Source organism: Bos javanicus, chromosome 19, assembly GCF_032452875.1.
Source record: "Bos javanicus breed banteng chromosome 19, ARS-OSU_banteng_1.0, whole genome shotgun sequence".
NCBI classification, from domain to species: domain Eukaryota; kingdom Metazoa; phylum Chordata; class Mammalia; order Artiodactyla; family Bovidae; genus Bos; species Bos javanicus.
Genome location: NC_083886.1, coordinates 7980673 through 9084588, shown reverse-complemented (window position 1 = coordinate 9084588; position 1103916 = coordinate 7980673). Strand labels below are relative to the sequence as shown.

General features: G+C 43.7%; 6 protein-coding genes, 2 long non-coding RNA genes, 1 other non-coding gene and 1 pseudogene across 13 annotated transcripts; 4 read left to right on the top strand and 6 right to left on the bottom strand.

Annotated features, from left to right (window-relative positions):
- Positions 1-11339: 11339 nt before the first annotated feature.
- Positions 11340-32685, top strand: COIL (coilin). Of its 2 annotated transcripts, XM_061390036.1 has the most exons (7): positions 11341-11629; positions 22660-23770; positions 23889-23975; positions 24467-24514; positions 27424-27493; positions 30405-30493; positions 31724-32685. In XM_061390036.1, exons 1-7 carry the CDS (start codon positions 11385-11387, stop codon positions 31787-31789), a joined length of 1716 nt encoding a protein of 571 aa, XP_061246020.1. In that variant the 5' UTR covers positions 11341-11384; the 3' UTR covers positions 31790-32685. The 2 variants fall into 2 exon arrangements, with proteins under 2 accessions (XP_061246021.1, XP_061246020.1); XM_061390037.1 differs by lacking the exon at positions 24467-24514 and having other exon boundaries at positions 11340-11629.
- A 28074-nt stretch (positions 32686-60759) lies between these two features.
- TRIM25 (tripartite motif containing 25) lies at positions 60760-83642 on the top strand. The gene is made up of 9 exons (XM_061390030.1): positions 60760-61439; positions 66386-66481; positions 69712-69945; positions 72613-72784; positions 74828-74887; positions 77714-77740; positions 78096-78173; positions 78252-78350; positions 79963-83642. Exons 1-9 carry the CDS (start codon positions 60840-60842, stop codon positions 80490-80492), a joined length of 1896 nt encoding a protein of 631 aa, XP_061246014.1. The 5' UTR covers positions 60760-60839; the 3' UTR covers positions 80493-83642.
- Positions 83643-117233: 33591 nt separating this feature from the next.
- On the bottom strand, positions 117234-146502 carry DGKE (diacylglycerol kinase epsilon). 2 transcript variants are annotated; one of them, XM_061390031.1, is made up of 12 exons: positions 146417-146502; positions 145528-146004; positions 137677-137836; positions 136002-136121; positions 133242-133385; positions 132845-133002; positions 132414-132465; positions 128178-128291; positions 127087-127158; positions 123222-123349; positions 122886-122997; positions 117234-122511 (listed from the first exon to the last, which is right to left on the bottom strand). In XM_061390031.1, exons 2-12 carry the CDS (start codon positions 145980-145982, stop codon positions 122332-122334), a joined length of 1695 nt encoding a protein of 564 aa, XP_061246015.1. In that variant the 5' UTR covers positions 145983-146004; positions 146417-146502; the 3' UTR covers positions 117234-122331. The 2 variants fall into 2 exon arrangements, with proteins under 2 accessions (XP_061246015.1, XP_061246016.1); XM_061390032.1 differs by lacking the exon at positions 136002-136121.
- Positions 146503-160031: 13529 nt separating this feature from the next.
- On the bottom strand, positions 160032-164811 carry LOC133231655 (uncharacterized). Its single transcript, XR_009731185.1, has 3 exons — positions 163084-164811; positions 161095-161159; positions 160032-160505 (listed from the first exon to the last, which is right to left on the bottom strand). It is a non-coding gene; the product is annotated as an uncharacterized LOC133231655 (long non-coding RNA).
- Positions 160501-190128, top strand: C19H17orf67 (chromosome 19 C17orf67 homolog). 2 transcript variants are annotated; one of them, XM_061390034.1, is made up of 4 exons: positions 160501-161114; positions 162032-162132; positions 185211-185348; positions 189701-190128. In XM_061390034.1, the coding sequence occupies exons 1-3, from the start codon at positions 161060-161062 to the stop codon at positions 185325-185327; spliced, it is 273 nt and encodes a 90-aa protein (XP_061246018.1). In that variant the 5' UTR covers positions 160501-161059; the 3' UTR covers positions 185328-185348; positions 189701-190128. The 2 variants fall into 2 exon arrangements, with proteins under 2 accessions (XP_061246018.1, XP_061246017.1); XM_061390033.1 differs by having other exon boundaries at positions 189698-190128.
- LOC133233000 (sorting nexin-7-like) lies at positions 171931-185170 on the bottom strand (annotated as a pseudogene).
- Positions 190129-259637: 69509 nt separating the features above from the next.
- TRNAG-UCC (transfer RNA glycine (anticodon UCC)) lies at positions 259638-259710 on the bottom strand. Its single transcript has one exon. It is a non-coding gene; the product is annotated as a tRNA-Gly (tRNA).
- A 147188-nt stretch (positions 259711-406898) lies between these two features.
- Positions 406899-408889, bottom strand: NOG (noggin). Its single transcript, XM_061390029.1, has one exon. It carries the CDS (start codon positions 408285-408287, stop codon positions 407589-407591), a length of 699 nt encoding a protein of 232 aa, XP_061246013.1. The 5' UTR covers positions 408288-408889; the 3' UTR covers positions 406899-407588.
- A 51219-nt stretch (positions 408890-460108) lies between these two features.
- On the top strand, positions 460109-475361 carry LOC133231650 (uncharacterized). Of its 2 annotated transcripts, none has more exons than XR_009731183.1 (4): positions 460109-460392; positions 461707-461819; positions 462915-463442; positions 466383-469356. It is a non-coding gene; the product is annotated as an uncharacterized LOC133231650 (long non-coding RNA). The 2 variants fall into 2 exon arrangements; XR_009731184.1 differs by lacking the exons at positions 462915-463442; positions 466383-469356 and adding exons at positions 473654-473783; positions 474173-475361 and having other exon boundaries at positions 460114-460392.
- A 9765-nt stretch (positions 475362-485126) lies between these two features.
- On the bottom strand, positions 485127-975411 carry ANKFN1 (ankyrin repeat and fibronectin type III domain containing 1). Its single transcript, XM_061390028.1, has 20 exons — positions 975148-975411; positions 799122-799162; positions 679933-680067; positions 657006-657207; positions 653049-653259; positions 639434-639628; positions 637563-637676; positions 567544-567641; positions 564341-564431; positions 556860-556967; positions 547744-547843; positions 547303-547435; positions 546709-546825; positions 534841-535056; positions 522158-522324; positions 519265-519415; positions 517563-517731; positions 508030-508196; positions 500579-500792; positions 485127-486803 (listed from the first exon to the last, which is right to left on the bottom strand). The coding sequence occupies exons 4-20, from the start codon at positions 657189-657191 to the stop codon at positions 486034-486036; spliced, it is 3207 nt and encodes a 1068-aa protein (XP_061246012.1). The 5' UTR covers positions 657192-657207; positions 679933-680067; positions 799122-799162; positions 975148-975411; the 3' UTR covers positions 485127-486033.
- Positions 975412-1103916: the final 128505 nt, after the last annotated feature.

The window sequence follows — 1103916 nt, the reverse complement described above, 5'->3', positions numbered from 1 at the left end:
GTCTCCTGGGTTATCTTTTTTATCGCTGATTTTAAGAATTGGTTGGCTCTTTCTACTTTTCCTGAAGACTGAGGCCTCCAGGCACAATGGAGATAATAAGTAATGCCCAGTGCTTTAGACACCCCTTGGCTGACCTTAGAAGTAAATGATGTCCCATTGTCACTTTGTAATGACCCAGGCAGACCAAGTCTTGGGATGATTTCATGGAGCAGTTTTTTTACCACCTCCTTAGCCTTCTCAGTTCAGGTGGGAAAGCCTTCAATGCATCCTGTGAATGTATCTATCATGACTAATAGGTATTTATACCCTTGAGAAACTGACATCTGGGTGAAGTCCATCTGCCAGTCCTCTCCTGGGTAGGTCTCACGTCGTTGGATGGGCTGGGCCAGCTGGAGTCTTCGAGCTCCTTGGGGGTTGTTTATTTGGCAAATGGGACAAGAGGAGACCACCTGTCTTATAGTTGTTTGGAGGCCTGTTCCTCTGAAGGACCTTTCTAGTAATCTTTGGAGGGCCTTTTCCCCTAAATGAGTGGTGGCATGTAAGGAGTTAACCAACTTCCATTGGAGGTTCCCAGGCAGAAAAAGGAGTCCCTCCTTTTGCAACCACCCCATATGATCTTCTTGAGAGCCCTCACTCTTAGCTTTAAGAGTCTCACCTTCAGTATATGAAGGAGTTTCTGGCAAATTAGTCTGTGGAACTAAGGTGGCAATCCCTATTAGGTCATGGTTCTGTAATGCTGCTCTCCTAGCTGCCTGATCAGCTGCTTGTTTCCCTCGTGCCACTTCCATGTTCCCTTTTTGGTGTCCTTTACAGTGGGAGACTGAAACCTCAGTGGGCAGATGGACTGCCTCCAAGAGTCTAAGAATTTGATCACCATATTTTATTGGGAACCCTCGGATGGTCAAGTGGCCCCTTTCTTTTCAGATAGCTGCATGTGCATGTAGCACCAGAAAGGCATACTTGGAGTCAGTGTAAATGGCTATTCTTTTTCCTTTTCCCAGCTCTAAAGCTCGAGTCAGGTCTATGAGCTCAGCTAATTGGGCTGAAGTACCTGTGGCAGAGGCTTAGCCTCTATGGTCTAAAAATTGGAGACTACTGCATACCCGGCTCTTCTTTTTCCATCCAAGACAAAGCTGCTCCCATCAGTGTACCAGATTTCCTCAGGATTGGTCAGAGGATCTTCTGACAATCCCTCTCAGGGTTTTGTCCAGTGGTCCAAGGTTTCTAGGCAAGAGTGAAAGGGGACAGAGCCCTTGGGGGTAGGTAGGAGGGTGGCTGGGTTAAGAACCTCACAAGGGAATGTAGTGAGGCCTGGATTTTCCATCAGTACTACTTGATATCTGAGGATTCTTTGATCAGACATCCATAAATGGCTTCTCCCATTTAGGCATTGTTTCACTTGGTGGCTGGTAAAAATAGTTAGTTTGCCCCCAAAGGAGAGTTTTAAAGCATCTTTTACCATGATTGCAGTAGCCGCAAGATTTCGAAGGCAGTGGGGCCAGCCTCGGTTCATTGGATCGAGCCTCTTAGGTAAGTAAACTACAGGCTGGGCCCAGACCCCAACCTTTGAGTTAACATTCCCAAGGCTATTTTCCCTCTCTTTCATGGATGTAAAGTTGGGATGCTTTTTCTGGGTCTGGCAACCTCAAGGCAGGTGCCTGAGTTCAGGCCTGTTTTAGTGTAGTCTCTGCCTTCTTTTGAGGAGTTCCCCACATCAGTGGGATCAAATCATCCCGTCCCTTTAAGCTTTCATATCAGGGCTGGGCAATTGGGTATCCAGATTCTACAATACCCAGTTAGCCCCAGGAAAGCTTGCAATTGTTTTTGAGTCGTGGGGGAGGGCACCTGGAGGATTCCTTGTACCCGATCAGAGGACAGCCTCCTAGACCCGTGTGTAATCTGAACTCCCAGGTGAGAGTGACCTTTGTCTCAACCATCTGTGCCTTAGCACGGGAGACTTTATATCCCCTTTTTGCCAAAAGGTTTAGAACCTGAATTGCATGTTGTTGGGCATTTTTCTCATCTGGAGAGCAAATTAGTAGGTTATCTACGTCCAGATATAGGAGATCCCGGCTAAGGGCCTGTCCAAACAGGTGGGGGCTATCTCTGAACCCCTGAGGTAATACTGTCATCTGTTTGCGTTTTTCTCCTGGGGCCTCCCACTCAAAGGCAAAAAGATATTGGGATTCTTTAGCCAGTAACATGCAAAAAAAAAAAAAAAAAAAGCATCTTTGAGGTTCAAGACTGTAAACCACTTGGTACTGGGTGGAGTTTCTCCCAAGATTACATAGGGATTGGGTACTGTGGGATGGAGGGGAACTACAGCTTTGTTTATGATCTGGAAATCTTGAACCATTAACCATTAATAATTTTTCTTTACTTTTTCTTTACTGAGAGGATTGGGGTGTTACATGGTGAATTGGTGGGGACCAATAGCCTATAAGCAAGAAATTTATTTATTAAAGGCTGTAGTCCCTCCCGAGCCTCTCTTCTGAGATACTGTTTCCCGTTAGGAAACCGAGTGGGATCTTGGAGGACAGTGGTGACGGTTCAGCTTGGTGGGCTCATCCAGGAATTCCCTGGGCCCACACCTGGGGGTTAATTTTGTCCTCCTACAGTTTTTGGTCCCTCTCTATTGGAGAAGGTGTAATGGGTTCTTCAGTAGTAACCAGAAGCTATAGGGCTCTGGGGGCTGAAAAGCTTCCCATCACAAGGGTGGTCCCCAGTTTAGTAAGTATGTCTCTTCCCAGTAAGGGAGTAGGGACACTCAGGGACCACCAGAAGCTGGTGGGAAAATATTTGTCCATCCCAGCAACAAAGAAGTGCTTGGGTCAATCTTTTAGTTGTTATTTTTCCTGTAGCACCCAAAATGGTACAGGTGTGGGAGGAGAAGGCTCCGGAGTAGGAGATCAAGACAGAGTCGGTAGCCCCTGTGTCAACCAAGAAATTCGGACCTACCTGCCACATCCAGTTGCACCCTCGGCTCCAGCCCCGTGATGGTTATCTGTGACAGGCGGGCTGGCTGGAGCAGGCTGCTGCAGTCCTGTTGAACCATCGTGAGGGAAGGCTTGGCGCTTGACCTTGAGGCTCTTGGGTCCCAAGGGCAGAGTGCCACCCAATGTCCCAGTTGATGGCATTTGTAGCAAGCTGTTTTAGGAGACTTGTCATGGTTTGGACACTCTTTGGCTCAATGCCCTCCCTGTCTACAGATTAGGCATTTGCCTTGTGCCTTGTCCTTTAAGGACTCGGGGTTTGCCATAGGGCTCCCCTGGAGGGTGGCCAGCATCTGGGCATGCCTTGTCTCTTTCCTTTTCTCCCTTTCCTGGGCCTTGGCCTCCTTCTCCTGTTCTCTGTTATAAAAGGTATTGGTGGCTGTCTGGACCATCTCATCTAAAGAGGAAGCAGGGTCCGGCTGCTGTAGCTGTTGTAACTTAATTCTGATATCTGATGCACATTGGGACAGGAATTTGTCCTTTAAAATCACCTGTCCCTCGTAAGAGTCTAAGTCCAGATTGGTAAACTTTAGGAGGGCCTCTTTTAGCCTTTCCAGAAAGGCAATGGGGTTCTCGTTGGGCTCCTGAGTTATTGCTGAGACTAGGCACAGTCCCATAAGTAATAGGCTTCCTTCTATTTCCATGGGTGGACTTCCTTAGGGGTGAGTCTTTCTGAAGCTTATCCTACCCGGTACTGTTGCAACCTGAGAGCCAGGTGTCCCCGGGTCAGGGTGCAGATCCCCAGGCAGGCTGAGGCGTGACAGCCTCCTAGAGATCGAATCCCCAGGCAGGTCGATGCGTGACAGCCTCCTGGGACCCCTGGACTGGCGGATCCCCGAGCAGGTTGAGGCGTGACAACCTTTTGAGGACCAGATCCCTAGGCAGGTCAAGGCAGGTTGACCTCCTGGGACCCCCGGACTGGAGTTGGGCATCCCCAAGGTCTCCAGCATGACCAGTGCTGGGTAGGATTAAGAGGTTGTAATCTTAACTCATTGCTGGTTTGTCCACTGTGGATGGGAATAGATATCATGATGTAAAGCAATCCAAGCTTGTGCCCTGAGGCTGGGAAACAGTGAAACAGTCATAGGCCTTGTCCTCTTACTGCTCTAAGGGATTGCAAGTCATTGATTTCTTCCCCTAGTCCTTCATAAGAGCAGGTTAGGGTGTCTCCACTGGTAAACGTTTCGTTGTCATAGACCCACTTTAGGTAATAACAGAAGTAATGACCAAGGAGTGGGTTATCTGGCATTAAGGTATGTTAATAATAGTCTCCGTGGAGCCTAAAAGGGCCCAGGGTCCTGATTGTAGGAATTAGTAATTGGCTTAAGAACAAATTGTTAAGAGGCAACAGACCAAATGTTCCATAAAAGTGGTGTGGAGATTTGATCCAGGGGTATGTAACTTTAGGAGAAGGGTGGTAAGGGTTTGGGCCCAAACAGCCTGCAGGGCTAACTCCCAAAGTGGCAAACATTATCCCTGGAAGCCCAACTGATGGACTTCTAGCCGGCATTGTATGCCTGTCGCCCGCCCTAGTGGGTTCACTGGGAGATGGGAGATACTGTACATGTTGTAGGAAACATAGAAGATGAAGGCCTGACTATCTAGAGGGATTGGATATTATACAGTATTTCCCTCCCAAGGGCCATCTATTTTCTGGTTGTCCCTCAAGAAAATTGTAGAGGCAACATTGTGGGCCCGGATGGGGCATGAAACAGGAGGGAAGGGGGCAGAGCACAACCTTTGACAGAATGACATAGCACAAGGGCATAACATAAACCGATTAAAATCAATTGGGTCCAGGATGACAAGTCAAATTCAAGTAAACCTTAACCCCCAACCTATAAGCCAAAAGACACACCCAGAAGTGGCAGGACAGCTCTAGTTCAGTTGAGTTCAGTTCAGTCGCTCAGTCGTGTTTGACTCTTTGCCACCCCATGAATCGCAGCACGCCAGGCCTCCCTGTCCATCACCAAGTCCCGGAGTTCACTCAAACTCACGTCCATCGAGTTGGTGATGCCATCCAGCCATCTCATCCTCTGTCGTCCCCTTCTCCTTATGCCCCCAATCCCTCCCAGCATCAGAGTCTTTTCCAATGAGTCATCTCTTCGCATGAGGTGGCCAAAGTACTGGAGCTTCAGCTTCAGCATCATTCCCTCCAAAGAAATCCCAGGGCTGATCTCCTTCAGAATGGACTGGTTGGATCTCCTTGCAGTCCAAGGGACTCTCAAGAGTCTTCTCCAACACCACAGTTCAAAAGCATCAATTCTTCGGCGCTCAGCCTTCTTCACAGTCCAACTCTCACATCCATACATGACCACAGGAAAAACCATAGTCTTGACTAGACGGACCTTTGTTGGCAAAGTAATGTCTCTGCTTTTCAATATGCTATCTAGGTTGGTCATAACTTTCCTTCCAAGGAGTAAGCATCTTTTAATTTCATGGCTGCAGTCACGATCTGCAGTGATTTTGGAGCCCCCCAAAATAAAGTCTGACACTGTTTCACTGTTTCCCCATCTATTTCCCATGAAGTGATGGGACCGGATGCCATTCGTTTTCTGAATGTTGAGCTTTAAGGCAAAATTTTCACTCTCCACTTTCACTTTCATCAAGAGGCTTTTTAGTTCCTCTTCACTTTCTGCCATAAGGGTGGTGTCATCTGCATATCTGAGGTTGTTGATATTTCTCCCGGCAATCTTGATTCCAGCTTGTGTTTCTTCCAGTCCAGTGTTTCTCATGATGTACTCTGCGTATAAGTTAAATAAGCAGGGTGACAATATACAGCCTTGACATACTCCTTTTCCTATTTGGAACCAGTCTGTTGTTTGGAACTCTGCATTCAGATGTTTATATCTTTCTTTTTCTCCTTTGCTTTTTGCTTCTCTTCTTTTCACAGCTATTTGTAAGGCCTCCCCAGACAGCCATTTTGCTTTTTTGCATTTCTTTTCCATGGGGATGGTCTTGATCCCTGTCTCCTGTACAATGTCACGAACCTCATTCTATAGTTCATCAGGCACTGTCAAAAGATGGAGGAGTGGGTGGTTCCCCAGTGGTTGGGATGAGCCTCCCCCTCATCAGCATAGGAATTCACCCCGAAGGCAAAACCTAGCCAGGCTGCATTCCTTGGCCGGAGCCCTTGCCCTCAGCAATGGCCCACACCCTGAAGAGTGCCAGGGCTCCTCTTTTTGTGTTTCTTTTCTCCCCTCCTGGGCCTGCCCTATGTAAATTGGGCTAGCCAGGAGTCCTGTTTGTTCTACCGAGACCTTCCTTTGACCTTCCTTTGCTCTATTTTCTCAGGCTTTTCTCTTCCTTGTCTTTTAGCCACCGCCATTTTGGACTCCCGTTTCCTATTCTAACTACCTAACATAGTCAAAGGGATTTGACTTAAGTTATACCTGAATATAATGGTCATCTGAATTAAATTTGCCCATTCCAGTCTATTTTAGTCCACTGATTCCTAAAATGTCAATGTTTGCTCTTGCCATCTCCTGTTTGACCACTTCTAATTTGCCTTGGGCGCGGGCAGCTGCGACGGCGCACAAGTGCGGCCGAGAGTAGCTACCCCACGTCCAAGGTCAGGGGCAGAAGCCAGGAGGACCCCAGCCCCAAGGGGCGGTGGCCAAGGGGAGCTACCTCCCGCCTGAAGTCAGGGCAGCGGCCGAGAGGAGCTACCCCACGTCCAAAGAGCGGTGGCTGTGTGGGTGCAGGAGGGCCGAGAGGAGCTACTCCACGTTCAAGGTCAGGAGGGGCAGCGGTGAGGAGATACCCCTCGTCCAAGGTAAGGAGCAGCGGCTGCGCTTTGCTGGAGCAGCTGTGAAGAGATAACCCACGTCCAGGGTAAGAGAAACCCAAGTAAGACGGTAAGTGTTTCAAGACGGCATCAGAGGGCAGACACACTGAAACCATACTCACAGAAAACTAGTCAATCTAATCACACTAGGACCACAGCCTTGTCTGACTCAGTGAAACTAAGCCATGCCCGTGGGGCAACCCAAGATGGGCAGGTCTTGGTGGAGAGATCCGACAGAATGTGGTCCACTGGAGAAGGGAATGGCAAACCACTTCAGTATTCTTGCGTTGAGAATCCCATGAACAGTATGAAAAGGCAAAATGATAGGATACTGAAAGAGAAACTCCCCAGGTCAGTAGGTGCCCAATATGCTACTGGAGATCAGTGGAGAAATAACTCCAGAAAGAATGAAGGGATGGAGCCAAAGCAAAAACAATACCCAGTTGTGGATGTGACTGGTGATAGAAGCAAGGTCCAATGCTGTAAAGAGCAATATTACATAGGAACCTGGAATGTCAGGTCCATGAATCAAGGCAAATTGGAAGTGGCCACACAAGAGATGGCAAGAGTGAATGTCGACATTCTAGGAATCAGCGAACTGAAATGGACTGGAATGGGTGAATTTAACTCAGATGACCATTATATCTACTACTGCGGGCAGGGATCCCTCAGAAGAAATGGAGTAGCCATCATGGTCAACAAAAGAGTCTGAAATGCAGTACTTGGATGCAATATAAAAAACGACAGAATGATCTCTGTTCGTTTCCAAGGCAAACCATTCAATATCATAGTAATCCAAGTCTATGCCCCAACCAGTAACGCTGAAGAAGCTGAAGTTGAACGGTTCTATGAAGACCTACAAGACTTTTAGAACTAACACCCAAAAAAGATGTCCTTTTCATTATAGGGGACTGGAATGCAAAAGTAGGAAGTCAAGAAACACCTGGAGTAACAGGCAAATTTGGCCTTGGAATATGGAATGAAGCAGGGCAAAGGCTAATAGAGTTTTGCCAAGAGAACATACTGGTCATAGCAAACACCCTCTTCCAACAACACAAGAGAAGACTCTACACATGGACATCACCAGACGGTCAACACCAAAATCAGATTGATTATATTCTTTGCAGCCAAAGATGGAGAAGCTCTATACAGTCAGCAAAAACAAGACCGGGAGCTGACTGTGGCTCAGATCATGAGCTCCTTATTGCCAAATTCAGACTTAAACTGAAGAAAGTAGGGAAAACCACTAGACCACTCAGGTATGACCTAAATCAAATCACTTATGATTATACAGTGGAAGTGAGAAACAGATTTAAGGGACTAGGTCTGATAGATAGAGTGCCTGATGAATTATGGACTGAGGTTCGTGACATTGTACAGGAGACAGGGATCAAGACCATCCCCATGGAAAGAAATGCAAAAAAGCAAAATGGCTGTATGGCTGTATGGGGAGGCTTTACAAATAGCTATGAAAAGAAGAGAAGCGAAAAGGAAAGGAGAAAAGGAAAGATATAAGCATCTGAATGCAGAGTTCCAAAGAATAGCAAGAAGAGATAAGAAAGCCTTCCTCAATGATCAATGCAAAGAAATAGAGGAAAACAACAGAATGGGAAAGACTAGAGATCTCTTCAAGAAAATTAGAGATACCAAGGGAACATTTCATGCAAAGATGGCACAGTGAAGGACAAAAATGGTATGGACCTAACAGGAGCAGAAGATGTTAAGAAGAGGTGGCAAGAATACACAGAAGTTCTTCATGAGTAAGATAATCACGATGGTATGATCACTCACCTAGAGCCAGACATCCTGGAATGTGAAGTCAAGTAGGCCTTAGAAAGTATCACTAGGAACAAAGCTAATGGAGGTGATGGAATTCCAGTTGAGCTATTTCAAATCCTGAAAGATGATGCTGTGAAAGTGCTGCACTTAATATGCCAGCAAATTTGGAAAACTCAGCAATGGCCACAGAACTGGAAAAGGTCAGTTTTCATTCCAATCCCAAAGAAAGGCAATGCCAAAGAATGCTCAAACTACTGCACAATTGCACTCATCTCACATAGTAGTAAAGTAATGCTCAAAATTCTCCAAGCCAGGCTTCAGCAATATGTGAACCGTGAACTTCCAGATGTTCAAGCTGGTTTTAGAAAAGGCAGAGGAACCAGAGACCAAATTGCCAACATCCGCTGGATCATGGAAAAAGCAAGAGAGTTCCAGAAAAACATCTATTTCTGCTTTATTGACTATGCCAAAGCCTTTGACTGTGTGGATCACAATAAACTGTGGACAATTCTTCAAGAGATGGGAATACCAGACCACCTGACCTGCCTCTTGAGAAACCTGTATGCAGGTCAGGAAGCAACAGTTAGAACTGGACATGGAACAACAGACTGGTTCCAAATAGGAAAAGGAGTACGTCAAGGTTGTGTATTGTCACCCTGCTTATTTAACTTCTATGCAGAGTACATCATGAGAAATGCTGGGCTGGAAGAAGCACAAGCTGGAATCAAGATTGCCAGGAGAAATATCAATAACCTCAGATATACAGATGACACCACCCTTATGGCAGAAAGTGAAGAGGAACTTAAAAGCCTCTTGATCAAAGTGAAAGAGGAGAGTGAAAAATTTGCCTTAAAGCTCAACATTCAGAAAATGAAGATCATGGCATCCGGTCCCATCACTTCATGGGAAATAGATGGGGAAACAGTGGAAACAATGTCAGACTTTATCTTTTTGGGCTCCAAAATCACTGCAGATGGGGGTTGCAGCCATGAAATTAAAAGACGCTTACTCCTTGGAAGAAAAGTTATGTCCAACCTAGATAGGATATTCAAAAGCAGAGACATTACTTTGCCAACAAAGGTCCATTTAGTCAAGGCTATGGTTTTTCCAGTGGTCATGTATGGATGTGAGAGTTGGACGGTGAAGAAACCTGAGTGCCCAAGAATTGATGCTTTTGAACTGTGGTGTTGGAGAACTCTTGAGAGTCCCTTGGACTGCAAGGAGATCCAGTCAGTCCATCCTAAGGGAGATCAGTCCTGGCTGTTCATTGGAAGGACTGGTGCTGAAGCTGAAACTCCAGTACTTTGACCACCTCATGCAAAGAGTTGACTCATTGGAAAAGACTCTGATGCTGGGAGGGATTGGGGGCAGGAGGAAGAGGGGACGACAGAGGATGAGAGGGCTGGATGGCATCACCGACTCGATGGACGTGAATCTGAGTGAACTCCGGGAGATGGTGATGGACAGGAAGGCCTGGTGTGCTGCGATTCATGGGGTGGCAAAGAGTCGGACATGACTGAGTGACTGAACTGATTGAATTTGTCTTGATTCATGGATCTAAAATTCCAGGTTCCTGTGCAATACTGCTCTTTACAGCATTGGACTTTACTTCCATCACCAGTCACATCCACCACTGGGTGTTGTTTTTGCTTTGGCTCTGTCTCTTCACTCTTTCTGGAGTTATTTCTCCAGTGATCTCCAGTAGCATATTGGGCACCTACCGACCTGGGTTGTTCATCTTTAAGTGTCCTATCTTTTTGCCTTTTCATACTGTTCATGGAGTTCTCCAAGCAAGAATACTGAAGTGTTTTTCTATTCCCTTCTCCAGTGGGCCACATTTTGTCAGAATTCTCCACCATGACCCATCTGTCTTGGGTGGCCCTGCACACCATGGCTCATACTCTCATTGAGTTAGACAAGGCTGTGATCCATGTGATCAGTTTGATTAGTTTTCTGTGATTGTGGTTGTCATTCTGTCTTACCTCTGATGGAGAGCTTATTGGAAGCTTCCTGATGGGAAAGGCTGACTGAGGGGAAACCTGGGTATTGTTCTGATGGGCAGGGCCATGCTCAGTAAATCTTTAATCCAACTTTCTGTTGATGGGCTAATGGAATACTGGAAATAGTTTTTAAAGAATGATTTGTAGTTGAGTTTAGCATGTACCTTGGAAGGAGTTTAAGGAATTGACTGATACTGCCAGTAACATAAGTCCCTCCATACTTATCTACTTACATAAGTCAGCAAGTTTTCTCAGGGATTGACATCTATAAAAACAAACCAAAAACATAGGTCCAAAATTGATGGCGAGCCCTGTCTTATTTAGTAATATTCATTCACAAAGATTCAGATTAAAAAAAAAACACACATGGCTGCATTTATTAATAGCTATATTGCCATGTCCATTTTATTTTTCCTGTTTAATAATTATGTGACAAAATGTGTGGTGTTTCATGCTATTTTGATCAACGATGTCTCACTAGAAATAATAACAACTCAATCCAGAACAGATTGTGTTATTTTACGTATATGAGCAAATATCTTAGAAAAACAGCACTGCTCAGCAGTGTTTGTCTAGACAGTTGACTAAATTCGGACCCTACCTAGTGCTCAGGAGAAAAGGAATAAACGCCTATCTGTTATCCTCTTCCGCCGTCCTGCCCTGAACTGAATGGAATCTACTCCGCTCCGCGTTGCCCTTCAGAGTTCTGTCGCAGCCACTCCCACCAATAGGGGGCACTCGTTCACAGGCTCCCGGGGGCGGGCCCCGAGCACGCCTCTCGCTCGCCCGGTCGAGTCTCTCGGCTTCCGTTGCGCATCGAGCAAGATGGCAGCCTCCGAGACGGTTAGGCTACGGCTTCAATTCGATTACCCGCCGCCCGGCGCCCCGCACTGCACGTCTTTCTGGCTTCTCATCGACCTGAACGGATGCCGAGTCGTCACAGACCTCATCAGTCTGATCCGCCAGCGCTTCGGCTTCAGTTCCGGGGCCCTCCTGGGCCTCTACTTGGAGGGGGCGCTCTTGCCCCCCGCCGAGAGCGCGCGCCTGGTACGAGACAACGACTGCCTCAGGTGCGCGGGCGGGGCGGCGCGGCGGGGCCGGGCGCGCGCCTGCGCACGCCGGGGCGCCGCCGGCTCCGGAGGCCGCGGGGCTGAGGGGCCGGCTGGCGGGGGGCTGACGAGCGGCTCTTCTGTGAACCCGGGGGCCTCTGGCCGGTCTAGTCAGGGTGGGGGACCGAACGTGGAAAAGCCCCGGCCTGCTGTCTGGGCAGGGCCCGCGTCTCTTCCAGCCTCGGTTTGCCGAGCGCTTGCTCCGCCGGGCACCGTTGTTAGGTGCGCGGCGCGGGCCTGCCTCGGACTCGGCCTTGCCCTGGCGGCTCGCGGCCCCGAGCAGACACCAACAGGCGTGTCTTCTTCCCCAGGTGCGGTTTCTCCGGTCTCGGAGCGCCTGCCATACCGCCTGCGGGCCTAGTTCTCTGTCTCATTTGGGTTCAGTTAAATAGGTGTTTGGGATCTTTTGGCTTTGAATTGGGAAACCAAAGTTTTAAATATTCTTTTGGAAATTAAAAAAAAAAATGGCACTGAGATGAGTGTGAAGGTGCAGTCGTGTAAATTGCTCACTTGTGGCTCATATGTCTCAGTAAAATGGTAAGACAGTCGTTTTGTTACAGGAAGAAGGACCCCCTTCCAGGGCCCGAAACTGGGCTGTTGTCTAACAGTAGGAAATGAATTGTCCGAGGAGACACGTGTGCTGACAAAGCAAGAGATTTTATTGGGAAAGGGCACCCGGTGGAGAGCAGTAGGCTAAGGGAACCCAGGAGAACATTTCTGTCTCAGGGCTTGCAGTTCTATGGTGATGGGATTAGTTTCTGGGTTGTCCTTAGCCAATCATTCAGAGTCCTTCCTGGTGGTGCAGGCTTGTTCAGCCAAGAAGGGTGCCAGAGAGGATTCTGGGAGGTGGGCGGACAGGTAGTGTCTCCTTTTGACCTTTCCCAAACTCTTCTGGTTCAGTTTAGTTGCTCAGTCGTGTCTAACTCTTTGCGACCCCATGAATCACAGCACCACCAGGCCTTCCTGTCCATCATCAACTCCCGGAGTTCACTTAAACTCATGTCCATCGAGTTGGTGATGCCATCCAGCCATCTCATCCTCTGTTGTCCCCTTCTCCTCCTGCCTACAATCCCTCCCAGCATCAGGGTCTTTTCCATTGAGTCAACTCTTCGCATGAGGTGGCCAAAGTATTGGAGTTTCAGCTTCAGCATCAGTCCTTCCAATGAACACCCAGGACTGATCTCCTTTAGGAGGGACTGGTTGGATCTCCTTGCAGTCTAAGGGACTCTCAAGAGTCTTCTCCAACACCACAGTTCAAGAGCATCAATTCTTCGGCGCTCAGCTTCCTTCACAGTCCAACACTCACATCCATACATGACCACTGGAAAAACCATAGCCTTGACTAGATGGACCTTTGCTGGCAAAGTAATATCTCTGCTTTTGAATATGCTGTCTAGGTTGGTCATAACTTTCCTTCCAAGGAGTAAGCGTCTTTTAATTTCATGGCTACAATCACCATCTGCAGTGATTTTGGAGCCCCCAAAATAAAGTCTGACACTATTTCCACTGTTTCCCCATCTATTTCCCATGAAGTGATGGGACCAGAAGCCATGATCTTAGTTTTCTGAATGTTTAGCTTTAAGCTAACTTTTCCACTCTCCTCTTTCACTTTCATCAGGAGGCTTATTAGTTCCATGTTCCTTACCAGGACCTCCTGTCCTAAAACAACTCATGCAAATAGTTACTATGGTGCCTGGCCAGGGTGGACGGTTTCAATCAGTGTTCTTCCCCTAACAGTTTCAGTTTGGATTCGTATATTGGAATGATTTATTTAGGGCTTCTTTTTTTTAAATGTTAGATTTATTTATTTTGAATTGAAGGATGATTGCTTTACAATATTATGTTGCTTTCTGCCAAACATCAACATGAATCGGCAATAGGTATACCTATGTCCCCTCCCTCTTGAATCCCCCTCCACCTCACTCTCCCATCTCACCCCTCTAGGTTGTTACAGAGCCCCAGTTTGAGTTCCCTGTCATACAGCAAATTCCCCCTGGCTGGGTGTGTTACATATGGTAGAGTGTATGTTTCCATGCTCCTCTCTTCGTGCCTCCCACCCTCTCCTTCTTCCCCAACCCGACGTGTCCGTAAGTCTGCTCTTTATATCTGCATCTTCACTGCTGCCCTGCAGATAGGTTCATCAGTAGCATCTTTCTAGATTCCATATATTTGCGTTCATATATATTTGTTTTTCTCTTTCTGACTTACTTCACTCTGTATAATAGGCTCTAGTTCATCCACCTCTTTAGAACTGACTCAAATGCGTTCCTTTCTATGGCTGAGTAATAGTCCATTGTGTGTATGCAGATGAACATCTAGGGAGCTTCCATGTCCTAGCTGTGGTAAATAATGCTGCAGTGAATATCGGGATACATGGGTCTTTTTCAGTTTTGGTTTCCTCAGGGTATATGCCTAGTGATGGGATTGCTGGGTCATATGGTGGTTTTATTCCTAGTTTTTAAAGGACTCTCCATACCATCTTCCATAGTGGCCGTATCAGTTTATATTCCCACCAACAGTTCAAGAGGTTTCTCTCTTCTCCACACCCTCTCCAGCATTTATTGTTTGTAGATTTTTTGATGATGGCCATTCTGACCAGTGTGAGATGATACCTCATTGTAGTTTTGATTTGCATTTCTCTAATAATGAGCGATGCTGAGCATCTTTTCACATGTTTATTAGCCATCTGTGTGGCTTCTTTGGAGAGGTGTCTGTTTAGGTCTTTTGCCCACTTTTTGATTGGGTTGTTTGTTTTTCTGGTATTGATTTATGAGTTGCTTGTATATTTTAGAAATTAATCCTTTGTTGTTTCATTTGCTATTATTTTCTCCCATTCTGAGCATTGAGTTTTCACCCTGTTTATAGTTTCCTTTGCTATGAAAAAACTTTTAAGTTTAATTAGGTCCCATTTGTTTATTTTTGTTTTTCTTTCCATTACTCCAAGAGGTTGGTCATATAGGATCTTGCTATGATATATGTCATAGAGTATTCTGCCTGTGTTTTCCTCTAAGGGTTTTATAGTTTCTGGTCTTACGTTTAGGTTTTTAATCCATTTTGAGTTTATCTTTGTGTATGGTGTTGTAATTTCATTCTTTTACATGTAGCTGTCCAGTTTTCCCAGCAGCACTTATTGAAAAGACTGTCTTTGCCCCATTGTATATTCTTGCCTCTTTTGTCAAAAACAAGGTACCCATAGGTGCCTGGGTTTGTTTCTGGGCTTTCTATGTTGTTCCATTGGTCTATATTCCTGTTTTTGTGCCAGTTCCAAACTGTCTTGATGACTGTAGATTTGTAGGATAGTCTGAAGTCGGGAAGGTTGATTCCTCCAGCTCCATTCTTCTTCTCAAGATTGTTTGGTTACCTGGGATCGTCTGTGTTTCCATGTGAATTGTGAGACTTCTATTCTAGTTCTGTGGAGATTGCCATTTGTAGTTTACTAGGGCCCACTCTGCGTCTCTAGGTTGCATTTGTAGTGCAGGCGCTTTCGCGATGCTCACCCTCCAGTCTAGGGGCATGGAGCGTCTCGCCATCTGTCTGTGTCATCTTCGATTTCTTCATCGGTGTCTTGCAGTTTTCTTTTATCTCCTTAGGCAGGTATGTTCCTAGGTATTTCATTATTTTTGTTGCAGTAGTAAATGGAATTGATTCCTTAATTTCTCTTTCTGATTTTTCATTGTTAGTATATAGGAATGCAAGTGATTTCTGTGTATTAATTTTGTATGTACAAAATCAAGGCTTCTTACTAAAAGCTTCATTTACAGTGAAAAAAAATTAGAGTTGTGAACCAGGCTACTTCCTTGTGCTTGCTCTTTGTTGAATGTTGAATATTCGTTTTCCCAGAGTATGTCAGATTCATAGGATTTTTTCATAGCATCAGGGAATGTAATTTGGAACAGTTGCTGTATCTTTGAGTGCATGTTTGTATCTTTCTGTCTTTCTTATAAAAGCAGGAATACTATGATTTACTAATAATGTTTATTTCCAATGACAATTTGAAATAGTTCAGGTTTCAAAAAAAGTGTTTTTCTTTTTTATTAATTCTATTCTCTTTGCAATTCAGGGACTGTTTATTATAAATAATGGATCCTCTCCTGTTACGTTTACTTTCTGATCTCCTGCTTCATGAATTAATAACTTGCTGATAGCTAATTGCGGTTGTACTTCATTTAATGAAGCATCTGAAAATTAAACTCTTTATAATGAAGTTAGCGATGTCAAAAGCAAACTATGAAAGCTCCTGTAGGAAATAAGTACAGCACCAATGGCAGGCAGAATTCTTCCTAAACACCAAATGCACAGTTGCATGTGTCAAGAAATATCTCTGCAGCTGGCTTCAGTGGTAAATGGGGCAGACCTTAGGAAAAAGTTGAATTTGGAAAAGTCCTGTATGTTTTTGTGGTTTCATGTCCCCAGTCATTTGCTTGTCTTCCTCAGACAGACTCACTTTTCTTCAGAGCTACAGAAGAAAACAATCTCTTTTCTCAACGGTACCTAATATTTTTGGAGTAGAGCGAACTAGTTTTGTGTTTCTGTATATTATCTTGTGTCATGTGGACTGGATAATTATTCCACGTTTTGCTGCTAAGTGCAGATGGTTGAGAAAGGAGAGATCATTATGGAACACGAATGATCAGGGAATTCAGCAGTAACTGAAGGGTAGGTGGGGAAATGTTGGATGGCCCTGTATAGCTGTGGAGACGGAAGCAATATTAACTTGGTGAATTTGACCAGCAGAAGGGCTTTGTTGGGATTGCCAGGAGTGCTTAGAGAATTCTCATGAGGGAACATGGGGCCTGGTTGTGGGAATCATGAGAAATAAGCCTGGAGGCTCAAGAGCATCTCCACACTTGTCTGCTGCGGTCACTTCCTCACAGCCCTTTCTTTTGAACCCTCAGAAGCTGACTCCTCTGCCCCCAGGCTGCTGACAGTGGCCTCCTGAAGGCGGTCTCCATCTCCCCTGGGAAGAGGATGCACTCCCGTTGGCCTGGAGCCCCGTTAGTCTGCGAGGGCCGCTCTGATGAAATACCACAGGCTTAAGCAACCGAAAGTTCTCTCTCACTATTCTGGAGCCTGAAAAGATTAAGATGTTGGCAAGTTTTGGTTTTTACTGAGGCCCCTGTCCTTGGCTCGTGGGTATTTCTCTTGCTGTGTCTTCACATGACCTTTTCTCTGTTGTCACAAAAAGGCACATGACCTGATGTCTCCTTATGTGTCCAAATTTTCTCTCTCATCAGGACACCAGTCACAGTGGACTAGGGCCCACTCTAACGGCCTTACCTTAATTTTATTACCTCTTCAAAGGCTCTGTCTCTAAATACAGTCACTTTAGAGTACTCTGGGTCAGGGCTTCACAGAAGAATTTTAAGGGGACACGATTTAGCCTATTACACTCCCTGAAGAGAGCTTCACAGGCTCTCTCTGTTGAAGAGTCATTCTGTGAGGAAACAAAGTGCCTTCTCTCCTCTGTCACTCTTTGACCCTGTGACATTTGATGCTTATTATTAAATACAGAACGTTAGAGACGAGTTCTCATTTCATATTGCTGTGATCAGTAGCTCCTTGGATGGCCAGCCAAGCCCCTCTGACATGTCTGTGAGGCTGGCAGTGAGCGTGAAGAAGACAGTGTTTGAGCCAGACTGAGAGCAGTCTGGTTTCCGGAAATCTTGGATGCCAGAGAAGGCCCTTGCCATTAAGGCTGCTGCTCCTTGTGCTGCTCTGGGTCTCTTGATGCCAAATCTCATTTTGTGGCATGCTGATGGTTCGAGGAGTATAGAACACCGGGTGCTCTTGTCTGTCATATCGAGGCGCGTGCTTGTCTAATGCCCTCGGGTTTTCCCTGGACATACTGCTGTGGTGGATGTTCTTCTGTATCTTTGTGTACGTGAGCAATGACTCAGTAAGATCATTCCTAGAAGGGGTGCTGTTTGGTCAAATGTTAAAATTTGATGAGTACTGTCAGGTTGGCCTCCGAAAAAGTTGTACAGGTCTGTATTTATGCCAAGAATATGTGGATTACCTCTGTTCAATATTGTGTGAAAGATAAGACAGCAGAGTGATTAAGAGATCAGGGTCTGGATTCAGAGCTCTGGATTCGAATTTTGGCTCTACGACTCATTAACTGTGTGCCCTTGCTCAGATGACAGACTTCACTGTAGGTGGTGATGCCGGGGACAGATGGGACCCCAAGAGATTGCAGATTCCTGCGTACACCCACTTTTTTGAATTCACCTCCATTTGATGGGACAAGTTCACTAAAAACCCACCAACTCCTGTCCCCAGAAGACATTCATTTTATTAATACATTCATTGTATTAACAAAAATTAGAGCTGACATTTAGATAGCTCTTGCTCTTAGCCCAGCACTGCTGTAAACATATATGGTAGCTCATTGAGTACTATAATTATTACCCTCATTTTCACAGATGAGAAAAGTTGAAATAATGATATTTTAAACTTAACCGAAGGCAGAAGAAGATTTGAATTCAGTCCCTTTGGCCTTGGCAGGCAATGACTGGGGGGAGTGGGGAGGTGTCAGGCAGTACACATGGTCATGTCTTTATTTATATATGATAGAATCCTCAGAGTGAACTTGCAGATTTAAAGGGAATCCCTTACATTTTAATACGTTTTACCCAGTTTGCCTGGCAAAGAGTTTAGTGAACAGGGAGTCTGTCTTAAAAATTTCTTGGAATCAAAGACAGGTAACTATACAGGTAGTCTGTTTTCACTGGTAATTATACAGGTCGTTCACTTTTCTTTGTAAAAGGACAGCTTCATTCACTTCTGTTTGTAAGCGGACAGTTACATTTGTTGTCTGTGATCCAAGTGGAGAAATGAAGAGCATTGCCAGAAAAGTGCCCACCCTAATAAGAAGGGTAGCAGGCAAGTGAGCCGTTTCTCATTCCCTGGCTGGCATTTAGTTTCTCAATCTTTGTTCCAAACTGAAATTATCTTCAATAGCAGCAGATAGCAAGTCTGCAGCAGTCACAGGTTGAGTACCCACAGATCCTTGGTCTTGGGAATGGGTGAGGGCACCCTCAAGCTGCTCTGGAAGGCTCCTCTGAAAGCCAGGGGTCCTGCCTGCAGTGGATACAGCACGTGTGGAGTTTCAGTGAATTAATGAGCCGCAGTGACTGAACAGAAAGTCTTACATCTGTTTTCTTTTTATTTACTTACTTATTTTAATTGGAGGATAGTTACAGTATTATGACGGTTTTTGCCATACATCAGTTTGAATTGGCCACAGGTATACATGTGTCCCATACACGTGTCCCCCTCCACCTCGAACCCCCCTCCCACCTCTCTCCCCACCCTACCCTCTGGGTTGTCCCAGAGCACCGGCTTTGCGTGCCCTGCTTCACGCATCGAACTTGCACTGGGCATCTATTTTACATACGGTAATGTATGTGTTTCAGTGCTGTTCTCTCAAATATCCCACCCTCTCTTTCTCCCACTGAGTCCAAAAGTCTGTTCTTTACATCTGTGTCTCCTTTGCTGCCCTGCATGTAGGATCGTTGGTAGCGTCTTTCTAAATTCCATATATATACGTTAATATACGGTATTTGTCTTTCTCTTTCTGACTTACTTCACTTTGTATAATAGGCTCCGAGTTCATCCACCTCATTTGAACTGACTCAGATGTGTTCCTTTTTATAGCTGAGTGATATTCCACTGCGGTATGTATGACAGCTTCCTTATCCACTCATCTGCCAGTGGACATCTAGGTTTTTCCATGTCCTGGCTATTGTAAATGGTGCTGCGATGAACACTGGGATACACGTGTCTCTTTCACTTCTGGTTTCCTCGGGTTGTATCCTCAGCAGTGGGATTACTGGGTCGTATGGCAGTTGTATTCCCAGTTTTTTTTTTTTAAGGAATCTCCACACTGTTCTCCATAGTGGCTGTACCAGTTTGCATTCCCACCAATGATGTAAGAGCATTCCCTTTTCTCTATAGCCTCTCCAGCATTTATTGTTTGTAGACTTTTTGATGATGGCCATTCTGACCGGTCTGAGATGATACCTCACTGTGGTTTTGATTCGCATTTCTCTGATAATGAGCGATGTTGAGCATCTTTTCACGTGTTCGTTAGCCATCTGTGTGGCTTCTTTGGAGAGATGTCTGTTTAGGTCTTCTGCCCACTTTTTGATTGGGTTGTTTGTTTTTCTGGTATTGAGCTGCATGAGCTGCGTGTATATTTTGGAGATTAATTCTTTGTCAGTTGTTTCATTTGCTGTTATTTTCTCCCACTCTGAGGTCTGTCTTTTCACCTTGCTTATAGTTTCCTTCGTTGTGCAAAAGCTTTTAAGTTCAACTGGGTCCCATGTGTTCATTTTTGTTTTTCTTTCCATTACTCCAGGAGATGGATCATGTAGCATCTTGCTGTGATTTATGTCATAGAGCGTTCTGCCTATGTTTTCCTGTAAGAGTTTTATAGTTTCTGGTCTTACATTTAGGTCCTTAATCCATTTTGAGCTTATTTTTGTGTGTGGTGTCAGAAAGTGTTCTCGTTTCACTCTTTTACATGTAGTTGACCACTTTCCCAGCACCACTTGTTGACGAGATTGTGTTTTCTCCATGATATGTTTTTTTGCCTCCTTTGTCAAAGATAAGGTGTCCATAGGTGCGTGGACTTCCTGCATCTATTTTCAAAGTGTGATGAAAAGTTTGGTACTAATTATCATCTTAGAATTCAAACCTGAATCATTGCATTGCTACAAGTGAAAACAAATCGATCAAAGATGTGATGGAAAGTTCCGTATCCGTCAAGTTCCTCAGTTGTTCTTAGATTCACAGTATGCCAGACTAGCTTTTGCCAGTTTAAGGGTTACTTCCTTGCTGCTAGGTGCTGACGTCCACAGCTGAGAACAGCAGGCAATGAGTTTTTATTATGTAAGTCCCTGCTATTTCAGAGTTTTATTTCTCTCTGTGTCCTCCTTCTGGTGTCAGTAGCTTTTATTTTATCTTTATGTGTATGTGTCTGTATATTTGTGTATTCTGAAGAATAACGGAGGATTTTTTTCAACTACCACATTGAGATAAATCCATAGGATTAATGTACCTTCAAAAATATAAAGAATGCTTATAATCTATTTTATTACTCACTGGTTGTACTTTATTTTCAAATATGATTGTCTGCATTGTTCCCTGGTCACTAAAAGTACTTGATGAAAGGTATAGCTGTATGTAAATATATTGAAAGAATAATGTTTGTTTTTAGCAGGCATTTTTAAACACCCACTGTGTGCTTGACATTGGTGACGCTCACTGAGGTTTCTGTCACTCTGGCTGTGCATATTAGAATTAACTGTCGCCAGTCCATGGAGGAACAGAATTCCTTTACTACAGTAAAGTGCTGTTGGGTGAACTGTGTATTAGAGTTCTCCAGAGAAACAGAAACAATACGAGCTGACACAGACATGAGCTGTAGATGTAGAAATGAGGTTTTCAGTAAGGACTTGGCTCATGAGATTATGGAAACTGAGAAGTCCCAAGATCTGCAGTTGGCAATCTGGAAACCGGGGAAAGCTGATGATAAAGTTCCAGCCCAAGTGCAAAGGCCTGAGAACCAGGAAAGCTGATGGTATATTTCAGTCTGATTCCTAGTCTAAACGAAGAGACATTCTTCTGATGTCCCAGCTGAAAGATAGGCAGGGGGTGGCAATTCCTCTTGCTCAGCCTTTTATTCTGAGTCCCATTCATATTGGGAGCGTCTGCTCACAAAGGCGGGCTTCCCAGTGGCACTGGTGGTGAAGAATCCGCCTCCCAGTGCAGGAGACTTAGAGATGGGAGTTCGATCCCTAGGCTGGGAAGATCCCCTGGAGGAGGGCACAGCAACCCATTCCAGTATTCTTGCCTGGAGAATCCCATGGACATAGCAGCCTGGTGGGCTACAGTCTGTAGGGTCACAAAGGGTTGGGCACGACTGAAGCGACTTAGCACACACACATGCTCACAAAGGCAGTCAGTCTATTTAGTGTACAAATTCAGATGTTAATCTCATTCTGAAACACCCCTCCACACACACCCAGAACAGTGTTTAACCAAATATCTGGGTACCCCAGGGCCTATTGACCAATCTGGGGTCAATAGGGTCAGATTGAAAGTGAAAGTCACTCAGTCATGTCTGACTCTTTGCAACCCCATGGACTATATATAGTTCATGTAATTCTCTAGGCCAGAATACTGAAGTGGATACCTGTTCCCTTCTCCAGCAGATCTTTCCAACCCAGGGATTGAACCCAGTTCTCCCACATTGCAGGTGGATACTTTACCAGCTGAGCCAAGAGGGAACCCCAGGAATACTGGAGTGGGTAGCCTATCCCTTCTCTAGGGGATCTTCCTGACCCAGGAATTGAATCGGGGTCTCCTGCATTGCAGGCAGATTCTTTACTGACTGAGCTATCCAGGGAAGCCAGGTTGATACATGAAATTAATAATCACCAAATGTTATAGAATTTTATAATGGCTGTCAGTACAGTTTAAAACATGTTCAGTGTTTTCCTAAATTCAAACAAAATAAGAATGAAATCTGATTTAAAAAAATAGCTTACAACTAAAAACACAACGGGTAATCAGCATTGTCACCATTTAGGGTAGGCACATAACATAGTGGAAAGGTTGTGAACTTTGGGATTAGACAAACAAGCTTGAGTTACATTTCTGTGACTTACTGGCTGTGGATCCTGGGCAGTTACTTGTATGAACTGTAATTTTGTGATCAGTTTTAAAATGAAAAGAAACCTACTTCATGATGGTGTTTAGATGAAAGAAAATCTAATGTTAGGATGCAGTAGATGATCAATAAATAAAACTAGTTATTTGAAAGTTGACCATAAGTGACGCCATAGATCATTTTGTTAAAAAGAGCCTTTTATCTTGAAGTGATTTGACCTTTTTTTCATTGCCTGATGTAGTCATGCTAGAGTATAACTATGTCCTGGAGACATGCTTATGAATTACTAAAGCTTTCTCTCTTGTTCTTTTAACAGAGTTAAATTAGAAGAGAGAGGAATTGCTGAGAGTCCTGTAACAGTTAGTAATGGGGATAGTATTCGTTTATCACCTAGAAAAGCAAAGAAGCGGGCATTTAAGTTGGACGAAGATGAAGAAACTGAACTAGATTACAGAAATTCAAAGAAGCATTGGAAGAGGCATGAGAACAATAACAGTGAGAAGACCTTGGATTTAGAACCGAAAGCCACCACAGACCAGAGTGTGAGTAAAAAAAACAAGAGGAAAAACAAAGCCATGTGTGATGCAGTGGAGGTTGATGATGGAGAGACTGAAAAAAAATTGCCAAAGAAAAAGGAGAAACGTGAATATAAAAAACATGCCAAGACTCCCAAGTCTTCTAAAGCACAGTCTGTGAAAGAGTGGACCATCCAGAAGTGCAGCCCTAAAGCTCTTCCTGCTAGAAACAGCCTTGTGAAAGCCAAAAGGAAAGGTGGCATGGTCGTCCGTACAAAAGACAGTCCTGATTCCTCCTCAGAGTCTGAGTCTTACCACGAATCAACCAGTGATGGTCTCAGCAACGTCATCTTGGAGGTCAGACATTCCTCAGAGAAAATCTCGACTGACGTGTCAAAGGAGGGATCCTCTGTGAAAACCATAGCTGCAAACAAAGTGGCTCCAAAAACTGGTTTTACTTCTGTCCCTGTCAAGGGCAAGACCTCCAGAACATCATCATCTAGTTCAGACTCTAGTTCAGAGTCAGACGATCAATGCGTGATGCCAAAAAGCACCCCAGAGTGTACTGCAGAGTTCTTAAAAACTGTAGGCCTCTTTGTGGGAAGAAATTGTCCAGGGCCATCATCACAGGCTCCAAACACCGCTGGATGGAAGCAGTCGGACCCAAACAGTGGCAGTCGGACCCAAACAGTCCTCTGTCCTCCTCCCAACGTGACTCTCCCCGCCAGTTTGGGAAGAGGTTGGGGTAGAGGAGAGGACCTTCTTTCCTGGAAGGGAGCGAGGGGCCGGGGTATGCGGGGGAGAGGTCGAGGACGAGGGCATGCTGTTCCCTATGTTTTAAATAGAAACGCCGACTATCAGAAGCAACAGCAGTTGAATGAAATGGTGACAAACTCATCTACCATCATCCAGGTAAGTATTACTGTGAGCTCATGTCTTCCCCTTTCCTCGTGTTGTGTGTCTGGAGTTGATGTCGGGGTTCACGTTTTCTCACCAGTAACAAAATCTCATGACTAATACTGTTTTTCAGAATCCCATAGAGACACAAAAGAAGGACTACAGTCTCTTACCACTGTTAGCAGCTGCCCCTCAAGTCGGAGAAAAGATTGCATTTAAGGTATATATTTAAAAAACAACAACAGTTAACAACAAAAGAGTTTGTTCCTCTTCCCAATAAACTTATTCATTAGCACATTAGGTTACATTTGTATTCATAAATTAATATAATTTATGTTAATAAAATTTAATGAATTATTAAACTAATTTATATTTATAAAAACTCTTCCTGAATCATTATCTTTCATGTTCTCTTGCCAAGCATGTAGTAGGTGCCCAGTAATTATTTTCCGAGTGAATAAAAATGGCTCAGCCTGATGTCTGGAACACAGCAAGTGCTCAATAAAAAAAAGGCTCTACATGTCACCTCCAAACCTCCCAAAACCCCCCAAAGAACCTTTCCTACTTGAACCCCTGCTTTGCTACAGGCCCTTGGTAGGGCTTCCTGAGTGGTGGAGTAAGCACCCAAACATGGCATGCTTTGTTTTCTCAGGAGTAAGGAAAAGGAAACACGGGGTATCTGTATTTGTGAGTTTTTTTCTTCTTTTTTAGCTTTTGGAACTAACATCCAATTATTCTCCTGATGTCTCTGACTACAAGGTAAGGGTCTTTATTTACAAATAATCAAATGTCAGTACATTAAAGAAGCTAAAAACATGTTTGATACTGCTAATTACAGATAACAGATTTTTACGGAGTAAACAGTGCCATAAAGTAGAAAATAAAAATATTATCAAAATGTAAACTTTTTAATAATATCACTTTGAAGTCTCCCAGTGTTACTTTTCTTAATACCTAGGAGGAATATAGAATGAGAATAACAAATTTTTTTTTACTCAGTTTTTTCTAATCAGCTTAGATACACAAAGTTATTTGAGTATCCCTCCCCATGATCCTCATCTTTGAAAGGAAATAAAATAGCTCTTAGTCAGAAAGGGCTTCCCAGATGGCTCAGTGGTAAAGAATCTATCTGCCAGTGTAGGAGATGCGGGTGATATGGGTTCAGTCCCTGGGTCGGGAAGATCCCCTGGAGTAGGAAATGGAAATCCACTCCGGTGTTCTTGCCTGGAGAATCCCGTGGACAGCGGAGCCTGCCGGGTGAGCACGCACGCACAGACTCAGCCAGAAAATTTGATTATTTTCGGCATGGGGATCTATTTCGTATATTTATGAATTCCTATTGGTCAGTCAGTTCAATGCCTCAGTCGTGTCCGACTCTGCAATCCCATGCATGGACTGCAGCATGCCAGGCTTCCCTGTCCATCATCAGCTCCTGGATCTTGCTCAAACTCATGTCCCTTGAGTCGGTGATGCCATCCAACCATTTCATCCTCTCTCGTCCCCTTCTTCTGCCTTCAGTCTTTCCCAGCATCAGGGTCTTTTCCAATGAGTCAGTTCTTCACATCAAGTGGCCAAAGTATTGGAGTTGCAATAAATATTTAGGACTGATTTCCTTTAGGATGGAGTGGTTGGATCTTGCAGTCCAAGGGACTCTCAAGAAAGAGTCTTCTCCAACACCACAGTTCAAAAGCATCAATTCTTTGGTGCTCAGCTTTCTTTATAGTCTAACTCTCACATCCATACGTGACTACTGGAAAAACCACAGCTTTGACTAGACGGACCTTTGACGGCAAAGTAATGTCTCTGCTTTTTAATATGCTGTCTAGGTTGGTCATAGCTTTTCTTCCAAGGAGCAAGTGTCTTTTAATTTCATGGCTGCAGTCACCATCTGCAGTGATTTTGGAGCCCAGGAAAACATTGTTTCCCTATCTATTGGCCATTGTTTCCCCATCTATTTGCCATGAAGTGATGAGACCGGATGCCATGATCTTCGTTTTCTGAATGTTGAGTTTAAGCCAACTTTTTCACTCTCCTCTTTCACTTTCATCAGGAGGCTCTTTAGTTCCTCTTTTCTTTCTGCCATAAGGGTGGTGTCATCTGCGTATATGAGGTTATTGATATTTCTCCTGGCAGTCTTGATTCCAGCTTGTGCTTCATCCAGCCCAGCATTCCTATTGGTTCCTATGATCTAATATGGTTTCTTTTGCCTTACCAGTTAACCACAGGTAATTCACAAATATTATCCTTGGAATTTCCTCATTTAATATTTGTGTGGGACTTCATACTAGCATATGAACTTCATCACAGTTCAGCAAAAGTGTGACTCAGTGGGATTATAGAATTACATGTTTTCTTCCCTTTCTTACCCATTCAAAATTTTGTTAAAATCTTGTTAAAATGCATACTTTCTTATTTTGATGTGCGATTCAGAATGTAAGTCCATTTTTAAAGGAAATAATCGATAATGTTAACATAGTAATATAGATAAGGTACAACGGTGAATCAATCTGAATTGATACCTTGGAAGTCTTTTAAAATCGTGTTAAGAATCTTTGTTCAAAAGCAGGCTAGAAGAAGAATCAGTTCACGGAGAGATTTGGTTGGTTAGTTCTGGGTAATTGGTGTATTTCCATCTTTTCATCTTAGTTCCTTAATATAGGTGACCACATAACTTATCATCTACATCAGAACACTTGCAAATGAAAAGGATTACTATTGTATTGATAATTTATATTGAAGGGAAACATAAATGGACCTGTCTTGGGCAGACCAGGATGTTTTTTCACCCAACTACAGATGATTAATTTAATTCTGCAGTATGTGAGGAAATGGAAATAAACCTGGAATTTATATGTCCCACAACCTGTATCAGTCATTGATTCTAGATGATACAGATTTTTAAAATGCGTATTAAATAGATGTTGGTCATTACAGTTATTTTGGAAAGCTGTTTGCCACTTTGTTTCCAGTATTTTTAGGACTTTTTTGAAGTTGCTTTCCAAACCATTTCAAGAGTGAAAATCAGTGTTACTTTTTTGCTTTGATGTCAAATGCTGTTATCCAGCTAGATCATTAGCTTTATTCGTTAAGCTTGTCTTTAAAAGTCAAAGCTAAAAAATAAAAATAAAAATAAAATAAAATAAAAGTCAAAGCTATCTTCAAAGAATGTAGTCTCCCCAACCCCCCCGACCCTGTCTAATATGTATCCATGGGATTTTAATTTATGGAGGTGACTGAGTGATAACACAGCAGAGTCAGTGCTACTGAAGAGAGGAATTTATTATTTACATTTCCCAAGAGAAAGGAGAAGGCCACGCCAGGCAGGACTCCAGGTGCCAACAGCTGGCTGTGGCCGGGAGGCGGGGGCAGGAGTGAGGTGCTTCCATCCGGGCCTCCTCGGGGTTGGAGGGCAGGCTGGTTTGGATAACTAGAGGCTGTGGGCTCTAGGGCTGTTCCTAGCTGTGTAGCGCCTGCACCAGGGATGATTTAGACCAGAGAAATGTGGCCTGCTGTGGGAGTTAAGTTTCAAATACATGTTGACTTATTTAAAAATTTTTTGTTGAAATAAAATTCGCATAAAACTCACCATCTTAACTATTTTTAAGAGGTTTAGCACATTCATCATATTTCACATGTTGGTGTTTGACTTGGACTTTTATTTTTGAAAGGAAGGAAGAATATTAAGCCATAACCCGGAGACCCAGCAAGTAGACATAGAAATTCTTTCATCCTTACCTGGTGAGTCTTCTAGAAAGATATTTGAAAGCGTAGGCTCTTCACCTCCGCACTGGTTTCTGAATAGCTTCTATGCTCAGGAGCCGCTGTCTTCCTTGGCCGCCCTGGTTATGGTGCCCTCTGCTGCCTCCGTCAGCGCAGAGGGCCTGGGGGTGGGCCGCGCGGCGCTTTCGCTAGTTTCGTGTCTGCTGAGAGTTGTTGGGTTTGTTCCCCAAACTGTTAGGCACGTTGTTCTTATTATTGTAACCATGTAATTTCATAAAATTACATAAATTAATGAAAATTGATGGCAAAAAAAATTGTCTATGAAACTTAAATTGAATGGTGACTCAGGATTGTTGCTGAAAATTTTGCTTTTGAATTACATGTGATGGGTTAGCTATAAGAGTTTGGGAGGAATTTGATAAAAATCTGAGAAGATTCTGCACTTAAATTGTGTTGCTAATTTTATATTCTTGCGTCCACTTAAAAAACAAAAACAAAAAACCTCGGGACTTTTCCTGGCAGTTGGGTGGTTAAGCCTCCATGCTCCCAGTGCAGAGCGTGTGGGTTTGATCCCTGGTGGGAGAACTAAGATCCTCCATGCTGTGCGGCATGACCAGAAAACCAAACAAAACCCCTCAAAACTCAAAAACTGGAAATTGCATATATGCATGAGGGATAAAGTTTATAAAAGAAAGACAGCTCCAGTCAGTGACTCATAAGACCTACTAGCTCTGTTTGAAAAGGTTGGCAAATGAATGTACTTCTCTGTGTTAAATCAAAATAAAATGTCAGAAATATAAGTGTAGCCACACTCTCATGCATTATTTTAAATGGTTCCCTGCATTATGCCTGAATCACCCCACCCATTTTTAGTTCTGAAACCCTGGAATAACAGGGCTTTTATTGTGTATGGCTTAACTTGGGTTGTGTTTGCAGGGGTCCCTGGCCAGAGATTAGAGGCGATCCCTTTTTCTTTAGCAGACTGCAAGGAATTAATTATTTTCTGTTCATGTTTAAATAAGATAGTAAAAGAGTCAAGACAGTAGTATGTAAGAATCATTCAAAAAGATTTTTCAGGGGATTCCCTGGTGGTCCAGTGGTTAGGGTCTGACGCTTTCTCTGCTGGGGCTCAATCCCTGGTTGGGGAACTAAGATCCTGCAAGGTGTGAGGGCACCCAGAAAAAACACAAAAAACCTTACACTGGTTTTCCAGCTCTCTTCTGGTTAGATTTCATTTGAAGAAATCCTCCTTAGGAATGTTGGACAGAGGTTTGTCCGTGGTCAAATTCTGTGGACACAGCCTGATCACTTCTTGTCAGGTGATTGACAGTGATGATATCCAATTAGAAATTTTGTTTTGGGGAGCATCAAGGAACACTTGATCTGTTTTGTAGCAGAAATACAGGTAGTCCTCACTTTGCATAGTTCTAATGAATTTCATTTTCCATGGTTTTGTTACATAGAACAGTCTCCAGTGACACTGGTATATTAACTCTTCTTTTTAAAAATATCTATTTATTTCTTTGACTGCGCTAGGTCTTAGTTGTAGATCTGAGTTGCAGGATCTTCAGTCGTAGCGTGTGGGGTCTAGTTAGCTGACCAGGGGTCACACCTGGGTTCCCTGCATTGCGAGTGTGGCGTCTTACCCACTGGACCCCCAGGGAAGCCCCTGTTAGCTGTGAGTGAATGTGTGAAGTACCACCAGCTCCCCAGCCCACGGATCACTGCCCAGTCACGGTGCCCATTGCGATCAGTGACCCGTCGCCTTGCCTCTTTCACTGTTTGGCGGTGGGTCGCAGCACGTGTTACCCAGTCCCCACACCATAGCCCAGTGTGTGTCGTGGTGCCTCCTGGTCTCAGTGATAAACCCACGTGTCACTTTACAAAAGTGGGGAATTGAAATAGGGACTTGGCCAACAAAAATGAAAGCATGACAAAGAAACAAAAAGTGATGATGCTAAAAGTAACATCCAAATTGAATTTAAGTGAAATCATAGAAGAAATAGCTCACTGTGGAAATGCTGACTTTGAGCTTTCTGTGAACTTCTTGACATCAGTGAGGAAAGTGGTCATGATGAAAGGAATAAGGATGTCCTAGAAATTACATCAGCAAAAAAATAAAACTGTGAAAAAGAAACTCTCAGATCTATCTCATAACATTCAAAACTCAAAGGATAACTTGCTGGAAGTGGACGCAAACAGAAGGGAGTGTGACAGCTGTGCCAGGCATGGAAAAGATCCTCGCTCTGCATTGTGGTCAGACGGCAAGGGGGCGAGCGCTGATCAAACCACCCGGGATATGTGTGGACACAGAGCATTCTCTAATTCTCATTTTTTCTGTTTTAAATTAGGTCAGTATCCTACATAAATAGCAGTTTTACTGTGTTTTCATTTCCCTATACAGTAAAGGTTTGAATGTTCTGACAAATTTTGAAGATCATGAGACAGTCATAAGTTTCCCCATTGGTTAAGATTGTTTTGCATGATTTCAGCTTGTGTGGTCATTTTTATAGCCCCACCCTACCATATAAAATGAAGACTGCTGTGTTACCAAGGAAGCATGTATAATTTCTGCGGACACAGCAAGATACAAGAATTTTGCAGAATTCACATTACCTTCTCTTGTTGAAACAAACCAGTTCTGGGGGGGTAGGGATTATCTTGTGGTCACACATGCTTTTCTGGGATTGCTAGTGCTAGTGTATCAGCTCCCTTCTTTTCTGTGAAGGGAGGATGGTCACTGTGCTGACACAGGCTTCACAGCATCTCCTGTCACTGAGCACTCCATGCTTTCCTGTGTGCACCAGCCTCCACGTCAAAGGACACTTCGTTTGTGGTGGTTTTTCTAATGATATGAATTCCTTGTAGAGGAACTTTTTCACTACTGGGAAATGACTTATTGTCTCTCCTTCCTACCGTCTGGTTTCAGCCATGAAAGAACCTGGGAAATTTGATTTGGTTTATCACAACGAAAATGGAGCTGAGGTAGTGGAGTACGCGGTGACGCAGGAGAAGAGGGTAGGCGTGCTTCTCTTTTCGGGATTGCTGGGCCATCCTTTCACTTGACTGGCTGCTGGTGGGCTGGAAGGTGACACTGCAGCTTCCTGCATTGCCTGCATAAAATCAGAGAGGGTCCCAGCCTTGGGGGGGGTGGTCTCCAGACGTCTCCACCACGTCTCCTTACAGTCACTACTACCTCCCAAGAGTTACCATGATTCTGACTTAGAACAGTGCAGATAATTTTGAAGAATGACATGCAATGATGAATCTGTCTTCTGATTTTGTTTAAGTCCTTAAATTGCCATTTTAGGAAGTATATGGTTTAGAGCTTTGTTGGCAGCCAGACTTCCAGAGATGCTGGAATGGCTGCCTCATTAGAGTATGGTAGCATTGAAGTGAATAGAATTTATATTTAAGAAACCGCTTCTTAAGGTGTTTATATTTGAAATGTTATGATATTATTCTGAAGTTTTAGTATTGCAAAGTCACGTTTTATCTGAAATATAAACTTGTGGAAACCCTAACCAGACTGTATGTTTTGCTTTGTCTTTAGGATAGATGACACTCAGGGATTTACTCCAAAAGCACATTTTTAGGGTCTGTGGTAGGCCCTGCAGATTTGGCCCCGTATCCCGTACTTCTTTATTTGCAATATATGCAGCCCCACTTTTTTGTTGAAATGTATTCTTGGAAACTACACTGGAAAATTAAATGTTGGAGGCTTTCCTCTTGGAGGCCTGAAGTAGGGCCTGTAATTAACGTTTTTGGACACTAGATGGCTCTCATTCATCCAGATGGCCTTCATTAGCTTTGCTTTCTCTTGGTAAAATGTGAAATAACTCCTCTGTTTTTAGGCAGCACAGGAAAAGAACCATAGAGCTGAATGAAAGGGCATCAGCAGCCTAGTGATAACCCTCTGGGCCGTATCTGCCTCCCAAGAAGTCTGCAGACTGCCTGTCCATAGAGACTGGTTGGGCAAATCCTTCTGACCCCTTGGTAACCAGCTGCTACCACCCGGCCCCAGCCCATGCTCTAAATCAAAGAAAGATGAAATATGTTTAATATAAAATTTAGCTGTGTTCTAGGTAAACAAGGCCTTCTACCTTAGTTGAACTGAATTTACTGGGACTCAAATTACTTCCAGTCCTCAAGCATTCTTTGCAAATGGAAATTGAAGTTTTTAACTGACTAAAATTCATATGACCTCAAAATGACGTCTCTAAACTGATATTTTCTGTTTTTCCTCAGATAACCGTTCTTTGGAGAGAGTTAATTGATCCAAGACTGATTATTGAATCTCCGAGTAACACATAAAGTGTGGAGCTTCCCTGAGTATGACCTCTCCACCTCGTGGTTTATAAATGTCTTATTTGTGAAAGTGACTATAACCTGAACTGTTTTTTTTTTAAAAGAAGATTTGTGAGTTGTATGCATTTTCGGTTATCTTCCATTTGCTGCATAGGAAAAAATCTACCTCATCATTTAAAAGAACATGGGTGTTGCTTTTGTAGATCTTTTTTTTTTCCAGGCTTAATCTTAGTAACAAAATTTACAACAAGACATTCCTTCAGGCATCATTTATAAAAACAATACGTACAGTTTCTTCTCCTTTTTATTTTTTTCAACCATCAAGTAGCTTATCGTCAGTAGGAGTTTGTAATACCAAATACAGAAAGTGCTGTATATCTTGTCTCAGTAAGTTTTATTAAGTAACGTTTTAAAACATGAAAGCATGTTACTTGACTTAATTTTTTAAAATTTAAGTTGTTCCATTCAACGTGGAACATCTTATACATTTCAAGTGTTTTATACTTGTGATTGTCAGGAGTTAACCAGTAGCTGGGTTTGTTACAGGCAATGAGTTAAGGAATCCTTTCACACTTTTCTCACCTTTAAGATGAAGGATTCTCAGGGCCTGTGGAGAGCAGTGAAAATAAGTCTGTGTGCCTGGGGAAGAACTGGGGCCCTACTCGAGGGGGTGGATTCACTGTGAGCTCAGGCCAGGGTGACCCGCCCAGCCACTCGATCCCGGGCGCCTGGCTAAGTGTGCTGTGCTGGAGTGAGGGTCTTGAACAGAAACTTCCTTTTCTGTTATTATTCAACACAAAGCTAAAAAAGGCTGAAATATATACTGTGAAAATTGTTTTAACAAAACATCAGATCCCTCCTTTGGCTTTGCAGATTTTTAAATAAAATCATATTGAACTAAACTTTCCTGCTGAGTCATCTTGTTTGGGTTTTGCAGATTGTTACCTTGTTTTATAATAATGCAGAAGATTAAAATTTTCTGTAACAAGGTTTGCCTTGACTAAAGACTCTGATGTCGCAAGGTCTAGTTCGGTGGAGTTCACTAGATCTGGGAGCAACTGGATCAAAGGAAATGTTGTCTACTTTTAAGTTGCATGACATTGATATGCATCAAAGTTGGTATTTACTGATTTTTAAACGAGAAGTATGACTCCAGAAAGAGTGAGATTAACGTGAATGATGGAATCCTGGTTCTGGGGTCCTGGTGTAAACATGCTTTCTTTCCAGGGTTTAGAAAACAAGACAAATGGTAAAGGCCAACGGGTGTGTGAAAACAGTGCTCAGCACCACTGGTCATCAGGGAAGTCAAAACCACAGCGAGACGCCACCTCGCACCTGTTGGGGTGGCTCCCGCCAAAAACACAAGAGATAATCACTGTTGGAGAGGGCGTGGGGAAAAGGAAACCCCTGTGCGCCACTGGTGGGAATGTAGATTCACTATGCAGAACAGTATGGAGGCGCCCCCTGATTTTTTTTTTAATTAACAATAAAACTATCATATGATCCAGGAGTTTCACTTCTGGGTATTTATCCGAAGAAAACAAAAACACTGACTTAAGAAGATTGCTGTATCCCCATATTCATTGCAGCATTATCTACAATAGTCAAGACACAGAGTCAGTGATACCCACGGATGGATGAAGAATGGATGAAGTGGTGTGTGTGTATACATACATTATTCAGCCATAAGAAAGAATGAAGTCTTGCCATTTGTGATAATGTGGATGGATCTTGAGGGCATAATGCTAAATGAATTAAATCAGACAAAGACAAATACTACATGATCTCACCTATCGAATTTCAAAACAAAGATATAAAGAACAGATGGGTGGTTGTCAGTGGCATGGGCTGAAGGTAGGCAAAATGGTAAAGAAGGTCAGAAGTATAAACTTGGAGTTATAAGTGCTGGGGTACAATATACAGTATGGTATCGATAATAATACTGTATTGCATACTGCATTTGAAAGTTGTTCAGAGAGTAGATCTTACAGGTTCTCATCACAAGAAAAAAATGTTACTATGGTGACTAGACTTTTTGTGGTGTTCATTTTGCAATGTATGTAAGTATTGAATATGTTATACTCATGAAACTAATGTTATGTGTCAACTAGACCTCAGTTTAAAAATAAAAAAGACCTCAGGATATCTTTTCTTTGGATTATAATCAGTTCATGAGTCACCTTTTCCTCTGTGGTGGTGGTGGTCAAAGTGAATAGCAGGCCACCAGAGTCTTGGTATCAAGGTTGGGGGTCATTACCTGCATTTTGAAAAATGAAATAGGATAGAAAAATAAATTTCAGTTTGCTTTATGAAAGAAACAATTTACATGTACCCATGTGTGCCCTGGATCATCATGTACAGAATTATCCCGGGAGTGAGAGGGAAGAGGAGAGGTGAGAATGTAGGCAAAAAGTCCATGCTTAGGACCGAATCCGCCTCACTGCTCCTTGACTCGTGGTCCAGAAACACAGTTTTGTTTTTAATATTTATTTATTTGGCTTAGTTGCATCATGAGGGGTCTTCCTCGCAGTATTTGGACTCTAGTTGCAGCACGTGGGCTCCGGAGTACACAGGCTCAGTACTTGTGGCGTTGGGGCTCAGTTGCTCCACAGCACGCGGGATCTTAGTTCCCTTAGTGGGACTGAACCCACATCCTCTGCATTGCAAAGTAGACTCTCTACCACTGCTCTACCAGGGGAGTCCCAGAAGCACAGTTCTTGATGCCAGTCAGTATTATTCTAGGATTATTGTCTGGGCTCAAAATAGGGACTCTGCTAACTCTTCTCAACTCAGTATCGAATAAGTTGCCGAAGACCACCCAACAGAAGAGGGAGAGCCTAGGTCGTTTCAGAGCAGGACGACGGCCGTCCCTGAAGCGGCTCCGTCTCAGCCTGAGTGCTCGCCCCCCGGCTGCCTTTGTCCTTGGGAGCTCATATGAATCTGGCTAATTGCCTTTCTGGCCCCACGACCCAGTTTCGTCCATCTTCAGGCTGTCCACTCACTATTAAGTTCATTAAGTTCTCTTTTTAAAAAATCAAATTTTTATATATATTTTTGGTTTGGATTAAAAAATTTTAAAAGAAAACAGCCTTATTGAGATATAACTTATATACCAAAACTGCACATCTTTAATGTGTTCAATTTGATGAGTTTAGACATGCACACAGTTCTGAAACCATCACTATAATCAAGGTAATAAGTGTTTCTGTCACCACTGATTCATGTCGTCCTATGGCAGAAACCAACACAACATTGTAAAGCAATTATCCTCCAATTAAAAATAAATGTTAAAAAATATCACTGCCAAAAGTTTCCTATACCCCTTTTTTTGGTTTTGTTCTTGTAGTGAGAACAGCATAAGGCCTATCCTCTTAACATGATTTTTAAGTGCACAATATAATATTGTTAACTTTGTTGTACAACAGATCTCTAGAATGCATTCATCTCACATAACAAACTTCACACCCGTTGAGCAACACCTCCCCGTTTCCCATACCACCCGTCTCTGGGAACCACCATTTGCTTCTGTGTGATTATTCTAGATGCCGTGTGTAAGTGGAGTCATGCAGTATTTGTCCCTTTGTGACTGGTTTACTTCACTTAGTATAACGAATGTCCTTTGGTACATCTGTGTTGTCACATAAGGCAGAATTCCCTTCTTTTTTCAAGGCTGAAGAATACTCCTATGTACTACCACATTTCTTCATTCATTCATGGATGGACACTTAGGTTGTTCCACTTCTTGGCTGCTGTAAATAATAAAAACATGGAAACTTTTTTTTCTGGCTGTGCTGCTCTGCTGGGTCTTGTGTGCGGGCTTTCTCTGGCTGTGTGTGGGAGCCTCTCTAGGTGTGTGTGCGGGCTTTCTCTGGTTGTGTGTGGGAGCTTCTCTACGTGTGGCGCGTGCGGGCTTTCTCTGGTTGTGCTGTGTGTGGGAGCTTCTCTAGCTGTGGTGCATGGGCCTCTTTAGTTGCAGCGTGTGGGATCTTAGTTCCCCGACCAGGGATTGAACCCATGTTCCCTGCCTTGGGAGGCAGATTCTCACCCACTGGACCACAAAGGAAGTCCCCGCTGTTAAGTTCTAAACTGCCTGAGCCCTCAGGTGTCCAACTCTGTATAAAAAGACCCCGACTTGGCCCCATTTCACGCTGAATCTTTCCCCTCTACTTGTGAAAGCTTCAAGCTCTCCAGTTCCACCCCCGTCACTGATAAGATTGATCTCCTCTCTGCTGTCCTCATCATGGACACTGCGATGGTCAATTCATCACCTGATGACTTCTTATTTAGTTACTTTCAAACCTCAATTGGTTGGGTCATTCACTTCCTACTGGTTAACTGTTTTGAAGGGATGACATCACACTCTTCACAGGTGAAAAAAATAGCCTGCTGGAGATGTGGGTACTATTTGGTTTAATTTTCAATTCTTATTTATATCTAAAAGCAGCGATTCCAAACTTTCTTCTTCAAACTGCACCCCCTCCCTTTGGGGGCTCTTGCTGTTGACAAAGATGAGGAGGACGGTGGATCGTGCCCCTCTCCTTGCTCCCTTCGCTTCTCAGCAGTGACTGTTACGGTTTGGTTTTCTTCCCTGGTGACTGTTCTCAGCTTTTGCTTGCAAGGCCAACTGTACTAGTCTCAATCCAATCAGGAGAGAGAGAACACACGGTAATTCAACCAGAGAATTACTAACTATAGCAAGAGCTGGAGTCATGAGGGACTGGCTATTAGGAAATAGAACTCTTAAAAATATGGTAATAGCAGTTATGAAGGGCGGCCACAACCCCTGGGGCTGAGATAGAGCCCCCAACACCCCTACCCCTGGGGTTTGTGATCAGACCTTGCTGGGAGGGTTGCTGGAAATCCACCATCTTTCAAATCTTGACACATTTAATTATGCAGAATTTTAAAATTACATTTATTAATACTGCCAAATATCTGATCTCACCAGAAAGGTCTTTTAGTATTGGGAAGTTTTCCAAAATTGTAATTTTTGCTTGAAAGCTCAAATTTTTTCATTGGCAATTAACACACACACACACACAATTATTCTTCTTGAAGGAGAAGGTCACTTCATTCATTGTCAAGACAATGTCTGGCAATACCCATGTCTGCATGACCACTGGTTTTCTGTCAGTAATTATTTCAAGTAATAATGGTGTTCCATGAAAAATGGGGTAGTCCAGCTCACAGTGCAACCAGTTGCACACGTGGTTTTCCTTGGGACAACCCCCCTATACTATGGTATGAAGCCTTTAAGGGTCACGATTTAATAACAATTGTCTCTGCTGCATCAAGGCCGTTCTTAAGTGCAACTGTCTCCCTCCCCTCCCCCCGCCCCCCACTGTGAGCAGGAAACCGAGGACACCACTAGCTAGGTTGGTGCTCAAGGGCAGCAGTTGGTTGCTTTTGCACCATCATAGCAAACATCAACATGTGAAAGGACAAGTGATGTCTTAGGAGTTTTGACCTCACAGAACCCCTGAAAGTGTCTAAAGGACCTACCTGCAGGGAGTTCACAGGCTGCACTTGAAGAACTGCTGAGCAAAGTTATAGTGGAAAGAAAATGGGCTTTGAAGTCTGAGCTAGGTGACAAAGGGTGAGTGCCTCCGTTTGTAGAATGAGACCAACCCACCTTTAGATTGATAGTGAAAGGTCAAAGTAATGCTTGTAAAATGTGACATTCAGAAAGTATTGGTCTATCCTTAAGACTTTAGTATGAGTCTACAGAAACGGATTGATCAAATAAACTCTGGGGAAATCCCTGGTGGTCCAGTGTTTAGGGCTCGGTTCCCTGAGTGTCCAGGACCCGTGGCTTAGGTTGATCCGTGGTCAGAGAACTTAAATCCCACAAGGCACATAGAGTGGCCAATAAAAATAATAAATTCCAACTTCTTTGAGGGTCCAGTGGTTAAGACTCCATGCTTCCACAGCAGAGGTCATGGATTCAAACTCTGGTTGAGGAAACTAAGATCCTCCTTGCAGGTCCCCTAAAAATAAATACATAAACTCCAACTCAACCTTCAGAAAGAAAAGTCACTAATGAGTATTAGCATTGGATATTTTTCAACTGTGGTGTTGGAGAAGACTCTTGAGAGTCCCTTGGACTGCAAGGAGATCCAACCAGTCAATCCTAAAGGAAATCAGCCCTGAAATTCCATTAGAAGGACTGATGCTGAAGGTGAGGCTCCAATACTTTGGCTGCCTGATGGGAAGAACTGACTCATTAGAAAAGACCCTGATGCTGGGAAAGATTGAAGGTGGGAGAAGAAGGGGATGACAGAGGATGAGATGGTTGGATGGGGCCACTGACTCAGTCAGTTCAGTCGCTCAGTCGTGTCCGACTCTTTGCGACCCCATGGACTGAAGCACGCCAGGCTTCCCTGGCCTTCACCATTTCCCGGAGCTTGCTCTAACTCGTGTCCATTGAGTGGGTGATGCCATCCAACCATCTCATCTCTGTCATCCCCTTCTCCTCCCACCTTCAATCTTTCCCAGCATCAGGGACTTTTCCAATGAGTCAGTTCTTTGCATCAGGTGGCCAAAGTATTGGAGTTTCAGCTTCAGCATCAGTCCTTCCAATGAATATTCAGGACTCATTTCCTTTAGGATGGACTGGTTGGATCTCCTTGTAGTCCAAGGGACTCTCAAGAGTCTTATCCAACACCACAGTTCAAAAGGATCAATTCTTCGGCACTCAGCTTTCTTCACAGTACAACTCTCACATCCATACATGACTACTGGAAAAACCATAGCCTTGACTAGATGGACCTTTGTTGGCAAAATAACATCTCTGCTTTTTAATATGCTGCCTAGGTTGGTCATAGCTTTTTGTCCAAGGAGTAAGCGTCTTTTAATTTTATAGCTGCAGTCACCATCTGCAGTGATTTTGGAGCCCCCTGAAATAAAGTCTGTCACTGTTTCCATTGTTTCCCCATCTATTTGCCATGAAGTGATGGGACGAGATGCCATGATCTTTGTTTTTTGGATGTTGATTTTTAAACCAGCTTTTTCACTCTCCTCTTTCACTTTCATCAAGAGGCTCTTTAGTTCCTCTTCGCTTTCTGCCATAAGGGTGGTGTCATCTGCATATCTGAGGTTATTGATATTTCTCCCGGCAATCTTGATTCCAGCTTGTGCTTCATCCAGCCTGGCATTTCACATGATGTACTCTGTATATAAGTTAAATAAGCAGAGTGACAACATACAGACTTGACATACTCCTTTCCCAATTTGGAATCGGTCCTTTGTTCTGTGTCCAGTTCTAAATGTTGTTTCTTGAGCTGCATACAGATTTCTCAGGAGGCAGGTAAGGCAGTCTGGTATTCCCATCTCTGGAAGAATTTTCCAGTTTCTTGTGATCCACATAGTCAAAGGCTTTGGCATAATCAATAAAGCAGAAGTAGATGTTTCTCTGATATTTTCTTGCTTTTTCTATGATCCAATGGATGTTGGCAATTTGACCTCTGATTCCTCCACCTTTTCTGAATCCAGCTTGAACATCTGGAAATTCATGATTCATGTATTGTTGAAGCCTAGTTTGGAGAATTTTGAGCATTACTTTGCTAGCAAGTGAGATGAGTGCAATTGTGCAGTAGTTTGAGCATTCTTTGGCATTGCCTTTCTTTGGGATTGGAATGAAAATGGACCTTTTCCAGTCCTGTGGCCACTGCTGAGTTTTCCAAATTTACTGGCATATTGAGTGCAGCACTTTAACAGCATCATCTTTTAGGATTTGAAATAGCTCAACAGTTCTGTGCATTTGGAATTCCATCACCTCCACTAGCTTTGTTCATAGTGATGCTTCTGAGGGCCCACTTGACTTCACCTTCCAGGATGTCTGGCTCTAGGTGAGTGACCACACCATCATGGTTATCTGGGTCATGAAGATATTTTTTTGTATAGTTCTTCTGTGTATTTTTGCCATCTCTTCTTAATATGTTATGCTTCTGTTAGGTCCGTACCATTTCTGTCCTTTATTGTACCCATCTTTGCATGGAATGTCCCTTTGGTATCTCTAATTTTCTTGAAGAGATCTCTAGTCTTTCCCACTCTATTGTTTGTTAGGTCCATCAATCAAGGTAAATTAGAATTGGTCAAACAGGAGATGGCAAGAGTGAACATTGACACATTAGGAATCAGTGAACTAAAATGGACTGGAATAGGTGAATTTAATTCAGATGACCATTATATCTACTATTGTGGGCAAGAATCCCTTAGAAGAAATGGAGTAGCCCTCATAGTCAACAAAAGAGTCCAAAATGTAATACTTGGGTGCAATCTCTCTCTGTTTCCAAGACAAGCCATTCAATATCATTTAATCCAAGTCTATGCCCCAACTAGTAATGCTGAAGCAGCTGAAGTTGAACGGTTCTATGCAGACTTACAAGACCTTCTAGAACTAACACCCAAAAGCGATGTCTTTTTCATTGGAGGGGACTGGAATGCAAAGGTAGGAAGTCAAGAGATAGCTGGAGTAACAGCCAAATTTGACCTTGGAGTACAAAATGAAGCAGGGCAAAGGCTAACAGAGTTTTGCCAAGAGAACGCACTGGTCATAACAAACACCCTCTTCCAACAATACAAGAGAACACTCTACATATGGACACCACCAGATGGTCAATGCTGAAATCAGATTGATTATATTCTTTGCAGCCAAAGATGGAGAAGCCCTATACACTCAGCAAAAACAAGACCGGGAGCTGACTGTGGCTCGGATAATGAACTCATTATTGCAAAATTTAGACTTAAATTGAAGAAAGTAGGGAAAACCACTATTCAGATATGACCTAAATCAAATCCCTTACAATTATACAGTGGATTGACAAATATATTCAAGGGATTAGATCTGACAGAGTGCCTGAAGAACTATGGACGGAGGTTCATGACATTGTACAGGAGGCAGTGATCAAGACCATCCCCAGGAAAAAAAAAATGCAAAAAGGCAAAATGGTTGTCTGAGGAGGCCTTACAAATAGCTGAGAAAAGAAAAGAAGCTAAAGGCAAAGGAGAAAAGGAAAGATACACCCATTTGAATGCAGAGTTCCATAGAATAGCAAGGAGAGCTAAGAAAGGTTTCCTCAGTGATCAATGCAAAGAAATAGAGGAAAAGCAACTCAATGGACATGAGTTTGAGGAAGCTTTGGGAGATGTTGATGGACAGGGAAGCCTGGCATGCTGCAGTTCATGGGGTCGCAGAGAGTTGGACATGACTGACTGACTGAACAACATTCTTCATGGTTGATAGATTCATTTCACTTTTCAAGTTATATTTATGTATCCTTCTTTAAAATGTTCATTCTAAAGATTCACTGCCTAAATCAGAGTGGGGTTGTAGCTAACACCCAGCTCTTTAAACAGTCTAGGCACCAAGCTGGGAATGGATCAGCCAGGAGAACATCATCTCCTTCATGTCCCAGTGGACTCAAGGGAGAAATAAAGCTCTGGTCTGAACTGTGAGTCTTTACTGGAATCTAAGCACCCAATCTTTGATCATTGTAGGGTCATAAAATGTTAAAGCTAGAAGCCACCTTTGGAATGATGAAGCCCAAACTCCATTTTACCCTAAAACAGCAGGTTCAGAGGTGGTGAAATAACAGAGATGCTTGTGGTTAGAACACGGGCACTAGAGTCTGATGAACCAGGTACAGCTCTGTCTTCTTCTCTTTGTTGTCATTTCCCCATAAGACAAGTTATCTAACTTTGCTGAACCTCAATTTCCTCATCACAGTAACCACCAATAGGAGTATGGTGAGGCCTCAGTATCTTATCACTCTCAGTTGAGCCAGAACCCACCCTCACCCTTATGGTCCTCTGAGTACGTTTCCACCCACTGACACCCACCCTGTTGCTGTTCATTGCTTTTCAGTCTCCCACTCTCTCTTTGCAACCCCGTGGACCCACCCTGTTCTTAGCTGTAAATCCCACTGTGTCCCTGCTGGGGTCAGACTTAAGCTCAATCTCTCTCCCCGATTATAAGACCCCACTGTAGTACTCTTACCTTGAATAAAGTTTTTCTTACCACCTTGAAAAAAAAAAAAAAAAGGAGTATGGTGAGGATTGAATGGGATAATAATGCATGTAAAGTATTTAGCACAGGCCCTGGCACATAGTAAATGCTTGATAAGACACTACTTTGCCAACAAAGGTCCGTCTAGTCAAAGCTATGGTTTTTCCAGTAGTCATGTATGGAGGTGAGAGTTGGACTATAAAGAAAGCTGAGCGCTGAAGAATTGATGCTTTTGAACTGTGGTGTTGGAGAAGACTCTTGAGAGTCCCTTGGGCTGCAAGGAGATCCAACCAGTCCATCCTAAAGGAGATCAGTCCTAGGTGTTCATTGGAAGGACTGGTATTGAAGCTGAAACTCTATTACTTTGGCCACCTGATGCAAAGAGCTGACTCTTTTGAAAAGATCCCGATGCTGAGAAAGATTGAGGGTGAGAGGAGAAGGGGATGACAGAGGATGAGATGGTTGGATGGCATCACCGACTCAATGGACATGGATTTGGATAGATTCTGGCAGTTGGTGATGGACAGGGAGGCCTGGCGTGCTGAGGTTCATGGGGTCGCAAAGAGTCAGGCACAACTGAGCGACTGAACTGAACTGAACTGAAAAGGTTTGGAGTGGAATCCCTTTCGGTTAAGAATATGCTCTTATAAAATCAATAAGTAAAAAAAGCCAAGCATAATTGAATACAACAATGTGTTTTGGGCCTATTAACAGATAATTAGAATGAGCTGCTCTGTGTGCAACATGAATAAGGGTTTTGGTGCTTTTTTTTTTTTTTAACTTCTTTATGATAATGATCAGTGCAATATTTTTTTTTCCCCTTCAGTATAAATTCAAATGTCTTATTGTGTCATACCTGGTCATATTAAATTTTTTAACAATAATACAGAAATAGAAGAAATATAGGTAACATCATCCCCCCGTCCCATTTTTTTTTAAACAAATGTTGTCTTACAAAAGCCCTGGATTTCCAAACATTTACTGCATTAAAGCTGCCTGTAGCCAACTCTCTTAGAATCTCCTTTGGGCAGCAGTCTTGAGAATGCCACTGAAGTAATTACAGTAATGACAGTAATAAAAATATAGCTAATCTACTATTTTTAATTCCAGATTTAATTTCTGGCGACAGACAAGTTTGGTGGATAAAGTGGAGATACCATCTCTGTTTTCAAATGAGGTACAACTATAAGGTAATGTCCCTGATGTTACTGTGTTACTTGTTAACAGTGGGGATCCAAGGACCTCAGAAGAAAAACTCCAACTTTCGAGAATTTCCTTTGACTCATTTAACTAAGGGATCTATTAACGCTCCAGCCATCAGGTGGCTAGATACAGGAGACTCTGTTTCGATCTCTGGGTTGGGAAGATCCCCTGGGGAAGAAAATGGCAACCCACTCCAGTATTCTTGCCTGGAAAATTCCATGGACAGAGGAGCCTGGCAGACTATAGTCCATGGGGTCACAAAGAGTCAGACATGACCAAGCAACTGAACACACACACACACACACACACAAACATGCACACACACACACATGCATGCACACCCTCAGAGGCCATGGCGATTTAAACTATTGAGGGCTCCCTGCAGACAGGAGCTCCTTCTTTCCAGTCACAGTACTGCAGCCGAGCAGTGATCTGGCTCCTAGCATGGAAGAGGATGGACATGACATTGCACTCCAGCTGATATGTGTCAGTTATTGCATTCTTATTGTTTTAAGTGCTTTATTCATTTAATCCTCACAGAAACCCTAAATCGTGTTGCCTCCCTTTTATAGCAGACATGCGAGGGCACCAGAAAGCCAAGTAATTTGCCCAGAAGTCACAGAATAAGCGGCCGAGCTGGGACTTGAAATCAGCTATGCTGAGCTCCAGAGCCAGTGTTGGTGTCTTTAACCACCATGCTATACTGACAAGGATCTTAAGCCACTTAAGTGTGTATTTCAGAATCTTATAATGTAGGAGTTTTGTTTGTTTTAGCAGATGTCTCATGTAAAAGTCATAGGAACTTGGGACTTCCCCGTTGGTCCAGTGGCTAAGACTCTGCACTCCCAAGGCACGGGGCCCAGCTTCGAGCCCAGGCCCAGAAACCAGATCCCACCCGCTGCAACCAAGGGTTCGTGTGCCACAACTAAAAAGATCTGGCTCACTGCGAGGAAGATCGAAGATCCTGCATGCCGCAACTAAGTCCCGGCACAGCCAAATAAATAAAAGTAATTAGAAAAGTCAGAGGAACGTGGACACGTCACTTAACTGCTCCAAGCCTCCCTTTGTCATCTGAAGAAATAGGGAGAACACAGACTCAAAGCTATAAGGATTCCCTAAAAAAATGGATACAAAGCTTCTGGTATTTAAGAGGCATGCTGGCCACTTCCTATAGAAGAAGGGTCAACTATAGAAAATGTCCACTTACTACTTACTTTTTACAGGGTGGCGGGCACATTACGAGAAGATTATTATGATTCCACTTTAATATAATAAAATTTTGCTTAATATCATGAACAATCTATCCTATTTTTAACATTAACTCCTTTTTGTTCATATGACTCAACTCATTTTTAAAACTATACCTTTTTCTACTTAAAAACAATATATGTGTTGTTTGTAATAATATAGAAACACATAAATGATAAGGAAAAAAATGCCCATAATACACTTACCCACAAATAACTCAACATTTTGATGTGTAACCTCTTTCTACACACAAATACACTTAAATAAAACTAGCATCAAATTGCGGAGAAGGCAATGGCACCCCACTCCAGTACTCTTGCCTGGAAAATCCCATGGACAGAGGAGCCTGGTAGGCTGCAGTCCATGGGGTCGCTAAGAGCCGGACATGACTGAACGACTTCACTTTCACTTTTTACTTTCATGCATTGGAGAAGGAAATGGCAACCCACTCCAGTGTTCTTGCCTGGAGAATCCCAGGGACGGGGAGCCTGGTGGGCTGCCGTCTATGGGGTCACACAGAGTCGGACACGACTGAAGTGTCTTAGCAGCAGCAGCAGCATCAAACTGTATATACTTTTTGCAAGCTGCTTTGTCTTAAAAATGTTATCATGGTGTAAGCTATTACGTATAGGAAGGATGAACAACAAGGTCCTACTGTTGTTATATATAGCACAGGGAACTATATTCAATAACTGATAAACCACAATTGAAAAGAATATTAAAAAGGAATGTATATGTATGTGTGTGTGTGTGTATATTCAGTTCAGTTTAGTCACTCAGTCATGTCCGACTCTTTGTGACCCCATGAACCGCAGCATGCCTGGCCTCCTTGTCCATCACCAACTCCCAGAGTTTACCCAAACTCATGTCCATTGAGTCAGTGATGCCATCCAGCCATCTCATTCTCTCTCATCCCCTTCTCCTCCTGCCTTCAATCTTTCCCAGCATCAGGGTCTTTTCAAATGAGTCAGCTCTTTTCATCAGGTGGCCAAAGTACTGGAGTTTCAGCTTCAACATCAGTCCCTCCAATGAACACTCAGGACTGATCTCCTTTAGGATGGACTGGTTGGATCTTCTTGCAGTCCAAGGGACTCTCTATATATCAGATCAGATCAGATCGGTCGCTCAGTCGTTTCCGACTCTTTTCGACCCCATGAATCGCAGCACGCCAGGCCTCCCTGTCCATCACCAACTCCCGGAGTTCACTCAGACTCACGTCCATCGAGTCAGTGATGCCATCCAGCCATCTCATCCTCTGTCTGCACATATATATATATATATATATATGTATATATGTATAACTGAGTCACTGCTTACAGTAGAAATTAACACATTGTAAATCAACTGTATTGCAAAAAAGAAAGGAAAACATTAGTATCTAGAAATATAAAATCACTATGTACAAATAGCTGTTTAACCAATATTCCCAAATGATGTAGCTATATAATGGCTAAAAACTTCTAGAACAATGGATAGAACACAAAAAAGAATATAAGAAAATATAACAGAAACAAAGTAATGGTGTGTCTTTGATGTTCCTCAACAGAAAAAAAAAAAAAAAAAAGATGGGGAAACAAGGTTAAAAATATGTTTTCACCAAATGTTTTATAATTTTAATAAAACATTTTAGTAAACTGTTTTCCTAAAGGAATTAAAGCTATAATAAAACACAATCATCTCAAAAACAAACAAAAAATGTTATTTTGAAAGTATTAATCTTATTCTCCCATGTCCTTAAATATTTTACATCTTTATGAAGATCTGTAAACTATCACATCACTTGGATGTATTAATTTACTTAATTAAGCAGTCCTCTATAGACGTTTTGTTTCTAAGTCCACAATGAATGGCTAACTAGATGTTAAGATGGTTTCCAAGGACACAATGAATACCCTTGGAAGTAAAATGCATAGAAATACAACTGATTTCTTTTCAGGCAAGGCTTCACGGGGGCTCCTGCTGCAGCAGGAGAGAGTGAGAACAAGTCACAGGTTCCCTTGCTCACTCCCCAAGCAGGGGTGAGCTGGTTCCGTGCATGGGGTGAGGGCAGGGATGTGTCCAGGCTGAAGGGGTGACTGGTCATGTTGTGTGCAGAGGGCAAGAGCAGTACCCTGCTTTTACTCCGGGCACTGTGCTTTTGCTCCCAGCTCTTCAGAAGTGGAGTTGCGTCTTTGGCCTTTTTGTATTTTGTAGTCCATAATTTCCTCCAACTGCACATGCACACCGTTATTTTTAGTCCCTTATGAAAGTGAAAGCGTTAGTCATTCAGTCATGTCCGAATCTTTGTGACTCTGTGGACTGTAGCCAGTGGAATTCTCCTGGAAAGAACACCGGAGTGGGTTGCCGTTCCCTTCTCCAGGGGATCTTTCCAACCCAGGGATCGAACCCTGGTCTCCTGCATTGCAGGCAGATTATTCACCATCTGAGTTACCAGGGAAACCCTTACAGAGTTTCTTTGTTTTCTGTTATTCTTAAAGTCTCTTTGCATTCTGTTGCTCAAGAAGGGGATTTTTCCCAGGTACAAGCACTGCAGCAAAGGGTTGCCAGGTCCCAGCCTGTCTCATTTCTCCCCCAGAGGCGATCCACCTGACGTTCAAGAACAAAGGCTCCAGGCAAAAGGCAGTGAGTCCCAAAGCCCCATGTCCTGACTCTGGAGGAAAGTCATGGTCCTACAGAGGTCAACAGAGCAGATCTTTAGAGTTTGGGGGAAATTCCATCTTCTTCTAGACCCCAGAGGCTCCCAGGCTCTGACGGCCCGGGCTGGAATCCAGAACATATACAGGAATGTCTCAGGGAGACTGGAACAGAGGTAGGAGGAGAGGACGCTGCCTCTTACAGCCCAGCTAGAGAGGAAGCCACCAGTAAATGTCCCCCTCTCGGCCTCAGGCCTGACTCCATTGGCCAAGTCAACCCCTTCCCTCTTGGATCCTACAGAGAAGAGGCCACACCACTGGGGTGACCAACTCAACCATTTGCCTGGGACCTCTCCAGTGTTAGCAACAAGAGCCCTGTGACCTGGCTAGCCTGGGTGAGCTAGGATGGCTAATCAGCCTCCATAAATCCAAGTCACGGCAAATGCCCACGGCACCCTGGATGCAAGGGCTCAGGTATTCCTGTGGGCAGGGGTCCTCCAAGACTCATTGGCTAAGTTCCCACAATCTGGTGCAGCAGGTTTCACTGCCTGTGAGTGCATTTTTCCTCCATGTTCACCAGGATTTTCCATCATTCACAGTCAGGTCCAGTATGTGCGGCTAACTAATAGCTGTGGCTGTGGCCAGTGATCAGTAGAAACTGCTTTGGGTTTTTCTACCTGAAACGTCCTCATGCTCTGGGCAGTGGTCCCCATCTTTGGGGATACATTAGAATCCCCTGGGAGACTGGACTTCTGTGTTGTTCAAAGCTCCAAGGTCATTCTGGTGCACAGCAAGGGTTAAAGACTCACAGCACTAGGACACAGAACACCAGGCACTCGATTTCCCCTTTATCTGAAACTGTTTTTCAGGAAAACTCCGCTCTGCTCAGGATCTCCAGCTCACCTTTCTGTAGCTGTGAACCGGCCTCCACTCAGGCATAAGTCCTGGTTAAAGCAATTTTCTTAAAACCAAAAAGATCAGCCCTAGATTACATTTTCTTTCTTTTTTAAGATTAATTTATTTCTGGCTGAGTTGCTGTACGCAGGATTGCCCTAGCTGCGGAAGGTGGGGGCTACTCTAGATGCGGTGCACAGGCTTCGCATTAAGGTGGGTTCTCCTGTTGGAGCTCGTGAAATACAACTAATTTATAAAAGTAGTCTCAGGCAGACTACTGAGGATGATAAACCCCTGGCCTCCAAAATGGCCATCGTGTTTGTTTGTTGTTAAGCAATTACTTGAGGTTTTGAATTCTTAGAACCATTACTTCCTCTGAGAGTCCAATGAAGAGAATGCGCTTATGTGCTAGGAATATACAAGCTGTCTAGTTTTAGATAATCAATGCAAACCGCACACTCTACTGAAAGTTCCCCTAAGCCTGTTACAATTCCTTTAGTTGGCTTTCCCTCTCAGTTCAGTTCAGTTCAGTCACTCAGTCGTGTCCGACTCTTTGCGACCCCATGGCCTGCAACATGCCAGGCTCCCCTGTCTATCACCAATTCCCAGCATTGCTCAAACTCATGTCCATCGACTCTGTGATGCCATCCAACCATCTCATCCTCTGTTGTCCCCTTCTCTCCTGCCTTCAATCTTTCCCAGCATCAGGGTCTTTTCCAAGGAGTCAGTTCTTTGCATCAGGTGGTCAAAGTATTGGAGTCTCAGTTTCAACATCAGTCCTTCCAATGAATATTCAGGTATGATTTCCTTTAGGATTGACTGATTTGATCTCCTTGCAGTCCAAGGGACTCTCAAGAGTCTTTTCCAACACCATAGTTCAAAAGCATCAATTCTTTGGCACTCAGCTTTCTTTATGGTCCAACTCTCACATCCATACATGACTACTGGAAAAACCGTAGCTTTGACTACATGGACCTTTGTTGGCAAAGTAATGTCTCTGCTTTTTAATAAGCTGTCTAGGCTGGTCATCACTTTTCTTCCAAGAAGCAAGTGTCTTTTAATTTTATGTCTGTAGTCATCATCTGCAGTGATTTTAGAGCCCAGGAAAATAAAATCTGTCACTGTTTCCATTGTTTCCCCATCTATTTGCCATGAAGTGATGGGACCAGATGCCATGATCTTAGTATTTTGAATGTTGAGTTTTAAGCCAGCATTTTCAGTCTCCTCTTTCACTTTCATCAAGAGGCTCTTTAGTTCTTCTTCACTTTCTGCAATAAGGGTGGTGTCATCTGCATATCTGAGATTATTGATATTTCTCCCGGCAATCTTGATTCCAGCTTGTTCTTCATCTAACCCAGCATTTCGTGTGATGTACTCTGCATATGAGTTAAATAAGCAGGGTGACAATACACAGCCTTGACGAACTCCTCTAGCATTTGCTTAATCCAGCACCATTTTGACTCCTAATCAGTTTATCAAAATAGACCATTAATGGTATCACAGACTAGTTTTGAAATAGGAGAGAAGAGGGTAGGACATAACATTTGAAAGAATGAGATAGCCTTAGGACACAACATAAACTGATTAGAATCAAATGGGTCCAAGATGGCAGACAAGCCCACTTGACTAGCCCTGGATCTTCAGTATATGCTCACTGTAACACAGCAGCGAGCTACGGGACACACCCACAGGTACTGTGACAGCTCCAAGGCCGACTGTCAAAGATCAAAAAAGCGCGTGGGGCCCCAATTCCTGGTAATCTCTGTTGCTGCTAAGGCTAAGTCACTTCAGTCGTGTCTGACTCTGTGCGACCCCATAGATGGCAGCCCACCAGGCTCCCCCGTCCCTGGGATTCTCCAGGCAAGAACGCTGGAGTGGGTTGCCATTTCCTTCTCCAAGGCATGAAAGTGAAAGTGAAGTCGCTTAGTCGTGTCCGACTCTTAGTGACCCCATGGACCGCAGCCTACTAGGCTCCTCCATCCATGGGATTTTCCAGGCAAGAGTACTGGAGTGGGGTGCCATTGCCCTCTCCGGGTAATCTCTGCCCTTTCCCCAAAATAGTTGGAATAATTTTTCCACTCATTAGCCTATGAAATTACCCAGCCCATAAGAACTAACCACACCACATTTCGAGGCCACTCTGATCTTCTGACATGGCCCACATTGTTTGGAGCGTGTTCCTTGCTAAATACATCCACTTCTTGCCGATCACTTTGTCTCTCACTGGATTCTTTCTGTGATGAGACATCAAGAACCTGAGCTTTGGACTACCCATGTGGTACGGTGGACGGGAATCTGCCTGCCAATGCAGAGGACATGAGTCCAATCCCCGGTCTGGGATGATTCTACATGCCACAGAGCAACTCATGCTCAGGAGCCACAGCTACTGAAGCCCAGCTCACAGACCACCACTACTGTGAGCGGCCACTGCTGAAGCCCAGAGCCTGTGCTCCACCACCAAGAAAGTCCACTGCCACAGAAGCCTCACACGGCAACAAAGAGTAGCCTGCTCAGCGCAACTAGAGAATGCTCCACGCGGCAGTGGGTACCCTGCACAAGCAAAACGGAAGAAGAACCTGAGTTTCATTAGGTCTTCAAACCAGGTGTATGATCTCAACTGGAAAACTATGGCTTTTGGCCAGGTTCAAGTCCCAGCCACATGCGTAAGAGTCCCAAGCTGGGTTTTGGCTGGGTTTGAGTCCTGGCACATGGGTTTAAGTCCCAATATGAGGTGAACGGTTTCCATTTCACTGCCTTAAAAATCTTCTGGAAACCACTGATCTTGTTACTGTCTCCATATAGTTTGCCTGATCCAGAATGTCATACCAGGGACATATCCAGAATGTCCTTGGTAGCTCAGCTGGTAAAGAATCTGCCTGCAATGCAGGAGACCCTGGTTCGATTCCTGGGGCAGGAAGATCTGTTGAAGAATGGATAGGCTACCCATTCCAGTATTCTTGGACTTCTCTGGTGGCTCAGCTGGTAAAGAATCCGCCTGCAATGTGGGAGACCTGAGTTCGGTCCCTGGCTTGGGAAGATCCCATGGAGAAGGGAATGGCTAACAACTCCAGTATTCTGGCCTAGAGAATTCCATGGACTGTGTAGTCCATAGGGTCTCAAAGAGTCAGATATGACTGAGTGACTTTCACTTTCAGAATGTCATACAGTTGGAATCATACAGTATTTAGCCTTTTCAGATTAACTTCTTGCATTTAATAATGTACGTTTACATTTCCTCCATGCCTTGACTGACAGCTCATTTCTTTTTTGTACTGAATACTATTCCATAGTCTGGATGCACCAACATTTATTTACCCGTTTACCTACTGAAGGACGTCTTGACCGTTTCCAAGTTGTGGCAATTATGAATAAAGTTGCCATAAATATCTGCGTCCAGGTTTTTGTGTGGACACCGATTTTCAACCCCTTTGGGTAAATACCAATGAGCATGATTGCTGAATTGTGTATTGAGTACATCACTTCTGTAAGAAACTGTCAAACTGATTTCTAAAATAGCTGTTCCATTTTTGTATTCCCATCAACAATGACTGAGAGTTCCTGGAGGGTGTTGTCAAAGTTTTAGATTTTGGCCTTTCTGATCGATGTAAACCAGTATCTCGTTGCTTTAATTTGCATTTCCTTGATGACAGATCACGTGGAGCATCTTTTCATATACTTATTTGCCATCTATATGTCTTCTTTGATAAAGTTCTTGTTCAGGTCTTTGGTCCATTTTTTAATTTGGGTTGTTTGTTTTCTTATTGTTGAGTTTTATGAGTTCTTTGTATACTTTGAAAAATAGTCTTTCATCAGGTACATGTATTTTCTCACATCCTGTGGCTTGTCTCCTTATTCTCTTGATCCTAATCCATTTTTAGGATTAGAAGATAGAGTGGGAAAAAAACAGGAGACAGGGTGGTGCTGGATTACCGAAATGGTGGACTAGGACTAAGCTTACGGCCCCAGTAGAAAACAGCATCAAAAACATCAGAAACGAAATGTTCTGAAAGAATCTGTTATTGAAAAAGACATAAGAAATGTCCACCTCTGGCTCCCACCCACCTCCTCTTAGTCACGCAGTGGTGTCTGACTCTTTGCAGCCCCATTGACTGTAGCCCACCAGGCTCCTCTGTCCATGGAGTTTTCCAGGCAAGAGTACTGGAGTGGGGTGCCATTTCCTACTGCAGGGGATTGAACCCACATCCCATGTGTCTCCTGCACTGGCAAGCAAATTTGTTACCACCCACACCACCTGGGACAGCAAGTCAAAGACTTCAGAGGAAAGGATCGGTAAACCCTGAAATCAGGTCAATAGAAACAATACTAGGTAAAGAAGAGGAAAAAATGAGACTTACAAAGAGTAACAAAGCCTCAGTAACCTATGGGACAATATCAAGCAAGCTAACATGTATTTAACTGGAGAGAGGAAATGAGGCCAAAAACTGGAAGAAACAGAAACTGAAAAAATTGCCCAAATTTGGAAAAAAAAAAAAAAAAGTTACAAATCCAAGAAGCCTAACGAGAGAGTCAATGCTTACATAGGTTGATAAGGAGTCCAGGGCCCTGGAGGAGGAGAAAGTGATCTTGGGCCCTCAAGGAGAAAAGGGATAAACTTTTTTTCTACATTCCTTGTCTTAGTTACATGACTTTTTTTTTTAAAGCTCTGAGTTATTAGTTGCAACAATCTATTTCTTCTAAGACTAACTTTCTTTAAGCCCAGAGCTAATGATTATACAACAAAACAATTCATCTTGTGCAAGGGCATGTTTTTCCTTAAATTCTGTACTAATGATTATAAAACAACAATTTTATCTTGCTCAAGGACATATTTCTCCTTCTTAACAAGAACCTTCTAACTAATCCTATTATCTTAAAATGTATGTTGTGGGGAGTAGGTCTGGCAAGACCTTTCTTTTGTTAGTAACCAACTGAAAAAAGTATATAAGGTCTTGATAAGACTAGTGAGTGGGGCACTCTCTGCCCCTTTCTGAATTCTATGGCAGAAGCTTTCTCTCTTTTTCACTGTAATAAAACTTTTTCCGAAGTTCTGAGTGCCTGAAGCTGTGTCTCTGGTCCCAAAGCTAAATTCTCTACTTCAGAGATGACGAATCTGACATCATTCACCAGAAGCTATAAATAGCAAACCCCAAGCAAGATATTTTTAAAAAAAGACACTTAGGCACATCATAGTTAAAACGCTGAAAATCACAAAGAGATAATCTCAAAACTCACCAGAGGAAGTAAAAAACATTCAACAAACTGTGGAAAATTCTTAAAGAGGTTGGAATACCAGACCACCTTATCTGCCTCCTGAGCAACCTGTATGCAGGTCAAAAAGCAACAGTTAGAACTGGACATGGAACAACAGACTGGTTCCAAATTGGGAAAGGAGTACATCAAGGCTGTATATTGTCATCCTCCTTATTTAACTTATATGCAGAGTACATCATGAGAAACGCTGGGCTGGAAGAAGCACAAGCTGGAATCAAGATTGCTGGGAGAAATATCAATAACCTCAGATATGCAGATGACTCCACCCTTATGGCAGAAAGTGAAGAGGAACTAAAAAGCCTCTTGATGAAAGTGAAAGAGGAGAGTGAAAAAGTTGGCTTAAAATTCAACACTCAAAAAAATAAGATCATGGCATCCAGTCTCATCACTTCATGGCAAACAGATGAGGGGAAAATGAAAACAGTGACAAGTTTAATTTTCTTGGGCTCCAAAACCACTGGGGACAGTGACTGCAGCCATGAAATTGAAAGACGCTTGCTCCTTGGAAGAAAAGCTATGTCAAACCTAGACAGCATATTAAAAAGCAGAGACTTCATTTTGATGACAAAAGCCTGTCTAGTCAAAGCCATGGTTTTTCCAGTAGTCATGTATGGATGTGAGAGTTGGACTATAAAGAAAGCTGAGTGCCAAAGAATTGATGCTTGTGAACTGTGGTGTTGGAGAAGACTCTTGAGAGTCCCTTGGACTGCAAGGAGATCCAACCAGTCCATCCTAAAGGAGATCGGTCATGGATGTTCATTGGAAGGACTGATGCTGAAGCTGAAACTCCAATACTTTGGCCACCTGATGCAAAGAGCAGACTCATTGGAAAAGACCTTAAGGTGGGAGGAGAAGGGGGTGACAGAGAATGAGTTGGTTGGATGGCATCACTGACTCAATGGACATGAGCCTAAGCAAACTCCGGGAGATAGTGAAGGACAGGGAAGCCTGGTGTGCTGCAGTCCATTGGGTCACAAAGAGTCAGACATAAGTCAGCAACTGAACAAGAACAGGATGGGAGCCCCAGTACAAATGAACGTTGATGTCTCATCAGAAACAACAGAGGCCGAAGAGAACAGGATGACATCTTTAAAGCGTTGAAAGGAAAGTCAACCAACAATTACATATTCTGTGAAACGACCCATTAAAAATGAAGATGAAAAAAAGACACTTTCAGATCAATAAAAGATGAAAGAATTGCCAGCAGTTCTGCACTACAGGATATGCAGAAGTAAACTTGCCATCGGAAGGAGGAAGAGTATGGCAATAGTGAATTTGTGGAGAATAGATCTATCTTTTACGTATAACTGTATTTTCCTTTGAGAGGTGATTGCTTAAAGTAAATGTAATAATATAATACTGTTAAAAGATTAACTGAGGAACATTAAACTTGTGAAGAGTTCGTTGGAGAAAACGATTTAAATCAGGCAGTGCCAAACTGAAAGTGGTCAGAGGGCACTCACTCTACCAGCAGGGACGAAGGGAAAGGCTCCCACAGGGCAGACACAGGAGCAAAGCAAGGGGGTCGCTTAACTGGTTTTAGTTTGGGCAGTTGCATTATTCAGGAAAGTCTAGTTAGTGGAGTTTGTGATTGGTTGCTTTCAAGTGTTGATTTCTTAACCTTGAGGTATTTACAGAAATTGACTCTGGCTTAGGTTGCGGCTTCCTTACGTTGGCTGCCAAAGCACGGGAGTCACCCTAGTCTAATGACTTCCTTGTTTAATGACTTTCACAGTACTGTGCAGGTATTAGGTATGTATATGTAAAGTGCATGTGTACTCGGTCGATAAGTCACGTCAGGCTCTTACATGACAACAAGAGCATAAGAAGTGGTAAATAAAAGTTTAATGTACTAAGACTGTCACATTTTATATATTTATTCATTTTAATATATTCACTATAAACAGACTGTGATAAATTAAGGCTGCATATTAAAATCCTTAGAATAACCATGAGAAATATAATAAAAAGAAGGGATAGGTAGGGAGTCTGGGATTGACATGTACACACTGTTATATTTAAAATGGATAACCAAGAAGGACCTACAGTATATAGCACAGGGAATGTGCTATGTTATGTCTGGTCAATGGTATGCAACAACCTAAATGGGAAAATAACTTGAAAAATGATAGATACATGTATAAGTGAATCACTTTGGTGTACACTGAAAGTAACACAACACTGTCAACCAGTTATACTTGAATATAAAATAAAAAGTACAAAAAAAAAGTATACGCAAAAGGCCAAAAGAGAAATGAAAAAGAAATGTACAGCATCTTTGATTAGTCCAAAAGAAGACTAGAAAAGAGGAAAAACAGAGAAAACCCAAAGACACAACCAAATACAAGTAACATTTTGGTACATTTCAAGTCAATAAACACGTCAAATTCAAATGGACTAAACACTCTAATTAAAAGGCTGAGATTGTCAGACTCGATGTAAAAGGAAGACCCAACTGTGTTCAATCTACAGGACATACTTTGAATATAAAGACAGAGAGAAACAGAAATTAACAGGTTAGAAATCTGTACCACACAGGTAGGAAGATAAGAAAACTATTCGCCTATGCTGACATTGGACAAAGTGGATTTTTTTTTTTTTAATGATGTATCATCTATTTATTTATTTGGTTGCACTGGGTCTTAGTTGTGGCATGCGAGATCTTGGTTGCATCACGCAGATCTTCTGTTGTGGTGCACACACGCTCCAGCGGTGGCGTGTGGACTGGAGTTGTGGTGCCTGGGCTTCGTTGCTCTACCGTACGTGGGATCTAAATTTCCCGACCAGGAATTGAACCCACATCCCCAGCAGAGAAGTCCCAATAAAGTAGATTTTAAGAGAAAGATTATTATGAGACATAAATGTGGACTTTCAAGGGGTTAAATACCACGAAACATATAAAAACCTTAATGTGTATGTACTCGTATTAATTTCCTAGGGTTGCCATTACAAAGTACCACAAACTAGGAGACTTAGAAAAAAAATGTAGTCACTCACAGTTCTGGACGCTGAACGTCTGAAATCAAGGAATCAGAGGACCATGCTTCCTCCGGCATCTGTAAGAGGGGCTCCCTTCTTGCCTCCTCCCAGTTTATGATGATTTTCCAGCGATCTTTGGTGTCCCTTGGCTTTCGGCTACAGCAGTTGTCTCTATCCTCAGTGTCATCTGAGTTTGTCTTCACATGGCATTTTCCTACATCATGCCAAATTAGGGCCACCCTAATGACCCCATCTTAATTGATTACAGCTGCAAAACCCTATTTCCAAATAAGGTCATATGTATAGACACCAAGGGTTAGGACTTCAACATATATTTTGTAAGGACACAACTCAATGCATAACAGTACCTAATAACAAAGTTTCAGAATACACGGGGGGAGGGGCAAATACAAAGAAAGAAATAGACAAGTTCATCAGCACATAGACGAAATTAACATCGTGTCAGTCTCAACACATTTCAAAAGACAAACATCTTAATAGAGCGGACTAAAATGGGATTAAATTAGAAATTAATGACAAGATATCCAGGAAAGCACTAGATATTCGGAAATGAAGCCATATCCTTATAAGTAATTACAAAGAAATTACAATAACAAAGGAGATTTTACAAAGGAAATTAGAAAATATTTTGAATGAAGTAACAATGAAAATACACATATCAAAACTTGTGGAATAGAACTAAAACAATGCATAGAGGGAGATTTATAAACATTTATATTAGAAAAGAAAGTTAAACAATAATGATCTGATGTTCCAACTTCGTAAACTTGAAAAAGAAGAGCAAACTAAACCAAAAGTAAATAGAAGGAAATAATAGCTATGAGAAGAAATCAATGAAAAAAACAGCAAGTAGAGAAAATTAAAGCCAAAAGCTGGTTCTTTGAAAAAATTAATAAATTAATAATCTAGTAGATGGAGTAACCAAGAAAAAAGAAAGAAAACACAGATTACTTATATCAGGAATGAAAGAGGGGTTACTGCCACAGATTCTGCTGCTGCTGCTGCTAAGTCGCTTCAGTCGTGTCCAACTCTATGCGACCCCACAGACCAGCCCACCAGGCTCCCCCATCCCCGGGATTCTCCTGGCAAGAACACTGGAGTGGGTTGCCATTTCCTTCTCCAATGCATGAAAGTGAAAAGTGAAAGTGAAGGCACTCAGTCGTGTCCGATCCTCAGTGACCCCATGGATTGCAGCCTTCCAGGCTCGTCAGTCCATGGGATTTTCCAGGCAGGAGTACTGGAGTGGGGTGCCATTGCCTTCTCCGCCACAGATTCTACTGACATTAAAAGAGTTATATGGTAGAAATAAAGACCTCTGAAAATTCTGCCTCTATAAAAGAAAACTAGCAAAAATTCTCAGGATAAACGTTTTTAGCACTCTATAAATCAGCAAAAAGCTTGCAACAACTCAGAAAAATGCTTACTCAAAGAAAGTGGCTGAATCTTGGTAAGAACAGCAAGTTTTGTGGGGTTTTAACTTGACCTTTTCCCAATATCCCCACCCTAGTTCCATGGTAGTCTAAAAAGGTAATGGTCTGCAAATAACTCCTTAGAAAACACTGGGACTGGTTTTAGGCACTTAAGGAAATGGGTATCTAATTGTTAGCTGATTATGAAGCTAAACAAGCAGAGTTTAGAGCCACACATGACAAAGAATACAGACTTTACAGACTTAATTCAGAAGTCACTAAACAAATAACAACAACAGATGGTCACAGCAACAAACCCCGGGAATGGGGGAATGTGGTGCCACAGTGGCACACTGTATTATTTTAAATGTCCATGTCCAGTTTTGAACAAAAAATCGATGACACACACAAAGAAGAAGGCATGGCCCATATAAGGAAAAAGAAACAGAAACTGTCCCTGAGTAAGCACAGATGTTGCACTTTCTAGATAAATTCTTTAAATCAGTTATGCACTATATGTTCCAAGAACATTAGGAAATCATGTCTAAAGAAATAAAGCATGAGAGTGATGTCTCTTTACTATATCAGGATGGAAACAGAAATTATTATTATTTCTTAAAAAGAACCAGATCAAAATTCCAGTTTTGGAAAGTACAATAACTGCAACGAAAAATTCACTAGAGGGACTCAACATCAGACTTGAGCAGGCAGAAGAAAGAGTTCATGAATCTGGACATAGATTTATTGAGACAATCCAGTCGGTGAAGTAGAAAAGAAAAAGAATAATGAATACAGGCTCGAAGACCTGTGAGATATCAACAAGCTCTTCAACATACACATGATGGAAATTCCTAAAGGAGAGGAGAGAGAAGGAGGGAGGAAAGAATACTGGAAGAAATAACAAAAGAATAAAAGTTTACTTGAAAATATTTAACACAGTAATTGGGAAGTTGTTTAGTTGCTGAGTCACGTCCAACTCTTTTGTGACTCATGGATTGTAGGTCACCAGGCTTATCTGTCCATGGAATTTCCTAGGCAGGAATACTGGAGTGGGTTGCCATTTCCTTTTCTAGGGGATCTTCCCAACCCAGGGATCCAACCCGTATCTCCTGCACTGGCAGGCGGGTTCTTTGTGGCTGAGCCACCAGGGAAACCCAGTAATGGAGACACTGAAGTGCAAAAGATATATGACATAAAAATAGGTAGTGAATGGCAGATATGAATGGCAGATATAAATCCTATCTTCTTAGGAATTTAGAGACTTCCCTGGTGGCTCAGAGGGTAAAGTGTCTGTCTACAATGTGGGAGACCTGGGTTCGATCCCTGAGTGGGGAAGATCTCCTGGAGAAAGAAATGGCAACCCATTCCAGTATTCTTGCCTGGAAAATCCCGTGGACGGAGGAGCCTGGTGGGCTACAGTCCACGGGGTCCCAAAGAGTCGGACACGACTGACTTCACTTTCTTAGGAATTTAATGTAAATGGGCCAGATGCTCCAATTAAAAGGCAGAGATTGGCAGGATCACAAAAAAATGGGATCTGACCATATACAGTCCACAAGAACCACACTTTAGATTCAAAGACACAAATAGGTTGAAAATAAAAGGACACAAAAAGAGAAACTAGGCAAATAGCAACCAATAACAAGATAGACCACATTTGGGTCTCAATAAACTTAAAGGATTGAAATAATACAAAGTATATTCTCTCTCCATAATGGAATGTATTTAGGTAGGTCTTAGTAAATAGCCACTGCATGGAATTTGTTAATAACGCCATGTCCCTCCTAATGTTATTCACTGACTAATCAGCCTTTCTAAACTTCTCTTCCTGGAAGGAGAGTTCTACAAGCATTCTGGCATGAGTCAGGTCACCTCACCCACAAGAGCTAGGTCAGAGGGAATTTCATAATGTTTATTTCCTGGAAAATGCTCCCCATGGGGGACAACATTTTATAGTAGGACATGCTTGGTTTTTGGAATCATAGTCTGGATACCAATAATCATTACCTTAGACAAGTTATTTAGTTTTCCTAAGCCTCAGCTTTCTCATCTGTACCATAAGGTATTTATACCTCAAGGATTTAGATGCTAAATATATCTTAATTTCCTACCCTCTTCAGTCTTCTTTTTCTCATGCAAATAACATCGTCATATGCAAGAGAAGAAATGGGGTAAATAGTCCTGGAGCAATAGAAAGCTGGAATTAGGATGTTGAATAAAGCAATCTTGAGCTAGTACCCCAGTCCTCTTTTGTATGAAACACGTGACCCTCATCTATAAAATGGACATAATGACGTCCCTCCTGCAGTGCTAACAAGGATTATGGGAGATTATAAGGATATCTATGACTCGCCTGGCACCCAGAGGTACTGATAAATGGTAGTGATCAGAATTAGAAGCTGCCTTTCCTCCCTTTTTGGCGCCCACCCTGTCCCCAAAGTAAACTCCAGTTCACTCCTCCCAAAGCACTACCTTGCCTTTCGCTCCGCATCTCCTCTCTTGAACACGTCTCCCCTAATGTACACACACTTGTCCTGCACCGAGGCTAGAGCAGCCAGGGAAACAAAGCTACAATTAGAAGAAAATAACTAAATAAACAATTTTGAGAACAATGTCTCAAAATTATATTTGTGTGCGTGCACAGGCGCGCGTGAAAGTGGGTATGTATGAGACAGGAGATTTTTGTTGAGACTGGGGTATCTCCAAACTCCAGGAAACTAAAAGGCGAGGCGGGGCGTAGAGGGGAAAGCGTGTTACATCGTCCGGCGGGGAAAGAAATCTCCCAAGTTGAAGCCTCAGAGTGTGATCACGAGTTCCAGCCTGCGGAGATCGTGTTGCCCAAACGCCAGGGCTCAGAACCAGGGAAAAGAAAGGAAGGATGAAATAAATAAAAATTTAAAAAAGGAAGAGAGTCGCGGGCCACCCGGAAAGCCCTTGCCGTAGCTTTTTTCACAGGTCCGTCCGATAAGCCCGCCTGGCTCGCGGGGGCGGCTGGCGTCCGGCCTGGCTCCCCGAGGGCAGGGACCCGCGCAGGCGCGTCCCCCCGGGGGCCCCGGCGTGCCCGGGACCCGGGGTTCACTCTTCGCGACGCGCCCGCTTCCTCCTCCGCCGCGCGGCCGCGGGAACGGCCCGGGGGCCGAGAGGCCGGCCTGAACGCCCGGGGTCCGGCACCGCGCGCCCCGCGCCCACCCAGCGCCCGTCGCCGGGGCCCGAGCGCGGCGGCCGGGACCTCGGGGACCCCGGGACGCCCCCGCCCGGGGCGCCCCGCCTGCCCCACGTGACTTCCTGGAAGCCGGGGCCCCGCCCCGCCTCTTGGTTTCGTTTCCTCGGCGGCCTCGGGGCCACTGCGCCGCCGCGTCCCCGCACGTCCCGTCGGGCGCCCACGACACACCATGGCGGAGCTGTGCCCGCTGGCCGAGGAGCTGTCGTGCTCCATCTGCCTGGAGCCCTTCAAGGGCCCGGTCACCACGCCGTGCGGCCACAACTTCTGCGGCGCGTGCCTGGACGAGACGTGGGCCGTCCAGGGCGCGCCGTACCTCTGCCCTCAATGCCGCACCGGCTTTGCCGCGCGGCCGCAGCTGCGCAAGAACACGGTGCTGTGCGCGGTGGTGGAGCAGTTCCTGCAGGCCGAGCAGGCCCGGCCCGCGCTGGCCGCCGACGACTGGACGCCGCCCACCCGTGCCGCCGCCCCCAGCGCGGCCGGCCAGGTGGCCTGCGACCACTGCCTGCAGGCCACCGCCGTCAAGACGTGCCTGGTGTGCATGGCCTCCTTCTGCCAGGAGCACCTGCGGCCGCACCTGGACAGCCCCGCCTTCCAGGACCACCCGCTGCAGCCGCCTGTCCGCGACCTGATGCGCCGCAAGTGCGCCCGGCACAACCGCCTGCGGGACTTCTTCTGCCCCCAGCACAGCGAGTGTATCTGCCACGTCTGCGTGGTGGACCACAAGACCTGCTCGCCTGCGCCCCTCAACGAGGCCAGCACCGACCTGGAGGTAGGGGGCGGCGGGCGGCGGCGCCGAGGGGCAGCCTGGGCCGGCTGGGTGGCGCGCAGGGCCCTGCTGTGGGCAGTGTGGCCGACCAGGCGGATTCCCGTGGGGGCGGTGGAGGGGCACCCTCAGGCCTTGCTGTGCCTGAGATGGGGGCAGGGGCACAGCTAGTGTCCTGGTAGAAAAGGCCGTGAGAACATACGGCCCTCGTATTCGCGGCTCACCCCACTCACCCATTTTACAGAGGGAACTAACTACTTAAGACACAGGTGACATGTTGTTTGCATTAAGCCTAGCAGTTATCTGGGGGTCCCCTTGTGGCTCAGATGGTAGAGAATCTGCCTGCCATGCTGGAGACTCAGCTTCTATCCCTGGGTCGGGAAGATCCCCTGGAGAAGGGAATGGCAACCCACTCCAGTGTTCTTGCCTGGAGAATTCCATGGACAAAGTAGCCTGGCGGGCCACAGTCCCTGACGTCTCAAAGAGTGGCACACGACTGAGTGACTACACTTTCACTTTAGCAGTGGTCTGACATGTTTAGTAGAGGGTTTTGAACATCAAATATGAGGGCTAGAGGTTACCTCTGTTCTCTTAAGTTCCCCTAGCTCCCAGGTGGTGGGTATAATGAGTTGTTTACAGCTGAGGAAATAGGAAATGGACATTCAGAGAAGTTCATTTCACTTGAGTTAACCCAAGTGGCCAAGTGGTCATTGGCCAGCTGGTCTGACACCATTGTTGCTGTTTCTTCTGGTGGATCAGCCTCAAAGCCAAGTCCTGGAATTCAGAGCACAGGACATTTCTGAGGTCATGTGAGATAAAGTCTTTGTGAGCCAGAGACTTCTGGTGACCAGGGAGGACCAACCATTATGAGGGGGAGGGTGGGCAGGGTCCCCGGAAGCCCTGGACAGGAGGCCCAGCCGCACGCTTGCTGTGCCCTTTCTCCTGCCTGAGCCACTTTAAATCACGGGGCTGGTCCTCATCAGCAATGTGAGGAGGGGGATCAGGGCCCTTCTTGGTCTGAGATGGTTTCAGTGGTTGCCTGGGGTTGGTCCTCATCAGCAATGTGAGAAGGGGGATCAGGTGGATTCCTCAGGGCCCTTCTTGGTCTGAGATGGTTTCAGTGGTTCGCGGACCCTGATGTCCCATCTGGAATGGAGGCAGAGGTTGAACAGGCGTAGTCCCACTCCCTTTCCTTGCTTCAGTCAAACTTCAGGGTCAGGCCTGGGTTCTTTTCTCTCTCCCAGGCTCTCAGGGAAAACCGGGGCTGTCCTTGTGCTGTCTAAGGAGATGTGAAGCCTGGGGACCTTTGCAGTGGCTCCACGGCTCGGGGGCAGGTGCTGCTCTGGCCTGGGCAGGACCCTCCCTGCCTCGTCTGCCTGTCCAGGCTGAGCTGGGTTCCTGCGGCCTGCTTCCCTGAGTCCCTCAGGCCTTGCCTGACGTTGACCTGGGAGGTACAACTGTCTCAGGCCCAGCCCTCTTGGGTCTCCACCTGTTATAGGAAAGAACCTGCCTGGCCTTCAGAGCCTGGAGGCCTGCTCTGCGTACATCAGCTGTGGTTCAGGGCAAGTCATTGCATTTCTCTTGAGGGTCAGCTTCTTCATCCCTAAAATGGAATTAATAGCATTCCCTCTGCACATCCAAGAGTGGCCAGGAGGCTCCACGGGGCTGAGCTGTTTGGGAAGTTCTTCTTAGGCAGGCCCCAGGGCCCAGCTGGTTGACTCGGACTCTGACCGGAGCTGAATGTTGAGACCTGGGTTTGAATTCTGGCTCTACTTCCTGGCTGGGAACCCATCAAAGGGCCCAATAATGATGCCTATCTGAGGAGGTGGTTGGGAGGATTAATGAGGTGATCCATAAATGGCGGGTTTTGTTTATTTGTTTTAAACACAGCTGTCAATCCGCCTTCAGTGTAGGAGACTCAGGTTCAATCCCGGGGTCGGGAAGATCCCCTGGAGAAGGGAATGGCTAGCCACTCCAGTATTCTGGCCTGGAGAATTCCAAGGACAGAGGAGCCTGGCAGACTACAGTCCATGGGGTTGCAAAGAATCGGACACGACTGAGCAACTAACACTTCACTTCTTAGCTTTTAGGCTGTGTATTTTTTTTTTTTTTTTCTTTTCAGTTGACAGAGATCAGAGTTGCTTTTTTAAAAAAAATAGTTATTTTAAGTTTTGGCTCTGACAGTCCTAGTTGCAGCACACAGCCTCTCTAGTTGTGGTTCACGGGATTAGTTGCTCCTTGGCATATGGGATCTTAGTTCCCTGAGCAGGGATTGAACCTGTGTCTCTTGCATTGGAAGGTGGATTCTTAGCCACTGGACCACCAGGGAATTCCCCATGCATGGCATTTTTATAGCTCGCTAGCAGCTCCTGCTAACATTTCTGTTACTCAGAAATTCCCCGAGGAGAGTTTGCCGCATGGAGGGTGTTAGACTGCCCAGATTTTCTTCTTCTCAAGACGTGTGGGCCTGAGGACTTGGGCGGCCTAGATCTGCTCAGAAGGCCTGCTAGCAGTTCTTATCCAGGAGGCAGAAGGCAGGGAGGGGCAGAAGGACCCGTTGTAGTCTGGTCTGGAGCCACAGCTTCCACTCGACCTCCAGGGCCTGGAGCTGAAATCTGTGCCCAGATTATCTGTATGCCATACACACTCGGCTTTTTAATCCTTTTAACAAGCCTTGCCTGCCCTCCATCTCTTGGCCTGCTGCGTCCTTTAACCCGGCGGCCCCCCACCTTTTTGGCAGGCAGCAGGAAATGGTTTCGTGAAAGACAGAGAGAGGTGGTTCAGGCAGTGTGGGGAGTGGCAGATGAAGCCTCGCTTGTTCGCCTACTGCTCACCTCCTGCTCTGCGGCCTGGTTCGTGGCAGGCCTTGGACCAGTACCGGCCTACAGCCCAGGGTTGGGAACTCCTGCTTTAACCCGTCTCCTTTCCCAGCCCTGCTGCTGGTCAGTACTGGCTGCAGAGCCAGCCCAGCTGGGTTTGATCACTGGGGTAAGGTGGACTCAGGACTCTGGTGCCTACTTGGAGGACCGAAGTCCCCAGCCTGTAAAGGGATGCTCAGAACTTTGAAATGTTCCCTGTCCTTGATTGGCTGCTCTCAAAGGCCTTGGGTGGCTTTCCTTTGGTCTATAGCCATGTGGGCCCCTGTGTACCAACAGGGACTGTTGCATGCCTTTGATCAATATGTGTAAAATCTTTCAAGATATGGTGAGGGACAGGGAGGCCTGATGTGTTGCAGTCCATGGGGTTGTAAAGAGTCAGACACGACTGGGAGACTGAACAGCTACAAGAATGACCACTGAGAGTGGGTCTTGGAAACAGTTGGCAGCCCCCAGGAGTCCTGAGGTCTCTTCCAGATCTGAGACCCGTGAGGCTGGATGTGCCCAGGGCTGGCCTTCTGCCTTTGGCCGCAGTTTATCTTGGCCGCTGCTAGAGGCTGGGTCAGAGGTTATTGTCACAGAAGTCACATCTGAAACACCATGAGTGACTCGGGCTTTCGAGGTTGAGTTGGTGTGGCCTTGGTTTGTGCTTCCAGCCTTTCCATGTGACTGTCACTGGTTATTCAAATCCAGGGTGAAGGTCAGTGACCTGGGAGAGCCAGAGGACAGGAAGGGAAGGCCAGAGTATTGTTGAGCCAGCTACTTAAGGGACGTGCATTTTTTTCCCCTAGAAATTTCCTGTGTGCTTAGTTTGGACATAAGTCTGTTATTGTAATACCAGCATCTTGTAACACTAGTTAATAGTGATGTGGCCTAGGTAAGCCCCTTAATTATTCTGCTTCAGCGACGTCATCTGTAAAGGGCGGATAATCCCCTACCTCCTAGTGTTGTTTTTAGCTTTACGAAGTTAATATGTGGAAAGTACTAGAACAGTGTCTGACTTGGAGTAAGTTCATGACCAACACCAGCTGCCGTTATTACGGTGGAGGTGGTGGTGATTTTCCTACCCATTTCTACACTGCAGCATTTTGCCTGAGTTGGGTGCAAGTCGGCTGGTGATTATGAAAATTTACGAAAATACTCCGGGGCTTCAGGTGGCATTAGCTGCCTTGGTGCATTGGAACGTGACCTGGGGCCTAGCGATTCTGAATCACCCTAGTTCAGTTTCAGGGACTGAGCTGGTTTGCCGCCGGTTCATCCTTATTCCAGGGTGTAGTCCTTGGAGGGCTCGGTCTGTGGGGCTTATCAGGTGAGCCGTGGACTTTGGTTTTTGTCTTCCTGCCTCTCTAAGGCGCACAGAGGCTCTCCCAGCTCTGTTCCCGAACTGGCAGATGGCCCTGGGAGAACCCCAGATGCCAGGCTTATCTCTTTGGGTTTCTTTCTCCTGGATCTTAACTGTGTGGTCCTCCCTTTCTTTGTTAGCCCCCCATTGGTTTTCAGTAGGTCCCTCCTCCCCCAGTATTTTGTCTGCTTGCTGGTTGTTTGTAGTGGGAGGCTTGGTGTGAACAACTCCATTTGCCACTTACTGAAGCGGCTGTCTCAGCTCATTCTGTCTGGGTGAGCTTGGCCCCCGTGCTTTCCTCTCTGCCTCAGTTTCATCATCTGTAAAATGGGTTCTAGTGAAGAAGCTCGTAATAATCCAAGCTGACGTTTACTAAGGACGTTTGTCCTTGCTAAGATCCAGGCACTAGGCTGAGGGCTGACACTGCTTCAGTTAATTGTCCTTCTAGCCCTGCAGGGTAGGAACAGCTATATCTGTTTCCTGACCAGAGAAACAGGTGAGAGACAGTTGGACAGCTGAGAACTGAGTCTGCTATGTCTCGCTCCAAGTCCTGTCCTTATAACTTCTCACTGTGCTGTCCCCCTGAAAGGATGGAGGCAGTAAATACGAGCATGTGTCAGAAAACTGCAAGCCGGCGAGACCTGGGTGGTGGAAACAGCTGTGGGTCCCTGGTGTTGGGCACTTCTGGGGGGCTGGGACAAGGTGTGTTCTTACCCAGTTCGTTTTCTCTGCAGAACAAGTTGAGGCAAAAACTGACTGTCATGTACGGCCAGATCAATGGGGCGTCAAGAGCGCTGGAGGACGTGAGAGCCAGGCAGCAGGAGGTGCAGGTGAGAGATGGGGCGCCCCGTCCCTCCGGGGAGGCGAGCACAGCTCTGGCATCCGAACAGCTCCTGTTGGGTCCACTCACAGAGTCAGAATTCAACAAAACATGCAAAAATCTACATGCCCAGAGAGATTCTTAATAGACTACGAGTCCAACCTGGGTGGGAGGAATCACTGAAAATTAAGGTTAAAACATAGCAACATAAAAAGTAATTACCGTTTAAATGGGAGAGAAACAGGAAGCAAAAGCTGCATCTATCTATTTAGTTAGTTTTTGGCTGCGCTGCATGCAGCATGGAGCAACTTTTGTTCCCCAGCCAGGGATTGAACCCATGTCCCCTGCATTTGAAGCAGAGTCTTAACCACGTGACCACCAGGAAAGTTCCTGCATCTATTTGTTTGTAAAAAGTGTATTTGTCTTCTAGGACTACTGTAACAGATTACCATACACTTGGGTTCCGAGAAATGTAGTCTCTCACAGTTCAGTTTTCTGGCTGTTTGCAGGCAGAGGCTTGGTTTGAACGACCGCATTTGCCACTTACTGAAGCCACTGTCTCAGCTCGTTCTATCTTTGTGAACTTGACCCCCGTGCTGTCCCCTCTGCCTCAGTTTTATCATCTGTAAAATGACCTCCAGGAGGCCAGTAGTCCAAATCCAAAGTGTCGACAGGGCCACACTCCTTCCGAAGGTTCCGAGGAAGAGTCTGTCCCCGCCTCTCCAGCTTCTGGTGGCTTCCGGCATTCCTTGACTTGTGCCTGCATCATTCCAGTCTCTGCCCCCATCTTCACATCGCCTCCTCCCTCTGTGTCTGCTCTTTGTCGCTAATAAGGACACTTGCTAGTGGATTTAGAATCACCTGGGTAAGCCAGGATCATCTTGGCTCCAGATTTCTACCTTAGTTACATCTGCATAGACTCCTTTTCTCAGTAAGATCACATTTCCAGGTTCTGGAACATGGATGTAACTTTTAGGGAGCCACCATTAAACCCGTTACAGAAAGTGTAGGAAAAAAGACTGGAAGGAAATATAGTCAGGGAGCAGTACAGCAAGTGTTGGAGTGGTAGAATTATAGAGGTTTTTTTCCCCTCCAGGTTTGTAATTTTTATAAGGTTACAGTGCTTTTATATTGAGAGAAGGTTTGATTTTTAAGCATCCTTTCTGGGTGGCAGCATCTGGTTTCATTGCCACCGCTGTGGTTAGATTAGATGAGATCTAGATTAGAATACTAGCCTGTGATGCTGTGGTCATGTTGGCAAATCTCTGAGCCTTAGTTTTTCCATCTACTTCCAGAACCTCTTTCTGAAGGTGAATTTGAGGCTTAAGTGAAAGAATGCAGATGAGAATACCTGTATTGATTGGCGGGCAGGCTAAGTTCTTGTAGCAGAGATACCCCTCTGAATCAGAGGCTTAAATAAGATAGCTGTGTGAGTTCCTCACTGTGACGGCTCAGGGCTGGACCTGAGTAACCCAGGCAGGCTATGGGATGGTCTGCGGCCTGTGACCCTTCAGGGTTCAGGACCTTGCCTTCTTCCTGCCCTTCCTCGTGTCTAGCTGCCACTGGGACACCATTAGATCTTTGCTGTAGCCTGTGAGAAGGAGCGACAAGGGGGGAGAGTGTTGTACTTGTCACTTTTGTTTGCGTTGCCTAGGCAGCGGTGTAGTCACGTGACCAGCTGCAGGGGATGCTGGGAGATGTAGTCTGTGGCTGGGCAGCCGTGTGCCCATCTGAACCCAGGGGTGTTTTCTTACTGACAGGGGAGAAGGAGGATGACTACTCGGGGACATTGATAGTCACATTGGAAGTGGCAGGGTCAGGTACTGGTTTAAGAAGTAAATTGAATTCTCAGGAATTCCTGGTGGTCCAATGATTAAGACTCTGAGCTTCCACTGTAGGAGGCTTGGGTTTAAATCCCTGGTAGGAAAACTAAGATCCTGAATGTCACATGGTGTGGCTCCCCCCACCAAAAAAAACTGAATTCCAGTCTCCCTGGCACTCTTGTGTGTGTTTCTCTTTGTCACGTTCGATTCTGAGCTGATGAGGTTACCAAACCTGTAAAAGGAAACGGCAGCTTCTAGAGCAGTGCCGTCCAGTAGAAATATAAAGCGAACCTTATATATAACTTTAATCTGAATAATGCAAGAGACTAGTTCTGTTAGTATATTTTGTTTAACTCAGTATATCCAAAGTGTTATTTTAATCAATATAAGGTATTAATGAGATGTTTCATACTCTTCTTATTTTACACTATCTCACATCTTAACTTGGACTGGCCATAGTTCAAGGGCACTTCAGCTGCATGTAGTCTAGCTCTAGGGGAAATTGTCTAGGGCAGCTTCATGCCCTTTAAAAAAATTACTCACGAACCGCTTTCTAGCTTAAGAAGTAAAATATTGCCAAGGAGAATATAGGCCTGGCTTCGTCTTTCCCTTTTTGTATCCCTCGTCCTCTCGTCCACAAGTCGCAGAGAGTCCATGGGGTCGCAGAGAGTTGGGCGTGACGGAAGTGACTGAGCGCGCACACGTGCGCCATTCTATTCGTTTCTAAGTCTTGTGTCCGGTGCCTCTTACTGTGTGTCTTCTATAAGTTGTTTTTCCCTTATCATAGGTTAATATTCCATCCCAGGGAATAATTTTCAGTCTTCTGCTGACTGACGTTCAGCTTGTTTCCTTGATTTTGCTATTCAGCAGTGCTGCTTAGAGCATTCTCGGGTGTCTCAGAAGCAGAGTCTTTTTCTTGAGTACCTTCTTTGGACTCGATTGCTGGGTCCTAAGGTGCTGGTGGTGATGGTGGGGTTCAGTTGCTCAGTCATGTCCAGCTCTTTACGACTCCATGGACTGCAGCACGCCAGGTCTCCCTGTCCTTCACTATCTCCCGGAGTCTGCTCAGACTCATGTCTGCTGAGTTGATGATGCCATCCAAGCATCTGTCGTCCCCTTCTCCTCCTGCCCTCAACTTCCCCAGCATCAGGGTCTTTTCAAATGAGTCAGCTCTTTGCATCAGGAGGCCAAAGTATTTGAGCTTCAGCAACAGTCCCTCCAATGAATATTTAGGGTTGATTTCCTCTAGGATTTAGGTCATAAGGTATGAAATTCACTGATCTTGTCAGATTGCTCTCCAAAGTGGTTGCACCCGTCTGAATTCCCGTGAAGTCCAGGTGAGAGCTTGTGGTGCTCCGTGTGTCAGGCCCAGCCCTTTTGCCCGTCTGATGGATGCCCTCTTGTCCTGGCCTCTCAGGACGCTGCACATAGGAAGCTGGACCAGCTGAGACAGGAATACCTGGAGATGAAGGCTCTCATTGATGCCTCCGAGGCCAGCACCACAAGGAAGATAAAGGAAGAGGAGAAGAGGGTCACCAGCAAGTTCGACAACATTTACCAGATCATCCTCAAGAAGAGGAGTGAGATCCAGACCCTGAAGGAGGAGGTTGAACTGGCCCTGACTAAGGGGGACGAGTTTGAGTTTCTGGAGGTGGGTCATGATGAGCACGTTGTTGAATCCTCTTTCTGCCTTGCCTTACAGTGTGGAGTGGGACTCTCAAGGGGTTGGGGCGGTAAGGGGTTTTGGGACGCATCCCCGAGACACACAGGCTGTATTAGTTTTCTACATTTTGTGACCACTTACCGCAAACTGCGTGGCTTAGAAGAAAAGCTGTCCGTTACCTCACACTCTGTGTGGCTGAGGCTGTGGTCTCACTAGGCTGTATGTTCCTTTTGGAGCTCAGGGTTGTCTTCTAAGCTGACATGCTTTTTTTTTTTTCTTCCACTGTGTAATTTTTCTTTATTAAAAGAGATTTGTTTCTCTGAAATGATAGATCTACTGTTTGAATTCATAGCTGGGATGAGATTCAATCAACACAGTCAGCAGTTTGTATCCGTTCAGCCTCTTTTCCACTTTTATTCTTCTGGATTGCCCCAGAGTTCTTCTTCCTGTTATTCACATCTGTCAGAATCTTCGTGACAACGTTACTAATTCCTTTTAGGCTTAAGCTCTCTTCAGCCAGTGTCTGGTCAAATCACTTGGAATAAGCAAGGTCATTGTGGATATCCAGTCCTAATTGAGCTCCATCTTTGTGTACGGCTTAAACTCTTCATTCAGAGGGCTTCATACTCCCAGAAATCTACCAACTTCAGGGAAGTTTTAGCTCAAGACCCATTTTTCAGTATTTTCTGCTCTTTGATGTCTCTCCTTTGCCTGTCTGACAAACACAGACAGAATACCTGTGTCCCTTGGACATCTCCCCCAAGACATGCATTTCTCTCCCCCTTAGAAAAGAGCCTAATTCTCCTTTGTTGGGTTCCAGTGTGTTTGGTACCTGTGAGTTCTAATAACTCATAAATAGGAAGTCTGTCCTGTTGAAGAAAGGAGCATATTCTGCCGTTGCTGTTTCTAGTCGCTAAGTTGTGTCTGACTCTGGCAATCCCGCGGACAGTAGCCCGCCAGGCCCTTCCCTCCATGGGATTTCCCAGAGAAGCATGCTGGACGGGGTTGCCGCTTCCTTCTGGGGAAGCTCACATGCTTGTTGGCAGAGTTTAGTCCCTCACGGTGCAGGCTTGAGGGCCCTGTGTCCTTGAGGTTCCTAGAGGCTGCCACGATTCCTCAGCATGTGGTCCTCTTTCGACTGGGCAGCTGGTTTCCTCAGAACCAGCAGAGAATTTCTCCTTCCGGGAAGGCCCACTTTCTGTTTTAAGGGCTTTTACTTGATTCGGTGAGGCCCACCCAGAAGAATCATCTTTCTGAAGAACTCAAAATCAACAGATTTGGGATCTTACTTACATCCGCAGTACTCATTCAGTGTTTCCATGTAATGTAGCCTACTCACAGGAGTGATACCCTTTCATACTCACTGTCCTGCCCTTAATCTGGGGGCGAGGATGTGTAACGTGTGCGCCCAGGGCAGTCAGGAGGCTCGGGGTCCATCTTGGGATGCTGCCTGCATTAGGCCTCCACCTTCTTCCTCCCATCCCGCCTCTGCATGGTCCCCGGAAGTTTCTTTCTACAGCATGGACACCCTTTCTGACTTTGTGTTCCTCAGCGTGGCCCATAGGGCCCTCGGTGACCTGCCTGCCTTTGCCAGCAGTCTTATCTCTTGCGAGCCACCCCCAGCCCATGCCTGGGGCTCTGACCACAGGTCAGAGCACAGGGTGCTCCTCAGAGGCCCTGAGTGTGGGCAGGGAACTCTGAGACTGGCCTCTGCCTCGTAAACCCTGTCATTTGTCCAGGGCAGCCCCAGTTCCCCCATCTTCCTGGGATCCCATTGTTTTCCCACTGCTGGTGATCCAGAGCGTGTGCCCTGCCTCTGCTCTCTCCCTTGATGACCTCAGTCTAGACTTGCTTGTTTCCTTGTCTGTTTTGAAGGCTGTCTGCGCCTTTCAAGAGGGGCCCTTCACCCCCCCAGTGTGTCTGCTGTACAGCAGAGTGCCAGGTACTCAACGGGTGTCTCTGGGAGCCCAGGTGACTGGGTGGCATGCTGCTTTGACACCTCAAAGGCCCAGATTCCACGTTCACGCCCTGGGGAGGCACAGGAGTGCCCAGGAACCTTCTCTCCTGTGTGCAGGGTCTTCTAGCCACGCCTGGGCAGGATGGCATTTTCTTCTCACATGCTCACTCCTGTTTGTTGATCCAGTTGCCTCGAGCTCTCCCAGAAGGATTCTGAGTCCACGTCTGGGCCTCTTGATACCATATGATCTGATTTGGTCTCCAAGCTTGGGAGACCTTCCGTAAGATTCTTCTCCTTCACTGGATGTGTGGCTGAATCCTGCAGCCGTCGGGGCCTTCCTGTTCTGTTTTCAGAACGTGCATTCAGAGCTGGTCTTTGAGGGGCAATGGTGGTGGAAAGAGCATTATCCATGGGTTAGGAGGCCTGGGTCCCAGTTGTGTCCTTGGTACTAATCGGCAGAGGTCCTGGCAGGACACCTGTCATTTCTTGACTGCAGTTTTTCCCTTTGTAAGGTGAGGGCTCTTCCACCTCCAGATGGCTCTGTCTTAAAGGGGCACTTCAACCCCCAGCCACTTTTGAGAGGCTGATTAGACTGAGTGCCCACGGGCACGGGGAAGCTCATTCCGGGGTTCGTGAGGCCTGAGTCCGGGCCCTAGCTTCATCAGACCTGCCTGAACTAACCCCCTGGCTCATTGCAGAAAGCGACAAAGCTGCAGGGAATCACCACGAAGCCAGTCTTTGTCCCCAAGGTGGAGCTGAACCACGAGCTGATTAAGGAAATCTATCAGGGCACCTCCGACCTGAAGAATGAGCTGAAGCGGTGCCTCAGACAGCCCCAGGACAAGAAGCCTGAGGAGCTCACCATCCCAGGTAACTGTCGGCAGCGTCTCAGGCTTTCCACTGGGGTTCTAGAAACGGGATGGGTCCCCTCTGCGGTTCGGGAAGGGAAGTCCTGCTCTGGAGCACTGGGGCTTGAGCTTCAGATGTTAAAAGACCACTGCCCTCATCTAGGAGGCGGTGGGCAGTCTTCACCTCATCCTGAGACTGTAGCCATCCTTCCTAAAGTGTCTTTTGTGGCCAGGTGTTATGAAGGGCCTTTCTGGATAGGCTTTTATTTGGTCTGAATCTGAGGCTGGCTCAGATGGGCTGAGTGGATTCTGGGTTGTCAGTGTTGTTTGGTAAGGAAGCAGCTAGTTTGGAGGTCAGAGAAACATGAAATTCTTTCTTGATATCCCCTTCCTTGGGGCCTCCCAGGTGGCTCAGTGGTAGAGAATCCACCTGCCAAGCAGGAGACGTGGGTTTGATCCCCGGGTTGGGAAGATCCCCTGAGAAGGAAATGGCAACGCTTCAGTACTCTTGCCTGGAGAATCCGATGGACAGAGGAGCCCGGCAGGCTACAGTCCATGGGGTTGCAAAAGAGTTGGACACGACTTAGCAACTAAACAACCGCCACCCCATGCCCTTCTGCTTATATCCAGCCCCTTGTCAGATTTCTTCTTAAATATCTCCGGACTCAGCTCGTTCCACTGCAGCCACCACATGCCTGCTCTCGGTTGAATCACCTGCGGCAACTTCCTAACGAGCTCCTCTGCAGCTGCTCCTGTCGCAGCTGGAGAGAGCACCTCAGGATGACAGTCTGCTCTCCTGGCACCCTCTCCCCTGCCTCCTCTTTGGAGAATTTCGTTTGTTTAGATTGCAGACCACACTCTTGAGTCTGGCTGTTAAGCCCCTGCCTGATCAGGCCCTGTCCACCTCTCCAGCCCTGAAGCGGCCCCCTCCCCCCAGTACATCCCTGTACGCTCAGTTCTTCAAATATGTTAACGTCCCTGCCCCGGGGTCTTTGTATATCCCCCCTCCTTGCTGCCTAGAGGGCTCAGACTCCACCAGGTGACTCCTGTCTCCCTTGGAGATCAGTTAAAACGTTAACATTTCTCAGCAGACCTTCCCTGTTGCCACTCCGGCTCCTCAGACAAGGTCCCAGGTCCTTATCCTTCCTTGGGGTCCTTTTTGTACCTGTCGTTTAAAAAAAAATTATATATTTACGTAGCTGCTTGGGTCTTAGTTGCATCGTGCGGACTCCTGCATTGAGGCGCACGGACCCTCTAGTTGTGGCTTGCAGGCCCTGGAGTGCCCAGGCTCACAGGCTTAGTTCCCCAACCAGGGCTTGAACCCTCGTCCCCTGCCTTGCAGGGTGGATGCTTAACCACTGGGCCACCTGGGAAGTTCCTTCACACCTGTCGTTTTACTCCTCCTTGCCATCGCCCTCTGTCTCCCCTGCCAGCTTGTGATCCATGAGAGCAGGGGCTGGGTCTGTTTTTCTTCCAGAACTGTCCCCAGTGCCTGGCACAGAGCCCAGCACACGCTGGGTGTTTGGTCTGTAATCCAGGGAGCAGGCCTGAGTCCCAGCCTGGCTGGCCGAATGGCCCTGCTGAAGAGCCTCTGCAACCGGTGTGCCGCGGCCGTGGCCAAGGGGAAGCTAATTTGGTGCATTAGCCCCGTGTGTTTGTTTTCCTGCTACACCTGTGCTCGCTGGCCTGGGGACAGAGTGGTGAGAGACTCCCGGGGGAAAGGAACCTCCTGGGCACAGCAGGCGCCTTGGTCTCGCCCCCTGGGTGAGGAATCTTCCCCACGGTTCAGGAGAGCAAGCACAGCTTGCAGACAGGTCAGCGGTTGTGGAGCGGAGTGCGGGCAAAGACTCCACCCCAGTTACATTTTAAGGCAGAGAAGAGAGGGAACACACCAAATTTGTGTTTCTGTTGCCTCGTTTCTAGTGCTTGTAAGTGATCAGAGGGGAAGGCTGGTGGGAGTCACCTTTGTAAGCTCCCTGCAGCTCACTGCCCTTCCACCGTGAGGCTGGCTCCTTGGCTGGGTGTGGAAGAGCCGCCTAAACTAACCTCTCCTTCTTTGGCCCAGGGGACGCTGGAGGATCCTGCGCACCACACACACCGAAGAAGCCTGTGAAGAAGGTCGTGAGTAAGTAGTCGCACCTCCATCCCCGTGGGCGGCGGCAGCCGTGGGCATCAGCGCTCAGGCTGAGGCACCAGAGGGTGTCACGACTCCTCCCGGGGGGCCCAGCCCACCCCGGGTTCTGGGTGGCCTGGAAGCGTCTGGGGGCAAGTACCAACCGACCCTGATGCGGGGAGGTTGCAGGGTTCCTGGGAGGACCTGCTGGATATTCCCACTGCTTGGGATGGCAACGTGACCAAAGCTGGTTCGTCTTGAGAAATACTTAATGTGATGCCAAGTTCTGGCCTGGGGGGCAGCACCCCGAGCAGAGGCTGTCTCTTTTCAGTCCTGGGTGTGACGTGAGTCAGCCCTCACAGAGCCTCTCAGCCTTTTCTCCATTATTACCCTCCGCTTTTACCCCTCAAGCCCTTTTAGACAGAATTTTCCTAGTCACCCCATACATGAAGTTTAATACCCCACATATGGTGTGTCTTTTACATATGGTGCTTTGATCCATAAAAAGAAGATTTTTCCTTCCTTACCTCTCCCTGAGTCCCTAAAGATCAACTTTTGTCCTCCACTTTGGGGGTAATTGGCTGATGACTCAGATGGCACCTAATCTGCCTGCCATGCAGGAGACCTAGGTTCGACTCCTGGGTTGGGGAGATCCCCTGGAAAAGGGCATGGTAACCCACTCCAGTATTCTTGCTTGGAGAATTCCACGGACAGAGGAGCCTGGGGGGCTACAGTCCGTGGGGTCTCAAAGAGTCGGACATGACTGAGTGACCGTCATTTTCACTTTCACTTGGGGATGTTGGAACCCTTGTTGAGATGGGGGCTGGGTGCAGAATGGTCCTCAGGTTCCTCATCTATCAAATGCAGACCATAACGGCGTTGACCTCACGGGACTGTTGTGTGAGGTTTATGTGGGACACTGATGGCGAAAGCTCTTTAAAGGCCAGGCGTATGTCCCTGATGCTGAAGCGGAGACTCCAGCACTCTGGCCGCATGGAGTGAAAAGACCCTGATGCTGGGGAAGATTGAGGGCAGGAGGAGAAGGGGGCAGCAGAGGATGAGATGGTTAGAAAGCATCACCGACTCAATGGACATGAATCTGAGCAAACCCCGAGAGACAGTGAAGGACAGAGGAGCCTGGTGTGCTGCAGCCCGTGGGGTCGCAGAGTGGGACAGAACTGAGCGACGGGACGACAGCAATAAATGTCATCAAACTGTTGACTGAAAGAGTCGGTGAGGACGGAGGAGGGCTGCTCGCCGCCATGGGGTGGTGAGGGGCTGAGAGAACCCTGGGCTAGTTTTTGTTGTTGTTTGCTTGTCATTAGTATTTAGTGCTTGTCTTTGGCAGACAAGTGTGTGCTTTTGGAGTGGAGTGTAGTCCGGGGCTGGCATGCCTGGGGCAGGGGAGGAGGGGGCCGTCAGGGGAGCCTGACACGTGCAGAGCACCCGATGTGAAGACGAGGTGACGCGCACTGCCAACCTGTGTCCTTCTCAAGGCTCGGGCCCAGAGAGCCTCCCTCCCACTGCTCCCCCTCCACAAGCCCGCTCTGCATGCGTGAGCCGAGGATGCTGGCATCAGGCTGGCTCGTGGGTGGACTCGTCACAGTGTGGGTGAGGCTCCCGTGGTCACTGGGAGGGAGCCCTGTGCCCACAGCCGAGGTCACAGCCTGGAGTCCTCCCAAGATGCTGGTCCAGTGGGAGTTGGGGGGAGACGCAGGTGGGGAGATGGGGAGAGTGAAAATGACCCCTGAGACAGGGCTCTGAGTGAGAGGAAGGGGCGGCCAGGGGCCAGGTGGGGCCATGGGCGGGTCCGGTGGGGCTGGTCTGGAATGTGCAAGGTCCTCAGGCCGGCGGGGATGAGATCCAGGACTCCCCTTTTCATTTCAGTCGTGGTGGTGAAGAGTGGACCCGAAATCTTCCGGCCCTCCAGACTTGAGCACACATCAGAGTCCAGTGGCTAGTAACCCAGATTGTTAGTTTCAGCTGGTCTGAGGGGTCTGGGAATTTGCAGGCCTTACAGCTGCCCAGGTGATGCTGACACTGCTGGCTTGGTGTGTGTGCTTTGAGGATAGTTGTTTTAGCTAAACTCAGTCCCCATAGATATACACTGCAGATACTTTATAAAGACTATAGTAATATCTGGCAAGCACTTTTTTTTTTTTTTGGCTGGTTTTCTATGTGGGTTTTTTTTGTGTGTTTGTTTTTGCATTTTTTCTTTTGTGGAGATATGATTTACCTACAGTAAAATGTCCAGATCTTAAAAGTAAAGTTAGATTAACAAACACATACATCTGTGTTGCTGCTGCTGCTAAGTCGCTTCAGTCGTGTCCAACTCTGTGTGACCCCACAGACGGTAGCCCACCAGGCTCCCCTGTCCCTGGGATTCGCCAGGCAAGAACACTGGAGTGGGTTGCCATTTCCTTCTCTAGTTCATGAAAGCAAAAAGTGAAAGTGAAGTTGCTCAGTCGTGTCTGACTCTTAGCGACCCCATGGACTGTAGCCCACCAAGCTCCTCCATCCATGGGACTTTCCAGGCAAGAGTACTGGAGTGGGGTGCCATTGCCTTCTCCGATACATCTGTGTTCCCATTACGCAAATCGGGATAAAGATTTCCATTTCACCAGGAAATCCATTCATGCTCCTTATTAGCCCCTCCCCACCAAAACCATGATTGGACTGTAGATTAATTTGCCTGTTGACCCCCTTACATTTTTCAACTTAAAACATACTAGCTCTGTTTGTATGGGTCACCTTCACATAGCGATTATTATTATGGTGTTTGAAAGTATGGTTGTTTCTGCTTTGAAACATCTTAATTCTGAAAATTTTGTTTTTCAGAAGAAGAGAAGAAGCCCAGGAAACCTGGTAAGTTATGCATTTCTGCATCTTTTAGTTCCTTGAGTGCCCGAGTGCAGAACTAAATGCCAGCAAGGAAAGCTGAGCTGTGGGCTGGTGTGTGTTGGGGGAGGGTCTGAGATGGGCGTGGGCTCCATGACTTTGACTTGTGCTGGCTGCTGGGTCTGGGCTTGGGGGTGAGGATAAGTGGACGTGCACGAGACCAGTATGATGCATGTTGCCCTGTCTGGACTCTCTTGTGTCACCCTGGCGGTCCAGGTGTGTGTGTGTGGAGGCAGCTCTTGAGAAATAGTGTGGGAGGGATTCCAGGCCATCAGGTCACTCTGTTGTTTCCCCAACTCATACCTCTCTTCCCTTATCCCAGGCTCTGCCTTACTCAACAAGCCTGTCACCTTTGGATCCTCGGAACACTTAGTGAATCCCAAACTAACTGTCCAGGAGGGTGAGTTCTGGTGGGCCGTGGACAGTGGAATGCCTGCTCTGAATTTGTTTAGCAAATGGTTTTCTGTTCCTCCTCCAGGTGCAGCCAAAGCCCCTACCGTGCCGCCGACCTCAGCGTCTCTCAACGCCAAGGTGCTGGAGAACTTCCTAACCAAGTCCAGGCCGGAGCTCCTGGAGTGTGAGTAGCTGCTGCCTTGGTTGTCCTTGCCTCTGTCTGGCGTGGTCAGCCTGTCCCCTGGAGGGTGTCCTTACTGCTCCTCTGTGGTTCCAGCCTGGAAGTGGTGGCAGTTCCTTCCTCCAGGCCAGGCCTCGGGCCACCCATAGCTTTAACCCACGGAGCACTCTCCGCTAATGCTTTCTTGCAGAAATCTCTCTCTGCAAAGTACGCTCTGGCCCTCCTGGTGCTGTGGGCGTGGTTCTGGCTCCGTGGGCGTGGCTCACCCTTGCTGGTGCTGTGGGCGTGGTTCTGGCTCAGTGGGCGTGGCTCACCCTTGCTGGTGCTGTGGGCGTGGTTCTGGCTCAGTGGGCGTGGCTCACCCTTGCTGGTGCTGTGGGCGTGGTCCTGGCTCAGTGGGCGTGGTTCACCCGTTGCTGGAACATTGGTACTTGGTTATCAGGGCCGGCCTCCCTGGAGCTTCCTGGCTGGGAAAGGCCTCCCCTGCCCCCAGCCCTCATGACTGATGCCAGCTGCTGGGGGGGTGCTGAGTCACATGTCTGTGGAGCCCCCTGCACTCTGCGGTACAGCTGTTTAAGCAGGGGAAAGAAGTTCTAGGGACTTAGGGTATTCAGAGGACATTTTCCCAGGCCATTCATTTTGCCCTGGGGGAGGCCCAGGGCCAGGTGCAAAGTATCTTTCCCTGAGCCAGGGGGTGGCAGAGAGCCCTGGTCTCTAGCTTCCCAAATTCTCAAGCTCAGGATTTTCCGTGTCTGCCCTGCTGTCTATCCTTGGTCCAGGGTCCTCCGTGAGTGGAAGGGCAGGGAGGGCTGTGTCCTAGGGAGGAGGTGGAGGCCAGGCTTGTGTCCTGATCAAGGATTTTATTCAGGTCATTGCTGTGCTTGGCAGACCTCAGTTGACTGCCCGCTGCCCCCAGTTAAAGTCGAGACCCTTTGGCTCGCCACTCGTGGCTTCAGAGGTCCCTCTTCTCTTGCTGCAGCCTCTGTGTTCTCAGCTGCCCAGCCTTCCGTGTTCCCAGCACATGTCTGTCATCCTCGTGACTCCATGCTTGCCTTCACTGTCTCCTCTGTCCAGCGTAGCCTTTCTCCCTCCTCTGCTCTCCTGTTTAATTCTTCTCATCTCCCTTTTGCTTGGCTCAGATTCCAGTCCACCCATGAAGTAAGTGTTCCTCTGTGCTCTCCCCTCCCTTGTCTCGTTACCCCCATGGCTGTGTCTCTCCAGCAGAGTGCCTGCCCTTTAGTGGCGCATGGAGTCTTCACTGTTGTCATTACTGATGCGCTTGCCTTACTTCTGGGAGTGGGAACTCCACGAGGCCAGGCACCACATCTGGTTCATGGTTGTGCGTCCTGTATAGAGCCTGGCATAAGCCAGGGGCTCAGTAAATGGTTCTGGGTGGAGGAATAGACAGACAGATGGGTGACTAATAGACACACAGATGGCTTGATTGGTGGTTAGAGACATGGACAAATGTCTGACGAGCTGGACAGAACGAATGGATGGGAAGGGTGGTTGAATGGATGGGTGGAACAAATGAATAAATACTACCAGCTAGGGAAAGGATGAAACGTGAGAGTGCTTGGAGCTCCTCGTGATTGACTCCTTGATGCTTCCTTAGATGTGGTTAAAGTTGTCCTGGACTACAACACCGCCCACAGCAAGGTGGCCCTGTCCGAGAACTACACCGTCGCGTCCGTGGCTGACGCGTCCCTGAACTACCGGCCGCATCCCCAGAGGTTCACATACTGCTCGCAGGTGCTGGGGCTGCACTGCTACAAGAAAGGGATTCACTACTGGGAGGTGGAGCTGCAGAAGAACAACTTCTGCGGGGTGGGTATCTGCTACGGCAGCATGGAGCGGCAGGGCCCCGAAAGCCGGCTTGGCCGCAACAACGCGTCCTGGTGTGTGGAGTGGTTCAACACCAAGATCTCCGCCTGGCACAACAATGTGGAGAAAACCCTGCCCTCCACCAAGGCCACGCGGGTCGGGGTGCTTCTCAACTGCGATCACGGCTTCGTCCTCTTCTTCGCTGCGGCTGACAAGGTCCACTTGTTGTACAAGTACAAGGTGGACTTCACTGAGGCCGTGTACCCCGCCTTCTGGCTCTTCTCCACGGGTGCCACACTCTCCATCTGCTCCTCCAAGTAGGCCGGCCACGGATGCTCGGCCGGACCACCCGCGCACTTCTCCAGGTCCCCCCCCAGGAGGGTGCTGCAGGTGGGACCCCCAGGAAGTTGCCCTAGGTCCCCCAGGGCCAAAGGGATGGGAGGGGACCTGCGGAGGGCGGGAGGCTGGGCAGATGGGGTGAGAGGTCAGGGTTGGCCGGGGATGGGTGGGGTGTTTACCTTGTGGGTGAGGAAGGCTCCCACTTCCTGGTGCCTCTCTGGCCGGATGCACCCCTCTCGGTTCTGGTAGATCTCCAGGCGGCTGAGCGGGTCTCCGGGGAGTCAAAGTCACAAGCGTCTCTTTCCTGCTGGACATAATCTGTAGCCACTGTGGGTTATTCCTCAGGCCTCTGGTGCCTGCTTCTTTCTTCTCCGAAGTAGCCTTCAAATCTTGGAGTTCTGATGACTCTTTGTAGAGCTATTTGGGTCTGTAGATTAAAAAAAAAAAAAAAAGCCAAAGTTAGTGAATTTCATTCTCCTCCACTGCCTCCACGTGGGAGTTGGGATGAATGCTCAGACTTCAGATTATTTTCTGTGCTCGAGGGAAGCGACCCACAGCAGGTCTCCACCCAGACCGGAGTTTCCCAAAGAAGTATGTCCTTTTCCCCCTCTGTCGTCCCTTCCTGTCCTGCACCTCATCACCCCATCCACGGTTTTAAAATGTTGAGTCCACACTTTCGGTCTAAGGTTTCAAACCATAATCTGAATCAGCCTGTGTTGAATTTGTGATTCCGGGTCAGCATGACCCAGTCCCCATGTGGCCAGAAGCCCCACCCACTCCCGTGTATTATGAAAGGCGTTTCCGCAGATGCCTTTGGCTTTGACTGCGGCCCCAGAACCTTCTGGTTGCACAGGCTGTGGAGCAGCGGTCCCCCTACGCAAGAGGGCATTAGCAGGCGGCAGTTTTGCTCTCATCAGAGCGTCTTGCCTACTGACTGGCTCTCCTCAGTGCTAGCCTCCTTCCTCCAGGACTGTGAGACTCTGCCCTAGCTGGTGGAGACCCCACCGTGGCCAGCAGAGCTGATCGGTTAGCTGAGCCTGCTGCCACGCGGACAGGCCCGGTGCGGCTGCCTCCAGGACCACCCTAGTCACCTGCTGGGGTGCTTACCTGTGGCCAGAAGGGCCTGCTAGCAGATCCACGGGAAGCAGCAACATTCCTGTTCAACCCAGCGCTGGTCCTCTTGTGAGTCAGAGAGGCCCGAACCCTTTCTACTCTCTTCCTCATTTGAGCCAAATGCAGATGTAGGAATTGACCAGGAGAAGGGTCAGAAAGACAAACCAGGGAGGAAACCAGCTGCCAGGCTCAAGTACAAGGGGCTATTTTTCCCGCAGTGTTTCTGTGCAGTGGAAATAGCCTCAGTCCACTGAGGGCTGGAGGGAGTGGATGGCTGGAATTTTCCGAGCTCCTTACATCCTGACATTGTCAGTATGTAAGTTTTCATCCCCAAAGTGGGAGAAATGTAACAGCTTGTGAAGAAATGAGTCCTGCTCTGGACTTTCCCAGCAGGGGAGCTGAAGTCAGGCTCCTTACTCCTTATGGTCTGAAAAGGACCATACCACTGGAGACACGCACCTCAGGCCTTCCATATAGATGTTTGATATTATGTCAGCTCATCTCTGGTCTTGGCAGGATCCCCAGGGCATTCTAGTTAGGCCCAGAGCACTTGATGTTCCCGACGGAAGTGTTGATGTGTGTCACCTTCCAACACGAACTATTACTTCCTTGGGAGAGAATTCATCTTTGTAGGGAAGATTCCCTGCAACAGCTGAACTGTGGGTGTTTGAAGATTTTCTTCCTTTGCTACTAGGAAGAAAAGTTCTTTGGTGATTCTTCTCTGCTTTTGGAGATGGTTCAAAGCACCTTCATTGATCTCCTGAAACAAAAGCCTTGTTCAGAGCCAGTTCATGCTTGGGGAACAGCTGGGTTGAGGAGGGTGCCCAAGATTAAACCACAGGTCCTGCTTGGGCTCTCCTCTAGAAATGAGGGCAGCTGGGGGGGCGCTTCCCTGATAGTGCATCGTCCAGCTCAGGACAGAGGAGCCTGAGCCCCTCTTGTGATGAAAGGCAAGCAGGTAACCCAAGCTGAGGCTTATGCGGGTGCCTTGGAGACGTGAATTGAGGAGCACGCCCTCGCTGTCTCAAACCATACTGTGTCCAGTGGTGAGACTTCATGTCCCCTCTTGCCTTGCAAGGCTGGTACCCAGTGCTCAAGTCCTAGACTTGGGGGAACTTTGCATTCATTTGACTTCCTGTTTTGCAGAGTAAGTCAGATGGGCAGGTGTTGGATGGATCCACTCACTGCTCCTACCATCCTGTCTTGGAGGAGGTACCTTGTAGATGCCCCTTGGTACCCTGGGGGAGGGTCAGAACTTCCCAGATAAACATACAAATGTTCTCCCAACCTAGGTAGCAGGGACTGTCTCCACCACTCTGACATGATAAATCAAAGATCGGGGTCAAGTTTTTGTTGTTCAAAGACTGGTTGATTGGTTTGCCTGTTTTAATTATTTTGATATGGGTCTGTGATCTATAAAATAATACCGATACATTATTTCTTACCTTATTCTGTCCGACCCTGCATTGATTTTAATTAGGAGTATTTAAGCCTGTGTTCTTCAGCTTGTATTTTTATGCGTTGATTCTTGAGGACATTATCAGTGTTGTAGACACCATTCTTTGGAAAGGCATGAGAAATACCAGGACCAAGGCTGGCTTACGTGCCTTAGAAGCTTTGAATGCAATAAAGCGGTGTTGGGTGTTCTTGCACACATTACAGTGTGTGTAGAAAGTGTTCCTTAACTGTCATGCAGGAGTCAGCAAATGGGGTGCCCAAGGGCCTCTGGGTACCCCCCACTCAGCTGCCTGCTAGGTTTCAGCAGAGCTGGAGCCTAGTTGAGGCTGCGTGGGTGGGGCAGCCCCTCAGGAAGCTCGCCACGAATTCTCAGCCAAATGTCCTTCTGGGCTTTGCTTCAGGATGATCAGAGGATGAGGGTAGGGAGGCAGGGGAGGGCTATGAGTGAGTAATCAAGGAAACAGTGGTGGAAAGATGAGTGTTTACTGTATTATTTCTTCTGCTGTTGTCTCTGTTTGAAAATCCCTATAATAAAAACTTAAAAACAATGAAACAAAACTAGCCAGCAGGGGGCCCGGATTTTATCTTTGTTTGAAGAGGGGACGGAGTTGTGGGAGGTGTGGATTTGAGGTTGTTGTATAATAACTTGACTGGCTGTTGTCTCTTGTTCCTGGTGGGGAGATTCTAAATCCTTGGAATTGCCCTCGGCAATAGGAATGTCCTTGTTATTCACCAGCCCCTTGGATCACATCTGAGGTTATGCTAAGAGGTGAGATGATCCAGGATCGGGGCTGGTCATCAGAGAGACCAGCCATGAGATTATAAATAAAATAACGTGTACATAGCAAAGGAAACCATAAAGAAAACAAAACAAAGACACCTATGGAATGGGAGAAAATATTTGCAAATGATGTAACAGATAAGGGCTTAATTTCCAAAACAGACCAACACCTCATACAAGAGCAACAACAATAAAAAACAATCCAATCTAAAAAGAGCAGAAGACCTAAATAAGTAGTTCTCCCAAGAAGACATACAGATGGTCAATATGCACATGAAAAGATGCTCAACATCACTAATTATTAGAGAAATGCAAACCAAAACTACAATGAGGTAGCATCTCACACCAGTCAGAATGAACATCTTTAAAAAGTCTATAAATAACAAATGCTGGAGAGGGTGTGGAGAAAAGGAAACCCTCCTGCACTGCTGGTGGGAATGTAAGTTGGTGCAGTCACAATGGAAAACAGTGGGGTGGTTCCTGCTGCTGCTGCTGCTAAGTCGCTTCAGTCGTGTCCGACTCTGTGCAACCCCAGAGACGGCAGCCCAGCAGGCTCCCCCTTCCCTGGGATTCTCCAGGCAAGAACACTGGAGTGGGTTGCCATTTCCTTCTTCAATGCAGGAAAGTGAAAAGTGAAAGTGAAGTCCCTCAGTCTTGTCTGACTCTTAGTGACACCATGGACTGCAGCCTACCAGGATCCTATGTCCATGGGATTTTCCAGGCAAGAGTACTGGAGTGGGTTGCCATTTCCTGCTGCAATGCATGAAAGTGAAAAGTGAAAGTGAAGTGGCTCAGTCATCCCTGACTCTTAGCGACCCCATGGACTGCAGCCTACCAGGCTCCTCCGTCCATGGGATTTTCCAGTACTGGAGTGGGTTGCCATTGCCTTCTCCGGGGGCGGTTCCTAGGAAAACTAAAAATACTGTAGAATTACCGTATGACCCAGCAGTCCCACTCCTAGGCATGTGTCTGGATAAAACTATAAAAAGATACACGTACCCCTGTGTTCATAGCAGCTCTGCTCACGATAGCCAAGACATGGAAACAACCTAAAAGTTCATCGGCAGAGAGATGGATGAGAACAGGTGGCGCAATGGGATACTGCTCAGTCGTTAAAAATGAAAAATGTGATTTGCAGCAGCATGCGTCAACTAGAGGTGGTCCCACTAAGTGAAGTGAAAAAGAGACAAATACCGTATGACGTAAGTTATATGTGTTATCTAAAATATGGCACAATTGAACGTGTCTGCAGAATGGAAACAGACTCATGGACACAGGACAGGCTTGTGGGGACGGGATGGGCTGGGAGTTCGGGGTTAGTAGATGCAAATTATGATAGAATGGATGGACAACAAGGTCCTACTGTATAGCACAGAGAACTATATTCAACATCCTGAGATAAACCTCAATAGAAAAGAATGTAAAAAAGAATGTTCATATGCTGTATAACTGAGTCGCTTTGCTTGCAGCAGAGATTGGCATAACATTGTAGATCAACTATACTTCAATAAATGAAAAAAAAAGAAAATAATGTGTATGCTGCTGTTGTTGGGTGGAGGGTTCTGTGTCAGCTGCTCAAGTTGGTTGATAAACGTTCAGGTCTCTTACACTCTTAAAAAATGGTATTTGGCTGTGCTGGGTCTTAGTTGTGGTGTGTGGGGTCTTTCAGTTGCAGCAGGTGAGCTCTCACCTTAGTTGCGGCATGTGGGATCTAGTACCCTGACCAGGGATCGAACTCAGGCCCCCTGCACTGGGAGCATGAAATCTTAGGCATTGGATCACCAGGGAAATCCCAGGTCTTTTATGCTGCTGCTAAGTCACTTCAGTCGTGTCTGACTCTGTGTGACCCCATAGACGGCAGCCCACCAGGCTCCCCCATCCCTGGGATTCTCCAGGCAAGAACACTGGAGTGGGTTGCCATTTCCTTCTCCAATGCATGAAAGTGAAAAGTGAAAGTGATGTCGCTCAGTCGTGTCCGACTCTTCATGACCCCATGGAGTGCAGCCCACCAGGCTCCTCCGCCCATGGGATTTTCCAGGCAAGAGTACTGGAGTGGGGTGCCATCGCCTTCTCCAAGGTCTTTTATATTCTTACTGATTTGTGTCTACTTGTATTAATCACTGGGAGAAGGGTGTTAAAATCTCTGAAACTTTGAATGTGTCTATCTTTCCTTGAAGTCCTATCAGTCTTCATTCTGTGTAGTTTGAAGTTGCCTTGTGCTTAATCGCTCAGTCATGTCTGACTCTTGGAACCCCAGGAGGAGCCTGCGAGGCTCCTCTGCTGGTGGGATTCTCCAGGCAAGAATACTGGGGTGGGTTGCCATTTCCGTCTCCAGGGGATCTTTCCAACCCAGGAATTGAACCTGGGTCTGCCTGAAGCTGCCTTACTAACTGTATAAATACTTAGGATTTTGATGTCCTTTTGGTGATTTGACCTCTTTATGAACTGACCCTTTTTACACTGCTACTATTTTTTGCTCTGAAAAACCACTTTTTGTGATATTAATATAGACAGTCTGATTTTCTTTTGATTAATGTTAGTGTGACATATCTCTTTCTCATTCCTTTGCTTTTAACCTGTGTCATTTTATTTAAAGTGTGTTTTTATAGACAGCGTGTATTTTGGTCTTGCAGATCTGACAGTCTGCTTTCAATTGGTATGCTTAGACTATTTACTTTTAATGTAATTGAGCATGTAGAATGAGAAATAACGCTGTGGTCATCTCTGGGGAAAAAATCTGTCATAATCCTCTGAGTCACTTCTTTCTCCTTGAAAACAGATGAAACCGTGTGACTCATATGGGGACTTTAACCCGGCCAAAACCCAGGCTGGGACTTGAACCCACAGTCTTTTAACCGAGATCACACCTGGTCTCGGGGCTTAATGAATCTGAGGTTCTTGATGTCTCATCACAGAAAGAATTCAGTGAGAGACAAAGTGATTGGCAAGAAGTGGATTTATTTAGAGAGAAAAACACACCACAGTGTGTGGGCCATCTTAGAAGGTGAGAGAGAGCCTCGAAGTATGGCATGGTTAGTTTTTATGGGGTGGGTAATTTCATAGGCTAATAAGTGGGAGGGTTATTCCAACTGTTTTGAGGAACGGGTGGATATTTGCAGGAATTAGGCCACCACCCACTTTTTGGTCTTTGATGGTTGGCCTCGAAACTGACAAGGTGCTGATGAGTGTATCACTTAACACAAGCTAATATATTATGATGAACACATGATGAGGCCCAGGGCCACTGAAAGTGATATATTCTGCCAACCAGAACCTAGTTGGTTCTAACCAGTTTTCAGCACATACTCAATGGCTATGTCATTCTTTTAAAGGTTAGGCCATGCCCCCTTCCTTCCTGTTTCACTTACACACTGGTTTCAGCTTGCCAACACCTGTAATAATTTAGTATTGTTCTATGAAAATATTGTTGTTGTTTTGAGTATAAGGGAATGTTTATATATATTTATAATTACTCAGTTTGCAACTTTACATTCATCTTTGTGTAAAAGATCCAGATACACATACAAATGGCATTTGACTTTTAATACCAATATCCATGAATAATGTTAGATTATCAATCACCCTCTGATGCCACTGGGACTATCAGACACAATAACCCTTGAAGTTATAAAAAGAATCGTGTCACCTATTTAGAGCACAAAAACTAATTTCTTAAAATGCCATGCCAAAATCAATGTTTTTTTTTTTTTTAACAGAAACTACTTTAAAAAAAAAAAAAGCTCAAAAATTTATTCCCACTTTATAAAACAGTCATTGCTTATCTGTAAGAAATGGCATCTCTTTATACAACACTTAGAAAAGGCTGAATGCAATCTGTGCTGTGTTCCCTTTTTGGAAAACTGTAAGTTTTAAAACCTGTAAGTCTAAATTTTCTAATGGTGTAGGAAGTGCCAACTATCTTTAGTCGGAAATAGATTCCAGTGACGTCATTGCAACACAATTCTATGAAGTGTAAACAAAAAAGCTGCATTTATTTTCCTGTTGTGGGTTGCTGCACAATTTTTTGCTATTCTGTGAGCAGCCCTTTGGTCTATTAAATAGGAGCCCCACCTGTTAGGTGGAGTGGTTTCTGTTTTGTATTTCTAACCCTAAATGATTCATAATGACTCATGATTCTTTACGTCTAGCTGTTTAATATGCCTCGTCAGATTTGCTTAGCAGATTGCAACAGTGGCACGCAGTGACCTTTGTCATCTTTCTGAAAGGTAGCCAGCTATCAGAAACTACATTGGTATTGGGCACTCTTGAACACTTTTAGGAAATAGTAGTTTCTACCACGAGGAAAAGAAAGGGTAATAGAAGTGATGATTCCTAATTTTATGGCAAGATGGAGACTCAGAGAAATGGAAAAGTAGAGGTTGGAATTCTATTCCACAGTCATCTTTTCTCTTGTGTGTTTTTAATCTTTCCCTTTTCCCTCTGCTGCATGGCAACCCACTCCATCTTCTTGCCTGGAGAATCCCATGGACAGAGGAACCTGGCAGGCTACAGTCCATGGGGTTGCAGAGTTGGACACTACTGAAGCGACTCAGCATGCATGTATGCTGCCAATTATGCCATTACATTTCTTTCTTAAAAAAATTTTTTTTTATTTTTGACTGTGCTGTGTCTTCATTGCCTTGCATAGGCTTTCTCTAGTTGCTGTGAGTGCTGGCTGCTCTTCGTTGCAGTGCATGAGCTTCGCGTTGCGGTGGCTTCTCTTGTTACGGAGCTTAATAGTTGCGGCTTGTGGAGCACAGGCTCAGGAGCTGCGGCACACGGGCTTAGTTGCTCCTTGGCATGCAGAATCTCCTTGGTTTAGAGATCTCACTTGTGCCCCTACATTGGCAGGCAGGTTCTTACCCACCGCACCACCAGGGAATTCCCCTGCCACTACACTTTGTGAAAAGCACCAATATTTAATGAAAAATTGCACTAACTTGCTAATTCTGTTGTAGCCCAAGTGTTGCAGGAAAGGGGACTCCTTCCGGGCCTGAAAGTGGGCTCTTATCTAACACTTGGAAATGAATTGTCTGAGGAGACACATGTGCTGACAAGGCAAGAGATTGTATTGGGAAAGGCACCCGGGTGGAGAGCAGTAGGGTAAGGGAACCCAGGAGAACAGCTCTCCCATGTGGCTCGCAGTCTTGGCTTTTACGGTGATGGGATTAGTTTTTGGGTTGTCTCTGACCAATCATTCTGACTCAAGGCCCTCCCTGGTGGTGCACGCATTGCTCAGCCAACATGGATGCCAGCGAGGAGGATTCTGGGAGGTGGTCGGACACGTGGTGTCTCCTTTTGATCTTTCCCACACTCTTCCCATAGGTGGTGGCCTGTTAGTTCCGTGTTCCTTACCAGGACCTCCTGTCATTAAACAGCTCTCGCAGTGGTTACTCTGGTGCCTGGCCAGGGTGGGCGGTTGCAGTCCGTGTGCTTCCCCTGACACAAGGGTCTGCCTGCCAGGTCATGGTTCATCTTCAGCTGCTCCATGTAGGACAGCTGCTCCTCTGTTACTGAACACAAGTACACGTGCCTGATGCACAGTGATGTTACCGAGCCCAAGCTTGCTCTGCTCCCTGCACAACAGGCCAGTAAATCATGAGGTGAAGTGTTGAGGCAAGAAATACAACTGTATTTGGGAAGCTGGCAGACCAAGAAGGGGGAGGGCTAGTGGTCCCCCAGGAACCATTTTATTGGGGTCTGGATGCCAGTTTCTTTTATAGAACAAAAAGGAAGACGAGAATGTAAAGTAAAATGGCAGTTAATATTACAAAACATCTCCTGGCTTGACCAGCGTCAGGGAGGGGATATGTCATTTATTCTTTTCTGTAGCTATTTCACGGGTGGGCAGGGTCAGATGGTCTGTCTCTGAGATAAACAAAGTCACTTTAGTTTAACATTCAGACAGAGGGGCACATTTCCTGGGGCAGGCCATCATGTGTGATTGTAATAACAAAAGCAATGAGAAAAAAACTCAGAGAGACAGATCCAACACAGAGTCAGATTTTGCTCTTCCCTGCTACAGTGAAGCCAAATAAATGGGAACATCAGAGTCTGGAGCAGAGGAGGGTTTATGGCAGTGTCAAGAAAGGAGAATGGGTGGCTTGTGCTTGAAAACCTTGACGTCCCTGATGGTTTGGGAGAAGGTTTTCTTATAGGCAAATTTTGGGGTAAGCTCTGCAGGCCGTGTGACTTTCTTCTGATTGGTTGATGGTGAGGTATCAAGAAGTTACTGTCCTCCACCTTGGTAGAGACCTTTGTTTGAGCAGAAGAACTCAAAGATACTGTTATGTGTATTCATCAGGAGGAATCAGGACCCTGCCCCGAGGCTGTACTATTATTTATTGACTGCTCCTCCTCTGTTTCTGTATTCCTTCCCTTCCCTGATTAGCAACTGTTTGAATCTGCCCTTTGGAACTCTGGGAAGGTTAAGGAGGCTGAATGAAACCTATTGCCTACCAATAACAACAGTGGACACAGAGAGGACTTGCACCCAGGAGGGTGTCACAGGGTTGTGCTGTGTCACCTCCGTATGACCTGTCCTGTCCCCACTCTCCCCCAGGTACGGCTCTGGTTCACTAGTGCGTCCTCACCTGGAACCCTGGCCCACCACCCCCCTTGAAACAATGCTCCTGTTGCTACAGTGGCCTCATGGACAGGTGACTTATTCTGTGAGCATTTTTTGAGTTCCTGTTATGTGCCAGGCATTGTTCTCATGCTGGGGACACAATGGAAACAAACAAACAAACCCCAAACCCCTGCTTTCATGGATCCTACACTCTAGCAGAGGATACAGATAATACACAAAGTATTAGCTAAGGATAAAACTACTATAAAGAAAGTAAGGGGAGAGCAAAGCTCTATACGGTCAGCAAAAACAATATCTGGAGGTGACTGTGGCTCAGATAATGAACTCCTTATTGCCAAATTCAGACTTAAGTTGAAGAAAGTAGGAAAAACCGCTAGACCATTCAGTCAGTCAGTTCAGTCACTCAGTCGTGTGTGACTCTTTGTGACCCCATGGACTGCAGCATGTCAGGCTTCCCTGTCCATATCAGCTCCTGGAGTTTACTCATATTCATGTCCATTGAGTTGGTGATGCCATCCAACCATCTCATCCTCTGTCATCCCCTTCTCCTCCTGTCTTCAATCTTTCCCAGCATCAGAGTCTTTTGCAATGAGTCAGTTCTTTGCATCAGGTGGCCAAAGTATTGGAGGTCCAGCTTCAGCATCAGTCCCTCCAATGAATACCCAGGACTGATCTCCTTTAGGATGGACTGGTTGGATCTCCTTGCAGTCCAAGGGACTCTCAAGAGTCTTCTCCAACACCACAGTTCAAAAGCATCAATTCTTTGGCACTCAGCATTCTCTATGGTCCAACTCTCACATCCATACATGACCACTGGAAAAACCATAGCTTTGACTAGATGGACCTTTGTTGACAAAGTAATGTCTCTGCTTTTTAATATGCTGTCTAAGTTGGTCCTAACTTTTCTTCCAAGGAGTAGGCATCTTTTAATTTCATGGCTGCAGTCACCATCTGCAGTGATTTTGGAGCCCCCAAAAATAAAGTCTGTCACTGTTTCCACTGTTTCCCCATCTATTTGCCATGCAGTGATGGGACCAGATGCCATGATCTTAGTTTTCTGAATGTTGAGCTTTAAGCCAACTTTTTCACTCTCCTCTTTAACTTTCATCAAGAGGCTCTTTAGTTCTTCTTCACTTTCTGCCTAAGGGTGGTGTCATCTGCATAGCTGAGGTTATTGATATTTCTCCTGGCAGTCTTGATTCCAGCTTGTGCTTCCTCCAACCCAGCGTTTCTCATGATGTATTCTGCATATAAGTTAAATAAACAGGGTGACAATATACAGCCTTGATGTACTCCTTTTCCTACTTGGAACCGCTCTGTTGTTTCATGTCCAGTTCTAACTGTTGCTTCCTGACCTGCATACAGGTTTCTCAAGAGGCAGGTCAGGTGGTCTGATATTCCTCTTTAAGAATTTTCCAGTTTGTTGTGATCCACATAGTCAAAGGCTTTGGCATAGTCAATAAAGCAAAAGTAGATATTTTTCTGGAGCTCTCTTTTTCAATGATCCAACAGATATTGGCAATTTGATCTCTGGTTCCTCTGCCTTTTCTAAATGCAGCTTGAACATCTGGAAGTTCATGGTTCATGTACTGTTGAAAGGCTATTCAGGTATCACCTAATTCAATCCCTTACGATTATACAGTGGGATAGATTGAAGAGATTAGATCTGATAGACTAAGTGCCTGAAGAACCATGGACAGAGGTCTGTAATGAGGTAGAAATTGCTAGGCCATCCGTGTAGGACTCTGAGACCTCAGTCTTGTTTTCAATAAACATCTCACACCATTAACCTAAAGCTGTACCCCTTGTCCTGAATTTCTAGAATGTGTCCTTGGTCTGATAAATTATCAGCACTCAGATCCAGGGAAAGCCTGTGATTAACTTCTGTTCCATATGCCTGAGGGAAAAACAACTGGTGATCACTAATCTTTAGCCCATACCTCTGTTCCATTGTAAAATGGCCAGGGGGCATTTCTTCAATCCGAGGATTAAGAGAAGCCATAGAGATATTAAGTTGACCTTTAAACTGATTGGTTAAAAATGACCTGTTTTAAGGAAAGGAGCCAATCAAAGATGTACAGATTAATAATGGTAAAGATATAAACTGTTGTAAGTCCCACCTTTGGGGGACTCTTTACCCCATCTCAGTGTCTGTGCTGAGAGTTTTGCACTTTCCTTCTCTTTAATAAATCCTATTTGCTTGTTACGTTGAGTGTTTGTGTGTTCTTAAAGTTCATCCTTCAGCTTCATGAACAAGAACTTGGATTCCTATTTCATCAACATTGTACAAGAGGTGGTGATCAAAACCATCCCCCAAGAAAGACAATTGCAAAAAGGCAAAATGATTGACTGAGGAGGCCTTCCAAATAGCTGAGAAAAGAAGAGAAGCTAAAGGCAAAGGAGAAAAGGAAAGATATACCCATCTGAATGCAAATTACCAAAGAGTAGCAAGGAGAGATAAGAAAGCCTGCTTAAGTGAATAATGCAAAGAAACAGAGGAAAATAATAGAATGGGAAAGACTAGAGATCTCTTCAAGAAAATTAGAGATACCAAGGGAACATTTCATGCAAAGATGGGCACAATAAAAGACAGAAACAGTATGGACCTAACGGAAGCAGAAGCTATTAAGAAGTAAGATTACACAGAACTATACAAAAAAGGTCTGAATCAACTGGACCCCCATGATGATATGGTTACTCACCTAGAGCTAGACATTCTAGAGTGAAGTCAAATGGGCCTTAGGAAGCATTACTACAAAGGTAGTACAAATGATGGAATTCCAGATGAGCTATTGCAAATCCTAAAAGATGATTCTGTTGAAATGCTGCAGTCAATATGCCAGCAAATTTGGAACACTCAGCAATGGCCACGGGACTGGAAAAGGTCAGTTTCATTCCAATTCCAAAGAAGGACAGTGTCAAAGAATATTCAAACCACTGCACAATTGCACTCATTTCACATGCTAGCAAGGTAATGCTCAAAATCCTTCAAGCTAGGCTTCAGCAGTATGTGAGCTGGGGAACATCCAGATCTATAAGCTGGGTTTAGAAAAGGCAGAGGAACCAGAGATCAAATTGCCAACATCCATCCATAGAAAAAGCAAGGGAATGCCAGAAAAACATCTGCTTCATTGACTATGCTAAAGCCTTTGTGTGGATCACAACAAATTGTGGAAAATTCTTGAAGAGATGGGACTGCAGAACTACCTTACCTGCCTCTTGAGAAACCTGTATGCAGGTCAAGAAATAACAGAACTGACATGGGACAAAAAACTGGTTCAAAATTGGGAAAGGAGTACATCAAGACTATATTGTCACCCTGCTTATTTAACTTACATGCAGAGTACATCCTGAGAAATGTTGGGTTGGATGAAGCACAAGCTGGAATCAAGATTGCAGAGAGAAATACCAGTAACCTCAGATATGCAGATGAGATAATCCTAATAGCAGAAAGCAAAGAGGAACTAAAGAGCCTCTTGATGAAGGTGAAAGAGGAGAGTGAAAAAGCTGGTTTAAAACTCATCATTTAAAAAATAAAGATCATGACATCTGGTCCCATCACTTCTTGGCAAGTGGATGGGGAAAAAAATGGAAACAGTGTCAGATTTTATTTTCTTGGGCTCCAAAATCACCTTGGATAGTGACTGCAGCGATGAAATTAGAAGATGCTTACTCTTTGGAAGAAAAACTATGACAAATAGACAGCATATTAAAAAGCAGAGACATCCCTTTGCTAACAAAGATCTGTACAGCCAAAACTATGGTTTTTCCAGTAATCATGTATCGATGTGACAGTTGGACCATATAGAAGGCTGAGTGCTGAAGAATTGATGCTTTTGAACTGTGGTGTTGGAGAAGCCTTTTGAGAGTCCCTTGGACTGCAAGGAGATCAAATCAGTAAATACTGAAGGAAATCAACCCTGAATATTCACTGGAAGGACTGATGCTGATGCTGAATCTCCATGTTTGACCACCTGATGCGAAGAGCTGACTCACTGGAAAAGACCCTGATGCTGGGAAAGACTGAGGGCCAGAGGAGAAGGAGGTGACAGAAGATGAGATAGTTGGATGGCATCATGGACTCAATGGACATGAATTTGAGCAAGCTCTGGGAGATAGTGAAGGGCAGGGAAGTCTGGCGTGCTGCAGTCCATGGGGTCACAAAGAGCCAGACACGACTGAAAGACTGAACAGCAACAGATTCCTGGGCTCCATCTGTGAGTCTCTGACTTGAGAATTTATACTTCTAGCAAGTTCATTGGTGTTGCTGATGCTGCTGATCTGGGAAATGTACTTAGAGAATCATTGATCTAAAAGAACACCTCAGGGAGCATCAGCACAGACATCCACCTGGGCTTTTGCATGTTGTATTTGTCCCCTTTGAGGTCTGCACTGATAAGACTGCAAGAGGATCTGCAGGATTTGTGTGGTGGAATCACCCGTTGGTATTGATAGAAGTTTCCCCTGTATCTGAAAGTAGTTGTTGTTTGTTGTTCAGTCACTGGGTTGTGTCTGACTCTTTGTGACCCCATGGACTGCAGCACACCAGGCCTCCCTGTCCTTCACTGTCTCCCGGAGTTGCTCAAATCCATGTCCATTGAATCAGTGATGCCGTCCAACCATCTCATCCTCTGTCATCACCTTCTCCTCCTGCCCTCAATCTTTCCCAGCATCAGGGTCTTTTCCAATGAGTCAGTTCTTCGCATCAGGTGGCCGAAGTATTGGAGCTTCAGCTTCAGCATCAGTCCTTCCAATGAATATTCAGGATTGATTTCCTTTAGGATGGACTGGTTGGATCTCCTTGTAGTCCAAGGGACTCTTTAAGAGTCTTCTCCAGTTCAAGAACACAGTTCAAGAACATCCATTCTTCAGTGCTCAGCCGCCTTTATGGTCCAACGCTTACATCTGTGAAAAGTAGAGCACACCTATTATGGGATAAAGTAAAGAGTATCCCCGGCTTTCAATTAGTTCCAGTTAAGATACAGACTCACAGGCTTAGATTTGGCAATGCTTATGGTTGCCATTGGAGAAGGATGGGCGGAAGGGTTAGTTACAGAGTTTGGGATGGACGTGTATACACTGCTATACTTAAAATGGATAACCAACAAGGACTTACTGTATAGCACAAGGAACTCTGCTCAACATTATGTGACAGCCTGGTTGAGTGGGTGGGGTGGGGAAGTTTAGGGGAGAATGGATACATGTATATGTATTGCTGAGTCCCTTTGCTGTCCAGCTGAGACTATTAAATATTGGTAATTGGTTATACGCTAATATAAAATAAAAAGTTAAAATAATAGTTCCAGTTAGATCACTTTGATTTTACGAAAGTCCTGCATTAGTACATTAATATGGCAATGACTTTTTTTGATAAGAACGAAGATTCTCTTCAGATGTCTCCAAGTTGTTGAAAACAGGGACTAAGGTGGGTGTTTTGTAAAAGCAAAATAGTGTAACGTGAACTTCCAGAAATTGAGAGATACCTGTAATATCGTCTCTTTGGCTTTCATTATGCTTCACTTCTTTCCATTCCTGGTATTTGTCACTTTGTCCATTGTTGACTCTCCCTAGCCACTCTCCCCTAAAGTCGAGTGTTCTCCTCAAAGTCCACAGTTTTTGCTATTCTCACCTGAGTATTCTGATTTCCAAGAATTCACCCTCTTTCTTCATCATCGTCATCATCATTGCTGATATTTATTTCTGCTTACTGTGTTCTTATGTTCCTTGTAATGCACCACACTTGATAAACATAACAGGATGTTGCTTTTGGAGGCAATGAGCAGAAAATCCAAATTTAAAAAAATAAGGAAGATGCAGAGGTGTAGGTGGATGTGGAGTACATCTCTCTCCACAGATACATCAGGAATACACCTTCAGATACAGAAGTGCGTGGAGAACACCAGCTGAGAGTGGGCAGGAGTGCCTGACCAGTGGAAAATAATATATAGAATCAGGCAAAACTCGGTAGGATGAAGGAACTAGGGGGAAAAACAGGAGTGTTAGTAGGACTGGACTTGTCCCCTGAGGGTAGGGGAACGGAAGCAGGGGTCCCATCCCCACATCTGGGCAACTGTCTTGAGTCAGAGGAGAAACAGTTAAGATTGAGAGTGAAACAGCTGATCTGTGGCGGCCTAAATGGAATGAGATACCGAGAGTCCTTGCCACAGCCATACAGACCCCGGACAGGGACACAGGTCCCCTGGAAGGCGCAGTGGCTGGGAGCTGGAGTTTGGGGATTGTGGAGCAATCCCGGGATGAGCGCTGCTGTTGACTGGAGAGACGGATCAAGGGGATGTGAGGGAGGAGATTGTGGTGGGAAATGCCTGTGGAGGAAAGCCAGGGAGCCATGGAATCAAGGCGATACTGCTGAGTCATGCGTAGAGGGTAGAGCCATCACCATAGCCTCTCTCTCCCCAAAGGCCAGCATGGGCAGCTGAACAACAGAGAGGCTGGCGCGTCAATCGCCTGATGCACTGAACTACAGAGTAGGACCCCACACAGGGTGCCTCTTTAGTGCATGATGCACTGATCTATGAGTAGGACCCCAGCCAGGGGGGCCCCCTCTGTGTGCCTGATGCACCGAACAACAGAGAAGGACCCCAGGCAAGGGAGCCCTCTAAGAGCCTCAATGGGTGGAGCTACAGAGAAAGAGTGGCCAAAGAGACCTTCTGATCCCCAGCTACAAGAGGCTCGAAAAAGACTCTGATAGGGCCGTAACTCCTGGGGTGGAGGCAGTGCGTGTCCCTGCACACCTGGCACTCCAGGGTCCTCGAAAGCCAAGCAGATGTGCCACCTTCACACTCAACCCTCACTGGGGCAGAGCTGCCACAGGCAAAATATGTCTTACGTCTACACGGACAGGGTCGCTTTAGTCGTGTCCGACTCTTTGCGACCCTGTAGACTGGCCTGCCAGGCTTCTCTGTTGAGGGGGTTCTCCAGGCAAGAATACAGGAGCGTGTGGGCCAATACTGGTTGCCATACCCTTCTAGAGCACTGCATTTCCTGCTGCCCTAGCTGCCAACCCCCCTGAGTACCTGGTGCTGCCGGAACCCCTGTGACCCAAGCAGCTGCATCACCTCCACACCTGGCCCTCACAGGGGCAGACCCAAGCACTCCAGGGCAGCCTCAGGAGCAAACCCCAGTGGACGACCCCCATGCAGAGGTGGAAATAAAACCACAACTGAAACCCAGAGGCAGTGTGACAAAGGATGAAGACCCAAAACCTTCCCACCAGCTGTACAGGCTGTAGATTAAATCCACATGATCAACTAGGCAGACTGTGTCTATGGAATATATAAAAGGCCATTGAGAGCAGCCACCAAAGAAAACGCACTAGTTCTGATAGCTGCGAACATTGGAGGCAAGAACACACAGGAGTAGGACCAGATTAGGACCTGAGCTGCCGTCACAGCGGGTCCAGAGATCAGCACAGTGTTGGAGGGCATCCTAGGGAGGTGAGGTGGGCTGTGACACCTAGCGAGGGAAAGGTCTCTTAAAACATTTATTATTCTTACGTTTTGACTTGTTCTGTAGATTCGTCTGGATTTTTCTCTCTCCACCACCCCCCACCCCTTTTTCTCCCTCTGTTGTAGTTGTTGATTTTATTGGCACTATGAAACCTAATGAAGCTTCTGAGGTTTTTTTTCCCCTCAGTCACACTTTTTATTGTTGTTATTAACTCTGCCTCTATGTTGGGCTTTTGCAGTTCTGGGGAGTTTTCCTTTTTTTTTTTTCTTCTTTCTTTATTTTCTCTTTTTTAAAATTTAAATTTTCAATTTTTTAAACCTATTATTACCTTTTCTACATTTATTCCTTGCTTTTCCTACTGATCTTTTCCCCTTGCAGTTAATCTTTAATGTATATAAATCTTCTTTCTCTACCTCTATTTAACTTTGCATGTCTAGTCTTTCTTTCTTTTCTTTCTCTTCTTTCCTCTCAACATATTTGTTAGTTTTATTTTCATTGCTCCCCACTTGGCACCTTGCTTTAGTTTTGTTTTCCAATTTGTGGTTTAGTTAGTTTTGTTCTGGTAGACATACTTTTTGGTTTCCTTTTTTTTTTTGCTGGGTGAATCTATTGTACTTTATTTTTGTTGGGATGTTTTGATTTTTCTTGTGGGTGTATATGTGTATGTTCAGTCAAACTTTTTATTGTTGTTATAAATCTCTGCCTCTATGTTGGGCTTTTTTTTTTTTCTCTTTTTTATACTTTTAATTTTTTAAACCTATATTTTCCCAACATTTGTTCCTTTGTTTGCTTTTCCTACTGATCTTTCCCCCTTGCAGTTAATCTTTAATGTATATAAATCTTCTTCATCTACCTCTGTTTAACTTTGCATGTCTTTTCTTTCTTTCTTTTCTTTCTCTCCTTTCCTCTCAACATATTTGTTAGTTTTATTTTCGTTGCTTTATTCCCCACCTGGCACCTTGCTTTAGTTTTGTTTTCCAGTTTGTGCTCAAGTTAGTTTTGTTCTGGTAGACATAATTTTTGGTTTCCTTTTTTTGCTGGGTCAGTCTATTGTACTTTATTTTTGTGGGGCTGTTTTTTCTTATGGGTGTATATGTATATATGTACATTCAGTCACACTTTTTATTGTTATAAACCTCTGCATCTCATTGGGCTTTTGCAGTTCTATGGAGTTTTCCTTATTTTCCCCTTTTTTCTTCTTTCTAGTTTTTTTTCTCTTTTTTATAATTTTAACTTTTAATTTTTTAAACCTGTCATATTTTTTCTACATTTATTCCTTTGTTTGCCTTTCCTACTGATCTTTTCCCCTTGCAGTTAATCTTTAATGTTTATAAATCTTCATCTACCTCTATTTAACTTTGCATATGTATTCTTCCTTTCCTCTCAACATATTTGTTAGTTTTGTTTTCGTTGCTTTATTCCCCACTTGGCACCTTGCTTTAGTTTTGTTTTTCACTTTGTTCTTTAGTTAGTTTTGATCTTAACTGGTAAATATGATTTTTCATTTCCTTTGTTCACCAGGTCAATCGATCGTACTTTATTTTTGTTGGGCTGTTTTAACTTTGCTCATGGGTGTATATGTATATGTGTATATTCCATTATTTTAATTATTATTTGCCTGATTTTGTAACTGCCATTTTTCTGGGGTTCATCTTTGGTTTCTCATTTTTGGATATTTGTTTTAACCTCACTTAATGCCATAACAAACCACTTGTGGAATCTTCGTTTCTGACCAGACATCAAGCCCTGAGCCTTTGGAGTGGGAGCACTGACTCCAAGACCCTAGACTACCAGAGAACCAACCCTAGGGAGTATCAGATAGTGAGGACTCACACAAGGGAAACCGCTTGAATACAAGACCCGGCATTGCCCAAGCACCCTCTGCAGGACGCCTCATCTAAACAGCAAACGAAACAAAAATACAAACCAAATCATTAGTGGGCAGGACTACTACCTCACTCAGCCTTGCCCATCAGAGGAAAAACAAACAAAAACTCAGCACAAATCTCATCCTATAGGAAGCTTACACAAACCACTGAACCAACCTTAGGAGGGCAGAAACCCAAAGGAAGAAAAAATTCAACCGTAAAACCTGGAAAAAGGAGACCTCAGACACAGTAAGTTAAAAAAAAAATAATGGAAAAGTGCTGGGAGCCGGCGTGAGAAGCCCCGCCCATGGCAAAGGTCATGAGGAAGGAGGCTCGGCATATGCAAAGGCGGGAGTCCCCCTGGAAATTCTCGAGCATCTACCCCCAAAACCAGAGTCTGCCTACTTTACTGCTTTGTGCTATCACCTACATCTCTGACTTTACTGGGGGCTGTCCCCCACTACCTCTCTCTGAAAAAAGAGTTAAATTACAGCTCCAGTTAATAAAGTTCCTGGGCGTGACAAGAGGGTTTTAGTTCACAACTGTGAGAGGCATGAGATGTTCTAAACTGTCTAAATACAGATTCCTTTGAGCAGTTAAAAGATTGATTAGAAACTGTATTGGTGAAGGGTTTTTCACTTGTTGGGCCAATGTTTGCTGCTAAGTCTCCATATCCCTTACCTGCTGTGTCCCTGGCAGTGTATTGATTAATATAATTGGTGTAAGTAGTAGCTTTAATGTTTGTAACCTGGGACCCTTGAGTTAATTCTTTTTCTTGTTATAGCCCACCACACCTTTGCCCTGTAGGAATGCAACTTTATTTAATGCTTTTGGAGGATGGCGCCTGACTAATCACCTTTAGAGAAAAATAAGTTTTCTGAAGAAAGAGTCTTAAAATGTTAACAGGCCTTCGGGCCAGGCGATGATGCAAATCACCTAAACTTTTGCATATGATAAGTTTGCAGGAAGAAAGCCTGGCTTACAGCATGACTCTACCCCTTCCCCCATTATCCTCTATGCATAACTTAAGGTATAAAAACTACTTTGGAAAATAAAGAGCGGGCCTTGTTCACCGAAGCTTGGTCTCCCCATGTCGTTCTTTATCTCGCCTTCTGGCTGAATTATTCAGCCTCTTTTCTCCACTGAATTTCCTCACTGAGCTATCCTTATTTCACCACTCTTTATATCCTTAATTAACGTTTAATTAAGCAATTGTTTCCTGATCCTCACCGACGCTGTCCCAGCTTCGAATTCCCTGGATCCACCGGGGCTGGACCCCGGCAGAAAAGCAGAGAAATACTATGCAAATGAAGGATCAAACTAGAAACACAGAAGTCCAAATAAATGAAGAGGAAATAAGCAAACTACCTGAAAAAGAATTCAGAATAATGATAGTAAAGGTGATCAAAAACCTTGAAAACAGAATGGAGAAAAGGCAAGAATCAATTAACATAGATCTGGAGAATTAAAGAATAAACAGAGACAACCAACACCATAACTGAAATTAAAAATACTCTGGAAGGAATCAATAGCAGAATATCTGAAGCAGAAGAACCCATCAGTGAGCTGGAGGATAAAATGCTGGGATTAACTTCTGAAGAGCAGAATAAAGTGAAAAAGAATGAAAAGAACTGAGCTGAGGATAGTCTCAGAGACCTCTGGTACGATATCAAACACACCAACATTCGAATTATAGGGGTCCCAGAAGAACAGAAAAAAAGGGTATGAGAAAAGTTTTGAAGAGATTGTAGTTGAAAGTTTCCCCAACATGGAAAAGGAAATAGTCAGGTCCAAGAGGCACAAACAGTCCCACACAGGATAAACCCAAGGAGAAACATACCAAGACACATACTAATCAAAGTAACAAAGACTAAGCACAAAGAAAGAATATTAAAGGCAGCAAGGGAGAAGCAACAAGTAACGTACAAGGGAAACCACAAACGCTTATCTTTAAGCAGAAATTCTGCAGGCCAGAAGGCAATGGCAGGATATGTTTAAAGTACTGAAAGGGAAAAATCTACAACCAAGATTACTGTACCTGGCAAGGATCTCATTCAAAATTGATGGAGAAATAAAAAGCTTTTCAGACAAGCAAAAGTTAAGAGATTCAGCACCACCAAACCAGCTTTACAACAAATGTTAAGTGGACTTATATAGTCAAGAAATACAAGAGAAGAAAAAGAACTACAAAATCAACCCCAAACAGTTAAGAAAATGGCAGTAGGAACATATATATCAATAATTACTTTAAATGTAAGTGGATTAAATGCTCCAACCAAAAGACACAGACTGGCTGAATGGAGACAGAAACAAGATACATATATATTCTGTCTACAAGAAACCCACTTCAGACCTAAAGACACATATAGACTGAGAGGATGGAAAAATATATTCCATGCAAATGGGAAGCAAAAGAAAGCTTGAGTAGCAGTCCTCATATCAGACAAAATAGACCTTAAGATAAAGAAGATTACAAGAGATAAGGAAGGACACTACATAATGATCAAGGGGTCAATCCAAGAGGAAGACATAACATCATAAATTATCTATGCACCCAACATAGGAGCACCTCAATACATAAGACAAACACTAACAGACATAAAAGGAGAGATTGACAGTAACACAATAATAGTGGGAGACCCCACTCACACCAATGGACAGATCATCAAAACAAAATTAATAAGGAAACACAAGTCTTAAATGATATATTAAATGAGGTGGATTTCATTGATATCTTCAGGACATTCCATCCAAATGCAGAAGAGTACACCTTCTTCTCAAGTGCACATGGAACATTCTCTAGGATAGACCACATCTTGGGTCACAAATCAAACCTCAGTAAATTTAAGAAAATTGAAATCGTATCAAGCATCTTCTACAACCACAATGCTATGAGACTAGATATTAATTACAAATAAAAAGCTGTAAGAAACACAAACACATCTGGATTCAACAACATGTTTCTAAATAACCAACAGGTTACTGAGGAAATAAAAAGGGAAATAAAAAAATTTCTAGAAAGAAATGACCATGAAAACATGACAACTCAAAACCTTGGGATGCAGCAAAAGCAGTTCTAAGAGGGAAGTTTACAGCAATACAATCCTACCTCAAGAAACAAGAAAAACATCAAATAGATGACCTAACTTTACACCTGAAACAGCTGGAAAAAAAAGAACAACAACAACAACAAAAAACAAAATTAGTAGAAGGAAAGAAATCATAAAGATCTGAGCAGAAATATTATGAAAAAGAAGTGAAAGAAACAGTGGTAAAGATTAATAAAGCTAAAAGCTGGTTCTTTGAGAAGATGAACAAATTGACAAACTTTTAGCCAGACTCACCAGGGAAAAAAGAAGAATCAAATCAACAAAATTAGAAATGAAAAAGGAGAGGTTACGACAGACAATGCAGAAATATGAAGAATTATAAGAGACTATTATGAACAAATATATGGCAATAAAATGAATAACCTGGAAGAAATGGACAGATTCTTAGAAAAGTTCAATCTTCCAAGACTGAACCAGGAAGAAATAGAAATTATGAACAACCCAATTACAAGCACGGAAATTGAAGCTGTGATCAAAAATCTCCCTAAAAACAAAAGCCCAGGAACAGATGGCTTCACAGGAGAATTCTATCAAACATTTAGAGAAGAGCTAATGCCTATCCTTCCAAAACTCTTTCAGAAAATTGCAGAGGAAGGAACACTTCCAAACTCATTCTACAAGGCCACCATCATCCTGATACCAAAACCAAAGACACCACAAAGAATGAAAACTGCAGGCTAATATCACTGATGAACATAGATACAAAAATCCTCAACAAAATGTTAGCAAACTGAATTCAGCTACACATCAAAAAGCTCATACACCATGATCAAGTTGGGTTTATCCCAGGAATGCAAGGATTCTTCAAGATATGCAAATTAATCAATGTGATACATCATATTAACAAATTGAGAGATAAAAACCATGCGATCATCTCAATAGATGCAGAAGAAACCTTTGACAAAATGCAGCACCCATTTATGATGAAAATTCTTCAAAAAATGGGCATAGAAGGAACCTACCTCAACATAGTAAAGGCCATATATGATAAGCCTACAGCAAAGATTATTCTCGATGAAAAACTGAAAGCGTTCCCCCTAAGATTAGGAACAAGGCAAGAGTGTCCACTTTCACCAGTATTATTCAACATAGCTCTGGAAGTCCTAGCTCCAGCAATCAGAGAAGAAAAAGAAATAAAAGGAATCCAGATCAGTAAAGAAGAAGTAAAGCTCTCACTGTTTGAAGATGACATGATACTGTACATAGAAAACCAAAATGATAATATCAAAAAATTACTAGAGCTAATCAGTGAATTTAGCAAAATTGCAGGATACAAAATCAATACACAGAAGTCACTTGCATTGCTATATACTCACAATGAAAAATCAAAACGAGAAATTAAGGAATCAATCCCATTCACCATTGCAACAAAAAGAATTAAATATCTAGGAATAAACTTACCTAAGGAGACAAAAAATTATAAGACACTGATGAAAGAAATCAAAGATGATTTGGAGAGATATACCATGTTCCTGGGTAGGAAGAATCAATACTGTGAAAATGACTATACTACCAAATGCAATCTACAGATTCAGTGCGATCCCTATCAAATTACCAATGGCATTTTTCACGGAACTAGAACAAAAAATTTCACAATTCATATGGAAACGCAAGAGACCCCACATAGCCAAAGCAGTCTTGAGAAAGAAGAATGGAGCTGGAGGAATCAACCTTCCTGATTTCAGATTATACTACAGAGCGGCAGTCATCAAGACAGTATGGTAGTGGCACAGAAACAGAAATATAGACCAATGGAACAAGATAGAAAGCCCAGAAATAAACCCACGTGCCTATGCATACCTTATTTTTGACAACGGAGGAGAGAATATACAACGGGGCAAAGATAGCCTCTTCAGTAAATGGTGCTGGGAAAACTGGACAGTTACATGTAAAAGAATGAAATTAGAGCACTTCCTAACACCATACACAAAGATAAACTCAAAATGGATTAAAGACCTAAATGTAAGACCAGAAACTGTAAAACTCTTAGAGGAAAACATTGGCAGAACACTTGATGATGTAAATCAAAGCAAGATCCTCTATGACCCACCTCCTAGAGTAATGGAAATAAAAACAAAAGTAAATAAGTGGGACCTGATTAAACTTAAAAGCTTTTGCATAACAAAGGAAACTGTAAGCAAGGTGAAAAGACAGCCCTCAGGATGGGAGAAAATAATAGCAAATGAAGCAACTGACAAAGGATTAATTTCCAAAATATATAAGCAGCTCATACAACTCAATGCCAGAAAAACAACCCAATCAAAAAGTGGGAAAAAGACCTAAGCAGACATTTCTCCAAAGAAGACATACAGATGGCTAGCAAACATGTGAAAAGATGCTCAACATCACTCATTAGAGAAATGCAAATCAAAACCTTAATGAGATATCACCTCACACCAGTCAGAATTGCCATGCTCAAAAAGTCTACAAACAATAAATGCTGGAGAGGGTGTGGAGAAAAGGGAACGCTCTTGCACTGTTGATGGGAATGTAAATTGATACAGTCATATGAAAGACGATATGGAGATTCCTTAAAAAACTAGGAATAAAACCACCATATGACCCAGCAATCCCACTCCTAGGCATACACCCTGAGGAAACCAGAATTGAAGAAGACACATGTATCCCATTGTCCATTGCAGCACTATTTACAATAGCTAGAACATGGAAGCAACCTAGATGTCCACTGACAGATGAACGGATAAAGAAGTGGTATTATGTATATACAATGGAGTATTACTCAGCCATAAAAAGGAACACATTTGAGTCAGTTCTGATGAGGTGGATGAACCTAGAATCTATTATACAGAGTGAAGTGAGTCAGAAAGAGAAAGATAAATATCGTATTCTAACGCACATATATGGAATCTAGAAAAATGGCACTGAAGAATTTACAGGGCAGCGATGGAGAAACAGACATAGAGAATAGACTTATGGACATGGACAGAGAGGAGGAGAGGGTGAGGTGTATGGAGAGAGTAACATGGAAACTTACATTACTGTATGTAAATAGATAGCCAAAGAGAAGTTGCTGTATGGCTCAGGAAACAAACAGGGCTCTGTATCAACCTAGAGGGGTGGGATGGGGAGGGAGATGGGAGGGAGGTTCTAAAGAGAGGGGATATATATATATATACCTATGGCTGATTCATGTTGAGGGTTGACAAGAAACAACAAAATTCTGTAAAGCAATTGTCCTTCAAAAAAAAATAAAGGAAAAAAAAAAGAAACATTTTCATCTCACATACCAAGTTATCCCAAGGAAGGGAAATTCCAGGATTGGCTGACTCGGTGGGTTAACACTGTAGTCATTGGGTCTTTCCACCTTCTCAGTGGTCTTGCCATTCTTGCCCTGTTAGCTTTGTCCTCAGTTTTGCTAACTTCCTGGTTAGAAAATGACTGCAGTGATTGCAGGCATCCCACCATCTCTTTCTCTCTGTGTCTCTTTTTAAGAGCCAGGGAGTCTTTTCTAGAAGCAGAATCTCCCTCTTAAGATTGATTGGCCAGAACTGGGTCATATGTCCACCTACAGCTGCCAAGAGAATGGGATTCCATGTTGGTTATCCCTGAGTTGGGGTGGGATCACCTTCTCTGAGTACTTGGTTATTCTTTGGGGCACAAAGATGAACAAGGAAATGGGATCAACAGCTGTCAGCTGTTCATGTGTCCTGGTTATCTACTGCTATGTAAAAGCACAAAATCTTAGAGATGAAAACAACACCAGTTTTGCTCTTGACTCTGTGACTTGCGTGAGGTTTGGTTGAAACAGCTCATTTCTGCTTCATTTGGCATCTGCGGTGGTGGCTTGAAGGCTGGGCTATATAATTGCCTTCACGCTGACTTACTCACAACATCCGGCAGTTAATGCTAGGGGGCCTTTCCTGGCAGCAGGTGGATTTTCTCTGTTTAGGACTGAAAAAAGGGCTGAGTTCCAAGGACAAATGTCTCAGCAACCAGGCAAAAGTCATATCACCTTTTATGCCCCATTTCGGCTGCTTTCTCTTCAGTGGAAGCACGTCGCTAAGGTCAGACCATGTAAGTGGAATTTGATTTCATTTTTTGATGGGAGGAGAAGCAAGGAGTATTGTACATCATACTGTGTATTATCTGATTAAACCCTTCAAGCAGCCCTGTGAAGTAGGTTCCATTCTCTATCTTTTTTATGGGTGAGAATACAAGTTCATCTTAGACCCTTGAAAACATTATGCCAAGTAAAAACAAGCCAGCACCAAAGGACAAATAGTATATGGATTCCGCTTCAATGAAGTACTTAGAATAGGCACGTTCGTAGAGACAAAAAGCAGAAGAGTTGACCAGATACCGGAAGAAGTGAGAACTAGGGAGCTGTTGTTTCGTGGGCTTGGAGTTTTTGTTTGGAATGATGAAAAGCTTCTGGAGATGAGTGGCGGCGATAGTTGCATAATGTTTGTGAGTATACTTTGTTGTTGCTCAGTCACTAAATAGTGTCTGACTCTTTTCGACTCCATTGATTGCAGCACATCAGGCTTCCCTGTCCTTTGCTATCTCCTGGAGTTTGCTCAGATTCATGTCCATTGAGTCAGTGATGTTATTTAACTATCTCATCCTCTGCCACCCTTGTCTTTTTCCTTCAATCTTTCCCAGCTTCAGGGTCTTTTCCAATGAGTCAGCTCTTTGCATTAGGTGCCAAAGTATTGGAGCTTCAGTTTCAGCATGAGTCCTTTCAATGAGTATTCAGAGTTGATTTCCTTTAATCAGCTCTCAAGTTGATTTCCTTGAGAGTCCAGCGGACTCTCAAGAGTCTTCTCCAGCATCACATTTTGAAGGCATCAATTCTTTGGCATTCAGCCTTCGAAAAACCATAGCTTTGACTAGACGGACCTTGGTCAGCAAAGTGATACCTCTGGTTTTTAATACACTAAGTTTGTCATAGCTTTTCTCCCAAGGAGCTAGCGTCTTAATTTCATGGCTGCTGTCTCTGTTCACAGTGATTTTGGAGCCCAAGAAAATAAAATCAGTCACTGCTTTTACTTTTTCCCCATCTGTTTGCCATGACGTGATGGGACCAGATGCCGTGATCTTAGTTTTTTAAATGTTGAGTTTTAGGCCAGCTTTTTCACTCTTCTCCTTCGCCCTCATCCAGAGTCTCTTTAGATCCTCTTTACTTTCTGCTGTTAGAGTGATATCATCTCCATATCTGAGGTTGTTGATATTTCTCCCTGCAATCTGATTCCAGCTTGTGCTTCATCCAGCCTGGCATTTTGCATGATGTGCTCTGCATATATGTTAAATAAATAGGGTGACAATACACAGCCTTGACATACTCCTTTCTCAGTTTTGAACCAGTCCATTGTTCTATCTTTGGTTCTAACTGTTGCTTCCTGACCTGCATACAGGCTTCTCAGGAGGCAGGTAAGGTGGTCTGGTATTCCCATCTCTTTAGAATTTTCCAGTTTGTTGTGATCCACACAGTCAAAGGTTTTAGCGTAGTCAGTGAAGCAGAAGTAGATGTTTTTCTGGAATTCTCTAGCTTTTACTATGATCCAACAGGTGTTGGCAATTTGATCTCTGGTTCCTCTTCCTCTTCTAAATCCAGCTTGTACACCTGGAATTCCCCGGTTCACATACTGCTAAAGCCTAACTTGAAGGATTTTGAGCAGCTTACTCACTTAGAAAATTGAAATTATTATCTGCTCTGCCTTGTCAATTGGGTTTTGTGAGGAATAAAGAAAGTACTTCGTATAAAATTGCATTATAAATGATCAAATGCTCTACAAATGTAAGTTATTATGCTACTTAATTCCAGACCATATGGTTCCAGTTTACTTACTTTCTTACCACTCTTCAAATAACAGGTTCTTACTAGTCTTCTCTCTTCCCCCTGTTGTCTGGGTGTTTCATTGGCCCAGAGTCTATTGCCATTACCTGAATCATGTTCACAAGCTTTGGTGTCAGATCCTAAAGGTCACTGCTGCTCTTAACCAAATTAAAGCAAGCCTCTTGCATTATGTTAGAGCTTATTGTTTTTCTAAGAAACAGGAACTGACTGCAGCTCGGCTCCTCCTTTCCCAAAAGAAGAAAGCGAGTTATTTAAAACAGTGCTTCTTAAACCACTTGTAGTGAAATAGCAGATGTTTTGTTTCTTTTTAAAAATTTCCAGTACACTGTAAAATATTAATAAAGAGAAACACCAATTAAGTAGAGTCAAGAGACAAGAAGGGAGAGCTCTGAGACCCTGTGATGATAGCAGAGCCCAAGAGGAAGAAGAAACATCCCTCTTCTTTCGTGGCCAGGACTCAGCCTTTGAAAAGCCACGGAGTCTGTGTTGACTACAGCCCTCGCAACTTCCTCCCCACCCCCGCCAATAAAAGTGTGTTCCTTGCCTTCCTCATGGTTGTAGACCTTGAGTTGCAATTCTCTACTGATTGTGTATAAGTGTATCTTTGCTGGAGAACTAGCTGGTAGTCCAGTTTTAGATCAACAGCATCAGGTATCAATATTTTTATAAAATATAATAAGGAGAAAAATGACATAAAGAGACATAACACAATAAAAAACACGTTTTTATTAGGATTAGATCCAACAGCCAGCTATCAAGATAGCTATACAAATTCAAACTCTTAACTCTCAGTTTCTGCACTTAAATAGTCTAAAATAGTCTGTGGGTCAAATTTTGAGGAGGACAGATTTTAAAGGTTACAAAAGGGACTTCCCTGGTGGTGCAGTGGGTATGAATCCTCCTGTCAATGCAGGGGACATGGGTTTGATCCCTGGTCCAGGAAGGTTTCACATTAAGCTCAAGCACCACGACTACAGAGCCCACGTAGTATATCCACACACCCAGAGCCTGTGCTCTGCATCGGGAGAAGCCAGCACAATGAGAGGCCTGAGCACCACCACCCAGAGTAGCTCCTGCTTGCTGCAACTAGAGAAAGCCCGGGCGAAGCAATGAAGACCCAGTGCAGCCAAAGATAAGTAAATAAAATAAATTTATTTTAAAAATAAAGGTTACAAGAGCATTTTGTGAAAATGAAGCCCAGTAGAAAATCTGATTGCTTGCTGGTCGGTGGATGGGCTTTCTGGGTCCAATCAACTGCAGGGCAGGAATTGTCACATGTCTAAATATGGCTGTAGCATCTTGACTCTTCAGCTGGTCTAATAATTAAATTCATAAAAGACAGATTAACAGAAAAACACACAAATTTATGTACATATGGGGCCTAGTAAAGATATGAAGTCCCAAAGGACAGTCAGGTAATTGAAGCTTCTGTAACATCCTGAGCTAAGGGAAGAGGCAGGGGTACAAAGGGGAGGAAGGCCATTGGTAGGAAGGCAGAGGAGATGCTTGAAAAACAAGTGTCCTGTTCTGCTGATGAGTTTCTTAGGTAATAAGGTATATCTGGTAATAGCTCTCTTTTTGGTACAGGCTCCTTTCCAATGTAAATTTAGGCAACTGAGGGGGTTGTAAGGGCTTCCCAGGTGGCGCTAGTGGTAAAGAACCTGGGTTGGGAAGATCCCCTGGAGGAGGAAATGGCAACCCACTCCAGTATTGCTGCCTGAAAAAATATTGTGGACAGAGGAGCCTGGTGGGCTGCAGTCCATAGCGTCGTGAAGAGTTGGACATGACTGAAGTGACTTGGCACGTATGCACAGGAAAGGTAAAGAAATTTTCTTGCATCTACTGGCTCTTTGACTACTGTTAGCCCAAACTAAAACTCATGCCAAAGTGGCATATATGGGAGACCCACTCTGTTCCTGTTCATGGTCCTTGGCAGAGCTTTGGTTGGAGCATTTCACAGAGAATGGAGCCTGAGATACATGTAGCCATGCTCCACGAGCACTCACAGGCTCCAGGAGAGCACACAGGCTCCAGAAGTACACACGGGCTCAGCAAGCACACATGGGCTCTGCGAGCGCACATGGGCTCCAGGGGCACTCACAGGCTCCAGGGGCAGACACGGGCTCCAGGAGTGCACACAGGCTCGGCGAGTACACACGGGCTCCGCGAGCACACAGCACTGCAGTTTGCCTGGGTTGCTGAGTGCAGCCCGTCAGCAACTTCATATGTTCAAATACTGTTGGGTACTCACCTGTGCTGGAAACTGGAGGCTAAGTATTCCATAATCCATAGAATTTTCACAAAGACATGCAAATACTCATCAGTTTGAATGCAAAGATGACCAGGGTGAGCAACCTGTCGTCAAGAAGCTCAGATTTCTCAAGATGAATTTACCTCTGTCTCCTCACAAGTAATACAAAATTTTTATTTTCTAGTTCCCACAAATTAAATTTCTACGTATAGGCAACATGTAGCCCTTTCACCTACTTAAAAATCTAATTATTTCCATGTGTAGCATCCTTGTTTCTTTGTCTGGGGGAGTCCTTTTGAAGACTGTGCCTAGCACAATGGTGAAAGTGAAAGTTGCTCAGTTGTGTCTGACTCTTTGTGATCCTATGGACTATACAGCCCGTGGAATTCTCCAGGCCAGAATACTGGAGTGGGTAGCCATTCTCTTCTCCAGGGGATCTTCCCAACCCAGGGATTGAACCCAGGTCTCCCACCTTGCAGGTGGATTCTTTGCAAGCTGAGCCACAAGAGAAGCCCAAGAATACTGGAGTGGGTAGCCTATCCCTTCTCTAGTGGATCTTCCCAACCCAGGAATCGAACCAGGGTCTCCCACACTGCAGGAAGATTCTTTACCAGTTGAGCCACAAGGGAAGCCCCAGCACAATGGTATATCTGCCTATACTCAACTTTATAAAAATAATTACACTGATTAATTGTTGGCTGTGCTGGGTCTCTGACGTTGTGTGAGGGCTTTCTCCACTTTCAGAGAGCAGGGGTCACTCTCTAGTTGTCTGCAGGTTCCTCACTGCTGTGGCTTGTTGCAGAGCACAGGCTCTGGGCCCACGGGCTTCAGTAGTTGGCGCACGTGGGCTCGGTAGTTCCGGCTACTGGGCTCTAGAGCACAGGCTCGATAGTGGTGATGGGTGGGCTAACCTGTTCTGCAGCATGTGGGATCTGCCTAGGTTGGAGACTGAACCTGTGTCTCCTGAATTGGCAGGCAGAGTTCCTTATAACCAAGCCAAAAGGGAAGCCCCTATATTCAACTTTTTTAATACTGTCGGCTGTGAGGTTGATGATGAAAAAGCAGCAGGGATGAGGGCCTGGGATTAACATCCAGCCCTGAGTTATCTGTCTGTAAAATGAAGTTCATAATGTCCACCTCACAAAATTGTGGGTTATGAGATAAGGGTAAATAAAAGCCTGTGGCATGATACTCAAGTGCCCAAGCTGTAATTTCAGAAGTCAAAATGTGAGGAGTTCCCTGGCAGTCCAAGGGTTATGATAGGGTAGATTAATAGGATAGTTATAAATACAGTTGTCGAAGTCCCAGTAGGGAACTACAGATAGAGAAACCCAGGAAACTCTGGGATACCATTCTATGTTAATGATCTCTCAAGAAAGCTATCAGAATGTCATGGAACAAAGCAGGCTTACTGAACTACAAAGCCATAAATAAAAGCACAAGATATGCCCCAGGACATTAGGTGAAAGAAAAATGTCACCACCCTTCTGATTTAATAAGCATTCAAGCTGGTTTTAGAAAAGGCAGAGGAACCAGAGATCAAATTGCCAACATCCGCTGGATCATGGAAAAAGCAAGAGAGTTCCAGAAAAACATCTATTTCTGCTTTATTGACTATGCCAAAGCCTTTGACTGTGTGGATCACAAAAAACTGTGGAAAATTCTTCAAGAGATGGGAATACCAGACCACCTGACCTTTCTCTTGAGAAACCTGTATGCAGGTCAGGAAGCAACAGTTAGAACTGGACATGGAACAACAGACTGCTTCCAAATAGGAAAAGGAATACATCAAGGCTGTATATTGTCACCCTGCTTATTTAACTTCTAGGCAGAGTACATCATGAGAAACGCTGGGCTGGAAGAAGCACAAGCTGGAATCAAGATTGCCAGGAGAAATATCAAATAACCTCAGATATGCAGATGACACCACCCTTACGGCAGAAAGTGAAGAGGAACTAAAAAGCCTCTTGATGAAAGTGAAAGAGGAGAGTGAAAAAGTTGGCTTAAAGCTCAACATTCAGAAAATGAAGATCATGGCATCTGGTCCCATCACTTCATGGCAAGTAGATGGGGAAACAGTGTCAGACTTTATTTTTGGGGCTCCAAAATCACTGCAGATGGTGGTTGCAGCCATGAAATTAAAAGACGCTTACTCCTTGGAAGGAAAGCTATGACCAACCTAGATAGCATATTAAAAAGCAGAGACATTGCTTTGCCAACAAAGGTCTGTCTAGTCAAGGCTATGGTTTTTCCAGTGGTCATGTATGGATGTGAGAGTTGGACTGTGAAGAAAGCTGAGTGCCGAGGAATTGATGCTCTTGAACTGTGGTGTTGGAGAAGACTCTTGAGAGTCCCTTGGACTGCAAGGAGATCCAACCAGTCCATCCTAAAGGAGATCGGTCCTGGCTGTTCATTGGAAGGACTGATGCTGAAGCTGAAACTCCAATACTTTGGCCACCTCATGCGAAGAGTTGACTCATTGGAAAAGATTCTGATGCTGGGAGGGATTGGGGGCAGGAGGAGAAGGGGACGACAGAGGATGAGATGGCTGGATGGCATCACCAACTTGATGGACATGAGTTTGAGTAAATTCCGGGAGTTGGTGATGGATAGAGAGGCCTGGCATGCTCCAATTCATGGGGTCACAAAGAGTTGGACACAACTGAGCGACTGAACTGACTGACTGACTGATGGCTGGGGCTTCCCAGGCGGTACAGGGGTAACGAATCCACTGGCTGAGGCAGGAGACGCAACAGACATGGGTTCAATCTCTGCGTTGGGAAGATCCCTTATAGAAGGAAATGGCAACCCACTCCAATATTCTTGTCTGGGAAATTCCATGGACAGAGGAGCCTGGTGGGCTATAGTCCAGGGGGTCTCAAAGAGTCAGACATGACTGAGTACACACTCACCAACATGGTAATCCCAGTCTGACCTCATAGGGTCAGACACTTTTCTGCCCAATTCGAAGGAAGTGTTAGTGATGTAAGCCCGATGTCTCCTCAAAGAAAGTGGTCTTTCCCCCTCCCCTAATTTCCTTTGATTATAAAACTCCTCCCCTAATTTCCTTTGATTATAAAATTGTAGCCCACTTAATCCTTGGGGTAGAGCTCTGTCACCTGCCCACTTGATCTCTTTGAAAGTGTTAGTCTTTGAAAGCCTGAAAGGGTTAGTCTTTGTGACCCCATGGACTGTAGCTTGCCAGGCTCCTCTGTCCATGGAATTCTCCAGGCAAAAATACTGGAGTGGGTAGCCATTCCCTTCTCCAGGGGATTTTCCTGACCTGGAGACTGAATGCAGGTTTCCTGCATTGCAGGCAGATCCTTCACTGTCTGAGCCACCATGGAAGCCCTACTTCTTGCCTGTCACTTTGCCTCTTGCTGAATTCCTACTGCTCTGAGACAAAAAACCTGGGCCTCAGTAAGTCCAGACACCAGGTCAGTCAGTTCAGTTGCTCAGTCATGTCCAACTCTTTTCGACCCCATGGACCGCAGCACACCAGGCTTCCCTGTCCATCACCAACTCCCAGAGCTTGCTCAAACTCACATCCATTGAATGGGTGATGCCATCCAACCGTCTCATGCTCTGTTGTCCCCTTCTCCTCCTGCCCTCAATCTTTCCCAGCATCAGAGTCTTTTCCAATGAGTCAGTTCTTTGCATCCGATGGCCAAAGTATTGGCGCTTCAGCATCCGCCCTTCCAGTGAATATTCAGGACTGATTTCCTTTAGGTTTGATCTCTTTGCTGTCCAAGGGACTCTCAAGAGTCTTCTCCAACACCACAGTTCAAAAGCATCAATTCTTCAGCACTCAGTTTTCTTTATAGTCCAACTCTCACATCCATACATGACTACTGGAAAAACTATAGCTTTGACTAGATGGACCTTTGTTGGTAAAGTAATGTCTCTGCTTTTTAATATGCTATCTAGATTGGTCATAGCTTTTCTTTCAAGGAGCAAGCATCTTTTAATTTTATGGCTACAATCACCATCTGCAGTGATTTTGGAGCCCCTCAAAATAAAGTCTCTCACTATTCCCATTGTTCTCCATCTATTTGTGTGATGGGACCGGATGCCAAGATCTTTGTTTTTTGAATGTTGAGTTTTAAGTCATCTTTTTCTGCTCTCCTCTTCCACTTCAAGAAGCTTTGTAGTTCCTTTTTGCTTTCTGCCACAAAGGTGGTGTCATGTGCCTATCAGAGGTTATTGATATTTCTCCTGGCAGTCTTGATTCCAGCTTGTGCTTCATCCAGTTTGGAATTTCACAAGATGTACTCTGCATATAAGTTAAATAAGCAGGATGACAATATACAGCCCTGATGTACTCTTCCCAATTTGGAACCAGTCCGTTGTTCTATCACACCAGCTATGTGATTCTAATTAAAAGACTGTAGGGGACTTCCTGGTGGTCCAGTGGTTAAGAATTTGCCATTCAATGCAGGGGCCTGTGGGTTTGAACCCTGGTTGCGGAACTGAGATCCTTGGGGCAACTAAGCCTGTGAGTACTAGGCCATGACTACTGAGCCTGAGAGGCACACCCAGAGAGTCCAGATATCACAACCAAGAGCCCTCATGCTGCAACTAAGACTGGACACAGCTGGAAAAAGAAGACCGTGGGTTCCAGGCCTGAGCAGGGTTTTGGCTGGGTCCCAATCCTGGCCACATGGGCTCAAGTCCAAATCCGAGGTGCACGGTTTCAGTCTGGACTTGGTGCTTTCTCTGCCATGGCCTGGATTCAATCCCTGGTTGTGAAACTGAGATCCTACAATTGTGATACAGCTGGAAGTTAATAAAAGAAGGTGAAAACGTAGAACTGTCAGGGGCTAGTTTCTTTAATAGAGAGGCTTCCTTATGAACTTCTGTAAGTATAAAGGAATTCATGTTTCAAATCTTTGATCCAGAAAATGTGCATTATAATTGGCATAGTTAAGAAGGGCAATGAGCAATGAGTTTTATTTTCAAAAAATTGTAAAAATGGAATTTTTGTAAAGATGACCGCTTCAGCTGGACTGTAGGCTCTCCTTCCTCTAATGAAATGAATACAAACTATTTGCCACAAAATGTCATGTGAAATCCAGATCACAGTTGTTAAACCATAAAGCTTTATAAAAATTCAAATGGGGACTTCCCTGGTGGTCCAGTGGTTAAGACTTTATTTCCGGTGCAGGGGGCTCAGACTACATCCCTGGTTGGGGTGCAGGCAAAAAAAATAAAAATTCAAGTGGAAAGAAGTGCAAATTTCTGCCAGGTGTGATACCTTCACTTTCCCCCTAATATAATCTTCATATAAGTCAGTGGGAAAGAAAGAAAGTCGCTCAGTCGTGTCCGACCCTTTGCGACCCCATGGATTGTAGCCTACCTACCAGGCTCTTCCGTCCATGGGATTTTCCAGGCAAGAATACTGGAGTGGGTTGCCATTTCCTTCTCCAGGGGATCTTCCCGACTGAGGGATTGAACCAGGGTCTCCCACATTATAGGCAGACGCTTTACCATCTGAGCCACCAGGGAAGTCAAAGTCAGTGGGAGGCTACAGGTAATTAGTTGCCAACCCATATTTTGTAATTTTTTTTAACTTTTTATATTGTACTGGGATGTAGCCGATGAACAGTGTTGTGATAGTTTCGGGTGAACAGCTGAGGAGGACTCAGTCATGCATATACTTTTATCTGTTCTCCCCGGAGCCTCCCTCCCACCCAGGCTGCCACATAACATTGAGCAGAGTTGTGTGTGCTACCCAATAGGTCCCTGGCCAACCCACTTTAAAATTACGGTTAATATAAAAAACCCACGTTTCTACCTTTTCTAGAAAGATGCGTTCTGCTCCCCTGTGGTCAGTGCTCTAGTTTGAACAGTCCCACCACCCTCTCCTTCATTACCTGCCTCTTTCCTCTAAGCAGCTGAATCTGCAACCTCTATGTTGGCCTATCACCCACTTTCACAGCGGGGCTCAGGCAGAACAAGTAACTTGCCTAGTGTTAAACAGTGGCAGAGGCTGAGTTTTCAACCCAGATACTGCAAATAAATTCTATACTTATTCCACTGTATCAGCTGAAAATGAGATGAATTCACCTTATTTGACTTCCTTTACTGCTCTACTCTGCCCTGAGTCAGTCCTTAAGTATGTATTTTTTTATCCATTCAGGCGGATCTGACCCTGAACTTGTCACACACTGTAACCTCTGCCCTGCTGTACAAGTGCCATCTTGTGTGAAACTAACTCAAACTTGTTTTTTTCTCATTGTTGTATCAAAAAAACAACACAGAATCATACTTTTCAAATGCTGTGCTTTACATTTTATTAAAAAACAAGCAAACATCTTCAACATCAAATGCTTTAATTCATGTTTTTCTGTCAAGCATTGACCACATTATAGACCCAACACAACGAAAGCAATTAACACAGGGTAATTCGTGATAGGGACAGAGTACGGAGGCCAAGGGGGCAGAAAGTGCACAGGACCAGCTGGCTGCTTGAGCTGCTCGTCCTTGACACTGTGGTTCACAAGAGCCAGTTCAGTCAGTTCACCTGCAAGTAATCACGGCCAAGGATCTGGCTGCTCTAAACTTGCTTAAAACAGAATTAAAATCCGAGTTTGCTTACTGTTGGGCTCATTCAAGTTGATCAAATTGGAGAGAATGAGTGCTGGCAGAGCCCAGAACGGGAGTCCTGTGTTCTCATGAGCCATCGTCACCCAAGTACACAAAGTGCCGGTCCTTCCTGTAGGAGTTTGCTCAGTAGCCCAGGCTCCTCATCTGATCAGGAAGTCCCTTTGCCTGGACAACGTTAGAGCAGCAAGGAAAGCAACCTAACTTGCCAGCTCTCTTCCCCGTTTTGGGTCAGTCATCAAAAAGCACCACAAGACGGCGACTTCCTGTAGTTTACCTTGTAAAGCGCGTTCTGCTTTGACATTTCCCTTTAGCGGTGAAGTGGCTTGGGGGGCGTTTGCAGAGACTGAGGAAGCGTCCTAGGTCCACCGTCAGCAGAACACTTAAATTCATAGCCTTTAGGTGACGATTTCTGCCGACACTTCTGTAGATGACTAACCTCAATCATTAAATTTTGTGAACGTCCCTATTAGAGGGTGACAGTTTTTGATGCTTTCTCCAGAACCTTAGAATATACCTTTTTGAAACCTGTGAACTTCATGCACTGACGACACTGTCAGGGCCGTGAGGGTAAATGTGTGTGTATTTACAAAACTAAAATGAATTAAATACACGACCATTTCTATACTTCACTAAAATTAGAAGTACGAGGAACAGAGGCTAATCAGTGCTTTGCTATTCAACAAAATGCCTTCAAAATGTGAGAAGTAGCCAAGTGGCCATATTCCAAGCAGCAACCGAGACATCCAAAATACTCTTTTTAATGTAAAAATCAGTAGAAAATGAACCAGGTGACAGAGTCATTATACTGGCTTCCAAACTCTTTGAAAGAAAATAGTGGAATTTTTTTTTTTTTTTGAAAAAAGGAAGTGCTTTGTCTACTGAAATCTGATCTGAAGCAGCACCCCAGCATGGGGAGAAAGCAGGGGCCCTCCAGGGGTCCACTCCACCAGCCCCAAAGCACCGCCTGTCCTCCAAGACTCCACAGATCACAGCCCCAAACCCACACAGCTCCACAGGAAAACCTGGGGCTACCAACTTTTATGTAATACAGCTTATCAATCTGGATAGGATATGACAAGTTTTTCAGAGTTCCTTTAAAGGAAAAACAATTTAAGAGTATCTAATTAATTCAAATTTTCGGCATGGTATCTACCGGGCAAAAGCCCCGGGTGAACGCAGGAGGTACAGATGAGTAACTAACATTTCAGTTGCATCAGAAGCACCAGAGGTGCAGACGTCCCTCATCTCAAGACACCCTGCTTCCTGAAGTCAAGGGCTGGTTCCCGGGCTGAGGCTCCCACACTGTGAACCAGCTTGCATGGTGACTCTGATACTACAGGCAGCCTGCAGGGCATATTCTGAGAAACGGGAGACAAGCCTCCAGGAGAAATCTGAGAAAGGCAGGGGTATACTTTTAAAAGGCAAACCCAAACAACCTCTTCTGTCTTATTGCTGAGAACAGACCTTCATTCAGATTGAGATAGAGTAACAACACTATTTTTTCTTTTTAAATTTCTAGAAATTTTTAATAAATCTACCTCTACCTACATTGCTATCCCAAATTAGGTAGAATTTTTTTTTAAAAAGTCTGAATATAAAGTGCTGGTTCTTGTTTCAGTATTATCAGCTTGAGGGAAAACCACATAAAATTATCACCCGTTCTATTGACCTTTTCAGCTGAACAAGTACAAATTACGTATTCGGATCCACATGTATATGTAAATTAATATCATCTTTAAATTTTTTGGTCAGTGCAAATTTAAAATTCCATAATATACATTAAGTACAATTTTGCTTTATATTACAAATGCACACTATTTTCTTTTGACATGCTGGTAGTATTCATTTTTACAGCAAAAAGGACTGTTCACAATTTCTGAGTCACAGTATATTTTCCAGCTCTAGGTAGGCAAACATTTCAAAAAGCAAATGCTACACGTTTTTGACACATCCTAAAAAAATAAAAATAAATAATTTTGACTATAAAATTTCATAAACGTTAGCTACAATAGGGTTCACAGCTAATAGTTGCAGGAAACCTAAAACACCTTTAAGATCATGTAATCTTATCATTTGGCAACTTGTTTGTTACAACACAAGTCAGTTTGATTTCCATTAAACAAAAAAAAGCACTGAAAATTCTCATCATCTACTTATGGGATCCCTAAGAAGCTGCCAGGGATTCAGTATTTAACCTACTAAGATTGCAAGGAGCTAGGAATTGTATTAGAATAAAAGGAGAAATCTGAAAACAGACATGAATACAAGCTTTACTTCACATATTTCTTCCTGAGAATTTAGAAGTTACTATTTTTAAATCAGAATAGTTTGAAATGGAACAGAAAAATTCTATGGCAAATCATTTTTTATAAAGTGTGGACTCTCTGGTAATGTCAACAATTGCTACCCTAATATATAACTTGCAAACATGAGTCTTATAAATTGTATTTATTTAAAACAAGGTACTTGCCTATCCATTTATTTGAAATGCTGGGTAAATGTGCCTAAAAAGAGAATTTTTCTAAAATATGTTATATGATATGATATTCTGAAGTAACTTTCCTAAAAAAATTAAGTCTGAATGAGTGAATAAGGTTAACAGATAAACTTCGTGAAGGTCAAACTTCAGTGGATTATGAAAATGAAAGACCAGTTTGTTTTTAAGTAAATGAGGGTGTTTTATATGACTCTGTTCTAAATCCAATGTAACATTATAGCTAGAATACAGTTTTAAAAGTAAAAAAAAAACTATATAGTTATTTTGATTATTTTAATTCTGATACCCCCTATTAACTATTTACTTTGATTATTCTATAATTAGTACTATGAATTATAGATAAAATATAGCCTAAAGCAAAGTGAATCTAACAGTATATTTGTAAAATGTGGTATCGGTAACAATTTTGATCACAAATTAAACAATGAAGCTCATTATACTCAAAACATGATCAGCCCATGAAAGAAAATCTGCAGACTCTCCCAACCACCACCACAGGTAGCTACTGTGAATGGTGTGTGAGTAAGGTGAAAACAGATCTTCTCACAAAATCTTACAATACTAGAATTTAGCTGCTCACATTGAGATCTGGGAAGAGATTAATTTAAGCAAAATAAAAGCATTCTAATGTAACTGACTACTACTGTATACATTTCTTAGTTGTTCCTTCAAAACATGGCCTGGGCCTGAAGGTGACTGAAATTTAAGCTTCTGGCAACTCATAATAGACAACAGATTCATCCACAGATCTTTAAGGGGAGCTAATGGTGTTTGGTGGAAGATACATTCTAGTTCTTCAGAGATTAATGGCATAAAAGACCACCAAATCCACAAATGGGCCATCTGTCCTAAAAATACCAGGCTGGGGACCCCCTGGGGCAGCCTCGCTGTGGAACCTGAGGGAGCAGACTGGGGAGCAGCAGAGGAGCACCCTCGGAATATTTCTGAAGAATAAGAATATCCAGATAATATATCTATCAGAAGAATTATGGGTTTTAATTATTACTTAGGCTACATTTCTATCTGTGAGTAGCAGAATTTATGATCAATTTAACTTATTAAATAAAGCAACATATTGTAAACACTAAACACAGGTATACCACAGTGAAGAAAATAAATAAGTAAAAAAAATATATCTCTCATTTTAAAATAAATATGATACAAACATTTTAGCAGAGGATTCTATCCATTTCCCCAAGGGAAAATTCTGTTAAGTATTTTGGATATACTCCTGTATTTCAAAATACTGTAAGACCACCAATTTTTAAAAATGTATCAATCAATACTGAACTTGTTTTGAGCAATTAACCTGACTGGTAAATTTTCCTTAGTATATATTTTTTGAATTGTTGACACTGTCTTTTAATCAGAAGAGAATTTGGTGAACAGTCCGATTTGAAACTTGTAACTTTTTTTTTGACTGCCACTCCGCACGATTTTAGTTCCCTGACAGGGGATTGAACCCCATACCCTCTGCAGTGGAAGCATAGAGTCTTAACCACTAGAATGCCAGGGAAGTCCTGAAACTTGTAACTTTCAATGCAAAGTGCTCTGAATGTGGATTTTTACAACTTGCCTAGGTGGTCCCCTTTTGGCTATACTGGAGTATAACACGATGGCAGACTGCAGCTCAACTCGGTCATTAAGAGTTAACCAAACAACAGCAGGAGACTGAAAGTGTCCTTAAAATAAAATTTAAAACAAAAAATCTGAGTGTTGCCTTCCTTTTACATTTCTCCTTTTAGGGTTTCCTGGAAATAGATATTTATGTGTCCACTTGGTGCTGGGCTGCAAGAAGTCTTGAGACATGCTGCAGGAGGATGCCCAGCATGACACCAACCATCTCCTTTCAAAAAAGCAAGTCATTTTTAAATGTTACAGTGTCATCACACTCAACATTAAAATGGCAATGATTTTCCACCCACACCTGGCTGGATATACGTGTCCAATCCACTGTGTGGTTCAAGAATAAGGACCGGGAGGGAGCGCACAGGTCAGCGAGCCTACCCGCAGACACAGAGCCTTTGTGGAATGTTCTGTGACTTTCTGCTAGTGCTGTACGGTCAAAGTGTTTGCTGCAAAAAGAGCAGGCATTTGTAAACAACCGGAGGTCTGGCTGTTTTTGGAATGCTATTTACATAAATGCATACCCACTCTACTACTGATGAAGTGAAGACTAAGCTAGTTGACAGCTCTTTTTTGGATGAATGGGTATCTAGTTGTTTGCGAGGATTCTACACTAAGTCCTCACGTCCTCCTCCATCTACTCCGTTTCCTTTGTATCCTCTTGATCTGAAGTACTAGAGACGTCGTCATCCGTTTGTTCTCCAGAGAAATACAACATCAGTGCGTGTGTCTTGTGGGTTATGGTGACAGTGCAGGGCCCCTGGGCCCACGGCTCCCCATCTACCTGCATTGGCATCATCGAGCACTTCAAGATCAGCTAGAATTATGGGGAAAAATGGGAAAACAGTTAGTCCCCAGAAAGCTCAGACAAATCTTCCTTAATAACATCTTGAGTCCTTTAACCCATCTTAGGGACATTTCTTAGCACTGTACTCTTAGAAAATTAATCTGAATATATTTTATTCTTCAATTGTTTAAAGGATTCTTTTTCATTGGACACTTCACTTCTTCAACTGGACTGAGGGCCATATTTCCTGTCTTTCCCCATCCTACTCAGCCCGGGTACAGGATGACCGATAGCATGGGCTGTAAACCACATGTTTGTTTAGGGAAAGCTATAGTATATTATCTTCTAAACCTCAATGGCTTAGAAATGAGACAAATTATCCACTATAGCAATATTTCACCTACTCGCACTGTATGTGCTTGTCCTATTCGAAAAGGATTCGCCAGTTTCACTTGAATCTGGGCACAGTGGAAAGACCCATATACTCCGACGACTTCCAATAAACCATCATCATGCCTAAAATTGGACAAAGGAAACATGGATTATGTGATGCGGTAAAATAGAACTAGCCACAATAGGACAATTACTTTTCAGCATAGGTGGACCGTCAGCTTATTAACTACTGACATTAATGAGGTATACAAAAAAGAAAATCTGTGGTAAAAATGTTAAAAGTCTACAAAGAACAGACTGCTTTAAAGAAACCAGTGACATAAAAAACCAGTTGCAAATGTACATACCTGGCTAGAGGGTAAGTCTCGTCTCCCATCCCTTCCCACAGTCTGCAGCCACCACCCCAGTAGCCGATATTCAGAACGATAATGCCTTCCAAATTCGGCAGTTCTACTCGCTCACCATCCAGCTCTAGCTTTAAAGAAATACAAGGAGTAAGTTACTTTAGGGCACACTACTTTCAGACACAGCCACTCAGAATCCTATCCACTTTCACATACATGTGAAAGCTGGTTGGAAGACTGCTTCCTACCCAGGTAATCTAGCCTTTCTCATTTGTTCAATGTTTATTGTAATAAATGAATAACAGTGAATTTTTTTTAAATCAACGACATCCTTTTTCTTACATCCCATTATTTTTTCAGGCTTTATCTAACTTGCTGTTTTAACAGCATCGCACACTGCCAACCCCTTCCTCTTTCCCTGAAATATTCTCTTCCTTTGCTTTCTGGGAACCAGACTACTTCTCTGGGCGTCCCTCTGCCACTGCTGAGAGCTCCACTCTCAGCCTCACACTGAAGGCATTTCACACAGCCATGTACTGGGCTCCCTTCTCTTCTCTAGACACTCTGGATGGAAAGCTGAGCCACTTCTCTCTTGCTAATTGTCATCTCTGTGCTGAAGGCTCTATTTTTTGTTGGTGCAGGAAAGTGAACTGGGCTAGATCTGTATATCCAACTGCCCACAAAACATTTCCCACTGACTGGGGCTCCTAAAACTCTCATGCACAAAGCTGAGTTAAGCATCTTCTCTGCCATCTACTTTCCCAGGAAAGGTTAGCACCAGCTGTCCTCACCCCCTAACTAGAAACCCGGAAATTACCTTTGACCTCTGTCTCTTCACCTTCCATACCAATTAAGCACTAAAACCACTGATGCTACTTCTAAGTCTCCATCCCTTGCCGTCATTCCTGACCACACCCTAGTCCAGCAGCCACCGTTTCTCTAGCTCTGCTCTCCTCTTATTCACCTCTCAAAGGCTGGTTAGACTGACACTTATCCCGATTACGTCCCTTCAATGGCTGGACTCAGTGTTCACGATGAACTTCAAGTGCCTTTATAACAAGTCACCAGTTTCTCTGTGACCTCAGCCTCTGCCTGGTTCTCCAGCATCAGCTCTTGCCACTGTCTTTCCTGCAGGTTACACTCCAGCCCGAACACACTCAAATATGCTATGTTCTCTCCTGCCTCTGGGCCTTTGCCCATGTTGTTCTTAGCCCAGAATAACGTTTATCTCCTTCATTTAGCTAAGTTTTAATTTGCAGATTACAGTTTGTAACTTCTTCCAGAAAGACTTCCTCATCAGTCACTTTCCCTAGACAGTTTCCAGTCTGTGGGTTATGTTCAGCTCAGTTCAGTTCAGTCACTCAGTCATGTCCAACTCTGTGAGCCCATGGACTGCACCACACCAGGCTTCCCTGTCCATTACCAACTCCCGGAGCTTGATCAAACGCAAGTCCAATGTGTTGGTGATGCCATCCAATCATCTCATCCTCTGTTGTCCCCTTCTCCTCCTGCCCTCAATCTTTCCCAGCATCAGGGTCTTTTCCAATGAGTCGGTTCTTCCCATCAAGTGGCCAAAGCATTGGAGTTTCAGCTTCAGCATCAGTCCTTCCAATAAATATTCAGGATTGATTTCCTTTAGGATGCACTGGTTGGATCTCCTTGCTGTCCAAGGGACTTTCAAGAGTCTTCTCCAACACCACAGTTCAGAAGCATCAATTCTTCAGTGCTCAGCTTTCTTTATAGTCCAACATCCATACATGACTACTGGAAAAACCACAGCTTTGACTAGACGGACCTTTGTTGGCAAAGTTAATGTCTCTGCTTTTTAGTATGTGGTCTAGGTTGGTCATCGCTTTTCTTCCAAGGAGCAAGCATCTTTTAATTTCATTGCTGTGGTCACCATCTGCAGTGATTTTGAAGCCCCCCCCCCAAATAAAGCCTCTGTTTCCACTGTTTCTCCATCTATTTGCCATGAAGTGATGGAACAGGATGCCATAATCTTAGTTTTCTGAATGTTGAGTTTTAAGCCAACTTTTTCACTCTCCTCCTTCACTTTTATCAAGAGGCTCTTTAGTAGTTCTTCGCTTTCTGCCATTAAGTGGGGTGTTGTCTGCATATCTGACGTTATTGATATTTCTCCCAGGAATCTTGATTCCAGCTTGTGCTTCATCCAGTTTGGCATTTTGCATGATGTGTTCTGCATATAAGGTAAATAAACAGGGTGACAATATACAGCCTTATGTATTCCCTTCCCGATTTGGAATCAGTCTGTTGTTCCATGTCCAGTTCTTTTTTTTTTTTTTCCATGTCCAGTTCTAATTGTTGCTTCTTGACCTGCATACATACTTCTCAGGAGGCAGGTAAGGTGGTCTGGTGTTCCCATCTCTTGAAGAATTTTCCACAGTTTGTTGTGATCCACACAGTTAAAGGCTTTGGCATAGTCGATAAAGCAGAAGTAGATGTTTTCCTGGGACTCTCTTTTTTATGATCCAATGGATGTTGGCAATTTGATCTCTGCTGCTTCTGCCTTTTCTAAATTCAGCCTGAACACCTGGAAGTTCACGGTTCACATACTGTTGAAGCCTGGCATGGAGAATGTTGAGCATTACTTTGCTAGCATGTGAGATGAATGCAATTGTGTGGTAGTCTGAACATTCTTTGGCATTGCCTTTCTTTGGGATTGGTATGAGAACTGACCTTTTCCAGTCCTGTGGTCGCTGCTGAGTTTTCCAAATTTGCTGGCATATTGAGTGCAGCACTTTCACAGGATCATCTTTTAGGATTTGAAAAAGTTCAATTAGAATTCCATCACCTCCACTAATTTTGTTCGCATTGTAAGGCCCACTTGACTTCATATTCCATGATGTCTGGCTCTAGATGAGTGATCACACCATTGTGGTTATCTGAGTCTTTAAGATCTTTTTTGTACAGTTCTTCTGTGTATATAATTCCTGTAAGACTCCATATTTTCCTTATATTATTTCTTATGCCATATTACAATGTGGTTTAAATGTCTTTCTTCTCTCCAGACTGCAAACTTAGTGACAGTGAGAGATTTGTCACTGTATGTCTAGTACCTAACACTGTGCCTGGCATTTAATGGGTGGTTTCACAGGTGATTTTTGTATAAACAGACAATTAGACAAAAAAATGTGCTACCTCATACGCTTTACTCTACCCAAGTAATCAAAATCCAGGAAAAAGGAAATAGGATAAAGCAGAAGGGAACATTCTTCACAGCCAACCTCACCATTCCCCCTGTGCCGTGAGCTCAGAGTCTGTCTAACCAGAGCAGCAGCTTTCCGAGCTGAGTGTGCTTTGAGGCTCCTCCTTCTCTGCTCATTTTCCACTCTTTCCCTAAGCTGTTTATTGTCTGGCTCTTTCCTTACTTTTTTTTGGCCATGCTGTACGGCACAGAACAAAGATACATTACAACCATAACAGGAATTAAACTCTGGGCTTCATCTTCTCTGAGAGTCCGTGACTCAGGCACTGTTGTCACAGAGCTTCACACTGGTCATCACACATGATGAACAGCATACAGATGCTGTTCAGTATAAGAGTTAAACAGACTCTGGAGTTACATAAACCTGGGTTTAAATGCTGGTTACCTGTATCCTTGGGCACTCTGTGAACCTGGGCAAGTTATTTAATTTCAAATAGCTTCATGAGTGATGGGAATATAGTAGTATCTGCCTTACAGGCTGTGGTGAAAATTTAGTGGGAAAATGTGTATAAAGCACTTAGAGGTGTCTGGTACACAATAAATACTCCATTTGTGTTATCGAAATATGTTAATAGAAAATTCAGCATTTTTGTTTAAAAAAAGTTCATAGTCCAGAGACCACCTAAAAGTTTAAAAGCTTACCTCAACTTTTTTGTTCAAATCTTTACATTCTTGCACTAAACAATCTTTGGTTCCATAAAATAAGTAAACAGCCTATGAGAAATGGACAGAAAATATGATATTAAAGCAATCTAACAAGCCCTGTAAGCTAGAAAAAGACACTGAACCAAAGCTCCCTGATGTGACGACTGAGTCATGTATCCACAGAGTGGACTAGAGACTGATGGGAGAAGGAACCATTATTACTACAGAGTTCAGCCCATTTTTTTAGGGGAATGTAGGATTAGGTGGTTTGTGCTTAAATGGTGTTTTCTCCCAGTTTATCCAAAAAGCTACACCTTATAAAGAAAATTTTGCCTTTTCCTAGTACTTAACATTACTTAATGAAAGTAATGCAGGCAAATCTAGCAAACATTTTATAATCACTTTTGAATATAGAAAGGTTGATGGAAGCATTGAGATGCTAATTACCATACTGTATAAACAGCAATACTATTGTGTTGGTAACTATATTAATAAAAGGGAGCTATTCATAAATTTCAAATATTTGTAAAACAGAACCAGGAACAGATAACTGTAAAACAGAACCAGCATCTATTTGTCACATCCTGTTGCTCAATCACCAAAAGTCATTAAAAAAAATTCCAAGACAAATGTTCCACCAAAGGAATCAATTGTACTAGAAACCAGTTAAAACTGTGGTAAACAAACTGCTCCTTTTCTTACCTCATTTGCCTTTTAGAGTCTTTTCAGGCCTATGCAATCTACTTTTCCACTAATGGCTTCATCAAAAATTTATCTTGCCTAAATTTACTTCCAATTCTAGTTGCCATTTAAGTAAGATAAGCTACCATATATTCCATTTAGTAGGCATCTAAGCAAAATATGCTCTAAAACATTGCAACTGGGAGTTAAAAAAATTTTGTCATGGATACTTTAATAAAATACATTTAAGGATCTAATTTGACAGTCTTATACAAAATGGAGCAGGCAAATGTTTCCGTAAGTTAGTTCTATCTCAATCTAGTTGAAAGAGTGCTAGGTATAATTGAACTATTGATTTTTACTGTACCTTAGGTGATAAGCAGGAAATGTTATTTTATCCAACACACCTTATTAAGAATTCTGCTAGAAAACAGAGATGGGGCCTTCTCACGATGAGCGTGAAAATTGAGGGCCATGAGAGCATCAGGTCCAATAGAAAAATAGTTGTTCATGGTGAACTCCTGTGGAAAAGGGTAAACAACAGATTATGCTTCCATCCATGCCTGTGTCATTTATTAAACATATAAATCTTAGTCTTTATGTTCTTTATGAAAACTGAGTCATTTACTTTTTACATAAGCTATTTTATGCTATCCAATGACATTTCCAGAGATAAAGCTTCAGTTTAAAGGCTGATTCTTTAAGACAAAATTTCACTTTCCATTTCTGGTTAATATGCTACATCTAAACAGCTCTACTCTACACCCAGGCTTTCAAATCCTGTGTTCTCAATATTTGCTTGTACTTCCAGCACTTCTCAGGTTCTCAGCTTTTTCAGTCTCCATTAGGCTATTGGTGCTTGCTCAGTTTATCTTACTTCCCAGTCCAGCCTGGGTTCCTCAACTGAGCTGCACTTGGTCTTCTCCCTGAGCAATAGCTTGCATATCTGACTTCTTGTTCAGTGGGTCAGACTAAAGGTTGACATGCCCCAAATATTAATGCATTTTCTTCCTATTCAAACCTGAAACCCTATTTTTTTATTTTGGTTCATGTCATTTTCACGTATCCTGTCATAAAAACTAGAAATCTTGTAGTAAAGTTTTTTTTCCCCCCGCTTCCCCTAATAGCAATCAGTTGCCAAGTCTTGATCAATACTACTTCTAAAATGTCTCTGAACAGGGAAAGTGCTGAGTCATGGTCTGGAAATGCTGAGTCATAGTGAGGAAGGTGCTGTGTTATGGTGAGGAAGTAAGTAGTTCTCCTCCTAAGATTCCCTTTGTTTTGTCACAGTGCAGGTTTCTTCCCTATTTTCACATTATCCCCAGTATTTTTCTTTTTCTTATTTTCTTTCTTGTTTTTATATATTATTAATTTTAAATTGGGGTTTAGCTGCTTTACAATGTTACATTAGTTTCCACTGTACAACCAAGTGAATCAGCTCTATGTATACACACGTCCCCTCGCTCTTGGACATCTCTCCCCATAGCCACTCCCCACCCCACCCATCTAGGTCACCGCAGAGCACCAAACTGAGCTCCCTGTATTATACAGAAGCTTCCCACTAGCTAGCGATTTTACACACGGTAGTGTGTAGATATGTCAATGCTCTCGATTCATCCCACCATCTCCTCCCTTGTTGCGTCCCCAGGTCCATTCTCTATGTCTGTAGCTCTACTCCTGACTTGCAAATCAGGAGTTGCAAGGTTCATCAGTACCATTTTTCTAGATTCTACATATATGCATTAATATACAGTATTTGCTTTTCTCTCTGACTTACCTCACTATGTATGACAGACTCTAGGGCCATTCACATCTCTATAAATGACACAACATAATTCCTTTTTATGGCTGAGTATAGAAAGAGCGCCTGAAGAACCATGGATGGAGGTTCGTAACATTGTACAGGAGGCGGTAATCAAAACCATCCCAAGAAGAAGAAATGCAAAAAGGTAAAATGGCATTTTTATCTCCTCTGAGGAGACCTTGCAAATAGCTGAAAAAATAAGAGAAGCGGAAGGCAAAGGAGAAAAGGAAAAATATACCCATCTGAATGCAGATTTCCAAAGAATAGTAAGGAGAGATAAGAAAGCCTTCCTCAGTGATTAATGCGAAGAAATAGAGGAAAACAATAGAATGAAAAAGACTAAAGATCTCTTCAAGAAAATTAAGAGATACCGAAGGAACATTTCATGCAAAGATGGGCACAATAAAGGACAGAAAAGGTATGGACCTAATAGAAGCAGAAGATATTAAGAAGAGGTGGCAAGAATACACAGAAGAACTATACAAAAAAGATCTTCATGACCCAGATAATCACGATGGTGTGATCACTCACCTAGAGCCAGACATCCTGAAATGTGAAGTCAAGTGGGCCTTAGAAAGCATCACTACGAACAAATCTAGTGGAGGTGATGGAATTCCAGCTAAACTATTTCAAATCCTGAAAGATGATGCTGTGAAAGTGCTGCACTCAATATGCCAGCAGATTTGGAAAACTCAGCAATGGCCACAGGACTGGAAAAGGTTTGTTTTCATTCCAATCCCAAAGAAAGGTAATGCCAAAGAATGCTCAAACTACCGCACAATTGTACTCATCTCACACACTAGCAAAGTAATGCTTGAAGTTCTCTAAGTGAGGCTTCAACAGTACGTGAACCGTGAACTTCCAGATGTTCAGGCTGGATTTAGAAAAGGCAGAAGCAGCAGAGATCAAATTGCCAACATCCATTGGATTATAGAAAAAGCAAGAGAATTCCAGAAAAACATCTGCTTCACTGACTATACTAAAGCCTTTAACTGTGTGGATCACAATACACTGTGGAAAATTCTTCAAGAGATGGGAATACCAGACCATCTTATCTGCCTCCTGAGAAATTGCTATGCAGGTCAAGAAGCAACAGTTAGAACTGAACATGGAACAACAGACTGGTTCAAAATTTGGAAAGGTGTATGTCAAGGCTGTATATTGTCACCCTGTTTATTTAACTTATATGCAGAGTACATCATGCAAAATGCTGAACTGGATGAAGCAGAAGCTGGAATCAAGACTGAAGGGAGAAACATCAATAATCTCAGATATGCAGATGATGACATTCTAATGGCAGAAAGCAAAGAGGAACTACAGAGCCTCTTGATGAAGGTGAAAGAAGAGAGTGAAAAAGTTGGCTTAAAACTCAACATTCAGAAAAGTAAGATCATGGCATTCGGTCCCATCACTTCATGGCAAATAGATGGGGGAACATGGAAACAGTGACACACTTTATTTTTGTGGTCTCCCAAATCACTGCAGATGGTGACTGCAGCCATGAAGTTCAAAGATGCTTGCTCCTTGGAAGAAAAGTGATGACCAACTTAGACAGCATATTAAAAAGCAGAGATATTACTTTGTTGACAAAGGTCAGTATAGTCAAAGCTATGTTTTTTTCAGTAGTCATGTATGGATATGAGAGTTGGACTATAAAGAAAGCTGAGCACCAAAGAATTGATGCTTTTGAACTATGGTGTTGGAGAAGACTCTTGAGAGTCCCTTGGACTGCAAGGAGATCAAACCAGTCAATCCTAAAGGAAATCAGTCCTGAATATTCATTGGAAGGACTGATGCTGAAGCTGAAGCTCCAATACTTTGGCCACCTGATGTGAAGAGTTGACTCATTGGAAAAGACCCTGATTCTGGGAAAGATTGAAAGTAGGAGGAGAAGGGGATGACAGAGGATGAGGTGGTTGGATGGCATCATTGACTCTATGGACATGAGTTTGAGTAAGCTCTGGGAGTTGGTGATGGACAGGGAAACATGGTGTACTGCAGTCCATGGGGTCACAGAGTCAGACACGACTGAGGGACTGAACTGAAATAATGTTCCACTGTACACATTTACCACATCTTCTTTATCAATGCATCTGTCGCTGGACATTTAGGTTGCTTTCATGTAAATAGTGCTGTAATGAACACTGGCATGTGTTTATGATTTTCTACAAGGAAGACAATACAGATGGCGAAGAGGCACATGAAAAGATGCTTAACATCAGTAAGTATTAGAGAAATGCAGACCAAAACTATAATGAGGTATCATCTCCCACTAGTAAGAATGACCATCATCATAAAATCTACAAACAATAAATGCTGGAGAGGGTGTAGAGAAAAGGGAACCCTCTTGCACTGTTGGTAGGAATGTAAACTGATAGAGCCACTATGGAGAACAGTATGGAGGTTCCTTAAAAAACTAAAAACAGAACTACCATATGGTCCAGCAATCCCACTACTGGGCATGTACTCTGAGAAAACCATAATCCAATGTATCTTTTTAAAACTATAGACTTGCTATCTCTGTGCTACCTCTGTATTATTTGCTATTTACTAACCATGATGTGCACCCTCCAGTCTATTTCCTCTACCTGGGGAGTCTTTTGTTTCTTTCTCTGTTGATCTAAATTGTATTTACATTTTAAGGACCGACTCCCATGTCACTTGCCCTGAACTCTTTCCCGCCTGATCCACCAGGGGAGAAGCAGGCACACCTGCAGCCTGTTCCATAACCAGCTCCCCAGAGACAAGCACCTGTTGCCGTGTCCCACCGCAGTGCCACAATGGAAGCACTCCACCATGTCTGTTGAAACCACTAGCAACTGCAGCCCCAAAAACATACCTTGGGTTTTCTTAAGTTGTAGTATCCTTTATTTGTTACTTGAACTTTCCATCTAAAAAATAAAAGTTTAAAAAAATCAGTAATTACTAACAAATTAATTGTCAGTTAATTATAATTATTACCAATCAACTCTGGATGTCTGGTAGATAAGGTTCTTCTATTAAAATAGCTTTTGGGAAATGAATACATTTAAATGACTATGTAAATCTTGAGAGGAGTACTCAGCCTAACTTGTTACCTAACTTATGATTTACATAACAACACAATATACAGCAACAAAATAAAACACCAGTGTCCACACATAAGTACAATTGACATAGTCTTTTACATTTAAACTACATTTAACTTTAGAACTACACAAGTCTTCATTTATAATTCAAGGAATATTCCCAAAGCTCAAGAAATCACTTTTGAGGGTAAGTATAACTTACCTATCTAGTTTAACTCCATCTGCTTCCATCACGTTTCTTAAGACTTGTGCAACTGGGATTTCTCCCGCATAACCTGTACCCCACCCCAAGGTATTGGAGAGATCATTGCCTGTTCCCAGAGGCAAGACTGCAACTTGTGGAATGTATTTCTCTTGTCCCTACAATATAGAAGATTATTTTAGATTTTTCTCTTCAGACTATTTGGAGGGTAATAATATTTGGTAAAATTCAAAGCCCAAAGCAATAAAGATACAAATAATAACTACTCAATCACAATATTCAAGGTTGGCAAGGTCTTCTAATATTCACCTGCATAATAAAAAATATAACCACAAATACTTTGTAACTTTCTTGGAAGTGCTTCTGTGAGAGGCAAGGAGATCTTAAGGATGGATACCTTAATTTTCATTTCGTCAAGGGCATCCAGGACCCAGCCGACAGTCCCATCCCCTCCACAGACAAGCACTCGAGCTGAGTCATAGGGAAGAAGAGTACAAAGTTGTAGGGCTTTGATGGGGGGAGTTTTAGTAACATCAAAAACCTATAACGTGAAAGAAAAGGAAAAAATTATTTTACCCAACACTGTCACCCACCTGTGAGGATAATTTCCCTCTAGATGAGGACCTAGATGTGCTTAAATAACAATGCTGGCATTTATCTTTATGCTGGGCAGTATACCAGACTATAATCACTGTGGCTCATCCTGAGTGAAGTGAGTGAAAGTCGCTCAGTCATGTCCGACTCTTTGCGATCCCATGGACTACACAGTCCATGGAATTCTCCAGACCAGAATACTGGAGTGGGTAGCTTTTACCTTCTCCAGGGGAGCTTCCCAACCCAGTGATCGAAACCAGGTCTCCCAAATGGCAGGTGGATTCTTTACCAGGTGAGCCACCAGGGAAGCCCTAATGCTGCCCCTAAAAAGCACGAGCAAACAGCATTCTACTGGAAATGGAGACATAGGAAGGTTAAATAACTTGCCCATGCTTCCTCTGATAATTAAGTGCTGACATAGAAATCCAATCCTGTATTCTATCCACTGTACAATACTGCCACCTTTATGTTCACATAAAACCAGGCTATGCTCAGTTCACCTTTAACCAGTGCTTCCTATTCTATATGGGATTTAAAAAATCCATTACTAGTGCAAGTCAGTACACATTTCTGGAAAACAATTTTGCAATATGAGTAAAATGACATAAAGATGAAAGGATCCATAATACCTATAATTCTATAAACAATCTAGGAAAATATTTCAAAAGATGAAAAAACTGTGTATAGATAATCAGTGCAGCATTATTTATAATCATACAAGTGTAGAGACAAACTCGACTGCCATCAGCAGGAGACTATAAATATGGACACATCCATTTGATGGTTTCTTAGTCATCACATATATAATTATGAGGACTAGGCTGCAACACTGGAGAAAGCAATGGCAACCCACTCCAGTACTCTTGCCTGGCAAATCCCATGGATGGGATTTAGTTGAAAAACTAAACAACCCATTATGCAGCAATCATTCTTTCCAATTTGTAATTTTCTCTTTCAACATTACACAACTTAAGAAAATATAAAAATAATTTTAAAAGGAAAGAGAAAGGGAAGTTCCCTGGGAGTTCAGTGGTTAGGACTTGGTATTTTCCCTGCCATGGCCTGGGGTTCAATCCCTGGTTGTTTAGTTTTTCAAATCCCATGGAGGAGCCTGGTGGGCTGCAGTCCATGGGGTCGCTAAGAGTCAGACATGACTGAGCGACTTCACTTTCACTTTTCACTTTCCTGCATTGGAGAAGGAAATGGCAACCCACTCCAGTGTTCTTGCCTGGAGAATCCCAGGGATGGCGGAGCCTGGTGGGCTGTCGTCTATGGAGTCGCACAGAGTCGGACACGACTGAAGTGACTTAGCAGCAGCAGTAGCAGCAGCAGGTTGCAACACGGGAGAACATACTTTCAGGTAAATGCAAAGTTAGATTACGTTGAAAGAAATCCCAATATATGAATACATGCACAATTCATGGAAAGAACATGGACAAATGAAAACAACTGATGTATCTGTGTAGAGGTACTGCAGGTGATTTTCTCTTTTTATTTTTAAATTTTACTTATTTTGGCTTTGCTGCAAGGCTTGTGTGATCTTAGGTCCCCAAACAGGGACTGAACCCCAGGCCATGGCAGGGAAAATGCCAAGTCCTAACCACTGAACTCCCAGGGAACTTCCCTTTCTCTTTCCTTTTAAAATTATTTTTATATTTTCTTAAGTTGTATAATGTTGAAAGGGAAAATTACAAATTGGAAAGAATGATTGCTGCACAATGGGTTGTTTAGTTTTACAAAGTAGAAGCTGCTAGCATGTCATCTCAGTCTCAATGGCATGAACCTTTTATTCTTACTTTTAAAACTGAGGTATAAATTACATATAGTGAAATTACTGATTTAAAGTCAACAATTAAATGAGTTTTAGGAAGCTTAGTGAGCTGTGCATTATTCAGTTTAGAACATTTTCGCTGCTCCAGTAAGATTTCCCGTTAGTAAGTGTCCATTAGTCACTCCTAATTTCCAGCCCTAGTCTTAGGCAATCACTGTACTCTCTGGCTCTACAGATTTACCCTTTCTGAACAGATCAATAAGGAATCATACAGTATTGATCCCCTGCATTGTGCTTCTTTCACTCAGCATGTTTTTGAGGTTCATTTAATTTGTAGTATGTATGTACTAGCATTCCTTTTTATCACTGAATATTCCATTCGTATGGGTACGTCACATTTTGTTTTATCCAGCCACTGACTGATGGGCTTTTCTTTTGGGCTATCATGAAAAATGCTGCTATGAAAATCTGCATAAAAGTATTTGTGGGATATGTTTTCGTTTCTGTTGGGTAGATTCCTAGAAGTGCTATGTGGTTTGGGAAATTTAAGTTTGAATTTTTAAGAGACTGTCCAAGTAGTTGCTAAAGTTGCTGCACCATTTACATCCCTACCATGAGAATCCCTCTTTCTCCACAAATTCAGATGGCTCAATACTATTTTCATAATTATTCTTCTTCCCTATAACCAGGTGATTACTGGCTTAAAGCATTAACAACCATTACAATTTAGGGAAAATGTACAACTAAAAATGAAAAGATTACTACAGAAAGCAAGGTCTCCTCTTTGGTTACCTGGACGGGATTTAGGAGGATCCTGAACTCTCCCAGCAGTCCTTCTCCCATGTTAGTCCCACTACGAGAGTTGGCCAGGATTATTAATGGAGTCCACTGCTTTCCAAGTTTAGAGGCTAGCTAAAAAATTAATGTGCGTTAAAAGACCTTAACATCTCAAAGACAGTTTTTCATTTCTTATTAACAACAGTGCTGTAAATCTGCTGAGAGAAAAATCAACTATCCCAGTCAGTACAATATAAAAATGAAAGAATTCTAAGAATGGAAAGAGATGAATTAATTTCTGCTTAATATATTAATATAAATTTCTTCTCCATTATTCTAGATAAGTTATCCAGTATACACTTGGGTACTCAATGTAAGAAGGAACTCACTTAACAAGGAATTCCACTGCTAAATCAAATTACTAGAAAGTTTTGACTTAAACTGAGTTAAACATCTGTGTTTCAGTAACTTTCCACTTTTGATTCCTGAAGTAAGGAATAATCTCATTTGTTCTTCCATATAACTGTTGTGTTCAATCACTTGAAACATTATATCATTTATTGGTCTTGCCTCCCAGGCAACACATTTCAGTCCTTCATAGAAGGGACATTGATCTTCTCTGCTCTCTAAACCCTGACTGTGCTTTTCTGGCTGTACTCTAATTTTCAAGCTTTTTAATTTTTTTGAATGGTGTATTCAGAAATATATTCAAGAATCCAGATTTGCACAAAACCCTAAATCAAATTAAATTCATGTTTCTCTACTCTAACCACTTCTTTCCTCTCCCCTTCTCCTCGTGGGTATAAACATTAATGAAGACGTTCCCTGGTTTTACTTAGTGATCCTCAGTCTCCTATGTCAGACTGAAATCAGAGACATAAGGGGTTGTGTATTTTTTTAAAAAAGTATCACAATAACATTAAACATAATGTTTTTAAATTTTAAAATGTCTATTTTGGACTTCCCTTGTGGGAATGTTCACTATTATTTGTGGCAGGATCTAATGTGCAACAAATTCTCGTCTCCAGGTACCCTATATGAGGTTCCACAGGAAAACATTCTTCAGAACAACGTGTGACTAAAAATCTACCTTCTTTTTACTGACAATAATGAGTTCCAAACCTGGCTGTTCATCAATCATCTGAAAACTTAAAACAAATACAGATTCTGGGGACTTATGGCTACCTGCTCCAGTATTCTTCCCTGGAAAATCCCAGGGACAGAGGAGCCTGAAGGGCTCCTGGAGGGCTGGAGGGTACAGTCCATGGAATCACAAAGAGCTGGACACCACTGAGCGACTAACACTTTCACAATATGGTGGTGGTGGTTTAGTCGCTAAGTTGTCCAGGCTCCTCTGTCCGTGGGATTTTCCAGGCAAGAATACTGGAGTGGGTTGCCATTTCCTTCTCCAGGGGATCTTCCCAACCTGGGAATCGAACCCGGGTCTCCTGCACTATAGGCAGATTCTTTACCAACTGAACGAGGGAAGCCCAAAATATAACACATCCCAATTTCTCCTTAGACCTGAAAGAACTCAAGTGCCAAAGTTCCTGGCACATCTTTAGGAAGTGGGTAGGGTATCATGGCTTACCATAATGATTTTTCGCACACACATAGTTCTCAGTGTTTCACACTGACTTAAATAACTTTGTGGAAATAAATTATGTAAAGAAAAATAAACTCTGATTACCATTTCATAATCTGTTTTTTTGTCTTTACGCATATGATTAATGGAGGTTAAATAACTTGGTGGAATGATGAGGTTTTTGAATTCTCCAAAATCACACTTTTCATTCCTTAAGCTATTTTTCATACACTCATCATGTACTGTTTTTTGACACCAAACACACCTGAGGGAAGGAAAAAAACAGATAATAATTAACTGGAAACAATAATCATACTAATCTGCAAACCAATCATTTTTGTCAAAAAAACAAATTGTAATCTTATCACCAATGAAAAAATCTGGCAAGTAAAAATTTATAATTGCTTTCTACACGTCAAAATAGAGCAATAAACTTTGAATAAACTTGTTTAACAGTAGTTCTTAAAGTGTGGTCTGGGGAAGATCATTTCTGGGTGTCTCTGAGGTTGAAACCATTTTAATAATAATATAAGATGTTATTTCACCTTCATTTCTATCAAAAGCATATAGTAGAATTTTCTGGAAGCTTTATGGTATGTGCCAAATCCACGGACTGAATGCAGAAAGAGATACAAGCCTCTAGCTGACTTCCACGCCAAAGAAATGTACCAAAAATATAAAACGATGTCACTTTCCTCTATTTTCACAAAATATTTTGTTACCAGTATTATTTTTAAAGTGAATATTTTAACCGTTTCTCAGTTTTAATTTATAATGTGGTAAATACCAATAGATGTAATCCACATAAGCAAAGCTGGTCTAGAATATGGTTCTGTGTACTATATATTTGGGCTTTGGCTGGAACAGGATCATTAGGCCTAAAGGCCTACAGCTTAAACACCCAACTGGCCCCAGTACTTGAAGAGTTCTTCAAGGTTCAGTCTGAAAACCTCCTGATTTATAACCATCTATGACCACTTCAGCAAAGATAGCAAAACAGTCAATTTCTTATTGGCAGTTAATATGAAACAAATCTATACGTTTACATCTAAATTACAGGCAGAGACATTTATGTTCAAATTTGTTTCTGTGTTTAAATCATATGAAACGAGAATAGTGCTGGCCAAGGTCTTAGGTTTCTATTATTAATCTACTAAGTATTTAATCCACTCACGGATAAGGCAGATCTGACTGTACAGATAGAGCAGGCCAACAGAAAACAATGGCTGTAACTAAATAAAAAAAAAAAAAAAAAGAGGATACAAACTCTTTCACCCCAAGGTCAACTCTCTTGGACTTCTATTTTAAGGCTGTTTTTTTCCGGTTGGATGTTCAGTTTTGTCAAATAATTACTGCTATTGACTCAAGAATCCTAATTACTGCTCAAATTATAATTATCTGCCTGATCTGTTAGAGGGAAAATGTAAAACAACTTGCACCAGACTTTGTTAACACTTGCTTTCAACCTAAGCTTGAGAAATTACAATTGATTGCTTATGTAGCCAAAGTATTTTACCTCCACCTACTGTGCTACTGTACACTTTAAACTAGTGCATTGTTACTGAAAATAATCTGAAAGGAAACCCCACTGAATTATTTCACAACGGTTTCCTCTGGGAAGAAAAGTGGGACTGAGGAATGAGAAGAACACTCACTTTTTACTCTACATTCTTTTGTATTGTTTGAGTTTTAAACATCAGTATATATACATAAACTACTTGAATAAATTTTTAGAAGTGTATTTTAGGTGATCTTAGCTTTAAAGCAAAAGTGTTAGTCACTCAGTTGTGTCTGACACTTTGAGACCCCATGGTCTGTAGTCTGCCAGATTCCTCTGTCCATGGAATTCTCCAGGTAAGAATACTCTAGTTGGTAGCCATTCCCCTTCTCCAGAGGATCTTCCTGACCCAGGGACTGAACCCACATCTCCTGCATTGCAGGTGGATTCTATACCGCTGAGCCACTGGAAGCCCAAATTAAACTAGTAATCTGCAACAAAGCACAAATCAAATTAAGCAGTAATTCACCATATCAGTGGAGGATTTTTGATTTTAAGTGAAAGTGAAAATGAAGTTGCTTAGTCGTGTCTGACTCTGCGACCCCGTGGACTGTAGCCCACCAAGCTATCAATTTTCAAGACAGAATAAAATTTGCTGGTATGGGAGGCACTTCATGCAAGTGGGTATTCTAGAATCTAGATCTTCCCGACCCAGCAATTAAACCCAGGTCTCCTGCATTGCAGGCAGATTCTTTCCTGTCTGAGCCACCAGGGAAGCCTGTAATGCTTGAGAATTTAGAAAATATAGAAAGACATAAAAGTCATCTAGAGATAGTTACTCTTAACTTTTTGATATATTTAATCTCAGTTTTATAGTCCTCATATATTTATTTTTCATGTTAGGGGTAACAATGTATATATGTCTGGAGGTACTTCTCCTTGAAATTGTATCATGAATTCTGTCCTATGCCATTAAGTATTTTTTTTTCAAAACATAGCTTGTAAAGATGTATAATATCACATCACATGGACATAATTCATTTAATCCTCCCCCCTCTAAAAAATTTAGATAGTTTGTCTAAGTATAAACAACCTGATGCACAACCTTAAACATAAATGAAATTATTTCCCTGGAATCTTTAGAAGTCAAATTACTGAATCAAAGGGCATGCGTTTTTCTAAGTTTCTTGAGATGTCTGTCCAGAATGCTTGATACCAGCACACAAAGGTGTCCATCATATTTAATACTCGCTCAACACTTTTCCTTGATAATTTGATGAGTGGAAAAGTACTTTGTTGTTTTAATTTGGAGATCTTTGATCACTAGATGAAGCGGAATAATTTTTCTGCCTTGTTTTGTGAATTGATTCATAGCCTATCTTTTACTAGGTTTTAATAACTGCACGCACTGTTATGTAGGATATCAACTTCTTTTCTGTCATAGTTCCTGCAAATATTTCAGTTTTCTCTTAAATTTACTATTTAATGTACTTAAGTTTATTTTTTGCTAGACAGATCTATATTCCCTTTGTGGTTTATTTAAATGCTTTCAAGCTTTGAAGACCTTTACCTTTCCAAATTAGATAAATATTCACCTATAGCTATTTTCCCCCTCACAATTCAGCTTTAATCCAGTGCTTCTTAACCTTCTGGGGCTACAGATTCCACTGAGAATCTCATGAAAGTGTTAGGCTTCCTGGAACCTTATCTATGAATTAACAATTTCTGCTTCAATCCATCTGGAGTTTATTTTGGTATAGAGTGTGATATGAAGCGTTAACTGTTTTCCTCTCAAAAAGCACTTGTCCAAGCACGACTGATAAAGTCATCTTTTCTATCCCATTGATTTGTGACACCTTTATCATTCACTAAATTCTCATAAATTTCAGAAAAGACTGTTTTAACCAAGATGATGGCTATTATCAGCCTTTGTTCTGTTAAAGTAAAGCCAACATACTCACTCCTTAGGCAGCACTCTATTTTTCCTGAGAAATACCATAATCAAAATCGAGACCTGTTTTCTTTATATATTTTGTAACTGGTGTTTTACTTGATCTAGATTTCAAATCTGATAGGAAAATAAGACATTAATAGCAATATTTTAGTTTTAGCAGTCATGTTTTTGAGTGACTGTTTATGATCTTTATTCTTTTCCTATTTTGAAAAATTTTAAACCCTTACACAGATGTCAAAAGAATAGCAAAATGAATACCTTTAAACCAACCCTTAGCTCTGATTCATAATTAACATTTTTCTCTCATATTTTCTTTCTTTCTTTCAAAATAAACTCATATTTTGATGTATCATTTGGAAAGAAAATTGTGGACATTATGAAATTTCACCTTTCAATACTTCAGCAACTATTTCCAAAAATACAAGGGTAGTCTCCTTGCTTTTTTAAATGTTTTGCATTAGAAAAAAAAATTTTTAACAGCAACACAGGTAAGCCCATCACCCGTATTCCAGCATTAGTAACTTATTGTAATTACTTTGCTTCATTTCTGTATATCCATTTCATGTGTGCTTAGCCACTCAGTCATGCCCGACTCTCTGCAAACCCATGGACTGTAGCCTGTGAGGCTCCTCTGCCCATGGGATTCTCCAGGCAAGAATACTGGAGTGGGTCGCCATTCCCTTCTTTGATCTTTCTAACCCAGGGATCAAACCCGGGGTCTCCTGCACTACAGGTGGATTCTTTACCATCTGAGCTGCCTGGGAAGGCTCTATTTTTTGGTGCACAAAAGTAAATTACAGACATTAGAATATCTCCTAAATACCTCAGCAAGCAGGGATATCACTGTTTAGATTTTTTTCTTTTGATTTTACATATGATGAAATCTACAAATACGTACATTTTCTGAGTTTTGACAAGTAAATATAATCATGAATCATAATCATGTTCATCATCTTATGAACACATAGAACATTACCCTATGAGTATTTTTGTGCAGGAGTATGACTGCTTTATTAAAAAAAAGTTCACAAGGGAAGAAAAAACGCTTCCTGGCAACACTGCTTATTAGTTTCTCTAAAGTTGCCTGTTAGTAACTTTACCAAAAGGTACCAATTCTCAGTATGCTGAAAGAGGCAACAGAATTATATGTGAAACTGAGATGGTCACCTAAGAAATTCATGTTAGAATGGGGTTCAAACTACAAACATATGTGCTTCCTAATTTGGGGAATATGTTTTATTGGAATATAGATCCTCATTCATTTATGTACTGTCTCTTGCTACTTTTGTACTGTGACAGATGGTAGAGTGAATTAATTATGACAGACCATATGCTCTGCAAAGCCTGAAATACTTAGCTTGGCTCTTTATAGGAAAAGTTTGCCCATCTCTGCTCCAGAAGATAACTTGTTATCTTTCATTGTTTCACATAATTAATGAAGTGAATAAACACATACCAATAGAACATAAAATCAAAAAGTTAAGATCAAAGCCTAAAGTTGCCAACATTGCCTTCTAAGAGTCAGAAGTTTTGTATTATTAATCACAGTGGGTATGTATGTGGGGTGGGGTGTAGTGAAGAAAAGGATATAAATAAAAATATAATGTAAACCAAAAAGTTTTCTTAACAGGAGACAGAACACAGTTTTATTCAATAACATAATGAATACTTAGAAAAGAGAACCCAACTTCCTACTTTAGTCAGACGAGAGGTGAGAAGAAAGAAAAGCAGCAAGGGGCGAGAAATGAGAGGATACGAGGTGCAAACACACTCTGCCATGGGTGAGGTGGAAGCAGGAAAACACAAGAAAGAAAGAAGGCTACAGGGAAAATAGGATCCAACACAGTACCTGGCACAAAATAGATGTTTAATAAGTGAAACCTAAATAATGACAATGGGACTAAATTAAAAGTCCTTTGCCACTTATTCTGTAGTTTTTAACTGGGTTGCAGGTTTTAAAATCAGCTATCACATGGCCCTTTGAAATTCTATCTCGTTGAATAGTCTTCATGGTTTACTTGAAATCTTGGACTTCCTAAGAATGTGAGGCAGTCACAGAAGGAGCCCTCCCCAGGGCTGGATAAAATCCAAAGAAGGACAGTCTGGTCTGTGTTTAAAGATTATAAATATTTAGTTTCTTTATCTGAAATATCTCATTCCTGCAGAAGGTCACAGCAGACTGTAATCCTACATAAAATGATCAGCTAAAATAAATCAGAGCATTGCAGAATACATACTATTAATACTTCAGGTCACTGCTCTTTTCTTCTGGGAATAATAAACATTTCCTAAATTGTAAAGAAACCATTTTTACCACGGGTTAAGGGTTCTAGCATGCTAGGAAGAGACTGCTCAGTAACCCGGAGAACAAGCTAAGGAGGAAAAGGAGGTCTTTAAGGACAGAGGCTCATGTTTAAGAAGTACATAAATATAGCAGTAATTCTTAAACTTTAGAATCACCTGCAGGGACTGTTAAAGCAAAGATTATTGGTTCCCAGCCCAAGTTTCTGATCCAGTGGGTCTGGGGTGAGGCTAACGCCAGGAAAAATAGAAGATGCTCAGTTAAATCTGGATTGTAGATAAACAACAAATAATTTTTTGGTTTAAGTATGTCTCAAATAATGCAAATATTTTTATTTCATTTTGTGTTAGATGCAAATCTCTGATTTTTATTCTGTGTGCTAATCTAAATCTGTGTTAGAATTTGCATTTCTAACAAGTTTCTGAGTGATACTGATGCTGCTAGTCTGGGGACCTTACTTCAAGAACCACTGATACACAGGATATTATGTCATCATCAAAAAGGAAAAATTAGGAGCAGGAATGAGTAGATTAGGGACGGATTCCTGGAGGAAAGGGCACAAGATAGTCATTAAGGATGCCAAGAAGCTAGCCAGGAGAATACTTCAGCCTTGAGGAAAAGAAGGGTGATATGAAAAGTTGGTATTTAAAGGAAACCACAACCAGCCTGATGTTGCTGGTGCATAAAGCTTAATGCAGACAGTGGTAGAGAAGACTAAAAGGGCAGGCATGGTCCAGAGAGCACAAGGACCTTATATACCACGTTAAGCACCTGGAGTTTATTCTGAAAGACCATCATTGTAAGTGATGGGGGTTATGGGAGGGTTTTAAACAGAGACCCCATCAGATATGTATTTCTAGAAAGATCACTTAATTGGAGAATCAGAGCACTGTGATTATTTGCTAAGAGTAACTGAAATGCAGTTAAGATATTTACAGACATCATTTTAATCTAATTCTGCACAGACAAAAAGAAGGGAAGGAAATAATACTTCATGTCTTCTTTTAAACCAATCCCAATTCTCTAAGACTAAAGTTTAACTAGGAAGAGAATTATGAAAAATTTTAAAAAAGATACTGGTAACTGAGCTCTCACTGAGGCCAAAAGGACACCTAAATTTGAAAGATATCAAGTAAAAATGGTTATAAAACTGTAGTTGTTGAAAGCATATTTTTAAAGTCTTAATCTGATGTGTAAGATGTTAGAAATAATTGTTGATATAACAGTGCTCATGCTAATTTAAAAAAAGGACTTTTAAAAACAAAATACAAACAAAAAAAGTAACCTGCTATCTCATGCCAGTTTTCTATTTCTGTTCTTAAACATGGCTAGGGACTTTTCAACTTGTCAGAAACAAAATCCAACACAATGAAGATGTCCAGACTTAAGGCAGAGACAAGACTGAACTGGAGGTTAGAAATTCTGGAGGCCAATTCTATTTTACCACTGAGTAAAATTCTCTATCAAATTCTCTCAAATGTAAAATGAATTAGCAAAGATAATCTGCAGAGAAGCATCCCCTTTTATTACCAATGTCTAACACGAGCAAAGAACAGCTTCACCTATTTTCGGACGATATTTAAGTACACACATGTGTATTTAAAAGCTATTAAAATATTCTTGGCTTAATCAAAGTCGCTTGGCTAAGATGCCAAAGGTCCTGAAAGACCATCTGGCAAAAGGAGTATTCCTTTAAGTGTTCTTTCGGAGTGTGCACTATAGCACCAAACCTATATTAAAAAAAAGATAACTAAAGTGCTGCCCTGGAATGACACCTGTTTTCATTGTACATTCATAATACAGAACCCAAGATGAATCAGTTTTGCAATTTTAGGGAAAAATTAACTGGTCCATACTTCGTTTTTCTTTATGCAAAATGGAACTAATCAATAATTAACAAAAGTTAAAATATAACATACATTGGCCATAAAGTCTGCAGCACTTAGAGACCTCTGGATGAAAGTTAAGAGCCAAGTTTTACCCCAAAAGGGCAGGTTGGCTAAGGAGTGTGGGCCAGAAGCACTCGATAAATTACTGCAAATCTGCCTCGTTCTACCATTCTAGGGCTATATATTAACTTGTTTCCTTCAAGTGGGCAGGTGAAGTCTTTTGTGGCGATCAAAGCAGGCCGCTGACACCCACTCTGAAAAGCTTGACTCCCTCCAAACACTGTGGGGCAATCAGGCCCCACCGAAGCCGTACCTGTAATCGCAGAGCTTGGGCTGGTTGCCGCACTGTTGCTTGCAAACCACACAGTAACTGCACAGGGGGACGTTTCCCCGGATCCAGTGGTGAGGCATGGCGTCCACGGCCTTGCTGTCACTCTTGAGCATGATCTCCTTGCAGGGGAAGCGCTTGTCGGCCTTCTTGAGGCAGCCCTCGTCCACGCGCAGCCCACAGCAGTCGCAGAAGGCGCCCTGCAGGATGTGCTGCGCGCACACACAGCAGTAGGTGGGCTGGCTGAACAGGTCCGTGTCGCGCCAGCCGTGCTTGCTCTTGCGGAAGATGTCCCTGCGGTGCAGCTGCCGGCGCGACCGCTGGACGCTGCACCAGAAGGTGAAGAACACGGGCAGCAGCACCGAGCACAGCGTCCACAGGACCAGGTGCCCGTCCGCAAACAGGCTGGCGGGGGGCGCCGGCCGCTCCTGGCCTTCCATCTTCTCCAAGGACGGCGTCTGACTGGGAGAGACGCGGGCGGGTCCCCCACGGGCTCGCTGTCCCCCTGCAGCCCCCCTCCCTGTCTGTCAGGTGGCCCCGCTCGCCCCAAGGAGGCGCGCGCGCCCCGCCTTCCCCGCGGCCGGACCCCGGAGCCTCGGGGTCGCCGACGCGCCTAGTCGAAGGGGAGGCGCCCGGGGCCGTCACGCTCCCCTCCCCGCCCAGTCCTCGCCAGGCCGCGGGGAGGGGAGCGACCCCACTGTGGAGGAAGGCGGCGCGGCGCCCGGCCTTGGGGCGCCATGGTGCACGGGCCTCGCCCGCAGCCGTTAACCCAGGCCCGGCACACGCGCGCCTCGGGGGCTCAGGGCCCCACGGGCCCGCCCACCGCGCGGCCTCAGCGACCAGGGTGCCCTCCCCGCCCGCGCGCCCGGCCTACCTCGTGTAGGGCTGGGGGTTCGGCTCCGGGGCCCAGGCCTCCGGCCTTGCTGTCGCCCTCGCGTCGCCGCGAGTCCCGCGGGTGTGCGGACTCCGCGGGAGAGGCCGGCACCGCCGCGGCCGCGGGTTATGGGGCGGGGCCTCAGCCGGAGTGCTTGGACTGCGAGGTGTGAGGTGCGCCCGCGAGGCCGCGGGGCCTGACGGGGCGGTGCCTGACGGGGCAGGGCTAGATCGGGGGGGCGGGGCCTCGGCGGGAGCACCCGGGCTGCGAGAAGGTGTGAGTGAGACTGCGAGGCCGCGGGGCCTGACGGGGCGGCGCCCGACGGGGCGGGGCTAGATTGGGGGCGGGGCCTCGGCGGGAGAGCCCGGGCTGAGGGGAGGCGTGAGGTGTGACCGCGAGGCTGCGGGGCCTGACGGGGCGGGGCCTCGACACGGAGAGGGGTTAGATCGGGGGACGGGGCCTCGGCAGGAGCGCAGGGGCTGTGAGGAGGTGTGAGATGCGACCGCTAGGCCGCGGGGCCTGACGGGGCGGGGCCTCGAGGACAGGGAGGGGCCTCGCGGGAGGGGCGGGGCTAGATCGAGGGCCGGCCCAAGGGCGGGCCGGTGAGCGGGAGGACAGTGGGCGGAGGAACAGTAGAGGGGGCTTTGCTGCAGCGGCGGTTAAGTCGCTTCAGTCGTGTCCGACTCTGTGCGACCCCATAGGCGGCAGCCCACGAGGCTCCCCCGTCCCTGGGATTCTCCAGGCAAGAATACTGGAGTGGGTTGCCATTTCCTTCTCCAGTGCATGAAACTGAAAAGTGAAAAGTCGCTGAGTTTTGTCCGACTCTTAGCGACCACATGGACTGCGGTCCACCAGGCTCCTCTGTCCATGGGATTTTCCCAAGAGTGCTGGAGTGGGGTGCCATTGCCTTCTCCAAGAGGGGGCTTTAGAAGCTTCCAATCCCATGGACGGAGGAGCCTGGTGGGCTGCACTCCATGGGGTCGCTACGAGTCGGACACGAAATGGGCGACTTCACTTTCACTTTTCACTTTTATGCATTGGAGAAGGACATGGCAACCCACTCCAGTGTTCTTGCCTGGAGAATGCCAGGGACGGGGGAGCCTGGTGGGCTGCCGTCTCTGGGGTCGCACAGTCGGACACGACTGAAGCGACTTAGCAGCAGCAGCAGCAGCAGCAACAGCCTGTAATCACAGGGAGCTCTGGCATGAATGATTTATTTACAAAGTATACGTTTTTCTATGACCTGTAGCCTCACCCCTCCTCACTATCAGAAGAAGGTGGAACCTGGCACAGTTTTGAACACGGAAAGGGAGAAAACTGGCAGTTTTGAGTGTGCTATGTAGTGATTGAAGGGGACAATCCAAGTCAAAAATTGGTGGCTGTTGCCTGTGCTCTTACTAGTGACTTATTAGACACACACTGGCTGCGGGCTCACTGTGTGCCAAGCACTGTGCGAGGAGCTCCAGCTCTCCTGTAGTGCCGGGACTGTTGAAATCTGCCTAACAAGGAGAATTTGGTAGCCTTTTTTAATGACTTACAGCACCTTAGCTTCCATCTTTGCACTTAGCAGGGGCCATGCTAAACTTATCATGCCCATTTTACAGATGAGGAAAGCCAAAGTAAAGAGAGGTTGAGAAATACGCTTGATGTCATAACTCAGTGTTGGGACTGATATCACCTTAACTTCATCATTGAAGTTCATTTCAGTTCAGTCGCTCAGTCGTGTCTGTCTTTTTGCGACCCCATGAACTTCAGCATGCCAGGCCTCCCTGTCCATCACCAACTCCCGGAGCCCACCCAAACTCATGTCCATTGAATCGGTGACGCCATCCAACCGTCTCATCCTCTGTTGTCCCCTTCTCCTCCTGCCCTCAATCTTTCCCAGCATCAAGGTCTTTTCAAATGAGTCAGCTTTATGCATCAGGTGGCCAAAGTACTGGAGTTTCAGCTTCAACATCAGTCCTTCCAATGAACACCCAGGACTGATCTCCTTTAGGATGGACTGGTTAGATCTTGCAGTCCAAGGGACTCTCAAGAGTCTTCTCCAACACCACAGTTCAAAAGCATCAATTCTTTGGTGCTCAGTTTTCTTCACAGTCCAACTCTCACATCCATACATGACCACTGGAAAAACCATAACCTTGACTAGATGGACCTTTGTTGGCAAAGTAACGTCTCTGCTTTTTAACAGGCTGTCTAGGTTGGTCATAACTTTCCTTCCAAGGAGTAAGCGTCTTTTAATTTCATGGCTGCAATCACCATCTGCAGTGATTTTGGAGCCCCCCAAAATAAAGTCAGACACTGTTTCCACTGTGTTTCCCCATCTACTTGCCATGAAGTGATGGGATTGGATGCCATGATCTTCATTTTCTGAATGTTGAGCTTTAAGCCAACTTTTTCACTCTCTTCTTTCACTTTCATCAAGAGACTCTTTAGTTCTTCACTTTCTGCCATAAGGGTGGTGTCATCTGCATATCTGAGGTTGTTGATATTTCTCCTGGCAATCTTGGTTCCAGCTTGTGCTTCATCCAGCCCAGCCTTTCTCATGATGTACTCTTCATGTAAGTTAAATAAGCAGGGTGACAATATACAGCCTTGACGTACTCCTTTTCCTATTTGGAACCAGTCTGTTGTTCCATGTCCTGTATGCTTCCTGACCTGCATACAGGTTTCTCAAGAGGCAGGTCAGGTGGTCTGGTATTGAAGTTAGCATCAGTCTAAATGATTAAAGGGGCTTCCCTGGTGACTCAGTGGCTTCTTGTTGTGGAGCACAAGCTCTGGGGCACGCAGGTTTCAGTACTTATGGCACACGGACTCAGTTGCCCTGTGGCATGTGGGATCTTCCTGGATCAAAGATCGAGTTGGTGTTCCTTGAATTGTGAGGTGGATTCTTAACCAGTGGACCACCAGGGAAACCCAAGGTGTGATCTTTGACCACCTCCATTGGCATCATCTTAAAATATGGGTTCCCAGGTCTTCATCAGATCCCTGGATCAGAATTGTACTGGAGTTAGGAGTCTACCCTCTTAACAAGCTCCCCAGATAATTTATTTATTTATTTACAAACATTTGTTCGGTTTAAATTGTGAAATGTATATATCACACATACAAAAGATTTTTATAAAACATATGCACAGTTAAAAAAATAATAAGCACATGTATGCCCGCCATGTAGATTACTGTATTGAACATTAAGAGCCTTTCCTGTGCCCACCTGATGGCTATGCCTCCTCCCCATCAGGAAACTGTCATCTCATTTTTTGTGTTCTCCATTCCTCGTTTTTCTTTATAGTTTTACCCTTCCTGAAAGTGTCTCTATACAATATACTTTTGTTTAAGCCCAAGCCTGGCCCTGTCAGGAAGTAGCAGTGAAGCCAGTAACACGTGAGGGCTCCCAGGATGACAAGATACACTGAGCTGGGTCTGGGACAGAATCTGGGCTCAGTTTCCTCCCTGAGAAGATCCCACCTGGAGAAATCAGTGGGGGTGGGCTTGGGAAGATTGTTCATCACCATGGGCATCAGCTGGGCCGGGCTGTAGTTTGAATATCTGGAAAAATATGGCTGGGGAAGGGGATGCTTTCTAGTTTTGCTTCTCAGCTTGGTAAGACTTCCTTCAAGGTCTTAGAAAAAGATCCACGTAGAATGCTGCTCAGGGAGGAATGAGTATCTTTAGCTGATCCAGGCAATACGCATGGTCATTAAGATAAACAAGATACAGATAGTCTGTCCCAGGCTTACCCAGCCGCCTGTCCTCAGTGTGTCTCCGTATCGTGATGCTGACCTGGACCGCCTGTCCCCCATGTCAGAACACAGAGGTCGTCTTGGGATCCTCTTCACTGCCCTCCTGTTTGCATCTTCGGTTTCCTGGGTCATGTGACTTCCCCTTTCTTGGTGAATTCTCTACGGTTTGTGGAGCACATCCTTCAGTAGCTTTGAGAGCAAAGATACATGGGAAGCATATTTTTGAGTCCTTGCATGTTTACAAATGTCTTTATTCCGCCTTCTATACCTGATTGTTTCTCTGCATGTACAATTCGAAGTTGAAGAAATTTTCCTTCACACCACTGAAGACTGCTCCATTTCTGCTTTCTTTCATTGTTGCTGTAGAGATGTCTGAGTGTTGCTGATGGGCTTCCCTGACGTCTCAGGAGGTAAAGAATCCTCCTGCCAGAGCAGAAGACACCGGTTCAATACCTGGGTCGGGAAGATCCCCTGGAGAAGGGAATGGCTACCCACTCTAGTATTCTTGCCTGGAGAATTCCATGGACAGAGGAGCCTGGTGGGCTACAGTCCATGGGGTTGCAAAGAACTGGACGTGACTTGACATCTAAACCACACCATTAGGAGATGTCTGATGTTATTCCTGATCCCTACAATGTGACTTGTTTTTGCTTTCCTGAAGCTTGTAGAATCCTCTCTTCTTCTTCAGTGTTCTGAAATTTCACAAAGATGTGCCTTGGCACGCGTCTGTTTTCATCTGTTTTGCCAGATTTGCCTGGCCCTTTCAGTCTGGAAGCTCATGTCCTTCAGTGCTGGAATTACTTTGTTGATTTCCTCCTCTTTACTGTCTGTGTTCTTTTTGAAACTTCTGTTATCTGGATGTTGGACCTCCTAGACTGTTCTCTCTCTCTCTTTTTAAAATAGACTTTATTTTTTAGATTGGTTTTAGATTCACAGCAAAATGGAGCAGAAAGTGCAGAAAATTCCCTTATATCCCCTGTTGCCCCACATGCACACCCTCCCTCATCATCAACGTTCCCCACCAGAGTGGTGCGTTTGTTACAACAATCGATAAACGTACTTGGACACCGTATCATCACTCAAAGTCCACAGTTTGCAGTAGAGTTCACCATTGGTGCTGTGCATCCGCTGGGTTTGGACAAATGTAGGATGACACTTATCCACTATTATTGTGCCAACGCAGGACAGTTTCACACACACAGACACACACACAGAAGTCGTTCAGTCGTGTCTGACTCTTTGCAACCCCATGGATTGTAGTCCACCAGGCTCCTCGGTCCATGGGATTTTTCCAGGCATGAATACTGGAGTGGGTTGCCGTTTCCTTCTCCAGGGGATCTTTCTGACCCAGGGATTGAACCCCAGTCTCCCGCATTGTAGGCAGACGCTTTACCGTCTGAGCCACCAGGGAAGTCCATCAAAAATACAGAAGAGTAGTAGTAAGTTTCAAAAGGATGTCAGTTGAGATCTTTTTTTATAGATGAAATCTACTTCCTAGAAGTCAACTTGCCAATTATATGCACAGCTGGAGACAAGAGGCTGCAAAAAAAGGTCCAACTGGAAAATATCTTGGGTACCCAATTAGATCCAGTTATTCTGCGTCTGTGGATTTAAAATTACCATCATCCACGGTGGAATAGATGTGTCCCTTGTTGCTTAGAAAATCCACAACTAGCTTGATTGAGGCTACGGACATGTGTTGGAGTTGGTTCTTGAGATCCTGAAAGTTCAATCCTTCAAGTCTTGGCAAGCCTTGATCAAATTCAGCACCTGCTTCTGGGCCACAGTGAGGCCATTTGCTGCCCTACAAATCCTCTGGGTTCTGCCTGTTCCTCACCCCTGGTAACCACTGATCCTTTTCCTGTTTCCATAGTTTTGCCTTTTCCAGAATGTAATATAGTTGGAATCCTAGGACATGTAGCCTTTTCAGATTGGCTTCTTTCATGTAGTAATGTGCATTTAAGTTTCCTCCATGTCTTTTCATGGCTTGATAGCTTATTCCTTTTTCGTGCCAAGTTGGAGAAGCCAATGGCACCCCACTCCAGTACTCTTGCCTGGAAAATCCTATGGACGGAGGAGCCTGGTAGGCTGCAGTCCATGGGGTCACGGAGAGTCGGACACGACTGAGCGACTTCACTTTCACTGTTCACTTTCATGCGCTGGAGAAGGAAATGGCAACCCACTCCAGTGTTCTTGCCTGGAGAATCTCAGGGACGGGGAGCCTGGTGGGCTGCCGTCTATGGGATTGCACAGAGTCGGACACGACTGAAGCAACTTAGCAGTAGCACTTTAAATTTAGGGCTAAGGAATTGTCTGGATGTGACACTATAGTTTATTTACCCTGTGACCTACTGAAGGACATCTTGGTAGCTTCTAGGTTTTGACAGTTATGAGTAAAGCTCCTAGAAATATCTGAAAGCAGTTTTGTTTGGACATACATTTACAACTCCTTTGGATAAAAGTCCTCTCTGTAAATATTCTAAAAGACTTCCATCGCTTTATTCTTGAATCTTTTTATTGAGTTTTTAATTTCTAAGAACTTTTTTGTTGATTTTTTAAAATGAATGTTCCTTTCCTTACAGCATCCTATTCACACCTCCTGGGAGCAAAATCTCTCATCTCTCCAAGGATACTCTGTGTGTGTGTTTCCTTCTGTTTTTGCATTGCCTGTGATTACCCCAAGTTGCTTTTTCCTGTAGCTTCTTTTGTCTTCATCTTCCACATCAGAGTCTTTCTCAGATGTCTGATGACCCTCCTGGTGAGTCTTTGGCATCTTAAGATTTGAGAACCACAGCTAGAGTGTCTCTTTATCCCTCAAGCTTGTCATCCCAACTGAAATCCCACAGAGAAAAACAGCACATATTTCAGTAATTTTTTTTCTCCAGGAAAATTGGAGCTTTTCTGTTCTAGTTACAGGCCTTGCCCTTTTCCTGAATGAAATACGACAGAGGCCTTAGAGGTGGTTTCCCGAGTTAGTGCACGCACCACCCCTCGTGTGTTTATTTGCATTGTCTTACATTCCTCTGCCTTTGCCAGTGCCGCGGGCATTCCTGTTTAATTAGGCTGGAGAGGCGCTGGCACCGGCAGCCAGGGACCTGGTGAGACCTTGGCCGTCCTTACCTGCTGGGCAGATGTAAGCTGAAGCCGGTGTCCGGGCCCAGAGCAGACTTTGCAGCCCGCTTGGAAAGGGTCCTGTCCAAGGCCATTTTATTGCTGCTTCAGAGAGGAAGGTGTGTGTGTGTGCAGCAGTCCTGAGGCTGTGGGAAGAGAAACCCAGGACGGGTGTGCAGAGACAGTGGGGGAGAGGTAGGAGATGGGGAAAGCAGCTCACACTTAAAAGGCGCCAGATCTTCTTACCTAAGTAACGATGGACTTTATTTCAATGAATTTTAAATTATAAAATTTTATCATTATAAATGTATAAATTATAAATGTATAAAATTAATTTAATATGTATTTGGCTAATCTCAACATCATTTGGGCATTATGTTTTTTTACAGCCTTTCTGTCATGTGTCTGAGAATGAGGAAGTTATAGAAATATTGATAAGAGTGACTTCGCAGAGGAGGAAGAATAGTAACAACAGTAGTAACGGTAGTTTCCAGGTATTAGTTACATCTGTCAAGTACTTGACACGTTCTTTCTCTTTAAAGTCTTAAAACACGTTAAGAGGTAAGTTTTATTATAATGATCATTCCTGTTTTTTTAAATTAATCTATTTATTTTAATTGGAGGCTAATTACTTTACAATATTGTAGTGGTTCTTGCCATACATTGACATGGATCAGCCATGGGTGTACATGTGTTCCCCATCCTGAACCCCCGTCCCACTTCCATCCCCCATTCCTGTTTTAAGATAATGAGCAGACAGTGACTTGAACAGTAAGGAATGTGCGCAGCATCATACAGCTTCAATGTAGCACAGGCAGTGTTTCGGAGCCAGGGTTCAAGCTCAGGTCTATGGATGACTCCACAGCTCACAGTCTGGACCATTGTACCACTCGGTCCACACAGTAGGTATTCATTCATTTTTGAATGAAGCTCTGGCAACATCCAATTATTAACTTGGACCCCAAAGCACCCAGATTTGCACATGCTGACCATCCCATTACACCCCTGACCAATTTTATTTCCTTGGGCTCCAAAATCTCTACAGACAGTGACTGCAGCCACAAAATTAAAAGATATTGCTTCTTGGAAGGAAAGCTATGACAGACAGTGCATTAAAAATCAGAGACATTACTTTTCTGACAAAGGTGCATACAGTCAAACCTATGATTTTTCCAGTAGTCATGTACGGATGTGAGAGTTGGACCGTGAAGAAGGCTGAGTGCCAACGAATTGATGCTTTCAAGTTGTGGTGCTGCAGAAGACTCATGAGAGTCCCTTAGACAGCAAGATCAAACCAGTCAATCCAAAAGGAAATCAACCCTGAATATTCATTGGAAGGACTGATGCTGAAGCTGAAGCTCCAGTACTTTGGCCATCTGATGTGAAGAGCTGACTTATTGGAAAGGCCCCTGATGCTGGGAAAGATTGAAGGCAGGAGGAGAAGAGGGCAGCAGAGGATAAGATAGGTTAGATAGCATCACTCAGGCAATGCACATGAATTTGAACAAACTTCAGAAGATAGTGAGGGACAGAGGAGCCTGGTGTGCTACAGTCCATGGCGTTGAAAAGGGTCGGACACGACTTAGCGACCGAATAACAACAGCATCAGTTATCTGTTGTCAGGGTAATGCTGCCTAACAAACTGTTCCTAGCTCGTTTGTGCGAACTTCCTAACTCAGGGATCAAACGCTCATCTCTTAAGTCTCCTGCTTTGGCAGGTGAGTTCTTCACCAGTAGCACCACCTGGGAAGCCCGCTCCCTAATTCCGTGACTTGAAGTAACAATCATTCCCTGGTGGCTCAGACGGTAAAGAATCCGCCTGCAATGCGGGAGACCTGGGTTCAATCCCTGGGTTGGAGAGATCCCCTGGAGGAGGGCATGCAACCCACTCCAGTATTCTTGCCTAGAGAATCCCATGGACGGAGGAGCCTGGTGGGCTACAGTCCATGGGGCCACAAAGAGTCGGACACGGCTGAGCAATTAAGCACAGCACACACAGTCTCAAGAGCCTGCAGATTATTGGGAGGCTCTGCTACAGGCTGTGGTAGCTGGAGGGCAGCTGAGCAAGGCTGGGCTGGGCTGGGTGGGTCTGCTGCCGGCTGCACATCGGTGTAGACACTGTCCATGTGAATTAATTCTGAGACCAAGCTTGAAGGATGGCAGCTGTCCAGGGAAAGCTCTTTTTGCAGCGATGACTGCAAAATGCAAGAGGGCACACCAAACTACACAAATACATTTCCTGCCTCTGTTTGGGTCATGTCTGCTACCCTCCCACTGTCCAGAGCCCGTCACTTGGCCGGGCCCAAAGTTAAGGCACAGGACTGCAGAACCATATGGTAAAGAAGGACATGGTAAAGATGTCAGTGGTAAAGATGTGCAGTGGCGATGGTGAAGAACTGATGCTAAGAATTCAGTCTACCTAGCCCACGCCTAAGATCTCACAGTGTGCCTGTAAATTAACATGTGGGTGGGTACACATGCAGGTTATGGAGGTACCTTATGAAGAGTGTACAAGAATCATATGTACATGGTGAATATATAGCATTTGTAGTCTAGTGGAAAAGAGAGCACAAAAAGAAAAACAGAAAAGAGAAATTAAAAAGAAAAAACTACGTAAGGAAATGTTAGTATTTATTTAATTGGTTCTGGGCCTAAAGAATGTGGACACATTATAATTCTCTTGGGACCGGTTCAGCAGCTTTCTATAGTTAAAAAGAAAAGATGTTCCCTTGTTTCTGAAGTTTAACTCACAGAATTTGAAATCACTGTCTTATCCTATTGAAACACTATGCTGTGTGATTATGTTGAGAGCTTGATGATGCTGGCTTTATCACCGATCCTTAAACTTTGAAGAATTTCTTTTTAAAAGAGATGGGAGGGCTTCCCTGATGACTCCGTGGGGGAATCGGCCTGCCAAAGCAGGAGACATCGGTTCGATCGATCCCTGACCCGGGAAGATCCCACATGCCACAGGGCAACTCAGCCCATGCAGCACAACTATTTAGCCTGTGCTCTAAAGCCCAGAAGCTGTACTACTGAAGTCCATGCCCCCTAGAGCCTGTGCTCTGCAACAAGAGAAGCCGCCGCAATGAGAAGCCCTCACGTCACAACTAGAGAAAGCCCACAGAGCAACAAAGACCCAGCACAGCCAAAAATAGGTAAATAAAAAATTATTTAAAAAAGAGAGAGAGATAGGAAACCGATACAAATGAAAATGTCCATTATGTCAGGGTGCTGTGAATATGGGTGGTAGTATCCTTCCTTTGGGGCTTCCCTGGTGGTTCAGATGGTAAGGAATCTGCCTGCAATGTGGGAGACCCAGGTTCAATCCCTTGGTTGGGAAGATCTGGAGGAGGAGATGGCAACCCACTCCAGTGTTCTTGCCTGGAGAATCCCATGGACAGAGGAGCCTGGCGGGCTACAGTTCACGGGGTCGCAAAGAGTCAGACACGACTGAGTGACTAAACCTTGCTTTTTCCTATTCTTTCTTGATATATTCTTCAGTCAGTTCAGTCGCTCAGTCATGTCCAACTCTTTTCGACCCCATGGACTGCAGCACACCAGGCTTCCCTGTTCATCACCAACTCCCAGAGCTTGCTCAAACTCATGTCCATTGAGTTGGTGATGCCATCCAACCATCTCATCCTCTGTCGTCCCCTTCTCCTGCCCTCAATCTTTCCCGCCATCAGGGTCTTTTCCAACGAGTCAGTTCTTCGCATCAGGTGACTGAAGTATTGGAGCTTCAGCTTCAGCATCAGTCCTTCCAATGAATATTCAGGACTGATTTCCTTTAGGATTTAGGATTGACTGGCTGGATCTCCTTGCAGTCCAAGGGATTCTCAAGAGTCTTCTCCAGCACCACAGTTCAAAAGCATCCATTCTTCAACGCTCAGCTTTCTTTATAGTCTACCTCTCACATCCATAGATGACTACTGGAGAAACCATTCTTAAATGTTGTCATGCCTCAGTATCTGATGAGGGCCTTCAGATCAGTTAAAAAGATAGGAAAACAGTTTGAGGCACTGCAGCGCCGTCTCTCTCCACCTCCCGTGGATTCTCTGGTGTTGTTGGCAACTTACAGAATAGTGAACCTTGGTGGCCTTGAGTGCCTTCCCCTGACCTTGGTTGTCCCAGGTTCTTCTCTCTACTCTGCCACCTTGTGGATTTTTGGGGAACTGTGCCTTCTGCTGTGAGCCCGGGTGACTCATCTAACTGATGCTCCCAGTTTCCCTGGAAGTGATCATAGGCAAATAGAAGGAAATTCTCCCCACCAGAATGACACTCTCAAGATTATCTTGCACTTTCAGTTTTGCCATTGTTCCCTTTTGTGAGATGATATCCCCAGAGCCCCACCTGAAAGGCATTTGCATGACCTGCCAGTATCACACCTGGGTGGCTTTTCACCTGAGACCTTGAAGAAGTATCCCAGGGTGGGATACAGCCTTTCTCCAGTAGCACTTCTGTCCACTCAAGGTTCCCTCTTCTTTCTGTTTTTTTGTTTTTGTTTTTAATTATAAAAGTAATACAAGCTTACTTAGAGTCTTGGAGAAGGAAATGGCAATCCACTCCAGGATTCTTGCCTGGAGAATTCCATGGATGGAAGAGCCTGGTGGGCTACAGTCCACGGGGTCACAAAGAGTCGGACATGACTGAGCGACTTCACTTTCACTTAGAGTTTACAATCCAATGGAGGAGACGGATTTTAAAAAGTAAACAAAGACAACATTTACCTGTTTACAGGGAGTGCTATGAGGTGGACAGTTGCGGTGGTCGTGGCAGGGAACCTTCATTATGTGGGGTGGTGCTTGCTTATGCAAGGGAAATTACAAACGGATACCTGAAGATTGAGAAAAACCCAAGAGCAGGGAAGAAGAGCATGTGCAAAGGTCCTGGGTGGGAGAGAGCTTGTTAAGTTGAAAGTAATGAAGTGTGGCTAGAATGGCATGAGCTGGAGGGGTGTGCTTGGACTGGGTTTGGAAAGGACCACAGTCCCTGATAACACAGCATCCTGTAGTATATCGTAGGGATTCTCATTCTGTTCTGAGCACAGTGGGAAGATAAAGAAGGATTATGAAGCAGGCAAGTGATGAGGCCCGATTTATATTTTGTGTTTCTGTTTTAAGAAGACTATCATTATTGCTGCATGGAGAATGGATTGAAGCAAACAGGGAGGGAAGCTGGGAGACCTCTTGGGAGATGGGCACAGGCAGCTGGGTGAAAGATAATAGTAGCTTAGAATCTGGTGGCGGCAAGAGAGATGGAAGAAAGCAGGCCCATGTGGCTACTGAGCACTTGAAATGTGCAGGTGTTAAAGAAGTGGTACAGAAAAAAAAAGAATCTGAAATATCTCACTATTACTTTATCTCGATTACTTGTTGAAATAATATTTTGGATATTTCATGTTAATAAGAATAATGAAAAATTATTATCTTTTTTACTATAAAAATGTGGCTACTAGAAAAATGTAAATTATGTATTAGTAGCTTGCATCTATGACTCACATTATGATTTTATTGGACAGTGCTGATAAAGACAGTAGTTGCCAAATTAAAAAATACTTTTATAGTAAATTTACATTGGATACATAGAAATTTCTAGCTAGGTATAAACTTTTTTTTTTGGCCCACAGACGATGTTTATTTGGTATAACAATGCAGCTAATGTTTGTTCTAACCACAAAGAATAAAAAGAATAAAAGGCTTGACAATGCACATAAAAAGCCAAGGTGTTTAGTGTGACAAAAATAGTGCTCCTAAAATTTCTCAATAATTACAGTTATTGAAAACTGTATGAAAACAGAAGGATGTTAATAGCAACAGAGTACATAAAACCAAACATAAAATATTGAGCAAATTAACATATGAGGCGACTTTGCTAACAATGCATGATTTTTTCCCCCTTGTTTATACTCTGTTCAGACTATTTTTATACCAACAGAATGGGCAGAACACTTTGGTTTAATATCAGTTATACAACATTAGCATAAACTTGGAACACTACTGATAGGAGGCTGTTTTCTTTTGAGTGGGCAAAGTAACCACACAAACATCAGATCCCTTCTCTGAGCTGAGAATTTTATCCCAATCAATGCCAAGTACCATCCACACACATATTTTATAATATATTTAAAATTTTTTGTGATATATATTTGGTGATTTGGATTTTGAGATTTTATTATCTTTAAAAAAATACACTTCAGTGTGGAGTGAGGCTGCTTATAGTGGGACTGACAGCATATTGCCAGAGCCCTTCTGGGGGCATAATGGGAAGAGTGCTGGGCTTTAAAGACAGAAGAATTTGGCTGGACTTCTGCATAACATGTGAACTTGGACATTATTTCACCTCTCTGAACCTCATTTCCTTGTTTATAAAAAGATGAGCTATGCAGCTCATTCCATTGCCTACGTGGCTACGTGGTAGGTACTGTTATTTCTTTTGTTCAGGAGAAGAAACTGAAGTTCAGAAAGGGTAAGTGGGGACTTCCCTGGTGGTCCATTGGTTAAGAATCTGCCTGCCAATGCAGGGGACACAGTTCGAATCCGAGTCCTGGAAGATCCCACATGCTGCAGGGCAACGAGACCCCCTCCTTCCCCCCCAACACAAACAACTACTGAGCCCAGCCCACGAATGGCAGCTACTGAAGCTCTCTCACCTACAGCGCATGCTCTGCAGCAAGAGAAGCCGCTGCAGTCCCTGCAATGAGAAGCCCGCGCACTGCAACTCAAGCAAGCCCGCACGGAGAAAGGAAAACCCAGCACAGCTACAAAGAACAAAACTTTCTTTTAAAAAAGGAGAGAGGATAAGTGACTGATGGAAGGTTACGTTCAGTTCAGTTCAGTTCAGTCGCTCAGTCGTGTCCGACTCTTTTCGACTCCATGAATCGCAGCACGCCAGGCCTCCCTGTCCATCACCAACTCCTGGAGTTCACTGAGACTCACATCCATCGAGTCAGTGATGCCATCCATCTATCTCATCCTCTGTCGTCCCCTTCTCCTCCTGCCCCCAATCCCTCCCAGCATCAGAGTCTTTTCCAGTGAGTCAAGTCTTCGAATGAGGTGGCCAAAGTACTGGAGTTTCAGCTTCAGCATCATTCCCTCCAAAGAAATCCCAGGGCTGATCTCCTTCAGGATGGACTGGTTGGATCTCCTTGCAGTCCAAGGGACTCTCAAGAGTCTTCTCCAACACCACAGTTCAAAGGCATCAATTCTTCGGTGCTCAGATGGAAGGTTACATTGCTAGAAAGACATAAACCCCAGGCATGAACCCTGGTCTATCTGGCTACAAGGTCAGCTGAAAAAAATTTCCCCCTCATCAGGCTCCTGGCTATTTTCCATGCCCACCTCTGAAATTATTGAGGAAGTCAAATTAGATTGGTGAATGGGCTTTGGAAAAATGTCATAAAATATGCAAATGTAAGAGATGACTCAACCTCATTGAAACAATAGGAACATAAACAGAAGCTACAGATAAACACAAGCTACTCCAAGATGTCTATGTATCTGTTTAAATGAAATGGTTGTCACGTGTTGCTCTGTCAAATTCAAGCTCTGAAAGCCATATGACAGAAGGATAATTTCCTTCCTCAGGATGAAAATTTATAGGAATTCAGAGGAAAATATTTTGGTGATCATAATAAAAACCTCCGAGTCAGATGAGTTTTTGCATCATGCCGTGAGCGCTGTGAGTCAAAGCACAAACAGCGTTTGGGCCGGATGTGGCTTCCTTCAAGTAGGCTGGCTCTCTGTGGGGGGGATTCATTCTGCAACAGGCAGAGAGAGGGCCCGGCAGGATGAAGGGGTTCTTTGTGCTTGTGCTGTATCTCACCTTGCTGATTTTCTTCTCAGGTGAGCGTTAACTCCCTAAACCGATTTCTTTGCTGACAAGATAAACTGGAATAAATGTATTTTATATTTTTAAAGTATTTTTTCAGAATTTCAAATAATACCTAATACATAATAATTCAATGCTTTTTTTCCCCTTCAGAGTAGGCTCCCAGAATTGCTATCATAAGAGATAAATTTTTTTTAATCTTTAAATGCATTTGAATACTAATTCTCAAAAATGCTGATCAATCTTAAAATTTGACATACCTTTTTTTCCACATTTTTTTTTTGCGGGGGGGAGGCTGTGCTGCCTGGCTTGTGGGATCTTAGTTTCCCGACCAGGGATTGAACGTGGAGTTCCCTGCAGTAAAAGTGGGAGTCCTAACCACTGAACCACCAGGGAATTCCCTTGATATACTTTTATTATGATAATGGCTTTTAGAGTTTGTGTATGATTATCAAAACTTGATTTACTTTAATTATAATATCTGTTTTGAGGGATCGTGGGTGCTTACCAAGTTTAACATAATCTTCTTGTCATGGGGGAATCTTCTAGTAACAATTTAAACTTGATTTTAGTGTGTTGAAGCTTTGAAAGAATCTCACCAAAGCAACCCTGAGGGATAAGAAACACACTGACCAGGGACCTGAAGAAAATGTGTTTAAAGAAACATATCCATTAAAGTAACGGCCACTCTTAGAGGAATGGGTCATCACAGTAGGTAAATAAGTTTTAGTTATGCAGCCCTAGCCATCTTAGGAACAATTAAAAATTCCTTTCTGAGCCTTTGGGAAAGCCAAGCCCTCTGAGACAGGTCTCTGAAAGAACTTTTGTGTGCTGACCCAAACTGGACTTGCAAATGCCTGGCCTTGGACAGCGAGATGGCACGTGGATGGGGGTGCCTGAGAGTCCCCGAGGTCCTTCCTGACTTTTTCAGGGGCCTCTCCCATTCTGACGGAAAAGCAGGCCAAGCAGCTCCTGAGATCCCGGCGCCACGACAGGCCGAGCAAACCCGGATTCCCCGATGAGCCCATGCGGGTGAGTTCCAGGCAGGCTCTGGGCTGTTTGAAGGGACAGGGAGGTGGCTGGAGTGCTTGTTCATTATGAAACCATCTGAGGTGGTCCTCCCAGCCCAGGGAGGGCATTAGATGGAGGCTCTATAGAGTCTCAGGTGCAGGGTGATCACCTTCTCACGCCGTTCTCTCCCAGAGGTGACAGCCCCACTCCCCTGCTGTTCACACAGGCTTTAAACGGAAACAGTGCAGCCCCCACTGGGGGTCCAGGATCCCGAATGGGCTGTCGGGCGGCTCCTCTGAATGGGACGCTCAGGAGCTGTGCCCCGAGTCTGGTGTCAATCCTGTCTTCTCCCTCTTGCCTTGGGCCCCGGGCAGGCTGGCCCAGCATACCCGACCAGTGGTGATGCTCTGTCTGGGCAAGGCAGGATCTCTGCCCTGCTGCCACCAGCTTCTGTGCTTGCCCCACACCTCTAATTTCAGGCTGGGTCTCGGCTCAGCCCTCTGGGATCCTGGTGTCCGCCTAGTTTTTCTGGACCAGGAGCCCCTCTCCTGCCCTCATTTTGTGACTTGTGCTGGGTGCAACAAGACCCTGCCACCCTGGTTTGTCTCGCCTTCCCATGACGGAAGTGCTGACATTCCCGCTCAGGTGAAGGTAAGGGCTTTCCAGGTGGCTCAGCGGTAAAGAATCTGCCTGTCAAGGCAGGAGACGTTGGTTCCATCCCTGGGTTGGGAAGATCCCCTAGAGAAGGAAATGGCAACCCACTCCAGTATTCTTGCCTGGAGAATCCCATGAACGGAGGAGCCTGGTGGGCTACAGTCCATAGGTCACAAAGAATTGGACCCGACTTAGCAACTAAACAACAGGTGAAGGTAAGCCGCAGCGACCCCGGCAGAGTCAGCACGTCTGTGAAGCTGTGTCTGCGGTCCAGGCTGGTCCCACCCTGTGTCCACGCCAGCCAAGCCCCACACTCACCTCTGTTCACTGTGTCCCTGCGACAAAGCCCCGAGGATCTGCAGCAGCAGTGGCCTAGCTGGATTAGTCCCTTTAAAAGGCTCTCATTACCATGCATAGTGGTGGCTGTGAAACCGTTGGAGTTTGAATCTCCCCATTTTCCAACTATGGAACTTTGAAGACGTTCCCTCACGTTCCTCAGTACTCTTCAATATTCTTGACTGTAGAAAGAGGGTAACAAATAGTACTACTTATATTACTATGATATCATTGTTATAAACAATAGCGTAAAGCAGCTCCTTTGTGAGAACAGAAGAAGGTAATTCATACTAAGGCACTTAAAAGAGTACTCAGCAAGCAGTAAGACTCCTCTGAGTACTAAGTGCCAGGAACGGGGTGCGGCAAGGCTGCAGATGGTCCTGCGGGTTTCTGCTCCCCGCCGGTGGGAGACACAGAGAAGCCAGCAAAGCGCTGTTTCCCAGAGTCGCTTAGAAACCAAACGAGGGCTTCAGACTGTGAAGGGTGGATGTGGCTTTGTTCTTTTTGGTGGGAGAAGCCAGAGGCGGCTGGAGTCGGTGAGTGCAGGGGGACGGTGCGGGAGCAGGGAGGGTGCGGGGATGCTGGACTTCTCGGTTCAGCGGAGGACAGTCAGAGGATGAGTGAGTGGGGGAGTGCAGACTCGGGCTTTAGACACAGCGTTTAGAAGAGGTCCGGGATTGAAGTCCGAGTCTGCCAGCGCTCAGAGGTGGGCATAAGCAGAAGACCCCTAGGGGCTCAGGAGGAATGTGAGGGGATAGGGCGGAACCAGGCAGGGGGCCACGTGAGCGCAGGGGACAGGGGTTGGGAAGGGGAAGGGTGGAGGGTGACGGAGCCGATGGGGAGCAGGGTGCCTGGCTCCAGGTCCCTGGCGGGCCCCAACTGGTTCTTTGTGCTTTGGGGGTGTTGTCTGGAGGGGCTGTTCCAGAGGCTCTTCCTCGTGGGCCCCGGAGGCTGGGGGAGGCTGGTCACGGGGCTGGTTCAAGGCCCCCACAGGTGCCCGAGAGATAGGCTGGGCTCGGCTCCAGAGTGGGCCGAGTGGTTTCTCCGCCGGCGTCTGCTCCGAGCTCTGATTGTGGAAAGACGACCTTGCGGGGATTGGAGGCGGTTTAGGCAGCAGGTGGGCGGGCCGTTAGGTTCCGCTTCCTGCCTCCGGCTTCCTTCCTCCGCCTGTGCCAGCTACGCAAGATGCTCGACTCTGTCCTCGGACACGGCTGCTTGTGGTCCTTCCATGCTCAGAATGCCCCAGAGCTCCTTCTCTGACTGTTTCCCTCTTCCCAGCTCCTGATCATCACCAGCCTTCATCTGTGACAACCCTCCGCTTGCCTCCGGCTTTGCTATTTTCTGGAATATCTGGCTTTGGGGTTTTGTTAATTTGGTCGTCTTTCTTAGGTTTGACCACCGACTCGGGCTTCCCAGGGGGCGCTAGTGATAAAAAAAACTTGCCTTTCAGTGCAGGAAATATAAAAGACTTGTGTCGATCCCTGGGTCGGGAAGATGGCCTGGAGCGGGGCATGGCGACCCACTTCAGTATCCTTGCCTGGAGAATTCCTTGGACAGAGGAGCCTGGAGGGCTATAGTCCATAGGATTGCAAAGAGCTGGACACGACAGCAGTGACTTAGCATGCACGCACGCACCACTGACTCATCTTAACTCCTTGAACCTGCCTGATCTAGTTCCTCTGATTCTGTCTCGACTCACCCACCATTTCCTACACATCCTGTGTGTGGTACAGTCCTGTGTGTCCCTCAGCAAAACACTGACCTGTGTCTAGAATCCTTAGCCACTCAGTCAAAGTTAGAGAAGTGCTTGTTGTGACCTATAAATATGCAACAAAGCATTTAGTACTTAGTTTATACCTGTAGTTCTCACACAGGGGTGATTTTGTTCCCCTACCTCGGGGACATCTGCTGATATCTGGAGACTTCTTGGGTTGTCACAGCTGCTGGGGGGAGGGTTTACTATTGGCATCTAACGGGTTAAGTCCAAGACCGCTGCTAAATATCCTACAGTGCGCAGAGAAGCTCCCACAACAAAACTCATCTGGCCCCAACTGTAATAGAGCCGGGGGTGAAGAAGCCTGTCTGCAGTGCTGAACAACCTCTTCCTCTTTCACTGTGTGTGTCTCTCACACTGTCGCTCACAATCACCTCCACCCACGTATGGTCCTGGCTGAACCAACACAGTTTCCGGAATCACATTTTTTTTTCCTTAGGAGCGTGTTTCTTCACCTTGGCTATGTGCTGGAATCAAATGGGGAGGTTAAAAATATGCCACCTGGGACCCCTTAGGGATGGGTGGCCCGAGGTGTGACATCGGGGAGCGGGTAGAGGCCCCCAGATGGCATCAGTGTGCAGCTGAAGCCCAGAACCACCAGCCCGGGACTTCTCCGGGGAGGCCTGCCACGGGTAACAGTGGGGAGCACGTTTAGAAAGCAGTTGAGGGTTGAACTGAGTGGTCTGGAGAGTAGGTGGCTTAGCTGTTTATATGCAGGTGAGAGAGAGAGCGTGTGAGAGGGGTGAGTGGTCGAGCAGAGAGCCCTCCATGCTGACCAAGACAGGCTCTGAATTACACTCTACATCCGCTGTGCCCTGCCGAACACCGGGCCTGAGGCCGTAGACTAGACGTTCTTTCTTTTGAGAAGCATGTGTCTGTGGTACGGATAAGGATGAACCAGAGCCTTCCATCCTGACTCCAGTTATCTAACGAGGTTACCTGGCACACGGGGTCTGAGGAGAGGGCCTCGAGCTCTAACCTGAAAGAGGAGGGAGGCTGGGTAGGCTTCCTGGAAGAGGCACCACTGAGCTGAGGCTCGAAGGATGTGGAGTTTGCAGACAGCGTGTGGGTGGGTGAGCTGGGACGAGAGCGCCCCGAAGTGTGATTCCAGGCTGTATTCTGTACAGACTCATTCTGGATTATGGCCTTTCGACTCGGGGTGAGTCCTTTCCCTTTCCTGGAATAGCCGTTGTCTCTGTAAAATGCAGAGTTTGGCCCAGAGTCTGGCTAAAATGTTCATCCCAGGCTTTCTAATCTAGAATCTGGAGACAGTGCCAGGGCGACCGTGTTCTTGGTGCCAGTCAGCAACTGACAGGAAGAGCCCACAGCCAGACCCGGACTTGGCAAAGGACCAGAGGGGCTTGTCTGGAGCTCCTGGAGGGGCTTGTGTGGGGGTCTCCCCCACACGCCAGCCCCCCTCGAGCTGGCCCTGCTGCCAGGGGCCCGCCTCCTGCACTTGCTGCCTGACTTGGTCCCCCCTGTGTCTCGTTGCTGACTTTTCCTTTCAAGGGATTTACTGAGGGCAAGATGAGCAATACCAACCACCTGTTGTGTAAAAAGGGGCAACTCAGCCCTTTATAAAAATTATAGTATTTTTTAGTTGAAGTGTAGTTGATTTACGATGTTAATTTGTGCTGTACAGCAGAGTCAGTTATATATACACATACATATATACATACATATATATATATTCTTTCTGTATTGCTTTCCATTACTGTTTATCACAGGATATTGACTACAGTTCCTGTGCTATACAGTTAGTTGCCTTATTGTTTCCATTCACCGCTTTCAGCTGAGCGACTGGTGGACGTCACCACCGTCTTAACCCGCGTCGCTGTCGAGTGTGAGCCCTGGGTGCAGTGACCTCTGTTTGTCAGCAGGTCACCAGGAGGCCATGAGATGCCCCTCTGGCCGCATTAACCGCACCTCGTGGCTCTTTACCTTTTGCCGAGACCACTTTCTACCCTCCTCCTTTCTTTGTGCAAACCATTTACCTACATGTTCCTGTGTTAGGGATGGACACACTGTTCTGTGTGTTCAGGGTGGCAGATATTGTGTGTGTGTGAGAGAGTTTGTGTATGACTGTGTGTGTATAGGATATATATGCACTTGAGGTTGTGTATATATGAAGATATGTGTGTGTACGACTATACGTGTGTGTGTGTGTGTGTGTGAGCGTTTGTGTATGACTGTGTGTATAGGATATAAATGTATGTGAGGTTGTGTATATATGAAAGTATGTGCATGTGCATGACTATACATGTGTGTGAGGGTATGTGTATGACTGTGTGTATAGGATATATCTGAGGGTGTGTATGTATGAAGGTATGTCTGTGTACAACTATACGTGTGTGTGAGGGTTTGTGTATGACTGTGTGTATAGGATATATATATATAAATGTATGTGAGGGTGTGTGTGTATGAAGGTGTGTGCGTGTGTATGACTATACGTGTGTGTAAGGGTTTGTGTATGACTGTGTGTGTAAAGGATATAAATGTATGTGAGGGTATGTATGTGTGAAGGTATGTGTGTGTGTATAACTATACGTGTGTGTGTGTGAGGGTTTGTGTATGACTGTATGTGTATGAGGAAGTGTAGATATGTGAGTGTGTGTGTGCATGAGGGTGTGTGTGTGTGTGTGTTTTGGAAAAGGCATCACAGGATAATGTTTTTCAGACAGCCTGGATTCCAGTTTCCTCTGTTTTGACCTTGAGTGTCTGGGATACACGGGATGATAGGTGATGGGCACGGAAGGTCCTCTCAGGGCCAGGTTGGGAGGCGCTGGCTGTCCCAGCGGAGTGGACTTTCATTCAGTACTGGGTGGGAGCCACAAGGGGTTTGAAGCGGGGCGGGGGTTAAGCTGGCATGGAGGAGCCACTTAGAGGCTCAGGACACAGCCTCCTGAACTCTGGCCTTCAGGTCCCATTATCCATGGGACGTGGGATATTACGTTTCTGGACATGTTATGTAACCTGGAGATGGACAGGTGGGCTGGGACAGATGAGCAGCATGGGTCTGTCCTTGGGAGCTGAGCCTGGAGACTCATGTGCTCAAAATTACCGAGAGATGGCCGGAGGGTTATTTCATTTTGCTTCTCCCATCTGACGGACGGTGCACAAGAAAACCCTTTCAGAGAGAAGAGAGGCCACTGATGAGAGGAAACGGATGGTGCTTTGGGGAGGGATCAAGAATTCAAAATGAAAGCAAATAGGCAGATTTGTAGTCGTCTCTCCTCAGGAGCGTCTATGAAGCAATGTTTATATTCTTGACACTTGGCTTAAATATTGGCAGGTGTTGGCTTCTGTGGGATGATAGGTGTTTTGGAAGCAGGTTCAGACAAGCTTTGCCCACACATCCCGGGGGCTGGACTGCTTTGACAGCCTGTATCCTGCAGACTCACGGCAACAGCCGCTCTGTCCTGACTGTGTGGTGGGAAGGACAGAATAACGCCTTTGAAAAGATCACTGGTGCGCCCTCCTTTGTGGGGAGGCCTGGCTTCCGCCTCAGAGGAGTGGGAACACCTTGCTGGCACCCTTGACGGAAGAAGGTGAGGACCGAGGGAAAGAGCAAGAGACCGGCTCTGGGGAAGGAAGCCGGAAGTGTTCTGAGTGTCTGGAGGCAGCCAGGGAGGAAGGGGTGGAAGCCCCAGAGGCGGGGATGGGGAGAGGGGTCGGGGTGGGATGGCTGGGGAGGTCAGAGAGGCCCACCTCTAACAGAGCTCCTGTGGCGGGAAATAGCCAACACATTCATTTTATGGCAGGGCCTTGGCGTTGAGTTTGAACTTGTTTTCTGCTCTGTGACCACCCTGTGTGGCCCTCACCCGGTAAGAAAAGTCTGCTCTACGTAGCAACCTCGAGTTAGTGTTTCTCTGGGGGAGTGACGGAGGGCAGTTGTGTGCTGCGTGGGCTGAAGGTGGCTGACGAAAGGGGAAGGGACGCACTCGGATCTGGAAGCTGGAGTGATGGGGGAAACGCGATCCCCAGATCTTCAGAGAAGTGGGGAAATTGGGTTCTAGATGTCGCAGGAAGGCAACAGGCCCTCTTGGAGGGCTAGGATTCACGTGAGGACAACCCTTCTGGGGACATCTGGGTGTTCGCTGAGTTCACTTACTCTGCTCTAGGGTTTAGGACTGAAGGTTATGAAGACATCATGCTAGAAGTCTCCAGATGCTCAGGTAGGAGGAACAGCCTGAGAAGCAGAGGGAGACAGGGCTGTGTGAAAAGAAGGGCTGGGCTTGGGGTGCAAGGGGAGAAGCTGGAGAAAGATAGTCCTGAGCTTTTCCTGGAGTGTGTCAGCAGTTGCGACTGCACTTCTGCTGATGGTCAGGGTTTGGGGGCTGAACTCTCAGAACTCCAAAAGTGGGCCCCGGCCCAGCTGGTGGGCTTCACTTGGGAGCCCACCAGGCACGCAGAGCCTCAGGCTCCTCCCCACATGTGAGCGGGGACCTGAGCCGCAGGCTAAGTGTGAGAAGTGCTGTCCTGGAGGGGCGGTCCTTAGCTTCTACTCCCAGCGTCCTGGGGACTGGGAGCAAGCCTGCGCTTGTTTTGTTTCAACACAGGGATCCCTCTTGCTTCCCTCTGGGCTCTCTGCTTGAGTGGATTCCTCTTTTCCAGGATGCCTGGTCCCTGGCTTCTCTCTCTGCTCTGTGGTCTCTGCTGCTCAGCCACAGTTTCCTTTGCTGGGTTCTTAGCGCTCGACAATCCTTTAAACATTGGAGCATTCCAGGGCTCTGCTCTCTGCCTCTTATAGTCCCCTAGTTGAAACATCACCTCTGTGCCGATGGCTGCACACTCCTAAGTCCAGCCTGGGCTCTCTCCACGAGCTCCCTCATACAACTGTCTGCTGGGCTGTTTGCACGGGAACATCTGGCCAGCAGCTCAGACCTAACCCTCCCTGCCCTTGCCTTCCCCTTGGGGTAAGGGAGGTGGCCACCCCCTCCTAGTTGCGTGAGCCTGAAATCCAGCATCTGACCACTTCTCACCCTCTCCTGCCACCACCCGAGTCCTTAGAGTGGCCCGAGGCACATCCTTTCTGGACCCCTCGGCTTCTGTTCTCACCAGAGCAGCTAGAGTCAGTTCTTAAAAACGTAAGCCAGACCCCATTTTCCCCCTGCTTAAATCCTTCCAGTGACTTCCTGCCTTGCTCCCAAAACTTTGCCGTGGTCCGACAGTGGCCTGCGAGGCCCTAGAAGTCTGCCCACTCCCTCTGTTCCCTCCTTGACCTCCGCCTGTGACGCATCCCTCTCCCTGCCCCACCCCTGTGGGCACGCTGGCCTCCTCCCTGTGCCTTCAACATGTCAGGCTTGTCTGCCCCTTCACTGCTGTGGGTCAGGCTATGGGGCAAGCAGGGTTGCCTTTATTTCGTGACTTCTTTACTATCTTTTACTTCTACAAGAAGTAAAACTTCTTGTTCTAGTTCATTTTAAATTGAAGCGTAGGATATGTATTATGCTATGGTCTGAGGGTTTGTGTCCTCCCTTCCCCTCCATTCATATACTGAAATCTGAACTCCCAAGTGACGGTATCCGGGGATGGGGCCTTTCGGCAGTACTCAGGTCATAAGGGCTGTGCTCTCATGGATTGTAAATGGGATTAGTGTCCTTATGAAAGAGGCCCCAGGAAATCTCCCCAGACACGTCTGCCATGTGAGGATGCGAGGAGATGTCTGTGGCCGGCCAGGCAGCCCACATCCGCCCCTGCTTCCACCCTGATCTGTGATCTTCCACCTCCCGGGCTGGAAGAAGTCAGTTTCTGTGGTTGGTGAGCTGCCCAGTCTGTGGTATTTCAGGTTATGGAGCCTGAATGGACTAAGACATGTTACAACTTATTTATTTTATTTAACTCTTCCTGGAACAATGAGCATTGTAGCTATTTCTGATCATGATATCCTTGTACACATGTATGTTTTGCCAAGTTCAATGATAAGAAATGAAACCTCTGAGTCAGAGGGTTTATGTACTTGCAATTGAAATGGGTACTGCCAAATCGCCTTACCAACTCCCATCAGTAATGTAGATAAAAATACCTGGTTCCTTGTATTCTTGGCAACACTTGTTCTTATCAGACTTTGCATGCACAACATTCAAAATGGGAATAAATAAGATTTTAAAAGGAAGCTCAACTGCATGCTTTTTTATCTGTTTCTCTTAATATTATACACAGTTCTTCATATTATTAAAACTCTTTATAACCATAATGATAGTAAATTACCCTCTTTTGTTCAATCATTTCCACTATCTTTTTAAATCTAATTTTTCATTTTAAACTTTTTATTAAAACTGAGTCTTTGCAATATATTTAAAATGACATATTCCACAGACAAATATTTAAGAGAAAACTTCTTTATGTATAATTATTGGCATACAAATTTAAGAACATATTTAAAACTAAGCTAAATATTTATATGTATATATAAATATAGCCAAGTTGGAAGTGGAAGTGAAAGTTACTCAGTCATGTCTGACTCTTTGTGATCCCATGGAATTTTCCAGGCCAGAATACTGGAGTGGGTTGCCTTTCCCTTCTCCAGGGGATCTTCCCAACCCAGGGATTGAACCCGGGTCTCCCACATTGCAGGCAGATTCTTTACCAGCTGAACCACAAGGGAAGCCCAACAATACTGGAGTGGGTAGCCTATCCCTTCTCCAGGGGATCTTCCCGAACCAGCAATCAAACCAGGGTCTCCTGCATTGCGGGCTGATTCTTTATCAACTGAGCTATCAGGGAACCCCATCCAAATTGGATATATATCCAAATTCATATCAATGATCTGGAACACCTGAGTTTTAAGTTGTTGGTTTTCCAGATAGTGTGAAACACCTTTTATCCACTTTAGAAAGGACTCAGGCCATCTAGAAAGAATAACTTTGTTTAACAGACACTGTTTCCCAAAGATCACATAGAAGTCTTCAATGCAATTGCAATTTATCTTCAGAAGCTTCTTCCAAGTGGAGATCTGTCCGTTGATGTAAGGAAGGAGTCCCATGTAGCAAGGCGCTAAATAACGGAAACACGCCATCAGGAGATCAGATCAGAGAACCCTTTCACTGTTCATCCTAGAGAATGTTCTCCTCAGCCATGTTTGTAAATGCTGACTTGATATCATTTTGCATTGTTTTGTTTCCATCTTTCCCCATCTGCTTTCAGGGTTTTATTAGTGTACTCCACTTTATCTTCCAGTTTTCCAGTCTCTTCTGTAAACAGTATCTGCCTTTCTGGAGGTCAAAGCTGCAACTGTGGAATCCAGTTCTGCCTGTCTTTGGTCTCTTCTTTTCCTGACACCCATTAACATTTCAGTGTAAAGCACACACTCACATACGACAGGAAGCAGGGCCTCTGAGAGGTCGGACATCTGTTTTCAGAGGCCTTACAGCGTTTGTCAGTGCAGCCGGCAGCACCTTGCAGAGTATCAGCCAGATCTCCTCTGATGCTGACCGCAGAATATGGATTGGGTCATATTCTTTCATCAAAATATTCCCTTTCTTTCTTGCAAATTCTCTGAGATGTCTTAATCTATCAAATTTATTTTCTGGCTGAATAGTTCAACAAAGTTATTTATTTCCTTGGATTCCTCGGGGCGACTTTTAACTCCTCTCATTGATAATGCGGCTGCTCTGTCTGCCCCATCCTGCTGAGTAATCTAGGCCCTTGCTTCTAGCGAGAAGAGAGTTGCCAAGCTTGTGCAATAGGAAAAACTTAAACGTCCTCATTAAATGTTAGAATCGGATGATCAGCAACTTGGTTCAAAAATTTGTGCAATGCCTTCCTGCGTGTCTCAGCGATGTCACCATTAAAGCATTCCACCATTCCTTTCACTATAAACATTTCTGACAATGGTGGAATAATCAAAGTGGGTTGTTCTTCAAGTTTTTCTTTTAATCAAAGAAAACCTTGATAATGTCTCCTAACTTCGAATTCACTGGAGTCAAATTCCCCATGAGATGTCTTAGTAGTAATCCTGTAAGTAATAAAAGTTTCAATTGTACTAACATGGCTTTCAGGTTCATCAACTATAACGAAAAGAAGGAGTGTGCCTTAAATTTAATTTTTATTTTATATTGGAATATAGTCTATTTACAATATTGTATTAGTTTCAGGTATACAGCAAAGCGGTTCAGTTATACATATATCCATTCATTTTCAGTTTATTTTCTCACATAGGTTATTATAGAATATTGACTAGCATTCTTTGTGCTATACAGTAGGTCCTTGTTGATTATCTATTTTATATATAGTAGCTGCTGCTGCTGCTGCTAAGTCACGTCAGTCGTGTCCGACTCTGTACGACCCCATAGACAGCAGCCCACCAGGCTCCTCCGTCCATGGGGTTTCCCAGGCAAGAGTACTGGAGTGGGGTGCCATTGCCTTCTCCGGCAAGGATATGCTGATCCCAAACTCCTAATCTATCCCTCCTTGACCTTTCCCCTTTGGTAACCATAAGTGTGCTTTCAAAGTCTGTGAATCGGTTTCTGTTTTGTAAATAAGTCCACTTGTATTATCTTTTTAGATTCGACATGTAAGTCCTATCATATGATGTATGCCTCTGTCTGACTTACTTCACTTAGAATGACAGTCTCTAGGCCCATCCGTGTTGCTGCAAATGGCATTGTTTCACTCGATTTTATGGCTGAGTGATACTGCATCGTACACATGAACTACCTCTTCTTTATCCCTTCGTCTGTCCAACATTTAGGTTGCTTCCATGTCTTGGTTATGATAAATGAACGTCAGGGTGCATGTATCTTTTCTAATTATGGTTTTCTCCAGACATATGCTCAGGAGTGGGATTGCTGGATCATATGGTGGTAGCTCTATTTTAGTTTTTCAAGGAACCTCTATATTGTTCTCCACACTGGGTACACCAGTTTACATGGCCACCTACAGTGTAGGAGGGCTCCTTCTTCCACTATTTTTTCTATTATAAACAACAGTCTAAAAGTTTGCTCTTATGGTATTTTTAACATTTTGAATAAGTTGCTAAGGACATATTGCCAGAAAATAAATTACTGGGTCCAAGTATACAAATAATTTTAAAGCTTTTAGTATATATTTCCACACTGCTTTCTAGAAGTTTTATTTATTTATTTCCTGCCACAACTCGAGAAAAACCGCTAGATTCCCCCGTCATCACGAGATGAGGCCCTTCTTTTCCTGCAGGGCCTAGAGAGCAATCCCTCTCAAAACTCCATAGGAGGCTTGACTCCCTTTAGGCCACTCAAAGGGCTCCAAGAGATACCCATCACAACTTGAGGAGAGCAGAGCTCTTTGCTTCAACTCGAGACGAGGCCTGACTCCCCAGGTGAACCTTGAATGCAACCCCGAGATCCCTGTTGCCACTGGAGAGGAACACAGAGTTTCTGGACACAAGTCTAGATGAGGCCTATTTTCCCTGCAGTGACTTTCGAGGAATCCCGAGGTGCCCGTCACAACTCGAAATGAGACCTGACTTCCCCGAGGCAATACGAGCGGGACCCTGAGGTCCATGTCGCAACTCGAGAGGAACTCCAAACTTCCCGCCAAGCCTCTAAAAGTTTTAAAGGATAATTCATGCTCTTGTCCTCCAAGAGTGTTCCAGTGGAGGTTTTAAGGTAAAGATATGAGGGGAGCATGATTATGGTATCTTAAATTGTAGCTCAGTTGGCCGTTTCTGGGGCAGGAGGAGTGGATGCGGTCAGGTAGGATGAGGGATCAAAACTGGCTTGCCGGCGTCTGTGTGGACACGTGGGTGCTATTCAATGGCATTGGTAACAGGAGAAGGAGAGGTTATCTGGAATGCGGATGTGTTTGAAGTTCTTCTCTGACAGCACCTGCCTTTGTACTTGTTTCTTCTGCTCTTGCCTACCTGGTTAACTCTACTTATTTGCAGAGATTGACCTGAAATGACGCCTTTTTAAAGAGGATTTCCTGGTGTCCCCATTCTCCCACCATGAATTACAGCATCCCTCTGGCCTAGCACTCACAGCATAAACTTGCTATTTCTGACTTAGAAAAACAAAAAACAACCAACCTCTCTCTCTCACTAGACTGCTCTAAACTGCTTGAGCAGATGGACTGTTTGTTTCACTTCTGGGCCCCCAGCACCAAGCAGAGTTTGACATTTACTAAATGCTCATGATACTTATTTCCTTTCCTCTCTCTGCTTCTCTCCAGGGGAGAAGTGTTGTGGGACATAACTCTACCATAGAACCTGGAGGTTATTTCAAAGACGTCTTCCCCATGGCCTTGCTTAAATTCATTAAATTTCTCTTAGTCATTCCAAATTTTAGGGAAGAAATTACTGCCAACTGCTGGGGTGAACCATGGAAATTCTCTAAAAAGATGACATCTGAGCTAAAATTATGTCCTTTTTGATTGTATTCGTAAGCACTTGTGTGCCTTGGGAATATGCTTTCCATTTTGGCCTGTGTTCCTTTAAGGAATGTTCTTGTTGGGCAAGTATAAATCATATTAGCTTTATTGTAAATAGTCTTTATAAAATATGCTTTCATATTTGGCGCCTTGACAAATGTATGTAGTGACTCCATTACCCTTTCGTGCCCTGTGATCTCAAAAACCAGTTCAGAGGCAAATTGTGCGCATAAATGATTTGCCTTCTTTTAGGACTGAGCCTTCTGGTGGCCCTGAGCAGTTAAGTTCTGAGCCACCCTACTGCCTGTCTGATTACCTTGCTTTTACTAATGAGCAAAATACTTCATCCAAATGTCAGTGGATCTTTAATTCCATGCAAATGTCACAGGAAGAAGTTTGCCTTCTTGGAAAAAGATCCCACCTTGATAGATTAACTGTCTAGTTTATGATTCTCAGCTAAGCTCAGGTTCCAGTGGGTTTTTAATTTCATTATCACACCTCTCCTGTGCCATTATAAAGGACCTCTTCCAATTTCTGCTCTAATTACTGAGAAATTATTTACTTAAACCATTACAGTTGGCATTGGACATGGAAAACAGATATTGGTTTTTGTTTGCTTTTCTTCCCCATGAAGAAAGAAATTTAAAAAAAAAATGAAAACTTATTTTCCATCTACCCTTCTTTCTTGATCCAGGAACATTTGAGATTATCATTAATGCTGGGCCATTTCTAACCTAGCCAACACAATTGTTGAATTTGTGGTTTTCAGCAGATTTGCAGTTTGGCTTTTCATCTTTGACTAATGATTGCTTTTAGGCCTTTGTGGCGTATTCATTTCCCTAACATTTTAAATAAATAGTGAAATGTCATGGAAACCAGAGCTTGTTTCTTTCTCCCTCTATGTGTGCGTCTGTATTGTTTTTCTTCAACAATGATTTCAGCTTCTATTTAGGAGTGTGAAATATATATATATATATTTCATTCTTGGATGTTCTTTATGTACATTTGGCCTGGGCCATTATAATGGGCAGATTGACACAGATACCCAGGAACCTCCCAAGGAAGAGTTAGTGAGATTATGGAGAAAGAACAGTCATTTCAGTTACTCATTCACTTGTTTGTACATTTCTTCTGTGTGTTTTACTGAGGCCCTACTATGTGTCAGGAAGTAAGTCATATACTAGGTATGTCTTGGTCACTCATCAAAGAGCCAGATAGGTGTTTGGCTGAAAGGAACAAGGATTAAATGAGTAAGGATGCCAATGAGCATGTAATTATAAGAGGTGCGTAAACGCTGGTTTTCAGTGGTAACATTCTTTCCTATCACCACCGATCTCATTGGAAAAGTCTTTTTGGAAGCTATCAGGTTCATGGTTGCAAATGTAAGTTTCCCAAAGTTCTAATTTCCTCTCGAAAGCTCAAATTTCATCATGTAGTAACAAGCACCGGCAGTTGTTTTCCTGGAAGTGACAAGCTCAGTGCGTTCGTTTTTGGACAGATGCCTGCCAAACAGGCGCACGAAACGCCTAGTGCAACCCTTGACCCTGACATCCCCCAGGTGCTTCTTCTTGAGAAAATCGTTGCACTCTGTTGGGCAGCGGAAGTGCTGCTTGTGTACTTCCTGTTGGTCACTCTCTATGGCTTTACCAGGGCGTGTTTCAGTGAAACTGGCCTGTTAAGCCTGCTTTGTTTTTATTATTTATTTTAGCTGTGAGTGTGTGATGAAGGACAGTGTGACCCCTAGGCTAGCTGGGTGCCTTCACTCCTGCAGAGGTGTCAATTTTACCCACAGTGATGGGGCTTCCCAAGTGGCTCGGGGGTAAAGAATCCGCCTGCCAATGCAGGAGATGAGGGAGACGTGGGTTTGATCCCTGGGTCGAAAGATCCCCTGGAGTAGGAAATGGCAACCCACTTCAGTATTCTTACTTGGAAAATTTCATAGACAGAGGGGCCTGGCAGGCTACAGTCCATGGGGTCACGAAGAGTTGGACATGACGGAGTGACTGAGCACACACGTACGTGCATAGTGAGAAGGCAAATGTCTTAATATTGTTTAAAAAGTAGTTTTGACATCATGGACCGGCGAGGGGAGCACAGATCATGCTTTGAGGACCATGGCTTTAGTCTTTTATTCAACAAATATTTATTGAAAGTTTCCTGTGGACCAGTTCCTGGGAGAGATGCTCCATCCACAACTTCAGGGCATGCTCAGGTCTTCCATATCAAATAGCAACCAAAATTAACTGAGGAGGGCTTAGTCAAGGACTGTTTACAAAGGTGTGGCAGGATGAAGGGGAACTGGCAAGAAATGATAAAGGCTGCAGGGCTGAGGCTCCCGAGGCAGGAGGGTGGAAGGGAAGAGTGTGGTTCCCAGACCTGGAGGGGCAGACCTCTAGAAGCTGGGTCATCAGGGGAGCGATGCAGACCACCTGCCGGGAGTCCTCGGGGAGGAACCAGGGGAGTCCATTGGACTCCACCTCTCGCCTCCTGCCTCCAGTCCTCTGCTGGCACCTCCTCCTCCAAACCCAACTGGGAGCTGCAGGACAAAAGCGTCCGTGTTGCAGTTCATCTAGGTCAGCCTCTTAGCGCCAAGGGCCAGGCGAAGGAAGGGAGAGAATGGGTTTATTTATTGATTTATGGTTGCACCACGCCACATGAGAGATCTTAGTTCTCTGATCACGGATGGAAACTGCACCCCCTGCATTGGAATCCAGAGCCTTAACCCCTGGATGGCTAGGGAGGTCTTGAGAATGGGTTTAGAAAGGAAAATGCAGATTACGAATTTGGCACAAAGCTTCATTTGTATCATTTTGTTTAATCCTGGAAACGCAGTGAAGTATGTGCTAGGGCAACCTCATATTGCAGACAGACAAATTGAGGCTGGACACACGGTGGCTGAATGGTAAGGAGTCTGCCTGCTAATACAGGAGATGCGGGTTTGCTTCCTGGGTTGGGAAGATCCCCTGGAGAGGGAGATAGCAACTCACTCTAGTGTTCTTGCCTGGGAAATCCCATGGACAGAAGAACCTGGTGGGCTACAGTCCATGGGTTTGCAGAAGAGTCGGACATGACTTAGTGACTGATATGGAAAGCAGCAGCCGTGGTAAGCTCTTGATTGGAACTAGCCCCCGATCCAGACCCAGACCTAACCCTCTTAGCCCCTCCACCACATGCCTGGTAAACAGGCAGGCGAGAAGACAGCAATATGGGTTTCCTTCAGGGAGCTGTTACACGGAACAGCTGAGCAAGTAAAGCTATGTGCTGAAAAGTCCTTGTTCCTTATTTACAAGACTCCACGCTGCCTTCCTGTTCCTCCCGGTGACTATTCTTCTGGCCAAAGACTCCACAGACAGGGCAAGACAGGGCAGGGCTGAGCCCCAAACTCACAAATGTGTCCAGCAAGCTGCTGGGGAGTCCTCGTTGGGTCCTACAAGAAGCCTTCCCAGAAACCAACCCCTCCCCGGCTGTCCCAGAGACTCCTCACCCAGGACACAGGGAACATCTTGATGAGTTAAATGAAAGCAATAACATAATCAAAACAGTTTCAAACTGCCCGAGTCCTGGGGGAAAGGAAACAATATTTCAGGAAAATTGGACACCTCATAATTCATTCCTTTGCACAGTCATTAAATTAAAAAAAAAATCTAAAATAGGATGTAGACTTCCTAGAGGATTTTCTTGAAACTTAAAAACTCAGAGTTCTAAACTGGACTGTCTGTTAAAGCTTTATCAATGCCATTGGAGGGTTTTCATGATTTAGGATTTTTAGATCTGTACCTGCCAAAATTATCTTCTACAGATATTACCACCTATGTGTATAAGGTGAAATGCCACTTCTCTGATTAATGGCTTGAAGCTTTGGGTTATCTACATGTGCTCATATGGACTGTTCCATGCATACTTTGTAGTGATTCCCATCCCATAATTTCAGCACCAAGCCTTATTTCAGGGCAATGTCAACAACATATATCCATCAAATTGAAAGTCAATTCTCTCTCTTTCAAAAGGAAACATCAAGTTCATGTGCCAACACATGAGCCAGCATACACAGCACTTCCACTAAAAAGTCTGATGAGGCCCAATTAAATCCCTACTCTCAGGGAGAGGTCACTGCTAAGCTGAGTGACCAGAGCTGTGCTGGGGAAAGTCCAGAGAGCTGCGGTGCCACAGAGAATCTGAGAAGCTGCCTGGAGGAAGTAACATCTAAGCTGAGGGCTGAAAAATCAGATCGGGATGAGACAGAGAGCTGGACTCTGAAGAAAGCTGAGTGCCGAAGAATTGATGCTTTTGAACTGTGGTGTTGGAGAAGACTCTTGAGAGTCCCTTGGACTGCAAGGAGATCCAACCAGTCCATCCTAAAGGAAATGAGTCCTGAATATTCATTGGAAGGACTGATGCTGAAGCTGAAACTCCAATACTTTGGCCACCTGATGCGAAGAACTGACTCATTGGAGAAGACCCTGATGCTGGGAAAGATTGAAGGCAGGAGGAGAAGGGGACAGCAGAGGATGAGATGGTTGGATGGCATCACTGACGTGATGGACATGAGTTTGAATAAACTCTGGGAGTTGGTGATGGACAGGGAGGCCTGGCATGCTGTAGTCCATGGGGTCACAGAGAGTCAGACACGACTGAACAACTGAACTGAACTAAGGAAAAAGAGAAGGCACAGGGTGTTTTGGGCAGAGAGAATAGCCTAAAATCAGAGAGCAGAGCAAGCATAGCCCGTCCAGGGAAAGATGGAGCGCAAAGCTCATGTGGGATGATGGTGATGGAAGAGGCTCAGGAAGTGGGTGAGGCAGGATCGCCAGCAACCCTGCAAACCACCTTAAGGACTTTTCCTTAGCCCAGTGGAAGCCATTCAAGTATTTTAAGAGAGGAAGCAATTGCAGATAAATTTTTAAAAAAGTCAACTTTGCAACAGAATGAAGAGAGAGACAAAACCAAACCAAACCAACAGCAGGGATTTTTCACTCTCTTCTTTATAACTTTTAATTTTTACATAATTTCAAAACAGTAATATGTGTCACTTGTGATAAAAAAACAATAACGCCATTTTCATTATTCATATTTTAAAAACATACCTTGGCAAAAGTACCCGAACAGATACTTCACCAAAGAACATGGATTGAAAGACGAGCATCTGAAAAGATGCTCGTATCATATGTCGTCAGGGAAATGCAAATTAAACAATGAGATACCACTGTATGCCTGCTTGAGTGGCCAAAACCCAGAACACTGACATGGTCAAATGCTGGCAAGGCTGCAGGACGACAGGGACTCGCATTCACTGCTGGTGGGAATACAGAGCGGCACAGCCACTTTCCAAGGCAGTCCAGTGGTTTCCTTCACAACTAAGCATCCTCTTAACATATGACCCAGGGATCATGCTTCTTGGTATTTATTCAAATGAATTGAAAACTTATGTTCAATACAAAAAACATGCACATAGATGTTTGTCACAGCTTTATTCATAATTGTCATCACTCGGAAGCCACCAAGATGCCCTTCAGTAGGTAAATGGATAAATTGTGGTATATCTAGAAAATGAAATATCATTGAGCTCTAAAAAGAAATGGGCTATTAAACCATGAAAAAATATGGAGGAAACTTATATGCATATTTCTAAGTAAAAAATGCTAATCTGAAAGGGCTACACACAGTATGACTCCAATGATAAGATATTCTGGAAAAGATAAACGTTGGTATTTAGTTGCTAACTTGTGTCCGACTCTTTGGGACCCCGTGAACGGTAGCACACCAGGCTTCCCTGTCCTTCACTGTCTTCCAGAATTTGCTCAAACTCAAGTCCATTGAGTTGGTGATGACATCCTCTGTCATCCCCTTCTCCTTCTGCCTTCAGTCTTTCCCAGCAACAGGGTCTTCTCTAATGAGTCAGCTCTTCCCATCAGATGGCCAAAATATTGGAGCTTCAGCTTCAGTATCAGTCCTTCCAATGAATATTCAGGGTTGATTGCATCTCAGATTGACTGATTTGATCTCCTTGCAGTCCAAGGGACTCTCAAGCATCTTCTCCAACACCACAGTTCAAAAGCATCAATTCTTTGGTGTTCAGCCTTCCTTATGGTCCAACTCTCACATCCATACATGACCACTGGAAAAACCATAGCTTTGACTAGATGGACCTTTGTCGGCAAAGTAGTGTCTCTGCTTTTGAATATGCTGTCTAGGTTTGTCATAGCTTTTCTTCCAAGGAGCAAGTGTCTTTTAATTTCATGGCTGCAGTCACCATCTGCAGTGATTTTGGAGCCCAAGAAAATAAAGTCTGTCACTGTTTCCATTTTTGCCCCATCTATTTGCCATGAAATGATGGGACTGGATACCATGATCTTACTTTTTTGAATGTTGAGTTTTAAGCCAATATTTTCACTTCCTCTTTCACCTTCATCAAAAGGCTCTTGAGTTCCTTTGTTTTCTGCCATTAAAGTGGTTGTTGTTGTTGTTCAGTCACTCAGTCATGTCCGACTCTTTGCAAACCCATGGACTGCAGCACACCAGGCTTCCTTGTCCTTCACTATCTTCTGGAGCTTGCCCAAACTCATGTTCATTGAGTAAGTGATGCCATCCAACCATCTCATCCTCTGTTGTCCCCTTCTCCTTCTGACTTCAATCTTTCCCAGCATCAGGGTCTTTTCCAATGACTCAGCTCTTCACATCAGGTGGCCAAAGTATTGGAGCTTCAGCTTCAGCATCAGTCCTTTTAATGAATATTCAGGACTGATTTCCTTTAGGATTGATTGGTTTGATCTCCTTGCTGTCCAAGGGACTTTAAGAGTCTTCTCCAACACCACAGTTCCAAAGCATCAGTTCTTTGGCACTCAGCTTTCTTTATGGTCCACCTCTTACATCCCTACATGACCACTGGAAAAATCATAGCTTTGACTATATAGCCCTTTGTTTGCAAAGTAATTCTCTGCTTTTGAATATTCTGTCTAGGTTGGTCATAGCATTTCTTTCAGGGAGCAAGCGTCTTTTAATTTCATGGCTGAAGTCACCATCTGCAGTGATTTTGAAGCCCAAGAGAATAAAGTTTGTCACTGTTTCTATTGTTTCCCCATTTATTTGCCATGAAGTGATTGGACCCAACCCCATGATCTTAAGTTTTTTGAATGTTGAATTTTAAGCCAACATTTTCACTCTCCTCTTTCACTTTCATCAAGAGGCTTTTTAGCTCCTCTTCACTTTCTGCCATAAGGGTGGTGTCACCTGCATATCTGAGGTTATTGATATTTATCCCAACAATCTTGATTCCAGCTTGTGCTTCTTCCAGCCCAGCATTTCTCATGATGTACTCTGCATAGAAGTTAAATAAGCAGGGTGACAATACACAGCCTTGGTGTACTCCTTTTCCTATTTGGAACCAGTCTGTTGTTCCATGTCCAGTTCTAACTGTTGCTTCCTGACCTGCATACAGGTTTCTCAAGAGGCAGGTCAGGTGGTCTGGTATTCCCATCTCTTTCAGAATTTTCCACAGTTTGTTATTTATGATCCACACAGTCAAAGGCTTTAGTGTAGTTAAAGAAGCAGAAGTAGATGTTTTTCCACTTCTAAGGTAAACCTGCTGCTGCTGCTGCTGCTAAGTCGCTTCAGTCGTGTCTGACTCTGTGCGACCCCATAGACGGCAGCCCACCAGGCTCCCCTGTCCCTGGGATTCTCCAGGCAAGAACACTGGACTAGGTTGCCATTTCCTTCTGCAATGCATGAAAGTGAAAAGTGAAACTGAAGTTGCTCAGTCATGTCCGACTCTTTGTGACCCCACGGACTGCAGCCCACCAGGCTCCTCCATCCATGGAATTTTCCAGGCAACAGTACTGGAGTGGGCTGCCATCGCCTTCCTTTGAGACAGTAAAAAGATCAATTGTTATCAGGGGTTAGAGGGGAGGGAGGGATGAACAGGTAGAACATGAAAGAATTATAGGGCAATGCAAGTATTCTGTTTGATAGTCTAATGACGGATATGTGTCATTATGCATGTGTCTAAATTCATAGAATGTACAGCACCAAGAGTGACCCCAGCATAAACTCTGGGTGATGATGCGGTGTTGATGTGGGTAGGTTCATCTCTTGTAACAGATGCACCACTCCAGGGCAAGATTTGATAATGGGAGAGGTTGTGCATCTGTGGGGTATATGGGAAATCACTGTATTTTTTGCTTCATTTTGCTGTGAAACTAAAACTTCTGAAACATGTCTATTGAAGAGAAAAAAGAAAGAAAAAACAAACAGGTGAAAAGCACAGTCCCCGCCCGCACCCCCCACCCCGCCAGACCCTCACTCTGGAGTTGAGTGGAGAGGAAGGAGGTAAGGCTTGAGGCAGGGAGAGCTCCCCAGATGCCTGGGCGGGGACCGCGCAGGAGGGCTGGGGACTGTGGCTGCGCAGAGGCGATGGCGGGGATCCGGGAGCACCCACTGGGCTGGGGCTTGACTGGCTGGTGGGGCTGGAGGGTCGGGCAGAGGAGGAGATCCCGGAGCACGATGAAGCTCTGCCTCCCTGGCCACGTGGGGCCATCGATGGAGACGCTGCTCATAGAGACAGGCAGCACCGAACAACCAGCTGCCCTCTGTTGTGGACACACCAACACGCAGAGCCAGTGACATTTCATAGAGATGAAACCGAGCAACCTGTGGTCCTCTGTGACTGGCTTTTTAAACTTAGCATAGTATTTTTGAGGTTCAGCCAGATTGCAGCATGCGTCATTCCTTTTAATGGCCATATAGTATTTCCATTGTCTGTGGATACGCTATATTTTATTTATCCATTCATCGGTTGATGGACATTTGGGTTGTTTCTACTTTTTGACTGTGATGAATAATGCTGCTGTGAAAATCTGTATACACACTTTTGTGTGAACATATCCCTTCATTTTTCTCATTGCCTGCTTGTATACTAACTCTATGTTCAGCATTTTAAGAAATTGCCAGGCTGTTTTCACAAAATGCCCCTAGATCCCCAGGAACAGTTTTTTGGCTTTAAAACTTATTTTATTTGACAATAGCATATCAACTCCAACTTTCTTATAGTTATCCTTTACCTTTTGAAAAAGATGATTTTATCACAAATGTGGTGCCATAACTAGTATATTATTAAGTTATGCATGTTTTCAGCTTCATTAAAATGATGCCACACTATAAACATTGTCTTCTTGGAGTTGCTCTTTCCACTCATGCTATTTCTACGACTCATCTATGTTTCTGTATGTTATTATAATCACATTTTCACTGCTGCGTAATATTCTACTTTGTGATCCTACCATAATTTATTCATCCATCCTCCTATCAATGGATATTTGAAATGTTTCCACCTGTTTCCAGTATTTTGCTACTACAAATTTATTGCTACTGTAAACATTCTTATCTTCTCTTGTTCTCAAAGTGACCGGTGACATTCACAACTGGATACTTGTTAGAAATGCAAAATCTGGAGCTGTATCCCAGACTCATTGAATCAGAAACTCTGCGGGTGGGGCCCAGCAATCTATAGGTTTTTCAAATTTTATTTGTATTTATCTATTTTGGTTTTAGTTGCAGCGTGTGGGATATTTTTCAGTGGTAGCGTGTGCGATCTAGTTCCCTGACCAGGGGTGGAGACCCCTGCATTGGGAGCTTGCAGTCTTAGCCACTGGATCACTAGGGAAGTCCCAATCTGTAGGTTTTTAACAAGCCCTCTAGGGGGCTTCTTGATGCTTGATGAAGTTTGAGAATCACTGCTCTAGTCTATAAAAAAGAGTGGCATTTCAGGATTCTAGGCAACAGATTGTTTTCCAAAGTGGTTGTTCCATGTAACTCTCCGTCATCAGTGCCTCTGAGCCCCCGGGATACACACCCTCTCAGCACTTACGGTTGCTGGTACTTTTTCCTCCCTGGCTGTGCTGCTGTATCTCAGAAGCACAGCCGTACCCTGCACAGGGGCAGCTCGGCCGACACCATGGATAAAAGCTTCTCTCTGAAATGTGTGTTTGTTTTACAGGAGTACATGCACCATCTGCTCCTCCTGGAACACCGTGCCGAGGAGCAGTTCCTGGAGCACTGGCTGAACCCTCACTGCAAACCCCACTGCGACAGGAACCTGGTCCACCCCATCTAAGTGGCTCGGGACCAGCCTCTGGTATGTTCCTTCTCCCAGGCCTTCTGTTTCAGGGAGACAGCAGTGAGCAATGCAGGCAGGACTCTGGGGGCCTTTCAGAACCTGACACTACAGGAACCAGCAGGTCAGCTCGTTACGGGTTGGAGATTGGGAGGAGCGAGGCGTGAGAGGTGGGTGGGACCAGGTGGAGAGGATCTCTGGGGACACGCAGGGGGGCCTGACTCCTGCTGAGTCACCTGGAGATCCCAAGCAGGGGAGGTACCAGACCTCGTTTGCCACCCAGCAAGATTCCCTCTGGAATACAAATCTGGAGAAGTGTGGCTTGTTGAGACTTGGGTCTTTCCAGGGGGGGTCGACATCCATGGGCTTGACAGGTGACATCACAAGGGTCACCACTGTCACCAGGATCAGAAACTTATTTTCTTGCTCGATCTTAGTTCCCTGACCAAGGATCACACCCAGGTCCCAGGAGTGAGAACACCGAGTCCTAACAATTAGACTCCTAGGACCAGCGCCTTCTTTACTGACTCCCCATCTTCCAGCCTGGGACCCTGCCCAGCCAGCCCAGTCTTCTCTCCTCCTTTGACTCTGCCCTTTCAGTGCCCCTGAGCTCGACGGGTCAGCCTTCTCAGCACGCCCGAGCCCTGTACCTCTGTTCCTGCGAGGGGCTGCTTGCTGGTTCCCTCACTGTCCATCGTGCTCATGTCCTCGCTCCCTTTCCAATTCTTGCCAGATAACACAGCAAAACCCCATCAGAGGTGAAGCCTGGTGAGTTTCATTTCTCCTCTGTCATGTGAGTGGAGTAAGCAGGACAGAGTATACAACTTGACACTTGATCAGCTGTGGTTAACAGACGTCTTGTTTCCCTGTTGTTCATTTTGTGCCACTGTGAGTGTACACGTGAACATCCCCTTCAGAGGATTGCTCTTTGTAATTTTCAGGGTGCTATTACACAAAACCTCTCAATTGGTCCTCTTAACATCCCTGGGTCATTGCAGGGCACGAATTTTAATCATGTTTTTTTTTTTTTCCTTTTTTAGTTTTGGTTGTGCTGGGTCCTTGCTGCGACGCTCAGGCTTTCTCTAGCTGCAGCGAACAGGGTCTGCTCTTCGTTCCGGAGGGCGGGCTTCTCATTGCAGTGGCTTCTCTTGTCACGGAGCACAGGCTGTAGACACACGGGCTTCAGGAGTTGCGGTGCTCAGGCTTAGTAGTTGTGGCTTCTGGGCTCTGGAGCACAGGTTCAGTGGTTGTGGCACACGGGCTCAGTGGCTCTGCAGCGTGTGAAATCTTCCCAGGCCGTCTGCTGAACCCGTGTCCCCTGCATTGGCAGGCAGGTTCTTATCCACTGGACCACCAGGGAAGTCCTTAATCCTGTTTTATAGTGGATTTAACTGAGTGTGATTAAGCTACTAATGCATGCCAGCCCGTGGCTGATATGGCTGTCTTCTGACAGCCCCAGATCCTGCACGCTTTCTGCAGGCTGTACTGCTGGGACCTGTGTGTGTGTTTCAGGGGTAGATGGGGCATGGTCCTCGTGAACAGTGAGAGGAGCATCTCCGAGGAACGGAACAGGAGTTCTGTTTTTGAGGTCTAGGGGCTCTGCTAACATCCTGCTTTGGTCCCTCCAAGCTCTGAGCTGGTTCCTTCCTCTGCCAGAACTCGTTCCTCCCCTGGCACCTAAGATCTTTGTCCGCCAGCGTCAGAAGCGCTTACTTGCAGTCCGCCAGCGTCAGAAGCGCTTGCTTGCAGAGTACATGAGCGCTCAGACTCTGGAACCTGGTGGACTTGGGTTTGGCACTCTTGTGTTCCTGCTCCGTGACCTTGGGCAAGGCCCCTAACCTCTCTGAGTCTCTGGGTTGGGGTGGTGATGATGTGCACAGAGCCGGGCACGTAGTGACTGACTCCACGAGCAGGGCGCTTGTCACCTTCGGTGCAGGCCGGGTGAGAGCAGAGACTTCCAGGTTGGAGAGCCTCAAGGCAGCAGCATTGCCTCTGGTGGTGGTGGTGGCTCCTGCAAAAGAGAGGATTCCGCGGGGGCCTCGCTTCAGAAGACCAGGAAGCTCCCGGGGGGATATAGCATTCTGACTGTGACTCTGCTTCGGAAAAAAATATTCCTCACTTCTCTCTCAGCTTCCTCATTTGTAACATGTAAGGGTTGCCCCTCATATGGCTATTCAGAGCATTAAAAAAGTCAGGGCGTGGAAGTTAGTACTGCCCTGGCACATGCTAGGAAGTGTTCCGGAAATGACAGTTTGGTAGCTGTTTCCTCTGCCCTCCTCCTCCCCGCTTCTTATCAACAGCATCATCACATTGACATTATTTTCTTTTAAAATTTTTTTTAAAAAAACTTTTTATTTTGTATTGGAGTACAGCCAGTTAACAATGTTGTGATAGTTTCAGGTGGACAGCAAAGGGTCTCAGCCATACATATATGTGTATCCATTCTCCCCCAAGCTCCCCTCCCATCCAGGCCACTCAGTAACGTTCCCTGTGCCATACAATACGTCCTTGTTGGTTATCCTTTTTAAATATAGCAGTGTGTACCTATGGATCCAAACCCCCCTAACTATTCTTTCCCTACAGCTTTCCCCCCGGTAACCATAATTTCCTTCTCTAAATCTGTGAGTCTATTTCCATTTTGTAAATAAGTTCATTTGTATAATTTCCTTTTAGATTCTTCATGTAAGGGATCAGTTCAGTTCAGTTCAGTTCAGTCACTCAGTCATGTCTGACTCTTTGCGACCCCATGAATCGCAGCATGCCAGGCCTCCCTGTCCATCACCAACTCCCGGAGTTTACCCAGACTCATGTCCATCGAGTCAGTGATGTCATCCAGCCATCTCATCCTCTGTCATCACCTTCTCCTCCTGCCCCCAATCCCTCCTAGCATCAGGGTCTTTTCCAATGAGTCAACTCTTCACATAAGGTGACCAAAGTATTGGAGTTTCAGCTTCACCATCAGTCCTTCTAATGAACACCCAGAACTGATCTCCTTTAGAATGGACTGGTTGGATCTCCTTGCAGTCCAAGGGACTCTCAAGAGTCTTCTCCAACACCACAGTTCAAAACATCAATTCTTTGGTGCTCAGTTTTCTTCACAGTCCCACTCTCACATCCATACATGACCACTGGAAAAACCATAACCTTGACTAGATGGACCTTTGTTGGCAAAGTAACGTCTCTGCTTTTTAACAGGCTGTCTAGGTTGGTTATAACTTTCCTTCCAAAGAGTAAGCGTCTTTTAATTTCATGGCTGCAATCACCATCTGCAGTGATTTTGGAGCCCAGAAAAATAGAATCTGACACTGTTTCCCCATCTATTTCCCATTAATTGATGGGACCAGATGCCATGATCTTCGTTTTCTGAATGTTGTTGAGCTTTAAGCCAACTTTTTCACTCTCCTCTTTCACTTTCATAAAGAGGCTTTTTAGTTCATCTTCACTTTCTGCCATAAGGGTGGTGTCATCTGCATATCTGAGGTTATTGATATTTCTCCCAGCAATCTTGATTCCAGCTTGTGCTTCTTGCAGCCCAGCGTTTCTCATGATGTACTCTGCATAGAAGTTAAATAAGCAGGGTGATAATATACAGCCTTGATGTACTCCTTTTCCTATTTGGAACCAGTCTGTTGTTCCATGTCCAGTTCAAACTGTTGCTTCCTGACCTGCATATAGGTTTCTCAAGAGGCAGGTCAGGTGGTCCGGTATTCCCATCTCTTTCAGAATTTTCCACAGTATATTGTGATCCACACAGTCAAAAGCTTTGGCATAGTCAATAAAGCAGAAATAGATGTTTTCCTGGAACTCTCTTGCTTTTTTGATGATCCAGCAGATGTTGGCAATTTGATCTCTGGTTCCTCTGCCTTTTCTAAAACCAGCTTGAACATCTGGCAGTTCACAGTTCATGTATTGCTGAAGCCTGGCTTGGAGAATTTTGAGCATTCCTTTACTAGCGTGTGAGATGAGTGCACTTGTGCGGTAGTTTGAGCATTCTTTGGCATCGCCTTTCTTTGGGATTGGAATGAAAACGGACCTTTTCCAATCCTGTGGCCACTGCTGAGTTTTGCAAATTTGCTGGCATATTGAGTGCAGCACTTTCACAGCATCAGCTTTCAGGATTTGAAAGAGCTCCACTGGAATCCCATCACCTCCACTAGCTTTGTCTGTAGTGGTATAAGGGATTACATATGATGTTTCTCTTTCTCTGTCTGACTTGCTTCACTTAGTATGACAATCTCTAGGTCCATCCATGTTGCTGAAAATGGCATGATTTCATCCTTTTTAGTGACTGAGTAATATTCCATTGTATATACATACCACGTTCTTTATCAACATCATCACCATAACATCATCTTCTTGTTCTTTTCCAGCAGGCACTCTGATGAGCAAAGGCCCGGATACGATTGAAACAAGATGAGGCTCCTTTCATTTCTTTTCCAGTTGTGGAGTGGAGATCTCCAGGGCTTGTGAATTGTGGGCACAGCAAGATTGTGTTGGGGACTAATAGCAAATATTTATGCTGCTTCACTTTACTAACCTGAACAACTCATTAAAACCAATCACTTAAACTATAGCTCCTCCCTCCTCCCCTTTAATGGTCCCTTCCTACCAGTTTGAAGGGTAAGTAGAAGGAGAATCTTTCCTGGGGCTGGTGGACCTGGGATCTCCAGAACAGGAGAGAGGTTAGTGGGAAGGCCTTGTTCAGCCCAGTGAAACACACCACTCAGTCTGCGGGGGTTTTGGTCATTGCTTTTTTGTCCTCTCTCGTTTTCTGCTCTAATAAATACTGGTGTTAAACCTACTTTCCATTGGTGTCTCTTTTCATTTCCTAGAAGAAGAGAAGCAGAAAATTTGTCTCTTGTTTATCTTTGTGACTCCAGCATCAGAAAATTCACTCTTCTTAGAAGAGTTGGATGGATAAAAACACAAACACCCAGACGTTTTCCACAAAGGTCATCTTTTTTGGTAAAGAGATTATTTGTCCAAGACCAGCTGTGGGAATATGGCCATAAGTTAGTACCAGGTCCACACCCTGGTCTTCTAGCCAAGGGGACATTTCTTGTAGAAAGTGGGTCACAGCTTCTGTATGTCAGTGCCCCTCACCTGCTCACAATCCCCAGAATCAGAGATTGGACTATCAAAGACCAACAAAAGCAGAAATTGGGAGGGCGACAGAAAGTGGGCTGGGTGGTCCTATGGAGAATGTGGCATCCTCAAAAAGGATAAGGAGAGATGCTTGTCCACCCTGGGCTACAGAGGTGGGTCTGTGCCAAGGGAGCCCAGAAGCGCTTTTCCAGGAGACAGTTACTGAGCTTCTCAACAATGAGACTATATTTATTTTATACCTACTAAAGTTCTGTCTAGTCAAAGCTATGGTTTCTCCAGTAGTCATGTACAGATGTGAGAGCTGGGCCATAAAGAAGGCTGAGTGCCGAAGAATTGATGCTTTCAAGCTGTGGTGCTGGAGAAGACTCTTGAGAGTCCCTTGGACAGCAAGGAGATCAAACCAGTCCATCCTAAAGGAAATCAACCCTGAATATTCATTGGAAGGACTGATGCTGAAGCTGAAGTTCCCAAACTTTGGCCTCCTGATGCGAAGAGTCAACTCATTGGAAAAAACCCTGATGCTGGGAAAAATAGAGGGAAGGAGAAGGGGATGACAGAGGATGAGATGGTTGAATGACATCATTGACTCAATGGACATGAATTTGAGCAAACTGCGGGAGATAGTGAAGGACAGGGAAGTCTGGCATGCTGCAGTCCATGGGGTGGCAAAGAGTTGGACATGACTGAGCGACTGAACAACGACAATGTGTGCTCGGTCGTGTTCAACTCTTTGTGACCCCACGGACTGCAGCCCGCCAGGCTTCTTGGTCCATGGGATTTCCCATGCAAGATTACTGGAGTGGGTTTCCATTTCCTACTCGAGAGGGTCTTCCCGACCTAGGGATCAAACCCATATCTCTTGTGTCTCCTGCACTGGCAGGTGGATTCTTTACCAACTTTGCCACCTGGGAAGCCCACGATGGGCTGAACCCTGCACAAAGATTTTTATGTACATTACTTCATCTGATCATCACACTGTAGACAAAATATATTGCCTGTGTTTCAGTAAACAATGAATGTTGCCCACCATCAAGCCACCAACCACTGCAGCTACCCCTGACCATGTGTCCTGAAGGGAATTCAGGACAGAGAAAAACAGGATACTGGCCCTAGATATGGAGATGCTTATCTAAGGAATAATTTCAATGTGTTCAGAGTTGCAACTTCCATAGACGGAAAGGTGGCACCAGTGGTAAAGAATCTGCCTACCAATTCAGGAGATGTAAGAGAGTCTTGCCTGGAAAATCCCATGAACAAATAAGCCTGGCAGGCTACGGTCCATGGGGGTCTCAAGAGTCAGAGATGACTGAAGTGACTTAGCACACGTAGATAGAAAAGCAGTAAATTCATTAATTCATTGACTAATTCATTAATTCATTGAGTAAATTCATTGAGATGTCTGCTTTTTTGTGATTAGCAGTAATTTTTTGATGTTTGCCTACAAGTCTTCTATTTTTTTCTGGCGGCGCCATGTGGCTTGCAGGGTCTTAGCTCTCGGATTGAACCCAGGCCATGGCAGTGAAAGTGCTGAGTCCTAACCACTGGGAACTCCTTGTTTCCACCCTGCCCCCCAGAAAAAAGTCCTGTATATCATGGCTTCTCCCCAAATCTGGGAGGCTGTGTCTCGGGCTATAGTCCTCAGTAAGGTCCCTGAATAAAACTTCACTTGAAACCTTTATGTGGTACCTTTTTCTTCAGTTGACAACACCTACTCTGGGCAGTGACTGTAGGGATTATTCCCACTTTATAGATGAGAAGACTGAGGTTTACAGAATTTAGGTGCTGTATTAATTTTCTACCTCTCTCTCTAAAAAAAGACCAGAACCTTTAACGCAAATTTATTTTACATTCTGTGGGTCAGAAGCCTAACATGAGTGTCATGAAGTTAAAGTCAGAGTGTCAGTCTGACTTTAACCTCTAGGGGTGAATCTGTCTCTTTGCCTTTTCCAGCTCTGGAATCTGCCTGCATCTCTCATCTTGTGTCTTTTTTTCCTCCATCTTCAAGGCCAGGAATAAGCAGCTCTTCTCTCATCATATCATTCTGAGTGGTCCTCCGGCCTTCAGTTCAGTTCAGTCGCTCAGTCGTGTCTGACTCTTTGCGACCCCATGAACCGCAGCACGCCAGGCCTCCCTGTCCATCACCAACTCCCAGAGTTCACTGAGACTCACGTCCATCGAGTCAGTGATGCCATCCAGCCATCTCATCCTCTGTCGTCCCCTTCTCCTCCTGCCCCCAATCCCTCCCAGCATCAGAGTCTTTTCCAATGAGTCAACTCTTCGCACGAGGTGGCCAAAGTACTGGAGTTTCAGCTTTAGCATCATTCCTTCCAAAGAAATCCTGCCTTACTCTTCCACTTTTAAGTACCTTTGTGATTATACTGGGCTCACTCACATAAGCCTGGACAACCTCCCGATCTTAAAGTCAATTGATTAGCAACCTTGATTCCCCATCACCACCCAAGCTAACATACTTACAGGCTCCAGGGATTGAGATGTGGACATCTTGGAGGGAAGGCATTATTCTGCCTACCATAGGCTCTTTGTTCAAGTCCCTGCAGAGCTGGAATCTGATCCTAGGAAGCCCTCACTACTCTGAGCCCCCCAAACACTGCTCCTCTGCCCTTAACCTGAAATTCGTCTGCCTTAAGCAGTCGGGTCATTGCTTCATCTGAGCTTCCTGAGTGCTCAGGATGTGTCTTTACTGGGACCCCACTGCACCCCACCTAGCAGGGGTTTCACTGAGCACCAGACCCATTCCGCAGGTCTGATATTTAACACAGAGACTTGGATGGGGCGCAGCGGCAGACAGAGCAGTCCTGCTCAGGCCACCACAGTGCCTGTGTCTCGGGGTGTTTGCTAAGAAGTAGGAGCTGCACATGTGTGTGGGGCACAGAAAGCAAGATAATTTCCCTGATAAGTCCCAAAGATGAGAAGGAACGAAGCAGAATTCAAAGCAAAGCAGACCCTGGGGGAGCCAAGGTCTCCTGTCCCATCAGAGAAAGAGGGGCCTCTTTGAGTTGCCAGGAACCCTCGACGCAGCTCAGATCTCAGGGGCAGACGCTCCTCTTAGGATCAGAGGGAATTCTTCCTCGGTCAGACAGACCCTGATTTTCAGCCTCCTCCCTGGAGGCACGTTGGGGCACACGGTCCCTGAGGCCACAGATGAAGGGGCTCGAGCTCTGGGTTCACAGTGAGCTCACTCCAAAGTCAGCTTCCCCGCCTCACAGACGGTGGGTGAGTGAGAGCGTGGGTGCTACAGGAAAAGCCTGACTGCAGCAGAGAGCAGCAGTTCAGCAAACGGGCTTGGGGCCTCCCTGGTGGTCCAGGGGCTAAGGATCCGCCTTGCAGTGCAGGGGACACAGGTTCGATCCCTGGTCCAGGAGGATCCCACGTGCCTTGGGGCAACTAAGCTCACGAGCCACAGCTACTGATGCCCAAGCGCCTGGACCCCACGCTCCACAACCAGAGAAGCCACCTCAACATGAGGCCTGCACAGCAGGACTGGAGGGTAGTCCCGCTCTGCACAACTAGCGAAGGCCCAGCGCAGCTACAAAACTGCACACAGCCAGAGAGGAACAAACACACAGACACAAAATACAGAAAGAAAATAAGCTTGGAGCCAGGCTGTGTGGCCTTGGGCAAGTTGAATAACTTCTCTGGGTCTCAGCTCATCCACAAAATGGGAATATTGATAATAACACCTAGTTCAAATGTTCTTGTGATTATTCCCTCATTGAGTGAGTGCTCAGTTGCTCAGTCATGTCTGACTCTTTGCAACCCTGTGGACCATAGCCCATCAGGCTCCTCTGTCTATGGAATTGTCCAGGCAAGAATACTGGAGTGGGTTGCCATTTCCTCCTGTAGGAGATCTTCCTGACTCAGGGATTGAACCTGCAGCTCCTGCTTGGCAGATGGAGTCTTTACCACCATGCCATCTGGGAAGCCCTTTCCTTTATCAAGTGGCACTCCATAAAATTAATCATTACTATTTAAAAAAATTATTGGACATTGCTTTATTAATCAAGATAAATTCTATTTATGTACTGGGGCTTCCCTGGTGGCTCAGACAGTAAAGAATTTGCCTGCAATGCAGGAGACCTGGGTTCGACCCCTGGGATGGGAAGATCCCCTAAAGAAGAGATTGGCAACCCACTCCAGTGTTCTTGCCTGGAGAATCCCAGGGATGGGGGAGCCTGGTGGGCTGCTGTCTATGGGGTCGCACAGAGTCGGACATGACTAAAGTGACTTAACATTAGCATTAGCATCACCTTTTGGTAGAAGGCTATTTGGGGACTATTTCTCTTCTGTTCTTAGTTTGAAAAAAAATTCTAAAAGGGTGTTTGCTTTTTTGAATGCACTTTTGCTTTAATTGAAATGACTATAATATTTTTAATAATATCAATATGATAATAATTTATAGATTTTTAATTCCTTAAAGATCCTGAACTAATGCAGCTTGTCAGGGAAGCCTTCTTACAAGGAAGGAAGGATTGTAAAGTAATTAGTCAGACAAAGGAGATGGAGGTGGGGATGAAAGGGAGGGAAGTGGGAGGGCCAGAGTTGTTGCACGCAGAAGCAGCAGAAAGTGCAAAGGCCCCAAGGAAGGAACCACTTTGTTCTAGAAGCTTCCATAAGGCCAGTGTGGTCTCACTTCTGAGGAGCAAGAGATGTATCTGAGTTGAGGAGGTAGATAGTAAGTCTCCTCCAGTCCAGTTAGACTCCCCACCAAACCTGTCAACTCAGCTGATAGAAAAACACGTCTGCCTCAGAGACTTTTCAACTGATTAAAACTGATGTTTTTTTGTGTAGCTGCATTTGTGGTTTAAATCTGTTTCTCTTTTAATTAAGCATCAGCCCTGGCTTTCCTCTCTCCTGATCACATCAAAGTTCATCTTCTCTTGGTGGTTTAGTGGGCAGCAGAGACCAGTGGCTTCAAAGCGCGGCCCTTGGGCCAGTACAGAACTTGTCAGACAAGCAAACTCTCGCGTCCTGGGCTTAAGCCCTGTAGTCTGTGTTTCAGCGAGCCTTCCAGGTAACTGGATGACCCAGAGGTTAAGAACCACTGAGTCAGAGCGTTCTGATGTTGTGGAAAGAACTCACGACTGGGAGCTGGGAGGCCTGGGCTCTGCTCCTTTCTATTCGTTTCTCCAACAAACATGTTTGGAGCACCTGCTGAGTGCTTCCTAACATTCTAAGCCCCAGAGATCCATAAATGAACAAGACAGACAAGTCTGAACTTTTTAAAAAAGTTTACAATTCAGACATATAAACACCACCACTTTAACCATTATAAAGTATACAGTTTAGTGGCATGGAGTACATTGACGACGTAGTGCGACCATTATCACTATCCAGTTCAGGAACATTTTCTTACCCAAAAATGAGACTCTCCAACCATTAGGCAGCCATTACCTCTTTGTTCCTCTCCTCACCCCTTAGCAACCACCAGTCTGGTCTCTGACTCCATGGGTTTACCTACTCTTGACATTTCATGTAAATGGAATGATGTGATATGTGGCTTTTTGTGGCTGGTGTTTTTCACCCAGTGTGTGTTTTTACAAGTCATCCACGCTGTGGCTTATGTCAGCCCTTGACTCCTTTTTGCGGCTGAATAATATTCCACTGGATGGACAGACCACATCTTGTTCACCCATTTATCAGCTGCTGAGTCATCTGGGCGTTTCCACCTTTTAGTTATTGAGAATGGTGCTGCTATGGACATTCACGTGTATCTTTTCGTTTGAGCCCCTGTTTTCCATTTCTCTTGGTATATACTTAGATGTAGAATTGCAGGCTTGTATGGCAATTCTATGATTCAATTTTTGAGGAATCACCAAACTGTTTTCTATAGTGGTTGCACCATTTTACATTCCCATTAACAATGTATGAGGGTTTCAATTTCTCCACATCCTTGCCAACACTTACCTTCTGTTTTAAAGTTTTTTTTAACTTAATTTTACTTTTCAGTGGGTAGAGTTACTTTACGCTGTTGTGTTAGTTTCTGCTGTACAACGAAGTGAATCAGCTATGTCTATACATATCTCCCTTCCCTCTTTAATCTTTCACCCACCCCACCCCCAATCCCACCCATCCAGGTCACAACAGAGCACTGACTTGGTTATAGCCTTCCCAGCACACATGCAGCACTATCTTATGGTTTGATTTGCGACTGGACATGGAGCAACAGACTGGTTCCAAATAGGAAAAGGAGTACGTCAAGGCTGTATATTATCACCCTGCTTATTTAACTTATATGCAGAGTACATCATGAGAAACGCTGGACTGGAAGAAACACAAGCTGGAATCAAGATTGCTGGGAGAAATATCAATAACCTCAGATATGCAGATGACACCACCCTTACGGCAGAAAGTGAAGAGGAACTAAAAACCCTCTTGATGAAAGTGAAAGTGGAGAGTGAAAAAGGTGGCTTAAAGCTCAACATTCAGAAAACAAAGACCATGGCATCCAGTCCCATCACTTCATGGGAAATAGATGGGGAAACAGTGGAAACAGTGTCAGACTTTATTTTTGGGGCTCCAAAATCACTGCAGATGGTGACTGTAGCCATGAAATTAAAAGATGCTTACTCCTTGGAAGGAAAGTTATGACCAACCTAGATAGCATATTGAAAAGCTGAGACATTACTTTGTCAACAAATGTCCATCTAGTCAAGGCTATGGTTTTTCCTGTGGTCATGTATGGATGTGAGAGTTGGACTGTGAAAAAGGCTGAGCGCTGAAGAATTGATGCTTTTGAACTGTGGTGTTGGAGAAGACTCTTGAGAGTCCCTTGGACTGCAGGGAGATCCAAGCAGTCCATTCTGAAGGAGATCAGCCCTGGGATTTCTTTGGAAGGAATGATGCTAAAGCTGAAACTTTAGTACTTTGGCCACCTCATGCGAAGAGTTGACTCACTGGAAAAGACTCTGATGCTGGGAGGGATTGGGGGCAGGAGGAGAAGGGGACGACAGAGGATGAGATGGCTGGATGGCATCACTGACTCGATGGACGTGAGTCTGAGTGAACTCCGGGAGTTGGTGATGGACAGGGAGGCCTGGCGTGCTGCGATTCATGGGGTCGCAAAGAGTCAGACACAACCGAGCGACTGAACTGAACTGAACTGAGCAACTAATGAAGCACCTGTTCATATGCTTATGGGCCATTTGTATGTTTTCTTTGGAGAAATTTCTATTTAAGTCCTTTGCTGCTGCTGCTGCTGCTGCTAAGTCGCTTCAGTCGTGTCCGACTCTGTGCGACCCCATAGACGGCGGCCCACCAGGCTCCCCCGTCCCTGGGATTCTCCAGGCAAGAACACTGGAGTGGGTTGCCATTTCCTTCTCCAATGCATGAAATCGAAAAGTGAAAGTGAAGTCGCTCAGTCATGTCCGACTCTTAGTGACCCCATGGACTGCAGCCTACCAGGCTCCTCCATCCATGGGATTTTCCAGGCAAGAGTACTGGAGTGGGGTGCCATTGCCTTTCTCCGATTTAAGTCCTTTATGCACTTAAAAATTCAATTGCTTTTCTTTTTGCTGTTGTTGCTTCTGGCTATGCCGGGGGCTTGCAGGATCTCAGTTCCCCAGTCAGGGATCAAACCCCAGGATATAGCAGTGAAAGCATGAAGGTCCTAACCATTGAACCACCAGGGAATTCCCTTGTGTTTTTGCTGTTGAAGGCTGATGTCTTTGTAGTAGCTAAGAGCAGTGCTCACTAAAGGTGGAATCTTGGACAAGTTACCAAACCTCCCCTGTCTCAGGTTCCTCTTTTGTAAAATGGGGATAATAATGGAACCTACACGAAAGGCGCGTGTGACAATTAAATGACCTACTGTGTGCAGAGCTGTTGAAGCTCTGCTGGCACATGGTAGCTTTGTGCCGTGTAACTGATAGCCTGCATTATACACGAGATGAGACTAACAATAGTAACTGGACATGAAATTACCAGAGATGAATCACTGCTGGGAAGAAGACAAAACAGTGATGCAATAGCGAGTGACTGGAAGGCTATTTTAGGTTGGGTGGACAAGGAAGGCTTTTCGGAGGAGGTGACACTTGAGCTGACACCGGAATGACAGGAAGGAGCCAACCAAGTGAAGATCCATGTACAGGAAGAGCATTTCAGGCTGAGGGAACGGCTGGAGCAAGACGGGAACCAGTCGGCCAGTTCAAAAGACTCCATGGGAGACCGACAGGGCTGCCAGGTGGGGGCTGGGCTTTCCCCGGTGAGGGTCTGATACTGACAGCACGTGGGAGCGTGGGCTTTGGAAGGCCGGAAACCGGGTGGCCAGGTCTTTATGTATTAGCTGGGAAATCAGGACAAGTCAGCCCATTTGGAAGAGCCTCTGTTTATCTTGCTTAATGTCGGGCTGATTATATTTATCTTAAGGGCTCTTGCTGTGAAGCTCAGATGAGATAAATTCGGAGGTGGGAGGGGGACACACTTTAGAAAATATTAATTACAGGCATGTGCAGTAGGGGGCGCTCAATTACAGCCTAGCTTAGGGCTTCCTAGGTGGCACAGCGATAAAGAATCCACCTGCAAATGCAGGAGACACGGGTTTGATGCCTGATGGGGAAGATCCCCTGGGGAAGGGAATGGCAACCCACTCCAGTATTCTTGCCCAAAGAATTCCATGGACAGAGGAGCCTGGTGGGCTAAAATCTATGGGATCGCAGAGTTGGATACAACTGAGTGACTAACACACACACACACACACACACACACACACGTTGTGGCCCAGAAGAGCACAGGTGGGTTTGAAAATACCGTTTCATGGGGACAGTATTGGGAAACATGATCTGTGCTTTTCTGCCTCAGCATCGTGGTTCTCGCAGTCCTTGTAACCTCCGTCCCACCTTCACTGAAACATCCTTCAAGGTTCATGAACTTCCTTCAAGGTCCAGTCCGGCTGAGCACCCCTCCCGCCACGTGCCCGGTCTGAGGCTCTGAAGGTGAATGGCATGGTCCATGACTTCCAGGAGATTCAGTGCGGCCTTCTCCACTATGTTTCTGTAGAAGGTCTGTGAGCTCTCTCCTGTGCAGCTGCAGCGTTTTCTCCTCAGGGGATAAAAAAACCTCAGGGAAAGAGCTGGGATGTGGAGCGCTGGTCTCCTCTTTACAAGTATCCGGGATACAGGCTGCCTCGCAGCGGCCAGAGTGCGGGGCTGCACACCAGATCCACCACTCACTAGTGATTTAACCTCTCTAGGCCTCAGTTTTCTCATCTGTGAAATGGAGGTAAGAGTACTTCACAGGTTTGCAATAAAGATGCAGTCTAGTTAACTGGGCGATAGATATAGCACTAGATGACTGCTTGACAGGTTTTATGTCAATATTTGCTTATTAAATAAAATCAGTAAAGAGAACTGTGATGTGGACAAGCCACACAGCCAGAGCTTTAGTTTCCTAATCCGTTTTTTGGGGCTACTGTGGCTCCGGTGGGGAAAATGTGTGCCCAGGGCCTGGTTCACGGGAGCCCTCCAGAGGGCCGGTCCTCCCCTCCCTTTCAGCCCTGGCTCCTGTTGGGCCCCCCGGAGGCCTTTCTCACAGCCATGCACGCCGGGAGCAGCAGAAATAGGCCTCATCTGCAAGCCCCGAAGCGCCCACGGTGAAGGTTCTAGGAGATGGATGCTCTGCGAAATCGGAGAAGAGAATTGGGGCAGCGTGTGCGCGGGTCTGCGTGTGTCTCCCTGTGGGCGGCTGTCTGTGTCTGCGCCGGGGCAGCCGTGAGGGGACACAGTGAGACCACCCTGCTGCTCACACGCTGCGGGGAAGGAGCGGTCTCGCCCAGCCCGGGGCGAGGCTGGGGGGCGGGGGCGCCCGGCTGCGAGGGCCCGGCCGGCCACTGGGGGTCAGTGTGTCTCCGCCGCTGGCCGCTTTACCTGATGGGGCCGGCGCCCACTGACAGTTCCTGACAGTTTCCAACATCTCCTGCCCCAACGTCAAAAAAGGAAAAAAAAAATTTTTTTTAATTAATTAATGTATCTTTCTCCGTAGCAAAGAAGGGAGCCCAGAAAACCGAAATAACGAGCCGACTCTCTTTGGAAAATGTAGGAGGTGGTTAAACCGACCGACCTTCGCATTCCTGGGCTGAAGGAATTAAGAATCCAATTGTGGTTTCTGCTCTGGTTATCTTGGTGCCGCCGAGGGTGCCACGGGGCAAAATCTGCTGAATTCTCCCTTTTCTGTTTTCTTCCTCGGCGAGGAGGAGGGCGTTAATGCCGGCTGGCAGTTACATGAAACTGAGATGGATGGTAATGGGGTGTGTTAACAAACAAGGGCAGGAAATAAAGTGTCATATTTTCTGGAGGGCGAACCGCTCCCCGGAGACAGTGCGGCAGCATTCTAGTGAGGAGACACTTTGAAGCAAAACAAAAAAAAAATGCTCTGCATAATCATCTCTCTCTCTCTGTGTGTGTCTCTGTCTCCTTCACTTCTTGGTGCCTCTTTGGTGAGACATAAATTCTGTCTTATCCCAGGGCTGGCGAACAGGCAAATAACTGGGCACCGAACAGAAAAAAAAAAAAAAAAATCCCACACTCAGACTCCAGCTTCAGTGTTTAGCTATTCCTTTGTCTCAGGGTTGAGTCTGGAGATAAAGAAGACTTTGGATGGAGACTTCGCCACTTCAGAGCTGCCTGCCTGGAAGCCCAATCCCTGTCTGATGGTGACGCCCCTCCTCAAGCCCTCTGACCCCCGATGTCTGATGCCCTGAAGCTGGACCCTTACTGGTGCTTCTGCACCCGCAGGGGACACTCTCAGCCCCCTTGCTGCAGGCTCCTCACCCTCCTTTTCTGCACCGTCTTGATTTCTCTGCAAGGACCCGAGGCTTCCACGGGCCTTGCATGCACCTAACATCACAGCCTCTCTGACCAGTGTGCTCTTTGAAGACCTCACTGCTCTCTCCTCCCTAGTAGGAGCCCAGGGAGGGAGCCCATTTTCCCCACCGGAGCCATAGTCACCCCAACGGACAGTTTGGGAAACTAAAGCTCTGGCTGTGTGGCTTGCTCACATCACAGTTCTCTTTACTGATTTTATTTAATAAGCAAATATTAAGGCAGTCCTAGCACCTGGCGCGGAGGTCTGGTACACTCTCCTAGGTGCTTGATCCATGTTTGTGAGTGAAGAACTGGCGATGTCCTGAACCGCATGCTAGAAATCATAGAACCGATGTTTACCGAAGATATTCTCTGTCCTAAACGTTTTGCACACTTTCTCTCATACAGTCCTAGAGCCATCCCTGGGAGACAGGAACTAGCACATCTGTTATCAGCATTTTCATTTTATGGATTTGGAAGTTGAGCCTCGCAAGAGGAAACAGACTTGTCCACAACCGAGGAACATGGCAACCTCAGAGCAGAGAGGTAACCAGGGATCAGAGCTTCAGGACTTCTGCCTACTTGGATGGCCCAGTCCCGGGCACCTGGTTCCATAGCATGGTACATCACACTAGCTAATTTGTTCTACTGTAGACACGTGTGCTCCTTGGGGCCAGCACCCTGCCTGTAGCTTCTCCATAGCCCTCAAGAGAGAAGAGACCCAATCAGGGCAGGGGGCAGAGTCCTCCAAAAGCAGGATCCTGGGTTCGGCTTTGGTTTGGACTGAATGGATCCCCATGGGGCCCAAGTCCTCTGGACTGTGGGGCCAGGTTGCCTGGATTCAGACTCCAGCCCTGCCACTTACTAACAGGGCCCATCACATAATCTCTCTGGGCCTTGGTTTGCTCATTTGCCAAAAAGGGCATAATAGCAGCACTTACCTTGTACAGATGCTGTGGGGGTTGAATGGGGGGTACGTTTGTGTTGAGGATGTGTGTTCAGTTGCTCAGTCGTGGTCTGACTCTTTGCAACCCTTTGGACTGTGGTCTACTAGGCTCCTCTGTCCATAAGATTTTTCAGACAAGAATACTGGAGTCAGTTGCCAGATTCTTCTCCAGGGGACCTTTCACACCCAGGGATCAAACTTGTCTCTCCTGGCAGGCGGGCTCTGTAGAGGGTGCTGGACACTCACACCTGCTGCATGTTAGTGGTTCTCATTTGAGACCTGGACACGGAATCTGCCGCCCCTTCTTAACTGCACGCCTGTCCCTATACTGGTCATTAAACGTCTGTGGGCCTTACTATGATCTTTTTTCATTGAAAGGAGAGTCATTCCATTAAAAACAAACAATATGCCAACAAACTTGCGCCTTTGAGATCACAGGGGAGGGTGAACATTTGGCTTTCTGCCCGAGCCCCCTTCATGTCGTGTATTCATATATAAATCAACAAGGGATGCCCATATAAGGTCTGGTATTCAACATATTCAGCGTATGGCTGCCTTGGGTGGACATACGCTCACAATTAATGAAACCAGCCGGCTTCTCCGGATGGATATAAATACTCTAGGAAGAGAAACCCAAGACCGAAGGCTCAGGACACCCGTGCTGGCGGCACCAGCTCAGGCTCTTCCTGTGTGTGGTACAGCCTGACCCCATCCTTGGTCCTTCCTGAGGGCTGGGTGAACCCCCCACGGCTGCATTTTTGTCAGGCTTCCCAGGGGTGTCACCAGAGTCTGTGCTGTTGAGTGTGTGCTGTTGAGTTTTCTTTAGAAAGGGCATTGAGAGGCATGAGGGTGGGGCACCCAGGTAGCTCTCATGGTTATCACTCCAAGTATCCACAGAGTACTGGCTGTATCCCTGGGCACTGTGCTAGGTGTGAGGTACTGCTGGGTCCCTGTGTCCAAGGAGCGGGCAGCCTAGTGGGCATCAGCTAGTGGACAGGGAGCACCTCTATGCTGCGTGCTGGGAGGGAGGAGGCCAGGGCACCCAGGGCTTTACGTGGGAGCCAGGGGGCCCTGCTTTGGCCTGGGGACCCCAGAGGACTGCCAAGTTGAGGGGTGAGGAGTGAGCTAGGCAGGGAGAGGGCCTGTTCCTAGCTTGTTCAAGACCCTGACGCTGAGGAAAAGGTGGGGGAAGCACGTGGGGCTGGAGTGAAGGGCTCCCAGGGCAGGGGGCACGCACGGAGGTGAGCCTGCATGGGTCGGAAGGCAGGGCACACGCTGCCCTGATACCTGTGTCAAGGACGTGAGGCTTCATTGCTACCCAACCAGGTTCCTTTTGCCTGGTGCACGCTGAGCCGAGATGCCGAGACTTGCAGCAAAGAGGGGTTATTTGCAAGGCAGTCAAGGGTGGAGATGAGAGAACAAACCTTAAACCCACCACCTTGAAGGCAAGGGGCTCAGGGTCTTTATAGGCTAATGAGTAAAGAAGCAGGGCAGTCTCAGACATGGGGAGTGGTGATTGGAAGAAGGTGGAATAATGTGGTTCTGGCGTATCTACGCCACAGGCCCCTGTGTGTTCTGATGGTGGAGTTTTTGAGCCCCTGATGTCAAAAGATCACTGAGTGGACACACATGTGCTCAACTGAAGGGTTGGTGGTCCTATCTAGTCTTAACCAGCTCAGCCCAAATTAGACACAGCTGGCTCCAAGTTCCTGGAAAAAAAGTTCGGCAATCATCTCATTGTTTAGGCTATGTTCTTCTTGGAGGACATACAGGTCTTAAAACAACTTTGATGAGTGAAGACAGGTGAGATGGATTTAAGCCACGGTTTCAGCCCTCCTTGATTATTCCTCAACCCTGAGGAAGAGAGGCAATGATTGCTCCAGCTATTTCCTGCCGATAAGGGGCTTAGACCCAACAAGGGCTTGAGGGTGAAGAAGGCTTAAACACAGGAGGACAGTCATTCTAGTAGTGTGACAAGTGATTCAGATTTCCTTTAGAAGAGTTTTACCTTACCAACATCACCCCTGCCAAGCTGCAGACGAAGATGATCACCCAAATTTCTTTCTCATAGCTTGCTTCCGTTAGAACTTGAGATCTGTTAGGGGTTCCCTTGCTGACTCAGGAAAGTCAAGGTTCGAATGATCTCGCATTTTTTCTTGCAGTTTTTCGAATGATCTTGCAGTTTTTCTCCCGCAGCATGGTCTCCGTATTCCGTTGTGTTCCTTACACGCTCCAGTCCAGCAAGGATGGATCTAGTCTTCTGGATTTTTAATATTCCAAGATTTTAGCCCAGAGGTTCATTGTTTCCTCCTTTAAGAAATTCCTCCCACAGCATATTCTTCTGGAATGGTTGCAAGCTTTTTTGTTTTTTTTTCAAGATTGAAACAGAGGAGACTGCAATATACAAGCCTGCTCTGGTCTGTACTTTATGTCCATTTGTCCAGGTGCAAAGTTTGCGGAGTTCCCTGTGAAAGCTTCAGCTTGGCGCTTCTTTTCCCTGTGTTAGGGCAGCTGCCAGCAGAGTGGCCTGTCTTATTCTCTGTTGTCCCCTTTTCTCCTGAACCTGGTCTCTACTATTAAAAACTTTAAAGGCAGTTTCAGCAAGCTAAGACATAGGCATCCTTTAAGCCCCTCAGTCACCAGAGTAACCATCAGACCCTTGCTCAAAACCCATCAGCTCCCTTCCTTGAACAGGAACTAACATATACTTTTAGATCATATAGTTTGGACACAAAGAAAGGCAGCTATAGGAAGGGAAAAGCAAAAACTGTATGGAACCAGCTGAAACCAAGGTGGCAATGAATCTGACCTCCAACAGACCCCGAGTCTTACTCTCTGCTGATTTTACTACATCAGCATAAAAAAATGACACCCCTACTGGTGGCCATGACTGGACAGACCAAAAAGGGGTGGCAGCCCACTCTCTCCCAAGGAACTGATGTGCCTGCCTACCATAATTAGCCTCCCTCCTCTCCCCACTGTTCTTACACCCTCTAAGCAAATCCCTCTTGCTTAAGGTGAGAAGCTGATTTGAGAACCAAACTCCTGCTTTTCCATTCTCTGGGCGTCGTGTAAAGCTTGTGCTGCTCTCATCTTAGCTTCGGTTTTATTTTTGGCTGCATGAGCCTGAATGGAAACAGAACCTTCAGAACCTCAGAAAAAGAACAGAGTAGGGTGCATGTGGTAGACAACACTTCTATCTCTTGCAGTTTCTTCTGTATATTGGGGGTCACTCTGACCGATAAGTCATATTAACTGTCTTTAAATTCTCTGGGACTGCAGCTCTCTGTCTATGTACTGCCTATGGGCTTTAAAGACCCTTTTCTGAAATTCTGAAGGATCTTCGTTTGGTTTCTCTTTTATGTCCTGAACTTTATTAAGGCTTCTTTGTTTTGGTGCCCCTTGACATAATCCTGCAAGAATGCAATGTCTACAGTGTTCAGCTTGAAGCCCAGCATTCCCATCCCAGTTAGGATCTGCTACTGGTACCGCTGTGCTTGCTGCAGCCTATAGCAGGCTGCCAGGGGTTTCCACATGAAGCCATCAGCCTCCTCCCTAGCTTTATCCAGCACCATTCTATACTCTTCTGAAGTGAAGAGGGTATTTAATGAGTTTTGATTATCTGTTCAGATTCGGTTGTGGGTTGCCCGCCCCCCCCAAAAAAATCGAAAAGCTTTCCCGTTTCCTTTGGATCATCTCTATAAGTTGTCATGTTGCTCTTCCAATCAAATTAATTGGAAGTTAATCTGGGTCCACTCCCCTTTTTCAACCCCATCAGCTGGCTAGTCTCAACATTTACACCCCTTCACCCAGTGGGGACTTGCCCTGATGGATCTTGCCCCACCTGAGTCTGGTAGCTCCCTGGTCACATTCAGTGCCCTAGTGGGTATGAGAGGGGAAGACCATTCTTATTTCTCCACAGCCAGGCCTGAGGCTGTGGCTCAGATACTGGCAATGAAAGAGAAGTAACACCTTCGTGTGGGGGAGGAGGAGCCTTTGGAATGCTCAGCTGGATCAACAGTAGTTCAAACAAGTTTCCTTAGAGTCAAGTGAAGCCAATTTATTTGCCTTCTTTCCTGTTGGACAATAAGATTACATCTTCTTTGCACAGGTTTATTTTGATACAATAACACGACTGTATGTACGACGTTTCATCCCATTTTTCTTCCCATTTACATAATAAATCTAGTTGCAGAGTTCTACTGTAATTTAAGGAGCCATTTTTAGGCCACCTTGCTCCTGAAGATGTTGTGACCATGCAGTGTTACAGAAGATTAATGCCATCTTTTTCTTTACCATGGATGCGTAATCAAAAGTCATTCAACTTGGAGAATACAGCCTAGAGGGCTGCAAGAGGAAACTGGATTAGCACTTCTCCTTGAAACCAAAGGAGCTTTGCTTCTACATGGTAGCAGCAACAAAATCTTTTCAAGAGTTCTTGCTTATAGTCACCAAGAAGCTCAGTCTCCAATAGCCAATTCTTAACAGTTAAGACAATCAGACCTAGACAGACAAGAACCAAACAACACAACCAAGAGCTGGAGTCCTGGTTCTATAGAACCCTAGGCCTTTAACTCAGATATCGATTGCATCACCCTGGGCCTTTAACTCAGATATCGATTGCTTCAGTAGTAGTAACCTTTTATGTTGCCTGCCAACAACCTGGCAGCTGGACCCCAACCCACCTTTTGGTGAGGACTGCGAAAACAATCTAGACATAGGTGCATTTCTTTAACAAAATTACTCTCCAAGAGAATGTCTTCCAAACCTTGAGACCTTCAAAGCCCCAAACCATCTCTTTGCTACAAAGCAAAGCTAAGCAGTGGAGGTCAGTGGCACCTTGCCAGGAAATCTAGGGGCTGGTCCCCAGAACAGATGGACCAGGCAGCTGCTTTTGATACAGGCAAGGGGCCAGCGAACCACGGGCAGAATGTCTGTCTGGTCTTACCTTCTGGCTGCTTTGCCAAATGCTGGGCTGCAGAGGTTTGTAGCAAAGGGAGAGTTTATTTGCAAGGCAGCCAAGCGAGGGGATGAGAGAACAAATCTCCAATCCACCTTCCTGAAGACAAGAGACCCAGGGTATTTGTGGGATAACAAACGGAGAAGCGGGGTGGCGTGAGGTGTGGGGGAGCAGGGGAAGGGTACTGCGGTGACCATGGTTGGGAGCAGGTGTGACTAGCTCACAGGCTTCTGCGTATGCTAAGGGGGGACCTTCCAGGCCCCTGGTGTCAAAAGGTCACTGAGCTGACACTCACACACGCCTAGTTGAAGGGTGGGAGGTCCTGCCCAGTCTTAACCAGCTCTGCTTGAATTAGACGCAGCTGACTCCAAGTTCCTGGAAAGTAACTTGAGCAAACATGATGTTGCTTAGGCTACATATTATTGCTGAAGCTCCAATACTTTGGCCACCTGATGCAAAGAGCTGACTTATTGGAAAAGACCCTGATGCTGGGAAAGATTGAGGGTGGGGGCAGGGCGACTGAGGATGAGATGGTTGGATGGCATCACTGACTCAATGGACAGGAGTCTGAGCAAGCTCCAGGAGATGGTAAAGGGCAGGGAGGCCTGGTGTGCTGCAGTCCATGGGGCCACACAGAGTCAGACATGACTAAGTGACTGAACAACTAAAACAAGGCTACATGTGCTTGGAGGGCATTGCAAGTCTTAAAACAATCTCAGTGAAGGCAGGTGAAATGAGTTTAACCCATGGTTTCAGTGGCAAGGGCTATACGGTACAGCTGAAGGATTTAAGCAAGGCAAATAAGGTAATAAGATTACCGTTAAAAATGATGCTTGTAGCTGTGCTGTGGATTGAAGGACTGCTGCTGCTGCTGCTAGGTTGCTTCAGTCGTGTCCGACTTTGTGCGACCCCATAAACGGCAGCCCGCCAGGCTCCCCCGTCCCTGGGATTCTCCAGGCGAGTAACACTGGGGTGGGTTGCCATTTCCTTCTCCAATGCATGAAAGTGAAAAGTGAAAGTGAATTCGCTCGTGTCCAGCTCTTCAAGACCCCATGGACTGCAGCCTACCAGGCTACTCTGTCCATGGGATTTTCCAGGCAAGAGTACTGGAGTGGGGTGCCATTGCCTTCTCCGATGGAAGGACTGGAGAGAAGCAAAGGTGAGCCTGGGAGACCAATTAGAAGACTCCCTAGTTGGATGGGGGAGAGATGTGGGTGCCTGCGGGAGGGTGGGAGGGGCGGGGATGGAGAAGATCACTTCTACAAACATTTAGGTGGTAAAATCGATAGGGCTGGGTTTGGGGAGAAAGAGGAATCACAGCGGACCTCTGGGTTTTGAGTTTGAGCAAAGGAGTGGATGGTGGAAGAGAAATGGGTTTGGGGCAGAACAGATTGCCTGTTCAACTTGGACACATTGAATGTGAGGTTCTGTTGAGACATCCAAGTGGGGAGGAACTGGTAGGGTCTGGAGTCCGGAGTGCAAGCAGATAGTGTTACAGACTGGGAGTCATCAGCCACATAGGTGGGATTTAAAGCCATGGAATGGATGAGGTCGCCCAGACAAGTAAGTGGGTCCGGGCTGGAATGGAGAAAGAGAACGGGGCTCAGGGAAGTGGAGGAGACTACAGATAGTGAGGCGGGGCTCCCCTGCAGCTCCATCTCTCATTTGTCTGGGTAACCAGTCTTCGGTGGCAAACCATTTTTGGTACCATTGCTTTGGAGGGCTTCCCCATTGGCTCAGGGGTAAAGACTTGGCTTGCAATGTAGGAGACATGGGTTTGATGTCCTGGGTCAGGGCAATCCCCTGGAGGAGGACCCACTTCACTTACCATCCTTGCCGGGAATCCCATGACAGAGGTGCCTGGTGGGTGATGGTCCATATGGTCACGAAGTCAGACAACAGCTGAAGTGACAGCACGCGTGCATTCCTTTGGAAGAAATAGCTGTGACATAGGCCCTTTCAACCACATGGTAAGAATTTACACTCATTTCTTAATCTTCTCGGGGACCCGCCTAAACCTTGCTGGGATCTTCAAGTCACAAGTCCTTTGCCATTGCTTTGCTTTGCTGAAATTCTTCCCGCCTGATCTTGTTGGAACAAAGACCTCTCTCGGGTGCTCGTTCTGTCTCTTGTGGTACTTGCCCTAGGCAAGGTGGAATTCCTGATCGAGGAAAGGCTGGAGAGGGGTCCCCCTCTCAGCTGGTGGCCTGTCTGACACTTGGGATCAGCTCGTGGTAAAAGCTGCTTTGGGGAGTGGGTACCTCTGGAAGAGCTGACATTTCAATGCACGAGCCAGCCCTTGCGTTCATGCTGTCTCTTATTCTGTCTTTCCCAGTGTATTTGATGTCCTCCACTGGTGGTGTGGGAGAGGACTTTGAGATAGATGGACACGTCATTGTGTATGCTAAGTTGCTCAGCTGTGTCCACGTCTTCACGACCCTGTGGACTGTAGCCCACCAGGCTCCTCTATCTGTGGGACTTTCCAGGCAAGAATGGGGTTGCCATTTCCTTCTCCAGGGGATCTTATTAAATAAGATGAAATCACAAAGTGATCCATTTATTTTCAATCCTGCTTATGGAAAGAAGAAAATCACAGGATGTTTTAATTTCTTATACTAATCCTTACTTTCACCAAAAAGTGAGCAGACACGTGGGGCCAGACAGAACCTTGAGTCAGCCCCGCTAGTTAGTGTCATTTGCTTTATTTGCATTGATTTTTATCCCCCCTTCCCTTTTATGGCCCACAATGCTGATTTATTTTCACAGTGGTAGTGCTCTTCCTGTGTATTTCCAGCTCTCTACTTGGTGGGGTTATTTGTTGCCTCAGGGATTCCCTGGTGGTTCAGATGGTAAAGAATCCGCTGACAATGCAGGAGGTTTGATCCCTGGGTGGGGAAGATCCCCCGGAGAAGGCAATGGCAACCCACTCCAGTATTCTTGCCTGGAGAATCCCATGGACAGAAGAGCCTGGTGGGCTACAGTCCATGGGGTTGCAAAGAGTCGGACACAACTGAGCGACTCATTTTCAGCTAAGCTGGGTTATCCTGATTGCTGCAGTAACAATGTAAAACGAACTGTGTGTGTGTGTGTGTGTGTGTGTGTGTGTGTGTGGCTGCCTGGGCTCTTCATTGCAGTGTGTGGATTTCCCTGGCTTTGGCGTGCAGCATGCAACCTTATACCCCACTAAGATGTGAGATCTTAATTCCCCAACCAGGGATTGAACCCACATCCCCTGCATTGGAAGGCAGATTTTCAACCACCAGACCACCAGAGAATACGTATTTGAGTAATTTCACAGTTGGAAAGACCGAAATAGCTCAGTTGGGAGAACCTTAGACTGAAGATGTAGAGGTCCCTGGTTCAATCCTGGGTTTCAGCAGTGTCTTTTTCGGGCTTCCCTCATAGGTCAGTCAGTAAAGAATCCACCTGCAATGCAGGAGACCTGGGTTCGATTGCTGGGTCGGGAAGATCCCCTGGAGAAGGAAATGACTACCCACTCCAGTATTCTTGCCTGGAGAATCCCATGGATAGAGGAGCCCGATGGGCTACTGTCCATGGGATCATAGAGAGTCCGACAGGACTGAGCAATTAAACCATCACAGTTGGAACACAGTTACGACAAGTATCTGAAGGTGATAACTTACCTGTGTGGCAAGATTTGGAGAACGAGGGATGAGATTATAGGATTTTTTTTTTTTTTTAAAGAGGCTGACCTAATTAGTGTGATGAGCTGTCCTAATTTTCCTGGGACTGTGTTTCTTGGATGTGGTACTTTCAGTTGTAGAACTGAGGAAGTCCCGGGGAAACTGAGATGAGTTGGTCAGCCTGGTTCTGAGTGAAACAAACTGATTATCTTCTCTCACTGATCTTAATCAAAGTGGGGGCGCTGGCTGGTGCACTCATCGGAGTCTCCAGAGGTTTGGGGTCTGATGAGGGAGTTCGGGGGTTTTTGTCAAACCTCCCCAACCCAAAGAAGTTTAACTCCCTCCCACCAGACAGATGAGGACACTGGAGAGGAGGAGACTGACAGATTTGTTCCCAGCTGCACAGGTTGTAAGCGGCAGATTGGAGAGTAGAACCACGTCTCCTGACTGTCAGTTCTGGTCAGTTTCCCCCCTCCTGTATCCCCTAATCCTAAGGGAAATCAACCCTGAATATTCATTGGAAGGAATGATGCTGAAGCTGAAGCTCCAACACTTTGGCCACCTGATACGAAGAACTGACTCATTAGAAAAGACCCTGATGCTGGGGAAGACTGAAGGCTGGAGGAGAAGGGGACGGCAAAGGATGAGATGATTGGATGGTTCAATAGACATGAATTTGAGTAAGCTCCGGGAATTGGTGACGGACAGGGAAGCCTGGCGTGCTGCAGTCCAGGGGGTCACAAAGAGCTGGACACAACTGAGCAACTGGACTGAACTGGATTCGCAGCTAGAGCTCTTTGCTCTATTCTTCTGTTCCCTTCCCAGCCTGTTTGCTTTCAGATGCCTCTATAGTAACATTAAAACAATGAACAATTAGATGGCATTTGTTAAGTGAGACACTGTCCTAAGAGCTTCCTATTAACATACTATATTAACCAGTACTTTAGATTAAATTAATGTGCAGTATAGTAAACATTATTGTTATATAGCATATCAATTATAATTGGAAAAGGAAATGGCAGGAAGGAACCTCCAGTATTCTTGTTTGGGAAATCCCATGGACAGAAGAGCCTGGGGGGCTACAGTCCATGGGCTTGCAAGAGTTGGACACGACTTAGTGACTCAGCCACCACCAATGCCATCAATCACAATATATATATATATATATAAATTGTATAGAATATGGCACCCCACTCCAGTACTCTTGCCTGGAAAATCCCATGGATGGAGGAGCCTGGTGGGCTGCCGTCTATGGGGTCACACAGAGTCAGACACGACTGAAGCGACTTAGCAGCAGCAGTAGCAGCATATTAATATTATAATATTACTATAATATATTAAATAACATATATATTATAATATATTAATTATATAAAAATAATATTAATCATTGATCTTCAGAACAATCCTATGAGGCAGCTGCTGCTGCTGCTAAGTTGCCTCAGTCGTGTCCGACTCTGTGCGACCCCATAGATGGCAGCCCAAAAGGCTCCTCAGTCCCTGGGATTTTCCAGGCAAGAGTACTGGAGTGGGTTGCCATTGCCTTCTCTGATCCTATGAGGCAGGTATTCTTATTATATCCCTTTTACCCATGAGGAGATAGAGGTATTGCCCAAGGTCATCAATTAGTATGTGGCAGGGGCAGGATTTAGAACCCAGGCTGTCTGGCTCAAGAGGCCATGTGAACAACTGCCAAGCTCCGTGGTGCTCTGTGCTAATGTCCTTTATGAAAGCAGCCCACGATGGGGAGATGGGGCCCAGAGGGTGGAACACATTTATGGGAAAAGGGTTTAGGTGTAGGCTTCATGAGAGCTGAGCTTGAATCTTTGTTCCAGCATTCACTTGGAATGCCCAGGCTGTGCTTTAATAGGATAATAATAATAAGAATATCGTATCTGTTTGTCATTTCTCTGCTAGGTCATCATAAAGATCACATACAAGTAAGTCTTTGGGACAGGATTCTGTGAAGAGTAAAGCACAAGACAGATATAGTTAGTTTTGATAAAACAGTGGCATAAAGAGATGCTTGTTAAAGGCATGGTAATGATGGAAAAGCTCAGTGTGAAAAGGCAGTGCGGAGGGCTTGGCAACCCACTTCAGTATTCTTGCTGGGAGCATCTCATGGAGAGGAGCCTGGCGGGCTACAGTCCATGGGGTCACAAAGAGTCAGACACGACTGAAGTGACTTAGCACGCGTGCACCGGCTGACTACAAAAGTTTGGATCGAAAGTCTGGATGGTGGTAACATAACTGGTAACCACTCAGTCAGTATGTGGAATGGACAAATGAGTGATAAGACCTGGAAATGAGAATGAGCACACGCTGGGCAGGGCCTTGACCTCTTGACTTCTCTGCACCTCCTCTTCCTTCTCTTGTCTGCAGTGTGGAGAGGACTGGATGCGTGAGCCCGGGCCGAGTGATCAGCCCAGCGCCCGGCTCCTGGGAATCCCTCGGTCAATATTAGCTATTATGATTAGTGGTGGAAACTGCTTTTTAAAGTGAGCCCACACTCGCCGCCTGGAAGGTGATTGCATTTCTCCGTCTCCACTGAGTGGCGGGAAACTGGTTGGTCAGGAGCTGGGAAGTCTTGCTCTGATTTCAGGATCCCTGTGACTCTCTCTCAAGGCAGAGGAATGTGTTTCAAGACCCCTTGCAGCCGCTCCTGGATCCCAGTCCCTCCTCCGCAGTTGAGGATCTTTCCGCCCATCCTTTACCAGCTCGCTGATTCAGGGAAGGGCTGCCAGATACAGGGATGAACTTTCCCCCGGATTCCTTGCTGCCTCCCTTCAGAAGCGAAATGCCGCGGTGCTAACAAAGTGTCTTTCAAGCGACCAGAGGCCCAGACCGTGGGCTGCTGCCTGCCAGCCAGAGAGCTGTTTCCCACCCCCACCCCGTTCTGGGGGCAACGGCAGGCGGTCCCAGCCGCCCCTCCCTCTCCCCTCCGCTCCGTGTTATCTATGGGGATTGGGAAACGTTATCAAAACAGGCCCCATCTGTTCCTAAAGTCGTGGAAGAATACTCGTGTGATAAATTTACAGGGCGCTGGAAGACCCTCTAATTTTCTGGGAAACGACAAGGCCTCTGTGGCCACCTTGTGTAAAATTTCCTCTTTTATCCCCAAGTTACATGCCCTGGACTATTTACTTGGAGTCTGAGGGTATATTTACCATTCAGGCAACATCACAAGGTGTCAAAGAAATCTACTCAGAGTAGGATGTGTTGGGTGTCTTGCCTTTCTAAAAATGACAGTCAGCTATTTTTTTTTTTTAATACATCTTTTTAGGTGTTATGTTCATAGTGTAAACAGTTCAGGAAGGACGCGGGTAGGGAGTCAAAGTTCAAGTCAGGGCAGACGTCCTGAACAGAAACAAGACTCAATCCAGCAGCTCTGCCAAGACAGAAGCTGGTTAGATATTGGATTCCCTCTGTGCGTTCTTCCTAAGCCGGTTATTGCTCTATCGATCTGCTGCAGGAGCACCTCAAGTATTTGAAGCCTGAGTGCGTCATTCAGAACCAACCCTGGACAGCCACACTGAGGAGAGGATTTGCCAGTAGCTGAAGGAATGCTTTGGGGGAGAGGTGGAAGGACATGGTTTTCCAAATTTAGAACTCACTCACATTTCGTGGGTTCTGACATTAATATTGAACTTGAACATAAAGTCCCTGGCAAGATTCAATTTCCTAATTCAAAACAAGCTGCTCAGGGAGCCCACCAAGGTGCCTGGGAAGTGCTCTGTCTCTTACAAGACAGCCCGCTGGAGGATTCAAGTGTGAAGGCGCCGGGACCCCGTTGATTCCGTTTCCCTTACAATCCATGTGGCTTTTAGACTGAAGCAGCTGTGGGGTGTGCAAAGGAGCAGAAAGCACTGGAAAACAGCGCTTCTGAAGTTTCGCGGACCTAAGGACATTTGAAAATTAGTCTGAATCCTTCCGCCAGGTCTGCACAGTCCACGAATCTTGCGGACTTTGTTTTTGGTCTGATGACAGATCCTCAAGAGGAGCCGTTGGAGAACAGAGTAGGTGTGGCCTTCTCCCACCCCTGGGGACACAAGAACAGCCTCTCTGGGGCCCTGCTGCCTGTTTTTATCACAAGGCCCGTCCCCAGGAATGGCTCTGTCTGGTCTCATACCCACTCTCCGCTGGGCTGGAAGGCACACTGCTGCCTTGCAGTGACTTTGGCCCTGACCTTGGGGTTCCCACAGCCTCGGGGTTGGGACTGAGTGATCCCATATGTCTCAGCCCCTATAATTTTTCAGAATTCTCTCACCAGCTTATCACCTCTTGGCTTCAGATCTCTCAGCAGCAGCTCTGCAAGCAGAGATTCAAGCTCATGGTCCTCAGCGGGCCCCCCGGCCCCTCCTGGCCTCACCCTGCCCGCCTCTCTCCCCAGAGTCGTCTTCATCTCCGCACACCTGACGCTCCCGCCCTGCTGAGCCACTTCTGTCGCCTCTAGCTCCCCGTGCCCTCTCTGGCTTCTCTGTCCTCTCCACTTGTCCTGCTTGAAATGTCCTGATCTGATCTGTCTCTTCCAGGAGTCTTTCCCGCAACCCAGCCCTCTCTGGACACCTTGAGCTCACCCTGCTGCCGCATGCCGCTTCCTGCACTGTCACCCTCCCTTCCTGTGAGTCGGAGCACTTCACCTTCACCAGGTTCTGGGGGGCCGGCTGCCCCCGGGACGTGTCAGGGTAGGGAGTGAGGACTGGACCATCCCTGCAGGGGGCCGTGCCGATCGCTGGGCTTTGGGGAAGTGGAGCGTTCCCGGGGGCAAACCAGGAAGACAGTGGAAGGCTGTAGCGTGTCAGGCCTACAGCGTCACCACATCCATAACATTGCCGCTGGGATTATGTTTCCTACGGATAACTAGTAAAGGGGCTTAGGGCTTTGTGCTCAGTGGCTCAAGGCCATATTGGGATGACACTTAATGAACAAGCATGGGGACAGGATCAAGAGGAAGAAAGAAGAATCTGCATAAATTGTGAGAAGGAGCCTGGATTCATGGAGGTTGTGCAACTGGGGATTTGTACTATGGGTAATGCTTGTCTATCTTTCCACTGAACTGTAAGTTCCTTGGGGGTGTGAGGTGTGGATTATTCATCTCCAGATGCCCAGGGCCCAACTTAATACCTCGTGTATAGCACACAGGGCTCAGTGAATACTTATTGGGCGTATGGGTGGATGGATGGAGGAATGAATGGAGGGATGAAAGGAAGGAAGGATGGATAAGTGGATGGATGGATAAGTGGATGGATGGATGGAAGGGTGGATAAATGGATGGATGCATGGAAGGATGGATAAATGGATGGATGCATGGAAGGATGGATAAATGGAAGGATGGATAAATGGGTGGATGGATAAATGGATGGATGGTTAGTTTTTCTAAGGAGGCAGCCTGCAGTCATCTGCCTTAGGTGCCCTTTCTTATCCTGCCCTGCTCCCTTCCTCAGCCGGCTGCCCTGGACTCATCCTTCATAACACAGCATCTGGGGCTGAGGGAGCAGTATAAGCAAAGGCCTGGAAGTAAGAGGGGGCAAGGCCAGTTGGGAAACCGTAGGAAGGTGTGTGTGCTTGGAAAGCACATTTCAAAGGAGAGAGCAGGGGTGGGTGACACAACTGGAGACTTAATCAGGGGTAAGATTCTCGAGAGTCCCTTGGATTGCAAGGAGATCAAACCAGTTAACCCTAAAGGAAATCAACCTTGAATAGTCATTGGAAGGACTGAAGCTGAAGTTCCAATACTTTGGCCACCTGATGCCAAGAGCCAACTCATTGGAAAATATCCTGATGCTAGGAAAGATTGAGGGCAGGAGGAGAGATGGTTGGATAGCATCACTGACTCAATGTACATGAGTTTGAACAAACTCTGGGAGGCTGTGAAGGACAGGGAAGCCTGGTGTGCTGCAGTCCTTGGGGTTACAGAGAGTCACTGAGGGTGGTCTTTCTGAATCATCAATTCTGCTTGCAGCACAGCAGGTAAAAGTCACTTTGTACTTCGTGTATTTCTGAGCAACCGAACGACAACAGACTATAAAAGGACTCCATCTCTGGCCCTTTGCTTGAGAGCAGTGGGACCTGTTGAAGTGTTCTGTGCAACATCATGGACAATCGCATTCCACTTTTTTTGTCTACCCCACTTTTCAAACAATGCTTAGAACTTCTGTGCCAGGAACACCCTGGAGCAGAGCTGTGACCCAGGCTGTCAGCTGTTTCACCGGGAAGCACACCAGGCCTGGACTCAGATGGCCTGAATTTCTTTTGAGGCTCACTCTTGCGGTTGCCAGCTGAGTGACACAGTCCCTTTCCCTTGTGCCTCAGTCTCCTCACCTGTGAAATGAATAAAATAGAATGTGCCCAGAGCTGGCTTCATGGACGTGTAGCTTGTGCAGTAACACAGGATTCCATCCTTGCAAGGATCCTGGCCTTGGCTTAATGCTGTGCTGCCATCGTATTGACATTCTTATTAATTTTTAAACAAAGAGGCCCATATTTTCATTTTGCACTGGGGCTCACAAATTATGCAGTTGGTCCTGAATCTACCTCACAGGGATGGTGTGAGAATAAAATAAGATCCAGTATGTGAAAAGTCTTTCTTGGGTTTTCTGGCTCTGTGGCTCAGCTTGCGGGATTTTAGTTCCCCAACCAGGGAAGTCCTATGAAAGGTCTTAAAAGGCAATAAAGCCCTCAGCAAATCTTAGGCCTTACTGATATCATCCAGAGTGATGTGATGATTCTGTTTATCCATCCTCCTGTGTGCCAGGTGCTGGGGACCAAGAGATGATGGGACCTAGTCATTCTCTCCAAGGAGCTCTAGGCTATTTAGTAAAGGGCAAAGCTGGAACTTGAACCATGTCTTCAGTCCTCAGTCCAGGCCTCCTCTACAGTAAGCCATTTGCTTCACTGTTCTTTTAGAGCCCTAGTACCCAAGCTATCTTCCCGGTCTTCATGGTGCCTGGAATAGCATTTTGTACATACAAAGTGCGTTAGCCATTCAGTCATATCAGACTCTTTGCCACCGCTTGGACTGTAGCCTGCCAGGCTCCTCCATCTATGGAATTCCCTGGGCAAGAATACTAGAGGGAGTAGTCATTCCCCTTTCCAGGGTATTTTCCTGACCCAGGCATCAAATCTGTGTCTCCTGCATTAGCAGGTGGATTCTTTACCACTGAGCTGTCAAAGTGAAAGTGAAAGTCACTTAGTCATGTCTGACTCTTTGTGACCCCATGGACCATACAATCCATGGAATTCTCCAGGCCAGAATACTAGAGTGGAAACCTTTCCCTTCTCCAGGGGATTTTCCCAAAACAGAGATTGAACTCAGGTCTCCCACATTGCAGGCAGATTCTTTACCAGCTGAGTCACAAAGGAAGCCCAAGAATACTGAAGTGGGTAGTTTATCCCTTCTCTAGGGGATCTTCCCGACCCAGGAATTAAACCAGAGTCTCCTGCATTGGCAGGCCGATTCTTTACCACTGAGCCATCAAGGTGCCCAGTAAATGTTTATTCAATTAATTAGTACATTTGAGACAGTGACATGATTTTGTTCCAAGCATCCTTGCTTAAATGTCCTTTAAGACTTCCTGTTACTTTCAGGATAAACCCCAAACTCCTTGTCTTGGCACAAGGCCCCTGTGGTCTGGCTCCTTCCTCCATCTCCAGCCTCCTCTGCTGATGGGCCTCCACCCTCTGACGGACACTCCGGCTTCTTTCAGTCACTCACATCTGCCACGCTCTGCCTCCCCAGGACCTTGGCACTTGCTGTGCTTTGCTCTTCTCTGTTGCCTGGTTATCCCCAGCTCACGGGTCACGTTGCTTCCCAAGCTTGACTTTCTCGGAGAGGCTTTTGCTTACCTCTCCAGCCAGACCCGCCTCCTCCGGACGGTCTCTCACAGCCCAGCAAGCTGCCCCACGCTTCCTGCAGGCACAACCATGGATTCCGCAGGGTTTTGTCAATGGCGGCCTATCTTGGGTGCTAGCCAGCCACGTGTAGCTTTGTCCCCTGCAGTATTCCCGGGGATTGGTGCAGTGCCTGTCACAGAGTGGGCGCTCAGTAAAGTTTGGTGAGCGTGTGAAGAAGCATGTAGTGTTCGTGAAGGTTATACCTGGGTGTTGGGGGGGTGGGTCTCTCCAGCACCACAGGCCAGGGACGTATGACAGAAAAACGATGTCACGGGCCCCTCACACTGTCTGCATTATGTGTCCACTGTACAGATGGTGAGGTCGAGGCTCAGGAAGGTTAAGTGATGTCCCCAAGTTCACCAGTCTTGTCAGGGGCAGTCTGGGCCTGAGGCCAGAGCTGGTTAACATGGACATCTAGGCTTTCTTTCACCACCTCCTGCAGCTCTTAGGTTTTCCCCAATATGCCTTTCCCCAACCAAGTGTCCCGTAGGCCTGTGCTACATACATGTGAGCTGTGACATGTGACACACGGAACAAACGTGGGCCAGACTGTCACAGGTCCGGGGACCAGTCCCAGCTGTAGTCTTAATCTCAGAGTTACCCTGAGCCAGTCAGGCTTGCTCTGTGAGCTTCTATTTCCCAGCTACAAGGCTGAGGATTGGACCCCCGCGGTGAGTGTCTCTTCCTGGCACTGACTCTGGACCTACGCGGTTCTGTGGCACTCTGCCTCCCCCGTGCCCCCCTCTGCTGCCTTTCTTCCTGCTCCCTGAACAAGGCAACCTCCTTTCTGCCCTGAGGCTTTGGTGCCTGCTGGGCCCTCTGCCTGGAGCATCCTCCTTGCATCTTCACTGGCCGGCTGGCTCCTGGATGCAAAAGTTTCAGCTTAAGTGTCACAGAGAGGCTTTGCCCACCCACCTGAGCTAGCATTAGGGCCCCATAGCACTCACTCCACTGCCTGGTTTGCTGCATTTCACTTGTCACCATTTGAAAAAAAAAATGTATATATGGGTGTACGTGTGCTAAATTGCTTCAGTTGCGTCCGACTCTTTGCAACCCCATGGACGGTAGCCCACCAGGCTCCTCTGTCCATGGGATTCTCCAGGCAAGAAAACTGGAGTGGGTTGCTATTGCCTTCATCTTCCCGACCCATATATATATGTGTGTGTGTATATGGGTGTGTATATATATATATGTGTGTGTATGTATGTATGTATGCTGCTAAGTCACTTCAGTCATGTCCGACTCTGTGCGACCCCATAGATGACAACCCACCAGGCTCCCCCGTCCCTGGGACTCTCCAGGCAAGAACACTGGAGTGGGTTGCCATTTCCTTTTCCAACGCATGAAAGTGAAAAGTGAAAGTGAAGTCGCTCAGTCGTGTCCGACCCTCAGCGACCCCATGGACTGCAGCCTACCAGGCTCCGTCCACGGGGTTTTCCCGGCAAGAGTACTGGAGTGGGGTGCTACTGCCTTCTCCATATGTATGTATGTATATATATAAGTATATATATATTCACACACATATATACATTTTAATCTATTTATGATAAATATTAAAGTTCTCTCTCCATATCTACCTATCTATGTATCTATCTATCTGTGGTCATTCCTTTGCTTGCGAGTCTCCTGTCACTCGGACGTGATGGGGAGCAGGGCAGTGGGCTGTCTCATTCATGGCTGCACTTCTAGCTCTTGAGAGAAACACAGTGAATATTGACTGAAAGCATGGAAGGGTCAGCTGAATGAGTGAGTGACTAGTTCTCAAGAGCACCAAGGGGAGGGGTGTAGCAGGGAAACAAGGTCGGGCACAATGAGGACCACAGTCCTCAGAAGCCCAGCGCCCACCCTGCAGCTCACGGAGCAGTGGGCACGGTACATAGTCATCACAGTCATGGACTCATTTAACCAAATCGGTCATGGCAGCTGCCCTGGTGTGGCAATTAGAGTGCTTGCAAAGCCAGGAAGAATTATCTTGGAGAAGGTGTCACAGATCCAACACGGCCCAGATGAAAGGACCACCTCCTAACATGCCTCCCAAGCCCCTTTCTCTTCCTTTTACCAGAGGATGTCAGTGTCCAGCTGCTGGGAGACACAGCTTGTTTGAGTCTGACCATGTCACCTGGGGAGTTTGTATTCCAATTTTAGGGGCATATCCAAAGCTTTCAGATGCTTGTGTAAAATCTATAGCTCCCCAGGAGCTTGGCGGGTTCACATCTACTGTTTTAGGAAATGTTCCACAATGTGAGGAACATACACTCTCTGCTCCATGTCTGGCCTACCCCACCCCTGGGCGCCACCCCACCCTCCTCACCCCCCCACTCTCCACCCTCTCCTCCCCCGACCCCCAATCCGGGTTTACCTTTTGCTACTTTAGAGCTTCACAGGGACTGGAAAGGAATGAATTTTGTTTTACATCCTACAGCTGTTACAAACCTGGAGAAACCCCACATGCTTAAAATAGTAAAATGGCTTTCAGGCTAAGAGTATTTCTCATTTAGTATTTGAAAATCTGGAGCCTGCTACTCGGCTGAGTTGACCTATCTCTGAAAAATAAGATAAAAAAGTAAACTGTGAAGCTTCATCCTGTACCTGTCACGCCCACCTCCTTCAGAGTCTGAAACAGTTGCTGTCCTGATCCGCTTTCTGGACTCAACTGTAAACCCAGAAAGGCCGGGGAACCCTAAGTTCTTAGATTGGAAAGTGCTTCCTGGGATGGGAGGAAGAGGCTTGAGAATTTATCACCTCTCTCTGCCTGCCCCTGGGCAGGCTCACTATCCACCGCCCTAAGGAAGGAAGCAAGAAGCTACAAACTTTGCAAGAAGGCGATTTCACAGTCTCTCCAGGAGGACCCCTTTCATGGCCCAATAGGCCTGTGCAGGCAGGAGGTCGTTGCTTGGGTTGACCTACGGTTCTTACGCTACATTAGACCGTGTTGATCTGCACGAGTCGGGTTTTCCTGGATGGTACCTATTGTGGGCTTTCCTGGGGCCCAGGAAGGTAAATGAGCTGCCTTTAAAGGCACATTTCAGAGGAAATCTGTCTTCCACTGTCTAATGGCCAGAATATTCCTGCTGCTGGAGCCTTTGATGATTTCCTTGGTCGCCAAGGATGCCTGCCCCACAGCAGGGAGGCTGTCCGAGTCCCCCAGGATCCTGGGGATGGTATCTGAGGCGAGGTTTAGATGAGGCTCTCTGTGCTCTATCCTAATCCTTAACCCTCCTGGGGGGCCAGGCTGAGAGTGTTCTTAATTTCGTTCTTTAATTGCTTTACTAACCTCCGGGCTCCATCTCATTCTTCATGCCTCTCTTTAGGATACCCCCGGCTGCTCCAGGCTGTACTCAGCCCGGCAGAGGCTGAAGGCACTTTCCCTTCTTCTTTTCATTCTGACCAGGGTTGGTTGGTTCTCCTTCCTAGTTTTGAATGAAGCTGCCAGACCTGCAGCCCTGAGTTGCTGAGGCAGGTAGAAGACTGGTGACAGGTATTTGTGAATGGGGATATTAATGAATGAATGGGATAGTGCGTGGCTGTGTACCCGACCAGACGTGGTGGCATTTGGGGTTTTCAGTTGCTTCCCTGTTTAGCAGTGGGTTTTCTGCCTCCCACGACCTGAGATCACAAAGCACATTTAGTAAGTAGAGAAGATGCCAGCAATCCAGGACAGGGAAGCCCCGTCTGGGAATCCGGGAAAGAGTTTGACCAAATTTTGGCTTCGGCACTCAGCCATGAACCGGGCAGGATCCAGGTGGGGGAGACAGAATGACCTCTTGTATTGGTGGCCTCAGCTCCAAGGTGCTTTTACGACTCCATCTTTGGGACCCAGTAAACTCTTCTGTCCTTGATTCTCTGAGCCCCCACCTCTGCCTCAAGGCTAAGGGAGCCAAACTGAGGAGAGTAGTGTTGAGTTCAAGGTCCTCTGAATTTGAAGTCAGCTCACTTTCCTAAGGAGGGCTATGCTATAAATATGACGCCTGCCTCTTTCTGTCCTCTCCCGACAAAGCAGGCCATGGAGCTTGGAAGCCAGGCTTTTAGAAGGAAGTGTAAGAACATAAACTATGGGACTGGAGAGGTCAACACGGTTTTACAAAGGTCATGAGAAAGCAATGAGTTTGGTCATTGGTCATCCCAGGAACCAAATCCCACTCCATATGGTAAAAAGGAATTTCAACAACTACAAAAAAGCTTGTTGCTCCAATATTTTCTATTACTAACACAATAACTCTCCCTCTCTGGCACACACCTTGCCCCTCCAGAGGGGACGCTACAGCCTCTTGGGCATTACCATCCCCCAAGCCTCACATGGGAGCACCGGAATCTAGGCTTTCCAACACCCTCAAGAAATAAACGTCCATCTCAGCCCTCAGCTCTCAGACCGAATATCACCCCCAAGGTCCCACAGTACAGACGGTGAACCAGCGAATTAGTAAGTCAAGGAGCTAGCGAAATGCTGTATCTACCTGCCCTCCAGTTAAGGGAGCTGATTACTCTGTGGTTCTCATCTTTTTGCAGCTTGAAAGACAAAATAAAATACAGTTGGATAAATCTTGAGTTTCTCTCTCTTCGAAGGTGCTTTAAACTCCCGCTCTTCCCCCATGCTGACTTCCTCTCTCCTCCAGGAAACAGGATGCTGCCCTCAGGCTATGATGCCCTTTCTTGAAGCTCACAGGAGCTCCTCGTTTTTAATTTCAAGGTCATTGTTGAGTTCACGGGTCCGTGGGAAGTTGCCTTCGCTGTAGGAAGTCTTCTCTATCTGAATTTTACTCTGCTTACTATACCTGATGGTGCCCAGGAGAAAAGGTGGCCTTGCCTAACAAACTAGCACACATCTTTTAATGGTGCCCCTCATCGTCTTTCCCTTTATGCCTTGGTCACCAGGAAGCTCAGTGACACTTTTTGCTCAATTGCACTCGCTTTCCTGGCTTAAGCTTTTTCATTCTGACTTGATTTGGGTTCATCCGCCAGAGTTTTAATCATCCTCTACTATTTGTTGAAGTTTGGCCTTCAAGTCCATGAGAATCCATGAGATGTTCAAAAAACTTGGGTATCTGGGGGGATTCTTGCTAAGCTGTTGACAGAGGGAATTTGAAGGAGTCCTGTCGTGTTGGGCAGAATCCTAAAGGAGAGAAGGCAAGTCAGAACCAGAAAGAGAAGGCACGGTTTTGTCTTGCAGCAGGGCTGGAGCCTGCAGGGGTGCGGTGGGGGAAGCCCAGAGTATGAAGTCCCTTTCAAGCGAAAGATTCAGAACTTGCTTATACATTCATTCATTTATTCCTTCTTCCATCCGTCCATCCACCCATCATTCCTTTTTTTTTTTTAACTTTAAAAATTTTGTTTATCTATTTTTGGCCGTGCTGGGTCTTTGTTGCTGCACAGGCTCTTCTCTAGTTATGGAGCCGAGGAGAGGGGGGCTCCTCTCTGGTTGCAATGTGCGGCTTCTCCTGCTGCAGAGCACAGGCTTAGGGTGTGCAGGCACACAGGCTCTGGAGCACAGTCTTGATACTTGCAGTGCACAGCTTAGTTGCTCCGAGGCACGTGGGATCTTCCTGGAACAGGGATCAAACCCGTGTCACCTGCATCGGTGGGCAAATTCTTTACCACTGAGCCACGAGGGAAGCTCGTCATTCCATTTATTGAGAATGCATTCCATTCTACAGACTTTTGCTGGCACTGGAAACAGTGAACAACTGAAAAAGTTCTCTGTTCTTATGGAACCTACATTTTGTTGAAGACCAACAATAACAAAAAGTATGTGAAATATATCATGGGGAAATAGGAGTAGGAGGGTTATAACTTTACGTAGGGTGGCCCAGGACAGAGGACAGCATTGAAATCAATGGAAAACATATGCCAGAAAAGCCCATTAACAGGGTGTCAGGTATGAGCCACAAGAGTTGAGATGGTCCAGTCAATCTCTTCTAGGAGTGGAATGGGTGCTACAGAAATAATCGATATTATAAAGATATTTAGACTTCCCTGGTGATCCACTGGTTAAGAATCCACCTATCAAGGCAGGGGACATGGGTTTGACCCCTGGTCTAGTTGCTCTGATAGACAGAGTGTCTGAAGAACTATGGACAGAGGTTCGTGGCATTGTACAGGAGGCAGGGATCAAGACCATTCCCAAGAAAAAGAAATGCAAAAAGGCAAAATGGTTGTTTGAGGAGGCCTTACAAATAGTTGAGAAAAGAAGAGACGTGAAAGGCAAAGGAGAAAGGGAAAGATATACCTATCTGAATGCAGAGTTCCAAAGAATAACAAGGAGAAATAAGAAAGCCTTTCTCAATGATCAATGCAAAGAAATAGAGGAAAACAATAGAATGGGAAAGACTAGAGATCTCTTCAAGAAAGTTAGAGATACCAAGGGAGCATTTCATGCAAAGATGTGTTTGCATGAAGGGAAGAATAAAGGGCAGAATTTAGGACAGAAATGGTATGGACCTAACAGAAGTAGAAGATATTAAGAAGAGTTGGCAAGAATACACAGAAGAACTATACAAAAAAGATCTTCATGATCCTGATAACCACAATGGTGTGATCACTCATCTAGAGCCAGACATCCTGGAATGTCAAGTCAAGTGGGCCTTAGGAAGCATCACTACGAACAAAGCTAGTGGAGGTGATGGAATTCCAGCTGAGCTACTTCAGGTCCTAAAAGATGATGCTGTTAAATGCTTCACTCAACATGCCTGCAAATTTGGAAAATTCAGCAGTGGCCACAAGACTGGAAAAGGTCAGTTTTCATTACAATCCCAAAGAAAGGCAATGCCAAAGGATGTTCAAACTACCGCACAATTGCACTCATCTCACACTCTAGCAAAGTAATGCTCAAAATTCTCCAAGCCAGGCTTCAACAGTATGTGAACTGTGAACTTCCAGATGTTCAAGATGGTTTTAGAAAAGGTAAAGGAACCAGAGATCAAATTGCCAACATCTGTTATATCATAGGGAAAGCAAGAGAGTTCCAGAAAAACATCTACTTCTGCTTTATTGACTATGGCAAAGCCTTTGACTGTGTGAATCACAACAAACTGTGGAAAATTCTGAAAGAGATGGGAATACCAGACCACCTGACCTGCCTCTTGAGAAACCTGTATGCAGGTCAGGAAGCAACAGTTAGAACTGGACATGAAACAACGGACTGGTTCCAAATTGGGAAAGGAGTATGTCAAGCCTGGGTATCATCACCCTGCCTATTTAACTTATACACAGAGTATATCATGAAAAATGCTGGGCTGGATGAAGCCCAAGCTGGAATCAAGATTGCCAGGAGAAATATCAAAAGCCTTACATATGCAGATGACACCACCCTTATGGCAGAAAACAAAGAGGAACTAAAAGAGCATCTTGCTGAAAGTGAAAGATGAGAGTGAAAAAGCTGGCTTAAAATTCAGCATTGGAAAAATGAAGATCATGGCATCCGGTCCCATCACTTCATGGCAAATAGACAGGGAAACAATGGAAACAGTGACAGACTTTATTTTCTTTGGCTTGAAAATCAGATGGTGACTGCAGCCATGAAATTAAAAGACACTTTCTCCTTGGAAGAAAAGCTACGATAAATTTAGACAGCATATTAAAAAGCAGAGTCATTACTTTGCTGACAAAGGTCTGTATAGTCAAAGCTATGTTTTTTTCCAATACTCATGTATGGATGTGAGAGTTGGACCATAAAGAAAGCTGAGCACTGAAGAATTGATGCTTTTGAACTGTGGTGTTGGAGAAGACTCTTGAGAGTCCCTTGGACTGCAAGGAGATCCAACAGCTCATCATAAAGGAAATCAGTCCTGGATGTTCATTGGAAGGACTGTTGCTGAAGCTGAAACTCCAGTATTTGGCCACCTGATGTGAAGAACTGACTCCTTGGAAAAGACCCTGATGCCAGGAAAGATTGAAGGTGGGAGGAGAAGGGGACAATGGGCACTTCAGCAGTGGCCCAGACTGATGGACAGGGAGGACCTCCCAGGGCAGAGCTGGGGCGAAAGGACCAGGGAGCTAGTCTGAAGGCATGCGACAAGGGGCCAGGTCAAGTGACACCCCTTACTCCCAGATTAATCCCTGTTCAAGTGAGAATGTTTTTGCAGTGTTTCTGACCCTGTCGCACCATTGTATGTTAGGGTTACATGGGAAAGATAACTTGTCTTTTTGCTTGTCTGTGGATCAAGAGGAGCCTCAGCGAGGTGTGATGTAGGTCTTAGGTTTCTTGATTTCCAGGTCAGTGTCAGGATTGGATAAAACTATTAGAGTGTCTTCTGGATGGAGTGAGTGTATTTTGCATGTGGGAAAGAAATGAGAATTTGTGACCAGAATGACAAGGAGGGCATTATCCGTAAAAATTCCCTCTCTCCCCTTTCTGTCCATCCCCATGGGGCAAATCTACTTGCCTGCCATTGACTTTAGGCTTTGTCATTTTGTTTTGGCAAATGAGATGCTTCTGGATATGACATGAGCAGAGACTAGAGAGGTGCTTGTGCTGCTGAGTTTGCTGTCCTGCTTCTGCTGTGGCCACGAGAAAAACATGACATGGGCCCCAGAAGACGGGAGTTATGCAGAGCTGCCCCAGGTGACCCGAAGACCTGCAGTCTGAAGCAAAGCCACCCCCACTGACCCTCAGGCATAGGGTGAGAAATACTTCCTGTTGTATGCCACTGTGGTATTTGTATTTGTTATGCAGCAGTAGCTGATGGAGACAACCCACAAGAGCAACTTGGAGCCCCATGGCTTCCTGAAATTTGGGAATTGAAAAAATAAAATGCCTAAAATTGGGAGTAAGTTTGAGTCCACAGAAGAGAGAAATGATAGCATCTTTGGGATGAGCTGAGAAAGTTCTCCCTGCTGCCTTGAGAACATAGCGTGAGTGATGGGCCCTGGAAAGGTGGGAGGCTCTCTAGAAGCATGGGTCTCCCGTGCTGGTCAAAGACGAGAAATAAAGAGTCTGTTGAGGTTGTAGGCGAGGTGAACGGGTTTATAGACTGAGGTTGCCCAGGAATTCTCAGTGTATATATACAGTGTACATACTTAATGTTTGATATATTTGTTGTACAGTAATTTTATGATAATTAAACTTCTTAATATAGCTTTGTGGTGAAAGTGCTCCTCCTGCATTCCAAAGATTACCAGGAGTCTGACCTTTTTTTTTTTTTTTAAACATCTCATATTGTATGTATTTTTGGGAAGACATAGAGTAAAAATAAATAACCAGGAGTGCTGGGAATGGGGGTTGGGGGGTGGGAGAGAAAAAATGCCATTCAGAAATAGACTGTGAACTCATTACCTAGATAAACCAATGTAAACCATTTATTGTTTAGGACAGGGGTCATAACCTCAAGTCCCCTGGGGGCCAGGCAGGGGACACACATGAGTGTCACCACTCGCTTGTGCCAGGCCAGCTGGGCACCGTGGGGTGGGGACTGTGTGTGTCCATTCAAAGACGGCAGCTTATATGACGGTCGCCTCCGGTTGCTGCCACACGGGAATGGAGCCTGGTGCGGCCAAGTCCTCGGCATTTCCCTGAGAAGCAGAGCTGCCATGTACGCTAGTGCGGGTTGTAGACTGCGCAAGGTGCTCGTAGGGTTACTGGAGGCCGAAATACAGTCCAAGCTCGGCTTAATGAGCCTTGGCTAGGACACACGGCTTGGAGAGTAGAGACGGGCTGGACTCCAGGCCCCTCTGTCTGCTCCAGCCTCTCTTTGTGCAGTGTTTGATCGTATGGGCTGGCATGGGATGGAAGATCCATTTCCCACTGTTAAACGCCTCCTTATTCCTACCCCTGGCAGCCCGTGCAAAGATGCCCTTCCTAGGCTCAGCTGATTAGATGCTCCTTCCCAGAACCAGGAGTTTTGCCTGAGTGACGACAGCACAGAAGTGGAGAGATGACATAGGCTGTGTCTAGGTGTGCTTAAAGTGTAATTGACATAGCGCCTTTAACAACACTGAGCTGGGGACTTCTCCGGTGGTCCCAGTGACTAAGACTCCACGCTCTCAATGCAGGGGGCCTGATGTTCCATCTCTGGTCAGGGAACCAGATCCCACATGCTGCAACTAAGACCTGGCACAAATAAATAGACATTAAAAAAAAAAATCCACAAAAAAACACTGAGCTGCTAAACAAAACTCACCAGAGGGTCTCCACCTACCTACTCAGGATCAAGAGATTCCAATGGCAGGAAAGGAACTCTGAAAATACTCACCTCTTCTTAATAAACCTTGCACAGTGCACAGGAGGAAGATGCCCTGGAGAAGGGAAAGGCTACCCACTCCAGTATTCTGGCCTTAGAGAATTCCATGGGCCGCATAGTCCATGGCGTTGCAAAGAGTCGGACGTGATTGAGCGACTTTCACTGTTACTTTTCACTTTCACTCCTTCATGAAAGTTTGCTAGATTTTGTGTTTCATTGCAGTAAGGTGTCTTTCCTTGGTATCACAGTACAGGGCAGTGAAATCTCTTTTTCTCAAAGGGCTGGCATTTGGTCCCAGTTCTACTATGGCTTGGTCCTGTGATCTTGGTCAAATTTTCATCATGCTGACCCTCAACTTCCTTGTCTATAAAATGGACACTTAGATGCTGGTCCTCTTTCCCTCCCAGGGATGTCGTAAGAATCAAATCCAATGAGATGATGGATCAGAGAGCACTTTGCAAGCTCCCACACATCACATAAACATAAGGTATCACTGTATAGCTGCTGAGACAGGAGAATGGATGTGGCTGATGTTTTAACCAGAGATGGGGGGATCTGGCACAGGGCAGGCCATTTGATAATTATCAAAATGCCGAGAAAAGGACTTTGCAATTCATTATCCACCCTGTCCACTGCTGCAAATTTGTGCCTTTCCTATAATAATCAATATTTATAATGCATCTTGCCATTATTTTATCTGACCCTCACAACAGTCCAGTGGGATAAGGATTATTATCCCATTTGCTTGTGAGGAAGCTGAGGCTCACGGGCCTAAGGTTAAGCAGCTGGGAGGGAGCAGAACTAGGGAGTGAGTTGGGGCTTTCCATTGCAGAAGTTCGAGTTCACGGTGTTTCCTGACAGTTTCCTGGGATCATCAGAGGCCAACCTGGAGCTCAACAGCACCATCAGTGATAGTAAAGACTCCAGCAAAGCACTCAGGGGATCAAGGGATCCAGAGGGAATCATTGGAATTGATGACTTAGAACCGTGGTGCTGGAGAAGACTCTTGAGAGTCCCTTGGACTGCAAGGAGATCAAACCAGTCCATCCTAAAGGAAATCAAACCTGGAATATCCATTGGAAGGACTGATGTTGAAACTGAAGCTGGAAATCAAACCAGGAATATCCATTGGAAGGACTGATGTTGAAGCTGAAGCTCCAATACTTTGGCCACCTGATGCAAACATCTGACTCACTGGAAAGGACCCTGATGCTGGGAAAGATTGAGGACAGGAGGAGAAGGGGGCGACGGAGGATGAGATGGTTGGATGGCATCATCAACTCAAGGACATGAGTCTGAGCAAACTCTGGGAGCTAATGAAGAACAGGGAAGCCTGGCATGCTGTAGTCCACGGGGTTGCAACAGTTGGACATAACATAGTGACTGAACAACAACAACTTAATGTCTGATGAGTCGAGGAGCTGCAGCCCAGAATCCCTCTTCTCCATCTCTGGAAACAACAGCATCCACCCCTGACTTTTGGGGAAACTGCCTTCTTCCCTATTCCACGTAGGTCTGTATGAAGCTGCCTCTTCTTGCCAGAGAGGGGCATGTGATTTAATCTAGACCAGTGAGATACATGGTCTTCCCTGGTGGCTCAGCAGTAAAAAATTCACCTGCCCATATAGGAGACCCGGGTTCAGTCCCTGGGTTGGGAAGATCCCATGGAGAAGGAACTGGTAACCCACTCCAGTATTCTTACCTGAAAAATCCCAGAAACAGAGGAGCCTGGCCAGCTGCAGTCCATGGGGTTGCAAAGACTTGGACGTGACTGAGCGACTGAACACGACAACAAGGAGATACATGCTCCCAATATCTGAGTCTTGGGAGGTTACACACAGGGACGGGGGGAGGTTGTACTTGGGAGGCATCCCAAAACCAAGCCAGGCAAAGCAATTCTCAGAATCACCCAGAAGGCTTGTTAAAATGCAAATTACGGGACCTGCCCTCAGGGCATCTGATTCAGAAGGTCTAGGTAGGGCCTGAAGTTTTGTATTCCTAATAAGCTCCCTGGTGATGCTGCTGCGGCTCAGAGGACCACAGTCAGAGTTTCAGGACCAGGGGTGACTCTGCCCCCCAGGGGACAGATGGCAGTATCTGGAGGCATTTTTGATTTTCATGAGTGGAGGGCTGCTATTAGCATCTAGTGGGTAGAGAGGTCAGGGAGGCTGCTAAACATCCTCCGTTACACAGGACAGCGGCTAGAACAAGGGATTCTGCCGCTGCCAATGTCAGCAGTGCTGAGATGGGGAAAGCTTGCGTTGAGGAACAGTCCACGTGCTCCTACACTGAGGTTCCGGAAACCTGGTTCCAGCTTCTTTCCACGCTCATCTTTGAGTCTGGGGGCAAGCCCAGTAACTTTACAAAACATTTCTTTTTCTTAGTCAGTCAATATTTGTTACCAGCAACCAAAGATCTGATGGAGATGAAGTTTTAACCACTTTGGAGGAGTCAGGTGGGTGCATTGGAAGATCATGAGCTGGTTTCTGGATTGTTGTTGTTCAGTCACTAAGTCCTGTCAGACTCTTTCCGACCCCATGGACTGCAGCACGTGAGGCTTCCCAGTCCTTCACTATCTTCCCAGAGTATGCTCAGGCTCATGTCCATTGAGCTGGTGATGCCATCCAACCATCTCATCCTCTGTCATCCCCTTCTCCTCCCACTTTTAATCTTTCCCAGCATCAGGGTCTCTTCCAATGAGTCAGTTCTTCACATCAAGTGGCCAAAGTATTGGAGCTTCAGCTCAAGCATCAGTGCTTCCGATGAATAATATTCAGGACTGACTTCCTTTAGGATGGACTGGTTTGATAAGGACATATAAGCCACAGTCCTTTTTTCCTTCCCTCCCATGACTCTACCCTCCTCCTAGTGCATCAGTCCACTTTAAATAAATGCCATAATTTGTTTATCCATTCTCCTATTCTCGAAAAGATCATTTCCATTCATTTTTTGTTAGTAAACAATACCACAATGAATGCTTTTACATATAAATGCTCATGCTTACATATAAGCGTTTCTCTAAGATTCCTACCCAGGAGTGAAATCGTTCGATTATGCCATTGAGACACCTTCAGTTTTGCTATTGAAAGTGGAAGTGAAAGTTGCTCAGTCATGTTTGACTCTTTGGGACTCCATGGACTATACAGTCCATGGAATTCTCCAGGCCAGAATACTGGAGTGGGTAGCCTTTCCCTTCTCCAGGGGATCTTCCCAACCCAGAGATCGAACCCAGGTCTCCCACATTGCAGGTGGATTCTTTACTAGCTGAGCCACTCTTGGCTTGTTTTTATAAAGTACAGCTTTTATCTTCCCTCTCAAATTTACTGAATATTAGTAAATTCCTTTTCAAAATTGTTGTATCAAGTCATCCCAACACAGTGGTGGGTGTATCAATGTCGTCTCACCTCTCCATCAACACTCTTTGTAGACAGACGTATTAATTTGTGCCGTCTGTTGAATGGCTCGCTTTGATTTGCATTTCCTTAATCACTAAGGTGTCTGACCATATTTTCATATACTCAGAGCTCACTTGGGATTATCTTTTTGGAAATCACAATTTGAGTTCTCTGCTACTCCCCCTTCCTTTTTTCTTTCTTTCATTCTCTCTCTCTCTGTCCCTTTCTCCCTTCCTCCCGCCCTCTCTCCTTCCTTCCTTTCTTCTTTGTTCGATTTCTTAGTGATATGTAGGCTGATGTGCTATATTCTGGGTGCTAGTCATGTGAATCGAATATCTATTCTGTGACTTGTCTTCTAACTTTGTTTATGGTGTTATTTGTTGAATAGAGCTTTTGAATTTTACTTCAGTCATATGCATTAATCTTTTGCTTCTTGGATTATTATTTTTCCATCCTGCTTCAAGGATCTTTCCGTATGCCAATTATTATAAAGATATTCTCCTCTATGTTCTCTTAAAAAATATAAAGCTTTAAAAAAATTTAGTCCTTAATCCATCTGGAATTTATTTCTGTTTGCAGAGTGGGTCAACAATCTCACTTTAATTTTTCCATGTGAGTAGCTAGTTGGCCTAACACCAGTTATTAAGCAACTCAGCCTCCCCTCATTGAAGGATACGGTCACCACTGCATGTAGGCATTTCCATTTATGTGAGGGTCTGTTTTGGGTTCTTTGTTTTGTTCCAATTGGTCTATTTGTCAGTCTCTGCACAAATATCACGTGGATTTAATTACTGTAAATCTGTAATATGTCTCGATATGTGAAAGTGTGAATCTTTCTTCCTTGTCTTCCTCATAATTATCTTGTCTAATTCTAGTCCTTTACACTTTGCATATATAAAATGGTGTACTGTGTGTGTGTCTGTGTGTGTGTGTGTATATATATATATATATATGTATATATAAAATGCTTGCAGGCTGTATAGGTGCCTGGCCCAGAAGTGGAGCCCAGGAAATATCAATTTCCTGTCCTCTTTGGAAGGGTTCCTTGTTGTTCCCACCAGGAATGTACATTTCTTGGCTTAGCTTCATTCAGCCCCTGACCTTGTGCCCTACAGGAGACAACAGAATCACTGTTCTGAATCCAGGGATCCACTTTGTTACAAGTAGTCTCCTGACACATATGACCCCAGCTACGGATACATAATAGCACCTAGTAAATATTTGCTGAAACTGAATGAAAATGCCTTCAAGAGACCAGATGCCCAAGAGGAGGGTCCGTCTGTGAACCTCCTAGCAGCACCAGAAATAGCACCGTGTTTGTTCATTCAGCCTGTTTGTGTAGCTCCTACCGTGTTCCTGGTAAGCCGACGAGACGAGACATGGCCTCAGCCTTCACAGAGAGACATTCAATAAGCAGTCACCCTGCAGAAAATGCTGTAAAAAAGAAGAAGCTGGACTCTTAAGGGGGAATAATGTTATTGGAGGGTCAAGGGAGCCTTTCCCGAGGAAGTGATCTTTGAGTTCAGGATCGGTAGGGCCAAGTTGGAGAAGGCAATGGCACTCCACTCCAGTACTCTTGCCTGGAGAATCCCATGGATGGAGGAGCCTGGTAGGCTGCAGTCCATGGGGTCACTAAGAGTCAGACACAACTGAACGACTTCACTTTCACTTTTCACTTTCATGCATTGGAGAAGGAAATGGCAACCCATTCCAGTATTCTTGCCTGGAGAATCCCAGGGACAGGGGAGCCTGGTGGGCTGCCATCTATGGGGTCGCACAGAGTTGGACACGACTGAAGCGACTTAGCAGCAGTAGCAGCAGCAGCAGGGCCAAGTTAGGCCAAGAGGAAAGGGGATTGCTTTACACGGAGGAAGCAGCATGTGCAAACGTCCTGATGCGGAAAACACTGGATGTGCGCGAGTGGAGCTCCTCACTCTGCAGTGTGCACCCGGGGCTCTTCTGGAAAGGCAGGCTCTGGGATGGGGCTGAACTCCCGAGTCTCCAGCCAGCCCCCAGGTGCTGGTCTGAGGCCGTGGCTCTCATTTAGGGCAGAGTGGTGGCAGGGGAACTGAGAGGGCTGTGAGCGTGTGACAGAGTGTGGGATGCAAGGCTGAGGGCGAGGAGCTGGGGCTGGAGGAGCAGGCAGGGACTGGGTCCCGCAGGGTCCTGGGAGCCCCTTCCAGATGTAAGCGGGGGAGTCCGCGGTCTGATGTGGCAACTGATAAAACCTTTCTTAAGAGTTTTTTTTTTTTTTTAATGCTCTGTTACGTTGCTAAGGATGGTAGTGGTTGAATCAGACATACTCAGAGAGTTTACAAGCCTGGACTTGTTCTTGATGCCAGAGAACCCTAGGAACCAAGGGGTTGCTGGAGTGTTTGAACTTGAGGCTGGTAAACCGCACAGCCAGAAGTCCCCCCCGTCTCTGTCTCCCCTCCGGGTGCCCCTCTCAGATCTGTGGCTGTGTTTACAAAGGAGGCCATGCGGAGCTCTGAAAAGAGGAGCCTGGAGACTGAAGGGAGCACTTGGCACCCCTGCTCGCCCCTGGGGCATCTGTCCGACTTTAGGCATGCCCTTCATCTGCGTGAGCCTCAGTTTCCACATCTGTAAAATGGCGATGCACAAGCCTACCCGGCAGAGGTCTTGGGAAGACTGGAGGTAATATATGATAGTCACGGCCACTCAGCAAATGAGATATGCTTTTCCTGACCCCTATTCCCACGTCCTGAATTTTGGAAAAGTTCTCAACGTGCTACCTTCGGCACAAAGTTCAAGGACTTGAGACCAGCAGGACCTCCTTTATCTTGACAAGTCCACTTGGGGAAGGTTCCCTTGTCTTACGAGAGCCAGTAATCTGGCATTAGACAGGAAAATATAGGCCAAAAAAAAAAGTGAATATTTTCTTTTTGAAAAGGAAAATTCTCCATGGGGGGGGGGGGAAATGAGCTGACTTCGCCTGCTAGGGTCTGTGCTGACCTTTCCTCCCTGTCTGTCTGTCTGTCTCTGTCGTCTCTGCTCAACAACAGGATGTCCTGCGTCTCCCCCTCCTCTGGCTGCAAACAACCCCGGAGCCACTCTGTCTGCCACGCTGCTCTCTGTTTAAAGGAACAGACACCCATTTCTCACAGAAGAACCGTTAGGTAAACAATAATATATTTTTTTAAGCCCAGAAAGTGGCTCAACATACTCTGTGTGGAGGGACTGTCTCAGGCATTCTTCAGCTAGTTTCAGGGCAAAGGGCTCCAGAGGATCAGTGCTTCTTTCCCTTTCTTCTCCTTCCCTTCCCTTCTCTTTTCTTTTGAGTCAAAGAGGACCACAGGCCGAGAGGGGCAGGGAGACGGGCAGGCGGGAGCCTTGTCTGATGATCCCGGGAAGCTGCTCTCTGGGGCACCCCCACCCCCAGCCCTGGCATGCATGGCAGGAGCGGGTGACTTTGGCTCTGATGCATCTTGTCCCCTCAGCGCCCCTCTGCTCTCTGAGCACTTCCGGGCCTGTGCGGCGACCCCCCTGGGGTGACCTCAGTCCACACTCCTCAGGACACCTCGAGGTATGCATTATTGCCCTCACTTCCCAGATGAGGAAATTAAGGCCCAGGCGATGAAGTAATTTGCCCAAGGTCACACAGAGCAAAGTTCAGGTCAGGACTCAAAGCCAGGACTCCAAAGCTCCCTTCTGAACCACCTCCAACATTGACCCCAGCTTTCTGAGTGGCTTGACTTCACCCCATAGCCCCGCAAGAGTGGAAGGAACCCGTGTTCTAGATTCGGAGGGCAGGATCTGGAGGAATGAGCTGCTCCAGGTTACGTGAGTGGGGTGGTCAGGGGTAAGGCTGAGGTTTCTGGGGTCCTGACTCCAATACCAGAGCTTATAGTTTCAGTGAAAGAAAAGTCCAAGAACAAGATGTAGTCAGCCTCTTCATTACCTTATGCGCACGCTCCGTTCAGAGGCTCCCCTCCACCCTCTGCCTCAGCCCTGTCTGCACAGCTGCGACCGTGGAAGCCGATGGCTGTATACCCAGGTTCCCATCTGTCCATAACATCAGAGAAATAATTACCAGAAAGCTAAAGCCACAGAACAGGTTCTCAGAGCAAGTGGAAAGAAAGGGTTTTTAGCTTTTTCAAAATACAGTGACTGTTGGCTGGTGGGGACAAGTCCACGGGGAGGGCTGTTGGGATGGGCTGGGGTGTGGAAGGCCCCTGGCTTTGAGATGAGCTTGCTGATGTGGCTCCATGAGAAGTTCCTTCCTGGTTATTATGGTCCTCGTTTCTTCGTCTGCCACACCTGCACTGCAGGGTTCTTCCGGGGAAGAAGGGATTATGGAAGGCTTCTCTGTGCCTGCTTTTCTTCTTCTATTCCCACGGCAATGCAGAGATGGGCTGCGTGATTATTTTTGCAATGAGGAAAGTGAGGCTCAGAGAAGTCTACCAGCTTGCCTGGGGTTGGCTGGCTTCAAAGTGAATGCTCTTCACCAAACCACTGAGCTACCCTGGGTATGTGAGTAGAATCGATTTGGGCCTGATTCATTTCCTTGATTCCTTGACTGTGAGGGGCAAAAGAGCATGTTGAAGATGGAAGCCCGGCCTACCACTCTTGGGGAGGCCAGGCCAAGGTGAAGTCAAGGAGGTTTCGGTGCTTTGCACCCCAGCCCCAACCCCCGTGAACGGAGACCTGAGGTGAAATTTGGTCATCGGAATGGAGCTGAATGTTGTCATCTTTGTCAATTATTTCGTCTCTAAGAAGACAGGGGATGACAGGGTCTTCCCTTCATCTGAGCGAAAAAGGGACAGAAGAACAGAGCGGGAGGCAGTGTTCACACCAGAATGACAGTGAAGTTGACAGTGATGACAGCAAATGGGCTGACAGCGGGCGGGAGACATGCCCCGGGGCCCAGCCCTTTGCCACTTCTGGTGGAGCTGTGACGCTGCTGAGGTTGTGACGACGTCTTCCCCTCCAGATCCCCTCTTTGCTCTTCTTTCTGTGCCCAGGAGGCTGGGCTTTTACAGGCAACCTTACCTGGGCTTGTCTGATATGTGAGCGGGACATCAGAGGCCTGAAGAGAGAGGTCAGCGTGTCTCTCCCCTCTCCTTCCTGCTCTGACTCTGTGTCCTGCAGTAGCTCCTAGCAGGGGTCCCTTCTGTGTCTCCGGCTCTTGCACTGCCTCCGCCGCGGGGAAACAGCAGCTTCCTTCACGAGGTTCTCTTTGCATCTCCCTGCTGAGTGTGCCTTCAGCCCCCTGCCGCACCCCGAGTGGCTGTTGCCAAGTGCCTCTGTCTCCATTCCGCAGGGATGAAGCCTGAGACCCAGAAAGGCAGGTCTTGCTGAGGTCACAGGGTCTGACCGCGGCAAGACGGAGGATCTGAAAGCGAGCAGGACGGACTCGGTGGGCCCGCATGGGGACCCCCTAGACTGCTCCTGAAGCAAGCTCCTGGGTTGGGGCTGCGTGTGGAGTGGGAGGCCAGTCTGCCTGGCCCTGCACCCTCCCTGTACTGAGAACAGGCCTAGTGGCTCTGCCTGACCCAGGGATTCCTGCATGCGTGGGCCCAGGAGCTCTTGATGACCTTCTAGCCGGAAGCAGCGGGGCTCCTGGGAGCAGGGAAAGTGAGCAAGCACCAGATTCTGCTGCCCGAAGCCATTGCTGTTTTAGCTCATGTTATTAAATGTTTTTCACATTTGCAGAGCTTTCCTCTTGCTCCTCTGCCCTCCGCCCTCTCCGCCTCTTCCCTGTGGACAAACGGGGTGACCCCCCAACCCACTTTCCAGATGGGGACCCTGAGGCTCTGGGAGATGCAGGACTGGCCTGAGGGGGTGGTGAGTGACTTGAGGGTGTTGCTATTCTGGGGGCTTAGCTCCCACAGGGCTGTGACGTCTGCTCTATGAGCCACCAGACAAGATGAACAGTGGCCTGGCGGGGAACACCTAAAGCTTTGGCAGGAGCAAGAAGGTGGGAGAGACGGAGGAGAGGGGCAATCAGCATCGGTGGGGGGAAAGGTAATACTGGGCTTCCCAGTGGCATTAGTGGTAAAGAACTCGCCGCCAATGCAGATGTAAAAGACGTGGGTTTGATTCCTGGGTCAGGAAGATCCCCTGGGGAGGCCATGGAAGCCCACTCTAGTATTCTTGCTTGGAGGATCCCCTGGACAGAGGAGCCTGGCAGGCTGCAGTCCATGGGGTCGCAAAGAGTCAGAAATGACTGAAGCGGCTCAGCACGTGTGCACATTGTAATAACTAGATAGCAGACAGTTGCCTCACTGCATCTGTATGACCAGCGTGTACCCTTATTCCCATCATCCGGATGAGAAAACAGAGACTCGAAGGGGTTAGGTCCCCTGGGACTGGCATGTCGTCAGTGCTGAATAAACATGTGTTGACTGAATAGATTAAGTAACTTTACCCGACTAATCAGTAGTGGAGCTGGAATGGAATTCATCTGTCTGACCCCAAAGCCCTGTGTGTGTGCCAGCACTGTCTGTGCCAGGCAGAAATAAAAAGAGGGAAAGGACGGAAGCCAGAGAAGCCAGAGGAAGCCACTGGCTGCGAGATCAGCGGCTCTGGGGAAGGTGCTAGAGCGCTGCAGGTCAGATTGGGGGTTCCGGAGCCAGGCGGTCTGGATGCAGACCCCCACCTCTCTACGGACTCACTGTGTGATACGGGGCACGTGGCTCAGCTTTTCTGTGCCTCATTTCTTTATGTGTAAATGGAGATAATGGTACCTATGTTCACCTGGGCCTGTATACCTTGTCTGCTCTGCACCCTTCCCCTGCTCTGTAGCCACGGTGCCCACCCTTGCAGGCTGTGTGTGCAGGGATCCTGTGACGTCTGGCTTCCAACAAGGTTCAGCCAATGAAAGGCACTGGCAGGAGGTCAATGGGTGGGGTGGGGTTGAAGCCAGAGTACTTCTTCCCCTCTTTCTGCCTGGAGTCTGTTCTCTGCAAGCAGCTCCTTGCTCCTGCTGCAAAGGGCCACTGTGTTTCCAGCTTCCGAATGAGCCCAGAAGCCACGACTCCCACGCTCTTTGTCTGCCCAGCTCTGGCTGGGGTTGGGGTAGTGACTCTCTGAGGACTACACTGGGCTCTCTCATTGTTCTTGTTTGGCTTCTCTGCTGTTTTATCACCAAGAAAGCTGGTTCTCTGCATTAAACCCCCTCTTTTTTAAGGACTTTGAGTGATTTCTCTTTTCCTATTTGGTACCCTGTGGGGTTTATGTGAGAATTAAATAAGTTAATCAATGCCTAAGCACCGAATACATTCTAGCCTCTAGCTTTTGTTTTTTGATTGAAGTATAGTTGATTGACAATGATTCAAGCATACAGCAAAATGATTTAGTTATATCAGTTCAGTTCAGTGGCTCAGTCATGTCCGACTCTTTGCGACCCCATGAACCGCAGCATGCCAGCCTCCCTGTCCATCACCAACTCCCGGAGTCCACGCAAACCCACATCCATGGAGTCGGTGATGCCATCCAACCATCTCATCCTCTGTCGTCCCCTTCTACTCTTGCCCTCCATCTTTCCCAGCATCAGGGTCTTTTCAAATGAGTCAGCTCTTTGCATCAAGTGGCCAAAGTATTGGAGTTTCAGCTTAAACATCAGTCCTTCCAGTGAACACCCAGGACTGATTTCCTTTAGGATGGACTGGTTGGATCTCCTTGCAGTCCAAGGGACTCTCAAGAGTCTTCTCCAACACCACAGTTCAAAAGCATCAATCCTTCGGTGCTCAGCTTTCTTTATAGTCCAACTCTCACATCCATACATGACCACTGGAAAAACCATAGCCTTGACTAGATGGACCTTTGTTGTCAAAGTAATGTCTCTGCTTTTCAATATGCTATCTAGGTTGGTCATAACTTTCCTTCAAAGGAGTAAGCGTCTTTTGATTTCATGGCTGCAACCACCATCTGCAGTGATTTTGGAGCCCAGAAAAATAAAGCCTGACACTGTTTCCCCATCTACTTGCCATGAAGTGATGGGACCGGATGCCATGATCTTCGTTTTCTGAATGTTGAGTTTTAAGCCAACTTTTTCACTCTCCTCTTTCACTTTCATCAGGAGGCTCTTTAGTTTTTTTTCACTTTCTGCCATAAGGGTGGTGTCATCTGCATATCTGAGGTTATTGATCTTTCTCCCAGCTATCTTGATTCCAGCTTGTGCTTCTTCCAGCCCAGAATTTCTCATGATGTACTCTGCATATAAGTTAAATAAGCAGGGTGATAATATACAGCCTTGACGTACTCCTTTTCCTATTTGGAACCAGTCTGTTGTTCCATGTCCAGTTCTAACTGTAGCTTCCTGACCTGCATACAGGTGTCTCAAGAGGCAGGTCAGGTGGTCTGGTATTCCCATCTCTTTCAGAATTTTCCACAGTTTGTTATTTATGATCCACACAGTCAAAGGCTTTGGCATATTCAATAAAGCAGAAATAGATGTTTTTCTGGAACTCTCTTGCTTTTTTGATGATCCAGCGGATGTTGGCAATTTGATCTCTGGTTCCTCTGCCTTTTCTAAATCCAGCTTGAACATCTGGAAGTTCACGGTTCACATATTGCTGAAGCCTGGCTTGGAGAATTTTGAGCATTACTTTACTAGCATGTGAGATGAGTGCAATTGTGCGGTAGTTTGAACATTCTTTGGCATTGCCTTTCTTTGGGATTGGAATGAAAACTGACCTTTTCCAGTCCTGTGGCCACTGCTGAGTTTTCCAAATTTGCTGGCATATTGAGTGCAGCACTTTCACAGCATCATCTTTCAGGATTTGTAATAGCTCAACTGGAATTCCATCACCTCCACTAGCTTTGTCAGTATGTTAAGGCTGTATATTGTCACCCTGCTTATTTAACTTATATGCAGAGTACATCATGAGAAATGCTGGGCTGGAAGAAGCACAAGCTGGAATCAAGATTGCCGGGAGAAAGATCAATAACCTCAGATATGCAGATGACACCACCCTTATGGCAGAAAGTGAAGAGGAACTAAAAAGCCTCTTGATGAAGGTGAAAGAGGAGAGTGAAAAAGTTGGCTTAAAGCTGAACATTCAGAAAAGGAAGATCATGGCATCTGGTCCCAGCACTTCATGGCAAATAGATGGGGAAACAGTGGAAACAGTGTCAGACTTTATTTTTGGGGGCTCCAAAACCACTGCAGATGGTGACTGCAGCCATGAAATTAAAAGATGCTTACTCCTTGGAAGACAAGTTATGACCAACCTAGATAGCATATTGCAAAGCAGAGACATTACTTTGACAACAAAGGTCCGTCTAGTCAAGGCTATGGTTTTTCCTGTGGTCATGTATGGATGTGAGAGTTGGACTGTGAAGAAAGCTGAGTGCCGAAGAATTGATGCTTTAGAACTGTGGTGTTGGAGAAGACTCTTGAGAGTCCCTTGGACTGCAAGGAGATCCAACCAGTCCATTCTGAAGGAGATCAGCCCTGGGATTTCTTTGGAAGGAATGATGCTAAAGCTGAAACTCCAGTACTTTGGCCACCTCATGCGAAGAGTTAACTCACTGGAAAAGACTCTGATGCTGGGAGGGATTGGGGGCAGGAGGAGAAGGGGACGACAGAGGATGAGATGTCTGGATGGCATCACTGACTCGATGGACGTGGGTCTGAGTGAACTCCGTGAGTTGGTGATGGACAGGGAGGCCTGGCGTGCTGCGATTCATGGGGTGGCAAAGAGTCGGACACGACTGAGCAACTGAACTGATGTATAGATATATATGCATTATTTATATATAGTTAAATATATATGCATATGTTTACTCTTTTCAGATTCTTTTCCCTTGTAGGCTATTACAAAATATTGAATATAGTTCCTTGTGTGATGTAGGTCTTTGTTGTCTATTTTATATATAGTGGTGTATTTATGTTAATCCCAATTTCCCAGTTTTCTCCTTGTCCTCTTTTACCATAAATTTGCTTTCTGTGTCCGTGAGTCTATTTGCTTTGTAAATAATTTCTAAAAAATGATTTCTTTTAGATTCCATACATAAATGATCATAAGATATTTGTCTTTTTCTGTCTGACTTACTTCACTTAGTATGATAATACCTAGGTCTATCTGTGTTGCTGCAAATGGCATTATTTCATTCTTTTTATGGATGAGTAATATTCCATTATATATATATATGTACTGCTGGAGTGCTAAAGGGCTTCCCTGGTGGCTCAGATGGTAAAGCGTCTGCCTATAAAGTGGGAGACCTGGGTTTCCCTGGGTCAGGAAGATCCTCTGGAGAAGGAAATGGCAACCCTCTTCAGTACTCTTGGTTGGAAAATCTCATGAACGGAGGAGCGTGGTAGGCTACAGTCCATGGGTCACAAAGAGTGAGACATGACTGAGTGATTTTTCTAGTTGAGTGCTAAGTTGAATCAGTCATGTCCAACTCTTTGGGGCTCTATGGTCTATAGCACACCAGGCTTCTCTGTCCATGGGATCTTCCAGGTAAGAATACTGGAGTGGGTTGCCATGCCTTCTTCCAGAGGATCTTCCAGACCCAGCCCATATTCCTTGGGCTTCCCAGGTGGCTCATTAGTGCAGCAGAGTGCAGCAGGGGGCTGCAGTTGGAAGGAGAAACCAGGAAGGAGTTTCTCTTTGGCTTGGCAGGATTGGGAAGGGACAGTAAATTGCAAATGAAATGCCCAAAGTAGGGATCCTGGCTGAGTAATTGTGGCAAGTCCATGCAACAGAATCCTGGCAGCATCAATAACAGTATGCTCTCATATTTGTTGACTTGGAAAGACACTCACAGCCTGTTGTGTAGTGAGAAAAGCTGGTCAACTATAAACCTATCGGTGCCGAGCTTGGTACATACACGTGTCTGACTAGATGGATGGCGGGAGTGGTGGGTACAGCTACAGATGGTGCCTAGTTCTCCCTGACAGAAGAGATCCCCCCATGTTGGTTTTTAAATGTTCTTGCTTGATTAGACTCTTTTGAAAATAAACAGCAAGCATATACCCTTTTATTAACAGAAATAAAAACCCTAAGAGATTTTCACTTTTAAAATGCATGCATGAAAAATAAGAAATTTTAAAGTAGCTTGCTTTTCAGGTTTCTCAGCCAGGAATTTAGCAAGGAAATAAGCTGTTACTAAAGGCAAGAACAGAGTTGAGAACTTTTTTTTTCCCTGTGAAGGAGAGTCCTGATCAAGTATTTGTGCTGAGACTGAGATGCCCACAGTGGGAGGAAGGGCACGGGGAAGACGGAGTGCTGCTCGGTGGGACAGGGACTTAGGGAGGTGGGGGTGGGTGGAGTCTTGGCACAGGTGGTGGGATTAGCCCTGGACAGGTGGTGCACACCCCTGGCATGCCACAGGAAAGGCAGCGCAAATATACAGGGCACGGAGGTGGGGGTGGCAGGAAAGTGAGGGCGTGCTTTCCTGACAGCCTCTATTTTCTCTGCAAAGTAGGAGGCAAGGTCAGCTTCCCAGGCTGGGGGCTGGAGGGGCCTGGGGGAGGCTTGGAAGGTGCCATGGGAGATGGGAGAAGGGTCGGTGGGGACACCTGGAGGGATGGTTGGTCTTCTCTGCGGCCTTTCCTTTGGCACATGCCCATGCAGCTGGTGGGGGGAGATGGAACACTGTGGGCTTGGCTACAGAGCTGCAAGGCCTTCTGGATTCAGTGTGACTGAGGAGCGAGGTGGTGAGGGATTGGCGGTGACCGCCAGAGTGAGTTAAATGAGGAACCATGGCCTCAGGTCAGCTTAAGAAGGGACGGAAGTCAGCAGCCGGAGAGAGAGGTCTTAATGAGAATCCACAGTGAGCATCATGGAAGTGAATGGACAAGAGGAGGGCGGCTGCTTTGGCTGGGGCTGAGATGTTGGTTGTGGGACTGCAGGGGTGAGAGTCATTGCTTTTCTTTGCCAGGAGGGGAGACGGAGAGAGGAGTCACCTGGTCTGTGTCTCCTGATTCCACTGGATGACACTGAGGAGGCAGCAGCCTGGGCTCCCAGCATGCTCTGTGTTCTCGCTGAGCACTGGAGTTGCCTGGGCTGGGGCCATCCTGCTCTAACCGGTAGGCTTGCAGGCCCGGGCTCCCCACTGCTTGTATTAGTACCAAGATACCTACAGTGGGCACACTCGATTAGTCAGGCTCTGTATGAGGTTGCTCAAGTGGCCACAATAAAACACCACAGACTGCATGGCTTAAAAGATAGAAATTGTTTTCTCCTAGTTCTGGAGGTTAGAAGTTCAGGAACGACACCTTGGAAGGGTCAGTTTCTTCAGAAGCATCTCTCCCTGGCTTGCAGATAGCCGCTTTTCCTGGTGTCTTCCTGGGATCTTTCCTCTGGGTGTTTCCGTGTCCTGATCTCTTCATAAAGAGACAAGTCATGTTGCATTAGGATCCATTTTAAAGCTCTCATTTTAATTTAATATTCTCTTTAAAGACTGTATCTCCAAATACAGTCATATTCTGAGGTACTGGAGGTTAGGACTTCAACATCAAACTGTGAGGGACAAAATTTAGCCCAAAGTAGAATTACCTTGGTTGCAAGGCTAGACTCCCACTCGAATTAACTAAGTAGAAAGAGGACTGTCGCTAAGGATGAGGCTTTCTCATGAGAACTGCAAACTGGAAAACGGCTCGTCCTGTCTCTCTCCTCTCTGGGGTGATGGCTCTAACCCACGGTCGTACATCCTTTGACCACCTCCCTCACATGAAGTGGTGGGGTCTATATTGACTGTGGGTGGGCTTATGACCGCTTCAACCAATGCAGTGTGGCAGAAATGTTGCTCTGAGACCTCTAAGGCTAGGCCATGAAAGGCCAGGGAGCTTCTGGCACGTTCACTGAAATACTCACTCATGGAGTGCTGACTCTCCTATAAGAAGTCCAATAACCCTGAAAGGCCATTCTGGGAGCCTACAGTTGGGCACTCCGGTTTATAGTGCCAGCTGAGCCTGGCTTCCACCTCCTTGCCAAGATGCCAGACACAGGAGTGAAATCATCTCAGACACTCCTGCTCCAGCCCATCTGCCAGCTGATGACCACACAGTGACTTCTGTCCATACCAAACAGAAGAATCACCCAGCTGAGCCCTGCCCGAATTCCTAATCCAGACATTCAAGCTATATAATAAAATGGTTGTCATTTTGAGCCACTAAATTTTGGAGTAATTTGATATGCAGAAATAAGTATGTGGAAACACTAGAAATCTGCTTCTTTCTGCTTCCCCCCCTCCCTGTTGGTTTTTGTTGTTTACTCGTATTTCCTGCTCCCCCATACATTTAACCTGCATGTGGCCATGACTTGCTATGGTTCCAAGTTATTCTGTGCTAGCCCCTGCATCTCTCTGATTAGAATCTCCATATTAGTCAAAATACGTGAGAATCTGGTCAGCCAAAGCCAGGAGCAGGGCCATGTCTCCTGGAGATTGGGGCCCAGCAGACACAAAGCCTTATTTACACAGTGTCAACTTTAATGGAAATGTGTTCTATGATCATTCGGTTTATTCTCCTATCCCACCAGGACTTCCTTTGATGATATCAGAAAGATAAAATCCCCATAGTTTCTCTTTAATACCTCCAGGGCCAGTTCATCCTGTGAGGCAGTCCACTTGCCACGGATCACTTGCGATTTAAAATTTCTGCATGTGGAGCTGAAATTTGTTTTCCTATACTTTTTGATCTTTGGTCTTCATCTTGTCCTCAGCAGTCACATAGAGTAAGTGATTTTTTCTTTCGGTGGTTTAGTCGCTCAGTTGTGTCTGACTTTTGTGACCCCATGGACTGTAGCCCTCTAGGCTCCTCTGTCCATGGGATTTTCCAGGCAAGGATACTGGAGTGTGTTGCCATTTCCTTCTCCAGGTGGTTTCCCTGACCCAGGGATTGAACCTGGGTCTCCTACACTGCAGGCAGATTCTTTACTGACTGAGCTACCAGGGAAGCCCAGATTTTCTTTTTTTTGGCAGACAGTATTTGAAATTCTGAACTCCTCATTTTAAGGCTTAATCTCTTCAAGGCAAATCTGAGACTCAGGTATGATGACCAGAGTGGGTGATCAGAGAGGGAGGAGGGAGAGGAGAGCTGATTTTCTCAACTGCAAGTTCTTTCTGATCCTGTATTTGTTCTTTAGTGATTTCCACAAGTGAGCATGTCTGGCTTGGCCTTCCTTTTCTGTATTAGTTTTGCAGGGCTGCCGTAGCAAATTACCACAAACTGGATGAGTCAAAACAACAGAAATGTATTCTCTAATAGTTTTGGAGGTCAGAAGTACAAAATCAAGGTGTTGGCAGACTCAGTTCCTCCCGGATGCCCTGAGGGAGAACCTGGTCCGTGGCTCTCTCCTGGTTTACGCTGGCTGCCAGCAATCCTTGGTGTTCTTTGGCTTGTAGTTGCATCACTCAATTTCTATCCCTGTCTTCACGTGATGTTTTTCCTTGTGTCTTCTGTGTCTATGTCCAAATTTCCCTTTTCTTCTAAGAATACCAGTCAATGAACTAGGGCCCACCCTAATCCAGTATGACCTCATTTTAACTAATTACACATGCAAAGAACTTTTTTTTCCCCCCCCCAAATAAAGTCACATTTTGAGATTCCAGGTGAATATGAATTTTGGGGGTCACTATTCAACCCAGTACTCTCCTCCCTCTCTCCTTCCATTTCTTGCTTCCTCCTCCTTAATTTTCTCCTCCAACCATATCTCCCTGCTGGAAGCACAGAGGTAAGTGGCCAGTGTTCTTTGAGGGGTCATTGCTTTTGTTCTGTGCCTGGTGTAGCACCGAGTGTAATTCAGTTGGAGGTCAGAAAATCTTCAGATGGCAGAGACCACGTGATTGCTTGTAGATGAGTTGCAAATAACTCAGTGTTAATATCTGGATTAGATGTTTTAGCAGCTGTTGCTCAAGAAGGAGAGAAAGAAGAGGGGGAGGATAAGAAAAAGAAAAATACCATTCGTGAACTGAAATAACGTTTGCACCCTCCCTGCCTGACTATGGGGAGCTCAGCTCAGGATGAGAGTTTTTCCTCTTCAGGAATAAAGATGAGTCAAGTAGCAATCATGCTTCCTTTTGTCTGAGATTCTCTCAATACCACACCCAGTTATCAAAGCCGTTCTGGATCATTCTAGACTTTTGGTGGCCAATAACGTAGCCACTTGCCACAATGAAATGAGAATGTGCTCCAAGTTCAAAATACAAGTATGAAAACAAAGAATGTAAAATATCCCATTATTAATTTTTACATTGATTTTATGTTGAAATGATGATGTCTGGGATATATTGGGTTACATAAAGTGCAGGCATACCTCAGAGATATTGTGGGTTCAGTTCCAGACCACTGCAATAAAGCAAGCATCACAGTAAAGCAAGTCACACAAAGTTTCTGGTTTCCCTGTGCATGTAAAATTTATGTTTACGCTATACATTATCTTTTTTAAAGAATTATTTACTTGTAATTGAAGGATAATGCTTTACACCATCGTGTTGGTTTCCTCCATGCATCAACATGGATCAGCCGTGAGTGTATATGTACCCCCTCCCACCTCTCAGCCCATCCCACTCCTTTAGGTTCAGAGCCCCAGTTCCAGTTCCCTGAGTCACACAGCAAATTCCCACTGGCAACACTATGCCATAATCTATTAGGTGCACAAAAGCATTATGTCTAAAAAGACAATGTACATAACAATTAAAATATTTTGTGCTTAAAAATTGCTAGCCATCATTGGAGCCTTCAGTGAATAGCAATCTTTTTGCTGGTGGAGGGTCTTGCCTCAGTGTTGATGGCTGCTGACGGGTCAGGTTGGTGATTGCTGAAGGCTGGAGGAGCTGCGTCAATATCTTAAAATAAGACAACAGTGAAGTTTGCCATATTGATTTATTCTTCCTTTCATGAGTGATTTCTCTGTAGCATACAATACTGCTTGATAATATTTTACCCACAGTAGAACACCTTTCAAAATTAGAATCAGTCCTCTTAAACTTTGCCACTGTTTTATCAACTAAGTATATGGCAGACACACGTAAGACGTGTCTGACTCTTGCGACCCCATGGACTGCAGCCTGCCAGGCTCCTCTCTCCGTGGGATTCACCAGGTAAGAATACTGGAGTGGGTTTCCATTTCCTTCTCCAGGGGATCTTTCCAATCCAGGAATCAAGCCTGGGGGCCTCCTGCAATGCAGGCAGATTCTTTACTGACTGAGCTACAAGGGAAGCCCCACGAAGTATGTATAATATTCTAAATCCTTTGTTGTCGTTTCCGCAGTCTTCACGGTATCCTCACCAGACCACTTTCTTTGCTCATCCATAAAAAGCAATTCCTTAGTCATTAAAGTTTTATCATAAGCTGACAGTCATTCTATCACATCTTCAGGCTCTATTCCTAATTCTTGTTCTCTTGCTATTTCTACCACATCTGAAGTTACTTCCTCCACTTAAGTGTTGAACCTCTCCAAGTCATCCATTAGAGTGGGAATCAACTTCTTCCAAACTCCTGTTAAGACTGATATTTTGACCTTTCCCCATGAATCATGAATTTTCTTAATGGCATACCTAGCATGGTTAATCCTTTCCAGAAGACTTTCAATTTATTTTGCCCAGGTCCACCTGCAGCTATGTAGATAAAGCTACAGACTTAAAAAATAAATTTCTTAAATAATGAGACTTGAAAGGGGAAAATTTGCCCTTGATCCATGTTCTGCAGAATGGATGCTCTGTTAGCAGGCATGAAAACAACGTGTTTTATTGTGCATTTTTATCAGAATTTTGGGGTGATCATGTGCCTTGTCAATGAGTAGTAATATTTTGAAAGGAATTTTTTTTCTGAGCAGTAGGTCTCAATATTGGGCTTAAAATATTGAGTGGTGGTGGTTTAGTCATTAAGTCGTGTCCAACTCTTGTGACCTCATGGACTATAGCCCACCAGCCCTCTGTCCATGGGATTTTCCAGGCAAGAATACTGGAATGGGTTGCCATTTTCTCCCCCAGGGGATCTTCCCAACTCAGGGATCGAACCTGGATCTCCTGCATTGCAGGCAGATGGGGCGCTACTGAGGGGCGCTACTGGTAAAGAACCCACCTATTAATGCAGGAAGCTTAAGAGATGCAGGTTCAATCTCTGGGTTGAGAGGATCCCCTGGAGGAAGGCATGGCAACCCACTCCAGTATTCTTTGAAATATTCAGTAATCTGTGTTATATACAGATGTACCATCATCCAGGCTTTGTTGTTCCATTTATAGAGCACAAGCAGATTTACTATAATTTTTAAGGGTCCTAGGACTCTAGAATTATAAATGAGTATTGGCTTCAACTTAAAGTCACCTGCTGTATTAACCCCTATTAAGAATCAGCCTGTGCTTTGAGGCTATGAAGCCGAACATCAACTTCTCTAGCTATGAAAGTCCTAGATGGCATAGTGTTCCAGTTGAATCCTGTTTAATTTGCTTAGTGTGGCCACCTTTATCAATCATCTTAGCTAGATCTTCTGGATAACCTGCTGTAGGTCCTACATCAGCACTTTCTGCTTCATCTTGCCCTTCTATATTATGGAGATGGCTCCTTTCCGTGAGTGTTATGAACAAACTTCAGGTAGCTTCAGACGTTTCTTCTGTAGCTTCCTCACCTCTTTCAGACTTCATAGAATTGAAGAGAGCTAGAGCCTTGCTCTGGATTAGACTTTGGCTTAAGGGAATATTGCGGTTGGTTTGATCTTCTATCCAAACCATTAACTTTCTCCATATCAACAACAGAGCTGTTTTCCTTTCTTATCATTCATGTGTTCACTGGAATAGCACTTTTTTTTTAAATTTTTATTTTATTTTTTAAACTTTACACAATTGTATTAGTTTTGCCAAACATCAAAATGAATCCGCCACAGGTATACATGCGTTCCCCATCCTGAACCCTCCTCCCTCCTCCCTCCCCATACCATCCCTCTGGGTCATCCCAGTGCACTAGCCCCAAGCATCCAGTATCGTGCATTGAACCTGGACTGGCAACTTGTTTCACTTTTAATTTTCTTCAAGAACTTCCCTTTGTAATCACAGTTTGGCTAACTGGTACAAGAGTCCCAGGTTGTGGCCTGTTCTGGTTTTGACATTCCATCTTCACTGAATGTAATCATTTCTAACTTTTGATGTAAAGTGAGATGTATGACTCTTCCTTTCACTTGAGCACTTAGAGACCATTGTGAGGAGGAAATGGCAACCCACTCCAATATTCTTGCCTGGAGAATTCCATGGACAGAGGAGACTGGTGGGCTATAGTCCATGGGGTTGCAAAGAGTCACACATGACTGAAACAGCTTAGCTCACATGCACGTGATGCCATTAATTGGCCTAATTTCAATATTGTTGGTCTCAGGGAATAGGGAGGCCTGAGGAGAGGGAGAGAGATGGGGGTCCAGCTGGTTGGTGAAGTAGTCAGAATGCACGTAACATTTATCAACTGCGTTTACCATCTTATCTGGGTGCTGTTCATGGCGCTCTGAAACAATGCCAATAGTAGAATCAAAGATCACAGATCACCATAATGAATATAATAGTGAAAAACTTTGAAGTATTGTGAGAATTACCAAAATGTGACCCAGGGACATGAAGTGAGCAAAACGCTCTTGGAAGAATGGCACTGATGGGCTTGTTCAATGCAGGGTTGCCACAAACCTTCAATGGATTAAATATGCAGCATGTATGAAGAGCAATACAGTGAAATGCAATAAAACAGAGTCTGCTTGTATTAAAATCAGTTTCATCTGTTTCTTCTTACTTTAAAAAAGTGTGGCCAGTGGAAAGTTTTGAGCTATGTGGCTCGATGATCTTTTTACGAGGCAGCACTGTTTAGAGTCTGAAGCACCATGATAAAAAAGCAGGGTTTGAACCTGAGTTTTGCCACTGACAATTTGTTTGTTCTTGGGCAAGACACTGGGCAAGGCTTCGTTTTCTTCCTTCTCTATGAAATGGGTGCAATGTGATAATGATTCCTACTTCACCTCCCTCTGGACATCCCTACCAGCATCAAAGGAGACAGAATTTGTGGTGAGGCCTCATGACTGTGAAATGTAGCACAAATGGCTTTTGATTAGCATCAGCTGCAGCAGCAACAGCATCACTGCCACCATCACTAGCACCACCACCATCACCATTATCACCACCACCACCATCCCCACCACCATCCCCACCACCATCAACACCATCCCCACCACCATCACCACCACCGTCACCACCACCACCATCACCACCACCATCACCACCACCATCACCACCACCACCACGACCACCACGACCACCACCACCACCACCACGACCACCATCACCACCATCACCATCATCACCACCACCACCATCACCACCATCACCATCACCACTATCACCACCACCACAACCACCACCACGACCACCATCACCATTATCACCACCACCATCACAATTATCACCACCACCACCACCATTATCACCACCACCACCATCCCCACCACCATCAACACCATCACCACCACCATCCCCACCACCACCATCACAACCACCATCACCACAATCAACACCATCACCACCACCACCACCATCACCACCACCATCACCACCATCACCACAACCATCACCACCACCATCGCCACAACCACCATCACCACCATCACCATCATCACCACCATCACAATCATCACCACCATCACCACCACCACCACGACCACCACCACAACCACCACGACCACCATCACCACCATCACCACGACCACCATCACCACCATCACCATCACAACCACCATCATCACAATCAACACCATCACCATCACCACCATCACTACCACCACCACCACCACCACCATCACCACCATCACCACCACCACCACCACGACCACCATCACCACCACCACCACCATCACCACCATCACCACAACCATCACCACCACCACCACGACCACCATCACCATCATCATCATCACCATCACCACCACCACCATCACCACCACCACGACCACCACCATCACCACCATTACCACCACCACCACTACCACCACGACCACCATCACCACATCACCACCATCACCACCACCATCACCACCACCATCATCACCACTATCATCACTACCATCATTATCACCATTGCCATATCTGCCTTCATCACCACCACCACCATCACCACCAGCATCATCACACCACTGTCATTCATCACCAGTCACTGCCATCATCACCATCCCTGACATCATCACCACCATCACCACTACCATCACCACCACTCCTGACATCATCGCCACCACCATCACTACCACCGCCATCATCACCATTATCATCACTATCATCATTATCACCATCGCCACCTCTGCCATCATCACCACCACCACCATCATCACCATCATCAGCATTGCTTCCGCTTTCAGCCAAGAGAATTAGGCCACCAGGGCAGGAGCATAATACCAGACTCAGGGTAGAGTACAGCCCACAAGAATTTTTGCTTTCAGCTCTTCCCAAACCTTGTGGCTGGATTATAAGTGACTTACCCTCTGCCAGCTGCCAATAGTGCGTTTGTCTGCTTTGAGGGAGTGGAGTGGGGGCAGGTCTCTGAGAAAAATTTGCCTTCCACCTAGTACTTTTCAATCAATACAGCGTTTATGCATGCTTTTGGATTAGAATAAGACAGCCAGCTTTTTTTTTTTCCCCTCAAAAAAGCATTTCTGTTGCATCAGACCACCAAAGCATTTCCCCTCTCTTTTCTTGGCCACCAAATATTTTTATGATTTTCCACATAAACAGCTAGGGAAAATGCTAGCAGCCACTCAGGCGGCAGTGGCAGGCACACCATGTCTCCCATGAGAGTAAGGGATTAAAAAAAAGACCAATGACTAGGGGGTGGGGGTGGTGAGTGGTAATTAGCCTAAGATACAAGGATTTCTATGAATTCTTCTTGGGAATTCTGGGATAATAAACTAGAATTCACCCTGTGGCTTCAGGCTGTGAGTACTTACTTTTGAAAGATTCAAACATTTGCAGATGGAATTAGGCATTGGTGAGGTTAAGAGGTGGGTGGGGAGCAACCCCACCCATCCGAGGGTTAAGCCTGGGTCCAGCGGACCTGGACCTGCCTCTTTCTGCCCCTCCTCTTTCCCTTATGAAGTGAGAATCAGGATAAAGTTGGGGACCTGCCTCCCGAAGGATACTGTGTGGAGAAGGCCAAGAGCTCATGATAGCTATTGATTATTTGATCCTTTTTTCCTTTCTCATTCCATCCCTGGCAAAGTTTTCCCAGAGACATAGTGGGGCCTCTCGTAGCCAGCCAGCTGCTCTGTGCTGAGAGATTTAAAATCCTGCAATTGATTCTGACTGTGTCCAGAACAATAGGCGTCTGAATCTGATTTATTAACCTTTTGGGGAGTGAGGGAGGTGTGCTTCGTGTCCAGGCTGTTTACTGCCGTGACAATGGGCAGGGTTTGGGCTTGCATCTGAGCTGGGTTTATTGTGGGTGGAGGCAGGGGAGTGGCGGACAGAGGGCATGTCTAACCTGAAGGAGGCAGTGAGGACCCGCTGCACAGAAGGGGAGATGTGTTGAAGGAGCAGTAGGAGGGGGGTGGAAGTTGATTTAGGGCGGGTCCCCAAATGGGTGGCTGCAAGTGACATCATAGAGATGGCAGACATGGTACCTAATAGACACTCTGCAGAGTTGATTCCGTTATCTCTGTTTTGTGGTTGAATCTCTCAGGTCTCTGAAAGATGGAAGCCCAACAGGCAGGGTTAATGCATTCTTTTTCAAAAGGAAGGAGCTGGATTCGATGATCTTCAAGGAGGTTGACAAGCATGTGGGGAAAGGCTTCTACTCAACTCTGGGAAGGCTTCCTGGGTAGCTCAGTTGGTAAAGAATCTGCCTGCAATGCAGGAGGCCCCTATTCAATTCCTGTGTCAGGAAGTTCCCCTGAAAAAGGGATAGGCTACCCACTCCTGTATTCTTGGGCTTCCCTGGTGGATCAGACAATAAAAAATCCACCTGCAATGCAGGATACCTGGGTTCAGTCCCTGGGTGGGGAAGATCCCCTGGAGGAGGGCATGACAACCCACTCCAGTATTCTTGCCTGGAGAATCCCCATGGATGGAGGAGCCTGGTGGGCTGCAGTCCCTGGGGTTGCAAAGAGTCAGACGTGACTGAATAGACAGCACGCACGCACAAATTGAAGACAGAGAAAAAAAAATCAATGCATCCCCGTGGTTAAGAGAACTGGCTTTTGGATCGCGCTCTGAATCAAATCCTAATTCTGCCACCCGTTTGCTGTGAAATGTGGGACAAGTTACTGAGTGCCTCCAAGTCTCAGTTTCGCAGTCTCTGAAATGGAGATGGTTAAAGAACCTATTCTGTGAGGTTGCGATCCTCGTATGTGACGGAACGGCTGCAAATTTCCCAGTGCAAGGTAAGAGCTGAGTAATATTTGCCTCATCAGCGGCAGCCCCAGCATCATCCCCATGGTCGTTTTCTCATCTACTTATCCTGCCCGGCCCTGGAGGGCAGACATGGGAGCGAATGCGGAACCTACAGGGAGGTTGAGGATGATTCAACTCGAGAAAGAACAATCCAACTGCTGGTATTGTAGAGAATGGGCACACGGAGGGGGCGGCGAGGGAAGAAAGTGGGAGGGAGAGAGAGAGAGAGGAGCTTCAGTGGACGGATCTCTGGAACAGCCACGTGCCCTGTGCACCGTCTCATCGAGGGGTTAACCCCGGCCGTGTCAGCGTCTCAGAGAAAACAGAGGCCACCGGTCACGGAGACCAAGAGAAGTTTCACTGTCTCCTTCACCTATCGCTTTCCCACAGCTGCGAGACCCCAGCCCAAGGGCGGCCTGGAAATTTGGTTAAGAAATGAAGGCTTTAGCATTCTTGAAAGATGGTCTTAGGGTGGTCCTGTTTGGACTATGTCTTCAAGGAGGCCTTCCAGGGCTCTTAGGAAACCGGGCCTGGCGCCCCTGCAGCCTCTGAGGGCTCCTGGAGGGCCTCTGCCTGACTCAGTCTTCAGGGACCCCTCCTCCCTTTGCCTCTAGGCTGGAGGCCTCCTCTCCTCCCATGACGGCTCCTTCACCCTGTAACTGCACCTGTGGATTTCCGCTCTAGTCCCACGACCCTCTTCTCTCAGTCTTGCCATCACTGCCCCTGGCTTTATCTTCTCTTTCTCGTGCACAGGGGCCCTTCCCGCCCGATGCTGTGAGTCTTTGGTGAGTCCAGAGCCCCGGATGCCTCCTCTGACCTTGCCCTCTGTGGCCTTCCTTTCTCCGCTGCTTCCGTGTAAATGCAGCCTGGTCCTGGGAACAAGCGCCCCGTCCGGGCAGCGGAAGTCATGATTACTGTCAGATGACACGGGGGGCGATGGAGCCGGGCCCTCTTCGCGCGCTCGAGGGTGAGGCTCGGCCCTGGGGTGTGAGCGGGCAGGGCTGGGGCCTGCGGAGGCGGCGGGGGGCCCGCGGTTCCGAGGCTCCTGCTAAAGATACTTGGCGGCAGCGAGGCCGCAGGCCTGTGGCCGGGCGCCAGGCCCGACCGCGAGTCATTTCCATACGCGGGTCAGCCCGCGGCGTGTTTACAGCCGCCTCTCCCCAGAGCTCTACCAGGAAGGCCCGGCCCCCGGGCCCCGGGAGGGAGGCCGGCGCTGGCTGTGGGCGGCGGGCTGCGTGCCTCTGGCCGGGAGAGCGCGGTTCCCATCAACGCCGATTACCGGCGGCCGCCCCCGACGGGAGGTCGGGAAGCAGGCCGCCGGCACCGCGGGGCCGTGCGAAATGATGTCGGTGAGACCTGTCTGTGGGGCTGTGTGCTTATAAATACACGCCGGGCCGCTGGCCGGGCGCCGCGGGCGCCCAAACAGCCCTGCGCGCAGCTGTATTGGAGATGGAAACGCGGGCGCAGGGGCCGGGCCGACCCCTCGGGGACCCTGGGCGAGCGCTCGCTTCCTCCCGCCGCACCGCGCTCGCCCTGCGGCTGCGGGCCCAGGCCGTGAGGGAGAGTGTGGAGCCGGGGCTTGTGTTCCCATCGCGGCCTCTTTATAAAGAGACCCTTCTCTGATGTGGAGGCCTTTGGAAGCGTCTCCTCCTTGTCCTTCTCCCTTGTCGCTCCAGAGCTACCTGGTTGAGGTGATTTCATCCCAGCCATCCCCCCGCCCCCGCCCTGCCCCTCCTTCCTAACGCCGGTACCCATCGCCGCCCTAGGCCAGGCAGGGCACTGGTTAAGGTTTAACAGCTGGGGGCGGGAGAGGGGTCCTGATTTGTAGCTTTGGTCCATTTCTGGGGTGTAAGTATTCCCACAGAGAGAGCCACATTCAAGCTACCCGCGTCAGGTCCCCGAGGGTACAGCTGGGCCGAGATGCTCAGTAGCTCGTTATTATGTATGTACGCCCTATAAATGCATAGGCGTAAATAACCGCAAGAGCGAAGATAATAGTAAAACGTCATAAAATAATGATAAAGTGATAAGGTTTTGAGTACTGACTACCTTGGTTTTAAAAGTAATTTATTTCATTGTAACTGTATGAAGTCTAACTTAAAATAACGGATGTGTCCAACTGCTGACTTACAAAAATGCCTGAATATTTAACAGTGGCTTTTGCAGGCTTGTGAACAGGATCCAGAACGATCCCGCCTGCACTAAAGCCTCTTTCAGCCCATGGCCCATCCCCCATCTCTCTTCCTTCCTGAGACATGTTCCTAAACTGCAAGCCTGATTGATCATTGTCCCTGTTCAGTCACTGAGTCCAGTCCGACTCTTTTCAACCCCATGGGCCGCAGCACTCTGGGCCTCGCTGTCCTTCACCATCTCCTGGAGTTTGTTCAAACTCATTGTCCATTGAGTCGGTGATGCCATCCAACCATCTCGTCCTCTGTCGTCCCCTTCTCCTGCTGCCCTCAATCCTTCCCAGCATCAGGGTCTGATCATGTCTTTACACAATTCAAAGAGTATATGAAGTTTGTAGCTTGAAAGGTCCTTCCTCATTTGACCCCTCTGTTCTTCTCCTCTTTCAGTCCAGATATAATTTACGTGTTTTAAAGACTTTTCAAAGGCTGTTAACTCTGCAGGGTCACTTTGATGCTTATCCCCAACCCATTCTTCCATCTTCACCTGGAGGATGCCGGTTCAGCCTTGAAGTTGGGGGTAAGCACATTACAACCCATGGGCAGATCTGGCTTGCCACCTGATATGTAGCACACGAGCTTAGCATGGTTTTTACATTTATAGATTGTTGGAAAAAAAAAATCAGGACCTTGCAAAGAGGTGGCTGGGCCTATCCCACAGAAACTTCCAGGCTGTGATAGAGACTTTAGACTTCTGAGGAAGACTTTGAGCCAAAGCGTAGTATATAGCCTGAGACATATTCAGAGTGTCACTCTGTAAACCACACATCTTATTGGGAGGCCCGAATGGAAGCAGGAAGAACAGCCAGGGGCAAGAATCCCAGGAAGAGATGTGACGCTTTGCACGAGGTGCACCCCTGGAGGGGGAAGGAGATGCCCAGATTCTGGAAACATTCCGAAGGGAGAGCCGGTTGGTTTTTCTGATGTTGGTCCCAACGCGATGAGCCAGAATGGCAGTCAAGTCTGGGCAGCATGTAGTAGCTGCCGAGTGAAGAGGTGCTGAAATCTGAGCAGGGGGTTAGGGCAGACTTCTCAGAGGGGTTCACTTCTGAGCGGAGCCCTGGAGGCCGAGGGAGACATCAAAGGATCGGGAAGTGGGGAGAGTATGTGGGATTGAGAAGGTCACGTGAGTGGAGTCATGGGAGTCGAAACGTGCGGGGTGAGCGTGGGGAGTGGAGAGTGGCCCACTGCTGCCGCTGGGCTGAAAGCAGTGAGCAGGGAGGCGGTCCTGGGTCATGGAGGGCCTGGCTGGCGAAGCTGGGGCTTGTTGTGGCCTTGTCTCAGAGGCAGTAGGGCGCCGTCAAAAGCCTTTGGTGATGAACGCATGCACTGTCTCTGATGGGTGCAGGGAGGTTGATCGGGAAGGCATAGGGGCTGCAGGCCATGATACAAGGAGGAGGCGGTTGTCAGGGTTCGGGGGCCGGAAGAGGCAGGTGTAGCTCAGGGGAAGGAAGGGATGGAGTCTGGCGACTTTTCCAGGGCAGAAATTACAGTGTAACGCATTAGTTGTTGTAAACCTCAAACAGCTGAGGGGAACTAGAGCCCTTAGCTCAGCTTCTCGAGTCTGTCTCTGGGGAAATGGTGACTCAGAGGAGGTCAGACAGGTTTCGGGGTAGGTGTGAGACGTCCAGTTTAGGGGATACTGAGTGGAAATGTGTGGTGAACATAAGCTTGTGAGGTGAATGAAAGAGCAAATGAAGGTCAGATTCTGAGTTTTGTGGTGAAAGAGTGAAATATCCCTTGGGGGCCATTCCCGGCCTGACCCAATCTTTCACTGACTTGGATTAAACTGGGCAATTTATAGCAATAGCTGCCTGGGTGCTCCCGTCTGCCCAGTAAAAAGGGGCTGTGAAGAACCCAGAGACTGTGGGGGAGGACATTTGATTTTGTTTTTGGTGACTTTAAAAAACAAACTCTTAATCAAAGGGCAGAAAACTGCATAAAAGCTAAACATGGAACCTGAAAACTTTTTTACCAGCACGCAGATCAAGAAGAGGATGTTGTCAGCATCCCGGAATGTGGCTCTTTGGTGGAGGTGGTGGAGGCCCGGTGACCCCTCTCTTGTCCTGGCCTAAGGCTGAAGGCCTCTCCTTGGGCTTCCTTCCTCTCGGGGGCCCAGATGCTCTGCTAATAGTCTTGTTCTCAGTAAGACCCTGGCCTGGGGCAAAGCTCACCCTCCTGTCTCAGGGCAGGGTCTGCAGTCATGAATGGGAGTGGGCACCCTCCTCTGCACAGAGCCTGGCATCCTCCGATCCCACCCCTCCATCATCCCATCTCCCGTCACTTTTGGAGACTGGGCTTGCAGGCCCACAAACAAGAGCCCTCCTGAGCTCTGTGTCAGGGACTCTTCACTCAGCTGTGGATGTCAGGCCAGGTCTCTGCAGCACCAGGTCCTGCTTTTGAGGGATAAATCAGAGCCCTGAGAAAGTCTCTTTTAATGTGTATGATGTTTGAAGCACGGGAATTATAAACTTCATTTGAATGAAAATGGTTATTGCAGTTATTTCCCGAGCACTTTCTCCAAGACTCCAACCCTCCCATCCACCCTCAGGGGTGGCTGTTTGTATGTTTTCACTGGGGTATAAATTTCCTCACACTGTAATCGCAGATGCAGTGAGATTAGAGTTTCAGAGGCAATTCTCTGTAGTGGATTTTGTTTTCCTTAGCAGCTTTCTCTTCTTCAGAAAGGTGGAAAGGGAAAACACCCCTTAAGTTTTAATTGTCTGGTGACCTGAGTAGCTAACAGTCTCTTTGGGAACTAACCTTTAGCCTGGCTTGTTCAGGTACCTGATGCATCTTTCAGGATGCCTCCCTCTTCCTTTTTTTTTTTTTTTTTTTAAGGCTGCTCCATGACACTTGCAGGATCTTAGTTCCCTGACTGGGGATCGAACCTGTACCCCCTGCAGTGGAAGTGCAGAATCCTAACCACTGGACCATCAGGGAAGTCCCTCCTTGTTCTTCTCTAAGATGGGTGAGGAGGGTCTTGCCAGGAAGGAGGAGGGCGTGATATTGATGTCTTTGCAGGAGAAGGGGCCTGCTGTGCTTATCCCAGAGATGGGCTCCAGGCCACACTTGATGGACATGATTCCAGGACAGGGCAGCTACAATCTGCCCCATAAAGTGCATTTTTTTTTTCTGGAACCAGTAGCCAGAGGTGGTTTGCATGAGGAGGCCGTATTGTGAGGGCTCATGGGTTCCCTGGGTGAAGCTCTGGGCAAGAGAGGCCAGTGTCTGAAGGGTGAAGTGAGCCACACATGACAGACCCCACCAGCCTCTGGACGTGCTCCCCACCCGCTCTGTGGGGAGACCCGGCTGCTCCCAAACTGCCCTCCCCAGCCAGCTCAGCATTGGTCCGAATGACTTGACTCTCAGGCTGGTGGAGAGCTGGTCCCCTCCTACTGAACCTGGAGTTGCTAATTAGCACCCTACCACCAGGAACCCTGCTGAAATGTGGGCCATTCCTTCCTGAAATTGAGGCTTTGGGTGTAAAAAGAACACAGAAGTTGGTTGACACCCCGCAGCCTCAAGACGGCCTCGTCTCCTCCCGCAGCTTGGGAGAGGAGTCATGCCAAGCTTTCCACCTTCTCCACGAGGTATGAAACTAGGAAGGGGACACGCATGGTCCCCTAGAACCTGGACCGGAGGTTTTCTCGGTACCACTGCACCTGCAAGGGGAAGGGCAAGATGCTCCAAGTACTGGGTAATTTTCTGGGCCTGGTGATGGTGAGGGCAGGAGCTGTGATGGTGAGGGCAGGAGCTGTGATGGTGTTGGTGGTGCATCTGTGTGCTGGGCTGGCAACCCTGGCCGTGGGGAAGCCAGCTGCTCCTGGATTGATTACAGCTGGAGGGCTGTTACGGGCCCCTAGGAGGACGAGTGGGCTGTGGCTCCAGGTACTCTGCTGGAGGTTGAGCTCTCTCTTCACCTTTCGCCACTGCCAAGGGAGGGCGACAGAGCCTCAGGCTGGGCCTGCTCCCAGTCCCTCAGTGGGCAGAGCACAGAGCTTAAGGCTGTGCATGAAACAACCTCAGTGCATGGCTGGAGCCAGGCCATGGAATGCCCAGATACACAGGAGCCACTGTTCCAGCCCAGGTCTCCAGGGACTGGGGCTCCAGGGAATGAATGCCTGCATATTACCTCCTCCCCAAGAACCTGAAAGCTCTGTGCACAGACCGGGGTTGTGGAGGGGATAACTGAGAGCTGGGATGGGGTTGGCCCCCGGGCTGCCGAGGGTGGCTCCGAAAGATGCTGTTCCGAGGCAAGGCCAGGGTTGAAAACTACCAGATAGAACAACAATGCGTTACTGTGGAGGGGGCTGAGCAGAGAAGCCACAGGGAGATACCTGGCAAGGTGAGCCACAGGCTTTGGAAGTGTAGAGAGGTGGCAAGGGCTGGCGTGTTCCCTCAGGTGTTGAAATAAGACATGTACTCGGGCGTGGTGGAGCTTTTTATAGAGAACCGACCATTCTGGAACATCTATCCATCCGTGCATCCCTCTTTCACCCATCCATTCACTAAGTCATTCTCATTCATCCAGTAGCCCTTGCAGTATGTGTGGGAATGTGCTGAGAGTGGTGGGAGAATGGAAAATCCACTAAGGTCAGCCCTCAGATGGTCTCCATCCCTGAAACATAGCCAGGCTGGGGCTCAAGGATTAGCCCACCACGGTACCCGTCTTGCATTCCCCTTGCTGCCCCTTGCGCCCATCTGGATAAGAACAAGAGTTGCTCTTTTTTTTTTTTTTTTTACTATCTACTACAGATGCTGTTGTGGGTGCTTTGAATCCATGTTTTCATTTAGTGTTCATGCAACCCTTGTGAGGGAAGCAAGGTCTGGAAAGTTAAAGGAATTTGCTCAAGTAACTTGCTGAGTCAGCGAGCGACAGAGCTGGGCCGTGAGCTGAGCTCTTGACTCTGAAATGAAGGCTTCCTCTACCCTGCCCTGATGCCTCTCCACTCATAGGACCCTGCTGGCGGCTTTTAAGGTCCTAGAGCGGGATGGGTCAGCATCTGCAAAGGAGAGTCTTTAAAAAAAAAAAACCGAAAACTTATTTGGGGCTGCATAAGGTCTCAGTTGTGGCCCTTGGGATCCTCTGTAGCAGGAGCGGTCTTTTAACTGTGGCTGGTGGGCTTCTGGCTCGTCCTGGCGTGAGCTCAGTTGCAGTGCACGCACTGAGTTGCCCTGTGTCATGTGGGATCTTAGTTCCTCGACTGACCAAGGCTTGAACCCGCATCCCATGCATTACAAGGCGGATTCTTAAATACTGGAGAGCCAGGGAAGTCCCAGCAAAGGAGTCTTTTTATTTCTGACCCTGACCCTACAGTAGGGTCTGCAGGGACCAGGGACACCTACCCTACCATCCACAAAATGCGCCGAACCTTCGTGTACACACGTGGTTCATATGTTGGATCTTCAAGCAAATCCCTTCATATTTTGTAGATTTGCTTTCTCTGCTGCTGCTGTGAAGTCGCTTCAGTCGTGCCCGACTCTGTGCGACCCCCCAGACGGCAGCCTAGCAGGCTCCACCATCCCTGGGATTCTCCAGGCAAGAACACTGGAGTGGGCTGCTGTTCTAGTACCCAGCTTATAGGGGTACTGTGAGAACTGAGTGAACTCTTTCATGTCGAACACTTAGAACTGTACCTGGTATGTCGTGAGTGCTCAGTAAGTATGAGCTATTAGTACTGCTTGAGGTTTTGTTTCCAGAGTTTTCCGTGGCTAGCACAGCTGCAGAACTCCTCAGTGCAGCCCCTTCCTCTTAGAGATGAGGAAGCCCATGGGAGGCAGACCTGCCCAAGGTGGTTTTGTGAGCTTTGTGACCATGAGCTTCACCAGTCTTCAAGGTCAGAAGTCTGTCTGGTTGCTGGGCAGATGGTGGTTTAGGGTGCCTTCACCCACAAGTGGTGCTGAGTTACTACCAGAACTGCCCTCTTCCTTCCAACCCTCCTTGGAGGATACCAGGAACTGCAGCCAGCTTCCCTTACCCGAAGGCACATGTCCACTTGGTGGCTTCTCTGGGGTCCCCATTCCCTTCCCCTCTCCACGAGGGCCCAGGCTGAGCTTCTGCAGAGCAAAGACGGTATCTCAGCATCTCCGAATCCCTGAGGCCTTGCATCTAGTAGGGACCCGGTAAGTCGTTCTTCAGGGAACAAGGAAGGGTTACTCTGGCACTGAGGAGGCAGCTATGTGGCCTGTCTACGTTGTAAGCCAACGTAAGGTCAAACCAATGGAAACAGAGTGGGTGCGTCGGGTACTTGGAATTCTTCTTCAACAGAGTAGCAGGCATGACTTCACAGAGGGATCGACGTGCTCAGTGACTGACTGAGGGCCGGGTGGGACGAGGACCCAAGACCCCAACTCCATTGCCCTGTGTCTTCCTGGCGCTCCTTCTTCTTTCAGATCCTGGGCTTCCTGAAGTCACGAAGCGTCATGCGTTTGTCTGTGTGTTCTAGCGTCTTAGCACAGGGCGCTGAGGTGGGCGAGTCCGTGTGTGTCTGCTCTCTGAAAACCTGTCTTTGTGCGTCTGCAGGCCCCAAGCCAGTGGGGACCCCCCTGTTGCTTCGGATCCTGCCAGACAGACCTCTCTTTCCTAAGCCCATCCCTGCAGACCACTTCGTTATCTTTTATGTCCCCTCCCCAGCCTCCTCTTCCCCGTCCCCCAGCCCTCCCACCCACGAATAGAAGCTCAGGGAGTCAGGGCTCCGAAGAGAGTGGCCTGCCCAGATCTGATCAAGAGACAAGTGAGAGGCAATGATTTGTGAAGAAATCCTGGTCCCGTCTAATGGAATTTTCCCAAAATAAATTCATGTAAACAAGTTCCCACAAAGAGGCAGTCAGGGGAGCCGGGTGTGTAAACAGCGTGAACAGTCCCAAGTGCCATGGACTCCAGGGGCGCTGTGTCGTCTGGAGGGGGGGCTGTGGGGAGACTCCCTTTAGCAAAACACCTTTGGCTCCAGTGCTTCTGACATCATAATGTCAGCCAATTCATTAACTGAAAGAAAAAAAAAATGTCCTTCTTTTACTATCATCTCCAAAACGTAGCAACGCCACTTTGCAGCTGAAAAGACCGCAGAGAGGACTTTGTTTACATTTCTCATCCCATTTGAAAAACCAATCGAATTGGGAGATTATCTTCCAGCCTGGAGGAGGTGGGGGGAGGGATGCTGGGGGGAGGGGTTGGGGGGAGGGGTTGGGGGGTGTCAGTGGCTGGCTGAAAACTCCCTGGAGACAGAGAAAACCATGTCTGCTCGGTGCTCGGGGGCGGGCATGAATACACTCATAGAGTTCCTAGAATTAAGATGGAAATCGGCTCTCCTGAAGGCACGCAGAAGGACACCGAATTCTTGTGGCCTGGACGTCTGTGGCCACGTCCACACGCACGGCTGCTGTAGGCTGGGCTGTGTGCATGGCCGTGCAGACCAGGCTTCCGGAGGGAAGTGTGTGCAGGCGATTTGGGTGGGACACACCTTTCCCCCAGACGTTTTTTCCAACCGAGTCTGACTTTCCCAAGGCTGGGTTGTTTTCAAGACTTTGCACTTGATGACTTTCCCTCCCTCCCGTTACCAGGGCCCAGGGAGAGGAGACCTGGGTTCAAGTTCTGGCCAGGCCGCTACCAGGAGACCTTTCAGCAAACAGCGTAACTTCTCTGGCCTTGGGTTCCTCCTCTGTGCAGTGGGAACCTGGATAACATTCCCAGCCCTGTGTGCTTGGGGGAGTTGTCAGGTTTGAGTCAGGAAGTGGCTCAAAGTTGAGGGGTTTTATTTATTAGAGTGAATTCTGATTTCTGCTTCAGCTGTATCTTGGCTCAGTTGGATTTTGCCAAGGACCTGACTGGCTTTGCAAAAGTCAGGGCCAGGGAAACAGGGGGAGTTGAAAGGCGGGTGCCTGGAGGCGTGCAAGGAGAAGCAAAGATGCCCCTGGGAGGTAGGAAGGGGTGGCAGGGAAGAGGTCACCAGCAATCTGCTGGGCTGACGCGCCCCATGCAGGGCTCCAGATCAGGGCTGCTCTCTGTCAGCCTGATCCTTTAACCAAGCACATGCCTGCTGGTCAGGGTGATGTGGATGCTGACTGTGGCCACCGGGCTCTGGGTCTTAAATTTCAGCCCGAAGGTGGTTGTCTATCCCCTTTGCCATGTGCCTTTGTAGCGCCCTCCTATTGTGGGTGAAGGTCACTTCCTCCCCATGCCGATGTCACCTTGGCCATCGGACGTGAGATACTAAAGTCAGAGGTTTCTCATGTGCTTATGCAGCTTGATCTCTTGTGCTCCTAGGATCTGCCATGAGAAAAAGCATGCCCCAGTAGCTGCTGACCCAAGAAAAGCTGTGGACATGTAGACAGGCTTGCACTCATCCCTGAGCCTGGAGCCAAGCATAGCTGAGCTACAGCCTGACACAGAGCTGCCCTGACCAACTCATAGAGCTGAGAGCGATGGAAACAAATGCCCTGAGCTTGGGGAGGTTTGTTACACGGCATTGTTGCAGTCTGATACACTGATAATGGCAATGAGGATAATGCACAGTTTCCTGACCCCCGAGATTTGCAAAGGTGAGGACACAGTTTTGATATTGGAGTTCAGTTAAGACGGTACTAAGCCAAATGGGGCTTCCCTGGGGGCTCAGGGGTAAAGAATCGCCTGCCAGTGCAGGAGACGTCAGACATGACTTAGCAACTAAACCACAACAGCAAGCAACGAAGTGAAGATGGCCTGTGATCACTTATAATGACAGATTTTCTGTTTCAACGTATTAGCTTCCCCACACATGTAGAACACAGATGCCTATGATGTCACAGGGCTTCCCAAGTGGGGCTAGTGGTAAGGAACCCACCTCCCAATGCAGGAGACGTAAGAGACTCGGATTTGATCCCTGGGTTGTGAAGATCCCCTGGAGGAGGGCATGGCAACCCACTCCAATGTTCTTGTCTGGAGAATCCCGTGAACAGAGGAGCCTGGCGAGCCACAGTCCATGGGGTCACAAAGAGTTGGATACAGCTGAACTGACTTAGCACATGCACAAAAAATGTCATAAACAGAAGGCAGGATGCTGAGTAGCTTGCTGGGTGAGTGCTTGGCCTCTGAAGTCACATGGTCTCAGATTTGAATTCTGACTTTTTGTCACATTCAAACTGTGTGACCTAGGGTAGTTTACTGAGTCTCTCTGAGTCTTAAGCGCTTCATCTTTGAAATGAAAATAATTTTTTTGTGAAAGGGACACAAAATAGGGTAGCAACATTTTTAGTGCAGGGTCTGCTACCTGGTGAGTGCCATCTAAATACGCTAATTATTATTAGCTGTTATTCTGGATGGGAAATAATGTTTGTGTCCATCAGGCAATGTCTCCGTGAAAGGCTGAACATGGTAGAGGATGTAAGTGACTGTGGGGAGATGCAGGGAGGGCCTGGGCTCCAGGTAGTGTGGGCTGAGCTCTCACCTGGGTGAGGTGGTGACATCCTTCAGCATTCCTGAGCTCCGTCCCTTCGTCAAAAACCCCCCCTCTCACTTGTCATCTGCTGCGCAGTCAGCTGGTCCACCCCCGATGGGCCTCTAGGAAACAGGACTCCTTGTGCTTGAAGGAAGAGAGGAGGGTGGTGGACAGAGGAGGAGTCATTGCTTCAGGATTAGGGCCTGTGTGTTGGGGACCCAGAGGGCTGGCAATTTGGACCTTGTTGATGGAGGGGACACTCCCTGGGGCTGCCGGAAGAGTATGACCTTCATTCTGTAAAGCTCCCAGATGCTTGGGGATCTCTCCCCATCAATTTTGGCTGAAACTAAACATGAAGACAAAGATGAGTACAGTGATAAGTTACACTTCAGGGTGGTGGACAGTTCTCTATGAGGAATGCTATTAGATTTTGCTTCTCTTTGCTCTATGAGGAAGGCAGAAGAGGGTTTTCAGCCCCGTTAATGGAGAAGCAGCAAGTAAGAATCTCAGTCCACAAACTCAGATGTGCAAATATTCAACTTAAATTTCTATTTCAAGCTCCCTTATGTTGGAAGGGCACAATTTGGTGGATTCATTGGTAGAGTCCATTCCCTGTGGGCCTTGCCCTGCCCTGCGGCACTTCTCTTGAGTTTCTGTCTGAGTTCCAGGGGCAGACTAGTCTTTGCAGGTCTCCACTGAGATGTCCCTTGATCTGGTCATTGAGGTCACCGCTGTGTCTGCCACTTCTTATTCTTAACTGCAAGAGCTCTAGCTGCCTCTCGGCTAACTTCTGGGCCTCTCTTGGCTACACAAGGAATAGTCCTTTGCTCCCATGCACTCTGTTTAGTTCCAACCCAGCGAGGCTCTTTGGATCCCCCTTTTCTGGACATGCCACACAGCCGCTCCCCTGTGGGTTTGCCACCACCTCTCCGTGGCTCCATCTAAAAATCGAGGCCCAGGTCCCCTCTTGCCCCCGATCCCACAAGCCTGGATAGAAGGAGCTGGTTGTTTCCCCATCTCTGCAGCACAACCAAGCTCGTTCGTCATTAGCTTCTTCCACACTTGTAGTAACGGGGCAGCGTTAGATGCCAATCGCATGACTGTATAATAGTTTAAACTCTGGAGTTTATTCATCATGAAACCTGAAATGGATGTCTTTCATCAGTAGGTGGCTCTCCGGTCCCCTTCCATCTGTAGCCTATGCATCCTCAGCACGTGGCTTCCAGAGTTGCTGGTGTGTTGGCCTTAGGCCGGGGACAGAGCAGGAGCATCCGAGAACTGAGCTTGGAAGGTGTTTCTGGGTCAGGCCTGGAAGTGCCCCGCGCCACAGCTGATAGCACTCTGTGTGCTAGGACTCGGTTACCTGGCTGTGCTTTACCTGCACAGGTGTCTGGCAGGTGCAGCCTACCTGCAAGGGGGATGGGCTTGGTAAACAGCCAACCTGTCTTGCCATGCCATTACTTACTTTTTTCTTTTCTTTTTTATTGTAGTTGATTTACACCTTCGTATTAATTTCTGCTCTCCAGAAAAGTGACTCAGTTATATATATATATATATTCTTTTTTGTATTCTTTTCCATTATGATTTATCCCAGGAGATTGAATATGGTTCCCTGTGCTGTATAGTAGGGGCTTGTTGTCAGTCCGCTCTCTGTGTAATACTTTGCATCTACTAACACCAGATTCCCAGTCCATCCCTCCGCTCCTCGGGAACAACAGGTCTGTCCTCTACGTCTGTGAGTCTGTTTGTGTTTCATAGACAGTTTCACGTGTGCCGCATTTTAGGTTCCACATGTAAGTGATATCCTATGGCATTTGTCTTTCTCCTTTTGACTTGCTTCACTCAGTGTGATAATCTGTAGGTGCATGCATGTTGCTTCCAATGGCATTATTTCATTCTGTTATGGCTGAGTAGTATATACATACACACACTCACACACACACACATATATATCACACATTATTTAGCCATTCATCTGTTGATGGACATTTAGGTTGCTTCCACATCTTGGCTATTGTGAAGATGCATGGATCTTTCAGAATTATAGTTCTGCCCAGATATATACCCAGGAGTGGGGTTGCTGCCTCATATGGCAACTCTATTCTTAGTTTTCAGAGGAACCTCAATACTGTTTCCCCTGGTGACTGTACCAACTTACATTTCTACCAACACTGTAGGAGGGTTCCCTTTTCTCCACAGCCTCTCCAGCATTTGTTATTTGTAGACTTTTTAATGATGGCTATTCTGACCAGTGTGAGGTGCATACCATTACTTCTTTATATGAGGGGTCTTTTAATCAATCTTAGATCAAGCAACCTAGTTCTGATTTATCATGTAATTGCTGTGTCCTGAGACCCCTAGGGTCCATTTTTGAAACTCAGAAAGCTTTTTCTTGGCTTCCAGGGTAGCTTTCCTTCCCTGAAGAAATAGATGCTGCAGAGTTCAGTTGCCTCAGGGGACAAGGGACCTAGAAACAGGAAATACCAGAGGAAAATGCATCAATAAATATTTCACAGTCTTAGAGGTAAAGTGACTTGTTGACAACTATACAGCTAGGAAGTGATGGAGCAGGGCTTGGTCCAGAATTTAGAGCCTCAATCTCTTGGATGGGGATCCCCAAGTCATGACATCCAGTAAATCAAGAATCCAGAAGAGCTCCAGTTCATCCACATTCCGGTATGTGGTGTCTGGACCAAAGATGTGGGGACACAGTCAGTGACATAGTAGGAATGAACTGGCGAACCCCAAGAACCATGTGTGGGACTCTGCATCCCCCTGAGTCTAAAGAAAGGAAGAGAAGGAAAGATCAGTATAGACTGATCTTTCCTTCTCTTCCTTTCTTACCTGCCCTTCCACCCCAATTTCATCTTATCTTTACCTACTCTCTCTCTCTCTTTTTGGTGGAGATTGGGGGACCACTCCGTGAAGCATGCGGATCTTGGTTCCCCAACCAGGGGTTGAACCTGTGACCTCTGCAGGGGAAGTATAGAGTCCTAACCTCCGTACCACCAGGGAACTCTTCTACCTACTCCCTTCTAAGTCTCCCCCTCTTTATCAACCCCTTCGACTCCCTAGGACTCCATGCTCTGCTGCTACTAAGAGATTCAAATCAGCAAAGCTGGATTGGTGGTTAACTTATGCTTAGAACCGACACCTCAGCTATTAATGAGCACTCTCTCTCTGATGAGGGTTGTTTTGTGAGCTTTTCAGGGCGATGGCTGAAGAGAACAGCCTTTCAGTTGGACAAATTAGGATTTGAATCTGGCTTGGCAGCTCGAGAACAGAATGCTGGGTCAAGTGACTCAACTTTCCTAGGCTTCATCCCCCTCACTACCATGCCTGTGCTAAGTCACTCAGTCGTGTCCGACTCTTTATGACCCTATGGATCATAGCCCATCAGGCTCCTCTGTCCATGGGATTCTCCAGACAAGAACACTAGAGCAGGTTACCATTTCCTTCCCCAGGGGATCTTTCCAACCCAGGGATCAAACCCGTGTCTGGTACATCTACCTGCATTAGCAGGCGGGCCCTTCACTAGTAGCGCCAGCTGGGAAGCCCCTTGATGACTGTAGTGGGGGAAATAAAACTGACATCCCAGGACTTGGTTGAGGATTGAATGCGGACGGATTGAAGAGCTCTGCGTGCTAACTCCCTTCCGATTCCCTTTACAGCCCCGCCCCCGCTCTGCACCGCGGCCCTCTTTCGCCTCTCAACGCCTCTCTCCATCTTTGTTGCCTCTCTCGACCTGTTGCCCTTTGGCCCTCCCTGTTGGATCATCCCAGTCAGCCCTGTCACAGCTGCTCAATTTTTCCAACCTTTTAAAGGGATCCAAAACTATCCCTTGACTCCACCACCCTTTCTGCTCCTACTTTCGCTCCACGCCCCACCCGCCAGAGTGAAGCCGATAAACAGCACTGACCGCACACGCTCCTCCTGCGTGCGCCTGGCCCAGTAAGGCAGCCGCCTCCCCGCTGTTCCGTGAGGCTGTCCTTGCCCAGGTCACCTACGGCCGACGCAAGGCTGTCCACGGTGGCTTCTTTCTGTCTTCATCTTCCTTAGCCCTGAAGTCGGAGAAGGCAATGGCACCTCACTCCAGTACTCTTGCTTGGAAAATCCCATGGACGGAGGAGCCTGGTGGGCTGCAGTCCATGGGGTCGCGAAGAGCCGGACACGACTGAGCGACTTCACTTTCACTTTTCACTTTCCTGCATTGGAGAAGGAAATGGCAACCCACTCCAGTGTTCTTACCTGGAGAATCCCAGGGACGGGGGAGCCTGGTGGGCTGCCGTCTATGGGGTTGCACAGAGTCGGACACAACTGAAGCGACTTAGCAGCAGACCTGAAGTAGCTATGGACTCTGTGGGTCACATCTTCCTTTCTGAAACAGTGGTTTCTGCTGGTTTTCCTCCTCCCTCTGGGGCGGTTCCTTCCCAATCTCCTTGGCGAGCTCTTGTTCCTCTACTTGCCTTCTGATTGCTGGGGTCCCTGCCCCGAGCCCCCATCTCTGCTTCCTCTCACTCTCTCTCCGAGTGGTGTATCCATCCTCACCACTTGACACAGCCGCTCTATCGTCTCACTCCCTAACGTGTAGCTCCTGAATCTCCATTTCTTTGGCATTCCAGATCCCCATGAGAAACTGACGTCTCCAAAGAGGACTCTTCTGCCTAAGGTCTGTTCCTGCCTAAGTGTCTCCCAATCGCGGTTAAATGGCATCTTGCCCCATCCTCTCCCCCACCTCCCACATCCATTCCATCACCAGCTTCTGTTGATCACAAGTCCTGAGGCCCCCACACCGGCCCCCGCCCCTTCCCTGTTTATAATCACTTCCTTTCTGGTGTCCTCAATTCTCCTCTTAATGTTATCAGCAGAGTGATCTTTTGAAAATGTCAACTGGATAGCATCTGAACCGTACACCCACATCCAAAGCACCTCAGTGGCTTGGCTCTGACGGAGCACAAGGGCCAGGCTCTCGTCTGGCCCGTGGGGCCGGGAGGTGCTGACATCTGCTTGTTCTGAGCCTCAGCTAGGGGACTTGCCCTTGTGTTCACTGCTCTGCAGCTACCCCGTGCAAGTCCTTCCAGTTCCCGAGGGCACAGCGTTCTTGGCTCCTTGGGAGCCTTGGCTCACTGTTCTCAGCTCATCACCTCATTCCTGCACATCCTTTTGGTCTTGGCTGAAATGCCACCCCGCCCCCCTCCCCCAACTCATTCCAGTGCCTCCTCTGATTTCTTCTCTTCTCTCTATTCATACTATCCATTTTCTGCAGAGCGCTTGTCACAGTTGGTGACTATATAATCATTTGTGCGCACCCTGAGTGTTAACAGTCCATCTCCTGCAGCCGACCATACACACGGTGAGGCCAGGACCTGGTCCGCTTGGTCCATGGCTGCGGCTCCATCCCTGGCACCCAGCCTGAGCTTGGCACACAGTTGTTGAATACGTGCTGACAGCTCTTACTATGTGTCAGGCCATCTCTAAGAACTTTGTATAGCCCCACCGAGGTAGGTACTGTTCTCCACTTTATCAGTGAAGAAATCATGGCCCAGAGAATCTAAGTAACCTGTCCAAAACCTCCCAGCTAGAAGGTGGCAGAACTTCAGTGAGCACTCAGGTCCCAAGCTTGTCCCTGCCCTGCTGTGCCCCTGCTGTAGGGGAGCAGACACGGCAGGCACTCGGGAAATGGGGGTGCCTGGGCGGTGGGTTCTGCTCACTGCTCGGGATGGGAGTGCAGGCGAGCTTGGAACCTGAGGGCAGTCCCCCTGTACCCTATAGTATCTCTGTGGTACCTCCCATCCAGCCTCCAGCAGTTAGTAGGTCAGAGGGACCCTGGAACCTCAGGTGACTTGGTGGCTGGGAGAGACCCAAGGCTTCAAGATGCCAGGGAAGGTAGGCCAGGCTGCTGCTGGGCAGCTGGCCTTGGAGAGGACCCTCAGTACCAATGCAGGGTGAGTGGGGAGGGGGCTTTCCTGGGATGTTCTGGGTGATGTGGTTCAGTCCTCACCTACTTGGGACCTTTGGAGAAGGGACCAGAGTGGAGGATAAGCAAACTTTAAAAATGGCATCGAATCAAACATGATATGTGCATGTGCAGGGGAAGCAGCTCAGGGGACGCAGTGGATGGGTGTGGAGATGCCACCAGCTGATCCTGCTCTGTCCCACCTTTAAGGCTCAGGTTGTCCCTTCATTTCAAGTTCCCTGGACCCACAGCCTGTAGTCCCAAACCGCATGCATGGCCTCTCTGTGTCCTTCACCCACGCCTGTCCATCACAACCTCTTTGGGGCCTGGGTTGAGATTTATCCATCCTTGTATCCATAAGTCCTCACTGAGTGCTTCTTACCCAACAGTTGGTGGGTAACTGATAAATCTATCCAAATCTTCTCGGGCGAGATACCTCCTCTGTTACCTTCCTAAACAGCACATACCTCTATTACAGTATCCATTGCACCTAAGTATTTCCTTGTTCTTCCGTCTCCCCAGTTAGTAAGCGAGCTCCTTGGAGTCAGAAGTCATGTCAAAATCATCTTTGGCTCTCTAGTGCTCAGTGTGTGTGCATGCATGTGGGCTTAATCATTCAGTTGTGTCTGACTCTTTGCAGCACGGTGGGCTGTAGCCTGCCAGGCTCCTCTGTCCATGGAATTTCCCAGGAAAGAATAGTGGAGTGGGTTGCCATTTCCTTCTCCAGGACCCAGGGACTGAACCCGTGTCTCCTGCGTCTCCTGTATTAGCAGGCAGATTCTTTACCACTGAGCCACCAGGGAAGTCCCCACTGCTCTGCCCTTCTGTTATATGAGTGAATGAATGAATGGTCTTCCTTCTCCAGTCTCTAAGAACCCCAGCTTCTGGCGGGTGCTTCTCAAGCAGATCAGTCTTTGAGGTAGTGTCCCCTGGAGGAGGAGAGGTTAACAAAGCAAGTAGAGGCAACTCAACCTGGCCCAGGAGAGGGCTTGGCTGTTTCTTCTTGGAAAAACATATCCCAGTAGTCGGAAGACTACACAGCTTTAGGGGAATTGCCTTGAGTGTGTACTAGATGCCAGTCACCTGGACCTTTATTAATTTCATTTTTGGTACCTATTGTTTTTGTTATATAGATGAAGGTACAGAGGCTCAGTAAAGTGCAATGTCTTGCTTGTCTTATAAGGTGGGCGGAACCCAATGTCCACCTTCTTGACTATGCCCATTTTTTATTCCATCAGGGAAGAATTATAAATAGATATGGTCCTTTCCTGACTATAGGTCTCTTTCAATTAGCTCCCTTTTTGGAAGGCAAATAATTTTTTTTTTTTTTTTTGGCGATGTGAGCACATCTCTGCCCACGTTGAGAAAGTCCTAAAAGGAAGGCCAGGTTTGCCGGATCTTAGGTCTGACCACCAGGTGGTGCTGTTGGCCCAACGTATTTGGGGAAGTGCTAAAGGGAAGGCTAAACCCAACTGAATGCAGAGTTCAGAGAACAGCAAGGAGAGATAAGAAGGCCTTCTTAAATGAACAGTGCAGTGAAGTAGAGGACGACAATAGAATGGGAAAGACTAGAGATCTCTTCAAGAAAATTGGAGATACTAAGGGAAGATTTCATGCAAGGATGGGCGCAATAAAGGACAGAAACGGTAAGGACCTAATAGAAGCAGAAAGATTTAAGAATGGGTGGCAAGAATACACAGATGTGCTTTAGTTGCTCAGTCGTGTCCAACTCCTTGTGATCTTATGAACTGTAGCCCGTCAGGGTCCTCTGTCCATGGGGATTCTCTAGGCAAGAATGCTGGAGTGAGTTGCCATGTCCCCCTCCAGGGGATAGAAGAACTATACAAAAAGGTCTTAATGACCCAGATAACCATGATGGTGTGGTCACTCACCTACAGCCAGACATCCTGGAGTGTGAAGTCAAGTGGGCCTTAGGAAGCATCACTACAAACAAAGCTAGTGGAGGTGATGGAATTCCAGTTGAGCTATTTCAAATCCTGAAAGATGATGCTGTGAAAGTGATGCACTCAATATGCCAACAAATTTGGAAAACTCAGCAGTGGCCACAGGACTGGAACAGGTCAGTTTTCATTCCAATCCCAAAGAAAGGCAATGCCAAAGAATGTTCAAACTATCATACAGTTGCACTTATTTTGCATATTAGTAAGGTTAGGCTCAAAATCCTTCAAGCTAGGCTTCAGCAGTACATGAACTGAGGCCTTCCTGATGTACAAGCTGGGTTTAGAAAAGGCAGAGGAACCAGAGATCAAATTGCCAACATCTGTTGGATCATAGAGAAAGCAAGGGAATTCCAGAAAAACACCTACTTCTGCTTCATTGACTTCACAAAAACCTTTGACTGTGTGGATCACAACAAACTGTGGAGAATTCTTAAAGAGATAGGAATACCAGACCACCTTATCTATCTCCTGAGAAATCTATATGTGGGTCAAGAAGGGACAATTAGGACCTTACAAGGAACAACTGACTGGTTGAAAATTGGCAAAGGTGTTATTGTCACTCTGTTTATTTACTATGCAGAGAATATCATGCAAAATGCTGGACTGGATGAATCACAAGCTGGAATCAAGATTTCCAGGAGAAACATCAACAACCTCAGATATGCAGATGATACCATTCTAATGGCAGAAAGTTAAGAGGATCTAAAGAGCCTGTTGATGAAGAGAGTGAAAAAGTTGGCTTAAAACTCAGCATACAAAAAAACGAAGATTGGGGCATAGGGTCCCATCACATCATCACAAATAGAAGGGGAAAAAAATGGAAGAAATGACAGATTTTATTTTCTTGGGCCCTGAAATCACTGCAGATGATGACTGCTCCCTTGAAATTAAAAGATGGTTGCTCCTTGGGAGAAAAGCTATGAAAAACCTGCTGCTAAGTCACTTCAGTCATGTCCGACTCTGTGTGACCCCATAGACGGCAGCCCACCAGGCTCTGCCGCCCCTGGGATTCTCCAGGCAAGAACACTGGAGTGGGTTGCCATTGCCTTCTCCATTGTGTGAAAGTGAAAAGTGAAAGTGAAGTTGCTCAGTTGCGTCTGACTCATAGCGACCCCATGGACTGCAGCCTACCAGGTTCCTCCATCCATGGGATTTTCTAGGCAAGAGTACTGGAGTGGCTTGCCATTGCCTTCTCCAATGACAAACCTAGATAGCATATTAAAAAGCAAAGACGTTGTTGACAAAGATCCTTCCAGTCGAAGCTATGGTTTTTCCAGAAGTCATGTATGAATCTGAAAGTAAGACCATAAAGAAAGCTGAGCACCAAAGAATTGATGCTTTTGAACTGTGGTGTTGGAGAAGACTCTTGAGAGTCCCTTGGACTGCAAGGAGATCCAACCAGTCCATCCTAAAGGAGATCAGTGCTGGGTGTTCATTGGAAGGACTGATGCTGAAGCTGAAGCTCCAATACTTTGGCCACCTGATGCAAAGAGCTGACTCTTTGGAAAAGACCCTGATGCTGGGAAAGATTGAGGGCAGGAGGAGAAGGGGAAGACAGGATGAGATGTTTAGATAGCATCCTTGACTCAGTGGACATGAGTGTGAGCAAACTCCAGGAGACAGCGAAGGACAGGGAAGCCTGGTGTGCTCTAGTCCATGGGGCGTAAAGAGTTGGACACAACTTACTGACTGGACAACAACAACAGGAGTTCTTAAGGGAGAAGCTTCTGTTGCTGTAATGAGACCTGTCAGTCTTTGAGTTCTGCCATTTGCCTAAACTTTGTATCCATTCAGTTCAGTTCAGTACAGTTGCTCAGTCGTGTCCGACTCTTTGTGACCCCATGAATCGCAGCACGCCAGGCCTCCCTGTCCATCACCAACTCCCGGAGTTCACTGAGACTCACGTCCATCAAGTCAGTGATGCCATCCAGCCATCTCATCCTCTGTCATCCCCTTTTCCTCCTGCCCCCACTCCCTCCCAGCATCAGAGTCTTTTCCAATGAGTCAACTCTTCTCATGAGGTGGCCAAAGTACTGGAGTTTCAGCTTCAGCATCATTCCTTCCAATGAACACCCAGGACTGGTCTCCTTCAGAATGGACTGGTTGGATCTCCTTACAGTCCATGGACCCTCAAGAGTCTTCTCCAACACCACAGTTCAAAAGCATCAATTCTTCGGCGCTCAGCTTTCTTCACAGTCCAACTCTCACATCCATACATGACCACTGGAAAAACCATAGCCTTGACTAGACGGACCTTTGTTGGCAAAGTAATGTCTCTGCTTTTGAATATGCTATCTAGGTTGGTCATAACTTTCCTTCCAAGGAGTAAGCGTCTTTTAATTTCATGGCTTCAGTCACCATCTGCAGTGATTTTGGAGCCCAAAAAAAGGTCTGACACTGTTTCCACTGTTTCCCCATCTATTTCCCATGAGGTGATGGGACCGGATGCCATGATCTTCGTTTTCTGAATGTTGAGCTTTAAGCCAACTTTTTCACTCTCCTCTTTCACTTTCATCAAGAGGCTTTTTAGTTCCTCTTCACTTTCTGCCATAAGGGTGGTGTCATCTGCATATCTGAGGTTATTGATATTTCTCCTGGCAATCTTGATTCCATCTTGTGCTTCTTCCAGCCCAGCATTTCTCATGATGTACTCTGCATAGAAGTTAAATAAACAAGGTGACAATATACAGCCTTGACATACTCCTTTTCCTATTTGGAACCAGTCTGTTGTTCCATGTCCAGTTCTAACTGTAGCTTTCTGACGTGCATATAGGTTTCTCAAGAGGCAGGTCAGGTGGTCTGGTATTCCCATCTCTTTCAGAATTTTCCACACTTTATTGTGATCCACACAGTCAAAGGCTTTGGCATAGTCAATAAAGCAGAAATAGATATTTTTCTGGAACTCTCTTGCTTTTTCGATGATCCAGCAGATGTTGGCAATTTGATCTCTGGTTCCTCTGCCTTTTCTAAAACCAGCTTGAACATCTGGAAGTTCATGGTTCATGTATTGCTGAAGCCTGGCTTGGAGAATTTTGAGCATTACTTTACTAGTGTGTGAGATGAGTGCACTTGTGCGGTAGTTTGAGCATTCTTTGGCATTGCCTTTCTTTGGGATTGGAATGAAAACTGACCGTTTCCAGTCCTGTGGCCACTGCTGAGTTTTGCAAATTTGCTGGCATATTGAGTGCATCACTTTCACAGCATCATCTTTCAGGATTTAAAATAGCTCCACTGGAATTCCATCACCTCCACTAGCTTTGTTTGTAGTGATGCTTCCTAAGGCCCACTTGACTTCACACTCCAGGATGTCTGGCTCTAGGTCAGTGATCACATCATCGTGATTATATTGGTTGTGAAGATCTTTTTTGTACAGTTCTTCTGTATATTCCTGCCACCTCTTCTTAATATCTTCTGCTTCTGTTAGGTCCATACCATTTCTGTCCTTTATCGAGCCCATCTTTGCATGAAATATTCCCTTGGTATCTCTAATTTTCTTAAAGAGATCTCTAGTCTTTCCAATTCTGTTGTTTTCCTCTATTTCTTTGCATTGATCTCCAAAGAAGGCTTTCTTATCTCTTCTTGCTATTCTTTGGAACTCTGCATTCAGATGCTTATATCTTTCCTTTTCTCCTTTGCTTTTCACTTCTCTTCTTTTCACAGATATTTGTAAGGCCTCCCCAGACAGCCATTTGGTTTTTTGCATTTCTTTTCCATGGGGATGGTCTTAATCTCTGTCTCCTGTATAATGTCACGAACCTCAGTCCATAGTTCATCAGGCACTCTATCTATCAAATCTAGTCCCTTAAATCTATTTCTCACTTCCACTGTATAATCATAAGGGATTTGATTTAGGTCATACCTGAATGGTCTAGTGGTTTTTCCTACTTTCTTCAATTTAAGTCTGAATTTGGCAATAAGGAGTTCATAATTTGAGCCACAGTCAGCTCCCAGTCTTGTTTTTGTTGACTGAATAGACCTTCTCCATCTTTGGCTGCAAAGAATATAATCAATCTGATTTCGGTGTTGACCATCTGGTGATGTCCATGTGTAGAGTCTTCTCTTGTGTTGTTGGAAGAGAGTGTTTGGTATGACCAGTGCATTCTCTTAGCAAAACTCTATTAGCCTTTGCCCTGCTTCATTCCATAAGTCACCTCATTTGGGTCCCTAAACTTCTCAACAAAGTTGCCATCTCCATGGAAGATGGAATCCTCAGAGGATTTGAATAAATTTCCCAAAGTTATAAATCAAAGGCCAGAATTTGAAACCAGGTCTGTTTGATTGCAGCTCTTTGGGTTCTTGGGGTACAGGAAGATCTTGGCCTGATCTATGAGTTGCCCAGGAACTGTGCAGCCTTCATCTTCTACCTGGCGTAGCTAGAGGTAGATCGTCTGGGAAGGTTCTGTGCAGCGTCAGGTCTCTGGGCAAAGTTGCAGGAACCAGGGTCTGCCAGGAGACCTTTGGAGGATGTGAGCATCTCTGCACCAGCGCAGAGCACCGTGTCATTTCTTTGAGAAGTGATGCTGCCCGCCACCCGCTAAAGTGGTTTCCTCTTGCTGGAAAAAGCCAGCTCACCTTGGAGTTATGGGATAATTCACGTAACCTCTGGAAAATACCATTTGCATCCTCTTGTTTCTGAATGTAAAAGTCAGCTTTTCTTTTTATTTTCCTCATTTTTCAAAGAGAATGTTGATCTTTATTGACAGTTGTGATTGCATATACACAGAAATAAATTCAGTGAAGAACAAGGGCTCATAAGATGCGAGGAGGTACAGGGTTGGCACATTCTTATCAGAATAGGAATATTAATACCTCATTAACCAAATGACTGCTCAGCCATTAGTGTCCTAGGAGACTGGCAAGAAACTGGCCCGAGAAACAGTCACATTGGCCATTATGGAAGCTTCTGTGAATGGTCTAGAATGTAGAACAGCCCATGAGGAAGGTATTATTGTCTTTGTTTTGTAGAGGAAGAGGGAACACCCACCTTCGTGGTTCAGAGTGAGGGCTGTGGAGTCGGGTGTGTGTGCGCGCCTGCTAAGTCCCTTCAGCCGTGTCTGACTCTTTGTGACCCTATGGAATGTAGTGCTCCAGGCTCCTTTGTCCATGTGATTCTCCAGGCGAGAATACTCGAGTGGGTTGTTAGTCCCTCCTTCCAGGGGATCTTCCCAACCCAGGGATCGAACCCTCACAGTAAGGGGCTCCTCAGTCCTTACCCTTCCCACATCTTTTGGCCAAGCAGATAATCTGCACTCCTTTCTCTAGCTTCCTGGACTCCCCCTGGCTCCTTGATGTGTTTTTTAGAAATAGTTTATTAATGTTTCTGGTTGCACTGGATCTTTGTTGCCACACGCAGGAGGCTTCTCTTGTTGGGGAGCCCAGGCTCTAGGCACATGGGCTTCAGTAGCTGCAGCGCATGGGCTCAGCCCTGGGACTTGCAAGCTCTAGAGCTCGGGCTCAGTGGCTGTGGTGCTTGGGCTGAGTTTCTCTGCGGCCTGTGGGATCTTCCCGGACCAGGGGTCGAACCTGTGTCCCCTGCATTAGCAGGTGGGTTCTTATCCTCTGCACCACCAGGGAAGTCCGACTCCTTGATGTTTATACCTTTCTCTGGTGCCTCGATGGAGAAGGCAATGGCACCCCACTCCGGTACTCTTGCCTGGAAAATCCCATAGATGGAGGAGCCTAGAAGGCTGCAGTCCATGGGGTTGCTAAGAATCGGACATTTCTGAGTGACTTCCTTTCACTTTTCACTTTCATGCATTGGAGAAGGAAATGGCAACCCACTCCAGTGTTCTTGCCTGGAGAATACTGGGGACGGGGGAGCCTGGTGGGCTGCTGTCTATGGGGTCGCACAAAGTCGGACACGACTGAAGCAACTTAGCAGCAGCAGCAGCAGCTGGTGCCTCACAAAAGGTCACTTCACATCAGTCTTGCTCATCCCATGGCCTGCTAGTGGACAAAAATTCTCTATAGGAGTTACTCTCATTCAGAAAGGTGTCCTTCATCCTCCTCCATCCATTTCCCCATATTCTCTTTCAGATAATCAAATAGGAAGTATCTTGAAAGAATTCCATATTTTCTTGGTTTTCTAGAAGAAAGTGGATCCAAAATTTCTTCCAAGTATGAGAACTGAGCTGGATGCTCCAGGCCCTTAGCCCAAGATGAACACCACCTCCTACTTAGGGATATTCCTGGGGTTCTCCCCTGGTAGGGCTGTCTTCTCCTTCTCAGGGCTCCAGGCGTCCTGTCTCCTCTACAATTGTGGGGCCAGTCTGCTTTGGAGTCTCAGCAAGGGAGAGGCCTGTTCTGGGCTCTGCAGCCCTCATTGGAGCCCTGTGGGAAATGATTATTCCCTCTGTTGTTAAGCATGACCTAAACATTTTCTAGTTATTATTTTTGATCCTCACAACAGCCCAATAAGGTAGAAATTTTTTGTCCCCATTTTACAGATGAGTTAGCTGGGAGGCTAGGAAACCTACCTACTTTACTCAGGTGCCAACTGGCAGAGTCAGAATCAGGATCCAGACTTGAAATCCCTTGTTCTAAGCTAACATCTAAAGAAAGCTTGAGAGGAGTCGCAGAGCCTGCAGGCAGCAGGGGATGGTGATGCCTCTGACCTCCTATCTCAGTGCTTCTCTGAGCCTGCTTCCCTGTTTTCCCTTTGAAAGCTTTCATGGCCAAGCAGAATCTTTAGAGGTGGTTTTTTTTGGGGGAGGGGTACTCTGAGACCACCATCTCCCTAGACTGCTGTTGTTCTGATGAAAGGCAACTTTCCTTTCTATGACAACAAAAATATAAAGAAAGCCCTTGTTTTTCCTGCAGCTCCAAGAATAAGAGCCCAGGGTGGCTGGGGGCACAGAAGCGTCATGAACAGAAGTGTATTAGTTTCCAGGAGCTGCTGTAACGAATGACCACACACGAAGTGGTTTACAACAGCAGTTTATTCTCTCACCGTCCAGGAGGCCAGAAGTCTAAAATTGAGGTGTCAGCAGGGCTGCGCTCCTTCCAGGGGCTCTAGTGGGGGCTCCGCCCTCATTTCTTCCAGGCATTAGTGGCTCCCCCAGCCTTGGCGTGAGGAAGCCAAGCTCCTTCCTGTTTTTTACTGCTTTCTCTTTTCTTGTCTCCTCACTGTGTGTTTCATATAGGATTTATCACTGGTTTCGGGGCTCACCTGGATAATCCGAGGTGATGTCTTCTGGAGATCTTTAACTCATCTTCAGAGACCCTTTTCTCAAACATGGTAGAATTCAGATGTTCTGGGAGGTGGACATGTTTTTTGGGGGCCACCATTCAACCCACTAGAGACAGCTATTCTCCTCCAGGGAAAGTGAAAGTTGCTCAGTCGTGTGTGACTCTTTGCCACCCCATAGACTGTACAGTTCGCGGAATTCTCCAGGCCAGAATACTGGAGTGGGTTGCTGTTCCCTTCTCCAGGGGATCTTCCCAGCCCAGGTCTCCCGAATTGCAGGTGAATTCTTTACTGTCTGAGCCCCCAGGGAAGCCACAGGGAAAGTGCTGGTTAACTTGTTCTCTGTAGTTCCAGCAGCTAAAGTTGGGGCCAAGGAGAATGGAAGCTCAAGGGACACACCTTTTCCCTCTTTATAAACAGGTGCTTTCTAGTAATCCAGAGCTCACCTCCATGGCCTGTGTCCCTGTGGAAGCAGTGAATTTCCATCATTAAGGATGGGTGGTGAGAAGCTGGACTTAGGACTGACTTATGCTTTGCCATGGTGGGCACAGGGCATCTAATATTTTTAGGGGTCCTTGAATATATTTGCATTTCTTCTAAAAATCAGAAGAAAACCTTTTAGGTTAAATAAAGTGTTTTATGTAATATTCATATATTCATTGTGTAACACTGTAGTGGTAAAATAAGACTTTAAATGTTTGGTTGATGGAGGAAGGGGGGCTTACAAAAGCAAAAATGGCCAGAGCTATGAACGTCATCATGTGGTCCTGGCTAGGTTATACTTCAGCGGGAGTGGGATGTGCGCAAAGGACACGGGCGCCGGAGGGGCCTGTCACCACTCCCGGGACCTCCATGCACGCCCTGACGCTGCTCAAGCATCCCCTGCCCTCCATCTCAGGGCCCAGCCTTCTTGCTGGGGCTCAGGACTGGATTGCTTGGAGCTGACATTTGAGGGCCCCCCGGCAGCTTGTCACAGATGGCTTCTGAACGGTCCTCACCTTCGGGGCATCTGTTAGAGGCTGAGCCACAAGAACAAGGCATAAATCCGTGACGAGGGAAGAGAAGGGAACCGACATTTCCTGAGAATCTGCTTTCTTCTGGGCTCTTTATAGAGTTGTTATTTTATTTCCACATTTTACAGATAAGGAAAGGGAGGCTCCAAGAGGCTAAAACACCAGCTCGTTTTCGGGTGAATAAGCAGGAGACACAGGTCTATCGGAGCCATTTTTGCCTGACCCCCGAGCTGGGTATCTTTCTCTGTAAAGTGCTGCCTCCATGCTTCCGGACAGAAAAGCGCAGGGTGAGAGGGGTGGTGGGGAAAGGCGGACTAGAGTTGGGGTGAAGCCTTTCAGACTTTTGGGATTGAAAGGAAACCAACATGCCCACAGTTTTCATGCAGGCTCGCCTGCTCGCCTTCTGCATTCCTGGCTACGGCATTCTGAGGGTGAGGGAAAGGAGGTGGGTGTGACCCCCAGCGTTCTGGAGTGGGATCCATCTGTCCCTTGGCTCTTCTGCAGCATGTTGCCCCAGCTAGCTTCGCGGCCCATCAGGAGCAGGGAATAAGTTCATTATTTTGCTTCCCCAAATTTAGCATTTCAGTGTCATCCTCATAAATTTTGCCTCACTGGATTCTACCTGTATTCCTAGTGCCTTTATACGATCCTTTAAATTAACTTACTTTTGAAAAACATTACTCCTGTTCTCAACAATAATATGCATGAAATCGTAGGCTCAATTCATCATTCATTCCTTCAACAAATCTTTGTTGAATGCCTATGGGGTAACTGGCTTTTCTAGATGCCAGGGACACAGCAAAGAAAATTCCAATGAAGTCTTTACCTTATGGTAAAGACTGATGGAGATTACATACCTGTGGAGGAGATGGAGTGTAGATAACATATACAAGAGAATCACAGATGGTGATATCAGCTCTGGAGAAAATTCAGCAGGGTGGTGAATTAGATTGAAATTTTTCATGCATAGTGAGTTACTTTACACTGTAGCCCACACTAACACACAGAGAACAGAACAAAAAGTTGTGAAACAGTGCTTACATTTACTACACATGATGTGTTATCATATTTCCTCTGCTTTCCTACTGTATTTAAAAAATATACTGGTTATGCACCACTAAGACTGATCTTATGATCTACCGATGGATTGCAGCCTGCAGTCTAGAAACACTGGAACATCCAGGGCCTAGTGGTGGGACACATGACGATATTTAAAACATTTTTTTAATTTAAATATAGTTGATTTACATTATCATGTAAGTTTCAGGTGTACAGCACAGCAATTCACTTTCTATATGTGTGTGTGTGTGTGTATATATATTGGAGAAGGCAATGGCACCCCACTCCAGTACTCTTGCCTGGAAAATCCCATGGATGGAGGAGCCAGGTAGGCTGCAGTCCATGGGGTCACTAAGAGTCAGACACGACTGAGCGACTTCACTTTCACTTTTCACTTTCATGCATTGGAGAAGGAAATGGCAACCCACTCCAGTGTTCTTGCCTGGAGAATCCCAGGGACGGGGGAGCCTGGGGGACTGCCGTCTATGGGGTCGCACAGAGTTGGACACGACTGAAGGGACTCAGCAGCATATACACACACACATATACATACACACACATATATACATATATGCATACACATATACATATATACACACACATATATGTGTATATATACATAATACACACACACACACACACACACACACACATATATATATATATAATATGGGGGGGGGCTTCCCTGTTGGCTCAGAGGTGAAAAATCTGCCTGTAATGCAGGAGACACAGGAGACGTGGGTTTGATCCTTGAGTGGGAAGAACCCCTGGAGGAGGAAATGCCCACCCACTCCAGTATCCTTGCCAGGAAAATCCCATGGACAGAGGAGCCTAGCGGACTGTGGTCTAAGGAATTACAAAGAGTTTGACATGACTGAAGCAACTGGGTACATATAAAATACATCTTTGAAATGTGAAAGTGTTCAGCACTCAGTCATGTCCGACTCTTTTCGACCCCATGGACTATAGCCCTCCAGGCTCCTCTGTCCAAGGAATCTCTAGGCAAGAACACCGGAGTGGAAAAGGACGGTGGGAGGAGGGATAAATTAAGAGGCTGGGATTAGCATATACGTACTACTATATATAAAATAGATGAGCAATGAGGGCTTACTGTATAGCACAGGGACCTATACTCAATATTATGTGGTAATCTATACAGGATTATTCCATTTATAATTCCCTTCTCCAGGGGATCTTCTTGACCCAGGAGTTGAACCCGGGTCTCCTGCATTGCAGGTGGATTCTTTACCATCTGAGACACCAGGGAAGCCTCGATATATGCATACATATAGTATATATATTCTTTTTAAGATTCTTTTCCCTTATAGGTTTTTACGTAATACTGAGTATAGTTCCCTATGCTATACAGTAGGTCCTTGTTGATTATTTTACACATAGTAGTATGTATATGTATGGCTTCCCTGGTGGCTCAGAGGATAAAGCATCTGCCTGCAATGCATGAGACCTGGGTTCGATCCCTGGTTTGGGAAGATCCCCTGGAGAAGGAAATGGCAACCCACCCCAGTATTCTTGCCTGGAGAATCCCATGGACAGAGGAGCCTGGTGGGCTACAGTCCACGGGGTTGCAAAGAGTTGGATACAACTGAGCGACTTCACACACATGTATATGTTAATCCCAGCCTATTAATTTATCCCTCCTCCCACCTTTCTTTCCCCCTTTTTTAACCATAAGTTTGTTTTCTATATCTGTGTGTCTCATTTTACTTGGAAAATAAGTTTATTTCTATCTTTTTTTTCTTTTCCATTCCACATGTAAGTGATATCATATAATATTTGTCTTTAGCATGACACTATTTTAGAATGAGCAGTCAGAGAAGGCGAAGGAGGGAGCTATGTCAAGGTCTGGGGGGAGAGCATTCTCCGCAGAGGGACTAGCAAGCACAATTCCTGGAGGTGGGATTGAGTCTGGGTTAGAGGTGCTTGTACTGTGTGTGTGTGTGTGTGTGTGTGTGTATATATCGTTGTTCAGTCGCTAAGTCACGGCCAACTGCTTGTGATCCCATGGACTGCAGCACGCCAAGCCTCCCTGTCCCTTACCATCTCTCGTATATATATGGTGGGTTAGGTGTACTTGTATTGTGTGTGTGTGTGTGTGTGTGTTAGTTGCTCAGTTGTGTCCGGCTCTTTGTGACCTCGTGAGCTCTCAGAGGAGCTCGACAGGTTCCTCTGTCCATGGGATTTCCCAGGCAAAGAGTACTCAAGTGGGTTGCCATACCCTCCTCCAGGGGATCTTCCTGACTTAAGAATTGAACCCATGTCTCCTGCATGGCAGGAGAAGGAAATGGCAACCCACTCCAGTGTTCTTGCCTGGAGAATCCCAGGGGCGGGGGAGCCTAGTGGGCTGCCATCTATGGGCTCGCACAGAGTCCAACACCACTGAAGTGACTTAGCAGCTCCTGCATGGCAAGCGAATTTTGTACTTCTGAGCTACCAGGGAATATATATATACATATATTATATATACTCACACACACACATTAATGTGATCCATGTATTCTAATACAGATAAAGTCAATTGTATAGAAATCGACATAGAAAGTTTTCCCTGGGAACCATTATATTAGTTTTCTTTTGCTTCTCTAATGAATCACCAGGAACTTAGTAACTTAAAACGATACAGGTTATACTCTTACAGTTCTGGAGGTCAGAGTTCCAGAGCTTCTGGGTTGGCTGGACTGTCGGCCTTCTGGAGGGCCTAGGGGAAGATCCATTTTCTTGCCTTTTCCAGCTTCTAGAGGCTGTCCCCATTCTTTGCCTTATCGTCCCACATCACTCCAACTTCTGCTTTCATCATTACATCTTCTTCTCAGACTCTGAGCTCCTGCCTCTCTCTTGTAAGGCTCCTTGTGATCCCATTGGGTCCCCCGGGATAATACAGGAGAACTGGTTATGAACTCCAGTCACACCCACAAAGTCCCTCTTGCTGTGTAAAGTAACAAAGCGGTAGCTTTAGGGGATCAGTGTGTGGACATCTTGGGGTGGGCAGCACTGGGCAGCCTCCCACACTGTAGGATCATCCTGTAGGTCACTGGTGAATTCTCTGCTGTCAGGAATATTCTCTTGCGTCTCTGTTCAATGTGGTCCATGCACTGGGATCTTGATACATACTTGCTAGATGGTTAAATAAATGAGTCTGCTTTCCCCATTTTCCCCTGTTGTCCTATCCCTCTCTCTCTGCTCTTCTGAAATATGTATCTGCTCACAGGAGACACTCGGGCCAGAGAAAAATGGGTCAGCGTTTGAACAGAACTAGCAAACTCCCACCCTGTGCTCCTCCTCGTGAAACTTCTTGCACATCTAAGCTGGAAGGGACTCGAGATCATCACCTCTCTTGACTTGCTGAGGGAAGAGGAAATCTTCCCAACCCTTTCACTTCCATGGCTTTGTTTGGTGTTTTTAATTATGACTCACTTTAATAGGTTTGTTTTACCTTCAAAATACATGAATCTCCCTTTCTCATCTTACCCTCACCTCACTGGTAAAGGGTAGGCATCAGGGTTCCCATTTTACAGATGAGGAAACTGAGTCCCTGTGAGCCCAGGACACAAGTATCCTGACTTCTCCTCCCTGCAAACTCCTTCCATTTGACTCTCCACATTCTCTTTTTTTTTCACAGTTCAGAATCCCAGAGGGGTTCTAGAAGGGCTTGGAAAGGGAAGCAAGACTTTACTTTTGAGAGACAAAATTTAGTTCAACACATGGGGAAACATTTTGGGAGTCAGTGTTGTCCAAACTAATAGGATCGGTTGCCTAAGGAGAAGCAGGGGACCCGTTGCTTGTCACTGGATGGTTCTTAGCAGAGGCTGGACTTGGAAATTGTTAACCTTACTTAGATAATCTTGAAGTTAAAGGTTTAGCTATAGGCGACCCTGGGGGAGCTTCCCCCCCCACCAACACTGCATGGAACTCAGAGCCTGTCCTCATCTGTCTTAGGCATCTAACGTAGGGCTTAGGAGGAGGAGAAGGGGGAGGGGGTACAGAAGAATGGGTCTTGCGATGAGGGTGGGGGGCTAATGTAAAGCAAAGCCTCAAATAGGGAGCCCTCCCTACTAGGAGATAGCAATCAAATTATACACATTTTAAATGGCATTCTCGGGGTCTGAATGATTTTCACATGAAAACTCCGCTTGGAGTCTTGGGCATCTGTTTCTCCTAAAAGGGTAGAAACCCAGAGACTATTTACATATTCTTGGGGCCCAAGCACCAATTAAATCTTTTCAGAACCTCAGTCCCCCCCAGTCCTCTGGCCCCCACCCTCTACCAACTCTCTTCATGTTTAGGATTGAATTTCTCGGCAGTCCGGGGCTGCTGCTCTTTTTGGTGATTTATTTATTCAGTTGGATGATTTTTCATCTCTAGCCTCAGCGTTCACCTTGGGATCATTGCGAAGTGACCCTGCTTGGGGACCCTCCCCGAACCCGGCCGTAGGCCCAAGCCGGGATGCATTCCTTCAGGCGCCGAGAGGGGCCTGTCTGCATGTCACCCCTCCGCACCCCGCCTGGCCCCCCACGGACTGCAACAGAGCCTGCTCCTGGAGACAAGGGCGCACAGCTGGCTGACGTCACCAGGAATGCTCGGGGGCCTGCACGGAGCCGAGATGAGATGTCACTGGGAGCAACTGGACGGTCCGTCCCGTCATCTGCTTCGGAAACGAGCCGGTGCTACAGGGACGGAGAAGTCTGCGGAAACATCTGAGAACGTTGCATCTGGTTGATTTGCCTCCCAGCTCTGCCCTCCTCCTTTCCCGCCCTGCTCACTCTTGACCTCTGGGGCTTCTGTCCCCAGGAGGCAGTCTACAAGAGCGTTTGGGAGCAGAGCACTTGGAATCCGCCTTGGCTCCCTCCTGGCTCTGCTCCTTGCCAGCTGTGTGACGTTGGGCATGGCATGCAAATGGGGCGAACAGTGGGCCCTGCCTCCTGGGGCTTGGACAATGAATGAATTGGTATTGATGGAGCCCCAGCACTGTTCCCAGCACATAGTAGGCACATGATAGCTGAGGATCATTTGAATTAAGCTGCAACCTCAGAATCAAAGGTCGAGGCCTAGGAATGAGACATTCCATTTAACTGATTAGACGCCTAAGCCTTGACTGTATCTTAACTATGCTCTGGGGAGGTGGAAGCAGGGAGAGCAGAGGGTAGAGGCAGGGGGTGACCTTGAACTTTAACCTCACTAAGCCTCATGGATAAATCAGATGATTTATCTATAAGGTGAAGATGATTCACATTTCAACGTGGCTGTTGAGTTGTGGAGAAGATAGTGTATGAACACTCAGTCCATAGAGAGGACACTCCGTACAGTAGAGCAATTGTTACTATTTCTATCAGTATAGTAATCTACTAAATACTCATCATCATCATCATAATATTACATTACTTCAATGTTTACAATAATAACACCAAGTTCCTGCACTCAAGGAGCTCCGTGTTAAGTGGGTAAGACTGGCCTGTAAGTATAGCAACAGAAGGAGGGGCGAGCTGGTCTCCTGTGGATCCGGGCCCAACAGCCAGGGTTCCTGCCCCCCGGGCACTAGTGTGATCATGGGCAAGTGAGCTCCTGTCTCCTTGCCTCTGTTTTCTCATCTCTAAAAATGTGAGTGGTGATAGGACCCGCTTTGAAAGGCTGGGTGGGGACAGAATGAACCAGGTTGGGTGGACCCTTGATAATGTATGGTACCCACCCTGTGGTTAGCACGATTGAAGCATCAGTTTCAGTCATCACCAGGAACCAGTTCATGCTGCATGGACCTGAGGAGAGTCTTCTGATGCAGGGTGATACTGATGTTGGGCTTTGAAGGTTATGAAAAGAATGTCCATGCATGCGTGGGAGGCATGCAGGGTGGGCTGGGCATTCCAAGCAAAGGGAATGGTCCAAGCTGGAAAGCTGAAAGAGGCGGTTTATTTAGAACGTGAAAATCTGTGCCAATGACCAGAGTACAGGGGAGAGTGAAAGAAGATGAGGCAGGAGGGGGAGGCCCGGGGGCCGGTGGAGGAGCTTTCGTCCCAGGGGAGGGGGTTGGCGTCCGCCCTTGGGGATGGTGGCAGACCTGGAGAGAACGGCCAGGCCTCAGTGCAAAGGACGGACTGAACTCTCCATCCTTCCTGCTCCTTTGTGTCTCCTGGGATCTTTCAAAGCAACAGTGTCAAGGTTCTGCTCCTGACCAAGGAAATAGGATGGGCTGGGACCTGGGAAACCTCTAGTTGTTCAGCTCACGCTGGGGAGGCTGGAGGGCTGGAGGCCAGAACATTGTCTTCATACAATTGGGAGGTGGTACGGCTGGAACCAGAGTAGCAGGGTAATCACAGAGACAGGCAGAGATGGAGGGGGTGATGCTGGGGCTAGGGTCCATCCATCTTCCCCCTGGGAACCACTGGCCTCATCTCTGGGGCTTGGATCCCACCCTGAATCAGAAGTCAAGAGGCTGGCTCTCAAGACCCAGCAGTTCCAGGCATGTGGGTTTTGATAAGCAGTTGGGAATCTGAGTGAAGCCAGGAAGGATTCTCCAGTTCTCCCCCACTCGTGAGCTTGTAACTCCATCCTCCTTCTCTTTAGATAGTGCTAATTCACCAGACTCTCTGCCCGGGGCCGCTCTGATGTCATGGGTTAGCTGTCGTGGTGAGGTCAGCCGGGCCTGGGTGGGTGCTGGCTCAGAGGCAAGCTTGCCAGCCTTTGAAATCAGAGCTGATAGTTTTTAATAACATCAAATTTTAAAATTCATTTCTCACACTGGCGCTTTGGCAGGCGTTTCTCAGGCAGGGCAGGCGGTCTGATTTGGGGCCCCCAGGGCCGTGCAGCACACTGGCCTAATCCCCTTTCACTTTCAAGGTTCGCAGACACCGCCATTCTCATGACAGCATGGCTCCCCGCCTCGGTGCCTCAGAGTCACTGCGGTTCTGGCCCGTGGCCAGCCTGCGGCCTGTTGGCTACTGCGGCTCTCCTGCTGTCTCTGGGTGTGGGTCCCTTCCCCTCCAGTTTGTCCCAAGGCCTTTAGCATTCTTTTTTTTTAAATTTATTTATTTTTAATTGAAGGATAATTACTTTGCAATATTGGTTTGATTTCTGCCACACATCAACATGAATTAGCCATAGGTGTGCATATATCCCCTCCCTCTTGTAGACAGATGATTCTGGGAGCACAGGCATGTCTGTGCTTGTTGACTAGGACAGAGGGAACCCCTAAACTGAGGGCAAATAAAGCGTGGCCTGAACACTCGTCAGGGTGTGGGGAAAGGCAGGGTCTCATTCCTGGGCTAGCACTTTCAGTGGGGTCTTTGGCTTCTGGTCTCTGAGCCTCAGTCTCCCCCTATGAGGTCAGCTGGGCCTCCAAGATTCCTGTCTGCCTCACCACTGTGTGACTTCCTGGGGATGAATCTTCAGCCAGTGATGGGGTCTAGACCCCAAGGGTCGAATCCTCTATATGATCTTCTGGAAGAAAGGCAGAGGGAGGAGACTGGCCTCCTAGGGAACTGTGAAGGGAACACCCATCGGGGTGAGGCAGAGAAGGAGAAGCAGCAAGTCCGGCTGAGATCACACACCCTGGCCCCCTGACTCCTACACCAGCCCTGGGAGCAAGGGGCTGGGTGCCCTTGGTGGAATTGTGGTTTGCAGAGTTTAATGTTCTTAAGTGAAAGAAATGGGATCTGAGACAACTCTTTCAAACTCAACAGTAATAACAGCAGCAGCAATAATAACAGCTCTGAGTCTGAGCGGTTATTGTGTCTTTGGCTCTGTCCTAATTATCTAACTTACTCTGCATCGGGACCTCCCTGGTGGCCCAGTGGTTGAGACTTTGCCTTCCAGTGTAGGGGGTGCAGGTTCAATCCCACATTGGAGAGTTAAGATCCCCAATGCCCAGAAAACCAAAACACAAGCGGTATTGTAACAAATTCAATAAAGATGATCCATGTCAAAAAAAAAACCTTTAAAAAAAATTTACTTTGCATCATAACCCAAAGAAGTTGAGGTATTTCAAATCCTAAAAGATGATGCTGTGAAAGTGCTGCACTCAATATGCCAGCAAATTTGGAAAACTCAGCAGTGGCCACAGGACTGGAAATGGTCAGTTTTCATTCCAATCCCAAAGAAAGGCAATGCCAAAGAATGCTCAAACTACCACACAATTGCACTCATCTCACACATTAGTAAAGTAATGCTCAAAATTCTCCACGCCAGGCTTCAACAGTACATGAACCATGAACTTCCAGATGTTCAAGCTGGATTTAGAAAAGGCAGAGGAACCAGAGATCAAATTGCCAACATTTGTTGGATCATACAGAAAGCAAGGGAATTCCAGAAAAACATCTACTTCTGCTTTATTGACTATGCCAAAGCCTTTGATTGTGTAGATCACTACAATCTGTGGAAAATTCTGAAAGAGATGGGAATACCAGACCACCTGACCTGCCTCCTGAGAAATCTGTATGCAGGTCAAGAAGCAACAGAACTGGACATGGAACAGTGGACTGTTTCCAAATTGGGAAAGAAGTATGTCAAGGCTGTATATTGTCACCCTGCTTATTTAACTTATAAGCAGAGTACATCATGAGAAATGCAGGACTGGATGAAGCACAAACTGGAATCAAGATTGCCAGGAGAAATATCAATAACCTCAGATATGCAGATGACACCACCCTTATGGCAGAAAGCGAAGAAGAACTAAAGAGCCTCTTGATGCAAGTGAGAGGAGAGTGAAAAAGTTGGCTTAAAGCACAACATTCAGAAAACGAAGATCATGGCATCTGGTCCCATCACTTCATGGCAAATAGATGAGAAAACAGCAGAAACCCTGACAGACTTTATTTTGGGGGGCTCCAAAATCACTGCAGATGGTGACTGCAGCCATGAAATTAAAAGACACTTGCTTCTTGGAAGAAAAGCTATGACCGACCTAGACGGCACATTAAAAAGCAGAGACATTACCTTGCCAACAAGGTCCGTCTAGTCAAAGCTATGGTTTTTCCAGTAGTCAGTCACGTATGGATGTGAGAGTTGGACTGTAAAGAAAGCTGAGCACTGAAGAATTGATGCTTTTGAACTGTGGTGTTCAAAACTGTGGAGAAGACTCTTGAGAGTCCCTTGGACAGCAAGGAGATCCAACCAGTCCATCCTAAAGGAGATCAGTCCTGAATATTCATAGGAAGGACTGATGTTGAAGCTGAAGCTCCAATACTTTGGCCACCTGATATGAAGAACAGACTCATTTGAAAAGACCCTGATGCTGGGAAAGATGGAAGGTGGGAAGAGAAGGGGACGACAGAGGATGAGATGGCTGGATGGCATCACCGACTTGATGCACATGAGTTTGAGTAAACTCCGGGAGTTGGTGATGGACAGGGAGGCCTGGTGTGCTGCAGTCCATGGGGTCGCAAAGAGTCGGACACGACTGAGTGACTCAACTGAACTGAACTGATAACCCAAAGAAGTTGATAGTATTAGGATCACCATTTACAGAAAAAGAATCCGAGGGTCTGAGAGGCTCCTTGTTCAAAACAGAGCAGTGGTTCAGTGGTAGGACTGAGTTTCAGGTCTCAGTCTTTCAAACTCTAGAACCTGTGGGCAAAGAATAATTGTGGTCTGAGACCACAGGAGGAAACTGGAAGGAGTCTAGATGTCCCCACATGTCAAGCACTTGTCCTTGTGGAAGCAGAAGCTACTAGATGGCGAAGAGGCATGGGAGGAGCGGCTGGGACAGCTGAGAGCTGGGGAACGGCACGTGCAGGAGGAGGGGGGGCCCTGGCAGATGAGATACCCAAGAGAGAAACCCGGCGTGGCCGACAAAGGCAGACAGAGACCTCTGTCCCTGGCAGTGCGGGGTTTTTATGGTGGTTTCTCACCACCAGCTGGAGAAGGCAATGGCACCCCACTCCAGTACTCTTGCCTGGAAAATCCCATGGACAGAGGAGCCTGGTGGGCTGCAGTCCATGAGGTCGCTAAGGGTCGGACATGACTGAGCGACTTCACTTTCACTTTTCACTTTCCTGCATTGGAGAAGGAAATGGCAACCCACTCCAGTGTTTTTGCCTGGAGAATCCCGGGGACGGCGGAGCCTGGTGGGCTGCCATCTGTGGGGTTGCACAGAGTTGGACACGACTGAAGCAACTTAGCAGCTTAGCAGCTCACCACCAGCACCCATGAGGTCCAAGTCTTGAATCGCTAATAAGAACCCTCTCCGCCCCCATCTCCGCTGTTGTCCTGCAGCCTCCACTCCTACCGCACCCACCATTGCATTCCTAACATGAAATTTTCTGACCCCGAAGTCAAAGAAGCTTGACTGAAACACAGATGAGCCTGCTGCAGAGTCTGGGAAGGACAAGTCAGGGTCCCCATTTCAGGAGTGTCCTTGTTAAGCTTTCTTGACCTCCTCAGCTCCATGATGTTGAAGTCGACTACACCTCTTTCCTGGAGAAAACTCAAATGCATACATATAGAGCAGTGCCTGGCACGTAACAGGTGCTCAATAAATACTATATACATTACATAAACCTCTACGTCTCTCTTGGCAGATTCCCACAACTCCCATATGAGACAAAGGTGGCATTTTAATCCCATTTTACAGATGAGGAAATTGAGGCTCATGGAGTTTAGATGACTTGTCCAAGGTCCCATGGCTTGAAGGAAAGATGCAAAATTATCCCTGAGCATGTTTAGTGGTGCAAACATGAAGGCACGGCCTGTTTCGATGGACCCCCGCAGTGGTGCTGTGGCAAGTCTCCAGGACCTCAGCGGGGGGGTGGTGGTAGGGGCCCTGCTCTTCTCGTGAGCTCATCGGGAGTGAAGTTTGTGGTATGAGTGGTACCCCCTTCCTCTCTTCCCTCCCTTCCTTTCTTCCTGAGGACAAACTAGAGAAGAAAATAACCAAGCCTATGGGATACCCTTTTTGTTTTCTGTTTGAAACAAAATAGCTGAATCAAGTTCCATGAAGAATAAAAAGTGAATTCTCTGGACTTAGATCACTTAAGAGGAGGATGCTAATGAGTGGAAAAAAAAAAAAAAACTCCACTAATTTCAGCAATGAAGTTAGTACTATCAGCATTTCTTGAGCAGAAGCACTCACTGGCGATCTTTTACTCTTTATTCTGGGCCAATGAAAATCGAATAGGTGGGCCAAGGGGGTGGGTTTGAGGTGAGCTACTTAGCACAGTTTTACATGTTAGACTAGAGCTCACTTAGTGACTTGGCACCAAGTCTCTGGGAGAACCCATCCTAACGTAACCCAGCTGTCAGGAAAGGGAGAAATAAGCCAATCTATTTGATGCTGCCTCATTCTCTCTTCCAACCAAATGAGCCGATTTTGACTTTTAAAAAGAATATTTATTTTTAATTGATTGATGATTGGTTTACAACATTGGCTTGATTTCTGTCATACATTAGCATGAATTAACCATAGGTGTACATATGTCCCCTCCCTCTTGAATCTCCCTCCCGTCTCCTGCTCATTCCCACCCATCTAGGTTATTACAGAACCCCCGTTTGAGTTCCCTGACTCATTCAGCAAAATCCCGTTGGCTGTCTATTTACATGTATTAGTGTGTATGCATCCATGCTACTCTCTCCATTCATCTCACCCTGTCCCTTTTCTCCCCACCCTTGTCCATAAGTCTGTTCTCTACATCTGCGTCCGTAGACTTTGACTTTTAAGTGTGCCTCCTCTTCCAGAACCCACTGCGTTGCCAGGAGCGCCAGCCACCGGCTCTGGCCGGGGCCCTTCCCTTGCCCCTCTGACCTGCAGTCCGTCTGAGCCCTGCTCTGGGCTCGGGTCTCTGTCTGCTCTGGCCCTCCTCTGGCTGGCAGTCTGTTCTCCCCTTCTGGCTCTCTGATTGGCGCCTGGCCCTGAGCACTGTCTTGATCTTCCTGTCACTTGTGGCTTCTGATAAGAGATGAGCTCCGGGCAGATCCAGGCCTAGCCAGGGAGTCACCGGTGCAAGGATTCAGGACACGGGCTTTGGAGTCAGGGGTGATGCCAACCTAGCACTTGTTAGCTCTGTGACCCCGGGCAAGCCACGCCCCCTTCTGAGCCTCAGTTTCCTCGTCTATAAAGTCGGGGTGATGAAGTCTACCTCACGGAGGTGCTGAGAGGGTTAAACCCTGGTTTTGTTACTCTGCCGTGAGATTTCCAGCATACCTGTGTGTGGGGTGTTAAGGACTCAGCAGAATCACACGTCCACAGCACTGCGCATGCTCAATGCTTTTTTCAGCGATGCAGCCTCATGATGATCATTTTGAGGCGTCCCGATACTTTCGGTCTACACACGCGGAAACTGAAGCATCCAGGGAGAATGAGGACACGCAGAGTCACCGCCAGCTAGCCAGGAGGGCTGAGCTCGAACCCACGCCTGCTGACTCCGGGCCCGGCCCAGCCCAGGCGGCGCTTTGATCCCCGGAGCTGCTGTCCAACAATGCGCCACTGGGCAGGGAAAACAGGACGGGGAGGAGCGGCTCCCGGGCCCCTCCCGAACGGCCCCGGCCCGCACGCCGGCCGGCGGGGCGGGAGGAATCCATCCGCGCGGCTGGCCTGCGCTCATGCTTGAGGAATGTCTTGAGAAGTCGTGCCTAAGCCCTCTGTATCTGACTCATCATCTCCCCGTCTCCAGGAGTGTCAGAGAAGAGCTCCCTTAATCCCTCCTGTCCTCGGTCCCAGGCTTTCATTTGTCAAACTAAAAATATTCCCTCCAGGAACCTCCTTTTGCCAGAGGCTGAAGGAGGTATAAGGGGAACAGGGTTTCACTGTCACTTCCTGACAACACCGCGAATTGTTCCCGCCAGGGAAGCAGGGCCAGGCAGCGGGAGCCAGGGGCCCCTGGCATTCTTGGGCCGGGGCCAGCCGCTCACCTTTCTCCTGCAAGCTGGCTTCCTCCCCCGGCTGCCCCAGCACCCCCTTCCCTTCAAGACTCCAGACAATAGCCCATCAGCTTGACACCCAGCCTTGGCCCAGTCCCTTGGGGCTGCGTGGTGATGCCTGCCAGGTGAGGACTATAGAATGCCAATTTCATTTCCTTTGCAGCCTGAAGGGAGGGCAGCCTGGCACGGTTCATGTTTGTCTGCAAGGCTGATTTACCTATAAAGGGATGTCAAGCTTGAAGGTAAAGGAATAAACTTGTCCTGACTCCCTAGGGAAAAAAAAGGAGGCCCTGGAGCTCCCTGAGCGATTTGGTGGCAGCGTTGGGAAGCCATCAAGGCTTGTCTCCTGTTTCCCTCCTTCCTTTCACTTTGTCACTTCCGGCAGCCCTTGCATCCTCTGCGCTGATCCTGAATGTCCATGACTTTCCCTTGGCTCCAAATCTTGGCTAATAGCCTGGGCCCAATGAGGGTGCCCCCTTGCCTGATGGAAATTGAACCCAGTGAAACCGGAAGACTCTGGACTTTGGACCCAACCTTGGGTTTAAACCCTGCGGCCACCCACCAAACTAGCTGTGGGTGCTTGAGTGAGGTACCTCACCTCTGAGCCTCAGTTCCTTCATCTGTATTAGTGGACAATCATACCCTTTATTTAGTGCTATTGTGAAGGTTAATAAGATGGTGTATGTAAAGTGAACTATACAATGCCTGTCACAGTGCGTGTGTGTGTGCTTAGTTGCTTCATTCGTGCTCAACTCTGAGCCACCCCATGGACTGTAGCCCACCAGGCTCCTCTGTCCATGAGATTTTCCAGCAAGAATACTGGGGTGGGTTTCCATGCCCTCCAACAGGGGATCTTCCCGACCCAGGGATCAAACCAGCGTCTCCTGCATCTCCTGCCTTGGCAGGGGGATTCTTTACCGCTGAGCCACCTGGGAAGCCCCTGTCACACAGTAGGGGCTCCAACCATCGTCCTCACCATCATCATTCCTTTAAAGCCCAGCAACACATGCTGCTGCGCCCCTGGAATCAGAAGACCAGGTTCAGTGCTGCCATTGACTAGATGTATGACTCTGGGCAAGTCTCCTAATATCTCAGAGTCACATGTGCTCATTTGTGAAATGAGGAGTTTGGACTTGATTTACCCAAAGATTCTTCTCAGATCAAAAATTCTGGTGTCTTGGAAGAGAAAGACAAATACTGTATGATATCACTTATACATGGAATCTAAAAAAATAAATGGTTCAGTTGCTAAGTCGTGTTCAACTCTTCGTGACTTCACGGACTGCAGCATGCCTGGCTTTCCTGTCCTTTACTATCTCCCGGAGTTTGCTCAAATTCATGTCCACTGAGTTGGTGATGCTATCTAACCATCTCATCCTCTGCCACCTCCTTTTCCTCCTGCCCTCAATCTTTCCCAGTGTCAGGGTCTTTTCCAATGAGTTGGCTCTTTGTATCAGGTGCCCAAAACATTGGAGCTTCAGCTTCAGCAACAGTCTTTCCAATGAATATTCAGAGTTGATTTCCTTTAGGACTGACTGGTTTGATCTCCTTGCTGTTCAAAACTCTCAAGAGTCTTCTCCAAAGATAAGATAAACTAGTGAATATAAAAGAAGTAGGTTCACAGACATACAGGACAAACTAATTGTTACCATTGGGGAGCATATAAGGGTGAAAGATTGGGAGGTACAAAATATTGGGTGTAAGATAGGCTCAAGGATGTATTGTATACAACACAGGGAATATAGTCAATATTTTTTAATAACTGTCAATGGAAAGTAACCTTTAAAATTGTATAAAAATAAAATAAAATTTGAAAACAAAACAAAAATTTTTCAAAGATTAAAAGTACAGTAAAATAAACTTCTGGGGTCTTAAAAATACCTGGGAGTAGATGTTCATGGAAAACTTCCTTCTTTTAAAGAATATGAGAACACCTGGAACTAATACAACATTGTAAATCAACTACACTTCAATTTTATAAAAAGGAATATGAGAATAAGGTAACTGCTTGGCATGGACTGACTTGCCTCCCCCCGCCCCCCGCCAATTCATGCTGTTGAGGCCCTAACCCCTAGTATGACCACGTATTCAGGAGGTTGTTGCTGTTGTTTAATCACTAAGTCGTGTCTGACTCTTTTATGACCTCCAGGACTGTAGCCTGCCAGGCTCCTCTGTCCATGGGATTCTCCAGGCAAGAAGATTGGAGTGGGTTGCCATTTCCTTCTGCAGTGGATCTTCCCGACCCAGGGATCAAACCTGTGTCTTCTGCATTTGCAGGTGGATTCTTTACTGCTGAGTCACCTGGGAAGACCATTTAGAGATAATTAAAGTCAAATGAGGTCATAAGTGTAGGAACTTAATCTGACAGAACCATGGCCTTATAAGAAGAAGAGAGAGGTCTCTTCTCTCGGTCTCCCCCCGCCCCTCCCCCTCTCCCTGTTGTGAGGACCAAGGAGATTGTAGTCTGGAAGCCCGGAAGAGGTAGTCTCACCAGAAACCCAGCCCTGCTGGCACTCGGTCTTGGACTTCTCAGCTTTCAGCACTGTGAGAAAATACGTTTCTGTCGATGCCAGAGGTCTGTGGTATTTTGTTACGGTCTGGCTGCCGAGCAGGAGCACTGGGAACGGAGCTCCGGAGCAGAGCCCACCTCCGCAGCCAGCCCTTGACAGTGCTTAGCGAGCGGAAGGGGTGATGGTACCTCCTGCTGGAAGGGAGGAAGCCACGCCTGCCCCCAGCACACTTTGCAGTCAGGAGTCAACTGGTACGTTGCCCTTAGGAGAAACTCCACCTTCTGTCACCAATCATGGTTGACTCAGGCTCTGGATTCAGACAAACTGAGTTTGAAACTGAGCTCTGCTGCACACCAGCTGTGTGATTGTAGAAAAGTGAGTTGAACTCTCGGGTCTCATTAATGAGTCACATGATCACATTTACTCTTCACCAGCTGTGAGTATATATATTGTGCAGAGTCCAGTGGTTCTTATTTAGCGGGCATTTGATATGTTGGTTCCTGCTAGTAGTAATGTCATATTATCAACAATTTTAAAAAAAACTAGATTTGTTCATTTTAAATGGAAGGATAATTGCTTTACAGTATCGTGTTGGTTTCTGCCAAATGCCAATTTGAATCAGAATAGGTATACCTATGTCCCCTCCCTCTTGAACCTCCCTCCCATCTCCTCCTCATCCCACCCCTCTGCTGCTGCTGCTAAGTCGCTTCAGTTGTGTCCGACTCTGTGTGACCCCATAGACAGCAGCCCACCAGGCTCCTCTGTCTCTGGGATTTTCCAGGCAAGAGTACTGGAGTGGGTTGCCATTGCCTTCTCCTTCCCACCCATCTAGGTTGTTACAAAGCCTCAGTTTGAATTCCTTGGGTCATACAGCAAATTCCCATTGGCTATGTATTTTACATATGGTGGTGTATATTTCCACGTTAGTTTCTCCGTACATCCCACCCTCTCCTCCCCACCCCCCCGCCTTGTCCATAAGTCTGTCTCTATATCTGTGTCTCCCCTGCTGCCCTGCAGATAGGTACTGTATTTCTAGATTCCATATATATGTGTTAGTATATGATATATATATATCTCACGTATATATGTAATACCTAGAAAGATATATATAGAATAATAATAAATATACCTCTGTCCATGGGATTTTCCAGGCAAGAGTACTGGAGTAGGTTGCCATTGCCTTCTCAAAATATAATATATATATACATATATATATAATATAATATATATAGAAATATAGATATATATGTCTCTTTCTGACTTACTTCACTCTGTATAATAGGCTCTAGGTTGGTTTGTCTCATTAGAACGGGATCCATGTGTTCCTTTGTATGGCTGAGTAGTATTTCACTGTATATAGTACCACACTGTACCACAGCTTCTTTATCCATTCATCTGCTGATGGACATCTACGTTGCTTCCATGTCCTAGCTATTGTAAATAGTGCTGCGCTGAATATTGGGGTACATGTGTTTTTCAGTTTTGGTTTCCTCAGGGTGTATGCCTAGTAGTGGTATTGCTGGGTCATATGGTGGTTTTATTCCTAGTTTTTAAGGACTCCCTACTGCCTTCCATTGGAAGGACTGAGGCTGAAGCTGAAACTCCAATACTTTGGCCACCTGATGTGAAGAACTGACTCATCAGAAAAGACCCTGATGCTAGGAAAGATTGAAGGCGGGAGGAGAGGGGACAACAGAGGATGAGATGGTTGCATCACTGACTCAATGGACATGAGTTTGGGTAAACTTCGGGAGTTGGTGATGGACAGGGACGCCTGTCATGCTGCAGTCCATGGGGTTGCAAAGAGGGGGGACACAACTGAGTGACTGAACTGAACTGAACTGAACTGTCTTCCATCGTGGTTGTATCAGTTTACATTCCCACCAACAGTGCGAGAAGATCCCCTTTTCTCTACACCCTCTCCAGCATTTATCAACAATTATTATTAGTTAATAATAGTTTTGCTCACGTGGCTTGCTTTACCTGCTTACGCTAACAATAAGGCTATCCTACTCTTGTTTTTCAAGTTGAAATTGACTATAGCACCTGTTTCCCCACCGGAGGAACACCCTTCTCTCCTCCCTCGTGCCTGCTCTCCCAAGATAAGCTACAGTTCTCCAAAAGCTTCTTTGCTTCAGACCCAGACCCGCTGGGGCTTCTGTTCGAAGCGGTTGTGCCACCCAGAGGGGAGCGGAGCGTGCGCTGCCCGCGTCCACCTCAACTTCCTCCAGTGACAGTCTCAGCTCTGGCTCTGGGGTAACAGCCCTCCGGTCCCCTCCCATCGGAGAGCGCCTTCTTGGGAGACCCTTCTTTCTGCTCAGATGACTTCACTCTGTTGTTGTTCAGTCATTAAGTCTTTGTGACCCCATGGACTGTAGCCCGCCAGGCTCTTCAGTCCACAGGATTTCCCAGGCAAACCACTAGAGTAGGTTGCCATTTCCTCCTCCAAGGAATCTTCCCGACCAGGGATTGAATCTTCGTCTCCTGCGCCTCCTGCATCGGCAAGGAGATTCTTTACCGCTGAGCCACCTGGAAAGCCCGATGACTTCACTGCTAAGTCACTTCAGTCGTGTCTGACTCTGTGCAACCCCATAGATGGCAGCCCACCAGGCTCCCCTGTCCCTGGGATTCTCCAGGCAAGAATACTGCAGTCTCAATTCTTCAGATATTTGGATAACCTTGAATCCAAAAAAGCATCGTTTTCTGTCTGGATCTGCTTGTCCCTCCCATACTGAAATCTGCCCCTCCCTTCACTAGAAGCCTTTGAGTTCCACAAACAAGAGATAATTGGGCAGAGTGGACTTTGACAAATTTCCAAAATTCCTTTCTTGGTGAGTGTGGTGCCTTCTTGTTTTATATATCTTTTGCCTATGGGACTACTCAAGTGGTCCTTTCCACCACAAGAAGATCTGCTTCAATAATAGTTTCCCGCGTCATTGAAATAAGATGCTATCGATTGTAAAATAAATTGTTAGTGAATTATGAAGAAAGAATAAAAATGCTTCCACTTATCTATGACATGCTGTCCTCTAAAAGATACATCAGGATTTTAGAGGTGCTAAAAATGTGAAACCATTTCAGAATCAATGAAATTATTAACAATATTAGCTAATCTCTCTCAAAGATTTACTCTGCTAGGTACTTGTTTTAAGAGTTTAAGATGAATGAATTAATTTAATCCTCAACACAGGCCCACTCAGTCACGTCCGACTCTTTGCAACCCCATGGACTACTACAGTCTGGCAGGCTCTTCTGTCCATGGAGTTTTCCAGACAAGAATACTGGAGTGGGTTGCCATTTCCTCCTCCAGGGGATCTTTCTAAAGCAGGGACCAAACCCATGCCTCCTGCATCTCCTGAATTACAGGCTGATTCTTTGCCTCTGAGTCATCAGGTTTTGTCTCTATGAAGAAGAGGTTATCGTATTAACCTCACGTTACAGATGAGAAGAGTGAGCCACATGTGGGTTATGTAACTGAATGTCACACACTTACTGAGGAGCTAGATTCTAGCCTAGGCAGTTGAATACCCCTCTTACTAGACATGAAACAATGGCAGCTTTTAAAAGGAACTTTCTTCTCATGCAGTTCTCTCTCTCTCTCTCACACACACACAGGATTTTAAATCTTATCTTCATAGCTCTTCCAAATGCTATTAGAGTACCAACTTAGATTGAAGAGCCAGAAATTGGAGTTGGAAAGATCTGGTAAGTCTTCAGAAAGGAGTTTTGGTGCTGTAGCCCCTCCAGGGAGGAGACGTGGGTCCCGTGTACATAACTCCCAGTATGTGATAGAGTTCAGGCTGCCCAGGAGCCACTTTGTTTAAGCCAGAACCCAGTTGGCTCCTCACTTCCTGGCTCTGGCTCTTTATAATGATCTCCCCAGGTCTGGGATCCACACCAGGGCTGTCCCATGATGATACTGATAACATCTTCTTTTGGACTCTTCTGGAATGCTTTCAGTTGCTAGCGACACAAAACCGAATTATAAGCAGCTTTAGCAAATAAAGTGTTGGTGTTATTATTTGTTTCTTGTTTGTTCTCATCTGATGAGTGTCCCAAGGAAGCAGTTCAGCTCTGGGGTGATGTCAGCTGCTCCCATTCTTTTAGCCCCATCATCTTAGCCTGTTGACATGTTGCCTTAGGCTTTTACTATGGTGTCTACATCTCCAGGCATTTGGTCCTGTCTCAGGAAGAAAGGGGAAGGGCAGAGAGGCTTTGTCTTTTTGTTTGGAAAAGGAAGCCATCCCCTAGAGAGTTCTTGTGCTCCTTTAGCCGGGATTTGGTCACATGTCTATATGCTGAAGTGAAGTCGCTCAGTCATGTCCGACTCTTTGCGACCCCATGGACTGTAGCCTGCCAGGCTCCTCTGTCCATGGGATTCTCCAGGAAAGAATACTGGAGCGGGTTGCCATTTCCTTCTCTTCTCTATATGCTGAGGCCAAGGGTAATGAGGTGGTCATGACTGGTTAGACCTGTAATGATGGCTCCCCTGAGGAAGGGGAAGGCGTTTCCCACCCCCAGGGGAGCCCTGCCCACTCCCTGAGTGATAACAGAGTTGGGAAGCGTGGATGCCATCTGCTGCATAGCTCCTTGCTGCCCTCCAGCAATGTCTTCCTGGGTCACACCCGCACCCTCTGCCCTGCACCGCCCACCCCCCGCCCCGCCCCGCACTTGCCTCTCTATGCGGGCCTGGGACAAGAGGGTGGGGAATCTGCATTCCCATCAGTGGTGTAGCTGCTGGATTGTAAGCCCGCCTCTGCTGGGCTCCCCATGTTATCCCCAGAGCTTATGACACACCTGATGCCTTGTAAGTGCTCAGCAAACACTGGGGTGAGTGGATGAATGAACGAATACTGGCCAGGAGCCCACGTGCTGACCGCGGTCTCAGGAACCAACACCAGGGTCGGACGTCCTGCTGCCACTGGCCTGTGCTGAAGTTACGTGTGTGTGAACGGGTGTGTGACTGTGTCTGTGACTGAATGCCTGCAGCTCCTCCTCGCCTCAGATTGAATTACTTATAAACAGGCCCATGCTGACCTGGCAGAGTCTGCATTTCAGCACAGCAGTTTCCATCATTTCCCAAATTCTTTTGATTTGGCAAAATCCAAAAATAAAGCAAAGCTCCCCCTACCCTCCCTCCAGTCTTCCGCTCAGCCTGTCTTTGGAGCCCAGTACCCTGCTCGAGCTATGGGTTCCGGATATTCAGACTGGTATCTCCAGAGCCTACCAGTCTGCTTTTTCTTTTTCCAAAAGCTCCTGCCCTGGTCACAGCTTCCTCCCAGCCTCTCCCTAGAGTTTGGTGTGCAGGGTCAGTGCTCCCGGGACCCCCATTCCGAATGGGCTTTCTCTCATTCTGCCTATCAGGTCTCTCCATCCAGGACATCTGTCGATGTAATTGTCTTGACAAAGGAATTGGAAGCATTTTCCCTCTGTCTTTAAGAATCCCTGATAGCTCAGTTGGTCAAGAATCCACCTGTGAAGCAGGAGACCCCGGTTCAATTCCTGGGTCAGGAAGATCCACCGGAGAAGGGATAGGCTACCCATAATCTTTTAATTTTAGCCATGAAATTAAAAGACGCTTACTCCTTGGAAGGAAAGTTATGACCAACCTAGATAGCATATTCAAAAGCAGAGACATTACTTTGCTAACAAAGGTCCGTCTAGTCAAGGCTATGGTTTTTCCTGTGGTCATGTATGGATGTGAGAGTTGGACTGTGAAGAAGGCTGAGCACCGAAGAATTGATGCTTTTGAACTGTGGTGTTGGAGAAGACTCTTGAGAGTCCCTTGGACTGCAAGGAGATCCAACCAGTCCATTCTGAAGGAGATCAGCCCTGGGATTTCTTTGTAAGGAATGATGCTAAAGCTGAAACTCCAGTACTTTGGCCACCTCATGCGAAGAGTTGACTCATTGGAAAAGACTCTGATGCTGGGAGGGATTGTGGGAAGGAGGAGAAGGGGATGACAGAGGATGAGATGGCTGGATGGCATCACTGACTCGATGGACGTGAGTTTGAGTGAACTCCGGGAGTTGGTGATGGACAGGGAGGCCTGGCGTGCTGTGATTCATGGGGTCGCAAAGAGTCGGACACAACTGAGCGATTTTCACTTTTCAAGAATCCCAAGGTGGATGCTGCGACGGAATCTCCAATCTCTGGACTCTAGGAAACACGGTGTGGCTGGCTGGCTGTTTTCATTTAACTTGATCCTTAGACTCCAGTAGATATAAACCACCTTTCACTATTGTCTCACGTGTGTCCAAGATTTCATACGAATGAATTGGTGAGCTTTTTGTAAATCAAATTAGGAGGTTAGGCTAGACTCTCTTCTGGGTTTCTTGGAACATGGACTAGGTAGACTGGCAGGTGTTAGCACTTTTAATATCATTGAGGAAGCTGAGGTACAGGGAGGCTAGGGTGAGAGGCTCAAGATCACACAGCAAATCAGCAGCAGAGTCGAGAATTGAACTACATTCTCAGTCTGATGAGCTTTCGTTACGCCATCCTCTTTTTCCCATTAGTTTCCCCATGAAGCCCCCGTGGAGGGACCCCTCCTGTCCCTCAGCAGGCTGTCTACTATGTACCTGCCCAGAATTTCCCAAATTGCATCAGAGCCTCCTGAAGCTCTTGTTACAATTTGCTTCAGACAAATTTCTAAACCTCTCTCCAGGCACAGAACCCAGTCTCTCTCCATGAGGTCCCCACCTCTCTCCCGGCCCCTAAAATGTTAGCAGGGCAGGTTCTCCAGCCAATGCTGCAGTGGTGGATGTCATGTGGATGGGCCCCAGGACAAAGAGCATCTGGACCTTGGAGCCTAGCATAAGCAGTGGCCTGGAACTCACTTACTCCTACGTCCCACCATGGCCCATGCTTCCTCTGTGCTAATTAAAGTGATCCCTTTCTCAGTGGTTTTTTCTGTTTGTTTGCTTTTTGAATGCATAGAGAAATACCAGGCCCTACTCTACTGCTGGTAGAGTAGAGTAGGAAAGAAAGAGCAAAAGACTGGGACTTGAGGAAACAGGGCTGGAGGCCTGGCATGGCCACTCACAGCGTGGGGAGTTTTCTCACAGGTTAATCTTTGAGGATCTCAGTGTTCTCTTCTGTAAAATGGGTATAGGGAGGTGTTAGACTGGATGGCCTCTAGGATCCCTTCAATTCCTAATGTGCTGTAGTATGTCCTTGTGATGCTATTTAATGTAACAATGTCAGAGATCAACGTGGATTCAGGAGCAAAACATTGTGAATGCTGTATGTTTCCACATGGTTTGGAAACCTGGAAACCATGAGTCTGTTAGTTGGAACATGTATGTATGAACTGCAGCACTGCGGTTCCTTTCTCCCACTGCGAGAGGGAGTCGACAGTAGGAACTGGATGAAGTAAGACACATGCCTTTGTCTTAGTTGATCCTCTCACAGTAGGACTTGATCCTGACTCTCTTTAACTCCTTGCTTTGTGTTCTCTCTAACACCACCCTGCATTTGATAATGTCTTCCATTTTATTATGTGTCAGTTACCACGCCTAGTAATTTAAATATATAACTTAATTGACTACTCCGAATAATCTTAAGGAAATTAATAATGGATCCATATTGTATGGATATGGCAATGGAAGCAAGAGAAATGCAGTAGCTTGCCCAGGGGCACACAGTTAATAAATGGCAGAGGCTAAATTCTCACCCACTTCTAGATTGCAATGCCCACATTCTTTTTTTTTTTTTTTTTAAGCTGGGTATTGAACCAGGAAGTTTTATTTATACAGTAAAAGTAACAAGCAGATTCCTGAGAGATGTGAACGGCCCTAGTGTAAGACAGTCGTGGAATACCCACATTCTTAACCACTGGGCTGTGGCCTTGACTTTGCCCTACTGACAGCTACTGTTCCTCAGCAGGTTATCTTCTAGGTACTTGCTCAGAATTTTTCAAATTGCATCAGAATCTCCTGGCACTCTTGTTAAAATTTGCTTTAGGCAAATTCCCAGACCTTTCTCTAGACCTCCAGAAGCTGGCTTTCTGGGAGTGGGGCCTGGGACTGTGTAATATCAAACTCTCAGGAAGTCTTATGCTCACTAGAATTTGAGAACCACTCGACTTGGGAATCGGAGAAGGCAATGGCATCCCACTCCAGTACTCTTGCCTGGAAAATCCCATGGACGGAGGGCCTGGTAGGCTGCAGTCCATTGGGTCGCTAAGAGTTGGACACGACTGAGCGACTTCACTTTCACTTTTCACTTTCATGCATTGGAGAAGGAAATGGCAACCCACTCCAGTGTTCTTGCCTGGAGAGTCCCAGGGACGGGGGAGCCTCGTGGGCTGCCGTCTGTGGGGTCGCACGTTGTTGGACACGACTGACGCGACTTAGCAACAGCAGCAGTGCCTTGGGAATGAATAGGCCTTATTCTCATTAAGCAGACTTTTCCATGAGCATGAGAGATCCAAGATGTGGAGAGAACCAAGCATCATTATTACCTTACTGAGACACCTATGGAATATAGGTACTTTGCACTAGTTTTCTGAATATGGGTTTTATTTATACTTTAACATGAGGAAAAGCCTAGTGTTTCAGTTAGCCAAGACTAGGTTAGGCTGCTGTTATAAGCAATCTTCAAATATCAGTTGCTTAAAATAATAAAGATTTGGATAGCTACATGTAAAGGAATGAAATTAGAACATTTTTTCATACCATATACAAAAATAAATTCCAAATAAAGACCTAAATGTAAGATTGGAAACCATGAAACTCCTAGAAGAAAATATAGGCAGAACACTCTTTGACATAAATCAAAGCAATAATTTTTAGATCTATCTCCTAAGGCAAAGGAAACAAAAGCAAAAATAAACAGAATGAAACCTAATTAAACTTGAAAGCTTTGGCACAGCAAGGGCAACCATTGACAAAATGAAAACCTATTGAATGGGAGAAAATATTTGCATATGATGTGACTGATAAGGGGGTAATATCCAAAGTGTATAGACAGCTCATGCAAACTCAATGTCAAGAGAGCAGACAAGCTGATTAGATTAAAATGGGCAGAAAACCTGAGTAGACATTATTCCAAAGAAGACATGCAGATGACCAACAGGCACATGGGCATGATAAAGACTGATTTCTCTCTCATAGGACAGGTCCAGTGTAGGTCTGTGGGGTGGAAGCTAAGGGGCTATATTCATCAGTGAATATCTCACAGTTTTTCTCCTGGGTAAGGAATTCAGGAGTGACTAGCTGGGTAAATCTTGTCCAGGGACTCTCATGAGTTTTGAGTTGGGATATCATCTGAGGGCTTGACTGGGAGTATGTGCTTTCAAAATGGCCCACTCACCTGGGTGCTGGCAGGAGGCCTTAGTTCCTTATCATGTGGGCATCTCCACAGGTTGCCTGAGTGTCTTTGTAACACAGAGTCTGGCTTTCCTCAGAGCAAAGTGTCTAAAGGGGAACGAGCAAGCAGGAAGCGGGGGCACCTTTCGGGACCTAGTATTCGAAGTGGCATGCCCTCACTTCTGCTTTATTCTACTCCTTACAATTGAGTTCCTAAGTCCAGCTCACACTCAAGGGGAGGGAAGTTTATTTCCAGCTATTGAAGAGAAGACTAGAAAATCTATAGACTTTGAAAAATCAATACAGTCAGCTTGCTGTTTTTAACTATTTTTGTTCTTCTCATGTGCAAAATATATTCACTCCCACCTAAGGCCTCCAAGGTACCATTCCATCAGAGCATCAGTATCAATTCCTAAATTTAATCTAAATAAGGGGCTGATAAGTGTCCTCAGGTACAATTCCTTAAATTCAGCTCCTTAAATATAGTTCCTCAAAAATACAAAGACATGTGAATATACACACTCAACATATAATAATGATGGGATAGGCATCGGATAACCATCATGACACATTTGCTCCAAATGGAGAGAATAGAAGGCAGAAAGCCCTCATAGTCCACTGAAGTCTGAAATACAGCTGGACAGATGTTGAGGATTCTTTAAGACTTGATTTTACTCCTGAACGCCAGCAAGTCTTCACTGCTCTCTGCCCTGCCCTCTGGTGTCTTGGTTCTTCCTGTGAGTTTCCCCACTTTCCTGGGAAGTGTAGTGCTGTTTGCAGCTGTATGGTTTTCCTAGCCTGTTTCCTACTGAAATTTGGGAACAGAGGTTCAAAGATCATTTTTGTTTCATAATGTTTCTATCCTTTTCAGTCCAAGTTGGCTGTATTTTTACAAATATAATTTTCTTAAAAACTTTGTAAGTCTCTGTGATCAATATATTAGTAAAAGGCTACACCCAGAAATCTCTTTGAGATAAACCAGTGGACTCACGCTGAAATGGTAGAAGGACAATATTTTTAAACTTCTTAGAGACTCTATTGAGGAGCCTGGTGGGCTGCCGTTAATGGGGTCACACAGAGTTGGACACGACTGAAGTGACTTAGCAGCAGAGACTCTATTGCTTAACTGGGAGTATCTGCAAGGCACATACTTAAATTTTTTAGAGGAATTTTTCTTTTGATTGAATAGCCTTCTGAGATACTACCTTAGAGCTTCCTGAGGTCCAATAAAGGGCTTTACTGCCACACCCTTAGCTCCACCTTCTACAGGTTTCTTTCACAGGGTCCTGGGATTAATCATTGTGTGGAAGGCACTTCTTAGTTTTAGCATTGTCTGCCATCTTGGGACAATAGAAAATTTCAAGACCATCAAGTTCTAGCTCTTTCGTGTTAACAGCCCTTCTTTTAGCCTATCTCCTCTCACATTTTATTTTAAGCAACAGGAAGAAACCAAGTGTCACCTTTAACACACAGCTTAGGAAACCCCTTGGCTGGACCTACTTCATTAGGTGTATTTTCTTTCTGCCTAGCTGCAGGTGACGGTGTTGTTAAACTTCCTACCGCTGTATAAGAAGGATTTCCCTTTTCTCCCAGTTTACAGTAAGATTTTTCTCACTTGCCTTTATACCCTCATCTGCAGACTCCTTAGAGGTCATCACACATCTATAAACAGTTTCATCAAAGCATTTCAAGTTTTCACCAGCATTCTCTTCAAAATAGTTCTGCCTTCTGCTTATTACTTAATTCTAAAGCCTCTCCCACATTTAAACATATTAACTATGACAACCCCTCACTTCCAGTACTGAAATCTGTGTTAGTTATCTATTGATGTTAGCTATCTGCTACCCAAAACTTCACAGCATGAACCAATGTTTGAATCCCACCAGTTACTGAGGACCAGGAATCCAGAAATGGCTTAGCTGGACGGTTCTGGCTCAGGGTCTTCCATGAGGTTGTCGTCTCTAGGTCAGGGCTGGAGCAGTTGCTTCCAAGTTGTCTATTCACAGGGCTCTTGTTTGTAGGCCTCAGCTTCTTACAACATGGATGTCTCTAGTGGGCTTCAAAAGTGTGCTGATAACGTGGCTCAAGATAACCTGGCTTTCCCCAGAGTGAATGATTCTGAGAGAGAGCAAGGAGGAAGCTGCAATGATTTAGCCTTGGAAGCAACATGACCACATTCTGTTGGTCACACAGACCCACTCTGATAAGGTATGGGAGGGGACTATTCAAAAAGGTAAATTCTGGGAGATATGGGAATCGTTGGGAGCCATGTTGGAGTTCACTCCCATATACCGCCATTGAGTCACCTCTTGGGTGTGCAAACTACTGCTGAGTGTTGCACTGTGATAAGGAAAGGGAGACCTCTTTTTGCTACGCTTTGTGACAATACAGAATTTCAGCAACATTAATTCTTATTTTTAGTCACGGTCTGTCCTTTTGTAGGTTCTAGGCAATGCGGCTGCGAGGGAGACTGCCCAGGAGACAAATCCCAGAAGCAGATGCTATGCCACAGTGAGAACCGCCTTTCCTCTGAGGACGAGGATTTGTTTAGGCTGTGCGTCCCTGCCCACTTCCCTGTTCTCTTAGGGTGAATTATTTCTTAGGAGTCCCCTCAGCTTCTCATGTGAATAAATAAACTTCTAGTGGGGCTCCAGAATATCCTAGAGACACATCCAAGTCTCTAGTTACAGACATAACTTTAGGCTCAGGCTGGGACTTTGCTAAAAAAGATCAAGAATCAAGATGGTATAATCAGGTGACCTGGGGGAAAAAGAGAAGCAGCAAATGTCCTGGAAATGCTCTTTGTAGGCCCATAGTCCCTCAACTGATACAGGCCCTGGGGGACATCCTGTGGTTACAGAAGCCATGATATCCATGGTTAGCCAATTAGAATCCACTCTGGCAGCAGCAAAGAGTTTGATAAGTTTCTCTGGGAGGCTCCACTGGAGGCCCTGCACCCATGTCCAATCCTTGGATCCTCCTCCTTCAGACTTAAGATTTCTAATTTCTTTCCAAGCCTGGACATCTCTTTCATCATCATTCCAGAATGATCCAAGGTACTCTTTTTGAGTGAGTATGCCTGTTAATGATCCTTGGCCCACCATTGGCACTGTAATTTGAATCTTGCCCCAATTTTACTATCTGCTTTGATGAAATCTGATTATACTCTCAGTTCAGCCTCAGATTGCCTCTTTATCAGGGCATCTTAACCCAGGCATTCTAGGTGTTCGGAAAAATTCCCAACTTAAGACTCACCCACCAGCACACTAACAAGCATAAGCAAGGGGAAGGGGTGTGCTCACTGTTCCAAGGGAAGAGAGATGTATCACGGCGATGAGCACTGTTTCCCTGAGACTTGATGTGGCGTTTTCTGAGTGGAGCTTACATGTGAGCATGTGTGCACAGTCACTTCAGTCATGTCTGAGTCTTTGTGACACTGTGGACTGTAGCTTGCAGTCTCCTCTGTCCTTGGGATTCTCCAGACAAGGATACTGGAGTGGGTTGCCATGCCCTCCTCCAGAGGATCTTCCAAACCCAGGGTTTGAAGCAGCATCTACTGTAATTCCTGGATTGAGGCAGATTCTTTATCACTGAGCCACCGGGGAAGCCCAGAGCTGCCAATTTAATTGGCAAGTATTCTGTGTAGGACCTGTGTGTCAGGTATGATGGAGAACCTGCCAACAACCATCAGAACCATTCCCTGAAAATCACTGATGGGGTGAGTAGGTGTCTGGGACACCAAAACTACTGGGGCTTTCGGTACTGTGAATAAGAAACTGAGCAACTTGAAGATCTAGGCGGCATCAGTTCAGTTCAGTTCAGTGGCTTGGTCATGTTCGACTCTTTGCAACTCCACAGACTGCAGCCCACCAGGTTTCCCAGTTCACCACCAACTCCTGGAGTTTGGTTGGGGCATAGACTTGGATTACTGTGATATTCAATGATTTGCCTTGGAAATGAGCAGAGATCATTCTGTCATTTTTGAGATTTCATCCAAGTACTGCGTTTCGGAGTCTCTTGTTGACTCTGAGGGCTACTCCATTTCTTCTAAGGGATTCTTGCCCACAGTAGTAGATATAATGGTCATCTGAATTAAATTTGCGTATTTTCGTCCATTTTAGTTCACTGATTCCTGAAATGTTGATGTTCACTCTTGCCATCTCGTTTGACCACTTTCAATTTACCTTAATTCATGGACTTAATGTTCCAGGTTCCTATGAAATACTGCATTGCATATGCATCTCTATTTCTCTCATCTTCTTTTCTCTTTTGAAATTAGGGCTTTCAGAACTAGAAGAAATCAGAACCATTTTGTTGTTGTTGTTTAGTCGCCAAGTTGTGTCCAAATCTTTGTGACCAGAGCCACTTACAGATAGTGAAAATAAAAAAATGAAGAAATAAAAAACAGAATTTGGCATTTGAGCCTACAGCTTAAGATAACAGAAGGATGATCTGGGTTTGGAATGCTGGTCATAAAAACCAAGAGGAATGTATGTGAAAGGGACATGCCTACTGATCAAAATACTTTAAACTGAGGGAGAAAAAAATATCAGATAAAATTCTATGAAACATATGAGTGAATAAAAAATTCTTATGTCTTGAACTAGAAGTCTTCTTGTGAAAGAAGTTGATTTAATTCAGGAAAATATCTATATAAGCAGTTTGAGATTGAAGGTAGTCTTTAGAAATATTAAGAATATAGTATGAGGCATGGAGAAAAAAATCAGCTAAAGCTTTTGTACATTGGGCTAGTTAAGAACAAGAATCTGGGACATGGGGAAATTTGGGAAGAGAGTAGAAGGTAGAGAGGCAGCAAGACAAAGCAACATGTCAGGGTAGATGAAGGAAGCACGCTCCAAGTTCCTTTGGAGTAGTTTCTGCTGTGCTCAGAAATGCCTTGTGTGAGAACTTGGCTTTAAACCTGGGTTATGTGATGTGACAAGGGGAAATGCAAACAAAATGGCAAGATGGTCCATAAACTGAGCAAAAGCTCATAGCCAGTCTCTCAGGCAAAGGACACAGGAAACAGACATACAAACAGGGAGGCAGAGATGCTCAGGAGTCTGGGCCCCAGCAGATCCAGCAGAGAGGCAAGGCAGACCTGACATGAGACGGGAAGAGGCAAATTCAGAGAGTTGGACACCTGTTGGGATGGCGCTTGTCCAGCAGTGGGAGGATGCAACTGGTTTAGAAGAGAGAGAGCGGTCTTACACAGGCAGGGAGGAGTTACCCATCGCAAGCAAAGAGCATGAACTTGAGGGTGAACAGGGTAGAAAACTTGGATAATGAAATAAAAAAATGATAAAGATTGGTGCTAATATATATATTTTTGCTTCTTATCTATTGGTAGGCATCATCAAAGTATTTTTCTTGCAACATCTCATTTAATTTTCATTATAATGTTTTCATTCCAATCCCAAAGAAAGGTGATGCCAAAGAATGCTCAAACTACCCCACAATTGCACTCATCTCACATGTTAGTAAAGTAATGCTCAAAATTCTCCAAGCCAGGCTTCAAGTGTACCTGAACTGCAAACTTCCAGATGTTCAAGCTGGATTTAGAAAAGGCAGAGGAACCAGAGATCAAATTGCCAACATTCATTGGATCATAGAGAAAGCAAGGTAATTCCAGAAAAACATCTACTTCTGCTTTATTGACTATGCCAAAGCATTTGACTGTGTGGATCACCACAAACTGTGGAAAATTCTTAAAGAGATGGGAATACCAGACAACCTGACCTGTCTCCTGAGAAATCTGTATGCAGGTTAGGAAGCAACAGTTAGAACTGGACATGGAACAACAGACGGGTTCCAAATCGGGAAAGGAGTACGTCAAGGCTGTCTATTGTCACTCTGCTTATTTAACTTATATGCAGAATACATCATGAGCAATGCTGGGCTGGAGGAAGCACAAGCTGGAATCAAGATTGCCGGGAGAAAGATTAATAACCTCAGATATGCAGATGACAGCACCCTTATGGCAGAAAGTGAAGAAGAACTAAAGAGCCTCTTGATGAAAGTGAAAGAGGAGAGTGAAAAAGCTGACTTAAAGCTCAACATTCAGAAAATGAAGATCATGGCATCTGGTCCCATCATTTCATGGCAAATAGATGGGGAAACAGTGGAAACAGTGTCAGACTTTATTTTTTTGGGCTCCAAAATCACTGCAGATAGTGACTGCAACCATGACATTAAAAGATGCTTACTCCTTGGAAGAAAAGTTATGACCAACTTAGACAACATAATAAAAAGCAGAGACATTACTTTGCCAGTAAAGGTCCATCTAGTCAAGGCTATGGTTTTTCCAGTAGTCATGTATGGATGTGAGAGTTGGACTGTAAAGAAAGCTGAGCACTGAAGAATTGATGCTTTTGGACTGTGGTGATGGAGAAGACTCTTGAGAGTCCCTTGGACTGTAAAGAAATCTAACCAGTCCATTCTAAAGGAAATCAGTCCTGAATATTCATTGGAAGGACTGATGCTAAAGCTGAAACTGCAATACTTTGGCCACCTGATGTGGAGAACTGACTCATTTGAAAATACCCTGATGCTGGGAAAGATCGAAGGCAGGAGGAGAAGGGGATGACAGAGGATGAGGTGGTTGGATGGCATCACCGACTCAGTGGACACGAGTTTGAGTAAACTCCCGGAGCTGGTGATGGACAGGGAAGCCTGGCATGCTGCAGTCCAGGGGGTCACAAAGAATCGGACACAACTGAGCGACTAAACTGAACTGAACCCAGAGAGAATGGAGTGAGAATCCAGACACAAGGAGTCTGCAACGGGGACCCACTCTAGGGCTCTAGAAAGAAAAAGAAAGTGAAGTCACTCAGTCGTAGCCTACCAGGCTCCTCCATCCATGGAATTTTCCAGGCAAGAGTACTGGAATGGGTTGTCATTTCCTTCTCCAGGGGATCTTTCCGACCCAGGGCTTGAACCTGCATCTCCTGCATTGGCAGGCAGTTTCTTTACCACTGAGCCACCAATGAAGCCCCCTTGTCTAAAACTTGGAAATGAATTGTCCAAGGAGAGACATGCACTGACAAAACAAAAGACTTTATTGGAAAGTGGTGTCTGGGCAGAGAGCAGCTGGGTAAGGGAACCAGAAAACTGCTCAGCCACAGACTGGCTCACAGTCTCAGGTTTTATGGTGATGGGATTAGTTTCTGGCCAGTCGTCTTGCTTGGCCCATGTTTGGCCTGACTCAGGGTCCTTCCTGCTGGCACATGCATCTCTCAGCCAAGATGGATTCCAGCATGAAGGATTTTGGAAGGTTGGTAGGACATATGGACTGCTGTCTCCTTCCTCCTTTTGTGAAAGTCCTTCAGTCATGTCCGACTCTTTGCAACCCCATGGACTGTCATACAGTCCATGGAATTCTCCAGGCCGGAATACTAGAGTGGGTAGCCCTTCCCTTCTCCAGGGGATCTTCCCAACCCAGGGATTGAACCCGGGTATCCCACATTGAAGGTGGATTCTTTACCATTTGAGCCACAGGGGAAGCCCTCCTGTTGACCCCTCCCAAATTCTCTTGGTTAGTTTTCAGCAGCAGCACTGTGTTTCTTTACCAGGACCTCTTGTGAAACAATTCATGCAAGTGGTTATTACTGTGCCTTGCCAACATGGGCAGAACTTCAATCAACAGTTCCCTAATGCTTGGACTAACAGAAAACAGGTGGTATTTTTAAAAAGACCTGATCCCCTCACACAAATATAGGGAAAAAATCATGAGGATTTACAACTCGTCAGTCATCTGCTACAGGTGAAGGTCTTATTATCCTAAAAGCATGATGTATGGCAAGCCTTTTCACTTTGTATGGCAAATAACACCTCTGAAAAGACAAAGGAGACAGGGAAGAGCACTATCTCTTGGCATTTTGAACAGTGAGGAATGAGCTTACAGTTCCCATAATAATGAAAATTGTGGGAAATTTGGAGGAAAGAGATAATGTAGCCTTGGAGGTTGTGATGGTGAAGAAGAGGGTGCTGGACAAAAACATGTGCCCCTGACATTAGGAGGGTAAACATATGTATCAAGCAGGGCACTTTCCCTGGCAATCAAGCAAAAGAGAGTAAATTGGCCCTTGTGATTGGAAAGTCAGTGAGTGACCAGCTTCAGGCACTGCTGTAGTCAGGAGCTTGAATAAGACAATTATTCTTATTCTTATCAAAGGCCACTTTGATCTCCCTTCTCTCATCCCTTGGTTTTAGTACTGGCATCTGCAAAAGACAGGTGGGAAGGCAATTGCCTATAATCTCAGATTTATAACCTAGGTGGAAAAGTGCCCTTTATCTCTCGCAGTCTCTATTTTTCAATGCAAGCCAGATCTACTATCGGCCTTGATGGTCTCATGCGCTGCTCTGGAACCATCACCACTGCAAGATGGAACACATACTATGGTAGACCCAGCCTGGGTCACTCTTTCATCCAGCAATGAAGGTTGGGTTGAGGATGGTGGGTAAGAAGCAGTTGCACAAGAGGAAATAGGGCCCCTGGACGTGGTGATGTCCACTGTAGCACATTTTGAACATTCCTAGAGAAGTCTGGTCCAGTAGCTGATGATGTCAGGAAAGAAGATAGAATGTTCCTGGGAAAAGCATTGTAACAATACAGTCAGAGCTGATCCCAATGAGGAGGAGAAAGGGAACTAGGGCCCCACACTGGGGCCATGAAACTTGCTCCAGGTTGAATTCTGACTTTAAAAACACATACAACCCCTGGACCCCGAGGATGAGAGCCAAAGAGTAGAGTGAGTTTGGGGAGAATAGTGATGGCAAGGCTAAGGTTCAGAATAAACTTATCTCTAAAGAAGGAGACATTCAAAGAAGGACAATACAAAGTCTTTAGGCTGTGTTTAGTGAAAGAAAAGCAGTGCAAGTGTAGACCCTTTGATTGGGGAAAAGGAAATAATGTTAGATCAGAAGGCAGAGAAAATCAAATAGGAGTTGAAAATACAATTCTTCTCTCAAGGATATTAAACTAAAACGAAAAAAAACAAAACATATGTAGAGGTTTGAAGTCTAAGGATGCGATAGCCAACTCAGTCGCTACTTCCTCCTTCTTTGTTGGCAAATGGCTGGTTTTTAAAGTGTTAACACTCCTTCACATCTGAGCGATAAATTCTGAGTTGTCCAGGACAGTTGTGTGGTTCCACGCCCTTCATCACTGATTGTTCTGAGGATGGGCAACAGACTTGTGACTAACGATATGTGAGGACGGTTCTGTTAAGATTTCTGAAAAAGTGTCCTTGCGTCACCATTGTCGTGTTTGCCTGGGATGTTAGAAATGAAAAAGCCATCTTCTGACCACGAGGGACCTGAATTGACAACCTGAGGATGGCAGAGTAGAAGGGCAGAGAGGTATCCTTGAAGAGGTCATCGAACTACTCAAGCAGTTCAGTCCTGAAGTTTCTCTGTCTAGCACTTCTCCTTTTATGAGGAAATCTATTTTCCTTATTGTTTACGCCAGCTGAAACCTAGATTTTCTGCTCGCTGCAGCCCAAGGCAGTTCTGACCAGCTCAGAGCTCAAGGGAGATGAGGAGATTAGATTAGAAGGGGACAAGAAGCAGGATTCAAATGGGTCCAAGTCTCTGACCCAATGACTCATATCCCGAGGTGTGGAAAGAACTTTCCGGTGGGATTGGGAGCCACTGTCAGTACGTTTTAAGTGATTGTGGAGAATAGAAGGTGGTGCCAGGATCAGGAACTGCACAGAGATTATTCTGATTTTCATAAAGGAGAAAAAAGATAGTTTCTGGAAACTCCAGACAAATGATTTTGAGGTAGATCCTTGACAACAGAATGGACTAAGGAGCAGATGGTGGGTGAGCATTTAGGAAGGAATGCAATGGTCAGTGGAGAATAAAATGACTTCACTGAGCACAAGTTATTCCAAACTAACCTCATTTCCTCTTTTGATAAGGTTACTATGTTTGTGCATCAGGTGTATGCCCTAAACATTGCAGGTCTTGATTTCAGCTTAGGGTTAACAGCTTCTCTCATGGTTTCCTTGTGGCTAAGATGGTGAAATGTGGGTTGGATGAGAGTCGTGGTTTTGTGTATTTGCAGCTGGCTCAACAGCTGAATCCAAAGTGTTGACTATTGGATGGATGTCACAGCCCATGTGCTGAACGCGGCTGGGGTGGTGGAGAGAAGTCACAAATTGATCTGAACTTGGCTGAGGGTGAGAGTCTGACACTGTGTGAGAAAGCCCGGGAGGGCTAGGACAAGTTCCAGCAAACCCTGAGCCTGTTGCCCAGAGAGCCTGAGTGAAGGGGAGAGGATCAGATGGATCCAGGATGGGGCAGAAATAAAAAGAAGGGTCATCAAGAAGACCTGGAGAGGTGAATACAGACAAGGAGGCAGGTTTCAGGATGAGGAGCAAGAGGTGGAAGCAGTTGCATAGAGGGGGAGCCCGAGGCAGTCCCACGGGTGGGTGTAGGGAGCCCTGCTCAAGCTCCATCTCCTTACTGCCTGGAGGGGCCGTGTTCCACTCACGGCGTTGGGTGTCAACCTTCAGAGAGGTTTCTTGCAGAGTGCCAAGGTCTCCCTTGATCCTGTCTGATTTATCATTAGATGAAAACTCAGGAGGCATACTGATCAAAGGTGTAGATGTCACAAATCTGGGAGGGAGAGTTAATACCAGAGGTGACAGGATGACGCCCCCGAGTGGTCCTGACAAGTTGGAATGCTGGGTCAGAAACAGTAAGACACAATTTAACAGGCCTCCGTGTAAAGTCTGGCCTTTATGTGGAAAAAAAAAAAAAAATGGCAAATACATAGAGTGGGGGAGACTGCCTTGGCAGGAAATCATGTGAAAAATATCTGAGGCTTTTAAATGACCACCAGCTCAGAATAAGCCAACAGTGTGATGTGATTGCTAGTAGCCAACACAACAAGAGATAGAAGGATGAATGGAGATCCAGTCCTCTGGGCTGGGGGGTGGTGGGGCATTGTCTCTTTATAGTCTTGGTCAGACGTCACCTGGAGGATCATGTTCAGTCTGGGGCACCAGATTTTGAGAAGTGCATGGATAAATTAGAGTGTACTCAGAGACTAGCTAGGACTTCCCTGATAGCTCAGTGGTAAAGAATCCATGCGGAATGCAGGAGATGAAGGAGATGTGGGTTTGATCCCGGGGTCGGGAAGATCCCCTGGAGCAGGAAATGGCAACCCACTCCAGTTTTCTTGTCTGGAGAATCCATTAACAGAGGAGGCTGGCGGGCTACAGTCCATGGGGTCACAAAGAGTCAAACATTCTGAGCATGCAGGCCCAGAGATTAGCTAAGGTGGAGAAAGTTCCAGAAATTATTTGATGTGAGGGGAATTTGAAGGATGGGAAAGCATTCTGCCTGGAGAAACAAACACAAGAGGAACTGTGAGAGGGATGCATGTCATTGAGGAGGAAGTTGGTCCATTCTCTGAGGCAGGACTAAAACCCAAGGGAGAAGATATGGGGAAGCCAATACTTCTCTATATGGAAGGTTCTCTTCCATAGAAAACTTTTAGAAAAGAAAACTTTTATGATCATTGTAGTCAAGAGAAATCATGACCACTTATGAATTTCCCAAACATCAGCTCATTTGTGAGGTGGGCCATCGTTTCCATGTCATAGATAAGATAATTGTTCAAAATGATTAAGAAATTGTATGTGACATATCCCCAGTGCCTAGAACATTCCTTGGTACGTATCTGTCCAATGAGTGCAGTTTGAGAGAGGTTGAATGCCTTTCTAGAGGTCACACAGATGAACACCCTGCTCCATGACAGGCCCTGGAGTGGCTCTCAGACGCCCTGGGCTGCCCCTGGAGCTTGATGTGAGCATGGGCAGGCATGCGTTAGAGGCTTCTGGATTGCAGTGATGGGGAGCAGGGGGCTGAAAACCCCTTCCAATTTAGAGGTTTCGCTCAGAGTGTTCTAATCCAAAGAACCCGACAGTGCTGCTTAAGAGCATGTGTGGGGTGTGGGATCTGTCTTCACGCATGCCCTGCCAGCCACTGTGGTCGATGGGCTCTCCCCTGGGATCCTCTCAGCTCTCCCCCTAGAGATCTCCGTCGTGGGTGCATGTAACTGGTGCTTCTGTATCCGGACACCCAGGGTAACATTTACACATACAGAGCTCCAGGATGATAAAATTTCAGCTCACTGAGCTGCCTGGGATATGCTTTCAACATCTGTGCTTGTTGCCAACTTGCATCACAAGTGTGAGTTCTCTCTCCTGCTTTGGCACAGGAGGAAAGTCCCTTTCTGCAGAATGTGAATTTGCAGAAACTGAGGCGTGATCCTCTGAAGCGAGGGGTTTCCCAGGTGGCGCAGCAGTAAAGAATTCGCCTGCCAAGTCAGGAGATACAAGAGACTTGGATTCAATCCCTGGGTTGGGAAGATCCCCTGGAGGAGGGCATGGTAACCGACTCCAATATTCTTGCCTGGAGAATCCCATGGACAGAGGAGCCTGGTGGGCTACAGTCCACGGGGTAGCAAAGTGTTGGACACGACTGAGTGACTGGGCACACACCCATCTGAAGTGAATTCAAATCTAGGCTCTTTCTTTTCAGACCCCTCAGGACAAACCAAGGAAGGTGTTTTTCCATCTTCCTTTCGGGATAAATTATGGTATACCTAGAAGGTCTTCACCGCCTTTCCTTGTGATGGGATGAAGCGATTGGGGCGAAGGTCACAAAATGGACGTCAGTGTATGTTTGGGTTAAGTTCTTTTTCTTCCAAGAAAAGAGCAAAAGAAGTCTCGGGTGAGTCAAGGGTCCTGGTTCACACTCCTGACTGGTGGGGGCTCTGGATGTACCCTCTGCTGGGTGGTGCCCGCCATCTCCACTAGGTGGAGAAAAGGAGCGGTGGCGAGATGTACAAAACCCCAAATCAAAACCACAGTCCAAAGAGCAAAATCCAATTCTAAATGGAACTCGAAAACTTGAGAAGTAATTTAAGGGAACCACATTAAATACAAGAATGTTTAATGGGGCCCATGTGTCGTGAGCAGAGAAAACAGAGGGCGAGAAATGGGACAGAGGAAACCAGGGAGACAATATGTCTGTGCGACTTGTTCTAATTAGGGGCACAGAGCTGCTGAGCATCATTCATTATAATTTGGTTAAATCTTCAGCCAGGGCCGAGGCACCTCTGCAGACTGGTGTGAAACAAAGGGCTCGGTCGGAAACGGGGTGAGCGCCTCTCCGTTGGAGGTTAACGCCAGTCACTGGGGAGGGCCCCGGGCTGTACATCACTCTCCTGCCAGCTCTTCTTTATGACTGCAGCGCCCGGCTCCAGCTAGCAGATGTCTGCACATTTCGGGGGAGGAGAGGGGAGGGGCACAGGGGGAGGGCCGGGGGGCCCCTGGCGCTCATTGTCTCCAACGTGTCTGTCGCTTAATTCAGTATCTCTGTCTGCCGCTGGAGCAGGGTGGGAAGAGTTCAAAGGGGGAAATCAAAACAATCCATAGATCAGAGCTCGGGAGTGAGCTGTGTTGGCACCCAGGAATCACCGGGCACTCCTCCGGCTCCGCTTTGAAATGTGGAGGCCGGCAGTGATTCAGGGAGCCCCCATGATAGCAGCACGTGGAACGCTTCCTGGGGGGTGCGTTTTGTGGTGGTTTTTTTTTTAAAGGAGAAGGTAGCCAGAGGCTTCAGGGGAAGTGGGTGGTGTGGGGTCAGGGTCAGGTTTGTCCCAGGCCACAGGCATTTCAGTTCAGAGCTAGGGGTGATGTAGAGATGATAAGAACGACCTGAGATGCAGTTGACTCCCCACCCCTGCAAAACACATTCTTTGGGCTTTGGACTCTGCAACTCAAGTCCATGTGGCTTGGGTGCTTCGTCCAGGCCTCTTGCCAAGCTCTCAAACTTGGGAGGGTGCCATTTGTTTGTTTTAGACCTTTTCTTTGTATCCCATGGCCCAGCCAACAAGCTGGCTTGCTGTGGCAAAGACAGGGCCTGTGCTAGCCTCTAGGGCATCTTCACAGCAAAGTGCTCCCTGGAGATAACCGCCGAGCTTGGCCAGCCTGTGGGTGGTTTCCTGTGATCTGATACAGCCTGGAGCTGGGCACACAGCTTGTCAATGGAGACTCAGGTTGAGTTTCTCCACATGCTTAACCCTCCCATCAAGTGTCTGAGCACCAAGTGTACACGCTGAGCACCAGCCTGGGCGCGGACAGCCCACCAGTTCCGCGCCTTATGCCAGCCACACTGGTGGGGCTGGGCCCTAGATTCCTTCCCAGCTGTTAGGTTCTACGCCGGTCCTTGACTGACCAAGATTCATTCTGGTGAGAAAGAGCTGCTTTATCTCCACCCTCACATGGTCCACCTCAAAGTAGATGCTATTGACCTGGGTGGGGATCAAGGCAAAGAGCAATGGAGTTGAGGTGACTTGCCCCCTGACTACGAAACAGCAAAGGCACAGTAACTCCTAAGGGTGGGATAAACACTCCCTTCAGTGTTTCCACCTCCCTGGGTGGGCTGGATGCCTCTGCTTCTGCTCCCTTGTCCAACGTTCCCACCAAACAGTTAACTCTGCAAAGGCAGGGCCTGGGTAGCTCCTGTTCACTTGTATAACCTGGTACCCTATCCAGTGCCAGATTCAATAAATCCCCACCTCTCCACGTGCAAGGGAAAGCACATTCTACTACCTTGGCTCTGATTTAGCTGAGTAATTGTAATTTAAGTCATTGGCCATTTATTGAGCATCTGCTCTGTGCTATCTGCCAAAGACATGCTGCTGCTGCTGCTAAGTCACTTCAGTCGTGTCCGACTCTGTACGACCCCATAGACGGCGGCTCACCAGGCTCCCCCGACCCTGGGATTCTCCAGGCAAGAACACTGGAGTGGGTTGCCATTTCCTTCTCCAATGCATGAAAGTGAAAAGTGAAAGGAAGTCGCTCAGTCGTGTCCGACTCTTCACGACCCCATGGACTGCAGCCTACCAGGCTCCTCCACCCATGAGATTTTCCAGGCAAGAGTACTGGAGTGGGGTGCCATCGCCTTCTCTGGCCAAGGACATAGAGGTGATTAAAAAGAGTTCCTGATCCTTAAGAATTCACATTCGGGGGTAAAGTAAGATGAGGGCTCTGTGGAGCGAACAGACAAGGACACTGTTCAATCCCAGCATGCTTATGGGTCCCAGCCGAGGGCATGGCCCAGTGTGACACAGCCCCACAGCAGCAGGGTTCAAGCAGGGAGAGGCGTCTTGTCTGGAAAACAGTGCTCAATATCAGGCATGTCGCAATCAGCCCAGTGCTGAGAACCCAAATGTCCTGATGATAAGACGTGTCTGCTTTCTCTGAAGATTCTCAAAGGTCCTCGTCTGTTAACCCAGCCTCCAAAACCATTCTAGTTCTTGAAAGACAACACCAGGACATTACCTCATAGGCTGCTGGATTAGCGAATAAGCCCAATATATGGGTGTCTTTGGGGAAATAAACAGAGTAAAGGTTTTGCTGCCTCCTCCACTGGCTGTGTCAACAGAAAGACCATCACTAACACATCTTTCGCATCTCTAAGGTTGGTCTGGTCTTGGGCTCCCGTGAAGGAATGAACTTGGGAAAAGGAGTGGACGAACAGCGTATGCTCCCATATACACCACATGCAGAACCCCAGGGGCCAAGGAGCAGAAGTTTTCTCGGCTTCAGAGTTTTCTCCTCTGTAAAGAGAGGAGACGGGGCCGGTCAGGAAGCTTCCTTGGAGCAAGGGAAGGGTTGACCTGTGTCCCGACTGAAGTGTTCTGGCTGCGTGATGAGTCAGGGCAGCCGACATGCGTAGATAAACCCACTCAGAGGCTTTCCTTCCCCTTGTGCTTGCTGCAGACCATCACGCGCAACCCTCACCTGGTCTGATCGCATTTCCTCACACCGCAGGCTGGAGGGGTAAGTCCATGTGGTCTTCTGACATGTATCTGGCATCTGCTGTATGTTTGGCACAAGGCTGGCCATGAAGGAACCAAACACGGAGAGGCTATGGTTTCTATCCTGTACAGGCTCATACGCCTGGGAATGAGACTGTGACGTCAACTGATAAGCAAGAACTTTCGCACATTTGCATTTTATTTGCTGCATCTCTTTGTGAATTTCTTGAGGATAGACAGGGCTTAGAAGAACTAAGAGCTCCGGCTCCAAAGGCAGGCTGTCTGGTCTCTCTCCCAGCATCACTCCGTGTTGCTGAATGAGTGTGGGCAAAACACATTCATCTCTCTAAGCCTCTGTTCCTTCGATCATAAATCGGGGCTGATAACAATATCCTCCTCAAAGGGCTGATCTAAACAGTAAGTGCGATAATACACGAAAGATGCCTAGTAGGCAATAAATGCTCCACAAATGTTGACGAATATTATTTTCCAGTTTCTTCCATCTCTCTTTTGCAGCACCTCCAAAAGTTCTCTGCAACTAAACGTTAGAGGCGTGACTTCAGAAGCGATTAGTCTGGAAAGCCACTGAGAGCCCCAGAATTCTGTTTGTTGTTTTTGTTTTGGTGACTAAGTCAGGTGGGACTCTTTTGTGACCCCATGGACTGTAGACCATCTGTCCATGGGATTTTCCAGGCAAGAATACTGGAGTGGGTTGCCATTTCCTTCTCCAGGAGATCTTCCTGGCCCAGGGATCCAACCTACATCTCTGGGGTTGGCAGGCAGAACTCTTTCCCACTGAGCCACGTGGGAAGCCTGGAATTCTGATAGCACTTGGAAATTATACTGCACCATCTAAGATCATAACTGCATAGTAATTCTGCAGACATTTGTTGAGTGCCTAGTCAGACTCTATGCTACACAATGTAAAGCAGACAAGAGAACACACCCAGACATGTGGTTGCTTACTCTTAAGAAGCTCAGATTTCAGAAAGGGAGTCATGCGAGCAAAGATTTCAGAAGGGGAGTCATGCGAGCAAAGAGATTTAATGTCCTGGAGCAGCTGCTATGATGACGATTCATGTGGCAGTGGTTGGAGATGCAAGGAGAGAGTGACCAACCTGCTCGGGTGGGTCAGACAGGGCTTCTCGGCGCAGGAGACTCTGAGCTGCATCCTGAAGACCAAGGAGGAGCTGGCTGGTTTTGTGCCTGGAGTCACCCAGAGAGTAAGAAGTTCCCCGCTCCGGCCTGTCTTCCAGCCATGCTGGCCAGGAAGCAGCGCCTAGTAGTATAAAGACGCAGGGGAGCTGGATTCCGCCTTGAGCTCTGATAGTGACTTTCTGTGTGGTTTTGAGCAAGTCACTTCCCTCTCTGGGCCTGAGGTAGCTTGCTGGCCTAGCTGGCAGGAACCTCTCAGATTGGATTCACTCATCTGGTGTCCAAGAAATATTGTGTCCAGCAACTGCCAGGCATGGTTAAGTGCCAGAGAACCAATGGTGATCTGGCTACCATTATGGGTGGCTGAGAACTTAATCCTGCGGGGAAAACTTGGAGAAACTGTAAAACAGAAACACAGAGTTATCCTCCCCAAGGGGCAAGGGAGCTGGGGATTTATATGTAAACTCCCATCAGTCATTGGTTGAGAGCTGTTGATGTGAGGCGCAGTGGGTAGGGTAATAAAACCCTGTGTCCTACACACAATCAGAATGATGTTCCAAGAATGGAGGATGTCGATGGAGGTGCTGTGATACATGCAGTGAAGGAAAGGAACATGACGATGAGAAGGGGAAGTCTTGGTGCTAAAACCTATCCAAGGGTAAGAAATCTTACCGTCGCCAACTATATTCTTGAACTTGACTTTCCTTGAGAGCTCCTTGGTGTAAGTGGCCTGTGTGTTTAGATCTGTGGTTCCTAACTGAGAGTGATCTTGTCCTCCGGGGAACATTTGCCGACTTCTGGAGATATTTTTGATGGTTAGGAGGCAGGGGTAGGGATGCTACTGGCCTCCTATTATGTGAGGCTGATGATGCTGCTAAACATCCTGAATGCATAAGACAACTGAGAGTCGTCTCCACAAATGTCAGTAGTGGCCAAGACTTGGTTTAGGGCTGCAGTTTTCCAGTTGTAACTTATTCTGGTCCACCAGGCAGATGAGAGAGTTGCCTATAATCATGGGGAGAGGGAGAAAGGGACGAGGAAATTAGGGAGAGTGACCTGTCTGTGGATGCAGGAGGAAGAGTACATTTCTGCTCCCGGTGCAGCCTGCTTACCCTGTGATCTTACCATGGGAAACCTGTCTTATCTGGAGGAGGAACTGAGTTTCCACTTCTCCTTCGTCACCTGGGTCCTGTGATTCCTGAGTGTGTGACCAAGAGTGACTGGAAGGGAAAGGGAAGTGTGTGTGATTACCCACTGAGCCAACGGGCTAGGAAACACTTTCAGAGCATGGAAGCAAAGGTGAATTTTGCTGGCAGCTTGATGGAACGAGTTGCCATGGGTGTGGAGCTGAAAGCCCCAAGCAGTTAGGTATAGAAGAGGCACTCAACAAGGGCCCAAAGCTTCCAGGTGACAGAGTTTGGGGGCAGAGAGTACAGATCCTGGGCCATTTTCTGGGACCGAGTCCCTGTGTTAGTAAATTTCCACTCCCTACTCCCTCCCACTTAGCCACTGTAACTCTGAGCAGGTCACTTGATTTCTCTGAACTGGAATTTGTCCTTATCTAGAAAATGGTGGGAGTCATGGGGTTACAGTTGAATATTAGAGGAGATAATCCATTGTGTGTGTCTGGTTTTAGGATACATACATGTTAGCCACCAGCCTCTTGGCAAAGTTGAGACTTGGCATGAGCTTGTCACAAAAGAAATCGTTATTAAATTGCACTGAGGTCCTCAGGATTGTCAAGAAACATGACATAAGATCTGAAAGTAGAATGATCTCTCCTGATTCTCTCTTTTGCAAATGTCTGGCTCTCAAGTGCCCTCGAGAAGGGCCTGGAGGAGAGGGGAAGTGGCGCTATGAGGCCCTGCCTGGCTTTCTTGGGATGCTCCAGCTTTTAATCAGGCCCCGTGTTGTGAGGAAGCCCAGGCCTCATCTCAGCGGTCGCAGCTTTTCAACCAGAGAACCAGAAGACAAGAGCTTGAAACGAGGGCTCTCTGTGGAGGAAGGAGAGGGCAGAGTTAAGTGCAAAGATCTCACCACAAACACACGCAATATCTCTGAAGTCTCATTTATTTCCTTAAAGATCAGTGTGGGGTTTTCATCGGACTCCATAATAAATCTCTTTTAACAGAAAAACTGTGTTGAATGGCACACCCTCTCAGCTTCGCCCTGTCTGCTCTGTGGCTTGACCGCCTTCTGGCTCACTGGTGTGCACCCGGGGGCCACACGCAGTGGAGTGCCCTGCACACACCCCTTTTCCTGTTTCACTTTCCCGCCGCATCCTCGTCCTTCTCTCCCCTCGTTTGTCTTTTCTGGTCTTCCCCATCCCCGGCAGCACCAGGGACACTGTTTGGTGTTGCTTAGCCTTCACTGTGCTGGTGGGGTTCAGAGCTGGAGAGAGAAGTTGCGGCCCCACCCGGGGGTGGCCTCTCTCCCCCAGTCTCACTCCCCCTCCCCTGGATCGGTGTGCCAAGCATGATACTGTGCCCTGGGCATGCCATGGGGAGCCAGGCGGGCGTGTCCTGCCCTTGTGGAGCTTGCAGTGGGGCAGCAGGCAGGCATGTTAGCTGCCTAATCACAGAGACAGCGCACGGGGGAGAGGGACTTCCAGGGGTGAACAGGCATGAGGCAGGGATGCCTAACGTCACCAAGTCCAGGGAAGGCTGCCCGGGAGAGTGCCTTCTAAACTGAGATCTGCAGGCTATGGAGGAAGGAAAGGGAAGTTCTGGGTGGAGGAATAGTGTGACCAAGGGTGCAGGAGAGAACACGGAGCCTTTTTGGATCTGAAGAAAGCTCAGCCTGCCTGGACGTGAGAAGGACAGTGGCCAGAGATGAAGCTGGACACCAGGAAGTTCCTCAGAGCCCTTCGTAACTCAAGTAAACAGTTTGGGCTTTATGTGGAGGCCATGAAGAGTCACCAGAGATAGCGTGTGTGTGCATGTATGCTTGTATGTCTATGTGTGTGTGTGTGTGTGAACATGTGTGTATGTTTGTGTGAACAGGTGTGTGTGTGTGAGAGAGAGAGAGAGGTAACAGGGAGAGCCTGTTCTGGTACTACCCCTGGAGCGCTGTGGTCCAAGTGGGGATCTCCTGACCGGTGGGAACATAATGAAAAAATAAAGAGGCTGGTATTTCATCATTGTTTCTGGATGCTATTAAGGACAACCCAGACCCAATGAGTCAGGGAACAAATGCAGATGAATCAGAAGGGGTGTGTGGAAAACACCACGGTTTGGGGCGACGGGGTTAATGGTCTTTGGACGCTTCCTGCGGTGAACTGAGTACTCCCTGAGCACTGACCATTCAGGGGCCTTTGGGGACTACTCAGAATTGCCCAGGCTCCCCTAACCAGCCTCTGGAACTGTGGCAGGATGAAGAGACTTGAGCTAAAGATACTGGGTCCACAGGAAACTGGTTCAGATCAGACAGTTGCCCTTCCAAGCCTGGGGGGCTTTGATGTCGTCGTTCAGTCTCCCAGTCATGTCCAACTCTTTGCGACCCCATGGACCGCAGCACACCAGGCCTCCCTGTCCCTCACCAACTCCCAAAGTTTGCCCAAGTTCATGTCCATTGCATCAGTAATGCCATCGAGCCATCTCATCCTCTGATGCCCTCTTCTTCTGCTCTCAATCTTTCCCAGCATCAGGGACTTTTCCAATGACTCAGCTGTTCACATCAGTCAACTGGGGGGCCTACCCATCACCAAACAGTTAGCGGAGGGAAATGGTGGGGACAGTGTGCAGGGAGGAGCGGATGGCATGGGGAGACAGGGGGGCCACTCCTCTCTCTGAGGTTCCAGGGGTGGGCCTTCTAGACGTGTTAGCTGCGGAAAGGGACAGCCTTCTACAACCTGACAGGTGTTTCCTAGCTAAGCCAGTGTCAGGCATTGGTTTATCTATTCATCTATTATCCCTACACTTCATCTGAAAAGGCTGGGGCTCTGAGAGACTGAGATGGGAGTGGGTAAGTTTTAAATGAGCAGGCAAGTTGGGAAAGATACACAGCATGAGACTGTGCTGTGGGAGCCTTGGAAGTTGCTGTAAGGCCATAAGAAAAGGTTCCTTCATTCATTCAAAACATACATCAAGTGCTGTGGCAGATGGTATTCTCCCAAAATGGCCACAGAACATGTGGGCCTCTTCCAAAAGGCCCATGTGTTCTTCCAGAATATTGAACTTCTCATCAAAAGACAGAGTCTATTTCCCCTACCCTTGAGCCTTTGCAAGTGCCTAAAGTGGGGTCGCAAAGAGTCGGACACGACTGAGCGACTGAACTGAACTGAACTGAAAGTGAAGTCGCTCAGTTGTGTCCAACTCTTTGCGGCCCCATGGACTGCCTGGAGTGGGGTGCCATCACCTTCTCTGAAATAATAGAATGGACTTCCCTGGTGACTCAGATGGTAAAGAATCTGCCTGCAATGCAGGAGACCTGGGTTTGATCCCTGAGTCAGGAAAATCCCCTGGAGGAGGACATGGCAACCCACTCCAGTGTTCTTGCCTAGAGAATCCCATGGACAGAGGAGCCTGGCGGGCTAAGTCCATGGGGTCACAAAGAGTCGGACATGACTGACACGACAGCAGCAACTTACCGCACATGCAATTAACACAATATAGAGGAAGGGGAGGGAATTGCCTGATAGCTCTGTTGGTAAAGAATCTACCTGCAATGCAGGAGACTCTGGTTCGGTCTCTGGGTTGGGAAGATCCCCTGGAGAAGGGAACGGCTACCCACTCCAGTTTTCTGGCCTGGAGAATTCCATGGACTGTATAGTCCATGGGGTCGCAAAGAGTCAGACATGACTGAGCGGCTTTCACTTTCTTGAGGGGGAGGAAGTGGTGTTGTTAGCCTGTGTCGTAAAAGGCAATATGGGTCTGCCTGGCTGTCTTGGGATGCTCCAACTTGGAGTCCAGGAACCACGCTGCACAGAAGCTTAGGCCACACGGAGAGGCCACGTGGGAATGACGTGGCTGACAGCCTCACTGAGGTCTTAGCTGGCAGCCAGCATCAGCCGCCGGGGCTATGAGTGAGTGAGCAAGTCTTCATGTGCTTTTGGTCACCAGCCCTGGAGCTGCTCCAGGCGACACTGAGTGGAGCAGAGATGAACTGCCCTTCCTGAGTCCTGACCCACTGCAGGTTTGTAAGCAAAATACACGTCGTCGTTGTTTCAAGACACTAAATGTTAGAGTAATTTATTAAGCAGCCACAGTAACTGGGAAAACCACCTGCTGCAAAATACCCGAGAATGACAGCTAACATTTGTAAAAGCACATCGGAGTTTACAAAAGATATTTACAAAGTGATCTCAGCCAGACCTCTAAAGGGCCCTGTGAGGCAGGAGTTGGCTCAGTTTCACAGGAGAGAAGCTGAGACTTGAGTGAGTGGCTCAGAGGCAGGTGTCTGGTAGCGAGCAAAGGAGCCAAGGGCTGCCCAGGTTCCCACCGTGTGACCGAGGCCCAGTCCTGGAGATTGTGAGGACTCCTGAGATAGGGCAAACAAGAGTCTGGCACAAAAACATCTTCCACATGGTGAAGGTGAGTTAAGCCCAGAAGTGACCGCACCGCACTGCAGGGCACAAAGGGCTAGGGTCCTCAGTAGGTGACTTCATTCATTCCTTCATTCAAATAATAATTGTTGAGCCCCTGTCATTACCAGGTACAAATCCCTGCCCTTCTGGATTTTCACTCTAGTGAGATTTGGATAGATAACTGCCATGGACTGAATTACATCCATTTCAGTTGAAGTCTTAACACCTAGTACCTTAGAAGGCGACTGTATTTGTAGATAGGGGCCCCAAAGAGGTGATTAAGATAAGATGAGGTCATAGGGGTGGATCCTAACCTACAAGCCAAGGAGAGAGGTCTCCGAGGAACCCAGCCCTGGCAAAATACCTTGATTTTGTGTCCTCTTGTAGACTTGTAGCCTCTAGGACTGCGAGGAAATAGATTTCTGTCGTTTAAGCCACCAGACTCTGGTCTTTGTTATGGCTGCCCTGGCAAACTCTTACAATTGCTTATGGAGTTGGTCATGGGTTAGACTACTTCTTCCAGAACAATAGGGGAGGTGGAATTTGCATTTTTTTTAAAAAAAGGAGGGGTCTGAAGATACTATACTGGGGTAAGGGTAGGGTTGGGGGAGTTAGCTAGAGGTAGGGGGTGGGGTGGTTTACAGAATTAGGGGCAACAAAAATCACAACTTTATATAATCCTGTTGTGTAATTCTTTTTGAGTAGAGGTGGGGATGTTCAGAAATTATGCCAGCCCCTCCCAAACCTACCCCCAGGCTCCTCAAATCATCTTGGCTCAGCCATCATTATTTAGGGGACAGACGCATGCAAAGTCCCCTCCCTCATCTTACAGATATTAGCAAGTAGACACCCATTGTTCTGGGACAGGGCGAAAAAAGGATCCGGGGTTTCTTTTAGATTTCTTTTAGGTTTCTTGCAGATCTGATTGCTGAGAGAAGGCAGATTAATTTTCTAAGATGCCCATGGCGTTCTGAGAAGAGAAAGGACTGTTATGCCATCCCCTGTTCCCCTAAATTCAAGGTAAAGTGGTTCTAACCAAGTCCAATGTCCAGAGAAGTGACAAGATCTCTAAACAAAATCTTTCTAAGAAAACAGAGTCTATCCCAGGGCCTTAGGCCTTAGGTCACCTTGGCTTCAGGGTTCTCACAGAGGGCCCATCCCCAGAGCTTGTGGCCTGCACTGATCCAGCTTCCCCAGTGCAGGGAGTGGCTGACTCAGCAAGGTGGGCTGCAGAGGGAGTGAGTGTGAATTGTGAAGAATTGTCTTGGAGGTCACGCAGACATCATGGTGGTGTGGGCAGGGGCCTGGACCAGCAAGCAGATCGCACTCACCATGGACCCATCCTCAGTGATCACACCCCGGGGCAGAAGGAGCTAACAGTGACGGCTCCTCTGCTGGAAAATTTAGATGGGGACCATGTCCTCTGGGCTGAGTAAATTCAGTGTTCTCAGGAAACTTGGGGCTCAGGTGTCAAGAACGAGATACTAAACTCTTTCTGTTGAGGCAAAAATAGCTTGAGCTACTAACTGCAAAAGCAGAATAAAATAATACAAGCGACTATGAGATGTGTGTACCTTGATTATGTGGAGAAAGACATAGCTATACACAGATCAGGGCTGGGGGCGACTGCTGAGTCTCCTGCTCCTGGAGAACACTCCCCTCCACCACCGCCTTTGTTTTTATAGAGGACATTAAGGTGAGCTCTAGGTGATTTTCACTGGAGTGGAGGCTCCTGGCAGGCAGGGTGATGCCTCGCTCATGTGAGCAGCCCCCAGAGCCTATGCACTTAGTATGGACTGGGACCTGCTGCCCAAATGACCTTGATGAGTCCCCTGACCAGGTTGTCTCATCTTGAAATGGCTCTCCTCTTGCCCCAAGGCTGAGCCCCAGGCTCACCTTACAGAGTAATTCTCAGAATCTCCCACCGAGGATTACCTTTCCTGGATACTCTCTCCCCCCACCCTCCAGATGGTAGGAGCCACGGCAGCACTGCGAGCGGAAAGCCAGGTGGTGAAAACAGTCTTTGCTGTGTGTGTGTATTTCAGTGCTGGCTTAAATTCCTTCTTGTCACAGCCTGATTCCTCTGTCAGCAAGTCCCCTGGACCCAGGTTATGTCTCTGTGTGTGGAAGGTGGGAGCTGGTGGGCGGTGGGGTCTGTTGTTTTTTTTCCTTGTCAGAGTTAGGACACTGGGAATCACCTTCACATTCCCTAGAGCTCAGGGCTTATTCAAACAAACCTGTGTGTTGCCAGGATGTCAGAAAAGAAGGAAAGCAATGGTCAGGGGGTGGGATGGGCCAAGACCATCTGGCCTTGTGAGTGATGTTCTTGCTGGGGGTGGTGTTTGTTATCTCAGAGTTTTCCATCATTTTCATATGCTCTCTTGAGCTGCAATTTTAACCAGCACAGCCTCAAAAGAGGGGATGAATTTCATCTACTATTGATAAGTTGTACCTTATTTCCTAGAGTTAGCATTTTTCTCCTCTGGGATATTACATTGTGATGTTGGGGGCTCCCTGACCCTCACACCCTCCCCACCTCTTTACTCAGTCTTTATCTGGTCTGCATGGAGCTGGGAGAAGGGGTCTTAGCCCCTACTTTTGACACATACCACCTAATCGAGTTCTCCAAACAGTTTATGCTCTAGGAAGGGTTTTTACAAAGGAGAGCGAAGGAGGTTAAACACCACGCCCAAGGTCATATGGGGGATCTGTAGCCACCTGGATATGTCAGGTTGAGGAGCCTGGGTTCAAGCTGAAGTGATCCCGACTCCACGTGCCGAACTCCTCAGCCCCACCTCCTGGCGGGCCATCAGAGGTGACCGGATGTACCCACAGCTGGGGCCCTGTCTAGGTAGGTGGCATCCTGCAAGGAGGAGGAGATCCAGTGCTCCAGGCCCTTGACTCCGACTGGAAGGGACACCCCTCCACACCTGTCTGCAGAGCAGAGTGTGCCTGGTTTCTCCTGCAGCCTGTCCCCGGACCCGGTCCCACCCTGCTCACAGGTACAGACGGCCTGGTTGTCAGAGCATACACAGGAGAGGAGAAAGAACGGCCTCTGTGCCCCTTCACCCCCAGAGTCTGGGGCTGCCGGGCACCGCTCACCTGGGCACACCTGGAGGCAGTCTCTCCTCCCCAGCTCCCTTCTCTGAGTGGCCCCCAGCCCTGGTGCTCTCATTCTCCAGGGATGGGAAGCCCAGATGGAGACCAGAAGGCCGGAAACGTCACAGCCGCATCTGTCTGCTCTTCACTGGAAATTGGTCTTTCGTTGGAGCCACGCTGGACCATCCGACACGGCCTGTGTGTGGCTCCTGGAATGCGGAGAAAGCGTGCTAGAGAGACGGAGAGCCTCCCTCTGTGGGTTGCTCAGGGCCGTTTCCTTTACCACCTGCTCTGGGCCCAGCTTTCGAAGCCTTGGCTCAAAGGAAGGAAGAGGGTGAACAGCCACAGCCTCAGGCCGCCCTGGCCCCCTTCGCGGCTGGGGGCGCGCAGGGGCTCTGCCGTTGCTGACTTCTGTCTCAGTGACCGGGCAGAAGGGTCGCCCCGAGTAACCTTTGCCTTCGCTCGTCTCCGAGGGAGGTCAGAGGCCAGGTGGGCCTCTCCGGTGGGCAGAGGGCAGGGCTGCCCCAGACGCGGGGCGTGCTGGCGGAGGCCTGCTCTTGACCGGGGGCCGCTGCAGGCCCCGCGCCCGGCCCAGCGCTGGGCTCCCCGACCTTGCCGCCGTGGGAGCGGAGGCCTCGGCCTTCTCCTCGGCCTCCAGGCCGGCCGGCCGGGCTCCATGAAGAGCCAGGAGCGGGCGATCTGAGGCCACGCAGGGAAGCAGAGCGGCCCTGCCTCCAGGGAGTGACGCCTCCCAGGCCGTCGGGTTCTGCGTGGAGCGGCCGCGGGGCGTTCACTGAGGAACTGGGTCACAGAACAGAAGCAATCTAGGCCGCCTGCGCTCCGCGCCCCAGTGGGGACACCCCTGAAGCGGATTCTGAAACTAGGCCAAGGACTCGCCCGGATTTCTCACCTGTGGGAACGCCGCTCCCCACCCCCGCCGCCCCCGCCCTGCTCGGCGCTTGACGTTCTGGCAACACGTCTCCGCGGGGCGGAGGAGAGGGGCCGGGGTGGGCTCCTCGGTGACCTGCCCTCCACACAGCTGACTGGCCTCATCTCTAAAACCAGGATGGACGGCTCTCCCCCACGGCCGCTCTGCAGACAGCATGCCGCCGCACACCCAGCCTGTAGGGAGGTCTGCATCACGGGGACCCTTAGGATGAAATAAAATGCCAGCGAGGGGCAGGGCCTGATGGAGCATGGCATCTAGTCCCGACCGCCTGCCGCTCCTCGCATCCTCTCTAGCACCCCGCTTTCTGCCCTGCTCCCCTCAACCCCCAGCCTCACACGTTATGCTGCCAGCAGGTGAAATGCCGCCGCCTGAGCCAAAGTCTGAGTCTGCCTGGGAGGGTGCACGTTCACAGGGCACTATGGAGGTTAAATGGCCAGGCCTCCCAGCCGCCCAGACGGAGATGACTAATCCCTGGTCTCACGGGTGGGGAGGGGTATTTCTGGCACCCTCAGATCCCAGCCCAGATCCACAAAAAGTTCTGCCCAGAGGCTAGTGAGTTTCAGTGGGTGGTGGTTTTTTTTCTCCCTCCTCTCCTCCCCTCCAGAGAGGCTTGGCATTGTCTGAAGATGTTTTTGGTTGTCACAAATGGAGAGATGCTACAGCATCTGGTAGGTAGAGGCCAGGAAGGTGCTGAACACCCCTCAGGGCACAGGACGGCCCCCTGCAACAAGGGATTAGCTGGACTGAGATGTCTGGGGTGCCACGGGCAAGAAATCCTGAGATAGACGAGAAGAGGGAATTCACATGTTGACACAGGAACTTCTAGAAGCCATGATTGGGCGACGCTAGCAAGAGGACAGCCTGAGCCCAAAGCAGGGGCCGTTCTCCTGGATGGGGGCAGGGCGTAACCAGGAGAAGCACTGAAGCAGAGCAGATACTGCAGTGAGTTTTGAGTGTTGTAGGCTCTCCAGGCAGTGGAGAAGGCTGGGGTGTGGGCTGAAGGGACCCCACTTCTGGCTGGGCCAATAGCATCAGTTCCTGAGGAAATGCTTCTTGTTCATGGCAATTATTGCCCCCAACACCCAGGCTATAGGTCAGGGGAGAAGCTCTGCTTGGCCAGGTGGCTGGCTACCTTCGATGGCATAGCTTTGGCACTGGGACCCCGGGGACATAGCCAGAGTTAATTGATCATTGTTCAGCGTGGGTGTGACTCTTGTTTTTAAAAATCCACTAGAGGGCATATCAATGCTAAGATCTTCTGGCAGGTTGGACAAATGACATGTGCTGCAAACTTCGCCCGCGAAGGCTCCTGGCCCTGGGTGGCGAAGGGGCGAGGGGAGAAGGTGACGGAAAATGGGGTTATTGATTCCCACCCCTCCCTACGCCTCCTCCCCCTGCCAAGCGATGGCAGGAAGGTGATTTGTGGATTCGTGGAGACAGCCAGCGGTGATTCTCCCACTGATGACAGACACTGTTTGGAAAGTGAGGCTGGGAGAAGGACAGATGGGAAGACAGCGCCAGATTCTAGGGAGGGAATCTGACAGTGGTGTGACCTTTTGGAAATGGAGTCTCTTCCCTTCTCCACCGAATCTGACAGTGGTGTGACCTTCTGGAAATGGAGTCTCTTCCCTTCTCCACCTCTCCTCCCCAGGAACCAACTGGTACCCGGGGCCTGGCCTGGCCTAGTTAGGGGCCTTTAACCCCTGGACCCAGCAGAGCAGAGTGGCTGGGGGGCCCAGAGAGGTCTCCAAAGGCTCTAAGCGCAGAAGCCAAAGTGCTTCCGAAAACGCCCACTCACGCCCAGCCTTCGTCTGTGTGCAGACCAGCCTGCAGAGCCTGGGCAGAAAGGGGTGATGGACCCGGAAGCAGGCCAGGATGAGGGTGAACAGAATCAGGTCATGTTGTTATCTACCTGGTGTCATCTGGGTGGGGGTGCGCTGTGCGGGGAGCTGGGAGGCAGTGTGGAGAGGGTGGGAATCATGAGGGCTCTGGGGCTTGTGTAAGAGAAACCAACACCCCCTGAAGGCAGTAGGTCTGGGCCAAATAAGGAACAAAACCTGCTGTTTGAGTTTGGATGGTGATCAGGCAGGGAATTTGAGGGAGTCTTTGCCCACGGGATCTGTATCCACCAGGCTCTTTCTTTATCCTACTGACACCAATAAACATTGGACCATATATTTGTATATAAAGGGACCTGGCCCAAAGCCCAGCTCAGTCACTGGCTCGCTCTGTGACCTTGGGCAAGTCACTTAACCTCTCTGAGCTTCAGTGTTCTCATCAATGCCTCTCAAGGAATTATTGTGCAGATTAACTGATGTACTGCATGAACGTGCCCATCCCAGGACAAAGTTCAAAGCAAGCGCCCAGTAAGACTTATTCTTCCTATTAGCAATCTGGAGTCTACACACGGGCCACTTGGTCACCAAGAAAAAGTCTAGAGACCAAATCAGGCTCAAGGATGAGAGCAGAAGCAGCAACCAGCAGGGCTGTCTTGGTGCCTAATAATAGCACTGGCACTGGTCTCAGTTCCCATGGTGTGTGCGTGCTGCTTCAGTTGTGTCTGACTCTTTGCAACCTAAGGGACTGTAGCCCGCCAGGCTCCTCTGTCCATGGGATTCTCTAGGCAACAGTACTGGAGTGGATTGCATGCCCTCCTTCAGGGGATCTTCCCAAACCAGGGACTGAGCGCATGTCTCTCTCCTCCATTTGCAGGCGGATTCTTTACCACTAGTGCTCCCGGGGAAGCCCAGTACCCATGGTGGTAGGTGTTTATTGAAAACCCACCACTGTACATATTTTATGTCCTTTAATCCTTGACAACTCACAAACGATAAAACTGAGTCTCAGAAGGGTTCAGAGAATTTCTCAAAGTCACACAGGCAAAGATTTTACAGTGTATGGAACACACCAAAGCCTCAGGAAAATGGAAAAATCAATAATACTGCCTGTGTCTTCCTTGGAAATTTTTATATTCTGTTCATCTTGGACTTTTGCGTGAATTTGGTTTTTTAGAGTACTGCCGCCCGTCCTCCTTGCCTGATGCAGAGTGTTTGGTGGCCCTGCGGTGGGGGCTCCACTCTCCCTGCAGGGCCCGAGGCGCTGCTGTTTGCCTTCCGCACCTCCTCTGGGTGATGTGACCTGGGCATTAGGACTCTCAGAGATGCAGAGCAGAGCAGAGGCCACTGTTCACTAAAAGACACAGAAGTCTCCTCTGCCGATACTGACAGATGCCTGTCTAGGTGGGTCAGAGCCTACAGGCAAATGGACACAGTGGTGAAACCTGCTGTCAGAGTGGATGTCCATCCTTGGCTGCAAGCAGGCAATTGTATGAGATGACCTCATAATCAGTCAGCGAGCATGTTTACCAGCTTAAGATACTTCTACCTGTAAGTCACCCATACTCACTATCAGAAAAAAAAAGGGGAAGAAATGAAAGACACTTATTTACTATTGATGCAAATATGCAGGTATGGCTTCTTTGGAGAGCTGTTTGGCAGTGTCTGTTAAAACTAAAGACATGTGTGCCCTCTGACCTGGTTAGTCCCCTCGCAGGTACCCATCCTAGAGAAAGGCTGGCCCATGTACACAGCAGGTGGCTCAAGCATGTTCATTACAGCTGCAGAACATCCCATATAATTATACAAATAATGCTACCTTCATGCTACGGAAGAACTGTGTAGCAATAAAAAGGCATTAAGTTGGCCCAACGTGTTGAAAAATATCAAAAGTTAAAAATGAAATAAATAAATGTAAATTCAAAAAGTCAAAAAAGAAAAACAACAAAAGCCAGGACAGAACAAGAGTACCTGCTGTTTCGCTTATTCATGTTTTGAGACCGAATATAGACTAAGAACCTAAAGCAAAACTATGTTTCTTTATAAGTATGCAAATGGATAGAGCAGCCTGGAAGGACGATTCAGTGTGGTTTCTCTAGGTAGGTAGAACACAATCTGCGGGGAAAAGTTACTAGGGGCTTTCCTTTTGACTCTGGTTTGATTTTGTAACAGAAAGGTAATATTCATCTACCTTGATAAACACTTTATTTTTTAGAGCAGTTTGAGGTTTACAACAAAATTGAGAGGAAGATATAGAGATTGTCCAGGTACCGTCTGCCCCCACACATGCACAGAGAGCCTCCCTCCTGATCCCTCCTTATCAACATCATCGATATAGTTTTCACCAAGGATACATTCAGTTCAGTTCAGTTCAGTTGCTCAGTCCTGTCTGACTCTTTGCGACCCCACAGACTGCAGCACACCAGGCCTCCCTGTCCATCATCAACTCCCAGAGTTTACTCAAACCCATGTCCATCAAGTCAGTGATGCCATTCGACCATCTCATCCTCTGTTGTCCCCTTCGCCTCCTGCCTTCAATCTTTCCCAGCATCAGGGTCTTTTCCCAATGAGTCAGCTCTTCACATTAGGTGGCCAAAGTATTGGAGTTTCAGCTTCAGCATCAGTCCCTCCAATGAACACCCAGGTCTGATCTCCTTCAGAATGGACTGGTTGGATCTCCTTGCAATCCAAGGGACTCTCAAGAGTCTTCTCCAACATCACAGTTCAAAAGCATCAATTCTTCAGTGCTCAGCTTTCTTTACAGTCCAACTCTCACATCCATACATGACCACAGGAAAAACCATAGCCTTGACTAGACGAACCTTTGTTGGCAAAGTAATGTCTCTGCTTTTCAATACGCTATCTAGGTTGGTCATAACTTTCCTTCCAAGGAGCAAGCATCTTTTAATTTCATGGCTGCAGTCACCATCTGAAATGATTTTGGAGCCCAAAAAAATAAAGTCAGCCACTGTTTCCACTGTTTCCCCATCTATTTCCCATGAAGTGATGGGACTGGATGCCATGATCTTAGTTTTCTGAATGTTGAGCTTTAAGCCAACTTTTTCAGTCTCCTCTTTCACTTTCATCAACAGGCTCTTTAGTTCTTCTTCACTTTCTGCCATAAGGGTGGTGTCATCTGCATATCTGAAGTTATTGATATTTCTCCCAGCAATCTTGATTCCAGCTTGTGCTTCATCCAGCCCAGCGTTTCTCATGATGTACTCTACATAGAAGTTAAATAAGCAGGGTGACAATATACAGCCTTGACGTACTCCTTTTCCTATTTGGAACCAGTCTGTTCTTCCATGTCCAGTTCTAACTGTTGCTTCCTGACCTGCATACAGATTTCTCAGGAGGCAGGCCAGGTGGTCTGGTAGTCCCATCTTTTTCAGGATACATTAGATATATGTATAGAGCGGTACATTTTTCACTGACGATAAATTTACACTGATGCAATATCATCACCAAAAGTCCATAGGTTTGTCTTAGCATTTACTCTTAATGTTGTATAATCTATGCTTTTGGACCTATGTATAAATGACATTTGCCAAAACCTTTTATTATAATGCCACGCAGAGTATCTTCACTGTCATAAAAATCCTCTGTGCTCTGTCTATTCATCTCTCTCTCCAACATCCCGCCCCTGGGAACCACTGATGTTTTCATTGTTTCCACGGTTTTACCTTTTCTAGAATAGCTGGAATCATACAGTACATGCTCTGTTCAGATTGGCTTCTTTTACTTAGTAATATGCATTTAAGCTTCTCCCATGTCTTTTCTTGGATTGATAGCTCATTTCTTTTCAGGGCTGAATAATATTCCTTTGTCTGAATGTGCCACAGCTTATTGAGCCATTGCTTATGTCTGTTTTTTAAAGGAAGAAATAGTATAATTTACTTTCTTGGAAGTCCTTCCTGGATGTGATGGAGCAGATGGGATGGAAGGTACACCCTTTCTACTGTACAAAAACTCGGGTGGTCTGTGGTCAAGTTGGCCATGGGGAGAGTCCAAGGCAAGCATCAGTTCTCCTTTCCTGTCTCCAGGAGCAGTAAGTCTGCTCTGTCAGAGGAAAATTATTGGTCTTATTGGAGATTTGTAGACTGCAAATGACTCTGATGAGCAGCCTCTAAGCCTGTCACTAACTTCTCCCAGGTTGGGACTACTCTGAAGCCCCTGATCTTCCCACTACACCATGTTGCCATCCTCTGTTGTTATTTCAGAATTTTAGGCAAGAAACCTCAGTTGTGGTAACAAAGAAAGCCCCATACTCGGTGGCTTCATCCTACCAAGATTTCTCACTCTCACCCCCTGAACTTTCCAGTGTGAGTTTAGGGACTCTCTCGGGTACTTCTCTTCTGGGTGGTGATTCAGGGTCCCAGATGTTCCTATCTGGGGGATGTATCATGCCATTGTATGACCACTGCAGCCTGGAAAGAGAAAGCTGGAGGGCCACACTGGAGCTTACATCACTGAGTTTGGAAATGGCGTTCTTCCTCCCATGTCCCATTGGTCAGAACTAGTCATGTGGTTACAATCTAACTGCAAGGGAATCTGGGAAATGGGGGAGAGCACACTGCTGTTAGGTGAGACTGTAACGTCCCGGTAGCAAATGGAGAAAATGAAAGGTATGAGTTAGAGACAAATCAGTGGTATTTCTGTAAAAGTAGTCAACATGGGAGGTAGTTCTTTGCTCATGGCCTCCTTGAAGGCGGGGATCTCCTCATTAATTCTCACCTGCGTGCTAGTCTTGTTGATTGAAAGAAGGACATACTTTTGCAGGGAGTCTCAGTGTTAGCAGAACAGATCTACTACACTTGCTCAAAACCTTTTATTGCAACTTCTGCTGGAAATTTCCCTCTCAGTCAGTCTATGAATGATACAAGGGGATTGGCTGCATTTTCTTTTCCTTTTGTGGGTCGTACTTCCAAGTTAGATTTTTGAAAAGACTTTAAGATAAGACAAACTGACAAAAATATTGGTCAAGACAAACTGAGCAAAGGCACCAATGAGTACTGTGAATGCAGAATGGGACATCACTAGAGATGACAGAGATCTAAAAGATAATAAGAAAACACTCGCACATCTCAATACATCCCCCCAAAGTCTCAGCTATTTCTTCTCTTCTAACCCAAAGAGCCATTACATTACCCAGCTTGACTGATCATCTTGTTCCCTACCAGACTGACCTGTGGCTATTCTTTTACAAAATTAATTATGTTGTCAAAAGAAGATATTGTAGGGTTTAAAAGGGATATAGAGCAGACTCTGAAGGCAGTCTCCAAAGAAGTATGGGGACTTGATTATTTGATGTGTCATTGGAACATAGCCACCTTAAGGTCCAAGTTTGAAAGATGACTCTGCTCTTAGAGGCTTAAAGATGCATACTTTGCTTAAAAAATTACTGGTTCCTTTTAACCTTTGATTGTACCTTGAACAGACTTGGGTTAACCTACTCCACTCCATATCTTGATAAAATGAATTTTTTGAAGCTGGAAAGCGTTGAAATGGGACTTAAGTCCAAGAAGAGATGATTCTGAAGGAACAGCTTAGAAGTATCACTGTTCCAAAGATGAGAGACTTGCAGTCAAATCTGGGCCCTGACAAATGTGTGTGCCATTTTCCTTTAGAAAGTCTCTCTCTTGTGGAAACATTCCATCAGGTGCTCTGCCTCCCTCTGGTTCAGGGCCTCCATCCTACAGGTTTCAGGCCTGTGACCACCCGCTCACTGCTGTCCGTGTCTCCGCTCTGTCCTCCGTGCCTGTACCGACTGGGTGTCCTTAAAACTCCTCTCTGATCATGCCTTTCTTGGAGGAAAAACCTTTCAGGAGCTCTCTTGTGTCTAACAGTTCAAGTTCAAATGCCTCAGCTTAGCTTTCAAACCTGCTAGCATGGCCCCACCCTACCCGGCCAGTTTTATTTCCTCCTGCTTCCTGACGCACACCCTCTTCTCCAGGCATGTCTGTCTCCTCTGCGTTCTGCAAACATGCCATCCTTGTTCTGTTGTTTCTGCGCGTTAGTCCGTGTTACTCTCCAAGCCTGGAATGCAGCCTTAGGCCCACGTCATAGGAATACTTGACTAGATTCCGGGGGTGTCACTTCAAGCGCGTGTGTATATGTGTGAAAAGCAAATCCCACTTCCAGCGCTGGATGTTACAGCTTCCGAAGTTTGTCTTGATTTGCGATTGGTCTTTGATTGGCTGTGGGCCCAGTCTTTCGTTTTGTATTTTCCTGCCTCTTAGTTGCTGCCAATCTATAAACCAGCACTTAAATCCATCAAGGAAGTTCCTTTAATAAAAGCATCATCTTTGATAGAAAGTGAGGAAGTGCTCGCATTTTTAGAATTTGCTGTTAAGCCTTGGATTATTGCCAACCCCTTTTCTTAGAATGGGGCCTACTTGTATGTGTCAAACAGCTCCTTTCCAATTTGGGATTCCAGAGTGGTATATACCAAACCCATCTTTAGGGGTTGATATCACCACATCCTCAGGGATTCTCTCTTCTCACTTAACCCCTATCGTGCAGGGTTAAGAGTCAAGCAACCCCTATATACCTGGCATCCATCGGGAGCCCACCAGAGGAGCTCACTAGGGTGTTTTGTTCTGTCTTGATGAGAGAGACTGTGACTGAACATTTTGAGACCAACAACCAGCCCTTGGACTAAGTCTTCTTGGCTATTGATTAAAAAAAAGGTCATCGTGTCCTCCTAAAACATTTTATTGGATGTGGAGAAAGAAGAGAGCAGTCTGGTGGGAGAGGATGTCCTGACTTGATGCGTGGACCATTCTTGGGATCAGTTCAGTAAGTGCTAGGGCTCCTCAGGCTTCTCTGGCTTGGTTCCCTCAGGACCAGTTCCAGAATTTTCTGGGGATGGGAGCTGTAAGAAGAGGGAAGAAAATAAGAGTGGTTCACTCTTCACGGAAGCAGTGGCTCAAAATGGCTGTGTCCTGTGATTCAGCATAAAATGTAACTGGGCTGAAAGAGGAACAGCCCCCAGCCTTCCAGTTGGGTCCAGCGTGAGTCTCCCCTGCTGAGGTCCTCCTAGACGTGTTGTGGAAGAGTCAGCTCTTCCACAGTGCCCCTCTTACATTTCTGCCCGAGAGAATCTGAGGGTGAAAGAAAACGATTCGATTTTTTAATACCACTCGGCCTGGGGAGATTTGTTCTGCAGTGGGAACCGCAAGAGAGAGCTTACTTCTCAGAGGTGGACAGAAAGGATTTAGGGCTGAGGGAGCTGCAGGGAATTAGACTGGCATTTACAGTGATCTCTGAATTCTCTGAGCTCCAGATCATCCAGGCCCTACCTGTATCCCCTGGAAACGTGAAGGTCAAGTGAGTATAGAAGAAAAGAAGGGCAATTTGGGAGTCCCTTCTGACCTCACTTGTTGGCTCAGAGTGGAGCTTTCTTTGGATGAGGCTGAGGTTTCAACCATCTCCTTCGTGTGAGAGCCAGGCAGAATGTCCCAGCTTCAGGACCTCAGGCTAGAGCTCTTGAAACTACTAATTGCACCTCTCATACTCAGGGGAGAGCTGAAGAGACTTGCAGGCCTCTCTTTCCCTACTGCTAGGACAGGGAGCAGAGTAAAACCTCATGAAACACGCGAAACTTTGGTTGACACTCATGATTCTTTCTGAAAATCTGAAGTAGCTGCCGCAGTGAGAGAAAACCAGTGGCTCTGGCTCACTCGCGTGGTGTCAGTTTGGACGCCGCTGGCGATGCTGCTTTTAGGCCGGGCCTTTGCCTGTGGGGGAAGGGCTGCGGGTCCGCAGGGGTGAGCTGGATGCGGGGCACGGGCGGAGAAAGCCTGTGCCCGTGGACTCCGCTGACCTCTCAACTGTCTTCCTCAGTCGCCTCTGATCACGCTTAGAGTGATCACTTGGAGTGAAGCTGGGTGAGTGTCATGAAGTTACAGCCCCTGCCCTAACAAGATGCTTCCGCTCTTGGAAGGCTAGGGGAAAGTGTGCGCACCTTCCGGGGCAGCCAGGAAAGTTCTTCCGGGGCAGCCAGGAAAGTTCTTCCGGGGAAACTGTCCAAGCCCTCCCCCTCCCACTGGCCCCCTTTCCTCTTGCCCGCGGTGCCTGTTTCACCCAGTAGACTGTGAACTCCTCAGCGGGCTTTCTTTAATCTTTATATCTCTAAGGCATTCTTGGTTCTGAGGACGTCCGACTCAAGAAATGTTCGCTGGGAAAAAAACAAGGACAGGAGCGTTGTGGGCATGTCATGTATATCTTTCAAGAGATAAGGAATGTTGATGTATGGCAAAACCAATACAATATTATAAAGTAATTAGCCTCCAATTAAAATAAATGAATTTATATTAAAAGAAAAAGAGAGATAAGTAATGGGAAGTTGCTGGGTAATATATGGGGGGCTCAACCCATAACCTGTGACAACCTGGAGGGGTGCGACGGGATGGGAGATGGGTGGAGGTTCAAGAGAGAGGGGGCACGTGTATACGTGTGGCTGAGTCACGTGGTTATATGGCAGAAACCTACTCAACACTGTAAAGCAGTTATACTCCAATTAAAAACAAAATTTAAAAAGTTCTCTTTCTGTATCTTTTTTCTTTTTTGTATAAGGGAAATGATAGTAAAGATACAATTTTGTGTTGGGTCTTGCTCTCTCTCTCTCTTTTTTTTTGCTTACCATGATTTCAGATGCATTTGCGCTTTTGTAACTTGATTTCAAACCTTAGTAATAAGAATAACAACAACTCCAGTGATTGTATTTTCTGTTCTGCACCAGGCATGGTGTCAAGGGCTCTACCCACAGTCTTTGAGGGGGTCTTCCCAACTTGCAAGGCAGCATGTTCTTCATAGACAGGTAGAGAAACTGAGGCTCAGAGAGCTTAGGGAGCATGTCAACAGTCACCTGCTGATGGAGACGAGACTGGCCCCTCTGATTTCAGAATTCATATTCCAGCGATTTCACCTTGTCACTTTCCATCATTTTTAAACTAACCTCACAATGCTGACACTTTTGTGTGTATAGATCATTATTTGCTTAATCATTTCTTTTTTTTGTCACTTAAGATACTGGCTAATTTTAGATATCTTAAACAATGAGGCAGTGAACATCATTGTGCTAACAGATTTTCTCCATTTTTGGATTATCACCTTGGAGTAGAGTCCCAGAAGTGGAATTACTGGGTTAAAGGGTAGGACTGTGTTTATGGCTTTTGATACTTATTGCCAAATCGATTTCCCAGAGGACAGGCTCACTTTGTAGGTAGGCCCTGGGGAGTTCGCAAAGAGTGGACAGGACTGAGCACACAGGCACGCATGCAGGGGAGTTACCGCGCTCCTCCGGGATGTCAGAATGCCCTCTAACCACTAGAGGGTGTGAAAGGATATTGCTTAAGTGACAGGAGCCTGGCCCCCTCTAGGAAATCCCCAAATTTCCTTGAGGAGCCTTCAGAGTTACCTGGAAGGGAGGCAGGGGGCTTGCTTAATTAGTCAGAAGCTCAGTGCTATCATGAATGGACTTTCTTAGATTTGCATTGAAGGTGGGATGGTTGATGATCTGGACTCTGGGTGAGAGAGCAGTACAGTGCTCAAGGGGCCTCAGGTATGAGGCTGACCCTGCCATCTCCTGCTTAGAACTCGTGGGTGACTGACTCTCCCTGTGTGTCTCTGTCTTTTGAACTTTGAGCCTCAAATTTCAGCATCAGTGGGACTGGCAGCATCTCTGAGCTTCTCCAGGGGAGAGTGTGTGATCTGCCCATCTTTGTAACATCCCCATAGCCAACACTGAATAACAGCACAGCAAATGGGAGCTGAGTTGATAGAGGAAATGAGGCCAGAAATTGAGAGTAGACGCAGGGAGGATGGCAAGGAGTGTGACCCTGGCTCCCAGTCCCCATGGACGACTTACTGATGGAGGGTGTGGCTGCTGAGCTCCAGGATACTGAAGATGGAAGGCTACTTAGAGATCACCTTGTCCACAAACTTGGCCCATACAGTTATGATGACGTTCTTTTCCTTTAACCAACACTTACTAAGCACCTATAATGTGCCAGGCCTTGAGGATGGAAAGATGACTGTGTAGAGTCCTTGCCTTCAAGAAGCTTTTTCTTTGTGCAGGGGTGTGAGAGACCTATACTAAACACCAGACAAAAAGTGAGCGCTCTGCTCAGTGAAGCTAAGGAAGGCACACTGAAAAAAAAAAAAAAAAAGCCTGGCCTCAGATGTTCCTAGAGAAGTACTTTTTTCCAAATGTGTTCCTTGGAACATTTAGCTGGGCACTTAATAGATGTTAATAAAAAAAAATGGTTTGGTAGTTGTATCTGTCAGTTAACACTGCACTTATGCTGAGTAACAAACCAACCCTGAACTCAGTGACTAATAATAATATTTATCATGATTTATTTAGATTTTTAGGGTTTCCCAGGTGGCACTGGGATAGTGGCAAAGAACCCGCCTGCCAATGCAGAAGACATAAGAGACGTGAGTTCAATCCCTGAGTCCGGGAGATCCCCCAGAGGAGGGCATGGAGAGAGGAGCCTGGCAGGCTACACGTCATAGGGTTGCCCAGAGTTGGACATGACTGAAGTGATTTAGAAAACATGAATGCATTTTGATTTTTAATTTTTCTCACAGTCCTGTGGGGTAGCTGGGGGCGCCTCTGCTCCATACATCTTTTATTCTTCAGGGATCAGGAAGCCACCCAGGGCATGGTCTCCTCAGGATGATGGGGAAAAGAGGGCAAGCTTACCTGCACAAGCATATTTCAAGCCTTTCCCTCTATCGTGTCTATTAACGTCCTATTGGCTGCTGCTGCTAAGTCGCTTCAGTCGTATCCGACTCTGTGCGGACCCCATAGGTGGCAGCCCACCAGGCTCCCCTGTCCCTGGGATTCTCCAGGCAAGAACACTGGAGTGGGTTGCCATTTCCTTCTCCAATGCATGAGAGTAAAAAGTGAAAGTGAAGTCGCTCAGTTGTGTCCAACTCTTTGCGACCCCACGGACTGCAGCCCACCAGGCTCCTCCGTCCAGGCAAGAGATTTTCCAGGCAAGAGTACTGGAGTGGGGTGCCATTGCCTTCTCCATCCCATTGGCTAGACCTGGCCAAAAATCTGCCAGAGCGGAGTCACCTGGCTGAAATCTCTGCCGAAAGCAGAGAAACGAATGTATGCTACCACTAGAGGTAGGAATTGCAAGGTCGCAGCAGAGTGTGGCTACAGTGAGGAACTGGCAGCAATAATGCAATCTACTACAGTGGTCCTGTGAATTCAGGAAACCCTGGTGAATCTGGTTTTTTCAGTGTAGGACTTCTCAGAGCTTTTATAGATGATTCGGTTTAAAACCTTCATTTTAAAAGAAGGCATCTTAAGTCCAGAGACTTAAGTCGCCCTTTGACCTGGATGTGCAACCACTTAGGGGCAGGCCTGCAGGGAGACCCCAGGCTGTATGACCATCAGGCCTTCCCCTCACCCCACACTGCTAACTGCCGTGGCTACAGCGGGCTAAGCAGACCAGGGGAAGCGGCTGGACCTGGGAGGGCTGATCAGCTGCACAGAGAGGAGGCTGGTGCAGTCCTCAGACCTAGCAAACACGACTCTGAGTGGGGCAAGGAAGCCACTGGCAGACCTAGGCTTGGGGAAAACTCAAGTGGACAAAATTAAGTCCATGTGCCATAGACTGTCTGTCTGGGAAGCCTTGGGCAAGTTATTTAATGGCCTCTGTATGCCTCAGTTTCTTCATTTGTAAAATAGAGAGGGTAGATAACACTCACCTCAATAGAGTGGCTGAGTTAATTCTTATAAAGCACTTAGAACAAGAGCAGGAATGCAGTGAGCACTCAATATAAGTTTAGCTATTGTAATTATGCATTATGATTATTATTAATATTTTTTTAACCTAGCCTATGTCCTCTCTCATGACTTTCCTTATTCCTGCGTTCTCCTACCCGATCAGTCTTCTCCCAATACACCATTCTTCTTTTCTAATTGAAGTATAGATGATTCACAATATCGTGTTGCAGATATACAGCACAGTGGTTCAGATATATCTGATTCTTTTCTTCAGATTCTCTTCCATTATGGATTATTACAAAATACTGAGCCTAGTTCCCTGTGCTGTACCGTAGGTCCTTGTTGGTTATCTGCTTTATATATAGTAGTTATAATAGTATGTATATGTTAATCCTAACCTCCTAATTTATCCTTCCTCTCACCCCCTTTCCCCTTGGGTAACCACAATTTTGTTTTCTCTCAATACCCAATTCTTGGTATTAGTTGGTTAATGACTAGTCTCCACTAAGCTGCAGCCGGATAACAAGTATTATTTAATATGAAAAGGGGGGGACCTGGAAAAGTTCAAGGTCCAAAGGTGTGGCAGGGAGGGGAGCTACATTTTAGAATCGGGAATCTTTTCTGATGCTGTATCAGATCTCACTCCCTGGTTGACGGTCTGTCGTTTAAGCTATTTGGGTGGAAATGAGTTAAGTTTGACGACGATGAGTAATTCACCAAAATCTGTGGTTCTTAATCCTGGGTGCAGATTAGAAGCACCAGGGAAGATTAAAATAATGACAACAACAACAAAAACCCTGGCGCTTGATCCCACCCTGGACCAATTAAATCTAAATCTCTGGGGTGAGGCCCGCGTACTGGTATGATTTAAAAGCTCCCAGGGTGATTCTGACATGCAGCCAAATTTGACAGCCACTGACCTAAGGCATTGGATGGGCCCGCTGAGACTTTGGAGTCAGATACAAGCGAGCTTGCATCCCAGCCCTGCATTTCATTAGCTGTATGACATGGAGCAAATAACTTATCTCTCTGAGCTTCAGATTCCTTCCCTATTATATGGGAATAGTAATTGATGTCTTGCAGAGATTTTATAAGAAGTCAGTGAAAACCTAAGTGATGCGCCTCATGTCGCTGGCGTACAGAATGAACTCACTGAATATTTGTTGATCAAATGAACGATGGTTAGTGAGAGCAGGGCTGGAGAACAGGGTGGGCGACGTCTGATCCCAGGCCTGCCGTCTGTCCTCCCCACTGTTTGGGGTTTCTGCGTCCTCAGTCCTAAGTCTTCTGCGAGAAGGACTGAGTAAGACCTGAGAGGAGGCTTGCTCTGGGGTTGCTATGTCTATTGGCACCATGTCTGGGGAAGAGCAAGGGCTGAAACCAGGCTTTTTCTGCCTGCCATGTCTGTGCCCATAAGGCAGGGCCAGCGAGGGGGAGCCACCTTTTTCCATCAGTCCTCCCAGAGTGGGCATCTTGTCCTAAGTAACACAGCAGAGTTGTACAGGTGGGCTGCGGCCCTGCCTACTCCCTCTTAGTCTGGGGGCCAACGGTGCCAGGAAGAACTCAGGCTGGCTGCTCTGCCAGCTTGTCATTCCAGCCCTGCACACAGCCACCACCAGCCCAGCTGGGCAGAAAGCGGGTGTGCAGTGAGCAAGGATGGAGCAGCTACTTCGGGCAGAGTTGTCAGGCACTGTGTATGAGGTGGTCTCATGGGTTCCTCCAGGTGGAAAGGGGCCTGCATTCCGTCGGGGTTCATGCCCTGCATATGACAGCATCCATGTTTTTGTTTATTAATAACAAGTACATAATGAATGAAGCAACTGGGTTTCTTTGGTCTCAAAGCTTCCCATTCAAAGGCAGACGCCTGGGAAATGAGCATCAGGATAGACACTCTGAATCACTGTTATCTCAGCAGTTAAGAAATCTTTTCAAAAAACTCCTACTACCTGCAACACGTTCTCACTCTATCTCCTGCTTAGCGCCGCTAGTCTAGAAGATTTTGTAGGTTTGATTCTTTGTAGTTTGTATTACGGAAACAATAGGTCCGCTGACTGTGTTCGGAGACATTGACATGTCCCGCTGGGGGGTGTGGCTCAGACGAGACTCCTGGCATGACTCATGAAATCCTCTGACCCGCGGGAGATAGGCGTTGTCATGCCCTTCCTCAGACAAAGGGGCCAAGGGGATCTAGATTCCAGCCCAGGCTTTCTGAATTCAGTCCATGAGCTTTCCGTGCTTTTAGGGGAAAAAAAAAAAGGGAATTAGTGTTAACAAATTAGTACAAAAATATAACAAATAGAATTTCAATTTTCAAAGTGCAATTTCCCATCGGAAGGAGGTGAAAATTAAGATTTGCAAGCAGAAAGTCAAAATACATTTCTCAGCCAGGTTGACAATTTTACATGGGAGTGAAATGGATCCCTACCTTACTAAGTTGTCTAACAAGAGGAAGCTTTCAAAAATGCTCTGCAAATCAAAAGGAAATGCAAGGGGTTGTTATTTAGATCTGCGATACTTAAACTGGGGTTCACAGATCCTTGGGGAACCCATGCATGAGTAATTCACCATGTGAACCGCCTATATTTGCAAGCGAAATTTTGTGTGTGTACACATCTCTGACTTTCTCTAGGGAGAGAATGCAGAGCTTTCATCAGATTCTTATAGATGTGTGTGATTCAAAAATGATTAAAAACCACTACTGTGGCCCAACCCTTTATGTCATTTGCCAGTGAGAAGAACAAAGTAGTAATTTCAGAATCTGAAGTGCCCCCTACACTCTCTACAAGTCTCTTTCTGTATCATGGGGACCAGGGAAGAGGTAAAAGAAAATTTTCCAGGGGAAGGAAGATTAAGTAAAGATCTCCTCTTCCCAGTGGCCATGGGCCTTAGGATTCACCGCAGGGTTCACATAGCCAGCTGGAGAGAGAGGTGAAGGAAGGCAAGGCTGCTTGAGCAGAGGGCAGAAACACTCTCCCCTTTCCAGTGATGAAGGGAGACTGCTCAGACAAACGCTTTCAAAGTCTTGAACCTGTGAGTTTTGCTCCGAGTTCAGGAAATAACAAGATATAAATCTGCCCAAATCATCTCAGCTCACGCAAATTCAATGCTGGGCCACAGTGGCTCTGGCAACATCTTGTTCTTTCTGTGTAATGACTTTTGATGCTATGGATTTAGATGGATTAGGCCATTTAGGGGAAAGACGGGAATATTAATATACAAAATTGTTAAATGTCAAATAAAATCCCTTAATAATGTGTGTGTTTAAGATGAGTATGCAGGCACTTTGAAAACACTTCTAGCACTAGCTCAAACATTTAAGAAATCCATTTTGCAAGTTCAAACAAATAACCCTCCACCAATTATGCTGTACCTGTGTGAGGCTGGCGGGTGACTCTGCAGTCTCGGCTGGGAGGAAGGCCCATTCTCTTCCCATTGTCAGTAGCGCGAGTAATACTTCATCCAACTGGCTGAATGCTTAAATCCCAAAGATAGTGTATGGCTTGCAACCAAGACTTGGCTTTCATATTTCCTGCAAATTAATTCCCTAAGGGTTTTCATTTTACTTGTTTTAAAGGTTGACAAGTGTCAGATAGTCTGGACAGTTCACATTGTGGTCTTGCAAATGACTGTCTGGGAGTTGAAATCATTTAGGCGATGAGGCAGGCAATGGACAGGAGTCACCTAAAAATCTGAAAGTAGTAATGCGAAAATAAGAATTTATATCATATTATAATATTATTTGTTCTAACCTGTGTAGGCTGGAAACAGGACTGCTCTTTGATTTATTGATTTAAAAATAATGTCTTTCTGTCACAAAGCTGGACAGACATGTATACAATCATCTATGATTCAATATAGACCCTGGTAAGTCCTCTGATAGAGATGCTAATGAAAGACTGGGGGTTCCAGAGGGGAAAATACAGCGTCTTGTGGGACAGTGGGAGGGGGTAGTCAGGGAAGGCATCTTGGAGGTATTAGCATTTACACCAGGCTGTATGCGAGGTACAATGTCTAAAAGTGGCTTAATTCTCATCCTGTAGTAAACGTTGGCCAAATATAAGGATCTCATGATACAAACCACAGAAGTCTATCAGGAGCCATTTAGAAAACAGAAGAAGTACCACTCATGGTTCCATGCCACGAATACGTGTTGTGTTGGCATTTTGCTGCATTTCTTGCTAGTCTTTCCTTCCGGGTACAGCTTCTCCACGGCGCTTGTTATTATAGCTGATATCATGTTATCGTACTAAGCATACGTACATTGTTAAAAAATGAATCATGGATTGTAAGCCTTTTTCCATGTGTTCACAAGAATGGGCAGATTTAAACTAGGTGGAGATGGGGGAACGGGCATTCCTAGGGAAGGAGAGAGTGAACATCCCAGTTGTTGGCAGGGAGTTTACTGTGACTGCACCTTAGGGTTTATGCAGGGTCTGGAATGCTCTCCAGAGGAGTGGAGGTTTATCACCTTGGTGAGAAACTGTAGGTTCCATGAGATGTGACATGATCAGTGTCTGGCCCTCTCTAGTGCTGCTGCTGCTGCTAAGTCGCTTCAGTCGTGTCCGACTCTGTGTGACCCCACAGACGGCAGCCCACCAGGCTCCGCCGTCCCTGGGATTCTCCAGGCAAGAACACTGGAGTGGGTTGCCATTTAGATTTGGAAATTTTTGGATTTCCTGGGAGACTTGAGAACTTGGGGGATTCTTGTAGAGATGAGCAAACAGTTCATCAATCAGTATATAGAACAAGATCATTAACTAGCATCTGAATGAAAATGTTACTGTATTTTAAAGTATTGTTTGATCTTAGCTACGGTAGGATAAGCTCATTCATTGTAAAACTTTGTTTTAGAAGTTTCATACCTGATCATCAGATCTCAACAGATCTATCAGAACCTGATCCCTGCCTCTCCTGGCCAAGCTTGATTATCCAGTTCATAGATGGTAAATAAGCTTCAACGTACCTAACACCTCCAGGAGTTGGCAGCAGTGACTTAGGAGCTGTGTCAAGAAGGACAGAAAGCATGTCTGCACACAGAAAGAAAGGGGCTGGCTGTGTGAGAGCGAGAAGCATCGGGATGTATGCCGTATTCTGGCATCCTTTTGCTCCTCAAATGTTCACTTAGGATGTTTTTATATTTAATTCTATTATGGTCCAAATTGATATAATGGAGGCAAACCAACTAGAGTCCAAAGAAAGAAGCAGGTGGAAGAAAATTCTTATTTGTTAACATCTCCAGAAAGTAAAGGACTTGATCCATCAATCTATATCCATCTATCCATCCATCCATCCATCCATCCATCCACTTATTCAACTAATCTTGATTCTGCATCTACAATGGGCCACACAGTGTGTTAAGTTCTGCGGATAGAAGTGCTTCTTGTCTCCAGAATTCAGAATCTAGTAAAGAAGCAACTGAAGAGATGGGTAATTATAAAACAGTATGTTCCCAGCTAGTGCTAAGGAACCTGCCTGCCAATGCAGGAGATGTCAGAGATAGGGGTTTGATCCCTGGGTTGGGAAGATCCCTGGAGGAGGGTACAGCAACCTACTCCAGTATTCTTGCCTGGAGCATCCCATGGACAGAGAAGCCTGGCGGGCTACAGTCCACAGGGTTGCAAAGAGTCAGACATGACTGGAGTGACTTAGTACATGTTCCAAGGTAGACAGAGGTCTGGACACAATGCCACAGCACAGTGGCAAAACCCCCTGACTCTGACTGGGGCAGGAGAGGTGGTCGGGGTAGACGTGGGCTACAGGTTTCTCATTAAGCTCAGATCTCCATGAGGGCGGGGGCCATGCATCTAATTCACCATTGCATCCCCAGCACCTAACATTGTGCCTGGCACATAGTAGGTGTTCAGGAGATTTCTGTTAATGAATGTGGTATCCCAGGAGTAGAAGGTCATCCAGTCCATCCACCTGCCTCTGGGCTGAGCCACACCTAAATCATCTCAAGCACTATTTTGGGTGTGGTTATTCTTAGCCGGCCTCTCTGACAGCTGGAAAGTCAGAGAAGCAGGCTCTCCTCTGCAGGCCCCGATCAGGAGGAGCTCAGTTGGGTGGAAACAAGAGCTGGGAAGAGAGAGAGGCAAGGGGGTCCCAAGCCTGAAGCTTGGCTGGAGGTGACTAAGGTGAGCGGTCTCCTCTTCCCGGCTGATCAGCAGGTGAAACTGAGAAGGTGGTCTTCAGGACAGGATTGGAGACTTGGTAATTGAGGCTCTACCGGGCCTGGGGCATGGCTGGGCTCTTAGCCTGGGGACCGACCAAGGGGGAGAAGGCATGTTCATAGGCATCCTTGGATTGCCCCCACCAGCAGCCTCCACGAGGGCAGAGGTCTCCTGAATATGCATTCTCTCCTCCTTCCTCGGGTCGGGTCGACTCAGGCCCTATACGCCCTGCCCCCACCTCCGCCAAGACCTTCAGTGAAAGAGGAGTTTGAAGCAGCAGCGCTTTAAGGAGATCTTTTCTTCCAGAACCTGTTTTTTCCAGGGTATTTCACAGTGGCCGGGGAGTGTCGGGGCCTAACACAGTCAGGCTGTACCAGGAGCCAGAGCCCAGAGCATTCTAATCTCATGGGGAGATAGGAAGAAATGATTAGTGCTCATTGAATAGCCCTGCTGTGAGCATTCTGAGCTGGACCGGTCCTGGGGCAAAATCAAGGGCAAGTTCTAATCTCATTTTCAGGTAGGGGAAGGGTAGAGAAGTGACATTCTGGGGCAGTCTCCTGAAAAAACAAGCGTAAACAGGGAACAATGGGACCATTCCTTTCTGACCTACTCAACCTGGTGCTTGATACAAAATGAGTGTGCGTGTGTGCTTGGGCGTGTGTGTGTGTGAGTGTGTGTGTGAGAGAGACTAAGTATAACCTTGTGAACCCTCTTAGGAGGCTAATGCTTGCTCCCAAATCCCCCCTGCATCGGGATGGATTTGCCCCCTTTTTTTCTTATAAAAACTTGTGTTTTCTCACTGCGATACAGAAAGTGGTTCAGTGCAGCCACCCCTGAGCGTCAGGGTCTCTGGATGGCTGTCCAGCTCCCACCCGTGCTTCCCTCTGCCCCACCCCCTGCCACCCAAAGCTCTTGAACTAAAAGTAAAAGCCACAGAGCAAGACTGGGGAGACTTCTTCTGACCCTGGAAGAGCAGGAGACAAAGAGCTAAAGGCTCCTGGCCTGGGAAAGGTGGAAGTGCAGAGACTCAGGGCGCTGGATCCGGCAAACAGTACTGAACACGATCACATGCCTAGAACTGTGCCAGGACCTGCAGAGGGGGATGTAGGATCCTACAGAGGGGGATGAGCTGCTGCCTCTGCCCAGGAGGGTCTGCCAGCAATGATCACCCCACGCCTCTCTGCAGAAAGTCTCACTTTAAAGACAAATCTGATGCACCTGCTTGAATGATGCTGCGAGCTATATTCAGGACTTTCTTTCCTGAGAGCCTGACAGTGAACACATGGTCAAAACCTCCCAGATTGTCATCTCTGAAGATCTAATTGCTCCTTATCAAGCCCATACTTATCTGAGCTCCTCAGAGAGGAAGCCTGAGCTTCCTGAGTCTGTCTCTGCTTTGCTAAAAGCCACTGCATGCGCCCTGGCTTTGTCGCTCATTGTCTCTGTGATGGGAGGAAAGTCACTCTTTGGGGCCTCTTCTTGGTATTAGGTTGAGCTGTATGAAATTTGCTGTTTTTTTGGGTTAAACATGACCTAAAATGAGATGAAGGGGCTGATCTGTTTTTGCAAGTCCCTTCAATCACTGACATTTTAGGCTCAGTGCTGGCGATGCCCATTTCCCCCACCTCCACCTTCCACAAGTAGAGGTCACCACCGCTCCTCACTTAACCAGCAGGGTACCCGCCTAGCTGCACAGCCGCCCCCTTAAGATGCACTTACTGTCTCAATGACTTTAAGGCAAGTCCCGCTCCAGGCTTAGGGGGTGGCTTATCTTTTCTGGGTCCAGATGCTCCTTTGCTGGAGCACTGTTTGCCCTTCAGTGCCAGCTCCATGTCACCTGCCTTCAGGCACTTCCTCCTTTCTTCAGGCTCTACGAACCGGTCTCATATTTTCTGTAACATTTTTTCTTGAAATGTAAACATGCGCTTTGCAGCGTATTTGGAGCTGGAAAAGATATAAAGAGGGAAATAAGAATCATATGCCATCTGCCAACATCTAGTGTCAGCGTTTGATACGTTTCCTTCCAGTCTCTTTTTTATGCCTCGATTAAATGTGTTTTTTCCTAAACCGCCATAGTCCTTTATAGTAGGTTGTATTTTTAGACTTTTTTAGAGCAGTTTCGATTCACAGCAAAATGGAATGAAAGGCAGAGATTTCCTGTGTAGCCACAGTCCTACTGCGTGCGTAGCTTCCTACAGTCAACACCCTCGCCAGAGCGGCGATTTGCTGCAACCGATGAATCAGCATCAATCGTGATTATCACTCAGCGTCCACAGTGTGCATTAGGGCTCACTCTTGATGTACATTCCATGCTGCTGCTAAGTCGCTTCAGTCGTGTCCGACTCAGTGCGACCCCAGAGACGGCAGCCCACCAGGCTCCCCCGTCCCTGGGCTTCTCTAGGCAAGAACACTGGAGTGGGTTTCCATTTCCTTCTCCAATGCATGAAAGTGAAAAGTGAAAGGGAAGTCGCTCAGTCGTGTCTGACCCTCAGCGACCCCGTGGACTGCAGCCCACCAGGCTCCTCCGTCCATGAGATTTTCCAGGCAAGAGTACTGAAGTGGGGTGCCATCGCCTTCTCCGGTACATTCCATGGGTTTGGGTCAAACGTGGAATGACATATATCACTTATTATAACCTCATTCAGAGTAGTTTCACTGCCCTAAAAATCCTCTGTGTTCCTCCTATTCATCCCTTCTTCCTTTGAAACACTAATCTTTTTGAGTGTCTCCAGAGTTTGGCCTTTTTCAGAAGATCCTAGAGTTGGAATCATACCGTAAATACTCTTCTCCTTTCACTTTCCACTTTCATGCCTTGGAGAAGGAAATGGCAACCCACTCCATTGTTCTTGCCTGGAGAATCCCAGGGACGGAGAAGCCTGGTGGGCTGCAGTCCATGGGGTTGTACAGAGTCGGACACGACTGAAGCCACTTAGCAGCACTCTTCTCAGACTGGCTTTTTTCACTTAGTAACGTGCATTTACACTTCCTCGGTGTCTTTTCATGGCAGTAGGTTGCGTTTGGGGGGGGCCCAATTCCTTATCCTCTTGATATTTATATCCTTTGTCCTGTGACCTTAGAGTTTCTCCTACTAACATGGGGGTGGAGTATATCCCCCTACCACCCCTTAACCTTGAGTCTGGCCACCTGACTTGCCTTGGCCAGTGGATTTTTATGGCTTGTTTACTCTGTCAGTGATAATGCCTTTATTATAATATTTATTTAGGTGACATAATGATCTGCTTTACTAGCTGACTCACAGACTGAGGGTATCTAGAGGGCATACAGTGCATCTTATTCATCATTTCTTTTTCCTTAGAGTCATTGTCACAGAGCAGCTGTTCAATAGGATGTCAGACAACCACATTAGTTATCCATGCAGCTATAATAAATGATCCCTACACTTAATGCCGGACGCAGCACACACTCATTATCTCACAGTTTCTGTGGAGCTGGCCTCTGTGTGTGGCTTAGCTGAGCCTTCCGGCCAGGCCCTCTGCTTCTGGGGCTACAGCTGGGGCTACTAACAACTCAAGGCTCAGCAGGGGGGGTCTGCTTCCAGTCTCACCCAGGAGGTTGCTGGCAGGATTCGGGTCCTCACAGGCTGTTGGACTGAGGGCCTCAGTTCCTCCCGGACTGACGGCCAGAGGCTGCCCTTCTCCATAAGGCAGCTTATAACATCCCTAAGAGCAAGCTTGCAAGAGAGTTGAAGAGGCCAAACAAGACAGAAGCCAGGATCTTTGGAAACCAAATCTTGGAAGGGACATCCAGATTCTACCCACTGAAGAGAGTTACTGGGTCCAACCCACATTTAAAAGTAGGCAATTATGGAATACCACTAAGCCATAAAAAGGAATGAAATAATGCCATATGTCGCAACAGGGATAGACCTAGAGATTAACAAACTAAGTGAAGTGAGTCAGAGAAAGACACATACCGTATGATATCACTTATAGGTGGAAGCTAAAATATGACACAAATGAGCTTTCTATGAGACAGAAATGGATTCACAGACATAGGGAACAGACTTGTGTTGCCAGGGGGAGGGGACTGGGGGAGGGTTAGGCTGGGAGTTTGGGATTAGCAGATGCAAACTATTAAATATAGAGTGGATAAACAACGTATAGGATGGAGAACTATATTCATTATCCTGTGATAAATCAAAATGGAAAAGAATGTAAAGAAGAATGTGCATATATAACTGAATCATCCTGCTGTATAGTAAAAATTAACACGACGTTGTAAATCAACTATACTTTGATAAATTAATTTTTTAAAAAAGAAAAGGAGGACTTCCCTGGTAGTTCAGTGGTTAAGACCCCGCACTTCCATTGCAGGAGGCTCGGGTTTGATCCCTGGTCAGGGAACTAAGATCCTGCATGCAGCATGGTGCAGTGACTGCAAATAAATAAAATAAAATAATAAAAAAAAGAGGAAGGAATTAGATTAGGGAGTGAGTTCTAGGAGGCAGGGACCCTTGGGAGCCTCCTTAGAAACTGTCTACTATGCTCTCAGAGGATGGGTCAGAGTTTATGTAACTTTGGAGAGCCCATCTAATACACATCTTATTGTTTAATTATCTGACAGTGACAAAGAGAAATGGGAGCAGAATCAACCATCTGAATCATTCACATCCTAGATACCTGGGCTATGAAGAGATGACACAGCCGAAACAGTGAATTTGCCAACAGTAAATAAGATCAGGGGGTCTTCAAAGGGAGTCTCTGTGTGCATAATTTTGTGTTTATGTACACTGGGGGCCTGGGGTCAAATAAATAGCTTTCAGCAAATTCTCTTAGGGTTCCCTGACCTCCAAAAGGGGACTGCCCTCAAGAGCTGAAGTAAAGGGTGGGTGAAGCAGGGCAGGGGAATACCAAGGCCAAGAGCTAGACTGGCAGCTCACTGGGATATTGCCCTCATGTGATTTGCTTTTGGGTCAAATAGTCTTCATGCCCTGTCTGACCCAGACCCAAACATCTCTGGAGAACAGGAGGTATTGGTTGGAAAATTCCAGAAAAGAAATGTGATGCATCAAGGAGACTGAATGAATTAGCAAATATCAGAAAGCCAGCTGCACGTGCCTGTGTCCTTGAGCAGGGGGTGGGCCCCCTTCAGAGTTGAAGGTGAGCAGGCCGGGCTGCAGTGGCCCCTGGAGAAACGCTCAGCCAGTTCAGTATGTCAGGGCTGTGGACAGAGCTTCGGGTCAACTCAGGCAAACTGAGACTGGGATCCTGGTTGGCCCCTTCTGAGCTAGAGGAGCTGTAATCTTGCATAATATTTAACTCACAGAGCTGGTGAGAGATAGTTTACTTGTTGAAACCTCACTTTGTTTACAGAGGATTTAAGGCAGCACTTGGCAAATATAAAGACATAAACACAAAAGTATCTACTACAGAATCTAGCATTTCACTCACCCTCCCACCATTTACCCACCCGTACATCCCTTAACCCATCCACCAGTGCAGCTGTCCACCACCCACTCCCCATCAGTTCATTCATCTACCCACCACTCACCCACCCTTCTGCACATCCCATCCACCTACCTGACCCATCCATTCACCTACATAGATAATTATGCGTCCACTTAGCCGCTTGTCCACTCCTCTATCCCTCTATCCATCCACCTACAGTTCGTCAGGATAAACTGAATTGGTTGGTTTGGTTTCCTTATACTCTGGGGGAACAAGACAGCTTTGGTCCCTATTCTCATAAAGCTTACAATCATTTAACAACAAATGTTTTTCAGTTGCTCCAGCAAACCCTACGTGATAAAAATTAAGCGCTTGTTTGAACCACTGTGAAAGGATAGAAGGGTCCCTGGGATCCAGCACTGAGTCTCTCTGTGCATCACGCCATCTCTCCTGCGGGATTGGCCTGACCCACAGGTGGGCAGGTAAACGCTTTCTGCCTTTGGCCCCCAGCACCGCCTCCCCAACTACTCTTTGATGCCTGGAACACCACCAAGTGAAAAGTGTTTCTTGAGCTTAAGGCTTTGATCCCTGTGAAAATGAAAATCTCTGTAGGAGGGTCACAGTCTAAACTGGTGCTGGTTATTTACTCTTGATTGTGAATGAGTGTCACTTCTTTCAACGGAATTAAATGAATGGGCATTCATTGAGTGGGCTTTAGATCAGACTGGGGATGGTACTTGCCAATGCCAAGGCATGTCTGGAGCGAGGCCTGGATGAAGAATCAGGAGAAGCTGGTGATGATTCTTGCTGGGCTGCATTTGGGCTACCGAGACGTGTGTGGTCAGCTCCCCCTCCTCTGAATGGGTGCAGAAAAGGGGTGCTGAGGGCTGGCTTCACGGGCACATGGCCAGAGCAGTTGCACAGGGCCCTGTGCTTGGTTTAATGCTCTCCTGAGTCTGTCTTATGAAAAATAATTTTTGAACATGGACCCCGATATTTTCAGTTTGCCCTGTGTGGGCCAGTTAGAGGGTTGGTCTTGGTGGAGAAGGAGACCCGAGGATAAACACTGCTGCGTGTAGAAGGCAGCCTCCAGTCGCCCCTGCTCCCTCCTTCCCAGTGGGGCTCAGGACTCGCCTCCCTGAGAAAGCCATTTCTGACTATGCCCACCTGCCTGCATCACTCAACTCTCTGCAAGCCTGCAGACAACAGGCTCCACTTGGCAGATCATTCGTCTGTTGTCAGGGAGGAGCTGGCTGGACAAGCGTGTGTACCCATTTTCCTCCAGCACCCCGAGGCACCTGTCCCTTGCAACCCATGTCCCTGGCGCCGTGGCTTTGGTCCTCAGTGAGGGTTCCAGCCTCACCTCTTGACAGGTCGCATGCTGATGTCATAGGTCAGCAGGGTGCCCAGCTCCCACCGCCCTTCCTGGGTGGCTGCGAGGGTCTGCATTGCTCCTGGAAGGTCCTGGGCACATGGTAGGCAGCGATGAAATGCAAAGGTCTTCTGGACTTGCCTAGCCTCCTTCCTGACCCCTAAAGAAGAGAAGCCACCCTCATCCCTGGGGAGTCAGGCGCAAGGGCACCTAGATACATTATCAGCTAAAAATACCTGGACCCCCAGCACCCGCCCCTGGTTGCAAGGGAGCCACACCCGGGGGCAAAGCAGCATCTCTGGGGCAATCGTGCCTTGCGAGTTTCTAGCGCCTTTGAGCCTTTTGAGGTTTGAGTTACATTTTCGCTTGGCAGCGCCTAGTTCTCTGATTCAGAGAGAAAAGCTGTCAGAGACGGGAGGGTTGCGGACTGGGCGGGGCTAGGGGAGTAGGGGCGTGGGTAGAGGGTTGTGTTAAAAAAAAAAAAAAAAGGCTCGCCGGGCTTCTCGGACTTGGAATGGAAGGGTTCTGTGAAGCCCAGGGGGGTGCGTGCAAATCAGAACCACACGCGCTAGGCGCCCCTCCCCGAACCCGCAGCTCGGAATGGAGGCACCGAGCCCTGATGCGGCAGAGGGCCCTGCCAGGCTCGGGCTGGGGGCACCTGTGTTCTCCCACCCAATCCTGGGTGAGGGGGAGAAATGGGAGCAGCGGCTGGTTCTGTGGGTCTGCTCGTGCACTCTGGAAGGACTTGAGGCCCCGAGACATCCTGGGTCAGGAGGCCAGGAGAGGCCAAAGGGGCCTTATAGAGACAGGACCTTCTGGTGGCAGTAAGCAGTGGGAAGAGCACAGACTTTAAATGTAAACTTTAAGCTTGATATTTAAGGTCAAGACAACTTGGGTTAGCTTCCTAGTGATGTCCCTCACTAGCCGTGTGACTTTGGGTAACTTCCTTAATCTCTCTGTGCCTGGAATGTCCTCATCCCCAGTGTGAGGACCATGATCACTATCCCAATAGGTTTGTGTGAAGATGAAACCAATTTTTTGCATTTTATTTATTTATTTAATGTCTGATTGATTAGGTCCCACAGGCTTCTTTTCTTTCCAGGAAGGATATTAGCCAGCTCCCTAAATGAGATGCAATAGATTAAAGAAATCACGACAGAAAGAAAATGAAATGAAGAGAAATACGAAGCTGGGGCAGTGTCAGTTCCCCAACCTGCACAGCAGGGAGTCTTGCATAGTTGTTAAAATTGGTTAGTAAGTTTGTCTCTGAGCTTCTGCCTGGGCAAAGGAAAGCAGAAAACGTTCTTTGTAAGATTCATGTTGTGTATTTTAAAAATGTTTTCTCAGGAGGGCAGCTTTCCTTGGCACTGAGGCCACAGTCGTTTTTCCCAGGGGTCCTTAAAGGGGTCACAGTTCGGGAATAAACGGGCAGCAGCTCTTTGTTGCATTGACCACGCACAGAACCAGAGGTGGGGCGTCCTGGTGCCCAGTAGCTGAGCTCTCCGAGGGGCTGCCCAGGGCGTTTGGGGGAGACGTCTCATCACAGGAGAACTGGAGATCTAGGGTTGCTTTTTCCCCACTTCCAGTTACTGGTGGCTTGGTTTCATCTCCTGCAACCCAGCCTCTCCGTCTCCCTGCCTCTGCGGGGCCACCTCTCAGGGTCTGTCAGCTGGAGATGATGTAGATCCGCTGGGCTGCTCTCCTGGAACTCTGCACGCTTGGCTCAGTGACACCCTGCTCTCTGGGTTCTGTCCCAGGGAGGAAACGTGTGGGCACTGTCTAAGGACTCGAGCACCGTTCCTTCCTGCCTTCCTCTCTTTGTCTTCCCTTCCTCGGCAGATGAAAGACAGGGTGGATGAACGTTTCCCTTCTGATGGGAAAGCGCACTCTGGTGCTGTAATGAGCTAGGGTAATTGATCTGTGGATGAAAACCGAGGTTGTGTCAAAGCAGCCTGGATCACTTTGGGGAGCTGTTAGGCAGGAGTCCGGTGAGAAAGGGGCTGACTTGGGTGAAATGTGAAAAGGTCTGATTGTGCTGAGGCTCCCCCACATGGACTACCACATTGGGATCTGGTTTCTGCTCTCCGGATCGAAGGTCCTGGCTAGTACTTGCTTTCTTTCCTTTCTCATGAGGGTAGAGACAGCTTGGCAATTGCCCCACGGTAGCTACTGTTTGAATGTGGATATTAATTTAATCTGGAGTTCTGTTACTCTTTAAACAGTTAGGGGTTTGGCTGAGGTCTTTGTGTTCTTAGGATGCGATAGACAGTGAAAAATGGAATTGGAATGTTTCTAGCTCATTTCAGAATGGAAAAGGATTCTTGGCCTCCTTTTCCCCAAATTCCCCCTCCCCTCACCCTATTCCTTGCTTCCATTTTCTCATCCTCTGACTAAAGCTTCTGATGTGAATGAACAGCTATTTCAACATTTATGGACAGAGGCCATGGGGTGGAGGAGAGAGAGGATACTTTAAAGTCAGACAGATCCACAGATACTTTAAAGTCACGCCCACCAGGTGGGAACTTCAGAGCCCCACGTCCTCATCTGCGAAGTGGGGCTCTGGACACCTACTCCTTAGAGCTGATACGAAGGTGTGCCGAGACTCGGTGAGCATGGAGAGCAACCACCGGAATTCTATTTTATGTAAAATGCCACTGACCTTCAGTACTCTGCTCCTAGAGCTTGCGTGTGGAATTCTGAGTGGCTACATTTCTTATAGGATGAACCTAGTTATTACGGAGGAGCCTGGTGGGTTGCAGTCCCTGGGGTCCTGAAGAGTCGGACACGACTGAGTGACTTTCCTTTCACTTTTCACTTTCATGCATTGGAGACGGAAATGGCAACCCACTCCAGTGTTCTTGCCTGGAGAATCCCAGGGATGGTGGAGCCTGGTAGGCTGCCGTCTATGGGGTCGCACAGAGTCGGACACGACTGACGCGACTTAGCAGCAGTAGCAGCAGCAGTTATTCCTTGGGTCTTTTGATCTTGAGGAGTTTGTTGCTAACTGGAGAAGTCGAAGCGATTCAGTTCTGTCCTGTTGTCCAGAGAAAAGGCACAGAGAAGGCTTGAGGGTGCTGCCATTTAATTCTTCAAGGGGGTAGGGGGCCTAGCTTCATTTGAAAGATGACAAGATAAACTCGGATGCTCTGAGTCGTAGGCTGCACGGGGACACGGAGACCCCAGGTCCAGTCTTATCACCTCCACATTTCCAGTTCTTTTGACTTGACTAAGATGCTGCTCGTGGCTTCTGATGGGGACGGGAGGTGGGGGTCCTCCTCACCTCCACAAGGAGGCCCTTCCTGGGGACTCATTGTTTTCCTGTTGGCTTATTTCCCAGATATTTATTAAGCATCTACTCCGTGCCAAACACTGGGAATTTAGAAGGAGCAAGGCAGAGCCCCCATCCTCAGGAAGCTGACAGTTCATCTAGAGAGACAGACAGACACGTAGACAGTTTTTCAAAAAGAAGAAAGAGGAAAATTTGAGAATGAGTATTGAAGGCTTCTCTCAGCTGCAACTGCACTGTCAAGCCCATGCACATAGTCGGTGTGCATTAAATGTCATCTGAATGAACGCAGTCTCTCTCCCCCATCGTCATTCCCCAGCTGCCAGAAATCTCACGCTTGGTTTCCCCGGGTTTAAGACACCAGGTGCTCGGTGCATGGCCAGCCCGTGGACTGACAGCCCAGGAGCCTTGTTTAACAGGAGCATCAGCTGTGGGAGCCAGGGGGTGCTTCAGCCGAGAGACGCACGAGAACAACCAGCGTTGCTAGCTGTCGGGCCCACTCGGGGTCCAGACGGGGCACATTCATTTCTTCCTCACAAGTGCTGGTGGCATGGGTGTTCTCACCACGCCAACATACAGATGGGGAAACTGAGGCACAAGGAGGTCGCTGTGTACATCTCCAGGCCCCCGACGGAGAGGGGAAGATGGACCTCAGGCCAGGTCCCAGGGGGACACTGGTGATGCTCGAGCACCTGCCTGTGGGCAACTAGGCATCTGAGGAGGAGAGAACCCTCCTGGCTCCAGGAAGGAGGTCAGGAGCAGGGAATTTCCCAGCATCCTTTGGGCTGGCCCTGACACAGCCCTCCCTCCATCTTCCTCAGGCCTGCCCGTCTGTCCCCTGTCACTCCGTAGGCCCAGGTGGTGGTCTCAGAGTGTGCTGAGACAAAGGGGGCTCCGAGGCGTCTTCCTGGCTGAGCCCACACTTCCTGAGACCAAGGAGCACCCTGAGAACCGCCAGTAAGCTAATGGTCTCGGAGAGGCACAGCCGTTCATCCTGCCAAGAAGAGACTCCTTCCTCTGCGTTTTCTCTGTCTCCTCTCCTAGCAGTTCTTTGACTCACCCACCCTTCTCCTCTTCCTCTTCTGATTTTTCTGACTGTATCTCCTTTTCGTTCTCCTCCTCCTTCACACCCTATTCCTCCTTCTTTCCACATTCTTCTTTTTGCCTCCTTCTTCTCTTCTCTTGGGTTCCAAAAGAGCTGTCTTTTTTTTTTTTTTAATAAAGACTCTTTTATTTAATATTTATTTGTCTGGCTGTGCCAGGTCTTAGTTCGGGCATGCAAACTCTTAGTTTCTGCATATGGGATCTAGTTCCCTGACCAGGGATCGAACCCAGGCTCCCTGCACTGGGAGCACAGTGTTAGCCAGTAGACCACCAAGGAAGCGCAAGAGCTGTCTTTTATACACACACATGTGTAAACACATCCATGTAGGTGCATGTATAGGATATAAGATTTACTTCATTGTGTATTGCCTATGTATGCATATCACACATACACACCTATAAAATCAGGACATGTGCACTGCTGAATACGTCCTTCTGTGAAGAACGTGGGAGACTCAGAAGATCTGGGGTCAAAGTCTGGCCAGGGCCACACCCAGGACAGGCCGCAGAATGGGTGGGAAAAGGACAGCTCTGCAGAAGCGTGGGCCTCAAGCGTTAGACATCACTTGGGCTGGTTTCTTCTTTCTGATGCTCAGTTTTCTGGGCAAATTATGTTCTTTCCCTCTTTCTTCTTCATGTGGAAAAGCAGGGTTACAATACGACACAGAAATGCGGTGATGCTCAAATAAAAGATGAGTGGCAGGAGAAATAAAAATGTGAGTCATTATTTCCATTACAGGTTTTTATTCACACACGCATGCACACACACACACACACACACACACACACACACACACACCCCACCCTGCTCCTTATTTGAGCTGCAGGACAGTTGTGTGAATGTGAAGAGGAGGTAGAGACAGAAGGGGAGGACGAGAGCTCCTCTTCATAAAAAAGGAGAGTGGTTTTTACATAATTCCGGGCAGATTGCTCACCCTCAGTGTCTAAGGGAATATTTCTTAATTTTCTTTTTACTCATGCCCAGCGGAACATTTGTTTAACTTTAGTAATTTGTATAATTTTTAAAAACCTATTTCTCTCTTTTTTTCTAAGTATAACGTCATTTTGCCATGTCCACTATGCTTTCTCAAAGTCCCCTTCCTTGACATGTGGCTGAGCCCCGGCTTTGGAAGATAGATAATTCATCCTGAATTGTTCTGTCTGTGGCTTTGGCTCAGCTGCTCACTTTTTCGGAGACTCAATTTCCCTCTTCTGTGAGATGAGGGCCTCCTTGGCACCTACAAGGCCTGTGGTGAGGAGACGAGTCCCTGGTGTCGGCATCCCTCATCTCGACCCATGGGGCTCAGGGCAGGCCTGTGGTGCGAGGCTGGGGGCCCGCGGCGGGGAGAGTTTCTCTCTGGGGACTGTCTCCTGGAGATTTAGTGTGACATTTTTTCTCACTCTCAGGAATCTGGCCAAACTGCAGGGCCGCCTTCATGAGCAGTCTTGTTTGCTTGCAATTTGCAGAGTGGAGAGGGTAAAGGACAGCTTGGACTATTCCATCAGTTGGGTGGGGTGGGAATTGCTGTAGAACAGAGATGTGGGCTTTGTCCTCTTAGGAAACAGGGATTCCTACAGGATTCAGAGGAAGTCTGGGAGGAGTGTAATCCTTTTAGGGATGACATTCAGTGCCAGCCAATTCTTGGTGGATGTCCTCCTATTCAACATTCAATCATGCTGTGTGGTGGCATGAATATCCCCATTTCACGGATGGGGCCACTGAGGCTCAGAAAGTGGTACATAATTGTTCCTAGTCATGTGCCCAGCAGGATTTGCACCTACATCTGTGGCCTCTCACAGGTGGAGTATGGGATGGAGGGATGAGTGGTTCCAGGCGTTAAAGGACACATTTCTGAGGGTGTACGTTTTCTCCTCCCTGTTCACCCATTTTCTTGAGCAGAATAAATTTCAGGAGGTGGTGACGACAGTGAGCTGACTCCCAACTGTGTCCATCCAGTGTCCTGTGGGGACCTGCTAAATAGGGAGCCAGCCACTCAGGAGGGGTCTTCTTTCCCAAGCTATGGATGACCGTCTCTTCTAAGACCAAGAGTTTGGAGCAGTGGGTTATGTTCCTGCTGGTCTTCTCCCCCAGGTTTCACGGGCCTTTATTCCTTGTTCTGGCGCACCCAGCATGGTGACTGTAGGGTAAAGGGAGTGAACGCAGGAGGAGGGAGTGAAAAAGCGAGAATCTATAGAGGCTGACACATCTAGGCTCACATCTTGTTCGCCACCTCCCATCTGTGTGGCTTCAGGCAAAACAGGGCGTCCCTTTGAGCCTCCATTTACTCATCTGTAAAATGGGGATGACAGTCTCCTACACAGTAGGATGAACTGAGACAGGGGATGGAGGGAGAGCCCGAGATGAAGTGAAGCACAGGGGAAGCACTCAGAAGACGCAAGAGTTTTTGTTTGTTTGTTTTGTGGGAGAGAAGACGTGTGCTCTGAGGACCTTTTAGTACAGCTAAAGTGCCACCCTTCCCCGCCCCAGCTGTTCAGCGTTAATAGCAAGAGACATACATTGCATAAGCACGAAACTTCACTTGGAGAGAGAAAAGACGAGAGAGGGGAAAAGAAAGATAGATCTGCAAACAGTTAGTCATCACCAGAGTGATGCTCAGAGCTGATTCTCACGAAATGACTTTGTGATGAAGAGATTAAGCCTCAGTTACAGATCATGCCCAGAGGTGGCCGGAATGTTCCTGGGTCACCCCAGACTCTGCATGGTGCCCGCCGTGCAGTGGGACCCAGTTCTGAGAAGGGGACATGAGCCCTTGGCCTTCCCAGCAGCAGGGACAGGGTGAGCCACCCAGCCGGGGCTCCCTGCCCACTGCCTGCCGTCAAGGGACGGAGCCCGCTGAGCGTTCCAGAGCCGAAGAATCAGAAACTCGCCAAGTTCACAGCTGCGGAGAAACACTTACCCAGTTTGTTTTTAATCAAACACCCCACACTGCCACTTGGGCTCCAATCAACCATTTAAAAAGTTCCGCTAGCAAATAAACACTTAGCCAAATATTTGCTCTTATGTGTTTTCAATCGTAAATACCAGCTATATTGCTCATCTCCTTATAGTACCCTGATAGGGCCTGTCCCTGGTTGCTCTGGAGCCGAGTAGCTTCTCCAAGGATGGGTGGGAACTCCTTCCCGACCTCCCACTGTGGAGCCAAGAGCAGAGGACTGTCTGGTGGAAAAAGCCCCCTCTTACCTCAAAGGCTAGACCTGCTTAAGACCTTCGCCTGTGATTTGCACTGATGCATAGCTTAGCCTCCAAGCTCTGGACAAGTTTTCCTGTCTCCCTCTCTTTCCCTTGGGGGTTCAGCAGCCAGCCTGCGATTGCGAGAGCATCTCTCAGGAGCAGGTCAGGGTTCAGGGCTGCCTCCAACACAGTCTTCCGACCCGAGAGGACTTCAGGGGAGTTTGGGAATGGGGGTGCAGAATGAGAGTGAGAGGGCTTCAGCTTTCACAGGTCCAAGAGTTTAAATTATACAAAACACAGTTCCAGAGAGGCATGCATGCACACACACTTTCCCACGCAGCAACCGTGGCACTGGCTAGCATCCCTTGGGTGCGAGTAACAGATTCCTCTGCTGGAGGGAGTAAGAGGGGGCTTATAAGAGGAGAGGCTGGAAACCTAGGTTTGGAAAAGGCAGTGCTGCCACTGGAAAGAATGTTCTATCATATTCAGTCTCGGACACTGTGCTTATGCATCAAGCAAGTTCCAGGGAGGAACCAGGGGAGAACTGGGCACCTTCATTAAAAAGACCCTCAAGTCTCAACTGAATTAGTTTTCAACTTCTTTTTTTTTCACCTTTCAACACATGTAAAAAGTATTTGCAAGACATAACAGAGTGAAAGAACAAGGCCGGCCTAGGCTGTTAGCCACTGCTCGACGCTGCGGCTTCCCAAATGGGCCCGGGGCTTCAGCAGCTCAGTCTGTGCCCATCACAGCAAGTGCTGGGAACCTCAGCTGTTTCCAGGAGGAGGAGGCAGTTCCTCAAAGTATCATCAGGATGCTATCCCAGCACGCACGAAGGCCTCCATCACATCCACGGAATGATCAGAGCTGCTCCCCTGCTGTGGCCTCTGCCTCAGCTGCTCTTCATCTCATTCCGGCCACAATATACTGACTCTTCACCCAAGTCCTCTCTCAGTAAAGGGGTGGCGAGGAAACGAACTTATATCTCTGCTCACACATGACAAATCTCCCCTTCAAAAGACCACAGACCCATCCTATGGGTCATCGGCTTTTCCCACTGGGATCTAGAATAGTGCTCTGCACACAAGACATATTTCAAAACGGACTCCAGACTTAGCTGAAACCTCTGCTCCAGACAAGCAACTTACATCCCCTTCCTCTTCTGTTTAAGGTCTGCTTGGGAGCTCTTTTTCCTTTAAGATCTCTGCTAAAGGAGTCTCTGGATGTATACTTACACGATGAACGATGAGAGAAATCAAGCAGACTCTCCCCAAAGAATAAGCAGGCCGAAGCACCAGATAATCCAAAGGTGTTCATGGTATTCTTTGGTTTTCAAAGCATGATATCTGGATTCTCTTACGAAAACTTAACCAGTCTGCCATATTCTTGGACTGGCAAAACTATAATGTTGTGGCTTTTTGCCAACTGATAACCCATGAGAAATAAAGGCAGAACTGCTCTGAGATGACCATGCACTTTGATGAAGAAATGGGACTTAATTTATAAAACCTTTTGACGAAGTCGCAGGAAGCCTCAAGAAAAGAGAAACTAACTTCTGGGGAGAGCTCACCCATGGTAGCTAATTGCAGTTGTATCATTTCATTCCACCTCTCATCTTCTCAGCCAACATTTAGGTAGATGTTATAATTCCCATTTTGCAGATGAAGATACTGAGGAGTGACTTAAAGACACGCGTGGGCTTGTGTATTTATTTATTTTTGACTGCACTGGCTCTCTGTGGCGGCGTGTGGGCCTCTTCTGCTGCAGCGCATGGGGCTTGCTGTCTCTGTGGCACATGGGATCTTGGCTGCCCGACCAGGGGTCGAACCCACATCCCTTGCGTTGGAAGGTGGCTTCTTAACCACTGGACAACCAGTGGCCTTGTTTTTCTAAGTGACTGGTCTGAGGCAGAGCTGGGGCTCAAACTCAGGTGTTTTATGTTTCTGTTTTACCTCTGTAGCTCTTTGCACGCCCTCTCTCTAGGATCACTGATTTTTTTGGAGGTATGGTTTTTGATGGTAGCTGATATCAAAATTACATGACATGCAACGAGACTTCTTGCTTCACGGGAAAAAGAAACCCCTATTTGGTGCAGCTGTTGTTACACGTGATTATGGTGAACCTGGGGCTTCCCAGGTGGCATTAGTGGTGAAGAATCCTCCTGCCAATGCCGGGGACATAAGAGACGTGGCTTCAGTCCCTGGGTTGGGAAGATCCCCTGAAGAAGGAAATGGCAACCCATTCCAGCGTTCTTGCTTGGAGAATTCCATGGACAGGGAAGCCTGGTGTGCTGCAGTCCATGGGGTCGCAAAGAGTCGGACACAACTCTCAGTTCAGTGACTGAACTGATACAGACATACATTTTTAAAAATCACTCAACTTATGCAAATCTATATGTATTAGTGGGATAAAGTGATAGAAGGTTTTTAAAAGGAAAATATCCCACTTAATAATTCATGTGTTTTCGTAGAAAAGTATTGGGCACTACAAGAGGGTGTAACCTCAAAAATGAAGATTTTTCTGCTGCCATCTCCTCAGTACTTCTCTCCAAACGTAACCTGTGTATGAGCTCCAAACTTTTTTTTATGCGTCGGGATTGGGACCAGGGTGAAGCAAAGTGCCCAGGGGGCGAAACATAAGGCGGTGCCCGCTTGCAGGTGTGTGCAGGCGCAGCATCCATACCTCCATGAGCCTGGGTGATGGGGGGTCACCTCCTTACATTTTACTCCCCAGATACCTCGCTTGAGTCCACTCTCCTCCTGGCTTGGCTCCACGCTGCATATATTTATGTGGGTCCTTATACTAATTTTTAAAAAAACTGAAATAGCGTGTTTTATCGTGACTCTCTTTTACTTAATAATGAATCAGGATCCATTTGGGTCCCTTCCTATAAATGTAGCTCAAACTTCTAACAGCTGTGTAGCATTCCGTACTATGAACGAACCATAGTTGGGTCATTTCCCTATCGATGAACATTTAAATTTTAAACCTGCTATCACGATGTGTCTTAGTCAATTTGGGCTCCTGTAACATAATACCATAGAGTGAGGGCTTAAACAAGAATCTGCTTTGTCGTTTCTGGAGGCTGGGAAGTCCAAGAGCAAGGTGCTGGCAGCTTTCTTTCTGGAGTGTCCTCGTGGAGGGGCCAAGCCTCTCCTGTCTCTTCTTAAACCAGGGCGCTGATCCCACCACAGGAAACCCACTCTCATCGTTGTTGTTCAGTTGCTCAGTCGTGTCCCACTCTTTGCGACCCCATGGACGGCAGCACGCTGGGCCTCCCTGTCTGTCACCAATTCCCGGAGTTTACTCAAACTCACGTCCATTGAGTTGGTGATGCCATCCAGCCATCTCATCCTCTGTCATCCCCTTCTCCCGCCTTCAGTCATTCCCAGCATCAGGGTCTTTTCTAATGAGTCAGTTCTTCACATCAGGTGGCCAAAGTATTGGAGCTTCAGCTTCAGCATCAGTCCTTCCAATGAACATTCAGGACTGATCTCCTTCAGAATGGACTGGTTGGATCTCCTTGCAGTCCAAGGGACTCTCAAGAGTCTTCTCCAACACCATAGTTCAAAAGCATCAGTTCTTCGGTGCTCAGCTTTGTTTATAGTCCAACTCTCACATCCATACATGACTACTGCAAAAACCATAGCTTTGACTAGACGGACCTTTATTGGCAAAGTAATGTCTCTGCTTTTTAATACGCTGTCTAGGTTGGTTATAGCTTTTCCTTCAAGGAGCAAGTGTCTTTTAATTTCATGATTGCAGTCACTATCTGCAGTGATTTCGAGGCCCAATAAAATAAAGTCTGTCACTGTTTCCATTGTTTCCCCATCTATTTGCCATGAAGTGATTGGACTGGATGCCATGATCTTTGTCTTTTGAATGTTGAGTTTTAAGACAGGTTTTTCACTCTCCTCTTTCACCTTCATCAAGAGGCTCTTTGGTTCTTCATTTTCTGCCATAAGAGTGGTGTCATCTGTGTATCTGAGGTTATTGGTATTTCTGGAAGTTCTCGGTTCATGTACTATTGCAGCCTAGCTTGGAGGACTTTGAGCATGACTGCTAGCGTGTGAAATGAGTACAATTGTGTGGTAGTTTGAGCATTCTTTGGCATTGCCTTTCTTTGGTACCGGAATGAAAACTGACCTTTTCCAGTCCTGTGGCCACTGCTGAGTTTTCCAAATCTGCTGCCATATTGAGTGCAGCACTTTCACAGCATCATCTTTCAGGATTTGAAATAGCTCAACTGGAATTCCATCACCTCCACCAGCTTTGTTCGTAGTGATGCTTCCTAAGGCCCACTTGACTTCACCTTCCAGGATGTCTGGCTCTAAAGGAGTGATCACACCATCGTGGTTATCTGGGTCATGAAGATCTTTTTGGGATAGTTCTTCTGTGTATTCTTGCCACCTCTTCCTAATATCTTTTGCTTCTGTTAGGTCCATACCATTTCTGTCCCAAATTCTGCCCTTTATTCTGCCCTTTATGCAAACATATCTTTGCATGAAATGTTCCCTTGGTATCTGTAATTTTCTTGAAGAGATCTATAGTTTTTCCCATTCTATTGTTTTCCTCTATTTCTTTGCATTGTTCACTTAGGAAGGCTTTCTTATCTCTCCTTGCTATTCTCTGGAACTCTGCATTCAAATGGGTATATCTTTCCTTTTCTCCTTTGCCTTTCACTTCGCTTATTTTCTCAGCTCTTTGTAAGGCCTCCTCAACAACCATTTTGCCTTTTTGCATTTCTTTTTCTTGGGGATGGTTTTGATCTCCGCCTCCTATCCATATTAGGAACCTCTGTCCATAGTTTTTCAGGCACTCTGTCTATCAGTTGTAATCCTTTGAATCTATTTGTCACTTCCACTGCATAATTGTAAGGGATTTGATTTAGGTCATACCTGAACGATCTAGTGGTTTTCCCTTTCTTCAATTTCAGTCTGAATTTTGCAAGAAGGAATTCATGTTCTGAGTCACAGTCAGCTCCCAGCTTTGTTTTTGCTGACTGTATAGAGCTTCTCCATCTTTGGATGCAAAGAATATAATCAATCTGATTTCAGTATTGACCATCTGTGATGTCCATGTGTACAGTCTTCTCTTGTGTTGTCAGAAGAGGGTGTTTGCTATGACCAGTGTGCTCTCTTGGCAAAACTCTGTTAGCCTTTGCCCTGCTTCATTTTGTACTCCAAGGCCAAACTTGCCTGTTACTCCAGGTATCTCTCGACTTCCTACTTTTGCATTCTTGTCCCCGATGATGAAAAGGACATCTCTTTTTGATGTTAGTTCTAGAAGGTCTTGTAGGTCTTCATCGAAGCATTCAACTTCAACTTCTTCAGCGTTACTGGTTGGGACATACACTTGGATTACTGTGATATGGAATTATTTGCCTTGGAAACAGAGATCATCGTGTCATTTTTGAGACTGCACCCAAGTACTGCATTTTGGACTCTTTTATTGACTATGAACGCTACTCCACTTCTTCTAAGGATTCTTGCCCACAGTAGTAGATATAATGGTCACCTGAATCACCCTCATGACCTCATCTAAACCTAGTCACTTGCCAAAGTCCTGTCTTCTTCAAACACCAACACATTGAGGGTTTGGGTTGCTTTTAAAGGAGACTCAAGGCCCAGCAAATGCCATGAAATGGATAACCTCAGGCAGAGGAACTTGCAAGTGCTTTCAGGTGATACATTCCTAGAAGTGGAAATGCTAGCTAAAGAGATGTTTTACATTCTGAAAGCTGTAACCAAAGCTCCCTTTGAGAGTTTGGCACCAATTTGTACGGCCATCAGCAGTGCAGAAGGATACAATGGTAGATACTTCACATTAGAATTATCTGCAACATTTCTTAAAATAGCCAGCTTTCTTGGTACTTATGACTTCCAGTTAGATTCACATGCCATTTTTGAGCAGTCACCTTACTGACTAGATCCAGACAGGCTGCCTGGAGCATGCGTGCTGGCTTCTGGGCCAGCCCTTTCCCTCTCTGCTGGGGAACTCCATGGGGCCATGGTTGCTCTAGCTTTTCCTACAGGCCTGAGGTGGGTCTTGTCTGGAAATGGGGAGCCAGGAACTCTGAAAGGCTTTCCCATGGGTCTGTATTTCACGCTGGCTCTCCAACCCCTCCAAAGATCAGTGCGGGGTCATGCCGGTCCTAAGGGGCATCAGGAGGTGACAGTTGTAGGGGACAACTTCTTGAATACAGAGGAGCTTGTGGAATCTCGATCTTTGTATTTTGGAAACAAATAACTCAGCCACCTTGGCAAAGAGGCAGGGTGCTGGACGTTAAGACCCTTTGAGATTCTTGAACTCCTCCTCCTCCCTGCAGTTCTGGATGTCAATCTCCATCCATCTACCTTTCAAATCTGTAGTTGGCAAACCCAGCCTATGACTCACGTGTGGCCTGCAACCTCCTGTTGTAATAAGGTTTGTCGGAACAGAAGCAGTGCTCATGTTCAGATTGTCTGTGGCTGCTTTTGCAACTGTTGCAGTCGTTAGATCGCCTGGCTCACAATAGCTTAAATATTTATATCTGGCCTTTTACGGACAGAGTGTGCTGTCTTCTGCTCTAAATGTCTTTTGGGTTTGTCCTCCTTCCTTAATAGTTCAGCCCATCCTGCCTGGGCCACTGCAGTAGTCAGCAAGCTGGTCACCATCGGCGTGAGCCTTCTGAGTGCAGATGGAAGGGTGGCAGGCCTGCAGATGTCTCCATTTCTACTGGTGCCTGCTGTTGGGAGTGGTTTGCTCCCTAAGATCCTCTGAGTCTGCAGGCTATGTGCAGTCACCTCGCTGCGTCATGTACGTGTATGTTCCATGAATACTCTACAGTCCGTTAATTCACCTGGAACATGGAGCTAATGGCATCTCCCTGGTGTTTCGGTTGCTGTCAGCTACTGAGCTTTCTAGACATGCTGCTTGCTGTCTCACCCTTGGCCCTGGTCATGTGCTGGTTCCCTTGCCCCAAGGACCTTCCGGGTGTCCCTGGTAAACTGCCACTTTTTCACACGCCTTTTCAACTCTCTCATTAGCAAAAACGCCTTCCTCTTTGCTCCCACTAAACAGCTGCAGGGCTGCCTCCCTCCTCTGGAGCACTCACCGGCGTTACTGGTGATTGCATGCTTCTTTCCCTGTGTCCCTCTCTGATTTGTGAATTCCAGGGTGTGAGGAGCTGGTCCCATTCTCCTCTACCTCTCACAGGGCCTGGCCTGCACAGGCACTAAGGAGAGGCTAGTGGAACGAATGAACGCCAGTGCTCACTAAGCACCTGCTGCGTATCCACAGTCAGGGTCTTCACAGCAGACTGTGTCCCACGCAGGGTTATAGCCACACTTTACAGATGCGGCAGTGAAGGGTGTAGAGAAGCCCGTCTCAGAGCTCACCAGATTGGAAGTGGGCAGCGAGGCTCCAGAGCGTGTGTTCTCACTCCCGTTCTCACAGGTAGCAAGCGAAGGGACGAATGAATGCAGTGAGATTCTCTGAAGACAGGATAGGTAAATGTCACGTGGCTTTATGAAACCCACTGTTAAGGTTTCCAAAAGGAAAACACGACGATTCTAGGAGACCTGGCAGGAATGGAGGCTATGGGGGGATAACAGCCCACAGAGTTCAAGGAGAGTTTAATGTACGTGAAAAATCTGACCAGCCTGTGAACTCCTGGGTGTACTTGAAAAACTGAGGGGCCATAGTCAGACAAACAAGGCCTGCTCCTCTGCTTGTAGAGCAAACGGGAAAACGGCACCAACCTTAACATTTATGGTGGGTCTTCTGCATGCTTAATACCGCACCATCTAACTTCATGTACGCTAGTTCACAGAAGGAAAGCTGCCCCCTGCCCACAAAAGCTTTCTGGCTCCATATATCTTCTCTGAGTAGCTATTATGTGCCAAGCCCTTGAAGCAGATGCCAAGAGAACAAAAACAGATGGAACTCTAGGGGTCTCCAGCCTCCCAGGGGAGACAGAGGAGTGTACAGTTCTAGCAGCAGGCTTGATGTGATCTGAGAGCGACACCCAGGAGTACCGAGGGGACCTGAGTCTGCCTGGAGATGTGGATTTCCAGGGAGCAATGACTGACCCGGATTCTGAAGGATGAATTGAGGTTTACCAGGTGGACAAGGCTGGGAACTGCTTCTAGATAAAAGGCACGGGCAGTGCCAAGGCGCAGAGGCAAGGATGTCAGGAGCCTATCAGTACCTCACAGGGGAGGAGTGGCAGGTGGCTTTTCTGGGAGGTTCAAAAGGCATGCCGTGGAGACTAACTGTCTCTTGTGAGGTCGTGGGGACAGGGTGAAGGGATTTAATCAGATGGTAGTTTAAAAATGAGATGGTGTTTGCACAATGGTAGCTTGGAGGAAACAAAGAGGCACAATTGTTGCGGGGTGGGGGGGGCGCCTAGCAAGGAGGCTCTTACCTGGTCCAGGTGGGAAGTAATGTGAGTCTGAGTTGAGGACACAGACAGGGGAGATGAAAAGAGAAGCAGAAGACCAGGAAGTCTTGGCCTTGAAATGCTAGAATCTATACGAAGGAAATGGCAATCCACTCCAGTGTTCTTGCCTGGAGGATCCCAGGGATGGCAGAGCCTGGTGGGCTGCCGTCTATGGGGTCGCACAGAGTCGGACACGACTGAAGCGACTTAGCATAGTATAGCATATGAAACACCTATTTCTTGAAAAGCTTAGTTATTAGGATCTTCATTTGAGGAGGTTGCACAGTGTAGTGGTAGAGTGGCCTGTATCTGGGGAGTGCGCGCGCACACACACACACACACACTGCAGATAAATAATAGAAGGAAAACATCCAACAAGGGGAACAAGTACACACAGTGACCACCATGCTCGTCCAGCCTGAGATAAGTGGGTGTGTCGTGTAGGATGGAGAGAGGCAGGAGTAAGTGCTAGGGTACGGATGGCGGAGGGGTCGGGGAAGGCAGTGGCACCCCACTCCAGTCCTCTTGCCTGGGAAATCCCATGGGCAGAGGAGCCTGGTGGGCTGCAGTCCATGGGGTCGCGAAGAGTCGGACACGACTGAGCAACTTCACTTCCACTTTTCACTTTCACGCATTGGACAAGGAAATGGCAACCCACTCCAGTGTTCTTGCCTGGAGAATCCCAGGGACGGGGGAGCCTGGTGGGCTGCTGTCTATGGGGTCTCACAGAGTCGGACACGACTGAAGCAACTCAGCAGCAGCAGAGCAGGGGAGGGGTGAGATGAATCGAATGCCAGGTAACAAATTATCCCCGAAGTTAGTAGCTTAAAGCAGCAAGTGCTTTTTAATGCGGTGTATTTGATCTACAATGGTTCAGGTGCAGAGCAAAGTGACTCAGATAGATATATATATATATACACACACACACACACACACACACACACACACACACTCTTTATATATGTATATATGTGTGTATATATATACTCTTTCAGGTTCTTTTCTAAGACAGTATAGTTCACTGTGCTACATAGTAGGTCCTGTATTTCTATTTTATACATAGTAATTTGTTTCTGTTAATCCCAAATTCCCAATTTATCCCCCATCTCTTCATCCTTTGATAACCCTGCTTGTTTTCTGTGTCAAAGGAGCAAGTATTTCTTATCTCATAGAATTTGGGAGTGGTTTGGCTGGAGGGTTGCAGCTCTGGATCTCTCATGAAGTTGCAGCCAGGCTGAGATGGAAGTCTTGAGTGGGGCTGGACCACCGATTCTGAGATGTTGAACTCATTTGCTTTGGGTGGGAGGCCCCGGATCCTCACCACAAGGACCTTTCTGTAGGGCGGCTTGAGTGTTCATGACATGCCGCTTGCTTCCCATGGGGAGTGAGCTGAGAGAACACGGCGGGTGCAGAAATATCTACGTGACCTGGTTGTCCCCACAGTGCCCCAGGGGTCATGCAGCCCTGCCCTGCTCCTGGGTGTTGTGGGTGTGGGAGGACAGGGTTGTTGGAGGCCATCTTGGAGGCATAGATGGGCCTGGAGCTAACTGAGGGCAGAGCAGGTGTGGAGGAAAGAGAACAAGGCTTGGAGAAGAAGCTGTTGACAAATAGTCATCCCGCCTGCGTTCTACCATGAGCCTCGTCTGTGGAGTGAGGCTCACCATCCAAATGCTGGCGGGCAGTAGGGAAGGTCATTTGAGAGAAGGCATACAATTTGGCACCTGCAGGGCACTCTAGTGTGGTGCTGTGTAAAGTGATTGTGCAAGCAGAGATCCTTGTGAAGGTCTGGGTTCTTCTGGATGGGAGGCTTACACTTGCTGAGTCTGGGAGGACCTCACTGAGGACACTTGACCCTTTATTTCTGTGGCCGTGGAAATCCAGCAAATGCCATTTATTTATCGTCTGCTTCTGCATTCCAGGAGAGACACCATCGCAGTTCCGTTTCATTTTTCTCCGTGATGCTGACAAATGGGATCCACAAGCCACACTTTACAGGAGAGGATGCTGAGGCTCAGGGTGTGTAGAGAACTAGTCCGGAAATGGAGGGAGCTGGCATTACAAGCCCAGGCCTGCTGACCTCGATGGCGGTCGGGGGACGGGCTCAGCAGGAATGGCTCCTGCTGTCCATATCTGGGACCTGGGACGTCCTCAGGGTCGTTCTGCAGGTCAGCGACAAGGGAAGGGTGAAGGGGGCGGGCAACAGGGCTTCTCTTAGCTGCACCCCACCCCCAAAGCTCTTGGTCCTGAGCTGACGGCGGGTCTTCATGTATGCGTTGCATGTGTGACCAGCCCACCAGCTGCTGCCATCCCCAAGCTGGGGATTAGGGTGACGAGGCCCACAGGGACCTCCGGAGCTGGCTGCAGGCCAGAGCCGCACGGGGCTGGGGCTCCTGGGAGCTGGGTTCCCAGGCCGCTCTGGGAAAAGCATTTGCAGCGGGGCTGCTCCAGGTGCCAGGCGAGACCATCAATCCCTCAGTCTTTGGAGCAGCGAGTTTATAAAGTAGCAATTAAATAAGAGCTCTGTAAGTGCTTCTGGGAACTGCCCTGAATGCATTTTCCAAACATAAATAATAGGACCTCCACTGGGCAGAACCCACGCAGACGGGCAGCCATGGCAGCCGGAAGGGAGCCCGGCAGAGCCTGCAGCCAGGCCCCGCGCCCCAGTGCCCGCTCCGGGTGGGTGGCAAGTCCATTTGTCTTGTCCGCCTGGGTGGCATCATGGCCTGTCAGGACAGGTCGCTGTGACGGGATGGTGGTGGTGACGGGCTGCTCGCTTGGGGAGGCCGTGATCACTGGCTGTCCCAGAGATGGTGAAGGCAAGAGAGCAGAGTTAACAGCAGTGACAGCCCCTCCTCTGTGCCAAGAGCCCACACATCCACGTTACTGGGAGGTCTGGAGACACGTCCACGGAGACGGCGTGTCAGGTGGAGGGCCCCAGAGGAGGATCTTCAGCATCTCACGTTTACCGGGCTCATGACATGCGTGCTGCTGTTCTAAGCAGTCAACACTTTTATTATCCTGTTTTGCAAACTGAGCGCGGCCCACGGGATCCCCACCTCGCTGGGGACGGGAGGATGTACACGGGGAGGCACCCAGGGGAAGGGGGTGGGCAGGAAGGCAGGGAGAAACCCCTGCTCTGAACCCCACACTGTGCTGTGACAGAGCCTGGGGCCTGAGCCCCGACAGCCGGTGCCCCTCCACCTTTTCTTTCCTGACCGTCTGAACCAGCCCCCGCCCCGGGAGTGGTCCAGAGAACAGTTCTAGCAGCACCCACCCTGCCCGCCCCCTTCCCCTGGGTGCCTCCCCCGGCACATCCTCCCTTCCCCAGCGAGGTGGGGATCCCGAGGGCTGCGCTCACTCTATGCTCACAACCTCACACTCTTGCTCAGGCTGGCCTGTCTTCCTCGGTGCTCTTTCCTCACTTGTCCATCTCAGAACTAAAATCACTGAGGGATGTGAAGTCACCAGAGACGGGTCACTCTCTAAGTGTTTCCTGACCATCTGTCCCACTCCACCCCCACCTCCCGGCTGAACTGCGTGCTCCTCCTATGGGAACACCTCCATCAGGATGCACAGCAGAGTTTCATTCTTGCTGCTTTCCTCATCTGTGTTGATATTGCTGAGTGGGTAGATGGAGCCATTATTCAGAGAGGAAACATCATGTCTGATCCTGGGTTCCTGAAGGCTATTCTCACCCCATCGGAGCAGTGGGCTAGTAAGATGATTGATCTGAATGAGTGACTTTGGCTCTGCCACTGACTTGCTGTGTGACCTTAGCCAAGTCACTTCATGTCTCTGGGCCTTGGTATTCTCATCTGTAAAACAGGAGCAATTATATCTTCCTAGAGCCAGACATCCTGGAATTCTAGTTGAGCTATTTCAGTTCCTAAAAGATGATGCTGTGAAAGTGCTGCAGGCAATATGCCAGCAAATTTGCAAAACTCAGCAGTGGCCACAGGACTGGAAAAGGTCAGTATTCATTCCAATCCCAAAGAAAGGCAATGCCAAAGAATGTTCAAACTACCACACAATTGCACTCACCTTATACACTAGCAAACTAATGCTCAAAATTCTCCAAACCAGGCTTCAACAATATGTGAACGGTGAACTTTCAGATGTTCAACCTGGATTTAGAAAAGGCAAGCAACCAGAGATCAACTTGCCAACATCGTTGGATCATAGAAAAAGCAAAAGAGTTCTGGAAAAACATCTACTTCTGCTTTATTGACTATGCCAAAATCTTTGCCTGTGTGGATCACAACAAACTGTGGAAAATTCTTCAAGAGATGGGAATACCAGAACACCTCACCTGCCTCCTGAGAAATCTGTATGCAGATCAAGAAGCAACAGTTAGAACTGGACATGGAACAACAGACTGGTTCCAAATAGGAAAAGGAGTATGCTGAGGCTGTGTATTATCACCCTGTTTATTTAACTTATATGCAGAGTACATCATGAGAAACGCTGGGCTGGATGAAGCATAAGCTGGAATCAAGATTGCCGGGAGAAATATCAATAACCTCAGATATGCAGATGACACCACCCTTATGGCAGAAAGTGAAGAAGAACTAAAGAGCCTGTTGATGAAAATGAAAGAGAAGAGTGAAAAAGTTGGCTTAAAACTCAACATTCAGAAAGCTAAGGTCATGGCCTCTGGTCCCATCTTCAAATAGATGGAGAAACAGTGGAAACAGTGACAGACTTTATTTTTGGGGGCTCCAAAATCAGTGCAGATGGTAACTGAAGCCACGAAATTAAAAGACACTTGCTCCTTGGAAGAAAAGCTATGATCAACCTTGACAGCATATTAGAAAACAGAGATGTTACTTTGCCAACAAAGGTCTGTCTAGTCAAAGCTATGGTTTTTCCAGTAGTCATGTATGGGTGTGAGAGTTGGACTATAAAGAAAGCTGAGCACCGAAGAATTGATGCTTTTGAACTGTGGTGATGGAGAAAACTCTTGAGAGTCCGTTGGACTGCAAGGAGATCCAATCAGTCAATCCTAAAGGAAATCAGTCCTGAATATTCATTGGAAGGACTGATGCTGAAGCTCCAATACTTTGGCCACCTGATGCGAAGAACTGACTCATTGGAAAAGACCCTGATGCTGGGAAAGATTTAAGGTGGGAGGAGAAGGGGACAATGGAGGATGAGATGGTTGGATGGCATCACTGACTCCATGGACATGAGTTTGAGTAAACTCCGGGAGTTGGTGATGGACAGGGAGGCTTGGCGTGCTGCAGTCTACGGGGTCGCTAAGAGTTGGACACGACTGAGTGACTGAACTGAACTGAACTGATATCTTCTTGGCAGGATTCTTTGGAGGTCTAAATAGGATACAGAAAGCAAAAGCACACAGCACATGATGGGTGCTTAATAAACATTAGTTTCCCTCCCCTTTCCCTTTACCTGCAGAGGCTGGGGGTAAGCAGGGGGGCAGCATGACAGCCCTTTGCAGTGTTTGTCTTGCAGGCTTACAGTTTTTCCCCCACTTCACCACGGTGGGGTCCTTACTTTCTGCACAAGATCCGGTGGGCTCCTTTCTCTGCTTCTTCTGGGGTGATGATGCTGATTTCACCACCAGCCCACTGTCATGTTCCAACTAAATGCAGTATTTCTTGAATGCTGTCTTCCCCGCAGTCCCTCAGCAGAAGATCCCGTCGTAAAAAGCCTGTCAAGAATCCGGCCCCTGTTCATTCCTGAGCTGGGAGTCAGTGATTTCCCTGTCTCAGACGCCATCGGAGTTGCCAGTGATTAAGAAACTCATATATTTTCACACTCATTAAAAGAAACATGATGTTCATGATTCCAAGAAAAGCCATCCTTGTTTGTAGACCCTGTAATATATTGGGAACGCCTCTTAATTGGCTTCTAGGACTCAGTGTCAGAAGTCAGACCCAAGTTTGTTTATTGACACAAGGAAAAAAATAAAATGTCGTATAATTAGTTGAGTGACTGCCTCTAAATTCAGTAACTCCCATCGGTATGTGGCCTTGTCAGGGTTTAAGATTCCATTTCGGGTTATGAAAGAGGCCGGGTCCTAGGTAGTCCAGACGCGGGCTGCCCTGCATCATAGCTATTGTACAAATGGGCTCAGTGTGCTGTTTGTGTTAAGATGGAAAACTTTTACATGTTTGATTTTTATGCAAGTCAATTAACTTGTTTTTTATAACTGTAAGGGCTTGCTTTGCAAATAAGATTACTTACCACTATAAATTATGGGAACATAGGGGCCTATTCAGACAAAATGCTACACGCCCCTGAGCCGTGCACCAGGCTGCATGCCGGCCTTCTGCAGAGGGGACGGCCGAGGCAAGCGAAGTGCAGGAGGACCGAGGGGGTTATTTTAGTGCATCCTCAGGGGCCTTCCAGGAGGAATGCAAGGGGGCCTGGGGGGGCCTGGGGGTGGGGACGGGGGACTGAGCCAGAATGCCCTTCTCTGTGCTGCTTACCTCCTACCCCAACTCACCCAGGTTGCACAGAGCTGGCCAAGGCCTTGCCTTACATGGCAACGGAGGAATCTGGTTTGAGCAGGCTTTTTGTTTTTGATTTTTGGGGTTTGTCGCGTGGTGACAGCACACCCCCTGGTCTGAAGTCTGGGGTAAGGCCGAGGCTGGGCTTTCTCCTCCCTGTGGTCCTGTGCGCCTTCCTGCGGCAACAGCACTGTGCCCATCCTGGCATTCGGTGGGCCACCCCCTCCCACAGGGTGAACGGAAGGGGTGAGGGCAGGGTGGAGGGAGCAGAGGGCACTCCGGCCAGCTCAGAGGTGGGGAGGGGGCCAGGCGGAGCGAGAAGGAGCGCCTTGGTTTCCAGGAGGGCGCTGTGGTCCTAGGTGGGAGGAGCCCCAGGAAGTGGAGAAGGGCTCCCGGCTCTCAGGCTCCTTGAGCAGGACAGTTCCTTCCGGTTCCAGGTCCCAGGTGTTTTCTCACCTGTGACAGGGAAACAGCATACCTTCTGGGGCAGGGGCAGCACAGGTGATTCTCCGCAGGGGCCATTCTGCCCCCCCGCCCAGCTCCGTGGGCATTTGGCAACGGCCAGAGGCATTCTGGTCGCTGCCACCGCAGGCGGGTACTGGCATCCAGGAGTGAGAGGCCAGGAACGCTGCCAGCCCAGGACAGCCCCGCAGCAAAGGACTCTGTGACCCCCGGTGTCGAGTACGTCGAGTCTGGAAAATTCTCGTGGGGCTGACCTGCTTCTTCTGGGGCATGTGAGGGAAAAGGAGGTCCTTTGGGGCTGATTCATCTTTGGGATCTATTTGATTTACTGAGGAATCAATAGATTCTCTGGTCACTGGGGAATCCAGGGACAGGCCATCAACAAAAACAGCAATGTAATTCTCTACACACGAACAGGAGGTCCTTGTGGATTCAGTGCTTGGGGATGCATGTTACTTCTATAAGACCCTCCCCATTCCCCCATCCCCCGCCAGCAGTCTAAGAAATTAGCTAGGGAAAAAGCAAATATAATGACAATAGTCCTAACAGAAGTTAGGATGATCATATTCCTATTCATTCCTGAAGGAAATCTTTCCTGAATGTACATTGGAAGAACTGATGCTGAAGCTGAAGCTCCAATCCTTTGGCCACCTGATATGAAGAGCGGACTCATGGGAAAAGACCCTGTTGCTGGGAAAGATTGAAGGCAGGAGGAGAAGGGGACAACAGAGGATGAGATGGTTGGATGGCATCACTGAGTCAATGGACAGGAGTCTGAGCAAATTCTGGGAGTTGGTGATTGTCAGGGAAGCTTGGTGTGCTGCAGTCCATGGGGTCACAAAGAGTTGAACGTGACTGAGTGACTGAACAACAAATTCCTATTCTGCTAAGAAAGAAACTAGGGCTTAAAAGTATGAAGTCATTTGTCTAAAATCACACAGATAAATCTCCAAGTGGTTTACCCCTCTTACATACTTATGGGAGGAATCAGGATGCATATGATATTCTCATGAAACAAAGTCAGATGTCATTGTCAAATGTCACTGTCAGGCTTGACTTCACCTAATTTGCAAATACTTCCCAAAGGGAGTCCTTCCTTCTTAAGATAATTGCACTCTCTTCCACACACCTTGAATACTTTGTAGCCACTCTTTTTGGGTCATAGGTCATGGCCTCCGTGTCTGTCACCTCTATTGAACTGGGGTCTCTTTGAGGGTAAGGACCATATCTTAATCATCTTGACAGATCTCTTTGAGCTTCAGTTTCCTTTTCCAGAAAATAAGAACAATGGCTCGCACCTTGTCAGGTAGGCCTCCATTAAATGTTTGTGGAACACCTGGATGAAGCAATAATGTTGACTTTCTTGCATGCCCTAGTCTCTGTGTCTCCCCCCCTTTTCTCTTCCTCCTCACTTGCTTGATGTCACATTTGGGTGCCAAATGTCAGAGAAAGCAAAAGTTCTGTGGAGACTGTGAGAAGCATCATTGTGCTCTGAGGGTTTTATTTTGTTTTTGAAAATGTGGTTTATTGGAACACTGAGGATCAATGGTATCAACAGCGACTGACCTTTGAGAGTCCAGTTTTCACAACAAATAGGAACTGATGGTGAGATTTAAACTTGAGAATAAATTTCTGCTGTGGCTCTTTAGATCATCAACAAATCAAATGTCCCTAAAAGAGATGAGAATTTAGGTGGCCACTTGGCAACCCCACGGAGCTCTGAGTGCCCAGATGGACAGATGTGAATCTTGCTTATGTGCTCCCCGCTGAGCCACTCACAAAGTGTGTCCACTCGATGGAGGCCTTGGAAACTCCTTAGACATCTTGGCCTTTGCTCTGTTCAAGTCTGAGTCTGGTATCATTATGCAATCAGTTCTATTCTAGGTGTTGTGGGGTCAGAGCGTAAGTGACAAGGGCTTTGTTCACTAAATCATTAGTGGTTTTGAGGACACATCACTCATTCATTCATTTGACAAACATTTTTTAGTGCATTCTGTGCAAACAGCTGTGTGTTTATGGGCAAACTAACCTCTGTGAGCCTTGGTTTTCTCTTTTATATAATAGGAATAGCAAAACTCACTTCATTAGGCTCAGTGTACAATTTCAGGCATATGGCAGCTACCCTGCAAATGACAGTTATTATTATTAGATTCCAGAAAGCTGTGAATCTCACAGTTATCAGTTAAGGCATAAAAGATATTTATATAAATGTATTCAATGACATACAAATGATTGTTAACATGTTGAGGACTCCAAACACTACCCCTGAATGATCTTAGAAGGCTCCACAGAGAAGGTTAGACATAAGTTTCAAGTAAGGAACAGCCCAGATCTTAGAGCTAGAATTAAGATTCAATAAGAAAGGTTGTTAGTAAGATCTCTTTGCCTCTAGCCTGGCACAGTACAATTATTGTTATTTTCTCATTTTCAAGTTGAAGAAACTAGAAGTAAATGAGATGAAGAATCTTATGCCCAAGAGTTAGATACTACCAATATTTATTTTCACGAATGAGGTAACTAAGGCAGAGAAAAAATAACTCTCCCCTAGTGACATAGACCTCAAAAGGGACTGCGGGTAGCCTGACTTCAGAGACTAGGATTGTGTGACCCCTGGACTCAATGGGAACAGGGGCTCATAAGAAGAACACTGGTTTTGGAGTCAGACCAACCTAGATTCTAATCTCTGCTCCAGCGAGTACTATCTTGTCAATCTGGGAAAGGCAATTAATCTTCTGGGCTCTGGCTTCCTTACTTGGGAACTGGAAATGATGACACCCACCCTGTAGGACACTCATAGAATAATAAACAGATATGTGAAGAGCTTTACATAGCTCCTTAGATAGAGTGGAATTTCCCCTGGTGGTCCAGTGGCTAAGACTTCACACTTCTAATGAAGAAGAACCAGGTTTGATCCCTGGGTCAGGAAGATCCCTGGGAGAAGGTAATGGCTACCCACTCCAGTATTCTATGGGCTTTCCTGGTGTCTTGGATGGTAAAGAATCTGCCTGCAATGCAAGAGACCCGGCTTCAGTCTCTGGGTCAGGAAGATCCCCTAGAGTAGCAAATGGCAACCCACTCCAGTATTCTTGCCTGGAAAATTCCATGGACAGAGGAGCCTGGTGGGTTATAGTCCATGGGGTTACAAAGAGTTGGACACAACTGAGCGACTAACACTTCATGACTTAAAGTAAATTATATCTCATATTGTCATAAACTCTTAAAGTTTACAAGAACTTTCGCAAACATGACTTCATGGAATTTTCTCAGATGCCCAATGAGGTATACAGGGGAGAGATTTTTATCTCCCTTCTGTGAATGAGGAAAGTGATCCAGAGAGGCAGAGAAACATAAAGGGAACTGTTTTACATTCTCCCAGCTGTTTGTATCAGCTAAGCAACACAGATATTCCAGCATTACGTATCTTGAAGGGTATAAAGGATTGCTCCCATTTTTCTGGATGAGCAACTAAGGCTCACGGAAATGACATAACTTGCAATATGGAACCAATCGGAAGGAGTATTGAGATTTACACCGAGGTTTTGTGTGGACCCCAGGCATGCCTATGCTGGAGTAATTTGCTTCTGGGTCACGAGGCAGAGAAGGAACGGTCAAGGAAGGCTCCCATCTTGGGCCCTCAGCTCCAAGTCTCTTCCTCCTTCACCTTACTGCATGGATTAAGCCCTCAAATAAGATGGATTCCAAATTCTAAGCAAACATTGGGTTATGCAAAAGGTTAAAAAACCAGAACCTCAGAGATAAGAAATATCACCTTCCTTGATTAAATCTGCCCATTATGGATAAGATTTGCTGTCTACAGGAAACCTTCCCAGACATAAACCGTTCCTATCTTCCAGCCAAAGTGATTTGGAGATGGCTTAACTAAAGAGACTTAAGCTGACTCACCTACAAGGTAATCAATGAAAAGGGACCCTGACTTTGGGAAATGTAGCCTGCTAGTAAAGTCTTTGAGAATGATGGGTGTGACCCTATGTTCTGTGTAACCAGAAGGTCTACATGGGTTGTGGGAAAGAGGGCGACCTGGAGCGAGAGAGATAGGTATCAAGTTTGGGTTTCTCCACTCTTGGCTGAATCTCTCAATTTCTTTATGTATAATGGTGATAGTGATTTTTTTTTTTTTTTGCCACCACAGGGTTATTTGAGACTCTGAAGACATAATGAATGGTGAAAGTGCATTGTATAATATCTCTGACATTCTTTCCTTGAGGAAGAGTCATGGAGAATAGTGAAAGGATTGGAGAGTAAAGATATCTCTCTGTATCACTAGTATACTCCAGAGGAGGGAGATACCACTTGGACTTTAGAAAAGAGCAATGCATCCGTGTCCTTGTGACGTGTTTCACCAGATCAGGCTTTATAAACATGATGGTAATGATGATGACATAGTACTGGAGTGTTCACAACACACTTCCACATACAGTCATCATTTTCAATTCCCTGAGCTGACCATGCGCTCTCTTACTTTCTGACCTTTGTACAATGTGGCTACTGCTGCCTGGAACATTTCTCCCCTTTCTTTGCCAGACTATTTATCCTTCAATATCAATTTAGGGATCTTGTTCTTAGGGAAATAGTTTCTGACCTATTCTACTCCCAACCTAGGTGAAGAGCTTTTATGAGTGTTTTTTGATGCCATCACTCATGTTGGAACTGCCTATTATTGGGGGCAAGAGGAGAAGGGGACAACAGAGGATGAGATGGCTGGATGGCATCACTGACTCGATGGACATGAGTCTGAGTGAACTCCAGGAGTTGGTGATGGACAGGGAGGCCTGGCGTGCTGCGATTCATGGGGTCACAAAGAGTCGGACATGACTGAGCGACTGATCTGATCTGATCTGATTATTTGTCTATAGCTCCCCATCCTCTTTCCATGACAGCTGACATTGACCTTTGTTCATCTTAGGACTCCCACACCTCCTAGAACAGGAGTAGGCACATGAAGAGTGGTAATGGATATCGCTGTAGGTATGAATGAATAGAGGAGTTTGACTTTTATGATAATCACATCAGGAAGGTAAGTAGGGCTGGAAGACACCTGAGAGGCGGTCCAAGCCAGTTCTGTATCTCAGACGGAGGAACCAAAACCCTCAAATTAGAGTCCTGAAGGCACTCTGCCTGTTAGTGGCAGAGGCACATTAGACACGGCCCTTTGGTTCACAACTGTTCTTTCTGTTCATTCTGAGTCTGGTCTCCAAGCAACCTCGGGATGATGTTAGACATTTAGGTACCTTGTTCTTGGGCTGGGAATGCTCCAGACAGTAAGCAAGGTTATGTAATGAAAAGGACACTGGGGTTATCCTCGACTCCTCCCCTCTCTGTACTCTCTGTAGCCAATCAGTCACCAAGACCTGTACATTCTACCTCCCAAGAATTTCTTGCATCAACCGTCTCCTCTCCATCCTAATCTTTCTATGACAAAAGACTACTCGATCTTGAGCCAAGACATTGCCAAGTTTTCTAATTGGTCTCTTCTTCCGATCTACCCTCTCCATGATATACAGAACACTTCCTTGGCTTCCAGTGAACCCTTCTGTGATGGTACATGAGAGTCTGTGCCATGTGAACCCTTCAGTGGCTCCCAGTGACTTTGGAGAGCGTCCAAATTCCTAAATGTGGATTCCAAGGCCCTCTATTTTATGGCCCCTGACTTTGACCAGAGTTTTAATTTTCCCATCCTTCTCAGGGACACTCTATGTAACCCTGATCTGTGTAAGTTTCCCATTTTACACTGAGCTATTTCAGCTGTCCATGCCTGTGGTCATGCCATTTCCAGTACCAGGAATGCCTCATCCCTTCCCCTTTGCCCCCCTATTTTGCCTGACTCACTCTTACTCATTCTTTGACTTGTCAAAGCTCCCGGACTGGATGGAGAACTCACACAACAACATTTGCCCACCTCAAGGTCAGAAATCAGTCTTGCCGCCTCTCTATAGCTCCAGCACCTGGCTTAGCAGGTACATAGCAAATTATGCACCTCAGCACGCATGCAAGAGTTAAGATTGGAGTTTTAATCCCATCTTCATACAAGCTGTGTGGCCTTGAGCATATCACTTCCCCTCTTTGGACTTCAATAGTAATGGCCTTGTGTGCTGTGCTGTGCTTAGTTGCTGAGTTGTATCTGACTCTTTGAGACCCCGTGGACTGTAGCCCGCCAGGCACCTCTCTGTCCATGGGGATTCTCCAGGCAAGAATACCAGAGTGAGTTGCCATGCCCTCCTCCAGGGAATCTACTCAACCCAGGGACCGAACCCAGTTCTCCCACATTGCAGGCGGATTTACCATCTGAGCCACCAGGTAGACCTGATAGGAGGTTTCATTTCCTCCACTGTGAAATGGACCTAATCTTTAAGGTGCCTCCAAATTCTAAACGCCATGCTTGCCACATCAATTCCACAGGCATAGTATTACCATATCGTAGTAGTATCTACATGGTGTCCACGATCAACTGTAGCATGAGGGCCCAGGAATCAGACTTGACCTCAGATGAAGAGGTTGTGAACAACTGATTGGTGTTTTCTTACAGACTCAGTCTCCTTGTCTCAAAAAATGGTGGTAATAAAAGGCCTACCTCGGGCAGATGGGAGGGCGGAGTGAGATGCCGTGTGTGATGTGGTATGTGGCCCCTTGCACGCAGGGTAACTGCAGAGGATGGCTCTGAGCAACCTACCTCACTTGATAGGGTGTCACAAGAGCTGTGAGGTCCAGCATCTGAGGACTGGCATTCTGTAATTCCAGACTTGCAAGGACGGGGCTCAGGTTTTTCATCCAGGGACCTCATCAGCCCAAAAGGCTGGAAATAGCAAGCCTCCCTTACCTGCCGCAGGGGCTGAAGACTCCAAGTAGCGTCACCAGTACCCTTGTCTGGGGAAGGCTCATCTAGGGGCTTGGGGTCTTTTGCTCTGTCTCCATCCCAGACAGAGGATTGTTTTATCTGCTTGTTTTTAAAGTGGAGGTTCTCTAACTGTGTCCCCTTTGCTTCCTCCCTTGGGAAAACGTCCCGCTGCCTTTTGGGTGAGGCTAGCCCAGCCCTCCGAATGAGTTTGATGTGATCAGTCTTGATCAGCAAGATAAGCGGATGGGAGAAACAGCAACTATGCCACCTCCGCATTGCTGCTGGGGTGTGTTGCCATGGCTACCAAAGGCAAGGACACAAAAGAAGCAGAAGAAAAACACAAGCCATAGTATGTGCATACGTATGTGTCTGCATGTGAATGCTTGCACATGCCTACAAGAGAGCAGAAGAAAAACACAAGCCATAATATGTGTATACGTATGTGTCTGCATGTGAATGCTTGCACATGCCTACAAGAGAGCAGAAGAAAAACACAAGCCATAGTATGTGTATACGTATGTGTCTGCATGTGAATGCTGCACATGCCTACAAGAGAGCTGGAGAAAAACACAAGCCATAATATGTGTATACGTATGTGTCTGCATGTGAATGCTGCACATGCCTACAAGAGAGCTGGAGAAAAAACACAAGCCATAATATGTGTATACGTATGTGTCTGCATGTGAATGCTTGCACATGCCTACAAGAGAGCAGAAGAAAAACACAAGCCATAATATGTGTATACGTATGTGTCTGCATGTGAATGCTTGCACATGCCTACAAGAGAGCAGAAGAAAAACACAAGCCATAATATGTGCATACGTATGTGTCTGCATGTGAATGCTTGCACATGCCTACAAGAGAGCTGGAGAAAGGGGGAAGGTAGTCATTTTGGAAGCGAACAGACATTTTAACAACTGGATTGAAGTTGTCCAAGGTGCATCAAACATTCCCATTCCCTGAGTGAGGTGACCCCCTTCAAGATGCCACATGGTCAGAACAGGCCCCAGCATCCTGGCCCCTGTCTCTCCCCTTCTTCTTCCTTGCCATTTGTCTCAACCCCGTAAAATGCTCTTCTGAAGTCCCCACATATGGCAGGTATGGTGCTGGGCACCTATGTTTCTTACCTGCTTTCATCCTCGCAGTACTCCTCCGAGGCAGGGAGATACCCCGCGAGGCAAGGAGATACCCCTGCGAGGCAGGGAGATACCCCTGTGAGGTAGGTGGTGCTACTCCTGTTGTGCAGATGGGGGCTTAAGGAGGACAGCACAACCAGCTGTGAAGTCAGAAGGTCTGCGGGAACCCTAGATCTGCCTTCTCCTCACTGAGTAACCTTCGGTTGCTGCTGTGTCTCCCAGTTCTTTCATCTGGAAGCAGTGGTACCAGCTCTTCCCTTAGGGGTGGGGATGGTTAGTACAGGCTGTGGCACACGGTTAGCGCCCAGAAGATGACTGCTACTGGCCCTGAGTTTTCTCAAGGATGGACAGTGGGGAAGGAAAGAGTTTTTAATTCACTGTGAGTGCACAACCCCTGCCATGAACGGGGGGAGTCGCATTACCATGGTTTCACCTCTGCTGGGGATGGGGAAAGATTGGCAGGGTTGTAGACAGTCGCTTCCCTCATAGCTCAGTTGGTAAAGAATCCGCCTGCAATGCAGGAGACCCCAGTTCTATTCCTGGGTTGGGGAGATCTGCTAGAGAAGGGATAGGCTACCCACTCCAGTATTCTTGGGCTTCCCTTGTGGCTCAGCTGGTAAAGAATCTGCCTGCAATGTGGGAGACCTGGGTTCAATCCCTGGATTGGGAAGATCCCTTGAGAAGGGAAAGGCTGCCCACTTCAGTATTGTGGCCTGGAGAATTCCATGGACTGTATAGTTCATGGGGTCACAAAGAGTCAGACACGATTGAGAGACTTTCACTTTCAAGTCACTCAGTCGTGTCCGACTCTTTGCAAACCCCATGGACGACAGCCTGCCAGGCTCCTCCGTCCATGGAATTCTCCAAGCCGAAATACTGGAGTGGGTAGCCATTTCCTTCTCCAGGGGATCTTCCTGGCCCAGGGATTGAACCCAGGTCTCCCACACTGTGGGCAGATGCTTTACTGGCTGAGTCACCAGGTTCTCCAGGTGGGCTGCCCATCCAGAGAGCTGGCACTCTAAAACTTAAGCTCTTTCTGCTCGTCATGTGCACCTGATTCAGATGCTGGGCTGACCTTCCCAACCTGGAGAAGGTCGTCCCTCTGGAGACATTTGGAGGAGGAGGAGCAGCAGTGGCTGGTCTCCGAGACCCAGCCTGTGCCTGGCAGGGAGGAGAGTGCTTATCTTGGAAACACCCTGGGCCCCTCAGCAACACCCCCCCACCCACCTCAGACAGCTGTCAGGCCTCTGGAGACTCTAGAAGGGTCTCCTTGACATTGTGGGTGAAGAGGTCTAACTACTGACTAACTGCTTCATTCAGGAACACAGAAAAAAGATAATTATGACTAGTATTTTAAAAAGTGATTTGTGTGATATATATACAATGGAATATTACTCAGCCATAAAAAGGAATGAATTTGAGTCAGTTCTATTAAGGTGGATGATCCTAGAATCTATTATACAGAGTGAAGTGAGTCAGAAAGAGAAAGATAAATATTGTATTCTAACACATGTAGATGGAATCTAGAAAATGGTACTGAAGAATTTATTTGCAGGGCAGCAATGGAGAAACAGACATAGAGAACAGACTTACAGACATGCGGAGAGGGGAGAAAAGGGCGAGATGTATGGAAAGAGTAACATGGAAACTTATATTGCCGTATGTAAATAGATAGCCAGCGGAATTTGCTGTATGGCCCAGGAAACTCAAACAGGGGCTCTGTATCAACCTAGAGGGGTGGGATAGGGAGGGAGATGGGGGGACAGGTTCAAAAGGGAGGGGTATATGTATACCTATGGCTGATTCATGCTGAGGTTTGACGGGAAACAACAAAATTCTGTAAAGCAATTATCCTTCAATAAAAAATAAATTAATTTTGAAAAGTGATTTGAATACTGGGAGGACGGCAATCTGGCATGTCATGGGTTTCACTAGGTTCTAGTTCCAGGTCCAGTGTTAATCAGGTTTGTTACTTTGGGCAAGTCTCTGCACCTCTCTGGACCTTGGTCTCCCCATCTCTAACGCGGGAGGCCTGGAGCAATGGCAGTCACTTGGCCTCTCTAATGTCCCCACCGCGCTGGTCTTCTGCGCCTCTGACCTCAGTTGCTCCTGGTATAGGCTTCTGTTCCTCACTGTTGAATCTTCTGTCAAGTCTGCTTCTCATAAGACAGCAGCATTTACAGAAAAGCATCCCTATCTGGTGTTCACAGGCTTTTCCAATGAGATGCCAGTAATCTCTGGGGTTATCTCTCCCCGTTTTCCTTCTCTGTCTGGGTGGGGACAGGCTGAGTGCTCTTTGGAGAAGCACATATTAATAACAGAGACTTGTGTTTGCTCAGGGTTTTAGAGCTTATGAAGGCATTAATATTATCAGTCACACAGCTGGGATGGGGTAAAAAGCTTAGCGTCAACATCAAAGTCCCTGCTTTTAACAACCCACATTACCTATGTCTTCAAAAGATCTCCTTAAGTTGAAGTTGGAATTAACCAATGTTCATTAAACAAACCAACACATTCTGTTTGGATCTGATTTAAAAAGAAAAAGCCAGAACCCCTTCTCATATCCAGTTACTCAGTTAGTCATTCACCATATATTTATCAGATGCTTAATATGCACCAAACACTCTTTTGGACAACATGGTTAGAAGGTAGAATCAAATACAGCAGTTGCCCTCCAGGGGCTTCGAAATCCAGAGGAGCCACATATGGGTCCATCCCCATTTATCAGTGCTGGACTAATGAGGTGAGATGCAGTATGCAAAATTGGAAAGAAAATGGGTTCAGGAGTTTGAATCCTGGTTTTGCATCATGATTTTGCCACTAACAAAGAGTCCACGGGTAGTTCACCAAATCTCTCTGAACCTATCCGTAGTAATACCACTTAGGATCTCTGTTGGAGTTTAAATTACACGGTGCCCATAAAGTGCCCAGGACAGTGCCTGTCACCTAAGGGCAGTTAATATCTATTTATGCTTATTATTAATCATATGCTCTGTGGGAGGGCAAAGTGTGGCTTGACAATTCCACCCTGGCCAAGGGCTGAGGAGGTACCACGTGGGTTGTGCCCTGAAGGATGAGTGGGTCTTTCCTAGGTGGGAATCCTGGTTCGGGGTGATGGGGCAAGGGTGGGGCAGGGGGCACTTCAGATGTACGGAGAGCATCAAAGGGCTGGCAAGTTCGGGCAGCCATGAGTAAGGTGCCTGGTTGGTAGGGGTGGGGTGGAGCAGAAGATAATGACAGATTATCGTGGAAGGTAAAGTGGGGTCATAGACTGTAAAGGACGCCACGCTAAGGAAGTTAGCCAGGGTTTTACAGTAAAGGGGAGACCCTGGAAGTTTGGAGTGTGCTAGGGAAATAACGATGCAAGTCGCAGTGCTGAAGGTGGGACAAGGCTGGCGGTGAAGAAAGGGACTGTGAGGGTGTTCAAAGGCCAAGGCGAGAAATGATGAGGGCCTGAGCTATAGCTCCTGGGGGCAAGAGGACGGACTGAGAGGTGACTTGAGAGGTGCCGGTGGATACTTTGTTAGGGAGGAGAGGATGCTCACAAGAGGCAGACCAGGGTGATTGTGTGTCTTTTTTGTTTGTTTTGACCATATACTCGGGTGAATGGTGAGGACATTACTTAAGAAGGAGAAAACTTATTGGAAGGCTTAGGAATAATGTTAGGGTTCTGCTTTGAACTTGTGTTTGGTGTGGTGAAGTCTGGAAGGCAGGTTCAGAGCTCAGGAGAAAAGTGTGGTCCAGGGCAGAGATCAGGATGCTGGCCACCCCGGTGTGGTAGCCCCCACGGTGGGAAACCCAGAGTTTCCCGCTCAGGCTTCGTTTCCCCTGTGAAAGGAGAAGAGGGAAGAGGACCAGAACTCTGGGAAGCGTCGGTCTCCACGGGTCCAGCCAGAAAGGGGAATCACACTGGACACGGCCCCGTGGGTCCCAGCGGGCAGGGGCCACAGCCCAGGGCCTCCCCATGGCACTGACTCCGAAGGGAAGACGGACGACAGAGCAGAGCCCGGCCCTTGGGCAGGGCCTTGGGATGTGGGCAAGCTGCGGCACTTGAGCCCGCAGCTTAGTTTCCGGTGGTCCCACACCCACCTCGGGGCTTCTCGGCTTGCTGGGTCTCCAACTTGAGATTTGGTCTTGGACTGTGTCACTTCCCACCTCTGGGCCTCAGCTTCCTCCTTTCCCTGGGGGTGATCCCAGGTGGACAGATGCCCCTGGTTGTTCTGCATCCCCTGATGCCGCACGTTGACCCTTGATGAGGCCTTGGCCCTGCTGGCCGTGAGAGTCTCTGTTCCTGAAACGAGGTGAGCGTGATACCAGTCAAAACTGTTTCTAGAAGCAAGTCGTGTCTGGGTGATTCCTGCAAATGACAATGAAATAAGGGTGAATTTACCTGGGCTGAGTTCCTGTCTTGGTTTGTATAAAACAAATTCCCTGGTTTTCCAATTTCCCTTCACCCCGAGGTAACCCTTTTTCTCTCTACTCTGCCTTTGGCCACAGGTTTTCCTCCTCACCCACTCTGGGCTATAATAACATCAAAAACAACTGGCCCTAAATATGCAGCCTTTTCTGAGAAAAGAGGAACCTGCTGGATTCTTTCCTCCAGGAGTAGACCTTGCAGATTAAGACCTGGGAAAGGAGCTGGTCACTGGCTCTGCGTGGTCGGATGTTCACCTTTCCTCCTGACTCAGAAGGGTGATGCTCCGGCCCTGAGATTGGCCAGACGGAAGGGGACTGTCATTGACTGGGCCCCTGCACCTCACCTGGAGCTGCCTGCATGGAACCCACTAGAACACCCCAACAGCCCGGAAAGGTGGATATTACGCCCGCTTTAGATATGTGGAAACTAAATCTCAGGGAAGTCAGGCGTCATAACTGAGGCCCACAACTCAGGGCCGTAGACCAGGGCTCAAACCCAGGCTGGTATTCACTTCCAAATCCAAGGGTCCCTCCCTACCCCCACATCAAGCTCCTTTCTCAGGCAGAAAGGCTTTTGCCTCCAGGGCAAGTTATTCTTCAAGCCTCAGTTTCCTTATCTTTAAAACGATAATAAAAATTCTGGCTGTGCACCCCTGTGAGGTCTGAAACAGATAATGGATGTGAAAGTGGTTTTAAACTGTAAAGCACTGGGTCTGAGTCAGTCATTGTGTAATGTTATTATTCCCTGGGCAGGAAAAGATCAAGTTTTAACTGTCCAGCAGATAAGGCAATCTGTCTGATTTTTAAGGATTTCGGATATGGGGAAAGGTGACTTTTCCACCCACGCCTCAAGAGTCTTGAAATTTTCTCCAGGAATCCCTCATTGCTATCTAGCTCCTGATGGAAACTGTATTTTGGGGGTGGAGTTCCTTTTATTCGAAGTGTCCTCGATTTGGTAAAAGAGTGTATCTGGCAACTTATCCTTCCCCACATCCTCCAGTGAGCAGAGATCTTGGGCGTCAGTAGCCTGGGAGTCGCTGTAATCCCCAGAACTGATAGCATCATCTGAACAGTCCTGGCTCCTGGCTCTATATCACACATTGGGGCACATTCTTAAATTTTCCCTGGATCACTATTTAACTGGAGATGGATTTTGAGCTCTGGTATCCTCAGAGCCCCAGACAGAACATGGCTGATACCAGAAGCTGATCAGTTACTGCTGCTTCATGTATTCAGTGTGATCATTTATCCCTATGTATATATGAGCATCTGTATCTGCTCCAAACTGCACCAGAGCCCAGGGATACCACGATGAATAAAATAGAGGGAGGTGACAGTCTACTGGAAGAGACAGAGTAAGCAAAGAATGGCAAGTTATAACTACTAGCTGGGGTTTCCCGCCCTGGCTCAGTGGTGAAGAACTCGCCCACCAATGCAGGAGACACGGGTGAGCTCCCTGACTACTGAGCCACAACTACAGAAGCCCGAGTGCCCGAGAGCCTGTGGCCCACAAGCAGACACGCCGCTGCAGTGAGAACGCCACACACCGCCCACATACTTCGCAGAGTAGCCCCCGCTTACTGCGAAGAGAGACGCCCATGCGCCGCAGCGAAGACCCGGCCCAGCCAGAAAAAGAGATACATGAAATTACGTACAAAAACACAACTAACTACCGATTGGGACTTATCCTGTGACGAACAGGTCCGGAGAGCCGAGGGAGTGTGGAGAGAGGGCCCTGACCTGCTTGCTGCAGGAGAGGGCTCTAAAGGGCAGGGTGGTGTTTAGGGGTGCTTGTGGCAGCGAGAGCACCCCTGAGTTGAAGGGAGCGCGGGGGCTCAGGCCCTGCACAGCGGGGGGCTTGGTATGTGAGCGAACCTGCTGGAGAGACTGTGTGCCTGGGGCGCAGAGGCAGGGGCGGGGGCCTCGGCCTGGGAAGGACTGTGGCCTTTATCCCCGAGAGTGATGAGAAGCCACTGAGAAGTTTTAAGCAGGGGAGTGACAAGACCACATGTGTGTCTTAAGGTCACTTGGGCAACAGCGTGGAGAATGGATTGGAGCTGGGCGAGCGTGGAATCAGGGAGACTGGCTGGGATTATGAACTCAGAGAGCACAAAACCCCTCTGAGTCCCCCGGCAGAGAGCTGAGCGCGGTTTGGATCTTGGAGCCACCATCAGCGAGTGTGCAAGGTCGGGAAAGTCACTAAGCTTCCTGTTTCCCCAGGCTTCCACATCTGTAAAATGGGGGAAGGACGACTTCCCTTGCCTGACTAATCTTTCCCCCTTAATTCCATAAGTTGAATACCAGTTGGGAGTCCTTTGCAACATGGGCTGGGAAGAGGCTGCCAAAACCAGCCACTGCAGGGCCTGTTTGCCTCGGCAGGTGTGCACCACCTGATCGTCCTTATGCCCGTTCCGTAGACCAGCTGCATGGCCACAGATGTGTGGCTGGTCTCCTGAGCCCAGCTCCAAGCAGAGAGAAATAACAGCAGCCGGATGTCCTGTTACTGATGGAGAAGAAAATGGCAACCCACTCCAGTGTTCTTGCCTGGAGAATCCCCGGGACAGAGGAGCCTGGTGGGCTGCCATCTATGGGGTCGCACAGAGTTGGACATGACTGAAGCGACTTAGCGGCAGCAGCAGTCCCGTTACTGATGGCCCCAGCTCGTCCTGCTGCCAACACCTGGAATGAGCCTGGGAGCATCCATCCTTTCCTCCACTTCTGTGAGCTTCAGCTCTCCTATCAGTGAAACAAGCCTGTGCACATCGATCCTTCCAGGCAATATCTGTGACGTGCTGCTATAGGTTAGGCCCTGGGGACACAAGACAGATCTATCTCCTTCCCTTGGTTCACTCTCATTGCACATAAAACTATGTATATGAAAATGCTCTTAAAAATTCTAATACTCTTTGTGCTTAGAACAACTGTAAAGGGAGGGTTGAGCTAGAAATCTGGAAATTCTGCTTCTGCCCCCAGTTCTCTTCCAAGGTAAGTAGACCTTGAACACACGTCAATTGACCTTGAGTTGACAGGCCTGTTTCTGGAGTCGGATGAAGGAGTTTAGATGTTGTAATTCTATCTATCCTTGAAATCTGGATCCTCTTCCCAAATTCTGTACCTGGCTTCCCTTAGCACTTCCTTTTTTCTTATTTTAAAGACTCGACATTTGCTTTTGACTCTCAGTCCCCTCCTTATATTGAGTCCAGGGGTCTCAAATGCGTGACGCCTACAGTGGCTCTGTAGGGAATATGATGAGTGAGGCATGCATGGGGAAAGCTGGGGCTGTGGTAAAAGAAAGGGGGTTTGTGCAGTTTGAAGGGGAGAGCTTCCTTTCAGCTCCAGAAAAATTCTTTTATTCAAAGAGGCGGGCTGGATCTAATTTCCGTTCTCCTTTAAAGCATCTCGGTTTTGTCCTTTTCTCCCCCCCGCCCCCCATCACACCGTCCTCCAGAGCCAGATGACAGTAGCAGTCTCACGCGTGGCCTTCCAGCCCACCGTTTTACCTTTCTGAATCTCCCCCACTTCCTCCCTTATTCAAGAAACGACACTGACTCCCTGTAGACCCCAAGTCAGTTCACTGCACTTTACCTGGGATTGACTGAACACTCACCAGGATAGGTAAGGTACTGGATGCTGTGGAGACAAAAAGCATGAGTTACAATCAACAATTCTGTTACTTAAAAATCACGTGGACTGGGAGAGGGTTTAACCTTTGTGTTACTGACCTTAGAGTCTGGTGAAAATGACAGACTCCACTCCCAGAAAAAAACACAATACAAATAGGTAACTGCAAATCATAAATACTAACTACAGACTGTGACGCATCCTGTGAAGAAAAGGTCCTGAGAGCCAGCAGAGGATTAATAGAGGGGCCTGACCTGCGTCCCAGCCTGGACACCCCTCTTCTAAGCACCAGAGGTTAAGAACCCCCTTCCTTAAGAAACTGAAGCGCTCAGGGCTTAGTGTGATGCAGAGAAGGGGGATGCTTCATTCTTGCCAGGGAAGCCCTAATGCAGGAGACACAATGTCCCTTTGAAATCAGAGTCCTGGATTTGAGCTTCCACCTGCTGGATATGTGCCCTTGGGCCAGTCTCGTAACCTTTCTGAGCCTCACGTTCCTCATCTGTATAACGGCAGTAAATGCTCCTCCTTTCACAGAGACAACAAAACAAGCAAGGCGAAGCGCGGGCTGGCAGCATCACTCCGAGTGTCGGGACCTTCTGTGCTCCTTGGCCTCTCTCCCAGCTTTGCCTGTGCTCCTTTCTTCATATCACCCCCAAATGCAAGTCCCTTTGGTGCTATCAGGACCCATCTGTCTGCTGGGGGAAATCCTACTGCTCCCCAAGCCCAGAATGTTTGTTTATCCCTGCCCTCTTTCATTTGCTCTGTCCTTACGGTTCATTCATTCATTCACTCACTCATCTCGATGATAGACTGAAAGATTCTCCAGGCTTCTCAGATTCCTCCCTCTTCTGGACAAGCCTGGGATCTCCGTGTGTGTGTGTGTGTGTGTGTGTGTGTGTGTGTGTGTGTGCACGGGTGTGTAGGAGGGGGGTGGGGTGCGAGGAAGTGCTTCCGTCTTAGATTCCTTGTCTGTGCCTGGCCCCTTGCAGGCCAGACACATCAGGTCTTTCTGACCTTCCTCTCAGTCCTCACTTCAAATCAGCCACCAAATCCTCTCCAGGCCTCTGGCAAATTATCTTTTCATTCACTGGCATTGCTGTTCCTCAGGTATCAACTCTTAACTGATGTTTTTCTGGACCTTGGCAAGTTCCTCCTTAACGAATTTTCCAAGCTGTTATCCCACTTCCAATCCATCCTGGACACAGGCACCAAACTTAATTTGAAAATGACAGTCTCTTAATTTGAACACACAGTCTCCTGTGTCTGGGGCATACAACACAGAGTTTAGCCGATAGAAAGTGATTATGGTAGATTAAAGACAGCCCCCGATTCTTTGTTATTGTTTCTACTGAGCAGTGATGTTCATGAAATTAAAAGACGCTTACTCCTTGGAAGGAAAGCTATGACCAACCTAGATAGCATATTCAAAAGCATAGACATTACTTTGCCAACAAAGGTCCATCTAGTCAAGGCTATGGTTTTTCCAGTGGTCATGTATGGATGTGAGAGTTGGACTGTGAAGAAAGCTGAGTGCCGAAGAATTGATGCTTTTGAACTGTGGTGTTGGAGAAGACTCTTGAGAGTCCCTTGGACTGCAAGGAGATTCAACCAGTCCATTCTGAAGGAGATCAGCCCTGGGATTTCTTTGGAAGGAATGATGCTAAAGCTGAAACTCCAGTACTTTGGCCACCTCATGAGAAGAGTTGACTCATTGGAAAAGACTGATGTTGGGAGGGATTGGGGGCAGGAGGAGAAGGGGGCGACAGAGGATGAGATGGCTGGATGGCATCACCAACTTGATGGACGTGAGTCTGAGTGAACTCCAGGAGATGGTGATGGACAGGGAGGCCTGGCGTGCTGCAATTCATGGGCTCACAAAGAGTCAGACACGACTGAGCAACTGAACTGAACTGAACTGATGTCTAATTCCCTTCCCTTGGAATCTGTGCTGGTGTTAGACAACACTTGCTTAACCATAGACTGTGGCAGAAACAAGGTCCTGGGACTTTTGAGACAATTTCATAAGAAGTCTTGCAGCTTCCATTTAGATCTCTTGGAACACCTTCTCTTAGAGCCATGGGCTACCATGTACAAAGTCCAATTATTCTGAAGCCACCAGGCTGTGAGAAAACCCAAGCCACATGGAGAAGTCAGTTGTAGGAGTGTTGCTCAGCAGGCCAGTGGAGCTCCCAGCCCCCAGAGAGGTGAAGCCGTTTGGGAGTGGACCCTCCCGCATTCCGATGACTCCATGAGTGTCAGAGATGAACTGCCCAGCTGAGGCCTTCCCAAAGTCCCGACCCATAGAATCATGAGCAAAATAAAATGGTTGTTCGAAGACTGTCAGTTTTGGTGTAGCTCATTACATATCAGTAATAACCAAAATGGGCTTCCCAGGTGGCACTTGTGGTAAAGAACCTACCCGCCAATACAAGAGATGCTGGAGACACAGGTTCGGTCCCTGGGTTGGGAAGATCCCCTAGAGAAGGAAATGGCAACATACTCCAATATTCTTTCCTGGGGACTCCCACGTACAGAGGAGCCTGGAGGGCTGCGGGCCATAGGGTTGCAAAGTTGGACACACTGAAGTGACTTAGCATGCACACAATAACCACAACAGCGCTCAAAAACTGCTGAGTGAATAAATAATTCTTTTGCTGCAGGGTGCTAATGGCGTCACTGCCCTACTCAAGAGTGCCTCATGGCTCCCTATTGCCTGAGCAATAGTGTTTTGTGCCCTTAGTTGGCATTCAAGGTTCTTCATCATTAGGCTTCAGCCTGCTTTTCAGACCTCACTGTCTGCTCTCACTTGGGGTGGATCCATCCTACACTGAAGTTTGAGCTGTTTCCCATACATGCAGACACTTTTCCAGCAATATGTCTTTGCTTATGCATGCTGCCTTTTCCATCTAAATGCCCTTTCCTCTCATGGCCTCACCTCAGTAGGTCCGCAATCAATTGTCCTTGTGAGTCAGATGCCTCCTCTGGTTGCCCAGGCCAGCAGGGAGCCCACCTCCTCTCTCTGGCCCAGGTTCATCTGCTGATTTGTTTAGCTCCTCTTTCAGCGCATACCCGGTTCTTTCTTACCTCCACTCCTTATTTTGGGGAGGGGGTGAGTGAGAGAGGTCCTGGCACCTAACAGGGTACACAAAAATGTCCTGTGTGTTGTCCCAGGCATGGATCCTTGCAGAGCTTGAGTTGAGCCTGGACAGCTCAACTCAATGCAGGAGTAGGTTCTTTACCATGTAATGTAGCAGGCGGCGTCTTCCAAGCCAGGTGTATGTGTACTTGGATCAGGGAGGGGTATTCAGAGGAAATGTAGGCTTTAGCATAAGCTCAGATTTTTGAGCCATCACCGTGCCACTGACTGTATCACTTTGGGTGAAACGCTTCAACTTTCTGAGCTCCAATTTCCTTATTTGGAAACTAAAGACTTCAGATGAGAATGTGTATAAAGGGCCTAGCTCAGCTCTTGGCACATGGCAAGCCATTAATAACTGTTCGCTGAACAGATGCAACAGGATGGTTGATCACCTTCCTGATGATCAGTTACAATTATGGCAATATTGGACAGAACGCTCTCTCACACCCCTCCCCCACCAATACATAAAAATTGGGGAGGGGGGAAGAGAACAGTGAAGAGGCGCCATGGAGACCGAGTCACCCTCAGCTAGATTAATCTGTGTGATCTTCAGCAAGCCCCCCCTGAGGTCTCAGTCTTCTCATCTGTAAATCGAGGAGTGGGCATTGGAATCTAAGCTCCCCTCCAGCTTGGGCATTCCAAAAGCATTAAAGAAAAAGGATGAATCACCCCTTCAAAATACCAGTATGGGCTGGGCCCTCCGCCTGCTGTCCACGTCCAGCACAGCTAAGAGCTCTTAATGCACAGCCAGCCTCCCCCTGCAGCTGCCACCAAACTTCAAGCCCCTTTCCCAGGAGTCTCAGAAGCAAGACTGATAATGGACCCCTGGCCTTCTCCATCTCAACAGGGAACCAGATCCCATTCCCAGACTCCAGGGGCCAGAGGGCCCTCCCCTAAGGGGGCTGGCTTTCCGTGGACATTTGGCCTCGGTGTGCTTGTGCGTCAAGTGTGGGGGTGCTGGAAGGGGGAAGGAAGGGAAAAAAGGGAAGAGTTGAAAACAGAAGAGGGTTGATCAGTGAATTTGGGCAATCGGGGCAGGAGGACTAGGGTGCTGGGAAACCTTGCCATTCTCTTCCAGGATTTTGAAAAAGTAGAAGTGTCTGCATCAGTAATAGTGATAAATCTCCATTCTGGCGGGGGGGGGGGGGGGCGTGGTCCCTCAGCAGCTGCATAAATTCATAGACACGGGCTGTCAAAGCCTCAGAAGACACCGAGATCAATTTTCCTTCTTACAGGAGGTAGGCACGAGGTGACCGCAGAGGACAGTTTCTGGCCTCTCTGCCCAGAGCTCTCTACTCCTTTCCGCGTTGATGCTATTATTAGTATTATCAACATTAATAATAATGGAGACGTAACCGGCTGTGCGTTAGTCACAAGGTTCCAGGAGCCAGCACCGCCTTCTCTCTCTTGTGGGGCTGGCTGGGTTCTGCTGGATCTTCTCTGCTGGTCCGGAACCCCTGCGGGTCTGCCCTTTGGTTCTGTCTGTCCAGGGGTCTGTCTGTTGCTGGTCACGTCTGCAGCCCGGGTCCTCCTAGCTCCCGCGGACTCCCGCTCTGAAAGCCGAGAAGCTCGCCGGCTGCGAGCGGGTTTTCCAAGTGGGCAGGGGTGGGGAGGAGGGGCAGGCGGGCCTGAGGGCGGAGGGAGGAGGGGGCGTCGCGAGGGGAAGACCTCGCATTGTAATCCAATGACATTGCCAACGTGGGGGCGGGGGCGCTGGCCTCGGCGCGCTCTCCGAGTTTTGGCTGCCCGCCCAGCTGGGAATAACTCTCTTCGCATAATTCGCGTGTTTACCAGGCATGAAAATTCTTGCTTTCGGCTCCCCCCGCCCCGTAAGCCCCCTCCTCTTCCCCCCCGCCCCACCTCCCCCGCCCTGTGCAAGAGAAATTCTGTCTAAAAAAATATTGGCCCGGGGCACAGAAAGTTTTGCATAAATTCATAAGTGATGAATGGCTGATTTTAACATTATTTGGGTATTTGTCAGAACTTAACAAATATACATGGGGACGGCGGTTCATAAACTTAAACATCTCAATATCCCCTTTCTTCTGGAAATAAATTACGTTTGTTTGCCGGGCTTGGAGTCTTAAGGTAGCCGACATTAGGAATATTTTAAAAGCCATCATCCATCGAGCATGTCTCCCAGGCGCCAGGAAGATTAAATGAAAGAATCATAAGATGGAGGTCTTTAACTTTTAATCCTTTTACAATGAAGCCTCAGATAGTCGCGGGGGCAGGGTGCCCTCTCTGGGGGGAATAATGCCGTTATTCCTCTGCTCTCAGTTAATGAATACCCTAACGTCTGTCCCACGGCTGACGGAGGCAGCGCCGGGGAGGGGGTCCGGCTCCCGAGCCAGGCTATTGAAACGAGGAGCCACCGAGGCTGCGTCGGGAGGGAAGAAAGCGCCCGGCTGGAGGGACGGGGCGGGCGGGGCCGGGGGCTCGGCGGCTGCGCCGGGGACCAGCGCAGGTTTGAAATAATTAGCATAGATTCCCCGGGACTCCGGCCTGGGGGGCGGGACGCCGGGAGGGAGGCGCGGGGAGGTGGCCAGGGGGTGGGGAGGGAGCACAGGAGAGCGACTGCGGAGTCCAAGATAAATAAAAGGAGTGCTGAGCGGTGTCAGGAAGCCGGCCCACGTGGAGCGGCGCGGATGGGCGCCACCGCGGGCTGAGGCGCAGGGACGCGCGCGAGTCCCGAGCCGGCCTCGGGACGCTGGCTTCTCGAGGGGTGGGGTGGGGGACATGTTTTGCACGTCCCTTTAAGAGGTCACAGGCCTGTTGCCCACTATGGAACCCACACGCTCAAAGATCTGACTCCGATTTCGCCTCCCTATCCCACCCCCATGTGGAGTAAGTGTCCAGAGGGGGGCAAACCCGGTGCCCAGCTGCAGATCCCCGGGGGTGACGTCTTTTCACCCAAATTCGGACTCCTCTGAGCCCTTCTTAGGTCTCAGAGGAGGGAGGAGGAGGTGAGTGTCAAATCTCCCAGCTATCCCCCGTAATTCTGGCCGAGGGCCTGGATTTCGGGGCCTCAGACCTGCAGGACCCTGGAGGCTGTGAGTGTAGATTCCAAGGGATCGCCTCCCCATAGCTTCCGGGAGTGCAAAGGGTTAACGCGGGCGGGTTGCTGGAGGGGTGGCGGGGGGAGATGTGCGAAGCGGGAGGGGTGGCGGGATCTGGGTGGGCGCGCTCTGATCTCCCTCCTCCACCCCCCCATTCCTCGGGGGTCAAGTTTCAGCGGCACTCCGCCCCCAGGGTAGGTGTGAAAGACACGTGTCCCCATTGTGAAGGGCCTGTCAGGCAGGACAAAGCGGCCGCCCACCCTCCCCCCCCCCCCACCCCCGCCCCTCGGCCCAGCCTGGGGTCAGCTCCAGGGGGCCGGCTGGGTGTCGAGGTCATGATGGGCCCGAGCTTTGGTGACATAGGGAGAAAAGGCTGGGAGACTGGGAGGAGGCCACGTGATGCTCAAGTGAGGAGTTTGAGAATAGCCCCCCCCCCCATGAAAAACTGAGCGGTCACTTCCATCACCCCAGAAGAAGGGATGAGCCCCTTCTCCCAACAGGCAGCGTAAGCACAGCGGCACCCCCTACCCGCCCCTCCCACCCCCAACCCCCCATCAATCACCAACACAGAGAATCGCAGTGTGGAGCGCAGTCGGTTTTAGTGGTTTTCTTTAATCCTGCTCTGCACTTCTTTCTCATTTACTACACGGGATATTATAAAGAATAAATAGCAGATACTCTTAATTTACAATGATTAGTCATTCCATTTGTTCTCTATATTTACAATAACTGTAAAATAACATTGAACTCTATAGCTTCTTCGAGGTCCAAGGAAAACCAAAACACTTTCCGAAGAATGGAAAATAGCTTTTTAAAAGTCCCTCTACAAAAGTTCTCCCCTCTCTTTGTACTTTAAGAAAAAATAACTTTCCCCCCCTCCCCTGCTTCGCCATGCGAAGGGCACTGTAATATAAATAGCAGGTTAACATTATTAGCAACAACCAGAATAAGTCTCTCTTTTCTCTGTTCGTTTTTTCCTTTTGCTTAAAATTTTTTTAAAAATACAGTAGAAGCCGGTAACTTTTAACGTATAATACTGACCTTTTAATAAGTAAATTAAAACTGGGACCGTATATACACACAGATATACATTCCTACACAGTTAAACAGTGCATTACATGAACCAGAAAGCTAGGTCTCTGTAGCAAAAAAAAAAAAATAAAATAAAATAAAAGTTCATTGAATCCCCTCGCGAGAGGGTGGTGGAACTGGTTGGAGACCGTGCGGGGGGCGTCGGTGGGGATCGATCAAGTGTCCGGGTGCGGGCGGGGGGCCCTGAGTTCTAGCATGAGCACTTGCACTCGGAAATGATGGGGTACTGGATGGGAATCCAGCCGCAGCGCTGGCCCCCGCGCCGCTGACAGCGCCACCGCAGCACCGTGAGGTGCACGGACTTGGACGGCTTGCACACCATGCCCTCGGGCACCGAGCACGAGCGCTTGCTGAAACAGCTGCCCACCTTCACGTAGCGCGGCCAGAAGCGGCTGCCCAGGTCGTTCCACGCGTACAGCACCGGGCAGAAGGTCTGCGACCACAGCCACATCTGTAACTTCCTCCGCAGCTTCTTGCTCAGGCGCTGCTTCTTGCCTGGGGCCAAGCCCTCGGAGAACTCCAGCGCTTTGATCTCGCTCGGCATGGCCCCCGACGGCCGCTGCCGCAGCAGCTGGTCCAGCTCGGCTAGGTCCTCGGCGCCCCCGGCCGCCACCCCGCCCCCGCCCGGCCGGTCCTCGGGGGGCGAGGTGGCCATGAAACCCGGGTCGTAGTGGCCCCCGAGCAGCGAGCGCAGCAGCGTCTCGTTCAGATCCTTCTCCTTGGGGTCAAAGATAGGGTCCGGGTGTTCGATGAGGTCCACCAGGGGCAGGTTGTCGCTGGGAGCCGGGCGGATGTGGAGATAGTGCTGGCCGCCGGCCGGTGCCACCCGCAGCCCCAGGACCACCACCAGGGCGTAGAGGGTGACCCCCAGGCTGGGGCAGCGCTCCATGCCTCCGGCGCGCGCCCGGGGCTGCTGCTTCGTCCCGCGTCCCCGGAGGAGAGCACGCCGAGCCCGCGGCGCCGCCGCGCTCCCCCGTCTCTCCGGAGGCGGCTCACCCGAGGCTGGGCAGGCGCAGGGCCGGCAGCATGAGTCGCCCGCAGAGCCCTTCGCGCGGCGCCGGCTCCCACCCGGGCGGAAAGGAGGCGCGCAAGCGGGCCGCCACTCTCCTCCCGGCTCTACGCGGGCAGGCGGCCGCGGCGGGGCATCCGAAACCACTCCAGGGCGACCGCGGGCGCGGGGGGCGCCGGCTGCTCGCTGCTTTCCCGGGCCGGCGGCGGCGCGGGGCGCGTGGACTGGCCGCTCTCCCCGCCTCCTTCTCCCGCAGCTCGTCGTCCGGCCGCTCGGGGCAGCGCCGCGGCTCGGGCCGGTCCTCGGGGCACTTCCCTCCGCCCGCTCGGGGCTCGGCGGCCGGCTCTGCCCGGCGGACTCCAGCGGCGGCGGCGGCGGCGGCGGCGGCGGCGTCCGCGCACGTTGGCACCGGTTTGTCTGTCTCGCAGGGTCCAAGCCTTTAAATTTCCTGCACTTTCAGCTCCATCACCATGGAAACCACTGACTCTCTCGGCGTTGCCCCCTCCCCCTTCTTCCCCCCAAACAACAACCCCACCCCCCACTTCTCCACCCCCGAGGAGCCGGAGCCGCACAGGCTCCGGGGGAAGCCGCCTGCACTCGCCGCGGAGGCGGCGGCGGCGGCTTCGAAAGCGCCCGGGCTGTGCCCCGCCGGACCCAGATGCCCCGGGAAGCCGACAGCCCGGCTGCCCGCCGGAGCTCACAGGCGGCGGCGGCGGCGGCGGTGGCGCTTGGCAGGTCTCCGCGCAATTTTCTCTCTCCCCCACCACCCACCCCCCTTCTCCTCCTCCGGCAAAATGCACCGCCCCCCTCCTTTCTCCTGGAGCAATGCAACTGGGGCTCTAGGCGCCCCGCCAGGGCCAGTCCCGGGGAAGGCTCGCGGCTGCGCTGGAACCGGGCTGGAGGGTGCAGGGCCGGTTTTGGGGGGTGGTCGAGGCGGGGGTGGGAAGATCCTCACTAGCTGGGTACTCTGCCCCGGGAGGGGAGCTGCGGGGCGGTGCTGGGGGCTCGCTTCTCGGTGTAGTTCGGTGCAAGGAATGTCTCCATGTGCAGGGAGCTTTTTCCCGGGGCGCGTCTCGCCTTCTTCTCTCCCGGGCTCGGTCTAAGTCCCCTCCCCCTCCCCCCAACGCGCGCGCACAGACACACACACTCACACACAGACACACACACACACACTTTGCGCCGGAGGACTCCAGGAGCCGCAGCGTTGCGCAGCGTGATGCAATTCCTAGGAAGCCTCCGGCCCGTGTGTTACCCGGGCCCTCAAGGGGGTCCGCTCCTCACCCTCCCCGTCCCCTCGGCCGGGCCCTGCACCCTGAGTGGCCGAGCTGGAGGGGCGCGTCCGGCTTCAGGGGCTCCCCTCGCCCTCCCGGCTCCGCGCGGCCGCGTCTCGGCTCCCTGGGGGCGGCGCGCCCTCTGCCGGCCCTCGGCGAGCCCTGCACCCGGAGCTGGAGGGGGGGCCCGGAGAGGTGGATTTGTTTGCTGTCCACTTGGCCCTACTCGGTTTGTTTCAGTGTCCGCGTCGTTGTGTGGACGTGGACGTGCTGATGTGCGTGTGTGTGCGTGCGCGCTGACGAGTGAGTCTGTTCCGTTCTTTCGAAGAGGAACTGGCGGCAGGGCACCTGAGTCCTGGCAGGGGTCCGCCCTGCTGGGACTGTGTTAACCTCGGATGAGCCACTGTTGTAGCACCGCACACCTTACTTTCTGCGTTAGCGACATAACCACACGACTCTTCCGATCTGCCTTTCCGTGGTTCTGAATAAACCTCCATGATGCCTTCTCTTCCAGAAGTCTGTCTCTTATGGAGGTGGATATTGAAATGACACTTCTGGTCATTTTTTTCCTTGAATGAGGGGCTGAATCCAAGCTTGAACACTCAAACTCAGGTTCCTTTGAGGGGCTGTGATTGGAGTCTGGAAAAAGCTGGAGAACAGAGACTCGGTGTGGAAGACTCAAGTATTCACAGCGTTCCACGGAGTGGAGTTAGAAGTCTGGTTTTGACAGCCTGAATCACTCCAGTTTCTTTCCCCAAAGACCTGTTTTTTTCCTTTCAACCTGTGCGGCTTCCCTCCCACCCCACCCCACCCCACCCCCACCCCCAGGAAACACACAGAAGTTTATCATCTAAGGAAACACACTTTGTTCCGAGGCACAGTATTTCTGGAAAACCCCAGCAATTGGGAGGGATGGCTAGTTTCAGCCAAAAACAGTTCCTTAAACTTTCAGGTCCAGACAGTATCTAGAATTAGACAATCAAGGTACTGCCTACAAGGAAATCTTGCTTTGATGAATACAGGAGATAAAAACAACCAATCGGTTGCGTGAATTGGATTGATTCTGAAATAAGGTGGGACTAGAACCTCGCACACAGTAGGGCTCTTAAACCGCACTCCTTTCTTTTTGATGTGCTTTAGGGGGCTTGGCACTGGTTTGTTTTCTTAGGAAGATTAAATGTTCCAGAACAGTTCTGCCACTGCTGTGAATTAACTAAGAGAATAATTTTTCAGTAAAGAGTTCAAAAGGTTAAATTGTAGCCCAGCTTTCCCGAGATGGCGGGTTCCTGTTAGTGACGTTCTCTTGTGCTGTCTTCTCTTCCATTGATCTCTTCTCCTTTCCTTCAAATCACCTGTTTTTGTTTGAAAAGCAGCCCAGATCCTTCAGTCCTTTATTTAGATGGGGTAGAATGAAAACAATCCATGTCAGACAATAGATTGGGTGACCTGTTTATAGAATGTCCACCGGGTGAAGACTCTGGAGAGGAAACACAAAGGAGAGAAGGAACTCACAATCAATTGCTACCATCCAAGATGTTTGCAGTCCAGGGAAGGGGGATATGATAAGTGTATGAAGAAAACTTTAGCAGAGCGTGGGAAAAAAAATCTCTAAATTCCCCTAAGAGCATAAGACTAGTGTTTTGCAATCTTTTAAAACACTCATGCCCACTTTTGGTAAATATTGCAATTTCATGCTATCTTCTGAATGTTTGAAATTTTATAGTACATTATGATGATTCCCTGGTGGTTCAGATGGTAAAGAATCTGCCTGCAATGCAGGAGACCCGGGTTCGATCCCGGGTCAGGAAGGTCCCCTGGAGAAGGAAATGGCAACCCACTCCAGTATTCTTGCCTGGAGAATTCCATGGACAGAGGAGCCTGGCAGACTACAGTCCATGGGTTCCCAAAGAGTCGGACATGACTGAGCAACTTCACTTTCACTTTCATGATGACCCAAAAGTCGAAACAATTATAAGCTATGGTCTGTTCAAACCACACTTCCTCTTTTTCAATGTGGAGTTCTGAAATGCCCCACTTGGGGCGCCTGCAATCACATCCCCACTCCCTGCCACACTAGCATAGCCCATATACTTAGGTACTGGGTGAATCTGGGCATGCTGTTTACCAGACGCTGCTGCTGCTGCTGCTGCTAAGTCACTTCAGTCGTGTCCGACTCTGTGCGACCCCATAGACGGCAGCCCACCAGGCTCCCCGGTCCCTGAGATTCTCCAAGCAAGAATACTGGAGTGGGTTGCCATTTCCTTCTCCAATGCATGAAAGTGAAAAGTGAAAGTGAAGTCGCTCAGTCGTATCCGACTCTCAGCGACCCCATGGACTGCAGCCCACCAGGCTCATCTGTTCATGGGATTCTCCAGGCGAGAGTACTGGAGTGGGGTGCCATCTCCTTCTCCACTAAGTACTACTAATACCTTAATAGTGAGCTGAACTGTAGCTGGGCTTGATGAAGAAAAAGGATATATTTGTCTGAGTAGATTGAGGAGGAGATCTGAGTTTGCATAAAAAAGGGAAGCACACCATATCAGGGACGGCCAAAAGAGCTGGGGTGTGGGGAATGGGACAGTAACTGTCATAAACAGAGAAACTCAGCATAAAGACAACCTTCACACCAGGTGGATCTCAGTTAGAATTCTGGTCCTGCCACTCACCAGCTGGGCTACCTTCTCAACATGGGCATCTTAACTCCAAACTTCCATTTCCTCCTCTGTGGGACGGGGATCACACACCCCTCTCAGGACTGTGTTCTGTATCCTTTATAGCAATAAAGGAGGCTGTGCTTAGCTCAGTACCCACGGCAGAGTAAACAGTGGATGATAGACTTCCAACATATATTAGTTCTTCTGGGAACCCCACCGCCCTTGACTGGCCATCTCTGATTTGAGCCAGAGGGCCTTGAAGGGCCTGTGCTTCTGTTGGAATCACCCCCAGCACTGTCAGGCCTGCCTTCTGTCCACTCAGCATGTGCAGCTGAGCTGTTCTCCATGGCTCCTGGCCTTCAGGAGCTTAGGGGGCGGGGAGCTAGGATTTCTTGAGGGGGACTCAACAGCTGACCCATTTCCATGGCTCTATTTAAGAAGGAGCTTGCCAAGGGGGACAAAGTGGATATGTTTATTTAAAAAGAAGCTGTGAGTGGTGGGGAGATTAGCCGAAGGAGGGATGGTTATCAGTTTGCTGATCACATCCTGGGGTGGGAAGGGGAGCAGGTGAACATTAGTGGGATTGGCCAGGGCCCTGGGCCTTGGCAGCCTATGTGGGAAGAGTCTCGTCAACAGCGTGACTGCAGGTCCATTCTTGGAGATCTGCTTCCCAAGATTCTATCCCTGTCAAGTGCTCTGGTCAAGGGAGACTGAGGCAGCCTTCTGAACAATGGCTTTGGCAACTCCAGGTCAAGGCAGCAGGACCCCGAGGACACTTAACTTATGCGTCTTTTCTTATTTTCAGCTGATTCGCAAAAAAAATTCAATAACCTTGTTTTATTCTATTTTTTGGCCCTGGAAGCGTAGCCCCGATGAAGCTGTGGGTGACATGCAGAGGATGTGGGGCTTGACTTTGGAAAACCAGCCACCTGCCAGCTCTGTGACCCTGGGTGAGTCACTGCACCTCTCTGAGGCCCCGTGACACAGAGGGGTCAAGGGACAGGAGGCACCGCAGAGGACAAGGCGTGTCAACAACCCTCTTTTAGGCCCCGCATCGTCCCAGGCACAAAATTTGTCACTCTGATTCTGATTGTCTTTTCGGTCCCCTACTTGTTGAATTTTATGGGCTTACTCTTAGTGAGACCCCAGATGGCATCTTTGGGCTTGACCCAACTGAGCAAAATGAAGACAAGTCAGCCACAAGGCTTGTAGGTTGGGAGATTGGTGGGCACCAGGTAGACTGCAGGAGGCCGGGGGAACCCTGGCCAGTTCAGGACCCACAACCAGGGTGGGGGCCAGTGCAGCTTGGCCATGCAGTCTAATATTTTGAGCGTGATTATTTCGGTGATGAGATGCTGGCGACAGCAGAGGAGTTCTCAGCAGCATAGGAAGGGGGGAGGGGTGGGAGGCGAGAAAGAGGAGATGAGGAGGGGAAGGGGAGTCCAGATTGTGGGCTGCGGGGGGCGGGGCGGGGGCGCCGGAGAACGGATAAATAGATGGGCAGTGCGTTTGCAGAGAGAGAGGCAAAGCTAAAGCAAAGGCCGAGGGAGGCAGCGAGAGGTCGCTGGGCCCTGACCGAGCCTCCCTTCCCAGCCTGGCTTCCGTGCCCCCGCCCCGCCCGGCTCCGCTGGGGAAGGGGAGCGCCTCTGGAGCCCGGTGGTTCATTCATCTCCTGATAAACTGTTTATCTGAGTTTTAACGAGGGCGCCTCTCTCCCAGCCCTGGAGACAGCAGCCTCCTCGTGTTTAGCCTGCACTGGCGTGGGGGGCCTGGGGCGGGCGGGGGAGACGCCGCGGCCTCGGCCCGGCTCGCGCTGGGTCTGCCTCGGCCTTTGGCTTTGCAGGGCTGGGGTCTGGGCCTCTCTGGACTCGAGGCTTTTATCTGGAAAGGAAATCTTGTTTTATCGTTTCTCTCGGTTCACTGTGTTGTGTGCTCACACACGCACACACGCACGCACACACACATTCCCTCTCTAAATACACACACACATACACAAATACCTTTAAAAATCAAACACCACTTGGTTCTGAGTTGTGGACTTCTACCACAGGCGACCCAAAATTTCAAAAGGGAAATGAATGGAATGCCACCCCTACAGCAGGGGCAGCACAGGAAAGTGAAGGAGGGAAATGCTGTTCTGTGAACAGGCAACTGTCACCGATAACAGAAACTAAAACCCCAGTTGTTCTAGAACTTGCTTCCCTCTTGCCATTATTCTCCCTTAAGAATCCACACGAGTGCACACTTTAGAGACACTGATACATCTGCTGAGGCGTGCACCTCCCCCATCACAACACACACAGACAGTGCACGCAGACAGACCAGGGTGCACATCCATGCGCGTGCACATCCATGCGCGCGCACACGCACACCACGCATGCTCCCCATGGCCCCCACCCCCCACCCCCGCCGGCCCTCCTTTGCTCCCCAGGCTGTAAGGGTTCCTGGAGACAGTCCCTCTTAGCCACCTACCATGAGGAATTTACACACAGCCCTCCCCCATCAGACACACAAGCACCCATCTCAGTTTAAGCTCACATCTCCCTCACATCCTCTCATCCTGCTGCCTCGATAGATGTTTATTGAGATAATATGGTCTAGCCTCCCTTATCCCCTCAAAGACTCAAGATAACAAGGAGACAGGAACTCAATGGAGTGAAAAATACAGTGAAAACCACTGCTATGTGAGTAGGGTGATTCACAGGTTCCAGCCACTGTTTCTGCCTAAACGCAGAAGTCTCACATCTCTGAATTTTTTCCTAGCCCTTACCTCTGTCTCCTCACCAGCCAAGCATCCATGCAGACTTGGAATGATTTGCTATATCTACCTGCTATCATCCAGGTCTTATTTCTCCATGTAGTCACCAGGCAGGTACCCTGATTGCGGATACTTTCAAAGACTATTGGGAAAATAAAGAAAAATAAATGCGAGATTACAAGTCAGGATGTCAAGTGCCATGATGAAGCACAGAAATGTTGTAGTGCGGGTGGAGGATCCAAAAAAACCTTTTAGGAAATCTAATGTCCAGTGACCAAAGGGCCACTCCTCAGGCTGAGTGAGGAGGGGGCATGGGCTGGATGACACTTGGGGCAGTGTGAGGAGGGAACATGGTCCAAATTCTGTAACAAGCTGACCAGGGCAAGTGCTGGGGTTTGAGGACTAATGGCTGGAAGACTGGGGGCTTATCATGGGCCATCAAGGGTCTCAAGCAGTTTAAAAATCCAATTTGAACTTATACTTGAGTTTAGAAATACTTGAAAGAATATGGCGATCATTTTTTGCTAAGTCTTTTCAGTCGTGTCTGACTCTTTGCAACCCCATGGACTGTAGCCCACTAGGCTCCTCTGTCCTTGGGATTCTCCAGGCAAGAATACTGGAGTGGGTTGCCATGCCCTTCTCCAGGGGATCTTCCTGACCCAGAGATTGAACCCAGGTCTCCTGTAGCTGCTGCATTGCAGGTAGATTCTTTACAGCTGAGCCACCAGGTGATCATAGGCCCTCAATATTTTAAGACAGATTCTATTGAAAACAAAAACAAAACTTTATTCTGATCAAAGTCTAGACTGGTTCAGCCCTAGAATCCTTGTTTTTATTCTCTATGAAGGGATTATGTGAAGGGGAAAATCTCTAAAATATAACTCATTAATTGTAATGATTACCTCTGAAGAGTGGGGTAAGTGGGTGAGGTGAGAAGGGGAGAGAGCTTTTCACTTTATGTCATTTGTATGTAAATCTGCTTAAAAAGAGAGCGCAATCATAAAACATTTTTGCATTTAAGGAAAAGTCAGCGAAAGATTAAAATCAGTGCATTGAGAGGCAACGACTTGCCCCAAAGTGACTATCAGGCACAAGTAAAGCTGGAAATGGCATTTAAGGTTCTTCATGTTGAAAAGAGTTTTGAAGTCAGCACTGGGCTGCAGGGCAGGGCTGACTCCTATTCCAGGAGGATCTTTGTTCCAGGGTTAGTTAAATGATTCAGCGCTCCTGTGTGGTGGTGAGGTGAGGGAGCAGCCAGTTTGAGAAGCTTTTTGTGTGCAGATGGGAGTGTTTGTATGCATGCCTGTAGGTATGTGATAGGTACTGTTTCATGACACTTTAATCTTCCATCTCCGGCATCTACAGAGAAATCAGATTGTTTTCAAAATAAAGTGATACCCTCATCAAAACCACCCACCACTGGGCTGAAAAACAGAACTGGACTAAAATGCACCAAAGCCCAATCTCGGGCTTGATCTAAACCCTGCAGTCTGGAATGAGTTTGGGGTGGGGGCTGGCGACTGGAAGGATGTCACCTCGGTTGAGGGTTTGGGGGACAGAGTCCCCAAGCGACTACAAGAGAGGGTTTCTCTCCCAGCTGCCGGTCTTAGAAACAGGACTATGAATTTAACACGTGCCAGAAGTTTTTGTTGTTGTTTATTTGCTAAATCTCTTGCGACCCCATGGACTGCAGCCTGCCAGGCTCCTCTGTCCATGGGTTTTCTTGGCAAGAATACTAGACTGCATTACTGTTCCCTTCGGGGACTTCCTCTGTGGCCAAATGGTTAAGACTCCCAGTGCAGGGGGCAGAGTTTGAACCCTAGTTGGGGAAGTTAAGAGTTCATATGCCAGGCAGCCAGAGAATACTGGAGTAGGTTGCCATTTCCTTCTCCAGGGCATCTTCCCGACCTAGGGATTGAACCCACATCTCCAGCCTTGGCAGGTGGATTCTTTAGCACTGAGCCCCCAGGGAAGCCCTCCAGAAGTTTACCAAGTGCCTTATAAATAGTTTCTTATCTACATCTAACAGGCACTTCTGGAGTAGGAGTGATTAAACCCTCATTTTATAGATGGGGAAAAATGAGGCCCATAGAAATGAGGGCGATTCCCAAGGTCATTTTTGATTCTGAGATTATCTAAGGAGGTAGGGAGAGGATGCTTAGCTCAGAGCTGTGGGCTCAATGGGGCCTTCTTCCTAAGGCATGAATCTTCGCTGGTCCATTAATGTTCCCTTAGTCTGACCCATATCTGGCTTCCTCCAGAGGTCATCAGTGTCAACCCAGAAGGCCAGGGAGATTTACTCTGGCCAGTGACTTTTGACAATCTAGTCAGATCGGGGCGAGGGCTCATTTCAAACTCCCCATCCCCCAGCCTAAACACAGTCCCACCCTCCATAATGGAGCATGACTGTAGTAAAATGAGGCTTTTGATCAAGCTTTCTCACATCACTCTCAAGACAAACAATGTCTCTGAAACCCCCAGCTGCTTTTATTTTTCTTATATCTAAGGTTTCACCTTAGAATTGTTACCCAGCTTCATTTAAAAATGCCCTTAATTAAGGGAAAAAAACAGGACATTTCATTATTGTAACTCACAAAACATACCCGTAGTAATGAAAAAGAAGCTTCAAAGTTATAAAAACAACCTCTGTAAATTTATAAAACGGGTTTCTACCTTACCTTCTAACCCATCAGGCATCCCCCACCTATCACAATGATTTTCCAACCTTTTCTTCAGCACAGTTAGTTAAGACTGTAAGTAAACATTAATTAAAATACAAATAAAAGTATATAAGACAGTGGCCAGTCCTTCACCAGCACGGTTGGTGGGTGTATTTGTGTTTCAACACAAGACTTTTCTAAGATATGATTCATTATTTATAGGATTTTTAGGAAAAAAGCTAATTTTAGAAATTATTTACATGCATATATATTTAAAAAATTTCCCCATCCATGGTAGAAAGATGGATAAGGTTGGAGCTAAGTCCAATACTTCGGCCCCTGGGTCTCCTCCCTACCTCGTTACAAAAGGATCTGGTACGCTACAATTTCAGACAAGGGTTTCTCTCCTTACACAAAGGCTTAACCATGTTAACTAGTTAATGTAAAGCTTGATTAAACTTGCAAAGATAATCCCTAAAATGCTGGGAGAAGGGCCCTTGAAGCGCCTGGAGGTGGCAGGGAGAGGGCGGGCTGGTAATGAGGCAAGGTTGTGGCTCCAACCTCATTTTCACTTCGCTGTTTCAAAAGTGACTTACAGCAGCAGTTCAGCAAAATACATTGAGAAAAATGCAAAGCTGCCTCCCTCACCTCCTGGAGGATTTGAGTCACCACAGATGAGCCTTTAAATGTAATAAGAAGCATCGTAATTATCCTGCCACAGGGGTAAGAAAATCCCGGCAGATCCCATTTTATAGAACTCTGCTTTTCTTTCAAGCCCCCAGCCCAGGAGGAGAGGCAGCTACATTCAAGACTAAATGTTTATGGCTTAGGCTGCTTCAACAGCATGAACGTTTACTTCTGAGGTAGTCCTGTTGTTCTGTGTGTGATTTCAATATGCTTTTTCTAAATATTTTGACAGCCAGGCGAGCTTTGAGGTACTTGTCCTCTTTTAGGGACCACAGGGCCGTGACGGGGTGTGGGGTGGGGGATGGGTGAAGTCTCTGACTTATCCCTAATAGCACCTCTTCGTCATCCACAGCCCTGGGGGTCCTTGTTGAGACCCTCATCTCTCGCCAAGTTCCCACGGAGAGGAGGGCTTGCCAAAAGGACTGGCCTGCCCAAGGCAAGAAGCTTCCTACTGAACTGCACTGAAGTGCCCTTCTCATTTCTCCCAAAGTCTTGGCATTCTTGAAGGAGAAACAGGCTGAAATAAACTCATATATAGAAATGGAATTAGTTACAGTTGGTCAAAAGCTTTTAAGGGATCTCTTGGTTATCCTCCGGATAACTTTAAGACGTCAGAGGCCTTTTCCGATGTAACCTGTGCTCTACCTGCTCCCTTCCTGTTTCTCTCCCACTCTCTGCTGTCCACCTTCTATTGAGGGAACTCCTCAGACATCTCTACACATCGCCTGCTCTGTCTCATCATTATAGTTTCTGTCTACTCTCTCTCTTTTGCAAGATCATTTGCAGCCTTCTAGATTCTGCTGAAGCATGGCCTCCTCCATTCTCGATTCTGAATCTCCTGTGCCATCAAGGAGCTCTTCCTTAAAGGCTGCGGATTACAAGATGGTAATCCGTTCTAGGCATTCTAGGCATTTGTCTGTCTTGACTACTAGTCTCAAGCTCTTTATGGGAGTTCAGCTCTCTAATTGTGGTACCTAGGAGTCAGACACGACTGAGCGACTTCACTTTCACTTTTCACTTTCATGCACTGGAGAAGGAAATGGCAACCCACTCCAGTGTTCTTGCCTGGAGAATCCCAGGGACGGCGGAGCCTGGTGGGCTGCCGTCTATGGGGTCGCACAGAGTCGGACACGACTGAAGCGACTTAGCAGCAGCAGCAGCAGCAGCAGCAGCATTGTGTTTGGTGTACCTACGTAGATGACTACGGTGAATGAATGACTTCCTGAACTTGTGAATTGCTTCTGGGGACAAAAAGCAATTCAGACGGATCCTGGTAGTGCGTAGATGGAGACTGTGGTGGGGAAAACTGTGCCCATCTCTGAATGAATGCAGCAAATCCAGACTGCAGTGGCTTATGTTTGATCTTCTTTATTTATTTGGTCATGCTGCTTGGCTTGCAGGCTCGTAGCTCCCCAGCCAGGGACTGAACCCAGGCCTGGCAGTGAAAGCGCTAAGCTCTAACCACTGGACAGCTAGGGAATTCCCTGGTGGATCTTTTCTTATAGACTAGGTCCCTCGTAGATATCTAGAAAATAAAAAGACCAACTTGTCCAAAATAGATGCCTTATTATTTAACTGGTACACACCAAGAACTTGCCTGTGCTGAACTGGAGACAGCCTGGTTGTTGTACCAACACCTTCAGCAGCCTGAATCCTCACAAATTAGCAGCTCAGTATCTTGAGTTCTGCTGTCTTTGGCAGCACAAGCGAGCCTGGGCCAGGCAGAGGGTGGGGCGAGATTGGCTCCGTCCCAGGAAGCTGCAGCTTGGGCTGGGGGTCGGGAGTAGCTGAGTGATCCCAGCTCTTTCTGGGGAGGCACAGCTGCTATGACATGTCAGGCTGAACTCAGCTCATGCCCTTGGAAGGGAAGATGGTGGAGTCTTCCACCCGCCACCCTTGAGACCCTAGCATCTAGTGCTTCTGGGAACTCTTTCCTCTCCTTTCTGCCCCTACTGCTCCCAGTCCATGCTGTCTTCTTGCAGAGGTAGATTCAGAAGAGTTTCCAAAAGGGCAGAAGAGCACTAATCTCTCTGAAGAGTAGGCTCCCCTTGTATCTGATTCTCCTTTGCGTAGCCAAAGAGCTTTGCACAACATCTGGCTCAGTCAACACTCACTGGGGGTGTGGCTGGATCAATGGCTAGGTTCACTGTCAACACCAAAGAGGTGCAATTCCCAAAACATTTAGGTCCTCGAAGCTGTCACTCCATAGCCCCAACTGTCCAGATAACCTGGTCAGAGGCAGCCTGCCGGGTATTCTTTCCCAGCCTGAATGACACAGCCCGCTGCACAAGTTTCTCAGGGGCAGCTCAGCATCACTCGGGTTCTGTCCACCTGGCACGCAGGGCAACGCTTTGAAGAAGAAATGGATTAAGGTATTGGATTACAGTTTCTGCAGCCAGGCTCAGGGACTGAGCTGAATGTCCTCCCCCGAGTAGGGTGACTTGGCAGAACAGTTCAGGCGTCCCTCTCCTCCTTCCTCACTTTCCTCCAGTTGCCGCCGCTCTCTGGATGGGGTGAGGAGGGGGAGACGGGGGACCCTCATTCTCATAACTTCAATCGCCAGTTTCTTAAAGGGCGAATCTTGGGCTTCTGCAGATGGTCTGTCCTGCCTCATGGCAGCATGAAGATGTGGGCAAGAAGAGTCAGTGGGTGCTCTGTGTGCATGCCAGCAGGGCAGAGGCCCAGCTTGGCAAGAATATTGATGGCAACCTCTTTCTCTTCTGCTTTCTTACCGGAAGAGTTCTTGCTGTGTGCCTGGTACATTGCATTATATTTGTCATGTCATGTAGCCCTCAAAACATCTCAGTGTATAAGCAAGGACACTAAGAGTCAGGGAAGTCAAGAGACTTGACCAAGGTCACCCAGATAGAAAGTGGCAGAGCTGTGGTTTAACTCTGCCCAATCCCAAACTTGTGGTCTGTTCTTGATTACCCCTTTTTGCTTCGTCTCGGATTCTGCTTCTTGTGTTCCTTACACAACTAATAAATATGGAAAGTGGTGGTGAGGAGAGAGACAAAAATGGAATTCAAGGTGACTTACAAAATAGTAGTATAAATTATTAATGGATTCAAACATATGTGGTAAAGCTTATAATGGGAATTTATACATACCAACTTGGAGACAGTGGTTATCTTTGGGGAGAGGGAAGAAAAGGTAATCTGCTTGGTGGGTATTTACATGCATTTTTATTTTTTAGAAAGAGGATGAGAGTTACCAAAGCAAACACAAAACAGAAACAAATCTTTGGTGTCCCAAATCACAGTAAGATATCACTTCGTACTCATTAGGATGGCCATTAAATGCATATACACATAATGAAAAGAAGTGCTGACATGGATATGGAGAAACTGGAACCCTTGTGTACTGCTCGTGGGACTGTAGAATGATGGAAGTGCTATAGAAAGCAGTATGGAAGTTCCTTAAAAAATTAAAAATAGAATCACCATAAGATTCAGCCATTTCATCTCTGAGTATATATCCCGAAGAACCGAAAGCAGGGCCTGCCACTCACATACAGCCATGTTCGCAGCAGCATTACCGACAAGGGATCTATCCCTACAAAGGTGGGATAGAGTCGGACACGACTGAAGTGACTTAGCAGCAGCAGCAGCAGGTATAATCCAAGTGTTGGTCATCAACAGAAGAATAGATAAGCAAAGTGTGGTGGATACATACAATGAAATATTACTCGGCCTTTAAAAGGAAGAAAATTCTGACATATGCTCTAGTGTGGATAAGCCTTGAGGACACTATGCTGCATGAAACAAGTTCTATCACAGAAGGACAAATACTGCCTAATTCCACTTACACGTGGTACCTAGAGTAATCAAGGTCATAGAGGCCAAGTAGGTGGCCAGGTGGTTGTCAAGAGAGAGAGGGAGGAGAAAGAGGGAGTCAAAGTTTAGTGGCTACAGAGTTTCAGTTTGGGGAGAGGAAAAGAGTTCTGGAGACAGATGATGGTGAAGGTGGAACACAGTGGCGATGTACCTAATGCCACTTACAAATGGCTAAGACGATGAATTCCACATGATGAGCATCTGATCACACATGTACACACTTCCGTGACTTCCAGCAAGGAGGGCGTGGCACTTCTTCACACACAGCTCCCTGTCCCGCGCCCCACTTCTCTGGCTCCATCCCATCAGGGGTCACTGGACGCCGGGTGGAGGGGAGACTCCCCTCCCCTGGGCACCCCTGGAGGGGCCTTCCTGACTCAGGTACGCAGGCAGCTCCGGGCACTCAGGCTCAGAGGAAGTTCATCCGAAAATAAAAGCCATCCTTCAGGAGTCTGTATGGATTGAAAGGCTCTGGAGGCCCACTGCAGCCAGCCCCCTGGGCATAGTAAGAGCCCTGTCAGCCACGGCAAAGCTGCCCGACCTCAAAATCCCAAATTAGCACCTGGCCCTTCGATAGGGCAACTTTGGTTTACAGTTTAAGTGAAACCTTGACAGTCCTGCTGCCTTGAGGGGAGGCCTTGGGCGGCTCTCATAGGATGTTCTTTCTTCGGAGGAATGCGATGGTGTGTACAGAGTGGTGTCTGCAGGCAGTTCCTACAACTGCAATTAGGGCCTTTCAATGGAGGCGTCAGCCACATTCAAAGGCCGAACGTCTCACCCATGAAATTCATAATGGGATGAAAGTTCCATTCTGGGACTGACAACTTCAAATGGAATTCGGTGTAATCGTTTATTTATTTACGGGGTTGCGGGAGTGGGGGATGGGGGCTATGTACGCCCCCCCCCCCGCACCCAGCGCCTCCCATTCCACCCCCCCACACCCCCACGTTTCCAAGGATAAAAATGAGGGTTGGGATTACATTTGGAGGGAAGCAAGGCTATATTTAAATAGGCTTTGGAAAGTGTGGCTCCATGTCTGAGGCAGTCCGGAGCAACAGCTCCATCCAGCCCGGTCTGGGACATTCCAGAGAATCGCATTGAGAGACCTTGTGCTAATTGGTTCCAATTTATCAGATGCGATGTGTCGAGGAGCCGGGCCAGGTCTGAATGCTCGGCGATCTGCGAGGACAGCGACCTGGATATACTCCAGGAGCCAGCGGGGCCTTCCACCCGTGCCTTTACCTGGCCCGCTCTGATGGCGATGGCCGTTTAATTAATTCTCGAATGCCTCCTTTTTAACCGAAGCTTACCCAAGTCATTATGCCATTAGCTGCCTCTTGGTAGGCCTTTCAGTAACTTGGGTTCGTCTTATTTACATAAAAGCCGAGGCTTTTTGCGGTATTAAGGGAGCTGGGAGAGCCAGGGCTGGGGGCGGGGGGCGGATTTATTTGTAATTACAGCGGGGTTCTCGCTCAGTCCCATCCCACCGTTCTGCCCATTCACAGGCTCCGGCCAGGGCTGGCGCCAAGGTCTCCAAGTTGCCCTGTGTTTATGTCATTGAGACGAGGACAATATTTCAGTGTGGAGCCAAGCCACAGGGATCCACTCTATAAAACCCTCACTAAAAATAGACGCGCCAACCCCCGCCCAGCCCCCTCCCCGCCTCCGCGGCTCCCTCCGCCCGCCCCCCGCGCGCAGCACCCAGCTTGGCTCTCGGGGAGACAGGCGTGCTAAATCGGCCGCCCCGCGCCGCTCCGGGCTTGGGGGGCTGGGGGGGACGCGAGCTCCTTTCTTCCCGAGGAGTTTGAACGCGGAATAAAAGGCGTCAATTAGCCGCCTTTAGAGCTGACAGGGCAATTAAAGCTAAATTGCAAGAGAGGGAGAGCTGGGCGAAGGAGGAAGGGAGAGAGGCAGAGGGAAGGAGCAGAGAGATCGCCAATGTATTTTTGGTGACAGCTGCATTTTTGAGGAGGGTGAACCTCTACAACTGGTTGTTTGGATAGATTTTCACTTGTGAAGTGATATTTTCAGTGAGCACTGATACTCCCCGTTTATTGCACTTTTCATGTTAGATCTGAGCTGCTTGGGAAAATGAAAACAACGTGAAAGGATCTTGACTTTTCAGTCTCTCCCAACAGGCTGAGTTAGATGCAGGGCGAAATTGTTAAGAGTAGATGGCCCGGTGGGGTGAAGCCACTGCAACAGGCAGCAGCTAATTTGGATTTGGGGGATTCCAGAGTTTAGAACCGGTGATTCCATCATAATGCCTTTGCACACTTTCCATCACCAGCCCAGGACCCGAAGGTTATAACACTATTGGGAAATGGTCTTTTTTGGTTAACTGTGGGGTAATCTTCCTGAAGGAGCAGCCAAGCTTTGGTTTGGGGTTTGGGAGGGGTCTGAGGCTGTCTTACACAGGTGGGAGTTGGTAACAAGGGTGGTATTGATTTTGCTTCACTGTTGGAACAAACCAGGTTCCAGAGAATGGATGCAGGAGGTGCTGTGTCCTAGGATGGATACAAGAGAGAAATACACTGCAATCAGAGGAGCAGGCAGCCTGAGGAAGCTAGAGTTCCATCACCCCTTCACAAGCAGCCCACCTTCCCCTAGGCCCTAACCCACCCGAGGAAGAAACAGTAACCACGGTTCCTGAGAGAATGCTCCCAAAGTCACCTTTGCGTTGCTGGACCTCACATCCCTCATCCGACCCTGTAATCCTGTTCGCTTTATATTCCCTCACTCATTAAGAACTACCATTCCCACCACACCTACCCTGCTCCTGGCACTGGGTTAAGGACTTGCCAGGCACTGAAGGCAAGATGCATGTTATTCCTACACCTATTTTATGTAAGGGGAAATTGAGGCTGAGAGAGATTGAGTAACACGTTCCAGGTCATTCTGCTGGTCAGTGGGGGAGCTGGGATTGGAACCAGATCTTAAGTCTAGAGACTGTGCTCTTGATCCTTACAGTGTTCTCCCCGCTGTACAGGGCTCCCATGAATCTCCAGGAAAACTTACTTACGTGAGATCAGTGTTCATTTGGTTTGGGCTGAACTCTGAGGCCCTCAGGAAAGGGTGACTTGCAGTCTTAGGACCCTGGTGAGACTGCAAGGACAAAGGTCAACGTGCTTAGAAGCAGCAGTTTTGAGCTGAAGGGGCCTGAGAGTGACATTCAGTGGTTTGTGTCTGGAGCTAGGATCCAGAGCTCCTGGATTTCTTAAATGAGAATCTAGTCTCAGGAGCATAATGCGATTATAATATTTTGAGACCATGTCTAGCTCGAGCATTGCCATTTTGACAGCTCAGGAGGGTGAGCGGGCAGAGCAGTTCACACAGCCGGTTATGACTGGTAAAGTCAGAACCAGGATTGCAACCCTGCCCGGGACTACGTCTGTTAACAAGTAGCATGTTCAAACACTGAATTTATGGGTCCACTTGTACTGCTTGATTGAAGCCCCTTAGGGGCAAGGACTGGTTTTAGGAGCTTTAATAGATATTTGATGAGCAAATGTGTACAAGCAATTTAGAAGTGGTTACAGGTAGGCAAACACTTGATATGCTAATTACAGACCAGTCTTAGCTGCGCTCAAAAGTATTGGTGTTTGGTCACAGTTTGGCCTCCTCATCTCAATTGCTTAAATCAAGTAAAATTGCCTTTCTGTGTATATCCCGAGTTCTTCTCTGTTCGTTCCACATTCAGTAATTTTTTATAGGATGCATAATATGAGCACTGTACATATTACATACTGTAAGCATAGTACTGTCCTGGACTTTAAAGAAATAGGCCAGTTCCTCACCCCAGCCCCCATTAACCTGGTCTGGAAGGCGTTGCTGTGCCATATTGTACGTAAGTGGGATTTGGTCTGGTGAGGTTTGGACGGTGAGAGGTCTAATTTAGTTTCTGCAACTTAAAGGCAATGACTGCATCTAATTTTTGTCTGTTTGTTTTTTCTTATTTTCTTCTATGTATGCCTAAATGAGTGGCTTGTAAGCTTTAAGTTTTTTAAATTAGAAAAATGACCAAATAATGCACTGTTAAAAATTAAAATAATGACGAATACAAAAAGTAAAAACACAGACGTGTCCCACATCCCTCCCTAGAGTAGCCAGTGTTAATAGTTTGATGGTTTATATTCTCCCCCTGGGGGTATGTATATATAATTGTTCAGTACATTATGTAAACTCATACATACAAGTGAAGAGTACAGAGTTGGGGCAATGCAGTCAGTGGGGCAGGATAATCATACTTGTAATTTTGTGATCTGCACTGTTGGTATCTTGCATAGGCCTCAAGATATCTTTAAGAAATCTCAAAATCAAATTTTAATGATGTTCAGAAAAGAGAAGTCAAGGGCATCCCCTTGCAGCTCCGTTTACTTGCCTCCCCTTTCCTGAAATCATAGGCCCCAGGGCAGCCTGGCCTCTATCTGAGGCCCAAGAGCTGGGCCTCGATCTGAGTCTTTTTCCTTTTCTTTTCCCTTTTTTTGTATTTGAAACAAAAGTGGTTGATCCTATTATTCATGTTATTTTCAACTTGCTTTATTTATTTAACAAGTGGATATACCTCCATGACAGTACAAGCAGAGTCATTCATTCTTTTTAATGGCTGCTTGCAGTTTCACAGCATGCACATATCATGATAAAAATTTTTTTCTTTTGGACTAACAAGGAGCATTTTGGTTTTCTCCAGTGTTTGGTTTTTATAGGGAAAGTTGCTGTGGAACAGCTTTGATGCGTGTCCTGTGCTCACTTACCTGACTGTTTCTTTGAGATAAGTTCCTGGAGGTGAATTGTTGGCTTTGAGGTTTTATACATTTAGGATTTTGATACTGTGGATTTCTTTCTTAAAAAATGTTTCAGTTTTTCAATTGCTAAGTGTAGCAATTGACCAGGGACGGACCCCCTGGTGAGGAGGAAAGCAAACTCAGGCTGTCCTTCCCCACTTTTGCGTGTTTTTTTGGCACAAGGAATAATTATGTATTATTCCAGGCAGACATAATTTTGTTCCAATCCCAGCTTTGCCATGAACTTAGTTATATGATATTGGACAAAGTGCTTAACCTAGTTCAGCCTTGGTTTTCTCATCTGTAGAAAAGAGAGAATACTAGCACTTGAAAAGATGTTCAACATCTCTAATTATTAGAGAAATGCAAATCAAAACTACCAGGAGGTGTCACCTAACACTGGTCAGAATGGCCATCATCAAAAAATCTACAAATAACAAATGCTGGAGAGGATGGGAAGGAAAGGGAGCCCTCCTACACTGCTGGTGGGAATATAAATTGGTATAGCCACTGTGGAGAACAGTATGGAGTTTCCTTAAAAAGACTGAAAATACGACTACCGTATGATCCAGAAGTCCCACTACTGGGCGTATAATCCGAGAAGACTATAATTCAAAAAGAGGCATGCCCCCCAGTGTTCATTGCAGCACTCTTTACAATAGCCAGGAGACATGGAAGCAACCTAAGTGTCCATTGACAGATGAATGGATAAAGAGGATGTGGTACATATGCACAATGGAATATTACTCAGCCATGAAAAAGAATGAAGCAATGGCTTTTACAGCAACACGGATGGATCTAGAGATTGCCATATTGAGTAAAGGAAGTCAGATAGAGAAAGGCAGGTATCATATGCCATAGCTGAGAGGTGGAGTCTGAAAAATGGTATGGATGAACTTACTTATAAAACAGGAATAGAGTCACAGATATAGAACATAAACTTATGGTTACCAAGTGGGAAGTGGAGGGGGGGATAAATTGGGAGGTTCAGGTCGACATACACACACTGCTGCTGCTGCTGCTAAGTCGCTTCAGTCGTGTCCAACTCTGTGCGACCCCATAGACGGCAGCCCACCAGGCTCCCCCGTCCCTGGGATTCTACAGGCAAGAACACTGGAGCGGGTTGCCATTTCGTTCTCCAATGCATGAAAGTGAAAAGTCAAAGTGAAGTCGCTTAGTCGTGTCCGACTCTTAGTGACCCCATGGACTGCAGCCTACCAGGCTCCTCCATCCATGGGATTTTCCAGGCAACGGTACTGGAGTGGGGTGCCATTGCCTTACTGTATATAAAATAAATAACTAATAAGGACCTACGTATAGCACAGGGAACGCTACTCAATACTCTGTAATGACCTATCCGGGAAAAGAATCTATAAAAGAGTGGATGTATACATAATATATGTATAACTGATTCACTTTGTTGTACAGCAGAAACTGTACATTGTAAATCAACTATACTCCGATAAAATTCTTAAAAAAAAGAAAACAAGAGAGAATAGTAACTGTCTCGGAATTCTTGTGAGGTTTAGATGAAATGATGGCACACAATGCTATTTCAATGTTTATGTCCCACACAGTGAAGCATTTTAGGTCATCATTTTAGATGAATGTTAATGACGAGAAGGCAATGGCACCCCACTCCAGTACTCTTGCCTGGAAAATCCCATGGATGGAGGAGCCTGGTGGGCTGCAGTCCATGGGATTGCTGAGGGTCGGACATGACTGAGCGACTTCACTTTCACTTTTTACTTTCCTGCACTGGAGAAGGAAATGGCAGCCCACTCCAGTGTTCTTGCCTGGAGAATCCCAGGGACGGGGGAGCCTGGTGGGCTGCTTCTATGGGGTCGCACAGAGTGGGACACGACTGAAGCGACTTAGCAGCAGCAATGACGACAACAGTGAACGTTTTGGTGTGTTCTAGCTTACAAACCCCTTTAAGCATTTCCTTTACTTCCACTTTTATAAGGTGTCATGAAACTGTGTCTCAGGAAGGTGAGGTGACTTCCCCACACTCCTGCAGCTAGAAGTGGGGGGCGCTGCGTTCCTGCACCAGGCAGAATCCCTCAGGCTAATTCCGTCATGCTTTCCTGATCCGCCCCCTGCTATGGCTTCAGAGGTCCACGGGCGTTTGTCAAGTTTGGAAGCAAATAGAATCCATCACCTGGGTTGGTGTGAAAGGACCTAGGATTTTCACTAGCCCTAATCCTGCTGAGTTCTACCTGGAGTTTTTCCTTGGAAGACCAGGGAGCTAGCAGAGGGTGGAGGCCCTTAGGTTCACAAGTCTCAAACAAGGGAAGGCCCGTCCCTGACTGAGCGTCCTTTTGAAGCCTGTGGTGGGAGATGATCTCATGGGGGAGAGGCCCCTGGGGAAGAGTTAGTCTGAAGACAGCCAGACGAGGAGTGACCTCTGCATGCTGGCCTCCATCCATCACTGCCCTTTCTCCCCGTGTCCCCAGGCTCCTGGGGGATGGCTGGCTCCTCCTTTCTTTTCTCTGTAGCATCAGGGAAGATGACTCAAACACTGCCTTAGGGCACCGATGGCACCCACAAATTGGTCCCAGTCCCAGCCAGTCAGGAAGGGAGGGAGAGACAAGCAGGCCGTCCTGAGGCTTGGGCCGTGAGAAGAGGGGCAAGGAGGCAGCTCGCTAGGCCCCTTTGACCCCCACACGGCTCTAAGGCCCAAGCTCCTGACCTGGGCTGGTGGGTCAGGCTTTGCTAAAATGTCTTCTGTTCCAAGATGGTAAATACACAAATCTCTCTCCAGCCACCCTCCCTCTTTTCACACATGTACTTTCTTACATCAGGTCAGACAGAGCAGAGGAGAGGTGAAGAGCACATCTTCCTGAGTCCCCACACTCCTAGTTTCCACGCCGGCCTGTCCACATGGAGCTGTGGGTCCCAGGATAAACCAGCTGGCCTTGCTAAGCCTCAGTTTTCTCATCTGTGAAATGGATGCGGCAACACTCATTTTGGAGAGCTGTGGAAAGCGGGTGAATTCAGACATGTGAATTGCCTGGAACCCAGTCCTTCAGGAAGTGGTACCCTTGATTATAAAACCTCCTTCTGCTGACACCACGCCTGCCCCTCAACACACGCAATTTAGAGCAGGCAGCTGTAGAACTGCTACAATACCCGTTTCTCAGATCATTTGCTTTCTTTTACAATTGAACCTTGTATGACTTCTTGTAGCACAGACACCCTGATCTCCCAGGCTGAATTTCACACCCTCTCTATCCATTCATCTGCCAATGGACATTTACTATATATATATATGTATGTTGGCTTCCCAGGTACTAATGATAAAGAACCTGCCTCCCAACGGAGGAGACCTAAGAGACATGGGTTCTTCCCTGGGTTGGGAAGATCCCCTGGAGGAGGGCATGAAAACTCATTCGTGAGGAGCTTGATGGGCTACGGTCCATGGGGTCACAAAGAGTCGACATGACTGAAGTGACTGAATACACATGCACACACACACATATATATTATATATATACACGTACATACATATAACTCAGCCATGAGAAATAATGAAATCTCATTTGCAGCAGCATGGATAACCCTAGAGATTATCATACTAAGTGAAATAAATCAGACAAAGATATTTGTCATTTGACATTGTTTATATGTGGTATTTAAGAAAAAAGTATACAAATGAACATATTTACAAAACAGAAATAGACCCCCAGACATGGAAAACAAATTCATGGTTACCAAATGGGAAAGGAGATGAGGGATAAATTAGGAGCTGGGATTTACATATACACTGCTGCTGCTGCTAAGTCGCTTCAGTCGTGTCTGACTGTGCGACCCAGTGGATGGCAGCCCACCAGGCTCCCCCGTCCCTAGGATTCTCCAGGCAAGAACACTGGAGTGGGTTGCCATTTCCTTCTCCAATGCAGGAAAGTGAAAAGTGAAAGGGAAGTCGCTCAGTCCTGTCCGACCCTCAGCAACCCCATGGACTGCAGCCTTCCAGGCTCCTCCATCCATGGGATTTTCCAGGCAAGAGTACCGGAGTGGGGTGCCATTGCCTTCTCCGTACATATACACACTACTGTATATAAAATAGTTAACCAATAAGGACCTACTGTTTAGCATGAAGAACTAGACTCATTATTTTATAATAACCTATAAGGGAAAAAGTCTTTTAAAAAATCTCTATATGTGTGTATGTATAACTGAATCACTTTGCTGTGCACTGGAAACTAGCACAATACTGTAAATCAACTATACCTCAATTAAAAAATAATAATAATAAACACCAGAGAAACTCTCTTAAGGTCAGGTTGGCTCAGCCCATTCCCTCCAGTGACATGGGTGTGGGGGAGGGAAAGTAAGTAGCCAAATAATAGTCACGAGTGTTCTGAAATCTTCTCCACTAGTTGTGCTTTCCCCCATCACCCTGTAATCTCTTTGCACTTAAGGTGGTCGCCTTGGTTGATAAACTCAGATGATTTCCCTTTTTTTCACACCCGGCTTGAAGTCGGAAATTATGTTGGTAAAACTCATGATGGTGGATGTTATTAATGTGCTTAACGGGCACTCAGGCAGTTTAAAGATCTTAGCTTTTGCTTTATCCCACCCTGGGGGTGAATAATGGAGATGCTAACGCAGTCTGTAAAGGGGAACCGAGCAGAGGTGGCCTGCCCGCTTCACGGGAAGGGGATGCCTTGATGGCTTGTCTGCAGGCAGGGTGATGAAACCAGCTTCCCTAGTTTTTCTACCCCTTTCAAAAGGCCAGTTCTCCCAACACAATGCACATTTCCAAGTCATTTTTAATTTGGCATGAAAATGTCCCCTTTATTCCAGACTAGAGCCAGTGGAGTTAATGGGAAACACACATCTGGGCAGCTGTGCTCTTCCAAGTGAGGAAGTGAGCGATGAGGGTAGGAGTATGATACGGCATTCAAGATAGCAGCTCCAGACCCCATTCAACCAACCAGGCTTTAAGCCATCACACGGGAATTGTAAATTTTCAGAGCTGTTTAGGGCTCCCATCAGTGGCCATAGTTCCCATCTTTTCCCCTGTGGAGGTGAGGTATGGGGTTGTAGGGGTGTCAGTTAACATTCTGGTGGTCTTTAGTTCCAGGCCCCAGCCTATGGGGGGGGAACTTTCTTTGTTTCTCTACTAAGTGAGTCCAAGTGATCTGCTGGCTGGGTCCTCTTCTGCAGCAGATGGCCTCCACGCCTGGCCCTCTGTGTGAGTGCTGAAGATGGGGCACTTGGCAGAGGGATAGTGGGTAACTAAAGCTTTGAGCACACCCATGTCAAACTTTCAGGATCCCTCATGACTTGTTTTCATTCCTTTCCCTGCCCAGATTCATGGTGTGTGAATTCAAATTTGGAATGAACTTGTATCTATGACATGCAGGCAGTAATCCTGGTAGACAAGTGTATATCAATAGTGACTTCGTCTATTAATGCCTAAGATCCCGGGGTGGGGGTGGGGGGTGTTCCCTCTACTTAAACTTATCCCATCATTATTTTGGCTTCAAGTTTTAGGCATACTTTTACCATATTATGGTTTGCATATTATTGTTTTTGATTGCTTTTTAGGGCCGGATGTGTAACCCAAGGAACCCTGGAGTCTGTGAATTCCTTGGGATTGTCTGCAAAAAAATCTGTGTGCTCATGGCTTTCATCAGATTCTCAAAGGGGCCTCAAAGGCTAAAATTAGGGTGATCATACATCTTGGTTTGCTTGGGACAGTTCCAGTTTATACAAGTTGCCCTGGTATAATTGGTAGTAGTGACTCTTTTCACTCATAAAAAAATATCTTGACATGGATGATAAATTACAGTTGATGCTCAGCATGTGTAGATTCTGTATTTGCAAATTCACCTACTTGCTAAAACTTATTTGTAACTCCCAAATCAATACATACAGTGCTTCAGCAGTCATTTGTGGGTGTACACAGCAGCAAAAGATTGTGTTGCCTGATGTGTGCCTCAAACAAGATGATACTTTACCTTCCTTCTCTTTCAGCTTTTGTAATGTGTCCCTTCTGTGGTCTATTTAATGCCAGATTTGCATCTTGGCTTTTGTTGGTGATTTCATTTACAATGACCCCCAAGCGTGGGGAGCTGAAGTGCTACCCTGTGTTCTAAAGCTCATGAAGGCTGCGATGTGCTATATAGAAAAAATAACCTGTATTAAATATGCTTTGTTTGGTTCTGAGTTATAGCGCTGTTGGGTATAGTTCAACGTTAATAAGTCAACAATATATATTAAATAAAATCTATTTGAGCAGAATCACATCTAAATGGATTGTTTGATTGACAGAAAAAAAGACTCACAAGAATCTGTGCATTTCTCCAGGAGCTGGGGTTCAGTCTTCAATATTCAGGAGTCTTTATAGGACTACTGTGAATTACACTGCAAAGATATCAAACCAGTCAATCCTAAAGGAAATCAACTCTGAATATTCATTGGAAGGACTGATGTTGAAACTGAAACTCCAATACTTTGGCCACCTGATGTGAAAAGTTGACTTACTGAAAAAGACCCGGCGGCTGGGAAAGATTGCAAGCAAAAGGAGAGGGGATGCAAAGGATGAGATGGTGAGATAGCATCACCAAGGCAATGGACATGAATCTGAGCAAACTCTGGGAGATAATGGAGGACCAAGGAGCCTGGCATGCTACAGTCCATGGGCTCGCAAAGCGTCAGGCATGACTTAGGGACTGAGCCATGAATAAGCCATGAATAATGACGATCACCTTGGTTAAAATTCACTGTTTTATAAGAAGATAACCAGACTCAAAGTGAACCAGACTTAGTTCCAGATCCCGCCCCGTTTCTTAGTAGCTGCGACACCTTGAGCTCATACTCTCCCTTAGCAGGTGTGTTTTCTCTTGGTAGGATGAGAATGGCATGCTTGGGGTTTCCTTCCTCTTTGCCTTGAGTTGAGGAGCCTGGTACTTCGCTGGAAAAATAGGCTCTCTGTGGAAGATAGCCCCAGATATCAGCCATAGGTGCCTACCTGGGCCCGGGACATACTGACCTCTTTGTTGAGGACTCTTGTGTCAATAACTGGAGTGATCCCCTCCGAGGGCCTCTTCCATGGGGGAAATGGTCATTACACGCTGGAGTGGGATCCATCCCCTTCACTGAGGCTCCTTTCTTGGACTAGCCACCAATCTGGAGAAGTTCTCAGTCCCCCAACAAATAGTCTTTCCATCCTGGGAACATCCTTGTCTGTTTAACAGGTACGCTATAAGCCGAGTGGGGGCCATCCAGATGAGCCAGGGACAGCCAGAAAGACAAAGGGGTTGGACCTGTCATGTGCTGAGTGCCCAGGGAGAGTTGGGCGCTGTGCTGTGTCCTTCAATCAATTACCCTATTTCCCATGGCAACTTCGCTGCTTAGACAATTTTATGTCCATTTAAAAACAGATGTGGAAACTGGAACTAGAAGAGGTAGAGCATCTGCCCAAAGATATTCAGTAAGTAGTTGTGTGAACAGTTCAGACTCAAGACTATCTGACTCTGAATCCCAATCATGTCCACTTCCCTGTGGTGTTTTATGGGCTTCCCAGATGGCACTAGAGGTAAAGAACCTGCCTGCCAATATAGGAGACGTTAAGAGATGCAGATTCAATCCCTGGGTCAGGAAGATCCTCTGGAGGAGGGCATGGCAGCCCACTCCAGTGTTGTTGCCTGGAGAATCCCATGGACAGAGGAGCCTGGCGGGCTATGGTCCATAGGCTCACAAAGAGTCAGACACCACTGAAGTGACTTAGCAGGCACATGGTGTTTTACACTAAAGCCAGCTTTTGGAGGGTAGGGATTTTCCTTTGAAAACCCATGATCTCTGACTCCCCAGGGATCTTTGAGAAAGAAAAAGAGAGGGGATCATATTGCATAATGGAAGCCCCAGGGGTGTCAGTAATTTCTCAGGAACCAGGTTTCAGCGGCCAGTCTGCAGAGCCCCTTGCAAGAGTGACAGCGGACCTCCAAAGGAGTTGTGGCCCATGGGCCGCTGTCTGGGGAAGGTCACCCTTCTCAGCCTCACTTGCTTTTTGCTGCTTTCGAGCACCCTTTTTTCAGAACAGGAGCTCAGTTGCAACTCTCTCTTTTGCTTGGCCCCAGGACAAGTTTTCCACTGTCACCGCCCTGTAGCCTCAGCTGGCACAGAAATTCCAAAATAAATGAACGTGTTGTAAGTCGGGAGAAAATATTGTGTCCTTGCGGTGTTGATGTTGATTGCAGCTCAGCGGCTCAGGCAGCGATGACCACAGCTCAGGCTGCATATTTCTTTACCCAAACACGCAGAGGGCCTGCCGGGGCCAGGAGCTCTGCAGACGCCTCCGTTCAGCGTGCACTTCAGCTTCTAGGAGGTGTGCCTGCCGGGCTGACAAAGTGCCGTTGATCTGCAGCCCCCAGCCAGGCCCGGAGCCCGGCTGTCAAAGCCAGGCTGAGACCAGCCTTCAGGCTCGAAGCGCCTGGGAACAGAGGCCTGACGATAACACTTTGGCAGGAGACAGCTCCCAAGGCAGCGGGCTGCTGGCCTTCAGAGTGGCCCCCTGGCTGGGGTTTGATCGGGGCTGGCACAGCACAGTCTACAGCTCACTGAAGCCCTGTGCTAAGAGGCTTCTCGGGCTGAGGGTGGGACCCAGGCTTGCTTGTCAGGGTCTGGCTGCAGGCTCTGAGGGGGGTTTGAAAGTCTGACCACCCAGCGTCATTTTGGTAGAGACACGAATAAGAGAGAAACAGAATCTCCTTTGAAGAGGCCTACGGGCCGGCAGAGGGAGAAAGTGATTTGTCACAAGGATTTTTTTCCCTCTTAGCTCAAAGATCAGGCCTGAATTTTCCAGGGAGCAATGGGGATTTTTATGCAGAGCACTTTCCAGAGAGCTTTGGAGAAGACATCTGTTATTTTTTTTTCTGTCTGTCCAGAAACCCCCCACCTCCTTCTTTCAGACCTTGCTCCCAGTTTTCAATCACGTGACTCAGTGGGACAGCCAATCACAGTCTCTCACACCCCTGGATGCAGAGATGGGGCATATTCTTGGTCTACCAATCCCAGAGCTCCACTTTTCTGGTGGGAATGGACATTTGACATTAGCTAGACCCCTCTGAGGGGCTTCCCAGGTAGTGCAGTGGTAAAGAATCCGCCTGCCAACGCAGGAGTAGCAAGAGACTCGGGTTTGATCTTTGGAGGAAGATCCCCTGGAGAAGGAAATGGCAACCCAACCCCAATGTCCTTGCCTGGAAAATTCCATGGACAGAGGAGCCTGGTGGGCTACAGTCCGTGGGGTCGCCAGGAGTCCGACGTGACTGAGCACACAGACCCATCAGAGTCCTTCTCTGGAACTTTTTTCCCTTTCTCTCTGGGACTCTGGATCTGAAGAAAGTCCTTTGCATTTTAGGTGAGGGAGCTAAAAGCATATGAATGGAGGATGGCTAGTGGGCATCTTCTTTACACTTTGGGAAGGACTAGCTTGTGGAACAGGTGAGAATGAGGCCATACCCAGAGAGTGACAGTACTAAATGATGGGGGAGAGAGTGGGAAAGAAGGTTCTGAGGCTCACGCTTGAATTCCTGAATCTAGGTGTGCTTGGAACCAGGTTCATCCTTCGATTTCATGGTTCAGTGGGTCAGTATATTCCCCTTGCTCTTCTTTTTTAATTCTAAACTCATTTGAGTTGTTACTAAAAGAGTCTTGTCTAAAACCAAGTGGCTTGTGACTCAGCCCTGGACAAACAGAAGTGAGTTTCTGAGGGGAAGCAGAGAGGAACGGGGGAAGGAGTTGTAGCAATTATTTTATGAAGATCAAGCACCAGTCTCACCTCTATGCATTCCCATTCATTTATTCCACATAGAGTTTTTGGATGTCCGCTACACGCCTGGTCTGGGCTATGAAAATGAATAAGGTGAAATCTCTGCATTTAAGGAGCTCATAGTTCAGTTTGAAAAACAAACAGAGACTCTGATGGTGCAGTGGGATACAGTCAGTGCTAGGATTAGAGCCCAATGCTAAGGTGGGAGGCCTGGGTGTCTGTGACTGTGGGAGAACCCCACTAACCCAGGAGCCCAGGGAGCCCAGGACAGACTCACCAGATGGGGCAGCAGCCACCCTGCAGTGGGTGCTGGCTGGTGGGGGTGAGTGGGAGCTGATCTCTGGCCTGGAGCTCTTATTCTGGGCTTCGGGCTGGTGGACTGGGGAAAAGACCAACACAGAAATCACAGTAACACACGACCAGCGGTGAGGTGATGGGGTCAAACTGATGACCGGTCAACAGTACAGACACTTAGCGGAACTTCTGATACCCTCTCAGGAGATGATCTTTCCTGGCCAGGCACCGTTCACCTGCTCGCTCCTCATTCCTCTCCTGCATTTACTCCCCTCCTTTAGGCCACCGACTTTGTTATCTTCCTGCTCCTTCCAGCACTGGTCTTCAAATGTTTTTGATCATGTTCCTTACTGGTAAAATGGTTTTGATGAGGCATTCACAATATTTGTATATTTACTTTGGTATTTATACATTATATTTATGCACGCCTGCACACACACACACACACACACACACACACACACACACACACACATAAGGCTTCCCTGGTGGCTCATTGGTAAAGAATCTGCCTCCCAATTCAGGAGACACGAGTTTGATCCCTTGGCAGGGAAGATCCTCTTGAGAAGGAATGGTAACCCTCTCCAGTATGCTTGCCTGGGAAATCCCAGAGGAGCTTGGTAGACTACAGTCCATGGGGTGTCAAAAGAGTCAGACACAACTTAGTGACTAAACAACAGCAATATACATGTATATGTATATATAGCTGCTGGGCAAGTATAATATGCAATTAAAATATATTCAGAAGTAAATTCAGTAATTCAGCAGGAAATTTAGAAGAATAAATTAGCAGTGTTTTAAATGTCTCGCTACCTGTACCAGCTAAATATACATTAAACAATATGCTTTTGTAGCGAGGCTAACTGTAAATGAAAGAGGATTTAAAGTTACTCATTTTGCAAATAGCCATCCTAACAATTTGATTTTTTGGCAATATTCTTGTCATATCTGGTGATACAACCAATGGATAGCTCCATGAGAAGCAAGAAAAGTGAGAGTGTCACTTTCTTATTGGTCACTTGTCCTGGCACTATCAGTATTATCCTCTCTGTTCATGTTCTTTGCAAGAATCCTTTTAAGTCATTTCAATGGCACCGCACTCCAGTACTCTCGCCTGGAAAATCCCATGGATGGAGGGGCCTGGTAGGCTGCAGTCCATGGGGTCCCTAAGAGTCAGGCACGACTGAGCGACTTCACTTTCACTTTTCACTTTCATGCATCAGAGAAGGAAATGGCAACCCACTCCAATGTTCTAGCCTGGAGAATCCCAGGGACGGGGGAGCCTGGTGGGCTGCCGTCACACAGAGTCAGACACGACTGAAGCGACTTAGCAGTGCATGTTGTAAAGATGAGTTTGGTTAAAATTAGGTAACTGTTATAGTCTGATCAGACTGCTATAAGAAAATAACACAAAGACCGGTAACTCACAAAAATAGAATCTTCTCTGCACAGTTCTGAAAGTGGAAAGTCTGTGATCCAGTTGTCAGCACGGTCAGCTTCTGGTGAAGGCTGTCGTCCTGGTTTCAGACTGCTGACTTCTTGCTGTCTCCTCACATGGCAGAAAGGTAGCCATGGCCAATTCTGCCTTCGTGGCCTACTCACCTCCCAAAGGCCCCATCTCCAAATACCATCACATGGAGGATTAGAATTTCAACATATGAATTTGGAGGGATGCAAATGTTCAGCCCAGGCTTCCCTGGTGGCTCAGATGGTAAAGAATCTGCCTATAATGCAGGAGATCCAGGTTTGATCCCTGGGTTGGAAAGATCCCCTAGAGAAGGGAATGACCACCCACCCACTCCAGTGTTCATCCCTGGAGAATTTCATGGACAGAGAAGTCTGGTGGGCTACAGTCTGTGCGGTAGCAAACAGTTGAACATGACTGAGCAACTAACACAGATACGGTTACAAATGTACAGGCTTTTCTGTAGTAACAGAAAACGTTAGTCTGCAAACTACATGAGGGTGCTCTCAAATCAAGCAAACAAGTGAGAAGACCCTCAGTGTCAGCCTCTGTCCCCTGGGAATCCCGCTTACCCCTCAGTGCTGTTTGCTCTGGTCCATCATATGGACCAGAGAAGACTGCACTGCCAACCTAGGTATTAATAGTCATAAAGCTTAAGTCACTCATTTTTAAAAGAAAATAAACATGTATTGAAATGCCAATATTCTCTTCCAGTTCTGGGGATCATTGTGTGTGTGCCTTCTGGAATGTTAAACATGACTTGGGAGACCATTTGTTACATCAGGGTGAGGTTAGTTAAAGGTGGCTGGAAATTCTTTGCTTCTCGAAAGCTTGATCATATAAAGCCTGGAAGCCCTGGGCTAGACCTCTAAGGATACTCTCTGTGGGATTCCCAAGCAGTCACGTTAGATATTTAATTACCCTGATGCTAGTATGACCAGCCTAGCCTTCTGGCCATACCTGCACAGGTATTAGATGTGACAAAGAAGCTGTCTTTGTCTGTCCACAGTCAAATAGCACTGAACTTATTTTGCTGACATTACGTGGAACAGAATAACCAGTCAGCTGTGCCCTGCCCAAATTCCTGAGATATAATCTGTGAGATAAAATAAATCGGAGCTGTTTTAAGACACTGCATTTGGGGGTTGTGTGCTATGAAGTTATAGAGAACCTGAACACGTGCCTTTGGGCCAGATGCCTATGCAGTGTCTCTTGCTTTTTAGTGATGACTGCCTTCTTAGCCTCATTTTTCTCTCTGAATGTACTGCCCAGTGATGCCTGTAGATTGTGATTGCCCTCTCTGGGCTGCGGGGGAGGGCATCACCAGCAAAACTCCACATCTTCTCTGATTCACAGGCAGGCATGACCATTCCAATTACTCATGCCTAAGGCTGGATCTGATCTGGATCTTTCTGTGGGTCCAGTTCTGCCCAGTCTTCTCAATCCAGGGCTTTACTTCTTCCTCAGGGTGCTGACCATATGCAGAGATTCGTTTTTCTAAGTTCTCAGTGAACACAACTCCGTTGATGGAATTCACTGGAATTGATGAAATTCCAGCCTCACTTGGAATTTGGCCTTCAGGGCTTCTCTGTCTGATAGTCTCAAGACCACAGTCTTATTTCTTCCCTACACGGTGACTTTCTTAGGCCTGTAACACATGACTTAGGTCTGGTTTGGGCTTAGAAAGTCATTCAAGACCAGTTCCTTGGATTGTTAGTCCTTTAGTGAGGGACCATCAACTTGTCCGTTACAAAGAGTCCCTACCAACTCTTTCTTCCCCAGGTTCCCTTTCTTGCTCCCCTGAAGCAAGCCTGGCTGGGCAGGATTTACTTCCTTCCTGAATGAAAACCAATTAAGACACTGTATTTGTTATCTACCATCACAATGATGCTGTGTAAATTTTGACCCCAAAGCTCAGTGGCTTAAAAGAAGAAATATTTACTATTGCTCATGAACCTCAGGTTTACCAGATGGGTCTTGTCTCTGCTGGGGTCACACATACACTTCTTGGTAGGTCTGCTTAGGTGACTCCTCTGATCTTGGTTAGGCATTCGTATGTTTGGAGATGGGTGTGCTCTAGGCTGGTATTGGAAGGCTGGGCTGGAAGACTGGGCTTTAAAAACAATCCCACAGCAGGTTAACTCAGTCATCTTGTGAGACTATCACTGTTTCATGGTGATAGCAAAGAGGAACTAGAAACATTCAAGTGGTTTTTCTTTTTTTTTTTCACCATTCTTCTTTCCCATTGGCCAAAGCAAACCATATGGCCAAGACCAGAATCAGAGTAGAAGGAGACCATGAAGTCACAGGGCAAAAGATGGACATGGGGAGGCCATTAACTGACCATTAATGAAGGCAGTCTAACAATATGCTAGATTCTCTCTTCTAACAAACAGCTGCTGAAATCTGGAAAAACAGTAAGGCAGTCACTTGGTAGAGGTCACTTTGTAGTCATGAAAGAATGCAGTTATTGACAGAAACGCAGTGCTGAAGCAGGGAGGAGCAGCGAAGAAGTATCCTACCCACTCTCCCTCTGTCTGACCTCCAGTGTCCTACTGGTGCCTCTCAATGGCCAAATCCAGCCTGAAGACAGCCAGTGAAAGAGTCTGGAAGGCACAAGCCATAGAAGTCAGGCTCCCTGGGCAGAGGGTGAATCTGGGTGTGTGTGTCAAGTAGGTCATTCTTACTTTAATTGTACCACTGAAAAAGAATGGAAAAACCTGATTCATGATTCCAAGGTCAAGAACTTTTGAGATGGGCTTGTTTCTAAACTTGGCCATGCTCAACACCCTCCCTCTCTGTTACTTCCTCCCTCCCTACATTGGTTAGGTTCTCTGAGACGTAGATGCTAAGGGGATGGTGAGGGAGAAAGGGGAGGGGGCCAAAGCAGGTTGGGAGAGCCATTAGACCATGATCCAAGTCTGACATCTGTGAAGGAAAGAGGAATAAAACTTGGATATGTAGAATCTTACATGGCATTGTAGTTCTAAAAGAGTTTCAGCCAGGTCAGTGGGGAGTTCTTGAGCCAAAGTCCACATCAAAGGATCCCACATTCCACAGGAACTGTGGCCTTAGTCCCCTGACCATGCTTACTCTTTGGCTGAAAGCAGTGATGGGGTGCATGGTCTTGGTGTCTACTCAGAACTCAGCAGCTGCATCTATCAGCTGCTGATTATGCTCTTGGTAGCAGGAGATCTGAGAGGCACATTTTATGGCTTTTGCCCCTTTCCCTTCTACCCTTCCTTTCTTCCTCCCTTTCTCCTTTCCTTCCTTCTCTTTCTCCCTTCCTTCTCTCTTTTTTTTCTGTTTTTTTTTTTTTTTAAGTGTTGTTTAAGTTCCAGCCTTAGTGCCAGGTATTGGTGATATATAATGAATATGGCAAATATGATATCTGCTCTTATGGAACTTCATTGTTCATTCTTCTGTAGGACTTTGGGGTAGAGTTCTGTTGAAATAACTCAACTGAAAACATTCTTGATTTCAAGGAGGAAGAGAGACTTACCTAGCTCCATGCCTTCCCTCCCTACTTTATTATCCCACAGAGCCTGATCAGTTGCCTCATACATCATTAAGATGACCATATTTACTAAGTTCAAAACCAGCCCATTCTTATTCATGACTTTTTTTTTTGGCAGAAAAAGTCGTAAACAAGTATGAAAGTTAAATTGTAGTTTTTTTTATAGTTTTAATGAATCCCCTTTCAAGAATTAGGGCAAATTCGTGAAATTGGACTGATCCCAGGAAACCCAAGTTATATGTCAAACATAGCAAGTAGGCTGACTTAATCAGACTTGTTTGGGTGAAAAAAAACAAATTCATTCAAATTATTCAAAAGTTCGTCTTAAGGTTACATGTGTGTGGGAACTTGGGGAAAGTTATTCAATTGGCCTTGGGAAGATCAAGAACTCCAGCAGAATCTGGGCCACACAGAGACTGAAAGTGGAATTGTAAAGTCATTTGGAATCCTGGGTGGTTCCAGGAATGTTGGCCTCAGGAGTGTATGGATCGTGACTGCGGTGTTCCATCGCTTCCATGACTCATCTCTTCTTCATGGCTGTTTTCCTCTTCCTCCTGCCTGATTTCCTCACCTTCTGTTCTTTATATTTTCTTGACTTCCTAGTGTCTGACTCTCATTACTGCATTTTGTTCATGATGTGTGTTACAGTCTCTCTGGTTTATTTCTGTCTCATAATCTTCTGTCTTCAGCTGCTAAAGGCTTTATTCTCCTGATATTTCTCAGTTTAACTTTTAGAGAGAGAAAAGAAATCTAGTTGGCCCAGGTCTTCTTTTACGACAGTCCATGGTAATTTGTGCTGGACTGGGGACTTGTTTAGAATTTCAATTGTGTTCCGATCAACTGGGCTCAGTGGGTTTCATATGACTCTGTGTGTGCTGCCTGAGGCCCTCTTTTCTCTTAATCATTATGCCTGTTTCCCTTAGAAGAGAGCCATGACTTCATCGCTGAAGATATAACCTTTTAAAAGTCTTACTTTGATCCTGCACCACGGTCATGGTGAATGAAGTAGTGTTAATATATACCTGCCATTTCCCTATCATTTACATATAAATGAATCTACTCTTCCCATTTCCTAGATTGATGGAGGAGGAGTGGGTGTAAGGTTGATCAACTCTCCGCTACATGCCAAAAATTCTGCTAGAGGTTCTGCATTCATTGTTTTATTAATTGATGACAATAACCCTGTGAGGTGGGTCTACATTTTACAGATGGCAAAACTGAGACTCAGAGAGTTTCAGGAACTTGGCAGAAGTTGTAGAACTAGCAGGGAGCTGGCTCAGAATTCAAACCCATGTTTTTGACTCCATGCCTGTATTGCTTCTTCAACATCCTGCTATTTATGTTATTCCAGAGCTCTATTTCGCCTGGCTCAGACAGCACTCACACACAGGTCCCTCAGGGTTCAGAGGGCATATCTGTCCTTCTTTTTGTCCTTTACTTAGCTAAGGATTCTGGTGACCAGACAGTTCATGAGGTTAGTGACTCTGCTGTCTGCTCCCTCTCTGTGTTGTGCTGGCTCTCTAACTACACAGCTATCTGAGTGGGGATGAGGGTGGGTAAAATAATTTTAGATTAGAGGCTGTCCGAAGACCCGAGTTTGAGTCTGGACTCTCCTACTAATGAAATGGATGACTTTGGGTCCATGTTTTTCAGGTGACAAATGAGAAGGACATTTAAGTTTCTTTCAGTCTCAAGAGGCCATGCTCCAAAGAAAGCCTGGGTTCTTTCTGCTTCTCTCCACCTCTGAGAGCTAAATGATGTTGACTCTGGGTCCCAAACCTCTGAAGACTCAGGGCTTAGGGTAGATAAAGTCTCTTTCACAGTCTGCTGCTGATAGGAGCCACCATATGGAGTGTTTGGGAAGTTAGAGCATGCTTGCCTGCAACTAAAAAGGGCCTGAAGTTTGAGTAAATGCTCCTTGCCATCTGATTTGGGGCCTATTGTGTGGGAGGAATGTGAAATATAACTGAGTGGGAGAGAATAATTCTCCATAGTCTGAATTCATTTTCTCCAGCTGTTTCACAGGACCATGCTTTGGATTCCCCAAAGTCCCAGTTTCACACATATCATCCCAGCCTGCCTGGAATCCTAATCCAGAGATGCAGAAGTCTACCCGATGGGGAGTTCATTACCCTCACTTTCATTCGTTAAATATGGAGTACCACCATATAGTTCAGTCTAATATTCTTCCCTGGAGAATCCCATGGACAGAGGAGCCTGGTGGGCAGTAGTCCATGGAGTCACAAAGAGCCAGACATGACTGAGAAACTTACATGTTTGGTCCACACTGTATAGTTCTGGGTTCCAGGTTTACAACAGTGAGCAGAACTGATACGGTCCCTTCTTGCCATTTCTCACATGCTGGAAGGAAAATCAATAAACAATCAATAAGTCTGTGGTTCTAATTCCTTTTTTAAAAATTATTTTTTAACTGAGATAACATTGGTTTATAACATTATATAAGTTTCATGTGTACAACATTGTATTTCTACCTCTGTATACACTACAGCCTCCCAGCACCAAAATTTTAGTTTTTATCTATCATCATAGAGTCGGTTTCCTTTACTCATTTTACACTCCCCCTGCCCCTTCCCCTCTGGAAACCACTACCCTGCTATCTGTATCTACATGTTTGTTCTGATTTGGTTTGGTTTGTTCATTTATTTTGGGTTTTGTTCATTTGTTTTTTTATATTCCACATACGAGTGATTCTAATTTCTCAGGCAACCTTCTTTAGAAATCTCACAAGGAGTAAATCGAATAGGGCTAGTGTCTTTTAAAAAAACTGCCTCTGAGTATTATGCGTTGCAGCTAAGATCTCATTGTGAAAAATTCCTCTATGTAGCCAATGGAGTTATCACAGTCAAATTCAAATCCTAATGAAACCTAGTAAATCACAGCTCCATTTTAGAAGCTGATGCTAAAGGATGCTGCTGATGTACTTTGATAATCACCCAAGAAGCAGCAAGATGTAGTTACACTTTCTTGGTTCTGTAGTCAGCCAGGCTTGTGTTTCGATTCCCATTCCTCGACTTACTAACTGTCTTACTGTGGGCAAGTTATGTAATCTCTTTCAGTATATGTGTACCACTTATCAAATAGTTAGGATAACTGTTGTGTAGCTTTGCCTGAGAAATCAAATCAAAATACTTGGCACATAGTAGTAGGGTTCCTGAAGTATCAGTCTTCAATCTTTTCTCTAAGAGGGAACAAGTTAAGCGACAAGATGACCAACAGCAGAAGAAGGAAACTATTATAGAGGTGGTTTTGAACTCTGCTTCATTCAATTATTAGACAACTTTTGCACTTATTCTAATTATTCATTAAGTAATTAAAGGCTTACTTACAAAGCTATGGTTTTTCCAGTAGCCATGTACGGATGTGAAAGTTGGACTAAAAAGAAGGCTGAGTGCTGAAGAATTGAGGCTTTTGGATTGTTGTGCCTTGAGAGTCCCTTGGACTGCAAGGAGATCAAACCAGTCCATCCTAAAGGAGATCAACCCTGAATATTCACTGAAAGGACTTATGCTGAAGCTGAAGCTCCAATACTCTGGCCACATGATGTGAAGAGCTGACTCATTGGAAAAGACCCTGATGCTGGGAAAATTTGAAGGCAGGAGGAGAACGGGGCAACGGAGGATGAGATGGTTAGATGGCATCACCGACTCAATGGGCATGAGCTTGGGCACACTCCAGTAGACAGCGAAGGACAGGGAAGCCTGGCATGCTGCACTTCATGGGATTGCAAAGGGCTGAACACGGCTGAGGAGCTGAACAGCAACAAGAGCCTACTATGTGCCAGGGTTAGTAGGTTGTGCTAGGTTATGGGGATGGAGTGGTAAGCAAAACAAACCTCCTATGGAGCTGTTTTTAAATTGTTCTTCGCCTTTGTTGCCTGTCCCCCTCTCTCACTCCTGCCCCATTCTTTCTTCCCCCCCTTCCTTCCTCTCTCTGTCTCTGTCTGTCTGTCTCTGTCTCTCTATCCTTTCTTTTTTTTTCCACCAGTGGGCTTTTCATGTGTGATGATGCTTTGTGAGCATGATTACGATGATTTTTGAAATCCTATGGAAAGTAGTGAGTACAGAGAGGGAAAATGGTAGAAACAGAACGAGAGGGCAGTTTTTCTTTCTCTCTTTCCTCTTGTATAATGAAGAGCCTATGATTAGAATACCACTGCTGCAGAGAGTGACTCTTACATAGAAAGGATCTAGAGAGAGTATTTGTCATATAGGAGCATTAATCACAACCATGTGGGCCAACAGTCTGTCATGGAAATAATCCTGTTATTTACGTAGCTCTTTACAGCAGTGGGATGTACCATCCTGGGAGCTGACCTGTCTTACTTTCTCCTGAGATGCAGGCCGGTGACTATTTACAAGTCTATATATTCTGTAGCTGCTCTAAACAACTGGTGACTGAGGTGATGAAGGGGCCGGGGCTTTGCATAAATAGAAAAGCAAATGTATATTTGTCGGCATTGCTCTCTTCTCCTTTGTTTTATCCTCTTTCCAAAAATAAAGTGCATTGTTCCCGGGGAGTGGAATTTGAAGTGGCAGCTGTCTGCCTGGCTGACTCCTTCCCAAAGAGCAGAACCCAAGGAGGTAACTAGGGTTAACTTGAGTTTGTTCTGTCCTCGACCGACGACACCGGGATTCAAGCTGCCAAAATAGCTGCATTTGTGGGGTGTGTCAGACTGAGCCTCAAATGCCCACTGTTCACACGCTTGCAAGTGACACACAAGCCTTGTGGGTGCCGATGGCCTTGGGTACCGCACACGTGTTGCTCATTGGAGAGCTTGCTCCCAAATAGTGCCATTTCTACGGCCACTGCTCTTATCCTTCTCTCACACGACAGACAAATACGGGCTGAAAATCATCTCACTCAGTCCAGATCAACAACAATTCAAACGAGGTTTGCTTTTGACTGCATTGTCTGTGAGCCTGTTAACCTGAGGGACTAGTCACATTTTGGAAGGTGAACATGTACTGCCTGGCTTTAAGAAAAACTTAGAATTCACTAGATGACAGCTCTAAGGTAGTGTGCCCAGGAGAGGGAACGTTTTGTTCAGAAAATTCAGGTACATTATCAAAGTTTCCTGGAACTGAATTACATTGATATGACTCAATACAATAAACATGGATTAAATCCTTTGGTGTAGTTATTACACCAAGATTTCTGTGTCAAATAATTTATCTTCTCTGCAAATGGCTGTTCCAGTATTTTATGTTAGTAGGGAAATGATGGAGGGATAGTACGTGTGTGATCCCGGGAGCATCAGTCTTTGGTGTGGGGAAAAAAGTTCCCAAGAGGTGGTATTAGCACTTGGGAGAAACTTTCCCAGCCACCTTTTGCCAGCAGGTGTTAACTCAATGTCCTAGATGTGGTTAGTGTCAGAATAACCACCCATTCCATTTAAAAAATTGACCTTATAGTAGGTGTTATGGTTAGGTGTTTCCCTAGTGGCTCAGATGGTAAAGAATCTGCCCACAATGCTGGAGACCCAGGTTTGATTCCTGGATCGGGAAGATCCCCTGGAGAAGGGAATGGCTACCCACTCTGGTATTCTTGCCTGGAGAATCCCATGGAGAGAGCAGCCTGGTGGGCTACAGTCCATGGGATCACAAAAAGTCAGGTATGACTGAGTGATTGAACACACGAGTTAGGTGTTAGGGTAGATAGCAATAAATATGTTTCTACCTTCAAAAAGTATTCCTTATGGCAGGAAGCTAAGAGGAACTAAAGAACCTCTTGATGAAAGTGAAAGAGGTGAGGGAAAAAGCTGGCTTAAAACTCAACATACAAAAAACTAAGATCATGGCATCCCGTCCTGTCACTTCATGGCAAATAGATGGAGAAACAATGGAAACAGTGACAGACTTTATTTTCTTGGGCTCCAAAATCACTGCAGATGGTGACTGCAGCCATGAAATTACAAAACGCTTGCTCCTTGAAAGAAAAGCTATGACCAACCTAGACAGCATATTCAAAAGCAGAGACATTACTTTGCCCACAAAGGTCTGTCTAGTCAAGGCTATGGTTTTTCCAGCCGTCATGTATGGATGTGAGAGTGGTAAAGAAAGCTGAATGCTTTCTTTAAGAAGAGTTGATGCTTTTGAATTGTGGTGTAGGAGAAGACTTTTGAGAGTCCTTGAACAGCAGGGAGAACAAACCAGTCAATCCTAAAGGAAATCAACCCTGAATATTCATTGGAAGGACTAATGCTGAAGCTGAGGCTCCAATACTTTGGCCACCTGATGCGAAGAGCTGACTTATTTGAAAAGATCCTGATTCTGGGAAAGATTGAAAGGCAGGAGGAGAAGGGGACGACAGAGGATGAGATGGTTGGATGGCATCACCGACTGAATGAACATGAGTTTGAGCAAGCTCCGGGATTTGGTGATGGACAGGGAAGCCTGGTGTGCTGCAGTCCATGGGGTCACAGAGTCGGACACGACTGAGCGACTGAACTGGCTGACTGAATGACCATATAAAAGAGCATTTATTGGGACTTCCCTGGTGGCCAGTGGTTAAGACTTCAAGCTTCCACTGCAGGGGACGTGGGTTGATTTTTGTTCAGGGAACTAAGATCCTGCATGCCGAGTGGTGTGACAAAATTAAATAAATAAATAAATAAAAGCTTTAAAATAGAGCATTTATTGGGTTGAATGGCACAAAAGATATATATAGTACACTCCTAATGTCGGAAACTCATGTATGTGACCTCATTTTAAGAAGGGTCTTGCGTATGTAATTTAGTAATTAAATTACATATTTAATAACTAGATTTAGTTAAGAACCTTAAGATGAGACCATTCTGGATTACCTGCTGCTGCTGCTAAGTCGCTTCAGTCGTGTCCGACTCTGTGCGACCCCATAGACGGCAGCCCACCAGGCTCCCCCATCCCTGGGATTCTCCAGGCAAGAATACTGGAGTGGGTTGCCATTTCCTTCTCCAATTGGATTATCTGAGTAGGCCCTAAATCCAGTGACAAGTGTCCTTATAAGAGGCAACAGGGTAGAGACACACACAGAGACTAGAAAAAGGCTGCATGAAGATGGAGGCAGAGAAGGAGTGGAGCCACCAGGAGCTGGAAGAGACAAGGGAGGATTGTCCTCCAGAGCATTTGGAGGGAGCATGGCTCTGCAGACCCCTCCCTTCTAGATTCGTTGCTGTTGTTCAGTCACAAAGTCGTGTCCGACTCTTTGTGACCCCATGGACTGCAGCACGTCAGGCCTCCCTGCCCCTCACTGTCTCCCAGAGTTCGCTTAAGCCCATGTCCATTGAATCGGTGATACCACCCAGCCATCTCATCCTCTGTTGTGCCCTTTTCTTCCTGCCTTCAATCTTTCCCAACATCAGGGTCTTTTCCACTGAGTTGGCTGTTCGCCTCAGGTGGCCAAAGGATTGGAGCTTCAGCATCAGTCCTTCCAATGACTATTCAGGGTTAATTTCCTTTAAGACTAACTGGTTTGATCTCCTTGCTGTGCAAGGGACTCTCAAGAGTCTTTTCCTACACCACAGTTCAAAAGCATCACTTCTTCAGCATTCAGCCTTCTTTATGGCCCAAGCGATTTTAGGTTTCCAGTCCCTAAAACCATGAAAGAACACATTTCTTTTGTTTTAAGCCACTGAGTTGGTGGTAATTTGTTTCGTCAGCCCTAGGAGACTAATACAGGGAATAAACTTGTCATTATATTCTGGAAGTCCATATTGGGAAGCTCTTTCTGAGTTTTCTGTGATCTTTACCATTCATTCATTCACTCCCTCCACAAATGCACAGTCCGAGGCCTCTGTGGGCCGGGCACTGTTCTTGGTGCTGAGTAAACACAGGCGAGAAAGACTCAGCATGGCCCTTCAGAGACCTCAGAGATGCAAGCAAAGGAATGACTACCCCATGGGGTGAGAGGGCCCCTCCGAGGTGTGCGCTCTGGGAGCAGAGAGCGGCGTCGCTGTACTTGTGTAGGAAGATGAGAGCTTTATCGCCACAGAACCAGAAGCCCTAAGCTGGGCCTGTGCCCAGAACTAGGGCACATCTGCTCCCACAGAAAGCACTTCTGCCAGGGAGCTACGATTTCTCTCCCCTAACCTTAGGTTCATTAAAAAAAAAAAAAAAAAAAGACTGTGGCTCATAATTTATGGGGGCCCATGGGGAAGCAGACAAAAGGGTCCTTTCTTGAGTAGCTGATGTGTGGGGAGTTTGTACAGTCCCTCTGACGTCGCCAGCCCCGGCTTGAGTCCTTCTGCGTTGGAGCTGGTCAGTGTTGGTGGTGGATGGAGGAGGAGAACGGGGAGGGAAGCAGGGGGCGTTCTGCTGGAGGAAGACATCCCCGTCAAGAGCGGGGCCTGAGCCCGACGTGAGTGAGATCTCCCAAAGACGCCGTGTTGTCTGTCAGACTTACTCAAGCATGATCACTGGTGTATTCCTTTATGGAATGCTGATGGATCCCTATGAGCTGAACAAGATGGTTCTCTGCTAGGGGGCAAGATGCAATGGTACGAAAAGGCAAGGAAACTCTCAGGAGCTGATGAGTCTTACGTGGGACCCCGTGGAGCGGGGTCAGAGCAGGTGTGCTGAACCTGCAATGTGAACTGTAAAGACAGACACGGAAAGGCTGTAGACTGTTAGAAAAGGGAGGTCACTTAGGCTGGCTTAGTCAAGAAAGGCTTTCTGGGAAGTGAGGAGCTCAAGGTGGGTGCTGAAAGATGGGGAGGACTTAGCCAGATGACAGCAGATGGAGGCTGGATGGTTCTTTCTTGCTCCTTCCCTTCCTTAAGCCCCAGGTAAGAAGAGGATAGGTACCCAAATATCTACCATCAGAAATGATTGTTATCTGGGGGAGAAGGCACACTTGGGTTAGCTGGTGTATCAAATTCTGGTAAAAAAAAGATCTTGGGAGTCAAAAACATATATTTTTTAAAAACAAAATGTAATCTGTGGCCAGATAGGAGGTTTGCTAAGGTGTTTGTCTGCGATCCTAAAGATGGTGAGAAACAATTGCTTCTTTTTTATTTTAAGGACATAAAGTCTATTTTGCATCCTAAAAGTAATAATGTTCATTACAGGAAGTAGAAGGATTACAGAAAAGAAGAAAAATAAATCATCTATAATCTCCTCTTAAAGAAATGATTGCTGTCAGCAGTTTCCTTGTGTGTAATTTTGTAGAAATCACATATATACTATTTTATATCTTGCTTTTTAATCTTACCATTATAACACAAGCATTTCCTGATGTTATTTCAATACATCAGGAGCACAGTTTTTAATGCCCACATCTAGGAGATGTACATTAATTTACTTAATCTTTCCCCTATGGTTGAATATTTGATTTACTAGCATTTTTCATTATTATAAATCATGCTAGGATGAGCTTCTTTGTGTAATAGTCTTCTTCCATATTTATGATTATTTCCTTTGGCTAGATCCCTAGATGGGGAATCCCTGAATCAAAGGGCATGAACATCTTTAAGGTTCTTTGAACATTCTGCCAAATTGCTTCCTTGGGGGTTGCTGAGCTTTGGAAGTACATGATGAAAGATGAGTCTCATAGCTGAGGACAGGCAGGGCCAGGCCAGAAGAGAAAGAGCATTCCAAGCATTCTAGCAGAAGGAGACATTCCGGAGTCACCGAAGCCGCAGCTTGGTGATACGCTGTCCTGATATGAAAGCATTTCTGGTGGCCCTGCCATTTTTAGAAAGACAGTTTTGAGTTCTTCCCTACATGGATGGGGGTGCTGCAGACGCCCTGGCCCTGTGTTTGTTCGTTTGCTCCTGGAGCACCTCAAGCTCGCTTCTGCCACAGGGCCTTTGCATTGCTGTGTCCCTTTCATGGAAATGTTTTCCCTCACAATTTCTCATGACTGGTGCCTTCTCATTGTATGTTTCTCAGTTCCAATGTCCAATGCTCAGAGAGGCCATCTCCAAAGATCTGCTGTAAAGAAGCCAGACACCCTCTGCTACCAACACTTCTATTATTCACAGCATTTATTATTCCTGCCTAATGTCAATGTTCAATAGCTATCTGTGGAATGACTGAATGAAGTCATCCCCTCATCCATGTAATCTAGAGATATTTTCTGATTGCCACTTTAAAATATTCCCATTTTAAATACAAAGACTAAAATATATCATGTAGCCTATAGAAGGGTTTCTAGAACCAGTTCCTGCCCAGTCTCTCTTATTTTATCCTGGTCCACATCCTGCCTTCAGTTCAGTTCAGTTTAGTTGCTTAGTTGTGTCCGACTCTGCAATCCCATGGACTGCAGCACACCAGGCTTCCCTGTCCATCACTAACTCCCAGAGTTTACTCCAACTCATGTCCATTGAGTCGGTGATGCCATCCAACCATCTCATCCTCTGTTGTCCCCTTCTCCTTCTGCCCTCAATCTTTCCCAGTATCAGGGTCTTTTCAAATGAGTCAGATCTTCCCATCAGGTGGCCAAAGTATTGAAGTTTCAGCTTCAACATCATCCTTCCAACGAACATTCAGGACTGATCTCCTTTAGGATGGACTGGTTGGATCTCCTTGCAGTCTAAGGGACTCTCAAGAGTCTTCTCCAACACCACAGTTCAAAAGCATCAGTTTATCCTGCCGTAGTCGCTGCATTTCAGCCATACTCACTTTATGTACTTGAAAGTGCCACGCTTCTTACTGTCACAGGACCTTCACACACGCTATTTCCTCTTCCTAAGACACACGTCTTGTCTTTACTGTATCAATCCCTCCTCATCTATAAGGTCTTAGATCACTGACACTTCCTTGGAAACCTTTCCTGACCATGCATGCCAGGCCACGTTCTTCTAGTACGCACTCTTTGTGGGAGCTAGTTTCCGAAGATGGCCCCCAATGACTCACACCTTCTAGCATTTATGCTTTGTGTCGTCCTCTCTCTTTGAATCCACTCTGGCCCTGTGGCTCATTTTTTGATCAGTGGAATGTGGCAAAAGTAACACCATGCGGTTTCTGAAGCTAGGTCGTAAGGATCCGTGCCTCTTCCACAGGGGCCTCTGGGAATACTTGCTCTAGGAGGGATGCTGTGAGAAGCCCAGGCTACAGGGAGAGACTATAGACAGATACTGTTGTCAAAAGCCCCAGCTAATGCCTGGCTGAAAGCTGCATCAGCCAACAACCATGTGAAAAAACCGTCTTGAACTTTCAGCCCAGTTGAGCCTTCATGTGACTCTGTCTCTAGTTGCTGTCTGCCTACAACTATATGTGAGACTCCAAGTCCGAACCACCAGGCTGAGCCCAGTCAGGCTCCAGAACCATGAGGGGCAAAAGTAAATGGTTGTGTTAAACCATCAGGTTTGGGGGTATGTTTGTTACGCAGCAATGGATAGCTGAAACACACTTTAGAGCATTATATTCCTTACGGCATATAAATCTTCTCTTTCACTGTAGTCATCTACAGCTGTGGCTCTGATTTTCTTGCCTGATTATTTAATTTATGACTTCTTCCTTAATAGTCAACTTTATAAGGGCAAAGATCATGTTGATCTTTGTTTTCATCTTATTGGCTTACCATTTGTAACCGACAGTTGTCACTTTGTGGCCACCAAGAAATGTTTGGGGAAACTTCCATGTTGTGAGTTTCAGGGAAGGCAGAATTAACCTCCCAGAAAGAGATCTGGAAAACCAATACTCTCTGTATCTCATGGCATGTGCCCTGAGCTCAGCTAATTGGATGTTTCTGTGTGGATGTTTGAATCTTGAGCTACTACCGCAGAGAAGCAGGGGTTTAGGAGTTGTCTAGCAGCCCTGGTGGTAGCATCTTCCGCCCAGTGGGGGCAGCCTGGACACTTATATATTAGCCATGCCAGACTCTTCTGAGGTACAGCTTTGCCTGGGCTCAGGCTGCCCACCTTCCCTTTGTCCCATCCATCTATTTTGCCAGTTGGTTCTCCAAACTTGCTGCTGATCCTCTGGGCTACTTGATACTCCTTCAGAAATTTTGTTTCTATGTAAGCTAGCTAGAGTTGGGTTTGTCCTGTACAACTGAGAATGCTGACAAGTTACATAGCCCCCAGTAAGGTATTTAATAAGGCAAGAAAGGTATTTAATAAGTACTATTAAGGGAATGAATGAGTGTGCCAGGGACCTGAGAGGACATCTGGGATCCCAGGTTAAATAAATCTGTAACTCAGAGGGGTTTATCTTTTCTTACATACATAAGCAAATATAGCAAATGGAAATTAGCTCTGCAAGAGTGATAGGCAAGTTATGGGAACTAACTGTATCTAGAAGCGGGGAGAGCACCCCCAACTTATGTCAATGACTATAATTAGATGAACAGTAAAGGTTTATTGATTGGATGAATAACAGAATGTAATGGTGAAGAAGTGTATACCAAAAATCTTGTCAATTTTGTTAAGTTCTAACACTTAATTTCTATATTAATTAGGACTATTTATGTAACAAGTATCAGAAAACGCCAAACTGGGTTAAGTAAAAGGACAATTGATTGGCTCCTAGAAAAGGTCAGGGTGTATAATAACTTCAGGGGTTCAAGTGTTATTATTCAGGACCTTCACCTCTTTGATTTTATCTGCTTTGGCTTCATTGTTAGGTTCTCCCGACATGGTGGTTCCCAGACGTTCAAGGCTTTCCTGTCTCAGGTTCATGGTCAGAGGAAACAAACAGTGTTTCAATAAACTATTTCTAGAAGTTCAAGTGTGGCTCCATGGGTTTGCATGGATTGGCCAAACTTAGTCTAGCATGGCTAATATATTCCTCTCTGAATCAATCACCACTGGAAGCGGATCTATAATATATGAAACTTGCATTGGCCAGACCTAGTTCATGGTCCTGTCCCTGGAATTGGAGTAGAGGTTAGCCCTAACCACCTGTGGGCTTCCCAGATGGCTCACTGGTGAAGAATCTGCCTGTCAACGCAGGAGACACAGATTTGATCCCTGGGTGGGGAAGATCCCCTGGAGGAGGAAATGACAACCCACTCCAGTGTTCTTGCCTGGAAAATCCCGTGGACAGAGGCGCCTAGTGGGCTACAGTCCAGGGGGTTGCAAAGAATCAGACACACATGTGCGCATGCACACACACACACACATTAACCACCGGTGGTTAGGACCATAGCACTGGATGTGGATGGCTTGGATTTGTAAATCTTGCTTCTGCCACTTAAGCACAAAATAGTAAATATTTGTCTCTATTTGTCTCAATCTTAGTTGACACATCTCTGAAATAGGGATAATAATGGAGCCCACATCATGGAGCTAGTGTAAGAACCGAAAGAGTTGATGCGTGCAAAATGCTTAGACCAGTGCTTGGCCCACCGTGCGAGCTTCATGCCCACTCATTATCATTCTTAGGAATTACTGCAGGGATCAAGAATAGGGAATAGGCTCCCAAATGAAATTCAGGGAACCGTTACCAGAAAACCGTACGAATGAATGCTCCAAAGGCAAAAATAACAAACGGCCACTACGCTTCATCCCTAAGTTCTCACCAATAAACCAGCGGAGGTGAGAAGCCAATAAGCTCTCGGAGGAAGCCAGCTGGGATTCACAGCTGCTTCTTGGTGTCAGGCGTGTCCCCCAGGAGAAGTTCCAAAGCACAGTCATGCCCACCTGATCAACACCCAGGCAAGCCTGAATGTCTCCCTGGCAATCAGTCCTCATTTTTCCAGGCTTCACCTTTGGGGCAGTCTTAGAAAATCCACGCCCTGGCCAGCCTGAGTGCATATTAAACCATTTCAAAATGTTGGAAGAGGAAGTCTGCTTGCTTAATGTGTAATTTAGCTGAAAGAACTGGAACAACTTGCATTTTGGTATGTTCCTTATTTTGCAAATGAATGTTATTTTCGTAATGGACCATAATGGCTCTCTTAGAGTTATTCTGGTCCGTTATATTAATGCGGATTGTGATGCTTTAATAAGATTTGACTTTTGACTCCTTCAGCGTGCATCATGGTTGCTTGGCTGCACAAATCATCAGCCATTCTTCTCCTTGTGAATTGATATTTATTTCTTATTTCACGACTTCCACAGGATGAGCAAGAATATGCACGATACAGTAACAAGCACCAAGATATGTCAATGGCTTGAAGAGACAAAGGACTGATTTTTAAGTCCTTACAAAATTCTGGTTGAGGAGGCATAGCGTCCACACTGTCTAACTTTGTCTGAGGTCACTATGTCCCCAACATTCTTTACAGCTCTCTGGAGACAGACTAGAGAGATGGTCCAGACCTCCAATTTTTCCCAGTTCAATTTGTTTCAGGATGGGGCACGGGGAGTGTTCATGCCATAAAATAACTGGGTAAGAAAGATATTCACAGGCAAGAATTCCTGGAGAGCGCTTTTGGCAGAGAAGTGGTTTTGAGCTAGGTTCTTGGAAAGAAAACATAAACCCTTTAAACTTTCTAATAGGAGTGCTGAAAAACCTGCCGACCCCTCTGTGCTTAGAGTCCAACACAGCCGCCTGGGGACACTTAGGTGGCGGCTGTGATAATCTATTGCTGCACAGCTCCTGGGACCCACCCCTGCCTCTGCCCAAAGCACAAGACTCGAGGCTTCCTTTGATCCCTTGGTGCAGCATTCCATGAGTGGTAGACCCGCTTCTAGAAAGTAATTATTGGCTTCCCTGTCTCCTCGGTCCCCAGCCTTCCATCTTCTCTCTCTCCAGTAGGGGATACAACCCCAAGTCCCCTCCCAAATGACCTGTTTCTTCATGCTGTGCCTGTCCTATGGCCTCCCACCTCAACCCTCTCCTCCCTTAGGGGAATCACTTATTTTACATATTCTGAGGCGAATCCTATATCAGGTGTTACATGGTTTTGTTACAATGGCTCCCCACTCCAGTGTTCCTGCCTGGAAAATTTCATGGACAGAAGAGCCTGGCAGCCTATCGTCCATGGATTGCAAAGAGTTGAACACGACTGAATGACTAACACTTTTCGCTTTCATATAATAAAACTCTCTATCAATGACTAGTTTGGAATATATGATCACACAGTTCTCCCCTCACCAGTCCTGTTACTGAACAGCCCTTGCTTGCTGCCCCGTAGGATAGAAGACAGAGCCTGAAACTCAGAGAGACTTAGGTTCCCATCTCAGCCTGGTCATCTCACTGGCTGTGAAGTTAGAGACAAGTTCCTTCACCTCTCTGAGCCTCAGTATCCTCGTCCGTAAGGTGGGCACAATCGCATATACTCCAGAGGGCTTCTTATGGAAACTGAATGTGATTCTGTGGCTCACACACTGAGCGCGCTGTTTGACACGCAGCAGCCTCTCAGGGAATCGCTGGCCTTGTTATTTTAGAAATCGTCCTCCAGACAGGAGGTCTCGTCTGCGGAGGACACTGGTGCCTATTCTCCTCCTCTGCACTCCCCCGGACTCTTTCCTGTCTCCTTTTTTCCTTCTTTCTTCCTCAGCTTCTTGTCTCCTCCACCTTTTTCAGTCCCACCCACGACTCTGAGAGGAGGGAAGAAGATAGACTTGTTTATCTGGAGACTAAATTCAACATTGACCCTCAGAAAAAACAAGCCCTGCAATACACTCTATTACCACGTAAGCGCCACATTTAAACAAAGCCTTTTGGCCTGAACTGAAAATTACCGCCCCGCTGGGAGGGATATAACTGGAGGGGCTGCCTGTGTGAACCAGGAATGGGCGACAGCGGGCAGGGCCGTGTCTGCGGGAAGGAGAAGCCCAGCTCCTGGCTGTATGCGTTGATTCTACTCAGAAAACTGCACTCTCCTGTTCCTTCCACAGACAAGAAAACAATAGCAATCTGTTAAAGCATGGGAGGGCAGGAAAGCAACTCTCATAGACTGAAACCCATAAAAGCCCCGTGTAGCTACCAGCTAGAGAATTCTGTTGGGGCTTTGGATGATACAGTCTGCAAACAGGACACAGATAGGATGACAAAAACTTCCCCCAGGCTCAAAACAGCCAAAGGAGAGTGCGAACAACAGTGGAGCTGAGGACTTTCCTTTCGCTTGGGTAATGATATTAACGCTACTAAAAGCAGACTTTTACTGAGCACTTATTATGTACTGGCACAGAAATAAGGGGATGCTTTACATCCAGGAATTTCTTTAATCCTCACAGCCAACCCATGAGGTAGAGCTACTCTTCCTTCTTTCCTTCCTCCTTCCCTTTCTCCCTTTCTTCCTCTCTTTCTTTCTCTCTCTCTCTCTCCCCCTTTCTTCCTTCCTCTTTCATTCTGACTATTTTAGGATGGATTTAGGTTCACAGTGAGATTGTGGAGAGGGTACAGAGGTATCCCATATACCCCCTACTCCCACAAATCCGTAACCTCCCTTATTATCAGTCCCCACTACCAGCGTGGGTAGATACCGTCTTTATGCTCATTTTTACAGATGAGGAAGGTGAGGCTCCGAGAAGTTTAGTATCTTATCTAAAGTCACACAGTTGATGGCTTTTTGCCCCAGCATTCTGGTTCTCAAGCCCACACTCTTAATCCCCGATCCTGTACTGCCTTATACTGCATGAGAAGCCCTTAGCTGATGACTCCGGATGAACACAAGCGAAGCTGCACAGACCTCTCCGATGGACCCGCCGCTCTATTGCCTTGGGTGCAGGCTGTCTTGTCATTCCCCCCTGAGAGACTGGAAACAGGTAGATGCTAAATTGGGTGATGCTGACTGTAAATGTGATCTGGACATTCAGAAAAGATGGAGATCAGGGAGGGATAGAGAGGCTGTAGGAGGCCTGTGGAAGAGAAAGAAAGGGACATAAGCCTTGAAAATTTGGATAGAGAGAGCCCTTCAGAAAGGGCACTCAGGGTGGGAAACCACATGGGCAAAGCACACATAAGGGAGCCCTCCTTCTTGATGTGACAGATGCTGACGGGGAGATCTGGTCAACCAAAGTGAATGCTCGGACTTAATATAGCTGGCCATCACCGGGGCAGGCAGAGGTTCTGGACCTCCTGTGGGGGCGGGGGGACCATGGGCCAGGCCGTGTTTTCAGGAGACTCAGAGGCCAGTACCGCCCAGTGGTTAAGCACTTGGAGTCTTGAGTCAAAGGCCAGCTTGGCAATTTCCCCATTGTAGGATTCTGTGCCAGTCACAGGGCGTAGGCACCTCTCAGGGTGCCGAGAGGATTAACTGAGGCAATGTGTGGGACAGTGCCTAATGTCGTCCCATGGTAAACCGTGTCTGCTCCTGTCAGCTATCTGAAGCCTTGAGGCAGAGGAGGGATGGGACTGGAGAGAGACAGAGGAAGCTTGAGCGAGCCTGAAGGCTTTGGCAGTCATAACAACAACAGTGAATTCTGATATTAGGGACTTTTACACTCAGTTTCCTTATCACATAATAATCCAGGGAGGTGGGTGAGTGTGCTGTTAGGAGCTAGTATCTGGTCTGGCCTCACATGCACTGCGGTTTTGGGGTGATGGCCTTTCCTCCATTATATCCTGCTGATGTGATTCAGGATGTGAAGGAGGAGGAGATTTTACTGGTGGAAACATCCCTGGGCTGTAAATCGGGGGGCATTGGGTAAGTGCCCTAACCTTCTGGAGGCTTCTTTGAACTCCTGCCTTTTGAGAAACCCACCAGCCCCCACCCTCCACCCCAACCCCTGGAGGTTCTACTGAGGCCACCACCCCTTTCCCTGTGAGGACGCCTGTCTCTATGTATCTCTGCTAAGTGTGGAGCATGGTGTCGAGCTTAACTTTCTGTAGTTTGCTTTGTATTTTGTTTCCATTTTTAAACAAATTTATAATTTTTACACATCTAGGACTAGAAGGTAAGCTTGGCCACAGTTTTATCTTTGTCATCTAGAATAGTGCCCACCACATAACAGGGGCTCAGTGAGCATTTGTTGAATGAACGAATAAACAATTAACCCTTGAACAATCTGTTGTTGGGATGGGAACCCTCTGTGTGGTCAAAAGTCTGCATATAACTGGTAGTTGGCTCATGGTGCCACGTGGAATGTGGATTCGACTACCAACAGGTTATGCTATACCATAATATTTACTATTGAAAGAAATTTGCCTATAAGTGGACCCATGCAGTTCAAACCAGTGTTGTCTGAGGGTCAACTGTACTTCCTCAAATAACATGTCCTTGGGAATGTCCCTGGCACATGTCCAGAAAATGGTAGCTAGTTTATCACAATAAACTTGTTTTGCCAACCTCACTTCTCACAGTCCCAATTCAGTAGCTAGACTGTCCATTCTTCCCACTAAGTCCTGGGATCTTTAGGATATTTTACGTCTTCTTTCTGAATTTTGTAAGGGGTACTGCATGGAGTGGGCGCTCTGTCAATGCTGAGAGATTGGTTGGTGGGACAGGTATGTCTTGGGTACGTATGTGTTTGTGTGTGTGTGTGTGTGTGCAGGTAGGCATGGGTGTGGTTTTCTTGCAAGCCCCCATTCCCTGGAACTGACGATGTTTGCTGAAGTTAGTCAGAATGGCTGGGACTCAGGACTCTTGAGTCCTCTTCCTATGATTCATGGGCATTCTGGAGAAGTCTGTGAAGCCCTTAAACTACAGTGAGAGCTGGTATTTAAAAAAAGAGGATGACTTCGTTCCTCGTTCCCTTTTGTACATTTTTCCACTAGCACCACAAGCTCCTCCAGGAAATTTCAGATCTTTAACCATCTTTAGAAAAAGTCATTTTACTAGTAGTATTTATTTTGACTACTTTTTTTTTTTAAAACTGTCTACTAACTGGGCATTTGTTCATACCATTCATTCATTCATTGTTTTGACTTTCATTCTGTCCCTACTATGTGCCAAGCACTGGTCGGCACTGCAGAGGTGAGACACATCTTCCTTCACCTCCAAAGAAATCCCGGGGCTGGGAGACCAGCAAGGACCTGGGAGCGGAGATCTGGTAGAGATGTATGTGGAGTCGGGGAGGGAGAAGGTCAGGGAAGATTTCTAGATGAGAGTGCGCTCTCTGAATGAGAACCCACAAGGTGCCAGGAGTCATGCTCAGCACGTTGCAGACATTATCTCATCCGCTCCTCAGCCGTCTATGAGGTAAGCGCTCTTATCCCAGTGTTTGTGTGACCTCGAGTGAGTTCCTTAACCTCTCCAAGGCTCAGTTTCCTCATCTGTAGAGTGGGATGTGTAAAGTCTCAAAGAGTTGTGGTGGGAATTCTGTGTTTAAGATGATAGACAAGAACTCAGCCACGTGCTAAGTCGGAGTTACTAGGTGGCTCATAAGCCACCAACTGTGACTCTTACAGTGAGGAGATGAGGCCTGCAGAGGATGAATGACTTCCCTGAGCATCACGAGTAGCATTTGGTTCCTGTGCTTTTAAATACAAGCCCCGCCATTATGTATGCATATATAGAAGTTGGGAGTGGATTTGGAGAGTTTGTCTTGGATGGCAAGGTGTGTTATTGAAATATTTTCAGCAGGGTAGCCATCTCATACTTCCTACTCTGTAACCCCCTTCATAATAGCTATGGAAACCAGGAAGCTGGTAGAAGATCGAGGATTGTCACTACAGAACTCCTGGCCGGCAAATGACAAAAGGAAGTCATTTTAATAGGAGGAGTCAGGGAGGGAAAGAAAAGAGGAGAAAAGAGAAATAAAAGCAATCCATCTCTGACTCAGCACCGCTAACTGAAATTATTTTTTATCCTCTGTACAGAGTCACCACCCAGCTCTTCCAGGAGCCACCTCCCGGGGCAGTCGTAAGGAGCCCTGATAAAGATTTATGTGGTTTGTTTTCTTTTCCTGAGCCTTTGAAGATCAGCGGAGGAGGTAATGTTTATGGTTGGTTGGTTAACCCTACAGCTCTCTGGGGTCTCCTTCTGTGAACCCCGGGCTGATTCTCAAGGCAGGAGACAGCAGGCCAGAGCTGCCCCATCTGGGGAACTGGCCTTCTAAAGGCCAGGGTTGGAGAGGATTTCAGACCCAATAGTTCTGGAGGCCTGACTTACCACAACAGCGTCAGCACTGCAGAACGCCCCCACTGTGTTCGGAAGAGAACCAATTCGTCCCACAATTCATCTTGTGTCCACAGGGGAGTGGACACAAGAAAATCGTGTCAAGAGGAAAAAAAAGAGGTTGGGGTGATGCTTGTAAGGTTGGGTTCAGCAGGCCCTGAGGTGCTTGAGCCTGATCAGGTGGAGGCAGAATTGTCTAGAGTTCTTTCATGTCAGGAATGTTATAGGAAGATATGTATATATTTAAAAAATAAATGAATCTCTGCTTTATTTTTTTAAAACTCTAATATTTTCCTGGCACTGCTCTTTAGAATTACTTATTTGTCTGGGTGTCCTGAACTCCATTTCAGGACCCAGCTGAAAACCGTGGACAGCTGGAAGGAAGCAGATACCTTGGAGATCCAAGATGTTTGGTATTCCTTTCTGACCTCATTAAAACAAATGAATCTGCTTGTTTTCTTCACATGTTCCTCCACATCTTAGGATAGCTACTTCAAGAACATTGGAAAAACATGTCTTTTTTGGAATTATGTTGGGGAGGAGAGGGCTTCGGTTCTTTGACTCATCTGGGAAACTCTGGATTTCTAGCTCCAAATTTGTCATTTCTGGTCAGAAACCTAGGAATCAGCAGGGGATTCCTCCTCTGAGTAACAGTGGGCTTCATTTGAAGAAATGTTTATCCATGTTCTCTCTTTTTTTTTTTCTTTCTTTAGTCAACAAACTGGCTGCAATCATCTGTTGATAATTTACTCAATAAATTTGTAAAGCATCTGTAAGATCCCTGCTGACGCATGACAGTCCTACCTAGTAAAGGTGGTCATTTCCCGCTTCACACGGGTGAGGAAGTTGGTGCACAGGGAGGCTGAATCACTGGGCTACATAGCATTTCTGATTCTTTTCATTCTTCCAGGTTGTCTCCCCCAGAATCTATAGTGGGGTGATCCTAAATGTGGAAGCCAGAGAGACCGAGTTCAAATCCTGCATCTTCTTCACTCTGGTGGGGCCTTGGGCAGGTTCAAGCCTCAGTTGGTTCGTCTGTAAAATGGAGATCAAATCAACAATAACACCATTGCCAGGGCTGTAGTGAGAATGGACACAGACAAGGGGTTCAGAACCCTCTACAATAGTTTCTCCACATGTGGGATGAATATTGGCATTATTAGGCCCAGGTCATGATCCGTGCTCTGGTCCTGGCGCCTGAAAGGAATCTTTCAAGTTCACAGAGGAGCCTACCTAAGCCTTTGGAAAGTGTATATCCTGCCTTGGGTGCTGTGTTCTCTGTTCTGGGCAGAGGTGGCCTTGAGAGCAATCAGCTTCGGTTCCTCCACCAGGAGGTAGAAATATTTAACATAACAAGGTGACCTCATCAGGGGCGGACCAGATGCTATCATCCATAAACAGCCATTTATTCGCGCTGAGCAGGCCCCACACGCCACAGGTAAGCTGGGAAAGAGAGATGGAATTGTTCAGGTCTGCAGGAGTGGAGGTCGAACAGAAAGGCAACACAACCCTTACTCATAACTTCCAATTGCTGCAAGTGTGTGTGTGTGTGTGTGTGTGTGTGTGTGTGGTGTGTGTTTAAAGCAGGTTAAACAGGTTTTCCATGGAAAGGTGTAGGACAGGCCGAAAGCAGGACAATGACATAATTTTCTTTTTCACGGAGTCATCTACCTCTCCCGTCTCTCAGTTCCGTCCCATCTCGACCCATCCTGTCCCCTGCTCCCCATTTCAGTCACCATCACTCCTCCTGCTTCCCATCCCAGGAGAAGCGTGTGAGGTTCCAGTTAGGCTGATTGAACTGCATAAAGGCACTCTCTTCCCAAACGAGCAAAAATATTCCCACTTAAAAACGTACATAAAATGTTTATGAAATGAGGGAGGAGATTCTGAAGTTATTGTAGGAGCTGGCGCAAGGCAGGGCCAGACGTGCGTTAGAGCACCTCTGATGGTTTTCTTCGCAATTGCCATTGAAAATATGTAGACACGCTCCTGCTCCCTCCCTGGAAGCACCCCCCCACCCCCGGCCCCCGGCCCCACCCCTAGGCCCAGCTGCATACGCACACAAGAGCTCGCATATATACACAGGCATGCTCCGACCCCAGTAATCCAGCCAAACACGGGGCTGTTCCTCACAGGCGGGAGCTTGTTGTTTTAGCCCGTTGTTTTCATTTCGGTGCACCTGCACCCCTTGCCTAAACCCCCTGCCACACTGCCCTTGCCTTGGCCAACAACACAGGGATGTGTGTTTCTGAATAAGCCACACATTATTCAATTCGGTTTCCCCAGGAATTCGGTAGGAAAACTGGATCCCAGTGAATTGGGCTTAATTGGATCCTTCAGGTCCTGAGCATGCTTCACCTGCCTTGAGCTTGTTCTGTGGACTCCCTCGTCCCCACTGACCTCTTCTTCCCCTCCATCCCCCGGGAGCTGCTCATGTGACATGGCAGAGGTCTCTATCCCAGGCAGGAGCAGGGCAAGGAGCTGGGGGCTATGTGGCTGGTAAGGAAAGCTTGGGCCGTCTGACATTCTGGTGGCTGAAGGGTGGGCGGAGAGGGTGGGCACCAGGCTCCAGGATGATGAAGAGCTATTCCATAATATTTGACTTCCAGCCACTACAGAATCCTATTTGCAAATGTTAAATAACCTAGCCAATATGGTACAAATTATCAATAGCAGCAGGGGGAATGTTGACTGCGGCAACTTGGGCTTTGAAGATATTTCTGTGTTCTGGGTGCAATCCAGGGCCAATGACGTCTTAAATCCAACTTCCACTTGATGGATCTCTGAATCATGGCAGAGATGGCATTGCACAAACAAAGCAAAGGCATCTTCCTGGTGGGGACAAGCCAATTTGGATCTAAATTAAGACCCAGAGGAAAACCATCCTAGAGTTGCCTTGCCACAGTATGAGGGTGGTGTCACTTTCTTAGCCAGAGAGAGGCATGAAGGTCAGGAAATCAATGGTGGCTTATTGGAATATGAAAGATAAAGATGAAAAAATGAAGAATCTGGGCTCTAAGCTCATCCTCAGGCGCTGAGCGTAGACATCACCTTTACAGTATCCCTGAGAGGTGGCGGCGGTCCTCCTGGTTGAACACAGGGAGCTCACTACTTCAGTGGTGGTACCATTCATTACACTCAGACAACTGGGATCATTGTGATTTTTTTTTTTTTCTGTTAAAATTAAATTGGTCTCCGTGACAGATACATCTTGCTATTATGTTAGTTATCCAATGCGTAACACATTCCTCCAAAATTTAGCACCTAAAGACAACAAACATTCATTATCTCACAGGGTTTCTAAAGGTCAAGAATTTAAGAGAAGTTTAGCTATGTGGTTCTGGTTCAGAGCATTTCGTGACGTTGTGGCTAAGGCTGCAGTCAGGATTGTGGTCAACGCAGCTTCTATTGGAGGCAGGCAGGCCTGCGTGCAGGTGGTTCCTCCCATGGCTGTCTCAATTCCTCGCCAGGTGGGCCTCGCCACAGTGCTCCTCATAGAGCACCATAGTGCTCCTCCACGCATCTTCACGGCATGGCAGCTGACTTTCCCCGGAGCAAGAGGTCTGAGGGAGAGCAAGGAAGAATCCATATGCCTTTTATGACCCAGTCTCAGAAGTCACCTGCTGTTACTTCCTTCACATTCCATTAGAAGGGAGTCACTGAGTCCAGCTCACATTCAAAGGGAGGGAAATAAATTTCCACCTTTTTAAGGGAAGGCATTTGAAGAATTTGTGGATACATTTTTATATTACTACAGTTGTAATCCTCCTAAATGATACCACGGGAAATAAGCCTATTGAATTATTATGGTAGCCTTCCAGATATTTGACTGCACACTCCTGGCTAAATATCCTCAATTCTTTTATCTATTCTGTGCATGACTTGCTGTATATCCCCCTACTTTTCTCATGTAGTGTGTCCATAAAGCTGAAATAGGGTACCTTGAATTGGGCAGAAGACCCAAAATATGAATACAGAAGACTGCGTGATTGTTAGAACTCATTAGCCCATGCTTGGTACACATAATAGGCATTCAATTAATGTTTGCTACTGAAAGAATGAACACATGGATTACTATAGGATAGACTTATTTGTACTAAAATAGCTGAAGACTGCATTAGTTTACTCATGGGTGTGTGTGTGGGGTCCTTTTTCTTAACAGATTTGCATACTTTTGTTTAATTGGGAGTTTGTTAAGTAAAATGCTTAAATCAACTTTTCCCCAATCCTTTGCCCAGTTACAATTCTCCCATCTCGTCCTTGGATTTTTTTAAACGTAAATAATGGAACTTTAATCCCTACTAAGTGACATCTGCGGATCAAGCTTGTTCTGAACCATGAGCCTGTCACCAGTTCAGGTTGTCTCTCCTACGTTTAGGTGGCCCAAAGCTGCATAGAAACATTGATTAACTACTGCTTCTTCAGGCTACCAACTTATTTCATCTGTGGATATTTTCTCTGCCACCAGAGCTCCTGATTTCCGGTCTCTCCTTCTCACTGATCTCTGCATGCAATCAGCGCTCCAAAAAATGGCAAGCCACCCATAACTAACTTGTTCTAACTTCAGTTAATCCAAGCCATCCCCCACAGATGCGCCTCTCTCGGTAAAGACCTTTAGAAAGCGAGATTCCACTTCCTCCCACGGTCACCCGTTTCCAGAGTTCACCATCTGGAGTTTGGGGAGAAAAGAGTGGGGAGAATGATGCACTGGTAGAATAATTGGGGTGGAAAGGATTTATTCTTGGCCTTTTCAGCAGGGACCAAAGTCTTTTTTGATTTGAGTGGGTGGAGGGAGATGTGGGGGTGGGGAAGATGGGCCTCAACTAAAGTCTGAACATCCAGCAGAGATGGCCATTTGGAAAACCAAGGCAGAGTGAGGAGTGGAGGTATTCCACACAGATGTCAGTGTCTGGGGCCAATTAAGAGAGTGCATTTGGATAAAGTCAAAGACGTTAAGGGCAGGAATCTGAGTTTTCTTTGCTCAAATCAGACTTGGCAAAATTCTGGTCTTAGTTTATTTTTTCTTTTATCTTGATCTGCTTTATTATGGTTTTAAATTATAGAAATAATAGGTACTCTTTTTTTTAACCAAGTCAGATAATTCTGAAGTATGCAAAAATGTTAATAATCTCCCTCTTCCCTCTTCTAGTCCAAAGTCAGAGGTTACAATTTATGTTTCTCCGCATATATATGTATCACATATGCATTAATAGGATTTAAAAAATTACTTACAGCAGGCTGGGTCATAAAATACAGTTTACACTCTCACTCTCCTTCTCTTCCCTCCCCTTCATCTTTTTTTTTTTTTCCCCTTCTCAACCCACCGTGGATATTTACAGGTCAATATAAGTGGCTCTTATTCTTGATAACAGCGCTGTGTGTGCCAGCTCAATCGTGTCTAACTCTGTGCAGCCCCATGGACTGTGGCCTGCCGGTCTCCGTCATCTATGGGATTTTCCAGGCAGAAAGCTGGAGTGGGTTGTCATTTCCTCCTCCGGGGGATCTTCCTGAGCCTGGGGTGGAATCTGTGCCTCCTGCGTTGGCAGGTGGATTCTTTACCCTGAGCCACCTGGGAATCTCATAGCAACACTAGAGAAGCAGCATAGTTTGTCCAACGTTTCCCTGTTCACTGGCACTCAGGTTGCTTCTAGTTAGTTTTGCCACGAACAGCAAAGCTGCATTAAGCATCCTGCACAAATATTCTTATCTATTGATGCTTTCGATCACTATTGAGATTTCCCAAGGTGGGATTTTGGTTTTATTCGGTACCATGTCTTATATTCTTTTATGCTGATTAATGGTACAATAAACAATGTACTGTTTTCTCTACCTTAAAGCAACTCTCTAAACCATTTATTTTATTTTATATATGCAGTAGCCAGTTTCTCAAAGTGGCAGTGTGACTGAAGGAAAACCCAGGAAAATGCATCTACTCGTTGTCTAAGTTGGGATCTACGCTAAGTCGCTTCAGTCGTGTCCGACTCTGTGTGACCCCATAGACAGCAGCCCACCAGGCTCCCCCGTCCCTGGGATTCTCCAGGCAAGAACACTGGAGTGGGTTGCCATTTCCTTCTCCAATGCATGAAAGTGAAAAGTGAAAGTGAAGTCGCTCAGTCGTGTCCGACTCTTGGCGACCCCATGGACTGCAGCCTACCAGGCTCCTCCATCCATGGGATTTTCCAAGCAAGAGTACTGGAGTGGGGTGCCATCGCCTTCTCTGAAGTTGGGATCCAGGGTAGGCTGATTTCTATAGACCCAGTTTTGAAGTGCATCCATGTGTGCCAGTGAGTGTAGATGTGAAGGTGTGTGTTGTGCTTTAAATGACTTAGCTGGAATGCAAGGAGTGAGCATGTCTAAATAGCATTTCATGTTAAATAAAATAAAGGGATTGTAATACTCAAGTGTGATGTACTAGACAGAGCATAGGATTTAAAGTCAGAAGACCTAGGTCTACATTTTCTGGTTCTCTGCTTACTGGCTATATATATTCTCTTAGACTTGATATCTTCATGAGAAAAATGGGCATCATCTCAGTGACCACCTTGCAGGTTGTAAGAATTAAAAGAGAGACCACAATGTAAGCCATTCAGCCCTACGTGTGTGCATGCATGCTACTTTGCTTCAGCTGTGTCCCACTCTTTGGGATGCTATGGACTGTAGCCCTCCAGGCTCCTCTTTTCAAGGCATTCTCCAGGAAAGAGTACTGGAGTGGGTTGCCATGCCTTTCTCCAGGGGATTGTCCTGACCGAGGGATCGAACCTACGGTTCTTATGTCTCTTGCATTGGAAGGCTGGTTCTTTAGCATTAGCTCCACCTGGGAAGCCCATACAGCCCTACACATGTGATTTAAATGCATTTAATGGAGAAGGCAATGGCACCCCACTCCAGTACTCTTGCCTGGAAACTCCCATGGATGGAGGAGCCTGGTAGGCTGCAGTCCATGGGGTCGCTAGGAGTCGGACACGACTAAGCGACTTCACTTTCACTTTTCACTTTCATGCATTGGAGAAGGAAATGGCAACCCACTCCAGTGTTCTTGCCTGGAGAATCCCAGGGACGGAGGAGCCCCGTAGGTGACCGTCTATGGGGTCGCACGGAGTTGGACACGACTGAAGTGACTTAGCAGCAGCAGCAGCAGCAATGCAATCAAAACACTCTAGGGGAAGATGCTTTTTTTTTTTTTTTAAACAAACAACAAACTCATAAAGTCAGAAGGGGCCACAGGGACCTTAGGAATCTTCCAGAAACTCAGGAGTGTACCTGAGATCCCAATGGCACCCAAAGCCTAGAAAAGGTTTGGCTGGGTTGAGTGGAAGATATCATAAGCTTACAATCAATAGTGTGTTTCAAAATAGTCATGCAAAAAAAAAAAAAAAAGGCTGCTTTGGCATTTTCTGCATTTGAGGTCCCAGATTTTACCTGGCTGACAGGATTACTTTTGGAGAGCTGTCTGGTTTGGGATATAAAGATTCTTTCTAATAGACTAAAGCTGTTGCTTGCAGTCCTGTACCAAGAAGCCCATGGATAATTCTCAGGCTTCTCGAATTGACAGGAGGATTCTTTACCACTTTCATTAAGGCAACCAACGCAGTGATATGCCTGGGGCTGTCCTCAGTCCTGGGCACGATTAGATAGCCTTGCTCTCGTTGCTGGATCCCTTGCTCTGGGGAAGCCAGGCATCATGCCATGAGGATACTCAAGCAGCCCTATGGAGAGAGATACTTAGTGAAGAGCTGAGACCTCCTACATCTTGATCTTCATTCTTGAATGGCTAGAACTGTTTAAAGAAAAGAAAATATGTCACGATCACAAAAGTTGCCTTCCATCCCTTACTCCCTGGGGGGTTATTCTTGGTTCTTTAAGACTGAGATTCTCAAATGTTGCTCTTATGGAATATTGGTGTTCTGTGAACTAGAATGAGGAGTTTTCCATTAAACTTAAACAAGAGCTTCTTTTTTTCAAATATCAGAAATGAAAAAATTAAAACAGCAGTAGAATTTTATCAATTTTCAATCCTCCATCCAAATATGACATCACTTATGATTATAAGTGATAATATATATTAACACTATAACCTTACGATTTTTAAATATAAATAAAATTATATTTAAAATTACAATTTCATGTGTGACTATCATGGTATGTCATAGAGGGTTGTTACTTCCAGTGGGCTTCATGATATAGAATTAAGTTTAGGGCCATTTTTAAAGAATTATTTTAATGGAATATTATATAGGAACCCTTCAGAAAGTTATGGGAAGGGGGCTCATTTGTTCTAGTTTTCCAGAGACAGTCCCTGGTAAGCCAGTGTCCTAGGCTCTGTCCAGTTAGCATCCACTCTTACTGTCAAAAGTGTTCTGATTTTTATGACAAATTATGTTTTCATCCTAGTTATGGGGGAGAGGTCTTCCAGAAACCCAGTAGGAGGGAATTTTTTGTTATTGTTGGCTAGCTTTTGTTAGACGGAGAAGGCAATGGCACCCCACTCCAGTACTCTTGCCTGGAAAATCCCATGGACGGAGGAGCCTGGTAGGCTGCAGTCCATGGGGTCGCCAAGAGTTGGACACGACTGAGCGACTTCACTTTCACTTTTCACTTTCCTGCACTGGAGAAGGAAATGGCAACCCACTCCAGTGTTCTTGCCTGGAGAATCTCAGGGACGGGAGAGTCTGGTGGGCTTCCGTCTATGGGGTCGCACAGAGTCGGACACGACTGAAGTGACTTAGCAGCAGCAGCAGCTTTTGTTAGATAGATGCCAGGCATTGATTTTTCCACATTTAATGCATTTTCTCAATTAACCCTAAGGATCATTAGTAGGTGGTATTAGAGGTAATCCAAGTCCCAGAGAGATTAAATAATTTGTGCACATTCAAAAAGCAACCAAGTGGCAGAGTCAGGATTAGAACCCACGTCTGGCAAACCCCAAAACCTGTGCGCTTAGCTGATGCATACTTGTTTTCATCCTCTGTATTAGCAAGTGGTCTGAGATGTTGGACTTCAGTCCCAGCTGCCTGAAATCCTCAACAATGCCAGCGAAGCAGATGAAACCTCAAGTGGCCAGTGGGGCTTCCTTCTGGGGGAACTCTGTTCCCTGGGTAGGGAAAATAAGGTGTGTGTACTTATCTGAGTATTTCTGATAACCCCAAGGGACACCCTGTCCATTCCTCATTAGTAGAGCTGCCTGTTTACAGCCAGGCTGAGATTTTTTTTTTTCCCAAATTAAAGTATAACGAATTCGCTAAGACTTCATTCCATGTTGCCCTGCCAGTTGGATGTTTTGGGGGCAGATAGAATGCAGAAGTGTGAGTCCAGCGGCCTGCCCTAGGGTGAGATGAGAAAAGAGCTGAACTGTGTGCGTCCTAGCAGCCGGGAGCTCTCCCTCTGCTGTGGCCTGTTCTGGGACTGTGGGCCAAAGGAGCTTTGGAATTGCTTTAGACCTGCCTCTGTGCCTTTAGCTGTCCGGGTAAAAACATCACCTCTCTGGAGGCCTGTGCTGGAGCACAAACCCACGTATTGTCTGGCCCCTGGCAGGCTGGTCTGTGGAGGGGACACTCTAAGAGCTCTATTTTAATCTTTTGGAGCTGGGCCAGGGTAGGAATTCAGCTGCCAGCACCAGGCTCCCCACCCCCACCCTCTCCCCCTCGCCCCCATACTGCTACCCCTCCTCCTGGTTTCATTTGCTCTGACCTCCCATCATGAGAGGTGCTGGTGTTCTTTTTTTCTCCCTTTCTCTTTTCTAAACTACCAGGGCTCTTTCATTGATTTGACCTCCCAAAGTGAGGCAGACCAGGGCTCCTCAGTGGGCTACTCGGGGCTCAGAGCTGGCATGGAGCCAGCCCTTGAATCCCGAGATTTACCTCCAGATGTGTGTGCCTCTGTGCTGGTGTGGATGGGTGTGTGTGTGTTGCGTGTGTGGGGTGGGATCTGAGAGTGCTGGTGCGTCTGTGTGTGTTTTTGTATCTCTATGAGTCTTCTCTCCAGATGAAGAGAATGTATCGGGCGGGGAAACTGAGGAAAAGATGGCAGGGAGAGTCAGGGGTGGCCCGCAAGCCCACTCTTCTCCCACCGCCTAAGTCCTTCCCCGGTTGTCTCTCTAGGTGTGTCTTCTTGTCCCTCCCCGGCCTTTTCTGGGTAGGAATGAATGAGCCTTGTAGCCAGATCACATGGCATAGCCAGCAGGGGACTCCTTGAATTCTGGCCTCGGCCACTGGCTGGCTGGGTGATGTCAGGCATGTGATTCCCCTTATCCTGAGCCTCAGTTTGCCAACCTGGAAAATGTGGAGGATACCACTACCAACTTTCACAGAAGGTGGGGACCCGATGATTCGCTGGCACTCCAAAGGTGGCCTGTAATGCCAGTTCCTTCCCAGCCTACCTGGCCTTTCCCAGGAATAAGTCCGAAAGCACCAGCGGGGCTGGGGCCCTGACCCCAGTGAAGAGGCCGCCCAGCTGGGAAGGAGGGGCCGTGTTCTTCCTGCAGGAGTGGGAGGGGGCGGAGGGTGGGGCCCTGGCTCTCCCCCCGGAATCTCCCACCTTCCCTCACCCCCATGCTGCGGGCCTCTGCCAGTGATGTGCATTTTCCCCTCTGCACCGGCCTCCCAAACTGACTCACTACCTCGACAGGGTAGCAACTTCCAAAACAAAACTTTTTCAACCAAGGAAAATATAACTGTGAAGAGGAAAACATTTCAGTATCAAGCCTCCTGGGACCCGAGGAAATGTTCTGAACGTTTGTCAGGGAACCGTGCTGTCCTGACCTCACAGGCTTTGCTGAGGATGGCAGGAGGACAATGGCTGGCACCTGGCACCAGCCAGGCCGAATGACCCATGCGGGGGCTGGGCTGGGGCTCGAGTTGCCCCGGACTCAAAAGAATCAAGTGTGTGTCTACCATCATGCCTCAAAGCAGGCCCCACCATGGCAGGACAAACATCCCGCAGGACAGGGGCCTTGAGCTGTCCCATGCCAATCCTTCCACTTCCCTTCCAGCCCAAAGGAGATGCCCACGGCAAGCGTGCTGTCTGGCAGAAGGCCTGCTTGCTTCCCTCCTGGGTTCTGGGAAATGGCTGATGGAGAACATTCCACACTTTATAATAGTGCCCCCTGGAGTTGTGCAGTGCCTTGACCCTTTCCAGGACACTCCAGGGAAGGGATGGTAGAGCAGTGGTTGGGCAGGATCTAAGAGAACAGCTGGTGAATGGTGCTGATGCCAAGTCAGGATGCCAGGGCAACTCCAAGGGCTATTCCAGACCCTATCCACTGTGACTCCACAATGGTCTGGATGATCAGGGAAAGGGAAACGGAAATAAGCAAAGCTGTTTTCTGAGAGGGACTGGGGTCAGAGTGGAGCAGAAGGAGGAACTTGGGGGGGCAGGTATTGGAACGGGATGTTGAGCAGAAATCACTCAGCTGTTTTCCTTCCCCACTCTGCTCTGGGATAGACTCATCGTCGTGTCTACTATCCTCACCCACGTGCTCTTCCCCAAAGAGCAAAGGCAGCACCTTATAAACTTATAAACAAAACAGAGATGCTCAGAGAGGAATCATGACTCATCTCTGATATGTCCCCACTGTGAGTATTTTTTTATTTGAAATTTAAAAATTTTGTATTTGACCAATTTATATTTTTTTATACAACTTTATTTATTTAGCCTTGCCTGTGGCGAGTCTCCGTTGCTGCATGGGCTTTTCTCTAGTTGCGGCACGGGGTCTACTCCCTGTTTGTGATGCGCAGACGTCTCATTGAGCTGTCTTCTTTTGTTGAGGAGCACTGGATCTCGGGTAAGTGGCTTCAGCAGTTGTGGCTTCTGAGCTCTAGGGCACAGGTTCAATAGCTGTGTGGATGGGCTTAGTTGCTTCTCGGCATATGGGATCTTCCTGGATCAGACATCAAACCTTCGTCTCCTGCACTGGCAGGTGGATACTTTACCACCGAGCCCCTCATGAGTATTTGAAATTTCAAAGCTGAAAACGATCCTGCGCATGTGATAGATGTCTTCATCTGTAAGTTCAGAGAGGAAAAGTGTCTGGCTTGTAGTCACAGAGTGCCTGGCCCTGAGCTAAAACATGTACCTCCCGGGAAAGGGTCTGTGTGCTTTGCTATCTGACTCAGCTTCCTTTGTGGTCACTATCTTTGTTCATAATGTCCTCTGTGTGTCTGTCCACGCAAGGTGTCTGTTCCAGAGACAGAGAGCTTCCGGTGGCCAATTTAGGCACTGTCCTTCCTTTCTCATAAGACCTAAGTCTATGGCATGGAGCATGCTGGAGAGTCAGGAGTCTTGGGCCCTGGATTTCACTTCATTGAGCCTCAAGTTCCTTATTTGCAAAATGGAGATAAAAGTTCTTGCTGTGATCACTTCACAGGGAGGTTTGTCAATCTCAAATAAAAAGGTGCTTGTGAAAGTCTTTTATAAATATATTGGAGAGTGCAGTTACCAAAAGCTTGGTGGGATAAGTGGTGTGGGCAAAAATGGCCTTTCGGGCATTGGGACAATACTTTTGCAGGTTTTCTGGGTGCTCCGAGGGTGCAGCTGGGATAGGTGACCAGCATGTATCCATCTCCATGGTGTCCAGCCACTGGACAGGATGCTGGGCTCTTGGATCCAATGGGCCGTCTGGACGGCAACGTTTCCCACCGACTTCCTTCAGGAGGCTGACCTCAATCAAAGCACTCTGGAGGTGGCACGTGGAGTTCGTGGTAGGGTTTTTCAGGAAACCCATTCAGTGCAGCCTGAAGGAGCGTCCTCTGATCCATTATAGAGAGCTGCAGGCTGGTAAGCATTTGGAAAAGTCCTGGAGTTCATTTCTCTGTGGAGAAGTTAAGCAAACTATGACTGACAATTAACCTGATTTTCAGTGGATCGCTTCATCAGTTTATCACCCATTTAACAAGTCTTTGTACCAGGAGCTACGAAATGTGCTGGGGAGATGAAGATTAAAAAAAGAAAAACCAAACAAAGCCAGGCAATTGCCAAGGGGGAAGGGAGTAGGAGAGGGAAGGACTGGGAGTTTGGGACTAGCAGATGCGACTATTACATATAGAATGGATGAACAAGGTCCTATTATATAGCACAGGAAACTATATTCAATATCCTGTAATAAACCATAATGGGAAAAAAAATAGGCAGTTAGAGATCTGATCTAGTCTAGTATAGACTAGTCTAGTATCCTGATCCAGTCTAGGGTACTGCTGGGGCCTAGCTTCCTCTAGTCTGTATCTAATGCCAGTCCCTTCTGTGGCAAAATAACAGTACAATGATTGATGGAAGAGGGATTATATGATAGAATAAGGATTATTATTATTATTATTAGTAGTAGTATAGACAGCATAAGAAGCATTATGCAAACGTGAGTGTGCCATGTGCTACCTGAAGAAGAAAATGCATTTGCACAGTCAAGGAATCATTGCAAAAATCTAACTTACTTGACAGATAATACTGGTTGAGAGAATTTCCTGGTGAGTGTTTTCCCTTGCCTGGCAGTCACTGTAAATCAATAAGAAACTCCTGGTTTCACTTCAGTTCAGTCGCTCAGTCATGTCCGACTCCCTGCAACCCCATGAATCACAGCACGCCAGGCCTCCCTGTCCATCACCAACTCCCAGAGTTCACTCAGACTCATGTCTATCGAGTCGATGATGCCATCCAGCCATCTTATCCTCTGTCATCCCCTCTTCCTCCTGCCCCCAGTCCCTCCCAGCATCAGAGTCTTTAATTCTCTAACATAATATTCAAAAATTTTTCTGGAGAAGAAGAAATTATTTCTCGCTGGCAGATGGAAATACTGCATATTGCTTAGCATACCTTATCAAAAGGGCTAAGCAGTCAATGAAGGCTCACTTCTTACTTGGCTTGAATTTGAAAGACCTGCCCTTCCCAACACCTCCCCAGGAGTGTCCATAGAAGAAAGGGGATATCAAAGAGCCGTGTCATCTGTTTGGTTTGAAAAAGAAGGTAAACTTTTATTTAAAGACAGAATTAGGGAGAGAAAAGTAATGGTTTGCTTAGAAAGATGACAATTTACATAGGGAAAACAGCACGTTTTATCAGGACAACAGAACAGCCTTCTTAGGCTGTCAGGAAAGCCGACCACAAACATGCCAAAAAAAGTTGAATTTGTGTGTGTGTGTGTGTGTGTGTATTTAAAAGAAGTCTGTAAAACAACATAAGACAAATACATAGTCCAAAGCAGTATATTTTCTGTTTTTGGGAATTCAAGAGGACCTTTGTGCAAGTTCCTGGGATTGAAGTAATCTGTTTGTAGTATTCTCAAACACAGAAGAAATCTCAAATCTCAGCCAGGAGGAGTAGCGGTAAGGGAAGCGCTTTGTGGGTGTATTAACAAAGGCGTAGAGAGGTAGAGATAGGACAGCGCATGCAGAAATGCACTGAAGACATTTAAACATGCACGCAGTGGAGGAGGGCTAAGGTCGAGAGGCCTGAGCTCCTGGGTGCAGTCTGATGAGAGTATTTGCCATGGTAATTTGCTGCTGTATTTTCATACTTGACACCAACCAACTGTACAAGAGAAATTACTCAACTGCTATTGATCGATAGAGGGCCAACAGGTTAGAGTTTTCCAATAACTGTCAAGACAATGCCCTAAATAGTAACTCTTTCAAAGTTTCAGTGAGATTTTAAACACTCAGACTGAAAAATCTTTGTCTTCATAGAGACTTGGGAAAAACAGGTAAGGCAAGTACTGACAATTCTATTAGTTTATTATTTAATTGACATTTTTCCACACTGCAGACAAGGGCTTGGAAATTATCCTTTAAACAACAAAATATCTTATGAAGAATCAACAATATTTTTGACTTCTTCCTCCTTGAACTAGGTTTCAACAACATCAAACTAGATATAAAGTATATTAGTAATATTTAATGCTTATGAAATAAAGTCATTCCCTCTGACGGGTAAGATTTCTTCTGTTGACAATTTTTCTTTCAGATACAATTAGGCAGGTAGGAAATTATCAAAAATACTTGCCATTAGAAAAATTATCTTAATTCTTATTAACCCCTGACCTCATATAAATTGGTAGGCTCAAGAGGCATGCATTTCACCAGTGTTGGTTTTGACTGAGGGTACTGGCCAGTTACAATATCTATTTAAAATGCTCAAATAGTCTGCAAAAGTACATTCTACAAAATATTATTGTTTCAAGATTGGAGGTCACATTTAACACACCGTACATGATTCTTCTGTACATTTACAGAGGTTTAAAGCACACAAAATTGTGCAGATAACATACTGAAGTCTAAACTTTTACATAGACTCAGTTGCATATGTAGCAACGAGATACAATAAATTCTGAACAAATAACAACCAATAATCAGCCAAATTACTATGTACACATTAGGCAGAAAGCAGTTAAACATTGCCTAATAGAATGTCACTTAAATTATTTTTTCTATAAAACACTCCTACTCTCCTACCCCACCCCCACACTTCTTTAAATTCATTTTCCATAAAAAACATTAAACTGATGCTGTGATAATATACATAAGTGCTCCCAAACGTCAGCTTTGTCACAGGGCAAGAAGCAACACAGCAACTCAGAGTGACTTAATGCAACAATTTGCTGGTCTTGGTTTTATAAATCAGCTACTGGATGGTGGTAACTGTGAAACCATATTCAGACTTTTATGTCATGGGATGAAGGAAGAGGAGCAGAGTATTAACTAATAGCTTCTTAACATTTGCCACTAAGTTAAATATTGACTTTTCCTAAAATAAAAAAAATGTCTATATCTAGAGAGTAAAGACGGTAGGATAATATTGAAAACAAACAACAACAAATCTCCTTCCTTTATCCAAAGAGAATATTGTCACAGTCTACTGATATGATTATTTAAACAAAACCAACTCTCCTGTTGAATAAACAGTTTACAAATTCATTAATAATGGAAATGGAAGAAATAATTAAAAAAACAAAACAAATATAACTACTGTGTGCAGATGTGGTGGAAAAACCAGAGACCTGAAATATGGCAAAATCAGTGCTTCATAAACAGTCAATGGATTTTTCTAAAAATACTTTTTGCTAATGGCAAAGTTCAACACCTCAGAAAAGCTCTGAATTAAGATCTTAGAATAAGTTTCCAAGCTGTACACATAGTTTCAAATACACTACCCTTGTTGTCTGTAAGGCCGCATTGAAGTTTAGCGTAACAGTCATAAGCCATGTGTTTGAACATCTTATGAGAGGAGACCGGCAAAGAAACAAGTTTTTGCCTTGTTCACCCTACTACCTGTGAAGAGGTATCATTGCTTTCCAAATAGCTCCTTTAAAAATTTCCTTAAAGGTATGACCAGAAAAAAGTTCCGATTTGCTTAATTGAATCATCTGGGAAAATATTTAGACTTTATAAAGTGACAATGTAGCACTTTCAATTCTCTGAGAGTGCTCTCTTGTTAATCTATAACTACCCTCTCTAATTGGTATGTTATAGTCCAATAAATAAATATACCAAGAGATGCACATTGTCTGCTGTAGCTCTGCTACATGCAAAGTTGAGTGAGCTGCAGAATAATGCCATCAACTTTCGAACAAGTATCAGTCTTAAAAAGCCAGTGAGTTCTGTGTGCTGTTAACAGAACTAGGGAACTGAAACGCCCTGCAGACCCCCTAACAGCTCGAGTTGACGGTTGTCCAAGAGAAAGGGAGTGTATCTAGGGTGGAGCGTGAAGAACGAGACAGCGCCAAGGAGGTGGGGTTATCTTGTATGCCTACTTGTCTAAAACTGTCTTCGAGGGAAGAGCTCAGCGTTCACCAGGGTGCGCATTCATGTGGCAGGAGAACAATGAATGAGAGGCCAGTCCTCTTTCCCACTTGTCTGGCATGATCTGCTGGCAAGGATGGCGTAGGTGTTTGCCAGGTGGCTCCAGGACAAGGTCTTTTTAGGGGAGTATAACAAGGCTTCAGTCAGTGCTTTTCATAAAGTGCTTTGAGATCCTTCAGGAATGGGGGCTGGAAGAATATTATTACTAACTGGCTTCAACTTTCAAACCACATGGAACCATTTTCTCCAGTGCAGTTATTGCTTTGAACATTAGTGAATGTTCTTAAAATGGAATGGTTCTTATCTTAAATAATCACTTCTTAAAATACCCACTCCCCAGAGTGGACGTTTTTGATGACTGTCTCCCAGGTACCTTCACCAAGAAAAATGCTGTGATAACCTTGTAAATGATCACTGAGCCTAGGTATTGATGAATTGCATTTTCCAGGCTATCTTCTTTTATGAATAGATAGCAAGAGTGAAACCAAAGATGTCGAGCCCAACATACACTGTGTGGGCCTGGTTGAGGCAACAGGCTCCCGCTTCTCCTAAGACATGCGTAAGGTAATGGATGATGATGACGGCTACACTCAAAGCAATATGTGAGCTCCCTGCAGCCTGGGAATCTGTTTCATACTTGATAACTTTGTTTTCTGTGGGACTTAGAAGAGAGTCCCAGGGAAGACTTTGACCAGTGATTTTTGAGGGTTTCATAAAGGTGAAAATTAAGCATGGGAGAAACACTGTGGAAAAGAAGATCTGAATCAGGAAAGTTTCCTCCAGAGGCTCCCTGGTTGGACTTAAAAAGAATAAAAGACAAAAGTCTATCACATCCGAAACAAACAAAACAAAATAAAGCTGATAAGACAAAGCAAAAGAAACAAACAAAATATCCTTAAACTTTGTAAAGACTCTAAAATAAGAAGACTGGACAGCTGAATAAAGGACTATGATTTGGAGAACACAATTATTTCTCACAAGAAGGTATTAATTGAAACTAGGCTCACAAGGAGTTGTAAAGTGGAGGTGGAGGTGGAGGGAAGCTCCATGAACAAACAGTGGATTATCGAGGATATAATGTCTACTTTTCTAATAGGAATATTGCTAGGAAAATGCATTTTCAAGTTGATTGAGTATGCCCGCTGAAATCTAACATTCATTTATTTACTTCACCGACATGCTTCTCTTTTCCTCATAGAAAGTGAAAAAAATCCCCCATGTCCATAATATAAATTAGTGAGTTTGAATTTAATGCCATTTTACTTAATGAGTCATTATTTGGCCTAATATATCAAAATGTGCTGACTGAATGAGGGGGTCAGAGGGATAGGTCAGAAATTGAGTGGAGACAATTCTGTGGTATTTTGTTTTTAAACTGGAGTCATATGGTAAGCAATTTTAAATGCATTTCTCCTGATTAGGTTTTAACTTAATTATAATTAATTAATTTGCTTAGCGGAGAAGGCAATGGCACCCCACTCCAGTACTCTTGCCTGGAAAATCACATGGATGGAGGAGCCTGGTGGGCTTCAGTCCATGGGGTCGCTGAGTCGGACATGACTGAGCGACTTTACTTTCACTTTTCACTTTTATGCATTGGAGAAGGAAATGGCAACCCACTCCAGTGTTCTTGCCTGGAGAATCCCAGGGACAGCGGAGCCTGGTGGGTTGCCGTCTATGGGGTCGCACAGACTCGAAAACGACTGACGTGACTTAGCAGCAATTTGCTTAGATATCTATTGTATGAAATTTGCATTTTCTAGCAACAAGGAGCTCTGTGATATTGGAAATTTGTTAGATAAAGGTGGAGAAAAAGAGTTGAATTTGGAATTAGAAGTAGATAAATGATCTGTAAACTAAGTAAGTAGAATACAGATAATCCAAAGCTGATTAGGTATGTACCAATTACCAATGGGACAGTCTGCCCTAAAGGAAATGGTTCTGGGTTCTGATCCTAACTCTGAGACAAAACTAGCTCTGTGACCTTGAATAAGTCACTTAATCTCTCTGGGCCTTAACTGTCTCATCTGTAAATACCAGGACTTAGACTAATTTTATGGTTTATTCTAGTTCTAGAATAGAATTCAATCGGAACAGAATAAAATTGCATTTTAAAATCCTTTCAGGCTTGGGAAAGGAGTTGCAGTGATTCTGATCAAGATTCTTTGGGTGTGGGGAGTGGTTCATTGAGTATAAAATCTCTTAAAACAAAGACTGAGCTCTGGGCTTTAGTTTTCTAATGACCATAGGCCACAGGCCAAATCTGTACCTATACACCAGGATAATTACTTATGTTTAAATCAAATGTTTTAAAAATGGAAGGGATCAGAATAACATTGTGAACAGGTGACCTGGTATGAATTCCCATGAGAAGGAATGGCAGAACTGTGGGGACAGGGGTAGGGCCATAAAGAGCAATATTTAACCAAAGTGCCTGTGAAGCAGAGAAGGACTGTTTAGAGAATCAGTGAACTGAATGGATCTTGGCTCCAGGAAAGGAGAGAAGACTCATGCCTATTTTGAGTGCACAATGTAACTGCTCTTTGATTTGGGTTTCTCCTTTGTGAGGAAGGCAGGTGGGAGTCCTTGAGACCAAAGCAAGGTTTTTGGGTGTCTTTGGGCATAGCCATGGAACCACTGACAAGGCCTTTTAAGATTTTTCCTGAGGCCAATGGGGCAGCTGATCTAGGAGCAAAACTGAGGATTGAAAAAGGGAATGCAGAGTGTCTGAAACGCTGGACAGTCTTTCCGATGACCTGTGTGGGGGTGAGGAGATGTGCCTGAGTCACTGAGAAAATTCCATCCTGCCTGGCCACGTCTGAAGGGCACTTTCTTGTCTTTCTATCACCTAAGAACCTGCAACAGATCCATTATCATTCTCAGAGTCACAGCCCCCATGGCTTTGCTTATTTTAGGACTGGAAAGGAAATACAATTTTGCACATGTCTCCATCTCCCTCCCCTTGTCTTGTCTCCAGACTTCCACTTAACTCGGCCATCTCCTTGCACCCAGGAATAATTCATGGCCCATTTTCATGCTTGAATGGGATCTGAGTGGACAGAATGGGCTGCTTCCTGGCCTATTTTATCTTTGCAAGAGAGAGCTAGAAGAGATGCCTCCTCTACTTTCATTTCTGGAGGTTTCCACACAGCACTAAATTGAAGAAAAGGCCTACCCAAGGCCTAATAATCAGATCAGTGCTGATGGACAGATTGGATTTGATGAGCTGCTGAGAAACACTCACTTTGGAACAACTTGGTTTATCTGACAGGGAACCCAGGACAAGGCCACTGACCCTATTCCCTAGAGACACAACTTGGGCTTCTTTCCTCAAACTCTTCTAAAGGTTTGGAATGGCGGGGGTGGGGGGGGGTGGGGGTGGGGGAACAATGCTAATCTTATTTTCATCTGTAAAACTCCTTCCTATCAATCACAAATGCTTGAAAGAGACTTAACTCAGGAGTCAGACTACAGAGCCAGCTGCAGAGCTGAGGGTGGCTCTTGGGTTGTCCTACTTCAGCCAAGCCCTTCGTGGATCACAGCCTTGTCATGGTGAAGGGGCTTTCATAATCAATGAAGCTATGAGCTGGGCCATACTGTGCAGTGCCACCCAAGACAGATGGGTCATAGTCAAGAGTTCTGACAACCTGTGGTCCGCTGGAGGAGTGGCAACCCATTCCACTATTCTTGCTGAGACACCCCCCATGAACAGCACTAGAAGGCAAAAAGATATGGCACGGGAAGATAAGCCCCCCCAAAGCAGGCAGCCAATATGCAACTGGGGAGGAGCAGAGGGCAATTACTAATAGCTCCAGAAAAAATGAAGTGGCTGGGGCAAAGCAGAAATGATGCTCAGTTGTGAATGTGTCTGGTTGTGAAGGTAAAGTCCAACGCTATGAAGAACGATAAGGCATAGGAACCAGGAATGTTTGGGGCCATGAATAAATTGGACACAGTCAAGCACGAGATCACAAGAGTGAACACTGGCATCTTAGGAAGCAGTCAACTAAAATGGAGAGGAATAGGAGAATTTAATTCAGATGACCATCATATCTAATACTGTGGGTAAGAACCCCTTAGAAAAAAATGGAGTAGCCTTCCTAGTCAACAAGTCTGAAATCCAGTGTTTGGGTGCAGCTGTAAAAATGACAGAATGATCTCAGTAAATTTCCAAGGCAAACCATGTAACATCATAGTAATCCAAGTTTATGTCTCAACCACTGATGCCAAAGAAGCTGAAGTTGACTGATTCTATGAAGACCTACAACACCATCCAGAAATAACACCAGAAAAGATGTCCTTTTCATCATAGTGGACTGGAATGCAAAAGTAGGAAATCAAGATTCCTGGAATAACTTGATTATTATAACTCAATTATTCCTGGAATAATTCCAAGGCAAGTTTGGCCTTGGAATACAAAATGAAGCAGGGCAAAGGCTAACAGAGTTTGGTCAAGAGAACATGGTTTGTTTGTTCAGAGCAAACACCTGTTTCTAGCAACCCAAGGGATGACTCTACATGGACATCAATAAGATAGACAAAACTGAAATCAGATAGATTATGGTCTTTGCATCCAAAGATTGAGAAGCTGTATATAGTTAGCAAACACAAGTCCTGGAGCTGACTGTGGTTCAGATCACAAGTGCCTTATTGCAAAATTCAGGCTTAACTTGAAGAAAGTAGGGAAGATCGCTAGACCATTCAGGTGTGTATGTTAGCTGCCCAGTCGTGTCTGACTCTGTGTAACTCCATGAACTGTAGCCTGCCATGTTCCCCTGTCCATGGGATTCTCCAGGCAAGAATACTGGAGTGGGTTGCCATGCCAGACAACCAATTCCAGACCCAGGGGTTGAGCCTGGGTGTCCTGAATTGGTAGATTTTTACCATCTGAGCCACCTGGGAAGACCATTCATGTATGACCTAAATCAAATCCCTTACACAGTGGAGGTGATGAATAGATTCAAGGGATTAGATCTGGCAGACAGAGTGCCTGAAGAACTGTGGATGGAGGTTTTTAACATTGTACAGGAGTGAGTGACCAAAATTATCCCCCAAAAAGAAATGCAGGAAGGTAAAGTGGCTTTCTGAGGAGGCTTTACAAACAGCAGAAGAAAGAAGAAAAATAAAAGGCAAGGGAGAAAGGGAGAGATATACCCAACTGAATGCAGAGTTCCAGAGAATAGTAAGAAAAGATAAGGGGGCATTCTTAAAAGAGCGATGCAAATAAATAGAGGAAAACAACAGAATGAGAAAGACTAGAGATCTCTTCAAGAAAACTGGAGACATCAAGGAACATTTCACGCAAAGACGGGCAAAATAAAGGACAGAAATGGGAAGGACCTAACAGAAACAGAAGAGATTAAGAAGAGGTGACAAGAATACATAAAAATATACAGAAAAGGTCTTAATGACCCAGAGAACCACAATGCTGTGGTTACTCACCTAGAGCCAGACATCCTGGAGTGTCAAATTAAGTAGGCCTTTGGAAGCATTACTACAAACAAAACTAGTGGAGCTGATGAACTATTTAAAATCCTAATCTAGCTGAACTTAAAATTCTAAAAGATGATGCTGTTAAAGGGCTGCACTCAATATGCCAGCAAATTTGGAAAACTGAGCAGTGGTCACAGGACTGGAAAAGGTCAGTTTTCATTCTAATCCCAAAGGACAATGACAAAGAACATTCAAACGACTGTACAATTGGGCTCATTTCACATGCTAGCAAGGTAATGCTCAAAATCTTTCAAGCTAGGCTTCAGCAGTATGTGAACCGGGAACTTCCAGATATACAAGTTGGATTTAGAAAAGGCAGAGGAACCAGAGATCAAATTGCCAACATCTGTTGGATGACAGAAAAAGCAATGGAGTTCCAGAAAAATATCTAATTCTGCTTTATTGACTATGCTAAACCCTTTGGCTATGCAGATCACGGTAAGTTGTGGAAAATTCTTAAAGAGATAGGAATATCAGATCACATTACCTGTTTCCTCAGAAACCTGTATGCAGGTCAAGAAGCAACAGAACCAGACATGGAACAACTGTTGAGTTCAAATTCGTGAAAGGCGTACAAGGTTGTATATTTTCACCCTGCTTATCTAACGCCTATGCAGAGTATATTATGGGAAATGCCAGGCTGGGTGAATCACAAGCTGGAATCAGGATTGCCAAGAGAAGTATCACTAACCTCAGATATGCAGATGATACTACTCTAAAAGCAGAAAATGAAGAGTCTCTTGGTCAAGGTGAAAGATGAGATTGAAAAAGCTGGCTTGAAACTCAACATTTAAAAAACTAAGATCATGGCATCTGGTCCTATCACTTCATGACAAATACAAGGGTAAAAAGTTGAAGCACTAACAGATTTTATTTTCTTGGGCTCTAAAATCACTGTGGATGGTGACTGCAGCCATGAAATTAAAAGATGCTTGCTCCTTTGAAGGAAATCTATGACAAACCCAGATAGGGTATTAAAAAGCAGAGTGATCTCTTTACAGAAAAAGGTCCATATGGTCAAAGGTATGGTTTTTCTGGTAGTCATGTACAGATATGAGAGTTGGAACATAAAGAAGGCAGAGCTCTGAAGAATAGATGCTTTCAAATTGAAAGGCTGGACAAGACTCTTGAGAGTCCTTTGGACATCAAGGAGATCCAAACAGTCGATCCTAAAGTAAATCAACCCTGAATATTCAGTGGAAGGACTGATGCTGAAGTTGAAGCTCCAATACTTTGGTCACCTGGTGCGAAAAGTGGACTCACTGGAAAAGACCCTGGTGCTGGCAAAGATTGAAGGCAAAAGGAGAAGACGGCAGCAGAGGATGAGATGGTTAGATAGGATTGCCAACTCAATGGACATGACTTTGAACAAACTCCAGGAGAAGGTAGAGGTCAGAGGAGCATGGCCTGCTGCAGTCCATGCATCACAAAAAGCTGGACACGCCTCAGAAACTGAACAACAAACCTCCGCCACAGGTGCGCCATCAGGATGGTATGCTTGCACTCTTGTGTCCAGGACTCCATGTTGACACCAAAACTCTTTTATGTCCTTTATAGGCTGAACTGGGTATAAGACTGGCCACTCTTGCCTCCACTCCAACTCTAAAAAAGAGGACCTTGAACCTCTAACCTTTGGATTTTTAACCTGGAAAGCAGTTTAAATTGGGTGAAAACATGGATGGAGGCGGACTGGAGTACGGGGATGGAAAATGCAGGGACTCGCAGTGAAAAGAGGACAGCCAACTGTAGACCTCCCTAAAGCATGCTGCTGAGTATCTCTGACACAGGGGAGGTGGTAGGGTCCTCTGGGCTCAACTCTGGGCCCGCGGCGCTGGGCAGGCCCGAGTGGCCTACGATGGCAGGACTCAAGGCGGCCCAGGGTTTGGTGTCCACCAGGGCTGCAGGGTAGGCCTCCACGTAGATGCGGTGCACCGCAGGCCTAGGGTCCTGGAGGCTGCTTTTCCGCTCCTCCGGGAGGCTGGCAGCATGGGCCAGAGGCAGGCCCCGTGGCCCCTCGGGGGCAGGTCCTAGTCGCTCGGCCTCCTCAGGCTCCTGGGCCAGGCCGCAGGCCCTGGACAGGTGCTGTGTGTACACGCCCTCTGACAGCGACAGCGACTGCGTTTCGCCGTGCATGCGCAGCCAGCGGTGATGGCGGCTGAAGCCGCCGTAGTGCGGCTGCTTGGCCGACTTCCGTTTTCCCAGGAAGCCCAGCGGCGGCCGTGCTCCTGGTGCCATCTTGGCGTGGTTCTTGGGCGGGAGGCTTGTGAGGGTCAGGTTGTGCAGGAGCTCGGCGCATGAGTGGTCGGTGTCCTGGCCTGGCCCCGAAGGAGCCTTCATATCGTGCACCTGCAGGACGTCGGGGGCACTGCCACTCAGTCCGTTTCGGGACTGCTGGGCAATGTCGTGCGATGACAGGTAGACCAGGTCCAGGTCTCGGGGGCTCAGGGCGTCACTGGAGTCATAGTCGCTGTCGGTGGGCAGGAAGACTTCTGAGCAGCCTTCTTCATCAGAGCAAGGCTGTGAATCTGCAAAGCCAGAGACTGTGCTTAGAAAAAAAGAGAAACTCCTAGCCAGGGCTCAAGTACGGTCCTATGTTTGAGGCCACACCCCTGTGCCTAGAAGGGCCTACGTTTTGTTTAGTGGTCTCTGCTCATTTCTTGATATTTTAGTAAGTTTTGAGCAAGGGGTCCCACATTGTCGTTCTGTGTAGGACTCTATAAGTTATGTAGTAGGTCCCGTTCTTAGCTAAAAACAGGAGGGAGAGGGAGTCTGACTGGACCAACCAGCCTTGCAGCAGCAGAGGGCAACATGCCCTCCCTTGCTCACACCTAATTTTATTATTCACTTTTCCCTGGACTTGTGGAGAGAGGGTGAAACGGGAAATAAAGCTGGATGTCATTCATTTATTCGTTCCCTAACCTTATTTCAGAGGTGATTTTTACAGTTGATAAAATAGCAGAAACTTAAAAGGGGGAAAGAAGAGGAGGTCCTATGGTGGCAGAAATGAGGGAAAGGTGGATTCAAACCCTGGTTGTCCTCCAGATTGCTCTGTGATCTTGGAAGAGTTACTTAACCTCGTTGAGCTTCAGTTTTCTTATCTGCAAAATGGGGGTGATAATAGAACTTCTTACTTAAAGTGACTGTAAAAGAGTCGTTTATACATATAAATAGTTAATCTTGTTGTCAGTGTTTAAAAAGAAAAAAAATTAAGGCCAAAGGAGAAAATAAAACAGAAGTAAAATCAGAGGCGAAAATCAGCCTCAAAGGGAATGCTATCCTGATCATAAGTGAACCAGAAGTTTAGTTCTGTAAATACAGTATTTGTAATTTAATGCAATACAAAATGATTATATTTTTTCCCCAACCAGGTTGTACATTTCTGTAGGACAAAAACTATCTTAAAATCCTTTGAATTTTCCACAGAATTCAGCCCATATGGGGTACTTGGTAAATAAATATAAGCTAATTTTGAAAACATTCAAGTCCTTTTAAAAAGAACAAGAAATCGCTCCTTTTCAAATCTGAGCCAGTCCCATTCAAAAATCCCCATAGGATTATTTATTTATTTGGGTGCACTGGGTTTTAGATGTGGCAGGAGGGACCTTTACTTGTGGCACGCAAGATCTAGTTCCCTGACCAGGGATCTCACTCGGGCCTGCGCCGAGTCTCAGCCACTAGACCACCAGGGAAATCCCTTCCATGGGATTTTTAAATGGAATTTAGTAAATTGATTTTTAAATTTATCAGGAAAATAAAATTTGTGAAAATAACTAAGGTTTTTTTAAGGTCCAATAGGCAAGAGCCTGATTTATGAGGTGTCAAAGCATATAGAATTTTGGTAATTAAACCTTCTAATAGAAATTGATGTATAATGGACAGATGGACCTGTAAAACAGAAATATAAAGTTCAGGAACTGTCTTAATTCAGTGTGATGATTGAACGTATGGTAAAGATAACACTTCAAACTAGGGGAGTGAATAGAGTTTTCAGTATATAGTGTTGGTACAAGTGGTTATCCTTTAGTAAAATAATTTGAGAATGTCCTCTGTCATCTCACATATAAAAGTAAATTCCATGTAGTTTAAATATAGCAAGCAAACTCTACAAGTATTAGAAAACAGTATGTTTGTAATTTTGGGTAGGAAGGTCTTTCTAAGCAAGATAAAACCCCAGAAGTCAGAAAAGAAGTAATTGATAATTTGAATATATGAACGCTTAATACTTTGAAATGATCACATAAACAAAGTAAAGGTAAGGGATAGATTGAAAGAAAATAGTGATAATATGTATAAGAAAAGATTAATTTTACAGACTACATAAAGATTTCGTGTAAATTAGAAGACAATCCAGATGGGCAGAAGATAACCAACACTTCAAAGAATATTTAATACAAGTGGCCAATAAGCATAATAAAGCTATTCAACCTAGGTAGACTATAATTACTAATTAGGCAGTAATTTGGGAAATGCAGTTGAAGTAAAAACAGGGCTTTTTTTTTTTTTTTTTTTTGCCCATCAGATTTGCTGAAAATAAATAGAATGATCAACTCCTGTGTTGAGAAGAATGATAATCTCTTGTGTTGGTGATGTGTAGGAAGTCAGGGACCCTCATATAATGGTGGTGGGACTATAAGCTGGTCTGGCTCTTTGGATAGCAGCTTTGTAGAATAGATTAAAAATGTGCATATCATTTGTCCCAGCAAGTCCTTTTTTTAGATATCTATGTTTGAGAAATTGTCACTATGTGTACATGGAAGCATTTACAAATTGTTTACTGTAACATGATTTATAATAGTGAAAAACTAGAAATAACCTTGTGGCTGAGACTCCTGTGAAAGGAAGACTTAGAGACACAGAAGCATTAAGAAAAGAAAAATAGTTTAAGAAAAGAAAAATACTTTACTTGGCAAAGTTCTGCAAGGGAGTCCAAATTCAGTACTGGCTTGCTGATTAAAAAATACAACAGGTATTTGAAATGAAAACCCACAGGGTTATAAGGTTATAGTTAGTCTGTTCATGGTGGAAAATCAGACATGATTATCAGAAGACTATTGCAAGCTTCAGGGGAAAAAAAATGTTTTGTTAATGGAGTGAGTAATTTACACAAATGGGATTAAGGTTTCTTCTATTTTAGGGACTAGAACCAGATGTAATATATATTTTTTGGTTGTTTGTTTATTTCAGGGTCAGGGAGTGAAGTGTTTCTTTTCCTTTTTTTCCTGGCTGTAGAAGATGACATTCCTTACTCATTGGCAGGACAAGATTTCAGTTTTGTTCGCTTGCTGCTGGCTGCTACCCAATATCCATTATCCTTTTTTAGTTACAAAATCTTAAATTTTGTTTGAGACAGCAGTGCATTCATGTAAAAGACCACTTTTTTTTTTTTTCAGCTTCCTTTGCAGCTAGGCATGGTCATATAACTAAATTCTGGCGAGTGAGATAGAACTGAAAGTATGGTATGAAGCTTTTGGAAGGCTGCATTCAAGGAGCTGGCTTAGCTGGGAGATGGACCATTTTGTTTTTTCTTCCAATTGTCTGTAACAAGATGTGTTGGCTGGGCTCATGAGGCAACCTTGGAAAAGGAAGCCATGTTCTAGGATGGTGGAGCTGAAAAATGGAGCATGGTGTCTGAAGACCATAGAGTCTACGAACTGTCCCTGATTTGTCTTATCTCTGGGCTTCTTTCACATAAGAGAGAAATAAAGTATCTTGTGTTAATGACACCCTTATTTGGGTTTTCTGTAACACAGATTCAGACTTAATCCTAACTGATGCAAATCTAAATGTTTTTTATTAGGGGAATGGTTTAAAAATTTGGGCACATCCCTACTATGGATCCAGGTACAGAGAATGAGATCAACTCATATGTTGTTCTTTAACTAATGTTTATCAAAAAGGACTCCCTTTATTTATTTATTTTGGTTCCACTCATCTATTCAAGGATTCTCTCAAACAAAGCCTTTTTTAGAAAGTATCTCTCAACTGTCCCAGAAAGGATGGCTCATTTCTGCACTTCTGAAATATTTTTTGCTTCTATTATCTTTTGGCACTTAGCTTGTATAGACTTGTATTGTTAGTTATCGTTTTAATGCAAATATAACATTCTGGTTTCCTGGTTGGACCAGAGCCCCCTTCCGGCAAAGATACTTAATTCATCCATTTGTTCAACAATGAAGATTTTGTTTTGCTTGAGCTCCTTCTCTAACAGAAACACCATGTTTAGTGGCTGACTGAATGTAAAATTAATAAGAAATGATCTGTTTCAGGGATTTTACTGTTTTAATGGAAGTGGGGTATATGCATCTATAAGACTGTGGAAGAACATACCTTTTATAAAAGAAGTTTAGCAAGTAAGATGCAGGTTTATAGAATAGATCATATTTTATTGGGACAGGATTGATAAAACACTATTGTGTTTATTTTTTCTCTCCATTCATTCATCTCTGTTTCTATGTATATTAATTTATTTATTCATCTACTTTCAAAAAATTATTTGAGGCAGCTTTTAATAATAAATATACAAATGTTGAGGAAAGGATTAGAAAACAGAGTGAAAGGAAACAGTATAAGTAGTCCTGATGATGGGAATAAGAGTGGAATTTGGGGAAAATGGGGCTACAAAAGTAAGATGCCAGCATTTTCACTCTAGGAATTTATCCTAGAAAAATTAAGGTTTATTTTCATGCAGGAACCTGTATATGAATGCTCATGTAACAATTTTATTGGTATTAACCCCAAACTGGAAACTACCCAAATATCGTTCAATGGATGTGTGATTAAACAAATTGTGATACACCCATTCAATGAAATGCTACTCATAAATACAAATAAAGAATTCTATTTATGTAAAATTCATGAAATAATTATAGAGATGAAGAACAGATTAGTAGTAGCCAGGGTAGGGGCGGGAGTGGGGTATGGTGTGTAAGGTATAAAGGGGGGTAACAGGAAGTTTTGTGGATTTGGTACAATTAACTATGGTGGTGATTACCCAAGACTATACATATGACAGATTGCACAGAGCTATGCAATCGAGCCTACATGCTTATGTGCATACACACACTACACACACAAACACACGAATGAATATAACTGGTGAAATTTAGATGAACAGTAGATTGTACCAGGTTCTTGGTTTTGATATTGTACAAGAACTGTATAAGATGTGAACACTGGAGAGAGCCTGGGGAAGGAGAACATGGAAATTCCTGTACATTTCTCTGCAACCTGATGTTCTTACAATTATTTTAAATACATGGTTAAAAGAGGTTATTTTTTTTAAAAGACAGGATAGAGCCAGAGGAGAACAGTGAATGCCTAGATAAGGAGTTTGTACCTAATTTTGTAGCCAATGGGTAATTTATCAGAAACATTTAAAGAAATAATTAGCAAGATGAGAGCTGAAATTTATAATAATTATGTTGCAGGTAGGATGTAAGATGAACTGAATCAAGAGGAAAGAACAGGGAGGCCAGCTGGGATGCTGTTGTCCAAGATATGTTTTTTCCTTTAAATATCTACCCTTTTTAGGTTGTGGGGTTGAGCAACAGTAGTGATTATGAGGAAGAAAATAGAACTCCAGGAAAGTCATTCATTTGAAGATGTTTACCGAGCACCTATTTTATGATAGACGGACATGGTCTCTGCTTTCAAGAAGTTCATAGAGGGTGGAGTAGACAATACGTAAGTCAGAATATACCTAAGATTAATTTCAGAGAGTATAAAGTTCTATGAATAAAATGAAACTGGATTTCAGCTAGAGAGTGACTTGGGAGGGAGGTTCTTTAAATAAGGTAGGCAGGGGAGGAATCTCTGGAGTCTAGATGAGACTTCAATGATCAGAAGGAACCAGCTTTATCAAAATTTTAGGGAATAGTGTTCTAGGCAACTTGGAGAAGCAAGTGTGAAGGCCCTGAAATGACAAATATGTTTCTAGCCTTGGTGCCTGGAAGATAGGAATAGCATCAAACCAGAGGAGTTTAACTGCAAGAGGGTCGGGCAGTGGAAGACACGGTAAATTTGATTTGGGACAGATTGAACTTAAGCGGTTGGCCAAACCATCCTGGAGGGCTGGAATGGGAACATGGTGGGCAGCACAGCTGAGGGAAGGTGTTTGTGGGCAGAGAAGACACTGTTGGAAAGGGAACGACTGAAGATGTGAGCAGTAAGTTGATGGAAGTAGCAAGGAGGATCACTTGGGAGCGCCGGTGCTGTCATCGATCTTTAGTGAAAAAACGTAAGGACTCCTGGTTAGGGAAGAAGGCAGACACAGCTTTTCAAGTTAAGAGAACTGGATAAAGGCTTGGGCTGAATGCTTTTCTTAAAACAATTTTTAGACAGTCCTTTTCCCTATCTTTTAAAATTTATTTATTAAATGCTTAATTAATTTTAATTGGAGGCTAATTACTTTACAATATTGTAGTGGTTTTTGCCAGACATCGACATGAATCAGCCACAGGTGTGCACGTGGAAACAGAAAACAGTCTCAGAACTCTTAGCTGTTTTTGATGATGGTAGTGGTAGGTGCCATAGGGCCTTGATGAAGAGAGATTAATTGAAGATTTGACACTGGGCTGGAAATAAGATCCATGCAATTAACTGGTAATTGACTTTAGTCAAACTTCCTTCTCTATTTGATCACTGACGTCTATTCAGCTATCCATATATACTATTCATTTGTATCCACAATAATAATAATAGTGCTTGATGTTTACTTAGTGCTCACTGTGAGCCAGCCATCATGCTCAGTGTTCTAGGAGCTTTATCTTATTTAATTCTTACACCAGTTCCCATTCGGACATAAGGATACTGAAGCCTAGGCTTATTAAAATTTCCAGCTCATATAAGCTGATAAGTGGCAGAATAGGAACCTATACGCAGATTTGTGTCACACCAAAGACCAAAGACTCAGAGGTTAAAATGTCTGCCTGCAATGCGGGAGACCCAGTTTTGATCCCTGGGTCGGGAAGATCCCCTGGGGAAGGAAATGGCAACCCACTCCAGTACTCTTGCCTGGAGAATCCCGTGGACAGAGGAGCCTGGTGAGCTACAGTCCACGGGGTCGCAAAGAGTCGGACAGGACTGAGCAACTTCACTTTTTTCTTTCTTTCAAAGACCTGCTCTACTGCTATTCCCATGGCTTTCTGTGGAAGCTTCCTGCGGGCTGGGACCTAGTTCATGTGATCCACTTGGTGTGATGCCCACACAGTTATGTTAAACTTTTAGTGAGAGAAATATGTTAGGTTTGTATTAGTTTCCTGTGGCTGCTGTGACAAATGACCACACACCGTGTGGCTGAAAACAACAGGAATGTATTCTCTCACAGCTTTGGAAGCTGTGAGAGTCTGAAGCCATGGGAGTCAGCTGGGTGGCACTCCCTCTGGAGGCTCTAGGGGAAAATATAATGTCTTGCCTCTTACTGGCAATGGCACCCCACTCCAGTACTCTTGCCTGGAAAATCCCATGGACAGAGGAGCCTGGAAGGCTGCAGTCCATGGGATCGCTGAGAGTCGGACACGACTAAGCGACTTCACTTTGACTTTTCACTTTCCTGCATTGGAGAAGGAAATGGCAACCCACTCCAGAGTTCTTGCCTGGAGAATCCCAGGGACGGGGGAGCCTGGTGGGCTGCCATCTATGGGGTCGCACAGAGTCAGACATGACTGAAGCGACTTAGCAGCAGCAGCAGCTGCTGGTGGCTGTGTATACCTTGGGCTGCATCACTCCAGTCTCTGCCTCTGCCTTCACATGGACCCTCTTCTGTGTTTTTTAAGGACATTCGTAATTGGATTTAGGGCCCACCTGGATAATTCAGGATGATCTCATCTCAAGGTTCTGAAATACCTCTGTGAAGACTCTTTTTCCAAATAAGGTCACAGGTTCTGAGAGTTAGGACACAAACATGTCTTTTGGTTGGCCACCGTTTAACCCACTAGGTGTCTGATAGTAAAAATGTCTAGAAGCAAGTGCTAAGGGGGTTGTACCGCTAAACTCTTTCCAGCCTGTAGTCAGGTCAAATGCTCTACAAGAACAGTTTGCACTTTGACCCCACAGCATACAGATAGTGACTAGTGAGTATATGAAGGTATGCTTTAAGGGCTGACATTCTGATATTTTGATTGAGAATCACATTTTAAGACTCAGTCTTAGGAAGAGCTGGTGCTGATGTCCCCAGGTTGAGTTAGTTGCTCAGTTCTCTTGGCTCATAAAGCATTTTATTTATATCTCTGTTACTGCATTTATCAAGATTTATTATAAATTATTCTTTTATATTTTTATCTCTCTCATTAAGTGTAAACTCCAGAGGGCATGCACCGTGTCTTATTCAGCTCTGCTTAGTAAATGTTGGAGAAGCCAGTCAGTGAAGGAAAGGACTAAGGAAGGAGTTAAGCTAAGGGACATACATCCTCTATATTTCCCAGATCTGAACGTGGACATATGAACAGACAATGAGGAGTAGAGTGTGAATTCATCATCATTGTATTATTAGCCTCTTGTGCTACATCTGATACGTACAAGAGTCTCAGTAGAGAATGCTGCATGGAATTGAAACTGAAACAAATATTGAAATCTGAAAGCTTAAAGAGTGAGATTTGATTGCTTCCTAAAAATAATACTGAAAGCAGTCTGAAAAGATCTAATTTAATCTGCCACAGAAATAGTCTAAAAACAATCATCTACATCATTTAACTTCATTTTGTGTTTTTCATTTTGCTTCATATTTGGTGACTCTTAACTTGAGTCAGCACAGTTGTAGTAGAAAGAACAATTATCTGAAAATTAGGCTGAAGTCCTGCCTTGCTCCTTACTGTGTATATGATGTTGAACAAATCACTTAGCCCCTCCCAACTTAGCCCCTTTATCTGTAGCATATAGGTAATCATGTTACCTATTTTCTATAGGTGCTATAAGGATTAAATTAGTTTGTTAAACATAGTTTAAGTGCCTTACAAACAGAAGATGTTAATATTGAAATCTTTTTCACTTTTAAATAGAGAATAGCTAGAAAACGTATTAAGAGGTGACTCATTAATAGTACAAACCAGTAATAAAGAAACTTCAAGATTTTGCTGTGAGAATTGCATTGATAATAAAGAACAATAATGTCTTGAATGGTGTCTTGTATTAGTCCAGTACTGTATTTCTCATCCTAGATTTAGCAAAGAATTTGTAAATTATGTAAATTTTTACTATAACTCCCAAGAGCAAGGGAGATAGGAGATAAATCAAGAGAAAGAGCAAGTTATAACTGTGCTAACCCAGGAAAGAGATGAAAAAGGGCTTAAGTATGAAGTGGTAAATATTATATTGTAAGTTCATGGACCTTTGGAAACCCTGCTCTAGTGGGAATCTAAATATTTGACTTCCATGGTGGTTGTCTTATTTATTATAGGACTTAGTGGAACCTATTGCTTAGAGTGGGATACCCCTCCCAGAACAAGCTGGGAAAATCTCCAGGATGCCAGCCAGGGCACCGAGGAGAGTTTCCAGGGATTTTAGGCCACTGCCACTCCCTCCCTTCCTGGAAAAGAATGCAAAGTGCAGCTTCCATCCCCAGATCCAGGCCATATGCTCCATTAAGCATCGTAGGCGCCTTGCCCGGTTGTTATTTTAATAAAGCTGGTTGTGCTCCTCAATTTCCCTTAGAGGGCCCACTGGGCAGACCAGCACTGGTAGAGCCTCGTGTTTCCCCTCTGCTTGACCCACGAGCTGTCTGATGGAGGTTCTGCCCATAGTATTAGTGCTGGCTCAGGAAGCCTGGCTTTCTTGCCATTGTAACGGGTGTTGCAACTCCTGGCCTCTGCGGACCAGGCCAACAACAGCAGAGTAGAGTTGATGTGGATTTTGAGGGTGTTATGGGGAGATGACACTGCAGGAAGGAATACCTGATTTAAAGCTATTGCTTTTCTCTTAGAGGCAAGGGACATGGCAGGACAGAAAGAAAGGAAAAAAGAAGTAGTATTTGCCCTAAGAATCTATCTGCACATTTTTAATATATCACTGTTCAAACTGGTACTTTCTGTGTGTGTGCTTCACTGAATTTATTTCCACTGTATTTGGGTGGAATTTAGATAATTTAGAAACAAAGAATTTTAATAAATCATCAAGCCTTGAGTAGAAGCTCACGGGTTTGTTCACCTTCTAATTTCCCATCTTCAGATTCCTGTTATTTATTTATTTATGTATTTTTTTGAGCTGTTTAGTTTACGCCACAGTGTTCTTAATCTTAACTTCATCTGGGGGAAATCTTACTGGGAAGATTTACATTTGGAAGATCAGGATAATCTTCACATGCATCTGAAGGAAACAACGCCTCCCCTCCCCTTTGTTGCCTCACCCATGCATCACTAGGAGAAATAGCAGTATCGGAAAAAAAAAAAAGTTGCTGCTGTCTGTGACCACTATACCCACAGAAAAGGAGTGGGAGAGAAAATACCTAGCCATGGACCAGGCATTCCACCCCCTGCCTTGTGCTGCCTTTGCTAGGAGCCAACTTTCCCCCTTGGGTCTTTGGGAGATGCTTAATTTTAATTGACTCAGAGGAGTTGTACTTTGTGTCTGAAAACCACACAGAAATGGGAAGTAAAAGTTCCACTGCCCTCCCACCCTGCCCGTCCAACCACATGCACATATACACACACAAACAAATCCAAGGTACTCAACAGCCTTCAAGCGGAATCTTGGGCTGGTACCAGAGTCTAGGCTTGTGACAGGCTTTGCATTTCCAGCAGACTTCTCAGAAATTAGGTGACCCCTGCTCACACTGAATGAAACTGTGTTGTAAACTTTGACCTATGAGCAACCCAGAGGGGATGTACCTCTAAATTGGATTTTCCCCTTTTCATTAATGGTTTCCAAGCAATTAAAAATAGTCACCCTAGTGGAGAGGACAGAGTATGCAGGTGCAGATTCTGTTGCTCTGAAACGCTTCTGCTTTTGTGCAGGGATGCTAAATGTTTCTCCCCGTTCCCATCAGTTTCCCGGTCCCCGGGTTCCATTTTTCACTTACTGCCCTCCACATCTTTGTGTTTCACAGCCCATGGAATCTTGGCTTCAGAGAAATAAATGGACCCAAGAGAGAGTTATATTTTAAGAAACAGAATGATGATCGCTCACATTTTAAGTTAATAATAAAATCCAAGTGTAATTGGCCAGATCTTCCCAGCAGGGAGTGTGTGTAACCCGTCATCTGGGCAACGTGAGAATTTGGCACTTACGTGGCACAGGAGAGAGGCCACCCGCATACAGCCAGGGGGGACCTACTTAGGAGCCTGTGGCTAAGAGAAGATTAAACACTGAGAAAGTTCTGTGAGCAGAGAGGACAGACAACGGCTGTGAAGGTGGGAGTAAAACTGAAGAGCTGTTTGTAGAGTTATGTGAATTGGGGAACAACAGAGGGTATATGTGTCCTGCCTTGTAAACATGCCCTTTCAAGCTCACACCTCCCCAGCTACAAGATTCTGAAAAGTGTATCCTCACTGGTCCCATTTTTTTAACCTCCGGGTTACTCCCTGATCGATTTCTATGTGGTTTCTGTCTCCTTTCCTTCTCAAACTGCTGTCATCAAGGTTACTGACGACTTTCTTGTTGAAAAGACGAAACAAAACAATAGAAGCTGTTCAGTTTTATTTAACCTTGTCTACCATCATTTGACATGTTTTAATTTTTGTGACACTGCTCTCTTTTTTGTCTTCTTCCTCTTGTCTTCACTTCTCAGTTTAAGAAGTCTTGCTGCTCTGTTCCACAGACATCTTTCCTTCTCCTCTCTTACTCTACCTACTCTCTCTAGGGAATATCAAGCATATTCATGGGGAATATAAAACATTTTCATAGGGAATACCAAGCATTCATTTGTCAACAATTATTAAATCTATATTATTAGTTCATTTATCTTTTCTGAACTTCATACCCCATGCATCCTATTTGCTTTTGAATGTTTCTTTTTGCATGGAATGCCCTAAACTCACCTAAATTCACCATACCCATTTGCTCAAACTTTTTCTCCTCCTGTCCATCTGTTTTTGGTAAATGACATCATAATTTCCTGATGCCAGAAAACTTGCTATCTTCTTTGTTAATAGCTTTCTGATTGATCTCCCTGTTTCCAACATTGGTCTCTTCAAGCAACAGACAGATTTGATTCTAAAGAATAATTCAATCCTTGCTTAAATCCTTGCAATAAATCCATCCTTGCTTAAAAGCTTTCAATGGCTTTCCATCACAAACAGAATAAAATTCCAGCTTCTTTCCACGCCCGGCCTGATCTGCTCCTTGCCTTTCTCTGTACCCCTTCTCTCACCACCAGCCCCTTTGTTCAATCTACTCCAAAGACTTCCGCCATCTTTTCACCCCTTGCTCACCTCAGGGCCTTTTGCTGTTTTGTTGCTTGGGATATTCCAACTCCAGATCTTTGCATAACTGGATCCTTTTCTTTTTTTTTGGCTGGTTCAAATGTAACTTTCACAGACAGGTCTCTGCTGTTTATCCTAGTGAATTCAGCACCCTTCCTAGCCACCTTAATTGCTGTTTTGTATTATACTTTGGAATTTTCACTATCTGAAATCATCTTGTTTCTATTTTCATTGTCATCCTAGAATGCCAGCTCTATGGGAGCACACACTATATCCTTTTTACCTTTAAGAGTGCCTGGAACAGAATGGGTGACCAATAAATGCTTTTTAATTGAAAAAAAGAAAAAAAGGATACTATCCTTAGATCCTGAGTTCAGCCAGACTGCTTACAGTTCCCTGAACTACAACACACGTGCACCTTCTGCCTCCTCTGCTTATATGCTTTCTTCTTTTTCAGTTCAAATTCTGCTTATCCTTCAGTACTTGACTTTATCACCTCCTCCAGGAAGCTCTCTTTGATTTTATGAGTTCCTGGTTAACACTCCCATTAGATTCTGTAGCACCCTGTGCGTATCCTTATTATACCAGTAGCACATATGCGGTTAGTTAGTATGAAGTTGTTTGTAATGTGTCTGTCTCCCCCATTAATTTGCTTTTGGTAGGGATAGTGTTTTATTTGTATCCTGAGCTTACTGGGAATCTATAAAAACCTACCTAATTATTTTGTTGAATTATTTGTTAAGTGATAGAACCCTTTGGTAATATAAATAAGTTGTCTCTCAAGTTCTTACACTTGCCAAGTTTTGGTTTTTAGACACTGAAGTTTTTTAGAATGTACATAAACTTCCTTATAGAAAAGGTTCATAACCCCGCTAAAGTTTTCTGCAATAAAAATAACATTAAATACTATATTACAATTTATTGTCTATTATGTTCTGTGAGCCTCTGACATAGATTCTTATTCACAAGTAACTTTTCAAGGTGTATATAGTATTATTCTCATTTTACATACAAAGAAGCAGACTCAGATGTAGTAATCTGTTCAGGCGCATACAGCTAGCAAAGCAAAGCTGGAATTTGAATCCAGGTCTTTGATTTCTAAGGCTCTTTCTGCTACACCATGCTGCCCCCTATGGGACAAGGTCACATTTTAGAACTGTTTATTAAAAGTATCAATTATTATCCTTGTAGAACATATAAAATTGGCTCCTATAAGATATAGAATAAAGATGCCTTGAATACCATTTTGAATTGATTAGAAAAATGGCGTTTGTTTCAACATGTTCTAGGCAAGAACATTCATTATATTGCCTTTGACTAGTATGTTTTCTCTCTGTTTATAAGTATAAAAGCGTTTTGCAGAAGTTTGTGTTAACTATGATTTTCAGTTAGTATTTATCACATAAAGTCTAATTTAATTCCTAAGAGTGGAGGTGGCTTGCTAGGCATCTCCTGCAGCTTGTCTGTAACGTTGTCTCCAGATTGTTGTGTCCATGATGAGACCAAAGGATTCTAGTTTACCCACAGTTTCTTGCTTTCCCGTCTTCACCCCAGGACACTGGTGCCATGCTGGTGGGAAGTTTGCCTGGACCTCCTACCCAGGCTAGGACCTCTTTCCTGCCTCATTCCTGTTAGTCCCTATTTTACTGGAGACTGGGCCTGTTTTCTTTACTCCCTGGTTTTGGTCAAATTCCTTTTGTATATGGGAAGCTTGAATTAGAACTGGCATGAATCTTCCCCACTCCTAACTGGATATGATCTCGGGTCATTGCCTGAGCTTCCTACCCTCCCCTGTTCTGATTTTTTTCTTCTCTGCTTCTAGACTCTTACTGCTGAGCAATGTTTTCTGCTGCTTGCTGAGTCTAATGACTCAGCACAAACCTCATCAGTGGAGATTAGGACCAAGCACCCGGTGACCGAAACACAGAATTTTGGATCTTATTGCTTACCACTCACTGCCTTTCTTCTGTGCATCTCTGGGGATGGGGATGGTGATGGAAGGCAGTCTATATGTGATGATGTAGAATTGATCTTCTTTAGGTTCTGCTCATCTGAAGTGTCTATCAGCTTAGTGATGGATAAGCCAGAAACAGGTTGCTTGTATCTTGCATAATGTAGAGCATCCATGATCCACCTCATTTCACGCCAAACTTCGTCTATTTGCTTTGGAATAAAATGGTAAAATACACCGAATTAGCTTCCCAGGTGATGCTAGCGGTAAAGAACCTGCCTGCCAATGCAGGAGACAGCAAGAGATGCGGAATCGATCCTTGGGTCAGGAAGATCCCTTGGAGTAGGGCATGGCAACCCACTCCAGTAATCTTTCCTGGAGAATCTCCATGGACAGGATGGTCTGGCAGGCTACAGCCCATGCAGTCGCAAGGAGTCGGACATGACTGAAGCAACCTAGCATACATGCATGCATTGAATTAGTGAACAGCTTTAAAAAGGCGTTAAGTTTCCCTGAGGGTCCAACATGATACATTTTCTACAGTATCTGGTTTTGAGCATGGGTAAAATATTTTCAACATAGATTTACTAAACCAGAAAATACCTCATTTTTATAACCTTTTGTGTCTTGCATGTTTTTTACCCAAGAGGCTATTTCATTTAAGGCAAATAGTGAAAGACTTGGCTTCCAGCTGGGCTCTGCAACTTATTGGTTCTAGAACAACCTTTGGCAAATCACTTGACCCCTTTGAGCTTTAGTTGCCTTATTTGTGAAATGTGGACAAAATATTTCTTTTATACGCCACAGGACTGCTGTGATGATTGGGTGAAATGATAAATTTGAAGGTGCTTTGTAAAACTGCAGGGTACATTTCTCACACATGTAAACTGCTATTAATTCTCAGCATGTAATGAAATATTCCTCATTAGGATTTATGGGGAAGGCATATGATAAAGTCCGAATTTCAGAACAGGTGGAGAAAGAAATGTAGTTGTAGTCCTGTGTGAACTAGTAAAGCATTACTGGAATAAACAGCTTTGCATCTAATTTCACGGGGTGCCTTGAGCAGGCCATTGACTTCTGACCCATTTACCTCGCTGTGAAAAGAAGAAGCTGGGCTGGATGATGTCTAAGGTCCCTTCCAGCTCTGACACTTTATGATTTATTTTTGAGGAACCCTTAGAAAGTTGGGGTTCTCAGTTTCCAGCTAGAAGATGTTTATTGTATGGATACTACACGGTTAGGGTGTCTCTGATTATAGAAGGGACTATCTAATGTTCTATTTTCAAATTTCAATTTTTAGAGTCTTAATATGTACTTAAAGAATACTCTTCAAAGAATATCCACAAACCAGATGCTCCCAATTAATACAGAGTGACTTCTGAAACCGTGAGAGTTCAGAGTGACAGGCAAGTCTGAGTGAGCTAATGCATGGCACTGCGTGGTTGGTTGCCATTTTCCCTTGCTTTCTGGTAATGTTCTATCCTGGAGTGACAGAACTGGGCAGTTTTTAGTGTTGTTAATGAAAGCATGAAATTGAGCTCCAGGCGTTGTCAGCCAGTGAGTTGGGCTGAAGGTTCAACGGTGGCAGGCCCACTGAACATTATATAGGGAAGAATCTGAAGTTCAAGGGGTAAATAAAGTGGAAGTTCCATTTAACGCTTGGACACATTTTCTTAATGAGATTGTTGCTTTCTCAGCTAGCTTTTACTGATCCCACCTCATGCAGCATACTGTCATCTCAAAGTGAGGCACTGCGTGACTATGGACAGCTTTTAGAGGTCCTGCCAAGGCAGGTACTGTGCTTCTGTGCCTTTTACTCTTGGCTGTGCCAAGAATAGGTACTCAGTAAATGATTGCTCAGCCAGTGAAGGTATGAGTGAATGGTTATCTAATACTTGAGATCTCTGTCCTTGGACAGAATTATTATGAGGATTAAGTAAGATGATGTAGGTGAGTGCACATTGTAAGCTGTACGTTCTTATAAAATTTTCAGTCATTACAATGACAATCACGGTTACTGTAGTGGATAGAATGTGACCTCCCAAAACATATGTCCACATCCTAATCCCCGGAACCTGTATTACCTTATATGACAAAAGAATGAATGTTACCTTTCATGGCAAAAGATGTGATTGGTAAGGATTTTGACGGGAGGATTTTATCCTAGATTATCTAGGTGGGCCTTGATTCCAGTGACGAATGTCTGCATGAAGACATCCTTATGAGAGTGAGGCAGACGGAGACGTGGCCGGCGGAAGAGAAGGCTGTGTGACCACAGAAGCAAAGATTGAATTGAGGTAGCCCCAAGTCAAGGGATGCCAGTGGCCACCAGGAGCTGGAGGAAGCCAAGGATAGATTCTCCCCTTCTCCAGAGGGAGTGTGGCTCTGCCGACACCTTGACTTTAGATTTCTGGCCTTTAGAACTGTGAGAGAATAAATTCCTGTTGTTTAAGCCACTAGGTTTGTGGCAATTTCTTGCAGCAGCCTTAAGAAATGAATACAATTATTAATAACTCGTCCTCCACTTGTTCTCTTTGGATAGGTTGTTTTAGCCTTACTACTGAGGATGGATAGTGAGATTTAGTATAAAAATTTGAAAACTTATGTGTAGAGACAATGCTTATTTCTTAATTTTCTCAGTGATGCAGTGAAGAAGTGTTAATTGAAGAGAAATCAGAAACATAGGTAGAAGGAAACCTATGGACTGAGTTTAACGGACTTAGTTAAGTAGCTCTAAAAGAAGCACAATTTTCACTCATTTTACCTTATACTGTTGATCTAAAAATAACTGACAACATAATCCCCTTGATTTTAAGGTCCAAATACAGCTTCTAAAGACTTGCTGACATGTTTTTAAAAAAGAAAGACCATGAACTCACTAGGTCTGTTGGTTAAAAGTTTTGCATCCATTTCTCACTTTGCCCTTTAAAAATTTTGGTTTTCATCCCATAAATTACACTCCTTTCTCTGTACTCAGGCAAGATAATATTTTTATTAAAATGTAAAGGTGATTGGTTTTCTCACAGTACAGTTACAAGGTGCTTGAGGGGATGATAGATTGGCTATATTTAATGAGCTGTGTTTCTATTACAGCTTAGGAGCATTTGAAGCATTCCAGTATATAAATTATAGCCTAATTGCCCTTTCGGCTTTAGCAGCTCCAAATATGCCCAGTGCCAAGTCTCCGCACTCTGACATTTCTGCTGCATGTGTTGTCTGTAAAGGCTGTATACCTTATCTGTGATTTTCTACACCTCCCCCGGCCCAGCCCTTCCTCTCTGGCTGCACTGCTTGGCTTCTTTTCCCAACTGTATTTACATAGACTCCCTTGCTCTTTACAATGTTTGGTTTGTGTAGTGCCTTCAACATTGTCTTAGATCTGGAATCACACAAACGCTCCCACAGCTGGCACTTGCCTCTGCCGATTATGGTGTGTGGTGGACTGAGCGGTGGATGCCAGTGGGTGAATGGCTGCAGCTGGTTTTCATTCTGAGCAGGAGAGACTGAGAAGCCCAATCTCGTTAAGGAGCGAGATGATCCTGCATTAACTCTAGTCAGTGAAATTATCCATGTTGGATGGAGCAGGGCAGTCCACTGAAGGCTGTGGGTGCAAGATGGTCTGGTTTTAGCCTGGCCAAGAAGTGCTTTCTTGAACTCTTGGAGAACTGGCTTTCATCCAAGTCTCCGTTTACCTGGCTGGCTAGCTGGAGAGTACGTACAGAGGGCTCTCAAGTTACCTGCTTTAGGAAACCAGAGCAGGCTAGAACTTTAAAGAATTCCTGGCCTCGCTTGCCTTCATCCATCCCACTTAATGGTGTGCTGAAAAGGAAAGAGAAGAAAGCAGTGGAGCCATAGGCTAGGTGAGAAAGAAAGGGGTGAGGACTGTCATCTGGAAGTAAGAATGAAGCCAGGGACTCTTGGAGTATGTGACAGGCTAAAGAAAGTCAGTGTTCTTGGCTGAACGTAATGGATTCAGGGGAGCCTTAGTTGGAATAAAGTGGAAATAGAACCTAAAGTAAAGTTAAAGAAGTGCTTCTATCAAACTAATTATGGCTGTTAAAGAAGCCATGGAATGTTAGAGCCAACTCGGTGCTTGAGAAGTCATCCAGTCCAGTTCTTACAATTGAGGACCTTGAATCAAATGAATTGTCCAACAGTCCAAGGTTTATCAGTGGAAGATTCCAGACTAAAAATGTATGCTAAGTGAATTCTGGTCATTCTTCTTCTTACCATGCTCCCCTATTCCTTACATTGGGTTCAAAAGATATGCCAATCTTTCCTATCCTCCTTCTGCTTCTTTCTTCTTTTTCCCACCCCCTTACCCTATCAGTATTTCATTTTTATTAGAAATAAAATAAATGATGGAAATGGTTTTAATTTTTAAATACTGTGTTTTCAGGTCAAGAAAGCAAGGAAGTTCTTGAAAGGTTTATTTTTTTAGTCTAAGAGGTCACCTAAAATATCTCATTTAGTATGAGAGAAGTAGGCTAGGACTTGTCTGGCTCACACTTTGCAAGCATATTACAATATCTTCTTCATGAGTACTTAATAAACCCCTAATCTTGCATATCATGCTTTAAAGTATTTTCCCTTCTTATTAATGAATGAATGTATAATTTATTGCATACTTATGTGCAGGCACTTCAGTGAAATTGTTATATGTATTATCGTATTGAATTCTCTCAGTGACACTGAAAGCTAGTCCTATTATTATCATCCCTATTTTACAGATGAGGAGATTGAGATTTAGAGAACTTTATTTGCCCAGAGTTCACAGCATTTTCTCATCTTAGGTCCTCGTAACTTGCTTGGAGGGTTGTGTAATAGCTTTGTGTCTGGTTTCCCTGCCTTTAGTTTTCTCCTTAAGTCTAGGAATGACGTGCAAATTATTTAGTAGCCAATGAGAATGAGCACTTACTGTGAACAACCAGTGTGGCCACACCAATGCGAATGGGAGGAATATCCTCTGCTGCTTGAATCTATCTTGAACATCTGTGAGATCCTCTTACTGACTTTCTCCAACACTTTGGCTGGGTACCTATGGCCTACAGCATCAAGTACAAATTTCTTACTATGGTCTCTAATAAAGCCTCATGTGATCTGATTTCATTGCTCCTTTCATTCGTACCTTATTTTTCACTATTGTCCTTTACTCAGTTTATGCCCAAACTAATCTTGATCACACATCATTCCCCAGGTAGGATTTTTCCACTCTTTCTCCCTTATCTGTTTATGCTTCTTCTTTGGCAGTTCTTCATTCTGTTTCTTGTCACTAGAGACTAGCCTATGCCACTAGGCCCAGCTCACATATCAGTTACATCCTCTACGGCATTTTTTTTATGCCCACAAATGTAAGTAAATTTTTACTTCTTTGTGTCGACACAAAACATTTTTACTTTATTTTTTTATATTTCTCATTTGGTACCTTGGAGAAGGAAATGGCAACCCACTCCAGTATTCTTGCCTGGAAAATCCCATGGATGGGGGAGCCTTGTGGGCTAAGTTGGACATGACTGAGTGACGAGGCAAGAAATTTGGCACCTAAATCATTTTTACAGATAGTGTTTGTACACATTTCTTGTTTACCCTAATGAATTTTAAACGGAGTTCAAGGACCATGTGTAATTCAACTTTGTATCTCCCTTACAGTGCCTGACACTCGTGTCCAACAAATACTGTATTTATCAGATTGATCTGAATGTATGTCAAAGTGATATTCATGATGGGGCTATTGCTGCTATAGAAGTCCCCTCTTATTCATGGTTTGCTTTCTGCAGTTTCAATAACCATTGGTCAGCTGAGGTCTGAAAATATTAAATGGAAGATTCCAGAAGTAAACAATTCATAAGTTTTAAATTGCCACTGTTCTGAATAGCAGGATCAAATCTCCTGTCATCCTGCCCAGCATTCCCAGGACGTGAATCATCCCTCTGTCCAGCATATCCCACCCTTTAGTCACTAAGTAGCCACCTTGATTATCAGATTGTTGTGGTATCATAATTCTTGTGTTCAAGTAACCCTTATTTTAATTAATAATGGCCCCAAAGTGCACGAGTGCAAGATGCCGGCAATTTGGTTGTGACAAAGAGAAGCTACAAAGTGCTTTCTTTAATTGAACAGTTGAAAGTCCTTTACTTAATAAAGTAAGGGAAAAAAACCTGTATGATGAAATTGCTAAGATCTATGATAAGAATGAATCTTCATTCCATGAAATTGTGAAAAAGGAGAAAGAAATTCCTAGTAGTTTTGCTGTTATATCTCAAATCGCAAAAGTCATGGCCACAGTACATAATAAGTGTTTAGTTAAGATGGAAAAAGACATTAAATTTGTACAATAAGCTATTTTGAGAGATAGGACATTCACATAATTTTTGTTACAATATATTGTTATAACTGTTCTATTTTATTATTGTTGCTAATCTCTTACTGTGCCTGATTTATAAATTAAACTTAGCATAGGTATGTACATATAGGGAAAAGTAGTATATCCAGGGTTAAGTACTATCTGCAGTTTCAGTCATCCAGTCTTGAGATGTATTCCCTGAGGTTAAGAGGGGACTGTGCATTCATTTTGTGAATTGGGCTATACTGCAGGCATAAAAGGGCTTCCCAGATGGCGCTAGTTGTAAAGAGCTTGTCTGCCAATGCAGGAGATGTAATAGACAGAGGTTCAATCCCTGAGTCAGGAAGATCCCCTGGAGAAAAAGATCCCATGGCAACCCACTCCAGTACTCTTGCCTGGAGAATCCCATGGAGAGAGGAGCTTGGCAGGCTATAGTCCATAGGGTCACACAGAGTTGGACACCACTGTGGCGATTTAGTATGCATGCACGCACAGGCATAAAGATCCTAAGATTTGTCCAAGGGATTTAGGGGCACTTTCAGACCAGATCCATATTCTCTTGATGACTACTCTGTCCCACTGTCTCAAGACCCTGAGACATCACCATAGGGCTCACACATTTTTAAGCCTTTATAGCTATGCATTAAAATATCAGTTCTGCCAGAAAGAAGTCCAAAGAATGAGAAATCTTATGTCTTGAATTTGGGTTTACATAAGCCGATGGATCATTCTGTTCTTTTTCTCTGTGATATTGAATTAATTAATACAGTTTTTCTTCCTCTTGGAATTATTACTGGGCTACTGGGTACTGCTATTCTGATCTCTACTTCTTCTGGCAGTTGTTTTTCTGTTTAACGTAGGAGACTACAGCGACCCACCACAGGGGCCGATAGAGCTCTTATTAACACTGATTTATCTGTAGCTTTTTCTTAAGCCTTTGTTTAAAAACTTGTATTTCCCCGAGTTCCGCATTTTAACCAAATTAACAGTCTATTTGCACATCGTGGTCTTTCGCTCAGACTGCTGTTGTTTCTCATGCTAGGTTCTCCTCACCACCCTGTCCCTTCCTTCTTCCTTTTACCTCCGATAAAACAAACTGTTACCTGAATGAAATCTAAAACTTGCTGGTGTCTTTGTTTGGCAGCTGCAACTTCGCTGTCTGAGATTGCTTCCCTCAGGGACTGTTGGGTATTCAGAGAATCCAGCTCCACGACAGCAGAAAGGCGGCAATACAGACTAATAAATTTCTCCCTGTAGCTGCAAAAATGAACTGGAAAATGGACAAGCAAAATAAAACATGTTAAGATCTGGTATCAAAATAGAGAAATTCATACCTCAGAGAAAACAAGTTGAATGAAAACATGATTTATTAATCCTATCATTGGAAAATATTAGGCCATAAATAAATTATAAATGTGCTCTTAAGGGGCCAGTTGTCTGGCTTTAGTCAGACAGTATTCCCTTTTAAGGTTTACCGAGTCCTGGTAGGGTATGGGGAAGTGGAGTTGGCTAAAGCTGCAGTTTATGTTCAGCCCCTAAAGTTGGGCTACTACTGGGAAAATAAGTTTGCTTATCGATTTAAAGAGAGAAAAATAAAGAGGCAAATATCCATCTGAAACCCAGTTTTGATTACCATGTCTGATTTCTAGTGTGTATCTTGCATGCTCCTTTCCAAGGCCAGAAGTCCCAGAAGATAAAAGACATGTTTTTATCAGGGTGTGTTTTGTGTTTTGTCTGGCTGGAAAACTTCCTAAGGACCTAGTATGATGAGTTTTGATTCCTCTTCTGCCTCTCAACTCCTCAACTCCTCTGGAAAGATGATGGAGCTAGTGCGCTGCAGACCATTTATGTTTTCCCCTTCTCCTTTTAAAAGATAGTGGGCTAGAGGCCAGTGGAGACAGCCTAACCTTCATCTCTGCTGTGCAGAAGGGAGAGAGGGGTGGGTCTCAGCCTGACGCAGGCAGCCTGAGGTGGTCAGATTTTTCATTCTTCTCTGATCGGCTCTGCTCACATGCCATAACTTCAGAGTCCAGTAAGATGAGGCAAGCATTCGGATTCAGACTTGTGTAGTACCAGACTCTTCCTGGCATTGCTGAGTTTGGAGAGTCACTTCCCAGGAACCTCACTCACTCTCTGTACCTCTGACCTGTATCGGTGTGCTTCAGGCTTCAGAAATAGGGCTGTAATAACTCACCAGATCTGTGGAAGCATTTTTATTCTGGCTTCTTTGGTGAGGAATTCTAGGAAGAACATTTAATTACTGCCCTCAGGCCTCTTTGCTATTGATTCCGGAGACCTAGAGCTGCCCATTTTGGGAAGCTAAAACCACACTACCTCAAAACGGGGCATCTGGTCATCTCCACACCTCACTGAGGAAGCCCTACTTCTCTGCACATTGAGAGATTTTGTGTACCCTACAATTCCCATCTTACCACTGCCTGCTTCCTTGCTTGATTTTCCCTCAGGATGAAACTCAGGTGAGGGTAAGGGTGACCTTCTCTGTTGGATCTCCCTGTATTGAAGGGGTAGAGAAGAATGGAGTGACGGCTCCAGTGGCCCATCCTTAGTCCAGCTGGGCACTGTTTCAAGGAGTGGTTTCTGATTTGGGGTAGTTTTGGTTTTGTTTTTTTTTTTTTTTCCTTTCTCTCTTGTATTAGATCCCTCCTTCTACTTCCTTTGCTCTAACACTTCCTTGTCTAACACTCAGAAGAACTGATCTCAGTAAATGCAGATTATTGAGCTCTTCCCAAATGATCTACATTTCATGCTTTCCCTTGATTATACACCTGGAAGGCAATGGCACCCCACTCCAGTACTCTTGCCTGGAAAATCCCATGGATGGAGGAGCCTGGTAGGCTGCAGTCCATGGGGTTGCTGAGGGTCGGACCCGACTGAGCAACTTCACTTTCACTTTTCACTTTCATGCATTGGAGAAGGAAATGGCAACCCACTCCAGTGTTCTTGCCTGGAGAATCCCAGGGACGGCGAGCCTGGTGGGCTGCCGTCTATGGGGTCTCACAGAGTCGGACACGACTGAAGTGACTTAGCAGCTGCAGCAGCAGCATAGAACACCTTCTTGACTCAGGATACAATCCAAACATCACAGTAAAGCAAGCTCCTTGAGATCTAGGATTTTAATATATCTTCAGTCATATCTTCTGTCATGCCTTCCACCCTCTGCCTGCATTGACCCTATGCTCTGGTCAAGCTGAGCCAACTACAGGTCCTTTCGTACTTCCGTGTTTGTGAACATGCCATTTCCTTCTCCTCCAGTACTTTCTCTACCAATACCTTCATGTCAGCTTCTCCTCATACTTGAACATTCAGGTTAAATATCTTCTCCTCAGTGAAATCTTAACTGGTACCTCTTCCACTCCAGGCAGAATTAGTTTCTGTCTTTTGTGGCCCTAGATCACTTGTTTTTAAATACACCGGGACATTTATCCTGCTTTATTGTAATAATGTGTTTACTTGACTGATTTCTTTGAGGGCAAAAACCATATCTCCTGTTAATTTTTATTTCCTCAAAACCTGGAACACTGTAACTTCTCAAGTCAAGTGTTAGTTGCTCAGTTGTGTCTGATTCTTTGTAATCCCATGGGCTGTAGCCTGCCAGGCTCCTTTGTCCATGGGATTTTCCAGGCAAGAATACTGGAGTGGAGTGGCATTGAAACATGTAAAGTATCATGTATGAAATGAGATGCCAGTCCAGGTTCAATGCACGATACTGGATGCTTGGGGCTAGTGCACTGGGACAACCCAGAGGGATGGTATGGGGAGGGAGGAGAGAGGAGGGTTCAGGATGGGGAGCACATGTATACCTGTGATGGATTCATTTTGATATTTGGCAAAACTAATACAATTATGTAAAGTTTAAAAAAAAAAAAAAAAAAAGAATACTGGAGTGGGTTGCCATTCCCTTCTCCAGGGGATCTTTCTGACCCAGGGATCAAACCTGGGTCTCTTGCACTGCAGGCAGATTCTATGATGTGAGCCACCAGGGAAGCCAACTTCTCAAAGTTTATTGCCTGAATGAACAACAAAATGTATGCCATGATCTAAAGAGAGCAGACCTTTATTCTAAAGTCTCCTTTCCCCCTCTATTCTCTCTCCTCAAGATGCGTTTGGTTTTCCTCTTTCAAAAGGTATATTTCAAGTCTGATATTTACTGGCTGCTCTACAGGAAAGAGTCAGGGTTACTTTTCAGCTTACTCTTGACCCTTGTAGCTCCCTGAATGTGTCTTCATGCCTTTCAAGGAGGAATTATATCCTGTTTGCGCTTGACAGATGTCCTCTCTTGGCTGAAGAGTGAAGTGTCTCACAGTCTGCCTTTCCAAACCAAGTTGCAAAAAAAAAAAAAAAATCATCTTTTTCCCCTTCTTTCTAAAATATGACTGGAAGATAGAGGCCCTGAAGAATTTCTTTAGAGGAAATGCTATAAGTCCCATCTGAATTCTAGAACGCCAGGGTGTCCACAGCTCCCTCTCGCTGCGTCTCTTTGTGGTCAGAGCCTCGGATCAGTGGGTGGTCTCCCAGCTCCCACACGGCCGCGCCACCCGCCACAGTGAGCGCCGAGGACCTTCCAACGATAAGGACGGTGCTTCACTTTCCCACTCTAGTGGTTTTCATCCGGAGCCTTTAATGTCACTTTAACAAATGTGACTTTAACATGGTCTTTTGTGGTTTAGCAATGATACATTTGGTAGCCATCACTGAGAAGGGGAGGATAGACTGGAAGCTTCTAATTTTTTTCCTAATGTGAATCACATGCATTTTGCAGTCAAAATGGTATAAGGATACAAAAATGCATTATCCCAGACCGCATGATTTGTTAGTAATTTACAAAGGAAGACTAATTTTCTGTGGTATTTTCTCTGTCTTTTTTCTTTATAAGATAGTGACAGACTAAAATGCCATCAGCACCGACGCTGGAAGTCAGATTAGGGGTACTGTAGGGCAGAAAGTACTCAGGCTTAGGTATAAGACAAAACTGGATTTGAATTACACTTCTACCACTTATTACCTTCATAATAGGCATATAACCCCAGGGAGCCTCAGGTTTTTTTCTTTTTTTTTTTTTTATAGCTAAGACGAGGATAATAATGTCTACCTAGGATAAAACAACTGGAGAAAGAAATGGCAACCCACTCCAATATTCTTGCCTGGAGAATCCCAGGGACAGAGGAGCCTGGTGGGCTGCCATCTGTGGGGTCGCACAGAGTCGGACACGACTGAATCGACGCAGCAGCATCAGCAGGATAAAACAACATAATAATAAAGTGCCTAGACAGCATGTGGCACATATCAGATGCAAAGTGAATTTTTGTTCACATCCTTTCCCCATCTCCCTGGGAAGAATGGGGCATTTAGTAGTTTGAATATTAGAACAGGATTGAGGTTAGAATATTCTTCCTAAAGGTCTCTTACTCAATAGAGTCCCATCAGTCTGGGCCATGTAGCCTAGTCTGGAAGCTAAGGAACCAGTAAGATTACCTCTTAAGGTCAGTTTAGTTCTGTGGTTCTCTGCCAAGGTATCAGAAAGAACCTGGGCATAAGATGCCTCTCTAAAGATTCCTGGTAGTGAACGAGTTGACAGTTGGAATTCAGGAATGGTATCCTAAATCATGAAAAATGGGCATTAGGAATGAGGGTTGGGACTGTGCCATTACTTATAAGCTTGTGGCCTGGATTCCATTAGGCTCAATGCCTGGATATCCCACAGGCACCTCAAACAAAACTCATCATTTGTCAAACTGAACTAACTCATCATCTCTCCCTTCCCCCAAACCTGTTCCTCCCCTCTTATTTCCTGTTTTGGTAGATGGCAGCGTTATCCATTTCAGCACCCTATTCAGACTCCGTGGCTCCTCCATCTTTCTCTTCAACCACATTGAATCAATCACAAAGTCCTATTGATTTTAACTTCTAAATTCCTCTTGCCCCTGCCTTCTCTTCTGTCCCCCTGCTGTGGCAGTCTCCATCTGAGTTCTTATCAATGCCCACCTGGGCCGGTCTCTTAACTGTCTCATTGCCTCCAGGCCCAGCCCTTTTCTCGTTGCCCTGCAATCCACAGAGTGGTTAAAACCCAGTAAGACCATATTATTCTTTTCCTTAAAAAATTTTAATGACTCCTTATTGCTTATAGAATAAAGTCTAACTGGCTTAGCCCTTCGTGATTGTTCCTTTTTTCAATTTTAGTTTTGTCTCCCGTCACACTTGCTCAGATGCTTGAAGCATCTGTCACAGTGAGCTACTCAGAGTGTACTTAAGTGAGATGCGTTTTTCCTAGGTCTCCAAACCTTTGTGCAAGCTATTCCTTCTGCTTACAATGATTTTCCTTTCCTGGTCTACCTTTATTTTTTTCCTGAATGTTTACTTATACTTCAAAGTCTGTCTTAGATCTTATCTCTGTAAGAAAGGATTAGGTGTTTTTCCTCTGAAATTCAGCAACTGACCTCTCACAGAAGAATTTTCATTGGATTGGGACTGTTGGTATAGATAATATCCCCCACTGGGTTCTAGGTTTCCAGTGGGCAGACTGTGTCCTATTAATGTCTGTGTATCCAGCCCTAGCATAGTACTGGCATATAGTGGAAACTCAGTAAATGTTTGTTGAATGAAGCATGTAGCCGAACACTGAAGTATAAAATGCATACGAGGCTTCAAACTGGCTTTAAAAAATTTCCCAGTTTCTTAATCTTGCTCATCGAGGCAGTCAAAGTCATAGAGTCAATGAAATCGATAAGTCAGCTTTCCTCTTCATAGGCCTACAGTCAGCTGTGACTGCCCATGAGGTCAGGGCAGGGTGACCTCCTCAGTATAGGCAAATCCCCAAGAGGCCACATCTCAGGACAGTTTCTAAGGGCTTTTCCTTTTATTTCTGGGGCAGCATGAATAGTGAGCCTTGTTGTCCCCCAGACACATGCTTTATAACTGCAGAGGAGTGCTATCCTCTTCCTCTCCAAAGGGTTGGGGATATCAGCCCTCAAGCTGTGGGGGGCAGTGGGTCTATGATTGTACCACTTTGCACCAGCTCAACCCTGCTCATAGAGTCTCACAGCATCCTCCTGTAGGACCGTCTCTCTCCCCCATCGGGAATCCTAGGAAGGAACGCCCTATGGGACTACTGTATTCTGCAGAGCTTGTATTAAAAGTTACTTATACTAAAGCTTATATTAAAAAGTCATGCTACTCGAAAATCTCCATTGGATTTCCAACACACTTAAAATAAAGTCCAAAGTCCTTATTATGATCTATGAAGCCATGAATGATCTTCTGATGCTGACCTGATATCATTTCCTCTCTTTGTTGCTCTTGCTTGCCTACATTCCATCTATACTGATGTCTCAGCCAAGCACACTGTTACTGTTAACGCCTTTGCGCTTGCGATTTTCATTTCATGGAAATCTCTCGTCTCTGCTCAGATTGTCTTCTTCAGAGAGGCCTTTTCTCATCATCTTATACAAAAGTGCAGTTCCTGTCCCTTCAGTCTAGTCTTTTATCCTGATTTATTTTTGTTTCCAGCTCTCGCTACTGTCTGACATTTCCAATATTAATGTTTGTTGATTGGTTTACTATTTGTCTCCCCCACTGGAATATTATTAGCTCCATGAGGAGTTTGTTCATTGATTTTTCAATACCTGGAAGAAAGCCTGGCACATACTTAGTTGCTAAGTTTTAGTCGCTAAGTTGTGTCTGACTCTTTTGTGACCCCATGGACTATAGCCTGCTAGTCTCCTCCGTCCATGGGATTTCCCCAGGCAAGAATACTGGAGTGGGTTGCCATTTCCTTCTCCAGGGGATTTTCCTGACTCACGGATTGAACCCTCGTCTCCTGCACTGGCAGCAGGATTCTTTACCACTTAGCCACTTGGGAAGAGGGGCACATAGTGGGTTACTTAATAAATACTTATAAATGAATTAATGAAGAAATGAGTGAAGAGAGGAAATTGTAGAATGGAGAGTAAAGGCGGTAGGATAAAGTGGTTGCCCAAGAATAGTGTGGGAGCCTCCCAGGAAGAAAGATAGGATGCTTGCAGGGCTTGGTTTTCCAGGGTCTTGGGAGTCGTGTACTATCATGATTGATACTAAACCATTGATTGTTCCCACCCAGGCCACTGAAACATCGGGAAATGAGCCTCATGTATTATTTGTCTGTAATCACGGAACAGTGTGGCCTTTTTACATAGAATGGGCTCTCAGTTCACTCTCCAGTAAAGGGTTTTCTTTAGTTCTTTTCTCTGTCATTTATCTACCCATGGGAAATCACTCACTTTCATGGCTTCATCTGTTATCAGTAGAGTCCAGCCAAATTCCTGTGTTTAGTAACCAACTCTGTCTCCTGCATTTCTACTGCCAGTTGCATATGTCCGCTTGGATGTTGAATTAACACCTGCAGACTCGAGGTGTGTGCATGCTCAGTCATGGCTGACTCTTTGGGACCCCAGCAACTATAGCCCGCCAGGCTCCTATCTGTGCCCATTGAACTTTCCAGGCAAGAATACTGAAGCACATGTCCGTTTCCTACTCCAGGGGAAATCTTCCCAACCCAGAGATCAAAACTCCATCTCCTGCTTTGGCAGGTGGATTCTTTACCACTGAGCTCAAGATATTTAGAGCTAAGAGCATCATATTCTTCCCCACAGCATTTTCTTTTCTGATTTCATTATTTCTGGTAATGGTAGCAATATCCTCAGGGTCTTTGAAACTGAAAACCACGGGGGTGCTTAGATGTCTTGGAGCTCTGACTGTCCTCATTCAAACAGCTGCCCAGTCTTGTCGGTTGCTTCCCATGCTTCTCACATCTACACTTGCTTCCTTTGTATTTGTTTCTGCTGTGACATCAAAATATTATTATAACCTCTGAATTATCTCCCCAATCCTGCTTTCAGTTCATCTTAAATATATTCCTCAGCCTGATTCTTAAAATACTGCCCAATATGGCTGCAGCTTGTCCTCACAGGTTTATGGCTACTGTTGCCTCAAGTCCTTTCCCAGATCTAGCTCAACTGGACCACGTGTTCTTTTTCTGATTCTTTCTGAGTTCTTCTATTATGTCTTTGCTCATTCTGCTCCCTTTGACAAAAAAGATTTCATTATCCTTGTTCTTAGCATCCAGTCCATTCTTTAACACCTACAACAAATATCCTCTCTCCAAGGTGGCTTTCTGATACCTTCTTTAAGAAAACGTGCTTTCCTTTCTTTTTTTTCAGTATCACTTAATACTTAAGATTTAAGCACATTATATGTATTTTAAAATTTAATTTGTATTTTTATTTCACTCCTACCACTGTACTAAAAAGCCCCTTGAGGGCAGAGTCGTTGTCTTAACTCCTCTCTTAATCTCCACAGTAGACCCCTGATGTGTATGTGTGGACCTGAACTGAGATACTTTGACTCAAACGATGTTTTGTAACAGCAGTGCAGTTACATCATAGACTAAAAATGTTCACTAATGGGGAACTCATTAAATGGTCACATTCACATCCAGGCATCTTGGGAGTGGTATGACCAATATTATCAGTCATGTGGCACAGAAAAGGTACAGGAAAGCTAACTGATTGCCAGTGCCACACAGTAGGGGACCCAGTACCCTCGAGTCTCCGTCTGCAAGTCCGATTCAGGCTTCTCTTAACAACTTTCCCTCCTCTGGAAAGTAACAATTGCTGTTCATCAGCTTTTGAGCATGTAAACTCCTTGGAGCAAGGGAAACTGGGAGACTTCAACCCTTTATCCTCGAGACAAATTCAAATCCAGATGCCCAGGTCTCAAAATGAAACATCAGGCAGTTGCCTTGTCTCTTTCTAAATCTGGTAGCTGGGGAGCAATCCAAAGAGAGACTGCCTTCCTTTCACCCACCCATTCACTCCCACTCCCACAAATCCTACAGTCCATTTGAACTGACGGAACTCTTGTTAATTGCCTCTTATTGGCCTGTTACAAGATGAAGCATGGGGAGGAGACAAAGCCTCCCTATTCACATTTTCAGTGGGCAGCAGGGGTCTCTGTAAAAATAGAGAACCCGGGGCCCAGGCTACCCATTTTTGAAAGTCAGGATGAGATCTTCTACCATTGAGAATCCCACATTATAATCACAATATTGCATCCTGGGAGACCCTGTCAATTTCTCCAATGGTCTGTTAGAAATTTAGAGTCTATTTAATACGTTAGCACTACTTAAAGTTACAGACCTTTTTCTGCTTTAAATTGACACACGCTTTACATTTTAATTTCAGTTTTTTTTTTCCCAGTTGGAGGAAAGAGGGGGCAGGAAGAGGGGGAGAGAGGAAAAAAAGAAAGAGAAGGGGCAGTGCTTTTCATGAAAACATCAGTTCTTATATTTATGCTTTAGGAAAGCAAGGGGGAGGCAAGAACTGCAGCCTGATAACTGAACTTTCTGTTTAGAAGTCCCTCCTCTCCATTGGGCCTTAGCTAAGTTTCAGTAATTATTGCTCAGGCACATAGTCTTGGAGCTTTGCTTTCTCTCAGACTTGTACACAGTTCTAGGAAGGGTTGTTGCCAAAGCCATCATGTGATTTATTGACCCTCCACTGGGACAAGGGGGAACAGATATAACTTTGTGATTTTATTATAAGGAGGCTGGGTTAATATTTCTAGGTGAAACAAGCTACTATACCAAGTTCAAACATCTGAAGAGGGAGGTTAAGAAACCCTGAGTGTGGGGTGTAAGGATTATTCTGTCCTGGGGCTGTACAGACGTCGTCTGAGGCAGGGAGCAGGAGAAGAAAGGAGACATTGTGACCCATTTCCAACACCTCCTGTGTGTAGAGGCGGAAGTTCCTTGCCTGCAGAGGGACACGCGCGGAGGAAAAATAGGAGAATTACAACATGGCACTTACATAAACAACACCAAACTGGCATAAAACATCTAACAAAATTACATGACTTTAAGCTTGGAATTTTTATACAACATAAATATTAGGGTTCAGTCCATTTAATAATGCTATATAAAATCAAGATTTAAGGCAGTAATGTTCCACATAAACTCTGAAAACAACATTTATGCTTCTTATAAAAGCAGAAAATGATTGCGTTCTGTGGGCTTTTCAAAATGATGAATATAATTACATGAAGCAACAAAAATGGATTGAATTAAAAATCCACTAGTTTCAATTTAAGCTGGTTAAGGGGGGAAAATGTAGTTTCTGGCCAAGGGCTGAGAAAATTTTACAAGTACCAAAAAAAAAAAAAAAAATGTTGTATGTACTCTTAGGCAGTTGGGCAGCCTGCTCCCAATGTATGCGTAGCCCAAGAGTCACCAATGAAATATGAGCTGCTTCAGACCTGCTAAGCCCAAGAAACCCTTTAATGGTATCTACTGTCAGAAGTTGAGCTGGCATTTTTTTCCCTCCTCCTGAGTATATGGCCACCCCTGGAACAATCCAGTTAACTCCCCTAGTGTCTTTATGGCATCTTGTGCAATTTATCCTTTTTCAACGTTAGCTGTTTTGGACTAGCTTTGCAACATTGACTTGTAATCAGAGCAGTGCCTTAACGGAAGAACACTCTTGGAGTCTTTCATCTATCCTCTTGTCTCCTTGGGTCAGAGGCCAATTCAGGTTGTCTCTCTGTTATTTAAAGAGAGCCAGTCACTCCTGTTACCGTCTCCCTGTTTGCAGGCTAAACTTGGCTTATTTTACTTGTGTGTGTAGGAATAGTATGTGTGTGTATTGAGTGCAGAGAGATGGTACATGCAGATCAAAAACAAGAGAATCTAATGCTACATGATATTAGCTCACTAAACAGAGCCTAGTAAACCTTCACTCTTGTCTTCTAAGCCAATGGTTTCTTTTTTTAAAAGTTGCTTATTAGTGGAGGTAAGATTTGCACATTTGGACTTAGACAAGAAAGTAATTTTGACAGCAAATTTTCTGTTTGTGGAAAGATAGCATGGAACAACTTTGGCCACTGCTCTAGATTTATATTACCAGTAATCTTCTGTTCTTAAGGAAATCATTTGCAAATCTAACTATACACTTATTTATTTACTTCCCTTGCTTCATGCTCTCCTGAAGCTAAAAGTCGATGTCTTTCAGGGTGGGTTAGCCAATTTTTCCTTGTTTGACCAGACCACAATAAAGTGGGGTCTGGGAACTTTGGAAGACGTCAGCATGGAAGAGCTAGAGTAAAGGCACAGAAGTGTACTCAGTGTCCACGTGTAGGCATCAGACTGAAAATGTGCATGTATGTGCAAAGCGACATGTAAATCAATGAACAAAATGTATATACGTGTAATTTTTCACCTCTCGAGTTTTACACCATAATGCAGTTTCCATGAGTCATAAAAAGAAAATAAAAATAATGGTAAAGACTAGTACCTGATATAGAGGTATATTGATCTGCTTAAGGAGAGCTTTCACTGCCATCTGGAGCTCGTAGAAGAACAATTGCATGGGGCAGTCAGAAGTATGATCCACACTTTCCATAGATTCAGAGCCAGAAAGCTTTTGGACCCGTTCCCACTCCTCTCTGTATGTTGAGTCAAGTTAAAATTAGAAATGCAACAAAAGTTCAGAACACAGCTCAGAACATTTTCAGGGTATATGTCCAGAACCTGAATGACCAATTTTTGGTGGTTAAAACTTGATGCAGTTCATGAAATTTGAACTTTTTGCCACCCAAAGAGAGCTTAAAATGAGTTCTTTTCAAGTTTATTTCACCTATCAAACCACATATACCTCAGAACAGCAGGTCTGATTTGTAATGAATCAGTTTTTGAGATTGGAGCTTTGAAATATTTTGAAATAAGTTTTCTTTCCCTGAAGATCCCCTGTAAATTCGAAGACCCTACATTCTACCACAGGGGCATCTGCTGGTTAATTCAGCAGTTGGGTAACCGCAGGACTCTGATCCAACTCAGGCAAGGAACCACACGGCACATTTCAACCCTGGCCTGTTGTAATCGTGGGCACTATTTTGGTTTCCTTCCCTTCCCAAAAGCTTGAGGAGAATCACAAACAGGAACACCAGGCAATTCCAATAAAAGGAACCAGGGGCCACACATCCCTGATCTTGTCCTCTTTTCAAACCAGTCATCTGTGTCTTTATTCTGCACGCTCTACCATCCTTCCCAATGAACTTTTTCAAATGTTCTGCAAAAAGGAAGGGGAAAGAGGGGAGGTGGGGGGAAAGCACATCCAATTTGTTCCCCAAAAGCTGCTCTTCGAAAGGATCTTGAAAAGATCAAGGGAAATACCTCTTGGGCAGCACTACTTCTGTAAGGTGTTTTAGCACAAGTCTCTAAACAGATTCATTTGGCCTATTTGCTCCTGACGGCAAGGAGAAGCAATGTGCTCTCGGGAGCAGGCTAGGGAGGAAAGGAAAGCCCTGTTGTTCTGGGATGGAAAGAGAGGAGGTGCTAACGTGTTTTCCACCCTCGTGAAAATCCTCTGAGGGCTCTCCCTGGTGGGTTATAGTCACTGGGGCTCCAAGCTATGAGCCAGAAAATGAAATTGATTGTGACATAAGCTTTGCATCAGAATACACGCTCTTTTAACCAGCTCCCCTCTTAGAAAAGTTTCTGTTTTCATGATATCAGTTTCATTTCAATTCCCACACTGGAAAAGACTATGGAAAAATATACCCTTTGTCTCCATAAGAGGGAAAAAAAAATGAAAATTAAATCCCACTTCAATCTGGGCATACTGTTGGCTTCACAAATAACTGAAATCTTTGAGAACCTGCTTGGGAACTGTATCTTTTCTTCCATCACTGATACCAAACTAGATGAAGGATTCTGACTAGCATAAGTATGCACAAAATCTAAAGGACCACATTGCTAAAATAGTATCTGTAATCAAATTAGAAAATAAATTACCAGGAGGATTACCATTAAACATCTACCACTAACTAATCAGTTTAGCCTTTAAGGATGAGGGCGATGGAACTGGCACAGTGAAGGCTACTGGAATCTTTTGTAGAAATGAAACTTGGATCCTTGGCACATGGAAATTAGTTGGTACAACCACTAAAAGATAGAATCTAAACCTTGAAGACACAAATCTAGAAAATGGATGAAAGTAACCGTTGCAGAATCCACCCACAAACGAGCCTCTTGGGAAGGCCGGAGATAACTACTGCTGATTGTAGAAGTGGCCACCAGATGGCAGACTTAAAGTCTGGGTGTGTGTGATAAGGGAAAGGAGAATATGGCAGCTGGCGAGTGCTCTAAAGACCTCATGTGTCATCCTCATCGCCTTCACTGTCAGCAAGGAATATTTAGTATATACTGTGAGACACTACAGTTAATAAGTCCTTCGCACTTTAGGGACCAGATTTTAAATGATCAAATTAGAGTCTCCTTTGGTTAAGGAAATTTGTAGGTGCAATTAGGATGATCTCAATTGTCACCGAAGCCTGACAAAGCCTTTTCCAAGTTCTTTTTCTTTTCTTATCTAGTCTTTGCGTGTTGAGCACAATTCAGTTCATTTTAGTAGACTTTCAGAGGGCTACTAGAGGGCTAGTTGTAAAGCTGGGTCAGATTACCAAGATTGGGTAGCTTTTCCAAAGTTAACAGGGCAATTCACCATAATGCCAAACCATAGAGAAGTTTTCAGAAACTCAGGCCTTGTTATGTCTTTTCTTCCCTAGAGAACCATGTAGAGCATAGGAAACATACGGAGTCCTTAGGTCAGGGGATTAGGAGTGGGAAGAATGAGAGTAGGGAGGGTCCTTTAAGATTAGGGGGAAATCAGTTACTCTCCTAGAACCCGTTCACACAAGTGATTTTTTAAAAATATGACTTTTTAGGTTATGGAGAAAAGATTTTGGAAATAGAAGTGTTGAAAGAAAAGGGCATCTGTTCACTAACCTGAATGTCAGTGGCTGCAGAGAGGAAAGTGAAAGGAGAGCATCCTGTTTAAATGGGTGCACTGCTTATCCTAATGTTAAAACCGAGCTATGCCTTTAACGGTAATGTGGGAGACCTGGCTCTGATCCCTGGGTTGGGAAGATCCCCAGGAGAAGGCTGTGGCAACCCTCTCCAGTCTTCTTGCCTGGAGAATTCCATGGACAGAATTCCATGAACTATAGCCTGACGGGCTTACCCTAATGTTAAAACCAAGCGATGCCTTTGCCCCAGTGTGCTGGCCCCTGAAGGCGTCTCATCATAAAGACTTCACCCGCAGTCACATTTCAGATTCCTTCTGGCACATCAAACCCATCCCTTCAACCATTGTTTCATCACAAGAAAAACCCAAACTTATAGCTTACTTGGAAATGTTATAGTTTTCACGGATCTTCACATGACAGAGAATGTTAGGCAGCTTTTGGGTAACAAGAACTTTGATCTGGTCCACAGAGCTACACAGCTTTAGGTAACCCAGATATAATCCAGGAGAGAGACGCTGATGACTCCTTTTGTGATAGGAAAGAATATCCTGTAGGATGAAAAATAAAACAAAAAATACATTAAAAGATAATCTCTTTTTGTTTCTTAGGTACACTGTGTCATGAGTTAAAGGAGCTCTGGCTAAGTGATTAGTTAGAAAACTTGGATATCACTATCATGACTGTTGAGAATGTATTGTGGGTACAGCCATCTTAATCTTCAGGAGAATTAGCCTCCAAGTCAGGTAGGCAGTCAGTAATATTTTCTGCATGCTTATTTTCCTCAGATTTCTGCTCCACAAGTAGATGTGTGAGTTGTGATTTGGAATGGGCTGGTGGTGGTAGAAGAAGGTACTAAAGAAAAATAGAATTCATAATTTCTATCCTTGGAGTGTTTATTGTTTAGCTGGGGCATAACTGTAAGTGTAAAAACTGATAAAGCAGTATAGAAAAGCCTCATTATTTCAGGACAATTGGTGTCAGGAAAAGGGTCAAAGTTTTATAGTAAGTAGGAAAAAAGGAGAATTTGACTGATTATCTTGAAAAATGAAACAAGTAATAGCAATATATCTTATTAACACTTGAGTTATAATTGGTCACTCCTAAATTATATGATAGCTGGAATGCACTTCCTAATATTTGACTTTCACACTGTGATCATGAACAGGAAAATTTTTGCAAAAGGATTTGAAGGCTCCATATATTTTTTTCCCCTCTGGCATAAAAAACTGATCTTCAAGTCAGTCTCTTACATGATCCTTGTTCCTTGTGTGTACTTCAGTTGTTAACTGGCCTGCCTCTGCTAGATTCTCAGTTGTCAGTGACCCTTATGGCAGATAGTGAAGAGGGCCTAAAAAGCCTGTTGATGAAAGTGAAAGAGGAGAGTGAAAAAGTTGGCTTAAAGCTCAACATTCAGAAAATGAAGATCATGGCATCTGGTCCCATCACTTCATGAGAAATAGATGGGGAAACAGTGGAAACAGTGTCAGATTTTATTTTTTGGGGGCTCCAAAATCTCTGCAGATGGTGATTGTAGCCATGAAATTAAAAGACACTTACTCCTTGGGAGGAAAGTTATGACCAACCTAGATAGCATATTCAAAAGCAGAGACATTACTTTGCCAACAAAGGTCCATCTAGTCAAGGCTGTGGTTTTTCCTGTGGTCATGTATGGATGTGAGAGTTGGACTGTGAAGAAAGCTGAGCACCGAAGAATTGATGCTTTTGAAGTGTGGTGTTGGAGAAGACTCTTGAGAGTCCCTTGGACTGCAAGGAGATCCAACCAGTCCATTCTGAAGGAGATCAGCCCTGGGATTTCTTTGAAGGAATGATGCTAAAGCTGAAACTCCAGTACTTTGGCCACCTCATGGGAAGAGTTGACTCCTTGGAAAAGTCTCTGATGCTGGGAGGGATTGGGGGCAGGAGGAGAAGGGGATGACAGAGGATGAGATGGCTGGATGGTATCACAGACTCGATGGACGTGAGTTTGAGTGAACTCCGGGAGTTGGTGATGGACAGGGAGGCCTGGCATGCTGCAATTCACGGGGTCGCAAAGAGTCGGACACAACTGAGCGACTGAACTGAACTGAACTGATGCATGTTATTTGATTAGGTCTCCTTGTCTTCATCAGCTTCACAAAATTTTGTAACTTTTACAAGATTTTAAAGTTTACCTTGTAATAGATTTGCGCTGAATTTGCCTTGAATTGCCAATCGTCCCATCACACTGTTCCGTAGGCAGCAGAGACCGAATGAAGTTGGGGCAGAAGAAGTGCCAGCTTACTAAGGTTGTGACTTTTGCTTCTCTACACGACTGCAGGGATTCAGATAATAAGCATTTGGTGATATAGATGCTCCCTTTCCCCCTCCATCAGTAGGTAAGACTTTGTATACATTTGAGCAGTGTGGTGGTGAAATAAAATAGGCATGATGACTCAGGAAACTTATTCTAAGAGAAGGATTCCTATATGCCAGAGTTTAGCCTGTTTTCAAAGGGGGTAAAAAAAGAGGAAATCAATGCTACCTCTAGGAAGGCAAAAAAGAAGAGGAAAAAAAAAGTATTTAGAATGGTATAGAATTCGGTATGGAACAGAAATGTATGAAGGAGTGACCCCTCCTCTGTAGATGAACCATTTGTAACATCTAACATGGGCTGCCCTCCTGCCTGCAGTGCAGGAGACCTGGGTTCAGTGCCTAGGTTGGGAAGATTCCCTGGAGAAGGGAATGGCTACGTACTCCATTATTCTTGCAGTGAGAATAACATATGTCATTTTGTATTGTCTTCTTTGTCACATCCTTATCAAGCATACTGAGATTCAGGTCCTATAGGAGACACTGGGGTTTCAGGTGAACCTGATATAATCCCTACTTTTAAAGAGGTTAAGAAAAACAGGTAAGTAAAGGAATGATTACAATATACTGAAACCTGCTTATAATAGAGGCAATGTAGGCATACAGAGGAAGGAGTATTTAACTTATATTTTTCTTATGTTGTTTGGTTGAACTAGGTTATTAAATTAATGGCAGGGCTTTTTTTTTTTTTTTTAATTGCAGTTTCTTTAGTACCCAGTATTATTTCTGCATATAACAGGTATGCCACATGTGGCAATCAGGCCTTATCTTTAAAACAGAATGTATGTCGTTCTAAATTCCATATATATTTCTCCATCTATTAGTGGGGGATGCATGTTGATGTATGGCAAAACCAATACAATATTGTAAAGTAAAAAAAAAAAAAACAGAATGTATGAGAAAAGCAGAAGAGGGACAAAATAAGAATGATCACAATTGGGAGGAGGACGTACCTAGCATTATCGGAAAGCAAACAGATAACTTTTATGATATATGGCAAAAAATAGACTTGAAAAATTTAACTGAATGATTAAGAAGGAAGGACCTCTTATATCAGGTGATTGATAGGCTGAATGTTTTCATCTTGTCTCTTCAGAGCTGATCGCAGATAGTTAACTAGAGGAAGTTCAGTCAAGGTGAAATACTGAGACATGAACAGGTAATCAAAGAGAAAGAAACAATTAATGAGAGAAGGAAAAATGGAAGTACTCACATCAGCAGAATTTGATGACATGCACCCTAGGGGTACTTTGTGTATAAGATGTGGCCACAGACCATTTTTGAGAAGTAACTGAGAACTGGAAAAGTCCCTAAAGACTGGAAAAGGGCAAATATGCCTATCTTTGAAATAGGAAGGGGAGAAACACAGAATGACCCTGGTAATTAAAGACCACCAACTTATTGATCTTTGGGAAGAATGAGAGTGAGCTATCAAGCAATCAATTTGCAGTCACTAGGAGACCCTGAGACACTACATAGGCGTCAGCCTGGTTTTGTGATGGGCAAATCGTATGGACAACTCTAATTTCTAATAGCAAAAGAACAGAATCCATAGACCAGGGAGATGTCTCCAGTATAATCTGTAAGCTGAACACCACGGTTGAAGATTTGTGGGTGATGGGATATTATGGCGATAGCAGGACATATTGAGTGATGCGCAGTGGAGACTGGTCTTGAGAGCCAGTCTGTTCAGCATATTTATTGATGTCCCAGACAAATAAAGAATGTGTGTATCAAATTTGTGGGTCCCAAATTTGGTGTGGTTTTGATTTTCTGGAAAATAGTAATAAAGCTCTGAATGACCCTATGCATTGGAAAAATAAGCCTATCATAATTAGGGTTGAAACTTAATAAGAAAATGTGCTTGTAAAGACCCAAACCCAAGAGTAAAAATATAGGATGGGTATGAGTATAAGAAAAAACTTGGGGTCAGAACTGACCACAAATAGAAAGTGAGTTGGGAACATACTGTGGTTACGTAAAAAACAATGTCACTCTGGGATGGAGTAATTCACTCTTCCATTCAATTTTGTGATGACTATTACTGAGCATCTACTATATGTTTTCCTGCCTTCACATAGTCATTTATCCTTCGTTAGTCAGAATGTTTTCGGAGTCTGTGAAATGCATAAGAGAAAGAGATGTCCTATTCACATGATCTGAGGTACATTAGAAAGGCCTCCTGAGTGAGTGAGTGCAACTCGCTCAGTCGTGTCCGACTCTTTGCGACCTCATGGACTATACAGTCCATGGAATTCTCCAGGCCAGAATACTGGAGTGGGTAGCCTTTCCCTTCTCCAGGGGATCTTCCCAACCCAAGGATCGAACCCAGCTCTCCCACCTTGCAGGCGGATTCTTTACCAGCTGAGCCACCAGGGAAGCCAGAAAGGCCTCCTAAGCCAAGTCAGATAGATGCCTGTGGGTTTATGTATTGCCTGCTTTGACCTCTAATCTCCATTTCTAGTCTCTACTTCCACTACAGTCCTCTTGAGTCTCTTACCTCCAACCAAAATGGATTGTTTTCCCCTTCCTCATATATAGCCTAATCTCTCTTCTTTGATTCTTTATTGGTTCATGAATTCACTCATTCTGCCAACTTTCACTGAGTACCTAGAGAAGAAAATGGCAACCTACTCCCGTATTCTTGCCTGGAAAATCCCATGGATAGAGGAGCCTGGTGGGCTACAGTCCATGGGGTGGCAAAGAGTCGGACACGACTGAGCACACACTACTACTTCTGGGTATCAGGCGTTATGCTAGGATGTCAATGACATCAAGGTCAATAGGACATGATCCTTCCTTTCACGGAACTCGTACTTCGGTTTGTGAGAGGGACATGTAAATTTTTCTTAGCCTGGTGTGATGAAGGCTGTGTAATCTCCATTGTGGATGCAAGGGAGGGTGGGATCTACTTTTCCAGCTTCCACCCTCGTTTCTTTTTTAACCATGCCCTCTATTTAATTACCTATTTAATTTCTTCCCTCCTCCCTTCTTTTCTGTCTTCCTTTCTTCTTCCCTCCCTCTCATCTTCTGCTTTTTTTTCTAACTGCCCTCCCCCCGCCATCCTTCTCTTTTTTTCTCTACCTTGTGAACTTACACTTCACGGCTCAGCCAAATGTCACCTCTTCTACAAAGCCTTCCCTGATATTTCCAGGTAGAATTAATAGTCACTTTGTCTGTGTTTTCATAGTACACTGTTTGTGCTGCTATCAGGCTCTGGTTTAATTCTGCCTTGTATTACCTTGATTTGTTTACATGTCTGTCTCCCTCCCTTGACTGAACTCCTTGAAAGCAAGGACCTTGACTTAATCATTTGTTTTTTCTATAGCACCTAGAAGAGTTCCTGGCACATAGTTGGTGCTGAAAAAAATGTTTATTAAATATGAAGTGAGAGGCCCAGACGTAGTGAGGGTCTGGGGCTGGACCTTGGGGAGAGAACATGTGGTGCTGGTACAGAGGAGGGGCTACTCATCTTCTCTTCATTGACCAGATAGCCTCAGAGCTTGTTAGAGGAGCAACATTAGTTGCTTGTCCATTAACTTTTGTTTGGTTGGATAAGGCCGGGAAGCTTCATTGTCCAGGGTTAGCAGAGGTCATAAAATGGTGGCTGGTGGCCCAAGATTATACAGGCTGCCAAGAATGTAAAGTTTCTGAATTATTTTCTAACTTTAAAAAAATAAAGAAATTTAATCCAAAATTCTGGACTTTTGACTTCTCTTTAAAAATTGAAAAAGATTTCAACATTGGGACCACTTTCTTCCACTGCAATTAGCTGCGGCTGAATAGGGCTGTTCTTCAGATGAGACAAGGACTCTCCAGATAACCTTAGTCTTTATTACTTCCACTTTTTTATATTGAGATATAACTCATATACTGTGAAATTCACCCTTTTAAAGTATGAAATTCAGTGGTTTTTTAAAGTCACAGAGTTGTGCAACCATCAGCACTATCTAATTCCAGATTATTTTAATCATTCCAGAAAGAGTCCTTGCATTAATTAGCTGTCATTCCACAGTCCCTCCTCTTTCTGCCTCTGGAACCACTCATCTACTTTCTGTCTCTATGGATTTGCCTGCATTGGGTATTTAATTGTGTAGCATTTTGTGGCTGGCTTTTTCTAACTTAGCATAATGCTTTCATCCACGTGAGCATGGATCAGTACTTCATTCATTTTATGGCTGAATAATATTCCATTGTATGAATTACCACTTTTGTTTATCCATTTATCAGTTATTGGACGTTTAGTTTTATCCACTCTTTGGCTGTTGTGAATACTTCTGCTCTGAACACTGAGGAACAAGTTTTTGTGTGACCCCAGTTGTTTCTTTTTCCCAGTCCAATTGACTCATTTCCATTAATCTTGCTGATTTCAGTAGTGTTAAACCCCTATGATAGGTGATCCTAGGAGGCACAGCAGGAATGTTCAGGAAAATAGCAGAAAAGGACAGAAGAGATAGTTGGTCCTGAGCACCTCAGGTGTAAAAAGAAGATGCTGGGTGTCTTCAGGTGCAGGAAATGCCTAAGGAGAACAAGAGAAGGAAAGCAGGGATAGGAGGAAGATACAGGCAAGCTTCATCATAGCTTCTCTAGGACCACAGTTTTAAAAAGGGTCTAGAGAAAAAGAGGGGGACGGTGAGTAAAGCATCCTTGCAGATGGGAAGGGCAGCAGGCTAGGAGTCAGAAGACTTGGGTCCTAGGCCCACAGGCTCATTTTTGGCTGGTATGACCTTGGTGAGTTACTTCCCTGAAATCCATAGCTTCATTTATGAATTGGACACAGTTTTCCCACTCAACCTCACTAGGTTTTCATGAGGGTCAAATAGATGTGACAAAGTGTTATAAACTTTAAAGTACAAGCGTGAGAGATTAATCTTCAGAAAAAAACTTCACCGGTGAAGTTTCTAGTTATTGAAGTGATCCCTGAAGATTATGGTCAGAGAAACTCAGCACCCAAGAGAGGCCTTTCTGATGGAAGTACAGATGACCCTTAAACAACATGAGTTTGTATTGTGTGAGTCTACTTATCAATGGATTTCAGTAAATATGCAAATATATATGTGTAGGATAATGTATACATTTGTATTGTACAAGACTTGTATTGAAGTGGATAGCCTATCCTTACATAGGCATAAGGTGAGGAATATTTAATGTAAAATTAGTAATGTTTTAGCTTTCTTACTGGTTTAGAATTTTGCTTTCAAAGAATTACATTACCATATAGTATATTTTGTCTCTCATATTTGGAGAAACTGCCTATAAGCCTATCATCACATTAGATTTTTTTTAAAGTAACAATGTTTCCTATATTGTATTATGAATGTGACTGTAATACTGTATGCCATAAAAATTTCATGACCATTCATAGCGTATAGGCTAGGCTGCTGCTGCTAAGTCACTTCAGTCGTGTCCCACTCTGTGCGACCCCATAGACAACAGCCACCAGGCTCCCCTGTCCCTGGGATTCTCCAGGCAAGAATACTGGAGTGGGGTGCCATTGCCTTCTCCAATAGGATAGGCAACTGTGAAACAATTGGATTGATTCAGTTCAGTTCAGTTGCTCAGTCGTGTCCGACTGTTTGTGACCCCATGAATCGCGCAGCACACCAGGCCTCCCTGTCCATCACCAACTCCCGGAGTTCACTCAGACTCAAGTCCATTGAGTCAGTGATGCCATCCAGCCATCTTGTCCTCTGTCGTCCCCTTCTCCTCCTGCCCCCAATCTCTCCTGGCATCAGAGTCTTTTCCAATGAGTCAACTCTTCGCATGAGGTGGCCAAAGTACTGGAGTTTCAGCTTCAGCAACATTGGATTGATTAGGCTACCACAAAGCAATCATACTGCTGCTTCTTTATTATCAATGTGTGAATTATTATACTTAATAAATAAACATGAATTTCTTTTTCACATTATCTTTTCATTTTTGATGTCTAGCAAGGACAGGAAAGCCTGGCCTCCTGCAGTCCATGGGGTTGCAAAGAGTCGGACATGACTAAGCAACTGAACATCAACAGTTTGTAATGGGCATAACATCTACAGTGTTTTGTATAAGACAGTGTTTTGATAGGTACTGACAGATGGAGGTTTCATCTTGTAAAGAGATGATATCAATTTACGATATCGATAAATACAGTTCTTTTCCTTATGATTTTCTTAATAGCATTTTCCTTTCTCAATCTTATTATAAGAATATACTAGATAATACATATAAAATATGTGTTAATCAATTATTTATGTTATTGGTAAAGCTTCTGGTCAGTGATATGGTATTAGTAGTTAAATTTTGGAAGAGTCAAAAGTTATATGTGAATTCATTGCTGGAGGTGGGCTTATCAGCACCCCTAACTCCTGTGATGTTTGTTCAAGGGTCAGCTGTGCGTTCATCGCCAGTTACTTTGCTCAGGGGGATTCTAACTTGTCTGTACTAACTCCCTTTTCCTTCCCAGGAAACTGTGGGAAGGGTTTCTCTTTCCCTTCCAGATACATGAGAGAGGCCTGTTATGAAGGTCTGATACTTGAGAGGGTCGGGAATTTGAATGGGTTAGACCCTGGAAGTTCCCTGGGGCCCTAAAGGATTAGTACATTAGTTGTGGGTCCAGATTGTGTTAAAGCCCTTATTTGTTTTGAAAATTCCATTGTGGATCAGATAGTCTTTATTTTTAGTTTAAATTTATACAGTTTTTCCTTACTTCTATGTAAAGGAGAGGAAGTAGTGAAATACTCCAAGGGTTGAATGAACCAGTACTTAAGGTCTCCTGGGAGAGTAGGGATGAGGACGAGATGAACTGGGTGTGCCCCGAGGAGAACCTAGTATTGGTTGGATTTTTCTGAGTAGAGAAATAATAAAAATAACTAACAGCTCATCTATTTAGAATACTAAAAGATGATGCTGTTAAAGTGCTGCACTCAGTATGTCAGCAAATTTTCAAAACTCAACAGTGGCCATATGACTGGAAAAGGTCATTTTTCATTCCAATCCCAAAGAAGGACAGTGACAAAGAACGTTCAAACTACCATACAATTGTGATCATTTCACAAGCTAGTAAGGTTATGTTTAAAATCCTTCAACCTAGGCTTCAGTAGTATGTGAACCAAGATCTTTCAGATGTACAAGCTGGGTTTCAAATAGGCAGAGGAACTAGAGATCAAATAGCCAATATTCATTGGATTTTAGAAAAAAAACAAAGGAATTCCAGAAAAACATCTACTTCTGTTTCATTGACTGTGTTAAAACCTTTGATTGTGTGGATCACAATAAACTGGAAAATTCTTGAGAGATGGGAATACCAGACAGACCTGTCTCCTGAGAAACTTGTATTCAGGTCAAGAAGCAATGGTTGGAGCCAGACATGGAACAATAGACTGGTTCAAAATTGGGAAAGGTGTACGACAAGGCTGTCTATTGTCACCCTGTGTATTTAACTTGTATGCAGAGTACATGATTGGAAATGCCGGACTGGACGGCTCACAAGCTGGAATCAAGATTGCCAGGAGAAATATCAACAACAATATGCAGATGATACCACTCTAATGGCAGAAATTGAAGAGGAACTAAAAAGTCTTCTGAAGGTGAAAGAAGAAAGTGAAAAAGAGGACAGTAAAAAAGCTGACTTAAAACCCAACTTTAGAAAAGCTAAGATCATGGAATCTAATGCCAATCACTTCATAGCAAATAAAAGGGGAAAAAGTGGAAACAATGGCAGATTCTATTTCCTTGGGCTCAAAAATCGCTGCAGATGGTGACTGCAGCCATAAAATTAAACGGCGCTTGCTCCTTGGAAGGAAAGCTAGACAGTGTATTAAAAAGCAGAGATATCAATTTGCCAACAAAGGTCCATATAGTCAAAGCTATGGCTTTTTCAGTAGTCATGTACGGATGTGAGAGTTGGACCGTAAAGGAAGGGAGTGCTGAAGAATTGATGCTTTTTAATTGTGGTGCTGGAGAAGACTCTTGAGAGTCCCTTGGATAGCAAGGAGATCAAACCAATCAATCCTAAAGGAAATCAATCCTGAATATTTATTGGAGGGACTGATGCTGAAGCTCCAATACTTTGGCCACCTGATACGAAGAGCTGACTCATTGAAAAAGACCCTGATGCTGGGAAAGAGAGAAGGCCAAAGGAGAAGGGGGTGACAGAGGATGAGACAGTTGGATAGTATCGCCAACTTAATGGACATGAATTTGAGCAAACTCCAGGAGACAGTGAGGGACAGGGAAGCCTGGCATGCTGTAGTCTGTGGGGTCACAAAGAGTCACACACAACTTAGCGACTGATGAATAACAACAACAGCATTTGCTAAGCATTCACTTTGTGCTGTTCTTCTAATGCTTTATATATTTAACTCATTTAATCCTCATTAGAGACCCATGAAGTTGGTTTTATTTTCAGATGAGGAAGGACAGGAGGTAAGAAATTAAATAACTTGTTCTAGTGAGAAGGCAATGGCACCCCACTCCAGTACTCTTGCCTGGAAAATCCCATGGGCAGAGGAGCCTGGTGAGCTGCAGTCCATGGGGTCGCTAAGAGTCAGACACGACTGAGCGACTTCATTTTCACTTTTCACTTTCATGCATTGGAGAAGGAAATGGAAACCCACTCCAGTGTTCTTGCCGGAGTTCCCAGGGACGGGGGAGCCTGGTGGGCTGCCGTCTATGGGGTCACACAGAGTCGGACACGACTGAAGCAACTTAGCAGCAGCAGCAGCAGCAGCAGTGACATAAACAGGAACGGTGGAGTCAAGACTCATCCTGTCAGCCTTATTCCATAGCAGTGCCTCAGAATGTGGTGTGATGAAACAGAAAGAAGCTCAGGCTTCCAATCAGAAGGCTTAGTGGTCATCACTCTAGTGACCCTAAGAAAAAAGAATGGTCTGTGGCCTGTAATTGTGAGAATTATCCAGCCTCCTTTGGTCAATACCATGATCTATCTCTATGTTGAATTGGTGGGGCTACCTCCTAACGTAATTAAATGTTAAGTCTAAGAGTGATTACCCTAGGGATTTTATTCACCCACTTCCTCTTTAGTGTGAGACCTGTGTGGGAAGGAGGGGAGAGAGAAAAAGTAGGAGGAGGAAAAAAGAGAAGTAGGGGGTGGGTGGGAATGACATCAAGCAGGAATGTGCCAGTCAGCGGGGGTAAATTTTCCACTTGGATCCGTGTGGAAACCTGATCTTGCCTCTATTTTTGGTCTCCTTCTCTAACAACTTTTTGCCAGATTGGAATTTTTCTGCACCTGTAACACATTTTTAATGTAATAAGTCTAGGAGAAACCAGGTATTATATCATGCTGGGGCCTGTGATGTGTTTCGTTTTCTAGGAGCAAGGTAGCCCAGACTCCAGTTTATCCCTATAAGGGATTAGTGTATTAGTCACCCTGTAAAAGCCCAATTTATTATGATTTTTAAAATGTTTCTTTTAGCACTTACTTATAAAAGGTGAAAGGGGAACCACGAATGTGTCTGTGTTCCCTGCTCCCACCTACACACACACACACACACACACACACACCATCACCCTCTATAAATTTCATATGAACCCAAATTCCATGAAACCAAATCCAGAGGTATTGGCTTTGACCAGTTAGCTTACCTTTGCTGTGATGGACTTTATCCTGATCTGGGCCAGAGGAGCATAGAAAGATGAGATTATTGTACTAGCCACCCCTCGGTGGAGGATGGACCTAAGTCAGCAGGCTAGGGGTTTAGCTGTTTAGGGTGATCATGTGGGGTTACTGGGTCAAGGCTTAGGTTTGGCTTGTGAGATTGAGCCCTTTCCCATTATTCCAGATTGGCCATCTTGTGGATATATGCCATTGGTTATGTAGGCCTTAAGGCAGTTGTTTCTCCTAGCTTTACCACACGACTGGAGAGCTCTACAGAACTCGTTCTCATCACTGGGTTTAAAAGAAGGAAAAAACAAAACAAAACCACAGCTTGAAGCCCATGTTCACATAAGAACGTGTGAGGGCACTTCCCTGGTGGCCCAGGGGTTAAGAACCTGCCTTATAATGCAGGGGATGTGGGTTTGATCCCTGGTCAGGGAGCTGACACCCCACAAGCCGTTAGGGCAACTAGAGAGCTTGCGCCCTGCAGTGAAGACCCAGCACGACAAAAAAGAAAAGAGAGTGTGTGTGAGAGAGAGAAAGAACACCCGAGGCGGTGGGGTGGCATGGAGCGAGCACGGAACTTGGAGCACAAGATGCAGGTCTGCATTCCAGCTCTGCCGTCCAGGTGATAAACTGGATCTCAGCTGCCTGGTGTTCGCATCTCCGTGACTATTTAGTTCTCTATCCCGTCCCCTACTCACCAAAATCCTAACTCCTGCCCCCAAATGTGATGTTATAACAGCAGGAAGAAGCCTGCTTCCAACAGAAGATCTGAATTCAGATTTCAGCTCTGCCATTTTCTAGCTGTATGTTTAGGGGCAAATCCAAGTTTGATGGGGCCTGAAAATAACTCCATTTTTGATGCTTTCCTTAAGGAAAAGAATAGAAAAGTATAAATATGAAGTTGTTTGGGCCTTTGAAGGGGCTTGTAGAAGTGAAGAACTTAAGGATGTTTCTGAATCTTTCCTATGTATGGAATGCAAACAATGATATGTCTCTGGACCTCTTCGTTCCATTACTGCATATGTAAATGGCTCTTGGTATATTTCACTAGAGCCTCAGTTAAGTGAGTTTGGAACTTTCAATGTTTCAGGAAATTGAAAAGACTACATACCTGGATGGTTATCAGTAAAATGTCTAAGGCTGTTGGCTCCTCAGGTGTCGAGAGAGACTTCCTCTGGCTTTGCAGTTTCGAGATCTGCATCCATTTTCCACTGAAAAATGAATAGAGCATCTCCACTTCTCTGATGGTGACTATGAGGATGTTTCCATGTCGATCTTTAATGGGTTCATAGTAAACTCTTCCCAAGTTGTGTGTCCCAAGTAAATTCTAGAAACGAACAGATTTCTGGTAGCTTTGATCATGTGCAAACAAAGCGACATAACTGCAACAGAAGATGTTTCTGAGAAGCTGTTTTGTTGTTGTTAAGCAGATTTAAACTTAGAATATGTAGCATCATAGAAATGTACTTAGCAGAAGCTCAAAGAAAATGTCTTTACCATAAGCCTGCGAAGATTATAGCAAGAGGCACAAAAATTATGTTTTTTTAAGCAAATTTAATGTCTGTAAATATCTCTTACCCACATAGACACACCAGCACATAAACCTCAGTTACCAGCACTTGAAAAGAATCCCAGATGTTTTAAAGAAAAATGCCTGATATTTCAAGTATGCTACGTGTGGAGTTTTCAGGAGATCTACGGTAAGCTGGTATGAAGTGGGGTTGTTCAAAATGAAGAAGTGAATTGACAATGTAGCACATTGTACAGGTCCCCAAATGACTGCACATTCCCTTCAAGATACTTTAATTGGAAGATTGGCCTGGTTTGACTTATCTGCATTTCAGAGAGTTCTATTTATTTAAAATTTTGTTGAAATTGTTTGTGAGCTGGGTCAACAAGGTAGACAATACTTTTAGAAAGGTAAGAAGAGAAGGATGCCACATTAAATTTTGGAGAGGCCCAGGCAGATGTTATTAAAATAAGCAATTTTACAAATATGCAAAGTTTAGAGATTTTTAACTTAGAGCAGTGGATGAATAGGATAAAATCCCCCTTTCCTTTGAATATCTATGGTTTTTTTTTAAAATTATTAATCATCTCAGAGCTTAGCTGTGATTTTTGTGAGCTCACATAAGTGCTGACAAGATAGCCTGTTAGCAGGAGAGCAAAAGTAGAACTGGAATTTGTATAAGTAATTAGGATGACCTAAAAATGAATGAGCCAGCTGATCAGTATCCACATTTACAAAAACGTTGGCATGATCCTCATAGGTAGGCACTGTGTCTTTTTCTTCTTCTTAATTTACAAGGACAGAATGCATATTGAGAAATAAGAAATGTCATAAATAATTATTGACATTATAAAAATTTATTTGGCAGGCTTACTATTTTAAAAAATGGCCTAACTACTCAGTCAGATTATTGCTTTCCAACAATTAACTTCTATATCATAGGGAAATATTTGGGTAAGGCTCTTACTACAGCCTTATATATAAAGCAGTTTGCTGCAAGGTCATACTGGCTTAATCAGCAATGGCATGCTGGTAAACCGGCCATCAAAAAAAAAAAAAAAGTCCTGATATATAGAATATGCCAATTTTTGTGGTGTAAATACTCTTGCAATATTTTATTTCACGTAACCAAAAGTTTGATAGCAGGCTTTGAACAGTTCTGACTACTTAACAGTTGGCTCTTCTAAGTGAGGACAAGTTGACTCTAGCACATTACTGCTGTTAAGTCTTTAGTTATCCTGGTGTTGAGTTTCAGGCTGGCTGCTGTTCATTAACACTTAGACTTTTGAAAAATGACTTACTCTTTCTGGCCCCGAGCTTCATCAGCTAAAATTAAGAGTCCTTATAGCTCAGACATCCCTTATGCTAATCCTTACCTTAGAGAGTGATGGATTAAATCAAGCAATGTATGAGAAACTATTTTGTACACTCTCAAGCTTGATACAGGTAGGTAGGGTATAGGCTTTCTTTACTGCTCCCACTGGAAAACAACACTTACTTGTTTTTAAGATTCATCTCAGGTTTCACCTTCTCTGGGAGGACTTTCTCAACTCTCATAGGTAGAATTTAGCATCTCCTCTTTTGTCCCCTACTGTTTCTGGTACCAACTTGTATCTTAGCATGACCCTGGCTCTCCTGTGGATTGATGTAAATGTCGTGAGATCCATCTCTGTTTCTCTGGGTTCCTTGCACAGTGCCTGGTATGTAGTAATAGCGCAAGAAATTTTTGTTGTCTGAATTCACGTATCATCATTAGGACACTGGAAAATATGATTTGCTTCGGATCCAAGTGGGTGGGTAGACATTGAATGAGATGGTCATTTCATTTAGGCAGAGTTATTACCATTGGTCCACTCTTAGCTTTGGATGTGTTGACTAAGGGACTAAACAGAAAGCACTAAAAATCTTTCTGAAATTCTATGTTGATAGTTAATTGAATTAGATAGTTAGCTCTGGGAAGAGCCCAATGTGAAAGAAGAATATCCTTGTGAAAGTAAATTGCAGCCATATCCTAAGGGGACAAACGTGGGGTTCTTTAGAGCCTGAAGGAAAAACAGACCATTTAATACCTGTCGTGCTATGCAGTCAAGATTAGGAGATCTGGGAGCCCTGAGGATTCTACATGGTGAAGAGAGATAAAAGCCATATGATGGCTCACCAGCAAGCGTCTAGGGTGTAACCACAGCACATCGCAGGGCTGTCAGTAAGCCCTAGACAGATGCACAACACTTAAAGATCTGTATTCAGTTTGGAGTGCCACGGGAAGTTGAAGGAAGTCTGGAATAAGATATGAAGGCCTGGAAAACAATAAAATTGGGGGAAAATCCTTTTGCCCCCACCTTGAAAAATGAAAAAGACATAATATTCATGAATTGTTACCTGGCTTTAGCTCATTAACACTTATTTCTAAAAGGTGTGAAGGAATCTAAAAAATAATTGTAGAAATAAATTTATTTACAAAACAGAAATACAGTCACAGATGTAGGGAGCAAACTTATAGTTACCAAGGTGGAAAAGATAGGGAGAGATAAATTGGGAGATTGGGATTGGCATTGGCATGTACACACTTCTATATATAAAAATAGATAACTAATAAAGACAAGACCTAGAATATGGCACAGAGAACTCCACTCAATATTTTTTAATGATCTATATAGGAAAAGAATCTGAAAAAAGACTGGATATATGTAAGTATATAACTGGTTCTCTTTGTTGTACACTTGAAACTAACTCAACGTTTTAAATCAACTGTACTCCAATAAAAATTTAAAAAATAAAATAAATGAATTCACAACAATAAAAGCTGTAGAGGAGGGAAGTTTAATATAACCCAATCTATAATGTCAGATTATTATATTTTGAGGATAAGTAGTTGGGACATCTCTCAATGTAGGAGGAAGGTACACCTCTGCCTTTTGGGGCCTCTGCCATTTTCCTAAAAGTAGGGAAAAACATTGTGGGGTCTTGGTCACTTACAGGCTTTCTAATCTTTCTTCTTCTTTTTTTTAAATCCAAATGTTGGCAGATATGTATCTCTCCTGCTCAGGTAGTATTCATATTTTTTGTGTGTGTGCTCAGTTACTGGGTCACATCTGACTCTTTGTGATCCCATGGACTGTAGCCTGCCAAGCTCCTCTATCTATGGAATTTTCCAGGCAAGAATACGAGAGTACGTTGCCATTTCCTACTCCAGGGGATCTTCCCAACCCAAGGACTGAACCTGCATCTCTTGTGTCTCCTGCATTGGCAGGTGGATTCTTTACCACTGTGACCTTCAGTTCAGTTCAGTCGCTCAGTCGTGTCTGACTCTTTGCTACCCCATGAATCGCAGCATGCCAGGCTTCCCTGTCCATCACCAACTCCCGGAGTTCACTCAGTGTCCATCAAGTCAGTGATGCCATCCAGCCATCTCATCCTCTGTCGTCCCCTTCTCCTCTTGCCCCCAATCCCTCCCAGCATCAGAGTCTTTTCCAAGGAGTCAACTCTTCCCATGAGGTGGCCAAAGTACTGGAGTTTCAGCTTTAGCATCATTCCTTCCAAAGAAATCCCAGGGCTGATCTCCTTCAGAATGGACTGGTTGGATCTCCTTGCAGTCCAAGGCACTCTCAAGAGTCTTCTCCAACACCACAGTTCAAAAGCATCAATTCTTTGGCACTCAGCTTTCTTCACGGTCCAATTCTCACATCCATACATGACCACAGGAAAAACCATAGGCTTGACTAGATGGACCTTTGTTGGCAAAGTAATGTCTCTGTTTTTGAATATGCCATCTAGGTTGGTCATAACTTTTCTTCCAAGGAGTAAGCATCTTTTAATTTCATGGCTGCAGTCACCATCTGCAGTGATTTTGGAGCCCAAAAAATACAGTCTGCCACTGTTTCCACTGTTTCCCCATCTATTTCCCATGAAGTGATGGGACCAGATGCCATGATCTTCGTTTTCTGAATGTTGAGTTTTAAGCCAACTTTTTCAGTCTCCTCTTTCACCTTCATCAAGAGGCTTTTGAGTTCCTCTTCACTTTCTGCCATAAGGGTGGTGTCATCTGCATATCTGAGGTTATTGATATTTCTCCTGTCAATCTTGATTCCAGCTTGTGCTTCTTCCAGCCCAGCGTTTCTCATGATGTACTCTGCATATGAGTTAAATAAGCAGGGTGACAATATACAGCCTTGACGTACTCCTTTTCCTCTTTGGAACCAGTCGTTGTTCCATGTCCAGTTCTAACTATTGCTTCCTGACCTGCATACAGGTTTCTCAAGAGGCAGGTCAGGTGGTCTGGTATTCCCATCTCTTTCAGAATGTTTCACAGTTTATTGTGATCCACAGTCAAAGGCTTTGGCATAGTCAATAAAGCAGAAATAGATGTTTTTCTGGAACTGTCTTGCTTTTTCCATGATCCAGCGGATGCTGGCAATTTGGTGTCTGTGACTTTACCTTCTTCCAAATAAAGTTTCCTGGGTCAGGAACATCTGCTGGAGAAGGGCTAGGCTACCCACTCCAGTATTCTTGGGCTTCCTTTGTGGCTCAGTTGGTAAAGAATCCGCCTGCAATGTGGGAGACCTGGGTTCAGACCCTGGGTTGCGAAGATCCCCTGGAGAAGGGAAAGGCTACCCACTCCAGTATTTTGAGCTGGAGAATTCCATGGACTGTATAGTCCATGGGATCACAAAGAGTTGGACACGACTAAGTGACTTTTTCACTTCACTTCATTACTAAATAGACTCCAAATGATGCAGAACAGACTTTCACTTTTTCTTTTTAGACTATAATGTAGATAATTTGTTCTTTTCAAAATTTTTGTTTGCTTTTTGTAAAATGAATACACGATAAGATGATGAAATAGTGGGAAAAAACGCAGGCTGTGGAGTCGTATATGTCAGAGTTTATATCCATACTCTGCTATTTCGTATTTGTGGAACCCTGGGCAAGTTATTTTCCTTTTTTAGGCCTCAGTTTTATCCTGTGTTAAGTGAATGCCAATAATAGTACTTTCACATTATGGTGTGGTGAAGATAATGAGCTATAGTTTGTAAAGAACTTAGCATAGTGCCTGGCATTTACTCTGTTAGGGAAACGAAAGTTGTTGTTTTGTGATTGTTATTTATTATCATGTATTAAAGAGCCTCCCTATAGAGTACAAACTGGAAAATAAGGCTCAGAAGGCACAGTGGTTTGCATGTGCTATGATGACGGATCTACAGACCCCTGAGGGGGAGAAAAATGACAAGGAAGACCTGTGCGTACCATGGTCAAATGTCTGGGCCGCTCTCGAGAAAATGTAAGTCATGGAATGACATGGTCAGGACCTTTTATTGGCTACTTTGGCAGGAGTATGGAGAATGGATTGGAGGGTGTGAAGGCTGGAAGCAGGAGGATGACTTTGGAAGCTTTTGATGTACGTGGGGTAATGAGGCGGTGATAGTGATGCTGGAAATGGGAGGAGATTAAAATGAGATACATCATAAGTAAAGCAACAGGGTTTATGTATGGCTGATGCCAGTCAAGCTATTTAAGAATGCTGTTTCTCAGAACACTGTAAGAAATGTTAGCTTAGTAAGGAGACCTAAAATATTACATATACATCTCCCCAAATTTATACTTCTTCCTATTTTGTGAAGTTTTTCCTGTGCCCTGTCACCCCCTGCTCTCCCCAAAAGAGCGGCTTCAGTAAGTCCAGACATTTTCACTTAAAGATTAGTAAGGAACTTGGGCAATATTTCCTACAAAAAAAAGATGAAAGTGACTTCTATTATTTCAGTAGTCAGCGCTTTGGCCTGTGGCGCTGCAAGGGGTAACTATTTTGAATGCTCAAAGGCACTGGTCACTGTGAGGGGCTAGAGAACTATCCAGCTGTTAACTATGGCAATCTATGGTAAACTATGGTAATCCCTTTTCCCTTTGGTCAGATAGAGTATCCTCAAATGTGATTTTAGGGGTACAGAGGTTGGACTGATACATACATTTATCTAGGAAGTAGGTAAAGAGGATCTGCCATGTGCCACACATGGTGGATATAGTGATAACCAAGACAGAGCTGTGCTCTCAGGGACTCACAGTCCAAGTTGACACTGACCAAAAATGATATGAATAATTAACAGATGGGATTCTGGTCACCATTCTGAATGAAGAATACAAGGTGCTCTGCGAGTGATTCACTTAATTGGGAGATCAGAGAAAGGCTCCCTGAGGAAGTATAAAAATGAAGCTGAATAAAGCAATTATCCTTCAATAAAAAATAAATTAATTTTAAAAAATGAAGCTGAGATCTGAAGGATATGTAGGAATTAGTGAGACAAAGAAGCAGAAGCAGATTCTAATCGGAGGAAATAGCATTCAAGCTAGCAAAGGAGACTGAGCCAGACCAGAGAGTTGGAAAAATATGGAAAGTGTGGAGTCATGAAAGCCAAGTGATGTGACAGTTTAAAATTTTAAAATGAATAAGACCATTGTATCAAATGCTACTGAGATGTCAGCTTCAAAGAGGATTTAAAAGTGTCTATCGGATATAGTGAAACTGAAATCATTGGAAGGATGGATGCAAGTTTTTTAGGGGCCAGTACCACACCACACCACCCTTATGGCAGAAAGTGAAGAGGAACTAAAAAGCCTCTTGATTACCGTGAAAGTGGAGAGTGAAAAAGTTGGCTTAAAGCTCAACATTCAGAAAACGAAGATCATGGCATCCGGTTCCATCACTTCATGGGAAATAGATGGGGAAACAGTGGAAACAGTGTCAGATTTTATTTTTCTGGGCTCCAAAATCACTGCAGATGGTGACTGCAGCCATGAAATTAAAAGACACTTACTCCTTGGAAGAAAAGGTATTACCAATCTAGTTAGCATATTCAAAAGCAGAGACATTACTTTGCCAACAAAGGTTTGTCTAGTCAAGGCTATGGTTTTTCCTGTGGTCATGTATGGATGTGAGAGTTGGACTGTGAAGAAGGCTGAGTGCCAAAGAATTGATGCTTTTGAACTGTGGTGTTAGAGAAGACTCTTGAGAGTGCCTTGGACTGCAAGGAGATCCAACCAGTCCATTCTGAAGGAGATCAGCCCTGGGATTTCTTTGGAAGGAATGATGCTAAAGCTGAAACTCCAGTACTTTGGCCACCTCATGGGAAGAGTTGACTCCTTGGAAAAGACTCTGATGCTGGGAGGGATTGGGGGCAGGAGGAGAAGGGGACGGCAGAGGATGAGATGGCTGGATGGCATCACTGACTCGATGGACATGAGTCTGAGTGAACTCTGGGAGTTGGTGATGGACAGGGAAGCCTGGCATGCTGCGATTCATGGGGTCGCAAAGAGTCAGACACGACTGAGTGACTGATCTGATCTGACCACACAGTTTGGGGGCCCTCTTTAAGATAAAGAATAAAAAAATTACAAACATGAAGGTTAGGTATAAAAGTCACTTTAAAAAAATAAAAGTGAATATTTTAGACTGAGAAAGAAAATCTCCCCCAATACTGGAGTATTTGGAATTTTTGATCTGGGATTTCTTTAGGCATGCATGCATACTCAGTCTCTCGGTTGTGTCCAACTCTTTGTGACCCTATGGACTATAGCCGACCAGACACCTCTGTTCATGGAATTCTATAGGCAAGAATACTGGAGTGGGTTGCCATTTCCTTCACCAGGGGATCTTCCCAACCCAAGGATTCAATGCTGTGTCTTCTGCATTGGCATGCAGATTTTTACCACCGAGCCACCTAGGAAGCCCTTTCTTTAGGTAGTTTACCAGAAATGCTTGCTGGTTGTAACTCAGCTTCCCCTCCCTAAACACTCCACAATTCCCACACCCACAGGGGATCATGCAAGTGAGGGACCCTGAAGCTCAAGATTTATGAACGTCATCTGCCTCTGATTATTGGTGGCCTGAGAGAGCAGTTTGGTAGGCATGGCGTTAGCAAAATCAGGGAGAGAGCTTGGAACTAAAGGGGAAGTGAGGACATGAATGGAGAAAGAGAATGCTGGCTACTCTTTCAAGTTTGGGTCTAAGGAGGAGAAGAGTGATTGTGGTTGAAGAAGGGAGGGAAGAACTGAAATCTAGAGCACATATGAGAGATGAGCCTTTGGTAAGAGGAGTGAGGCTTTGTCTGTTGGAATGGGGAGAAGGAAGAGGAAGAGTACAAGGAGGCTTTGCAATTTGGTCATAGACAAATAATTATTTCCCATTTATTTTCTTAAAGAGTTATACAGTAAACTATATCCCGATGTGGGATGGAAAGTGTGGGGAAGGGGAGGGGATGTGGTAGAATGAAGAAGGTTTCAAATAGTTGCCTTGTAATTTGGGAAAGTGAATTTAGTAGAGAAATGGAACGTGATCAGTAGGTAATATTATACCTGAGAATTGTAGTAATAACATAAGCTATAAAGCCAATCATACTCCCTGTCCCTGTTTAGTAATTTTATTTTTTTTTAATGCAGCAGTGTGCAACTGCTCCAGAGTAGTGAATGCATGTTGGATTTATCCAGGCTTGGATCTTTTCCAAATAAATAATGTGGAGGGAGGGAGTGGTCAGAAATTTAGAGGATTTTCAAGAGGGTAATTATTATTGGCCAAATAATCTAAGTTAGACAAAGAGGAAAATGACTTCAGAAAAGGGCAGATGCATTATGAAAAGTGATGGGGGCCGATATATCGGGGGCACCAAATCCAAGAGCTATTTCAATGGGAGTAATAGTTGAGTGGTGTTGGAGAAGACTCTTGAGAGTGCCTTGGACTGCAAGGAGATCCAACCAGTCCGTTCTGAAGGAGATCAGCCCTGGGATTTCTTTGGAAGGAATGATGCTAAAGCTGAAACTCCAGTACTTTGGCCACCTCATGGGAAGAGTTGACTCATTGGAAAAGACTCTGATGCTGGGAGGGATTGGGGGCAGGAGGAGAAGGGGACAACAGAGGATGAGATGGCTGGATGGCATCACTGACTCTATGGACGTGAGTCTGAGTGAACTCCGGGAGTTGGTGATGGACAGGGAGGCCTGGCATGCTGTGATTCATGGGGTTGCAAAGAGTCGGACATGACTGAGTGACTGAACTGAACTGAACTGAACTGAATTGTTGAGTAGGACACACTGACCATTATGGCTTCTCTCTAGCCCCTCAGTGTTTAAATGCAATCACTTGAGACAGCCTAGTCCTTCTCTGATATTAGATGAAGATGTTCTGGGAAGAGTCTAATAAACATAAAATAAAGAGCCCCATTTGAAATTCTAAAGTTGTTCAGTTTGTAATCTAAACATTCCTGGGTTGTATGGTAGGCTAATGGGAGGGTCTGCTAAGGACTCCTGAGAAAGAACTTTACTAAGGGACCAGGGGGCCTACTGAGAATGAAGTTTATCCTAAACAAAGAGCTGTTTTTGAGGTATAGTGGCTTAGTCCAATTATAGCTGGTCAGTGAGGAAAGGAAAAGCCTCTTTGAAATTAGCACAGTCATCATGGCCCAGCTCCAAGAACATCTTGAGTTGAAGGAGAAGATTATGCAATCAAGAGTGAGTTGAACTTGCACTGGCCATCATCTATTTTACATATGGTACTGTATATGTTTCAATGCTATTCTCTCAATCATCCCACCCTTGCCTTCTCCCACGGAGTCCAAATTCTATTCTTTACATCTGTGACTCCTTTGCTGCCCTGCCTGCAGGATCATGGTTACTGTCTTTCTAAATTCCATATATATACAGCAGGGCACCCAAAGCTGGTGCTCTGGGGTCAACGCAGAGGCATAGGGTGGGGAGGGAGGTGGGAGGAGGATTCAGGATGGGGGGAACATATGTATACCTGTGACCAATTCATGTTGATGTATGGAAAAAAATCACAATATTGTAATTATCCTCTAGTTAAATAAATTAATGAAAAAAAGAGTGAGTTGAAATTGAGGGCACTTTTTGTTTTTTAGACCTTACTGAAGACACAAGCTGAAGACAAAGGAGAAAAGGAAAGGTATGCCCATTTGAATGAAGAGTTTCAAAGAATAGCAATGAGAGATAAGAAAGCCTTCCTCAGCGATCAATGAAAGAAATACAGGAAAACGACAGAATGGGAAAGATGAGCTCCCTATGTTATACACTAGCTTTGTAGGTAGATACCTATCACGGTAAGTGAAAGTGTTCTTTGCTCAGTCATGTCCCACTCTTTGCGACCCCATGGACTGTAGCCCACCAGGCTCCTTTGTCCATGGGATTCTCCAGGCAAGAATCCTGGAGTGGGTCGCCATGCTCTCCTCCAGGGGATCTTCCTGACCCAGGGATCGAACCTGGATCTTCTGCATTGCAGGCAGACTTTTTACTGTCTGAGCCACCAGGAATTAATGCTTTCGAACTGTGGTTCTGGAGAAGACTCTTGAGAGTCCCTTGGACTGCAAGGAGATCAAACCAGTTAATCCTAAAGGAAATCAACCCTGAATATTCATTGGAAGAACTGGTGCTGAAGCTCCAATATTTTGGCCACCTGATGTGAAGAACTGACACACTGGAAAAGACCCTGATGCTGGGGAAGATTGAGGGCAAGAAGAGAAGGGGGTGACAGAGGATGAGATGGTTGGATGGCATCACTGAGTCAATGGACACGAGTTTGAGCAAACTCTGGGAGTTAATGAAAGACAGGGAAGCTTGGTGTGCTGCAGCTCATGGGGTCACAAAGAGTTGGACACGACCCAGCAACTGAACAACATCACCAACCCATCTCTGATAAAGCCTCATCGATACCTTAAACATCCTAATTCTATGTAGCAGAGGTTTTCTTGTGCTAAGAACCACAAATACAGATAATATTGAAACAAAAACAGAACAATGAAAGGGAAACCCAGAAATTCAATGGCTAGAATTCAATGTCATTTCTAAGAGGAGCTCTGTAACCGACAAAGATTCTTGCAGGGCTTGGAGATATGATCTGATTGGGTTAATAGTACAGAAGGGTTAAATTCAGAATGAAAGATAAGTCTTTAAGAGTTTTTTGGTTTTTTTGTTTTTGTTTTTTTTTTTAATTATTAAAAATGTATGCAGATAGATTTGTTTTCCCATAACACCAAGCGAAGAAGCTCTTTAAAATATCTGAGGGTCTCTTTTTCCATCTCTGTACACTCATACAGATCCACAGGATACCAAAACATCCAGAACTCATCAAGAGAGCTAGTCAAACTCTTATCGTGCAAATGATGAAACTCAGATCCAGAAAGCAGAAATGAGTTGACCGATTAACATCAGATCCAGAATTCAGGTCTCTTTACTCCTTGTTTACTTCTAGATTCTTCAAGATAAACCTCTGTTCCTCCCCCAGGAGAGTGTCAAAAGCACAGGTTCACTACAAAGACAGCTGTACCGCTCAGAGTATCCGAGAAGACTTCATACGTCTAAGGATCTAAACCAGCAAGGAGCCCACCCTTTCCCTTTCCAGGTGGGACTGGTAACTTAACTGACATGTGTTTCCAAAATTTCCTTGGAGGTCTGTGTTGAAACCTAGCCCCTCACCTGTAGCTGGGCTGTTGCTGCAAGCATCTTCTGCCGAGTTTGTAATACTGTGGACGAGGACATGGAGGTAGGTACGCTTTGCCGCAACCACCTTATATCTTCCCACATACAGGACAGCTGCAAAAGAACTCACGAGGTCATATCATCATCCAAGCCAGTGCATGATTTAGGTTGTGGCATCAAAGCAAAGCAGGGGGAAGGAAACCTGACACCCGATGTTTGTTCTCCAGTCCATTTTCAGATACATGCAAAACAACTTTTTGATCTCTGTCCAATTGGAAAAAGATCTGAATGTTAATGAAACAATCAGATCCCCATTTTAGTCTTTGCCAAATGATCCCATAACTCAGAATAGTGGAGACACAATCTGACAGGATGGAGGCTTCTTTGCTTTGAAAATGTAGTGTAGACACTATTTTAGCATTTTAATGACAAAGGGCATATTGGGCCAGAAAGAGACCACTGAGATGATTTACTCCCACTCCAAGATTTTGCTCACTGGAGACTCCTCAACTTCTCAACTAAAGTTTTAGAGATTTATGTGAGGTACTGTTGGTGCAAAGTGGGGAAGAATAAAATTAGAACTCAGGATACCTTTGTGAACCACAGAAAATCTTGTGTAATGGAACTGGTGTGAGAGTCGTCTATTTCAACAATCGGTATTTGATCTTCATTGGTGACTAACATATTGTCTTTGTAATAAAATATAACAGCTATGTAGAGTCCCCTGAAAAGGAAAAGCAAAATAAAAATTGTCCTCAACCATCTTCTCCACGCCTGAATCATGGAAATAATATTTTGGGGCATGATAAATGATAATTTGAAATATACCTATGAAAAGATTCCTGTTAAGTACCACAAATTTACTGGCTAGAATTCAAAGAAATAACTCTTTTGTCCAGATTCTCAGAACAAAGGTGAATTTTATATTCTTTTAATAATAAAACAGAAATATTTACCGAGTTTCCCCTCAGAACCAAAATCAGTAGACTCCTGAGACGCTAAGACTTCCTGGAAAAACTACAAAGGACCCACCGTTTCAAGGTCTTCACAAACTTGTTTGAGGAATGGAATAGGTGTTTCAGGCTCCTGGAGACTGACTGCTTACGGCCCGAGGTTTGCAATTTTGAACTTTCTGGAACACAGAAAAAAATACAGTGTGAATTTCACCGGAAAAAGAGCACTCTCAGAGCCTTCTTCCCATCTTTTGCCTTTCTCTCCCCTGTCCTCTCAGTGTACTTATATTCAGTTTCAGAGGGACTCAGCTCATTCACTTTGTCCAGAGGCTTCTGTATCTTGAGATGCCAGTAGTTAACTCAGTTAATGAATAGCTCCTCAAAAATGTTGAAGATGAGTAACGTTTATAACTCCAGGGGCAATCACGCAGGTGTTCTGTTTATATCCTCCTTATTTATTATGAGGTGGGATAAAAAGAACCGACTTTTGTCCCCGGCCCATATTGCCTTTTAATATTCACTTCTCAATGTTGGCAAAACTCTTATTAGACTACATATTCCATTAATTTTTTTTTATTATAAAATTAATATAGGCACATTACAGGAAGTCTGGAGCATAGAAAATGAACAAAACCCCACACATGATATCCAGCCACTTTAGCAGAACCATTGCTAATATTCTGGGGTAGTTTTTTTTTTTTTTTTTGCAGTGTGTATGTTGGCTTACAAAAATAGCTGTAGGCACGCTTAATGTCCTCATTATTCAGAAGAAGATACTGACATAGAGAGGTTAAGTGGTTTGTCTAAAATAAAAGATAAACCCGTACCCAGAAGAATACATTTATTCACTGAACAAATATTTATTGGGACACTACTATATGTTAGGTTCTGTGGTTACTGTGATGAGCAAATCATCCATTGCTTTTGTTTAGCTCTTTTATTTACAATTTGGAGCTCTCACTGATAAAAGTAGTACCACTGAAACATATACATTACCATATGTAAAATGACAGCTGGTGGGAAGTTGGTGTATAACACAGGGAGCTCAGCGATAACCTAGGGATAGGTTACTGCTACTGCTAAGTCGCTTCAGTCGTGTCCGACTCCGTGCGACCCCATAGACGGCAGCCCACCAGGCTCCCCCGTCCCTGGGATTCTCCAGGCAAGAACACTGGAGTGGGTTGCCATTTCCTTCTCCACTGCATGAAAGTGAAAAGGGAAAGGGAAGTTGCTCAGTGGTATCCGACTCTTCACGACCCGATGGACCACAGACTACCAGGCCCCTCTGTCCATGGGATTTTCCAGGCAAGAGTACTGGAGTGGGGTGCCATTGCCTTCTCCGAGTGGTAGGTTATCTGGTGCTATCTGTGATAACCTAGAGGGGTAGAATGGGGTAGGGGGTGGGAGGGAGGGGACATATGTATATTTATGGCTGATCCAGGTTGCTGTATGGCAGAAACCAACACAACATTGTAAAGCAATTACCCTCAATTAAAAAAAAAAAAAGTAGTAGATTTCCTGTAACAGTATTTGCAAGCAGTGCTCCCTAAAGCTGAACTAGATGATCACTGATTTAATTGTTAAGTATAATTAATGAAGGGAAGATGAGGTTGTTGGGGTCGTCACCAGACTCTTGACAGACTTGTTACTGGGGATGAGAACAGTCTATTACTGCTCTTAGACATGTAAACCTGGGCAGATGGCCTGTGCCTGAGGCCCAGTGTGGCTCTGCCTATGATCCTATAGGACAAGCTGGGAATGAGCTGACTGATGCAAGCTTTCATGCCAACTTCAAGCTTGTGCTGATAGTGGTTAGTCCTGCCAGGACAAAGCGAAAGCATTTTCTTCTAACTTCAACATGAATTTGGCTGGCCATATCCTATTTGAAATGCTGCTGGGAGTTCTGATTAAAGGCAGCATACTGAACATATTCATCACATGCTACTCTCTTCCAAACCTTACTAAAAGCAGAGCTGTTGTTGTTGTTCAGTCGGTCAGTCGTGTCTGACTCTTTGTGACCCCGTGGACTGCAGCATGCCAGGCTTCCCTTCACCATCTCCTGGAGCTTGGTCAAACTCATGTCCATTGAGTCAGTGATGCCATCCAACCATCTCATTCTCTGTCATCCCCTTCTCCTGCCTTCAATCTTTCCCAGCATCAGTGTCTTTTCTAATGAGTTAGCTCTTTGCATCAGGTGGCCAAAGTACTGGAGCTTCAACTTCAGCATCAGTCCTTCCAATGAATATTCAGGGTTGATTTCCTTTAGGATTGACTGGTTCAATCTCCTTGCAGTCCAAGGGACTCTCAAGAGTCTTCTCTAATACCACAGTTCAAAAGCATCAGTTCTTCAGCACTCAGCCTTCCTTATGGTTCAACTCTCACATCCATACATGACTACTGGAAAAACCATAGCTTTGACTAGATGGACCTTTGTCAGCAAAGTAATGTTTCTGCTTTTTAACATGCTGCCTAGGCTGGTCATAGCTTTTCTTCCAAGGAGCAAGCATCTTTTAATTTCATAGCTGCAGTCAACATCTGCAGTAATTTTGGAGCCCAAGAAAATAAAGTCTGTCACTGTTTCCATTGTGTCCCCATCTATTTGCCATGAAGTGATGGAACTGGATGCCATGATCTTCATTTTGTGAATGCTGAGTTTTAAGCCAGCTTTTTCACTCTCCTCTTTCATCTTCATCAAGAGGCTCTTTAGTTCCACTTCGCTTTCTGCCATAAGGATGGGGTCATCTGCATATCTGAGGTTATTGATATTTCTCCTGGAAATCTTGATTCCAGCTTTTGCTTCATTTAGCCCGGCATTTTGCATGATGTAGTCTGTGTATAAGTTAAAGCTGGGTGACAATATACAGACTTGATGTACTCTTTCCCTAATTTGCAACCAGTCCAATGTTCCATGTCCAGTTCTAACTGTTGCTTCCTGACCTGCATACAGGTTTCTCAGGAGGCAGGTAAGGTGGTCTGGTATTCCCATCTCTTCAAGAATTTTCCACAGTTTGTTGTTATCCACACAGTCAAAGGCTTTAGCAGAGTCAACGAAGCAGAAGTAGATGTTTTTCTGGAATTCTCTTTCTTTTCCAATGATCCAACGTATGTTGGCAGTTTGATCTCTGGTTCCTCTGCCTTTTCTAAATCCAGCTTGCACATCTGGAAGTTCACGGTTCATGTACTATTGAAGCCTGGCTTGGAGAATTTTGAGCATTACTTTGCTAGAGTGTGAGATGAGTGCAATTGTGCGGTAGTCTGAACATTCTTTAGCATTGCCTTTCTTTGGGATTAGAATGAAAACTGACCTTTTCCATTTGAAATAGATGTTTTTCTGGAATTCTCTTGCTTAAGAGATTTAAAAATTTAAGAGATTTAAAAATTTAAGAGATTTTAAAAGAGGAAGGAATGTAAATCTATAAAGACAAAGAGATGGGAAAGGAGATAAAAGCAAGTGAATTTTGATAGCCAGGAAGCAGATGGACAGAGGGATTTAGTAGACTTGAGGAAGATGAATCCTTAACTAACAGTGGAAAAAGTTGGAAAGTAACATGACTCACCCCATGGGCATCATACACTGTTGGAAGTGAATGGTGAATGTGGAGCTAAAATGAGGAGGGTTTGCTGAAATCTGTTTAAAAAGTAGTTAGAGGTCTAGATGGCCTTCCCTATCCCTTCCTCATTCTAGATGAAAGACCATAGCTTAATTTCAGGAAAGAATAAAAACAGAGCTCTCTGGCGTGAAAGACATGATGTGTGGTTATAAATGGAAGAGGAGAGTGGTATGTACTCAAAACAAGTGGATTAAATGAAAGCTTCCTTACAGCGTATTTCCCCACTGGACCAGTGTTCACTGGTACTCAAACTTCTATCCTCCAGGCAGAACACTGGAAATAGTGTCTGTCGAGACTCTGATTAGCATACGAATGCACCTAAAGATTCTGACATTGGCTTTATTACTTTCCTAAAGATAAAGCTATGCCAGATCACCCTACAGTTCAGTTCAGTTCAGTTCAGTCACTCAGTCGTGTCCGACTCTTTGTGACCCCATGAATCGCCACACACCAGGCCTCCCTGTCCATCACCAACTCCTGGAGTTCATTCAAACTCATGTCCATTGAGTTGGTGATGCCATCCAGCCATCTCATCCTCTGTCATCCCCTTTTCCTCCTGCCCCCAATCCCTCCCAGCATCAGAGTCTTTTCCAATGAGTCAACTCTTCGCATGAGGTGGCCAAAGTACTGGAGTTTCAGCTTTAGCATCATTCCTTCCAAAGAAATCCCAGGGCTGATCTTCTTCAGAATGGACTGGTTGGATCTCCTTGCAGTCCAAGGGACTCTCAAGAGTCTTCTCCAATACCACTTAAAAACTTCCAGGGCAGGAAAAAGTAGCTTTCATATAAAACTTCTGGAATCAGAATAGTGTCAGACTTTTTAGTGCTAAAGGCTTGAAAACGATGAATATGAAGGAAAATTATTTCAGTTGAGAATTCTACATGTGTCCAAATCCTTAAGTAAATACTAAATAAAATAAATACATCTCCAGACACTTAATGTATCCAAAAATTAGCTCCCAAGGATCCTATGAGGAAGCTACTAGAGGAAAGGCTCCATCAATGACAGACAAATCCCAGAAAAAGGAAGAGATGGTAAACAGAGAACTCTAATATTGGAGAGTGGCAAGAACAATCCTCAATAACAGACACGGAGGCACCCAGTAACCAGTCTAGACTGGAGCAGGTTAGAGGACTTTCTGAGAGGTTTCTTTAAGAAGATGTACTTGAAACAATACTTATGTATCTGATTGTACTGAGAAAAAAACTGATGGATCCGGAGAGTAGCTTGGGGATTAATTAGTTATAACATGGAAAGACAAAAAAAAACATAATAAAAGTTGAGTATTATCTACAGGGGAAATAAAAGTTTATGTAGGAAAGGAAAATGATCATAAAATTTATATGATCTTTATAGCATTAGCAGTAAATATTGATCTTATTAAAATTACAATATTAGGAGGATGCATGCGTGCTTAGTCACTCAGTCGTGTCAAATCGTTGTAACCCCATGGACTATAGCCCACCAGGCTCCTTTGTCCATGGGATTCTCCAGGCAAGAATATTGGAGTGCATTGCCATTCTCTTCTCTGGGGGGTAAGGAGGATAAGGGGGTAGGAATTATATGTGCTTGTAAGAGAGTGGAGGGATAAAAAAGAAATAATTATCTTCCTTAGTGAAATAGTAACTATAATTTTTAAAAATCAGGAATTAGCAATATAACCCTGTTATTTAGAGGAAAAAAAATCAAAATAATTGAGCCTTTAGGAAATAAAAAACAGATGATGGGAGAAATTGCTTTTTCTTTAATAATAAAGCTTTTCTTAATGCTTTATTTATTTTAAGTCATTCAGTTCTCAAATAACTGACAGGTTTACATAATTCTTATTTGCATTTTACAAGTGAGCAAAGTGAGGTATAGAGAAGGTGGGAATTTACTTAAGATCACACAGCTTTGTAAATGTTCAGCCTGTGTTTGAACCCACATAATCTGGCTTCAGAGTACAGTCATATATAACTTAATTAAAAATGAAGACTAAACTAAAAAAAAATTAGGCTAAAAAAAGAGAAAATGAGAAATGCTGCTACTAGTTGGGGAAGGAGCCCATGAAAATGTCAAATGCTCCAGGTCTCCTCCAGTTTGGGCAAACAGTAGAATTACACTTCGTGGAGCTCTTGTGGTTGGGTTGGGGCCATGTGAGAAGTTTTGCCAATGGATTTTGAGTGTGAATGTTAGTCTTGTCCCTATGAGACCTTCCAGCGTCTTTTCCCCCCGTAGGTTCTGACAAATATTTCTAGAAAGAGTATCATGACAAGACTGATAGATAGCCAGCCCTCAGCTCACCAGTGACATATAGTAGTAGCACACGGGAGAAATAAATGTTTTGCAGTTCATTTGGATACCGCAGCATGACATAGCCCATCTTGACTGATGAAAGTGAAAGTGTTAGTCACCCAGTCGTGTCCAACCCTTTGCAACCTCAGGAACGGTAGCCCACCAGGTTCCTCTGTCTATGAAATTCTCCGGGCAAGAATGCTGGAGTGGGTAGCCATTCCCTTCTCCAGGGGATCTTCCTGACCCAGGGATGGAATGCAGGTCTTCTGCATTGCAGACAGACTTTATATTTTACTGTCTGAGCCACCAGACTGATACAAGATTTAAGCTCACTTCTCTCCCAAGAACACTGTGGCTGCCATTCTGTTTTTGCTTAGTTCAGAGTTCTGGAGCAATGATTAGGTTTCTGGACTCTGAATGCAGCTGGTCTTTAGCTTTCAAGTGCTTAGAGCATAGAGAGTTTATTTTATTCATACCAGTACATCTAGCACCTAACACGTAGTAGACAATGTTTCAGCTGATGTTTGCCAGTTGAAAAATTGGAAAATAATTGAAATTCACTCCTGTAGGGAACTGCTTTAGTGAACACAGTTGACTCCTTTATATTTCATTATGTATGTCAGGGCATTAACCTTGTGAACAATAAAGGCCATGCAATACCTCCACTGAATTTCCATCTCTAAAGCTGTGAATTAGCTGTGGCCAGTTCTTTAGCCAAAAATAAAGAAATTAATGTGGGTTTTGGTATCTTCTGTGTAGGGCTTTGGTAGGAGAAGGAATGTTTTGTTATTAGTTCTGCATTTAGAATATGCTATTGTGTTTATTGAGTACTACAGCCTCATTACACTTGGTCAGTGATTCCATTTTAATTCCAGGACATATAAAGCGCTGAGGATGAAGGGTGCACCATTCTTCAACTGGAAGAACAATGGGAAAAAAGAAGCTAGAGTTTGCCAAGATGAGTTTATGCCACTCTATGCCACATGAGTTTAATCCATTATCTAATTTAACGCTTATAACAATCCTGAAAGATAGATATTATTATGTTGGCTTTTTCTGATAGGGAAGTTATGGCTCGGAGAGGTTAAATGTTCTTCTTAAGTATGCACAGTAAGTGGTAAAAATGGGATTTTTAAATAATTGTTTGTTTCTAATTACGAAAGTTGTAAACCACATAGTATCAATGTACTCAAATATTTTAAACTAAAGTTTTATAGTTTTCTGTATGCCATACCTAATTATCCTTCATTTATCCTTTTAGACTTAGAAAGATTTATGTTGTATCATCTTGGAAGATCATTTGTTTTATCCTGGAGTATGGCAGGTCAATGTTCCTCAAAGTTTGTGCCTTGGAACACTAATTCTGTGAAAAATGTTTTACAATGGCCAAATAAATTTGGAAAACGCTGGCTTAACCAAATTCAAAATGTCTTTTTATCAGAGTCTTTAATATTTAATGTCTATTTTACATTCCAGTAAAGGGATATATAATGTAACAATTCCCACATTTACTTGACCAGAGACCCTCTTTCAGCTGAGCAAATTATGCAACCACTGTTCTTTGGAACACACTTTAGGTACTGTTTAAATATCCAATGTTCATTTCAATATAAAAATACTCTTCTCTTTTGGGAATTCTACTTAATGCCTTAAATCTTGCTTGATGCTATATGTATATTTACATCCCTGTGGGGGGAAAATATGTACATGATAAAAGTTGAATGGCAACTATAGAAATGACTGAGCTGTCAAGACAATCATTTTCCGATTATTGGACTGTGACCCAGTGGTATTGGAGAGAGCATCTAAATCCTCAGATAATATAAAAAACAATCCCTCATTCCACGAGTAGTGTTAGCTTTGCCCCTCTGATCTTTATCAGAAAACACAAAATGGCTTATGAGTTGCAAAGAAAAATCTATCCAATTGCTTTATCAGTTTTGCATGCCATGCTGGAGCTGAGGGACAGGGAAATGATGGAAAGGCAGAAGAAGAGAAAGGAGCCTAGGTAACACCTGACTTGGTTAAATGGGCCCTGGATAACTGAGAACTAAGGGTATTTTGGCCAGTGTGGAATGTTGAAGGCTCTTTTCTGGCTGAAGTTTTCCTAGAGATCCAAGAATGAAATTCCCCTTGGGTTTCCTTCTCAAAGCTTCCTCCATGCATATTCACATTTCCTAATGAACCAGCCACTCATTAGAACATGATTTTCTTGCAAACACTTGCCCTCATTTCTAGCTATAGCTGGCATTTCTTAACAGCTCAGTTGTCATAGCTATATAGCAATTGGGAGCAACTTTTGCTAGTGCTTAATATGATTTCCTTATACCCGGTCAAAACCTGTTTAGCATTTCTTAGTTTCAACCATAGATTTCTAACCTAGCTGGTCTAGCAGTGCCCTCTTCTAGAGAATACAATGCAGTTAGAGTTCTGATGGGTGAAGGAGCATGGAAAATGAAAACTTTATGGAACTTTTAATTCTCCAAATAAAACTAAGTGCCTGCTCCACAAATCATTACACCGATCAGAAACCTGACCCTGTCCCATTTGAACAGCCCAAGTAGAAAAGAATCTTTTTAAAGCTTCGCAGAGATTTTCTGGGTATAGTTAGCTATGTCTAGAGAAGGTGTGCCCTACTTTGTCGTGAGCAGTAGTACCGGGAAAGATTAAAATTCAGGGGGAGAGTAAAAGCCAGCGCCCTGTCCTGATGGAAGAGTGGGACACAAATTGAGGTGTCACAAGAAGACTGGCTTGGAGACAGAATATCTACGTTGGTATCTTGATTCTGTTTATTCTTGGCATTTTGACCTTGGTCAAGTCACTTAGCCTCAGGGATAATTTCCAAAATGAGGATGAAAAGAGATATTGAATGTGAAATTGCGTGTAAACTTTATTATAAATACACACAAAAGTTTGCTGATACAATTGGTTGGGCTTCCACAGGATGCTCAGAGAATTTTTGTTGCGGGTGAAAAGTCTGAGGGTGAATGTCCCAAAGACCCAGCACATGGAGAGGCTCTGTGAAGGTGCAGTTTAAACAAAGCTAGTGGCAGTTGCTATTTTTCCTGTGCTTGTCTGCAAACTGTTCCTATGGAGTGAGGGTGCGCAAGAAAGAGGAAGGGAAGGAAGGGAGAGTCTCTTCTCAAGGGTTAAAGCAAGATAGTGCTGTAAAGTGATTCCAGATGTACAAATATTAATATCTCTCTCCCTCCTTGATGAATGAGAAGGTATGACCCAGTTAGGAAGCTGCTAAAATTACCGGCGCCACTGAGACCTCAGTCGATGGCCCGGAGAAGATTTTTATCCTTACCCCGGCAACTATAATGCTGATGAAGGGCTCGGACCTGCTGCAGCAGACCTTCCAAAACTTCACTCTGTCCCTTGTGTCTGGGCGCTCTGTCGTCATAGTCTTTCCAGTCTATTGAACAAAAGAAACAAACAGAGTGAAATTTTCAAGTAGGAGAGGCCTCCTCCCTGCCTTGCCTCGGGAGCTGAGTTGTACTTATACTGCCCACAGACTCTGTGGATGAGCACCCAGCACTCGCACAAGGAGCAGGGACTGCCAAGCGTCTGGAAGCTGCCATTGTTCAGGCCCTGTACAAAACAGTAATTGTGGTTGGTGTCTTGTGTTGGGCCATTTTAAGGCAAGAGAAAATGGTAATTGAAAGCCAAAAGAAAATAGAGGATTTGGGAGTCCAGCGTCCCCTCCCGCAGCTCCTTACCCTCCTTTGCAGCATCCGTGTCCTAATCAGTTCCCCTGTCGCCTCTCCATTCAGCACCCCAGGTCATGACTGCATTTCCACAGAAGGAAAGAAAGGGGTGGGAATGTGCAGACTAGATGAAATCCACAGTCCCAATGCTTTTATTGTAGGTTTCACACTTTTGGCCAAATTGACATTTCTTTCCAAGGAAAGAGCCCATGTCAGATGCCAAGAAATGGAAATCTACATTTTAGCTCTAATGAATGTCTGCTTTGGTTAGCTGGCACAGCAGCTCCTGCACATACTCTGAGCCACCAACCACCCTGTCTGCTCAGTCTCTAAATATACAGTATTAGCTTACATGGCAAATTTAAATTGCAATACCCACTGAGATTTTTCTCCCCCTTCTATTTTCATTCCATTTGGCTATGATGATATCAAAAGTAATAATCCGTATGGGACTAATGTCAAGATTATAATTCTGCTGTCTCCAATTCTAGTTTTTTTCTTTTTTTTTCAGCAGGTCAGACATTTCAAAGTCCATCCTGCAGGGAGCCGGTGAGGCATTCCACTCGTGACAAAGGTCATGAGGAAGGAGGCTCGGCATACGCAAAGGCGGGATCGAGCCTCAGGAGTCCCCCCGGATATTCTCGAGCATTTTCCCCCAAAAAACCAGAGTCTGCCTACTTTATTGCTTTGTGCTCTCACCTCTGACTTTACTGGGGGCTGTCCCCTACCACCATCTCTCTCTCTCTGTGTCAAAGAGTTAACTTACAGCTCCAATTAATAAAGTTCCTGGGCAATTAGGAGTGTTTAAATCCAAACCCCTCTGATGGCTCTCTAACTCGCCTGACAAGTTTACCCGGACTCCTGCAGCTATGCATACGATTGTTTACAGTCTCCCATGCCATCCCTTTCCTCCTCTAATCTCTTCCCCCCTGGCTTTTACTTTCTGGATCTTTCAAAAGCAACAACTTAAAGTGCTTCTTAGTTTAAATGCTTTCTCTAAAATTGGTAGACATTCTTTTCAAGAAAAGCCAGTTAGTTCATGAATATATCTGAGGCTTAAGTTCTAACTGAACAAGTTTCAAGTTCCCGCCACCTAGAGTTATTTTAAAATAGCGAGTCTCTTTTGTTCAGCCTCTTGTTAAGCTGATGCCATGATAGTTGAAAGTGAAGTGAAAGTGAGAGTCGCTCAGCTGTGTCTGACTCTTTGTGACCCCACGGACTATACAGTCCGTGGAATTCTCCAGGCAAGAATACTGGAGTGGGTAGCCTCTCCCTTCTCCAGTGGATCTTCCCAACCCAGGAATCTAACCGGCATCTCCTGCACTGCATGTGGGTTCTTTACTAGCTGAGCTATGAGGGAAGGCCGCCATGACAGTTATGTTCAGTAAAAGCATTCCGGACTGGTCCATCCTAGGCCAAGCAGTTCAGCATAGTCAGAAAGGACTCAGGTTATGGAGTCAGATAAGTCTGGTTTTAAACCCTAACACTTCGGATTCCTAGTTTGGTATCTGTAAGCTGACAGCGACTTGACTCAGTAGTATGAAAAAGGGGTAGAGTATCTATCTGGCAGGATTTTTGTGAGGATTACATGAGAGGTGTATTATATTAGATATTCAGCAGCGTTACATGGCAAGCCTTATGTAAGTAATAATTTAAAAAGAAGGGGCCTCACTGATGGAAAGTGAACTCCCTGAATGGTGTATATGGAAACATCATTTCTCACCTTAGCAGATAATTCCCTTTGAAGGGGAAGGCCTCGGAGATTTTCTAATCCCTCTTCCTTCTCATCTATCCACCATGTGCCCATCTTCCTTTTGCACCTCTCAGAAAATAAAGGCCCGGAGATATTCATTCCAGTTCTAAATTATTCAGCTGATTGGTGGCGTAGCCAGGACTATAACATATCTCATGACCCTCTGTATAGCGCTCATTCCCTTACACCATGGTGGTGTTTTGTTTTTGCTTTCTGTTGAGAAGGAGGGTGGGAGTCTGGTTGGAGTCTGCGTGCTGTGGCTTAGCTGTGGTCGACTCGAGACAAGGAGCTGGCGTAGGTGCTTTCTGTGGACGCTGTGCCTTGTTGGCAGAAACCATGACTTAATTTCTCTCTGCCTCAGGGCCCTTCTCTGTAAAGTGAGCTTTTGAATCTCTTTTTTAGGTTATTTGTGGTTTCAGAGGAATAATGTAAGTAAAGCACTATTCTGGGCACACTGGAGATGCTCATTAAATGTTGGTAAAGCATTGTGACTTGAAACATGATGGTGTTCATGTAGAATGGGCTAGGAAAGAGCTTTTACTGGGAAATTTAGAAATGTCCGAGGAAACAAATTCCAAGTGGCCCTTGGACTATCTATAGTGTCCCTGGTATCTGGGCACAGTGAGAATAAACAATGCTTGTTTTTTCTCTTAGGTGAATGTATCTGAAGTACTCAGATAAGATGAGCAAAGCTGTTTGCTTGAGCGAGACTCCTGGGTGGCTGAATTACTACATGACTCTGAACGTACTCATACATTCTAATGAGTGTTAATACTGCCATCAATGCAGGGGGAGATGAATTAGACCTGGCCCTTTCAGCTGAGCCCTATTACATCAGAGGCGAGCTTGAACTGATGACTTTATGATACATTAGAAAATTGCTAATGCTAAATTGCAGCCTTAGTGAGCACTGGACATGATGCCAAGGTTTTTGGAAAGAATGAGTTTTTCTCATAGATGTTTGGAAGGTTCTGATGACTACATAAAATAGGAGACTTTAGGGATGAGGAAGAAAATTGAAAATATATTAAGAAATCAGGATCCTGACAGGAATAAACTTAGTGTGGTAGGAAAAGAGCAGATTGTGCCACATAATACTGTTCACTGTTCTGGTAACAAGAACACTCCAGTTGCAACACAACGCAGAGCTTACATTCGCTGGCGATATCAGGGCTCTCCTGATCGTAACTCAGACAAGCCTGTCTGGGTCCTGTTCTCTTGGTAGGTACCATGCCGTTTAACATCAGTCTATAAAAACACATTAAGGCCTTTTGTAAAAATATTTTAAAAAGCTTTATAGCTCACTGGAACATATTACCAAATTTCCAATTACTCTGTCATGTTAGAATACATTGTCCCCTAGTAAATATCTGAATGCTGATATATGTTACATCACAATGTCATAGTCTGTTTATAAATAGAACCAGAGTGTTTTTATATTGTTCTTTCCAAGTGACATGGCAAGTCTGCAGCGACTGTAATGACATGTTTCGATTTCAGTTCTTTGCCAGATACCCCTACTAATCAAATGTGCTGTTTTAGAAAGTGTTGCCATTTGCTATGTTAATTACCGAGTAATAAGTAACTCTTCCCAGCCCTGGACAACTGTTCTTTTCATTCTGGAGAAAGCTCTTCAAATGGGCTGTGAGGGAGAGTATCTGAATAGAATTTGAGGTTTGCAGAACCAGGATCCATCTGATGTTTATAAGTAAACACATAAGCCAGAACTTGCGTGGGGTATGCATTTGGAGTGGGTTCCCCCCTGTTCCACCTTCAGGCATACTGTTTTTTCCCTACTTTTTTTGTTTTTTGTTTTGCTTTTCTATTCCTGCTATCCTTCCATCTTCAAAAATACACATCCTTCCTCTCTGTCCCACCCTGGAATGAGATTGGTTCCTTAAGTGTCTTAGTATACTAGACAGTATAGTAGTGTCTTATCTTAATCTTGCAATATTCCCCACACGTGTTTCTGGCAAGCCTTCAGTAAGAAAGATGCCCAGGTAAGACTGGAATAGTTAAATCATCAAATGCTAGGGGACTCAGGAGTCTTAGAGATCTTTCGTATTTGTGGTCCAAGGCTTTGTATGGTCTGATTTAGCTATCTGAATCCACAAGAGGCAAGAATACACAGAAGAACTCTACAAAAAAGTTCTTAATGACCCAAATAACCATGATGATGTGGTCACTCACCTAGAGCCAGACATCCTGGAGTGTGAAGCGGGCCTGAGGAAGCATTACTATGAGCAAAGCTAGTGGAGGTGATGGGGAATTCCAGCTGAACGATTTAAAATCCTAAAGGATGCTGCTGTGAAAGTCCTGCACTCAATATGCCAGCAAATTTGGAAAACTCGGCAATGGCCACAGGACTGGAAAAGGTCAGTTTTCATTCCAATCCCAAAGAAGGACAATGTCAAAGAATGTTCAAACTGCTGCACAATTGCACTTATTTCACATGCTAGCAAGGTAATGCTCAAAATCCTTCAAGCTAGGCATCAGCAGTACGTGAACTGAGAACTTGCAGATGTACAAGCTGGGTTTAGAAATGGCAGAGGAACCAGAGATCAAATTGCCAACATCTATTGGATCATAGAAAAAGCAAGAGAATTCAAGAAAAAACATCTACTCCTGCTTCATTGACTCTGCTAAAGCCTTTGTGTGGATCACAAAAACTGTGGAAAATTCTTGAAGAGATGGGAATACCAGGCCATCTTACCTGCCTCCTAAGAAACCTGTATGCAAGTCAAGGAGCAACAGTTAGAGCTGGACATGGAACAATGGACTGGTTCAAAATTGGGAAAGGAGTACGTCAAGGCTGTATATTGTCACCCTGCTTATTTAACTTATATGTGGAGTACATCATGTGAAATGCTGGCCTGAATGAATCACAATCTGGAATCAAGATTGCTAGAAGAAATACCAATAACCTCAGAAATATCAATAACCAGGAGAAATATCAATAACCTCAGAAATATCGATAATAACCCAGTGGCAGAAAATGAAGAGGAATTAAAGAGCTTCTTGATGAAGGTGAAAGAGGAGAGTTAAAAAGCTGTCTTCAAACTCAACATTCAAAAAACTAAGATCATGGCATCCGGTCAGATCACTTCTTGCAAATAGATGGGAAAAAATGGAAATAATGACAGACTTTATTTTCTTGGACTCCAAAATCACTGCAGACATTGACTGCAGCCATGAAATTGAAAGATGGTTGCTCCTTGGAAGAAAATCTGTAACAAACCTAGATAGCATATTGGAAAGCTATATAGTCAAAGCTATGGTTTTTCAATAGTCATACATGGATGTGAGAGTTGAACCATAAAGAAGGCTGAGTGCTGAAGAATTGATGCTTTCTAACTGGGGTGTAGGAGAAGACTTCTGAGAGTCCCTTGGCCAAATAGGAGATCAAACCAGTGAATCCTAAAGGAAATCAACCCTGAATATTCATTGGAAGGACTGATGCTGAAGCTAAAGCTCCAATAATTTGGTCACCTGATGTGAACAGCCAACGCACTGGAAAAGACCCTGCTGCTGAGAAAGGTTGAATGCAGGAGGAGAAGGGACGACAAGGATGAGATGATTGGATGGCATCTTTGACTCAATGGACATGAATTTGAGCAAACTCCAGGAGACAGTGAAGGACAGGGAAGCCTGGCGTGCTGCAGTCTATGGGGTCATAAAGAGTCAGACACGACTGAGCGACTGAACAACAACAGCAATAATCCACCGCAGGCAGGAGTTGGTATCGGCTGGCTGGCTTTTAGTCTGATTGTCTGCCTGATAGCAGGGCGCTAGTTACTGCACAGAGTCTTGACTAGTTGCGACTTAATCCTGGCTCAGCCATGTACCAAAGTTGTGATCCTGAATCAGTATAAAATTCTTAGGTCAACATGCAGCGTATGAGCAGCTTTAGAAATGTCAGCGCTGGTGTTGGTAGTGACGCAGAGGATAATGGTGATGTTTGTCCACCAGATGGGAACAGCAACTGCTGTTGGGGTTGAGTGACATACTGACTCTGAGAGCTCATAACGTACCACCTGGTTCATGGTTTCTCCCAGGTAAGCACTATTAGAATACTTGAAAAAATGCATAAATGTATAAAAAGGAAACCAAAGAGCCTATAATCTTGTAGCCTAAATATCCACTGTTAAATTTTAATAATTATCTGCGGACACGCCTACCTGATTGTGGTCAGACTCACAGTTTAAATGAGAAAAAACTGTGAAATCTGTTTATATAAAACTTATACTATACGAATGTCTTCTATACAATGTTGATTTTTTAAAAACACCATTTTTAACGGTTGCATATTGCTCTATAGTGTGGATCCCTATACATCGTTTTATTTAACCATGAAGTTGATATTGGAATTTGTTCTCCCCATCACACATGATATTTCACTATATCAATATATTGCTGCAGTGCCCATGTTTGTTTATGGTTGTGTGTCTGCATCTGTTCTTTAGGTTATATTCTTAGATGTATAATTATGGGATAGAAAGAAATGAATGTTCTTATAGCAGTTGATATAATATAAACATTGTTTTCCACAAAGGATGGAGCAGTTTGCACTTTCACAAGAACATGTGATACCATTTAAAATGATCACATTATGAAGATTTCTTTTTAAATTAAAATATAATTCAGAGCAATAGATTTATTATACAGAAAAATCTATCATATTGTGGTATGTCTGGAGATATTTCTTCTTATTAAATTTTCTGGTTAATAGAGAATTACCAAATATGCCACACATAAATTATTAATTTTAAACTAAGGGGCTTTACTGGGTTTTTCTGCCACCATTACAAATATTACAAATTTTGTTTTTGGCAGAGTGTAGCAGAGTGCCTGTTAATAAGAAAGCTTTCCTTCTGATGGAATGTAAGTAAGATTTGCTAGATTTTTGGTGAGGGAGGGGAGGTGAGAGCTAAAGTGGATTGCATGTACTCGGGGCCAGCTGGTCCTCGTACGACATTTCAGTACCTCCCCACAAAAGCCCCGTGAAGGGTATGATCCGACCCATTCTACAGATGTTGAATTGAGACCCAGAGAGTTTAAGGAAATTTTTAAGGCCATGCAGCTAATAAAATGTATAATGGGTATCAAATTCAATTTTGCTGGTTCCAAATTCCCCCTTCTTTCATTCCACTGAGTTGCCTCCCAGGGAAACATTTCTGCAGAGGACTCATTCATTACGTGGCCAGATGCTACTCTGAGGAGGTCTTGTTAGTCCGAAGCAGTGGGGAGAGGGAATGGCAGTGGCATTCCGAGGATGGAATTGGAGTTGGAGCCTGGCCAGGCTTGAGAGAATTCACAGCCACCACCTACTAGAAGGAGAGGCACATGCTGGCGTCGTGGTCTGAGCAGGTCCCCATCCTTTCATGTTATAAGCCGACACTTGGACAAAATACTGTTGGCCCTGCAAAGTATTGAAACAGAGAGAATGATGCACTGGGAGTTTTATTCAGTCCGTTTTACTCTGTGTCTGATGAACTCATTCATCCCATGACCCACACTTTAACTTTCTAGCTTTTCTTGACTACTATGGTTTTACATGATAATAAATGTGTTTGGGGTGCCCTCTTAATTTCTTTGTGCTTTCTTTTTTCCAAAATTGGAATATCATAGTTGCTTTTCCTGACCTCCCCCCAAATATTATACACCGATTTTTAAGTCATAGTCCTATATGGTTTACCAAAACCTGCAATTTCTCACCCTTTATCTGTTTTTCCTTTTTTTCTCCTCCCTAGTGGCATATGCTATCACCTTTTTCTAACTGATCATCTTGCTTTATAAAATTGACAAGTTGTAATGAACACATTTTCAGATTAATAATTAAAGATCTGCTCCATTCTTTCAGTGGTTGCATAGTACTCCACTTTGGTTAAACACATTTATTTATTTAACCAATCATCGGTGGACAGATCGTTTCCACATTTTACGATACAATACATAATACTGTAATAAATATTCTTTACTCAATTATTTTTTTAATTAAATCTTTGATGTTACTTCCTTTTAAAAACCATTATTAAAACAATAGTTTATATCTTTAATGTCTTAAGATATCAAGAATTAAGGAGTTGTGGCTGTATGGAGGTTCCTCAAAAAAAAAAAGAAAAAGAACTTCAATATGATCCAGCAATTCCACATCCAGATATTTATCCAAAGAAAGCAAAACACTGATTTCAAAAGATATATTCATCTGAATGTTCATAGCTGCATTATTTACAATAACCAAGGTAAGGAAGCAATCTGTGTCCATCGGCATATGAATGGATAAAGAAGATGTGATACACACACACACACACACACACGACAATGGACTCAGCCATAGAGTGAAGTTTTACCATTTGCAACAACATGGATGGGCCCAGAGGATATTATTCTTAGTGAAATAAACCAGAAAAAGATAAATACTGTATGATATCACTTATATGTAGAGTCTAAAAAATAAAACAAACTAGTAAATATAACAAAAAGGAAACAGACTCACAGATACAGAGAACAATCAGTGGTTACCAGTAGGAAGAGAGAAGTAGGGAGGAGAGAGAAAGGAGAAGAGAATTAAAAGGTACAAACCACTAGGTAAAAAATTAAGACGATACAGCAAGTATGTAACGTACAACACAGGGAATACAGCCAATATTTTATAACTTTAAATGACGTATGATCTATAAAAATATGGGATCACGACATTCTACACCTGAAACTAATATAACATTGTAAATAAACTGGACTTCTCTGTATTTATTTATTTTTGGCCATGCCCCTGGCGTGTGGGATCTTAGTTCCCGTCAGGATCCAACCTGTTCCCTGTGCTGCTGCAGTGGCAGCGTGGAGTCTTAACCACTGGACCACCAGGGAGGTCTCATATGCTTCAATTTTTAAAAAAGAATTAAGTTGTTTTTCGTTTGATTATAGTATTTTAAAATGTTTTGTATGGTTTTATGTTTTCGCTTTGAGGAATATTTTTTTTCCCCCAAAAGGGTATTTCAGAAGTCAACACTTGTTAAAACGTTGCTTGTAAAAATCTGTAAAATAGTGTTTGAAGTTAAAAAAAAAAAATAGCAATCTTTGTAGAGCCTTTGCTAGGGAGTTAATAACAGTGGCCTTACCTATTATAAACTTAATTTTTATAACATTAAAAGTGGGTCTCTATGTACCTCAGCGTTATGGAGATTCTGTAGAAGTGTAAATCTGCTTCTAGGCTTTTATGTGATTAGGATAGTGTCTGCATTACTCTCATTGGACGGCCAAGTGGAAAAACTTAATCCCTATAAAAATTAGTTCAAATATTAGAGAATCCTCTGTGGAGAGTTTTCCATTTTTATCACCATATCACTTTTTCTTTTAAGCAGTGGAAATTCCCTTGGGTTCTCTCTGGCCCTCTTCCATCGTGTGAGCTGTAGTGTTGGGAATCAGATGCCGATAGCATCTCTGGGGGCCACCCACTCAGGGGTTTGTTTGTTCTGCTAATCCATAGTTTTGGCCCCTGGTGTAGACGTGTAAGTAAGATGAAAAGTTAAGATTCTGTGATGATGACCCAACCACCAAGAATTCTCTTAGAAGAAGCTGGTTCAAACTTGAAGAAGTGCAACCTAACACAGCTTTTTAATTCTGGGCTTCAGGATTATGCTTTACAGATAACTGTTTTAGCCTTTTAGAAAAACAAGAAAATTCTCCCTCTTCCTCTCACATTTGAAGGTCCTAAGATATTAATTATTTGAGTTGGATAGAAACTAATACAGGTTCAAGTTTACCTGAAACCTTTTTTAGTTAAAACAAAATTGATGATCCAGTTTAGTTGCATTAATTGTTTGAGGAAATATAGGGTTTGTTCCAGTCTGAACTGAGTTGTTAGGTGTTTTTTATATACTGCATTTCATATGCTCATATAGTTTGTAGTTCTATAAATAATTAACATTTAGATTGGTTAAACAAATAAGCACAGTTTGTTCCAGTTTTTCATTCACAGTTTAAATTGGTTCAAGTTACTGAGAAGTGTAGGGCCACCATATATAATTTCTTTTTTTGTGAAAGCAGATTTAGACACACTTTTTTTTTTTTTTTTTGGTAATCAGGGGAAAGGATTTCTCTCAGGAAATTGTGTGACTCCAGTTGATGACTGATCTCAACCGAGGCTGTCGGGGTGAGGGTTAGTTGAGGCTGTTATTTTTACCATCAGACAGGGAGTCAAAATTGGATCTCTGAGAGCCTTTGATCCCTCCCCCCAGCCCCAAGATTAAACTGTGATCCAGAAAGCAGCAGCTTTCAAGGCTTGCATGAGGCCAGTCTTTTTCTGATCTCTGTAGAACATGGCAGCTTACAAAGTGGTTCATGCTGTCTGCTCTCTCCTTTGTGGGGTTCAGATTATGGATACCAGACATATCATGCTTAATGAGTGGCAGTTGTTGCCAGAGGAATGGGCGTTGGCTGTTGCTTCCAAAGTAGGCATTTGCTACGAATATCCCAGCACAGACATCAGGGGCAGGGGAGCAGGGAGTGTGACGGGAGGACATGGCGTTTACCGTTGTAAGTCCTGTGATTGTGTATTTCAGGATCTGCAGGTTTTCCATGATGATTTCTCCAGCCAGAGGACAAAAGTCTTTAGACATGCTCCATTCCACTGGATGGAAACGGGAGGGTGGGGGGAAAGAGAGGGAGAGAGAAAAATAGGGAAAGAAAAAGGAAGAAGAGTTATCTATCAAGAATCTCTCTCAAAAACAGTGAAGTTTATCATCTTTCCCCTATATTGGCAATCTAACAGTTCTCAGGGTAAGGCAGTTTCCACGTCCACCATTATTGTTTAAAACAAAGGCAGGAAAAAAGCACTCACTCACTCAATAGTGATTGTGTGCGCTAAGTCATTTCAGTCGTGTATGACTCTTTGTGACCCCATGGACTGTCGCTGGCCAGGCTCTTCTGTTCATGGGATTCTCTAGGCAAGAATACAGGAGTGGATTGCCATGCCCTTCTCCAGGGGATCTTCCTGACCCAGGGATGGAACCTGCATCTCTTAAGTCTCCTGCAGTGACAGGCAGGTTCTTTACCCCAGCACCACCGGGTATGTATTTATGTGTATAGACACGCACATGCTAAGGCATATTATATACAAGTTTGTTGTATATAGAAGATAAGTTATTTATTACATGTTAGAAGATCCCAGGGGTATTCTCACAAATAAGGAAGCCTCCTTTCATGCCCTCCTGCATAATTTGACTCCTCCTTCTAGAATAATTCTCGTTTTTTTAGTGTCTTATGCTCTACTCCTCTGGCTTTGCTTCTCCTCCACGATAGTGTCTTCCAGGATTTTTCATTGGTTTCTTTTCAGCTGGAGAATTTGGGATTTGTGGCTGACCTCTTCAGTGCTCCCCACACACCTGACATCTCCAGAGCGGATGTTCATTCACAGTTAAACCTAACACTCAAATTGTAACACCCCATTTTACTGTGAGACATGCTCTTTCCTAACATTTTCCACTGGTTGGAAAAACCCATGGTCAGGAGAGAGACATTGTACATCATCAGTAAAAAGCGTCTTAAGTGACCATTTACACATGGCAGGATTTGAGGCAACCCTAAATGAAGCGTGAGCTTAAGTCACATGGAAGACAAGGCCTGCATATTTCTAAACCTCATGATGACAAGCTATAAACCTTAAGATTTAAATTATATTCTCTATGACACTTAAATAGTTCAAAATTAAGCCAAAGCGTCTAAATCCTGCTGCTCCCCCAGACTCAGACAATTCCTCTGCTAGTGGAAGTATTCCACTAAGTACTTTTTCTTATAGGAATGTTTCTCTTCTCTTTTTCTTAATTCCCACTCGTGACTTTGCCACACATCTAGTCTACCAACCTAAAACTCGGTGCATCCTTTCCTCCTCTTTTTCTCCAGTTCCTCACAACCGGTTGATTACTATACCCAGTAAATTCTATTTTTAAATGCCTCCCATAAATTTCCCTCTCTTCCCTCACTGAAGCTATTCTAGAGCAGACTCTCATAATCATGAGCATCAACTCTGCAATTGATTTTTTTTTAGGCCTAATTAATAAACTCTCCTAATTGATTTTTCTGTTCATATCCATATCCTTATATACAATCTTCTTATTATAACCTGCATTATAGTTTTAAAATATAGATCAAATTATTTAGTTTCTCTGCCTAAAATCTTTTCTCGGTGTCTAGTTGATTTCAAAGTGAGATGTAATCTTAACAAGGCATTCAAGGACCTTCACAGTCTAGTCTCAACCTTATTGTACTATGCTTCTGTTCTGCCCTTTCCCAAAGCAAAGTCCTTGCTTTATAAATCTCTGTTGCCTGGCTATTATTCTGCATGTTTTTATGCCTCTGCCTTGTGTTCATCTTCCAACTTTGCTTGTCAAAACCCTACTAACCCTCTAAATTCCTCAGGAATAATTAATTAAATACATCTTTTTTTCTGTGTTCCCAAAGTACTTTATTTGTATAGAAATAAGGTTTAATGCACATAATTATGCTTTATTGTAGGCGTCTCTTTTTCTTGTTAGACGTTGGGAAATTTAAGAATAAGAGAAGTGTTAGTCATTTTTTCCTTCTAGATCCACATGTGGACCTGTGTTCTTGGTGCATAGAAGATGCTTACTTTAGTATTTATTTAGTATTTAGTATTTATTTATTTATTTCACAAATCAAATACATATATATTTGTTTTATTGTGTGCATTTGCATGTGTACACATGCTCACACACACACAATTCAGAATAGACTGGTATTCCAACATAGAGATATTTTTCTCATGTGAATCTTCTCTTTCTCCAAATTCTTGCCCTTTGAAGCTCTCAGGCACATTATAAAGTCTAATTAGAATCAAATGATTAAGGTTTTGTGTTATACCTTATAACACAGCCTATACCTTATTATAAATACATATTCTAAAAATATATCTAGGGATGTATTTTAATATATGTGTTTTATATGTGTGTGTATATATGTATAATTTTTTCCCAAATGTTTTATTATGCTTAGGAGCTCTTAGCTCTTGAAAAAGCCAAGTTTCCTAAAGTCAAATTAGAGAGAGTTTGTATTCAGAGAATAATGTTGCATATTATTTTAAGCTAAAGAAAAAAGAGCAGTCACTGAGGGAATTATCACAAACAAAATGAAAATCAGTAGCACATGTGCAAGAACATTTATAAAGAACAAAGAATATAGGAAAATTCTAGAAACAAAAATATCTTTGGTTGCCATTGAGACATATATGGTTGACTGATGTGGTGAAGCCCCAAGTCCAAGGCTGAGGATCAAGAGCTTCTGATTTTGGGTTGAGGATTCAGGGTAATATCCAAAAGAAGGGCTAAGGATTAGTGGGAACAAGAGCAGATTATTTGAGAAATGATTAATGAAAAGTTTCTCAGAGATGCAGTCTTTACAATTTCTGAAGAAACAACAATTTATTTTTGAATAAGTGCTGTCATGTTCTATTGAAATATGTTCTACAAAGCATGTTTCAGATGGAAAAGAGGGCCTGGCTTCTTGAAAAACAGCACGCAAAAAAAACCCCAAATAGAAGCAGTTTTGTAGGGAGGTTATGGTCCTCTTTAGGAGTTAATAGAAAGGTTTAAGCGTTTAAGTCTAATTTGGTTTTATAATGTGTGTAGATTTCAACAGGGCAAGGATTTAGAGAAAGAGAAGACTCACGTGAAAGGAAAAAAATTCTCCACATTGGAATGGCCAGTCCATTCTGGGACAACCTAGAATGGACTGGGAAAAAACCTAGTTTTTTTCCCTCTTTGTACTTCCTTGGGTTGGTGGGCTCTTTTGACATACAGAAAGGTGATTCTGCTCACTCCTGGAAATAGAGTGAGTAGGAATCACTTTGAGAGTCAATTGGGAGTTCTAAGAAGGCAACTTAGTAAGGTCTCTCTGGAAAGTTATGTGCAGGTAGTTTAAAGATTTAATATTAAAGCCATGAGAAAAATCACTTATAAGTCTGCTCTAAATCCCTGAAGAGTTGGAGCTGTGTATATGAAGTTTAAGACTATATAAGACTTATAATTTTCAGATAAGGATTAGGGCAACTGTTTCTACTTAGGTCTGGGAAATAGAAGCAGGGTTCAATCATGCAATAGCTCACAGCAGTTGAACATTAGTAAAAAAAGTGCCAGACAAAACCTAGGTGTTAGTATTTCTTAACATTTGGCTCTGGCTCAAACTGGGAATCAATGTATTTATATCAAATAGCTATGAATATTTTAAATGTGATTTGCTATTTTAACAAATATTTCGCTTTTATCTAAGCTTTAGAAATGTCAGCTGGGCGAGAGAGTTCTAGCTGAACCATCACCATTTTCCTGATGACAGTTATGTAAACCACAGACTGAAAGCTTAAGAAGAAAAAGAGCTCCTAATGGTTTGGCCTTGTCACTTGAAGTCTATAATGTAGGGAGAAATGTCCCAGGGAGAAGGGTAGAAAATGCATGACTGGAAGCCTTAGGGTATGCAAGCAGAGAACTTAGTCAAAATGCAGGTCAATTTCATGCCTCATGGTGTGGCTTGAGGGATTAAGGAACCCTGGAGTTGTAACAGTGTTATAAATGAAGAGGCCATCCTGAGTCTGCAGGAGCCTCAGTGAGGCATGCTCTACTGTGTGATGATGAGGACTGTGTAGAAGGAAAGGCATAAAGAGGTAACATTGCAGCAATGTCTAGTTCTCTTCAATTGATTAAAAAAAAAAATCTAAAACTTGCTGTTGTCCAGCTTCTCCCTCAAATCTCACATGACTCAAAGTCTAGAGAAGTTGTTTCACCCTCTTCACACATCAGCAGGGCAGACTGTAAAAGGTATCCTCTTGTCCAGGCCCTAACCAAGCTTTCCGCTTGAGCCTCACCAGCCACTCGACTTCAGGCCCACTGCTTATGCTGTTTTCTCTTTTGGTATGCTCGCCTTCCCCCAAATCTTCTACCCACTTCATTCAAACCCCTGGTTCCAGGACCCTTCCTTTTCACAGCTTTTCTTGGCTTTCCAAGGGAAGCCCCTTTGAAAAGTTCCCCATAGCAATTGTAATACATTGTTACATTGCACTTGCTTTATTATTTTGTATCTAAGAGATCTGTCTCCTCTTTAGTCTATGAGCCCTCTGAGAGCCTGAACCAAGCTGCATTAATACCATTAATACCATGCATCTATCATAGCACCTAGCACAATCTAGGTGGCTCAGTATATATTGGGTGAACTGAACCCTTGATTCATGACTTTGGAATGCTTGAAGACTAAGATAGACAGAAATCTGACCCTGGTACTTAAAGAATAAGAAAACAGTGTTAGAATAGAAAAAATTACACTCAAAAGAGAACAGAAGTTGCTTGAGCTGCTTAATAAGTAGTTGAGATGGAGATTAATTCCTGGCTTTCAGATTCCCAGCATCCCAGGCTGTTCACTTGTCTATACTGCCTCTGAGGACCCCAAAAATTAAAGTTTATTTCCTCTTCCCTATCAGCGCTTCTATGGAACCAAAACAGCATTTTTACTGGCCACACTCACCCGGTGCCTTAGCTAATGAATGGAATTTGGCTAGACTGCCCAGCCCAGCACCAGAGCATTATGAAATCTTCCCTTGATCCATCTAATTGTGCAGTTTCTAACCTTTCAGGCCAACCATAGCACAAGAGGAAGAGAGAGGGAGAGAGGAATATGCCTAGAAACCTGGAGAAAGATCAAATATAGTCATTTCTAGAGATGAGAAGATCTGTCTTGCTAAAGCATGAACCCACTCCACACTTGTGAGTTTTAAATTGGGAACTGACGTGAAAACTCTGAATCTGGGAATTCTGTTTAGGTCTGGCAATATACGAGATTGGAGCCGCTTGCATTTTTTATTTTAAATTCCCTGGGTAGTTCGAGGAGCAGGGGCATGCATTACTTTCAAACAAGAATCTTTATTGTTTGCATAGCACACAGTCTTCCAGTTAATTAGAAAAACATTTTTTTCCCAAATTAAATTTCCCTAGAAAAACAATGATTTAAATTAAGGGCAAAAGGCTTTTTTTTTGGGGGGGGTGGGGGGAGACACTAGTAAATCCTTCCTGCACCTATTGCTTCTAGAAGACTAAAAGTACAGTTGGAATTGGAAGGCTATATTCAATTCTTTATTGTGAGATTCTGCCATCCATAAAAATAATATGCCTCTACTTGAATAGCTTATGTACTGTCTTAGTTTCGCCTGCCATATGACAGACTACCTATAGATACAGACATGATGAGATTCTAAATGTTCAGGGTTTTGACAAGTGCGTAACACTGCAAAAGAGTACATGTGTCAGCAACAAAACTCAGCTCCACAATCTGATCTATTTGCTTCTTTATCTCCTAACGGCTTTCCTCTTACGGCTCTCATCTGAATTCGTACTTTCTCTCAATCCTCTTTGCTTTCTAAATAAAATATATAATTTTTGTGAGTCTTACTACTACTAAGAGTTCTTTCTCTTTTTCCAAGCGTGGCATGAACTGTTTGTTGAAGGAACACCAGTCTTTCAGAGGCCCAGCTGCCATCAGTTTAATGTCTTCAGTGAGATTCAAACAGCTTTACCTCTTGTACTTTCTTGGTCTCTTAACCAGAGGTGCCTTTAAGCACCTCTTAAAATTTCTTCAGTAATTTCTGCAGTTTGGGGATGAGAAAGTCTAAATGATCTCTACTACTGGAGTTACTAGAAGTATAAGTAAGCCCCCAGTCCCAGATCATATAGAAATCACTTTTTTTTTCTTTTCATTTATAGGATCTCTTTCCTTAGTAGAGTCATCTACTGGATTTTCCTAAAACATTAAATTAAGAGTTAGGAAGGTCTCAGATTTATCACAAACTACAAAGTACAAAATCTCCTTATGTCATATCTAAGATTAGGTGATACGATAGGGTATTTTAGATAGATAGGGTGTTTTAGGTGTTTTAAATTAAAGTTAAATTTTAGATAGAGAGGCAGAAGGAGAAAGTCAGAGCTTGGTTCCAATCATATTTAGATCAGATAATTCCAGTGAGTGCTGGAGTTGACCCATATGGCTTCCAAGAGCTGATTGTTAAAATTTCAGGAATTTTTCCAGCTAGAAGTTAAACATAGCCATCATTAAAAATTAAATTGTATAAACTTATAGTTAAATAAATTGTGTTAAAAAGACAGTAAATAATCAAAACTCATGGCTTCCTAATTTACTGCGTTTTATTATTAGTTATGCTCTTAAGATTATTGATACATGTTTTATCAGTATGGTAGAAATAGGATATAATGATGTACTACTACACTTATCTCCCCAGTCTGTTTACTGACATCACATTGGTAGCTTCACATTGGGTGTGGTGGGAATATGTGCAGTACAGAAGTCAGCAAATGCTATGAAACCAAAGCTTGATTTTTTATTTTGTGGAATGTCTAAACCAGGTATTGGCAAACTATAGTTAAAAGCCAAATCTTGCCAGAGGTCAGGCTTTTACATTTTTAAAGGACTGTAAATGCATGCATTCACACACACACACACACACACACACACACAGAGAATATGGGACAGAGACCACATGTAGCTCACAAAGCCTAATATGTTTACTCTCTGGTCCTTTGTAGAGAAATTTGCTGACCACTAGTCCAGACTTAAGAAAGTGATGGAGAGTTAATAATTCAAATTAAAGTTAAATGTCTCTGTGACTGTTATATTATGAGTAAAACAAAATAATTGAGGAAATATTCTTCCAGTACTCAGAACTATTACTTGATTCTCCTCCTGCCCTCACTCTTTCCCAGCATCAAGGTTTTTTCCAATGAGTTGGTTCTTTACATCGGTGGCCAAAGTACTGGAGCTTCAGTTTTAGCAGTAGTTCTTCCAAGAATATTCAGGGTTGATTTCCTTTAGAATTGATTGGTTTGATCTCCCTGAAGCCCAAAGGACTCTCAAGAGTCTTCTCCAGGACCACAGTTTGAAAGCATCAATTCTTCAGCATTCAGCTTGTCCTTATGGACAACTCTCACATCTGTATATGACCACTGGAAAAACCAGAGCCTTGACTCTATGGAACTTTGTTGGCAAAGTAATGTCTCTGCTTTTGAATATGCTGTTAGGTTGGTCATAGCTTTCCTTCCAAGGTGTAAGCATCTTTTAATCTCAAGACTGCAATCACCATCTGCAGTGATTTTGGAGCCCAAGGAAATAAAATCTGTCACTGCTTCCACGTTTTCCCTTTCTATTTGCTATGAAATGATGGGACTGGGTGCCATGATCTATATTTTTTTAATGTTGAGTTTCTAGCAAGCTTTTTCACTTTCCTCTTTCACTCTCATCAGGAGGTTCTTCTTTGCTTTCTGACATCAGGGTGGTACCATCTGCATATCTGAGGCTGTTGATATTTCTCTGAGCAATCTTGATTCTAGCTTGTGATTCATCAAAGCTGGGATGATGTACTCTGCATAGAAGTTAATTAAACAGGGTGACAATATACAGCCTTGTCATACACCTTTCCCAATTTTGAACCAATCCATTGTTTCATGTCCAGTTCTGATTGTTGCTTCTTGATCTGCATACAGGTTTCTCGGGAGGCAGGTACAGTGGTCTGGTATTCCTATCTCTTTAAGAATTTTCCACTTTGTTGTAGTCCACACAAAGGCTTTAGCATAGTCAGTGCAGCAGAAGTAGATGTTTTTTCTGGAATTCCCTTGTTTTCTCCATGATCCAACGGATGTTGGCAATTTGATCTCTGGTGGTTCCTCTACCTCCTCAAAACCCAGCTTGTATATCTGGAAGTTCTCGGTTCACATACTGCTGAAGCCTAGCTTGAAGGATTTTGAGTATAACCTTGTTAGTATGTGAAATGAGTTCAATTGTATGGTAGTTTGAACATTCTTTGGCATTGCCCTTCTTTAGGACTGGAATGAAAACTGACATTTTCCTGTCCTGTGGCCACTGCTAAGTTTTCCAAATTTGTTGTTGAATTGAGTGTAGCCCTTTAACAACATCGTATTTTAGGATTTGAAATAGCTCAGGTGGAATTCCATTAGCTCCTTTAATTTTGTTCAAAGTAATGCTTCCTAATGGACTTTCCTGATAGCCCAGTTGGTAAAGAATCCACCTGCAATGCAGGAGACCCCAGTTTGATTCCTGGGAAGGGAAGATCCACTAGAGGAGGGATAAGCTACCCACTCCTATATTCTTAGGCTTCACTTGTGGCTCAGCTGGTGAAGAATCTGCCCACAATGTGGGAGACCTGGGTTCAGTCCCTGGGTTGGGAAGATCCCCTGGAGAAGGGAAAGGCTACCCCCTCCAGTATCCTGGTCTGGAGAATTCCATAGACTGTATAGTCCATGGGGTCACAAAGAGTCGGACGCGGCTGAGCGGCTTTCACTTTCACTTTCACTGTCAATGCTTCCTAAGGCCCACTTGACTTCTCACTCCAGGGTGTCTGACTCTAGGTCAGTGATCACACCATCTGGGTTAGCTGGGTCATAAAAACCTTTTTTGTATAGTTCTTCTGTGTATTCTTGCCACCTCTTCTTAATCTCTTCTGCTTCTGTTAGGTCCTTACTGTTTCTGTCCTTTATTGTGCCCATCCTTGGATGAAATATTCCCTTGATATTTCCAGTTTTTTGAAAAAGATCTCTAGTCTTTCCCACTCTATTGTTTTCCTCTGTTTCTTTGCAGTCTTCATTTAAGAAGGCTTTCTTTTTTAAAAAAATAATTAATTAATTTTTATAATTAAGGCTTTCTTATCTATTTTTGCTATTCTCTGGAACTCTGCATTCAGTTGGGTGTATCTTTCCCTTTCTCCTTTGCCTTTCACGTCTCCCTTTCTCAGCTATTTGTAAAGCTTCCTCAGACAACCACTTTGCCTTCTTGCATTTCTTTTCCTTTAAGATGGTTTTGGTCTCTGCCTCCTGTACACTGTTATGAACCTCTGTCCATAGTTCTTTAGGCACTCTGTCTACCAGAGCTGAACTCCTGAATCTATTTGTCACCTCCAGTGTATAAACATAAGGGGTTTGATTTAGGTCATACCTGAATGGTCTAGTGGTTTTCCCTACTTTCTTTAATTTAAGCTTGAATGTTGCAATAAAGAGCTCACGATCTGAGTCACAGTCAGCTCCAGATCTTGTTTTAGAGCTTCTTCATCTGTGGCTGCAAAGAACATAATCAATCTGATTTTAGTATTGACCACCTGATGACGTCAGTGTGTAGAGTCATCTCTTGGGTTGTTGGGAGAGGTTTTTTCTATGACCAGAGTGATCTCTTGACCAAACTGTTAGCCTTTGCTCTGCTTCAGATTGCTCTCCAAGGCCAAACTTGCCTGTTACTCTGGGTATCTCTTGACTTCCTACTTTTGCATTCCAATCCCCTATGATGAAAAGGACACTTTTCTTTTTGGTGTTAGTTCTATAAAGTGTTGTAGGTCTTCAGAGAATAGGTAAACTTTAGCTTCTTTTTCAGTGTCAGTGACTGGGGCATCAGTTCAGTTCAGTTCAGTCGCTCAGTCCTGTCCAACTCTTTGCGACCCCATGAATCGCAGCACGCCAAGCCTCCCTGTCCATCACCAACTCCTGGAGTTCACTTAGTCCATCGAGTCAGTGATGCCATCCAGCCATCTCATCCTCTGTCGTCCCCTTCTCCTCCTGCCCTCAATCTCTCCTAGCATCAGAGTCTTTTCCAATGAGTCAACTCTTCACATGAGGTGGCCAAAGTACTGGAGTTTCAGCTTTAGCATCATTCCTTCCAAAGAAATCCCAGGGCTGATCTTCAGAATGGACTGGTTGGATCTCCTTGCAGTCCAAGGGACTCTCAAGAGTCTTCTCCAACACCACAGTTCAAAAGCATCAATTCTTTGGCGCTCAGCTTTCTTCACAGTCCAATTCTCACATCCATACATGACCACTGGAAAAACCATAGCCTTGACTAGATGGACCTTTGTTAGCAAAGTAATGTCTCTGCTTTTCAATATGCTATCTAGGTTGGTCATAACTTTCCTTCCCAGGAGTAAGTGTCTTTTAGTTTCATGGCTGCTGTCACCATCTGCAGTGATTTTGGACCCCCCAAAATAAAGTCTGACACTGTTCCCACTGTTTCCTCATCTTTTTCCCATGAAGTGATGGAACCAGATGCCATGATCTTCATTTTCTGAATGTTGAACTTTAAGCCAACTTTTTCACTCTCCTCTTTCACTGTCATCAAGAGGCTTTTTAGTTCCTCTTCACTTTCTGCCATAAGGGTGGTGTCATCTGCATATCCGAAGTTATTGATATTTCTCCTGGCAGTCTTGATTCCAGCTTGTGCTTCTTCCAGCCCAGGGTTTCTCATGATGTACTCTGCATATAAGTTCTGCATATAAGTTAAATAAGCAGGGTGGCAATATACAGCCTTGACATACTCCTTTTCCTATTTGAAACCAGTCTGTTGTTCCATGTCCAGTTCTAACTGTTGCATAGACTTGGATTATTGCAATGTTGAAAGGTTTGCCTTGGAAATGAACAGAGATTCTTCTGTCATTTTTGAGACTGCACCCAAGTGCTGCATTTCAGACTCTTTTGTGGACTATAAAGACTACTCCATTTCTTCTAAGGGAATCTTGCCCACAGTAGTAGATATAATGGGCTGCTTAACTAAATTAGCTCATTCCTGTCCATTTTAGTTCACCGATTCCTAAGATGTTGATGTTCAGTCTTGCCCTCTCCTGCCTGACCATGACCAATTTACCTTGATTCATGGACCTAGCATTGCAGGTTCCTTTGTAGTATTGTTCTTTACAGTATCAGACTTCACTCACCATCGGACACATCCACAGCCAAGCATCATTCTTGCTTTGGCCCAGCCACTTCATTCTTACTAGAACTGCTGGCAGTTGCCCTCTACTTTTCCCCAGTAGCCTATTGAACACCTTCTGACCTCAGGGGCTCATCTGCATGTGTCATATCTTTTTGCCTTTTTATACTGTCCATGTGATTCTCTAGGCAAGAATACTGGAGTGAAAAGTTGCCATTTCCTTCTCCAGTGGACCACATTTTGTTAGAACTCTTCACTATAACCTGGCTGTCTTGGGTGGCCCTGCACAGTATAGCTCATAGCTTCATTGAGTTACACAAGCCTCTTTGCTAGGACAAGGCTGTGACCCATGAAGGGGATAGGCTGTGAGGGATTTATAAGGAAGTGTATGGTATATTTTATTATTATTATTTTAAAATTGTGTGCTACATATCCTATCAGTAAAATTTATTAAAATACTGGTGTGTGTATGTGTGTGTGTGTATGTGTGGTTTTTTTCCTCAGAGATCCGATTGTTTAACATTTACCATCATACCGCTGGATAAATCCTAGATGGTTGCTCAGATAAAAGTATGAGTGTGGATGTATCCTGACTAGCAGGGTATAGTGTCCATTGGAGGGTAGATTTCTCAAGGATAACTTAGGTAACATTCTGTTATCTAAGATGAAAATGAGGTATGTAAGCCTCTTAAGAGGCAGGAGTGGCACAGTGAGGGAATCTGGGAGAAATGTTCATTTCCTAAGGAATTACCATTTGGGAGGTCTGTCCAGTGGCCAAGACCCAGGCACTGGTCTGTACAGGCGCTCAGACTCCTTGCATCAGTGCTGCTTGCCCAAGCCAGGACTAGCCCAGAAACCAGCACAACATGCAGCTTGTAGGGCAGGCATCTGTGGACTTGATTGTCATGGACTGGCCAACCGAAACCTCAGTGTTGGCTGTATGTATGGCAAAACATCCTAGCCTATTCCCTCTGATGGCCTGTGAGAGCTCTATGCCTAAACAGGGTCATTGGCTTTATATTGGTCATTATTGGTCATTATTATTATAGTCTTTATTACACTTTATTATTATACATTATTATTATTAATATTTTATTTCATGATTATGTAGGTTTTATGAATGGGCACTTTTAAGACACTGTGGCCGGAAAATGGAAACATTGGTCATTAATTCCTACAAACCTCTCACTTTTCCTTTTTCTTTGGAACACTGCCATATAAAATGCCCAGCAGATTACTGCTTTTTTAATTCATTGATTATTCCTTGCCATTTCTCAACTTCAGCATGGTTGTGACATCATTTCTTGTTTATCGTAGCTGTTAGTTTTTATATTCTTTGTTGTATTTTCTGCATCACTACTCAACTGCGTTCCTTTCCTTGCAGCCTTTTCCCGTGAGAAATAGTTATTAGTTTCTCTTATTCTTTAATTTGTGCAAATTGAAGGAGTAGCAATGTAAAAGGGTCCGCGGCCAAATTTACTTCAAATTCTTCTCCTTTTCTAATTTTTCTTACAAGATCTCTCTTTTTGCTTCATTCTCTAGGATTAGGGAAAGCCTTTGTTACTTGTTATTTTATTAGCCTTATTAATTTCAGCTTTCATCAAATATCTGAGATTATCTGTCTCAAATATTTGGGAATTTATGTTATGTATGTATGGGTAAAGCGGAAAGCCACTGTTGAGTCAAGACTGTATAATAAAATCAGTACAGTACTTTTCAATTGAATGATTTGTCAAATCAGATTTTAGGTTACTTATAAAAATATTCTAAGAAGATAGTGCACCCATATGTACAAATGTGTGTGATAATTTGTTATTTAAGGGGTATTATGAAAATGAGAGCTTTTTGGTTTGATCTGTTTGTCTCAAATATGAAGTAACTAGTAACATTTTACATCAAGTTTATAAAGTTTGAATTTTTTCTCCATGAATGAAACTAATTTTTATAATTAAATACTGAGTTTTATGAGCTTTCCCCATGGCCCAGTGGTAAAGATTCCACCAGCAATGCAGGACCCGTGTTTGATCCCTGGGTCAGGAAGATCCCCTGGAATAGGAACTGGCAACTGCTTCAGTAATCTTGCCTGGAAAATTCCATGGGCAGAGGAACCTGGTAGGCTATAGTCCATAGTGTTGCCAAGAGATGGACACGACCAAGTGACTAAACAATCCAGTTGAGCTATTTCAAATCCTGGAAGATGATGCTGTGAAAGTGCTGCACTCAGTATGCCAGCAAATTTGGAAAACTCAGCAGTGGCCACAGGTCTGGAAAAGGTCAGTTTTCATTCCAATCCCAAAGAAAGGCAATGCCAAAGAATGCTCAAACTACCACACAATTGCACTCATCTCACACGCTAGTAAAGGAATGCTCAAAATTCTCCAAGCCAGGCTTCAGCAATACGTGAACTGTGAACTTCCAGATGTTCAAGCTGGTTTTAGAAAAGGCAGAGGAACCAGAGATCAAATTGCCGACATCTCCTGGATCATTGACAAGGCAAGAGAGTTCCAGAAAAACATCTATTTCTGCTTTATTGACTACGCCAAAGCCTTTGACTGTGTAGATCACAATAAACTGTGGAAAATTCTGAAAGAGATGGGAATACCAGACCACCTGACCTGCCTCTTGAAAAACCTATATGCAGGTCAGGAAGCAACAGTTAGAACTGGACGTGGAACAACAGACTGGTTCCAAATAGGAAAAGGAGTATGTCAAGGCTGTATATTGTCACCCTGCTTATTTAACTTCTATGCAGAGTACATCATGAGAAATGCCGGGCTGGAAGAAGCACAAGCTGGAATCAAGATTGCTGGGAGAAATATCAATAACCTTAGATATGCAGATGACACCACCCTTATGGCAGAAAGTGAAGAGGAACTAAAAAGCCTCTTGATGAAAGTGAAAGAGAAGAGTGAAAAAGTTGGCTTAAAATTCAACATTCAGAAAACGAAGATCATGGCATCTGGTCCCATCACTTCATGGGAAGTAGATGGGGAAACAGTGGGAACAGTGTCAGACTTTATATTTTTGGGCTCCAAAATCACTGCAGATGGTGATTGCAGCCATGAAATTAAAAGACTCTTACTCCTTTGAAGGAAAGGTATGACCAACCTAGATAGCATATTCAAAAGCAGAGACATTACTTTGCCAACAAAGGTCCGTCTAGTCAAGGCTATGGTTTTTCCAGTGGTCATGTATGGATGTGAGAGTTGGACTGTGAAGAAAGCTGAGTGCCGAAGAATTGATGCTTTTGAACTGTTGTGTTGGAGAAGACTCCTGAGAGTCCCTTGGACGGCAAGGAGATCCAACCAGTCCATTCTAAAGGAGATCAGCCCTGGGATTTCTTTGGAAGGAATGATGCTAAAGCTGAAACTCCAGTACTTTGGCCACCTCATGCAAAGAGTTGACTCATTGGAAAAGACTCTGATGCTGGGAGGGATTGGGGGCAGGAGGAGAAGGGGACGACAGAGGATGAGATGGCTGGATGGCATCACCGACTCAATGGACATGTTTTTGGGTGAACTCCAGGAGTTGGTGATGGACAGGGAGGTCTGGTGTGCTGCGATTCATGGGGTCACAGAGTCAGACACGACTGAGCGACTGAACTGAACTGAAACAATGACAACAATGATAACTATTTTTAAAGCTTTTTTAAGGACCCTCAAGTTATAAGATGTCTAAGTAGATTTTCACTTATTTTAGACTGCTTTTTAAGAAAAACTCTCTTGATAATTAGAGAAGTGTAAACTTTTTAAATGGTGCAATGGATAAAGGTGGAGAAGAGCAGGGGCATAAAATCAAGTGACAACTAGAGATCTGAAGTCTGGGACTGCTGTCCGTCACTTCTCTGAGAATAGGCAGCATCTGAAACCTGTTCCATGGGGTAAGAGCGCTCTGTGAGCTTCCTGAGACGCTGAGATTTTTGTTTTTGTTTTGTTTCCAGTGGAGTGATGCCCTTCTTGTCTGCAGGGAGAGACTCTGACAAGCTGTTTTACTTTCTAAAGCATACAAAGTAGGAAAGTGCAGGATCAGCTGTCTGATTTATACACACAAGGTCCAAGATATGTGATCAATTCACAGCTTTCTGAATCCTGTTGCGTCCTCATGAAATTAAAAAGAAAGCAAAAGCATTCCAACTTTTCTGCCAGATGACAATTTTCACTCAGAGAAGAATATTCTATTTGGCTTTGGAGGTGGGGGGTAATTTTCCTACCCATTAAAAAAAAATATTGAGGTAACATTGGTTTACAACATTATAAGTCTCACGTGTTCAACATTGTAAGTCTCGTGTGTATAGCACTATGTTTCTACCTCTGTACACACTCCACCGTGCTTGCCACTAAAAATTTAGTTTTCATCTGTCACCATATAGTTGACACCCTTTACCTGTTTGGTTCTCTCCCTACCTCCCTTTAGTTTGGGTAACTACTATTCTCTTCTCCATATCTATGCATTTGTTTTTAATTTGGTTTGTTTTGTTCATTTATGTTGTTTAAAATTTTTTATTTTCCACATATGAATGAAATCACACAATATTTTTCTCCTTCTGAGTCAGCCTAATGCTCTCAAGGTCCATTGTATTGTTGCATATGGCAAGATTTCATCTTTTCTTGTGGCTAAATAGTATTCTGGTGTGTGTGTGTGTGTGGCCCACATCTTCATTCATCCATCCATCCCCTGGTGGGCACTGAACAGTTGCTTCCATATCTTAGCTGTTGTAAATCTACTATACCAAATTTTAACATCCCATTTTTCTTCTCGGGCTTGCATGGTGGTTTAGCTGGTAAAGAATCCGCCTGCAATACAGGAGACCTGGGTTCAGTCCCTGGATTGGGAAGATCCCCTGGAGAAGGGAAAGGCTACCCACTCTAGTGTTCTGGCCTGGAGAATTCCACGGACTGTCCTGAACTCATTAAACTACCAAGGAAAGGACTCATGCCAAATTGATTTTTGGACACCCACTCCACTCTTAAAGAATGATTGAGTACAGGCTCAAATTGAGTGGGTTTGACTTGAGTCACATTGAGTGGGTTTATATGTGGACACACATGAGTGAGGGACAATTCTCCTAGGTCCATTTTGCTCCCTTGACCTACAAAACAAGGACTTCTTTCCTGGGCATTTAACCTAATTTCTGAGCCTTATTTTTCACTACTCTCTGCATTTGCTCTGTGCTCCAGCAAAAGAAAACTAACACTTAATGAAAATCGACCAGGTTCTTTCACAGATAATTTTGCTATGTTTTCCCTCACAATATTCCTGCAAGATAGGCTAAAATAATTCTGCCAATTTAACAAGTGCAGAACCGGGAATTAAAGCCAGGTCTGTGTGAACCCAAAACTCACATAAACACTTTTTGAGCCTGTGATAATATCCTCTGTCTTTGTCCTGGTCTGCAAGGCCCTGGGTAACGTGGGCCTTCTCCATCTTCTAGCTTCAGTTTCAGTGCACTCGCAAGTTCTCGTTCTGATTTTTAGATCCTCAAACATGTCAAGCTTCTTGTTCTCCACACATACTGTTCATTTTGCTGGAAATGTTTTTTCCTTTCTGACTTTTGTAATTGTGCCTTCTTTCCCCTTACATTTCTAGTGTAAATGTCACTTTTGCACGAAAGTGTTCTCTTATCTGAAGATAAAATTAACACCCCTGTTACATGTCTCAGATATATAATAGTAGCATGCTGCTGCTGCTGCTAAGTCACTTCAGTTGTGTCCGACTCTGTGCAACCCCATAGATGGCAGCCCACGAGGCTCCCTCGTCCCTGAGATTCTCCAGGCAAGAACACTGGAGTGGGTTGCCATTGCCTTCTCCAATGCAGGAAAGTGAAAAGTGAAAGCGAAGTCGCCGAGTCCTGTCCAACTCTTAGCAACCCCATGGACTGCAGCCCACCAGGCTCCTCCATCCATGGGATTTTCCAGGCAAGAGTACTGGAGTGGGGTGCCATTGCCTTCTCCTAATAGTAGCATAGTGATTACCTATTATTGCAGTTATCTTTTTCATCTTAAAAACACTGTGAAGACAATGGCTATGAATATATATTCTGATCACAATAAACTGTGGAAAATTCTGAAGGAGATGGGAATACCAGACCACCTGACCTGCCTCTTGAGAAACCTATATGCAGGTCAGGAAGCAACAGTTCGAACTGGACATGGAACAACAGACTGGTTCCAAATAGGAAAAGGAGTACGTCAAGGCTGTATATTGTCACCCTGCTTATTTAACTTCTATGCAGAGTAAATCATGAGAAATGCTGGGCTGGAAGAAGCACAAGCTGGAATCAAGATTGCCGGGAGAAATATCAATAACCTCAGATATGCAGATGACACCACCCTTATGGCAGAAAGTGAAGAGGACCTGGGAAATAGATGGGGAAGCAGTGGAAACAGTGTCAGACTTTATTTTTTGGGGCTCCAAAATCACTGCAGATGGTGACTACAGCCATGAAATTAAAAGATGCTTACTCCTTGGAAGAAAAGTTATGACCAACCTAGATAGCATATTGAAAAGCAGAGACATTACTTTGCCAACAAAGGCCGGTCTAGTCAAGGCTATGGTTTTTCCAGTGGTCATGTATGGATGTGAGAGTTGGACTGTGAAGAAAGCTGAGCGCCAAAGAATTGATGCTTTTGAACTGTGGTGTTGGAGAAGACTCTTGAGAGTGCCTTGGACTGCAAGGAGATCCAACCAGTCCATTCTGAAGGAGATCAGCCCTGGGATTTCTTTGGAAGGAATGATGCTAAAGCTGAAGCTCCAGTACTTTGGCCACCTCATGTGAAGAGCTGACTCATTGGAAAAGACTCTGATGCTAGGAGGGATTGGGGGCAGGATGAGTAGGGGACGACAGAGGATGAGATGGCTGGATGGCATCACCGACTGGACAGACATGTGTTCGGATAAACTCTGGGAATTGGTGATGGACAGAGAGGCCTGGCATGCTGTGATTCATGGGGTCGCAAAGAGTCGGACACGACTGAGTGACTGAACTGAACTGAATAGCTAGCATATGCCCCCAGGGCTTCCCTGGTGGCTCAGACAGTAAAGAATCTGCCTGCAATGCAGAAGAGCTGGTTTGATCCCTGGGTCGGGAAGATCCTTGGAGAAGGGAGTGGCTACCCACTCCAGTATTCTTGCCTGGAGAATGTTATGGCCAGAGGAACCTGGTGAACTACAGTCCATGGGGTCTCAAAGAATCAGACATGACTAAGTGAATAACACTTCACTACTTTATAGTAGGTCTCTCTCTCTCTCTAGTTGCTAAGTCATGTCCAATGCTTGTGACCCCATGGATTGTAGCCTGCCAGGCTCCTCTGTACATGGGATTTTTCAGGCAAGAATACTGGAATGGGTTGCCATTTCCTTCTCCAGGGGATTTTCCCAACCCAGGAATCGAACCCAGGTCTTCTGCATTGCAGTAGGTCAATAAATATTTATTGAATAGATACTAGATTACTGTTCAGTTAGGTTGTGTGTATATAGAAAGACAAGTGCCATGGCCCCTAGCCTTAAGAAGCTTACACTTTAATATTATCGTCCATGTTTTTTAGATAATGACAGGAGATACGGGGAGATCAAGTGTGTCTCAGACCAATGTGCTTACTCCATCACCATGCCAACTCTCAGGAAACAAGTTGTCTTTCCAGCCTGAAGCCTCTCCCATCTCCTTTATCAAAGCCTACTTGAGTGAAAGGATCATGCTCCTTCAACCCTGGTTATTCTCCCTGATTCCTCAGAGTAATTTTATCTGTCCTTCTTTCTGACATTAATGCTCTCTATTTTGTATTAGAATGATTCATGGACTTCATGTTCAACTCTAGCCACACAATATATTTCAAGTTTTTCTCCTTTTAATTTTTTTTAAACTCAATTATTATCACCTTCATCCAAGCTACCACCATTTCACACTGGAACTCCTAGGACAGTCTCAGAGCTGAACCATATGGTCTCTCCCTCTGTTCATACCTGCTCCCCCTTCCCCCAGTCTACTGAAGCCAGAACAGTCTCTTTGAAACATAAATAATATCACAATACTCTCCTTCATTGAAACCTTATAACCTTATGAAATCTAAACACCTTAACGTAGTCTACAACAGGGGTTGGCAAACTGAGAGCCTGTGGGCCAAATCCAGCCTGCCACCTGTTTTTGTTCTGTGAGCTAAGAATGGTTTTTATACTGAAAAAAGCATCAAAATGTACTTTAAGTTGTGAAAATTATATGAAATTCATATTTCAGTATCCATAAATAAGATTTTATTGGAACACAACCCCCGCTCATTCTTTTACATATTGTCTCAATGGCAGATTTGAATAGTTGCAATAGAGACCATATGGCCTGCAAAGCCTGAAATATTTACTATCTGATCCTTTATAGAAAGAATTTGTAGACCCCTCGTCTATAAGGAGTCATGATCTGGCGCCTGCCTACTTCTTTGGAATCCCCTGTCCTACTTTCTACCCATTTTGCTTCATCTGCACTCTCTTTCTCTCAGTTACTAAGTTATTTCTCCCAAGCTCATCAGCATCTCTCTCCAATACATTATCTTTCTTTCTTTAGGGTTCTTGCTGCTGTTGCTGCTAAGTCGCTTCAGTTGTGTCTGACTCTGTGCGACCCCATGGACTGCAGCCTACCAGGCTTCTCCGTGCATGGGATTCTCCAGGCAAGAACACTGGAGTGGGTTGCCTTTGCCTTCTTAGGGTTCTTATCATTATCTAAAATCATCTTGTTTAAATTTATTTGTTTATTCAAGAAATACGAGCTTCATGTTTTGTCTGTTTTTCCCCGACTGTATCCCCAGGGCCTAAAAGAGGATCTGCACATCGTGGGCATTCAAAAAACCATGTTAAAGGACTTTTCCCTTAATTTTCTTCAGGGAAGACATTGTATCTGACTCATTTTTGTATCCCCAGTAGTGACCAACATTGTGTCCTGTATGGAATAATAATAATAGTTCCAAAAATAGCTGTTAACTGAATAAACTGCCAGACACTTATTTCCTCTTCCTCCTGAGTTAAAGCGAGAAAACACCTGTAGTCAGCTGGACCCTAAGAAATAATAAAATGTGTACAGCATCTTTTTCTACCTTATCTACAGTGCATTGTTTGAGGGCACATTTTAATGAGGGGCCATGAATTCTAGCATATTTCTCAGAGAACAGTAGCTATAGGTACCTTAAGTGCCCCAAGAAAGAGTATTTTTGTTGATGGTGAGTTAGGCTCAGTGTTTTCTAATAATGGGAAAGAAACATTGGCAAAAGATGTGTTGGCAGTTTTTCCTATGAAAATTGCTCCGGTTATTTTTCAAAAGGTTATGGATTGCCTTTTAAAATATTGCATGTGCAAAATGCTACACACAAAAAAAAAAAGGTAAAAAGAAAATCCTGAATTAGACATAAAGAGATGATGGTTTATGAGGAAGCTAATGCCCAGTGATCTTTGGAGGACACTGGGAAGATATTTATTAATATTTATTGGAGTACTTTGATTTATGGGGTATCTATGATCCTGTATCACAGATAATATTTGTCTCATTTTACAAATGAGAAAACTGAGACCCCAAAGAATAAATAGCTTAAGGATATATAGCTTATCAGCGCATATAAGCTATATATGGATTTGAACCTCTGTCTGTTTTGTCTTCCTCCCAAGCCCATACGAAGAGAAAGTGATAAATGGACTAACAGCCATGTTGAAGTCTTTTAAGCTAGAGAAAGCCCCAGCTGTGAAGAGTTTGTAGAAAGTATTTATAATATTTGACTTCCAGTGTGAACCTAAGACAGGGCTCCAGGTTGGCAGCTCTGTCTTGTTTCCCCAAGGGCCAGCCTTGTCTCCAATCCTGTGATTTCCTTGTTGTGGTTTAAGAGGGACTGAGGATAGTGGGCAGTGACTGCCTAGCAGGACAGGAGCTGTCCTCCTGCTGGGGACTGTGAGGCTCATGAAGGTGTTCTGTATCTCCATGTCAGCCACACGTGGCTGTGGTTGCCATGACACGTACTGATTTAGAAGGAAAAATAGCAATGTAAACTGTCACAGAAAACTCATGTGAGTTGCTGGCATGTATTCTGAGCCTGTTTCATCTTATGTAACCTCACTGGTGTCAGATACTCCTTCACCTCCCTCCCCACCTCTCCACCATGACCTACTCTGTTCCTCCCAAGTCCTGAATAAGGTCCATGTCCTCTTTCACCTGTTTCTCTCTCCTCTGAATAAGACGCTTAAGCTGAGATAAGAGAGTGCACGTTATTGATAATTGATTGAAAGTCGTTCAGTCATGTCCAACTTTTTGCCACCCCATGGACTATACAGTCCATGGACTTCTCCAGGTCAGAATACTGGAGTGGGTAGCCTTTCCCTTCTCCAGGGATCTTCCCAACCCAGGGATTGAACCTAGGTCTCCTGCATTGCAGGTGAATTCTTACCAGCTGAGCCACAAGGGAAGCCCAAGAATACAGGAGTGGGTAGCCTATCCTTTTTCCAGTGGATCTTCCTGACCCAGGAATCAAAACCAGGGTCTCCTGCATTGCAGGTGGATTCTTTACCAACTGAGCCATCAGGGAAGCACAACGTGGGGAGAAACCAACTCCAAAGCAGGAGTGGTTCCTTAGGATCCAGAGGAATTTGTGGGCGAATAGAAATAAATAAGAAAAGGAAGGGATGGAAAGAAGGGAGGAAAAGAAAAAACAAAAGAGAGAGAAAGAGAGGGAGAAAGAGGACTTCCCTGGTGGGCCAGTGATTAAGAATTGACCTGCAAATGCAAATTCCACATGCCCTGGAGCAACTAACCACTGAGCCACAGCTCCTGAAGCCCCTGTGCCCTGGAGCCTGTGCTTTGCAATAGGAAAGGCTACCAAAACGAGAAGCCTGTGCACTGCAACTGGAGAAAAGCCTGCATACAGCAGTGAAGACCCAGCACAGTCAAAAAGAAACAAAATTTAAAAGAAGAAAGGAGGAAAGAAAAAGAAGGAAGGAAAGGAAAGGAAAGGAGGAAGGACGAAAGGAGGGAGGAAAGGAAGAAAGAAAAGGAAGAATAAGATCACTTTAGGGCAGCTAACCACAGTCCTCCTTCCTTTGTATCTCACCAAGGGGAATGTGTGTTTGGGGCACTTCCCTTCTGTATTTGTTTTCACATTCTACTGTGAATTACTCCACAAGGTGCCTGTATGGATCCTGAAAAATTCAGTCTTTAGATTTTAAGGCAAGAATAAGCCCTTCAGAGATTCTGAGGGAGACAAAGAGCCCTGTTCCCCATTCCCAGACTCAGGTTCTGCTTCTATGTGGAGGATCAGACTAGCTGATGATGAGGGCATGAACCTCAATATGCTCATAGAGGGATTCTTTGCTTGAGTTCCAGAAATCCCAAATGGGCTTCAGAATATTAAAGAAAAACCTTCATATTGTAAGAAACTTACACGTATTTTTTTCCCCCACAGCTCCCTCTGAAAAGTTATACATCACAATGTAGGATTTATTCCATAGAATCCTAGGTGGAGCTATTTGAAGGGCATAATCCCTTTCCTTGGAGGTAGTGCTCTACTTATCTTTATTTTGTTTGTTGTTCTTGGTTTCAACATTTCTACTTATATGTGATATCTGTAAGTTTCAATACTTACAAAACATATTTGAACCAGTAGCTTGGACCTAAAATATGTGTTGAGTGTTTTACAGCTCATCTGTTTAACTGGCAGATTCACATGCCTTTTATCTTGGCCCTTGGGGACAAATGGAACTTAGTGGGTTTCCCATAAAGATGTCGGAAATGAATGATTGCAATGATTTATTTAATAGAGATGTTTTCCACATTCACAGTTAAAAATGAGGAACAAGACTGTTATTTTGCAAACATTCAAAAGAGGTCATCCACTTGTAGGGATGATAAACTCTCCAGAGTTTGAAAACCCTTTTATCTATTTTAATATAAATAATAAGGCAGGGAAGGAAAGCCATTGGCGATATTTAAATCAATAGTAAGATACCTGGCCCATAGACGGTGAGAAAAAGAATTATGTGGATTGATTAGAAGGATACATACATAATTGGATCTCAATAAATACAATTCAGTTTATTGAATTTTGTATCTATTTGTCCAACACCCAACACCATGATAATTGCTGACATATTTGGGATAAGAAATCAAGTTCAACTTTCAATCTAGTACTGTTTGGCTGATTGACAAGACTTGCAATGCTGCCCTGTTAGACACCAGATGATGTAAAGTGCTGGGGATATGGATGTGAAGAAGCCTAATCTTAAAACTCAAGATGATTACAGTTCAATGGGGGAGAAAGACAAGCCGATAAGTTATAATGCAATGAGTGCTGACATAGAGGCAGGCTTAGAGGGGGGTACCCTCAGAAATCTGAGGAGAGGGTGGTTAGGAATAACTTTCTGGACAAACTGGCTCTGGGCAGATTCCTGAAGGATGTGTTAAAGGCATTCTAGCAGAAGCTTCTGGGTATGCAAAGACACAATCACAGCTGGTCAGGGGATGGCAGGGCAGTTATGGAGAACAGAAGAGGTGAGTGGGATGAGAGTGTGACTTTAATCAGTGATGAGATTCCATAGGGAGGCAGGAGCTCATCATGGTAACAAGTATCAACATTATTTTGAAGGCACTTTGTAGCTATTGAAAGATCAGGCCTTCATATGATCAGATTTACATTTTAGAAAGCCCTCTATTATGGTTTATGGGAGAAAAACTGGAGAGAGGCAAGGCTGTAGTCAGGGAAACCAGAAAGATTCTACTGGTGCTGTGATTCATGTGAGACAGGGTTCCAGCTCAGGGCTGGCATTATCTTGCCCTTTGTAAAGAGGAGGACAGTGCCTGACTTCTCGTTAGCCACAACGATATACTTTTTCCTATTCGTTGAGACATTTATGAGCCAAATTTTTATGTAAATTCAAATATTTGGCATTTCGAACTCTCATAGGAAATGGTAAATACTGGAGTTCTATTCTTTTTTTTTTTTTTAACTAAGAGCTATTAGCAACACGGTATACTTAAAAATTTCCAAATCAAATATCCTGGTCATATCAAAAACCATGCTCTCCCTTCAGGTATATTTAATGAGTCTCAGCTTGACTCAGAGTTCAGTTGCAAACAGTAATAAAAACATTGACATCTCATTGCTCATTCAATACTTATGTAGCTGTCCCCATCTCGTTTTTCCATATGCAAAACCTCAAGAGCTGATTGAATTTGAGGTGAGCTGAAATCTTCTTTGACAGTAGGTTTCTTGGAGGATACTTTCATCCTTAAGTAGCTTTCCAAACAACACTCAGATAGTGGCAAGAGATCAAAGAAATGCTTTGTTACCACAGGGGCTGCTGAAATTGTTATTTCCCTTGCAAAAGTTCTCCTTTGCAGAGAAGAAAGTAGATCACACTTACTGGGCGTTGGAGCAAATACTCCTCTATGCAAAAGCAGACCCAAGCCCATTGAGATGTATATCCATACTGTGGGTCCTCTGCAAAGAATCCCAGAGAGAGAAATGGGGGAAGAAATAACAAAAGAAGGTGAGCATGTGGCTGGTAAGTCTACTTCTCATCAGGAGAATAACAACTTACAGTTCCAAAACATTTTTAGTTTGCAATACCTTCTTCCACATTTTTCTCATTTGACTTCCACAAACCTTCTTCCACATTTTTCTCATTTGACTTCCACAAGCCTTATGCATTTTTCTCATTTTAGAGGTGAGGTCAAAGACTCTTCAAGACTGAGTACACTGGCCAAGGCCACACACGGAATGAATGGGAGGGTCAGATTTCAAACCTGTGTCTGTCTGGTCTCAAAAATCCAGTGCCTCTTTCCCTCATAGTTAAATGAAACTTCAGCATGTACTGAGAGGTGACGAAAACAGTGGCTGTAAAGAGGAAAACATAGAGGTACACAGATCTGTGAGTTTTAATTTTGAGAAAATCAGGGAGATTCCTTCTGAATCTTCAATTACCTGTCAGATGAAGGTATTGTTCCATGGACCAACTCTGTCCCACAATGAAGATTAGGGTGTGCCATGCCTTGTAACACCAAGGGGCTCACCTGCTTATGCACCCACCCATTCCTCTGCAGGGTTGTGGGAAAACGTGTGGCATCTAGAATAAGAAATGTTCTGATACAAAATTCTGGGGCCAAATTCTCCTTATTGCTCAGATTCTTCACCTTTGTGCATGCGTGCATGCTAAGTCGCTTCAGTCGTGTCTGACTCTTTGAGACCTCCTCTGCCCATGGGATTCTCCAAGCAAGAATATTGGAATGGGTTGCTGTGCCCTCCTTCAGGGGATCTTCCCAACCCAGGGATTGAACCTGCATCTCTTAAGTCTCCTGTATTGGCAGGCAGCCTCTTTACCAGTAGTGCCACCTGGGATGCCCTCTTCACCTTTACTAATGCTAATCACAGTTTCCAGTTTCAAAACGCCTTCGTGTATTTGCATTTCCATGTACGATTACATAATTCTTTGAGCATCTTTAAGATCGGAAGGCACTGTGCTGGGTGATGGGGATATACACAGGAATAAGACATCACCCTTGCCCTAGGACTCACAAACCAATGGGCAGATGGATAAAGATACAGGCAATTACAGTAAGATGTGATCTAGCAGGTGAACAAAATGTTGTCGAAGTTCTAAGGACCATCAAAGCTGGGAGGGGGTGGAATAAAGGAAGGTGATATTTGGTCTGGGTTTTGAAGATTGAGTGGGATTTTGCCACACAGAGAAGGGCATTCCAGGGGAAGAAACTGAGGGTTGAAAGAGTTGAGCATGATAAGTCACAGCAGAGTAAAGAAGGATGTAGGGGCTGAGGGATGGGCTGATACGTGAAAGTCCTTGATGCAGTTCTGAGGGTTGGATTTTATCTCTTGGGGGCCAGTGAAGGTTAATGAGCAGGGGAATGACATGATCAGCTCATGTTTTAACTTGATGACCAGTGTCGGTGTAAGGAGAGTAATGAGAGGCATTTAGATCTCACAGACTCTGCTTATTCTTACATCTTAAGTAAGAGAGCTAATTCCTGAGAATGTTTCACTGACTTTCACACAGCTAGTAGGTGCCGGTATTACAACTCACCTGCACAATTTCTGACTTCATTCTTACAGAAACCACATGCCTGTGTGACACATGGCCCCCAAACTCTTTCTTTTCCATAGGGCCTATGGTTTATAATATTTGGAGTGTCTGCCCAGCTCATTCACTACCAACACTGTGCCCGGATAACTTAGATTTCCCATGAAGGTCTGGCATGCCTGAGAACTGTGACCTTTCTATATAGTTCTTCCCCCTCCCCCCACCCACCTCATTTCGACTCAGTTACTAAGATGAATCTACTCAGAGTAACTGTTGAATGGTGCTGACAGATGCTTGAACCACGTCATATAATTGCTGCTGTTCAAACACGCTGTTGCTTTCACCCTCGTAGGCGAGGACCAGGCCCCTGGGAGCCTGGACAACTGCAGCTCTAGACCTGGAACATGTCTCTCCCTGTGGCTCTTCTTAAAGTTCACAATTGCATCACCAGTTCTGCCATTGAGCTTCAGCAGTAAATGAAAGTCCAGTCAGAAGCCAAAAACAATTACACAGCTTTAGCTTTCCCCTCTGGGGAATAGATTCTTCCATTTTAATAGAAACTGCAAAACCTACTGGAGTTGGGTCACAGCTGAAATTAAGCGTTTCCGGCATCTTAAAGATCACCACTCAATTTATTTGGAATCGTTTTGAATGGTAAAGTGTCACATTAAGGTATTCATCATCACTATTTGTTTAAAAATGTCCTACCACTTATTTTATTTTATTTTTTTTTTATAGGTTGAAATACTTTATTATTATTATTTTTTAATTTAATTTTATTTTTATTTTTTTTTTTTTTTCTTAAATCCTTTACTTTTTAATAGAAGAAAAATCATATCTCATTGTTTTAACTGGCAGTTCTTATATTACTAAAGGGTTTAAGTTTTCTGGTGCTTATAAGCTGTATTTTTTTTTTTTTTCTTCCAATTTTATTTTATTTTTAAACTTTACATAATTGTATTAGTTTTGCCAAATATCAAAATGAATCCGCCACAGGTATACATGTGTTCCCCATCCCGAACCCTCCTCCCTTCTCCCTCCCCATACCATCCCTCTGGGCCGTCCCAGTGCACCAGCCCCAAGCATCCAGCATCATGCATCGAACCTGGACTTATTTTTAAACTTTACATAATTGTATTAGTTTTGCCAAATATCAAAATGAATCCGCCACAGGTATACATGTGTTCCCCATCCTGAACCCTCCTCCCTCCTCCCTCCCCATATCATCCTACCACTTATTTTATTTCTTTAAGCTTTAAAATAGAAAAGTAATAAGCATCTCATGATTCAGGGTTTTGATTTTTAAATAGCATGTATGATGAACTGATTATTTAGTTACTTTTTTAGTTAATTTTTAGTTATTAAAAGTTTTAATAGCACACAAAGAGAAGAAATAGTTAAAAATGCATGTGTGTTGGAGTTGGGAGGTTTGGCTAAATGCTGCCTGAGACTGGAGAATGAAGAGAAATTTTACTTATTTTAGTATTTACTGTATCAAAAAGTCTGGCATAAAACTGCACAGTCCAATAATTCTACTGAAAACTAATTTGCAAGTAAAAAGCCAAGGATACCCAATAAAACATTTAATTGTTACATATATAAGTGACATATTTGCGAGATACCATCTCACCATGCTGCAAAGATATTTACTTTTAAAATGTATTATTTACCTATAAATTATCTGACTAGCGTTGGGAGATAAGTGATTTTAAAATGATCTATACATTTGTAATAAAAGCTTTCATTTTCAGAAGACATTGAAAATATCTGATTTTTCTAAGTTTTTCACCTATTAAAAGGGATGAAAATGCAAGTTTGAAGTTGGAGATCTGATATCTTTATTATTTTTTTTTAAGTGACATCACACACAGAAAATATACAAACACTACAGAAAGTTATATTCTCCCTTAACTTGCTTCCCAGAGGCAACCACTGGTACCAGTTCCTGGCTTTTCTTCTAGGTATTTTCCATATGGATAGTGATAGAGGATATTCTCTGAAAAACCAGGCTGATGTACTACTTCCTCATGAGTAAGACGACAGAATGCCTGATGAACTGGGTTGTTAAATGACATAATGATGCAAAAAACACTTGACAAGCTTTGGAATAGTCTGCAAATATGTAGTCCAGGCATGAAGTCCTTAACCTAAAGTTAATGGATTACTATAAAACCTACAAGTCTTGGCTTCACAGTGTCTATGAAAGTCCAGAAGTTATAGATAAAATATACTGGGTATACAAAAAGTGCATTTTTTGGTTTGTTTTGGTCTGTGTTTTTCCTGGGCAGGCAAAGCCATTGTGTCCACGAGGTTTTCTAAGAGAGAATGATATCAAAGTTGTTTAGAACCAGTCTTCTAGAGCCTGAGTTCCATTTTTCATGGGATTGTGCCCTATTCATTGAATGTGCATCAAAGGAAGGAAAGGATGAAGACTGTGAAACAATTTAGAATTCTCCTTGGGGCCTTCTGACTCCCCTTTTCCTGGGTCTCTCTCTCCTGTTCACCCAGAGCAATGTCTATATGTTCCTCACTGAGTTCTCCCGTTCCTCTAAATAAGCCTACTCTCTTGCACCACTGTGCCAAGCTTCCAAAATCACCACCTTGTCTTCTCCCATCGTCCAAATTCTGAACCCAGCTGGCACAGAGGAAAGTTCAACATCTAATAAAAATGAAAGACACGTCTGATAATAAATTGCTTTACATCAAAGTATGAATGATGGTTAACAGTGTAAAGACATGCTGTGAGACTATTTTCACTTATATATTTTGATTATTCGTTTTTCCCCCAAAGTGTTTTTATTTTAAAATAGAAAGTCAGAAGATAAAACATAGGGCATTATTTCTACTACAAAGTTTTCAGACTTGTTTCCTCTACTGGAAACATAATGGGTTACAGGTATATGCTGCACTCCCATGGAAGTATCCAGGGTTATGCCCAACTACATGCACCCTAGGTATAATTTCACATCTTTTGTGCTCAAGACTCCAACTGCAATATCATAATCATTATTTAAACTATATAAACACCTCGTGGTTGATAATAACAACACTGGCGTGATACAAGAAGGAAGCTGAGACTATTCAAATAATAGAGGCTTAATTTTAATTTTTTGAGTGGGGGCTGGAGCTGCTTTAAAATGGCAGGTTTTTCTGGTGCTTCTCAAATTATATTCATTCATTCTCTCATTTATTTGCCATTCGTTCATCCATCCAGCTGTCTATTTGTTCAGTCTAGATGTTGGGAGAAGGTGGGAGGGCATGTCTTACAGAGGGAACAGCATGTGAAAGTGCATGAAGGCATGAGATTGTATGATGAACCCAGGGTAAGGCGAGCTGCTCTGTAGTTTTGGCTTTAGAATGCAAGATGATAAGAGGTGGGAGATGCAGATAGAAGGGAATGTTGGGACCAGGTTGTGAAAATATTGTCTATATGTCAAGGAGGATGGACCCATGTCATCACCACTTAAAGCTGGTTGTACTTGAGAGAAACTATATAAAGAGGAAAATCAATCTCTTACATTTATGTTTCTTTTTCAAGTTCTGGAGAGGGAAGGCCAGTGGGCTAGTCCTGTGCATTGATTGAGGGTTGACCAGCTGTCTGGAGATTCTGACCTGATGTATTGGTTACCATGATCTATACCAGTTAGAAATGCAAGAATCTGAGGCCTGAGATGTAAACTTCTGATGTCAGCAGAAGTAGCAAGCATCTAAGGGCTCTCAGCATTTTACTCTAATCCCAAGGGGATCAGAATTAAACAGGCTCCTTTTGTTGAGAATTCTCAACCTCTGCAAACTCAAGAAATCTCACCTCAGTTCTACAAATTGCTCAGATTATGGGCCAGGTGCCTTAACCCTTGAAGTTCCTAGCTGAGGCTTCAGACCTCGGTGTGATTTCTGGTGATTTTTTCTTGGGAAGTAATATGCTATGGGCAAAATAATAGTGAATTAGGAGGAGGAATCTAGGACTTTTATCTTGGCTCTGCCAGATAGTTTTGTGACCTTCAGCAAGTCTCTTCACCTCTCTGGGTCTCAGTTTCCATAGTTTTAAAAGATTAAGTTGGTCCACATGATCTCTGCTTTTCTTTGGTTATTAAATTCCAGGATCCTGGGTTTTTCTTTTATTATGTACTATGCATATCTTATGTGGCTCCTAGTATTTTACTATTTTGTTGCTGTATTTTGGCTCTCACAACATCACCATTTTAAGTAAAACTCTTTTCTAAAATTGATTTTATATATTTTTATATTTATACCTTAAAATCTTTAATTTTATCCTTTTTATCACTCTGTTTTAATGTTTTAAAACAAAGGGTCATCTCTTAAGACCATTAAAGGTATCCAAATCCTTTAGCTAACTTTGACTGGGTTTTGATTTTCCAGAATTAGATCAGAGGATATGAGCCAAAGATCCTTAAGTCCAAATCTTTATCCTCTGATCTTAAAGAACATTCAGCCAACACAAACACATTCCTTAGCTTTATTAATTAACAAAGAAATTACTACCACAGTGTTAGGTAGATTGGACTGTTTAAACATGGAAGAATAATATCAGAAAAGAAAGATAGGTATCATTTAAAAGAATATCTTTACTTAGAAATCATGGGGAAGTTTTAGCAAACTATTTCTGTTGGGAAGTTAAAACTAATCAAGTGAAAATCACGGAGACAGAATTAGCAAGAAATTATATTCTCTCTCCCTGATTAACAAACCAAAGTATATTCTGATTCAAGAAAACAGTCATGTAGGAAAGGTGAAGCCTATAAGGAAGTGCTCTTTCTCCTTTGGGACAAAGCTATCTTAAGACCTAACTTCTTGGAGAAAGAAAAGATGTGGACTTTGGAGAATTCTAACGTGTGTGCTCAGTTGGGTCCGACTCTTTGTGATCCCATGGATGGTAGCCCGCCAGGCTCCTCTGTCTGTGGGATTCTCCCCCGCAAGAACACTGGAGCAGGTTGCCATTTCCTCCTCCAGGGGATCTTCCCACCCAGGATCAAACCCGTGTCTCTGGTGTCTCCTGCATTGGCAGGCAGATTCTTTACCACTGAGCCACCTGGGAAGCCTGGAGAATTCTAACAGCTCTCTGGTGATAACAAGCAGATGCCTCAGGGCAAAGAAAATGTCCTTTGGGGCTTCACCTCTCAAAACTGGCTCGACTTTTCTTCTCCTTAATAGTTATTGTGCTTTCAGTTATTTTAGACTGTATATCATTGAAATAATTGTGGATCGATTTTATGACTGAAAATAGCACAACCATTGCCTTCCTACTTTAGGAAGAAACTGAGGCCAGAGGAATTAAGTACTTGCTCAAAATTTAATTCAGATGAGCATTATATCTACTATTGTAGGCAAGAATCACTTTAAAAAAATGGAGTAGCCCTCCCAGTCAACAAAAGAGTCTGAAATGCAGTACTTGGGTGCGGTCTCAAAAATGACAGAATGGTCTTGGTTCGTTTCCGAGGCAAACTATTCAACATCACAGTAATCCAAGTCTATGCCCCAACCACTAATGCTAAAGAAGCTGAAGTTGAATGGTTCTCTGAAGACCTAAAACACCTTCTAGAACTAACACCAAAAAGATGTCCTTTTCATCACAGGGGACTGGAAGGCAAAAGTAGGAAGTCAAGAGATACGTGGAGTAACAGAAAAGTTTGGCCTTGGAGTGCAAAATGAAGCAGGGCAAATGCTGATAGAAATTTGCAAAGACAACATGCTGGTCATAGCAAACACTCTCTTCCTACAACACAAGAGATTACTCTACACATGGACATTACCAAATGGTCAATACTGAAATCAGTTTCATCATATTCTTTGTAGCTGAAGATGGAGAAGCTCTATACAGTCAGCAAAAACAATACCTGAGCTGACTGTGGCTCAGATCAGTTCAATTCAGTTCAGTTGCTCAGTCATGTCTGACTTTTTGCGACCCCATGGACTGCAGCACACCAGGCCTCCCTGTCCATCACCAACTTCTGAAGTTTACTCAAACTCATGTCCACTGAGTTGGTGATGTCATCCAACCATCTCATCCTCTGTCATCCCCTTCTCCTCCTGCCTTCAGTGATTCCCATGATCAGAGTCTTTTCAAATGAGTCAGCTCTTTGCATCAGGTGGCCAAAATATTGGAGTTTCAGCTTCAACATCAGTCCTTCCAATGAATATTCAGGGTTGATTTCCTTTAGGATGGACTGGTTGGATCTCCTTGCAGTCCAAGGGACTCTCAAGAGTCTTGTCCAACACCACAGTGGCTCAGATCATGAGCTTCTTATTGCAAAATTCAGGCTTAAAATGAAGAAAGTAGGGAAAACTACTAGACCATTCAGGTATGACCTAAATCAGTGGAGGTGACAAATAGCTTCAAGGGATTAGATTTGGTACACAGAGTGCCTGAAGAACTATGGACAGAGGTTCATAACGTTATAATAGGAGGTGGTGATCAAAACCATCCCAAAGAAAAAGAAATGCAAGAAGGCAAAGTGGTTGTCTGCGGAGGCCTTACAAATAGCTGAGAAAAGAAGAGAAGTGAAGGGCAAAGGAGAAAGAGAAAGATATACCCAACTGAATGCAGCATTCCAGAGAATAGCAATGAGATATAAGAAACCCCTCTTGAGTGAACAATGCAAAGAAATAGAGGAAAACAATAGAATAGGAAAAACTAGAGATCTCATCAAGAAAATTGGAGATACCAAGGGAATATTTCATGCAAATATGGGCACAATAAAGGACTGAAACAGCAAAGACCTAACATAAGCAGAAGAGATTAAGAAGAGGTGGCAAGAATACATAGAAGAAGTAGACAGAAAAGTTCGTGTTTGCATGTGCTTAGTCATCAGTCATGTCTGACTCTTTGCAACCCCATGGACTGTAGCCCACCAGGCTCCTCTGTCCATGGGATTTTCCAGGCAAGAGTACTGGAGTGGGTTACCATGCCCTTCTCCAGGGGATCTTCCCAACCCGGGGATCAAACCCGGGTCTCCTGCATTGCAGGCGGATTCTTTACTGTCTGGGCCACCAGGAGAAAAGTTCTTCCTGACCTGGATAACCATGATGGTGTGGTCACTCACCTAGAGCCAGACATCCTGGGGTGTGACATCAAGTAGGTGGTTGGAAGTATTACTACACACAAAACTAATGGAGCTGATGGAATTCCAGCTGAACTATTTGAAATTCTAAAAGATGATACTGTAAAATATGCCAACAAATTTGGAAAACTCAGCAATGGCCACAGGACTGGAAAGGTCAGTTTTCATTCCAACCATAAAGAAAGGCAATGCCAGAAATTGTTCAAACTACGGAACAGTTGAGCTCATCTCACCTGCTAGCAAGATAATGCTCAAAATCCTTCAAGCTAGACCTCAATAGTACATGAACTGAGAACTTCCAGAGGGTACAAGCTAGATTTAGAAAAGGCAGAAGAACAAGAGATCAAATTGCCAACCTCCACTGGATCATAGAGAAATCAAGGGAATTCCAGAAAAACATCTACTTCTGCATCGTTGACTACACTAAAGCCTTTGATTGTGTAGATCACAACAAACTGTGGAAAAGTCTTAAAGAGGCAGGAATACCAGACCACCTTACCTGCCTCCTGAGAAACCTGTATGCAGGTCAAAAAGCAACAGTTAGAACTGGACATGGAACAAGGGACTGGTTCAAAACTGGAAAAGGAGTACATCAAGGCTGTACACTGTCACCTTGTTTATTTAACTTCTATGCAGAGTACATCATGTGAAATGCCAAGCTGGATGACTCACAAGCTGAAATCAAGATTGCAGGGAGAAATATCAACAACTTCAGATATGCAGATGATACCACTCTAATGGCAGAAAGTGGCTCTTGATGAAAGTGAAAGAGTTGACTCTTTGGAAAAGACCCTGATGCTGGGAAAGATTGAGGGCAAGAGGAGAAGTGGGTGACAGAGGATGAGATTGCTGGTTGACATCACCAACTCAATGGACACGAATTAGAGCAAACTCCAGGAGATAGTGAAGGACAGGGAAGCCTGGCACGCTGCAGTCCTTGGGGCTGCAAAGAGTCAGACACGTCTTAGTGACTGAACAACAGGGTCACACAGCTAACAAGTAGAGGAACTGAGAACAAATTCAAAGACTGAGGAAGGGAATTGTGATTGCATGCTGCTAAAGCTGAAACTCCAGTACTTTGGCCACCTCATGCGAAGAGTTGACTCATTGGAAAAGACTCTGATGCTGGGAGGGATTGAGGGCAGGAGGAGAAGGGGATGACAGAGGATGAGATGGCTGGATGGCATCACTGACTCGATGGACGTGAGTCTGAGTGAACTCCGGGAGTTGGTGATGGACAGGGAGGCCTGGCGTGCTGTGATTCATGGGGTCGCAAAGAGTCAGACACGACTGAGCGACTGAACTGAACTGAACTGAACTAAAAAAATAAATAATACCTGTTCCTCCTTCATTAAACTCATGTTTTAGAAAAAAAATAGGCATAATAAGAGAGAGAACATGATTTAGTTATTTGTCGATAACTTGCTGTAAGGAGGAAGGAAGAAAAGCAAGGTCATGAATGAGCTATTTGAATCTCATTGAAAGAGATACTGATAAACTTCCGTAGAGCTCTCTTCATCATAGAGTTGTTAGGATAGGGATTTATTCACAAGCCACTAGGAAGAGGCTTTTAAGTAAATGAGATTATCATTCTTTCCATAGTTAGCTAGTGTTAGTTGCTCAGTCGTCTCTCTTTGCGACCCCATGGACTGCAGCCTGCTAGGCTTCTCTGTCCATGGCATTTTTCAGGCAAGGATACTGGAGTGGTTGCCATTTCCCTCTCTAGGGGATCTTCCTGACCCAGGGATTGAACCTGGGTCTGCTGCAGATTCTTTACCGACTGAGCTACCAGGGAAGCCCATCGTTCTTTCCATAGAAATATCTAATATTTTAGGCATTCTTAAAAAGAGTTTTATAATCATTAATTATGGAAATCATATCATTCATTGACTTTTTCTACAGCATTGAAGAAAATATTTATTTTTTAAAATAAGGAACATAAGATTTAAAGAAAATAAAAAGTTGCTCGTGATGTCAACAAATTAAAATAGGTTTAATTTTTTCTATTCCTTCCCATATTTAAGTCCATGTTTCATTTCACCTTAATTTTTGAACAAGGTTTGAATCCTAGAGTAACATTTCTTTTTTCCCCCTCAGTGGACATCCAATTGCTCTAGCACTATTTTTTGCAAACATTATCTCCCCGCTACTGAGTTGCTTTCGCACCTTTGTCAAAAAATCAGTTGAGCATATTTGTGTGACTCTAATTCTGGGGTCTTTTCTGTTCCACTGATCTTTGTGTCTGTCCTTCCACCAACAACAGCACAGTCTTGATTATGGTAGCTATACAATAAATCTTGGAATTGGGTAGACTAATCCCTTCTACCCTTCACTAATTAGTTCTGGGAGAATTATTGTAGCTATTTTAATTTCTTTGCCTGTCAATATAAATTTTAAACAGCATTGTCTACATCTACCAAGAAAATCTTTGATAAGTAATTTTGCTGGGCATAGGATTCTGAGTTGTCAGTTCTTTTCTTTCATCATTAAAAATTATTATTCCACCTCTGTCTGAAGTCCATGGTTTCTGGTGAGAAATCCAGTGCCATTTGAATGCATTTGTTCTTAGTGATTTCAAGAGTTGTTTTCCTTTGTCTTTAGTTTTCAGAAACTTGACTGTCATGTGGTATGGATTTCTTTTGGTTGATCTCGTTTGGGTAGCTTAGCTACTTGAATACAGATTTCCATCCTTTGTCAGAGTTGGGACATTTTCAGTCATTATTTCTTTTAGTACTTTTTCAGCAATGCCCTTCCCCCCTCCCCCTTTCTGTTACTCTAAGAACATAAATATTAGATCTTTCATTATAATCCCACTGGTCTTTGAGACTATTATTTTTTTTCAGTCTGTTTTAAACCTGCTTTTCAAATTGGGTAATTACTATTGTTCTGTCTTCTAGGTCACTAACTCTTTCCCCCTCTGCCCACTCCATTCTGCTGTTAAGTATATCCACTGAGCTTTGTATTTCTATAATTGCCTTTTTCAGTTGTACAGTTTGCATTTAATTTTTCTATACATCTTCTATTTCTTTGCTAAGACTTCCTATTATTTTGCTTTAGAATTTCTGTTTTTTGTTTGTGCCAAGCATCTTAGTACTTGCCTTTGAAACATCACTGCTGAAGTAGACACTGTCAGAAAACTCTTCATCTCTGGTGTCCTGATACTGACATCTACCGATAGATTTCTTTCTTTCAGTGAGTGATTTTCAAATGATGACTAGACATTTTTGTATTATTTGATGAGACTTGGGGTATGTTTTAAACTTCTATTTGAGCTGGCTTTCTCGGATATCACTCCAGCAGGGGAAGCAGGGAACTCCCTCTAACTGCTGGAACTCCAGGTTTTCCACTTGGCCTCCACTAATACCCGAGGAGAGGGGGTCACCATCGTCACTACTGCTGGGCAGGGTGGATGTTCCAGCTTCCTATGTGGTCTCTACTGACATGGTCAGGGTGACTTTAACAATGAACAATGGTGAAATTTCCCACATTTCACTAGACCTCTCCTGACTCCACCCCGGAAGAAAAGGGGACCTTGTTACAGACCAGCAGGGATGAAATTTCTGTTTGGTTTTCTCTGACACTACCCTGGCAGAAGTGTGTGGGTTCTTCATTATAGTCTGGCAATGGGGGAAGTCTGGGTTCCCCTCTTGGCCTTTATTGCCAAGGCTGGGGATGGGGGTCACAGTTTTTTCGTATGGTATCTGGTTGGAGTAGAGCCATTATTGTCTAACGTTTTTCTGTCTTGCTAATCTGCCCCTTTCCTGGTTCTTTGGCTAGAGAGAGCTTTTGTTGGGCTTTTTTTTTTTTTTTTTTGGTCTGCAGCCAATAGTGCTGGCTTCTTTAGCTCCAAGTCCTGAATAGATAAGTCAAAGGAAAACCCAGGGAAGTGACTTCTGTGTGGTTCTTGAGTCCCAAAGTTCTTAGACAGTCTGCCTTCTTTTCTTTCAGGATCTTCTTATGCTTTTTCTATAGAGGGTATCTAGTGTTTTTAGTTGTATTTAGTAGGAGGAATTGGGGAAAAGATGTCTACTCTGTCTTTTAAGTGTACATTGTCCCTGGGTGAGATTTAAAGTTTATTGCAGTCCAGTTCCTTCTTTGAAATCTCACAGGAAGAAGAAATAAGTTATATGATGCAAATTAAAAAAAAAAAAACACACAACACCTTAAAAACACTTAGCTTTACTGTTTCTAAGTAACATGGTCTCATGACTTCCTCCCAACCCCCAACTATTAGTTATTTGTCCTTTTTAATTCCTTCAAACCCAGTCTGAAGTGGAGAAGCTTTGGTTTTTGTATCAGTTTAACTGCCTCCACAGAATCTGTTATGCTGATCTTTCAGAAACTGGTTATGTTTGTAACCAGGAAGGATGTCAATACTAGAGACTACACCATAGGTTAGTTCTCTCTTTACTTTTTTATATTTTCAAAGTCGTAAAAGAAATGAAAGCTTTTGATAACCCAAACATCTAATCTTAGTTTTTCTGACTCCCTTCCCTGTTTTATTTGTGAAAATGAGTCTGTGAATTAAATGTAGTTTTTGAGAATAAAGAATCTGATTGCTGTCTTCGTCCACAACAAAGATAATACAGGAGAGTATCCCTGGCAGGTCTACATAAAAGCTCCCATCATTTCCACAGGTGTCTTTATCCTAATTCACTAGCAATTTAAACCTCTTTAATTCATAATAGGAGTATAGATTTAACAGAATGTCTCAAAGAAAACAGATGGAGGAAAGATAAATAATAAATGTACATAGGGAGAGAAAACTCCCATAAATACCTATTACAATTTTCAGAAAGACACCCAAAATACTATGGTGGACCAGCTAATTGGTCAATAAGAAATTTAAATATGTAGCTATTTAAGCTTAATAAAATTTTTTTTCTAGAAAGTTCATATTGAAAATAGTTGCAGTAATTACAGTCACTGAAGAAAGCATCTAGGCACTTTGCTAAAATATGGTTCTGAATTTATTCCAGTCTAACATTTCTTTACTGATAAAGGTCTATATAGTCAAAGCTATGGTTTTTCCAGTAGTCGTGTATGGACGTGAGAGTTGGACCATAAAGAAAGCTAAATGCTGAAGAATTGATGCTTTTGAACTGTGGTGTTGGAGAAGACTCTTGAGAGTCCCTTGGACAGCAAGGAGATCCAACCAGTCCATCCTAAAGGAGATGAGTCCTACATATTCATTGGAAGGACTGATGCTGCTGCTGAAGCTCCAGCACTTTGACCACCTGATGCAAAGAACTGTCTCATTGGAAAAGACTCTGATGCTGGGAAAGACTGAAAGGCTTTTCATGCCGTTCGGAGAATGGGATGACAGAGGATGAGATGGTTGGACGGCATCACTGACTTGATGGCCATGAGTTTGAGCAAGCTCTGGGAGTTGGTGATGGACAGGGGAGCCTTGCATGCTGTAGTCCATGGGGTTACAAAGACTCAGACACAACTGAGAGACTGAACTGAATTGAATTTGTTTCTGATATGGACATATGGAATGGAAATAATCTACAGAAAATATAGCCTAAAATTCTTTGTAAGTTCTAAATTGTTTTCTATCTTGAAGTCCTCTGATACTTTGGCAGCTTTGTGCTAGGAATGGTTGATATTCCCTTATTTCAAGCCTATGTTTCAGAAGCCTTAATCAAATACAAAGAATCTATTGATTATGAGTTAGCTCTGACCTACTACAGAGCAATAAAAGCTTGTATATGTTTTAACATAAATGGAGGTCCAATGTGCTGTTATGGGTATGTTGTTTGGAGAAATGTATTTATTCTGACTTTATCACCTATTAGCTGTACAACTTGGGCAACTTCTTAATTTCCCCCCACAAAATGAAGAGAAGAATAGGTCCTACCTCATAAGACTGTTGAAAGGATTAAATGAGATAATACAGATAAACCATTTAGCTTGGCACATTGTAAAAAATTCAGTAAACATTTCCTACTATTAGTGCTACCATTTTTACTACATTTCTTCATAAACCAATCTAAAGGATAACACTTTGTTCAATATGCCGTATATGCTAGATTGGTGGGGTTTTTGTGTGTGTGTTTTTTTTTTTTATCAGATACAATTTTTTTTTTTACTCTGACAGAATAATTAAACTCTTTGCAGATTCCATGTCCATGTCCAAGTTTGAAGGTAGATACTGTTAGACATCTTTAACCCATCAAATGTTTACTTTTGGGATCCCTAAGCTGAAGGATCACCCACTTTTTCTTCCCTTTTTATTTTGCCATATTTATTTGGTCTCATGTCAGAGACTTCTTGGAGGTAGCTCAAATTTGCATCCATTACAGATCAATCTAGAAGAGGGTAATTATTTATTGTCAAATGAATACATGAAACTTGGCAGTTTCAGAAACCATTGCTAAAGTGATCTTATAAAGTTCCAGTTAAATCAACACAGTGACGTGCTAGTCTCATGATGAATTTCATGAAATTACCTCTGAAGTGCTAAGTATTTTCCCACTCAGAATCTCGTTCTGATTTTCCAAAGATAACCCTCTACTTGCTCTTAGCCTTTGTAAGTCTTACAAAAGCCCTTGGCCAAAAGCAACAAAATTTGACCTGACCTAATCTTAGATTAGGATAGGATAATGTGTATATTTTTCAATCAATAATTTAATGTGGAAATTAACTGCATGTGTCATATATTCCCCGTCTTAAAGAGAGAGCTTTTACCGTTCTAATGTTACACAAAAATTAAATATGTAAACACTCTTGTCATTTAAGACTCTTCATTTTCCTGATAGCTTAAATAAGCACTACAAAAGACTCCTTTGGAGAAATTTGTTATTGAATAACATGGAAGCCTGCTCCATGGAATTCACCCACTATGGTCATGGAAATGATAGCAACAGATACTTTTCTCTTTCCCTTTAAAAGATTTGAAATAATTTTCCCACTTTGGTTTATGTATTATGCTCTCACGATTGTAAATACAGGAAAAACATTGGAAATTTATAGAAAAATTTTGTTCTCTTTCTCATTTTTTAAAGGATTACTTTTGAGCATTTCTTCTCCCAGGTTTGGGGAGAAAACTGTCTCTCTTCCTGGCCTCACTTTTTCCATAAAGGCTATCACTTCATGGTATCTTTTGTCTGATAGGTCTTTTTTCATTGACTCACATGTTTTTCTCTGTATCCCATGAACTTTATTTATTTATTTCTGGATCTTTTTAAAAGTAAATTTAATGTTTTGAATAGATTCATGTGGTTCAAAAACCAAAAGGTGTAAACAATATTACAGGGATAAGTTTCAGTCAGTTCCTCGTCTATTATCTTGTCAGTTCCCAGATTTGCCCTTCATGGGTATACACTGTTCTTAGTGTCTTATATAACCTTCCAGAATTTCTTCATGCATATGTAAGCAAATAAGAATATGGATCAGCACCCCGCCCTCATTTTACACAAAAGGTAGTATATTTATATGTACTCTTCTAAACTTCTTTTAGGCTTAATTTTTCCTGGAGATCTTTCCATTCAATATACATTGATTTTTACAAGGTATGGTCATTTAATTAGAATAGGTGGCACTAGTGGTAAAGCCCTGGAGGAGGAAATGACAATCCACTCCAGTATTCTTGCCTGGAAAATCCCATGGACAGGGGACCCTGGCAGGCTACAGTCCATGAGGTCGCAAAGAGTCGGACACGACTTAGCAATCACACAGTGCTAAAGAATCTGCCTGCCAGCGCAGGAGACACACGAGACATAAGTTCAATCCCTGGATCAGGAAGATCCCCTGAAGGAGGGCATGGCAACCCACTACAGTATTCTTGCCTGGAGAATCCCATGAACAGAGGAGCCTGGAGGGCTGCAGTCCATAGGGTCACAAGGAGTAGGACATGATGGAAGCGACTTAGCACGCATGCACATTTTTGATAGATAAGTCTATATTTTACTCTTATAAACTGAATATGATGTATTTACTCTTTTTTTTTTACTCTTACAATCATGTGAATAATCTTGTGCATATTTTATATTATACATCTTTAAGTGCATCTATAGGATAAATATCCCTAATACGGATTGCTAGGTTAAAAGCATTTGCTATTTGCATTTTGTAATTGTTTGAATTTGTAATTTTGATAGATATTGCCAAATTGCCCCCTATAAGGGTCATAAAAATTTATTATTCCAGCATTATTATATGAGAGTTACTATTTCCTAGAATCTAATCTACAGAGTGAATATTAAAACTTTTGGATTTTTGCCATTCACAGAGGTGAGAAGTGATATCTCAGGTCAGTTTTAAATTCCATTTCTTTAACAATGAGAGAACTTGAACTTCTTATATGCTTAGGGACCATCTGTGTTTCTGTATGAACTATCCATCCTTCATTTTTTCTTACAGATTTTAAAAGCTGTCTATATGTTAGAAAGATGGGTCTGTGTCTATTGTAAGAAATTTTGTATTTTTTATGTTGCTTATAGCTCTTTCTGCTGAAGATTTTTTTTTTAATGAGTTTGACTTTATTCTAGATTTTGAGTCATGGTTGTAAAGGCCATTCCTATTTTAGTTGTAAAAAATTTCTCTCATGTTTTTGTCTAGAACTTTTATGATTTCATTTTATTTTTACACTGAAATCTCTGCTATTTTTATAATTTATCTGGAAATAAACTGTGAGATGCTAATTCTATTACATTTTATTTTTCTATTCAGTATCCCTCTTATTGAATTGTGTACATCTTTTCCCCACTGATGTGTGAGACCTGAGAGATCATAGACTATCCCAGTCATTTTATAAAAAAAAGGATACCGAAGTTCAGTGAATCTGTGATCTTTGTGCCCAAGGTCATTAAGTTTCTAAGAAGTAAGGGTCAAATCAGAACTCAGAGATAGTTGTTTTCACTTGATTTATCAATGAAGAGAAGGACAAAAACACTCTATGTATTTTACTGAAACTATGGTACCACATGCCAACAATTGTGCTTGTGATTGAGTTGATAATAGTGAACTAAATAGGCATAGCCCTTGTCTTCATGGAGATTACGGTCTAGAAAGAGAGATAGATAGCAAGGAAATGATATATGGATAAAGATGTAATTACAACTGGGAAAAGACTGAAGGGAAACTTACCCAGTACTCTGAAAGACTGTAATAGGAAGACAATTATTTAGACTGTAGAGTCTGGAAAACCTCCTGCAGTTCCGCCTGCCCCCAATCCTGCCCTCCCACATTGTCCTGAGGCATCTCTGTGGAGACCTAGGAGTCCATTGGAGAAGGCGATGGTACCCCACTCCAGTACTCTTGCCTGGAAGATCCCATGGATGGAGGAGCCTGGTAGGCTGCAGTCCATGGGGTTGCTAGGATTCAGACATGACTGGGTGACTTCACTGTCACTTTTCACTTTCATGCATTGGAGAAGGAAATGGCAACCCACTCCAGTGTTCTTGCCTGGAGAATCCCAGGGACGGGGAGCCTGGTGGGCTGCCATCTGTGGGGTCGCACAGAGTCGGACACGACTGAAGCGACTTAGCAGTAGCAGCAGCAGCAGCAGCAGCAGGAGTCCATGGATCAGTTTGAAAACCACTGATCTAATCTTATGCCCTCATTTGTTTAGAGGAGATAACTATGGCTCAAAGAGGAGACTTGGCTTACCCAGGGATGTTACCTAGCTAGTCAGAGCAGAACCAGGACTAGAACAGCAGCCCCCTGACTTGCTGGTTAGGGCTTCTCCTACCATAAAAGGAGTGACCTATTCATGCAGATTCGTGCTCTGCCACCAAAGTTTGCAAGGACACAATCCTTCATGGATCATGGGCTCCCAGGAGACGGTGTTACTTTGACACTTGACTTCAGTTATACCATGCCATAATCAGCACACTGTAGAGAAGAGGCAAATCAAGATTTTGACAAACGCTTGCCAACAAAGCTAGGTAGTTTTTAGAATATAGCTTGCCTCATTTTCCTTGAGTGGGATATTGATTATTGTACATAAGAGTGGTGGGATGAATGTTCCTAAACCCAATGCACATTTTTAGAATTTAAGGCACTTCATGGAACATCCTACATCTTTCCTTTGTCAATGGAAAACTCTTCTTTGGCAGTTAGCAGTCTGACTTCAGTTTTCCTGGTGAATTGTTTTTATCCATCAGGGTACTCTGGCAGAGACTTAATCAGAATTAGAAGTGGTTGATGAGAATAGAAAAGATTTAATGCCACTCACTTAGATTTGGTTAATGTGTGGACAGCCCTTCTTGCGTGCCCTACACTCACTGCTCATGGTCGTATCCCCACTTACCACCTGGGACACAGGGACTGAGCAGGGGTGATGGATCCTCAATCTATTTAGAAGCTATTTCTTGTAAACTGAAACTCCTTTTGCTTTGAAGAAGTCCTGCTTTAATCCATACTTAACATTATATGGAATACATATTTTCCTGATTGTTGGCTATTCAAGTTGCTTCCAACCATTTCAGTACTATAAATGCTGCTGCCATGAACATCTGTTCATGCCAAGCCTTATTATGCTTCCCCCTCGCCCCCCACACTTTTCTTTTTCTTTTCTTTGGGGGTGGGGTAGGTGGTAGAATAGGAGAATTTTAATATTATTTCCCATGTCCACAGTTAGCTATTTACAACTTTGTGACTCAGAGGCAATAGAAAAGTCAAGACTGAATTTAAAATGGAGGAAAAATTAGTAGAATTTTGCTTTAAAAAATATTCCAGAGTGCAGGAAAAACTCTAAGTACAGAGATGTTCATGGCAGCAGCATGTATAGTAGTGAAATAGTTGGAAGAAACTTGAATGGCCAAGAATCAGGAAAATATGTATTCCATATAATGTTAAGTATGGATTAAAGCAGGACTTCTTTGAAACAAAAGCTGTAACACGGGGATGTGAAGTGGAAAAGGCAGTGCAGTACAGTCATCAGGAGTAGAGGCTCTGGGACAGATGACGGAGGTTCCGTTGAACTCTAGTGTGGCTATAAGGACCTCCAGCAAATTCCCCTCTTTGCCTTAGGCTCCCCATTTATGAGGAAAGGGTGATAACTGTACCTATTCCATAGAGTTGTGTGAGGTTTAGGAGAAGCAATGCTCATAAAGCCTTGACCCAATGCCTGGCACATGGCTTGACAAATGTTCATCATCATCATTATATATATGATATCAGTTTTAATGGATATGCCAAGAAATACTGGGCATTCCTTTAAGGAGGAGACTTCTTTGGGATGTGGGATTAAGGATGAATGATTTGTTTCTTTGTTTAAATTTTCTTTGTAATGTTCTGTAATTATTATGCTTGTTTTCGCTTCTTTCCTTCCACTCTCTTTTCACCCCAGAACATTTTTTTCACCTTTTCTGTGCTGTTCTGTGTCTCTCTAGAGGCTGACCTCTATGGATGCTTCCTCCAGCGCCTTCTAATCAGGCTCATCCAGTGCCTCAGTCAGGGGCTAGTTGTATCTTTTCATACAGCAGCTCCTGCCTGGTGTCCCCACCCTGGCTTTTCCCCTTGCTCTTTCAAGAGTAGGGGTGATAACACCTTCCCAGTGTCGCTAGTCTTGCATGCTTTGCTATTCTTCGTTCACTTATAAACACTGTTCAATTCTATGTAAATAATCCCTTTCTTCAAAATTCATGCTGAGTGTGTTTTCTCCTGGGACCCTGGGTGATATAAGGAACATATGTTATTTTTATAATTGGAAAATTTGTACTTAAGAAGTACAAAGGACCACCCCCTGCCTCCCACCTCCCAAAAGGAAGCACTCTTCACAGCGTGGAGAGCCCCCTCAGTGTTCAGGCTGCAGGGTGATTATTTTTGTTTCATTTGTGAGCCCTCACATGAAATTAGGCTTCAGGCTACAACACCTATTTCTTAGAAAAACACACTTTCTCCTGGAGAGAAATTCTAGAAAGCAGTCGCAGACTATTGACAAACTATAATGCTGCAAAGGGTTCTGGCCAAAAGCGAATCAAGAGAAAATCTCCGTGGGGAGAGGGTGGCTCAGAAAGTGGCTCATCATCTGTAGTGCCAGCTGTGTGCTTAGTTGGGCAGTTGTGGACAGAGCTGGGCCTTGAGCGGAGACCTGCCTCTGTGACCCCTGGAGACTCAGCAGCCCCTGTGGCGTCTGGGCTCAGCAACTGCCAGGCTCCCGGGGGTAAGTGACACAGTGTGTTCAGTCCAGGGCTGGGCATGGTGGAGTGAGGTGGTGATGTGACTGGTTGAAGGGGGAAGCGGGGCTTGGCACCTAACTGTGCACTGCTCCACTGTTAAATCTCGACTGGTAGGCTGATTTTTCCTCAGGAGGAAGTATGAAGAGGAATCTCACAGTTGCAAGGCAATAAAGAGCTGCCTGGTAGGCTTCACTCTCTGCCAAGAGGTTCATGGCTCCAAAGTTCCTGGAGGGGTGTGTGAGAGGGAAGACGAAGAAATAAACTACACTACTCAGTAGTGATGTCATCACCTTTGCAGAAACATTCCAGCAGTGAGTGTGTTGAAGACAGTGAGTTTAGGGGAGACAGCATAGTACAGAAGCATGAAACTGAAGGCAAGGGGAGACGGTAGCTGAGAAGGGAAATATAAACTATATATAAAGCACAGGGGTGAAGGGTGAGGTTCAATAACTGGACAAAGCCAATTAAAAACTCCAGCCTCAACACTTTGGTCTATGACAAGCCCTATTTTCTTTATACTGTGAACTGAATTCTTATGTGGGTAGTATTTTCTCCACTAACCTCTAAGCACCATAAACAAGGGAAACTGTGTTTATTGTTTTCATCGTGCCAATGAATTGAGTACCTACCATAAAAGCTTTGAGTCCTGTGCCAAGTTCTAGGAGCACAGAGATGAAAAAAAGTCCTTGTTCACATGAGGCTTACAGTCTGAAGGGAGGTGCAGATATAAAAAACATGACCACACATTAACAACCAAGCTGCATATTAGAGCCATCTCATAGCTCTTGAAAACTATCTGTGTTTGGGTTGCTGCTGCTAAGTCGCTTCAGTCGTGTCCGACTCTGTGGGACCCCAAAGACGACAGCCCATCAGGCTCCACCTTCCCTGGGATTCTCCAGGCAAGAACACTGGAGTAGGTTGCCATTTCCTTCTCCAATGTGTGAAAGTGAAAAGTGAGTGAAGTCGCTCAGTCTTCGACTTAGCAACCCCATGGACTGCAGCCTACCAGGCTCCTCTGTCCATGGGATTTTCCAGGCAAGAGTACTGGAGTGGGGTGCCATTGCCTTCTCCTATCCTTCTCCTTCTCCTGTTTGGGTTCCTATCCTACAAAGACTCAGATTTGATTGGTCTTGAAATCAACCCTGGCATGGACCCTAAAGTGATCCTATCATTCAGCTTAGTCTGAGAATTACTATCCTAAATATTCCCAGGACTTGGTGAAACACTATTCCCATGAAACCTCCAGTGATGCTCAAACTTGGGAAATAATTTATTATATATACTAGATATTAATGACTCTAATGAGTTATACAATAAAGAATAATGAATAAAGATATACACACACACATATATGCATACAAAAGAGTGTTGTTGTTATTTAGTCACTAAGTCATGTCCAGGTTTTTTGTGACCCCGTTTGACCACCAGGCTCCTCTGTTCATGGACCAGACAAGAATAGAGGAGTGGGTTGCCATCTCCTTCTCCAGGAGATTGTCCCGAATCAGGGACTGAACTTACATCTCCTGCACTGGAAGACAGATTCTTTATCACAAATGACCAAGGAAACCCACAATTAAATATTAATAGACCATAAAAGGGAACAAAATAATACCACTTGCAGCAGCATGGATAAGCCTAGAGATTATTGTATGGCAGGAACAAAGTCAGATAGAGAGAGACAAATACCAAATGATATCACTTACATGTGGAATCTAAAATATGACACAGTGGAATTATTTATGAAATGGAAACAGACTCAGACATAGAAAATAAGATTTTGGTTACTAAAGGGGAGAGAGGTTTGGGGAGGGATAAATTATGAGTTTTGTGTTAGCAGATACAAGCTACTACATATAAAATAGATGAACAACAAGGTTCTACTGTGTAGCACAGGGAACTATACTCAATATCCTATAATAAACCATAATGGAAATGAATATAAAAAACTATATATATACAAATATAAATGTATAATTGAATCACTTTGGTGTACACCTGAAACTAACAAAACATTCTCAGGGCCTCAGGAAACCATTATTCCCATGAAACATTCATGATGCTCAAGTTAAATTTGGGGAATAATTCATTATTATATATAAGATATTAATGACTCCAATGAGTTCTATAATAAAGAAACATGTTTAAACTTAAAAATGTATCACAAAATTAGAGATATTTATAATCCAACACCGTTACTTTGGAGAAAAGGTGAAAGATATAATAGAACTTACAATAGGCTGATTTATATTAAAGACTAGAAGATGCTTCTCTGAAGAAATTACTTTTAATAGAGACATGAACAATCAGTGGGCAGAGAATGGGAAGCAATGTTCTAGGCAGAGGGATCATTGTTTTTTAAATTATAGTTGATTTACAATGTTTTGTTTTTGTTTGTTATTGAGTTGCATGGGCTGTTTATATATTTTGGAAAAGAATCCCTTGTTGGCCTCATTGTCTGCAAATATTTTCTCTGAGTCCATAGGTTGTCCTTTTGTTTATTCTTTCCTTTGCCATGCAAAAGTGTCTAAGTTTCATTAGGTCCTATTTGTTTATTTTTGCTTTTATTTCTTTTGCCTTGGGAGACTGACCTAAGAAAACATTGGTATGATTTGTGTCAGAGAATGTTTTGCCTATGTTCTCTTCCCAGAGTTTTATGGTGTCATATCTTATATTTAAGTTTTTAAGCCAGTTTGAGTTTGTGGGTGTGTGTGTGTGTGTGTGTAAGTGTGTGTTTGTGTGGTGTAAGGGTGTATTCTAACTTCATTGATTTACATGCGGCTGTCTAGTTTTCCTAACACCACTTGCTGAAGAGACTTTCTTTTCTTCATCGTATATTCTCGACTCCTTTGTCAAAGATTAATTGACTGTTGATATGTGGGTTTACTTCTGAGCTCTCTACTCTGTTCCATTGATCTGTATGTTTTTGTGCCATTACCATGCTATTTTGATTATTGTAGCTTTGTAGTATTGTCTGAAGTCTGGGATGGTTATGCCTCCAGATTTGTTCTTTTGCTTCAGAATTACTTTAGCAATTCTGGGTCTTTTATGGTTTTGTATAAATTTTAGAATTATTTGTTCTAGTTCTATGCAAAATGTCATGAATAATTTGATAGGGATTACATTAAATCTGTAGATCACTTTATCAATATTTTATAGTTCTCAGCATATAAATTTTTCAACCTTTTTTTTTTTGCTTTCCATTTCTGATATTTCATTATTACTGTAAAGAAATGCAACAGATTTCTGTATGTTAATCTTGTATCATGCTACTCTGCTGAGTTTGTTTATCAGTTCTACTAGTTTTTGTGTGGAATCTGCTGCTGCTAAGTCACTTCAGTCGTGTCCGACTCTGTGCGACCCCATAGATGGCAGCCCACCAGGCTCCCCCGTCCCTGGGATTCTCCAGACAAGAACACTGGAGTGGGTTGCCATTTCCTTCTCCAATGCATGAAAGTGAAAAGTGAAATTGAAGTCGCTCAGTTGTGTCCTACTCTTAGCTACCCCATGGACTGCGGCCCACAAGGGTCCTCCATCCATGGGATTTTCCAAGCAAGAGTACTGGAGTGGGGTGCCACAGGGCTATAATGACAACTTTACCTCTTTTCTTCCAACTTGGGAATCCTTTATTTCTTTTTCATATCTGATTGGTATGGCTGAAACTTCCAATACTATGTTGAGTAAAATGTGAGAGTGAGCATCCTTGTCTCACACACTGGCAAAGTAATACTCAAAATTCTCCAAGCCAGGCTTCAGCAATACCTGAACCATGAGCTTCCAGATATTCAAGCTGGATTTAGAAGAGGCAGAGGAACCCAAGATCGAATTGCCAGCATCTGTTGGATCACTGAAAAATCAAGAGAGTTCCAGAAAAACATCTACTTCTCCTTTGTTGATTATGCCAAAGCCTTTGACTGAGTGGATCACAACAAACTGTGGAAAATCCTTAAAGAGATGGGAATACCAGACCACCTGACCTGCCTCTTGAGAAATCTGTATGCAGATCAGGAAGCAATAGTTAGAACTGGACATGGAACTACAGACTGGTTCCAAACAGGGAAAGGAGTACATCAAGGCTGTATACTGTCACCCTGCTTATTTAACTTATATGCAGAGTACATCATGAGAAATGCTGGGCTGGATGAAGCACAGGCTGGAATCAAGACTGCTAGGAGAAATGTCAATAACCTCAGATATACGGATGACACCACCCTTATGGCAGAAAGCAAAGAAGAACTAAAGAGCCTCTTGATGAAAGTGAAAGAGGAGAGTGAAAAAGTTGGCTTAAAATTCAACATTCAGAAAACTAAGATCATGGCATCTTGTCCCATCACTTCATGGCAAATAGATGGGGAAACAGTGGAAACAGTAACAGAATTCATTTTGGGGGGCTCCAAAATCACTGCAGATGGTGACCGAAGCCATGAAATTAAAAGACGCTTGCTCCTTGGAAGAAAAGTTATGACCAACCTAGACAGCATATTAAAAAGCAACCTTTGCCAACAAAGGACCATCTTGTCAAAGCTATAGTTTTCCCAGTGGTCATGTATGGAAGTGATAGTTGGACTATAAAGAAAGCTGAGCACTGAAGAATTGATGCTGTAGAACTGTGGTGTTGGAGAAGACTCCTGAGAGTCTCTTTGACTGCAAGGAGATCCAACCAGTCCATCCTAAAGGAAATCAGTCCTGAATATTCATTGGAAGGACTGATGCTGAAGCTGAAGTTCCAATACTTTGGCCACCTGATGTGAAGAACTGACTCACTTGAAAAGGCCCTGGGAAAGATTGGGAAAGATTTAAGGCAGAAGGAGAAGGGGACAACAGAGGATGAGATAGTTGGATGGCATCACCAACTTAATAGACATGAGTTTGAGTAAACTCCAGGAGTTGGTGATGGATGGGAGGCCTGGTGTGCTGCACTCCATGGGGTCACAAAGAGTCAGACATGACTGAGTGACTGAAATGAACTGAGCGTCCTTGTCTTGTTCCAGATTTTAGCAGGAAAGGTTTCAACCTTTCACCATTGAGTATTATGTTGGTTGTAGGTCTGTCATAAGTATCTTGTATTATGTTGAGAGATGTTCCCTGTTTACCTACTTTGATAAGACTTTTTATCATGAATGGATGTTGAATTTTTATAGGTGCTTTTTCTACATCTATTAAGATGATCATGTGGTTTTGTCTTTTCTTTCATTGGTGTGGTTTATCACATTGATGGGTTTGCATAAGCTGAACCATCCTTGTGACCCTGGGATGAATCCAACTTGATTATAGAATATGAGGTGTTTTTTTTTTGTATTGTTGTATTTGGTTTGCTAATATTTTGTCAAGTATTTTTGCATTTATATTCTTCAAAGATATTGCCTGTACTTTTCTTTTTTGTATTGTCACCTGGTTTTGGTATCAGGTGATGGTGGCTTCTTAGAATTGCCTTGGGGATGTTCCTCCCATTTCTATCTTTTGGAAGACTTTGAGAAGGATTGGTATAAGTTCCTCTTCATACGTTTGGTAGAATTTCCCAGTGAAGTCATTTGGTCCTAGATATTTGTTTGCAGGGAAGTGGTTTGTTTGCTTTTAATTACAGATTCTATCTCACTTCTAGTGACTGGTATGTTCAAATTATCTATTTCATCTTGATTCAGTTTTGGTGGGTTGCATGTTTCTAGAAACAAGTACATTTCTTCCAGTGTGTCCAATTTGTTGACATATAATTGTTCATAGTATTCTCTTATTATTTTTTTTATTTCTGCAGAGGTTATTTCTCCTCTTTCATGTCTTACTTTTTTCATTTGGTTCCTCTCTCTTTTATGGATGACCCTGGTCAGAGGTTTGACAATTATGTTTGCCCTTTCAAAGAACCAGTTATTGATTTTATTGATTTTTTCCTACTGTTATTTTTGCATTTAACATCACAGTAATCCAAATCTATACCTCAACCACTAATGCCAAAGAAGCTGAAGTTGAACCTTCTAGAATTATTGCCAAAAGAAATGTCCTTTTCATCCTAGGGGACTGGAATGCAAAAGTAGGAAGTCAAGAGATATCTGGAGTAACAGGCAAGTTTGGCTATGGAGTACAAAATGAAACATGGTGAAAGCTAACAGAGTTTTGCCGAGAGAACTCACTGGTCATAGCAAATGCCCTCTTCCAACAACACAAGAAATGGCTCTACACATGGACATCGCCAGATAGTCAATACTGAAATCAAATTGATTATATTCTTCGCAGCTGAAGATGGAGAAGCTCTATACAGTCAACAAAAACAAGACCTGGAGCTGACTGTGGTTGAGATCATGAGCTCATTATTGCAAAATTCTGGCTTAAATTTGAAGAAAATGGAGAAAACCACTATACCATTCAGATACGAGCCAACCAAATAAAATCCATTATGATTCTACAGTGGAGGTGACAAATAGATTCAAAGGATTAGTTCTGGTAGACAGAGTGCCTGAAAAACTATGGATGGGGGTTCATAATATTGTATAGGAGGTAGTGACCAAAATCATCCACAGGAAAAGGAAATGCAAGAGGCAAAGCCATTGTCTGAGGAGCCTTACACAGGTAGCGGATTCATGTCAATGTATGGCAAAGCCAATACAATACTGTAAAGTAATTAGCCTCCAATTAAAAGAAATAAATTTATATTAAAAAAAAGAAGAGAAGCTAAATGCAAAGGAGAAAAGGAAAGCTATACCCATCTGAATGCAAGAGTTTCAAAGAATAGCAGGGAGAGATAAGAACACCCTCTTAAGTGAACAGTTCAAAGAAATAGAGGAAAACAATAGAATGGGAAAGACTAGAGCTCTCTTCAAGAGAATACCAAGGGAATGTCATGCCAAGAATGGCATAATAAAGGACATAAATGGTAAGGACCTAACAGAAGCAGGAGAAATTAAGAGGTGGAAAGAATACACAGAAGAAGTATACAAAAATGTTCTTAATGACTTGGATAACCATGATGATGAGGCCACTCACATAGAGTCAGACATCCTGGAGTATGAAGTAAGGTAGGCCTTAGAAAGCATTACTATGAACAAAGCTAGAGGAGGTCATGGATTTCCAGCTGAGCCATTTCAAATCCTAAAAGGTGATGCTGTGAAAGTGCTGCACTCAATATGCCAGGAAATTTGGAAAAGTCAGCAGTGGCCACAGGACTGGAAAAAGTCAGTTGTCATTCCAATCACAAAGAGAAGCAAGGCCATAGATTGTTCAAACTATCCTACAATTGTGCTCATTTCACATGCTAACAAGATAATACTCAAACTTCTTCAAGCTAGGCTTCAACAGTACATGAACTGAGAACTTCCAGATGTGCAAACTGGATTTAGAAAAAGCAGAGGAATCAGAGACTGAATTGCCAACACCCACTGGATCATAGAAAAAGCAAGAGAATTCCAGGGAAAAAAATCTACTTCTGCTTCATTGACTATGCTAAAGCCTTTGACTGTGTGGATCACAACAAATTGTGGAAAATTCTTGAAGAGATAGGAATACCAGACTTCTTTACCTGACTCCTGAGAAACATGTATGCAGGACAAGAAAAAACAGTTAGAACCAGACATGGAACAATGGACTGGTTCAGAATTGGGAAAGGAGTTCATGAAGGCTGTATAACTTATGTTTAACTTCTATGCAGAGTACATCATGTGAAATGCAGGGCTGGATGAATCACAAGCTGAAATCAAGATTGCTGGGAGAAATATCAACAACCTTGGATATGCAGATAACACCACTCTAATGGCAGAAGGTGAAGAGGAACTAAAATACCTCTTGATGAGGGTGAAAGAGGAAAATGAAAAAGCTGGCTTAAAACTCAACATTAAGAAAACTAAGATCATGGCATCTGGACCCATCATTTCATGGCAAATAGATGAGGAAAAAGTGGAAACAGTGACAGATTTTATTTTTTTGGGCTCCAAGTCACTTCTGATGGTGACTAGAGCCACAAAAATTAAAGGATACTTGTTCCTTGGAAGAAAAACTATGATAAACCTGGACTATGTATTAAAAAGCAGAGACAGAAGATGGCGGAGGAGTAGGACGGGGAGAACACTTTCTCCCCCACAAATTCATCAAAAGAGCATTTAAACGTCGAGTAAATTCCACAAAACAACTTCTGAATGCCGGCAGAGGACATCAGGCACCCAGAAAAGCAACCCAACTCTTCGAAAGGAGAGAGAAGAAATACAGCTCCACCCACCAGAACACCGACACAAGCTTCCCTAACCAGGAAACCTTGACAAGCCACCTGTACAAACCCACACACAGTGAGGAAACGCCATAATAAAGAGAACTCCACAAACTGCCAGAATACAGAAAGGACACCCCAAACTCAGCAATTTAAACAAGATGAAGAGACAGAGGAATACTCAGCAGATAAAGGAACAGGATAAATGCCCACCAAACCAAACAAAAGAGGAAGAGATAGGGAATCTACCTGATAAAGAATTCCGAATAATGATAGTGAAATTGATCCAAAATCTTGAAACTAAAATGGAATCACAGATAAATAGCCTGGAGACAAGGATTGAGAAGATGCAAGAAAGGTTTAACAAGGACCTAGAAGAAATAAAAAAGAGTCAATATATAATGAATAATGCAATAAGTGAAATTAAAAACACTCTGGAGGCAACAAATAGTAGAATAACAGAGGCAGAAGACAGGATTAGTGAATTAGAAGATAGAATGGTAGAAATAAATGAATCAGAGAGGATAAAAGAAAAACGAATTAAAAGAAATGAGGACAATCTCAGAGACCTCCAGGACAATATTAAACGCTACAACATTCGAATCATAGGGGTTCCAGAAGAAGAAGACAAAAAGAAAGATCATGAGAAAATACTTGAGGAGGTAATAGTGGAAAACTTCCCTAAAATGGGGAAGGAAATAATCACCCAAGTCCAAGAAACCCAGAGAGTACCAAACAGGATAAACCCAAGGAGAAACACCCCAAGACACATATTAATCAAATTAACAAAGATCAAACACAAAGAACAAATATTAAAAGCAGCAAGGGAAAAACAACAAATAACACACAAGGGAATTCCCATAAGGATAACAGCTGATCTTTCAATAGAAACTCTTCAAGCCAGGAGGGAATGGCAAGACATACTTAAAATGATGAAAGAAAATAACCTACAGCCCAGATTATTGTACCCAGCAAGGATCTCATTCAAGTATGAAGGAGAAATCAAAAGCTTTTCAGACAAGCAAAAGCTGAGAGAATTCTGCACCACCAAACCAGCTCTCCAACAAATACTAAAGGATATTCTCTAGACAGGAAACACAAAAACGGTGTATAAACTCGAACCCAAAACAATAAAGTAAATGGCAACGGGAACATACTTATCAGTAATTACCTTAAATGTAAATGGGTTGAATGCCCCAACCAAAAGACAAAGACTGGCTGAATGGATACAAAAACAAGACCCCTACATATGTTGTCTACAAGAGACCCACCTCAAAACAGGGGACACATACAGACTGAAAGTGAAGGGCTGGAAAAAGATTTTCCATGCAAATAGGGACCAAAAGAAAGCAGGAGTAGCAATACTCATATCAGATAAAATAGACTTTAAAACAAAGGCGGTGAAAAGAGACAAAGAAGGTCACTACATAATGATCAAAGGATCAATCCAAGAAGAAGATATAACAATTATAAACATATATGCACCCAACACGGGAGCACCACAGTACGTAAGACAAATGCTAACAAGTATGAAAGGAGAAATTAACAATAACACAATAATAGTGGGAGACTTTAATACCCCACTTACACCTATGGATAGATCAACTAAACAGAAAATTAACAAGGAAACACAAACGTTAAACGATACAATAGACCAGTTAGACCTAATTGATATCTATAGGTCATTTCATCCCCAAACAATGAATTTCACCTTTTTCTCAAGCGCACATGGAACCTTCTCCAGGATAGATCACATCCTGGGCCATAAAGCTAGCCTTGGTAAATTCAAAAAAATAGAAATCATCCCAAGCATTTTTTCTGACCACAATGCAGTAAGATTAGATCTCAATTACAGGAGAAAAACTATTAAAAATTCCAACATATGGAGGCTGAACAACACGCTGCTGAATAACCAACAAATCACAGAAGAAATCAAAAAAGAAATCAAAATTTGCATAGAAACGAATGAAAATGAAAACACAACAACCCAAAACCTGTGGGACACGGTAAAAGCAGTCCTAAGGGGAAAGTTCATAGCAATACAGGCACACCTCAAGAAACAAGAAAAAAGTCAAATAAATAACCTAACTCTACACCTAAAGCAACTAGAAAAGGAAGAAATGAAGAACCCCAGGGTTAGTAGAAGGAAAGAAATCTTAAAAATTAGTGCAGAAATAAATGCAAAAGAAACAAAAGAGACCATAGCAAAAATCAACAAAACCAAAAGCTGGTTCTTTGAAAGGATAAATAAAATTGACAAACCATTAGCCAGACTCATCAAGAAACAAAGGGAGAAAAATCAAATCAACAAAATTAGAAACGAAAATGGAGAGATCACAACAGACAACACAGAAATACAAAGGATCATAAGAGACTACTATCAACAATTATATGCCAATAAAATGGACAACGCGGAAGAAATGGACAAATTCTTAGAAAAGTACAACTTTCCAAAACTGGACCAGGAAGAAATAGAAAATCTTAACAGACCCATCGCAAGCATGGAAATTGAAACTGTAATCAAAAATCTTCCAGCAAACAAAAGCCCCGGTCCAGACGGCTTCACAGCTGAATTCTACCAAAAATTTAGAGAAGAGCTAACACCTATCCTGCTCAAACTCTTCCAGAAAATTGCAGAAGAAGGTAAACTTCCAAACTCATTCTATGAGGCCACCATCACCCTAATACCAAAACCTGACAAAGATCCCACAAAAAAAGAAAACTACAGGCCAATATCACTGATGAACATAGATGCAAAAATCCTTAACAAAATTCTAGCAATCAGAATCCAACAACACATTAAAAAGATCATACACCATGATCAAGTGGGCTTTATCCCAGGGATGCAAGGATTCTTCAATATCCGCAAATCAATCAATGTAATACACCACATTAACAAATTGAAAAATAAAAACCATATGATTATCTCAATAGATGCAGAGAAAGCCTTTGACAAAATTCAACATCCATTTATGATAAAAACTCTCCAGAAAGCAGGAATAGAAGGAACATACCTCAACATAATAAAAGCTATATATGACAAACCCACTGCAAACATTATCCTCAATGGTGAAAAATTGAAAGCATTTCCTCTAAAGTCAGGAACAAGACAAGGGTGCCCACTTTCACCATTACTATTCAACATAGTTTTGGAAGTTTTGGCCACAGCAATCAGAGCAGAAAAAGAAATAAAAGGAATCCAAATTGGAAAAGAAGAAGTAAAACTCTCACTATTTGCAGATGACATGATCCTCTACATAGAAAACCCTAAAGAGTCCACCAGAAAATTACTAGAACTAATCAATGACTACAGTAAAGTTGCAGGATATAAAATCAACACACAGAAATCCCTTGCATTCCTATACACTAATAATGAGAAAACAGAAAGAGAAATTAAGGAAACAATTCCATTCACCATTGCAACGGAAAGAATAAAATACTTAGGAATATATCTACCTAAAGAAACTAAAGACCTATATATAGAAAACTATAAAACACTGGTGAAAGAAATCAAAGAGGACACTAATAGATGGAGAAATATACCATGTTCATGGATTGGAAGAATCAATATAGTGAAAATGAGTATACTACCCAAAGCAATTTATAGATTCAACGCAATCCCTATCAAGCTACCAACAGTATTCTTCACAGAGCTAGAACAAATAATTTCACAATTTGTATGGAAATACAAAAAACCTCGAATAGCCAAAGCGATCTTGAGAAAGAAGAATGGAACTGGAGGAATCAACTTACCTGACTTCAGGCTCTACTACAAAGCCACAGTTATCAAGACAGTATGGTACTGGCACAAAGACAGAAATATTGATCAATGGAATAAAATAGAAAGCCCAGAGATAAATCCACGCACATATGGACACCTTATCTTCGACAAAGGAGGCAAGAATATACAATGGATTAAAGACAATCTCTTTAACAAGTGGTGCTGGGAAATCTGGTCAACCACTTGTAAAAGAATGAAACTGGACCACTTTCTAACACCATACACAAAAATAAACTCAAAATGGATTAAAGATCTAAACGTAAGACCAGAAACTATAAAACTCCTAGAGGAGAACATAGGCAAAACACTCTCTGACATACATCACAGCAGGATCCTCTATGACCCACCTCCCAGAATATTGGAAATAAAAGCAAAAATAAACAAATGGGACCTAATTAACCTTAAAAGCTTCTGCACATCAAAGGAAACTATTAGCAAGGTGAAAAGACAGCCTTCAGAATGGGAGAAAATAATAGCAAATGAAGCAACCGACAAACAACTAATCTCAAATATATACAAGCAACTCCTACAGCTCAACTCCAGAAAAATAAACGACCCAATCAAAAAATGGGCCAAAGAACTAAATAGACATTTCTCCAAAGAAGACATACAGATGGCTAACAAACACATGAAAAGATGCTCAACATCACTCATTATCAGAGAAATGCAAATCAAAACCACTATGAGGTACCATTTCACACCAGTCAGAATGGCTGCGATCCAAAAGTCTACAAATAATAAATGCTGGAGAGGGTGTGGAGAAAAGGGAACCCTCTTACACTGTTGGTGGGAATGCAAACTAGTACAGCCACTATGGAGAACAGTGTGGAGATTCCTTAAAAAACTGGAAATAGAGCTGCCTTATGATCCAGCAACCCCACTGCTGGGCATACACACTGAGGAAACCAGAAGGGAAAGAGACACGTGTACCCCAATGTTCATCGCAGCACTGTTTATAATAGCCAAGACGTGGAAGCAACCTAGATGTCCATCAGCAGATGAATGGATAAGAAAGCTGTGGTACATATACACAATGGAGTATTACTCAGCCATTAAAAAGAATACATTTGAATCAGTTCTAATGAGGTGGATGAAACTGGAGCCTATTATACAGAGTGAAGTAAGCCAGAAGGAAAAACATAAATACAGTATACTAACGCATATATATGGAATTTAGAAAGATGGTAACAATAACCCGGTGTACGAGACAGCAAAAGAGACACTGATGTATAGAACAGTCTTATGGACTCTGTGGGAGAGAGAGAGGGTGGGAAGATGTGGGAGAGTGGCATTGAAACGTGTAAAATATCATGTAGGAAATGAGTTGCCAGTCCAGGTTCGATGCATGATGCTGGATGCTTGGGGCTGGTGCACTGGGACGGCCCAGAGGGATGGTATGGGGAGGGAGGAGGGAGGAGGGTTCGGGATGGGGAACACATGTATACCTGTGGCGGATTCATTTTGATATTTGGCAAAACTAATACAATTATGTAAAGTTTAAAAATAAAATAAAATTGGAAGAATAAAAAAAAAAAGATTAAAAAAAAAAAAAAAGAAAAGAAAACTAAAAAAAAAAAAGCAGAGACATCACTTTGCCAACAAAGGTCCATATAGTCAAAGCTATGGTTTTTCCAGTAGTCATGTATGGATGTGAGAGTTGGACCTTAAAGAAGACTGAGAGCCAAAGAATTGATGCTTTTGAACTGTGGTGTTGGAGAAGATTCTTGAGAGTCCCTTGGACTGCAAGGAGATAAAATCAGTCAGTCCTAAATGAAATCAACCCTGAGTATTCATTGGAAGGACTGATGCTGAAGCTGAAGTTTCCACCTCATGGGAACTGCTAAGTCACTGGAAAAGATCCTGATCCTGGGAAAGTTTAAGGGTAGAAGGAGAAGGGGATGGCAGAGGATGAGATGATTGCATGGCATCTTTGACTCAATGGACAGAAATTTGAGGAAAATCTGGGAGATAGTGAAAGACAGGGAACCCTGGAATGCTGCCGTCCATGGGGTCACAAAGAGTGGAGGGAGACTTAGCAACTCAGCAACTTTTTAAAAATATCTGTTTTATTCACTTCCTCTCTGATCTTTATTATTCCTTCTGCTGTCTTTAGGTTTTTCTTTTTTTCTTTTTCTAATTCTTTTAAATGGTATGTTAGGCTTTTTATTTGGAATTTTTCTTCTTCTTTTTTTTTTTTTTTGAGGAAGGTCTGGATTGCTATGAACTTTCCTCTGAGATCTGCTTTTGCTGCGTCTCATAGATTTTGCAGGATTGTGTTTTCATTGTTACTTGTCTCAACATATTTTTAATTGCTCTTTGATTACATCATTGACCCATTGGTTTTTCAGTAGTTTATTGTTTAGTCTCCATGTAATTTTTTTTCTTTGTTTCTCTTTCTGTGGTTGATTTTTAGTTTCATGCTGCTGTGATCTGTAAAGTTGTTTGAAATGATTTCTACCTTCTTAAAGTCATTGAGGGGATATTTTATATTTTATGTCCTTGTATATAGTCAGTCCTAGAGAGGGTTCCATGTACAGCACTTAAAAAGAATGTATATATTCTGGGTTTTTTGGATGTAATGTTCTGGAAATATCATAAGTCTAACTGTTCTGTTGTATCACCTAGGATCTCTGTTGGTTTATTGATTTTATGTCTGGAAGATCCGCCTATCAATGTGAGTGGGTTGTTTACATCTTCCATCGTTATTGGATTTGGTAGAGGGATCATCATGTGTAAAGAACTCACAGTGGGGGGAAATGGTTTAGGATCAGAAAGAAGGCCAAGGCTGCTGGAATGTAGGACATGAAGGGAAAAGTGAAAAACACGATTTCTGCCTTCAAGAAACACCTCATACATTAGAGAAAAATGTTCCCCAAACTCATTACTCTAAGGGTCTATCATTTTCCAAATATAACAAGAAGAAGACATCAGTGTTAGGAATAATCTTTCACTAGCTGAGTAAAAACCCGTTTCAAGTTTGTCCTCACCTAGCTCACATAATTTTTTGAAATAGGAGTTATGATTTCATTAGTATGTTGGCTTAGGATAACGTTAGTCTTAGGTCGTGTTTACTGAGCATACAGTCTGGCTAAGACAGAGAAGTGACTTGGAGATTGAATTAAGATGCTAAACTGACCCGTTTGCCTAGCCCTTTTCTCTCCAAATCTCTTAAAAGGTAAATAAGTATGCTGCTGCTGCTGCTAAGTAGCTTCAGCCGTGTCCGACTCTGTGCCACCCCATAGACGGCAGCCCACCAGGCTCCTCCGTCCCTGGGATTCTCCAGGCAAGAACACTGGAGTGGGTTGCCACTTCCTTCTCCAATGCATGAAAGTGAAAAGTGAAAGTGAAGTCACTCAGTCGTGTCCAACTCTTCTCGACCCCATGGACTGCAGCCCACCAGGCTCCTTTGTCCATGGGAGTCTCCAGGCAATAAGTATGCTAGAATATATCAATTCATTAGAAAACCAAAAAGTGAGTCATGCATATTCATTTACCTCCTCCTCATTTCCTCATTAATTCCTGCAACTACTAATCTGTTCTTCACTTTTCTAATTTTGTTATTTCAGGAGTGCCATATAAATGGGATGATATACTATGAAGCTTTTGTGGACTGGCTTTTTACTCAGCATACATCTCTGGAGATTCACCCAGGTTGTTGAGTATATCAGTAGTTTTGTTCCTTTTTATTGCTGAGTATTATTCCATGGCTTGAATGTACCAGAGTTTGTTTAGTCATTCACCTGTTGAAGGACGTCTGAACTGTTGCAGTTTGGGACAATTACAAATAAAGCTGCTACAAACATTACATACAGGGTTTTACATAAACACAAAATTTGTAGGATAAACACCTAGTAATGCAGTTGGTAGGATGAACGGCAGTTTCATGTTTAGGTTTTGAAGAAATTGTCAAACTGTTTTTCAAAGTGCCTGTATCATTTTACATTCCCACTAGCAATGTATGGGTGACCTGATATCTCTGCATTCTAGTCATTTGGTGCAGAGCTTCTGCTACTGTGATATACATGCAGTAATATTTCATTGTGATTTGAATGAGCCTTTCCCTAATGGAAACCTAATGAGCTATTATTATACAGTGGAACATGAGCAGAGAGTATTCTGAGAGGGAAAGTAAATACCACTCTTGGGAAAATAGATACTACTCTTAAAGGACCATTTGAAATGAATTTTGAATAAGATAATGGTAAACTCCGGGAGTTGGTGATGGACAGGGAGGCCTGATGGGCATGTGCTGCCGTTCATGGGGTCGCAAAGAGTCGGACACGACTCAGCGGCTGAACTGAACTGAACTGATGTAGGGTAAGAAAGAGAAAAAGAAAATTAGAGAATTGAGAAAAATACATAGAGAAGGAAATATAATCAAATATACTATTAGTACTTTATTTTGGAATGTCAAAAGCTTATAGTGTATATAAACATTGTTGCCTTAACTAAAAATGGAAATATAATTAAATTGAGAGAATAAGAAAGTGTGTGGTATGGTGAGAGTTAAATTCTGTTTTAGTTCTATTGCATACATAAAACCTGCAATTGATAAAAAATAGTGATAGAAGCATATTAATTAAAGAAGACGAGTAACCATGAGTGGAGAAGGCAATGGCACCCCACTCCAGTACTCTTGCCTGGAAAATCCCATGGACAGAGGAGCCGGGTGGGCTGCAGTCCATGGGGTCGCTAGGAGTAGGACACGACTGAGCGACTTCACTTTCACTTTTCACTTTCATGCACTGGAGAAGGAAATGGCAGCCCACTCCAGTGTTCTTGCCTGGAGAATCCCAGGGACGGGGGAGCCTGGTGGGCTGCCGTCTATGGGGTCGCACAGAGTGGGACACGACTGAAGTGACTTAGCATAGCGTAACCATGAGTGGTAGCGGAGTTAAAGGTGGCTGGCTCTGAGGGGAAGAAGAGCGGTAAAAATGGAGCGAGTAATGGCTGTTTTTTCACACAAATTTGCCTTTTAATCCTATTCTTATAAGGATACATCACTTGGGACAAAAAAATTAAAAGTGTATAGAAAGAGACTCTCAGAGTATATGAATTTATTTCTATACTTTTTTACAAGAGACAAAGGTATTTCAAATGTCATGGAAAGTTGAAAATAAAAGAAATACAAAAAGACAGAAGGCAAATGAAAACATAGAAAGCAATATTAATCATAAACAGAAACTGAGGGTATTAGGCAAGACAAATAACACAGCTTCTCAGAGATCAAAGATCAAAGGGACAAGTACTTTAGAAAAAGACAGGGATTTAAATAACACACACACATTCACACTTTATACCCAATGGAATTGTCTGCATTTCAAACACCAAGTGTGGTACATATATCCACTGATTCATTGGTTAGCCACAAGTAGGAATCAAAAAAAAAAAAATCTCAACAGAATACAGTCCACATTTTAAAATGTTCTTATTATAATAGAATAAAATTATAAATTAACAATAAAGCTATAGTAAAAATGTATGGCCAGTTACAAGTTTAAGGTGACTCATCTAAAAACTTTGATTCAAGTGGAAATGAAACATATTACAGATTATTTACAAATAAATGATCATTATAGCCATCCATTTTAAACTTTTTGGATATGGACAAAATATTAATCAGGGCATAAATTATAGCTTAAAATCCATGAGTTAGAAATGAAGACAAATAAACAAGTAAATTAAGCTTTCAAATAAAAAAACGCCACAAAACTAGGAAAGAAACACTAAAGTAAACCCACAGAAAGCAATAGAACTGGCAAAGACAAAGCCACAAATTAATAAAACAGAAAATAAGCAAGTAACAGACTTTATGAATCAAACAGTCAATTCTTCAAACAAACCAATAAAACAGACAAAATCAAAATTCTAAAAGGAAACTCACAAATATATGACTTTTGAGGTTCTAAAGGGGCTCTAGCCACAGATGATATTTAAAAATTGTGTTCACCACTATATCAATCATCATAATCTAAATTAAACTTTTATAACTTTGCAAAAGGTATCTACCAGAAAATTACCGTAGACATCATACTTAATAGTAAAATATTAGATACATGTTGACAAAGAAGGTAAGAGAGAAGAATACCTACTATTCTAGTTACTATATGCAATATAGTGGGAACTAGAACTCATATTGATTCTAATTAATAAAGTGATATCTGAAAAGAAATGAAAAGTATTAGAAAGGAAGGGACAAAATGATCCTTTCTTGAAGATGAAATGACAAAATTCATGAGATGCAAGACAATCTATTGGGACGAAAGAGGCTATCTAAGTTTAGTAAAGCAGTCAACCAAAGATTGTTCTAAAATTAGCAAGCGTTCTTCAACTGTCCCACAATAGCCCATTTGAAAATATCTTGAAAAGAGAGTTCATTTATAATGAACTGTAAAAATACACTCAGCACAAAACTTTACAGGAATGAAGATCAATAAATAAATAGCTATTAAATTTTCCTGAAAATGTAAAACTCAGCTTTGTTGGAAATATATGTCATGGGTGAGAAGTCTCTCCAAATTAATTTAGGAATATGATGCAGTTTAAAAATTCATTTTGGAGGAACATATTGCCATGCTGCTGCTGCTGCTGCTAAGTCGCTTCAGTCGTGTCCGACTCTGTGCGACCCCAGAGACGGCAGCCCACCAGGCTCCCCCGTCCTTGGGATTCTCCAGGCAAGAACACTGGAGTGGGTTGCCATTTCCTTCTCCAACACATGAAGGTGAAAAGTGAAAGGGAAGTCGCTCAGTCGTGTCTGACTCTTTGCGACCCCATGGACTGCAGCCTACCAGGCTCCTCCGTCCATGGGATTTTCCAGGCAAGAGTACTGGAGTGGGTTGCCATTGCCTTCTCCATTGCCATACTAGATGTTAAAATATACTATGACATTATTATATGGTATTAGCGTAGGTATAGGCAGTGAGACAGAGTATGGAACTATATAAATATTTCCACTTCCAGTTTGAAATCCCAGGAAAAAATATTTCCACAGGTAAAAGAGACACATACAAGGGCTGAAACATTGTAAAATAGGAAAAAAATCAAAACCACCTATATTCAGCAGTGGGCAAATGATTAAATACACTACGACCCCTCTGTCTATGGAATAGGAATATTATATAACTATTTAAAAGGCTGAATATCCAAACACACTGACATGTATATTGTTGAACTGAAAAAACATCTAACTATATGACTAGACAAATAGCATGATATATATCTTAGAGTACACAAACGATACTATACATCTTGGTGTATATACATATATGTGCACATATATCAAGAAAGGTTTTGTAAGTCTACACATTAAACTCATAACAGAGGATAACTTGGTGATAGAGATGTAACCTTGAGAAAAGGGTAAATCTCAACTTTTTCTTAATTTTTTAAAGTCTTAAACCTTTACGTTTATTTATTTTTTTAAACTTTTAATTTTAAATTGGAGTATAGCCAATCAACAATATTGTAATAGTTTCAAGTGGACAACAAAGGGACTCAGTCATATATATACCCATCCTCCCCCAAACTCCCCTCCCATCCAGGCTGCCATGTAACACCAAGCAGAGTTCCCTGTGCTACACAGTAGGACCTTGTTGGTTATCCATTTTAAATCTAGCAGTGTGTACCTGACGATCCCAGACTCCCTGACTATCCCTTGCCCCCAACGTCCCCCCAGTAACTGTGAGTTCCTTCTCTAAGTCTGTGAGTCTGTTTCTGTTTGGTAAATAAGTACCTTTGTATCATTTTTCTTTTTTAGATTCCATGTGTAAATGACATGACTTGATATTTGTTTGATTTTTTTCTTTTGTATAATTCTGGACTGTGTGTTTTGAAAGTTAGATTTTTTTTTTTCTAAATGAAGACAATGCAGAAAGGATATGATTCACGACATATGTTACTACAGAAAACCTTACAGGTTGGTTGGAGAGTAAACTGGCTGGATGCTGACTACTGAGTTACTAGCAGAGGAATGACGGACTAGGATACAAAGGCTCTCGCAGCTTAGAAGAAATGACTTTTGAGTAGTGTAGGCATTCTCTCACTCTCACTGGGTCTTCTGTTTTTCCTCATCATACATGTCACTCCACTTGCTTCCACATTTTCACTTGTGTGCAAAAAGTTAATGCGTTGCATTGCATTGCATGTCCTCTGGATGTAACAACTTCTGCCTCTCTGAGTTGCTTTCATTGCATACTTTAGGCTTCACTTCTGCCCAAGCAAGCTAAATAAAGTTATAAATATCACTTTGTGGGATGACATCACTTCAGTCTAGTAATGAGGGTAGTCCCCTCATGCTTATGATCAGATCAATTCTTCAATTAATTAAACATGGAAAATAATTATATTTCCTATGCAATATATTTTTCTATTTAGACAAGTATCTTTCCAATTACAACATATAGGAGGAAAAAAATAGAAGGGGTAAAAAATAGTATAAAGTACTGAGCAGTGTGTACCCAAGTCCTGTGAAGTCAGATTTTTCTTAAGTCTTATGAAAAGACAGCCCAAGTGATCAAGTCATAATCAAGTTCACACTGTCATTGTAAATTATCAACCCTGAGGGTTTTGATGTGCAGATGCTGGGCCTTCCCTCCTAGAAGCTGCAGTGCCCCCAGACATCCCTCTGGAATCCTTTGGCTTCCTCTCCTTCTGAGAAAGAAACTGGAGGAAGTGGTTGGCAGAAGCACCAGCCTGGTCTTTGAAGAAGCAGATACACTACCAACTCCCAAAAGGTCCTGGCAGTCTCTGCGGGAAAAAGTGCTTTTTTATTTATTTTTGAAAATGCCATGAAATGAGGAGCAGTTAAATAATTTGCTATTCAAGCCTTTGTAGGAAGGAATCAGGGAGGCAGTTTCTAATCTCTTAGGGAACAAGATGGGAAGAGAGGTGGGGAAGGACATCATCCAAACCAAGGTACTGCCCACATGCACTGGAGCAGCTACAGCATCTTGTCATTGGCAGATTGCAAAGTGTCACCACTTCAAGGCCTGCTTTTTTTAAAAAAAAGCTAGAAAATGAATCATCCTGTAGATGGAAAACAGATGCTGCACTGCACCTGTTAAAGGATACCGTCCTATCCACCCTCAGCCCTGCAAAGGGCAGTAAAGTCACCTTTGAAAAAATTTTCTGCTTTGGGACTGCTGGGAAATGACATATCCTCTGCAAATGAGAGCTCCGGGTAGGTCACCCAAGGCAGCAAGGAGAAAACGTGGAACGAAGTTCTGGCACTTGTCTAAAGCATCAGAGCATCTGAAATAACTCTTGTTTTGCTCTGTAAGCCATGAAAACTGGTGAGATGGGACCGAAAGATGTAAGCACTCTTGGAATCTAAGGAAGAAATACTTAGAAATAGACTAGCTCTCTGAGCTCCGTTTTACTGTTTTCAAGGAACATGCAGGCAGAGAGTCCAGAGAGTCTCACTCAAGACCGTTTTCTGGGTTTTGAGCTGAAATGGATGACTTTAATCTCCAAGTTGTGATGCCTGTTGGCCTGGTATATAAAGAGATGCTCTATAAAAGATTTCTGGATATCAGTGAACGTTTTTTGAAAACAAAAAACAAAACAAAAAACCACATGTTGGTGCTGCTGCTGCTGCTAAGTCACTTCAGTCGTGTCCGACTCTGTGTGACCCCATAGACGGCAGCCCATCAGGCTCCCCCGTCCCTGGGATTCTCCAGGCAAGAACACTGGAGTGGGTTGCCATTTCCTTCTCCAATGCATGAAAGTGAAAAGTAAAAGTGAAGTCGCTCAGTCGTGTCCGACCCTCAGCGACCCCATGGACTGCAGCCTACCAGGCTCCTCTGCCCATGGGATTTTCCAGGCAAGAGTACTGGAGTGGGGTGCCACTGCCTTCTCTGACATGTTGATGAGTTGAATGTAAATAAGAAGCAACAGAAGGATTCAGATTTTCTTTCAAAAACTGGCTTAAGCATGAAGGGGGAAAATATCCAGTTGTCAAAATAGGCTTGAGGTTTTGCTGAACCCAAAAGTTCTGGAGAGCAATATGTTTTTGCCAAACTCTAAATACTGCAGGGTTAAACCTTCCCTCTAACCAATTAGATAATTGTCACTTCATTTTGTGGATTTCTTAATGGTTTCTTCTTCTTTTTAAATGCAAAGAAAACAATTAGCCTTGTCTCAGTGTAGTTTTGTTAGTATTTCCATAATTAAATAATTACTTCAACCCTGAATTAAAAACTGTCCTGCTGTCTCTAGGTACAGTAAGCTGGCAGCTGTTTTAAATAACCCTTGAGAGTGGTCAGGTTAAGGACTCAATTTATGACCTTATAAATTAACACAAGGAAACCTACTCCATAATGCAACAGACAATTCTATTTATAATACTTAATTAAGCCTCTCCAGTCTCTAACAAAACCCATTTGTGACCTTTCATTTCAACCTCACCCAAATGCAAGTCTCCTGAGATGATACGTGTTAATATGTGAATGTTGATTGAATTTGCTGGCATTATGGTTGGGCATTAAATAGCTGACAGTCTGGATAAATTAGCTCCTGATAGCTCACTAATCAAATGTAAGAAGAAAATGTCAAGTTGGGCAGCATTGATGAAACTCTTTATCAAAGCCCTGGGCTGGAGGGAGGTAGAAAGAAAGGAAAATGTCATGTCTAACATTGCCTGCAAACACTTGCTCTGAATTTCAGAAAATCTTGGCATCCAACAGAAAGTATCAGAATTGAATTGAAGGATGGCTGTGGGCAGCCATTCTTGGTGGTCTCATTTATCTGCTGTTTCCTCAGGCTGCCCTCTCTTAGCTTGATACAGAAAACCCAAAGTGATAAACAATCCAATGCTGTTTTACCTAAGATATAAAAAATAGTGGAGATATCTGGAAAATTGCAAGTAACTCAGAAAGCTACAAATTGTGGGTAATTTGGAGACATAGAAAGTCCTCCTGGGAACAGGCCCTAGAAGGAGAAAGGAAGCATATACTACGTGGACATTTCTGTGGTCCGTGGGAATTGCAGTGACCTGAACACAGAAATTCAGCCTTGTGGCCTGGCATTTCAGAATATGTGTGGAGAGTCTCATCAAGTTTTAGAATTGTTCAGGGAATTTTCATACGTCTTCCTGAATCAGGAAAATAGATTTCTTTCTTTTTTGTCCATCATATTCAAGAGTCAACATAATGTGATATTTCTGGCTCCACTGTGAGTCTTTAGGTAAGTTCGTCATTTCATTGCTCCAGTTTTCTCATCTGCAAATGGGAACCATAACAGCACCTACCTTATAAGGTTGTTGTGAGGATTAGAGTTAATAAATATAAAGGCTTTACACAGTGCCTGGAGCGTGGTAAGCACCATGTAAGCCTTGGCTGTTATCCTCATAGCATCTCCATAAAATCTTTCTCCTGTGGGCTCTCTCCTTTCCCAGGGCCACTATAGCAGTCAGGTCAGGCTGTCATGACCTCTCTCCTGAATAAAATAGCTTCCTAATTTATTTCCTTATTCCAAATCCACATGTCTTCCAATACACTGTATGTGCATGTGTGCTAAGTCACTTCAGTCGTGTCTGACTCTCTGCAACCCTATAGACTGTAGCCCGCCAGGCTCCTCTCTTCATGGGATTCTCCAGGCAAGAATACTGGAGTGGGTTGCCATGCCCTCCCCAGGGAATATTCCTGACCCAGGGATTGAACCCGTGTATTTTATGTCTCCTGCATTTGCAGGTGGGTTCTGTACCACTAGTACCACTGGGAAGCTACATCACACACATGCTGGAACCTAAATGCTTGAAAAATCTACTTCTGATTTTGTCCCTGTCTTATTCAGTGGTCTGCAGAGTTCATCAGATAAAGCCTAAATTCCTTAACCTTGATTTCAAGCCTCATTCTATCCCTCCCTTCTAACCCTAGTTCCACTTTCCAATTGTATATTTCACTGCTTCTTCTCATGAACTCTGTCCTGGAGCCACTGCACTGCAAGCTCCCTTGCTCTCCTCTACTTGTTATGGTATGTTTTTGCTTTTGTATGTGCGCTCACTGTTCCCTTCACTTGGAGTTCACTTTTCTTTGAATATCTTCTGGCTCAAATCTCAGCCATCCGTAAAAGCCAGGCCCAGTTGCCACTGCTTCACTGGGGCCTTTCCAGTTCTGTCATTTAACCATCCCTCTCCTTCTCTGATCTCCAATATTATTGTTGTTTTAATTATCAACCCTAGTTACCTGCTATTACAGCTACTAATTCATATGCCCCCTATTCAGTATGTGCTATATCTTTAACCTCTGAGCCCTGTAGACAGAGGCGGCTTCTTTAGCGTGTCCTACTCAGAACTGTCCACAAGTGAATGCTATACACAGAGGAGGTGCTTGCTCTGCAAGCAAGAATGAAATATTAATACTATTAGTCTGTGACACTCTCCATCACCTTATCACTCTCTGTGTGAATGCCTATGGAAATACTTCAGCTTTAAAAAGTAAATGGGATGAAAAAAATCTTTTCAGCAGGAAAAACAAACATGCAAAATGTGCAATTGCTCCTCAAACAGCAGTTCGTATTTTGAGGAGAAGCAGTGACAAAAATATTTGGAATCCAGTACCTTTATATCTGGTTACTACAGCTGCGTTGACACTGAGAGGCTCTTGAAAGCTGACAGTGAGTGATGTGCTGCTGGTTACCATGAGACAAGCACTGGTGGGTGCTTCGGGGGCTCCTGGGACAGAAGGAGAAACACAAGGATCTTAACAGAGCAAATCCTTTTCAAACAATGTTCCTGTCTCTTCAAAGGATACCCTGAAACACACACGATGGAGACATTTGTTTGTAGAGCCTAATAGCTTTTGCCTTTGAGCATTTTCATTAGAAGTCTCAATGGCCTTTATTTGTTGCCATCGTGGTCTTATTTGAGCATTAGAACATCTTCTGAAGGGGTAAATAATACCAGTTAAGCCTTCTCAAAGTATCTTAGAAACACAATAGAAGATTGGGCTGGACCAGTGGAGAGGAGGTCAGAAAGTGTTAGCAGGAATCAATATTGTAGGTAGAACTACTTTTATGTAAATCATTTCACTGGAGCCTTTTTGCAACCCTGTTGGGTAGAAAGAACGAGTAACCACATCCACACTTTTAGGACGAGGAAACTTCAACCCAAAGAGGCCGAATTACTGGTTCAAGAACACAGTAAAGATATAGCTAGGATGAAAGTTCATGGCTTCAGATGCCCAATTCTGGGCTCTTCCCAGTATGGAATGCTAACTTGACTTGCTCTCACTCTGCCTCCCATGACATCAGATACTATTTTTCTAAGAAAGACTTCATGGGCAAATGTCATGTCCACTAACCCCAGGTTTTAAAGGACTTCTGTTACTCAGGGTACTTTTTGACACCCAGAAGATGTTTTTTAATTTAGAAAAAAATTTTAAAATGGCATCGTTAATGATTTGATGATTCTAGTATTAATTCTAGTATTAATCTATCCTAAATGAGGTACAATGGTAAATGCATTTATTGAAACAGTTGCTGAAAATAATTTCAACAATTATTGAAATGCTTTTTATTTAAAGCATGTTATTAGCATTACTAAAGGGATTGTTAATATTAAAAGCAACCTTTCATGAGTGTTACTTAAGCTATTTGCTTCAAGAGAAAGGATTAGGCCTAGATTTGGTAGTTAGAATACCATACTACAGAAAACAAGAATTTCTCTGCCTTTGGTGTTTATCACGAAGCAGAGGCAGATAGTTCCCAAACTAAGGAACTGAGCTTTTCCTTATATTAAACATTTCAAGTCTAATTTTTTTGTTGTTTAAATAAGATCACCTTTTGGAATAAGAGTTTAATGTTTTACAAGTGTTCGGATTGTATATGAATTTTTATAGTAGGGTGACACTAAGCCGTGCCTTCCAATGCTAAGGAGTATTATCCTGAAACAAAGCTTTTCTTGAATTAACAAAAAGAACTGGTAAAGAGAATGGAAGTGCGGACAAAAGCATAATTCATAGGTTGGTTATCCTTCTCTGTTGGCTGTAGTAACTGAAGGTCAGTTTATATAAGCTGTATATAGTAGAGAGTTGAAAACAACTTAATCTTGAACTTGAAGCAGAAACTGGACAGATAGGCAAACAAGTATTTTTCCACCTCCACATCTCAAAAAGAAGCCACTTAGGGAATCAGACCATCCAGGCCATTAGACATTAGGGTGTAGCGGGAGGAAGGAGCTAGATGAGTGTGACACGATGGAGGGCAGCCAACGGCACTAAAGCCTCATGGCTGTGGTCAAAGAACCTATCAGGAGCCAGAAAATCAAGCAAGACAAAAGCCCCTTTGACAGCCTCCCAGAACCCCTGCTCAAAGAGGCTGACAACGGCCATCCGTGATCCCTCGAGTGGCAAAAAATCAGTGAAAGAAGTCCTGCTGTCTCAAACCAGGGTTCAGTCTAGTTAAACGAACAAGTCCTCTGCTTATACTCACTGGCATGTTCAAAGCCTGTTTTCATGCGTCTGTAGAGTCGGTACCTCCACTCCCAAGCTTTCAGCTGTTTCTCTTTCTCTGTGTTGTCCAGACTGAATCCTTCATTCTCCACCTGAGCAGACAGTTCGCTCACCCTCTCCTGGGCTTCCTGCACCAGTGTGTTGAGGTGTATAGATCGGCTTTCCAGGCTGACAACTGGAAGGAAAGAAATGGGCTGACTCGCTTTTTCTTTCTGGGCAAACGCTGCTTTGTTGACAGGGTATCTGGGAGTCTACTACGAGTTTTTAAAAATGCCTGGGGCAAGTGGAATCTATATTCATTATTAGCTATCTTACTGTGATAAGGTCTAATTGGTGACACAACTAGATTAAATGGTAAACATATCAGTTTAAGAGATTCCCATTGCCCTCTGGCCCAAATAGCTGCCTAGCAGAGGTCATTAGAATGCCGCTGGCAGAGGCCCACTTCTCTTTCATGTTGTACATACTTGTTTCCGGGATCTTCAGAGGTACAAACACTTACGGGCAAAAGCTTTGTAGGACTAGCAAGGTCTTAAGGAAAGTCATTCATGAGGCAAGTTGCATTCTGCGGAAGATGTGTTTTTGGTTTTTGCTGTGTTTTTGTTTTTGTAGAACCTGATCAAATCTTCTGTTTTTATACTCTTTCTAGCTCATAGGGATTTTACTTAGTGGTAATTTTGTTATTGTTAGTCAATTTATTTATTGCTCACAGAGAGTCGCTCAGTCGTGTCTGACTGTTTGTGACACCATGGACTATATAGTCCATGGAATTTTCCAGGCCAGAATACTGGAGTGGGTAGCCTATCCCTTCGCCAGGGGATCTTCCCAACCCAGGGATTGTTAACAAAGTGTTCCACTATTACTGCCACAATAGAACCAGTGAGTCCTGATGGTTGGATGACTTGGGTGTGATCTTTGATCAATTCTACCCTTTAATTGTGCTCTGACTGTGCGAATGATTTCTAGAGATGCCCGTGCCCAAGAGAGCAAGTTTTACTAACTCCTCTTGCCAAGAAAGGTTGTCAGGCTTGGTATTTTTTTTTTAATTCAGTGTGTGTAATAATCTTTATTTGATTCACATCATATTATTTACCCAACCTGTGTGAGTGAACGTTCATGTCAGTGACAGAACATTTCAAATTCTTATGTCAGGTTGGGAGTCTGCTTCTTGCTGTCCAGTCATGGCACTCATGCATGTGAGGGCCTGCCTAGGTGGTCTCTTGGCCACTTCAGTGGAGCTCTTCCTGGTTAGTGATAAATAAGAGAAGAGAACCTTAGCATGCATAGGGTAGAGGATTACACAAATAATATAACAGAGCAGAACCAGGTTCTGCAGATCTGTCACCAAAACGTGTTTGACACCCTCTGTGACCAAAACAATATTTCCCCCTGGTGGGTGGGAAAGATATCTAACCATTTTATTCTTCGAATTAAGAGGGAAAATATTATGAAGATAACACAAAGTGAAAAATTTTAGGTGTATTTTGAAATGGAAATTACGTGGTTATATATTCATATTGTCGTGTGTTCATAGGCATGTTTGCATTAATTACAGGAAATGAATACTAATTTATTATTGCCCCTGCTTACCATCAATCTAAATTTATTTACAGATGAAGTCAATGAAAAATTAGTTGAGTCTTTTTCGTTTTTTCTTTCTTTTTAAAGTTGCTGTTTAGAACACTCAGGACTGTGTTTTGCTGCAGATTTGTCATGGTTAATGCATGTTGCTGTAGCAGTCAATCATGTACTCTAAATACTGTCACACTTTTTTTTAAAGCCTCAGTCATGAGCCATGACAGAAAAATAAACAAACAAATATAGAGCTAAAAAACTCTTTCACTGAGAAGCTACACTATGCAGAACCCCTTGGGAAGGCTAAAGGAGGCCAGAATAAATGATAATGTAAGTGCTGTGGGTGTAGGGAAGCAATGATGCTGTATGAACACAGAGGTTCTGGAGAAAAAAAAAAAATACACATTCGCACACGCAGGCGCATACTCCTGTGGAAAAATTGGCAATATTAGTAGCCTCAAGGTGCAATTTCCTGAAGCAGTGAGATTGACAAGTCAGTACTAAATGCTGTTAATTTAACTAACTTCAGATTAATGGTAGAGTCTGCTATGACTGAAGCCCTCAAACACAGTCTCATTATAGCCTTGCTGGGAAGGTCCTAAATATAGGCATTGACAGTTTAAAACAAATTCGTATACATTTGTGTATTTTTAGACATAGGTTAGGCGTCAGAGTTTGTGTCACAGTTTTCAGGTTGATTAATTGACCCAGTAACTGCACCCTTTACCCACTCCCCCCACCTTCTTCCACTCCAAATTATGGACAAAATGGGGGAATTGTCCTTGCTAAGTCATTCAGTGAGCTTTTTATTGTGAGCCTGATGTTTGAATTGCATGCATGCGTCAACACTTGGGCGATAGACACATGATTTATAAAAATAAATTTTTCTAATACTATGAAATCCCCCCTATTAATTTTTATATCCACAACAGTTATTACTGGTGTGAATTCCAGGTGGTATTTCAGATGGACAGCTTCTCTTGAGCTGTGCTTGGCTCCCCCTGAAATTTTTCCTGCTTTTCCTAGCACAACACATTTTGTTTCTAGATTTTGCCTTTATTCCTAGACTGAAGACTTGATGCTGTTTGAGTTGTAGGAGTAAAAGGACTCTGAATCTTTAAAATAAAGCATTCACCTCTTCATAGAATAACAAGAAAGATACAGAGAATTTTATGGCCGAGTAAGTTTTCCAAGATGGTTTAGCTACATGTGCTTCTCAAACTGAGACATCTAACTTACAATACAGTATGGTGGTGGTATTGTTGGAGTTCAGTGGGTATCTCTCAAGTCTCAGAATAAATATGTCTGTCTTTCAGGAACATTGAAATTTCTAGGCAGATTTTGATGAAAGCAAATTATTTAGAAGTTAAAACAAGCTCTTCTCTTACGGAGAAGAGTGGGACATATTCCTGAAAAAATGAAGATTAGAAAAGAAAGATTATAGATCTCTTTCTCTCTTTTTTTTCCAGGCTAAGTTCCCAGGTGCCCCTGGGAATATACCTACTCACTTGCTTCCGTTAGAGGTAATTTCATGCACCAGTTGGAGAGGCACTAACTCAGCCAGTGGTTTCAAACCATTTCACCAAGCAAACCTTTTATTATTTTTATCCTATGGATTTTTTAATAGTTTAATAAAACACTCTCTCTTGAAAGATTTTCTTTATTGACTGCCAAATCAGCTGACTTAAAGTAATCATTTTTCTCCCTATTAATAATGACCTATATAACTACCAATAGAAGCATCTGTTCGGCATTAGATAATCAAACCTAGCAAACTGAGTTAACGTTTTAAGGAAAAGCAGGTAAACATGATAATCATATTTAGACTGTGTAGTTTTATCTTGAGTAATGATGTGTCTGTTCAGCTTTTTGACACCTTGGAGATTGTTTGGGGAATCTCATTCCTATTTTTTCCACCCAGAATGAGAACGTTTTCAACCCCCTTATTTTTTAAAGATAAACTGATATCCAGGGAGGTGGGATGATGTTCCAACTTAAAAACCTTAAACTCGGTGAACTTCCGCTAAACCCAAATGGAATGCAGATCAACCTATTCTTTATGTATTGCTCTTTTCTAAGTGCTATCTATTTGGCGCAAGATTGGTGAGCTTATGTTGGTGGTTCGTTTGGACAGAGAAACTAGGAAGGTTAACATCTATTCTGTGATCAATTTTCCTGCCTGTGACTTCCCTTCTTGGATCCATTCTCCCTTTACTTCTACTCTCTGGATATTTTCCCCTTGAGTCCGGAACTCCGGGACCTGTTTGCGAGGTTGGTCTTTTCATTCTTCCTGCAGTTGATCCCTTCTCCAGTCAGGCAGCTATCCCTCTGTGCAGCCATAGCCAGCATAATAGAGGGTCTGTGAGTGTGTGGTGAGCGGTTCGGCTGGGGCAAGACCACTTGGCTCCTGAAATAGGCTCCATGCTATTGTGGTGTTTAATTATCAACAGCATTTCTACCACCCAGTGTTTCTGAGTGGGTATTTGTTCTAAGACCTGCCCAGCTAATTAACTACTGGGGTGGGAACGGGGGGAGGGGCAGGAACTTGGTGTTCAAAGAATACAATTACGGTTACTGTTTAAATCCTGAGATAAGTAATAATCAGACCGAGTGGATTTTCTTCACCATCAGAATCTAACCTACTGACTGGCAACTACTTATTAGCCTTACATTTCTTAATTTTTTTCTTTTACCTTGCAATTGGTGAATTGGGGCCTAAATTGCTTAAAGCTTGAAAAATATAAAGAGTAAAATGTAAACTAATTTTAATTTTTTATTGACAATTCCAGGGAATGATTCATTTGGCTTACTTAAAAAAATACATTTGCCCATTACTAATGATACGCTATTTTGCAATGTAGTGATAACTTTTCTATTGTCATTGGCATTTCCCTTGTTTTCACTGATGAGAAATACGGGGCAATAAGATAATCATTTAAACTCAGTGGTAGAAGGATGTTTACCACTAGCCTTAGGTGCCTCTTCTATAGTACCCTTGGTTCTGTATGATTTTCTTCATGAGGGGAACTCATTGCTCACCAGTGATTGTACACGGAAGACTCTCAATTAGTACAGGTTTATATAATTTTTATTAAACCCATTGGTCTGTGTTATACTTAAGAGGCACACAAACATAAATCAAATACTTGTTTTTATAAAATACCTTTGTGTTCTTCCATCAAAAAATAAAAATCTCTTACCCCAGATACAAATGCTCTGTTTTAGCTTCCATTCAAAAAATATATTATATACTCAGTGGTGTCAATTTCAACCCTATCTTTAATTTCAAAGGAGAAAACAAGGTCACTTATGTATAAACCTTGCATTGTAAGCCAATATCCTCTGGGCAAACAAGAATAGCAGTTAATAAAATTTATCTTTGCTGATCATAAATGACTTGTGATTTCTAACAACCTCACAACTGACTTGTTTCCAGCTAGGAATGTCAAAAGAAGTAATATAGAGATATTTTAATAATTAAATGTTTTTTAATTAAAAAAAACTCAAAACATAAGTTGCAATTTACCTGTCTTAATAAGATTCAGGGCTCAAAATTCACTTGGGTCTCAACCCGTTCTTATTTTCAGGTTTTCCCAAGGACTTTGAGAGTGTAATTCCCAAAACGTTTTAGTGATTTGGAGATTGAACGTTTCATTTCAATTACTGTGAACTTTCTTCTCTTAGAACTCATTACAACTTGGACATGGGGCTCTGGAATGTTTTTCTCTGATACTTTCAGCAGAATGTGGACACACAAAGTCCACATTATATAGTGTATGTTGTAATTGTTGCTCTTTAAGAAGCTAGAGCTATTGACATAGAGATTTTCTGCCCACGTCTCCCAAACTCCAAGGGGCAAATGGACATTTTCTCTGAAACAAACACACAAAATAATTGAAGAACTTATTTAGAATATCCAAAGCAGATTTCTCCATAATGTCATAGAGGGGTTAAAGATGAAATAAGATAGCTGTAACTTCTGCTGATTTTTTAGTACTGTCCAATAGAAATACAGTGTGTCTCATCATTTAAAAATTCCTAGTAGTGACATTAAAAAAGCAAAAAGAAATAGGTGAAATTAATTTTCATGATATATTTAACTTAATAGATCCAAACAGTATCATTTCAATGTGGAATCAGTATAAAATTATTAATTATATATATATGGTATTTAAGCCCTAAAAATTCATTGTAATTTTACATTTAAAACACATTTTAATTTGGACTGGACACATTTCAAGTACTCGACAGTCGTATGTCTATGCCTGACAGCGTAGTTTTAGAACACAAAATCCTACAAACTTTAAAAACTGCTTATATTGGGCAGTGTTTTCACAGCACAGACCATACAACAGATGGGTAAAATATTTAAATTCTCTACCAGAAAGTCCTGGCTTGTTTTATTTTGTTTTGGAGAGTTATATTGGCTAACAATTTATTTGACCATTTACAACGTGCCAGGGAAATGTTTTAAACCTATTGCGTTTGATTCTCAACGATCTTAGATAAGTAGTAGAGGAGCCAGCCTTTAAGAGACCCCTTAGTGATCTCGCTGTCCTAGTTTTCACACCTTGTACCAGAGCTGATCTGCGCTGGGCATCAAGATCAGCAAGATTCAGCAAAAGTGATAACATACCACCTCTGGTGTTAGGTTACAAAAGAGACTGGTGCTTCCATCTAGGTTGGTCTCTCCCTCTCTTAAATAATGTCCTCTAGGGGAAGCCAAGGAGAAGGCAATGGCACCCCACTCCAGCACTCTTGCCTGGAAAATCCCATGGATGGAGGAGCCTGGTGGTCTGCAGTCCATGGGGTCGCTAAGAGTCGGACAAGACTCACCGACTTCACTTTCAGTTTTCACTTTCATGCATTGGAGAAGGAAATGGCAACCCACTCCAGTGTTCTTGCCTGGAGAATCCCAGGGACGGGGGAGCCTGGTGGGCTACTGTCTATGGGGTCGCACAGAGGCGGACACGACTGAAGTGACTTAGCAGCAGCAGCAGCAGCAGGGGAAGTCAATTGCCATGGTAGGGAGCAGTGCAATGCAGAGGTGCATACAGGAAGGAACACAGACCTCTCACCAGCAGTCACTTGAGTAAGTTTGGAAGTGGATCCTCTGGCGCAAATTCTGTCTTTAGAGCAGAGCAGTGGTTATGTTGGTCGAATTGAGGGACAGAAGCCTGGACAGTGAGTGTGTGCATGTGCACATGTGGTGTTGGGTTGGCCAACAAAGGTATCTTTATACCTTATGCATGTTTTAATTTTGGGAAAGGAGAATACATTCAGTGTTGCAGGAATATTTAAAAAATAAAAAGAAAAGAATGAAAGAACAGTTATCAACTCTTGAAAAGCAAGTGACTGGAACTTAGGCTATGGATACCTGATGTCTAAAAAATTATTTGGAAATAAAAGAGGTAAATTCACTTGATATTTAGTAAAATTATTCCCTTCGAAATTAATAAGGTATTCACACCCTTCAAAAGAAGTAGAAGTAGTCTTGGGATTTATTCAGTTCAACTAAACACATATTTATCAAGTGCCTACTCTTTGATGGGGATAGAGTGACCAATGAGACAAATTTTGCTCTTTGGAGTTTACATTCTAAGGCAGAGGAGAGAGAAAATAAGGAAATCAAAACAGTGAGAAAATATTGTATAGTGATTTCAGTGCTATGCAGAAAATTAAAATAAACTAATGTGATCAGAAGTGGCTTTACTTGCAGAATAAACTCTTAAGACCTATGTACAACTCTATGCCACCCAGTTCCTCTCACTCAAGCATGGAGGTCAACTGCCCAGGGAGGGTGGCCTGAACCCAAGCAAGCTTGCATGAGCCATACATAAACCTTTGTGGTAAGTTCACTGAAATTGGGGGAGGGTATTTTTGTTACTACAGCAAAGTCTAGCCTAATACACTTATCTACATAAAAATGAAATAGGTAAAATCTTGTTTAAAAAAATGGCCTCCCATGCCCAAAACAGTGGATATGGAGAACAGTTCTTGCCTTACATCTTTTTTTATATACTTTCTATTGCTGCTCCCAACATCTTTAAATTGCTAAAAGAGACTAAAGATCCCCATAAACTCAAGGTGAAAAAAAAAAAAAAAGAAAGAGACTTTAGACCTTGGACTTGGTGGCCAAAGAAAGCCTCTCTTGAAGATGTGAAATTTGAACTGAAATGTTAAGAAGGAGTTGGCAATGTAATGATCAAGATTAAAAGCACTCAATCTTTTCAAGCATGGAGAATAGCCATACAAAGGCCCTCTAATAAGATAGTGAGGTGTGTTTAAGGAATGGAATGGAGGTTTGCGTATCACAGGTGAGGGCTGAGCAGTATGGGATAAGGTTTGAGGAGGAGCAAGTTCATAAGTCAGGGTGATGGTTTGTACATCTATTTTAATGAAGCAGACAAAAATATCTGGGGACACATTCTAGAGACCTGCTTAAGCCTTGTCCTTTACATAGTTTTAATGGCTGAAACTCATTGTCTTTTGAGGGTAGATTTGATTTCAGGAAACCTCTCTAAATCATTGGAAGCCACGTCTGGTAAACAGGGAGGGTGATGACGCTGAGCAATGCTGTTTTGGAACAAAAATCAGGTGTGACTCTGAGCAACGAGTCAGATTTTCTCATAAACTGGCTCTGAGGACAAATCTCGAAGTGTTTAGGGCAATGGCAGCACTGTTGAGGCAAGCGTGGGGTCTCCCATGAGGACCCTGTTACAGGATAACGTTCGTGTGGACTGTAGCCTTCCTGGTGTGTTTGTTTACATAAAGCCAGCCTCATTAGTTTATAGTCACACCTCTTAGACGTGCCCTGAACCAGTCCCAGCACCAGCATGGACCCTCGACTACTGCAGAAACGAGTGGTGCATCCTGACAAGGCTGCCAGATTTTGACATTGGTGTCTGCACCACACTCAGATGACAGCTACTCTGCGATCGCATTTTATGAAGTAACGGAACATAACTAACGCTGGGAGACATTTCCTAGTGCCACAGGCAGTATCCAAGGGAAAGCAAGAGAGAGGAGTTCACAGTGGAATGCAGAGAGGGAGGAGAGGGTCGGGGCAGAAGGGAGAATGCAGCTATAGGAAAGGGCAGAAAGAAGAACAGTCTGCCATGTGATTAATCAGTGTAAAAACAAAAAGTCAGGCTATGTCTGCAACCAAATTTCAAAACAGTGCCTGGAAGACACAGTAATAGCAGCAACAGAAGGTTCCCCACAGTGTAAATTACTGGAAGACAAAGTTTTCTTCATGCATTGTGTGTGTGAGTGCGCATGTATGTGTGCTAAAATTCAATACCTGTGATTCCCAACAGCATAAGACAGGTCTTAACATTTCACCTGAAAATTTCTCAGCTCCTACTGTGTGCCAGGTGTTGGGATCGAAAGATGAGATAACATTCATGTGAGTGGCCAGATTTGCATATGGTAGGTGTCCAAAAATAACTAGTTTCTTTATGATCACTGTTTATACAGCCTATGCTGTGCTGTGCTCAGCCACTCAGTCAGGTCCGACTCTGCCTGCCAGGCTCCTCTGTCCATGGGGAAAGCCTAAATGATGCCAAGTAGGTAGCAACCTCAGAAAAGCACCGATGATTCAGTAAACTCCTCTGGAGACTGTGGAAGTGTGAGTCCAAGGGGAGGGCAGGATATGAGTTGGAATAAGGGAGGGGTTTATGACAGGGGACTTTCAGATACGGAGCAAGTCTTTCTCAGACAGCAGTGGTTCAACTGAGTATGTGTTATAGCAAGGGGGATACTGAGCGGGTAAAAAAATCAAAAAGATAGTCCCCAGGTATCCTGAAGTACCTCTGTGCATTAGTTTTCCTAGGTCTGGTCCTTTGAGATTCTGGGCCTGTTTCCTAAGCTCGGCACACCTATGTGGGATTCTACTTCAATAATGGCTCATGTTTTCTTCTAGAAGGAATGAATATTACTTTGTGCTGCTCACCTAAAGGTGGGAGGAACAGAAAAAAGTTGCCAAATAAAGACAGTTGATTCATCTAACGAGCAGGCTGAAGTTCTGTATATATTTAACCTTGGGGCAGTGTGCAAATTTGGGTGGCCGCTTCTGGCGCTTCGCTTACGAATAAGGAAATGTTCATGGCTGAATTTCGAGCCATGTTTATTAAGAACAGCTCCATATAGCTCTATGAATGGAGGGGCTAAAACCTGGACAACGTGCCTGACCAATGGCTTAGGAGGTTAAGTCCCCAAACATATGTGTGTTTTTATGATTCCTGTTTTGAAATGGAGACAAATACAGAGGACTTTCTTCTGAATTATGTTGAAATCTTTGGTTGGCATAATGAAAAGAGTATTGGGCTGTTTTCAGAAGGGAACACACAGGGGAAGGGAAGACAGAAATTTTACCCTGTTAGAAATCCTGAATATTTGACAGGCAATAGAAGATGAACAGGTGGAGGAGAGTCAGGGAAGAAAGGAACTGAATATCCACATTGTGTCCGGAAGTGGGCTAATACTTTTCTACAAACACCTAAAACATTTAATACTAAATACTAAATACATTTAATACTAAATGCCAAAGCATTTAATATAGAAGATCTGGGTTCAAATTGTGGGTCCACCACTTATTAGCTTTGGAGCACTGGATGAATTATTGGTCTTTTGTTATTTCGGGCAACTCTCATCTCACAAACCAGTGGTCAGGATCAAATGTAAGCAAAAGCATTTTCGCAGTGTGTAAAATGCTCTAAGAACTGAAGACCTCATTGTTAGTGGTATTATTTTTACTCTTCTATCCTGCCTCTACTGCTTCTGTGGAACGGTTTGCACAGGTGCTTGCTTACCTGGTTATAGCTGCCAGACTGTTTTTCTCATGGGCTGACTCATACTCACGCACAGAAGCAATTTGATTTCTTTTATACTTGATATATAAAGTGAATTAAAAATCCCTGAAAGCAGATTGTGTTCTTATATCCTGCTTTTTTTCCAACAGAAATGGCAGCTCAGGGCACAGAACAGAACAAAGAAACACACAATGGAATTTTAGCAAATAGCAAAAAGGAAAAGGGAAAGGGGCCCAGTGGCCACAGCCTTCCATACTGGTTACTTGCAAAGAGAATAAATTTGCACAGCAGGACCCCAGGTATGGTATCCCACACACTTGGACTTCAATCCTTGACGCCCTTATTCATTTGCTCGATGTAACCTTCGGTCAGTCACATAACCTCTCAGAATCACAAATTCCTCTTCTTCAAAATGGAGTTAATAACATTATCCTGAAGGGCCAGTGTGAAAACTGGAGAGAATGTACGTGGAGATTTCATAGGCCCTCAATCAGCTGTCCTTTGCCATTCTTCCACACGTGGGAGTCTATACACGATCCTGTCTCTTTAACTTTTTGGGTGGCCGAGGTGACTTAGGTATCATATTACCTGGAGGCTAAAAGCTGGGTTTCTCTCTCACTATCCTTTACAACTTGGTGATGATAATGTGGTTATCATCCCACAGGGAATGAGGAAAAACCAGGGATCTTTTCAATGAATTTTCTTTTGGTTTAACTAGATATTTACTACTTGGGTTCTTTTATGGAGATTTAATTATGCACAAAGGGGATTGAGGGGGATTGGGAGTCTTACTGGTTTCGTGGAAAATGCAGACATTTTTTGTAGCGTCTCAGGTAAGTAAGAGTAATGTTTCATCCAGCTCGGTGCAGGCAACATCTGGATGAATGGTCTCCTTGTTCCTATAGAATGGGGCTCAGTCTGCATTCTCTGTGTTCAGACCCCTTGATTCTCTCTCCACTGCTCTCTCACTGGGTCTTTGGGACAGACATTATTGCAACATAAATTGGAAGGCAGCAAATAAACCTTTCTCATTTCTTCCATCCTTCTTTGCCCATCCATCCAAACCCTCCAGTTCCACTAAAAAGAAGCTGCACTTTTGACGAAGGAGCTCTTACTGAAGAGCCCCATGCTACTGAACCCAAGTCCTCATTCTTTTTGACATGGATGTGGTGAGCTTAGCATTTTTAAAAGAAAGAGTTTTCTGATACAAGGATCTGCCTCTGTACCTAGTCTTTGGGTGGCGGGGTTTTATGAAATTTAGGAGCATAGATGTGACCTCTAATTATATATTTGTTTCTTCTCTTTCAGCCTTCTGGGTCTCACCACTTGGAAGTGAGTGAATCAGTATTAGTCAAACTAACAATTTGATGAGTTTACTTTTTTCTTTTAGGAAACATAAAAACGGTGGCTCAGAGCCACTGTGGTCATTGGGTCAGAGAGTTTGCACCTAGGGGAATGTGAGTGCCTACCTCAGAATGTTGTGTGAGGATTAAAGGAGTCAATACATGTAAAGTGCTCAGAATAGTGCCTGGCACAGGGCAAGGGCTGTGTGATTTTATCCCATCCACTCCTGGGCAGGGTTGATGGCCCCAGAGCAGCTCCCTTTGGCAAGTACTATCAGCTCTACTTCAAAATACATTCAGAAAGAAGCCATTCACAAAAGACCACATATTGAATGCTTCCATTTATGTGAAATGTCCAGAATAGGCAAATCTATAGGAACACACAGTAGCTGTCCAGGGCTGAGAGGAGTGGGCAGTTGGGGGTGTGATAGCGGAAGGGTATGGGGTTTCTTTTGGGGTGATGAAAATGGTCTAAAATTGATTGTGGTGATGGTTGCACAAGCCTGTGCAACTAAAAATCTTTAAACTATACATGATAAGGGGGTGAATTGTATGGCACGTAAATTATATTTCAATAAAGCTGTTAAAAAAGACATCCAGAATTCCACCCCTGCTCACCATCAATGTCACCACTGTGGTAATCCAAGTAACTGGCATCTGTCTCCTGGACCATTAGAATGGCCTCCTAGCTGGTTTTTACAATTTCACAATTGCTCTCATCACTGTGTCTTCTCTGCAGAGCACTGCAGGGATCTTTTAAAACGTAAAGCAGAATGTCTTTCTTTTTTTTTTTGCCACGTCATGTGGCTTGCAGGACCTTAGTTCCCCGACAGGGATTGAACCTGAGCCCTAGCAGTGAAAGTGCGGAGTTCTAACCATGGGACTGCCAGCGAATTCCCCAGAAGGTGTCTTTCATCTGCTTAAACCGTTTCCCTATGTCTCTATCACACAATCAAAGTGAAGCATCTCGCCATGGCCTCTCTAATCCCGAACGATCTGGTCCTGGTGACGTCTCCCTCGGCCATCACTCTCCCCTGTGTTCATTTTGCTTTAGCCACTCTGGCCTTCTTGTTCTTCAGAAACATGGCAATCTCATTCCTGCCTGCCTCAGAACCTTTCTACCTGCCGTTCACTCTGCCTAGAATTAGCCCCCAGATCTTCTCATGGATCATTCCTTGATATCATCTAGGACTAGGAGCAAGTGTCACTACATCAGAGAGACTCCTCTTGCCCAATTCTATTAAAATAGTCCCACTCTATCCATCTCTACCCATTCATTCACTTTATTTCTTCATAGTGTTTATCACCATTTGAATTTATATTTGATTTACTTTCTGGCTTGTTGGAAACCTCCTCCACTGGAATATAAGTTCTATAAATGCAGAGATTTTATCTTGCTCACCACTACATTCCAAATACTTAGAACGTGGCCTTTCTTTGGTGTTTGTTGATTAAGTGAATAAATGAATGGAGCCACCATATTGACTGTGAATAGAAAGACACTAACACACACACACACGCTCATTCTTTTTTCTATTTCATTCTTTTCTCTGTGTATACTTCCTGTGCTATAGCCCTGTTTGGGGTATTTTGCATATCTTAAAACTTGCGTTCAATTCTTAAGAGGAAGTTCCTTTGAGGTTCCTGTTCAATACCACTCCGTATATTCTATTTAAAGTGTAACTGGATGTTTAGACATATAAGCACCATCACTATCTGCATGACAGTTTATGAAAACGTGTAAAGGATTTCAGAGCCTATGGTTAGTCAATCATTCTTTCCAACGGCCAGTAATGACTACTTCCGTGGTATAAAACTGGGGTCTGGCCTTAATAGTATATGTTTTATTCTCAAGTTTACTTACAGTGTGGACTTTCTCGGGCCCCTGTCTTCAGAAGAATCCTAGCAATGGGTACATTGTTGGTCATGATGGCAATATCCAGAGGTGTCAATCCCTCACTGTTAGGTGTGTTGAGATCTAGTTCTTCTGGTGTGTACTGATACAGGAGGATCTGCACAGCATCCATATCTTGCTGTTCAACTGCTTCAAACATGGCTTCATTGCCCTGGAAGTTCTGGAGAAGAATGAAGTAGGTTAGCACAGTTTCATCGACCAGCTTGTCTTCGTGGCCTGGCTGTTGTAGATTTCAGGGACTGCTTCAGGGACTACATTTCCACTTATAAGTGGTATGATGGTGGTGGTGGTTTAGTCACTAAGTCCTGTCCGATTCTTGCTACCGCATGGACTGTAGCTGACCAGGCTCCTCTGTCCATGGGATTTCCAAGGCAAGAATACTGGAGTGGGTAGCCATTTCCTTCTCCAGGGGATCTTCCTGACCCAGGAATCGAACCTGGGTTTCCTGCATTGCAGGCGGATTCTTTACCGACTGAGCCACCAGAGAAGCCCCTTTACGCCCAGGTCTCTAAAGCAAACACTGTTGGGCCCTCCCTCCGTCTTTCTAATGGGCACTGAAAAGATCTGTACACTTGGGTGCATGGAGACAATTCAGTATACAGTCTATAGATAAGAGCAGACATCAGTTTTTCTCAAACCAGTCTTCTGTGGAATACTGTTCAGGAGGCCATTATGAGGTGTTCTATGAAGAAAGTAACATGTGGTCAAATGAATTTGGTCAATATTAGATTACATCAAGTTATTGCATTATTTTACTGTAAGACCTCTCAAAGTCTTTGCTAATTTTTAAAAATTAATTACATTACATAATTTTCTGTATATTATTATTATTTTTAACATCTTTTAAAAAATAATTTTATTTTATACTTTGGCCACCTGATGTGATGAACTGACTCACTGGAAAAGACCCTGATGTTGGGAAAGATTGAAGGCAGGAGGAGAAGGGGACGATGGAGGATGAGATGGTTGGATGGCATCACCAACTCCATGAACGTGAGTTTGAGTAAGCTTTGGGAGTTGGTGATGGACAGGGAGGCCTGGCGTGCTGCAGTCCATGGGGTTGCAAAGAGTCGGACATGACTGAGCGACTGAACTGGACTGAACATAATTTTCTGTATACCATCATGTTTTAACATCTTTTAAAAACTACTTTTATTTTATTTTTGGCTGTGCTGGGTCCTTGTTGCTGCATGGGTTTTTTCTAGCTCTGCTGCTGTGGGGGCTCCTCTCTAGCTGTGGTGCATAAGCTTCTCATTGCAGAGGCTTCTCTTGTGGAGCACGGGCTCTAGGGCGCATGGACTTCAGTAACTGTGGCTTGTGGGCTCAGCGGTTGAGGCCCGCTGGCTCTAGAGCAGGGGCTCAATAGCTATGGTGCATGGACTTAGTTGCTCTGTGGCAAGTAGCATCTTCCCGGATCAGGGATAGAACCTGTGTCTTGTGTATTGGCAGGCGGATTCTTTGCCCCTGAGCTACTAGGGAAGTCCCAAGGCCTTTACTAATTTTAATATGCAATTATGATCCTCTCATAGGTGAGAAATATGACCTGTTTCAAATAATTGTTTCCACAGAACATATTTTTCATTGTGTTTGTTTTAACTGTCTTGGAATAATGTTCTACAAAACATAGTATGGAGAATGCTGGCATAGATAACGTAGCACGGGTAACTTACATTATGACTAGCTTGCGATTGAGGGTACATGCCCTTTCTCTGTTAGCCCCTCCTCTTCCATCCCCATGTCTGGACTGTTGCTCAGACTGTTCCCAGATTATGGCAATGACCTACCTGTTTCTTGTCTGAGACTCCTCCATCACTACTCCATACAAGGGTAATCTTTCTAAAATGTACAATGCTACATGTCCCTTCACTATTTACACATTTTTACTAGGTCCACACTGCCTGCAGACTGACTCCCTAACTCCTTTGTACTAACCTCTGCGCTTTCTCAACCTGGAGTCACAGTCACTGAATCCTCGCATTTCTGAAACCTCAGATGAGGGAATCAAGAGGTAGTGTTCAGGGAAGGTTTCAGTGGATTAGGTAACAAACTGCTTTGCTGCCTGAGAGGGCCAAAATTTCAATATTCATAGGCTACAGATCACCTATAGAAAAAAAATAGCTAGAGACAATATATTTCCTTTGAAAGTTTCTTTCAGAATATTAATAGTAAACAAAGGAGAAAACCTTTAGAATTCTCTCAAATACATATTGTTATAGCTCATGGGAGAAGAGCAACACATATACTATCCATACATTTATCTGGTATCTTCTCCAGGAATTGCCTGGTGGTTAAACATGCTGAAATACCAGCGGTCCTGACCTAGCGTATGGGTTGTCTGATTAAACCTTTAGTAACCAAATACTAAGGTTGGCAGGTTTTATTTTTAGTCTCATCAAAAATCTATTTTTGCCATCAAAGGCTGCAGGTCAGCTTAACTGAGTGCATAACACATGAATGAAATTTGAGGAAAACACAGAGTTATGATAAAATACTTGTTTTGACAATGGGGACCCAAGGGGTGGAGCTATTTGGTATGCAGTTCTCTTTGCCACATGGCAGTCTGCTGACTGGAAAAGTGTTTTGTTGACAATTTGCTAAAGCTGAAGAGCCTCTGATGCTTAGGCCATAGCTTAACCAAGTCCTCCTGGAAGATGTGTTTGAAATGAGAAAAATTAGAAACCAAAGTGCAAAGTTAATATGCTTCCCTCTCCAAACAACGCAGTTGTGTATTTGTTTGTGATTCTTAGTATGTCTAATTTCTCATATGCCATCGTGTTTGTCTCACTCTTAAGTCATTTCCTTCTCCATGCTTTTTTTGGTGAACTCCAGTATGCTTCTATCTGGGAAGGCTAGGGCTCTTTTCTGTTTTAAGCTCAAACAAATGGTGAAATAAACCCCTGCACAGACATCCTTCCTGATCATGTTAATGTTATGCTCTCAGCTTTTACCGAGGGGCAATATAAGAACCTCCCATATGAGAATGTCTATAACATCCCCAGTACTACTCTTTATTCTCCATTACATAATTCTGCTGCTGCTGCTAAGTCGCTTCAGTCGTGTCCGACTCTGTGTGACCCCATAGACAGCAGCCCACCAGGCTCCCCCATCCCTGGGATTCTCCAGGCAAGAACACTGGAGTGGGTTGCCATTTCCATTCACTGTATCTTATAAAGGCCAGTGGACTTAGCAACAGGAAGATATCATTTGGTATACTTTCAATTATTAGCTAATGGAATGCTATTACCAACTGTCCTTCCCTTTCTTCTTTGACCGACTGGGAACTCAGAGATAAATGTAATGATAAATTTCAGGTACTGTATTTGCCTAGGTTTTCAGTGTATCTATTTCTCTTTCTAACCTCACTACTTTCTTTGTCTAGTTTTTTTTCTTCCTTCCTTTGTCCCTCTCCTACTCCTTTGCTGTCCCCCATTATTATCATTGATCCATTTATTTACCATTATATAATATATTTGCATTTTTTTGCCTGGATTCTGTCTTGAAAGCCTTTGGAAAGCATATAGGGTATACATTATAAGTAAGTAAATAGAATATTGTTCATTGTTTATTCAGTATTTGAATGAACACTGGATCTCCCAAGAAAGCCTATCTGATCTCAAACTCTCTATTTGTCAAAGTGCTCTTTTGGGAGTTCTTTGGTTTATTAGAGAAAGAAAAACTAAGGGGAAATAAAGGAAAAGAAATTAAGAAAAAGAAAGGGAAAATCTCCCAGTCAGTCCAACTTTGGCTAAGATATATATGTGCAGTTCCTGCCTTACTTGACTCTCAACATTTATAAACTTGCAAACATCAGGTTCAGAAGTTAATGAGGATCATCTTAAAATCCCCTTAAATCCAAACACAACTGCACAAATCAAACCAAGATGGGAATAAAAAGAGTTTTATTACCACCGAAGTCTTTCTGAGACTCAGCCGGTCAGTTCTTGTCCTAAAATAGGCCTCATCAAATGAAGAGTGGCTGCCTTTCAGTTTCTCTGAGAGGTTCCGGTACAGGCGTTTGGCAGCATTGGGAGACGAAGGGGTGCTGTGTTTTTTTGACTGAGAAAGATGTAAATTCTGCATTTGTTGGGTCATCTTCACACGACAATTCCTAGGAGGAGAAAAATCAAATGTTATAATAATTTACATAGTGTAATTATAAGTTGACAATGAATTTTATCATCTCCAGTAACCATCTGGAATCTTAATAAAATATTATAGCTTGAAGGGAACTTAGAGATCATCAGATCCAGCTTTTTTACCTTATAGATGAGAAAGCTGTAACCCTGGGAAGGGAAACAGCTTGTTTATGGCCATACAGCTAATTGGTGACAAGAATGAAATGACAACATCCATTTACTATATAAACAAATACATTCACGTACAAACATATGTATGACTTGAGCCTCTACTCAAAATCTTTTGATATCTGTCCCACTGGGAGGTAATATCTGAATTCTATAACCCAGGGTGTCTGTTCAATTCTTCTTGGCTTTATATAACTGGAATTTTGTTACTTATACTTTACATGCTATCTTCTCTTGGGTGTATAAGAGAGTGTGTTTTTTTTCCTGAAGATCTTCTTCTCTCAAGGTATTAAACTGTGCTTGTTATCAATGAGATCAAACCAGTCACTCCTAAAGATAATCAACCTTGAATATGCATTGGAAGGATTGTTGCTGAAGCTGAAGCTACAATACTTTGGCCACCTGATGCAAAAAGCTGACTCATTGGAGAAGACCCTGATGCTGAGAGAAGAAGGGCAGGAGGAGAAAGGGACGACAGAGGATGAGATGGTTGGATGGCATCACTGACATGAATTTGAGCAAACTCCGGGAGATACTGAAGGACAGGGATGCCTGGCATGCTGCAGTCCATGGGGTCACAAAGAGTCGGACACAACTTAGTGACTGAACAAATACACCCAAAGGCTCATCCCTAGTCACCCCAGATACTCCAGATAGAGTCCTCCAGGATACTTACTGCTGGCATTCTCCAAGTAGTATTAGACTACTATTCCACATATCTGTAAACAGATCCTCACCAACATCATCAGTTCAGTTCAGTTCATTCGCTCAGTCGTGTCTGACTCTCTGCAACCCCATGAACTGCAGCACGCCAGGCCTCCCGGTCCATCACCAACTCCCGGAGTTTATGCAAACTCATGTCCATTGAGTCGGTGATGCCATCCAGCCATCTCATCCTCTGTCATCCCCTTCTCCTCCTGCCCCCAATCCCTCCCAGCATCAGGGTCTTTTCCAATGAGTCAACTCTTCGCATGAGGTGGCCAAAGTATTGGAGTTTCAGCTTCAACATCAGTCCTTCAATGAATACCCAGGACTGATCTCCTTCAGAATGGACTGGTCGGATCTCCTTGCAGTCCAAGGGACTCTCAAGAGTCTTCTCCAACACCACAGTTCAAAAGCATCAATTCTTCGGCACTCAGCTTTCTTCACAGTCCAACTCTCACATCCATACATAACCACTGGAAAAACCATAGCCTTGACTAGATGGACCTTTGTTAGCAAAGTGATGTCTCTGTTTTTCAATATGCTATCTAGGTTGGTCATAACTTTCCTTCCAAGGAGTAGGTGTCTTTTAATTTCATGGCTGCAGTCACCATCTGCAGTGATTTTGGAGCCCAAAAAATACAGTCTGCCACTGTTTCCACTGTTTCCCCATCTATTTCCCATGAAGTGATGGGACCAGATGCCGTGATCTTCGTTTTCTGAATGTTGAACTTTAAGCCAACTTTTTCACTCTCCTCTTTCACTTTCATCAAGAGGCTTTTGAGTTCCTCTTCACTTTCTGCCATAAGGGTGGTGTCATCTGCATATCTGAGGTTATTGATATTTCTCCTGGAAATCTTGATTCCAGCTTGTGCTTCTTCCAGTCCAGCATTTCTCATGATGTACTCTGCATATAAGTTAAATAAGCACAGTGACAGTATACAGCCTTAACGTACTCCTTTTCCTATTTGGACCCAGTCTGTTGTTCCATGTCCAGTTCTAACTGTTGCTTCCTGACCTGCATACAGGTTTCTCAAGAGGCAGGTGAGGTGGTCTGGTATTCCCATCTCTTTCAGAATTTTCCACAGTTTATTGTGATCCACACAGTCAAAGGCTTTGGCATAGTCAATAAAGCAGAAATAGATGTTTTTCTGGAACTCTCTTGCTTTTTCCATGATCCAGCAGATGTTGGCAATTTGATCTCTGGTTCCTCTGCCTTTTCTAAAACCAGCTTGAACATCAGGAAGTTCATGGTTCACATATTGCTGAAGCCTGGCTTGGAGAATTTTGAGCATTACTTTACTAGCGTGTGAGATGAGTGCAATCGTGCAGTAGTTTGAGCATTCTTTGGCATTGCCTTTCTTTGGGATTGGAATGAAAACTGACCTTTTCCAGTCCTGTAGCCAGTGCTGAGTTTTCCAAATTTGCTGGCATATTGAGTGCAACACTTTCACAGCATCATCTTTCAGAATTTGAAATAGCTCAACTGGAATTCCATCACCTCCACTAGCTTTGTTTATAGTGATGCTTTCTAAGGCCCACTTGACTTCACATTCCAGGATGTCTGGCTCTAGGTGAGTGATCACACCATTGTGATTATGTGGATTGTGAAGATCTTTTTTGTACAGTTCCGTGTATTCTCGGGGCTTCCCTTGTGGCTCAGAGGTTAAAAGGGTCTGCCTGCAATGCGGGAGACCTGGGTTCGATCCCTGGGTCGGGAAGGTCCCCTGGAGAAGGAAATGGCAACCCACTCCAGTGGACAGAGGAGCCTGGTGGGCTACAGTCCACGGGGTCGCATAGAGTTGGACATGACTGAGTGACTTCACTTTTCACTTTCTGTGTATTCTTGCCACCTCTTCTTAATATCTTCTGCTTCTGTTAGGTCCATACCATTTCTGTCCATTATTGAGCCCATCTTTGCATGAAATGTTCCCTTGGTTTCTCTCATTTTCTTGAAGAGATCTCTAGTCTTTCCCATTGTATTGTTTTCCTCTATTTCTTTGCACTGATAGCTGAGGAAGACTTTCTTATCTCTCCTTGCTATTCTTTGGAATTCTGCATTCAGATGCTTATATCTTTCCTTTTCCCCTTTGCTTTTCACTTCTCTTCTTTTCACAGCTATTTGTAAGGCCTCCTCAGACAGCCATTTTGCTTTTTTGCATTTCTCTTCCATGGGGATGGTCTTGATCCCTGTCTCCTGTACAATGTCACGAACCTCTGTCCATAGTTCATCAGGCACTCTATCAGATCTAGTCCCTTAAATCTATTTCTCACTTCCACTGCATAATCATAAGGGATTTGATTTAGGTCATACCTGAATGGCCTAGTGGTTTTCCTTACTTTCTTCAATTTAAGAAGCAATGTTCACCAACATCATGCTTCTGCTGCTGCTAAGTCGCTTCAGTCGTGTCCGACTCTGTACGACCCCATAGATGGCAGCCGACCAGGCTCTGCTGTCCCTGGGATTCTCCAGGCAAGAACACTGGAGTGGGTTGCCATTTCCTTCTCCAATAAGTGAAAGTGAAGTCACTCAGTCGTGTCCGACTCTTCGCGACCCCATGGATTGCAGCCTACTAGGCTCCTCCGTCCATGGGATTTTCCAGGCAAGAGTACTGCAGTGGGTTACCACTCATACCTGATGTCAGTTTTCAGGAGGTCAGCCATGGATTTCAAAAGCCATCCACCATTATGTCAGTATTGCTATTGAAATACTAATGTTGCCAAGGCTATGGTTGCCTAGCATATATGTATTGGGTGAACAAAAGCAAGAATGGCATAGCTGGCTAAGGCAGTTAGTGATGTGCCAAGTGCCTCTATCCTGGTGCAACCTCTGGTGCATTGCACCCAGGTCTCTGGAACATGCTGCTGCCTTCCCCACCACCTGCCCTCAAATTTCTAATAGTGCCTTCTATTTGTATTGCTACCATTTAGCTGTGACCTGGACATCTCCAGCTTTTGAATTTTTTTTAGCCTTATGGACTCTGAAATAATATCTTGTAAAATCTCTTTTATTGACCAAACTCTTCATAGGATAGAGTTCCATGATTCTCCAGTTCCTACAGGTATTACCTACCTTCTTCAGCCTGACAAACAAGTGCTTGCCTCTCCAGCTTCATCTGATACTGTACTTCTACTTTTTATGTTTCAGTCTTTCTGACCGCCTTAGAGTTTCCTAAATAGTTCAAACTCTTTCCTACCTCTGGGTCATTGTATGCACTGGTTGTATGTATTAAAATTCCATCTGTGCCTTCATCCCCTGGGAAAACAATTGCTGATCCTTAAAGTGTAGGCTCAAGTAGTTTCTGACACCTCCAGGCAAATGTGTGTGTTTCTTTACTCATTCACTCAGTATATGCCTGTTACAGTAAATATTTTATCCCACCCCAACTGTTTGTTTGGCATTCTTTCTCCCAGCTTGTCTATATGTTTCATAAGAACAAAGACTGCCAAGTATTAATTTTTATCTCCCCACTACTTAAAAGGTGCCTGTCTCAGGGTAAAAGAAATATAACACAGATTAATGAAAGTGAAAGAGGAGAGTGAAAAAGTTGGCTTAAAACTCAGCATTCAAAAAACAAAGATCATGGCATCCTGTCCCATCACTTCATGGCAAATAGATGGGGAAACAATGGAAACAGTGACAGACTTTATTTTCTTGGGCTCCAAAAATCACTGCAGATGGTGTCTGCAGCCATGAAATTAAAAGATGCTTGCTTCTTGGAAGAAAAGTTATAACTGACCTAGACAGCATATTATAAAGCAGAGACATTACTTTGGTGACAAAGGTCCATACAGTCAAAGCTATGGTTTTTCCAGTAGTCATGTATGGATGTTAGAGATGGACTATAATGAAAGCTGAGCACCGAAAAATTGATGCTTTTAAACTGTGGTATTGGAAAAGACTCTTGAGAGTCCCCTGGGCTGCAAGGAGATCAAACCAGTCCATCCTAAAGGAAATCAGTCCTGAATATTCATTGGAAGGACTGATGCTGAAGCTGAAGCTCCGATACTTTGGCCACCCGATGTGGAGAACTGACTCCTTGGAAAAGACCCTGATGCTGGGAAAGATTGAAGGCAGGAGAAGGGGATGACAGAGGATGGGATGGTTGGATGGTATCACTGACTTGATGGACATGAGTTTGAGCAAGCTCCAGGAGATGGTGAAGGACAGGGACGCCTGGTGTGCTGCAGTCCATGGGGCTGCAAAGAGTCGGACATGACTGAGCGACTGAACTGAACTGAAGATGTGAATTGTTCCTCTTCTACCTACTGACTATGTGATATTGAGTCAGTTGTTTTAATGTGTCTGAATCTCATTTTCCTCATTTATAAAATAGGGACAGTAACAACAACTATGTATTATGGTTGTGGGGATTTGATGAAATAATGAATGTAAAGAGCTTAGAATATAAGAAGACTCCTGGCAGCTATCATTTTTGTTGTAGAATATATTCAGTAGATACTTTGGAGAAAATAAATGCACATCTGAGAATCTATTATATATTATATAGTAAGGGTGGACCCAGAAAGCTTATTTCTGCTCATGCCTCTGAATTGGGTTCCATTTCCACTAGCACCAACTAACCTTGACTTATTTGCAATTTAATGAGTGGAGATCCCTCTTCATTACATTGTTGAACGTCTTTAGGCACCTATTAAATCTTGCTTGTAATTTTCTTCAACACAAAGACTTCTTCGTGCCTACTGAGGAGACTAGACTTATTTGATATTAATAGTTTTCATCAGGCCCTACCTAGTCTTAGCTAAATGGCCATATTTACATTTAGAAAGAGGATGTAAAGCATTGTCTGTAGTAATGTATGTACCTGGGGGTGCATTTTCATTCATCTTCAATAATCTTTTAATTTACACAAAAGCAGAAATGGAAAGGGCAGGTGATATGGCACCTTTCTCCTTCTGTCCACAAATCTTTTACCTATAATTCAATAACAACTATAGCATTTCCTCTATATCTAACCATTCTCACAGAAATGTCAGATATCTGATGTGCAAGCTAGCTCACATGGGGATTGTCTTATTTATTTCTGCCTCCTCTTGCCTCTAGTCATTTCCTTCAGCATTACTGCCCCAGTTCGAGCCATTTGTCTTGTCCTCATCATTATCATTCCCCAAATGAGCATACATTCTTTAGTATCTCTCAGTGCCCAGGAGTCCAGTAAATACATTCTTGTCGATTGATCAAATTCTAGTGGCTTGGCCTCTAACTGATGACACCTACCCACGTGGCCTCTTTTGTCTTTGCTCATTTCCCATCTGTTCCCTTCACTCAGAAGAGACTGGCTTCTTCTCTTTCTTTGACTTCCTTCTCATACCATCCTAGCTGTCCCTTCCTTCCAGGCCATCCTTTAGCATGTTTCCATGTTTCTAGATTTCACCCATCATATTTTCTTTTTCTCCTTTATACATAGAATTTTGTCTGATGAGAGATACTTAGAAGGACAACTTTTTATTATCTGTTCTCATAAACATGTACACCACCACCACCCCCCTCCCAACTAAATGTGCTCTTAAATTTTCACCATGGAAAGGGGCAAGCATTTGGGAAGCAGAGTAACTTTGGCTCTGGAATTTGGCAGAGCCAAGCTTGAACCATGATATTGTTATCTGTAATTGATGTAACTTTGGACACTTTGACAAAATTCTCTGAGCTAGTCTAATTATGTATAAAAAGATTTATTACAGAGTTGTGAAGATTAAATAAATTCACAACTGAAAGGTTAGCATCCTATTTGGTGCATAATACTCACTCAATAAATAGCAGCAATTATTAAAGTTACTGCAATTCTTTTTCCCAAGGTAGAAACACCAAAGTACACTGTAATAATTTAGTTTTCTTTGTTTTAAACATTGTCTTGAAATCTGATTTTATGTACTTATACTGCTGCTGCTGCTAAGTCGCTTCAGTCGTGTCCGACTCTGTGTGACCCCATAGATGGCAGCCCACCAGGCTCTGCCATCCCTGGGATTCTCCAGGCAAGAACACTGGAGTGGGTTGCCGTTTCCTTCTCCAATGCATGAAAGTGAAAAGTGAAAGTGCAGTCGTGCAGTCGTGTCCGACTCTTCGTGACCCCATGGACTGCAGCCTACCAGGCTCCTCCGTCCACGGGATTTTCCAGGCAAGAGTACTGGAGTGGGATGCCATTGCCTTCTCCATGTACTACTTAGCCTTTATTGTGATAAAAATACATTTATATATTTTAATCTGTATGTTTATGGTAACTTATGGTAAAACAGAAATAGTAAGTAGAGCTTCAAACTATTAGGGGGAAGGGGGGAATGAAAATAAGTCTAAAAATACTTGAAAAATAAAAAGAAATAAAAGTAGAAAATATAATAAATGAAATGTAAAATGAAGGAGTAAGGTTAAGACTGAATATATTATTAGTGAGCACAATACATTCAAATGGTTTACTTTTCCTAATAAAAGATAAAATTCTCCAATTGAGATTTTTAAATTGCCATTTACAAGTGGTATACCTAATTAAACATTTTACAGAGATATTAAAAGCAAAAGAAAAGTATGACAGTGGGAATGCCAAAATTAGGACTGCTGAAGATCCTCTTCTTAGCAAAAATTGTCCGAATTAATTTTTCAAAACCCAGGAAATTAACCAAAGTTTTGCAGGAAGTGTTTATTCAAGAAAAGTAACTGAATTTGCTAAGAATAGGGCGCTTTGTGGCATTTTAAAACATGCTTCACTCCTATCAACTCAGTGGTAGCCTTGAAGACTAAACAGTAGTCTGGTAGCCAATGGATGGTGCAGAATGGTGATAGAGATAAAACCCGTCTTGAGAGAACTGTCATTTTTTGACATGTCTGGTGGTTCCCTGAAAGAATTCACTCACAAGGCTTTTTAAAATTTGATCTAACTCAGAGCTCACCAAGTGCAAATAACTTTTCCTCTGGGGCATGTGTTTGAAAACAAACACCCATGGTGACTTAATATTATAGCTGTCTGAGGTGGCGGATAAGAGTGGTAACAAACAGTAGATAACCAGAAAGCTTAAAATAAAATGTTGGAGAATTAGATGTCCAAAGAAGACTTTGAAGAGTTCTGACCCATTCCTGGGGATGCAGCAGATCACAGGCATTCCCAGATGAGAGAGGATTCTCGTAAAATACCTGAGAAGGTCCTAAGCTCTCATCTCTGTCTGAGTTTGAGGTCTGTGCCAGCAGGATGTGAAGGCTAAGTGTTGTGTGTGCCTAACTACTCAGTTGTGTCTGACTCTTTGAGACCCCATGGACTGTAGCCCACCAGGCTCCTTTGTTCATGAAATTTTCTAGGAAAGAATACTGGACTGGGTTGCCATTTCTTACTCCAGGTGCTCTTCCTCACCCAGGGATTAAACTCACATCTCTTGCGTCTCGTGCATTGACAGGCAGATTCTTCACCACTGTGCCAGTGAGAATGAAGGCTACCACAGAGCTGCCAACTGCCTGATGAGTATTGAAGGTGTGCCCCAACATACACATACAGCCACTCTGCCAAGATTGATTCTAGCCCTTTAATGAAAATTTTATTTGATCATTAGCTGACCACTTTTTCTTGGGCTCCAAAATCACTGCAGATGGTGACTGCAGTCATGAAATCAAAAGATGCTTGCTCCTTGGAAGAAAAGCTATGACAAACCTAGACAGCATGTTAAAAAGTAGAGACATTACTTTACCAACAAAGATCCGTATAGTCAAAGCTATGGTTTTTCTAGTAGTCATGTATGGGTGTGAGAGTTGGACCATAAAGAAGGCTGGGCACTGAAGAATTGATACTTTTGAACTGTGGTGTTGGAGATGACTCTTGAGAGTCCCTTGGACTGCAAGGACGTCAAACCAGTCAATCCTAAAGGAAATAAATCCTGAATATTTATCGGAAGGATTGATGCTGGAGCTGAAGCTCCAATAATTTGGTCACCTGATGTGTAGAGCCAATTCATTAGAAAAGACGCTGATGCTGGGAAAGATTGAAGGTGGGAAGAGAAGCGGACAACAGAGGATGAGATGGTTGGATGGCATCACCAGCTCCACGGACATGAGCTGAGCAAGCTCTGGAAGATAGTGAAGGACTGGGAAGCCTGGCATTCTGCACTTCATGGGATCGTAAAGAATTGGACATGGCTGAGCGACTGAGAAACAACAAAGTTAACCAAACAAAGACTTCAGTGGCCACATATGATGAAAATACAGACTTTACAGATTTAGTTCTGGACTTTACAAGTTCAGTTAGGGGACAATCTGATATCTAGAGTTGCCACATTATATTGTTTAAGATGCCTAGTTTTCAACAGAAAAAAGTATTAAATATACCAAAGCTATTTTCCATTCACAGGAAATAAAGCAATATGTTAATATTGCCCTTGAAGAAGTCTAAATGTTGGACTTGTTAGACAAAGACTTAAATTGGATATCTTAAATATGTTCAAGGAATTAAAGGAATTTATGTCTAAAGAAATAAAGGAAATCAAGAGAATGGATGTCTCGCCATATAAAAAATATCAGTAAATGGTAGAATTTATTAAGCAAAGCCAGAACCAAACAGAAATTCTGGAGTTGAAAAGTACAATAGTTGGGACTTCACTGGTGATCCAGTGGTTAAGAATCCACCTGCCGATACAGAGACACACGTTTGATCCCTGATTTGGGAAGATTCCACAGGGCAGGGGACAATAAGCCTCTGTGCTACAAACACTGGGCCCAAGTACTGCAACTTTGGAAGCTCACAGGCCTAGAACCTGCGCTCCCCAGCGAGAGGAGACACTGCAATGGGAAGCTCATACACCACAACAAAGAGTAGACCCCACTCTCTCACGGCAACTAGAGAAAGCCTGTGTGCAGGAGTGGAGACCCAGTGCAGCCAAAAATAAACAGAACCAACAGCAGCAAAACCCCAAAATACTAACAAAAAGAAAAGCACAATAACTGAAATGAAAAATTGACTGGAGGGACTCAACATCAGATTGGAAAAGGCGGAATAAAGAATCAGCCAACTCAAAGACAGGTCAATTGAAATCAGTTTTAGGAGCAAAAAGGAAAAAATAATGAAGAAAAATTGTTTTGGAGATCTTTGTAACATCATCAAGTATACCAACATACATTTAATAGGAGTTTCAGAAGGAGAAAGAATATTGAAAAAATAATGGCCAAAAGCTTCCTCAAACTGATGAAAAACACACACCCAAGAATTTAGTGAACACCAAGTTGGATAGAGTTAAAGAGAATCACACCTAGATACATCATAATTAAACTTTCAAAAGCTAAAGACAAAGAGAAAATCTTGAAAACAAGCAAGAAATAATTCCTTATGTACAAGGAATCCTCAAAATGAATTAGAGCTGACTTTTCATCAGAAAATCATAGAGGCCAGAAGGATGTGGTTTTAGTACAGAATCGAAAGTAAGGACTTTGATATAAGTCTGATCTACTTTCAGGTTTTGGCTTTTCAACTTATTAACTGGATGATATTTAGCAAAATATTAGCTTCGATTTCCTCATTGTAACAGTGTTACCATCTCAATTTTAATAGTCATGTCTAAAGGGGTATTAAAGTTTTAAGTGAAGTAACACATACCTTGGAGAAGGCAATGGCACCCCACTCCAGTACTCTTGGCTGGAGAATCCCATGGACAGAGGAGCCTGGTGGGCTGCAGTCCATGGGGTCGCTAAGAGTCGGACACGACTGAGCGACTTCACTTTCACTTTTCACTTTTCTGCATTAGAGAAGGAAACGGCAACCCACTCCAGTGTTCTTGCCTGGAGAATCTCAGGGACAGAGGAGCCTGCTGGGCTGCCGTCTATGGGGTCGCACAGAGTCAGACACGACTGCCGAGACTTAGCAGCAGCAGCACACATACCAATAGTTTAACAGAATGCTTGAAATAAATAGATGTTCCATAAATATTTTCTGAATATATATTTATTTTAGGTCCACTGTTCCCAGGCAATTACTGGTCTACTTTTGTTGGTTCCATTTTCCAGAATTTCATAAAAATGGAAGGAATCATTATCATTCACTCTTTTTTTTTTTTAACTTTGATTCTTTTTTATTTTGAGGGCCAATTTTTTAATGGTAGGGTTTCTTTACTAATTTTAATTTTTAATGGGAGTATACTTGATTTACAGTGTCATGTTAGTTTCTAATGTACAGCAAAGTGATTCAGTTGAATATAAGATTATATATTTTCTTTATTCAGGGTTTCTATTATAAGTTATTATAAGATAATGAATATAGTTCCCTGTGCTATACAATTGGTCCTTGTTATTTATCTATTTTATATACATGTGGGTCCCCTACATATGAATGAGTTGCGTTCTAAGAGCACATTTGTTAATCCAGTTTGTTGGTAGGTCTAACAAAGTTAGGTACCCGACTAACACAACCAGCTGTATAGTACTGTACTGTAATAGGTTTATAATACCTATACACAAACATATATTAAAAAATAAAAAAATAAAGCACTATACATCTTACAGTACAGAACCTTGAAAAGTACAGTAGAACAGTACAAAAGATGGCATCCAGGGGCTGGCAGTGAGTGACCAGGCAAGAGGAGTTACTGCCTGGAGAAGGAAGAGGGGGTGGAGACGGTAGAGGTGACGGATTGCCAGCCAAAGGAGATGGAGGGCAAGCTGCAGCTTCACTCACTCTTGACCCTGCTGGCACAGGCTCTGGTTCTTTGTTGGATTCATTTCTATATACACTCTTGAAAAAACAACCCAGTGATGTTTGGCAGTAGCTATTGTTTGGTTTTTTTCTTATCATAGATGACATGGTAGCTCTGGATTGCGTTCCAAATAGCTGCTGCAACTTTCGTGTACTGTTCTATATTCAGCTCCTGTGCCACAAACACGAACACTGCTCCTCAAATAAAGAAAATCCCCTTGCCATTTGCTGCACTGTGACTCTCTTCAGTTACTTCCTCCTCTTGTCTCTCTTTGTCCTTTCTCTGGGCCTTCGATTCCATCAGGTCTTCTTTAGTGAAGTCCTCATGTTGCATAGCAAAGAGTTCAATGAAGCTGTCCTCTTGCAGGTTTAACTTGAAATAAAGATGTTGTAGCAAGTGTCTTTTAATTTCATGGCTGAAGTCATCATCCATGGTGATTTTGGATCCCACCCCAGACAAATAAAATCTATCACTGTTTCCACTTTTCCCCATCTATTTGTCATGAAGTGATGAAACTGGGTGCCATGATCTTAGTTTTTTGAGTGTTGAGCTTTAAGCCAGCTTTTTCACTCTTCTCTTTCACCTTCATCAAGAAGCTCTTTAGTTCCTCTTCGTTTTATGCCATTAGAGTGGTATCATCTGTATACCTGAAGTTGTTGATATTTCTCCTGGCAATCTTTATTCTAGCTTGTGTTTCATCCAGCCTGGCACTTCACATGATTGTACTTTGCATATAAGTTAAATAAGCAGGGTGACAATGTACAGTCTTGATGTACTCCTTTTCCAGTTTTGAACCAATCCTTTGTTCCATGTCCAGTTCCAATCGTTGCTTCTTGATCTGCATACAGGTTTCTTAGGAGACAGGTAAGGTGGTCTGGTATTCCCATGTTTTTAAGAATTTTCCACAATTTGTTGTGATCACAGTAAAAGAGTTTAGCAAAGTCAATGAAGCAGAAGTAGATTTTTTTTTCCCTGTAATTCTATTGCTTTTTCTATGATCTGGTAGGTGTTGGGAATTTGAACTCTGGTTCCTCTGCCTTTTCTAAATTCAGCTTGTACATTGGGAAGTTCCCACTTCATGTACTGTTGAAGCCTAACTTGAAGGATTTTGAGCATTACTTGCTAGCATCTGAAATGAGCACAATTGTATGGTAGTTTGAACATCCTTTGGCATTGCCTTTCTTCGGGATTGGAATGAAAACTGACCTTTTCCAGTCCTATGGCCACTGCTGAGTTTTCCAAGTTTGCTGGCATATTGAGTGCAGCACTTTCACAGCATCATCTTTTAGGATTTGAAAGAGCTCAGCTGGAATTGCATCACCTCCACTAGCTTTGTTCATAGTAAAGCTTCTGAAGGCCCGCTTGACTTCACACTCCAGGATGTCTGGCTCTAGGTGAGTGACCACACCATCGTGGTTATCTGGGTCATGAGAACTTTTTTGTACAGTTCTTCTGTGTATTCTTGCCACCTCTTCTTAATTTCTTCTGCTTCTGTTAGGTCCTTGCTGTTTCTGTCCTTTACTGTGCCCATCTTTGCCTGAAATATTCCCTTCATGTCTTCAGTTTTCTTGAAGAGATCTCTAGTCTTTCCTATTCCATTGTTTTCCTTTGTTTCATTGCACAGTTCACTTAAGATTTTCTTATCTCTCCTTGCCATTCTCTGGAACTCTGCATTCAGTTGGGTATATCTTTTCCTTTCTCCATTGCCTGTTCCTTCTCTTCTTTTCTCAGCTATTTGTAAGGCCTACTCAGATAACCACTTTGCCTTCTTGCATTTCTTTTTCTTTGGGATGATTTTGGTCTGCCTCCTTTGCCTTCTTGCATTTCTTTTTCTTTGGGATGATTTTGGTCACTGCCTCCTGTACAGTATTAGGAACCCCCATCCGTAGTTCTTAAGCACTCTGTCTACTAGATCTAATTCTATTTGTCACCTCCACTATAGAATTATAAGGGATTTGATTTAGGTCATATCTGAATGGTCTAGTAGTTTTCCCTACTTTCTTCAATTTAGGCCTGAATTATACAATAAAGAGCTCATGATCTGAGTCACAGTCAGCTCCAGGTCTTGTTTTTGACGACTGTATAGACCTTCACCTGATGTGAAGAGCTGAATTCTTAGAAAAGACCTTGATGCTGGGAAAGATTGAAGGCAGGAGGAGAAGGGGATGACAGAGGATGAGATGGTTGGATGGCATCACAGACTCAATGTACATGAGTTTGTGCAAGCTCTGGGAGATAGGGAAGGATGGGGAAGCCTGGTGTGCTGCAGTCCATGGGGTCACAAAGAGCTGGACATGTCTGAGTGACTGAATGACACAGACCTTCTCCATCTTTGGCTGCAGAGAATATAATCAATCTGATTTCAGTATTGACCATCTGGGGATGTCCATGTGTAGAGTCATCTCTTGTATTGGAAGAGGTGTTTGCTATGGCCAGTGCGTTCTCTTGGCAAAATTCATTTTGTATTGTTTCAGTTTGTACTCTAAGGTCAAACTTGCTTGTTACTCCAGGTATCTCCTGACTTCATACTTTTGCATTCCAATCACCTATGATGAAAAGGACATCTTTTTTTTGGTGTCAGTTCTAGAAGGTCTTGAGGTTCTTCCTAGAACCATTCGATTTCAGTTTCTTTGGCGTTAGTGGTTGGGTCATAGACTTGGATTACTGTGATGCTGTATGATTTGCCTTGGAAATGAACTGAAATCATTCTCTCATTTTTGAGACTGCACCCAACTCCTGCATTTTGGACTCTTTTGTTGACTATAATTATGGACTACTCTATTTCTTCAAAGAGATTCTTGCCCACAGTAGTAGATATAATGGTCATCTGTATTCAATTCACCCATTTCCATCCATTTTAGTTCACTGTTTCCTAAAATATTGATGTTCACTCTTGCCATTTTCTACTTGACCACGTCCAATTTACCTTGATTTGTGGGTATAACACTCCAGATCCCTACGCAATATTGCTCTTTACAGCACTGGACTTCACTTTCACTACCAGACACACCCACACTGGATTTAGCAGTATACAAAAAGCATAATATCATGATCAGTCATGGCTTATTGCAGGAAAGCAAGCTAGTATAGCATTCACCATAATTTGTTGCACTAACAGAATAAAGGGGAAAAGCCATATGGTCATCTTTATAGATGTATATAAAATAGCATTTGATAATGTCAACAACCATTTATAAATTAAAAAAAATTAGGAATATAAGAGAAATTCTTCTACCTGATAAAGAGAATCTACAAAAACCTATAGCCAACATTACGTTTAATGATTACAAACCAACTCCTTCTTTCCAGGATCAGAAAAAATGCAAGACTGTCCATTCTTACCTTTTCTGTTTTACTAGGCATCCTTGCCAGTGAAGTAAGATAAGAAAAATAAAGGCACATAGATTGGAAAGAAACAAGGAAGACAGTCTTCATTTGTAGATGACATAAAACCTCTGTAGAACAATCTAATAAATATACAAAAATCTACTTAGAACTAAATACAACAAAATATATGCAAAACTATAGTTAAAACTACATGACATTAATATGTGAATTAAAGAAGACCTAAATAAATAAAGGTAGACCTTCTTCATGATCAGATCAGAAGAATTAGTATTGTTAAGCTGCTAGTTCTTCCGAACTGAGCTATAGATTCAATGAGCTCACAAGTAAATTCTAGCAGTCTGTTTTTCTTTCTAGAAATTGACAAGCTGTATGAAAATGGAAAGAATCCAAAATAGTCAAAACAACATTGAAAAGAGAACAAAGTTGCTTACACAACCTTATTTCAAGACTTATAAAGCTACAATAATCAAGATATGGTACTGGTATAAGGATTGCTGTATATATAAAGACAAAGGCATAAGGATAGACATATAGGAGACTGAAGCAGCATAGAGAGCCCAGAAATGGCCTCAACATATATGGTCAGTTGGTTTTTCACAAAGGGTCAAGATAATTCAATAGAGAAAAATTATTTTTTCAACATTCTTTTGAAACAATGGGTGATGGCACAATGGGATATACATATGCAAAAAAGAACCTAACTCCTACTTCATATCATATATACAAATTAACTTGAAATAGATCATCGACCTAACTTTGAAAGCTAAAACTAAAACTTCTAGAAGGAAACATAAGAGAAAATCTTTGTGAACTTGAATAAGACAATGATTTCTTAGAGGAGATCCAAAAAGCACAAACCATAAAATAAATTGATAAACTGGACTTAATGAAAATCAAAGACTTCTGCTCTTTGACATATTATGGCCTGGACCTGTGAATAGCCAAGCTATAAGGCAAGAGTGAGAGTAGCCTGGACAATGCACGTCCAAAATGGCAAGAATAACCTACAGAGAATGGAGTCTGTTCACATTTATTTCAAAACTACCTGTTTCCTGGGCTTTGGCTGCTTGCTCAAGCAGAGAGCTGTGGCCGCTGTTGTTGACCCATCTCTTATGCCCCCAGCTGTCACAAGTGAAGGGCGGGTCCATCATGCTTGTTGTGACAGTAGCTTCAACAGCTCTGACCCAACTAGACCCACGGAGGGAGGCTCCAGCCTCAATCACGGCTACAGTGAAGGACTGGGTAACATTATCCCGATATGGGAAAGCTGGATCATGAGAGACAGGAGACTGGGAGCATCCAGCAGATAGTTTCCTCTCCATTCCTTCCCTGTGGACTGTTTTGAAGGCTTCTTGGAAGCAGTCACCAGCAAACAAACAGCCATATGTGTTTTCTTGTGATGTTTTGGCTAGTTCAGCTACAAACCACCTGTATTTGTTCCCCCTCATTCTTTGGCTCATTTTCTTTTATTCCTTCAAGTCTGATGCCCTCAGGTTGCATCTGTCAGTACCAGATAGAATATTTGCAATTGACTCTGCCTCAGGCTTTGTTTTCATAGGCTGAGACAAAATATAATAACAATCCTATGAGGAAATTATAGGACCACTGGGACGTCCCTGGTGGCTCAGATGGTAAAGCGTCTGCCTACAATGCAGGAGACCCGGGTTCCATCCCTGGGTCAGGAAGACCCCCTGGAGAAGGAAATGGCAACCCACTCTAGTACTCTTGCCTGGAAAATCCCTTGGACGGAGGAACCTTGTGGGCTACAGTCCATGGGGTTGCAAAGAGTTGGACATGACTGAGCAACTTCACTTTCACTTTCATGAGGAAATCAGCACTACTAATACATCATCATTTTAAAAACAAGAAAACTGAGGCCCAGAGAGGTGAGGTAATTTGTCCAAGATCCTATAGCTAGTAAATGGAGGAGGTAGAATTGGAACGCTGACTCTAAACCTCCTGCTCTTAGCAACTCTGCTATTTTTCTGGTCTGGCTGCCTATCAGCTTCTTAGACCTTGATTCTGAAGACAAGATCTTGCCCTCATTATGAGTTCTGGCATGTCCAGAGTCCCTGTCTCATAGGCGCTTGGTTGTGGAGCTTTCTTGTTGTATTTGTACTGTGAAAAATGAACTGAGCCAGTTTGAATGAGGAGCGGTGGTAAAACAAAGCATATTAGAAACAGGAATTCTAGCCACTTCTGACAGCTGGGTAGACAGATACATTTAGTGAAGGGGACATTTCTGACTGGGACAAGATTGCTCTTCAGGCTGTGAGGTGAACTAGGGACCTTTAGACGCCAGCCTGCCTGTCACTAGACAGAAAAGTATGACTCCTTCCCCCATTCTCTGCTGCTCAACATGACGAGTATGTCTTCGGTTGCTAACGTGTGGCCGATGCTATTACACTGATGGTATATAACAGGGTGGAAGCATCCTTTTCAGTTCCTGTGCATTTTTCAAAAAATAATATATTCAGCTATTCAGTGATAAGTTTTTAAAAGTCAGCTGTGACTTCACAGCAAGAAGAAGACTGATTTTTGAAGTTTGAAAGTATATTTATGAGGCAGAAAGTGAAAAGACAATACTGATTCTATAGTTCAGTAAATCCTTATGGATAATCTACCTTGTAACCTATCTACCCTATGTCAGACCCTTATTCAGAGGTGAACACGTAGGGTCCTCACAGGGCAACCAGTTGGCTTGGTTTGCTTGGGACTGAGTGGTTTCCCTGGTTGCAGGACTTACAGTGCTAAAACTGGAAAAGTCCTGGGCAATTTGAAACAGGTTGATTGACCTACCTGTACCCCAAGGGGCTCATAGGCTAAGAATGAAGGCAGTTATACAAGTATATGCAGCTATGAAATAGTGTGACATGTGAAATTATGTAAGAATAATATATTTTACTTCCCTGGCACCTTCTCTGATACAGTCATTGTTTAGAATAATAATATATGTATCAGTTCATTGAATCCCACAATAGCCCTGTGAAATAAGGACTATTCTCATCCTCACTCGACATAGAAATTGAGGCAGTACTAAGGCACAGATCTAGGTTTCAGACCCAGGAAATAAGGGTCTATGTCTGATAAATTAATGTCTAGACACTGGTCTCAAGTGTCTAAAAGACCAAGAAGTAGCAAAAGGAATAAGTGATTAACTTTGTGGGTGACAGAAGGTGGTTATGGCAGAAGGGGGTATGGGGAAAGGGGTTAGAGAAGGTGGTGCCCAAGCAGGAATGTAGGAAGGAAAGGAAAAGGCATTCTTGGCAGGCTGGGTCAGGTTAGGACATGGAGATGTGAACCATCACGGTGTTGCTGCTAGATCAGTGTCTATAGGAGCTCTGATGGGAGTTTTCTGGGCTCTGACATGGTCAGTGGTACATTTCACCCACTGTTCCAGGACCTTGAGAAAGAAGCCAGGAGAAGTCATAGGCTCGGGTCATCAAGGACTTCACATGCCACGCTAAGCAGCACAGATTTCAACTTGTTCATAATAGGAATCGCTAGAGGATTTTATGGAGAAGGCAATGGCACCCCACTCCAGTACCCTTGCCTGGAAAATCCCATGGACGGAGGGGCCTGGTAGGCTGCAGTCCATGGGGTCGCTAGGAGTCAGACACGACTGAGCGACTTCACTTTATTTTTTCACTTTCATGCATTGGAGAAGGAAATGGCAACCCACTCCAGTGTTCTTGCCTGGAGAATCCCAGGGACGGGGGAGTCTGGTGGGCTGCCGTCTCTGGGGTCACACAGAGTCGGACACGACTGAAGCGACTTAGCAGCAGCAGCAGAGGATTTTAAGACAAAGCTGATGCTTGCACTTTTAGAGAATTTCTCTGGAGGCATCCAGAAGGGGAGAGGGTGGTGATAGGACAAGTGAAAACCAAGGTCTTGAAGAAGCCCCCCGGGAGCCGGTGACTTCAGCTACAGTGTGTGGCAGAAGAGATGGAGAGGGCTGGGCAGGTTAAACATGCGAAGAAGATAGAACGAACCAAGCATGGTGAGTGATTGGACGGAAAGGCCAAGGAATTAGGAAATTGACTTCTGTGTTCTCTGCTTGGCTAGCTAGGTACATAGGCCTTCCACCAATAATCAAAAAAAAAAAAAAAAAAAGAACACAGGAGGAAAAGTGGATTTAAAGAAGGAAGATGGTGAGTCCAGCTTTCTACAGTGTGACTCTCAAGGGCCTAGAGGAAGTCTAGATGATACTGTCTAATCCAAGCATTTCACTAAAAAATGAGGCAGCTTGTCCTAAGGGCTACTTAGTTTTCTGTTCAAGAGTGAAATAATAATTATGAAGGAACCTCTTGGAGACAGGTATAAAATAGATAGAAAGCAATAGAATTAATATAATATTAATGTAGCATTCTTTGGGTTTCCCCTGAGGTACAAAATATTTAATACATTCATTTAAATACATTTAACACATACACTTAAAATATTTAATACATTCATTTATGGTAAGATATCAGTGACTGGGCCTTCCCAGGTGGCGCTAGTGGTAAAGAACCCACTTGCCAATGCAGGAGATATTAGACATGCAGGTTTGACCCCTGGGTTGGGAAGATTCCCCTAGAGAAGGGCATGGCAACCCACTCCAGTATTCTTGCCTGGAGAATCCCCATGGACAGAGAAGCCTGGTGGGCTAAAGTCCATGGGGTTGCAAAGAGTTGGAGACAACTGAAGGGATTTCGTATGCATGTGGATCAGTGGCTTAACTTATTATCTGTCCTAAGAAAGAGGAGAGTGAAAAAGTTGGCTTAAAGCTCAACATTCAGAAAACGAAGATCATGGCATCTGGTCCCATCACTTCATGGGAAATAGATGGGGAAACAGTGGAAACAGTGTCAGACTTTATTTTTTTGGGGTCCAAAATCACTGCAGATGGTGATTGAAGCCATGAAATTAAAAGACGCTTACTCCTTGGAAGGAAAGTTATGACCAACCTAGATAGCATATTCAAAAGTAGAGACATTATTTTGCCAACAGAGGTCCGTCTAGTCAATGCTATGCTTTTTCCAGTGGTCACGTATGGATGTGAGAGTTGGGACTGTGAAGAAAGCTGAGCACCGAAGAATTGATACTTTTGAGCTGTGGTGTTGGAGAAGACCCTTGAGAGTCCCTTGGACTGCAAGGAGATCCAACCAGTCCATTTTAATCCATTCTAAAGGGGATCAGTCCTGGGTATTCATTGGAAGGACTGTTGCTAAAGCTGAAACTCCAATATTTTGGCCACCCTATGTGAAGAGTTGACTCATTGGAAAAGACCCTGATGGTGGGAGGGATTGGGGGCAGGAGGAGAAGGGGATGACAGAGGATGAGATGGCTGGATGGCATCACTGACTCGATGGACGTGAGTTTGAGTAAACTCTGGGAGTTGGTGATGGACAGGGAGGCCTGACGTGCTGCGATTCATGGCGTCACAAAGAGTCGGACATGACGGAGCGACTGAACTGAACTGAACTGAACTGAAGAAATATCTGTGTTTCATAAAGGACAGCAATGCTTAACTGAATCCCAGATAAAATAATTTCATTTATTTTCGTCCTGGAGATGGATTTTTTTTTTTTTTTTTGAGAAGATGAACCTTCTAGAACACCTCAAATCATAATACATTTGCAGCTGCTAATTCCATGTACATGGGTACAGGGGTAATTTGAACATCTTAAAGTTGTCATAAATTCATTACATGGAGTTCTTTCATCCTTGAATTAACTCTCCCAAAGTAGTCACATTTGTTTATTTCAAACATTTAAGACCTTCAGTATCTTGTTATCCAAGTATAGAAAATCAGTTATTACTGTGCAATATAATGAAAAAATTATTTACATGACCAATTTATTTTTATTTTAAGTTTTTAAAAAATGCCATTTTTCATCTCTATGCTCCCCTTCCAATGCTCTAAGTGTAATCTCTGTTAGATGAGGGAGGGGGCATGCATCTCCTCGTCCCCACGTAAACTCTCATCTGTAGGATTTTGGTACACAGGCTCTGGATTAAAGCGCATTAATGGTGATCTTGATTGCCTATTGCATCCTTTAACAAGAAAGATTTAAGTAGTAACTCATAGATACATTAATTGACCCTAGTGTGTCTTCTTTGAAACAACTAGGAATGGAAAGAGTGGAGGAATAGAGATTCAGGGAGAGTAAATGAATTCTCGAAGACACACACTTCACTGGGGAAATAACCAAAAGGGACTGGCTTTCCTGACATCTCTAGCCACTAAACAATGCTGTCTCCCTCCTGTTAGGATGCCATCATTTGCTGAAACAGCCAAATCATGCAGGAGAATGACCCTGTTCTTATGACTGAGTAGCCTGGGGATACTTTCTACTAGGCAAAAGGCCACCCATCTCTCAGATTTCTTAACTTTGCTTTGTATTTAGAGAAACATGCTGTTCACTGTTCCAACATCATCCATCCTTGTCAGCACTCAAGGCCACAGCTTCATCTGAACAGCCAGTGATATACTGCAGAGAGAATGCACCAAAGACAACAAACTCTGTATGACATTTATGTAGACTCTGAGTCCACCAGAAATGGATTGATGATGCCATAAAGTCTTGCAGTAGCCAGGCAAACAAAAGACTAAGGAGAGATAGTGGTGGTGGTGATGGTAGGAAAAACAATAATTTTCTCCATTCACTTTCCCCCTCTGCAGAAATTCGTTTATGTCTTATTTAGAACATGAGAAAATTAAATGAGTACAGGGATTTTGGAGGCCCAGCGTAGAAGCAAACTCAGTCTTGTCAGTGGTACTTCCAGCCGCCTTGGCTGGGCCAACAACCAGCATGGGTAACAGGGCACTCAAAATATTCCACTTTCAAACTTAAGACTTCCTTCCAACTATATATATTCATGGAATAAAAGACTTAAGAAACATGGGTGTAGAAGTGGCAGTGATCAGGCAAGGGTTTGCATGCATGTTCACTGTGTCCCCTTGGCAGGTGTCCTCAACGTCCAATCATGATGTTATTTATGATCATGCCAACCCAGGATGGACAGAATGCTAACATTCTGCTCTGGATGTCCAGCCTGCGCACTGGATTAAAGACAGCAATGTGCCCAGATTTGTATTCAGGATTATCAGCGTGATGGGATCCATCTTTTCCTGATCCCACAGGTATTTTGTAGGTACTCAGGAACCCCAGTCGGAGAAGGCAATGGCACCCCACTCCAGTACTCTCGCCTGGAACATCCCATGGATGGAGGAGCCTGGAAGGCTGCAGTCCATGGGGTCGCTGAGGGTCAGGCACGACTGAGCGACTTCACTTTCACTTTTCACTTTCCTGCATTGGAGAAGGAAATGGCAACCCACTCCAGTGTTCTTGCCTGGAGAATCCCAGGGACAGGGGAGCCTGGTGGGCTGCCGTCTATGGGGTCACACAGAGTCGGACACGACTGAAGCGACTTAGCAGCAGCAGGAGCAGCAGCAAGAACCCCAGTGGAAAATGATCTCACACAACAAAAGAACAGCATATTTTTCGTAGCTAATGCTAATCAGTTATGCAAGCACAAAATATCCTTAAGCTTGCTACAAACAAAATGCCCAGTTATCAGAAATGGGGCTTCCCTATCCCCATTTTTACCTATTCACATAAACATGCATGCGTTATTGCAGAACCACTGTGTATGGCCTGTGTGTAATCTTCATGGGTTGCCTGCAGCTAACTTTGGAAGATGCAAATTTTTTTTTTACATCATTTAAACCATAGCAACACGTACATATTTTAAAAATAATCAGTAACTAAAAAAGCCTCACATTCACATGAAGAAAGACAACAATAAATTGGACTTACCAGTTTAGGTTGTTTGAGGCAGCAGAGGAGCAAGTTGCTGGTAATTGTCCAGTGCTTTCATTCGATAAACCACATTGGCTCTGCTTTCTCCTGTGGCTCAGCCTCTGCGCAAAGCAAGCAAACCTCCTTCCTATTCTGTGTAAAGAGTGAAATGCAAGGAGGATCACTACAGGCAAGAGCCGAAGTCATGATCACTAAGGTATCTCAAGGCAAAATAAAAGAGCCAGTGATGTACAGAGAGAGGATGGGGGAAGGAAACAGCTTGGCTCAGAATCTAGGTGTATTCTCAGGACTGCAGCCCCGGGAGGGATTGATTTCTCAAGCCCTTGTGCACGTAGTGAAAGGGCACTATGACTCCTGTGCACCTTTAGCCTATTGTAACTGTGAGGTCTATTAGGAATGGCCCACGGGGAAAATAAGCTTCATGGCAAACAAGACTGAATTGGAAAAGATTGTTACTCAAGGATGAGCAAAGGGGCGATGAGGCAGCCAGTTAGCTTTGCCCTGTACGAACTGCAGGGGAAGAAATGTCGCCTGGCATCCTGGAGCCCTTCCAGCAGTCTGTGACTGCAAATGGTCCACAGCCTCCTGGGGCCAGATACCCTCTTACACCCACAGCTGCTTGGGACCAGAAGCCACAGGTGGCAGCCGTATCCTCTCACCTCGTGGCACATGAGCAATCCTTCTCCTAGTAGGAACAAGGGGCATCTTTAGAAAGGTCCCAATCCCCCTGGGGCTGCTCAACCAATGCCAGTTTTTGTCTGAGCTGGGTCTGAGAAAGTAATCAACAGACTTGGGACTTAGGACACCTAAAGTCTCAGTTTTTAGGAAGAAGATTCCAGTGCTTTCATTACAGACACATCTGGATGCACCTGGCTCCCTTCACGGGGTTATGCGTTATGCGACGAGTAAGACATACAGAATGGATTTCCTAGAAAGCCACTTATGCAGGCATTTTTCATATTTCTCTCTGAAATAAAATGGCAAATGACCTCCACAGGCTGCTTATTATGTTTAGGGAGGCATTGTTGATTGAGAGCACATGTGAATATGCACACACACTCACACATATACACACATAGATACACACACACACGTCCCTAGCAACAGCACTGAAAATCTTTCTAAAGCTCTATTCAGATTCTGTTTCTGCCAAATGAAAGCCTAGCTTCTGTAATGACTTTAGAAATAATTTTGGACCCTTTTCCTAGGCACTGACACTGGCCTGTGATTTATACTTGGAGCTCAATTAACTCCCCTATTTCGAATGTGCCTTTGTAACAAACCAGGAGAAAGTCTCTTGGTTATAAGCAAGAGGGTGGAGTGTTAATATATGTCCTGGTTATCAATTAGAATCCTGGGAGTGGCATCTTGTATTCTTGAAAGTCTTCCCGCTTTATAGAGACCGCACCTCATCCTGGCAGCTTAGTCATCCCCAACAAGTAGTTGTTCTCGGGCTGAGATCCGAGATAAGGCTCAGTGACATAAAACCTGGGTGTCCAAAGGAGGAGTTTAGTTTGGCTTTGCACAATTGTACTTTTTTCTCATTTGAAAGGGAAAGTTTCTCTCTGGATTTCTTTCTCTTTTTCTCTTCTTGAACTTATTTGTCCATGGAGGCATTGATAGAAATAATCTAGTTTGGGAATATGCATGCCCTTGAGGTTGAGAAGGCTAATTTTTTCATCAAGGATGAAAAATTGCCAGGTAAAACTTTACCCTTATCTCTAGGAAGGCTTTGATTTTTGATGCAGATTGACTTAAATTCCATCTGCTGGGGTAAACCAGGTGACTCTCAGTAATTCTCCTGAGGTTAGGGGCTGCCTCCCAGGGGTCATTAGTTCAATCTGCTATGCAAAACTAAGTGGGTGATGCCTCCTATACTAGTGCTGCTGCTTTTTGGAGCAAACACTTGAGACTGAGTCTATTGAAAAGGAGAACCATTCGTCCATTCACTTCTTAATCCACTCTTCAACAGACATTTATTATTACTTAGTAGGCTAGATGCACTATGCCAAATATGTAATGTTATGAAAAAATTATCAATAAATAATAACCCCCATCATACTTTCACAAAATTCTCCCTAGTCTGGCTCTGACTGTCCCTCTAGCCTAATTTCTCGTTACCTTCCTACTTGCCCTTCATGCTGTAACTTTTTTGAATATCTTTCAAGTCCTTGGACATGCAATGCTGTCTCTTAACTCCAGAATTCTGCATATGATTTTCTTCTGTCTGAATGCTCAGTCCCTTTTGTCTGGCTAACTAATGTACGGTTTGAGTCTCAATTCAAATGTCATCTCTCAGGGATAATTTTCTAGTCCCTGAGCTTTTAGGATTCCTACTGTGTAGTCCTATAGCACTTTATACCCTCCCATCATTATATCCATCACAATTTTTTTTTTTTTTTTGCATTTTGTTTGACATCAATCATTCCCATTTACTGTAAGAGTTTAAATACAAAGTCTTTTATTCACTGCTCCATCGCGAGTGTCTTGCAGAGTTCCTGGCCTATAGAAGGTGTTCAAAAAATACTTAGAGAGTGTTTTGTTGAAGCACTTAGCATGTATTTATTGAATGATGAATAAGCCATCTCAAAGAATAACAGGGGTCTGAGAACTGAAAGGAACCCAAAAGTTCACTTAGTACGTGTAATTTTTCTTGCCAAGTGGCCATCATTGAATGCTTGTCTTTTCTGACTATTCCGTCTCCATTAGTCCAATCACACATTTACTTTGTCCCATACCACCTCCAGCACTTTCACAGCCATGTTCTTGCTTTTTGTTCTCCAGCTGTTTCCGGGAGTTTGTCTCATCCCTACAAACTGGTATTCTCCATAACACCTAACAAAAGCCTGCAATTATTTGATGCTGATTCATTTAACAACAACCATCTGAACAGAGAGTTAAGTGATCATAGTCCCTCTTTGGGAAGGTTACTCTGGGGGGAAGGATGGGTTGGACCAGTCAGACCTAATAATGACCAGAGCCCAGAGATAGCATTTTTTGTTGTTGTTGGTTTTTTTTTTTGAATCCCATATGATTTTATTTTCTAACTATTCTGTTTCATACTCTATTCAATAGTCTCTTCCCTGCACGTGTTGTACATGTGCCCCCATGTGTACAGATCAGCACATTCAATTAATTAACAAACATGAGTTCCTTTCTAACTCTGCCTACTCTTTGATTTTCTTTCTTTCTTTTTTTTTTTTTAAGCAGCCTTGCTCTTTCTTGGGCTTCTTGCCACTTGCCCTGGTGGCTCAGCTGGTAAAGGATCTGTCTGCAATGTGGAAGACCTGGGTTCAATCCCTGGGTTGGGAAGATCCCCTGGAGGAGGGCATGGCTACCCACTCCAGTATTCTGGCCTGGAGAACTCCATGGACTGTATAGTCCATAGGGTCACAAAGATCTGGACACGACCGAGTGACTTTCACGTACTCTTTCTTTTCCTCTCCCTCTCCTCCATCGCCCCACCCTCCATATCATAAAATCAGAGTTCTCATTTGGAACACTGAGAATGTTTGGTCCATACTCAGCACTTCCCCTCCACCCAGTTCCACCCCCACAGTTAGTTCACTTGCTTAGGTCATTCATGAGTGTGTCTCACTGATTAAAGCTCCTTTGAAGACAAGGATTGCATGTTACTTATTTAAAAAAATTTTTCCCTCCAGCCCTTACCCTGCCTGGCCCAGTGTCTTATAGATAGTAAATGCTCAATAAATATTTTTTTTCAATAAATATTAAGAAAGAAAAGTGCTTATTATGTGCAAAGATTTGGATGGAACATTATGGTGAGGAGGGCTACCAAGATGAATGAGATACCTTTTGAAAGATAGGAGAGATCTATTTACTGAGGGAGATGTGACTTATAATACAGGGCAGAATTAAATACATGTCGTAAAAGTATGAGCAATGTGCTAAGGGAACAGAACAATTATTAGTTCCTTCTGGGATACGTAGGGAAGATTTACAGAGAAGGTTGCATTTAAACTGGATCTGGAGGAATGAAAACCTCCAAACATTGGAAAGAAGAGAAAGGAATGGAGACAATGCACAGAATTCCTGGAATATTTGGGGATTGACAAGTAGTCCAGTTGGGCTGGGTAAGTGGTAATGGGAGGACCTAATGGAATTTAAGTTTCAAAAGTAGGCAAGGGCTAAAGACTGTGTTAAAGAGTTTGGACTTTATGTACAGTTGACAGAGATTTGAGCAGGAGAATATCAGTGCAGTTGACTAAAGATCCTTCTGGTCTAGCCATCATGGGCCATGAACTAAAGTGGTAAGAATCTGTAAGCAGGAAGACATTGCTGTTGAGGGTCTGTGAGTGTACAAATTAGGAGATGAACACGGGACATTCTTTGGAGGTAGAGCTTATAGAATTTGTCAGTGGTACAGGTGGAGGAAGTGAGATGGTGAAAGAAGTTGAGTTTTAACTTGCATGATGGCAGATCATGATGGCATTACTCAATCCCAGTAATCAAACATAGAAATAACTTAGGCATTCATGTAATGTTCTGAGCACCTTTTGAAGACAGAGAAGAGAGCAGGAGACCAAGTCCTTGGAGTCAGATGAATGTGCCTAGGTGGCTTTGAAGAAGCCATTCAGCCACAGATAAAGTTGCAGGCACTAGTGGTAAAGAACCTGCATGCCAATGCAGGAGACATAAGAGACATGGGTTCGATCCTTGGGTCAGCATGGCAACCCACTCAAGTATTCTTGCCTGGAGAATCCCATGAACAGAGGAGACTTGCGGGATACGGTCCACAGGGTCACGAAGAGTCAGCAACAACAGAAGTGACTTAGCACACATGCCTGCAAAGATCCAGGGCCATTTGCAAGGAGACGGGTGTAGAATTTCCCTTGAAAGATTTCCCGATTAAATGTGAGGGTTTGCAATTTCCCATCTCTGAATTATTTACAGTGGAAAGAACCCTGGTTTGGGGTGTGGACTCTGAGCTTGAGCCATGGAGCTCTCCTCATCAGCTGTGTGACCTTGGGCAAGTTACTTTCTATTGTGAGGTCTCATTTTTCCCACTTGTAAAATGAGGGAGCTGGGCCAGTTAAATTCAAAGGTTCCTTTTAGTACTATACTGGTCTCTGATTTGTGAAGTACCACGTTTAGAATTTCAGAACACTTGTGAAATTAGTCCAAAACCCACCAACATCAGAGGCGACTGATGTCCAGTCTCTCCTGCAAAAGCATGCCCATATTTTGAGAATGTCCATTGCCAATACACATCTGCCCTGCGGTTAATTCCATGTGGTTTGTTTGTAAGACATAAATTTAAATTGATCACTTTTTGATGATCATTTTCTAACAATTTTTCACTCTTTTTTTTTTTTCCCCAGCAAAGAATTTTTTAAGGGGGTACCTTTTCACCAGAGTCTCAAAATTAAATTATGGGAAGAAAGCAGCAGTCCCTTACTGTGGTCAGCAAAGAGTTTGGCCAGCCTACTTCCGCTCCCTAATCTCCTGACCTTCCTTAGGGCGCGGCTGCTCAGTAACGGCTCTGATTCTTTTTTCAAAAATAAAATGTGCTACTTATCGAAAGCTGCTAAAAAGGAGACCAAAAAAAAAAAAAAAATAGGAAAAGAAAACTAACACCCCAGGGTGTATCTGAACATGCTTATTATGTGTGAAGTTGTTAGTAATGAATGTGAAACTCTTCCTCCTCCTCCCTCTCAATTTCTAAGCCCCAAAGAAAAAAGAAAAAGGGATGGGGGAGGGCATTGGCTATTCAATCCCAAGCAGACCTTTTCAAAAGGTGCAAACTGTTCATAGGCATGGTATTTCTTGATTATTTTGTTTTAAGCACCAGTTGACCTTTCAGACTAAAAGTAAAGGTCCTCAAATATCCTGAGATACCCTCTTTTGGTTTTGTTTTTTTTTTTCTCTCTAAGTCTTGGAACCTAGACTCATGACATTCAAAAAGACTCTTCAAAAAGAGATGGTCCGTATGACTTCTAGTGTGATTTGATGACAGGGTGTTTATCTGAACTAATCATGTGAGATTTTCCAGCGTTGCATTTTTGAGAAATGGGATTCTCTTAAGGAAGTTACAAACACTTCACTGAAAGCTTTCCAAGAACGGCTTCATTCGGCCTCTCAGCAGCCTCTCGCTGGGCTGTAGCACCAATGTGATAATCAGGGTCCTGCTTCTGAAAAGTCTTCTTGTTCTGGCTGCCACCCTCCTTTCAGTCATCATTAGAATTCTCCAGCTATGAATCCCCTATTGTCTGTGTGAGCCCAGGATCCCCCCACACCATGCAGAGGCAGGAATGTGAACCTCCTAGGTCTGGCTGTAAGTCTCCACCTTATCCAGCAGGTCACAAAGCCCCATTTATACACAACTCCAAAGTTTTTATCATAATTCTTTATCTGCTCAGCCCCATATATCCTCTAGGGCAGTCCAGAGACACTTGGTAATGAAGCTCATTTATCCTCATTTTCTCAATTGGCACACTTAAAGTTCTAATATTTATGTTCACACTGTCCTAATTTTGAATGTCAAAGATACTATACTAGACAAGCAGCATTGCTGAAGGATAATTGAACCACACAGAAGAATTCACCAGAGTCGGATACATGATGTGGTTTGTCATATTACCAATCCCTGCATCAGAAATAGTTACTTTTAATAACTCTGTGAAAAATAATAATAAATGCTGCCATTTATCAAATGCCTCCTGTGTGTTATGCAGCAGTATCACTGAATCCTCACACAAAGAGGATTATCCACTTTTTCCTGATGAGGAAACTAGAGTTCAGAGAGATCAATTAACTTGTGTATGTGCTGAGGGGCTGAGCTGGGACTCAACCCAGATCTCTGATTGCAAAGCTCATGACATTTTTACCTCATTTCTACCTCACTCCTTTGCCTCTTACCAGAAATATAATTTGTGAGTTGTTTTAAATTAGTATAACATACTTATTTTTTTAACTCACAAATACATGAAGAATTATGAACTTAGGGCTGTTAAAATGTTTTGGCCAACTGAGTAATGAGATCTGCTCTGATAAACATTAATTAGTACAACACCACATCAGAGTAGGATTTTGTGGCATATATTTCACCTATCAATAGGTGGCAGCATTCACCTAAATCTCTCCAAGAGGAATTAGCACAGGTTACTTCTCCTTACAACCACCCCCAAGACCATCTACCTTCCTTGATATACTGTATTTTATCATAAAGAAAAGCATTTACAGTAAATTGGTTGCTAAATGGATCTTGATCATGCCTCTGTGTAGTGAGATTTGGGCTATAAAGAGGTTGTTGGGGAGGATGGTGAACCATCTCAGAAACACTGGGAATCCTCTCCATTCACAACTTTCATTTCTGCTAATTCTCTGGGGAGATCTTTTGTTTGCAACTCAAAGCCAAAGGCATTTTTGTGTCTTTACTTCCTCTAAGAATGTTGTGTAGAATCCTCAAATAATTTTAAAATGTTGATACTGTTTATGCACTTATAATTCAGTGAAAGAATTTGTTTAGATCAGGACAATAAAGCGACTTTCAGAATATATGATTTCAAAACCTTGTGTACATGTATACCTACCCATGAAATCATATCACTCTTTATCAGGAAGCATGGAAACCAGAGTCCATAAGGACTTGTATAAGGATTCAGCATACAAGTTAAAGTAGTCAAGTTGATAAATCAAAATACTGAAAGATACATGATTTCTTTGGAGAAGGAAGTGGCAACTCACTCCAGTATTCTTGCCTGGGAAGGGGGCCTGGTGGGCTGCAGTCCATGGGGTTGCAGAGTCAGACAAGACTTAGTGACTAAACAATAAGAAGATGACTTCTGAGTTATAAGTATGCTCTTTTTCCACTTTCTCCTATTCTCTGTTGTATTCTTTTTCGCCTCCTATTTTTTTTTTAAAGAAAATCTTAATATGAAAATATGTAGTTAAATGTATTAGCATAGAATCTGTTTCTACTTTGCAGCTGCCAATAAGACTGTATAGTAGGATTTACTTTTATGAAGTCAAGAAAGCAGGTGTGGTAGTAGAAACAAAGATAAGCTGCCCTACTTTTATGCTGACTTCTCCATTTTCATTTGGGATACTTGGGACTGATCATCATCGATGATGACTGGAAAGCACTTAGAAATCAGATAAGACAAAGAGTCCTAACTCTGAGAAATAAGAAGTTGACTCCAGTAAGATTCTAAAGAAGAACAGAATTTCTCAAAAGAATTCAGATTGGAAAGTAGAAGACCTTGGAGACAGCATGTTAACCTTTTTTTTTTATGTTCCCCAAATGGAATAAGCATCTTTCTCTTCTGTCTCTGTGGCATCTGTAGCTATTTTAGTGCTGTTAGCACAGTTTAACTTTCTTAGAGTCACTTGGGTCTCTTCTTTCCTTACTGTATTGAGATCTCCAAGAGGGCAGGGCTCAGATGTGCCTGACATTTGGGTCACTGAGTCATGTCTCTGAGCTCAACCTGTGCATGGTAAATGATGTTCAATACATCTATGTTTAATTCAACTGAATTGAATAGAACTCAGAGGAATGTAGTTTATACTTTGCTGTTGTGGTTCAGTCACCAAATCGTGTCCGACTCTTTGCGACCCCATGGTTGCAGCATGCCAGGCCTTCCTGTTCTTTACCATCTCCCAGAGTTTTCCCAAGTTCTTGTTCAATTTTATCCTTTGTCCTTAATTTAAAGAAAAATTGCAGCGAGGGTGTTGGATACTACCCATGGGTCACATTTCTTATTTTTCCTGTAGTTCTTCCATTTCAGGACAGCATTGGTAAGTGACTGTCAAAGCCCACCACATCTTTGAAACCATTAATTAACTAATTTTACATCATTGGCAAGACTGCTGTATTTTGTAGAATACAGTCATGGCCATAGAAAGGTTAAATGCAGAGGCAGGTAAAAAGGTCATTACAAAGGACATGAAGTGACCCACATCTAGTGTGTCATTTCAATCACTAATGTTTCCTGCCTTTGTGGTTTGGTGACCCAACCTGCTCTAAAAAGCTGAACAGTACAATGCTGTTTCCAAATGGCAGCTATCATTGTTTCCCATATTAGGACAAAGCTAAGTGCAAGGTAGGCTTTCATTTTGAAAAGCTACAAAATTACATTCCACTTATTAAGCATATCAGGAGATATTGCCATCCTCGGGAAATGAATTACCCAGCTGAATATCACAGGCATAATGAAGGCATCAGCAGCAACAGTGCAGCTGTAGATTGTCTGATTATATGTTGACTGTTCTGGCCACTCAGGGATACCCCAGGCAGGAAGTTGTTGTCATATTGTCCACCACATTCCTAGCCTTGTCCACAGCCTTGGTGATAAACCTGCTCTTGGAAGCACAGGGGAAAACAATAAAAATAACAAACCAGAAAGAGAATCCTCTTATTCCTGGCAAGGGTGGAATCTCTCTCCTCCTGCAGGCCCAATCTGTCATCTTCTTAAAAAAATGATCATGACAAAGAGTGTAAGTTTAGTTCTGATTTTCCAAATAGTGCTTCACAATGGGCTTTAGTTTGTTAACTTCAAAATCAGCAACAGTCTAGCAAGAAAGCCAACTACGTGGCTGGAATTCACACTTTTCTTATGAGTCAAAGAGGAAGGCATGCTGAATTGTTGTTCCTTTCTGCAGAACAGTCTGAGCAGGTTGGTATGTAGTGTCTCTTGACATCAGCTAGAATCTTCTGAAAGATTATCTTGCCCCCCACTCCTTTTTAAAACCAAACAACCCTTTCAACTTTCTTCTCTAATAATTGAAGGGGTTAAACTAGAATATCTTGAAGGGCACTTCTGACTCTAACATCTCATGATATCAAAAGACGTCTGAGAGCACTTTGCACATGCTGCTGCAAAGATAAATTGCTTTATTTCCACTCAGCTACTTTTGGTCTGTACTGGAAATACAGTCGTTGCTCTGTATCTGTATTCACAGGAGATTGTTCCATGACACCCCCCACCCAGTGCTCCAGTCCCTTATATAAATGGTATGCTGCTGCTAAGTCACTTCAGTTGTGTCGCACTCTACACGATCCCACAGACGGCAGTCCACCAGGCTCCCCCGTCCCTGGGATTCTCCAGCAAGAACACTGGAGTGGGTTGCCATTTCCTTCTCCAAAGCATGAAAGTGAAAAGTGAAAGTGAAGTCGCTCAGTCGTGTCCGACTCTTAGCGACACCATGGACTGCAGCCTACCAGGCTCCTCCGTCCATGGGATTTTGCAGGTGAGAGTACTGGAGTGGCTTGCCATTGCCTGCTCCGATAAATGGTATAGTATTTGCATATAACCTATGAGTGGGTTTCCCTGGTGATGGTAAAGAATCTGCCTACCATGCGGGAACTGCAGGAGATGTGGGTTTGATCCCTAGGTTTGAGAGGTATTGTGTCCCCTGGAGGAGGACACGGCACCCCACTCCAGTATTCTTGCCTGGAGAATCCCATGGACAGAGGAGCCTGGCGGGCTACAGTCCATGGGGTCGCAAAGAGTTGGACATGACTGAAGGGACTTACATGGCACAACACAACCTATGAACATCCTTCTGTATATCTTATATCCCCTCTAGATAGTTTATAATATTGAATACAATGTAAATGCTATGTAAATAGTTGCTGGTTCATGCCAAATTTGTTTGCTTTTCAGACCTTTTGAAATTTTTTTCCTGAGTATTTTTCATCAGTGCTTCCTTGAATCCACAGATGCAGAGCCCACAAATATGGAGAGTCTACTGTATGTTCTAATGCTGCAGAATTTATATAGGTGAACTTTCTTTCCCTACAGTACAATGTAATTTTGCTTGTAACACATGTGTTCTTTATCAGGAATATTTGTTTTTAAAAAATGATGTAGATGTCCTTCCTTTATTAATAGAGCCCTGTATTTATTCACATTTTCTTTGGAGAAAGTCAACAAGATGTTGCTGTTGATAGGGCTGATGCTTTTGTATGCGTTTACCACACTGCATGGGAGCATTTGATCCTCTGATTATCCTGGGTCCTCACTCACTGAAGAATGATTTGCATGAGTAATAGTTGGTAGTTTTGGTGGTCAATCAAGCCACAGAGGAAATTCTCCTTCCACCTTCATTTATTTTTTTCTCCTGAATGCCAGCCAAAAATGGAGTTTCATAAAATCATATTTCAAAACTAGAAATATTTCTGTTTGGAGTTTGAGTCTTATTAAGTTGAATTCTAGGTGCCTGTGACCAAATTTCATAACAGGTCCTCTTATCCTTGGTTAGCTGATAAATAAATGAACCTCTGAAGAGGCCTGCCCTCTTTTACAGGCTGCTTTCTCCATCTCATTTTCAGTCTGTGTGTTCCTTAGATGATAGCTGCATGGATGCCTTGGGATCCAGTCCTCACCAGATTGCCCATCTGCCTATCTCTACAAGGAATACCTCCCAGCTTGACAAATGGTTTATTTTGATAATTTCATGATACCACATCTTCAGAGAGAAGACAGAAGTCTTTGTAATTAATCACAAAGAGTTGAGAATTCAAAATAGAAATGGAAAGGAAAAGTGAAGACCTAAATTTTATTTGCTCATTCAAACATGATAATGGAGACCTATAGCTGCAGGACAGGACCCATAAATGATGAAGGCAGTCTACACTGCCATGTAAACCCTGCACTGTAAATGCCACTTTAACCATTAAAACTACGCTTAGCAAAAAGGAAAAACTTCTTTCCCTTTTTTCTAAAAATGCCAGATCAAGTTTGCTGTGCAAATGTTGGAGCTTCTGACCCATAGTGCTAAAGAGGTATTTAATGAAGAAGAAAGACAAACAGGAAGAAATAAAAGTAAAGTTAAAGAATTTGTAATAATACTTTAAAAGAAGGCTTTAAGGATCCATCTTGTTAAAATTTAGCCTCATCTCTATTATTCCCATTTTCTCCTTACAAATGTTGGCACAGCCCTTTTATTTCTGGCCTAGTTCTGTCTTCCGTCTTCTGTCCCATTTCCCTTTCTTTACTGTGTCCCAGACTCTGAAATCCCATGAGAGCAGACGCAGGAGGGGCCAAATGAGGTGCCCTGGCCACTTTGTAAGTTTGCTCAGCAGAGCTTTTTTAAGGACTACGTATGCCAAGTACTCAATGTAATTCTTCTGTGGCATTGTCAAACCTACCGGATACACCTCGCAGGAGAGCAAAGGCATTGAATGGAATTAGAGGCTCAATGGCTTATTCACTTCATTCATTATTTAGGGGGAAAATCCAAGACTTTGCTCCGAGAGGATTAAAAGGACTGCAACAGGCGCCTTCCGTCTGCGCTGCCAATCTAACTAGGATAGTCTCCACTTGGTTTGAAAGGGAGGTCACAAAGTCCCACTTATTTCTCAGATCCTCAACACTCAAACTCAGCATATCAAATACAGCCAGAGCTATTAACAGTCATTCAGTCTCACTGCTCCTTCAGTGATTTACCTTCAGCATCAAAGTGGGCATTTTTCGTATAGTCCAGCTCTCAAATACATTTACTTCTTAAATTAAAACACACATACACCACACTACATATTCTCCTTTAGATATATGAGTGAGAAAATCAAGAACTTAAAAGCATTTACACTTCATCAGCCAAATATAAATTTAGTGCAATGTGACATGTGGGTGGAAGAAATTGTGGCTATTTTAGCTGATTAAAACTACATAGACTGAAGAGAGTTACATGCAGGCCAGTGACACACACTTGCTCTTGAACAAGAAGAGCTAATTTTGGGTTTGGCAGCACTGAGTAGTTGAGGCTGCAAGTAGATTGCTGCCTGAGATGGCATCGGACATCACACAAGGACCCCAGAATTAGCGTGCAATGGTTTGAGTTCTGTTTGAAAAAGACACTGCTACATTCAGGTAACTTAAAATCATTCCCGCATCTGTACCTTCTTCTACCAAACCTTGTCAAATAGGCCCTCATGTGCTGTAGACTGGTACAGATAAAGAAAGCTGAGGTCAGGGATCTGATATATAAAAAAAAGTTACAGTACTTGGGAAATGAAATACCAGTCAGATTCAGGAAATGTGGCTAAAAAATTTGTTTGCTAATTTTTAGCTATGAATCTTTGGCAAGTGACTTGACTTCAGACTCAATTTTCTTGTCTATAAAATGGAATTAATAGTAGTTCCCCTGCTAAAGGCTTGAATAGACACATCAAAACAGAAGATATACAAATAGCCAATAAGCATGTGGAAGCGTGCTCAACTTGACGAATCAACAGAGAATTGCAAAACAAAACCACACTGAGATACCAGTTTACAGCTACTACAGTGGTGAACATCAAATGCTAGTGAGGATGGTAAGGAATAAACTGAATGCATTTGGATTGCTGAAGGGAGTGTAAAATGGTATAACAATTTTGGAGAACTGTTTGGCAGTTTCTCATAAATATAATATATAAGAAAATATAATATAAGTCAAATATAATATACTTTTGACTCTACTATTCTACCTTGGTTTTTATCTGAAAGAGAAGAAAATAAATATCTACAAAAAGAGTTGTATAGGACCATTTACAGTAACTTTGGTCAAAATAGCCAATCTGGAAACAGTCCAAAGATCATTAGTAGGACAACAGATCAACAGATTATTGCTTAGTCATCCTATGGGACGTTACTTGATAATGTGAGTGAATCTCAAAACTATTTTTTAATTTTGAGAGGATTTTTTTTGCTGATGCAATTATCATTGGACCTCTTAAAAGTATTTTACAGGTTATAATAATATTTGTATACATTTTTGATAAATCATTTTGAAATCCACATATTCATACATCTATAGGTGATGATTCAGAACAATTTTTTTCTGAAAAGATGTAGCTCTTTATAAAAATTGATGCTGTCTGAATTCAATTTTAAATGTACATAATTATAGACAATGACATTTTAATCTTTCCTCTGATATTTCCTATAACTTATGGAGGTCATTTAAGACACTAAAAGTGGCTTCATGGTTCATCTATTACTGTATTTTAAACTTCCTTTCCTCATTAATAAGCAGATCATTTTTCATATGAAAATAATGCTCTTATGTTCAATGAAATGATCTTTGAATTTAATTTCTGTTTCTAGAAAAATAAGAGCAAAATAAAGTAAGCAAAAGTGAGAAGATAATAAAGATATGAGCAGAAGTCAATGAAATCGAAAATAGAAAAACATTAGAGAAAATCAATGAAACAAAGAGATGCTTCTTTGATAAGGTAAATAAAATTGATACCTCTATTGACAAAGAAAAAAATGACACTGGTTAACAGTATCAAGAATTAAATGGGGAACATTAGTGCTATTAAAAGAATAATAAAGAAATTGAAATCTTAGGCCAAGGTAGTTTCACAGGAGAATTTTACCAAATTATTAGAGAAGAATTAGTGCCAATATTATATAGTCTCTTTCAGAACACAGAAAGGAGAGAACACATCTCAATTCACTTTAAGAACTTAAAGTTACTCTGATGTAACCAAAGACAGTACCAACAAAATTAAATCACAAAATAGTCTCATAAATGTTTATGCAAAAATCATTAACCAAATGTTAGCATTCAAACCCAGCAATATATAAAAAGAATTAAACAACATGACCAATTGGCATTTATTCAAGGCATGCAAGGCTGGCTCAATATTTGGAAATAAAACAGTATAATTCACCATATGAAGAAATTTAAAAAAATTCATGTGATCACATAAATTGATGCAGAAAAAAATATTAGACAAAATTCAACACTCATTTATGTTGGCAATTCTCAGAAAAAAATAGTTATGGGGGACATACTCAGCTTGGTAAAAAAAACATCTACCAAGAAATGTATTGCTAACATTATATTACATACTGAAAGACTGAATTCAGTTCAATTCAGTTCAGTCACTCAGTCATGTCCGACTCTTGTGAAAGGCTGAATATTTCCCCCTGAAAAATTGACAGATCATCCAGACAGAAAATCAACACAGAAACACAGGCCTTAAATGACACATTAGACCAGATGGAATTAATTGATATTTATAGAGCATTCCATCCCAAAGCAGCAGTATACACATTCTTCTCAATTGCACGGGAACATTCTCACATGCTTGGCCACAAGGCGAACCTTGGTAAATGTAAGAAAATTGAAATCACATCAAGCATATTTTCTAACAACAATGGTATGAGATTAGAGATCAACTAAAAGAAAAAAAAACTCTAAAAAATACAAATGGAGCCCAAACAACCAATGATCACTAAAGAAATCAGAGAAAAAATATACCTAGAGACAAATGAAAACAAAAGCACAGTGATCCAAAACCTAAGGGACCCAGCAAAAGCAGTTCTAAGAGGGAAATTTACAGCAACATAATCTCACCTCAGAAAACAAGAAAAAATGCAAACTACTTAACCTTGCACATAAAGGAACTAGGGAAAGGAACAAACAAAACCCAAAGTTAGTAGAAGGGAAGAAGTCATAAAGATCAGAGCAGAAATAAATGAAATAGAAATGAGGAAGATAATAGAAAAGATCAATGAGACTAAAAGCTGGTTCTTTGAAAAGATAAACAAAATGACAAACCTTTAGCCAGACTTATCAAGGGAGGAAAAAAAAGGAGAGGGCTCTATTCAATAAAATTAGAAATGAAAATGGAGAAGTTACAACAGACACTACAGAAATACAAAGGATCATAAGAGACTACTACAGGCAAATAGATGCCAATAAAATGACAACCTGGAAGAAAGGGACAAATTCTTAGAAAGGTACAATATCCCAAGACTGAACCAGGAAAAAATAGAAAACGTGAACAAAATCAATCATAAATATTGAAACTGAAACTGTGATTAAAAAGCTCAGAGCAAACAAAAGTCCAGGATGAGATGGCTTCACGGGCAAGATATATCAAACATTTGGAAAAGAATTAACACTTAGTCTTCTCCAAGTATTTGAAAACATTGCAGAGGAAGGAATACACCCAAACTCAGTGTATAAGGCCAACATCACTCTAACACAAAACCCAGGCAAAGATACCACAAAAAAGAAAATTACAGACCATATCACTGATGAACACAGATGCAAACACGCTCAGCAAAATACTGACAATCCAAACCCAACAACACTTTAAAGGGATCGAGCATCATGATGAAGTGGGATTTATCCCAGGGATGCAAAGATTTTTCAATGTCCACAAATCAATCAGTGTGATTGATTAATAAATTGAAGAATAAAATCCATATGATAATCTCAATAGATGTAGAAAAAGCTTTTGACAAAATCCAATACCCATTTATGATAAAAAAAAACTCTCCAGAAAGTGGGCATAGAGGAAACCTTCCTCAACATAATAAAGGACAGACCTACAGATAACATCATACTCAACAGTGACAACCGGAAAGCATTTCCTCTAAGATCAGAAACAAGATAAAGATGTTCACTTTTATTCAACATAGTTTTGTGAGTCCTAGTCACACGAATCAGAGAAAAAAAAGAAATAAAAGAAATCCAAATTGGAAAAGAAGAAGTAATAGTGTCACTGTTTGCAGATGATATGCTATATACATAGAAAATCTTAAAGGTGCTATTTTAAAACTACTAGAGCTTACAAATGAATTTGATAAGATGCAGGATACAAAATTAAAACACAGATATACGTTGCATTTCTATGCATTAACAACAAAAGATAGGAAAGAGAAATTAGAGAAACAATCCCATTTATCATCACATCAAAAAGAATAAAATGCCTAGGAATATACCTACCTAAGGAGACAAAAGATACATACTCAGAAAACTGTAAGATGCTGATGAAAGAAATAAAAGACATCACAGATGGAAAGATACACTATGTTCTCGGACTGGAAGAATTGATATTGTCAAAATGACTTTATTTCCCAAGGAGTCTGCAGATTCCCTATGAAATGACTATTGGTATTTTTCAGAGAACTAGAAAAAATTTCTAATTTTTATGGAAATACAAAAGACCCAACTGGCATGGCCAAAGCAATCTTGAGAAAGAAATACAGGGATGGAGGAATCAGGTTCTCTGACTTCAGACTATACTACAAAGCTATAGTCATGAAACAGTATGGTGCTAGCACAGAAACAGAAGTGAAAATCAATGGAACAGGATAGGAAACCCCCCAAAAAGCCCATATGACCAATGAGTTCATAACAATGGAGGCAAGACTAATAAAATAAAGACAAGACAGTCTCTTCAATAAGTGCTGCTTGGATAATGACAGCTATGTAAAAAAAAAAAAATGAAATTATAACTTTCTCTAGTCAGTTGTTTCATTTGCTATTTTTTTTTCTCATTCTGAAGATTGTCTTTTCACCTTGCTTATAGTTTCATTTGCTGTGCAAAAGCTTTTAAGTTTAATTATATCCCACTTGTTTCTATTTCCATTACTCTAGGTTATAGAGGTTCTTGCTGTGGTTTATGTAAGTGTTCTGCCTATGTTTTCCTCAAGGAATTTTATATTTTTTGATCTTGCATTTAGGTCTTTAATCCATTTTGAATTTATCTTTGTGTATGGTGTTAGGAAGTGTTCTAATTTCATTCTTTTACATGTAGATGTCCTGTTATCCCAGCACCATTTATTGGAGAGACTATCTTTGCTCCATTATATATTCTTGCTGCCTTTGCCAAAAATAAGGTATCCTTAGTTGTGTGGGTTTATCTCTGGGCTTTCTCTTTTGTTCCATTGGTCTGTATTTCTATTTTTGTGCCAGTACCATACTGTCTTGATGACTATAGCTTTGTAGTATAGTCTGAAGTCAGGAATGTTGATTCCTCCAGCTCCATTCTTCTTTCTCAAGAGTGTTTTGGCTATTGGGGGGTCTTTGTGTTTCCATATGAATTTAAAATCTTTGTTCTAGTTCTGTGAAAAATGCCATTGGTAATTTGATAGGAATTGCATTGAATCTGTAGATTACATTTGATAGTATAGTCAGTTTCATAATATTGATTTTCCAATCCAGGAACATGGAATATCTCTTCATCCATTTATGTTATCTTTGATTTCTTTCATCAGTATCTTATAGTTTTCTGTATATAACTTTTTTGTCTCCTTAGGTAGGTTTATTCCTAGGTATTTCATTCTATTTGCTGCAATGGTAAATGGGATTGCTTTCTTAATTTCTCTTTCTGATATTTAATTATTAATGTTTAGGGATGCAAGTGATTTCTGTGCATTGATTTTGTATCCTACCACTTTGCTAAATTCACTGATTAGCTCTATTAATTTTCTGATGATATCTTTAGGGTTTTCTACATATAGTAGAAACTGCATCTGCAAACAGGGAGAGTTTTACTTCTTCTTTTCCAATGTGGTTTCCTTTTATTTCTTTTTCTTCTCTGATTGCCATAGCTAGCACTTCCAAAACTATGTTGAATGATAGTGGTGAGAGTGGGTACCTTTGTCTTGTTCCTGATCTTAGAGGGAATGTTTTCAGTTTTCACCATTGAAAATAATGTCTGGTATGGGTTTATCATGTGAAAGTGAAGTCGCTCAGTCGTGTCTGACTCTTTGTGACCCTGTGGACTATAGCCCACCCAGGTCCTCCATCCATGGGATTCTCCAGGCAAGAACACTGGAGTGGGTTGCCATTTCCTTCTCCTGGGGATCTTCCCAACCTAGGGATCGAACCCAGGTCTCCTGCATTGCAGGCAGATGCTTTAAGCTCTGAGCCACCAGGGAAGCATGGCTTTTATTATACTGAGGTAGGTTCCTTCTATACCTATTTTTTGAAAGATTTGTATCATAAATGGGTGTTGAATTTTGTCGAAAGCTTTTTCTGCATCTATTGAGATTATCATATATTTTTTATCTTTCATCTGTTAATATGGTGTATCACATGGATTAATTTGTGTTTCTTGGTGAATCCTTGCATCCCTGAGGTAAACCCAACTTGATTATAGTGTATGAACCTTTTAATGTGTTGCTGAATTCCATTTGCTAGAATTTTGTTGAGGATTTTTACACTTACGTTCATCAGTGATATTGGCCTGTAATTTTCTTTTTCTTTTGTGTTGTCTTTGTCTGGCTTTGGAATCAGGGTGATGGTGGGGTCATAGAATGAGTTCGGAAATGTTCCTTCCTATGCTATGTTTTTGGAAGAGTTTTAGAAGGATAGGGATTAGTTCTTCTCTAAATGTTTGATAAAATTCACTTGTAAAGCTACCCAGCCCTGGGCTTTTGTTTTTTTGAGAAATTATTCATCATAGTGTCAATTTCAGTGCTTGTGATTAGACTCTTTATAATTTCTATTTCTTCCCAGTTCAGTCTTAGAAGATTGAACTTTTCTAAGAATCTGTCCATTTCTTCCAGGTTGTCCATTTTATTGTCATACAGTTGTTTGTAATAGTCTCTTATGATCCTTAGTATTTCTGTATTGTCTATTGTAACTTCTCCTTTTTCATTTCTAATTTTGTTGATTAGATTCTTCTCCCTTTTTTTCTTGATGGGTCTGGCTTAATGGTTTGTCAATTTTGTTTATCTTCTCAAAGAACAACTGACAAAGTATCAATTTCAAAAATATACAAGCAGCTCAACACCAAGAAAAAGGAAGAACCCAATCAAAAAATGGGCAAAAGACAAAAACAAACTTTTCTCCAGAGAAGATGATAAATGGCTAATAAACACATGAAACGATGCTCATCATTAGTCACTATTCAGTTCAGTTCAGTCGCTCAGTCGCGTCCGACTCTTTGTGACCATATGAATTGCAGAACGCCAGGCCTTCCTGTCCATCACCAACTCCCGAAGTTCACCCAAACTCATGTCCATCGAGTTGGTGATGCCATTCAGCCATCTCATCCTCTGTCATCCCCTTCTCCTCCTTCCCCCAATCCCTCCCAGCATCAGAGTCTTTTCCAATGAGTCAACTTTTTGCATGAGGTGGCCAAAGTATTGGCATTTCAGCTTTAGCATCAGTCCTTCCAAAGAAATCCCAGGGCTGATCTCCTTCAGAATGGACTGGTTGAATCTCCTTGCAGTCCAAGGGACTCTCAAGAGTCTTCTCCAACACCACAGTTCAAAAGCATCAATTCTTCGGCGCTCAGCCTTCTTCACAGTCCAACTCTCACATCCATACATGACCACAAGAAAAACCATAGCCTTGACTAGACGAACCTTTGTTGGCAAAGTAATGTCTCTGCTTTTGAATATGCTATCTAGATTGGTAATACCTTTTCTTCCAAGGAGTAAGCGTCTTTTAATTTCATGGCTGCAATCACCATCTGCAGTGATTTTGGAGCCCAGAAAAATAAAGTCTGACACTGTTTCCACTGTTTCCCCATCTATTTCCCATGAAGTGATGGGACCAGAGGCCATGATCTTTGTTTTCTGAATGTTGAGCTTTAAGCCAACTTTTTGACTCTCCTCTTTCACTTTCATCAAGAGGCTTTTTAGTTCCTCTTCACTCTCTGCCATAAGGGTGGTATCATCTGCATATCTGAGGTTATTGATATTTCTCCTGTCAATCTTGATTCCAGCTTGTGCTTCTTCCAGCCCAGCATTTCTCATGATGTACTCTGCATAGAAGTTAAATAAGCAGGGTGACAATATACAGCCTTGATGTACTCCTTTTCCTATTGGCAACCAGTCTGTTGTTCCATGTCCAGTTCTAACTGTTGCTTCCTGACCTGCATAGAGGTTTCTCAAGAGGCAGGTCAGGTGGTCTGGTATTCCCATCTCTTTCAGAATTTTCCACAGTTTATTGTGATCCACACAGTCAAAGGCTTTGGCATAGTCAATAAAGCAGAAATAGATGTTTTCCTGGAACTCTCTTGCTTTTTCCATGATCCAGCAGATGTTGGAAATTTGATCTCTGGTTCCTCTGCCTTTTCTAAAACCAGCTTGAACATCAGGAAGTTCACGGTTCACATATTGCTGAAGCCTGGCTTGGAGAATTTTGAGCATTACTTTACTAGCGTGTGAGATGAGTGCAATTGTGCGGTAGTTTGAGCATTCTTTGGCATTGCCTTTCTTTGGGATTGGAATGAAAACTGACCTTTTCCAGTCCTGTGGCCAGTGCTGAGTTTTCCAAATTTGCTGGCATATTGAGTGCAGCACTTTCACAGCATCATCTTTCAGCATTTGGAATAGCTCAACTGGAATGCCATCACCTCCACTAGCTTTGTTTGTAATGATGCTTTCTAGGCCCACTTGACTTCACATTCCAGGATGTCTGGCTCTAGGTGAGTGATCACACCATCGTGATTATCTGGGTCGTGAAGATCTTTTTTGTACAGTTCTTCTGTGTATTCCTGCCACCTCTTCTTAATATCTTCTGCTTCTGTTAGTTCCATACCATTTCTGTCCTTTATTGAGCCCATCTTTGCATGAAATATTCCCTTTGTATCTCTAATTTTCTTGAAGAGATCTCTATTACTCAGTATTAGGGAAATGCAAATCAAAACTATGATGTGATATTACCTCACACTGGTCAGAATGGCCATCATCAACAAATCTACAAACAAAACATAGTGGAGAGGGTGTGGAGAAAAGGGAACCCTCTTTCACTGTTGGTGGGAATGTAAATTGATACAACCACTGTGGAGAACAGTATGGAGATTCCTTTAAAAACTAGGAATAAAACCACCATGTGACACAGGAATCCCACTAAAGGCATATATCCGGAGGAAACCAAAATTCAAAAAGACACATGTAACCCAATGTTCATTTCAGCTGTATTTACAATAGCTAGGAAATGGAAGCAACCTAGATGTCCATCGACAGATGAATGGGCAAAGAAGCTGTGGTACATATATACAATGGCATATTACTCAGGCATATAAAGGAGTGCATTTAAGTCAGTCCTAATGAGATGGATGAACCTAGAACCTATTATATAGAGTGAAGTAAGTCAGAAAGAGAAAAACAATTATTGTATAACACATATATATGGAATCTAGAAAGACGGTACTGATGAATCTATTTGCAGAGCAGCAGCGGGGACACAGACAATGAGAATGGAGTTAAGGACACAGCTGGTGGAGTGGGGGAAGAAGGAGAGGGTGGGAGGCATGGGGAGAGTGACATGGAAATATACAGTACTGTATGTAAAGTAGATAGCCAATGGTAATTTTCTGTATGAGTCAGGGAACTCAAACTGGGTCTCGATAACAACCTAGAGGGGAGGGGAGAGGGATGTTCAAGTGGGAGGGGCATGGTAAACCCATGGCTGATTCGTGTTGATGTTTGGTAGAAGCCAATGCAATACTGTAAAGCAATTATCCTCCAATTGAAAAAAAAATTCTCTAACACCATACACAAAAATAAGCTCAAAATGTATTAAAGACCCAAATGTAAGACTGGATACTATAAAACTCCTAGAGGAAAACATAGGCAGAACGCTCTTTGTCATAAATCACAGCAATATCTTTTTCAATCTGTCTCAAAGAAGTAATGGGAATAAAAATAAAAATAAGCAAATGGGTCCTAACTAAACTCAAAAGCTTTTGCACAGTAAATAAAGTCATAAACGAAATAAAAAGACAACCTACAGAATGGGAGAAAATACTTTCCAACAATGTAACCAGCAAAGAATTAATCTCCAAAGTTTACAAACAGCTCATATGGCTCAATTAAAAACAATAACAACAACAAACCCAATAAAAAATAGGCAGAGGACCTCAAGAGATATTTCTCCAAAGAAGACATGTAGATGGACAAGAGAAACGTGAAAAGATGCTCAACATCACTAATTATTAGAGAAATGCAAATCAAACCTACAATGAGATATCACTTCACATCGGTCAGAATGTCCATCATCAAAAAATCTGCAAACATTAAACACTGGAGAGGATGAGGAGAAAAGGGAACCCTCATACAATGTTGGTGGGGATGTAAATTGGTACATCTACTATGGAGAACGGTATACGGTTTCCTTAAAAAACTAAAAATAGAGTTTCCATATGATCTAGCAATCCCACTCTTGGGCACAAACCCAGAGCAAAACACGATTCAAAAGGATACATGCATCCTGATATTCACTGTAGCATTGTTTACAATAGCAAAGACATGGAAGCACCCTAAATGTCCATCAGCAGATGAATGGATAAAGAAGATGTGGTCCATATACACAAGGGAATATTACCCAGCCATTAAAGAGAAAATAATACTGTTGGCAGCAACATGGAATGCCCTAGAGATTGTCATACTAAGTAAAGTAAGTCAGACAAAGACAAATGCCATTTAATATCACTGATACGTGGAATCTGAAAAGAAATTATACAATTGAACTTATTTGCAAAATGGAAACAGATTCACAGACTTAGAGAATGAACTTCTGGGGAAAGTGTTGAGGGGAGAGACAGATTGGGAGTTTGGGATTGACATGTACACACTGCTACATTGAAAATAAAATTCTTTTCCATGAAAAACAAATGCAATAAAATGCTTTGCTATGAAAAAAACAGAGTAAAGATGCAAATTTCACCCAAGTGGACATAGAGTTTTAATATAACTACTATAAACATCCCAGCAAGAATTTTTGTAAGTATAGAACAAATTTTTCCAAGATGTAGGTGGAAAGACAAAGAAACTATTATAGTGAAAAATAAAACATTTTGAAAAAGAAAACTAAGGTGGATGGAGTCAGGCTACTCAATTTCATATACCTACAGACTCATCAGATAGCCACGGTAATCAAGGCTGTGTGGTATGGGCAAAATAGACACACAGATTAATGGAAATGAATAGAGAATTCATAAACTATCTCACACAAATATGGTCACCTAAGATCTTTTGACTAAGGTGCAAAAATAATCCAGTGGAGGAAAGAGAGTGGTACTGGAACAATTAGGCCAAAAAAAAAAAAGAAAAGAAACTTGAGCTAATTCTCAGACTTTATGTGAAAATTAACTCAAAATGGATTATGGACTTAAATGTGAAAAATATAACACTTCTAGAAAAAATATAAGGGAAAGCCTTCAGGATCTAGGACTGGGCAAAGAGTTCTTAGACTTGATGCTCAAAGCACAATACACAAAAGGAAAATTTTTATCAAATTTTCCTTTTCAAGATCAATTTTTGCTTTGTAGATGTTACTGTTAAGAGGATAAAAACACAAGCTGCAGATGGGGAAAAAAATATTTTCAAACCACATGTCTGACAATAGACTTCATATATGGAATATATAAAGAGTTCTCAAAACTCAAAAATTAAAAACCAAACATTTCAACTAGAAAATGGGCAGAAGATAAGAAGAAACATGTCAACAAAGAGAATATACAGATAAAAAATAAGTAATAAACATGAGATTATGTTCAACATCACTAGCTATTAGAGGAATGCAGATTAAAACCACAATGGGATATAATTACAAACATCAAAATGGTTGAAATTAAAAATAGCTGATAACACCAAATGCTGGTGAGGATGCGATGAATGTGTACATATTTTGCTCAGTCACCCTGGAAAATAACTTACTCAAAAATCAAAGGAACTATAATGCCAAACGAAGCCAAAGGAAGTGGCCTTGTATAGTAGACAGAGTGTAGGCTGTATAGATTTCATTTTGGTTGTATATTATTCATGTTTCATTCATTCATTTTGGGTTTATTTTTGTGTTTGGTATTAGAGAATATTCTAACTTTATTCTTTTACATGTAGCTGTTCAGTTTTTCCATTACCACTTATTGAAGAGACTGTCTTTTCTCCATTGTATATTCTTGCCTCCTCTATCATAGATTAACTTACCATAGATGCATGCATTTATTTCTGGGCTTTCTATCTTGTTTCATTAATATATATTTCTGTTTTTGTGCCAGTACCACATTGCTTTGATGACTGTTATCTTTGTAGTATAGGCTGAAGTCAGAGAGCTTGATTCCTCCAACTCTGTATTTCTTTCTCAAGATCACTTTGGCTATACAGGTGGGGTTGTTTGTGTTTCCATATAAATTAAAAACTTTTGTTCTAGTTCTGTGAAAAAATGCCATTGGTAATTTGATAAGTACTACATTAAATCTGGAGATCCCTTGGGCAGTATAGTCATTTTGACAACATTTATTTTCTCAGTTGAAGGACACAGTGTATCTTTTTATCTGTTTATGTTGTTTTTTGATTTCCTTCATCAACATCTTATAGTTTTTAGAGTATCTTTTGCTTCTTCTGGATAGGCTTATTCCTATACAAAAGGTTTTATTCTTTTATATGTGATGGTAAATGGAATTATTTCCTTAATATCTCTTTCTGATCTTTTGTTGTTAGGGTGTTTCGTTAAGAGTGTTTTAAAGAAGGAGCATGGGCTTTGGAGTTGGACTGACTTGTTTCTGAATTTCATCACTTTCATTAACTATGTTAATTTGTACAGGTTACTTAATCTCCCCAATAAATGAATCTAGGAGCTCCGGTTTCCTCATCTGTAAAATATGGATAATGACAATTAGCTTATAAAGTTATCATGTGAATTTATTGTGTTAAGCATTTTACCTAGGTTTTGGCTCAAACAGGTAATTTTTAAAGAACATTTGATATATTTATCACTGTCTAGACTGAAAGAATGAAGGGATGGAGCAAAGCAAAAACAATACCCAGTTGTGGATGTGACTGGTGATAGAAGCAAGGTCCGATGCTGTAAAGAGCAATATTGCATAGGAACCTGGAATGTCAGGTCCATGAATCAAGGCAAATTGTAAGTGGTCAAACAAGAGATGGCAAGAGTGAATGTCGACATTCTAGTAATCAGTGAACCAAAATGGACTGGAATGGGTGAATTTAACTCAGATAACCATTATATCTACTACTGCGGGCAGGAATCCCTCAGAAGAAATGGAGTAGCCATCATGGTCAACAAAAAAGTCCAAAATGCAGTACTTGGATGCAGTCTCAAAAACAACAGAATGATCTCTGTTTGTTTCCAAGGCAAACCATTCAATATCACAGTAATCCAAATCTATGCCCCAACCGGTAACACTAAAGAAGCTGAAGTTGAACGGTTCTATGAAGACCTACAAGACCTTTTAGAACTAACACCCAAAAAAGATGTCCTTTTCATTATAGGGGACTGGATGCAAAAGTAGGAAGTCAAGAAACTCCTGGAGTAACAGGCAAATTTGGCCTTGGAATACGGAATGAAGCAAGGCAAAGACTAATAGAGTTTTGCCAAGAAAATGCACTGGTCAAAACAGCACATAACAACACAAGAGAAGACTCTACACATGGACATCACCAGATGGTTAACACCGAAATCAGATTGATTCTATTCTTTGCAGCCAAAGACGGAGAAGCTCTATACAGTCAGCAAAAACAAGACCAGGAGCTGACTGTGGCTCAGATCATGAACTCCTTATTGCCAAATTCAGACTTAAATTGAAGAAAGTAGGGAAAACCACTAGACCATTCAGGTATGACCTAAATCAAATCCCTTATGATTATACAGTGGAAGTGAGAAATAGATTTAAGGGCCTAGATCTGATAGATAGAGTGCCTGATGAACTATGGAATGAGGTTCGTGATGTTGTACAGGAGACAGGGATCAAGACCATTCCCGTGGAAAAGAAATGCAAAAAAGCAAAATGGCTGTCTGGGGAGGCCTTACAAATAGCTGTGAAAAGAAGAGAAGCAAAAAGCAAAGGAGAAAAGGAAAGATATAAACATCTGAATGCAGAGTTCCAAAGAATAGCAAGAAGAGATAAGAAAGCCTTCCTCAGCGATCAATGCAAAGAAAAAGAGGAAAACAACAGAATGGGAAAGACTAGAGATCTCTTCAAGAAAATTAGAGATATGAAGGGAACATTTCATGCAAAGATGGGCTCGATAAAGGACAGAAATGGTATGGACCTAATGGAAGCAGAAGATATTAAGAAGAGATGGCAAGAATACACAGAAGAACTGTACAAAAAAGATCTTCACAACCCAGATAATCATGATGGTGTGATCACTCACCTAGAGCCAGACATCCTGGAATGTGAAGTCAAGTGGGCCTTAGGAAGCATCACTACGAACAAAGCTAGTGGAGGTGACAGGATTCCAGTTGAGCTATTCCAAATCCTGAAAGATGATGCTGTGAAAGTGCTGCACTCAATGTGCCAGCAATTTTGGAAAACTCAGCACTGGCCACAGGACTGGAAAAGGTCAGTTTTCATTCCAATCCAAAAGAAAGGCAATGCCAAAGAATGCTCAAACTACCGCACAATTGCACTCATCTCACACGCTAGTAAAGTAATGCTCAAAATTCTCCAAGCCAGGCTTCAGCAATATGTGAACCATGAACTTCCTGATGTTCAAGCTGGTTTTAGAAAAGGCAGAGGAACCAGAGATCAAATTGCCAACATCCGCTGGATCATGGAAAAAGCAAGAGAGTTCCAGAAAAACATCTATTTCTGCTTTATTGACTATGCCAAAGCCTTTGATTGTGTGGATCACAATAAACTGTGGAAAATTCTGAAAGAGATGGGAATACCAGACCACCTGACCTGCCTCTTGAGAAACCTCTATGCAGGTCAGGAAGCAACAGTTAGAACCGGACGTGGAACAACAGACTGGTTCCCAATAGGAAAAGGAGTATGTCAAGGCTGTATATTGTCACCCTGCTTATTTAACTTCTATGCAGAGTACATCATGAGAAACGCTGGACTGGAAGAAGCACAAGCTGGAATCAAGATTGCCGGGAGAAATATCAATAACCTCAGATATGCAGATGACACCACCCTTATGGCAGAAAGTGAAGAGGAACTAAAAAGCCTCTCGATGAAGGCAAAAGAGGAGAGTAAAAAAGTTGGCTTAAAGCTCAACATTCAGAAAACGAAGATCATGGCCTCTGGTCCCATCACTTCATGGGAAATAGATGGGGAAACAGTGTCAGACTTTATTTGTTTGGGCTACAAAATCACTGTAGATGGTGACTGCAGCCATGAAATTAAAAGCCGCTTACTCCTTGGAAGGAAAGTTATGACCAACCTAGATAGCATATTCAAAAGCAGAGACATTACTTTGCCAACAAATGTTCGTCTAGGCTATGGTTTTTCCTGTGGTCATGTATGGATGTGAGAGTTGGACTGTGAAGAAGGCTGAGCACCGAAGAATTGATGCTTTTGAACTGTGGTGTTGGAGAAGACTCCTGAGAGTCCCTTGGACTGCAAGGAGATCCAACCAGTCCATTCTGAAGGAGATCAGCCCTGGGATTTCTTTGGAAGGACTGATGCTAAAGCTGAAATTCCAGTACTTTGGCCACCTCATGCGAAGAGTTGACTCCTTGGAAAAGACTCTGATGCTGGGAGGGATTGGGGGCAAGAGGAGAAGGGGACGACAGAGGATGAGATGGCTGGATGGCATCACTGACTCGATGGACCTGAGTCTGGGTGAACTCCAGGAGTTGGTGATGGACAGGGAGGCCTGCCGTGCTGTGATTCATGGGGTCGCAAAGAGTCGGATACGACTAAGCGACTGAACTGAACTGAACTGAGACTGTTGAAGAGAGAAGGCAATGGCAACACACTCTAGTACTCTTGCCTGGAAAATCCCATGGGCAGAGGAGCCTGGTAGGCTGCAGTCTATGGGGTTGCGAAGAGTTGGACACGACTGAACAATTTCACTTTCACTTTTCACTTCCATGCATTGGAGAAGGAAATGGCAACCAACTCCAGTATTCTTGCCTGGAGAATCCCAGGGATGGGGGAGTCTGGTGGGCTGCCGTCTATGGCGTTGCATAGAGTCGGCACGACTGAAGCGACTTAGCAGCAGCAGCAGGAGCAGCAGACTGTTAAAGAATGGAAGATTTCTGACTAGCTCACTTGCCTAAGACAATAATTGTATAAAACCTTGATATCCATCAAGCCCCACGGACTCATTGAATTTCCAAAACTGGCCACTTCCTACCTTTTCTTTTCTTATCCAATATCCAAAATCAAAGCAACATGCAGTCTCAGTACCCTGGTTTGGTATTCACCTGCCTTGGACATGCCCATCTTTTACCCTTCTGTCGGCCATTCTGGTCTAAATTTTCCCTGTTTCGTCTCTCTATCATAAGCTAACTCAGTGATAGAAGTACTTTCAAACTCATCATTCAACGAGTCAAACTCTTCTGTACTTAACCCCATTTGGAAATGACAGAGCCACCAGGACATTTTTTGATTGCATTTCCTATTAGCAGTTTTGTTTTGGGAGTTGAATGTTAATATAGCTTTTTGGTCCACAGGGCAGAAAGTCTCAGTTTGACCCATTGTGTTGCAAAGGCTAAAATCATATAGTGAAAATGGGATAGAATAAGCCAGCCGTATGGTTTTAGGGCATTTTGGATTAAACTGAACCACCGTGGTTGTTCGGTCCTAAACTATCACACGCCATGCACTGCGAGATGAGATTCTGTGATCCCGAGTACCCAGAAGACCCAATCCAGTCCAGCAGTGAACATGCTGCCAGAAAGAAGCCTGTCTGGAGTTTAACTCCAGCTGATGGTCGAAGAGGCAGCGTTGCCATAAACCTGGGTCTGATGCAGGTCAAACAACCCCAGATAATCCCTCATATGACTGAGATGTGGTGCCAATGCATGGCATATTTCTACCTGCACTGCGGATATCTGAGATTGTGTGATCCTTCTTGCGAGAGCAGACTCACTAACCCTAGGGGTGTGCCATCTTTACAGAACTCTGTGAGAACACTTCTTCTGGCGATTAATACAAACATGCTAACTTCTGTTTTCTCTCTCTAAGGATGATGTGGCAAACTAGATTAGAAAACAATTACTGTGTTTTAGAATTAGCCATCTCACTTCTCTTAGATTACTTCTGTGCATGAATTTGTGATGCTAACTTCAGGATTTGACCAAGGCAAAGGGAACCAAATTCTAAGCAGCAGATCTCTCAATACAGAACTATGGATGGGAGAGGGACTCTCAGCTTGATGGGCAAGCAATCAAATATTTGAGGACTCTGTCACAACACACTGCCAATACCGGCCATCTGCCTGCATGTGAAATTGATCTTTCTCTCACCCCCAGAGTCCTGCAGGGGCAGCAGTGGAAGATGCCATGTTTGCAAATGCTCAGTTCCATGAGATTGTGTATCTGACCCATCAACACTGACCTTGAGACTTTCAGTTTGATTCATTTTCTTTTAAAAAATGCAATTTCCTGTGTCTAAGGGAGGGGGGGGAAAGGTTAAAAAATATCATTATAAAGGCTCCAAAGATTTTTGGGACATCAAATTGCCCTGACAAACCATTTTTATGAGTTAAGTGTAAAGGAAACAGAAACATACGGATTAAATTTCCCTTAAAATACACATGAGCTTAAAAATTAAGGGGGAAAGGAGGACTTGGCAATGTGGGTTTCAGGCTTTGCCAAACCCCAACTCCTGAGAAATAACTTGAGATGCTTGACAAACCCAAAAAGCAGCTGGTTTTGCCCTGTGCCCTCACTGAGCGACATCTAGAGTCCCATGTGATTGGAAGCGCTCTAGCTCAAATATGCTAATTTACAAATTCATGCTCTGATTCTTCAAATTACCCCCAAACAGTCTCTGTTTATAAAATTTCTCCCTAAAGGCCTAGTCCTCCTTGGGTTCTCTTTGGGTCTAGGCAAAATCACAGACCAATGTTCTAATTCCCATTTCATGGATGAAAACAAAGAGCTGAATGAGGTCTGAGCTAGATGGTTGCGGGGCAGCTTCTTCAAGACAGAAAATTTACCCAAACGGCCCCCATATCTGCCTTGAGAATAAAAGAGAGTCTTGGGTTCATTAATGGATTCATAGACAAATTGCAACTACAAACTCCCCATTGAGCACTGAGAATTCAGAGTGGTTATGTATGAACCTAACTGTAGTATTCATTCATTCATACATTCAATAAAAAAACACTTACGGAGCAAAAATGTACTATTGGAATCACAATGGAGATAGAAATAAAAGCAGCTCATGTTTACTGGAGTTTACTATATGCTGCTGTGCTGTGCGCGTACGTCATTGTGTCCAACTCTTGATATTCCATGGACTGTAGCCTGCCAGGCTCCTCTGTCCATGGGATTTTCCAGGAAAGAATGCTGGAGTGGGTTTCCATTTCCTCCTCCAGGGGATCTTCCCAACCCAGGGACTGAACCTATGTCTCCTGCATCTCTTGCAATGCAGGCAGATTCTCTACCTGCTAAGCCATCAGGGAAGCCCTTACTATATGCTGGATATTGCATTTGCCCATTACTGTGCAGGGTCTCCTTTAAAGCCACTTGAATTTTCAGAAGTTGGTATTGTGACCATCCCTGTTTTATGGAGGAGGAGGGAAGTACAGAGGGATTTAGAAATGTTGGCTAGTTAAAATTGGCTAGAAAGGGCAGATCTAAGATTCAAAGCCAAGATTGGTGTGAAAGATACTTGAATTCAGCTTTGGGAAGCCCAGAGTTTCTTGGACAAGCTAAAACACACTTAAATACCAGTACAATAAAGAGTGATTAATGTCCTAGAGACATTCAAAGCATGAAGGAGATTGCTTTCTACTGAGATTAGGAAGGCTTTGTGCAGAAGGAAGTTTTTGCAAAAGATTTTAAAGGATGGGTAAGATCGAAATACCAGGGAGGAGGTCAAGAGTCATGCCTGGAGCACATATGCGAGGAGGATGAGAGAAGGACGCTTAGGACACAACAGGAGATACTGCAGACATGCAGGGAAATCAGCGAATGGCAAATGTGCATTTCACTTAGGCAAATGCATTTATGTATCATCAGCCAAAACACAAAACCAAATCCTCCAATATAATTTAAACAGCTCAGGTAATATAATCTGCCACTTCCAGAAAATGAGTGCAAGGTAGGAGGAACAGTCTGTTATTTTCTTATTCAGATCCAACTCTGAGAGCCTGCTCATGTGGTGAGCATCTCACAGCACTAAGTAATTCTGTACATGAAAGGTGTACATTTTTGCATAATATGGCCCCTAATCGAGTTATCTAGTACTAGGTGAAGTCTTTTCCAGGACTTGAGGAATAATGGTCTGTTACTGAGATGGAATGGACTTCCCTGGTGGCTCAGATGGTAAAGAATCTGCCTGCAATGCAGGAGGCCTGGGTTCAATCTCTGAGTCGGGAAGATCCCCTGGAGAAGGGGATGGCTACCCACTCCAGTATTCTTGCCTGGAGAATTCCAGGGACAGAGGAGCCTGGCAGGCTATAGTCCATGGGGTTGCAAAGAGTTAGACACAAATGAGTGAATAACACACACACACACACGGAGATGGAATAATTTTGACTATATGTGATATCTACCTTATTTGCTCATTTTAGAACTTAAACCCCCTTGTATGAATGCAAACACAATATCTGCTTACTTTGTAAATGAACTCTTGAAATTAGAGTGGTCTAGTTGTTAAAAATGCTTTGAGTTGATGTAGTGAAAAAAATCAACCTAAACAAAATGTAAGTTGTGTGTGAAAATATATGCAGAAGCTAAAAATTGTTACTAATGCCTGAAAGTGTGTTAAACTCTAAATATATAAAAAGGGTTTCCCTGATGGCTCAGATGGTAAAGAATCTGCCTACATTGAGGGAGGCCTGGGTTCGATCCCTGGGTTGGGAAGATCCCCTGGAGAAGCGAATTGCAACCCACTCCAGTATTCTGGCCTGGAGAATTCCATGGACAGAGGAACCTGGTGGGCTACAGTCCATGGGGTCACAAAGAGTTGGACACAACTGAATGACTTTCACTTTCATATACAAAAGGAAATATCATGCTTAACCCCCTTCCGCCCCGCCAGCTATTTGCTTACTTGTGACAAACTAAGCATACAGACTTTTAACAGTCTCCAAATCCTATTTTTTGTTACTAGCAGAGACTTCAAGACTTGAGGGTGAGAAAGTCAGTAAAAAGGCAGCAGAGATGAGAAAATTCATTGAAGAAAATATAAGAAGGTAGAATTGTAAGAATAAGAAACGGAGGAACACTGAAGGTGTATGAATAGTTGTCTTCAAGAAAATGTTAATGTTATGAATTGATGTAATATACGTGTAAAAGAAATATCTGACAATTTTACTCCTACTTTTTCTCTAAATATAAAAGCTATATATGCTCATTTTAGAAAAAGTTGCATATATGAAAACCACAGAGGATAAACAGGGAAAAGCAAAAATCAGCCAAAATGCTATCACAGAGAGAATCACTTTACCTTTCCCTGTATATTCTCCCATATGCATATATTTTATGTGGTTACATTGATTCATGCTCTCTATCAGTGGTTCTCAAACTGTAACGTGGCATCAGATTCACCTGTCTGGGAAGACACATCGCTGTGGCTCATTCCTTGAGTCTCTGATTCAGTAGGTGTGGGTGGGCCTGGCGATGTGCATTTCTGTCAAGTTTATAGGCTCTGCTGCCGCTGCTGGTGAAATCCACACCCCAAGATCCATTGTTCTGTAAGGCTTTCATTCTCGCTCTTTTAACTTCGCATTGCGTCGAGTATTGAAATCACTTGAAAATATCTTTCCCCATATATAGTATTTTATTACATGATTTGTTAACCATGCCTCCGATTGTTTTTCCAAACTGATGCATTGGAGGATGTTCTGTTTCTTTAAGACAACACTAAGCTGTATCTCAAGCCTTGAGACAGAAGCACACACACCAAAGGCTGTGAGATATTTACACTCTTATGGTTAATTTGCATATTAGAGGACAGTAACCCGGTAGGAATGGTTCTGATAAATCATTTCAGGGGCTCAGCAAGGACTCCGTAAGCCTCTAGAACCTATATCTGTCACAAAGCAGTTATCACTGACTTCTGAAATGTGCCATGTAGTTCTTTTGAAATACGTAGAAAAAGAGAATCAAGACAAGAGTCTAGGAGACTGATGTTATGACATGCAACTAGCTGAAATCTCCTTCCAGAAGCCGCTTGATAAGCTTATGGTTCCAAAGAAACCTTTGAATCTCTTGGTAAGCAGCTCTTACCACGAACAGAATCACCACATGGAATGCTCTGGCCCTCCTGCCTTTTTCTCATCCTCAGCAATGAGCATCAGAAACAGTTAAATTGCCAGCAGCTCCCAAACAGCGGTTTCCGCCCTTAGCGACTGCCAGCCCCTGCAGGCTCGCCACACACAGCCTCAGAGGTCTGGCTCCGGAGTGCCTCTCTGCCCAGACGCCATTAACAATGAGAAAGGAAAACTGCGGCCACCGCAGAGCTTCGGAGGCCAAAGACACAGGGCAGCCTCCGCCCTCCCCAGTCCCCTCACCCCATGCCTGCGCCCTGCTTCCCATCCCCAGGCGTGTCCGGCTGTGCGACCCCACGGACCGTAGCCCGCCCGGCCCCTCTGCCCCGGGTTCTTCAGGCAAGGACACTGGGGTGGGTCGCTGTGCCCTTCTGCAGGGGATCTTCCCAATCCAGGGGTGGAACCCGCGTCGTCTCTACGCCCCCTCATTGGCAGGAGGCTTCTTTACCACTAGCGCCACCTGGGAAGCCCTCTCTTTGCCAACCGTTCCCCGAATTTTCACAAAAATCTAGGGTTGTCGTCCTTGTTCATTGTCTCATCGTCTCACACAGTCCCTGAGGAACTGGAAGGAGAGCCAATGAAGCTACATTTGGTAATGAGGAATCTCCAGACATCTGATAACACTTGCTGTGGATGAACTCAGTAAAAGTATCAATGAGACCAAATGTTTGAGGGATAATACCTATCAAGCATGCTATGATGTGTACAATCCAACTTGGTCCTCACATCGGGCCTAAGAAAGTGAAAGTCGCTCAGTCGTGTCCAGCTCTTAGCGACCCCATGGACTATAGTCTCTATAGAGCCCACGGAATTCTCTAGGCCAGAATACTAGAGTGGGTAGCCTATCCCTTCTCCAGCGGGTCTTCCCCACCCAGGGATCGAACCTGGGACTCCTGCACTGTGGGCAGATTCTTTACCAACTGAGCTATGCGGGAAGCCCCAGTCCTAAGAGCTCGGTATTATCAGTCTTCCTATTTTATCAATGAAGAAACAAGTGAAGGGCTTACATGCAGAGCCAGAGGGGTTGAACACTTACCCAGTTTCACTCGGTTGGCAAGTGCCAGAGAAGGACTTAAACCCCAGTCCATCTAATTCCAAAGCCCATGTCCTTTACCACTATTCTGATCAGCTTCTTTGAAGAAGAAAGCCAATATTTGTTTAATTTTCTGTTCACCAGACTCATCTAAATGGCAAAGCAGCCCAAGCATTTCACTTTTTTAGAGAATCTTAAATGGTAGATCAGATTCCTGATAGTTTGTTTTAAATTGGCCAAAAGAAAGTCCCCTGATTTCCCGGGTCATTTGTTTAACCTCTCTGGCACTCAGACCACAGGAAGCATGTGGAGGTAGTCCTCCAGGGACTCAGCATTATCACATCAACTAGCTGGAGTTTGCATAAAAGTTACTGTTGTATTAAACTGACTTTGGAAAAGTCAGTAATTTTAGTGCTTATGTATATGGATGATTATAATATGCATATAAATATGGTAGTACTAAGTATACATAGACACAAAAATATATACACTTAGTATGACTTAGACTCAGTCACATAAATATGTCGTGGTTCTCCCACATCAGCGTGTGCTGGAATTACCTGGAGCGTCTGTTAGCCCACGACTGTTGGGCCCCACCCCAGAGTTCCTGAGGCAGGGCATCTGGGTAGGACCCAAGAAGCTGCCTTTCTAACAAATTCCCAGGCGATGCCGACACTCCTGGTCTAGGGAGCTCCTCTGAGTGCTGGGGGGCAGAGGATCTGCCAAGGCCCTACCCTTTGGGGTAAAGAAGTACTTGCCTCAATGTTTTAAAGAAAATTGCCTTTCTTGGATTCCATGCCATGCTGTCTTTCTGCTGAGATGACAGATTGGTGTGTTCGATCCAAGAGCATGTTCACCTGAAGGACTGGGCCCACTTCATCCTGACTCTTCCATATCATGACACAGAGGGTTTCCCAAGGAACCGCTGTGGCACTTGAAGTCCCAGGGGTGGTCATTAACAGATAAAAGCCAGAGGCCAGAGAAGGCCAGTGTATTTGATTGTCTCCTTTACATCAATAACAGGATAAGATATATTGACTCCTTTGTTACTTAATGTAATTTTAGAGATGTTTGCAAACAAGCTTAGTAGTTTTCTGTAGCTGTCCTAGGAACTGGATGTTCCTTCCGCTGCTGGAAAGATCGTGTGCGTTTGCTAAAAGTGTGATTGCTTTCTCAGATTTGGCCATCAAAATGCCCTGTGAAATGTTCCTTAGCCACTTGCTAGCTCAGGTCTTGTCCTGTGTACATTGCTTCCGGAAGTTTCTTGGCCTATTGGAGTAGAGGGAGTTTAGAATCAGTGTTCACTCGGTAATATTTTCATCTAAATTAACAGGTTGAGTTCTGTGGCAGAAAATTTCAGCTATTTCTGCCAGATTTGGGCTGTCCCTGAATGACACAGCCTTGAATAGGCAGGTCAGGTCCTAGCTCCAGTTTGAAATTCTTTGTGTCTTGAGCTGTTTTGCTAAAGTAAATCAGCATGCACAGTTCTGTACCAGGCCACACATTCGGTGGTATCAAAGAATAAAATTCTCAAATTTCTACTATCTCTTCCCAGGATGCAGAAAGCCAGGCTAATGTCCAAGCTCAAATTCCGAGAGCAAACCAAAAGGGCCGGAAAATGTCAGTCTGTTCTCTTCTTTGATAAGCTTCCTTGGCAAAGTGCGATGACCTGAATTACGGTGTGGCCTGGGGCCCAAGAATCCTGAAGTCGACTCTGGCTTCTCCTGCCTCCTGCTCTCTTCAGGCAGTGGTGTCTGGCCCACAGTGCCACAGATCACTCACTAGGTCTCCAGCGGCAATCATGTATCCTCTTTATGAGGACGGGTGCCACCAGAGAGGGGGGCACAGCACAGATGACTCCAAAGAGAGCTAACACAGAAGCCAATCTTACCGTTTGCTTTGGGAAGGCGTTATTCAGCTTCTTTATATAGCTTATTTTGCCTTTCTAGCTGATAGCAAAACAAATTCCCTGGGAACATAAGGCTTCATAGTGGGGGGAGATGGATCAGCAATTTGCTAACTGGGAAGAAAACAAAGCTTGGAGTTTAAGGAAAAGATGACTGAGTATGCCTATAAAGGATGCTAGGCTTGCTGAGAGAGTCTGCCAGGTAACTAAACCACAAGAAGATGTTTCTGTCTAGAATTTTTAGAAGGGAGCTTGGGTATCCTCTAATACAAAGGCTTTCAGACTTTCCCTGGTGCCCTGGAGAGGGCTGGAGCCCTGGGAATACAAGGCATGAATAAGGCCCAGCTTGTACTTTCAAGAACCTCAAGGTTCAATACATGGTTGAAGGATTATTTAATCATTCATTTCACAAGTATTTTCTGAATACTTAGAAGGTGCCAGGGAGATTGTTTTGGTAATGAGAACTCAGAATAGAAAGAGACCCTAGACCAGGGATCAGAAGTCTCCTGGGCAGCAGCATCTCTTCCGTGCTGTCCTTGGCAGCTCATCGCCTGACCTCTGACCACATACTGGGGTGAGAAGCTCGCCAAGTCATGAGGCAGCTTATCCCATTGCTCCCCAGCAGTCATGGCTCAAAGGTTCACTTTGTGCTTATGGAAACCGTTATCTGCCTTCTTAGATCCCACCCTGAATGGGACCTGTGTCTCCTTGAAGGAGCCCCGTGGAACTAGATACCACTGCCCACCCACCTGAAACCCTCTCACCTCTCCCCCTAAAATAACCACACACACACAAACACGCGCATGTAAGTCCCCAAAATTGCTGGGCTTGTTTTTCCTTCTGTGCTTAGCAGTGGTGATGATGGCGTATGTGTGATAAAAGGAGTTAAAAAGAAGGTAGAGAAGGAGAGGATGAACGTGTTTGTCACCATGCCTGATATGGTGCCTTGCACACAGTCTCCAGCAAATATGTGTCAGAGGAATGAGTAAATGGATGCATGACTAGATGAGAGACTAGAGCATGAATTACTAACTAGACTATACATTTTTCATATTATGAATTATGTCTCATACATTTAGCACCAAGACAGTGCTTGCTCCATAAGTAGGGGTTTAACAATAAGTACTTTCTGAATGAATGAATGGAAACCTGAAATTGAAAACCACTGGAGTATAAGTGGATGCTAAATAAATGTTTGGTGTCAGGACAAATGAATGAATGAACGTGCAAGCCAAGGAGTGAGGCTTCACTGGGAACAGTTACTCCTCCTGCAGTTATAACTGCTAAGTTATAGGTAGGTGAGAAAAATATGACTTTATTTACTAGGGCTGTTGGTTGCCTTTTCAGCATGAGAAGCTCTTTCCTACTGTTGACTCAGCAGCCCAGGCAGTCTGCCTTTATCCTGCGGTCTTTTCTCACACACTAGGGTTAGCTAGGTGAGGTGGCAGTGCTTTATTTTGTTTCATTTTTAAATTAAACTCTGCTTTGCTAAGAGAGTCTACATTTATTTGGTTGGCTTTCCAGTTGCTTAAGGGAATGTGGATGGTAATTAGAAATGGTTACAGATGCTAACAAACTCTCTGATTTGGTAACAGAAAAAAAAGTTCAAGAGAAAATGAGTGCCACATACTGATGTCCGGACCCTCGTCTTCCTAAGACCACCTAGAGATCCCTTGCAGATACAGAAGAGGAGTGGATACTCCATTTCTCCCAAGAGGCCTTCTTTTGGACCTGGCCCACCTTGCTAGAGCAAGTCTGTTCCCCAAACATGGGCCTGAGTTTCTCAGAGCCACACTCTGTGAAGATGAGACCACATGCTACTTTTGATCACACCCCTTCTGTCTCCTGGAAGGTAGCTCCAAGATGGCAGAAGACCAAGAGTACTCAAATCTGGTTTGTTTTTCCTTTTGTGATGGTTAGATCCTTAGCCTCTGAGTCAGTTTGCCTGTACTTCTTAGGAAATCGAGTTTTGCTTTCTTATAGTAGGAAGCAGACTCAGCCTCTGCCTCTTTGGAAGGTACTGTGATTTCCATGCCAGTGATGAAAAGAAGAACCAGCGAGATACAAATGATACCCACTGTGTAGCAACCTATGATCTCAGCTCCTTCAAGAATGCCATCTGATTGGCTCTCTTGGACCCTGCTGAAATGATGAACCAAATACTGGCAGTGGTTCTAAAGAAGACAAAGAATCGGTCACAAACTAAGAAAGCCCAGAGATAAATCCACGCACATATGGACACCTTATCTTTGACAAAGGAGGCAAGAATATACAATGGATTAAAGACAATCTCTTTAACAAGTGGTGCTGGGAAAACTGGTCAACCACTTGTAAAAGAATGAAACTAGAGCACTTTCTAACACCATACACAAAAGTAAACTCAAAATGGATTAAAGATCTAAACGTAAGACCAGAAACTATAAAACTCCTAGAGGAGAACATAGGCAAAACACTCTCCGACATACATCACAGCTGGATCCTCTATGACCCACCTTCCAGAATATTGGAAATAAAAGCAAAAATAAACAAATGGGACCTAATTAAACTTAAAAGCTTCTGCACAACAAAGGAAACTATAAGCAAGGTGAAAAGGCAGCCTTCAGAATGGGAGAAAATAATAGCAAATGAAGCAACAGACAAACAACTAATCTCAAAAATATACAAGCAACTCCTACAGCTTAATTCCAGAAAAATAAATGACCCAATCAAAAAATGGGCCAGAGAACTAAATAGACATTTCTCCAAAGAAGACATACAGATGGCTAACAAACACATGAAAAGATGCTCAACATCACTCATTATCAGAGAAATGCAAATCAAAACCACTATGAGGTACCATTTCACGCCAGTCAGAATGGCTGTGATCCAAAAGTCTACAAGCAATAAATGCTGGAGAGGGTGTGGAGAAAAGGGAACCCTCTTACACTATTGGTGGGAATGCAAACTAGTACAGCCACTATGGAGAACAGTGTGGAGATTCCTTAAAAAACTGGAAATAGAACTACCTTATGACCCAGCAATCCCACTGCTGGGCATACACACTGAGGAAACCAGAATTGAAAGAGACACATGTACCCCAATGTTCATCGCAGCACTGTTTATAATAGCCAGGACATGGAAGCATCCTAGATGTCCATCAGCAGATGAATGGATAAGAAAGCAGTGGTACATATACACAATGGAGTATTACTCAGCCATTAAAAAGAATACATTTGAATCAGTTCTAATGAGGTGGATGAAACTGAAGCCTATTATACAGAGTGAAGTAAGCCAGAAAGAAAAACACCAATACAATATACTAACGCATATATATGAAATTTAGAAAGATGGTAACAATAACCCTGTATACGAGACAGCAAAAGAGACACTGATGTATAGAACAGTCTTTTGGACTCTGTGGGAGAGGGAGAGGGTGGGATAATTTGGGAGAATGGCACTGAAATGTGTATAATATCATATATGAAACGCCAGTCTAGGTTTGATGCACAATACTGGATGCTTGGGGCTGGTGCACTGGGACAACCCAGAGGGATGGTATGGGGAGGGAGGAGGGAGGAGGGTTCAGGATGGGGAACACATGTATACCTGTGGCAGATTCATTTTGTTATGTGGCAAAACCAATACAATATTGTAAAGTTAAATAAAATAAAATTTAAAAAAAAAAGAGGATTTCATATAGCCAAGTTAATCAAGTACCCATCTCTTAATTAGGTTCCCTGATAGCTCAGTTGGTGAAGAATCCGCCTGCAATGCAAGAGACCCAGGTTTGATTCCTGGGTTGGGAAGGTCCCATGGAGAAGGGATAGGCTACCCACTCCAGTATTCTTGGGCTTCCATTGTAGCTCAGTTGGTAAAGAATCTGCCTGCAATGCGGGAGACCTGGGTTCAATCCCTGGGTTGGGAAGATCCCCTGGAGAAGGGAAACACTACCCACTCCAGTATTCTGGCCTGGAGAATTCCATGGACTGTATAGCTCATGGGGTTGCAAAGAGTTGGACATGACTGAGTGACTTTCACTTTCATCTGTTAATTAGCTACTGATTCTTTGTTAAAATGAGGTCATTTGTCAATTACTTTTCAAGGCAAGCATTTGGCATTAAGAAGATACTTCAGAGAAATAGGGGATCAGACTACAGAAATTCAACAGATGTCTCTGGACCAAGTGACAGAAGCCACAGTTCTTCCTTGTTTCAGAGAAACCCTGGAAAATTTCTTGATGGCCCATGTGAAAAGCAAATAGCATGCTGGGTGGCCAGGCCATCTACTGCTCTTGATATTAGGTTCTAAGCCCCTCAGCAAAGGACTACAGGCTGGATTGGGCAAGAAGTGAAGGCTGCCCAGGCCCACCATAACAGGCAGCTGTCCGGTGTTCTCGCTGGCCCAGTGAGAGGAAGCCAGGGTTGGATTAGCTGGGCTAACACCAGGAATAGCACACTGAGGCCCCTCACTGTGCTTTGGGCTATTATACATCTGAGCATCAGAAAGTCAGTGTTGTGTAGTAGGGTACTCCACGTCAATTGATCCAGATCATGGATCTAGACTGATTTGCTCTTCTTGAACATGGTTTGTGTGTTCAGTCGCTCAGTCATGTCCGACTCTTTGTGAGTCCATGGACTGCAGCACAATGGTCTTCCCTGTTCTTCACTATTTCCTGGAGTTTGCTCAAACTCATGTTCATTGAGTTGGTGATGCGATCTAACCATCTCATCCTCTTTTGTTCTCGTCTCCTCCTGCCCTCAATCTTTCCCAGCATCAGGGTCTTTTCCAATGAGTAGGCTCTTCGCATCAGGTGTCCAAAGGATTGGAGCTTCAGCTTCATCATCAATCCTTCCAGTGAATATTCAGAGTTGATTTCCTTTAGGATTGACTGGTTTGATCTTGCTCTCTAAGAGACTATCAAGAGTCATCTCCAGCACCACAGTTTGAAAGCCTTAATTCTTCATCTCTCAACCTTCTTTGTGGTCCAACTCTCACATCTCTGCATGACTACTGGAAAAACCATAGCTTTAACTATATGGACCTTTGTTGACAAAGTGATGTCTTTGCTTTTTAATACATCATCTAGGTTTGTCATAGCTTTCCTTCCAAGGAGCAAGTGTCTTTTAATTTCATGGCTGCAGTCACTGTCCACAGTGATTTTGGAGCCGAGGGAAAGAAAATCTGTCACTGCCTCCACTTTTTCCCTTCTATTTGCTGTGTAGTGATGGGACTGGATGTCATGATCTTAGTTTTTTTAATGTTGGGTTTTTAAGCCAGCTTTTTCTCTCTTCTCTTTCATCCTCATCAAGAGGCTCTTTACCAGTCACTTTTAGCAGGCACCTTGCAATTCCCTGATGTTATGAGGGAATATATTCAAAATAGAAAATGTCATGCTGCTGCTACTGCTGCTGCTAAGTCGCTTCAGTCGTGTCCAACCCTGTGCGACCCCATAGGCGGCAGCCCACCAGGCTCCCCCGTCCCTGGGATTCTCCAGGCAAGAACGCTAGAGTGGGTTGCCATTTCCTTCTCCAATGCATGAAAGTGAAAAGTGAAAGTGAAGTCACTCAGTTGTGTCCGACCCTCAGCGACCCCATGGACTGCAGCCCACCAGGCCTCTCCGTCCACGGGATTTTCCAGGCAAGAGTACTGGAGTGGGGTGCCATCGCCTTCTCCAAGAAAATGTTGTATATTCAGTCAATTAATGAGTTGAAACATATTCAGGGCCTTTGGAGAGAGGAAATCAGATGAGTAATTTATGGAAGATATAAAATAGATTTTGAAAGATATGGGAATAGGTCAAAAAGACACACAGACCCTTGCAATGATCCAGTGATATTGTCTTACAGGCATTTTGACCCTAAGGAATTATTTGCAATCTCATCAGGGTTCTCCAGGTGGTGGCCATTTCTCAGGGTGGAATGACCCAGACTCTTATTTACAAACTGGACCTACAGCTTTTAAGAGCCAAGAGACATGGTTTTGAGATATTACCTTTCTTTGACTCTCTAGATTAGCTTTAAAGTATTTAAATCCTCATAGTGAGTCAATGTTCTCCAAGCATTACAGCCCTCACAGACTGGAGGCTGGAGACAGGCCCTCATGAAATCTTGTCTTCATGTCATTAATTTTCACAGGAGGGGAGGAAATGAGATCAGACATTGTTTGGAGTAATTTCAGTATCATGTAGGCCTCCAACATCTTCAAATCAATAGCAATTGAGGTGAGAGGAACTGTTAGGAGGCATTGGTGCAATGATTAATAAGGCTAGTTATCAACTGCCTAAGCTGGATTTGAATTAAACAATGTTTCAAATTGCTAAGATACTCTTATTTAGGACACCAAGTAGGCTCCACTCTTCCCTGGACCTTTGAAATAGTTTATGTGTCTCTTCAAGTAGAAAGGGTAGTGTGGGGAGAATGTTCTGGATTTGGCTGCAACTCCAAGTGCTCTAATCAAACATAATTCCAAATTCTAAAAGGAGACAGTGAAAATTCTATGTCAAGGCACACATGAATTTGACCTAAAGAGATGCAGGTTGCATGTCTCCTACTTCAATATTTCTCTGGGCATGTCTGGCTTCTGTTTCTGTTATCTTGTATTTATCCACATGGCATCCTTACTTCATAGGTGGAGAAAACGAGTCACAGAGAAGCAAACGGATTTCCATTGAAAGATGTGTAAGTTCTTGTTAAAGTCACTGGATTAATAGTGACATTGGCTCTATAATTCTGTGTTGTTCATGGTCCTGCCTGAAATCCTTGTTGGAATAAGGGAGTTGAGGAAAGTGTGGAGAGAAAGAGATTGAGAGAGGGGACAGAAGAAAGAAGGGAGGTAGGGGACATGGGGAGGGGGTGAGAGAGGGGAAGGGAGAGGGAAATCAGCAGAGAAGGGCAAGGAAGAGAAAGTAACTGTCCGTCATTGTGGGGAAGATGCAATGGCTAGGTTAAGACCCAGCCCCAGGAGGCACCAGATACACGATCAAACTGTATGAGTCTCAGTCTTCTCATCTGTGAAATGGACTAATAACATCTGCTGTGCCTCCCTCACGGAGTCTGCCAGACCACAGGAGACCACAGCTTCTTCAAGTGTATGGAGAAGCTATGGAAAACACAGAATGCTGTTCAGCTACAAGCAGCAGGATGGCAGACAGTCAATTATTCCGTTAGGGAATTCAGGGATTTGGTTACCCTAGAGGGTCACTGAAGATGTTTGGACTCCCCCTTGCTGCCGAGTGAGGAGCGCCGCATGCTACAATGTGGGCTTAGTTTATAAACAGGGAGAATTCCAAAGCAACCCCGGGTAGGGGGTGGGTAGCCTCTCCAAAGAGCCGGCACTAGGCGCCAGAAGAAATGGAGCTGTCTCCCTGCCTTTTGATGCCAAGACATCAACACTTAAAGCAGCCACAGGGCGAGTTTGATCGAGAACCAGCAAAGCAGAGAAAGAACTCAATTGAGGTGCCCTGCCCTGTAGGCAGGCTTCCTGCTAACATGAATGAGAACTATACCCAGTAGGAGCTGAGGAAAGCCTTCTGCATTTTAAGTATTCCTTGGGCTTTCTTATGAGTGAATCTGCTGTCCTTTTGGCCCTGGAAGTAGAATTGAAGCCTCAGAGCCAAGTGATGGGACAGAAGAAGGAGGAAAACAATTTCTGAACTCTAACAGAATGCCTTTTTCTCAGGGTCTAACGAGGCAGCTTCTCGGACTTTCATCTGAGACTCCCTGCCTCCCACAGTGTAGATAAATTTCTCAGAGGCTGTAAACACTGACTCATTTAGTCTCTTCACTTGTTACTCATTGATGACAAATATCTAGTAGTCTTTGCCATTGGATAAAGCAAAACACTCTATTCTCTTTAAACATGAAGAGCAAAACGTTAGGTGAATGGGGATCCATCTTCACAGAAATGGATGCCATACATTTAAATAACATAGGAGAGTGTTTTGCTGAGAGCTTCTCAATAGTGTTGATCTCACGCTCTGCCCCAGCCATCCAGGGCTGGCCAAGTCTCAAGATTCTTTACTAGTAACATGGATTCCTGCTCTGCAAAACAAAGAAACCTCCCATCACCTGCAGCCTTTTGAGCTGGTGATTTAATCATTAGTCTATATTCCATTTAATAATGTTTGCATAGATGAGAATTGGATTCCGTTTGTAAGGTTTCTTCTTCAAATTACTGAACACTATCTCTATGAGAAAGATCTAAGATGATTGGCTTTTAGATACAAATTAAGGATGGTTCCCCATCTATATGCAGATGTAGAGCATCTTCCTTTTCTTGTGTGTGGCCAGGATTAGCATTTGTTTAAAAAAAATTGTTTGTTTTTTGTTGTGCTGCATCTTCTTTGTGGCTTGGGTTTTTCTCTGAAAATCCGAGGTTGTAGTGAGGGGGCCATTCTCTAGTTGTGGTATGCAAGCTTCTCATTGCAGTGGCTTCTCTTCTCTTGTGGCTCTAGGGCACACAGGCTTCCATAGTTGCAGCTGCCAGGCTCTAGAGCACAGGCTTAATAGCTGTGGTGCACAGGCTTAGTTGCTCCATGGCATGTGGGATCTTCCTGGACCAGGGATCGATCTTGCATTGGCAAGCAGATTCTTTACCACTAAGTCACCAGGGAATTCCCTAGCATTTGCTTCTTAAAAAGCAGCTTCTAAATAGGTAGTGTCACCCATGAGATCACAATCATCATTAACATTAACTTCTTAGCTACTAAGTTCCCAAGATGCTTTAGGCACTGCTCTAGGCACTTAATTATCGTTTTTTAATTCCACAAAGTAGGTTTTTACTGCTTTCATTCTAGGGATGAAAGGGGAAACTCAGGGAGGTCCACTTGTTGTCCAAAGCCACCAAGCTGGAGAACCAGGACTCAAGCTCAGGCTTGTTTGGTCCAAAGTCCAGGCTGAGAGGCCCTGTGCCATGCTGCTTTCTCATTGGCAGAGGTTAGTTGGTGGTGCAAAGAAACCTGATTCCACATCAGAGCGACTGTACTGAGTCTCAGCTCAGTGACTTTGGGTGAATTACCGATGTGGCTGTGTTTCCCTTGTGTTTGCTTAAAAATGGGGAGAGTGAGGTCTGCTCTGTCTTCTTCACAGGCTTATGAGGATCAGATGCAGAGATTTATGAAACTGTGACCAGCATATCAACTACAGGGGACTGTAGAAGCATTTTTGATTGGAAAATTATCACTCCATGTCATTCTATCAAAGGATTTCTTGGAAAATTTTGAGAGAAGGCGTTAACAAGAATGATGACATCCTGCCTATGGCTGGTGAGGTGCTTGGAAGAAGTGGCTGGTTATTTTCCAAGCGTGGATATAGACATCCCATCTCACTTGATCTTCTCATAGGTTGACTGCACTTCTGCTAACGGAGGTGGGAGTTGAATGTCCTTTGCCTTGGATCTCGGCTAACATCTTCCTTGGTCAATGGAATATGGTGGGAGGAGGCTGTGGAGGGATGTGAAGTGAACCTCGGGTTGGCTTCCACCTGGCTCAGGGACTAATCCTTGAAACCCTGCCACCATGCGGCAAGGAAACCCTCATCACATGCAAAGGCCATGTGTGAATATGGCCAGCACCGAACAGCCAGACCTTGACTGACCACAGCATCCCTGTACGAGTGAATATGCCTTCAGATAATTGCAGGCCTCAACGATCTTCCAGCTGAGGCCCCAGACATTTTGGAGCAGAGACAATCTGGCCCCAATATATCCCCATGGAATTCCCAAACCACAGAAACCATAAGAGATAATAAATGATTGTCATTGTTTCAAGTCACTAATTTGGGGTGGGTTGTTCAGCAGTAAAAGATACCTAATATGAGAAAACATTAAAACAGAGTCACAAAGACTCTAAGATAACATTATAGTTTTCTCTAAGTTTCCTCCTGCCAGGACAGCTTTCCATTCTGGAAGTTCAAGAAGATGCTGGGAGATAGGAGATGCTGAGTCTTGGCCAACCTGGAATCACAGACCTAAGGGATGGGCCGCTGCAGGCCACAGGAAGGGAGTTAACCAAGCAGGCTGAATGGAAAGGTGATTTTTCACTCCAGAGTGCTTTTGAAAATGAAAGGGCGTGTTACTAAGCGTTACTCTGGAACAGCAGGTGTATAAAGGGGGTCCTAGGTAAGCTGGGATTTAGGGACTGTTTGACAGCAAGGAGATGATGAGAGTTCTGAATGGCTTGCTGACTATAGCAGGGGGTGGGGTGGGATTTAGGAAGCAAAGTTTGAAGATCTGGACAGGCAAGCCTGTGTTTGTAGCAGTAAGACATGAAGTCACACAGCTGGGTACAGAGGCAGGATTCAAGGCCTGGGTGGGCTGAGGGAGGCTTGCTCTTAATGACAGACTAAGAGGGGAGACACATGAGCATTATGTGGCTCCAACTCTGAGACCTCTCTTAACCAAGAATGTGAATTTCAACTATATATTTTGTTTTGAGAAACTCAACTAGAAGTGGAGTAAAGATGGAGAGAGGCATGAGTCATCTGGAGTGTGTGTGTATGTAGAAAAAGAAGAGAAGTAAGAAAGGGGACAGAATGAACTTCTGGAGGATCGCTGGTTTGGAGCAGACCTGGGCTGGGAGCTGGTAGCTCTTGACCTAAACACCCGAAGGATCGCAGTGACGGGGGGAGGCCATCTCCCGTCCAGCAGCTCGAGGGCATAAACCCTCAGCAGTCTTTCCAGTCTCTGCCTCATACTCTTTAAAGAATAGGAATTTGTCTGCAAGGGAAAGACCACACACAGTCCCCAACCACACCCCCCTGTCACCCTAAATGGCACTGGCATGGCTCAATTAAAATTTTGTGAGACGGAACAGATTATAAGGCCATCACAGTTGTAGATTTCTCCATGAGATGATTTACCGAAGGAGTCAAAGATTCCTTTCTATCAAAAAATAGCGCAATATTTATATAGTCACCAAATAAATAGAATCCTGACTTGTGCTTCATATTTTACATAGCTCATTCCAGGTAGTTTGAGTTCTTTCTGTCGTTTCTGACAGTTATACCTTTTCTGGGAAGTGAAGGAGGATTTTTCTGTTCTTCTTTACCTCACTAAGATTGTCTCAGTGAACTAAATGAAGTCTCTCTTTAGGTTGCCTGGGAATTCCCTCTTTCCCTTCCACGCACGGATGTATCTAAACTCTTGTTCTTTTACTGGGTTTGCACTGTCTCACCTCCACTGTTGCCTGGGTGTTTTATGCTGTTGTATAGAGCAGTGGCCTTCAAACTTCTTTGACCATGACTTACATTAAAGAACACTTTTTACATTGTGACCCACACACATCACAAATATATAACTGAAACAAAATTTCATAAAATGCTATCAATGTTCACAAAGAATCCTCCTTTGCACTCTGATGACATCCATGCCCTTCTATTCTAAGGTATGCTTCCCTATGCTGGCCTATACTAGTAGATCAAAAAAATTCAATCAAGATAACTTGGAAATCATTGGCTTGATTAGATCTTTGTTAGACTTAAGACTGACTGTGTTTGTTTGTGAAGAAAAAGAAGAAAAATGAACGATCTTTTGAGTATTTTTGACAATGTACCTTCTAAAAGTGAAAGTGAAATTGTTAGTTGCTCAGTTGTGTCCAAATCTTTGCAATCCTGTGGACTGTAGCCCACCAGACTCCTCTGTCCATGGAATTCTCCAGGCAAGAATACTGGAGTGGGTTGCCATTCCCATCTTCAGGGGATCTTCTAAGACAACTTTGAAAGGCAGATTGTAATTGGAAATTTTATGATAGTTTTTTCATTTTCTAGGAGTGGAATTTATAACACTTAAGTCCATTGCTGGAATTTTACAAATCAATCTTTCTCATACACTCATACATGTATATGCATTCAAGCTCATTACACACACACACACACACACACACACAGTATTTCCAGATATCTCTGGAAACTCTTATCAAATATTAGAGTATAGGGTATTTTGTTCCCCAGTTAAAAGTGTCTAAAAGTCCATTACTGGGTGAGGAAGCATATAAACCATAATATGGCCATAAAAACCATAATACTTTAAAACATATAAACCATAATACTTTAAAACATATAAACCATAGTACTTTGGCCACCTGATGTGAAGAACTGACTCACTGGAAAAGACCCTGATGCTGGGAAAGATTGAAGGCAGGAGAAGGGGACGACGGAGGATGAGTGGTTGGATGGCATCACTGACTGAATGAACATGAGTTTGAGCAAGCTTCGGGAAGATGGACAGGGAAGCCTGGAGTGCTGCAGTCCATGGGGTCGCAAAGAGTCAAACATGACCGAGCAACTGAACTGAACTGAATTGTCACATCATCAGAGTGTCATCAGTCTTTTGATAGCTATAAATCATATCAGATTATTTCCTATTTTTGAAAGGGATTGGGTTGTGGTGGTTAAAACAAATGAGATCTAGTCATCTAATAAGAGGAAGCAGCTTCCTGAATGGAGAAGGCAATGGCACCCCACTCCAGTACTCTTGCCTGGAAAATCCCATGGACAGAGGAGCCTGGTAGGCTGCAGTCCATGGGGTCACTAGGAGTTGGACATGACTGAGCGACTTCACTTTTCACTTTCATGCACTGGAGAAGGAAATGGCAACCCACTCGAGTGTTCTTTCCTGGAGAATCCCAGGGATGGGGGAGCCTGGTGGGCTGCCGTCTATGGGGTCACACAGAGTCAGACACGACTGAAGCGACTTAGCAGCAGCAGCTTCCTGAAGGAGGAAAAATAGTCTGCATAGAGAAAGGGGGAAAGGAGTTGAAGTTCAACCTAGATGTTAGGTGTTCTGCTAACACTTGGAATGTGTTCCTTCTTTTAATAGTTAAAATGAACTGTTACTTTCATGTCAGTGCCCATTCACCGAATCACAAAGTCTAAAAAATTTATGTGGCTCCTACTATGCTTTAGATCCTGGGATTGATAATGACCAAAGCCGGCAAAGACCTTGCCCTCTACCAAGGGATATGCTTTTATGCCTAGTCAAGAGCTGAAGGAGAGGCTTCTTGTGTTTAATCAGTAGACCTGACCCTAGGGCAGGGCATCCCTGACAGTTTAATTTTGGGTCTGGGGAGGAGTGTGTGGAGAGCACTTAGGATTTAACACCTGCAAACTATGCTACTCCTGGTACTTTATGGAAGGTGCATAGGAGTCTGTATTGCGTGTTAAAAAACAGACTCATCAAGAAACAAAGGGAGAAAAATCAAATCAATAAAATTAGAAACGAAAATGGAGAGATCACAACAGACAACACAGAAATACAAAGGATCATAAGAGACTATTATCAACAATTATATGCCAATAAAATGGACAACGAGGAAGAAATGGACAAATTCTTAGAAAAGTACAACTTTCCAAAACTCGACCAGGAAGAAATAGAAAACCTTAACAGACCCATCACAAGCACGGAAATTGAAACTGTAATCAAAAATCTTCCAGCAAACAAAAGCCCAGGTCCAGATGGCTTCACAGCTGAATTCTACCAAAAATTTAGAGAAGAGCTAACACCTATCCTGCTCAAACTCTTCCAGAAATTTGCAGAGGAAGGTAAACTTCCAAACACATTCTATGAAGCCACCATCACCCTAATACCAAAACCTGACAAAGATCCCACAAAAAAAGAAAACTACAGGCCAATATCACTGATGAATATAGATGCAAAAATCCTAAACAAAATTCTAGCAATCAGAATCCAACAACACATTAAAAAGATCATACACCATGACCAAGTGGGCTTTATCCCAGGGATGCAAGGATTCTTCAATATCCGCAAATCAATCAATGTAATACACCACATTAACAAATTGAAAAACAAAAACCATATGATTATCTCAATAGATGCAGAGAAAGCCTTTGACAAAATTCAACACCCATTTATGATAAAAACTCTCCAGAAAGCAGGAATAGAAGGAACATACCTCAACATAATAAAAGCTATATATGACAAACCCACAGCAAACATTATCCTCAATGGTGAAAAATTGAAAGCATTTCCTCTAAAGTCAGGAACAAGACAAGGGTGCCCACTTTCACCATTACTATTCAACATAGTTTTGGAAGTTTTGGCCACAGCAATCAGAGCAGAAAAAGAAATAAAAGGAATCCAAATTGGAAAAGAAGAAGTAAAACTCTCACTATTTGCAGATGACATGATCCTCTACATAGAAAACCCTAAAGACTCCACCAGAAAATTACTAGAACTAATCAATGATTATAGTAAAGTTGCAGGATATAAAATCAACACACAGAAATCCCTTGCATTCCTATACACTAATAATGAGAAAACAGAAAGAAATTAAGGAAACAATTCCATTCACCATTGCAACGAAAAGAATAAAATACTTAGGAATATATCTACCTAAAGAAACTAAAGACCTATGTATAGAAAACTATAAAACACTGGTGAAAGAAATCAAAGAGGACACTAATAGATGGAGAAATATACCATGTTCATGGATTGGAAGAATCAATATAGTGAAAATGAGTATACTACCCAAAGCAATTTATAGATTCAATGCAATCCCTATCAAGCTACCAACAGTATTCTTCACAGAGCTAGAACAAATAATTTCACAATTTGTATGGAAATACAAAAAACCTCGAATAGCCAAAGCGATCTTGAGAAAGAAAAATGGAACTGGAGGAATCAACCTACCTGATTTCAGGCTCTACTACAAAGCCACAGTTATCAAGACAGTATGGTACTGGCACAAAGACAGAAATATAGATCAATGGAACAAAATAGAAAGCCCAGAGATAAATCCACGCACATATGGACACCTTATCTTTGACAAAGGAGGCAAGAATATACAATGGATTAAAGACAATCTCTTTAACAAGTGGTGCTGGGAAATCTGGTCAACCACTTGTAAAAGAATGAAACTAGAACACTTTCTAACACCATATACAAAAATAAACTCAAAATGGATTAAAGATCTCAACGTAAGACCAGAAACTATAAAACTCCTAGAGGAGAACATAGGCAAAACACTCTCTGACATACATCACAGCAGGATCCTCTATGACCCACCCCCCAGAATATTGGAAATAAAAGCAAAAATAAACAAATGGGACCTAATTAAACTTAAAAGCTTCTGCACATCAAAGGAAACTATTAGCAAGGTGAAAAGACAGCCTTCAGAATGGGAGAAAATAATAGCAAATGAAGCAACTGACAAACAACTAATCTCAAAAATATACAAGCAACTCCTACAGCTCAACTCCAGAAAAATAAATGACCCAATCAAAAAATGGGCCAAAGATCTAAATAGACATTTCTCCAAAGAAGACATACAGATGGCTAACAAACACATGAAAAGATACTCAACATCACTCATTATCAGAGAAAGGCAAATCAAAACCACTATGAGATACCATTTCACACCAGTCAGAATGGCTGCGATCCAAAAGTCTACAAATAATAAATGCTGGAGAGGGTGTGGAGAAAAGGGAACCCTCTTACACTGTTGGTGGGAATGCAAACTAGTACAGCCACTATGGAGAACAGTGTGGAGATTCCTTAAAAAACTGGAAATAGAACTGCCTTATGATCCAGCAATCCCACTGCTGGGCATACACACTGAGGAAACCAGAAGGGAAAGAGACACGTGTACCCCAATGTTCATTGCAGCACTGTTTATAATAGCCAGGACATGGAAGCAACCTAGATGTCCATCAGCAGATGAGTGGATAAGAAAGCAGTGGTACATATACACAATGGAGTATTACTCAGCCATTAAAAAGAATACATTTGAATCAGTTCTAATGAGGTGGATGAAACTGGAGCCTATTATACAGAGTGAAGTAAGCCAGAAGGAAAAACACCAATACAGTATACTAACGCATATATATGGAATTTAGAAAGATGGTAACAATAACCCTGTGTACGAGACAGCAAAAGAGACACTGATGTATAGAACAGGCTTATGGACTCTGTGGGAGAGGGAGAGGGTGGGAAGATTTGGGAGAATGGCATTGAAACATGTGAAATGTCATGTATGAAACGAGATGCCAGTCCAGGTTCAATGCACGATGCTGGATGCTTGGGGCTGGTGCACTGGGACAACCCAGAGGGATGGTATGGGGAGGGAGGAGGGAGGAGGGTTCAGGATGGGGAACACATGAGAAATAAAAATTTATTAAAAAAAAAAACAAACAAAAAACAGAGTGAAGGGAATTTGGTTCCTGGAGAATTTATTTTTTTCCTAAAATTTATTTTTATTGAAGTATAGTTGATTTACAGTGTTTCTGGTGTACAGCAAGGTGATTCAGTTATACATATATATAAGTATATATATGTATTCTTTTTTAGATACTTCTCCATTGTAGGTTACTACAAAATATTTGATATAGTTCCCTGTGCTATGCAGTAAGTCCTTGTTGTTTATCTATTTTATATACAGTAGTGTGTTCAAGCCGGTTTTAGAAAAGGCAGAGGAACCAGAGATCAAATTGCCAACATCTGCTGGATCGTGGAAAAAGCAAGAGAGTTCCAGAAAAACATCTATTTCTGCTTTATTGACTATGCCAAAGCCTTTGACTGTGTGGATCACAATAAACTGTGGAAAATTCTGAAAGAGATGGGAATACCAGACCACCCGATCTGCCTCTTGAGAAACCCATATGCAGGTCAGGAAGCAACAGTTAGAACTGGACATGGAACAACAGACTGGTTCCAAATAGGAAAAGGAGTATGTCAAGGCTGTATATTGTCACCCTGCTTATTTAACTTCTATGCAGAGAACATCATGAGAAACGCTGGGCTGGAAGAAGCATAAGCTGGAACAATATTGCCGGGAGAAATATCAATAACCTCAGATATGCAGATGACACTACCCTTATGGCAGAAAGTGAAGAGGAACTAAAAGACCTCTTGATGAGAGTGAAAGTAGAGAGTGAAATAGTTGGCTTAAAGTTCAACATTCAGAAAACGAAGATCATGGCTTCTGGTCCCACCACTTCATGGGAAATAGATGGGGAAACATTGGAAACAGTGTCAGACTTTATTTTTCTGGGCTCCGAAATCACTGCAGATGGTGACTGCAGCCATGAAATTAAAAGACACTTACTCCTTGGAAGGAAAGTTATGACCAACCTAGATAGCATATTCAAAAGCAGAGACATTACTTTGCCAACAAAGGTCTGTCTAGTCAAGGCTCTGGTTTTCCAGTGGTCATGTATGGATGTGAGAGTTGGACTGTGAAGAAGGCTGAAAGCTGAAGAATTGATGCTTTTGCACTGTGGTGTTGGAGGAGACTCTTGAGAGTCCCTTGGACTACAAGGAGATCCGACCAGTCCATTATAAAGGAGATCAGTCCTGGGTGTTCTTTGGAAGGACTGATGCTAAAGCTGAAACTCCAGTACTTTGGCCACCTCATGCGAAGAGTTGACTCATTGGAAAAGACTCTGATGCTGGGAGGGATTGGGAGCAGGAGGAGAAGGGGACGACAGAGGATGAGATGGCTGAATAGCATCACTGACTTGATGGACGTTAGTTTGAGTGAACTCTGGGAGTTGGTGATGGACAGGGAAGCCTGGCGTGCTGCAATTCATGGGGTCACAAAGAGTTGGACACGACTGAGAGACTGAACTGAACTGAGTGTGTATCTCAGAGAAGGCAATGGCCACCCACTCCAGTACTCTTGCCTGGAGAATCCCATGGGTGGAGGAGCCTGGTAGGATACAGTCCATGGGGTCACTAATAGTTGGACAAGACCAAACAACTTCACTTTCACTTTTCACTTTCCTGCTTTGGAGAAGGAAATGGCAACCCACTGCACTGTTCTTGCCTGGAGAATCCCAGGGATGGGGGGAGCCTGGTGGGCGGTTGTCTATGGGGTCACACAGAGTTGGACACGACTGAAGTGACTTAGCAGCATCAGTGTGTATCTAATCCCAAGTTTCTAATTTATCTCTTCCCCTATTCCTTCCACCTTTGGTAACCATAAGTTTGTTTTCTATGTCTGTGAGTCTATTTCTTCTTTGTAATAAGTTCATTTGTATCATTTTTAAAAGACTGCACATGTAGGTGATATCATATGATATTTGTCTTTGACTTAGTTCATTTAATATGATAATCTGTGTGTGTGCATGCATGCTCAGTCCTGTCTGACTCTTTGTGATCCCATGGACTGTAGCCTTCCAGGCTCCTCTGTCCATGGAATTCTCCAGGGAAAATTACTGGAGCAGGTTGCCATTTCCTACTCCAGGGGATCTTCGTCACCCAGGGGTCAAACCCACGTCTCTTACATCTCCTACATTGGGCAGTAGATTGTTTACCATTTCACCACCTGGGCAGTCCCTATGATAATCTTTAGGTCCATATTGCTGCAAGTGGCTGAGTATATTATTATTTTACTATCAGTGAGGAATATTCCATTATACATATACATACATATGGCCAACTCTTGGCAACTCTATGGACTGTAGCCTATCAGACTCCTCTGTCTATGGGATTCTCCAGGTAAGAATAATGGAGTGGGTTGCCATTCTCTCCTCCAGGGGATTTTCTCAACCTAGGGATCAAGCCTGGGTTTCTTATGTCTCCTCATTGGCAGGCAGGTTCTTTACGACTATCTCTTAACTGCACAGGAAACCCCATATGTGTCCATGAGTTGGCTATTACAAACAGTGCTTACTGTGAACATTGGGGTGCATGTATCCTTCTGAATTAGAGTTTCCTCTAGATATTGGTATATGACCAGGAGTGGGACTACTGTTCAGTGGCCAAGTAGTGTCCAACTCTTTGTGACCCCGTGGACTGCAGCATGCCAGGCTTTGCTGTCCCTCCCAGAGCTTGGCCAAATTCATGTTCCTTGAATCAGTGCTGCCATCCTCTGTCACCCTCTTCTCCTTCTGCCTTCAGTTTTTCCCAGCATCAGGTTTTTTTTCCAGTGAGTCAGCTGTTTGCATCACATGGTCAAAGTATTGGAGTTTCAGTTTCAGCATCAGCCCTTCCAAGGAGTACTCGAGGTTGATTTCCTTTATACCTGACTGGCTCGGTCTCCTTGCAGTCCAGGGGTCTCTAAAGAGTCTTTTCCAGCCCCACAGTTCGAAATCATCAATTCTTTTGGTGCTTTGCATTCTTTATGATTCAGCTCTCACATCCATACATGACTACTGGAAAGACCATATCCTTGAGTACATGGACCTTTGTCAGCAAAGTGATGTCTTTGCTTTTTAATACACTGTCTAGGTTCATCATAGCTTTACTGGATCTTATTGGAATCTATTTTTGTTTTTTTTTTAGGAAACTCCATACTATTCCTGGAAAATTTAGTAGAGATTTTATTGTAAATTGGTATATTTAAATCAGTTTTCATCTTTTAGCTGTATTCACATACTTTCATATTGTATGATTATTAATAGAATTTGCATTACAGTATGTGATATCTATTGTCCTATCTTAAACTTCCATTTTTTTTTCTACCTCAATTCAAGGCTTTTCTCTAAAATTTTCAGCAATACATACAGTGAATATGCCAACACTTTTATAAAAGTTCAAGGTTCTTTGTATTTTCATACAGATCACTCTTGGTACCAAGCTTTAAAAAAAAAGAAAAATTGTTAGCTAGGGTGGTTAGAAGGCACTGTATATTCATTTTTTAAGTCATGAAACAAACTCATTATATTTTAGCCAATCATATCAAATATCCAAATGAAAATGAGATACTCATCGCTATTTGATTGTTTAGCATCAGTTCAGCACTTTAACCGCCTCAAACACATCTTTTTCTCAGAGGACTTTAAAACCTAAAACATTTTCTAGTATTGTATAACACTCTGTAATTTACAAAAGTGGTTTTTAATGTTAATTTTTGAGGTATAATTTAAATACAGATCATAAGTATACAATCTTAAGTACATGGTTTTTAGAAAGTGTTTTGACAAATATATGCACTCATGTAACTACCACACCTCAATCAAGACAGAACATTCCCAGCACCCTAGAGTTCTAGTCTATTGCACAATCTCCCTTCTCATATGCAAGACAACCATTGTTCTGATTTTATTATTATACAAATACTGTCATACTGTATGTATTCTTTTGTGTCTGGCTTCTTTCAGTCAGCATATTTTTGAGATTCATCCATGCTGTAGTTTGTATTGGTAGTTCTCTCCTTTTTATTGCTGAGTATGAATATACCATATATTTAGCCATGCATCTGTTGATGGACATTTGTGTTATTTCCAGTTTTGGGTTATCATGAATAAGGGTACTCTGAACATTTGTGTCTATGTTTTTGTATGGTCCATTTCTCTTAGGTAAAGAGTTAGGAATGGAATTGTTGGGTCCTAGGAGAAGGCAAAGACACCCCACTCCAGTACTCTTGCCTGGACAATCCCATGGATGGAGGAGCCTGGTAGGCTGCAGTCCATGGGGTTGCTAAGAGTCGGACATGACTGAGCGTCTTCACTTTCACTTTTCACTTTTCACTTTCATGCATTGGAGAAGGCGATGGCACCCCACTCCAGTACTCTTGCCTGGACAATCCCATGGACGGAGGAGCCTGGTAGGCTGCAGTCCATGGGGTCGCTAAGAGTTGGACACGACTGAAGCGACTTAGCAGCAGCAGCAGCAGGAGACGTATATGATTAACCTTACAAGCAACTACCAAACAGTTTTTCAGTGTAGCGATAACACTTTATTCTTCCACATTCCATGTATATGAATTCCAGTTGCTGTACTTCTTTGCCAACATTTGGCATTGTCAGTCTTTTAATTTTAGGCACTCTAATGTATGCGTTAAGCTTTCATTTCAGTTTCATGGAGAGTTTTACTTGCATTTCTTTGATGTCTAATGAGTTTGGGTGTTTTATTATGTGCTTACTGGTTATTTTTCTATCTTTTGTGAAGTGTTGCATATTTTGCTAATTTTTAAACTGGGTTGTTTGTCTGTTTGCTATTGAGTGTTAGGAACTCTTTATATATTCTGAATACAAGTCCTATGTAATGTAAATTTTCTTCCTCAGGCTGTGGCTTATTATATTTTTAATGTAGTCTTCTGAATTTTTAATTTATCCTTTTAATGGTTAGTATTTTCATTGTCTTGTTTAGTAATTTACAGGGATTTTATCTTATATTTTCTTTGAGAAGATTTAAAGTTTTAGCTTATACATTTGTGTCTGTGATTAATATAAATTAATTTTGTATTTGGTGTGAAGCAGGGATTGAGATTTATTTTTTCCCAAATTATTATCTAGTTGGTACAGTGTTATTCATTGAAAATGTTTTCCTTTCCTGATTGAATGGTTTTGGCACTTCTGCTGAAAATCAGTTGATTGTATAAGTGAAGATAAAGGGTTGGACCATCTATTCTGCTCTATTGATCTGTTTGTCTATCCTTATACTAGTCAATAATACCGTATGTCTGGATTGCTATAGTTTGATAATATTAAGACCTTCAGCTTTTTCCTTTCTTTGTAAGATTCCTTTGACTATTCTAGATCCATTGCTTTTCTATTAAAATTTTTGAATTAATTTGTCAAGTTTCACGAAAAAAGTCCACTGGGATTTTGACTGTTTTTGAACTGAAACTATAGAAAATTTGTTAATAGCTTGAGTTTGCTACTGAAGCTGAAGAATAGTCATGGACGCTCAGAGAATCATGGAGTTTAGAATACTAGAGTTGGAAAAGACATTGGATAAATCAGTTTTCTGCAGTAGTTCTTTAACCTTGTTGCATACTGAAATCCCCTGGGGATCTTTAAACAACATATATGTGACTCCCACCCCGATATATTCTGATTTAATTGGTCTGGCTTGCAACATAGGCATCAGGATTTTTAAAAGCTCTCCTGGTAATTCTAACATGCAGCAAATTTTGGGGACCACTGGTTTAGTGCTCAAATTTATAGATGTGGAAATTAAGGCCCAGAAGTTTTAAGTTGCCTAAATTTTCAAAAAACCTTAGAAAGTGACTCACTTAAAACCTAGTACTCTTCACACAATGTCATATAGTTGTTTTTAAAAAATTATGTAAACCTTGCAAAGCAATCACCGCCACAGCTCCCAGCCAAGACTAAATAGCTGCCTCTTTCTTGCCAGCAGAGAATGTTATCTAGTTCTTTGTGTCATACTGAGCAAAGTTCTAAATGTGAATTTCCTCAGGGAAGTACCAAAGCAAAGGAATAGAGAGGAGAAAAGACTGAAAGAAACAACACAGGCGTTAAGGCCAGGTGCATTATAATACCACTGGATGCCAACTGAATTGCTGTATTTTCAATGGTTGTCAATTTTCAAGCTACAAAAACAAAAGGCTATTTGGAGAAACACGATGAAGCCTGAAGTCTTATGCTTCTCGGGGAAAAACACATAATAATATTATTAAGTTCAATATTAGCAATTTCTATTTAAATTTCATTTAAAGGAAATTGCTTTTAAACATCATAAGAAAAAGAACATTGCTCAGCATGCAGATTTATTTTCTCTGGGGGAGTCAACATCCTTCTATTTGGAAAGTAGAAATTTAGGATAACAGACATAAAAACTGGTGTTATGCAGTTATTACTTCTTTAATTGAGTATATTAAAGGCTGTAGCCCCTCTTTTTCCAACACACTTTTTAAGCTCTTTGAGGGCAGGAACCATGTTTTTCTTACTTGGCAAACTCTCATTAGCACAGTGCATGGCATGTCTCTGCATGGCTGTTGCTGAGTGTTAAATGGAACTAGCTTCCAGAAGAAGAAAAGCTAAGGGCCACATTAGATTGTCTCTAAGAAAAGTCCTATAGCCTTTAACAGTCAGGCACTGCTCATTTCAAAGGTTTAAAGCAATGCATGCTAAGTGGATCTTTCATCTTCAAACTTCATGTTGACCATTTTTCAGGGTAAATGTCATCGTTTCACAATTTTTCTCATTTCAAGGTGTTTGGAGACAAGAGAAGACTGTTCCCATGTGCCCATTTAGTTATGAGATTTGGGCTTTTCTAAATTGTTTATCACGGAGAAAGCAATGGCACCCCACTCCAGTACTCTTGCCTGGAAAATCTCATGGACGGAGGAGCCTGGTAGGCTGCAGTCCATGGGGTTGCTAAGGGTCAGACACAACTGAGTGACTTCACTTTCACGCATTGGAGAAGGAAATGGAAACCCACTCCAGTGTTCTTGCCTGGAGAATCCCAGGGGCGGGGGAGCCTGGTGGGCTGCCGTCTATGGGGTCGCACAGAGTCGGACACGACTGAAATGACTTAGCAGCAGCAAATTGTTTATCATTATTTGTGTTTTGTCATAAGGCATCTTTCAAACTGTCCTTAAAACTGCTTACTGGCTGTCAATTCTCAGAATTACTGTTGTCAATAAGTAACCCATTCCCTACTTTTGGAAATAGAACCAGTTTAAAAAAATAGTGGTGATGTGCCAGAAACATATTCAGAGTCAGTCCACATATTCCTAAAACAACAATAATTTTTCTAAGCTGGAGCTGTACGTGGGGTCCACCCTCGAAGTGCTCCTGTTTGGACTGGGCCACATGAATGAAGAGGAGGCAGGAGATGGAGCGATTCCCAAGTTTACTTTAGGGATGGACAGCAGAGGGTAACATGAGATTGCAGACATGTCTCTGTTATTTTTATCTCCCAGATTAGAGGAGAAAATCATACTGGAATAAACATGTACTTAATACCTAATTTGGGGATTTTGGAAAACTTTAGATCCAAAGGGATGACTGAGACAGGGAGTGATTAAGGGTGGGCAGGAGGCAACAGAGAAGGAAAAGTTCCTTGGGAGCCATCCTGCAAGAACCAGAGTTGTATTTCATAGCTGTCATCATTAAGCCTGCTGGAGAGTAATATGTGTGAATCCCACTCTCCCATTCCATCCCACCCTCTTTCCCCTCTTGGTATCCATATGTTTGTTCTCGTCTGTGTCTCTGTTTCTGCTTTGCAAATAAGATCATCTACACCATTTCACTTTCATGCATTGGAGAAGGAAATGGCAACCCACTCCAGTGTTCTTGCCTGGAGAATCCCAGGAACGGGGGAGCCTGATGGGCTGTCGTCTATGGGGTCGCACAGAGTCGGACACGACTGAAGCGACTTAGCAGCAGCAGCAGCATACCATTTTTCTAGATTCCACATATATGTGTTACTATATGGTATTTGTTTTTCTGACTTAATTCACTCTGTATGACAGTCTTTTTATATACACTATTTTGTATAAAATAGACAATGAATTAGAACAGACTACAGCCTAGGGACTTCCCTAGGGCTTCCTGGTGGCTCAGACGGTAAAGCGTCTGCCTGCAATCCGGGAGACCGGAGACCCGGGTTCGACCCCTGGGTCGAGAAGATCCCCTGGAGAAGGAAATGGCAATCCACTCCAGCACTCTTGCCTGGAAAATCCCATGGATGGAGGAGCCTGTAGGCTGCAGTCCATGGGGTCGCAAAGAGTCCGACACGACTGAATGACTTCACTTTCAGTTTCACAGCCTAGGGAACTCTAGTCAATGCTCTGTGGTGACCTAAATGGGAAGCAAGTCCAAGGAAGAGGGTTTATAATACCTGTGGCTGATTCACTTTGCTATACAGCAGAAACTAATAAAACATTTTAAAGCAACAATACTCCAATTAAAAAAAAAAAAGAATGCTAGAGAGATTGGCAAAGAATCATTTAGAGGAGATAGGCATTAGCATGAGATATAAGCTGCTCTGACCATTTTGACATTGCTTTGGATGGGTAATGAGACGGCTGGATGGCATCACTGACTCGATGGACGTGAGTCTCAGTGAACTCCTGGAGTTGGTGATGGACAGGGAGGCCTGGCGTGCTGCGATTCATGGGGTCGCAAAGAGTCGGACACGACTGAGCGACTGGTCTGATCTTTATTGGGTATTGCTTTTCAGAAGTCATTGATGATAAAGAGCCAGTTGATATCTACCTGATAAATGATTACTTCCTTACAGGATCAAGGATTTTTCAACGCCCTCTGCCCCACCTATTTCAGACGTGCTGACACAGGGTGGGTGTTATCCCTTGCTCTCGCTGGCAGAGTGGTGAACTGACAAGTGTGAGGAGGCCTCTGACAGCGACACCACTGTCCCAAGTTACTGGATACACTACAGATCATATGACTCAGTATTCTTGCATAAACACTTCTCTAAACCACCAGCTTTCAGGCTTTAATCAAATCACTGTTACTTCTTTGGACTGACCATGGTGAGCCAGCTTTTAAAAACTCAACCTCTGAAGGACTAAAACCTTGGTTCTAAAACAGTGTAGGCTTTGGAGTTAGCCATATTTGGGTTTGGTTCCAGTCCTGTTCTTATTATCAGGAGAATTTGCACACAATTTTTTTAACTTGAATGTCCCCCTCTGTAAACTGGAGATAGGAGTACTTACTTCTCAGGGTTGCTGTGAGGATTACATGAGAAGATGTGTATACAGTACTCAGGACAGCGCTTGGCAGATAGGAGGCACTCAATACTTGAGAGCTATTACTACTATTATTATTATACCATTATCATCACCATCATTATTCTACTACTATAGGAAAGTTCCATAGATCGATAAACAAACAAGAAATGCTCTTAAATAAAAACAAAGAACTTATAGCACTGACATCTTGCGAGTGAAGCTTTAGAGTTTGGAATTGTAAATTCCTATACTTCTCACTACCAAAGTTTGTCTAGAAAGTGTTTAGTTATCACTTTAAGAATGGGATGAAAATTAATTACTAATATTCAACTAGTGATTTTCTTACTGAATATTACTATTGATTGATTGAATATTGTAGACGAAAATTAGGATTAGGTAATATATATATATATGACTCTTGATTCTCAAGAGTGAAAAGAATCCTGGAATTGACCCATGAATTTAGATATATTCCTGGAGAATTTTAAAAAGAGAATTAACAATTGTTTATAAATAAATCTTTAAACAAAAACTAGACATACCAAACAGTCACCAATTAGTGGCTATTTGCTGAATGGATTCTATATAGTATATCATTTTTATATCTAGGATCTTAGGAGTTAGGGTGTGATTGTTACTTTTTGGATCAATTGACTGGGCTAAGGGATGCCAAGATGGCTGATAAAACATCATTTCTGAGTGTATCCGTGAGGGTGTTTCCAAAAGAGATTAGCATTTGAATCAAAAGAAAAAGTAAAGATCATCCTCCCCAAAGTGGGTAGGCATCACACTATTTGTTGAGGGCCCTAAAAGAGCCAAAAGGGGGAGGAAAGGCAAATATGCTCTCTGCTTTAGCTGGAACATATTATCTTCTCCTGACACTGGTTCCATGGTTTTTAGACCTTCAGGTTTGGATTAGAAAGAACTACGCCACCAGCTTTCACGGGCCTCCGGCTTTCAGGCAGCAGACTGTGAGACTCCTTATCCTCCATAATCCTGTGATCTAATCCCTCATTCAGTTCAGTTCAGTTGCTCAGTTGTGTCTGACTCTTTGTTTGCAACCCCATGGACTACAGCATGCCAGGCCTCCCTGTCCATCACCAACTCCTGGAGTGTTTACTCAAATTCATGTCCATTGAGTCAGTGATGCTATCCAACCTTCTCATCCTCTGTCGTCCCCTTCTCCTCCTGCCCCCAATCCTTCCCAGCATCAGGGTCTTTTCCAATGAGTCGGCTCTTTGCATCAGGTGGCCAAAGTATTGGAGTTTCACCTTCAGCATCAGTTCTTGCAATGAACATTCAGGACTGATCTTCTTTAGGATGGACTGGTTGGATCTCCTTGCAGTCCAAGGGACTGTCAAGAGTCTTCTCCAACATCACAGTTCAAAACCATCAATTCCTTGGTGCTCATCTTTCTTTCTAATCCATATATGACTACTGAAAAAACCATAGATTCAACTAGACGGACATTTGTTGGCAAAGTAATGTCTCTGCTTTTTAATATGCTATCTAGGTTGGTCATAACTTTTCTTCCAAGGAGTAAATGTCTTTTAATTTCATGCCTGCAGTTACCATCTGCCATGATTTTTGAGCCCCCCAAAATAAAGTCTGCCACTGTTTCCCTATTTATTTGCCATGAAGTGATGGGACCAGATGCCATGATCTTAGTTTTTTGAATGTTGAGATTTAAGCCAACTTTTTCACTCTCCTCTTTCACTTTCATCAAGAGGCTCTTTAGTTCTTCTTTGCTTTCTGGCGTAAGGGTGGTGTCATTTGCATATCTAAGGTTATTGATATTTCTCCCGGAGATCTTGATTCCAGCTTATGCTTCATCCAGCCCAGCGTTTCTCATGATGGACTCTGCATAGAAGTTAAATAAGCAGGGTGACAATATATAGCCTTGATGCACTCCTTTTCCTATTTGGAACCAGTCTGTTGTTCCATGTCCAGTTCTAACTGTTGCTTCCTGACCTGCATACAGATTTCTCAAGAGGCAGGTCAGGTGGTCTAGTATTTGTATCTCTTTGAGAGTTTTCCATAGTTTGTTGTGATCCACACAGTCAAAGGCATTGGCATGGTCAATAAAGCAGAAATAGATGTTTTTCTGGAACTCTCTTGCTTTTTCGATGATCCAGCGGATGTTGGCAATTTGATCACTGGTTCCTCTGCCTTTTCTAAAACCAGCTTGAACATCTGGAAGTTCATGGTTCACATATTGCTGAAACCTGGCTTGGAGAATTTTGAGCATTACTTTACTAGTGTATGAGATGAGTGCAAATGTGTGGTAGTCTGAGCATTCTTTGGCATTGCCTTTCTTTGGGACTGGAATGAAAACTGACCTTTTCCAGTCCTGTGACCACTGCTGAGTTTTCCAAATTTGCTGGCATATTGAGTGCAGCACTTTCACAGCATCATCTTTCAGGATTTGAAATAGCTCAACTGGAATTCTATCACTTCCACTAGCTTTGTTCGTAGTGATGCTTTCTAAGGCCCACTTGACTTCACATTCCAGGATGTCTGGCTCTAGGTCAGTGATCACACCATTTTGATTATCTGGGTCATGAAGATCTTTTTTGTACAGTTCTTCTGTGTATTCTTGCCACCTCTTCTTAATATCTTCGCTTCTGTTAGGTCCATACCATTTCTGTTCTTTATTGAGCCCATCTTTGCATGAAATGCTGCCTTGGTATCTCTAATTTTCTTGAAGAGATTTCTAGTCTTTCCCATTCTATTGTTTTCCTCTATTTATTTTTTTAATATTCTATTTTATTTTTTAACTTTACAATATTGTATTGGTTTTGCCATATATCAACATGAATCTGCCACAGGTATACACGTGCTCCCCATCCTGAACCCTCCTCCCTCCTCCCTCCCCATACCATCCCTCTGGGTCATCCCAGTGCACCAGGCCCAAGCATCCAGTATCGTGCATCGAACCTGCAGTGATCACCAAGAAGGCTTTCTTATCTCTCCTTGCTATTCTTTGGAACTCTGCATTCAAATGTTTATATTTTTCCTTTCCTCCTTTGATTTTCACTTCTCTTCTTTTCACAACTATTTATAAGGCCTCCTCAGACAGCCATTTTTGCTTTTTTTCATTTCTTTTTCTTGCGGATGTTCTTGATCCCTGTCTCCTGTACAATGTCATAAACCTCTATCCAAAGTTCATCAGGTACTCTCTGTCTATCAGATCTAGTCCATTAAATCTATTTCTCACTTCTGCTGTATAATCGTAAGGGATTGATTTAGGTCATACCTGAATGGTCTAGTGGTTTTCCCTACTATCGTCAGTTTAAAGAGAATCTGGCAATAAGGAGTTCATGATCTGAGCCACAGTCAGCTCCTGGTCTTGTTTTTGCTGACTGTATAGAGCTTCTCCATCTTTGGCTGCAAATAATATAATCAATCTGATTTCGGTGTTGACCATCTGGTGATGTCCATGTGTAGAGTCTTCTCTTGTGTTGTTAGAAGGGGGTGTTTGCTATGACCAGCGTGTTCTCTTGGCAAAACTCTATTAGCCTTTGCCCTCTTTCATTCCGTATTCCAAGGCCAAATTTGCTTGTTACTCCAGGTGTTTCTTGACTTCCTACTTTTGCATTGCAGTCCTCTATAATGAAAAGGGCATCTTTTGGGGGTGTTAGTTCTGGACGGTCTTGTAGGTCTTCACAGAACCGTTCAACTTCCGCTTCTTCAGCGTTTCTGGTCAGAGCATAGACTTGGATTAGGGTCATACTGAATGGTTTGCCTTGGAAATGAACAGAGATCATTCTGTCATTTTTGAGATTGCATTCATGTACTGCATTCTGAACTCTTTCGTTGACTGTGATGGCTACTTCATTTCTTATAAGGGATTATTTCCCACAGGAGTTGATATAATGGTCATCTGAGTTAAATTCACCCATTTCAATCCATTTTAGTTTGTTGATTCCTAAAATGTCAACGTTCACTCTTGCCATCTCCTGTTTGACCACTTCCAATTTGCCTTGATTCATGGACATAACATTTCAAGTTCCTAATGCAATATTGCTCTTTACAGCATCAGACCTTGCTTCCATCATACTCACATCCACAACTGGGTGTTGTTTTTGCTTTGGCTCCATCCCTTCATTCTTTTTGGAATTATTTCTCAGTTGACCTCCAGTAACATATTGGAACCACCGCTTGCCACTAATCCCTCATAATATATCTTTTTCTATTAATATATATATCTATATACTATACCCTGCTGGTTGTGTTTCTCTGGAGAACCCTGACATGGGGTAACCCACAAACATTACCTGTGCATAGAGTGCACTCTTTTTAAGAAACCTCCTTTTCCTCAAATAAATCTTGAAAATGACCTCGTCACAATTCAAGGAAATGGAATGAAGCTGGGACTCTTTCAGCAAAAAGAAAACTGCCTCATCTGAGGCTTGTAAACACAGCCTATGATAAGTCAAAATACATAATGAATAAGAAGAATTCAGGAGGAGCAATAAGCTGTTAAGAATAAAAGGAACGAAGATTTTGTGAGTTACGAATAAACTCTGATAACATTCACCTACTTAATGATCAGCAGAAATTCCAGTTTGAAGCAGAGGTTAAATCCTCTGCTATGAAAGCATAATTTTTTTTTATTGTCTCACTATCATGTATTGCATTGAATTTTTAAATTTTATTTATTTATTTTTGGCTGTGCTAGGTCTTTGCATTTCTTTTCCATGGGGATGGTCTTGATCCCTGTCTCCTGTACAATGTCATGAACCTCCATCCATAGTTTATCAGGCACTCTGTCTATCAGATCTAGTCCCTTAAATCTATTTCTCACTTCCACTGTATAATCATAAGGGATTTGATTTAGGTCATACCTGAATGGTCTAGTGGTTTTCCCTACTTTCTTCAATTTCAGTCTGAATTTGACAATAAGGAGTTCATGGTCTGAACCACAGTCAGCTCCTGGTCTTGTTTTTGTTGACTGTATAGAGCTTCTCCATCTTTGTCTGCAAAGAATAGAATCAGTCTGATTTCAGTGTTGACCATTTGGTGATGTCCATGCATAGAGTCTTCTCTTGTGTTGTTGGAAGAGGGTATTGCTATGACCAGTGTGTTCTCTTGGCAAAACTCTATTAGCCTTTGCCCTGCTTCATTCCGTATTCCAAGGCCAAATTTGCCTGTTACTCCAGGTGTTTCTTGACTTCCTACTTTTGCATTCCAGTCCCCTATAATGAAAAGGACATCTTTTTTGGGTGTTAGTTCTAAAAGATCTTGTAGGTCTTCATAGAACTGTTCAACTTCAGCTTCTTCAGCGTTACTGATTGGGGCATAGACTTGGATTACTGTGATATTGAATGGTTTGCCTTGGAAATGAACAGAGACCATTCTGTCGTTTTTGAGATTGCATCCCAGTACTGCATTTTGGACTCTTTTGTTGACCATGATGGCTACTCCATTTCTTCTAAGGGATTCCTGCCCGCAGTAGTAGATATAATGGTCATCTGAGTTAAATTCACCCATTCCAGTCCATTTCAGTTCACTGATTCCTAGAATGTCGACATTCACTCTTGCCATCTCCTGTTTGACCACTTCCAATTTGCCTTGATTCATGGACCTAACATTCCAGGTTCCTACGCAATATTGCTCTTTACAGCATCGGACCTTGCTTCTATCACCAGTCACATCCACAACTGGGTATTGTTTATGCTTTGGCTCCATCCCTTCATTCTTTCTGGAGTTATTTCTCCACTGATCTCCAGTAGCATATTGGGCACCTACCGAACTGGGGAGTTCCTCTTTCAGTATCCTATCATTTTGCCTTTTCATACTGTTCATGGGGTTCTCAAGGCAAGAATACTGAAGTGGTTTGCTATTCCCTTCTCTGACATTCTGTCATAAATGCAAAAAAGCAAAATGGCTGTCTGGGGAGGCCTTACAAATAGCTGTGAAAAGAAGAGAAGCGAAAAGCAAAGGAGCAAAGGAAAGATCTAAACATCTGAATGCAGAGTTCCAAAGAATAGCAAGAAGAGATAAGAAAGCCTTCTTCAGCGATCAATGCAAAGAAATAGAGAAAAACAACAGAATGGGAAAGACTAGAGATCTCTTCAAGAAAAATCAGAGATACCAAAGGAACATTTCATGCAAAGATGGGCTCGATAAAGGACAGAAATGGTATGGAACTAACAGAAGCAGAAGATATTAAGAAGAGATGGCAAGAATACACAGAAGAACTGTACAAAAAAGATCTTCATGACCCAGATAATCACGATGGTGTGATCAGTGACCTAGAGCCAGACATCCTGGAATGTGAATCAAGTGGGCCTTGGAGAGCATCACTACGAACAAAGCTAGTGGAGGTGATGGAATTCCAGTTGAGCTATTCCAAATCCTGAAAGATGATGCTGTGAAAGTACTGCACTCAATATGCCAGCAAATTTGGAAAACTCAGCAGTGGCCACAGGACTGGAAAAGGTCAGTTTTCATTCCAATCCCAAAGAAAGGCAATGCCAAAGAATGCTCAAACTACCGCACAATTGCACTCATCTCACACGCTAGTAAAGTAATGCTCAAAATTCTCCAAGCCAGGCTTCAGCAATACATGAACCGTGAACTTCCTGATGTTCAAGCTGGTTTTAGAAAAGGCAGAGGAACCAGAGATCAAATTGCCAACATCTGCTGGATCATCGAAAAAGCAAGAGAGTTCCAGAAAAACATCTATTTCTGCTTTATTGACTACACCAAAGCCTTTGACTGTGTGGATCACAATAAACTGTGGAAAATTCTGAAAGAGATGGGAATACCAGACCACCTGATCTGCCTCTTGAGAAATCTGTATGCAGGTCAGGAAGCAACAGTTAGAACTGGACATGGAACAACAGACTGGTTCCAAATAGGAAAAGGAGTTCGTCAAGACTGTATATTGTCACCCTGTTTATTTAACTTCTATGCAGAGTACATCATGAAAAACGCTGGGCTGGAAGAAGCACAAGCTGGAATCAAGATTGCCGGGAGAAATATCAATAATCTCAGATATGCAGATGACACCACCCTTATGGCAGAAAATGAAGAGGAACTAAAAAGCCTCTTGATGAAAGTGAAAGAGGAGAGTCAAAAAGTTGGCTTAAAGCTGAACATTCAGAAAACGAAGATCATGGCATCCGGTCCCACCACTTCATGGGAAATAGATGGGGAAACAGTGGAAACAGTGTCAGACTTTATTTTTCTGGGCTCCAAAATCACTGCAGATGGTGACTGCAGCCATGAAATTAAAAGCCACTTACTCCTTGGAAGGCAAGTTATGACCAACCTAGATAGCATATTCAAAAGCAGAGACATTACTTTGCCAACAAAGGTCCATCTAGTCAAGGCTATGGTTTTTCCTGTGGTCATGTATGGATGTGAGAGTTGGACTGTGAAGAAGGCTGAGCACCGAAGAATTGATGCTTTTGAACTGTGGTGTTGGAGAAGACTCTTGAGAGTCCCTTGGACTGCAAGGAGATCCAACCAGTCCATTCTGAAGGAGATCAGCCCTGGGATTTCTTTGGAAGGAATGATGCTAAGGCTGAAACTCCAGTACTCTGGCCACCTCCTGGGAAGAGTTGACTCATTGGGAAAGACTCTGATGCTGGGAGGGATTGGGGGCAGGAGGAGAAGGGGACGAAAGAGGATGAGATGGCTGGATGGCATCACTGACTCGATGGACGTGAGTCTGAGTGAACTCCGGGAGTTGGTGACGGACAGGGAGGCCTGGCATGCTGTGATTCATGGGGTCGCAAAGAGTCGGACACGACTGATCGACTGATCTGATCTGATCTGATCTGATGGGAATTTAATTATTTTCATACTTTTAGATTTTTCCTTTATATATATATATATTTTAAATTTCCCTTAAGTCTTAGTAATATTCTTCATGTAATGATGAAGTGTTGTAGCTCAAAAATAAGAAAAATCTCATGCCTAACTTACTAATCACATATATAAATAAAAATGAGATTATCTGGTTATAACATACAATTGTATTGTATTCTTGAGATCAATTTGATAACACTATAAAAAGTCATTAAAGTGTCCATTGTTTTAGATCTAGAAATTCACTTCTAACACACTCACTCTTATGGAAGCTATATAAAATTCAGACAAGATTTATGTATCACAATATTATTAATAACAGTGAAAATTGGAAAGAAAATCCTAATTGCTTAACTGTTGTTCAGCCATTGAACTGTTGCTTCTTAGCCAGGGGAATGGCTAATAAAATTATAAACCAGCCACAGAACTGAATATTTTATATCCATTGAATAAAAATATTTACAGACAGCTGTTTATTATAAGGAAAAATGAACACACTATAATGTTAAATGGCCAAGGGATACTGAAATATGCACATATTAAGAATTTACTCGTATGAAAAGTTTTATGCATATTGTATCATATATACACAAAAAAAGATGAAAGAAAACACCAAAGTATTTACCAGAGAGGTTCTGAGTTCCAGACACATGCAACATCCTGTATGAATTAGAGTTTACCCTCTTCTGTGTCAGAGTGATGACTCAGGCTCTTAAGATGCATTAACAACTATTTCTAGAAAAAATATTTGGGCTTTTGAACCAGGGGCCCAATTCAGACTCATCTATCAGTTTTCCCTGGCAGGGATATAAAGGACATAAACTGAAAAACGTTTTTCCAGACAGCTGTGGTGAAGTATGAAATTAGGATCCCTTCTAAGTGGTATTCCACTCATCCCTCGCATTTCCCTTCTTCAGATGCCAGTTAAAAATATACTGGTAGGTGGAGACAATCTCCAGCTTACTCTAGACCAAGGATGTATCTATCCTAATATTGTAACAAACCCATGTTTCCCTGCTTCATCATGAAGATTTTTGCACCTTCCCCTTCCCAATAACAATAGTTACTATTGATTAAATGTGCTTTTTCTATCAGACTCCATGTCTGGTATGCTGGGTTTGCCCAATCGCTCAGCTGTATCCAACTCTTTGTAACCCCATGGACTGTAGCCTGCCAAGTTCCTCTGTCCATGGGATTTTCCAGGCAAGAATACTGCAGTGGGTTACCATTTCCTACCACAGGGGATTTTCCTGACCCAAGGATGGAACCCGCCTTTCTTGTGTTTCCTGCATTGGCAGGTGAATTCTTTATTGCTGTGCCATCTGGGAAGCCTCCCAGTGTTTGGTACTTCATTCTTTTTATGTAATACAACATTCTGTGAGTTAGATATTATCCTCACTTTACAAAAGAAGAAACAGGCTCAGGGAGGGTCAATGACTTGCCCAAAGCCACAGGGATGAAGCACAAGCTGGAATCAAGGTTGCCAGGAGAAATCTCAATAGCCTCAGATATGCCGATGACACCACCCTTATGGCAGAAAGTGAACAGGAACTGAAGAGCCTCTTGATGAGGTGAAAGAGGAGAGTGAAAAAGCTGGTTTAAAAGCTAAGATCATGGCATGCAGTCCCATCACTTCTTGGCAAATAGATGGGGAAACAACCAATTTATTGGTTTTAATGAATGTATCAGGAGGTTGTGAATGGTTTTTAGATGGTACATCCAGCTTATCTGTGAGTGCTATTGATCGGGGAAACAGTGAAATGAATTTGTGTTTTCTTCTTGTTTCTTATGCTGAGAGGGTGAGGATGTAATCTAAGCTGGAATGAGATAATTAGAGGTGAGTTCAAGAACAGAAAGACTTTATTTTCTTGGGCTCCAGAATCACTGCAGCCATGAAATTAAAAGACACTTGCTCCTTGGAAGAAAAGCTATGACCAACCTACACAGCTTATTAAAAAGCAGAGGCATTACTTTGCCAACAAAGATCTGCATAGTCAAAGTTATGTTTTCTCCAGTAGTCATGCATGGGTGTGAGAGATGGACCATAAAGAAAGCTGAGCACCAAAGAATTGATGCTTTTGAACTGTGGTGCTGGAGAAGACTCTTGAGCATCCCTTGGACAGCAAGGAGATCAAATCAGTCAATCCTAGGGGAAATCAACCCTGAATATTCACTGGAAGGACTGATGCTGAAGATGAAGCTCCAATACTTTGGCCACCTGATGTGAAGACCTGACTATTTGGAAAAGACCCTGATGCTGGAAAAGACTGAAGGCAGGAGGAGAAGGGGATGACAGAGGATGAGATGGTTGGATGGCATCATAAGTTTGGGAGATGGTGAGGGAGGCCTGGTGTTCTACAGTTCATAGGGTTGCAAAGAGTCAGACATGACTGAGCGACTGAACAACAGCAAGAAAGAAGTTCATGGATATATTTTTCATGAGCTCAGGGCTTTTGATAGCAAGGACTGACTGATCTTTTAGACTATGCTGCAGTCTTAGGAGCTTGAGCAAGGGCACTATCTTGGCACCATTCAGAAACCCTTGCGAGCTCCTTTGACTTAGAGCAAGACAGTAGTTAAATATTTCAACCTTAGCTTTCTTGTATGTAAAACGGGGACAACTCCTGAAACTCAGGGCTTGGAAGGACCAGGCAAAATTTCAGAGCACATTTAAATTAAAATGATTGGTTTTAATGAATGTATCAGGAGGTTGTGAATGGCTTTTAGATGGTACATCCAACTTATCTGTAAGTGCTATTGATTGGGGAAGCAGTGAAATGAATTTGTGTTTTCTTCTTGTTTCTTATGCTGAGAGGGTGAGGATTTAATCTAAGCTGGAATGAGATAATTAGAGATGAGTTCAAGAACATCATCCCTTCTGACTCATAGTATCTGGCTGTCCCTGAATTAGAAACTTAGAATTTTAGAGCTTGGAGAGCATCTCTTTGTTTCACACTTAAGAAATCTGAGGCCCAAAGGGGAAAGTGACTGACCTAAGGGAATATAATTATCTCACTAAAAATTGGTACGATGCCTATGTTGAGAGAATAAGGTCTGTTTTTAACAGGGGGAATGTCACAAGAAATGGGGTCCAGTTATTTGTAAATAAGCAAGGCGTATTATCCAGCAAGGCATAGTATTCCAGTGGTAGGCCTATGGGTTTTCTCTGTCATTAAGGCTTCCTTGAGTCAGTGGGCTTATGACTCAAGCTGTAAAATCCCCTGGGGCAACACTCTTGAGCTCTTGGTACAGGGATGGGCATGTGACCTTGAAAACAAGGCCGGACACGGTACCCCCGCACCGTGCAGTATACGAACAGCAGACAGAGAGGGTCTGTCTTCCTTTTGGGTCATTAGTCTGCAGCATGCATGCCGGGAGCCGTCAGTGGCCTTCATTCCCAATGTGCAGAGAGATACTAAGATGATACCAATGAACAGTCAGAAGTGCAGCCAAGAGAGGAAGAGAGCAGATACGATGATTGAATTCACGCCCCCGGACTCAGCCATGACTTAAGAACAGGTATTCCAGCCAATGAAGCTCTTTCTGCACTTTATTCTGAACAGTTGAACGTGGTTTTGAAGGAGCTCTGGAGACCTGTAAGGACTGAGTGGGGCAGCTGTCTGAGCCGATGAAGATGAACAGATCGTTTGTGGAAGCCTCGGTTTCTGGGGAAGGGATTCAGTGTGGAGGGATGAGTCGTGAAGAAGAGAGCAGTTACCTCCAGTCTGATCTGGGGAGCAGGTAAGGCCACCCCTCCATCTCCACACTGATCCGGTACTCGAAAGAGCCACCACTGGAATCCACTATTTGGATGAAGTCGGACATCCTCAAAGTATATTCTTCTGAATACCCCATATTAAATGCCCCATATACAAGGACTGTGTGTTCAAATACATTTATTTTCTTTTGTTGTTGTTGCGTAGTCACTAAGTCATGTCTGACTCTTTTTGTGACCCCATGAACTGCAGCCCACAAGGCTTCTCTGTCCATAGGGTTTCCCAGGCAAGAACACTGAAGTGGGTGGCCATTTCCTTCTTCAGAGCATCTTCCTGACCCAGGGATTGAACCCATGTCTCTTGCATTAGCAAGTGGGTTCTTTACTTCAGAACTTTTTAGATGTAACTCTCCTAATGCTCTTTGGGAATCTCCAAGAGGCAACTGGAGTATATATTCTCTAACCTTTTAATTCAAAGAACTCTTTGTTTTGTTTTCCTTTGGCTGGAGGCACCTCTCATAAGAACATCCTTTGATGGGTCTTGGATTAAGGCATCATTTCCCAGGAAGACCCCTGCTAAGTAACATGCTGCTAGGGCAACGGAGCATTATTTTATCCTCTATTCCTCCCACAAAGTGCTGGAGGTGCAGAGAAGAGAATGGAGCAAATGGCTAAGAGACCAAGGATGGAGTGTGGAAAAAAGGAGGAGGAAGGAAGAGTGAGGGGCCAGTTCAGAGAGGAAGTAAAGTGAAGTGATGACATCTGGGGGAAGTCGAGGCCCTGAGCCTCTTGATAACCACGGCAGACAGACAGGTGAGGACTTTCTTGAACTGAGTTTTGTGACTCTGCTTCTGCTGCTGCTGCTAAGTCGCTTCAGTCGTGTCCGACTCTGTGTGACCCCATAGATGGCAGCCCACCAGGCTCTGCCATCCCTGGGATTCTCCAGGCAAGAACACTGGAGTGGGTTGCCATTTCCTTCTCCAATGCGTGAAAGTGAAAAGTGAAAGTGAAGTCGCTCAGTCGTGTCCGACTCTTAGCAACCCCATGGACTGCAGCCCACCAGGCTCCTCCATCCATGGGATTTTCCAGGCAAGAGTACTGGAGTGGGGTGCCACTGCCTTCTCTGTTTGTGACTCTAATTACCTCCTAAAAGCGAGTGCAATAGGTACTTGAGAGAGACAAAGAATTATTTTTCATTTTAACACTTAATCCCCCCAAAAGCATGGGTCATATGGCTTCTTATATAAGAGACATTGCGAAACGTAGCAGAGTCTTCAGTAGGGAGTTTACAGAAGGCGCAGAGACATCCTTCATGGTGGCTGCTTCCTCTATTCACGTGCAACCAAAAACAAAGGCTTAACATGAAGGAATAGCCTTTTGTCCTCCCAGGTAGTGCTAGTGGTGAAGAACCCACCTGCCAGTGCAGGAGGCATAAGAGACGTGGTCAGGAAGATCCCCTGGAGAAGGGCATGGAAACCCACTCCAGGAGAGGGGCAGCTAACAAGTTAACCCAGTGGAGATCAACGGTGTGCACAGAGTAGATCGTTACCTTCATTACTGCTACTGGAGGGAGGTGAGAATAAGAGGGAGCAAAAGGTGCAAACCTACACACCTGAGCGAAAGGCATGGAGGGCAGAACCACTTTGAAAGCAGGGGGAGGAACAGTAGGGAGAAGGGGAAGGGAGGGTGGGAGGGCTCGGGTGGAAGCAGTGTATAGACGCTCGATGATTCACCAAGGAGGTGTCTTGGAGGCCATAGAATTAGATTCAAATGTGGGTGAAATTCTCAGAAAGTAGATAAGATACAACGAAGCCTAGCTCTGAAGCCACGAATCAAAAACTGTAGGAAAAATATGCAACCCAGGATTCAGAATGATTGTATTTCCAAATGGAAGAGACCCCCAACACTCAGATTAAATATGATGACTGAGTCATTAATTTACAAACGACTCAAGCACAGTTGAAAACTGTCACAAAAGCCAAATTTCATTGTTCGCTGATGTAAATGTTCTACACCCTGAGTGTTTCAGAGAAAAGCTAACAACCTGACCCTCCTAACAGTTACAACGGCACTTTTGTGGGTCCTTCCCTTAGAATACTGTTCCCTCTGGTCACTTTGCATGCACAGTCCAGTACTGGGCTTCCAGGTTGTGGTGGTCTATTCAGGTTCCCCAAATCCCTAAACTCCAACCTGATCAATCATCGTACCATTTGCTCAAATCTTGGGTTTCGTCTCAGAATATCAGGGAATCTTTAGTTCCCACAAAACCTATGAGCTCTATCAACACTGGTTGAATTTTAATAATATGAAACTAGTATGGAAAGGGAGATGTGGCAGAGAAAGAGGCAATGGAAGTTGCTCAGAGTGGCCTCAGTTTACATGAGCTTTCATAGGAAAATGCTAGAAAGGATGTGAGAATGGGCTCAGAGGGCTGGGGAGTGGGGCTTGGCAAGGGCAAAGCTGTTTACTCCTCCAAACAAAGGCTGTGTAGAGGGGAGAGGAGAGTACTAACAGGTTTCGTGGGCTCCAAACAAGAGGAATCATGGAAGATAGACCGTGAGTCATGGAAAGGTCACTTACAGGTGAGAAAACTGAAGGCCACGTAGACTGGCATTTCTCTTTGCCATCAGATAGTGGCAAAGCCAAGATTAGAGTCTAAACCTCTGGACTCCGAGGTTGTGTTGTGTTTGCAACACAACTTGGACAGATTGCAAGTGCAGAGAGAGCTGTTTTGCTGTCCTGAGAACCAGGCTGATTCTGAGGGGGCAGAAAAGCACAGGGGAGATTGGTTACACTTGGGAAATCTCCCCAGATCAACAGAAAGAGAAGGGAGACGTGTGTTTGTAAACTGCAAACTTTTTGAAATTTGCTTCCAGTGTCTTAATGAGCTCCTGAACACCAGGAAAAGACAGAGAAGCCTCTCCATGCGGGAGGTCTCAGAGGCAGACAGACGATGCATGAAGAATACTCACGCCAGCCTGGCGGGCATCCGTTCATATTTCAGGAAAAGGGCAATGATATCGATGGAATCCTGCTGCAGAGGAAAAGAGGCTCCACACGCTGAGTAAGTTACACAGTTCAGCCTCTTAACAGACAGCATAAATCCTCTGTGGTCACTTGACCTCACTCTGTGGCTTCCTCCTCGCGAGTCTGACCCACTTTTACCAGCCCTCCAGAGAGGAGATGCTCTTTTCCCAGTAAGCCCCAGCATCTTTCCACCACTCTAATTTGTGGGCAGTCCCTATAGGAACCTGAGTTCCCATCACCAGCTTCAGTGAGACTCCAGTATTGCCCAGCTGGAAGGGAAAAGAGTATCCCCCCAAACACTTCCTACCCCCTTATCCACCCCCTTTTGATATTTCACTAAATGTAATGTCCCATGATGTAATATCACCCTCATAGGTCAGGCTTTCTCTGTTGGTTGGTCCCTCAGGGGGTCTTTAGGTTGAGAATTGTTGGAAGCCCTTTGGGCTGGAGGCTAAGGTACAGGTATCAGAGCGACAATGACAAATGAGGATGGTGCCAACAGAGACTGTTCAAATAAACAGTTGGATGCTTGGAAGTACAGCCCGAAGACCTCAGATCTTTCTCTCTCCTCTGTTTCTTTTTCTCCCAAAACAGAAGATTAAGTTTGCTGTGAACATGAGCTGATGAAAAGAATTCAAATAGTGCTTTGAATAGGACCCCAGTCAGACCCACAGGAGAGCTACAAATTGCTTTTGGAGACACCAGTCTCCCTTTACAGAAAGTTAGCATAAAGCCCACATATCTTCTTTCTATAAGGTACTAACTTGTAAATTAACCTTTAATGGTGTATAAATGATGTTCTGAAAGAACTGCTTATGCAGCTATATTTATGATCTAGAAAATTGCAAATATTTACAAGATTATAGGTGTTAATGGTCTGTCAAAAATGTTTGTATATTGTACATACATTAAACCCCGGTTTCAGACCACCCTGGTATAAAAGACCACCACTCTCCAGTCTCATATAGTGTTTCGCTTTGATTCCATATATGCCAATCCCTATAATTAGCCTGTTCCCTAATATAGATCAAGTCCACTTTATAGGGAATTCTCCCGATAGTTTTCATTTAGTTTAAATCCAGGACCCAGGCCGCCTATGTAAACTGTTTGCTAAATGGCCCGGGATGGCCAATCGATCTTATGTCAACCCTTTGGAGGCTGCTGGGCCATGGCCTGTGAACTTGTCCGTCTTGTTTCTGAGTGGGCCCCACTGCAGGGACTAAGTGCCTCTGGCTTGACTGCTTTCCTGAAATAAAATTAAGCATATGTGTGCGCTCCCAGGACTCGGGCTCTGCTGAGGTTCAGTCGTTCATGCCACAGACATAATTCATTTCAAAGAGCAACAACGGCACCTTAACTCTGGTGCTGGACACCCGAAAGGAAGGAAGGGGACCCTCTCCTTTCTCCTTCACTGTTAATCCTGTCCCTGTGGTTACTGTGGCTCCTTTCTCTGGGTGCAGCAAGAAGGAAAGAAAAAGGGTCACAGGTTGTTTGGAAACGGTTCTTCCAACCTAGTTTGTGATCTCATTTGCACATTTTCATTAATGTCAAACTGTCTCCATGGCTGTCTCAAGATGATGGGTCTCCCAAGGATTTTGCCAGAGTGGTGTCTGCTTCACAGGAATTCAGAGAGCAGAGCTTCTTTTCAAATGTTATGAGAGGAGCTGCCTTCCCACCTACTGCCCTGAAAACTTGCAGGAAAATGTTTTCTGAAGTTCTGAGGTGAAGAGATGAACTTGTGAATTTTTACCTGGCTCGTCACACAGTCACTCCCTCCCATTCCCTTCATCCCCCTACCCCACCCTCAAAAAACAGAGCAGGGAAATAATGGAGTCAATTTTTCTTTAAAGCCCTCTAACGAGCCTTGACGACTCACACTTAACTGTCTTGAAAATAAAATAGGTGTTTGGGTTTCTGCGGAGGGACTGAAACCACTAAAGCCTCAGCAGAGGTCCTAAATGGAGCCAGCCCGTCGGCTCTGGGCTCCAGATGAGGAATAGGATGCTCCAGAGAGAAGAGGAGACGCTCTGGGCCCTGGGAGGTCTGTGTCAGGGAGGGCGGCCTCAGCCGTCCTCAACTCTCTCTGAGAAGGTTCTCAGAGCAAGCATGTCTTTGCACTTGCCCAGCATTTAGGAAAGATACCAGGGTACTTTCGAGCTCTTCCCTACAGAATTCCACTGGCGCTGTTCTGGACATCTCTCTACCTTGAAATGCCTATCAGACCCTTTCAGTTAATGATTCACTACCTAGGATTTTGATCCTTTGGAGACCCATGCAGGAAGAGACGTGCTTCTCAGAGGTATTCCCAATATGTCAGAAACACCCACTAGAGTTACAGAACCAACTGGGTTCAGACCACAGAGGAGAACTGACGCCTATTTAATTCAATTTCTATCAACTCAGGGTGTTTCTGTTGGTTCTGTGGCAACGGCAGTTCTTTTTATTAATAACAAAATGAGGAAATGATTTCTCAATAAGTGTATCTGGTGTATATCCATCAAACTATGGACTTGGAGAGGAAAGGAAAAATAACAAGGTCCATGGAGGTGAAAAGTGAGGAGCCACTGGTTTAGGGGGGCTTTGTGTGGGCTACAGAGCACCAAGTCATCACTCGTTTTATTCAGATGCCAAGCGAGGAAGCTGAAAAGTAAACACAAGATCAGATCCCAATTAGGGACGGATTCCAATCTCTGTTCAATTGCCTCTTATGTTTATCGAGGAAAACAAATGACTGAACAGTCAAATGTACTATATTTGCATATTCTCACAAGAGGGTTATAAGTATGCTAGCTTCCGCTCTTACTCAGGAAGTGATCTTCTGTAAGATGGACACTTAAAATTAGGGAGAAGTCTGGGTACCAAAAAAGTGATGCCGGGCCCTGGCTGTTCCCCAGTGTTGTTTAAGAGGGAGGGGCCTGGAATAGTCACACAAATAACCATGCCACTATTCCTCCTGGTGAGAATGGCAGGGCCTGGGAGGAATTCATCAATTGTTTCAAATCTTTTCTTTCTTTTTTTTTAATACAAAAAACATTACGGGGCTTGGCAAAATTCCAAACATACTTTACCAAGTGCTTTTTTCCTTCATTTTAAAATCCCCAGTGTATTTCAAATGCAATCCGTATGTTACTGATTCATTTACGCTTAACTCATCAAGAATGCTGGTTGGGATGAATTAGTTGATGCCCAAGAAGAAGGTTGGTCCCCTTTTAAAGAAGATGTTAGGAACCTTTGCCCCACTCCACCACTGTTTGCCAAATACAGTTCAAAGTGAATCAGCACCCCGCCGCCTCCCCCACCGCCATTTTTTAATAACATTAGAAAAGCCATTTGCAAAGAGCACTAAATTTGGGGAAATTCTTCATTCCACTCTCCCTCATTTAAAAACCCTTGTGTATTTTAAGGGAAATCTAAGCCATATGCTTCTGATTCATTTACACTTGAATCATTAAAATGTTGTTTGGAACAGCCACTTGGTGAACAGAAATGCGTATGAGCCTCTTTTATTATTATTTCGTCAGACTCTTTTCTGCAAAACAGGAAGTCACACTAGGGAAGATGTCTATCCGAAAGTTTAAATTTGGTATGATAATTTTTAGGCCACCATGGTTTCGATAAATCTATTTTTGGTTATCCTCACATGAAACCCAGGGCAGCTCTCTGCTTCAATGGCAGATGCATGGTTATAATTGCACGTAATGAGCCAAATTGCATCCATGAATAAGTTACTTCCTTTAAGTAATTTGAATGGAGTGTGTGTGCGTGTGTGCGATAACAAATTCTTTGGATACTAAATACACCTGGTAAGATGGGACTGAGAATTGAATTGCACGCTGAGAAAGAGGAGAGAATATACATGAAACAGTTTATGTGTTTCCACAAACATTAATGGGGTAACACCCAGGATATAGTCTTCTTTAGTTCTAGTTGAAGACTGCTGCTAAGCTGCTAAGTTGCTTCAGTCGTGTCCGACTCTGTGCGACCCCATAGATGGAAGCCCACCAGTCTCCGCCATCCCTGGGATTCTCCAGGCAAGAACACTGGAGTGGGTTGCCATTTCCTTCTCCAATGCATGAAAGTGAAAAGTGAAAGTGAAGTTGCTCAGTCGTGTCCGACTCTTCGAGACACTATGGACTGCAGCCTACCAGGCTCCTCTGTCCATGGGATTTTCCAGGCAAGAGGACTGGAGTGGGGTGCCATTGCCTTCAAACCCATGTCATCAAGATCACCGACGAACTAGAGGGGAAAACAGTTATCATCTCGTGTTCTTTTTCCTCTATGACAATGCATGCCAGTGGACTTTACTGTCTTTTTAAATCCTTTTTGTCTTTCTCCCATGAATCTCTTGATATAAGTTATACTGGGAACATTCACCTACTCCAGCCTTTTCCTTTTAAAGTCAAAGAGTTCATAACAAAAATTATGACATAGAAGCTTTGATTCTTGAAGTCTAATTGTGACGCAGTGGTTAAAAATGAGGACTTGTGAAGTGCTTTTGAATACTGACTCTGCCACTCAGTGGTTGGTGATTTTAGGACTGTTACTTAACTTTGCTGTGTCTTTTTTCTCTCAAAAGTAGACATAATAATAGTACCTAAACTATGGAGTGGTTGTGAAGATTACATAAGCCACTCCATGCAGTGATGTCCAGATGCAATAAACACTCAAGAAATCATGGCTGTCTTATCTATATGACATTTTAAAATAAAACCTCAGTACTTAAGAAAGCAGAAAATTCTTAGCTTTTGTGGCAGTTTACAAGTAATTTGCATTATACCAAGATCACAGTGATGTTTATACAAAAGTACCAGCCGAATTTTTTTCAATTACATTGTTGGTTAAAAAGAAATAGTCTAAACAAATGTCAGATTGTTCAATAAATATTTATGAATAGTCAAGAAATAAGCAAGCAAAAATCATGGCTGACACTCTTTCTGCTCCTCTTCATAGTCACTCTATATCACTAATAATTTGGGATTTCGTCAAGGCAGAAGGATGTGCCTACTATTTTATGAATAAAGACAGCAGTGTAGCTGCAGTGAACTGGATAATTTGTGCATGTTCTGAAGTCCTCTCTCTACCAGCACTTTACTCCAAATCCTGCCTTGTGATGGGTAGGCTCGAGGTACACTCAACTCTGCAACACAAAGCATATGGATGGTCTCAGCACCTTCCCATGGAACCTGAGCAAAACCCTCACGTGCCACAGCAATGAGAGTGAAAACAAAATGGAGGTTATTTGGAGGAAAAAAATAGCATGACAGCCATCATTTATTAATGCTGTTATTATTTTCATATCTGCACTCCAGTGTTATATTTGAAAGATGATTTTTAAGCCATAGTAAGGAATAATATCATGGCTGAGATGGTAAAGAATTTGCCTGCAGTGTAAGAGACCTGAGTTCAATCCCTGGGTCGGGAAGATCCCCTGGAAAAGGGAATGGCTACCCACTCCAGTATCCTTCCTGGATAATTCCATGGACAGAGGAGTCTGGTGGGCTAAAGTCCACGGGGTTGCAAAGAGTCGGACGCGACTGAGCAACTAGCATATTTGGGGGCTTCTCTGGTGGCTCAGATAGTAAGGAATCTGCCTGCAATGTAGGAGACCCTGGTTTGATCCCTGGGTTATGAAGGTTCCCTGGAGAAGGGAATGGCAACCAACTCCAGAATTCTGGCCTGGAGAATTCCATGGACAGAGGAGCCTGGCAGGCTATATAGTCCATGGAGTTGCAGAATCAGACACAAAGTGTCATTATAGTTTGGAATTATAGTTTCTAGTTTGGACTATGGGTCATGAAAGTTCCTAAAATCTCACCTATCAGATAAAGTGAGGTGAATCCTATTAGAACTGTGAGATGGGGATTTCATGGCAAATAAAAACACTGTGTCATTTTAATAAAATCATCATGTGCAAGTGAACACAAAGGAAGGGTTAAATTTGTAAGCCTTTACCCAGCTCTTATTCTGGCTAATATTCTACAATTCCAGCAGAGACTTTTAGTAGTAGCATTATCCATCTGCTACAGAATTGGTTAGTTCTAGATGTTTGTGTATCTTAGGTTGAGGAATTACAGTGAGGTTTCCAGGGTAGCATTTGAATACGGACAGGATGAAAGTGCTCTGGCAAGGTGGGTTCGTGGAAGGCAAGACAGGTAAGCTAACCAGGGAATGTTTCCCCTTTGATTCCAAAATCCCCTCCTGGAGGATTTTGCTGCTGGAGGAAAGTGATGATGACCTGTTTTCTAGATCCAGGGTGACACATCCTTTAATATTAATTTCTTAAATTGTCCAAAGGAAATTGTGACTATGGCTGTCTCCACAGTGCCAAAAATCTAGATGAAATTTGCAGGGGAGGGAATCCCCTGAATAGTCCCCATATCCTCGCTTACTTGTGGCCTGGAGGTTTGGTGACTGTGAGTAAACTGGCAGGGCTTCTGAGGAGCGCATGAGTCTGAGACAGGGCTGAGAGCCCAAGTGGAGGCTTTTACACACTGTTGGAAAATGCTCCCCACCATGTCACTGGGGTGTCTGCAGGCCCTGGAGCCTTTGGGATTGATCCTCTTTTTCCAGAGTCATGGGCAAGAGAGAGAAACTATTACTGTTCAAGGGCTAGTGAATAAAATCAGCTGCATTGCATGCGGCACTGACGCGGTGCTGTTTATGGCTCCATCTGCAGCCGAAGGCAGAGGAGCAGATGAGTCCCCAAGGTCCCTATCGGTTCCAGGATTCAAGTGCCAGCTTTTCCCTAGCAGAGAAAGAACATTTCTACCCCCAGGACCCCATTGCCACCATGACCACCACAGCCATCAACACAAAGCTAAGTGAGTGCTGACTATATCCAGGCACCAAACCGAGGCCTTAAGTTATCATTTAATTTAATCTATAGTAACTTTCTGAAGTTGGCACCATCATGGTCTCCTGTTCATAAATTGGGCTTTCCTGGTGGCTCAGAGGGTAAAGAATCTGCCTGCAATGTGGGAGACCTGGGTTGGATCCCTGGGTTGGGAAGATCCCCTGGAGGAAGGCATGGCCACCCACTCCAGTATTCTTGCCTGGAGAATCCCCATGGACAAAAGAGCCTGGCAGGTTATAGTCTGTGGGGTCACAAAGAGTTGGACACGACTGAGTGACTCAGCACAGAATGCACACACAGAATTCATAAATCAGGAACCCACAGTTAAATGAGTTAACCAGGCCACCAGCATAGCCAGTGACAGACCTAGGGCTTGACAGCAAAGCCTGTGGCTCTGGTCAGGATGCAGTTAGGTGATCCAGGCCTAACTTGAATGAATGAGTGAATGAACAAATAATTACAGACACCCATTTTGACTTAACACACTTCTGATGATAATCTTGGAAGATAATATCGTTTGGCAAAAGAGATAGAATTAGGTTAGAACTCTTGATTTGTCGCTTGGTAGATGTATAGCCTTAGGCAGGTAATTATGTCTCTGAGCTTGGTTTTGTATCCGCAAAATAGGGATAAAATGAACCATTCTGTAAACTTGTTATTAAAGTTTTCACACGTATCGTAATAGCATAATAGAGAAACTGTCTGGTTCATAGTTGGTCACTAATATTTGCTACATATCAATTTTAAATATCTTAAATGTTTATATTAATTGATTGTTACTTGTGGCCTAAAACTACCCTTTAAGAAAAGAAAGCTGGATAGGTTGGCAGGCAGGCGAAGCTGGCCTTATTTTCTGTGCTCCTACCTCTGACCATACTTAAACTTTCAGAATGTGACCCTCCCTTACTGTTTACTCCAAGTTCTCAGCCTCAAATAATGAAAAAGCAAGCCGGATGAATCCGGGCTTCCTTTCATAGGTGAGAGAACTAGAGGAGGGAAGGCTGTGTCTGCCCTTCCCATTTCCAAGGGGAAAATGCCCACATTTTGAGAGACTAAGGGAAATATCACATATTTCTTATTTGGTAGTCTGCAAATACTGATTTCCTTCCAAGCTCACGGATAATGGATTAAAATCAACCCTTCTCTACTCCCCAGTAAAACGGCTTGACTTGAGTTTTTGCAAATGTTCTCATTAATCTTTTCTAACTCCTAGCAGACTGTTCTCAGACTAAGGCTAGCATGGGTAGTTTACGCTACTGGACAATGGAGGGATTCAGAATGGAAACAACCACGCTCGTTAGGTCTTACTTAGCTCATGACACATTCTTTCTTTAGGCAGAGTCATTATCTACTAATTCTTCTCCATAGTAAATTGGAAGTTCTTACATAAATTCCTGTTATTAGATTATGGAGTCTTAACCAGTGATGAGAAACTATAACCAAGGCAATCAAAGGTTTTAGAGTCAATTGTCTTGAATATCTAAAATTTAACAAGCTTGTGTAAAAGCTGTGTTATATACAATAGTCCAGGGAAAAGATGACCATTTACAAAGCATGATTGGATTACACTTACCACACTGACCTTCTTGCTTTGTAAACAGGCTACTTTTTCACTGGGGAAACAGAGAGATTAAATTTCCATTAAAAATTAGCCACTTTTAAATTCATACAATTAATTTGGACTTCTTTGAGGGTATGGAGGAAAGGATGTAAAATGCACTTTTCTCTTTACAAGTGTGTTTCTCCCAAGGACTCTCCCCTTCCACACAGCCTGAGCTTACAGGGAGTAGTGACTGTCGTTTTCTGGGACAAAAGTCTGTGCTTGGTGGACTGTGTTGGCAGAGAGAACTAAAGCCTACATTCCAGGCATTTGGAGCTGTGCTGTGACTTAAAAACAGGAAGCCTGAAAAAAATAGGACTTATTCCCACTCTCTCTGTACCCAAAGGCACAGTGCTCCTTCCAGTATATTCTATAGTTCTAAGCGGGTGTGCAGACTCAACATAGAGCAAATATCACTCTCAATAGGAAAAACCTGAAAGCATTTCTTCTAAGATCAGGAACAAGGTAGAATGTCCACCTTCACCACTAATATTTTACATAGTTTTGGAAGCCCTAGCCATGGCAATCAGAGAAGAGAAAGAAATGAAAGGAATTCAAATCAGAAAAAAGAAGTAAAACTGTCATTGTTTGCAGATGACATAATACTATACACAGAAAATCTTGAAGAGGCCACCAGAATACTACTAGAGCTCATCAATGAATTTGGTAAAGTTGCAAGATACAAAATTAATACACAGAAATCTCTTGCATTCCTATATACTAAAAACAGAAGATCAGAAAGAGAAATTAAGGAAACGATCCCATTTGCCATCACAACAAAAAGAATAAGCTACCTAGAAATAAATCTAGCTAAGAAGGCAAAAGGCCTACAGTCTGATAACTGTAGGATACTGACAAAAGAAATATGCGGGGTTCAGGATGGGGAACACGCGTACACCCATGGTGGATGCATGTTGATGTATGGCAAAACCAATACAATATTGTAAAGTGAAAAAAAAAAAAAAAGAAATCAAAGACAACACAAACATATAGAGAGACACAGTGTGATCTTGGATTGGAAGAATCAATATTGTGAAAATAGCTATAATAGCCAAAGTAGTCTGCAAATTCAGTGGAATCCTTATCAAAAAACCAGTGGCGTTTATCACAGAAGTTAGAATAAAACTTTTTACAATTTGTACAAAATCCCAAAAGACCCTGGATAACCAATGCAATCTTGAGAAAGAAAAGTGAAGCTGGAGGGATCAGGCTCCCTGACTTCAGATTATACTACAAAGCTGCAGTAATCAAAACAGTATGATCCTGGCACAAAAACAGAAATATAGACCAATGGAACAGGATAGAGCCCAGAGATAAACTCATGTACCTATGGTCACCTGACCTATGACATAAGAGGCAAGAATATATAATGGAGAAAGGACAGCCTCTTCAATAAGTGGTTCAGGGAAAACCAGGCAGCTACATGTAAAAGAATGAAATTAGAACGCTCCCTAACACTGTAACAAAAATAAATTCAAAATAGATTAAAGACCTAAATGTAAGGCTGGACACGATAAAATTCTTACAGGAAAATGTGGGCAGACTCTTCGACAAAAATCACAGCAAGACTTTTTTAGTCACCTCCCAGAGTAATGACAACAAAACAATGGGGCCTAGTTAAACTTAAAGGCTTTTGCAAAGCAGAGGAAACCCTCAGAGTGGGAGAAAATATTTTTAAGTTAAGCTTAAAAGCTTTTGCAAAGCAAAGGAAACCCTCAGAGTGCGAGAAAATATTTGCCACAAAGCAACCGGCAAGATATTAATTAACAAAATATACAAACAGCTTAAGTAGCTCAATATCAAAAAGCAAACAACCCAATGGCGGGGGGGGGGGTGGGGGGGTGGGGGGGGGCGGAAATAGGTGGAAGATCTGTACAGACATTTCTCCAAAGAAGACATACAGATGACCAATAAACACATGAAAAGATGCTCAGCAGTCCTCATTATCAGAGAAACGCAAATCAAAACTACAGTGAAGTATCGCTTTACATCAGTAAGAATGGCTATCATCAAAAAAAGCTACAAACAATAAATGTTGGAGAGAGTGTGGCAAAAAGGAACCCTCCTTCACTGTTGATGTGGGCTTCCCTGATGGCTCAGACCATAAAGAATCTGCCTGCAGCGCAGGAGACCTGGATTCAAACCCCGGGTCAGGAAGGTCCCCTGGAGAAGGACATGGCAACCCACTCCAGTATTCTTGCCTGGAGAATTCCATGAACAGAGGAGCCTGGCAGGCAGGCTACATTCTATGGGGTTACAAAGAGCTGGACATGACTAGGCGACTGACAGCAATACACTGTTGGTGGGAGTGTAAATTGGTACCTTCACTATGGAGAACAGTATGAAGGTTACTCAAAAAACTAAAAACAGAACTACTATATGACCCAACAATCCCACTCCTGGGCATGTACCTGGAGAAAACCATAATTTAAAACGATACACCAGTGTTCATTTCTGCACAATTTACAGTAGCCAGAACAGCAACCTAAACATCCATAAATGGAGGAATGGTTAAACAAGATGTGGTACATGTAGACAGTGGAATACTACTTAGCCATAAAAGGAAGGAAATAGTGCCATTTGCAGAGATGTGGACAGACCTCCAGACAGTCATACAGTGTGAGGTAAGTCAGAAAAAAAGAAAAACAGCGACCGTATAATATCACTTACATGTGGAATCTAGTAAAATGGTGCAGATGAATTGACTTGCAAAGCAAAAATAGACATAGAGAACAAACTTATGGAGGCCAGACGTGGAGGTGGGATGAACTGGGAGATTAGGATTGAAATATATTCACTCAGATCAGATCAGATCAGATCAGTCGCTCAGTTGTGTCCGACTCTTTGCGACCCCATGAATCGCAGCACACCAGGCCTCCCTGTCCATCACCAACTCCCGGAGTTCACTCGGACTCACGTCCATTGAGTCAGTGATGCCATCCAGCCATCTCATCCTCTGTCGTCCCCTTCTCCTCCTGCCCCCAATCCCTCCCAGCATCAGAGTCTTTTCCAGTGAGTCAACTCTTCACATGAGGTGGCCAAAGTACTAGAGCTTCAGCTTTAGCATCATTCCTTCCAAAGAAATCCCAGGGCTGATCTCCTTTGAAATATATAACTAGTGAGAACCTACTGTCTAGCACAGAAGACTTACCGCAGTGCTTTGTGGTGACCTAAGTGGGAAAGAAATCTAAAAAAGAGGGGATATATCTGTATGTAAAACTGATTCACTTAGGTCTACAGCAGAAACTAACAGCACTGTAAAGCCACTATACTCCAGTTAAAAAAAAAAAAAAGGATTGTGAAAATGAAAGTACCAGTTGTGACCAGCTGTCTCCACCTTTAATGCAGAATTACACAGAAGAGAATCCATGAATCAAATGGCCATGCTCAAGGATAGGCTGGAACCCAGGACTTCTCTTCCCTGCTGCCGTTCTCCCCACCCTCTTTCCTTCCCCTCTGGCCTTTCACTCTTCACTCCCCCTCTCCCTGGCTGTCTCTGACTGTACTGATTGAAGCCTAGTGCTCGTGGATGTCGAGGTAGGGCTGTTCTGGGGGCAGGAGGCAGGATGCACAGAAGTGGGGGAGGAACAGGGTTCTTCACATCTGGGAGCTGGTCTACATTTGCAGCCAGAGTCACAGGATCAGATTCCTCTTTGCCGGGCACAAGCTTCCAGCCCTTTGATTGGTCTCCTTCTTCACTATCTCTTCCATCCTCACCTGCTTCCAGGGTACCAGAGACCTGGGACTCTGTCCTCTTTTTATCTCCATCTTTGTGTTGTGAGGGTTCTACCCCCAGAGATTCCAAGATCCTTGGGCTGGGGTCCAGCGTGGATGTTGGAGCTTTTGAAGCTCCCCTGGTGATTCTGATGTGCAGGGGGTGCTGGGAAGCTCTGTTGTGGAGGAGTTGTCTTTTTTTATGAGGACCCATCTTGGGTGTTAGGGAAATCGGACTGCATGCAGTCCAGAAGAAAACATCCTGGAGACGTAACCATGGGGAAGGAATCACCTGGAAGTTCTGGCTGTAATCACTTATGTGAGCTGGTTAACAGGCTTAAATAATCATTTCATATGTATGATGCTGGGAAAGATTGAGGGCAGGAGGAGAAGGGGACGACAGAGGATGAGATGGTTGGATGGCAGCATCGACTCAATGGACATGGGTTTGGATGGACTCCAGGAGTTGGTGATGGACAGGGAGGCCTGGTGTGCTGCGCGGTTCATGGGGTCGCAAAGAGTCGGACACCACTGAGCAACTGAACTGAACTGATCTGAATGGTACACAGAGACAAGGTAGTAAGAGCAGATTTGCTGTCGCTTTTATTTGATAAAAGCACTTAGTTTTTCCATTGAAATGTAGTTAATCTGCACTATTATGTTAGTTTCAGTTGTATTACATAGAGCTTTGACATTTGCATACATTTTGAAATGATCGTGACAGTAAGTCTAGTAACTGTCTGTTCCCATGCAAAGTTATTACAGTATTATTGGCCATATTCCTTATGCTGCATATTCCATTGCCGTGACTTCTTTATCATATAACTGGAGGTTTGTTTCTTTTAAATCCCTTTTATCAATATCACCTGTCTCTCCACCTCCCTTCCTTCTGGCAACTACCTGTTTGTTCTCTGTCAATTTTTGTTTCTTTTTTTTTTTTTTAATTGCAGATTTATTTATTTATTTATTTTTAAAATTTTATTTTATTTTTAAACTTTACATAATTGTATTAGTTTTGCCAAATATCAAAATGAATCCACCACAGGTATACATGTGTTCCCCATCCTGAACCCTCCTCCCTCCTCCCTCCCCATACCATCCCTCTGGGTCGTCCCAGTGCACTAGCCCCAAGCATCCAGTATCGTGCATCGAACCTGGACTGGCATCTCGTTTCATACATGATATTTTACATGTTTCAATGCCATTCTCCCAAATCTTCCCACCCTCTCCCTCTCCCACAGAGTCCATAAGACTGTTCTATACATCAGTGTCTCTTTTGCTGTCTCGTACACAGGGTTATTGTTACCATCTTTCTAAATTCCATATATATGCGTTATTATACTGTATTGGTGTTTTTCCTTCTGGCTTACTTCACTCTGTATAATAGGCTCCAGTTTCATCCACCTCATTAGAATTGATTCAACTGTATTCTTTTTAATGGCTGAGTAATACTCCATTGTGTATATGTACCACTGCTTTCTTATCCATTCATCTGCTGATGGACATCTAGGTTGCTTCCATGTCCTGGCTATTATAAACAGTGCTGCGATGAACATTGGGGTACATGTGTCTCTTTCAATTCTGGTTTCCTCAGTGTGTATGCCCAGCAGTGGGATTGCTGGATCATAAGGCAGTTCTATTTCCAGTTTTTTAAGGAATCTCCACACTGTTCTCCATAGTGGCTGTACTAGTTTGCATTCCCACCAACAGTGTAAGAGGGTTCCCTTTTCTCCACACCCTCTCCAGCATTTATTATTTGTAGACTTTTGGATCGCAGCCATTCTGACTGGTATGAAATGGTACCTCATAGTGGTTTTGATTTGCATTTCTCTGATAATGAGTGATGTTGAGCATCACTCATTATCATTTTGTTTTATTTTTTAGATTCCACATATATGTGAAATCATATGGTATTGGTCTACCTGACTTATTTCAGTCTGACTTATTTCACTTAGCATAATACCCTCTAGACTCCTTCATACTGTTGCAAATGACAAGATTTCATTTTAGGATTGAGCACTATTCCATTGTGTGTCTATACCACACCATCTGTATCCAGTCCTCTATCAGTGGGCATTTAGGTTGCTTCTGTATCTTGGCTATTGTAAATTATGCTGTGGTGAACATAGGAGTGCATGTCACTTTTTGAATTAGTGTTTTTTTTTTCCTTTGGGTGTGTACCCCAAAGTGGAATAGCTAATTTGACACTCAGGCCTTGTAGCAAGTTCTCATAGCCATAATCTTAAAATCAGTGAAAACATTCATACCTTACATTCTTATAGATACTGTGAATGTGTGTGTGTGTGTGTGTGCACGCACGCTCAGTCATGTCTGACTCTTTGTGACTGTATGGACAGCAGCCTGCCAGGTTCCTCTGTCCATGGCATCCTCCAGGCAAGAATACTGGAGTGGATTGCCATTTCCTCCTCCAGGAGAATCTTCCCGACCAGGAGATTGAGCCTGCGTCTCCTGCCTCTCTCTCACTGGCAGGCAGATTCTTTACCACTGAGCCACATGAGAAGACGCCTCATAGGTGCCGGAGTGCCTCAAATACCATAAATTCCCAATTACCTGCCTTTTTCGTGGAGACAGGACAGTGGCTCAGTGGTCCTAACCTAATATGTTGAAGATTTTGTCTTTTCTCCTCTGAACATTTTCTGCCATATGTTCTGATTTCCATAGAAGATTACAGATTCAGCATTAGAAAAAAAAATTCTGCAATACTGAATATATATTTTCCAAGTTCTTGACAGAAAATATGACCTTTATAATGTTGCAACTTCCATTGCTCAGTCCTTAATTAAAAACTCAGTTTCAAGCAACAATATTCACTAGGTCTGCGCAGAAGATGTGAAGATAACGTGTACATGCTCAGAACAGCCTGGGCACATGGTGAGGGTTTATCACGGTAGATTGTTTATTTTTCCTCCAGGCAGACTAAATGCTATCCCTGATGAGGCCAGACCCTCAGTGAGCTGTGTGCCTGGAACAGTGTTCTGGTCTTTTGTCCAGATGTTTTTACTTTCCTGGGCACTACCGTCCCCCTGGCTTCTACGAAGAATGGCTCAGGAACTAGACTGTTGAAATTTACTGCTGAATTCATAGAAGCAATGCCTTTTCTGAAGACCCATGGGAAAAACTTCATTGTGGTCTCAAGACCAAGAGCCATGGAATTTCTCCTGAGAATCAAGATTTTTTTTCCATAAGCATTTTACTTTTTTAAGAGCAGTTTTATGTTTATAGAAAAATTAAGGAGTGTACAGAGATTTCCCATTCACCTTGGTGCTCCCCCCACACGAAGAACCTCCCCTGTAACCAACATCTCCCATCAGAAGGGCACATTTGTTACCATCAGGGAACTACCCTGGCATGTCAGAATCACCCAAAGCCCATAGTTTACATCAGGGTTCATTCTTGGTGTTGCACGTTCTATAGGCGTGGACTAATGTACAATCACGTATATCCATCGTTACAATCTCTTAGGGAGTTTTTCACTGCTCTAAAAATCCACTGTGCTTCAACTATTCATTCCCTTTTCATTCCCCAGCTCCTGGCAACTTTAGATTTTTTTTTTACTGTCTCCATAGTTTTATCTTTTCCAGAGTGTCATATAGTTACAATAACAGAATATGTAACCTTTCAGATTTTAGACTCTTTTCATCGGATGCCTACCATGAATTTTGTGTCCTTCTTTCCTTGGCTGCTAGGAAGTAAAGCCTTCATTGGTGACCCATTTTTACTAATTATTATGTGGAACTTTTTGGTGCATTTGGTCTACCAAAGTAACTTCTTGTTTCATTTAATTTTTCTCACCTCCTCTCTCTCACTCCAGATTCCCTCAATTGCTATTTTTATCTTATCAATTCTGTATGTACTTCAAATTAAAAAAAATAAAACCCTTGAGGAAGTGGAAGGAAAGTAAGCAATAAATAAATAAAAAATTAATGCAATTGGTCTAGGAATGCATTTATTTATTTTTTTTAAATTATAAACTGCATATTTTTATTTTAAATCATACATATATCATGTATTTATTGTTCATCAACTTAGTTTAACATTATTCTCTTATAGATGTAAAAAATAGGTATCTTTTTTAAAATCATAAACTGCAAGTATTATTGGCATTTAAATAATTCTTTTGCAAATTTGCTAGGGCTCCTCTGGTTGCTCAGACGGTAAAGAATCTGCCTGCAATGGAGGAGACCAGGGTTTGATCCCTGGATCAGGAAGATCCCCTGGAGAAGGGAATGGCTACCCACTCCAGTATTCTTGCCTGGAGAATTTCATGGACAGAGGAGCCTGGCAGGCTACCGTCCATGGGGTTGCAAAGAATCAGAGATGACTGACCCTTTCACTTTGCAAATTTACTACCCTCATTTTTTTCTGTAGTGAAAAGAATGTAATAACAAGAGTTCCAGCCTTGATTCCATCACTGGTGAAATGGGTAACTTTAGAGAAGTCACTTTATCCCACGGGCCTCCTCTTATTCTATCTGTAAGTGAAGAAGTAGAAATATATGATTTTTTAAGTCCCCCTCAGTGGTGACAACCCTGGATGTACAAAGGAGTCCACATTCTCTAAGCATATATCATCAACCCAGAGAGGTACTGAATGGAAGGTAGAGGCCAGCTTGGGAGCTGTGTGCTGTGATCACGCCACAGAGCGTAAACGAAACATCTGACAGCTAATTGCCTTGAGCCAACTTGTTACCTTCCCTCAAGGAGTTTATGATCTGATGGAAATCCCTAGAATTTATTCTCAATATCCTGATATCCATTGGCCAGCGTTTAATAACTAGTTGTTGAGTTTATAAGTGGAGGGATGAATGAATAAATCAATACATTCTCCAATAGCTTCTCAAACTTTGGATTTTTTCCTTCTTATTTTTTATTTCATTTATTAAAAAAGCATATATATATATTTAGAGATGGCTACATTAATATGAGTCATTCAGTAGACAAATAATTCTTGATGTGGATATCGATTCCTAGTCCTTTTATAACTCTGTGGGGTATTGACCATCTCACTCCCCAACCCCAGAAGTAGAGAACTCTTTCTAAATGTTTATGATGATACTTCTGAAAAAATATTTCCAGTTATTCTTCCTAATTAACATTTAAACATCTATCTATTCATATGTTGTTACAATTAAAATTGAATTGTTAGGCAAACTTTATGGTATTTAAAAAAAAACCCTGTTTTTATTGATAACTTTTTCATAAATGATTCTTTTTTTGTTTATTTCTGAGGGAATGCTTCAGATACTTTATTATATCTTCAAAGGTGTCCATAACTCAATACAAAAAGATATAAACCACTGATTTCAAGACAGATTTGTAACTCAGCTCCAGCATCTGATTTAGACATCTTGATATTCATGTTATTAAGCTCTCCTCAGCCCTTGATTCATTTTTCCTTTAAATCTTTTTTTAAATTTAAATTTATTTATTTTAATTGGAGGCTAATTACTTTACAATATTGTATTGGTTTTGCCAAGGATTGGGAACATGTGCACAGTTTTAGATTCTTAATGCTCACATACTAGGAGTCTTCTCATGGACCCCAAGACCTCTTTCCACAGAAGTTAGGCATATTGGTTACTTTCTTCCCTTTTAATTCTCCAGATAGAACATGTGTTTCCATGCTCGCCTTGAAGCTTCATCTAGGGTGGGAATTACAACAAATGAGATGAGGTCAAGTGGGTGATCTTTAGCATCAAAGCAATAAGTGAAAATGAAAACTGTGCAATTGTAAGATGAATGCCTAACCTGAAAATTTGGACATCGGAGAGAAAATCTTTAGGGCAGCAAGAGACATATACTCTCTGCCATTTGCAAACAAAAGTCTTTGCTGATATAAATGCAACTAAGTCCACTGTTGGCTTAACTAGCATGAAAACTGCCCTAGAGACAGAAACTTCATTTAAAAAAATCACAAACCTATTCTTTCATGAGATTATATTTATTACTTTATTTCTTGAGTCACAGATCATGCTTTTAAGAGCCTCCTGTTATAAATTTCAGTTGAAACTTTATTTTACAGTATTGCGAAGCTATGTAAAGCTCCCATATCAAAGAAACCAATTAAAAATACTGTGTAAACACAATTTGGCTTTATTTGGAGAAAAATGACCAATCTATTGTCATTAACAAGCCTATCTTTTTTTTTATTAACAAGATTGTATATGGCTTTTGTTGTAAGTGGCTCCAATTTTTTCTTTGATAGAAGTGAAATATAAATATTTTCAACAAATAAAATGATGTGCCAGGTTTAGGTTGCCCTCCAACTTTCCTGCATGGGAAAAATTGTTCAAATTGTTTAAAAGTAATAAAGTTTCGAGTGATTATTGATGAAGGCTATACCATTTTAGATATATGACAAAACATAAGTTTATCATGTATATCTTATTTAGAAGGGAAACCCTGGGCTGCATATCATATTCCCTAATCAACTGTTGGCTTGCTTAAGCCAAATAACTATTGAGGGTAGGCTCTCCCCTTTCCTTCTCGAAGAGCTGCAACATGATGGATAAATCTGGTTTGTGCAGCATATTCTAATCAGGTGCTTTATGAAAAAATACCCTATGGGCAGAAGTTGGTATTGATTTATTTGAATTATAATATTAATCTCCTTAGATCAAGGACGTAAGAATATGCTTATATTTCTGGATAGAAACACATCAAATTAAAGAATGATAAATTCTTGGCCTGCATACTGTCACTTCCCTATTGTGTCCACGGCAGACATTACTAATCAGCTATGATATTCTTTTTTATGAGTTGGGACTTGGCTCCGAAAGCATTTGAACTACTGTTTCAATGGACAGATAAGATGAGACTTATTTGCCTTGCATTTTGAAGCAGCCAAAATATAGCAGAGGGCCTATAGAACACTGGAATCTAAACAAAGTAAAACTGAGTGTTATGAAACTTAAACTTTCAAAGGAAAAAGAGAATGGAGGATCCTGAGGTTTATTGCCTCTCTGCTCCGTTTTTATGAGAAAACAGGCATTCTGTTTCTATGGAGGTTCTGGGAGAAAGGAAGGTTATTGAGGAGATGTTCAATGTCCAAACCCTTGTTTCAAGCACTGTATAAATACATATAATAAAACCATTTCACAGAAGCTTTTATTTTCCTTAGGAAAAAAATGCCAACAGTGGTATGGCAGAAAAATCCCAAAGCACTGGAAGCTGCCCCAGTGATCAACCTCATTAAGTACTGTGGGACTATTGGTTTTTCATATGGAAAAGAGTGAAACCCCAATGTAATTTATCTCCACATGAAAAGTCAACAGACCCACATCCCTTACTGAATAAATAGTCCACCTTCTCCATTGAAGTCTTAAACCTCCTCCTTTACTTTCCATTTTTTAGATCACCTCTTAGTGCCGTATCTATTTGTCTATCCGTGTGACAGTACATACTATCTGAATGACTGCAACTTTACAAGTCTACCTATCTGTTCATGATGAATCTGCCCAACTTTTATCCCTTTTCAGAATTGCCATGGCTATTGTTCTTGTCTTTGTTTTCTCTTTGTTCTTCCATACGAAGTTTAGAATCTAGCCAAGTTCTATTAATAAACCTGTGGATATTCTGTTTGAGTTTCTTTTTCATTTACAGATTAGGAGATCACTTACATTTTTATAATGTTGAGACTTTCTGGGCATGAATATGATAATTCTGTTCTTTCATCAAATCTATTCTTATATCTTTCAACAAATCTATTCTTATATCTTTCAACAACCTTATCTTGTGAAAATCTCAAAGGTCAGAACAATCTTAGCTACGGGTGACTTACTCACTTAATGATATTGAAGCTGTTCTGACCAAACTGGACATGACTGGGGAGTTTTCAGCTCCATTCTATGCTATTGCCAATGGCAGTGTGGTCCTCACAGCATTCTTGTCTCCCAGTGGGATTAAGTTCCAACTGTCCACATGTTAACTTGTTTGATAATGCACCTTTTAACCTTCCCTTCTGTGTGTGTGTGTGTGTTAGTCATTCAGTTGTGTCCAACTCTTTGTGATCGCATGGACTGCAGCCTGCCAGGCTCCTCTGTCCATGGGATTCTCCAGGCAAGAACACTGGAGTGGGTTGCCATTTCCTACTCCAGAGTATCTTCCCAACCCAGGAATCAAACCCAGGTCTCCTGCATCACAGGCAGATTCTTCACCGTCTGAACCACCAGGGAAGCCACTTTGCCTTCTGTGCTCCGCTTCTTCTTTTTTACCCGTATTTCCTTCAATCACCTTCTAATAAACCACATGTACCAAGTCGGGAAGATCCTCTGGAGGAGGAAACAGCAACCCTCTCCAGTATTCTTGCCTGGAGAATCGCATGGACAGAAGAGTCTGGTGGACTGTAATCCAAGGGGTCACAGAGCTGGACATGACTGAGCATGCAACATGCATGCACATACAATTTCATCCTTGCCTTAGCCTCTGCTCTTGGGAAACCTTGACAAGTATTACATAGATTTCCATACCAAATGTAATAAAGTCTAATTTCCAGAACCTGAAAGCAAAGACACTCCACCTGCTGTAACTTTCAGGTAAGGTCTTTCAGGGGAAGAGCCTGATAGATACTTGGATTCCAGCTTCCTGATTTTTTCACTGTATGGCTTCAACAAACCTCTGTCTTCTACCTACATAAAAATAGTAACTTAAGCCTCATAATACTCTTCTGATTATTTAAGGATGTTAAATTTTACATTCTTTCAACATTTATTTCTCCAGGTATAACTTCTATAAGTAATTTCCCCGGTGGCTGAGTGGTAAAGAACCCCCCTGCCAGTGCAGGAGATGCGGGTTCAATCCCTTGGTTGGGAAGGTCCTCTGGAGAAGGAAATGGCAACCCACTCTAGTATTCTTGCCTGAGAAATCCCATAGACAGAGGAGCCTGGCAGGCAATAGTCCACGGGGTTGCAAAAGAATCAGACACAGCTTAGTGACTAAAACAACAATGATAACTTACATAAGGAACATAGTTAAGTAGACGGCATGGAGAGGTGTATAATAAATGGAAACAGAATCTGTTGCTGTACATTGATGAATGGATGGTCGAGCAAATCTTGGGGAATTTATGAGAAACAGGCATTTAGAGAAGCCCAATTTAAATGGGCACTGTTCTGTCCAGTTCTCCAGAACTGATAGTAGTTAAAACCGAACACATGACAAACAGGACCTTGCTATCCACTATTTAAGTTTTCTAGAATGTAGCTTTAGAGAGAAACATATTGAGGTTATGTTCAAAGGCAGGAGGATTTAACAGTTCTATTCAGTCTCAATAAGCAATCTTAAGAGGACATTTAACTGTGGAAAAAAGAACATGGTTTTTAAAGTCAGATGAACTTAATCTTAATTCCAGATCTTCAATTTTGTAGGTGCATATGATCTTGGGCAGAATGCTTCATAGTTGACCTTTGGTTTCTATAGTAAAATGCTTAAAAAAATCCCATTTTTCAGTGTTATTAATAAGATTACGTCAGATAATCAGGAAAAAACATGTGAAAACAAATATCTGATTTGCACACACATGGGTATACAAATTGGGTGTTTGTATGCCCACATACTGGCACATAATCAAAACTCTATAAGTGGTAATAACTGGTATTATGTAGCTAGTATATTAAAAAATATTATAAAAAGCTGAAATATTAAAAAGCTATATATTAATAAGCTGAAATATTTACTTCAGAGTTGTTTATTTTTTACATAGAGTTGTTAGTCTAAGACATGAAATATACGTAGGAAATCTGTATCTTACTTCTGATACTTTAGTTCTCAACTTTTAAAATTTGACTTTCAAATGACTTACATTTCTGTATATTATATATTTAAGTCCCTAGGTCTCCTTTCCTCTACCAAATGCAGACTTATACCTTACCAAACAGCCATGTCAAGTTTTCTTTATGGGGTGCTTCTTGCCAACAAGCAAGCAAAGCCATCATTGCCTGAAAAGTAGCATTTATTGGTCAGTTATCTGAGTAGTGTATTTTATTTCCTTATTTTATAAACATGAATGGAAAATGGAAAGTGAGGGATATGATTCTAGCGATAAGCACAGGTGTCAGAAGGCTGCTGTTCTACCTACAGAAAGTGGTAGATCTTTTACCCGGGTTTGTGGTTCCCTTGGCTCAAGGTGGTTAACTGTGTGTTCTCAAGTGAAGAGAATTAAACAGCACCCTGAAATGAGTAATTCATGTTTGTAGCTTGTGCCTGAAAGGCAAGAACTAAGCAGAGATTTTATAACGTTCTTAAGGTCTCTGAATGGAAACTCCCTTATAATGTGGATAACTACCCTTAGACCTTCATGTATTATTAGGCTTCAGCATTTTAATGATGTATAAGCCAATAGAAGACTGCCTACATTTCTAAAAAGTCTAATTGAAAATGCAAAGTTTCTTTTTTTCTTTAGAGGACTGTAATAACTCACGTGGTAGTGCTGAACACGTCCGCAAAATCAAAGTTCTGATGGGCAATTTCCCATTTTGGTTCATAAAAATTGTAACACTTATTTTTCATTAACTGTTTGTTTAATAAGCTAAGTTCTTCAAAGCATGAGACCCACAAGGGAAAAAATACAAAAGGGGTTTGTAAAGAAAATAATGAGAGAAGGTTGGAAATGGAATGAATCCACCAAACAGAGCTGGGCAACCTTGTAACTTGAGCTGCAGCCGTTAACTAGAGCTGCAGAGATGGGTTAGAGACTGACTGACGTTATTATGTCTCTGAAGGGGCTTGGTCTCTTTGAGATTCTTTTTTTGGAGGCAGAACAGATTAAAAGGTCTCTCAGTTCAGTCCTTACTGAAGCCTTTGCCCATGATGATGCCATGAATGAGGTAGGTTTGCTCCAAACATACCAATTAGGAAGCGGACTCTAGTCTGGGTAGCCTATTTCCCAAGTTATATTTCCAATGCAATTTGGAATCGCCTTGCAATTACTACTGAATTTCTTCCTCATCTGATTAGAGGTGGTGGTTGTGGTGTGGGAAATAGAAAGAAGCAACATTGATTACAGATGCCTCTTTTGGGGTGAATAATGAATTCTTCAAAGCGATGGCTTTCTTGACAGGCAGGACCATTTTAACCTGATTCAGGGGAAGAGACCCATCTGCTTTTTTCTCTCTGACCTTTTAGTAGGTTGATGCTGTCTGTCTTCCCTTTTAATAAATTGCAACACAGCTCTCCTATAAAAGAATCCATAAAACATGACTTAGTGCTGTAGCAAAACTATAAAAACCAATTACCAGCCCAGCTCCTGCAGGTCTGTGTTAAAATTTCAAAATAAAAGTAGGATTCTCCAGTTTCCGTAGAGAATTGCTTTTCTGTTGATAGTGTTTCTTAGCCCCTACTTCTATTTCGTCTTCATTTTCATGACATAATTAAAATGGACTAGAATGTGCTTTCCTTTAAAACACTGTAAATAAAATTATCTCTCTTGTCTGCAGATAAAATAGTATTACTTTAAGTGTTTTTATCCGCTTAAAAACAGTATTGACAAAAGTGAAGAACCACACCGAAGTCACAGACCACGAGAGATTTAGGTTTTAAAATTGACGTGTAAGGTACAAAATTGCTAATTGTCAAAATTAGCCTGTGAAGATTCGTTAACTTACCCATAACACACGGTGGGGCCACCTTTTAATAAATCTAAGCATTTAGTGTGGCAGGAAAGATCACTGTTGAGCACCAAGTAAAGGGTTATCTCAAGTTTAGGCACCATGATAGGCAAAAGAAAATCTTTAAACACTGGGATCTCTCTCCACTTGGTGAGACCTTCACTCCAGGAAAGTCATTAAAGTGCATGAAACGAATGACCTGAGGGACCTGCAGCTTTGGGCCTTCAGTGAGTCTTGTGCCTGAGAAAGGATCAGTGGGTGAGAAGGTGGGCAACATTTCTCACATGATTTAATTTTTTTTTTTTTTTTGCTTTTTGCTGAATATTATACAGTTAAATTTGCAGATGGCAAAAAAGAAAGGACCGCTGAATATTAGAAATTAAAACACAAGTACTGTCTTTTTTGGGACCAAGACCTAGCAAATTTCAAGAGGCTACAGACAAGTAAGCAATCAGCAAATGTTTGATAATTCAAGTACTCAATACTATTGAAAGCCTTTTTTTTGGAAAACACATACTGAAATTAGAAGAATCTTAATTACTAAGATTAAAGAAGTACCCTCAAGTTTTAATGAACAAAAGGTTGATCCTTCTCTAAGTAAAACCTTCTCCAAAGCAAAGCAGTGGCTTAAATTTTCTGTTTCACTGAGGGGTGAGTTGAGACAAGCTTCAGAGGGTCAAGCTGAGTCTCCAAGCAAGCTTGTTCACTTAACCCTCCACTCCCTGGCGGTTCTCTTGTTAGAACTACAGCTCTAGTTCTGGGTCTTAGGGTCTCTGGATCCAGTGATATTCAGCCCTTCCTTGCTGACTGCATGCAGTTTTTCTGGATTTATGAAAGGACTGGGTATCTAATCTCAGGTATAAAAATTAAAAAAAACACACACCCCAAAACTTAAAGATGAACAGTAACATCATTTAGTCATTCAGCTTTCTGTTGATCTGTTTTTGAGAGGGCCTCTCAGAGCTGAGTAATTCTACTCTGTACTTAGGTTGCTGGGCCCTGAAGACCAAGGCCTAGGAATCATGATGCAGTAACTTTGAGTCATTGAGAGTGTTTACTCTGGGCATGTGACTTGGGGTACCAAGCACACGAGGAAGGAGGTGAGAATCTTGAGAAAGACAACAATCCAGGAAAAATGATTAAACATGGTTTCTCCTCCATTTGGGGAAAATTTTGCGCAAGAAGTTATTCCCTTAGAGTTATTCTGTCCTATCTTCACCTTGATGCCTCCACTGGAATGAAGAGGAGCACAGTCTGTCTTTACTAAAGGATCTTCACCTGTCTTACTTAGTGCAGTGCTTGACAATTAGCACATGCTGGACACGCATTTAAAAATTAATATGCTGCAGTTTATAGGTTATGAATAGGAAAGGAAAGCTGATCGTGTACACAGTATTTTAAGTCACACTTCCTTCCCGCCGCACCCTGTGTGCCCTTCAGAACTTCCCTCTGAACAGCATCTTGGCCCTCCTTCCTGCTTTCTGCACTCCCACGCCCCACCCCATCTGTGATATTTCATGACGGGCTATAGCCGAACTCTGGCCAACTACAGTGAAGTTTCACTGAACTGAAAATGTATTTAAAGGCCCAGAATTATAGAATATAATAATTATATAGGGTTTTTTTTAATTGAGGTACAGTTGATTTGTAATACTGAACATAGCATAGTGATTCAGCTTTTTTCCAGATTATATTTTATTATAAGTTATCATAAGATATGGAATATATTTCCCTGAGCTGTATAGTAATTCTTTATTGCTTATGTATTTTTCATAGAGTATTTTGTATCTGTTAATCTCATAATCCTAATTTATCCCTCCCTCCTCCCTCTGCTTTCTGCTTTGGTAACCATAAGTTTGCTTTTTATGTCTGTTTTCTGTTTCGTATATCAGTTCAGTTGTATTTTTTTTAGATTCCACATAGTGATATTATATAGTATTGTGATATCATCTAGTATTTGGGGGCTTCCCAGGTGGCACCAGTGGTAAAGAATCCACTTGCCAATGCAGGCGATGTAAGAGACATAGGTTCAGTCCCTGGGTTGGGAAGATCCCCTGGAGAAAGGCATGGCAACCCACTCCAAAACTCTTGCCTGGAGAGACAAGAGGAGCCTGGAGGGCTACAGTCCAGAGTCACAAAGAGTTGGGCGTGAATGGAGCAACCTAGCATGCACGTGTAGTATTTGTATTTCTCGGTCTGACTTACTTCACTAAGTGTAACATTCTCCAGGCCCATCCGTGTTGCTGCAAGTTATATTCATTCTTTTTTATGACTGAATCATGCTCTATTCTATGTATATGTGTGTGTGTGTGTGTATGTGTGTGTGTGTGATAAGTATGTATGTATATCTCACTTCTTCCTAACCCAGTCATCTGTTGATGGGCATTTGGCTTGTCTCCATGCCTTGGTTATTGTAAATAGTGTTGCTCTGAACACTGAGGTACATGTATACTTTGATTTAGAGTTTTTGTTTTTTGGATACTGACTCCCTGTTGGTTGCATCATTTGAAAACATTTTCTCCCATTCCATAGGTTGTCTTTATTTTATTGATGGTTTCCTTTGCTGTGCAAAGCATTTACATTTGCTTAAATCCCATTTGTTTATTTCCACTTTTACTTATATAAGTTTTAAATTTTAATGGCTCCAAAATCACTGCAGATGGTGACTGCAGCCATGAAATTAAAGGACGCTTACTCCTTGGAAGGAAAGTTATGACCAACCTAGACAGCATATTCAAAAGCAGAGACATTACTTTGCCAACAAAGGTTCGTCTAGTCAAGGCTATGGTTTTTCCTGTGGTCATGTATGGATGTGAGAGTTGGACTGTGAAGAAGGCTGAGCGCCGAAGAATTGATGCTTTTGAACTGTGGTGCTGGAGAAGACTCTTGAGAGTCCCTTGGACTGCAAGGAGATCCAACCAGTCCATTCTGAAGGAGATCAGCCCTGGGATTTCTTTGGAAGGAATGATGCTAAAGCTGAAACTCCAGTACTTTGGCCACCTCATGCAAAGAGTTGACTCATTGGAAAAGACTCTGATGCTGGGAGGGATTGGGGGCAAGAGGAGAAGGGGACGACAGAGGATGAGATGGCTGGATGGCATCACTAACTCGATGGACGTGAGTCTGGGTGAACTCCGGGAGTTGGTGATGGACAGGGAGGCCTGGCGTGCTGTGATTCATGGGGTTGCAAAGAGTCAGACATGACTGAGTGACTGATCTGATCTGATCTGATAACATTCTTCAATACCCCTTAATGTACCTGGAAATTAAAACTGTAATTCCAGATTTGAAATGCATATATATGTATATATAATAAACACAGCCCTTTAAACATTTTTCCTGAGTTGGTTCTTATGGTGAGAAGGTTATGGTAGTCCTAATGATAGTCCAGTCTATCTACCTGAGAGCTTCTTGACATATCTGCTGTGTTTAGGGAAGGCAGTCCCATTTCTGGCTTCCATATCACTTTATACCTTCTAATCTTTCTCCAGCTATACTTTGCCTAACTTTACCAGGAGATGTGTGATTTTGGTCTCAGATCAGGGTGTGTTCCTGTTTTGCCACTGTGTGGTCCTTCTTGTAAGTATGGGATCCTCTTTCTTTCCCAGCTTTGGGTGGTTGAGTATTTAAATGGCAACATTAACTCACTGTATGATCCTTTTCAATTGTTTTGAATTTTCTTACTGGCCTTTAGCCTCTCTTTTCAAGTTTCCCTTCTTGCTTATGTTTTTCCCATTGCCACAGAGTCTCTGGCTGAGAACATAGCCTCATTCACTGGATATCTAGTATTCCTCTCCTATCTGAAATCACTGACCTCTTCAGATGGAAACTCTGCTGTCTTATAGTCTTTCTAATAACTTTAATCTGCTCCAACTGTTGCTGATATGACAGCATTTGGTGGAAAAAAGATAAAATGGAAAAGGTTCAACAGGTATCAGTTCTCCCCAAATGAATTCATAATGCTTGTTAATTGCATTAGCACATTCCAATGTCTGGCTTCTTTCATTCAACATTGTGAGATTTATTCAAGTGGCTCCACGTAGTTGCAGATTGTATATTCTCATTGCTCTACAGTTATTGCGCTGTGTGAATATACCACAGTGCGTTTCTCTTGGGTGTAGATAAAATAATAGAATCTCTAAGTTACAGGTATGCCTATGCTCATCTTTAGGAGATAATGCTAGTTTTCCAAAGTGGTTGTACCAAATGTTTCACCTACCAGCAGTATATGGGAATGCCAGCTATTCTACATTCTCTCTAGTACTTGGTATTTTCTGTCTCTTGTTATGTTCATCTGGTGGATGTAATTTTACTATCTTTAATTTGATCCAAATATTGGAGTATATGCTAGAGGTTTCCTGGAGGTCCTTTAACCCGGTATCTATTCATGATCTGAACAGTTAGCTTTTACAGTGTCTTTTATGTAGAATTGTGTCTCCTCCTTGGTCTGCCTCTCTCCTTTTAAAAGATGAGATGCTTCATAAATCAGGAATAAAGTTACTTTAGCCACTTTAAAGTTTCTTTATTTTAGCCTTAAAATTGAATTAACATGGAGACACAATAATCTGCTGTTTCTTTTTAAAATTAACTCTAGCATGATAGTCTTATTCTGAACCGTACACTGAGACTTTAAAGATCACTCTATACCAACAAACTGTTCTATAACTTCTGTAATGGCCATTGACAAAAAGCAATAATAGCTGACCTTAAAGTTACCTCTTTGTTCGCTCTGGTGCCTTTTACCCTACTGCAGCATGAAGACTACTTAATCCTGTGTGCTCTGGGATCCCCAGCTTAATGTGTGAATTCAAAGACATAAATAAGAGAACTACAGGATATATATTCACTATCTTCATGGTTCTTTCAGAATTGGGGAAACATGATTAATCCATGTGTACAAATCATAAAATAATAAAATGAGTATGTAATCAGTTGTAAAATATGATGCTCTAATGGTAATTGCTAAGGTCTTTAATATTATTATTATCCTGTACAGCAAATTTTTGTTTAGCTGTTTCCCATACTAGACACGGGTTTTCCAGGTGGCTCAATGATAAGGAATCCACCTGCTGATGCAGAAGACATGGGTTTGATCCCTGGATCAGAAAGATTCCCTGAAAAAGGAAATGGCAACCCACTCCAGTATTCTTGCCTGGGAAATCCCATAGACAGAGGAGTCTGGCAGGCTACAGTCCACGAAGTGGCTAAAGAGTCGAACACAACTTAGAGACTAAACAATGAAAACACTAGATACACGTTCCATGAAGACAAGGACCATGCCTGTCTTCTTCATTATTGTATTCTCAGTGCTAGTATAGTGCTTGATATGTTGTAGAACTTAATATATATTTACGAGGCTAAACTGAAGGAAGACAAAACATGAGTTAGAGTAAGTAGCCAGAGAAAAATTATTAAGATTCAGGTAGACAAAAAGGAAAGGGGGTGTTTTCTAGGCAGAGACCATACATCAGCTTTATACTAGTGTTTCCTTTTATTGCTGTAATCCTTTATATTTTAAAAAATCACATAATTATCCCAATTCATTTCCCCAGAAAACCATATAAGTATATGGGACTCAATGAAGTAGATAAAGTATCAAAAAGATACAGCCTTGCTCACAGAGAAACTCACTACTTTTGAAGATAACAAATAATACAGGAACATAAAGAGGTAAGTGGAGGGGTGAAGCCCCCTAGCTGAGCTTCAGTTTGGAATCAGAACAAGGGAGGACTAGAATCAGGAGGCCCAGGAGTTCTGCTCCTGCAGTTTCTGAGGGTTGCAGTCTTCATATCAAGTGGGAAGCTAAAGCTGGGCTCACTGATTGAGGCCAGGAGGTAATGTGAGTCTTCTCAGCTTGTCAAAAGAGGAAGAAAACTGTTGCTTGGGATTCAGTTGTGGCCTAGGGAAGCTGAAGAAAATACACTCAACTTTATCAAATGACTGAGCTTGGATGTCCTCAATAAAGCCATGGAGCAGGAACATAAGCCTCTATCAGATATTTGGTTGGATTGGGAGTCCTGGTGAGGCGGGTGGAGCAGAGGCAACAGAAAAACTTATAGAGAAGGCAATGTGAGGAGAATGGGATGGAAGGAGGGAGAGAAGGAAAGTCTCAAGAAAAGTGAGATTCACGTAAAGTTTTCAAAGAACAAATAAACTCAATACTAGCTAAATTTAAAGGAGAAAAGAATGCAAAAAAAAAAAAAAAAAAAAAACCAAACAAACCTACAGTTGATTCTTGAACAATGTGGGAGTTAGGGGTGCTGATTCCTTGTGCAGTAGAAAACTTACATATAACTTTTGACACCCCAACTTAATTACTGTTGACAAGAAACATTACCAACAACTCAAACAGTTGATTAACATGTATTTTGTATGCCATGTGTATATCTACATGTTTTATGCATTCAGAACATACTAATTTCTCTTTATTGTTATTTCTAGGCTGTACAATTTGTGATTTTTTTCAAGTTGTTGCAATATTGTTTCAATATTTATTGAGAAAACGCACATACAAGTGGACTTGCACAGTTCAAAGGTCATTGAATAGGTTATTCTCATGTGTGTGTGTTAGTTGCTCAGATGCCATTTCCTTCTCCAGGGAATCTTCCCAACCCAGGAGTCAAACCTAGATTTCCTGCATTGCAGGCAGATTCTTTACCATCTGAATCACCAGGGAAGCCCCAGGTTACTCTCATAAGTGAACCTAAATGAAAAAAATTTGAATAGACATCTAATACTCAAAACTCATCACTTCATATCTGTTTTATGACATTTTATTATTACCTGTTCTTCTGTGGTTATTTGCATCTATTGCATGTGTATGGTAGAAACACCATATAAAGGTATTGCGATCCTTTCTTGATTCCATATTCAGTGATGTCATGTTAGTTGCTTGAAGTTGGCCATGATAAAAGTATCTACACCAAAAAAATCAATAAACACTTCAAATCCTGATTTATTGTTATTGGTTGTCTAAATTTAAGAAAGTGAGGTAGAAAATATTAGTAAAGCAGAGTAAGCAAAAAGGAATATTGAGTTTATAACTCAATATGTTGTGAGTTGTGAATAATACAGAAACTTGAGGAAATATTTTATAGTATTAAAAAAATATTATCCAACTTAGTAAAGAAGTTGCTCACATTCTTAATGAATGGGTGGGTCTGTGACACACAGCTTTGTTTCACTTTTGTCTTACTCATTGAGTGCTGTGCTCAGTCAGTCGTATCTGACTATGCAGATTATGGACCATCGCCCACAAGCCACTCTGTCCATGGGGTTCTCCAGGCAAGAATACTGGTGTGGGCTGCCATTTCCTCCTCCAGGGGATCTTCCTGACCAAGGGATTGAACCTGTGTCTCCTTAAATTGGCAGGTGGGTTCTTTACCACTGAGCCACCCGGGAAGCCCTGCTGAGCTACTGGGGGACTCTGTCTTACTCATTAACATAAATATAAATATCAACCACATTTATATGTAAACTACATTTATTCATCAATTACAGCCATTGGTTGACTACAAGTACAAGATTTAGCAAAAATTAATGGAAAGTGTTGTGTGAGAATCAATTGGTTATATGAAATTTACAATAAATAACAGGACAAACAGTATGAAAAGGCAAAACAATATGACACTGAAAGATGAACTCCCCAGGTCGGTAGGTGCCCAGTATGCTACAGGAGAAGAGCGGAGAAATAAGTCCAGAAAGAATGCAGAGATGGAGCCAAAGTGAAAACAACGTCCAGTTGTGGACGTGACTGGTGATGGAAGTAAAGTCTGATGCTGTACGGAACAATATTACATAGGAACCTAAAAGGTTAGGTCCATGAATCAAGGTAAATTGGAAGTGGTCAAACAGGAGATGGCAAGAGCGAACATCGACATTTTAGGAATCAATGAACTAAATTGGACTGGAATGGGTAAATTTAGTTCAGATGACCATTGTATCTATTACTGTAGGCAAGAATCCCTAAGAAGAAATGGTGTAGCCCTCATGATCAACAAAAGAGTCCAAAATGCAGTACTTGGGTGCAATTTCAAAAATGACCGAATGATTTCTGTTCTTTTCTAAGGCAAACCATTCAATATCACAGTAACCCAAGCCTATGTCCCAACCAGTAATGCTGAAGAAGCTGAAGTTGAACGTTTCTATGATGAACTACAAGACCTTCTAGAACTAACACCCCCAAAAAGATGTCCTTTTCATCATAAGGGACTGGAATGCAAAAGCATGAAGCCAAGAGATATCTCGAGTAACGGGCAAGTTTGGCCTTGGAGTACAGAATGAAGCAGGGCGAAGGCTAATAGAGTTATACCAAGACAACACACTGGTCATAGAAAATACCCTCTTCCAACAGCACAAGAGAATACACACCCCCAGATGGTCAACACTGAAATCAGATTGATTATATTCTTTGCAGTAAAAGATGGAGAAGCTCTATGCAGTCAGAAAAAACAAGAACATGAGCTGACTGTGGCTCAGGCCATGAAATCCTTATTGCCAAATTCAGACTTAAATTGACGAAAGTAGGGAAAACCACTAGGCCATTCAGGTATGACCTAAATCAAATCCCTTATAATTACACAGTGGAAATGACAAATAGACTTAAGGGACAAGATCTGCCTGATGAACTATGGATGGAGGTTCGTGACACTGTAGAGGAGGCAGTGATCAAGACCATTCCCAAGAAAAAGAAATGCAAAAAGGCAAAATAATTGTCTGAGGAGGCCTTACAAATAGCTGAGAAAAGAAGAGAAGTTAAATCAAAGGAGAAAAGGAAAGATATAAGCATCTGAATGCAGAGTTCCAAAGAATAGCAAGGAGAGATAGTCCAGGTTTGATGCACGATACTGGATGCTTGGGGCTAGTGCACTGAGACGACCCAGAGGGATGGTATGGGGAGGGAGGTGGGAGGAGGGTTCAGGATGGGGAACACATGTATACCTGTGGTGGATTCATTTTGATATTTGGCAAAACTAATACAATTATGTAAAGTTTAAAAATAAAATAAAATTAAAAAAAAAAAACAACAAAGAAATAGAGAAAAACAACAGAATGGGAAAGACTAGAGATCTCTTCAAGAAAATTAGAGATACCAAGGGAACATTTCATGCAAAGATGGACTCAATAAAGGGCAGAAATGGTATGGACCTAACAGAAGCAGAAGGTATTAAGAAGAGGTGCCAAGAATACACAGAAGAACTGTATAAAAAGTATCTTCATGACCCAGATAACCACGATGGTGTGATCACTCATCTAGACCAGACATCCTGGAATGCAAGTCAAGTGGGCCTTAGGAAGAATCACTGCAAAAAAAGCTAGTGAAGGTGATGAAATTCCAGTTGAGCTATTTCTTTTTTTTTTGTTTGTTTGTTTTTTGTTGTTTTTTTTTTCTTTTTTTTTATATTTCTTTTTTTTTTTAATTTTTAAAATTAAAAAAATTTCAGGTATACACGTGCTCCCCATCCTGAACCCTCCTCCCTCCCCCTCCCCATACCATCCCCCTGGGCCGTCCCAGCGCACCAGCCCCAAGCATCCAGCATCGTGCATTGAACCTGGACTGGCATCTCGTTTCATACATGACATTTCACATGTTTCAATGCCATTCTCCCAAATCTTCCCACCCTCTCCCTCTCCCACAGAGTCCATAAGACTGTTCTATACATCAGTGTCTCTTTTGCTGTCTCGTATACAGGGTTATCGTTACCATCTTTCTAAATTCCATATATATGCGTTAGTATACTGTATTTATGTTTTTCCTTCTGGCTTACTTCACTCTGTATAATAGGCTCCAGTTTCATCCACCTCATTAGAACTGATTCAAATGTATTCTTTTTAATGGCTGAGTAATACTCCATTGTGTATATGTACCACTGCTTTCTTGTCCATTCATCTGCTGATGGACATCTAGGTTGCTTCCATGTCCTGGCTATTATAAACAGTGCTGCGATGAACATTGGGGTACACGTGTCTCTTTCCCTTCTGGTTTCCTCAGTGTGTATGCCAAGCAGTGGGATTGCTGGATCATAAGGCAGTTCTATTTCCAGTTTTTTAAGGAATCTCCACACTGTTCTCCATAGTGGCTGTACTAGTTTGCATTCCCACCAACAGTGTAAGAGGGTTCCCTTTTCTCCACACCCTCTCCAGCATTTATTATTTGTAGACTTTTGGATCGCAGCCATTCTGACTGGCGTGAAATGGTACCTCATAGTGGTTTTGATTTGCATTTCTCTGATAAGGAGTGATGTTGAGCATCTTTTCATGTGTTTGTTAGCCATCTGTATGTCTTCTTTGGAGAAATGTCTATTTAGATCTTTGGCCCATTTTTTGATTGGGTCATTTATTTTTCTGGAGTTGAGCTGTAGGAGTTGCTTGTATATTTTTGAGATTAGTTGTTTGTCGGTTGCTTCATTTGCTATTATTTTCTCCCATTCTGAAGGCTGTCTTTTCACCTTGCTAATAGTTTCCTTTGATGTGCAGAAGCTTTTAAGTTTAATTAGGTCCCATTTGTTTATTTTTGCTTTTATTTCCAATATTCTGGGAGGTGGGTCATAGAGGATCCTGCTGTGATGTATGTCAGAGAGTGTTTTGCCTATGTTCTCCTCTAGGAGTTTTATAGTTTCTGGTCTTACGTTTAGATCTTTAATCCATTTTGAGTTTATTTTTGTATATGGTGTTAGAAAGTGTTCTAGTTTCATTCTTTTACAAGTGGTTGACCAGATTTCCCAGCACCACTTGTTAAAGAGATTGTCTTTAATCCACTGTATATTCTTGCCTCCTTTGTCAAAGATAAGCTGTCCATATGTGCGTGGATTTATCTCTGGGCTTTCTATTTTGTTCCATTGATCTATATTTCTGTCTTTGTGCCAGTACCATACTGTCTTGATAACTGTGGCTTTGTAGTAGAGCCTGAAGTCAGGTAGGTTGATTCCTCCAGTTCCATTTTTCTTTCTCAAGATCGCTTTGGCTATTCGAGGTTTTTTGTATTTCCATACAAATTGTGAAATTATTTGTTCTAGCTCTGTGAAGAATACTGTTGGTAGCTTGATAGGGATTGCATTGAATCTATAAATTGCTTTGGGTAGTATTCAAATCCTAAAATATGATGCTGTTAAAGTGCTGCACTCAATATGCCAGCAAATTTGGAAAATTCAGCAGTGGCCACAAAATTTAAAAAAAGGTCAGTTTTTATTCCAATCCCAAAGAAAGGCAATGCAAAAGAATGTTAAAATTACCTCACAGTTGCACTCATCTCACATGCTAGCAAATTAATGCTGAAAGTTATTCAAGCCAGCCTCCAACAGTACATGAACCAAGAACTTCCAGAGGTACAAGGTGGATTTATAAAAGGGAGAGGAACCAGAGGTCAAATTGCCAACATCATCTAAAAAAGCAAGAGAGTTCAAGAAAAAACATCTACTTTTGCTTCATTGACTATGCCAAAGAATTTCACAGTGTGGATCACAACAAACTGGAAAATTCTTCAAGAGATGGGAATTCCAGACCACCTTATCCACCTCCTGAAAAATCTGTATGCAGGTCAAGAAGCAACAGTTAGAACTGGACATGGAACAATAGACTGGTTCCAAATTGGGAAAGGGAAACACCGAGGCTGTGTATTGTCACCCTGTTTATTTAACTTATATGCAGACTACGTCATGAGAAATGCTGGGCTGGATGAAGCATAAGCTGGAATCAAGATTGCCAGGAGAAATATCAATAACCTCAGATACACAGATGACACCACCCTTATGGCAGAAAATGAAGAACCAAAGAGCCTCTTGATGAAAGTGAAAGTGGAGAATGAAAAAGTTGGCTTAAACTCAGCATTCAGAAAACTAAGATCATGGCATCCAGTCCCATCACTTTATAGGAAATAGATGGAAATAGTGACAGACTTTATTTTCTTGGGCTGCAAAATCACTTCAGATAGTAACTGCAGTCATGAAATTAAAAGATGGTTGCTCCTTGGAAGGAAAGTTATGAACAACCTAAACAGCATATTAAAAAGCAAAGACATTATTTTGCTAACAAAGGTCTGTCTAGGCAAAGCTATGGTTTTCCAGTGAGATTTGGACTGTAAAGAAAGCTGAGCACTGAAAGACTGACACTTTTGCACTGTGGTGTTGGAGAAGACTCTTGAGAGTCCTTGGATTGCAAGGAGGTCAAACCAGTTAATCCTAAAGGAAATCAGTCCTGAATATTCATTGGAAGGACTGATGCTGAAGCTCCAATACTTTGGCCACCTGATGTGAAGAACTGATTCACTGGTAAAGTCCTTGATGCTGGGAAAGATTGAAGGCAGGAAGAGAATGGGACGACAGAGGATGAGATGATTGGATGGCATTGCCGACTGATGGACATGAGTTTGAGTAAGCTCCAGGAGCTGGTGATGGACAGGGAAGCCTGGCGTGGTGCAGTCCATGGGGTTGCAAAGAGTTGGGCACGACTGAGTGACTGGACTGAACTGAACCGAGTATTGCATATTTTATTATTATTTGTGAACTTTGTGCTATACATCCATTACATCAACAAAATTTATGATATCTACATATGTTTATATATACATATATATATGTATATATATATTCCAGGAATAGGCTGGAAAGACCACATTGAAATTACACAAGAAATGTAATTGTTGGAGACTAAAAATAGACTAGTTGCTTATTAATCCTGCAGAATTGGACATGATTAAGACAGAAGTGAGAAAAAAAGCAACACAGGCTAGGATCCTGTTATATAAGCAGTATGGAGAAAGAGGTCAGATTTTTGAGAAACTGCTATGAGGAATTTGGATAAAGAAGATCTTTAGCGTAGTTTGCTGTGGAATATAACATAATTCCTCTTTGAATTTAGTAAAATTTACATTATTTTCATCTTTTTAGATACTTGTGGTTCTTTTGAATACCTAAACTCTGATAGGCATGAAGCAGTTGAGTTCTATATAATTAGATCACATAGCATTTTGGTAATACAGGTATTATTTGAAGGCAATATTGGTTCACTATGAACAAATAATGCCAAACTTACTTTGATTCCCCTTAGGATAGGGTAGCTGCACAAGCATGTCTTGAGAACAACAACAAAACAAACAAGACTATTATTACTACTATTAATTATCATTTTTAAATTTTTGGCAGCTATTGTACATTCTTTAGATGACATTGATTAGTTTACTTAATCATCGCAACAAACAAATGAAGCAGATACAAATAACTTAATATCATCATTTTACAAATCAGGAAATAGACCCAGATGGGGAGATACTTGCTCCAAAGCACACAGGTAGCAAAATCTAGTGGGATTAGAATCCAGGCAGCTTACCCCTGAGGGCCACACTATAATGCTACAAAACCACCAAGCATTACTACAGTAGCATAAAATCCTCTTGTTTTTGGTTTGTAAAGGGCATTGATGTATATCAGAAGATGGTTCTCTGTCCAGGTGTTGGAAAGTTGCCTTATTTGATTTTATTGACTGGTTTCATAAAAGCATTTCTTGAACATCTGTTTGTTTAACAGGGGAGATACAAATGAATAAAATATGACTTCATGTTTGAGGAGCTTGAAGTCCCAGACACTTACTTTTGTTGTATACCTGTGGCAGATTCATTTTGATATATGGCAAAACCAATACAATATCGTGAAGTTAAAAAATAAAATAAAAAAAAAATCCATTTCTTGAATGAAGTCAAGAGGCAAAACAAGTATGTCCCCAAACTGGCACAGGATTTTAAAAGAATTCAAATTCAAAAAACTGCTAACAGTTTCCACTACTAATATTCTTAAACTAATCATTGTCACCAGGATAAGCTTTAAGGTTTGCATATTCAAACCAAGTACAGGACTGGGGGAAAAAATCTGCTTTCGTGTCTGCTTCTATGTAACATAAGTAGATGTTTTAGCATCAATCTCAGGACTAAAGTGTTATTGCCATTTGCAATGCGCTCTTAGGTCATAGTGATAGAAATAACATGCCCGGAATGAGAGCTTTTCTTTTTTTTTCCCCCTTGGTGCTCTGCAGTGGTCAACCACCTTGGCAATATTCTTTTCAGTCCGGGCTGTAACATTTTAAGAGGAACATTGAAAAATGTGACTGGGACACATGGAAAGGGTAACTAAACCAAGTCATATGAAGAATGATTGAAGGGATTGAGGATGTTTAGCCTGGACATGGAAGAGTCACGGAGTACAGAGGATCAGATTCCAAAATATTTGGAGCATTGTCTTGTGGAGGAAGCAGTGAACTTCTGAGCAGCTCCAAAAGTAAAACTAGCACAAACCACCTGAAGGTTATCTTAGGTTAGCAAAATAAAGCTGAAAGGGTTGAGCTACTAAAAAAACAGACTGGACTTCCATAGGCTTGGAGACTCTGGAGAGTGCTGTAAGGAGGGAGGCTTGGGGAGGGGGCACTGTTGAACAGCATCATGTTGAAAGCATCTTCCAAAATTAAAAACACATGATTTATAATGATACAAACAGTTCCCTAGGGAACATATAGGAAGACCATATATTACACAAATAAGTGAAAATTACACAATTAATCTACAAGTAATAATTATTCTTCCTAGAAGCAAAAGAAGCAGTGATGTTTAGGTCATAGAAAGAGAAGAAATAAGGGGCCTGTGCAATTGCCTTTGTGCATCAAAAGTCCAGGAACAGTGGGCATAAGTCCTGGGATATCTACTCCACTCCACGGAGAACAGGGTTTCTTTAGATATAAAGAAGTGAACAGAGAAGAAATACAGTTCACCCTGGATGCAACTTTAAATCCTTCAGCACAATGCCTGCTGCTGCTGCTGCTGCTAAGTCACTTCAGTCGCAATGCCTAGCAGTCATAAAAAAGCAAACACAAGTCAGCAAAGCCTTTCCAGAGATGATAAACAGAAACAGAACAAATTTCTCTCATCTACATAAAAGCTACATCCACGTGCTACCTCTGCTAAGAGATAAGGGCAAAAACTCTGGCACACGGATCTTCAGGTAATTTACAAAAGCCAAGTTAACCTAACTGGCAAGCAGACACTTAAAGATGGAGTATTTAAAGACAGTCCCATCAAGGCCAGAAGACTGATGGGACCTGGTAGAAGAGACTGTTCTAGGCTTATCAAATATAGGAAAAGAAAATAGATTGATATTGCAATCTAGACGAAGCCCAGTGGAGAGTCAAGAGGAGTTAAGGAGTTTCATCAGCTTTGCGTAGCTGATGAAAGCCCCTGACTGAGTGAGTGAGTGAAGTCGCTCAGTCGTGTCAGACTCTTTGCGACCCCGTGGACTGTAGCCTACCAGGCTTCTCCATCCATGGGATTCTCCAGGCAAGAACACTGGAGTGGGTTGCCATTTCCTTCTCCAGGGCATCTTCCCGACCCAGGGATCGAACCCGGGTCTCCCTCATTGGAGGCAGACGCTTTAACCTCTGAGCCACCAGAGAAGCCCCTGATAAAATCCCAACCACATTTGGCTATTTATTAAAAGTTGCTTCTTCCTTACTAACCAACCAGCTTCCACGAGTCTCAAGCATTCTTTCTGACTTATTTCATTAACATTTCCTTCTTTTTCTGGAGTGGATAGAGCCCCAGGGAATCTCTCTCTCTTTCTCTCCTCCCCTCTTGCCCCCAACCAGTGGGGCATTGAATGAGAGCCAGAGTGTTGTCTGCGTAAAGAAAAATCGCAAAACCACAAATTGCAGAAAATCGTTACTGCCCAAAATCGAAAGGAACACACAATATCACCAGGCCTCTTAAAAAGCAATTGTGCATTTTACAGGCCTCTGGATAATTCAGGTTTGTTTGGCAACTTTCTCATCCATACCACCCAGAAGACAGTTCTCCCACCAGAGGCAGTGGTCCTAAAGAGTACGTGTAATTGAAAAGAAACAAAATATGTGGGTACAAGTCTTTCCAGGGGTACGTTATGGCTCCATATAGTTCTTTTTCTTCTATTGTGAAATATTGATTTTAAGACCTAAAGTTTGCTTCCAGAGTCCCTCGGACTTCCACAGAAAAACAGCAAGTGCCTCCGATAATTAATAAGAATCCTTTGAAGATAGAAAGCATTTTTAGATGATAAAATCTTTCTGAAATGTTATGCTGTTATCACAACCACCCTTAGACGGAGGTAAGAAAATGTTTTTCTTCCCTGTTCATTCTCCACCCAGCCATAATACGGATACTTAGAAATTGAGAGGTTAACTAAAATTCTCAAAAATCATACCATTTCTGAGAGAGTGATCCGGGAATCAGACATGCACCTTCTTGTTCTTTCTCCTGAGCTCCGTTCACCACCTGCCCTTTTGCTGCAGTGAGCACACCTTCCTGACTTGCGTAAGGCTGCCCTCCCTCCCCCACAGTGGGCCTGGGGTTTTACTTGGCGCATATACATTCCCAGGACCTTTACTTGCAAAGCCTCCTGCCAGTCACTGGGGATGGAAGCCTTGTTTGAATGGAGTGCTGATTAGGTGGTTCTCCATTTGTATTGACTGTATAATACAATCATCGTTAGGACACAAGGCCAACTCCAGAGGGGCCTATTGAGTCTGGCTGCCAAAATGAACCCCAGTCACAATAGCCTGATGATTTGAACGCGTTTCCATGACTCCACAGGTCAGACCAACTTTGAGCCAGTTGCTCTGAGATGATGTGGAAAGGTACATAGATGGTATAAAATTCTAGTGCAAGTTTGCTAAGAATTAATAAACTAGGTCACCAAGCACTTTGTATGTCTTTGAGAAAAAAATGTAAAAATAAAATGATCATAAATTACCCAAAGTGACATAACTAGATTTCCGCCCCCCACCCTCAATCTAGGTGTTTTCAACTGAAATTTTGATCAAGAGATCTTGAGCTAACAGTCATATATGTGTTTGCTGCTGCTGCTGCTGCTAAGTCACTTCAGTCGTGTCTGACTCTGTGTGACCCCATAGATGGCAGTCTATCAGGCTCCCCCATCCCTGGGATTCACCAGGCAAGAACACTGGAGTGGGTTGCCATTTCCTTCTCCAATATATGTGTTTATAGTTGCATATTTGCATATAATGACTTAAAATGCTGCTTTAAATTGCCCTTCACTTAATTTTTACCATGAACATATACCAACCATGTTTTAGTATTTAACATTAAATTATTTAAAAGCAGTGTAAATGTAATAAGCAGACTCTGTATGAAAAAGATCTGCCAAATATGAATATTCAGGGAAGAAACACAGGTGGTGTTTCCCGAATGGCATTCTATGTTCAAAGGAGAGAGTACAGTCAAAAGTTACCCTTTATACAATACTCATGATAGCACGTGAAAAGGAAGATTGCTCATAAAATCTAGAATGACTCTATTGGGAAAAGCTGCTTAAATCATGTATAGCATGAAGGTGTCTTGATAATGTAATAAATACCAAAGCAGTATAACACAGAACTTGACATTTTACAAATTCCAGTGAGTGCATAATACTTAGACATAAAATGTAAATGATTTTAAGGGTGATGTTTCTTGTGCTGACATTTAGATATTTGGGGAATAGCAGTGGGATCAATTTCTTCTAGAGAACAAACAGAAGACATCATCCAGGGAAGTCAGTAAAACCTAAGTTTTTCTTACAGTTCACCTGAGCACATCATTGCTCTCAGGGTCTGAATGATTCAAAGAGAATCTATTAGAACATGCATAATATGTAAAATTTAAGTGAGACCTCTGGATTCTCTCTGGTCCAAGATGTCTAATTAAATGCTTCAGTGACTGCTGAGATGGACCTTCCAGTAGAGATTCTGTGTGAATCAGGAGCTGGGCATTGTTGGTCTCCTACTTACTTATCCAGAGTGACAAGAAACTCACTACCACTTAAACTACTATTGAATATCGAGAGTCTTCATACTGAATCCACATTTATCCTCTGCTTTTTGAACTTGCACAATAGAGTCTAGTGTGACTGGTGGGACTTTCCTGTTTTAAGAATTTGTGATATATGTTGCAAGGTAAGGAACATTAGATGTCTTTGTTCTTAGATTCTCATAATCAAATTATTCCAGAGGCAGATGGAATGTTCATATTATCTGGCTAAAATTATTAGATACATTTTAATTAAAAAAAAGAAAAAAATAGTCACATCCTAATTCTCAAAGGCAAAACTCTAAAATACTCAGAACTGCCAGTTCAGACCTGGTATAATTTTATTTTGTCTTTTAAAATAGAGAGGGGTTGTAATTTGGGTAGGGACGCTGAGAGTACCAAGAATAAAGGAATGTAATACTCAAGAGAGTCATTCTAGAAAGAACACCAGTCTAGAGAGTGGCTATAATGCAGCATACATAGGAAAGAATTATTAAGATAACTACAGTATTGTTAAACGGAAAACAATCTGTGACTCCAAGGGTCACCCAGACAAAGAGTAATAAAGAGTAGTCAGCCATTTGCGAGAGAACTTGAATATTCAAAAGCATGCTGTCACACTCTCATAATGTCTAAAAGAATGCTGTCTAATTCTTTCCTCCTTACTTTTTTTCTAGCCTTCTTTTAGAGGTAACCTGCTCACAACCACAGCCAGGTTCAATCTGCTTCCTAAATGGTTTATAAAATGTTCCACAACATTACACAAATCAAGAGTGTGAAATATTAGATTTAAACTGCATTTGTTGAGCCAGACTTGAAAAATTCAGCAATGTGGGATGGGAGCCTTAAGGATTAGGAGCTTTTAGGAATTAGAGCTAGAAGGAGATACATTTCAAGGAGGAAATGTACTTACATTTTACTGCAAGTGAAATGCCTGTCTTTAAGTGGTAGCCTCTGAAACAAAGAGAGAAAAAACTGTGTTAAAAAAAATGCAGAGTGACCAATTACAAGTGAAGAGGGCATTGAATTGCCTCCAAAGGTGCAGCCTTCGAATATGTTTTCTCGTTTGAAAAAATGAGAAGCTTAGAGATGAAACCATTTTTTCTTGGGAAACTCTTCTTGGAGGCACAGGGACCTGCAGTCCACAAAGAAAGCACGTGAGTCAATGGTGATGCCTCACTGCACGCTCAGCTCCCTGTCCGGAGCATCCTCCAATTTTGAGATCCCTTGATGCTCACTTGTCTCCCAGGTCTGATCCTGGTGAGAGGAGATATGGAGTCTGGTTGCACAGACTGCTGGCTCAGTTCATCACCCTCTTGCTCCTGGTTCGTACTCACTGCATACCCTGTTCTAGAAGGCCCAGGTCCGACCCTTTGTTCCATTAACTGAGACTCCTCCTGAAAATTACGATTTTCTCAATTCATGCTTATTGGGATAAGTGGACAAGTTTTCTTTTCCAAGAAAACTTTTCCAAGTCTTCTGGGGGCAGGGGGAGGTTGAAATAAATGCCAAGTTTCTCTTCGTTCAAGACAGCAGTGAAAAAAGAGGGACAATTAGACTGTGCCCATGCTTGGAGGGAGTCTGCTGGGTGTGCCGGCAATTTGTTCAAGGTGGCAGCCCACCAGACAATTCGCTTCCAAATCCATTTTTAAAAAATCCATTGTGGCTATATCCAAAAGGGTATTTTTCAGGGTGGTAGGTTTATTGAGAATGGCAGGTAAGTCACCATGATTGATGTGAAGTGTTTGGGTTGTGAGGTTCAAATGATCCCAGTCATCTCCCAGCCTGAGCAGTCAAGTCACAATGTCCTCAGCCTGACAAAAAGATCATGTCACTCGTCACGCCACCCACATGGATCTGGATGAGTCAGATGAGTCACCTCGGTGAGCAATATTTTTCCAGCCTCTGCCATTTTTAGTAATAGCGTGACTTTGGCAAATTGATTCAATGCTTTGGGATGGAGAGAAATAAAAATAGTGGCTATTTCAAAGAACTGATGTAATGGTTAAATAAGATAATACATGTCAGGTAGTAATATAAGGCTGGCCCATACTGAAGAGAGTGCTACCTGGTATTGTTACTGTTATTGTTATTATTACTATCAGAAGGCCAACTTGGAAAACTAACAAGTTCATGGAATTGGAGCTAGGAAGGTAGCTACAGAGACCATTTTGCTTGGGTGGGAATGTCTCCACTCTTGGCAGTCAAAACTGTACCATTTTCCCAAATTTCTCTCCCAGATGGCCTCCCTCGAATCTTCATTTTTTCCAACTGCTGAGAATGTTAATAATTTGAATTAGATCCAAATCCACATTGGAAAATCCCTAAGTATTTTAGTAAGCCACCTAATTCCTTGTTTATAATCATAGAGATGATTGGGGTTGGGGTTCCTAGATTGACAATGTACTAAATTATTGAATGGCCGGGCCCAGGAAAAAAAAAAACAAAACAAGGATATTCTTCTTTCAGAGCTTTTACGTAAGGCAGGTGCATGATGCATTTTTATTGAGTTGAATTTTTTAGATGGACCCTATGGTGAGATTCAGAAAAATGTCACATGTATCACTAACTTGAAGGAATTAGGATCACTTGCCCTGCCCCCTACATACATTCCCCTCACTCCCCTGCCACCCAGCTCTTGCCCCTCAAACAAAAAGTGTATCGAGGATTCCTCTGAAATTTTGAGCTCTTCAGTTCCTTTGAGGAAATTGTTGCTAGGAAACAGACTTAGAATGTTCTCACCTACTGAGAAAAGTTTTTACTACTGCCTCACATAACAGCTTCTTCTTTAGCTTTGAAAGTATCAGTAAAGAAAACTGTCCCTTACTTCACCAATTCACTGGATAATAGCTCTTCATTTGGGCAACAATTTCACAGAAATATCATTGATTACTTTGAAAACTATTCAAAACCATCCTTGAGACTAACTTATGTAGCTACCTAATGCGGTAGGACCAGTCATTTTTTTTGGTGTACAAAATAAATAAAACCATTAAGAACATTGTGGTGGTGAGGTTTTACAGACCATTAAAAACCATAAAAACTCGCCTTTGCTTTTCTAAGCTTACTTCCACATTTGAAAAAGAAAACCTGAGTTCTTAAAGGAGAAAGAGAGCCCTTCACTTTAATGATTAGCTCACTTGCTAAATGTTCCTTCAGTGCCTCGTATGTGAAGGACTCTGTGGTGGGCACTAATCATACATTCCCTTCCCTCATGATAATGTGTGATTGAAGAGATAACTAAACACTTGGAAAGATCATGAGGTGATACAGTGCAAAATTACAAGGTGCTCAGTGAGGTGGGAAGGTGGTCTTTGAGGATTCAATCTAGAAAGAGAAATCAGGGAATTCTAATTGGGGAAGTGTTAGGATAATATCTGATGAAAAGTCCATATTAATGATAACAGCTAACACTGCTAGTGTGATGAGTCAGCATGCCTACAAGAGGTGCTATTGTGGCCACAGGGTAGGAGTTAAGAGAGCAAATGCGGAGAGCAGAGCACACCAGGGGAAGGGACATCATCAAGGGCACAGGCCCCGGGCAGGAGGAACTGGCTCCTTTGAGAATCAGGAGACCAGGCCACCATTTGCCTTACCCTGTATGCATCTCAGCAGAGTCCGTCCTTGCACCCCATGGGAATCTTCAGGGGGTCACGGATGGGCTCTTCTGATATCAATCCTGGATTACCTTAGTTATGGAAGTTGAACCTTTGCTCCCGCCTTGGGGAGACACAACACACAACGTGTCTCTGCCTGTACCCAGCACAGGAACCACGCTCATAAGATGTGCAAGGACAGCAATCTACCATCCTCAGCTCATGGTAGCACTTGGGTCTGATTCAATCGCCAGGTCCACAGGCATGGGCCTTGTCCAAAGCACTCGGATACCATCTCCAGTCTCCTTGTTAGAAATCCAGTCTCCTATGCTCTGGTGATTACTGAGATCTGTCAACTGACAGCCCTGGAGCTCTAGGCCAAGGTGTCCAACCAAAGGATTCTCTGCATCACCTATCTCTCTCAACTTCTCCCAGTCTGCTTTTTGTGGCTGATACCATCTGGTTATGATCTGTAACTTATGATTGACACTTTTTAAGAAAATGAATGCTTATGCTGATTGAAATATTTGACTTGAGTTGTCTGCTGTTTAAAATTTTATGACAGCAAAAAAATTCATCAGTGCCAATGTCATTGTTTGAGTAATATCACACATGGAGTCAAATCAGTATACCTATTCCTCTCGGTAATACACAATATTACTTCCTGCTAGTCCAAGATTATAAATTTTGAGATGAAGTGGCTACCACTTTCTTATTCTGAATATAGAACTAATTCTATTTTATGTTAATTTAAAGTATTTGCTTATTGGCATGGTAGGAATAGGGCCTTCCCACATGGCGCAGTGGTAAAGAATTTGCCTGCCAGTGCAGAAGATGTAAGATATATGGGTTCAATCCCTGGGTTGTGAAGATCCCCTGGATAAGGAAATGGCAATCCACACCAGTATTCTTGCCTGGAAAATTCCCCTGGACAGGGGAGCCTTGTGGGCTACAGTCAATGGAGTAACAAAGATTCAGACATGACTGAGGGGCAGAGCGTGCGTGTACACACACACACACACACACACACACTAGAATACTTGTTCTTTATCTCACTTAATCCCAGGAATGCTGGGAACCAATAGTCTTTTAAGTTACATGGGAAAATAAGAAAACCAATGCAGGTTTCATACAAGTAGAATACGCCAGTTACTGGGTAAAAATTATGTGAACGGTGGATCCTCTTCACTTCTTCATGTGCTGGGCCCTTGAGAGTTTGAGGGTCTCTGCCCACAGCTCCCACACTGAAGGTAGAGACAACAGCATTAGAGGCTAGGAGTTCAGTGTCAGATCCTCCACTGACCCCCTGTGTGACCTCTAACAGTCATTCAACCTTACGCTTGTTCAGTTTCTGACATCACATGTGTGTCCATCAGTCTTTACGTAGCTCAGTGCCTTTCCTGTAACATGTGGCACCTACATCTCTCCTAAGATTGCTGTGCTTATCAGAGGAATACGCATATAAAGCCCTTGGTAGAGACCTTGCCCATTCTAAGCACTAACATAGGGTGCTTATGACTGTCTTTACTGAGTACAAAGTGAGGAATCAGCAGACAAAGAGCTGTACTTTCTATGTGAGTCAAAAATATTCCTTAACTGGTTATAAAATATGCCACATTCAATCTCTTTTTTCTCTGACCTTGGGTCTTGATTTAACCCAAAGTGGGCTTGTCTTTAAAAAATCATAGTTGATTGGCTTTTCATGATTGTTAATAATTCTGTTAACAGTAGCTCATTTATTTATTTGCTGTAGTGTTTTATGAATTTTATAAACATTTCAAATAGCTTCTGTTATGGTATTGGGATTTCACTGTTGTTTTTTTCCTAGTATTGACTCTGCCTTTGCTGAGATCTCAACAAACCCTTCTTCCATTGCCTTGCCAAGTTTACTTATATGTGACTTCTTGTGTTTTGATTTCCTTCTAGCTTTAAACAGTAAAAGTTTAATTAAATAAGCTATTTTCATTACAGAAATTTTGGAAAATATGAAAGAGCACCAAAATGAAAAAGTGTTCAGAACCTCCCAGATTTATTCTAAAGTATACAAAGAAGTGAATGTTCTTGTCCAACACTCCAGCCTCATTTCCCAGAGGTAAAGTTGTCAATAGTATGTGAAGGCATTATTCCAAATTGTTTTTTATGCTTATGAAAGCAAATATACATACATAAACCTTTAGACATATACACAAATATCATTAACATTCTTTCAACAAAACAAGGTCATACTATGTAATTTTGTTAAATATGCTTTTATCTTTTAATAGTTTTTGTGGACATATATTTCAAGTCAGTATATATACATCTCCTCATTTTTTTTAGTGACTAAATAGAAACTTATTTATGTAATGCTCTAATTTATTTAACCAGTCCCATATTGATGAACATTTAGCTTGCATGTGCTTTTTAGCTACTACAATAAGCTTGCAATGAGAAAGCATTTTGAACTTCTTTTTTTAGACTCACATGCCTATACTTTAGGGTAGTTCTTAGAATTGTGAACACTTTATTGACAGGATCTTTGCAGCTTAATATTAAATGGAGGTTTTCAAGAAGATTGAATCTATTCACCCTCTACCAACAATAGGATGCATCCTCCATGTGTAACTTTCATTTTCCACTCATAATTTCCATTTCTTTGAGATTTTTTTTTCTGTATGTGATAATTCTTCCATCTGAGCTTCAAGGTACTTAATTCCTTTTTCAGCAATGTTTTTGATTTCCAAGAACTCTTTTCTTTTCCTCAGATTGCTCCTTTGTAATAACTTCTGTAGTCTCCTTAGAAATTTATATTATTTTCTTTTAGAGTTCTTCTGGCTTCTTTTTTTAAAAGGTTCCTCACAGAGAGCTACATTTTCTGATTATGTTGTTTTTACCCCCTTCAAGCTGCTAAGTTACCATTAATGCTTTGTACATTTTCTCTCCCCACTGTTACTCGTCTGGACATCCAGATCTCCTGACTCATAAGAGAGGTGGGGTCCTCAGCCCATATGCAGGGAGACTCTTGGGGTCTCCTAAATAGTAGGGAGATCTGCCAGTGGTGAGAGGTGAAGGTGGAATCTTTTCCTGGGGGATGAGCTGGTAGGCTAGGACCTCTCAGCTGAGCGGTATGGGGTCAGTCTCCATGTTCTCAGGACCCTCAAGCCAAATGTGGAGTTTAAGTGTTCTCTTCAAGTTAAATACACTTTATGTATTCTTTAGTCATGGTCTTCTCAAAAATAAAACACAAAGCAACAGCAAAAAATCTAAATATGGGTCCCAAAACAATTAAAAAACGTCTTTGAAACCAAGCTGGCATGACAGACCAAGGTAGACTCTCATCTTGAAGATGAGGGCATTAAGAAACCTTTATAAGCATGTCATTCTCAGAAAACATGTCAATAATATTATGAATTATATTCCATGCTGGATATGGGGATATTCTGGCCAAACAATTTCATTGCACACCCTATTCAAATAGTATACATTAATTGTCAATAGCAATAAAGTAGATGGTCCTTTTGGTCAATAATGTATTTATTAACATATACCAGATACTTAAAATGTGTCCCAGGTATTGAACATCTAACATTGGCAAAAGTGTGGTGATTATATAATCACCAAGGTATTTACATGAAAGGTGTTCTAGAAAAATGACTTTACAATTACAGTGACATACATGGTAAGTACTGTGATACTGCTACATGTGGGGTATTATCAGAGAAGGAGGTTCTTCCTAAACCAGATTAAGCCACACTTTTCCAAAGAATGGTGATGATGGATTTGTGAAAAGAAGTTAAATGTTCAAGTAAGTTTGGGAAATGCTGGGTTAAAGATATTGAAATAGGTCTTTCTACAGCAATCTCAGGCCTTTTAATACTTTAATATTTATTATAAATTTCAAAGAGAAGTAATGTCCCAAATTTACATGTCCAAAGAACAAGCATGGACTTCTTGCCAAGCATTTTGAAGGGTATGTGGGGGAACAGTGGCCAAAGTGATGCAGAGAGCTCCCCAGAGCAGTAATAGCAGGGCTGAGATTTCAAGATGAGCAAAACAGGTTAGGGAAGTCTCAGCAGGACAGCATGTGCACAGGCCCAGAGACAGGACAGGAGCTGAGGGAACCCTGAGTAGCTCAAAACAGTTATACCAAAAAATTCCACAGGAAAAAGTGGCCAGAGGTGGGGACAGAGATAAGCAAGAGTTAATTAGAGCATTCCTTCCTGGTAAAGGACTGAAAGCCTTCTTGAACAGAAAGCCAAGAAGCTTATTTGAAGGTTTCTAAAATAGGGGAGAGATATGAATGGATTCTTGGGCTCAAAAATCACTGCAGATATTGACTGCAGCCACACAATTAAAAGACACTTGCTCCTTCAGAGAAAAGCTATGACAAACCTAGACAGAGTATTAAAAAACAGAGACATCACAGGTATACATGTACCTGTGGCGGATTCATTTTGATATTTGGCAAAACTAGTACCATTATGTAAAGTTTAAAAATAAAATAAAATTTTAAAAAATAAATAAATAAAAAACAAAAAACAAAAAACAAAACAAAACAAAAATAATGCTATATAACAAAATTCCCCCCCGCCAAAAAAAAACCACAAAGACATCACTTTGCCAACAAAGGTCCAGGCTTGACAAAGGTCAAGGCTATGGTTTTTCCAGTAGTCATGTACAGATGTGAGATTTGGATTATAAAGAAGGCTGAGTGCCAAAGAATTGATGCTTTTGAACTGTGGTGTTGGAGAAGACTCTTGAGAGTGCCTTGGACTGCAAGGAGATCCAATCAGTCCATCCTAAAGGAGATCAGTCCTGGATGTTCATTGGAAGGACTGATGCTGAAGCTCCAATACTTTGACTACTGGATAAGACTTGACTCACTGGAAAAGACTCTGATTCTGGGAAAGATTGAGGGCAGGAGGAGAAGGTGGTGACAGAGGATGAGGTGGCTGGATGGCATCACTGACTCATTGGGCATAAGTCTGAGCAAGCTCTGTGAGACAGTTAGGAAAAGGGAAGCCTAATGTGCATAGTCCACGGGGTTGCAAAGAGTTGGACACAACTTGGCTACTGAACAGCAACAACAATAAATGTATTTGTTTTGTCAAAAATATCTTGGTCGCAGCATAGCTGTGGATTGCAGCTAGGTCAGCCTGGAGAAAGGAAGCATAGTCAGAAGAAGTTATTAAACTAACCCAGATGACGGTGTTGAGGGACCGAAGTAGAGAAAGATGGGTGGATAGTTAGAAAGGTTAGAGAAATCAAAGAGATTAATTAGATACATTGACAATAGGTAGGTAAGTAGATAAGGGGCTGAAGAGAGTGGGCAGAACCAGGCAGCAGATTGGCTGTGGGGTGAGTTGACATTAGGTGATTTCTGGGGGACTGGGTGGGGAATAACTTAGAAAAGGAATATGGGAGTGAAACAGGAGGGAAGGCATAACCTTTGAAAGAATGACATAGGCCAAGGACATGACATAAACTGATTAGAACCAAATAGGTCCAAGACGGCAGATGATTCAACTTCCATTAGACCTTGAGCCTCAGAATATGCTTATTGTAACATACCAGCAAGCTAAATTACACACACAGGTGCCATGACAATTCCAAGACTGACCATGAAGGTTAAAAAGTGAGCAGTGACCCAGTTCCTGGAAATCCCCATCCCTTTCCCAAAATAACTGGCATACTGTCTCATTCATTGTTGTTCAGTCACTCAGTCTTGTCCAACTCTTTCTGACCCCATGGACTATAGCATGCCAGGCTTCCCTGTCCTTCACCATCTCCTGGAGCTTGCTCAAACTCATGTCCCTTGAGTTGGTGGTGCCAGCCAACTATCTCATCTTCTGTTGCCCCCTTCTCCTCCTGCCTTCAATCTTCCCAGGCATCAGGGTCTTTTCTAATGAGTCAGCTCTTTGAATCAGGTGGCCAAAGTATTGGAGCTTCAGCTTTACCATCAGTCCTTCCAATGAATATTCAGAATTGATTTCCTTTAGGACTGACAGGTTTGATCTCCTTGCAGTCCAAGGGACTTTCAAGAGTCTTCTCCAACACCATGGTTCAAAAGCATTCATTCTTTGGCACTCAGCCTTCTTTATTGTCCAACTCTCATATCCATACATGACTGCTGGAAAAACCATAGCTTTGGCTATACAGTAATTTCATAGGCTCTCACTCATTAGCCTATGAAATTACCCAGCTGTGGAATATGCTTCTCTCTAAATAAATCCTCTTCTTACCTATCACTTTGTCTCTCACTGAATCCTTTCTGTGATGAGACATCAAGAGCCCACATTTCTTTCATTAAGTCCTGAGACCAGGGTTTCAAGTCTCAAACTGAGTTACATGGTTTCAGGGGGAAGAACAGATTTGCATTGAACCTAATAGGTTCAATAGCATAGGAGGTAGAATTTAGGTGAGAAGGGAAGGAGGCCCAATCCATTGCTATAATCATACTCTTTGACATGTTGATTCGAAAGGCTATTGAACATGTAACTTTTAAGATCCTAATATGTAAATCTAAAAGAAATAATAGCAGCGCTAGGAACCCAGAAGTCATGTTTTTATTCCTTAGGAAACACAGAACTCACTTAGAAATTCTATACTCAAAACCCCTCAACAGGAATCTCTCTGGTGGTCCAGTGGCCAGGACTCTGCATTCCCAATGAAGGGAGGCCCAGGTTTAATCCCTGGTCAGGGGACTAGATCCACATGCTGCAACTAAGATCCTGCAGGCCACAGTGAAGATCAAAGATCCCTTCATGCTGCAGCTAAGACCCAGTACAGCCAAACAAAAATAAGGAAATAAATGTAAAAAATTGCTCATATGTTCTAAAATATTTATTTAAAAAAACCCTCAACAGACAAGAAGAGTATGAATTTTAAATGAACGTAGATGAATGGATAAAGAAGTTGTGGTACATGCATACAATGGAATATTATTCAGTCATAAATAAAATGAATCAGTTGAACTGAAGTGGATGAACCAAGAGTCTATTATACAGAATGAAGCAAATCAGAAAGAGGAAAACACATATGATGAACCTATTTGCAGGGCAGGAATAGAGATGCAAACTTAGAGAACAGACTTGTGGGCACAGCAGGGGAAGGAGAGGAGGGGGCAAATTGAGATAGTAGCGTTGGAATATGTACATTACCGTGTGTAAAATACATAGCTAGTGGGAAGCTGCTCTATAACACAGGGGGCTCAGCCTGGTGCTCTGTGACAACCTAGAGGGGTGGCTTGGGGGGTGTGAGGGAGGCTGTAGAAAAGGGAATATATATGTATGCTTATGTCTGATTTGCATTGTTGTATGACAGAAACCAACAGAACATTGTGAAGTAATTATCCTCCAATTAAAAATAAATTAAAAAATGAACATAGAATGGTTACAATTCTTTATTTAAAACCCATACTGCCTAACCTCTTCTTCCTTCTTAGGGGGAGAAGGGGATGAACTTATTCAGATTAGTGGATTAGTGGATAACAACTCTCGGGGCTTCTCAGCCTTGGCACTGTTGGCTTTTGGGGTCAGATATTCCCTCCACGTTGTAGGCTAGCAGCATCCTGGCCTCTACCCACTAGATGCCACTCTTAGCCCTTCCTTCCCCAGTTGTCATCATCGAAATGTCTCCAGACTTTGCCTGATACCCTTGGGAGGGTCATACCTGTGTTTTCTCTGCTGCCTCCTACTCAGACTGAGAACCAGTGCTCCAACTATTCCTCTGATACCACGTGGTGAAATTTGGAAGACCTCTGCTAATTCTTTTGTGCCAGGGGAGGGTGAAACCTCGAGAAGGCCTTTTGTTGATCAGAGAACATTAATGAGTTCCTGGTCTAGACCTTGAGTAGATGGTGTGGAAGTTAAATTCTGTGACAGAAGAAAGTGAAAGGAATTCAATTTCTACAGTAAACTGAAAGGAACTTGCTGGGCAGCAGAAGGCTAATATCTTGCAGAAAGGAGAGCAGTGAGAAATCCCTGATGGTTGGGAGGATGTAGGGTCTTTAGTTACAGGGATGCTTAGCATTCAGTCCTAAACTAAGCTGTTTCCTGATCTGTGCTATAAGACCATTCCTTTATTTTAAAGTCCTGAGGTGGAACCTCAGGCCAAACATAGCTGTAAGGATGTCATCTCCCAGGACTTTGTGGAGAGGTTCAGTGTGGGGCTCAGGCTTTTAAGCTCTGTCACTGTCCTCACCATTGCCATCTTCTTTCTTTTTATCATTTCTTCCTTCTTCTCTCACATCCCATAATAAAAACTTTCATTCTTGGAGGTTAATTCCTTTGCTTGGAATGACCAGTAAGGGTAAATTCCCTGAGGGGTGCTGAGTTTCTGAAGCTGTAGGAGGCCAGAGGTGCTCTTTGGGATGGACAGGGCAGAGCTTGGCGTAGAGACAGACATCATCAGCAATATGGGGCCCTCTCACTGATGTCTCCTAACAGATGGGTAAGCTGAGGTCCAGAAGGCCACAGGGCTTTGTTTTAGGAACAGGGTCTTCTTTGGCTCCTGGTTTCCTGGTTCAGTACTTTCTCTAGCAGAGCACACTAGGAAATCATTTCTCTCAGATTACCTGGCACTGATATCTAGAAAGGTCTCTGATTTTTGCACTGGAAGCTCCGAGGTAATCACCTTGCAAGGAGAAAAAAGCAGAGTAAAAGCTCTTTAACTAAAGGTTCACTCAAGGATGTCTTAAAGCTTGGCTTATCCTCAAATCTTTTCTCCATGACATCAGTAAACTATTATTTGGCTCAAAATATTTTCTACTTTCAAACATCTCTTTTCAAATTTCTATCTTCTGTCAGCTGACAATACAGGCACATAAAACCCTTTCATGTCTCCCAGGCCACTATAGTTCAAATCTTATCATTAAATAATGAATTTCTAAAGATGAATTATTCAAATTTCAAAGAGATGGTTTTAGGCAAGGAATGAAGTATCTTTCAAATCTGCAGTAGATAATATGAAAGCTGATTAATGGCCAGTGTTTACATTTCTAGCTATCAATTTTTAATGAAACATTTCCTTTGAAGTTACAAGAACATACTGCTACTGCAGCTAAGTCACTTCAGTTGTGTCCGACTCTGTGTGACCCCATAGATGACAGCCCACCAGGCTCCCCTGTCCCTAGGATTCTCTAGGCAAGAACACTGGAGTGGGTTGCCATTTCCTTCTCCAATGCATGAAAGTGAAAAGTGAAAGTGAAGTCACTCAGTCGTGTCCGACTCCTAGCGACCCCATGGACTGCAGCGCACCAGGCTCCTCCATCCATGGGGTTGTCCAGGCAAGAGTACTGGAGTGGGGTGCCATTGCCTTCTCCACACAAGAACACAAGAACATATGAAGTCTGTAAATATAAAACCTGAAAATCACACTGAAGTTCTGTTTCACAAAAGGTGACCTCAATTGATACTGTTCCAAAACTCTTCCAGTAGGAGAACAATGGTTCAAATTCCTTATAAATCAGAGCATGAACCCAAACAACTTCTTATCCATCTTTTTATCTTCTGCAGTGTCTAGCAGAATATTGAGCACATAGTGAGTCTTCAATAGATAGTCATTAAATGAATCAACCTCCAGACTTCCCCAGCAAAAAGATTCTGCCTGCCCAGCAGCCGCCCGCATCCACACCACCTCTATCACCCGTTCGTGTGTCCAGGACCAGGAATGTCATGTGCAGGACACAGTGCAAAAATGAAAAGGTGGAGTCTCTTGTTGCAAAATGATTAAGAACTTCAATGCAGTGACAGCAGAGCATGAACCTAAGGCCCGAGGCCGTGTGACTGCATCGGGTGTGTGGCATGCTCATAGAGCCAGCATCACAAGTGTCCAGCCTGCTTCCCAGTCTTCTGAGTCCTTCATGCTGCTGGTCGTGCCGCCTGGGCCAAGAGTAGACCCAAGTTGTTCTGTACTTGGCCCCTTCTTTCCTGTCTTAGTCAAAAAGTCAAAAAGAATATCCTTCCTTCTAGGGTACGTGGCCTTCCAACTTTCTCACATTGTCTTTTTCATTGTGCTTTCTGGACCCATGTGCTAAGGTGAGAGACCCCGCCTCGGTCTCTATCTTCTCAGTCCATCTCCTCACCAGAATGGAAACAGGGCTTTCCCACCTCTCCAGTCTGCTCCAGCATGGACCCCTATTGTTTCTGACTCCAAAGTGCCCTTGAACCTTAGTGGCTCTTCTAGACCATTTGTTACCTTGCCCTTTCTAACATAATTTCTGCACCCTTTTTCCATACCCTACCACACATCATTAGATACTTTTCATGATGCATTAGATACTTAGATACTTCCTTCTGCCTCCCTTCTGACTCTAGCTTGCAGCTCCCAGCTTTCTCCTCCTCTCCCAGCTTTCTTCTTCTCTCCCAGCTTTCTTGGTATTTGTAATGTTTGCCACAATGATCCATCTGGGTCTCTGATCTTGCAGCTCAATGATTCCAAAAAGTCTCTGATCTTCATTACTACTGACTCCAAATACTCACTGGTATACCTCAACTTACACTATTACCAGGAACTACTCCAGATGTATATTCCAAGCATGGGGCCATTTGGAAAATGTAGAAAGCAAAAACAAGCAAATAAGAACAACAAAGCAAATCAACCAACCAAACAAAAATAACTGCCATTCTATCACTCAGTGATCTCACTGATAGAATTTTAGAAACTACCACCCCCAGTCTTTTCTCTATGCATAGAAAATAGAAACTGTGGGAGTTGTGATGAGTCTTATCTGCAAAAATAAAGATATTGATCTAATCTTGGATATCAGATTATGGATGTTTAACCAGAGAGCTCTAATTAAGCTGAAATCTGAAAGCTGGGTTGGAACATCTCATTGAAGGAGAGAGGGAAGATCGTCATAGCAGAAGGCATAGCTTGTGCAAAATCCTGAAGCAGGAAAGAGCATGCCTTTTTTGAGAACCTAAAAGAAAGCCACTGAGTAAGAACACAGTGAAATGAATCACCTGGATTCAAATTATTTACTTCAGCCTCAATTTCCTCCTCTGTAAACTGGAGATTATATTGGTCTTCTCTGAGGTTTATAGGAAAGATTAAATGTATTCTTGTAAGGAAAGCACTTAAAAAAGCACCTGACACATAGTAAAGCTTTTTTCAAACAGGGAAAAGAAAGTGTAGGTAGCCTGAAGAGTCAGCATGGAGAAGGAGCCAAACCACCTCTGCCTCCTGTGTTCTCCATGAGGACACAGCCATGAGGGACAGCTATCAGCATGAGCATGTCTGGCTTCTGTCTTTTCCAGCCAGGAAGAGGTGGACTTCCCAGACTATGGGAAGACCTGTGTCCACCAGGCCATTTTCCAGAGAGAGACGTCTTCCTGGCTGCAGGCCACTGCTCTTGTGTACAGAGCAGGCTCCTGTGTTAACGCTGTAAGTTAGGGGTCCTGCTGGGAGTGGACAGGCAAGTGACAGTTGTGTGGCGATGGGCTCTAGGTTCTTCAGTTCAGAGGAGAGGAAGGGAAGCCCTTGGTTTGGGTTCTGCTGTGAAGTTTCCTTGGAGAAGGAAATGGCAACCCACTCCAGTGTTCTTGCCTGGAGAATCCCATGGATGGAGGAGCCTGGTAGGCTGCAGTCCATGGGGTGGCACAAAGTCAGACATGACTGAAGCGACTTAGCAGCAGCAGCAGTGAAGTTTTCCAGTTGTTGTGCATTTTGGGGTTATTGGACACTCTCCAGCTATCAATGAGGTTGGGACTTTGATATCCACTTAGTGGAGAAGACATGGTGAAGGATTAGAATCCTAGTCCTCAACAAGTCAATCAACTAGACATCTTAAGAAAACTACAGATATTTGGAAAGCAGAGAAGACTCTTGAGAGTCCCTTGGACTGCAAGGAGATCCAACCAGTCCATCCTAAAGGGGATCAGTCCTGGATGTTCATTGGAAGGACTGATGCTGAAGCTGAAACTCCAATACGACCACCTGATGCAAAGAGCTGACTCATTGGAAAAGACCCTGATGCTGGGAAAGATTGAGGGCAGGAGGAGAAGGGATGACGGAGGATGAGATGGTTGGATGGCATCATCGACTCAATGGACATAGGTTTGGGTGGACTCCAGGAGTTGGTGATGGACAGGGAGGCCTGGTGTGCTGCAGTTCATGGGGTCTCAAAGAGTCAGACATGACTGAGCAACTGAACTGAACTGAACTGAAAGAATCTGAACACAAGACCACAGATCCTAGTATAGCTATTTATATTATGAACAATTTGGTGTGAGTGGGCAGTGTTAGCTTTTCTTTGACTTGTTTGATGACAATGGCTTGCAGTCAATGTGAAGCTGAGGCCAATACTGAATTATTTGGACTTTAAGTGGAACAACAACAATAGCAAACCCCAGGATACTTTTCATCAGAGTAGAGAGAACAAGGGAGAGGTTTTGGTTGGCAGGGTAGTGGTAGGCACTGGGAACACTTGCTTAGCTGATCCAGCTGGGGTTCCTGTTGATCTAGTTTGGAACAGCACAGGCTTGAGGTGGGACTGTGGAAGGACCAGCTTCCTAATTCAAGGAGCTTGCCCACAGAATCCTGGGGCTTTGGGGTAAATATTTTCTAAATGGCTTTTTTCATAAGGCTTATTTCTTAAATGAGATATGATGTCTTAAATCCATAGCTGATTATGATGTGAATTTAACAAACTCTGTCCCATCACTTCATGGCAAATATATAAGGAAAAAATGGAGACAGTGACAGACTCATTTTCTTGGGCTCCAAAATCATTGTGGATGGTGACTGCAGCCATAAAATTAAAAGATGGTTGCTCCTTGGAAGGAAAGTTATGCACACCTAGACAGCATATTAAAAAGCAGAGACATAACTTTGCCAACAAAGGTCCATATACCCAAAGCTATGGTTTTACCAGTAGTCACATAAGGATGTGAGAGCTGGACCATAAGGAAGGCTGAGAACTGAAGAACTGATGCTTTCAAACGGTAGTGCTGGAGAAGACTTCTGAGAGTCCCTTCACCAGCAAGGAGATCAAACCAATCAATCCTAAAGAAAATCAACCCTGAATACTCATTGGAAGAACTGATGATGAAGCTGAAACTCTAACATTTTGGCCACCTGATGTGAAGAGCTGACTCACTGGAAAAGACCCTGATGCTGGGAAAGATTGAGGGCAGGAGGACAAATGGGTGACAGAGGATGAGATGGTTGGGTGGCATCACTGACTCAATGGACATGAGTTTGAACAAACTCTGGGAGATGGTGAAGGACAGGGAAGTCTGGTCTGCTGCAGTCCATGGGGTCGCAAAGAGTTGAACACAACTGAGCAATTGAACAACAATGATCTAGGTAACGATTGAAGAGGAGCTGGATCCTTGGTTTATCTTGAGGTAGTCAGCTAGGAAGTATACTTAGAAGACCATTTTGTTGAACTGTCTGTTTCTAGGGTAGATTTGCTTACAGAGTGAAGGAAGAATGAAGTTGTTTAAAAAAACAACAACAATAGGCTTTGATCTTATCGTTAGAATACAAGCTGTTAGAATTGAAAGAAAAATGAAGAAAGATGCTGTGACTGAGTGGGAAAAAAGGAAGTTCTTACTTTAGGAGAAATGCTGAGATTTTAGAGGCTAAATTGGACAGGTACAAACCTAAAATGTTTAAATGCTTTAAAGTTCATGTTAGAAAACAAGTATTGTTGCTGTTTAATTGCTTAGCCACGTCTGCCTCTTTTGTGATTCTATGAACTGTATGTGGCCTTTCAGGTTCCTCTGTTCTCTGGTCCTCTCCCAGATGGCTCAGGGAGAATGAGCTATCTGTGAGAAAGTTGGTTAAACTTTAAATCCTTTTTTGTTAAATTTAGGGAAGTGCAGTTATTTACGGGCTTCCCAGGTGCTGCTGGTGGTAAAGAACTCACCTGCTAATGCAGGAGATGTAGGAGACACAGGTTTGATCCCTGGGTTGGGAAGATCCCCTGGAGGAGGAAATGGCAACCCACTCCAGTATTCTTGTCTGGAGAATTGCATGGACAGAGGAGCCTGGAGGGCTACAGTCCACAGGGTTGCAAAGAGTTGGACATGATTAAAGTGACTTAGCATGCACACAGAGTTATTTACAATATTGTGTTTAATTTCTGCCAAATGGTGAAGTGACTTAGTCATACATGCACACACACATGTCTATATAAATTATATATATTCTTTTGGGCATTCTTTTTCATTATGGTTTATCACAGGGCCTTGGTGTTTATCCTATATACAGTAGTTTGCTTCTGCTAATCCCATGCTCCCAATCCATCCCTCCCCCATGCCCCTCCTTCCTTGGAGACCACAAGTCTGTTCTCTATATAGATGAGTCTGTTTTTGTTTTATAGATATGTTTGGACCATATTTTAGATTCCACATATAAATATCATATTTGTCTTCTTCTTCTTGACTTCCTTTGATAATGTTCAAGTCCATCCATATGGCTTCCACTGGCATTATTCCATTCTTTTAAAGTTCTGAGTAGTATTCCATTGTATATATGTAGCTCTCCTTTATCCATTCATCTGTCAATGGACATTTAAGCTGTTTCCATCTCTTGGCTACTGTGAATGGTGCTGCTATAAACACAGGGGTACATTGGCCAACTTTGAGTGACGTGCACCTCACATCCTTGGGCAACATCTGGCATTACCTAGGAACATTCTTCTTTGATTACCATGATTTGAGGGTGGGGCTTGTTGTTGTTGTTAGGTTGCTTAGTCGTATCCAACTCTAACAGTCCCATAGACTGCAGCCCACTAGGTTTCCTTGTCCTTCACCATCTCCTAAATTTGCTCAAAATGAAGTCCATTGAGTTGGTGATACCATCCAACCACCTCGGCCTCTGTCATTCCTTCTCCTGCCTTCAATCTTTCCCAGCATCAGGATCTTTTCCAATGAGCTGGCTCTTCACATCAGGTAATCAAAGTATTGGAGCTTCAGCATCAGTCCATCCAATAAATATTCCAGATTGATTTCCTTTACAATTGACTGGTTTGATTTTCTTGCAGTCCAAGGGACTCTTAAGTGACTTCTCCAGCCTATTTAATACAGTCAAAAGCATCAGTTCTTTGGTGCTCAGCCTTCTTTATGGTTGACATCCATACATGACTACTGGAAAAACAGTAGCTTTGATTATATGGAATTTTATTGGAAAAGTAAGGTCACTGCTTTTAATATACTGCCTAAGTTTGTCATTGCTTTTCTTCTAAGGAATAAGCATCTTTTAATTTCATGGCTGCAGTGATTTTGGAGCCCAAGAAAGTAGTCTGTAACTGTTTCCCCCTCTACTTGCCATAAAGTGATAAGACCAGATGCCGTAATCCTAGTTTTTTGAATGTTGAGTTTTAACCCAACTTTCTCACTCTCCTCTTTCACCCTCATCAAGAGGCTGTTTAGTTCCTCTTTGCTTTCTGCCATAAGCATGGTGTCATCTGCATATCTGAGGTTGATATTTCTCCCAGCAGTCTTGGTTCCAGCTTGTGCTTCAGCTAGCCTAGCATTTCTCATGATGTACTCTGCATATAAATTAAATAAGCAGGGTGACAGTATACAGCCTTGACATACTCTTTTCCCAATTTTGAAACAGCCCATTGTTCCATGTATGGAAACTGTTGCTTCTTGATCTGCGTACAGGTTTCTCAGGAGGCAAGTAAGGTGGTCTGATTTTCCTATCCCTAGAATGTTCCACAGTTTGTAGTGATCCACACAGCCAAAGGCTTTAGTGTTATCAATGAAGCAGAGTTTTCTGGAATTTTCATGCTTTTTCCATTATCCAATGGATGTTGGCCATTTGATGTCTGGTTCATCTGTCTATTCTAAATCTAGCTTGTACCTCTGGAAGTTGTTTGTTCACATACTGTTGAAGCCTAGCTGGAAGGATTTTCAGCATTACCATGATAGCATGTTGCTGCTGCTGCTAAGTTGCTTCAGTCGTGTCCGACTCTAGCAACCCCATGAACTGTAGCCTACCAGGCTCCTCTGTCGATGGGATTTTCTAGGCAAGAGTACTGGAGTGAGGTGCCATTGCCTTCTCCGTGATAGCATGTTAAATGAGTGCAATTGTGAGGTAGTTTGAAGATTCTTTAGCATTGCCTTTCTTAGGGATTGGAATGAAAACTGACCATTTCGAGTCCTGTGGCCACTGCTGAGCTTTCCAAATTTGCTGGCATATTGAGTGCAGCACTTTAACAGAATAGTCTTTTAGGATTTAGGAAATAGTTCAGCTGGAATTCTATCAGCCCCACTAGCTTTATTCATAGTGATGCTTCCTAAAGCCCACTTGACTTCACAATCTAGGATGTCTGGCTCTAGGTGAGTAATCACACCATCATGGTTATCCAGGTTATTAAGATTTTTTTTTTGTACAGTTCTGTGTATTCTTGCCACCTTTCTTTAATTTCTTCTGCTTCTGTTAGGTCCATACCTCTTCTGTCCTTTACTATGCCCATCTTTGCATGAAATGTTCCCTTGGTATATCTAATTTTCTTGAAGAGATCTCTAATATTTTCAAATTTCTTGTTTTCCTCTATTTCTTTGCATTGTTAACTTAGAAAGGCTTTCTTATCTCTCCTTACTATGCTTTGGATATTTTTCCTTTTATCCTTTGCCTTTCACCTCTTTCTTTTTTCAGATATTTGCTGAACTCCTTATTGTAAAATTCAGACTTAAATTGAAGAAACTAGGGAAAACCACTAGGCCATTCAGGTATGGCCTAAACCAAATCCCTTATGATTATACAGTGGAAATGATAACCTCAGACAACCATTTTGCTTTTTTGGATGTATTTTTCTTGGGGATTGTTTTGATCACCACCTCCTGTATAATGTTATGAACCTCCATCCATAGTTTTTCAGGTACTCTGTCTACCAGATCTAATCTCTTGAGTCTATTTGCTGCTTCTACTATATAATCATAAGGCATTTGCTTTGGGAAATGAAAACTACAATCAAAGAGAACTAACCAGTCTGATCCCATGGACCACAGTCTTGTCTAACTGAATGAAACAATGAGCCATGCTGTGTATGGCACACCCAAGACAGATGGGTCATGTTGGAGAGTTCTGACAAAATGTGGAACGCTGGAGAAGGGAACGGCAAACCACTTTAGCATTCTTGCCTTGAAACCCCATGAATAGTATGAAAAGGCGAAAAGATATGACACTGAAAGATAAACTCCCCAGGTCAGTAGGTGTCCAATATGCTACTGGAGAAGAGAGGAGAAGTAGCTCCAGAAGGAATGCAGAGGCTGAACCAAAGCAGAAACAGCGCCCAGTTATGGATGTATCTGATGGTGAAAGTAAAGTCTGATGCTCTAAAGAACAATATTGCATAGGAACCTGGAATGTTAAGTCCATGAATCAAGGTAAATTGGAAGTGATCAAACAGGAGATGGCAAGTGTGAACATCGACATTTTAGGAATCAGTGAACTAAAATGGATGAGAATGCTCAAATTTAATTCAGATGACCATTATATCTACTGTGGACAAGAATCCCTGAGAAGAAATGGAATAGCCCTCATAGTCAACAAGAGTCTGAAATGCAGTACTTGGGTGAAATCTCCAAAATGACATAATGCTCTCTGTTCATTTCCAAGACAAACCATTCAACATTAGAGTAATCCCAGTCTATGCCCCAACCAGTAATGCTGAAGAAGCTGAAGTTGAATGATTCCATGAAGATCTACCATACTTTCCAGAACTAATACCAAAAATGATGTCCTTTTCATCATAGGGGACTGGAATGCAAAAGTTGGAATTCAAGAGATACCTCAAGTAACAGGCAAGTTGGCTGTGGAGGACAAAATGAAGCAGGGCAAAGGCTAACAGAGTTTGGCAAGAGAATGCACTGGTCATAGCAAATACCCTCATCCAACAGCACAAGAGATGACTCCCCACATGGACATCACCAGATGGTCAATACCGTAACGAAATTGATTATACTCTCTGCAGCCAAATATGAAGAAGCTCTATACAGTCAGCAAAAATATGACCAGGAGCTGACTGTGGCTCAGATCATGAACGCCTTATTGTAAAATTGAGATTTAAATTGAAGAAAGTAGGTAAAACCACTTGGCCATTCAGGTATGACCTAAATCAAATCCCTTACAGTGGAAGTGACAAATAGATTTAAGGGATTAGAACTGATCAATGGAGTGCCTGAAGAACTATGGATGGAAGTTTGTGACATTGTACAGGGGGCAGGGGCTACTGGCTGTTTAACATGCTGTTACATAGAAGAAAGCCCTCTGGACAAAGAATTACCCAAACTGAAGTATCAGTAAGGCTGAGATTGAGAAACGTCCTTAAGGAAAACCAGCCTGGGCTACAACACTGAGTGTGCATGGAGTCAGTTGCTGGGCTGATGGGCAGACTTATCCAACTTGGAGACCTACACATGGAGTAGATTTGTTTTAAATGGGGATATTTTGGCAGCTTCTGAAATGGCTGACTTCATATCTCTTACTAGGGAGGATCTCAAAAGACAAAGTCTGGAAGGATATCATGAAGAAAACAAATTGAATGAGACTGAAAACAAAGAGAAAGAGGAAGGAGAGAACATACTGTGATCCAGCCAAGCGTATTAGCACCACAAAATACAGAAAAGGTGGGGAGCCAAGTATTACACTTTCAAAAACAGCTGACCTTGTTTGAAAAGAGTGCAGAATGAGAAAGAAAAATGAAACACGAGAGGCATTTGCTACTGAATAGGGACGAAGGTGGCATAGATGAATGTCCTCAATACCAATGAAGCAGCATAATTCACTCAAGGCCTAGAGATTTAAAAATCGAGGAAAGGCAAGTTTTGGGGGAAGAGCTCACAGTAAAAAAGACATGAGTTTGAGTAGGCTCTGGGAGTTGGTGATGGAGAGGGAAGCCTGGCATGCTGAATTTGCAAAGAGTCAGATAGGACTGAGCAACTGAACTGAACTGAGCATTATTTCTACTAACTGTTTAAGGTTTTGAATAATGTGAATTTGTGTTTAATCAAATTAAATCACCATTCTAATAAAGAAGATAAGCTTCCCATCTGAGTGTGCAAAGTGTGGCTGCCTCAACAAGAGTTCATGTGACAATCTGTTGAAGACAAGTGCCCCCCTGAGATAAACATGAAGCAAAGAAGGTATATCATTCAAGGATAAGTCTACAGCAGTGGTTCTCAAGCTCAGTATCCATTAGAGTTGCCAGGAGAGATAGTCATAACCCAGATATCTGCATTTCACTCCCGAGGTTCTGATATAATAGATATGAGTGGTGATTGAACATCTGTGTTTCTAGTATACTGTCAGATAACACACTGATCACACATTTAAAAAAAACACTAGTGTACAGAATTCCAGTGTAGGAAGTGAAGACAGTACATGCTGCCTTCTTGGGATCCTGAAACAGATGGATAAATACAAAAAGTAGATCAAGGCACACGAGACAGTTGCCTCTCCCTTTTGAGTACCCTGCTTTAAGCAGAGGATTCTGAGTCATTGGAAAGGTCCCACCCAGGATTCAGTACTGGAGAGGGGCAAAATGTGGGGCTCAAACCTGGAATGGAAATAAAAAGAAATAAAATATGCAGCATAGAAAACGAGCCACAAGAAGATCTGGAGATGAGGGCCACCATTGCAATTTCTTTATTTTGCAAGCGTCTCAGTGCCAGTCTGTGAAGGAGGAAACGGGATGCATGAACAGATTACCTTCTCTCTCCTTGCCTCGAAGGATATGGGGAGAACAGGTTCACAATGGACTTTTCCATGTATATTGGCACAAAATTTCTGAGTTCAATTGTTTATGCCCCAGGTTATAGATCCTAAATGGATTATGCATTCTAAATTGTTTTGAAACTGAAACCAAGAACATTCTTTTTTCCTTCTTGAAACTTTAGAGTTAACGATTCTCCCTTGATAACATTTAGCATTCTGTTATGATCCATAGCTGGTAACTACAGTGTGGATCAGAACTTTGTGCTCCATCTGTCTCTTCATGCTCTGTGCATATTTTCTATCCACAAGGAGAAGAACTGAGCACTCAGATTCAGGCACCAAACTCCATCCTATGCTTCTCAAATCCAGTGAGAGAAGATCCAGCTAAACTATGGCACACATATTTACTAAAGGACTATCATGTAACCGTTAAAAAAGCCTAAAGCTTTATTAAGAGGTATAATTATGAAGAGGTATAATTGAGGAAATGGTTATGATAGAGTGGGAAGTGAAATTAAAACAAAAAAAATGAATATTAAAAGTCACATGAACAGTACAAAAAGAAAAAGATATGACACTGAAAGTTGAACTTCCCAGTTGACTGGGTGTCCAATATGCTACTGGAGAAGAGAGAAGTAGCTTCATAAGGAATGAAGAGGCTGAGCCAAACCAGAAACAATGCCCAGTTGTCGATGTGTCTGATGGAGAAAGTAAAGTCCAGTGCTGTAAAGAACAATATAGCATATGAACCTGGAATGTTAAGTCCATAAATCAAGGTAAATTGGAAGGATCAAACAAGAGATGGCAAGTGTGAACATCGGCATTTTAGCAATCAGTGAACTAAAATGCTTGAGAATGCTCAAATTTAATTCAGATGACCATTATATCTACTGTGGACAAGAATCCCTGAGAAGAAATGGGATAGCCCTCATAGTCAACAGAGTCTGAAATGCAGTACTTGAGTGAAATCTCAAAAATGACATAATAATCTCTGTTCATTTCCAACAAACCATTCAACACCAGAGTAATCCAAGTCTATGCCCCAACCAATAATGCTGAAGAAGCTGAAGTTGAATGGTTCCATGAAGACCTACAGCACTTTCTAGAACTAATACCAAAAATGATGTCCTTTTCATCATAGGGGACTGGGATCCAAAAGTAGGAACTCAAGAGAGTAACAGTCAAGTTTGGCTGTGGAGGACAAAATGAAGCAGGGCAAAGGCTTACAGAGTTTTGCAAAAGAATGCACTGGTCATAGCAAACACCCTCATCCAAAACACAAAAGATGACTCTACACATGGGTATCACCAGATGATCCATACCAAAATCAGACTGATTATACTCTTTGCAGCTAAAGATGGAGAAAGTTTATACAGTTAGCAAAAACAAGACTGGAAATTGACTGTGGCTCAGATCATGAACTCCTTATTTTAAAATTGAGATTTAAATTGAAGAAAGTAGGGAAAACCACTAGACCATTCAGGTATGACCTAAATAAAATCCCTTATGATTATACAGTGGATGTGACAGATTCAAGGGATTAGATCTGATAGACAGAGTGCCTGAAGAACTGTGGATGGAGGTTCATAACATTGTATAGGAGGTGGTGATTAAAACCATTCCCAAGAAAAAGAAATTCAAGAAAGCAAAATGTTTGTCTGAAGAGACATTGCAGATAGCTGAGAAAAGAAGAGAAGTGAAAGGTAAAGGAGAAGAGGAAAGATATACCTATTTGAATGCAGAGTCCCAGAGAACAACAAGGAGAGATGAGAAAGCCTCCTAAGTGAACAATGCAAGGAAATAGAGGAAAACAATACAATGGGAATCACTAGAGATCTCTTCAAGAAAATTAGAGATACCAAGGGAACATTTCATGCAAAAACAGGCACAATAAAGGACAGAAATGGTATGGACTTAACAGAAGCAGAAGATATTAAGACAAGGTGGCAGAATGCATAGAAGAACTGCACAAAAAAAAAGATCTTAATGACCTGGATAACCATGATGGTGTGATTACTCACCTAGAACAAAATGTCCTGGAGTGAGAAGTCAAGTGGGCCTTAGGAGCATTGCTACAAACAGAGCTATTTGATGGAATTCCAGCTGAAGCATTTCAAATCCTAAAGGATGGTGTTGTGAAAGTACTGAACTCAGTATGCCAGCAAATATGGAAAACTCAGCTATGGCCACAGGACTGGAAAAGATCAGTTTTTATTCCAATCCCAAAGAAAGGTAATGCCAAAGAATATTCAAAGTACTGTACAATTGGGTTTATCTCACATGCTATCGAGGCAATGATCTAAATCTTTCAAAAGTATGTGAACCAAAAACTTCCAGAGGTAAAAACTGGATTTAGAAAAGGCAGAGGAACCAGAGATCAAATTGCCAACATCTGTTGGATCACAAAAAAAGCAAGGAAATTCCAGAAAAATATCTGCTTCTGCTTCATTGGCTACCTTAAAGCCTTTGACTGTGTGGTTCACAATGAACTGTGAAAAATTCCTAAAGAAATGGGAATACTAGACCACCTTACCTGCCTCCTGAGAAACATGTATGCAGGTCAAGAAGCAACAGTTAGACCCATAAATGGAACAACATATTTGTCAAGGCTGTATATTGTCATCCTTCTTATTTAACTTATATGCAGAATGCATCATGTGAAATCCAGGTTGGATGAAGCTCAAGCTGGAATCAAGATTGCCTGGAGAAATATCAACAACTTCTGGTATGCAGATGACACCACCCTTATGACATAAAGTGAAGGAGAACTAAAGAGCCTCTTGATGAAGGTGAAAGAAGAGAGTGAAAAAGCTGGCTTAAGACCCAACATTCAAAAAACAAAGATCATGGCATCCAGTCCCATCACATCATTGCAAATACATGGGAAACAGTGGAAATGGTGACAGACTTCATTTTTCTTGGCTCCAATATCACAGGGGATGGTAACTTCAGCCATGAAATTAAAAGACACTTACTCCTTGGAGGAAAAGCTATGACAAACCTATATAGCATATTAAAGAGCAGAGATATCACTTTTCTGACAATGTTCCCTATAGTCAAAGCTATGGTTTTTCCAGTAGTTTTGTATGGATGTGAGAGTTGGACCACAAAGAAGGCTGAGTGCCAAAGAATTGTTGCTTTCGAACTGTGATGTTGGAGAGGACTCTTGATGTCCTCTCTTTGATTGGCAAGGATATCAAACCATTCAATCCTAAAGGAAATCAGTCCTGAATATTCATTGGAAGAGCTGATGCTGAAGCTGAAGCTTCAATATTTTGACCTCCTGATGTGAACAGCCCACTCTTCGGGAAAGGCCCTGATGCTGGGAAAGTTTGAGGGCAGGAGTAGGGGGCAGCAGAGGATGAGATGGTTGGATGGCATCACCGACTCAATAGTCATGAGTTTGAGCAAACTCTGGGAGATAACAAAGGACAGTGAAGCCTGCCATGCTGCAATCCATGGGGCTCAAAGAGTCAAACACCACTGAGCAACGGAACAACAACAACAATGTCACAGTTATATAAAAACATAAAAACAAATAAAATACTCTGCACAGATCAAACTGTATATAGAAATGCAGCACAAGTGTATACTTGGGTCATTCTCATATGCTGGGGATTTTCTCTTTCATTATTAAATTAAATGTCATATATAATAGGAATAATAAACTTTATCAATTTTAAGTATCTTAATGCAAGAGCTAGCATTAGAAAGCCTGAAGACACTTATTTCTAGAACACAGGTGAGACAAAGTAAATAAATATCAAAATTGTAAGGAAGATGTTGGTAGAGATGTGCTTTGAGGTCAGTGAAAGACTTGGAACTGAGGGAGGATTTACAATGGGGAGAGAAAGATTATTTCTCCAATAGGAGGGCATTCTTAATATTTCAGATCTCGCATAAAGTTGATGTGCAGTAATAGAAAAGATATAAAGCAATCCTGGGCTGATACTGCTAACCAATTGCAGAAATATGAAGAAAAGTTTTAACACTCTGGGGGATATAATGAAAATCAACGAAATTGGTTTAATGAATTCCACATGGGAAAATAGAATGAGCTGGCTAGGAAAAAAAAATCAAAAATCTCCCTTTGAAATGATGGCTACAGTATCACTTTCCATTATAAGTGAGGAATATAAACACATTGTCAAAAATACACATTTAAAAATGAATTTGAACAAAAATATTTTAGCTTTCTGTCAGCTGACTAGAATAAGTTTAGATTTTAATTTAAGCATCAAGAGAAATGATCTAATGGTTTATGAGCAGCTTTGCAGAGACTAGAAGTGATAAAAATTGCAAACAGATGATATGTAAATAAATATTTGCATCAACTGGTATAAATATTTAGAAGTGCTGACAACTTCCAATTATCTTGTTTTAATTGGTTCACAGAGAAACTAATTTTTGACAATCACCCTTGGTCAATTAACACTTTGGTAACTCAGCTAAGGTCTTTGATCTTAAGAGTGCTTTGGGGGACAAGTCTCCCTTTGTATGTTGGAGAAATAAACTCTTCATTCAGTCATGAAAATGCAGTGGTTTGTGAGCCACCTTCTACAGCCAAGGAAGTCTTAGTCAAAGAGAGTGGAGCCAGAAAGATTGTAATATTAAATTGTCAAAACTAGTGATGCTGGGATTGTGGGTAGGGAGGACAGAAAGGGACAAAGCTCATGGGAAGTGTTGGACATTGGCTTTTAAATGTATATATCACAACAGCTGTTGCCAATAAGTTATATGCAATCACAAACTGTGTGCAACTGTCTGAAGAGACACGATTTAGGTATCATTTCAGAGAAAAATCAGGCATTAGTCTGAAAGTTCACCCATTTTCCCCCCTTTTCTCTCTCAATTTATATCTCACTACCAAATTTCTTGGCTAGCTACACACATTTGTTTTTTAAAAAATAGATATCCTGAGGGAGAGGGTTTAAGATAGAAGCATAAGAAGATCCTGAACTCACCATCTCCCAGAGACACAACATATCTACAACTACACCTGGAATAATTCCCTTAGAAATGAACCTAAAAACTCGAGGAACAAAGTCTCCACAACAGAAAGAAAAAAGATAGCAAGCAGGGTAGAAAAGGTAGCGATATAGTCTCACCAACAAACCCCAGCCATGGTGATCCCTAGTGGGGAGGGTCACAGAAGGATCTTTTTTGCTGAGGAACAAGAGATTCAAGCTTCATTCATACCACCCATACAGGAGAGACAAGCTCCCTAAACACATTTGAAAAGAAAAGTAATGAGGAATATGCCTAGGAACTGTAGAACTTGAGGAAAGGAAAACCTTCTCTGAAAGAGTTCACACATATACTTGACCGGAAAACCAGAACAAAAAACACCAGAATAAAAAGCCTATGGACCGTAGATGAAGGGGACCCACTTACTAACCTGAAAGTATCTGTTATCAAGGAAGTAGCCAACAGGTACTTTCCCTGGGTACTGAGACAATGGTACTTACCATTTTTGCAATCTGAGACCTCTTTGCTAATATTAGTACTGACAGACGCCATTCTAAAATTCACGCTCTAGCCTATTAGTTCGGAGAAGGCAATGCACCCCACTCCAGTACTCTTGCCTGGAAAATCCCATGGTTGGAGGAGCCTGGTAGGCTGCAGCCCATGGGGTCGTGAAGAGTTGGACACGACTGAGCAACTTCACTTTCATGCATTGGAGAAGGAAATGGCAACCCACTCCAGTGTTCTTGCTTGGAGAATCCCAGGGACGGGGAGCCTGGTGGGATGCTGTCTATGGGGTCGCACAGAGTCGGACACGACTGAGCGACTTCACTTTCACTTTTCACTTTCATGCATTGGAGAAGGAAATGGCAACCCACTCCAGTGTTCTTGCCTGGAGAATCCCAGGGACAGGGGAGCCTGGTGGGCTGCCGTCTATGGGATCTCACAGGGTCGGACACGACTGAAGTGACTTAGCAGCAGCAGCAGCAGCCTATTAGTTACAGTGGGCAGGGCTAAGGGAGATGAGTGGGCATCCCTGCACTTTAGCTGGGGTGCACAGTCAGCTGAATGATAGCATCATACACCTGAGTGCACAGCAATTGCAGGCAGGCCTCAAAGCTGGGCTGGGGGTTTGTCCTGCCTGCAAGCATCCTGTGGCAGCTGTGGCCAGGTTCTGTAACCAGTCCTTGTACACTGAAGATGCAACTACAGCCCTGTCACAACAGGAAGGTGCATCCAGCCCAGACAGGGAACATATACGGAGCACCTGGCTTCGATGGTCAGGTCAGATTTCACCCCGAGCCCCATAAGACATCTCCTAAATAAGTCTACTCCTTGAAAGCCGAGAAGATAGCTGATTTACCTCATAAACTGAAGCAAATGCAGAGAACTAGGCAAAATGAGGAGACAAGGGAATATAAACCAATTGAAAGAATAAGACAAAAACCTCAGAAAAATAACCAAGTGAAACAGAAATAAGCAATCTATTTAACAAAGAATTCAAAGCAATGGTCATAAAGACGCTCACTAAACATGGGAGAAGAACGGATGGACACAGCAAGAACTTTGGCAAAGTGATAGAAAATAAAAGAAAGTACCAAACAGAAGTTAAAATTGAACTGATAAATATACTAGAGGGGTTCAACAGCAGACTGGATGAGGTAGAAGAATGAATTAGTGAATTGGAAAACAGAACAGCACAATGAAGCTAGAATTTTCAAAAGTAAAGATACCATAAGGGATCTCTAGGACAATATCAAACAGAATAACATTCACATTAAAGGGGTCCCAGAAAGGAAAGAGAAAAGGTCAGAAAAATTATTTGAAGAAATAGTGATTGAAAATGATTTCAATTTGGAGGGGGCTAACAGAGATCCTAAAGGAGACCACTCCTGGGTATTCATTGGAAGGACTGATGCTGAGGCTGAAACTCCAATACTTTGGCCACCTCATGTGAAGAGTTGACTCATTGGAAAAGACCCTGATGCTGGGAGGGATTGGAAGCAGGAGGAGAAGGAGACAACAGAGGATGAGATAGCTGGATGGCATCACCAACTTGATGCACATGAGTTTGAGTGAACTCTGGGAGTTGGTGATGGACAGGGAGGCCTGGCATGCTGCAATTCATGGGGTCGCAAAGAGTTGGACACGACTGAGTGACTGAACTGAACTGAACTGAACAGAGATCCAAGTCTGGGGAGCTTGGAGAGTTTCAAATAATATAAACCCAAGTAGATATACTCAAAACATTATAATTAAAATATTGAAAATTAAGGAAGAAGAGAGAATTCTAAAAGTATCAAGAGAAAAATAGCTTCTCAAAAGACTATCAGCAAAATTTTCAGCAGAAATTTACAGGCAAGAGGGATTGGCTTGACATATTCAAAGTGCTGAAAGGAAAATACTTATAAGAATACTCTGCCCAGTTAGGTTATCACTCAGAATTAAAGGAAAGATCAAGAATTTTCCAGACTAGCAAAGGCTGGAAAAGTTCATCACTCACTAAACTGACTCTATAAGAAATGTGAAAGGACCTTTTTTAAGCTAAACAGAAATGGAACTAAATAATAAGAAAACATATGGGTATCCCAGGTGGTGAGAGTGGGAAAGAACCTGCCTGCCAGTGCAGACGACTTAAGAGGCAATGATTCGACCCCTGGTTTGGGAAGATCCCCTGGAGAAGGGAATGGCAACCCACTCCAGTATTTTTGCCTGGAAAATCCCATGGACAGAGGAGCCTGGTGGGCTACAGTCCATGAGGTCACAAAGAGCTGGACATGACTGAAGAGACTCAGCATGCAGTAAGAAAACATATGGGCTTCCCTGGCAGCTCAGATGGTAAAGAATCTGCCTGCAATGCAGGATACCTGGGTTTGATCCCTGGGTGGGGAAGATCCCGGGAGAAGGGAATGGATAACCCACTCCAGTATTCTTGCCTGGAGAATTCCATGGACAGAGGAGCCTGACAAGCTACTATCCATGGGACTGCAAAGAGTCAGACATGTCTGAATGAGTAATAATTTCAATTTCACTTTTTAAAAAAAAACATATAAAATTAAAAATTTCACTGGGGAAAGTAAACGAATAATAAAGTCAGTGGATCAATCACTTATAAAGCAAGCATAAATGTTAAACGACAAAGGCAGTAAAATTAACTAAAATTAAAATACTAGTTAAGGGATGCATAAAATAAAAAGATGAAAAATGTGTCATTGAAAGTTAAAAGGTGGGGAGTAGTTAAAAGATAAAGCTTTGGAATGCGTTCAGATTTAAGTTGCTACCAACTTAAACTGCTGCTGCTGCTGCTGCTAAGTCGCTTCAGTCATGTCCGACTCTGTGCGATCCCATAGACGGCCGCCCACCAGGCTCCCCCGTCCCTGGGATTCTCCAGGCAAGAACACTGGAGTGGGTTGCCATTTCCTTCTCCAATGCATGACAGTGAAAAGTGAAAGTGAAGTCGCTTAGTCGTGTCCGACTCCTAGCGACCCCATGGACTTCAGCCTACCAGGCTCCTCCGTCCATGGGATTTTCCAGGCAAGAGTACTGGAGTGGGGTGCCATTAGGATGGTATATGTGAACCTCATAGTGATCACAAGGGAAAAACTCATAGTAAATATGCAAAGGAATATGATATATGAATCTAAAAATAACACTAAAGAAAACTACCAAAATATAAAGGAAGAAAGAGAAGAAGAAAGTAACATAGAACTACGAAACAATTAAAATGGTGATAAATGCATACTTATCATAATTGAATTAAATTCTCCAATCAAGACATAGAGTGGCTGAATGGATATAAACAAACCCAAGATCCATTTAAGGCATCTCTGGTGGCTCAGTGGTAAAGAATCTGCCTGCAATGCAAAAGCAGCAGAATACACATTCTGTTCAAGTGCCCATGAAACATTCCCCGAGATAGATCACATGTTAGGTCACAAAACAAGTTTCAAAAAATTTAAGATTTAAATCATATCAAGCATCTTTTTCAACCACAGAAGTGTAAAACTAGAAATCAATCTCACACACATGTGCATATGCATTTCTCACACACATGAATGGGGGAAAAAATCACAAAAAAACAGGGAGATTAAACGACATCTACTGAACAACAAAATGGTCATTGAAAAATCAAAGGAGAAATAAAAAATACTAAGAGACAAATAAAAACAGAAATGCAAGATACCAAAATCTATGGGATGCAGCAAAAGTAGTTCTAAGAAGGAAAGTTTCATAGCCATTCAGGCCTGCCTCAAGATATACAAAACTTTTCAATAAAGAACATAAATTTACACCTAAAAGAACTAGAAAAAGAAGAACAAACAGAGCCTAATATTAGTAGAAAGAGAGAAGCAATAAAGAGTAGAGCAGAAATAAATGAAATAGAGACTTAAAAAAACAAACAAACAGAAAAGGTCATTAACACCAAGATGTAGTCCTTAAAGATAACCCAAATTGACAAACCTTTAGCTAAAGTAACCAAGAAGAAAGAGAGGGGGCTCAAATAAATAAAATCAGAAATGAAAGATGAGAGCTTACAACAAAGCAAAGGATGCATTTCTATAGCATACAATTTCCCAAGGCTGAATCAAGAAGAAATAGAAAATCTAGATAGACTGATTACTAGTGAGAAGAGTGAAATAGTAATAAAAAGTCTCCCAGCAAACAAAAACTCAAGACCAGATGGCTTCACTGGTGAATTCTACAAAACATTCAAAGATATAATACCTATTCTTCTGAACTCTTCCAAAAAACTGAAGAAGAGGGAGACCCCCCCCAAACACATTTTATGAAGCCAGCATGACCTTCATACCCACACCAGACAAAGATACACACACACACACAAACTATAGATGTGTCCTTGATGAACATAGATGCAAAAATCCTCAACAAAACATTAACAAACCAAATCCAACAATACCCTTAAAGGATCATACAACATGCTCAACTGGGATTTATCCCAGGGATGAAAGGATGGCTCAACGTGAAACATCTCATTAAGAAAATGGATGCAGAGAAAGCATTTGGCAAAAGTCAATATCCATTTATGATTAAAAAAAAACTCTCAACAAAGTTGGCATAGAAGGAACATACCTCAATCCATATATGACAAACCCATAGCTAACATCATACTCAATGGTGAAGAGCTGAAAGCTTTTCCTCTAAGACTAGGAAAAGGAAAAGGATGTACACTCTCACAGCTTTTGTTCAACATAGTTTTCAAAGACCCAAACAGAGCAATTAAGGAAGAAAAAAATAATACGTATCCAAATATTGTGCGGATCACAATAAACTGTGGGGAATTCTGAAAGAGATGGGAATACCAGACCACCTGACCTGCCTCTTGAGAAACCTGTATGCAGGTCAGGAAGCAACAGTTAGAACTGGGCATGGAACAGACTGGTTCCAGATCGGGAAAGGAGTACATCAAGGCTGTATATTGTCACTGTGCTTATTTAACTTATGTGAAGAGTACATCATGAGAAACACTGGGCTGGATGAAGCACAAGCTGGAATCAAGATTGTCGGGAGAAATATTAATAACCTCAGATATGCAGATGACATCATCATTATGGCAGAAAGTGAAAGGGAAATAAAGAGCCTCTTGATGAAAGTGAAAGAGGGGAGTGAAAAAGTTGGCTTCAAGCTCAACATTCAGAAAACTAAGATCATGGCATCTGGTTCCATCATTTCATGGCAAATGATGGGAAAACAATGGAAACAGTGACAGACTTTTATTTTCTTGGGCTCTAAAATCACTACAGATGGTGACTGCAGCCATAAAATTAAAAGATGCCTGCTCCTTGGAAGAAAAGTTATAACCAATCTAGATAGCATATTAAAAAGCAGAGACATTACTTTGCCAGCAAAGTTCCATCTAGTCAAAGCTATGGTTTTTCCTGTTGTCATGTATTGATCTGAGAGTTGGACCGTAAAGAAAGCTAAGCACAGAAAAATTGATGCTTTGAACTGTGGTGTTGGAGAAGACTTTTGAGAGTCCCTTGGACTGCAAGGAGATCAAACCTGTCAATCCTAAAGGAAACCAATCCTTAATATTCATTGGAAAGACTGATACTCAAGTTGAAGCTCCAATACTTTGGCCATGTGATGTGCAGAACTGATTCATTGGAAAAGACCCTGATGCTGGGGAAGATTGAAGGCAGGAGGAAAAGGGGAGGAGAGAGAATGAGATGATTGGATGCGATACTGGATGCTTGGGGCTGGTGCACTGGGACGACCCAGAGGGATGGTATGGGGAGGGAGGAGGGAGGAGGGTTCAGGATGGGGAACACATGTATGCCTGTGGCGGATTCATTTTGATATTTGGCAAAACTAATACAATTATGTAAAGTTTAAAAATAAAAAAAAAAAAAGAAATCATCGACTCGATGGACATGAATTTGAGCAAGTTCCAGGAGCTGGTGATGGATAGGGAAACCTGGTGTGCTGGAGTCCATGGGGTTGCAGAGTCAAACATGACAGAGTGACTGAACTGCACTGGAAGACTCAACAACAAAAAAATTGTTAGAGCTAATATCAATTCAATAAATTCACAGGATTAAAAAAAGGCAATATACAGAAATTTGTGGAATTTTTATACATTAATAATGAAAGAGAAATTAAGAAAATAACCCATTTACAATTGCAGCATAAAGAGCAGAATATCTAGGAATAAATTTAACCAAGAAAGTGAAAGACCTGTGCACTGAAAACTCTAAGATACAAGTGAAAGAAAATAAATAAGACACAAATATATGGACAGATATTCTGTGTTCATGGATTGGGAGAGTCAATATTGTGTCAAAATGTCCACACTGCCCAAAGCAATCTATAGATTGAATGCAATCTGTACGAAATTTCCAATGGCATATTTCACAGAATGATGATAGAGATGTCATATTCCCTGGTTTTAAACTATACTACAAACTATAGTAATGAAAGCTGTATGGTACCAGCACATAAAGAAGCACATAGGTCAATGGAACAGAATTGACAGCCCAGAAAAAGCCCACACACATATAGATGATTAATTTATGACAAAGGAGCAAAGAGCATACAATGGAGAACATCTCCTTAGTAAATGGTGCCAGGAGAATCAGGCAGCCACATGCAAGAGAGTGAAATTAGACTGCTGTCTTATACCACACACAAAATTAACTCAAAGTAGATTGAAGATTTGAAACCATAAAAATCTAGAAGAACATGTAGGTGTTAATCTCACTGATCAGCATTTTTTTTTTTTTTTTTGGTGTATCTGACTCCAAAGGCAACGGAAAGAAAATAAAAAACAAACAAATGAGACTACATCAAACTAAAAATCTTCTGCATAGCCAAGGAAACCATCATCAAAGTGAAAAGGCAGCCTCCTGAATGGAAAAAGATATTTGCAAATCATATATCTGATAAGGTGCTGCTGCTGCTGCTGCTGCTGCTGCGTCGCTGCAGACGTGTCCAGCTCTGTGCGACCCCATAGACGGCGGCCCACCAGGCTCCCCCGTCCCTGGGATTCTCCAGGCAAGAATATTGGAGTGGGTTGCCATTTCCTTCTCCAATGCATGAAAGTGAAAAGTGAAAGTGAAATCGCTCAGTCGTGCCCAACTCTTTGCAACCCAATGGACTGCAGCCTACCAGGCTCCTCAGTCCATGGGATTTTCCAGGCAAGACTACTGGAGTGGGATGCCATTGCCTTCTCCGATAAGGTGCTAGTATTCAAAATACAGAAAATACTCAAGTAACTCAACAATAAAAAAATGAAACAGCCTGATTGAAAAATAGGCAGAGAATCTGAAGAGACATTTTTTCCAAAGAAGACATTCATGTGGGTAACAAACACATGAAAAGATATTCAATATCACTAATTATTAAAGAAATGTAGATCAAAACCACAATGAGATATCACCTCATACCTGTTAGAATGGCTGTTAATGAAAAGATAAGAAACAACAAATGTTGGAGAGGATACAGAGGGAAGAGAACCTTCATACACTATCGATGAGTCTGCATTTTGGTGCAGCCACTATGGGAAAGAGTATGGAGATTCCTCAAAAAACTAAGAATAGCACGACCATATGACCTAGCTGTTCCACTTCCGGGTATTATCCAGAGAATTCCTGTGCCGTCCCACCTGCCTGCACCGCCCACCTCACAGCAGCACCATCAAAGGCTGCAGAGGCATCCTGTGGCACAGTGCCCACCTGCACCCGTGGTGTGGCAGGCACGCTGAGGGTTGAGCGCCAAGGCCACTAGAGGCCCTATGGTCTTGGAGAGAGGGGGGCCAGGAAGGCTTCCAGAGCCTGGACCCAACGTGGAAGGGGACTCCTGAGAGGCAAAGCTATGGCAGGGAGCACCCTGAGTTATACGTAATCACTGATGCACAGCACCATAGGGAAGACAAGAAGATCAAGACCCCTGCCTCCCCACAGCTTATACCTAAGCAGGTGGTGCAGCAGTAAAGAGTCCGCCTGCCAGTGCAGGAGATGTAAGAGATAAGGTTTCGATCCCCGGGTCTGGAAGGTCCCCTGGAGGAAGGCAAGGCAACCCACTCCAGTATCCTTACCTGAAAAATTCCATGAACAGAGAAGCCTGGCGGGCTACAGTCCATAGGATCTCAAAGAATCGGATGCTACTGAGCAGACATCTAAAGAATACAGGAACACATTCAAAAAAGATACATGTACCCCTATATTCATTGCAGCATTAATCACAATAGTCAAGATATGGAAACAACCTCAGTTGTTCAGTTCAGTCACTCAGTTGTGTCCATCTCTTTGTGACCCCAAGGTGAGGGGTTCCCCCAACTTGACTTGCAGTGGTGATCATTTTGTAGTGTATACAGATGTCAAATTAAAATGTTACATACTTGAAACTTACATAATTAAAAAATGGTATCACTGGCTAGCTTGTGCCTGTTTTGTACTTTAAAGCAATAACTAACTTTTATTGTGCCCCATAGTACTCATTCATGCTCTTTGCCAAAACAATTTTGGGTCTACACCTTCCTGGCATGTAGAGAATTGCTTTCTTAGTTCCTTTGTGGGTGAATGAGATCATATGAATAGTTTTAGTTGGGAACAAATGTAAAGAGCAGAATGTCACATCCTTGGCAGGTCATTTAATTTCCCAGGCAAGTGCCCCAAGGACTTTCTTTGCCTTCTGACAGGGGACCTTCTGACAGGGCAACCAGGCGTTTCAAGATGATGGTCATTCTATCAGCCTGGGATCCTAAGTGACTGATGAACAGAGCCCCCAAAGACTGTGATATGCATGTAGGGTGACAAAGCCCCTTTGAGCCAAGCCCTGTGTCAGTTGCTGAGGGAGATAAAAGTTCATATATGTGTATATATATATAAATATATACATATACATACATACATACAATATATACATATATACATACAATGCATTATATAATATATATTATTATTGTTGTTAATTAACACATTATATATAGCATAGATATAATTATATTGTCTTTATCCTCAAGGGGTGTTCAAATTAGTTGCAATGATAAGATATAAAAATTCAGAAGGTATATAACAGGAGTTATTTTTAGGTGGAAAATAGTTAAGGCCAACAGTAGGAGAGATGGCACAAGGTTATGGGCCATAAGAAGGAAAAGGAGAAGAAGGAAGGGAAGATTACCTGAGGAGAAATCTGCACTGGGTAGAATTTAAACTTCTGAAGGCTGAAGAATTTATATAATTAGAAGAGAGGGAAATAGCCCTTCAGGTGAGAAAAAGCAGGTAAGCAACAGTAAATCAATGAGAAATTAGGAGGTATTAAATAAACCCATTTCACTGACACCAAGTTTTGTTTAAGAAGTATTAAGCTGGCTTGCAAGTCAAGCATCATAAGCTCAACAGTTCATTAATTAATTCACAAATATTTATTGGATACCTCTATGAGTTCATCACACAAAACTGACAAGAAAATCCCTGTCCATATGGCAAGTGCATTCTAGTGGAATTGAGTACTGGCAGAGTCAGAATCAGATCCAGAGTCTCCTGACTATTCCAGTACTTGTGGCTTTTTCCAGTGATGAAATAAAATGATATATTCACTTATTTTCTGGATTAAAAAAGTTCCCGTTCTGAAAATTTGGAAAAGTGGCTGTCCTTTTCTCTTTCCCCTGGATGGTTTGGCCCTAAGTGCAACCACACACCTGTTTGTTCTTCTATTTAAAATTCAAAGTTGTTACAGTCCATGTGCTCCAGTGATGCTCAATGAATATTTGATGATCCGCTTGGTATCGTTCATGCATTCAAAAACTTCACTTAACAAACATACATTAAATGCCTAAGATATTCCAGCCACTACTAGGTTCTGGGGATATTAAATATATGTGAACATATGATTTTAGCAAAATATTAAAGAAATGGTAATAGATATATGTACATATATGTGTAGAACTTTGGGATCACAGAGGTGAACTTGGCTTAGTGGGCTTAGCAATTAGAAATGGCACTGTGCTTGCCAGATTTACCAAATAAAAACAGAGGTGACCAGTTAAATCATAAGTGTGTCCCAAATATTACATTGGACGTGCTTATACCAAAACATATTTTTTGTGTATTTGAAATTCAAATTTAAGTGGGAGTCCTGTGTTTTATTTGGCCACCTTAGCTGGCATAATTGGATGGAGTAGTAGATGAAGTTCCAGGGGTCAGTGTGGGAGAGTTACCAAGACACCAAGAGATGTTGGAACTCACTAAGGAGAGTCTAGCAGAAATACCAGGAAGAGTGGGGATGTTCAGGAGTCGGGGTGGGGAGAGAGGTGCTTTGAAGGTGGGGGATCAAAATTGTGTTTATGATTTCACATTGTTCTGGAAGTTGAAGCCAATATAATGAGAACCAGAACAGAAATGAGGAGTATGACCTTTGCCTATTGGAAAAGGGAGAAAAAAAAGTCACTATTTTTGGAAAATATCTTCTTAAAAAACCCGTGAGAATCAGCTGAAAAAAATATTGGAATAGATGAGGGTTCAGTAAGGTCATTACATATGAAATAAATATTAAAAAATCAGTAGCTTTCTTTTGTAGGAACAATAGCCAGCTAGAAAATATAATGAAAAAAGATCGCATTTGGTATACCTTCAAAAACATAAAGCAACTAAAAATAAACCACAAAACCATGAAATGTGCTGAACTTATATAAAAAAACAAGTTTAACACCTTTAGAGACGTGAAAGGAGATGAAAAGATGGAGAGTCATGGCATCTTTCTAGTCAAGAAGACTGAAGACTGTAAAGGTGTCAATTTTCTTATAGTTTATTTTTTGGACTAATGAAATTGTAACCAAGATGTTTGTAGGAAGCACGAGGAACATCAACAGCCAGGGGGAGTTTGATGTGTGACACAGGGGCCCCAAAGCTAGTGCTCTGTGACAACCTGGAGCGATGGGATGAGGAGGCAAGAGGGAGGGGGCTCAGGAGGGAGGGGACACAGGCATGTCTACAGCTGCTTCATGCTGCTGTGTGTGGCAGAAACCATCACACTATTGGAAAGAAATCATTCTCCAAATTAAAATGAAAAAAAAAGATTCCAACATTTACATGTAAGAACAAAGTCATAAAAACAGCTGGAGAAATTTCAGAGAAAGTACTAGTGAACGGGTAATTAAACCTACCTGATATTAAAACATTCCAAGAGCTCCATTCCTTCCATCACAGTTGCGTTTGGGAATGATGAACAGAAAAGGCAACAGGATGGAGCTGAGAACCCAGGAACCCCCTGGGTCTGGAACGCTAACTTACAGGACAGCAGGGAAAATAGATCAGAGGGCAAGCGCAGGACAGTTCAAGAAAAGTGCCCAGAGAGTTGTGCTGTTGTTAAGTTGCTAAGCCATGTCTGACTCTTTTGCAACCCTGTGGACTGTAGTCTGCCAGCTCCTCTGTCCAGGAGATATCCCAGGTAAGGGTACAGGAGTGGGTCGTCATTTCCTTCCCCCAGGGATCTTCCTGACTCAGGGATCAAACCTGCATCTGCTGCATTGCAGCAGATTCTTTACTGCTGAGTCACCAGGGAAGCCCAAAGGGTTGTGTATCTATCTGGAAAATAATTTTGTTTTTCATCTCATAGGAAACACTCCAGATGCATTTAAGTTTTAAATGTGAAAAGTAAACCAAACAAAAGAACAACAGAGCAAATATATATCTGATCTTTGGACTTAAATTATTTTCTGGATGGCTTAAGGGGCTTTGAGTAATGTAAATCCAGCCAATCAGAAGACTCCAGGGGGTTTTGGTAGATTTATTCTTTGCAGAGAGTTTGCTCACTTGTAGAGGAAGGCTTGCCTGAAGACTAGTCAGAAGACCACTGGAGTGATCCTGGCCAGAGATGTCAGGAGTCTAGCTAAAGCCTGGCAGTAGGAAGAGAGAGCTGAAGATGGGTATGGAAATGAACAGCAGCCTCCCTAGGAATTTGCCATATGCACTGTGTGTCTAGAGGCAAAGGAATATGCTCGGGATCTCTCTGTCAGATGGTTTGTAAAGGGTAGTTTTTAAAGTAAAATCTATTTTTATTATTCCCGCATACAAGACCTCCCTGCAATTCAGGTCTTTTAAACTCCATGCCTGGCACAATCAAATTCAGTGTTTCCCACTTTCTATGTTTTCTTTTCACAGTCTCTGGAAATGTGATCTAACTAAGTTTCACTGTAATCGATAAAATATTGTACGGTATGTGTGGAAACAGATATGCCTGTGTTTTTATAAATGCACATGAGAGGCGGGGATAGGAGAGGTGCAGAACAAGGTGGCTTGTTCACGCTTTTTAATATCGACAGACTGGACGAAGCAGCATGATCTGTCATAAAACGAAACCTAATATTCGAAAATGAGATCGCCGTCTCTGCGTGTTTAAATCGTTTTCCCGGGAGACAAATCTTCTTTCATTTGAACAAACACACGCAAGTGTTTTTTATGGACTACTGGGAAATACTCAGCAGTCGGTTTGTGCCGGTGAGGTCAGAGCGGCTGGCCGACGGTTTGAGTGTCTTCTCACCAACACGGTTGCAATCAAGCTACCCTCTGACCCACTTGCAGTATCATTCTGAGGTGTCAGGTTAGAAAGCAGTATTTGTGTGATATAACGCACAAATGGTCTTGCTTGTTGGCCACAACTTCTTCCCAAAGTATTTCCTATCCAGTTAGCCACCAGAGCAGCCACAGTTGCTTAACATGAAAATGGGCACCGGGGGTGTACATCTCAGATCTGAAAGGCACTGGATTCAGTCTGACTGGATCTGGCTTTGGTTCAGTTTTAACGGCCCATTCTTTGTTCCTTGACTGAGCACATGGAGGAAATAATCTTTCCACAGACAGGTTCCCTAAATGGAGTCATGATCACAAATTTTGGATGTCCTATTCACTACCATCAGAGAAGGCAATGGCACCCCACTCCAGTACTCTTGCCTGGAAAATCCCACGGATGGAGGAGCCTGGTGGGCTGCAGTCCATGGGGTCGAGAAGTGTTGGACACGACTGAGCAACTTCACTTTCACTTTTCACTTTCATGCATTGGAGAAGGAAATGGCAACCCACTCCAGTGTTCTTGCCTGGAGAATCCCAGGGACGGGGGAGCCTGGTGGGCTGCCGTCTATGGGGTCACACAGAGTCGGACATGACTGAAGTGACTTAGCAGCATTCACTACCATCTTTTTAAATTAAGGATCACTTCTATTTTAATAAAAGGCATGGTTAAAGTATCGAGGGGGGAACTAATTAAAATCTAATGTGATGTATCACATACATCACAAAGTATTTGTAGGCAGTGCCCAAGCATTTTTGTTTCTTCCGCTTTATTAAGATATGCCTGAGAACACCCATCATTAGAGATGCATTGTTATTGAATGGAAGCGGAAAAGCTGTAGGCACTCACACAGCAAAGAGAATGACGTGCTGAGTGAGTCGTTCTCTCTGACTCTGGCTACTGTCAAAAACCCTATCTTCTACTGATGGGAAAAAGGAAATAGAATTTTTTTTTTTTTTGGTTTGAATGTAGAAGCATCTGCTTTCTTCTGGGTTTTCATAGAGAACCAGTTGTTTCAGTAAAGATTCGGTATTTGACAGGTGGCAAAAGGTTGTGGATAATGACACAGTAGAATGAGGAACCTAGAGATAGAGACCCAGAAATAGGAGGCAGGACGAACTGAGTTTTCCTCTGGCACCGTGAAGATATAAATTAAATCCTCTAAAATACACTCACCTGCAAACATTTATCAAGGGCTTGTCTGCCAGAACTGGGTAAATCCTTGAATATACAGAGATGAACTAGACATAGTGTTCAGGAGTACAGAAGGAGAAAAACATGATTTCTGGATTACAATCAGTTTTTAACATTCAAAGTGTTAGGTACTGTATTTGTGTTGTGTACAAAGTGCAGGGGGGCAAAAAGAAGGCCCCAGAAAGATGATAATCTAGACAGGAGACTTTGAAGGCCAAAGGAACACTGACAGCTTCAGGGTAAGCTGTTGAAATATGCTTTTAAATGTTTTCCTTAAAAAAGAGAGGCTAAGAGATGCAACTCACATGCCTGCTTCTAAGTGTATAAGCTGACTTCTGTCTGCCTCTTCTCTCATTATGAAATGCCTTTAGCTGTTTGCATAACAGACAACAGACATAGATGGTGGGGAAGAGGGGAAGGAGGGCTGGTTTATACTGTTGAGCCTTGTCATTCCATTTATGAATAGAGAGCAGAAATTACAAATTCAGTCTTGACTTTTTTAAATCCCAGCTGTGGTTGGCTCAATAATGACTCCCCAGAGATGTCCAGGAGCTGACCCTGGAACATATATGACTATACTACCTTACATGGGAAAAGGGGCTTTGCAGATGTGATTAAATATCTTGAGATGGCAAGATTGTGCTGGATGTGCAGGTGGACCAAATGTAATCATAAGAGTCCTTATGGGAAGGAGGCAGGAGAATATAGTAGGAGTTGTGATGAAAGAAGCAAGAGGTTGGAGTGATGTAAGGAAGGGGCCACAAGCCAAGGGATGCAGGAGCCTTTAGAGGCTGAAATGCAGCCCTGCTCATACTTGGATGTCAGACCTCTGACGTCCAGAATGATGAGAGAACAACGTTGGGATGATTTGTGACAGCTGCAATAGGAAATGAATACACCAGCCTCCTCATTAATATGGGCAGGGAAAGTGGTCTGCAGGCCACTGAGCTTCAGAAGGCACCAGAACTTACATTAGCTTTGTGTGGTTTTCAGTGGCACCATTAGGAAGTGGAACACCATATATTAGTTCTTCATTTTGTACATGCGTCTTAAAGGGACACACACCTAATTTGCGTCAGAACTGGGCTGCCTAAGACCTTGGTCCTCTGCTTTCCCCCATTTCTCTGATATCTAGGAAACCAGGTGATAAGTTCATTTCCCATGTCAAAGATTTTCTTCTACTTGGAATGGCCTTAAGATTTTTGCTCAAATTTATATATCTGCTCCGGTGGGTCACAGCAGATACAGTGGATGCTCTGAAACCAGAAGGCTGTGGGAAGCATGACTGACTTGGCCATGATTTGGTCAAACCACTTAACTTCTCTTGAACTGTAAAATGGGATAATAACACACATCATGCCTGACTTACTGGGTTGCTGAGGATCAAACATGATAATATATGTGAAAGGGCTTTATAAATTCTATAATGCGATTCAGATGTGAAGAATTATTTTTATATGCTCTAGAAGGCTGGCACAGCCCCTCTCCCAGGTGACCAAAAAGCATGTGAGATTTTATTTGCTCCAATAATTTTATTCTTATTAGTACTTGTTCAGTATACTACATGGGTACTCACAATGCACAAAGCATTTATTCTTCTGGCTAGGGTAACTACACCCCCCTCCCTCCAAACTTACCCTTGTAAAAACAAATACGACTCATAAAAAAAAAAAGGCAAAAAGCGGGGATGGCTGGTGGCATCATTCATGAGCACCGTGTGTCATCAAAAACACTCACCTGTCACTCTGCAAATGAGCTGCTTTTGAGAGTGGACAGTTAGTTCTTTTAACCAAATAACTACCTAAACACACAGTCTATTGCTTTTGCTTCTTCTTTTTTTTTTAATTTTAATTTTTAACGTGATTTCCTAACCCTCCACTTCAAGAGGTAAATACAATTCTGGCAGAGTTTTGGTCTAATTTAGTTTATTAGGGTTTTTACTACAAGGTTTTAAGCACTCACTGATTTTCAAAAACATATTAAACTGGCCATGGCCAATCTCATCGATTGGTGCAAGTCCACATTTCCCGAACGACTTAATAGTCTGCAACTTGTGCCGGACGGAGAATGATTTCACCACTCTCTGTCCTACAACCTGGAGGCTGGACATTGGTTTTAGCTCTGTGGCGGGAGGAAGCAGTTTGTTCTGCCATATTGATCTCCTCCCTGGAAGCACCTCCTATGGGTTTTATAGGTTCTACTGTCCTGTAGAGCACATTAAGTCCCCAGAGAACCTCTTTGTAGGCCGTTTCTAGGGTCACCAGCCTTGCCACGGCCTGTTCTTGGAAGATGGAGCTCCTAGGAATTTTCCCCAAATTTGATCTTTAGGGCAGGGGGATTGGAAGAGCTATGGAGAGCCTATCATGGCAAAATAACTAAAATTGACACTTATGCTTCTGAATCTTATCCCTTTTCTCTTTCTCCATATCTTTTTCACAGTTTTTTTTAAACAATATTTTTATTTATTTTCAAGATATTTTAAAAATTTATTTTTAACTGGAGGATGACTGCATTACAATGTTGTGTTTCTGCCCTACAGAAAGGAGAATTACTGCCCCCCACCCCCACCCCTGCCTCCATCCTACCCTTCTAGGTCTTCACAGAGCACTAGCTAAGCTCCCTGCTCTATATAGCAACTTCCCACTAGTTACCTGTTTTACATATGATGATGCATATGTATCAGTGCTACGCTCTCACCTTTCCCTTCCCCCACTGTGTCTCCATCTTTTTCAATTGCCAATGACAAATCCAGCAAACGTTTACATACAGCAAATAAATAAATGGCTAAATATTTGTGCACTTCCACTGCGGGGCTCCTGTGCTGAAAGCAGAGTTGAATTCATAATCTCGTAGAGGGAAATCACATCATTGTATATGTCTCTAACACCTAGGGTGTCAACTGGATTAGTTTCGGTGCAAAGGAGACATAGTTAACTACACAGTCAGAGACGGAGGACAGCAAAGATGATTGCTCAGGAGGACACAGTCACTAGGAAACTCTGCTATACAAGCACTGTGTCTGAGATTCATGCTGCAGATCTTTCGGGACGGTTATTACTTCATTTGTACCTGTTAAGCCCCTGCTCAGCCCAGAGAGCGACTGTTTACCTGCTGTCCACAAGCAGCACAGCACTTCGATATTCTGAAGCAACAGTGAAGGGCTGTGCAGTTCTGGTCTGAGCTCTGCTCCAAGGAGTGGACTCACCTGGGATAAGTCACTCCACTGCTAAAAGAACACAAGATCTTCCAGCCTCTCAGGGCTGATCTCAGCATCAAATGAGATCATGAGAACTCCGCTTTATCTGAAAATGTGTATGAGAACTTCTAAAATAACACCAAAGCACGAAGGAATGTATGTGTCTATCACCTAAGGAACTACAGCTAGAAGTATAATGGAGTGGTTTTGAATACCAAAATCAAAGTGACGCTTTATGTTCTTCCCATGTGTATGTGTGTAGGCATATAAACATATATTGTGACACATATACATAAATATGCGTGTCATATACACACATACATATGTACAAGTATGTGTGACATGAAGTGAAAGTGCTAGTCGCTCCGTCGTGTCTGACCCTTTGCATTCCCATTGATTGTAGTCCACCAGGCTCCTCTGTCCGTGGGCTTCTCCAGGCAAGAATACTAGTGTGGGTTGCCCTTCCCTTCACCAAGGGATCTTCCCAACTCAGGGATCGAACCTGGGTCTCCTGCATTGCAAGTAGACTCTTTGCTGTCTGAACCATCATGTAATCCTGCATATGTGGCATGCCCGTATATACTTGTTGGTCGATTCTGAGAAAGCAAGCCATGGGAGAGGGGCAAGCAGTACTGGTCTGAGCACTGTGGGTTTCAGGTGACCAGGCTGCAGCTTTAAGCGGTGCCTACAAATTCCTTCTTGGAAGCCAGATTGCCTGGGCTACGATCTACTACTGTGTCATGCTGGGCAAGTCATTTCCCTCCCTCTCCAAGCCTTCCTATCATCATCTGAGGAACTGAGATATAATAAAGGTGGCCTCGTCAGGTTGTTGCAGACATGAAATATATACATGACAAGTTAAAAAAAAAGTGCTTTCTAAAAGGTCTGGCACCCAATAGGTGCTCAATAACTCACATCCATTACTATTATTCTGGAAATTGCTTTCTTTTTAAACTTTTGGAAAAATCCTCCCATTTCCGAGACCAGGATGCAAAAACAATACTAAATACTGAAAAGATGTAGGAATGGATTCTAAAACTTTCCAGATAAAAAAGCATTTGTGTAAAAGGGATAAAAATTCTTTGTTATGTTTTGCTTTAGACATGTTATCAACCTTTTACAGAATAGCATTATTTTTATAATAATAACAGAAAGCATCACTCATTCTCTAGACTCAAATAGCCAACCAGACTCTGGGTAAAGGCATATATTATGTGAGCAAAGTGGAATAGCAACTCTTTTGAAAGCTGCTCTTTATTGAGGGCATTTATATATAACATAGGACAACCTGTTTTGTAGTTAATGAACCTGGAAGCTAAAGCCAGTGGTATGGCTGAAAAGAGCAGAGTTCCTTCTTCGATGCTACAAGGTGAATTAGCATCAAGTCCTCTGTCAAGAACCTTCCAATAAAGAACCGATTATATAAGGCATTGAGCCTTTCTCTAATTACAGCTATAAATATAGATAATCAAGTCATTTTAAGTACTAAAATCAGTTTCACTGTTTATGCTCTTGCCATACTATATATTTAGCTGCTGACTTTTAACTTGAAGACATAAGCAGCTGGTGAAAAATATCCTTAGCATACTAATTAAGTTGTCATGGGGGATACCAATAAATGTGGCCTGTGTTAACGAGGACTGAAAACAGTATAATTGTTTTACCAACTAAAACACTGTATATGAGGAGAGCCTAGGATTTCATCTCATAAATTAGATGCTAAATACTTTTCTCTGGCTATTTTCAAAAGTGTCATCTCTGTAATAAAGTTATCTTTAAGTGATTTTTGCTTGGGCAGGCCTGGGGCTCTGAGACAGCTCTCTGGCCTGAACTATGGGCTTTGCACAGTTGATTACAGGAAGGGAGGTGAGTGGATGATAGTGGAGACTTTCAACCCCTCTCCCGATCACAAGTGGGCGGGGCCCCAGACAAACTCACATGCCTCATCACAACAGTACCTGGATGGCTGTCCTGCTAAAGCAGGTTCTACTTCTGTCTCAGAGACAGGAAGTGACCCCGCCTCTAGAAGAATGGGATCCAACAAAACATCAGAGTGACCACCCTCCCTCTCTTGGGGAAGGACAAATGACGTGTAGAGAGTCCCAAAGCGTTCCCACCAGCACTCCACTTATGAAAATAAGGCAGGCTACAAGGACCCCTTTACCCCTTCCTCCTGGGCAAATCTAGGGCTCTTCAAGTTGGTGTTTTAAAATGTATTCATATACAAGTACTCAGTCACAACAGTTTCAATTGAACACCTTGTCTGGTCAGGTATTAAGCACTCAGTCACGTGATTTCCGTATGGTAGTGTTCATAAGTGTGCTTGCACAATTGAAATCAGGCTAAAGGATGTTGCTTTCGCCTCCAGATTTTGGGAGGAAGGAAGGAACATTTTATTTGGCTTCTTAGGTCTCTACTCAGCCCAGGGTTCTGAACCTGGTATCCTAAAATTTGATTTCATTTGTTACTCAAAGAATCCCCAAGTTGATTTTACAGAAGTAACTGAGATTCAGAGTGATTAAGTGACTCGTCCAAGGTCACAAGCTTGTGAGAAGTGCACGCGTGCTAAGTTGCTTCAGTCGTGTCTGACTCTGTGGCCCCACGGGCTATATATAGCCAGCCAGGCTCTTCTGTCCATGAGACGCTCCAGGCAAGAATATCGGAATGGATCGCCATGCCTTCCTCCAGGGGATTTTCCGGACCCAGGGATTGAACCCATGTCTCCTGTGGCTCCTGCATTGAAGGCAGATTCTTTATCACTGAGCCACTGGGGCAAATTAAAATCCAAATTCAGGCTGCCTTCCTTCTTCACATTCAGCTCCTTCCGTTATCTGTTCCTGGCTGGTCTAATGGCAGAAAAATCAAAGCCCATTCTACTGTTCCTGCAAATTACTCTTGTCCCAGTAAGTGTGTTCTCTTCGAGTTATTGGGACCATTGGGTACAGCATTTCAAATGAGGCTGGGGACTCTTCAATCAACACCTGGGGGAGGAGGGGTGACCTAGCCAAAGTCTGGCCTGCTGCTTCTAGTTAGGGAAACACAGTGAGCTTTGCTTTCTACTCTCCTGAGTTAGTAGCTCAGAAAGTGTTATCAGGAAGTCTTTCTATTTTGTCTTCTCATTTCCTTATCCTGGTGTTTCCTAAAGTAAGTTTCAGGGACACTACTCTTATGATAAAGGAGCCTACATTCAAATAAGTTTGGGAAGTGCTACGTTACACCCCCCTCCCCCACTCCATGATGATCAGATGTTCATTGGCATATAAAAGGCTCTGAGAAGATCTGCAGCAAAACCCAAATAAAATACTGCATCTTACTTCAACCCATGCCTTTCAAGTAAACCGTTATGACCCTGGAATGCTTTTCCCACCTACTCCAAGGATTACAAGCCCTACTTACTCTTTAAGGTTGAATTTTAAAAATATATAGTTCCCCAGCCTTACCCTCAGAAAGTCTAATTTGGAAGAAGCCCAGGAAATGGCAGGCACACACACATGCACAGGAAATGGCAACCCTCTCCAGTGTTCTTGCCTGGAAAATTCCACGGACAGAGGAGCCTGGCAGGCTACAGTCCATCTAGTCGCGAAAAGTTGGACGTGACTGAGCATGCACACACACACACACATGCATACACACACAGAATTTTAAGCACCTTCTTAGTGTACAGATTGGAAGAAACTTCCAAGTAATTCTGACAACCAACTGTGAAATTAACCGACAGTGCCTCAGAACTGAGTCTAGGTTAGTGCTCTATTCAAGAATCCAGGGACCAAGATGTGTTCACATCAGCAAAACTAGATTATGCTGTCAATTATTGTAATTTTATATAGCCGGCAATACAGTTTACAGTGGGGCATGTTTAAATGGATGCCCTTCAGATAACAGCTGTATTTGAAAGTACTGCAGTTCTGCTGTTTTTTCAGTGCCCTCAACAACCGCATGATATCTGAAGCAGCCAAAATCTGGGAAGGTTGATAGATGAGACAATCCTGGGGTTCATCAGACTTGCTCCTGGCCCAGTTTATCCAAGTCTGCATCTTTCCCTTTGCAGATTGTAACATTTTAGGATCTTTTAACTTGGTTACAACAAAATGCCGAGGACCTGCAGGGGAATGGTGAGTGACATCCTGCCCCCATTTCCCTCAAGAGCCCGGTTACCAACCAACATCAAGGGCTCCTTACATTAACATACAGGAAAAATTTATAAGTATGAATTTCTTCAGCAGTTGTTTTGTGTTTGTAATCAATTCCGTTGTGACTTCCTTCCCTTAATCACAATGAAATCTCAACTACATCATGAACCTAACTGGAAAATGCTGCCTTGGGAGTAACTTAAATATTAATAACATACTGGAAAACAAAACAGCAGCTTATAAAAAATAAAACCAAAACTTGTTCTGACAACTATGGTAAAATTAGGAGCTTAGGCAATTAAAAAGATAACATTGTAGAAAATATTTTCACATCTTTGTTGCAAACATCATGTACTATAGCTTATAAAAGGCACACGTCTTCTTAAATGAATGTTATGTTGGTCTTTTATCTTTGGAGGCAGTTTCTGAGTGCAGCAAATAAGTTCAGAGAAAACACTGGAGTCGCCTCCCAGAGGCTTGAGACCCAGATGAAACAGGACATGAACCGTAGGCGGATTATGAGATGCATCCCTTTGCAATCTCTTTTTCCAGGGCAGATGGGCCAGGAACCTCCACTTACTCTTCACCCTTGCTTCTAAGAAGCTTCATCAAGCCCTAGGTGAGACTGTTTTCCACATCATGAAAAAATGGGCACTCATTCCCATGCAAGGAAAACAAAACCCCAGCTGCTTTGTGGGACAACAGCCTCAGGGTACAGTGGTCCCTGGCCATGCCCACTGACACGGGGCCAACGCTTGACAAGGTCACGGGGCTTTGTCTCTGGTTGAATGGGGACCCCCTTGGGAAGACCAGTCCAGACTGTTAAGTGAGACTCACGCTGATCAGTCAGTCATCCACTTCTGCCAGTGAATCCAGAAGGATGCTGACTTTCACCAAGGACAGAGGTCAGAGAGGTCATTTTACCTAGCGGCGGTGGGGAAGGTGTCCAGTCAAAGAGGGCCAGGGTGGCCTGAGTTCCTGCAGATTACAATCTGGCCTTTGTGGAATTACCCAGCTTGCTGGTTTTGCTACAGGGATTGTAGGGTGGGGGTGGTATCATTTAGGGCAATATCAAGTGTTTTGACTCGGGCAAGAGGCATTGGGTCCTAAGAGAACCCATGTTTCAATTGATAGGATGAATCTTCTACTATAGATAATCACGACTGAGCCAGAAACCTTATATATATATATAATAGGACATGAGTTTGAGCGTATTGATTTTCCCGGGTCTCTCTCTCTCCCATGCCTCTGTGCTTTGCAGAAGATCCCCTGCTCTCTCCCTGGAGAAGTTGTTTTCCTGCATGGAAGGCACGTGATATAGTTCCAGGATTCGTGCACGTACGAGTCTAGAGAAAGTGTGTCTGGTGCGGTAGCCAAACTCCCCGTCTCGCTCCTGCCATCCAGGTTCTGCTTGGGGCCAACGCGGTTCAGAACGTGGGATGCAGCACAGACTTTGCCACCGTGAGCACGAGGCATGGGGAAGACAGTCTGCTTTGCTATAAATGGAGTTCTCTTAACTCCTTGTGCACATTGAACGGGTTCCAGCATATAACAAACACTCCAGTCCTGTGCATTCCCAAGCGCATAGCCGTCAAATCCAAACTTTAAACTTGAGTAAATGTATCTGTCTTACAAAGTCCAAGGTATTTATTACAGGGATCACCCACTTCAGGAATTTAAACAATGTTCAGACCAAGGAAAATTTTCTTACCAGGGGTTTTAAACTCCATTTCCCCTCTCTGCAGCTGGCGAGCAGAGCCTGACATGAAAGCAAGTGAACCAAGCAATCCCCACTCTTCCTTCCCTCAGTCCTGGACTCACTGGTCTCTTTAACCCCTCCCTGCCCAACACAGGGATTTGCATCATTTACCAAAAAATGTAGTGGGTGGGTTGGTGCCAAGCTGGCTGGTATCCCCCTTCCCTGGGGGACTCAGAGCAAGGCGTTTAAACATACCCCCACATCCATTGTCACATGACGTTCTTCAAAGTCCAATTAACAGATTTAAATGAGAAGGTCGTAAAAAGGTGTTTTCTTGTCTCTCCTTCTCTTGCCTCCCCTCCCTTCCCCCAGCACACACACTGTCTAATAATAGGCTATTAATTCCAGCCCTTTCAGACCGTCCATAGTGTGGTGTGTAAACTGTGGCCGCATCAATCAGAGTTGTGTGTCTGGTTATTTCAAGCATTCCCTGTTGGCATAAAGAAAGGCTGGTTTGTCCGCTCCTGCTCAACTGCCCCTGAGATCTCCATTGATGGATAACTGAATGCATGAGCTGGAAACTTGACAGCTGGGGCAGCAGGAACCCAGCTGCTGAGTGATCAGAGTGGGGGATGGGGAGAGGTTGGGGCTGGGCTGGGAAAGGTGGGGCTGGCCAGTGACAGGGTGTTTCATCCCCTGAAAGTGGGTGGGGATGTGGGCTTCACTGTCTGACTCTCATGACTGACCCGGCTGGCTCCAGCTTGGTGACTTGGTGAGCTGAGGCACCATCCCTGGTAACGAGCACAGGCGCCCTGCAGGGTGTGCAGTGCACCCCTCCAACACTCAGCCCGCCACTGTCACCAAAGTCAGAGGCGTGACCTTCCTGACACAGCGAGGTTTCGGCAGGGAGAGACCCAGGTTCGATGCCTGGGTCAGGAAGATCCCCTGGGGGAGGGCATGGCAACCCACTCTAGTGCTCTTGCCTAGAGAATCCCATGGACAGAGGAGCCTGGCAGGCTGCAGTCCATGGGGTTGCACAGAGTCGGACACGACTGAGTTGACTGAGCAGCAGCGGTACAGGGACCAAGGACCTCCCCGGTGGCTCAGTGGGTTAAGAATGTGCCTGCAACACAGGAGACACAAGGAGATGTGTGGTTGATCCCTGGGTCAGGAAGATTCCCTGGAGAAGTGCATGACAACCCACTGCAGTCTCCTTGCCTGGAGAATCCTGTGGACAGAGGAGCCGGCTGGTCTACAGTCCATGGGGTCTCAATGAGTCAGACACGCCTGAAGCCACTGGGCACAAGCTGCGAGGGTGGCAGTGTCTTAACTGCCAGCAAGTTATAGCCAGGGCTGCTTTTTCCTCCCTCCTTGTAAAACATCTTAACTGACTAGAGCTTAAAGTTCCTACCCTGTTATATCTTTAGCATCACTTCTAGTCTAAAAATGACACTAGGAAGGACAAAGAGATAGTGCAGCTCATATTTTGCATATTTTGATGACTTGTTTTGTGTAGCTAAACTCCTGTAGACATCAGGAGACCCAGTTTTTCTTAGAAAACGGTGTAGAAAGTGATCGGGGTCTAAACTTTGGAAAATACTTATTTAATACACATATGGATAGATTTTTCTTTCTCTGATTATTTTCACCTCAAAAGCTGGGTGGCGCTGGTCTGGGCACAAAAGAAAAAATAATGGCACAGAGAGGTAATGAACTCCCTCTTACTTAATAAAAACAGAAAACCTAAAGAAGGTCCGTTTAAACTTATATGCTTTGTAGACTCATTTTGTCATGAATAAAACCCATCCTTGCCACCACCTGCTAATTCTCCAGGGTTAAGCCTTGCCTTTCAAATGTGGACTTCCAGTCTGGGGCAGGGGTCGGTGAGCAGGGAGGGTCTGGGGAAATCAATCTTGGCTCATCCTTGCTAATGAATAGACGTGAGAGGGGATAGGCGGGGGTCTGAGTGCCCCCGGAGGCTTCTTTGGGCAAAAGTCAAGCAAGGAGCTGCAAGTCTTGTGGTCTAATTATAGGCCCCTTAGCAAGAATGCACAGCTGACCCTCGTGGCAGAAAGCAAGCATGAATCACCAGAGAGGATGCTGGGAAGGGGAAGGGGCCATCCCAAGGGCAGGGGGGGCCTCACAAGGAAGAGTAATGCAAGTAATTGCATCAGGACTAGCCCAAGAGGCCTCAAGCAATTCACTAGAAATACTGCTCACTGGGGAGGTTTGGAAGTCAGCCTCGACCTCTCTCTCCTCCTCTCATCCAGCTGTCCCAGGACAGGACTGCTCCACATCCTTGCTGGGGTTTCAAGCAGCATCAGCTCCACTGTCGTCTGGCTGAGTTGTCAGAGGCTCTGCAGGCAGGTGTCACTGGAGGGCCAAGGGGGCACACAAACTTTTGCAAGACTGCTGGCAGGGGATTGCCGCCCCATTGGGTTCTGGCTTGCTGGCCAACCCGGGAAATGGACGAAGGCGGGCAAAGAGGCAACAGACTCTAGGGAAAGAATGCACTCCCTCTCTGCCCTCCCAGCTGCGGTGCCCACGGTGGCAGCCTGACCCGAGGATTCCTGGAAGGCAGCACGGGCACCAGATGGGGCAGCGAGCACAGCGCCATTGGTCAGGGGCGGGGAGGGACAGCAGCTCACCTGCTGCTCCCAGGACTCAGGTGTTTACGGGAAAAGAGGGCGGAATCTACTTTGACCACGAAGGCACATTCAGGGCACATGATTAATATTTGGGATCATAATCTCTGTAGTGGGTCCCAGAGATTGGTATTTCGCGGTTTCCCAGGTGATTCTTTCATATTAATTCATTCACCAAATATTTCTCGAGTACCTTCTCCGTCCTAGGCATTGCTCTCAGTGCTGGAAATACAGCAGTGAGGAAAACAGGCACATGTCCTTGGCCTCTGGGGTTTGCATTCTAGTCGGGGGGGACTGAGGCATATGGCTAAACGGAAAGTGCTGAGTCCTCCCGGGAAGCTCAGCTATCCAAGCAGTGTGAAAACAGGTGGTGGGGAGGAAAGCTCAGTGCCAGGTAAGAGTTAAGCACAGGCTTGAGAGTGGTGAGGAGGTGAATGCTGCCAATACCTGGGGGAAGTACACTCTGTGCAGAGGGAGCAGGTCAGGCCAAAGCTGAAGGCAGGACTGGGCAGGAGTGGCGACCAGCTGGCAACGCGGCCGAGCCCAGGGGCCGCGGGGAGGGTCACGGGGGAACAAGAGGAAGCAGACACCGGACATCTGAGGACACTCCTCCGAACCGTGACCCTTGATTGGTAAAACACCGACTGATTTCCAACCGGTCGTGGTAAAGAATCCAGTTTCAGTGGTTTTGTTTGGAATCAGACAGGGAAGGTGATGACGTGAGCTGATCAAGGTTTGAATGCAGAAGCCTTGCTCCAGGCTAGGTTCTGGGCTAGATGCTGGTTTCATAAACCCCAGTGAGGCACCTCCTGCCCCTGACGACCTTTCAGCCTAGTGGCAGGGACTAGAAATCAAGCACACGGCCCAGAGCTTGCCGAGAGCTGAATGCATGGGGCCAAGCAGACGCTCCGAGGGCTGGCCCGACCCCTGTGGCTGGCTCCTGACAGAGGACTTCCTGACCAGAAGTCTGACTGGTGCCTTCAAGCTTGCATGGGACAAGCCAGCTCCCTCTCGGGTACTCTCGGGGCCAGGTGGAGCTGCCTGGCCCACAGCTTGTCCCAGCAGACACCCCCCCGATCCCGGCCCCTGTTCCTCGGAAGCTCCCCAGCTCCCAACCCCAGCCTGTGCTGAACCCTGAGCTGGCACCTGCCACTTCTCATGATCAGGTTCCCACTGCTACCTCCCAGCAGGGCCCTTGGACACTCCAAGGACTCTGCTTTTTGTATCAGACCCAGAGGCAACTCGTTCACTTCTCCTTGGTTCTGAATCTGCTGGATATAGGGCTCCCCAGCATTTGGTGTGATAACTTAAGAATCAAACAAGTCAACAGTGGGGAAAGACCTTACTTACTGCCAAGGAGGCAGATGAAGGAAGCTCCAGGAGGTTTTGAGGGAATGAGGAATATGCCATCCTTCCTAAAGTTACAAGGTACACAGGAATGGAGTTTTGTGGCCTACTCTGAAAGGCCTAGTTCCTCAAATCAGATAGACGTGGTTTTGACCCAGTTCTGCTACCTTTAAATGTCTGATCAGGAGCCGAAACTTACTTAATCAGACTGAGTTATTTTCTCACTTGTAAAATAAGGATATGTGAAGAATACAGATGAGAAGGATAATCAGTATAAAATTCTATGGATGTTACAAGAACATAGGAAGCATGCAGTGAAAACTGGAGTCATTCTTGCTTCTGCTATTGCTGTTGACTGAATGTCCCCCCAGCAGTCCCAGACTTAATCCTAACACCCAGTGTTTGAAGGTTGGAAGGTGATTAGGTTATAAGAGCACAGCCCTTATGAATGGAATTAGTGTCCTTCAAAGAGATTTTATACAGGCCCCAGGAAGTTTTCTGCACACCCCCTTCCCACCTTCTGCCATGTGGGGACACAGTGATAAGACTGTCTATGAACTAGGAAGAAAGTCCTCAAAAAACACTAGATCTGCCAGTACCTTCATCTAGGAAACCCAACCTCCAGAACCATGAGAAGTAAATTGCTGTTGTTGATTAGCCTCCCAGTCTACGGCACTTTCTTATGGTGGTCCAAATGAAATAAGACAGCTGCTGTTATTATTCCGGGCAAGACCAAGTACAAACGGAGGATGGGGGCTTCCCTAGTAGCCCAGGGGTTAGGGGTCTGCCTTGCAATGCAGGCGACACGGGTTTGACCCCTGGTCCCAGAAGATCCCATATGCCATAGGGCAACTAAGCCCAGGCACCACAACTGTTGAGCCTGTGCTCAGCAACGAGAGAAGCACTGCAGCTAGAATCCCACCCACTGCAACGAAGAGTAGCCCCCACTCTCCACGACCAGAAAAAAGCCTGCGTGCAGCAGAGAAGACCCAGCACGGCCATAAATAAATAAACAAGGAAGCCGAGGGTCATATTCTGGAAGATCTTGATCAAGGAGGCTACATCTCGGAGTGACAGAAAGCAGAGCCAGGACAGAGACCCTCTTCCTTGATTCCTCTGCGGGCTCCTCTTCTGGGAGTTTCCTCCTCAAGCCCGAGGCGTTGGGCTGGGAAGAGCCCACATTTCAGTCGCACAGTTCCATGCTGTTTCCTCTCTTTTCATTAGGGCTGACATCTGTGCCTGGGTCATCTTTATGGGTCTGGGAAGACCCAGACCCAGTAGAAGGCAATGGCACCCCACTCCAGTACTCTTGCCTGGAAAATCCCATGGACAGAGGAGCCGGAGGAGCCTGTTGGGCTGCAGTCCATGGAGTCGCAAAGAGTTGGACACGACTTAGCGACTTCACTTTCACTTTTCACTTTCATGTGTTGGAGAAGGAAATGGCAACCCACTCCAGCGTTCTTGTCTGAAGAATCCCAGGGATGGTGGAGCCTGGTGGGCTGCCGTCTATGGGGTCGCAGAGTCGGACACAACTGAAGCGACTTAGCAGCAGCAGCCGCAGCAGAAGACCCAGACCCAGGGTGATGTGACCCAGCTGTGGACAACTTCTTGTTTCAGAGACTTGGCCTCTTCTCAGAGGGATGCCAAAATGAAGAAAATAACTTTTCTTTGGCAGTTTCCACAAAGTGAAATGCCAGTCCCAGCCTTTGGATTTTTTCCCCTTCTGTTCACCCACGCTGTTTATGGAAAATGAATCATGCGACTCATTTACACACAAATGGAGAGGTAGTTTGGGGATAAACAACACAACTTCCTGGAACGCCACTGGCTGCCCTCACTTTGCTGTTATAACCATTGCTGCAAAACCTCGGTTTGTAGGGAGCCTCCTGGGGTATAAGGTGCGGCTTAGGTCAGAGGGGAAAACAGGCTCTGGGCCCATCTGCTGGGCTAATTAATGCTGGAGACAGGATTCTCGTCTGCACATTGCTCTTGCCCTGGCGTGAATCAAAACCATTCACTCTAGTTTCTCCAGCTCTAGCCCCTCCCCTCTGCCCAAGGACAGAACCCCTGCAAAGGCCCAGGGGAAAGACAGAAGGCCAGGCCCTGGCGGCCTTCTGCCCTCCAGGGGAGGCCTCATGGTGAAGTCCCCGGGGCCAGTGCTCTCTTACTGCATTCGTGGGGTCTGTCCTGCTTCCGTCAGGGACTCGGAGCTTCTTACTCCTGCAAATCTCTTCCTCCTTGGGGTCCAGCCACAAACATGCGAGCTCCTCTTGCTTCCCATGCCCTTTTGGCTGCAGAAGATAAGTTTAGAAGCTATTCTTATTTCCAGGATATTTGAGGACATTTCAGGTGGCTTTCCTCATAGCTCAGTTGGTAAAGAATCCACCTGCAATGCAGGAGACCTGGGTTTGATCCCTGGGTTGGGAATATCCCTCGGAGAAGGAAATAGCAACCAACTCCAGTATTCTTGCCTTGAGCATCCCAGGGACAGAGGAGCCCAGCGGGGCTACAGTCCATGGGATCACAAGAGTGGGACACAATTTAGCGACTAAACCACCAACCACCACCAGGTGGCAGTGGTAAAAACCCACCTGCCAATACCGGAGACTTAACAGACACAGGTTCAATCCCTGAATCAGAAAGATCTCCCGGAGGAGGGCATGGCAACCCACTCCAATATTCTTGCTTGGAGAATCCCCATAGACAGAGGAGCCTGGTGGGCTACAGTCTGTGGGTTTGCAAAGAGTCAGACATGACTGAAGTGACTTAGCACGTATGCACATGCATGCAAAGACTGGCCTGCTCCTCCTAATGACCCACTCTGCTCAAACATTCACTTAGCTTCCCACGGACTTGATCGCTTGCTCCTCTGTGTTCCTATAGCTCTCACAACTAGTTCTGTATGCGTATCGGTGATTATTTGCTTGAGTATCTATCTACCCTCTGGGCAAGTAACCGTGCAGGGACCAGGGCCTGCCTTATTCTTTGAGTCTTTGGCAGTACCTGGGATGGAGTAGAAACTCAGTGCACACTGGCTGAGTAAGTCAAAGTGTGCTTTCACTCATCATCACTTTCTTTGACCTCCGAAATCATTTTTTGAGGATACTTCCATTTTTGTTTTTCAAGATGAAGCATGGAGGGAGGGGTGCATGTGAACTCCCACGTATCAGGCCAAGAGCGAACTCTCAGGACCCAGAATGGGGGCCTCAAAAGTTTCTTCTCTTCTCGAGGGCTGACAGTGACTGCCACACATCTTCCAGATGGGCCTAATCAGGGCCTCTCCCCTACTAACCAGTGTCTGCAGCCTGAGCTTCCTGATGGATCATGAGATAGGCTGGAGTGAGTGAAACTACTGTTTCACTCTGTCAGCTGAGGGCCGCCTCCCAAAACAGCCCTTCTCTCCCCAGCATGAGCTGCCTCCCAGCACCAGCGTCCTCAGGGTCTCCGCCGAGGCCACCGGTGGGGCACAGACTCATCGCTCCCCCGTGATCCTCACCTTCAAGCTGGCAACGTCTCTAGGCATCTCCAGGACGCTTTCTCTGCCACTCTAGTCATGACTCTTTCATCGTCCTGCTCTCCTCAGAACTCCTGCTCACTGTGCAACCTCCACCCTCTTCCTCCTCACCCTTGGTGGCCACGCTACCTCGTACTTCATACAGAAGTCCGGAACTCCCGAAAGGAAATGCTTTGTTTCCCCTGCCAGGTCCATAGCCCGCTCTACCTCTTTCTACCATAGCCTTCTCTTCCTCTTTGCTTTTGTTACAGTGGTGAGCACTGCCCTCCACGGACCCACGGCCAGCCCCCTGAAGGGATTCCGGATGCTCTCAGGGCCTCGTTTCTGGAGGCCACTCTCTCTTGGCATTTCTTTCCTCCTGGACTATCCCCCACACTGTTTAAGCACACTCTGTTGTTATGGTATTAACGCAAAAACCACATAAGACTCCCTTGAGACTACCACCCCACAAAGGTAACCATCTCTATTTTTCTTCACAGTCAGCATTCTAGAAGCGATTTTCTAGAGCCTACAATCTCCACTTATCCAATTCACTCCTCAACCTCTCCAAGGAGGCCTCCACCCCTGTCTACAGTGCCGTTCTGGCTAGTATGACAGATCAGAATCATATATACACGGAGAAGGGGCTTTCCGGGTAGCTCAGCAGTACAGAATCCATTTGCAATGCAGGAGACACAGGTTCGATCCCTGGGTCCAGAAGATCCCCTGAAAGAGGGCATGGCAACCCATTCCAATATTCTTCCCTGGAGAATCCCATGGACAGAGGAGCTTGGTGGATTACAGTCCATAGGGTCACACAGAGTCTGATACGACTGAAGTGACTGAGTAGGCATGCATACAAGGGGAGAGAGTTGGCATATAACCATTGGAGAAATGACTGTAGCTCAGACCAGGGTGGTCACAGTGAAGAGAATGAGAGAAGTGGACAAACTCTAAATAGATGTTGTGTGGTGTGTGGCCAAACAGATGTGCTGAAAGATGGAGAAAGAAAAGCATGGTCCTAGATGGAGAATCCCAAGGACGGGGGAGCCTGGTGGGCAGCCATCTATGGGTTCACAGAGAGTCAGACACGACTGAAGTGACTTAGCAGCAGCAGCAGCAGCAGCAGATGACCCCAAAGTTTCTAGGAAGTTCAGCTGTTAGATGGTGCTGTCAACAAGGCAGACTGCAGAGGGCGGGCTTTTGGTGCGTGCCTGTCTCCCCTTCTGCACTGTGAACTCTGCCAGTGGTCACTGTATCTCAGTGTTCACTCACCACTGTTTCCCAAACACCCGATGCAGTGGGCTCGTACTTGTATATTTAATGAGTGAGTAAATCTTAATATATAACGGTTTTAGTTCCAATTAGGATATTTTCAGCTAGAAGTAATAGAAAATGTTAACTCAAATTAGTTTAAAAATAAGCAGTTTATCATCTCATAAAACAGGGAGTGCAAGCTCCAGGCTTGACTGATTCATCTCTGCATCACTCTGCTCTGTGGACCTCAGCCTTGGACTCATCCTCGGGCTGGTGGGCAGTGGTTCCAGAGTCACACTCAACCCAACCAGAGAAAGAAGAGGCAGCACCTACCTCTTTCTGTCTCTCTCACCTTCTCTCTCTTTCTTAACAAGGGCCAGAAACGCTCCCCCACAAGTCACCCAGCACATTTCTCCTCGTTTCATGGGGAAATTGGGCACAAACTCCTTCCTAAGCCAATCTGGGGAAAACAGGCCCCTGTAAATCACTCAGGTCCTCCCCTGGATCCCACCTCCCCTGGGGTGGGATCAGCTTGCTACAGGCACCTGGTCGCCAGGTGATGAGGAGGGTACCTGAACCAAGTCTGGATTTTGTTAGAAAGGAAGAAGCAGGAAACTGGCACTTGTAGGAAATCAATGCCCTCATGCTGACAAGATGCTTTGTAGTAAAAGTGAAATACAGGTTTATCAACAGGTTGTGTGAATTCTGAAAGCATTTGTGGGGGAAAAAAAGCTAAACTAAACCAGACCAAAACAAAAAAAGCCAAAGCAATTGCTTTTATGCCTATGGGTATTCTAGATATAACAATCACCCAAAATATTAAATGAGTCTTGCAACTGATGATCACTTTACAACCACACATTTCCTATGAATTTAAGATACCTTATGGAAAATAATTGCAAGAGAATCCCATGGATGGAGGAGCTTGGTGGGCTACAGTCCACGGGTCGCAAAGAGTCGGACACGACTGAGCGACTTCACTTTCATTTTCACTATGGAATACAATTGCAAATTTCTTATGAAAGTTACTTAGCAAAAATTTCTTGAGCATTATGTGCAAAGACATGAGATCAAAATGGGAAAGGAATAACAGTAAACATACAACCTGCCCGAGTTAATCAGGAGGGAAAGAAGGAAGGCGCTCACAATTGCTGAGATCTGTCCTATGTGTTTGGTGAGGTGCTTACATTTCTTTCTCCCAAGAGTCCTTGCAAGTAGTCACTATTATCCTCATCAGAGATATCTAATGATCACCAAGGTCTGGTTCGCTTCTTCTGTGTTCATGGAAGGCTGTACTTCCGAGGTCCACTGAGGCTGAGTCTGTGAGTCACACAGGTCCCTTCTGTGTTGGGCGCTAATCGCTGGTGTGAGGACTTCCAGTCTCTTGCCCTAGGGCTCTAGCCCTAGGGATTTCAGATGATGCAGTGACAAGAGGTTCATGCCCTGGGTCCCTGAGTGATTGTGTGGAGCAGAGTCTCCTGCTTGCCTGCCATGGATATGTAGCATGATTGAGATGCCTCTCTTAGGAGAAGCACCCTCAAGATTTGGGAGGTCTTACTGCACCACACTGTAGTTTATCCTCATATAAAACACGAAGGCACAGAGGAGTCAGGTGACTCACCCAAAGCCACCAAAAGTGAATGAACAGGGCGATGAACACAGGTGAAGCTGGCTTCCAGAGCCTGTCCTGCTTTTCTGTAGCATGTCAGAGTCTAAATTATGTTATTTTCACAACACTGGCACTCGGTGAATGCTTTATCTAGTATTATTGGTAGTGATAAAGTGCATATTTCTATCATGCTTTTGACATTTGAGACAAGGTTTTCAAAGTTTTATATATACATATATAAAAGCATACGATGTTACATGTGTGTATATATATTCACACACATATGTATATTATATATATATATTCTTATTTAACCCTCATCAAGCTCATCAAATAAGTCTTGGTAAATTTTTTTGTGTCTGTTTTTTCCTTTATTTTTTTCCTTCTGCTAAACCAATAATTATTGATTTTCTAGGATGTACCAGGCACTCACTAGTAAACAGTAAAGGCTATCCAAGAATTAAAAGATTTGGGCTCACAGAAACTAAAAGGAAGAAGTAGAATTTGAACACAAGTTGCCTGTTTTTAAATGTCAGGAGTTTATAGTCTAGTGGAGTCACACAGAGTTGGACACGACTGAAGCGACTTGGCAGCAGTGGCAGCAGAGGTGGAGAAAGTCACACAAATATCATTAAATATGGCAGCCAAAGGAGTTAGCGAGGTGGCATAGAGTTTGTCCTCAATATACGCTTACAGTTGAATGAAAAACTACTACGGGCATTCCGAGTGGAGGATGGGAGCCCTGCCAGCTGGGGTCACCAGCAAAGCTTTCATGGGAAAGTGCGGCCCACCTGAGCTTTGCAGGATGAGTGGTATTTGGACCAGAGACTCAAGTGCAGGTGTGTTCAAATGGCCTCAAATGTTCCAAATGTCTTGTAGAAAATATTCAAGTGCTGTTGGGTACAGTGTGGGCCTTACATTGGGAGCAGTAGGCAAATCTGATGGAAAGAAGACTACAGACCTGTGCAATGTGGTAGGAAGCCATCCCAGAGATCATCCCATCCAGGGAGTTAGAAGTGCTTTGATCTCCAGGGTTAACTGGGGTCTACTGGACATGACCGCACGCATGTTCTGAAGCTCATTAGTGCTCAGTGGGAAAAAGCCTGAGACTGATGAATGATGAACTGCAAGGGCACAGCAGGGAAGGGTTGGTGCCTGAATGCCACTCAGCTGGCATCTCTGATCTTGTCCAATCACGTCATGTCCCGTGCAAGGAAACTATGATCCATAGAGGGAAAGTCACACAACTTGGCTATGGTGCAATCAGAACTAGAACAAAGACCACCTGATTTCTTTTCTTGGGCTTTTTCTCTCAGTATTAGGCATCAGATTCTGGAAGACCTTATCCATTTGAACTATTGTGTAAGTCAGAGGGGGGCTCTGCAAGCTTTTCAGAGGGCATATTGCATTGAAATGATGGTGAAATTGCAGTGGGCAGATTGACATGTGGAAGGCAGAGGCAGGGAAAGGGTTAGGTAAATTCCAAAGCTGAATTAGGCATCATGTAACAGGGCCTGAATCAGGGCAATGCACAGTAAAAGGATGGATAAGCATGATTACAACAGAAGAGAAAGGATTCTTGTTGTTACTAACAATACTGACAATGCTGTTCATAAACAGGATCAGATCACTGTTCTAGAAAGTGATGTTAAAAAGAACATTTCCCCCGAGAAAGCCCAGACTAATCCCAAGTTTAAACAATCCTTGGTTGTTGTATTCCAGGCTGAAGTTGGCTGTTTCTCTAAGTGCCAAATACTCAGATGAAAATTTAAAAAAATGAGTCCAACATTTGAATGTTTGGGCTATATGACACCAAGCGTCCCACACAGCTGATTCCGAGGCAACAAGAGGGCAGTGATGCTGACTGCTGGTATGGGAGTTTTATGGATTCCACTAGAACTCTGAAAAGTTGGGGATGTAGAACGCATTACCCAGACAACACCCATTTGTATCTTTTTGGCAAATCTACTTCACTTAACAAGGAGATGAGACCTAGGAAACACTCTCTCATCCAAATAAAATCCTGCTTACAATAGTGAGTGTTCTGTGTCATGGTCTATATTAGAGCAGTCTACAGAAATGGTATGGACCTAACAGAAGCAGAAGATATTAAGAAGAGATGGCAAGAATACATAGAAGAACTGCACAAAAAAGATCTTCACGACCCAGATAATCACGATGGTGTGATCACTGACCTAGAGCCAGACATCCTGGAATGTGAAGTCAAGTGGCCCTTAGGAAGCATCACTACGAACAAAGCTAGTGGAGGTGATGGAATTCCAGTTGAGCTATTCCAAATCCTGAAAGATGGTGCTGTGAAAGTGCTGCACTCAATATGCCAGCAAATTTGGAAAACTCAGCAGTGGCCACAGGACTGGAAAAGGTCAGTTTTCATTCCAATCCCAAAGAAAGGCAATGCCAAAGAATGCTCAAATTACCGCACAATTGCACTCATCTCACATGCTAGTAAAGTAATGCTCAAAATTCTCCAAGCCAGGCTTCAGCAATACGTGAACCGTGAACTTCCTGATGTTCAAGCTGGTTTTAGAAAAGGCAGAGGAACCAGAGATCAAATTGCCAACATCCGCTGGATCATTGAAAAAGCAAGAGAGTTCCAGAAAAACATCTATTTCTGCTTTATTGACTATGCCAAAGCCTTTGACTGTGTGGATCACAATAAACTGTGGAAAATTCTGAAAGAGATGGGAATACCAGACCACCTGATCTACCTCTTGAGAAATTTGTATGCAGGTCAGGAAGCAACAGTTAGAACTGGACATGGAACAACAGACTGGTTCCAAAAAGGAAAAGGAGTTCGTCAAGGCTGTATATTGTCACCCTGTTTATTTAACTTCTATGCAGAGTACATCATGAGAAACGCTCGACTGGAAGAAACACAAGCTGGAATCAAGATTGCCGGGAGAAATATCAATAACCTCAGATATGCAGATGACACCACCCTTATGACAGAAAGTGAAGAGGAACTCAAAAGCCTCTTGATGAAAGTGAAAGTGGAGAGTGAAAAGGTTGGCTTAAAGCTCAACATTCAGAAAACGAAGATCATAGCATCCGGTCCCACCACTTCATGGGAAATAGATGGGGAAACAGTGGAAACAGTGTCAGACTTTATTTTTCTGGGTTTCAAAATCACTACAGATGGTGACTGCCGCCATGAAATTAAAAGACGCTTACTCCTTGGAAGGAAAGTTATGACCAACCTAGATAGCATATTCAAAAGCAGAGACATTACTTTGCCAACAAAGGTCCATCTAGTCAAGGCTATGGTTTTTCCTGTGGTCATGTATGGATGTGAGAGTTGGACTGTGAAGAAGGCTGAGTGCTGAAGAATTGATGCTTTTGAACTGTGGTCTTGGAGAAGACTCTTGAGAGTCCCTTGGACTGCAAGGAGATCCAACCAGTCCATTCTGAAGGAGATCAGCCCTGGGATTTCTTTGGAAGGATTGATGCTAGAGCTGAACTCCAGTACTTTGGCCGCCTCATGGGAAGAGTTGACTCATTGGAAAAGACTCTGATGCTGGGAGGGATTGGGGGCAGGAGGAGAAGGGGACGAAAGAGGATGAGATGGCTGGATGGCATCACTGACTCGATGGACGTGAGTCTGGGTGAACTCCGGGAGTTGGTGATGGACAGGGAGGCCTGGTGTGCTGCGATTCATGGGGTCGCAAAGAGTCGGACACGACTGAGCGACTGATCTGATCTGATCTGACAGTCTATGTAATAGAAATTGTAACGTCATGGAACACACTCTTTGGGTAATTTTGATACATTTTCTAAAAATAATTTGTAATTGTTAAGCGATGAACTTGAGAATGACAACATGTGAAAGAATAGATAGAAACTTCTGCAGCTTTGGGGAAAATCTGCATTTGGGTGTACCCACCTTTAAGCAATGTTAGGCACATAGCAGGTACTCAAGGAGTATTAATTTTCATTCCATCATATTGACACAGAACTTAAAGGTCATAAGGCCATTTGAGTGAACTCCACTTCACTTGACAAAAATCAAGTCAGGTAAGGTGTGAAATACTAACTAACTCCACCCGGTGCCAGCCAACTAGCAAAGAGTGAAGACCAGGTTTAATTTACGCCTTTTGGCTCTAAGGTCATTATCACAAACCATGATAATGAACGTGTTATGTATATTACCACTTCTGCTTAAGCAGGCTATAATTCTGGCAGTACATCCTGGATTTTATTTTCCACTGTGGCTTGTGCAATAGTTACCACTACTGAGTACTTTCAACTGACAGAAGATTTCTACTGAGAAGCAAATTGATGCACTACCTGGAGAAATGGTCTTAACTTTGTAATATGAGGCCCCAAGAATAACCTGAGAATCACAGACCATTTTCAGCTTTAAACTTGGTGGGGGACATTCATCCATACTGAAAGGACTCTGATGATACTTTCAAATAAAGAGGCTTTGAGAGCTTCCAGATTGTTGATATTAATAAAGCTATGTCTCCAATTGTTCATCTTTAAAAAATTTAGCTCATAAATGTGTTCATTCATCTAGTCATTAAACAGCATGTGTCAGGTCCCATGCTAAGGGCTGGAGATGAAGAAGTGATATACACAATCCTCTTCTGCAAGAAGCTCACAGTCTGGTGGAAACAGATTAGCAGACAATGAATTATAAAACAGTGCAAGGACGGACTCAGTGTAGACAGACGTGAAACCATGGGATGTTGGGGAGGGGCCTCTGCCTAAGACTAAGAATCAGGGAGGCAGGCAGGGGAGGATTCCCCGAGGATCTGCTGGCTGGACTGAGATGCAAAACATGATGAGAAGTTAGACGTCTTTAGAAAGAGCTGAGGCATGGTGGAGGTCTTCTCCGGACGGAGGGGCTGCCAGAGGAAAAGGTGCAGAAGGGTGGGGAAAACGTGGTGAGTGGGGTGTGGCCATAGCAGAGAGGAATGAAAAGATGTTGGTGAGACAGATTCCAAGAGACCGTGGAGCCTGCATTCTTACTGTTTGATACAGATAGTTCAGTTCAGTCGCTCAGTCATGTCTGACTCTTCGCGACCCCACGGACTGTAGCCCATCAGGCTCCTCTGTCAATGGGATTTCCCAGGCAAGAACACTAGAGTGGGTTGCCATTTCCTTTTCCAGGAGATCTTCCCAACTCAGGGATCCAACCTGGGTTTCCTGCATTGCAGGCGGCTTCTTTACCATCTGAGTCACTAGGGAAGTCTCACTACTGATGAAGATTCAGCCAAATTCTGTGATTATGTGTAAAACACCAACATACATACACCCCACAAATCACATCACATCATGTTTATACACTGAGTAAAGAATAATAAAAGCTGTTTTAAATTTCTAGAGGATTTCTTCTCCAGAGATGGAGTTGGTGGTTTCCATCATGTAGCTTTTTTGTGTCTTTGGCTTGCTTTTCCAGGTCCAGAAGGTTAATATTAAATATCTGAAGGCATTGAAAATGAAGGCAAAGGAAGGCAGACGCTGTGAGGTTGGCTGGACAAAGACCCAGTGCTGTCCAAGTCTCATGGCAGTCTAGTGCTATCTCACCCATGCAAAGATGTCAAGAGTACAAACTACCTCTAAAATTTTAGGAGCCAACTACCTCTTTAGCAAATGAAAGTTTCAGAAGCAAAGTTCCTTGGTCAGTACAGTACATCTTTCCAAGCAAACATAGGTATGGAGGATGAAGTCTAGCAAAAGTGGACATTGGTCATGGAAGAAAACCACAAATGTGTGTGTGGAGAACATGTGACTCACAGGACCATAAACTCCGAGAGCTGAGAATTTTAGGACACAAGTGTAGCTCAAGATTCAGCCAGGGCTTTCTGCATCACCACATGAATATCATTTGCTTTGTGTATTGCTCAAAGCTGGACAACGTCAGATCTAAACAGTGGCCACAGTCAAAGAGAAAATTTGTGTGTGCAGTGGGAGGTAATATTGAGTCATTTCTGTCTGCTTGGCTCTGCTCTTAGAAAAATCTCTGAAAAATTTTACAGGCAAAATTGGCATCTCAGATATAGAAAAGCCCCCAGTTCTCATTTTTCAGGTTTCAAAATATGCTTTTATTTTAATTTATTTTCAATATTAGAAAGCTAAGATTTATTATTGCTGCTTTTAATTTGTCCCCAAAGAAATCCATATGCTGTTACGGTAGTCTCCAATAGCAACTGTATAGCAAAGGATCAAATATGTTTTTAATAGAGAATAATGAAGAGGAGAAAATCTGTTTATTTCTGTTTTTATTAGCTCAACCAGTAAATCTGAAGCACCAAAGATTTCTGCAGAGTTTGCTGAATGATTTTTCCATTTTCACTAAAAAATGCTATAGACACAGTGCGTATGTCCATTGACAGTTCTGCTCAATTTGATTAATTTAGTAAATCAGTGTGTTTATAGCATGCTGTTATGGGCCAAATTGTGTCAGCCCACCCCTTGAATTCCTAACTCCCTATCCCCCAGTATGTGAGAATGTGCTTGTATTCAGAGACAGGGTAATTAAATTTAAAAAGATCACTCAGTTCAGTTCAGTTCAGTCGCTCAGTTGTGTCCAACTCTTTGCAACCACATGGACTGCAGTATGCCAGACTTCCCTGTCCATCACCAACTCCCAGAGTTTACACAAACTCATGTCCTTTGAGTCGGTGATGCCATCCAACCATCTCATCCTCTGTCATCCCCTTCTCCTTCCGCCTTCAATCATTCCCAGCATCAGGGTCTTTTCAAATGAGTCAGTTTGTTGCATCAGGTGGCCAAAGTATTGGAGTTTCAGCTTCAGCATCAGTCCTTCCAATGAACACCCAGGACTGATCTCCTTTAGGATGGACTGGTTGGATCTCCTTGTAGCCCAAGGGACTCCCAAAAGTCTTCTCCAACACCACAGTTCAAAAGCATCAATTCTTTGGTGCTCAGCTTTCTTTAGAGTTGAACTCTCACATCCATACCTAACTACTGGAAAAACTATAGACTTGACTAGGTGGACCTTTGTTGGCAAAGTAATGTCTCTGCTTTTTAATATGCTGTCTAGATTGGTCATAACTTCTCTTCCAATGAGCAAACGTCTTTTATTTTCATGGCTGCAGTCACCATCTGCAGGGATTTTGGAGTACCCCCTCCAAAATAAAGTCTCTTACTGTTTCCATTGTTTCCCCATCTATTTGCCATGAAATGATGGGACCAGATGCCATGATCTTAATTTTCGGAATATTGAGCTTTAAGCCAACTTTTCCCCTCTCCTCTTTCACTTTCATCAAGAGGCTCTTTAGTTCTTCGCTTTCTGCCATAAGGGTGGTATCATCTGCATATCTGAGATTATTGATATTTCTCCTGGAAATCTTGATTCCAGCTTGTGCTTCTTCCAGCCCAGCGTTTCTCATGATGCACTCTGCATAGAAGTTAAATAAGCAGTGTGACAGTATACAGTCTTGACGCACTCCTTTCCTGATTTGGAACCAATCTGTTTTTCCATGTCCAGTTCTGTTTCTACTTGACCTTCATACAGATTTCTCAGGAGGCAGGTCAGGTGGTCTGGTATTCCCATCTCTTGAAGAATTTTCCACCGTTGGGATCCACACAGTCAAAGGCTTTGGCACAGTCAATAAAGCAGAAGTATATGTTTTTCTGGAACTCTCTCGCTTTTTCGGTGATCCAGTGGATGTTGGCAATTTGATCTCTGGCTCCTCTGTCTTTTCTAAATTCAGCTTAAACATCTGGAAGTTCATGGTTCACATACTGTTGAAGCTTGGGTTGGAGAATTTTGAGCATTACTTTGTTATCATGTGAGATGAGTGCAATTGTGCGGTAGTTTGAGCATTCTTTGGCATTGCCTTTCTTTGGGATTGGAATGAAAACTGACCTTTTCCAGTCCTGTGGCCACTGCTGAGTTTTTCAAATTTGCTGGCATATTGAGTGCAGCACTTTCCCAGCATCATCTTTTAGGATTTGAAATAGCTCAACTGGAATTCCATCACTCCACTAGCTTTGCTTGCAGTGATGCTTCCTAAGGCCCACTTGACCTTGCATTCCAGGATGTCTGGCTCTAAAAAGATCACTAAGGTGGAACCTAATCTGACATGTGTGGGTGCTAATGTCTGACTCTTTGCAACCCCATGGGCTGTAGCCTGCCAGGCTCTTCTGTCCACGGGATTCTTTTGGCAGGAATACTGGAGTGGGTTGCCATTTCCTCCTCCAGAGAATCTTCCTGACCCAGGGATCAAACTGGCATTCTCTCATGTCTCCTGCATTGGCAGGCAGGTTCTTTACTACTAGCGCTACTTTGGAAGTGGTGCATAATCCAATATGATGGTGTCCTTACAAGAAGAGAAAATTTGGATACAGGCATGTGTAGAAAGAACATAAATGGAGACACAGGGAGAAGACAGCTATCCGCAAGCCAAAGAGAGAGGCTGGTACAGAACCTTCCCCCAGGACCCTCAGAAGGTGCCAACCCCACCAGCACCTTGATCTTGAAATTCTAGGTATGAGAACTACAAGACAATTTAGTTCTGTTGTTGAAGTCAGCCAGTCTATGGCGCTTCCTTGTGGCAGCCCTAGGAAACTAATATATATGTAATTTGTTGCATCTCTATATTAGTAAGTTTATAATGTGAACATTTATTTTCTCGCATCTGCTTGTTTTTAGTTTGGTTGCAGCATCCTGATTTCCTCTAGGAGCATGGCCTCTCCTCATTCTGTATACTCTTGATGGGACTATAAATTAGACCCCCACCCTACCGTGGGGATGTGATGGACATGCGACCCAAGTTAGGCCAATTAGTCTCACTCCTGTGGCTTTGACACTTAAGTGGAACTAGGATGAAAATAATGATCAAACTGACCAAGGAGACCGCTACACAGAATCTGCTACAGAATCCAGAGCTGCTGCCTGGATCCTGCCTCTTTTCAAGCATGGTTGTCTCTCATGGATTCTGAGAACTGCCCCAAACCTTCCAATGGCTTCGAGTTAGGAAAACACATTTTCTATAGCTTGCAACCAGTTATTTTTCTAATTCAGCCATGCAATTTTTCTTCTATTGAAGTCTAAAAGAAAAGTTAACAAAATTTGTATTTAAAACCCTTTCCTTGCTTATCTCTCTCTCTTATTTCCCTGTCGGTTTTATGCATTCATTCATCATTCAAAAAACGTTTACCGACAGAGAAAGACAAATACTGTTTACCACATATATGTGGAGTCTAAAAAATACAACAAACTAGTGAATATAACAAAAGAAGCAGACTCACAGACATAGAGAAGAAAAATCAGTGTTACCAGTGGGAAGAGGGAAGCAGAGAGGGGCAATCTACGGGTGGGAAAGTGGAAGGAACAAAGTATTGGGTGTAAGATATGCTCAAGGGTGTATTATACAACGTGCGGGATAGAGCCAATATTCTGTAATAACTGTAAATGGAGTGAAGCTTTAAAAACTGTATCAAAAATTCAAAAGTTAACTGTTTTACACCAAAATCAAGCCAACTATTGCTGATGAAGATTTAGCCAAATTCTGTGACTATGTGTTTTTTATTATGTGATTATTATAAAACAAAACAAAACTGTTTACTAAGCACTTATTAGGTGTCAGTTACTGTGTTAGTCAATTCCATCAAACAGGAAGCTGAAAGATGTTCCCTGTAGTGTGGGGGATTATTGAAGAAGTGGAAATTACATATTTCATATATTATTAGCCTACCTTTATACAGAGCCTGTATACATTTATATCAGCAGCTCAAATTAAGTGGAAAATCCCATCTAAACATAAAGAATTTGAAATCAGACAGCATTTATTTAGCATCTGCTGCTGCTGCTGCTGCTGCTGCTACTAAGTCACTTCAGTCGTGTCCGACTCTGTGCAATCCCATAGACGGCAGCCCATCAGGCTCCGCCATCCCTGGGATTCTCCAGGCAAGAACACTGGAGAGGGTTGCCATTTCCTTTTCCAATGCATGAAAGTGAAAAGTGAAAGTGAAGTCACTCAGTCATGTCCGACCCTCAGCGACCCCATGGACTGCAGCCTACCAGGCTCCTCTGTCCATGGGATTTTCCAGGCAAGAGTACTGGAGTCGGGTGCCATCGCCTTCTCCTATTTAGCATCTACTGTGTCCAAATCCATATCAACATAACAGTATAGGGTGGGAGAGACAGAGCTAGATGGCCTTCCCCAGGGGCACTTGGCAGAATCTTGGCAGATACAGCTGACAGTTAGAAAAAAGGATCATGTTCAGTGTTGAGCACCAAACCTTAAGAAAATGAGAAAAGTCATTCTGCGTCCTCTTAACCCTAGTGATGCCACCTGGGGAGAAGCTGCTTGCTCACACTGCCTTGAGCCCTTTAACGCTGGTCTCATTTAGTCCTCACACCACACCTCTGAGTGCAGTACTAGTACCCTGCCCATTTCACAGTGACAGAAACAGAGGCTAGGAAGACTTCCTAGAACCTCCTGGCATTCGTGATAGCCCTTCAAGGGGCAAATGAGCGCCTCTAATTCCACTTGCTCTTTGCCACCAGTAACGTCTTAATTTTTAGAGGCTTGGAGAATCCTCTTATAGCTAAGGAAATAAAACCACCTCCACCTCAAGATTCCAGGAGTTAAGATCTGTCCGCCATGTGTCCCCATCTCCTGTCCTCTCCTGGCTTTACAGCTTTTTTTATTGGATAATTCCTTCTTCACATTTGAGGCATCCTAACTGTTCATTTCTAAGCCTGCTTGGCTAAGAGACTACCAAGACGAGAGTCTGAGCTATGGAACGCACTGCAATGGGATTTTGTACTTACCTGGCTCCCAGACTCATCTAACAGAGGCCAATCGGCGGCTCCCATCTCTTATAATAGTTTCCAGAAGACAAAACATGAGAGCTCTGTTCCACTTTTTTCCTGGGATTCTTTATCTTGCATGAGCATCAGTAATCAAAGTGGCATTTACTAGCTTAGCAAATGAATAAACCTTTGCTTTCCCACAAGTTCAGTTGTAGGCGTCAGGCTCTCTGAAAGTTTCCAGAACAAATAGGCTGCTGAGTGTTTGTGCGAAAAGGGAGAGACAGAGAGGGAAGGAGAAGAAAAAGGATAGGGAGAGAGAGAGGAAGAAAGGAAGGAAGAGAGAGACTGAGAGAAAGAAGAGAAGACAAAGGAAACCTATGAGGAAAACTAGTACCACACTGATCCTACATTAGTTTCTTAGTGCCTTGAAGAGTTTGTAATTTTCATCATTTACCTTTCTCTCCACTACACCAGTTCCTAGGGGAAGGTTCATTTTTTATTCATTCTGAAAGTTTACCATCAATCATCCTCTTAAAGAGCTTGCCAGAAACTTGGACAGAGACTCATAATAAGATTGCAAAGACAGAGGACTAATTGATTTCTATAAATAATGTTTAGCTGTAAAGATATGAAAGGTGGTTAGAACCACATGTATTAATCTCCCTCTTGCTCCATCTGTGTCTGCAAATGCAGACTGTGCCTTGACAAAGTGCCCTCGCCATTTCTGCCCTGCAAACACAGCAGGCGATTAACACCAGATGGCTCACCCCTCCCATCTCGCTGTCCTTGCCCTCTGCCCCACCCCCACCTCCTCTGGCCAAATCCTCTAATTACTCCTCCCCACTGGACCCCAGTTTCTATCCCATAATTTAAAAACTCTTTCCCATCACCGTCCCCACACTGACAACACGCAGAGAGGATGACAGCTCCCCACCACTCTCCACCCTTCTGCCTTGCAGGACAATAAAGAGCAATACAACCCAAACCCTGACCATGAAAACTCTTCTTCAGGCTGACAATATTTAAGAAGAACAGTAACTATTGGTGCTAAAGAATCATTAATGTGTGTGTCTTGGAAAGAGGTGGTTAGAGAGATCCCTCGGAAAGAAGCTCTCACGCAGTACTAGCTTTAATCACATCACGCAGAAACACCCAGAGGTTACTACTTGTCAACATCATGTAAAAAGGGAACAAAATTATATCTGGCAAATAACTGCTGGCTGGACAAAGATAAGGCTCCAACTCTCATACTTATTTAAGAGTTGCAAAAGAAATGCTGAGAACTTGCAGAAACACCATCTGTTCAGCCCAACTGTGATGCGTGGAAGTAAAAAGTGAACTGGAGACAGGGCTGGGCTGTGTGATAGACGCCTAATTCCGCTTTATGAATATTAGGTCATTATATCTCAAAGGCTGATACATAACGGCACAATCTTAGCTGGTTCCAATCCTGGTTAAACACAATACGGAATGCCAAACTTGGCCCTGGATATCATTGTTTTCTGGCTACAGATTAAATACAAAATGATTGTTTTCACTTGGGAAACAGGAAAATTGTTGCACTAGACAGAATTCTGTGAAACTGACCCATTTCTTCTTCCTCCTCTTCTCCTTTGTCTGTTACTGCTATTTCTTCTACTACTACTACTTCTTCGGTTTTAACTTTTTTATATATTTTACCTTTGGTTGTGCTGGGTTTTCGTTGCTGTGCACAGGCTTTCTCTAGTTGCAGCGAGCAGGGTCTATTCTCTAGCAGTGGGACGTGGACTTCTCACTGCTGTGCCTCCTTATGTTGCGGTGCATGGGCTCCGTTGCCCCACAGCATGTGAGATCTTCCTCGACTAGGGGCCGAACTTCATTTACCCTGCATTGGCAGGCGGATTTTCAATCACTGGATCACCAGGGAAGTCCCTACTTCTTCCTCTGATTTTCCTTCCTCTTCTTTGAGTCTCCTAATTCCTCTCCTTTTCTTTCTTTTTCTTTTGTCTAGACTGCTCCTAGATGAGGGTAGATGGATGTTTCCCATAAATAATAGTGCTAGGGAGTCTTTTGAATGGGGCAACACAGATGACTACATTGATTTAAGTGGTTCCACATCAGTTGACTTCTGACAGCATTAAATACTCCTGATGATTATCATACTCAAAATAGTATGATTTTAAAGGCTTTCACAGACACTTTCCTTTTCTGTAACTTTTTATGGGAGGCAGATCAAACTTTCTCAAAGCTTTTATTTTGTGGGGGAGGGAGTGCATGCTGTGTTCATAATTTTAAGTCTCAGTTAAATGAACCACACTTGTAAAAAATCATTTATTTTTTGCAAGGCCTCCTTCTATAACATTCCCTTCTTCTCCACATGCTGTTTGGTTTCCCATATTTACCTCCCTGGGCAGGCTTGCTCATTTCAGTGGGTTCTCATTTCCATGGTAAGCACCAAGAGGGTAGGAACTGTTCTAGTTCCACTTGTTTTGAGTTCCCAGTGGCTTAGCAAAGGTTACTAGCTCTTCCACTACCCACCAGGGTCTCGGATTTGCTGGTTTTTTGTTACAGTTTAATTAACCATTTTGCAGTGGCCCTAACCTCATCTAAGCACCAGTATGGAAGAAGAAAAAAGGACGGGAAAAGATGATAGACGCTAAGAAAGTTTTCTTTCTTCCATGGTGCAGACGGCAAGCCAAGTTGGAAATGAGCTGCCATGCCACTCAATCTCACAGTTACCGAACTGCTGCTAGAAATTAGGCAAGATAACCTTTGGAGTGAGGCAAAGGGAATTACTTGGTCTGTGAATTAGTGAGGATGTCAGGACGCAGCATGGCTGATTCAGTCCTCAAGTCCATGGTTTTCAAATAGCTGAAACATTCTGAACAAGTGAAAAATCAGCACATCTGTTCATTGGATCAGTGGAGGGCGCCTACTGAGCTCTGAAACACTAAGGCTGATGGGTCTGGTGAATTATTCAGCATTCCAAAAAGCTAGGGTGCTCTCCGTGTAGGCTGGTTGGAAAGTTTAGAGTGCCAAGAAATACATGGTACTGTATTTATATTACCTGGAGTTGAAAACTGTGTAACCCAGTTTCCACTGCTTATGGCAACAAGCTGAAGTCTGAAACCTGGAGTCTAGAGGAACACCTAGGGATGAAGTTCAAGCTCAGATTCCACAGGTTCAATCAAGTGTAGCCGCCACTGCTTTCTGACCAGTAAGTTTACACCTATAATAATGGGCCCGCCAACACAAGATGAAAACCTTGAAGTAAGTAAATAATCACGGTTGGGGATTGAGTGCATCAGTAGGCTTATGGCCAGTGGAGTCCTAGGAGAAGGATCTACTTAAGTGTATCAGTGGAAACCTGGAGATCAAAGAGACTGAAGCCAGTCTTCCTGACTGCCAGGCAAGGAAATGGTCCCTGGCAAGACACCATCATCACTGTTTCCCTGAGCTTGCTCAAACTCATGTCCACTCAGTTGGTGATGCCATCCAACCATCTCGTCCTCTGTTGTCCCCTTCTCCTCTTGCCCTCAATTTTTCCAAGCATCAGGTGGCCAAGGTATGGGAGCTTCAGCTTCAGCATCAGTCCTTCCAATGAATATTCAGGGTTGATTTCCTTTAGGGTTGACTGGCTTGATCTTGCTGTTGAAGGGACTCTCAAGAGTCTACTCCAGAACCACAGTTCCCTACATACTCCTTAAGTCTTGAGAGAGGAAGAGAAGACTCGTGGGAGGTCCAGGAGAACTTGAACCATGGGGTCTGAGAATAAGCAGGCACTCTTTCTCAGCGTGGTGGTGATGGTCATCTGGGGGGATAAGGTAATGGACCCTATAGTGGTTGCTCCCTGATAGAGTCTCCCAGACACACCCAGTCATCAGTGCATATTCAAGCCAAGATGATCAATTAGAGCTGCTGCATCTGCCTGTTTCCAGGGTCCTCGAGTTTCCTTCAAGTTTCCTCCTAACCTGAGTTTTAGATAGTTGTCTCTGGGATCTGAACTAGCTGAGGGCAAGGACACAGAAGTTCTTTTCTCCCCACTCCTGCCCCTTTGGCCAGAGTCCTCATCCACTTCCTTTTCTGTCCTCCCTGGGTGACCAGTGCTCCCTTGCTGGTTCCTAGTGGCCTGAGGCCCTTTGCTGTGTTATTACACCAAGACCATGACCCCCACCCTACCCCCATCCCCGCAAGAGAATCTCTCAGTCCTGCTGTTTTGGAGACCTGGAGATGTGGTCCCCTTCTTAGTCGATGATAACTAAGCTAAATATAGGGCTTCTCTGGTAGCTCAGATGGTAAAGAATACACTGCCATGCAGGAGACCCCAGTGCAATTCCTGGTCAGGAAGATCCCCTGGAGAAGGGGTAGGTTACCCACTCCAGTATTTTCAGGGTTCCCTGGTGGCTCAGGTTGCAAAGAATTCACCTGCAAGGTGGGAGACCTGGATTCGATCCCTGAGTTGGGAAGATCCCCTGTAGGAGGGCATGGCAACCCACTCCAGTATTCTTGCCTGGAGAATCCCCATGGACAGAGGAGCCTGGCGGGCTACAGTGCATGGGGTCGCAAAGAGTCAGACACGACTGAAGCAGCTTAGTACGTATGCAAGTACAAAAACATGGGGCAAGTTAGATTCGGCTTGTGGAGCCACAGTTTGCTGACTCTTGGTGTGGAAGAAAGAATACTAGGCAGGAAAAAACCTGCCCCTCCATCTCCCAATACGGCCCAGACCTTAACCAGTTGTGTGTCTTCAGGCAAGTCACCTCCTACTTTTTTCCTACCTCTCACTCCTCAAAGGAGTGAGAGGTAGGGAAAAAGATTGACTTAGAGAGGGTGACGTGGGACTCCAGCCACTCACCTGACACACTCGTCCTCAGGTGTCCTGTTCATCAGTGGCCAACAAGGCAAAGGCAGTGGAATCAGTGTTGATACTAACAGCTCAGTCACCTTACACTTCTGTTACAATGTACATCCTTTCCCTTCCTCTTCACAACTCACCAAGGCAATAGGATCCCTCTTCAATAGATGAGGAAACAGAGATCAGGGATGTTAACTAACTTTCCCAAGTTACAGAATAGGGAAGTCACAAGTTCAGGATTCAAGTTCAGGTTCATCCAGCACACTCAATTTTCTCAGATCCCACCTGCTTTCCCTTGTAGGTTTCACTGCTGTTCATTCTCATCATTTTGCGGATGTTGTTTGTCTCTGGCTACACTGTTTTCCTACCCAGTTGCTGGAGTGATCATATCTAACCACCTCCATGTGAAATCTATTCAATTCCTTCCCCATCATACTTTGGATGGAATCAAGCCTTTCTAATTAAAGAACAGAATGAGGTAGCTTTAGAGTCCTCACTGTGCCTTATAAGACCCCTATGATCTGTGCTATCACATTCCCACCCTTCTGACCTTTCCTCTCTACTCCACCTACCCTATTCCAGACCCAGACATTTCGCTTTGTCTAAAACATGTCAAGGAGACTTGCACACCAAGATCTTGTGACTCCTAGTTCTCTAGCTTGGAACACTATTCTCTTAGTATCCAAATGGCTCATTCTCTCATTTAACTGATGCCTTAACTTAAATGTCACCTCCCGAAAAAGAACTTTCCTGGCAATTTTATCCATCAGCTCATCTCCTTATGTTGCTTTAGTGTTTCTTGTAGCACCAATCATACTAAGCAGTAATCATGCTTGTCTTTTTTTTTCCTTCTCTCTTGCATGGCGAGGGCAAAGAATTTGTCTTGTTCATTGATAAATGGCGCCTGACTTCACAGACTTTCAATAACTACCTGTTGATTGTGGAATAAATGAAAGAATATTTTGGAGTGAGGTGATGGAGTCTGATTGGCTTGAGTTCATTGCTTACCACTCTGAGGGCAGGGATTTAAATATATAAGCAGTGAGAAGCCTAGTCTCCTAGACCCCTAGTTGAAAGAATAGTGTGCTTGCCTCAGTCAGAAAAATCAGGGTATTACCTTGTCCCATCCTTAGAAAGTACCTGATACAAGAGGTGATACAAAATTGGGAAAGATTAGTCTCATATTTCTGAATGTCAGAGGTTGTCTACTCCAGAATTTTCTAGCTTCCAATCTCTGAGCCACTCCTTGCTCCATCTCTACAGTCTGCAGCACCCTTCTCTGCAGGGGTGTTTCTAACCAGACTGTATCACCATCAACCCCCAACCACCAGATTCTCTTCTCCCCAGGCTTGAGGGCAGCATGGAGACTTCAGATCAGTGCTTCTTGTGGAGAAATGCTATTTTCATCCAAGCTCTGTCACCTGATGGATGAAGGGTCAGAGAGCTGAAGTAGCTTGGCTAAGGCCCCACTGCCACATCCTGGTCCAGAGTCTAGGTCTCCTGATCACCAAGTGTGTCCTGGCGCCACACTCCATGTGGCACATGGTGATCTGACGCCACACTCCATGCGGCACATGGTGAAGGTTAACAGCCAGTAATACCTCAAGCTGCTCCTTCAAGAACCCACTCAATTCCACAAACACTGGCTTAGCACCCAAAGTGTGCCTGGCCCTGTAACTGGTTAGAACCTGAGGGTAGCAAGGAGCGCAGCAGAGAGCCTGTCCTTGAAGAGTTTCCTGGAAGTTCAAACACAGAATGAAAGAAGTAAGATTCTTAAAATTGAGATATGGATAAATAGGTGAAGGCAGCAATCAATCTTTGAGTTTAACCTCAAAGAGGGCTTAAAGCACCTTCTCAGAACCTCCTCCAACAGTCATGCCTAGGCTGGACTCTGGTTATGACAGGTACGATTTTTTAAAAAGAGGCAGAGAGGGAAGAAGGAAGGAAAGGAGAGAACAGGAAGAGAGGAAAACTGAATAGTCTGTGGCTTCCTCCTCCCCCTCCCCTTACTTGGACACATCTCTGCTTCTTTCGGACTTTTCAGAAGGGACCTCACTACTCTGAAGTCCTATGATGAAACAAAAGAGCTGAATTATTTTTTCCTCTAGATTTTCCTTATCTGGCCCTCCGCCCAGACTTCAGCGACAAACTTCTGCATAATTATAGAAACTTGATTACTACAGAACACAATCAATGACAGATATTCCCTCCATCAAAGGCACAATGAGGTCTTCTGGATCAATCTGTGTCAGTGACGGGGATGCAGATACGTAGGGGGACCTGTCAGTGAGTCCCATCTGTGCCCAGTCCAGGCTCAGCCACACAGAGGTCACCGCTCTACCAGAAAAGTTCATGCTGCACTTTAGTAGTCTTTACAAATCTTTCTTCTCCATCGTGACAACAATAAAATCCAAAAAGAAAGAAAAGGAGAGAGAGAGAGAGGCAGTGTGCAAGTGCACTGGCAGAAAAATTGAGCAGGAGTTGATGTTAACATGGAAACAAGTAATTTCTGATTTCCTTCTCTTTATATAAGCAAAAAGCAAAAGATAAGAGAGAAAGCAGAAAACAAGATAAAAGCTTGTCTCCTGAGCGCTCTCTTTCTACCCTTCCCCTTTCTTCCATCTTGCAAAAGATTAAGATACATCCTACAGCCCCAAACTGTTTGGGATCGAGACTTGCCTGTGTACATAAAGGAAACCAGCTTTCCCTCGGCCCGACCAGAATGCTTGCACCCGAGTTGATTCGCCCACTCTGCCCACATTTTCCTGCCTATTGCATACAAAAGCAGTTGTCTCCAAACGCCAATTACCAATATTCAGAACTCTGGTTTTCCTACCCTGGTTAGAGATTCCTCCATGAGAGCCTGGGGTGAGCTCCTGAGTTCAAAGAGAACCGGGGTGAGGGTGGAGGGAAACCCCTTCTCCAACCTCCACACGGTTCTTGTTGCCAAGGGAACCCTTGCTTTGTCAGGGAGGCTAAGAATGGCCGCCTCTCCCAGGGCCTGGCTCCAGGAGTGGCCGAAGCACCACACAGGGCTGGGGCAGAGGGAGGGAAGCTCCGCACACGCTGGGGACAAAGAAATCACTTTCAAGGAATGAAAGCAATGGTGAAAAACACAGGGCCTTAGGAGGCGCCCGTGGGGGGAGGCAGTAAGTTTATCGATGATGCTGCGATTGGATTTGAGTTGGCTTTTGTGTCCCTGAAGGGAGTGAAAATCAAATCTGTATTTCAGAGGAGTCGGGGGCGGGGGGTGGTGGCAGGATGGGAGGGGTGTGTCTTGTCCTCCTGCAGCCGTGCTGAGCAGTAACCAGATCAAAATCTATTTTGTTAACAGGCTTGCTGCTGCTGCTAAGTAGCTTCAGTCGTGTCCGACTCTGTGCAACCACATAGACGGCAGCCCACCAGGCTCCCCCGTCCCTGGGATTCTCCAGGCAAGAACACTGGAGTGGGTTGCCATTTCCTTCTCCAATGCATGAAAGTGAAAAGTGAAAGTGAAGTCGCTCAGTCGTGTCCAACTCTTAGCGACCCCATGGACTGTGGCCCACCAGGCTCCTCTGTCCATGGGATTTTCCAGGCAAGAGTGCTGGAGTGGGGTGCCATTGCCTAAGACTGAAGTTAGGGATTATTATTTTGTCTAGGGATTGGTTGGAGGAGGATCTGGCTGTTTCCTAGAAATCATGTGGAGTCTGGCCAGGAGATGATGGTATACTTTTTTTGATGAGCAAGCATATTCTCTTTTGCCCTGAATTTTAGGGACTGATTTGGCTTTCGTCTGAGGAAGAGAGTCTCTCGGAGAATGGGTCGAAGGAGCATGTTTTATGCATGCTTATTTTGAAAGCCATTTGTCGAGGGTAGGGCAGGTTAAGTGGTGGTTTAGAGAATTTGGATGGACTCTAATTCCTAGCCTACTGTCTGGCACGGTGTAGGTGCTCAATAAAGAATTTGCTTTCCGAAGAAGTTGTCAAAAGACAAGCGTCTTGTCTTTCCAGCAAGGTAGGGAGATAAATATTTGACAGATGGTATGGTTAAGGCTGAAAGGACCTGGCTTAGCTGTGGACCCATGATGAAATGGTGGTAGCAAACAGACTCCAGCCCATAGCCGATTACTTTTGACCATGGTGTCTAATGACTTTTTTTAAAACAGAGAAATCGAAGGAACTCTGCATCCAAATATTGCTCTACAGTAGGAGAGAACAGCACAGAGGTAAAGAGAAACAAGAACTGGTCACCTCCTCATCTGGTCTGGGCTAAAGATGGGGTGAGGCTATTCACAGTGAGTTACAATGCAGTGTCAAGAAAACACATATGTGCGCACACACACATACACACATCTGTCTCCCTGTGAGCTGGGGAGCTTCTTCCATCACGCATATTCTAAGCTCAGACCTGGCATTTGTTGTTCCAGGCATCTCCTGTTGCGGTCTGAAAGCTCAGCTTCCATAGAACTTTTTAAAGATCTTCCTCATGATACTTATCACACTGATTTAGTCATGGGAGCCCGATTTAGGCATTAGTGTGATCACAGGATGGCCCTCTACCAGAATAAAATCTCCCCGAGGAAAAGCACCGGGCTTCATTCCTTTTCTGTCTCTTAAGCACCTAGTAAGATTCCCCAGCACAGTAGGAGCGTGATACATTTACTTGAGTCAAGGGTCATGAGCCCATTTGTAAGTGCTGTGTTGAATATCATCTATATTATGCCCCAGGGAGGATTCAAGAGATGTTGGAGGTATTGTATCTGCCTGCTTTGAAATGTTTCGGCCCTAGGTGAGATGAAGGACTCGGTCCTTCAATATAACTTAAGCCTATTGCAGTAAGTGCAACTGAAGATAATAAACGTCATCATTTACTTAATGGACAAAAACTCACTCTCTTGGCAGCTTTGTTGGTCAAATTGTGGCCCAGCAGTCCTGAACTGCCAACAGGCCCAGTCAGGCTTGCAGTGGCCATGCTTTCTTCTCATCAGTACCCCTGACTTACTTAGCCTGTCTCCTTTAAAGAGATCCTGGTCTAGGCACTTTACCCAGTGGTAGAAGGGCCACAATCAGCTCCATCTTGGCACTTTCTCTACTCCAGATGCTACTTCTCTTTCACAAGAAGACCTCTCTAAATCCACTGAAGCTCACCATCAAAAAGCACGAGTCACAACTGTTGCGCAACCACAAAAAGACGGCGTTTTGAACACTCTGATCTGTTTCGGGCATCTGGGCCCCAGTTTCCTGCTCATTCTCTCAGGGTAAGCTGACACAGCGTGCCCTTTGCATGGACGAAGAGCTAGCTGGTCAACCAGGGGAAAGGTCGAACCAGCTGGGGCAGGGTCTTGTCCTCACCGCAGCTTCACGCTGGAGACAGCAGGTGGACAGTGCCAGGTGCTGAGGGCAGGAGGAGAGGGCTGATGCTTTTCGGGCCACCTGAAGGTCGCAGAGGAAGACTGAGGCCCAGGGTCACATGCTGAGTGAGCAAAGACGGGATCGGAGCCTGAACCCAGGACACCCCTCACACCTTCCTGAGCCTGTCTTGCCCTCAGGTCCCCTTCCCTCCAGTGGGCCCCTCCCCACCTCCAGCCCCAACAGAGTGATAATCTGAGCTCTTCATTCCGTCTGGTGACACTACTCTTCACAGTAAGATGCTGCCATGTCTGTCCATTGCCTCAAGATCACCTCCATCTCACAGGCCTTCTGTGGCCTGGGCTTCTCAACCTTTCCTCAGAGGCTCCATTCACTTTCCTCATGCTCACCTCTTCTCTAAAATACTCAGAGATGTTATTTCACCTCACCACCTTCTCTTGCATTTTCCTCCTCTGAAATGTGACTCAAGTGACGGCCGTGTCACGGATATGGTCCCCGATCAGCTTGTGAGATCACGTTGCTGTGCCGAGGAGTGGTGAGGAAGCACTTTGGTGGAGGAGGCTAATAGGGACCCTGTTATGCTGGAGGGACGGGCACTGTCTTGGTGCTCAGCCTTCATCACAAGTGCTGAGCATTTTGGGGAGAGGGTGTAAATAGGAGAAGGAGACGTAAAGAAAGGCAGAGGAATTAGCATACATCCATATCTACTGATCAAATGCATTCATTCTTCTGGGCACCAAGTAGCTTCTATTTGAATCAGTACCATTACCACACACTGAGGCCTCAAAAGGCAAATGCCTATAGGGGCCAGATAATGAGGTAAATGAGGGCAGAAGACCTTATGTCAGACAGTAAGGAGTGGTGGAGACTGGGGTAAAATAAAGACAAAATGCCATGTGTAAAGAGGGCTGTGGTTTCTCAGCCCCAGCTGTTGACTGACATATGGGATTGCAGCCCTGGATTGCCAGAGCTTTTTCTGTTTTAAGAGAAGCTGGAAACGTGTGAAATTTCACAATTTAAAGCTGCTGATTCAAAATATTAACAAACATTGTGTAGGGCAAGCAAAATATATTGGTGGGCTCTGTCCAGTTCATGAACTTCCGCTTTGCAACCTTTGCCCAATAGTGAGCTTTCCCGAGTCTGTGCACAGGCATCTGCAGGCAGGGGTGTATAGCTGTCATCAGTAACCAGGATCACAAAAATTACTGAAAACACCCACAGGGTAACTGGGAGAGCCATAAATGATCTCAACATGCTACTTAGCCTACTAGCACTTAGAAGGTGCTATAGTGATCAGACAGAAAAGAATGGAAGAAAAATAATGGAAGACGGAGCTGCTTCTCCGGAGACGCAATTTTGTTTGAAGAGGCGATAGGATTGATGGGAGCTCCCATCCAAATCTGGGAGGTGGACAGCAGTCCTCCCAAAGCCCCATTTAGCACAGGGAAGCTGGGTTTGTAGAGGGGGCATCACCATGGTGAATAGGATGCTGCTCCATGTGTACACACACACCTTGGCCTCAAGCATACTCTCCCCAGCTCTCAACCTGCATAAACTCAAAGTTTCATATCTGGGGATGGGTTGGCAGTGGTGACATCCTCCTTTCCAACGAAGACCTTTCTTCGCCCCTAGCTCCCTGTAGAGGCTCCAGTGTGATAACTGTTGTCAATGGCCACTCGGCTGGACCCCAGTAGGAAAACACCCCTGCCTTTCAAATCCCTTTTCATCATCACACCTCCTTTCTCTCTGTTATGACACGGAGAAGATACCTCCCAAGAATCTGCCTCCCAAGTCTCTTTCAATTCTTCCCTTCCTTTTGGTTATCATTCAAACCTCACTAATTACTTTTTTTTTTTTTCCCATAAAGCCTACTGGCCCTGAGACACCTTTTCCTATTTCTACAGCCACCATCCCTACCCACGTGTTGAACATTCCAAATTCCTATTGCGATTCATGGCCTCTGAAGAAGGTTTTTCTTGCCTTCAGTCTCTCCTCACCTGCCCCAAGCACCATTTCCATCATGTCAGCCCCTTCCCTATTATTTATTATCTTAAATTAAAATACACAAACATGACCTTAACAGATTCTTTTTTTTCACTTCCTCTGTGTAGAACTTATCCAGTTACCTTCAGCCAACGGAAAGGGGATGGATTTCAGAATCACGCAGACCCCCATTTCCATCCTGGCTTTGCCATTTACGCTCTGTGTGAACTGAATAAATTATATAACCTCTCTTGGCTTCAGTTACCTCATCTTAAAATGGGGATAAATAATAGCTACCTTGCACAGTTGCTGAGGCAATTATATAAGCCAATGTAGGCTTTCTCATTGAAAGTACTTGAAAAAATGGTAGCGGTCATTAATATTACTCTCCACAGATGTAGCATTAGAGTGGAAAATAAGAGGGTGTTTAGATCTGTCATCAAGATGATGGATGTATCAAAAGAACCTCAAGCAAGCTAGATAAATTATAGAAATTTGCACAGTGCTATGTGTTCTGCTATAGTGCAAAAAAAAAAAAAAAATCTAGTGAGAAACGGAAAACATACTGTTATTAAGTTGTAGCAATTTTGTTCCTTGAATGTTTTAGCTACATTACCTCCATTCGCCAGTACATATGGATGTCACAGGCTTTATGGACTATGGTCACCTTTCATCTTTATGGGGCCAGTAAGTGCAGCAGAATGGAGACATCTGCGTTGTCTGAGGTCAAATAATCTGAATCCATTAAGATTCATTAAGAATCTTAATTAAGATTAAGATTAATTAAGAATCCAGCTGTGGACTGTGAGCAAGGTATGTGACCCTTCCAAGCCTCAGCCCCTTACCTGTAGAACTAGGAGAACCAAGCCATCCGGGTACGGAGCATTAGGTTAGTGGCTCTTCCAAAGGGCCTCAGCTGTTTTAACTGTCCATGTTACCTTATATAACATTCTCCAAGTTCACTTCTCTAAGAAATTGTCTTGCTCAAGCTCTTCTGATACATAACCACTGCTTTACTCTGTATCCTCTCAGCAAAAGAAATCTTAAAATCTATAACTCCAAGTCGCCAGGAAGAGTCTTTTAATTTACATAGGCTTGGTTCCGAATTCCGGTTTCCACATCAACTAGCTAGTCTCTTTATCTGTAAGACAGGAGTAATAACAGTACTTTCTTTTATTTTTTTTTAATTTTATTTTTTAACTTTACAATATGTGGCAGATTCATTTTGATATATGGCAAAACCAAAACAGTACTTTCTTTTAGAGAATCCTTGTCAATATTCACTGAGATAATGCAGGCAGTGTTTAGACCAGGATCTAGCGAGAGAAAAGATCCAACAGAGATCAACTGCTTTTATTGAGGTAGAAAGTGCCAGAAATGGTAGCTATTAGGAAGAGATGTCGGTCCCACCTTGACACAAATAAGCCGTGTGCCCTGGATCCAGTCATATCACCTCTCTGTTTCCACATCCACAAAATGAGTCATACTACCTGCCTTGTATCCCAGGAGTCTCACGAAGATGAAATAATGTTGTGGATGGGAAGATTCTTTGAAAAATGAAAAGGAACAGTTTTTTGCTGGCAAAAAGTTATTTGTTTTCAACTCTGTGTGTGTGTGTGTGTGTGTGTGTGTGTGTGTGTGTGTAGCTCTTTGAAGGCAGGGGATCCTGTGATTTCTTCTGCACCCATTCCACAGTTTCTAATTGAATTCTATTTCTTGTTCCCATCACATTCAGTGTTTTTGCTCACCCACGGCTACCATGTAGAACAGGCTACAATAAAAGGCACCTACCCATTCCATGGGGGCATCATCTCTCCCAAGGCAAAGATTCAGCTCCTTGGTCCAAGGGCCTGAGCTGCCCCAAGGAGTGGGTGAGATGAAGCATCCATCATAAATGTTCTCCAGGCAGGGAGGGAAAAATCACCTAACACTCTTGTGGCTTTTAGAAAAAAAAAATAGAGAGAAGCAGGAGGGAAAAGAAAGCCCTGAGCTTTAAACAAGTGGCCGCGCTGTTTGTCATCTGTAAAATGAGGCGATGGAAAAGCATGAAAGGGCAGCGGTCACCACGTCTGCCTCAGGGATTCGTGCCTCAGATGTCTGCGCCAAGGCTCCCGGGCTGTCCCCAGCTGTGATTTCTTTTTCTTTAACAAAAACAGAGAACTCTCACTGGGCTGAAGTTTCCCACCTGGCTCAGGAGTTTTCAGACCTGGCCTAGGTGGTCTCTAAGTAAATATTTTCATCCTCACTCACCTCCTCCCAAGGAAAAAAAATCATCTCTTTGCTCAGCTAGAGAAGAAAGCACCCAAACCAAACAACAGGTTATTTGCACCACTGGAACCCTCATTCCAGGGACTCCCAGGGGGGCGTGTGGTTTAAATCAGAGTTCCAGGCTACTTGTCCATCTTCTAGACAAATCTGGTTAACACAGACCGGGAGAGAGCATTTGGACACAGGCCAAAGCACTTCAGCGCCTGTGCAGATTGGCACCGGGATGCCTTCCACCACACTTAGTTCTAGAAATCCACCTGCAGGCAGAGAGAAAAGAAACTGTCTAAAGCACGAACTCGACTGCATCGTTGCCTGTGTACGTGGAGATTGAGCCCTTTGTGATTTTGCCATAGCTAGCAGGTCTGACAGAAATCCTGCTGTTAAGCTAGTTTCAGGGGCTTCATCACTTTTGAATTTGGTCCATTCAGGCTGAGCACATTTTTCTGAAAACACTTCGGGTGTTCCCTATTTATGTTTGGCACTGTGCTAGGCTGTGGGAATCTAAAGACCCAAACACAAACTCTGCCTTCCAGAAGTAAGCAACTCTTGTGATGAAGACAAAAATCTAGGTAGACAAGTGTAAAGATATTAGCTTCCTAGGATTTCTGGAGCAAATTATCACAACTTTGGTGACTTGAAACAATAGAAGTGTATTCTCTCACAATTCACAAGCTATGACAAACCTAGACAGTGTATTAAAAAGCAGAGACATCACTTTGCTGACAAATGTCTGTCTAGTCAAAGCTATGGTTTTTCTAGTAGTCATGTATGGATGTGAGAGTTGGACCATAAAGAAGGCTGGGTACGGTGGTGCTGGAGAAGACTCTTGGGAATCCCCTGGACTGCAAGGAGATCAAACCAGTCTATCCTAAAGGAAATCAACTCTGCATACTCAGTGGAAATACTGATGCTGAAGCTGAATCTCCAATACTTTGGACACCTGATACGAAGAGCTGACTCATTGGAAAAGACCCTGATGCTGGGAAAGATTGAAGGCAGGAGGAAGGGACAACAGAGGATAATATGATTGGATGGTATCACTGATTCAATGGACATGAGTTTGAGCAAACTCTGGGAGATGGTAAAGGACAGGGAAACCTGTTGTGCTGCAGTCCATGGGGTCACAAAGAGTCGGACATGACTGAGTGACTGAACAACAGTTCTTGAGACCAGAGCGTGAAATCCAGGTGTCAGTAAAGTTAGTTCCATCAGGGAGCTTTGAGAGAGAGTTGACTTCTCACCTCTTTCCTGGTTGCTGGGCTGTTGTTGTTCAGTCACTGGGAGCCACTGGAAATCCACAGAGAAGACTCTCAAGAGTCCCTTGGACTGCAAGGAGATCCAACCAGTCCATCCTAAAGGAGATCAGTCCTGAGTGTTCATTGGAAGGACTGATGTTGAAGCTGAAACTTCAATACTTTGGCCACCTGATATGAAGAGCTGACTCACTTGAAAAGACCCTGATGCTGGGAAAGATTGAGGGCGGGGGGAGAAGGGGATGAGAGAGGATGAGATGGCTGGATGGCATCACCGACTCAATGGACATGGGTTTAGGTGGACTTCGGGAGTTGGTGATGGACAGGGAGGCCTGGCGTATTGCAATCCATGGGGTCGCAAAGAGTCGGACACAACTAAGCAACTGAACTGAAATGAGAAATCCATGGTGACACCTGGCTTATACCTGTAAAACTCCATTCTCTGCCTCCACCTTCACAGGGCCTCCCTGCTGGGTCTCTGTGTCAAATCTTTCCTTTCTAAAATCCACTGGATTTAAGGCCCTTGTTAAATCCATGTTGACTTCATCCTAAGATCCTTAATGACATCAGCCAAGACCTCATGTCCAAGTAAGCTCATGTCATAGATGCTGAGAACTAGAGCTTAAACATATCATTTGGAGATGCAGTTCAGTTCACTGCAAAGACCAAATGCGATAACTGCTGTAAAAATAGAGACTAGCACAGGACACCAGTGAAATGGACAGGGGGATGGTCTCATGCAGCTGAATGGAGTCTAGGAGAGCTCCTAGAGGAGGTGATTCCTACAAGAAGCTTCAGATGAAAGTGAGAATCTGCCTCTTGGAACAGCTGCTTGTGTGAAGGCTTGGAAATTGGATAAAGTGTCCTTTTTTTTTTTTTTTGCATTTGAACTTCAATGGGCTCTCTGGATCCTCTCCCTGCTGATCTCTCCACTACATCCTTATCCCAACCCCTATTCTGACAAGAAAGGTCAGTGTGCAGAGGTGCCCAGGATGGAATTTCAAAGTATGTAGGCTTAGCCCACAGCATGGAGAGCTCCTCACCTTAACCCACATCACAAACACAGAAAGAGCCCAAAGCCACCCCCATCTCACCCTCCTTTTCTCTCCTTCTCATCATCAGACTCTTGTAAGTCCCCCTGTCTTCCTGAGAATCCCAACCTGCATAGCAAATACACATTTGTTCATATCCATGAGTGAGTGTCATCTGTCTCAACCTTTAAATGCATTCCTGGGTGGGTGATCAGAGCCTGCCTCTGGGCAGACTGATCAAACCAAAGAACTGGTGGGACTGGGGAATACCTTAGAGGTTTGTGTGAATGGGGTGTGCAGTGTGAGTAGAATGGAGAGGAAGTAACTCCATCCTGGACAGGTAGACAGGAGACAGAGCACGGAAAGCCTGCAAAGAAGATGGGCTATAACAAAGCACAAACTATGTAAGGCATGTCAAAGCCAAATAGCCCTCAGTCAGCTGTGAAAACCAAGAAGAAGATGATGTTTGGGGACCATTCTCAAGGGGTGAAGACTTTAGCATCAGGAAATATAGGCAAAGATGAACGTGTAAGTAGAAAACCTGAAGGACAGGGAGCTTTCTTGAGGTGTGGCTGACTGTCCTTACAACCAAAATTTTCTAGGGTCTGAATTTACTTCTGAAAGCCTGTCTTCAGGTGAGTCAACCCTTCAGGTATAAGGTGCCTATGAATGAAGTTCTTATGCGGTGTGCTTTGAGCCCATTACTAACTTATGAGGTTCCGTGCTTCCAAAGCATCTCCTGTTTGGTCAGAGGAAGGACTAGTCTTCATGGAGTGAATATAGCCAGTAGCTAATGTTGGTGTAAACTTTGGAGGCAACCTGGAAAGGATACTTCCAACCTGTCATTTCCATCTAGTTGATGGAATTCTCAGAGCTGGCTTCTTCTTTGATGCCCATGAAACTGACTGGACCTTAAAGTAAGACCCAGCAACGCTTGGCACAAAGGATGAGAGTGTGTGACCCAGTGTCGGTAAGGCTCCTTTGATAAGGATAGCAAAGCTTCTCTCATGCTGAACAATTCATCAATACGTGGATATGAACTACCTCCATGCTGAGTGCTCTGCCTAAGCAGAGATCACAGTTCACGGGTGGGGATATTGTGTAGAAAAACAAACTGCACTGGGACCATTCACTCCAAAAAAGCTTTTCCCCACCACACCCTGATAAATGTTTTTTCTAATGGTCCTTTATCTGAAATAGCCCACCAAGAACATTGTACGGCTAATGCAGAAGGCCACATCCCAGGCATTCTTGTTACCATTCCAAACTTATTATTTATGTGTGGCTTTGGATGCTCTTCAGAAGATTCACTGAAGCATTCACACCAGTTCAGTCCAAAACGTCAACCTTTAGCTAGACCATTCTTTACATGACAGTCCTGGCATTGTGAATCATTTCAGAGTTGAAATGTCAGGCGCATGATCTCCCAAAGGAAAAAAAAAAATAGAAGGAAAATTGCCAGCAGTCCCTGACCCTCAGCTACTTCTCCTTAAAGGCCCTATGGTATTCCATATTAGAGGCTTGGAAAACAACCATATGACTGTCAGCAAACTGCAGGAATTGTACTGGCAAGATTGACTTGTGGTGGCTCTGTCTACAGATTGTGTTTCTTGTCTGACTGCCAAGACCCACTGTCCCTGATAAATGTAGCACTCAGAGAGGGCCAGTGAGAGAGGTGCGTTGTACCCCAGAAACCAGCCCTCTGCAGAAGGTCAGTGAGACCACATCTAGAAACCAGGCAAAGACGGTGGACAGAGGATTGGAGAATCCAGGGGGTCACTTTTGGAAAACCTGAGGCATATCAGTGTGTAATCATTGCTTGCACATTGCCAATAGGTACAGCTAGTTATAGGGATTGTGGGGGTACAAATAAATATCTGATGTGAACTTGTCCTCCAGAAACTGTCAGTCTATGTGGGTAGCTAGTGGACATTCTATGTGAAAACATAAAGTGAAACATAATTTAATAAATGGGGCAGATTAAACATTATATCTATAAGTTATTAATGCTGAGAGTATGGGAAATGATAGCTTCCAATTTGGAGCAGCTAGAGAATATATGCATTTTTATTTACTTAATGTTTTGCATAGCTCTTAATAGTTCTGAGTGTTCTAACTGATACTAGCTCATTTAATCTTCTGCACAGTCTGATGATGTTACTTTCTGTTAGCATACTCAAAACAAAAATGTTAAGTAGCCTTCCTAAGGTCATGGCATCTGGTTCGTGGTTCCATCACTTCATGGTAAATAGAAAGGAAAAAAATGGAAGCAGTGACAGATTTTATTTTCTTGGGCTCCAGAATCACTGTGGATGGTGAGTGCAGTCATGAAATTAAAAGACACTTGCTCTTTGGAAGAAAAGCTATGACCAATCTAGATAGCATATGAAAAAGTAGAGACATCATTTTGCTGACAAAGGTCAGTAGAGTCAAAGCTATGATTTTCCCAGTAGTTATGCATTAGTGTGAGATTTGGACCGTAAAGAAGGCTGAGCACTGAAGAATTGATACTTTTGAATTGTGGTGCTGGAGAAGACTTTTGAGAGTCTCTTGGACTGCAAGGAGATCAAACCAATCAATCCTAAAGGATATCAATCCTGAATATTCATTGGAAGGACTGATGTTGAAGCTTCAATACTTTGGCCACCTGATACAAAGAGCTAACTCACTGGGAAAAACCCTGATGCTGGCAAAGATTGAAGGCAAAAGGATAAAGGGGCAGCTGAGGATGAGATGATTAGGCAGCATCACTGACTCAATGGACATGCATTTGAGCAAACTACAGGAGACAGTGGGAGGCAGGAGTCTGGTGTACTGGAGTGCGTGGGGTCACAAAGAATTCAACGCAGTTTAGTGACTGAACAACAACAATGAGGTCACACAGCTAATAAGTGACAGGGTTATGATTTAAAACCCCATGGAAGGAAAAAAGAACTTAGGTTAGCTTTTGAAAGTAGATTAGAATTTGAAATGCAAGAAGGACATTGGTGAGGAAGGGAGTGACATGGTGGACGATTCATACTCTTCACTTTTGAATAGTTGATCTGATGGTAAAAGCAGGGAACATTGTAAAGGGATATGGTGAAATGACTTAGTCAACACCGGATATAGATCTCGGTTGCTCCTGCTGCTGCTAAGTCGTTTCAGTCGTGTCCAACTCTGTGTGACCCCATAGACGGCAGCCCATCAGGCTCCCCCGTCCCTGGGATTCTCCAGGCAAGAACACTGGAGTGGGTTGCCATTTCCTTCTTCAATGCATGAAAGTGAAAAGTGAAAGTGAAGTCGCTCAGTCATGTCTGACTCTTAGCGACCCCATGGACTGCAGCCCACCAGGCTCCTCCATCCATGGGATTTGCCAGGCAAGAGAACTGGAGTGGGGTGCCATTTTGCCTTCTCCGATAGATCTCAGTTATGGAAACAGAAATGAATGGAGAAATGCAAAAGAATCTATACATGATGAAATGACACAGATAAATGACCAAGTGGATATGAGAGAAAAGGATGTAGAAAGTTAAGACTTCTCTCAAGTTTTGACCTAAAAGCTAGTGGTACCATTGACAGAATTAGGGAAGATAAGATGAAGCATGGGTTTTGAGATGATTGTAGGATTTCCAAATACATGCAACCCTCAAGCAATTGCTTAAAAGTGGAGCTTGGCCTTAGGAATGCAGTCAGGCTTGGATTTATGGACTAGGGAACTATTTATGGGCTGTGAATGTGAGTGTGATACAGGTGCTCCAAGGGAAGGTGAAGAGTAGAAAGCAGAAGTTAGGGACTGAACTCTGTCCCAATGCACTTACCAGAGGAAGTGAATTAACCAAAATGAAACAGAAAAGAGAAGATAGAGGAAAGGTAAAAAAACTAGGATAGTATACCACTGTGGAAACCAAGGGAAGATGCTCTCAGAAAGAAGAGGAGAGTTATCAGTTTGTAATGCTGCAATGAGGTAATGGAAAATAGGGAGTGGGGCAAGAAAAAATAATCGTGGTGACTTCTGGGCAGCCAATATAAATGAGGTGTCCCTTTTCTCACTTCTGTAGGCTGAGGTTTGACTTTTCTGTCAACATTTCCTGATATAGAAAGGCTTTAAACCGCTCATCCTCCCATCACTGTCCTCTGTCTGTAGGAAATGCATAATGAGAAGATAGCATGGACTCAAATGGAAAGGCTCTACTGATAAAAACAAAATTGGCAACTGTTAGAGCAGGTCATGGTTAGGGATAGAGCCCTCATCCTACAAAATTTCTTCCAGACTGTCACGGTCTTTGAGTGCAATTATTCAACCAGCTGTGAATCCACTTGGGGGATTTGCTGAATGACTGGCTGAAATGAATAAGTATTATATTTTGAGTGGTGTTTTAATTTATCAACATGGCAAATTTTAGTTCAATGGTGAATGAAGTTAACCATGCTATAATTTGTTCCTAATGAGCAAATATGAGTTCTTAATGATCACTTTATTTTTTCAAAAAAATCTGAACCTACACCTAAACATTCTTTCCTAGAACTTTGCCAAGGATAAATTTTAAATTCAAGGAACTAAATTTCAGTAAATTTGGACATCTTCTGATCACTAGTCCTTTGAGAACACTCCCATTCATTATATCATCTCAGAAATATTAAGACTACTAAGAGGATATAGGGATATATATTTTCATCATAATTTTTTTCAGATAAAAATTTTCAAGGCCTAAAATGCTGAACTTGAATTCATAGGCACCTAATTGTTCCCTCTCAATGTTGACTTGGATTCTTTATATTTCTTATTCTAATAATTCTTTATATCACTTATTCTATTCTTTCAGATATGACATATCTTGATAGAAAATCTGATACTTCCCCGGTGGTCCAGTGGTTAAGAATCCTTGCAATGCAGGGGACGCAGGTTTGATCCCTGACTGGGGAACTAAGATCCCACGTGCTGTGGAGCAACTAAGCCTGAGTGCCACAACTATTGAGCTGGCATACTCTGGAGAAGTTCAATTCTGAAAGACAGAGCTAGAGAGTCTGCATGCTATGACTATAAAGTCTGTACATCACAATGAAAGATTCTGCATTATGCAACGAAGATTGTGCATGTGGAAACTGAGACTTGAAGCTGCCAAATTAATTAATTAATCAGAAAAATCTGACACCCTAATACAAGTTGAAAGTTGAGTGTCCTTCCTTCTCTCTGTTATTCAGCAATGCAATGAAGACATACTTCATTCTGATAGTTAGCTTTCCCAGCAGCCAGAAAATGAATGGCATGGTTACTATATCTTCTGATTCAACTCCATTTTTTGAATGGATTCTTTTGAGATCTAAATGGAGACCCCCCCCCACCCCCCATCATGTATCTGCACAGTTCCATGGGCTATCTGTCCTCTTTTGTTCCAGTTGGGATTATTTTCAACTGAACAGCTGGAATTTCAATTTAGGGATTCTTCAAACTTAAAAATTCCCATTCATTTTAGAAATCTTCTAGATATAGACCTATTTCTATCTATCTCTGAATTTCTTAAAGCCTTGGGTATGTGTTCAAAAATATTCCTTGTATCTATAAATTCCCTGGCATGGTTCTCTCAATATTCCTTCATTTTGAAGGCCAATATTAAGTATAAGGGGAATCCTCTTTTTTTCCCCTGTACTTTCTAAAAGCTGAAATTGTTAATGAGGTAAATGATTGTGAGATAATCTAGTTTTAATGGAGTTAGACTTTTGGTAAATTTATGGAGAGACAGGGTTTCCCACGTGGCAGTAGCGGTAAAGAACCCACTTGCCAATGCAGGAGATGTCAGAGATGCTGGTTTGATCCCTCAGTCAGCAAGACTCCCTGGAGGAGCACATGGCAACCCACTCCAGTATTCTTGCCTGGAGAGTCCCATGGACAGAAGAACCTGGTGGGCTATGGTCCAAAGGGTTGCAAAGAGTCAGACACCACTGAAGCCACTTAGCATGCACATGCACACATGGAGAGATAAAATCCCTTATCATTTCTACATTTTTAAATATAAGTCTATATTTTAAAATAATTTCTCAAATATAGGGCTTCCCAGGTGGCTCAGTGGTAAAGAATATACCTGTCAATGCAGGATGCAAGAGACACAGGTTCAATCCCTGGGTTGAGAAGTTCTCCTAGAGTAGAAAATGGCAACCCACTCCAGTGTTCTTGCTTGGAAAATCCCATGAACAGGGAACGTGATGGGCTATAGTCCATGGGGTTGCAAAGGGTCAGACACAACTGAGCAACTGAGCATGCACGTATTCGAGAATAAGTTTTAACATGATTTGTATTTAATATTAGGAAAATATCCTTTAACACTACCTGACTAGGGAGCCTGCAGTATTATGCCACCAAAGTTGAACTTTGGATTCTCTTTTTCACAGTTGAAATGCTTTTCACTTTACTTCCCCTATAGGATCTATAAATTTTTGTGCAGTATATGATTCCACTTTATACAGACCTAAATTCCTCTCTGTTTCCTGTCTCTGTTAGGCAACATGCCATTGAGTCCCTCCAACCAGGATTGAAACAAAAGCTCTACAATAATTAAGGACTAGCTACAAGCCAACATGCAACAAGAAAGGCTTGAAATGCGTATATTGAAAGTTTCTAGAAGGACACATCAAGCTCACAGTAACTGAGAGGAAGCTCTGTAAAGCCATTTACCTCATGAGAAATTTCTTCAGAGGTGGCCAAATTGATCCTCCTTAAGCATACAGCTACTTGCATTTTTCAGATTTTGTGTCTTAGGTCCCCTAAGGGAATACTTTTAGCCGCAAACCTCCATGATCTTTACTCAAAGGGAGGGCTATACTTTCTGCTGGAACACACACTTTCTTCTTTATCCTTTAGGATTTGTACTTATATCCCCATGATTCTTACAATTTTAAATATTTTATTTTCACATCTTTCTTCTCTACCCAACTGTAGCTTCCAGGACAGCAGACTGTGTCTGACTCATCTGTGTATTTCCACCACCCACCACATGGTTGGTGTTTCCTGAATAAATGGTCTGGGTCTGTCTGTGGGTGTGGTGTGGTGGGTCCTAGGAAAGGGTGTCTGAGTTTGTGAAGAGTGACGCTACTCCCTCAGAGCAACAGAATTTTTATCTTTGGTGACTTAGGGCAGGAAATTGGGTCACAGAGATCTGACATTTAAATATGCTTACCTGGATTGGGTTAATATTTTGTTTTTTCCTTTTCTTCAAAGGTTAACATATTGTTTATTCCAACCATAGGCTTCACCACATAAGTTGAGGGATATTTAGGAGATTGCCAATGTCTTTCATGTATCTTAACATCTCAGTTCCACTGCTTGTTCCCTCTGCTCCATAGGGTTGGCATATAAATGTAATTTGACATTGCCTAAGACATTCTAGGAGCCCTTGGCCTTGTTCTGTGGCTCCTTGCCATGTCAGACATGACAACCTCCATACCATCACATTTTGCAGTTTATTCAGACTTTTATTTCTCTCTCTCTGATAAAAGCTCTATTTCGACTCTGTTGATCAGCTTAGAATTGTCTGCCAAATACATTCTTTGCAGTCTCTGTGAAGTGTACTCAGATTCTAGCCAGGACCCTTTGTTCTGGGGCTGCAGACCACAGTCTAGGAAACTAACATCTCTCCAATACCATCTTCAGCCATCACACACTTCATCCTCCTTTCTTTTCCAAAGCCATGATCTTCAGCTGGGAGCAGAGAATGAAAACATCACCTGTGTCCTAAGAATCCCTCTATGATTTTCTATCCAGAACTTGAAGGGCTCTGGGGACCCTTCCTACCACTCATTCTTACAGGAGCCAATGGAAGAGGGTAGTGAACCATGGGTTCAGGAATCTTGTCTGGCATATTGCCATTTGCCCTCCACGGTGGCTGTTTGAATGGCTGTCCATAGACAGGTGCTTCTGAAGAGCATGGTCTGAACTCTGTCCAGCATGTCATCTGTCTGAGAGCCATAGAGTTCTTCTACATGATGGTTCCTGTAAATCTCTTTTGCTGTTCTTTTAGTAAAGGGTGGCACTTTTCTAAAATCAGAATTCACTCACCAAAAGAATCTCTTTGTAGAGTTTCCCCTTTTCCCTTCATTCATATAATTTTGACATCTATTTCTATTAACAAGTTCAGTATATGTTTCTATCAGGGTGCTTTTCTCCTGAATTTTTTTCACTCCATATTATGTTCATTGTCTATAATATAGAGTATAGCAAGGTGATCCTCACGCTTTCCATCCATTTTTAGTAGTCACTGGAGCTTGAATACAGTGCAAATAGAACTTAAACCATAACTTGGGGGATGGAGAAACACAAAATAGATACTGAAGGTCAGAAAACTCTAATCAATGTGAGTCACTTCCCACCCTCGAGAATAAAAAAATATTCTGGGTTGCAGGGGACAGTTGTTTTCAAGTCTTACTGACTGAAACATGTTAATGTTTCATGATCTCATTCACTTGCTCTTAAAAATAATCTATGTATTGAAGAATCTTCATCTAGCTTCTCAATAGCTGGTACTGAGATATTGCAAGGCTAACAATAAGATTTATGATGTTGTAGAAAGAATACCAGGTGAGAAATCTAGAGAACTGGGTTCTAATCCAAACTGTAACCTGCATGGTTTTGGGCTATTTACTTGAATTGTGAATCTCATTTCCTGACTGATTAAACTGAGGCAGAAAATAGTCCCTGCTTTTCACTGGGTTTTTGTGAGGGCAAGACACACACATACATATCTGCATATATGAATAACACACACACACATTTTACAAATTGTATAATGCTGTGCAAATAATACATTTTAGGTAATTATCACATCATTTTAAAGCTAGTGTGGCAACCCAGAGCCCTACAAAAAGAGCAAGCTAGAGTAAACTCTGTGATTATTCAAGCAAAGCCGTCTATATGAGATTGAACAGGTAATTCATCCAGTTTGAGGAATTTCCCCTTTTGTGAAATAAGGGTGGTGATAATTCCTGGCCATCCTCCAGAATGCTCTGCTTTCTGGCCCCAGGCTCCACCTCTTCTCTTAAAGGGTGTTGCTTGGAAGGGTCACCCTTCAGGACACAGTGCACTCAACTCAATTGTCAACTCACAATTTACCCTAAGAGTTCACCCAGACAACACATCAGTAGGTGAAGCAATAACACCAATATCTAAGCAAAACATCCCTGCTTAAGAGCTGGGTAAGATGGAGGTAGGAAGAATTTACATTTCCTTACACTAAGTCATTTTATACCAGGGTATAAAATTTTGTACTTGAAAATTTTACAGTATGGTATCAAATAACTTGAAGTTGATTGCAAGTCATTTGAGATCCTCTCAGCTTGAAGCTTTGAACACCCATACCATTATTCATTCATTCATTTATTTCCTACCTATAATTCTTTGTAGTCGAAGATGGAGAAGCTGTATACAGTCAGCAAAAGCAAGATCTTGAGCTGACTATGGCTCAGATCATTAGCTTCTCATAGCAAAATTCAGGCTTAAACTAAAGAAAGTGGGGAAAACCACTATGCAAGCCTGGTATGACTTAAATAAAATCCCCTGTGAATATGCCGTGGAGGTAATGAATTGGTTCAAGGGATTAGATCTATTAAACAATGTGCCTGAAGAACTATGGAAAGAGGTCCAAAATATTGTACAGGAAACAGTGAACAAAATGATCCCAAAGAAAAAGAAAAGCAAGAAGGCAACAATGGTTATCTGAGAAGGCTTTACAAATAGCTGAAGAAAGACGAGAAGTGAAAAGCAAGGGAGAAATGGAAAGGTACATCTGACTAAATGCAGAATTCCAAAGAATAGCTCGGAGAGACAAGAAGGCCTTCTTCAATGAACAATGCATAAAGCTAGAGGAAGACAGCAGAAGGGGCAAGACTAGAGATCTCTTCAGGAAAATTGGAAATATCAAGGGAATAGCTTACCCAAAGATGGGCACAATAAAGGACAGAAATGGTAGAGACCTAGTAGGTGCTGAAGAGATGAAGAAGAGATTGAAAGAATACATGGATGAACTGTATGATAAAGATCTTAATAAACTGGATTACTATAATAGTGTGGTCAGTCACCCAGAGCTGGACATTCTGGAGTGTGAAGTCAAGAGGGCCTTAGGAAGCATTGCTGTTAGTAAAGCTAGTGCATGTGATATAATTCCAGTAGAGCTATTCAAAACCCTAAAGCATGATGCCATCGAGATATTTCACTCAATATGTCGGCAAATCTGGAAGAAGCAGCAGTGGCCACAGGCCTGGAAAAGGACAATCCTCATCCCAATTCCCAAGAAAGAAATTGAAGTCGCTCAGTCATGTCTGACTCTTTGCGACCCCATGGACTGTAGCCCACAGGCTCCTCTGTCCATGGGATTTTCCAAGCAAGAATACTGGAGTGGGTTGCCATTTCTTTCTCCAGGAGATCTTCCTGACCTAGGGACTGAACCCCGGTCTTCTGCATTACAGGCAGATGCTTTACCATCTGAGCCACCAGGGAAGTCCTAAGAAAGGTAGTACTAAAGAATGTTCAAACCACTGATGCTAGTTAGGTCATACTTAAAATCTTGCATTCTAGCTTTCAGCATCTTGTGAATCAAGAACTTCCAGATGTCCAAGCTGGGTTTATAAAAGGCAGAGGAACCAGAAATCAAATTGCCAACGTTCTCTGAATCATAGAGAAAGCAAGGGAATTCCAGAAAAACATCTACCTCTGTTTTATCAACTATTCTAATGCCTTTGACTGTGTGGATCATAACAAACTGTGGAAAACTCTTAGAGATGATAATACCAGACTCTCTTACCCATCTCCTGAGAAACCTATATACAGGTCAAGAAGAAAAAATTAGAACCCTGTACGGACAACCAATTGCTTCAAGATTGAGAAAGGAGTGCAACAAGGCTGTCTGCTGCTACCCTGTTTGTTTAACATACATGCTGAGCACATCATAAGAAATGCTGGGCCAGATGAGTTACAAGCTGGAATCAAGATAGGTGGGAAAAACATCAATCACCTCAGATATGCAGATGATACCACTGTAATGGCAGAAAGCGAAGAGGAACTGAAGAGCCTCTTGATGAGGGTGAAGGAGGAGAGTGAAAGAGCCAGCTTAAGACTAAATACTAAAAAAACTAAGATCATGGCATCTGGCCCCATTACTTCATGGCAAATAGAAGGGGAAAATGTGGAAGTAGTGACAGACTTCCTTTTCTTAGGCCCCAAAATCACTGTGGATGGTGACTGCAACCATGAAATCAGAAGGCGATTGCTTCTTGACAGGAAGGCTATGCCAAACCTACACAGTGTGTTGAGAAGCAGAGGCTTTACTCTGCCAACGAAGGTCCGTATAGCCAAGGCTATGGTATTCCCAGTGGTAACGTACAGTTGTGAGAACTGGACCATAAAGAAGGCAGAATGCCAAAGAATTGATGCCTTCAAACTGCGGTGCTGGAGAAGAATCCTGAAAGTCCCTTGGACAGGAAGGAGATCAACCCAGTCAATCTTAAGGGAAATCATCCTCAAGTACTCATTGGAATGATGGATTGGGAAAGCCCCTGATGCTGGGAAAGATTGAGGGCTGAAGGAGAATAGGGCATCAGAGGATAATAAGATGGCTGGATGGCATCACCAATGCAATGGACATAAACTTGGGCAAACTTCAGCAGATGGTGAGGAACAGGGAGGCCTGGCATTCTGCCGTCCATGGGGCTGCAAAGAGCTGGACATGACTCGGCGAATAGACAACACCAACACAGTTCTTTTATTGTATTGTTTAGCTAGGATTGCAGATTCAACCGTGATCCACACGGACAAGCCTTGAGAATCATGGAGAATATTTTCTATACCTGTACACTGACAGGTATAGACTCGTATGTGACATTGGGACACAGCAATGCCATGGGCCCCACAGCTGAAATCTGTGAGCAGAAGGAGGGCATGCAGGTGTGTGCACACACACACACATACACACAGGGGCACACATCCAAATGGCATCAGGACTGAGATCAAATTTACTTGGCTACTTCATTTTTAAGGCTGTCATTTTTCTGCAGACCAGAACAAAGGAAAGCTCAGGAGGACAAAGAAGTGCAAAGAAAGTCTTATTGCTTTTTTGAAGTCATCTGTGGAGGCGTCAATTGTAATCTAAATGTGATGTTGTTTACTTTGGGGGTCACAGTACACATGCCAGCTGGGATGGCCAGCAATGACCTGTCACCATGTGAAAATGGAGCCCATGTACTTGGAGAAAGTCTGCTTTGTTATTTTTTCATCTGAAAGAAATTAACCAGCCCATTCAGGGCGACACAGGCTTAATGACAGTGACAAAAACGAGACGGCATTTTCTTTTTTTACTTCTCCAGCAGATGTCATTGGCAGTTTTGCTTTCCTGGACATCTAAAAAGATAAGCCCAAATGACTCTAATTTTCTAATGATCTCTTATATGAAAATAGAATTTACTTCCCTGTTTTGTGCCTGGTCCTTGCACCAACATAGCAATTTTAAGGGAATAGCCTCCTCCTGGGGAGAAGGAAATGGCAACCCACTCCGGTATTCTTGCCTGGAGAATCCCAGGGACAGAGGAGCCTGGAGGGCTGCTGTCCATACAGTCGCACAGAGTCGGACAAAACTGAAGCAACTTAGCATGCATGCATGCACTGGAGAAGGAAATGGCAACCCACTCTGGTATTCTTGCCTGGAGAATCCCAGGGACAGAGGAGCCTGGTGGGCTGCTGTCTTTGGGGTCACACAGAGTCGAACACAACTGAAGTGACTTAGCAGCAGCAGCAGCAGCTGCCTCCTCATGACCTATTTCAGTGACCTACTCCACCTGTGGTATGTTGCTATGTTTGGATTTTAGGAAAGCCCATCAGAGATGGTCCCTGATTTATAAAATTGCTTGGCAAAATTGAAAACTTATGAGCAAAGAAAACATTGGTAGATTGAATCTTTTATGAAATGCACCAAAAAGCCCATTACAGAAGAGCCTTCCCCATCGCAAGAGATTCACCTGGAGAGCAGGTGGCTGCCGGGGCCCTGCAGGTGAGTTCTGCCCATCAGCAGGGCATGTCCTGGAAAAGACCTGAGTGTAGAGTAGGGTAGGGTGTCAGCCCACTCTGAGTTCTCCAGAAAACCCTAATTTCATGTCTCCTCATTTATCAAATGAGAGGATTGAAAGACAACTTTATATTCATCGAGAACAAAACTGGGCAAAGATGAGGGTTTCTGTTTGTACCGAGTGAGCAGCCTCTGCGCATCATCCCCCCAGTTGCGAAGATTGAAACTAAAAAGAAACAACAAAACTACCTTTCACTTACAAACAGCTACGACCACAGACAGTAAATGAAGCCATGCATCTCCACGTATCAAGAGGGACCCATAGTTCTTGCTTTTTATTCTAAGAATTCTGAAACTTAGAAACTTAGAATCCACATCTATAGATTTGAAGGTAATAATTTACATCATTGGAGGAGTCTTCTCATGACCAAAGATTCATCAGAGCATTTTCTTAGTGGTGAGTATCTCACCTAATTTGAGGTCACTTTGAATCATCTGATTTTGTAGAACCACCAGTGAAGTGAATTCTTGCTACAGCCCTGTCCTAGAGGGAAATGCTATTGATCATATAATGAGGTGGTTCTGGATCATTTTTAATTAATGCCCTTGGAACTAGTCTAAGATCAGAGGCACTCTGACAGGTTCAGCTCTAAGGAGAGACAAGTATATTTTGTAAAAAAGAGATACACTGCTAGCTAGAGTCAGACATTAAGGCAATTTTTTCCCAATTGAAGCAACTATGGTAGCTACAGAGACTTATGATTCAGTGGCCTGATGTGTTATATGCAAACTTTTATTGGGACATTCCTCAGACCTCCAGGGCATTCTAAATGTAGAAATGGGGTATTTAAAAAACTACATCTAGAAATCTCCTGAAAATTCTGCATTTCTACATGTCAAGGCTACACAGATGCTGTGATGCTCTTCATTTTAAAACATAGGGAACAGAATGATAAACATCATTAAGGAGGATGAATTGGGAATCATTATCCTATGCTTCAGCTGCCTACACAGTCAAAATATTCAGTTGCAAAATATTCAGTTTTCCTTTATCTGTCTGAAATTTTTTGACAGTTGCCTCCAGAGACTCTGCGTTCTTCAGTATCACGCACATGTAACCTTTATAAGACAGAGCTGGATTCATTTTAACCTCATCTCTGTCTCAGATGCCGCATTCAATTTGAGATTTCTCCGATGGTGAAAATGTATTTCTTTTAAGTGGCTCATAGAATTAAAAAAAAACAAAACTGAGTTGGAGGTTCTGACAAACATCCAGATCAGCCAGCCTCACCCGATTCAATCCAAGATTTGACAAGTTGCTATACAGAAAAGCAGTCTTTTGGAGGCGAAACGGCTTGCCAGCGCACGCGTCAACTCCGGGAGAGGGCAACGCACCAGCTGCCTGACCACTCAGGCTGCATCTCCAAGAGCAAAAAGGACTCTTCAGTTTCAGCACAGTGAACTTTCCCCCAGCTAATCAAAATGCCTCTTGCTTGGCCGATTGAAATACCCTCCAACCTGGTAAGGCTGCACCACTTTTCACCACTAACCTCTGCCCAGGGAGAAGTCAGTAAAGAAACAGAATGCAAATAAATTAGCATTCATCACTGCTGATCTAGTATAAATATTTATAAGGGAAAGATGCGGTGATTTTGAGCGATACCATGATTCTGGGCCTCTCATCAACGGTTAAAAACAGTCATACTTGGGAGATTGCACTTTGCATTTTTTTTTTTCCATTTCACATCACCATAATCACCTAATAAATATTTAAATGGACCCATTTGCCGTAACTATAAAAGAACCGTGTAAACTTGTTGTCATCTAGACACATTAGCCGTGGTGGAGTCAATGAATTTCAACAGTCACTTAATACTGCAGCCATGAGCTACCTTAAAACTGCCAGCCCCAGCCTGCCAGGAAGCTACTGTAACAGCCCTGCTCACTAACTCCGAGCAAGACACGAGTTTCATTATGAATGCGCGCATTGCAGCTCTAATTAGGCCTGGGAGAAGTTTAACAACCATCCTACAGTCTTGCTGCTGACAAATATAAAAATAAAGCCTTGTTCGAATTAGCAACGTGAAGTGAGAAGGCCTGGAAGCACCGAGTGTCTGACGGGCCCTGGAACAGCTCTAACCTATAGTGAGGTTATTTTGGTTCATAAACTGCTAGTATGTTACCTGCAGGAGGTCGCCCCTGTAAAATGAATTATAGTCAGCTATATGTGATAATTAACCATGCATTAGCAAATATCTCGAAACAGGGAGGCTCTGTTTTCTCTGTATTTTGACTAATAAAAGCATGAATTTGTTCAACAAATGATCATTTAGGTTGTGGAATTCTAACCATATTGGAAGGACAGAGTGAGCAATGCAACATTGTGCCGGCCTCAGAGTTTCCTTACCCAAGCAGGCTGCTTAATAGGCTGGCTCCATACTATGATGCTATTCAGACTAAAAACCACAGCGCTGAGAAGACAAATACAATATACATTTAAAATAATATGAACCTTGTGCTCTTATTTACTTTAAAATCACCCTATATATGACAATTAAAAAAAAACATGCATAATGTTCTATTTCAGAAAACAACTTTATATTTCATTAAAAATAATTTTGAAACAACTCCCATACCTTTACAACAATTAAAAAATACGTTTAACTGCACATTTTTTTTAGAGCGAGTTTCTAAGAATTTTCTTTAGAAGCCTTCAGACATGTTCTGAAAGTCAAAATCAAACTCCAACATTAAAAAAAAATACTGTCTTTTTGAATTAATTCATCATCCAAAAGAATACTCAGGAATACAGCTGGTAGGCATCAATGACTTGGAAAGAAGTGTTTTGGGTGCTGGATTAGAAGCAGAGGGGCAGGCTCTGGCAGGTTAATGAGAAGGGGTGTCATCTTTGATTGTCTGTCATTCACTGAGAGCTGGCCAGATGTTTCCACCATTGTAGGAAGCTGTGATCAGTGGTTGCCGTCAATAGGAGATGGCGATAATGCCTTAAAATTTACAAACTTTCCTCTTCCCCGCTCTTAGGACACTGATTGCTTTTGTATAAGAAGAAATATTCCTTGCTTCTTTTTTTCTTCTAACCTCGAAGTTAAAATGCATATTTATACATAGTATATATAAACACATGTACACACACACACACACACACAGATCTAAAAATAATCCAGACAGACCACTAAGGCAGCTTCAGATTTTATCCCAAATATGTGACCCATAGTTCTGCTTTAAATAGTCTACCCAAACCCAATAGGTTGAGGTTATCCTTTCTAAGCAGTTTCAAGAGTTTATATGTTTATAGCCAAACTGTTTCCATGGGATATTAATAGGCGCTATGCTAAAAGAGTTCTGTGGTCAGATACATATGAGAATCTCTGGATTAAGTAAAGTGACATAGGTTTCTTTACTACAGGACTTCTCAGAGCCTTTTCTACCACCTTGGGAAATACTGGCCCAATGTAATCATTAGATATACATAGCTAGTTCTCACTGAAAAGAGAATCTAGCTTTATTAAAAAAAAAAAATTCCCAATGATGCAGAGAGATGGAAAGAGATGTGGATTCTGAAGATCTCCTTGAAGGACCCTGTGGGCTGAGGCTTGAAGGGAAGTAAACGCATTAGTGACTCAGTTGTGTCTGACTCTTTGTGACCCCATGGACTGTGGGCTGCCAGGCTCCCCTGTCCATGGAATTCTCCAGGTAAGAATACTGGAGCGGGTAGCCATTCGTTTCTCCAGGGGCTCTTCCTGACCCAGGAGTCAAGCCTGGGTCTCTTGCATTGCAGGCAGCAGATTCTTTACTGTCTGAGTCACCAGGGGAGCCCAAGCTGAGACACAGCCTCCAGTCGCTCCAGGACAGAGCTCACTACAGTCTGCAGAGCACGTCTAATCCTAAGTGGGGCTGAGGGCTTTCTTAGTTTGGCTAAGGGGCTATCCTCTTGATAATCGAAACATCCTTTAGTTGCGAGCCATTTACCCAGTTCCTGTTCTCAGGGACAATCACAAGGCAAACACATTTTGTCATCTCAGCAAAGAATCGCCTTTTCTCTTTCCATGCGACGTCACAGCATTTCTACTCTTAATCCTTGAGCACCTAACGAGGAAAGAACAGGTGGGGAGTCATCGGTGAAAACACACCCTACTCTACAGGATATTTCTGAGTTCAGATCGTCCACGCATCCTGGCCTGAAGTATGAGCGTCACCTTTTGGGGGAGATCTCTCTCTCATTTAACCTCCCGACATGCTGAGTGCTTAGAGCACCGGTTATAAACCCCTACGAAAGCAGAAGCCAGCAAACTGAGTGAAGATCCAGAGAGATCTGTATTCAAATTGTGCTTCTGCCACATACCAGGGCAATATAATTTGCCTCCCTGGGCCACATTTTCCATATCTGTAAAATCATGATAATAAGATAATACGTGCAAAGTGCTTGGCAAGCAGTAGGGGTTGAGTGAACAATGGTTATCCCTCACTCCCTGTCTCTTCCTGCCCAATACAGAAATTTATTCCACTATCATACCCAGTGCTCCGGGCCAACCTGGGCCTAGATGAGGTGCCCCTACTAAGAGGTAGAAATGTCTCAGCACACATGCGTGAACAATAGCTGCTCTTTCTGAGCATGTATAATGTCTATGCCCAGGCTTTGTGCAAAGCAGTTTTTAGCAGGGCATGTGTCCTATTTAATCTTAACAATCTCCCTATGATTTGGGGATGCCCTTTCTAGTCAACAAAAGTCAAAGATTAAAAAAAAAAAACAACCACATTCCTAGTGATGAATGTGGGCTCTTTCACCCCATTCTGCTGCCATCAGGACTGATGTTAAAGCGCTACACCTTCTCTACTGTTTATTCATGGGAACGGTATTACTGAGGGGGCTTGGGAGCGAGTGTTAACAGTGCCCCCTTTTGGTCTGTGAGAGCCTTACAGCCCATCTGGGAGAATTAGGTGTGAAGCCTCCTCAGGCTCTTTGCAAGCCCATTCAGGGTTATTTGTGTCTCATGCTGTTGTTGTCCCCTGGTCAGTCTGTATGTGGCTTTTACATTCCTTAATAAAGTAATAGACATGAAAGAATTCTGTGGCTGACGCCAGCAGCCACAGAGAACACCAAGTCTAAAGTCAGCTAAAGGTAAACATATGGAGCCATCCAAGGAATGTAGCAATAAAAATTGGAACATATGATGGAGCCTCCCCTCCCCCTTCTATTTTTCTGGGATAATTGTGTCAAGGAGGGGAAAAAGCCGCTCTTTGCAGACAGCAAGCCTTCATTGCGATCTGCTGTCTTCTGGCAGGGGGAGCCAGTCAAAGAATCTTTCAAGAAATAGTTAGCTTTTTTTCCTCCCGACTGAGTGTTCAACTACCAAAAATCTCTCAGATCAAATCCAAAGACAATTATTTATTTTCCAGACTTAATTTAATAGCAAAAACACCCCTGGAGGACTGAATGTGGTATTTGACTTTTATTTGGGCCACTCTGGGCATCACCAGCGCCTTTCTTCTCCAAAGTGTGACTTTGCAGCAAGCTCCGGGGCCCCCAGAGCTGTCCAGGGCTGCTGGCCGGGAGCCCCATTGCCCTCGCAACAGCGCCCCGGGGGCCGGGCCAGAGACAGCACATAAATAACGCTTCTCAGTGTAGGTTTGACTCGGTATTTCTTCTCCACGGCTCGTACTCTTCACTCTCATCGAGGGAAAACATGGCCCCAGTCTGTCCCCAGACCACCTTCCCAGCCTCGTCTGACGCCACAGTGGCCCCACCACGGGTCTGTTCTGCCCCGTCCCGCGGGGAAAATTGATGCTGGCCCTTCCCCTCTCCCTTTCCTTCCTGCCCTGCTTTACGGCGTCCTAAAGCATCCCCGTCTTTACTCACGGCATGCGGTTTTAACATGTGCTATGGGCTTCCCTCATGGCTCAGACGGTAAAGAGTCTGCCTGCAATGAGGGAGCCCTGGGTTCGATCCCTGGGTCGGGAACATCCCCTGGAGAAGGGAACGGCTACCCACTCCAGTATTCTTTCCTGGAGAATTCCATGGACAGAGGAGCCTGGAGGGCTACAGTCCATGGGGTCACAAAGAGTCAGACACGACTGAGTGACTTTCACTTCTGGGACTTCTGGGATGGAGTCTGAGAGATGGATTCAAATCCTGACTTCGTTACTTTCTAGAGAAAGTCTAGAGAGACTTGTTCTAGAGAAAGTCTTTCTGTGTGTTTCTTAACCTGTAGAATGGAAACTACAGTATACACAACAAACTTTATTTATGGGGCTTTGTCACCATGAAATGAGCACTTGATTTAGCCAGTATCTGGCATGTGATAAGCACTCCATAAATTTAGTTTTCATTATAATGATTATTAATCTCACAACAGAAATCCAACTCAAATTTCAAAAGACACATCAACCCCGTTTCCTCAGAGTGGGATCTGCAAGGGCTCCCCCTCTCCTTTCCCAGCCTTCTTTTTACTCAATTGTTCATCCATCTCTTAAGGTCTTAATTCCTCTATTTTACTATTTACTAAATTGACCTGACGGAGAAGGCAATAGCACCCCACTCCAGCACTCTTGCCTGGAAAATCCCATGGATGGAGGAGCCTGGTAGGCGTCAGTCCATGGGGTTGCGAAGAGTTGGACACGACTGAGCGACTTCCCTTTCACTTTTCACTTTCCTGCATTGGAGAAGGAAATGGCAACCCACTCCAGTGTTCTTGCCTGGAGAATCCCAGGGACAGGGGAGCCTGGTGGGCTGCCGTCTATGGGGTCGCACAGAGTCGGACACGACTGAAGCGACTTAGCAGCAGCAGCAATCTGACTTGAAATCACTTCATGCACTGAATAGCCATTTATTAGGTGCATCCAATGTGAAAAGCCCTTTGCTGGAGACAAAGATGGGCCAGGTATAGAACCTCCTTCCAAGGAGGCAAAGATATAAGGGAAGGCCTGGTCATGGTCGACCACAGTGCAACACTGAAAGTGCTAAATGCTATGAAGGTGAAAAAGTGAAAAGGTTAGTAGCTAAGTCAGGTCTGACTCTTGGTGGCCCCATCGACTGTAGCCCAACAGGCTCCTCTGTCCATGGAATTCTCCAGGCAAGAATACTGGAGTGGGTAGCCATTCCCTTTTCCAGGGGATCTTCCCAACCCAGGGATGGAACCTGGGTCTCCAGCATTGCAGGCGGATTCTTAACCATTCACACCACCTGGGAAGCCCATGACATATAGGAGACAAATGCTATGAGACAAAAAAGTTTTGATTGGGTAGGGAGGGGTCTAGAGGAAGGAGAGGTCAGTGTCATTTGAGGTGAACAGCAAATGGCTTTTGGAAGAGATGGTGCTTTCAGTGGTTCCTTCAGGCTCGGAGTGCTTAGAGGTGGGGAGGAGACGGGAGAGGGGTAAAGTAGACTGGTGACTGGCTATCTGCCTCTGTCACTCCAACTCAGATGTGAGCTCCTGGAAGCCAGAGACCATTTCAGAAGTGCAGTCGTCACTAGGTGTGTTAAGGCAGGGGTCCCCACCACCGGGCCTCAGGCCAGTAGAGGTCTGAGGCCTGTTAGGAACCCGGCCACACAGAAGGAGGCGAGTGGCCAGTGAGCAAAGCTTCGTCTACCAGCCCCCATCAGTGGCATTACTGCCTGAACCGTCTCCCCTGCCACCCATCCATGGAAAAAGTGTCTTCCACGAAACCAGTCCCTAGTGCCAAAAACGTTAGGGACCGCTATGTTAAGTGGTTGTGGCCCGGCTATGAAGGGGAACTGAGTAAAGCACGGAGAAAAGGCTTGCGAGACTGACAGCATGGGGGGAAAAGGGATGATGGGTCCTTGAGGCTAGGCGCAGGCAGACAGAGCAAAACATTAATCTCAGGGGAAGGCTCCGTACACTCCAGGTGATATTCTAATCCATGACATCCAACCCGAGGGGTAGGGTGAGTGCGTATTCTCCTATGCCTCTGGAAAAATAGAAGTGGGTCAGGAACTGGCAGAGATCCTGAAGAGGGTTCAGGTCAGTTCAGTCGCTTAGTCATGTCCGACTCTTTGCAACCCCATGAATTGCAGCACGCCAGGCCTCCCTGTCCATCACCAACTCCCGGAGTTCACTCAGACTCACGTTCATCGAGTCAGTGATGCCATCCAGCCATCTCATCCTCTGTCGTCCCCTTTTCCTCCTGCCCCCAGTCCCTCCCAGCATCAGAGTCTTTTCCTATGAGTCAACTCTTCGCATGAGGTGGCCAAAATACTGGAGTTTCAGCTTCAGCATCATTCCTTCCAAAGAACACCCAGGGCTGATCTCCTTCAGAATGGACTGGTTGGATCTCCTTGCAGTCCAAGGGACTCTCAAGAGTCTTCTCCAACACCACAGTTCAAAAGCATCAATTCTTCGGTGCTCAGCCTTCTTCACAGTCCAACTCTCACATCCATACATGACCACAGGAAAAACCATAGCCTTGACTAGACAGACCTTTTTCTTGGCAAAGAAATTCTCTGCTTTTGAATATGCCATCTCGGTTGGTCATAACTTTCCTTCCAAGGAGTAAGCGTCTTTTAATTTCATGGCTGCAATCACCATCTGCAGTGATTTTGGAGCCCAAAAAATAGGCTGGGCTTTAAACTCCAGCCCTAAGGACCTTGGAAGGAAGGTAGTGGACTGAGTGAACTGGTTCTGTGAGGGCTCAGATGGGACCCAGCACCAGGACCATGCTTGTAGGCCACCACGTTGAGTCTCTGGGCAGCGGCTGCTTGAATGTGTGTGTGGACTACAGTGATGCCGAACAGCGAAGCATGGGTTTTGGAGCCATCAGACCTAGATTCAGCTAATAAGCACTGTGACGTAGCAGACCATCCTCAGTGCTTTCATCTGTCAGACGTGTCAACTCACACACGTTATATTAGGATCGAAAGAGATAATTATGTAAAGGGCCTAAAGTACGATCCACACACCAGCAGTATTGGCATCACCTGGGCACCTGCTAGAAACGGCCTCAGGCCCTACCCCCGACCTACAGCATCAGAAACTGAATTTTAAGTGGACCCCCAGGTGACTCCTATGCACCTTGCATGCGTGCGTGCTACTTTGCTTCAGTTGTGTCTGACTCTGCAGCCCTATATACTATATACTGTAGCCTTCCGGGCTCCTCTGTCCAGGAGATTCTCCAGGCAAGAACACTGGAGTGGATTGCCATGCCCTCCTCCAGGGGATCTTCCCGACCCAGGCATCGAACCCACGTCTCTTATGTCTCCTGCATTGGCAGGCAGGTTCTTTACCACGAGCACTGCCTGGGAAGCCTATCCTATGCAGCTTAGAGTTTGTGAAACACTGGACTAGATTAGTAGGTGCTCAACACTGCATGCCTCTGGCCTGCTGGTCGCCAGGTGTGACTAACTCAGCCAAGATTCAGAGCAGAAGAGATGCTCTCAGAGGGGTCCTTACTGGTTCCAGGTCTTAGTGGGTCTGACCTTCATAAGTTCCTGTAGAGCCTGCCCAGTGCCACACACACACTCGCATGTGATGCACGTTGGGCCTTCTTGAGCAGTGAGGGCTCTCACTTTATGTCTAATGACTCCTATTTTTGCCTCATTCTGTTGGTTTCCATCCCAGCACACCTTGCCATTCCACAATTTCAAACGTGCTTTCCACCCGCTGTGCTGGGAACACTTCAACCCGGCTGTCCTGCCTCTCTCTGGATAAAAGCCCACACTCTGGGTGGAGTGAAAACCCCCTGTGTCCTGGTGGGCAGCCCGGGTTGGGGGCTCTGCTCGAACCAGAGAATGCAGTCACCAAGTGTCCTTCCACACTTTCTGCTCCGGCCCATCCGATGTTTCTGGCACATTGCCCCAACACCTCTGAGCCCAAATCATCATCAAACCGAGCCATTAAAGTCCACTCTGTGTAAGATCAGCTCCAGTCCTCCAGAGGTGCTCAAAGCAGAAGCTGTGCTGTACTGGCAGGCTTCGCGGATGTACGATGCAGTCAGCCTGGACCACACCACGCAGGGAGAGAGAGGTAAGCACTGGCTACGGAACGCAGCTGGTGGGTCTAGCGTGGGCTTAAATGCCTTGGACCACGTATTTAGCCACTTATTATGTGATCTTGGCTTCCCTGGTGGCTCAGAGGGTAAAGAATCTCCCTTATGTGATCTTGAGTAAGTAACCTATCCGACCCAAGCCTCAGTTTCCCTCTGTACAAAGTGGGGAAATAATTATACAGGATTCAATGATATCATCCAAGCAACATGGTTAGTATAGTTCCTGGCATATTATGAGTACTCAATAAATGTTTGCTATTAATATTAGACTCACCTTATACAAAGAGGTTACTCTCTGCCCTTCTTTTCCCATTTAATAAGCAAACAGACAGCTCAGACTTGGAACGGAGTTCTGATGAGCTCCACCCAAATGGAAGCCAAGTGGTGCCTCATAATCCCTGAAAAAACAACAGGTAACCTCCAAACTACACACCCCGAGGAGCCAAGACCAATGCTTTAGTGCCCATTAGTCCCCGTTTGGCTTTCTATAGGAAATATGACCACTTTTTTTCAGCGACTGTAATTTGTGGATTAATTAGACTATTTGATTTTCTTTTTCTTTCTTTCTGATGGCCAGAGAGCCTCATTAGCACCTCTATTAGCATTTGGTCAGGGAAGGAGGAAGCAGTGGTAAGTTCCAATAGCCTGAAGCAGAGAAAAGAGGAGGGCCTGAGTTAGGTTTTCTCTCTGGATCCTGAGTTTGAGGTGTAGGCAGGGGTGAACAGTTTAGCCATTCGCCCATTGCACGTTACCTGAGTCCCTGCTGTGTGCAGGGTGTGGTTCCAGTGGTTGTAGGGAGGGGAGGAAGAAAACTACGCTTGGGGACAATGAGAAAGGTACTTGGAAAAAAAAAGAAGAAACTACCAGGTGGAAGTCAGTGGCAAGAACAAAGCAATCGCATTCACCTCTGCTTCCTGAGCGTTAGTTTCCTCTTCTTCTAGATGAAGATATGGGACCATAGCAAAATTAGACTTTTAAGCTTGAAAGGGAGCATGTGTGTGTGTGCGTTAAAATGATTAGGTCACTTCTGTCGTGTCCGACTCTTTGCGAATCTATGGCCTGTGACCCGCCAGGCTCCTCTATCCCTGGGATTCTCCAGGCAAGCATACTGGAGTGGGTTGCCATGCCCTCCTCCAGGGAATCTTCCCGACCTAGGGATCAAACCCACATCTCTTACTTCTCCTGCATTGGAAGGCGAGTTCTTTACCACTGGCGCCACCTGGGAAGCCCCTGGCAGGGACCACAGAGGTCTTCTATACCAATATTATTTTCTGTTAGAAAATAATGACATATCAGGGGTTGACAGATCTCCAGAGATAGAACACTTATTCTCTCAGGAGAGAGCTCTTAGTTGTATTAAGATTTTATTTTACTAAAAAATAAATCTCCCTGTAACTTCCTCCTCATGGTATCATTTCTGAAAGCTGGCCAATGCTCAGAAAGCCAGTACTCAGAATGGCCAGTTCTTCTAGTGGTAGATTCCTTCTATTCCAGTTTTCAGAAAGCCAGTCTGTTAAATGGCCACACCTGATTTTCAGCTGGTCGGTCTCAGTATGACTATGTCAGTTGTTAAAGCACTGCTGTATCAGTGATTGATAACAACAGTTCAACTTACTTCCTCCAGAGGCCCCCACTACTACCCTGGTATCCTGGCACCTTCCCAATCAACCTCATTAACCTTTTCATGATCCAGAAAGCAAAGATTTAGTGCCTTGGAACATCAATAAGATCCTCAAGTCTCTATGCCAACCCTATCTCCAATATACCTTCTGCTTGGTCCTTGCTTACATTGTACGGATTGCTAGTATTTTTATATCTCTCCTATGAACGATCTCTTTACCTTTTATTCTCTGGACCAAATCGGCTAAACATAAGGATCTTTGTGTATTTGAGGACAGCTGTCCAATCTGCACACTCTGAATATTCCCATTCTCTCTCTCCTTGACACTCTCCTGAATGTGTTGCATTTGGCCACTCTTCTGCTTCGGTGTGATATTCCTGGTGGAAGTTGAATTGCACAGAATGGAGCAGAAATCCCCCTGCCCTTGTAGTGGATCCTTTGCCTCTAGCAGTGTAGACACAGATAATGTCACCCCTAAGAAGCGTATCAGATATAAAATTCCAAGAGACCAAAGAGGGCCAAAACACAAGGCATTGCACGACAAATGTCCAGTTCAAGATTACGCGATTGTGCACTCTTAGCTTATGCGAGTGGGGATCGTTAACAGCTAGGGTGTCAATTCTCCGGAGGTTGTTTAATTGAGAATATTGAGGAGGAGCAGAGAAAAATGATTAGAGGTGGAGGAAACTACATGAGCAAGAGAGAGAAAGCAAGGACATCCCCAGAATGACTTTAGGAAAGAGTGAGTCAAGCACAATGGAACAAGATCTTCTTTAAGGAACTAAGGAGAGATTGAGAAGGTGAAGAGGTGGGGTAGGGTGAGGGTCTAGACATGATTTTGCAATGTGGAGTCACAAAGATTTTTAACCGGGTAGGGATATGGTCGAAATGAAGTTCTAAGAAAAATATAATACTAAGTTTTATGACAAAGGGACTAGAGGGGCAGGGCTGTCAGTTAAAATGTCAGGGGGAAAGAGAGAGAAAGAGATAAACCAAAAGAGCATTAAAAACTTGGAAAAGATGTGGATGAATGTCTAAATGGAAAATAGTAGATGGAGTAGGATGGGGTAAGGTGGCAGGAATAAAGAAAATACTATAAATACTATACTTCTGAGTGTAGGGGACTGGAAGAATAAGTAGCATCCAGAGAAGAACAAAATATTCCAGAAAGGGAGCCTGATATTAACAGCTTTTTTTTTTTTTTGATATTAGCAACTTAATACACACATCTGAATTCAGTGTGATGGTGTAATCCTCTTTAGAGGTGTTAAGAAGTTGGAATTCTGAAACAAGTAGTACATTCCAGGAAATTCTCTGTTAGGGTAGATTACTCACTTCATGTTAGCTTTCTGCTTTTCTTTTCTTTTCATGTCAGTCTAAGTATTACCTGACAGAGCTAGGGTAACTATGGGAGGCTATTTCCTGGGATAGGAGGGTCCTAAGTGTTAGATTTAGTTGGGAATGAAATATCCCAAGATTACCAATGGCCATTCTGATAGAAAGTATTGTAATAAGAAGCAAAGTCAACACCAGGAAGAAAATGTGATGAGTCAAGTTCAAAAGGGCTTAAGAGGATGGGGAAATTTGGTTATGGAAGAACAGGATGCAGTGAAATATTAATAGATTGTCAAACAGTGTAAACCCAAGGCTGTGAATGGCAGGCTGATGCCAGGGAACTCCCTTTTCTGGAATGATAATTTCAGTGATGACAACAGCAGGTGATTAAAATATAGCTGAGTTGGGTGATAGAGGTGGAGAACCTGTGTTGAAAGAATGAGTACATGTTGATGATGGAATAATGCAGCATCATTTGAGAATTAGACTTAGGGATAGGAAACCCGGGTAGCTGTTTGAGCTTAAGCGAATGGGCACAACATCCCTGCCAGCAGTTAAAACATAAGACAGAAGGATTTGGCTAATACATACTGCCTGGTTGTGTGGATTCAAACAGTGAGTGCTACCTTTTTTTGGGAGCTGACTGAATGCCAAGTGAGGTGCTGATTTCTTTTTATATGGTATTTCTTGTACTTGCAACAATGTTGACAACTAAGATGAGGAAACTGAAGTTTAAAATGATTAAAGAACTTCATCTAGAAATTGACAGGTCCAGAATGTAGTTTATGATTTTCTGTAACGCCAGGCTTAGTAAAGCTTTCAACATATTGCTCAAATCTGCGTACAAAGAGTATGGGGAAAATTATTAAATTATGATTGAACTTAGAGCATAAGTCATTACCCTGACACTGTACTGAATTCGTACCAACAGTACTTATATATGCGTCAAGTTTTCCTATCAAAGACAAAACAGCACTTGTCAAATGTGCCCTTTCCTGGCTTGTTACAGCCCTGCTCGGGGGTCTGCTCCACGCGGCTTCACAGGGTCAGAACCTTTCGCCTCCATCCCATCATTTTCTATTGGCTGTTGGGCCCCGCCACACTGCTGCACCACAGAGCTTTCCAGAAGGTCACCAGGGACTTCTGAGACTCTCGATCCACAGCGCCTTCACTCTCCTTGCCCTCTGTGGGGCATTCAGAACTGTTGACAGCTCCCTTCCTTGAAATGCACTTTTGGCTTCAGGAACTTTATACACCCCTGGTTTTCTTATTTATTTACTTGGTAGCTTCTTTACAGTCTCATCTCTGCTTGTCTGTCTCTAAAAGTCAAAATTCCTCAAGGTCCAGCCCTAGGGTCCTTCTCACGTTGATTTTACCCCACCCCTCGGCAATGCCCACGATTTTAGTTATCATCTATGCGACCATCCCCAATTTATATATCTAGTTCAGATCTCTGTTTTAAACTTCAGATTCACATGCTGGACTGTTCATTACATGTCTTACAGATCCTTGTGGATCAACATGCTCATAACTGAAATCATCTTTTTCCATCTTTTGCCTACCTTTTCCAGCTCTCAAACCTCCATGGTCCTTATCTCAAGAGATAATGGCAAGCTGTCCTCTACTTGCCAAAGTGTGAACCCTTTCCCTGAATTCCTTTCTGCATCAAATTAACCAGTAAGGTATCTTGATTTTAATTCTTAAATATCTTTCAAATCAACAGATTTTAAGTTCTGTGAGGGCAGAGACAAACTCTTTTGCTCACAGCAGTAAACTCAGTACAATGAGTACTGAGTACAGTGAAGCTTCAATAAATATTTGTGGATTAAATGAATAAATAAGTGACTCAATCTATTCACTTCTTACTTGTTTTCTCTACTGCTCTTCCAATACAAGCTACCATTATTTCTCAGCTGGGTTGTTGCTGCTGCTGCTGCTGCTGCTAAGTCGCTTCAGTTGTGTCCGACTCTGTGCGACCCCATAGACGGCAGCCCACCAGGCTCCCCTGTCCCTGGGATTCTCCAGGCAAGAACACTGGAGTGGGTTGCCATTTCCTTCTCCAATGCATGAAAGAGAAAAATGAAAGTGAAGTCACTCAGTCGTGTCCAACTCCTAGCGACCCCATGGACTGCAGCCTACCAGGCTCCTCCGTCCATGGGATTTTCCAGGCAAGAGTACTGGAGTGGATTGCCATTGCCTTCTCTGCTCAGCTGGGTTACTTATCTCAATTTGTTGCTGGGAGGATTAAATGTATGTTAATATATGTAAGACACTGAAATAGTGTCTGGAGTATTGTAAGCCCTCAACAAATGTTAGCTGTCATCAGCAGTAGCAATAGTAGTAGCAGTGAGGGTATGCATACTGATAAGGAACATACGGAAATGTGTTGTCAGAGTTTCTAAGGTAGAAATGCATCTACTTAATTTTATAACAGAGATATTCAATCCTATGCAAGTCAGACATAACAAATAAGTAAATGAAAGGACTTTGTGGGAAAACTGAAATCCTCACACATTATTGATGGAAATGTAAATTAGTGTGGCCACATCAGAAAGCACTTCAGCAAGTAGTTCCTTTAAAGGTTAAATGTAGATTTCCTATAGATCCAGCAATTCCATCCCTAGACATCTATGCAAGAGAAGTGAAAACATATGGCCCCCTAAATACGTGTACATGACTGTTCCCTGTAGCGTTCGTCATAATAGCCAATAGAGCAAACAATCTAAATGTCCATCAATTGGTAGGTGGCTTTTTTCAGTTTTGAAAAATGTATTTATTTTAAATGTTTTATTTTGTATTGGGGTATAGCTTATTAACTATTTTGTGAAAGTTTCAGGTGAACAGCGAAGGGACTCAGTCATACATATACATGTATATATTCTCACCTAAACTCCCCTCCCATCCAGGCTACCACATAACACTGAGCAGAGTTCCATGTGCTATCCAGTAGGTCCTTGTTGACTATCCATTTTAAATATTGCAGAGTGTATATGTCCATCTGAAACTGCCTAACAATCCTGTCCCCCCATCCCTCCCACCAGCAATCATAAGTTCATTCTCTAAGCCAGTGAGTCTCTTTCTGTTTTATAAGTTCATCTATATCATTTATTTTTAGATTCCACATATAAGGGATTTCCTTCTCTGTCTGACTTACTTCACTCGGCATGACAATCTCTAGATCCATCCATGTTGCTGCAAATGACATTATTTCATTCTTTTTTGTGGCTGAGTAATATTTCATTGTACATATGTACCCCATCCTCTTTATCCATTCCTCTGTCAATGGACGTTTAGGTTGCCTTCACATCCTGGCTATTGTAAACAGTGCTGCAATAAACTTTGGGATGCATGTATCCTTTCATATCATGTTTTTCATATCATATCTGGATATATAGCCTAGAGTGTAATTGCAGGGTCATATGGTAGCTCATTTGTTTATTTTTGTTTTTATCTCCATTTTTTATGGAAGATGGATCAAAAAAGATATAACTGTGATTTATGCCAGAGAGTGTTCTTCTGCCTATGTTATCCTCCAGGAATTTTATAGTGTCTGGTCTCATATATAGGTTTTAATCTATTTTGAACTTATTTTTGTGTATGATGTTAAAGAATGATCAGAAATCTGTTGCATTTCTATACACTAACGATGAAAGATAAGAAAGAGAAATTCAATAAACAATTCCACTTACCATCACATCAAAAAAACACAAATAACTAGGCATAACCCCACCTAAGGAGACAAAAGACCTCTCTGAAAACCATGACATCATTGAAAGAAATCAAGGATGACATAAATGGATAGAAAGACATGCCATGTTCATGGATTGGAAGAATCAATATTATCAAAATGATTATACTACTCAAGGCAAACTACAGGTTCAATGCATTCTCTGTCAAATTACCAATGGCAATTTTTCACTGACTAGAACAACAATGGAGAAGGCAATGGCACCCCACTCTAGTACTCTTGCCTGGAAAATCCCATGGATGGAGGAGTCTGGTAGGCTGCAGTCCATGGGGTCAATAAGAGTCAGACACAACTGAGCGACTTCACTTTCACTCTTCACTTTCATGCCTTGGAGAAGGAAATGGCAACCCACTCCAGTGTTCTTCCTGGAGAATCCCAGGGTCAGGGGAGCCTGGTGGGCTGCTGTCCATGGGTTGCGCAGAGTCAGACACGACTAAAGCAACTTACTTACCAGAATAACAACAACAAAAATCTCAAAATTTTATGGAAACACAAAAGACCCTGAAAAGCCAAAGAAATCTTGAGAAAGAAAAACGGAGCTGGAGGAATCAGGCTCCCTGACTTCAGACTATACTATAAAGCTACAGTCATCAAAACAGTACGGTGCTGGCACAAAACTAAAAATATAGATCAATGGAACAGGGTAGAAAACCCAGAAATAAACCCATGAGCCTATTGCCAATTAATTTATGACAAAGTAAGCAAGACTACATAATGTTGAAAAGACTGTCTCTTCAACAAATGGTGCTGGGAAAAGTGAACAGGTACATATAAAAATATGAAATTAGACCATTCTTTCACACCATACACAAAGACAGATGGATTTAAAAAATCCCTGAAAATGGGTCATCCATACAATGGATAGCTATACAAGGAAATTTTATTTCAACAACAGAAAGTACTGAAACATGCAGGTGATGAACTGAGTTTTGAGAGGTTTCCATTCCTCATACAGGCCAATGCCTCCTACATAAATTAGTCAGCATATTTGGGAAACTGAACTTTCAATGTTGGTCTCAAAAATGCAGCAATGTAGGTAGTAGACAAGGTAGTAAAGAGACAGACCAGGCACTCTGACTCCAGCCTTGATATCCAGAGGTCCAAGAATTTCCCATGACTTAGAGTAGCCAGCAGCACTCTCCTTACAAGAATTAAGAAAACTTAGAATCCTTTGACTTAATCCCCAATGATAATGCAGATTTTAAGAATTATCCTTTCCTCTCATTGCTGGATCGTTAACTTCCTAGATATTAGATTTTTGAATTTTAATACTAGGTCCTTTATAACATGGACCGAACCAAATGAAGAGTGTATGTGACTTGGGGAGGGACAAGCCTTCAAATGAGCTCATTATTTTTCAACTAAATTTTTTCATTTTATTTTATTATTTTTTTTTAATTGGCAGATAATTGCTTTACAACATTCTGTTAGTTTTTATTTAAGAATTATATGAGTCATAAACTTCAAATTCAGTTATTTCCCTAGGAGTTAAAATTGTTTGTTTGGCATACATTCTTCAATTCAGATATAAGGACTGTTAAAAATATATAATTTTGTTCTTGGGAGTGCAACTTACTTTTCTCATGCTTTATTTTGGAGACAGTCCTGTCGCATTCACCAGGTTCTGCTTCCTATCCCATTTCATGGATAACAGGCTCAAGTCCCTGCAACCATTCTTCATTACAAGCAATGCTTCAGCAGATATTCTTGTCTGTGGATCTCCATACATATATGCTAGTGAATTGATGAGTCAATGAACACAATGTTTTAAATTTTAATAGAGCTGTATTGATTTCTGTGACCACTGTAACAAATTGCCAGAAACTAGTGGTTTGCAGCAGCAGAAATTTATTATTATATCTTGTTATATCTTATTATCTATATCTTATATCTTATCATTATATCTTATTATATCTTAAAGAGTTTTGCAAGTTGTAAGTCTGACATTGGTCTCACAGGGGTGAAACCTAGGCACTTAACACTGTAACTGCATTTCTTACTGGGGGCTCTAGGAGATAGTCCTTATCTCCACCTTTTCTAGCTTCTGAAGTCTGTCCACGCTCTTGCTCATGGCCTCCTTCCTCCACCTCAAAAGCCAGCAATGTCAAGTGGAGTCCTTCTGGCATCACTCTGACCTTGCTTACATCATCATTTCTCCTTCTCTGACTTTGATTCTTCTGCCTCCCTCTTCAGCTTTTAAGGACCCTTGACAGTACAGCTGGCTTCACGTGAATAATCCAGCATGTTCCCTAAATTAAGATAGTTGAGAAGCCAGTCTCCCAAGGTAAAAGAATAACACATACATAGGGTTAACAGGCACATGAACAGATGCTCAGCATTTCTCATCTGAGAAATGCAAAAGAAAATCACAATGAGGTATCATCTCACATCAATAAGAATGGCTATCATTAAAAAGTCTATAAATAAGGCACATTGCAGAGGGTATGGAGAAAAGGGAACCCTCCTACACTGTTCATAGGAATGGAAATTGGTGCAACCACTATGGAAACTCCTTAGAAAACTAAAAATAGAATTGCTATATGATCCAGCAATTCCACTTCTGCTAAATATCCAGAAAAAAAGAAAGAAAACTCTGATATCTAAAAAGCACCTTAATGTTCACAGCAGCACTGTTTACTATTGCCAAGATATACAAGGAACTTAAGTGTACATCAACAGATGAATGGATAAAGATGTGAGAGAGAGATATATATAATTGAATATTATATATATTATAATATTATGTTATTATATAATAATATATAATTATTATATATTTAATATATTATAATTTTATTCATATATATTAATATAATTATTATAATATATATAGTAATGATATAATAATTATAATATAAATATATATTATATAATTGTATATTATATATAATATATCTATATTATATTATATATCATAGATATATAATATAATTGTATATAATATATTATATAATATAATTATCTTAATTATATTATATAATGTATGCTGCTGCCAAGTCGTTTCAGTCGTGTCCGACTCTGTGCGACCCCATGGACTACAGCCCACCAGGCTCCTCCATCCATGGGATTTTCCGGGCAACAGTAGTGGGGTGCCATTGCCTTCTCCCATATAATGTATATTTATATATAAATATATATTTATATTATATATAATATAATATAATACATATATAATTATATTATTATATATATAATATAATAGTATAGATCTATTATATTATATATTATATTATATACAATTACAATATATTATAATAATATATTATTATAATCTATATCCAAAAAATGTATATCCAAAACAGAAACAGGTTTACAGACATAGAAAATAATGTTAGGGTAGCCAAAGGGGATGTGGGGAGGGAAAAATTAGAGTTATGGGATTAACAGATACAAAATCAAGAAGGATTTACTGTATAACTCAGAAAATTATATACATTATCTACAAAATCTATAATGGAAAATAATCTGCAAAAAATGAATTATTATGCTGTATACCTGAAACTAAAACATATTGTAAATCAAGTATACTTCGGTTTAAGAAAAGATCACTGATTGACAATCTTATTCCATCGGCAAATTTAATTCCTTATTACTATATATGGACATCTTTGAGGAAGGGGCATTATTCTGCCAAGAGTAATATAGCTTTACAGTTGTGTATAAATCCCCTCACCACTCACACAGTATATGAAAGTACCAGTTTCCTTACATCCTCACTAATACTTGGTCTTAGCGAGAGACGGAAAATAAACTCCATAGTAGTAACCTAGCTTATAGTAGTCACTCAAAAATTCCTTTTGATTGAATAAATGAATGAATGCCCTTTAAAGCTGTGTTTCCCCTATCACTGAGTTGAGCATCTTGTCATATATGTGTTGGCCATTTGTACTTTCTTTCCTGTAAATTGCCTGGTCTTCACTTTTGCCCATTTTTTCCTTTGAAGCATTATTTCCTTATTAATTTGGTTATGTTTAAGTCATCATCCCAAATAAGACACAAAGAGCTTTTTCTGCAGACCTGTTTCTCATTACATTTTTCTTGAGAGGTGGAGAATGGTACAGAAAACATAAATATGGAGGCAACATGGACTTGCAGTTAGAGGTGCGGTTCCTAGGTTCAACTCTGTTGCTAGAGCAGGTGTGTGACCTTAAGTAAGGTCCCTTCTCTCTGTTTCCCTTCCACACAATGATGTTTTTACACTCCGTAGCCTCTAATACCGGAGAAGGCAATGACAATCCACTCCAGTACTCTTGCCTGGAAAATCCCATGGGCAGAGGAACCTGATAGGCTGCAGTCCACGGGGTCGCTAGGAGTCGGACACGACTGAGCGACTTCACTTTCACTTTTCACTTCCATGCATTGGAGAAGGAAATGGCAACCCACTCCAGTGTTCTTGCCTGGAGAGTCCCAGGGACGGGGAAGCCTGGTGGGCTGCCATCTATGGGGTCGCACAGAGTCGGACACGACTGAAGCGACTTAAAGGCAGCAGCAGCAGCAGCAGCAGCCTCTAATACCCCCTTTCTGTTATGATTATCAGTTAGTTTACAAATTAAGGGATTATTTATCATTTCTCTCTGGTTAACTGGATCCTGAGGGTCAGTGGAATTCCACCCTCATCTCTCCCAGGCATGTAGTCATCTGATCTGCTCAGATGCCAGTTAGTCACTCAAATACCATTTACTCAGAGACTCTGTCTTTCCCTGTGGGTATGTGACTGTGTCTCTTCAACTTATGATAACAAATAACTGTCATCATAGCTACTATTTTGGCAAACTAACAGAGTCCAACACTTATTTTCCATGCGCTCTGCACTGTATTTTTATAACAGTTCTGTGAGGAGGCTAACATTAGTGTTCCCATTTTACAGATGAAAATGTTGAGATACGGAAAGTGGCATAGCACTTTCTGAGGGCAACGTGATGGTCTTTAACAGTAGCAACGTTTAATTGCCCATATAGTTTAACTCAGTTCATTCCTTTCCAGGGAATTCATTCTACAGAAATCTTACAGAAATGCATACACACACACACACACACACTTATGCCCACACACACATATTTGTGTGTAGGTCAGTATACATCTGGTATGTTTGTAGCAGTAAAGAAATGGAAACAATCTACACTCTAGCAATAGACAAACAAGAGATAAACTATGGTAATTATAGAATGAGAAATGAGGAGATTGTTTAAAAGAATCAGGTGTATCTATGTACACTGGCTTGAGGAGGGCATGGTGATCCACTTTAGTATTCTTGCCTGGAGAAACCCACGGACAGAGGAGCTTGGCAGGCTACAGTCCATGGGGTCATACAGTTAGATATGCATATGACTGGAGTGACAGCCGGCATGCAGAAAGCACGAGGACATATTATTAAGTGAAAAAAAAGCTAGTTGCAAACCAAAATAATATACACTGTGATGCTTATTTACCAGTTTGGAATAATCCAATGTCATTGAGTGAATTTGCTTTTATATAGAATCTACAATTCTGTGTATTCTTGTATATTTTTAAGAAAAAAGTTATCTACAGGTTATCCACCAGCTACTGGTGGTTTTTCTGAAAGGGAAAGGAAGTGGATTTGGTCTGGGGGTATGGGTTAAAATTTTTCCTTTTTTTCCTCTATACATTTGTTCTGCTTGGCTATTCTACAATCATGTATTACTCTAATAGTTTAAGAAGTTAAAGTTGGAGTGAAAAGAAAGAACCAGAGGCTGTAGAAAACTGACTTTCGTAGAAAGCAGACTAGCTCTTTGTATTAATGACTCATAAAAACAGTAAATCAGATTAAAGGAGCAACCACAGCTAACCTTTCGTCTTCACCATTCTGGACAGAGGCCACCTTTCAGGAAGTCAGGTCCCTCAGAAATGAGCTTACTGCATTCTTTAGCCCATGAACAAACTCCAGAATTAGACAATGCATAACTCATCCTGGATTTGTAAAAATAACTTCTTGCTGTAATAAAAGACTCTGGCCTTCATTGTAATAGCAATTGCCCTAAATGATAATTCATATAACACTAAAACCATTTGATTTTGGACAATGAAATTCCAAGAGTGGATTGAATCTATGAAGCAAAGACAATTTCACCTGTAGTTAGCTGCCTGAGGAGTTTGCCCTGGCTTTAAGTCAAAATATATGTCCCAGAGACTATGCCCTAGATTCGGACCATAGGCTCCGTGCTCTGATGACCAGTTCCACCCCTGATTCAGTGGCTGGGCTGCTAGGGGAGCAGCCATTCTGCTCATAATGCTTTCAAGCTCTTCAGATTTAATGGAATAAACTCCATGAGTTCTGCCCCCAGGGCCTTCTATCTTTTAAGCCTATGGGCTCTCTCCCCTCATGCCCAGAGCAGAGCCAAAGGTGTGGCTCTATTTTCTTCTTCATCTCTTTTTGTTTGCTTGCTTGTTTTATTTTTCCTCCTGTATGCATTTGTATCAAGAGATTTGTTCCCAATAATCCAGCTTTGTGGCCATAAATATTTTTTGCTAGTGATGAGAAGTGTTGGTTTAAACACTTACTGGTATGACTTTTAAGTACGTCACGCTGCAGCCTCAGCAAAAGTAAGATCTTATTTCAAAGAGAAAGAGATTCATAGTTGCCCAGGGAGAGCTGTAAGCCCCGACTAAGGGGCATTTGAGCAGGTCTGATAGATCTATGCCTGGCAGAGACTTAGGGAAGCAGCTCACCAGGTTTTTGTAGATCAGGGTCCAGTTAACCAGACAGAAACTACTTGTGGAGGTGGAGAATGTGGGGGTGAAAACAGGCAAAGAGCCAGGAGCACAGAGATTTGGGTCCCCTCCAAGTCACAGGAAGGAAGAAAATGGATGCTTATTCAAGTTCGAAAGGCCAGCAGCAAGAATGCCAAGGGGCAGGGTGTGTGGGCTGACAAAGGAGACCAGGAGCCAACCCCTAACCCTGGGAAAGAAGGGAAGACTTACCCCAGGTGCTCAGGATGGCCAGGGTCAGCGCCCAGGGGCCCGAAGGCTGGTCCTCCGGACTCCAGGGTGAAGTTGCTCAGCTCTGTTTATACTCCTCACCATGGTTCCCAACCAGGAACTGGGAGCTCTCTGCTTTCTCTGAAAACACAGACGCTGCAGTGGCAGGCCGCTCGGGCACTGCGTGTGCAGGGGCATACCCCTGCTAGAAGCGTCCTTGTAGCAGGTGAGGAATGGCACTTTAGGCTGGCACTTCTTTCCCCTTTCCTTCCCCCAGGAATCTATTGGGGCTGGTACTTTGTTGCCTGCAGCACGGTTTGAAGGAAAGAGTTCAAACCGAGTGTCAGTGGATCCAAATTTTATTCTTGGCCTTCATTAATTCACCATAGACGTATTGAGTGTCTATGTTATACCACACACTAGGCTCTGGAGTTATAAAGTGAACAAAAGAGAGAAAGACACACCTGAATTCACAGGCCAGTATGGGAGACAGACTTTAATCAACTAATCCCACAGGGAAACAGAATCATAGACTGGGTGATGAAGAAAGGTCTTCAGGCGATGCACTTAGAATGGGAGCAGAGGAAGGAACACCTAGCCTGATAAATCAGGAAGCCTTCCCTGGAAAGCAGGGAAAAAAAAAAAAAGTAAAATTAACTAGATGGATGCAGAGGCAGCATTCTAGACAGAAGGAATAACAAATGCAAAGACCCTGAGATAGGAAGGATAGTATACGATGTTTAGGAGAGAAGTCCAAGTGGTTAGCACATGACAATTAGAGACAATCTCAATCTGAAGTTGAAGCCTGGCAGGGTCAGCCAAGCACTTTTTATTTGTTTGCTTGTTTTATTAATAGGAAATTTCAATTGACCAACAATATTGTTAATAGGAGTACTCCTTGCAAACAAGAACCACAAACTAACCAACCTCTACTAGCCTGTGGGCTTCCTTGGTGACTCAGACAAAAAAGAGTCTGCCTGCAATGCAGGAGACCCAGGTTCCATCCCTGGGTTGGGAAGATCCCCTGGAGAAGGGAATGGCTACCCAGTCCAGCATTCTTGCCTGGAGAATTCCATGGACAGAGATACCTGGTGGGCTACAATCCACAGAGTCACAAAGAGTCAGACACGACTGAGCAACTAAGCGTGCACTGGCCCTGAGATAAAGGAAAGTTCAAACACGTGACACAGAAATTCTGAATTCTTGTAAAGGGGCTGTTGGTTGAACTACCTGCCTTTGAATTCTAATATGAACAGTCTCCAAGCGGTGAGCCCTTCTAATTAGCCAGCTGCTGCTGCTAAGTCACTTCAGTCGTCCAACTCTGTGCGACCCCACAGAAGGCAGCCCACCAGGCTCCCCCATCCCAGGGATTCTCCAGGCAAGAACACTGGAGTGGGTTGCCATTTCCTTCTCCAATGCATGAAAGTGAAAAGTGAAAGTGAAGTTGCTCAGTTGTGTCTGACTCTTAGCAACCCCATGGACTGCAGCTTACCAAGCTCCTCCACCCATGGGATTTTCCAGGCAAGATTACTGGAGTGGGGTGCCATTGCCTTCTCTGAATTAGCCAGGCACTGTGTCAAACACCTTATATTCATTATTTCATTTAACCCTTTCAATGATCCCAGTTGGCTATTTATTAGGACTGTTGACAGGTATTCCTGATCTCTCCCTTTCTCAGGATAGAATTGATGTGATAGAATTATACTTCCCACCTCCTTGAAGTTAAGTATGGCCACATGACTAACTTTAGTCAATCAAACAGAAGGCAAAGTATGTCATTTTCATGGAGAAACATTTAGTTGCCAGGGTTTAAGCCTCAACCTTTCCTTTTAAGTGCATTTCTAGATCATTTGAGTACAGTCCTCAATCGGTGGTAATTTTGTTCCCAGGGAACATTTGACTATGTCTGCAGATAGCTTTGACTGCTATAATTGGGGGTGGAGGGGTACTACTATTGACATCCAGTTTGTGAAGGCCATGGATGTTGTTGAATATTCTACAATGAAGACAACAACCGCCCACAGCAAAGAAATATCCAGCCCCAAATGTCAATAGCTCTGTGGTGGAGAAAGCTTGGTCTGGGTTGAGTCTCCATCCTCCTGGACTGCTGAGTAATCAGGAACAGCAAGTCCACTCTGCTGGTGGGTACTAACCACCAGCTTTGAGTGAAAAACACACCTTTGTTGTGTTGAGTGACTGACAAATGCAAGATGCTTGTCACCCCAGCATAAACTTCTCACTCCAGCATCCATCATGACCAATACAATGATTGCTCACATCTTGTAAACCAAGAATCTGAGACTCAGAGATGGGAAGTAAATTGCCTGAGGCCATACAACTAACAAAGCTTGGACTTTTACACAAATTATTTGGATTCCAAGGCCTATATATTAACCATTCTATTAATGATTAACCAAATGTTAGTCATTAAGGATCCTGTTCACAGACCCCAGGGGAAAATGGAACTTTAACTAAGATCCATGATCCCCTCCTAAAGGAAGAAAATGGCCTACGAAATTGTTCTTATTTATCTGAGAGCTATTTGTTGAAGGAATTTGAAAAGATGTTGAGTAACAGATTTAGCTTGTACATGAAGATGACATCTCAAAATTTCAGTACTTTGCTTTTGCTCCATGAAATTTCTTATACATACATGAACTTTTCCCCAATCCTAATTCTAGTGCTTTGGAGGTTCTCATTACCTACAGAAAAATTAGGATTTTCAGTCACTGTTCAGCACTTAGGAATTGGGTTTAAATGCCAGCCTGCCCTTTCCTGGCTGGGTTATGAAGTTACTTAACCTCTATGACTCAGTTTCTTTGTCTGTAAAATTAGATGGTGTATCAATCTCATAAGATTGTCGGGGGATGTTGCCATCTAACTTTCTCACATAGTAAGTATGATATAAGCATTTATTAAACAAGAGAATTTTTGGTAAAGAATTAAATGAGAAAAGCAGAGTTCAAGAAAAGAAGTCCCTGTCGCTGTCTAGGATGATGCAGTGATCTGATTATCTCATCAAAGGGCTGTGGTTGTACAGTTGCAGCCCATCTATTTGAAGGTGGCTGGTAATGTCAGAGACAGTATTGAAAGGAGTCACCACTTGGGCCAGCTCTTTGGGAAAGAGTAGGAGTTAGCTGGTGTCACAATTCAATGGCATCTTTGGGTGAGGTGGGGTCATGTCCCCAGGTAACAAGCTCAGATTCTGGATGAGGTACAACATTGCTGCTAAGTCGCGTCAGTCGTGTCCGACTCTGTGCGACCCCATAGACGGCAGCCCACCAGGCTCCCCTGTCCCTGGGATTCTCCAGGCAAGAACACCGGAGTGGGTTGTCATTTCCTTCTCCAATGCATGAAAGTGAAAAGTGAAAGTGAAGTCGCTCAGTCGTGTCCGACTCTTCGAGACCCCATGGAGTGCAGCCTACCAGGCTTCCCTGTCCATCACCAACTCCTGAAGCTTGCTCAAACTCATGTCTGTAGAGTCGGTGATACCATCTAACCATCTCATCCTTTGTTCAATTACTGCACAATTTTACTCATCTCACATGCTAGCAAAGTAATACAATCTCTTAAAAATAGAGAAAACAGAGCTAGACACTGAAGCTGTGGAACATGGGAGCAAGCAATGAATAATTTCCCTGCGTTCATCCAGGTACTGCCTTACATGACCTGTCCTGGGAAATTCACTTTTGTGACTTTAAAAACCAATGAGAATTAAAAAAAAAAAATTGTGGTTAGCCATTTGCCTTCTTTTGGGAATGTGGGTAGAGCTCTTTTGATAAGGTTTGCAACTCCCAAGATGGGAGGGGCAGAATCCCATCTCCACTCATGTTTTGAGTTCTTGGGCATCCTGAGTCCTCAGTAGGTCTTTGGCTCTCTCAGGGTTGGCCACTTAAGTGCAGCTTCCCTATTTCACTCTCAGAGTAGCTAGTGCCTAGGCTCCAAGGTCTTTTCAGCAGCTGAGTTGCCTTCTGTCAAGGCTTCAGAGGTGGGAGGAAACCAACGCCTCCCAAATTTGATCTCTGACATTGAAGAAAAGGAGAACTTTGCCCTTGGATTTTCTTGAGGTTATATTCTTTGGAGCAAGGCTTGAGACACATGCAAAATCAGTTTCATGGGATGCTCCTGAGCACAGCAAGAAGGTGAAGTGGGTGTTTCAACTTATAGTTGGGTAAAAATTTCTCAGCTCCATCTCTCTCCAATAGAGGAATGCCCACTGCTTCAGTCACTCAAGTAAGAGATTGCCCAATAATAACCATTTATATTTCACTTTATAAATTCTCAATTGTTCTCCCTGGAATTTTCTGTTTATTCCTCATCAAAATCCAGAAGGAGGATTTGGTAGGATTGTATAGACTTCAAGATGAAAGTTTTGAGGAAGAAACAAATATTGTTCATCCCAGATGAGAAGATGAGAAAACTGAGGTGCAGAAGAGGAAAAGGCTTTCCAAAATCCTATGACAGAATTATAACTGTCCTGGAATCAGAAAGTGAGATTTAAGATTCAAATCATCAATCCAAGCTGCTAAAAGATGAGCCCACTGATTAATACGGCATCATGATTATCTAGCAGTTAAATCAGTTCACAAGCATCCATATCATCTGTAACCAGGAAAATGCAAATTAAAGCAGCAGTGAGATACTATCACACCCCTGTTAGGATGTCCCAAATCCAGACCCTTGACAACATCACATGCTATTGAGAATGTGCAGTAATGGGAACTCCCATTCATTGTGGACAGAATGCAAAATGGTGCAGCCACTTCGGAAGACAATTTGGCAGTTTCTTAGAAAGCTAAACATACTTTCACCATTCAATCCAGTGATTGTGCTCCTTGGTACTTACTCAAATCGATTGAAAATTTATGCATATGGATGTTTATAGCAGCTTTACTTATAATTGCCAAAATTGGGAAGCAACCAAGATGTCTTTCAGGAACTGAATGGCTAAACTGAGGTACATACCAACAAGAGAACTTACTCAGTTTTTAAAAGAAATAAGGTCTATAAAACCATGAAAAGACATGGAAGAATTTAAATGCGTATTACTAAGTTAAAAAGTCAACCTGAAAAGGCTGTATACTGAATGATTTCAAGCACAAGATAGTCTGGAACAGGCAAAAGTATGTATAAGGATCAGTAGTTGCCAGGATTTATGGAAAGGAGGAAATGAGATAGGCAGAGCACAGAGGATCTTCAGGGCAGTGAAAGTTCTCTGTATTATACTATGGTGATGGATACATATTATCTTTTTTGCAAAACCCATAGAATGCACAACACCAGGAGTGAACCATAATGCAAACTATGGACTTTGGGTCATAAAGAAGGGTCAGTTTTAACTAATGTACCACTCTGATGGACGATTCAATAATAGCGAAGCTGTGCAGGTGTCGAGGCATATGGCAAAACTGTCTCTGCCAACATCGCTGTGAACCTAAATTGCTCTAGAAATAGTCATTTTAAAGAGGAAATAACATACAAAAGAAACTATTATGTCTTTATTTTTTAGTAAGTAGGTTTTTTTTTAATAAAAGGCAATAGTTTCTATTCTATTCTATTTCCTTTTAAAAAGACTATTTTTAGAGCAATTTAAGGTTCATAGCAATGTTGGAAGATAACGAGAAGGAAATGGCAATCCACTCCAGCACTCTTGCCTGGAAAATCCCATGGACGAAGGAGCCTGATAGGCTACAGTCCATGGGGTCGCAAAGAGTCCGACACGACTGAGCGACTTCACTTTCACTTTCACTTTGACACAGGTTAAAGTGCTGCACTCAATATGCCAGCAAATTTGGAAAACTCACCAGTGGCCACAGGACTGAAAGAGGTCAGTTTTCATTCCAATCCCAAAGAAGGGCAATGCCAAAGAATGTTCAAGCTGCTGCACAATCGCATTCATCTCACATGCTAGTAAAGTAATACTCAAAATTCTCCAAGTCAGGCTTCGACAATATGTGAACTGTCACCTTCCAGATATTCAAGCTGGATTTAGAAAAAGCAGAAGAACCAGAGGTCAAATTGCCAACATCGATTGGATCATCAAAAAAGCAAGAGAATCCAAAAAAACATCTACTTCTGCTTTATTGATTATGCCAAAGCCTCTGACTGTGTAGATCACAATAAATTGTGGAAAATTCTTCAAGACATTGGAATGCCAGATCACTTTACCCGCCTCCTAAGAAATCTGTAAGCAGGTCAAGAAGAAACAGAACCGGACATCAAACAACAGCCTGGTTCCAAATTGAAAAGGAGTACGTCAAGGCTGTATATCGTCACCCTGCTTATTTAACATATATGCAGAGTAAGTACATCATGCAAAATGCTGGGCTAGATAAAGCACAAACTGGAATCAAGACTGCTGGGAGAAATATCAATAACCTCAGATAGGCAGACTATACCACTCTTATGGCAGAAAGTGAAGAGGAACTAAACAGCCTCTTGATGAAAGTGAAAGAGGAGAGTGAAAAAGTTGGCTTAAAACTCAGCATTCAAAAAACTAAGATCATGGCATCTGGTCCCATCACTTCATGACAAGTAGATGGGGAAACAATGGAAACAGTGAGAGATTTTATTTTTTTTTCGGCTCCAAAATCATTGCAGATGATGACTGCAGCCATGAAATTAAAAGATGCTTGCTCCTTGGAAGAAAGGCTATGACCAACCTAGATAGGGTATTAAAAAGCATACATATTACTTTGCCAACAAAGGTCCATCTATGTTTGACCAAAGTCAAAGCTATGGTTTTTCCAGTAGTCATGTATGGATGTGAGAGTTGGACTATAAAGAAAGCTGGGCACCTAAGAATTGATGCTTTTGAACTGTGGTGTTGGAGAAGACTCTTGAGAGTCCCTTGGACTCCAAGGAGATCCAATCAGTCCATCCTAAAGGAAATCAGACCTGAATACTATTTGGAAGGACTGATGCTGAAGGTGAGGCTCCAATAGTTTGGCCACCTGATGGGAAGAACTGACTCATTGGTAAAGACCCTGATGCTGGGAAAGATTGAAGGAAGAAGGAGAAGGGGGCTACAGATGATGAGATGGTTGGATGGCATCACTGACTAGATGGACATGATTTCGAGCAAGCTTCGGGAGTTGGTGATGGACAGGGAAGCCTGATATGCTGCAGTCCATGGGGTCGCAAAGAGTCAGACATGACTGAGCCACTGAACTGAACTGAAGTTTTTAAAAATGTTTATTTATTTATTTATGTTTGCCTGTCCTGGGTCTTCATTGCTGTGCAGACTTTCTCTAGTGGCAGCCAGAGGGGGCTACTCTCTGGTTGCAGTTTGTGGGGTTCTCATTGTGGGGGCTTCTCCTGTTGCCAGAGCATGGGCTCCAGGGTGTGCAGGATTCAGTGGTTGCATCTCAGGCTTCAGGAGTTGCATCTCAGTTTTCAGTAGCTGTGCCTCGTGGGCTCCAGAGCAGAGGCTTCGTAGCTGTGGTGCACTGGTTTAGTTGCCACAGGGCATGTGGGATCTTCCTGGATCAGGAATTGAATCCATGTATCCTGCATTAGCAGGCAGAGTTTTAACCACTAGACCACAAGGGAAGTCCTATAATGTCTTATACTTCATAATGGCAAGTATTGACAGATGTTATTTCCTATGTGAATATGTGTGTATGAAATTCATATTTTACTATGGGTTGTAGTAAAGTTTAAGTTTCCAAATTCCCTTTCAATGCCAGTCCTTTTATTCCACTTTAGAGCTAGGAAGAAGCAAAAGGGCATCCTCAGGGCAGTAGGGCTCCCATCTGAGGATCTCAAGAGTCTTTTCTGCCGTGGAACATTATTTTATGTTGCAGACACAGAGGATATTTACATTTGCTGAGCACACCATGAACAGCTGATCCATTTCCTCTGCCAAGAATATCCCTCCTCTCTGCCCCTATCTCCCTGTCCCCTTCATGTACCTGATAAATTCCCACGTTTCCTTGACAATCCAGCTCAGTTATTACTTTCCTTTCACAAATTTCCCTGGTGACCAGGCAGAATGAGCTGCTGCTTCCTGGGTACGTCGCACAAGTTTGTGCATACCCATCCTCCGGCTCTTGTTTTATTTTAGGCAGCTGCTTCCATGCCTGCCTCTCCCTCTAGACTGTGGAGTCTTTGAGAACAGAAGCTGTTTATTTCATTTCTGTATCATCAGCCTGGGACACGGGTTTGGAACATAGCATCCACCTGATTGCGCCCGTTGAATTAAACTGTATTCTCTTTCAGCGCATCCTACATCCACAGGACGATCCAGGGAAAGACATCGCTTTCATCTCTTGGAAGGATCGAGCCCTGGGGTGAGATCAGCCAGAGGCCTGCTGTCCACCTCTCAGCAAGATCCCGTGCTGCTGCTGCTGAGGACCAGCCAGCGAAGGAGCCCCCTCCCGCTCACTGCACACAACGCCTCAGCCTTCTGCCAGCAGCATGGTCCAGGGAAGCTGCTCTTTTCTGCAGTGCTTTTGGCTTTAGCTCAGTCTAGACTTGATACGTAGGAACTGCCACTGACCGGGTTGTGCACCTTGATGCTGTTCGGCTCTGCTCCTCCCTATTCTGCCAGGCAGGAATCCTGCAGAACGTCAGGTTTGGGCAACTCCACGCTGGGGTGTACAGCGCAAGAGGCAAGAGTCTTGTTCAAGTCACTCATGACCTGAGTTGCCTTGCCCTCTCCTTCAGTGCCGATTGACTTTACAAAGGTGACTAAAACTGGCACATTCACTCATTTTACAGATATTCCAGTGGGCACCGTCTCTCAGATCATCAACATAAAGCCTATATTAAGGGGCCCAAATTGTTAGCTGCTGCTGCTGCTAAGTCACTTCAGTCGTGTCCGACTCTGTGCGACCCCATAGATGGCAGCCCACCAGGCTCCCCCGTCCCTGGGATTCTCCAGGCAAGAACACTGGAGTGGGCTGCCATTTCCTTCTCCAGTGCAGGAAAGTGAAAAGTGAAAGTGAAGTCACTCAGTTGTGTCCGACTCCTAGCGACCCCATGGACTGCAACCCATCAGGCTCCTCTGTCCATGGGATTTTCTAGGCAAGAGTACTGGAGTGGGGTGCCATTGCTTTCTCTGAATTGTTAACTACTACATGGTAAATGGTTTTTTACATATTTGGCTGTATACCGTTATGAAATATTTAATTTTCAAGGGTGCATGTTTCCCAGAGCCTTAATTTACCTGAACCTAGACCCAATTTTCTCCCTAGGATGTCCATTTTCAGGTTATCATAATACTGTACTAGTGTTGTTAAGTCAACAATTCCCAAAAACATCCTCCATGCCAAAATCACAAGGGGAACTGAAAATACAATTTCTCTGAACCTTACTTTCCAGGAGCCTGAGGTTGGCCAGGATGAGCTTAAGCATCTGTGGCTTTCAGAAGCTTCCCAGGGAATTCTAAAGCTTGTCTGTGTTGGAGAGTCACCTCTTTACATAACTCCATCAAGGAATAAGAGATCCAAAGTTTGTGGACTCCTCAGATGAATAAAATTTATGAATTCAATAGTTTAAACAACTTACCCATTTATGCCACACTGTTTTAAAATTTAATTTATTAAATATAAGCAGAAGGTAAATGGACATACCCCTTCATGGATTACAGCCTTGTCATGGGGAAGGGGCTTGAGTAACTCAATGTAGCTATGAATCATGCTGAGCAGGAGCACCCAAGACACACAGGTCATACTGAAGAGTTTTGTTCTAAAACGTGGCCCACTGGAGGAGGAAATGGCAACTCACTCCAGTATTCTTGCCAGAGGAACCCCATGAACAGTATGAAAAGTCAAAAAGATATGACAACACTGAAAAATGAGCCCCTAAGATCAGAAGATGTCCAGTATTCTATTTGGAAGTGCAGAGGGCAACTGCTAATAGCTTTGCAAAGAATAAAGCTGCTGGGCCAAAGTGGAAACAATGCTCAATTATGGAACCAGACTTGGAACAGCTAACTGGTTCAAAATTGGGAAAAGAGTATACAACAAGGCTGTATACCGTCGCCCTGCTTATTTAACGTATATGCAAAGTACATCCTGCAAAATGCCAGGCTGGATGAATCACAAGCTGGAATCAAGATTGCCAGGAGAAATATTAAGAACCTCAGATATGCAGATGATACCACTCTAACAGCAGAAGGTGAAGAGGAGCTGAAGATCCTCTAGATGAGAGTGAAAGAGGAGCAATGTAAAGTTAGCTTGAACCTCAACAGTAAAAAAGTGAAGATCATGGCATCAGTCCCTTCACTTCATAGCAAATAGAAGGGGGAAAATTAGAGACAGTGACAAATTTTGCTTTCTTGGGCTTCAAAATCACTGTGGATGGTGACTGCCGCCATGAAATTAAGACATTTACTCTTTGGAAGGAAAGCTATGGCAAACCGAGACAGTATGTTAAAAAAAACAGAGACGTCATTTTGCTGACAAATGTTTGTATAATCAAAGTTATGGTTTTTTTCCAGTAGTCATGTACGGATGTGAGAGTTGGACAACAAAAAAGTCTGAGTGCCAAAGAATTGACACTTTCTAATTGTAGGGCTAGAGAAGACTCTTCAGAGTCCTTTGGACAGGAAAGAGATCAAAACCATCAAGTTTAAAGGAAGTCAACCCTGAATATTCATTGGAAGAACTGTTGCTGAAGCTGAAGCTTCAGTAATTTGGCCACTTGACATGAAGCCAACTCATTGGAAAAGACCCTGATGCTGGGAAAGATTGAAGGCAAAAGGAGAAGGGGGCGGCAGAGGATGATCTGGTTACATAGTGTCACCAATGGACATGAAATTAAGCAAACCCCAGGAGACAGTAGAGAACAGAGGACCCCATGCTGTTGTCCACGGGGTCCCAAAGAATCAGACACGACTTTAGTGACTGAACAACAAAGTGAACATAATTTGTCTATTTATTTATGATGAATGATGCCTTGAACGTTAAGTCCTATACTGTGCTCTCGTGACATGCTCATGTATGATTGGCTGTATAATTTATCATTTTCCCCTTTACTACTTGGCCTTATAAGCCTGGTTTCTCACACCTGTTCAGCGTTTTCCTCTCAGTGTATGTTTCTGAGAACTTAATATTTAAAAAAGTAGGATCTCCAAATTTGGTGGCCAGAGGGCGACCACATGCATTACTAAGTGTTTATATATACATACTCTCTTCAATGAATTGCTTTTTGTACATAACTATGATATGACTTGACTGGAATACGGATTTTGGTGTATTTTTCCAGGGTTGCAGATGATTTCCCAGAGGCACTTCTTGGTGCTGAATGTAGTCTGTGTCTCCAAGGACAAAAACTGGTTGACATGAGAATGGAGTCTTTCAAAACTATATTCTAATCAACATAACCAACTGATAAATGATTGTGGTGCTTTTCAAACTTTAGTATGAAGGAGCCACTAGGTTGCCTGTTTAAAATAGAGATCTCAAAACCCTACCTTCGGAGATTATGACATTAAGTCTCTGGGTTGGTCCAGAATCTGCATTTTTAATCGGTGTTCCAGATGTTTTGATGCAAATAGCCAATCAACCAGTACTTTTTTGACTACGTATGGTCATCAGTCAGTTTATTTTTGCATCCAAATCTTCCACTGACCTGACCCCTCAGCTCGAGAGATATACAATTTATCACACAAATTTGACACCATTTTACACTGGTCTGAGTCCTAGCCCATGAGAAATATATACTGAACATGTTGGAGGTTGTGGCAATGACAAGGCTAAAATTTTCTAAGCACTCACTGTTGAGGACTCACTTAGATCCATGGACCTCATTTTAAATATCACCAACATATAGCTCCAGGCTAGAAAGGTTTCATCAGATTGTGAATTGCTGAGAGGTCCCTAACTCTGGCAACACTAGGGGTCCCCATAATAAAGGTTTAGAGAGCAATGGATATCTAACTGGTTAAAGTGTAAGTTGATGAGCAGGTGAGTTTTGGGGCATGTGGTCCAGCTCTGGGAGATGAGAAGGGATGTATTCATTTGTGACGGTAATTCCTTTCCCTTTTGATGAAGGAGAAGTGGGGAGGGAGGGGTTCTGATGAGAAGACAGTGGTGCAGAGCCCTTTCTCAAGAGTCTGCGTTCTTAATCCAGGAAGATCCAGATAGACTCTAAACAACAGCTGGTCATGGAGTCCAAACTGATAGGTTGGCCAGTAAGTGATAATAAAAACCTTAAGTTTTAGCAAACTGAGAATGAGACTAGGGCAAAGGCTTCAGGTGGACAGCTGGGCTTGGTGAAATGAAGAGTATCGAGATTACTAATGCTTTGTTACCTTTCTGCCTCCCAGGACCTTCTCACTCTCTGTGGTTTAGTCACTAAGATTTGTCTGACTCTTGTGACCCAATGGACTATAGTCTGCCCAGCTCTTCTGCTCATGGGATTTTCCAGGCAAGAATACTGGAGTGGATTGCCATTGCCTTCTCCAGGGGATCTTCCTGACCCAGAGATTGAACTTGGATTTCCTACGTTGCGGGCAGAATCTTTACCAACTGAGCCACCAGGGAAGCCAGTCTCTTTTTGCTGCTGCTGCTGCTGCTGCTGCTAAGTCGCTTCAGTCATGTCTGACTGTGCAACCCCATCGACAGAAGCCCACCAGGCTCCCCTGTCCCTGGGATTCTCCAGGCAAGAACACTGGAGTGGGTTGCCATTTCCTTCTCCAATGCATGAAAGTAAAAAGTGGAAGGGAAGTCACTCAGTTGTGTCCGACTCCTAGTGACCCCATGGACCACAGCCTACCAGGCTCCTCCATCCATGGGATTTTCCAGGCAAGAGTACTGGAGTGGGGTGCCGTTGCCTTCTCCGAGTCTCTCTCTCTAGGTGATGGCAAAGATACTGGCATTCACTTCAGAAATAAAATATCAAGAACTATCATTAAACAACTGTTTACTATTACTGTTTAATTAACAGGCCATAAATAATTATTATGTGCTTTGCTAGATAAATGCCAGGGGAAGTTAGATTACTGCACTAAAGTTCTCTCTGTGCTATGGTTTGCTTATGTAATGCAAGTGTGTCCCACAGCCTAAGAGGAAATACTGTCTCCAAACAATTTTGTTCCCTAGGTGATGTTCACTGACTAGCTCTGAGAGATCTCTTCTACTTCACCAACTGTAATGATCACTGGAAAAGTTGAACAGCATCTAACCATAGAATCCCAGGACCCATCATAGACTCCTTCCTTAATCTCATTTCCCATATTTGCTTGGTCTCTAAATCCTGTTACATCTTCCTTAATGGCCTTTGAACCATCTCTGTGTTTATCATCTGTTTCTTTGAGTTTCAGCTCTTCTTTCTGAAATCTTGCTTTACTCACCTCTGTTTTTGTCTCACTCATCTGTCTTCCTTATACTACGAGATAGGTGAAATGATTAAGTCACTCACCATGTAACACCCTCTGTTGCATCACCCCCAGGGGAGAGTCCAAATGTCTTGGCCTGCAGGATCCCTGGTCCTCTGATGCCACTCAGCACCCCTCACCCCTTCTTAGCATATTTCACCCCAGCCATTTAGACCTATATGCAGTTTATCAAATGGAACCAACGCTTCCTCAATTTCGTAGACCCTCTTTCAGTTACATCTTTCTCTTTATGGTCTGCCTGCTGGATTTCTACTCAAGCTGAGTCCTATGGACTCGGTACATTGTTATAGCGATTTGTCTCAATTTCTGGCTTCTCCAGGAGAACAAGAGCCCTCTGGCAAATGGAAACTGAGTTTAATCAACCCCTGCATCCCCAGAATGAAACACCAGGAGGCATAACACCAATAGGCACTTAATTTACACTCCTGGAACACCTCCAGAGATGTCACGGAAGAACCATGATCCAGAACAGAACTATGAATTGAGAAGAAGGGAAAGACAGAAGACTTGGAATTCCAGATATTACCAAGTCTTCCCAAACGAAGATTTTCAAAATGTGCTAAAAGAAACACTGGTGAAGGAACAAAGCCAGGAAATTAAGCCCTTAAGTAACTTGTGATCTGATCCGTCACTCCCTTAAAGTGTGCTTTAAAGTGAAAATCTCAGTTGTGCCCTGTCTGACTAACAAGTCTCAGCATTTAAATAGAAATTGCTTTCTCCCCACTTAATCCACTGCTTATAAAGGCTCCTAGGGTAGAAAATTGGTACACAGGAAAATAGCATGTCACTTTTGAGTTGTGACAAGGTAAGACTACCCAACCATTTTCCAAACCTGCTGGGCAAATTGCAAAATGGCAAGAACAGCCTGGCAGGTGTGAGCAGGCTGAAAGCGGTGGCTCTCTCTCCTCCTAAGCTCAGAGCATGCGAGCTTGGCACTGTTTAATAAAGATGTCACTGAAAAAAACACTTTGTCCTTCTTTTCCTCCCACCTCCCTTTCAATGCACACATGCACACACACACACATTTTCTGACTGCTAGAGATTTGCTTGGGATAGCAGTAAACATATTCATTGCTAATTTTGTGGTTATAGAGATGGGGTGAGGTTTGCTATGAGGTGTTAAAATATAAATTGTAATTTGAGAGCTTCTTCTGCTTCTTTATGCAGTTAAAAGCAAAATCCTCCATTCGCTTATTCAGTCATTATTTGGAGAGATTTCACTTTGAGTGCGTACTTTTCTAGGCTTTGTAAACACACCAGTTAATAAAGTCCCCACCTTTATGGAGATTACAGAGTAGGAGACAGACAATAATAAATAAACTGGAAAGTATATCAGATACCAAAAAGTGCTACATGCTATGTACAAAAATGCTATGAAAAACACTAAAACCACAGCTGTAATGGAGATAAAGTGTCGTGGCGGTGGGGTGTGTGTGTGTGTGTGTGTGTGTGTGTGTGTGTACAGGTGCATTCACACATGAGCACACCCAGCGCAGGCAGAGAGGGCTATTTTATGTGGGGTGGTCATAGGACATCTTTTTGAGTTATATTACACCCAAGGAAAGACTGTGCTAGTTTACTGGGGCTGCTGTAACAAATTACCACAAGATGGGTGGCTTCAAACCCTAGAAATGTATTCTCTCGCACACAGATCTGAAACCAGAACCTAAAATCAGAGTGTTGGCAGGCTCGTCCTCCCTGTCAAAGCTCTAGACAGGAATCCATCCTGGTGGCTATTGCCAGTCTCATGGCCATGTCACTTCCTCTTCTACATGCATATAATTTCCCTCTGCCTCTCCTTTATAAGGATATTTATGAAGCATGTAGGACCCACCCAGATAATCCAGGATAAACTCTTCTGTTCCAGATCCCGAACCAAAACACATCTTTTTCCATGTAAGGTAACATTCACAGATTCCCAGGATTAGACCACGGATATAACTTTTTTGGAGGGAGTCATCATTTATCCCACGATAGAGATACACATAATATGAGAAAGACATAGGAAATCCAGAGTAACAGCAAGTTTATGGGGCTCTGAACCTGGAACAAACCCATCCTAGGAAGAGAAAGCTAGGAAAGCCAGCATGGCTGGCTCAGAGAGCACAGCTGGGAAGGTGTGAATGGGGCCCGGAGGTGTGCACTCTGGGGGTTATGTAGGGATGCAGAGGACTTTTGACTTTATGCCTCAGTGAGAAATCACTGGAAGCTTCTGAGCACAATAATGACATGATCTGACTTGTGTTTCATATAAGCTTTCTGCTCAGATTGTATGGTGGCACAGGCTCCAATTTACCAGCCATTGATGGAGTTTTAAAGATGCATAGATATGCCTAGAATGAGACTTGGGGGCATGGGATATGAAACACTAAAACTTTCTGGTAAGAAAGAAACAGGCATTTGGGCATTTACAAACAGGTGTCATAGGGGAAGGAAGAGAGGAGAGGGAGAGTGATAGGGAGAGGAAATGACAGGACAGCAGGCTGGGAAGTAAAGTAGGGTGGGCTGGGGGCATGACTAGCAAGAACCTCTTGCTGGTAGGTAAAGGAAGGAGCATGATTTTTATGGCAGAGATATCTCACCTTTTGTTCTGCTTCTACAAGCCCCCTCCGTCATCTCGAACCTTCAGGGAAAGTCTGCTATTAAACATTCCAACCTTGGTTAGGATTTCTTCAGATAAAAGCAAGCCTGACTTTTCAAAGTACTTTGGGACTACCAGGCAGATTTGAATTCAAATTTCAGTCTCAGCACTGTTTGTGGTGAGCATGGGATGGCAGAAGATCCTGAGAAACAAGTTGAACATAACAGGATCTTGAGTGAGTGTGTGTGTGTGTTAGGTCACTTCAGTTGCATCTGACTCTTTGTGACCCTGTGGAATGTAGCCCACCAGGCTCCTCTGTCCATGGGATTCTCCAGGCAAGAATACTGGAGTGGGAATGCTCTTCTTCAGGGGATCTTCCCAACCCAGGGATCGAACCTGCATCTCTTCAGTCTCCTGCATTGGCAGGCCGGTTCTTTACCACTGATGCCACCTGTGAAGCCCATCAGAGAATCTTAACTAACCATCAAGAATGTAGGACAATAAAGTCCCAGGCATCAGATCCTTGTAACCCCCTCCTACTAGATGCCATGTGGAAGAGCTCTGCCATTGGAAAAGTGGTTCAAGGCAGATGTGGAGAAGGGACAAATGTGGACCTATGTTTTATTGGGCACTTAGCCTGGACAGCACGTCTTATTTTCTTTAATTTAGTGCTAACTTACAGCCTCAGATATAAACTGTTATTATGGATACTCTACAGACAAAGAAACTAAGGCTTGGGAAAATAAGGTAAACTCTCCAAGGTCTCCCGAGCTGGGAAACTCTGGTACCAGGATGTCTTATTTCTCTGGGCATCTAGTGACTTACCTAAGTCAGTCAGTGAGCTGATATCCCAACATGTGCATACCCGCGGCTCATCACAGAGGCCTCCCATCCTGATGTCCTCCTGGCTCTTGTACGGACTCAGCATCCTCCCTTTCAGGGCATAGGTCCTCCTTTTAAAGGCAAAGCCTGGCTTCTTTCTCTGGGGCTTTGCTGGCTTTTTAGAATATGTGTCAAAAGTAAGGAGTTCAGCACCCAGCTAAGTGGGTTTCCTCCAGATTTGTCCTGATGCTAATCAAAAAGTTTGAAAATAGTGATGCACTCTTAAAAGACCTATTTTTCCAAATTATCAACCTTTCTTACCAGTTTCTACACTGGTAAAGTGTTTAAGAGACCCCCTGTGTTTATTGGTAGCATGACTGTTCTCTTGCTTGCACAATCCGTGGATCTCTCTAAGGGGCTGTTTCTGTAAGTCTGTAATACTGAATGCCATTGTATGAAGATTTTAAACTGAGTGTTTGGAGTCCACTTAACCCTCAGGGTTGTTGTTTACAGTTGCTCAAAATTCAGTTTGCACTAGACATTCTAATGGTGATAGCAATGGTAGCTTGCACTCTTGGTGCTTATTTCATTCTCAACTCTTTGCATGCACTATTTCATTTAGTCCCGACACTAATCACACCAAGACCCACTTAGTAAGAGAGCAAACTGGGACCGCATATAAGTAGAGTCATTTCTGCTATAGGGCAGCACATGCATTGCTAAAATCTACTATACTGTCACTATGCTAAGAATTACATATGCTGTGCAAAATCATGCAATAAAAACCACGGGGCTAATGAGAAAGTACAGATTGTGGTACACACTAGTTTCCTAGGGCTGCCACAGCGTGTGAGTGCTCAGTCGCTCAGTCGTGTCCGACTCTCTGTGACCCTATGCACTCTAGCCCACCAGGCTCCTCTGCCACACAAAGGACCACAGATCAGACCTCAAAGATCTGGAGGCTGGAAGTCGGAAATCCTGGTGTCAGCAGGGCAGGTTTCTTCTGAAGACTGTGGGGCAGATTCTGTCCCATGCCTCTTTCCTAGCTTCTGGTGGTTGGCTGACAATCTTTGGCATTTCTTGGGTTGTAAATGCCTCGCTCTGATCTCTGCTTTCGTGCTCATGTGGATTTCTTCCTGAGTGTCTTCACATAGACGTCCCTCTGTGCACGTCTCTTTGTATACCGATTTTCCCTTTTAATAAGGACACCAGTGTTATTGGATTAGGGCTCATCCTAATGACTTCATTTTAACTTGATTACCCCTGAAAAGATCATATTTCCAAATAAGGTCACAGTTCTAAGCACTGGAGCTAAGGACAGGGGATACAATCCAACCCATTCAAAAACAACCAGTGACACATTCAGTAGAGGTAGGAAACCAATAACATCAGTAGGATAGTTTTAAGCATGTGAGATGGTTAAAAAATGCCTTAAGTATTGCATAAATATGACACTTCACCTTGGAAAAGATTTAATGATTACTTGTGGAAGCAGCCTTGGAACGGTTACAGCTCATGTGTGAAGTGGTGAAGGCAGATAATCTGAACTCAGAAGGAAAGTAAGTCATAATCCTTCTTGGATGGGTATGGCTCAAAACACAGGCAAGTGGGCTGAGGCAGTTGTTTGAGGTATGTGTGTTTTAAGTATTCTCACATGGCAGTTTTTATTTCTGGGTGTGGTATTTCTTGAGAAGGAAATTATGTGTAAGCAAATTTGTCTCATGCTTGAATTGTTCCCTAATATAGCAATGTCTTTGGAACAATTTGCATATTCAAAACAAACATTTTAGCGGAAGGGACTTTAAATTGCCCAAGGTCACAGCCATGGTTGAGGAGTTGGGTTTTAAGCCCCAAGTAGACTGACGCCACAACCCGCATCCTTAGCTGCTAAGCTGCCAAAGTGTTAGCACTGGAAATAAAGCAAGATAAGCAAACAACTTATTATTATGCCACTGTGACATTAGTAGACCATTCCATGGTAGGCAGAAGCCTAGGATGTCAGTCTCCTTGAGATTCCCCGCCCTGACTCCTGGGCCTGCTCACATGATGAGCCTTCATGGCTATGCCTATGTTACATTATGTGCAGAGGGGATTTTGCAGGTGTTATTAAGGTTACTAATTGACTGGCTCTGAGGTAATCTAAATAAATGTTATCCAGGTAGATCTAATTTAATCACACAAGTTCTTTAAAAGTGCAGAATTTTTTTCTGGCTGGAGGCAGAGCAGTTCAAAACACAAGATTTGAAGAACTTCTGCTAGCTTTCCTGATAGAGAGGACCACACACCAGGACTGGAGGAGAATGGCGTCAAGTTGAGAACAACAGCAGTGTCTTCAGTCCTACAATCACTTGGGACCGAATTCTACCAACAACCTAAATAAGTCTGCAGCAGAGTCCTCCCCAGATCCTTCAGACAAGACGCAAGCCAGCCAACAAACTTGACTTTGGCCTCGAGGCCCTGTTCACAGCATCCAGTCGAGCCCATCAGCTCTGACGTGTAGACTCTGAGCTGATAAACTGATGCTGTTTTAAGCCACTAAGTTCATGATGCTTTGAAACAGTTTAGAAAACCAACACACTATGTTTTCGGTGCCTAAACTGTGAGGCCTACAAGGTAAAGGGAAGGAAAGAGCAAAGCCCTTGCTGGCTCCTCTGGGCAGGACAGAGAAACAGTGCAGACACCGCCCAGCTTGCACCAGCCCTTCTTCCTAGCCCAGTCTGGGCCTTTGTACAGAAAAGCTGCATCATTTTTCTTTTGCAAAACATGCTTTATCATAATATCTTCTATTTTTTTTCATGTATCTTGCTGCAAACCTTCAAGATAAGTACTATTTGGAAATGTCATCAAGCAAGACTGGTTGCCATCAATGACACATTTTAATTTTATCCGAGCGGGTTAGGGGAACCACCCCTCCATGTGCCCATATGAAAGGCACACACACATTGAAGGACTATTTCCCAATTAAAGTGGTTAATAGCTTTCACTGAAGCTCTTACTGAAGTCACAGTATTTTTGAAATATTAACCACAGCATCCTCTGGCTACTCTGAGTTAGGCCAACCCTGAGCATCTCCCTCTTTGGTTGGAGGCACTCGTGTCTGAATGTTAGCAACATGGAAAAACGAGCTTGCTCACAATGTGCTTAATAAAGAAGTCAGTGCTTTGAACACAGTGTTCACTTCCCTTCAGGGAACAACAGCTCTTGATAAGTGGAAATATTTTTCCAACAAAGAAACTGCTGCTTCAGATTTGTTAAAACTGGTTCAACAATCTGTCTCCGTGCCTGTGTCTAGTGTTGGGGTAAAAAGAATGTTGAGTATTATGGGTAATTAGTGTTGAGTTAGTGAGAAATAACAGTGTGTGTGTGTGTGTGTGTGTGTGTGCATGTGTACACATGTGTACTTCATTTCTTTGGAAGGAAAAATGAAATGTTTGAAAATAAATTTCAGTGGATAAGTAAATCATATTTTAAAAAATACGTGCCGGGCTATCAATTGCACAGTTTTACTCAGTGACTTTGCTTTATCATACTTACAGTTGCATTTTGTTTTGCAATTTTGATTAAGGTATTTTTATTTTCTGTCTGTCATTTGTGTTGAACCATTTGGTGACTTCTTGGCTGGGATGGTACAGGACTTTAACTGCATCTCCATTTTGGGTGCTACCATTATCTACAGAGCTGAGTACTTCATTTACTTCAATAGACGTTTTTTGAGACACTTCCACGTTCTAACTGAACCAGCTTTCAGAGAGACAGGAATGAAAAATGCAGCCTCTGCCCTGAAGATGCTCGCAGTTTATGACAATGTTCTCCAGTGTGTCCCAGGGATGGAGACCTAGAATTCCTCATGCTCATTGTAAATACCACAACATATTGGTAATTATGTTAAAATAAAGCAAACATTCTTATGGTAAGCCAGACATGATTTTATATTAGAGTCTAGCCTAGACAATGTCTGTGTGTACCAAGACTTAGAAAAAAAGAAAAAGGATTAAAAAAAAAATAAAACTTAGACACAGGGACAATTCTACATTTAAATTTTTTCCTGTAGTTTGGCAAAGACACATTGCTATTTTATTGTGGTTTTTAGGTCGCTGTTTTATTAGAAGTCAGTACATAAACAATTGAATACAGCATGTTAGAATTCCGTATGAGTTTACCTGTCAGGTTAAATACTGATCTCTGCCTGGGTTATTCTTTTCCTCCAAAATGTTCAATTTCTTCCATTGCAAAGAAGGTGGAAACTAAACCATTTACCCTCATCTGGTACCCAGCCCTCCACATTCTGGAGTGTTCCCACCTCACTTACCTGCATTCTCAGCTCCAGTGACTCCAAATTGCATCCTGCATCCCCGTCCAACCCCCATCCCACTCCAACATGCCCAGCATTCTCCTCATTCCTTTTCCAACCACCGTCCTCCCTGGCAGCCCCATCTGATGAAGAAGCAAGTGCAACTCAAATCCATGAGTCTTTCCCAGATATCTTCCCCCTTCAACAACCAAAGTGATAACTTTCATTCTGAGTTTTCCATTTCATATTGCTCACACTTAGCAAAGTCTTTCTGGCAGTGGTGGTAGCAGCCGACATGCATTAGCCAGTATGTGCCAAGCACAACTGTATTATCAAGCACATAATGAGATGAAGAGAGAGACTCAGGGAGGTACTGCTGGAGCTGCCACGGATGACTGATAGCAAAGCCACAGCTGGAATTCCAGTTGCTGCTTCCAAAGACAGTGCTGTCCTTACGCCCCAGAGCCTCTTTCATTGTCTTCATCTTTCTAGGGACACAGGCAGACATGTCTTTTCCTCCCATCATTGTGCCTGATAGCTGGTACCTACTCAAAATACATCTATAGAATCAAATTAAATTAACTTAGGGGCAAGAAGGCACTGCCAAGCCACTCCAGTACTCTTGCCTAGAAAATCCCATGGACAGAGGAGCCTGGTGGGCTGCAGTCCATGGGGTCACTACTAGTTGGACACAACTGAGCGACTTCACTTTCACTTTTCACTTTCACGCTTTGGAGAAGGAAATGGCAACCCACTCCAGTGTTCTTGCCTGGAGAATCCCAGGGATGGTGGGGCCTGGTGGGCTGCCGTCTATGGGGTTGCATAGAGCCGGACACGACTGAAGCGACTTAGCAGCAGGGGCAGGAAAATATACTACTTTCTAAGTTTTTTCTAGCAAAGTTTAAAATGATGCATACTATTCACTATTGGTAAATGAAAAAAAGCTAATTAATTGTGAGTGTGAATGTTAATTAACATGCTCACTTCAGAGCTATCAAAAGAAAAAAAAGTTGCATGCCATGACATGCAATTCTACTTTTAGAAATTTATTTCAGGGAAATAATTATAGTCAAGTGCAAAGATACATGTGCAAATCTATTTCTTAGAGCATCACTTATGGCAGTGAAATTGATAGGCAATTTAAGTGTCCATTACTAGGGGAATGGATAAACATATAAGAGAATGCCATATGATAGAGTATTAAGTAGACAGTAAAAAGTTAGATATAGATCTGTATGTGCAAAGTTGGAAGAGTATTGACAGTATATTGCTGAACTGATACTAATGAGTTCTAGCATAGTGAAGAGTGTTTGTCTTACTTTCCTTAAAAAAAAAAAAAAAAGCTTCTCTTTTTTTCCATCTCCCTTGTCCACATACACGCATAAGACAGAAACTTCTCTAGATGTCAAGTGGAATACTTTTTTCTTCTCGGACTAGTGGTTAGGGTCCAAAGTTGAAGGCAAATTATGCTAAGCACCTTCCATTCTAGAGAGAGCCACCAACAGTTGTGGCCACCAGCCACCTACACCATGCTAGGCGAAGCCAACGGTGACCTCCTGCCTTCAGTCATCTGCCTTCTCTACCTCCTTCAGGAAGATTAAGCAGAGCTTCTAAAGATGTTATTAGCCTTGTAAAGTTGTAGAAGTTGAAGCTTACTGCAGAAGTTGAAGCCTACACCAATGAAGGTTAAGATATAATTACACAATAGTTGACCATGAAATATTAGTCTAAGCCCTAAACAGCCTGGCAGCTGTTAAGAAAGTGAAAGTCACTCAGTTGCATCCTACTCTTTGTGAACCCATGGACTATACCATCCATGGAATTCTCCAGGCCAGAATACTGGAGTGGGTAGCCTTTTCCTTCTCCAGGGGATCTTCCCAACCCAGGGACTGAACCCAGGTCTCCCACATTGCAGGTGGATTCTTTACCAGCTGAGCCATAAGGGAAACCCAAGAATACTGGAGTGGGTAGCCTATCCCTTCTCCGGTGGATCTCCCTGACCCAGGAATCGAACCAGAGTCTTCTGCATTGCAGGCGGATTCTTTAGCAACTGAGCTATCAGGGAAGCACCCAAGCTCAACAAATATTTGTTGAATGGACAAAACCAGCCAGCACCTTTATTTTGCTGATTGGGAAACTGGGACATGGAGCAGATCTAGCCAAAATCACACACGTAGTTCATGTCAGAGCTTGAACTGGGCCCAGAAATTCTGTCCCTCAGTCTGAGGTTCCTGAAACCACAGTGGTCTCTTGCCTCATTGTCACTGCATTACAAGACAGGATAAGGCAAATTCAGAGAGGCTTGTCCAAAGTCATTCTGTTATCTTGTATCGGAACTGGCCTAGGTCTCCAGCCTCCCAGGTCAAGCTATTTCCACTTCATTCTATAACCTTGAAGGGTTCCTATTACCAGCCCTGGAAAAGAAGTCTCAAAAAGTAAAATGAAGATCCAGAAAATAAAAGGATGAGGCAAAGAATAGCAGGTGGTATATTTTATCAGGATTAAAAAAGATTGGTGACAGTATTGTACTTTATTTCTCCACCTTTCCTACTAATTCCCCAAATACACACTGGTAACAGATCAGGAAGGGCCAGGCCTTTGCCCAATGGAGAAACTCCTGGAGCTCTGCTTGATATGCTGGGATACACAGCTTGCCCATAAGATGGGAAGCAAAGTCACTTTGGAACCATAAAGATCTCTCCTGACTTCTCAGGGTTGCTAAAAAAATCAGGAGAGCAGTGTGAAAGAAAAACTGAATGTGTTTTACAAGTAAGAGAAGTTCCTTGTTCTCGCAATACCTCTCTTGACTTTGCCCTAAATGCCAAACAAAAAGCAGAGAAAAGGAAAGAAGGAAGGAAGTTATATTCCCTCAGTATTATCTGGACCCCTAGTTGGTTGCCATGACAACACCTGCTTCATATTCTATTAATCTTCTCTGTTTCCCTTTACATCCTTGACTGTAAGGACCATTTACTAGCTGCTGCCCCCCTCCGTGGTGAAGCCTAACTAGTATACATCTCTGGATAGTGCCTATTAATTTCAATGAAAGCCAAGATTTCCTGCTTCTCTTGAAACTTTGCAAGTTATGACACCGCAGGGCCTGAATTCCCACCAGTTTATAACAGGCTTGAATTTAGTACCTGATGATCCTTTTCTCAGAGCAGAAGCTCTCCAGTTTGCCATGGTTTCCACCTGGCTGCTTCTCTTCTCCATGGTGCCTGCCTGGGTACATCTGAATCTGAATCTTCTTTTGGTAAACTGCTGTCAAATAAGCAAAGTTCCACCTAAGCACGCTGTTTCCACTGCCGTGGAAGGACTGCTCAAGAATAGGCAGACAGTGCTCCGATCTAACCACGTGTCAACCTTCCAGGGTGATTTCCACGTCTCAGGTCCTATCTAATCTCAATGCAGTTGAATTTGAATGTCAGCCTGCTGTTCTGAGTGCCCGTGATGTCTGTGGCCCCTACTCCCTGGACGCCTGGTCTTCTTGCTCCTGGGCAGTTCCACTTTCATACTGCACTTAAAGTCAGAACCTGGGAATCTAAAAATAGTCAGTCATCACTGCGCTGACATAATGCTCCTGTTGTTCTGAGAGCAATTCTCTGTCAAAAGAATATTTTCAAGAGGCAGTTAGGTATAAGTCAAAAAAAAACAGTGCACGTGAAATGACTTAGAGCTCTTATTGTTTCTCCCAGTTCCCATCCCCCTGGACACAGAAGCACTTTTTGAAAGGTCTGGTTACTGCAGAAGAAGAGGAGAGAGTGTGCGCTATAGTTCTGCTTGGAATTACAAAACATGATTTGACCTTAAGTCAAAGCCTTTAGCGCCTGGTCTAGCATCTGACACAGAGTAGGCACTCAAAATATATTGGAGGGAAGAGAGAGAGGTAGAAAGTTACCAGTACATATGCTGTTTTGTTTTAGTGGTGTTTATTGAGTGCCTACAGTGTGTAAAGTGTTTTTCTAGGCACAGTTGAGTTTCATTTGTTTACTTATCCGTTTATTCATTCCCTGAGTGTCTACATTGCTTTCTTGTAACTGCCATTTGAATGTGTGATCATCAGCTCATAATCTCATCATTCATCCCAATATTCTTCAAGGGCAAAGTGCTGCTCCATCATTCGGAGTCATCACAATGTCATTGATAACAAACTTTGACAGAAAATCTCCTACTTCGGTTTCACATGGTATAATATGGAATCTCAGCAATCACTCAGAAAAGAAAGTTTTCCAGTAGCTTTTTATAAAGACTAGAATGATTCACATCGTCTCAAATTTACCTGAAACCTAGAGAGCTTTCTGTGACAAGTACAATGGCAGACTGTCCTCCTCTGAACCAAGTTCATGAACAGTACCTTCTATATCCAGAGAGTAACTTAGCAATTAGTAAGTCACTGTTCCGCTTCACTGAACCACAGTCAAGCCAATACAACTCCCAAGAGCATAATGTGTGGCATGTAATAAGCATTCAATAAACTTTTGATGAATGGATAAATAAACAAATGAATACACAGAGAATTAATTGACTAACTGGGCATCGATTTTACAAGTAAAATGGAGATCTGTAAATGGTTAGGCTCCTGTTCTCACCACTACATCAATTTCCTTTCTATCAGCATATCTTTCTTCCCTCAATGACCTAAATGCACAGCTCTTTTGTTTTTTTTTATTCAATACATTTGGAACTCTGACAAGATCCTGTACCTCCTGTTCTCTCCAGCAGGGATTTGAGAGAAGATCAGCAGGCTTCCTTTGCCCTCTGACAGCAGAGCCCATGGAGATTCAAAAATATCAAAACTTCCAGACAAAATTTGGAGGAGCAAGAGGAAATACGTTTTTGGTTTGCATCAGGAGAGAAAACCCAGGCACAGTGGAAAAGGTATTTTATTTTTCAGGTGAGAACTCCGAAAAATAAATGAAAGCTCTGCTATTTTCTTTCCTGGACACAAATCTCCAGTCAGATCCTGGGGTCCCAATTCTATTGGCTATATAGCAAGGCCTCTTAATTTTATGTTTTTATGCTTTACATCAGCCTGTTGTAAATTCATATATATAATGCATACTCATTGAACAAAATACACACAATTTAGAAATATGTATTAAATTGAAATCCTTTTCTCCCCTCTCCCCTCCATTCTCCTCCTTCCAGTTCCCTGAGGAATACACACAGTGGCGATAAGCCTGCCCCATGGTTACTGAGAAGTGCCCTTGGTCACCAGAGCCTCGGAGGAGTGAAGGAAAGAGGGCTGGGGAGAGAGAAGTTCAGCTGGGATGTGGTTTCCAGAAAGGCTGGAGTTGACTCACAGGGAGAACCTGGGAGCTCGGATGGCCTGGCAGAACTGTCCGAGAGGGAAGCAAGGGACCTTTGTGAGCCACCATTCCACCATCCACTGGGTGTGAGCCCCCCTCACCCGCTGCAGGAGGTGTGAACTCGGAGGGGGCACCTCCCTTCAGCAGAGGGCCTTTCCCGGGGAGGGCGGGAGCCCTGAGCCTCCAGGACTTAACCTGTGGAAGAATTCAGGCCTTGTCTGCTCTCAAGAGAGAATTGGGTGGCATACTTACAGAAATACACTGTTACTTTCTTTCCAGAAACCACATTTTCCATATCTCTATGAACGTGTGAGAGACACACATGTGCTAGCAGAAGGGTTAAGGACGTGAATTCTGAAGCCAACCTTGGAAATTTACTTTGTCTCTCTGCACCTTGATTGCTTCCTTGGTTAAAGTGGGATGCGGGATGGCAACCATACCAGTCAGTCAGTTCAGTTCAGTTCAGTTCAGTCGCTCAGTCTCTTTGCAGTCCCATGACTTGCAGCACGCCAGGCCTCCCTGTCCATCACAAACTCCTGGAGTGGAGCCATGTAATTATAGATGAAATGAGTAAAATTCTGACGCACAGAAAATTCAACTCCTTGCTTGTGTCACTCAACAGTTGTCTTCAACAAGCTTCTCTGTTATTCATATGGAAATATTTTATTGTCTTTAATAGCTAAATAGTATTCTCCTTTTCTATTTTTTTTTATATTGTGGTGGAAGTTACATAATATAAAACATACTATTTTAACCATATTTAACTATACAGTTCAGGGGCACTAAGTATATTCACATTATTGTGCAATACTCACCATCCTTCTCCCTAACTGAATAGTATTTTTGAATACAGAATCCTGGATATTGAATGGAGTCAATTTGCTGCAGTATTTTTTAACAGTTCCCCTACCTTTGGGCATTTTGGTGTTTTTGATTTCTTGCAATTACAAGTCATATAGTGGTGAACATCTTTGTAACGATATGTTTATCCTTATGTACTTGGAAGGATATCTATAAGACAGGTTCATGAAAGTGGAATGGTTTTTCAAAGCGAAAGCACACTTCAGTTCTAACAGGTACTGTTAATTGCCCCTGAAAAGACTGCATAATTCTAACTTGGATCTCAGCATCATTAGCTGAGGGTCTTCTCTCCCAAGAACCACCCAACACACACCAACACTGGATATTAAAAGTCAGTTACTCTTCTATTAGTCTAGTAGGTGAAAAAAAGATATTTCCTGGTTTTGATTTGCATTTCAATCAATCCTTAAGAAACACAAAGTTTTTTTTTCTTACATTTCTTAGTAAGTCTGCATTTGTGACATGCCTAATTGTCTCCTTCCTCTAGATCATCTTTGTTGACATATTTTTGAATGTATGTATTGTAAATAAGTTCTGCTACTATCTCGGTCATCTTTTTACATTTTGAGCGTGCCTCTCAACTCCCTGGGGCTTTCTTCGTGGCTCAGAGGTTAAAGCATCTGCCTCCAGTGCGGGAGACCCGGGTTTGATCCCTGGGTTGGGAAGATCCTCTGGACAAGGAAATGGTAACCCACTCCAATATTCTTGCCTGGAGAATCCCATGGACGGAGAAGCCTGGTAGGCTACAGTCCACGGGGTCACAAAGAGTCGGACACAACTGAGTGACTTCACCTTTACCTCAACTCCCTGATGGCTCAGATGGCAAAGAATCTGCCTGCAATGCAGGAGAACTGGGTTCAATCCCTGAGTTGGGAAGATCCCCTGGAGAAGGCAATGGCAACCCACTTCAAGAATTTGCCTGGAGAACCCAGGACAGAGGAACCTAGAGGACTACAGTCCAGGGGGTCACAAAGAGTCAGACATGACTGAGTGACTAACACACAAGCAAACTTACTCAACTAATAGAAGTTGAACTCCTATGTCAAATCTGCCAATCTTCTTTTCAGCACCAAGTTTTGGGGTTCTGTGTATGTTGCTTTCGTTCAGTTGCTAAATCATGTCTGACTCTTTGTGACCTCATAGACTGCAGCATGCCAGGCTTCCCTGTCCTTTACTGTCTCCCGGAGTTTGCTCAAATTCATGTTCATTGAGTCGGTGATGCCATCTAACCATCTCATCCTCTGCTGCCCCCTTCTTCTTGTACGTAGGAGGTGTAAAAGGAGAGCTCCCCCTTGGTCAGGCTCATATGCAAAGCTCACTTTATCCTTAGAGCTGTAAATTCTTTTATAGGCCCCAAACTCTCCATCTGCCGAAAACAGGCAGCTTCTTTTGATGTCATTTCTGTTTTTCTTCTTCTTTTTTTAACTCAGTCCTACTTATTAAATCCTACACAGTTTCTTGTCCACAATCTCGTCACAGCATTTTTCACATACACTGCTCCCTTCTTCCTCCCTCTGATTCCAGTCCTTCTCTCTTTGTTTGACTATGCCCAGCTTATGGAGATATCTGGGGCAGAGGTCAGCCTAAGGAGTGACAGTCCCTTAGGCTGTCATCTGGATTCTAGGCACGTCTCTGCTGGCTCCCGCAACTAAAGTCATCACTGTTTGGTCCCAGCACTAGTGATAAGGACTGTGTTGCTGGAACCAGGACAGCAGGGAGGCAGAAATAAAGGGTTCACACTTTTAAACTGGGGCAGTGGATGGTGAGTGGTTTCTGGGATGTGAAGGTGACCCAGGAGAGCCTGGCTGTCAGGAGCATCAGTTTCTGCTGCCCTCTGATATGGAGGACCTTCCCAACAGCAGTCATATCTCCTTTTGGCCCTTGCTTGGAGCACAGTCACACTTATGGGAAACATACCTTGTGGCTTGGTCCTTCAAATAAGCTCCAAGCTCCATCAGCTGGGTTTTTAAAAGGGAGCTCTCTTCTGGGACCCCCTAAGAGCCACAGAGAACTTGGACAGGGGTGCTTCTGCCTCCTCAGTCACCACAAAACCCAGTCCAGTCATGTCCCGCTGGTGTGGTGCACTTTGGCAAGCCTCCTATCTCCAAAGAGAGAGCTGCTTGCTACATGTCCTCTGAGGGAGAGGAGGGTGGAGAAGAATTAATACCTCATCAACTATGGTTGACTCAAGAAAATGACCCTTCTCCACACATTACATGGATACTCAGAAAGGGTGTTGCCTCCACGCAGTTCTGAAAAGAACCACTTCTTTGCAAACCTTGCAGAGAGTTACAAACTCTATATTACAGACATCTATCTAGGTTCCTTTTGTCTGTCTGTTTCACAATGCCTGTACAGGATATCTGTGATTCTGTGACTCAGCAAGAGAAGACTGATCATGAAATAATGATAAACATAGAAGTTATTGATAGGAGCTGTTGAATATCTTCTGAAGTTCTACGTTCAGTGTGATGGAGTAAGTGCCAAGCAGACCAATCTCTAGAAACAATAACAATAAACTTCAGGAAAAAAATATTCAAAAGGAAAAACAAACCCAAAGACTGAAAAGCCAAAAAAGGCAGGCAGATTTTAGAAAGTTGAAACTTGGATGAAGGGAAAAACAGAGGACGAGTTCCCATGTTGTTGCAATTCTGTCCTGCCATGCCATGCTAAGTCACTTCAGTTGTGTCCAACTCTTTGCAACCCTATGGACTGTAGCCCCCAGGCTCCTCTGTCCATGGGGTTCTCCAGGCAAGAACACTGGAGTGGGTTCCCATACACTATTCCAGAGGATCATCCCAACCCAGGGATCAAACCCATGTCTCTTACACCTCCTGCATTGGCAGGTGGGTTCTTTACCACTAGCATCACCTGAGAAGCCAAGTTTTGTCTTGTGGGTAGGACACAGTCATGGTGTCACAGAGGCTAACTGAAGGAATAATGAAAAACTTGCTGTCTTTCTGGTCTGAGGAATCAGAGACAGAATTCAAGGTGGCCACGGCTTCTGAAAAGTAAAGAGGGAAGCCCAGAAAAGAGAATATCAGAGTAAGGGAGCCCCAGATCCTATGTGTCAACTCTTCTCAAATCTCTGGCTGACCCTTGAACTACACATGTATGAAACCATCCAGCTAAAGGAAAAAAAAAAAAAAAAAGAATTGAACTTAGATTTGAGCTGCCACTTACCAAAGGCAGCTTGACTCTTAAGCAAGTTACTGCCTGCTACAGAATCTATCAAACCTCTTTGGAGGAATACAACAGAATCCAGAATCTCTACATCATGAAACACAATGGTTAGAACACTATCCCAAATTCCTCTACTAAATATAGCTGACAATAATTACCCTTTGAGGACTGTTGTGAGACTTAAACAAGATGATGTCTCCAGCACAGTGTTTGCAAAGTGCCTGGCATACAGCTAGTGGCTGAGTCACAGCCTGTACCACCCAGGAGTGGGTGGGAGCATAAACAGAGGTGGAGATCGGCATTCAAGCTGGTTGTCAGGGCTGCCAGTGAGTTTCCAGAGAAGAGCAACAGCAAAAAAGCGCATACAATAAGCCAAATGCAGAAATAATAGGAGCCCCGAAGCCAATTCAAAGAGTACCAACCCATATACGGACACATGACTGATCTCGGATAAAGATGAGAGTGGGGCTGGTTCTGAGTAGCAGGCTGGGGCCAAGGATTTGAGAGACTTGGAAGACAGGTTTGTGTTGGGTTCACAGGTTCCTCCTGTGGTGATGGGCCATATTTTACCTGTTCACAAAGGATATCCCAGCCTTGTAAACCCAGGTTCTTTAATCTCTTAGGGGATTAAAGGGGAAAACACTGAAGAGGCTGATTCAATAACTACCATGAATCTTGATGGTTAAAATGGAAGCATCCACGGTTGCCCAGTAAAGTGCAGATGCCATGTTCTGAGAGCAGAGAAATCATCTTCTCAGTTCAAGACTGAGGCCAGCACAAGGCAAAGCTTAAAGTCCACCCAGTATTGTCTGCTTGTGTCAAATAACAAGGACGTTGATATTGTGATATGACTTGGCCTGAGTGGCTGAGTCTCCTTTCCTGCCAACTCCCCATCACCGTTTTGCTTCCGTGTTTGGAAACAAAGTAATACCACAGGAATGCAGAATTTTAGTGAAGATCATTTGTCTCCATTGTCCTCATTGATTCCAAAGATCATTTGTCTCCTCACAGCTCTAGAGGTGTCCCAGAAATCAAGTCTCTCCCTTGGAACCAATAAAATTCTCATTTGTGTAATGATAGGCTGGTGAGAAACAGAAGCAAAATACTGCCTGTTCGTGTTTGATCAACAGGACCTTAGGATTTCTCATCTCCCTGCTTCTCCCACCAAATCATCACCTTAGCATAGTGGAGTGTGGATATGACCTTAATACGTGGCACTGACTCAGACATCTCCTAAGGTATCCTCTTTGTTATAAGACTGAAGAGAACCTTCAGCATCAGATTAACTCTCACTGGACTCCAACTCAAAGAGTCCTTGGATAAAGCAAGGGACTCCTGTTTGTCTTGAGCCTTGCAGAATTCCTTTCAAACAAGTGAGCCTCCAGGCACCAGTGCAGCTGAATGGGTCACTTCCCAGCATAAGATTCAGACTGGCTACTACTGCCCACTCGACTCTGCTTCGGGCTTCACTCTCAAACACCGGTTTATCTCAGCTCCAGAGTTCGCCTGTCTTGCAATTTTACTTCCTTGCTCTTTAGAATATCTGTTTTTCTACCTTGATCTCCAGATTCCTCTTTGGTTGTGATTTCTCCTCACCACAATGACGATACTAATTTTGGTGATGCCAATTTAAAATTCTCATCTCATCCAGCCTGGCCATGATGCTAGAATCTTCAGCATACCATAGGCCCTCGGGACGATGCTGTTCCCACCATGAGTGTGGAGTATCCCCCACCATGAGGGCTTGGGGAGATCACTCTCTCGGACCTGAGGTTGCATTTATTTTTCAGACAGAGTGGGGGTGGAAAAGTACTTTAGAAGTGCAGTAGGAATCTCCTTGAGTGTCTTAGTCAAAGTGTTCCCACATTTAGGTGGAGACTGTTGGAAATGGTGACTCCAGCTGCAGCCAAGATGGCTTATGTACGAGCTTGTGAAGTGCTCCTTTCTTAAGAAGGAGGGACAGTCGAGCTCTACCTCATCGTGACAGTGAGCATGCCAGGTTAGCACACTCCATCCAGTGTTAGGATGCTGCTGGCTTTGTGGGAGGAGAAGACACTTAGAGCAAGAACAACCTGGATTTCAAAGCTACTCTGCCCCTGAGGCATTAGGACTTAGCTTCCTTCTTTATAAAAGGGCACACTGCCTTGGATGTGTGTGTATGTAGGGGACGGGTATTATATGATGATTATTATTGCATTGTGCCAGGTACTGTTCTGATCACTCTAGGAGAGTGACTTTGCTTAGTCTTTATAACAATCCTCAAAGCAGATATCACTATTACCATTCCTATTCTACAGACGGAGAAACTGAAGCGTACAGAAATCAAGCTGCTTTTGAAGGCTGCCCAGCTAGGAAGCAGCAGAGTCAGAATCCAAACACAGCAATGTGACTCTGGAGGCGGCGCTCTTAACCACTGCCCTCTGCTGTCCCCATGTGGTACCCCCCACAGTGGGTACTCAGCAAATGAGGTCAATTATAACAATAACAGCAATTGTACCCTCACCACATAATGAAGGCGATTCCACAATGCATTGTCAATTTATCCATTCAACTAGCAGATTATGCAAATGTGCGGAGTGCTTGTATAATGCAAATGTGCTTCCAAAATGTGAAAAATAAATCATTTCATCTCTTCATCCACTTCTGCAATACCTCTCCCCATTGTAGCAGCAGCACCTGGGGCTCTGTGGGTGTTGAGCAAATGGTTATTAATTTGTGTCTCGCACTGTCTGGTTTTCGAATCTAATGATATAAATATTACCATTAATATTACAGCTGCTGTGAATGAGAATTCCATATTAAAGAATAAGTGCTGGTAGAACATAAGTGTGCAGGGGTCCACATTGAATGACCTTTCCAGTCTGGCGAGTTCCCAATTCTGCAGCAGACATAGGACAGTCAACTGTTCTGCCCTAAAATGGTCTGAAAGATTTCTTTCTGCCTTTGGGGACCTGCATTTTCTGTGAAATTTGACATTTCTGCCTCTCAGTCTTATTCTCAAGTTTGCCCAAGTCAGAAATTTGACAAGGTGGTGAAATGCTCCCAGTTGTTCACAGCTGCCTTGGACATATGATGTAGTTGGCCTTCAATATCTGGGTTAACCTCGATTAGAGAAAGCCTCTAGAACTTGGACCAAAGGACTTATTAATGCACAATGTACCAAGCTTCAGTGTTCCGGTTCCCTCTTCCCTTTCATGTTAAATTCACTGCCTTAACTAAGTGGCCCTTTGCAAAGCCAGCCTTGTGACTAATGGGCCTTTGATCAGGTCTTGCTTCCTGACAGCTGTACATATAGATGAATGCTTATTCCAATTAAGTAATGAGCATCAATTCTCTTACCCTATGACTGCAAAGTGCCTCCTCATCTCAAAGCAGCCCTGCTGTCCTTATGTCAAGGCTAATATATCTGAAGAAAGGGACAGGGGAATGTGCAGTTTAGGAGACTTTGGAGAAAAAGAGCAAGGGTGGGAACAGATTTTCTAGAATCTACTAGCATGATCTAATCAGGAAAGGAAAGCTGCAATTTTTGAGCATCTGCAATGACTAGCATGTAAAGTACTTCATATACACTATTTCATCTTATCTTCATGTTAATTTGGGGGGCTGTGTGGGTCTTCACTGTGGCGTGAGGGCTTCTCTTGTTGAGGAGCACGGGCTCTCGGTGTATGAACTTCAATAGTTGTGGCTCATGTGCCTAGTTTCTCCAAGGCATGTGAAATCTTCCTGGGTCAGGGATTGAACCTGCATCCCCTGCCGGGGAATTATTAAGCACAGGACCTCCAGGGAAGAAGTGTGAAGGGTTAGTCGCTCAGTCATGTGTGACTCTTTGCAACCCCATGGACTGTAGCCCCACCAGGCTCCTCTGTCCATGGGATTCTCCAGGCAAGAATACTGGAGTGGGTTGCCCTTCCCTTCTCCAGGGGATCTTCCAGACCCAGGGATTGAACCCTGGTCTCCTGCACTGCAGGCAGATTCTTTATCGTCCGAACCACCAGGGAAGCCCTGTGACCACCAGGGAAGTCCTCACGTTACTCTTATAACTAGCATCAGCTCCATTGAAAATGAAGGAAAGGAAGCTCAGGGCTGAGTGAGCTAGTACTAGTTAAGTGACTGGTCAGTGACTGAGTCACAGTTCTAACAGCCCGAATCAGGTTCTTTGTGACTCCAAACTTTTATTTTCCCAATGCCCTGGATGATCATTCTCTTTTTCTCATACACTGAAAATGGCACAGGATTTGGGTTCTGGATCTGTTCCCTACTAGCTCTATGGGCTTGAATAAATTGCAAATCCCTTTTGATCTGGAGCTCTTCATCAACAAATCAAGATCCACCAGCACCAACTCTGCTGACCTGACCAAATTCTTGTGAATGGGGTTTGTGCTTGAGAGTATGCAGTGCAGAAGAGTGGATTGTTGGCCCATTTACAAACTGAACTTGTTAATCTGTTGCAGCCTCTAGGCTGCTCTGACACTGTTTGCTTCCCCTTCCTGACTCTCCAAAAGCAACACTTGGGACTTATTTGCCAACAGCAGATTTGTTTTCATTATTAGGGATGATCCTGTCTTCAAGTTGGAACAGAAATGGCAACCGAACGTGCTTTCATGGGAATTTCAAAGATTCTATTTTTCATGGGGAAGGAAGAAATAGGAGCCAATGGAACAGCAATTAAATCCATAGTTTAAAAACAAATGCTAAGACGCAGATGATATCATGCAATCATTGGAATGTCTCCTGTTTTCTCAGGCTTGCAGAGCGGGGCAGCCCTGGAAATCTCACGCCAGCTGTCAGTGTCTATTCCAGGACTGCCACTCCCATGCATCTCGGCAAATTCCTTTCTCTGCAACCCAAATCTATTGTATTTAACTCCTAGCATAACCCAGGAAGCCACGTGGAGCCCGGAGCTGCTTCCCGTGGAATCAGAGGGGTCTGGCTCCATGTGGCAGTTGCCTAGAGTGGATGGATACTCACTGATCAAACAACAGCAACCATCAACGGAGGAGTCTGTGTCCCAGCAGACTAGAAACCTTGCCCGCCTCTGCTAGGCAAGTTGACACATCCTACAGGAGCAAGAGGAAACTACAGCCTGCTTAATCAGCATCTCCTCTCATGTGCCATAAAATCCTTGTGTATTTTAGCCAGAAAGGAGGTCAACTGAACATGAGCAAATCATTCACACCATCTACTCTTTAGGACAGGTCTGCCCATCTTGAACAAAAGATTTCTTGAGGCTTAAAAACTTATTACCACACCAGGAAGATAGTTTGGTGGTTCCACAAAAAGTTAAGCAGAGAATTATCATATGACTCAGCAATTCCATTTCTAAGTATATTCTCCCCAAACTGAACACAAGTACTTAACTAGATCTCTGTACATACATGTTCAGATACACAACAGCCGAAAGGTGAAAGTGACCCAAATGTCCATCAATGGATGAATGGGTATGCAAACTCTGAATACTCAAACAGTAGGATATCACTTAACCGTAAGAAGGAATGAAGGTAATGATATGTGCTACATTGTGGATGAGTGTTAAAAACATTATGCTAAGTGAGAAAAGCCAGACACAAAAGGTCACATATTGTATGATTCTGTTTACATGAAATATCTGGAATATGTAAACATAGAAACAGATAGATTAATGATCACCAGGAGTTGGGAGGAAGAAGGAATAGAGAGTAACTATTAGAGTAACTATTAACTTAGTTGGTAAGGGGATTTATTCTGGACTGAGAAAAGGTTTAGAACTAGATAGATGTGATGCATACATAATGTACTAAGTAATATTGAATTATTATACTCAGCTTAAAGTGGGTAATTTTAAGTGCATGTGTGTGTATGTGTGAGTTTATTAGTTGCTCAGTTGTGTCTGACTCTTTGCAATCCCATGGACTGTAGCCTGCCAGGCTCCTCTGTCCATGGAATTCTCCATGCAAGAATACTGAAGTGCGTTGCCATTCCCTTCTCCAGGGGATCTTCCTGACCCAGGGATGGAACCTGCGTCTCCTGCATTCCAGGCAGATTCTTTACCGTCTGAGCCACCAGATAAGCCCCATCCATAATTTATTTTATGTGAGTTTCATCTAATAAAAAAAAATCTACTACTGAAGCCTGAAACTTCCTCTGAAATACATTAAAAAATAGATTGGTTAATTAATAGACATAAATATGTGATCAAGCATGAAAAGTAAAATGTTAATTATGGAATACAGGTGGTGGGTACATGGGTGTTCACTGGAAATTCAATGTTTCAATGGGATTGAAATTTTTAATAATGAACTGTTAAAAAAAAGTAATGAAACCTAGAACGTACCATGTCATCAGATTGTTGGAAAGGAAGTCTCAAAATCCTACTTTCGAACATAAGTCTTTTTATCTTGGTCCTAACCATATTTGGGAACCAGTCAGGATAAATCGGAGAAGGCAATGGCACCCCACTCCAGTACTCTTGCCTGGAAAATCCCAGGGATGGAGGAGCCTGGTGGGCTGCAGTCCATGGGGTCGCTAAGAGTCGGACACGACTGAGCAACTTCACTTTCACTTCTCACTTTCATGCGTTGGAGAAGGAAATGGCAACCCACTCCAGTGTTCTTGCCTGGAGAATCCCAGGGACGGGGGAGCCTGGTGGGCTACTGTCTATGGGGTCGCACAGAGTCGGACACGACTGAATCGACTTAACAGTAGCAGTAGCAGGATAAATCAGCTGATCTCTATCCACTGTACAGGCTCCTCCCCTCCCCTCCTTGTCCCCACCTCACCCATCTGCATATAATACCTCCTTTTCATTATAATAGCTGCCACTTAGCACATCTGTTGTGCAGGTAACTGACACTCATTGTATCCAATCCCAGTAACACTCGAAGTAGGTTACAGATGAGAAATTGCCCATAATAATAAACAAAACCAGACTCAGAAAAAGTACATATGTTTTATATGAGCAGATTGTTTAAGAAGTAGAAAAGCCAATAGGCAAAACAAATTTATGCCGTTCAGAGGGAGGCTAATGCTACCCTGGGGAGGCAGCCGATTGGAAGGCTCCTGGGGGCTTCTGGGCTGCTCTGCTGGTACTGTTTTATTTCTTGATATAGTGTTGATTACATGAGTGTGTTTCCTTTGTGAAAATCCACTGAGCTGTACTCTCTGTACCTGCTTGTATGTGTATTTTATATCAGTAAAAGTTTAGTAAAACCAAATCAATAGATAGATAGGTAAAGTTAATCAGTAAAACACAAAGCAAATCCGTTGAAAATATCAATTAAAAAATAAAAAGAAAGATGGAGAAAATGCAAACAAGTAATAGGACTAAGATGAGGCCGCCACTATAGAAGGAGTTGCAATTTTACAGCAGAACACTGCACACAGATCCGTTCCAATGGCCTTGACTATCTTGATGAAATGGATGGTTTTCTAAGGAAACAACTAAAATCAAGATTATAGGGGAACAGCCACCAATCATGGAGTCTGTGCTGGTGGAGTCTAAATAACAAGTGAATTCACAAATCCCTCTTCTCCTGTTCTAGCATCGGGAAGGACCACAGTAACACACACACAAACTGACCAATTCATCTAGGCTAGCTAGAGCCCTGTGCATTGCAGGACCCTTGATCTGCAGAACCTATAAGGCCCTGCCAGAGAAAGCAGGTGCTGAGCGTCATTGTGATCAGAATCTGAATCCGAATCCTAAGTGAAATTGCAGAGCACTGTGCTATGTCCTTGTTTTGGAATACCTTCCTGAGGCCAGGTGATGACTAGGTAAGACTCAGTGACTCAAACCTGTTGAACGGATGCAATACCACATTGGAAATGGTAATGGTATTTTTTGGTTGTAGTAAGTATCCATTTATTTAAAAATAAGAAACTAAACCTGTATACAAGCCCTGTGTCCCCGTCCTTTGAAGTAAAAGGCTTTTGATTTCATCTCCCAGGCCTCCCTTGAGTCTCAAAAGGCTGACTCAACAGTTGATGATTAGGAAATGTGGAGATACAGAAACAAAGAATAGCTGTTGGACCAGGAAACTGGTAACAATTTAGACTATAAATCCACCACACAGCAGAATCACCAAGCTCCCAGTTCTCTGAAAGATATAGATAAAGGCCTGACACACATTCTGAAGTTGTTTTTAAGCGAGCAGAGTCCTACCCAAGATAAAAGCTACTGACCACAAGCACATGGACCCTAGACTAGTTGAAATTTGAATGTCAATGTGCTTGAAACCTCACCGTTATGTCAACTCATCAGAGAACTGTGCAGGATTGGATCACACACTCTGAAGCCCCCTCCCTCACACTGCCTTCCACATCTTCTGAGCATGAGCTGCCCTTTCTCCTTGCTTGGTGCTCTGCAACAAATGCCATGCTTTCTTTCACCATGATCTGATGTTAGTATGTTGGTTTTACTGAGCGAGGGCAAGTGGACCCAAGTTTGGTGCTGTAACAAAGCCACCTTTGACAGGTGGTCAGAAATGTTATTTTTCTTTAAGTAGATTTTTTTAAAGAAATGTCAACCCATGCAGCAAAAAGGGAAGGATTTTTTCCAGCAAGCCCTGACTTACCTTGAGGTATGAGAGAAACTCCAAGCAGGAAGAGATGGCCAAGAGAATTAGACATTCCAGCCGGGTCAGAAGGAACAAAGAGAGCCCGAGTTTAAAGGTTGGGCAACCTGAACTTTCCCAGTGACTTTAGAAAGGTGCTTTGCATAATGAGAGCAAAAGCCCAGAAATGTCTGAGACTTACAAGAGAGGTCAGGACATGGAAGCAACCTAGATGCCCATCAGAAGATGAATGGATAAGAAAGCTGTGGTACATATACACAATGGAGTATTACTCAGCCATTAAAAAGAATGCATTTGAATCAGTTCTAATGAGGTGGATGAAACTGGAGCCTATTATACAGAGTGAAGTAAGCCAGAAAGAAAAGCACCAATACAGTATGCTGCTGCTGCTGCTGCTAAGTCGCTTCAGTCATGTCCGACTCTGTGCGACCCCATAGATGGCAGCCTACCAGGCTCTCCTGTCCCTGGGATTCTCCAGGCAAGAACACTGGAGTGGGTTGCCATTTCCTTCTCCGATGCATGAAAGTGAAAAGTGAAAGGGAAGTTTCTCAGTCTTGTCCAACTCTTAGCGACCCCATGGACTGCAGCCTACCAGGCTCCTCCATCCACGGGATTTTCCAGGCAAGAGTACTGGAGTGGGGTGCCATTTCCTTCTCTGCCAATACAGTATACTAATGCATATATATGGAATTTAGAAAGATGGTAACAATAACGCTGAATTGTTATGAGACAGCAAAAGAGTCACTAATGTATAGAACAGTGTTTTGGACTCTGTGGGAGAGGGAGGGGGTGGGATGATTTGGGAGGATGGCATTGAAACATGTATAATATCATATATGAAACAAGTTGCCAGTCCAGGTTCAATGCACGATACTGGATGCTTGGGGCTGGTGCGCTGGGACGACCCAGAGGGATGGTACGGGGAGGGAGGAGGGAGGAGGGTTCAGGATGGGGAACACGTGTATACCTGTGGCGGATTCATGTTGATAAATGGCAAAACTAATACAATATTGTGAAGTTAAAAAAAAAAAAGAGAGGTCCTACCTTGGATTGGTGGTGGGGACAGGGGCTTTTGTGAGGTGTGATGGTATTGGAAAAGAGTTTCAATTCTGAAGATAGAATCAGGCAGAGAGAAGGTGGTTTGTTTCTGGTTAGGAAGGAACTAACTATATTTGTACCCTGAAGGGAAGGATCAAGGTGAAAATATTACAGATGCAAAAGAGAGACTTCTCTGGTGGTCCAGTGGTTAAGACTCCACGCTTCCAATGCAGAGGATGGGGTTCAATCCCCGGTTGGGGAACTAAGATCCTGCATGTCATGTGGCAGGGTCAAAAATAAAATGAAAGGCACATTCCATGGGGGAAAGAACATTTAAAAAATAATCAAAAGAGAAAGTGGAAATAATGGTTGAGAAAAAGATCATAGATTCAAGATGAGACAATACGGATTTGGGAGAAGGGCTTGGCTTTGGAAAGGAGCTGACTAAGCAGAACTAGTGCTTAGTCACTAGTTTAAGTGGGTTTAAGTTCGTTTAGTGGGTTTAAGTAGTCTCCAAGAGAGATGTCCATTTCCAAACCCTCAGTATTTGTGATGTGACCTTAATTAGGAACAAGATCTTAGCAGCTATAATTAAGAATCTCCAGATGAGATCATTGTGGATTTAGAATGTGCCCTAAATCCAATAAATAGTGTCCTTAAAGAGAAAGAAGAGGGAGATTTGAGGCATGCAGACACAGAGGAGACGCAGAGGGGAAAAGGCCATTAAAGACAGAGACAGGGGACTAGACTTAGGTCCCAAGCCAAGGACAGTGCAGAGCCACCAGAGGCTGAAAGAGGCAGAGCAGGAATCTCCCCTAGAACCTTCAAGAGAGGATGGCCCTGCGGACACCTTCCTTTCCAGATTCTGGCCTGCAGAACTGGAGAGAATACATCTCTCATCTGCCACCCAGTCTGCAGCAGTTTGTTATGGCAGCACCAGGAAACCAGTGCAGCCTCCAAACTTCAGGTTAGGATTAATCCAGTGGAATGAGCTAACCGAAATACACTGACACAGTTCAGAGATGGGGCTTCACCCGTGGGTTTGGTGGGGAATCCAGTCAGCCTCGTAAACCCTCATCCTTGGAGCAACAGCCCTGGCCGTTAGCCTCAGCCTCGAATTTGCCCTCAGTCCACTTGCCAGCCTCCGCTTAGCCTACGCTGCCTTCCCTTGCCCTGATTGGTGTTTCTCCCTGTACACCCAACTCTCATCCCAGTCACTTTAGTTTCAAAGCATTAAATCCTCTAGTTTCTTTCTCCAAACTGTGAAATTTATATGAAAATCCAATTAAAGGCACATTTTATTACAATAGATATGTATATATAATAGCATGTGCCTTTTATTCATGGCCTCTTTAACTGGAGATACATATATATATTTATTCATGATCTCTTTAATATAATATATATATTCATATATATGTCTAACCCTAAACCCTATTATAGTAGATTTCTCCTGGGCACCTACACAAGCATTTATTCTCATGGTTGATCTGACTTACTGCCGATTCTTACCATTTATGTTCAAGTTCTTTAGTTCCTCACTATTAAATACGGCACCAATTACAGCATAATGAGGCACTGAGTATCATGTATTCAAATCATCTTTGCTCCCTAGCTGGGATCCAAAGTATATTGAATTAACTTATATTAATCCTATGTATGCAATTAATTAAGAAGTTCCCAACCTAGAATCTGGAGAAGGAAATGGCAACCCATTCCAGTATTCTTGCCTGGAGAATTCTATGGACAGAGAAGCCTGGCAGGCTGCTGTCCATGGGGTTGCAAAGAGTTGGACATGACTCAGTGACTAACACTAACCTAGAATCACTATAGTTCATCAGTTCAGTTCAGTTCAGTCTCTCAGTCGTGTCCGACTCCTTGCAACCCCATGAACCGCAGCATGCCAGGCCTCCCTGTGCATCACCAACTCCCAGAGTCCACCCAAACCCATGTCCCTCAAGTCAGTGAAGCCATCCAACCATCTCATCCTCTATTGTCCCCTTCTCCTCCTGCCCTCAATCTTTCCCAGCATCAGGGTCTTTTCAAATGAGTCAGCTCTTCACATCAGGTGGCCAAAGTATTGAGTTTCAGCTTCAACATCAGTCCTTCCAATGAACACCCAGGACTGATCTCCTTTAGGATGGACTGGTTGGATCTCTTACAGTCCAAGGGACTCTCAGGAGTCTTCTCCAATACCACAGTTCAAAAGCATTAATTCTTTGGTGCTCAGCTTTTTTTATGGTCCAACCCTTATATCCATACATGATCACTGGAAAAACTATAGCCTTGACTAGATGGATCTTTGTTGGCAAAGTAATGTCTCCGCTTTTTAATATGCTGTCTAGGTTGGTCATAACTTTCCTTCCAAGGTGTAAGCGTCTTTTAATTTCATGGCTGCAATCACCATCTGCAGTGATTTTGGATCAATTAGGGCTTAGGGAAGAACATGTGATAAACACATTCATTCACTCCGCATTTATTTAGTATCTGCTTCCTTCCATGTACTTTGCTCAGTGTTGGGCTTATATATATGAATGTGAAGAATGAGTTTGACCTTGAAAGAGCTCATTGTCTCCTGCATAGGTGCGGAAAAAACAGTGAATTGGACGATACAAATACAATATGACCAGCGTTATCTTATGGCATAAACAGTTCCACTTAGGAGGCTAGGGAACTGTGGGGCGTTCTGGAGATGGTGTAAGGGCTTGTGCTAGCTCGTTTCTATTGAACCTTCTGGACACACCTTCCCTCCTTTCCACCTGCCCTGTGCTCTCAGAGGCATTGTCCATGAGCTGCGTTCTCTGGCCACTCATGCCTTCTGGCTTCTAGACAGGTTCGGTTGATGTTAGAACATCTGAGCGTGGAGCAGAGAGCTCCTTTTCTGTCATCCTGCAGGTTGGCAGGGGCAGCTCTGTTCCAGGAGAAACCACGGCTTCTGTCTAGAAGCTCCTCTTAGGAATCTGGTCAAGTTCTGGGAACTATTTTTTTCTCTCCTGATTCTAGTGGACACTAGCCTTGGGCCCCTTCACCATCCCCTCCTGGCTTCCCTTGACCTTGCCACAGCTCTGTAACAGCTCCATTGTGTGACATCCTTTAACCACTCATTGGATGTGCCATCTGTTTCTTTCTGGGACCCTCATGGGCACTGGGGTCAAGGGACGCTTCACAGAGATGGTGACCTTTGAACTTTGTCCTGAAGAATGAGTAAGGTTTCTCCAGAGGTATATGCATGGGGTGGGGTCTCCCAGGCTACATAAAGTAAGAACACGTCGAATCTGGGAGGCCATGGAGTGCACTGCACATTTGGGGACTAAATTATCTTATGGAGGAGCATGCAGGCAGTGGTGGGAAAAGAAACTGGAAAGTTGAAAGGCTTTAGGCTTTTAAGGGCTTGCCTGGTGGCTCAACTGGTAAAGAATCCATCTGCAATTCAGGAGACCCTGGTTCAATTCCTGGGTTGGGAAGATCCACTGGAGAAAGAACAGGTCACCCACTCCAGTATTCTTGGTCTTCTCTTTTGGTTCAGCTGATAAATAATCTGCCTGCCGTGTGGAAGACCTGAGTTCAGATCCTGGGTTGGGAAGATTCCCTGGAGACAAGAAGAGCCATCCACTCCAGGATTCTGGTCTGAGGAATTCCATGGACTGTATAGTCCATGGGGTCGCAAAGAGTCGGACACGACTGAGCGACTTTCACTTTGAAGGCTTTTGAATTGTATACAATCAGTGATAGGAAATTTAAAAGACACTGACAACATTCCAATGCCTTGAAACTCCAGATACCCAGGTCTTTCTATAAAACCTGTATTTCAGAAGTGAGAGACTGGTGTCAATCTGTGCTGGGAATTTATGCTTTATGGGTTTTGTATTCTTTGCTTTATGGTTAATAAAATTCAGACTGGGAGCTGAGGAAAGCTGTTGACTTAAAACATCAAATCACTTCAAAAGCTTTTCCTTTCAGTCCCAATTTATTGAGCTTTCTACTTATGTATTACGGAGAAAGCTATCTTGAGCTATGTCACAGTTTCACTCAATTACAGAAAACTTTGCCGAACGTGACAGCCTTTCAAAGATTCTTATAAAAAGAAGTACTTAATCAGAGTCAATATTCTGGGCTCAGGTCTCAGGGAAGGGGGAAGAAGGAGGCCAAACTAACATCTGGGGAAGGATAGAGAAGGGGGTGAGAAGCAGGAGACATCAAGGAAAGAGAAAAATTCAGAGCAGCATTGTCTAATAGAAATGTCACATAAAGTGCAAATATAAGGCACAGATGCGATTTTAAAAGCTGTAGAAGCCATACTGAGAAAAAGTAAAAAGAGCTGAAAACAAAATATGTGTTTATTAATAAATAAACAAAATGTGGTAGATACACACAGTGGAATGATATTCAGTCTTAAAAAGGAAGGGCATTCTGACATATGGAATAACATGGATGAACCTTGAGGGCCTTATGCTAAATGAAATATCAGTCACAAAAGGACAAATACTGTATGATTCCACTCATACGAGGTACCTAGTGTGATCAAATTCATAGAGACAGAAAGTAGAAGAATGGTTGCTAGGGGCTGCAAGAAGGGGGAACGGGAAGTTGTTGAATGGGTACAGAGTACCAATCTTGCAGGATCAAAAGAGTTCTGGAGACTGGTCACAAAACAATGAAAATATACTTAACATTACTGAGCTGTACCCTGAAAAATGGTTAAGATGGTCAATTTTATGTTATGTATATTTTACCACAATTTTAAAAAAAGGTCTTTACCTTTTAAAGAGGTAAAATTATTAAGAATTCTAGAATATAGAATATATTTCATTTATATTTTATTTCTATATAAAATGTAAACATATTTGATATAGAAAAATAATATATTAAGGATATATTTTATTAAGATATAATTAATAAAATATATTCTTAATATATGTAACCCATTATATCCAAAACATTATCATTTCAACATGTAATCAATACAAATGTATTGGCATAGCCTATACTTTCTAATACTAAGCCATTGAGATCTGATGCATAGTTTAACACAGCATAGTTGAGTTTGAAAACTCAGCACAGGTCCAGCGATCTATGCTAAGTTGTGGCTAATGGCTACCATAGTGGACAATGCATGTGTAGAGCAGCAGTTCCCAACCTTTTCAGCACCAGAGACCAGTTTTGTGGAAAATGGTTCTTCCATGGACCTGGGAGGGGTGGGGATGGTTTCAGGATGATTCGAGAGGTTTACACTGGTTGTGCACTTTATAACTGAAGTACATCAACTCACTTGCCACTGTAAAGCCTGCCACCAAATGGAGCTTAATTGTCACAGATAGCTTAAACACACTGATAGGGTTTCGATACGAGTCCAACCAATTGATTTATTATGGTCCCTGTGCAGTCAAGGCGATGGCACCCCACTCCAGTGCTCTTGCCTGGAAAACCCCATGGCTGGAGGAGCCTGGTGGGCTGCAGTCCATGGGGTCATGAAGAGTTGGACACGACTAAGCGACTTCACTTTCACTTTTCACTTTCATGCACTGGAGAAGGAAATGGCAACCCACTCCAGTGTTCTTGCCTGGAGAATCCCAGGGACGGGGGAGCCTGGTGGGCTGCCATCTCTGGGGTCGCACAGAGTCGGACACGACTGAAGCAACTTAGTAGCAGCAGCAGCAGTTGTGCGGTCAAACCTCTCTGCTAATGATAATCTGTAGCATCACCACCCCGGCTCCACCTTAGATCTTCAGGCATTAGAACATTATCAGGAGATCTCAGTCTAGATCCCTCACATGCACACTTCACATCAGGGTTCCAGCTCTTATGAGAATCTATTGCTGCTGCTGCTCTGTCAGGAGGGAGCTCAGATGGCAATGTGAGCAGTGGGGAGTGGCTGCAAATACAGAACAAGCTTCTTCACTGGCTTGCCTGCCGCTCGCCTCCTGCTGTGTGGCCCCGTTCCTGACAGGCCATGGACTGATACCCCTGGTCTGGAACACTGAATAACGGCAGATTCCCTCCTGGGATTCTAGTCTTTTCCTTGCAAGTGTACCAATGGCTTCCTTTATCGTGATACTTTTTTTCAGAGGCTTCTTGCTTTAGAAACTTGCCTTTGACAGCCTGGATGGGAGGAGACTTTGGGGGAGAACCGATACATGTACATGTCGGGCAGAATCCCTTCGCTGTTCACCTGACACTATCTCAGTGTTGTTAATCAGCTATGCCTAATACAAAATAAAAAAGTTTAAAAAAGGAAAGGAACTTGCCTTTGAGGTAGTGCAGGCATGGGCTGAGACCTAAGTTTTTTGTGCAGCATCACGGGAGGTGGTTCTAGAAGCCATCCCAGGATTCTAAACCCAGAGATGAGAGGAGGCCCGGGAGCCCACCTCCGCTGCCTCAGGAGCCCTTTGGTTGTGAGTGCTCTGGCCCCAATCCAGTGCTTACTAGTTGGTACATCAGTTTTAACAGATGTCAGAGGGAGGCTCTGTGACCTTGGGGAAGTTATATAACATCTTGGAGCCTGAGTTTCTTCACTGGTGAAGTAGAGATAAGGATAGTGGTCATCCTATACAGCTATTGTGAGAATTAACTCAAAATGCACAAACAAAACATTGGTAAAAGGGACTGAGTGAGTGTGTGAAAGTCGCTCAGGCATGTCCAACTCTTTGAGACCCCATGGACTCTTGGTGAGTCCATGGGATTCTCCAAGCCAGAATACTTCTCTGTGGCCATTCCCTTCTCCAGGGAATCTTCCCAACCCAGGGATTGAATCCAGATCTCCCACATTGCAGGTGGATTCTTTACCAGCTGAGCCACCAGGGAAGCCCAAGAATACTGGAGTGGGTAGCCTATCCCTTCTCCAGCGGATCTTCCCAATCCAGGAATTGAACCAGGGTCTCCTGCATTGCAGGCGGATTCTTTACCAGTGGAACTACCAGGGAAAGCCTAAGTGTCAGAGTTTATTCTACACAGAATCCTGAGCTAGATAGGCTTGAAAGTGAAAGTTGTTCAGTTGTGTATGACTCTTTGCGATCCCATGGACTATATAGTCCACGGAATTCTCCAGGCCAGAATACAGAATGGGTAGTCATTCCCTTCTCTAGGGAATCTTCCCAACCCAGGGATCAAACCCAGGTCTCCCGCATTGCAGGCAGATTCTTTACCAGCTGGGGCAAAAGGGACTGATGTATATGAAATAGTGGCTTGGTTACAAAAATCTCCATCATCTTTGTTATTATTATTATAGCTCATTTTAGCTGCACAGGCTTGTTTTAACATTCTCTTAGATTTTCAATCATTCCCATGGGAATGACTTGAGGATTAAGAACACAAACTCTGGAGCTCAACTTCTTGGGCTCATGTTGTGGTCTTGATACTTTCAAGTGGCCTGAAACTCTTCCTCTGTTTCAATGCTCTTTCCTTCTGAGCCTTGACCCCACACATCCTCCATTATAACCTCCTTGTCTCTTAGTTTTCAAATAGATAAAATGGGACTAATAATAGTAAACATTGCATAGGATTAAAAGCACTGATGTAGATGCACCCTTAAAGCCTGTCCTATCATATATGGCAAACCATAGAGAAACGTGTTTGTAGCAGGAATTAAGCAGATACTACGCTTGCTCTCCCAGAGTATAAGCCTGTAGGAAAGTTAGACCTTCAACCAATAATACAGGAAAGAATAAAGAGTGTTATCACATAGGAAGTCCTTATTGATGTCTCTCTTAAATACATGTGCTACAATTGAAAAGCTTCTTGTCCTCTCCTTAGCAGACCAAAGCTTTATTCTCCCCAGAATAAAGACCGTGAGCACACCATTTCTTCCTCCTGTCCAGCATCTGAAGCAGCAAAGCCTCCTTTTCTTCTCAGGTCTCTGTTCCATCACCTCTCCTTCAAGTCTGACATGCCAGTGGCTCATCAGTTTTGTGATGCAGTACTGCCTGTATTAAGCCCTCATGCACTGAGTTAGTAGCGCTTCTAAAACCCCCACATTTATCAAACCCACTTATCTGTGGGCAGGAAATTCCCACTCCCACGACACTGTCAGTTTCTCCTTGCATAGGTCAGGATGGGCAAATACATGCTCAGTTTCTGCATGGCTCCCACTGGGTACTTTTGGCCTTTGCACAAATAATTACAAAATGAACAAAAGAGATTAGCACTGAAGCGATTTATGGGAAGCTACACAGGAGGTCAGAATAGCACTGATTAATCTCCAGATTGACCAGATACATGGGCAACATAAAAGAAAAAATAAACTGTTGGTAAAATTGTCCTTATGGGAGGTAAGCACTGAGAAAGGAGTGTTCCAACTGCTCTTAATTTGATCAGAGTTGACATTCAGCCCTGTCTGGCTCCCGTCATTAAAGCACGTACATTCCGGAGAAGTACTCCCAGGAGTGGAGACCTTCAAATATTCTCCTTTCTTTCCCAACAAGCTTAGCCAGTCCTCATCTTCCCAAGGGCCCCCTTCCCCCTTCTCAGTCAGGCCTTCATCTCACATCCTGAGAATCCAGGATTCTGCCACTTCCCTGGCTCTGATGGGGTTGGGGAGGAGGTGGGAAGGGCTGAGGAGCCTGACAGCCTTGAGTTTCAGGGCTTAAAGGGAATCCTGAGCTGGCTTCTCCCACCCCCAAACTGTGACCGCTGTTCATCTTTCTCAGGAACTCTTGGTACAGGATGGAGGGCTTCTGCCCACCCCTTCTTCACCCCCACAGAGACAAAAAGGGGAGGCTGTGAACTTGGGTGCTCACGGGGGTCGTTGACAGAGCTGAGTTGCTCTAGGGAAGCCCTGCACTGCCTGGCTTAATAGGACTCAAAACAAACTCCAAAAAAAAAAAAAAAAGCAAACTCTGAAAAAACAACCTTAGGAAACTTTTTACAGTTCCTAATTTAGAGGGGGTGGGAATCTAATGTACATAAGACTCTAGATCAATTGATATTTACAGATGATTTGGGGCAATGGAAATATATTTCAGAGAACGGTTTGGTAATAGTCAGGAAAAGCCACTAAAATGTTCATATTTTTTGCCTCACTAATATCACTGTTGGGAATTCATCCTCAACCAATTTTTTTAAGAAAGAGAAGTAAAACTGCTTTATGCACAGAACATATTCAGAGTGGTATTATAATGATGGGAAAACTAGAAGCAATTAAAGTCAACAATTGCTGAAACAGATCATGGCAGATCCACTTAACAGATTAATCCATTTAATCTGGCCACAATTAGCCATCTGTGTGAAACTGTACTGGAAGATGGGGAAGTGTTTATGGAATAATACTTGGAAACAAACAGTATAAATGAACATATCTAGACTGTAGTTACAATTGTGTCAAAATGCATGCTTGGACAAAGCCTGAGAGCACAGAGAAGAACCAGAGGTGATAAAAAGTTGAGTTCAGGAAAAAAAATCTTAAAGGAAACCCCACTTTTTAATGTTTCCTCAGTGATAGCAAAAATAAATAATAACAAAGCATAGACATCAGGGTGCTCATTTTGCCTCATTTCCTTGGCCTTCCTTGGTTGCTTAAATTAGATTCTCCCAACTTGGATGCCAAGGCATACCACTGTGCCATGGAAGGGTTCCAAATAGCATGATGTCCCACCTAGTGGACCCTCTCCACTGGGATGGCCACTCGAGCCCCTCTAAGCCGTTAATCCCCAGCTTTGAGTCACCTTGTCTTTTTCCTCGGGGAACCAAAGTGTGGGAAAGGTCAGAAAGCATGGCCTGGGTGAGAGGACTCCCCAAGAAACTCATCCCATGGTTCATTCACCACCAACACCCCACGGCAACTCAGGAGCTGGGCCCTGGCCCTCCAGCGCTAGGGCACTCAGTTCTTCACTCAAGCATCACTGACTGCTCTCCTCCCGACCAAGCCCCAGTGTGAAGCGTCTCTGACTCTTCTCCCTTCATCATGCACAGCTGCTCAAAGCCTGTGTTTAGGATAGGTGATGCTGTGTCCCTCCTCCCCCCTCCCCCCTCCTAGGGAGGATGAACTTGTATGTATTTACTGCAGATACTCAAACATACAAACACTCAGCATGACAGGCGCAGCCACATCAAACCTTCTAAAGAGAGAAAGAAGGAAGCAGGGATGAGAAAACAAACTGCACACAAGCACCTGTGTCCTCCCATAACCAGAATACATCATGCCCAGGTGTGCTTTGGCTCCACACATTATTTAGCATCAGTAACAGTAACCCAAAGACATTAACCAGTTCCTGATGCTGCAACAACCTGCTGTACGAGGGCTTTAAAGCAACAGCATTCTCTCCTGCCCCTTTTCAGCATCACTCGATCCCATGTTCACAGTAAATGTCAGAGCTTGGCTAAACAAGCAAACAAAAAACTTTCCCAAAGTTCAAGATCCATGCTGTCAGCCTTGAGAGACCTGCTGAGCAGAGGCATGAAGTACATCCCATGTTTCCCATCCCAGGGCTTTGCTCACTAAACTCTTTGAACAGTACACCTGAGAGGTTAAATTGTGTCAGATCTGGTGCTGTTTATTGCAGACAACTCTGGCTGAGAGAGATGCAAAAGTCACCCTGGCTGCTTTGTGGTTAGCAGGGAGTAAACACCCCTACCAAAGAGCAGCTCAGGGGCAAAGGAATGGAGATCTGCACACCTGCTAAAGAAACTTGGGAAAGAAAACCTCTTGGGAAAGAAAAGAGTCCTTCCACTCAGGAATCCTCTTTCAGGCTGCGCTTTCTGCTGTGTAACCCACTCTCAAGAATGGAGAAGAGGAAAGAAAAAATGAAAACCAAAAGAAAACAATCCCCACCTGCTGCTTACGTGTGTTATGATCAGCGGAGAAAATGCAAGTGCGTGTGAGCCCACTCTTGCACCTCCTTTGGCAGAGGAGAGCAGATCCCCAAGGGACTTGTTAATTGTGTAAACCATCTCCCACCCTCAGCCATACAGAGAGCCCCAACGCACACATGCACGCCCGCCTCACAGCCAAGCCCCCTCCCCATCGTTCCTTTCCCAGCTGCAGAAAAAGCGCAAAATGCTACTCACATGTGGCAGCTTCAGCTTCCCTTTCCCTCTCCCCAGCCTGAGTACCGGCTCCGGATGCTGCTGCTGCTGCTTTTCCTGTTGCAAGTGAAACAAACCTTCATCGACAGAGATGGTTTTTCTCTGGGCTGCTTTGTCTGAGGTTCCCCAGATGAACACCGACTCGCTTATGTCATTATCCGACTTCGATAGCTCCCCTAACACAGGCAGGGCTTTGGGGCTGTCATCTTCCACTGGCTGGGCTTCTGCTGAGAGAAACAACAGACCTGAAACTGACAACTGATCGCATCAAAACACTCCAGGGGATGGCAACCCAAGACTACGAAGTAACGTGTTAGCTTGCAGGGATACCATGTACAGCCGAGGATCATCTGTCTCCCACTGGCACTGCAAGTCTGACCAAGTGGAAGAGACATTATTTATGAACTTACAGCTTCCAGAATGTCTCCAAGTGAAGCCATATGGGCATTATAAAGCCTGGTGTCGCAGAAGGACCCTGCAAACCTCGGGCGTGCTCAATATGGGTGAAATCAATCAGGGGGCAATATAATTTGGTGGTTAAAAGTAGAAAGTCTGTCTAAAAGACAAGTACAAATGTGAGATCCATCACTTGTCAGCTGTGTGAATTTGGGCAAAGTCCTTTTCCTCTATGAGTCTCTTCAGCTTCACATTCGAGTTACCTATACTTACCCTGTAGGAAATGTGCAGGGAGTGAGACGGTATATATAGATTAACAAGTTCAGTGCAAGGTAGGCACCCATAAGAGAAATAAAGATCCCTTGCACAGTAGTAGTATTTCTTCACTTCAATAACTCCTCATCTCTTAATAAAGAACTTTGTGTGCATATTATAAAACATCAGGACAATCCCAAAGGTCCACATAATCACTTCCTTCCTCAGAGGAAACAGATTTAGGTTAGCTCTGATTTTCAGGTCTCAAGCCTGTCAGATGCCAGCATGTCCGTTTTTCAGATAAGGGAAAGGGAGCCACTGATAAAAATTGCTCGGCGAGGGCAAGCCACTGCCTTTCACTGCTGTCGTTACCAATCCAAAGGGCATCTGCTTCTTGGTGAGTTTTTAGTCAGAGACAACACCAAGGAAAATGATCACACAAAGTGAAGATTTCATTTGCAGCAAATAAGGAGGTCATGGGGAGTCTTTTCCCAAAGCCATGGCTCCCTGTCAAGGAAAGGGTAGTTCTTTTATTAGGGCAAGGGATGAATATTTAAGTAGGAAAACTTTTAAATGTATGTATTTTTAATTGGAGGATAGCTGCCTTACGATATTGTGTTGGGTTCTGCCATATGTCAACATGAATCAGCCATAAGTACACGTATATCCCCTCCCTCTTGAAACTTCGTCCCACCCCTCTAGGTTGTCACAGAGCACTGAATTTGAGCTTCCTGCATCATACAGGAAATTCCCATTGGCTGTCTAATTTTGCATATGGCAATATGTATGTTTCAATGGTACTCTCCCAACTCATCCCACCTTCTCCTTCTCCTCTGTGTGCACAGGTCTCTTCTCTATGTCTGCATCTTCACTGCTGCCCTGAAGGTTAGGCTTGTCAGTCCCATCTTTCTGTAATCCATATATATCCAGTAATATATGACATTTGTCTTTCTCTTTTTGACTGACTTCACTTGGCATAATGGGTTCATGTAGAACCTTATTAGAACTGAGTCAAAGTGTTCCTTCTTATGGCTGAGTAATATTCCATTGTGTGTATGTACCACAGCTTCTTTATCCATTCATCTGTCGATGGACATCTAGCTTGCTTTCATGTCCCAGCTATTTTAAAGAGTGTTGCAATGAACATTGAGGTACATGTGTCTTTTTCGATTATGGTTTCCCCAGACTATGTGTCCAGTGGTGGGACTGTTGGTTCTCAGGGTAGTTTGGGACCTCCCAAGAAGTGCTAATGGTAAAAGATCTGCTTGCCAATGCAGGAGACATAAGAGACCTGGGTTCAATCCCTGGCTCAAGAAGACCCCCTGGTGGAGGGCGTGGCCACTCCCTCCAGTATTCTAGCCTGGAAAATAACACAGACATAGGAGCCTGCCAGGCTACAGTCCATCGGATTGCAAAGAGTAAGACACAACTGAAGCAGCTTAGCACACACAAGAGCAGCTTTATTCTTAGTGTGTTAAGGAATTGCTGTGGTTTTCTCCATAGCAGCTGTATCAGTTTGCATTCCCACCAACAGTGCAAAAGAGTTCCCTATTCTCCACAGCTCTCCAGCATTTACTGATTATAGATTTTTTTTTTTTTTGATGATGGCCATTCTGACTGGTGTGAGGTGATGCCTCATTTTAGTTGTGATCTGCATTTCTCTAATAGTGAGCGATATTGAACATCTTTTCATGTTTATTAGCCATCTGTATGTCTTTGGAGAAATGTCTGTTTAGGTTTTCTGCCTCCTTTTGGAGAAGGCAATGGCACCCCACTCCAGTACTCTTGCCTGGAAAATCCCATGGATGGAGGAGCCTGGTAGGCTCCAGTCCATGGGGTTGCTAAGAGTCGGACACGACTGAGCGACTTCACTTTCACTTTTCACTTTCATGCATTGGAGAAGGAAATGGCAACCCACTCCAGTGTTCTTGCCTGGAGAATCCCAGGGACGGGGAGCCTGGTGGGCTGCCGTCTATGGGGTCGCACAGAGTCAGACATGACTGAAGTGACTTGGCGGCGGCGGCCCCCTTTTGGATTGTATTGTTTGATTTTTTTGGTACTGAGGTGAAGGAGTTGCTTGTATATTTTGGAGATTAATCATTTGTCAGTAGTTTCATTTGCTATTATTTTCTCCCATTCTGAGGGTTGTCTTTTCACCTTGTTTGTAGTTTCCTTTGCTGTGCAAAAGATTTCAAGTTTAATTAGGTCCCATTTGTTTATTATTATTTTTTATTTCCTTATTCTAGGGAGTGGGTCATAGCAGATCTTGCTGTGATGAATGTCAAGGAGTGTTCTGCCTAAGTTTTCCTCGAAGAGTTTTATAGTTTCTTGTCTTATATTTAGGTCTTTAATCCATTTGAGTTTATTTTTGTGTGTGTTGTTAGGAAATGTTCTAATTTCATTCTTTTACATGTAGCTGTCCAGTTTTCACAGCACCACTTAGAGAAGAGACTATTTTTTCTCCATTGTATATTCTTGCCTCCTTTGTCAAAGATAAGGTACCCATAGGTGCATGGGTTTCTCTCTGGGTTTTCTATCTTGTTCCATTGGTCTGTATTTCTGTTTTGTGTCCCAGTACCATGCTGTTTTGATGAACGTAGCCTTGCAGTATAGTCTGAAGTCAAGCAAGTTGATTTTTTCAGCTCCATTCTTCCTTCTCAAGATTGTTTTGGTTATTTGGAGTCTTTTGTGTTTCTACACAAATTGTAAATTTTTTTGTTCTAGTTCCATGAAAAATACCATTGGGAGTTTGATAGGGATTGTATTGAATCTATAGATTGCTTTGGCTAGTATAGTCACTTTCACAATATTGATTCTTCCCATCCAGGATCATGGTATATCTCTCCACCTGTTTGTGTCATCTTTGATTTCTTTAATCAGTGTCTTATAGTTTTATGCATACAGTTCTTTTGTCTTTTTAGGTAGGTTCATTCCTAGGTATTTTATTCTTTTTGTTGCAATGGTGAATGGGATTGTTTCCTTAACTCCTCTTTCTGATTTTTCATTGTTAGTGTATAAGAATGCAAGAGATTTCTGTGTGTTAATTTCTGTGTGTTAATATCCACAAGCAGAGAAGTTTTATCATTACAGTGAAGGCAAGTAGAATCTTGTGTGTGTGGTTTGGGAATAAGCTTCTTCATACATTCCATGTTATGTTAATGGGGCTTAAGCTCCAACTTGGGAGGAGAGTTTGGCATTGAAATGAAGCAAAGGTAACTTTTGGACATTCTGGTTTGTCTGAACAAGCTCTAGTCTTGTGGCAAGCTCAAGGTTCGGACCTATCAGAAGGCTCTTGATAACATATCATCTTGGAGCTGTCTGTACCCTGAAAAGAAACAACTCAAAAAACAGCACTGGCTACTTTATGCACTGGAGTTCCTAAGGAACACAATGGCCTCTCTTCATGTTACTCTGCACGAACCACTCAAGGACAGGGCCTGGTGAATGACACTTTCCTTTTGAAACAGACTTGTGGAAACAGAATGGGAATCTTCTTTCCCTGAAGGGATTCTTTTAGGAGAGTTGGGATTTATAATGATTGATAGATTATGATGAGGGGGTCCTCCGTAGAGAAATCCATACTCATTTTAAAGAGTAAAAGAGAACATGTCCAAGTGATGACAAAATCCAGACCGTTACTGCCCAGTGGATGCCTGAGGCATTCTAGTCCTAACTTGGCTTTTCCCAGCTGAGAACATTGCTGTTCAGAAGCTGGTTTCATCTCCCATTTCACTGATTCATCTCCCATTTCATCACCCACAACGAAGAATGCCTGAACAAATGCCAGTTGCTGTGTGAAGGGATTTTTACCCTTCTGATGTAGTTTCAGTGAAGCCAACATCAAATACACCCAGGAATGGCAAAGGGATCAGCCCAGTCTATCATGTTCCATGTCACCCCACAAAGGTTGTTAGATGGATAGTATGCATTTGGGTCCCAGCCATAAGCCACTGCTCTGCAGGTGAATCAGAGTGAATGAACAAATAGTAAAAACCTGGATTAGAGCAGTTGCTGATAAATGCTTCATCCATGGGTTTGATGATCATCTAAGATATGAAGGGAACACCGGGGAGGAAAGGAAATAACTAGTTAACCAAGTTCCAAATTAGTTCCTTGAAAGAGCCTAGAAAGTCTCAATAAGATCCCACAAACATGGAAGGACCATTCTGTGAGGAATGTGTGTCAAGTATTTAGCAGCATCTGCTACATTATAAATGCTCAATAAATGTTAATAATCAGTAACAATACCAGTAATAACCAATAAGGAGCAGGTGAAGGAATTTCTATAATTTGAGCTCATAAATTGTATGAGGCATGACACTAGCCTTTTACTACGTTGTCTTATTCAATTCTCACAACCACCTTGGAAGAGAGATATTACAATACCCATCATGAATAAGGAGGTGGGAGCATAGGAACTTCAACAGTCAGAAGAGACTGTTCACAAAGTCTTACCACCACACTTACCCAACTACCAGTATCTGTGCCTGTAGACACTGCTCCCCTCTGGTTACCGGGTCCATTTTCCCAAAGGTTACCTTTGCTATTCAGGAGGTTACTGCAGCAATATGCCTGTGTCTTTCCTTTGCCATTCGTTTTTTCTCCGGTACCACACGATTCTCAGTGCCTTTATGCTATTTGTTGTCCTGTATTTAAAAGACATCTTCAGCTGACTCCATATCCCCCTCCAGTTTATGTCTGTTGATATGCTCTCCTATAATAGCAAAGATTCTCTGGAGAAGTGTCAAAACTCATTGTTTAAAGCCTCCTTCTCTCCTGAACTCACATCAATTCCAGTTTTACTGCTGTCATCAGTCACCAGCAGCCTCCACACTTCTCTGTCGGTCCTCATCTTTATTTGACCTGCCACCATCAACTGACAGGTTACTCTGTTCCTCTTGGAACACTTTCTCCAGTTGGTTGCTAGGTCCCCATGCTACCCTGGTTTTCCTTCCCCCTTACTGGTTTTCCCTTCCAGGTCTTTCATGTGAGTTCCCTTCTAGCTAGAGACATTACTAGGAAGGGGCTTAGAAGCTCAGACTCTGAAGCCAGATAGTCCATGTTGGAATTCTGGCTATGCAACTCAGAAAGTACATGACATTGGACAAGTTACTCTTTCTCTCAATTTCCAAATCTACAAAATAAGGGTACTATTAATGACAGTATTTACTTATTAAAGTACTTATTAAAAATAGTACTTTATGGAGTTGTCAGGGAAAATAAATAAATTCATATGTGAAGCACTCAGAGCAGGGTCTATAGTACATAGTAAACACTTCCTGAGCATTATTTTTATTACCCACATCTCAATTCAGGTGCCTAAGGGCTCAGCCCTTGGACATCTCTCTTTTCTGGTGATCTCATTCTGTCTCGTTGCTTTAACCAATGTGGCAGGGCAGATTTAAATCTACAGTCAGGACCTCTCCTGTACAAAGTAGACCCAATGATCTAATTAGTATCTTCTCTTACATGTCTAATGAGTATCTCAAAGTCAATATATCCAAAACCAAATACCTGGCTTTCTCAACTAACTTGTACCTCCCACTGTTTTTATCTCAGTTAATGATGACTCCATCCTTCCAATTTTCGGGTCCAATTCCTTTTAACACTTGGAACCGGCTTATACCACTCCTCTGCATAAAACTCCTCAAAAGCTTCTCATCTCACTTGGGGAAAAAAGGCTAGTGTTCTTATTGACGTGCAATGTCCACTCCTCTGTGTTCCGTCTTCTAATACCTCTTTGAGCTCACCCCCTATTACTCTTTCCATCACTCCCAATGCCCTAGACAGACATTCTTGATACTCTTTAAAGAACACCACCTTCAGCCCACTCCAGTGCTTTGAACTTGCTATTTTCTATGCCTGGAGCATTCTATCTACTTGTGCCTACTTGATTCATTTCTTCACTCTTCCCAATGTCACTTTTTCAGGGACACATTCCCTGATCACCCTGTTTAAAACTGCTTTCTTCTTTGAACTCCCTATTTCCTAACCATATTACCACCAATAACATACTATATATTTCCTATCTGTGTGTGTGTGTGTGTGTGTGTGTGTATGTATTACTTGTCTTCCAAAGTCTCCCTTTATGAGAATGTAAGTTTGATGAGAATAGGGTTTTCTCCTAACTTTTTTCTCACTGCTGTTCACCAAGTGCCTAGAATAGAGCCTGCATCATATAGGTGGTCATTACATATTTCTTCACTTGATGGATGGAATGGAGAGGATTAAACCTCTCACCAGTGGCCACAGAGTTAACAGATGATAGAATTGGACTTCTGCAGATGTTTCTGCTTGCACATCCCTTGCTCTTTGTGATGCACCTGCAGAAGCTCCATCATGGTGCTGTGTAAACCACTCTAGACTAAGTGTCCACTGAAGCAATGTTTTAATTTTTAATGACTGGTGGGTCTTATGCTACATTTCAGCAGTTTTAGGCTGCACATCTGTCATTGCTTGCTAACATTTCTATCAACAAAATACTTTGTGAACTGTGAGTGTATTTTACCAAAAAGAAAAAAAGCTACTTTATTGCTTTGAATAGATTTATTGAAATCAATGTTCTGGCTGAAATGAGGATTTTTCTTATGGTAGATGTCCTTGACTGTCCATTTAAAGATAAAAAGCAGCAGCAACACTTTTAAAATTTCTTTTCTGCACCAAATTATTTGAGAAATAATAAACAATGGCTGGGAATAACTGAATTTTTGAAACATGTTTTAGAAATTGTAATTGAGTGCTAACAGGGATGAGAGACTCTGTGATTTGGTTTTAACAACATATGGAAAATTAATTTGTGTTTTGTTTGTAACTTTTCATTTGTTACTTTGAGAACATCTCAATGTAGATGAATCAATCCATTGGGAAGAACTTGCTCATGGTAAGTGTGCTAGGAGCCCCAGTTGGGGGAAATGTCAGTGACATCTGGTTAGGAGTCAAATTCTAGGTTTCATTCCCAGATCTGCCCCTGAGTACCTGGGCATCCTTGGGAAAAGCTCTTCGGGACTCTTGGCTCGATTTCTTTACCAATATAAAGAAGGCTGGACCAGCTTATCTCTGTTATTGTTTCTAGATCTGAGTTTCAATTAGATCATAAGTTCTGTTTTCAGTTGTGAGGGTGGACATGTGCTGTACTGAAACCAAGTGACTGATAACTAAATTTAAGCAGGTAGACTCTGGTTATAAGCAGACCAAACTCACTTGGTCTGTATGAGAAAGTATTTGTTCATTCATTTATCAAGTATCTACTATATGTTTACCACTCTGTTACATGTTGAGTATACAAAGAGGAGTAAATCACAGTCTTTGTTTAAAAGGTTTCATAGCCTAGTATGGAATGGAGCAAAGCGTGAGACAGCTATAATGCTATAATGGTACAGGAAATAGATGAGATCCATTTGGTTAATTCTGAGAATTCAGGAGAGCTTTTTGGAGGAAGTGACCCTTAAACTCAATCTTGAAGAATGAGAAAAAATGAGAAAAGTAGAAAAGGATGAAATTGGTGGTCTTGATGGAGAAAGGATCACCTATAAATGTGAGAAAGCTGCCAGAATCAACCAAGTTTAGCCAACTGAGATGTGGGGATATTAATCTGACTTTATATCTTACTTCTGTTATTCTCTAACAGTTTTAAAGTCCTTGTCTTTGTTCATCAAGGGGGTAGAGAAAAAGATTTGGGCCTCAGAGTCTGTTCAGCGCTTTTGTGTATAAAAGAATGCAAAGGAATTGACCAAAGTGAGATCTGTCAGTTATCCTTACACTACTTTGCTGATGTCCATGGGTCCTGCCATCCCTGACTCTAACCATTCTGCTGAGTAAGTTACGCCAGTGTATAAAACCATTCATAATATGTTAATGTTCATCAAGTGTGGATGTAAGCAGTCTGAATCAACCTTGTGTGATGAAATGTTTCATTATAAGGCTTAAGGCTGGACTCTAGTGTCAGACATTATGGGCTTGAGTCCTGACTCAAAACACTTTCTTCATCTGTGAAATGGGAGATAATAATAGTACTTATTTAGAGGTTTGTGAATTCAGTAAGAGAACCCATATGAAGCTCTTAGCACAATGCCTGGCACAGAGGAAGAGCATGATACTTTCCAGTTGTTTATTTCAGGCATTTGCACTTACTTAGAAATCCTAAACTAATTTAGTGTTGGGTCACTTGACTTGATGTACTTTCTATATTAAATTATGAAAGTTGGAAGTAAATTGTTAGGCTTTAACTATAATGCAGAAACCATTGCTCAAGCAATTGTTAAAACAACCTTATCAGATCTTAACTTGACAATTTTCAGTTATTGGATGACCACAGTCAAGATTGAGACACAGGTTTAGCCAGAGGATTCATGAGCCAAGACTAGGGCTGGATCTGCCAAAAGATGCTTCTTTCCTTAAAGTCACTTGACATTTACAAACTCTTTTTCCATTTGCGTTTCTTAAGGGAAAGAATTTGTCTTCAATTTTATATCCCCAAGACTTAGCCCAGTATATGGCAATCATAGAAAATGGAAAACCCACTCCAGTATTCTTGCCTGGGAAATCCCATGAACAGAGAAGCCTGGTGGGCTAGTCCATGAGGTCGCAAATAGTTGCGCATGATTTAATGACTAAAGAGCAGCAGCAGCAGGCCACAGTGGATCCCACTTACACTCTGGAGATATCCAGCTGTGTATGTTCACTCACTACCTATCATTGCAAAGCTACAGGGAATATTTGATGTCACCTCACCATTATAGAATGGGGGGCCAGTGTAGCAAGTTGGCAAGACATTGAACCATGGAGAAGAGACTTGAAAAGGCAGTTTTTTCATCCTCCATGGGACTCTTGTTGAAGTTTCCATGTTGGGTTTAAGAGGCTTGCTAAGCCTTTTGCAAGGATTTTTAAGATTTGGTGGGAGTTCATTATGGACAGGCAAAATCCCATGGTCACTGATCTGAGTGCATTCTTCAGAAGGAAAAGGGGACACTTAGAGCTGCACTTACTGAACCCCTGCACCATATCTCCCAATCTAGTACTCTTCCCAGAGAAAATATTCTTTCAGCTAATTCCTACTAATTCTGAATTTCATAAGATGTACATGTTAGATTGCTCATTTCTATCAAACTTAACCTGGTATCCTACAGACAACGTCAGATGCTCAATACATTTCTATGGAATAAGTAAAAGCACATATGAAAGTATGTTTTTGTTCCCCTGGTTAAACAGGATTCATTTTCCTTCTGTCTCCACAAGAAACAGAATGCATTAAACAATGCAGAGGCCACTTGCTGATGTATTTTGGGCAGGAGGGGCCACTGGCTCTCAGATTTCAGGGTTGATGTGTGGCGCCTCCAGTTTCAGCAGGATGTCACGCTCTTGGTAACAGCATCTGCTGTGCTTCTAACACACGCACACCCAGTGACAGACACAGAGCCTCTGCTCTCCCGGGACCTGCAGAGGATGGAGGCGCCGTAGCTGGCAGGGCTAGAACAAGCCCATATTTCATAACAATTACTCTGGATTATCAGGAAAGGTGGCAACAAAAACTATTAGCAAGTTGCTGGAAAGAAGATTTATGGCTTGGCATCTCAAAGGGGTGACAGGTTTCTCCTCTGATGAAAAATCACTTCTCTGGACCTGAGAAAAGGGCAGGCACCCTGCTCAGCAGATAGGAATCCATAAGGTTAGCTTCGCTTTAGAACAACTCTTTGTCTCAATCTAAATGTCCCTGTAACTCCTGGGGACAAATAATTCCTAATTCTCCCAGGGAACATTGCAAATCCACAGAGCTGAACATAGCACACCGCTGACATCCATGGGCAAGTCTCAGTCCTTATTGGAAGTACAGCTAGTGCTTGATGCTGTTGAATTATCTCTTCCTTATTGAGCCATTCCTTTTACTTTTAGGACTTCACTATTTATTTATTTATTTTTTTTTGCAAACAAAATTATTTTTTGTTGAATTTAATTTTTAATTTTTATTGGGCCATAGTTGATTTATGTTAGTTAACATAACACAATGTTATGTTAGTTTCAGCTGTACAGAAAAGTGAGTCTGTTGTACATATCACTCTGTTTTGATTGTCTCATTACCTCACAAGTCCCTCTTCCCATTTCCTCTGTGAATTCTGTGTTTCTACCCCATTTTTTTACACTGGAGTTCTCCAATATTCCCCTCTCCATCCACACCCTCCCCCTTAGGATGCTCATCCAACCACAGACAATCAAATGCCCTCAGAACCCTGTGGGACACACTCTTGACATTGGCATGTCCGTCTCCCCTGAACTCCAGGCTGATGTGCTGAGCTGTCCACTCTTTGTCCCTATGTAGATGGTTACTACACGCATCTCCAGTGAGCACCGAATGTCTGATCCAGCCGCACTCCCACAGCCAAGTTGACTCTGTCTTGAGAGAAAATCATCTTAGCTTTGTCAGATTCTGCAGCGTGCAGCTCTCCTGGTCTTCTTTCTTTCATATCCTGCTCTAACCCTCATTTCAAGCGTGATCTGCTTTACTGCCCTCACCTCTGCACTGAGTCTGAGCCCCGTGGCTGTCTCCTGCTGAGGCTGCGAACAAGCCTCCTAATTGGCTGCTTGGCTTCTGCCTGAGACCCTACACAGCAAGAGGGAGGCTTCTGAAAGGTGATTCTGATGCTTAACACAGTCAGAGTGATCTTTTATAGTTTAAGTTCCAGTTCTTGAATCACTCAGAATAGAAGCCTCAGGACCCTGGTCCCCGTGAGCATGCCGCTCATCCTTCACCCCTTCCCAGCTTCCTCCGGCCATTGCTGCCTCCTCCTCATCCTTAAACACATGAGCCAGGCTCCCCACTCAGTCTTGACACTTGTTTTCTCCTCTGGGGGATGTGGAGCATGGCACTCTGCTAAAGTTCAGGACTCACTTCTTCTCTTTCTCTGTATTTAGTCTTCAGTGTTGCCCCTCGGGGGAGCTTTCCTTGGTCTTCCCGTGTAGAAGAGCTTCCTCTCCCATAACAGATAACCCCATTTCTGCTTTTCTTTCTCGTGAAAGAGCTGAGTGGGTGGTAGGGGGAGGAAGGGGGGAGAGAAAAACATACAAAGGGGAAGGGGCACACATTAATATTGCAAAATATCATCTAATCAGAGCAAAACCAGGAAATAAAGAGGAAGAGGAGCTGGTTTCATGATTGGGGCACACTAAGTGTGGGAGTTTATTCTTCTGGGCTCCGAAATCACTGCAGATGGTGACTGAAGCCATGAAATTAAAAGACGCTTACTCTTTGGAAGGAAAGTTATGACCAACCTAGATAGCATATTCAAAAGCAGAGACATTACTTTGCCAACAAAGGTCCATCTAGTCAAGGCTATAGTTTTTCCTGTGGCCATGTATGAATGTGAGAGTTGGACTGTGAAGAAAGCTGAGCACCGAAGAACTGATGCTTTTGAACTATGGTGTTGGAGAAGACTCTTGAGAGTCCCTTGGACTGCAAGGAGATCCAACCAGTCCATTCTAAGGGAGATCAGCCCTTGGTGTCCTTTGGAAAGAATGATGCTAAAGCTGAAACTCCAGTACTTTGGCCACCTCATGGCAAGAGTTGACTCATTGGAAAAGACTCTGATGCTGGGAGGGATTGGGGGCAGGAGGAGAAGGGGATGACAGAGGATGAGATGGCTGGATGGCATCACCAACTCGATGGACGTGAGTTTGGGTGAACTCCGGGGGTTGGTGATGGACAGGGAGGCCTGGCGTGCTGCCATTCATGGGGTCGCAAAGAGTCAGACACGACTGAGTGACTGAACTGAACTGAACTGAACTGAAGTGTGGTAGGGCTGGCAGAGCTCCAGGGCAGAAATATCCAGTGGTCAGTTATTTTACAAGGTGAAATTCTTCAGGGCACCACGGCACTGAGAACGACGGGGCAGGCAGCCTGTCTTGTCAAGATGGGACTTGAAGGACATGGGAGGAGAGGGCCACCATCACAGAGCTGAGGATGGTGTGCATCTGGAAGCCAGCCCCTGATAGCTGACATTGCATCATCACTATCCCTTATGTGTGCATGGTACTTCAGAGTTTTGCAATTTGCTTTCATCCATATTCCCTCATGTGACCTTCATGACACGGTGACTTCATCTGGAAGAGCATCCTACAGCCACATCATAGAGGAGAAACTGTTCTCCATGCAAGCCCACAAGAAGGGGAAAAGGGAGCCACAGCTGTTGGGAGCAAGTCCCCCAATCTTCCATCATACATCCCTACACTTTCTCTCTCATAGCCATTATTTTAGGATGGCTTGTAACTTGGGGTTCTTAATGATGGCCTTGGGGAGTCCAGAACTCTCTAAAGTTGTAGGAAGCATTGGGTCTGTCTATACACATACATTCTGTTGTTTTTTTTGATTGAAGTTTCCATAGCTTCTATGAAATACTTATGTAGTTTGTTATGCCAAAATGATTAAGACCACATCATCAGGACACTGTTCTTTAAAGTGTTTTATCTGGGCCACTGACATAAAGAACAATAAGAACATGCGACAACAACCATGACACTAGTAATATCTGTTAAAAAAAAAAAAAAGTACATCAGTGCTTCCTAGACCTCACCCCAAGTTATCCAGTTGGGTATAGCCAGCAATCTGCATTAAGTGCAGATATCTCAGGACGTTTTAGGCATGCAAATTCTTGGCTACAGTTGACGTAAAGTGAATCTCACGTACACTCGTAAACTCAGGCCCCCCAGGCTGTGAGTTACAGAACCCTGGCCACCATCAACAGCTTTGCCCCAGGAAGATCAGACTGGCTCTGAGGAGGCCTCCAGACTGCACAGGACTCAGCAGGTCTTCCCTGGGCCTTCCCTCCTCAGGAGCATGAGCAGGGCCCTGGGCCTTCCCTCCTCAGGAGCAGTGAGCAGGGCCCTGCCCTCCCTGGGGTTTTCCTCCTCTGCCAGCCCATTTCCACAGCCCAAGCATCAGTTCTTATGCCGCCCAAGTCACCCACTGGACTTGGAGGCAGGTGCTGGCTATCAGCGCCGGTTGGAAGAAGACATCTTGGGTTCTTCCAGAAGCTGTCTCTCTTATGGATACAGTGGAATGAAGGCCAGCAAACTTTTTCTGTAAAGGGCCAGATAGTCAATGTTTTAGGCTTTGTGGGCCATCTGGTCTCTGTTGCTACTACTCTGCCACTTTAGCTCAAAAGCAGCCAAAGGCAAAACGCAAATGATGGGCATGGCTGTGTTCTCTGGAAGGTTGACTCAGAGAAATAGGCCATCAGCTGGTCTGGGTCACCAGCCCTACTCTGCCAGCCTCTGGGTGGAAACTAGATAGAGGCCTAAGCGCTTTGATTTCCTATTTTTCTGATAAAAGGAAGTAATGAGGTGAGGAATCCAAAGCAAGTGAAAATGTCAAAAAAAGCATAAACCCCACATTCCACTCACTCTATCTATAGCTTTGGCCAGCACTGCACTTTTCTTGTGGCTGATGATCTCGTTTTCTAATTATGTTTTGCTCAGGATATTAATATGGGTTTAGACTCTCTGAGCAGATCCCGCTGGGGCTCAGGAGGGGCCAATGGTGAACATAAAAAGCAAAGTGAGCAAGGTAAGCCTCCTGTTAAAATTAGCTGCAGGTAATTGAGAAAAGACTGTCTGTGAACTGCCAGTGGGGATGTGAGACACCCCCGTGAGTGGCTGTGTGTTTATTAAATTTGAAAATGGCCTCTCTTATCTTCATTTGCCTGAGCCCCAGAGGCCTGTGTTCAAGCAGGTGAAAGTCAGGAGGGTAGGAGTCCTCCACCGAACTGGGAGGATGAGTTCTACTTCCTGGAGCCAGGAACACGTGGTGGAGGCGACCATTCACATGTACTGATTGTCTCTTACATGTTAGGCAAGCTTTGAGACATTTTACAAATAAAGATAATAACAACTAACATATATGAAGTGCTTGCTCTCTTGTAATTACACTCATGTAATTATTTTACATGAGTTGCATCATTTAAGCCTTCAAAGGATCCCCCAGATTAAGTACTACTACTATATTCTTTTTACAGATACTTAGGGAAATATCAATAATTTCAGATATACAGATGACACCCCCTTATGGCAGAAAGTGAAGAAGAACTAAAGAGCCTCTTTATGAAAGTGAAAGAGGATAGTGAAAAAGTTGGCTAAAGCTCAACATTCAGAAAATTAAGATCATGGCATCCGGTCCCATTACTTCATGGCAATTAGAAGGGGGAATCAGTGGCACACTTTATTTTTTTGAGCTCCAAAATCCCTGCAGATGGTGACTGCAGCCATGAAATCAAAAGACGCCTACTCCTTGGAAGGAAAGTTATGACCAACCTAGGTAGCATATTAAAAAGCAGAGACATTACTTTGCCAACAAAGGTCCATCTAGTCAAAGCTGTGGTTTTTCCAGTAGTCATGTATGGATGTGAGAGTTGAACTATAAAGAAAGCTGAGTGCTGAAGAATTGATGCTTTTGAACTGTGGTGTTGGAGAAGACTCTTGAGAGTCCCTTGGACCACAAGGAGATCAAACCAGTCCGTCCTAAAGGAAATCAGTCCTGGGTGTTCATTGGAAAGACTGATGTTGAAGCTGAAACTCTAACACTTCGGCCACCTGATTGAAGAACTGACTCATTTGAAAAGACTGTGATGCTAGGAAAGATTGAAGGCGGGAGGAGAAGGGGACGACAGAAGATGAGATGGTTAGATGGCATCATCGACTCGATGGACAGGGGTTTGGGTAGACTCTGGGAGTTGGTGATGGACAGGGAGGATTCTTCCTCCTGAGCCACCAGGGAAGTCCAGCTCTTCTACCTAAACCCATTTATACCACTGCTGATGGGAGACTGGCACTTTTCTTAAACTTGGACTGCAATTAAAATAGCCCCCTACATGGAGTACTGTCTGTTTCAGGCATTGAGAGATATACATTTATTGTTTGAGGTCCTTATAAAACTATGAAAAGTAAATAATGCATTACTATTTTACTACCGAGGAAATCTGGACTGCAACAGGCTTACTTGCTGGCCCAATGTCACTATACGTAAGTATAGTGACAGTTGCTATTACAACCCAGGTCATTTTGACTCCAATGCTACCCTTTCGCTATTACTGGTGGTCTTCTGTTTCCTTACCCTTTCTCCACTAAGTTTTCTCTCTAATCGGGTTAGTTCAAGAGACACTTGCCCTGCGCTAAACTTAGAGATTAGAGAGTTTTGTTAAAACCTGGTTGTATCTGTTTGCCCAATTATCCAGGATCATCACACAACCCCTCACATACTCTGTTCTGTCAAAGAGCTTGAGGAAAGGATTGCAATGTGAGTATGTTTTACGATAGTCCCTGGTGACATTAGTGGGTTTGGATAAGGTTTCAGGGTAATTCTTCAGGTCATTGTTCTATACCCACTTCCTTTACCAGCTGTCAAGGTAGTTCATATCAAATTCTTTTTAATGGGAGGATCCATTTCTACCTCTATCTTGCCCCCTTCAACATACATACACACATTTTTTTTTTCCACACTGCTTTCAAACGATTCCTTATGAATTAGCTCTTTTCTTTCCCTTATGGAGAAGAGATCTACCCATGGAAAGTTAAAGAGATGCAGTTTATAATACAAGAACTATGTTGCTGCTGCCTCTGTCTTTACAATGTGCTCCCCTTAGTTCTGAAAACTCATAGAAAAAATTTAATCATTAAATAAATCAATAAGGCCCAGGCTCCTGTAGTTGCTAGAAGTATCTTCCTGTATGCAAAAGAGAGTAGACACGTCTTTCTCTACAAGAGTACTTGCATAACCATTTCCAGAGGTTACAGCAGTACACCTATCTACCCCATTTTTCTGAAGAGAAAACACATTCTGTTCAGAGTCTGGCTCTGTTCTGCCTGGAGGCACCTGGCATCAACTTCTTCTAGTATGATTGCCATTGTATCCTCAATTTAAGGTAGCTCTCTCTGTTTCTTATACTCTTCTGCATCATGTGTTATACTAAAATATTCTGGTGTGTTTGCTTTCGTTTTGTTCAGTGTGGTGCATTTGTTCCAACTGATGTGCCAATATATTACAATTAACTTAAGTCCATAGTTCACACGAGGGTTCAATCTTTGACGTACACTTTTATTGGTTTTGACAAATGTATCGTGACCTATATCTTCTGTTACTCTATCAAAACCCCTTATATTCCACTTGTTCATCTCTCTCTCCCTTGTCGCCAAGCCCTGGCAGACACAATCTTTTTATTGTCCCCATAGCTTTGCCTTTTCCAGAATTTTATATACTTGGAATTATACATTAAGCAGCCTTTTCAGTTTGGCATTGAAACAGTATCTGAACTTTTAAAAATCAGCAAAACTATCCAATTCCCTAGGAGTGGTCTACCTCTTTGCATTAATTTTACAAGCTTCCTGAACAAAGGAGAATGGAGAGTATTGATTTTGCTGCTGCTACTAATTTCTGGGTTGTTGCAGGAATGCTTTGAAAGGTGAAGTGTTTTATTATGGAGAGCTGAGTTAATCATTTTCTGCAATTCCATGATCACTGGCTCATTCAAGGCCTCTCGTTCTTATTTGTGTTTTTCTAAATTCACCTGTCCATCCATGCATCCATAACTTTTCATTCTAATTTTACTGCACTGCCCAATCCTGCGATTCTAACATGTTGAATATGAATCTCTGAGTTTTGTTTATCCTCATAAAATTCAGGGCTCTTATTGTATGAATGTTTTACATTTATTTGAATGGCACTGTGCTAATTTGGTCTCATTATGTTTTTATGTTCTCTAGTTGTTGCAAGTAAACAGCCTCATCTGTTGCTTCTTTCTGCTAAACAGTATCCAGATGGGCATCTTTCCTGCATCTTGCCTGTTCCTCAGGGATGGGCACCTTAGGTTCTCTCGCCATCAGCAGTGTGATGATGAACAATTCAGAAGTTTTTAGTTTTTGAGGGTAGAAACCCATGAATGGTCATTTTTTCCTGTCTCTAAACCAACTTGAAAGGGAACCCAGCACTTTTGTTTAAGAAATTCAAGAAATAGATTTAAGTCCACAAGAGCTTAAGGAAGAAAATGAATATTTTACTAAGGATTCAGTAGAAAGACAAAAATGAAGATAAGCCAGTTATCCTCTGTCTGTCCACCTCTCAAGGGCCCCTCTCAGCAAGTTTGCCTTGGTCCCCTGCCTTCCCTATAGCCTGCAGATTTACATTCCATTTCTTTTTAAAAAAAAATATATTTATTTTAATTGGAGGCTAATTACTTTACAGTATTGTATTGGTTTTGCCATACATTGACATGACTCTACCACGGGTGTACATGTGTTCCCCATCCTGAACCCCCCTCCCACCTCCCTCCCCATCCCATCCCTCTGGGTCATCCCAGTGCACCAGCCTCGAGCACCCTGTCTCATGCATCAAACCTGGACTGGTGATCCATTTCACATATGATATTATACATGTTTCAATGCCATTCTCCCAAATCATCCCACCGTCGCCCTCTCCCACAGAGTCCAGAAGACTGTTCTATACATCTGTCTCTCTTGCTGTCTTGCATACAGGGTTATCATTACCATCTTTCTAAATTCCATATATATGTGTTAGTATACTGTATTGGTGTTTTTCTTTCTGGCTTACTTCAGTCTGTATAATAGGCTCCAGTTTCATCCACCTCATTATAACTGATTCAAATGTATTCTTTTTAATGCCTGAGTAATACTCCATTGTGTATATGTACCACAGCTTTCTTATCCATTCGTCTTCTGATGGGAATCTAGGTTGCTTCCATGTCCTGGCTACTGTAAACAGTGCTGCGATGAACATTAGGGTACACGTGTCTCTTTCAATTTCAAATGTAGAGGGATTTAGCCCTGAGACTCCCCAGTGGACTCTCGTAGGAATCTTCACATTCTTCCCCTGATTTGCAAATAAAAGATCCTCCTAGGGAGGTGTCTTCTCCTTTCTGATGTGCATATCCAGTGGTGGGATCACATATGAGTTTGCACTTATGGCTTTTACATGCTTTTTATGTGTTAGCTTAATTTCTTGCAGTAATAGAAACACACCCACATTTTAAAATGCAATAAACACATAATTAGAAGACATCATCATACTTTTTGTTGTTCAATCACTCAGTCATGTCTGCCTCTTTGCGACCCCATGGACTACAGCACACCTGGCTTCCCTGTCCTTCACCATCTCCCAGAGCTTGCTCAACTCATGTCCATTGAGTTGATGATGCCATCCGACCATCTTGTCCTCTGTCATCCCCTTCTCCTCTTGCCTTTGATCTTTCCCAGCATCAGTGTCTTTTTTAATGAGTCAGATCTTTGCATCAGGTGGCCAAAGTATTGGAGCATCAGCTTCAGTATTTGTCCTTCCAGTGAATATTCAGGATTGATTTTCTTTAGGATTGACTGGTTTGATCATCTTGCTAGGCATCTGTAATTATTATTTATGTTAACTTTCATCATGCTTTACATAAATTAGCATAGCTTCTTCTTTAATCAGCCCAATAAGGAAAATGACATTTATTTCATCATGTATGCATATTCTATTCATAAGTATTTATTATATGCCAAGTACCTCTATGTTCTATGATATGTATGTGACGTTTGACGTTTTATTCAATCTCTAGAAGAGCCCTTTGAACTTTTTAAAAATCCCATTTTGTAAATGAGAAATTCTAGGCTCAGACTGAAGATGCACTTCCTCAGTCATGGAGACCCTGCTCTAGGAGAAGATCAGTCTGGAGACTTGCCTGGGTCTCCTTCACAGCTTGGCCTTCCCAGGTTGCGCTAGTGGTAAAGAACCCACCTGCCAATGCAGGAGACAGGGGACTTGGGTTAGATTCCTGGTTCTGGAAGATCCCCTAGAGGAGGGTGTGGCAACCCACTCCAGTATTCTCTCCTGGAAAATCCCGTGGACAAAGGAAGCTGGCCAGCTACAGCCCATAGCATTGCAAAGAGACAGACAGGACTGAAGTGACAGCGTGCACAGCATGCATGCCTTTACCGTTTGACTGGTTAAAAATTTTAAGGGAGAATTATCCATTCAGCAATGAGGGAAAGAATTCCATCTCCCTTGATACTCAGTAGAATTTAGAATCATGCACGTGCAGATTTTGAGAGCCAAAGGGCATGCTCACACATGAGACGAGCGGGATGTTATTAATAATTTGGGCAAGAAAAACATCAGGAGATGCTGTCTCTAACATCAACTGATGCCAGTGTCCTTGGAAGTCACCCATCAAAGGCCAGTGGGACTCTTCACTTACTGCGACCTCTCAAGTTGCCCTTCACAGTTCCCTGGCCCCCATACTGAGATGAAGAAGCTGAGGGCCAGGGAGATGAAGTAACTGAGTCACACAGTTTCAACTTTGCTGCACTTCAGATTTAGAACACTTTCAGTTCAGTTCAGTTCTGTTCAGTCTCTCAGTCATGTCCGACTCTTTGCGACCCCATGAATCGCAGCACGCCAGGCCTCCCTGTCCAACACCAACTCCCGGAGTTCACTCAGACTCACGTCCATCGAGTCAGTGATGCCATCCAGCCATCTCATCCTCTGTCGTCCCTTTTTCCTCCTGCCCCCAATCCCTCCCAGCATCAGAGTCTTTTCCAAAGAGTCAACTCTTGGCATGAGGTGGCCAAAGTACTGGAGTTTCAGCTTTAGCATCATTCCTTCCAAAGAACATCCAGGACTGATTGATATCAACACTTGTCTCACACCAAATACATCATAACCTCTAACGGTAAGGGCTGGGTACTGGCATTTTAAAAAACTCTCCTAGCTGGTTGAGATGTCTAGCAGAGTGGATAAGAGACTAGGCTTTGGGGTCTTCCTTTCTAGGTTCAAATCCCAGGTCTTTTATTTAGTAAAGTATTTTATTTTACCGTGTTGGGTCTTGGTTGTGGCACATGGGCTGCAGAGCGCACAGGCTTGGTAGTTGCAATGTGCACAGGCTTAGTTGCTCTGCTCTATGTGGGATCTTTCCAGATCAGGGACAGAACCAATGACCCTTGCACCGCTACATGGACTCTTAACCTCTGGACCACCAAGGAGTCTCAAAATCCCAGTTCTTTTATTTGCTAGCTGTGTAACTTTGCGCAAGTTGCCTCATATCTTGGTGCCTCGGTTTCAAAATATAATTACTAGTATTTACTTCATAGGATTTTTGTCAGGATTACGTGAATGTGGTTGGTAAATGGGAATAGTAACTATTAACAATTATCATCATTATCAGTCCTGTCTCCTTATCTTCTTACTGAGGTTCCCTTCCCTAAGAGTTTGCTTATTTTCCATTGCTTATTGACAAAATACATCCCCTGGGTCTTCAAAAGTGAAAAGTGAAAGTGCTAGTTGCTCAGTCATGTCTGACTCTGTGACCCCTGGACTGTAGCCCACCAGGCTCCTCTGTACATGGAATTCTTCAGGCAAGAACACTGGAGTGGGTAGCGTTTCTATTCTCCAGGGGAATCTTCCTGACCCATGGATGCAACCTGGGCCTCCTGCACTGCAGGCAGATTCTTCACCATCTGAACCATTAGGGAAGCCCTTGGGTCTGCAAACTCAGCCCTAAATCTGCATGGAGGCTAGGAAGGAGAACCAGGTGTGAATGATGTCCTTAAGTGGGAAGGATGCAGCATGGAAGTACGTCAGTACTGAATTACCTTGGGTATTACCAGCCTTTCCCACTGGGATAGAAGACTCAGTAAACTTCCCTGAAAGGAAGAAGCATCATTGACACCCATCTGGATGGAGTTCCTTTGTGGAGGACCCAACCTAGAAGGGTGAAAAGTCAGCCAGATTCAAAATCCTGGCTCTGCAGCTTTCTAGCTGTGTGGTCCTAGGAATGTCACCTAAACTCTTTGAGTTTTCGTTTCTATGGTGGAAATAAAAAAGCCTGCAATGCAGTATTATTATGGTGATAAAATCAGATAATGTGTGTAATGCTCCTGGCACAGGGAAAATGCTCACCAAAACGTCAGTTTGCTTCCTTCAAATGTTTTCGTGAAGGCTGTTCCCCTTACTCTCCCCTCCAGCCCCTCCCACCTCCCTCACTCCTTCCTCAGCCACCCTGGAGGCTTGAAAACAGAGTGGAGTTAAAGCACATCATGTTAGACTAACAAATGCACAGGATTGAAGTGGTTTAGGAGAACTGTTTAAGAGATAATGACACTCTTCTGGATACCAAGAGGGAAACGGCAGGGAGAAAAAAATTTGCATCCCTAAAAAAAATTTGCATCCCTCATAAAAACAGTTTTGCTTCCCCAAAAGAGGTCATGTGCCTGTTTTTCCCTTTTGTCCCTTGTTTAGTTCAGCTAGCCATTCCACTGCCAGTTTCCACTCCGTGCAGTGTCATGGGCTGTCGTCTACAGAGAATAGGAAAGATGAATTTTGGACTCCAGCTCTAGAGCTTAAGCGAAAGTCCTGGAAGAGGCCACAACTTTGGACCTTGAGTTTGGAACTCAGAGTATGACAAAACCTAGACCTTAAACTGAAGAACAGCCTGACTCTGGGCCCGACAAAGCTCTAGACAGTAGTAAATGCTAATGGCATGAATCTCCAAGGCTGAGTTTCCAAATCCCTTTGTCCTGAAATATCTCACTTGATTCTCATGTTCGTTTTAGGAAGACAGACATCTTCATGTTACAAATAAAGATGTTGACAGTCCAAAAAGTTAAACTTCTTTCCCTGGGTCATGGGGGAGACCAGGTGACTGCAGATTTATTCAAATCTAAGATGTCTGATTGAATCACTATTTCTAGAATTTCCATTTATTCTGAACTTTATAAAACAGCATGAAAAAATCAGTAAAACTCATAGTCTCTCATTTCTCCTCTGAAAACATGGGAAACTGATACTTCTCTGGCTCCTGAAGGCGTGATCATATGACTTCACAAATAAAATGTGAGTAAAATGTTATGTGTAGAATTCAGGCAAAACCATTTAATGCCAGTGACAGACTGTACACCAGAAATCAGAAAATTATGACTTGCAAGCCAAATCCAGCACACTACTTGTTTTTGTAAATTAAATTTTGTTGGCACATGCCACACTCATTTACTTTTATATTATCTATGGCTGTTTTCATGCAACATTGGCAGAGTTGAGTGGTTGCAGCAGAAATCCCCTGGCCTGCAATGTCAAAAATATTTACTATCTAGCCCTTTAAGAGAAGGTTTACCAAACTCTGTTCTGGACAGTTCTTTGCTGACAGATCAACCAAGGAGTCTGAGTGTCCCAAAGATACAGGCAGAAGCTGGTGGAGGCTCCTTCCAACCAGATGCCTTAGCTGCTGCTAGAAGAGCATTTGGCCTGGAGAGTTGTCCAGACCCATTGTAGACTTGCTGTGAGTTAAAAAGAAGTCTTTGCTGTGCTAAGCACAAAATTTTGGACTTTTTTTCAGTGAGACATAATCTGGCCTCTCTGACTGACACATAAATTGAGTCAGTAAAAGCTAAGGATAAAAGGAAAATACACTGATTAGAGTCTGTTACCGTCAGATGCAGTGACAAAGCTGGATACTGGGTGATGGAAATGGACGTGGAAGGGGCGGATGGGTGTTCCTGTCATGGGGACTGGCACGTCCTGTGATTTTTAAAATAGAAAGTTCTGGGCCAGAGATTGTGGGCAAGTTTGCATTGTTGACAACTCTGCCCACTGTGTTTAAGGTCAAGGGAATTTCCAGGTGTGACTCGTGTGTTGAACGTAGTCATGTTTCCCTAAAAAGTTTTGTAAATCAAAGTTCTGCATAAAGATGTTGATGTCGATACATTTAGGGCAAAACAGGCCCCCATTTCTGAGCTGTTATTTAAGGTGATGCCCTGTAGGAATGTCCTGCTTCTCAGGAATGACTCTTTCACCTCCTATCACAGCTGATGCTCAATACTGAGCAAAGGCTAGGTCAGGCGTTGTATCTCTGTTGGAAGACTGACCCCTCTGGACCAGATTTAGTTGGTATTTGGGTATGATTCTCAGTTCCAGTGCAGCAAAATTAATAAGAGCTGGTTTACTGGCTTTTGAGTTCTTTTTTTTTTTTTTTTCAGATTCCACATTGAAACTAATCTTTATTTTTTTTTATTTCTTTTAATAATTTTTCTTAAAATTTATCCTGAACCCTCCTCCCTCCTCCCTCCCCATACCATCCCTCTGGGTCGTCCCAGTGCACCAGCCCCAAGCATCCAGCATTGTGCATTGAACCTGGACTGGCATCTCGTTTCATACATGACATTTCACATGTTTCAAGAATAGAAAGTCTCATTCAACAAAGCAATGAGCATCTCCTCAACTTCTAAGTTCAGCAAGTGTTCAATCTAAAGGAGTTTCTATCAGGATACTAAAAATCGATCTCTATACAGATTGAAATAAATTCAGTAATCTTCCAGAGACACAGAGAGCCTGGATGGAGGAATAATTTTGATACTAATACTAAGCATCCCATCCTGTTGCACGTGACATTCTTGGACCAAAGGCCAAAGGCAAGGTGACTTAGACCTAAGATGCTGAATAAGGGCTGACCAGTGGAGGACCTTAGACGTGTTCAGTGGAAGCAGGAAGGGTTACCGTGGTTCCTATAGTCATGGGTTACCTGATGGGTAAAACAAAAATGTTTCTGACCTATATAACTCAGAGTGGCCCTCCTGGGGCATACAACTCACTAGATTCATCCTATCTACCTTTCTAGCAAACACTCAGTCATTGCCCTTCCTCTGAGGTTGGTCTCAGAAACTTACGGCGTAGGCAAGTGACGTATAAACAAGAAGTAGAGAATAAATCTGTTCACTGAATACGGCTTAGGTAGAAAGGTATAGGGGCTTCCCAGACAGAGTTAGTGGTAAAGAACCCACCTACCAATGCAGGAGACATAAAGACTCAGGTTCGATCCTGGGGGCAGGAAGATCCCCTGGAGGAGGGCATGGACACCCACTCCAGTATTCTTACCAGGAGAATCCCATGGACAGAGGAGCCTGGCGGGCTAGAGTCCATGCGGTCTCAAAGAGTCAGACACGACTGAAGCAATTTAGCACTCACACTTGCACAGGAAGGTATAGAGAACAGGAGGCATAACCAAGTGATTGCTTGGTTGTGGTGAGATTCTGTGAGGAGAATTCTGTGAAATTCTGTGAGGAGAAGTTGTAGTGGTAGAGACACAATTTAGAAACCCCACAGACAACCTCCCTTCCAGAACTCTGATAGTTTGTAAAGAGAGAAAATGCTCCTCACTCCCTTCCACCCTAGAAGAGGAAAGGAGAATGAAAATGGTTCATTAAATGATTTTTTTTTATAGAACACCACAGTCTTATCCTAGTCTTCACAGCTGAGGGCAGCAAAGAATCCAGCAATTACTTGTTTCCTAAAAATCTCTTCTTATACAGGAAAATTATTAATAAAGGGTTCAGAAGACATGAAGGAATAGGATTCAGGACATTACCAGGAACTGTAACTGAAGACCCAAATTCGTGTCAAGAGGACAATTGAGATATATTATAAATGTGGAGGCCTCGTTAACACTCTATTAAGCTCAGTTTGATATCAATCCAGGGCTGCTTTTCTTTTTCTCCAATTAGGGTCATCTTCCCAATAATTAAAGCACGTCACAAATACTCCCCTTGGGTGCACAGAATGTTCTCCCTATTTTCGATATTTTATTAATCCAATTTTCTGTCCTGTGTCTGATCTGAGAATCCAAAAATAGCTTCTGCATTTGAACTTGGAGAAGGCTGGTGTCAGACTCTAAATGCCGGAGCCGAAGCAGGGCGCAGCCTCGGGACAGCGGAAGGAGACCGTGGCTCCCCGCCGCCCACTCGCCTCGTGAGGCACAAGACAATCTCGAGCTGCTTTGATCTGAGGCGGGCACGGTCATGTGGAGGCAAGTGTGCACACTTCACTGCATACCTAATTTCATTAAAACACGGGAAACCAAACACACAGCAAAGGAGATGGGAGTCAGAAAGAAAGATCCAGTTTCTATGACAACTGGAGGAGCGCGAGCATCATCACAGCAAGAGGTCTGAACTGGGGCAGGAGTGCTGATAGCTTCACCTAAGGACTGACATCGGGGTTTCTCTTATCTTGTGGTGCCTTCATCAGTCACCTGCTATCTCCCCAGAGTGCTGGGATGAATGGGGATGAGGCACCCTCCTGCTAACAGGTAGGGATGGTCTGCCTATACCGCCGTTGCAAAGGGAGATAGAAGACAGGAATTTTCTTCAGATTATTTACCAACTTGAGCTCCAGATTAGACTCCCAAGCTGTCACCTCTGTGACCTTGAGGATTCCTTTTCTCATTCTTACCTCCTAAATACATGTGAACGTATGCACGTGCGTGTGCGCATGCGTGCATGCGCACGTGTGCACACGCGCGCGCGCACACACACACACACAGTGAGTCTTCACTAGGGTTCCTGGTAATATGCATCCATGGACAGCTGTACCCAAATGCATTACCCTGACATGTATATCTTCTGGGGCGCTTCACATAATGTGAAACCATTTCAGGTCTCAGCCCATTACACCATCAAGTCATCTCTTTTGAGGCTGTTTCTTTAAGTCAGAAGTCCTCAACTCAAGCTATGCATTAGAATCATCCATGGTAGTTTTTTTAAATGTTCTGGTGCCTCTAGATTTGATATATCTGTTTGTTTTCAAAACACACGTCCCTAATATGATTCTAACATGTAACCAGGATTGAGTGCATTATACTAATTCACTCAGCATCAATGTACTTATTGGTTTTTTGTGTGCTGGCTCTTGGAAACTTGAAGCTGAATAAGGCAAAGGAGTTCCCAGTCTACTGGTAGGAGTTAGAGGTATAGACAAATAAGTGCGTGAGGTGTTGTGTTGGCCCTGTGTTGGTCTGTACAAGTCAAGTGGGGATGTGTGAGAGCTTGGCTCTGCTTGGGAACCATTAAGAAAAACAACACGGAGGACAGGATGATACTAGACATCAATACTGGAGGATGTGTGCGTAGGACAGAAGAGCAGTGTGATAAAAGGCCCAGACAGATACAGGAACTAAAATAGGTTGGTACACCGACATGTAGGTTAGAGGAGTGTTTTGTAGTTAGAGATGAATCCAATTAATAAAACATACGTAGATCAGAATAAAAAGAGATTAAAGTATAGACAGTAAAGAATAAAAACCATCAAAAATATTCAAAAAATGAGTATGAAATATAGGTCATGTTCAATTCAGTTCAGTCACTCAGTCGTGTCCGACTCTTTGCGACCCCATGAATAGCAGCACGCCAGGCCTCCCTGTTCATCACCATCTCCTGGAGTTGACTCAAACTCACATCCATCGAGTTGGTGATGCCATCCAGCCATCTCATCCTCTGTCGTCTCCTCCTCCTGCCCCCAATCCCTCCCAACATCAGAGTCTTTTTCCAATGAGTCAACTTTTCTCATGAGGTGGCCAAAGTACTGGACTTTCAGCTTCAGCATCATTCCTTCCAAAGAACACCCAGGATTGATCTCCTTTAGAATGGACTGGTTGGATCTCCTTGCAGTCCAAGGGACTCTCAAGAGTCTTTTCCAACACCACAGTTCAAAGGCATCAATTCTTCAGCACTCAGCCTTCTTCACAGTCCAACTCTCACATCCATAATTGGAACTCTTCTTTTGGTCTAACATAACTGTAACTGGAACCCCAGAAGGAAGGAAAGAAACACAATGAGGAAAGAATAATATTTGGAGAGATGATGGCTGAGATTTATGAAATTCTAAAAGCATCAAGTCACAGATTCAAATAAGTACTATCAATCCCAAGAAGAAAAAATAAACCAAGATAGATCATCATAAAACTGTTGAAACTTAAAAACAGAAAAAAGTATTAAAAATAAGGCAGAGAAAAAAAGAAATACTTTTCTTTGTGTGTGCATGCATGCTCAGTCTCTAAGTCATGTCCAACTCTTTGCAACCCCATAGACTGTAACTTGCCAGAATCCTCTGTCCATGGAATTTTCCAGGCAAGAATACTGGAGTGAGCTGCCATTTCCTTCTCCAGATGATCTTCCTGGTACAGGGATCAAACCTGCATCTCCTGTGTCTCCTGCATTGACAAGTGAGGTCTTTACAACTGCACCACCTGGAAAGCTCCATATTTTCTTTAAATCAGTAAAAATAAAACTGACAGCTGACTCAGTGGAACAGAAAACAGAAGCCTGAAGTCTGTGGAGTGATAAGTGCCATGTTAAAAGAAAATAACTGCCTGACATTGACCATCAACAGATCCCACTACAGAAAATTATTAATAAAATTCCTCAGAGAGCAAGAAAATGATTCCAGATAGGGGCATAGAGATACGAGAGTAGGAAGAACAATAGCAAAGCAAACACATGAGTGAAAACTCATTGTGTAAAACAATTGCAATACATAAGACAGAATTGTAAACAAACAGAATCAAAACACATGGCAGCAAAAGCACACACGTTGGAACAGGCAAGGGGAAATGGGATTAATTTGTTTAAAGTTCCTGTATTGCCTGGAAAGCAGTCCTAATTCATATTAGATATTAACAAATCAAGGCCATATGCTATGATTTTGAAGGTAAACACTAAAAGAATAGTAAAAAAAATAAAAAGCTTGCTAGCTAAAGTGGAGAGCAGATGAAATTAAAAAAAATCCATGAGTGAGCAAGAAAAGAGAGAAAAATAAAGAGATGAGTGAAGCACATAGAAAGATGATAAATTTAAGCTCAAATATATCTGCAATTACACTCATTTTGAAATAAGTTTCTAAAAGACAATTATGAACAGACTGAATGAAAATAATAGAGCCACATTTATGAGGTTTACAAGAGAAATACCTTAAATAGAAGGATAGAAAGGTTTGAAAGGAAAAGGAAAAACTCCCGTCCATGGTATTTATTTAAGAGAAATGAAAACACATGTTCACATAAAGACTTGCACAAGGATTCATAGATACCTTGTTTGTAATAGCCCCAGACTGAAATGGTTCAGATGCCCACCAATATCTCAATATACAAAAGAGCTATGTATGCATAAGGCATGTGAAAGTGTTAGTCCTCAGTCCTGTCTGACTCTTCACTACCCCATGGACTGTAATCATACTTCTCAGCAAAAACCAGGGATAACCAATCAATGAATGAATCTCCAAAAAATTATGTTAAAGAAACCAGACATAAAAAATGAAGGAAAAAATCAAAATATGATCATTTCAAAACACTCAATAAAATTCAACATCCGTTCATGATACTTTTATTATACTAAGACTAATGGGAAACATCTCTAATCTGATAAAGAATATCTATAATAACCTACTTAAAGGAGATATAATGAAAGCTTGCCCTCTGTAATGCTGAGCAAGACAAAGGAATTTACTTTTCTCTTTAACATTGTATTAAAAATCCTAGACATGATGTTTGGAAAAAAACAGCACAATTCTGTAAAGCAATTATCCTTCAATTAAAAAATAAAAGTCATAGACAGTTAAAAAAAAGTGAGAAAATAAATGTAATAGAATCAGAAAATAATAAATGAAGTACTTATTAATTACAGATATCTTGATTACCTATGTACATACAAAAGAATAACTATTATAATAAATTAATGAGCTTTAGATTCAATGTCAATATGCAAAAATGAGTTGTACTTTCATATAATAGCAACCAATCAGAAAATGAAGTACAAAATGTTATATTATTCATGATATTTGTAACAAGATCAAGTACTAGGTGTATAACTAACAAAGACAAGTAAAAATCCTATACAGAATGTCATGTGTTTTTTGCTATGTTTTGTTTTCAGTTGGTAGAAAATGAAGGAGACACAAATAAAGAAGGGATATACCACTGGATTGGAATATTTAATATCATAATGGCACAAACTGATGTGTAGACTCAGTGCAATCTCAATTGAAATCTCAAGAGATTGTGTCCTTGCTTTTTGTTTGTTTATGACAAGCTGATCCTAAAGATTCTCGGGTCTAAAAAAGGTCCAAGAATAGCCAAGAAAATCTTCTTGGTGGCAGTTGAGAATGTGACTGAAGTTTTAACATGGAGATCCAAGGAGTCAAGAATAGCCAAGACAACCTTGAAGAAAATATATATTTTTTTAAGTGGAAAGAGCTGTTATACCTGATATGAAGATTCATTGCAAAACCACAACAATTAAAACAGTACGTACTACTGTAATGGACGATCAGTCCAGTGGAACAAAAAGGAAACCTTACATATACAGGTTTCTATAGAACTACACATGTATCAACATTCGACTCATGACAAAAATAGCACTGCAGAGTACTGGGGATAAACAATGTGCTGTCAACTGGGCATCCAGAGGAGGATACAATGAAACTTAATCTGTTTCTTGTATACAATAATAGATTCCAGATGAATTACAGATCTAATTGTAAGTAAAAGAGTAAATCTTCAGAAGGGAAACCAGAATATTTTCATGACCTTGGGATGAGGCAGATTTCTAAAAATTGATTATCTAACTTTGTTAAAATTATAAACTTCTAAAACTGCAACCAAAGATTTCTCAGTTATGATAATAGAGAAAAATGATGCTTGAACCAAGCAAGACATTATCCACATTCTATTAATATATTAAATTTCAACTTAAAAAATTTGTTTTGCATTTATAGTTGTATATGAGTAATTAACACAATAACTACAGCAGGACTATGCCGGGGCTCAAAAATGTACACTTCTAACAAGTTCCCAAGTGATGTTGCTGGTCAGGTGACCACATTCTGAGAACTACTACTAACATTAAATAAAATTACATTTTTTTTTCTGTTTTAGATTAATTTATTAATTTTATTTGGAGGGCAATTACATTACAATATTGTGATTTTTTTTGCCATATATCAACATGAATCAGCTACAAGTATACATGTATCCCTCCCATCCTGAACTCCACCCTTTTTCTCCCCACCCTATTGCTCTGGGTTGTCCCAGAGCACCGGCTTTATACAGATGGCTGATAAACACAAGAAAAGATGCTCAGCATCACCCATTATTAGAGAAATGCAAATCAAAATCACAATGGAGTATCATCTCACGCTGGTCAGAATGCCCATCATCAAAATGTCTGCAAACAATAAATGCTAGAGAGGGTATGGAGAAAAGGGAGCCCTCTTACACTGTTGGTAGGAATGCAGACTGGTACAGCCACTATGGAGAACAGTGTGGAGATTCCTTAAAAAACTGGGAATAGAACTGCCATATGACCCAGCAATCCCACTGCTGGGCATACACACCGAGGAAATCCAAACTGAAAGAAACACTTGTATCCCTATGTTCATTGTAGCACCATTTACAAGAGCTAGGACATGGAAGCAACCTAGACATCCATTGGCACATGATGAATGGAAAGGAAGTTGTGGTTCACATATACAATGGAATATTACTCAGCTATAAAAAAGAATGCATTTGAGTCAGTTCTAATGAGGTGGATGAACCTGGAGCCTATTATACAGAGTGAAGTAAGTCAGAAAGAGAAAGACAAATACTGCATATTAATGCATATATTTGGAATTTAGAAAGACACAACTGATGATCAGGCATGCAGGGCAACAAAGTAGACACAAATGTAAAGAACAAACTTTTGGACTCAGTGGGAGAAGGCCAGGGTGGGGTGATTTGAGAGAATGGCATTGAAACAGGTACATTACCATATGTAAAATAGATGACCAGTGCAAGTTCGATACATAAAGTTACTTTTGATTTACTCACCCCCAAATTTGTTTCCCCCTTCACAGATCACTGCCTTGTTGTGGCAAAGGGGCTTGCATAACTCAATGAAGCTATAAGATGCTGTGTAGGGCCACCTAAGTCGGACGGGTCATAATGGAGAGTTCTGACAAAATGTGATCCACTGGAGGAGGGAGTGGCAAACTACTCCAGTATACTAGCCATGAGAACCCCATGAACTGTCTAAAAAGGCAAAAAGATACGACACCAAAAGATGATCCCCCAGGTCGGAAGGTGTCCAATATGCGACTGGGGAAGTGTGGAGGATACCTACTGATAGCTCCAGAAAGAGTGAAGCAGCTGGGCCAACGCAGAAATGAAGACCAGTTGTGGGTGTGTCTGGTGATGAAAGTAAAATCTGATGCTGTAAAGAACAGTATTGCATAGGAAGGTGGAATGTTAGGTGCATGAGTCAAGGTAAATTGGATGTGGTCAAGCAGGAGATGGCAAGAGTAAACACCAACATCTTAGGAACTGGTGAAGGAAAATGAACAGGAATGGGTGAATTTAATTCAGATGATCATTATATCTACTACTGTGGGCAAGAATCCCAGAGAAGAAATGAAGTAGCCCTCATAATCAACAAAACAGGCTGAAATGTATTACTTGGGTGCAACCTTAAAAACGACAGAATGATCTCAGTTCATTTCCCAGGCAAACCATTCAACATCACAGTAATCCAAGTCTATGCCCCAACCACTGATGCTGAAGAAGCTGAGGTTGATCAGTTCTATGTAGACCCAGAAGACTTCCTAGAATAAACACCAAAAAAGGATGTCCTATTCACCATAGGGGATTGGGATGCAAAAGTAGGAAGTCAAGAGATACCTGGAGTAACAGGCAAGTTTGACCTTGGAATATAGAATGAAGCAGGACAAAGTTTAACAGAATTCTGTCAAGAGAATGCTTTGGTTATAGCAACCATCTTTTCCCAACAACACAAGAGACGGCTTTACACATGGATGTCACCAAATGATCAATGCCAAAATCAGATTGATTATATTCTTTGTAGATGAAAATGGAGAAGTTGTATATAGTCAGCAAAAACAAGACCTGGAGCTGACTATGGTTCAGATCATCAGTTCCTCATAGTGAAATTCACGCTTAAACTAAAGACAGCAGGGAAAACCACAAGGCCAGTGAGGTATGATGTAAGTCAAATCCCCTATGAATATATAGTGGAGGAGATGAACAGATTCAAGGGATTATATCTAGTAAGCAATGTGCCTGAAGAACTATGGAAGGAGGTCCATAATATTGTATAAGAGGCAGCAAACAGAACCATCCCAAAGAAAAAGAAATGCAATGAGGCAAAGTGATTGTCTGAGGAGGCTTTACAAATAGTTGAGGAAAAAGAGAAGCAAAGAGCAAGGGAGAAAGGGAAAAGTAGACCCAACTGAATGGAGAGTTCCAGAGAATAGTAGGGAGAGACAAGAAGGCCTTCTTCAATGAACAATGCAAAGAAATAGAGGGAAGCAACAGAAAAGGTAAGACTACAGATATCTTCAAGAAATTTGGAAATATCAAAGGAACATTTCATACAAAACTGGGCACAATAAAGGACAGAAATGGTAAAGGCCTAATAGAAGCAGAAGAGATCAAGAAGAGATGGAAAGAATACACAAAAGAACTGCACAGAACGTATCTTAATGACCAGGATAACCACGATGGTGTAGTCCCTCACTCAGAGTCAGACATTCTGGAGTGTGCAATCAAGTGGGCCTTAGGAAGCGCTACTGCCAATAAAGCTAGTGGAAGTGATGGACTCCCAGCAGAGCTATTTAAAATCCTAAAAGCTGATGCTATTAAAGTGCTGTACTCCATATTCATCACATTTGGAAAACCCAGTAGTGGCTACACACCTGGAAAAGGTCAATCCTCATCCCAATTCCCAAGAAGGGCAGTACTAAAGAATGTTCAAACCACTGGACAATTGAGCTCATCTCCCATGCTAGTAAGACCCTGCTTAAAATCCTCCAAACTACGCTTCAGTATTAATTGAACCAAAAACTTCCAGATGTTCAGCTGGGTTTAGAAAAGGCAGAGAAACCATACATCAAATTGCCAATATTCACCATATCAAAGAGAAAACAAGGGAATTCCAGAAAATCATCTATCTCTATTTTATTGACTATGCTGAACTTTTGACTGTGTGGCTCACAACAATCTGTGGAAAATTCTTAAAAAGATGGGAACAACAAACCATTTTACCTACCTCCTGAGAAACCTGTATGGGGGGCCAAGAAGCAACAGTTAGAACCAGACATAGAACAGCTGACCACTTCAGGATTGAGGAGGGAGTGTGGCAAGGCTCTTTATTGTCACCCTGTTTATTTAACTTATATGCAGAGCATGCGAAATGCCGAGCTGGATGAGTTACAAGCTGGAGTCAAGATTGCCGAGAGAAATATCAACAACCTCAGATATGCTGATAATACACTGATGCTTTTGAACTGTGGTGTTGGAGAAGACTCTTGAGAGTCCTCCCTTGGACTGCAAGGAGATCCAACCATTCAATCCTAAAGGAAATCAGTCCTGAATATTCATTGGAAGGACTGATGCTGAAGCTGAAAATCCAATACTTTGGCCAACTGATGCAAAGAACTGACTCACTAGAAAAGACCCTGATGCTGTAAAAGATTGAAGACAGGAGGAGGAGGGGTCGACAGAGGATGAGATGGTTGGATGGCATCACTGACTTGATGGACATGAGTTTGAGCAAGCTCTGGGAGTTGGTGAAGGACAGGGAAGCCTGGCATGCTGCAGTCCATGGGGTCACAAAGAGTCAGACATGACTGAGCGACTGAACTGAACTGAACTGAACCACTCTGATGGCAGAAAGCAAAGAGGAACTAAAGAACCTCTTGATGAGGGTGAAGAAGGAGAGTGAAAAAGCTGGCTTAAAACCCAATATTAAAGACAAACAAACAAACAAACAAAGATCACGGCATCTGGTCTCATCACTTCATGGCAAATAGAAGGGGAAAAGGCGGCCTGGCATTCTGCAGCCCATGGGGCTGTGCAGAGTCAGACACCACTCGGCGACTGAACAGCAGCAACAACACCACCATGTTGGTGTGAGGCAGCCTGGAAAGTGGTTTTTTCCCCAAACTCCTAAATATTGAACGGGGCTATGTCTCCTCCCTATTCATGGATCACAGCCTTCTCATGGAAAAGGGGCTAGCATACCTCAATGAAGCTATGAATCATGTGGTGCAGGGTCACCCAAGACAGATGGGTCATAGTGAAGAGTTCTGACAAATTGTGGTCCCCTGGAGAAGGAAATGGCAACATGGTCCAAAATTTTTGCCTGGAGAACTGCATGAACAGTATGAAGAGGCAAAAAGATATGATACCTGAAGATGAGCCCTCCCCCCCACCCCAGGTTGCAAGGTGTTGGGGAAGAGTGGAAGACACTAATAGCTACAGTAAGGCTGAAGCAGCTGGGCCAAAGCAGGAACGACTCTCAGCTGTGGATGTGCCTGCTGGTGAAAGCAAAGCCTGATGCTATTAAGAATTGTATTGCATAGGAATCTGGAATGTTAGGTCCATAAATCAAGGTAAATTGGACATGGTCAGGTAGGAGATGGCAAGGTTGAACATCTATATCTTAGGAATCAGTGGACAGGAATGGTAAATTTAATTCAAATGACCATTATATCTAGTACTATGGGCAAGAATTCCTTAGAAGAAATGGAGTAGCCCTAGCCCTCATAGTCAACAACAGTGTCTGAAATGTGGTACTTGGGTGCAATCTCAAAAGCAACAGAATAATCCCAGTTAATTCCAAGGCAAACCATTCAACATCACAGTAATCCAAGTCTGTGCCCCAACCACTGATGATGAGGGAACTGGAATTTGACCAGTTGTATGAAGACCTACAAGAGCTTCTAGAACTAACAACAACAACAAAAAAGATATCCTTTTCATCATAAGGGATTTGAATGCAAGAGTAGGAAGTCAAGAGATACCCAGAATGACAGGAAGTTTGACCTTGGAATACAAAATAAAGCAGGGCAACAGCTAACAGAAAGGGTATCAAATACCCTTTCCCAGCAACCCCAGAGACATCTTTACACAGGGACCTCAACAAATGGTCAACCCCAAAATCAGACTATGTTGTTTGTAGCCAAAGATGGAGAAGCTCTACACAGTCAGCAAAAACAAGATCTGGAACTGATTGTGGGTCAGATCATGAACCCCTTATTGCAAAGTTCAGACTTAAACTGAAGAGAGTACAGGGAACGACTAGGCCATCCAGGTATGATATAATCAAATCCCTTATGATTATGCAGTGGAAGTGATGCATAGATTCATGGAATTAGATCTGGTAGACAAAGGGCCTGAAGAACTATGGATGGAGGTTCATAACACTGCACAGGAGGCAGTGACCAAATCCATCCCAAAGAACAAGAAACACAAGAAGGCATGCTGCTGCTGCTGCTGCTGCTAGGTTGCTTCAGTCATGTCCAACTCTGTGCGACCCCATAGACGGCAGCCCACCAGGCTCCCCTGTCCCTGGGATTCATAGTGATTGTCTAAGGAGGCTTAACAAATAGCTGAGGAAAGGAGTAAAGGCAAAGGAGAAAGGGAAAGATATACCCAACTGAATGCAGAGTTTCAAAGAATAGCAAGAGATAAGAAGATATAAGAGAGATAAGAAGGCCTTCTTAATTGAATAGTGCAAAGAAATAGAGGAAAACAATAGATGGAAAAGACTAGACATCTCTTCAAGAAAACTGGAGATATCAAGGGAACGTTTCATGTGAGGATGGTAATGAGATGGGACAGAAATGGTAAAGACCTAACAGAAGCAGAAGAGGTTAAGAAGAGGTGGCAAGAATACACAGAACTATATAAGAAAGGTCTCAATGGCCCTGGTGACCATGATGGTATGGTCACTCGTCTAGGAGCTGAACATCCTGGAGTGCGAAGTCAAGTGGGCCTTAGGAAGTATTACCACTAACAAAGCCATTGAAGGTGATGGAATTTCAGCTGAGCTAGTTAAGATCCTAAAAGATGATGCTGTGAAAGTGCTGCACTCAATATGTCAGCAAATTTGGAAAACTCAGCAGTGGCCACAGGTCTGGAAAAGGTCAATTTTCCTTCCATTCCTAAAGAAGGGTAATGCCAAAGAATGTTCCAGCTATTGTACAACTGTGCTCATTTCACATGCTTGTAAGGTTATGTTCAAAATCCTTCAAGCTAGGCTTCAATAGGACATGAACTGAGAACTTCCAGATGTACAAGCTGGGTTTCAAAGAGGCAGAGGAACCAGAGATCAAATTGCCAATATTCATTGGATCAAGGAGAAATCAAGGGAATTCTAGAAAAACATCTATTAATACTTCTGCTTCATTTACTACACTAAAGCCTTTGTGTGAATCACGACAAACTGTACAAAATTCTTAAATAGACAGGAATATGAGACAACCTTACCTGTCTCCTGAGAAACCTTGGGTTAAGAAGCAACAGTTAGAACTGGGCAAGGAACAACTGAATGGTTCAAAACTGGGAAAGTAATAGGATAAGGCTGTATATTGTCACCCTGCTTATTTAACTTCTCTGCAGAGTATATCATGTGAAAAGTGGGGCTGGATGACTTACAAGCTGGAACCAAGATTCACAGAAGAAATATCAACAGCCTCAGATGTGCAGACGATATCACTCAAATGGCAGAATGTGAAGAGGAACTACAGAGCCTCTCGATGAGGGTGAAAGAGGAGAGTGAACAAGCTGGCTTAGAATTCAATATTAAAAAATTAAGATCATGGCATCCAGTCCCATCACTTCATGGCAAGTAGATGGGGAAAAAGTGGAAACTGTGACAGATTATCTTTTCTTGGGCTCCAAAAGCTCTGTGGACAGTGACTAAAGCTATGATATTAAGACACTTGCTCCTTGGAAGGAAAACTATGACAAACCTAGAGAGCATATTACAGAGAAGGCAATGGCACCCACTCCAGTACTCTTGCCTGAAAAATCCCATGGATGGAGGAATCTGGTGGGCTGCAGTCCACGGGGTCACCAAGAGTCAGACTCGACTGAGTGACTTCACTTTCACTTTTCACTTTCATGCATTGGGAAAGGAAATGGCAACCCACTCCAGTGTTCTTGCCTGGAGAATCCCAGGGATGGGGTAGTCTGGTGGGCTGCTGTCTATGGGGTCGTACAGAGTCGGACACAACTGAAGCAACTTAGCAGCAGCAGCAGAGAACCTATTAAAAAGCAGAGACATCACTTTGCCAATAAAGGTCCATTTAGTCAGTTAAGATTTTTCCAGTAGTTATGTACAGATGTGAGAGTTGGACCATAAAGAAGGCTGAATGCCAAAGAATTGATGCTTTCAGATTGTAGTACTGGAGAAGACTCCTGAGAGGCCCTTGAACTGCAAGGAGATCAGTCAATCCTAAAGGAAATAAACCCTGAATATTTACCAGAAAAACTGATGTTGAAGCTGATGCTCCAATACTTTGGCCACCTGATGAGAAGAGCCGATTCATTGGAAAAGACACTGATGTTGGGAAAGACTGAAGGCAAAAGGAGAAGGGAGTGACAGAGGATGAACTGCTTAGATAGCATCACCAACTCAATAGACATGAATCTGAGCAAACTCTGGGAGATAGTGGAGGACAGAGGAGCCTGGTCTGTTGCAGTCCATGGGGCTGCAAAGAGTCAGATGCCACTGAGTGACTGAATGACAAAAATGACGTCTGCTCCAACTCCACTTCTCCCTGGCCTTTCCCTTCTTTACACAACCTCTTAGCGCTGAATAAACTGGGTTTTGTTAGTGGCGATGGTTTTGTTTTTTTCTCTTCGCATTTGTCTGAGTCGTCCGGAAGCATTGCTAAAGCCGGGAGAAACTGGACGTGGGTTTTCCTTCATTTTCTCCTATATTATATCCTCCTTCTTTCCTACTCCAACCTTCCTATAAAGTATTAGTGGCAGGTGACATTCAAGGGAGAGAGATTAGCCTATTCATAAGTGAAGTGAAGTGAAGTCACTCAGTCATGTCCGACTCTTTGCGACCCCATGGATGCCAGGCTTCTCCGTCCATGGGACCTTCTAGGCAAGAGTACTGGAGTGGGTTGCCATTTCCTTCTCCAGGGAATCTTCCCCACCCAGGGATCGAACCCAGGTCTCCTGCATTGTAGACAGACGCTTTACCATCTGAGCCACCAGGGAAGTCCTTATTCATAAGGAACATAAATTAGTATTTTAAAATCTCATAATCATTTTCAAACAAAAATAATTTAAGGCATTATAGAGGACCAGGGAAAACCCTTTCCACTCCAAATGGATCTAAATAATTACTCAGCCATTAAAAAGAATACATTTGAATCAGTTCTAATGAGGTGAATGAAACTGGAGTCTATTATACAGAGTGAAGTAAGCCAGAAAGAAAAACACCAATACAGTATACGCATATATATGGAATTTAGAAAGATGGTAACAATAACCCTGTGTATGAGACAGCAAAAGAGACACTGATGTATAGAACAGTCTTATGGACTCTGTGGGAGAGGGAGAGGGTGGGAAGATTTGGGAGAATGGCATTGAAACATGTAAAATATCATGTATGAAATGAGTTGCCAGTCCAGGTTCGATGCACGATACTGGATGCTTGGGGCTTGTGCACTGGGATGACCCAGAGGGATGGTATGGTGAGGGAGGAGGGAGGAGGGTTCAGGATGGGGAACACACGTATACCTGTGGTGGATTCATTTTGATATTTGGCAAAACTAATACAATTATGTAAAGTTTAAAAATAAAATAAAATAAAAAAAATAATTCTCAAGTGTGAATAACATGAAGTAAAAAAGGGAAGACCAAGTTTAGGATGGGGCAACAGCTCATAGAAATGTGGGGAATGGGAGCAAAGCTCTATTCTGTTTCCCCAGGAGGGACTGGTAATTCCAAACCAGATCTTAATAGTGGCAGAGCAGGTTCTGTTCTGGACAGTGAACATTGGAAGTTCAAAGAGCTCTCCATTCTGTAGGGACTTTCTCCTAAGAGGGATACATGGACCCAGGGCCAATGCCAGGCTTTGAGCTGGAGGATTCCATATGTCTTACAGAGCTTAAGAGTCAGAGAACAGGAACAAAACCCCACACCCCAGAGACCTGGAGATGTCACTAGCCAAGCATGGCACAAATCCCAGGGAACTGGCATCTGTTGAAGAAACCCTTTGAGGGTCAAACCAAGGAAAGGGTGGGGTGCAAGAATGCATGGCACCTGTGGGCACTGCAGGACAGACATCAGGTAGCAACTGAGCTTTCTCACAGGGTACTGAGATGGGTTTGCCCCTCTATCCTGGCCGGGGATGTCCTGACACCACTCACCCATTCTGACTCCCATCATCACTCAGAAGGGCTGAGCAGATTCCCGCTGCTGGGGAGGAGCACAGCACACAGCTGCAGCAGGGCTGAGACAAGAATGAGGATTGCCCCGGGAAGCAGTCGGCCAAGAACTGATGTCAGCTTTTCCCTCTGACACTGCAGACCAGGAAGGGGAGCTCTGCCTCTGAGATATGAGAAATATGAACTTACCGGCCTCCTTTACAGTGGGCTCCCCATTCCTGCTGTGGTCATCACATGATGTGGGAACTAACCCCTTTTCTGTCTATTTCACAGGACTGTCTACAGATCCAAACACAAAGACACAGGTGAGGGCACTCACTGACCTACTCCACAAGCGAGAGACATGAGGTGCTGGAGACGACTGTGTTTACATGTGTGCTGGCTTTCATCCTTTGACTCAAATAAACACTAGATTAGAAAAATCAGAGCACTTGGAGCTTTTTGACTGAATCCCACATCAGTGTGTCCCTCGAGACTTCCTACCGTCCTGTATCCAACTGCCTCTTGAATCAGATCCATCTTAAACCATTTCCTCTTTTCAAATGAGAGAACAAGTTAATAATAGTGTTTTGTGTTTAAGTGTAGAAACCTGCTCATATTTCATGTTTGGAGAGGAGTGGGAGCAATGCAATCCTGTGGTTTTTTGGTTTAACACTGTGTGTGGCTGCTTCCATAGGGGAAGATTCTGAAACTAGATTGAGGGTTAGCGATAGAGGAAGGCATTTGTGGAAAGTTACTGTACTTTAAGCAGAATCAGCATCACTCCCTGAGCTGGTACACACAGGGAAAGAGGCGTGAACAGGTAAACACAGTACCTGCTGTTTGGTGGTGGATAGCAGTATTAATACTGGTCATATTTCCCATCCATCATATCACTCAGTTCAGTTCAGTTCAGTTCAGTCAGTCATGTCTGACTCTTTGCAACCCCATGAACTGCAGCATGATAAGCCTCCCTGTCCATCTCCAACTCCCGGAGTTTACTCAAACTCATGTCCATCGACTCGGTGATGCCATCCAACCATCTCATGCTCTGTCATCCCCTTCTCCTCCCACCCTCAATCTTTCCCAGCATCAGGGTCTTTTCCAATGAGTCAGCTCTTTGCATCAGGTGGCCAAAGTATTCGAGTTTCAGCTTCAACATCAGTCCTTCCAATGAACACCCAGGACTGATCTCCTTTAGGATGGACTGGTTGGATCTACCATATCACTGGAGCTCAATGAAAGTGACTTTTTGCTATACCTGAAAATATTCTGGGTTTTATAGTTTCTTTTTCTTTTTTTTTCTGTTTGTGTCTAACTCTTGACCTTTTGGTTTTGTTACTGGTTTTATTTTTTCCCAGGCTTCCCTTGTGGCTCAGCTGGTAAAGAATCTGCCTACAATGTGGGAGAACTGGGTTCAATCCCTGGGTTGGGAAGATCCCCTGGAGAAGGGAAAGGCTACCCACTCCAGTATTCTGGCCTGGAGAATCCCATGGGGTGGCAGAGTTGGACATGACTGAGAGACTTTCACTCACTTATTTCTGCACATACTATTTGAAACTGATGACAGGTAGGCTTCTCTGGTGATTTTAGTCCTGTCGACTCTCCTTCTGGGTATATGCTCTTTCTGGCTCTGACACCTGAGACCCAACCATGGCATTAACCTGATTTTTTCTTGCTCCAAGAGGTTTGTCTTCATCTCCTACAGTGGGTTTGCATACCACCCTGGAGATTGACTCCATTTATAGTCAAAATGAATGGATCAGGGCATGAGATGAATGCTGCCAACATAGCGTATTTAAGCATGAATTATAGTAGAGAGTCCCATTCATTTATTTGTACACTGTTTAACTCTTACTCCTCTTTAACTCCACAGTTACTCTTTATCAACTCACAGGCCATGGAGAGTTGTTTGAGCCTGGATCCTCAAACTAACAGAAGTCCTGAAAGTGTCAACATTCAAGATTTCCAAAATTCTATCAGGACCTGAATATTTATCCAAGATAGGTCTGCCCAAGCAAATTGGAACTTGGGATTATTTGATTTTTTTTTTTTTTTTTTAACAAGTCTCGGCTTGAGGGCCGATGGCCTAATCAACCCGCTGACTGGACCGTGAGGAGGAGGAAAGAGTCGGCAACAACGGCCGCTCCACTCCACTCCCACTCGGTCGCAGGCTCCAGCAGCCGGGATTATTTGATTTTAATGGTGGCGGCGGGGGGAGGGGCGGGGGTGTTGTTAGTCATGGTTGATGAGCAGGTATAGGGTTAATAGATAAAATAAAACAATAAATGACTTAAACTTAGTAAATACTATTTGAGACCCTGAATGTTTCAAAATGTTCTGACACGACAATTAAAATGTTCCGAAATAAGAGAGCATGACAATTATGGTGGGAAATTCTTTGGAATAAAAAGGCAGTAATCTACTTACTAAATTTCAAGGGCAATATAGACAATTGAGTCTCTTGTGTGTAGCCACAGAGTACTTTGGCCTTTTATGTGAGCAATGGAAAAGAAATCCATGGGGAACCTCTGACTCAGTGATCATAATGGGAGATGTGAACATTTTGTAAATCCTATCAACAGCATTTTGGGTCAACATGTAAGAAATCCACTAAAATCTTCTTCCCATTCCAAGAAGGTATCCAAAAAGCCTTCTCCCACAAAGCAGGATTGATTGATTATTCAATAATCAATGAATTTTTTTCTAATTTATTTGTAATTTTTCCCCAAGTTTTAAGAAAGAGCAGACCTGTATATTTACAATTTTTTTACCCATGAATGTTGTTTATTAATTTACAAGATCTATTTGCATAAATGGTTTTACTTGAAATCACTCCCACATGGTAGGTAAGTTTTACTAGGTCTGTTCTGGAGTTGAGAATATTGGAGTTGCCAGCAACAAAGTTCTGGTTATCCCAAGAAGGCACATAACTGTTTCCGATTAAGAATAAGACATCTTTAACTTAAGAGCACTGTGGATTTTTGCTCCTGAGGGTAAATCTGGGCATATCAGTATGATTTAAATCTCTAATGATTTTGAGGCAGCTCAAAAGATGGTTGCTAAATATGACTGAAGCCAATCAACAAAACAAGCAAAAAACAAACAAACAAACAAACACTTAAACACCAAGGCTTTTCAAAAGACAGGAGGCAAATTTTTATTGCAGCATTTTCTAAGCTGTGCCTCAGGAATATTAGTGTCCTAAGTTAGATGAATAGATATTCGAAGGAAAAGAAGGATTTTGAGGTGAATTAAGTTCTGAAAGCACTGCTTACCACATCTTTTTATTACAGGATAATGCACTGAAAGCTCTGAGCACTTCTACACTGAAAAAACCATTTGATTTTATCAATGCTTCCCAAACTTACTTGATAATGGAGAGATTTTTTGTCATAGAATTTCTCTTATCAAATGTGGTATTTATGTGTTCCAACATACTGGTTTAGCCAAATAAAAAGGAGAAATGTACCTTGAGTTTACAATAAAGAAGGCAACCAGAAGGAAAAATCAGACATTGTGACATTTTGTTATGGTAGCCCTAGCAAACTCATTTAACTTTTAACTACTATCTCTAGATTACAGGGATTTTCAATTATTAAATGGGGACACAACCTCTTTAAAGGTGATATGTTGTTGGATTTTCTGCCAGTATGGGTGTGTTGGAGGTCCTTGGACTACCCCCAGGTTTGGTGATTTACTAGGAAGACTCAAAAAAAATAATAATAATAAAAAAATTAAAAAATAATAAAATATAATGGAAAAAAAAAAGACAGCATACAGTTGTAGTCACATCTAAGATCTATTACAGTGGAAGGATGCAAAGTAAAATCAGCAAAGGGAAAGGTGCCTGGGGAGAAGTCCAGAGGAAATCAGAAACTAGCTTCTGAGAGTCGTCTCCCAGGGAAGTGTTTAATTCCAAGAATGAGTTACGGCTGAGAAATGAGAGCTGACAACACCTGAGAAATGTCAAGTAGGGAAGCTTATGAGACTTGGTACCGAATTTTTATCAGAGGGTGAACATATGGGCTTTCTCTACATATCGCAGACCAAAATTCCAGACTCTCGAAAAGAAAGTAGGTGTTCAGCATATGTTCAGCATAAACCACATTGCTGGTACAGATAGTTTTAGGTACAGAGAACCACTCTTAGCAGTTCTAGGAATGGTGGGTAGCCACCGGACGCCAGCCAAAGGCCAGTCTTGAAAATAGGACTTTGTAAGGACAGCAGTCTCAGTCTTGCTCTAACTCTTTTCGGCGCGTTGATTTAAACAACCGAAATGCTGGGTAAAATAGAAAAACATCTTTTAAAGAACATCATGGATCTGAAACTATAAGAAGGGACTAGAAAAGACCAAAAATCAAGTGAGAGTAGGAACCTGGAAGGTAAGAAAGAAACAAAGGCAGTTTTTGTGCTAAAGACTTCTTCCAGGCCCAGGAGAATGCAGGTTTTCATTCTAACAACTCTACAGAATGTGGGGAATAGAAGACAAAACGCAGGGCCCCTGCCAGATAGACGCCCGGTAGAATGTTGCCTTAAAAAGCTAGCACCTGAAAAGACGACATCTTTCAAACCACAAGCCACAGCATTTGTGGTCCAAATTAAAGACACCTATGTGATATGCAAAACCTCACGTTTATAACTGTGTTTAGATTTAGAGTTGGAACAGGTTGATAGTGCTGTCAGACAATCAGGTAATACTTATAAGAGGTGAATGTTTGCTCAGTCGTGTCCAACTCTTTGCAACCCCGTGGACTGTAGCCCCCCAGGCTCCTCTGTCCATGGGATTCTCCAGGCAAGAATACTGGGGTTGACATTTCTTCCTCCAGGGGATCTTTCCAACCCAGGGACTGAATCCAAGTCTCCTGTGTCTCCTCCATTGCAGGCAGATTCTTTACCAACTGAGCCATTGGGGAAGCCCTAATATATATATATATATATATTTTATGCAGAAACATAGCTTCAATCTAGTATTTCTGGTTAAAAATCCCCAGACAAGTTCCAAGGAAAATACGCAACACACAGCCAAATATCACAAAGACATACGAAAACAAAGCGTTATCTAAATGTCAGCAGATGCAATAATAATAGGTGATTTGGGCTAACAAATATTTTAGTCATTGGAATAGCAGACACAGAATGCAAGTGCTTCATTTAAAGAAATAAAAGAAAAATTTGACCAAGAAATATGACCAAGATTATTCAAAATATGACCAAACATATTTGAAAAGGAATCAAATAGAACTTTTAGAAATTAAAACCTCAACAGAAAATTAGACAAATTTCCCTCAGTGGGAAGTTAGTGAATGGAAAGACAGCAAAGGAATTATCCAAAATACAATGCTGAGAAACAAATTTTTGGAAAATGTGAATCTGATGTTAAGAGATGGTAGATAAAGCAAGTTAAACAGGATTTAAATTAGAATTCCAGAAAGAAAGGTCTTACCAAAAAGAATTCCAGGAATAGAATGACATAAAAGCAATACTTCAAAAGAAAATAATGGGTCGGGGTTTCCCCCAAATTTTTTAAAGACACCAAATTTTATTTCCAGCATTTGTAACAAACCTCAAGCAGGATAAATGTCACAAAGCATAATGGAATATCAGAAAACAGAAATAAAAAGAGGATCTATTAAAAGCAATTGTAACCTGAAAGTGAAAATACAACTTTTAAAAAGTTCAGTTCAATTCAGTTCAATCGCTCAGTCGTGTCCGACTCTTTGCGACCCCATGAATTGCAGCACGCCAGGCCTCCCTGTCCATCACCAACTCCCGTTCACCCAAACTCATGTCCATTGAGTTGGTGATGCCATCCAGCCATCTCATCCTCTGTCGTCCCCTTCTTCTCCTGCCGCCAATCCCTCCTAGCATCAGGTTCTTTTCCAATGAGTCAACTCTTCACATAGGATGCAACAAAAGCAGTATTTAGAGGGAAATTTATAGCATTGGAAATACATGTTATAAAGGAGATATTTCCAATAATCAGTGAGGTAAAATAATTTTTTCTAAAGTATCAATGATTCAACCATTACTAGAAGAAAGGCTGAATTATATTTATCATTCTCTGTATAGAAAGGAAAAAACCACTGTCATATAAACAGGTGATTAAAGAACATACTGCCAAAAATGTAGGAGAAATTATTATAGAGATATATCAGATAGTTGATTAATAAAAATGTTAAATTATCATGATATATATGTTACTGGTCAGATTTTTTAAATCTATAATGTGATTTCTGGATAAATATTTAATTTTGCATCCATAGTTTTGTATTATTTTTTTAAAAAATGATACTCTCCTTTCAAATTATGTGAGCTTCAAGTTTTCAAAGTTTGAACCCACCTCTGATTAACATAAGAGTTTCTCTAGAAATTATGCATACTTGTACCTAACACAAATGGTCATGTTAATGTGCATCCACCAGGGCTTCCCTCGTAGCTCAGTCGGTAAAGAATCTGCCTGCAGTGCAGAAGACCTGGGTTCAATTCCTGGGTAGGGAAGATCCCCTGGAGAAGGAAATGGCAACCCACTCCAGTATCCTTGCCTGGAAAATCCCATGGACAGAGGAGCCCGGTGGGCTGCAGTCCATGGGGTCACTAAGAGCCAGGCACAGCTGATCAAGTAACACTTCACTTCTTCACTAGGAGACAAGGCTGGCAAGCTGTGTCCAGAAATGGGACAGAGTGCAATGAATACCTTGGTGAATTTATGTAATCTAGCATCTGGCTTGGAGTCCTACAGGTTCTGAGTTGATTTTGTTGGTAAGAACAAATTCATGTCTCAGATTTATATTAGCTGAGCTCATGAGATTGATGTATTTAATTATGATGGCAAGTAATTTATTTATAGGGTGAAATAGTAATTTCACCCTATAATAGTGATCAGAAAAAGTTGAAGCACATTTTTGGGCATTGTTCTTTCTGTAGAAAACTACATGACAAGCAATATATCACTCCATAGAGAGATCTTTGGTAGAAAGGCTAAAAATACCAGAAAATCTAGGGGAGAATGTTTCTTCCCTGGAGGCAGACCTACACGGAAAATCAGATTCCAACCAGAAATCCACTTGATGAGCTTGAAATCAAACTATAGAGCTAGAAAAATGGAATATTTAATGAAATCAGACTAAAATTCTGGTTTGAATGCTTTTTGTCATTGGTACTTGCATATTCAAAAGCAATTTGGCTGCAAACCCTATGTCCATTTCCATTTTATGGGCAGCCCTATTAGTGAGATTGGGGCTTCCCTGGTGGCTCAGCAGTAAAGAATCTGCCTGCAATGCAGGAGTCACGGGTTCAATTCCTGGGTCAGGAAGATCCCCTAAACGAGGGCATGGCAACCCATTCCAGTACTCTTGTATGGAGAATCCCACGGACAGTGGAGTCTGGTGGGCTGGGCTATAGTCCATAGGGTCACAAAGAGTCAGACACGACTGAGCGACTGAACAACAGCAAAAGTCTTATTGTACCAATAGTACTTACTAATAGTGCTTTCTTTTTCTCTTAGCCTCCAGGGCTGGTCCTTTTCAATAAATAAATACTGTCATCTGATAATACATCTGTAGTCAGCTCTATTGTGCATCTTAATGATGTTTCATTCTCAGAAAAGCATATTTTGCTCTAAATATTCTGAGACTGTGTCTCTAGGAAATGTTTTTCACAGCATGATTTATTGTCATGAAATTCAGAAATGGCTTAATATGTGATGAAAAGGACATGCTGGCTCATCGCCTCAATAGCTAAAGTTAACATGGTAGAAACTATTGTCAAACACAGATGCTTACGTTAAATGTTAAGTGAAAAATGTACCATGAAAAAGTGAAAGTCACTCAGTAGTGTCCAACTCTTTGCGACCCCATGGACTATACAGTCCATGGAATTCTCCAGGCCAGAATACTGGAATGGGTAGCCTTTCCCTTCTCCAGGGGATCTTCCCAACCCAGGGATCAAAGCCAGGTCTCCTGAATTGCAACAGATTCCATGTATACCATGCATTCACCTAAATAAGACAATTATGCAAGCTTTAGAATCAGTATTGCATACAAACAAGGAAAGATTTTCTTCCTTTATTAAGGCTTCTATTAATATGGTTAGAAGGCTATTTTGTTGTCTACGCATATAAACCATTTTCTAAACTCTCTACTTTATTCTAATACTTCTTTGTTTGGTATGAAACAGTGGTTGTCTGAATTTCAAACATATGAAATATAATGAAGCTTCAAACTGTCCCAAGTATTTGCAAACCAGATTATCACTGATATCCATTCATTTGGCCGTTTGTTTATTAAATCTTTTTAGTGAAGATCCACCTACTGTGGATCCAGTACAATTTCATACTCATGTCTTGTAGATGAAAGAACAGACATTCTACTAAAGCAGAAAAAAAAAAACAGATGTATTTAGTCCCAGAGACGGCTGATTAGAATACAGAGAAAATTGTCAGAGGTGAGGAAGATAAAGGACTTTGAAATGTGGCCATCAAGTGGTTAAAGCTCATTATTGCATCTGAAGATGTTATAAGAAGTTTCATCCAGAATTAATAGAAAACCAAAGCCCTAATAAAAATCCTAATGTAATTCCTCCCAAATTCTGAAACTATGATTATAATTACAAAGAAACTGAGCTAACAAAAATCATTGATTTGTTAAAATAAACCTGTTGAACACACTGTCTGCATTTTTAAATGTAGGTCAACATTAACCAGTCATTTATGTGGAGGCTTCACTCTGACTGATCATTGGGAAACAACTTGAATGACCCTAAAATACTACTTCCATACCCCTCAGTCCAATCTATAATTGGTTCTGTAGGTTCTGCTTCTTGAGCATGTTTGGAATCTGTTTTTATCTATGCCATTATTATCATCCTGGTATCATCATCCCTTACCACGCCATCCTCTTTCCTCATCACTGCCTCTGGTTTTATAACCCAGTTCCTTCTCCACCTGGCTATCGAGTAAGTTTTCTAAAACACATCAGTGGCTCCTCACACCCTAAAAACAAGGGAAGATGTAAACAGCATGACTTATACAGCTTTTTGTGAACTGTCCCTTCTTATTTCTCCACCCTCTTTAATCTCCATGGCCATGCATGCCATGAGCATTCTTCCATTTGCACCTGTTGTGCTGGCCTGGTACACTCTGATACATTGTATGTTCACAGTATCTTGCTTTTCCTATGGCTCAGCATCAATTGCACAGTGTTTGCTGCGATTCATGGGGTCGCAAAGAGTCGGACACGACTGAGCGACTGAACTGAACTGAATAATGCCTTTGCAGGTCAGGAAGCAACAGGTAGAACTGGACATGGAACAACAGACTGGTTCCAAATAGGAAAAGGAGTACGTCAAGGCTGTATATTGTCACCCTGCTAATATAACTTCTATGCAGAGTACATCATGAGAAACGCTGGGCTGGAAGAAGCACAAGCTGGAATCAAGATTGCCAGGAGAAATATCAATAACCTCAGATATGCAGATGACACCACCCTTATGACAGAAAGTGAAGAGGGACTGAAAAGCCTCTTGATGAAAGTGAAAGAGGAGAGTGAAAAAGTTGGCTTAAAGCTCAACATTCAGAAAACGAAGATCATGGCATCTGGTCCCATCACTTCATGGGAAATAGATGGGGAAACAGTGGAAACAGTGTCAGACTTTATTTTTTGGGGCTCCAAAATCACTGCAGATGGTGACTGCAGCCATGAAATTAAAAGACGCTTACTCCTTGGAAGAAAAGTTATGACCAACCTAGATAGCATATTAAAAAGCAGAGACATTACTTTGCCAACAGAGGTCTGTGTAGTCAAGGCTATGGTTTTTCCAGTGGTCATGTATGGATGTGAAAGTTGGACTGTGAAGAAAGCTGAACGCCGAAGAATTGATGCTTTTGAACTGTGGTGTTGGAGAAGACTCTTGAGAGTCCCTTGGACTGCAAGGAGATCCAACCAGTCCTGCTGGGAGCAGGAACTCCGCCCGTGGCAAAGGTCATGAGGAAGGAGGCTCAGCATATGCAAAGGTGGGATCGAGCCTCAGAAGTCCCCCTGGAAATTCTCAAGCATCTACCCCCAAAACCAGAGTCTGCCTACTTTCTGCTTTGTGCTCTCACCTACACCTCTGACTTTACGGGGGGCTGTCCCCCACTACCTCTCTCTGGGAAAAAAAAAAAGAAAATACAGCTCCAGTTAATAAAGTTCCTTGGTGTGATAGTGTTTCAATCTACAAACTCCTTTGGAAGTCCTCTAGCCTGCCGGAATAGGTTTTTCCAGCCACATGTGATTGCTCAGAGCCTCCCAACTGTGAGAGGCATGAGATGTTCTAAACTGTCTAAATACAGATTCCTTTGAGCAGTTAAAAGATTGATTAGAAATTGTATTGGTGAAGGGTTTTTCACTTGTTGGGCCAATGTTTGCTGCTAACTCTCCATATCCCTTACCTGCTGTGTCCCTGGCAGTGTATTGATTAATATAATTGGTGTAAGTAGTAGCTTTAATGTTTGTAACCTTGGACCCTTGAGTTAATTCTTTTTCTTGTTATAGCCCACCACACCTTGACCCTGTAGGAATGCAACTTTATCTAATGCTTTTGGAGGGTGGCGCCTGACTAATCACCTTTAGAGAAAAATAAATTTTCTGAAGAAAGGGTCTTAAAATGTTAACAGGCTTCCAGGCCAGAAGATGATGCAAATCACCTAAACTTTTGTATATGATAAGTCTGCAGGAAGAAAGCCTGGCTTACTGCATGACTCTACCCCTTCCCCCATTATCCTCTATGCATAACTTAAGGTATAAAAACTACTTTGGAAAATAAAGTGCGGGCCTTGTTCACCGAAACTTGGTCTCCCCATGTCGTTCTTTCTCTCACCTTCTGGCTGAATTATTCAGCCTCTTTTCTCCACTGGATTTCCTCACTGAGCTATCCTTATTTCAGCCTCTTTTCTCCACTGAATTTCCTCATTGATCTATCCTTATGTAACCACTCTTTATATCCTTAATTAACGTTTAATTAAGCAGTTGTTTCCTGATCCTCGCCGACGCCGTTCCCGCTTTGAATTCCCTGGATCCACCGGGGCTGGACCCTGGCACAGTCCATTCTGAAGGAGATCAGCCCTGGGATTTATTTGGAAGGAATGATGCTAAAGCTGAAACTCCAGTACTTTGGCCACCTCATTCTAAGAGTTGAGTCATTGGAAAAGACTCTGATGCTGGGAGGGATTGGGGGCAGGAGAAGGGGACGACAGAGGATGAGATGGCTGGATGGCATCACTGACTCGATGGACATGAGTGTGAATGAACTCTGGGAGTTGGTGATGGACAGGGAGGCCTTGCATGCTGCAATTCATGGGGTGGCAAAGAGTTGGACATGACTGAGCGACTGAACTGAACTGATGGCTTCCCTGGCTTCCCTGGTGGCTCAGAGGTTAAAGCATCTGCCTGCAATGCGGGAGACCCGGGTTCGATCCCTGGGTCAGGAAGATCTTCTGGAGAAGGAAATGGCAACCCGCTCCAGTATTCTTTCCTGGAGAATCCCATGGATGGAGGAGCCTGGTAGGCTACAGTCCACGGGGTGGCAAAGAGTTGGACACGACTTCACTTTCACTTTCTTTCACTTTCAACAATGCCTTTACTTACCTATATCTCCTGTTAGATCACATTGCTGGTCAGGCCCATAGCCATTGCAAGTATCATTGCCCCTTACATCAGTGCTGTACTTCCTGCAGACTAGGAGCTCAATAAATACATGTTGAATGAAGGAAAGGATGAAATTATTCAATACAGTTTGTTTCTAGTATACAGGAAAAAAAATGACTACCATTTTCTGGGCATCTATTTTGTGCCATATCTTGTAGTAGGGATCTCATGGACATGATTTTGTTAATCCTAAATACTATAATGTGTGATGATATTATTCACCTTTTCTTGAAGACCTATGATGTGCTTATGTTTCATAAACATTGTTTTTCAGCAGCCTTCATTTGCTCCCTTTTCCGAGAGGTGAAGTTGAGGTGCAGAAAGAATCCATTAACAAGTTTTTATAGAAAGCTGTCTATAGTTACAAAGCGGAATCCTCTTACTGTGCCCATATCCTCACTGCACCCCACACCACTCATGCTCTTGTCTCTCTTCCTGACTCACACCTGTAGGGTTCCCTTCCCCAACCTCTGCTTACACAGGGGCCACTCTATGGTGACAGAATCCTAGACTCAGAGGGAAACCCAGCTGGAAAGGACCTGGGAGACCAGTGAAACCAGTCCTCTCACAACAGAGGTGAGAACACTGAAGCCAGAACAGCGACGTGATTTCCCCAAAGCCTCAGTTCTTTTCCAAGCTTACCAAGGAAGTTTCTTCCAACATGCAGCTATTATTTTTTAGGGAACAGGTCTAAACTTTCAGTAACAATACTGCTGTTGGCTAGTATTTTCATAATACACACATGGTCTTTAACTTGCAACTTAAATAAGGAGAATGTTAGTAATGCTGATACTGATTCCTTATTTTGAGGAATGAGGTCCGGGAATGTGTCCTTTTAGCTAGTAACCTTTTGCGATCCTGACCCAGGTCACACCAGGACCACACTTTGGGAAACACACTTTAACCACGCCCTTGAGTGTGGTCCTTATAGCATTTACGAAACTCGGTTTGGTGCTGTTCTTGGCTCAGGATTTAGGTCTCAACAAGCCTGTGCTCTGCTCCCAGGAACTTTCTTGGGCCAGCCTGTGTGGGTCTTAGGGGCAGGGTGCTCCTGCACCGGGTAGAAAGGAGGCCATCTCAGGCCTGAGCTAGGATCTGGCTTAGAAAGAAATGCAGAGCCAAACTGCAGGGGGTCACGTTTTGCTGAAAGAGGAGGATGGAGCAGCGGACTTGGGGCAGAAACTGCTGACAGCAGGAGGGAGAGACCCTGTCAAGGGAGATTGGGTGGGAGAGTTCAAGGTCAGGGAGCGGACGAGAATGAAATAACAGTGGCTGAGACTTTGTCTCATTGGAGACCCGTGTTGTAAGTGAGTAAGCACGAGAAAGAGCGAGTGAAGGCTGGTGTTAGTTCCCCTGCGTCTCTTGTGTCTCACCGCAGGACCCGGGCCACACAAGATGCTTCAATTGTTATGATCTGATTCCTCAGGGCAGCAGGCCCAGGGCTCTGCACACACCAGCCTTCAAAGCCCTGTAATGTTCTTTCCATTTCCTTCTTCATCTTCGCCCCCCCCCCTCCACCCCCAACCCCACCCCACAGTAACGGGAGCAGGAGTTAGGAACAAAAGAAACCATGGAGCAGTGAAGAGGATGAAGAACCTGGAGCAGAGCTAGTGCGGGTGTGGAGCTGGGGTCGCAGGGGTGACTCCACAGAGGATCTGTGCAGACAGGTTCTGTGGCTCTTTCCCAGCAAGGTGCAGGAACAGGAACACACGGGGCCATGCTCCTGACAGGCCCCAGCCTGGGGTGTTTCAGAGCCTCTGGTCTTGCCTGGCAGAACAGAAGGCAGCCCCTGAATGAAACACTGCTGGGTCCTGCCGGATCACCTTGCCGTCTGGCCAGCACATGCTGAGGAACACGGCTAGCGCGCGCAGGAAGGAGGGGGACTAGAAATAATCTGGAGGCAGGAGGCTTACGCGGTCCGTCCCTTCCCTTTCTCCAGTCCACCCGGAGACAGCCTGGTGAATCTGGCCTTCCAAGTGGACTCTCTCACTGGACGGAACACAGCACAGCAGCTACCTGACCTTGTTGCCTGGTACCCAATGTTCCTTCCGGCATCACGCTGGATGCCCTCCCACCTCCCACCCTTGCCTGGAACAGGTGCACTGCCTGTCCAGGGTGCTCGCAGAAGAGGAGGCTGCCGCAGCTGGAGGGATAGGAAGCTGTGCAGAGTGTGTGAACCTTTAAGACTTTTCTGAGGGGTCTGAGAGAACTCTCCTTAGAGTGGGGAGTGTATGCTTTCTGGACATTGGTTGCCTTCTCTGCACTCAGGTTGGCTGGCCACAACCTGAGGGCTGGAACCTAAATCTCATTCATTCATTTAATGAACTTATCTGAGTACTTAATTAATATTGGCTAAAAATTAATGTTGACTCAAAAGAAAAGTTCTCCTTCATGGATCACAGCCTTGTGGCGAAGGAGCTTGCATCATTCAATGAATCTGTGAGCCGTGTCACAGAGGACCACCTGAGACAAAGGGGTCACAGTGACAGGCTCTGACAAAATTTGTTCCACTGGAGGAGGAAATGGTGACTCCCTCCAGCATTCTTGCTGCAGGACCCCATGAACAGTATGAAAAGGCAAAAAGATATGACACTGGAAGATGAGCCCCCCAGATTGGAAAGTGTCCAAAATGGGGAAGTGGGTGCATGGATGCTCATTCGTGTCCAACTCTTTGCAGCCCCGTAGAATGTAACCTGCCAGGCTCCTCTATCCATGGGATTTTCCAGGCAAGAATGCAGGAGTGGGTTGCCATTTCCCCTTCCAGGCGATCTTTCTGATCCAGAGATCCAACCCATATCTCTGGCATCTCCTGAATTGGCAGGCAGATTCTTTACCACTGAGCCACCTGGGTAAGAGCAGAGGGCAATTACTAATAGCTCCAGAAAGAAATAAACAGCTGGGCCAAAGTGGAAATCAAGCTCAATTGTGGAACCAGACATGGAACAGTTGACTGGTTCAAAATTGGGGAAGGAGTACGGCAAGGCTGTATAGTGTCACCCTGCTTATTTAACTTCTATGCAGAGAACATCATGCAAAATGCTGGGCTGGATGAATCATAAGCTAGAATCAAGATTGTCAGGAGAAATATCAACAGCCTCAGATATGTTGATGTATCGCTCTAATGTCAAATGTGAAGAGGAAGTAAAGAATCTTTTGATGAGGGTGAAAGAGGAGAGTGAAAAAGCTGGCTTGTAACTCAACATTAAAAAAACCTAAGATCATGACATCCAGTCCCATCACTTCATGGCAAATGAATGGGGAAAAGGGGAAACAGTGACAGATTTTATTTTCTTGGGCTCCAAAATCACTATGGATGTTGACTGCAGCCATGAAATGGTTGACAAAGGTCCATATAGTCAAAGCTATGGTTTTTCCAGTAGTCTTGTACAGAGGTAAGAACTGGACCATGAAGAAGTTTGAACACCAAAGAACTGATCCTTTCAAAATGTGGTGCTGGAGAAGACTCTTGAGACACACTTGGACAGCAAGGATATCAAGCCAGTCGATCCTAAAGGAAATCAACCCTGAATAGTCATTGGAAGGACCCATGCTGAAACTGAAGATCCAATACTTTGGCCACCTGATGAGAAGAGCCAACTCATTTGAAAAAACCCTGGTGCTGGGAAAGATTGAAGGTAAAAGGAGAAGGGTTTGGCAGAGGATGAGATCATTAGACAGCATCACCAACTCAGTGAACATGCATTTGAGAAAACTCCAGGAAACAGTGGAAGACAGAGCAGCCTGGCATGCTGCAGTCCATGAGTTTGCAAAGAGTCAGCCACGACTTAGCGACTAAACAAGAGCAATAAAGAAGAGCTGGTTAAGACAAAGAAATGGCAGGAAAAAACAAACAAACAAACAAAAAAACCCTTCCAAGACTGCATCACTCCACTAATAGCCAAAGTCCTGAGAGCTGATCCATGCCGGGCACTGTGCTAAGCTCTTTCCCTGAGTTATCTCCAATTAACTCCAAGACCATCTGCTGAGAAAACAGAGTTTTGGTAGCTTCCTCATATTCCCACTGTTACACTGTTAATAACTAAGACCCAGAATCAGAACCCAAGCAGACCAACCTCAGAGGCCTCCACTGGGAAGCACTGTGCTTAACCATACCAGTCATATCACAGGCCCTCGTGTCTTAATTCTTAAATAAATAAATACAAGCTCAAACATTTATTTTCTTTAAAAAGTCATTTTCTTGGGGGTAGTGTGCATGAGTCAAAGCTGTTTCTCAGAAGACTTTCTGCCAAAGAAAAGTGTCTTCTGCAAACTTCACACTGAAGTGACATTTGAATTCAGGGACATGATTGAGAAGCTAGAGTAGAAAACCAGGTAAGTGTCTAGGAGCAGGCCTGGGCAGAGGTCACACCCCTGTTCTAAAGGACAGCTGTTTGGGAACCTGCAACTTTCACAAACAAAAGTCGGGGGTGTGCAGGCGCGCGGGAGGGACAACCCACATTCCTGACTTCTTAGAGTTTTATAAATAGAGAACTTCACTTGCCAGAGACAATATGGTCCTGGTGTTACTGCTCCTGTCAACACTGCCCTCAAAGGACCCGGCTTTCCTTCCCTTTCATCTTTCTTTACATAAGTGAGGGGGAACAAAAGGACAAAGATGATGTTTGCTCTAAAAGTTCATGTAAACAGAAATATCTCAATAGCAAAAGCCACCCCCTCCCTTCTACCACTCCCTCAAGCACTTCTGGCTAGTTTTTATCAGGCTGATTTTAACTCATGAAAGACCAAGTGGAAACTGATGCCTGAATTTTCTCTGCTGCTGCTGCTGCTGCTGCTAAGTCGCTTCAGTCATGTCTGACTCTGTGCGACCCCACAGACGGCAGCCCACCAGGATCCCCTGTCCCTGGGATTCTCCAGGCAAGAATACTGGAGTGGGTTGCCATTTCCTTCTCCAATGCATGAAAGTGAAAAGTGAAAGTGAAATCGCTCAGTCATGTCTGACTCTTAGCGATCCCATGGACTGCAGCCCACCAGGCTCCTCCATCCACAGGATTTTCCAGGCAAGAGTACTGGAGTAGGGTGCCATTGCCTTCTCTGTGGGTTTTCTCTACCTCAGCCTAAATGTCTTCAGCTGCAGGTGAGCTGAGCAAACCCTCATGAAGGCAACCTTTGGAAAATCAGCTTGATACTGCTTGATTCTATTTGTGAGAGAATTGGAGAACAAAAATGAGAAAGCCTTGAAACCCGCTAAAACGACTCAGAGAAAGCTCTATGACTCCTTCCCTCCAGGGAGAGGAGAGGAAGGGAGAGGGGGAAGTGTTCCACATGGCACAGCAAATGAGGCCGTCTATTTATGAATTCCATGTGAGACTTTCTGTGGGAGGGATACTCAGTGATAAGAAAACCTACCCTGGTTCCTCCAACTTGGAACTTGTCTAACAATAGTTTCCGCATCTCCAGCTGAACTGGGTGCTGAGGTGGTTGGTTGGAGTTCAGCGAAGCGTAAACTGGTTGGAGCAGGCAGATCTTGGGGTAGAGTTTTTTGGCGGGTTATTTAGGACAGTGCCTCTCTGGAGAGATAGGCAAGCCAACAGATTTCTGCTGAAAAATAAGATGGCTTTGCCATCTTGAACTTGGCCCACAGGAATGGGGATGGTTCTGTCCCACGTCACTTCTTAAGCCAAGTCTTACACCATGCTTCTTTTCCCTGGGTCTTTATGATTTAGGGCTTCCTAGGTGGTGCAGTGGTAAAGAATCTGCCTGCAATGCAGGAGACCTGGGTTCGATCCCTGGGTCAGGAAGATCCCCTGGAGAAGGGAATGGCTACTCACTCCAGTATTCTTGCCTGGAGAATTCCATGGATAGAGGGGACTGGCAGGCTCCAGCTCATGGGATTGAAAAAAGTTGGACATGACTGAGTGACTAACACACACACACACACATACTTATGATTTAGCCATGTTAGCCTTTCAGCCCCTCAAACTCTGTTTGCATGCCATGATGCCAGCACATGATATTTTCTGTCAGGGGAATAGGTATGCCATTCTCAGCTCCCATCTCCCAGCTCTGCCTCCTGAATGCTGACTTGTCACAAGCCTGTGGCAGCATCACCATCCATGGGACCAGGGTTGTCCTGGGCTCTCTGATATAGCATCTTAGGTTTCTGTTTGAAGCATGATGCAGAGTTGGGGTTTCATGTTTCGATGCATACTTATAAGACCGTAAGCTCCCTGAGGTCAAGGATACGTGTTTGTTTTGTTGCTACTGAATCCTCAGTTCTGGTATTTAGCAAACACTCAATAACTAATGGTTGAATCACTAAGTGACTTTTACTGAGACTTGATTTCCTCCTTTATAAAATTCAAAAAATAATACTTGGCTCTGGGTTGTCCCCAGATGAAATGTGGTAAGTAAAAAGTGAAAGTTGCTCAGTCATGTCCAACTCTTTGCGACCCCATGGACTATACAGTCCAGGGAATTCTCTAGGCCAGAACACTGGAGTGAATAGCCTTTCCCTTCTCCAGGGGATCTTTCCAACCCAGGGATTGAACCCGGGTCTCCCACATTGCAGGCAGATTCTTTACTAGCTAAGCCACAATATATATGGAAATTCATGAAGCACATAACATTGTCAACTTCCATTCATCTTCTAATTCCAAGCTGGTTTCCAGCCTCATAGATCCAGTGAATTTGGTTTTTTTTTTGTTTGTTTTTTTAAGGCACCAAAGGCCCAGTGATAGATAAGCCCAAATGTTACCTTTTTGTCCTTGGAGCAGAGACAATAATGCCCACCAAATCCAATATCCCATTGTATCCCCTACATTTCTTAAAAAAATTTTTTTTTTCATTATTATTTTTTTTTACCTTACAATATTGTACTGGTTTTGCCATACATCAACATGCATCTGCCACGGGTGTACACGTGTTCTCCATCCTGAACCGCCCTCCCACCTCCCTCCCCATACCATCCCTCTGGGTCATCCCAGTGCACCAGCCCCAAGCTTTCTGTATCCTGCATCAAACGTGGACTGGTGATTCTTTTCTTATTGATATTATACGTGTTTTAATGCCATTCTCCCAAATCATCCCCCCCTCCCCACAGAGTCCAAAAGACTGTTCTATACATCTGTGTCTCTTTTCTCCTACATTTCTTAGTTTCCATCTAAGTAGACAGAGTCATATGATGAGTTCTGGCCAATGAAATGTATGCCAAATCCCTGTATATCTCAGAGTAAGGCAGTGAAAAGTTCCTGTGTGGTCACTAGTCTCTCTCTTTCTCTGTCCCAGTGAACAGAGATGCTGCAGGTTCCATATCCTGTGGTTGCAAGGCAGGGGAACTTTGGTCATCTCAGCTCCTTAAGTATAAAAATAAACCTTCATTATCTCTAGCCAATGGGATGCGGGGGTTACCTTGTTGCCACAGCATCACCTAGAGTATCCCAGTGAATACAGACCCTATCATACTCCTCTTCTGCACCACTGAGAACTGTCAGCCCCACCATCCTTTTTGAAACTATTACTACCTCCAGCTTTTGGAAGTTTACTCTTTCCTGATTCTCCTCCCTCTCAGATACTCTCTCAATAGCCTTGAGGATCTCTTCTCATCCACTCACGTTCCTTCAAGAGAGAATTCCCCAAGATTCTTTCTATGGTTTCTATTTTATTTTGCTCTTTGTACTTTCCAAGAATTGTTTTATTTAGGCCCATAGCTTAATTCAGACTCACTCTAAATCTATATTGCTAGGCAGTCACTCTCTCCTGGATACCAGGCTCCTATGCTTAACGGCCCCTTGGACATCTGTGCTGGGGTATTCCCAACATCTCAAACTTAGCATGCCCAAGAGTGTATATGTAGTCTTTTCTTCCCATAGTCTTTTCACCAATCTAAACATAAAAAATGCTTTCTAATATTCTTTTTGCTATAATTGTCAGAAATTAACTCCAGAGTTGTAACAACACAAAGAAATATACTGGACATGTGATAGCTCAGATGTGTAGGGGATGAGGCTGGCTCCAAGTGTTCCAGGAATCCAATCTGTCCCTCTGTATGGAACTTCTATCTCTAAAGCTATTGCTATGTGTTCTGTTTCTCTTTGTCAGCTTGCCTCCTTTCCCTCCATTGTAGTGGGGGACATGGGAGAAATGGAGCAGAAGAGCATGTGTAGCAACTCTTCCATTTTATTCTGGTATCTGCAAATAAAATACCAGGAAGGAACCCTGATTGTCCTTGGCAAATCACTGTATGCAGGGGTTTGGTGAAATAGAATGGTTAGACACTTATCATAACTTCTCCACTAAAGCCAGAAATCCTGGATGCTGTAATTGACAGAGGCCACACAAGGACTGTATGGAGTGGAGCATTTTACCAGTGGAAATGAGATACTGTCTGTAGAAGGAGTGCTGAGTAGATGTTTGCTTTGATTCCTCTCCGGCTCAACCTTATATTTTTCCTCTCTTGTATATCCTGTGATCCTGCCTCAGAAGACCCATCAGTTTCCCCAGCACACCATATTGTTGTGTCATTACACTTCTTTGGACAATCTTTTATCTTTTCTGGAAATGTGAGACTCTCCTAAAACTCATTTGTAGTATACCTACTACAAGGTATCAGTCAAGACATCCCATGGGAAGCCCCTCCTGAGTCTTACAAGAAGACTTGATCGTTACCACCTTTGGGCACCAAGTGTATCTTATTTTTTTTTTTTTTGCCACTTTTTTTTTAATTGAAGGATAATTTCTTTACAGAATTTTGTGGTTTTCTGTCACACATCAACAAGAATCAGCCATAGGTACACCCATGTCAACTCCCCCCCCGAAACTCCTTCCCTTTTCCTCCCGACCCCACCCTTTATATTGTTACAGAGCCCTGTTTGAGTTCCCTGAGTCATACAGCAAATTCCCATTGGCTATCTAGTTTACATATAGTAATGTAAATTTCCATGCTACTCTCTCCATACATCTAACCCTCTCCTTTCACCCCTATAGGTTTATTCTCTAGGTCTGTTTCTCCATTGCTGCCCTGAAAATAAATTCATCAGTATAATCTTTCTAGATTCCATATATATATGCATCAGTATATGATATTTCTATTTCTCTTTCTGACCTACTTCATCCTGTATAATAGGCTCTAGGTTCATCCACCTCATTAGAATGGACTTAAATGTGTTCCTTTTTATGGCCAAGTAATATTCCATGCAGCCATAAAATTAAAAGACGTTTACTCCTTGGAAGAAAAGTTATGACCAACCTAGATAGCATATTCAAAAGCAGACATATTACTTTGCCAACAAAGATCTGTCTAGTCAAGGCTATGGTCTTTCCGGTGGTCATGTATGGATGTGAAAGTTGGACTGTGAAGAAAGCTGAGCACCGAAGAATTGATGCTTTTGAAGTGTGGTGTTGGAGAAGACTCTTGAGAGTCCCTTGGACTGCAAGGAGATCCAACCAGTCCATTCTAAAGGAGATCAGTCCTGGGTGTTCTTTGGAAGGAATGATGCTAAAGTGGAAACTCCAGTACTTTGGCCATCTCTTGCCAAGAGTTGACTCATTGGAAAAGACTCTGATGCTGGGAGGGATTGGGGGCAGGAGAAGAAGGGGATGACAGAGGATTAGATGGCTGGATGGCATCACTGGCTCAATGGACATGAGTTTGAGTGAACTCTGGGAGTTGGTGATGGACAGGGAGGCCTGGTGTGCTGCGATTCATGGGTTCGCAAAGAGTCGGACATGACTGAGGACTGACCTGAATATTCCATTGTGTATATGTACCACAGCTTCTTTATTCATTCATCTGTTGATGGACATGTAGGTTGCTTCCATGTTCTAGCTATTGTAAATAGTACTTCAATGTACATTGGGGTACATGTATCTTTTCAATTTTGGTTTCCTTGAGGTATGGGCCTAGTAGTGGGATTGGTGGGTTATATGGTGATTTTATTCCTAGCTTTTTAAGGAATCTCCACACTGTCTTCCATAGTGGCTGTATCAATTTACATTCCCACCAACAGTGCAAGAGCATTCCCTTTTCTCCATACCCTCTCCAGCATTTATTGTTTGTAGACTTTTTGATGATGGCTATTCTGACTGGTGTGAGGTGATATCTCATTGTAGCTTTGATTTGCTTTTCTCTAATAATGAGTGATGTTCAGCACCTTTTCATGTGTTTGTTATCCATCTGTATGTCTTTTTTGGAGAAGTGTCTCTGTTCAAGTCTTTTTCCCACTTTTTGATTGGGTTGTTTGTTATTCTGGTATTGAGTTGTATGAGTTGCTTGTATATTTTGAAAATTAATCCTTTGTCAGTTGTTTCCTTTGCTATTATTTTCTCCCATTCTGTGGGTTGTCTTTTCACCTTGTTTGTGGTTTTCTTTATGTGCAAAAGCTTTTAAGCTTAATTAGGTCCCACTTGTTTATTTTTGTTTTTATTTTCATTATTCTAGGAGGTGGGTCATAGAGATCTTGCTTTGATTTATGTCACTGAGTGTTCTGCCTATGTTTTCCTCTAACGGTTTTATAGCTTCTGGTCTTTAATCCTTTTTGAGTTTGTCTTTGTGTATGGTGTTAGGCAGTGTTCTAATTTCATTCTTTTGCATGTGGCTGTCCAGTTTTCCAGCATCACTTAGTGAAAGGGCTATCTTTGCCCCATTGTATATTCTTGCCTCCTTTGTCAAAAATAAAATGCCCATAGGTGTGTAGGCTTATCTCTGGATTCTCTATTTTGTCCCATTAGTCTATATTTCTGTTTTTGTGCCAGTACCATACTGTCTCAATGACTGCAGCTCTGTAGTATAGTCTGAAATCAGGAAGGTTGATTCCTCCAGCTCCATTCTTCTTTCTCAAGACTGCTTTGGCTATTCAGGATCTTTTGTGTTTCCACATGAATTGTGAAACTTTTTGTTCTAGTTCTGTGAAAAATGTCACTGGTAGTTTGAGAGGGATCTCACTGAATCTGTAGGTTGCATTTAGTAGTATAGTCATTTTCCCAGTATCGATTCTTCCTACCCAGGAACATGGAATATCTCCCCATCTGCCAAAAGTATCTTGAATACACGTCTACTCCAGCACTTATACTATATTGAATATATTCATTTGTAGATCTCTCGTTAGTATACTGTTTAGGATCTTGGAGGGCAGCATTGAATCATAATCATATTTTCAACTTCTACACCCAAAACATGATACTTTTTCTGAATTGCATAATAAAAAGTTACCAAATGTGAATATGATTGTTCAATAACTCACCTCTCTGAATGCACTCATTCATCTGTTCATTTGGCAAATATTTAGTTCTTTCTGTTTTCTAGGCACTGTTCTAAGTGATTAAAACACATCAATAGCAAGATGTAAGATTAATACCCTCAAAGGGCTTATAGTCTAGTGCTAGAGTGTGCATTCATGCTAAGTTGCTCCAGTCATACAACCCTATGAACCATAGCCTGCCAGGTTCCTCTGTTCATGGGAGTCATGACTCTCCAGGCAAGAATATTGGAGTGGGTTGCCAGGCCCTCCACCAGAGCATCTTCCTGGCCCAGGGATCAAACCTGGGTCTCTTATGTCTCTTACAGTGGCAGGTGGGTTCTTTACCACCAGCATCACCTGGGAGATAGTATGTCTCTAGTGGTAGAGACATACTACATATACATAAACTCAGAGAGTGATGGGAGATGCAAAGAATAAAATAGAGTAATGGGACAGAGATTGTAAGGTGTCAGGGATACTTTAGTTATGGACTCTGGGAGTTGACCTCTACTGATAATTAGGCAGCCATGCAAAGATCTGAGGTGGAGGACACACCAGGAGCAAAGGGACTTATGAGTGTGTTTGAGGAACAGAAAGAGGCCAGAATGGTCAAAATATGGTGACTCAGAGAGAAACCAGTAAGAGATAACATACAAGAGATTTGTTGTTGTTCAGATGCTCAGTTGTGTCTGACTCTTTGTGACCCTATGGACTGCAGCACGCCAGGCTTCTGTGTCCTTCACCATCTCCAGGAGCTTGCTCAAACTCATGTCCGTTAAGTTGGTGATGCAATTCAACCATCTCGTCCTCTCTCATCCCTTCTCCTTTTGTCTTCAATCTTTCCCAACATCAGGGTCTTTGCTAATGAGTCAGCTCTTCTCATCAAATGGCCAAAGTATTGGAGCTTCAGCTTCAGTATCAGTTATTCTCATGAATATTCAGGATTAATTTCCTTCAGCATTGACTGGTTTGATCTCCTTGCAGTCCAAGGGACTCTCGAGAGTCTTCTCCAACACCACAGTTTGAAAGCATCAACTCTTTGGCGCTCAGCCTTCTTTATAGTCTAACTCTTACATCCATACATGACTACTGGAAAAACCAAAAATCATATGGTTTTATGGAAAAACCATAGCTTGTAGTACTGACAAGTACTCCTACTTGTCAGTAGGAGTCAGATCTTTGTTGGCAAAGTAATGTCTCTGCTTTAATGTCTCTGCTTTTTAATACCCTGTCTACGTTTTTCATAGTTTTTCTTCCAAGGAGCAAGTGTCTTTTAATTTCATGGCCGCAGTCACCATTAACCGTGATTTTGGAGCCCAATAAAATTAAGTCTGTCACTATTTCCATTGCTTACCATTTGCCGTGAACTGATGGGACCAGATGCCATGATCTTAGTTTTCTGAATGTTGAATTTAAGCCAGTTTTTTTCCTTCCCTCTTTCACTTTCATCAAGAGGCCCTTTAGTTCATCTTCACTTTCTGCCATAAGGGTGGTGTCATCTGCATATCTGAAGTTATTGGTATTTCTCCCAGCAATCTTGATTCCAGCTTATGCTTCATCCAGCCCACATTTTGCATGATGTACTCTGCGTATAAGTTAAATAAGCAGTGTGACAATATAAAGCCTTGCAGTAGTCCTTTCCCAATTTTGAACCAGTCCATTGTTTCATATCCAGTTCTAACTGTTGCTTGACCTGTTCCAGGCTTCTCAGGAGACAGGTAATGTGGTCTGGTATTCCTATCTCTTGAACAATTTTCAATAGTTTGTTGTGATCCATACAGTCAAAAGCATTAGTGTAGTCAATATGAGAGATAGGCGTAGTCAGTCATCTGCTGCTGCTGCTGCTAAGTTGCTTCAGTTGTGTCCGACTTTGTGCGACCCCATAGACGGCAGCCCACGAGGCTTTCCTGTCCCTGGGATTCTCCAGGCAAGAACACTGGAGTGGGTTGCCATTTCCTTCTCCAATCATGAAAGTGAAAAGTGAGAGTGAAGTCACTCAGTCGTGTCCAACTCTTAGCGACCCCATGGACTGCAGCCTACCAGGCTCCTCTGTCCATGGGATTTTCCAGGCAAGAGTACTGGAGTTGGGTGCCATTGCCTTCTCCGAGTCAGTCATCTAGGGCCTGGTAACTCAGATGGTAAAGAAACTGCCTGCAATGCAAGAGACCTGGTTTGAGCCCTGAGTTGGAAAGATCCCCTGGAGGAGGGAATGGCTACCCATTCCAGTACTCTTGCCTGGAGAATTCCATGGACAGAGGATCCTGGTGGGCTACAGTCCATGGCATGGCAAAGAGTCGGACATGTCTGAGCGACTAAAACTCCCACTTTGAAGGACACTGGATCTTATTCTACTTGCAAAATAAAGCTGAAAAGTGAGGAAGTGATGTGATGTGGTTATAGCTTAAGAATATCACTTTGGCTGTTATGTGGAAAATAGATTTTTGTGTACAGTGGGGGCTGTAAGCATAGATGACATAACTGAAAGTGAGGTGCTTAGTAAGGTGGGAATTGCATAAGTGCAAGGAAAATATCATCACAGTTTGAAACAAGGTCATGGCAGAAAAGCTATAAGAATAGACCACATTTAAAGTGTGAAGAAATACACATGTAAGTGCTTTTCTTAGACTCCCATTCAAGCAAGCCGTTGCCAATACACAGTATTCAAACACTGAAGAATTTTCCTCATTCATCATCCATTCATTCATTCAACAAATATTTATGGAGCCTTCTTAAATCCAATCTCCTAGGCCAGGAGTCAAATAAATAGTGGTAAACAGGACTGACATAGTCGCTGCCGTCTAAATTTTCAATTTCCTGGGGAAGACAGATGTTAAAGAATGAATATGGAGATATTTTAGTAGGTACCAATGTGATAAAGGGAGAAGGCAATGGCACCCCACTCCAGTATTCTTGCCTGGAAAATCCCATGGACGGAGGAGCCTGGTGGGCTGCAGTCCATGGGGTCCTTAGGAGTCGGACACGACTGAACGACTTCACTTTCACTTTTCACTTTCATGAATTGGAGAAGGAAATGGCAACCCACTCCAGTGTTCTTGCCTGGAGAATCCCAGGGATGGGGGAGCCTGGTGGGCTGCCGTCTATGGGGTCACACGGAGTCGGACACGACTGACGTGATTTAGCAGCAGCAATGTGATAAAGAGAGAGTTTAAAAGAGAATTAGAAGACTTGAAGTAGGAGAGGAGGTGACATCAAGCTATGACCTGAGGACAAGAAAGAAATATCCCAAGAAAGAGAAGCATGGATGAGGGTCACAGCTGAGGGAACAGAACTTGTAGATGGTCTGAAGCTGGAAGGAGAACATACTCCGAGGAAGTGCAGAAGGGCTTGTATTGGGTCCTTCACGATGAGACTGTCTGAGAAGCAAAACAAGAAGCAAAATAGGAAAGCAGAGACCAGATTGATAGCTCTTTATAGACATTGTTAAAAAAAATCTTGAGTTTATTCTATAAGTAATGGCAGGTCATTGAGGCATTTTAATCTCTGAAAAAGGTTGAAAGTGTTAGTCCCTCAGTTATATCTAACTCTTTGGGAGCCCATGGACTTTAGCCCACCAGGCTCCTCTGTCCATGGAATGCTCCAGGCAAGGATACTGGAGTTGGTTGCCTTGCCTTTCTCCAGGGCAGATGGTAAAGAATCTTCCTGCAATGCAGGAGATGCAGGTTTGACTCCTGGCTCATGAAGATCCCCTAGAGAAGGGAATGGCTACCAGCTCCAGTATCCTGCCAGGAGAATTTCATGGACAGAGGAGCCTGGCAGGCCACAGTCCATGAGATTACAAAGAGCTGGACATGACTGAAAGACTAACACTTTCACTTTCATTTTAATCTCTAGCTCTGAAGAAAAGAATTGGAAGTTTTCTGTGTATGTATGCTGGTAAAGTGTCACGGGGTGCCCGGAAAAGACCCCTTACTCATCACTGTGTTCCCTTCTGCATGTGGGATGCAGACATTCTGCCCTCAACTGTCCCAGTGAAAAAGGGATTTTGCAACACAAATGGAGGCTACAGAAGGAAGAATGAGAGCTGGTGTATTACAGTGAACTATAGGCTCTGAGATCCTGCAGATATAGATATGAATCCTGCTTCATATTTACTGGATGTGAGCTCATGAAAGTATTTAGTTTTCTTGAGCTCCATTTTCCTTCTCAGCATCATAGGGGTGATAAATCTATTAGTTAAGAAGCTTTGAGCTGTAAATTGCAAAAAACCCTGATTTACCTGACTTGACACAGAAGATGTCTTATCTCACAGAGCAAGAAGTTCTGAGGTAGGGCAAGTGGGGACAGTGAGTTAATAGCTTGAAATCATCATGACCCTAGTATTTATTTCCCTATTTTCTTCTCTGTCATCCTTGCTGCCTGCCCAACTCCCCTCATTATCGTAAGTTGAAGCAGTTCTAGGCATCTTCCACAGACCAGTGGAGAAGAGAATAACATCCTTCCTATGTGCCTTCCTAAGTCAACAAAGGACAAAACCCTTCCCAGAAGTCCCTGTGTAACCTGTTAGTCATGATTGGCGAGGATTGTGCTCTATGCCCATGTCCAAGCCACCTGCAGACAAGAGGGCTGCATCACTATTTCTGGCTTAGTTTCATCATGATTTTCAGCCCTTAGGTGGGACTTGAGCTCACTTCACCTGCAGGATTTGACCTGCAGGTGAAGAGGAGGAGGGTGCATAGTTCAACTGTTAACAAAGGAGAAAGGTGTGATGAATTGTTATTGAGCAGGCAACATAATAGTGTCTAATGCCTTAATGTCCATATTGCAGGGTCTGTCGTAAAAATTCTGTAATTTGTCTGTAGTTACTGCTCTATTTCTAAGCTATTTTCAAGCTCTTTAAAACTAAATATACAAGTAATTCATCTGCTGATGGACATCTAGGTTGCTTCCATGTCCTGGCTATTGTAAACAGTGCTGTGATGAACATTGGGGTACACGTGTCTCTTTCCCTTCTGGTTTCCTCAGTGTGTATGCCCAGCAGTGGGATTGCTGAGTCATAAGGCAGTTCTATTTCCAGTTTTTTAAGGAATCTCCACACTGTTCTCCAGAGTGGCTGTACTAGTTTGCATTCCCACCAACAGAATAAGAGGGTTCCCTTGTCTCCACACTCTCTCCAGCATTTATTGCTTGTAGACTTTTGGATCGCAGAGGAGAGAGTGGGGTTCGGGATGGGGAACACGTGTATACCTGTGGCGGATTCATGTTGATGTATGGCAAAACCAATACAATATTGTAAAGTAATTAACCTCCAATTAAAATAAATAAATTTATTAAAAAAACTAAATATACAATTAAAAGTCCATTTTGCTAATCAGTAAAATAAATCATTGAGTACCTCTATTGATCAGTCCAGTAGGAGGAGGCCCTGTTTATTCTTAAACATGATGTAATGGAACTAAATTTTTTCAAACATATGGAATTAAAATTTTCACCATATCCAGTCCATAATCTTCTGCTTCCTCAAACTCAGTCAGAATGTTAGGTTTTACTACCTCTTTTAAGAATAGCTGTTAAGCATATGAACAACAGAGTTACACAAGCATCAGTTTAAATCTTGCCTTCATTATTATTTGTTGATATTAGTTAGACTTTCCAATCCCCTTTTCACCTTTAACACAGAAATAATATTATGAGGCTTGAGTGAGACAATACATGTAAACATTTGTGGAGCAGAGTAGGTGTTCTGTAAATATTAACTCCTTTGGTTGTTATCTAGCTCAAATAGTGGTCAAGAAGATGAAATGAGATAATACCTCTGTAGCAATGGTATACAGAAAATAGTTAACAAAAAGCATCTATTATGTTTTCCATAAGCCAGAACAGTAGCTGCCTTTATTAATACCATGAAGTTGTTTTTTTTTTTTTTTCTACATTTCATTGGTGGAATCATGCCACTCCAATCATGCTACAGGTATTAATTTTTTAAACAAAACACATGGTTACTGTTTCAAATTACTGACTACTCTCTTCAGAGCCTGTCATGTTACACTAAATGGTCTGGTGTGGTCATTCACCAAACTAATAATTAAATCCTGGAATTTTGCTAAAACAAATTACAAGCAAAAGATATTTGCCTTCAGCCTATACCAGAAATGAATGTTTTGGAAACTATATACTTTATCCTTTTGAAAAGTTGACTTGTCCTTAATCCCCCCTGTCTTTATTGAATTCCTCAATCCACGAGGCTTTCATGTTTCCCATAAAAAGAGGAGTTTCTTTGCATTCCCTTCTTAACAATAACAACAACAACAATAAAATATCTTTCATTAGGGGTTTCAATGGATCCTAACACTATCAAGGATCCTGACACCATTAAGTCATTCTGACATCAGCTGGTTCAAATTACTGATTAGTGGTGGCTTTGTGGTGAAGAAAAAGACACTGGTTGTGTCAAGAAAGAAGTTAGAGTTTGGAAATGGGTTTTTAGAATGGAATTAAAGGGAAATGAGGTGGGGTTTTGCTGGAAGAACTAAGAACAGTAATGGCTCTCCAGTTGCCAGCTGGGGAAGAGGCTGGTGTAGCTAGATTTAGAATGGAACTGGAGTTTCAGTCTGCTGTTCTTCTATTTTTGTCCCTTCAAACACCTCACTTAGCCATACTACCCAGTGATGTCTTGAGAAAGTGAAAGTGTTAGTTTCTCAATCATGTCTGATTCTTTGCAACCCCATGGACTGTAAGTTACCAGGCTCTTCTATCTGTGGAATTCTCCAGACAAGAATACTAGAGTGGACAGCCATTCCCCTCTCCAGGGGATCTTCCCAACCCAGGGATCAAACCTATTGCAGGCAGATTCCTTACTGTCTTAGCCACCAGGGAATCCCTGAGAAGCAGTCATTAACAATTGATCTCTCTAGCATGAACCTCCTGAAAAAACACTTGCCAGAAAGACTTCATCCAATGACATGTTCAATATAATAGCACTGGAACTGATTGCCAGTTTCCTCAAAGAGATTATTAGGACCAGTTCCATCATGCCTTAACATCTTGATTTGCCTCACTCATCATCAGAAATCTAAGTTTCCTCTATTATTCATGATCATTCAAAATTTCATCTTCATCTACTCTGTAAATCTCATGATTTGAATCTCACAGTTCCTAAGAAAACCTCCTAGTGATTCATGCCTTTGTATAGTCACCTTGAACACCAAATAGAGCCATGTTGTTTGACCAAAAAGACATTGCAAAGATGATGGCATGTGACTTCAAGGCTTTCATCTTGCTTTCTTGAATTGCTTGCTTTGGGAAGAAGCAACATGCCATGTGAGGATAGTCAAAGAACTCTATGGAGAGGCAAACATGGTAAGGATTGAGGTCTTCTGTCAAGATCCAAGTGAATGATCCTTCCAAGAATCTTAGAAGCCCTGGCCAAGCCTTCAGATGTCTGCAGCACCAGCCAACATCTTAACTGCAGCCACATGAGAAACCCTGAGCCGGCACCATCCAGGTAAGCCACTCCTGAATTCCTGGAACACAGACCTTAGGAGATAATACATGTTTAAGTCATCATGTTTTGGAGTACTTTGTTATACAGCAATATATAACCAAGACACTAAATCAGAGCTCACCTTCATCCTTCTCAAATCCTAACCTGTGCTTTCTTAAGCTCCTGCTCTATTATCAGTAATTTCCAGAATCCTCAACTTATCCTTTAAGCATTTACTCAGCCCTTTGTCTTAACTGGATATTGGTTTTCTCCAGATGACATTGCTTCTGATATATCTCTATAATAGTTAAGATACTTCCAGCTGCATATAGAAGAATGACTCAAAAAATATTTAATTATATCACATAACAAGAAGTCTAAAGAAAGCTGTTTTTTAGTTTGAGGCAACATCTTTTTTTTTTTTTTGCTTTTTAAAAAATTTATTTATTTTTTAATTGAAGGATTGCTTTACAGAGTTTTCTTGTTTTCTGTCAAACCACAACATGAATCAGCCATAGATGTACATTTATCCCCTCCCTTTTGAACCTCCCTCCCATGTCCCTCCCCATTTCACTCCTCTAGGTTGATCCAGAGCCCTGTTTGAGTTTCCTGAGACATACAGCAAATTCCCATTAGCTATCTATCTTACATATGATAATGTAAGTTTCCATGTTACTCTTTCCATATATCTCACCCCCTCCTCGCCTCGTCTATAAGTCTGTTCTCTATATCTGTTTCTTCATTGCTGCCCTACAAACAAATTCTTCAGTAACATTTTTCTAGATTCTGTATACAGTGTTAGAATATGATATTTATCTCTCTCTTTCTGACTTCACTCTGTATTATAGGTTCTAGGCTCATCCACCTCATTAGAACTGACTTAAATGTGTTCCTTTTTATGGCTGAGTAATATTCCATTGTGTATATTTACCAAACTTCTTTATCCATTCATCAGTCAATAGACATCTATCTTGCTTCCATGTTCTAGCTATTGTAAATAGTGCTGCAATGAACAATGGGATACATGAGTCTTTTTCAATTTTGGTTTCCTCAGGGTGTATGCCTAGGAGTGGGATTGGTGGGTCACATGGTGGTTTTATTCCTAGTTTTTTAAGGAGTCTCCATACCACCTTCCATAGTGGCTGTATCAATTTACATTCCCACCAACAGTGCAAAAGCATTCCCTTTTTTCCACACCCTCTCCAGCATTTATTGTTTGTAGACTTTTTGATGATGGCCATTCTGACTGGTATGAGGTGGTATCTCATCATAGTTTTGATTTGCTTTTCTCTAATAATGAGCGATGTTGAGCATCTTTTCATGTGTTTGTTAGCCATCTGTATGTCTTCTTTGGAGAAATGTCTGTTTAGGTCTTTTCCCCACTTTTTGATTGGTTGTTTGTTTTTCTGGTATTGAGTTGTATGAGCTGCTTGTATATTTTGAAAAGTGATCCTTTGTCAGTGTTTCATTTACTATTATTAGCTCCCATTATAGTTTCATTTGCTGTGCAAAAGCTTTTATTTATTTTTTAAAATTATTTTATTTTTTAACTTTATAATATTGTATTGGTTTTGCCATATATCAAAATGAATCCACCACAGGTATACATGTGTTCCCTATCCTGAACCCTCCTCCCTCCTCCCTCCCCATACCATCCCTCTGGGTCGTCCCAGTGCACCAGCCCCAAGCATCCAGTATCGTGCATCAAAACTGATGACTTAATTTTAATCAGGTCCTGCTGCTGCTGCTGCTAAGTTGCTTCAGTTGTGTCTGACTCTGTGTGACCCCACAGACGGCAGCCCACCAGGCTCCCCGATCCCTGGGATTCTCCAGGCAAGAACACTGGAGTCTGTTGCCATTTCCTTCTCCAATGCATGACAGTGAAAAGTGAAAGGAAGTCGCTCAGTTGTGTCTGACTTTTCGCGACCCCATGGACTGCAGCCTACCAGGCTCCTCCGTCCATGGGATTTTCTAGGCAAGAGTACTGGAGTGGGTTGTCATCGCCTTCTCTGGATCAGGTCCTACTTGTTTACTTTTGCTTTTATTTCCATTATTCTAGAAGGTAGGTCATAGAGGATCTTGTTTTGATTTATGTCATTATGTGTTCTGCCTATGTTTTCCTTTAAGAGATGTATTGCTTCTGGTCTTACATTTAGGTCTTTAATCCATTTTTAGTTTATCTTTGTGTATGGTGTTAGGAAGTGCTCTAATTTCATTCTTTTACATGTAGCTGTCCAGTTTCCCCAGCACCATTTATTAAAGAGGCTGTCTTTGCCCCATCATTTATTTTTGCCTCCTTTGTCAAAAATAAGATACCTGTAGGTGCATGGGTTTATTTCTTGGCTTTCTATCTTGTTCCATTGGTCTATATTTTGGTTTTTGTGTAGTTTGGGGCAACATCTTAATGATGCTCATACTGTGTCTGTCCTTTCCCTCTGTAAACCTTATGGGACTGACATTTTTGTCCTCATCTTTATTGCTCCGTAGTCACACAGTGTCTACTATAGCCCCAGGTATCATATCTGCATCTGAGCAAAAATAAGGAGAAAGGGAAGATGACAATGAACGCACCTCTTACCATAAACTTTTGATAAGACAACTTCTCCAGAAGCCTCCCAGCAGATTTCCACCTATATCTGACCAGCTTTCTAATACAACCACTTCCAGATATAGTATCCTGCTCCATATCTTTTCTTGTATATTTTTGGCTGTGCTGGGTCTTCACTGCTTTGGACTGACTTTCTCTAGTTGCGGCGAGCTCTGTTGCGGCGAGCTCTGGCTCCTCTTGTTGTGGAGCACAGGCTCTAGGCATGCGGGAGTTGTGGAGTTGTGGCACATGGACTTCGTTGTCTTGGGGCATGTGAAATCTTCCCAAACCAGGGACAGAACCTTGTGTCCCCTGCATTGGCAGGCAGATCAAGGCAGATTCTTATCCACTGCACCACCAGGGAAGTCCTCCATGTCTTTTTAAAACACACTTAATATCATTTGAAATATGTATTTATTTGTTTCTTGCCTGCCTCCTCTCATCAGAATGTAAACTCTGTAAGACCATGAGTTTTGTAATTTTTTATTCACAGCTGGATCCTCAGCACCTAGAATCAGGCTGATAGGCAAAAGGGTGTCCAAAAATACATTTTGTTGAATGAATGATTTTCACCATAACCATATTACAACTTTCCTTTAGCTACAAAAAGAGGTCATGAAAAATGTGTTGGCAAGAGGAACAGTAATGACTTTGTCATCTTTATTAACCCTTTAACCTCCTAGTACTGGATACATGACTGGGATTTTTAAGCCAAAGGGAAGGGTGGAGAAATGGCTGTTCAAGAACCAGCAGAGTCAGCCAAAGTCCTTGCAAGCAGAGACTGCTTTTTTGTTGTTGTTTTTCAACTCTTACGTATATGTTAGGATAGAAAAGCAAGGTCCATATCCTCCCTGCTCCCCATTTCAACTTTTAAATTTACTTCTACTGTCTCACGCAAAACATTCTGTGTATTTGGGGTTTACTTCCTGCAGATATACTCTCCATGCTGCTACCATTTATCTGATCACCTCATATTTTATATTAAAAAAATTAGCTCTGTTTCATGTTCCTCCTCTTTATTAGATTTTTGTCTCCATTTTTGTTGACTTCAACACCCATGTGGGTGATCTGCCCCATTCCCCAGACTCACTGTTTCTTACCATCAGCCACTAATCCTACATCCAAAACTCTCTTCCTCAACTCCCCTCTTCAACATCATGCTCTGGGCTTGTCACTACCAAGAGTACCCCTCCTCTCAATCAGGGCTGTAGACATTCTATGGTTGATCGCCATCACGTGTGTTCTCAGCCTGCCTTCTCAAGTTCCTCACTAACAATAACTCTTCAGCCTCTTCACGTCACTCAAGACACTGAGCTCATTTCTGAAGAAGGATCATTTTCTCACCTAGGGGCTAATTCTTTGGATGTCTCCCCACTTGCTCAGCTCTGTGCCTGCTCTCATGCCTCTTTCCCTCTAGCAGCCTTCACCTCTTGGCTGGGTCATCCCCAGAAGCATGAAGACATGGTTTATTACCTAGGCTATCCTCTTCTCATAACTCAGGCACCAGATCATTTCACCGCCTTGGAAAGGGTGTGACTGACCCTCTGCTTTAAATAACGCTCCTTCCCTTTGCAGTCACTCCTGTCCCTGTTCCTTCATTCTGTTTCGGCATAGCACTTGCCACTCTATAACACTGTCCCTTGGTTAGTAAATTTATTATTTGTTGTTGATTGTCTCCCCTCTGCCAGTAGATTATAAATCCCAGGAAAGTAGAGCTCTTGCTTGCCTAGCTCACACCATATCTCCCGGGTGGTGAACAGTACTAAACTCTCACGATTCTCAAATGGATATCTGATGAATAAATAAATGAATGGCATCTTCCATCCCCCCAGATAAAACACTCTTCTCCTGAACTCTCACATTCCTCTCCCTTTTACCCCATTTCTCTTCCCTCTTTCAGGGTCAATATCCCAAAAGCGTCACAGAAACTTCTCTTTCTGTTTCTTTGCATCCTTTGTCTTCCCTATCCAGACTGGCTTTTACCTCTATTTTACCACCTCCAGGGTCAGTGGCAGCAGTAGCCTCCATGGCCAGCAGTAACAATAATGTCCTGTTGCGAAAATCAGTGACCAGTTTTAACTGGTTTTCCCTTTAGACCTACATCATGCAATATGAAGCAAAGTTTCAGTATGAAAATCAGATCCACACTGGACATTGCAGATGTAGACAATTTCCATCCTTGCAGAGAGTTCTAGATGCCTCAGCGGTGGTTAACTTTCTTGTGCTAAAGAAGGTTTGGCTCCTTCCTCATTGGACGATCCTTTTCTGTCTCCTTTGAAGGATCTTTCTCTTCTAATCTAATTTTGAACATAAGAATACTTCATAGCTACATTGTAGGCTATCTATCCTTCTAAATTCTTTTTTGGTAAACTTATCCATTCCTGTTATTTTAAATGACATCAACAAGCTGAAGAATCAAGCCTGGCAAAGAGTTGGACGTGACTTAGCAACTGAACAGCAACAACAGCAAACTGATGAATCAGGAATTTATATCTCCTGTTCAAACTTCTCTTTTGAGCTCCAAATTCATACAGCCAACAGTCTCCTTGCTATCTCAAATCTCATGTCCAAGAGCAAATTCTAGATTTTCCCCCCAAATATGTTTGCCTCCCTCGCCACCACCACACGGTGGGATCACTGCTCATTCAGAAACCTGCACATTGGCCTGTTCCTCCCTTGACTCTAGGCCAGACCACGAAGTCCTGACTCTTCTTCCTCTACAGCTTTTTACTCTAGTTTTACTATTGTATTTACTGTATTTACTGTAAACATGCATGGTGTATATGTATACACATACCCATTACTTACGTCACACACACTCACAGACACACACTCATTTTCCCTTGCGAGGACAAGCCGCCATTGTGGCTTTTCTGGGTAAGCCATAATCACTTACTTTTCCTTCAGAACCATCACCATGGTGCAGCCAGAGTAACTTAAAAAAAAAAAAAAAAATCAAAACCTATCACTTCCCTGGCTGTTCACTAAATCTAGAATAAAATCCAAATTCAAGAACATAACCTGGATTCCCTGTACAACCTATTGCTGCCTATATCTACAACTTATTCCATGACCTTCTTCTCCAAAGAATCTTCTCTCCAGTTGAACAAAAGTTCTTTCTGTCCCTTAAACCCATCAAGATCTTTACTGTCCTGGGCCTTTCACATACTCTCTTCTCTGCCCAGGATAGCATCCTCACACTCCGCTCCTGGCCTGCTCCTCCATACTCCAGTCCTCAGCTTAACTGCCTCTTTTCTTAGAGAGAGCAACTTCTCCTAGTATCTTCTTTGAATTAGCATAAATATAAAAGATTATATATTTCATATATTTAATTTCTAGGGAGACTTCCTGGCTATTCTTTTTAAGAGTAGTATATATTATAGTATTATTAATTTGCTATCTATTTTCTGTCTTCTCTACTAGATTCTCTAGTAGAGAATCTACTAGAGCTAGATCTTCTCTACAGAGCTTACTAGGTGGTAAGCTCTGTGAGGGCAAGACTATGTCTATTTTATTTACTAATTTATATCCAGCTCTCCTACATAGAGGCCCTCAGTAAATACTTGTTAAATAAATAAATAAACTTCTGCAAGGAGAAAGGTTTTTTTTGAAACAAGATAAATCTGGGTTTGAGTCTCTGCTCTACATTTTAAATATATGAACTTGCACATAGTTTTTGCTTTGTTTTAGACATTATTAAGCATATGTTTTAAAAATTTTATCACTGAATACATTTTTAACTGCTCTGAGTGTGTGTGTGCTTAGTCACTAAGTTGTGTGTGACTCTTTGCGACCCCATGGACTGTAGGCTGCCCAGCCCCCCATCCATGGAATTCTCCAGGGAGAAATACTGGAGTGGCTTGCCATTTCCTTTTCCAAGGGATCTTCCTGACCCAGGGATCGAACCCAGGTCTCTGCATTGCAGGTGGACTCTTTACCATCTGCGCCACCAAGGAAGCCCCTAGGCTCTAGTTTTTCATGCTACAAAGTAGAGAATAATAATATACAGCTTGTAAAATTGTTGCAAGCCTTTGGAACATAGTATATGTTCATTTTTTTTTTCTTCATTTCTTTCCATTTCTTCTTGAAATAAAAGAAGATCAGGTAGATAGAGGGCAGGGAAAACAAATGGGAACAAGGGGACAGCCAAGCTGTCTCTTTTCCTTGATAGCTAAGTAAACTTGTTCCTGCAAGTGACCCAGAATTCTTAGAGAGAAGGATTATCAGTGTTCAGGATGAAATCGTTCTTCAGTGAGTCTTGTCATGGTACCATTCAGCGTACAGAGTTAGTTTCAGGAAAAGAAAATGAGGAAACCTTTGCCCTGCGTTAGTCAGATACAGACCAGAGTAGAACTATGAGTCTTTTACTAGCATGGTTGACCCTGGACAATTCTTTTCATCTTTTAGAAGCTGGGTTTCTACATGTATAAAATGAGAGTTCTGAATCTACTTCTAAATTATGATTGTGATTGGATAAGAAGAACATCTTTACAAGATTCCACTGCAAGTTGCCAGTAAATATTCTAAAAGTGATACAGGATGAACCTTTGGATTCATAATTCACTGTATCAGTTAACTGAGCTATAGTAATAAAAATATTCCTTTCTGATATCTACATTTTTGTCAGTCAAAGTATTAATAAAACTTCTTCAACTAGTGTTTAACTATCAGGTTTGTAAGTGCCCAGTCAGTTCATCTTGCTAACCCAAGCTGTATGTCCATGTATTTTGCTGAATTCATTGAATTTGCTACCACTGAAACTGCGTGTGGAAATGATCAAATTTTTGCCTCCATACTTCAAATTTAGCAATAGATCATGACACTGAGATATTTCTTCAGGGAGTATTAATTGTAGGGGGAATGTGATGGCATCTTATTTAGGTTGTCTGGAAAGTCAAAGAAAGATTATAATTTATAGTTACTATGGTAGCTAATTATACCTTCAAGGATATGCCAGTTGCTTTTTTTTTTTTTAAGGCTTTGATCATAGATGAGACCCTTGTTGGGGAATAAAAGAAAACAAGAAAGTGGATTTATGAATTTGCCGTCTTGAAAAATGCCTGGCTACATAGATCAAATTTCTCTTTGGTTAAAAAGTCAATTCAAATCGGTTTCTCCAAGACACTAAAGCTCATACCAAGGTTCTAATAGTGTGGAGACACTTTTGTAAACTGCTAATCCCCATGTTTTCATGTATGCTTTCTCTTGAACATGTGTTTTATTCAGGCAGGTGGACATCATTCATCAAATTCATAGCCTTTAAGCTCAAAAGTCTTGGTCCAGGTTATACTAGGATGAGAGAGATCTGGAAGATATGCCATTATGCAGAACCAATTTTCCTCCAAAACATTTCTACCACTGCTGCTGCTGCTGCTACTGCTAAGTCGCTTCAGTCGTGTCCAACTTTGTGCAACCCCATAGACGGCAGCCCACTAGGCTCTTCTGTCCCTGGGATTCTCCAGGCAAGAATACTAGAGTGGGTTGCCATTTCCTTCTCCAATGCATGAAAGTGAAAAGTGAAAGTGAAGTCGCTCAGTCATGCCAGACTCTTAGCAACCCCATGGACTGCAGCCTACCAGGCTCCTCCGTCCATGGGATTTTTCCAGGAAAGAGTACTGGAGTGGGTTGCCATTGCCTTCTCTGTTCTACCACTGCAAGAGTCTGGATAAAGAGCTTCTAAGTTCAGGAGGTAAGGCAGGTGGGACAAGAAGAGAGAGAGCTGGAGCCGGGTCCAGAGGGCTCTTCACCGTGTTTCTCATCCCTTTGGATTGAGTCCAAGCTTTGGGAGGGGTCAATGAGAAAATGGATTTGTCTTTGCTTCCTGCTTGGGCCCTGGGAAAATCAACAAGGTCTAGGAACATCTAAGCTAGGCCCCCAAGTCTTGTATGGCCTCAGAATGATGCAGGAAAACACTTGAAACTCTCAGGGGAGCAAAGGGCTAAAGGGGGGGCTGTACGAAGGTGGTGGACTGAGAATGGTGCAGTTTATCATCAATGGCTGGAGAATATGGGGCAGATACAGATGACTAGTGTTCAAATACTTTCCTCCCCACTTTTATCTCCATTCCTGTGTGTTTTCTAAATTTTATTTTTAATTGGAGGAAAATTGCTTTACAATGCTGTACTGATTTCTGGAGACTCAGATATAGAGACGGGCCCTGTGGACACAGTGGCAGAAGAGTGGGGCGACTGGAGAAAGTGATATTGATGGGTACACACTGTGCTGCACTGCGCTTAGTCGCTCATGCAACCCCATGGACTGCAGCCCACCAGGCTCGTCTGTCCACGGGGATTTTCCAGGCAAGAACACTAGACGGGGGTGCCATGCCCTTCCCCAGAGGATCTCCTCAACCAACGACTCGAACCCAGATCTCCCTCATTGCAGGCAGGTTCTTTACTGACTGAGCCACCAGGGAAGCCCAAGAATACTGGAGTGGGTAGCCTATCTCTCTTCCAGGGGATCTTCCCGATCCAGGAATTGAACCAGAGTCTCCTGCATTGCAGGGGTATTCTTTACCAGCTGAGCTACCAGGGAAGCCTGTATGTGTAAAATAGATAGCTGATGAGAAGTTCCTTTGTATTTTAAAAACTCCTCTAAATTTAGATCCACCTAATGTCCTTGGAAGGAAAGTTATGACCAACTTAGATAGCATATTCAAAAGCAGAGACATTACTTTGCCAACAAAGGTGTGTCTAGGCAAGGCTATGGTTTTTCCTGTGGTCATGTGTAGATGTGAGAGTTGGACTGTGAAGAAAGCTGAGCGCCGAATTGATGCTTTTGAACTGTGGTGTTGGAGAAGACTCTTGAGAGTCCCTTAGACTACAAGGAGATGCAACCAGTCCATTCCAAAGGAGATCAGTCCTGGGTGTTCTTTGGAAGGACTGATGCTAAAGCTGAAACTCCAATACTTTGGCCACCTGATGCAAAGAGTTGACTCATTGGAAAAGACTCTGATGCTGAGAGGGATTGGGGGCAGGAGGACAACAGAGGATGAGATGGTTGGATGGCATCACCGACTCAATGGACATGAGTTTGAGTGAACTCTGGGAGTTGGTGATGGATGGGCAGGCCTGGCATGCTGCGATTCATGGGGTCGCAAAGAGTCGGACACGACCAAGCGACTGAACTGAACTGAACTGAACTGAATGTAAAAAAGGGTGTCAATTTTAATTTGAATGAATTTAAACCTAAAATGTCTGTATGCACATTGATTAAGGCTACAGTTTCTGTTATATAGGGATTAAGTAGCATTCTAAAAAAATAAAGAAGTTGCCTTGCCCTTTGCACATTTGGGTTCATAGCAACTAAAAGTAAAGATAAATTCTAGGCAAGACATTTATATCTATTCAAAAAATAAAATAATTTAAAAATCACAGCCCCAAACCCTAACCTTCACTACATACTTCAAAAAGTGTAGTTCAGATGATCTAGGAAACCCATCTTTGTTTTCTATTCAAAGATACTGAATCTTAGTGTGACCCTTTAGGATGCTCTTGGGTATAAGAGCCCCACACTCCTTTCTCTCACATCTATAACTTCTGTCTCTTGAAGTAAAATGCTTTACTTTGTACTTAGACTTCCTCTGAGTCTCAGAAAGTCTGGCTCAGGGTATAATGATTGGAAGAATAGAGCAACCTAGTAACAAATTACAGCAGCTGGCTCAGGAGAACAGTAACAATTTAAACAATAGATCCGTCATATAGCAGAGTCACCGAACCTTTAGTTCCTCCCTGCAGGACACAGATAAGAATGTCTGATGCACATTCCTAAGCTGTTTTTTTTTACAAAAGCCAGAATCTCACCAAATGAAACCATTGATGACAAGCACATAGACCCAAGACTAGTTGGAACCAGAAGGTTGATGGTTGAGACTCTTGAAAGATCTGTTACCTCACCACCAGCAAGTCAAAATAATGTCCATGAATGGATCAAACACCTTACAACCCACACCTCTGATATTGCCTTTTAAAAACGTTTCTTGAAAGCCACTCGGGAGTATAGATCTTTTGAGCATAGGCTGATCATTCTCCTTGCTTGGCACCCTGTAATAAATCCTGATTTTCTTTTTTTTTGGGGGGGGGTTATTTATTTATTTTTTTAATATAAATTTATTTATTTTAATTGGAGGCTAATTACTTTACAATATTGTATTGGTTTTTACCACACTCTACTGTCAGTAGATTGGCTTTGCTGTGTGTTGGGTGAGGGAACCCAGGTCTGGTCTGGTAACAATACTTCCATGAAGTTTTTGTTCAGTCGCTCAGTCATGTCCAACTCTTTGAAATCCCATGGACTGCAGCACATGAGGCTTCCCTGTCCCTCACAATCGCCCAGAGCTTGCTCAAACTCATGTCCATTGAGTCTGTGATGCCATTTAACCAGCTCGCCCTCTGTCGTCCCCTTCTCCTCCTGCCTTTAATCTTTCCCAGCATCAGTGTCTTTTCCAATGAGTTGGCTCTTCATATCATGTGGACAAAGTATTGGAGCTTCAGCCTCAGCATCAGTCCCTTCAAAGAAAACTCAGGATTGATTTCCTTTAGGATTAACTGGTTTGATCTCCTTGTAGTCCAAGGGTTTCTCAAGAGTCTTCTCCAACAACACAGTTCAAAAGCATCAATTCTTGGGCACTCAGCGTTCTTAATGGTCCAACTCTCATATCTATACATGACTACTGGAAAAATCATAGCTTTGACTATATGGACCTTTGTTGGCATATAATGTCTCTGCTTTTTAATATGCTAAGTTGGTCACAGCTTTTCTTCCAAGGAGCAAGAGTCTTTTAATTTCATGGCTGTAGTCACCATCCTCAGTGATTTTGGAGTCCGAGAAAATAGTCTGTCACTGTTTCCATTATTTCCCCAACTATTTGCCATGAAGTAATGGGACCGGATGTCATGATCTTTGTTTCTTAAATGTTGAGTTTCAAGCCAGCTTTTTCACTCCTCTCTTTCACTTTCATCAAGAGGCTCTTTTAGTTTCTCTAAGGGTGGTGTCATATGCACATCTGAGGTTATTGATGTTTCCCCCAGCAATGTTGATTCCAGCCTGTTCTTCATCCAGCCCAACATTTCCCATGATGTACTCTGCATATAAGTTAAATAAGCAGGATGACAATATACAGTCTTGATGTACTCCGTGCCCAATTTGGAACCAATCTGTTATTCCATGTACAGTTCTAACTGTTGCTTCTTGACTGGCATACAGGTTCTGCAGGAGGCAGGTAAGGAGGTCTGGTATTCCCATCTCTTTAAGTATTTCCACAGTTTGTTGTGATTCACAAAGTCAAAGGCTTTAGTGTAGTCAATGAGGCAGAAGTAGGTGATTTTCTGGAATTCTCTTGATTTCTCCATGATCCAGTGAATGTTGGCAATTTGATCTGTTGTTCTGCCTTTTCTAAATCCATGAAGTTCTGTTCTCTTATATTTAGTCAGTGAAATTCGCTCAGCCATGTTCAACTCTGCGACCCCATGGACTGTAGCTTGACAGACTCCTCTGCCCTTGGAATTCTCTAGGCCAGAATACTGGAACAAGTAGCTGTTCTCTTCTCCAGAGGATCTTCGCAACCCAGGGATTGAACCCAGGTCTCCCACACTGCAAGTGAATTCTTTACCATCTGAGCCACCAGGGAAGTCCTCTGTTATATTACATTCTATCTAAAACCTCTGCTTCAGGTACCCACAGTTTACAGAATAAAAACTAGACTTCTTAGTTATCTAAGCATCTCAAGCATATCAAGTACCCTACCCTATGAAGACAAAGTGGTTTTCTAAAGAGGCTTTACAAATAGCTGAGGAAAGAAGTGAAGTGAAAGGCAAGGGAGAAAGGGGAAAATATACCCAACTGCTATTCCAGAGAATAGGAAGGAGAGATGGAGAAGGCAATGGCAACCCACTCTAGTACTCTTGCCTGGAAAATCCCATGGACGGAGGAGCCTGGTAGGCTGCAGTCCATGGGGTTGCTCAGAGTCAGGCACGACTGAGCGACTTCACTTTCACTTTTCATTTTCATGCATTGGAGAAGGAAATGTCAACCCACTCCAGTGTTCTTGCCTGGAGAATCCCAGGGACAGAGGAGCCTAGTGGGCTGCCGTCTATGGGGTCGCACAGAGTTGGACACAACTGAAGCGACTTAGCAGCAACAGCAGCAAGGAGAGATAAGGCCTTCGCAAGTGAACAATTCAAAGAAATATAGGAAAACAAAGAATTGGAAAGACTAGCTATCTCTTAAGAAAATTTGGAGATATCAAGGGAATATTTCATGCAAGGATGGGCACAATAAAGGACAGAAATGGTAGGGACCTAACAGAACCAGAAGAGATTTAGAAGAGGTGGCAACAATAGGGAGAAGAACTATAAAAAAGGTCTTAATGACCCCAGTAACCACCATGGTATGGTCACTCAGCAAGAGCCAGCTACCCTACAGTGTGAATTCAAGTGGACCTTAGGAAGCATTACTATGAACAGTTAGTGGAGGTGATGGAATTCCAGCTGAGCTATTTAAAATCATAAAAGATGACACTGTTAAAGTGTTGCACTCAATATGTCAGCAAATCTGGAAAACTTGGCAAGGGCCACAGGACTGGAAAAAGGGTCAGTTTTCATTGTAATCCCAAAGAAAGTCAATGTCAAGGCATATTCAAACTACCCTATAATTGTGCTTATTTCACATGCTATCAAGATTATGCTAAAAGTCCTTAAAGATAGGTTTCAACAATATATGAACTGAGAAATTCCATATATACAAACTGAATTTAGAAAAGGCAGAGGAATCAGAGATCAAATTGCCAACATTTGCTGGATCATAGAGAAAGCAAGAGAATTCCAGAAAATCACCTGCTTCTGCCTCACTGACTTCACTAAAGCCTTTGACTGTGTGGATCACAACAAATTATGGAAAATTCTTAAAGAGATGGGAATACCCGACCACCTTACCTGCCTCCTGCGAAACCTGTATGCAGGACAAGAAGCAACTGTTAGGACCAGATATGTAACAATGGACTGGTTCAAAATTGGGAAAGGAGTATGCCAAGGTTGTATATTATCACCCTGCTTATTTAATTTCTGTGCAGAGTACATCATACAAAATGCCAGGCTGGATGAATCACAAGATGGAATAAAGATTTCTGGAAGAAATTTCAACAGCCTTAGATATGCAGAAAATACTACACTAATGTCAGAAAGTGAAGAGAAATTGAAGAGCCTCTTGATGAAGGTGAAAGAGGAGAGTAAAAAGGCTGGCTAGAAACTCATCATTCAAAAAACTAAGATCATGGCATCCAGTCCCATCACTTCATGGCAAATAGAAGTGGAAAAAATGGAAACAGTGACAGATTTTATTTTCTTGGGCTCTAAAATCACTGCAGATGGTGACTGTAGCCATGAAATTAAAAGACACTTCTTCTTGGAAGGAAAGGTATGAAACCTAGGCAGCATATTAGAAAGCAGAGACATTACTTTGTTGACAAATTTTCGTATAGGCAAAGCTATGATTTTTTTCCAGTAGTCATGTAGGGATGTGAGATTTGAGCCATAAGGAAGTCTGAGCACTGAAGAACTGATGCTTTTGAACTGTGATGCTGGAGAAGATTCTTGAGAGTCCCTTGGTCTGCAAGGAGGTGAAACCAGTCAATCCTAATGAAAATCAACTCTGAATATTTATTGGAAACCTGCTGCTGAAGCTGAAGCTCCAATACTTTGGCCACCTGATGCAAAGAGTCAACTCATTGGAAATGACCCTGATGGTGAGGAAGACTGAAGGCAAAAGGAGAAGGGGTCAAGGAGGATGGGATTGTTAGACAGCATCTTCGACTCAATGAACATGAGTTTGAGGTAGTGAAGGACAGGGTAGCCTGGCATGCTGCAGTCCATGGGGTCACAAAGAATCTGACACAAATTAGTAACTGAACAACAACCACAGTCCTACCTACCCAGCCTTACAATACTTCAGGGTAGAGTAAGTTCCAAAGGAAGTGCCCCATCTTGACCATGCAGTGTAATTTCCTTCTCCTGTGTCTTCCCCAATTTTATTCTCTTGCTTTACATTGTTCCCTCCACCCAACTCTTCTTTAATAGTTAAGGGTCTATTAACTTTGGATTCTAACATACATGGATTCAAGACTTCAGATTTTGGTTATCCCAGTGACTAGAAAGGCAATTCTGAACAAGTTTCCCTTTGTGTAAACCTATTTTAGACACCAGTGTATGGTATGATTTTAAATTATAATTAAATAATGAGTTGAAAAGTAGTCAGTGAATGGTACCTAGCACATAGTAATGCTTTTGAAAGAGCTGGGGGTGCTGTTACTATCATTACCAGTCCAAAGCCATTTTTCTTTATTTTATGATGATCATTATTTATCTGACTCACCAGATAGGTCATGAGTTCCCTGATGACAAGAACATTGCTTAAATCTGCACTATCTGTCACTCAACAGCCATTCAGTAAATGGCAGTGGAATTCATGTTTGAATTAATATGTAAAGCTCAGTTCAAACTCTCTGAGTTTTTACATACCAGACAAGTCCTCTCTGATACCCCAGGAGGAATTAACCGCTCCATCCTCTAGGATCTGCCAACGCTTCCATATGACTCACATGCCTTCTTCTTACATGTTTGCATGCTACTTTCCAATTATGTACACATCAGTTATTTAAACATGCCTCAAAAAATATTCTTGAAAACGTACTTTCTTCATCTTGTTGGCCTAACTACTCTTTCCTGAACTGAAAACTATTGCTAAACTTAGAAGCAGAGCCTGGGACATAATAGATGTTCACTCAACACTCACTAAATTATGCTGAAAACCTCAAAACATCTTTCCTAATTGTAGTGAGTCAACAGCATCATGTTCGTACTTGAAGGGCAAAATAGGGTGGGGACTGGTAAGTGGCAAATTGTGCATAGCCTAGCAGGGGTCCCCTGGACCCCACAGGACAGCTGGGCTGGGCTCAGTGTAAGCGCAGAGCTTTCACTTTTGATGCTGAAGATGACATTTTAAAACGCAAAGCAAAAAGAATTTGAGATAATGTGCATGCCTTCCTTTCAAACATGCCATATGGAATTTGAGGCCTTTGGATTAAGAATCATAAGACCTACTTACTAAATTAAGACCAGCAGGCTCCTGGAGAGCCAACACAGAGGGATACAGAGCATGGGGCATGGACAGAAGTAAAGCCTACTTCAGAAAAAAGCATCAAGAAGTAGCCCAGGAATCCCATCCCCTTGTCCCTGTCAGACCAAATCATGCTAACCTTCACTTCCATTTCATTCCATGCAGTATCACCAAGTATTGATCATCCAGCTTTCTGATAAAGTAGGTAGGTAAAAGGTATGATTACAGTGACAACCCCATTTGAATGAGGATTGGTGATTTCCAGATCTTCCTATGCATGTCTGAAGACAGGTAGCTGAGATGGGTCTTTAGCAAGGAGTTCCAGGCCCCAGAGGAGGATGCACGGCATAGGCTAGCTGTGAAGACTGAGAAGGAAAAGATTCTACATTCCACTGGACTTTGGGTGGTAGCTATCCTTTCAGTGCACCTTCTCTAAGTTCTTTGGGGTTCGGGAAGAATTTGGTAAATGTATCACTGTATTGTCTCTCCGCCTCTCACCCTGCAGTCACCTCCTGAACACCCAACCTAGTTCCTTCTGCATAAATTCTTATTCCATAACCGAGTCACCAAAATGGGCTGTTTTATGATACAGATGAAAGCAAATAGGGTGCGACCCTATGCTCCCTGCTAGGATGGCGAGACTTCTCCTCCAGAATCTGTTTCTGCAATCCTTGGGGCTTATCCATCAGGAAATGAAGCTTTTTAGCTAGAGAAAGAGGCCTCCAGGACCACATGACTCCTGAGGCCCTACCACTCTCTGACAAAAGATATTCATGTGGATTGTGTGTATGCATTTGGGAAGAGGCATGGTTAGAACAGCCGCATTACCTTGATTTTAAGATTATGTTAAAATGTCTAATTCTGGGAAGATATGCAACATGGTGGTGGTGGTTTAGCTGCCAAGTCATGTCCGACCCCATGTCTTGTGACCCCATGGACTGCAGCTTGCCAGGCTCTGCTCTCCATGGGATTTCATAGCAAGAATACTGGAGTGGGTTGCTATTTCCTTTTTCAAGGGATCACCCAACCCAGGGATCAAATCTGGGTCTCCAGTATTGCAGGAGGTCTGCATTGTAGGTGGATTCTTTACCTACAGGGTAAAGAGCCACCAGGGAAGCAATTGTCTAATTCTGGGAAGACATGCAGCATACAGCCTGAATATATAAGAGGTTCTATCACTAATCTCAAATCATTTCACACAAATCATGTGAGCTTGTGTGTAAATGGTTGTCAAGAACTCTCCTGTGTTTCATTTGTGCCTCAATTTCCCTATGCTGTGGCAGAAATAGTTTTGCTACAAAATTTAGGAAAAAAAAACAAAGCAACTTTTAAGATTTGTATCCCAAGCGCATAAAATTGTTGAGAAAGGAAATGAAAAGGGAGTAAAATTGTGAGGAGGCTGGAGAGTTGGGGGAGGGAGATATACAAAATCAGCTCACTAATCCTCTCCTCTTATCCATCTGAGGCCTGCTAAAGCTCACAGCGGGTGGGTATTGTCAAACATCTATGTTGTCTGGAAACTTGCTCATCTGTGTGAGCACAGGGCTTCCTACTTTGGGAGCAGAGATTAATATAAAAAGTATCTGAGATAGGGGAAAATACACTCCAAGAGCTCAACATCCCACAGTACCGTGACCTCTGCTGCTTGTGTTTATTTTCATTTAGTTTCCTGGGCCCACGAAGCAGCTAAGCTCCAACAGCTGATATGACCGCAAAAAATATGATGCCGTTTGACTCACAAAGGATTCGATCTGTGAGGGCAGCAACCAAGATTTTCAGGGATTGCTAAGGTTGAGCTCACTGTATACTACTGACCAGCAGCCATGCCAATGAGACAGCCAGAGAGGAAGCAATATTAACTGGGGCTAAGAGAAAGACTTGGAAAATCACTGTAAGACCATGAACTGTAAGAACTACAATAGGCCTCAGACAGTGCTGAATGCCTGTCCTCACTCATCTGTAGTGTGACTGTAATCTCTGGTTGCCTGGGATCTTTGTTCTGGCATAGTTGCTCTGGCATAATAAGACCTCCTCTCACTTTGGGGGCTTCCCTGGTGGCTCAGACAGTGAGAGAATCTACCTGCAATTCGGGAGACCCAGGTTCGATCCCTGGGTTGGGAAGATCCCCTGGAGAAGGGCATGGTATTCCTGCCTGGAAAATCCCATGGACAGAAGAGCCTGGTGGGCTACAGTCCATGGGATCACAAAGAATCAGACACGACTGAACAATTAACACACACACAGCTCTGACTTTCAGAAGTGTTCTGTTTTGGTTAACACATTATCTAGACACTCATTCATTTGGCAAATTGGAAATCTGAGGCTCAAAAAGGGAAAAGGAATAAATGGCAGTAGGTATAGGATTTGGAACATGTTATGAGTTTGTTTGCTACAGCTAACAAGAAAAAACAGCAAAAGAAGCAAATAAACACAAACCAATTTCCATACATTACATGACAACTGCCTTTTTCTCTGTTTACCTCTTTGGCTAGGTTATAAACTCCTCAAGGTCAAAGGCTGTGCCTTAACATCCTATTTCTCAATGTCAAGCGCACATCAGGCAGTTAATGAATACTTGTTTGTTGCATTTATTAACATACTTTTGTGTACATGATCCCATTTGATTCTCCACAGGAACTATATTCAATAGATAGTATTGAATAAAGATGAGAAAACAAAATCTGGGATGTTTAACCCTGAGGAAGTGAATAGCAAAACCACTAAAACCCAGGTTGTCAATGCTTCTTTCCATGACATTATACTCAGTGTTAGAAGGAGTCTAAATGTAGAGGGAATGTTTGCTTAGAGGGATGGAGCCTGAAAGAGCTAAGGAAAATGTGGTAGTCAGAGAAACATCTCTGTGGGCTCAGAGATTTGACTACTGGAGCAGCAAAACTGTTTTTTGGTGCCCTGTACTTCTTCCAATATGACTGCTCCTTTGAAAAAAGGAAGCGCATCATGTGTGGGTGGGGGGTGGGGAAGGGAGGTTTGGACATGATCCTGGATGCCGTGAGGGCAGAGATTCACAGTGGATGCTTAAAGCGTAGCTGAATGGACCTACCGGGCAACTGCTAGCAAGGGTTTTCCCTTCCTAAGACATATCCAGGGTCCCATTCAAGAAAGAATCAAACCTGGCATTTTCCTGGTTATTTACTTTAAAGAAAAAAAAAAGTGAAGCTTAGCATTTTGAAATATGTATTTCTTGGAGACAAATATATTTTGGCCCAACCCACATCCCATTAGAACTCACCACATGAAGTTTCCAGTTCCATCCCCAGGCCACAGCCCCACTGTAGCATGAAGGATGATATTTTATTTATTTAATTCCTTCTTTTTTTTTTTTAAACTCTCCCGTTCTAGCTCCTTTAGCAATCACTTGGTCTGTATGCTTTTTTCTTAATTAGTCCCCTTTCCTTGCATCCATCAGGTCAGTGTTGTGTTTGCTCACTTTCATGAAAATTTTTGTCAGTAATGAAATAAGATTTACCTGATTTGGAGCTATAAGTGCCCCCGGGGGCCATTGGGAACCTCCTTGACCTCTTCCTGGCCCAGATGTCGTCGCCATTCAGCTGACCACAGGCCGCCCTGGGAACGGGAAGACGTGCACTGTCGTTCAGGTGGTAGGCAAGCAAGCGCCGAGAGGCCGCCCGCCTCAACGCGCCAGGGGTGGGCTGTGGCTTCTCTCTCCTCTTCCCCAGCCCCGCATCCCCAGGAAAGATCTAGCGGCCCACTGTAGAATTATTAGGAATAACAAGAAAAGAATCCCAATAAAATCTCACACCATGACTCAAATTCCAGTCTTCAGCAACTGGTAGTAAGGATCGTCTGTTTTGAAGGAGACTCTGAAAGGGCCTCTGTGGTAATCCTCCAAGGCAACAGAGGGCACTGTGGACACACATTGGAACAAGGCCTTCCTGTGCCTCAGGAAGCTGACCACAGTCAGTAGCTCATGCTCTGGAAGGCTTCCTGTGCCTCAGGAAGCTGACCACAGTTGGTAGCTCATGCTCTGGACGGCTTCCTGTGCCTCAGGAAGCTGACCACAGTTGGTAGCTCATGCTCTGGAAGGCTGCCTGTGCCTCAGAAAGCTGACCACAGTTAGTAGCACATGCTCAGGGGCTGGTATCCCACATCTTTCATGTCAAGTGTCCCCTCCAGAGTCTTATTGCCATGATTCCATGGAAGCAACCATCTTGACAAAAATAAAAGATTCTCGTTCTTTCAATTTCTTCTTTCAAAATCAAGTCTACCTTGATGCTGAGGGTCATGAACTTTGAAAGAGGCTGGCTTTTTCTCAGATCCTAAGTTGGCTACTTCCTGGTTGTGTGACCTCTGAGACCCAACTTCTCTGAGTCTAGATTTCCTCATTTGGAAAGTGGAAATAACAATACTTATTGACCATGGGATTGTTGTGAGGATCAATTAGGATAATGCAGATGGGTGCCTTCAGCGTATAAATGTCAATCCACGGTAGCTGTTGTTGTAATTAATAATTTTGCAAATGCGGTTAGATCTGTGGATGGCCATGGCCACACTCAGGACATTTTGTGTTTTCTAAGGCCCAGAATTTGTGTTATTTTCTACTATTTAACACTGTTTTTCCTACACACAGCTCACAAGGGCTTTGCTAGCACTAAGAACATTCACATGAATAATGTCAGGGAAATGCTGAGGGGCACAGATTATATCTCATCGTAGAAGACAGTGATGACTCAGGTAGGCCTCTTTGGATTATTTTGAGGATCAGTCCAAGTCTGGTTATTCTCATTGTCACTGCAGGCCCAGGATTCAGAGTCAACACAATTCTGTGGTACCTGCCTAGTGATGCTACGTATGTGTATGCAGATTGTCCACTGCATGGTAGTCTTTAGAAAACTGTAGCCAGCGTGCCAAATCTGACCACCTACCTATTTTTATAAATAAGTTTTTTTCTGCAATACAGTCATATCAATTAATCTACCTATTGTTTATGGTGACTTCTGCACTACAGTGGTGGAGTTGAGACGTTGCAACCGAAACGATATGACTCTTAAATCCTAAAATATTGATTATCTGGCTCTTCATAGAAAAAGCTTAGAGATCCCTGTGCTTAGCCTTTGGAGCTAGTACCTTGTACATAGTAGATGCTTAAACCATAGCTGTTGAATGGATGAAGGAATGATCGAAGGTTGAAATACCAAGTCAAAACAGTCAAGCGGGAAACTGCAATGGATAAGTTTGAAAAAAGAAAAAAAAAAAAAAAACTTGAAATGAGCAGACTTAGATTCTAGTTCCTACTCTGCCCCTGATTGGTTTGTGTGGCACTTAGAGCAGTTATCTCAGTTTCCTCATCTGTAAAATGAGTGCTTAGCCCATTTTACTGGGATTGTACTGAAGAATAAAATGGAACCACATATGAAAAACATTTTGCTCAGTTTTTTGTCACATAATAGCAGATTATCAAGTGCTAGAAGGAAATGCAAGAATGAGGAGAAACCCTTTGCTTCTGAATAAAGTATCTACCTTATCACAGAGGAGTAAACAATAATTTATACATTTAATTGGCAGATGTCATGGAAAAAAGCTTCCAGGAGCATTCTACACAAAGACTACCAGGCTAGTTTGTGTGCAAAAAAACCAGACAGTCAGCCCACAGCCTGAGCCAGGAGCCAAATATTTCAGACCCCATCAGGGCTGGCCTTCCAGGTTGCCCTACATGTGGCTGGAGCCAGGCCACAGGAAGTCCTCGGTGTCAGCTCTCTCGAACCCAGCGAGATTCAAGCATGTTCTTGATCCTTTGTGTAGACCACCATGCAGATGGGGGATATGAACAGGAAGAAAAGTGGTCTCTTTTCAGAAAGGTTGCTCTGTTTCAGCTAAATTGAACCATGCAACTCTTTAAGGGTTGCCAGAAATGAAGTCTGGCGCTATCATGCCTTTTGTTTCCATTTCCTCCTGGGGTGTGGCCAGGGTGGGGAGGTGGAGTGGGGAGTTTATCATAATGTTGACCTTGGGGACACTTTGCCACGTCACCCTGGTCTCATTTTATGGTGTATGGAGTTTTATAGACCAATTTAATGTGGGAGAGGAGACGAGAAGGCTGATGTGTGAAATGAAGTTGAAGAGTCATAAATTCAAAGGAAAATTATTCCAGAATTCTAAGTCCTGCTTACCAGTGTCCAAGGGTAATAGCCACTGTTCAGTGGTAGGGGTTGGACTTCCAATGTTATTTCAGGGGCTGCTTGTAGGACAAGCACCCTTTCATTTCATTTGGATGGGTAAATATTTTAGAATGGGGTCTTCTAAATACATTAAGATCCAGCCAAAGTCCCCAAACTTTAGGAGCCCTTAACACCCAAGTTCTCTTTGCTCAAGTCAGTTCATGCAGGATGTCCAAATATGAAAGAAAATGATTTATACTTTATCTGCACAAAATACAACCAGACTCACTATTTGCTTTGAACTTGAGACCTGAGGAGATTTTGAAAAGCCGTTTGATTGTGGAGCATTCGCCAGAATATCACAAAGCCAAATTCCAAAGTTCCCACAGGATAAAGCAGAGAAAAGGATATGTTGATGAAGACCTGAAACTGTGCTCTTACCCATTTCTCTGTTTGTAACAATAGCTCAGGAATCTGGGGACATCTTTGCACGTCTATAGCAGGGACAGAGGATAAAAGGGCCGAGTGGGCAGAACTGACCATCCAGGCACACAACCACTCTCTCATCCTCCTGTTTCCAAACATCTGGAAAGAGACATACCGAACACCACCTAGGATCACAGTGAGGAACTGGAGAGTCACTCTGAAGTCCCCAAAGCATGGTCCCAATACACCCCCTCCCCAGAATACCTGTTGCCTCTGACTGTGTACCGCTGGCTCTTCCAGGGTCGTTTCTTGTAGGCGTCTGACTTCCGCTGATTCTTTAACAACCCCACCAGTTTCTCTAAACATAACATCTCTCGAACTTCCCATGCAAACCACATCATAATTAATATTCCCCAAAGCTATGAAAAGTCCTGTCCCTTCACGTCTGATGGCTGCTGTTTGACAATGCCTGGTGGCCCTCATTCAAAATGAATAGTTGAGCTGCTGAAAATCTAGACAGTAAGAAGACTCCTGCTGGTGTTATTGTAGCCTCAAGCCTGACTTGGAAAACCCTATGCCAGGAACCCTTTTTTTCCTTAGTTTTTGGTTTTAGAATTTTGTTCAAGGGTTGTGAAGAATGTGCTGCCATTATTAGAGGCATCAGCTAATGGAGACATAATGTAACATATGTTTTTTTGAATTCCACATCTATCTCCATAAATTCATGAATTTTTCATGTTCCAGTGTTTAAATTACAGATTGGATAACATTCAAAGAGCTTGGAACTCAAGCTGATGAGATAGATGAGAGGACAGGGAATATAAGTGTCTGTTGGCAGTCATTCAAAATAGGATGTTCTTCTCCAGACGAGGTGCTGAGGCCCATTAATAAGCTGTGGAAAGAGTTGTCGGACTCCACAATATTAGGGTAAAAGCTCATAAGTAAATGTAAGTTACTGATACTGTTCTAGGTTTTAGGTTCTGTGGTTAATGCATGGTGGTTTTTTACTTTAGAGAAAAATATATAAAATAAAAAGCACTACATATGGACAAATGATGATAGTGTATCATGAAACAATGATGATTATTAATCCAACTTGTATTGGTTGTATTTTCTTATTATCTATGCTGCTGCTAAGTCGCCTCAGTTGTGTCCGACTCTGTGTGACCCCATAGACAGCAGCGCACCAGGCTCCCCCGTCCCTGGGATTCTCCAGGCAAGAACACTGGAGTGGGTTGCCATTTCCTTCTCCAAGGCATGAAAGTGAAAAGTGAAAGTGAAGTCGCTCAGTCATGTCTGACTCTTAGCTACCCCATGGACTGCAGCCCAACAGGCTTCTCCATGGGATTTGCTTATTATCTATAATCTTTTCAAAAATATTATTTCATTGAAGTGTAGTTTATTTACAATGTCATGTGAATTTCAGGTGAATGACATAGTGTTTCTATATATATGTATCTTCTATTTCATATTATTCTTCCTTATAGGTTATTACAAAATATTGAGTATAGTTCCCAGTGCTATGCAATATATCCTTGTTGGTTATATATTTTACATGTTCTTGATGCTCTGGCATTTGGAGTCTTGATCCTGGAGAGACTGTTCCTCCCAGGGTGAGCTAATTCTCAGAAATAGCAAATGAGTTTCCAAGAGCATACCTTTGATACACAAACCAAGCAATCAAAATCCCAAACTATCTCCTTTATCAAGCTTTCACACACCACGTCAATATGCTTCCTGCCCTAAATCACCCCAGGGTCAGGTACTGGACAAGTAGGGACCACTCCTGTAGCCTAGAGCCCAGTGAAACCATCCCTAACCTGTAATGGGAACAATTTAAAGAAGAAGGAGGAAGAGGAAGAGGACGGCTGGTAGGGGAGGGTATGTATATGGATTACAGAGAATGGGGTGCCATTCTGTCCTTGGCCCCCGGGCACCCTCAGATTTCTGGCCCAGCCTCAGTGCACAGGAGGAGTGCCTGGGGGATCTCTCTGAGCTGTCTGCCTGACTCTGATGTGGTGGTCTATTCCCAGCCAATCTGATGTCTACCGATGGACTCTGTAGGCCACAACAAAATGCTTTGTTGATTCCAAACTCACCATAAGATCCGTATCATTGCAGCATACCCATCCTTACTGGCTTCTCTAATGCTTCAAGAAAGCAAATTTTCCTGCTGTTTGAAAGACAAGTGTGGAATACTGATTTATCTTTGCACTTTCTTTCCCCACGTGTGTTTTCCCCTTTCCCAGTGTCCGATTGGAGACTATCCTAGGGGTGATTTCATCATGGGTCTCCAGCTGTAGTCCTCTTTCTGGTCCTCTGAGCTGGTCACTCACAAGCACCTTTCATGGAGTGCTGAATGAGAGACTCTGAGAAATAATAAGGACTTTCTAAGGAATCAGTCTCCTTAACACTTAGCAGTTTTGGAACAAAATCCTCCAGTTCAGAGAAATGTGGTTGAATGTGAACCCATTTTATAGCAATAAAAGAGATAAAATGATGCTTTCTGCATGGTTATGGGATAGGGATGAAACTTTTGAGAGAAGATAAATAACCTCTAATATTGTCTTTTGCAATTCAATTTTTATTTTTAGCCCCAATTTCAAAGGTTTCCGGACATCAGTCTTGATCAGTTCAGAGATACAGTCCCCCAACTTCCGCCCTTCAGAGTGGTGGTGTACTCTCCTGGGGGCGTTCATGGGCCAGGTGTGGACAAGATGATGACGCTGCCTGTGTCAGTCTGCTTGGGGATGCTCCTGTCCTTCTGCCGCCCTCTGCTCAGGCCATCCTCATCCCGCCATTGGGTCCCTTCTGGTCTGGTTCTTTCTTACTTCTTCTGGGTCCCTCTCAGGAGAGTTTTGCTACTGCATCCAAATCACACTACATAATGGAAACTGAAGTCTTATCACTCTAGACACATGATACCTTCTTTGGGAGCTTGCTGCCCTCCAGAAATGTGAGACAGAAGGACCTTCTACTCTCCAAAGCAACAAATTTCTCTTCATCACACATCAACTATGGCCCAAGATGACCCACTCAAAAACTCCTTTCGTTCTGGGAATGATCAGTGTCTATTCCCAGGTGGTGCTAGTGGTAAATAACCTGCTTGCCAATGCAGGAGAAGTAAGAGACATGGTTAGGTCTCTGGGTTGGGAAGATCCTCTGGAGGAGGAAATGATAATCCACTCCAATATTCTTGCCTGGAGAATCCCATGGACAGAGGAGCCTGGTGGGCTACAGTCCATGGGATTGCAAAGAGTTGGACATGACCGAAGCCAACAAAGGTCTGTCTAGTCAAGACTATGGTTTTTCCAGTAGTCATGTTTGGGTGTGGGAGTTGGACTATAAAGAAAGCTGAGCACAGAAGAATTTGAACTGTGGTGTTGGAGAGGACTCTTGAGAGTCCCTTGGACTGCAAGGAGATCCAACCAGTCAGTCCTAAAGGAAATCAGTCCTGGGTGTTCATTGGAAGGACTAATGTTGAAGCTGAAACTCCAATACTTTGGCCACATGGTGTGAAGAGCTGACTCATTTGAAAAGACCCTGATGCTGGGAAAGATTGAAGGCAGGAGGTGAAGGGGACGACAGAGGATGACATGGTTGGACGGCACCACTGACTCAGTGGATGTGAGTTTGGGTGGACTCTGGGAGTTGGTGATGGACAGGGAGGCCTGGTGTGCTGCAGTCCATGGGGTCACAAAGAGTCAGACACGACTGAGCTACTGAACTGAACTGAACTGAACTGAAGCAGCTTAGCATGCACATGGACTTCATAAATCCTCCCTTTTCCCCCTCCTCTCACTCTGAGGGCTCTGTCTAGTCCAAGAAACAAAAAAGTGTGACTCTATTCCTCAGATAGTCTTTAAAATCTGCTTTTACATATACAAGTCCTTTCTATTCCCCTTGGTATCCGGGCTTTGGAAACTCAAAAGCCAATGGAATACAGACTGGTGAAATGTGTATGTGATGAGCGGGTGAGGGAACTAGCTGATGGGTGAAAAATTAAGGGGATAGCAGTAAATAATGCTGCAAAACTATTGGGTAACACTGCTGCTGCTGCTGCTGCTAAGTCGCTTCAGTCGTGTCGGACTCTGTGCGACCCCATAGACGGCAGCCCACCAGGCTCCGCCGTCCCTGGGATTCTCCAGGCAAGAAAAACGATAACCACCCATGCTAAGTTAAGCTGCTTTCGGGGATTCAGAAGGGGGCCTGCAGAAAGCTATTCAGAACATATTTTATTCTTGCGTTCCTACAAGTTAAGAACTTTGTCTTGATGCACTTGGACTTAGGGAAAGCTAAAATGAAACTGGAATGAAAGGACTGAGGTTAAAATCTAGATTCTTTGATTTCTGTCAGTGTCAGGGATGCCAATACTTAACCCCAAGCAAGTGCTGCTAAATGCGTTCAAACATAGAATCCTTACATCATCTGTCTCTTTCTCTTTTAGTTCCTTCAACTGTCTCCCAAAGACACACCCTCCCCCACCACACACACTCCCATGCACACACACAAACAAAAACACAGTCGACACTGCTCCAGGAGTCAAAGCAAACAAATGGGCAGATTTCACAGCCTGTTTTCTAGCCAGTTGACCATACAGCACACCGCCCCCAACTTGGTTGTAAAGGCATATTTTCCACTTGTTACTTTACTGTTGAGATGCTTCAAGAGTAAGAATTATGGAAAATATTGGCACATTGGCAAGGGCACTAAATGAGATGACCTCTAAGACTGCTTTCCCACTCTTGTCATAGTAAATATGAGAAAGCGTGTCATTTCAGGAGAATATACTGGAGACAGCTCTCAGTTCTTCAAAGGCATGTTCATTTTACTAGTGGATTTTTCCGTCTTGATGAGATGAGTCTGGAGAAGGCTTTGCATCCCTCAGTAACTTTTCCTACTGTGGCCCCAGTAGATCCAGGGGAATGGGTGTCTATCATCTATGTCTCCATCTATTCACCATTAAGGACAAATCCCTAACACTTAACACTGTTTGATTAGACTCTCAATCTTCCGGCTCCAATGGTGTGATTTTCCCCTTTTATTTTAGTAATCAGAAATGTAGAAATGAAAAAGAAATTAAATTTTATTGGACTCCATCTTCAAATGTAACTGCTGTTATCAGGTGAATATTTTCCAAACAATTTCCCAGTTCAGTTCAGTTCAGTCACTCAGTCATGTCCGACTCTGCGACCCCGTGAATCACAGCACACCAGGCCTCCCTGTCCATCATCAACTCCTGGAGTTCACTCAGATTCACATCCATCGAGTCAGTGATGCCATCCAGCCATCTCATCCTCTGTCGTCCCCTTCTCCTCCTGCCCCCAATCCCTCCCAGCATCAGAGTCTTTTCCAATGAGTCAACTCTTGGCATGAGGTGGTCAAAGTACTGGAGTTTCAGCTTTAGCATCATTCCTTCCAAAGAAATCCCAGGGTTGATATCCTTCAGAATGGACTGGTTGGATCTCTTTGAAGTCCAAGGGACTCTCAAGAGTCTTCTCCAACACCACAGTTCAAAGGCATCAATTCTTCAGCACTCAGCTTTCTTCACAGTCCAACTCTCACATCGATACATGACCACAGGAAAAACCATAGCCTTGACTAGACGGACCTTTGTTGGCAAAGTAATGTCTCTGCTTTTGAATATGCTATCTAGGTTGGTCATAACTTTTCTTCCAAGGAGTAAGCGTCTTTTAATTTCATGGCTTCAGTCACCATCTGCAGTGATTTTGGAACCCAAAAAACAAAAATACACATAACGTGTGTGTGTCTGATTGTGTGTATACAAATGGAATTGTGGCACAGTGTCCTTTGACACCCAATAATCGTGATCATCAAATGTCTACTTTCCAGCTACAACAAATCTGATTTTTAAAATAGAGGAGAAAGACTTCTCTTCGTTGGTTTGAGGTTTTGGGCTTTGTTTTATTCTTTCTATTGAGGTATAACGTACATACTGTAAAGTTCACAGGTCTTTGGTTTACATACATATGCAGCGGTCTTTCCATCGGCCAGTTCAGGACATAGATTGTGCTCACTACCCTAGCTGCGCATCATGCCCTTTCTCAGTCAATATCTCTGAGAGTTATCACTATACTGATTGCTATAACTGTAGTTTCAGCTTTTCTTAAATTTCAGATAAATTAAATACTACTGTATATGACCCGTTATGTCCCGCTCTTGCCAGCACTTCTGTGAGGCTGTTTCATGATTTGGGTGCATGATTCAGTGGTCTATCCTTTCTCATTGCCGTGTGGTTTTCCATTCCATGCACTTACCACTGTTCACCCATTCTCTTTTTGAGGAACATCTGAGATACCTTCAATCTTATGAAATCTTTAATAAAACTACTGAGAACATTCCTTGAAATACTTTGGTGGATATATACACTCATTTCTGTAGTTATATAACCAAGAACAAAATTACGGAATCATAGAGTATTTTAAATTTATCTAGTAGGTATCACCAAAGAATTTTATAAAGCGGCAGTACCTATTTATTTCCAGCTCTAATGTACAAGAGTTCTACTTGCTCTCTGTCTTCACCAGCATTCAGTATTGTTTGTATTTCCAAATTTAGCCATTCTGGTGAGTATGTAGTAGGTTTATTGTGATTTGTGTTTGTGTTTGAATATTCTTCATGGATAATGATACTAACTTTTCACATAAGCTTACTGATCACTTGGATAGTCTCAGTTCTGAGGTGTCAAAGTAATTTGTCCATTTTAAATTGACTTATTTGACTTTTTAAATTGTAGGAAATTTTTATCTTCAGGATCAAAGTCCTTTATCAGATATTTGTGTATTATAAATGTATATACTCTGAGTCTTTTTTAAAATACTCTTAATGATGTTTTTTGATGAGCAGAAGTTTTTAATTTTACTGAGGTCTATGCTATCTATATTTTATGGTCAGTGCTTTTGGGGGCAGAAATCTCTATTTTAGGATAGCAGACTCCTCCAACCCTGAGGATAGATTATGACACCTCTATATGGGCCATAAAATTCATTTCCGTTAGTGTGCTTTTGCAGACTTCTCGGTAGCAAAATATGGCCATATGCCACCGTTCTGAATTGTGTGAAGTACAGACACATCTTATAGAAGGTTTCTATGAGAGATTATCTAGCTGGATAAAAAGCCATGGACTCTTGAGAATGCTGTCTTCATCCTGGGAAGCTGATGTGGAGACTTGTTATTTGCTTCATTCATTTTGTGACCATGAAGGAAAAGCCAAGAGAATTGTAGATTCATTGACCCAATGTTCTAACATCATTGACTATTGAAATAATTCTGCAACAATTCCACCAGATTTATTGTTAATGGAGGATCATAGATGTCATTGCCATTTTAACCATAATTAGTCAGGAGTTTGTTATTTGCAAATTGCAATATTCTTTCTAATAAGAGACTCGGTACATATTGATTTTCAACTTGTTTTTTTCTTTTAATGTATCATAGACATCATTGTAAGTTAGTACACTTCAGATTTACTTCTTTGTTGTCAGTGGTCACACAGAATTCCACCATGGGTATACCATACATTATTTATCCTGTTTCCTATTTTTGTACGTTTCACTAGATTGTTACTATAAACAACATTGCAATAATCTGTGTGAATGTCTTTGCATATATACTTTAGCATACTGATAAGACTGATTCTTAGAAATATATTGCTGAGTCAAAAGGTATGTACAATTAAATTTGGATAGACATTGGCAAATTTGCTTCCAAAAATGTCATTATAATTCAAATTTCCACAAATTATATATTAGAAAACTTATTTTCCTCACACAAGTGACAGCTCAGCCTGTTACTAACATTTAAAAATTTTTACCAATTTTATAGACATAAAATTGCTTTTCATTGTGTAAATATGTATTTTAAATAATAAATTTGACCATGTTTTCATATCTTTTACTGTCCGTTGCATGTGTGAATTGCCTATTCATTCCTCTTGCCTACTTCTTTACTGAGCTGTTTGTCTTCAGTATTACATCATTTCCTATGATGATTACTGTTATACTTATTTTAAAGGATGTCTGGGCAAAACTGAATCAGGCAGATGACTCTTCTCTAAATAGGTTTAAAACATGTGGTTGGGTTAATCTGAACTGAGTATTAACTAGTGCTAATTATATATGCTGTAAATATTTTCTTCTTTTAACTTTTTGTGGGGAGAGTTTTACTAGACAGAAGATTTACAATTTTAGGTATAAACAAATCCGTCTATTACGCTTCTCTTCTTGGTGGTATCCTTAGAAAAGCTTTCTCTAGCACAAAGCTTTAACATTATTTTTCCATATTTTGTCTTCTTCAGTTACTTTTTATGTCTTAATCTGTTCTTTGAAATTTAACAAGTATCTATTGAGTACGTAATATGTGCCAAGCACTGTAAAACTGAAGAAAAACACAAAAAATCTCAACTTTCATGAAACTCTTCATTTTACTGGGAAGACAGACAACAAGTTTTTAAACAGAAAAAGAGCATCTCAGAAGTGATAATTTCTATGTAGGAGACAGTACAGTGTGATGGGAAAGATAAACTTACGTTGGTACTTAAGTTGGGAAGCTCGGGAAATGCCTGAAGAGGAAGTGATATTTGAAAAGACTCTGATGCTGGGAGGGATTGGGGGCAGGAGGAGAAGGGGATGACAGAGGATGAGATGGCTGGATGGCATCACTGACTCGATGGATGTGAATCTGAGTGAACTCCAGGAGTTGATAATGGACAGGGAGGCCTGGCGTGCTGCGATTCATGGGGTCATGAAGAGTCGGACACGACTGAGTGACTGAACTAAACTGAACTGAACTGAACAGGGAGAAGAGCCAGACTCTTGAGGGAGAGGGGCCCAGAGAGGTGACAGCCAGTGCTCAGTCCTTGAAACAGAAGGACACACATTCGAAAGGCAGAAAGAGGGCCACTGCAGAAGGAAAACAGTGAATGCAGGATCTTAGCATGCCTTTCTATGGTGGGATCAGAAAAGCCAGCTGTAGGCCAGCTTCAGTTCACATTTCACTGTAATTGTGTTGAGAAGTTTTAAGCAGAGTATTCATGTGAAGAGAATTACTTTAAAATACATATCAGTGATTTCCATTTCCAAATAGGGTGAGATAAGCCACAATAGGCCAGTGATTCCAATAAAAAAAAAAAGATAAATATATTTTTAGATCATATTTTTAAGACATTGTAGAGATGTGGAAAAATGATGACTAGATAACCTAAACTTCCATGAAAAAAGAATCTTCTATTAGCCTATATAATGGTTCTCTACTGCCGGGGTCCTGCCCCAGCTGATCCAGGGTATTCGAAGCGGGGACGGCGTCGGCGACCTATTTATTTAAATATTTTATCAAAGATATAAAGAGTAATAGGATGAGGATAGCTCAGTAGGAAAATTCAGTGGAGAAAAGAGGCTGAGTAGCTTGGTTTACGCGGGAGACCAATAAAACTTCAAGACAAGAAGTTTGCACCACTTACGTAGGCCACAGGCGTCCTTCCGTTCTCCCGAAGGAGAGGAGACACTGAGGCCTCCCCGGTCGGATCTTAGAAGCCCAGGCATAATTAGTAAGCATGGTGGGTTCCGCGCTCCAGATGGAGACTCAGCCAGAGTGAAAGAGAGAGAGACATGGGGAGACCAATATTTCGAGAAACTGATCCCAATTCTTTATTTTCCATGGTCTACTTTTATACACTGAGATGTTATGCAAAAGTCACGCGGGGTCAGCAGTCCTGACTTTTATCAAAGTCAGGTGCTTCATACAAATGTATACAGAGGTCTTAGGGGTGTTACATCATCTTCTGGCCAGGGGGGCCTGCTGACAATTTACGACCCTCTCCTTGTGACAGCGGTCAGTCAATCAGGACACTTATTTCTCCAGGGCTGATTATTCTCAAAACAGACGCCACCCAAATAAATTTACATTCCTACAGGGTGAGGGTGTAGTGGGTTTTAGTTAAGGAAAGAATTTACTTAGCCTAAGGTCTAACGTGATTAATATCAAAGGTTAATTCTATATATTCATTAATGTGTGTAAGGGCAGGGGATATGGAGACTTAGCAACAAACATTGGCTCAACAAATGAAAAACCCTTCACCAACACAATTTCTAATCAGCCCACTATACTTATAGTTTTCTAACTTCTCTAAAGAACCTGTTTTTAGAGGGTTTAAAGCATCTCGTGCCTCTCACGGTTGGGACGCTGTGAGCAATCACATGTGGCCCGACGAGCCTGTCAGGCAGGCTAGAGAACCTTCAGAGGAGTTTGTAGGTTAAAACACTCTTGTCACACCCAAGAGTTTTTATTGACTGGAGCTCTAGGTTAACTCCTTCTCCGAAAGAGGTGGTGGGGGACAGCCCCCCGTAAAGTCAGAGGTGTAGGTAAGAGCACAAAGTAGTAAAGTAGGCAGGCTCTGGTTATGGGGGTAGACGCTCGAGGATTTCCAGGGGGACTCCTGAGGCTCGATCCCGCTTTTGCGTATGTCAAGCCTCCTTCCTCATGACCTTTGTCACGGGCGGAGTACCTCACTCTGGCCCCCAACACTCTACGTCAATATTCATCAGGGAAATGGGAATACAGTGTATGTTATGACAAGTATTAACATGTTAGTAGAAAAAGAATGAATCGTGGGAATAATAAACTTTCATACAGAATAAGGTAAAAAACTCAGTAAGTACTTAAATATACAAAAAGCAGTACATATAAATGAAATCATACCCTTGATATAAAAGCAGCTTTTTTGCTTTTATTGTGTACATTACTTCAAAAACAACTCAGTGTTTTGGTGTCAAATGCTGTATTCCAAAAAAAAAAAAAAGAAAACCAAAAATCATTAGAGAGTAAATAATTTTATTTGAAAAACACAGAACAAAAACTTGCACCAAAACATCTTTTTGTTAAAAAGAATACCGTCTCATGTACTTGAAAATAGAGTTCAAGAATAGTGCCCCAAAAGACAAACTAAAAGAAACTATCTTAGAGACATGTCATGTTCACTAAAGTGATTCAATCTACTGGTATGTGATTTATTTCTATAAAAAGGAGGAGAGGTAAACAATTTAATTTGTAAGAACAAATTAAAACATGTAATAACTCAACTTGTTTCATCGATACAGACAATGACTGTCTCATGGGTAATGGCAGGAAAACCTGAATGCTGTGTTTAGTCACTTCTGTCGTGTCTGGCTCTTTGCAACCCCTGTGGACTGTCGATCACCAGCTTACGTCTGCCCCTGGGATTCTCCAGGCAAGAATACTGAAGTAGGTTGCCATGCCCTCCTCCAGGGGAATCTTCCCTAAACAAGGATCAAACTCAGGTCTCTTAAGTTTCCTCCTGCATTGGCAGGCAGGTTCTTTACTACTGGCACCATGGGGGAAGCTCAGAAAAACTGTGAAACCTGTGAATGCATGTGGTGCATTGCCTCTGGCTTTGTGTAAAAAGTTCCAAAAGGAAAATATTTTTATCCTTTACCATTAAGAAACTACATCCTTTAGTTATATTGGTTTATATTTATCAGTCATATCAAAGACTTTGGGCAAAAAAATATGAAATTTCTCATATTTTGTCATTGTAAATAATTTATATTCTCTTACATTTCAAACTGGTCACTGTTGGGTGTAAGGTGTATATATAAATGTACTTAATATATAACTTAGTATATAGTTGGATTCCACATATATGTCTTTGTGTTCGTCTAGTCAAGGCTATGGTTTTTCCCGTGGTCATGTATGGATGTGAGAGTTGGACTGTGAAGAAGGCTGAGTGCCGAAGAATGGATGCTTTTGAACTGTGATGTTGGAGAAGACTCTTGAGAGTCCCTTGGACTGCAAGGAGATCCAAACAGTCCATTCTGAAGGAGACCAGCCCTGGGATTTCTTTGGAAGGAATGATGCTGAAGCTGAAATTCCAGTACTTTGGCCACCTTATGCGAAGAGTTGACTCATTGGAAAAGACCCTGATGCTGGGAGGGACTGGGGGCAGGAGGAGAAGGGGACGACAGAGGATGAGATGGCTGGATGGCATCACTGACTCGATGGACATGAGTCTGGGTGAACTCTGGGAGTTGGTGATGGACAGGGAGGCCTGACGTGCTGCAATTCATGGGGTCACAAAGAGTCGGACACAACTGAGCGACTGATCTGATCTGATCTGATCTGATATGTATGTGACTTCCATATTATAGCATGCAAATTATTTCATATATACATATATTCTATATAAACATATAGAATATAAAATCCTGATGCTTGCTAAATTTTCTTAAATTGTAATAAATTCTAAATAGCATCTTAGACATTTGCATACATGTGCAAAATTTAAAATCTTATTTAATTATAATATTTAAAATTTTCATTGTCTTTTCATGTGTTGTGGCATTGGCTAGAATATCCAGAAGTGAGAGTGGGCTTCTTTGTGAACTAATACAGAGATTGCTTACATTTCTTAAAAAAAATGTGTTTCACCTATATCTAGTTCAATACTCCTGATAACAATTGCTGCTGTATAGTCAATAAGTTGTGTCTGATTCTTTATGACCCCATGGACGGCAGCATGCTGGGCCTCCCTATCCCTTACTATATCCCAGAGTCTGGCCAAGTTCTTGTCCATTGAGTCAGTGATTCTATCCAACAATCTCATCCTCTGCTGCTCTCTTCTCCTTTTGTCTTCAATTTTTCCCATCGTCAAGATCTTTTCTAATTGATCTGTTCCAATTGATCTTTTTCTTTTGTTCCCATCAGATGGCCAAAGCATTGGAGCTTCAGCTTCGGCATCAGTCCTTCCAGTGAATATTCAGGGTTAATTTGCTTTAGGATTGACTACTTTGATCTCCCTGCAGTCCAAGGGACTCTCAAGAGTCTTTTCCAGCACCACAGTTGGAAAGCATCAATTTTTTGGTGTTCAGCCCTCTTTATGGTCCAACTCTCACATCTGCACAGGACTACTGGGAAGATTAACTCTGACTATATGGACCTTTTTTGGCAAAGTCATGTCTTTGCATTTTAATACACTGTCTAGAAGATGCTTGCTTCTTGGAAGGAAAGCTATGACAAACCTGATAACAATAAGCATTGTTTTATTGCTGAGGAAACTGAGAAGTTAGGTAATTTCTTAAAAGTTTTGGAGCTATTAAGCAAGCATTAAATTCATGGTCCAAGCTCAGAACTCTAGACCTTTATTTATTATTTTGGCAGAACGTGATCCAAACCAAGTCAGGAAGATGACATCTAAATTTTTATACGAAATGTATAGTAACCTGAGTTTGAAAGACAATTTTGGTTTAGTTTTTTTTTTTTCCACTCAATGTTTTAAAATGTCCTACTTATCCTTTTCCTATAGCTGAAAGGTAAAGGAGAAAAGGCTGGTATAATCCCCTAGTATGGTGGATACCTGGAGAAGGCAATGGCACCACACTCCAGTACTCTTGCCTGGAAAATCCCATGGGCCGAGGAGCCTGGTGGGCTGCAGCTCATGGGGTCGCAAAGAGTCAGACACGACTGAGCGACTTCAGTTTCACTTTGCACTTTTCTGCATCGGAGAAGGAAATGGCAACCCAATCCAGTGTTCTTGCCTGGAGAATCCCAGGGATGGGGGAGCCTGGTGGGCTGCCATCTATGGGGTCACACAGAGTCAGACACGACTGAAGAGACTTAGTAGCAGCAGCAGCAGAAGCATGGTGGATACCACTTGAGACATAAGGTTTCAATGAGCCCCAGCTGTTTAGTTCATGGCAGGATTGGCCAACTGTAATGGAACCAATCGCTAGATTCCTTGGTTTCGTGAGGAAGGGATCATTCATTTGAAACCCTGAAGATACTTGTTGGGAGCTCAATGATTATTTGAAAGAGAAAGAGAAGAACTTCTCAAATATGTGGGCAGCTGAAACAAGAACGGGTGATGAGCTGGCCTGGCCTATTCCATCCAAACTCTAGAAAACTGGGTTTCAGAGAAGTTTTCAGTTCAGTTCAGTCTCTCAGTCATGTCCAACTTTTTGCAACTCCATGGACTGCAGCCCTCCAGACTCCCCTGTCCATCACCAGTTCCCAGAGCTTGCTCAAACTTATGTCCATCCAGTCAGTGATGGCATCCAACCATCTCGTCCTCTGTTGTCCCCTTCTCCTCCTTCCTTCAGTCTTTCCCAGCATCAGGGTCTTTTCTAATGAGTCAGTTCTTCCCATCAGTGGCCAAAGTATCGGAGTTTCAGCTTCAGCATCAGTCCTTCTAATTAATATTCAGGACTGATTTCCTTGAGGATGGACTGGTTTGATCTCATTGCAGTCCAAGAAGTTTTAGTAATATTAAATATGAGATCAAACAGGCACCACAGTGTTGATAAAAGACTGCTTGATATAACTGAGTATCAATAGTGTTGCTCTGTTATTGGTTTGAAACCCAAGAACTTCACAACTGAATTAGAGAGAAGCACAGATCCTATTCTAAATAAACATTGCTAGTCAGTCAAGCACCCACAGTGGGTCAGACACTAAAGAATCTGTCTGCAATGCAGGAGACCTGGGTTCAATCCCTGGATCAGAAAGGTCCCTCAGAGAAGGAATGGCTACCCACTCCAGTATTCTTGCCTAGAGAATTCCATGGACAGAGGAGCCTGGTGGGCCATAGTCCATAGCATCGCAAAGAGTCAGACGTGATTCAGTGACTAACTTTCAAGTACCCATAGAGTTCAAAATAAAGGAAATAGTATTCGAATCTCAGACCATCTGGTCCATAGGGGCATTGAACTTTGGAGAGTGGCTCCTCTGTAATATTGATTAGCTTTTATTCCTCCTTTTATTAACTGCTGTCTTTCTCACAGCACTTACCTTTGGTGTCTCCTATCCTCTTCTCAAAATCCTCCTTCTCTGTATACTGTTTCTTTGTCAGTCTTTTAACTCCTGTTTTCTGTGGGATGATATTGGGACATATTTATTACCCTAAACTAGCTTCAAAGAAAGCTTTTGTTGCAAAATGTTTTAAGCTAAAATCCTTTCCTATCAGAGGTTGATTTTTTTCATAATCTAGTAGAAAATCTATTTGTATGGCTTGTTGCAAATTGTTTTGGAATGTTAAGGAAGCAAGAGAAAAATAGGGAGAAAGCCATGGTAGGAAGGAACAATCCAGTTAGCAGAAAAAGTACAGTGTTTGGAGTTAAGATTCTTATATTCAAGCTGTAGCTCTGCCAGTGACTGGTCTGACATTGGCACCAGTTTTTCTGACTTCTTCAAACCTGTGTTTGAAAAATAGAAATAATAGTAGTAGTTACCAACTTCATATTGATTGTTACTTCATAGGAAGTAATTGTTACTGCGAGTACCTTAAGTATCTGTGGTTGTCTTCAACATGACAGGTGCTGTAGTAGGTTCTGGAAATACAAGAATGCATGACAATAAATATCCTTTGGAGTTGATAATTGTCTAGTGTATAATGAAATTATGAACTGCCCTAGCATAGATTATGACATGCAACAGATATTTAATTAGAGCTATGTAATTCTGAAAAAGAAGATCTCTTGTCAAGATATTATATAAAGGGGCAGCTAATTTGAGGTCATTCAGAAGAGTCAAGGGCTTCCGTGGTGGCTCAGGCAATAAAGAATCTGCTTGCATCCAGCATTCTTGCCTGGAGAATTCCATGGACAGAGGCTACAGTCTATGTGGTCACAAAGGGTTGGGCATGACTGAGCGAATTTCACTCACTCACAGATGAGTCAGAATCCGAACATTGAGGTTTTAGGACAATACCAATTTTATCCTCCCTCTCTTAGTAATGATACTCTTTATCTCAGACTTAAAAGAAAAAAGGACCTTTATTTGTATTTTAAAAGTCTACAGAATGCAGGTTCATCCATAGAATAGCACATTAATGTTGCTGAGTTATCCTTTATCTAAGAAAGTTGATGCAAACTATCCACTCTCAGAGGATGACTGACCCTGCATTTCTGGAAAATGAATTGAGTTAAGTCAGCTTTCTGTTTATTGAGGCTGACAGGTGATAGCATCTGTGCTGTAGAATTCCAGGACTATAGAATGTCCAAAGCTGGGAGGCACTTTTGTGAATACCTACTTCCACTGCCTTGTTTTCAAGTGTGGAAACTAAGGCCCAGAGAAGGCACTGAATCGGCCTATAACCCACTGCTTGATTATGTCTCTGTTAAGGAAACAGAAGCCAGTGACAGGCATGGAGACGAAAAGCACACCTTTCAGTTCATTAGCACCACGCCACAGTGAAATGAGTGGCCACACCCAGTGGAAGAGGAAGTGACTCTAACTCCAAAGACACACACACACACACACAAACTGATGAAACTGGGAAATAAATGATAATATGTATCCTAAGGATAGCACGCTTTTGGAAACCTCTGAATACATGTTTATTGTAAATAGCCAAAGGACAAAAATAACTTCCTTCCCCAATTGTCTTTCCCCAATTATTATGAAAAAATCAGTTTTTCATAAACCGCTATAAAACAGTCTAAATACTTCCTGGGAATCATCTCCAAATCCTTGTTCCACAGTCCCTCAGACCCAATATACACATACTTCTTCTTTCCCCTTCCCTTCCTCCCTTTAAGTATATCACAGTCTAGTAGGGAATGCTTTATGACTTGACCAGAGAAAATCTTTATTTCGTGCAATTTCAAGGAGTTCAACTTAATCATCTGCCATCCATATTCTTGCCAACATTTTTGATAAGAAGATTAAGATGCAGAGATGACTATTATAAGGGGCAGCATCTCCTTTGTACTGAGTTCTGCTTTGGTATCATCTTTGGTACCAGGAGGCTGTGTTCCTGGATTTAGGTAATCCCTACTGGCTATCTGGTAGTTCCATCATCCACTTGGATAGTTTGGATTTGGGGGTATACATATCTAGTTTCCATTCCCCACTTTCCTAACCATGGAGGTTTTCTTAAATGCTTTACTTATTTGATTTTTAGCTGTGTACCTGAACAGTCACTTTGCTTCCAGAAAAATTCCAGAAGATTCTTCCAGCTTCTTGACTTGAGAGTTTCTATATTTCCCTAATGCCAATGACCTTCCTCTCCCTCGTGTGTTAACCATTTCTCCACATGGTATAGCAATTAGACATATTTTGGGCTTCTGTTGAAAACAAAAACAAAAAAGAAACATCCCCTTGATTTTCTGTGGCTTACACAAATAGGGTTCAATTTTCACTCGTAATAAGCAACACGGCAGTATATGGTCTAAGTCCAGGGCAGCAGGTTGCCAGTGACTTAAAGGATTCAATGTCCTTCAGCCTCTCCACCATTCCAGCAGGTCATCAATTGAGGTTATCAGTGCACCATCCACTCCTCCAGAAATCACACCAAGATTCAAGGCAAAAAAAAAAGCCACACCAGCTGCATCTATCCCATTAAGTCAGAAAATAAAAGAGTTTCCAGAAACCTGAGTAGACCTAATACCTACGCCTCTTTGGCAGCAACTTAGAGATTTAAGGGATACTGGGAATATTACTTCTCTAACCAATGTTAGAGTTCATATATCTTATGAAGAACAAAACAAAATCTTATATTTTATCCCCACTTCAGGCACCCAAGTCCTATTGTCCTTACCTTTCCTTCAGCAGCTATTTAAGCCAATAAATATTACTGAGCCCCTACACTGTGCTAAGTTTTAAGGAAACAAGGGTGCCTACAATAGGGCAAAATGCATGAATAAGAAACATCTGTAACTATTCCCTTCCTTTCTCTTCTGTTAACTTTGGAGAAATCTGTAGAAAAAATGAATGAAAAAAGTAAAAAGTTCTTAGATATATTTTCCAAGAAGTTTGACAAGAGAACAAAAATGCAACTATAGTTCATAAAGAATTCCATCTTATACCTTTACATTAAAATTGAATGTAATTTTGTCCTTATTTTTTTAAAAATAGTTTTGATCATCTTCTCTAAGTTGCCAGAGGAATACATTTTACTTTTATTCTTGTGACTTAAACTTTATTTTTAGTACAAATCTACCTTAATCCAATTGCTGTTGAATGGTTGACCTTCTGTTATATATTTTGTGTACATTTTATGATTTAATTTTGCTGTTCATTTTTCTTGAGAGGCAATCACTTTGTTTTAGGTCTAAAACTTTCTTCAGGGTGTTAAAAAGCATGTAGACCCTAAGCATTATGCTTTGGTGTTTTATCCATAGACATGCCCTGAGCAAGAACATCTTGGAATACCAGCTACAAAACTTATACAATACTCTAAAGGGATCAGACATACGATTTACTCCAGGGCCTGCAAACTCAAATCAATTCAGGGTCAGGTATGTAAATTAAATGAATGCTGTTATGAAGAAAGTATGAACTGTGGCAAACTAGAGAGTGATACAAACTAGTCAACAAATCAACTAAAGTATCATTTCAATAAAAAAAAAAGTGATAGTCGGGATCCATTGGCTGTTGATCTTTGATTCAAAAGTTTAGGAATGTGATGTAAGTTACCTGGAGTTTCACACAATGTAGCTGCTGGGGCCAGAGCCCCAGTCCACGTCTCCTGTGATCCCGTTCAGTGCATACTTTGCCCTAATCACCGTGCTTCTCGTTTATAAGTTGTCCACTTTCCTAAAAAAAAGAGGGAAAACTTGAAGACCTGTGATGTGCTAACATGACTGAGTGACTTCACTTTCACTTTCTTTGTGATGTAGCCCTTTTTGTAGGTTATTTCTTTTCATCTTTAATACGCATCTGAGATTGCTATTGATAGCCTCACTTTTCAGATAAGAAAACTGAGATGCAGCAGTGTTACATAACTTGTCTAAGGGTGATTTATGAATGTGTGAGCAACCCAGTTAGGTGTGGGTTTTGAACCCAGGTCCATCTATGTTTTTATTTGTTTTTTATTGTATTGTGTCCATGACTTCCAGGAAATGCTAATAATTTAAGTAGTGAATCAAAGAAGTAACTATGATGGAGTCACTTTAGATGCAGAATGTATCTGAAATTCGTTTATCAAGAACAGCTCTCTGTATAGTGAACCCTCCCAGTGATGGTGAAAGAAGCAAGGATGTTCAATATTGCTGCTGCCTTTCTTTCACTTGCTCAATCCTCATTTTTCCTGACCTGTTAGCTGCATTCCCCACAGTGGATCGTGCCTTTCTGTAGTGCCTTTAAAACATTTTCTTCATTTGCTTTCTGGACAATCTTTGTTGTTCTCCCAGGTCATCACTCTAAAAAATGGTATGAGCCACAATACAATCTTTATTCCTTGTCACCAGATAACAGCCAGTCACTTTGCTTTAACAAAATACCATCTACAAAATTGTGCCTTTCATTTTTATATTTTCAGCTCTGGCCACTTTCCTGAAGTCTGGCTTGGAGACCTCCACTATCTATTACCTGAAATCTCGGTACAGTTGTGCTTTAGCATAAATTGTTTTATTGCATAGATTTATATGTGCATGCTGTATATAACACACACCTCCGGCAAGATTCAGGGCAGCCAAAACAGTCTTTTAAAAACAAAGAACACAGTTGGAGGTATCGTGCTCCCCAATTTCAAGCAATACTACAAAACAATAGTAGTAAAAAAATGTATGGCATAAAAATAGACACATATATCAATAGAACAGAATACAAAACAGAGACAAACCCATGTTCATATAGTCAATTAATCTACAGCTAAGGAGGCAAGAATATATGATGGGGGAAAGATAGTCCCTTAAATAAATGATGTTGGGGAAACTGGACAGCTACATGCAAAATAATGAAACTGGATCACTTTTTAATATCATATGGAAAAATAAACTACAAATGGTTTAAAGACTTAAATGTAAGACCTGAAATCATAAAACTTCTGGAAGAAAACATAAGCTGTACTCTCTTTGACATCAATCTTAGCAGTAATTTTTGAATTTGTCTCCTAAGGCAAAGGCAAAGAAAAGCAAAAATAAACAAATGAGACAGCATCAAACTAAAAAGTTTTTGCATGGTGAAAGAAATCGTTGTTAAAATGAAAAAGCAGCCTACTGACTGAGACAGGATATTTGCAAATGATATGTTAGATAAGAGGTTAATACCAAAAATATATACAGAACTCACACAACTCAAATATTAAAAAAATCTGATTAAGAAATGAGCAGAGGACCTGAAGAGACATATTTCTAGGGAAGACCAACAGACACATATAAAGATGTTCAACATCACGAATCATCACGGAAACACAAATCAAAACCACAATGATATATCACCTCATACTTGTCAGAGTGGTTATTATTGAAACAGACAACAAATAACAAGTGTTGGTCAGGAAATGGAGAAACAGGAATACCTTATGCACTGTTGGTGGGAATGCAAATTGGTGTTTTCAATGGGAAACAGTATAGATATTCCTCAGAAAGCTAAACACAGAACTGCCATATGATCCAGCAATTCCGCTCCTAGGTATTTACCTAGACGAAAAACAAAACACTAGTTTGAAATATATATGCATTCCTAGGTTCATTGCAGTGTCATTTACAATAGTCAAGCTATGGAAGCAATGTAAGTGTCTGTGAACAGATGAATGGATTAAAAAGGTGTCATAATTACAGATAGCCAACAAACACTAGAAAAATGGAACTGATGAACCTATTTGCAGGACACGAATGGAGAATGGACTTGTGCACATGAAAGAGGAAGGAGAGGGTGGGACGAATTGAGAGAGTAAGCACTGCAATATACACTACCATGTGGAAAACAGATAGCTAGTGGGGAGCTGCTGTATGGCAGAGAGAGCTCAGCTTGGTGGCCCATGGTGGCCTAGAGGGGTGGCATGTGGGGAGTAGGGAGGCTCAAGAGGAAGGGATATATGTATACTTATAGCTGACTCATGTTGTACAGCAGAAGTCATACAACACTGTAAAACAAATATACTCCAATTAAAAAAAAATTTTTTAAGATGGAAATAGATGCATACAGTCATATATGTATGTGACATAAAAAAGAATGAAATCTTGCATTTGTGACAACATGAATGGACTTACAGGGTGTTATGCTAAGTAAAATAAGTCAGAGAAAGACAAATACTGTATGGTTTCACTTATATGGGAAATATAAAAAACAAAACAAATGAACAATAAAACCAAACAGAAACAGACTCATAGATAAAGAAAACAAACTGTTGGTAGTCAGAGGGGATGGGCTTAGCAGTTGGGCAAACTAGGTGGAGGGGATTAAGATTTACAAGATTTTATTTATAAAATAAATGTCATGGGATGTAATGTACAGTGTAGGAAATATAGTCAATAATGTAATAACTTTGTAGGGTGACAGCTGGTTGCTAGACTTACTGTAGTGATCAATTTGTAATGTATATAAATGTTGAACCACTATGATATACTCCTGAAACTAATAGAATATAGTATGTCAGTATAGTATACTTCAATTAAAAAGACGTATCATACCAAAAGAAATATCTGGGGCAATATTTTAACGTCTAATACTTCTGCACTAAAACATATTTACACCAAACTAGATGAATGATGACTATAAATAGCCTTATTATCAATCAAATCACTTGCAGTTGAATGGGAAGTAAAACCTTCTCCATTTTATTTTCTCATCCTTCCCCTGCTTTATTTTCCTCGATGGGTTAAGTTCAATCCAGTTGCTCAGTCACGTCCGACTCTTTGTGACCTCATGGACTTCAGCACGCCAGGCTTCCCTGACCATCACCAATTCCCAGAGCTTGCTCAAACTCATGTTCTTTGAGTAGGTGATGCCATCCAACCAGCATCTTCTGTCATCCCCTTCTCCTTCTGCCTTCAGTCTTTGCCAGCATCGGTGTCTTTTTCTAATGAGTCAGTTCTTTGCATCAGGTGGCCAAAGTATTGGAGTTTCGCTTCAGCATCAGTTCTTCCAAGGAATATTCAGGACTTCTCTTTTAGGATTGACTGGTTTGATATGCTTGCAGTCCAAGGGACTCTGAAGAGTCTTCTCCAACACCACAGCACTTCTGTTTCATAGCCCTTACCAGCTCTTGACATATTATATAGTGTTTGTTCATTTGCTTAAGGTCTTGCTTCCTCAAATCCAATGTAAATTCCACGAGATCTGGATTTTCAGTGCTAATGTCCAGTTCTTTATCCAATGCATATCACCATTCTGACACACAGTTAAAGGAAAGGAAAGGAAAATGAAGTCGCTAAGTCATGTCCAACTCTTTGCGACCCCATGGACTGTAGCCTACCAGGCTCCTCCGTCCATGGGATTTTCCAGGCAAGAGTACTGGAGTGGGGTGCCATTCCCTTCTCCAGATCTTCCCGACCCAGGGATTGAACCCGAGTCTCTGGCACTGTAGGCAGACACTTTACCATCTGAGCCACCAGGGAAGTCAGTTGGTGCTCAATAATTATTTCGTGGAGAAATAAACTTATCCTCAAATTCAGAAAGACCAAACACAACACCTCTTTTCGCCTGGTTCTGCTAGAATATCACTGAATATGGGACCCAGAAGTTCAAGGTCACAGCTAGCAATGACTACCCTTTCTTGTCATCTTCGTTGCTTGAAGACATGTTGAGGGACTACTGGTCAGACTCCAAGGCTCTGTGAACATTTACAAACGATATCCCTAGGCCCATTTTTTAAATGAGTAACTTGAAGCCCAGAGAAGCTGATGAACTAGTTTCTGGTTACCAGCAACTGGTTGCTAGCAGAACTAATGAGCAGAAGCCAGGCTCAAGAGATTTTTCATCTTATTTCTCTCAAACCTCCACAGGTATAAAAAGTATTTGTGGAATATTGAATGCCTCTGAAATTTTAATAACCTGGTTTATTAGACTATTGTAAGAAACCTGCAACCTTTTTTTACTAAGTAATGAATTTTTTTCAAGAGTTATGGAACTCAAAATCTTTTAAATTATAAAGTATCCTAGGGTAGGGTATTTCAATTCATTAAAAATTCTAAAGTAAATTGTATTGATAAGATCTGGATAGTGTGCTGCATTTCAAGTTAATGTGTTTGCCTTTAGGTGTAATTTCCAAAGCATTTTCATTACTATTTTATATAGATATATTATTATTATAATTATTGAGTATTATAAATACCCAGGTACTGGCTACATCAGACTCTGAATACCTCTATATAGATGTATATTTATATGTATATATGTTTATATATACATAAAATATTGCAGGAGACCCTAGTTTTATTCCTGGGTTGGGAAGAGCTTCTGGAGAAGGGATAGGCTATCCACTGCAGTATTCATGGATTTCCCTGGTAGCTCAGATGGTAAAGAATCCACCTGCAATGCGGGAGACCAGGGTTTGATCCCTGGGTTGGGAAGATCCCTTGGAGGAGGGCATGGCAACTCTCCAGTATTCTTGCCTGGAGAATCCCCATGGACTGAGGAGCCAGGCAAGTTATAGTCCATGGGGTTGCAAAGGGTCTGAGTGACTAAGCACAGCACAGCATACATTAATATACAATATACTATGTACTATAAAATACATAAAATTTATACATGAAATCAGGTTGCAGAATATTCTTGCTCCCTCACTTATCAACTATGTTAGGCTTAGAAAGCCACTCTATTTCTCTGAACTTCACTTTTATCATGGAAGATAAATAAATATATGAACAATGGTTGCCATAACATTTGTTCTACTATCTCAATGGCTTGTTGCAAATTAAAAATATAATAATAATCTTCATTTTGTACTATAAAGTGTAGTTTAATAAATGTAATATAGAGTGTTAAGTGTGAGTGTTGCACACTAGTTAAAATCATGGATTGTGTATCCAGACTATCCAAATGAAATCCTTGCTCTGCCATTTACTAGCTGTGTGACAAGGGCAAGATGCTGAACTCTTCTGAGGTTTCTTTACTTCCCCTGTGAAACAAGGATCATAATCCTAGCTACCTCTTATGGTTGTTTGAGGTTTGAATGTATCGATGTTTGTAAAATGCTTACAACACTGCCTAGCATCTCATAAATGCTCTGTGTTAACTGCCACAGTAGTGCAATTAAGGAATCATTATTGTGTCCAGCAGATATGGATAAAGATATAAAGCTAGATATCCAGATATAGAATTTAAATCCAGAAATAGATTTAAGGGACTAGATCTCATAGACAGAGTGCCTGATGGACTATGGATGCAGGTTCATGAAATTGTACAGGAGACAGGAATCAAGACCATCCCCAATAAAAAGAAATGCCAAAAAACAAAATGGCTTCTGAGGAGGCCTTTCAAATAGCTGTAAAAAGAAGGGAAGTGAAAAGCAAAGGAGAAAAGAAAAGATATAAGCATCTGAATGCAGAGTTTCAAAGAATAGCAAGGAGAGATAAAAAAGCCTTCCTCAGCAATCCATGCAAAGAAATAGAGGAAAACAATAGAATGGGAAAAACTCTTCAAAAAAATTAAAGATACCAAGGGAATATTTCATGCAAAGACGGGCACAATCAAGGACAGAAATGGTAGGGACCTAACAGAAGCAGAAGATATTAAGAAGAGGTGGCAAGAATACACAGAAGAACTGTACAAAAAAGATCTTCACGACTAAGATAATCACGATGGTGTGATCACTCACCTATAGCCAGACATCCTGGAATGTGAAGTCAAGTGGGCCTTAGGAAGCATCACTACGAACAAAGCTAGTGGAGGTGATGGAATTCCAGTTGAGCTATTTCAAATCCTGAAAGATGATGCTGTCAAAGTGCTGCACTCAATATGCCAGCAAATTTGGAAAACTCAGCAGTGGCCACAGGACTGGAAAATATCAGTTTTCATTCCAATCCCAAAGAAAGGCAATGCCAAAGAATGCCCAAACTACTGCACAATTGCACTCATCTCACACGCTATTAAAGGAATGCTCAAAATTCTCCAAGGCAGGCTTCAACAATACGTGAACCACGAACTTCCACATGTTCAAACTGGTTTTAGAAAAGGCAGAGGAACCAGAGATCAAGTTGTCAACATCCATTGGATCATCGAAAAAGCAAGAGAGTTTGAAAAAAACATCTATTTCTGCTTTATTGACTATGCCAAAGACTTTGACTGTGTGGATCACAATAAACTGTGGACAATTCTGAAAGACATGGGAATACAAGACCACCTGACCTGCCTCTTGAGAAACCTGTATGCATGTCAGGAAGCAACAGTTGGAAATGGACATGGAACAATAGACTGGTTCCAAATAGGTAAAAGAGTACATCAAGGTACGTATTATCACCCTGCTTATTTAACTTATATGCAGAGTACATCATGAGAAACTCTGGGCTGGAAGAAACACAAGCTGGAATCAAGATTGCCGGGAGAAATATCAATAACCTCAGATATGCAGATGACACCACCCTTATGGCAGAAAGTGAAGAAGAACTAAAGAGCCTCTTGATGAAAGTGAAAGAGGAGAGTGAAAAAGTTGGCTTAAAGCTCAACATTCAGAAAATGAAGATCATGACATCCAGTCCCATCACTTCATGGCAAATAGATGGGGAGACAGTGGATAAATAGAGACAGTGGCTGACTTTATTTTTCTGGGCTCCAAATTCACTGCAGATGATGATTGCAGCCATGAAATTAAAAGACACTTATTCCTTGGAAGGAAAACTATGACCAACCTAGACAACATGTTAAAAAGCAGTGACATTACTTTGCCAACAAAGATCCATCTAGTCAAGGCTATGGTTTTTCCAGTGGTCATGTATGTATGTGAGAGTTGGACTATAAAGAAAGCTGAGCACCAAAGAATTGGTGCTTTTGAACTGTGGTGTTGGAGAAGACTCTTGAGAGTCCCTTGGACTGCAAGGAGATCCAACCAGTCCATTCTAAAGGAGATCAGTCCTGGGTGTTCATTGGAAGGACTGATGTTGAAGCTGAAACTCCAATACTTTGGCCACCTGATGCAAAGAGCTGACTCATTTGAAAAGACCCTGATTCTAGGAAAGATTAAGGGAAGGAGGAGAAGGGGACGACAGAGGATGAGATGGTTGGATGTCATCACTGACTCGATGGACATGGGTTTGGGTGACCTCCGAGTGTTGGTGATGGACAGAGAGGCCTGGCGTGCTGCCGTTCATGGGGTCGCAAAGAGTCGAACACGACTAAATGAACTGAACTGATCCACATATGTTCATAGTGTAGAGGTATATAAGTACTGTGTTTATATGGTTATATACAGATGTAGGAAAGATTCATAGCTACACAACCGGTGAGCTCAGTTTCTGCGTTATTTTTATTGCTTATTAATAGAGAGCACAGAAGTACATGGGAAATGTGAGAGCGTGGTTCCAGCAATCTACTATAGTCAAGTTCATATTGCAAATCCCTAAGTATCACTAACTCTCCATATTGTTAGAATTTAGTCCTTGTAAATGCAGCCACTGCTTCGGCAGACTGCAGCAGCTGCCCAACAGGTGTTGAGAAATATGAGAAAAGGGGAGGAAAGCCATCCTTCCCAGAAAGGAATGGACTCTCTTTTAATGCTTCACTGAGAAAAAAGAAGACAAAGTAGCACAAAGCAAGTAGTTTTTGTGCCTGAAACCAAGTTGTACATTAGAAATGGAGGTTGACAAAAGATTTACACTTTTCTATGAGCTGTGAGCTCTTCCAAATTACCATAGGCTAATGGAGGAAACTCCCTTTATCCTTAGCCCCTGATGGGAAGTTTACAGTCTCCTTCAACTTGAATGGAAGCTCTGTTATTTGCTGTAAGTCCCTCCTGCTGGGAGTTAATACAATGTTTGTACTGCTGATTTCAGGCACAGAGTAGAGGTCAGAGAGAGCTTCTCATGCTCAGAAAGCTTCTTCCCTTTCCTTGGAGAACATTCATTTGATGTTTTGTCCAATTCAATTGGGCATTTTTTCTTTGCTTATTGTGTTTTAGGGTTTCTGCAGAATTTTAGCTACTCATCTATCCTCTCTTTAAATTCATAAAGTATATTTGATGATTTATCACATCATACATAATCTATAACACTTTGGTTTCTGTTTACCCATCTCTGAGCTAGATTCAATCAAGACTGCAAAAGAAATTCATGGCTGTTAAGGTATATAAACCTCTGATGCAGATTTATACAAAGTTAAAAGATTCAAGAGCAAAGTGACTTGAATATGACTTGACTTGTTGCCGTAATTCTAATGGTATGTCTTATTCAGTGCTCTATTCTGGTGCCTACCAGCATGGTACCGGTATCATGTAGGCACTCAAAGACATTGTAAATGAATGAATGGATGAAGGGCAGTGATTTAATACATATTAACAGCTACAAAAGCACTATTGAATTTTAGACTACTTTTCTAGTCTAATTAAATAATATAAAGAAGAAACTGTCATAGAGACTTGGCTAAATGCTCATCAAACTCTTTTCCCTGGATACCTATCAGGACTGCCTCTCCCAGCCTCCAGCTTAAGTCACGTGACTATTTGCCTGATAACATACTTGCATGGATTGCTTCTACCCACTTCCAGATAAACCTCAGAAGCCTTTGAAATCTGCTGTCAATTATTTCTTCCTTTATCTGACTGCTGGATGCTAAGGATCTTGTAGAGGACTTTGGGATTCTAGAAGGTGGAAGAACCACCAGATGGAAGAAGCCTGGGTTCCTAAATTGTGTGGAGCAGAACTAGAGAGCAAAAAGGGTGGTATTAGGCTGTGTTGTGTGAGAAACACACTTTTATTTCTTAATCCAGTGAAACTTTAGTCTGTGCTGATCCAGACAACTGTATAAACAAAAGATGCAAGAGCTGCATTATTTACAACAACGAAAAAGCAGAAACACTTTAAGTGTTTAGCTATGAATGAGAGTTTAAGGGTATAAACTTACACAAAACCTAGTGCATCCCTGGAAAGCAATGGCTGTGGATGCTATGTTACAATTTAGGAAAATGCTAATATTTTGTTATAAAAATCAGACTGCAATATAGAAATTCTTCCATAACTATTTCTTATACATACATTTAAAATACTTATACAATTTAAATATGGGAAGTTCATATCTTACAATGTTAAATATAGTTGTGTTAGAACATACAAATTTATAATTGATTCTTTTATTCTTAAATTTTCTACTTTTTGCATTGTGGTATCTTTGTTCTATGATTTAAAAAAAAGAATGAAAAAAGTTATCCTAAAAAGTGAAGTTAATTCTCAAATGGTAGGGATACAATTCATGAGTGCTTTTCTTGGTCTAAAATGGAGAGATCAACATTAACCAGAGGGTCAGAGAAAGTTTATCATGAAGGATGAAGCTAGCATGTTTAGACAGAAGCAAAGAGAGTTCTACTCAAAGAGAGGAGTGTTAAGGAGGTGGGAATGAAGGTTTGGGAAGTGAAGAGATTCTGAGACTGCCTAAACATCTCAAGACATTAGGCAGGGCTCTTTGAGGGGCATTTGGAGGCACCCTTTTTGTCCTGTGTTCCAGAGTTCCATCCTTTCTGCAAAATCACAATTCTTTCCACCAACAAGTCAGGTGTTTGGGCCGGTTCTCCTGGGAGTGGAGGCCAGCTGGCATGGGTTGCATCCATCTGTTACTTGAGTTCCTCTCATAGGGTCTGAATAAAGTCAGAGGACCAGGGAGAGTGGTATTATTGGGCTAATGGGATGTTGGCTTCAGACCACATAAACTGGCTGAACAGAATCTTTGGATCCCGGCTCAGTATTCTCATTCATTTTCTTTAGGCACTGGCTGTCTAGACTTTGAATTGGAAGCAGGCATGAGACAGACTCAAAGTCTGTCCTTAAAAAGCTCACAGTTTAGAGGGAATGGGTTAAGATGGAAAGTTAAAGAAAACTCCATTTACTTGATTCATTCTGTGGCATGGATAACACGAGAGACTTTGCAAGACTCTCACAATAGCTTTTTACAACAGGCACTGCCATTTCTGTCTTACAGATCAGACAAGTGAGACTCAGAGGCAAAAGGATCTTTCTAAGGTGACACAGCAAGAAGCAAGCAACAGAAATTGGACTTAAATCCAGGTCTTTTTAATTTCATTATCTCCGAAGTTCTGAGAGAAGCCAAAATATGGCTCATGATATACAAAAGGGTAGAGAATGAATTATTATGGAAGTTCAAAAGAGACTCTAAAGGTGGAACTGGTAGAAAAGTTAAAAAAAAGAAAGGGACAGTATTTTTGTTGCAGTTTTAAATAGATGGGTATTTGGGGCAGAGTCTTGGTTTCAAAGCAAAGCCCTGGGTTTGTGGGTTACTTGGGGAGGGCTTAGGGGCAGCTGCCTGGTATTAGTTGGAAATATGCAAGCCAGGCCTGAGTGATCCCCAAGACTCCGTTCTCTATTTGCAAAGGCAGGGTAGGCCTTTGAAACCCAGCCTTCCAAAATCCTGTCTCTGCAGTCAAGACTTGTTTAGCTGCCTCTTCACAAGCAAGCATTTTAAAAGGTGCTTCTAATCCATTCAAGCCCCTCATAAATGACAGGAGCCAGCATATTACCATAGTTACCGAATCGGCAATCAGAGTCTCCATCCATTTCCTCTTCTGTTACAGAATGAGAGGACACAGCACAGCAGGTGAGTTGAAAGCGTTCTCTGCTTCGCTCTCAACCCTGCCTCCAGCTTTCTGTTCTATTAGGAACTTAAAGCCACTTATTTCAAGAGACAAAGATAAATCCCTAAATTAGCTAGAACAATAGGACTGATATCTGGAAACACAGAGCATAGCCTCATCAATTAACCAGCAGAACTGGTCAGGAGAGCTGAGGACCAGCACGTGTGTAGCTAGTAACTTACATGATCTTGCAGAAACACAGGTCTAATGGTGCTCCCCCACCTTCGCAACCCTATTGCACCCAGATATGCCTTGATTTCAATCTTTGCTGCTAGATTAAGTCTGCTGCTGCAGCCAAGTTGCTTCAGTCATGTCCAACTCTGTGTGACCCCATAGATGGCAGCCCTCCAGGCTCTGCCATCCCTGGGATTCTCCAGGCAAGAACACTGGAGTGGGTTGCCATTTCCTTCTCTAAACCTCTTTAATTTTGCATTAAACAGTCACTGGTCCACAGTTCACCCTTCCCATCTCATCACTTCTTCAACTCTAAAAGATTTACCTTGAGCGTCTCCTCCTCCAGGAAGTCTTCCTAGCTCTGGTTTAGTTGCTAAGTCATGTCCGACTCTTGCCACCCCATGGACTGTAGCCTGCCAGGCTTCTCTGTCCATGGGATTCTCCAGGCAAGAATACTGGAGTGGGTTGCCATTTCCTTCTCCAGGGGCTCTTCCTGACCCAGGGATCGAATCCAGGTCTCCTGCATTGCAGACAGACTCTTTACCTACTGAGCTACAAGGAAAGTCCGAGCTCCAACAGATGATTTCCTGTGCTCTCCTTATGAACACATCTCATTTTCTGTAATAATCGCTTTGCTTGTCTGTCTCTTCCACCTATAAACTACTAAAGGACAAAAGGCTACATTTTACTCTTTTTTACCTTTTATAGCAATTAACATCCTACATGCTATATAGTAGGAATGCAAGAAAGTTTGAGCACAGTACCCATTCCAGCATTTCCAGCTACTCTGAAAAACCATTTATAGAAGGTGCATCATACAGAAGGTGCTTTACTGACTGTGCTAAAGCCTTTGACTGTGTGGATCACAACAAACTGTGCAAGATTCTTAAAGAGATGGGAATATCAGACCACCAGAACTGGCTTCTGCAAAACCAGTATGCAGGTCAATACATCAATAATTTAACTTACATTATAGATGTACTCTGCATATCAGTTAAATAAACAAGGTGACAATATACAGCCTTAATGTACTCCTTTCCCAATTTGGAACTAGTCCATTGTTCCGTATCTGGTTCTAACTGTTGCCTCTGAGAAATGCTGGGCTGGAGGAAGCACAAGCTGGAATCAAGATTACCAGGAGAAATATCAATAACCTCAGATATGCAGATAACACCATCCTTATGGCAGAAAGCAAAGAGGAACTAAAGATCCTCTTGATGAAGGTGAAAGAGGAGAGTGAAAAAGCTGGTTTAAAAATCAACATTCAAAAAACAAAGATCACAGTATCCAGTCCCACCACTTCATGGCAAATAGATTGGAAAACAATGGAAACAGCAACAGACTTTATTTTCTTGGGCTCCAAAACCACTGCAGATGATGACTGCAGCCATGAAATTAAAAGATGCTTGTTCCTTGGAAGAAAAGCTGACCAACCTAGACAGGATATTAAAAAGCAGAGACATTACTTTGTCAACAAAGGTCCATCTAGTCAAGACTATGATTTTTCCAGTAGTCATGTATGGATGTGAGAGTTGGACTATAAAGAAAGCCGAGCACCAAATAATTGATGCTTTTGAACCGAATTGTTAGAAAAGACTCTTGAGAGTCCCTTGGGCTGCAAGGAGATCCAACCAGTCCATCCTAAAGGAGATCAGTCCTGAATATTCACTGGAAGGACTGATGCCAAATTTGAAGCTCCAATACTTGGGCCACCTGATGCGAAGAGCCAATTCATGAGGAAACACCCTGATGTTGGGAAAGATTGAAGTCAAGAGGAGAAGGGGACAACAGAGGATGAGATGGTTGGGTGGCATCACTGACTCAATGGACATGAGTCTGAGCAAGCTTTAGGAGATAGTGAAGGACAGGGAAGCCTGGCATGCTATGGGATTGCAAAGAGTTGGACACGACTGAGACTGAACAACAAAGAGGATGTTTTACATACGGACACTTTATGCCTTTCTGGATTCTCTTCGCTTCACCTGAAATACCTTCAATCTTCCAGTTCCCCCCTCCCCACCCCATGATAATTCTTCCTGAAGAAACTGCATCCATCCTATACTTCAGCTGATGTGCTGCACTACATCTGAAGCCTTCTGTGAATCTCCAAATAAGCCCTGATTGTACTTGATCTCAGGTTCTAAATTCTTGTTTGGGCTCTGGTTGGCTGAATGTGTCTCTAAACTCCACAGACTCCAAGTTCCTTCAGACCAGGAATCAACTGTTGTCCATCTCTGCTCTCTGCATCTGCGTCTAACAGATGGTCAGCACTCAGTGCAGAGCTAAAGAATACAATAACAGCAGTCAGTAAAAGAATTTGCCAATCACTGACTTTCTGGATCCCCTCAGAATCACAGTTTGAATCCTTTCCCCACCTCCCAGGGCAATAAAACCTTGTTTTGACAGCCCACTTTACTTCTTACACCTAAGCTGAAAACTGCATACAGTAGCTTGAGCAGGATGGGAAATGTGATGAATGATGACTTTTTCCACCCAGGATAGAGGCAGGATTGGTTTCTGAGTGGTTGTTATTTGGAGCAACAACCTAAGATCAATCACTACTCTTGTCCTTGCCAAGCTGTGGGCAGAGTTTTCATTTCCCATCTGCTTGACAAAAGAACATGATTCCCTCCTTATACCTGCTTTCAGACTAACACGATTGAAAAGGAATGAGGAGGAAAGGAAAAAGGAAAGGTAGGAAAAATTAACAAAAAGTCAGGAAAAGATGCGTGCCTTAAAAATCTTTAGTTTGATGAAATAAGCCAAGGCAGGAGTCTTAGGTTCAATCAGGCCTGTCCTTTAATTACTACTAAGCTACTACCTGATTTGGGGAAAGTTACTTAATCTTCCTAAATCTCTGCTTCCTGATTTATGAAGTGCTGAATTGGGGATTAAATGAGGCGATACATGTTTCAAATAAAATGAACAATATCTAAGAATATATTCAATAAGTATATGCTTTTGTAATTGTCAAGTGACCAGGAGGGGTGACACTGATGTTTCATATTATGTTCCTGACTTAAGTCAGGTTTTTATGCAAGTAAATGATAGAAGTGCTTCTGGCTGGAGGCTGTAAAGGATAGAGGAGGCTGGGCAGAGAAGGGAGAAAAGCCAAGCCAGCAGAGGATTTGAGGGAAGTCTAGGCTTCAGCCCTCCAGGGGACACTGGAGTGTAAGTCACGGCAGGGCTGCTCTAACTCTGAGCAAGAGGGCTGGGCTTTGGGCTTTGTCATCCACAGCCACTGGCTGAGGAAGCCCAGGCACTCTGGCTCTTGAAGCCTGAGCAAAGTACCCTCTAGAACCTTCTTCCAAAAAGCAGAAGCAAAGCACAGACAAGGCAGCAGGGGGGGCCCTGGAAGCAAGAATAGGGACCAGAGGTTAGGAGGATGGTCACTGTCTGTGTGGACCACGATTTGAATGAGGCACTTTGTAAGCATTTTCTCATCCATCATCTGAAGAAGGAAATGGCAACTCACCCCCGTGTTCTTGCCTGGAGAATTCCATGGAAGGAGGAGCCTGCTGGGCTACAGTCCATGGGGTCGCAATAAGTCAGACACAACTGAGCGACTTACACTCATCCATCATCTGGTAAGAGATTCCAGGGGACCAGCCTGAGATGGAGCAGTTTTGAGATGGCCCATGAGGAGGGTTCTGCTGTCTGTTCCTGCCTTTGATAGCAGAGCTGCTAGAGCTTCTTCTGCTCCACTTCTGCTGCACGGGCTCTGCCCCTTGCCAACTCCAGGGATGTCAGAGGAGACACAGCAGGACAGAGCCACAGCTGAATATTCCCACTCTTCTTACTTACACTCTCCCTTCCTGCTCACCCCCTGAGGATGGCTAGTGGAAGGAGGAACAGAGGCTCAGGACTCCCAGGACTGGGCAAGGTTCTACCATTGTTCTTTATTTATTCCTCACCAAGTCTGCTGCAGAGGAAAGTTGAGGGAACTCAGTTAGGACTTGGGACATCAAATCCAACTCAGGAGATGTTTGTATATCAATCTAATAGTTCCAGCACACTTTTTAGCTCTTCAGAGGACTGTCACATCTATTATATTATTTATAGGTGGCTTGTAGTTCTGGAAGTCTGTTTCTGTATCAATGCAATAGTTTCAGCACATTTTTTAGCTCTGTAGAGGAGTGTTATGTCTATTATTTTATTTTATTTATAGGTAGTTCTGGAAGTCTGGTTTTGAGGAAAGAAGGAACAGCAGCAGTGTCAGGAGTGAGAACGAGGAAGTAAAATGAACCCAAGCAAGAGAGACATTGGGCCAGAGGGCAGGTGCCTCAGCCAGGGCTGTGTCTCAGCAACCACTGAGGGAGTTCCAAAGTCCCCTTGCCCAGCTACAGCCAGACCAGCTACATGAGGACTGAGGCTGCCTGGGGTGAAACCTAGGCATCAGTGAATGTTGAAGATCCCAGTGATGCCGGTATGCTAACAAGTTTGGAAATCTCTTCACTAACAGGAGCTAATTAGTCAAAGCACCCATGGCTACTGTTAGGACCAAGTAATGTTACCTGTAGTGGAAGAGAGATCTTGAAGTTCATCACTCTCCAAATACTTATTGAGCACGTTCTAAAAACAAAGCACTGTGTTATGTGACCAAAGAGCACAGAGGAGTCTCTTTGGGTCTCCTTGCTATCTGCCTCTACTGTCTTGGGGAGGTGGAGACTGGCATGTCATAAGATAAACGTAAATAACCGCAGTCCCCTCTATTATGAGCTGTAGGAGATGTATAGCTCAGAGGTGAAGTGAAAGTCGCTCAGTCACGTCTGACTCTTTGTGATCCCACGGACTATACAGTCCATGGAATTCTCCAGACCAGAATACTGGAGTGGGTAGCCTTTTCCTTCTCCAGGGAATATTCCCAACAAAGGGATCAAATTCAGGTCTCTCGCATTGCATGTGGAGTCTTTACCAGCTGAGTCACAAGGAAGATGAAGTTATTTGCAGACAGGGACAGACAGGGGTTTCCCCGGCAGCTCAGCTGGTAAAGAATGCACCTGCAATGTGCGAGACCCTGGTTTGATACCTAGGTTGGGGAGATCCCCTGGAGAAAGGATAGGCTACCCACTCCAGTATTCATGGGCTTCCCTGGTGGGGAAGACCTGGGTTCAATCCTTGGGTTGGGAAGATCCCTTGGAAGGGGGCATGGCAACCCACCCCAATATTCTTGCCTGGAGAATCCCTGTGGACAAAGGAGCCTGGTGGGCTACAGTCCATGGGGTCACCAAGAGTCGGATGTGACTGAGTGACTAAGCACACACACACAGAGTCAGAGAGAGAGAAAGAGAGAGAGAGAGAGGAAGGAAGAGAGAGAGATAACAATGAAACTATTATGGAGGAGAGAGCTCTATTTCCAGAATCGGGGGAGGGAGGAAATGTGATTAGGAAGGTATTACAGTAGAGGAAATTCTAGAGCTGGGCTTAAAGGATGAGTGAGGATTTGAACTAACCAGTCATATCACACTAGGACCACAGCCTTGTCTAACTCAATGAAACTAAGCCATGCCTGTGGGGCAACCCAAGATGAGCCGGTCATGGTGGAGAGATCTGACAGAATGTGGTCCACTGGAGAAGGGAATGGCAAACCACTTCAGTATTCTTGCCTTGAGAACCCCATGAAGAGTATGAAAGGCAAAATGATAGGATACTGAAAGAGAAACTCCCCAGGTCAGTAGGTGCCCAATATGCTACTGGAGATCAGTGGAGAAATAACTCAGGAAAAAATGAAGGGATGGAGCCAAAGAAAAAACAGTATCCAGTTGTGGATGTGACTGGTGATAGAAGCAAGGTCCAATGCTGTAAAGAGCAATATTGCATAGGAACCTGGAATGTCAGGTCCATGAATCAAGGCAAATTGGAAGTGGTCAAACAAGAGATGGCAAGAGTGAATGTCGACATTCTAGGAATCAGCGAACTCAAATGGACTGGAATGGGTGAATTTAACTCAGATGACGATTATGTCTACTACTGTGGGCAGGAATCCCTCAGAAGAAATGGAGTAGCCATCATGGTCAACAAAATAGTCCAAAATGCAGTACTTGGATGCAATCTCAAAAACGACAGAATGGTCTCTGTTCATTTCCAAGGCAAACCATTCAATATCACAGTAATCCAAGTCTATGCCCAACCAGTAATGCTGAAGAAGCTGAAGTTGAATGGTTCTATGAAGACCTACAAGACCTTTTAGAACTAACGCCCAAAAAAGATGTCCTTTTCATGATAGGGGACTGGAATGCAAAAGTAGGAAGTCAAGAAACACCTGGAGTAACAGGCAAATCTGGCCTTGGAATATGGAATGAAGTAGGGCAAAGGCTAATAGAGTTTTGCCAAGAGAACTCACTAGTCACAGCAAACACCCTCTTCCAACAACACAAAAGAAGACTCTACACATGGACATCACCAGGTGGTCAACACTGAAATCAGATCGATTATATTCTTTGCAGTCAAAGATGGAGAAGCTCTATACAGTCAGCAAAAACAAGACTGGGAGCTGACTGTGGCTCAGATGATGAACTCCTTATTGCCAAATTCAGACTTAAATTGAAGAAAGTAGGGAAAACCACTAGACCATCCAGGTATGACCTAAATCAAATCCCTTATGATAATACAGTGGAAGTGAGAAATAGATTTAAGGGACTAAATCTGACAGACAGAGTGCCTGATGAACTATGGACGGAGGTTCATGATATTGTACAGGAGACAGGGATCAAGACCATCCCCATGGAAAAGAAATGCAAAAAGCAAAATGGCTGTCTGAGAAGGCCTTACAAATAGCTGTGAAAAGAAGAGAAGTGAAAAGCAAAAGAGAAAAGGAAAGATATAAGCATCTGAATGCAGAGTGCCAAAGAATA

Bases quoted from the DNA above. Each gene is read 5' to 3' on its own strand.
- COIL (XM_061390036.1), top strand. From the start codon at position 11,385: ATGGCAGCCTCCGAGACGGTTAGGCTACGGCTTCAATTCGATTACCCG. The intron at 11,630-22,659 runs GTGCGCGGGCGG...TTCTTTTAACAG, and splicing joins CGAGACAACGACTGCCTCAG to AGTTAAATTAGAAGAGAGAG. The intron at 23,976-24,466 runs GTATATATTTAA...CTTCTTTTTTAG, and splicing joins GAGAAAAGATTGCATTTAAG to CTTTTGGAACTAACATCCAA.
- TRIM25 (XM_061390030.1), top strand. From the start codon at position 60,840: ATGGCGGAGCTGTGCCCGCTGGCCGAGGAGCTGTCGTGCTCCATCTGC. The intron at 69,946-72,612 runs GTGGGTCATGAT...GGCTCATTGCAG, and splicing joins ACGAGTTTGAGTTTCTGGAG to AAAGCGACAAAGCTGCAGGG. The intron at 78,174-78,251 runs GTGAGTTCTGGT...TTCCTCCTCCAG, and splicing joins CAAACTAACTGTCCAGGAGG to GTGCAGCCAAAGCCCCTACC.
- DGKE (XM_061390031.1), bottom strand. From the start codon at position 145,982: ATGGAAGGCCAGGAGCGGCCGGCGCCCCCCGCCAGCCTGTTTGCGGAC. The intron at 127,159-128,177 runs GTGTGTTGGATA...CATTTCTCATAG, and splicing joins CTAGCAGAATTCTTAATAAG to GCTGTTTACTTATTTTATGG. The intron at 122,512-122,885 runs GTAGGTGAAATA...CCATAATTCTAG, and splicing joins GACAAGCACATACAGTGCGA to CTGATCTTGAAGTGCTCGAT.
- C19H17orf67 (XM_061390034.1), top strand. From the start codon at position 161,060: ATGAAGGGGTTCTTTGTGCTTGTGCTGTATCTCACCTTGCTGATTTTC. The intron at 161,115-162,031 runs GTGAGCGTTAAC...TGACTTTTTCAG, and splicing joins CTTGCTGATTTTCTTCTCAG to GGGCCTCTCCCATTCTGACG. The intron at 162,133-185,210 runs GTGAGTTCCAGG...TTTGTTTTACAG, and splicing joins TCCCCGATGAGCCCATGCGG to GAGTACATGCACCATCTGCT.
- NOG (XM_061390029.1), bottom strand. From the start codon at position 408,287: ATGGAGCGCTGCCCCAGCCTGGGGGTCACCCTCTACGCCCTGGTGGTG.
- ANKFN1 (XM_061390028.1), bottom strand. From the start codon at position 657,191: ATGACCCAACAAATGCAGAATTTACATCTTTCTCAGTCAAAAAAACAC. The intron at 653,260-657,005 runs GTAATAAAACTC...ATTCTTCTCCAG, and splicing joins GTCTCAGAAAGACTTCGGTG to AACTTCCAGGGCAATGAAGC. The intron at 517,732-519,264 runs GTACTAGTCTTT...GTCCCTCTGCAG, and splicing joins TCAATATACCTCTATATCAG to GCAAGGAACTTCCGCCTCTA.